The sequence below is a fragment of the Xenopus laevis genome, chromosome 7L, assembly GCF_017654675.1.
Source record: "Xenopus laevis strain J_2021 chromosome 7L, Xenopus_laevis_v10.1, whole genome shotgun sequence".
Lineage (NCBI taxonomy): Eukaryota > Metazoa > Chordata > Amphibia > Anura > Pipidae > Xenopus > Xenopus laevis.
The window spans coordinates 73,104,629-74,258,061 of NC_054383.1; the positions used below are offsets into that span (position 1 = coordinate 73,104,629).

A 1,153,433-nucleotide genomic window follows, 5' to 3' on the forward strand; every position below is an offset into this window, starting at 1 on the left:
GTGGCAAGAGCACTAAGGGTACAAGAGCACACCTCATAGTGCTCATTTAACAGCACTTACTGTTTCAATAGAGACAATATATTGTGTAGTTTGAACAAAAATAACAAATCACAATGTGTGCCACCACTAAGCCACAGTTCGGGTTGCCACCTTTTCTGGGAAAAAATACTGGCCTTCCTATATATACTGTATTTATCTTTTTTCCCTATTAATAACATTAGTATCAACCATAATTTTTACCGGCCAAGTGGCAAACCATAGCCACAGTGCTGTCACCATAATTACACAATCCAGGGAGTGAGGATATCTGAGCCACAATGCAGTCAGTTACCATGGTAACACCAGGGGTTTGAGCTATATATGGAGGCTCTGCTTTTAGTGAAGTTATCAGGCCAGGATAGAAAGAAAACAATTACAGGGAATTGTGTGTGTACTGGGGAAGCTGTGTGTCTCAGTCTGAGGGCTGAGGGATTTGTTCAGTGCGGCTGCTTCAGACTCTCTCTTCCCCCACAACCCTGTCCCCCTGTCTTTGAAATCAGCTCTGGGGCTGTAGCCATTCATGAATAAGCAGAGCAGAGGGGTTGTTATGAAGCTCCAGTAAGGCTTCTGTGTTTCCCAGTGGGTGAGTCTGCCTTCAGACATGTCACACAGTGCCTGGTACACACACACTCTCAGTGCACAAGCGCGGTGCCACTTCAGCTTATCTCTCTCCTCCCTCACCATCTCATTACAATTTTGTTTCCCACCCAGTCCCCTCCTCTTGCTCCCCCTCCAACGTCAAATTTCCATTCCACCCTTCTGCTTTTCAATTACCAAACAAGCTTTCTGGAGCCAGACCCTGTAAAATGAGTGGCCACCCACTGGGCCCCGTTATGGATTGACAATGCCAATAGAGCCCAGGCGATTCTGCAAATCGGAATAACGGATCCTCCAGAGGCTGTCTGCTCGGTGAGTGTTTCAGGTTGGTTTGTGTACTGTAAGGCATTGCTCACATGATGAGGTAGCGCTGCTCTCTGCTCTTCACTCACCAGCGCGTCCTTCTCCCACATTGTCTTGGAGATGTGCAAAGGGGTCAAATTGGTTCAGCATTCCTGTCAACTCCCTTGAATTTCACAGGAGTTATCTGGTTTTGGACCCCCTCCCCTGGTTGTTTCTTATTTCCGAGTACATATCTGTACGCATGCACAGTCAGTGAGATTTCAGTGTATGCAGTTTGTTGATCATGCAGTGCAGCTTGCTGGGGGAAAGCGCCAGTGCAAGGGGCTGACTGACTGCAGAGGAACACTGGAGTTGCACTTTAAAGCCAGAAGGATGGGCGTTGTGGGAAGAGGGGAATCTGGTGTTCCGTAAAAACCCCTCTGCTCTGCATATTACTGAATGGCTACAGCCCCGGAGTTCATTTCAAAGGCTGAGGGAAGGCCAGGGTTGTGGGGGAAGAGGGGGGTCTGGAGCAGCCACACTGAACAAATCCCCCTACTCTGCTTGTTACTCAGCATCTCAGGCCTGTAGAGAGGAGTGAAACACTGGGGAATCAGTAAACACTCTGATTAAGGCTAAAAGCAGGATGGTACATTTCTCCAGTTCATATATATAGTGAACAAAGTACCTCCTCTTTAAAATATAAGGAAATAAGTTACCGAGGAGTTTCATGACACCAGGCTGAAGGCCGAGTGTTTTTATACCGGTCATGGAACTAGGAGGTGACTACTAATAACCTTTTTATTTTGCGACTGGGGGTACTTTATTTATTATAATACAACCGTTCCAGTGAATCATGTGACAGAAATGACATCAGAACTCACCGTTTATAACAGATGACATCAGAACTCACTGTTTATAAGGATATAATTTACAAGGTATTTATGGCTTTTGTGTATAAATACACACAGCACAAGAGAAATGCATTCCTCACATCTTACGTGTATGAACTGCCAGGCATGGGATAGTCCTGATAGCGGCACAGAGCGGAAAATGGCACAGCAATGCTAAAGTTTGTGTTTATTATAATCATAGCCATTCCAGTTTTTGTCAGTGAGCACATATAGGAGGAACTGGAATCAGTGGGTCCTGCTTTACTCACATTGGCCTAATAGTTTAATTGTTCTAATAAGATACCTTACCAGTTCTTCTAATCATGAACTGTGCAACTTCATAGACAAAATTAACTTTCAACACGTAACACTTCCCCCTACCTCACACAGTTTCCTGTAACTCTAGTTTTTTTTGTGTGATGTTATATCCTGAACTAATAAGTTCACATAAAGCAGAGCCTCAGTTTACAACTAAACCCCTGATATTAACATGGTAACTTACTGTAAAAAAAACCCTTCAGAATATTTAGGCGGAACCTCTTTTCTTCTAATCGGAATGGGTGACCTTGTGTCAGCTGGAAAGACCTACTGGTAAATAAAGCATTAGAGAGATTATTATACGATCCCCTTATATATTTATACATAGTTATCATATCACCCCTTAAGCACCTCTTCTCCAGCATGAACATCCCCAATTTGGCCAGTCTTACCTCATAGCTAAGATTTTCCATACCTTTTACCAGCTTAGTTGCCCTTCTCTGTACCCTCTCCTGTTTGAGTGATGGAGACCAAAACTGAGCGGCATATTCTAGATGGGGCCTTACAAGTGCTCTATACAGTGCAAGAATGACCCCCTCCTCCCGTGACTCTATGCCCCTTTTAATACAGCTCAAGACCTTATTTGCCCTTCATGCTGCCGACTGACATTGCTTGCTACAGCCAAGTTTATCATCAACAAGGACTCAAAGGTCCTTTTCCATAATGGATTTGCCTAGTACAGTCCCATTAAGGGTATAAGTGGCTTGGATATTTTTACATCCCAGGTGCATGACTTTACATTTATCAACATTGAATGTCATTTGCCACTTAGCTGCCCAGATTGCCAGGTTGTCAAGATCGTGTTGCAAGGATTCCACATCCTGGATGGAATTAATTGGGCTGGATAGTTTTGTGTCATCTGCAAACACTGATACATTACTTACAACACCCTCCCCTAAGTCATAAATTAACACGTTAAATAAAATTGGACCTAATACCGAGCCCTGGGGGACCCCACTAAGAACCTTATTCAAAGTAGAGAATGTACCATTAACAACCACCATCTGTACCCGATCCTGTAGCCAGTTTCCTATCCATGTGCAAACGACTTCATTAAGCCCAACAGACCTTAGTTTAGAAAGCAGTCGTTTATGGGGCACAGTATCAAACGCTTTGGCAAAATCCAAATAGATCACTGCTGCCCCCCCCACTGTCCAGAATCTTACTTACCTCATCATAAAAAGCAATCATATTTGTCTGACATGAACTATCCTTCATAAAGCCATGCTGATTGCTGCTCATAATGCCATTCACTAGAACAAAATTTTGAATGTGATCCTTTAACAAGCCTTCAAATAATTCGCCCACCACAGATGTCAAGTTTACTGGCCTATAATTGCCAGGCTGAGACCGTAATCCCTTTTTAAATATTGGAATAACATCAGTTTTTCTCCAATCCATTGGCAACATACCAGATGAAAGTGAATCTGAGAAAATCAGAAATAGGGGCTTGTCTAAAACTGAATTAAGTAACAATACCGGTTATGTTATAAATCAGTGATCCCCAACCAGAAGCTTGCAAGTTGCATGATGCTTACCAGCAGAGTGGATTTTGCTGCCAGTGGCCTCAAAGCAGGTGCTTATTTTTGAACTCCAGACTTAAAAAGCAAGCTTCAGTTGCATAAAACCACAGGTACAAACAAACACAGCCTCCTGTAGGCTACCGGCGTGCCACAAATCTGGCCTGCCTTATTGCTCTGGTATCCGAATGGTTTGCTGTTATCTGATTGCAATTACAGTTGCTACCCAGTCGGTAATTCACCGGCCTAGCTGGTAAACCCAGGGCCGGATTTACATAGTGGGCGCCCCTAGGCCCGCTGTCGTTTGTCTTCCCCGTCTCCCTTTTATTTGCTTAAATTTTCATCATACTGACCGGAGCAATGGGGATTGGCTCACAGGAAATTTAAAAAACTATAGTATCTCCTGCGCATCCCCAGTATTTCTGAATCAATGTGGGTGTGGTTGGGCAGCATGCCGCTCCCTGAAAACCTGCCACCCTAGGCCCAGGCCTTGGTGGCCTCTCCACAAATCTGGGCCTGGGTAAACCACCAACTAGGGCTGGAACCGGTGTTACAAATGTACTAACAATGTAATTGAACAACACTGGCACACTGGTTTGTACTTAATCTAGAAATGTTACCTTCTACTATTTCAGACTTACACGGTGAACAAAACATAAATTGGGTAATGTAAACTAAAAGTCTTACATTTGACCACATATAGTAACCCATAGCAACCAGATGTTGGTTTTTAAACAGCTATCCGGTTCAGGCTTGGCACTGCCCATTTTTAACCACTTCCCCTTACCATTGTTCTAAAAGTAGTACCTTTACCTTTTTGTTTGTTTTATTTTATTTCCACTTGCAAATATGTAAAATAATATGTCCCTTCCTTTACATTATTTTAAAAATTATACTTGAAGTTTGAGATAGTGATGCTTTCACATAGTGGTGGGTTGGCAGTGGCAGCATGATAGCAGTTTTATATCATCTTCTTGCAAAGAGGGAAACCTACTGCATTTCTACTGCTGATATTTGCATAAACCGGCAGTGTCTGTTCATTTATATTCTCACAGGGAACTGCAGCAGCTGAGTTTTAGGGACTAGAGTCCCAAAATGGCAGCATTTTACTGTTCCGCTTAGTCTGTCATTTTTTCCATTCATGACTCACATGCAAGTGAAAGCAACCACAAACTTGCATCCTATTTCTTTATGTGCCTGCCTATATCTATATGTTCTTTAAATGCTATATGACATGATTATTCTCATTTATAAAGCACAGAATGATCAACACACAGACTATAAATCTATCTATCTATCTATCTATCTATCTATCTATCTATCTATCTATCTATCTATCTATCTATCTATCTATCTATCTAAAACCTGCCGAATTGCTGTTTTAGTCAACGGAAGACCAATTTGGAGTTGTTTGCAGCCTTCCTGACATTTGAGGTTTTTTTTGGAGAAAAAAGTCAAATTGAGTTTTTGGGTCGATCCTATACACCCAAGTTTTGAAAATTAGATTTTATGGTAGTTTTAAAAAAACTCCCATGGATTTGAAATTCGACCCTTGATGAATCTGCTCCTTATTGTATTACATATTAAAAATCGGTTGATGTTTCGGTCTGTTCCAACACAAAACAAGAAGAGATTTCAGCTGCAAATAGATTTAAGCTTACTTTCACTTTCCATTATGCACTTCTTACACCTTATTTCATCATGTTAAAATCAGTTAGGTGGGGAGGCCTTTTAAAGGAACAGGAACACTTACAAATTAAAGCATTTTAAAGTAATTAACATATATTGTACTGTTAGCATGTACTGGGAAAAACTGCATGTTTGCTCCAGAAAGAATACTATAAATAAGCTGCTGTGTATCCACGGTGGCAGCCATTCAAGCTGTAAAAAAATGAGAATAGGCACAGGTTACATATCAGATAATAGATACGCTGTGTTTAATTCAGTAGTGTTGTACCTGTTATCTGCTATGTAACATGCTAGTTTTACCAGTACAGGCAACACTACATTGCATTTTAATTACTTTGAAGCAATTTCAGTTTTTGGTGTTACTGTTCCTTTAAGGACAGTTAATAACTGTGGTAACTTGGGAAGCCAGCCCCTTCCTGTGCTCTCCTGTGATTGTGGCTTTACATCTGGGCAGGTGGTCTGATAATATAATGTGGTTGATTCCTGACAGAATAACTGCCATTTCCTATGTCAGTTTACTGGGAGTGTTTCAAAGGGGTAAAGTAATATCTGCAAAACTCTAGTTATCATTGTATTTATTTTGTTAAAACAAGGCAGCAACAATTCCATTTCTGATGTCAAATGCAGTTTAATTGTTCCCATCCACTGTAATCTCTGGATAGTTTAAGGCCCAGACTTGCCCATAATTTTTAAAATGGGCACCAAAACAAGTGGAATTTTTAACCTCAATAATATTGTTATCCTGTATTTTATAAAGCACCGTCATGTTACACAGTGCTTTACAGAAGTTAATCATTATTTCCATTAGTCACTGCCCTACCAGAGCTTGCAGTCTAAAGGTCCACATAGACGCAAAGATTTCTCTTCCTGAACGACCGTTTTTGCGGTCCGACCAATCCTTTGAAATTATCGTGCGGTTAGTGGGATTCGAACGATCGTACATCTTACAATTTTTCGGCAGACAACTGTCAGAAAATTGATCAGCCAGGTTAAAAAATCTTTATCGGTCTCAGTGCAATCTATCTTTGTTTGCAGGTAGAAGCAGGCAGCTACCCTTTGTTTTCCTAGCAATATCGCCTGAAATGGTCTTTTTAGTTGATGGACAATTCATACGATCATACGATTGTTTCGAGATAATCGTGGTCTTACGATGACGATCCAATCTTTTAAAAAATCTTTACATCTATGGCCAGCTTAAGGTCCTTACCATACACATACACCCAACAATTTGCCAGTTAGACTGTGTGTTTTTGGCATTTGGGAGACAGATAAACTTGGATTTTTACAACTGAAAAAAAAAAGTCTAATAATCTTATGTCTTAAACATCAATTCCCCCATATACTGTATGTCAGGAGTCTTCCTGATTTAAGCCCATCTTACCAGGTCACCAGCAATAACAGGTCTATCTTTCGCTGTCAGGGATCTGCACCCATAACCAGGGCCGAATTTATACATAGGGTGCCCCTATGGCCAGGACCACTTGTCACCCCACTGCCCCCCTTCCCTCCTCCCCCTTCATATGCATGTGCATGTATGAGCAAACCTTATCTCATCATGTTCAGAGCATGGGGATTAACACGCAGGAAATTTAAAGAGCTAGCAAATCTCCTGCATGTCCCCAGTGCTTCCGAACCCATTGCAATGCGGCTAGGCAGCATGCTGTTTTTAAAATCCTAGCACTGGCCTTTCCACAAATCCAGGCCTGCCCACAACAGTATGTACCTGCTCCATTGAAATGAAATTGTTACCTAAAGTCCAATATCGGGGGCGTGGCCAACTGCTGCATGTGAGAGGACGTGTATCGGCTCAGCTCCGTACCCGGGGCGCAATAACCCTGCAAATCCCCTGACACAAACCCGCAAACACGGACCACCAGTACCCCAACTGCGAGCCCTTACCGCAGAGACTACTCATGGGTCAGAACCGGGCCCAGAAGCGCGCCTCTGAGGCTGCAACTCGCCTGGAAAAATATGCTCGGGATGGTAAAGCAAACCAAGATGGCGTCGGAACCTCTAACCACGAGGACGACGAGCTGGACCAAGAGCAAGTGCAACAGCCGACCCTCTTTGATATTATAACGGAGATCAAGAGCACGAAGGAGGCCTGCACTGCATTAATCAACACAAAAACAGATGAGATTAGGCTCGATCTATCCATTATCAGGCAGGACCTCCAAAAGCTGCGCGAGCGGACGACCGTGGCAGAACAAAGGATCAGCAATCTTGAAGACACGTGTGCTCCGCTTCCCCAGGCCCTGCAGAACCTGAATAAGAAATGGCTACCTGCATACAAAAGACAGATGACCTGGAAAACCGCCTTCGCAGAAACAACATAAGGATGGTTGGGTTTCCAGAAAGGGCGGAGGGTAATTCCTCAGAGGAGTTCGTGACCAACTGGCTGGTAACTACATTTGATCGAAATAAACTGTCGGCGACCTTTGCGGTGGAGCGAGCGCATAGGGTCCCCACAAGGCCCCCCCAGCCTGGGGCTCCCCCGAGGCCCCTCCTGGCACGCCTGCTTAATGCCATGGACAGAGACACCATCTTAAGGCTGGCTCGGGAAAAGAACGCTCTACACTACCAGGACTCCAGGATCTCTATCTATGCAGATTTCTCATCGGAGGTCCAGAAGTTGAGGGCCAAATTCCAGGATGCCAAGCGGAGGCTGAGAGCAGAGAACCTGCAGTACGCCATGATGTATCCGGCGAGGCTCCGTGTCACAGCTGAAGGCTCCAACCACTTCTTTATCTCACCCAAGGATCTGAACGACTGGCTTGACTCCCGCAACGCCAAGCCCTGAGACGACCCACGGCTGAGGGATCCTCACTGACGGGCATCGTGACGACTTCACAGCACCGCCGGTTCGGCGCCTCGTTCTTCACTTTTTTTGGCCTTTTTACCTTTTTTTATTTTTCTTTGCCCCACTATCCTGTCGGCTTTCCTTTTTTGCCATCCCACCTGGACCCTTCATATCCCGTTTCTGGCCCCCTGCTACGAATATGGTCCCGGCTTCTCCCCAACCATCTAGGCCCCCTCCATAACACCGCTCCAGTACCGCCCGAGTACGCTGGACTATGGACACAGGACTCAACTCGTCACCATGGGCAGGTTGTATATGGCCTTTTTTCTATTTTGCAGGGGGTTCCATAAGACATTACTCTCTGTAGACTCAGGGGTACAGCTCCTCATCATGGCGCTACCACTAGCCCCGGGAGGGAGGAGAGGAAGCGACCTGAGTTTTAGCACCCACCTCTCGGCTCTTTTGGGCCTAAGTAGGCCTTACACCCCCCCAGCGTTGTTCAAACAACGCATTTAGAAACTCTTGGTTTTTGTATGGGATACAAGTTCTGCCTGCGTTTAATGGTGGAAAGGGAGGGAAGGGGTTGTTGGGGAATTCACAAATGTTGTGTTATAAATGTTGTAAATGTCACATGCTCAAGACAGGATTACACTGATATGCCGCGAGTAGGCATAACCAAGTCGGGGTTTAGGGGCCTGAGGCATCCCGGGGTGATAGTTAAGCTCACACGACTCCATGGCAGTTAACATACTCTCTTGGATTGTCAGGGGTATGAATAACCCCATAAAAAGGAAACTAGTGTTAGACTTCTTGAAGCAGAACAGCGCCCATATTGCCCTGCTACAGGAAACCCACCTAACTGGGAGTAAAACGTTGGCGCTCCGCCGTCCGTGGGTGGGATGGGCGTACCACTCCACCTATTCTAATTACTCATCGGGGGTTTCTATACTAGTCCACAAACAAGTCCCCTTTAAAATGCTTCATTTGCGTTCAGATGTAAAAGGCCGATACCTGTTCCTACATTGCATGGTGGGCCAAACTGAGTTATCACTGGCAAACTTCTACATCCCACCCCCGTATGCAGACACCTGTATCAAAGAGTGGGCCAAGTACCAAGTAGACTTCCCCCGGGCCATCCCTATATGTGCAGGAGATTTCAACACGGTCATGAATCCCAAAATAGACAGAGTGAGGCGAGCGGGTTCCCAAAGTCTGGAGGTGAACTCCAACTTAAAGCTTCTTATGCAGGAGCTAGGTCTCTTGGACCTGTGGAGGTGTCAACATCCAAATGTTCTCCAATATTCGTGCTATTCCACATCCCACAGTGTACTATCTAGGCTAGATATGCTGTTCACTACAGCGGCATTTGCTACTAGAGCAGAAACATCTAGGTATTTACCCCGGGGCATATCGGATCACGCCCCCCTGCTCACCCCATTCAATCTATCCCAGCCCCCAGCCCGGGCGAGATGGTCCTTCAATCCGATTTGGTTTAGTATTCTTAACAATCAGCAGGACCTGGACGATGCAATCAATACCTTCTTAGAAGCCAACCTTGGCTCTACTGACACACTTACACTCTGGGAAGCACTCAAGGCATATCTTAGAGGGGTCCTTAATGCTCAGATCGTCTGCCACAAGCAAAGATCCAGGGCTGCCACAGCAGTGCTTGAAGCTAAAGTGGCTGGGGCGGATTGGGAGGCAAGCCAAAATCCGTCGGATTCTAACCTACAGGCCCTAAAACAATTACAGGAGCAATATGCACAACACATGTGGGAAAGGGCACACCGTAAACATCTCTTCTCAAAGATTAACGTCTTTGAGCACGGCGAGAAAGCTGGTAAAATGCTTGCATACATGGCCAAACACCAGGGGGGCCCTGACCCTATAACAGCCCTTCAAGACATGACTGGGCAGCTCAAAACTGATCCACTAGAAATAGAAAACATACTTGTATCCTTTTATAGGGAACTATACTCCTCCAAACTGGCAGCTACCCAGGATGGTATCCAACAATTCCTTAACCGACTAGGCCTGCCCAAAAATGGATGGGGAGCATAGCAGGTACCTAGACATGGAAATCACTTCGGATGAGATCACTAGTGCCATAGATTCATTCCCTCAGGGTAAGGCGGCAGGTGCCCATGGCCTGCCTGTGGAGCTCTATAAGAGGCATGTTAAAACCCTGGCTCCTATCCTCCAGAGAGTTTACTCGGAAGCACTGGCCCAGGGCAAGTTACCCCCCTCTATGTATGAGGCGGCAATTGTACTGATAGGCAAACCCGGTAAAGACCTTCAGAAATGTGAGTCGTACCGCCCAATTTCTCTCCTGACGGCAGACGTAAAAATACTGGCGAAGGTCCTGGCGAATCGCCTAGCTAAGGTAATAACCAGTCTGGTGGGGTGTGACCAAACAGGGTTTATACCGGGTAAGACAACGGCTATTAACCTCAGGAGACTGTACCTTAATCTATCCCTGTCCCATCCTAACAGTAATACGAGGGCAGTGGCTGCACTGGATATCGCCAAGGCCTTCGATACTGTGGAATGGTCATACCTCTGGGAGGTGATGTCCACAATGGGCTTTGGAACACTGTTTACTATGTATGTTAAATTATTGTATGCTCAACCTAATGCTTTTCTTAGGGTAAATGCAAGCTCCTCGGCCCCCTTCAACCTGGGGCGTGGTACTCGTCAGGGATGCCCCCTGTCCCCCCTGCTGTTTGCCCTGGCAATTGAGCCATTCGCCCAGGCTGTGAGAATTCACCCGGATATAGTTGGCCTTAGCGTAGGACATAAGATGGAAAAAATCCAGCTTTACGCAGATGATACACTGATATACCTGGGGGACAGGGGCTCCTCACTTACTACCTTGACCAATCTTATAGCTCATTTTGGTGCCCTCTCAGGGCTGTGTGTTAGCCCCACAAAATCGGTGCTGTTCCTATTAGACCCGCTGACAGACTCTGAAAACCTCGCACACTGCCCTTTGCAGTTGGTGAAAAAGTTTACCTACTTAGGGATACAGGTTGCCCTTCCGGTGGAACACTATTACTTACACAATGTGGAACCTATGCTCGCCTGGGCTAAAAATAAGACTGACCTATGGGCCAAGCTCCCACTAGGCCCAATGGGCCGCATACAATTGATCAAAATGCTAGTCACCCCAAAAATTCAGTATCCCCTCTGGCATTCCCCGATCTGGATTGACAAAAAATTCTTTACAGCTCTCAATAATACTCTTAGAAACTTTATATGGGGGAACGGACTCTCCTTTGAAATCTTAAGACTCCCACAACAGGCAGGAGGAATAGCACTTCCAGACATGTTCCAGTATTATATCTCAGCCCAGTTAGCCCACTGCAGGCAATTGCTACCCCATACAGCAGATGAGAGCCTCCTGCGTCTATGGTCCGCTGTTACCCCACAATACGTGACGCCATTCCAGGGCTTACTAGCCAGTGGCTCCCCAAGGGGGCACTCACAAATGCATCCCTTACTCAAACTGCAAAGGAAAGTCTGGTCCATAGCGCATCGGCAGATTGAATTCTGTTCCATGCATCCCCACACCCCAATTACGAACAATTCAACTTTTCCAACGATTGCGTCAGGTTGAGCTCCACAAGGTGTGGGCAACTGGGAATCTGACTGCTATAGGCAAGATATGGGTTGAGGGCAGCCCAGTCCCTTTTAGGACTTTGAAAGCCGAACACCACCTTCCTAATTCACAGTGGCTGGCATACAGTGCCATTTGTTCAGCACTGACCACGCATAACAAAACCGAACCTATCCAAGTTGACTGTTCCCCGCTGGCAAAAGCTATTGAGGCTACAACCCACAAAGGGCTGGTGTCTAAACTATACAAGGTTACGCAAAAGCATAGGGCAGAACATTATATGATCAAAGCACAGGAAAAATGGGACCATGACCTAGTTTATCTCACTGACGCCCAATGGACCCAGGCCCTAAAGGTACCCTCACTGGTCTCCCTCAACTACAAGTACAGGTTAATACAACTCTACATATTGCATAGGGCGTACTATACCAAAACTAGATTGCATATAATTAATCTGACCATATCCCCTCTTTGCAACCGTTGCAACCTACACCAAGGCACTTTCTTGCATACGATGTGGGACTGTACCCACCTGTACACTACTGGTCCACAATATTGGACACTCTGTCCCAACAGATAGGTCTCCCCGTACCCAAAGATCCCAAGGTGTGCCTTCTAGGGATAATGTCTACCCATGATATCCCTTCTGATAAGCAGCTATACCTACAAAGAGTCTTATTCCTAGCCAGAAAAGGTATTACTTGTCATTGGAAAAGCTCTGACCCTCCGACATTTGAGCAATGGTATAAATCAGTCCAAGATCTACATAATACAGAACACATTATATGTAAAAAAAATGGCAACCTCCTTCAACATGAAGTTGTGTGGGGCTCCTGGCTCAGGGCGCAGGAGGGAGCTACTACCTAGTGTATAGCTTATTTCTTGTATATCGTATTTCTATCCCTGTTGTAATTCAACTGACATGATAACCTGTGTCTATGAATGTAAGAATATGGAATGTTTACCCGTGTCTTGTATCTGTTTACTTGCGCTTCAATAAAAACCTTCTTGAGCAAAAAAAAAAAAGTCCAATATCATATGAAGCAGTGGAGCAGTGAGTCTCTGACATGCAGGAGAAGATCTCCTAGGACAGATGCTCCCTGTATAACAATGCTTTACAGGTATGGGATCCATTATCATGTACAAAGTTTGTGAATACAGAAGTTGGTGTAACTGTACAATATATACAAAAAGACTCAAGATAAACTGCTTCAGTCATCCTTTGCTGCAGCCCCATCATAAACTAAAACGCAGATTTAATAAAACCCTAACCTGGTATTCCCTACAGTTTCCTAAATGTCAGTAAAATTCTTCTAACCTTGGTTGTTTCATAGTATGCTACTGTAGGGATTTATAGGGGTAACTTCCCCTATGTCTTGGAAATCGCCTACTGGTTTTCTGGTCAAGAAAATAACCCGTTTTTGTTTCTTTTAATGTTTCTAGAGTATTTTTAGTCTTTTTTTGTTTTTTTTTTAGAAATGCAGTGCCCTAGTAAGATTACAGGAACCAGTGGTTTATCTAGAACATCCGCTGTTACATCACCCTCCCACCCAACAAAAAATGAAATGAAATAAAAAAAGAATATAGACTAACGACTGTGTAAAAATGAGTCAACATAGAGTGTGAACACAACAAATGAGTCAAATAATAACTGAAATGCTGAAAATATGCCTTCACTTTTAAATACATTTTAAAGGGTAAGAAGAAGTACATTTATTATATTAGGCAAATACATTTAAAACAATGCACTATCTTCAAGGGGAACTATTGAAAAAAAATTGAAAATTTAATATAAGCGTCATCATAATGAAATAGGAAACTTTATATATATACAATCAATTAAATATTCTGCATTGTTTCTGAAATAATCAAATTTATATTCACTGTTCGTCTCAGCAACTGTTTCTCTTCATTCTGTCTTCATGCAGCAGTTGGATGTCAGAAAGTAATTGACAGTTAGATCCAATATATCTTAAAGGGGGGCTTCCTTTCCTAGCAGATGTATAAGAGCTCACTCAAATAACCGATTCCAGTACAGGTATTGGATCTGTTATCCAGAATGCTCGGGACCTGGGGGTTTCCGGATAACGGATCTTTCCGTAATTTGGGTCTTCATGCCTTAAGTCTATTAGAAATTAATTTAAACATTAAATAAACCCAATAGGCTGGTTTTGCTTCCAATAAGGATTAATTATATCTTAGTTGGGATCAAGTACAAGCTACTGTTTTATTATTACAGAGAAAAAGGAAATCATTTTTAACAATTTGGATTATTTGGATAAAATGTAGTCTATGGGAGACAGCCATTCCGTAATTCTGAGCTTTCTGGATATCGGGTTTCCGGATAAGGGATCCTATACCTGTACTAACAAAATAACTGCCTTTTGCAAATGATTTCTGGTGATTTCTTTTAAAATCTTTTTATTTTTATTTATTGTATTTTTCCAATATATACATACATCGTATCTTAATATACTTCTCTAAGGAGTAAGATCTAAAATAAACTATAAATCTAACAAAAAAAAAGGAGACCCATAAAAAAAAAAAAAAAAATTAAAGTAAAGATATTATACCTCCCAGGCAGGGCCGGAACTAGGGGTAGGCAGAGTAGGCACGTGCCTAGGGCGCAAAGCTGAGGGGGTGCCAGGCACATACCTGCTCTGTCGCCTACCCCGTGTCCGGTCCCGTCTCTCCTCGACTGGCACTGGCGTAAATGCGCTTCTGCGCATGCGCGCACACATTTTGCGCATGAGCGCACACATTTCGCATGAGCGCACTGGAGCGCATGCGCACTGGAGCGCATGCGCAGTCGAGCACGCACAGAGCCAGCTCCTTGGCCCGCCAAGCTGCCTAGGGCGCCTGGCCGGGTTGGCCCGGCTCTGCTCCCAGGGTAGTTACTACTAAAGATAGTCCAAGACAATATAGGCAATATATGTTTTGATCTTAGATAGCCAAAGTTTATATGCTTCCTGAATTATTATTTTCTCTCTCTCTCTTTCCCTCTTGGCACAGCTTTTTCATACTCTAAGTTATTAGTTACTTCTTGTTGTATATGGTGGATATTTGGAATCTCCTTTTTTTTTCCAATTCCTTGCAATCAGGAGTTTAGGTATTTAATACTTGGAAGGTCAGCATTTCTAGGCTCTTATTTGGAAGATTGTCATGTAGGTTTAACAGTAGTGATGGGCGAATCTCTCCCGTTTCGCCGAAAAATTCACGAATTTCTCACAAAATTTGCAAAACTGCAAAAAATTAGCAAAAAATCTTCAAATCGGAAAGTTCACGAAAAAATCATGAAATTCGGCTTTTTCACAAAAAAATCTTGAAATTCAGAGTTTTCACGAAAAAACTCAGCAATTCGAACGTTTTCATGAAACAATTGTGAAAATCGGAAATTGACGACGGCAAATTTTCACCGGCAAATTTTCGCGGTAGATTTGCGAATTTATTCGCCGGTGAAACATGGGAATTCACCGCAAATTTGTGCCAGGCGAATTTATTCGCCTATCATTATTTAGCAGCATTGCTTCATGAGATAATGGAATATCTTGCTGAGTGACCTTTGTAATCAATGATGTTGCAGCTAGCCAGAAACTTTTTATAGAATCACAATTCCACCAGATGTGTAGCATATCTCCTATATCTTTGTTACATCTCTTACAGCATAGATTTGAAGTTTCTGGAATGCTATTCTTGAAGGTGTTAGATACCAATTATATATGATTATGTAATAATTCTCCTGATGAGTGACACATTTAGTAAACAATTGTGGTTTGATAATAGCCACATTTAACACATTTAGTAAACAATTGTGGTTTGATAATGGCAAATTATCATAGCATGATAATTTGCCATTCCTTTATTGTGAAAGTTTTCTTTAGCCTTTGTTTCCATTTAATCATGTGAGATATTTTTAATGTTTCTTTTGGTTCACTTAGAAGGTTTTATATATTTGTTATACCCTTTTTATGCTTGTACCATATTGAAAATAGATTTCAAAATTTGAGAGTGGTCTGAGTCTCCCTTGTGTCAATGTTTCTAAGTAGTTCCGTATTATGAGATATTTATGAAAGTCAGTTTTGTCCAAGTTTAGTTCTTTCTTTAGACGATTTCTGAACATAGGGAAGTCATGTCATAGCATCCATGTATAGTAGATCACTGCAAATTAAGGAATTAGCATTTTAAGAAGTGATTGCAAGCCTTTCCTATTAAATATTAGCCATTAAGGAATTTTCCTTGTATTGGGTAGGAGACAGTACAATTATTTTTTTAAGGGGGTTGTTCACGCTACTTTTTCACTAGTTCACTTGGCTCACCAGAAGTAAAGGCATTTTTCAATTACTTTCTTTCTATTTTTCTTTCTGTTTTTCTAATACTGAAGTACGTTTCAAACTTATGTCTTTCTGTATAAGCTCTGGAGGGGATTCACAGACTCTGTAAACTGTTGTAAATTTATACATTAGTTGACATATTTGTTATCTTTGGCCCTGCTGAGCAGAATCCCTGAGTTTCATTAACATTAGAATTGATACAACAGTTGCTAATATTCCACAGATGCTGCTGAGAAATGTATCAACTTATGTAGCAAATGTAACAATTCAGAGTCTGCGCCTGGATTACTGAGCTACCAGACTGAAACACCAAAAAGCACCAAACGATCTGAAAACAACTGAACTGAAAAGGTATTTTGACAGTGAACAAGCTCTTTACATTTTTTTGGGGGTTTTGACTGGAAGAATGGCATATATATATGATTATCATCAGGCCATTTATCAGACATGCTCAAATATACAGTATAAGGACATGTGGTCCATAGTGGAAATATAATTTACCATTGACATTATGGCATGACAAACCATTATAAGGAAGTAAAACACTCAATACAATATATTTGCAAATATTAATTCACAAAGTGACTTTAGTACTTAAAGTGACATTGCAAATAAATGTATAAAAAAAATGTTAAAACAAATTGGAAAGCAGCATCCCGTTCATAGTGCATCATCTCACATATCAATAGGTATTGTTCAAAATCTTTCATCTGATTAAAGATAAATATCCCATTCATAGTGCAGCATTCCAACGCCTCAAAATGTTTTTCCGAGGGAAATGAAACAATGGGAATAGAATTTCAAAAATTCAAAGGAATATATTGATGACTAAGAGAGGTTTTGAAGATAAAAGAAAACTATTTAGTTCATGTAGTCAATCATTTTGAACTTTTGGCCTGTACTTTGTGTAACAAAATGGCAATAAGTGCATCTCACACATTTATACAAACCATCGGTTCCAGTCAGTCAAGAACCTGGGTTTTTGATGGTTCCAGTCAGTCAAGAACCTGGGTTTTTGATGGTTTATCATTTTTTGATGATGTACAGTAAAATTAGATCTCTCAGATCGTTGGTACATTTATATGTCATACTGGGAGGCTCTGACACCCATGGTCTGTAATAAATACTGGTGTTTCATTAAAAGAGTATAAAGAAAGAAGTTTTGAAGGGGTGAGGTGGCAACCCTAGTCCAAGGTGTTCTCAAGGAGGTGAATAGGAGAGTGCATTTTGACTGCTGTTAGTTTTTGACCTGATCACAGTGGTGCTTAAATTGCCCTGTGGAGCATTATACCATGTGACATATTGTCCACCATTACAATTCAGTAGAAAACAACTGCAGATAAAACTCCCCTGTCTTGTTTTCTGAATTTATTAAAAGTACCCTGGCTGATGGAGAAGTATTTAATGGGAAAATACAGCGTTTTCCGAGCAGTTGTTGCCCACCTGCTGAGCTGGAAAATGCTCAGGCAACAAAATGCGCAGAAGTACCCATTGTGCAATTACCCTTATTAGAGTGTTTACTTAACCAGACATTTTTTCTTACTAAATGATCTCAGCCATGGTGTTTGTCAGTAGTCCATTGCAAATCATTGATTGAATTAGAGCAGGTGAACTCTGTCTAGAAAAGGGTGGCGTCACACTTTAATGTCTGCCAGCAAACATGTTGTGCACCATAATCAAAAAGAAACACAGGAGATGAATCTATGCATTGGCACAATTGTACATTTGTGTCCCCAGTGTGTATTACTGTCTTCTGTTTTTAACTTCACCTCTATTCTTCAAAGAATAAATGTTGCCATGGACATTCAAGTTTTTCTCTATATGATATGATGAAAGGCTACATCTAGGTGGTACAGATGTATGAGGGATGCTTAAAGCACCTATTATTGCTGTGTTTAGCTGTTAATACTAATACTGCTGATGTCAGTTGGGACCTTGTGGGATTTATATTTTGCTCCAGTGCATCTGCTGTCCTGCTGTAAAACCTCTGTAAAGGGAAAAATGAGTTTATAATTATCATTGTGACTAAAACTGCAGGTTCTAGCTACACCTGCAACCTTCCTCTGTATAAAGCCTTTCAAATAATCACACACATGCTCAAAGACTATCTATCTCGAAGCACACTATTTTGTGTGGTTTTGCATAATAGCATGGTGACAGTGTTGCTTTTTCCAACAGCAGCATACGTAGAAAGTAAGGAAATTTAGATTTTTTGATTTTAATAGCTTATTATTAAAAACATTAAAATCATTAAATCAAAAATTATGAAGAGTATTATGTTACAAATGCAACACACAAACAACACTAACTGAAGTATTGTAGTCCTTCAAATAAAAAAAGGAGTGAATACCATTGGCAATAGAGTGTAATCTGAGATACTCACAAACCTCACATACCACTCACAAAATTGGGAAAGGTCCTGTTTACATCTTCTGATCCTATTATCTGATGATGGAAGACCTCTTGTCTTTGTCAATGTGAATTTTTGTGGTCACAGCCTCATTGCACCCCTGCCTAATGGTTTTTCATTTTGTGGAGAGCACAACTTTCCCTTTTTTTTTTTTTTACAAAAGTTCATACAGGAGCAGTGGCCAGCTGCAGGTTGTAGCATCCACCCTCCCCATCTACTCAGGTGATCCCAGTTGTGGGAAACCATTTTGAAAAAAGGGAAACCATTTTGAAAGCGAGCAGTTGCAGGTAAAACTTAGTCCTTGTGTAAAATTTATAATGAAGCAGTAAAATTCCTAATGAATCAGATTAAAGTTGAGTGTAGGTCTGGCCAGACCAGGGATGACTTTGACATAGTTGGCCAGCTTAAATGTATTGCAATATTTGGACAAACAATCACTGTAAGGCATTTTTTAGTAGCTTAATGCACAAAATGTCCCAATGTCCTTAATATATTGATAATGGGCTGAGTGCAGAGAACCTCTTGTATTTTTTCTTCTGATCTTATCTGCCCTTAAAGGAGAATTCAACCCATAGGTGCAAAAATCTCTCCCCCCTCCACTGCGTAGGCCCCCCTCCCTCCTCCCCTTGGCCTACCTCCCCCCGGGCAAAATCCCCTAACTTGTTACTTACCCCTCCTTCTAGGTCCTCTCCAGCAGAGTTCACGGCAGCCAACTTCTCCCAAGCGATCTTCTTCCTGTATTCAGCGGCGTTTGGTGGCGCATGCACAATCGGAGGCATTTACTGGTAAGGATCTACTGCGCATGGGCAGAAAGTCACAAAGTTTCCGAAAAAAGAAATCGGAAACTTTGTGACTTTCAGGCGCATGCGCATTAGCTCCGTACCGGCAAATGCCTCCTACTGTGCATGCGCCACCAAATGCCGCTTAATACAGGAAGAAGAGCGCTGGGGAGAATATGGCTGCCGTGAACTCCACTGGAGAGGACCTAGAAGGAGGGGTAAGTAACAAGTTAAGGGCATTTGCCCGGGGGGGGGGAGGTAGGCTGGGGGGGGAGGAGGGAGGGGGCCTACGCAGGGGAGTGGGGGAGGGATATTTGCGCCTAGGGGGTTGAATTCTCCTTTAAATTAACATAATCAGTATATAGTATCCATTTCCACTGAGCCATATATAGGAGGAGTAGGTATTCTGGGATACAATATAAAATGTAACATTTATTACATTGTAGTAGGCAAATAAACTGGGGTGGAATAAAATACCTAAAATACTTCAATGCAAAGTAAGGGACCTGTTATTCAGAATGCTTGGGACCTGGGGTTTTCCAGATAATCTTTCTTTAATTTGGATCACCATTTGTTGATTTTTTCGCCTCTAGTAAAGATTAAAGGGGTTCACCTTTGAGGGCCCGAAGTATCAGTAATAAAAAGTAACAATAACAATACATTTGTAGCCTTACAGAGCATTTGTTTTTTAGAAGGTAGTCAGCGACACCCATTTGAAAGCTGCAAAAAGTCAGAAGAAAAAGGTAAATAACTATAAAACAATAAAAAATAAATAATAAAAACCAATTGAAAAGTTGCTTAGAATTGGCCATTCTATAACATGAAAAGGTTACTTTAAATGTGAACCATCCCTTTAGTGATATCATAGCTGGGATCAAGTACAAGGCTCTGTTTGTTTGTAAAAACTAAATTATTTGATTATAATGGAGATTATTGATTATAATGGAGAGTCTATGGAGATGGACTTCCAATAATTCAGAGCTTTCTTAATAAAAGGTTTCCAGATAATAGATCTTATACCTGTACATTAGTGCTCATTTACACACACACAAAGTTCTAAAATGCAGAAAATTCCATGCACAATGACACTATTCCGAAATTTATTGTTCAAGGTGCATCCATGTGTGGTCATTCAGCAATGCAACCCTTCATCCTGCCCTGATGAATTGCAGGCATGTGAATGCATTGGCACAGACTTATTTTGGGATTACCTAAAGAATGGACCTGGCAGTAATTCCAGGATCTTCTTAGTAGGTTTCTTCAATAGTTGCAACTAAGACGTGCAAAATGAATCGAACACTAATACAAATTACAAATGTGCTGTAACGCCTTGGAATTGGTTATAGATCCCGTCTGAATTACTAAAGCTTGAGAAACTTGCCTCTAAACCTCTGTTTAAAAGAACACTGAAGCAAGAAATAACTTGCCTTTTTTGCCCCTGTACATTCCTTGTGGAAATACATATCAATGGCATTTCTGTATTTAAGGTTCCCTTACGTAAATTTACCCAGGGAATGACCATCAAGCAGTTTCTTTTAGAATTGAAGAATTCTCTGTGAGTTCCCAAGAGGTAACTTATCCTGAGCAACACTTAGGAGCCCATTTATTTAATCTCGAATTGATCTGGTTGAGATTTTTAAAGGGAAAAATTAAATTTTTTTGTGGAAAAAAACCCTTGAATCTTTAGAGATTTATTATAACCCAAAGCTGCTAATAATCTGAATCTGAAAATACTCTCAAACCTGTCAAAGTCATGTAGAAGTTAATGACAGATGTCCCTGAAGTTGTCTCTTGACATCTTGATCTGCTCTGGATAATCTGATAAAATTGGGGAGAAATGTTAAACAAAGTCCAATTGCAAGACATTTTAATGATACATACTATTAACCAGCTGCATTTTCAGGTTCTCCAACAGATTCCCAGACCTAGGAGGGGTGGAGATAAGAGTAAAAAGTTACTTAAATGTGAAGCAAACTGGATTTAAAAAATAGGGACTCTAATGCCTGGGGGCCTCAATAAAGAAAATGAATTAACTCAGTTGACCTAATTATGATTTATATATGGCTCAGTTGTTTTAATAATTGTAATTGTTACTCTTGTGTTTTATCCTGTAGTGCCCATCAATGAGTTTACATGTGCAAGTGGAACAGTAAAAACAAGTAGGCTTGACAGTATAAACTATTACAATTATCAAAATGTATACATAAATGTTACAATATGTACCAATATGCATAAAAAATGTTGATATTTGAATTTATGAAATTATGTTATACAGGTTGTTGCTATGTTGTTGCTATGATTGCTGGTGGAACCCTGTACTATGGATTTTAATATGTATAGTTCTATATTTGTACCACTAGGAGGCAATGTGTTATATGGGTATTTAAAGGGATCCTGTCATCGGAAAACATGTTTTTTTCAAAACGCATCAGTTAATAGTGCTGCTCCAGCAGAATTCTGCACTGAAATCCATTTCTCAAAAGAACAGATTTTTTTATATTCAATTTTGAAATATGACATGGGGCTAGACATTTTGTCAATTGTCCAGCTGCCCCATGTCATGTGACTTCTGCCTGCACTTTAGGAGAGAAATGCTTTCTGGCAGGCTGCTGTTTTTCCTTCTCAATGTAGCTGAAGGAGTCTCAGTGGGACATGGGTTTTTACTATTGTGTGTTGTTCTTAGATCTACCATCTTATCTAATCCTCAAAAGCAGTAGAAAGATCATCTAGAAAAGCAAAGTACTTACAATTTTGATCCATACAGAAAGTCTCACACTAGTTACATTGATGGAGCCTGTCAAAGATTTTATCCTAAAACGCCAACTACCTAGACTTAGCCTGTATAAAACAACTAGGTGCTAAGGTGATAATAGGTCTACGAGATGATTTATAGGAAATTAATTTATTAGCAAAACCCAGCAAGCCACTTTCAACCTACATAACTTTGTAACTAGGGAAAAGCTGCAGAACTTGTCATTGGTGTTTCAGGCAATAGAGAAACACATTCTGCAAATTTCAGTTCTTTGAGCTGGAATCTCAATAGCAGGTATGGCCTCAATGTGAAAAACCATGCCTAAATATTTCAGTGGCTATACCAATATCACATACATTAATTAATACACTTGTTCCTGTGGCTACAACTAACCTTTGGTGGCTGCACAGTGTATATCCAGGGGCTGATGATGAAGCAACAGCAAAGTTGGCTGCATGATCAGAGTAAAAATAATTATAAGAATATTGTGAGAATGTGTTTTTCTAATATACCTGTCTGCCGTTAAAGTGCATTTTAAGTGGATTTCAAGTTTAAAGAAAAAGAGTTAACTTTCCCTCTCAGTCAGGTGACAGCTGAGGTATGATACCATACCTATACCAAATAAAGAGATCAGTTGAAAACAAACATACCAGTGAGAATTTCCAAAGCATGACCTGCTCAGCTTCTTTTTAGTGGGAAGTTTTATGACTGTCTACAATGTACAAATATCACTGCAATACTACAATACATACAGTAACTTGTGTGCACAAGGGGATGCTGGTGTAAAAGAATAACGTGTAATGAAGGCTATACATAACTACTCTTGGGGAAAACAAACTGACCCAGTTTGAAATGATTGAGGAGGAGGGAATGCGTCTGTACAAAAGGTATGCAAAATGCAAAGTTGAGGGGGCAGGGAAATGTTTTGTTATAAAGAGCCCTCAGATTGCAAATAAACTACAATTTCTAGCAAATCCAGCAAATTTACCCTTGAGGGATTCAGAGTTATAATATTGGTTTAGTGACTGCATTGTGCTTGGGTCCAGAGTTTGATTGCTACCAGGACTGCTGTGTAAATGACATTGCCATACACATGGCTTTTAGTGTCAATTGACCTTTTCCATTCTCCTTCATTTATCCTGTGCCATGCATCATCCAACCAAGCTATTACCTTTATCCTGTATCAGCCCTCACACATCATCTGTCCTAATTTCAACCCTAAAATAATGGTTTTAAGGTTAGGAAAAGAATTGAGGAGGACTGTGCATACATCCTGGAGGGCTAAAAGCGGTAAGAGCAAGGAGCACAGAGGTAGTATTTCTGAGCTCTCACAAATTATTAAAGTCAGGAAGCAAAGCAAAGCGAAATGTGTGCATAAGGTTCACTTACAGATGTACAGTACCATTAACAGACCTGATACAGTGTGATCATGTAATTGCCTGAGAATGGCCTAATATATACATGGTATTGGGCACTATCTACAAAGAATTTGTAAGTGCTCCCTGTGTCTGCATGGATTTTCTATGGGTACATTGGTTTCCTCTCACAATCCCAATACAAGCAGGCAGGCTAATTGCCTTCTAATGAAACTGACCTGTGTTATGTGAATTAATCAGAAAATTAGGCTGTAACCTTAAATGGGGCAAGGAAGACAATGAAGACAAGGTAGAACACAAAAAAATACTGATGATCCACTTCAGGCACCAGTAAAAGCCATAGGTTGCCATAGGTTATTCACAATGTATACTCGACCAGCAAGCTCAGAGTATTCCAGTTTACAAAGAGAGACCTACTAACACCAAAAAGAACAATATGATGTCCAAAAGTGATCTTTATTTCAACTTTCAACCAACAAAACAGACAACTTGGTGTTTGTCTCGGGAGCACTGGCATTCATTAAAGTCCGATAATACTTTGCCTTTTGGTTCTTCTGAACCACCAATAGTTGCTTCCTAAAGAGATAGGAGCCTTGGAGACCTGCTAATCAAGAGAACCTCGCTCCAAACAATAATCCTGGTGTCTCATCCTGGCTTTTAACACCATTAAAGACTGGTTGCAATCCCTGCAGTGGATGTGGTACATGTATGGGATCCATTATCCGGAAACACCTTATCCAGAAATATCAGAAGTATGGGAAGGCCATCTCTTATAGACTCCATTTTATCCAAATAATGCAATTTTTTATATATTAAAATTACTTAATCCTTACTGGAGGCAAACCAACCTATTGGGTTTATTTAATATTTAAAGACACCAGATATTAAACTATTTTTTACATCTATCATAATATTGCCTTTGAAAGCTACTTATAACTTTGCCTTAAAGTATTTGCACAATGCTTTTACATTGCCCATCTGATGCCCATATTCCTGTATGAGGTGGCTGCCATATTTATGCAGCAGGAGTCCGTTAGCATTGGAAACTTTAACTGACAGGCTGAGATGGGACAGCCAGGATGGCAAAACAGTTACAAAAACAAACCTCTCAGCAAAAAAACATCAACATGACCTATAGGTAACTTTTAATGTGCATTCATATTTTAAAAAGTAGTTTTTTCATGTCACTATCACTTTAAATAATTTTTTTAGTAGACAAAGTATGAACATCCAAATTACAGATCTGTTGTCTGGAAAAGCACAGGTCCCAGGCATTCTGTATAACAGGTCTTACACCTGTATCTGTAATGGAGGGACATACTTTAGCCATGCATATATTGGAAAGAAAAACAAGATAAATTTTTGGCTAACTCATGATATACATGGTAGGGTGCCTGTGTGGTTTGTCCTACATTGGTAAGACAGTTACTCCTCTACATGATAGGATTCAGAATCACAAATCCTCTATTTGGCCCTTGATATGGGCAAATCTGAATTACCAATTCCTAAACATTTTGTATTCATTGTCACAATTCTGGTACATGATCATTTCTTACCTATACCTAAATATTCCTTCAACCTAAGTCGATGCCCATTGCTAATTTGTATTGTGTGCCATTCTGCCTGCTTATACCCTATTATCATATGTTTATACTTATGCCCATTGTCTTTATCAATTGTGGGTTGCTTTGTGTGTTCAATGCTTTTTATGCCTGGATAACAGGTCCCCTTTAAGGCAATTTTTACCATACATATTTCGGATCCATAAAATTTCATAGTGTCTATTAAGTGGCTCCATTTTTGTTTAAGTTTTTTTCCCCAAATGTTCATACAAGCAGCCCGAAGTGCTACTGACCATCATTAAAAGTTGGTAGCATGGTGGTCATCAGTTAATTTCTGACAAGGCAACTGTCTGCAAAGGCTTTGCTTTTTTTGTGTATGGATTTTCTGCTCTTCCAGGCTTCTCCCAAAACCCAGTAAAATCCCCATTGAACTGTCCTTGTGTGCCAGTGTGTGTTTATTGTACAGACCTGAAACTGTAAGCTTCAGTGGAGCGGAGACTAATGTTAATTTCTTTTCATACATTTTTATCATGTTTTGACATTCAGACTAAAAACTCAGGAGCTCAAACTTTCCGAGATTAATTTAAACCAGTAGGCACATAATATTTTGTTTGGATGGACATCTTTCTATTGCTCCAATTACTTGAGAATTTTCTCGAGAGTTGATCAGAATCCCCAAGTTGTTTTACTGTTAATCAAGGTAACCCTGGCTCTGGCAGGCACGGCATTGATCTCTATGTGCAGAGTGGATGACGTTGTGAAAATGTATGCTTTTGTGTTTCCACAACAAAAACGTTCTTATGTGTCTGCACACAGTCCAAAGCAGTGTCTGTCAGTGCAGATACATCAATGAGCAGTGGACTGGCTGTTTCTTCAACTGTGGTTATACACAGATGGAAAAACAGCCATATGTGCCCTTCGTTTAGATAGTGAGACCCAGGGAACAGAAAAGGATAATTAAACAGTTTTAATTACATTTACAAATATCTTTAAACCCATTTACAATGTTTACTATATACTGGAAAGCTGCTTAGACTTAGATTTTCATTCATTGCAAATAAAATTATTCTGTTGACCCAAGCTCAGAACTACACTTTTTTAGTTTTTTCAGGAGTGCAAACATGTCTCCACAAGGTGGAAAGCATGCCCATACAGCTGGGCACTATGGCTGAAACAGTTTGAACTGCCCAACCAAATCTGATCATGTATAGCTAGTGTTATTCCAGCCCAAATTATTTCACTGCTTTGAAAGCCTTTGAAAGACTTTGTAACTTTTGTGTGTGTGTGTGTGTGTGTTTTTGAGGTATTCGCTTACAATACAGAATATTCCTACAAAATTAACTTTGTTGATACATACTGAATGTAGTTTAAAGAGAAACCCGTCAATTACTTTTACTTGTCTGGACAGCACTATTCTAACTTACAAATTAAATGCTAATGCAATGAAAGGGACAACAAAGTAAGTGGTAGAGCTACTGATGCCTTCAAAAGAAGGCTTTGGCATAAACCGTGAATTCTCTCTTCAGCAGGGTGTTTTCATTAAGAAGAGAAACAAAGTACATACTTCACACTACTCAGCTGTGTTTTGTGTCAATATCTGATTCTTTTACTGGGTGAGAAAAGTACACAAGATAGTCTTACAAATCCTTTGCATTTACAGCTAGGAAATAATTGATTTTTACTCAGCTCTCAGATTGTTAAATATATTTTAAATATAGAAGTTTATGTAGTGCAGTTGCAACGTGCCTATAGTCAATCTTTTTATGCATACATGCAAACGAATATAAACTAATCAAGTCATATCCATTATAACCTAAGAAAACTTCTAGTATTTTTGTTATTTTGGCTCATAGTAGGCAGATACAGACAGAGCTTTTGAGTTGTAGAGACGTGTATTAATAATGTGCATCAAATCGATGCCAATTCATTTGCTAACAATTAGTATTCAAAAGAAAATGAAATTAATGTTGGTTGCCAATCAACAAATTAAACCTATTTATTTCAACTATTGATAAAGGTGATATACTCTAATAAATATCATACACCTTTTACATTTTGTAGTCCGTTATGTAATTTAAATAAACTTAAGTTAACTCTGACATTTAGGCTAAGCTGCTGCTGCCCTCTCTGTCCTATCTATCTTTTTGCACGTGCAGACAATAGTATCTGCATGTTGCCACACATAAATTTTGGCATGGAAATGCTAAAGTATGCATTACTTCACAGAAAACACTCTGTGACCTTTAACAAAAAGGTTAAAGGCTAATATTTCGGCTTAATAGTGGGTGTGCAAGGAAAGATGTCCAGAAAGAACATCAGGGCAACAGTGGCGTAACTACCGGGGGAGCAGGGGGTGCAATTGGGCCAGGGCCCGCACCCCCATTGGGCCCCCCGGCAGTCACACGCCCACTGCAGCGGCTGCATCGCCGCATGGAAGAGGGTGGGGCCCGACTGCACGGCCTGCACCAGGGCCCACCTAGTTCCGTCTCTGCAGGGCAAGACTAGTTTGGTCTCAGTACCAGGAGACATGTTTGGTGAAAACAAATGTTATGAATTGGGGATGTTTTTCTGAATCAGAACATGGGCAGTAGTGATGAGCAGCAGGCCCAAAAACCCACAGGATCTGTGGGTTTAATTGCGGGTCAGGTGGATTTGGGTTGAGATCTTCTTCTCGCACTCCCCCTGCAACCTTAATGTGCTGGCCTCCAGTGAACACTTTTAATGGACTTGGGCCCAAGTGGCCCTGTCCTTTTTGTGATGTCATAACGGGGCAAGCACTGGTCTATAAAAAAAGAGGTGAGCCAGGTTAGTATCTGGTGTGGGTAGTGGAGGGGCAGGTTAGGGTTGGGTGCAGGTCGACTTTTTATCGACCCACACATCATTAATGGGCAGCTCTCCATCATAGAATCTACCATGAATTCTTCATTGCTAGAGAATAATGTAAGAACATCTGTGGGAAAAATTGAAGCTCATCAAAATACAAACCTTGCAGTTTGAGTCACCCTAAACATTCCAGTAAATTCACCAAGAAATGGCTGAAAATTTAGAGAGATACTGTGTGTGTGTGTGTGGGGCGGGTGGTTTGACACCCCTTAAACACCGTGCATGGAGGCTGAAAAAAACATTTCTCCCAATTGATGTCAAAGACTGGTAGTGAGAAATGCTTACTTGCGGTTGTTTCCTGTCAAATGGAGGAACAGCAGGTATAATATATAATACCTTTTCCACACAAGGAAAAGGTGCATCTTTAATATTTCTTTTAATAAATAAATTATTGCAAGGTCAGTTTTTGTTCGGTTTCATAGCCTTTGTCTTTATCAGGTTGTATTAGGATCTAATATTGTTATCTCTACATATGTTAAAAAGGAAAAACTTACCATAGGGTGTACTTACTTAACATGAGTTGTAACAGCTATGCTTTTAAAATTATTTTTTGTTTGTTTAACCATAAACAAGGAAAGATGAGGTTCAAATTTGCACATTATGGTAAGGTATCAGTAAATCTACACTAGCTAGGTTAATATTTTGTTTGAATACAATCCTCAAAAGGTCCATCTTGCTATTTTTCAACTGAAGTTTTTATTGATTTTAGAGTAGGAAAGAGAAGGAAAGGTTCAATCCATGGAGGGTGCCAAATGTTATGGATTATTAGAAAATTAGAGAAAAGATAGTAACCCTCCCACACACACATTACTATCTTTTCTCTAATTTTCTAATAATCTCAACAACGTAATTTACACTTTCAACTCTTTGAGAAGTGAGTTTTTGGATAACGAGCAAGGTTATCCCTCTTTGTTATAAATGTTATGGATTGTAATGACTTACCTCATACCCCTGGCCAGCAGAAAACTGCACTAGCACAGGGTGCGTGCAAGCGAATGATCCTCTTCCTCCCTTCTTCTTTCTTCATTATCCAGTGCCCAGTGGGTATGCAGTAGACTGTAAAAGCTGGCTTGAAACTCTACTGTGCATGTGTGCCTGTGCCTGTGCCAAGAAAGATGGAAGGAAGAGGATTACTTGCTCATAAGTATCCCAGGCCAGTGCAGTTTTCTGCTAACAGGAGCACTGGCCTGGGATAGCAGGTAAGTTATTACAATCCTTAGGGGGAGCCCTAATATTTGGCACCCCATGGATTGGACATTTTCTTCTCCTTTTAGATAACATTAGGGGGGTGGGTAAAAGCAACAAGAATAATAAACATGTGCCAGCTGGGTCTCATTTAAAGGAGAACTAAACCCTAAAAATGAATATGGCTAAAAATGCCATATTTTAAATAATGAACTTATTGCACCAGCCTAAAGTTTCAGCTTCTCAATAGCAGCAATGATCCAGGAAATCAAGTAACAGGGGGGGTCATCGTCCTGGAAAGAGTCTGCAACACTCACATGCTCAGTTGGCTCTGAGCAGCTGTTGAGAAGCTAAGCTTAGGGGTTGTCACAAATTATCAAGCAGAAAATAAGGTTGGCCTGTAATATAAGCTGATGCTACAGGGCTGATTATTAAATGTTCATGCTAGTTGCACTAGTTACTGTGCTGCCATATAGTAATTATCTGTATTAATTACTAATCAGCCTTATATTGTGACTTTTATAGTCTATGTGTACTGTATATTGTGAGTGGGTCCCTAAGCTCAGTAAGTGACAGCAGCACAGAGCATGTGCAGTGAATCAGCAGAAAAGAAGATGGGGGCTACTGGGGAATGTTTGGAGACACAGATCTTCCCTGCTAAAGGGCTGTGGTTGCTTGGGGCTGGTACAGAAGCGCAAATCACAATGTACAACATTTCTAGCTACTTCTTTTAAGCTTTTGTTCTCCATTAAGACATAGTTTACAATTTTTAGGTCAGATAAAAAAACCTGTTTTTCACCATTTGTCGCACAACGTTAAGTTTTCAGCTGATTTAACAACCTATTTTATCTATATTAGGTTATTGGATCACAGTCAGGAATGTGATATCAGCGCCACCCTTCAACTGAATTTCCTCAGAAACCTGAAGGTATGTATTTGCATTGGTTGCCTGGGAAATCTTTGGATTAGGAAGTTTTTTATAAACTTTTTATTTTTGCGAAAATCCCCCTTTAAACAAGCTAAACCTCCTTAACACCTATGCGTACAAAGACCAATCCTCTCTGTGTGGGGAAGTTGTCAATATATGGGGAGGCTAATCCTACTTCCCTACATAAGCAATAGTTTTACAACATTTAAAGTAACATTAATACAAAAAATGAAAGTGTTTTTTATGCATATAAATATACTATGCTGTAATACTGCACTGTAAAAAAAGATGCTTGCTTCCGAAACTACTATTGTGTTTATTAATAATCTGTTGTGCAGCCATGATGGCAGCCATTCAAGTTAAATATGTGTATACACAGCATATACCAGTTAAGCTATATACAATACAATGGTTACATAGAGGTCAAATGCTATTGAGGGCTTTATACAGGTCTACAGACTGAAAATCTTTCTAATCTAAAATAGGTCATTTATTGGCAAAAAATGGTTTATTTGTAGGTGCTGGATAAACAGATTCAGACATAAGTGTAAATACAGTAGAACTCCGATGGAACGTTTTCCCAGACTTGATGCTGTTTTGATGCAAAAAAATGAAAGTGTTTTTTATGCATATAAATATACTATGCTGTAATACTGCACTGTAAAAAAAAATGCTTGCTCCGGAAACTACTATTGTGTTTATTAATAAGCTGTTGTGCAGCCATGATGGCAGCCATTCAAGTTAAATACATGTATACACAGCATATATCAGTTAAGCTATATACAATACAATGGTTTTTAGTTACATAGAGTTCAAATGCTATTGAGGATTTTATACAGGTCTACAGACTGAAAACCTTTCTAATCTAAAATAGGTAATTTATTGGCAAAAATGGTTTATTTGTAGGTGCTGGATAAAAGATTCAAACACAAGTGTAAATACAGTAGAACTCAGATGGAACGTTTTCCCAGACTTGATGCTGTTTTGAAGCGGTCCCCTGGAAAATGTAAAATTGTAATGTAAAATATTTTACCTTTTAATGTTACTGATCCTGTAAGATCTTCTTATCTGTAATAGACATTGTTACTATGCTGCTGCTTTTAACACATACCTAATTAGCCTAGCATATCACTGACACTCTTGTACATTAAAGGGAAACTATACCCCTCTTTTTGACATGAGCTCATTTATTGGCCTTATGAAAAAAACACTATATGAACTTAAAAAAAATAAAAAAATTGTAAAATAATCAAATAATGCATTTTTTTTATAACCCTTCCATCACCATATTCTATTGTGAACTAATGGATTCTGTGGCTTGAAGTCCCTCTTCTTTCCAGAGAAAGAATTTCAAGACCCACAATCCATCGCTTGCATTGCAATTTGAGCCAAAGCTGTTTGGTTTTTGCAAGGTAAATAATTTAATTACAAGTGTACAGGTCAGGGTTGTAACTTCAGCCTTCCACCCTTTAAGAAAAAAGTGTCCAGGAAGGACAGACCCACAATTTTGCTTCTTTCACAAGACACCTGCAACCTCCCCTGCAAGATTAATGATGACTACTAAGGAAGCACTCCCCTGCTTAGCCCTCTGTACTCCCGGGCCCTTACATAATGAACTGTTGCTAACAAAAGGGTGAAGGTTGTATACAGGTAGTCTAATGATCTACTTCACAAGGACTAAACATGAACTAACTTCAGTTTTCCTGTTTAGCTCAAGAAAAAAAACATAGATTTAATTTAATTTTTGTTTTCTTCCTTGAAAATGAAGATTATAGCCGCAAATAATAAAGTACTAAACGTGGCAAAAATATGAAACTGTGCTTTGATCTGCTCACTAATTGAAATAATAAAGTTTACACTACACCCAGATATAACTTTTAATGCAATAGATAAAAGATAACTAGTAATTGACGTTCTACACTTGCCCTTTACATACACATAGCCCTTTAAGATTTACTGCCCAGTCATGAGGCCTATTCATCAGTGTCCTTGTAATCCCATATCACACTGTTTCTCTTCTGATAATCCTCTAAATGCCACAGATCGTAGAATCTACAATCTGTGGATAAAAGGACTGAAGTGTCACAGATTGTAGCGTTTACTACGATCTGCTGCACTTCCAGGTTTGGGAGCAGAGGAACGGCTTTTAGAGCCGCTTGCTCCATTCCTCCTCGATCCCGCGCCCCTAGGCAATGAGCAGAATGGGGGATCTAGTGGCCCCTGGGGTGCGATCACCCACAAGATCACGGAGGAAGAGTGAAGATCTCTTCGTGGGACCCCTCCAGGTCTTCTCCAACGATCTTCAGCCCCTTCCCCAGGTTAGTGTAACACTTACACACACAAACCCAGACTTGTTACACTAATATACACTTACATTCAAACTTACACACACTCACACTTAAATTTTTGGGGATCGGGGGTTACACACACTCACAGCACTCACACACACTTGGACGCGCATGCACATAACACGCAATTTACCGATTGTACACACGCATACACGTGCATACACTGGTTTGTGCCTTTTTTTTCTTTCTTTCTTATTGGATCATCTGTTTTTTGGCTGAAAAAAATGTTTTAATGCCATTGCGAATAGCGTATTCGCTAACCGTACTGCGCAATATATTTTGTATGTTGTTTCGGTGATTATATTGTAATTTTGCTGCATTTTTAGCCATTTTATTGCATTTTCAGCTCTGCATATGTGTTGTTCACTTGTTTCTGTCTGTAATACCTATTTGGCCAAGCTAAAATATTCAAACTGTGATTCTGATGGTCGATTACACTAGTCTTGGAAAAAAAAGCATTGATTTTTGTGGGTTTTCTGGATTTTAGTGATTTATTTGCATTTCACACTGTTCTGTGTTACTTAGTTTTGCTCACGTAAATTTTATCTACTGTATATCCATTTGGAGGTCTCTGTGCCCCACATAGTAAATCTATGCATATTGGGCATCAAAGTGTTCAGTAGACCCCTGTTGTTCATATTTAGGATGTTTTATGCTGATACATTACAAAATGTGGGGGATATAATGGGGTAAAATTCAAGCTTTGTGACGATTTTCAGAAATTTGATAAAAACTGATACGTTCAGCATAGCTTTACAATTTGGCAGTTTGCAGTAGAAAGATGTATTTATCCATTTTGGATTTGTCAGATTTTGTACTTTCTGAAAATATATGGTTTCCATACTGGCAGGGGGGGTCTTAGGGTACAAAATACACAGAGCTTGTATTGCAGTAGCCAGAGCGACAGCCGTGAAAATTTCTATACACTGTATCTGTGTATCTGTATGCTACATATCTGTGTATCTGTACGCTACATAGTTTGGTAGATCTATGTATATTGTTTAGTAGACCCCTGGTGTTCATATTTAGGATGTTTTTTGCTGGTACGTTATGAAATGTAGGGTATATAATGTGGTAAAATGCAAGCTTTGTGACGATTTTCAGAAATTTCATTAAAAAAACGTTATGTTTAGCATTGCTTTGCAGTTTGGTAGTTTGCAGTAGAAAGACATATTTACCCATTTTAGATTAGTCTGAATGTGTACTTTCAGAAAATATATGGTTCTCTAAGGTCTCCATATTGTTAGGGGGTCTCATGGCACATAATACACATACTGGGTGCATATATTGTAGTAGCCAGAGTGTAATACGTGAGAATTCATATGCACTATTTGGATTTGGGGGTCTCTGTATGCCACATAGTTTGGTAAATCTATGCATATTGGGCATCAAACATGACAAAGATACATGTTACATGTTACAAGATACATGGATGATACGATGCTGGAAAGTTGAAGCTTTGAGGCAATTTTCAGGTATTTTACCAAAACCACTCAGAAGTTTGGAGCAGAAAGGCATGGGTGCCTATTTTAGATTTGGTGGAATGTACTTTTCAAAAATATATGGTTTTGGGGGGTAAACATATATTTCTCTGTTTTTACCCCACAAAAAATGCAGTCAGTGTGTTGATTTTTCATTATCTGAAGTTACCCACAGGACTATTTGTATGCACTAACTTCATTTTGGGGCCTCTAAATGCCAGATACTTTGGGAAACCTATGCACAATGGGCAGTAAACTGTTTGGAGTGGCAATGATATACAGGGTGCTTTTTCTTGCTACGTAATGATACATTGGTGATATGATGCTGGAAAGCGATATTAACACGTTCCTATAAAAATCATAGGAACGTGTCAGTATGAAGTAAATGCTGCACAAGGAATAGTTCCGTGCAAAGCTCCCCCCCTAGCCCCGCAAACCTGTGTGCAGCAGACTGGCTGATCTTCCACTTTCCTTCAGTCACGCAGGGCTGGGGGCGGAGCAATCCTTACATAGGCTGAAGTCTGTTTTGATTCGTAATCAGCCTATGGAAGGATCGACACCGCCCCCAGCCCAATGTCACTGAAAACGGTTCAGAAGATCATTTAGCAGTGTCGGAGGGTCGGTGAGTGCAGATTTGCGGGGGCTGGGAGCGGCTTTGCGGGGTGGCTTTCCCCACAGACTTCTATTGAGTTTTCATGAGCCATAGCTTAAAGGGCTATTTACCTTCGTTAGCAAAACTGTAGTTACACATAAAAAACACAGAAATGTAATTGATCTTCTGCACTTGCCCTTTACATACATATAGCCCTTTAAGATTTACTGCCCAGTTATGAGGCCTAGTCATCAGTGTCCCTGTAATCCCATATCACACTGTTCCTCTTCTTCTGATAATTTTTAATCAGTTCATCTGATTTGATAAAATCCTGGGAAATGTTAGCATTTACTAGATTTTACTACTGTCTTTTGTACTCGGGTGTGGTTTGAAGCATGCTATTATTACTGTGTTTTGTCATATTTATCTGTTTCATGATGGCAGTAAAACCACATCACTCCTTTCCTGCCCTTTTCTCTTATTGATTTAATATTGTCATTACCCTTACTGCCCAGCACTATCACTCTCTCCACTACAAATATGGTATTTGGTTTGGGTAGTTTAGTAGTATACAGGGCGTTTTGCTGCCTGTGTAGTTTCTGGTTTGTGGGCAGGTAGCAATCGTTGTGGCTTCTGGGCTGGGTAGGCAAATGATGCTGCCCTTTTTTCTCTACTGATTATTGCTGCTGCTGTGACACTTTATGTCCAACTTTCTCCCTTGTTCCATTGGTCCCTATAATTTAATAGAACTGTCTATCCCCCAAGCATTTCATGACAAATTGTAGCCCCCAAACATTTTATAATGCATTGTGGCTGCCAAGCATTTCTTAGCACACTGTGGAGCCCAAGCAATTTCATGACAGATACATTTTATGACAGATATGATTCAATTGACTTGACCAACTAACCCTATTTCACTGATCAGTATTTGCCCAGGTCTTTCTTAGCTAATAATCAAAATATAGATGTATAGAAACATTATCCTATAAACTTGTTTTAAGTCCAATAGCCAGGGTAGCAATTTAGGATTTATGGCTAATGTATTTTTGATAATTGGTCTTATATTAGCCCTCTGCACTTTCTGCTTTATACACCAGGGGATATATTTATCAAAAAGTGAAGTTAGAGATCGTCACAGTCCTCTAGAGTGAAATTCCACCACTCTCCATTAATTTCTATTGGATTTTTAAAAGAGTATTTATCAATGGTTGAAAGTGAAAGTTCATCCTTCGATAAATACTCCTTTCAAATTCCCATAGAAATGAATGGAGAGTGGCGGAATTTCACTCTAGAGAACTGTGGCGATCTCTAACTTCACATTTTGATAAATATACCCTCAGGTGTGTTCAAGCTCATAAACATAAGATCCACAGCAAATCCTACCCTGTTTTCTATAAATACAAAATCCCACATTTATACATGATACGTATTAATCTAGTCTCTGGTCTCCAAGTCCACCAGTCAAGCAGGAGAGAAGCTTTGCTAAGTAGGTATAATAACTGTAATCGATATGGGGAAAAAAGTTTTTTAATGCATTCAGTACAACTGGTGGGGAAATATGTACACACAGATAAAAACTTTAAGTAGGTATTTACATATTGTTAAAAGTGCTTTTTGCAAACTATTATTCATTCCTTGTCTTTTAATATAATCAGTTCCCAAGTTTTTAACTAAAGTGAACTTCCCCTGTTCGTGAGAACTCTAGAACTTCCACAGACAACTGCCTTAGATAAAAAAACATTACTTAATATAATTAGTGTTAAAAAGGTCTGTGGTGGAAATGGATATTTATCATGATAATATTCTTCCTTTATAGCACACCACCACAGGCTCCCAGCCTCATTAAACTGTGTTACAATCTCATGTCTGTTAGTTAAGCTGCAGCTTTTCCATGAAACTAGAGCAATTCATCTTTAGCAGTTTCCCATACCTCCCATTTTTTGCACGACAGTCCCGATTTTGACAGCTCAACCTGCAGTCCTGGATTGTTACTGAAATGTCTCAACTTTCTCTTTGATCTCCTGCACTGCCAGAAAGAGATACAAAGTTTCTAAAACAGAATTGGCTTTTGGCAGAGAGAAGAAAAAAAGTGAAGAAAAAACACACCGGCACACGAGGGATGAAACCCTTGTCAAAACTTTTTACTGCGAAAAGTGCAAATGCAATGTTTCAGGGCTTCCACCCCTTTGTCAAGCATGTGGATCAAGGTGTAAAGATACATTTAAAGGTAGACCAATTACAGTTAATTGGATTCAATTAAGTAGATTACAATGTGCGCAGAGAGCCCAGAATATGTGGCAGGTGAACAATTTAAGATAAGCAAAGAAACAAATGTTACAATATAAGATAAGCAGGTCTCTTAAGGGAAACTGTGACTTGCATCTTAAAGGGCAATTCACCATCATTAGCAAAACTGTAATACATAAAAACCACAGAAATGTGTTCAAACTTTCTTAACCTGCCAAATTTTGTAAAATGAACATGGTAATTAGGAGTTGTGGCCACAGGAATAGGCACGGTCCAACTTTTTTGTCCCTCTTTCTCTTTCTAAAATGTTGAGGTATGGATTCCTTCAATGCAATAACTCTTTGGTGTGACTTGCTGCCAGCAACAACTCCCGTGGTGATAATTGCAACAGAGGGTCACCACTTACATGGAGGAACATGGAATTTTTTTGTCAGTATTTAACAGCACATATCAGAAGGTGACCCTCCATCTATCCCTGATGAACTACCTCCAGGCATTTGTGTTTGGAACTCTTCTTCTGTAAAAGCTGGGGCCACTGCTCACATGAAAGATAATTCAATAGAACATATCAGACCGTGGCTCTCCAGCTGTCTCTGAATAACTGCTTCCAGGCAAGGGTGCAGGCAGGGTTTTCCCCAGAATTTTTCCCAGGATGGACAGGGTTTTCCCCAGAATGCACAAGTCATTGTTTACACAATATGGGCATTGAATCGAATGCAATTGCGATGTGTCTGACTCTTGTGCGCTGCATACAGCGCAACTGCTTGCACGCTGCTTCGTAAATTGAACGCAGTTGGGGCAAATATTCGCAATACTAAATATAAAGTATATTTATGTATATTTTCAATCAATAACATATAGCTTAGATGACCAATACAGTTTAAAGTGTATAAAGTAGTAGTACTGTGTCAGTAATGTAGGGACCTTCCATTCCTTTCTTACTTTGAAAGTGTATTATGTTACCATTGATGCTATTAAAATGTATTCGTCTTTTAAGACATGCTTCTGGTGTATGTGACAATATGCAGACAGCAAAGCTGCATATTACTTTGGCTACCTAGTCAGTATTTTACCACCCTGAAGGGTAAAAATGATGCTTGGTATTAAAGGTTAACTTTTAGTATGTTATAGAAGGGCTAAGTCTAAGCAACTTTTCATTTGGTCTTTATTTTTTATTTTTTATAGTTTTTGAATTATCTGCCTTCTTCTTCTTCTGACTGTTTCGAACTTTCAAATGGGGGTCACTGACCCCATCTAAAAAACAAATTCACTGTAAGGCTATACATTTATTGTTATTGCTACTTTTTATTACTCATCTTTCTATTCAGGCCCTCCCCTATTCATATTCCAAAAACCACAAATTAAAAAAATTAAAAACAATTGCAAATTGTGTCAGAATATCACTCTCTACTTCATACTAAAACTAATGCAAAGGCGAACAACCCTTTAATGTTATAAGGGAAGAAAAATATATATGAAGGTTGAGTTTTTCTACAGAAATGCTGACAACTGTATCTGTACTGTGTAATGGCATCCTAATAGAGGCATCATTGGCTGAAAAAAAATAACAAGCAGTACCACTGCACCATCCATCCTAGCTGAAGCAAAACAGCAAAGTAGTGTGCAGAACTGAATTTAATTGTATTGTTTAACTTATACTGGACTAGACAGTTTGGCTCATCATGTGTAAGCAAAGTAGCCAGTTATATGATGTTTTGCTTATTGAGCTACACGAAGAGTTCGCACTTAATTCTGTCAAGGGTTCTCTATATAGGAACAATTGAAGTAATGGGCTTGAAAACATATCTATGAACACTGTGAGGGAGAAGCCTATTGAGGAATTAAAAAAGGGAAGTAGAGGCTCACCACAGTATATGTAAGGTCTAGTTGCAAATTCCCTGGACCTGTAACAAAAAAGGAAAGGGTCTAACCACAAATGAGTAGAGAAAGTGTTAGACTGGCCTGCTGGGGTACTCGGATTTTTCCTGGTGACCTTAGGGGGCCCTTTGCCCTTTCTGAAGCATTATTTTGTACCTTTTGTTCATTTCTAACAGTGAGAAAGAGTAATGTTAAAGGGAAAGCAAGAGCTAATAGATTCATCAAACAACCAAATAGTCTGAGTACTGGGATAAAGATGTTCCAACTGCCCATTGTTTTTCTGCTTTATAATCTGCAATAGTTCAGTATGGTCACTACCTCCCAAGTTCCTAGTTACAGTGACAGGCTGATAAAGCCTATTGTGATTACCCAGTACAAATTTGGTTCTGTGTGGGAAGCTTGGCTTAGACTAGGTTAGGGAAGGTCTTTATTGATCATCACCAAGATGGCTCCAGGCCTGAACTGGCCATCTGTAAGTTTTGGAAAACTGTGCTTACAGCAGTCAGAGGGGCTTCTGTAAGATGCCATAGAAAGTCACTATTTAGTGGGCTGGTGGGTGCCTCTGTGCTCTTGGCCTTTTTTGACTCCAAGTCCATACCTGGATGGCTCCATGTCAGTAGGTAACCTTTGGATTACTACAGGGATGAGTGACTCTACTGACTTTTTCAAGTTTCTCACTGTCTTTTGAAGAGTATTTTAATATGTGGTTCTTGTTTGGCTGTATTTGTTAGTGATAAGACACCTGCAAATAAATACTGTAGCATAGAATGATCTCTCAAAATGTTACTTGCCATATCTACTACTGTGGTTTAATTGCAGAGTGAAAAGTAGCTTTTTCATGACTTTATTTTTTTGAAGAATCAGAGTATCACTTTATCATGTTCTTGTACCAACACTCAACTACATTTTTTTAGTGTAGGTTTAGACATATAGTGTATATATATATATATATATATATATATATATATATATATATATATATATATATATATATATATATATATATATATATATATATTGAGTGCAGAGGAATCTTGTATTTGTCTATATGTATTTTGTGGTCACACCCTCATTGCACCCCCGCCTAATGATTTTAAAAATTAGTGGTGAACACAACTTTCCCTTGTTTGTTTTTATATATATATATATATATATATATATATATATATATATATATATATATATATATATATATATATATATATATATATATTTATATATTATTATTACAGGAACTACAGTATATTTATTAACAAACAGTGAATAGTACATATTGGCAACAGGAGATGTTTGTTGACCTCATTAACATCTGGATGACATGACACACACAGGGAGGGGTAAAGGGTCCATTTGCCAGAGCTGATCTCTTCTGTTTGGTTAGTCCATAGAAAATGACAGCATTAAACAAAACCAGACATTTCATAGTTATGGGTGAAGTTTGATTTTATATCAGATTTCAGAAATTGCTTCTACCAGAAAAGGGTGGATGCAATGTTCTTTTGGAAATAAAATGTAATCCATCTGGGTAATGTTCCTAAATATACTTGAATAATAATGTTGTGAATGTGTGTTGTAAGCACAGATTTACCTTTTTATCTACTTTCGCTTAGTCAAATGTTATGTATATTGCTATTTGGATGTACAGGTATAGTATCTATTATTGGAGTGCTCGGGACCTGGGTTTTCTGAATAAGGAGTCTTCCTGTAATTTAGATACCCATACCTTAAGGGTCAGGGCACACAGGCAGATTTGGGGAGATAAGTCACCCGGCGACAAATCTCTTCTTCCGGGTGATTAATCTCCCGAACTGCCTCCCCTGCCTTCCCACCCGCTAAAATGTAAATCGCCGGCGGGATCGCACACGGAGCGATTCGTTTTCCGAGGTCGCCCGAAGTTTCCTGTTTTTTCTGTAACTCCCTGCAACTCATCATATACTGTTTATGCACATATATGCATGTTTGTGCGTGTACAGCCACTGCCATTTTACTGGAATTGGATAACTAAATAGTGATGTACAGAAAGTACAGGAAGAGTATAAGATGCAGGGAGTTACAGAGGAAAATGTTTAGAAATAATAAGATCGATCAGAGAATGGTGATGGAAGCCCATCTTATGGATTACTTTGATTAAGGACAGGACAGAGTTCTGAGCTCTAGGGAAGGACTGAGCATGACATAATCAACTCCTCCTCAAGCCCTTCCCCTCAAGATGCTGACCCAGTCCTCCCTCTGTGGAAGCAGTGCTGTTTAGTTAGACAGAGCCGGTGGCACCTTAGAAACATTGAGCTGATTCAGGGACTGGAAGTATGCACAGGGGGTGGATCCAGAACAATTTTCAAGCTTTACTAGCAATTTTTAATATGGTTGGTAATACATACCTCCCAACATTTTGGAAGTAGAAAGAGGGACAAATTACCATGTTCATTTTGTAAAATTTGGCAGGTTATGAAATTTTGAACATATGTAGTTAGAAACATTGTATCTTTTCATCTGGCAGTTCAGTGCAGATCAAAGAGAAAGTCGGGACATTCCAGTAAAATTCTGGGACTGCTGGTTGAGCTTTCAAAATTGGGACTGTCCTGTGAAAAACTGGACAGTTGGGAGGTGTGGGTAATATAATTGGTAATATAGTAAAAACGGATCCTTCAATTTAACATTAGATTACATGTTGTAGTGCATTCTTAAAATGTATGGTATATGTCCCCTTTAAACGAATTATTATGGGATATAGCCTTCCAGTAATTCAGCAATTTCTGGATAATCGTTTTCTAGATAAGGGATACCATATCATAAAGAACAATGTTATAGAATGCTCATTTCTAAGAAATTTGACTTCTTCGGACTCTTTCCCGTTTTCAAATGGTGGTCACTGACCCCATCTAAAAAACAAATGCTATGTAAGGCAACATATATATATTTTTAGATTTTTCTTTTTATTACCCATCTTTCTATTCAGGCCCTCTCCTATTCATATTCCAGTCTCTTATTCAAATTAATACATGGTTGTTACAAGACAGGGAATGCTGGGAGGGGGAGATGATTTAAACCTATCATTAACATTTTCCTGACCAGTGACCTGATAGGTGGGATTGACCCATGTTGGTGAATGCTTGCACAGCCCATCTGAACTTGTTTGGTTATCCGATGACCTTATGTTTTGTCCTATGTGGAAAATTAAATTAATAGCAAATATTGCTATTTATGGAACATGTATTTTCAGGAGCAGAAGAAAGGACATTTTGAAACATATTAGGGGTAATTTACTTTAAGAAAGACAATGCACGCTTTTTATGAACTTAGCACAATGCCTGCCTTTGATATAGAATTGCCACAGAGATTGCTGCACTCCATTTCGTAAAGAGTGGTGTAAAAAAAAAAAGTCAGCCTGTCCACCACAGCTATTTTGCAGGGGCAACAACGTTTGATGTAGGAAAGAGTCTGGGAGGGAGGACTACAAAAAGCAGACCCTGCTGTCCCCCAGGTGTCTGCTGTATTGTACTTACCCACTGCAGACACCTGATGCTACCCCCACATATACAACACTACCTCCACTGGCAGATCCGTATTCATGAGGGTCAGGATGCTCTACAGTACCTCTTCTAATCTTGCCCATGATTTGGATTTGCAATTTAGTAAGAGGTCTGAAATAAGGCTTTGTTAAATAACTCACAGACTTCCAGTGGCAGGTTTCCCTGAATATCATGGAAGTAGCTGATCTAGAGTTTTGTTCTTGATATAATTGAGTCTTAAGCTGACCATGCTCAAACTTAAAGCAGCTGCCGACTTTGCTTCTCCAAAGTAAGGAGGCAGCTTATCAGTCAATAACATTTGTAAACCAGTGTCCTGTCTGACCACTATCTGGTTGAGAAAGAAAGAACTTACACTCGCACACCCTGGCTGTCCAGAGAAACACGAATCCCAGGTGCTCGATGATAGAGGAATTTGGCAACCTCAGAAGCAACGTAGAAACAAAACACACCGCCTTGAGAAAGGGGTCACGCCCCGAAACGTTGCATCCACAATAAACGAGCAAGGTTATACCTGCTAGTAGTACCCATGTTGTGCCGGTGTGTTCTGTTTCTACACTATCTGGTTGAGGGCATTCCAGATATCTATCAGGCTGGTTTAAAAGTCCCACTGGATGAGGTCAAATATTGGACCAGATTCAATCAAATGAGAAAAGGGTTTATAATGTTAAAAGTCATGGACGAGATTCAATTTTAGATACAGTTCAATTCAGAAAAGCGTTTTATCACGTGAAAACTCAACTGAAGTCTATGGGTATCAACTGGAACTGAAATTGAATTGAATCTCGTCAATGACTTTTCATTAATAAACAATGAGATAACTTTTTCTCACTGAATTGAATTTTGCAGCATTTCAATTGAAAGTGATTCAGCTGATGCTGTTTCAGGACATAGATTCAACTGTGCATGCTCCTGCACCATCTTGAAGATGGTACCTCTGCTGTGCAACTTTGCAGATTTATGGCAGATCAGCACACAGGGGAACATGGGCTAGGGGTTAGTTATCCTTTAAATAGGCTGTGCACTATGGGCAGTCTTCAAAAATCCTTAATTCTTTGCTTTCTCTTGCTTTTACCTGCCAATCTGAGCTGTGTTCCTGACAATGATGGCAAGATGATCTAGTTTGACAATATCAACATTTCCTTCTGCTTATATGGAATTAAAGGGATAGTTAATCTTTATGTGAATTATAGTATATATTATTAGCAACTTTTAAATTGGTCAGCCATTTGCCGTTTCCTTCTTTTATAGTTTATAAATGGTTAGCCTGCCTTTTTCCAGCTTTCCAATGAAAGTATAAAAAAACTGTTGCTCTGCAAGGTTACCATTTTATTTTATTGTTATTTGATTCTATTTAAACTTCCCAGCCCTCCTGTCACAATTTTTATCATGGCATGACAGTACACCTTACATTTGAAGTTATCCCTTTTAGCACTTCTAATTTTGACTGCTGAAACAATGTAGCTCTTTTTCATCCAAATATCAGTGAGCCACAATTTCTTGCCTGCTTATTCAGAGAGATCTGTTAATGCTTTCCATAGTAATACAAACTGTAAATAAGCACTGGCAATGTGTGTGTATTGGAATGTTGTTGCTTAGAACCGCATTTTCTTTAATTATACAAAATATTATTTTTGGGTTTACAACTGCTTTAATATAAAAGCAACGTGTCCACACATGACCATTTTAATAGCTTCTTATTTTGTTGTAGGGTATAATGTTTCCCATCATTGATTCATTTTTTTTAAATTTTCATTCTGAGGCTGGATTATGTCTTTGTCTAAAATATTTGTTTTGAGTTTGTATTATGCTGTGAGTTTACATCTTTTTAAAACCGTTGTGCATTCATCACTAATACACTTGAAGATTACTTTAACCCCCATTCTTTTCCTTCCCTTCCTCTTGCTTTCACCTGCCAATCTGAGCTGTGTTCCTTACAGCGTTGGGAAAATGATCTGTTTCATTGGAAGGTGTATCCATAAACAAATGGTATTCACACAATTGCTTTAGTGCAGGAGTGCCCATACTTTACTAATGCAGGGTCTACTTTAAGTAATGTTGTCCCATTATGGTCTACATCCATAAAAGCATTGTAAGCATTCTGTTCCATGGAAAATATTACCTAAACATTATATTGATTTATGAGAGAGTTTATATTACTATATTTAACAAACAACTTTTTGTTTTAAAATAAATAAATATCTGAATGAAAAGCATGAAATAGGAGGGTGATATAGACAAGCTGTTTGTTGACAGTGTCTTGAGATCTACTGATCACCAGCTAAAGGTCTACTGGTAGATCCTGATCCATCTTTTGGGCACCCTTTTTTAGCGCATATATTTGTTTCGTATGTATTCTGTATTGTGTGCATGGTCCTTTGTAAAACCATTTTGTTTTTATAATTAGTTTGGAAGTTTACTTTATACCACGTACCATTCTTATAATTTGCTTTCTCTTGTTTTCACCTGCCAATCTGAGCTGTGTTCCTATTATTGACGGAAGGATGACCTGGTTCACTGGGACGTGTTTCTAAAGGGACGTGTGCACAATTTTATATATCATTTTATACACTTTATTCAGCTAGCTTTTATATAATTTATGCGTGCTCTAGAGTCTTTACACTCTATATGCATCATGTCTGTAAGGGAAATGCAATGATATGTTAAAACTGCACTCCTGAAAGTATTTTGGGGGAAACCCACCTACAGTACAAAATCCTATTATTATTATTAACCCTTAAAAACATACCATCACCAATACAATATATATAATAAAGGTGTTGGCCACAATAAAAGCAACTGAAACATATAGGGGCGAATTTACTAAGAGCCGAAAATGCGCTAGCGACGGCTTTGCCGCACTTCGCCAGGTGTAGTTTCGCCAGGGCTGCTCAAATTCACTAAAATCCAATGTTGCGCCCTGGGAGGCGAAAGGTAGCGAAGTTGCGCTAGCGTTAATTCATCAAGCAAAGTGAAGTTACGCTAGCGATGGCTAATTTGCATATGGCGCCAAGTTGGGACTTACAGTTTAACAGTTTGGGAACTATTTTTGAAGATCCTCCTATGTACTCTATTGCACTTCGCCTGGTCTAAGCTGGCGAAGTCTAGTCTGGCGCAAGAGGTAATGTTCAGTAAAATCTGCAAATTAGTGAATTAGCGTAGTTATGTCCCTTCGCCAGAGTGCAACTTCGTTTGGCATTAGGATGCGAAGTAGCACTAGAGTATGTCTACTTCGCTAGCGAATTTACGCCAGCACCCGTTAGTAAATCGGCCAAAATGACATCACGCTGGCGAATTTTCCCTAGAGTTAGCCACTTCGCCCTTTAGTAAATTTCCCCCGTAGTGTTATATCTAAATTGTAGTATTGTTCATCCCAAATAATTGTATAGTCAGTATGTGGACAATATCCACATTGCCTTATGCTTACATGGTATTAAAAGGCTAGTTAGATTTTATGTGAATCGTAGTATGTATACTTGGCAACCGTTAAATTGATTAGCTGTTTCATCTCTTGTCATTTTTAAATTGTTAGCCTGCCTCTTTCCAGCTCTCCAATGAAGTTTAAAAAAAACTATTTCTCTTTGAAGCTACCATTTTATTTCTATTGTTCCGTTATATAACTTCTATTCAGGCCTCCCAACCCTCCCCACATGAAGAAAGTGCTGTCTACCATTCTGGTCGGTTTTTTACCTTCTCACTTGGTACAGACACAGTTTTTACATGTTGCTATGCAGATTAATTGATACCCCCTGCCATTTTTATAAAACAATTGAGGCCCAAGCAAAAATGAATAGATTTAATACAAATGTTCGTACTGCAAGTACAGTTTTACAGTCCCTATATGTGCAAATGCATTTCAATGAGAGCATTTCCTGGAAGGATGTTTTCCTGCATTTTACATCATCCCTGTTTTCCTTGAAGGGTGGTGGCACACGTGCAGATTCCTCACGAGGAAACTTCAGCGATTTCAGGAAACCAAATCTATCTTTATGCCATCCCGCTGCTGATTCACATTATTGCCGGCAGGAAGGCATTTAGTCATTACTCGCCCGAAGAAGAGGAGATTTGTCGCTGGGTGACTAATCTCCCTGGAATCTGTATGTGTGCCACCACCCTAAAAACCCCGATTTTCCCCTGTGAATGTGACTTTCTACAATTTTTACAGAAAAACCTTGATTTTACATACCCCCATTTTACCTTCTCTCAGATTTTATTTTTATTTTTTTCTGTCCATTGGAAAACATTAAATCTGGGCTTAACTGTATTGCATTTATTATCAGAACAAGACTTCTGATAGAGTTGCAATGTCTTATACTTTTCATTTTTTATGTAATAATGTCTTATTACATAGTTGGTTACAGCTCAAAGCATGTAAAGCTGGCCATAGATGCACAAAATTAAAGGTTGGTAAGATTTTTGGATCGTCTGACATTTTTCGTACCATGGCGATCGGTTGTTTAGTCAATGGGACAGGTTAGATGATTTGTGTTGGCTAACGATAATATTTCAGCATGTATTGCCTATCTAACTATATCCATGGGTGACTGCAGGGTTGGACTGGCGTATTTGATGCCCATCGGGTTCCAACGGGGCGTGCGCATGTGCACACATACGCAAACATCCGTACACAATGCACAAGAGGGAAATCCTGCACGCATGCCAAAATTCTGTGCACCCTCTCCCCGTTTCGCTGATCGGGGAGAGGGTCTGAACCCATGAGGGCTGGGGCTCACGGTTTTTTTCCTGGTTCAGTCCGACCCTGGGTGAATGTCACTACTATTTGTCGGATAAAACGTTCTTACGATTGCAGTCTATCAATTAATGGGCAGAACATTGTCGGATTTCGTTATTATTACAACTTTATTTAATCTGAATGGTCAGTTAAAGGTCGTAAGACTGCAACGTGTAATCGTTCGTCAGATATGAGGATAAAATCTGCACGTCTATGGCCGGTTTAAAAGCAGTGACAAATGCACATCTGAACCCCTAAACTTTGAATTTGCTGATACCTATTTGCATTCAGTGTCGGACTGGGATGCCAGGGGCCCACTTTCCAAACTATTATTCCTCCCTTTCTCAACCTCTTTATTCTCCTACAGGGGAATGTAATAAAAGTCGCAAAGAGCAAAACAATTTGCACCAATAAGACTAAAAATCCACATCTCGCAATGTAATATTGTTCCTTAAACTGTTATTGCATTGCGAATTTTAATTGCGCATTGCGAATTTTAATTGCGCACTCATAAGAAGTGCTTGTCGTAATCTTTTGGAGCAAACATTAAGACTTTTTCAGTAAGAAGTTTTATTACATTGACTGCGCATTGGCGCAAACTATAAAATTTGCAAACGGTCTTTCACTGTCGGAAGTGGTCGCTAAACAGTTTCCGGGCTCGCAAAAGCTATATTAAATTTGCACAAAGCAAAATTTGTTCGCGCAAAGGCATAACTTTTCGCATTGCGAATAGTTTTTCCGTTAGCGATTTTTATTACATTCCCCCGATAGTCTTTTATATCTACTAACTATATTTTTCCATTATTATGGATTTTTTCCCATAACGAAATAGGGAATGACCATGAAATAGGCCAAATGTTTAGAAACAAGAGGGCCCACTGACAGCTGGGTCCACCGGGAGTGTTCCTGGTATCCCGGTGGGCCAGTCCGACACTGTTTGCATTAACTGTGTTAACTACTTTTGCCACTTGCAGAACCACCACTCTGCCTTAAGCCTAGTGTGCACATGTTCCTATGTTTAGGAAAGTATACGAGGGCACAAGTGCATTTAAGTGATTAATCAAATATAATTCACATTGAAATACCAAGATCTAGGGCCAATGCTCCTGGTCTGCCTAGCTATGTCACACCCAGATTCTCTTGATCTGCTGTAGGGAATATAGAAAACATGATTAAAAATGATCCATTTTCATTTCAGTGAATAAACTACACTATTTGTGTTGTGCCAAGTGCATACTCAGACATTACCTAAACGCTTTTTGTGAGGTCAGTAATGTTTAAAGATGAACTATGATTTTCCAAGTAGGCAGACACTGTTAAGCACAAAATATGAAAGACAGTAATTCATCATAGTTTTTAATGTAAATTATGAAAGCTGCCCAGCCCTGAAAAAGATGCTATCATCAGGTTATACTCCTTTAATCTCCTCTTTTTTTAATTTGAAAAGTGCCAGTTCACCACTAAATTCACCAAAGGTTTAATTCACTTAAAGGGTTTTTGGAGAATTTACTCTTTACCCTTTCATACATACTGTATGCCCCAACCTCTTTTAGAAGTTAAATAGATAAATACACTTCTTCAAGTAACATTACACATTTTTGTGTACAGGAATACAGGGGGAACTGTCCATTAATTTTAACTCCAGACATTTTTCTCTTTCACAGATAACCACATTTATATATCTTCTCTGATGCCACAAACACTATAATGGCAATAAAAAAAAAATATTTTGCAGATGCTACTTATTAAAGGAAAACTATACCCCCCAAATAATGTAGATCTCTCATGTAAACAAACCATTTTCATAACAATATACTTTTCTAGTAGTATATGTCATTGGGTAATCATAAATAGAAAATTGCCACCCACCTGGGATCGTACAATTCACTGTGCACACAAACATAACAAACAAACTATACTTCTTCGGTCACATGAGCCAATTAACAGACAGAGTTGTGTCTTTTGCTTCAACACTTCTTCCTGTTACAGTTAGAGTTGTAGTATTTCTGTTCAGGTGATCTCTGAGGCAGCATACAGACCATCACAAAATGGGAGTTCAAGGCAAGAGATGTAAAAGGGCAATATATATTCCACTTTGGTAAGATTCATTAATATGCCACTTAATATGCAATAAATTATCTGTTGCTTTAATTTGAAAAGTGCCAGTTCACCACTAAATTCACCAAAGGTTTATTCACTTAAAGGGTTTTTGGAGAATTTACTCTTTATCCTTTCATACATACTGTATGCCCCAACCTCTTTTAGAAGTTAAATAGATAAATACACTTCTTCAAGTAACATTACACATTTTTGTGTACAGGAATACAGGGGGAACTGTCCATTAATTTTAACTCCAGACATTTTTCTCTTACACAGGCAGTGAGCTGAGATTTGTGAGTAGTTCCCACTCCGTCTATGTTAACATGCATTGAATATTTGAAATCTTTGTCCTGCCAGGCTCCTCCTTCATGCTGAGAGGAATAACAAGCAAACTGGCAGTGAGCTGAGATTTGTGAGTAGTTCCCACTCCGTCCATGTTAACATGCATTGAATATTTGAAATCTTTGTCCTGCCAGGCTCCTCCTTCATGCAGAGAGGAATAACAAGCAAACTGACAGTGAGCTGAGATTTGTGAGTAGTTCCCACTCCGTCCATGTTAACATGCATTGAATGTTTGAAATCTTTGTCCTGCCAGGCTCCTCCTTCATGCAGAGAGGAATAACAAGCAAACTGGCTCAGTACACAAGAGTAGTGATGGTCGAATTTGGGGCATTTCGCTTCACCGAAAATTTTGCGAATTTCTTGGGAAATTTGTGAAATGGTGGAAAATTCGCTAAACGTTGCTGGCGTCTCGTTTTTGGCGCTGGCATCCGGTTTTTGGTGGCGCACATTCGCCGGCGAAAATGCAACTTCAGGCGACTTTGGAAATTGAAGCGCAGTGAGTGCATTAGCACAGGCGATTCTTCATTCAAACAGACGGAAGGCAGTTCAGGGAGATAGTCGCCACCCAGAAGAGGCGATTAGGTGACTAAATCTCCCCGAATCTGCTCATCTGCCTCAACCCTGACTGTATGTTACGGATAAGCACAAATCCATTTTGTAGGTGGATTATCTGTGTTTTGGTAATCTCATTTCTGGACAATGTATTAGAGTGTATTAGAGTGACTGGGGGATTGGCAGCTGTGCTCTCAATCTCAGCAAGGCACCCCCGCTCCAGGTGTAAGAAATGAAGTCAATTAACAAGAGAGCTGAGATAAAAGCAAACGAAGAGGCAGAACTTGCTGCTAGGTGCTCTTTATTGCACACAACATGTTTCGGGCCCAGAGCCCTCATTATATACCTCACATGAACCAAGCATGGAGTAGGTACAATTTTTATAATGCATGAGATTTTGTCCATGTTATTTAATTTTCCAAAACGTATGTTCCCCCTTATTTATTGAAATCATGTTGAAATGGGGAGGTATACTGCCTCTTTAAGATATGTGTTTTGCTGCTTTTTATATACCTTGGTGAATTGCCCAGTGAGATGGTATACAGCACATACACCTGGGAGTCACTGAAGGGCTAGGCTTGCTTTATTTTGTTCTGTTTCAGTCTGATCTTATTTGGCTTGATCTTACATTGGCATCAAGCATAATTTTTACTGGCCATTCAACTCTAGTCAGCGTGAAGGATACTATCTTCGGTGGTGCATGTAAGTGGGCAAAATGCACAGAAGAGGTGAATCCACTAGGTAAGCATAAACATACTTCTCTGTACAGTAAAACCCACAGTAGAAGTAGAACCTAAACACTATGCTATGGAAATAGGGTTGCTTGCTTCTATTAACTGTTGACATACATGTGGGGTGGAAGGGCTGCCGCCTGCGGTGAAATGTGAAAGGAACTGTGCTCTGTATTCCTTTCCTGTAAATGCATAAACCCCTGCATTGTTGGCCTCTGTGTGATAATGTACAAACATTAATTCAATTTATCCAAACTGTAAGTAGATTTGAAAGTTTGTGGTCACAAGGGGAAGTGGCTGAAATAGGACATGGTGCTACGCTGAGTTCAGAGCATTTCTTCTACTCTATCATCTCTAAATTTCTAGTTTCCAATAACCTTACATTAATTACATTTCCCCCCTCGTTTTCCAGAAAGGAATATTCTTGGCACTGTTGATGCCACAGATCCAACATTTTAAGTGATTTGTGCATATGCCACATTTATATATCTTCTCTAATGCCACAAACACTATAATTGCAATAAAAAAAATATATTTTGCAGATGCTACTTATTAAAGGAAAACTATACCCCCCAAATAATGTAGATCTCTCATGTAAACAAACCATTTTCATAACAATATACTTTTCTAGTAGCATACCTCCCAACTGTCCCTTTTTCGGAGGGACAGTCCCTCTTTTGACAGCTCAACCCGCAGTCCCTCGTTTGTACTGGAAAGTCCCTCTTTTCTCTGCACTGAACAGCCAGAAAAAGAATCAACGTTTCTCACTTAATTGGTTTTTAGCAGAGAGCCCAGAACAACTAACAGGTGCAAATAAGATACTTTGTAACAATTTTGAGACACAAAAACACAGTTTAGATAAGGAGAAATATTTTCAAACTTTCATAACCTGCCAAATTTTGTAAAACAAACATGGAAATTAGGGGGTGTGGCCACAGAAAGGGGTGTGGTCAAAAAATTGCTGCGCTACGTGCGTGAAAAAATTTTTGGCCCTCTTTTTACTTCCAAAATGTTGGGAGGTATGTAGTAGTATGTGTCATTGGGTAATCATAAATAGAAAATTGCCACCCCCTGGGATTGTACGATTCACTGTGCACACAAACATAACAAACAAACTATACTTCTTCGGTCACATGAGCCAATTAACAAACAGAGTTGTGTCTTTTGCTTCAACACTTCTTCCTGTTACAGTTAGAGTTGTAGTACTTCTGTTCAGGTGATCTCTGAGGCAGCATACAGACCATCACAAAATGGGAGTTCAAGGCAAGAGATGTAAAATGACAATATATATTCCACTTTGGTAAGATTCATTAATATGCCACTTAATATGCAATAAATTATCTGTTGCTTAAGTATTCATTTTGGGGGTATAGTTTTCCTTTAAGTGTCAGTTGTGGAGTTAATACCTTTTCCACCTTTTTTGCCTTTGTTATCCTTCATTACAGTTAATTACATTTCATTTAAATAACAAACAGTGGAACATTTTTTTCTTGGTGGCTAAGCAGAAGTTAGTCAGGCTTTAGACTCAGTGGAGAGGAAGCTCCCCATGCTTATGCGGGTCATACACAACCTGACATTGGATGCTGACTTCGCCACAGCTAAATTAGTCAGTGGATTCTTGCCGTTTCCAAAATAAAGGGCTCTCTAACCAATAACCAAATCAAGTTTGAGTAAATATTGATTGGGAGGGCTGTGGATATGGATGTCACCTGAATCTACATTGGGCCCTTGTGCCTAGACAACACCAAATCAACTGATTTCACATGAGTAGCCAGCTCTACTGCCTAGTTAGTGGCAGGTGTTAAATTTACGGACCCTTATCCAATACATGTATTTATATGCCTGAAACTATTACTTACTATTTGCACTTAAATAATAAGTACAGGGTACAGCAGCCAAAAGGTTAAAAAAAAGAAACTCACGCTTGTGTCCAACCGCAGGAGACCACAATTATGCTGAAATTATGTGAAAACACACTGCATTCTGGATAAAAAAACATATGGTTAAGTCTGAAAAAAAAAATTCTAAAATTGCACTTGTACCCGCTTGAAGAAAGATGAAGAAAGTTGAGGACCGGTCCATGGTGCTTGCACAGAAATGCCCCAGGCTCGTACAGTTTACTGCAAATAGGAAGCACTGGCCCAGGACATGCCTAACATTTTGCATCCCGCAGTGATTCATAATTTCCTTCTCCTTTCAAAAGGGAGGAAAATTGCAAAATTGCAGGTGCTTTTCTGCCTGGAGATGAAAGCTTGGACTGAGAAAAAGTTTGATTTGGGTACTAGAAAGGGGGCTCACAGGAAAAGGGAAAGGAATGTCTGGAATAAAGTTTTAGAAATTGTTGGGCTGGGTGGCACAACATTAGAAATCATTATTTTAATTTATTTATTTTAAAAAAATCATTATTTTAAGAAAATTCTAACAAGCAAGTAAAACAATATGGCAAGGGTGGCTTATTTGACGTACAGCCAATCCTGAACTCATTTGAAAACTTTGCAACAGGTATATTTAAATTTTTCATCTTACACAAAGTCAGCCTGTTTTGACACTTTATCACCAACAATAATAGACCAGTAAACTGGAAGATGAGGTTCAATGTTGATAAATGCAAGGTTATGCATGTTGGTAGAAAGAATATAAATGCATGTGATACACTAAATGGTACTATATTGGGGGTATCCTTATTTGAGAAAGATCTGTGGATTTTTGTAGACTAAAGCAAATAAAGTTCTGTCTTGCATTAAAAAAGGCCATTAACTAAAGTGTAAGGCCTCACCTAAAGTATGCAGTGCAATGTTGGCATTCGTCCTTAAGACTAAGGTTGGGGTTGTTTTCTCTGGAAAAAAAAGTGATTTCTGAGGGGACGATTACTCTTTACAAGTACATTAAAGGACATTATAGACAAATAGCAGGGGGTTTGTTCCCCATAGAAAGGACCACTGCACCAGAGGCCACCCCTTTATATTGGAGGAACAAATCTTTCATTTGAAGCAGTGTGGTGGTTCTTCACAGTGAGGTTGTGGAATGCCCTGCCAGGTGATGTTGAGATGGCTGACTCTATTAATGAGTGCCTTGGATGATTTCTAGAACAGGCACAATATCCAAGACTAGTGATAGGCGAATTTGCGCGATTCACCGCCGGCGAATAAATTTGTGAAACGGGAGCGAAAAAACGAATGCTGGCATCAAAAACAAATGACGGCGTCAAAAAAAACAGACACTGGGGTCAAAAACAGCCGCTGGCATCAAAAACGAGAAGTTATCGTTGTTTCGCGCATTTCACAGGAAATTCGCGAATTTTTTGGCGAAGCAAAACAGCGCAAATTCGCCCATCACTATCCAAGACTATTGGGATCTTAAGCTCTATAGTAAGCTAGTAAAACTATTGGTATATAAAGTTAAATATGCAAGTTTACATATACTGTAGGTTTGTATTATTAATAATTAATATGTTCCCAGATAGTCTAATGGAGTAGTCAACATCAACATTGTGAACAAAGCCATTAATAGTTACATAGTCCCTTGCATCATCATTTGAAGCCCATTTTGCAGAATTACAACTGATGCCAGGCACTGGCAAAACAGGTTCCTTGGCACCATGCAGATCAGCCCTAAGTTCACATCAATTCTTTTGTGGGACAGTTGACGGTTCATTTGCTTGATTAGCATGTTCAATAACAATTGCATCACCTCCTTGTTTTAATAACCGTCTTCTACATATTACCCGTGAAGGCAGTTTTCAGTCTTTTTTATGACTTGTTTGAAATTTTCTGCACCACATATTCTTTTTTACCACCAGTCATAATGAAAGTATGCCCCACCCCCATAATTCCCCTCACTTGTCATGAAACCAACCAGCATCAACCCTCTCAACAACCCTGCTGGATATACACAACTTACCTTTATCTTCTCCACATCCCCCCTCCCTGCTTGCTGATAGACTTACAGACATTTCAGACCTAGACTAGGGAGACAGAAATGCTATGTGCCTAGTGCTTACCCAATACATTGTGCCTCTTCTGCTTACCCCTATTTCAAGCCCTGAGACTAGCAGCCCTCCCAAGTAAAATATACACATTGTCAAGCAGCAAGGTTGTATAGTATATATATAGTGGTCAATTGTGACACCTTGAAAGCTGCACTTCTAATATTAAAGTGAAACCTAGGGGACATGGGCCCATACCACTTGCACAGGTGTGATAATACAAGTGGTAGCATCTGATGTAATATATTTGGGTTATACAGATAATTTAAGAAACATTGATATTTCATCAAGTGCCAGAATGAGAGAGCTCTGGAAACTGGAATTTATAGAAGAAATGCAAAGAAAAATTCTTCCCTGTATCTGTATGAGCCATGTATGACCTTGGACTTTGTCTGTGAATCACATTGGCACCACTTCCCAAGATCTGGAACTTTGAATGTAAACTCTACATTTGTCATCCAAAGGTAGAAATTCTCTGCAATCTTTGGCATGAATTTATTTCTCTTGATTCTAAAATGAAGCTTTTTGGTCACCTCTGTTCTCTTCCTTAAAATACCCATACTTTTTTTTATATAGTTTTTATTTTGCTTTTGCTGATCCATTTTAATCTGGATGCTCTGGACTTGAGGCCTGATGTATGAATTTATATGTGAAGGCTAAATCCTTGAATACCTTACTGGTAAATTGAAGGCCATTTTAAGTGGCAATAACTCTAGGCATTCCATGTCTAGCTAGAATTGACTTAGCATGCTTGACTACTTATTCAGCTTGCAAATCTCTTAGCTTTGCCTTTTCAGGATAGATTGAGAAGTAGTCCATAACTGCTAGATAGTGTCCCCTAAAATTGAATCCATACCAATTTTCTCCCAAGTAGAGACTATATCAATGTAGGGGTCTTTTGGCAGTTAAAGGTGAAGACCCACCAAGCTACTGGTAGCAGCTACTTGTCACGGCTACAAAATAGATCATAACATCACTAGCGCAACTTCGCAAACGATCGGTAACTTGTGCGCAACTTCGGATCTTCGTGAATTTGCACAGCCCTAGCGAAGTGCGGCGAAGCCAACGTAAGTAAATTTGCCCCTATGTGGGTTATTTATTGAAGATTGAGTTGATTTTTACTTAAATTCAAGTTTTCAAGGGTATTTTTCAGTCAGAACTTGAATTCTCAGGTAATAAAATAAGCTTGAATTTTTCGAGTTTTATTATACCCCAACCTGGAAATAGCTAGAATCCTAAAAAACTTGGCTACAACCTGTAGAGGTCACATAAAAGTCAATGGCAGAGGTCCCATTAAACATTTCAGATGTTAGCCTTTGTGATGTTCAAGTTTTTTTTCGGTGGGTTTTGCTTGAAAACTTGATTAATTCGAGCATTTCAAGGTTTTTTTTTTCATACGAGTTTTTCTTAAAATCGAAACAAACAAGTTGTGAGTTCATCCAAGGTATAAAAAAAACCTCACATACCTCTAAAACTTGACCTTTGATAAATAACCCCCTATGTGTGTTTTAGCAGAGGCAGAGTATTGTCTATGGCAAGTTATTTTTTTTCTTCACCCTTATTGTAATGCTTTTGGCAAGCCTGACACCGATTTGGTAGTTTGTGCAACATCTTCATCTATGGTAGGCCTGTAAAGACGTGTGCTTTCTTTTTTGGCTTTCTATATTCCCACGTGCCATTCATGAAGCCTTGATAAAATGAATTTGATCATTGAGGAAATAATTACACTTCTAGATACTCTGAGCAGGGCACCATCGATTTCAGAGAATTCATGAAGAAATTGTTATTATGCAACAGAAACACCTGATGGTGCATTATTGTTCTTACTGGTATGCTTCACTGATGTGTAGCCTTGCCTATTTGAAACCATAGGGCGTGACTAACTCTGAAAGTTGTCATAACTAAGTTGACATGTTCAGATATGTTATCAGTGAAGGTATTTTCTGAAGTCTTCCTATTCAGATAAACACATGATAGGGTGTCTGCTACAACCAAGTTCAGAACAGAACTGAATTCAAGGTGGGGCTTCACCTATGACCTTTCACACAATAGTAATAAATGGTTTGTGTCTCTGCTTGAAACTCATGACCATACAAATATTTGTAAAATTTTCACAGCCAGTTCTTTCTTTTCTGTTCGTGTATATAAAAATTCTCTGTATGCATAAGCCACTGGCAGCCAAGAATCATGTGTTTTTTTAAGAAGAATCAAGGAAGGAAGGATCAAAATACTGTAGTACTGGACTTGTTGTTAAGGATTTCTTAATGTCTTGTAGCTTAGCATTATGATATTCATTCCATTTCCAGTCAGTTTTTGCTTTCAAATAGTTTATTTTGCATTGTTACTATTTGCCAAATTGAGTATAAATTTGTCCACAAACTTAATCATTCCTGTTAAGCAGTGTATGTCTTTCTTAAATTGTTGAACAGGCATATATTTTATTGCAGCTAAACTGCAAATAACTGAATTTCTATCCTTTAAGCTTTAGATTGTTTTGACTACTTCTTACAAGTACTAACATCATGCTCCAGTCTAACATCATGCTTCTGTACGTCTTTACCCCACACAAGCATATCATTCATATAAACTGCTGTTCCAGGTATACCTTCCATCATTTGGTGAATAGCACAATGAAACCCTTCTGGTGCTGAACTAAACCCAATGGGTAGGGGCTGAAGACAAAAGTTCTCTTCTAGCAGGCATTTTATATATATATATATACATGTGTGTGTGTGTGTGTATATATAGAAAACAAAGAGAACGGACCGCTATTGCTCACCGCTACTCCTGACCAGGTGCTCTGTCGAGCAGTGTCCCCACTGCAAATATCCAATGAACTCGAAACAGGCAGACGGCACTTCTGGAAAGGGTTTTATTGGGGTTACTGCTGTGGAACCTTACGCGTTTCGGGAGTAAATCCCTTAATCATAGGTCATATGATTAAGGGATTTACTCCCGAAACGCGTAAGGTTCCACAGCAGTAACCCCAATAAAACCCTTTCCAGAAGTGCCGTCTGCCTGTTTCGAGTTCATTGTGTGTGTGTGTATATATACACAAAAGCCATGAATATCCTGTAAATCCTGTAAATTATATCCTTATAAACGGTGAGTAGTGATGTCATCAGTTATAAACGGTGAGTAGGGATGTCATTTCTGTCACATGACTCACTAAAATTTGTGTATTATAATAAATAAAGTACCCCCAGTTGTAAAATATGAGGATATTAGAAGTTGCCTCGGAGTTCCATGACCTGTATAAAAACACTCGGCCTTCGGCCTCGTGTTTTTATATGGTCATGAAACTCCTCTGTAACTAATAATATCCTTATATTTTACAAGAGGGGGTACTTTATTCACTATATATATATATATATATATATATATATATATATATATATATATATATATATATATATATATATATAACAAACAAAGGAAAGTTGTGCTCACCACTATTTTTTAAAACCATTAGGCGGCGGTGCAATGAGGCTGTGACCACAAAATACATATAGTCAAACACAAGAGTCCTCTGCACACTCGAGTTTGACTATATATATATATATATATATATATATATATATATATATATATAGTTCCAGCTGTGGTGCACTCCAGTCAAGCATTCTCTTCATGCCTGGGTGCTGTCAAATGTATTGTAGATAGTAGCTCCCCAAAATTGACGCACTCCAGGGCTTCATAATGCAGTTTAGAAAAGAAAATTTATTGTCAACGTTTCGGTCCAGTTCTGGGCCTTTCTCAAGACATAACAATGTATTGAGAAGACCTATATACACGTATATATATATATATATATATATATATATATATATATATATATATATATATATATATATATATATATATATATACACACATCGGTAAATGGACAGCACCACATCTCCAGAAAGCTGACTTGTAGCTGCCCCTGTGCTCGGTATAGAGTCCATATAGACTTGAACAAAAAACCAGCACCGAGGGACTTTTTGTGCAAAACAACTTCTGTATTAGTTACATTGTGTGTAAAACCGACGTTTCGGTCGCTTTTGGGTGCTGTTTTTTGTTCAAGTCTATATATATATATATATATATATATATATATATATATATATATATATATATATATATTATATACACACAAACAAATCCACGAGAAGCCGGCACTCTCAATATAGTATGCCTGGGTGCACGATCATCATATATATATGAAATTAATTGATCATTATCAGTTGGCTGGTTATAGGAACTTGAAAATTGGCAAACTTGGCAAGTGAAAACTTGTTTGCCAGGCTCCATACTCCAAAGGGCATAGGGATGACTTCCAGAATGTGAGCTTCAGTCATGTCATATGCCCTCATTGACCCTGCGGATTTGTTTTTAGAAAGTAGGGGTTGGGGCAGAAGGGGGATGAAGAAAACAAGCTGTATAAAGGACAGGAGTGGGATATAAGTGCCGGCAGTGGTTTATATGACTGCACTGCACTGGTGGCTCAACGGCTGTGTGGGGTCCACTGCTACCTCTGGCTGCCTGTGTGGTGGTCCAGTATGTGACTGTGTGTGAGCTAAGCTGATGACGCTACATCTGACAGTGGTGCGGTGGTGGGGGGGGCAGAGTACTTGTGAGGGTTTTGGGGTTTTTTTCTGAGATGAGGTAGGTTTTTCAACAAGCACATCTTTTTTTACAATGGGTGAACAACATGTGGCTTCTTTTTCTGCAAGTTCAGTGCTTTAGGCACATTAGTCTTCTGCTACAGAAACCCACTAGCACACAAAGCAGCAGATTCCATAAGTGAGGAGGTGGAGCCACAGCTTAGTAAAGGGCAAACAGGGACAAAAACAAAAGGCACATGTAACTGCGTATCTGATCACCCCTCAGTGTTCCAGTTGTAACCCCCCCATCCCAGCCCTTAGTTCTATTTTTCACTATGAATCCTATGGAGGGCAGGCTGCAGGAGCACCTAACTATACTTTCTTCTTTATAAATGACAAGTCATGCTGTGCCACTTCCCTAAGATGGCCGCCCTAGGATTGGGCCCACAAGTACCTATAACATACATATGATCCTGCTGTATGTTGGTCTTGCACGAGATGTCATTTTGCATGTGGAGATCTCCAGCTACTACATTTTTTCTTAATTTTATTAGGGGTGCTGCTGTCATGATACAAGGTGAAAATTGGCCCTAGTGAATGTGATTGTGACTTTAGATTGTTTGCTCCACTGAGGTAGGGATGGGTGTGTGTGATGATGATGTGAATGATGTACAAATGTGTCAGTGCTACACAAATAGATTATAATCATATTATAATGATAAGTAAATTCTCTAAAGCTACACCAAGTTCAGTTCAAATATGGGACCAGAACAAGATAGCTTCCAATTCATTAAGTATGAATGTGGCACTCCTTTTACATTAGTTTGTGTCATTATTGTTCATTATGCCTTTGTTTATCATAACTCCTCTGTTTCTCCCCCCCCTCCCTCCATCACCTCACAGAGCTATCCTCCGTAATAGCCAGTAGGAGGAGCAAGTAATAACAGCAGTTAACATTTTTTACTTCTGGGAATGCAGGTATCAGTGCTGTGTGATTCCTAATGGAACGTGACAGTTTTACATTTGTTGCACATATTCTTAGTGGATGGCTGCTCTGGTAAGCTTGCACATTTATTTATGCCAAAGATACAAATACTCTTTGAACATTAACGGTGTCCAGTTATCAATTTTACTGCTTTACATTTTTGTCTATTACAACATTAATAATGTACTATAAAGAAATGTTTTCTCTAATGTATGTTGCACCCTTGTACCACTAGAAATTTGAAAGGATGTCAACGTCTCTAAAATGTTGTTTTAAGGAGTTACATGTAAAGAAGGACAAAGTCCCAGCTTTGGTTTTGAGTCATTTGTTTTGCAAAACACTTTCATCCTAAAACAGTACCAAAAAGTAACTTCTTTTGTTGATTTAGGTGTAAATTTTTCTTTGTTAAATATGTTTTTCGAAGATTTACAACGTTGCTTTAAATGTAAATTTTGTAAGTCTGTTTAGTAAAGTAACACTTGACGATTACAGCGTACAAATATGTATGTGTCTGTATATGTCTGTATCCTTTTATGTATATAGCAGTATGTATACATGCAGCGCTGTACAGCAGAATAATACATTAGTAGAGCAAACAGTCCGTAAATAGAATAATAATTACACATACATACAAGGTACAATTACCTTAAAGATAGTGCTAAGTGTTAAAAAGACAAGCAGTAGTAGGTCCCTGTCCCATAGAGCTTATAATCCAAGTATACACAGTTTACAGGCAGAAATAGGAGGGCAATAAGTGAGTGCCAATATTATGTTGTTTAAAATGTGTTTATAAGATTTTTTTTTTAATAATTCTTAAAATTCACTGGATATGTGCTTCTAAAATGTAATCACACAGCTAGAAATATAACCTTATTACCAAAATAAATTGATTATGATATAACTTTGATGTTTTGCCATTGTCCAAGTTTAGGACTGCAAAGCTATTTTACCACTAGTTATAAACAAAAATGCGGCATTGATGTGGAGTTTATCATGGACATGGATTTAAGATAGACAGACAGACACATAGATACGTTTATTTGGATTCTTTGTTGCAGTTTGTGCATGGTACTGGATAAGCAAAAAGTAACTTCAGACTACAGACAGTGCACCTAACATTTGCCAAGTACAACTTGAAGTACTGACTAGTTTAGCCTGCACCTCAGGTTGTGAAAAAATGTGTTAGGTGATAAGTGCCCTTTAAATTCTGGCCAAATATAGATGTACTTATCTTCTGGTATCTCAAACAATAAGGAAAATAATTTTAGTGTTCTAGTGTCTGCACATGGCAGACTAGCAGTACATTTGCTTATGTCTATATGGTTTGATAACTGTCAAAGCATTAGTAAAAAGGGTACGATCTTGGGAGTAGCTGGGGAAAATAAATAGTTCATTATCTAGTTGTGTAAGTTTAAGATAATAAGCAATTACCTTATGCTATGTTAAACAACTTAATACGTGTAGGTATGTAGGTATATATATATATATATATATATATATATATATATATATATATATCTAGTTCAGTTTCTTGCATGGTGTGGCTGAGTTTTTGCAGTTTTATATGGGAGACAGATACGGGAGTAAGTGGCACATACAGGATTAATTCTTTATTATTTATTTTGTCACGCAACCGGATGGATTGAAATCAGGGAATAAGTTCCTGTTGAGGTAAAATGAGGTTAGCTATGAATAGTGGAAATTATCTGTGCTATTCAAAGAATGCTGTGTGACTACAACTTTAGGGGGAGTCATTAGGGAAAGTTAGGACTTCTTATAGAGAGAATGGGGCATTCCTTTAGAGCAGACGTGGGAGAGGGAAATTCAGGTGGTTTACCATTAGTTGGAAAGAAGAAGTGGCCATTAGCGAGCATTTTAAGGACTAGAGACAATGTGAAGTTCATTCAGGGAATTTACAAAGTGGTGTTTTCCCTTCACTTTTGCATTCAACATTTACCAATACATTGATGTGTTTGAGCTCTAAGAACTGAGAGAGATCTTGCTAAGTCTTCTTATTTGGTATTAATAATTGCTCTTTATAGATCAGTGAATTACATTCTGAAATTGAATTGCAATTTGCCACAGAATATAATTTTCTATATCATACTAAAGGGTAATTTTAAAGTTGAACAACCCCTCTATGGTTGCCTTGATAAACATATTACACTTGTCAGTATTTCTATGCAGGTTTATTTTCCCTATACAGAAATTATAGAAAAAGATAACCTTTTGGTTAAACGGAACCAGAAACCCCCCCCCCCCCTACACAGATTCTTTTACAGTACCAACTGAAAACTTTTATTCAGTGCAGTTTACATATAGGTTGTATGACACAGATGTTCCTTAATAGTTTAAAATGCAGTTTGTAAAACTTGCGGCTTTTTGAATAGAGTTGCTATATGCAGGAATGTTGGATTAGAAGCCTCTTGGCTTTCATTGTCTATTCCAAAGTAATAACTATTGGTTGATTTAAGTGTTTTTAAAATCCATCATCTTATCTGATAAGGGCATTGAAAGATGTCTGACAGCAGTGACCAGTGAAAGGGTACCTGTACCCAAGTCATGTGTTGCACAATATTGGAGAACCTCTTTTACGATTTTTACAGTGGATATTTCTCCCAGACCACCTACCATTGGACATCAATAGAAATTTTAAAATTGAACAGCTCCACCCTGACTTCAATTGGACAGCACTATCCGGAATTCTATAAAAGTACCTTTATTTGCAAACATGGGCACTATGGTATAGTGGTCTGCACAACTGTTCAGTATTGCCAGGAGTAGCATAGCAAGAGAAATGTAACTCTTTGCACATTTGGTAGGACCAGGGGCGATCCTGGCCCCTCCTTCGCCTGAGGCAGCAGCAGTTGCTGCTGCCCCCCCCCTCCCCCGGAAATTCGCTCTTAAAGTACCAGGAGCAGCATTTTTGCTGCCCCTGGTACCTAGTGGGGCGCTGCTGCCTGAGGCGACAGCCTCAACTCGCCTCATTGGCAAAGCACCCCTGGGTAGGACAATGTGCAAAATGAAAAAAAAAAAACCTTCACAGTTGTAAATGAGCCCTTGACATTAGTAGCAACATCGAATTTCATAAAATCCCTATAAATCCAAAAAGTCAGAGCTTATTAAGAAAGCAAGCAATAGTTACCAGGAGTGGCTACAGAAATCGGATGAGGTGTGTACATATTTTCTTTTTACGATCATGAGCAAGTTATTGTATTAATTAAACCAACAGGAATTAATATATACGGCTATGGAAATATTTTAAACTTGAGCCTGCACTCCAGTGCCCTATTGTGACATAGGATTGCATCACCAGTAGAAATCACTCACGTTATTTAACAAAATTAGTATTGTTTCCCCTAACTAGGAATGCAGACCCACACCTTAGCCACACCTTAGCCCACACCTCTGGTCAAAAATGTTGCTATGATTAGGTGCCCTTTAAGAACCAAGGCATATGGGAAGATTCTGAGTATTTTTCTTGCCTGTACAAAGTGTCCAAAATCACCCTCCATTGACCCTTACAAGAATCCCCTGAATTCACCTGTGTTAGAGAATTTCTTTTAAAAAGGGCAGGCCAGATGTCATTTAACAATCTTCTTATTTGAATTCATAAGGGAGAAGTATCTGGTTATGTTAATAAAATAAAAGCATTTTATTTATATATTTTTTTCATCATACAGTACTAGGTTTTAGGTGGAAGGTAGTTTTTTTTTAACAAACAAGGGAAAGTTGTGCTCACCACTAATTTTTAAACCATTAAGCGATGGTGCAATGAAGCTGTGACTACAAAATTCATATTTATTTATTTAAATAAATAAATAAAGTATCCCAGGGCCAATTCCACATATACTACCCCAGAACACATGACATGATAAATTCAGTTGCTGTTATTTGTATTACTTTCCAAAACACCTTGCAGGATAGATGTAGAGCATGTTCCATGTATAAAACCCATGGCATGTGACAAGGTGAATGCAATGCCAATTTACTATCTAATGTCCCCAGAGCACATCAGGATAAATACAGTAGCAGTTCTTTGTATAATAACACCAGAACAAATGGCAGAATAAATGCAGGGGCAATTCTATGTATAAAATCCCCATAACACAGGAAAGGATAGATACTGAGTTAGTTGTATGTACAGTATAATAACCCCAGAACAAATGGAAGGATAAATACAGTGGCAACCTCTTGTTTTTTTTAAGAAAACACATGGCAGGATAAATAAAGTGCCAGTTCCATATTTATTGTAGGAAAGTCATTGGTGTTTTGGGGAGGCTTAGCCTACCAAAGCCTTCAATAAAATATGTCTATGGTTTTGGTATAAATTAGTTTAAATGAAAATGTTTCTTTTTGGGCTAAATAAAATCATCAAATCAAATTAGTTAAAATGAAAATGTTTCTTTTTGGGCTGAATAAAATCATCAAAATACTGGTGTTTAGAAAGAAGCTAAGTTCAATGGTGTGGAAAAACTTAGATATTTAGTAGAATGCAGCTAATAGAAGATGAGTATAAATTACTTAAAGGGATCCTGTCATCTGAAAACATGTTTTTTTCAAAACGCCCCAGTTAATAGTGCTACTCCAGCAGATTTCTGCACTGAAATCCATTTCTCAAAAGAGCAAACAGATTTTTTATATTCAATTTTGAAATCTGACATGGGGCTAGACATTTTGTCAATTTCCCAGCTGCCCCTGGTCATGTGACTTGTGCCTGCACTTTAGGAGAGAAATGCTTTCTGGCAGGCTGCTGTTTTTCCTTCTCAATGTAACTGAATGCGTCTGGGACATGGGTTTTTACTATTGTTGTTCTTAGATATACGAGGCAGCTGTTATCTTGTGTTAGGTAGTTGTTATCTGGTTACCTTCCCATTGTTCTTTTGTTTGGCTGCTGGGGGGAAAAAGGAAGGGGGTGATATCACTCTAACTTGCAGTACAGCAGTAAAGAGTGATTGAAGTTTATCAGAGCACAAGTCACATGACTTGGGGCAGCTGGGAAATTGACAAAATGTCAAATACCTGTATCTAGAGTATGTTCCATATTTTACATTTTTTATAAATGAATGCTTATTTAACAGTAACAAAGCCCATTATATTCTCATTCTCCCTTATGAACCTTAATTGTTTCTCTATACGATTTCCTCTCCTCCAACCTTGCAAAACAGAAATTGTTGAAACAAACATGAGTACCCCAGGGTATTTTGCACTTCACGGTAATTCCTCAGAGTAACCATATTGTATTGTTTGTTTCCAGAGTAACTGTTGAACTGGCTTTATGTTTAAAACATACAGTACATTTGATATATATATATATATATATATATATATATATATATATATCTATATATCTATATATATCTATATATATATATATATATATATATATATATATATATATATGTATATATGTATATATATATGTATGTATATAAATTAATTGCTGTATTGTTGCTGTATTGCTGGCTACACACTATAAATAGGAAAACTTTAGTTTGGTGAGACATCATGGAATTGCTGTTAAAACATTTTTAAGCCTAAAAATAAAGTTTCAACAAATAAAATTAATTATAATTCTAAGGAACTTTCCAGTATACATTAATTACAGATTTTCTGTATAAGGAAAGGCAGGAGTCACAAACTTCCACCTTAGATTGATAACATCTAAAGGCAGGACAGACGTTAGAGTCCAGGTGGGAAGGTTCATCTTATTAGGGTTAGCTCAATTCAGAGTGATGGAGACAGAATTTTGGGTTCCCTTATAAAGATAGAGAGAGATAGAAAGAGAGTCTGTAGGTATAGCAAAAAATACAAATTAAAAATATGTCACATAAATATTAGAGACACATAATATTCTGTGTAAAAATATAAGGCATAGAGAACACAAGATGACCAAGCTTAATCATCCTTATCTCTACCCTGCAGTTTAGCGTTGCCATGACGTAAATGTTGTCCACGTAGAACATTTTTAGGTGGAGTAGTTTCAATCTATAAGATTCTTTGTGCATGACATGTTATCTGTAAATCTAAGATGTAAACAAGTACAGTAGTCTAAAAACCCCTAGCAGCAATGTGCATTTTTTAAAACTGAGAATTGTGTTCTCTGTGCCTTTGTAATTAACTTCTGGGTCAGCAGCATTTTGTACTCAGAAGCTATTTGAGCATTTCCATTTATTGAGGTTCCCTGAACCCAGTTGCGTTATGTGCAACTGAGTGCTGGAACCCTGCACAATGCAAACATGTACATTGCTGTTAGTGGTTTAATGGGTTTTACATGTTTTTAAATGCACTTCACTATATATAGGACAAGTAGAAATATCAAAGTAGTTCACCCATTAAGACACAGTGTTTGTTTTTATATTGGTGATGAAGCTTCAATGCTTCTGATAACCATTCGTTTATGGATAGAAGCTGCATGGAGGTTACATACAGCACATGGTGTCTGTCTATGTAAAGAATAAATGAAGTGTGGCTGACCTTCACTCAGAGCCCAGTTATTTACAATTTTATATTGGTCAAGGAATGATGGTGTCAGGTACGGTTTGGATTCAAACTCATTTTGGTGGTCATGTTTCCTCTCCCTGCTGCACTCTCAAATCCACCCATCTCAGTAACCTCCAGAGTTCCCAATATTTAACTTAATGGCTTTATACTGTAAGCTTGCTCCCAGCAACTTCTGGTGCTCGATCATTGATGCTCCAAAGTCAGATCTAGCCTTCTATTTGTTGTTCCTGCAAGGGGTGCCCTGGGAGCTGCAACTCCACAAGCATAGGCAAGGTTGCCAAAAGTTGTTAAAGGAGAGGGGGGTGGAGATTAGGGAAAAAAAGAATTAGAATAAAGCAGCCACAGACAGCTAAGATAGCAGATGCTCACCAGGAACTAGAAGACTGGACAGGCAGGAAGAAGGACTGAATAATTATCAACTTGGCACAGGATACAAGGTACAAGATCAATGATAAGAATTTAAAGAATAAATAAACCTTGAAAATATAAAGTAAAATTGACCATTTTTTTTATGTTCATAGCTATTTAGGTTTTTATTAGCTGACAACAATATGAAATTTTGCCTGATCAGTTGCTATAACTGTACAGTTAAATGCAGTCAAAGAGATAGATCTTCAGGAAGAGAACCTGTTCTGGAAGGTGGCAAAAGGCCACCTCTGGTAACTTTAAGGGGCAGATTTATCAAGGGTCGAATTTCGAAGAGAAAAAAACTTCGAATTCGACCAAAGGCTAGTTTGGCATTCGAAGTTGAACGATCGTACTACGATTCGAACTATTTAATTGTACGATCATATGATTTTACAAAAAAATCCTTCGACTTCTCAAAACTTAGCCAAATAATTCTAGGAGGTCCCCATAGGCTAACATAGCAATTCGGCAGGTTTAAGGTGGCGAAGTGTCGCAGTCAACGTTTTTTAAAGAGACAGTACTTCGATTATCGAATGGTCAAATAGTCTAAGCATATTCACTTCGAATGGAAGTCGAATTTGGCCTATTCGATGGTCGAAGTACCCAAAAATTACGAAGTTTTTGAATTTGAAAATTCACTTCGAATTCACTTCGACCCTTAATAAATGTGCCCCCTTGAGCTGAATTTCCTAGCCTGGATTCATATCTGCTAGTGAAGAAAGCACTATTGCGTGCTTTGCACTAGCAACTCCCCTTGATCAGCTTGAAACTAAATTTTAAAGCACAGAAAGAAAGAGGGGGTGGCAGCAGCCCCAGGATTGCAACTACATCTAGCTGTGACCAAATACAAGAAATACGTATGTAAAACATTGTTTGTGTGTTTGTAATGTATGCCATGGGATTCAAATGTCATAACACTGCATGATGAATAAGGTAGTGAATATTTTTCCTTTAAACGAAAAGAACATAATTTCATAATACCATGACTGGGCAGACTATGTATGTACCCAACAGTTACACCTTTTTATGCTGTGTATCAAGAAGTACCTTTAAGCTGTATTGCAACAGAGCTTACCTGAAACCAAATCATGTTTGACCGGAAACTGTTTTGTTTCAATGATAGGGAAAAAATATGTCTAAATCAAATGATTTCATTTTGGGAACACATTGAAACTCAGTGTACACAAAAATCATGCATCTGTGTCTTAAAATTAAAGTTTGCATTTTCTCACCGAAATCAGCTTGAACCCAAGCTGAGGCAATGGTTCTGGGTGCAGGCAGGAGAAGAGACGAATGCCCATGTAGAGGCTGATTTTAGGCCTATGTATTTCAGAAGGCTGATTTCAGCCCCAGTGTGGCTTTAGCCTAAAGCATACCTCCCAACTGTCCCTTTTTTGGAGGGACAGTCCCTCTTTTGACAGCTCAACCCGCAGTCCCTCATTTCTACCGGAAAGTCCCTCTTTTCTCTGCACTGAACAGCCAGAAAAAGAAACAAAGTTTCTCACTTAATTGGCTTTTAGCAGAGAGCCCAGAACAGCTAACAGGTGCAAATAAGATACTTTGTAACAATTTTGAGACACAAAAACACAGTTTAGATAAGGAGAAATATTTTCAAACTTTCATAACCTGCCAAATTTTGTAAAACAAACATGGTAATTAGGAGGTGTGGCCTCAGAAAGGGGTGTGGTCAACAAATTGCTGCGCTACGTGCGGAAAAAAAAATGTCGTCCCTCTTTTTACTTCCAAAATGTTGGGAGGTATGGCCTAAAGGTTAAAATGCATTAATTCAGCGTAAAAGTCGTAGTTCACCTTTATGTTAACTTTTAATATGCTATTGTATTTCAACTTAAGTTGGTCTTTTTTTGTAACTCTTGAATTATTTGCTTTCTTCTTTTGCCACTTTCCATCTTTCAAATGGGAATTACTGACCCCAGCACTGATCCCTTTTTTCTTCTAATCTGTCATTAAAACCACTGTGTAGTTGTTAAAGGAAATAGGACCCAAGCAACCTAGGCTGCTAAAAAGACAAACTGGAGGGCAGCTAAACAAAAAGCTAAATCATTTAGTAACCACAAAAACTAAAAAACTAAGAACAATTGCAAATTGCATTTCTCTTGTTTCAGCTTGTTTTTACAAACTATGGTAGTCTTTCTGAAGCAAACACACCAGTTTTACCAGTGCAGAGCAATTTACTGTTACTGTTCCTTTAAATGACACAGTAGATTCCTGCCAATATATCGGTGCTGGTGTGTGTTCAGGTTATGGTCTGTGGACAAACTGTAGCACCATAAAGGTAGCAGGCACTAGGTGATCACTAGCACACTAGTGATCATCTGATAAATGCACCAAATGCATAAACGCACCAAGAACATGTTATATATATCTATATCTGACTAGTGTTACAAGTGTAAGCAACAGTAAATGTTTCCTCATGTAATGAGATACAACATTACCTTAAAGGGATACTGTCATGGGGAAAAAATTTTTTTTCAAAATGAATCAGTTAATAGTGCTGCTCCAGCAGAATTCTGCACTGAAATCCATTTCTCGAAAGAGCAAACTGATTTTTTTATATTCAATTTTGAAATCTGACATCGGGCTAGACATATTGTCAATTTCCCAGCTGCCCCAAATCATGTGACTTGTGCTCTGATAAACTTCAATCACTCTTTACTGCTGTACTGCAAGTTGGAGTGATATCACCCCCTCCCTTCCCTCCCCCAGCAGCCAAACAAAAGAACAATGGGAATGTAACCAGATAACAGCTCCCTAACACAAGATAACAGCTGCCTGGTAGATCTAAGAACAACACTTAATAGTAAAAACCCATGTCCCTCTGAGACACATTCAGTATTCAGTTACATTGAGAAGGAAAAACAGCAGCCTGCCAGAAAGCATTTCTCTCCTAAAGTGCAGGCACAAGTCACATGACCAGGGGCAGCTGGGAAATCATCAAAATGTCTAGCCCCATGTCAGATCTCAAAATTGAATATAAAAAAATCTGTTTGTTCTTTTGAGAAATGGATTTCAGTGCAGAATTCTGCTGGAGCAGCACTATTAACTGATGTGTTTTGAAAAATGTTTTTTTTCCCATGACAGTATCCCTTTAATAAATAAAATTATATGTGTATGTATTTTAAAATATATAAATACATTTACAGATCTCCCCTGTTAAGAGTCAAGAGGTAAAATTCCTGCAATGTAGACCGTGACACTCGGTGCTTAATGTACTTACAATTGCAATCAAGCACAAAATGTCAGGCTTTATTGTTCTCTACACTTACGTAGAATTTAATCCGTAAACATCCCCATGGTTAGGGCTGCCAATATGTTACTGCAGGGCCATAAAACCTGCAGCTATTGTGCTCCTTGTATGTGCAAACCACAACTTCTCACAGAGAACAAATATAGTACTTTAAAAAGAAAGAGATGAAAATTTGCCATAAGTACCAGATAATGAAAAAGTTTTAAAATCATTTACAAATAATGTATGCTTAGGCGTTTGTTACTAAACTGCCTTATAGCACAATAATGACAGCAGAGCTGGTAAATTGCAACTACTTTCCTAACTGGTGTTTTATTTGATTCACAAATATGTATTTACCTTTTATCTAATCTGACCTACTTAACCTGTTTTGGTGCAGACCAGTGTAAATCCATAATGTCAGTTTTAGACTGGGGCCTTGTGGGCCAGTCTAACTTTCTAAACAGTTTCAGAAATGTCTAATTCCTAAATAGGTTTGAGGAGAAAAAATTTCAAAATTGTAATATGAGTTTTTAAAATATTATTATTTTGGGTATTTCTTCATTTATGTGTGTACACTTCCCAACTAACTATGATAACCTATATGTGCATGTGAATGTGCAAAAGTGTGCAAAAAAGCTAACAGAAAAGCAAAATAAAAGCTAACTTCAGGAAAATGTATATGAATATGTGTGTGTGACTGTAACCGAGTATCTAATATTGTGTCAATGGGGGGTCCCCATTTGTTCAGCAGGAAGTGTATGGGTGAAGCAGGGAGTTGTCTTGAATCCTCACACAGCAGACACACGATTGTCACATATCTCCTGTTTGGGGGTCGGTACTACAATGTTTGTGTCATTGGCCTAACATGACAGTCCACTTGGGTCATTGCCGAGAAGTTTTTCATTGCCTCTGATTCCTGCCACCAGTGCAGAAAAACTCTTGACTGCCATAGAACATATTTTTTATGTACTTGCCAGTTAGAGCCTGTGTCTGCAGCTCTTAGAAGATATGCAGGCCTGGATCACAAAGGCCCAGGTCTAGGGCAGCAAAGATCTGGGGGCACAATGCCGTCCACTGGCCGCCGTGGGGAAAGGGCAGGAGATCACTTTTCCAGCATCTGGGGGAACAGTAGCAGCAGGGAGTAGGTAAGCAAGGTGCAAGTGGAGGTAACGTGTTTGCAGGCAAAGGGTTTAATGAGTCGGTGATTCCCAGCATTCCCAGAATGACTGTAGCCTTAAGCGACCAAACTACCAATACCCAGATATTGGAAATCCACCAAAGTACTCACCAAGACCAAATAAATCTCGCTAATTGACTCAAACCTACTATATGAGCAAATGGCTATGGCAACATCCCAGCATATAAACCACAGCATAAAGTCCATGCTACTATGGCAACAGCAGAAAGAAAAATGTTACTTACCAACGTGGTGATGACATGTAGCCACATGACCTTCACAGGACCACAACTAGGGAAAAAGATATCTAGGAACGAACCTTTACTTACCTTCTCTTTTTTACCCTGGTTCAATTTCTGCTCTAAATTAAATTCCCTTATCTCTTTTCATATTTGCCCTTTTCATATTAATTTTCTTCATCTCTCTTTTCCTGTACCGTCTGCTTCCCCAGATCACATAGTGCCCAGATGTTTGGTGCTATGGCAGCACCCTGCTTGTGATGCTACTTAGCAATAGATACTACGCTTTTCTGGGAGTGCTCAGTACTTATGTGCTGTGAACCATAAGAGGATCAGATATGTGGCAGGAGATTCAACAATGAGCAACAAAGATTTGATTTTTACATCAGTATATATTATCCCAGAGCAATCAAACTATTTATAAGCTCTTTTCTTTATTATTTTGTAGTTGGCTAACCTTGCACTGCCAGGGAGACAATAGTTATGTGCCTTCTGTATTTGTTTTCTGGGCAGTTATTCATTTGTTGATAAAATAATTTCAACTAGGCATTTATGTGTTTATTAGCATACACATAAATACTTAAACTTCCTCTTGGCAAACATATTTTACTCAATAATGTCCAATAACATATCATTTATGGAGAAAAATACAAGTGAAGTGCAGAGAAAAGTGTAATTGTTTAGTATTACACCTCCTGGACACTGAAGGGTTATGGCATGGGGGGGGGCTTGAACGGGTTAGGAAGGCAGAGAGGACAGGTTTAGGTTAGGAGTGAGTGGAGAGAAAAGGGAAGGTGGAGTGGAGAAGGGAATTTATAAAAGGAGGGATTACTGGGAGCTGTACCTCCTCTTCTGTGGCAGCAGAGCAGGGAGCATCCTCCCAACCTTATTTTTGTTTTGTGGGGGGTATTTATTTCATCACAGCAGGGGTGTGGAGTTGGGAGTGAATGCTTTCCAGGTGGGAAGGGGCTCATATTCCCCTGCTTTGTGGAGGCATTTCAGTATCTCATTGGTTAGTGGCCCCAAGAGGTAGGTATGCTGAGTGAAGCTTCTTCAATCATTCAATCCTGTGGATTTTTTTGTTGGCATGCATTCCTGGGTATGATGATTACCATTTTAAATACTTATTTGTAGATATATAAATATATGTTTGTGTGTGTATCTGTTGTTCATTATTTTTGAGTAAATAACAGATGTGGCCTTTAACCTCCATCCTGGACTCTGTGTATGTTTGTTCTGAGTTTACAAGGTGTTAAAAGGGAAAGGGGGTTAATGGTATACTTCTAAGGGACAACCGGAGGCCTTGACACTGCCGTGGTCATAAGATATTCAACATACCAGTTGTAGTACATATTGCCATAACAAGAGTGAGAGATAAAGGGATACTGTCATGCGAAAACATGTATCCCAAACACATCAGTTAATAGTGCTACTCCAGCAGACTTCTGCACTGAAATCCAATTCTCAAAAGAGCAAACAGATTTTTTTATATTCAATTTTGAAATCTAACATGGGGCTAGACATTTTGTCAGTTTCCCAGCTGCCCCCAGTCATGTGACTTGTGCCTGCACTTTAGGATGGAACTACTTTCCGGCAGGCTGTTATTTCTGTTTGCTCTTTTGAAAAATGTATTTTGGTGCAGAATTCAGCTGGAGCAGCACTATAAACTGATGCATTTTGAAAAAAAAAACATGTTTTCCCATGTCAGTATCCCTTTAATTATAGCCTTTAACAATTAGTATTTAACAACGTTAAAGGGATCCTGTCATCGGAAAACATGTTTTTTTCAAAACACATCATTTAATAGTGCTACTCCAGCAGAATTCTGCACTGAAATCCATTTCTCAAAAGAGCAAACAGATTTTTTTATATTCAATTTTGAAATCTGACATGGGGCTAGACATTTTGTCAATTTCCCAGCTGCCCCCAGTCATGTGACTTGTGCCTGCACTTAAGGAGAGAAATGCTTTCTGGCAGGCTGCTGTTTTTCCTTCTCAATGTAACTGAATGTGTCTCAGTGGGACATGGGATTTTACTATAGAGTGTAGTTCTTATATCTACCAGGCAGCTGTTATCTTGTGTTAGGGAGCTGGTTACCTTCCCAATGTTCTTTTTTTTGGCTGCTGGGGGGAAAAAGGGAGGGGGGTAATATCACTCTAACTTGCAGTACAGCAGTAAAGAGTGATTGAAGTTTATCAGAGCACAAGTCACATGACTGGGGGCAGCACTATTAACTGATTCATTTTGAAAAATTATTTTTTTCCCATGACAGTATCCCTTTAATAACACAACTTCCAAGTTCAAATAAATAGTTTGGCAGGGGTAGTGAATTGAATTTCACAATAAGTACACTTCAATAACAAATTAGCAAATAATATACACCTACTTTCATGCAATAACGTGTCATAGTATTTACTTGTTTCAAAAGAAATGTTTTCCCAAGCTGACTTTATAAATGCATTCATGTACCGTAAGTGTGCAAGGTGTGGTTGTGGTTGCTGGGAGCTCTTACGAAGGGACTGGAAATTTATGACGAAAGTAGAAGTTTTGTTTTTGTGAAGTATCAGACTTAAATAAACGTTGCAAACTTTGGGTTCATGCATGGCTAGATTTCCTGAATCATGTAATGTGCTCAGATATCTTCCCTTCTGAAATAAAGGTAGGCTGCATCTTCGTGTTAAAAGAAATATATAAAATGTCTTTTGCTTTTCGGTTGCGGTCAAAGGGACAGTATACTGCCTTTTCAACAGTTCAATGAACGTGACTTGTGCTGAACATTTTTGCCAAGCTTTTTGTAGTGGGTAATGCTGGATGGTCACTTCATTTTTAGAAAATGTTTTGATTGAGAATTCCTCACAATACATCTGGTGTGTTCTGCTTCGTAGTCCCGCCACTAACAGCCTTGTGCTATTGAGCAATGGGATTTCTAGATTTTAAATGAACAGTAATATCAGGGCTGTTGATTGACAGAGGATTCTGACAGATGTAGTTAAAAAATAGGCAGAGGGGCCTCACATTAGAGATATTTGGTGGTTACTTTACATATTTTCTATTTTACAGATTATATGTCATCAATTGCTATACACTTATACATTTACAGTATAGAAGGAAACAGATAATTTACTGCTCCCATCTATGATATATATATATATATATATATATATATATATATATATATATATATATATATATATATATATATATATATACTGTATATATAGATATCATCTAATGGATTTCAGTTATTTAAAGGAAAACTATACCCCCCAAACAATGTAGGTCTCTATTAAAAGATACTGAGTAAAACAGCTCATGTGTAAAACCCTGCTTCATGTAAATGAACCATTATCATAATAGTATACTTTTTTAGTAGTATGTGCCATTGGGTAATCATAAATAGAAAATTGCCATTTTAAAAAATAATGGCCGCCCCCTGAGATCGTAAGATTCACTGTGCACACAAACAAACCACATGTAAGGTCACATGAGCCAATTAACAGACAGAGTTCTGCCTTTTGCTTCCTCACTTCTTCCTGTTACAGTTAGTGTTGTAGTATTACTGGTCAGGTGATCTCTGAGGCAGCACAGATAGAGTCACGAAATGGTGGTTCAAGGCAAGAGATGTAAAAGGGCAATATTTATGTAAATATATATTCCAGTTTGGTAAGATTCTTTAATATGTCATTCAATTTGATATAAACTATCTGTTGCTTAAGTATTCATTTTTGGGGTATAGTTTTCCTTTAAAAAGTATCTGTTTTATTTTAAAATATTCTTCATAGGATATCAAAAATGTAAAAGGCATTATAGGAATGAGGAATGCTCAGAAAACAGATACAGGTATGGGACCTGTTATCCTGAATGCTCTGGTTTTCCATATAACAGATCTTTCCGTAATTTGGATCTTGGTCTACTAGAAAATCATGTAAACATTACATTCAAGTACAAGGTACTGTTATATTATTACAAAGAAAAAGAAAACCATTCTTAAAATTTTGGATTATTTGGATAAAATGGAGTCTATGAGAGACATCCTCTCGGAGATTTCTGGATAACAGATTTCTGGATAATGGATCCCATACATGTAGTTACATTGCATATAATCTTTTGTGTAGATCAACAGTGCTTAAAGGGATCCTGTCATCGGAAAACATGTTTTTTTCAAAACGCATCAGTTAATAGTGCTACTCCAGCAGAATTCTGCACTGAAATCCATCTCTCAAAAGAGCAAACATATTTTTTTATATTCAATTTTGAAATCTGACATTTTGTCAATTTCCCAGCTGCCCCATGTCATGTGACTTGTGCCTGCACTTTAGGAGAGAAATGCTTTCTGGCAGGCTGCTGTTTTTCCTTCTCAATGTAACTGAATGTGTCTCAGTGGAACATGGGTTTTTACTATTAAGTGCTGTTCTTAGGTCTACCAGGCAGCTGTTATTTTGTGTTAGGGAGCTGCTATCTGGTTACCTTCCCATTGTTCTTTTGTTTGGCTGCTGGGGGGGGGAAAGGGAGGAGCGATATCACTCCAACTTGCAGTACAGCAGTAAAGAGTGATTGAAGTTTATCAGAGCACAAGTCACATGACTTGGGGCAGCTGGGAAATTGACAATATGTCTAGCCCCATGTCAGATTTCAAAATTGAACATAAAAAAATCTGTTTTCTCTTTTGAGAAATGGATTTCAGTGCAGAATTCTGCTGGAGCAGCACTATTAACTGATTCATTTTGAAAAAACATTTTTTTCCCATGACAGTTTCCCTTTAAGTTTTGCTTGATTTGTTGTTGATCTAATAGTAAGGCAAGCCATTTTGATTAAAAAGGTAATTGGGGAAGGTAATAAATAGTGTAAACTTGACAAAAAAATGGCATACAAATGAACAAAATTTCGCAATGTAATATTCTTTATGATACAGGTATTATATTGCCAGTTTTAATAGTGCATAGAACATGTTTTAAGAACTTCTGAAAAAGAATGAGTATTTATTGGCTATAATAATCTTTTTCAGTAAGACGTATTATTACATACAAGGCACAAAACCTGATTGTTTTTCTTTGCTTTACTAATGTGGGACAGTTATGTTTGGGGACATAAGATGCCCTCTTTTCAACCAAAAGGAATTATGTAGTTATGAATCTATAAAATGCACAATCTTTTTTTCCTTCTGGCCAACAAAAACCTACAGGTTTGCAACACTATGGGGCACATTTACTATGGGTCGAAAATCTAGGGTTAATTAGCCCTCGATATTCGACCATCGAAGTTAAATCCTTTGACTTCGAATATCGAAGTCGAAGGATTTACCGCAATTCGAAGGAATAATCGTTTGATTGAACGATTCGAAGGATTTTAATCCATCGATCAAACGATTTTCCTTCGATCACAAATTGCCTAGAAAGCCTATGGGGACCTTCCGCATAGGCTAACATTGGTGCTCGGTAGGTTTTAGGTGGCGAAGTAGGTGGTCGAAGTTTTTTTTAAAGAGACAGTACTTTGACTATCGAAAGGTCGAATAGTCAAACGATTTTTAGTTCAAATCGTTCGATTCAAAGTCGTAGTCAAAGGTCAAAGTAGCCAATTCGATGGTCGAAGTAGCCAAAAAAATACTTCAAAATTCGAAGTATTTTTCCTTCTAATCCTTCACTCGCGCTAAGTAAATGTTCCCCTTACATTCAAAAAGGAAAATGTATTGACATGGCTCATAGTTTTACGTTAAGGAATTTTTTTATGCATTCCTGTGTATTACTGTTGCTAACATAAATGATCCATGCACTGTTATTATTAGAGTTCATCACATGATATAGCAACATGTGAATAACCAGAAGCAGGTTATGCCAGACCTGCAGGCATACATGGAGTGTTGAAAATTCGGTTGCCAAAGGGCTTCCGGGCATCTGTGAACTTTATTGTTCTTATACTTTCTCCCCTTTATACCTAACTCTATTGAGTTTCCATTTTAATAACTTTGAGCCCAATGAATGCATGCCAAGTAATTGTAGTGGACTGGTTAACATGCAGCTAGATGAATCGCAGTCCTTGGCTATGTCTGTCTGAATAGTTTTTTAGAAAGTGATAGAAGCTACAACCATAAAGTATGTATCCATAAAAGGTGAGCATGACTGAAAATATTTAGTATCTCAGGAAAATGAAAAAAAAAAAAGGATTTTGCATGCATTTCTACTTAAAGGCAGATTTTCTAAAATGTGAGCTGGGGAAATCGAAAAGATTCTCAGAAGTTTAAAAACAAAGGCTCATTTGCAAACAGGGGATAATATAAGAAATGGTACATGTCTAGTGTTTGTAAATCCGCATTATCAGGTGTACTTTGTACAAAATTAAGAAACACAAGTATAGCAATATTGATCATTATTTTCTTATTTATTGGTTATTTATTGATTTTTTATAATTTTGTTATGCTTTGTTTTAGTGTTTCAACAATGAAATCTGCCATAGAGGTTATTATTCGCAAACTACCAAAATGAAGGGCAAACAAGGTAAGTCACATATACCTTTATACTTTTGGGGGTTTATTTATCAAAGTCAGAATTTATCTCAATATTTTCTGCTATAAACCCTGATCAAATTTGCCCTGTTTTTTTGCGCTTATTTATTATTACATTTCCTGAAAATTTGCTTTGCAGGAAAAAATCTTATCTGAATCTTTTTTTGTTGGATTTTTGCCCGGGGTATTGCACAAAACCCAGCGCACATCAAAAAATCATTGGGACTTCCCACATTGACTTATATGCAACCTCGACAGGTCTGAGATTCCGGATACTCTGATTCAGTTTTTTTCCATCCTCAGGGTTTAATAAATTCCGACAAATGGGTAATTTTTTTAATAGTCAGATTTTATAAAAAAGAAGTCACAATTTTTTTGTGATTTTTGCATTCAGAGTTTAGTAAATAACCCCCTTGGTGTGTATTTAAGGGTTTAATGTTGTTATTATTATTATTAATAATAATAATGCTTGAATTAACAGCTGACAGATAAAGACTCCTACCTACCCTTATACAGTATATCTCCTTTTTTTCAAGTGACATGCCTTAAATGTCTAAATCTGTGAGGCTATTTTATTAATGGGTAAAAACAAAAGTTCAACACAGTTCAACAGCATGATCAGTCAGAAATATGCATAGTGCTTGCAACTCTCGAAAAAAAATGTATCTGGCATGCCTAAGGTTTTAATTGTGCAAATTTAGGCTGAAGAATGCACAGTTTTCATAGGCTTTAGAACATAATTTGATTGGCAGCATTAGAGGGAGAAGCATTACGTAATTTTGTGCCATGTCTTCACATATAAGCCTCGTCCATGTCTTAAAGCCATACTCTTAGAGGGCTATTTATCAAAGGTCGAATGTTTGAGTTCTGTGAGATGTTTAAAACTTTGAATGGCCAACAACCTGAAACTCAAATCAATTGAATTACAATTCCATGTGAAAAAACGTGAATTGCTCTCGTTTTCGAGCGAAACCCTCAGAAAAAAAGCGTGAGCGTCATGAAGGCTATAAGCATCTTCAAATGGTTCAAGGGACCTCTGCCATTGACTTTTACATGACCTCGACAGGTTTTAGATGGTGTATTTTCAAGATATAGCTATTTCCAGGGTTGGGGTAAAATAAATCTCGAAAAATTCGAGCTTTTAAAAAAAACTAACATTATTCGAGTATTTTTTTTTTAACCCCAAAAATCAAAGTGGATAGTTTCACCAAATATGAATAAAAGCCATATAGATAAATTTTAGATTTGCTCACAGTCAGATACCACCTGTTTAAAGTGTGTCAAGATATTTAGAGTATTTTACTATACTATGGAAGGCCAATACCCAGAAAAGAAGATGTTTTCTTCCAAAGGTTGGTTTGCCTTAGGGTTCCTCGTCTATAACATGTCTGTAATGTCCAGTCAGCCCTTTAGGGGCTCCTGGAAGTTTGAACTTTTTTTTACTTTTATGGTAGAAGTAATGCCATATTCACATCTATTAGCCTTAATCCAAATTTATTAAAAAAAAAAAACAACAACTCCAAATTGATCCCTGGACCCCTCCCATTGACTTAAACAGCAATTCAGCAGGTTTTAGGTGGCGATTAGTCATATTCAAGTTCTTAAAGGGCCAGAGTATGATAAATCTTGAAAATCTAATTAGATTTTTTTAAAACTCGAAAAGAATTTCAATAACTCCCTAGTCGAATTTGACAGTTTTGACCACTAACAAACAAATTTGAATTTGGAATTTGAATTTTCAATCCAACCCTTGATAAATCTGCCCCTTAGTGTTAGTCTTTCTTTAGGTGGCAGTGGAGTGGTTAATTGATTTTCAATTTGCATTGAACCGTGCATTAGCTTGATTGTTGCTTGACTTAGTATATTTGCAGAATTTATAGTGCTAAACTCAGTGTTCTATTTGCAGAGATAAACCTGTTTATCATGTCTGCAGGTTTTTAATATACAGTCTTAGATTAGGGATTGAAAGGAAAGAAATTGATACAGTATTTTGGGCGGGTCATGTTGTACCGTGAAAGGCTGTGGGTACTGGGACCTGAAACAGATTATACAGTGAGAGGCAATGGGTATTATCAGGCCAATAATGGGCACCTTTCATCTGTGTATAAATGTTTGGGGTGCCAGTTTCTTTCCAGTATCTAAGGGGTGTAATTAGAGTCCCAAGGGCCACAATATACTATGGTCAGTCACAAATTCCACCACTATGAAGAGATTTGTTTTTTGCTAAATTTCTAATGGATCCATTTTTCTGGGAGACCAAGGGGCACATTAACTTAGCTCGAGTGAAGCATTTGAATGGGTACTTCGACCATCGAATAGGCTACTTCGACCCTCGACTACGACTTCGAATCGAACGATTCGAACTAAAAATCTTTCGACTATTCGACCATTCGATAGTCGAAGTACTGTCTCTTTAAAAAAAACTTCGACTACCTATTTCGGCACTTTAAACCTACCGAGCATCAATGTTGGCCTATGGTGACCTTCCCCATAGGTTTTCTAAGCTTTTTTTGATCGAAGGAAAATCCTTCGACCGATGGATTAAAATCCTTTGAATCGTTCAAATGATTTTTCCTTCGATCGTTCGATCGAAGTATTTGCGGTAAATCGAAGGATTTCACTTCGATGGTCGAATATCGAGGGTTAATTAACCCTCGATATTCGACCCTTAGTAAATGTGCCCCCAAATGTGTTGTGAATATTAGTGATGTTCACTGTTATTAGGAGTCCTGGATTGCACAGTTTACTATTTCATGGAGAGTGAATCAAAAATCTTATTTTAAGCTATTTTGATTGTTTGCTACTACAAAAGTAAGGCTTTTGCAGCACTGAGGGGTTGGGATGTATCCATTCTTCCCACAAAGTAGCCCCTCACTCAAACATTCACAATTAACATAAAAAAAAAAATCTTATTTTTTTTATTGTTTCATGTTGTAAACTACCTGTCAATATAGTTCTCTGGCTAATGGCACACAGGCTGTTATATTCACTGACGTACATAAGCCATATAAGAAGCTGGTCTGCCTCATATATACCATAGCGCAGTTATCCCTAACCAGTGACTCGTGCGCAACATGTTGCTCACCAACCCCTTGGATGTTGCTGCCAGTAGCCTCAAAGCAGGTGTTTATTTTTGAATTCCTGGCTTGAAGGCAAGTTTTGGTTGTATAAAACCAGGTGTATTGCCAAAAAAAGTCTTCTGTAGCTAGCTAGTCCACATAGGGGCGTACAAATAGCCAATCACAGCGCATTAATGGCATCCCCAGGAACTTTTTTCATGCTTGTGTTGCTTCTAAACTCTTTTTTATATTTGATTGAGGCTCATGGGTAAAAAGGGTTGGGGACCCCTGCTTTAGCTTGTGCCATTAGTCTTAGACTTTGAGCCTTTGTACCATTTCCTGTTGTTGAATTTATTGGTCTTTATCATAAGTTTACAAAGTCTTTGCATGAAAGCCTCAAATTCAGATCGTGCAAGCACCTCATCCACGATAATTTATATTTTTATTATCAACATAAAAGAGACTATTTAAAACAGTGTGGGGTTTCCTTTACTTTGATAAGCTTTCTTATTGCTATCACCAAATATAATCATGTTAAGGGCAATGCCACAGAAAAGGAAATGCATGCTGATGTATTCTATGCAATGACACAATTTGTATCATAGAAGTTTATACAGAAGATTGTATCCACTGGTAGACTGGCTTGATTTATTGTGTGGGACAATTTGAATCATACCAATGGCAATTTCAGTGTTGGCCAAACAACAGGGTATTTGTCTGCATTTTATTGCGGGAGACAAAGTGCGGCATGTGTCATTGTCTTAAGTCTTAAATCCCTATAGTGATCTAAACAGTGAGTTTCACATAGGATCTCTGATTAATGTGGTCTAAAAGTAAAATAAAACTTCTGATTTATGAAACAAGAAAGAGGCATAATCATTTGATAACGCCTCCCTATGCAAGCACAAATGTCACTACAGGTAAAGGACCCATTATCTGAAAACCCGTTATCTGGAAAGTTTCAAATTACAGAAAGGACATTCAACATTTTTAAAAGATATTTACTTTTTCTCTGTAATACGATAGTGAATAAAGTACTCCCTCTTGTAAAATATAAGGATATTATAAGTTACCAAGGAGTTTTTATACAGGTCATGGAACGCCAAGGTGACTTCTAATATCCTCATATTCTGCAACAGGTTTTTAGTGAGTCACGTGACAGAAATGTCAACACTAAGCACATAGGGCACATTTACTATTGGTCGAATATCGAGGGTTAATTAACCCTCGATATTCGAACCTTGAAGTAAAATCCTTTGACTTTGAATATGGAATACCGCATTTAGTACGATCGAAGGAAAAACTATTAAATCCTTTGAATCGAACGATTCGAAGGATTTTAATCCATCGATCGAACGATTTTCCTTTGATCAAAAAAGCTTAGAAACCTTATGGGGACCTTCCCCATAGGCTAACATTGTTCGGTAGGTTATAGGTGGCGAAGTAGGTAGTTTTATGTTTTTTTTAAAGAGACAGTACTTCGACTAGCGAATGGTCGAATAGTCGAAGGATTTTTAGTTCGAATCGTTCAAGTCCAAGTCATAGTTGAAGGTCAAAGTAGCCAATTCGATGGTCGAAGTAGCCAAAAAAATACTTTGAAATTCGACGTTTTTTTCATTCAAATCCTTCACTCGAGCTTACTAAATGTGCCCCATACTGTACAAACTTTAGTGATGATTTGCTTGTACTAGACATTACCTCAACATGGCAGAATAGTTGCTTAGTTTTGCAGGAACATACATTTGCTTCCATGCACCTGTTTTTTATTGCAGTGTGCTTGCAATCAACTCGGCTGTGTGCTCTTACCTTTAATTTGTTTCCTAAGGAAAGATCTTTTCAGTGGCTCTGCAAAAGTTTAAAGCATGTATTTTCTAAATATAAATGTAATACTTTTCAAATTTAGCATTAACTAAATGAATACGCAGACTATGCGCTTTCTATAAATACCATCTACACTTACCTTCTAATGCTCAAGATGATGAGTTTTGAGCATGTTAGCAGCTTATTTAATTGTATGTGGGGCCAAACTATGGCTTCACTCATGTTATCCATTTATTAGCTCAGGGATCGATCAGGTCATATCTGACCTGCCAAATAAGTAGGTCTGTCTGTCTACTGGTCTTCCAATAACATTATATAATGGCACATTCACATTTTTGGTAAAGATATTTGTCAGCATTGTGACCAAATTGAAGTATGAGAAAGGCTTTACAATAAGCTTACTGTACTGCAGGCTTATGTATATTCTGGTATACTGGTCAGAGGAAGTACTTGTCAACTTATGAGTTTGGATTCTTTTGAGATTGCAGAAATAAAATGTAGTTTGTTATTTATGCAAGAGTTGTGTATGTTTGTTTCCTTTTGCTTGCATGGAAAATGTGTGTCTTATGTTTTTTTTTTCCTCTGCTGATCTCTTTTTAGGATGGAAAGCAATAGCTTTTTTCTTCGTTGTAATGTTCTGTTTTGGAATGTGCTGGTTTCTACATATGGAATATTACATGCAAAGGTGAGTGAAGAAATTATTTCTGTCTGTGGGAACTAATGCTTTTTGACCAGACTAGAAACCTGTTGACCTGTTTGTAGAAACATGATATATTGTAACTGAAACAGTAACAAATACATTATTATTACTTTTTTGGATATTCGGTTTTTTAGATTTTTTTTTTCAAAACCAGTAAGCGACTCATTTGAAGGTATGTGTATCCTCTAATGTGCTCTCTTTGCATGGTGCTTATGAATCAAAGGTCATCTGCATAAAACGGGTACAAAACGTAATGTTTTGTGCGTTTGGACCCTGCATCATACTTTGCACAGTGGGGACAGGACACAAAGACCTGCGCTACCACCCATGATTTCACTGTTTCTGGGTGCACCTTGGGAAGCACAGAGGACCCACCGCATTGCATCCTAGACAGTCTGCTCACCCCTAGTTTCAGCCCTTTGAGTAACTAAGGGTGGTTTTACTTACAGGTCATATCCAAGTGTTCACAAAATCTGTATTCCTGGTGATGCAGCATCCAAGGCAGAGATCCTGATTAGCAAGTGAGTACCTGACCCAATTACTACTCTGGAAATAACAAATCTGCTGTGCTGGAACTCTGTAACTTCAACATAAACCCTTAGATTCTTTGGTATGGCATGCAAAGTGTTAAATATCACTTTTTTGGTTACGTATTTGTTATGATTTAGTTGCTAGAACAATAATATAAAGCAGCAGAGAAATAAATTGCAACTTTAGAGGACACCTTATCTGTTAAACAATAAATCTAAATGTTAAGTAATCACGAAATGCCAGTTAGAATGTTTATCAGTGAACCATATACATCTAGTTGAAAAGTTAGTTATTGTAATAACACATGACTAAACAATATATTAATGCTTCTATTCTGAATATATTCATGGTTCAGTTGCCAAAACAGCAAGCAATGAATCGTGATGTTAGACAGCTACCGGCTTGCTAAACAATAAAAATTAAGTTATCACAAGTTGCCAGCCAAACTTTTATCAGCAAAAGGTTGATGACCTTAATTTTCCACTTTATGGCGGCTACTAAAAAGGCCCTATTCCAGTTTTGGATTTTTAATTTCCCCCCCCTTCAATAAAAGATATTTTAGCACAATTAAACCAGCTTTGCTGGCAAGAGGCCATAAAAACTAGATCAGAACAATCACATCATAAACTCAGGTTTACTGATGATTGGTCTCATTATTTTGATGAAGTTAACCCTAGGCATAACTGTTGTTACAGTTTTAACTATTTTATTTATCGGGCAGCTTTAATGGTTATGTATCATGATAAAATATTCTGGATTTGGTAAATTCACCATGTGAGATTTTTTTTTTATTGGTTTATATTTATATAGTTGTTATATAATCTTGTGTTGTCAGCTGCATGACATTTACATTTATTTATTCTTTCCAGCTTAATATGATCTGCTACATTGTAATTCTTTTATGCTTTGGAAAAACCCAATAAAAATGTTGGAGCAGCAAAAGGTTGATGTTTGACAGCACATAAAGACTTTCAGTCTGAACCAATTCTCTCTTTATTGACTTTAATTATATAGATTAAGACTAAGGCTAGTCTTTATCAAAATATCAAGACATATCAGAATTAACAATTCACTATATTAATATTAAATTGTCTAATGCTTAATAGTAACACTCCTTCACCTCATTTTATTTATTCCTGACACTGCAGTCCTTTGCTCAGTTTAGAAGTGGCCGGTAGGCAGATGGTTGGGGCAGGGGGTATGTGGAGGATCAGTCAAGCTTGGTGGTTCCATGAGCAGCAGGATTGAACTGTCCCCAACCAGTAGCTCATGAGCAACATCTTGCTCACCAACCCCTTGGATGTTGCTCCCAGTGACCTCAAAGCAGGAGCTTATTTTTGAATTCCAGGCTTGGAGGCAAGTTTGGTAATAAAAACCAGCTGTACTGCCAAACAGAGCCACAATGTAGGTTGTGCATTCACATAAGGGCTACCAAATGGCCAATCACGGCACTTATTTGACACCCAAGAACATTTTTCATACTAGTGTTGCTCCACAACTCCTTTTACTTCTGAATGTTGCTCAAGGGTTCAAAAGGTTTGGGATCCCTAATCTAAAAGGTGACTTCCAATATGTTTACAGGGATACAGTATCTTTTATAATCTTACATATTGGAAAAAAAACATAAGCAAGTTAAAAAAAACAATAAAATTCACCAATTGTTCTCTGCTCCAGTCCTAGAAACAAGCCTTATAGTTCACTGCTAAATTTACTTGCTGGGACATAGTGCAATTCCCCCCACCAACTTCTTAAAGGGGACATAATCAAAAGTTATAAACAGCATGTATATAAACACATATACATATACATATACATATACATATATACATATTAAAAACAGACAGCACATACAATACTGTAAAAAATGTATATAAAATTGCATCCTTGCTGTACACATCCTTTTGTCCAAGATTACTTGAAGGTACCTAGATTTCTTTTAATCTATACAGAATAATTGTATAAAACTGTCTTCACATACAGTAGATATTCCCCTTTAACAGACACACCTCACTGAGATAATTAAAGGGCAGTGTTCAGTTAACACTGATGGTTCATATGGATGACTGCACATCTTTTAATGTAAAACATCTAATTGATTTTTACTGCTTGGGCTCGGAAACTTTCCTCATCATTAATCTATTTGCATTTACAAGTTTCAAGAATTCTCTGTTAGTGCCTTTAATTTCTCATATTTCCACAGTTACTCGAGGGATCATCCTGTCTTCCTACAACTGAGTGATTATTTTTGGGTTAAAAATCAATCTATATATCGACTGCCTTATGGCACCAATGGAAGTGGTAAGATGGCAAATGTTCTGCTGTGCGTTTGAAATAAATATGGTTGTGTGTGCCATAATAATACCTCTAAATACACTGGAGCAGTACAACTTTACATCAAACAACTGCAGTAGGATTAGGTCTAGTAAATCATTGCATGCAATAAAAAGCATGCCAAGAGTGATCTATAAACAAATAAAAATATTTTATGACCAGATAATGCATCCATGTGCCAGATTTATAGATAACAACAAGAAGCTGTGTCAACTCAGAAAAATTATAGAGCATGTGTAACTCTGCTCATGGTCACTAACCCACAAGTAAGAGCTGTAGAACATTCTGACAAGTTACATCTTCAACACTTTTTCCCCTCTATCCATTAGTAAGGCATTTTGTAAAAAGATACCCACACATGCATGTATGCAAAGGGTTTATCAACACATCAGACAGTAAAATCTTACACATTTAATAAATATCCCATACTGTACCAGATTCATTGTTAGAAAAACTTAGCTCATGGTTTATCTCATGGAAACAGAATAGAAGTCGGGGGTAGGAGTCTGGTACTCAATTAGTTAGAAATTGGAAGATGCTTCATTTTAATTTCTTGCTTCTCTGTATAAGCCTTACAGCAGATGGTGTAGTTCTACATCAGTGTAGAATACACCATTCACTCTCTTCCGCCCTGTATATGTGGATTTTTCATATACATGCGGGGAACAAATTCCACCCCTGTGAGCGCTGACAGACTTATGCCATACCTTGTGGTGCACTTGCAGACATGGGGTGGAAGAGAGTGAATCAATATTTTCTCCATTGAGAATATACACCAGTGGGGATGATACACTGTGTGCCACAGGCTTAGGCACTCAGGTCAGATTGTGAAGTGACTACATGTGTTTATATTAAAGTTGCCACCTATCTGGTTTTCCTTTGGGATTTCTGGTTCAGATCTACCTGTGCGGGTTTCACAGTTCTAAAATCGAGACAAATTATAACCCCACTCCCTATATCACCCTCATCAAAATCATCACCCTGCCTCTGATGTCATCCCTTACTCCCATGACATCATCACTGCACCCCTTTTACATCACTTTTTTGATTTTAAAAATGGTGACAACCCTAGTGTATGTGTTTATACTTTTGGACAGAACATTTTTCTGTATGAGGCTCACATCATATATTACATATAGAAGTCTGTGGAATGTATCACTCTGTGTAATCCACTGTATATGAGTACCCTTTACTCATTCTTCTTTGTGAAATTACCCCCTTTGTTTTTCTTAACAAACAGACCTGAAAGTTTGAAATTTGCAAGTGCCCATTTTACTCATTTGCAGTTACTACAGTATTTGCCATTCTGCAATGTATATCAGTATATTCCTGCTGAATAACAGAAACTTTTTTTTTTAACAGAGGAACTGCTGATGAAATTTCTGGCTCTCACAAATCGCTACCATGTACCAGAGGAGATCAAACGGTAAGGCCTCATGGCTGCCGCAAAGTTAAAGCAGTTTATTTACATGGTTAATTTAGATTAAATAAAAAGTACAACTCTTTCATGTTATCCTCCAGTATTGATCTATCTATCTGTCTGTCTGTCTGTCTGTCTGTCTGTCTGTCTATCTGTCTATTATCTATCTATCTATCTATCTATCTATCTATCTATCTATCTATCTATCATCTTGCTATCATCTCTCTCTATATATCTATATATAAACTCACAGACATGCACTATACATTCACTTATAAGTCCTTCTGCAAAGTCTGTCCACAAAACCCTTAAGGACTCTTCCAACACAACTCCATTTAGTGTATAACTACCATTTAAACGAATAATAATATGTTTGTATACATGATACATTTTATAATTATATTTTACTTTATATACATTTTGCCAAATGGATTATCCTGTATTTATCAATTTGAACTAATTTGAAAGTTTTCTGCACAGTCGTTAGTTTATTTAAATCTCTCTGCAAAGTAGAAGCACAAATCTTTAGTTTTGCATAATTTTGTATCAGTATGATACAGACGGTCATTTTCGAAAATTTTTCAATTTGTCTTAATTTTTTTTTATTTTAGGGGGTTTTGAGTTATTTAACATTTTGTGCAGCAGCTCTCTAGGGTACAACATACTTTTATGATGGCAGCAACTGCTGAATACAGCTGAAACTGTGTATGTCCGATTTTATATATGTTTGGCATTTACATGGTCAAGTGACAGTCCCCAAAGAAAAGATTGGTGTCATTGGACTCCTGCATTCCTATGCAGTTGAGTGCACATAAAAGCCACCACATGGGAAGACAATTATAGATGCCTGGTGTAATAGCCCTTAGAGTGATATTAGGGGACCTATTTACTAAAACAAATTCATTTTATTTTTTTCACAAAACAAAGTGGACTTAACTCTCTTCCACGAATTGAACTCATTTACCAACCATTTTTCTCAAAAAAGTCAGAGCAAAAACACACTGCAATAAAATTGAGCGTTAATTCGTATTGGGCAATTGACACTCTGAAAATGAGATTCGATTTTATTGAATTGTTTCTGCGAAAATTTTATATTGTTCGAAAACCCTGACTTTATCAGATTATCCAGCGCAGATCACAATGTTTAGAAACAACTTCAGGGACATCTGCCATTAATTTATACATGACCTCAACAGGTTTGAGATGGAGTATTTATGGTTTGGATTTTTAGCAGCTTTGGGGTATAATAAATCTCTAAAAATCTGAGCACCAAATGTAGGTGGAATGCATCAAGAATAATGGTGGCTTAAAGTATAGATTTAGAGGTTGCTAACCCTTGCCTTGTTTTGTAGTACAACATTAATAACATTTCTGTAGTATGTGCCCTGGTTTAAATAATTCAGTTGTAAAATCTCTGTATGTTTCAGGCTGCCATGCCGGAGGTGTGTGGTTGTTGGTAATGGGCACCATCTAAAAAACAGTTCGTTGGGAGAAACTATCAATAAATATGATGTTGTGATCAGGTAAGAAAGTTCTAGATTGCAAATAGCCTGTCCTAATTTTTTTATTTAGCAGTAGACAATACGTTGAATTTACATATCACAAGTACTGCTAGCAAAGTGCAATTTCAAGCACAATCATTATTTTCTTTAAACAATATACTGCATATTGCCAGAATTCTGGGGTCATTTTGGACACAAATTCAACAAAGATTCAACAAAATGTCCATAACTGGGAATGTATTTCATCACATATTGCATAGAAATCCATTTGGCATTGTTTTTGGTGTTTATTGTGTGAGTGACGTCAGCAGCCAAGTCTTTAGGTGTAAGTGTGCTGTGCCTATTGATGAGAGCATAAAGACAACCCTGAAGGTACTGCCTAGTCAGGTGGTGCTGGTACCTCCAGGGATTCCAATTCAGAATGGAAGGAAGGACTAATCAACCAAAGTGCAATTATTATTATTAATTTGAATACCTCGTGGGCATAAATAAGCCCTAACATTTATGTGCAAGCAGTATATAAATGATTAAGCATCAGCCACGATACCAGTGGGGTTTATTTAGCAAAAAAAAGATGGAACTGGAAAATCTAGAATGTTTCTCGCCCACTGCATAGGTTTTGAATATTTAATAACATAGTGGCTATGTGTAAGACACTGGAAAATGTAAGACACCAGGAGATGGCTATAGGTAAGCTATATGACCCATAAAAGTCTAAATAACATTCTGATTTTGCAGCTAGGGATTACTATTCCACAAAAAGAGTATTGCCATTTACCATGCTTAATAAACACACATAATACCACCAAAAGTCTTCTCAAGAGGTTAAAAGCACTTGAACTGTTTTTGCCATGTGCCTTGCATATATCTTCATGTTCTGAAGGATTTCAATAACTTCCTTAACCTCTAAGTGAAGTTCTCAGAGAAGGATCAAACCATCCAATTTTCTATCCTGTAATCTTGAATGTGAAATAAGACCCCTTATTATTGTAGTATTGTAAAATGCTGCTTAGGTTGTTGTCACTATATAAATAAATGTAATGAAAATGAACATTTATTGTCTTCTGGCTGAATGAGAACTACTGAGGATACTTGTGTTGCAAAGTGCAATTTTTAGATACAAATCCCATGTTTTTATTCTGCATTGCAGCCTTTCCTCCAGAATTCCAGTATAATTGTGGAAATGCAAAATCTTGTTTGCCTTGTGGCACTAAGCTGACCAGTTCTCAAGTTAGATACAAAAGCTTGCTAGCATTACACTTACAGCTCAATAAATAAATAAACAAACAAACGCCATACCTATCATTATTGTATAGTGTGTGATAGTAACCTTAAAAACAGCTGTTAGTAAACTGATTTGAGCTGTTTACTTAAGTACACAGGATTCAAATCACCCAACCCGTTCCCTTAACTGCTCAAACCATTAATTTCTACCTATATTGGCACTGGAGGGGGCTAGTCACCACACACAGTCCACCCATGCAGTCCTTCCCCACAACTTCATCACTAAACACCATTGCATGTTCATACTCACAAATCCTATGCAGATTGCAGCTATCATTTTCAGAGTGGGGATTGTGTATCTTCTGTTGGGCATCTTAACAATGCTATGAATCTCTCTACATTTGATACAGGCATGGAGTTTCCCTCAAACCTGGTATCCTGGCATTTCTTTCTTCTCTGTAATAATAGTATCTTGTACTTGACTGTATCTAAGCTGAATAAATACATATTGGTACAACAATCCTATTGGGTTATTTAATGTTTAAATTTTTTTGAGTAAGTACTTGTATGTAACCTGTATCTATGATACAGCCACTCTCATATAAAACAGTGATACTGAATATTCTTTATAAATACTCTGTGTAACGTTCATATTATCCTTATCTCCTGAACAATTATTTCTTTCTTTCTTCCACAGGCTTAACAATGCTCCAGTCCATAAATATGAAAAAGACGTAGGCAGTAAGACAACAATGCGCCTTTTTTACCCAGAGTCTGCTGATTTCGATCCTCAGTTAGATAATAACCCAGACACTCTGTTGGTGCTAGTACCATTCAAGCAATTGGACATCCAGTGGATGAAGATCATCTTAAACAATGAGAAAAGGGTATGTTGCACAAGTCTAGTAAATATTAGACTGTTTAAATTATGTAAAAGCTGGAAAAATAAAAATGAAAACAAAATTAGACCTTTCTTTAAAAGACTTCCTTAAAGATACAGTACAATAAATTTACAGTTTTGTGCCTGAAACAAAGTCTAATATTAACTAATGCAGCGTGAATTATTCTTAATAAAAGTTATTTGCATGCATTGAAATATTTTTGCTTTTGTGTAGATATTGAATGTGTTCACAGTAGTTTATTAGGAATTGCAGCACTCATTCCTCATTTATTCACATCACACATATTAACTGTTGCACAGTAAACTATAATAACCAATAATCAAATCTTTGCTTTCTTTGTTCTTCTTGCACATGGCTAAAAATAAAACTAACCACTCATTTGGTTTATACCCACATGCCCACTGTTCATATTTAAAAATACAAAGGATTGCAACCAAGGGAGCGAAGGGAAATTAGCATTACTACAAATTCCACAGTTGAATACACATGTTTCACACAAATTTTACTAGTCAGACAATTGACAATTGAAAATGCTGGCTAATCATTTTGTGCAGGAAAACCTCTGGAGTTCCCTTTTAACAGGATTAATTAGCAGATTAATATACAGAAAAAAAGTATTGCAAATTGTGAATCGAGATTTTATGACACATTATCACATCATAAAGAAGAAATCCTACATTGTTATTTAGGCAAAATATGAAGCATTAAACATAAATATTTTAAAAGTCATAGAGGCCCATTTATCAACCATTTAGTGGTATTCGAGGTTTTTAAAACCACAAATAAACTCATTTTCTTTAAAACTACAAAAGCCATGTCATTTATTAAAATATCCAAATATAAAATGCATGAATGAAAAAAATGCTGAACAATGTGCTAAGGCATACAAAAATCTCAAAAAGTTTGAGTTTTTCCAACAATTACTAGTAAAAAAAAAAAACCCTGAAAACCTCTAAAAGTCCAAATGCCTAAAAAAAAGTCCAATAGGATCAGTGCAGATCCCATTAACTTCTAGGACCTTGTCTGTTTATACACTTCATACATCTCAAATTGATAGAGTATTAGAGAAATAAACAAAAAACATGAATTTTTAGATAAAAATTAAATTTGTGAAAAAAATACAAATATGAATATTAGTAAATAGGCCCCATTGTATATGACATGATAAAATTGCTTCAATGGGATCTTTAAACAAAACTTTTGTAGTGTTTTAGTGATTACTTTCATACCCTGCTAAAATTGTTTTGTGCCCCAATCAACGCCATTTAATGACATTTCTTCTTTTATAGGTTCGTAAAGGTTTTTGGAAAATGCCTCCCATCATTTGGGAGGTAGAGCCTGAAAACATCCGCATCTTAAACCCATATTACATGGCAGTTACTGCTACACAGATTCTTAAATCTAAAAAAATGACACCGGTAAGTGTGATGCTATATCATTGCTTGTCAGCATATCATCCGGTTACTTTTTTATCAAGGAAATGATATGCTGGCCCACATGTGTTATCAGGGCCGCCATTAGAAATCACGGGGCCCCGTACAACAAAATTTTTGGGGCCCCCTGGGCCCCGCCCACACTGTCGACCAAGTTCCACCCCATATCCCGCCCACTCCACATCGCAGTTAAAAGACCACACAGACATCAGCGCTAAAAAAGTAACCCCCCCACACAAGTTGTAAAAAGCTATTGATGGTCAGGGCCCCAAAAAAAAAAACATTGGTGGCAGGGGCCCCCTTATAAGTTAAAAACAAATTGGGGCCCCAAAAAAAATTTGAAATTTTTTTTTAAAAAAAAAAAAAAAAAAAAAAACATTGGCGGCAGGGGCCCCCTTATAAGTTAAAAACAAATTGGGGCCCCAAAAAAAAATTTGAAAAAAAAAACTGGTGGCAGGGGCCCCCTTACAAGTTAAAAAAATTTGGGGCCACCAAAAAGAAAATTAGTTTTTTTTTTAAAAAAAAAAAACCAAAAAAATACAATGGTGGCAAGGGTCCCCTTACGAGTTAAAAAAAAATTGGGGCCCCAAAAAAAAGTTTTAAAAAAAAGATTGGTGGCAGGGGCCTATAGAATATTAAAATAATACATTGGTGGCCAGGGGATTAAAAAAAAAAAACACAAACTGGTGTTCAGTAGGATTGAACTCATGGCTTCAGTACTTCAACTTCGCCTCCTTTCGTGACTTCGGGTCTTTTCACCGCTTCAGGACTTCAATTTCGGCTGTTTTCGTGACTTCGGGTCTTTGCGCTGCTTCAGGACTTCGGCTTCGGCTGTTTTCGTGACTTCGGGTCTTTTCGGCGCTTCGTGACTTCGGGACTTCGGCTTTTTCCGTGACTTCGGGTATTTTCGGCGCATCGGCTTCGGCTTTTCGGCACTTCCGCATTCGGCACGCAAGAGGCAAGACGTACGGCTCGGGCGCTCGTAAGGGGGGCCCGGATCTTCAAAAAATGCAGCGCTGCCGGGCCCCCCTTCATGCCCGGGCCCGGTACGCTTGTCCCCCCTGTCCCCCCCTGATGGCGGCCCTGTGTGTTATCAAGGCTCATTTACTAACCTTGTGTTATTTAATACGTGCAAGAAGTTATGTAATGAAACACTGATGGGGTAATAAAAGTTACAAACTTTTCACCTTTAGCAACCAGTTAGCAGTTAGCTTTTACTCGTTGCTAGTTTAAATGCAAACATTTCATTGGTTCCTGGGGGTGACTGCACCTGAACAAACTTACCCCCATATTTGATAAAAGGCTCTAAATTCACACAGGTGCAGTTACTCATAGCAACCAATAAGGTGTTTATTTTAGACAGGTGATCAGGAAATGCTTTCTGCTGGTTGATTGCTATAGGTGATTGGATCAGTAAAATATTCTGCAACTTTTTTTTTTAATTCTCCCCCATAGTGCCTTGTATTATATATGTGGGTGTAGTAACAACCCTTATTGGTTCCTACTGTAGTTCAGAGGGAGTGTGTGTGGGCAGGAATGGAGTAAAGTACCAATTATATTAAAAAAAAAAGTAAAAATGTTATTTACATTTAGGGGGTTATTTACTAAACTCCGAATTTATCTCATTATTTTATTTAAAAAACCTGAACCAAACTCCCGATTTGACATTATTTATTATTTAAAAAACTCGAATTAATCAATTTTTTTCTGACTTTTTTCCCAAATTGCTTAATTTTTTTCGAGTTTTTGCCCGAAAACCCCAGATTTTTGGAGTAAACCCAGCACAAACCACAATAAATTCAAACTGAAATTGCTATCTCTCCCATCGATTTATACAGGACCTTGACAGGTCTGTTATGGCGGATTTTCAGATTCGTGCTTTTTGCAGCATTGGGGTATAATAAATCTCAATGAGGTTTTTTTTCCATGAAAAATTTGAGTTTTTGCCTCAAAAAGCCTGGATGGATAAATTTGCGGTTTAGTAAAGTCTGTTCATCAGCATCTATAAATGTCCTATTTTATATGAGATCGGTTTTCATACCATGGTCCTGTAGAGAGGCACGGTATTTGACACCTATTTATCTTCCTGTGCAAGAACAGACCCCATTGTATTCTACACAACTTATCTGTTTTGTAAGCATTCCCTTATTCTGCTTGAATGGCTGCCTCTATGGTTACATAGCAGTTTATTTATACAAACTATAGCGGTGTTTCTAAAGCAAACACACAGTTTTACCAGTACAGTGTAATAGTACATTATATTTAAATGCACAGAAGAAATGCTCTCAGTTTTTGCTGTTACTGTTCCATTAAAGGCCTTGAGCTTATTACCAGAGAAACCGTAATAATTTACAATGCTTGCCCAAAAATGTTAGTATACCACCCACACTTTAAGAGGTTGCTTATGGAAACCAGACACTCTAGGGTGTTATTTATTTAAGTCCTAATGCCAAAAACGCGGGAAAAAAAATGATTATACCCCAAGGATGGAAAAAGTCCGAATCCAAGAATCCAAAAATCCATCATCTCAGACCTGCCGAGATTTTATGTAAGTCAATTGGAGAAGTTCTGAAGATATCCTGTACTGCACTTGGTTTCGTGAGCAAAATACAAACAATTTGTAGGATTCAAATTTTCAGATGATTTTCGAGTTTTTGCCCGCACTGGAATTTTTCAGGAAATATTTATTATTCGGGGGAAATAACCCATGCAGTTTTGGTTGGAGTATATTTCAGAAAATAATGAGTTGAATTCAGGTTTTGATAAAAAAAAAAACCCTGGATATTTTCTACATCATAAAATGATAGTCATCCATTAATAAAGTGTCTGTAAATCGCAGCATAAAGTGGCACAGTGAATCCCTCAGCATAATAACATTAGCCCCATTTATTCAGAGCATATTGACCACTTTGCTGAACACATTCTTCAAGAATTGTATTCTTCCACAAAATTAGGGGGTGCAAACGGAAAGCACCACTGTAGAGAAGATACATTTGGCTTACAGTAGAAGGAGCATGGGTGAAATAGATAAGGGGTCTGTCCATGTTATTTGCTGTGCATTAAGAGCACCAATCTCTGCCTGCTGTTGTTGACATAGCTTTGTGAGTTCTGTGAACCTACTGGTATGACGAGTTTTTAGTCTGTTGGCCGAACTGCAAGATAAGCCATCCAATTAAAAGCATTACTGGAGCCTCCAGGGTATGCTGGGACCGTTTGCAAGGCTGTGTCATGCGACAGGTGGGAGCAGAGTGTTCTGTGTCCAGATTATTTTCATGTGACCAGAATGAAACAAAGTGTCTCATGCAATTCCCATGCCCGGTGGGTTTGAAATGTGCAGGACAACTGGCAAATGGTACAGATTATAAGACAGGCAGACTTTTAATATTTGTACATTTCTCCCTATAGAAACCCACAACAGGAATGCTGGCCATCACATTCGCTCTTCACTTCTGTGACACAGTTCACATAGCCGGTTTTGGGTACCCTGCTCTCACCAATAAAAAGCAACCCATCCACTACTATGAGAAGGTGACCCTGAAGTCCATGGCTGTAAGTTTCTATATTTATATAATGCAACTTTTTCTTTGTAATCAAATGGAGTTTACACTCATTTCCATTTAATATCATAATGTCATTATATAAGGCGGACAGTTTAGCACCCCTGGGTACAATGTGGCTCATTATTTATCTGTGTTCTTTTCTCGGTTCTTGTATAGGTGTCTGGGCATAACATTACCCTAGAAGCTCAAGCAATAAAAAGTCTTCTTCAGCAAAGGATTATTTCCAATTTGACTTACTTCTGAATGTGTTCATCTCGCACTTTGGAAACTGTAAAGCTATGGCAATACCTACTAGAAACACACAAGATGGATTCTGTAATGCCATGAAGTAAATGAAGACATAATGAATGTCCCCAGTGGATATGTTTTTAATCATTGTGGACCAAATGAAGACAAAGTATATTAGACAGAATGCAGAAGGTTTTCTAAACACTTTTCTTGGACTTTTTGTTTTTTAACTCAACAGACATTTTGTAAAAAAAAAAAGAAAAGAAAAAAAATGAACAATTTAATATTTATTTGGAAATGTATGCACTGGTACTGTCAATACCAACAATACGTGAAGAACACTTGTTAAGAACAGAAGATCAACATATATGAAAAACTAAAGTACTTATTAATGACCTGATTCCAAGTTTATTGCACATTTATTATTTAATTTGTTTTAATCATTATTATTATAATTATAGAAGATTGAATGTTTGGCTCCTGTTTGGCCTGTACAAAATGCAAAAGAATGAGTCCCGGGATTGAGGTTCCCCCAAAGCCAGACAGAGAATTCTGTAAAAGAAAAGAAAAAACAATTTAAAAATAATGAAACAAAATAACTTTTAAGAGTATTAAATAAGGGGCGGGCCTCCTTTTTTTAATGTGCCATTTCCTTCTGTGTATGATGTTGTTAAAATCCAGAAAATTACCCATATTAAGAATAAAATGGGTGATAAATAACATTTCTATGAAAATAGCTGATGTGTTATCAAGGTTTTACCATTGCTGTTTGATGTTTGGGAGTTTTTCTTATGTTTTATTAAGTGGCATTGGTATACTGTGAGTCCATACGTGTCCCATTTTATTTTAAGACAACATTTACTTGAAAATCTTATACACAGGGCCATGTTTATGAAAGTGTTATAAAAGAGCACCCGCGGTCCCATAGAGTGAAATACATCCACTTACTATTCACTGGTATAAGGATTTTTATGGACATATTTTTTAAAAAGTGACTTTCAGCCTAAAGGTCTGTTGGGGCATATCAAAGAGTAAAACAGCCGTTTAACACAGTTTGCCAGAGGGAATTTTCACCATAGCTGCATTGGATTTATAGATGCATATTTATCAAATGATGAAAAAGCAACCAAAAAACTGTATAACGTGGATATTTTCTAGTTAGTAGTGCAAAGTCTAAAGCAATATGACTTGCAGAGTAAATTGAAAACTACTTCCTACAAGTGATGAGCAAAATGTATCAGCAGGTATGGATTCCTGCCAAAATTATGCAATTCTTGAAAATGCAGGTATGGGACCTGTTATCCAGAATGCTCAGGACCTGGGGCTTTCCAGGTATGGATCTTTCCCTAAATTGTATCTCCATACCTTAAGTCTACTAGAAATTCATTAAAACATTAAATAAACCCATAAGGGTTGTTTTGCTTCCAATAAGGCTTAATCAAGTACAAGGTACTGTTTAATTACTATAAAGAAAAAGTATATCAATTTTGTAAATTTGAATTATTTCGATAAAATGGAGTCTATGGGAGGTGGCCTTTCCTTAATTCAGAGCTTTCTGGATAATGGGGTTCCAGATAATGGGTCCCTTAACTGTATTTTTGTGAAACCTCCAAAAAAAATGCTGTGAAAATCTTCACAGCGAAAAAATACCCATAGACTCCATTGTATTCTGCACATAATAAGTTGCTTTTTCTAAAAAAAAGTCACCACGGAAAAAACACCCATAGACGTAAATGTGTTTCACAGATTTTTGACTGTTTCTCTGATTTTTCAATGGTTTCGCTAATTTCTCAGTGAAGTGGGACAGATTCGCTCATGACTACTTCCTACCACTACACTGAAATGAGTGCTGAGATGCTTGCAACATTACTCAGCAAGTGCAACTGCTTTAGACTTTTCACTACTAGTTACTGTACAAATTGGAATTGGATTTAGTTTTACTGGTACAACTTGTGGATAAAGAGCAGCAGATCTCAAGGTGTATCTGGATTTGTTGCACACACCAAATTGAATTAATGTATTGATATTCTAATTTGTAAGTGGTCAGCAAGTTATGTGCACATTGTTTCTAGGCACCAGAAACAATGTGCACAGAAACAGAGGAACCACAGTAAAATAGACAAGCTGTTTTATAATATTAAATTTAATAAATGAGCAGTTTTTTTACCACTGCTTTCTTCTAACATGCTGCCTCAAACAACTGAAAATAAAACATGCTAACAAGTTGTGTTCTTTATTTGAAAGTGCACTATATAGATTGAATTCTGAAATACATTTTTGGCCCATGTTCAGAAATGATGATGAAGGCGCATCCATAACCCATCTGGAATGTCACCTTTTCCCCTCTGCCTATTACACCATATGTTTTATTAGGTGATCTTGATATTATGTAACCATACTCAAAACTCAACACTATCGAAGGTTGTTGGGTGAATTAAAATGAGACATAATATTTACTGGTGATTATCATAATGCTTCCAAATGTTTAAATATGAAAAAATATTTAAAGCCATATCTATGGTTTTTACAGAGAAATCATTTCATGAGAGCTTGGAGGAATTGGAGACACTCCATTATAAAACACAAGGGCATCTTCCCAGGGCCCACTGAGCCACAATGTTTTTTTTTTTTTTTAATTAAAATGTTTTGCCCTCCCTCCTTACACCCCTTGCCACCACCATCACTGCCTTCACTGCTGCTCTCCTCACCCCTGCAACACTAAGTCTTCTGTTCTTTGCTGAAGACCCACGAGTTCTACTGTGGAACGTATAGCCATCTTGGGTTTTTCAGAGGTAAATGAAGTAGGCAGGCAGAGACAGTTCCAATCAGCTTTGGAAGCACAAGAAAAAAAGAAAAGAAAATTTGCTACTGTTATTCTGCCTGTGTATGTGTAGGATGACACTTTTCATCTTTCCACTGATCTTACTGGCATGTCAGGATTTAATTGGCTTTTTGTATCTTACTGGCATGTGTAGAGTTGATGGAATTCTTAGTGGACATCTTTCAGTGGTCTTACGTGTGGAGTTAAAGGAAAACTATACTCCCAAAATGAACACTTAAGCAACAGATAGTTCATATCATATTAAGTGGCATATTAAAGAATCTTACCAAACTGGAATATATATTTAAGTAAATATTGCCCTTTTACATCTCTTGCCTTGAGCTACCATTTCGTGATGGTCTCTGTGCTGCCTCAGAGATCACCTGACCAGAAATACTTCAACTCTAACTGTAACAGGAAGAAGTGAGGAAGCAAAAGACACAACTCTGTCTGTTAATTGGCTCATGTGACCTAACATGTATGGTTTGTTGGTATGTTTGTGAGTACAGTGAATCCTACGATCCCAGGGGGCGGCCCTTATTTTTTAAAATGGCAATTTTCTATTTATGATTACCCAATGGCACATACTACTAGAAAAGTATATTATTATGAAAATGGTTTATTTACATGAAGCAGATTTTACATATGAGGTGTTTTATGCAATATCTTTTTATAGAGACCTACATTGTTTGGGGTGTATAGTTTTCCTTTAATGGAGTGTTCACTGGTAATTTTTCAGTGATCTTATTAGCCATTAGCCATTCCTACAATGATTATACTGGCACAGCCATACCCGTCAACCCCCCCCCCATTTTCTCTGGAGTTACCTGATTTTACCCTCCCCCCATTTCCCATCACTAATAGGAATTCCTGGTCTCTCCTGCTTTGAAGTTCACAGCTGCTTATCCATTTTATTTAGAAATTATACTAGGGTAGCTAAAGTTAATATGCCCCTTTATTAATTATACTGGCACACCTGGGTTAGGTTTTGGTTAAATGGATGTGGTATTTAGTATGGCCAAAAACTGGGCATGCACAGCATGGATAATAGGGACCTGTCTTCTGTTGAATCTTTGCCTAGGGCCCACCAAGGCCTTAAAGCGGCCCTGGTGTATCATAACAGCTATACAGGACAGACTGGCCCTAGATATTGTAGAATAAGTGCATAAAATGTTATATCTACATGACATGATAGGCTGGACGTTGAGTTGCTGTTTAGTGATAGAGTAATAAGGAAGTATAAGTCTCTTTACTTTTTTGATCTTCAAGCATAATTTGGACTTCCTTTTGGAAAGTTAAATGACAGGCTCTATAGTGCCCATGTTTGTTGGCCCAGCACTTATGTCCAGCAATAGAGCAATGTGGCAAATTAAAAAATGGAAGCTTCTCCTTCCTACTTGGAGGCAGTGATACAATGAAATGCAAACAAATATGGAATCTAGAGCAACAAAAGCAATGTAGGAGGGTAAAGGATTTTCTCACATTTATTTTAATCAATACTCAGAGGGGTTAATCCAGCCAAGGGCTGGGCTTGTTTCAGAGGTGGGCGGGGGAGCTGTTTCCCCTATGTGTTCCATTGTAGTTCTGTAATTGAAAGAAGGAAAAGGATTCCCAGCACACAGTTTGCCTTTAAAAATAATTTCGTATTCGTATTACACTTTGGCCAAAACATGTAAGCTCACGTGCCACATCAAGGCCCCTCATTTGACATTATTCATACACTGCCTATTAACAAGTCTGCAGTCTTTGGACACAACTTGCTGAAAATGGTGGCTGGTGCTGAAGAACCAGAGTTAGGAGGCCTCAGGAGTAGTTAATGCGATGAAAGGTTTTATAATAGCTCAATTTATAAATTAGAATTAGGATTAGGGTACAAAAAGCAAATGTTTTGGCTTCTCTATTCTTGATGTGGCCTTTTAAAGTATATCATTTTGGTAAGGGTCTGTAACAATGCCAGTATTTTATCAAGTGTTCTAGGGAGTGAAAACATTATTTGACCTTCCTGATCAATGTTTACTTGTGACAATGGGCGTCAATAGCGGACTGATGCCATTCGGTATAGCCTAATAACCTGGGGTTTGATTCTTTGCCAGTTGATTTTTTCTGTGATCTTCTTGATAGTGTATTCACTAAAACTACTTTATGTTCTAGGGAACTTACTCCCTACAAGTCACGGGTACCACAACGAGACTGAATGTCACATGTAAACTTATTTATGTACCAGTATGAACAAATTTACCTGACACATAGCGACATTTGGTTGGTTCTATAGGTAACACAGATCACCAGCTATTAATATGGATAGGTGATGCAGATAAGCTCAGTGCATGAGAAATTGACTCGATTCTCCCATCTGGTTCAAATTTACATAGACAGTAAGACCACTGACTTTTCCTCAGGATCTTTCATAACCATAAATGTTGAGGGACCACACTATTCACATGAGCGGCTGATAGGAACACTATGATATATGCACATAGTTGTCATGCTAATGGTACAAAGAGGGGGATGTTCCCTACTTTCCTTTCTTGAGGCTAATGCTCAATAAACTCTAACCTATCACACAAAGATCTCCAGCTATATGAAAATTGATTCCATAGGGTACGACTCTAGGGCACATGCCAGATGCTGGCATGATTATAGACACTTACACAGAGTGATGTACTTTATACACATTAAAAATAGACAAACCACTGTTTTACTTAGCATCCCAAAGCACAAATATAGCTAATTGGAGGACATGTGACACTGAGAATCCAGCATCAACCCTGGAGGTGCTTTACTTTTTATCCACTATCTCACACCACAAAAAACATGTTATGGGCAAATGTGACTCTCCAAGCTGTCCGGGGTACAAAGAACAGATAGCTGATTTTATTCATCTAATGTGGAACTGCCCTGTGGTGCAGAGGTTTTGGCAACATCTCATCCACTTTATGGGTGCAGAACTGGCCCTACCACAAGTGTTCAATCCGGCCACATGTTTGTTGGGATTATTGGATTCCATGGTGCCCAGAACGAGGACTAGACATTTAACGAGATTACTCATGTTTTATGGGGAAAAAACCATTGCGCTACACTGGATGGGCCCATCACCACCAACCATGCATGAATGGATTATACTTATTAACTCACAACTGGAACTATACAAACTCACTTACTTAGCAAGAGCATGACCGGGAAAGTTCGACGAAATCTGGTCTCCGTGGATGGACTTTGCACCTTCCAGCCCTTTACTAACTTTATTACTTTTCTCTTTTCTTTTCTCTTTTTACATAATTTGTTGTAAAAAACTCAATAAAAGCATTCTTTAGAAAAAAAAATAGACAAACCAAAATGTTTGTTGAGCCAATTGGCATATTTTTCTTATGGATAAATGTCAACTATTTTTGACCCACCAGAAATTGAGTTTCATAAGAGGCATAACCTGAGAAACATACTAGTTTTGTGACCACTCAGTCCTCCCCCAAAGGTTATCCGTGATGCTTTAAATGCCCCAATTGTATTACCTTTCACAGACCATGCTGCTCAGGCCACCTTTTCCCCACCCACACAGTAGCAAAAATACCATATACCTGTATATCATAATTTCACATGCCCCTAGATTATATTACAGTATTTATTTCATCACATGGAGGTAAGTTTTGGTTTCATAAAAAACAGGTGCACTGCCAAACAGAGCCTCAATATGGTTGACAATTTACATAGGGGCTACCAAATGGCACCCCAAGAAACCAAAGCAAAAAGTAATAGAATTGAAGGGTACCCTTGTTTCACATACAGTAGCTTCCACCTCAAAACGTTTGCAATTCTAGTGATTAATCAATGGCAAACTCTGTATACAAATCTTTAAGCTGCCTGACAAATTCTCCAAGGATTAACTCCATTAAAAAATCTAAAAATAAATACTTTCCTTTTCCTTGAGCTTTACATATTTCCAGAGCTTCAAAAGGACAGAACCAAAGATGTTCCACCCCACCACTGTGCAACATTGAGAGAAAGAGAAAAGAGAATTTATACTCAGTCTCACAAAAAGTATTCTTGAGACAAACTTCCTATTTGCTTTGAATAAGGCAGTATGGCTCCAGTTCTCAATATACATGTCAATGGGAAAAAAACTGGAACTGAATTAGGTAATCTATTTTTTTCTCCTCAAATTCAATCTCACCTATAAGTTTCATGTAATAAACCATGAAATACAGTAATGTTTCCTATTGATCTGAATTTAATCAATTTTTGGTTGGGGAAAAGTAGAACATTTGTAGAGTCAAGTTCAATACAGAGGGGCATATTTATCAAAAAGTGAAGTTAGAGTGAAATTCTGCCACTCTCCATTCATTTCTATGGGATTTTTAAAAGAGTATTTATCAATGGGTGAAAGTGAAATTTCATCCTTTGATAAATACACCTTTCAAAATCCCATAGAAATGAATGGAGAGTGGCAGAATTTCACTCTAGAGGACTGTGGCGATCTTTAATTTTCACTCTTTGATAAATATACCCCAGAGTCTTGAGACAGTTCAGGGGGAAGCAAGCCTTTGTAGTTATCATTGTAGACCATACATGGAGGCATTGAGTTGCCTTATCTGTAAAAGAGATATCCATAGTTATTTCTTTGGAGACAGAGTATCCAAAGATAGATTAAGAGGTTAGCAACTTTGGTCCATATGGGTTGAATAAGTGGACAGTCCAAGATGATAAGAGATAAAGTAGCTTAAAGGGATCCTGTCATTGGGAAACATGTTTTTTTCAAAACGCATCAGTTAATAGTGCTACTCCAGCAGAATTCTGCACTGAAATCCATTTCTCAAAAGAGCAAACAGATTTTTTTATATTCAATTTTGAAATCTGACATGAGGCTAGACATTTTGTCAATTTCCCAGCTGCCCCTGGTCATGTGACTTGTGCCTGCACTTTAGGAGAGAAATGCTTTTTGGCAGGCTGCTGTAACTGAATGTGTCTCAGTGGGAGATGGGTTTTAACTATTCTTAGATCTACCAGGCAGCTGTTATCTTGTGTCAGGGATCTGTTATCTGGTTACCTTCCCATTGTTCTTTTGTTTGGCTGCTGGGGGGAAAAGGGAGGGTGGTGATATCACTCCAACTTGCAGTGCAGCAGTAAAGAGTTATATCAAAAGATATCTGTCCCAAGGCTTTTTTCCAGGAGACACCTATGACTAAGCACCTGAAGGTGCGAAACGCGTAAGTTGGGCCATGTGAGGGTCAGTATGTATCTATATTTTGTATATATATGTAAATTTAAATAAAATATTTTTTTACTTAAGAAAAAAGCCCTGGGACAGATATCTTTTGATATAAATCTTTTTGCATATGATTGCCTGTGAACTGGGGCGAGTCCCTTTGTCTTAATTAAGGCAGTAATCAGATGTGGACTCCCGATCAATGAATACTTTACAGCAGTAAAGAGTGTTTGAAGTTTATCAGAGCACAAGTCACATGACTTGGGGCAGCTGGGAAATTGACAATATGTCTAGCCCCCTGTCAGATTTCAAAATTGAATATAAAAAAATCTGTTTGCTCTTTTGAGGAATGGATTTCAGTGCAGAATTCGACTGGAGCAGCACTATTAATTGATTCATTTTGAAAAAATTTTTTTCCCATGACAGTATCCCTTTAAGCATAATAGTTCCTCCAACACATAGGAAGCAATGAGGGAAGAATTTATGGCAAATGTCAGGAGTGTTGTGTGAGAACATTTGTAACTTTTTTCCATTCGTCTCACACTTTACCACATCTTCCCAAATGGAAACTGCAGCAGACATCGGATGTTGTAACACACTGTCCCATTTAGCCACATACGGATGGAATTATGGCTTGTCAAATACACCTGCAACAACATAATATAACACCAGAACCAGTTGTGTGCATGATGGAATTTACCCTCATACAAAACGCGTTTTCATTTGGCCAGAATATCTTCCTGCAGCAGATGGGGACCGCCATGGGATGTCGATTTGCACCACAGTATGTAAATCTATTCATGGCTGAATTGGAGGAGGAGTTCATGTCATCCTTTGCTACCAAACCTATGGCCTACTGTACCTCTGCTACATTGATGATATCTTAATAATCTGGACAGCAAGTAAAGAGGAACTCATGTCTTTCTACAGGAACTACGGCTCCTTTCACCCCACCAAAAAATTGAAACTGAACTACTCCAAAACATAAATCAATTTTCTAGACACCACAATCCATATAAAAAACAATACTTTGGCAACATCCATTTACCGAAAACCCACAGACAGACGTATATTCCTCAGAAATGACAGTTCCCTGCCCAAACATATAAGGAAATCCATTATTTAAAGCCAAGCAATAAGATATAATCGCATTTGCACAGACCCCACCGATCGAGTACATGGCTGTCTGAGCACAGGAGGGACTTCATGTCTGGAATGACAGACAGGCAAATGAAGAGAGCAGTTTCCATACCCAGATAAAACCTCCTCAAATACAACAAAAACCGTGCCCCCCTTGTTACTTATAACCCCCATCTGGAGTCCCTACACAAAACCATAATGGAACTACAACCAATAATACAACCACAATATATTTCCAGAACCTCCACTCCTAGCATACAGACAGCCCCCCCAATCTTAATGAAATGATTGTACGTAGCTCTCTACAAGGCCCTGCAGAAAATGGCACATCTCTCTGCCTCTAAAAATGGTGTGAAACCTGTGCACACATATACGCAGTAGACCGGGTACCAATACCGCACCGTCAACAGGAACACCAGATAAAATGTTAATTTACCTGCAAATCAGACAATGTGGTATACCTAATAATGTGTTTGTAATGCCCCACTACAGGACTCTTTGTGGGAGAAAAAGGACAAACACTGTGCCAATGGATGAACTCCCACAGGTTTAACATCAAGCATGGCGACACAGATGTCCCAGTGGCAGCACACTTCTGCAGCAATACCCACAGCATCAAAGATCTTCAGGTCACAGTTTTAAAGGGTAACTTCAAGACACAACAGGAGCGGAAGGAGTGGGAATTCAAACTCATTCGAAAGTTTAACACCCTAGAATGTGGCCTGAAAAGAGACAGGAGTTTTATGTCCAGATATGACTTTAAAGGGATACTGTCATGGGAAAATTTTTTTTTTTCAAAATAAATCAGTTAATAGTGCTGCTCTGGATGTCAGATTTCATGTTTGCTCTTTTGAGAAATGGATTTCAGTGCAGAATTCTGCTGGAGCAGCACTATTAACGGATTCATTTCGAATTTTTTTTCCCATGACAGTATCCCTTTAACTATATGACACCTAGAAAAAAACACAGCTAAGAGCATATTAAAAGACACTTTCCTTAAGTTGACTTCACCTGGGTGCTGACTGTACCAGTGTTTGCTAAAGCTAAAGTGCTCACCCTTGGGGGCTTATCAATATCTGGGCTGAAGTATTTGTCTCATCCTTACCGGTCACAACTCCTATTTGTAGTTTATTTGTTACAATCTGGTATGGATGTGTGAAGTGGATAAATTCTGGTTCCATATGTTATCCCACTCAGTGGAACCCTTACCTGTATCTTTACTTTTTTCAGTATATTTTTAACAGTATATATGATGTGCCTTTCCAGCCTTTCATTTGTATTTTGCCTGAACAAGGGGCATGTGTGTTCCTGAAAGCTTGCAATTGTTACCTTTTTCAGTTACTTATTCAGATAGCCAATAAAAGGTATCACCAAACTTACATTTTCTGCAGTTTTTCAAAATCTTAAAACCATTTAGCCACTTAAGACTGGCAGCTGGGAGGTGGTCATAGGCAGGGCTAGGGGTAGGCAAAAGAGGCACCTGCCTAGTGCACAAAGATGTGGGAGCACTGGGCAGGTACCTGTTCAAATGTTTTCTGCCTACTCTTAGTCCAGGCGGTTTGCTCCCATGCTGCTCTCACCTCCCTCCTCTCTCCTCCCCTTCATCATTCCCCCTAGCACCCTCCCTACCCTTCCCATTCGTTACTCTCCACTCCCTCCCTTCTCTTCTTACGGCACATGAAAACTTGTGCATGCATGCACTACCGATCGGCTTGGCCTGGTCACCGGGCTTGGCAAGCAATTTATAGATCTCTGAAACAAAGTCTTTTTTTGAGAGGCTGTGGCTTGCTAAAGTTTGTGAGAAAGACGTATTAGCAGTAAAATAATGTGCCACAAACAGTGGCTTAACTACTAGAGGTGCACCCGGGCCCACACCCTCCCCCTTGGGGCCCACCAGAGCCATGGAAAAGGTAATTTGCGGGCAGGAGGGTTGGCAAATGTAAACACAAGTGTGTGTGCAGTGCAAGGGGCACAAGTTAAACTATTTTTTATTGAAGCGTAAAGTATTTTCAAACACAGCTACTGTTATGACTACTGTATTTACAGAAGAAGGCTAAACTTTAGTTCCTATGCATTGAACCTCACCAAAAAATTTTACATTTAACATTGAACGTCTTCTCGGGAACTACTATACAATGTCTAGTTATCTTTGTCAAAGAAAAATAAAAAAAACGTTTATGTGAGAAAAACAAGATGCTATCTTTGTAACTTACTGCACTGGCGTCACAAGAATATATTTGCAATTTAATTCTGCACCTTGTGTTCTACCAATGCATTATTTATGTCCAGGTTTACTTTTTGTTTTGTGATCTTTTATCAGTTGCATTTCATTCACAAAGTACCATGGTATTGCATCATCATTTTGAATGAGAGTGTAGAAATACAATTTTACCTGCCTATTCATTTTTTAATGGTTTTTAACTTTGACTAGCTTTGAGCAAAGCAAGTGCATATTTTGTTTATTTATTAAATGGATACAGGCAGGGTTGAGCATAGATATAGACAGAGTGGATTTAGGGGGCAACTGTGAGAATGAGAAATGTCAACTAGTTTTGTGAAAAACTTGCTGGTTAGATAGGAGTTGTGTAAACTCTATATGTGATGGCAAACATGACATTAGAAAAGGAATTTTAAACACTCTTTCAAAGTATGTGACCATTAATGTGGATGAGATCATGAAGTTGTTTATTTTTCCTTAATTTGCTTTATGAGATTATGGTGAGATTATGAGGCTGTAAAGACTGAACTATGCAATAGAATAATTGCACATTTTCAGCAGTTCATATCACCTCTCTCCAGCCAATCAGCCCACATTAAGCAGGTTTCTAACTCAGTTTGATAACTGGCCTAATAGAGTATCATTTGTTTCTCATTCACTGAGGCAAAATGGAATAATATCAAGTGGGGATTTTACTGCATTGGCCATTTTCCAGATTTCCTGGGAGCCATTAGTTGCAGTCATGTTCTGCTCACGCCCTCGGACAGAAGCAGTTTAGGAAGAGGACACACTGCATCAGTGTCCAGTTGGTGTGTGGCTGTGGATCATGACTGTATTTACCATTAGAACAAGAGGAAATGGAGGAAGCCTAGAAACAGAGCAGTAAAATTTATTATGATGTGCCACTACTGGTTTCAAGCACTCACAAAGTTCACAACTCTGGATTTCAGCATTGTGAAACCTGAACAAAAATCTGGTGAGTACCTACCTCTGATGTCACTGTCCTACCCCGACATGGCACAAACTCCCCCACCTGCTCAGTCCCAAATGTCATTGACCTGCCCCTTGTCCAGTTTTTGTCAAAAGCGCAAATCCTAATCATATGACATGGCTCAGATATGATGATGCTTGACAATATCTTCCTTGTTCTTCTAATAGAAGATATTCTGCATTCATTTGATTAATGGAAGTTTAGAAAAGGAAGTGGTAGTTGGCCCCAGTCTCCTTGACTGATGAACAGAGAGAAAGTATGACACTAGGGGGTAAATTTACTAAGTGGCGAAAATTCACCAGCGACAGTTTTACACCCATCGCAACACTTTGCCAGTTAAAAATTCGCTCAGACAATGCTAATTTACTAAAATGCAAAGTTGAGTCCGGGGCGCCGAACGCTGGCGAATTTTCACTAGCGTTACTTCGGCAATGTGAGCAAATCAAGACGAAGATGCGCTAGCGTTCAATTCTGCCAAACACAACTTCATGAGAGGTCTTCGCTCAGGCTGATTTGCATACAATGCGGAATTTCAATAGTGTGCAAATCACCGATAGCATCTATCTCCTTTGCTAGCGAAGTGACGCCAGCGCCTATTAGTAAATCTATGAAGTCCCTGAAAACGGTAACGCTGGCTAATCTTTAACAGCATTAGTCACTTCACCCTTTAGTAAATCTGCCCCTAAGTCTTGAAGACGAGTACTCCAGACGAGAGTCCTTTTATTCAACATAATTTTAGACAAGCAGCTACTGTTAGGGTAACTTCTGTTGAGCTCACCTTAGTTTGCTAGCAGAGTAGGCCAGCTAGTTGAGAAGCTGAGCCCGAAAGAGGTAGGAGGGGTTTAGTAACAGCAATGTAAGCTAAAGGGTTAATCTGTCATTTTGTAGTAAAAGTACTTTCCCCTGCTACACTATGTAACACGCGTACAAGTCACCTTATGACACTGAATGACATAAAACTGGTACATAGTGGTTTTTAAAATTTTTTATAGCCTATAAAGCCTACAGTGGCATATTTAACTGGAAGAATTCAAGTATATAGCACACATTAGTACATGGCTTTTAAGACTTAAGACCTAAGTCCTTTGTTACAGACAGCTTTTGTCAAAACACCTATAACAAATTTCATTGCTTTTTAGGCACAGGAATTCAAGTGTAAACAACATTCTTGTTCAAGGTCCTTCAATTGTGAAAGCTGTCTTTTGTTATAGACATTCAAGCCATGGCCTTTAAAGCCTACTTAAAGTGGTCATTAACAGCATAGTGCAGTATGAAAAATGCAATTATCGGAATCAAATTTAATCATACAGTAATATTTTCCCTAGAATTCTAGCATATGACATTTTGTTTAACTGGGGGGGGGGGGGGCTTGGTTCCAGTGAAAGCCATTCCAGATATTGCATAGTGCATTAACATGGTTTGCGGATATGGGAGTGTTGAACTTGACTGCACAGAACCAACACTTCCACCAAAGTTAACACCTGTGCCGTGAATTGTTACATGAATTGGTATACCAACTCCAAACCAGACCTGATTGCCCAACATCTGTAACATCTGTGATCTATTATAGCTGCTAAAAAGCAACTATGTATCAATATACTTGGTTTGGGAATGATATGTTGTAGAGTCATGTGTCACACACATACAAATGAATTCTGAGTGTTTGGTAAACAACTTTTCATATGTCGTATATCTGCTTTTATATTATAATATGGGGTATATTATTCTCTATATAATTTACAGATTGTCCATTTTCCTAAGGGCCGAACTACAAATGATATAATTACAAATATTCTAATTCTCTTCATAACTTAAAGGGGTTGTTCACCTTCAAACAACTAGTTGGTTTCAGATAGATCACCAGAAATAATGACTTTTTCCAATGACTTTCTATTTTCTATGCGTGACCGTTTTTTTCTCAAATATTGAAGGTAAAGTGTAATTTTTCACCTTCTGAAGCAGCTCTGGTAGGGGGGGCTGCCGACCCTGTAAACTGTTCTAAATTGATACATTTAGTCGATATATTTCTTATCTTTGTACCTGCTGAGCAAAATCTCTGGGTTTCATTACAGGCGGCTGTTAGAATTGATACAATAGTTGCTAATACTGCAGAGATGCTGCTGAGAAATGTATCACCTCAATGTTGCAAAATTGTAACAGTTTATAGTCTGCGCCTGAATTACTGAGCTGCCAGACTCAAACACCAGAGACACGAACATTCAACTTTAAACTTATATTTTGGAAAAACAGTAAAAAATAAATAATGGAAAGTAATTGAAAAAAGTCTTTATTTCTGTGGAACAATCTAAAAACAACTGAATTGAAAAAAGTGTTTGGAAGATGAACAAACCCTTTAAAGAGACAAGCATAGAATCTGCATAGCTTTCCTGGCATCTAACATGTCCCAAAACCCACGCTGCCTTTTTCTTAACACCCATCAGCCACCACCACCCAAACCCAACAGTCTGCTGTTGTCAATAGCTGAGCCCTGGACTGCTCAGTATCATTCTTTGCTCACCAGGTCCACACACCTCCTTGCTCCCTCCACAGTGCTGCCATCTTGTAATAGACATTTGAGTGCTGAGACTTATACTAGTGCACACATTCATGCTTTCTAATGAAATAAGTAGCTCAGCACAGAACTGTCTTTGGTTATACTGCAGAAGAAACACAGATCAAAGGAGGGCACTCCAAACATCACATATCAAACGTGAAAGATGCAGATAGCCCAAGGGTACCACCACAACAAGTAACCCAAAACTTAATATAGCATATAATGGGTTTGCACCCTCTAAATAATATACAAACAAAAGGTGGCATAAAGTAAATTTCTTTTATATAGATTTATAGCAGTAAAACAGATTTATAGCAGTAAAACATATTTAATAAAAAAGTAAAATCACACTCACAAACACACTCTGGTATGTCGCATTGAAATATCCTTGTAAAGTCCTTCTAGCACTTAGGTTTCTTCGGCGTCCCTTGGAACTTTGTGCTGCTTTTTTTAAAAAAACACGAGCAGCGCTGCTCCAAATCGAAGGCGTAAACACGCTCGGCGCTTCTGCAAGGTAAGAGCATAGGAGCGTAATCACACTGACGCGTTTCGCGTCCTGACGCGTTGATCGGCTTCCTCCTGAGCAATAACGTTTCCTGCTCTCTGCTGCACGTTATCGCTCAGGAGGAAGCCGATAGGTGAAACGCGTCAGCGTGATTACGCTCCTACGCTCTTACCGTGCAGAAGCGCCGAGCGTGTTTACGCCTGCGATTTGGAGCAGCGCCGCTCGTGTTTTTTAAAAAAAAGCAGCACAAAGTTCCAAGGGACGCCGAGGAAACCTAAGTGCTAGAAGGACTTTACAAGGACATTTCAATGCGACATACCAGAGTGTGTTTGTGAGTGTGATTTTACTTTTTTATTAAATATGTTTTAAAAGCGCTTCTGCACAGGATATCTGTTTTATCTCCCTATCAAGAGATTCAGGAAGAAGGAGCCTGGATGAGAGACCATCCTGTTTGTGTTTAACATTAGTTGAAACTCACTTCTTGTGAGCATGTAATACCACCGGAAAGCAACAATCCGGATTTGTGTTGCTAACCTCACTATCCCTTAGTTACGGACCCACCCAACCCTGTCTGTTCTCTTTTCTTCCTGTTTAAAATAAGGGTGAAAAAGCTATAATTGAACACACATAGTGAATAAGTTAATTTGATACACAAGTGTATGTTCTTTTTGCATCACAGTAAAAAAGTGTTTTAGTAAGGTTTGGAGGACACTGTGGGTGTATTTTACTTAACATTGAAATTACTACACTATATAAATTTTCTGTTATCTCCCCCCTCCTCTCTGAGGGATACAGCAACATCGTTTATTTCTGTGAACCCACTAAGGTTAACTTATCGCTGGGTCAAACGGTTGCTCAGCACCACTCATAATAACTCTCCTTTACCAGTCAATCAATGTCCTGTTTCTAACTGCTTTTTTAATATTTCATATTTTTTGTTTGGACATCGATTTTAAATGCTGATTAAAAGTTATGTTTTAATTGTAATACTTCTAATTACCTCAGAGGTCATATATGGGAAGGTGCAACTGTGAGGGCCAGTTCTTTCAATTTTTCTCTCCCTTTTTTGCATATTCTCATCTTTGGCAAAGTGGATCCATTCCTTGTGGTTTGTTTTTCCTTTTTGCCTTGAACTTACAAAATTGGTGGTATGTATATATTTGTCAGTGTTATTGTGTATAAATTATCTTTAGATATAGATTATATATTGATTTATCTGATGTACATTTTGCTGCTATAAATCTATATAAAAGAAATTTACTTTATACCACCTTTTGTTTGTATATTATTTAGATTGTGCAAACCCATTATATGCTATATTTGGTTATACTGCAGTCAACAACTGATTATCATTAAATAGTGTCATTAAAGATTGTACATTATTCACATCAGTCCCTGACCCAGTGGGTCTTTCAGCTTAAAGCCAGTTTTAGCAGGAACCAGTTAATCTGCCTGTATGTTTTCTGACTGTGGGAGGAATCCAGAGCTATGTGAGGATTGGTTGATATGGGATGTAACTCTTGAACAAAACTACTATTTTGTTAGCCCCATTTGTCTAATAACTGTTGACTTGTTTCTTTGTCTCTCTACAGGTTATTGGCTGCTATCCCATTGCAATCAAAGAGATTTGAAAATCCAAACTTAAAAAAAATACTATTTTATTGTGGAGATTAACATTTCAGTTAACACAACACCCTTTGTCAAAAGCAAAAACAAATTCCAATGAAAACAGTGGTGGCTGGAGAAAGTGAACCAGTAAAGCCAAGCCATAAAAAAGAGGTAAAATAAAGAAAAAATAATTACTAAAAACATGATTCTGCAATACACAGTAATATTTAATTTTATGTAAGAGTCAGTGCTATTTGTAATAAGTATAAGGCACAAGGTAGCATTATCACAGTTTTTGTGTACACCTGTGTAATAACATGTTCTACAGATGGCAAGAAGATGCACTCAAACTTAGTTACATTGCTGTTATAAGCACTGGCTTAGAAAAAGAGTGATGGGTGAATCTGACCCATTTCAGTTCGTTAAAATTTTTTTTTTAGATGGCCGAGATTTTTTGTCTAGTCTATGTCCATAATTTTCGCAGCGAAAAATTTTTTGCTCATCACTAACAGTGAAATATCAATTGTAAAAGGCACTTGGTGATCAATAGTAATGTATATGTTAGAGGTGCTAGTTTTCACTGTATGACAATGCCATCTTGTGTTGCTTTTGTTAACTACAAATCCTATTTGTAATGCTAATATACCCTATGCCAAATGGAATGGCAGATGTGCTGTGGCAACACTGGGTAACATCATCATGTGAACATTATTATTGCTTTAAATATCACTTTCTTATCTGTTAAAACATTCAGAAGTCCAACGTCTGAATGTACAAGGTTGATTGCAGAGTATTTCCATACATATAGTGCCTTAATTGTTATTTTTTGCCACTGACAGCCTAGCAAACACAGCAGTACTTTAGAACACAAAAGTATGGCTTGATTTTGCAAAAGTCATTATGGTTTCATTGATCCCGATTCCTGATTATCCATAATGAATTTGGGATTTTTAATTTCTGGAATCATATTAAATTGATTTGAAATGGTTAGCTATAAATCAAGAACTGCCTGGTGAGGGATAAGGAATTGAGTGTTTAGGATGTCTGGGATGCACAGATTAAGCTTTGATAAATCTGCTAGTTTACTGATACACACTATGTTTTAAATGTGTTACAATAAAGCTATTTACAACAAAAGTGGGAAAGCAGATAAGGAGAACAAATGTAGGCACATAAATGAAGAATAGAATGAAAAGAGAACAAAACAGATACATGATTTAAGGAGGGGATGGAAAAGATGGCCCAAGGAAAGGTAACTCAGTAAAGAAAAGACAAAGGGGCAGATTTACTAAAGGGCAATTTGGCGTTGCTAGAGAAAATTCACCCGAAATCCCATCTGCAGGGACATCTCTAATTTACTAACAGGTGTAGAGGATAATTTGCTAGTGAAAGAGAACGTCTCTAGCTCAGTTTCGCTCCCTTCTGGCACATTTTCGCTCAGGCGAACGATCGTCACTTTGCAAATTGACTTAAGTTTTTTCTTATTTTCAAGCGGGATTGTCTTTAAAAGTTGTATGTTATGCCTCCAGCACTGTGTTATTGATTGTATTGCATCACCTTGTCATTTACTTGTATGGTTTTCCATTGTTATAGAAATGTTCTTCTTAGGCCACCATACCCTTCTCATGTGACCCTGTTTAATACCAGGAAATGATCACTGTAGCTGTGTCACGATGAGCGCTCGGCGCTCCCTACCTTACTCCCGGCACGGCGGATCCAAGATGGCGGCGCCCAGGACTACACGTGGGCGCAAGGACGCCGGCGCGGTGACGTCATGCGCTGTGGTGCCAAATTCAAACTTAAAAGGACGCCGGAAACCTGGGTTCGATGCCCGAGTATAGCTCAATATTATATTGTGTTCCTGGGTCTCCCTGCTTGCCTGTTTTTCCTGTTATTGATCTTCTGCCTGTTTCCTGACATTTGAACCTTGCTGCCTGCCATCTCGAACCCTTGCCTGGACTTGACCTCTCTATTGGATTTTCCTTGAATTGTACTTTGCCTGGACTCACTGGAAAAGGACTTCCTCCTTGATCCTTACTACACCCCCCCGTGGGTGCTGCAGGCCCCCCCTGACAAGCTGCCATCTTCAATCCTACCCCATCCAGTCTCGTGGTAGCATAGTTGGTAGGTATTACTCTATCACAAGCCTGATCTATAAAGGCAGATGATTATTTACCTGTTTTTTACATCTCTATGTAAGTTTATATTTGTTAATACGCAGTCACCTCATGGCACTGCAATTTCTATTCCTGCCCAGGTATCTAGGTCTTATACTATTACAGATGCCTCTCACCCCCTTTAGCTTACATATGCTACACAGTGTTTATGTACCCTAATACACAATAGGGTTGCCATCTGTCCGGTTTTGACCCAAACAGCCTGGTATTTTGAAGGGCTGCCTGGGTCAAAACTTCCTGCCCTGTTTTCCAAATAAGGAAAACCGGCAGGATTCCCTTGATTGACACCGTGATCGGCTGAACGCCGTGTCATAGCCCCACCCCGTGATGTCACTGGCACGCCCACCTATGTCACGGTCACCAGCAGCACATTGTAGAGTCCTGCAGCGGGTCGGGTACCGCGGGCAGGACTCTACAATGTGCTGCTGGTGATTTTTCGATGTACTGATGTGACCCTAGGACAGGATAGGGTCTTCCGGTACCCTGCGGGTTGCGTTTAGAAGTTCCAGTTGTGGGTATACCCGCGGGTCGGCGGTTGTGCGGGTCGGGCCGCGGGTCTTCTCAGTATTGATATTCACTCCTTTCTTCTGGTCACATCTACTTCCAACGACGCCACAATGGCAGCACTTCCTGTTTTACTCCTTTTTTTTCTGATCACGTCTACTTCCGATGATGTCACGTCCGGTTTAAAATGACAGCACTTCCTGATTCTTGATGGTCAGGGGGTCGCGGGTCTGGGTTGCGGATAAGGTACTTGCGGGTAGGGTCGGGTAGCTGGTCCAAGCGGGTAAGAATACGGGTTGCGGGTCCGGGTTGCGGATTGCAGGTTGCGGGTATGGGTCGGGTTCGGGTCACAAAAAATGGACCCGCGCAGGACTCAAGCACATTGTTAGATTTGCAAAAAGTGCTCAAGTGTAAAATTTATTTAGCCCATAGCATACAAAAAGGCAACTTTCGGGCCTCCCAGGCCCTTCCAGGCCCTTCCAGGGGGCTTGATAAAGGGCCTGAGAGGCCTGAAACGTTGCCTTTTTGTATGCTATGGGCTAAATAAATTTTACACTTGAGCACTTTTTGCAAATCTAACAGTGTGCTGCTGGTGATTTTTCGAAGCACTGCCAAACATAGGCAGGATTTATTCATGAAAGTGTGGACTATTCCATTGTTTTTTATTCCACTGCATTCTGATGTTCTGACACTGACATAGTATTAAACATTACATGTGCTATGAAAAAGCTTGAAAAAGGAACTAAAATGTTCTGAAAGCTTGCTATGATTATATTAGTTAGCCAATAAAGGTATCACCTTTATACCACTTTTGTTATGTTTTATTTCAAAAGGGTTGACCTGTAATAAGACTGTAACTAAACTTGGAACAGGAAGGAAGACATGTTCTGTTATGTATTCTTTGTTTAAATGTTTTTATTTTAACTAACAACACAATGGCTCATTGGTGATGAATTGTGCACATGTGGGCTGTTGATGCAGGGGTAGTGCCACCCTACAGGTCACTATGCTCCACCGGCTAAAGAATTTGCAGATGCTGTTTTAACACTGATCTCTGAAAATGACACATTCCCCACATACAATGATTTTAAGATAAATGATCCACATGGCCACAATTACTTAAAAATTGTGGGTAAAATGTTGCATCCTAAATTGCACTTTTCACTTGTGTTCATTAATTACTCCTATTCTTTAATTGATTCTTGCACATGATCATTGGGAATTCTCCCATTATTAAATTGTGAGCTCCTTATTTTCCCTTACCAATACCCTTCTTGCTCCCTTTACCCTGCATTTGATACACAACGTATACAAGCTACTTGCTCTACATATACAGTTTGTACAATATGTGACAATGTTAATGGGGTTGTTCACCTTTAAATTAACTATTAGTATGATGTAGAGAGAGAGATTTTGAGACAATTTGCAGTTGGTCTTTTTTGCAGTTGGGGTTTGCAATATTTAGCTATTTGTTCAGCAGCTCCAGCAGGAATCTGGTTGCTATTGTCCAAATTACCCTAGCCACCAAGAGATATATGAATATGAATAGGAAAGGCTTACATACAATGTAACAACAATAATAAAATTGTAACTTTAGAGAGTAATAGCCTTTTGGCTTCTGAGGTCAGTCACCACCTTTTTCTGCCTTTATTAGCAGGACTTGGACCCAAAATTCACACAACTTTTCGTTGCACAAACAAGGAAGTAAACATTTTTTAACTGCATGCAGTTCTCTTTCCCTCCTAATTTACATATACAGATTAGAGTTTGGATTTGGTGCATTCCTTTCAAAAACTATAAAAAAAATGAAGTCCAATTAAAAAGTTGCTGAGAATAGCCCCATTCTACAGTGTATATAGTTATCTTAAATGTGAACCGCCCCTTTAATTAAAAAAATAGTTTTTCTGGGGTGTAAAAATATTGATCACAATTTTTTAATGAGCGGTACCAGTGTGTAATTTCCTATTTTCCATGCTTGAAGAAATCAAAATAATTGTCTGAATCCTTTTTCCCCATGTGCAATATGTATCAAGGGACAGGACTTGGACAGGTGATATTGCTCAAAGCTGCTGCTGAGCACTGACAAAATGGCTATTGAACTCTAGGTGTTTGACAAATGTGTCATTTTTTTTAAAAAAAACTTTCCTTACAGTTAGGAACATCTTTATAAATCATAATATAGATCTGCAGGGAATCCTTTTAGATTTGCTAGTTTGATCTATAAGAAATCTGCCCCATAATCTGATCATTTAAATTGCGGAATATACAATGCTGTCCCCAACCTGTACAAAAAATCTAAAAATATTCTGTGCTAGGTGAAAACTGATATTTTCTAACAGTGTTTCAGATGATTTATTTACCCGACACTGATGAAACAGAGCATTAAGAATCAACTGAATTCATTAGGGTTGGAACAGATATGGAATTTATACTGCCATAAAAAGGTTGGTAATATTTAAGATGTGCGGACTATTAAACAGATGTCTAATGAGCAGTGCTGCATTTGTTATTGAGTATAAGTACCATCATGCCACCAACAGCAACCTGGAAATGTTTCACTATATAAAAGGAGGTCCATGCCCTTCATCCGTACTTTTAAATTCTGCTGCCCTGGGCTGTTATTTAAGTTGTTACCATTAGCCAATACACCATCCATTCCAGCTGTCCAAATGGCTCTCTGGCAAGTCCTCTGGGACTTGCAGATCTTGCAATATAATGAACAATATTGGGCACATTTACTTAGCTCGAGTGAAGGATTAGAATGAAAAATACTTCAAATTTCGAAGTTTATTTTTGGCTACTTCGACCATCGAATTGGCTACTTCGACCTTCGACTACGACTTCGAATCGAACTATTCGAACTAAAAATCGTTCGACTATTCGACCATTCGATAGTCGAAGTACTGTCTCTTTAAAAGAAAACTTTGACTAGCTACTTCGCCACCTAATACCTACCGAGCACCAATGTTAATGTTAGCCTATGGGGACCTTCCCCATAAGCTTTCCTAGCAATTTCTGATTGAAGGAAAATCGATGGATTAAAATGAATCGTTCGATCAAACTAAATGCGGTAAATCCTTCGACTTCGATATTCGACTTAGTAAATGTGCCCCTATGTGTTAAAATGAACCAGTGCAATAATATTTTAAATATCTTTTAGATAATGAAATAAAGCTTATAGATAGAAGGCATCTAACAGCAACACTTGTATCAGGAACATATGGAAGTACTTGTTGTACACCATTGCAGTGTTTGTTTAATGTATATTTTTCATAGTCATGAACAAATACCACACCCATGTTCGTGTTACTCTTAAACACTCTTGTTTTCGCATAGTCACTCTCTACCCAGAGAAAAGTTACAGGAAGTTATTAAGATCTCAACCAATGCTGTGTGTTGGAGCATCTTGCACATCTTTAATTCTGCTCCTCCTGCAGCTACTCTGTTTCCTAGGACTAACTGTAGCCTCCATGGTATTTTCTCATCTGTGGCTTATCCACTAATCCTCTATTAGTGATGGCTGCTGACCATACTTACTAACACAGCTGCCTCTGAGGTGAGCTACACAGGTACTAACCATAGACAATTGCTAGCCCTATGAACATCACCCTGCTGCACTTGGACCTAGACTGGAGAAGCACCTGCTTATGGCTTGTCAGAGACATCTTCATTGTTAGACATATTTTCTTCCTCTATTCCAGCACCCTTAGTCAACCTGAGCCTACTTTTGCAGACTGAAAGAAGTGCATCCTCTCTGTGCCCCTTCTCCATTGATTGGAGCTTTTCATGTTTAGTCACATGCAGGGGATCAGAGTTTGACCCAAAGATGCCTCCTTTTGTGAATTTGGGCTGACCTCCACTGCGGCTCCTCTGCATGTGAGCACACGCAGGCAGATTGAATTCAAATCAACTGAGATGGGGTACCAGGGCTGGGCCAAGGGGTAGGCAGGGTAGGCAACCACCTAGGGCGCAATAACTCGAGGGGCACACTTATCTGGAGGGGGAAAAAAGTTTTTGAATTTTTTTTTCAAGTATTAAAATTAGTCCCATGGCAGGCCTTTAGTATTTAAGTATTAGTTTAAAAAAAAACGCATTCACCCAAGGGCCCCAAACCCTGGGGTTTGTTTAAACAAAACAGCAGCAGGCCAACAGCAGCAGCGCTCCCCCACCCTGGGAGCGCTCAGAGTGAGCGTGACTCCCAATTATGTGACGCGCCGGCGCACACGCGCATTGATCTACTGTCACGAATTGGCAGAGAGAGAGAGGACATGGCTGTCTGGCTCTGGCTGCGCCTAGAGGGACACCGAAGCACTGTCACGTAGTACTGCTGGCTGTCTGGCTGGGGCTGGCTGTGGTACTAGTAAAAACGTAGTAACTTACTAACTTCCGTTCCTAGTACTTCCTAGTCGCTTGCTGGGCTGCTGCTGGCACAGGTAGTCAGGTACAGAGATCTTGGGGTGTTGCCACTTGCTGGCAGTTGGCACATAGGTAGTAGAGATGGGGGCTGCCTTGGGGTTGGGGGCCATGATGATGGGCTGGCTGCTGGTACTGTGGGGGGCTGCCTTGGGGGCCATTATGGGCAGGCTGCTGGTAGAGATGGGGGGGCTGCCTTGGGGGCCATGATAGGCTGGCTGCTGGTACAGATGGGGGGCTGCCTTGGGGGCCATGATGGGCTGGCTGCTGGTACAGATGGGGCCTTGGTTGGGGGCAATACTGATGCTGGCTAAATAGGCAATGACTTCTGGCACAGCTACAGATCATGTTGGCAATATTGGGGGGAATATTTGTGCTAATGGGCAATGACGGCTGGCACAGGTACAGATGGGGGGCTTGGACCTCGGGGGCAATGTTGTTGATGGCTAATGGGCAATGGCTGCTGGTACAGGTACAGATGGGGGGTTTGGGGGCAATATTGATGGCTAATGGGCAATGGCTGCTGGCACAGGTACAGATGGGGCAATCTTGGGGGTGATATTTATGGCTTGTTGTGGAAATGTGATTTAATATGTTGTAAGCTTAATTTAAAAAAAAATAATGATATGGTGGGAAACGGTAATGCAGGATGGGGGGGCACTGATTGAAGCCCTTGCCTAGGGTGCCAAACTACCTTGGCCCGGCCCTGTGGGGTACTGAGCAGATCTGCTTCTCTCAGCCTGCAAAAGTACACAGGCTGAGAGCAGATGAGCCTATGCTCAATGTGCCCATGGCTATAATATTTCACTTAAATTTTTTTTCTAAATCCTCAGCAGCACATTAGGAGCAGGAGGTAGACAATTATAAATACAGGAGGAACCAGGAACATATTTAGATACAAGTACCTTTAAAGTAGAAGGAAAGGTGAAATTACTGGGCCTTGCCAAAAGTTAGGCACCCCCTAGTGATTGTATTCACTTATATGATACCCAAGGCCGGTGCGCCTGTTAGAAGAAAACTGCATCAGCCATAAAGCAATCCTCTTCTTCTGCTTCTTCTTTCTTCGTTACCCCTGGGGCCGATGCATAGACAGTAAAGTAAAGAGCATCTGCCCAAGGTATCAGAAATAAGAACATTTCCTTCCTTTAATCAGTGCTGTCAATGTGAGAAACAACAACATCCATCTTTGCAAGACAACTACTGCAGCTGTGGTCAGAAATGAGCCCTCTGGTGTCCCTAACTAAGGGAAAACCCCAATTCAGGAAAAACTCACACCATAAGCATTGGCAAACTGATAAAAAGATGCTATATGTGCTATAAATTAAGGAAAACCCTTTTCTAAGGAAATCCACATGTGCCAAGAAAAGCTTTTGTATACTAAATATATATGTGTATGTGTGCCTGTGTCTATAATTATACTTACATTGTGTGAATGCGTTTTTTTTTAGTTTTGATAATACTCTTAGCAATTACCTACATTCTTTTAGCAAATATCCCCATCATCTCACTTCAAAAGCCATGTATAGCAATTGTACTGCTCATCTCCAGGGGTTAAGCAATTACTGTATTTCTTCCACAACATGTTCTCTGAAAGAGAATGAAAGTTGATGATCTAGAGACAGCAAAGAGTACAGATGATCTAGAGAAAGTATGGAGCTTTGCCATGTTTAAAGGTCAATAAATGGCAGTGCAGGGACCTCTGAAAGTAAGAACATTTCATACCCCTTTACTTTATCTTTTGTTAAAAATTCAGGGTTGTGACAGCTCTTGGGCAAGTTAATGGTCAAACATCAGAACTTCAGATATAGTGCAGGTATATTAATAGAAAACTAACAAAGGATTAGCCAGCTCTGTTGCAAGCTCATACGCAGAGAAGAAAATTATATATATATATATATATATATATATATATATATATATATATATATATATATATATATATATATATATATATATATATATATATATATATATATATACTGTATATCTCACAATGATTTTTCTTACCTAAAAGGTATATGATTGCAATGAAGGAAATGCAGCAATATCAACTATAATGTGGTTTAACCTATTCATTCTTGAGGGATTTTTGCAATTTGCATTGTACTGCCTGAACCTTGGGAAGAGGAAAAGATGTTAGGAAAAGAAGTTAAAGCAAAAGTGAACCACCCCTTTAAGGGGACTGCCTACTTACCAGTCATCTGGTAATTGGAATAACAATAACAACTATAAAACAAGTTATAAAATAGTTTTTACCCATTACATTAACATATAAAATTTACATTTGAGCCAGGTATTGCCCCAGTACCTGATCTGTCTGCATAAAACAGACAATAATTGGCAAAAGCTAATGAGACCATGTACCATATCAAAGCAGGACATTCTCCTTAAATACAAAATAGTGATTTAGGAGATGGTAAACATACATACAGTAGGTATACTGTAAAATGACTTTGATTTTGGTCTGTTACAAATGTGATGTCTGATTGGAAGGTTTTCTTTGAGATTTTTCTGTGCAAAGCAGCACTCATGAGATTCCTGTATGTATTTTTAGTTGCTCAGCAATATCTTGTTCCTTTGGAATGCAATGAATTGCAATGTTCTATAAGTAAACTAATGAGGTCATGCGAGACATTAGAAATCCATTATATGTGCCTTCCCCACTATGACCAAACTGAACTAATGGCACCGGTACATATATTTAATAGGTTGATTTGACACTCATAGAAATAATCCAACCTTTCAAGGTCTTAGACTTACTTTAATAATGCAGCCTTGGAAGTCGGAAGCTCTTAGTGTATGTGATAGAATACCTTACATTTTTTGAACCATTAAGTAGTTTTGAAACACATATAATTTGATTCTTGCAGAGATCAACAAAACTACATTTGTATAAATAATCCAAGCATTAAAAGGTTTTCTATTTCAGCTTATCTGAGGGATATTCAATCTATTCAACTATTAAAATTATATTTATTATCCATTATTAATTAAAAATAATAAACAAAGGATGCCAGAAAAGGTATCCTTATTTTTTTATCTATTCAACTATTAGGTAAATGGTTCTGCCTTTCAATTCTTTTGTTCTACAGCACAGCAACCTTAAACATTAAACAGAGTTCAAAGCAATAGGACCAGAATAACACTGTGGTAGGTGTATAATCCAGGCCACTTTTTTGAAATAGGACTCACTATCTGTCTCGTATTAAAATAATAACGGGTAAATTGCAAAGCAGATGTCGTAAGATTTAAAAGCAATGAATTTTTATTTTAATTAATCATACACGGAGAATAGAAAAAGCAGCAAACCCTAGCAATAGATCTTTCCTCAAGTGCTTGTTTGCACGTACATGAGAGTATCAATGTTATCTCTGATTTTAATGAAATGATTACATATCGTGTGATAGCTAGCTAATGCTCTGCATACAATGGGCCTTCAGAGACACTGTTGAATAAAAACCTGTGTGCCAAGTAATAGTGTCCCACCCAGCCAAGGCTGCAGCAAATTGACTGCAACATATCTGTGATAAGATTTCCGGAGTTTCTTTGTAAATCCTACCAGTTCCTTTAGTCTAAAGAATTCCTGGGAAGATCATGTTGCAGCACTGGCAGTATTCTTGTAAATATGGGCAGTAGGTTCTGTGCAAAAAGCACGCTAGACCTGTCCATACTACCTACCTGAAAGCAAGATGTAAGGACAGGGCCCTGGCACAGAGGGATGTGGCTACTTGCTCCCACATTGCACAAAAAAATGACTTTGCACATTGCAGGGGGCATTGTGACTGTGCCAACAATGTTATATAAATGTCACTTGGTTCATTTGTTCCAATAATAATATCTTATTATCTGTATAGTACTAAGCATGGTATTGAGAAAGGTGGGTCCCAGTTTCCTGGCACAATCAGCAGAAGACACACCTACTGCTCATTTCAGCTCAGACACTAAGGGTAAGGTCACACTGGGAGATTCGGGGAGATTTAGTCGCCCAGTGACTAATGGCCTCTTCTTTTGGGCGACTAATCTCCCCAAACTGCTTCCCCATGTCTTCCACCTGCTAGAATGAAAAATAGCCTGCGGCATGGCACTCGCGGCGTTTCATTTTCTGAACTTCGAGCGACTTCGGAAAACAAAGCGGCGCGAGTGCCATGCCGCAGCAGCAGAAAAAAAAAAGATAAAAAGGTGCAGTGATTATGCAGTATAATCAATGGTGTAAATGTAACACATACCTCCCAACATTTTGGAAATAAAAAGAGGGATAAAAAAAGTTGTTGCACAAAATGTTTTGACCATGCCCATTTTTTGTACCAACCCCCCTTATTACCATGTTTATTTTATAAAATTTGACAGGTTATGGAAGTTTGATACATTTCTGTGGTTTTTTTTCAATTATTATAGTTTTGCTAATGAAGGTGAATTGCTCTTTAAAGGGGAACTCCACAAAAATATAACTTAAGCTTTTTAAAAAGAACACATAATTTTAAGCAACTTTGCAATATACATCAATTAAAAAATATTCAGATTTTTCATGATTTTTAATGGTTTGGAACAATTCCCTAAGCCTAGCCCTCTGCTCTCCTGCTGATCTGTCTGACTACTTTGCTTAGCTGGCTGACTGCCTGTATCCTCCAAACCATACAATTCCCAGCATATGTGATTTCAATAAGGAATGGAACATCCCAATGTAATGCATTGTGGGTTATGTAGTTCCTACATGCAGGGCCGCCATTAGAAATCACGGGGCCCCGTACAACAAAATTTTTGGGGCCCCCTGGGCCCCGCCCACACTGACGACCAAGCTCCACCCCATATCCCGCCCACATCGCAGTTAAAAGACCACACAGACATCAGCGCTAAAAAAGTAACCCCCCCCCCACACAAGTTGTAAAAAGCTATTGATGGTCAGGGCCCCCTTATAAAAAAAATTGGGGCCCCAAAAAAAAAAAATTAAAATTTTTTTTTTTTTAAAAACATTGGTGGCAGGGGCCCCCTGTTAAAAAAAACTTGGGGCCCCAACAAAAAAAAATTTAAAAAAAACTAAAAAATAAACAAACATTGGTGGCAGGGGCCCCCTTCTAAGTTAAAAACAAATTGGGGCCCCAAAAAAAAATTTGAAAAAAAATTAATTTTTTTTTGAAAAAAAAAAAAAACATTGGCGGCAGGGGCCCCCTTATAAGTTAAAAACAAATTGGGGCCCCAAAAAAAATTTGAAAAAAAATTAATTTTTTTTTGAAAAAAAAAAAAACATTGGCGGCAGGGGCCCCCTTATAAGTTAAAAACAAATTGGGGCCCCAAAAAAAAAATTTTTTGAAAAAAAAAATTTTTTGAAAAAAAAAAAAATGGTGGCAGGGGCCCCCTTACAAGTTAAAAACAAATTGGGGCCCCAAAAAAATTTAAAAAAAAAATAATTTTTTTTTGAAAAAAAAAAAAAAACTGGTGGCAGGGGCCCCCTTACAAGTTAAAAAAATTTGGGGCCACCAAAAAGAAAATTAATTTTTTTTTTAAAAAAAAAAACCCAAAAAAAAACAATGGTGGCAAGGGGCCCCTTACGAGTTAAAAAAAAAAATTGGGGCCCCAAAAACAAAAGTTTTAAAAAAAAGATTGGTGGCAGGGGCCTATAGAATATTAAAATAATACATTGGTGGCCAGGGGATTAAAAAAAAAAAAACACAAACTGGTGTTCAGTAGAATTGAACTCATGGCTTCAGTACTTCAACTTCGCCTCCTTTCGTGACTTCGGGTCTTTTCACCGCTTCAGGACTTCGGCTTCGGCTGTTTTCGTGACTTCGGGTCTTTGCGCTGCTTCAGGACTTCGGCTTCGGCTGTTTTCGTGACTTCGGGTCTTTTCGGCGCTTCGTGACTTCGGGACTTCGGCTTTTTCCGTGACTTCGGGTCTTTTCGTCGCATCGGCTTCGGCTTTTCGGCACTTCCGCATTCGGCACTGAAGAGGCAAGACGTACGGCTCGGGCGCTCGTAAGGGGGGCCCGGATCTTCAAAAAAATGCAGCGCCCGGGCCCGGTACGCTTGTCCCCCCTGTCCCCCCCTGATGGCGGCCCTGCCTACATGCTGCTGTAAGATGTTTAGTACAATTCGTAACATCAGTGTTTAGTCCCTCCTTCCCTGCCAGGATTTCAAATGATGCAGAAAGAGAAGAACTGTTAACCAGCTGGATTTCAGCATGGATTTCAGAAAATAGCATTTATTCATACTTTATGAAGAAACAGGTAACTGTGATGGATATATTAGGGGTTTCTGGGTTATGTGGGCCTCTTTATCAAATTTTGGTTTGGAATCAGGAGTTCCCCTTTAAGCTGTAAATCTAATTTCTCCCAAAAGGCCTGTTTATCTTAATTGTTACAATTACTTATTTGCTTATCTCAAAATTGTTACAAAAGTATCTTAGTGCTCATGGTTGCTGCTCTGGGCTCTCTGCCAAAAGCTAGAGACTTTGTATCTTTTTCTGGCTGTTCAGTGCAGGAGATGAAAGAAAAAGTCGGGACATTTCAGTACAAATGCAGGTCTGTGGGCTCAAAACCGGACAGTTGGTAGGTATGCACAGTGAATTTATGCGTATGAATCTTCACCAAATATTTCTGGTTTGCTTAAGGTTAAAGGAATAACAGAAAATAAAACTTTTCCTTGGGCTGTACTAACACACTTAGATGAGAACTTGTTAATGTTACTGTTTATTAGGACCAAAACAGGTTATAAGTGATTTCTGACAGAAGTTAAACTTCATTGTTTGATATCATAGATTAAACCAGTGGAGAACATGTACCAGACAAATTCTTTATAATGGACCCTAGTGAACACAGTCAAATGGTCTGGTCCCTCCCCAGTGCATTATGGGAGAGGTACAAGCTCTGTCAGTCTTCTGTTAATGAAAAAGTATAATCTTCATGTACACTGCTGTAGTTACTGTGTGTTGCACTGCAGATTAATTGATGTTTATAGTGAAGCCTTTCAGAGCACATGGTACATCCCAAGATGGCTGCTGTATGAGAAATCTGCCCACTCTAAGCAACACCCTGTTACCTGATTATGAGTTTCTCATCACACTACAAGGAGATTGTTTGTTATCTACAAATGTTTAATGTAATTTGTGTTATACTGCATACTCTATAAAAATCCTGTAATATTTTTCCAGGTATAATAATAACTGCCTGTTGTAATGTAGGTGGGCTGGTGGAGTTGCTGTGTACATGCTAGGAACAAGGCAGGCTCTCGCACACCCAATAAATAACAACGATATGCCTGGTGCACAGCGGTAGAGGTTCGGCAAGCCCCACAGCAGAGTACAGCAAAGGAACTCCAACAGCACACAGGACTGTAGGAAATCTTCAAAATTTATTTCAAAGCATATGATGCTTGACAAAGGGGTTTTACTCCCCGAAACGTTGCAGCGCACTCCGCTTTGAAATACATTTTGAAGATTTCCTACAGTCCTGTGTGCCGTTGGAGTTTCTTTGCTGTACTTGCTGTGTACATGACAGTGTGTTTCCCTGCTGTTTTACAGGTATGCTATATATATTTTTGTATACATGTACCTTGTTTTATGTTAATTTTGTTACCACTATATGCAAGACTGTATTTAGGTCCGATGCTGCCCTAGGCATTGGACCTAAATACACCCCTACGCACCGCAAGTGATGTCAGCGCATCGTGTGTGTGATGTCCGTGCACGGATGTTGCAGAAGTGGCGTCATGCACAGCACGGAAGTGATGTCTCTCCACCAACCAGCTGGCTCCCTACCCCTCACCCCCCAACTCTTTCACCAGATTTCCGTGGAATAGGCTGGACTTTTTTTTTAGGTTTAAAAAATACATTTATTATGTTATTAATATTAATATGGCCCTGACTATATGATCACTGTTCCAGTTATGTTAAAAACCCAGTGCATTAAGATCTATGGGAGAGGTGGGCTGAGTATTGCTGTGTACATGACAGTGGCAGTGTGTTTCTCTGCTGTTTTACAGGGCTCCAGCCAAGTGCACTCCAAATTTAAAAATGAGTTGAAAACCCAGAACAACTCCACTAAAGTCCATTTGTCAGCAGCTGTGTGTCTATGCAGCAGAGCCGGTCCAGACTGGCCAGGCGTCCTAGGCAACCTTCCCGGCTGCGGCGCATGGGCAGGTTGATGACGGAGTGCATTTGTGCGTTGATGTTGGTGCTCATGCGCTGAAGCGCCAATAGGTGTGCGCGCATGCGCAGAAGCACTAGAAGACGGGGAGAGAGAGAGCACCGGACAATGGGTAGGCGACAGAGCAGATACCCCAGATTTGCACCCTAGGCGCATGCCTACTTTGCCTAGGCCTTGTTCCGGCCCTGCTGTGTGAGGATCCAGTGCCTGCGCAGGCTGGTGTGACAAAACAGGTTACATAAATACCTGATCCACTAGTCAGATGGAGAAAAGTGTTTTGGGGCATTTATAAAAGTTGATATATGGACTTGGTAACACTGGTAACGTGCATCACTGGTGAATCGGGGTTGCCAATGTTGGCCTCTTTAAAATCCAGACAAGAGGACGGCCAATGGCATCAGTGGCAGATTGGTGACTTATGAGGACGAGGTCATGACAGGTGGAACATGGTTGGAGGAGCTGTAACATCATAGGTGTATATTTGCCAGATTTTTGTTTGGCTTTAACAATGCTAAAACCCAGACAGACAGTTGTAAAGGGACAGGTGAACACTATTTCAACTAAAGCTGGAAAATGAACATCTCTTCCTTTGCTACCGTGTTGAGGATTTTCATTGGGTATTGCAAAAAATTCAATGTCAATGTGAAATCTATGGTAACATTACTATTGCCTGTATAGTCCAAAATGTCAGTTCGCAAGTACTGAAGTCAACAAGTTATAATGGCTAGGTGTAGATGTAGTGAAAATCAAGCACCTTACCTTACTCTAAAAGCATGAAGGCTGACAGTGGAGATAAACGTGAAAATAACTGAGAGTTTATAGACCCAAGTGTAAAGCTCTGCCTGAAAATTATGGCAATAAAATCCACAGAGAGATTTATCTAGTTCTAACATTTTCATGGGTACCATTTCAAGTGTTACCAGAAGGTGGCACCAAGTTCCTAGTGTTTAGAATAAAAGGTAGCCATTAATCTTTAAACCATTTGTTTTATGTTAAGGAATACATTTTCATAGATGCTGCATTTACTATAGCGTATACAAAAACTGCATTGTTTCCTCTATTTATTAATCATTCCACCTTAAATTATTACAATGGCTAGAGAGAGTACCATGGGTCAAATCAAATAAAAATGTTAATTATTTGACTATAATGGACTCTATGGAAGATGCCTTCCAGTAATTTTGAGCTTTCTGGATAATGGGTCTGCAGATAACAGATACCATACTGTAGTATACAGTCCATTAATGTGTTGTATAAATGTGCATCTATGATTCCTGTCCTGCCCTTATGCTTCCACGCTGACAGAACACTGTTATCATATATCTATATTTTGGGCGGTTAATATCAGCTGCTATACTTTGTTTTGGAGGGACAGAAGCAATAGAAAAGGAGGAGGGGTATGTCTGTTTGTTAGGCAGGATTTAAAAGCTAATATAAAGGAGGAGGTGAATCAGGTGATGTTACAAAATGAGGCGGCTAAAGTCTTATGGGTGGAGTTCTTCACTGATTGTAAAGATACCAGCAAATTGATTAAAGGAGTATGTTATAGACCCCCCTAATGTAAGTGAAGATGAGGAGGCTAAGCTCCTAATGCAAACAGAAAAGGCTGCCAGTTTGGGGAAAGTAATGATAATAGGGGATTTTAATTACCCAAATATTGACTGGAGCAACAGTACTGCCAGGACAGTTAGGGTTGCCACCTTTAAAAAAATCTTTACCGGCAGGTGGAGGGGGCGGGGTTAAAAGGGCGGGCAGTGACGATAAAGGGGGCGGGCCATGACATGCTATTGGCTGGCCTGTTGTGCCGTCAAAGGGGGCGGAGCCAAATGCACGAATTTGGCAAGAAGCCCAGGAAAAAAGGTAAGTTTGGAGCAGGCTGGGGGCAGGCCACAGGCTTTTTTTAGGTGTATTACAAATTTACCGGCAGCTACATTGCCGGTAAATTTGTAATACCGGCCCTGGCCTTGGCTGGTGTTTTACCGGCTAGGCCGGTAAAATACCGGCCCGGTGGTAACACTAAGGACAGTTGATGGGAACAAGTTTATAAACATGTTGCATGACAATTTAATGTCTGGTGCAAAAAACTAATATAGACTGGGGCAACAAAAACCCTGAAAAGCAAATTTTAGCTCCATAAGGGCTGCCCTTCAGAGCATAGATTGGGGCATAATGTTTTCTGATAAAAACACAGAACAGAAACGGTTGTTGTCATTTAAAATGAGTGAATACTACAGAACGTATTTGTTATCTGCTGTTTGACCTGTGCCTTTTCTCCTTTTTCAGCTTTGAATGGCTTCCCCCATAGCTACACATTAGCTTCTTTAAATAAACTATAGTAGAGTATCTGAAGTATACTGTACATGTCAGTTGTACCAGTGCAGTAGAGCAGTTAATTGTTTGGTGTTACTGTTTTGAATCTCTGGAATAATGGCACTTGGGCGTTTGCTCTTTACTTTTGTCTACCACCTATACTGACCATACTGGCCTCCTCATTGCACTGACTCCTGTTGTATCTAACTATTGGACTTCGTTTTGCAATTCCCAGTATCTAGATTCCCCCATTGTCCACACTTCCTGATGGCGTTGGAGCCCTGAAAGAATCACTGGCCAGTGGTTTCCAATAGTGAGTATTGCTTCAGCTGTTGAACCAGTTGCTGCCCAGAACCTATGCCAGTTCTTGCCTTGCCCAGGCAACCTCATAAACTGCCTCCTCCATACTACAGTAAAAACCCAAGGCTTATAGGGCTTTAACAACCAATGTATTCTGCAGTCCAGAGTACTTTATATAATATCATGATGATGATGGATGTGACACAGGCATGGGCATTGCCACTTTTGAAAAACAATTGTATACTCTTGTGCTCAGAGCCAACCCCTAGAGATGCTCTGTAATGTAAATGCTCCTTACTTAGTGCCTACACATTGCTTACTCCTCATGAATAGCAGCATACAGTATATATACGTAGCACCACATTTATGTTGCACATATGTTACAAAGTGAAGTATACCATTAAAAAGCAAATAATGTGAGGTATATATTTTTTAAGCAGGCATTCAGAATGACTTGTTTACATACATCCTGCATTTAAAGGTTGGCCACTGTGTAACTTCTTCATAAAAAATTTTATTAGTCTTATTTACAAAAGTTTACTTTACTTTCATGCTTTGTAAGTGCCATTATGCCCACCCACCAAAACTGCTCTGATGAATCATGTATAAGTGCACCTCATGTATAAGCAGGAGCCAACACCCTAAGCTGTGGCAGTAATTCCAAGGTTCACCAAAGCAGGTTGTGGCTATGGGTGCAACAGATTGGCACCAAAAGAAACACATTATGTTGATGAATGCTGTTTTAATGACAGAAGTATCGCAGTCCCCACTTTTTAGCCACAACTTGCACCCATGTGCAGTTGCATTTTTTAATGCATAAGGGGCAGATGCAACTCATTGCATGGCCACAATGACACTGCATTACCAAAATCTCTAGCCCGTGCATACTTCTTTTTGACTTATTTTGTGACTGTAGCATTCCTCTGTTATTATGTGTATCTAAGAGAATTAAAACTGTGGGTTTTGGAGAGTTCCTGGACTATGTATAAGACGTTTTTAATAAGATTGTTACCATTTCATGAGCTATAGGAAGTCAGAAAGTGTACCAGCTAACCTCATTAGAGCATCATTAATTCCACATAATTTCATTTTAATGTTTCTGTTGATGAATATACTGCAATGTTATTTAAGTCACAATGAAAACATCTTGGCTATCGAGCAAATTTTCAATTTCCTTATCTGCCTTGAAGTTAGGTTAGCTGTAAGTTATTGTTTCCCTACATCCCAGTGTGAACCTTAATAGACCTCAGAAAAATCAGAATGAATTTCTTGTAGCTATAATGAGCTCATTTGCATGTAATTTAGCCTCTTTTTAAAACTCAGTTAATATCTCACTTAGAGATGAACAGCTATTTAGAGATCTAAGATTGAGAAGCTAAGGTCCAGGCTACATAAACTTCAACTTGGTTATTTCAAGCTATTCTACCTTCATTCTACCTGTCTCTTAACCACTTTGCTTTATAATACTGAATTCATCTAAGCTGAGACGTCGCCAATTGTTTTTTGTATTTCTTTAAAAACTACTTGTGCTTACAGGTACAGTTCAGTACAGCCTATCACACTGGTATTCTTAGGTGTCCCATATTAAAGAAAGTTTTTGGAAACTTTTATGAGCCATGTGGTTTGGATTTCTCATTTTGGTTCACTATTTCTTCTGTCTATGTGCATTTATTTACACATGGTGTCATGAAGACACATCACATGTTTTTGGCACCATTTATTTCTGGGCTATTTCGTGTATTTTTGTATACGTTTATGTATTTCACGTTTTAATTTGCTGTCCCTATCATATTGCCCCAGACATATTTAATATTTGTATTTGGGCTTAGAGCAAGCACCTTTATGGCTGATATAACCTGGCAAAGTAAGTGACCCAAAAGCCTACGGGGAATACATCATTAGGGGTACACATGTGAAAGCCAAGATTCCATCTGTGCTTCTGAGTAGTCAGACCAGCTATTGAGAAGGTAGATTTTGTGGATATCATCTTAGAGTGTGAGAGGCAAGAGTAAAGGCAGCAGTTTGCTGAGCAGTTTTGGCTTCTTCAAGGCAATTAGTGGGGGTCAACATAGGGATGGCACAGGTACCACAGAGACAGGGCAAGAGATAGGGAGACCCTTAAAACTTCTGGCGGGCAGCCCAGGTTTGTGTGCAGAAGGTCATGAGGGTCACTGAGGAAGAATCCATGGGGTTGATGTATCGGAACCATAGAGACAGGGTTGTAGGATGGTTCCATAATATCCCAATTACATAGCAGTTTCAATATAATTTGGTGGAATTGGTCAAATTAGCAAAAGTATGTGGCCCTGAACTGATTTAGCTGTGGGACTCAGTAATATCTAATTATGCCACTGCATAGAGGGTAGAGCAACTGGCAGATGAGCCTCAAGATATCGCTGTGTATCTGTCTCTAACTGTGCTGTTTTGCACAACTGAGGGTGTGAAGTCAGCTCTGTGTAATAATGTAGAGAGCACTAATTCATAAGGATGCTCTTAATAACTCCGTGTATAGTTGCAAGAAAAGTGTGGATCTTATTTTATTAAATGTGTAAATTCCACTTCATGTACCATGACACAATGGCCCCACAAGTATTCCATATATGTCTCTATATGTCTACATGCTTCCCTGATAGCTATTTGACAATCTTATTACCAACTTTTTATTTATAAGGGCCCCCTCCATATTTTTTATTAATTGGTTTTCATTTTCAGTAAGACCTTAAAGGGGCAGTATACCCCCTTTTCTATTTTAGTTCAATGAATAGGGTATGCGGTGGACTGCTGACTTTTTTTGATTGACATCGTACAAACCGAGGAGAATGTGGCTTTACTTTTAAATTCAGATTTTGCCCATATTACTTAATTAAAACAGTAGGCAAAATGTATGTTCAGTACAAACCCTATTCATTTAAAAAAGGGGGTAACTGTTCCTTTATGTTTCCACGTAGACAGATATATCAGCATTTGTAGTAGAATTTTGTGCATTTAATAGATATAACATTTAACTGGAAATAGCATTAAGACTTTAAGTGAGATCCAGTTACAAAACATCACAGCGGAGAGATTATTGATAGATTAAAGTTGGTTGGTACTTGTAATAGAGGCAGACAGGGGGGATTTTAATGGAGTGATATCGTTGGGTTATTTAGCAGTGCTCTAGTTTCAAAATAGTTTGTATTTTGAAAACATTGGGAAACTGTGCTGTGTATTCTTACCTAGGGTATCTAGAGTATTAATAAACTTTTCCATACCTTCAAAAACATTTTAATGGGCTTTTATATGCGGGCAGGATACAAAGTACCAGCGCTTTGTGCCCTGTCCAGCAAACTGAAACATTGCTGCAAGTCTTTGTTCAATAAATCAGCTCAGACATGTTGGCCCCCAATGAATACAGTACTGAATGTGTTTCTATGAGGGATGGGGTGAGGCACATAGACATGGCCCTCTCCCAGCCATTTCCATTTCATTACTTGTGGGGCATTCAGATAAGCAAGCTAGGGATCGTCGTTGGGTGCAACTGCATTGGGGCCCTGTACTTACCCACGCTTTTCCATGTAACATATCCAGACCACTGAAAAAAATGCTCCATTTTGTGCCCCATAGTGATCCAAGTAGATTATCCCTTTTATGTGTCTTCAACCACTTCATATGGAAGATATGAAATGGCTTATTTTTAAATCTGTAATACAAACTTGTAAAACAGATTTCTAAGCTACTGCTGATATGATAAAAAAAACTTTCTACTTCCCCCTGTTTGGTTGCCTAGAATCAAAGAATTCCAATGCCGAATCTGGAGGAACATAACTAAGCAGGTGATATTCAAGAAATTCTGTTGGGTGTGATGATGGAAAATAGTAAAAAAAAAGTCTACCTTGGGAGAATATGTGGGGAAATTGTGTTTTAGTGTCACTTTGCAAAAATACTGTTGGTAGGGGAAGTACAAATGGTAGCTGCATGAGAAAACATCATGGTGGCACATTTGTTTGCATAGTGTTAGACCTTAAGAAGTGATGATATTTATTGCGGAGGGAAGTAGAGCCATTGACTGCCTTGATTATGATGACTTCATAATGTAGCATACATACATTTCTCCTTGAATTCTGTTTGATTTTTTTCTCTATTACAAACAGCACAGCTGCAGCTCTTTTAGTTATTTCCTTCTCTAGTTTGTAGCTCCGCCCCATTTCCTTTCTGAGCTCTCTCGCCAACTGTGATGACCTCAAAGAGATGTCTACTGGGCATGCTCACTTCTTCTGCTTCTTTGAAAATCAATCAGGCATACTCTGCCCATTATAAAATTCTTTCTCGGGCTTGAGTTAATGGCCCTGATTGTAATTCAAAGTCAAAGCCTGCTAGAGACTGCTATGAGAGGGATAGTGAAGATTAACTTCATTATTTCAGAAATAGAACTGATTTTTTAACCGACAGTTTAACTGCCATAGATCATGGCATGTATGGTGTTTGTAGTAAAGTAACTGACTACCAAGTTCCATTAATTACTGTATATTATATATGTATTATATATACAGTTAGGTCCATAAATCTTTGGACAGAGACAACTTTTTTCTAATTTTGGTTCTGTACATTACCACGATGAATTTTAAATGAAACAACTCAGATGCAGTTGAACTGCAGACTTTCAGCTTTAATTCAGTGGGTTGAACAAAAAGATTGCATAAAAATGTGAGGAACTAAATCCTTTTTTAACACAATCACTTCATTTCAGGGGCTCAAAAGCAATTGGGCAAATTAAAAAACTGAAAATAAAATGTTCATTTCTAATACTTGGCTGAAAAACCTTTACTGGCAATGACAGCCTGAAGTCTTGAACTCATTGACATCAGCAGATTCTGGGTTTCCTCCTTTTTAATGCTCTGCCAGGCCTTTACTGCAGCGGCTTTTAGTTGCTGTTTTTTTGTGGGCCTTTCTGTCCGAAGTTTAGTCTTAAACAAGTGAAATGCAGCTGAATTGGGTTCAGATCAGGTGACTAACTTGGCCATTCAAGAATATTACACTTCTTTGTTTAATTAACTCCTGGGTTGTTTTGGGTCATTGTCCATCTGTATTATGAAACGCCTCCCAATCAATTTGACCACATTTAGCTGGATTTGAGCAGACAGTGTCTCTGAAGACCTCAGAATTCATTCGGCTGCTTCTGTCCTGTGTCACATCATGGAAAAACACTAGTGTCCCAGTGCCACTGGCAGCCATGCACGCCCAAGCCATCACGATGCCTCTGCCATGTTTTATAGAGATGTGGTATGCTTTGGATCATGAGCTGTTCCATACCATCTCCATACTTTTTTCTTACATCATTCTTGTAGAGGTTGATCTTGGTTTCATCTGTCCAAAGAATATTTTTCCAGAACTGTATTGGCTTTATTAGATGTTTTTTTAGCAAAGTCCAATCTAGCCTTTCTATTCTTATACTTATGAGTGTTGTGCACCTTGCAGTGTACCCTCTGTATTTACTTTAATGCAGTCTTCTCTTTATGGTAGACTTGGATATCAATACACCTACCTCCTGGAGAGTGTTGTTCACTTGTTTGGCTCTGCGATCATCCACCACTGTTCACGCCCCGAATGCTTGAGAAAGGGGCGTGCTTGCAATTATCCTGTGTGCCTTGGGATTCTTTCTGCATAACAAATGAATTGCCCACACCTGCCCATGAAATAGCCTTTGAGTCAATTTCCAATTGCTTTTGAGCCCCTGAAATGAAGTGATTGTGTTTAAAAAAGGCTTTAGTTCCTCACATTGTTATGCAATCTTTTTGTTCAACCCACTGAATTAAAGCTGAAAGTCTGCAGTTCAACTGCATCTGAGTTGTTTCATTTACAATTCATTGTGGTAATGTACAGAACTAAAATTAGAAAAAAGTTGTCTCTGTCCAAAGATCTATGGACCTAACTGTATATATTCATTACATTGCACTGGGGGTGCAAAGTTTTGCACCCTTCCCTGGCCTTTATACTCAATTAGTGCACTGCACCTCTATGATGTATTTGGATACACTGTATGTATGAGGTGAGGGGGCTGCACTAAGCGATATTCTGCACTCCTTAGTACTTTTGCAGTTACTGTAGTTTGAGGCATCAAAAAATGACCCCTTATGTTTGTAGAAATATGTATAATTTTGCTTTGCTAGTCTTTTATTTGTTTTTCTTTCATGTTTTTACAACAATAAATTGCAGTAGGGTGTTTACATTTTTTTATTTACCGAAATGAAAAATAAAAAAAAACATGAGCAAATCAATCAAGAATACAACAGTTAAACATAGAATTGTATGCAAATTATCATAGTTATAAAACAGATAACTACACTACACTCTTTAAGGCTGTATTTATATGTAAATAGGATAATAAAAATATGATGCTAATTCCTCTTTCGTGATGGAATCCAACCGAGTCATCATGGGCAAGCTGAAATGAATAGACTTACTGAAGGGAAGATTTAATGATGATCTCTGTATTGTTAGAATTCAGGATCCCACTTTGCCCTTATTTTATTTTATAACCCACATTAGAGGGCCCTGTAAACACACATCAGAAAGAATTTGACTTTTGGTAGATATATTTATAGCATTGTTTGATTACCATTTAAAAGAATGAAGTGACTGAATGTATACATTGGAGGAGGGCAACCCAGTTATACATAGTCCTATCAGTTTACAGTACTAACTATATAAATTAAATAATATACAGTAAGTCCAATGCTGTAGTACACAATTGTTCTGCTTAACTTTACCCTTTTCTTAATTCACTGCTAAATATTTCATATCTCTCTGACTGTGGAACTGCATGTCCCAAAATTATCAGCAGGCCAATTATTAATCCTATCAGATGAATGCAATTAGATATTATTTGATCAATAGGTTCTCAATGCTGTCATTTTTTTTTAATATTAACAGAGAAATAGAGTTGAATTAAACAGCTCTGGTGTATTCAGTGAAATTCCCCATTTTACATGACCACATGAGCCGCTGGTAGGATGTCCGGAAACCACACACTGTTGGGTGGCAAACATATGTACATTAAGTACTCCCTAAAAAGTTGTAGATTAAAATGTGCCGTTTATGAATAATTAATTCTTCTAAGCAGTGCTTAATCTGTCAATCCCCATAAGGTTTTAAGGTTTATTGTTTAAACAGAACCCTTAAAAGAACAGACTAGCTGTGTAACATATATCAGATGTAACCTCTTATGAGTCAAAAGAAATTTCAACAAAACCTCATACATTGCATTCTTTCTGAATATCTAAAAGGGAAACATGGGGAATTAATGACTTGGGGCCTACAGAGCATTCATCACTTATATTAATACAGTCTTGGCAGCTATACGACCATAGAATAATACAAAATATCTTTTTTTCTTTAAAATAAAACAAAGACACATTCCTCTAAAGAAAATTCCTCTTCTTTATGTATATTGAATGTAGTTGTTTAAACTGTTTAATACTGTATTACAGATCATGAAAAGGTGATGCAACTTCAGGTTGTGTTAACGCTTTGATTTTTCATATTTCAATTACTTGGATTTAGGTAAAGTTAAGATCTAAAGATGATAACCACTGCCTGACATACTGTACAGCAACGTACATTTATGCCTTCATTTGTTCTTTTGGGGGGAGGTGGTCTTATAGCCCACTGGAGCCTTCAGCCGCAAAGGTTCCATGCTCTAAATGCTGGGATGTATAGATCTCCAACTTCCTGGATGGTCATATCACTACAGTTCCAATAAATAAGAAAGAGAACCAACTACTTAATTGTCCCATCTTTAAACCACATACAGTCTTTCCCAGCCAACGGTGTCTATTCAGTATACCACTCTTATAGACAGTAAGAACTTCTGCATCTTGTGTTTTGTGCATTCAGGCTGGAGCAACAGATCAAGTTCTTACACACAAAAAAAAAACAAGATAGGTAATCATTTCAGTTTATGCTGTGTATTTCCAGATCACAGTGGGGAAGATTTACTGATGTCTTCTAACCATGGTCTCCCAATTTATGGAAGTTTGACAGGGAAACAGTCCAAACAAAATCGAAAGAGCCAGGTTTTCACCATCCACTGCAAACAGTTTATATTGGAATAAGCTCAATGAGCATAAAAAAGTAAATTCACATAAATATTATATATATATATATATATATATATGTGTGTGTGTAAATAATGAGCATGTGTTTATTTTGACTGGCAACAACAACCAGCATATGAGAGAGAACTTAAACAAGTGACTCAGGCAAGAATGATACATAATGAATAAAAGATAATAAAGTCATATTTGTTCTTTAAAAAAAATACACCTTGGGTCTTTGATCAGGGCACTGACATATGTTCATTGGAGAAATATACACTTCTTAAAAAAATGGAACACATGTTTCATATTAAGTACATTTCCTTTTTACATAATTTGAGATTTTGGAGGTAGGGACATACATTTGTGCAGGGCCCCATCATTAGCAACCCCAGACACCTATTTTTTCAATGGCACAATTTGATCTGTAGACTTTATTTTACGATACAGCTAATTGTCTTTATGTGTGTACTGCCAGTCTGATAGGGTCTTATAACTTCTTGCAACTTATACAGCTATATCTCTGAAGTGGAAATATTTTTGTCTTCATCTGCCTAAACTAACGAAGAACTGAAATAATTTTACACATCATTCTGTTGATGTTGGCTCCTTGTACATCATATACTTTTTCTTCACCGTAATCTTAATCAGAAAATGTTGACCTTCCCAAGGAACTGATGAATTCAGCAAGTTTGCCATATTGTAAACTTTCTTTTTCTAAAACAAAATAAACATCTGTTAATATTGGTCACTGGAACATTGGTCTGGGGCATTCCTTTCTTAAGGTTCCAGTTCTGCTGTTATGGCATTGTCATAGACTCATTTAGCTCATTTGCTAAATAAATTATGTTTTAATACATGAACATTGTGCTTGCTAATGGCTAGATTCCTAATTCAAACAAACATCGTCCACTGCTCCAGTAATAATTAGGAGCTCAACTTTATTAATAATTTACATTTTGGGGAATAGTTTATAAAATGTTTCTGTTAACACTCTACTAAATAATGGAACCATGGCTTGTTGTACTCCATTGAACAAAGTGCTTTTTACAACAGGAAGATCCTCTCCTCATATAAATATAAAACTAAATAAATATTTCAGACAGAGGCCAGTTCCTTTTTTGTAGGCTTCAAAATGTTCAAAGTCTTTTCCCTCAATATGGACCAGTGCCAACCCACCTTGGTTTCCTTGCCCTTCCCTCTGCTCCCCATATCCTTCATAAAGAGCCCCAGGTAGTATATTTCACACATGTGTTTGCATTCGCCTCTGAAGTGGCCTGCTTGGGTCAGAGTTTTGAGAGGATGACTGTGAGTAGTGGGAAGATGATGCAGACGCCTTGCTGGACTTATCAAACTGAACATATCCATCTTGCTTTCCGCTGCTGCTGACACTGCTGTCACATTGAGTGTCTAGGAATGAGCTGCTGTCACTCATGGAGCCCCTCTGGAACTCACGCTCACAAAGCTCAATGGAACTGCTACCCATCCCCAGGACAAAACGTTGGCTGTAGTCATATAGACGGTTCTGACCACTCAGTGTGGAATAAATGTTGGTAAAAGACATTCCTGTGGGAACTCGCTGCTTGTTAGCAGGACGAAGATCTTGTTGGCAGTTGGAGAGAGCAATAGTTGGAGTAGAGTTGTCCTTGAATGTGTTGACACTGTAATAGCCATTGGTGGGATCCTTAATAGATAGAACAAAAAAAAATCAGTGTATGCATATTTCACTAAGACTTGTTTATTGCAGCATAGTTCATCATCATTTGCATTTAGTTATATAATGCCATCAAGTTACGTAGTGCTTTAGAATAATTTATAACTGATAAATAACTAATATATAGTTAGTGGGGTTAAGTAATAGTAATGGGTGAATCAGATCCGTTTCACTCAACCGAAAATTCACGATACAATGAAAATTCACCAAAATGCATTGAAGTCTATCGGCAACATTTTTTGACGAGCAACAAAATTATTTTGGATGCACGACATTTTACTTAACCCACTGGGTTCTGTTGGTTTCTTTTTCGTGATGAAACTTGGCAAAAAATTCTGCTTATCACTAAATCATTGGAGAGCACCAGGAGTGCAATAACAAAATTATTGCCCTCTTTTGTCTAATTAGGGCTAATTAACCTTTAGGAACCAAATATTTGAACCAAAGTATTTTAAAAGTCACATTGTGTTTGCTACATCTGTACGTGTATTTATATTTTTAGTTATTCTCTCCAGAAACGCCCAAAAGATGAATAAAATACATATGACAGTTTAAGGGTCCCGAAACCAAAGCAATGCAAGCAGAGAAGAAAGACAACAGACGTGTAGGTCCAGCTCTCTTGGGAGCGTGCCTCTTAGTGTTGCTATAGAAACCACTCTGATTAACTGTGACTCTAAATCATTTTTGGAGGAGAGAAGATTAATTATCCTTTAAATACATTCCTTCATCTGTATGAAAATATTTCTGACTTAAAAGGCTAATAACTGTTTGAAATTGTTTCTCTGCAATGAAAGGGGAGGGGCAAGCTGTTATATTCTTTCTGAGACATTTTGAAAATGGTGTGGGGGTGAGAGATTTAAGATTTAGGGGTAAGAAAACACCTGATTATTTGCAGTTAGATATTAATGTCCATTTCTGTCTATATGGAATATGGGTAATTTAAAAAAAAATATATACAGTATATATACCATGCTCACAGGTCTTAGCATGAAAAAAGTATGACAATATTGTTTTCACATTATGTGACCTTCCTCGGGGACTAACATCTAGAACTGCAAGTAACTCACTCTTTGAAAACCCAAAGTGCAGATAATGGCATCAAAATAAGGAGGGTAATTATGGCAACCCCTGAAAACAACCATAGAGACGACTGAAGGTCTGGGCAATATAGGCTATAAGTAGATGAACTCTATGGTATAATACATCATGTTATAAAGACAAACAACAAAATTAAAAAAAATACAGCTCACCAATAATATATCATACCATAGAGTTTCCATCAATCAATTCTGGTCACATTCCAGTCTACCCAGGCCAATCCCCATTCTGAATTGCCAAACGACAAAGGCCACCAAGGCCCGGGTCTAGGGCGGCAGGATTTTAGGGGGCGGCATGAAGTCTAACCACACCCACATTGGTTTGAAAGCTCTGGGAATGATCATAGTTTTTTAAATTTTCCATGTACCAATCCCCAGTGCTCCCATCCTGATGATGAAAATTTGTGCATGTGCACAAATGATGGGGAGGGGACAGCGGTGGCGAATGACAGCGGGCCTAGGGGCACTCGCTATGTAAATCCGGCCAGTGACGAACTGAGACACCAGGGGCCCACTAAAAAAACATTAGACCAGGGGCCCACTAAAAAAACCTTAGACCAGGGGTCCACTAAAAAAACCTTAATCCAGGGGCCCACTAAAAAACCTTAGACCAGGGGTCTTCTCTCAGTACTAATATTCTTCCTCTCTTCACTCAGCCTCTATTCTCCTAGTTTCTTTTCTTTATATACTATAATCCTTTATTCCATCTATTTAGCTTCATAGAAATAGGGAATGGCCATGAAATAGGCCAAATGTTTAACAGCATGAGGGCCCACTGATACCTGAGCCCACCGGGAGTTTTCATGGTATCCCGGTCAGGGCCGCCATTAGAAATCACGGGGCCCCGTACAACAAAATTTTTGGGGCCCCCTGGGCCCCGCCCACACTGATGACCAAGCTCCGCCCCATATCCCGCCCACATCGCAGTTAAAAGACCACACAGACATCAGCGCTAAAAAAGTAACCCCCCCCCCACACAAGTTGTAAAAAGCTATTGATGGTCAGGGCCCCCTTATAAAAAAATTGGGGCCCCAAAAAAAAAAAAATTAAATTTTTTTTTTTTTAAAAACATTGGTGGCAGGGGCCCCCTGTTAAAAAAAACTTGGGGCCCCAACAAAAAAAAATGTAAAAAAAACTAAAAAATAAACAAACATTGGTGGCAGGGGCCCCCTTCTAAGTTAAAAACAAATTGGGGCCCCAAAAAAAAATTTGAAAAAAAATTAATTTTTTTTTGAAAAAAAAAAAAAACATTGGCGGCAGGGGCCCCCTTATAAGTTAAAAACAAATTGGGGCCCCAAAAAAAAATTTGAAAAAAAATTAATTTTTTTTTGAAAAAAAAAAAAACATTGGCGGCAGGGGCCCCCTTATAAGTTAAAAACAAATTGGGGCCCCAAAAAAAAAATTTGGAGAAAAAAAAATTTTTTTGAAAAAAAAAAAAATGGTGGCAGGGGCCCCCTTACAAGTTAAAAACAAATTGGGGCCCCAAAAAAAATTTAAAAAAAAAATATTTTTTTTTTTGAAAAAAAAAAAAACTGGTGGCAGGGGCCCCCTTACAAGTTAAAAAAATTTGGGGCCACCAAAAAGAAAATTCATTTTTTTCAAAAAAAAAACCCAAAAAAAAACAATGGTGGCAAGGGGCCCTTTACGAGTTAAAAAAAAAATTGGGGCCCCAAAAACAAAAGTTTTAAAAAAAAGATTGGTGGCAGGGGCCTATAGAATATTAAAATAATACATTGGTGGCCAGGGGATTAAAAAAAAAAAAACACAAACTGGTGTTCAGTAGAATTGAACTCATGGCTTCAGTACTTCAACTTCGCCTCCTTTCGTGACTTCGGGTCTTTTCACCGCTTCAGGACTTCGGCTTCGGCTGTTTTCGTGACTTCGGGTCTTTGCGCTGCTTCAGGACTTCGGCTGTTTTCGTGACTTCGGGTCTTTTCGGCGCTTCGTGACTTCGGGACTTCGGCTTTTTCCGTGACTTCGGGTCTTTTCGTCGCATCGGCTTCGGCTTTTCGGCACTTCCGCATTCGGCACTGAAGAGGCAAGACGTACGGCTCGGGCGCTCGTAAGGGGGGCCCGGATCTTCAAAAAAATGCAGCGCCCGGGCCCGGTACGCTTGTCCCCCCTGTCCCCCCCTGATGGCGGCCCTGATCCCGGTGGGCCAGTCCGCAACTGAATCCGGCCCTGCTTTCCAGATCAGTAATACATCCACAGGCTTTTCGTCACTGACCATTTATCAATCAAAGTAATTATAGCAGTCAACAGCAGTCACCAGTGATAACCAATCTTTCTTTTTACAACTTTTAGTAGACTGTTGAAAGAACTTGTATATTAGCCCCCATGCATATGTCTACCGAGCCTGTCATGAATATATGCATAATTTAGTAGACAGAAAAGCTGCAGAAAGTCTGGAGGAATATAATGGTGCACACTGTTAATTGGACATGCAGATTCTTGTCCTGACTCATAGGGGGTCATTTAATATAGTCCAAATGCCAAAATCTCGAAAAATTCAAGTTTTTTTACTATAAAATCAGAATTTTTTTAAACATTTTTTTCATCATTTATTATATCCTGAGGCTGTTAATCCAGAATCTAAAAATACTCCATCTCCAAGCTGTCGGGGTCTTGTAGAAGTCAACAGCAAAGGTCCCATTTCAAATTTGAAGATTTCATGGTCTGTGCTGAGTTTTGGACAAAAATTTAGGGTTTCGAGTGATTTCATGAAAAATTAGAGCTTTTCGGGCATAAAACACGAAAAATTCTGTATTTTTAGCAAAAACACAAATTTTTGGAATTTTTTCCCGTACCGATTTTATCGACTTTTTTTACTTAAGAAAATCAGATTTTGATAAATAACCCCTATAGAGTAGGCATGAAAAATAATCTGTATTTCTGGCTCATATACTGGTGATATTGATGTAGTGCATTGCAGCACAATTTTTCATTATTTGCTAATTGCTATTTTTCTTGATGTGTTGTTGATCTCCACAATGGTCAGAAATAATGCAGATTTTTTGGTCTTTCAGAAAATGAGATTTTAAGAAACGGATAGTTTCATACATTGCATCTCTACATGGCTTTATTCAGCTAATTACAATTGGGAATTTTAGTATATACAGTACATGTAAATAACTATTGCTAATGCGTCTTCTATCATAAACACGTGTTTTATGTATATCATTTATTTCATTAAAGTGTGTAGAGGATTTTCCATGCGGTTTCCTTCAAAATGTTGCGCTTTTTTCACAAATTTCTGTAAAGAGCACACAATTTTGTGTTCCTATGCAAGATTTTAATCTTATTTAGTAAACAGAAAAACAGGGAAACATCTAACAAATGCAAGTTGCTGAGGTGCCACGATTGCTTACTGATTGAATTTATGTTAAACTGTTAGCCACTTATATGCTCAACATACTGTATGTTTGTTGTAGCCCTCTTGGAAGCAATTTTGAAACAACTGGTCTCCCTTTTTACTTCTGCAGGAAATTGTATATACTTATACCAAAATTCGAAACATTGCTTTGAAAAATATTGATGTTCTTGTGTTTGAATGCATTTGAATGTACTCATTTTGCCCTTGCTAAAAATACATTTAGGATGAGAAAACACATAGGCTGGTTTAGTTGCCCTTTATGTAAAAGGCACATTTTTATTTATGACAGGTGTGCCTGGGGACAATTTGCTTCATTTAACTATAGGGGCAAAACATACGGTGAGATCTAAGGTTCGATAGAGCAAATAAATGCATTTTAAACTTTTAAAATACAGAGATACATAAATGTGAACCTACAATGTCACAGAAAAGAAGAAGGTAGTCATGAAACGGATTATTTAAAAAGAAGCAGTTGTGTTGTGAAAGAATTCCACGAAGGGAAAAATAAACAGCATGTCCTTAATGCACAGAAAACAGGTAAGAACTGTATTATTAACATGAGCACAGCTTGGCCACTAATGACACAAGTTTGTCCTTATATGTAGATATTATCCCTGGCCTAAATATGTCAGTTTTTAACAGGCTATTTATATATTTTGCTTCCCCTTCATACCTATTCCCTTGTGTTACTGACTGAGCCATCCAGGGGACTCTTGGGCAGATTTATCAATGTCTCCTCTTAATTGGCTAGTAAACCTTGGGGCCATGCAATTTAAACACTGATCCTGCAAATGCAAGAATGGTTGCTTGAGCAGATGTTATTTTGAGTAAGGCAGCCAGAGGCCTTGCTACAAAACAGGTCTTTGTCTTTATGTCAATTGGTTTGAAAACACAGTGATGCTAGATAGGCTCTGGTCAAGGTTGGTAACGTAAGTAATAAAACATTGGTAGACAGGTGCATTGTTTTTCAGATCAGTCATTGGAACAGGTTTGATTTTGTTGTTTTCTGACCTTTTAGTCTTATGAGTTACTCAATCTATTATCTTTATCATGCAGTCGCAAGATTGTGGTATATTAGTTATTTATTGACAGCTTTTTCAAACACCCTTTTGTGTCCCAGTGTCTTCCTTAACAGTAGACTGGCCATTGAAACAATAAAGTGTCTGTTTTATTTTGGCTCATATTTTAACAATTAGATTTAGACACTATATGGGGCACATTTACAAAAACTCAAATGAATCAATTTTTTTTAATGAAAATAAATCCGACCAAACTCCCTTCCATAATTTGAATGCATTTCTCAATAATTTTTCTCGAAAAAATTGAAGCAACAAAACGTCACAACAAAATTGATTGTCAATTCGTATGGTACGAATTGTCGGCCGAAACGAATATTTCCGAGTTGCCGCCCAAAACCCTGACTTTTTTATATTATCCAGCACAGATCACAATGTCAAAAAACAACTTCAGGGACATCTGCCATTGACTTCTACGTGACCTTGACAGGTTTGAAATGGCATATTTTCAGATTCTGATTTTTTTTTAGCAGCTGTTAGTATGATAATTCTCTAAAAAGTTGAGTTTTTAGTTTCCCCCTAAAAACCTTGATCAAAAAAAATCTAGGTTTAATAAATATATATAATTAAATTTTCCTTTCTTTAAATTGTTCAAACACAAGCACAGGTCATTCGTGCATTGATCCTTATTACTCTTCATGGGGTATAATAATCAAAGAGACATCTCCACAGTCCACTAGAGTGAAATTCCATCACTCGCTATTCATTTCTATGGCATTTTGAAAGGCATATTTATCAAAGGGTGAATTTTCACTTTTACCCATTGTTAAATACTCTTTCAAAAATCACATAGAAATGAAAGGAAAGTGGCGGAATTTCACTCTAGCGGACTGTGGAGATCTCTGACTTCACTCTTTGATAAATATGCCCCATTATGTGAGGTCAAGAACTTGTATGCTGTTTAGCATACAACTTAATCTTTCTAGGTAATATTAATGAGTGTCTTAACACATCATAACAGTCCATGAACCACAATCATGGAGATTATGTGCATTTATTAGAAATCTTTTCAAATGAATAATGCTAAAGGAAGGTCAGCAATTATTTGACAGCCTGAGATGATCTCTCTTGCACATATATTTGCAGCCACCAGTGCATGAAGAGAACATATCCCTGTACCCAAATAGTGTCTTTATTTTTACAATTTTGTCTTTACATCTGTTTCAGCTTTTGATGGAAAGCCATACGTTGGACACCTGAAGAATTCCTACAGGAATGTTATTATTGTCCTACTGTGCTGCTTTAGTGGTACTGATACTACTGAAAACAAAGAAGAAATTTCCTATAAACAATCAGTGCTAACATTTATTGTTTCAGAATCAGGCTAGAGAGTGCACAATACATTATTGGTCCATTTGAAGCCCATTGGGTTTGGAAACTCCATGAATGATGAGGACTCGTTTCTGCTGCCCTCCTAATGGTTTTGCAGTAATTGATTGACTGTCACTACTGTATGCATCTAACTAGTCCTATTCTTTTTTCTCCTGCCTTGGTTACAGTTTGGTTTGGCTTTCAGAAAAAAATGTGAATATCTAGAACTGATTCTGTAGCTGCATATTTTGCAACTAAATAATTCTATCGTCACTAGTGACACAGCAGGCCCAGAAACAGCCTGGCTGTTCACATACGCTCCATGTTGTTTTTGCACTGGGAGGCACTGCGTCTGGGAGAGCAGTGAGATTGTTTCTTGGAAGGTGTTTATTCAAACACCTGATTATTGTCTTATGGGACATATTTATGAGACACTAAAACACACTAGAAAATACTCCAATTGTATAGCATTTTGAAAATATTTTTTATAGAATTACCTTAATCCTTTAGTAAGTATGCCCACATTTGTGCAATTGAAACATATGATTATTATTACTTTTTATGAACAATGTTTTTGTCAACAATTAGTGATAAGAGGATACTTCTTGATGTCTCACCTTCTGAAACTCCTTCTCCTCTTCCTTCAGGACTTCCAACTGTTTAAGGACTGAGTCTTGCTGAAACTCACCTCTGTCAATCTAGGGAAGGATAAAAACAATTATTCTGATTTGTTTGGAAAACATGCCAAAGTCACCTATATCATCTTTTTTAGTCATTTTAAGTGAAAGTGAATTCTCTCTAAAATGGTTTAGCCCCATGCACATCTGTCTACGTCCCAAAAGATATTGCAACTTCTGGTGATCCGACATTGAAAAGTTTTAAAACATGACGGCAATGGAAATAAGCTGTCAGGCACCATATGCTTTAAAATTGTTGCTGTTAATGGCTAGAATTTGTCACTCAGCTCAACACACATTCAGAGTAATAATATATAACAATATGGGAACAAAATGAAAGGGGTTCTAAATGCAGTTGCTGTGCCACAATTTATTCACCGTTTGCTCCAGTACTTGCTCTAAGTTCCTGTGTATTATCTAAGGTTAAATCAAACTGGAACCTGCAGTTCAGCCACATTTCCTGTATTTGTAAACCAACATCTCTCCTCAATACTGCTCTCCTCAATACTATCAATCAAGACTGTTCACTGTATATGGTTGCAAATACAATGACTTTACATGTTACACAGAAATTATCTAATACCCAGATGGAAGTGCTAGATCACTAATGAGTTTTTCCCTTGGGGGGTTATTTACTAAACTCCAAATGCAAAAATCACGAACAATTCGGGATTTTTTTTTATATAAAATTGGACTTTTAAAAAATCATGAATTTTTCAGAATTTATTAAACCCTGAGGATGGAAAAGTCAGAATCAGAAAATCTGCTGGGTTTTTTGGCAATACCCCAAAGTTTTCAGAGTTTTCAGAGTTTTTGGGCAAAATCCGGAGTTTTCGGGTGAAAAATCTGAAAAATTGTGAAGATCCGATTTTTCAAGATTTTTTCGGATTTTTTTCCGCAAACAAAATTTTCGGGAAAGTGTTTTTTTCAGAAAATATTGATATAAACTTTGATAAATAACCCCCTTGGTGTATTCAGATAATTAGTGATGGGCGAATTTATTCGGCAGGCGCGAATTCGTGGCAAAATGCTGGCATCCAAAAACAGACGCCAGTGTCGTTTCTCGAATTTCGCGGGAAATTCGCAAATTTTTTGGCGAAGCGAAATGGGACAAATTCGCCCATCACTACAGATTATAGCTGTTTAATATTTTTTGGTTCATTCATTCATTTACAAAATACAGGTTGCAATGTACAAAAATGGGCAAAATTTCACTCTTGTTGCAATTTACTCCATGGACAGGTCTTGGGCTCTATTCCTTGCATTGGGCAGTGCTGTATTCATAAGGCACAGGTTGGAGTAGGCTGCCTTGTGCCCACCAGACCTTAAGTCTGCATCTCTGTAGATTGCAGTGTGCCCCACATGCAAATGCTAAGGAAATGAGGGTTAAGAGAACATGATTTTTAACCCATCAGTGCTTGTTATCTCTTTTAATCAGATCATTCAAATTTGTAATAATTATTTCCTTTTTCTCTGTAATAATAAAACAGTACCTTGTATAATTAACCCTTATTGATTTATCCTTATTTAATGTTTAAATGATTTTTAGCAGGCTGAAAAACCTCAGATCCATAGCATTTTGCATACGACACATTTTTATGGCCTGTATTTTTTTGGTCCCTGTAATGTAGCAAAATGTAACAAAAAATGTAAGAATTTTAACTAATACATATTACTTACAACTTAGCAAAATACATGCAAAATGTGATTACCAGCAGCAGGATAAATTACATGACCTTTAGCATTGCATTTATAAAAAGAGTTAAACCCCAGACCTTGTATTAGAAATATGTGCCAAACCCTTAAAAGCTATTTATGATATGAAGAGAATTTTAAATCAGGAAAAAAGGACAAGCTCAGATATGTTGCCGCTTGGAAAATGTTACCTATAATTGCTATTGATTCTTACTACTTCCCTTGTTTTGCCAAGGGGACTTGAAGGCGATTTTTAAGATTACCAAAGGGAGAAAAGGAAATTGTAATCTTTCGGTTGTCCTTCTGGGCAAATTAAATATGCATATCTATCAGCAGCATTGGCCAGCCTCTAATTAGACAAACATCAATGCTTGTGTAAGTTAGGGACATTTGCAGTACTGTTTGTTCACTTACACTGTATTATCTATAATACAGTATGTTCATGTTCTTTGCTGGCCTAGAATTTCATTTCTATTATTGTATTGCTGAGAGATGGCTAGAAGAGATCTAAAATGGGATGACTTGTTTCTAATAACAGATAGAATAGCTTCTATCATACCACAGAATACAGAAGATCAAGTTGTACATATTGTGGCAGAGTGAGGGATTCTCTAGGCAAGAAAGCAATATTTTTGCCAGCAAGTCTAGGGTTAATGCTGTCAGGCAGGTGCATTGGGTTCCAATTTACTTAGCTAAAGTGTTTAAAAAAGCTTGCCTCCAGCTCACTGGGCTGCCTGTTAGAAGAGATGCTCCTCGGTGAAACTGCTCTGAGCAGAAACCCACAGTTTATTAGTTGAATACCTTCCTTGTGTTGTTGTACAGCAGGATCAGAATTGTTGATTGGTGTGTTAGAGAGGGAATACCTTGTGTTTAGTTAGCCTCCAGACAGGAGTAGGATTTTATTTTGTTGTTTTATTTTTTATGAGCCTTAAAGGGGCAGCCTATTGTTTGCTATACAAACTTCTAACTAAAGTATAGCTGAACATTCTGTTGCAAGACCTACTGTCTGATTCCTTCATCATCAAATTGCAACAATATTAATAACAGTACAGTGTAGTAAATTATTCATGTACAAATAATATAGGATTATTAGAGAGTATTGTCTTTTTTTATACATTTCTTACACAAAGCAAATAAAATGTTTGCACGAGTAGTTACTACATATTCTGTTTACTTATATAATGTTGGTCTGGTGATTATACCATGCCAGTGGGCAGTTTACCAGTAAGGATGATCTTGAGAATGTTTTTTGTTTTAGTTAAAAATATAGAGTTATTTTCTTTTCTTGTGTACAGAAATATTATATTTTAATTACTGTATATCAGAATAGACGCTATGTTTCATTTTGAACTTTACCGGTATATTTCCTTCTGTGGTTAGATGAGAAATTCTTAGCTCACATTTATCACTGTACCTATTATTTATGGTTGTGATGACCCTGAGGAGAAGGCCTACCTAGGCCTATAGAAAAAACCCCAGCCAAAAGTAACAACACTCCGTCAATATTTGTTAATGCACTGTAATTTTCCAGTTTCTTATAATAATAATACTAAGGGGGGGGGGTCTAGGCAAGGGGATAAAACAATGTTATTGGGGGAGAAGGAGTTATTTTTTAATAAATACATTCCTGGATGCCAGGCAAGTTGCAGTTTTTATTAGAGTATATATTTTTCTAAAAGCATGAAGACACAGATATAGAATCTATTATCTAGAATGCGTGGACCTTGGATTCTCCAGATAAGGGGCTTTTTTGTAACCCAGTTCATCATACAATGTCTACTAAAAAATGTAATATTTAAATAGACCAAACATGAATTTTTTATACAAATATAAGGTATGCAACCTTTTATCCAGAATGCTCAGGACCTCAGGTTTTACGGACAACATGTCTTTCTGTATTTTGGATCTTCATATCTTAAAGGGATACTGTCATCGGAAAACATGTTTTTTTCAAAACGCATCAGTTAATAGTGCTACTCCAGCAGAATTCTGCACTGAAATCCATTTCTCAAAAGAACAAACAGATTTTTTTATATTCAGTTTTGAAATCTGACATGGGGCTAGACATTTTGTCGATTTCCCAGCTGCCCCTGGTCATGTGACTTGTGCCTGCACTTTAGGAGAGAAATGCTTTCTGTTTTTCCTTCTCAATGTAACTGAATGTGTCTCAGTGAGACATGGGTTTTTACTATTAAGTGTTGTTCTTATAGCTACCAGGCAGCTGTTATCTTGTGTTAGGGAGCTGCTATCTGGTTACCTTCCCATTGTTCTTTTGTTTGGCTGCTGGGGGGGGGGGAAAGGGAGGGGGTGATATCACTCCAACTTGCAGTACAGCAGTCAAGAGTGATTGAAGTTTTGATTCATTTTGAAAATTTTTTTCTTCCCATGACAGTATCCCTTTAAGGGGCAGATTTATCAATGGTCGAAGTGAAAATTTGAATTTTTTAGTTTTTTTTATGGCCAAAACTGTGAAATTTGACTATGTAATTGTTAAAATTCGATTCAAGTTTTTTTAAAAAATTCAAATTCGATTTTTGAGATTTATCATACACTGGCCCTTTAAGAACTCAAATTCGACAATTCACCAAATTGCTGTTTTAGCCTATAGAAGATGTCCTGGGACCAATTTGGAGTTGTTTGCAGCCTTTCTGACATTCGATTCAAGTTTGCGGTTCGATTCTATTGATCCGATTTTTTTAATAAATTGCAATTGGTCAAATTTCAAGTTCATGTGAGTTCATGGGAGTTTTAAACTCCCATTAACTCGAAATTCGACCCTGGATAAATTTGCCCCTAAGTCTACTAGGAAAATCATATAAACATTAAATAAACCCAAATAGGCTGGTTTTGACTCCAGTAAGGATTAATTATATCTTAGTTTGAATCAAGTACAAGTTTATTACAGAGATAAATGCAATATTTTTTAAATATTTGGATCACTTGCATAAAATAGAGTTTATGGGAGATGGCCTTTCTATAATTCTGAACTTTCTGGATAACAGATCCCATACTTCTATAATATTGCAAAGAAAAAAAACCATTTCTCAAAAATTATATATTTTTTAAATGGACTTTATGGGAGATGGACCTCTTGAATATCCGCTTTTCAGATTAGAGAACTCACGTTTGTATTATCTTATACCAAATGCTCTTTCAGGTGAAAGAAAAGATTTGGAGCTGAGCCACTCTGAATATACATCTACAGAATCATTTAATCGAAAGCTACAATGTCAGAGCTTTGTCTTAGTCAGCAGATGCATACTGTATTTGCTGTCCATAATTCTTGCCCCTAGCCAGATATTTATATCACTTGAAACATAATTGACTTAGTTAGATGGAAATATCTTTTTCTGACTGAAGACAGGGCAATTTAATGAGTTATGACATAATGACCAGCTGTGAAATGTACAGTAACAAATATCTCTCTCTGTTTATTATAGACTAATTGGGCATTCTAGTCCCACTGAAAAAGGGCTGATGCACACACACTAAAGGAGCAGTTATTAGTGCTGAGCTAGGAGGCAATTTTACCCAAACTTCCAGCGTTGATCATTTTTCAGTTTCTCCATTACATGAATATATATAGAGCATTTATGATCTCTGTGAAAAGGCAACTGACAGTACAGGCAATTTGTATTAAAAACCTCTTTTCTGATCCAGCAAGTGGAATTTGGAGTAATTAAATAGCTAAGTAAAACAACAGCTTGCTTAACCCCTTCACACCAATGTACTAGCCACTGCTTACATAACATTAAACACAAAATAGTATAATATCTTTATTTTTCTATAGCACCTCTAATTTAATACAGGGTGACCAAATGTGGCCTTCTGATATAATGTCCACCTCAAGTGGATACATTCATATGGAGAAGGAAAGTTATAATTACTGTTGGGTGCCTCCGGTGATTATATAGTGAATAAAGTACCCCCTCTTGTAAAATATAAGGATATTATAAGTTACCGAGGAGTTTCATGACCATATAAAAACACGAGGCCGAAGGCCGAGTGTTTTTATACAGGTCATGGAACTCCGAGGTAACTTATAATATCCTCATATTTTACAACTGGGGGTACTTTATTAATTATAATACACAAATTTTAGTAAGTCATGTGACAGAAATTACATCACTACTCACCGTTTATAACTGATGACATCACTAGTCACCGTTTATAAGGATATAATTTACAGGATATTCATGGCTTTTGTGTATTATATAGGGAATAAAGTACCCCTTTTTGTAAAATATAAGGATATTATCGAGTTACCGAGGAGTTTCATGACCGAGTGTTTTTATACAGGGCATGTAACTCCGAGGTTACTTCTAATATCCTCATATTTTTCAACAGGGGGTACTTTATTTATTATAATAAACAAGTTTTAGTGAGTCATGTGACAGAAATGACATCACTACTCACCGTTTATAACTGATGACATCAGAACTCACCATTTATAAGGATATAATTTACAATATATTAATGGCTTTTGTGTATTATAATCACTTACCTGATACCCCAAGCTGGTGCTCCTGTTTGTTGAAAACTGCATTGACCCAGTGGTATTTTTGTAGGTACAATCTTTTTCGGACCTGGGCTGGGTGCAAATGCCCAGTAGGGTGAAAAGCTAGAAATTTGGCTTTTTGTCTATTCTGCATGTGGCCCAAATCAGAATGTAGAGAAATAATAATAAAGAAAATGATGGCATGGCACACTTACAGTAGGGCCCCAGGCTGGTGCAGTTTTAAGCGAACTAGGTGGGGTATCAGGTAAGAGATAATGATAATCACTGGGAGGTACATGATATATCCTAGACAAGCCTAAGGGGCACATTTACTTAGCTTGAGTGAAGGATTAGAATGAAAAATACTTCGAATTTCGATGTATTTTTTTGGCTACTTCGACCATCGCATTGGCTACTTTGACCTTGACTATTCGACCATTTGATAGTCGAAGTACTGTCTCTTTAAAAAAAAAACTTTGGCTAGCTACTTCGCCAGCTAAAACCTACCGAGCACCAATGTTAGCCTATGGGGACTTTCCCCATAAGCTGTCTAACCAATTTCTGATTGAAGGAAAATCGTTCGGTCGATGGATTAAAATCCTTCGAATCGTTCGATTCAAAGGATTTTTCCTTCGATCGTTCGATTGAAGTAAATGCGGTAAATCCTTTGACTTCGATATTCGAAGTCGAAGGATTTTACTTCGATGGTCGAATATCGAGGGTTAATTAACCCTCGATATTCGACCCATAGTAAATGTGCCCCAAAGTGAAGGTTGGGTAGTGGCTGTATTATTTTAACTAGAGCTAAAACAAAATGTGAAAAACCAATTTATATTTGTTTATAAGGGTATGCAGAAAACAAGGAAGTCTTGCAACAGCTGAGATGGTATTGGATGTAGAAAGGTGTGTGAAAAATATTTGGCAGCAACATACACAATACACAAGAAATGTGCAGAGTTAACTTATTTCAAATGCAAGCAGACAAGCCAGAGCAGTGACATTGTCACGGCAAATGGCTGTGACAGATTGGAAAAGTGATTAAAAGTATGGATCAGCTGCAAATAGTTTTGACTTTTTACTGGTAGGGACAATGTGATTTTATACAGTATATTGTTGCAGCTGTTTCTGATCGGGAACCGGGATTATTTACATGATCAGGTATGGCCCAATGACAATTCTTAGTGGTAGGAACATAAACAGACCTGACTGACAAAGACTGACTAACATTTAAGGGGAAATTTATCGAAGTGTGAAATTAGAACTTACCAAAGTAAAATTCCACTGCTTTTTATAAATTGACCCTATATACTGATATATGGTGCTAACTGCATACCTACTTTATTCTTCGATTGAGGGACTTTGTTGTAAATGACAAGTGATTTAGAAAAATGCTGTATGTCCTATAACAATATGAACTTGACAACTCAGTACAATATAAAACAAATGCTGTTGGCACATAAACCTGCCTAGTGCTGTACAACATAATATTCCATTTAAAAGATTTGGTACACTTTAATCATTAATTATTTATCATTAATAAAAATGTATACAAAATGCTTTGGTGCTAGTCAAGGAAATAAACATAATGACCCTCATTGCTATAAAGATCAAAGCTCCTTAGGACAGGATGCCACTTTTCCAACCCAATTGGGCAATGGATATGTTGTGTCTGCCCCCCTTTTATTTACTTTAATGAAATTCACCAAAACATCAGCAATTACAGTAACTAAGGTGGGAATATGATGTTATAAAGACACAGCAGCCATGGTAGCTCCTTATTATCAATGTCATATCCTCCACACTAATATCCCACATATTTTACTGCTTCACAAGGTTAAAATCTGCAGGCATTATTGACCATAACAATTTAATGGTGAAATATTGCACAGGCATTTACAGGTAGAAGATCTGTTATCTAGAAACCTGTTATCCAGAAAGCTGCAAATTACGGGAAGGCCATCTCCAATAGACTCCATTATAGTCAATTGATTAAAAAGTTGAAAAATGATTTCCTTTTTCACTGTGATTATAAAACAGTACATTGTAATTGATCCCAACTAAGATATAATTAACCTTTACTAGAGGAAAAAACAATCATAGATGTACTGTACAGTGACCCAAATTACAGAAAGATACAGAAAACCCCTGGTCCATAGCATTCTGGATAACAGGTCCTATAACTTTATATACTACCTTAGCTATTTTAAGTTATATTGCTCAATGGCTGATGCAGCAGTATTATCCAATCTTTGGAACCATTTTTGGCCATTTGAACGATACATTGGCATATTTATGTGATGTTTTTTCACCAGTGATATTCTGGGGCATTTCGCCTGCAATAGTGTAATTACAATATTTATTAAATACGTAACGTACACCAATTTTACATATTGACGTGAACTTTGATGAAATTAGGCAAGCTGAAAACTTTAATGAATATGCCCCTTTATATTTTGGGGTATTTATTTCAGTATGGCTGTTTAATACCCAGATTACTTTTGTGCAGAAAGTGCTATGTCAATAGTCTTGAAAAATGTAATTTTATACAGTAAACACTATTCCGTGTGGAGCCTTCTGACCCGTGAGATTTTTGCAGTGATTAATATCCATTGATTTCCATTGAGAAGATGAGCAGATGGATGGTAGGACAAGCCTGTATAAATATTTATATTAGGCTTACATATCTTGATTTCAGTGTTTAATTTCACTCTAATAAAATTTGGGATAAATCTAATCAGACAAACTATTCATTGGAAGTATGCAGAAGTTTGATTAAATCAGATTTATGCAATATAGCTTATAATAAATCTAACCAGATAAAAGTGTTACAGCGGCTTATTGTAAGGGTTGGATTTATGCAACACACATGGTAATTTGCTGCTATGAAATAGTTTTTCAGAATATCTGTGAATATTGAGGAGAGCTACATCACTCCCTACAGAGCACATATGGTGTTTTTCAGTGATAACTGTGACAGCGATAATGGGTTAGATTTGGATCCTGTTATAGTGTCATACCAGTTAACTGAAATACCATTTGGCATCCACTTTCCAGAATGCCTGTGATGTCAATGTAAATATTAATTAAAACAAATTAAAAGCAATTAGCATACATTTCCTTTCTACCCCCCAAAATAGATGTCAGATTAGATTAATATACAGTAAAGTTCTCTTTAAAAGCCTATCCGTATTGGCTGAGACTCTGCCTAGGTGAAAATAATAATTGATTTTTGTAGTTTATTTAACTAGCTTGCAGCAAATGGATTTGGTTAGCAACTCATCTAACTGCCATACACAGCAGAATATACCATCCAAAAATACTCAAAGCAATTAGCCCATTGCAACGGGTCTATATTTGGGGTTGCCACCACACCCATTTAAAACCAGATACATAGGGGCCCATTTACTTAGCTCGAGTGAAGGAATAGAAGAAAAAATACTTTGAATTTCGAATGTTTTTTTTGGCTACTTCAACCATCGAATGGGCTACTTCAACCTTCGACTACAACTTCGACTTCGAATCGAACGATTCGATAGTCGAATTACTGTCTCTTTAAAAAAAAACTTCGACCCCCCTATTTCGCCACCTAAAATCTACCGAAGTCAATGTTAGCCTATGGGGAATGTCCCCATAGGCTTTCTAAGCTTTTTTGGGTTGAAGAAAAATCGTTCGATCGATGGATTAAAATCCTTAGAATCGAACGATTCGATTTTTCGTTCGATCTTTCGATCCAACGAATTGCGGTAAATCCTTCGACTTCGATATTCGAAGTTGAAGGATTTCCATTCGGCAGTCGAATATCGAGGGTTAATTCGACCATAAGTAAATTTGCTCCATACTGTATGGAATCCACAGCCTGCATGGCTAATTAGCAATTCATTTCGATGCATGCTACATGAACTGATTTATGTGCAGCCATGTATCATTTATTTTGAAAATATTTTATTTGATTTTCATGATAACAGCCATGTATCATGCGTCTAAATTAATTGCTAATTAGCCATACAGGCTGTGTATTCCATATGTGTTCTGTTTTAAAGAGTTGACGTGGCGACTCTATGTATATTATACTTAAGGGGAACACTAATTGGGTCAGTTGTCATTATTCTAGATTTCCCCCTATTGACTCTAAAGTTCATTTATCCCTGGTGATGTTTGCTGCTTTTCAAAATATATGCCCCTAACCTGTGGCAAAAATAAACAAGTCTAATGCATCCTTTGTTCAAAGCTTTAAGGTAGGCCCTTCTTCTCCTTGTGCATAACCACAGTTATGGAGATAAAGGAAGGACCTCATGTATGTTCCTTTTTTGTTTCTTTAAAAACCATATGGGGAGACCCCATCTGGCCCCATCAGAGATGCAACAGCTTTCATGATTTCATCTTTAGAGATATAGGAATTTGTGTATTATTGCATTTTTCTTGGCTTTGAACTGGGTCCACTCCTATTAATTCTGTACTCTCTGCTGATCCACCATCTATATATGCCTGCCCAGCTCAAGTCTAACTTTAGCTTTATCCATTGTATGCATTGGTACTTTTCAAGGCTGTGGCCCTTAAGAAATGAGCAAGTTAGGGGGTGGGGTGGAGATGCCTGGGCACACTCCCAATAAACTCTTCAAAGATGAACACAGGCATTGCTACATTACTACTACTACTACTACTACTACTATTCTGCATTTGAGCTTGTGTTTTGCAATTTGCACATTATAAATTGCCCCTATAGTGTTTCATTATCAAAAACATATAGTTAAATGTGTTATTTCAAGATTAAGTTGATTTTTATGGGGAAGGAACCAATGTTAAAAAAATTAATGCATTTAAAATATTATTTCCACCTTTATATCTGTATTCTCATGACCCATGACTTGTAGGAAGATACAAAAATTGCGCCTTTTTATAAAAAGTTGTTTACAACATACAGTAGGTATAGCCATCATCTCCAAGGTGCATAAATCATACAAGTTGTTTTTTTAGAATAAAATCAAAACACCAGGCAATGTTCCTTTTGCTATAGCCTAAAATAAGCCAGGTGGGATGGAAGCCTATATTTTTCTGCCTTCTTATAATTTTTCTTGATTTCTGCTCATCATGCATGTGCTTGTTTTTATAATGATCCCCTGATTGCCTCCCATCAACTCTGCTTTTGCAGAGTGTTTTGGCCTCTGTGGGACATGTTTAATTTCCAGTTCAAGGCAAAAAAACCCCATAAATGTCTAAATACCTTTTTAGAATTGGAAACTTTCAACCTAAGATTTCCAAAAATGACTTTATAATAAATATACAATCTTGAGTTCATTATAACATGGTCATTTAAGCATATATGATCTGTCTATCATCTATCCATGTCTTTAATCTATCTCTCTAATCTATCTATCTATCCATCCAGTATTGAGGTATTTAATTCTGTATGCAAAATATAGAAGTATATATAACTTTTAGGTATGAATTTAGTCACGGATCGCTCATATTTGAATATGTTCAAAAAGTTGAATTTATTTTGTTTATTCCTTTGATTTTATTTCACCTTTTTGTTTATATCAAATAAATTGTAAGCCTGGTTTGAAAATTTGTTGTGTGAAATGCCGACCATAAGTAATAACAACTGTACGGTCAACTATAAATTCAGTTGTTTGGTAAATCCCTATATAAAACCACCTTAAGACTATTGAAAAATACAGAAAACTACTCCCGAAACTCCCAACCTTACAGAAACAACTGATTTAACTATTTGTGTAATTGAAAAAAATACATTAAAGGAGAAGGAAAGCTCCAAAACAGTTTATTGCTAACAGATTAGCCACAATAGTGCAAGCTAGAACGCTATATTTATTCTGCAGAATGCTTTACTATAAACAGTAAACAGCTTTAGACACTGTCTCTGTTTGTTTAGGATAGTAGCTGCCATATAAACTTGGTGTGACATCACTTCCTGCCTAAATCTCTCCCTCCTAATTTACAGCTCTGAGCACAGATTACAGCAGGGATAGGAGGAGGGAGGGGGAGAGGAGCAAACTGAGCATGCTCAAGCCCTGCCCTGGAGGTTTATGCTGAAAACAGGAAGTCTGGTACAGAAGCCCATGTGTACACAATAGAAGGAAAGAAATGCTGTGTTTCTTTTGACAGAGGACTGAGAGCAGCATTACTTTGAGGGTTTACTGGTGTATTTATATAGACCTTTCTGATAAAGCTTACCTAATTTTAGCCTTTCCTTTTCCTTTAAGGATATGGCTTTCTGTGTACAGGTCTCAGATCCATTATCTGGAAACTGATGTTCAAGTGTTGGATCTTCCATAGACTCAGTTTTAAGCAAATACTTGACTTCCCTAACTATAGCCTAACTTAAGAAGTAGGCTAGAACTGTTGTACATTATGTTTTGGGCTTCTGTCCCAGCCTAAGGCAACCACAGCCATTTAGCAGTAAAGATCTGTGCCTCCAAAGATGCCCCAATAGCTTCCCATCTTCTTTTCTGCTGATTCACAGCACATGCTCTGTACTGCTGTCAGTTACCAAGCTTAGGGATACTGTATATACAGAATATAAATGTCACAATATAAGGCTGATTAGTAATCAATACAAATAATTACTTCATGGCAGCACAGAAACCAGTGCAATTAGCATCAGCCTTGTAGCATCAGCTTATGTTACAGACAAACCTAATTTTTTGCTTGATAATTTGTGACGACCCCTAACCCCTAAGCTTAGCTTCTCAACAGCTGCTCAGAGCCCACTGAGCATGTGAGTGTCGCATGACTGTTGGCTGTGCTTTTAGGAATGCAGGCCAACAGCTTCTTATAAATGATGATAGTACATACTGTATGTATATGTCAATGGTAGAACAAATACTCTGAAAATGGATAACAGTATATATGGGTGTACTCCATTGGTTTACTAATGTCTCTTATTAAAAAGAGAGAAAACAATGTAAACCAACACACAAACAACATATATGTATAAAATAAAAAAATCCTTTTTAGTAATATACCACTACAGGTATAGGATCCCTTATCCGGAAACCTGATATGCAGAAACCGCCGAATTACGGAATGGCTGTCTCCCATAGAGTCCATTTTATCCAAATAATCCAAATTTTTAAAAATGATTTCCTTTTTCTCTGTAATAATGAAACAGTAGCTTGTACTTGATCCCAACTTAAGATATAATTAATCCGTATTGTAAGCAAAACCAGTCTATTGGGTTTATTTAATGTTTAAATGAATTTCTAGTAGACTTAATGAAGACCCAAACTATGGAAAGATCCGTTATCTGGAAAACCCCAGGTCCCGAACATTCTGGATAACAGGTCCCATACCTGTATTTCTGGTGTCCATGACATTTTGTTTGTGTAAGAATATTTCCATCCAACAATGACCCAGTCTCCTTCCAGTGATAACATTACCAGCTGCACTGCATGCATACCCTTATAACAATGGAGATTAGGTCCTATCTCTCACCATTAGTTGTTTAATTGTTGAGTGGTCCTCTGTTTCTCTCCCTGAGGATGGTTCTTTGTGTACAATTTCCACGCGTATGTCATTTTTGGCTGATACCACTCCTTTAAGATCTAAATAGAAGAATTACATTTTTGATAAAAATATTTTAAAACATCCCGAAAACAAGGTGCGAGATTTGTGTCCAAAATATTGTCTTATCATGCAATAATAGTGTTGGCATAATCCAGGGGTAACTAGGAAACCTTAATTTACTATCTTCAATATGTTTTTACTTCTGCAAAAATTTGCATTATTTCTTTGGCAAATGTAAATGCTTCCTCCCTTCCTTTTTATAGAATGCATATATTAGTAGATCAAACTGTATAATGAATACAAAAATTCCATAGTTACATAAATAAAAGATGATAACGGTAGATTTCCATGCAAATTTGTATCAGCTATTGACAACAAAGTAGAATAAACAAAGGCATAAAAAAAAGAATCCTAAGTGCATCACAAAAATTGACCTTATATTCCCATACAGTCCAAGAGAAAGTTAGAATTAATCTGTGTATTTAATGCACGCAACATTTGGCAGCAATAGGCTAGGGCATGCTTTCACTTCAAATGCCTAGATTCAATATTTTTAATTGCATTTGCATCACATGATTTAATTAAATTGAAATGCTTAGCTTTAAACTATTGAAATACTGAAGGTTCACCACAGAGAGACTAAGAAAAAAATATTCCAACATCCAGTATAACTCTCTTACAATGTATAATGCTAATTTGGTGTCAGTCTTGTTAAATGCTTGTGATTGTATTCATTTTAAATGCGGTGTAAATCAGGGACTTTAAGCCTAATTTTTTAATTTGTTAAAAGATATACTGCTTAACACATTGAAATAAATAGTTTTCAGGTATTTCCTCTATAGTGACTGTATATAACGATGACACCAGATGTTTACTTACAACATCAATTTTATATAAAGCAATGTACTGTTATAGAGGTAGCATAATATATTATTACATCTAGCTGTATTGTATATGTAGGATACCAGTAGTGTTATGCAGCAACAGACATGAACATAAGGAAAGGAGCAGCAGGATGGCTTTGAAAGCAGGAGGGGTAATCAGTAACACAGAAACATAGTATGGGGTACACAGTGAACAAGCTGAAAAGAAAAATATACCATTCAGAAACAAGTAGTACGTTAGGCTATTTCTTGAAAGCAGTGCTAGAGGGGATTTCTAATTTTGGTAAAAATAACAGAAATCACCAAATTTGGCAAGAAACTTACTCCTTTGGTTCCGTGCACAGCAAAATGCAACAATGGTTGCCATGAGAACCAAGAATGCCACACCAGCGCCTACCGCAACCCCGATAATGACAGTGACTGGCACAGATTCTGTTGAAACAGAAGAAAAAGAAAGTTCATCTTATATTTTTGTTTTAGGCTATTAAAAGAAATGACAATTAGCATAATCAGGATAGAAAAAAACAGCTTTTGATGAAAATATTAAGCTCTACAAAATTGTTTACCTATATATTTTCTAATCTTTGAGGTTCTTGTAATCAATGCTTGCCCTTGATACACTTATGACTTAGCCATACTATTCTTCTGAGAAATTTCTATTAGTAGTCAGCATTTACGTGTATATTAAAAAACAAAACAAATATATAAAACAGCACTTGTACTTGTTGGCTAAAACTTTGCTTAGATAGTCCAGTGATACATACAGATGTGAGAACCACGGGTTGTAATAGCAAATGTAAAAAGACCAACTGAGACACAAAAGGACATATGAAACAGGAATAGCTGGTACATACTACACTAATAGTTATTGTATATGATTATATAAATATTATATATATTATTATTATTATTATTATTATTATATAAACAAACTACTGGATAGGTGCACTCAGAAAACAATGGAAATGCCTAGGTGCTGGAACATATATCAAAATCAATAGAGCAAAGAAATCCACCCCCATAGGTCTTTTGTGAAGAAAAAAAATGGGTTTATTCAACGTTTCAGCTCTTAGACTCGAGCCGTCATCAGGAAGGGCCCTTCCTGATGACGGCTCGAGTCTAAGAGCCGAAACATTGAATAAACCCATTTTTTTCTTCACAAAAGACCTATGAGTGCAGATTTCTTTGCTCTATTATTATTATTATTATTATTATTATATATATATATATATATATATATATATAGTGATATAGTGGGGGGTCAATCAAGTTTACACACAAAGCACAAGTATATTATTTTCCAATCTCATCTGAATAGCCCTTGTCAGTTACCCAAATATAATGCAAAGCATGGTATTTATTGTGGATAAACGTATTAAGGGAAACCACACATTTTATCCCATATACTATAGTATATAATGGCATAAGCATTACATTTAAAAATGCACTAATTCCATCATTTTTCAATTTGGTGAAACAGTCCTCCACAAAAGAGGAAGCTCAATAGTGAACCAGACTCAAACTGTCATTTTCATATCTATGTCTGACAAAAATAAAAATGAATCCGTGGCAATAAGCTGTACAGAGTTTACGGTTTTCAAACTTAAAATTTTGAGATTTATCAGTTAAAAAAATCTAGAAGATTCAAATGAACAAGATCAGTAGATAAAACCTGTCAAACTTAAATAGGAGACACTCAGAGGCTTATTTAAGCTATTTCACTTTTCAACATTTTTAAAATAGTCAGATATTACTGTGAATTTCAATGTAAATATACATTTCTTTTTTAATCAAGTTTTTTATGCAAGGCAATGCAGTTGAGCTTTGCCTATTGAAGTTACTGCATAAATAGTGATTGTGACAAATCTTGATTGCTCTAAATTGATTTTTTTGTGACTGAGTTTTCAAAAAGCTCAGTACTTAAAATTTGACAATTCCCAGATCCCCAAGCCTGAAAAAAGTGTCCGGAACTATTGGCCAGTCCCAAGCCTGGAATTCATTGCATCCCTAAATACATTACAACAAGTAACTTGTATGCATGTAGATTTAATCAGACATAATGTAGTATATTTTGCAAAAATCAATTTACAGGCAGGTTTACACATTCTTCTGAAAGACATATTGAAGTATTTATGGCATTAAAATGGTCAGAAGCAAACTTGGTTTCATCAGAAAAAAGAAATATGAAATGCCAATCAGTACAAGCTATCAATATTTACTCATGAAAAGAATGTGAAATACTTATTTAATGAGATTTGTGACTTTGTTCAGTTGCATAAGTAAATATATTTCACTGTCCCTCTTTCCATTAATGGGATTCTATTTGTCTGTAAAGGCAAAATTATGTAAAATGTTTGGCAAAGTAAGGGTTTGAATCATTTCCAGCACTCGCTGTTAGTTTTGCTGAGTGCGCATTATTCACTGGACGTTAGTCAGCTCAGTGCTTCCCCTGCATCAATAAGCGCACTTGCACATGATTTGGGACAGTAGGATGGATAGAAGCACTGGTGCCGAGTCCAACTATTGGGAAGTGAGAGGAATGTCTTTTTTTTTTATGTAATTTTTGCAACTACTGTGTAAACATAACTAAGCCCTTTGAAATTAAATATGCATTAATATGTTTTCTTAGCTGTATTACTTTCATTGGGAATACTTTGTGTGTTCTGATATGACTAATTTGTGTATTCTGATATGACAACAAAGATAATTCAGACCACTGACTTTTTAAGGTGAGAGAGGCTCATATCCACTGCAAAAGAATCCAAAAGAAGCCAAAAGTGCTATCACTTTTAGCAAAATTAAGGTTAATACATTTTTGTCAGCACTACTCTGCTTTACTCTTCTTTTCACATTATTCACTATTTCCATTAAAATAAATGTTTTTATTAGTGATTTGTCATATAAGGCAAGTGCAAACCCCAGGAATAACTGAATTCCGGTCTAGAACATCTTCTGCCTATAACTGTCACCTTTTGACTTGGGTCTGGCCCTCAATTACTCAGGTGCTGTCAGGTTTTACTGCCTGAGAATTTAAAGACTCCCACAGTTTGAGTGAGGGAGCTAGATGTAGAAGTCAGGGAAGGAACCAGTAAGGACAGACTGGCTAGTTTGGAACCAGATAACTGACCAAAGTATTGAGATGTAAGCTCATAAACAAAACAATTAATGGTCAAAATCAGGACCAATACAAGGGATAGGAACAGGGCAGGACAGGAACCAGAATAATAAAGTATTCAGAACATCAAGGTATGAGCAGACCTGACCAACAACAGGTCATTTAGAGCATACTGTAAGTATTGCAGACTGCATAGTAAACTGCAGAGCTCTGATTTAAATCCAGGCAGAAGTAAAGACAGAACAGTCTTTGTAACTTGTGCAAGGCTGCTGGATTTTAGAATTTTAATTTTTTAGTGCTGTCAGTTCTTTCACATCCCATGCCTCAGCAATAATGGAAGCTGTATACATGATTATGTCTCTTTTTCACTGGCAGTAAATCTTTGCTCAGCCTATAACACTCACAGTTCTCATCTCAAAGTAAGATCATCAAGTCACTGTGAGTATATTTGATGTGCACTATGAGTTCTCTGCACCAGTGCAGTTGCCCATATCAACAAATGTCCCTGTGAATCATGATGACACTGCGGGGGTTTACTGATCTATTTTGACAGTAAAACAATTTTGAGAAATTATGAGCCGTGCAATTTACCCTGGACACTCAAGGGACTGCAGGTCATGTAGTGTAGTACTATGGGTACTATCAATATGTGGCAGCACACTGAACACTCTATTGGTGGGTGAACCTAATATTCTTTATGAATTACACATACACACATGCCTGGTGCCACTACTAACTAAATGACTACCTGTAATCCTATGCATCTGGATCCTGTCCCCAAATGCAGCATTTATCAAGTACTCACAACTAATTTCATATATAATGCTGTAATATATATATATATGATATGTATTTGATATATAATGCTTTCAAAATTAAATATTTTCTAGACATTTTCTGTAATATCTGTTGAACTTTACATCAGTGGAAATCACTGTGCTAGTGCGCACGCGTGAAATTTTGATTTTGCCGAGACCCCCGACAAAGAGGGGGGCACGCCACTGGGAAGCGGATCTGGGCAGGCGAGGCCCACCAGGTTTTTTCCCGGTGTCCCGCCAGCCCAGTCCGACACTGGATTGTGGTGTACATTGCTGTCATGTAACAGTACTCTATGCATATACAATATACTTTGCACATGTAATATGGAATATTTTAAGACATTGGGGGGTATTTACTAACACTCAAATCTATCTAATTTTCTTAAAAAATATTCGACCTAACTCCCCTCCATGAGCTTAACAAAATATCTGCTTGAAAAAGTCAGTGCGAGAAAAGTCTCGACAAAATCGTATGACAATTTAAATCGTACATATGTTTCGAGTTTGACGCCAGAATCATATGATTTTTTCGAGTTCTTGCCCGAAAACACTGACTTATTATGATTATCATATGAAAACAAAAGCAGATGACGACATCTTCAAATTATAAAAGGGGCATCTGCCATTGACTTGACAGCTTTTAGCTAAAGTATTTTCGATTTTTAGCAGCTTTGGGGGTATAATAAATCTCAAAAAAATTAATGTTTGCCCTTTAAAAACTCAACCAAAAAAATTGAGTTATAAGAAATAGGCCCCCAAATTATTGTCCTCTTATTATATAATTTAAATCTGAGGACAGAAGAACTAATCTGGAGGCAGAAAGATGAGACACCAAAGAACACCAAAGACACGTGGATTAGGATAGGGTACTAACTCAGCCGGAAAAAGGACGTGCTAGCCAAGGGGTTAAACTATGCAGTGACACCACAACCAATCCCAGTAGATGAACTCATCACAGCCACATAATCTGCCATCGATAATAATCACATAAAAAAGGAAGAAGCGAAACAACTCCGGCTAAAAGTGTCAGCTGCCTTGTCAAGTGCCAGAACATCTCCCTCTAACCTTACTACACAAAAGAGGAGAGCTCTCAGTTCTCTGAGCAAGAACCCGAACATCACTATCCTATCTATAACATTGCATCATATCCAGAATGCCAAACACTTTGTAACCAAGATTCATGGCGTTACACTAGAGGCAGAAGAAACAATGGTATCATATGATGTCACTTCATTGTTACATGTATACCTACGACAGAGGCAATTGAGACTATAAGAAATTGACTGCAGCAAGATAACACCCTTAGCAGCAGAACGAAGCTCAGTCCTAACCAAGTATGTTTGTTGCTAGATTTGTGCCTTAACACCACATACTTCGAATAAAAGGACCTTTTTATAGACAGAAACATGGCTGTGCAATGGGTTCTCCAGTCTCTCCCATTGTAGATAACTTGTACATGGAGGAAGTGGAAAGGAAACTACACTGAGTCACTGGCTCAGGTATGTGGATCAGATCCAATGAAGTGGTGGCCTTTACAGAAAACATTAACTTAGTGGACAATAACATCAAGTTCACAAGGGAAGATGTTCTTGAGAACAAACTAGCACACCCAAAGGATCCAACACCAAAAGAAAAACAAAACAAAGCAATGTGGTATACTGAATCCAGTGTAGTGAGGAGTGCACAGATCTACACATTGGGGAGACAAAACAACTGCTCACCAAGCGAATGGCTCCGAATAGGAGAGCAAACTCTGCAGGGCAAAACTTAGCTGTCTTTCTACACCTAAAAGACAAGGGTCCAAATCTTGGATCAAGAAGACCGCTGGTTTGAATGAGGCATGAAAGAGCAGATTCATGTCAAGGTGGAGAAACCATCCCTGAACAGAGGTGGGGGCCTTCGACACCACCTGTCTGCTGCATACAGTGCTGTTCTAACATCCATCCATGCAACTCTCACAAGTAACACCTGTTTCTAGGAGTTGCATGACACAATGGTAATCCTATCACAGTAACTACACAGAATCAACACCTCTATTAATTTTATATGTCACCTCTTTGAAGAGTTACAATGTGACATTGTGATTGGATTGGTGGAAGAGTTTATATGCCGAGAACTTCGCACACCAATCAGTTGAACTGAAGAAGCTGCTCGGATGAGTAGTGAAACATCTTCATTGATTACTCAGCAAGTCCAGTTGTTTTAGATTTACCTATACTAGATATACCATGACCTGGATGAATGAAAATCTTCATAGTTATTCTGAGTCTGACTGTTTTTGTAGTTTATCAGGGATGCACTGAATCCAGAATTCACACTGACGTACTGTTATATGTGAAGCTTGAACTGTTTGATGACTTCTATAGAAAGTGATATTTAAATGGATAGATCTATTTAGAACAATGTGGGTCAGATATAATGTTAAAATTCGGTAAACATGTTCCCTTAAAATTGTATGGTTTTCATTACTGAAAGAGCTAATAATCAACTGCACAAAGTTTGTGGCATGTGCATTATGAATCATTCAGTCAAATTTATAAATCGGAATATTAGTTGTAGCATTTCTTGTAGAAATTACTTTATCACATTGTTCCTGATAAATCCCAGCGGCTTATTTCTGCTTTGGGGTAAGAGCCTGACAGGCATACCTAAATATCTATAACAGCAACTTGCTATTGGAAGGTCTCAGAGGATTATGCAAGTTTCAGAAACTATTCATGAAAAAAGGGGCAGTGATCAGCATTATTAATATTTGTATATTATTTTAAGTTCTACAATACATTAAAAAACACAAGTCTGTGTAAATCTGTGAGAGCAGTAAAATCACCTGGCCATCCACCCGCATCCCTTCTAGATTGCTATTTAATTTTCTATATAGGTTGCTGTGTTGTGAATTCATGGGCTTATTTTATTGGTATTATTTATCTGATTATGCTACATGTTAATTTTTAAAGAATACGAATTATAACACAAGAGGTGGGCAATGGGGTGGTAAAGAACTTGTGGCAAACAAGCTAGACACAATAGGGGTAATTTATGACCATAAGTGCAATTTTAGGTACAATTTCCATGTTTTTCCCCCATAGTACAAATTTTTTCAAATATTGTTGCACTGGCTAGGAGAGATTGTGTCAAACGTAACACAATTGTCCTTGCACTTTAATACTAATTGTAAATTGTACTCAGTTGTGCGCCCAATTCTGTAGATGCACGTGTGCTGCGCCTATTGATGCATCACACTGAGGAAACCTTGGAGCTACTGCCTGGTCTTGAGCACTACTATGCAGAAGTGGAAAAGAGTGCAGGTACCTTTAAATGCTTTTGTTTAAACGCTAAAGATACTACTCCAGATTCTAATTACACTGGGTACGGTCCCCGATCGGGCTGAAAAATCAAACCTGCTTGATTGAGATTTGGCTGATTTTTGGCCAGATATTGGTTTGGGAGGCACCAATAGAAGGGCCCCATACACTCACCCATACAGTCTAAAGGACCTGAATCAGCAGCTTAAATCTGCCAATGTATGGCCACCTTTACTACTTGGAGTGTGGCTGCAGTAGGCTATTATTGCAATGACCATTTTACTAAAAAAAGGGGTCTATGTTAACTGTAAAATCTTCAACAATCCAAAGTAGGGAAGAAGCACACCAATTCAGCTAGGCAATGCCTTTAGCACATTAATTTGCAGAAGTATTGAACGCACAAGCTTTCGGGGTCCAACCTGAATCGTGAAATCTTAGCATTTTTAGCTCAGTGTTAAACTTTGTAGCCCCTTAAAGGAAAACTATACCCCCAAAATGAATACTTGAGCAACATATAGTTTATATCAAATTAAGTGGCATATTAAATAATCTTATCAAACTTTAATATATATTTAAGTAAATATTGCCCTTTTACATCTCTTGCCTTGAACCACCTGTTTGTGTTGCTCTCTGTGCTGCCTCAGAGATCACCTGACCAGAAATACTGTAACAGGAAGAAGTGTGGGAGCAAAAGACAGAACTCTGTCTGTTAATTGGCTCTAACAGATATAGTTTGTTTGGTATTTTGTGTGCACTGTGAATCATACGATCCCAGGGGGCTGCCCCTATTTTTTAAAATGGCAGTTTTCTATTTATGATTATCCAATGGCACATACTACTTAAAATTATATCATTATGAAAATGGTTTATTTACATGAAGCAGGGATTTTAAGAGCTGTTTTATGCAATATATTTTAATAGAAACCTACATTGTTTAAGGGGTATAGTTTTCCTTTAACCTCTTTATGTGCCAATATATTTTAATTAAACTAAATGTTAATCTGACTCAAGTGGAGGAACTGTTGTACCTCAAAATATTCGCCTAGTCAAGGTTCTGATTCTAAGGCATTGTTTTATTATTCCATACATAAAGCTCTAATATTTTCTAGAAAGAATACATCTGTTTGACAGAGAACAGATGAGTAAGTATGTGTGTGGGGTATAAAATACCTAACATAAAATTGTTAGTCCATGAAGCATAACAACATTTTGGTACTCTCCTTGGAAAAATGTAAAAACATTTTCAAACTGTATTCTTTCTTTCAGAACATAAAGGGGAACATTTACTTTCCTATACATTTACTTCATTCTTATGAACAATAACATTATGTTCTATTTGTTTTCAAAAAGTAATTCCATATCTTCAGAGTTCTCTCTGGTGTACATGATCTCACCACTGGGTGTAATTAACCGGGCCCTTTTGTTTAATAGGCCTGGACTAATGACTCACATTGAAATCCCTTCTGTGTCATACAGAAGCAAGAAAGCATAGGGATAATGTTTTAGTATGAGGTAGCAATTATTTAAAATGAAATCTGAGCAGCCAATAATTTCCTACACAATGGTATGATATTTTATCGATATAATAAAAAGAGGCTTTCTTAAACTAAATTCATTTGGTTACAATTGATCAGCCCCTACTGAGACTTAGGGGCAGCCTAAAATGAGAACAGGCATAGTATTATATTAGTTTTTCAGCAAATAGCAATCACTTTTAAGGTGTATAAAAGTTTGATGCCAGTTTGTTAGTAGACAGTATGATCTACAGTATAACTGCTCTCAACATTCATGAACATTAGGGGTACTTTTAGGTTGCACTAATATTAAAAACAATTCAAATACTGATTACTTACCTTATATATACTCTTTATATATATATATATATATATATATATAATGTATATATATACAGACAGATATACTTAAAAGAAAAAAAAATATGTATATATATATATATATATATATATATATATATATATATATATATATATATATATATATACAGTACATATATTATATACAAATGTATGGGGGCAACCAGCTTAGAATTATAAATATGTAAAATAAAATACTGATACACAAACCTAACTTGCATTGGTGCAATGAAGAACTTCCTATGTGAAGTGCCTGGTATGCATTAGCATTTTTGCATCTACTGTATACATATAGGTTGGTATGCTGTTTTAAACAGATAAAAAAATATAACTCTTTGGGCAATTCCAAATACATCACTAGCCGCTCAGTATTACAGAGAAGAGATTGAGCAGTCAAAAACGGTACTATAGGCCACATTTAGTAATATACACTGCTAGTAATTTAATTTCTAGGTAAAAAAAGAAAAATTCTTTGAGACTGAATCAATAAGGCAGGTCTACAATAACTGTGCTGAGGTTACTAGCAAGTCATACTAACTGGAAAATTTAACTATAGTCCTCATTTAGTAATTTACACTTGCTAGTAAGTTAATTTGGAGGTAAAAAAAGTAATTCATTATGAGACTGAATAAATAAGGCAGGTCGGTCTACAATAACTGTGCTTAGGTTACTAGCATGTCATTCTAAGTGGAAAATACAAACATAATGACACTATGGAGTATAAGGAAAGGCATTTATGCATTTATATGCCTGTGGATCACTGGATCTTCTGCACACACACACACACACACACACACACACACACACACACACACACATATATATATATATATATATATATATATATATATATATATATATATATATATATATATATATATATATATATAAGATCCAGTGAGATTGTAACATACATTTCAGTAGATTACTATGATAAGCCTGCTGGGAATTTACTAGTATGCTATCTTCCATCCTTACTTTTGAGTTTAGAACACACATGTTCTTCCCCTAAGCTTTCAACAGGAGGGTATTGACACAGTGTGCCATTCAAGGGCCATAGCAATGGAGACAGAGGACCCACGATTTGCTGATCCAGGAGAGACTACCTGCCTGAACACAATTTTAATATTTGTGTGCAAAATATACTGTATAATGTATCCTAAATTTTTGGCTCTACAAAAACACAAAATTCAGAACCTTGGCATTCATGAAATAACAAGTTGTACAAGAGACTGTGTTAATGAATAAAATGGCATTGCTTTGCATGTTGTCATAACGATTTAGAAAATGTGATCTTATTTAAAGGAACATACTGCAACTGTGGAAATAACATTCTCTGACAAAAACACAAAAAAAAGGCGTAAATGAAACATAATTATCTAGATCTATAACAGCTGTAAGAAAATCAGGTGGGAATCCCATTCTTCTGCCCAATGATGTAAGACAGGTGAAGACATCATCTTGATAAGGCACCAAAGTAGACACACATTGAACATGGGATGGTGGATATTCACCTGGACATCATGCATCCATACCTGGTTCCATACTTGTTCCTGACTGCATGTTCGGACCTGTTTAAAAATAAAACAGGTGTCTATCGCCTTGAAAGGCTAAAGTTTTGGCATGCTACTAAACAACTCTAATTATGCAGGGCTAAGTGCCAATATTTCAGAAAAATACAAAAATGTTTCTAGAAATATAGACCATAATAACTAATTCAATTCTATATATATTGTGTCGAATTCAATGAACAAAAAAAAAATCAAGTACTTAAATGAAATAAATAAAAATAACTTATACACACTGGAAATTGCAATGTTCTAGTTGATAACAGCATTTTACTCTTTTTAAAGGCAAAAACAAAACCACAATGAATGTGAATTAATTTTGTCATTTAGGGCATCCAACTGATATTTAGTAGTGGCTGTTTAATCATATCTATTTATGAACAGAACTCACATGGTATATAACTTCAATATATGTTTGTAAAAAGTAGCCGGGCCTTGATGCTGCAGATTACGAACTAACTCTACGACAGAAGGTGACATACACAGATTAAATCAATAATCAATGCATGCATGCTGGCCCATTAATTCATATAGCTATCAGTGAATTTAAGGAACTAAAACTTGGAGGCAGGTTAGAACATTTTATCTGTAGGCCAGTGATATAAGGCTTCTCGTACGCTATCTGTTTGGCCCATTGGCCAATCAGCCAAAGAGTGTATGGGATCGGCCTTGGTATTGCTACCTTGACACCAAAGATATATTAAGTAATGGAGAGAAGAAAAAATAATTCAACAGTTTTATTTAATCTTGTCAATGATTATGACAAGATCTTGGACCTATCGTACTAAAGAAGCTGGAAATTAAATGAAATTTAATTTGTGTATATTTTTCCTATTTGTGTCTTGCGTGATAGGTGTTTTCCATTGTTTCCACTGTTTGCATCCAGATTACAAGGACAGTTACAACTGTTATTTTTTAAATGGGAGCATTTTAATTGGCTAAAACCTTACTTGACAGAGAGAAGATTGATTTTCAGTGGCACTTTCCTACATAGTTTTTTTCTATTTGTCTCAAACAATGCAATTTTGTTTTTAATCCATGTCAGCACCAAAAAAATACCAGCAATATTTTCCATGGCAAAAAAGAGACTGCCAGATAGCACTGACTTTTCCAATGTATAACATAAATGCAAACATCTAACCAGAAAATGCTTCTGACAGATCGCAGTGAGTAACACATGATAAAGTCGCTATTCCTAGAATTAGTTTAGGAAATATGGGTAGGTCATTGCATGATTATAATATTCTGTGTGCAAACCCATACTTCTAAGTATATGGCATCCATGGCAAGAAAAAGATATTTGGTTTAATTAATGTTAATGGCCATTAGTTAACCATTTTATGGTAAACAAATGGCTTTCTAAAATCCTAATAGTAAGAGTAATCATATGATAAGTGTCTAAAGAGAGAGAATTATTTTTTGGAAGCTGCCACCATATTTATTAGGCCAGAAAATTACCCCATAGTTGTAAGCAGGAATGAGCATTGAGCTCAGAACTGGAGAGAACAGTACATGAGGTCTTTCAAACTCAAAATGGCTTGAATTCAACTCTAAGGGAGTTAATTACTAAACCACTATTTTTCTGTCTTATGTTTAACATACTTAACGTAACGTACTTAACAGACATAACATACTTAAACATACAGGAACAGATTTATCAAAGTGTGAATTTAGAGCTCACCACACTAATAGGCGCAGATTTATCAAAATATGAAAAGTTCACCACAGAAAAATTCACCCACGTTCTATTCACTCTATCATGTAAAATTTAATTCCTGAACCAGCAAGTGTATTTTTTTAAAGTTGTAATATTGGTGTGTAGGCAGCCATGTCAGGTCATTTTGCCTGGTCATGTGCTTTCAGAAAGAGCCAGCACTTTAGGATGGAACTGCTTTCTGGCAGGCTGTTGTTTCTCCTACTCAATGTAACTGATTGTGTTGCAGTGGAACCTGGATTTTACTATTGAGCACTTTTCTTAGATCTACCTGTCAGCTGTTATCTTGTGTTAGGGAGCTGCTATCTGGTTACCTTCCCATTGTTCTGTTGTTTGACTGCTGGGGGGGGTGATATCACTCCAACTTTGCAGTACAGCAGTAAACAGTGACTGAAGTTTATCAGAGCACAAGTCACATGACTTGGCACAACTGGAAAACTGACAATATGTCTAGCCCCATGTCAGATTTCAAAATTAAATGTAAAAAAATCTGTTTGCCTGTTTGCGTTTTTAAAAAAAATTTTTTTCCCATGATAGTATCCCTTTACTTTCACCCATTGGTAAATATGCTTGTAAGCTTGTGGTGAGCTCTAATCTCACACTTTGATACATTTGTCCCACAGAGCATATTATGTTTAAAGTGCCCATTTAAATACTATGGCTGAAGTACAGTAAACTGTTTTACAGTAAACTAAAACATATGCAACAAGATATTAAATGCATTTTATGATAAACTTTCAATACTATAGAGTTAAATACAAGCAATTATTTTACTTGGACTAACAATAGTCTGAATATTATGTCTATTTTACATGAAGTTGCCATAGGCAAGTAAAATGAAATAAATAACGTTCCCTTACCAAAGTTTTAGAAATGGATGGTGGATTCTTTTTTAAATATTTCCACAGAACTGGTACAATTTATATTTAATTCTAAGATCAAACAGTAGAGAATTAGCACCAGGAACACTACAAATTAGAACGGAGAGTGATTAAACCAGATCAACACGTTTCCCAACCTCATAGGGTTGTCTCTGGTCATATTCAGGACCATAGCAGTATGGATAGAGGTAGTGTTTCCTAATAACTTTTAATTCAGTTTCTAACTTGCTTGGCATTTCTTTTGTAGTTTTTTCAAGTCTCTTTTCAATGTTTGATTCCTGTATTGAATTTTAACATTCCTCAGTGTCACATAATTCTCCAAGACTGGAAATGAGTTTACACAGGGAAATCTATAAAATGTGCTAGTTGCTACTGCGATGGAGTCCTTTAGAAAGTATATTGATGAGGCTAGCCAAAGTGTTTATCAAAGGGAGGTACTGTACAGTATCTGATCTGTATATGCAAAAACAAAACAAAGTGAAAGCCCTTTTTATAACGTATACACCACAATGTTCACTATTAGATTTCACCATGTGGGTGAGACCAATGACTAGCTCAAACCCATCTGGATTTAAATCACATATCTCTTTGACAAAATCTGACTGACAAGGCCCTTGTCTGTGCTTGGGTTGGAAGGTGCCCAAGGCTAATTGCAAAGAGTTCATTTAGTTCCGATTCAATCTACATGACAGCGGCATCTATAAATCAGACCTTAATGAGAACTATCCACCTGCCTGCCCTAGCATTTAATAATGTCTGAGCTGGCTTGGAGACTCTCCAACCGTCTAACATCTGTTAACTCTTTCTCTGACAAAGTGCCACATATCAGAGGTTTTAAAGACACTTACAAAATCAGGCAGACAATCTATTGTTTTATTTCTTAACCTTTTTTGCACCAAGTTGAAATCAAAGAAATACATCAGTAGAATGAATACACTAACCCTATTTGCTGATCTTTGGGTCCCATCCAGAGTAAATGATAAATAGAAACTGCTTGGCGTAAAGGATACATAGATTAAATATGTCATAGAGATCTGCTAATGAGGTTATTCATTTACAAACTATGCTATGGTGCTAAGCGGCATTGTTGTTGGTGGCATAACTAGCACAGTTGTGCAGTAGGTCGGAAGTGAATATTTAAACAGTTCTACATAAATGTATTCACATTTTATAGCACAATTATTAAAAATAAAGGGTATGGAAAAACATTTACAAAAATCAGAATAATAGTTACATTTCTGTCAAATATATTATTGGTTTGGTTTCCATAATATTTATCTGCTTTAAGCATTTTAAGCCCTTCAGTTAAAACTTAAAGGCAAACTATCGTGAAATGTAATATACGCCTCATCACAGTGAATTAACAAACTTTCTAAGTACAATCAATTAAAAATTCTGTACTGTTTCTGAAATAATCAAGTTTTTCTAGGTCGGCCCTACCTGTCAGTGCAGGACCACTGGGGATTAAGTTGCCCCTCCTGGAGGAAGGGCAAACTGAATAAAAAACTTCTCATCTCCCTCCTTCTTGGAGTCTCCACCTCTTCCTCCAGTTTTTTCAGTTTGTCCTACCTAGGAGGCAGCAACTCTCCTCTCTCCTACAAACTACAAGAATTTACAGTATTTAGTTGAGCCCTATATGTAGAGTGCTCCTAAAGATACTACTGGAACCTAGTTGAGCCCCTTATGGTGTGCTCCTAGGTGGGTTTACATCAACGTTGACTAAGTATCTATGATCACCTTTGGTGAGTATGGCTAGCAACAGAGCATTTAGGCTCGTATGTTGCAGAGTGCTCCCCGTGGGTTGAGCCCTGTGAGCATGCTCTTTTACTGTTGAGCCCTCACAACAGGTGCGTTAGTGTGCTCCCACCCAGGTTGAGCTCCGCACAAGACTATTGCTCATTGCAAGCTACGGTCGGTCAACAGCCAGAGCACGGTCTGAACTCACAGGTACGACCTTAGCAGTCAAACACGCCGGATGACAACAGTGGGATTCTAAGACCGCATTGGCGCACATTCATCTTACGCCTTGGACATTACAAAACAGGCAACCCAGAACCACGAGAACCTCCACTCAAACACGGGTTACAAACGTTTTAGATCATCTTGGCAACCACAGGCTAAATCTACAAATAAATCCCCTGCGACCAAGAACCAGGAGTCCTGACCATTCCTCTACAAACCAAGTTACAGTTATATTGCCCCTACATCCAAAAACAACTCAAGTAGGAGGCAGACTAACCACCTTGGCAAGCTTCCGTAACAGACCCTTAGGTACTAAACATCATACAAGAAGGGTACAAGATTAAATTTATATCAAAACTTCCCACAAACAAGTTTACACCATCCATATTACAAAAGGACCACTCCAAAAAGGTCGCACTTCTAAACATAGTTCAAGAAATAATTGACAAGCAAGTATTTTCCCGAGTACCCCAAAAATTTCACTTCAGAGGGTTCTACTCCAATTTATTTCTAGTGCCAAAAATAGGACGGAGGTTACAGACCAGTCCTCAACCTTCATCCTCTCAACAAGTATGTCAAATACGAGCGATTCAAGATGGAATCTCTTCCAGCTATCGTCAAGACACTAAAGCATCATGCATTTATGACAAAAATAGACATTCAGGATGCTTATTTGCATATCGCAATCTGGCAAAATCATCAAAGATTTCTCCGTCGTCCTGCACTGACCGTACAGGCCTACTAGAAAACGATTTTTCAGGTAAGAAAATCTTCGTATCTTCACTATTCCTCTCTCAGCATCTGTTTCTCTACATACTGTCTTCATGCAGCAGTTGGGTGTCAGATAGTCATTGACAGTTATATCTAATATATCTTATAGGGAGGGGCTTCCTTTCCATACAGATGCATTACAGCTCACTCAAATAACTGATTCTAACAAAATAACTGCCTTTTGCACAAATCCTGCATGTAGAGGGAGACAAGATTTCTGGTGATTCTAATAGAGTGAGATCTAATACATCTTCTATACAAAACGAGCCCCCCCTAGAAGATATATTGGATCTAACTGTCAATGCGTATCTGACACCCACCAACTGCATAAAGATTGAATGAAGATAAACAGATGCTGAGAGAGGATATTGAAGATAAACTTGATTATTTCAGACATACTACAGAATATTTAATTGATTGTATTCAGAATGATTCTTATTTCAGTATGCTGAAGCATATATTACATTTTCACATTCTCAATAGTTCCCCTTTAACAAATGGCTCCAGAAAGGTTATCGGAGTGTTTATACAGCAAAAAACAAACTGATTTTACCAAATAACTTTTTAAAGGGATAGTGTCATGGGAAAACATTTTTTTTTCCAAAACACATCGGTTAATAGTGCTACTTCAGCAGACTTCTGCACTGAAATCTGTTTTTCAAAAGAGCAAACGGATTTTTTATTGTGAAATAGGACATGGGGCTAGACATTCCCCCGGTCATGTGACTTGTGCTCTGATAAACTTCAGTCACTCTTTACTGCTGCACTGCAAGTTGGAGTGATATCACCCCCTCCCTCCCTCCCCCTGCAATCTAAGAACAGAACAATGGGAAGGTAACCAGATAACAGTTCCCTGACACAAGATAACAGCTCCCTGGAAGATATAAATCCAGGTCCTACTGCAACACCTTCAGTTACACTGAGTAGAAGAAACAATAGCCTGCCAGAAAGTAGTTCCATAGTGCAGTGCTGGCTCTTTCTGAAAGCACATGACCAGGCAAAATGACCTAAGATGACTGCCAACACACCAATATTACAACTGGTTCAGGAATGAAATTGTATTTTGTAGAGTTGCAGGATGCTTAATTTCTGTAGAATCTAATACTACATAGGGCCGATGACTGCTGGATGTCCTTGTCTGAGAAAGGAATCCATAACTATCTCAGATTTACACATCTCCAGCTATTCATTAGGTAGGTAATCCAAAATCTCCCACAGGGAACCTTATTTTGAAAATTCCATTTATATCATTCTGAAATACTTTTTAGTCCACATTTTGCAGTTGACTTCAAACTTCTCTCTTTAAATATGTGGTTTCTCGCATCTTTTTCCATCTCTTCAGCTCGATTTTCTGATCTTTAAGGAAAACTAGAAAGTGCTCTTGCTTATATACACTATATACACTACTAATCTGTGTAACGGAAACGGGAATTCTAGAGCACCAACAGCAATAACCATATTCTAAGGTAATTAATTTGTATCTACTAGTTAAAACAAGTAAATTTAATTGTGAAGTAGTGTGTTAGTGAATTCATTTTATGCCCTTTCATAAATATGCCCAACACACCAACTGGACAATGGCCACCTTGGTAACAGTTCTCCAAAAACTGTATTTTCTTTCTATTTGTAATTTTACACACATAGAAAAATATCTGAAACAATCTGAGAACCCTTCTGCTGACATAGATTGATGCCTTGCTTACACCTCCTTAGACATCTCACCCACATGAACCAGTGTGAGCAACAGAATACATTAGAGCCAATGCAAATTAAATGTACTTCTCACAGTTTGAAATCTACAGTGCCCTACCTGATATTTTAAAAATGATAATCTCTGATGGAAACGTTGAAAAGCATAATTTAAAAAAATGCTTTTTAAAACATACACAGTTTTCATCATGTATAATATTATATGTAATTCAAGATTATTCTTGTAACATACATTAAAAAAAAGTGTTTTTCTTAAAGGGGTACTAAACTATAAAATCTTCTTGCAATACTGTCTTTAGTACACAGGATACATTTGAGAAACAATTTATCAAGTTTCAAATATTTACAGTGCCATGTATGCATAATGTAGGTTTGGCATCAAAAGCACATACTGCATTAGTATATAATGTGGAATTGTGCTATAATTAGCTGTTTGCCAAAACATCACTTTAAGGAGGTTATTTACTAAAACCAAATTTATCTCATATTTATTTACAAAAAAACATGACCAAAAACTCCCATGCCCGATTTTACCTTATTTAGTAATAAAAAAAACTCAATAAAACTGGGCAAAAACATGAATCGCTTGAATTTTTTGGGCTTTTTTCAAAATTGCTAGAATTTTTCAAGTTTTTGCCCTGAAAATCCAGAAAAAGTCAGAGGCTAAACCCAGCGCAGATCATGAAAAGTTCAAATTGAAATATGTGCCTCTCCCATTCACTTATACAGAACAGGTCTGAGATGACGGATTTTTGGATTTGGGCTTTGTGGAGCATTGGTGTATAATTAATCTCTAAAAATTCTAGTTTTTTTCCCTCTAAAAATTTGAGCTTTCTAGTGAGAAACATTGCGATATTAATAACCCCCTCAATGTTCATGTGAAATATATTCTGCACAACCCTCCAAGCTCTATTTTTCATAAGGGTCAGAAGTAGTAGGGGAAGGGATTAGTTGGCAACCAATACTACATTTCAGTATGGTGCATTTTTCAGAAATATCAAAGAGAGATTCTTCACTAGTGCTATTAGGTGGTATTCATACAAAATGTTGTAGTAACAACATTAAATGTATTTTACAACACTATTCAAACTATTGCATATTGTCAAATAACCTAAAATGTATCTTCAGAGCATGGAGAGATCCTGGTGACTATAATTTATATGCTGGTGGCAACCAAGATTTTAAGAGGATTGATTTATATGAACTGAAGTCTGTGCTACATCCTTTTTGTCTGCTTTATTACTTAGTGGCAAGGATTTGCCACTCTCTCTGCATTAGTGGTTAACCCCTGCTAGTGAAATGTCCCTGTGTTGGTGACTGTGTTTTGTACACTGTATCACCAACAAATAGAGTGGCTGTGGGGTAAAGTCTATGTATAGATGGGTCTTGGTTAGTAACCAGCAGATTATTAAAGTACAGCCCCATGACTGGCAAGAAAGTAAGCATGGTAGGCACTACATTTAATACATTTGGAGGCTAAATGCCAGGGTAGATGTCAATATTGAGGTAAATATTAAAATTGTGTTTGGAGCATGGTCTGTTACATGCTTTGATAGACTCTACTAGAAGGATGCATAGTTTATACTGCAGATGTACTATGAATAAAATCAACTTACAAATAAGTCCTAGCAGTAAGGTTCTGTAATGGAGTTCATATATACAGAATCATGGAACTCGCCACATACACTTTATTGATTTGTACAACATTCTGGGGAAAACAACCACCTTCGTTGATAGTACAAGGTCCTTCCACATGGGAAAACTCCATTGGAAAAAACAATGTGATACCACTGAAAAAGGACTTAATGAAGAGGACTATGTGAACAACGTGGGATAGAAAAACAGTTATGAACACCTTAGGATGACATCCTATGCTAGTTTCTGTGCTAGGACTGTTAGTAGTAGCATGACATTACGGTGCTATATTATTAATTGTTGAATTGCTTTTGCATAGAATTGCCTTCTTGTTCAGTTACTTGGGGGCAGATTTATCAACATGTGAAATTAGAGCTCATCACAGAAAAAACTTTTGAAAATCACATAGGAATGAATGGAAAGTGTGTGAGTTTTTTGTGGTGAGCTCTAACTTCACATTTTTCAAAAATAACAAAATTGTTTCTAAAATCCTGTCTTAATTGTACCCTAACCTTAAGATTAAACTCTAATTTGTAGGGCGCTCTAATACTATTGTACTCTGTAAACCCTTGTTTGTTATCCACCATGTAGTCCCTGTTTGTTATAACTAAGGTAAAGCACTGCGTATCTTGTTGGCGCTATTTAAATTGATGATGATGGTAATTTTTTATTGGCCTCCATTTGCCATAGTTGTAGTGCAGGTTTCTATTTCTCCAACACTGTTTTTCATTTTCACAATAAAACAGTATTCGGGAGTAGAAAGTACTGTATATAAAATAGGAATAGTAAAGTGTTTATGAGTTAGCTTAACCAGCAAAACAGGGCTGTGTAATACGTTACTGAATAAGAATCTTTAGCTTCCTGCAGTATGCAGATGTTGTGTGACAAATGTGTACAAATACTGGAAAGATGGGGAGGTGCAAGTTTTGTATGTTTGCATGTGAAATGAGAAAATCCGTACAAACATCAATATCATTATCTACTAGCAATCAATCTTGATGCAATTATGCCAGGAAATTAGATTGGATGCAACTATTACTATTTGCCTCATTGAATAAAATGAATATTAAAGACTGTGTATTATAGATAAATGCACAGACAAAATATTATGTGCAATTTTAACACTTTCTAAATAAATAAATACATGGAAGATAGTCCTTGCTTAAAAGTCAGAAACATGTACCCTTTAAATCCACATGTCCCAGCAAGAAACTAAAACTAAAAGTGCAGTATGTAAGTACAAGGAATGCAATCCACAAGCAGGAGATCACCTTGAAGGCACCTCTACTACATTACCCAACCATAATAACATTACAGACAATGTAATGAAGTTGCTGTGATAAACGGTAGCAGCTGTAATATGTTACTTGCCCCTCTGGCATTGCTGCATTGCACAAGTAAGATACCAGCAAACAACAGTTTCTTTACAATTCATCTTTTTCTGCTTTGTTTTGTGTTGAGTTTGCTAAATGTAAAAAAAAAACGGAATGTTAAAATAGGTTAATAGACAAGCTTTATGAAAGGTTAAAACCTCTAACATTTGCGAAACTTGGCATTCTCTTTATTTTGCTGTCAAGGTCACAATATTTTTGTAATTCTAATGCCAAATTAGACTGCAATTTGCTGACACACAGTGCAGTGTTTACTGGCAGCCTAATTCAGAATGTTTTGATGTTAGTACAGTTTCCATTGTAAAATGATTTCAACATCAGTGCAAAATATGTTTAAAATCTGGTTGCATTGGCGCCTTTTATTAACAAGGAACATATGGAATACTCTGGAAAATAGATAATGCAAGGGAAAGGAAAGTGGTCTTACAACAGTTATAATAACTTTGAATTCCTACAGGACAATGTATCTCTTGGGAAATGCCTGTTCAGCTTGGCTTTCACTGTCACATGGTTCGCTTGCTGGCTTTTAAGTGCCTGTGTGCTTCAGTAAAGCTGGCCACAGAAGCAAAGATCCGAACGTACTAATCAACGTACGATTGGACTTCCCCATCTCCCGACCTGCCACTAATCATTCAGATCAAATAAAGTAGAAAAGAACAGATCAGCCGATGTTCTACCCCTGACAGCAATCGTACGAAAGTTATGTCTGACCAAAGCTAGTGACAGTCTCCCTCTGAAAATCGTATGATCGGCAATAAATGCAGAGATATTATCGGCAGCCGACAGAAATCTTTTAACCTGTCCGATCGACCAAACGACCGATCTCCGCCGGAAAATCCCGGCCCGAAAATCGCACGAATCCTCGATTCGTACGATTAGATCTTTGCGTCTGTGGCCAGCTTAAGCCTTTTACTAAATTGGAGACATCAAGCTTCTTATGCTAGAACGGTACAATCTTGTATTCCTACTTCATACTTAAAATGTTTTGCAATGTGAAGTAATAACACTCTTGTGGGGGAATGTAATAAAAGTCGCAAAGAGAAAAACAATTAGCACAAATAAGAATAAAAAGTCTCATTTCCTAATGTAATACTCTTCCTTAAACTGTTATTACATTGAGAATTTTAATTGCGTATTGCGAATTTTAATTGTGCATTGCCCACTTTTAAGAAGTGTTTGAAGGTGTCGTAATCTTTTGGAGCACACATAACTTTTTCAGTAAGAAGTTTTATTATATTCACTGCGCACAGTAACGTAACTAGAGGGGAGCGGGCCCTGGCACGGGACGTGCTGCCACCCCCCTCCGTACGCTATTTTCTGTGTGTGTGCAGTGGAGCATGAGCTGCCGGGAGGCCCTGAGGGGGTGCAGGCCCTGGCCCAATTGCACCCGATGCTTCCCCAGTAGTTACGCCACTGACTGCGCACTGGCGCTAACTATAGAATACGCAAACTTGCTTTCACTGTCAGAAATGGTCGCTAAACAGTTTCCTGGTTCGCAAAAGCTATATTAAATTCGCACAAAGGCAAATTTGTTCGCACAGAGGCATAACTTTTTGCATTGCGAATATTTTTCCCGTTACCGACTTTTATTACATTCCCCTATTGGTTTCTTTTGCTGTCTGCTACACCTCCACTACAAATCATTATGCCAAACATAGGTTTAAGATGGAGTACTATACATACTAAATAAAATACAGAAAATTATATTCTTGTTGCTTTCATTTTTCCTACAATGTATGTTATCTGCAGATTTATAACCACTGCAGATAAAAAGCCCCCCCAGTGCAATTCAATATAATTTCTAATTATATAAGTTTGCAGTAAAAACAAATAACCAAGGGACATGTCAACTGCTGTAAGTTTTTGGACATGCTATCACACACTTTTACGTTTTATTTTACTATTTCGTAATTGTACATCGTAAAGTACCTCTATTACCTGATCACATTTAACATTTATGGAATTATTTATCAAAGGTCAAGTTTGTAAGGTTTTTTCTACCTCGAATAAACTCACAACTAAAATGTTTGCATATTTATGAAAAAAACCCAAATGTAACAAACTTCAATCAATGCAATTCTTGAATTGCTCGAGTTATCGGCTGAAAAATAGCTCAAACCGATCGAGTTTTCAAGCACAAACTACCAAAAAAACCCAGAAATCATGAAGGCTAAAAACATCTTCAAATGGTTCATGGGACCTCAGCCATTGACTTCTACATGCCCTCGACAGGTTTTAGCTGGAGTATTTTCAGATTCAAGCTTTTTGCAGCTTCGGGGCATAACAAAACTCCATTAATGTGAATTTTTTTTTTATCCTGAAAAATTTGAGTTTTCACCTAAACTACCTTCAAAAAATCTAATTCTTTGGGAAAAACAAAACTTGACCTTTAATAAATAGCCCCCTTAATTTAAGCATTTTGTACATCAGTACTGAGTTGTAGGAAAAGCATAGGAAACCTATTACTAAGCTGAAGTAACATAATAAAACAACAAACATAAAACAACAAAATAAATCTGAAAATCCGGCATCTCAGACCTGCCGGTTGTATATAAGTCAATAGAAGAAGTCTAAATGATATCCTGATTTTGCAATGGGTTTTGTGCAAAAATCCGAAAGATTTTAATGATTTTTTTGAATATTTTCCTGCACTGGAATTTTTCAGAAAAATGTATTGATAAATAAGGGGAAATAACCTGTGCAGATTTGGTAGGAGTATATTTCAGAAAATAATGAGACAATTTCGGATTTTGATAAATAACCCCCTAAGTATAGGGCTGTGCTACACATGCAGTGCTACATCTTGCACTAGAATGCAATGTGGTATGTGTAGACTGCACTAAAATCACTTGCTGTAAGTGCTCTTTAAATGAGTACTAAGGGGGACAATTTATATTTTATAATATAAAAATACACCTTATGGGGCACATTTACTATTGGTTGAATATCGAGGGTTAATTAACCCTCGATATTCGACCATCGAAGTAAAATCCTTCGACTTCGAATATAGAAGTCGAAGGATTTACCGCATTTCGTTCGTTCGAACGATCGTAGGAAAAATCGTTCGATTAAATCCTTCCAATCGAACATTTTGAAGGATTTTAATCCATCGATCGAACGATTTTCCTTCAATCAGAAATTACTTAGAAAGCCTATGGGGACCTTCCTCATAAGCTAACATTGGTGCTCGTTAGGTTTTACGTGGCAAAGTAGGTGGTCGAAGTTTTTTTTAAAGAGGCAGTAATTCGACTATGAAATGGTCGAATATTCGAACGATTTTTAGTTTGAATCGTTTGATTCGAAGTCGTAGTCGAAGGTGGAAGTAGCCAATTCGATGGTTGAAGTAGCCAAAAAAAACCTTCGAAATTCAAAGTTTTTTTTCTTCTAATCCTTCACTCAAGCTAAGTAAATGTGCCCCTATGTGTTCTATTTTGAATACTAATAATAACATGTAATATTTCACTATATTAAATGGGCCAAGAACACCATGGGCTCCCACCCATGAGTTAAAGGGATGGTTCACCTTTGTTATAAAATGTTATAAAATGGCCAATTCTAAGAAACTTTTCAATTGGTTTTCATTATTTATTTTTTATAGTTTTAAAGTTATTTGTTTTTTTTCTTCTGACTCTTTGCAGCTTTCAAATGGGCGTCGCTGACCCCATCCAAAAAGCAACTGCTTTGGAAAGCTACAAATATATTGTTATTGCTCATTTTTATTACTCATCTTTCTATTCAGGGCTCTCCTATTCATATTCCAGTCACTTATTCAAATCAGGGCATGGTTGCTAGGGTAATTTGGTTCCTAGCAACCACCTTGCTGAAACTGCAAACTGAAGAGCTGCTGAATAAAAAGCTAAATAACTCAAAAACCATAAATAATAAAAAATGAAAACCAATTGCAAATTGTCTCAGAATATCACTCTCTAGACGTCATACTAAAAGTTATCTCAAAAGTTAACAACCCCTTTGAGAATCCCTTCCATAGTGATGAACATGTCTTTGGCTACAGTATCTACAGTATATATATATATATATATATATATATATGCATATGTCTGTCCTGGTATAGTCTATAGCCTCCCCCAAAATTGGGTAAAGCAACAGAAAATGTAGGTATTTCATGTGGACAAATTTTCTGCTGTGTGACACTGTAACAATATACATAGTGCACTGCACAGTTTTTAGTATATAAGTTTATTTCAGCCAGCATCTGGATACCCTATCCATTTCAATTCAAATAAATAGAAAATATAGGTAAGTTACTGCCTTGTTTGAAGGACCTCTATCCTCTTGCTACATTTCTTTAACAAATATCGGAACAATTATCTACAAATTGATGATAAAAATGTAAGTCAAAGGTTAATTACCATGTACAGTGTGTGAAGTGAATATACAGTTGAACATATTTCTTCCTAGTTGAACATTTATTTAACTAAGAGACCTCATTTATAGTCAATGTGTGTTTGTTATTGTTTTTCAGGCACCTTATAAAGACCTGCAGAATAGATTATAAAGAAGCATTGATAGGATTGAACAAATTAACTGCAATAGGATGATAGGTCATGGAGCTGTGTAATGCCATTTCTGATTATTTATTTATATTTTTTTTTTTAAAATGAAAGTACCTTTTATTCATGAGGGTATGGAATTAAAAGTACAAAATACTCTCATGGTAACAAAAATGGTAATATAAATATTTTCCCTTCTGTCCCAAGTATATTTTGTCTACAAAAATACACAAAATTAAATACTGTCTGTGTTCATATGTAATTGTGGCCATATACACTGGGAAAATATATCCAAAAGTCATATTTTAAGTCAGGAAAAAGAACAAAATCAAGGGGATTATTTCTAAACATTTGTATGTGTTTTTTCCCACAAATAGCACTTTTTCGGCACTAAAAATCATGCATTTAAATTATGAGGTTAAAAATAAAATTTTTCGACATTTATTAAACAAAAAACACACAAAAAACTTATAAAACTCATATAAAATGTCAGCATCTAAAAGCTGACAGTGTCATGTAGAAGTCAATGATATCTGTATTTAGTAAATTGTAAAATATTTATCTAATTCAATGTTTTAGCTTTTTTTAAATATTTTTTAGTGCTTGTAAACTTGTAAAAAAAAATTATACTACACATTTGAGGTGTTCTACGTTTTCTCAAAAATGTATTCAATCATTTTTTATATTTGGATTTTTTTAAAAAAATAAAGAAACATTTGTGATGTTTTTAAAGTGTGAGTTTATTTGTGGTAGAAAAAACCTCTCAAAATACACACATTTGGATTACGATAAATAACCTCCCACTTTTGTGCACAAAAGGATATTATAACAAACTACATTTTTTATATTATATTCTGTAAATGTTACCATGCATTCTGTCTTTCACACTGTCTTTCAGATGTATAAATCCATGTAACCAAACCAATGAGGTGTAAAATTATTTACAGAATGAATTTTGCAAAAAAATAACAATGAATGAATAAAAATGAATGAATATCAGGCCTTTGACAAAGATGTGCAGGCCTATTTATCAAGTCTCATTTTAGTGGTTTTAAAATTACTAAACTCACTTTCACTAAAATCACAAATGCCATACAATGTATTAAAAGATCCGAACTGAAAAAGCACGAACAGAAAAAAGAGTTATGAAAAACTTAGCTTTATCGACTTGTCACAATAACTATGACTTTTTTGTATTGTCACACAAAATCCAGCGTCAAAAACCGAAAAATACATGAATCAAAGAAAGATCTTCCAGTTATAAAACGGACATCTGCCACTGACTTCTACATGATTTCGACAGGTGTTAGCTGGAGTATTTTGGGATTGGGAATTGCTGCAGTTTTTCAGGCATAATAAATCCTGGAAAAGTCATGTTTTTTCCCTCAAATTTTTCACATTTTTGGCATCAACAGTTGTGGTTTAATAAATCAGCCCCTTAGGGTACAGGCAAAATGCAGGTCAGGCACAACAAATGTGACTTTTATATTTGCTTGCTTGAAGTGATTTTGGCCAGGGCTAGATTTACATAGCAGGCACCCCTAGGTCTTCTAATGTTGGGCGCCCCCGTCCCATCCCTTTTATTCACGCAAATTTTCATAATCGGAACCGGAGCAATGAGGGAATAAAAAACTATTGTATCTCCTTAACATCCCAACTATTTCAAAAGCAATGTGGGTGTGGTTGAGCAGCATGCTGCCATAGGCCCGGGCCTAGGTGGCCTTTCCTATAATAAATTTTGAAAACCCGAATGATCATGCACAACTTGAAAAACAACTTCCATTGACATCTACATGAATTTGTCAACTTTTTGGGGCAGATTTATTAAAATGTGACATTACAGCTAGGTACAAAAAATGTACTCATCTTCTATTCTTTCCTTCCTTCTCCCTTTCTATTGTATTTAGAAGGGAGAACTCGTAACATTCACCCATTCATAAATACAAATCTAAAAATCCCATAGGAAAGAAGTGAGTGAATTTTTCTGTGGAGAGCTCTCATCTCATCATCATCATCAACATTTATTTATATAGCGCTGTCAAGATACGATTAATTTGCCCTTTAAGTTCAATAAAATTATTTTTAGAGTTTTTAAATGATTTGCTTTTGGAAATTAAGGGTCAGATTTATCAAGGGTCGAATTTCGAAGTAGAAAAAACTTCGAAATTCGACCATCGAATAGAATCCTCCGACATTTGAATTCGTAGTCGGAGGATTTTATACATCGTACGGTCGTATTCGGATCGTACTCCGATCTTACTTCGAATCAAATGATTTCCCAAAAAAACCTTTGACTTAAAAAAACTTAGCAAAACACACAGGAGGTCCCCCATAGGCTAAATAGCAATTCGGCAGGTTTAATTTGGCGAAGTATTGAAGTCAAAGTTTTTTTAAAGAGACGGTACTTGGATTATCGAATGGTCGAATATACGAACGATTTTTACTTTGGATCGAAGTCTAAGTAAATTCGAAGTCGTAGTATCCTATTCGATGGTCGAAGTATCCAAAAAATTACTTTGAATTTTGAATTTTTTTACTTTGAAAATTCCCTTGAATTCACTTCGACCCTTGATAAATCTGCCCCTAAGAGTTTTGGAAACTCAAATTTGAATTTGTGATTCGTGAATGTAGATAAATCTGCAAATTAGAGTTTTATATATATTGTGCCGCTTGGCATATGCTAGATTTTTGCAAGATTATTGAGGGAATGAGATAAAAGTTGGTAACTGAAAACCTATTTACAATGCGAAAAGTTATGCCTTTTCGCAAACAAATTTTGCAAATGTAATATTTCTTTTGCGAACTTGGAAACTATTTAGCGACCACTTCCAATAGTAGAAGAAAGTTTGCGAATTTTATAGTTTTCGCCAATGTGCAGTAAATGTAATAAAACGTCTTCCTGAAAAAGTTATGTTTTCTCCAAAAGATTACAACACGTTCAAGCACTTCTTAAAAGCATGCAATGAAAATTTGCAATGCGCAATTGAAATTTGAAATGAACAGTTTAAGGAAGAATGTTACATTATAAGATGTGAATTTTTATACTTATTGGTGCAAATTGTTTTTCTCTTTGCGACTTTTGTTACATTCACCCATATATATTCTGCTCATGTTTTTTTTACATAATTCATTGTGTAATTTAACATATCATCTGAGAGACAAAATACAGTTTGAGACAGAAGAATGGTTTCATTTACAGAATGGAGTTTGTAATATTATTATATCCTTGCATGCGCAATTCTTGTTCTTTTCTAAAAATATAGCTTTTGTTTTTTTCTTTACCAGTGAATACAGCCACAAGACAACAAGGGCCCTGTATTTTCCAGGTTGAAACAGCATTTATTAGTTTCAACTGGAAAGAAACAGGGCCTCCTAGTGCTGAGAGAGAGAGAGAGAGAGAGAGAGAGAGAGAGAGAGAGAGAGAGAGAATTTTTTTCTTTGGACATACTTTTGACACAATCAATTTAGTGTCCTTTTTATTCATCAAGCAGCTATGACATAAGTAATCAAAGAATATTTAATGGTCTTAAATGGCCATTGTCTTTTTAAATAAACATAAATAAATATAAGGAAATTCTATTTTGAAAAGTATATTTCTCCTTTAAAAGCTTACACAGAAGTTTTTTTTTTTTGAATATGCTTCAAATTGAATTCGATCTTACTTTGATTCGATTGATCAAATACAGCCTATTCACCCGCAAATAATAAATAAATAATAATACCGAATAATAATAAATTTCGGTTGGTATTTTTTTATTCGAATTTCGAAGTTATGGGAGTTCAAAAAAAATACCATTACTTTGAAATTCAACCCTTGATAAATCTGCCCCTTACATTAAGTTTGGACAAAAGGTTTCTTCCCTATCAAAGTTTTGTAGTGAAGTGGCTGGCCATTTGGTTAAAAAAAGAAAGATAATGGGAACAATTTTCTTGCTATGTGGTGTGCTAATTTCAGCTTCCTAAATCAACTGATATGATAATTTGCCTATAGGTGTTTATAATAGGAAAGGTGGTGTGAAACATTGCAGAGCAGTACACAAAAATTCAACCTGAATACTTTAGATTTTAGATCTGGTATAAATATTTTGTGAATGTCAGTATCATGGCTTTGTGATTAATTTTCACCATACAAGTACTAATCATACAAGTCTGCCCAGAAAATTATTTCTGCCCCAACGACCAACAGGTTTGGTAATTGTTTTGATGGATGATCACATCAAAATAAGGAAGGGGGGGATACTTTTTTATCTTTAACAAATATGTCTGTGTTATAAATATTAGGTAATTAGGTTAAATATTACAAAATATGCCATCTTGGTCAGACCTGAATCCTAAGACCCATAGCATAAGAGAAAAAAATAGAGAAACTTTAATTTCTCCATATGTCACTATTTTTGCAAAATGGTTCCACAACACCCATGGCATCTGGGAATAAGTAACATGGTCGCTGGGCCACTAGCAAGCAAAAAGCTTACTGCTGCTTTTCATAAAGTAAAGGATGCCATGAAACCAGCAGCCCGTAGAGCAATACTAACCGAAAAAAAATGTCACCCTACAGTTTTGTAAATGCTATGCTCTTTCAAGCAAAATTAGGTTACTACAGTATATATATTATAAATAAGTCTTGCATTTATTGCTCACCTTGCTCTTTAAGACGGATGATTTCTGTGTCAGATCCAAAGCTGTTCCATGCGGTACAGTTGTAGATTGTTTGAAAGTCAGCTCGCACTATGTTGCTGATGGTCAAAGTTGAGATGACACCCTCATCTGTGCTGACTGTCTCTACAGTATATCGTCCAGATGTCCCAGATTCTAGAACATTCTCTTTCCATGACCAGGCCTATTGAAAAACAAAAGATGGAAAAAGTTATAGCACTTAGCATTTTGGAGAATGGCAGTTTGCTACCATTTTGATAACATTCTGAAAAAGTATATTTGCTTTCTCCTGTTAAATAGAGAAATGTATGTAATGCAGACTTAAAATATCTAAGCAATTTCAAATTGCACCAGGGTTCACGAGTTACCAAGCAATTCAATATGTGAACTGACATTGCATTTCCACTTATGGAATCATTGAAGAGTTTTATTCTATTATTCTATTTCAAAATTCCATTTTAAAAATGTGGTTAACAGAAAAAAGTATATTTTTTCAAGGCTATATACTTAAGAAACACAGAATTGACCTTGGCTTAACCCAATGGTTTCAAAATAGATCTATAATAAATATATTGCCAGTGCATGTTGCTAAGCTATAACCTGGTGAACATGTGAATCCTATTCTCTTTATCTGGGAAAATATCTAGTATTACTATTCTGTTTCCCCAAAATACACTTTTCCTAATATTGCTTATTAATCTTCCACCAGGACAATTTGTTAGTCCCTTGATAATGCTGAGAAAATAATGATGCAGCCTCTTTTCATAGTTTTCATAGTTGGGGGAACTATGTTAGAGGAAATATAAATAGAAAATGGAGATATGGTGTTTTGGCCTTTATTTTTTTTAAATAAATCACTAAAACTAGAGATTTAAAACGAAATTCGACCATCGAATTGAATTACTTAGGGGCAGATGTATCAAGGGTTGAATATCGAGGGTTAAGTAACCCTCGATATTCGACTGCCGAATTAAAATCCTTTGAGTTTGAATATTGAAGTCGAAGGATTTTGCGCAATTCGTTCGATCGAACGATCGAAGGAATAATCATTCGATCAAACGATTAAATCCTTTGAATCGAACGATTTGAAGGATTTTAATCCATCGATCAAAGGATTATCCTTCGATCAGAAAAACCTTGGAAAGCCTATGGGGACCTTCCCGATAGGCTAACATTGGCCACATTAGGTGGCGAACTAGGGGGTCGAAGAGACAGTACTTAGATTATCGAATGGTCGAATATTCGAACGATTTTTAGTTCGAATCATTCGATTCGAAGGTCGTAGTCGAAGCAGCCAATTCGATGGTCGAAGTAGCCAAAAAAACCATTAGAAAATCAAATTTTTTTCCTCTATTTTCCTCTAATCCTTCACTCGAGCTTAGTGAATGGGCCCCTTAGACTTCGAATATCGAAGTTTTTTTCCATCAAATTTGGCCATTTGCAGTCGAAGTAAAATCGTTCGATTGAATGATTAAATCCTTCGAATCAAACGATTAGAAGGATTTCAGCGATGGATCTAACGATTTTTATTCGACTTCAAAAAACCTAGAAAACTGCTCTAGAAGGTCCCCATAGGCTAACATAGCACTTTGGCAGGTTTAATTTGGCGAAGTATTGAATTCAAAGTTTTTTAAAGAGACAGTACTTCGATTATGGAATGGTCGAATATTGAAACTATTTTACTTTGAATCAAAGTCAAAGTCAAAGTCGTAGTAACCTATTCAATGGTCAAAGTATCCAAAAAATTACTTAAAATTTTGAATTTTTCTACTTTGAAAATTCCCTCGAATTCACTTTGACCCTTGATAAATCTGCCCCTAAAAATATTTAGGCTTGTCTGAAGACAGAATTTAAAAAAACAAAAACCCTTTTTTTTATTTCAAAAAGGACAAATACATATTAGCTACATTTTCATTGTATGTTCTTAAATAATGTTCATACATTTTTGTTTGTAATTATCTGTACCTTGTTCATTCTACAGTTCACCTGAAAACATGAATTAGGCTGGAGACTGCTGCCTATTTGTTTGTGTGTGTAGGAAGATAAAGTAAAAATAGCTATACCCTGTGAGTTCTCCCACTCAGTTGACAGCCCTCAGGGTTTTATATTGACAGAAATCAGATCAAAGATGGCCTGGTTTTATTTTTGGATACTGAAGAAGTTACTGGTTGTTTTTTAAAAAAAAGTCTTAGCAAAGGAATGTAGCAAAATACTATATTTGCTTAGCAGTTCTGCATAGGAAGTTAACAAATACTGTATCTACACACAATACTTTCATTATTCAGTTAGGGGGATCTGCAACCTTGGCTCTCCAGCTGTTAAGGAACTACAAGTCCCACAATGCATTTGCCTTTAGACTCCTTCATTAGACTCCTTCATTGCATTGTGGGACTTGTAGTTCCTTAACAGCTGGAGAGCCAAGGTTGCAGATCCCTATGGTTTTAACATCATCTGGAAAAAAGTGACACTTCCAGTGTTTGCAATCAGTACAAGCACTGTTGTATGTATTCATTACAAGGGTGAATTTTTATTTGATCTGTTCGTCCTCAGTGAGATAGTTTCACAATGTTTTCAGAACATATTAGTCTAATGTATAATAGAAAAATACTTGATACTAGAAAGTGAATTTGCATTTTAACCATCTTGGACCAACTTTTACCATGATATAGCTTTCAAGTTGCATTTATGTTGTGGTTCCTGCATTTTTTATTTATTCATGGTAACTTTCATTTCTCTTTTCTCTCTTTCTCTTAGCCACTTCAGTTTGTGGGCCAGGCTAAAGAGATTTTTCAGAGACCAACATCTGATCCACTGGAAAGTAAATTATTGATAGGTAAGTGAAAAGGTGGCTTCTATCTAGCTTTAACCAAGCCATAACTAGAAGCTGAATCAGTAAGACTCTATTACTGTAAAGCAGCAAAGAAAATTAATTTTATGTTAAAGGAACAGTAACACCAAAAAATGTAAGTGTTTTAAAGTAAGGAAAATATCATGTACTGTTGCCCTGCACTGGTAAAACTGATCTGTTTGCTTCAGAAATACTACTATATTTCATATAAACAAGCTGCTGTGGAGCAATGGCGGATATTGAAAAACGGCAATATGGCACAGGTTAACTAATGGATAACAGATAACACAATTAGACAGACAGAGCTTATTTGCTGTGTAACCTGAGCCCTTTCTCCTTTGAATGGCTGCCCCCATTTCTACACAGCAGCTTATTTATATAAACAATAGTTTTACCAGTGCAGGACAACACTGCGTTATATTTTCATTACTTTAAAACACTTTTATTTTTTGACGTTACTGTTCCTTTAAAGGAAAAATTTAACCCCAAAACAAATACTTAAAGGGGACACGTCACCCAAAAAAATTATACAAAATCCTATTTTATCACATAAGTCAAGCAAAATTAACTTTAATTACACTATATAAATTATTTGAATCTTTTTTCCTTCAGTCTGGTAATTCATAATTATAGTAAGCAGACAGGAGTCCTTTTGTGGACACTGTTCAATGAGATGATATTCAAGCCTTGCATCATCTTAAAATCTTGTTTGTGCACCAGAATGGGGGACCTGATGTCCATCCCCATGCCCTGGCTACACAATTAAACGGTGAAGAGAACAGGGGAATGTGGGGAGAGAGCAGTAACATCTAGGAAGTGCTGAATGGAAAGTGAAAGTACTTGTCTGCCCTGCCTCTATGCCTAAGGCATAGAGGAGGAGCAGACAATATTTGATTGACAGCTGAGATTTTTAACTGAGCTTACAACAGCTATGAATGCTTGGATAATAAATAAAAATTGCATTTCATGTTTAATTTGAAAAGGACTTTTATTATACAGCTTTTTCTGTCTGGGTGACAGGTCCACTTTAAGCAACAGCTTTATATCATTTTATGGTATATTAAAGAATCTTACCAAACTGGTATTTAGATTTAAGCAGATATTGCCCTTTTACATCTTTTCCCTTGAGCCACCATTTTATAATATTCTCTGTGCTGCCTCATAGATCACCTGACCAGAAATACTGCAACTCTAATTGTAACAGAAAGATGTGTGGGAGTAAAACACAGAAACTTGTCTCTTAATTGGCTCATGTGACCTAGCATGTATGGTTTGTTTGGTACGTTTGTATGCACCGTGAATCCTAGGATGCCAGGGGGTGGCCTACCCAAAGGCACATACTATTAAAAAGTATATGATTATGAAAATAGTTTATTTACATGAACCAGGGTTTTACATATGAGCTGTTTTATGCAAACATCTTTTTATAGAGACCTACATTGTTTGGGGACTATAGTTTTCTTTTAATCGTTTCTTCAAACAGTCAAGGTGCAGAGGCAAACATATTGAAGGTGCAATGACCTTCATTTATATTCAAGATTATATCCAAGAATGTCATTATCGGATGATCTAAGTCGGGCTCACTGAGTCTGGCCCATTAACCCACATAACAGCTATTCTTGGATACAATGTATGTACTTTTAAAGAATTATTATACTGGTTTCAAAGATACAAATATATAGAAGTGTCAAGGCAGAGACTGAGGGGTAGATTTATGAATCTTTGTCCATACAGTTTTACTGAACTCACATTTTAGCAATTAATTGCTAGGGCTTACTGCCATATCATTTTTTTAATACCCACATGTGGAAAGAAAACCCTTTTTTCAAAAAACCCATTCAGCAACAAGTTACCCAAATGAACTGAAGAAATTGCAAGTGAGTTTTCAATCACTGACTTTTCTTTTGCAACCCCCCCATCTATAAAACATTTTCTTAAAAACTTTATACTTGCAGTAGAGCTATTTTTTTATTCCACTAAAATGTAGCACCAGGTATAACCCGGGAGAATTAGAGGAACTCAGTTTGAGAAGAACTGTGAACAGTTTTTTGCTTTTAGCAAACCGAAAGTAGAAAAAAAGAAACTGTAGCAGAAATATAGGTTTTAAAGTCCATTGTGCTCAATTATCTTACTGCAATAATACATATTACCTGGACATAACTTTTAGATATCTAAGTAGTCACTGTATTCCTAACCTGAAAAACAACTTGCAGTTGTTTTTTTAACAAAACCTCAGTTTCTTGCCTAAAATTTCACAGTTTCTTGCATTCTACATGCTGTGTGCGTGGATGTAAGCCTGTACAATGATTTATGGGGAAAAAAGAGCTTTTAATGGAACTAGAAATAATCTAAACCTCAGTAAATCCTTTCTGTAAAATATGTACATTTTCATTTGGAGAAAATGTTGCCCTTAAATGAATAAAATTTTATCTTGTAAAAGAGACTTCTTAAATACAAGGTCAACTTAAAGTCAAAATATGAAGACAATATGAAAACAATAATTTTCATTATTGAAAATAATCATATCAAATGATACATTAATAGGCTGTTTTCACGATTCCTTGCACTTAAATAGATATGCATGTATAAAAGTTTCCACAAAACCTGCTTTAATTTTAGAAAATGTAAAATTTATTGACTTTGGCACCATACAGTATGCTCTAAGTCGACTAAAAGAAGCCAGCAGGTACAAAAAGAGACCAAGACATTCCATCAGTACTATAGAATAGTAAAAGGTATTTTTTTTTCTAGGTACCAGTTTCTTGACTTACTATTCGGTCTGGAGGAGGAGTGCTGCGGATAAAACACTTGATTTGCCCTTTTTCCCCATGCAGTGCATGTTGAGTCTGTGTGCTGGAGATGATTGGAGGACCTGCAATAAAAATGGTATGCTAAGTGAACTTGTAAAAATATAGTAATTTGTACTTTTCATACAAAAACAGATACTTGGGGCATTATACTGATTAAAAAACACAATTTGTCTCTTGAAATGATTTTCCATGTTTAAACAACGAGTAAGTAGAAAGTGATTAAAAAAGAGGCAATAAAATGTGAAATAAAAAAGCAATATTCTGTCACTTATGTGACAGTTTTGGACTTAGGTTTATGAAGTACAGTATTCAGACATGTGTATAATATTACAGAGGGAATCCACATACATTTATTAAATAAGCATAATTTCAATAAAGTAATTTGAAAATTGATTAATTATTTTTGTTGAATAATGCACTTATAATGCAATTATTTCTATTTATTTCTGTTTACACTGCAAATAATTCACTTTACAATATAAAATGTTATTCCTGAACCAGCAAGTGTATTTATTTTAGTTGTAAGATTGGTGTGTAGGCAGCCATCTCAGGTCATTTTGCCTGGTCATGTGCTTTCAGAAAGAGCCAGCACTTTAGGATGGAATTGCTTTCTGGCAGGCTGTTGTTTCTCAAACTCAATGTAACTGAATGAGTCTCGTGGGACCTAAATTTTACTATTGAGTGCTGTTCATAGATTTACCAGGGAGCTGTTATCTGGTTACCTTCCCATTGTTCTGTTGTAAGACTACTGGGGGGGGGGAATGGAAGGGGATATCATGACATGGGCAGAGACAAATACCTGTCGCTTTCCCCAAACTGGCCTAGAAATAACCAACTCACTCACCATCCATTTATTTTGTTGGAATCTTTTTTGCCACAGCTTTATTGCACCAAACATAATTTAACAATAGATAACAAATATATCAATAACAATTTATATTAACAACATTGTAAACATATAAACATATAAATATGAACAATGATGTACCATTAACTTATAATCCTCTGCAAGGCCCCTGGCAATGGACCCAATTAGGTGCATGCCAGCCACCAGCCACCAGCTGCTTGTGCCTTCCAGCATGATGGAATTGCATGCTGCCACCAATACCCTCCAGAGACCAACGCTCTTAGAGAGGAACACCACCAGCCAAGTTCCATTAACCAACTTGGGACTTGGTAAAAACTCCAGCTTCTCAATTAACTCTCCCCATTGCCAGGGACTCGCCACCCGGCTGTGACAACGGGCTATCCCCTCTCATCACATATTAGTTAGTCAGCCCAATACTCACTATTCCACGTCCACTTAACCTGTGCCCCACTAACCCAGGCTACAATTGTACCAACTAGCACAAAGGGTTAATACAAGAGTGGGAGGGTGGGACTCCTTTTTTCTTACCAAAATGGATGCCCTCCTTAGTAGTTAGTGCTATAAATCCCCTTAAATACCCCCCAACTACTTCACTGAACCCACTACTAATCCCCTGCCTTTTTCCCGCCCCTGTCATGTACCCTTTTGCTAGCATGTGCTGTCCCGAGTTTCACATTCCAACTTGCAGTACAGCAAAGTGACTGAAGTTTATCAGAGCACAAGTCACATGACTGGGGACAGCTGGGAGACTGACAATATGTCTAGCCCCATGTCAGATTTCAAAATAAAATATAAAAAAATCTCTTTGCTCTTTTGAGAAATGGATTCAGTGCAGAATTCTGCTGGAGCAGCACTACTAACTGATGCATTTTGAAAACACAATATCCCTTTAACTTTTGGATGGGGTGGATTATTGCCACACTACTAAATACCTTATATATTCCTTTATTATTTTGTGAGATGTATTGTTTTAATAGTCCACACTTTAGTTTATCTGGTTTATCACAATTCTATATTATGTAAATAAATCACTATAAGGTGTATAAAGATTTCTAAATAGCTCATAATGTTTCCCTTTGAATTAAAGTTTTAAAGTTGTAGCAAAGACATGATAGCTGTCAGATAACTTTCAATAGCTTACACATGCTTCATAATTTATACCTTTGTTAGATGGCTAACCCAGCATACTGGAGGCCTGCTCTTATGTTGAATTGTCTCACACTATCAATTCTTTAACTTTCAGTGTATATTTCTTTCAGCAAAAGTGTTTTCGGCAGCACAGTGGCAACACGCTTCACTTACAAATCCCCAGGGCAACAGAGGCAGGAAAATTGAAGAAGAAGAAGAAGAAAAAATGCACAGCAGCCAGCTGCATCTGTCTTTCCTCGGCAGACCGAGCTAAAGAAAGCGTGGAAATTGAGTCATAAAATCCCAGGAAACCTCAGTGATTTGGTACAAATGCAAAGAAAGAAAAATGAAACAATGGGAAGCGGCAGCAACTGGAGCAGAAAGGAGTTTCTGAGCAGGCAGCAGGGGGTGTTGTAATATTAGGCATTCATTAGCAAAGCTCATCATGATACTATGGATGGATTAGGAATATTGTATTCCTATCATTATTGAAAAAGATGACAATTGTTCTCAGGGGTATCACTTGAGCATCACTTTGCAATATAAGTTAATATAGAATATAGATGAATACTATATGATGGCTATATCTCTTAAGTCATGGAAATTTTTGATGGAGTAGCTGATAAACAGTGAGTATACTAGCTGCCAAACGGGGCATGTGAAATTTACCCACTATATAGTTGCTTTATATCAACTTCTTACCTGCTTTGGACTGTAAAATCTTGTGAAAAGGTGCTTTTACTGTTTTAGTGGCTTGGTGTAGTTAGAATGATTAAAGTAAACATTGAATAGGATGATTTGACATCCCTGAGCCTGAATTCAGTGACTGACTTAACCACAATACCACAATTTTTCATCTTTTAAATAAACTATTTAGATTTTTGTATAGATGCAAATTACTGTATATTCTATGATTCTAAATTTTGTTTTTCTGTATTTAACAGTTCATAGAAAGCTTGTTTTCCTTGTTCCAATACAATGTATTGTTATGGCTAGAATATTAGACCCGATATGTTCTGTTTTTATACTATGATGTAACCTATAAATGACAGAACAAATACATAGCAATGTCAGGCTGTAATTGGAATGATCCACTTGCCAGCCACAGGTCACTCTTTATCACAATGAGTTGGAATGGACAACATTTCTGCATTATAGATCTTTACATTGTTTATTTGTCACCCTGTGATAGGAGGAAAAGATTTTATGGATTTTAAGTCCTACATGGTTTGTTATTGTGTCACCTTGTCCTGAATGGACAAATCAACCCTTTCCTTATGTTTATTGCCTTAATAACCTGTAATGTGATATATAGGATCAATAAACCTATCCCAATGCTTCTTAATAAGTCTTAACAGCAGACAGAAAGCATATTATAGCCAGTATGCATGGTATAAATGATTTATTATTTATTCTCATTTCAACCAGAGTGGCTTCTTGTATCTTTCCTCTATGTCTGCAATTTAAGTTGCAGCAGTTTCTGATCGTTCTCATAGTGGGCTTGAACTCATTTGGCAAAGATCTCCTTGTGTAAGAGAAACAGAATAATAATAGCAGCATTCCCTTGAAAAAAATTACGGCTGATCCCATATATCAAATACTTAGTGTGTTGGATTCAACAACTTGGGATTCTTTACTTTTTACCTTTTGCTTAATTTAAAAATAATAAACATACAGTATATGGGGAAAATATTGTATTTTTCTTATTCAGACTCTCGATGTGGCTCTCTAATAAAGTTCTGCTAAATGTGACAAATGTGTCAGGGCTCTGCACACTGGGGTTCAAATATTATTACTGAAATCTCTACTCTGATAAATCCTGATGCCTTTAGCGGCCCACAAATTGCTGCATGATCCAATTCTCCTTGCAGGCTGAGAGATTGGATTGTACATAACAATGCAAGTGACTGACCAGTCTAAGGACCAGACAGTTGCTCCACTAACTCATCACCATTGCTTGTGCTTACTACTCTGACTACAGTGGGACAAGAAAAGTCATTGACTCTGAGCATTATGTCATGGAGTTTTTTCTGCATAGAATTAAAAGTACATCAACGCTACTCTTCAGTCTCTCTCAAGGTGCATCTTTATTAATGATATAACTAAAGCACAGAGGTGTTTGCATAATACTTATTAATGCAAGTAAAAATGTGTTCATCTAATAAAAAATGGAGCTCTATAAAGGGAAATCTGGCAAGACCCTTGTGACTGGATAAATAGCACAGCTGTTTCATCAAATGTAAAAGCTGGAAATGTAAGACACTATTCACCCCTGGCTGTGTCCAGGTTTGCTGCTGGGATGATTCTTAAGCATCTTACAGTGCATAGTGAAGCTTCTTTTTCCAGACACAGGCTGTCTGTGCATTTCAACAGCCTGGCTGTATAATGGTCTAATTTGCCAGCGTTTCTTTCTGAGCAACAGTGGCAGCTATGGGATACTGTTAAAATTGCACATCTATTGACAGGACTGCACACCATTTAATTTCACATGGTTTGAGTTCAGCCAATCCTCTGCAAAACATTCACCTCTCTTCTCTTTACTCTATGCTTTAGTGAGAAAAGAGTTTTCTGCTTATCGTATATATTTGGTCCCAGATTACTATGGCAATATACCCCCTTTTTCAACATTACTACAATAAATAGGGCTTGTGCTAAACATACTTTTTTTGGCTAAAATTATGATATTCTATGAAATTTTAATTATGGTTTGTGTTATTTCTTGCACAAAACAGGGCAAAAAAGTAAAAGTAAAAAACAAATCCCCACAGAGAAGGCCTCTATATAAACCAACACTTCCATTTTCCCAGGTAGAGCCAGTTAGGTTGTGAAATAATGAGCCGCTTATTATACAGTTGGTTCCTCAGTGGCCTTCCACCTATCACTTGCAGAATTTGCCAAGTTAAATAAGTGACAGCATTCAGATTCTCATCATTAACAGGAGACCACACAACCAGGTAAATCTCAGAGTAATTGGCTCCCATCCAGGAAGGAGTTGCCTGTGGAGCCTGTACTGCCATGGCAATGTACATTATTGCCAGGAGATTTTTTTTCCCTCCATTTGACAATTCTATTGTTTCCCCTCCATGAGACAGTTCCGATATGGACTGTACATTTGCTACAACTACAGCAACCATCAAGATAGTCTTTGTTCCCCTCTGGTAAGGGTGGAGGCCTATGGGCAACAGGTTAGTAGTATAGTTGATTCACATTATGGAACCACTCTCATTCTGAATGAGTTCATTCCCCCAGAGCTCCTTAACTACATTTGTTTTAAATATTGAGTGTATGCATGGGGATACAAAGAAATACCCTACAGCCCAGGTAACCTTAAGGGTTAATGACCAGCCAGTTTCCCTTTGTGTTGCAGTTGCACTTTGGCTGCCTACCCCTGTGTAACTGGTGGCGACTCACCTTTTTATTCTTATCTAATACAAAACGGGTTTATTAACCCAATGTTAAAAAGGGGGTAGTACTACTACATTCTTTTACTTGTGTTCTCTAGTAAAAATGGCCTTAGTATATTGTAGAGCTTTCCTTACTGCTCCGCATAATTTTACACTAAACAGTCCTACCACGTATCTCTCCAAGGACAAATCTGTGGCTTTTTTTCTGTGTTTGGTAGAGTGGCATAAAAAGTTGAAATTGTTTTGTTAGAGCGTTAACTTAGGAACCTGAAAAACTACAATACGTTTCTAAAAACAATATACTGATGCCTTTCTAATAGTCAAGAATATATAGCAAACATGCCAAACTTCTTTCAGCTACTTTTACAATGTGCTGAAGCCAGTGCTAGCTATACAATGCATGATTTAATTCTCCATTTCAAACAACCTCTCCCCTCTCTCTGTAGTTTTCTGACTGCTGGTTTTGTTTTCTGCTAGCTATTTAATTGTAATTAAACTCCTGCTGTTGATAAGAGAGCATGAGTAGAAAGAAAACAATATCACATTGCAAAGCACGGGGAGATAAAGCCAAGTGGCACATTCCTCATCCTGGCTCACTGTGATGCCACTGGCATATCTCCTTACTGCTACCCCTTTCTTCTTATTGCATTATCTCAGTGTGAGTGTTATTTTGGGACTGAACAACAACTGTGATAAAGGAAATCTACAGATATGTGTAAGGGGATGATATTCCAGTTCTGGCTCATTCATCTCTGGGTATTGGTAATTTCTTAAGTTAATAAGCATGGCTTTTAATTGATAATATAATGAGTATATAAAATAATAGTGGCGTAGTAAGACAGTCATATGAAAAGCACATTATTACACACTGTAGTTATTGTGATACACAAAATAGTTGAGCTATCTCATGGCAAGGAAGTGAGGCTTTTTTAATTTTTAAGATTAGAGAAAATATGTTTAAATGTTACAAATCAGTCCTGTACCTACTGTATATAAATTATTCCAATAATTAGAAACAACATTTTAAAAATGATCTCTTTCTTATTATACTTGTAATCTTTCATTTTTCTTCCTTTCCCTGCAGCTCAGATTTTGAATCATCTTCAAGTTTTCTGTTTTCTACCTCTCGGTTGTCTAACAAAAGACTGGGGCATGGGCTTTTCAAAGGAATTTCATGTCCCCAAACTGCTCTTGGCGCCTATTTTCTGTCGGTCTGATCTTTATTATTGTCACATCCTTAACCCAAAATGGAAGCTAGGCATTTAAAATGTTGAAGCCCTCAAACTATTTGTTTCTAACTAATTAAATCTAAAGGTCATCTAAAGCAAACAAGCAACTTTTGCTCATATGCTGGTATCAATGCACACTTTATTAAAGAATTTTCCAATGAAAGTAACCCTATCCAACTAAAGTTCTGGTTTCCCCAATCTCCTTTCTCGTGTTTTGGGGCTTTATCTTCTCTCTTATGGCACACTGGGTGTTTTGACTTCTGCAGGTCTCTCACAGGCCAAAGTGTAACAATCAAATGCTTTCCCCATCTGCAGCAGATGACAAGATGCTGACATGTAAAGTGGGAATCACTTCATGCCTGACACCACTAGTAAGTGACACACTGTAGGTTGTGAATTTCCATCTTATGTGAATGGCAAGTGTATGTTAGCAGAGAAGAGCTTGAGTGGACTTCACATTTCCAAATTTATTAAATTGTTAACTTGAAAATCAATATTGAAGCTGGCAAGTTGATGAATATGTCAATAGTAGTTGTATTTTTAATTTCCTTTTTTGAGATTCATTTAAAATTAGCCAGACTCATCGAAAATGAAGTGTAGAGTGTGATTGAGTTTTCAAGTTTCTCAAGTTTTCAATATTTTTTACTTAGCTATTTGAGATTTTTGAGTTTCTGAGTTTTTTCAGATACAAATTAATGCATAATTGGGAACATAATGAGCTTCTAAAATGACATTGTCCAGGCTTATTGATGTAACTGGCACACATAGCTCAGACAAATGGCTGTGTGTGATGCCTGGTCTGTATTTATTCACGTTAAATATAATGGAAGGGTGACATTCTGATATTCTAAAAGAAGTTGCAATCTGTTCTTATTTTTTATTATTTGTGGGTTTTGAGTTATTTAGCTTTTAATTCAGCAGCTCACCAGCTTGCAATTTTATCAATCTGGTTGCTATTACCCTAGCAACTATGCATTGGTTTGAATAAGAGACTGGAATATGAATAGGAGAGGGCCTGACTAGAAAGATGAGTAATAAAAAGTAACACTAACAATACAGTTGCATCCTTAAAGAACATTTGTTTTAAGATGGGGTCAGTGACCCCCATTTGAGCTGTAAAGGGCCAGAAGAAGAAACAAAACTATAAAAAAATTAATTTGACACGTTGCTTAGAATTGGCCATTTTATAACATACAGTATAGATAGTGTTTCCAGCCAAAACGTACTCACACCTGTGCTTTCCTTAATTTTCTGTTTAGGTGAGTTAGAGCAGCGGTAGGTGTTCATAAGGCTTTTCAGTTGGCTGATATACACAGTGCTAAAAAAAGTCTCCCGTGCCATTTAAGGGGCAATACACTTCTTATTTCAACATGTGTTCAATGAATAGATCTTCTGTTGAACATACTCTTTGTCTACTGTTTTAATCATGAAAAAATCAATTTTTTTATTTCTTGAGATAAACTATTTAAAAAAAAAATTAAATTCACTCAGTGTCAAACCATGCTTAGTCATGAAGCTTTGTTATTATTTACTGTAAATACTATTTCACACCACCTATATAAATCTGTAAGTTATTTCCACAGTAACAGCATTATAGTGTTGAAAGACAGTCTCTTATGTTGCTGCCCCAATAGTTGACTATGTTTATTTTATGCCAACTGATGCAACTATCCATTAAAAGGGAAATGTTGTAGCCCTTATCAAAGAAACATAGCCATTGGTCTTACATTTGGGTGCTTTTGCATTATCTTTTGTCCTAATAATCCTTACATATTAGTCTTAAATAATTTTAAAACAATTATATAAAACATATATATATATATAAAATATATAATATATAAATATATAATAAAACTGAAGATTATCAAACCATCAACAGTTAATCTTAAAATGCCACTACTTCCAACATATTAAAATTTACTTTTAAGGTGATCTTGCCCTTTCAGCACATTATGATAGAAAGATCAAGGCCAAACATATTGTACTTCTGTACTTAAACCTTCATCTAAAGAGACAAAACACAGGCAGGATTACTGCATAGCCTGCACCAGCTCTAATATCCCAAACAGATGATTGCTTTCATATACCGTAGGTAACTGGTAAATGCTACACGCTGATTAGCTGCAGCAGACCTGTAGGGAAATGTAATAATTGTCATAAACTGAAAAAAAATCTTATAAATAAGATTAAAATGTGCCTTTTGCAATGCAATATTCTGTATTAGACAGTTATTACATTACTAATTGTGCATAGATCATTTTAAGACCTGCTTGACTATGGCATATTTTTCTGGTTGAAATATAATCACTTTTATTGTTGCTTCAGTAAGTAATCTTTTAAAATGTGTAAGTTATTTAAAGCAATGCATTACTTTTTCTTTCCTTGCTACCTTACCAGAATGTGTACAAATCCTAACATAGTTCCTAGAAATATTTTATGTTCTTATTTGAACTTTCCAGATTGGATGATAAAGTTGGGCTACAGTGTCCTGTCTTTGCTTGCTTTAACTTGATGTAATGTGCCCTGGTATGTGTACTTCAAAGTATAGTTAGTTTATGATTTCATACCATTTACTGTCAGAGTGATATCTCGTTCCCCAGCACCTACACGAGGCACCACCGCTCGGCAGACATACTTCCCAGCATCTTCTTGGCGAACATTTCTTAATGTTAAAGTGTTTTCATTACTGAGTACCTGCAAAGGATGAGAACAATACTTTTGAATATAAAGTAAACAATATAAGTACGTGTACAATATTATTAAATAGTTATAGTAATTTTCTTTTTCAACACCTTTTTAGATACTAGGAGGCAGATTTATTAAAGTAGGAAATTAGAACCTAAACTTTCACCCATTTATAAATACCCCTCTAAAAATCCCATAGGAATCAATAGAAAGTGGGATTTTACTGTGATAAATCTGCCTCTTTAGTCCCCAAAGCAGTGAGGACATCTTGGATTGTTATTTTGTTATGCTAAGTGAAAAAAGAAAAGAAAATGATGACAAATTAAGATGTTGGATTGTATCCTGTTCTGTCTAGAAGACTGTCCAATGTAAAGGTCACACAATCAGTTTTTTTACTGCATTCAATCATTATAGGAATGTCATCAGCATTGTGTTCAGGGCCTCATATTCTACATCCACATGAATGGGTGTCTGTAATGTAGGTAGATTTTCCCATCTGACAAGGGCTTCTGATCATGGACCAGACATGAGTGATCGCTTGCAGTAAAAGAGTTTGAGGTTAACAATATTTTGTTTCTGCCAGCTATAAAGTTACCCTATATCTGAGCTCAGGAGACTGTAGCCTCTGCTTCAATATTGTAACCAGACAATTATAGAAAAGTAAGATAATTGGGGGTCAGAACCTACCACACCCGAGCCACGCTTCATCCATACAATAGTGAGTGAAGGGTTACCAATCCAAGCACAGTGAAATGTAGCATCTGAGCCAAGGTCTACAGTAATAGATTCTGGTTCTGATGACATACGAGGCCCAACTGCAAAAAATGGAGACAGCAGAGAGTCTTTTACCAAACATCTAAGTATGGAATATAGCTCATGCAGTAGATCTATAACATTATATCTTTGTACATGCCCTGTTAAACTCTACCTAATCTTCTCTTGACTAATTGCTAATTTTGTAAAAAGATATTGGTGTCTAGGGGGCACATTTACAAAGCTCGAGTGAAGGATTCGAATTAAAAAAACTTAGAATTTCGAAGTGTTTTTTGGGCTACTTCGACCATCGAATGGGCTACTTCGACCTTCGACTACTACTTCGAATTGAACGATTCGAACTAAAAATCGTTCGACTATTCGACCATTCGATAGTCAAAGTACTGTCTCTTTAAGAAAAACTTCGACCCCCTACTTCGGCAGCTAAAAGCTACCGAAGTCAATGTTAGCCTATGGGGAAGGTCCCCATAGGCTTGCCTGAGATTTTTGGATCGAAGGATATTCCTTCGATCGTTGTATTAAAATCCTTCGAATCGTTCGATTCGAAGGATTTAATCGTTTTGCGCTAAATCGCAATTTGCGCTAAATCGTTCGACTTCGATATTCGAAGTCGAACGATTTTAGTTCCTAGTCGAATATCGAGGGTGAATTAACCCTCGATATTCGACCCTTCATACATCTGCCCCTAGGTGTTTAATTAAAAGAATTGTTACTCCAAAGATTAAGTATAACACTTTTTCCATTAACCTTTTATTACATTTACCAGTCATTTATTAAAGAGTGATTCAAGGAGTATGGCATGGAACCTCTATAACCCTTCTAAAATATCTGTTAATTATTGAGCTAGTAATATGTCCTAAACTACAAAAGTGCTGAAAAAAAATTTGAGCCAAAAAGGGGTTGTATTTCCCATATTTATAAAAGGTAGAAATGAGTACAGGTATGGGACCTTTTATGCAGAATGCTTAGGACCTGGGGCTTTACGAATAATGGATCTTTCTGTAATTTGGATCTTCATACCTGAAGTCTAATATAAAATCATGTAAAAATTAAATAAACCCAATAGACTGGATTTGCTTCCAATAAGGATTAATTATATCTTAGTTTGGATCATATACAAGGTACTGTTCTATTATTACAGAGAATTCTTTTTAAAATTTGGATTATTTGGATAAAATGGAGTCTATGTGAGACAGCCTTTCTGTAATTTGGAACTTTCTGAATAGCGGGTTTCCAGATAATGGATCCTTTACCTGTACTAACCAAAACTCTCCAAAAATCTCAAACCAGAACCAATTTGCTAGCAGGTGCTTTTGAAGAATGCCTGAACAACTGGAGACTATTATTTTCCTTTTAATAAATATGCCCAAAAGGGGAGTGATACAAGTACTTTCTGGAAGTGTTTCATCAATTGTTGCTCATATTTGCTGAAGAGGCAGTTCTTTTTGGTACACTGCATGGTCTCAGTACTAATAAGTATGTCCCCTGTAACGGGCAGATCATTAGCAGAAGCTCATTATATAAAACAAATACTGCTGGGTGCCATAATAGCTGTATTTCTGTGTTTTACTGCATTGTGTATTTTTATTTTCCCATCCTTTATTTAACCCATTGCCAGTGAGCTGTTTAATTTATAGAGAACATTTTTTGCTAATGCCAAAGATTCATAAATTAGAATTAGAAATCCAAAACTTAATGCTAACAGAATCTTCTCTTGTACTTTTTGTGGTGTTCATGCAAATGGCCTGTAGATGTCACTGTGCTCAGACATACTGTGCATACTTCCTGGTAGCTTAAAAGTGAAAGCTTACTGTTGTGTAATGCCTGCATGACTCTGCTAATAAAGCACTGTTATACTCTACTCATCCCCGGCTACTCAAAACATAACACTTTTAGGATTTTCTGATATACAATTTCATGAAGATCCAACTCTGTAAAATACATTAGGGTAAAAAAAACAATGTAGCAGACAGAACAAAAGGTCAAGAACCTTGCTAGTAATGGCAAATAATTGTCAATAATGGGAAGAAAGATGCATCACAGTTTTTTTCTGCTCTTAGTCATTCACTTTGTACTTCTGTTCCGAAGAATAATGATGGGAAACTGAAGTATTTCCATAGCCAGGCAAAATAAAAAAAATTTGATTTATAAAAGAAGAAAACTTCAGGTAATTTCTTACAGTATACGTCCACAGTTCTGCTGACATTTGTACTGCCCAAGGCATTTGTCACCTCACAGGATACTGGCTCAGAAAAGAAGGAATAGTCAACAACAGTTTCATAGGTCTCTTCTGTCACCTCTTTGAGAATCTGGCCACCTTTTGCCCACCTAAAATTAAACAGAACAAAGAATGGTTTTGAAGCTTTGGTATCACAATAAACAATTCATCAAATCAAACTTTTTTATTTATCAACAAGAACAAAATGAAGTCTGCTAATTAAATTCTGGAAAATTTGACAGGACTTAGTTTATTGTGTATCCCTCGTTATGAACTCTTGAAGCCAATACAATTCAGATTCATTTACCGTAATCTTTTCTAATACTCCCAAAAAACTAGAAAAAAAGAGGGGCTACTTTGAGTATTTGTAGAGTTTATATTAAAATAACCTGTACAAAATATGATTATTTCTGATTACAGTTTTGCATTTATAGCACTTTTTAATTAGCAATACCTGTAAAAGAAGTTGTGCCCTAAAGATTTTTGTTTTTTAAAGGAGAAGGAAAGCTACGGAGGCATTTTATTGCCAATAGATTAGCTGCAATAGTGCAAACTAGAATGCTATATTTATTCTGCAGAATGCTTTACCGTAAAAAGCTCTAGAAGCTCTCTGTTTGTTTAGGATAGGAGCTGCAATATTAATGTGGTGTGACATCACTTCCTGCCTGAGTCTCTCCCTGCTCTGGGCTCAGATTACAGTAGAGAAGGGAGGGGAGGGGGAAGAGGAGCAAACTGAGCATGCTCTCGCCCAGGGCAATGAGGTTTAAGCTGAAGGCAGGAAGTCTGATACAGAAGCCCATGTGTACACAATAGAAGGAAAGAAATGCAGTGTTTCTTTTGACAGGGGACTCAGAGCAGCACTACTTTGGGGGTTTACTGGTATATTTAGATGGACCTTTCTGATAAGGCTTATTTAGTTTTTACCTTTCCTTCTCCTTTAAAAATGGCTAAACTTCTATTTACAGCACAAAAAAGCAGAACAAACACAGCATATTTGCTGTCATCTCGAACAACCCTGAACTGGCAGTCACTTGCCATTATTGCTATTGAGAAATGTAATACTGTAGTACCTTTGTTGTTTTCTAAGTGTAAAAAAAAACTACCTGCAACCCAGACCTCCATCTGAATCCAATCACTTTTAGACTGTGCTCTACCGCATGTGAAAGAAAATGAATTTTAATATATATTGCTAAATATATTGCTAAATAAACATGAATATTTTCGCTATTGCTAACAGAATAAAGAAAATGATAATTTACTTGAAATTAATTATATGTTTTTAAGCAAAATCACACTTTTAATTGTTAAAAGGCATAACCGGAACGATTCAGCTTTTCTAAAACTGAAAACGAGATCTTTATGTATTAATGTGAGAATTTATATAACACCTTTGAGCTGAAAAAACATCATTCTGCTGGCAGGGTGCAGTCAAAAGAATTAGAGAAACAGGCTTAATGGGATTGTTAGATGCAGATAGATTTGAGAGAGTTTAAAGACATGATCCCTTGGCTGAATTCCACAGGAGGCATTCACCTAAGAAAACCTAATGAAAGATTCAATATGAAAACATACAAATGAGGAATTTGAGTCGATTAAACTGAATTCTTTTTGTCAACATTTGTACAATAATATGACTGTATCATTCAAGCGATGCCTAATACCAGAATGTAATTTGTCACTCTACTACTTATTCTCTGCAAAAATTCAGTTAATGAATGCTTTAATGGGAAACTGAGCCTAATTTATATCTTCAGTTTATGGAGCTTTTATTTTCTCTCAAATAAAAAGTAAGTATGTGGCCATTTCTCTTGTATGTTTAGAAGAATCCTTGGCATATTTACAGTTTGCAGTTAGTAAAATAGTAAATGGTTGTTGTTATATTTCTTACTTGTTAAAACTTTGTCCATATACAACTAAGCAGGAAACCTTTTGTGCAGATTTTTTTTAAATTCAAATCAGGAATTGTGATGTATTCCCAGGAGTTAGAATTTTATCGCATTTATGATATTTATGAACACTTTTTTGACTGAAAGGAAAGTGTTTTAAAAGAATTAGCATATTTATCAAAATATTCTGCCTTTTTTTCTTTTTTAAATGTACCAACTTTGATTTGACTGCTTTAATCAGGTAATTCAAGTCAATTCTTTTCTTTGAGTGTATTGGAAACTCCATGAATTAGTAAATAGCATTATTAATATTAAGTTAACTGTAAGGGGAAGATATAGTGCATATAATACAAGAAGAGACTAATAAAGACTTTGTGGACATTTTATTTTTACTGATAGTGGTCTGTTCTAGAATGCAGCTCCTGCTGTATATAACCATATTTAGGAATGCTGTTTACTGTTTTACAGTCCTTTGTGGAATGAAAGAACACCTAACTATTCAGTACACCTTGAATTATAGAATCTACATTGAAAAAATATGTTGGAATGCAATATTTTGCTCAGGGGATCTTTACATTAATAATGCTACACATTTTTGCAACTACCCATTAAACTTCCTTACACTTTCTGAAGAATGACTCATTATGTGTTCCAGTAGGGTGGAGAAACTGCACAAAATCAGAGAATAACACACTGCAGGTCTCAGCAGCTGAATATGGATATAATAAGCAGAAGTCTAATGAGAACAAACTATCCCACAGTTCTGATAAAGGCCACTACATCTGCCAATTTAGCACAATTGGCGGCAAAGGAGTGCCTTCATTAAATTCTCATGTTATTTTTAAATTAATATGAAAGACAAAGTCTTTAATGTGTCAGTATTACAGTGTTCATTAGCCACATGGCTACTATGTGAAGGCACAAGAAAGGAAATGAAACAACGTTTGTATCAACTGATAACCATAATGGCCTTTAATAAATTGCATAATACAGAATATGAAATATACTGGAAAATGTCACAGGAAAACAATATGTATCTGTAATGACGATGATGGTCATAACCAGCACAATAGAAAGAGGGTTTAATAAACATATAACATATATAATAAACAACAATAGTAACATATTCTAATTGAGTTAATGTGGCATTAAGGAAAGAACTCTTTCATTGGGCTAAAACACACCTTAAATGCCCAAGGTCCTTTTGAGGATAATATAAAAATGAGAAAAATAATTAAAGGTGTATTTTGAAAGTATACAATTTTATTTAATAAAATTGTATGCTTACAGAATAACTTGGTCTCAAAATACACCTTTAATTAATTTTCTCAATAGTAACATATTCATTTAGATTGAAAAAAGAAATTAAATTCAACCTTTTGGTCTAAAGGAAATCTGCCTATCTGTTGTTTTATTTAAAGGAAGGAAAAAAAAACTTTGTGCTAACAGCTAATTTTGGTAAACCTGTATTTTTTCACTTTCCAAAAAGTCATCCAATCCCAATTATGTAATGAAACGCTAACCCAATTTAGAATATTATAATGGAACTTCCTTTCTTCTAATCTGAATAGATGCCCTAGAGTACTTACTAGTAAATAAAGCATTAACACATTTATAATATGGTTCCCTTATATATTTATACACAATTATATTAGCTCCCCTTTTCCAGTGTAAACATTCCCAACTTGGCCAGCCCTTCTTCATAATTTATATTTTCTATGCCCTTTACCATCTTAGTTACTCTTCTTTGAGCTTCAGTTCAATAATATCCCTTTTGAGCACTGTAAACCAAAACTTCACTACATATTCGGGAGGAAGGGGGAAGAATGACCCTTTCCTCATGAAGGATCTTTAAAAATATTGGAATATATTCTGGAAATTGTTTAGAAAACATAATATCTCATTCAGAACATAAACACATGTAGACATTTTGTAGGTTCATACAAATATGAGCAAGACACCAGGTGGGACATTCACTAAGATTCGTAGTTGCGCCAGGCGTAACTTCACCGCACTTCGCCGCACTTCGCCAGGCGTAGTTTCGCCAGCGCTCCACAAATTCAATAAAATCCGAAGTTGCTCTCAGGGGTAGCGTAAGGTTGCGAAGTTGCGCTAGCGTTGATTCGCTAAGCGAAGCGAAGTTACGCTAGCGATGGTTAATTTGCATACGGCGCCAAATTCAAATTTCAATGGAGGAATATGTAGCAGCACTACAAATGCCTGGGAAACCTTCAAAACATCAAATAAAATTTTTATTTTGCCCTACACATGTGCCCACTGTATAGTTAAGTTGCCATGAGTTAGGAAATGTAGGAGGGAAGGAGGAGAGCCCCAAAAAATGTTTCCCATGTCACCCATAATATAGAAAAAACGCCAGCGTTTTTTAGGACTTAGAATTTTTTTTTACTTTTTTTGAAGAAATCCCTATCTACTCTATTGCGCTTCGCCTGGTCTGAGGTGGCGAAGGAAGTCTAGTGTAAAAGGTAAAATGCGCGCATTAGTGAATTTGCGTAGTTACGTCCGTTGCGGAGGGGTGCAAATTTACACTAGCGAAGTTACGCCAGCATCCATTAGTGAATTTGCGAAGTAACAAAAATGCCCAATGCTAGCGAATTGACGCTAGCGTTAGGCGCTTCGGCGCATAGTGAATTTGCCCCCAGGAAACCATGTGAGCAATAGTTTTTAAACCTATCCATTACCTACTTTGCTCTACTCTTAGGGGCCTATTTATTAAAATTTTAGATTAGGGGGCCAATTCATTAACTTCAAGTGAAGGATTCGAAGTAAAAAAACTTCGAATTTCGAAGTGTTTTTTGGGCTACTTCGACCATCGAATGGGCTACTTCGACCTTCGACTACGACTTCGACCATTCGATAGTCGAAGTACTGTCTCTTTAAGAAAAAACTTCGACCCCCTAGTTTGCCACCTAAAAGCTACCGAACCCAATGTTAGCCTATGGGGAAGGTCCCCATAGGCTTGGCTAAGTTTTTTTGGTCGAAGGATAATCCTTCGATCGTTGGATTAAAATCCTTCGACTCGTTAGATTCGAAGGATTTAATCGTTCGATCGAATGATTATTCCTTCGATCGCAGTTTTTGCGCAAAATCCTTCGACTTCGATATTCGAAGTCGAAGGATTTTCATTCCCAGTTGAATATCGAGGGTTAATTAACCCTCGATATTCGACCCTTGATGCATCTGCCCCTAAGTGTTTTGTAATATGAGAAAGTCAATTTTTTTTAAATTTTCTGAACTGAAACTTTTGGAGATTTATCACTAGAAAAAAAATGTAATGAAAACATTCAGCAGCTAAAACCTGGTGAGCTAAGTAATGGGAGTTGTATTAAAATATATTTATTTTTTCAGTATCATTTTAAGCAATACTAGTTTTCTGGACCTAAAGCATCATTGCTGGAAAGAAAAATGTAGTCTGTTGGAACTGATAGGGAAGAAAATTTATTTATTTTAAAAAAAGTAATCATCAGCCAGTTTTGCATACCTCCCATTTCTATGTGGGAATTTATCCCATTTATATAAATTCCAAGCCCATCATTTAGCAGTTTTGTTAATGAAGTTAAGCACTTAGCAGTTACTGTTATAATGTTTAATGAATACATTTGCACTATGAGAACTTAAATCACAGGCACCTTTTTAAGGTGTTGCAAAACAAAGCAAATAAAGGGTAGAACAGATTTTGATATATGCATGTCTTTGCCTAAAGTGTAATTATTAAAACTCATGAAAGGGGACAAGGAACCTTTGCCTGCCAAAATTAAGCACTGACAATGTAAATTTTACAATCCACTCTGTGTCACTGTCACTATGCAAATCCATGTGGCAGTTAGGTCAAACCGAAAGAAGCCAACATCACTTCACTTTTAAAAAAATAATTTTAACTGATCCACCAGTCTCCATATTCAGCTGTGTATTTAAAATCACCCCTACTTAGACCTTCCCAAAGCACTGATTTTTTTTTTGTCTCAAAATTATTTTAATTATTATGGAGCCTAATCTGTTTCTTATATGTGTTGGTGAAATGACAATAGCAAATATCTTATTTGCTTCTGTTACATGAAGGTGATCATTATTCATAATAATTAGAGCTCAAATTTCTGTGATTAATTATTATTTTAAAAATGATTTCTTTAGACTTGCAAAATAAAACTGATGTTTTCTTCACGATAGCTTGAAAAATGAATTCAAGATCATATTGTAATTTGCCCACTTTCATTGCCTATCTATTAATTATGTTCATTGCTATCTATGTAAATGGAACATTTCAGGTAGTAGTTTCAAGATACTTGTCAAATATTATTCCATATATGACAATATACATTTTTGCATATAATATACATACATATGATATACATATGTATGTATATCATATGCAATATACGGGATCTATTATTTAAAAAAGAAATTCAAAAAGCTCAGTCGCTGCCATTTTTCATAGTGCATTGTTTTAATACTGTAAGTATTTATTTTTGACTGATTGGATCTTAAATATTTGTTTAGTATATTTAAGCCATATTATGGAAAATGTATCCAGAAAATATCTAATTTATTACCCTACTTCTAAGGTATACCAAACTGGAGACTTAAGTTAATGACGCATTTTACATTACTGTTTCCAATAATAATACATGGGGGCAAATTTACTAAAGGGAGAAGTGACTAAAGCTGGCGGAGATAGACTACTATCGCTACTTCGCACTCTAATGGCAGGCGAATTTTCGCTCTGGCGAAAGGACATAACTACACAAATTCACTGCGGATTTTACTGAATATAACCTCTTGCACCAGACTTGCCTTCGCCACCTCAGACCAGGCGAAGTGCAATAGAGTAGAAAAAAAAAGTTGAAAATTTTTCTAAGTCCCAAAAAATGTTGGCGACTTTTCAGTTTTTCAAAATGATAGGCTGCAAAACAGCGTAAATTTTTTTTAGGGTACCCGGCTTCCCCCCTTCATTTCCTAACATATGGCACATAAACTATACACTGGGCTCATGTGTAGGATATTATATTGCAACATATAGGTCCATTTAAATTTAACTTCCAGCTGTATTCAAATTAGCCAACGCTAGCGCAACATTGCTTTGCTTGCCGAATTAATGCTAGAGAAACTTGCCATCGTTTGGTGCCCTGGACGCAACTTCGCATTTTAGTGAATTAGCATTGTCCTGTCGAATTTCCACCTAGTGAAGTGTTGCGATGTGAGTGAAGCTGTCACTGGGGAATTTTCAGAGGTTAGTGAATTTGCCCCATGATGGGTAGTGGGAGGGGAGACGTCAGTTGATTGATTGATACAACGTAACTTCAGTAGGCACAACTCATTCTCATATTTTTTGGCAGTATTTACAGATTTCACCGCTTATCTTTCAGGCCCAAACACATTGTCTGGTGGTGCTTAATGATTTGTATACAAAAAGTTCTAGTTACCCATTATCATCTCTCGGCATATTTGTACTTTTTTTTTACTTGATTCACATCTTCATTGCTTTTGTGGCTCCTGCCCTTAATGACATGGTTTTATTTATATCTTGACATAAATGCTTGAAGAGCTTATTGGTTATTGAGGTAAGTAACTCATGGATATAACTGTCCAAATATTTATTATGTTTATTGTGTAAAAGTGGTGTAATGTTTTCCATTATTCTAGTTTCTTCAATTATATTTGATAGATATTTGATAGAGATTCACAACCCCTGAGACTCAAGTAAGACTGAAGCTACAGAGTAAGTGTGAGGCCACATGTGTTGTGTGAATGTATCTTTAAATATTGATGCTGATTTAAAGAAAATAAGCCTGCAGAAGTTGGCTGGAAGGTTTAACACCACTACATTTTCTATAATGCTTAGAAGTGCTGCAATCCCCTTTTAAAACAAAACCTTGCAAAGAATTTAAAATGATATATTCTGTTTTTCTTTAATAAAAATACATTTCACAAAATAAATAAAAAAACTATAATATACAAAATAGTTTAATCATGAAGGTTTACAAAAACTCATGTAAGCACATACAGTGTATATAAATCAAGTTTTCCAGTAAATGTTATAAAAGTGCATGTCTGAATATATAGTTAATAAAGTACCCACTCTTAAAATATAAGCACATTATAAGTTACCAAGGAGTTCCATGACCACATAAAAACATGAGGCCGAGGTGACTTCCAATATCCAAATATTTTGCAACAGGGGGAACTTTATTTATTATAATACACAAGTTTCAGTGAGTCATGTGCCAGAGAATGAGCCCTGATTATAACTGATGACAACATTAAGCATCTTTTATAAGGATATACTTTACAGGATATTCATGGCTCTTGTGTATTATAATAATATATACAGTATATAATAGGGGAGTGCACTTGAGCAGTACCCGCTGGCTAAGTAATACATATACTGTATGAGGAGAGTGCAGATCCCTGGACAGAAAAAAAAAAAAAAAAAAAAAAATATATATATAGATAGATAGATATATATATATATATATATATATATATATATAGATATAGATATATCTATATATATATATATATATATATATATATATATATATATATATATATATATATATATATATATATATATATATATATATATATATATATATATATATATATATATATGTATAGAGACTTGATAGGTGCTCACTAGACATTATGCTTTTGACTTTGGAATACATTAATAAGGAGTTACAAGAGGTCCGACAGGACATTATTAAAGCAGAAGCTGAACTGCAACTTTGTGGCACAGGCAATGATTTGACCCAATTAAATGAACAGCTTACGGCTAAACTAGAACGTTACCGTAAGGAGGGTGAACGCCATAGTAAATGGCTCCCCGGGGCTTACAGAAGGAATGAGGCTAACGGGGCAGGACAGTCACACAAGCCTCAGATTTTTTAGACAAGGCTCCGAAAAAAGGAAGAGGTGAAGAGGTGGCACTAGATACAGGAGGGGATGCAGCAAGAAAGTAATAAGCAAATAATCTACAATATTTCATCTAAACAGCGGATTTGAGTCAGTACTTACGATGGGTTTGAATTTTTGTCCGGAACAATCATTTGATTCGTTTCAATTGGATATTGACTTGTATCGCTTCTTTCGCTTACTGAGACTTAAAGTTCACTTTGATGAACATCCAAAAGATGAATTTAATCATTTGGACTGTAATATGTTTGACATTTCTACATTTGGGCTCTGCAATAAGAGTATGTATGTTCCACCTACTACTTACTCGGCTGTAGAGACCTATATCAATAACATTGAATCTGAAGTGAGTAATTTGTGCAGTACTAGTGGAGATTGCTCCAGTGAGACACATAACCTCACATTACCCCCAAAAAAAGCCTTGCAACAATTATCAGAAAAAACAGAAATCACTATAAAGCCTTCTGATAAAGGAGGCTCCTTAGTTATTATGGATACTGCATATTATATTTCTGAAATTCAAGGCCAACTAGCAGATAGAGAGGTTTATAAACTTCTACACTGTGATCCTATTTTCCTATTTTTAACATTATACGTTGCATAAGAAACTTCTTGGATACTATGTCTGATCAAGGGGTGATCACAGATAATCTAAACCTTACCAAAAGTACACAGGGACCCAATTTTTCCACCGTGTCGACCCATAGTTTCGGGCAGGGGCTCAGTGTTCTGTCCATTGGCTATATTACTGGACAGGATACTCTATGATCCAAACGGTGCCTTCCTACATTAAAGACACTGGACACTTTTTGCAATGTTTAAGGTCGCTTGAAAGCCAGGTGGGGGGAGATATGTTACTGGCAACCTTTGATGTTGCCAGTTTACATACCTCAATACCACATCAAGATGGGATACAGGCATGTGAATAAGGGAGAAGGGAGATTGCTTGTTTCAGCAGATGTCCTTTCTTTTACAGATGCTTGAGATCATATTGAGCTGCAATTACTTTTAAGGAGCAGTTTTACCTACAGCTACGTGGAACCGCGATGGGATCGAATGTCGCCCCAGCCCCAACCTATGCTAATGCCTTTATGGCTAAATTTGAAGAACAGTAAGTTTACAGGGACGTGGATTATGCCACACATTGTGTGGCATGATGGAGATACATCGACAATGTCTTCGTACTATGGAGGGGTGCCGTTGACTCCCCTCCTCGAGGGTTCCACGATAGACTGAATGGTATACATCCTTCTATCACTTTTTCTTTTTCATATGATCTCAAACACATACATTTTCTTGATGTTTTGGTGTATAAGGACCAGGAAGGACAATTGGGTACCTCAATATATACAAAACCTACAGATAGGAACCAGATTTTACACTCAAAGAATGTGTTTATCAAAGTCAACATCTCGCACATATAAAATGTTCTATACCGTCAACTTTCCAGAGTTAAAAGATTGGTGAGTGGAGTTGAGTATAGCAAAATACAAGAAAGTAAGATGTGCCAGAAATTCAGAGATTGAGGCTATCCAGAGAAAGTAATATGCAAGGCCCAGCATAGAGTGAGCCATCCAAGGGTTAAAAAACCACAGGGGGGTCGGATTCCTTTTGAGACAAAATTTTCTTGCAACAGTGACTCTGTAAGTAAGATATTACGAAAACATTGGTATATTTTGAGGAATGCCTACCCTGCAGTACAGGAATTTAAATCAATGCCTTTAGTCTCCTATTGTAAGGGCAGGACAATAGGATCCTCAGTAACCTCTTCTAATTTTAGGATTAAGAAAAAAGACAAAGAGACCTTTTTGGGGGTTACATCAAATGTAATGTATCCCTGTTTGAACTGCACCCAATGTCCTTTTGTGCACAAGGGAAAACAATTTGTTCATCCCTTGACAGGACATAGTGGGCAGTTACGGGATTACTACACGTGTATTTCCAAATTTGTGATATCCGTGCTGATCTGTCCGTGTGGCCTATCTATATAGGTGAGACCACGCAGATGGTAAAGTCACATATATCACAACACAGGTCAGCCATTAATTTGGGCAATACGTTATTACCTGTTTTAAAGCACTTTGTGGAAAAAGGCCATATTAAAAAGAAGGGAGGTATGGTGGATTAACAAATTGAAATCACTACATTCAACAGGTCTCAATAGAGATTATGACTTGTTTCTGTTTTTATGAGAACAAGATATATATAGAAGGGTCGGAAGAAATATATTACCTTTAGGGTTAGCAAATGGTGAATAAATCCTATGATGTCATTTCCTGTGATTCCCTTTAAAATGCAGCCAGGTCGAGGTTTTGCATTTAACATGGCTTGATAAAGGGCAGACATTATGCCTGAAACATTGCAATTGTGATGTGAATTTTTCTAAATACACTCTTTTGCATTTTGATCCGAGTGCCGCATCTTTATTTATGACTGTTTCTACGATTGTGGGGTGATGCGGCACCCCTAACGAAGCAGAGCACCGGGACACTGATCGAGTGGTGAGTGCTGAGGCGTTCTTTTGTATATATATATATATAGTCTGTGTGTGTGTACTGAATATTCATATAACAATACATTTAGTAGTATTTGTATTCCCTTCTTTTTCACTTAAATGCATATTGATTAATACCTTCTAACCTTTTCCTTTACTGTTATTTTAGCTTCAGGGTGTATTTGAAATATTTTGCACAAGAACTGTTCGGCTTGTTCATCAGATCAGTGGCAGCCTAGCAGTGCCCATCATGCCTGGATGTAATGCCACGACTGTGACTGATGTTTCATTATTGCGGTTTCTATAGCAACAACATTAAACAGCTTGCCTGAATAAACTCAGATGAGAGTGGTATGAACAAAAGCCTCTGAAATAAGAAGCCATGTTTCATAATGAAGGATTTCTCTGCTATGGTTATATACAAAGCAGGTCACATTTAAATTTCCCCGAAGTTCTCAACTTCTATTCTGAGTTCTCCAAGTATAAAAAGCCTGTTAATTTTCTAGTCATTGACAGATGTCTGGGATTCTTTATATCAATGTGAATTAAACATTGTTGCATGATCTCTGGATGACCCATTTCTGCTTTATTTTCTGCTATTATCAAGACTATTAACAAGAAAATATAAAGAAATATAAAGAAAAGTAAATCTCTTGACATTCCAGTTATTTATACAGTATCCTGTATATGTAAAACAATTTCATTTAAACAGAATTCTTGGTTTTTATAGTTGTGTATAGCTGTGGCATGTTCAGGCATATAATAAGGGTTTAAACAAAGCCTTATTAATATGTTATGCACAAACAATCCTTTGGAATAGAAGACACAAGGCCCATTTCAATTGTCACTACCTGGGTGGGACATAGGCAAGCACTGTAAAGAGTTTGTGTTTTAATTCTCTTTTTCTGTGGAAACTACAGTTTCCTCTAATACTTCAAAAATATATACACTGACTAATTGGCTTCTAATTAAATCGACCACATTGTATGTGAATGTCATTTACCAAGGAAACCGAGTGTAAGGAAATCTTACCTGGCGTCCCAAGATGGCGTGTCCCAAGATGGCGGCATCCTCCATGTGGTTCCTCCTGGTCTCAGCTTGGTGACATCATGCCGGTGTCAATGCCGAAGCGTCAGCGTCAGAATGGACGCCAGCGTAGAAAACACATGCATGAGGACACCAGCGTCATGACATCACTGCGTCTAATTTTGGTGCCAAAGGAGGCCTATAAAAGACGCTGAGATACTGCTCACCTTACCCACAATAGTTCTTCCTTGTGAGTTCCTGGGTGCGCTTCTAGTGTTATTAGCTTGACCTTGTGTATTGATCCTTGCCTGTTCCTGTTTACTGAACCCTTGCTGCCTGAACCGACGATGTTGCCTGGACTTGACCACTCTCTTTCTAAATCCTTGCCTGTACCTCGATCTGTTGGACCCCTTCGGTGGCTTCTCAACTATTATCTGCACAGTCTTATGCACCGTCGGATACTCCTCTTGGGGTAGCCTTTGTTCCACCTAAACTTTGTCAGTCAATTCTTGACTCATAGTCTCATAGTTCCAAGCAGGCTGGTCATCCTGGGATTCTGATGACAACAGATTTGCTTTCCCACCTTTTTTGGTGGTCTTCTCTTCGGAAAGATGTTAAAGATTTTGTTTCTTCCTGTGCTACTTGTGCTGCCTCTAAATCTGGACATTCTCCACCAAAAGGTCTTCTTCTTCCATTGTCCATTCCCTGGACTCATTTGGCCATGGACTTTATTGCTGACCTTCCTGTTTCCTTGGGTCATACGGTTATTTGGGTGGTGGTGTATAGGTTCAGCAAGATGGCTCATTTCATTCCCCTCCGCAAGTTACCCTCTGCTCCTGAACTCTCTAGACTATTCATCCAGCACATTTTCCGCCTTCATGGATTTCCTGCGGAGATAGTATCGGACAGAGGGTCTCAGTTTGTTTCAAAGTTTTGGAGGTCCTTGTTCAAAGCTCTTCACATCTCCCTTCATTTTTCATCTGCATATCATCCACAGTCCAATGGTGCTGCAGAACAAGTCAACCAAGCTCTGGAGCAATTCCTGCGCTGTCATGTATCTTTATGCCAGGACGACTGGGCCGATCTCCTTCCTTGGGCCGAGTGCATACAACAATGCTTTCCATGCCTCTTCCGGTAAATCTCCTTTTTTTGGGCCAACATCCTATGGCTGAGAGGTACAATACTATTTTAAATCCTTAGACTACGGGAATAGCCTGTGTTGGCAATATACAAATAAAGAATATTAATATAGCTTTGTACATGGTATTATTATAGTGTTTTGAGTATGGGATCAGCCCATATTCAATTGTGAGGTGCAACCTGCTGCTTTTCTCATTCATGTCATTTTGAAGCAATTCAAGGTGGGTCTTTTGAGACACCATACATGAGTTGACCTGCTTTTTTCTGACCATTTCACACTGAGCAGTTGGATATGATCTGAGTTTGCCATTAGCACCAATTGCTAAATTGTATTCATCTACCGATGTATGGCTTTGGCTTGGGCCAGCAGATCTGATCTATTGAAGTCCAAATATCCATTAGCAAATAAAAAATTCAATCTGAACTGATCAGTTGTGATTTAGTAGATGCAAAGATAGCCAGACAAAAATAGCAAAATTATATATTTTCATTCCCATGTGATACAGGCCCTTTTTATGCCTAACTTGTCTCTATAATCTGTTTCGGTAATCAATGAAATCGAAACCTGTTGTAGCTCCTGACTGCAGCAGAGCAGTAACACATAATGAACAATGTTAAATTTCATTATGTAATTATGCTTGTGTTTAGTAAATGATGCCCAAAGACACCCATTAAAGTACAATGTAGTTGAAGGGACTCCGTATACTAGCTATGTATATGTACAATATGCATGAGTTCATTTGGAATAACAGGACATTATTCTAGTCACCACTATCCCTGATCTTTCATAAAAAAAGGATTGATCAACACATTTTCTCTTTATTCAGTAATCTGTTTAGAAGAACATATTTGTAAATGAATCACAGAGTTGTAACGCAGAGCAGGTTTCTGCAGCCCTTGCTACAGTCCTATAAGAGATGGTGACAAAAGTAATCTTCACCCTGTGTTAGCTATAATAGCCTGTCAGTTCCTTTATAAAATGCAGTGTAAGGCTGTAAAGATATGCTTTATATTACATTAAAAATATCTCAGTATGATCCAAGCAAATGGCTTTGTATAAGAAAATGCTGAAGCCTTCACAATGTATGATTCCTAAAACAAAGACAGTATATTAGTTACTTTGAACTGGTGAGGGAAACATGAGGATGGAGAATATAGAAATACATGTAATAAAAAATAAAGAAAAAAATATTTATTTCGCTTAGTTTGTATAAACATGTACAAACATATAGCCAAAAATGCAGTGCAAGTGAAAAAGCCCATGAAGGCACTCACCCTAAATAAGTTCTAATCCAATTTATAACTAGACATTCTTGGGGGAAAAGCAGACTGTACTGAATTCTGTCTTTATCTGAAATTATCACTTTCAAGGAAACTGCTTTTTGGGGATCTATGAACTAAAACTGTGAATCCACCCTCCAATATGTTGGCGTTTCCAGTTTGAGGTATATTGAGATAGGAGTCATACTATGGGAGAGAATGTATTGATGCACAGTGTTTTGTGCCAGTATTTCCCACATAGGCTAACTGTAATCATGTGTCATATTGTAAGAATTTAATAGAATTTGCACACATTGTAAAACAGTTATAATCTTTCATTCATACAGAATATTCTTTGCTGTTATGAATGGAATAATCTTACCAGACATTGAGGGGGTTATTTATTAAAGTCCGAATGCAAAAAACAAACAAAACACAAGTTTTTTTACTATAAAATCCGATTTTTTAGTGGAAAAATCAAATTTTTGGAGATTTATTATACCCCAAGGATGGAAAAAGTCAGAATTCGAAAATCTGCCATCTCAGACCTGCTGCGGTTGTATATAAGTCAACAGGAAGTTTTTAAAGTTTCTGTGGTCTGCGCTGGAATTAGCCTGAAAATCTGGCTGTTCAGGCTTTTTGTGTAAAAATCTAAAAAATTCAGACTTTTCGGAAAAAAGCCCAAAAAAATCATTGGATTTTGATAAATAGCCCCCTAACAGTATTTGCTGATACAAAACAGAACAATACAGAGACATGCTTTTCTCAGCATTTTAGAATGCTTGATTGCAGTTTAATGTCAACATATTTATGATCTGTATTTATTACTGTTCCTGCAGTGTCCTCATCTGCTGTACTGGGTTCACTAAAATGCAGTGATTTTAGTAACCAATTTATACTTCCTAACAACATGCCACTTACAGAGCAAAATACATTACTTTTTATACACCCATCTGCCACACATAACATACACATTACGCCTGCAGATTCTATACGCACAGAAAATCTTTCTCCAAATAATTGTTTAAGTCACATATACTGTCAACACACAACTTTATCACACACTTACAGGGTTGGAACACAACTAATACAGACTTTTCAGCTTTATAACTGTTCAGGTGTCTTCAGGTATTATATATATATATATATATATATATATAGTGCTTGACATAAAAATAAATGATGATGATGATGATGATATATATATATATATATATATATATATATATATAAATATATATAAATATATATATAGTATATTTAGTAATCATTGTAAGAGATACACAGTTAAAGGAGATCTAAACCCTAAAAATTGATATGTATAAAAATGCCATATTTTATATACTCAATGTATTGCACCAGCCTAAAGTTTCATCTTCTTAAAAGCAACAATGATCAAGAACTTGTCATAAACTTGTCACAGGGGGTCACCATCTTGGAAAATGTCTGCAACACTCACATGCTCAGTGGAGCTTAGGGGTCATCACAAATTATCAAGCAGAAAATGAGGTTGGTCTGTAAGATAAGCTGATGCCACAGGGCTGATTATTAAATTCTAGTTGTACTGGTTTCTGTGCTGCCATGTAGTAATTATCTGCATTAATTACTAATCTGCCTTGTGTGGCATTTATATTCTATGTGTACTGTATATTGTGAGTGGGTCCCTAAGCTCAGTAAGTGACAGCAACATAGAGCATGTACAATGAATCAGCAGAAAAGATGATGAGGAGCTACTGGGGCATCTTTGGAGAAACAGATCTTCCCTGCTAAAGGTTGTGGTTGCTTTGGGTTGGTACAGAATACAAAACATAATGTATAACATTTCTAGCCTACTTCTTTAGTTAGGCTTTTGTTCTCCTTTAAGCACCCCTTATAATATTTGTGCTACTGCAGAGTGAATCAATGTGCACAGCTGAGGTAGGAAGTTTTACCTGATGCACCAGTTCCCATGTGCAGGATTAAGTGAATGTTGTCTTTCATGTAGTAATCCTTAGCCTAATGTTTTATAAACGTATTAATAACTGTTTATATGCCACTGCAAACCAGTTCTATACTGTTTCATACAGCCTGCAGTGAGCTAAAGCAGACAAACAGTTACATCTGCAGACTAGTTCACATGTTGCACAGATCCTTTATGCAGAAACATATGTGTACAATTTCATAATAGCCAAACTGTATTATACTCACATAATTACTGTTTTATAAGATATATTGTCAGAACAGTATTATGAGTGTGTTGTGTTATGTTACCTGTATACTGAATTACTCTTACTATTTTTAGTCTGATGCACCAGTTCCCATGCGCAGGATTAAGAGAATGTTCCTGTTGTATTTCAGCTCTCTGCAATAAATGGAATTACTTCTCACTTATCCTTCACTTGTACTCTGAATTAATGTTCATGTATGAAACAATCATACATAAACAAATATATTGTGGTGAGGTCACTACTAGGATACCTGGGAAAAAAGTCCAGGACGGAGCTTATTTATGCCCCAGGTTCCTAACAGAGTGGTTCCGGGACTGCTAGTCCAGCCCGGGTGTTTGAGTTGTCCTGAGGCATCTCAGGTGGTCAATTAAAAAGGCAGCTCAAGCCAGAGTGTAAAAATCCAGTCTGGGGGGAAAAAGACACAGGGAAGCTGCCTGTATGAGCAGAGAGAGATTTTTGAATCACTACAAGGTTGGAGCTTTTATTGTACTTTCTTTTCATATGTTTGGGGAGACAGGCAGTAGGCCTACTCCTGGTAAGTTAGGAGAACTGACCTGTATTAGTTAGAAGCCCATTAAGTGGCAAGGAGTTTATTTTGAACTGTTTCTGTTGTTTTGCTGCAAGTGAAAATAAACTGCCAGAAATAGACTACGCTCATGAGTTATGCCTGTGCCATGGACTGTGATCCCAGCTACCTAAACCCTTACAATATATAGAGTCTCATTCACTATTGTGGGCTAAATGGAAAAAGAATGGAGCAAACCACGAATTTTTGCTCCATCCCAGACTAGTATTTTTTCACAGAATCTCAACCTAATTGTGCTTGTAGAAAAGCCCTGCAAAATCTTACCCAATGGTTACTGCTGTACTATAATTAGTATTCTGCACAATTTCTTGGGCACAGGAATTCAGCAAAGGTGGGTGCACTGTGTAAAGAAATTCCTGTATATATGGCCACTCAATGACCGGTATAAATACTGCACTGCACATTAATAGGTGCAACTGGTCATAGCAATTTTCAATAAGGCCCACAGACTTTAAACTCATAAATTAAAAAATAAATTGAATTAGATATAAAGATGACAGATCCTTTAATATATGTATATATTAATTTGGCTCAGAAACTGACAACTACTACACAAAAGAACTACATAAATTAAAAGAAGTAAAAGCTATGAAAAATAACATTTCCGCTATTCATTATCAGACAATGATAAACAATATATCTTCTCAGCATAGGACTTAGACAGTTTCTTATTAATTTGGTGATACAGCTTTAGTGCCAATGATGCTCATTTTGTGCTAACTTAGCTTCTTACATATTGAGGTTAAAACTATAAAAGCAGTGATAATAAATAAAACTCCAGTCTCTTCTATCTAAGGTGAAAAAGCAACAAAGACACCCTAATGCCTTTTGAAATGGTAAAATGTATCTCATGTAAAGAATAGATAAGACTGACACAAACAAGTCTATAATTTCTTATTTACACAATACTTGCAAAACAATTAATGTCTTTCTAAAGTAATGTTTGTTCATCAAGGCTCCCTCTGAGCTCTAAGACTGATCCCCTATTAAACAGACAACTTGAAAGATACAGAGGTATAGTCTGTTGTTTACTCAGTGTGAATAATTAATTGGTTCTCAGTAGATACATTTGTATATGAAGCAAAAAGTTGCATTTCTATTCAATTCATTTTATTTTCTAATATTGTTTTTGGGAAGTTGCAAGAAACATGCAAGAAACATGGAAATTCTGTGTACATATATATAATATATAATCTTATCAATATATATATATATATATATGTATATATATATATATATATATATATATAATATATATATGTATATATATATATGTATATATATATGTATATATATATATATATATATATATATATATATATATATATATATATATATATATACATATACATACACTGGATATACTGTATCATTTGTTTTTCAATAAATACATGACCAAATATAATAATTTTTGCAGAGGAAGTTACAAATCTGTGGGGATTTTACTTCTACCTTAGGAATGTGTTAAAAAATTCAAGTTTTTAAGTGACTGAACTAAGACAAAATTAAGAGAAATAAGAAATGGACTGGGTCATGAAAAATCTTTCTAGTGCCCCAAATTCAGGTGGGATTATTCAGTTTAAATAGATGCCATTGCATGTAAACCAAAAGCGCAACTACATTTTACTGAGGTCGATTAATTCTGCTTATACTGAATTGCAAATAGTTCCATGCTGTAACTACATAAATACCTCACTGCTTTCTTTTTACACCAGACTCCTCGGATGCTGAGTCTGCTGTGTCTTGTGCCTTGGTTAGAATGTTATGAGATACTAAAATATAAGAGGACTGAGACTTCTAACCCCTTAGGAAACAAAATATTTAGGGATTCTCTTCTGCTTTGGTATCTGAGAGAGACAGTGACCTAATATTGTGTTTACCTCTAAAATCAGTCTTAACTACTGCAGCATTTTATCCAAAAGGTGCATGATAACACTGGTAGTATTCTTACCAGTGTTTCCTTAAGAAATGTGAACTGTTTCCCCAATGAACTTTGTGTTTGTGCGTTTGCAAGAAGTTATAGCGGCATATATACTCATTATTTAAATAAGTGGTTCTGCAAAGCAATCACCTAAAACTAATCAAGCCAGGTTTCTATGGATTTGCATCTCATGGTTAATCGACTTGCTAAATTGAATTCAGAATGTTTTTGTCCCTGTGACTTTATTGACAACTAATAGCATTGAAGACGCAGGCATGTTTGCAGTGGTAGCTGTACCTCAACCAACAAGACCTTTACTGAGCTGAAGGTTCTTTAAATTAAAAACAGAACCTCCGCTCACAATTTCCCTTTATATGGTTATAATATTTTTAAGTACATATTACATTTTTTTTACCACTGATATTTGTCTTGGTCTGTATAATGTCTCATTCTAAAATAGATAAAGTATATATATAATTTGTAAGTTCAAAGGCCAAACAAGAAACAGAGGTGTCATAGGGAATGTGCATTGCTTGAAAGAGTGGCATCCTTATAAATACCTAGCTCAAGTGTATGCCTGCAATATTGGCTGCCAGCTACATTTGGTGAAAAAATACAATTTACAGAAACCCTGATGTACTGATCTTTTCAGATAAACGATAACTTAAGTCAATAGGTTTACATTGTTTGCTATGGGGGTATGCATACTAATTGTAACAAAGCATACAAAACTATGTGAGAGAGATTGATTTAATTTATGAAAATATGTTGAATATTAGTCTAATCCACCATCATTGCATCCACAGCCTAACAACAGAAGCAACAACAGTGTGGCTGAAGTAGGTGATAATGGTTGATATATTTCTAATTTGGCCATTCAGTTGCCATACAGGGGACCTGTGCAGACTGACCAATAAAAGAGCTGCCGTTGTGGTCTTTCTCTGCAAGATATTCCACTATGAGATAAATGTGCTATATTTGTAAATATAGAAGGTTCTTCGGATTCAGGATAGGACTACACTGGCTATTTCCGCGCGTTCTGATGCGCAAAAACGCAGGCATCATGTCGGATGCGACAGAAATAAATCATGATGTGGCATGATATAGCTAAAATCACAATAGAAAGGATCATGTCTTTGGTGATAGGGATGTGCACAGAAAAAGTAAGAAACATGTATTTTTCCTGAACAGTAGAGGAAAGTGAACATTCTTTTAGGACAAATGTTTGTTTAGAAGTCAGAAGCTTTTAAGCATCAAGGTCTGGTTTTAATAAATATGGCTGAAGAAGCTTTGGCAGGACTCTGCTACATTTTCAATCAGTGATAATCAGATTAGGGAAACAAAGTCAGCCAAAGACACCTTCCTATTGTTTGACTGCTAAGCATTCCTCTGGATGATGGCCACGTTGAGTTAATCTATTTCAAAATACTTATTGTTATTGAGAGAAGCAGTAAGAAGATGTGTCGACTGACCCACAGACCAGTAAAGTATCATACGATATGACAATATCTCTATTATATGTCATTGCATTTGTACTGCTCGTATTTGCAGGTGCTAATCCTTATGCTTTGGGGTCCAAAAAATAAAGTCAAAACTTGTTGGTGCACATAAATACAGTTGTACAACTTTCTACTTTCTGTTATTTTAGGTGAGTCTTAAAATACAAATACACAATTACTGTAAATACAAAATTATTCACAATACAAAATGATTGTGAATACATGTCCAGAGATCATTAAGTGCACCACTGACTCTCACATTTAACGAACACCATGATGACTGATTTCACCTATTTTTTATTTTCTTTTTATTTTCTTTACTACTTTTACATTCACTGTTCCTATTATGACTATGCATTGATTGTTTTTTGCTGGAAACTATTTTCCTCTTGTTTAGGTGGTTCTTGCATGATCTCCCATGCATGTTGCTATTTGCAATCTGTATTCATCCCAGAATACTGTAAAAACCCCTATGATGTTTGCTTTCTTAGAAATCCTATTTAACTAGACTTCCAATTACACTGACCAGACCTACGTGTGCAGTACAGTTAAAATTCTGCACTTATACCTATCTCTCAAGCCCACAGCAAGAAAACATCTCAGTTTGCTGTAAGGCACTATTCAGAGATTTATACCACTTGCCTGTCACTGACAGAAAACATCACTAGAATACAATTTAAATCTAAGCAGACTTTAATTCATTCATCTCCTTTAACTAATGCAAATCCCACATGTCTGATCTTTTTCCTTATAAAATAATTTCTACTCCAGCTCTTGATAAAATCTGCTGTACGACATATATTGAGAGGGTTTTGTAGAAATGATTTAGTGTTTTGGAGGATGAAACTATTTTTGGCACAAAATAACAGAAACCTATCATCAACAAATACATTTATAAGAAATGTTGTCTTTTTACAGACAAATAAAACTGAAGGCAATACAGTGGGTGCCATTGCTGTCTTGCGGCACTGGATTCCTAGGTTCAATTCTCGACAGGGTGCTATTTGCAAGGAGCTTGTATTTTTGCATACAGTTCTCCCACACTCCAAAGACTTACTGGAAGGTTAATAATCTCCTAGAATTGATCATTATGTGTGATAGAAATCAAAGACTGTAAGCTCACATGGGCCAGGAATGCATGCATATGATGTCTAACTTCTGCATAGCACTTTGAAATGCTGTTAAGGCCCCATTGTGCACTCAGTATCAGTGGTTTAGTTTAGTCTATCGGGTGGCAAGTGCAAACCCCTTCTTATTGCCTCTGACTGAGGTAGATAACCATTTTCAACCCAATATTTTTTGTAACACTTTTAATGACTGCTTTGGAGAAAATGGCAATCATTACCAAATTACTTCCTCTCAGCTCTTTCACTACGTAATATATGCTAATTTACATATGGATATTCTTATTGAAGGACCACAGTCAAAAATGGATGTATTTCTTTCAGCTGTAAATGGCTACCGAAGACATGTCATGTGAATTATACATTTATACTGTTCTACACAGAAAACAGCTGACTACACAGTGTAACTGGAGTTAACATAAAAGGAAAGATTCTATCATAACATTTCAACAACTTCTATCGGTAATTCTAATTGAAGAGCACTGACTTTTTTCTCAGAGATTAACTAAATCTCTTGCACAATAAATACCAAGCCATGAAATACTTATAATTGGTTCTTTCTGAATAATAAAAGTTATTTATATGTGTAGATAAGTAAAGCTGTAGAGTGTGTGTTTGTTTGCATGTCTGTGTGTGGGTTAAAGTTTAAGGAACTGCAATCTAAAAAAAAGAAAGGTGCAACAGAAAAATATTTAAATATCCAGCAAATGTCAACACGACTGTCAAAAGGGTCATACATTAGGTTACTATTGAATACTGTGACAATGCAACAGTTATTTTTCTTAGCTCTAACTCTCATCCTATTAATTTTGCAAAGAACTGGAATTTTGGATATTGGCCTTGAAATATTTATATGTATTGTGTGAAGCTCTTGATAATCATAATAATTTTTAATAATACAGTGCTTTGGGCATATTTTACATTGCCAATCTCAAACAAGATAGCACGGCAGCACAGATTTTGTTTTAGTGCATGTGTCAGTATTCATTTAAAAAATTGAATCTCCAGAGATTTATTTAAAGGGGCAGAAAAAATATAATGAAAATAGTCTTGTGAGAGAGAGAGAGAGAGAGAGAGAGAGAGAGAGGCAGCCACATACTGTATGTACACTCTGTAAAATACTATTTCTTACATGCATAAGTTAGTATTACATAGTTACTTCTTGTAGCTTTAGAATATATTTTCTTTTTATCAAGTTACAGATATTTGTAAGACATTCAAAGATGTACTGGATTTTTACAGGTACTGTATAACTTCTACTACAGCAATTTAAACAAGTGGGTGGGGTATCATAAATCCAGTGTGTAGCAGGGCCGGGCAAAGCCGACCGGGCGCCCTAGGCTACCTGGTCAGCTAATCCCCCTCCCCAAGTGTATGAGTAAGTGCTCTCACATACTATAACATGGGGGCGGGCAACTAAGGTGAATCACAAGGGCAAGGGGAGGAAGGGAAGGGAGGAACGGAGGAGTGGGAGAGACAGAGAGAGGGACAGAGGGGAGGGAAAGGGTAGGTTAGAGGGGATCTAATCTGGACTAAGGGTAGGCAGAATAATCTTGAACAGGCACCTGCCCAGTGCCCCCACAGTGTTTCACCTTAGGCAGGTGCCTACCTCTAGTTCTGGCAGAACACAAAGGAAGAGTGTGGTACGCCCAGGGAGCATAGAACAAGCAGAGTGTGGTACACCCAGGGAGTATAGGACAGGCAGAGTATGGCACACACAGGGAGCATAGGGAAGGTAGAATACAGCAGGAGGAAACCTATCAAGTCCACTCTAAGATAAATAGTTCATATTGTGCTACATACAGTGATATAATGCTGGTTCCCCTTCAGCAGTTTGTATGAGGTGTGACCAGGTGAACAATGTGTGCACTTTCAATCTGGGTCTGAGATGTGAACAGTACAGGGCTTTTTTACAGGTGTTAACAATGCAGGAGTTTACAGTGTGAATTTGGGTAGTAAGAAATGCAGGGGCCAGTTAATCTTAGTTCTGACACCTTTTGAATCTTACACAAGGTAAGCAGTCACAGCAGGCAGACTTTCATGCGGGGCTATTCAATGGGGGGCAAAATAAATACAACCAGTTGGACAGCACTGATCTAGAATGATTTCTTCATTTGTAATCATACCATACAGAAAGATGTGTATTCATCTAGGATGTGTTTTTTTTAAAGTTGAGAGTTGAAAAGCAGATGCTTTGAAATCAATATGGTGATGCCAGAGAAGTGGCATGTATAGGTGAAGGGTGAACACTACAAAGACATGGGCACACTGGTTTAAAAAGCTGGAAAATCATCTTTTGGATTGAAATAAAAATCTGCCTACCAGAACCTGAAGTGTTTTATTTTGTATTTATTTTGCTCAAGACACAGGACATGTTTCAGTTGTTTTAAAATATGCAGATAAAAGGTACCAATCAATAGCTAGGATATTGTAAATAATAGAACAAGCATTACGAAGTGTAAATTAAGGCTTACTCTGTTTTCTCGACATTTACAGAGTAGCAATTACTTCAGCCTGCTTTATTTTCAACCCTTATTTTACAGAATCAATGACTGTTTTCCATAAAATAGCTCTATTTGTTGTAAACACTGGAACTGAAGATTAGTTTTAGCTTTCAATATTGCTCCTTCACGTATTACAATTTATGAAGTACAGTTCCCTCTTTACTTCCATTTGAATACATTTAAGAGCATATAAGATAAAATACTCACCTTTGTATTGGGAAATGGTTGAAAGAGGTATTTTTTAACTTATTACACATCAACAACTTTTATCAAAGTAGGACAAGTACAACATACAAACACGTCAGTCAACGAGAAGCTGAAAATGAAACTATTACTATTACATAACCCTTTATCTTACATTATATCCATATTCTTTACAGAACAATACAATGAAATCAGCACTAATACTTTTCTATATTCAGTGTTTCAAAATATTATTAAACATTATTTTTGTTAATGGGAACTTTCATAGCCTTAACTGTGCACCAAAACTGTAGTGGATGTTTCATAAATATGCTTTCCATTTGTTTCCAATGGTTTTTTAATTATAAATGGTATTAGCATGTGTTTGCTAGATTTTTGCATTTTGTTCTGATGCAAACCACTCAGCCGTGTTGTTTGTCAGTTGGGCATTCCAAATCCCTGAAATTGTCAAATCATCTTGACAGGGGAACAGTGTGAATTATTTGCACCAGGAAATAAACGTTAACAAACTCACAAAGCATGAAATCTCCAAACTGTAACCAACAAATAAAAAAGACTAGGTGGGTTATATAATTAAAGGCTCTAAGTTTGCAGTAACCCATAGTAACCAATCAGTAGGTAGAATTTACTGGTCACCTTTTTAAAAGCAAACATCTTATTGGTTGCTATGGGTTACTGCTCCTGAGCAAACTTATGGGGTTGGATATTTATTAAATATCTAAAACAGGTTAGTGACTTTTTTTGAAATTACATTTCATTTGAAGCTGCCTCTTCACATTAAAATAGTAGTATGGTTTATGTAAAATAATTTTTAATTTAAAACTTAGATTATTAATGCAAGTCTAATTTTCTAATTTTAGAGTGGCTGAATTCTAATGTTAATTAGTAACCTCTCTAGGCAAAAATTCAAAATTATTACAACTTGATATTTCTGATGGATTGTTTCATTGGCCCTGAGCTTTGCCCCACCCACTCATCATTCCACCCCAATTCCACCCATACTCCACCCTTGTTCTGCTCCAGCCCACTTCCACTCCAATGTGCTGTACTCCCTGAGAACTATGGGCCTGGGTAGCTATCATGGTAATCCACTATTGTATATGGCTACCCACAAATACAATGATCATGGGATTTCATTCATTTGAGATTTCGCTCTATCACTTTAAGTCAGTATATAAGAACATTTAAAAAAATGTTTATCAATCCATTGGATTATGACCATGTGTACATGCACTGGCTAAATTCAAATGAAATATACAATAGATACAAGTGAGGCTAAATCATTAGGAAGTGCAAGACTATTCATCAGACAGTATTCTTTCTCTGCATATTTGCATTTATTATTATAATTTGTAAGTGTAAGTTTGCATGTTATTTTCTTTGACTAAGGAATCTTTTGAGTATTTAATGCTCATACATAGATAATTAATATGCTACAGCTGCCTGTGGAGAATGCATTATGTAAGACAAAAATGACAGTTCCAAATTTACAAATAAAAACACAAATATGCAAAGATGTATGCATACAATAAGCTATACCCTCACATATTTTCCATTTAAAAGTTAACTGGGATTTGTATAATGCTCAGTTCCTTTTCACTTTTTCCAGTTCTCATCTTTGCTGCTCTGCTTCATTATTTGTAAAATTATTTTAAATTGCAGATCTGCAATGAAGTATCTTTAAAAGCAGGATAAACAGAAGAGAGCTTGGGAAATGGAAATATTATTTTCTGGATGGCACAACCTGTGCAAACATTTCTGGTACAAATGAATCTTAACAAGATGAATAAAAATTGTTTACTGTCGGCCTTGCTCTTTGCTGATGGATTAGTTTAATTAGAAAGCTACATATTGACCATAAGGATGCAACATACTAATTTAAAAAGCGTCCCAGTATGCTGAAATTGTTTAAGAAAACTTTAGACTGGTTTCCTCATCCACTTAGTTTTTCAAAATATCTCTATGTATAATTCAGTGTTAATCAAGGAGCAATAAAAGAAAATAATCTGGATAATAGAATTACTATAACAGTTTTGAGTACATCTTAAGCATTTATCAATCCATTAGCTTTGCTAAAGCCTAGTGCACAATTATGTGCTTTAATAGGGGTAGTTTTGTAAACATTAGCACAGAATGCAAAAAGCCTGGGTCAGGCACAATCTTTTAAGTATACTGCTGTTAAAAAATTGGATTGTATTGCTATATTTAACAATACTGAAGAAGAAAACTGGGCTGTTTCGATTTGCAAAAAAATTCATGAAGCTGCCAAAAATTAGCAATATGGCAAAATGTTGCCAAATGAATTGGGCAATGGGCGTTGTTTCTGTATTTTTTTCCCAGTGCAAAATGAAACACTTTTTTGGTGCAAAACAAAACACACAGCGAAATTCTAGCACTGATTCACAAAAATATTTGCTGCTGACTAAAATGCAAATTTCATCACAAAACTGTACCAGACAAGTTCGGTTATTCCTATTCAACAGTCCAATGGATCAAAGATCATGATCGTTGTCTTAAAATAACATCGACTAATTCTTAATGATGTAGATGGGTCAGTAGCTAGTTTGATCAGACAACAGATCCTGGGGGACAAAAATAAATTGGGGTAATTTATTATTTATTTAATCCATACTTTAAATTGTTTAATTGGACTTCTGATAGAGAGCATATTGTTTGTGATTTCAATTTAGAAGCTATGACAATTCAGGCTGCTGAGAGCAACTGGTTTGCAAGGTTCTGGGTTTGTTTGAAGCCCCTAGGAAGGCTTTTTATGCTCCTGCTCTGGCTGCAAGAAAACCCTGAGAGAAGAAGATAGAACTGCATTTTTAAGTAAGCAATTATCACTAGGGGGCACATTTGCTACGGGTCGAATATGGAGGGTTAATTAACCCTCCATATAATCGACCATCGAAGTAAAATCCTTCGAATCGAAGATTAAATCCTTTCCTTCAATCAAAAAAAGCATAGAAAGCTTATGGGGAAGGTCCCCATAGGCTAACATTGATGCTCGGTAGGTTTAAAGTGCCGAAGTAGGTAGTCAAAGTTTTTTTTAAAGAGACAGTACTTCAACTACTAAGTTGATGGTTGAAGTACCCAAAAAAAACCTTTGAAATTCGAAGTTTTTTAACTTCAAATCCTTCATTCGAGCTTAGTAAATATGCCCCAAGGTGTTGCCTTACAAATATATCACCCTCAATGATTATACCTTTCTCCTTTAATAGAGCTAAGATCTCTTTACACAACAAATGTACAGTATGTCAGGGAAAAGTGAAAATAGATTACAAAGGTCTCCGGGGCTCCACAACCTCTGTGAAGTATTTCAGGAAACAGTGTATGGAACTTGTCTGTGTTCTATTATTTTCTATTTTTCTAAACAAATAACTCCTCATTTGGTGTTGCTATAACAAACAGATGGCATTCCATCCCCCTCTGTGTCTTAAATGTTAGCTTTCACCCTATCACATGCAGGCTGGCTTTTAACTAACAATATGCATGTAAGTTTCCCATTTAGGGAATGAGGACACATTCTTTATAACTGCCTAGCAAGATAGACCATAGATGTAATATCCCCCACAAGCTCCTTGGCTTGTCCTTGAGAAAGTCGCTAAGAACAGATAAACTATGTCAGACTGGGGTATAGAGGCACCAATGCATAGGGAACTATGACAGTTGTGAGTGATACTATTATATGGTATATATTAAAATAGCAAATATTCAACTGGACAGTATCCTATATCAGGGAAGAGGGGAGAGGGAAACCTGACCTGTAGAAAATGTTGCATATGAGACATCTATCCAATATGTAATACATACAAAGCTTCAATGGTTAGAAATTATTTCAGGTAAAGATGTTGTTTAGTGTTAGCCAGTCATGCTTTTGACATGTCCACTTTTGATATTGTCCTGAGGAAGATGTCCCTCTGTGATGTTGAGACCATTAAACATATATGTTTTTTATATTGAACCCAGAGTGTGTCAAATTTTTTAATTGGAATATTATGGGAAATGCTGTGGATATTACCTACCTGACATACATCTGGTGAGTGAAGCCTAAGAAGTGCAGGACAATTTGGTTATTTTTTTTTTAAAGGAAATATCTTTATAAACTAACTAAGATGATAATCATAGCAAACATTCAGAATATTTCAGATCCTTTTTTAAGCAGAATCAGTATCTGTAAATATTTTGGCTATTAAAAGTAGTTTATATCTGTTTATATACTCAGTAGTGATGAATGAATCTGTCCTGTTTCACCGTAAAATTTGCGAAACTTCGAAAAAACTGTTTTTACGTGTTACAATTTTTTTACCCACACAAAATTTTTCTAACTCCAAATGCATTTAAGTCAATTTTAAGGTGTTTTTTCGAAACGTTTTTGTCCAAATGCATTAAAGTCACTGGAAGTGTTTTTTCCACTGAAAACTTTTGCCACAATTGTACAAAAAATTTTTCAGATGGTGAAATGAACTTTGGTGCAAATCCATGGCAAGGATGCTTGCATCAGTTGTGTGTGCTTTTGGATATTTTGTTTCTAGTGAGTGGATTTGGGGTTGCTGGACCGCTACCATTGTGCACCAGACAACTCTATATTAATCATCATTAAGGATGTGCAAGAGCCAGATTTCTATTGTATACCAAATCAATAGCCAGTCAAGTCAATGTAGAATTTCAACACTGTTTTGTTTTGACAGTAGTTGAAATCTGTGAAACCATTGATTAACCAAGTTAGAGATAACCAATCTATCTGTCATAATGGTAGTTCCATCTACTACAATGGATGAAGCTCCAACCTCAAAGGCATTTGTATGACCCCAGTGTACCCATAAACCTCTATTTATGGCAAGAACATTTCAGAATAATACAGCCAACATAAAATACATCAGGTTTGTCATAATATTGTGCACTATTGACATACATTAAACAGGAGCATAATATTGTGTTTTTTGGCCTCTGGCTGCAGCAAGCAAGAACATCTCTATAGAAATAATAATCCTACTATCCCATAACTAGCCCTCAAATCTTTTTGGATATTAATATCTAAATAATAATATAATACACTTGGCCATCGTGCAAATAACTGTAGCTATCACTGGCCTGATATAAAAAAAAAATTGCATTTAATCAACACTGCAACAAGCATATTGCGTTGTATTTGAAAATAAGACCCCACTTTCTGAAATAACTCTGGAAATAATTGTGTGCTCTTTACAATTTACTAATGGATTTACTAATTTGTAAATGTATAGTCATTTTCTTATTTTATTTCTTTTTAAAACATTGTGTAAAGATTTTAATACAGCATAATACCAGATTTCAAATGAGGTTCAATGTTGATAAATGCAAGGTTATGCACTTCGGCAAGAATAATATAAATGCAAGTTATATACATAAATAGCAGTGTGATGGGAGTTTCCTTAAACGAGAAGGATCTATGGGCTTTTGTAGATAACAAGTTGTGTAATTCTGGGCAGTGTCACTCTGTGGCCACTAAAGCAAAGAAAGTTCTGTCTTGCATAAAAAAGGGCATTAACTCAAGGGATGAAAACATAATTATGCCTCTTTATAGGTCCCTGGTAAGGCCTCATCTGGAGTATGCAGTGCAGTTTTGGACTCCGGTCCTTAAGAGGGATATAAATGAGCTGGAGAGAGTGCAGAGACATGCAACTAAACCAGTTAGAGGGATGAAAGACTTAAATTATGAGGGTAGACTGTCAAGGTTGGGGTTGTTTTCTCTGAGAAAAAAGGCGCTTGCGAGGGGATGATTACACTTTACAAGTACATTAGAGGACATTATAGACAAATAGCAGGGGACCTTTTTACCAATAAAAAGTATTTGTACTAAAAATACCTGGTGGTCCAGTGGTGCGGCGGCGTGGACGGCCACCACGCCGCCGCGCTCCTTCTCTTGCCTCCAGCGCCGGCGCCATCTTTGTTTCTTAGGGCGTGTGGCTCGCCTGTGCGCCTCTTAAAGGTACAGGCGCGCTGGCGTGATTACGCCAGCGCACATTGGCACACGTTTTGGCGCGAAATTTGAAAGTATTTAAGGCCCATTCATACTCCCAGCCAGTGCCCGTGATAGAACTTTGTTTCTAAGTGGTTTCTGAGCCTAGTGCATCTTTTCCTGTTATTCTGTATCCTGTTTATCCGTGTTTGACCCTGCCTGTATCCTGACTATTCTGAACTCTGTATCCTGACATTTGCCTGCCTACGACAACTCTTCCTGCTTAACCCCTTGATTGACAACCCGGTTTGACCCTTGCCTGCCTGACGATTCTGATATCCGCCTGCCTCGACTTTGCCTGTCTGATGATTCTCTTGCCTGCTCCATTTGTACCGTGACCTTCGGCCCAAAAGACTCTGCTAACAGCCGTGCCCCTTTGCCAGCCAGAACACCTCGCCTTGCACCCCTCGTTAAGTCCAGGTGGCACCCAAGTAAGCTGAGGGCTCCTCCCGAAGCCCAACGGTGGTCACACTACTGGTGAAGCCGAGCCGAGACCAGGGTGCTTGGCATTTGTTCTGGTATCGGTAGTTAATATAGATATGGGTATATAGAATTTATGTGAAAGTATGGAGGGGTGTGTGTGTATGGATGCTGGGTTTTCATTTGGAGGGGTTGAACTTGATGGACTTTTCTTTTTTCAACCCAACTATGTAACTATGTTACCTTCTTTATCCCCTATTTATAACCTCATTACCCCCATATAGTTTCTGTACCTGAAACTAGATGGGGGAAGCTGACAAGGATAGGGCAACTCACAATATTTTCTCACAGTCTTTACATATTGATAATAAAACTTTGCAAGTATGGCTATGCCCCTGAACTAAGCACAATTTGAAAGTTGGTTTAGAGATGCTAAGCATTTCACACATACAGAATAAGTAAATATAGTAAATTCCCCAGTAATAGATTTTGCATACTGTGGCTGCTTTAGAGATGAAGAAAATTGCAGTTAAAGAGCTAAAATTAGATTTGGCTGTCTCTAAATAGTTTCATTATATCTAAACAGTTTATTATTTACAGAACCAGAGATTTTAACCATTTTAGGTGACAATTGCAGCTCTTGGCTTTAGTAGAATCTTTTAAAATGCAATCCCAGGTCCTTGTAACATTGACATTCTTTCACTTGTTAGATCCTAATGAAAACAGCACACGATGTGTATTATTCTGCGATAGGTGCCGTTTTGCAATTTAAAGCTAGGCTCTCAAGTCTACATTTGCAAAGCTATTAAACTTATCTTAAATTACAAAACACCTCTTAATAATGGTAGAGAAGTTGGGTATTACATGGTCGAATGCTTTCAATTTATTGCAACGTCAATATAGGTTTTACGTGGGAGTGCACATTTAAACCACTTCAAAGAAAAATTGCTAGAAGATTATCCTGTCTTCTATCAGGGAAATGTTAAAATTCAGGAGCAAATAAAGGACTTCCCTTATTTTAAAGCAAAGTAAAACCTGTCTTTAGTATGCTTTTGAATTTCTTCCTGTTATTTCTAAACATCCATCTCAGCATGGGACCGGGTACTATTTGCTATACTAAAAATAGAAGTAGAATGCACAATTTCAAAGATGGCTTGACTTCACTTTATTGCATGGAAAATACAACAATAACTCACACCGCAGAGATAATGATGTACAATAGCCAAGAAATTGCAAATGCAACTTAAAGTGAATAGCAGGGACAGCCCCATATATATATTCTGTAACTGAACAAAACCCTCAACTTTACATAACCTCAGCTCATTTTTGGCAGTATACACAGAGTTTATATGTATATTGACAATGGGATGCCATAGTTATAGCTACCTCAGATAGGGGTTAATAACACAAAGGCAGACCTCCCCTTAGTGGCTGCATTTTTACTCAGTATGTGGATGTAGCAAATTGCAACAATAAGAAAGGGCTGATAGTAAGTGATGGCACAAGCAAATAGTCTTAGATTTCTTTCTGTGTCTACCAGAACAGTTTGCTACTCAAAATGATTTTTGCTAAGTCCAATCCACTTTCCATTACCCATATATACTCGAGTATAAGCCGGCCCTGAGTATAAGCCGAGGTACCTAATTTTACCTACAAAAACTGGGAGTATAAGCCTATGAGAAATGCAGCAGCTACTGGTAAGTTTTAATGATCAAAAATTGAAGCATGAGTGGGTTAAATATTTTTGAACATTTATTTGGGGACTCTCGGTGGGTGAAGGGGTTGGATGTTTTGGTGGATTCATTACCGTAACAATCCGCTACCGATCGCTGCCTAAGGCACAATTGTGATCGGCAGAGTTAGCCTCCAGTAAATCCGGTAAATCTACTGCCAGTCGTGCCTCTTATCAGTGCGTCCCCCTGCCTTCTATGGTACCTTTATTTTAATAACAATAATGCCAGTTGGACATGGTGTTTTAATATACCAGTATGGTAATACAATAACAGTTACCGTATGTTTTATTAAACAATCTCATGGGTGGTGGAGGTGATTGATGGACCGGTGCAACTATACTTACAATCAAAGGGAGGTGCACTGATATAGTAATTAGGTTCCCTGTGCGTTAAAGAGAAAGCAATCCTGATAGTGTATTAACCTCACAACACAAATGGTATTTAGAACGTCAGAACCACTCAAATCTCGTAGTGTATGAAGTTGTACCTAATCGGAAAAAACTGAAATAGTGCAGGATTGTAGGTGCGTTCACAGTGAGCAGCTAGTGACTGCACTTACCCCGCAGTTGGATTAGAAGCGCTTAGAACAGGTATCCTGGCGGTTCAATATAGGGATCTGTTCTTAAGATGTAGTATTCGGACAGATACGCCGACCTGAAGAGATGTGAAATGATCATCATTTGGGAGTGGGGCGCAGGGCTTACCTGGGAGTGCGTGCGGTCAATTTGAAACAAGAGTGCGCTGGCCGGTGACGTCACATGATGCACAGCCGGTAAAATCACTCGCAACGCACCATGGAGAACCTGTGGTCTCTTTTAATTATCAGCTGGGTTGCGGGCCCCATCAGGGTTGAGGTAGCCTTTTTCAGCACATTTTGGGTGCTGAAAAACTCGACTTATACTCGAGTATATAAGGTATATCCTAGACGTTAGGCTTGGGATCTTAGTTGCTCAATCATCATTAAGAAAAACATTGCAGGTCTCTATAAAAATATATTACTGCACATTAAACAGCCCATATGTGAAACACTGCTTCACCTAAATAAACCCTTTTCCTACAAATATACTTTTCTAGTAGAATGTACCACTAGATAATCCTAAATTGAAGGACCGCCCCCAGCTTGTAAGACTTATGTGCTCACACACATACCAAGGGGAAATGTAATACAAGTCGCAAAGAGAAAAACAATTTACACCAATAAGAATAAAAATTCACATCTCCCAATGTAATATTCTTCCTTAAACTATTATTACATTGCACATTTTAATTGTGCACTTTTAAGAAGTGCTTGAAGATGTCATAATCTTTTGGAGCAGACATAACAACTTTTTCAGTAAGACGTTTTATTATATTCACTGCGCATTGGTGCAAACTAAAAACTAAAATATGCAAACTTTCTTCCACTGTCAGAAGTGGTCGGTAAACAGTTTCCGGGTTCGCAAAAGCTACATTAAATTAGTGCAAAGGAAAATTTGTTTGCAGTTATGTCCCATGTTTTGCATTACAAATAGTTTTTCCGTTACCGACTTTTATCACATTCCTCCATTTGTCTTTCTCAGAAACCCACCCTTCAGTTGATATGGTACAGACCTATTTGTTGAAATTGGCTTCTCTCCGTCTAAGCTTCAGGAGAATGCTTGCCCACTAGAGAAGATTTGTCAGAGTGTACATTTTTATTTTCAAAGCAACATTTATGCTCAACATTCATTCACTCTGGGGGATTTCTTGTCATTTAAAGGAACTGTTCAATATAAAAATAAAAACTGGGTAAATAGGCTGTGCAAAATACAAAATGTTTTCAATATAGTTAGTTAGTCAAAAATGTAATATATAAAGACTGGAGTGGCTGGGTGTCTAACATAATAGCCAGAATATGTCCTGCTTTTCAGCTTTCTTGGTTTCCACTGATTGGTTACCAGGCAGTGACCAATCAGTTTCTTGAGGGGGGGGGCACATGAGTCATAACTGTTTGCTTTTGAATCTGACCTGCATGCTAAGTATCAATTGCAAACTCACTGAACAGTTATGTCCCATGTGGGCCATAACAGTTCTTTTCTGTAATGTTAGACATCCGCTCACTCCAGCCTTTATTGTTTACATTTTTGGCTAACTGACTATATTAGAAATATTTTTTATTTTGCACAGCCAATCTATTTACCTAATTTTTAGTTTTACACTGAACTGTTCCTTTTAAATTTCTTGAATTACATATATCCTATTCACCCCGTGTATTTGGCACAAAGTGCAAAAGGCAGCCTGGCTCTCCTGTATCTTGCACCCACTGAATGACACACAAGGTAGGGTGGATTCAATGGTTTTATATGTACCTCCCCAAATGTTGGCAGTGCTCTATTTATGGCAAAGGCGCAGATCTGGGAATAATCTCATGTTATATTACAATACATGTTATTAAACCTTTGAAAATGTGTATTCAGTAAGGCCCCTTTTGGTCTATGGCACATTGGTTGAGTCCTTTCTCAGCATATTTAATAAATGGTCTGTGCCACCTCCCATTGGAAATTGGCACATACAAATCTGATTCTTTTTCCAAGCATTTTCTACACAATCTTCTATGTCTGTGAGAAAAACAAGTAGATTAAATTATGTTTAAGCAATTTCCCTCCACCTAAATCAAGTCAGATTTGTGAATGCCCATGGACTCCTAAAAACAGCAAATGCTGGTATTATAGTAGATAGACTTTGCAGGGTGTAAGAATAGCAAAAGGGGCATTTCAACCATTATGCATTAGATCTGCCCACTTTTGACCCTGAAGCAAGCTATCAATAAAACAGGCTGCACTGAATATTAAAAGAATCAGATCTATACTTTTATGGCTAGATTTAGAGGCTGAAGTATAAGAAAAGATTAAGAAAAGCTATAACATGCACTTATTTAAAAGTCAGGGCACCATTTCTTTTACTGAAGCCAATTTCTCTGAAGAGATTTTGAGATATTACCCATAAGTTATGATGGATCAAAAAGTACAGTAATCATCTATAGATGAAATGAGAAATACTCATAAAGGGTCCCTATCATCTCATAACTAAACTTGGTTGACAGTTCTATGTATTTTTTCACTGGAGTGAAATAATACCGAGTACACATAAATGTCAATCACAAGGTTAACTGAGGAAGGGGTATTCATTTTAATTAATTTCTAAAGTGATTGTGTCCCTTTAACCCACCAGCAAATAGCTTGTTATCTTTCATTGTCTTATCTGTTATCAATAAATTGTCATTGAAAGGTTTTGTTCCTTAGCTTGCACTGAAGTTATCAAGCTCTTCCCAGTGAATGTGCTACCAAACATGCATACATCATAAGTAAATTTCCAATAAAAGTAATATAAACATTCCCTAGAAAATACAAAACTAATATTACTAAAATATTATTGAAAAATTTTTTTTTGCACAAATGTTATATTTAATAATGGGCTGATGGAATGTAACAGATGTGCAGACATTTAGGGCTCAAGATTCTCAGTCTCCAAAACTGTGTTGCGACCTCTTTTACAGCAAGATTACAGGTACCTACTGTAGAGGTTACTGGTGTAACTGTAACTCAGGTATAGTTTTACAGTTTACAGTATTATGCAGGGCAGCAAATTAGTATTCATCCTGTATCTCACATGCACTGTGATCAAAGCTGGGCAGGCCCAGCTCAGTGCTTGTGTTCCCAAAAGGGAGCCTGTGTTCTGTCAACTCTTCTGCATTTTGAATAGACAAACATGGCAGACTGTTACAGTTGTAAGAACAAATAAATATGGCACACAAACATTTATATGTCTATATGTATGTATATATTCATCTTATGTGCCTGTGTCTCCAATGTCATACTTATTTTCCATGAGCTTACTCTTCGCTTGAGAATCTTAAGTAACAAAGTTACAACACATTATTGAGACTGATATTGATCTGTTTAAATCGAGTGACTGCAGGCTGCAGAGGAAACCATCTTTAAGGACAAGTTACAGAAAAAAAATGACATTTGGGTCTATTTACTAACAATATAATTTCTATTTTTTCTAGAATCTCTAAAAAAATGTGGTTCTATATATCTGTAAAACTCAAAAAAATTCTAGATTTATTAAGTGTAAAAACCACAAAAACTCGAATACAAAAATTTGCCAGGTAAAAGTTGTTGAGGTCCTATACAAGTCAATGGGAGCTGTGCTGATCCAATTGGACCTTTATTAAGCAATTTGGGCTTTTAGAGGTTTTCTAATTTTTCCCCCTAGTAACTGTCAGAAAAACTCAAATTAGAATATGAAAAACATGCTACACTCCAAGGAATAGGACCATGAATGGCAACTGACCTCTATATTCCTGTGTAAGAACTAAAACCATTGTATTCTGTACAGTTTCGGTCATCTGCTGTGTAAATATGTGCCTCCCCCCCCCTATTTAGTTTGAATGGCTGCCTCCATGACTATACCTCAGCCTATTTATATAAACTGTGTTTCTGAAGCAAATCCGTTATTTACCAGTGCATTATATTTAAAGGAGATTTACACCCAAAAATAAAATTTTGTATGGAAGAAAATGTGATGCAAGGAAATTCCACTCTGGATTCTGATTTTGGATTTGGATTCTGCATTTGCTAAGCAAAGATGTTTGTGAATAACCCTTTCATGTATATTGTGTAACTACAATGGTATTCTCAACTAATTTAATAGCAACCAGAAAATAAATCATACCATTGCAAATAAACTGCCTTAATTTATTTCTATTACTACAAACACTGAGGCAGATGTAAGTTTCATATTCTGTCCATTTATAAGTAGAACAGGTGTAACAGATGCGGTTCTGATAACATTTCATTAAAGCATCTAAATCCTTTGTCGTTGTGGAATCTGTGCACAGCATCTGTTTTTTTTATCAATAAAAAAACATGTTTAACACTGTGCTTCCTCTGATCTTTCTGTGCAGGTATCCCTGTCCCACGCTGCTGTGATCGCATAGCAAAGATTACCCCTTAGTTTTGTAAAAGCAAATTTTCATTTGTTAGATCATAAAGCTTAAAGCTCCTATATTTGATGAGCTGTTGGTATGTAGTCATTAGTGCAAATTTCATATATGGAACTGTATCTAATTCTCTGTCCACGACCATGCGTCTATTAGAAGATGGTGACTTGACTCATCCATAGAAATAATCCACTCAAGCATTTTTCTTTTGGTATATTGTATCTACAAATTATTTTCATGCTTTCATTGATTGATCTTTCAGCAGGCATTTTCTCTACATGCAGCAATGTTATGCACATAGTTAACATGCATGTGGATTGAAGTCTGCACTTGTAAGCCTTTGACATTTTTTTCTTTACAAGGAATATTTAAGACTGCTGTGCTGGCATCTTCATTACATGGGAATTAATGTTGGTTATATTGTATCAAAAGTCAATTCTTCAGCCCTATACATAGGAGCATGCTACAGAAAATGAATTTGCCATAAAGCCACTCCATTAAAAAGGATTGCTGTCTTTGATAGAATAGAAAATTACTTTAACAGCGAAGGTGAACTCGGATAAACAAATATTTTGATCAATACATTTCATATATTCATAACTAAATATCATTAATAACTTCTTTGAAGGAGTAGAAATCTTTCTGGCAATGGCACACAGGGTTGTTGGATTTCACTTACACTATTATGAAAGAATACAGAATTTAGAAATGTGGTGACAATATTGAGAAAATTCAGACATCCTTGTGTTAAGCTGCCAACACAACACAATAGTTTCCCACTAACAACAATGGAAAGCAATCAGCAGCAGTTTACAAAAGAAAATTTGGGCTTATGCAATAGCAACTTGGGTCCCTTTAAAGCATCAATATATTTCCTACATTTTGAGAAACAATTTACATCCCCTGAGATGCAAATGCCAGGGATGAGGCTTTACTTTCACCTCTTGGGAAAAACACATGGTTCTGTTATATACATTGTGTTTTTTTTTATTTTTATTATTATTATTATTATTATTAACATGCATGTGTTACTTTAGATGAGATCCCATGGTGTTAATAACTTAAACAGCAAACTAGATAAAAATACTTTGACTTATGTTAGTTATAGGGGACCCAAATACATTTGGGCCTAATAAAAGGAAACATCCAATAGGCCAGTTTCCAATATATTCATCAAACTTGTTCAATGGTCTTCAAAAGTTATTTGCAAATGAATGCACAATTTATTATTTATTTGTCTGTTTCTTTCTGCACTGCTGATTCTCAGTCAATATAGTAGCAGCCAGCGCTGAATGCAGAATATATAATGCAAAAGTATGGCACTCACAGGATTTGCTGAAGTCTTCCAAAGATTTTATTTTTGCAAAAACAAATTAAATTATTTGAGCAAAGTAAAACATTGGAAGACTAATTCATCAAATACTGTATATACTCACATATAACTTTTAAAACCATTGAACATTTGTATGTGCTTCTTAGAATTACATTTCGTTCATTAGACAACATTTTATAATTAGGTTGTCAACTGACAAATTCTCAGACTTTGCAGAAACCATACTTATAATAAAGTGTGCAGTATTTGATAACTTTTATCAGCCATTTAAAAGGTAGGAAAATGCTTACCGATACTGAGTGACTGCAGGATTTGCCTTAGCTGCACAATGAAACTTCACCACATTATCCTCCAGGACAGGTTGCGGCTCTACTGTAAGATTGACCAGAGGTGGATCTGGAAACACAAAACACACATAACAAAAGTTAAATTTTTCAGTACAAAAACTTGGATATTTCAGCTTTGTTTTAACATGAGTCCATAGGGATGGTCAGAGCAACAGTATTCTTAGGACAGTAGCAAATATATTGTCTACCAGGAATTAAATTTTTTTTATTGTTTTGAATCATGCAGTTTTTTTTTTACTAGAGGAATATTATTTCATAATTTATTTTCATATTCATAATTAAAATCAAAGTTTAGAATTTTGTACTACTGGTACTGGCAATTGAATCGGTATTACATCCTTGTTACAAGAACATTGGAGCTTGCCTAAATATGACTCTCAACATGTAATTTTAAAGGCAACCAGCCTACAGACAATATGGCACCTCTAACAGTTCTGGGGAGATGCCTCAGTGCGCCTTCCACAGCTGGGATATTCAGCAGCTCCTAATCCTTGTCACTCTTTATGTCTAATATTTTTCCCAGAGCAACATCTCTCGCTCATTCTGATGACTGTAAAACAAATAAAATAGTGCTACTACCTCATTGTATTAGCTGCCCTTGATGTTAAAATGTGAGGAGGAGCTAATTATCTCCCACTAAGGCAAAATAACTCCCAACAGTAGTGAAAATCAAAATAAAGTGATTAACAGCAACAAAACAACTCCATAAAATATATAGGGATTAACATGCAAGCAGGTAATAACATTTCATACAGTCTTTTCTAGGTTACATAATCCCTGTCCAAACTGTTGGCTATATGCAGTTTATATAACAGCCAGAAGGAGAAGGGTTACATATAATTATTTTCCAATGTGTGTGCTTCCGTTCCAGATGCAGTTCGTAGCTGTTAATAGCATTTTTAATTGCTTTTCCGCGTAAGCAATTCAGAGTGAGCAAAATCTTTATTCCAAATCTCATTTCAAAGTCTTCCGATAGCTGTTGTGTCTTTCATCCATCCAATTAGTATCTCCAGAAAAGAAGATGCTATTTAATGCAGACAATTCCTATGCCATCAGTTATTAGTGAAACATAGAGAGCTAAAAATACCATTGTTCCATATAGGGTTTGAGAAAGGGTGGGGAAATGAGAATTATTTTTCAGATACTACTTCACTGTGAAGAGGAATCTGTTAAATATTCAGACCAAGATATGAGCTTATGACTTGTCAATCTGTCTGCTAATACAGTAGGTCACTGGTCACCCTGTAGCGATAGTGACAGAGGTAATTGGATATAGGTCCATTCTGTTTGTGTCACCATGTGCTCCTGTGGTGAGAGGGACAATGTTAATGGTCCACTGATCCCATCAGGTCTGTACCCTGTGGTGAAAAGGACAGACTTAATGGGTCATGGGCTTATTCTTTCCCATTGCTGTTCTGTTGTTGTGATGAGATATAAAGGCAAACATTCCTGCACAGGTAGCAACCTTTGGTTGGTCAGGGATAAAATATCTTGAAAATCTGTAGTTTTTGGTTTAAGTAAGATTAACTATGGTGACTTGCAACCATTTTAATTAAAGTCTAGAATGTAAAATACACTTTCCATCTATTTTAATAGTACATCATATTATCCTTTCCATGGGTTCTAAAATGGGAAATAAACGAAATATCTAAGTATGTTTTTTTAAATGACTGTAATAAATGGTAAATAATATAATGAGAAAATGAGCATTCAGTAATCATAATGTTACCCACACACTTTCAATGCTTTTTCCCAGATGTCTACATAGAGCCAAAATTGTTGCTTGAAAGGGCTCTATCACCTTAAGAAATAGTTCTTTACTCATTTGCATAATATAAATATACAACAGACCCTGCTGTTGTGGGTGTCACGGACCATGGGGCCTGCTCTATCATTTTCCCGTCTCCTGCCTTAAACTTCAGCACGTGCCACAAGCAGCTAGCAATCGGGCCAAGGAGGGGCAGGGGAGGAGGGACTGTGTGTTGTGCCCTCCAAAGATTTTTTTGCAGGGGACCCAACGCTTTCAACCTTTTTCTAATTTTTTTTTAATTTGAATAAAAGTCTAGAATTTTTAACATTCGCTTTCAACTTGAAATCATATTATCCTTTCAATAGGTTGTAAAATCCCCAAAGTGAGGAGAAGCTCACTTTGGTGTCTTACTCCAGGAATCTATATGTTCCTAAGCCTGACTGCTAGACTCCCTATCCTGGCAGCATGGACACCCGCAAGGTACAACCCTTTCTTTTTGGAGCATCTACTAACTAACCCCTGATTCTACTAACTAACCCCTGATCCTACCTCACACTCCTAGAGTAAACTGTTTAAAAATGATCCTAGCGCTTACTTCACTTACCGGAACCTACCCTGGTCCCAGGCCCTGTGCAGCACAACACATCTCCTCCAGCAAGTGGGGACCTGCTCCCCCCTCCCAAATGTAATAAAGGACAAAACCTAGCCGGCCAAAACCTTTCTTAGAGAAATTAACCAATTTAAAGATTTTTACCATCCTACATATACAATTGCCATCAGAGGCTCCATGCCAATTGCACAAATAGTTTAGAAATAGTGATAAGCAAAGTTTTGCCATGTAAATGATGTTCAAAGACTTCAATGGGTGAGAAAAAGTTTGTCACAATGCATTGAATGCATTTCAGGGAATTTTCGCCATTTTGTGAATTTTCGGTGACGTGAAACCCATCACTATTTAGAACATTATTTTCATAGTAAACATTTTCAAGGGATTTCTAAAAATGCACATGTAAAAATGCCACATGTGTCCTAAAATCTGTTTTTCAAAAGAGCAAACAGATTTTATTTTATTTAATTTTGAAATCTGACACGGGGCTAGACATGTCAGTTTCCCAGGTGCCATAAGTCATGTGATGCCACCTCCCCCAGCAATGTTACAACAGAACAATGGGAAAGTAACCAAATAACAGCTCCCTGGTAGATATAAGAACAGAACACAATAGTAAAAATCCAAGTCCCACTGTGATTTCTTCAGTTACATTGAGTTTGAGAAAGAAGAGCTTAACTGAAAGCAGTTACATCATGAAGTGCTGACTTTTTCTGAAAGCACATGACCTGAGGCAAAATGACCTGAGATGGCTGCCTACACAACAATATTACCACTAAAAAAAATATACATTTGATGGAATACAATTTTATATGGTAGAGTGATTTATTTGCATTGTAAACAGTGTAATTTAAAAATACAAACTACACCTTAAAAATCACGACAGAATCCCTTTAAGAGTTCCATATTAAAAAAGAAAAATAACTTGACTTACTTTTATGACATGTTTTAATGTCTTAATAACTTTGATTGCCTGGTAGATCTTACAGTAAGGCCTATATTTGAATTTATATGCTTCTGTGCATGCTCACTGATGTTGTTTTAAATATCAATTTTGGTCCAAACTGGATAGACTTTCTATCACCATTTACATAATAGTCATTAAATTTCTTTCTGGCTTCGTACATATAATTTAAAAATGTTCTCTTTTCTTTCCTGCCAAGCAATTTTGTATGTACCCTCAAAACACTTTTGAATTCCTTGCTTCTTATCTTTGCCTTTAAGAACATTGGGCCAGATTCAGTTCAGTGAGAAAAAGTTTATTATGTGAAAACACATGGGCAAGATTCAATTTGAGATGCAATTTAATTCTGAAAAACGTTTCTCACTGTTTATCACGTGAAAACTCTTTTGAAGTCTATGGGAAAAATTGGAAGGAATTAACTGTGATTTTCTCACTGAATTGAATCTGGCCCACTGTATTCCCTAAAAATATTTTCTTTTAAAGAAGCAACCATGCTAGTAGTACAGTGTATTCTTCCTTCCCCAAGGTAATGTATGAATAAATTATTAACACAATTTAACAAAAAATATCACTAATATCTATTTGCAAATTATGTAGAGGTTTTGTGACTTTGGAAAGACTTTCTACTCACTGCATGCTACTAGAGTATGCTGTACAAAAAAAAAGCGGTTATATTTACTAGTTTTATAAGCTTTTTTAATGGCATGGGTCAGGTAGGCAGTTTGCATTCATCAATGGCTGTAAGAAAATAACATTTACCATTTCCTATTGCTTTTAGACATTGTTTTTTTTATTGTAAGACCCTTGAGTATGTGAACTATGAATAAGGGATAAGAGTATGAAAGACTTTTATAATGAAGGGATAGTTTAGCATTAGAGTAATTTTAAAGGGATTTAGTGGGATAATTTTGAAGTTAGAAACTTGATTGGTTTGTAGGGGCAAGATTATTTCAAATTATGTTGTGTATAAATAGCAATCTAGGAACAAAAAAAGTTTAGAAAAGAAGTGGCTGTTACAAACTAACTTTTTTTTTATCAAGTTGTTAAATCGTTCATAGTCATACAATATGACCTCCAGTTTCAATTCCCTTTAAAGATGTCTTCTATATTTTACAAGGGTTATTACTTTAATCTAATGGAAATCCCTTCACATTTAACTTGTTTTCCTCATTGGTTGATAAGTCCCAGAGCAATCCTTAAAAAACTTCCCTATAACCTGCAATACCTCATTTATCATAGTTTCTTCTCCCGAATGCATCTTTATGTAGATCCTTAAATGTAACCATGGCAAGTAAGGCCAGTAACACACTGAAACAATATACTGTACTTTTCATATTAAGGGAAAAAAATTAAAGAAGTCACTGTTCTGAAATTATTCCAATATACACCTATACAATTAATGTGGCAGAAACAGTTCAATCTAAACATATACCAATTTGTAAATGTTTACCTTTTGCATTAGGTAATATACAAGCGTATATGATTCTTACCTGCCTTCTCAATACATTTTATTTATAAAACATTGTGCTGAAGTGGCAGCAAAAATTAAGGACTCCACCCAGTTAAATGTAGACAGCAATCTCCTGCAAGCAGACCCCCATATTAACTGCAAGATTTATCTCCAATAAATTTGTGTTGAAGGGTCAGTACAAAAATATCCTCAATTATCCAGCTGCAACATTAGTTAAGATATCAGATAAAGAGCAGTTCATTATGCAGATTGCTTCTCAGTGGACTGTTAATATATTTAAACATTTTATTTCAACTTCTGCTCTCCTTTTCAGTCTTTGCCCTGAATTTGTAAAACAGCAACATTTCACCTGCATGTGTTGGTGTCAATTGAAAAGCAACATTCAATTGCAAGTAAGATGTTTTTAGCTTGAAACTTAATGTATGGCCAAATTTTAGTGAGAATTAATTGAAATGTCCTCAGTTGGCAAAATTATGTAAAACAGTAGTGGGTGCCTGGCCCTTACAATATGTTTTTGTTGAATTTTTTTGTGCAGCTTTTTGGCAGGCTGGAGGCTACAGAAATCATTTGGAAGGCCACATCTGACCCATAGGCCTACAGAGGCTTATCAACTATAGGACATAAGAGGGGTCATTTATTACCAACTGCAAGCACAGTCATGCTCCTGCACTTTAACTCACAGTATGTTGCACATGATACCTCATTCATTAATTTGTGTCAAAATGTGCTCTTTCCACTTCTTCTATTTGTACAACAATGCTCAGTCCTTCCTGACTTCCATTCTAAATTGGGCACTGCTCCTCAGTTGAGGCAGGAGAACCTTGGAGCTACCACCACCCCCTGAGCATTTGAAAGCTACAGGCTTCCCTTTGCACACAGTGTCAATAAGCAAACCACAATTTTGCTAAAACCTGTGGAAATGATGCCAATATGGACCTCTAAACAAAGTGTCCTTTTTGTATCAATATGTGTGCATGGTCTCATGCATTCAGGCCCAGATTTGTGGCGAGGCCACAAAGGCTGCAAAGGGTGGCAAAATATTAGGGGCGACATGCCAATCAGCCTCTTTCTGAGAAGATCTCCTCCCTAGTGCTCTGGGGCAGGCACACATATACGTGCTCGAGGGGAGGGGGGTATGCGGGCGATAGGACCGTGGGGCTGGGTGCTAGGACCGTGTGGCCTAGGGGCACCCGCCCATGAAATCCAGTGTTGCATGCATTTAGGTGAATTGGACACAATTGCACTGGGCATAGTGCAATTATGTCAGACGCAACACCCCCTTGTGACAGCAAAAACACTAGAGTTGTGGCAAAACTACAGTAATAAGGGAAAAAGCTAGATATTGCATTTTGCTCACTGAACTTATGGACAGAAAAAGAGCCCTTCAATGTCATCTGAGATCGACCACAGTTTTAAGTTCTAGGGTTTAATCTTATGATTGCATACGTGTGAAAGAACAGATCGGCATGTTCCACAATACCACCAGTTCCCATATAAAAAATATTGTGAAACTCTGAGTCTTCTGGACTAGACTAGATTTATCTGTAACCTTTGCAGATAAGGTTGAAACAAAGTACAGGGCTGTTGCAAAATCTCTGATGTCTACATTAGGGTTGTCCCTATTTCCTGTATTTTGATCTATCTAGTGTGTTGGCCAATGCCATCGGTGTGCAAACCACCAGAATTAAAGTGCATCTGGAATATTGGAGAGAATAACAGAGGGAATCCCTACATAAAAAAAATCAGAGAGCAGCTCTAGGTATTACGCCAAAGTCATTTTTGTGCTTAAGAGGCCTTTTATCTATGGGTGATTACTGACTTTGTCAATAGTTTGTCTTCTGTGACACTTTCTTATGCATTAAAGAAAATCTCTCAACTAGCTACAAAGTTTAATACAAATATTTACAGAGCCTCGTCACAAATAGAGAAAGAAGGTTTGAAGAGGGTCACATGGTGGGTGGGCAACTGTACACCTTCACATAACCCCCTTAAGGCCCAAAGATATCTGGGAAAAAAACCCTGTTAGAGTGATGGTTTACACTGTGTATGAGTTCAGTAATATTGTTTACTGTAACCTTTGTCATGATTACACACTCATGTTTTCTTAAATAGTGAATAACAGCTAGAACTGCCCTTTAAGGACCCATCAACAAATGATTGCAGAAAGCAAGAGAAAATACAAATACTCCCAACTGTATACTCATTCCAATCCATACAGTAGATCAGTGAAACAAAATAGACATTTAAAATTGTCTGTTGTAATATAATAAAGTGTAGACCCCAACCCAAAGTCCCATTATTTTGACCCAGTTTTGTTTTGCCTCCACTAAAAAGTTTTTAAGATAGAGCTTGAAAAGGCTGAGTTTAATTTCAAATGAGAGACAAGGGTTCCCAGCAGAGATACTAACAGTATCTCAGTGACATCCCTAAATGACTGAACAGCTTTTATAATGCTTTTTAAATGCCTGTCCATTGTTAATTCAGAGCTGAATGACTGGTGCCATCAATTACATTTCAAATAGTGAGTGAAGTACTCCTTGCCATTTCCATAGTGGCAGGGTGCAGATTACACTGGCAGGGAAACTCTTGGGCTCTGTTATTTTCCAGCCAGATAAGGAGCAACCTATGATTTTCAATGGATTTTCATTGATTACAGCCATTACTAAACTCACCAAGCAAAGATTTCATTGATTTTGCTGCATGCACTACAGTGTAGATATTGCTGAATTTATTTGGAAGTTACACACCTCAATTCAACATCATTGTCATTTAAGGTATTATTTCTGCATTTCTGCCTATTTATGTTGATAGTTTAATATTACATGCGTGTTACAGTTATCATAATCTGGATATTTCAGCAGCCATATTTTATTGTGTGATTTACATTATTGTACTGTATCAGTTGCTAATTATTTATATGGCAGGGCCCAAATTAAGGCTCCTCAGAACTTCTTTGGGCTGATGGGAGGAGAGGACAGTGTCTTGATACATGTACGGAGTACACTGGTGACTTTTACAATCTTGTGGTATATAGTTTATATATCTTGTACTGTTTATTTACAGTTGTGGGTATGATCTCTGTATACATAATCAAATACACACACAAACACACACAATTCTGTGAAAAGCTTTCACAGAAAATATAAATTAAAAAATAGATTATAAAAAGTATTCCCATGACAAAGAAGATATAGGCAATTTACAGTTTATGCTTTTACACAACAGTATTAAGTGCTGTAAAGGGCGATGAGCTAATTAATTTTTGCACTATGCATCTATGCCCTACTATTTTAGCACATCACATATCACTTTTCTCTTTTGCTTTTATATGGTAATAACTGTTTTTCAGCACTGAATTTTGTGTTGTATATCATTTGATTTATATGTCTGTATATATTTGTAGATGAAAATCTACATTTTTACAATACTATATTGGGATCAGATACTCACATCAGTCTTTTTTTTATAGTCCCATATAAATTACTGGCCCCTAGTGCACCTAATCCTGGTGCACCAGTGATAATTTAGCTCATGCCAGCAGTAATGATGGGTTGTATTGATTTAATTTCTGGACAAGTATTTTGCAGTGGAGAAGATTTCTATGTATATCTTTATGCTGTTATTAAAAATGGATTATCCTAATTTATGAAAATGTGTCCATGTCTTCTAGGTAGATGGTAATTTTTATGTATAAAGAGACAATTCTTGAACTTTTTTAACTGTTTGCTAATTGAATATTGTTTAAGGACCCCAGAGAAGTTTTTTGCATATACTTAGATTTGTCTGCTTGTTCAGGCAGAAGGCCACAAGCTCCACTGCTATGAAATATGCTATTGCTCAAAATGCCCCTCTAAATCAAAACAAACCTAAAAAACATCTCCCTCTAGAACCTGAACAATAACTATAATAAAAAAGGCTCCTATAGTGATTTGTAAAGAATGAACAGTGATGCTTAGTATATGTTATACAAAATATAGTATTCTATTTTTCAGAGAGTGCTGTTAGTGCTGGCCTGGTAAAATAGGGTTGTGTGTCAATAATCCATTACATTTATTATTGGTTATATGCAAAAGAATATGAAAAATCAAGTTATGCGTTTATTTATATGGCATAACGATTCCCTGTAAGGAAAATATGGACATTTGCGGAATTCAGTTACATTCAGGCTTTGACATTTTTTTTGACATTCAGGATTGAACCCAAAAACAAGTAAAAAAAAAATCCAGCACCCAAGTCTTCTCAAGAATACTTAGTTTATGGCTATACTGACATTTTAGAGTCAGTGCCAAATAGAAAGGCTTTAAGGAATTATTGAGGCCTTATCGGGTTTGAGTTCCTAGAAGCAATAAGGCAAAACATATTCATAGGGGGAAATGCTGGGCCACAGGTGTTGAATAGGTTATAAATACCTGGGTTTGCCAAAGCATCCGCATTTTCAGACCAACATCATCTGGAAAAAAATCTTTCCTCCCACCCACCCATATTTCTAGTAAGTTTGGTTATTAAAGATGATTCTATTTATCACTAACATTTGGGGTAAATGTTACTTACAGTATTTACGGGTGGATAATGTTATATGTAATGGTAGCTCCTAAGCTAAATGGCAGGGAGAAGATTATTATTATGATGTGAAATAATATCAAAGTGTTTTATGTTATGTAAATGTTTTTAGCTGTGAACTAATTAACCCCTAAAAAAGATCAGTGTCAAGCTAAGCGTATTTTCGCACCTAAGATCCCATGTCCTATGAAAAACCAATAAATGTCACTATTTTGCAAACAGACAAAAATGACCTTCACTTCAGTGCTGATATAAATACAGACCTTTGTATTGTTTGCATTTCTATTAGATTTCATTGGTACAGCTTAGAAATCCAAGGCAAAGTATGATTTATTCATGTACTTGATATCTATCTTGATATCTGTTGTATGTAGAAGAAATGAACATCAAATGGGACATAATTGAGAAGACAGAAGATCCATGCCTCATGCTTACAGAAATTAGATATTGTAGGCAATTTATGAATAGTTGTAAAAGGAATTCCAATAATAAACTTGGGAAACAGTAAATAGCCTTCAGCAAAATGCGCAACAGCATTGTGATAAGTTATGCTTCATATACAGATCTGACATCTTAAAGAGAAAGGAGAAAATGTAATTCACAAGCAGCTTTATAAGTTTGTTTTGCTCCATTGCTATGTTGTTGTAAAATAATCTTTACATTTTGATTGATCTAAAATGTCTTGGTCCCTTTAATTTCACAGATGGGGGAACTGGTTTATGAAGCAATAAAAATTGATTGTAAATCTTTCTCTATATATTCTGCCCTATTCCTGTGCCAAAACTATCAATAAAATAGATGTACTTAACATTTCATAAGATCAGGATGTACAAATTATTGCTATATAATTGTGCTTTGGAAAATTAAGTTGGAATACATAGCTTCAGTTTATTGACTAACCCATGTTTGGTGATTTGTAAATTGAAAGAGGGGCATTGTTGTAGGTTTCTTGTGAGCATAATATAGGCTGGTGAAAAATCTGCACTCAACCTATTTTATATAATATTTTAATGGATTTATAGCTAAAACTAAGAGTAACAAATGTTTTCTCAATTTTACATTTTCCCGTAAGAAATTTCATGGAATATTTTTCATGTCTTTTCGTTTCATATATATCATTAGTTGGTTTTATTTTGTGAAGTGTAAAAATACTAGAGTAAAGCTTAATCACATTGTGCAAAGGTCCCATAAACTTACATTTTTAAAGAAATTTGAGAATTGAGAACTCTTATGAATTCTTGAGTAAATGAAGTGATAGAAAATGTTTTCCAATGGTAACAAACTTGTAAGGTAATTTGTATCAAGTTTAGTAGGCCATAGCAACCAATTGGATTTATGGTTTAAAATGAATTACCATAAATGCACCTGATACCTTAAGCTACAGGTCTACTGGTTTGTGCCATAAGTGAAATCAATTACTACTTGTTTAACATGGCATAACATGTTTAACCATTGGCAGATAAAACATGACATGCAGACCCATTTATTAAATTATCAAAATTTAATGGCATTAGAGCTTTTTGAAACCATGATTAAACTCTATATCTCATGAATGTCATGAATAAATTAAAATTAAAAAATCCAGATATAAAAAGCACAAATGAAAAAAATATTGAACCATCTGAAAAAAATATTCAAATATCTATAAAACCTCTTAAATTTTTTTTAGACAATTACTTACGAAAAAATATGAAAACCTCTAAAAGTCTGAATGTTAAAAAAGGTCTAATTCAATCAACGCTGTCCAAGAGGTGTCGAGCTTTCATTTACTGCTAATGTCTAGCTATTATTTTCAGCTAATATCAATACTCTCTCTTTACTTCTCTAAGTTTTAGTTCTAGTATATGGCATATTTCTAACTGTTTTTGTTGTATTGACTATGCTTTCAACATGTCCTTGATTTAATTAGTACCCCCCTACAGAAAATAAGTCGTCCAGAACTGCATGTAATTCTCAAGCTGAGGTATTATATTACATGTCAAATTTTCATTTTCATTATATACTACACATCCACTGCAGAGTAAGATGGCATTCAAAAATAAATGGTTTCTTAATAACCATAATTTTATTTAGTATAATAAGGGTGTTAATGATAAAGGGTTTTTGTTTTAAAAAAGAAGTAGCAAATGAATAACTCATGCTGTTAGGGATCAGTACATATTCTAAAATACTACCTAAGAATGTAGAAGTTGATAAAAATGTTTCCATGTGCATGATAATAATGAAAACATAAATATTCACTGTGGATGTATATATTTTTTTTTCAACTCAGAGGCAAAGAACTTTGTCTGTTCAGAATCATTAAGGGCTGGATGTGAAATGGTATATGGCAGTGATTAAACCCTGGTTCACAACAGTGTTTTTGCATAAATCAAACATACTGAGAAGGGAGATTAAAAAAAATAGACGAGGGAAAGGTTTTAAATATAGAAATCACTTGGATGAAAGAAAGGGTATTCAAAGAAAATAAGATGGATTAGATTTATTTAATTTTCTTGAATTTCATTACTAAATTAACAGGTAAAGGAAAATGCAATTTTACTCTTCAGAAACTTAATGAAAATTTTCATTTAGAGGAAATGAATAACAGTACAACCCTGAGAAGGCAATCTTACAAAAATGTATATAAAACATAAGTTGAATTTAAGAAAAATGTCTAGGTGCCAAATTACTGGCAGCATGAGAAAGAAAAATGGTTTATACAGCCATTTATAACTTCAGTTTAGTATTATGCTCCTAGAATGTCACAATGGTGTCTGATATATCAAACATAAACTAACCAGTACATAACAAAATAATCACTCATATTATATGTTCTTCATGTGCTTTCCACATTACCAGCTGAACATTATTCCTAACATTTTTAATTAGGGAAGGGAAAATGGCAAATTTATTAAACCGTACCTTAATTTACAAGTTGAGAAAATGACTCAAAAATGTGCTAAATCAAGCAATGTTTTGATTCAGGCTACAAATAGTGAATTGATTTGCAATGCTGGTGCAAATGAATTTGTTATGCACTCTGATGTAAACTGAAAAGTGGAAGTACTGTGACTTGACCCAGACAATAAATGGCAGGCTTTTTTGTTATTTTCATAATGTAAAAATTGCAAATCAATTACAAATCAAATACAGTTGGTTGCATTTACTTCTGCTGATTGGCAAAAACTTGCAAATATATGGCATCTTATAAATCAGTCCACTCATCTTTAACAAAACAGAAGGGACTTTGAAATCATAAATGCAAACAGATGAATGGAAATGTTTGGAAGTTTCATACAGCATTCCTTGCATTCTGCTGTTTAAAACTCGGCCGGGACTTACGTTGGATGTTGATTGTGACTGTTGTTTCCTTTCCCCCAGGTACAGCTTTATTCGTGGCACGACATGTAATGGTCTGGCCATTTTCTATCTCTGATGATGATACAAAGAGTGTGCTGATAATGCTTTCTCTCTTGCCATCCCGCAGCAGAGTCTGAAATGCAAACAATACAAACAAGATAAAGCAAAGAAACAAGGTAAAGGTGTAAGAGCAGAGGGCACTGGCAAATTTAATTGAATGCTGGAAAAGAAGAGAAGTGAAAATTAAGTAGTTACACATCTGCATAAAAACACAGACTATAAAAAATACCTAAAACAGGTGCACCAATAATTTACTACAGTAATTTGAAAGCTCTGTCCATATAGTGGGATCTCCCCAGAGTGACAAAACTATACATATATAGGAAGAAAGCCATATAAAAACTGAGGACAAAACAGTAGTTAGGGCTCACACAGGTGTACTGATTATCAAACAAGGCACGCTTTCTTGTTAAATCATTTAAAAAACAGAAATTATTAAAAATACATGACACTGACAATAAATAGGCAAACAAATTTGTTGTTGGCATGTTTGCCCATGGACACAGAATTATTGGCTATATTGGTAAATTGTCCCCTTTTTACACTGACATTCTGGGAAAAAAATCTGCACTATAGGTAAAAAACATGTCTATATTTTGCACTTTGCACTTATGTTGATTCAAACTGTAAAAATAGCTTCTCTAGACCTTTACAAAAATTCCACGATTTGTAGCTATAGATAGCTGTGTTTTTATGGATACAACATGATGTTTCCTTTTTGCCATCTGACAGTTTGTTGATTTGCAGCGCAATTATTGGTTCAGGTACATCTCTGGAAATCTCCTTAGAATAGAATAAATGATGTGATGGAGATGTCTATATCATATTGCTCATTATTCATGCACATGAAACAACTTGTTAAATATGCATACATTGTGGAAGGGAGCTTTCTCTTCCTAGAATATTCCATGAGTAGAAATTTCTCACCATAGGTTGAAGTTAGTCAACGATATTTTAACAGATGTGTACTCATCCTAAATAGAGAGCAACTCTAAACCCATTTTACGTTGAGAAACAATTTCAAGAATCAATTTTTTCTACTTATTCAAAACTTAAGTCTTGGCTGTGTTCTTGCAGCAGTTTACTTGTAAACATATCTTTGACTAGTAAAGCTTCTAACTAAGATGTGAACAAAATATAAACATATCTAAAATATGTCTCTATATTTGTCTATGGCAATCTTGCTTCAGGAACAACTCTATAAGGTATCTGATATGATGTTTTTCCATTTATACTACGATCATGAAGAATTTAAATTGTACAAATCCATATAAATAAGGATCCTTTTAGATATATGTTGGATCAAGATGCATAGTAGCAGAGCATTGTTCCATGTTAGCCATAAACGAGATGCATATTATTAGGTGTTTATATGTGTCTCATGTATATACTGTCAGAAGTGATGTGTGATAAAGCCAGTATTGCTATTAAAAGATGTGTGATTCCTGCTAGTTTGGGAAATATATAGCAAAACCTGTCAGTCTGGCGTCAAAAAATAAAGCCGCAAGATGATGGTGAATAAAAAAGGATCATGTCAAGATTATATAGGATTTAAATAATTCTTGATTCTTTTTTATTTCCTTGGTGTATTTTTATTCACAAGAAAAAAAGAAAAAATTTTCTAGCATAAAAAATGAAAAAGTAGAAGCATTCCAGGAAATAAAACCCCTCTACAATAAAGGTGAAAAAGTATAATGCCCAAGCAAAAGATTTATCCAGTAAGCTGGCAGTTTCTGGATGTTTTTCTCTGTACAGGGTCCATATTTTTTACCTTACTTCAACTGTACATATTGTGCTATTTAACTGAAATGGGTACAGTACAGTTATTCAGCTGCTGTCACTGCCTGGTAGGGATATAGAAATGCTGTTCACCATTTTAAAAAAATATTAGAAATCCATTGAGCCAATTTTATTCTAGGATTAGCTATTAAAAATTTATGGTAGATGGAATGGTTGAAAATCACAATTCATTTTGGGTGCTCTGCAAAGTTGTTGAACCAGGTCAGGGTCAACACGGCCTTACTTAATAGTATATTAAACATTACAGCAGCCTGTACTTCTTCTGCTATTCTACACGTTTTATTTTAAGGAATGTCAATATATTTTATGTAGCATACAGCTACTTCTTCCTTTTGTTTTTGTCATCTCTTTTTATATTTTACTTTGTAATAACATCTGATTTAAACGTGTTAAAAACAATTACTGTATTTTTGTATTTAATAGTAAAGAATAGGAAATAAAAAAAAAAATAGAAATGGTTGCAGAGCTTAGGCCATTAACTGAGTCTAACAAATCATCAGTGAAACATATACTTCATTATTCTGATTGTGCTAGACCATTAACCCAGTAATAGCTTTGATTTACTTTGCTTTTTATTTGCTTAACACTCCTAAGATGCAAATGTGAAGGTTATGGAAACACCTTATCATCCAGAGAAGGAAGTATTGGATAAACAAGCAGTCTACATAAAGGAAACAAAAACATGCTTCACTTAAGGCATTGTTATTCAATCTGAGGGACTCATTTAATGAGATCCCATAAATCCTGTATAACTATGTAAGCAGGCACAGCATTTTGCGCAGATATCAGAGATTGGTGCCTGATTTTGATTCAGTTGACATTGGTCTACTCCATGCTGGGTAACATGGGTAAGTTTGCACTTGGGCAGTAACCCACTTTGCCTTATCAGATGTTTGCCTTTCTTGTTCTACACACAACTGGCTGAAAAAAGCTAATCAATGATAGGTTGCTATGGGTTTCTGCCCATGTGCTAATTTGCCCATTGTTTATGATCCCAATGATGCAACTTCCATAGCACACTATTCATTTTCTTATTGATACTACTGGTTACATGGAGTAGCCTTAAAGGAATTGTTTAGTATAAAAATAAAAACTGTGCAAATTTTCAATATAGTTAGTTAGCCAAAAATTTCATGTATAAAGGCTGGAGTGACTTGATGTCTAACTACTTCCTGCTTTGCAGCTCTCTTTGTTTATACTGATTGTTTACCAGGCAGTAACCAACCAGTGACTTGAAGGGGGGCTACATGGGTTATAACTGCTGCTTTTGAATCTGACCTGCATGCTAAGGATCAATTGAAAACTCACTGAACAGTTATGTCTCATGTGGCCCCCTTAAAGTCATTGACTAACTAAGTTGGAGTGCTGAAAAGCAGGAAGTTGTGTACTGTTCTGTTACGTTAGACATCCAGTCACTCCAGCCTTTATACATTACATTTTTGGCTAACTAACTATATAAGAAACATTTTGTATTGTGTATGTCCCATCTATTTACCCAGTTTTTATTTTTACACAGAACTGTTCCTTTAAGTTACATGTCCATTTCGACAAGGAGGCACCTTGAGAACTAAGAGTTTTTGATCAGGGCATGAGTCCAATCTGTCATTAGGAAAACCTGCAGCAGCACAGAAAGTTTCTTTATGCAATTAAAGCTACAGCAGATACAGTGGTATATAACAGAGCAAACAAAATTATTAAGCCCCAGAAGGGGTTCCCTGCATTAGCATTTCATTATCTATTCTGCAGTCTGCCATAAACTGGTTAGATTGCACCCCAACATTTTTACTGTTTACAAAAAAAAAACAAAGTAATAAGTAAAAGTGTTTCCACCACTTAGGGGCATTTTTATCAAGTGTCGAATTTCGAATTTGAAAAACTTTGAAATTTGAAAAGACCAACCGAAATTAAGTTGAGGTTTTTTTTTTGGCTGAATAGTCAGTTTTCGATCAAATAGGTCCGTATTCAATTCGTACGAATCAAAGTAATAGCGCATTCGATCAAATTTGAATCAGTTTTCCCCAAAAAAACCTTAGATTTTTCAAAGTCTACCAATTGACTCCAAATGGGTTCTAGGAGGTCCCCCATAGGTGAAAACAGCAATTCGGCAGGTTTTAGATAGCGAACGGTCGAAGTCAAATTTTTAAATTTCGATATTCGAATTTTCACATTTTTTTCAAATTTGAATCAAATTTGGACTATTCCCTAGTCGAAGTACACAAAAAATAGCTCAAAATTAAAATTTTTTGAATTTGAAAATTCACCTCGACCTTTGATAAATCTGCCCCTTACTGTAACTTTTATTCCAGAATGATTTTTTGCTTAAACCACCCTTTAACAATATAATCAAATATTAAGCAAATACATAGCAGGTGATATTTTACTGTAAAAATGTGTGTAGATTTGCATTACCCTTCCCCTCTATTCATATATTAAATAAAAATAAACCCCGTTATGTTTTTAATAATGCTGTTTCATGGTAAACCCAACCCCTTTAAACATATTGCAATGTCCTGCATTAAATTCCTAAGGTATAGAGGGAAACTCCCTGTTTTCAAAATGAACATTATGGGGGAAATTTACTTAAGGTCGAATATCGAGGGTTAATTAACTCTTGATATTCGACTGCCGAATTGAAATCCTTCGACTTCGAATATCGAAGTCGAAGGATTTACCTTGTTCGATTTACCTCGTTCGTTTCGAAGGATTTTAATCCATCGATCAAATGATTTTTCTTCGACCCAAAAAAGCTAGCAAAGCCTATGGGGACCTTCCCCATAGGCTAACATTGACTTCGGTAGGTTTTAGGTGGCGAACTAGGGGGTCGAAGTTTTTTTTTAAAGAGACAGTACTTTGACTATCGAATGGTCGAATAGTCGAGCGATTTTTAGTTCGAAACGTTCGATTAGAAGTCTAAGTCGTAGTCAAGGTCAAAGTAGCCCATTCGATGGTCGAAGAAGCCAAAAAAAACATTTTTTTCCCCTCTATTCCTTCACTCGAGCTAAGTAAATGGGCCCCTATTTGTGTGTATGGTTTGATGCCAAAACCAGACAATTGTTATAAGACCAATCACACACCAAATTGTTAAGTTCAGATATAATGACAACAACAGCAACTTTAAAAAAAAGGATTGAAGGATTATTTTTGCAAAGTTTATAAGTACATCTGGCTTTTCCTTGCTTTTAACCTAGCTGATAATTAGTTATACAATGTAAAATATTTAATGTAACGCACAGGTATGAATTCATCACAAAAAGTTTAGGATTGTTGACAAAAACATTACTGAATACAAAAGGTGTGTGCTTCAGCAGGTCAATAACCCAATACTTTGTTGCCCCCCAAAAGTACAAACTACTGTTTCACTGATCTGCAGAAACTATACTGTATTCCACATAAAACATTATCCCCCCAAAAGGAAATATTCATAAGTCATACACTTTTGAAGTTATTGTCTAAGCGCAAGACCTTTCAAAGCTAAAAGCCATGTTTACAGAAAGGTAAGCTATTATATATTAGTTATAAAACAGTACCTTTTATTTCCCTGCTGCCATTGGTAAAGTATACGGGAAGTTACAAAGTTCTATATGTCATCCTGCCTAAGGATATTAGGCCTAATACACCACATACAGTGAAATATAAAGCTATTGGAGGTTCCAAAGCAGTTCTGTGACCATATATATATATTTTATACATGTGGCTGAACTCTGAAGTGACTTCTTGTATTGTTATAGTTTAAAGCAGATACTACACAAGGTTTCTGCTATAAATCTTGTTTTTATTTCATTGTGTTCTTTGTTTATAGTTTAATTTTCACTTTATGAGCTTTGTGTTTTTGTTTCATCTATATGTATTTTCGATGAGATTCCAAGATTTTGCAGCCTAGTAAGCATCACAAACAATTTGTTTTTTTTTTCTCTCCGTCCTCAGGAATTCTTTGGTTTATTTACTCATTTATTTTCAAGGTATTATAGAATCTTTTGTGGTAAGCCATCCCTTCTATAACCCCATTTTATCATTTCGTTTTTTTTCCATGATTCCAATTACATGGGGAGCACTTTTTCTACAAAATTTCTCTTTAGAGAGAGCCTACCATGTGTTCTATATAACCATATACCTTGCCACATCTGTAAATACCTGAATGTGAAAAAAGTTTTATAATAAAAGTAAAAATGATACTTCTTAAAAGTATTAGAGTATTAAAAGTAAAAGCATACTTATAATATTTAACAGAGTTTAGGACAATAAATTAACAGTCAAGTAAGATTTTTTATTTACAAAACAAGAAAACAAGGATTTGATTGCAAAAATATATTTTTAATTTGTAAAAAATTGTTTCCAATCCCTTACCAAATGCTTTGACATTACAGGTGATTTTCTTATTTTCTAAACAGTAGATGAGGTTGAACATCCCATTACGAAAGAAAGTCTTGCCTAACATTTAACAAATGTACAATCAGTGTGGTCTTCTTGTGAATGAGGTTAATTGTGTGGTATGTTGTACTTATTAGTGAATAAGAAAGCCATGTGTGTCAACTCTAAATAATATACACAATGTCAAAGAGTGTAATATTCACCAGTAATGTAATACAATTCATTGAAAAAAAAAAAAACCCTGCTAAATGAAATCTGCAGCTCTAAGAGCTTTGTATTTTGTCATCAGGAGTAACATTTAGGGGCAGATTTATCAAGGGTCGAATTTCGAAGTTAAAAAACTTCGTAATTCGACCATCAAATTGGCCAAATTCGATAGTTGAACTTTCCATTTTGAATTTTTTGGCCGTTTTCAGTCAAAGTAAAATCATTTGATCGATCGTAGCAATCGTTCAAATCGATCACTTCAAACAATTGAATCGATCAATTGAGCGATTTTCAAAAAAAAAAAAACTTTGACTTCGGCTCTAGGTTCTAGGAGGTCCCCATTGGCTAACATAGCAATTCGGCAGGTTTAAAGTGGCGAAGTCGAAGTTTTTTAAAGAGACAGTACTTCGATTTTCAAATATTCAAAGTATTTTCAATTCGAATCAAAGTCAAAGTCGAATTTGGCCTATTTGATGGTCGAAGTACCCAATAAAAACTTTGAAATTCAAAGTTTTTTATTTCAAAAATTCACTTAGACCTTTGAGAAATCTGCACCTTAACTTAGAAGAAAAGGTATAAAACAATAAATGTGAGCCCAATTCAGAACCCTGTGGTATATGAGCTACAACTCTAGCCTAATTCGAGATTGTACCACTTACAAATACTCTTTAAATGAGAGTTCAGCCAGTTCTCTTTCCACTGACAAATAGCACCACCAAGACCAAATGACCTTACTTTGAAATAAAAACTTTATTACAAGCATTGGTAAATTGTAAGCGGACCATATTAACAGGCAGTTATCCAGCCACTGACAACTAAACATTTTACCTACTAAAAAGCAAATACATTTGTTTGATATGTTCTATCTCTCATAAAACAATGCTGATTACTGTTTATAATGACATTCCTCAGGGCATAATTCGACAAACCTTGAATATGACCTCTTAATGCCCATTACAGCATTTTAATAACCACCTGTGCTAGCAATGTTAGGCAGTTTCCTTTAGGGCTGTGGCACACTGAGCATTGGGGTCAGTGGCAACTCTGTTACTACACCTGATGATATTAAAGTACCCTGAGTGATGCAGTGAAAGGCAGTCCTTCTCCTGTCACCACTTCATATGCCTGCACATAGTCAATTTTTTCAGATGTGACAGGTACAGCAGATAAGGGTGTTTGGACTAGCAGCAGCACTTTGGAGTGATACAGAATGCAATGTCCCATGTGTGCTTATTCTTTAAGCAAATGGGAGGCTGCATGAACAGTTTTGGCCATTTCTTCACTAAAATACAAGGAGGTTTCTTCACCAACATGCCCTATTAGCCCGAAGCTGAGAAGTGGTAACAGCTTAGAAACATGGCGCTCCTATCAGTACAGAAATCCTTCAGGAGAGGCATCAGGTTGAGCTGTTATTTTGTTACCTGTCCATTGTTCTGTTTATTTGATATTAGCTGCTTGGGATAAAACTGTCTAACATGACTACTAACATTGTAGCATTAAAAAGAGACTAGAACTAGTCCAAGTCAAAAGACTAAGGGGACTTGGGAAAGAAAACATTGTTTTTTGCACATTGCACACTACGTTCTTTAATATAAAAATAAACCCTAATGCATTTTAAAAAAAAACATGTTTCTCCATCACAGTATCTCTTAAGTTTCCCTACATATTTAAGTACGTATGTCAACTATTTACAACTTGTTTGAGCTGAGCATTCTGTACCACTACAGAGGGGTAATGTAATCCCATTGTAGGCAGGCGCTAATCCAGAACACCATAAAGTTGAATCCAGGAGCTCAAAGTTTTAAACAATACAAAACTGTTTTTATTTTACATTATGTAAATGAAACAGCCAGGTCACCACCAGGTGGAAGTTGTAGGTTTTCATTTGGATAGAAGAATATAAATACAACATCAAATACAATAAAAAAAAATTAAATGGGTCTAATCTGTTACTTAGATTCAACCTGCAATATTCTAAAAACTAACTTAATGTTTAACTTCCTGTTTACTCCACATGGCTTTAGTTTCTCCCTGCTTAACTAAAGAGCACTATTTTGTTTTACATTATTTCCTGTGGGACATTGCTAGCTTTGAAAGGCGGATATTCTTCCAATATATTTTAGCACAAGTGATTGTTTTTAAATTACTGTTTAGACCTTTCGTCTTCTCTAAAGCCAAGTACGTTGAAGAACAAATTGTTTATTGCTCAGATGTGATTATTTGAACATCCCAATAGATTTTGCTGTCTCCTTGAATAGGATAAACTTATCTTCTTAAAGGAGAAGGAAAGCTACGGAGGCATTTTATTGCCAATAGATTAGCTGCAATAGTGCAAGCTAGAATGCTATATTTATTCTGTAGAATGTTTTACCATACCTGAGTAAAAAGCTCTAGAAACTCTCTGTTTGTTTAGGATAGGAGCTGCAGTATTAACATGGTGTGACATCACTTCCTGCCTGAGTCTCTCCCTGCTCTGGGCTCAGATTACAGTAGAAAAGGGAGGGGGGTGGGGGAGAGGAGCAAACTGAGCATGCTCTTGCCCAGGGCAATGAGGTTTAAGCTGAAGGCAGGAAGTCTGATACAGAAGCCCATGTGTACACAATAGAAGGAAAGAAATGCTGTGTTTCTTTTGACAGGGGACTCAGAGCAGCATTACTTTGGGGGTTTACTGGTATATTTAGATGGACCTTTCTGATAAGGCTTACTTAGTTTTAACCTTTCCTTCTCCTTTAAACCAACAAGTTTAGGATATATCCTAGTAGTATGTATGCAAGAATTTTAACTACTTAATATTTAATTCACAATTAAATAGTGTTAGTTTTCTGAAAGTCCAATGTTTTAGTGAAGACTTTAAGAAAATGCATTGTAAAAGTTTTTATTATTTTTTTTTAGTCGAGTTGCTTGAGGCAGAGCTTTAACTACTAGCATGAAAAGGCACGTATTTAGCATATTTATTTGAAACTTAATTTTTTCACTGTGCGTCAGTTAATGCTTTTCTGATGGCGAACTGCAATTTTCTATTCAGTCTACAAATATTATATAAATATAGTTATATATAGTATTCCAATATTAAAAAATCATAGGACTGATGGTTTCAGTGAAATATCTAGAGTGTATACTGATGATTTTGTTGATTAGCAGACCATTAATTAATAATTCCATTTAGAACTCTTTAATTCTTTAAATTGCTGTATAAATGTTGCATATGTGTTTTAATTTAATTAGTCCCCACCAAATCTACTGAAAGCTCTTGCTTGTACTCTCCCCCCTTGTGTTCACCACCCTTTCCATGACATTCAACCAGATATCTGTAAGGGAGGGAGTCAGGAAGGTGACATACACTGGCTTATACGCTGCTGCCTTGGTGTTAAGGGGCCAAATTAGAAGCTTTTATCTGCCAATGGCCAGCTTTACACAGGAAGCTCAAATGCCAGTTATATCTTCAGAATAAAAACTTTTGTTCATATAAACTAGGACATTAGTTCATCAGAAATATTTTATTGCAGGTGCTAGAGCAACAGAACCAATATTTACTTAAAAAAAGGTTTTTAATGTTACTGGTTAAATAATTCTGTCATTAGGGATGTAGCGAACTGTTCGCCGGCGAACTAGTTCGCGCGAACTTCGACTGTTCGTGTCCGCCGCAAGTTCGCGAACGTCGCGCGACGTTCGCCAATAGGCGTTCGCGTCAAAATCGTTCGACCATTCGACCATTCGATCGCTAAAATCGAACGATTTTCGTTCGATTCGAACGAAAATCGTTCGATCGAACGATTAAAATCCTTCGATCTTTCGAATCGAACGATTTTCAGATGTTCGAAGTTCGCGAACAGTTCGCGAACTGTTCGCATTTTTTGCCGGTGTTCGCGAACGGCGTTCGCGAACACATACTCGGCGGTTCGCTACATCCCTATCTGTCATATCACCTCTCTCTCTCATATTAAAGCAATTTTTCATCTGCAATGATAAACCATGAACTATAAAGTTGCAGTATAACAAATTTTCTGCTCTAATTTCTGTTTCCATAAGGCCTAATATTTAATGTGCTCCATTCATCTCATGGCTTGCTGATTGGTAATACAGTGGCGGAGAAAGCAACTCCAATTCTAGAATTTTTCATTTTTAGAGTTGTTATCATTGCTCAACAGTAAATGTGGTCATACTTTTAAACTCAATTTAAACTCAAGTGTTTTTCTAAAAATATTGGTTTGGCTGCTTTGTTTGTGTGTGATATATTTCAGCTGTGCACTCCATGTAAAGCATATGAACAAAGTTTCCATCTTTTTTTGGAGGTGTTTATGGCCATACATGAAATGAATCCATTTTAAAATGTTACCATATATCTATTTCAAGGGAATCTAACCATTGTTACTCAATAACATTTTCCCCAGTTGTTGCTGGACTACAAACTGCAGACTACTACTTATAAGAGATTAAAGAATACAGTCCAGAATTGTAGTCCAGAAACATTATGGTTGTTTGTCATAAGAGCATACAAGGGCAACAAAATGCAATTATTCCTTTAGGTAAGATATAGTGCTGGTAATCAAGATGTTCACTGGTAAATTTCTTTGCATTTGTAATTAAAATTTTGCTCAGGAGCATTCGCATTGGTGATTTATCGTGTCTCTGTATTGATGTATTGGAAAACAGCAAACTCCTTTTGAGATCTAGAGGGCAGTTAAAATGTAGTGGAGTAGTCTTTCATAGCTATCACTATTTTAATAAAGGTTTGCATTTAAAAATACCTGTTATTGTTTACTGAATCTGCAGTACTCTTTAATGCCTTTTTGTGTCCTGAGGTAAATGTTCCCTGAATGATTATCAGACATAATTACTAAAAATGTCCTGTGGAATATTAAGGCCATTTACAAAAATATTCTGTTATGTCTGTTTAAATTTAAACCATTACCCATTCTATAAAAAGTTCACTGATCATTATAATCTTCCCAGTAGTCTTGGGCTACTGTGCCTAATGGTTATGGTTTTTTTCATTTGCATTTATCTGCTAATACAGATAATTTTAATAGTTTTTGAAACATTTGCATTATCTCAAAATAGAAAACACAGAGGGTCCAGGACATACGTAAGCAGAAAAATGTCCATACATTTTTCAAAATTATATGTATTCAAACTTTATATTGTTGCCATGTCTCATTAAACTATACACATTTTTCAGGCAAAAGAAGCATTTTATTTTTTGATGACAGCGTACCCAATGGGCTGTTGACGTTTAGGTGCATTTTCAGGGGGTGGGGCCAAGACAGTTCTATTTTTTACTGTGCCCTGACAGCCCTTTAACCTAATGTAAGCAGGCTTATTATATATGCAGAAAGGCTTTCTGTTAATCTGATTGATTTCATATTCCATGGTGCATGCTTTTCTTTTACATTTGACCTCCTAATAGAACATAATTAGTCTGGAAACCCAGTTCTGTCCCTTTTACCTAGAATGTATCAATATCTTTCAATTACAGTGCTAAGTGGCAACATGAAAGGGTGTTTAGCATATTCTGTAAGAGGCCAATTTACATAAATGTATTTCTTGCTAATGGTGCTGGTGTAGATGCATGCGATAACTGGCCTCTGTAGGGCTGCTGAGGACAGGACAATGCAAGCTGCTGAAAACCAATTTTTTTTTCTTACAGCGCATAATTAAGATTCCTGTGTTGTACTACGTTATGGTAGCCACTCTTTTGATGCTCAGGGCAGCAATGTTATTAAAACAGGCAGGCTTTCCAGGAAAAACACAGTCTGTGTCAGGAAATTCAGACATACAGTCCAGCAAAGGTATGGGTTAAACAGCTTCTGAGCTTCCTCCAATCAGTATTCAGAGGAAGCTTTTTATAGATCCTGCCCACTCAGGCTCATTACCTGAGCAAACAGGTTTACTACGTAGAGTTAGGCGTTCTGGAAAAATCTTAGATTGGGGGAGTCAGGGTGTTTCAGCAATTTAGTTATTGGTTTTGAATTTTGGCTTATCTGACATTGCTCTTGTGTTTCCCCCTTGTGCTAAGAGACAGATTATCTGTGTATGATGTGGCCTGTTACAAACTACATCCTTGTTAATCCCTGGCATCTTGTTTGACTGATTATCTTGTATGACCTGGCCAAGTTCCACTCTGTTTTAATTCTTAGTTCCTTGTTCTAAATTGCCTGCCTGACTTCTTGTTCCCGGAGAGAAATGCTGTGGCACAGCTCTGCTTTCTGTACTTGGTTACCACTGCTGAACTGTATCTCTCAGCTTTCTACTCTTTCCCTTTTGCTTGATATGTTGTTGCATAAGTTGGAGGTGGGTCCAGAATCTCTAATAAGATTAAATGCAGTTTTAGTTATCTGAATTCCCAGCAACTGGGATTCATATTCTGACCTACATAATAGCCTGGGACTGTACCTAAGGGGGTGTAATTACATATTCTAAGATGCGCTAAGATTGACAGCTATACTTCACTGCATACAGAGGCAGAATAAGGAGGGGCTCAGTATAAAAATACCCCAAAACCAAATGCACAAAAATAATTTCCCCAGCAATGTGGGCACCCTGGAGCTTCTGATTCCAGTGTAATAGTTTGCTGCATTGCACCATAGGGGAGCATAGGATGAAATGCAGTCCATTCCTTCTTATAGGCCTATACTAACACAGGTGGAATGCATAATTGACATTAGCAAGAGCCCATAGTGAAGTCTATTCGCTTTCTATCTTTTTTATATGCCTGACAAAAAATGTATGATTAATACTTGGGATTGTAATTATATGATCTTAATATCTTTAAAAAAAACTGTAAAGCAACAAATGATATTGTCAACACTAAACAATGTGTTTTAGTTTTTATCTTATTTCTGTGTCCTCCATAAAATCATGAAAATTAATGAAATAAAGCTTTTTAATATGTAAATGGTGTCACTTTATATTAAAATTTCTAAAAGGTTTCCCCAATTCTGTGATTTAAAAACTATTAATTTACATTTCTAGTGTTTTTATGTTTTTCTGAAAATCTTTTTTTCACCCAGCCATTATACACTAGGATTATAAAGATTTATTTGACTATTTTTGACCCCTGCAAACAATCCTCGCTGAAGAAACATTTGAAGGGCATATACTGATGGACATTATAGCAAAAGCTGTGCAGTGTTTTCTAGTAGTGTTGGCATTTAGTCATCTGTGAATGCTAAGGTATATTTAATGGAGGCTGCTAAGGTATATTTATAATGGAGATGGTAATGCAGCCACTCATAAAAAAAAAACACCATATAGGTAATGCTGAAGATGTCGGGCTCTTGCACAAGATCAAATGCAGAAACTCCACGGTGCGGCTCGAGCCGACACGTCGCCATGTGACGAAATGTATTCGACTATCGGATGAAAACGCAGCGTGTAGAAACGTACCTTGAAAAAGCATAGAAAACTTGTAATGAATGTTATTGCAAAGTTACTTAAGATTGTTTACTGTTATTAGGCAACTTATTTTTGTGTTGACATAGTTCATCACAGATGGCTGTGGAGGGCACTTTGTCACAAGCTGCAAATGAACAGGTACAGACCAAATTCAAAATGCGAATAGTATCTATACACTCTAAATTGTACATCGATGTAGCACATTCAGCACTTCATAAATGGTAAACACAATTGATAGCAACATTTCAGTCACCATTTGAAAAATATCCCACTGTTTCCTGCCCTGATAAGAGGATTTGCCTTTTACCTGTGAGTACCATCTTTGCATAAGCATTATAGAAGAAGAAGAGAGAGAAGCCTGGTTACCAATGGATTTCCCTAGTCTCTCTTCATGTTAGGTGCTGCGCCTACTGTTCCTTACAATTCTGTAAAGGTGTAATAAAGCCTAAAGATGTGCTCAGTATGTGAATGGCTGACTCATGAATGAATTTTCCATAGACTGGTGCAGTCAATATTGGATGCTATGTATTTTCAGGAGAGCTGAGCACGTAATCAGGGCAAAGAAACTGCAGGTGCAGTCACCTCGGCAGGGTACTTTCAATATGCAATCAGGCAAAATTGGCCTCCCAGTATGAAACTCTCATCAATCAGCTGGAGAGCTGTATAACACAAAGTGCAGTGCATGGGTATGAGGCAGCTGTAACTCTTTCATTACATAAATTACATTCATCTCCAGGCAACATTTTCTGTGCTGTGACTTTTAAATTTAATATTCAGTGTGACAACAGACATTTTCACTATTGCCATAGTTTTGCTATTATGACTTCCACACATAGTTACAGGTAAATACAAACACACCCTAAAGCACATGTAAATTGAATTCAACAAATTTCAGCACTATAAATAGAAAAACAAAATACAGAAGAAATAAATTTTTTACAGGAACGCTATCTCAGGTAAGATCATTTGCAACCGGCTGATTAATTGGGGGGAATGGGATTTGCTGCATGTATTCACATTCCCTAAAAATTAGCAAAAAGCAAATAACGTGAACATTAAAAACAATCACACAATTTTGTAATAAAAGTGACCAGAATGACTGAACCAAATTTATGCTAAAAGCCTCTGTCTTAAAGCCGCAGAATAAAGTTGCCACTGACAGTAGAAGTGCTTTGTTAGGCCACAAAGCAGTCACCAATGTTTTGCAGCTGAATAATGTACATTTAGCCATCCAGTAATTGTTCATATTTGTTCAACAGGCTGTACCTATTTTGTGCCTGACACAGTTTCTTAAGCTGGCCATAGACGCACAGATCCTATCTTACGAATCGAGGATTTGTACGATTTTCAGATCGTGTGTGGAAAGTGATGAAATCTTTTGTCCGGTGCAGATTAGTTGTTTGGTCGATCAGACAGGTTTGATTTTGACCCGACTGATCCCACTGGAGCCCTTATGGCCGAACGTTCAGATTATCCCCGATATAGCCATGCTAATTAATGGCATATCGGGGAAAGATCCACACGTTTGGCGATGTCGCCAAACGAGTGGATCTTTGCATCTATGGCCACCATTACAACTTACACTATCATACAATCTGCTGATCAGGTCCATAGCCGCTGCAATTGTTATTGCATAATTCCTGGCTGTAGATCATATGTGTATCATTTCATTATACAGGTATGGGACCTGTTATCCAGAATGCTCAGGACCTGATGTTTTCTGCATTATGGGTCTTTCTGTAATTTGGATCTTTATACCTTAAGTCTACTAGAAAATCAATTAAACATTGAATAAGCCAAATTGGCTGGTTTTGCCTCCAGTAAGGATTAATTATTTCTTAGCTTTGATCAAGTACAAGGTCCAGTTTTTTTATTACAGATTAAAAGGAAGTTTTTTTTTTTTTTTTTTTAAAAAGTTGATTTGGGTGAAATAGAGTCTATGGGAGATGCCCTTCCTGTAACTGGGAGCATTTTTGGAAAATGGTTTTGCAGCTAATGGATCCCATACCTGTAGTACAAGAGGGTGATCCTTGAACAGTACAAATCACATTTACCCACAGTCCTTCTAGTAAGATCAGTGTTATAAAGATCTCATGTGTAGGTCTCATTTTACTATTTCCAAATCTTTGCTCCAAAATGTAGCAGTGAGGGGATTATATTGCATGATACTATTATGTTAGCGTGTGTGAAATGAGTGGAGCTACTGAAACATTTTAAAGTTCAGGAATACTCAGTGTTTTATAAGGGGTTTCACCAAAGTTAGTGAATGCATACATTATTCAATTAATTATGTAGTCAGTATAAGTTTTGCAGCTGAAAAATTGAGTAATATTAAGTTAATTAGATCATTTAAATTGATTCAAGTTTTAAATTTGACCTATAACTGGCGAATAATACTACTGTATAAAGGGTCATTTACTAAGTGCAAAATGGGTACAATCTGACATGTGGGTAGTAGAACTCTCTGCTTCGGAAATACTAATATAGTTGACCAATTCATAAAGTATTGCCCATGTGACTCCATCCCTTTATTCGTTCACCCTTTGCTAGTTTAGCCATGATCTGGCTGTGCTCATGTATTTTTTATTGTGCTATATGTTTTCTGTGCAGTATAACTGATGGTTATAACAAAATAACATTCAACCCCTGCAATGATAAAACAATTAATATGGGCCAATGGAATTAGTTGTTTCTCAAGTCAGGTCTTTAATTGCCCCGATGTATACCTGGAGGATACTGTGAGTAAGTAGGGTAATGGCATACAAAACATTTGTCGCACGTGCTAAATCTCCTCCAGTGTGGCTGCCAAAATGTCTGGTAACACTATTGTATACAATGGTACTATATTTGAATTGTGAAAAAAATGCATTCTTTAATGCGTTTCAAATGTTTATAATGATTTCTATAGCAATTTATTTTTGGACATCTGAAGGCGACAAAACATAACTGGGCTCATTTATAAACACTGGGCAAATTTGCCCATTGGCAGTTACCTATTGCAACCAATCAGTGATTAGCTTTTTGAAACCAGCTGCAAGTAGAACAATGAATGCAGCAATCTGATTGGTTGCCATGGGTTACTGCCCATGGGCAAATTTGCCCGTTGTTGATAAATGAGCCCCGTCGTGGGCCAATATCCAAACCTGTCAGGGACCACTTACAATGAATTATTCATAGATTGCCTATAATCTAATGCAGGGGTTCCCAACCTTTTTTACTGGTGAGCCACATTTAAATGTAAAAAAGAGTTGGAGAGCAACACAAGCATGAAAAAGTTCATAGGGATGTCAAATAAGGGCTGTGATTGGCTGTGTGGTAGTCCCTATATGGACTAGTAACCTACAGGAGGCTCTGTTTGGCAGTACACTTGGTCTTTATGCAACCAAAACTTGCCTCCAAGCCTGGAATTCAAAAATTTGCACCTGTTTTGATGCCACTAGGAGCAACATCCAAGGGGTTGGTGAGCAACATGTTGCTCGCGAGCTACTGGTTGGGGACCACTGATTAATGGATACACAGATATGATGTTAAATAGTGATGGTAAATGTCTTTACAAAGTTGCTCCTTCATTAAAAGATCACTATTTTAACTTTCCTGAAATAATATACTCCCAGTGAACACAAAGCAATAATATATATATATATATTATATCTCAAGAAATGAAAAATATATACATAGGGGCACATTTACTAAGCTCGAGTGAAGGATTCGAATATAAAAAACTTTGAATTTCGAAGTTTTTTATTTGGGTACTTCAACCATCGAATAGGCTACTTCGACCTTCGACTACAACTTCAACTCGAACGATTCGAACTAAAAATCGTTCGACTATTCGACCATTCGATAGTCGAAGTACTTTAAAAAAAACTTCGACTACCTACTTCGCCACTTTAAACCTACCGAGCTACAATGTTAGCCTATGGGGACCTTCCCCATAAGTTTTCTAAGTTATTTCTGATCGAAGAAAAAATCATTCAATCGGTCGATTAAAATCCTTTGAATCGTTCGATTTTTACTTCAATCGATCAAAGTATTTGCGCTAAATCCTCCAACTTCGATATTCGATATTAACCCTCAATATTCGACCCTTAGCAAATGTGCCCCATAATGTATAACAACTTTTACCAGTAAGAATTGTCATTACATACCCTGCACAATGGTGGAAACTACTGTATAACATTTAAATTTCTTGGTTTTACTACATCTCCCAACACATATTTGTTTATACTTTTATCGCCTCCTAGTAAATAAATGAAAAATGCTGTGATCCTGCCTTTTGCAGTTATTCTGACAACAGAGCAACAGAGATGAAAGGAATTTCCTATAAAGTGGGTACACTTGTTACAAAGCCAAATAAACCTCCTACATTAATTAGAAAGAATATGAGTATTTCTTAAACAACAATAATTAATAAAAACAAGGAGAAGAAATACAGTGATTACTAACGAACTCTTCCTACACACTTGAGACAACTGCACTAATTAAAATCTTAAAGAAATTGACCTTCAGATACCCCTGACTGAGGAATAATTAATTAAAGGGAAGAGCAAGTGAGTTTAATAATTTTAGTCAGAATTTAAATAATGCTTGCAAAATTAACTCGCTATTGACTGTAAAACCCTTTCATACATTCATATTCAGTTTTCTCCCCTCTCCTAATTATTTTAGCCTTTGTTCTCATAGAAATGGCCATGGAATAGGCCAAATGTTTAGCAGCATGAGGGCTCACTGACACCTGGGCCCATCGGGACTTTTCCTGGTATCCCAGTGGGCCAGTCTGACACTGATCCAGACAACAAGTGATACAAGTACCTGTACAAGTAATAAATACATCAAAAATAATAAAAGGAAACCTTACAAACATCTGTGATTACTGCTGCCTACATGCCAGTTAAGGTTAATTTTAAGGCAAACTACACCTTTAAGAAAGTCTTATGTTAGTTGTTTGTGTTACCAGATGTCAAGGAGACTTCCAACTCCCTGGTGCTGAAGACAAGTCAGCATAACCTTGGCTAAAAAGAAATGATGGCTCATATTGCATCCCTGGATGATTAATGCACATATTAGCAATATGCACAGCTTGGGTTGCTTTTAATTCAAGTGTGATATCACTTTATAGCATAAACAGGGTCATGTAGGAATAATGGATTCCATTCTTTATTGGTACACACTATTACTACTGCTACACAGACACAGAGAAGCGTATATGATCATTTAATTGGAATTACCACCATGTTCAGAGTAGCAGTGCTCCAGTTTTCCCCAGCACTTCATCAGAAGAGGCCGGATGGATGTACTGTGACACAGTGTGACTATGCAGAAGTGGGACTCATTTATCAACACTGGGCAAAGTTGCCCATGGGCAGTTACCTATAGCAATCAGTGATTAGCTTTTTGAAGCCAACTGCAAGTAGAACAATGAATGCAGCAATTTGATTGGTTGCCATGGGTTACTGTCCATGAGCAAATGTGCCGAGTGTTGATAAATGACCCCCAGTGTCTTTAATGAATAGCATTAATACATGTATCAATTTTAGCAAGTCCCCCCTCTTGCATGTAAATGAGTTGTTTATTGTAAATATAGGTCTCATTTGTGACTGAAAGTGCACCTTGAACACAAGGCTGCTCATGGATGTAAGTTATTCATTAATGGTACTTGCATCCAAAAATGCACTTCCAGGGTTCCCACAGTTGGCAATAGGGGCAATAGACTCGAGGCTACAGAATTATACACTGATAGCATCTTAACAGCAGAAGAAGGGATGCATTCCTCAGTATGAAAATTTTAGGTGCAACCTAAACCTGATACACGTGGAGATTCGGGGAGATTAGTCCCTGGCAACAAATCGCCTCTTCTTCGGGCGACTAATTTTCCCGAACTGCCTTCCCGCCTGCTAGAATGTAAATCACCCGCGGGATGGCACTTGGAGCGGTTTATTTTCCGAAGTCATCTGAAGTTGCCTCACGAGGAATCTCCCTGTTGTTTTTTTGGCTTCCACCTACTCACGCGCTTCACAACACATACTTAAACATGTATAAAAACAACCCCGTGTCAAAGGTTAAGACAGTATATCCAATGAGTAGTGTGATCAGCTGCCCTAACAGTTCGTTGTGTGTTGATGATGATGAGAAGATGAGTGTCTGTTTTGCCATTTATTTTCTGCAATGCATGTCTATTGACAATTAGTCAGAATAGTGGAGTGAGAGGTAGATTTTATTGAAGGTGAACAACCCCCTTTAATGAACAAAGACTTGTATGGAGATGTGCGTCAAATTTTTGACAAATTTTTTTTGACGCCCATAGACCTTAATGGGCGTTTGCGACATTTCGCACGGCTAATTTTTGGCTAAACGAAACGGGTCAAATTCGCCCATCCCTGGTTATGACATAGGAGTAGCAAAGGGCGAATCTGGGTGAAAATACACAACAATTTTTGACGTGCGACTATTTTGTCCAAAAGCATTACAGTCAACAGGCGTCCAAATAATTTTGACGTGCGGCAATTTTTATGCGCAACATTTTCAACACAAAAACATTTGCGGGCAGCAAAATGCGAACCTTCCGCAAATCCATGCCTGCCGAATTTATTCGCCGGTCATTACGTTTGAGTCACAATTGTGGAGAACACAACGCTGATTATACCCACAATGACACTGCATTGTAGGTAAAAAACATGCACTTGTGGTCGTTATTCACTTCCATCATCTAGTGTCTATTGGATTTCATGATGATGCTGGACACAATCCATTCTAGGGCAAAGCACAATTTTATAAGAGCATTTCCATTGAATCTTTTTTACGTGCATCAAGTCCTAGCATGAGCTTATCTTTTCTTTTCACCCGGGAAGGCTAGAGAAATCTGTTCCATACCATACCATATTGCAGGATGCTTGATATTAGCCAAGCAAAGTGCATCCTATAGAAAACAACACTTGACTCCTCTCCTGCAGAGAGACTCTGGCAAAATTATGAAAGCTTGGCTTTGCCTTCCAAAAAGCACATCAAAAGGCAAGAGCTGCAAATTGCCATAAGGGAGCTGAATCACACATGGGAGCCGGGCTTGGAAGAGTTATCATTCCAATCATTCTGTTGTCCTGGCAAGAACAGAGCTGGCAGCAGATTAACCTTCCTGGAAATGTGTAGTGCTGCTGAATGCTCTTTGGGGAATGTGCTTTTGATTGAGAGATTGTTGTGGTTTTATGACTTCCACTGCCACCGTTACATGCTGATGTGAAAGTGGACTGTCTACTATGGAAGTTCTACTGTACATAAACACATTTTTATACAACCTTCCAGTTCACATAATAAAGGGCAAGCATGTTATTCTCCGTTATAGTAATGCACTTTTATGCATTCTATTTTTTTTCAGTATTTAGGTAACATACTGTCTTTATAGACATTGCGCTTCAAGGTTTTTAAAGGAAAACTAAAACTTAAAATTAGAATTTCTAGAAAAGCAATTAATTATATACCAAACGTTTTGCACCAGTCTAAAGGTTCAGCATCTCTATGGACTTCAAAGTTGTCACAGGAGTTTCCCATCTTGAATTTTGTTAGGAGTGTCAGTGACACACACATTGTGAGTGTGCTTTGAGCAGCTGTTAAAAAGCTAAGCTTAAGGGTCATCACAAATCATCAAGCAGAAAATAAGGTTTGTCATATAAGCTGATGCTGATTATTAAACTATTGTGCCAATAATTATTTACTAATCAACCTCGGCCTTATATTGTGACATTTATATTATTTATACATTAAAGTGCAACAAACATAACAAATACACTAATCTAGTGCCGGGGTACATGTGACAACAACCAAAATTCATAGACCCATATATAATAAAAGGTATAAGGTCTAACCAGGTGACATACCCCATATCAACTAATAAGATGCTTCATTTTAAGCAGGTTACCAGTACATGCTACCTGCTGATTTCTGCTCATATTTCAGGAATTAAATATGCTAAAAAATCCATTCAAACTAATGATGATCAGGAAAAAAGAGTCCTCTTAACTTTTACATAGCTGACCCGGCTGACAGGCCTGAATTTTGGGCTTGGGCGCCCATAGTTCTCTGGGTCCTAGCGCCCGGCACCTTTGTGTCCCCTGTGCTCCTTAGGTTGTGGCTGGGCGTCATGCTCCCTCTAAAAACTTGCCACCCTATGCACAGGCCTTTGTGGCCTCGCCACAAATCTGAGCCTGCCAACTAAGGGTAATAAAACTGATTGGCTTCAATTGACAAGGCTTCTGAATTTGGCTAAAACAGAATTGGCTCAAAAGCAACTCCTTCATCAAGCACATTGAATTTTTCAAATGGATGATAAAACCCATTTTATTCTGTGATCCTCAACAAATAGTTACAATACCCATCATAAGAGATAACATACCTTGTCACTACCTCTAGGCAAATTGTTGAGGTATTCAAAGATTATTATAATTAATTATATACATCTAAATTAGATAAAACACAGAGTGAAATACATACATAAACAGGAGTCATCCCACTGCCTTGTATGAATAATGATACCTCAATTGCATTGGATAGGCCTACTTCTAAGGATGGTCTGCCTTCTGAATTTTATAAAACTCATGCAGACATCCTGGTTGAACACTTATCTAATTTGTTTAATGACATTACCGAAACAGGTTCCCTTACCAAGTCAATTTGCAGACCTATTTCTCTGATCAATTGTGATGCAAAATTATAAGACAATATTCTACCCAATTGTCTTAAGCCGCTTATGTCACTAGTAGTTTATTCAGACCAAGCAGTATTTATTCCAAATAGAACCACCGATTTATCTCATGACACAGAGCAGTAGTAGCATTAGGTGAAGAAAAGGCTTTTGACTCTATATTGTGGCCTTTCCTATGGGAGACCTTGAGAAAGTATGGCTTTGGCTAATGTTTAAATTATTGGATACAGGCTTTATATTGCTCACCAATGGCACGAATTAGATCTAATAACTTGCTATCTTCCCCTTTCCTTTTTCCACAAGGCACAGGAAGACAGGGGTGTACGTTATCTCACTTTTTATTTTTTGCTTTGCTATAGAGTCCCTAGCAGAACAGATTCAAAACTCACCTCTTATTAAGGGACTAAAAAAGGGGTTTATATGAAAAAATATCCATATATGTCAATGATATGTTAGTATATCTGGAAAACCTTGGCCAGGCTTTAAATAGCCTGCTTGATAAAATCACTGAATTTGATCATTATTCTGGGCTCAAGGTTAATTGGCGTAAGTCAAACTTATTTTCAATAGACCAAGAGGCTAAGAACCATCTCCAGTTCAGTTCCCCTCTCTCTTGGGCTGAGTTTCAATATTTAGGAATAGTGGTGACATCTGATGTAAAATACAAAAGTAATAATATAGACCCCATAGTAGCTGATATCACAGTCAAGCTGAAACAATGGACACGGCTCCCCCTTTTGCTCCTGGGCTTTTTGAATCTTATTAAAATTATATTTTTATCTAAATTTCTGTACAAATTCAAGCATTCCCCTAGCTGGTTGCCCATTTATTCTTTAAGCAGATACATTCTTTGATATCTTCCTTTATATGGAATAATAAAAGACTAAGAATAAAATTTACTGTGTTACAGCGTTCAATATGTATGGGTGCCTTGCTCTGATTTTTCATATCTGGAGCTAAATATACATAAAGCTGGGGCAGGGGAACAGAAGTATGAGTATCTTCTATGTGATATACAAAACAGCCCCATTGCAGATGTTAATGCTACCCTTCACTTCCATTATAAATGATCTCATTAAATTAATTAGTTAACAATATTGCCATCTTTAAAAAATAATTTATCTTAGAAATAGGCTCCAGTTTATAGATTGTAATAAGGAAATCAGTAAGACATACTTTTTATTCGGCTCCTCAGCAATGGTTAGTAAACCTCACAAAGAATGTAATACATGTTCATTCTTATTGTTTCAAAAACCATTTGCCACAGCCACTTTAAATAGCATTACAAGATAATGCAGTGCCTTCATAAATAATTAAGCAAGTCGTTAAAACAATTAAGCATATCAATAAATACGCCCAAGCTGAATGACTAGCATTATTTGCAGGTGCTTTACTGTTGAAGCTGTTGAATTCATTTAGAAGTCAATTGGAGTTGTCCTAGTCCTAGGCAAAATTTTAGGAACTCAAGTTTTTGGAATATTTTTTGAAAGTTAGTGGACCCATTGAAAATGATGAGTAGAATATGAATTTGCGGCATGTACATTTTTAGAAAAAAACATTAAATTCACAATTCGAATTTTCAATATCAATTGAATATAAATAAGCCTCCCCCTGTAACAAATATCCATGTATGTATGTACATATTGTAGGTACTGATATATATGTATATATATATATATATATATATATATATATATATATATATATATATATATATATACATATATATACATATATATACATATATATACATATATATATATATACATATATATATATATATATATATATATATATATATATATATATATATATATATATATATATATATATATATATGAATTTTAGCAGTTCCTAGTTCTTCTGTTGTGCTTTTATAGATCTCAAGACCAAGTAATTTATTGTGCTTCTTTGTTGTCTGATTTTATTTGCTGTTCCTATAACTTCATATGCATCCGAAGAGCTAAAAAGTAGCAGTAGGAAGAGTCCAACCATTGTAATATTTGAACTTTTATAGCAGATAAATGATTAAAAATGTTATTGTTGCTTAATATAATGATTCATTTTTGATTAATGTAATGGAGCTGTGTTATTCAAATCTACTAAATGGATTTTAGGTGAACAAGATACTTGACTGAAATATCACCGCTGTCTAAAGGATTCTGTAAATAGACTTACAATTAACGTTTTGCTTTATCCTACAATTATAACCTACCTAACACCAATCTCTAAAAAATATGCATTTTGTAGAGTATGGGTTCTGCAGTCAGTGGTATTTTTTGTATGTTGTAGAACCATGAAGCCATCTCTGGTTTATCTTTCAGGTATTATACATATTGCAATACATTATAAGCTGTTTAGCAAGAATACATTTAAAGGATTTTTTAGGAGTGAGCAAAAGATGTATATTCAAAACAAGCATTCATATTCCAAGTGGATACAAGATAAATCCTCATGCAAATGTAGATGCATCACTTGTTGTGACTTTTATTGGAGCAGTGTGAAAATCTAAAGAAAAAGTGTCTGAGTCAACAGAAAACTGCTGGGATATATCTATGATTTCATTACAATCATTTATTCAACGGCAGGGAAAAGGCGTTTTTTTCATTTTTTGGTGTACACAGGCATGTTCAAAGAAAGATCTGTTGGGTAATATCAGACTCTGTGGGTTGTCATTACCTTTTTATTTACAGGTTGACTCTGGCATGCATTTCTGTAAACAGAAATTAATTTACCCCAACTTACTTTCATTTTGCTGATGTTATAAATAATAAAACATCCTTGGTAAACAGAGCCTTAAATAATTGGTTTCACTGCTGTGAAGTTAGTCAAAGTGCTTCATTAGTGACAAGCAACAAGCTTTAGTGACAAATATGGCTGTCGTTCTACAAGCGTACTTCAGAAGCACCAGCACAAAATTTTGCCTTAGTTTTGAGACAGGCAGAGTTTAAGTAAATCTATAGCTAAAATGAATCTCCCTTCCCTTTCAAAATGTATTTAGAGTTCCAGATATATATAGAGCTGCATGCATTACACAAATTTATGCTGTTTAAAATTGCATCTACAGTTTCTCCTAACTCCTAACTAATAAGAGTGCTTATATCATCCTTAACTGCTCAAAAGTGCTCAGCAAGCATTCTGAGAATGAAAAGTGATCTTGTGAGAATAGGAAAATTCTCACATGCATATTATATTTATATCTATTTATTAATATGATCTACCTGTCTGTATTGCCTGTGCAGTATCTATGAGCATAGTGGAGGGTGAAATTGTTGCTGTGTCCAGGATGGGGAAGTGTGATAAGCACGTTATACTCAGAATTAGGAGATAAAATTATAGAGTAAGCAACAAACCATGATGCTGCCCTGGGCAAATTACAATAATGGTAAATATTCACTTGATATTTAGGGGCAGATTTATCAAGAGTCAAATTTTGAATGGTTGAGTTTTTTGTACTCCCATAACTTGAATAAAAAAAGACCAACAGAAATTTTTTTTTTTTTGCGGGTGAATATTTTTTTCAAATTCAAATTGAATTTGGACTATTCCCTAGTCGAAGTACACAAAAATAGCTCACAATTAAATTTTTTTTTATTTAGAATTTTCATTTCGACCCTTGATAAATCTGCCCCTTAATGAATGTCTGAACTGCTGGCAGAAGGAGAACTCTACTCCTAGGATTTGGGGAGGTTCTGGGATTTTATGTTTCTGCTGTAAATACTCCAGTAAAGGCCCTTGAAAATCCTTTTGAGGAAAATTTAGAGATCGGTTATTTTACCCTGTCTGAACTCTATCTGTTGCCCAACTATAATTAAAGTGTAAATTGTCCTATATAAGGCACAAACTTTGGGCTTAGAAATTATGCTGCTTGTTATCAGGCCTGGATTTATGGCGCAGCCACAATGGCCCCAGCATAGGGTGGCAAAAAATTAGGGGCGTCCCCATTCAACTGTGCAGTTTGCCGGCGCGCATGCGCGTGCGGCAAGAAGGGGTAGTGCAGGCATAGTGCATATGAGACAAACTGTGGTCCGTTGTCTAATATTAACTCCTTTGGATTACCTTCTCTGCTGAAGACTTTAGACAGAAATGTTATTACTGTAGCTGATGTTATATGAGAAACAAATGCAATTTCAGGCCATTTACTGTAATAGTCCATCAAGGTTATAGCAAATCTACAGTCTATAGGAGCATCTGTAAAAGGACTGACAATATCAATAGCAAGTTTTTCCCATTCTGAATCAGGAAATGGTACTGGTTTTACATCTGGTCTCAACTTTACTTTGTGCAGGGCCGGATTTGTGGAAAGGCCACCTAGGCCTGGGCCTAGGGCGGCAGGATTTTAGGGGGGCGGCATGCTGCCCAACCACACCCACATTGGTTCAAAAACACTGGGGCTGCGCTGGAGATACAATTATTTTTTAAATCCCCATTGCTCCAGTTCAGATGATGAAAATTTGCACAAATAAAGGGGAGGGGACAGGGGCAACGAACGGCAGTGGGCCTAGGGGGGCCAACTATGTAAATCCGGCCCTGACTTTGTGTACAAAGTTCTTTGCACAGCCCAGTGAAGTTTTGCTTTGTGGTGAAATTTTAGACACTGGCTGTGTGGCAGGCACTGGTGCTGTAGTAATGAGACCATCAACGAATTGTAGGTTTAAGAGATCCCTTCCAAGTATAGCAGTACCCTTATTCACAATGTAAAAGTCACATTTTGCAGTATTTGATTCAAATTGTACAGTCACTGGCAAGCAACCAAGCACAGGGATTGGATCGTTAAGTAACTGACCAGTTTCAGGGCAGGTGCAACAAGCGGATCTTTTGCAAAGTATTTCAAGATAATATCCTTTGGTAGTATAGAAACAGCTGAACCTGTGTCAAGCATCAGGTTAATGGAGTGCCCCTGGTCAGCAGAAGCAGTACTGACACTGAGGGGCACATTTACTAAGCTCGAGTGAAGGATTAAAATATAAAAAACTTTGAATTTCAAAGTATTTTTTTGGGTACTTCGACCATCGAATAGGCTACTACGACATTCAACTTCGTTTTGAACGATCCTAACTAAAAATCTTCGACTATTCGACCATTTAATAGTCAAAGTACTGTCTCTTTAAAAAAAACTTTGACTACATACTTCGGTAGTTTAAACCTACCGAGGTACAATGTCAGTCTATGCAGACCTTCCCCATCACTTTGCTAAGCTTTTTTTGATCGAAGAAAAATCGTTCGATCGATCGATTAACTTTTTTTTTTTACTTTGATCGATCGATCGAAGGATTAGCACTAAATCCTTCGAATTCGATATTCGACCCTTGATAAATGTGCCCCTGACAGTGCATATCAACGTTTCTGGAATAAATGTACCAGCTTTATCCACACTTAATACTGTGACATTTGTAGTAGTGACTTCATGAACATCTTTAGCAGAACTACGGCAGATCTTAGTAAAATGTCCTACCTTTGTGCATTTGTGGCACCGTTTAGCTTTTGCAGGACATGTAACATGATTTCCAGTGTGTTGTGTTGAACCACAGCGAAAGCAGTATTTTCTGTTTGTATTTACTGTATGGTTTTGCAGTGTTGGTGAATCCCTTTGCTTAGCGCTGTATTTTGCCTGTGGATTATGAGGCCACAGTGCTGAATTCACAATCTGTACATTCCCAGTAGTTCCCTGACTGAGAGTTTTAGCCTCTGTCACTGCTGTTTCAATTTGGCTAGCAACTGTAATAGCCTTTGCAAGGGTTTAATCCTGCTCTAGGAGCAGTCTCTCTCTAATGCGAGGTGAGTTTGTTTTTTCCACTATTTGGTCTCTTAGCATTTCATCTATTAGATTCCCAAACTCACAGGTAACAACCAGCTCTCTCAAAGCTGCTACAAATAGTTCTGTGAATTCGTCATTACGTTGTCCACGTTTGCAGAATTTATATCTTTCAGCAACCACATTTACTCTTGGCACAAAAAAGTTCTTTATAGCAGTAAGAGCAGTTTCATAAGTATCATCAGGTAATGGTAATATATGTATGCTGTCCCTCTGCTCCCAGGCAGTGGATAAGTAAAGCATGCTTTCTAGCAGCAGAAATCTACCCTTGGTCAGCACTGGCAGCAATAATGTAATTTTCAAACATACGAATCCAAGCAGTAAAAGGTATGGTAGGCTCACCAGGGTTTGGAAGAAAAGGTGCAGGCTGCTGCAGAGGTAGAAGAGCCATTTTTGTCGCCATTTGTTATGTTTTTGGTAGCCGAGGATGAGTAGAGTATAAGTGCTTTATTAGCAGAATCATAAAGACATTACACAACAGTAAGCTTTCACTTTCATTGGGACCTGGAATGTTCCAGATAAGGGGTATTTGTGTAATTTAGATCTCCATACCTTAGGCGGCAAATTTATCAAGGGTCGAATTTCAAGTTTATGGGAGTTTCTAAAAACTCCCATCAACTCCCATAAACTCGAAACTGAAAAAAATTTTTTTAAATGGGTGAATAGGATTGAGCTGCAAATTCAAATCAAATTCGATTATAGGCTTTTCACCCAAACAAAATTTTTTTTTTTTCAAAAGTCCGCCAAATTACTCTAAATTGATTGTAGGAGTTCCCCCATAGGCTAAAACACCAATTCAGCATGTTTTAGATGGCGAATAGTCGAATTTGAATTCTTAAAGGGACAGCACATGATAAATTTCGAAATTCTAATTTTTTTTTAAAATTCGAATCAAATTTGGATTATTCCCTAGTCAAAGTCAAATTTTTTTTTTAGTCAAATAGGTCAGTTTTCGGTCGAATAGGTCCGCATTCGGCCGACTTTGAATCGTAGGGATCAAAGGAATAGATTTGAAATTTTTCCCCAAAAAAACTTTTTTTTCAAAGTCCACCAATTGACTCCAAATAAGTTGTAGGAGGTCCCCCATAGGCTAAAACAGCAATTGGCAGGTTTTATATGGCAAATGGTCGAATTTGAATTTTTAAAGAGACAGTACATGATAAATTTCGATATTCGATTTTTTTTCAAATTCAAATCAAATTTGACCTATTCCCTAGTCAAAGTGCACAAAAAAATCTCAAAATTCGCAAAATGCCCTTAAAAATGTAATAAGATTGTTTTGCCACCATTATGAATTCATACATCTTAGTTGCCATCAAATACAAGGTACCGTTTTATTATCACAAATAAAATTAATTTTAAAAGATTTAAATATTTGCTTAAAGTAGAACTTATGGGAGATGGCTGTCCTGTAATTCAGTAATTCTGGATAATTTCTGGACAAAGAATTTGCCACCTGGATTACACTGAAGAATATTTTTTGTGCAGAATTGTCTTAATATTTTTCCTGCATACTGTGTGTGTATGGGCTCAGATTTGAAGTGTAAGGTTTTAGCTGTTTGTCCAGGACCTACAAACAACAGCTGCACCCTTATTTTTACATAGAAAATGTTTTTTGTAATATAGTATAGAGAGCCATGAATGACTGAATGAATTATCTCTGTGTTCTAAAAACATATAGTACTACTTGTTATTGTGCATGATCTGTCACCAGTTTGAACTGCTGTCCTAGAAGGTTGTATCTGAGGGCTTCTAATGCCCATTTGATTGCCAGACATTCTTTCTCAACTATTGCATATTTTATCTCATGGCTATTCAACTTTCTGCTCAAATAAACAACATGATTTTTCTCCCCATTTCTGTTTTGCGACAGCACTGCCCCATGGCATCAATTTGCACTATAAGCTCATTTTCAAAGTCGGGTGCTATCAACACTGTTTTGCTACAGAGAACTGTTTTTAAAGACTGTAATGCTTTCTCTGCCTCTTGATTCTATACCTTTGTTGAAGTCAGTTAATTTTTTTTGAGCAGAGGACAGGGTTTCTGATATCTGTGGGGCAGGTTCAGGGAGGAGAGACAACCCGTCTTTCCAGGGTTTTATAAGACTTGCATGGTAAATCTGCTCTGGTTTCCTCTTTCCTGGCTGGAAGACTTTATAATTTACCTCCCCAACTTTCTCCAGTATTTCAAAGGGTCTTTACCACTTGGCTAAGAATTTGCTTTCAACTGTAGGGATCAAGAACGTGGTCACCAGGTGCAAATGTACAAACACGAGCACTGTGATTATGCACTCTCTGTTGTGCCTGTTGAGCCCATACCATATGTTCCCACACCAGGGGCATCGCTGCAGCTATTCTGCCCTGCATTTGAGAACTGTGCTCAATTACACTTTTCTAAGGAGTTGTTTGCCCCTCCCATGTTTTGTTTGGCTATGTCTAACAAGCCCAGAGGGTGTCTGCCATATAACAATTCAAAGGAAGAATAAGCAGTGGAGGATTTGGAAATTTCTTGTATGGCAACAGATATGGCAGTTTCTGCCATCTTGGTCAACCACCTTTCTTAACATACTCTTGAGGATCTTGGTAAACAATCCATTTTGGTTGGTATACAGAGGTAAGCAGCTGGGTCACCTTAAATAGCTTTCACAATTCCTTAGTAACTTTTTACATAAACCGGGTGCCTTGATCTGTCAATATTTCCCACCCTGCTAAACACACCAACCAGGTCCTTAGCTAAAGTTTTAGCATACTCATTTCTTAAAGGGATAGTTTCTGGATAGCATGTAGCATAATCCATTATGACCAATAGGGATGTAGCGAACTGTTCGCCGGCGAACTAGTTCGCGCGAACTTCGACTGTTCGCGTCCGCCGCAAGTTCGCGAACGTCGCGCGACGTTCGCCAATAGGCGTTCGCGTCAAAATCGGTCGCCCATTTGAACATTCGATCGCTAAAATCGAACGATTTTCGTTCGATTCGAACGAAAATCGTTCGATCGAACGATTAAAATCCTTCGATCGTTCGAATCGAACGATTTTCGGATGATCGAAGTTCGCGAACAGTTCGCGAACAGTTCGCAAATTTTGCCGGTGTTCGCGAACGGCGTTCGCGAACACATCGGCGGCGGTTCGCTACATCCCTAATGACCAATATGTACTGGTTCCCTCTAACACTTTAGTAAGACTTTACCATAGGTCCCATTAAATCCATAACAATCCTTTCAAAGTCAGGCAAACCTTCATTTTGCCCATCCTGACTATTTGTCACAGTATAGGCCTCTTCAGTTTCCCCAGAAAGCACAGACAAGAGAAAATTGTTATCTTTCTCAGAGACTACCTCTACTGGCACACATTTAGGGGCACATTTACTTAGCTCGAGTGAATGAATAGAAGAAAAAATACTTCGAATTTCGAACGTTTTTTTGGCTACTTCGACCATCGAATTGGCTACTTCGACCTTCGAATTGGCTACTTCGACCTTCGACTACGAATCGAACGATTCGAACTAAAAATCGTTTGACTATTCGACCATTCGAAAGTCGAAGTACTGTCTCTTTAAAAAAAAACTTTGACCCCCTAGTTCGCCAACTAAAACCTACTAAACATCAATGAAGGTCCCCATAGGCTTTCTAACAATTTTCTGATCAAAGGAAAATCTTTCAATCGATGGATTAAAATCCTTCGATCGAACGAATTGCGGTAAATCCTTCGACTTCGATATTCGAAGTCGAAGGATTTAACTTTGACAGTCGAATATCGAGGGTTCGACCCTAAGTAAATATCATCATCACAAAATGGCTCAGGTTTACTTTTTTCCCCTGCAGACTCAACCCTTTGACCCAGAAGTAGGGAAATCTCTCCCCAGAATAAGCTTATGTAGTAGGGAGGGAACTAAAACCACCAAAAAGGTCACAGAACCAAATAGGATGTTATGCACCCTTTGGCAGTGTTATAGTCATGGGTGTCCCTGTGAATACAAATCACACATCACATTGGTTCCTCATTCAATGGCTTAATATAATATTGCTAGACAATATCATCATGTTATTGATATTGTTTGTGGAAGTTCAATAGCAAAGACTCAAAATGTTAAGACTCAAAATGCATAAAAAGAAAGGAAGTCATTGTAATCTAAGTAATAAAAAAATCTAAGAAATGTGTGTTAGGTTCTTTTTAGGATAAGAGAATAGGCTATCACACTTAGGGGCCAATTCACCAAGCTCAAGTGAAGGATTCGAAGTAAAAAAACTTCGAATTTCAAAGTGTTTTTTGGGCTACTTCGACCATCGAATGGGCTACTTCGACCTTCGACTACGACTTTGACTTCGAATCGAAGGATTCAAACTAAAAATGGTTTGACTATTCGACCATATGATAGTTGAAGTACTGTCTCTTTAAGAAAAAACTTCGACCCCCTAGTTCGCCACCTAAAAGCTACCGAACCCAATGTTAGCCTATGGGGAAGGTCCCCATAGGCTTGGCTAAGTTTTTTTTTGGTCGAAGGATACCGTATATACTCGAGTATAAGCCGAGTTTTTCAGCATCCAAAATGTGCTGAAAAAGTCTACCTCGGCTTATACTCGGTCAGCGGGCAGTAGCCGAGATTGCAGTCACTTTTAATCATTCCTATACCAACAGTTCACTTGGGGAGAGACTGCAATATCCCACCATGCCCTCTGTTGGTTTTATGAAAGAATAACAGTGCGCCCTCTGTTGGTTATATCAAAGAATAACAGTGACTGCAATATCACACAGCGCCATCTGTTGGTTGTATCAAAGAATAACAGTGACTGCAATATCACACAGCGCCATCTGTTGGTTGTATCAAAGAATAACAGTAACTACAATATCACACAGCACCATCTGTTGGTTGTATCAAAGAATAACAGTGACTGCAATATCACACAGCGCCATCTGTTGGTTATATCAAAGAATAACAGTGACTGCAATATCACACAGCGCCATCTGTTGGTTGTATCAAAGAATAACAGTGACTGCAATATCACACAGCGCCATCTGTTGGTTATATCAAAGAATAACAGTGACTGCAATATCACACAGCGCCATCTGTTGGTTATATCAAAGAATAACAGTAACTGCAATATCACACAGCACCATCTGTTGGTTGTATCAAAGAATAACAGTGACTGCAATATTACACAGCGCCATCTGTTGGTTATATCAAAGAATAACAGTAACTGCAATATCACACAGCGCCATCTGTTGGTTGAATAAAGGATTAACAGTGATGGCAATATCACACAGCGCCATCTGTTGGTTATACGAAAGATCAGTGATGGTTTTATGACACACAGCACTCTCTGCACAATTCTCTGTCACCATGCTGGGGGAGTCTCTTTGGCGGAAGGTGCGCTGCTGGGAGACAGGGCTGTAGTTGTGTCTAGGCTTATACTAGAGTCAATAAGTTTTCCCAGTTTTCGTAGGTAAAATTAGGTACCTCGGCTTATACTCGGATCGGCTTATACTCGAGTATATACGGTAATCCTTCGATCGTTGGATTAAAATCCTTTGAACCGTTCGATTCGAAGGATTTAATCGTTTGATCCATGGATTATTCCTTCGATCTAACTTTTTGCGCAAAATCCTTCGACTTCAATATTCAAAGTCGAAAAATTTTCATTCCCCAGTCGAATATCGAGGGTTAATTAACCCTCGATATTCGACCCTTTATGCATCGGCCCCTTAGTGTTACTGAGAAAACAAAATAATTCACAAAAGGTGCTTCACTGATGGAAACAGAGGTAACATCAGGTTTCTGCCAAATCTGATCTAATTCATAATATTATTTACATATAACCTGTTTGACTTTGCTTTAATTTGCTCTCTCAAAATGATTTTGAATCTGCTGCAAAAGCAACACATTTTCTATAGTTTTTCTTTAGTATAAGTTTAGCAAAAAATCTTCTTATTTCAAACTCTTGCATTTTTATAATCATCATTTTCAGATATATTCGCTACATTTTTGACATTGCTTATATATACTCCCATAAAGACAGGAAAGGGTTGAAAATTGAAATCCAAATTATTGCTATAGTCTGCTGCATACAACTTTTTCCATTCTTTGAAACCAAATACAATTTTATTTCCTTTTGTGGTGTTTTCTGAGGCACAAAGAATGTGGGAAAAGTAATGATATGCTAACTGCATACAAAAGCTTTCAATTTTCTCTCATTCTCTTGGTTCAGTGGAGCCACCATAGAGCGTGGTGAGCCTAAAAGCATTCTGGGAAGGAACGGGCACCGTTCTCACTTCATTTGTAGAAGGTTATCTGCTGTGGAGTGCATTTTTAATTATCTATTTGCAGTGGCCTCAGGGATTATAGAGAAGGCTGTTTGGGAGCAGATACATATAAGTAAATGGTTCTGCAAAATCTCTTGCTGGTTCAGTAACAAAACAGGAGTCTTAGTCTGCCAGAATGAGAAACCTATCAGAAAACAGGATGGTTTTCAATAAAATGTAGTACTAATAGGCAGCAGGCTCAAAGAGCAGTGAAGATAAACAACCAAAGTGTTGGGAGTGTAGTGTATATTAAAAACACACCTGCAAAACCAGTACAATGCACATTTCACAAAGGAAATATTTTTGCTATATTTATGCTATTGTATGTCCCTATCCCTCCTGAAAATATATGATTCTGTTGTGTATAGCCTTAATAGATGTTTTCAGAACAATAAAACATCATGGTACAGGAATGCAAGACAGCCTTAGGCACCAAGCAATATGTATATATATATACTATATATGGCAGGAGGAAGTTGTGGTAGGCTAGGAGAAATTGGTGACAAAAGAAAAGGCACAGGGTATGAAACTATCAAGTTAGTAGGCATGCATTAACCATAGAAAAATATTGCCAGTTCATAGTTGTGTAAATATATTTAGTGCTAAGCCATTCTAGAGTGGACCAAATTCTGCGAATGATATACAGCCCTTATTTGCTTATAAAAACAGAAAAAAATATTGCCAGCACACAAGTTCAGCCTGAGAAAATATATGTATATATCTAGATATATTATAAAATATTGGATGTTTTTACCACATGTCCCACCTCATGGCTCCTCATAGTATAAAAGCCCTACATCACCAAGTAGTGTATTAGATATTATAGTGCTGATAATATGTGCAGATAATGGCTATATATTGTTTCTAGCAGATGATCAACTTCAGTATGTAGGCAAGAGTACTGGCACATGGGTGCTTAACGCAGCTGTTGAAGAATACAGCATGAGTTAAGAAAGTTATACATGGGTAAAAAAAAAATCTAGATTGAGTAGGCAGCTTATTTGCCTATGTGTATGTGTAGTATAGGAATGGGCACAATTGACAATATTGCAATGTATGGACAAACATTGACTGTTTTGTTTAAAGGGTAAAACTTTTTTGGTAGCTTAAGCACAAAATGTCTCAATATCCTTAATATACTGATATTGGATTGACTGCAGTGGACCTCTTGTATTTAGCTTATTTGCCTATGTATGATATCCATCATTCGGCCAGATATCTATCAGGCAAATTTGGAAATCGAGTCAGGTGAGTGTAATGTGGTGTCTAGTCGTTATCTGGATCTCTTAGCTGAATCTGACTCCCAGCTCCATCACACACTGGGGATTATATTAATACAAAGGAGGTTCCACACAACTCATGACTGAACTCAGGAACTCATTTCTAGATACTGGTACAGCTTCACAGTGTTACTTGGCACACACAATCTTCCTAATAGATTACTGTATAACCAGAACTCAGAATCCCAAGCGCTAATCCCCACCGGATGCCTACTTTCTTTGAGTCAGGGATACTGTAACCTTTAACAGACTTTCCGCACTGGAGTTCCATCTTGTGTGGAGATACTAGACCCTATCTACCCTACCCTGTCTCCTAATTTGGGTACCTACCTGGGTGAGGTACCACCAGAACACTGGTCCTTCTCTCTGTCTCCTTGTTGGAGCTCAGCTGCTAGTCTACACAAGCTATACCTGACTCTCACTGACTACGAGCTCAGACAAGCTACTCTTATATTACCTAGCTAGCCTCTCTAATGGCTCCTCTTAGTACCTCCCTAGGTGTCAGGCCTCAGGCTCTTATGCATCATACCCTTGATCTTGTCAGCCAAAAAATAAGTAATGCCCTGGTCTCCCCCTTATATAACCTCTAGCTTGGGGCTTCTCCTTTAAGTAACTTAACCAATACCGTTGTGCACTTTAAATAACAACTCTGAGATCTTTTGTTGCTGTTTTAGGCCATGGCCATGGGTAGATAAGTTATCTAAATTGGCTAGGTTCAGTTGGAAATGATGGCTCTTAAGCTGGCCATAGATTGTTTAAATGTATGATTTGTCCATCAACTAAAAAGACCATTTCAAGCGATATTGTCTAGTTGAAGCCAGGAAAACTGATGGTAGCTGCCTTCTTGACCCTGCAAACATGAACATTTTTTAACCTGCCCGATCAATTTTCTGACAGCTGTCGGGCGAAAAATCGTAAGATGCACAATCATTTGATTTCCACTAACTTCACTATAATTTGACTGATTGGTTGGATTGCACTAAAATCGGTCATTCACCAACAAAAAAATCTTTGTATCTATGGGGACCTTTCGAATAAATCTCAATCTACTGATTTGTGGTAGAGACACTGCATTGTGACTGCTGCTGTCCTCTGGCAGAGAATAACGGACGTCAAAATGCCCTTGTCCACCTGTTGCAGTTCTGAGCTAGTGAGCTTAATGAAATCTACCAGATGCATTTTGTTCTATTGTTGACTGTCAATGTACATTAATGTTTCAGCTTTTGGATTTTATTAACATATTCCCTAATGCTCATTTACTATACCTATAATTGCAGACAAAGGGGCTGATGTACCAACGTTCACATTTAGGGGTTTTTTTTGCACTAAAACTCAAATACTGGCATTATAACTTCATATCAAGTCTTTATTAAGTAAAACTTCTGCATCTAAAAGCTTGGGCTTGTGAGTTTATTGGAAGTAGAAATACAACACAAATCCGAATTTTAATAAATAAGGCCCATAGTGTATATTGTTCGTAAAAATGCTGAAGCAGGCAGTTTGCACTAAGGTCAGGGTGCTTTCCATTTTCTGGCATTATGAGTGATGACTGATGGACAGGGAGTTTCTGCTGGAAGCAAGTGGCAGACAAAATTTGCTATAGCAATCAGAGAGCCCAAAGCAAATAAGAATTTGATTACAAATAAAAAGGTAATGCATAGCAATAATTGGTATGTCAATGCACATTAGTATGTTTTTTCTTATTCTGGCCAGAATAAGAAAAAAAAACACCTTCCATTTTCTGAGGGTGTTGAGTCTTAGAGGGAAACTGTATAACTTGCTTGGATATAATTACCATTCTAGCAATATAAAGTAGCTCAGATTTCAGTAACTGGACCCATTTCTGTCTGATTTACTAGTCAGATTCAGACGGTATTCTAACACATGTACAATACCCCATTTTAATTGTAAACCTTTATTTATGCTCCTGAGCTCGGTGTACATTAGAGATAAGCTTGCAATGGCAAATAGTTTATTACAAAAATATAGTGCAAAGAGATATTCCAAAAATGCATCTTTGAAACACAAATACAGTAAGCAGCAAAAAGATATTTGAGGAAAATAAATTACACAAGCAACATTATCTTCTAGAGTAATGAAATGGATCTCCAAGCACTTTTTATAAAACGATAGAAACAAAAGCATAAGCAAAGCAAATAAATTGTAATAGTTTTGGTTCCACAGAATAAACAGTGCAGGGTTCTCTTTGCTAACATTATTTCTGAGTTATTAAGGGGCTCATTATTGCTTGGTCATCAGATGTAACAATTTTTTTTATAATAATTGTCCAGATCCTTTCTCCCTGTATGTGATTTGCATCAGGGAGTAAAGATTTGGATGGTTAATATAGATAAACTGAACTGCTGTGAACCGCTCTCCATTTATAATTATGCCTTAATATTTTCTGCATATTGGTCAGATAGCTGATGTGTACAAAGCACACTTTTCAAATGAGCATTTAAGAAACAGTGGACCCATTTAAAACAGCATTTTTAATTTCTATAACGCAGATTCAAATGCAGTATGGTAATGCCATCCCTAACCATTTCAGAAAGCCTGCAAGGGAGTCAGATTTTGGAGTTTAGGCAGGAACTAAATATGTCCAACAAGCCCACTAGTGAATGTTAATGTTTCTAAAGTTAAGTAGAGTATTTCTTTCTTTGTATGTATGTCTCACTTTCTAATTGAGCTTGTTCCTTACCCTTGCTTCTGCACGTGCATTTGAATATGTCTGTATGTCTCTTTTGCTCTGTATATATATTTTTCACCCTGTGCATGAATCTCCTTATGTGTGTATCTCTCTTACATTATAATGATAGTTTTCTGTGCATTAATCTCTACATTCTGTTTACATTTTTTTTATATTTGTCTTTTTCAATATGCTTACTTTTATCTGTATAGGTGTGTTGTTTTTTATACCTGCTATTCCAATTGGTCTCTTGTGATATTCAAAATAGTTAGCTTTTATAGACCTAGATATCCAGAGAAATCATTTGGGATAGACAGCATCCCATAATTATGCTTGCATTAATAATAATACAAAGAAATATGTATGTATACATATGTATATACACACACACACACACACATATATATATATATATATATATATATATATATATATATATATATATATATACACATATATAAAACACCTTTCACGCAATTCCAGAGAGCTTGTGTGATTAAAGCTTATTTGTTCCTTGTAAAGAGAAACCTGTTTCTTGCAATTATAATAAAACGTTTGAAATGTGATTTCTCCACTTGAACCCCTCATTTTGTCCAAATATATATATATCTTAATGAGTTGAGTTAATTCCTTATATGCACACAATCGTTGCCATATAAAAAAAAAAACATTAGAAAGTAACAGTTCCTGATTCAGTTTAATGAATGCAGGAATGCAGAATTACTTTCCTCTTTTTAAATTTTCCTCTTTTGTTCTGAGTATAAAGGCAATATTTTAAAAGCTGTGAATACATAATTTAGTTACAGTATACAGCTCCCTGTATAATACACAGCTGCAATTAGTAGAATAGATTAATTCTTTATACAATAGATACCATACCTGTACAAAGCTTGTTATTTCTCTAATTTCTCTAAAACGGAAAGGGCACGTTCATGTTTCCTCAACCCCTTGCAACCTCGCTGCTCCCTGACCCAGTCAAGCCCCCTCCCACAGTCCAGGACTACAGGTACTGTATGAAGCTTCCTTCCTGTATAAACCAGTGATAAGTGATCATATTAAAATAAAGTTTAAAGGCCCAGTGATCGCCTTGATGCTTTTTTTGCTTTTGGGCAAATGAAGTTATAAGCAACAAATTGAGTTTAAGATGTAATTCATATTTAACTATTGGCTTTGAAATTGGTAGTATTATTTTCTAGGTCTCACAGTATTTAAATGAACAGTTGAAGACATGTTACTTAGCACAATTACAATTCATTCAATAAGGCATATTTGTAACCAAGTGGTTGTGCCCAGAAATGTAGTAGATGAATATTTGGTTATATCTGATGCATACAACATAACTGGCAAGGGAATTTGATGATAAATGTGATAGAATGAATGAGCACTTACTAATAGCAGGCCTACAGAAAGCTTTAATAAATCATTAGGGAAACCACAGTATGACCGTGCCACTATTAGGAAACAACAACAAGAAATATCAGCATATATGCCACGGGCACTACAGTAGTAGTAACCTGGTGATCCATTTAAATCTACCTTTAAGAATGATGGTTATATCTGTAAAACAATATTCGTATGCATTCAGACTTTAGGAATGTTTTACTTACAATTAATAGTATTTCAAATTGTAAATATTTACCCATTTAAGTTTAAAAGTGTTGCTGAAATACAGGCAAATATAATGATAATAATTTTCCACTAGTTATGTTTCTGGCCCAAGTAACAAATGTGTCACACTATCATAAAACTAGGAATTAAAATAGCAATTGCGGCTTTAAATGCTGACCTTGTAATATGTTGCTCCATTTAAGACCTCTCCATTCTTCATCCAGGTAATGGTAGCTGCTGGCTTTGCGTTGTCTGCATGACAAGTTAGATTTAGTGGGTCACCAGCGCGGATGCTAATTACTGGCCCGCCAGTAATTACTGGATCATCAGGAGGAACTGTCGGGAAACAAATATAATACAGGTCATATGGTCATTAAACTTTTCTCATCCTTTGTTTTATTACAATATAGTCAAATTAAGTTTTTGGTAACAGTAGTGCAATAGTCAGTGTAAGAAATCTAGTTTATTGCTTGTTTCAAACAGTAATGATCTAGGAGCTCAAATATTCTGTTGAAAAATGATTTGTTTATAAAGTGTGCAAAAAGCTAACTGTCTCTATAAATGCTACTTACAACTGTTGCACCAATGAGCTGGTTTAGCCTTCTCTGATGAACTGAGCACTTGTTCCCGGAATTGGAACACTTGGTGAAATGTTAGTTTCAGGGTTCCTTTGCAGGTTGTAGTAAAGCACATACTAATACTGTCATTGAGGTTGAACACATTGTCAAAATTATTTCAATAATTAAAATGTTCATTGGCATATTTTAGTTTTAGGGGTGTAACATGGGGAGAGGGGCACATCCTGAACAGTTTAATGCTATTAGAATTGTACAAGTTGTCAGAATGTGCTCTATGTGGAGTATTGTTTTTACTGTGACTCAATACTTTGATGGTATCTTCTGTACGGATATCTGAAAACTCATAAGGGATATAAGAGGGATGTACAGTATTAAGCACACCATGGTTCCAATTATAGTTTTACCATTGCTCTGCAGATCACACTCCAGTCCCATAGACATACAGCATGCTATGTAATTATAGTTATAGTGATGCAATTTGCAAATTTAGCAATTGCCGTAATTCTGTAACTTAAAGTCACGTGATTCAATTAGACCAAATGAAAAAGGCTCTGATTTGTCAGATCCCGAACTGGTGCCCTTTGCAGTGCAATTGGTTTGTTTTGTGCAATCATATTTCTATTTTATTCATATTTCTTATGATTTGAGGCATTCTTGATAGTCCTTGTGAAACTTCACTGTGGTCTAAAATAGATTGTTGTCAAGTGAGTGACTCAGAAAAGGAAAAAAAATGTGGCATGTTTGTGTTGTATGTACAGCATGTATGGAAAGATGCAATTAAAATGTTTGTGCAAACAATAAGCTAGCTGTTCATACTTTACCCTCTGAAGAAAATAAATAGAAGCTAAACCGAAATTAGAAATGGTAAGGTAAGGGAGTTGTCAAGGCTGTCAACATGAATAAGAAATATATCTTATACGTGTTTTAATGTATTATTTAACAAAGACAGTGTTTATCAGTGCTGTTTCTTTTTGTTATTTGGGGAACTTCAGAGCTCTGCTGCATCCCAGGTTATAAATAAAAAATGACTGACAGCGATACCAAATATGCAAGGTTGTTTTTAGTGTTTGTAGGTACAGGTGAAATAGTGTGTTGTACCCTATAGGTAGTTTAACTAACCTGTGGTTAAACTACAACTTATAGCATCCCCAATGTCCAACAGATGAGCAGTATTCCCATTGGCCTAGTGTACTACTTTAGTAGGATGGTGGATGGCCCTAAAGCAAGAGGAGGCTAGGCTTTGGCCTCCTTACCTTTAGGTAAGCTTACACCTTAGTGGAATTTGGGGGCATAGACACCATTAATGAGGCATTTAGCAAGTGCAGTTCTGTGTATTTCAACAAGGAGACACAGTGTGGGGTTGGTAATCCCAAACTAGTTGTGTGGGCTATACTAGTTGTATGAACCACAGTATAAAAGGGACCCAGGCAAGTGCTCATATGTACCTAGGATGCATTCACTGAGGCATCCGATGCACTGAATGGGTTAAGCTGCTGGTGACCCTAAACCCCCAGAAATCTCTATTTCATCTCCATTTTGGTTTCAGTGAGAGATGAGAACAACTGAGCTATCATATTACTGCCAAGGGATCTAGTTAGATTACTAGTGTACAAAGGAAGTACAGTCTTATTCTTTACTTCTTTGATGTTTAATAAAGCCACTGTTCCTGGTAAAGAACTACTATGAACCCTAACTATTCCAATATTTGTACTGGCATTGCATATTACAGTTCCAGTAACATCACCAACATTTCCTTCCTCACTTAAGCAAGGGTGTTACACTAACAAATATTTTCTGATTTTAAAAAAAGGGAAGCATCATTGTATTATATAAATATAGACAGATCAGTTTATGAAAGAATGAAATGTATATATATATCCTTGCTGGGTGCTCAGTCTGCAGCGTCCCCACCGCTTGTCACACACCAAACCAAAAAGAATGACGGCACTCCATTCAAGGAAAAGGCTGGTTTATTACAGACCCCACAGGGATCTCAAGCCCTACATGTTTCGGGACTCAATCCCTTAATCATAGGCATTATTAAGGGATTGAGTCCCGAAACGCGTAGGGCTTGAGATCCCTGTGGGGTCTGTAATAAAACCAGCCTTTTCATTGACCATATTATTGTTGATGAGGTTTGGAACCCCATGGGCATAAAAAGTTAAATTTGACTTAATTTCGTAAATTATTAAGAACTCCTTTGTTTTTATGGGTTTACATGTATCTGACATGTATATGACTGCTTATCATTCAGATGAAATTAGGAACCCTCCTTAGTGTTTCTCACATATTACTGCTAAATAATAAATGCATTGGCTACCATTGGAATGAAAAATCATGTCATAAAAATACCAATTTAAAAGTAAATAATTTCTATTAATACTCTTGTAGCTAGAATCAATACACGGTTCAGTGTTGAATATAGCAGCTATTATGCTTCACTGCTCTTAGGGGGAATAATAATTGCATAACATCACATGCACACACACACACACACACACCAGAAAGACTATAAATGTTACAGAACTTCTAACCAGAAATAAATACATTCTACTGTTGCTAAAGGCAGTATTTTTTAAAGTACAAAAAATCAGTTTTTTTTCCCTCCAGCTGGATTTTGATGGTTTTTACAGCTTTTTCTGCAGCTTCATTAATTTTTAACCGGTTTTCCTTATTTACCCTTAATAGAAATAATATTGACACATTTACACTGTGTTTTTGCAGAGATTGGTCATCAGTTCTTGCCAGAGTGGAGCTTACAATTTAAAGTCCCCTACACATATACACTAGGTTACAACACCAGAAAAATCTGTGAGTTTGATATTTAAATCTGATATTTCTAAATTAAATGACAATATTTGAACAACCAAAAAAATAATAAAGCTACCAATTGTCAAAACAAGCAGCAATCTGTTGTGCACAATAGAATGTCCAGAAAACCTCAGTTTTTTTGGTCTACATCTATTGTATGATACTCTAAAAACCATATATATATATATATATATATATATATATATATATATATATATATATATATATATATATATATATATATATATTTATCTATCAACCTCCTCCTTCTAAGACAGGAGCCCCCAAACTTTTAGTTTCAATATATTAAGGGCCCTTGAGCTCAAGCTTTAATTTCATAAATAAACAAGTTTTGTTTTTAGAGTGCAGAAGGAAGACCATGCTGCCAAAGGGGAAAAAGGAAAGGATTGAATACAGATAAATATTTTTTTCTTTATTGTTATGTGATTCTTAACTGCATGTTCACTTCTAAGGCAGAAGGGACTATTGTCCATAACAGTAGTCTTTGGCTTGTTAACACAATTTTAGCTAGAAGCAACTTCTTTAAGAAAGATTACAGTCTTATTATGGGGACGGGGCTTGTCTACAGACACCCTTTTTTTTGCATTTACCATTATATCTCTTTTACCAAAAATGATGCCTTCTGCTCTGCACACTATTGAGTTTCTCCCTGGCTAATAACGTCACTAACCCAAATCTCTTTATCATGTGTTGGTCAAGGAATGTTGTTGGTAAATAAAAACATTGAGGGCTGGTAGAGTATGTTTAATGATAACACAGATAAAAGAACAAACAGCAAATACTGTAAGCTTTATTTACGGATATCTACTCAATTCTGTATTTATCAGCAAAGCAATGTCCGGTCAGACAGCAATAATATTTCGACTTGATAGTCTTATGTCTTTTTTTCAACATCAGCTACTATTTATACACTTTGTAACTATGCAACACTTGACTGGAGACTTCCATTTTAAAATCAATGTGAAGTGGTACATTTCCTTACTGAGAGTAAACTTGAGGTAAACACTCGAAATATAGCTTGGAAGAGTGTTTGGGTAGGATTGTGAGTATTCTTCAGTGCATACAATGCCATTTTATTGAGAATAACCAAGCTTCTGTTCCATAATGCTTCGTAAAGATAGGCATGAGGAATGAGCTGATGCCAAGTGTATAACTATTTCAGTGCCAGAAGTTCTTTAATATATATTTTTACCCTTGTTCTGTTTATAGAGATAACTAGACTAAAATAGATTGAGTGACAGTAATTATTTATAAAGCTCTGTTCACGCATATAAAAAAAATCAGCTTTTGAAACAAGCAAAACAAACAAAAATGCCTATAACACATGGCTATTTCTGGTTATGTTTTACGTATCACAGAGCAGGGATTCCTTAAGTCCCATTTAATGTAAGAGGCAAATTCCTTGTTTTAACTTAATGAGCTGTTGAAATTTTTATTTTTATTCTAAATTCTTTTAGTACTCTCAAAGTTAAAGGACCCAGTCCTGTATCCTGAACTATATGATATGGGGTCCACTGTAAATTACCAGCCACAAAGTAATAATTAATGAAAGAGATTGTAAATAAGAATGTCATATAGGATACATGCATTTTTTTTATAAGGGTTAGTAAAAAACATGAAACTGAAATGTACTGAAGGGAAGCAAGGAAAAAGAGACAATGCAGACATTGTTCATTTTTAAACAAGCCCCCTCTTTGTATAGTTAAAGGACCAGTAACACTAACATTTTTTAAGTTAAAAAAAAATAATAGCCCCTCTAGTACCTCCTCCTTCCAGCACAATGTTCACTATTTTAATGCTTTATTAAAAAATACCATAATGAATATCTTCTTCCAGTTGTGCTTCGACTCAGAAATAGGGCGATATGGCGACATGCCCTCAGCTTTATACTACAGTATGTGCACGCTCCACATTTCTTTACCTAACTTCTTCTTAAGCCGAAGTTAGTTGCTGCACTGCTGTGGAGGATTTTTCAGCCTTTTCAGGATTTTTCATTATGTGGTGTAAAAAAACACCACACATCGCCAGGCTTCATTGTGTAAAAAAGTTTTATGCATTTTTTCTTAGAGGGACTTCTGCCGGAAGCAATGTTAAAATAAAGGCGGCAAATCTGGTATTTGCATGTTGTCAAATAAAACACTCTTGGATGGATTTGCCATCTATTTTACACAGCTTTTACAGAGGTTGTTTTGGTGAATTTCATTTTACATGGCATTATAAATTAGGGATGCACCGAATCCACTATTTTGGATTCGGCCGAATCCTTGCTGAAAGAATCGGCCAAATACCGAACCGAATCCGAATCCTAATTTGCATATGCAAATTAGGGGCGCAAAAGAAAAAAGTGGAAAAAAATCTTCTTTTGTGACAAGAAGTCACGTAATTTCCCTACTCGCCCCTAATTTACATATGCAAATTAAGATTCGGATTCGGTTCGGCCAGGCACAAGGATTCGGCCGAATCCTGCTCAAAAAGGCCGAATCCTCAACCGTATCCTGGATTCGGTGCATTCCTATTATAAATATGCCCTCTAAGGGACAGATTTAGCAAACTATGAAATTAAAGCTCACCCACTTTCTATTCATGCCTAAGATTTTTAGAAGTATAGTTTTCAAATGCTGAACTCTATCTTTCACCTACTGATATATTAACACTTTTTAAAAATCCCATAGGGATGAATGGAGAGTAGGGATGTAGCGAACGTCGGAAAAAAAGTTTGCGAACATATACGCGAACTTGCGTCAAAAATGCGAACGGTTCGCGAACGTCGCGAACCCCATAGACTTCAATGGGAAGGCGAATTTTAAAAGCTAGAAAAGACATTTCTGGCCAGAAAAATGATTTTAAAGTTGTTTAAAGGGTGCAACGACCTGGACAGTGGCATGCCAGAGGGGGATCAACGTCCGGTGTCTACATGCCAATCAAGTCGTGTAAAGGTTACAGCCTGTTCACACGCAAAGACGAAACTGCAACGAAAAAAAACGCAAAGAGCTTTAATGAATGATACCGTCAAGTGAGCAAATAATAGTTGTTAATTACTAGTTGAGCTTGTCACCTCCAGGATGTTCGTCCTGTTGGTGGCAATATTTCTGTAGTGGTGTGTTTAGCAGTCACCGTGCTTGTGCGCACGTGCACGGTCAGGCAGAGGTAATTCAATGTACAGTGAAGTGAACCAAAAAACACTGATTCTGCAGTGTGGGCCCAGTTTTGGTCTACTTTATTGATCACCTGCGGTGACCATAAAAGATGCGATTTTGCCACTGTTGCAGAACCCTGAAAAATTAGGCATGTGTACTTTCCTGAAAAATTATGTTTTTTTTGTCGCAGCCACTGAAGCACAGAGGCCAGAAAAAATATGCCATATGAATGCTAAAAATATAATTTTTTTTTGTCGCAGCCACTGAAGCACAGAGGCCAGAAAAAATATGCCATATGAATGCTAAAAATATAATTTTTTTTTGTCGCAGCCACTGAAGCACAGAGGCCAGAAAAAATATGCCATATGAATGCTAAAAATATAATTTTTTTTTGTCGCAGCCACTGAAGCACAGAGGCCAGAAAAAATATGCCATATGAATGCTAAAAATATATTTTTTTTTTTGTCGCAGCCACTGAAGCACAGAGGCCAGAAAAAATATGCCATATAAATGCTGAAAATATGAATTTTTTTTGGTCGCAGCCACTGAAGCACAGAGGCCAGAAAAAATATGCCATATAAATGCTGAAAATATGAATTTTTTTGGTCGCAGCCACTGAAGCACAGAGGCCAGAAAAAATATGCCATATAAATGCTAAAAATAGTCATTTTTTTTGTCGCAGCCACTGAAGCACAGAGGCCAGAAAAAATATGCCATATAAATGCTAAAAATAGTCATTTTTTTTGTCACAGCCACTGAAGCACAGAGGCCAGAAAAAATATGCCATATAAATGCTGAAAATAGTCATTTTTTTGGTCGCAGCCACTGAAGCACAGAGGCCAGAAAAAATATGCCATATAAATGCTGAAAATAGTCATTTTTTTGGTCGCAGCCACTGAAGCACAGAGGCCAGAAAAAATATGCCATATAAATGCTGAAAATAGTCATTTTTTTGGTCGCAGCCACTGAAGCACAGAGGCCAGAAAAAATATGCCATATAAATGCTAAAAATAGTAATTTTTTTTGTCGCAGCCACTGAAGCACAGAGGCCAGAAAAAATATCCCATATAAATGCTGAAAATATTAATTTTTTTTTGTCGCAGCCACTGCAGCACAGAGGCCAGAAAAAATATGCCATATAAATGCTGAAAATATAAAAATTTTTTGTCGCAGCCACTGAAGCACAGAGGCCAGAAAATATATGCCATATAAATGCTGAAAATATTCTTTTTTTTTGTCGCAGCCACTGAAGCACAGAGGCCAGAAAAAATATGCCATATAAATGCTGAAAATATGAATTTTTTTGGTTGCAGCCACTGAAGCACAGAGGCCAGAAAAACTCAGGATTTACCTGGATTCAAATGAAACCAGTAGGGTTTGCACCCTAGTTTGTAACGGTGGCGGAGGGAGGAGGAACGCTAAAGGACAGCTGTGTGTGGAGTCATGAGGCGTGCAGAGAAGGACAGCTGCATGGGGAGTCAGAACAAGTCTTCCGGCGTGCAGTAACCCTCCGAGATCCATGCCTCGTTCATTTTAATAAAGGTCAGGTAATCCACACTTTTGTGACCTAGGCGAGTTCTCTTCTCAGTTACAATCCCTCCTGCTGCACTGAAGGTCCTTTCTGAGAGGACACTTGAGGCGGGGCAAGACAAGAGGTTCATGGCAAATTGTGACAGCTCTGGCCACAGATCAAGCCTGTGCACCCAGTAGTCCAGGGGTTCATCGCTCCTCAGAGTGTCGATATCTGCAGTTAATGCCAGGTAGTCCGCTACCTGCCGGTCGAGGCGTTCTTTGAGGGTGGATCCCGAAGGGTTCTGGCGCTGCCTTGGACTGAAAAACATTTGCATGTCTGACGTTACAGAGTGGCCAAAGTGCTTTGTCCTTGCAGGTGCGCTCGTGGCAGGATTACTGGCACCTCTGCCCCTGGAATGTTGATGAGTTCCTGAAGTGACATCACCGTTAAAAGCATTGTACAACATGTTTTGTTGAAGTTAGTTGCTGCACTGCTGTGGAGGATTTTTCAGCCTTTTCAGGATTTTTCATTATGTGGTGTAAAAAAACACCACACATCGCCAGGCTTCGTTGTGTAAAAAAGTTTTATGCATTTTTTCTTAGAGGGACTTCTGCCGGAAGCAATGTTAAAATAAAGGCGGCAAATCTGGCATTTGCATGTTGTCAAATAAAACACTCTTGGATGGATTTGCCATCTATTTTACACAGCTTTTACAGAGGTTGTTTTGGTGAATTTCATTTTACATGGCATTATAAATTAGGGATGCACCGAATCCACTATTTTGGATTCGGCCGAATCCTTGCTGAAAGAATCGGCCAAATACCGAACCGAATCCGAATCCTAATTTGCATATGCAAATTAGGGGCGCAAAAGAAAAAAGTGGAAAAAAATCTTCTTTTGTGACAAGAAGTCACGTAATTTCCCTACTCGCCCCTAATTTACATATGCAAATTAAGATTCGGATTCGGTTCGGCCAGGCACAAGGATTCGGCCGAATCCTGCTCAAAAAGGCCGAATCCTCAACCGTATCCTGGATTCGGTGCATTCCTATTATAAATATGCCCTCTAAGGGACAGATTTAGCAAACTATGAAATTAAAGCTCACCCACTTTCTATTCATGCCTAAGATTTTTAGAAGTATAGTTTTCAAATGCTGAACTCTATCTTTCACCTACTGATATATTAACACTTTTTAAAAATCCCATAGGGATGAATGGAGAGTAGGGATGTAGCGAACGTCGGAAAAAAAGTTTGCGAACATATTCGCGAACTTGCGTCAAAAATGCGAACGGTTCGCGAACGTCGCGAACCCCATAGACTTCAATGGGAAGGCGAATTTTAAAAGCTAGAAAAGACATTTCTGGCCAGAAAAATGATTTTAAAGTTGTTTAAAGGGTGCAACGACCTGGACAGTGGCATGCCAGAGGGGGATCAACGTCCGGTGTCTACATGCCAATCAAGTCGTGTAAAGGTTACAGCCTGTTCACACGCAAAGACGAAACTGCAACGAAAAAAAACGCAAAGAGCTTTAATGAATGATACCGTCAAGTGAGCAAATAATAGTTGTTAATTACTAGTTGAGCTTGTCACCTCCAGGATGTTCGTCCTGTTGGTGGCAATATTTCTGTAGTGGTGTGTTTCGCAGTCACCGTGCTTGTGCGCACGTGCACGGTCAGGCAGAGGTAATTCAATGTACAGTGAAGTGAACCAAAAAACACTGATTCTGCAGTGTGGGCCCAGTTTTGGTCTACTTTATTGATCACCTGCGGTGACCATAAAAGATGCGATTTTGCCACTGTTGCAGAACCCTGAAAAATTAGGCATGTGTACTTTCCTGAAAAATTATGTTTTTTTTGTCGCAGCCACTGAAGCACAGAGGCCAGAAAAAATATGCCATATAAATGCTGAAAATATGAATTTTTTTGGTTGCAGCCACTGAAGCACAGAGGCCAGAAAAACTCAGGATTTACCTGGATTCAAATGAAACCAGTAGGGTTTGCACCCTAGTTTGTAACGGTGGCGGAGGGAGGAGGAACGCTAAAGGACAGCTGTGTGTGGAGTCATGAGGCGTGCAGAGAAGGACAGCTGCATGGGGAGTCAGAACAAGTCTTCCGGCGTGCAGTAACCCTCCGAGATCCATGCCTCGTTCATTTTAATAAAGGTCAGGTAATCCACACTTTTGTGACCTAGGCGAGTTCTCTTCTCAGTTACAATCCCTCCTGCTGCACTGAAGGTCCTTTCTGAGAGGACACTTGAGGCGGGGCAAGACAAGAGGTTCATGGCAAATTGTGACAGCTCTGGCCACAGATCAAGCCTGTGCACCCAGTAGTCCAGGGGTTCATCGCTCCTCAGAGTGTCGATATCTGCAGTTAATGCCAGGTAGTCCGCTACCTGCCGGTCGAGGCGTTCTTTGAGGGTGGATCCCGAAGGGTTCTGGCGCTGCCTTGGACTGAAAAACATTTGCATGTCTGACGTTACAGAGTGGCCAAAGTGCTTTGTCCTTGCAGGTGCGCTCGTGGCAGGATTACTGGCACCTCTGCCCCTGGAATGTTGATGAGTTCCTGAAGTGACATCACCGTTAAAAGCATTGTACAACATGTTTTGTTGAAGTTAGTTGCTGCACTGCTGTGGAGGATTTTTCAGCCTTTTCAGGATTTTTCATTATGTGGTGTAAAAAAACACCACACATCGCCAGGCTTCGTTGTGTAAAAAAGTTTTATGCATTTTTTCTTAGAGGGACTTCTGCCGGAAGCAATGTTAAAATAAAGGCGGCAAATCTGGCATTTGCATGTTGTCAAATAAAACACTCTTGGATGGATTTGCCATCTATTTTACACAGCTTTTACAGAGGTTGTTTTGGTGAATTTCATTTTACATGGCATTATAAATTAGGGATGCACCGAATCCACTATTTTGGATTCGGCCGAATCCTTGCTGAAAGAATCGGCCAAATACCGAACCGAATCCGAATCCTAATTTGCATATGCAAATTAGGGGCGCAAAAGAAAAAAGTGGAAAAAAATCTTCTTTTGTGACAAGAAGTCACGTAATTTCCCTACTCGCCCCTAATTTACATATGCAAATTAAGATTCGGATTCGGTTCGGCCAGGCACAAGGATTCGGCCGAATCCTGCTCAAAAAGGCCGAATCCTCAACCGTATCCTGGATTCGGTGCATTCCTATTATAAATATGCCCTCTAAGGGACAGATTTAGCAAACTATGAAATTAAAGCTCACCCACTTTCTATTCATGCCTAAGATTTTTAGAAGTATAGTTTTCAAATGCTGAACTCTATCTTTCACCTACTGATATATTAACACTTTTTAAAAATCCCATAGGGATGAATGGAGAGTAGGGATGTAGCGAACGTCGGAAAAAAAGTTTGCGAACATATTCGCGAACTTGCGTCAAAAATGCGAACGGTTCGCGAACGTCGCGAACCCCATAGACTTCAATGGGAAGGCGAATTTTAAAAGCTAGAAAAGACATTTCTGGCCAGAAAAATGATTTTAAAGTTGTTTAAAGGGTGCAACGACCTGGACAGTGGCATGCCAGAGGGGGATCAACGTCCGGCGTCGCAGCCACTGAAGCACAGAGGCCAGAAAAAATATGCCATATAAATGCTGAAAATAGTCATTTTTTTGGTCGCAGCCACTGAAGCACAGAGGCCAGAAAAAATATGCCATATAAATGCTGAAAATAGTCATTTTTTTGGTCGCAGCCACTGAAGCACAGAGGCCAGAAAAAATATGCCATATAAATGCTAAAATAGTAATTTTTTTTGTCGCAGCCACTGAAGCACAGAGGCCAGAAAAAATATGCCATATAAATGCTGAAAATATTCATTTTTTTTTGTCGCAGCCACTGCAGCACAGAGGCCAGAAAAAATATGCCATATAAATGCTGAAAATATAAAAAATTTTTGTCGCAGCCACTGAAGCACAGAGGCCAGAAAATATATGCCATATAAATGCTGAAAATATTCTTTTTTTTTGTCGCAGCCACTGAAGCACAGAGGCCAGAAAAAATATGCCATATAAATGCTGAAAATATGAATTTTTTTGGTTGCAGCCACTGAAGCACAGAGGCCAGAAAAACTCAGGATTTACCTGGATTCAAATGAAACCAGTAGGGTTTGCACCCTAGTTTGTAACGGTGGCGGAGGGAGGAGGATCGCTAAAGGACAGCTGTGTGTGGAGTCATGAGGCGTGCAGAGAAGGACAGCTGCATGGGGAGTCAGAACAAGTCTTCCGGCGTGCAGTAACCCTCCGAGATCCATGCCTCGTTCATTTTAATAAAGGTCAGGTAATCCACACTTTTGTGACCTAGGCGAGTTCTCTTCTCAGTTACAATCCCTCCTGCTGCCACTGAAGGTCCTTTCTGAGAGGACACTTGAGGCGGGGCAAGACAAGAGGTTCATGGCAAATTGTGACAGCTCTGGCCACAGATCAAGCCTGTGCACCCAGTAGTCCAGGGGTTCATCGCTCCTCAGAGTGTCGATATCTGCAGTTAATGCCAGGTAGTCCGCTACCTGCCGGTCGAGGCGTTCTTTGAGGGTGGATCCCGAAGGGTTCTGGCGCTGCCTTGGACTGAAAAACATTTGCATGTCTGACGTTACAAAGTGGCCAAAGTGCTTTGTCCTTGCAGGTGCGCTCGTGGCAGGATTACTGGCACCTCTGCCCCTGGAATGTTGATGAGTTCCTGAAGTGACATCACCGTTAAAAACATTGTACAACATGTTTTGCAGGCTGGTTTGTAAATGCAGCATCCTTTCGGACTTGTGGTACATTGGTAACATTTCTGCCACTTTATGCTTGTACCGAGGGTCTAGTAGCGTTGCGACCCAGTACAGGTCCTTCTCCTTAAGCCTCTTGATACGGGGGTCCTTCAACAGGCATGACAGCATGAAAGACCCCATTCTCACAAGGTTGGATGCAGAGGTATCCATCTCCGCTTCCTCGTTATCAAGGACTACATCATCCACGGTCTCCTCCCCCCAGCCACGTACAAGACCAGGGGTCCCCAAAAGGTCACCACAAGCCCCCTGGGAAGCCTGCTCCTGTTGGTCCTCCTCCTCCACAAAGCCACCTTCCTCCTCTGACTCCACTTCTGACACCTCTCCCTGCGTTGCAGCAGGTGCCTGGGCTCGTTCTGGTGATTCCGACCAGAAATCGTGCGCTTCCTGCTCCTCGTCACGCTGGTCTACAGCCTCATCTGTCACTCGTCGCACGGCACGCTCCAGGAAGAAAGCGAAGGGTATTAGGTCGCTGATGGTGCCTTCGGTGCGACTGACCATATTTGTATCCTCTTCAAAAGGGCGCATGAGCCTGCAGGCATCGCGCATAAGCACCCAGTAACGTGGGAAAAAATCCCCAGCTCTGCAGATCCAGTCCTATCACCCAGTTCAAACAGGTATTCATTGATGGCTCTTTGTTGTTGCAGCAGACGTTCCAACATGAGGAGCGTTGAATTCCAGCGAGTCTGGCTGTCGCAAATTAAACGCCTGACTGGCATGTTGTACCGCTGCTGAATGTCAGCAAGGCGTGCCATGGCTGTGTAGGAACGTCTGAAATGGGCCGACACCTTCCTGACTGCCTGAGAACGTCCTGGAATCCTGGGTACTTCGAGACAAAACGTTGGACTATTAAATTCAGAACATGTGCCATGCAGGGCACATGTGTTAAATTGCCCAGTCTCAGTGCTGCCAACAGATTGCTTCCGTTGTCACACACCACTTTTCCGATCTTCAGTTGGTGTGGGGTCAGCCACCGATCGGCCTGTGACTGCAGAGATGACAGGAGTACAGATCCGGTATGGTTTCTGCTTTCCAGGCACGTCATCCCCAAGACAGCATGACAACGGCGTACCTGGCACGTCGAATAGCCTAGGGGGAGCTGGGGGTCCACAGGTGTGGAGGAGGAGGACCCAGCAGCAGAGGAGGAAGAAGAGGAAGAAGACGAGGTAGAGAGCGAAGGAGGAGTAGAGGTGGTGGCAGAACCGCGTGACACCAACTCCACTGTTGTTGTTGAGCCACACATTCCCTGCTTCCCAGCCATTACCAAGTTCACCCAGTGGGCAGTGTAGGTGACATACCTGCCCTGACCATGCTTGGAGGACCATGCGTCAGTAGTCATATGGACCTTTGGCTCAACAAGTGACAGAGATGCGGTGACTTGGCTCTGCACATGGTGGTACAGGTGTGGTATTCCCTTTTTTGAAAAAAAATTGCGGCTGGGTACCTTCCACTGCGGTGTCCCAATTGCTACAAATTTGCGGAAGGCCTCAGAGTCCACCAGCTGGTATGGTAAAAGCTGGCGGGCTAAGAGTGCAGACAAGCCAGCTGTCAGACGCCGGGCAAGGGGGTGACTCGCAGACATTGGCTTCTTACGCTCAAACATGGCCCTCACAGAAACTTGGCTGGGGGCAGATGACTGGGAATGGGAACTGGTGGTCAAGGTGGAAGGCGGAGTGGAGGGTTGTTCAGACGGGTCAAGGACAGCAGAGGTAGAGCAGTAAGATGCTGGACCAGAAGGAGGGTGGCTTTTAATTTGTCTGTTGCCTTTGAGGTGTTGCTCCCAAAGTGCTTTGTGCTTGCCGTTCATGTGCCTTCGCATAGAAGTTGTACCTATGTGGCTGTTGGGCTTCCCAAGACTCAGTTTCTGACTGCACTCATTGCAAATTACAACGCTTTTGTCAGAGGCACACACATTAAAAAAATCCCACACTGCTGACCTTTTTGAAGCTGGCAATCTGGCGGTAACAGTAGAAGTTGGCGGTGTTGGCGGCAATGGCGGGTGCGTTGGCCGGCTGACCACAGGTGCCGATACATGTTGTTGCCCTACTGTTCCCTGCGAGCTGTCCTCCCTGCTTCTTCTAAGTCTTATTCTCCTCCTGCCTCTCTGACTCTCCGTCTCTCCATCTGAACTATCCTCCTCTTGCTCTCTTCTACTGGGCACACACAAAACATCAATCTCCTCATCATCATTCTCCTCAGATGCATCAATTTCTTCTAACAGCTCACAGAAGGAAGCAGCAGCGGGGACCTCCTCATCACTCATTATGTCCATCTCTGTTGTGTTCTCTGCCAGAATTAAATCTGGTGTAACGTCCTCATCTCCTTCATCTTCTTCTGCCAATAATGGTTGCGCATCACTCAGTTCAAGAAACTCATGTGAAAATAACTCCTCTGACTCCAGTGAAGAAGGGGCGCCGGTGGTGGAGGAAGTGTTACGTGGGGTGCCCATAGCAGTGGAGGATGAGGATGTTGTGGTAAAGTTAGAAACGGTAGAGGATGGGGTGTGCTGTGTAAGCCAGTCAACTACCTCTTCAGCATTTTGGGAGTTCAGGGTCATTGCCTTTTAAAACTGGGCAATTTCCTAGGGCCACAGGATAGCATAGCAGCACGGCCCCTAGTGCCTCTGCGTGGCGGCCTGCCTTTGCCTGGCATTATTTTTAAATCAACAACAACAACTCAGGTGGTGTTTCTGGAGACGGTATTATTATTGATATTTAGACAGATTGTGAAAAAGCTCACACAGCTAGATGGCAGTTGTTTGAAAATGAAGAACACACTGGGCAAACAAATTGAAACAATGCCTGCAAGGTCAACGTATACACTACAGCAGTGGATACGGAATATATTATTGCTGCTTGAAAACGTCACTCGGGTGGTGGTTCTGGAGACGGTATTATTATTGATATTTAGACAGAATGTGAAAAAGCTCACACAGCTAGATGGCAGTGGTTTGAAGAACACACTGGGCAAACAATGCCTACAAGGTCAACGTATACACTACTACAGCAGTGGATACGGAATATATTATTGCTGCTTGAAAAACGTCACTCGGGTGGTGGTTCTGGAGACGGTATTATTATTGATATTTAGACAGAATGTGAAAAAGCTCACACAGCTAGATGGCAGTGGTTTGAAGAACACACTGGGCAAACAATGCCTACAAGGTCAACGTATACACTACTACAGCAGTGGATACGGAATATATTATTGCTGCTTGAAAAACGTCACTCGGGTGGTGGTTCTGGAGACGGTATTATTATTGATATTTAGACAGAATGTGAAAAAGCTCACACAGCTAGATGGCAGTTGTTTGAAAATGAAGAACACACTGGGCAAACAAATTGAAACAATGCCTGCAAGGTCAACGTATACACTACAGCAGTGGATACGGAATATATTATTGCTGCTTGAAAAACGTCACTCGGGTGGTGGTTCTGGAGACGGTATTATTATTGATATTTAGACAGAATGTGAAAAAGCTCACACAGCTAGATGGCAGTGGTTTGAAGAACACACTGGGCAAACAATGCCTACAAGGTCAACGTATACACTACTACAGCAGTGGATACGGAATATATTATTGCTGCTTGAAAAACGTCACTCGGGTGGTGGTTCTGGAGACGGTATTATTATTGATATTTAGACAGAATGTGAAAAAGCTCACACAGCTAGATGGCAGTGGTTTGAAGAACACACTGGGCAAACAATGCCTACAAGGTCAACGTATACACTACTACAGCAGTGGATACGGAATATATTATTGCTGCTTGAAAAACGTCACTCGGGTGGTGGTTCTGGAGACGGTATTATTATTGATATTTAGACAGAATGTGAAAAAGCTCACACAGCTAGATGGCAGTGGTTTGAAGAACACACTGGGCAAACAATGCCTACAAGGTCAACGTATACACTACTACAGCAGTGGATACGGAATATATTATTGCTGCTTGAAAAACGTCACTCGGGTGGTGGTTCTGGAGACGGTATTATTATTGATATTTAGACAGAATGTGAAAAATCTCACACAGCTAGATGGCAGTTGTTTGAAGAACACACTGGGCAAATAATGCCTGCAAGTGCACTACTATTGGTGCACTACTATGAAGAACAGCAAACAGCACTGGACACGTTAAAGAACAGTAAGATAAGTAAAATAAAAAAAAAAATATATGTATATTAAAAAAAAAAAATTACTCGGGTTGGTGCTGCTGAACTACTAGGAGCAGCACAGTAGCACACCAGTCCCACTCCCCAACACAGCTAGACTAATAGCACTGGGCTCTTATAGTAGCAAAGTAAAAAAACAAAAAAGAAAATAAAAGCAGTCCTTACAAGGACTATTGGGTTATTACAGCAGTCAGCAGATGAGATCAGAAGAGATCAGTGCCCAGCCACAGCAGCTACATACAGAGCACTGCAGTAGAAGGTAGATTACTAGCCAGCAAAACTACCTAACCTAAAATGTCCCTCAAATCCCTGCAGAGTTCTGTCCCTCCAATACAGAGCAGTATCAAGTAGATTACTAGCCAGCAAACTTACTATCAACTGTCCCTCAAATCACTAACAGCTCTCTCCCTACACTAGCTCTTCCAAGCACACACAGGCAGAATGAAAAAACGCTGCAGGGCTTCAGTTTATATATGGAAGGGGAGTGGTCCAGGGGGTGTGGGGGTGGTCCAGGAGGGAGAGCTTCCTGATTGGCTGCCATGTATCTGCTGGTCTGGGGTGAGAGGTAAAAAAAAAGCGCCAGCTAAGGCGAACCCAAAATGGCGAACGTCGCGCGACGTTCGCGAACATTCGGCAAGCGCGAACAGTCGATGTTCGCGCGAACAAGTTCGCCGGCGAACAGTCCGCGACATCCCTAATGGAGAGTGGGTGAATTTTACCGTGGTGGGCTTTAATTTCATACTTTTTTATAAATCTGCCCCTTAATATTTCCCCAGTTTCTATCTAAATATTTTAAATATATAATGAATTTACATAAGTAAAATAAAGCTATTCATCTATTTCAACTATCACTAACGTATAAAAACTACCACATGGCATCCATAGCTAAGAGTATTGTGGTGACAGTACCTCACGTTGTCCAATAAATAAAATGATGTAGTTATGACGGAAAACAACCATTTCATTTGTCCTACGTCAAAAGTTTTTGATTGCTATTATTAGTAGCTTTAAATGTTAATGGAGTGGTTCACCTTTAAGTTAACTTTTAGTATGTTGTAAAATGGCTAATTCTTTTCATTCATTTTTTCTTTTTTATATAGTTTTTTTAATGACTTGCCTTCTTCCTCTGATTCTTTCTAGCTTTCAATTCAATTTCAAAAAATATCAAATTCAATATTTGTCTTTATTTTTCTGCTTGCTTTTTCAGTTCCACCTATAATAGTGCTCTGTGCTCCTTTTTCTGTGTCTTTTAAAATGACTCCTAATTTTAATTTTTTTTACACATATGTAACCCATTAAATGATGGTAAAAAATAAGAGGCTTTGGAGTAAAATACTAGAATTGCAGAATCTGTAACCAATTAGCAAGTCATGTTTACAAAACATGAGTTTGAAATAGGTACTAAAGGGTTCTAGACTAAGGGAAACATTGCTGCTTTTATTATATGACTCCTAGTGTGGTCTATGCAGCACTATTCTCTATTTCTTCATACATGAAAACATACGTGTTTTATTTGTACATCAGTATATATCACAGAGCTAATTTGCACATGAATGAACCCAAGAAAATATGGGCATGAGGATTAAAACACCTATGAAAATATTAATAAACATTTTTCTCAAACTGCTTTGCAAATGACTTAACGGGCATTTAATTAAGAGACTGCAAATGCATTACTGTTTATGAGAATAATGTTATTTCCTGCACTAGAGCAGGAATCACTTTCTCTGAAGCACTAGGACATTAAAATAATGAAAATACCTCCGTATGCTACACAAAATGACTGTAAAAGGCATCGATAAAAAAAACTGTCCATTTTAATAAAGAATCATGGATTATGCATTTAAGTCTACAGTGTTAGCTTGTTATAATGTGCTTATTAAGGTTATACATTAAACTAATATAATTTTCATTCTCTTGCAGGATTTGAATCAGCAAAAAAGAAGGCAAAACAAAGTATTTAAAAAACATAACTTGTGTTAAACTGTCTACCTTCAAAGCTTTATGGACCAATCTATATTTTCTAGTGAAAAGCATTGGCAATAGTAGGTTATGATCCTGTGTTTGTTTTAGCATGATATTCAGTGGAAAGCAGATCACAATATATGACAGGGTAGGTAAGCCTGGTGGTTTCTTTTCCTGCTCATATACAACAATTAATGGTATTATTAGTTTAAATCATATATGCTGTAACATTCAGCTCTTATGATCATACTAAAGTGAAAGTTATAGTATCTGTAAAGATTTTGCATCTGAAGAACATGGGAAGAGCTGTATTTATGGAAAACTGTGCTGAAACTTTTTTAATAGACATTTTACTGCAGCCATGCACATACTCTTAAGATATCAGCCATAACCAATTCCGCTTACATGCGCCTCATGCAAAACTAGGAACAGCATTTTGAGTTGAGCACTTAGCTATATCTTGCTCAGGGGCCAAACATAAATCGCACAAGGTCCCAGATTTATTATGACCTTTCTAGGTGATATTAAATCATTTTAACGATCAAAGTAAAAATACATAAAAAGAAACCCTGCAGCAGCAAACACATAAAAATATGCAAATGAATCATCCTCTTGCTTTAAAAATAACCAAAAGAATCTATACAGTATGAAATGTGATGAGTAGATAAGTAATGCCATCAATCATGCTGCCCAGTGGTGTGCAGTTTCATGATCATATTACACTAGTCTTATCAGAGAAATGAAAGGACCACTAGCTGAGAATCCAGGCCCATATTCCAAGTTGTACTCAACAATAACAATTAAATTATTTCATTTTTATTTGAAAAAACATTATGGGGCCCATTTATTAAAACTCAGTTTTTTCTGGTCAAGGTTTTTAGGGGGAAAACTCAAAGCTTTTCATGAAAAAAACGTGAATTATTAGAAATTTATCATAAAACAAAGCTGCTAAAAATCTGAATCTGAAAATATGGCATCTAAAACCTGTGAAGGGTCACATAGGAGTCGATGGCAGATGTCCCCAAAGCTTTATCTTGACATCGTGATCTGAGCTAGATAATCCAAAAAAGTCAGGGGTTTCTTTCAATAATCCGAAAAAGTCGAGTTTTCACATCGAAAATAAAATCATGTTTTCAGAGCGTCAATTGTACTATACGAATTGATGCTCGATTTTTCGCTCCGATTTTTTAGAGAAACATTATTGATCCAGTAAATAAGTTCAATTCATGAAAGGGAGTTTGGTCGACTTTGTTTTCATAAGGTATTGGAATTAAATTGAGTTTTAGTAAATAAGCCCCCTGTACCTATTATAAATGGAAAAAAAGTCCTGTATGCAGTAATACAATGCATACATTTTAGTAAAGTAACACAGAATGAATGGGTTAGGAATTATTTTTCTTTTCTACCTGTGCAACCAGTTCATTTGTACTACTAGATTTCACATAAAAATATCACATTTTAGAAATAAAAGGGCAGTCAAGTGAACATGCTTGTGTAAATGGTACAGTATATGAAATTGCAGTAACAACTAACACTGCACATTTTTTATAATGTGTCTTCAGAAAAGTGCTTCAGTGTTTCTATATATGCTGCCATCAACTATGCGCAGTGTGTTATTGGGCCAACCTTCTAAAAGAGAAGATTCAAGTTCTTTGACAGATGAAGAAGGTAGAAACCTAATTTGTATTCTATGCCCCAGCCCAGAACATCCTATAAATGCTAGTTGACTGTGCAGGCTAGAGAAAGCATTTGACTTTGGCCTAGTGTTAATGGAACTGCTCTTGAATTAGTTTAGCATTGTAAGTCCTTATGCTTCAGGCATTGAACACATTTGGATATAGGATGGATGGTTAAAGGAAATGAATACGAGTATATTAAATTTGCCATAAATCAATGGTCAAGATTTTGTGTTCATTAAACCTAGTCATATCTCTGTGTCTTGAATCCTGTAGCTCCCCAATTGTATCCCTGAATATGTTTTGTGTTGTTAAAGGAACACCGAACACTGAAGGGTAGATTCATTAAGGGTCGAATTTCGAAGTTAAAAATACTTCGAAATTCGACCCTCGAATTGAAATCCTTCGACTTCGAATATCGAAGTCGAAGGATTTAGCGCTAAATGTTCATCGATCGATCGAAGGATTTTTCGTTCGATCGAACGATTAAATCCTTCGAAGGATTTTAATCCAACGATCGAAGGAAAATCCTTCGATCAAAAAAAGGTTAGCAAACCTATGGGGACCTTCCCCATAGGCTAACATTGACTTCGGTAGGTTTTATCTGCCGAAGTAGGGGGTCGAAGTTTTTTTTAAAGGGAAAGTACTTCGACTATCGAATGGTCGAATAGTCGAACGATTTTTCGTTCGAAACGTTCGAATCGAAGTCGAAGGTCGTAGTCGAAGGTCGAAGTAGCCCATTCGATGGTCGAAGTACCCAAAAAATACTTCAAAATTCGAAGTATTTTTCATTCGAATCCTTCACTCGAGCTTAGTGAATGGGCCCCTGAGTGTATCAAAGTGATTAAAATATATTGTACTCTTGCTCTGCACTGGTAAAACTAGCATGTTTGGTTCAGAAAGACTAGTATAGTTTATATAAACAAGCTGCTGTTTAGCCATGGGGGCAGCAATTCAAGCTGGAAAAAGGAGAAAAGGCACAGGGTTACATAGCAGATAACAGATAAAACACTATTGGACAAGGGTTATCTGCTTTTTTTCCAACTTGAATGGCTCCCCCCCATGGTTACACAGCAGCTTGTTTATATAAACTATTATTGTGTTTCTTAAGCAAACACACAGCTATTACAAGTGAAATATATTATGTTTAATTACTCTAAAACACTTTAATTTTTTGGTGTTACTGTTCCTTTAAGCACCTATGTTTCATTGTTTCTCTTTGCTGTAGCACTTTGCAATGTATTTTGAGACTTTTCCCCCTAACACATTAAATGATCTTCAGTTATTGTTGCCTTATACTCCTGCAAGTCATACACTGAACTAGTCTCTTTGACATCCTGTAAGTTGCTTCACGTTGCTTTGAAAACTCACACAACATGTATTGATTGTCAGGTCTCTTTTCTACCTGATACAAACGGCTACCTGGCAATCAACCTAATAACTCTCCAGTGTAGCTGCCTTTGTTATTGTGATGTATTTCCTTCAGACTAACAGCTGATTTACCAAGTAAAAATATTTGTTCTCATTTTTTTGTTTTTGAGTACATGTTCCTGCAATTTACTAAAGCATTTTCATTTATCCCAATGCAGCTTTTTTTTAGTAACATTTTTTTGCTTCCTGTGAGGTGGCAAGTTCATCAGCATTCTATCAACTGATTGCTTGGAAATGGCACCAAAATGTTTTCACGCTTGGATACATTTAGTTTTAATGGCCATATGGGCACTTTCCACTTTTCGTGGAACGTTTTCATGCTGGAAAAATGTTTTGATAAAGTAAGCAGAGAAAATATGGATCACACATTGAAGATCCAGAAAAAAATATTTCTCAGAATTTTAGAAAATCTGGCCCTAGATATTCCTTTCCATAAAGAGTTTCCCAGTTTTGTCCACCAACTGGTAAATACCGGGATGCAGAGATGTCAGCCTCCAGAGAACTGAAGCCAGGATGCCCAGATGAAAAAGGAGTTGTTGGTTGTGACATAAGTGGCAGGGAGCAGGAACCGAAGTGGAGTAGTACAGCTGAAGTGGAGTAGTAGCGTAAATTGCATTTAGGCTAAACTGGAGCAGAGATTAGGGTCTGGAATAAGGGAGTGAAATTTACAAATTTACCAGCAAGTGCATTGCTGGTAAATTTGTAATACTGACCATGACCTTGGCTTTTATTTTACTAGCTAAGCCTGTGACATATTGGCCAGGTGGCAATACTAGTTGTGCCCAAGCCATACCTAGTTACACCATGACCATGCCCCTTTGTCTGCCCTTACCATGGGAATAAATACAGATGACTCCTTAAATACCTAGGAGAGCACACTGCCCTGTATAGGCCATATCTTTTTGGTTGCTTCCCCTTTAAAGGAACAGTTCAGTGTAAAAATAGAAACAGGGAAAATAGTCAAAATAAAAAATGTTTCTAATATGTTTAGTTAGCCAAAATTGTAATCTATAAAGGCTGGAGTGACTGGATGTCTAACAGAACAGAACACAACTTCCTGCTTTTCAGCTCAGTTAGTCAGCAACTTGAAGGGGGCCACATGGGATATAACTGGTCAGCGAGTTTGTAATTGATCCTTAGCATGCAGCTCAGATTCAAAAGCAACAGTTATGACCCATGTGACCCCCCTCTAGTCACTGATTGGTTACTGCCTGGTAACCAATACGTGGAAAGCAAGAGAGCCGCAAAGCAGGAAGTAGTGCTCTGGCTATTACAGTATGTTAGACATCCAATCACTCCAGCCTTTATACAATACATTTTTGGCTAACTATATTAGAAACATTTTTTATTTCGCACAGACTATCTTTTTACCCAGTTTTTATTTTCACACTGAACAATTCCTTTAAAACAATGTAAACCTATAATTGGAATGGCTTAAAAAAGTTTTCAAGTCACGTGAAATCATGAAAGACAATGACTTTGAAACCAGCACCCACCATGTGTTTGCATAAGTAGAGATAAAGTTTTCAGCCAAATATCCTCTGTCATATCATAGTCTAAGCTGTTGGGTTGCCTTTCATGTCTCATTTTTATGAGCATTTTAAAGAAGAGTAGCTCTGGATAGCCTTTTTTTTTGCAGTTTTGTTCTGCAGAAAAGAACTGCTATAATGGTGGTGTCATCTGTATTTACAGTCCCCAGCTGTAAGTTTGTTAACTTTCACCATCAGTATGTAAAACTCATTACCATTTAATATAGTGGCATATAACTAAAATTAAATATTACCAAGCTATGGCTAGATAGGGGAATATGTTCAGAGACTGTAAAAATGGAGGTAGAAAAACAGTACAATAAAAAAAAAATAATACTGACACAGAGCAGGGCTCTGATGCATAATTCATTGAATAGCATATGGCAGAAGTTTAGATTTTCAGCATAGTGAGAACCCCTACAATTCGTATTCAGGCAGAGGGAGGGGGCAGCCAGCTTTCTGTGAATAATTGCCAAATTAAAATTTAGCTGGTTAAAGTAACAGGGGGTGCATTCATCCTTAGGGCCCCTAAAGGCAAACATGAATAATGGATTCCAATATATTCCTGCTATAATTTTATTTTTCAGGATAGACTCACTGGTATAGGCCTCTGAGAGCAGCTTATATGGTCATCTCATTTTCTTCCCCCCAGGTCACAGGAGAAAGTTTTATTTATTACTTTTAAACTCCTGAAGGAATATAAAAGAGAATGTACTCTAGATATTATTAACTCACTTTCTAAGGTATCTGCTGCCATCATAAACCTTTAATAGTCAGCATGACCATTGCATCCGTTTGATGTTCACGTGATAAAACAATTGGATGTTTGCTTGATCAGTACTTTTCCATAGTCAAGGTAAAAGGTGTGTTTGAAAAATGTATTGACTCAGAAGCACAAATTGTACACAAAATTGAGTGTGTACAAAAATGAGCACCTTTTACAAAGGAACTTGGGCCCATATATATGCTACTAACAACTTGCAGGGCCAATGTCCCATGCCAAAGAGAAAAAAGGTTCAATACACTCATGGTTGTGAACAAGACACTGCAGGGAATATTCTGGCCGGTGCGAGCTTAGACAAAATCATGTGACCTAACATGAGTATAATACGTAGCAGAAAAACTAAGCTGCACTCAACAACTGAATTGGTGTATACGGAGCGTATTTAAGGACATCCTGCGGCTAAATACCTGTCCTTCCTGCAATGTCCTATGCCTTCTGAATGGCGCATCGAGTGCTTTTACCGTCTCTCATCGTCCAAATCTGCACTCACACCTCCGTCCTGTACCCTCCCTTCTCAACTGTCAGTCATGCTAACTCCACCCTCAGCCTTCCACCCTTAGTCTTCTGCCCTCAGCCTTCAGTCTTCAACCTTCAGCCTTCAGTCTTCAGCCTTCCACCGACTGTTGGCTGAAAAGAGAGGGCGGAAGCCTGAGGGCTGAGGGCGGAAGACTGAGGGCGGAGGGCGGAGTTAGCATGGCTGACAGCTGAGAAGGAAGGGTACAGGACTGACGTGTGAGTGCAGATTTAGACAATGAGTGACGGTAAAAGCACTCAATGCTCCATTCAGAAGGCATAGGACATCGCAGGAAGGACGGGTATTTAGCCGCAGGATGTCCTAAAATGCGTTGGTGTACACTGAAGTACCTCCAAACTTTTATTTATGTGGAGTACAAGCCGGCTTCCCCGTTCGTCAGTGATGTCCCATGCAGCCTGTTTTTTCAAGTGTAAGTATTGGCAAATACATGTTTCAGGATCACACTAACAAGTGCTCCGACTTGCTGAATGTGATGCTATTCTAACACAAATCCTATCCATTACAACTTATGAGCGATTTGCTAAACAGATGCTCTTTTGTGTTCATATTGGTGCATCACATACAATTGTCACAGTGCTGGAAAAAGAACACTGCATTTGTGTTTTAAACCATGGGACACTTCTAAAGATGTACATATTCATTTTTTTTAGATATAACGTAAATATTCTGAATTTATAAAAAATTTGTGTGATCTGAGACAAATAATTTGCTTTTGTGACCCTTTTGCACCAAATAGCTCATTTACTTATACAGGTATAGGACCTGTTATCCAGAATGCTCAGGGCCTGGGGTTTTCCGGATAACGGATCTTTTCGTTATTTAGATCTTCATACCTTAAGTCTACTAGAAAATAATGGAAACATTACATAAAAGCAATTGGCTGGTTTTGCCTCCAATAAGGATTAATTATTTCTTTGTTTGGATCAAGTACACGGTACTGTTTTATTTTTTATTTTTACAAAGAAAAACGTAATCATTTCTAAAAATCTGAATTATTTGGATAAAATGGAGTCTATGGGAGACAGCTTTTCCTTAATATCTGGATAATGGGCTTCCCAGATAACAGATCCCATGCCTGTACAATGTAATGTGGAAGAAATTAGAAGGAAATTGTCCTGTTTTTAGCCACAATACAGCCTTTTTATCCCAAAATTCCAGTGTAAATGCAAATGCAAGCTAGGTCACTTATGCTGCAACTTTCACCAAATATTTACCAAATACTGACTCAATTTAGTTTAAATTTTGGTAAATCAAGTGCAAGGTTAAGTAATTATTTTACTAGGAATTCACTGAATCCACGTGCTTGACCGAACCGACCCCGAATCCTTATAATCAGGTGACCTTTCATCACACATACAAAGAAGTAAAAAAACATTTACCCGGCCATCTTTCACCCTTCCTTGCCCGTATTTACATATGTAAATTAGGGTTTGGATTCAGTTCGGTATTTGCCCGAATCTTTCACGAAGGATTAGGAGTATAGCCGAATCCGAAAATGGATTCACTGCATCCCTATTTTTTACACTTCCACGTGTATTTGAATGGTGTCAGTTTCAGCACACGGTGTTAACAACATCTTTAACATATGAGTCACAAGCTATTGATGCAACAAAGGAATTACCATCGGGTGTAAAATGGGCTCTCTTGTATCAGTGTATGACCATTGTGCCTTGGTACTTTCTATAGGCTGCAAAGAAGCATGTACTGTATGGATGCAAGTACCTTTTTAAATAACATCAGTGCACACTGGGGGTCATTTATCAACACTGGGCAAATTTGCCCATGGGCAATAATCCATGGCAACCAATCAGATTGCTGCATTCATTGTTCTACTTACAGCTGGCTTTAAAAAGCTAATCACTGATTGGTTGCTATAGGTAACTGCCCATGTGCAAATTTGCCCAGTGTTTATAATTGAGCCCCACTGAGTATTGCACCTTTTTGTGCTTTGCACTTTTACCTTTGTAAATGAGTCCTACCGAAATATCACGTTTCAAATTCTTTTAATATTGATGTAACTATAGAGGGAGCAGACCACATGACCATGGGGGAGGCCAGGGGGCATGGGGCCTATGGGTGGAGTGCTGTGGGTAAATGGTGGTGTAGGTGAAATAGTTAGTGACCTTCAATTTGAGTTGTAGATCACTCACCATACAGTATAGTGCAGGGTGGACCCAAACATTTTTGGGGGGTCCTTGCAGTCCAATTTAAGCCCCTGCCTTTGAAATCAAATCAGGCTCTAAACAAGGAGCCTAAAGAGAAGGTAAAAAGGTTCAAGAACTCTCCTAAGATTTCCATTTACATGGAATATCCTTAAGGCTGAAGCTTGCCCAGTAGATTTTAAAGCACAGCCAAGGCAGTATGCTGATCAGGTTCCCAACTATAGGCCATTATTGAGTTTACTAACCCCCTAGCAAATAGTTATACACTTGCTTTCAGTATCGTATTAATAATAACGATAACACTTAAACATTTGCTTGGTTCCTGTGGATTACTAGATCAGATGAAACATTTGCCCCTGTTACCGGAGAATACATTTAATATGAGGGGGCAGAGAAAAATCAGCATTTACGATAACAGAGTAGGGATGTAGCGAACGTCGGAAAAAAAGTTCGCGAACATATTCGCGAACTTGCGCAAAAATGCGAGCGGTTCGCGAACGGTTCGCGAACCCCATAGACTTCAATGGGAAGGCGAACTTTAACATCTAGAAAAGACATTTCTGGCCAGAAAAATGATTTTAAAGTTGTTTAAAGGGTGCAACGACCTGGACAGTGGCATGCCAGAGGGGGATCAAGGGCAAAAATGTATCTGAAAAATCTGCCTGTGTGTGCTTGGAAGAGATAGTGTAGGGGGAGAGCTGTTAGTGATTTCAGGGACAGATGATAGTAAGCTTGCTGGCTAGTAATCTGCTTGATACTGCTCTGTATTGGAGGGACAGAAGTCTGCAGGGATTTGAGGGACATTTTAGCTTAGGTAGCTTTGCTGGCTAGTAATCTACTGTTCTCTTTAAACAACTGCCATACGTTGACCTTGTAGGCATTGTTTGCCCAGTTTTTTTGGACGCAGCCACTGAAGCACAGTTGCCAGAAAAAATATGCCATATAAATGCTGAAAATAGTAATTTTTCGCCATACGTTGACCTTGTAGACATTGTTTGCCCAGTTTTTTTGGACGCAGCCACTGAAGCACAGTTGCCAGAAAAATTATGCCATATAAATGCTGAAAATATAAATTTTTTTGGTTGCAGCCACTGAAGCACAGAGGCCAGAAAAATTATGCCATATAAATGCAGAAAATATGCATTTTTTTGGTCGCAGCCACTGAAGCACAGTTGCCAGAAAATTATGCCATATAAATGCTGAAAATATAAATTTTTTTGGTTGCAGCCACTGAAGCACAGAGGCCAGAAAAATTATGCCATATAAATGCAGAAAATATGCATTTTTTTGGTCGCAGCCACTGAAGCACAGTTGCCAGAAAAAATATGCCATATAAATGCTGAAAATAGTCATTTTTTGCCATATACGTTGAGTCAACGTATGGCAAAAAATTACTATTTTCAGCATTTATATGGCATATTTTTTCTGGCCTCTGTGCTTCAGTGGCTGCGGCCAAAAAAACTGGGCAAACAATGCCTACAAGGTCAACGTCGTTGACCTTGTAGGCATTGTTTGCCCAGTTTTTTTGGCCGCAGCCACTGAAGCACAGAGGCCAGAAAAAATATGCCATATAAATGCTGAAAATAGTAATTTTTTTTGGTCGCAGCCACTGAAGCACAGTTGCCAGAAAAATTATGCCATATAAATGCTGAAAATATAAATTTTTTTGGTTGCAGCCACTGAAGCACAGAGGCCAGAAAAATTATGCCATATAAATGCTGAAAATATAAATTTTTTTGGTTGCAGCCACTGAAGCACAGAGGCCAGAAAAATTATGCCATATAAATGCAGAAAATATGCATTTTTTTGGTCGCAGCCACTGAAGCACAGTTGCCAGAAAAATTATGCCATATAAATGCAGAAAATATGCATTTTTTTGGACGCAGCCACTGAAGCACAGTTGCCAGAAAAAATATGCCATATAAATGCTGAAAATAGTCATTTTTTGCCATACGTTGACCTTGTAGACATTGTTTGCCCAGTTTTTTTGGTTGCAGCCACTGAAGCACAGAGGCCAGAAAAAATTAAACCAGTAGGGTTTGCACCCTAGTTTGTAACGGTGGCGGAGGGAGGAGGAGGACGCTAAAGGACAGCTGTGTGTGGAGTCATGAGGCTTGAAGAGAAGGACAGCTGCATAGAAGTCAGAACAAGTCTTCCGGCGTGCAGTAACCCTCCGAGATCCACCCCTCATTCATTTTAATAAAGGTCAGGTAATCGACACTTTTGTGACCTAGGCGAGTTCTCTTCTCAGTTACAATCCCTCCTGCTGCACTGAAGGTCCTTTCTGAGAGCACACTTGAGGCTGGGCAAGACAAGAGGTTCATGGCAAATTGTGACAGCTCTGGCCACAGATCAAGCCTGCGCACCCAGTAGTCCAGGGGTTCATCGCTCCTCAGAGTGTCGATATCTGCAGTTAATGCCAGGTAGTCCGCTACCTGCCGGTCGAGGCGTTCTTTGAGGGTGGATCCAGAAGGGTTGTGGCGCTGCCTTGGACAGAAAAACATTTGCATGTCTGACGTTACAGACTGGCCAAAGGGCTTTGTCCTTGCAGGTGTGCTCGTGGCAGGATTACTGGCACCTCTGCCCCTGGAATGTTGATGAGTTCCTGAAGTGACATCACCCTTAAAAGCATTGTACAACATGTTTTGCAGGCTGGTTTGTAAATGCCGCATCTTTTCGGACTTGTGGTATGTTGGTAACATTTCTGACACTTTATGCTTGTACCGAGGGTCTAGTAGCGTTGCGACCCAGTACAGGTCCTTCTCCTTAAGCCTCTTGATACGGGGGTCCTTCAACAGGCATGACAGCATGAAAGACCCCATTCTCACAAGGTTGGATGCAGAGCTATCCATCTCCGCTTCCTCATTATCAAGGACTGCATCATCCACGGTCTCCTCCCCCCAGCCACGTACAAGACCAGGGGTCCCCAAAAGGTCACCACTAGCCCCCTGGGAAGCCTGCTCCTGTTGGTCCTCCTCCTCCTCCTCCACAAAGCCACCTTCCTCCTCTGACTCCACTTCTGGCACCTCTCCCTGCGTTGCAGCAGGTGCCTGGGTTCGTTCTGGTTGATTCCGACCAGAAATCGTGCGCTTCCAGCTCCTCGTCACGCTGGTCTACAGCCTCATCTGTCACTCGTCGCACGGCACGCTCCAGGAAGAAAGCGAAGGGTATTAGGTCGCTGATGGTGCCTTCGGTGCGACTGACCATATTTGTCACCTCTTCAAAAGGTCGCATGAGCCTGCAGGCATCGCGCATAAGCACCCAGTAACGGGGGAAAAAAATCCCCAGCTGTGCAGATCCAGTCCTACCACCCAGTTCAAAAAGGTACTCGTTGACGGCCCTTTGTTGTTGCAGCAGACCAGCGCCGATCCGCGCCTTTATGCCGCCTGAGGCGGCCTTCCGTTGCCGCCCCGACCCCTCCTCACGGCGCTCACATTTTCTGCGCAGGAGGGGGTCGGGGCGCTGCACGACGCTAGTGCAGAGAGCGCGTTTGCGCTCTCTGCACTAGAAGAGCCGAATTTCCGGGTTGAAAACCGGAAATTCGGCTCTTAGTTACCAGGAGCGGCATTTTTGCCGCCCCTGGTAACCAGGGGGGCGCTGCCGCCTGAGGCGAGTGTCTCAACTCGCCTCATTGGTGGAGCGCCCCTGCAGCAGACGTTCCAACATAAGGAGCGTTGAATTCCAGCGAGTCTGGCTGTCAGAAATCAAACGCCTGACTGGCATGTTGTAGCGCTGCTGAATGTCAGCAAGGCGTGCCATGGCTGTGTAGGAACGTCTGAAATGGGCCGACACCTTTCTGGACTGGGTGAGAACGTCCTGGAATCCTGGGTACTTGGAGACAAAACGTTGGACTATTAAATTTAACACATGTGCCAATTGCTACAAATTTGCGGAAGGCCTCAAAGTCCACCAGCTGGTATGGTAAAAGCTGGCGGGCTAAGAGTGCAGACAAGCCAGCTGTCAGACGCCGGGCAAGGGGGTGACAGTCAGACATTGGCTTCTTACGCTCAAACATGGCCTTCACAGAAACTTGGCTGGTGGCAGATGACTGGGAATGGGAACAGGTGGTCAAGGTGGAAGGCGGAGTGGAGGGTGGTTCAGACGGGTCAAGGAGAGCAGAGGTAGAGCAGTAAGATGCTGGACCAGAAGGAGTGTGGCTTTTAGTTTGCCTGTTGCCTTTGAGGTGTTGCTCCCAAAGTGCTTTGTGCTTGCCGCTCATGTGCCTTCGCATAGAAGTTGTACCTATGTGGCTGTTGGGCTTACCAAGGCTCAGTTTCTGACTGCACTCATTGCAAATTACAATGCTTTTGTCAGAGGCACACACATTAAAAAAATCCCACACTGCTGACTTTTTGGAAGTGTGCGATCTGGCGGTAACAGTAGAAGTTGGCGGAGTTGGCGGTATTGGCGGCAATGGCGGGTGCGTTGGCCGGCTGAACACAGGTGCCGATACATGTTGTTGCCCTACTGATCCCTGCAGGCTGTCCTCCCTGCTTCTTCTAAGTCTTATTCTCCTACTGCCTCTCTGACTCTCCGTCTCTCCATCTGAACTACCCTCCTCTTGCTCTCTTCTACTAGGCACCCACAAAACATCAATCTCCTCATCATCATTCTCCTCAGATGCATCAATTTCTTCTGACACATCACAGAAGGAAGCAGCAGCGGGGACCTCCTCCTCATCACTCATTATGTCCATCTCTATCGTGTTCTCTGCCAGAATTAAATCTGGTGTAAGGTCCTCATCTCCTTCATCTTCTTCTGGCAATAATGGTTGCGCATTACTCAGTTCAAGAAACTCATGGGAAAATAACTCCTCTGACCCCAGTGAAGAAGGGGCACCGGTGGTGGAGGAAGTGTTACGTGGGGTGGCCATAGCAGTGGAGGATGAGGAGGATGTTGTGGTAAAGTTAGAAACGGTAGAGGATGGGGTGTGCTGTGTAAGCCAGTCAACTACCTCTTCAGCATTTTGGGAGTTCAGGGTCATTGGCTTTTTAAAACTGGGCAATTTGCTAGGGCCACAGGATTGCATAGCAGCACGGCCCCTAGCACGGCCTCTGCGTGGCGGCCTGCCTTTGCCTGGCATTATTTTTAAAAAAACAACAACAACAACAAAAACTCAGTTGGTTTTTCTGGAAACGATAATACACACAGCTAGATGGCGGGTTGAAGAAAACAGTGTGCAAATAATGCCTACAAGGTCAACGTATACACTACTACAGCGGTGGATACGGATTACGTAAAATATATGAATGCTGCTTGAAAAAAAGTAACTCAAGTGGTTTTTCTAGAGACGATAATATTATGGATATTTAGACAGAATGTGAACAAGGTCACACAGCTAGATGGCGGGTTGAAGAAAACAGTGTGCAAATAATGCCTACAAGGTCAACGTATACACTACTACAGCGGTGGATACGGATTACGTAAAATATATGAATGCTGCTTGAAAAAAAGTAACTCAAGTGGTTTTTCTAGAGACGATAATATTATGGATATTTAGACAGAATGTGAACAAGGTCACACAGCTAGATGGCGGGTTGAAGAAAACAGTGTGCAAATAATGCCTACAAGGTCAACGTATACACTACTACAGCGGTGGATACGGATTACGTAAAATATATGAATGCTGCTTGAAAAAAAGTAACTCAAGTGGTTTTTCTAGAGACGGTAATATTATGGATATTTAGACAGAATGTGAACAATGTCACACAGCTAGATGGCGGGTTGAAGAAAACAGTGTGCAAATAATGCCTACAAGGTCAACGTATACACTACTACAGCGGTGGATACGGATTACGTAAAATATATTATGGCTGCTTGAAAAAAGTCACTCCGGTGTTTTTTCTGGAGACGGTAATATTATGGATATTTAGACAGAATGTGAACAAGGTCACACAGCTAGATGGCGGGTTGAAGAAAACAGTGTGCAAATAATGCCTACAAGGTCAACGTATACACTACTACAGCGGTGGATACGGATTACGTAAAATATATTATGGCTGCTTGAAAAAAGTCACTCCGGTGTTTTTTCTGGAGACGGTAATATTATGGATATTTAGACAGAATGTGAACAAGGTCACACAGCTAGATGGCGGGTTGAAGAAAACAGTGTGCAAATAATGCCTACAAGGTCAACGTATACACTACTACAGCGGTGGATACGGATTACGTAAAATATATTATGGCTGCTTGAAAAAAGTCACTCCGGTGTTTTTTCTGGAGACGGTAATATTATGGATATTTAGACAGAATGTGAACAAGGTCACACAGCTAGATGGCGGGTTGAAGAAAACAGTGTGCAAATAATGCCTACAAGGTCAACGTATACACTACTACAGCGGTGGATACGGATTACGTAAAATATATTATGGCTGCTTGAAAAAAGTCACTCCGGTGTTTTTTCTGGAGACGGTAATATTATGGATATTTAGACAGAATGTGAACAAGGTCACACAGCTAGATGGCGGGTTGAAGAAAACAGTGTGCAAATAATGCCTACAGGGCAAATAATGCCTAAAAGGTCAACTTATACACTACTACAGCGGTAGTAAAATAAAAAAAAGTAAAATAAAAAAAAAATGAATATTAAAAAAAAAAAATTAAAGTTGGTGCTGCTGAACTACTAGGAGCAGCAGATTAGCACACCAGTCCCACTCCCCAACACTGCTAGACTAATAGCACTGGGCTCTTATAGTAGTAGTAGTAGTAGTAGTAAAACAACAAAAAAATAAATAAAAGCAGTCCTTACAAGGACTACTGTTATTGCAGCAGTCAGCAGATGAGATCAGAAGCAGGACAGCTGCCCACTGCAGCTACATACAGAGCACTGCAGTAGAAGGTAGATTACTAGCCAGCAAAGCTACCTAAGCTTAAATGTCCCTCAAACCCCTGCAGACTTCTGTCCCTCCAATAACAGAGCAGTATCAAAACGATTACTAGCCAGCAAACTTTCAACTGTCCCTGAAATCACTAACAGGCAGCAGCTCTCTCCCTACACTATCTCTTCAGCACACACAGGCAGAGTGAAAAAACGCTGCAGGGCTTCGGTTTTTATAGGGAAGGGGAGTGGTCCAGGGGAGAGCTTCCTGATTGGCTGCCATGTACCTGCTGGTCTGGGGTGAGAGGGCAAAAAAAAGCGCCAACAATGGCGAACCCAAAATGGCGAACGTCGCGCGACGTTCGCGAACTTCCGGCGAGCGCGAACACCCGATGTTCGCGCGAACAAGTTCGCCGGCGAACAGTTCGCGACATCTCTATAACAGAGCTTTTATTGATGGGAAACTAAAAAAAATTAAACCTGGGCATATACTTAACCCCATACAGTGACACTTTATAGTATCCTGACTTTTTAGATAACTAGCTGGTTTTGAATGATTTGTTATTATCAACTATTGCTATTGAGTGTATCTCTTGAGGCAAGTTTAGTTTGAGTACGAGGCAGCAGTTCAAATCTAGCTGTGAATCATTATTAGCTACATGGCTGAAATATGCATCACAACGTCCTCAGACTGCTCAGTGGAATTGCAACTGTGGTGATAATGATTTTACATCTAATATGCAATTTATAATCCAGTTAGATGAAGACACAGAAGTTGAGGATTAACCTACCTGGCATGCAGAAATGCTTGTCTCACTCTGCTAGATGCTAGAAATGAAATCAGTTTATTGTGTTTAGTGGCATGCTTAGTGCAGTGCTGTTCTGTAGAAACAGCAGACATCTGGATTGTTTCTGGTTCTGTACAGGTGCGCACATATTAATCTATATGCAACAAATACTGTTATTTGCATATGTGCTTTTGTAAAACATTGGCATAGCATTTCTTCTATTAAGTCTAAAATGTTGCAGAATGGCAGGTTTCTAAGTTTCTGGTATAAATTAAAAGAGACTCTGAAAAACCAAGGTACTGTTTTATTATTACAGGGAAACACATAATAGTTTTTTTTCAAAAAAGTGTAATTATCTGTGTAAAAATGCAGTCAAGCTTTCAGGGTAACGGATCCCATACCTGTAATAAGTAAGAAGCAAAGTATACTACAACTACAAAAAGGAATGATTTGTCTAGTTGCAGGCACGGGTAGGAGATTTGTTATCCAATATGACATAACGATGATGATAACGAATCTTTCCATAATTGGATCTTTATACCTTAAGCTACTAGAAAATCATCTAAACATTAAGGGGGTTATTTACTAAACTCCAAATTAAGCTCATAATTTAAATAAAAAAAACTCGACCAAACTCCCATCCCCAATTTTGCCTTATTTATTAATAAAATAACTCAAATAAAAAGCTCAATTAAATCTAGTGAAAACCCACATCGAACAATTTCTCTGACTTTTCTCCCGAATCCCGCAATTTTTTTTCTGTTTTTTTTCTCGAAATCCTCAAATTTATTGGATTATTTGGCTAAATCCAGCACATACTATGATATCTTCCAATTAGTACATCTCCCATTGACTCCTACAGTATATGACCATCGACAGGTCTGAAATAGCGGATTTTCGGATTCTGACATTTTGCAGCATCAGTGTTTCATAAATCTCAAAAAAATTCTGATTTTTCTTTCACAAAAAATTTGTGGTTTTGACCCAAAACCACAAATAGATAAAATCGAGGCTTAGTAAATAACTCCAAATAAGCAACTCAGACGGCACTCCGGATGAATATGAGGAGGTTTATTGCAACATGTTAAGGTAACAGCATGCCTTACACATTTCGGGAAAAACTTCCCTTAGTCATAGGCTAAATAACCCCCTAAATGAACCCAATAGGCTGGTTTTGCTTCCAATAAGGATTAATTATATCTTAGTTTGGATCAAGTACCAGGTACTGTTTTATCATTACAGAGAAAAGGAAATCATTTTAAAAAAATTGGATTATTTGATTATAATGGAGTCTATGGGATAATGCTGCATGCTAATTTGGAGCATTTTGGTATATGGGATAATGCTGCATGCTAATTCGGAGCATTCTAAATAGCGGGTTCCCAGATAACAGATCCCAAACCTGTGGTCTGTATGTTCCTATCTTCAAAATAACTACAATTTAGATGTGTGGCTTTGTGAATGTAATTATATAGATCTGTTTTAATCTGGCTGTGAGTGTACAAATCCAGTTATTGGTTGTTAATTTATAAAATGTAAAGCTGTCAAAAGAAACACTGCCAATACTTACTCACTAGAGATTATTTGTAATTAACACATATCACTGTTTTTTTACACCTGTATAACAGAATCACCAGTAATTCAAATTTAGATATCTTACCCTTTTTAAGTGTGCTTATTCATGCAGGCCTCAGACGTTAGAATAACCATGAATTTATTATAAACAACATTATAAATCCATTTTCATCAACATTGCCTTAAAGGAGTTGGACAGTCACAATTCCTGGGGTTGCCAAAAGTTATGCACTTCCCAGTGGTTGTATTCACTTACCTGATACCCCAGGTTGATGCTCCTGTTAGCAAAAAACTGCACCAGCCCAGGGGTTTTCTCAGCAAGCACTACACATGCACACTAAACTTAAACAACCAGCTTTTTTTGTTCAAGTTCAGCTTTTTCCTTTCTTACTCATGCAAAGCAGAAAGAGGTGTGTGGTGCTCACTAAGAAAAACCCGAGGCAAATAGGAGCACCTGTCCAGGGTATCAGGTAAGTGTTTGCCTAACTTTTGGCACCCCCCAGTGATTGTTGACTTTGTTTCTCCTTTAAGTGACAGAGATAATCTCACAATAACACTACTTATTCATATTCTATTTAATCTTTTTTTCCACAATCTTTTTATAGCACAGTGTAATTTTCTGTAATTTTAAGAATTACTTAATGGTTTTCTGGATTTGCTTGTTCAGATAAGCTTTATCATCTCTACAACTCTCCCAGTTGAATCAGTCAATGGCATCTCCAGGCACCAGTGTAGTAAATGAAAAGGAGTGTTTTAGATAATTAATTCTGCATGAAGATACATATGCATGGTTGTATATCAGTATTCCCTGCCATAAAGCAAGACAGGGCTGCCGTTTATACCAGAAAAACACAAATTTTGATTTGATGATAAAGTGGCTGACTTTTATTGGACTGAAATGGTAAAATGTTCTTCTTAGACATTGTTTGCAAGTACAAGCAAACACATCTTCATTTAGGGGCCGATTCACTAAATTCAAGTGAAGGATTCGAAGTAAAAAAACTTCGAATTTCGAAGTATTTTTTGGGCTTCTTCGACCATCGAATGGGCTCCTTCGACCTTCGACTACGACTTTGAATCGAAGGATTCGAAGTAAAAATCGTTCGACTATTCGACCATTCGATAGTTGAAGTACTGTCTCTTTAAAAAAACTTCGACCCCCTAGTTCGGCAGCTAAAAGCTACCGAAGTCAATGTTAGCCTATGGGGAAGGTCCCCATAGGCTTGCCTAACTTTTTTTGATCGAAGGCTATTCCTTCGATCGTTGGATTTAAATCCTTCGAATCGTTCGTTTCGAAGGATTTAATCGTTCTATCGAAGGAATAATCCTTCGATCGTACGATCGTAGCATTTGCGCTAAATCCTTCGGCTTCGATATTCGAAGTCGAAGGATTTCAATTCCTAGTCGAATATCGAGGGTTAATTAAACCTTGATATTCGACCCATAGTGAATCAGCCCCTTAATGTCAGAAATCCCTTTAGCAATACAGCTGCATGCCAGGAAATCAAACATGCAGTGTTCCCAGGAGCTTCCCAAATATTTTTCAATGGTGACTTCTTTGTGTATTTAATAAAAATCACTAATAGCAAAAAATATGCACATTGAGAACAATACTTCCTCTGCACAAACATTTTGTTTTTGCTTAACTAGGTTTGACAAGCCATCCACACATGTACTAAAGAGCAAATTGTGTTTCTTTGACGAATTTACGCTAAAAAGACAATTCACAGTGACATCGCCTATTTGCTAAAAGTCGAGTAACACACTTTGCTAGCGAAATACCTTGTTGCTGGAGAACTTTCCCTATGTTTCACGAGGTGAATTTTTTCTCAGGCGAACAATCATAAATCCACTTATTTATCAAAGTGTGAAATTAATTTCCTTTTTCACCATAATCTATATCACCAGTTTCTGACTGGTGAAGTAATACGATGAAACTACATTCACAACATTATTATGTCAGTGACATCATATCCTGTATTCCAAAAAATGTCATAACTCATAAGCAAGAGTCAAAACGCTGGTGTTTTGTTATATTTAAAGTGGGATTATTTTTACAAGTTATAACTGTTAAATACAGTATATCTTATTTACAGTTTAACATTTGATGTTCATGCCACATTTGTTTTAGGGTGAGCTCCGAATCCTAATTTGTATATTTGTATATTTGTGGAGAGGGAAATCACGTGACTTTTTGTCACAAAACAAGGAAGTAAAAATGTTTTCCCCTTCCCACCCCTAATTTGCTTATGCCAATTAGGCTTCAGATTCTGTATGGTATACGGGGGTTCGGCCAAATCCAAAATAGAGGATTTGGTGCATCCCTAGTTATAATTTGCCAAATTGCATTGGAGTCAATGGGAAGGCAAAATCAAATGAATTTTTCGCTCAGTATATTGCTACACACATGCCCTATTGTAACGACCACGTTGTCTGGAACCTTGATTGGTGATTGTACCTTGTGGACCCACAGGAATACCCTGTGGGTTCCGGTGTTCACTGACGCCCTTTTGGGGCCCCGGGCTTTCTGCTGCACAATCCAACAAGGAAGTGCGGAGTAATAATTGTAAGCGAGGTACCGGTAAGATGAAGAGAAGACGTAGTCGAAGTTGGGCAAAGGTTCAAGGCAGGCGGCAGGAAACTAAGTCAAGAGTCAGGCAAAAAGGAATTCAATAGTAAAGAATGCTTCACCAGGATCGGAAAAACTGGAACCAGCTTTGGCATCAGCAAAATGGTGGACAGGACTTTTTAAACAATCTTTGGCGCCAAAACTCCAAATTAGACGCACCCTGATGACGTCATGAAACCTGTGACTTGACGCAGGCGTCAATATGCTCGGCGTTGGACAACAGCGTCACTTTGAAGAGGAATGCGGAAGTGCCATCATTCAGGGAGAGACGCACCGGGAGGTAAGGCCTTGAGGAAATCTTCTTTTTTAATAGAAAAGAGTGATTTTTGCCATTACCTGGTCGACTGGTAATGGTATCTACTACTACTACACTATGTACCATCCATAGTTTATATATATATTACTACTATCTTACATACACAGGCACAACTAATAAATAAGTATCTCCATTCTCCTCACAGTTGGACCCATGGCTGTCAATGACATGACAAATCTTATCTGGAGTTTCTGTTCCAACATGTCTAATGCATCTCCTACTTGAAAAATACAGTATTTTTCATCAGTAAGAATTTGGAGAGATCTCTCTGAATATTGCCTATGTTCTTGTTTTTTATCAGAAACATATATCAGTCACTGTTTAATCATTAGTAGAGACATGGCTATTTATCTTCTTCTTTTACCTTTTAGAAAGCTAGGTGCCTCATTGTCCCCCACCCCTTTTTTACCACTACTTTCAATTTCTTTGGTGTTCCTGAAATTATTAATCTTTTCCTTCTCTTGCTCTAAGACACACATCTTTCATTCTTTCCGCGTCTCAGATTTGCTGATATAAGATCTTTTCTTGTTATTCATCAGTGATACATTACTGTTTTCTCTCTGACCTCTATGAAAAAACACACAGCTATCTCTCATTTTTTCTCTAGCTCTGTCATCAAGAAGTATACTCTTCTTTGCTGTTACAATATGTGTTGTGCAAACTATCATTTTTAATTTAGCAACATAGAGATTCAGCTTGTGACAGCATATCTTTTATGCTACTTTATGTAGCCAGAAAAGAATCTAATCCAGCATTTAAAGCAGACACAAATTCTTGAATCCCAAAGGGCCTGGATGTGTGTTTTCACTAATTTCAAGGAGATAGTTATCATAGGTGGAGCATTAGCAATGATAAGTCTTACTCATTTTTAACTCACAGTTTTCTTTTATGGCATGGACACAAGTCCGGTCTTTGTGACAGTAATCAACTGTTATTATCAAATTACTATAATATCTTTCACATAATAAATCCAGATAGGGATTAACAATAGCTGATTTTATTTTATCTTTTAGCAGATTAGATTTACATATTCTGGCATACTTTAGGGATGCAATAGTTATAGGGTGGTGATGGTAGTAACTCAGGGTAAGGTACTTTGTAGTGATGAGTGAAACTGTGCCGTTTTGATTAGCAAAAAATTAGCCAACTACGAAAAAAACTCACGAAACACATTGAAGTCAATGGTGTCAAAATTGTTTTGCACTCAACAATTTTTCACGCTCCAAATGCATTGAAGTCAATGGGACTTTTTTCTTGTGGCAACTTTTTTTGTCTCTGCGACTTTTTTGCCCAAATGCATTCAAGTCAATAGGTGTTTTTCTTATGGCTACGTTTTTTGTCTAAATGCATTAAAGTCAATTGATGTTTATGTCTCAGCGACTTTTTTGTTGTCGCAAACGCTTGCAGCTGTTTCTTGAAAAAATTCACAGATGGCGAAATGTGGAATGTCGCTGAGAATCCATGGCTAGCGATAAAAAATTCGCTCATCACTAGTACTTTGTACAGGTGTGGGAAACCAGTTATTAAGAATGCTCTGAATTACAGAAAGGCCATCTCCCATAGACTACATTTTATCCAAATAATCCAGATTTTTTAAAATGATTTCTTTATGTAATAAAACAGTACCTTGTACTTGATCCAAACTAAGATATAATTAATCCTTATTGGAAAACCAGCCTATTTGGTGTATTTAATGTTTGCATGATTTTTTATAAAATTAAGGTGTGAAGATCCAAATCATGGAAAGATCTGTTATCCGGAAAGCCCCAGGTCTTGAACATTCTGGATAACAGGTCCCAAACCTATAGTATATTATATCTGATTAATGTTCATTTAACATAAATCAAATAGCAAGCAGGGTGAGTGTTACTTTCATTATATTCTACATAAGCAGTATAATTTGTGAGCCTAGTTATTAAAGTGCACAGAACCCTCTTGCTCTGCATACATGTTTTTATACATATACAACATGTATACATTATCACCCAGGGCCAGAACTAGGGGTAGGCAGAAGAGGCACCTGCCTATGGGGCAACGATAGGGGGGGGGCTAGGCAGGTGCCTTTTAAATTGTTTTCTGCCTATGCATATTCCGTTTTTGTAGCCCTCTTGTTTTCACCTCTGCCCCTCTCTTCCCCCCTCCTCTTCGTCGCTCTTCCCCCTCCCCTTCGTCGCTCTTCCCCCTCCCCTTCATCGCTCTTCCCCCTCCCCTCCATCTCTCTCCCCTCCGTCACTGCCACCTCCCATCCACTTCGTCCCTTTGCCCTGTCACTCCCACCTCCCGTCCGTCAATCCCACCTCTGACTCCCATCCTTCTGGCTCCATATGCAGTTTTCATTCTACATAAGATGTCATTACACAACATTTTATACAAATAAAATAGCACACATTGTCATCAATAATAACGGCAATGAAATAAATCAAACACTGTCTTCTAAAATATCTTTTTCTTTTAAATGGCTTAGTGTAAAATACTCAAGATGTAATTGTTCCTTTTGGGAATAATTTCACGGTGCTATGGCTTCAGCAAGGGAGGAAATAAGTGTTTAGTAGAAACAGCTGGGTAACAATTAGAATGCAACACATTTTTACCTGAGGACTGCTATATTTTGATAAGGACTACACCTAAATACAGGCTTTAGTTATAGGTATATTTTCTATCATGCAATCAATATTCTCAAAGCAGAACACATTTTTATGGGGCATTAAATATTCTATATATTCTATAATATGCAGTGTATGTGTAGCTTGAGGCATAAGTTGTCATTGTTTTGTTCCTTGTGTTTGAAGTTTATACCTGCCAACCCCCAATAACTGTAAGTAAGGGAGTGCTTTGGATCTCCCTTTGTCGACTGGGGATCTGACTCATATTGAGTGGAACTTTAACATATCGCTAAGTGGGATTAAGTTTGCTCAGTTTGTGGAATTTATTTGCTCAGTTTGTGGAATTTATACTTTGCAGATCTTCCCTTGTCACTTGGATTGGTTTTATAACTGTGTGGGACTGTGCTGTATTGCTTAGTAGAACACCATTCCTTTCTGGCAGTATGCTTCCCACTCGTTTGAAGGTTAAAGTGGACCTGTCACCGAGACACAAAAATCAGTATAATAAAAGTCCTTTTCAAATTAAACATGAAATCCAATTTCTATTTTTTATTAAAGCATTCGTAGCTGTTGTAAACTCATTTGAAAATCTCAGCTGTCAATCAAATATTGTCTGCCCCTCCTCTATGCCATGGGCATAGAGGCGGGACAGGCAATTACTTTCACTTTCCATTCAGCACTTCCTAGATGTCACTGCTCTCCCCACATTCCTCCGTTCTCTTCACCATTTAATTGTTTAGCCAGGACATGGGGATGGACATCAGGTCCCCCATTCTGGTGCACAAACAAGATTCTGAGATGATACAAGGCTTGTCTTAATAACAGTGTCCACAAAATGGCTGCTGCCTGCTTGCTATAATTTTGAATTCCCAGACTGAAGGAAACAAGATTCATACAATTTATATAATGTAATTAAAGTTCATTTTGCTTGACTAATGTGATAAAATAGGATTTTGAATAATTTTTTTGGGTGACGGGTCCCCTTTAATACGAGTGATTTGCGAATCAATTTGACAGAAAAAAATTTCCAGGATCTTTCCATGTTTCACTGCAAGCAAATTAATTTGTAATACTGGCAAAAAATCAGCCACGTCAAAATTTCACGCATCATAATTATTCGGATTCCTATTGACTTTAATGCATTTGGACCAAATAGTCGTGCGTATAAAAAATTATTTGTTTTTTAAAGTTATTTTGATGCCCATTGACTTCAATGCTTTGCGCAAATTTTTTGCTGTTCATTTTCATTGCCTTAGGTTTGCCTGATAATATTGTTTTTCTCTAAATGCCTAGTGTGTCTTGCCCTTTTCAGTGTTTTTCTGTTAATTGTATTTTATTCCCAACTGTTACATCCATGTCTTTCATAGTATTGCTCATCACTGTATGCTTCTGAAAGACCAAAGACAACAACATATCAAAGCAAAAGCCTTGAAATACTTCCTTGAATGCACTGACTGACAGAACAGACAGTAGCGCAATGTATAAAAGCTACTGTCAGTGGAGAAAGTAAATCTAGTTAACATATTGCAGGAGACTGCTGATCCTCGACATTATTTCGCTCAGGCTGCTCCGTAATAGACAAAGGCAGGCCAATATTGTGTTATTTTTCTGGGAAATTGATTCCCGAGCAGTGACAACCCCCTTCACAGAGGTTCATGGTTAAAACAGCTGGGGGGGACCTTACATCTGCCATTTGCAGAGCTCTCTGTGGTTTAAGATGGATGTCTCCAATAGGGCCAAGTGATAGAGATGCTCCTGGCATTAGATAGAGCATTCATCAAGTTGCCTAGCCCTGCTAGCTGCCGGTTTAATCACTCTGATCCAATGTCTTTCTCACGTGCTAAAAGCTGAAGTCCACTCATTAAGGTTTTGTTAATCATTCAGAGAAACGTGACAAATACTGATGGATGGAACAATTTAGTTCTCTATACAAGAACGGTAGTGTATTAAAAAAAAAACTGCACAAATGTAGTTCATATTAGAAATGCATGAGAGTCTCGGGGTTATAAAAAAAGATAGTAGATTATATACTACAGCAGTAACTACATGTTTTTTTTACATTTTTTAATGACCTTTTGAGACCAAAGTATTACATTAATATTTTGAACATGTGTTGTGTATAGAGTGAGATTTTGTGGTATAACAGCACATCTATAACCCATATGCTCAAACATAATCTCTCTGCAGGACTATTATTAATAAATAATTATTTCTGTATAATAATGTAGTAGCCAGCAATACCCTACTGTGGTCAAAAGAAAAACAACAGTATGCTTTGATTTTATTTTTAATAAAGTATACTGTTTATACTATGCTATGTTTATACAGTGACATGAAGACTTTGTTGTAAAGAATGCATGCTTAAGTTCTGCTGCTTGTTAAATAAAGTTATTGGGTTCACAAATGCAAACTTATCTGGGTGTTTAGGGGTAGAGGCAACCAGACAGTTATAGAGAATAGAAAATCAGTACAAAAGGACACATTTTGTGCATTGTATCATTATAAGTGAAAAAAGGAGCATTGGCATTAGGATGCAATCACTTTCTGTATGGTGTATGTTCCTAGAGCTGCATTCACTATTGGTAAATGAGACCCCATATATAAAACATAGAGAAATAATAACTGTTAAAGTAGATTATTAAGCATCACTTTAAAACATTAAATTGGACTGAGCTCTGCAATTTGTATTATCTGGGTCTTCTATAATGGACAAAGAAAAAGTAAATATGATGTAATGTTAGGAAGTATGATATCAATTGACTAGGATGACTGTCTACATATTCATTATTAACTGAGCATTTGCCCATGTACTGTACTGTTCTTTTATTACGTTATTCAGAGTGATGGAGTGAAGCTTTGAATTTGGCAGTTTTGTTGTGAATCTACCAGTTGTCAGTTAAGCTGACAGAGAGCTCCTAGTGCACATAGGGTGGGTAAATATTGTAGACTGGGAAAGAAATATTACATATTGTTCATTTTATATCACCTACTCCCAAGTGTTTGTTACTATAATGTGAAATAAAGTTCAATAATCAGCAGGCTATTTACTAGTTCGAAGGAAAATATTGTGGAAATTGTTGAACCATCCGATTAACATATTCTGCCTGACCATTTTATTATATTGCAATTACTAAGCATATTGAAAACCATTTTGCTGTCCTGTCTGCATTGTAATGTTTTGTGCTTTTGATTAACAGCCATGTCTGAAACATCTCCTTAACATATGGACAGAATGCCTTCCATATTGAATTCTCTAACAGGCTGTGTAAATATCTTGTTTTCTGCCAATGTAAGTGTAAATAAACATTTAAGAGTTATGTTGGAATTTAAGCTCTTTGGTACAAAGGACTTTGAATGGAAACCCTGACTGGCACTTTTAGGTCTGAGACTGGTGAAACAGCAACAGCAGATTTGGGTGCACCTCCACCGGCTGAAACAATTCAGCAGAATATGTATGCCATCATGTCTAAATTTATCTCATAGTATCCTCAAATACACATGCACTTCTGGTTACTATTTTTGCTTTCTCTGCAAACAAGGATGCATAATGCAGAAAAAAAAGAAACAAGAACTAAGGTTTCTACAAAACTTTGTTGTATTTGTTTGTTACTTGGTCCCAACTACTAGATACAAGAAATATATATTAGTAACCAGTAGGGTGCTCTTTCTGTTTTGCTATGTTGTACTGTACTTCATTCCACCAAATAAATATGACAGTGTGTCAATTTAAATCCTTCCTACTGTGTGCAAGAACCTTGTTTGCGCAATTCGGAAAAGAACCTGACCTCAAGAAAGTGAATTCCAATATGCTGTATTATAAAACACACAAGCTGGAGGGATTTTTTTACTCATTTGAGGTATTAATCTTAGTATGGTATACTTGGCTCAATTATATTATTTTACATTTTTAAATCTGTTCACACTGATGTCATGATAGAATTTTAATGATGATGTGAATATGGAAAATGCTCACAGTACGGTACCTTCTAATTGATTGCCTTTGCTCGCTGCTACCTGAGACTAGTGAGACTGGTATATAAGGGGACATTTACTAAAGAGCAAACTGTATTTTTTTTGACAAATTTTCGCTAAGACAATTCGTAGCAACATGGCCTAAAAGTCAAGTAACGCACCTATCTAGTGAAATATCTTGTCGCTTAAGAACTTTTGCTGCTTTTTGCCAGGCGAATTTCTCTCAGGCGAGCAATCACTTGTCCTTGGAAATTTAAAAAAAAAAGTACAGCAATGTTGAATATGAAGATTTTCATTCGTCCAGGTCATGGTTTATCTGGTATAGTTAATTCTAAAACAACTGGACTTGCTGAGTAATCATTGAAGATGTTTCACTACTCATCAAAGCAGCTTCTTCAGTTCAAAGTTTGGCAATGTTCTTTTGCGGAGATGTCATTTTGCATTTTGATGAATATGCGTATTCATCACGAAATAACGTCTGACATAGTATGAAGTATGGTGGAGACTTCTGAAGCGAAAATTTACAGGCAAGTAAATGTGCCCTAAGAATGAAACCAAATGCATCAGCATTGTTGGCTATAATGTGTAATTGACAGGCAGAACTTTTAGAAGAAACCAGCATGAATTTGTAACCTATTGTGGATATTTGCAGAAAAACTGTATAAAGATTAAAAATGAAAAAAAAAGATCTTGGTAAGAAAAACAGCTCAACATGGCAGTGTAATAAGTTAGCAGGGAATTGTAGATTTGTATATGATACCTTTAGACCCAATATGAAATCCTGCAGATAAACCAATTGCTTGTGAACACTTGCTAGGTATTTGAAATATCGAAATGGGTGTCATGGTGGTTTAAGCAGATAGCAACTTGTGTTGGGGCCCTGTGATTGTTTACAAACTGTTTATTGTCCCTAAGTCTGTATTTGTCTTCTTATATTCCTCCAACAATAATGTTTGGTGATACCTTTTATTGGCTAACTGAATAAGTAAAAATTGCAATCTTTTGGAGCACCCAGACCCCTTTGTCAGGCAAAATACAAATGAAAGACAAATCATATATACTGTTTGATCACTGAAAGGGGTTTATGGGCAATCAATTAGAAAGTTACATATAGACAGAGGTAACTTGTGGAGATAATAAAAGTAGGGTGGGTTGTAAATATTCCAGGGGTCTGTATTCAGTCAGGTCACATAGTGTAACCTAGACCAAGACAGAATAGGGTAAGGTTAACATGACAAAAGCACAATTAGTAGTTGGACAAGAAAAAAATTAAGATACACGGTAAGGGTCCTTTGGGTTGGGATAACATATGGATCCAGAACTTATCCACTGCACAAGTCAATACCAGACTGTAACAAACAAACAAACTATAAATAGGAATTGTGACCTGTAAAGATAAGACAATATTTCAGCCCAGATATTGATAAGCCCCCCAGGGTGAGCACTTTAGCTTTAGCCATGGAAGCAAACACTAGAACAGTTAACACCTTGTTGTAAGATGAAGTCAACCTAAGGAAAGTGTCTTTTGAGGTGTAAATTGTCCTTAGCTGTGTTTTTCTAGGTGTCATATCCCTTAGTTAAATTCATATCAGGAGATAAAACTCCTGTCTCTGTTCAGACCACATTCTAGGGTGTTAAACTTTCTCATCAGTTTGAACTCCCAATCCTTCCACCCTGTTGTGTCTTAGGGTAAGGGCACACTGGGTGATGCGCCTGACCCGACTAAACGCCTCGATTTTGCAGAGACCGATTTCCCCGAACATCTACCCTCACTCTGCGCTGGCTAAAATGAAAATTCGCTGGCGCTAATCACACGCGGCAATTCGTTTCCTAAATCGCCTGAAGTTTCCTTGTGAGGCAACTTTGGGCGATTTCGGAAATCGAGTGATTAGCGCCAGCGATTTTTCATTTTAGCAAGCGCAGAGTGAGGGAAGGCATTCGGGGAGTACATCAGTTGGCACAGTGTTTGTTCTGTTTCTCTCACATAGAGTCCTGTAGTGGGGCATTTTAAACACATTATTAGGTATACCATGTTGTCTGATTTGCAGGCAAATGAACATTTTATCTGGCATTCCTGTTGATGGTGTGGTATTGGTACCCAGTTTACTGCTTGTTTTGTGCACAGGTTTTACTCCTTTTTTGGAGGCAGGGAGATATGCCATTTTTTCTGGCAGAGCCTTGTAGAGAGCTATGTACAATAATTTCTTTCAAATTGGGGGGCTGATTGTATGCTAGGAGTGGAGGTTCTGGAATAACATTTTGCAGCCTCTTGCCCTTAAGGATAATTGGCTGCAGTTCCATTATGGTTTTGCGTAAGGACTCGGGGTTATAAGTTAACAAGAAGGGGGGCACAGTTATTGTTGTCTGTCTGTTTGTATTTGAGGAGGTTTTCCCTGGGTATGACAACTGCTCTCTGGCAGGTTTTCCCTGGGTATGGCAACCACTCTCTTTATTTGCCTGTCTGTCATACTTGTTGGATGAAGTCCCTCCTGAGCTCAGCCATGTATCTCAATCAGTGGGTTCTGAGCAAATGCGATTATATCTTATTGCTTGGCTGTAAATTATGGATTTCCGTATATGTTTGGGGTGGGAACTGCCATTTCTGAGGAATGTGCGTCTGTCTGTGGTTTTTCCGGAAATGGATGTTACCAGAGTATTGTTTTTATATGAATTGTGGTGTCTAGGAAATTGATTTCTGCTTTGGAGTAGTTCAGTTTTAATTTTATGGTGGGATGGAAGGAGCTGTATTTCCTGTGAAACAATAGGAGGTCCTCTTCACTTGCGGTCCAGATTATTAAGATATCATAAATCAGCAGAGGTAGACCATAGGTTTGGTAGCAGAGGATGAACTCCTCCTCCAATTTAGCCATGAACAGATTGATATACTGTGGTGCAAATCGACAGCCAATTGTGGTCCCCATCTGATGCAGGTCGATATCCTGGCCAGAAGAAAACGCGTTGTGTTAAAAGGGTAAACTCTAACATGCACACTACTGGATCTGGTGGTATATTGTGTTGTTGCAGATGTATTTGACAAGCTATTCTTATGAGAGATATTTGTGTATAGGGACTCCACATCCATTGTGGCTAAGATGGTTCCCTCTGGCAAGTGTCCTATAGAGGAGATCTATGGTGTCCTAAATGTTGCTGAAGTAGCTGGGTGTATGTCTGACCAGAGGCTTCAGGATATTTTCCACCCAACCTGAGATGGATTCTGTCAGTGTACCAGTTCCTGAGATAATTGGCCTTCCTGGGTTTCCCTATTTGTGGATTTTAGGAAGCATGTAGAAGAGGCCTAATTTTGGATTCTCAGGGATCAGAGTGTTCAGATGGTCTCTAATGTCCAAAAGTAAATCATTCACTGTCTTCCTTAGTTCTTTTTTATATCTCCTGCAACTTGCAGTAGTGCATGTCATAAGACAGCTGTCTATGGGATTCCTATGTGTAGTCCAGCGTATTCATGATGACTACTGCACCCCTCCCTTGTCAGCTGGTTTTATAATGATGTTCTTCTTTTCTTTCAGTGTATGTATGGTTTTCTATTCCTGTTTAGAAATGTTTGCCTTCTGTTTTTATGTAGGATTTCAGTTGTGACTTTGTGGCGGAAATGGTCTATATACTTGTTCAGTGTGGGGTTATTTCCTGGTAGGATTGCCACCCGGCCGGTATTTTACCGGCCTAGCCGGTTATACACCTGCCAGGGCTGGGGCCGATATTACAAACTTACCGGCAATGTAGCTGCCGGTAATTTGTAATACCATTTACAAAATCCCCTGCCCGCCAATGAAAACTTACATTTTCGTCGGCTTCTGGTGGTGGACCCGCCCCTTTTGTGACGCGACTCCACATGGCCCTGCCCCTTTTGTGACGCTACTCCCCATGGCCCGCCCCTTTTGTGACCTCATCAGCCCTGCCCCTTTTTGCATCATGCCCCACCCCTTTCTTTTCCGCCCCCCACCATGGCCGGTAATTTTTTTTTTTTTTTAAAAGGTGGCAACCCTATTTCCTGGTTCTGGTGATTTTTTAGTGGGGTTCTTTATCATGGAAGAATTCTTTAAGTTTTCTGAATAATTCTTCCATGTCACTACACAGTCTGATTTTATCAATGGGACTTGCTGGACAGAATGAGAGTCCTTTGGATAGTATTGACATCTATGCCCTGCTTGGGTTTTAAGAAGAAATGTTGATTATAGGGTTTTTTTTCTCTTTCTTTAAAGTTGTTAAGGTTAAGTAAGCCATTTTCTGTCTGGGTCTGTGTAGTTTTCTCTTTTTGTAGATAATGAACACCTTCTGAAACTTGTGATTATATACCTGCAGTAGACTTTGTGCTCCTGTGTCATTCCCTAGATGCTTATTGAACTTATGGATCTCTTGCTTTACATGTCCCCTGATGCTGTAATAGATTTTGATAAGGCAGTTCCTGAGTCTCTCAGACGTTTTGATGCAGAGCTGCTCTGCAAATCTGCTGTTGTATCTATGTAGAGTTGGATTATGAAGCACAACCCCTTCCGGGAATGATATTTTCCTTCTAGCATTGTGTCAAGAAAAAGATGTCACATTCCAGGTGTGCCAGTTTCTTCCATTGGTTCTTTAGTTTCCAACACTTCAAAAAGTCCTAGGAATGGTTTTTGTAAGGTGTAATTGTAAGGTCTACTTTGTAGGAATTGATGTGATTATGTACAATCTTTGTAAAAGTGCTGCCTATGAGTCAGCTCTACAATAATAGCTACGAAATAAATAGGCTCCAATAGATGGTATATCTTACCAGTTTCAATTCTAATGTCATCACTTCCACAATATATTTATGTAGACCACGAAGCAAAATTGGAGTAGTACAAAAAAAAACAACTTTCATTAATTTGAATAACGTTCAGCTGCACAGACAAAGATCATAAGCAAACTAAGCAAATTTGTATTTCAGACGCATATACTAAGACAGAGAGAAAAGGAGGGCCAGTAAGTATAGTGTAGTGTATTTTCCTCATTAGTTACTGCAACTCAGTAAAGCTAGAATATGAAATATTTCCCTTCCTGCTGTTGTTGAACTTGAAATTCCTAGAATACACAGTTATTCATTCAGAACTCCTGCCATAATGCACATGGTGTCACTCACCAAGTCCAGGTAATACAATGAATAATTATCACCTGAACAACAGTGATGTTCAATATATGGAAGAATAATCTTTACAATGAAAGCAACATGCAAGGCATAATGATTGTCTATCACTCTATGCCTCTGAGATCTAATAAAGCACAATAAAAAGAAGTAAATGCTTAACGCTAGGCACCTAGATTATTGTCAGGATACTATTCTTTTGTGTGCTAATTTATTTTAATCCTTATTGCATTCTCTGGTGTTTATGTAGGGGACCCAAAGGGTTAATTTCCCTGCTTCCTCCATCAGTCCAAACTGCATATCTCTTTCTAAATTTATATCTGGCAAATAGGATATCATAGTTTTTAAAACTGAATGGGTTACCTGTGTAGCTTTGACAGTCGCTGCTTAAAGGTTCACTAGCCTTTAGGCAAAAGTGAACAAGGACAGAAAAACAGATTAGCCAGTCATTAGGTAAAGGTGGATGAAAATACAATGACAAATGGGTGAGCCAACTGCAACATGTGAAAATGGTGGAGGATCAACCTAAGGGCAGTAGGAATAAGAAGAGAGTGACAGAGATATCAATCACCTGTCACAGATGAACAAACACAGAATCAGAATGAATGGATTGGGATTTTTTCCACACATAAGGTCATGGTATATAATTTGAAATTGGCAGATCAATCTTAACATTTAAATTATGTTTTATGGATTTAAATTTAGACTCAGTCAATTTCATTTCTGGGGCAAAAAAAAACCCTTGTGCTCTTTTATTTATAAGATTCCTGTCCCTCCAAAGCAGTTTCATATAAAGAAACTGTCATTGTTGGTTTGTAGCCTGAAGTTTTCTCATTTCTGTGTTGTAGCGGTCCCATTCTAAAGTGAGTTATTTCTACCTCCCCAAACCCACATGTCATCTCTCAAAAACCATCCTACCTTCCATGGCTCTTACCACACTAATACTGGGCAATTCTGCACCTTGGCACTAAACCATAGCTGCTAGTTAGTAATTGCTGCAGGTAGAACAATGAAAGCATAATATGGAACCTTTCCTTCATTTATACTGTACCTCTTCACTTATTTTGGGAAAAAAACACATTACCTACAGGTAACAATAAAATCATTAGAAAAAGATAGAAAAAAATGTTAAAGGGGTTCTTCACCTTTGAATTAAAATTTAGTATGTTGTAGAAAGTGACATTATGAGAAGATTTGCAATTGGTTTTCAGTTTTTATTATTTGTGTTTTTTTAGTTATTTAGCTTTTTATTCAGTAGCTTTCCAGTTTGCTATGATTCAGATTACCCTAGCAACCATGCATGGATATTAATAAGAGGCTGATATGAATAGGAGAGGGCCTGAATAGAAAGATGAGATAAAAAGTAGCAATAACAATAAGGGGCAGATTTATCAAGGCTCGAAGTGAACTCGAGGGAATTTTCGAAGTAAAAAAATTCGAAGCAATTTTTTTGAATACTTCGACCATCGAATAGGATACTATGACTTTGAATTCGATTCGAAGTAAAATCGTTCAAATACTCGACCGTTCGATAATCGAAGTACTGTCTCTTTAAAAAAAACTTCGACTTCGATACTTCGCCAAATTAAACCTGCCGAAGTGCTATGTTAGCCTATGGGGACTTTCTAGAGCATTTTTCTAAGTTTTTGGAATTTGAAGTAAAATCGTTCGATCGTTCGCTGAAATCCTTCGAATCGTTTGATTTTACTTATACCGCAAGATATCCAAATTCAATGAAAAAAACTTCGACTTCGATATTTGAAGTCAAAGTATTTCATTTCGATGGTTGAATTTTCAAAGTATTTTTAACTGTGAAATTCGACACTTGATAAATCTGCCCCTAAATGTATAGCCTTACCAAACATTTGTTTTTTAGATGGGTCAGTGACCATTATTTGAAAGCTGGAAAGAGTCAGACATAGTCATTCAAAAGGTATAAATAATAAAGATCAAATGAAAAGTTGCTTAGAATTGGCCATTCTGTAACATACTAAACGTTAACTTAAAGGACAAGGAAAGTCTAAAATAGAATAAGGCTAGAAATGCTGTATTTTATATACTAAGCATAAACATGAACTTACTGCATCACAAAGACTAATCAAACAAACGATTTATGCTTTCAAAGTTGGCCACAGGGGGCTGTCATCTTGTAACTTTGTTAAACATCTTTGCAAGACTAAGACTGTGCACATGCTCAGTGTGGTCTGGGCTGCTTAGGGATCGTCATAAACAAAGCTGCTTGAGTTCTGCATGGCTGGGAAGTAAGGCGGGGGCTCCCCCTGCTGTTCATAAGTATGATTGTTTCCCTGCTCAGCAGTTAGGGACCGTCTGACAATTCATATCCACAGCAGTAAATGAAGGGAGAATTTCACTGCATAAAATCAGGTTTCTTATAAAAACTGTGCACATTTTTAAATTAAAGTTTATTGGAGATAGGTTTCTTTTTCATTAAAGAAAGTAAAAATGGGATTTTATTTTTTTGCCTTTCCTTGTCCTTTAAAGGTGAACCACCCCTTTAAAGATCATAGGATTAACAAAACAATTTAAGGCAGGAAGTTTGGAGAATATTTAAATTATTAGTTTTAAATGGAATCCATGGGAGATGGCCTTCCTGTGATTTGGAGCTATCTGCATAACAGGTTTCCGGATTACGGATCCCATACCTATACAAGCAATGATTTTCAAGATTCCTCCCACAGAACCAGCTACTCTGTAGTTACTGTGGGATTATATGGGTACATTATAAAGTAGCACTGTACAGTGCTTCACAAATAAACCACTCATTATAGTATAGAAATAGCAACATTATGCTGTGTATAATAGATCTTTCAGTGGGCAGGTGATACAAGACAGCAATTAGGAGTTTATTTTCAAGGAATTTCACACTGACAAATATTTATTTATTTCTAATCTTAAGAGAATTCTTGAAACCATGGGGAAACATCAGCAGACAGAAGTCTCAGATAAGAATGTGACAGATTCCCTAACAGGCAGGTAAGCATAGGGCTGGAAAGACATCTGTCAGAAATAAAGGTTTTGCGAGTGATTGATGAAGCAGTGGACAGAACAGTGTTTGTGTTGTACAAAGGAATGTTCCAGACAGTACTGCATTATTTATTATCTTTAACACAAGCATTTGCTGTACACTGAAGCTCCATTTCTTTTCCCTGTTTTAAAAGAAAAACCTTTCAATTTTACATACATAAATGGAAGCCTTTCTGCTTCCTCTGACAATGAACTGTGTAAATGCAGATGTCTCTGTGGAATAAGGTAATGGCATGAGGGTAAACTAGATACATGTATCTAAGGGGCTGGCTAGATAAGCACTTATGTTTTTCCAGGTTTACTTTTAAAATAATAAATGGACAGTACAAAGATCACAGGCATTTGTTCTTAAAATTAATATTTTCTTTTGAAAAGCATGGAGTTATTGCATTAGGCTGTAAGGTTTTCGCCAAACAAAATATGCACTATTTAAAAAATATTACATATTCAACTTATATGTGTAATGCTGAAAGTGATACATTTTCTGCAGCTAATGATATACTGACACCACAACTCTATTTTTATAGCAATATAAGATAGCGTCATAGTGGGCAGGCGTGAAATTGGGAAATAACCCGGTTGGCCCCTGCAAAACCCAGGTCCGCTGCTTAAAAATCTCTGCCTACAGGAGGCAGTCAAGGCTCCCCCCACCACTTACATCTTATCACGCATAAGGTATGTGTTTAGTGCGGGGGGGCTGTTTAAATTGAGATTGGGGGTGGTGGGGGCACTTGCGACTGGGGTGGGGGGCCCCCAGGCAGCAGCTCCGGTGGGCCCCAGATACCCCACACCAACAATAATATAAGAAATGGCCAGCAAATACTATAAACCCCAAAGAAAATAACCATGCAATTACACTGGCATTTCCTATGAGGTTTATACAACTTCTGGTTTCTAAAGCTATAACTGTACTGACACCACCAGTTTCTGATTATGAAATCTCATTGCAAAGAGTGTTTATGTGGCTTCATGTGCCATCTAAGTCTGCCTGCCCAGTTTCCCTGCAGCCATTTGCAATTAAAACCCCATTACTAAAGGTACTTGCGACAAAATGCACTCCTTGTACTTTCGCATAGTTGTATAGTATTGATGCATTGGGGGAATGGTGTCCAGTGCAACTCCCCCTTGTGACTTTGTGACTGCAACAGCACTGGAATTCCGGGTAAAACGCTGCCTTATGGGAAACTGCACTCAAAATTGCATATTGCTCACTGCACTGGATGTAAATGACCGCTATAGTCACACTTGTTTAATGATTTCACATTTGTCAAAGGCATCACCTTATTTAAAAAAAATCTGATAAGCTTCCCTCAGGGTAGAAGTAGGTCCTTAATAAGCCCTACTTAAAAAGCCTAATAAATCCTTATTAATATATTCATGTATCCTTCAGTGCTCAAATAAGGCAAATTGTCCATCAACAAGACTCAGGGCTGGCTTTATATGTATTATACCTGCATACACTGTACTCTGCTTGCATTAGACCCCTACTGCTCCTTCAAAATAAATCTGTACTGGGGACCAGGGCTGGGCCAAGCAGGTTGGGTGTCCTAAGCAACCCAGTCGGCTAAACCCGCCCCCCCAGGCGTGTGGGGGAATCGGAGGGGCAGTTTGGGACAGGGGAGGGAGTGACGGAAGGGGTGGGCGAGACCTGCAGAGGGGAACGAATCCGGACTAGGGGTAGGCAGAAGAATCTTGAACAGGCACCCACCCAGCGCCCCACAGCGTTGCCCCCTATACAGGTACCTCTTCTGCTTATCCCTAGCTCCGGTCCTGCTGTGGACTGGGTGAGCAGGATATTTTTTGACAGTTTTTCCCAGTCCTAAAAGCTTCCATTATTTTTAAACATGTGCATTTATATTCAATGTAAGAATGCAAACTATCGACAACACCAAATCCCACAAAATATCCCATGTAGGGCTACCCGAAGTAGTTTTACAATGGGAATTTTATAAACTTGAAAGGTCAGAAAACCCCAAAGGCCCAGGCCGTAATTATACTCATGGCACTTACAGTTGTATAGAGGAATGGAAACCTTTATGCTGGAACCCGTTATCCAGAAAGCTCAGAATAACAGAAATGTCATCTCTCATAGTGGTATATTTATCAAAGAGGGAAGTTTGAGTGCAATCTTTAACTTTATTCTTTGATAAATATACCCCATAGACTCCATTTTATCCAAATAATCCAACATTTTTACAAATATTTTCCTTTTTCTCTGTAATAATAAAAAAGTACCTTACACTTGATCCAACTAAGATATCATTAATACTTATTTGAAGTAAAACCAGCCAACCAATTGGATTTATTTAATGTTTACATGATTTTCTAGTCGACTTAAGGTATGAAGATGCAAATTACAGAAAGATCTGTTATCTGGTAAACCCATATCTGAAGCATTCTGGATAACAGGTCCCATATATGTATGAGCCCCAAAGTCTACTAGATAATGTTTCTTTTTGATATACATTGACATTTGATCGTAGATACATCAAACAACAAATAAACCGTCCAACAATCTGATTAGAGCTTACATTTCCGCATAGAACGTCAGATTTTGTAGCAATCCACACAATCGTGTGCTGTTTAATGACAAGATCACTTTGGAAAGATGGACAAAATCTGATCAAATCACCCATGTAGTTCTGCTGCCCTTTCTAAGATACAATCTGGTGGCAGACACAAAGAGCTTTCATACATGATGTGTGAGGGTAACAATAATGGACAGTGAATGGAAACATACAGTATCAGTCTGCTAACCGCCTTCACGTATTAAACACACAGCTCAAGAATAGACATATTTTCATATGCAAAACACATATAAATAAACTGTAGTGATAAATATTGCCCTTTATAGCAGCTGTGTTCTCATATAAATCTTCTTGCTCTCCTGGAAATCCTCCTGGATGCCATCTATGTCCTGAACTGCTTAAAAATATTTTTCTTCTAATCATTCCTCTGTGCCTTTTTAGATTTCAGCTTTTATGACTTGCTCCACATTCTACCTGACATTTTCATCACAGTCAAGGCTGGTTTCCCTCTAGCTTATTTACATCATGAGACCTCTCTCGGCTACACACCCTTTCACTGATTGCCCCATTACTCTGGAGCAGGTTACAGTTAAACATTCATCACATTTTTATCACCACGTTCAACCTGCATCTGAAAACCTGCTTACTGTAGAATTCTGGTTATATATTTATAGCTTCTAATAACTGAACTAGGCAAAATCCCTTTGCATGCTTACACTTCTTTTAGATGCAACTTTAAAATGGCATTCAGAATTCCGTAAAATTCCACTTGTCCTAATTAGACTGCAAGCTCTTCAGGGAAAAACAAGTAGGTATGGGAAAGAATGGAAATATCAGGGCAGTACCTGGGCAATAGTTGATGGCAACACATGGTTAGCTTTGTATACTTTGTCAGCAATAGGTAAAATAGTGAAAGTAAAAATGTGATTGAATTAAAAGATTTCTGGGCAGGTGCAAATTTTCAACAGTGTTTGTAAATTAATCCCATACAATTACCCACAGACACAATATATCATGGGCCCTTTTAAATGTGTAGGGGACTCTGTTTAATATTTTAGAATATTAAAAGCAATGATTTACTTTATGTTAAGGCAAATTAAAGTAAAATGTGCTAAAATGTGTATATTTGTTAACACTGATATAGTTAAGGTGTAAGTGGGGAAGGCTAGAGGTTTTACCTTTACTTAGGAAAATTCCCTTAATGGCAATGCCACACAGAATGTTGTAGAAATGTTGTTACCAAAATGACAATTATCAGGGCAATTAACTAAAAAGTGAAAAGCACAATTCGCTAGTGAAAAAGCTCATCGCTAGAGCAGTTTTGCTAGCCTAAATTTTCGCTCGGATGAACAATCGTTAATCTGCAAATTTATGATAGTGTGAACTCTCCAATACCTTACCCTTTTTGCCAAAAGTCTATTTTACCAGGTTCTACATTTTTTTTTGCCAAAGTTATACATGGCAAATGGATAAGATGAAGCTATATCCTCAGCATTATGATGTCAGTGACATCATATCCTGTATTCCAAAAAATTCATTAAAAATGACGAAACACTGGAATGTTTTCATATTTTAATGTGGGATTATGTTTATAATTGTAACTGTTAAATATTTGTATTTATACTTTTTAACCATTTGAAGCTCATGCCACATTTGTTTTAGGTGGGCTCATGTCTAGGACAACAGAGAATGTCTTTTGTCTTTATTTTGATCCTTGGACATTTTTAATGTGGCCTCTTTTAGCAATTTCACCAACATCAAATACATACATATGACCTTTATATACCCACCATATTTAAATTGAAGTAAGCGTAAATATGTTAATGAGGTTTCGCTAGTGAGTGCAAAAGCATTTTCACCGGGGAAAGTGCATCAGTGTTCATTTGCTGAGACTTATATAGAAGAATGGCAAAGCCTTCTGAAGAGAAAATACTCACGTAAGTAAATTTGCCCCTAGGAGTTAGAGATAGGACAGGGTAGTTAGTAGAGCAGCAAGAATCTCTTCTAAGATGAGAAGAAATGTTTTGTATTCAATATATCATCCCCAGCCTAGGAGCCTTTTGTTCTTAGCACTAGACACCTACTAAGTAACTATAATTTTCTACAAATAATGCAGTGCGTGCGTTCAAGGTTGTATTTAGGTCCAGTGTACCCTAGGCCCTGGACCATATAGCACCCCCAAACATTCAGAATGATGTCACGTGCACGTGACATCACTTCCACAAAAACACCACTTCCGGTGTTCCCAAGCAGGGCCCTGTACCCGTCACCCCTGCCGGATTCAAGCAGTAAGGGCTGAACACCACGGACAATTCTCATCGGATCCGTCGCATGCGACAAAATGCATGTGACAAGTTGCAAGGCGCCAAATATTATGGTGATAGAAAAATCGCAGGTGCAAACTACACAAACCACGATTGTCAGATGAAGACAGCACGCAGCGTTCACATCCGACAGTCGTGTTGGATACATGTAGTTTGTACTTGCGATTTTTCTATCGCTCCCATAATATTTGGCTACTTGTCGCATGTGATGGATCCGATGTAGTTCAGACCTAAGTCCCTGTAGCTGGGGGGATTTTTTACATTTTATTTTTTTAAAAAAAAAATATATAGGCACCCCCCCAAAAGCTGCCACCCTAGGCACAGGCCCTTGGGCATCTATAAATAAATACATCCCTGCTTATGTCATCAGGTAAGTAAATAGATTGTCGTGAAGTGAAGGTAAAATGTACCATACTGAAGTAACCTATAAGAGTCTGCTGATAAGTCTTTTAAGAAGTTCCAGCATACAAACAGTTAACTTTGTTTAAACACAGATATTAGTGCAAGATCTGTGAAATACGTGACATGTCAATGCGGGGAACACTTTTCAAAACCTACAGGCAGCACCCACCTGAGAGTTGTAGGAGTTGCAGGCATCTGTCATATGTAGAAAATTACATAGACATCATTTTAGCAGACCTTTCACATTGAAATTGCTCATAGATTGCACTGAGTGATTGTATAATTATTCAATGGAATGTAAGAGGATTGTGACAAATCAGCTTTTTAAATAAGGGGGGACCTTTTTACAGTAATATTAAATCTGAACCACATTAATGAATGAGCCTTGACTAAGGTAAAAAGACAAGTCTATCGATGTGAAGCTTTGCAAAACTTTCATATAGTGAAAACCAGTCGAAATCTCCTAGCTGGCTAGCTGCCAAACAACCCTTACCCTCCAAACTGGCTTTGGGCTAACTTTGTGTATCAATCAGTACTAAATAAGAGAAACCTATAAATCTTTCCAAGATGCCAGACATTTCAAATATCTTTTATACTTTCATTACTGGAATATCACACATGAAAAGGCTAATGTGAATGCTGCCAATTTCGTATCTTCCCCGAGGTAATCTAATAGGAGTAACAAAGCTATAACTGTACAAAAGAGGGCAGCAGTGAGGTGCAAAAGGCGGAAATTTGTTTGCTAGGATTGTATAGTGCGTTCATTTAGTTTTGTGTTTGTAAATTCATGGCAAGTGTCTACAGTAAACTTCAGATGTAAGTCTTGTAATACCAGTGTGAAAAGAGAGGGTTAATGCTTTTGTGAGATATGATATATAAAGCTTCAGCAGTATGGCGGAAAGGATTCACAGCAGCTTTAGATTTCATATCAGTGCATTGAATGAAGAACTGCAGAGCTTCAAAGCAGTGCAAGCGCTGGGGAGATTTGATCTATTTACACTGTAGGGCCCTACAGAGCTTTTCTCTATATTAAAGGAAAGTCCATTTTCCCTTTCCCTGTCTCATTACAGAAGCAAGTCTCTTATGAAGTGTATTAAGGAACTAAAAAATTCATAAGCAGCCATAATAAAATATAGGTAAATGTGCACAGATCCTTTAAATAATGGTAATGGCCCTGAAGGGGAAAATTCAGCACAAAGCTGGCAGCTTGAACTCATTCTATGTAATTTAGTTCAGTTTTGGAAAATGAAAGGGGAAATACAGCAGATATTCCACCAGTTCTATCTTGTAATTAGAAGACAGTTAGTTTGTGCATCAGCACAGATACTCGGCAGACAGAAGGGAGGGTGGTGATGGCAGTAAGGAAATAAGCATAATTAAATAGAATGATATAATGAACAGATTTTTCCATCTACAAAAGTGGAAACAGCAGGGGCATTATAGGGTACTTTTTGCATTGCTGGTAATGGATAACCAGTGTACAATGTTCAACTTTGAATCAGAACTTTATGCACATCAAACCTCCTTTAGTTATACACTGTGCATCTGTCACAGATGCAGCATCATTAAAAATTTAATATTTGAACTAGTTCTTTAGCTATCAGAAATGCATAACATATAGAGGTAATAGAACCCCCTGAGACAAGGCCAGAGAGAGCAAGTATTACGGTATGTTCATGGAATCCTTGTGCCCATAGAGCACTGAACGATGGCCTGTATTAGTGTTTATTTTCCATTTTCAACACATTTAAATAAGATGTTTGTTAGGTAGGTATCAGGGCATTTTTTAAAATTTGTTTGGTTTTTAATATAGTGCAATGTTCTGAAAAAGTGCACATTTCACTGTCCATTATTAGATATCCATGAAGTGTATAGCAATTCTATAGTAACACCATGGAGTGATTTTTTTTTTATCTTTTATTTTTTTATTCACCTTGTAACTGACTCTATGACTCTATAGTTAGACTGGATGGGATTTACTTAGGTAGTAAACATAATTTATAAGCCCAAGGGGCAAATTCAACAAATGGTAAATTTTCACCTGTGAAGTCTTTGCCACACATCGTGCCACTTCAACAGACGCAAATTCACTGCCACTAGGTTAAGTCACTAAAATGGGAAGTTGCATCTCGGCAGCCGAACACTGTTCCGCAAGTTCCGCTACCATAAATACGTCAGTGCGAGCATTTTATAGCGAACCTTCACTAACATTTGTTTCTGCCTAGCAAAAGTTCGTTTCTACACTTGCGCTTAGGTCAGTTTGAATAGGGCGGTTACATATAGGTCTTATAGAAGTCTTTATTAGAGATGTTGGTGAAATTGCTTGAAGTGGCCATTTATTATTACAAAAGTCCAAGGAAGCATAATAAAGACAAAAGAGATCCTCTAATGTCCTAGACATAAGCCCACCAAAACACAAATGTAGCATGCTCCTGAAAAGGTTGAAAATAAATGTTAACACAAACATTTTTAATAGTTAGAACTTCTGAAGGCAATATCGCTTTAAAATATGAAAAAACAGCAGCGTTTTTTAGAACTTTTACGAGTTTCCAGCATACAGGATATGATGTCACCGACATAAGATTGAGGAGGATGTAGCTTCATTTTATCAGTTCGCCAGGTCTAAGGCAGTGAAGAAAACTCTGGCGAAAGAGGTAAGGTTCTGTAAAATTTGCACTTTAGTGAATTTGCAGATTAAAGATCATTCACCTAAGCAAAAATTCTCCCCGGCGGTAAGGCGCAAAACTGCACTAACGACGGTCTCTTTCGCTAGAGAATTGTCAACTACATCTGTTAGTAAAATGACGATGTTCCTGCAGATGGGATTTCTGGCCCCCAAGTATCTAACATCTGATACACTAAATAGGATACATGAACACTCATACATGATTCTCTGGCACCAGTGGTGGGTATTTGCCAGTCTGGGCAGATAAAGAATTATATCCAGCAACAAAGATATACATTTTCAGCATCATAGTGCTGCTATACTTATATATACTATGCCTTATATATACTAATTCCACCATCATTGTTTTAGGTGTTACAGATTTAATTTACAGTGAAGGCTAGGTTCAAATTATGAGTTATTTTTAAGCTTCCCATACAGAAATAGGGAATGACCATGACATACGCCATTAGAAGCAGGAGCACCTTGGCCAATGAGGCCAGTCCGACTGGATACAAGCTGCTTTGTAACCCATGGAAAGTTCCCTGTAGGTAGCATTTACTGGTTTGCTGTATGAAAGCAAACATTTGAGTTACTAGACCTGGAGTAAAGATTGGGAAAAATCCCTCCATATTCCCCACAGGACTAAATACAAAAAATATAATTCATTATTATTCTACACAGAATTTTTCATATCTGACTTCAATTCTTCTATTATTAGATATTTTTAGCTGCACCATAACTCATCCCTGATTTAATTTCCTGAAAAATATCAACCAATCAGGTTAACAGGTTTTGAACTGAGTTTCGGTGACCATTGATGAGACATGTGGTGCCAAAAATACAGGATACACGTTTTGTGAATAAATAAGGCCATAGACAAGGGAATTGCTGCATTGCACCTGCAATTTATTGTTTTAGGCAGGTGAAAACCCAGCAACTCTGGGATCTAGGTTGAATATATGGAGCATTGCCTGTCTAAAGGAAATTCTAACCAATAAATAACTTTGATTTATTAAATGTGATATGTATAGAAAGACTGCAGTAGTAGCAAATATTTAGATTAAATATAGATTTACGAAGTATTGCTTTGCTGCTTGCTTTGATTCACATCCAGTATGAATACTATGACACTCTAATATATTTTATTGTCCCAATTGGTACCAGAAGAAACATGCAATGCCAAGATACTCAACTCACAGACATCAGCTGCTAAGTATAGAATTCCAAAGATATTATCAGAAGAGATACACAGGGACCTAGGCCGAGTAATGGCTGAATTTTGTTTACTTGGAGCAGTGCTGTCCAACTTCTGTGGTACGGAGTGCCAGAACTGTTCTGGCTTGCATGATGAAGGCCCTATAATGGAAGCCAGTGTTGACCATGCCCTGTTTTTAAACCACATCCATGTTAACACAAGAACTTTAAGGCCATGTCCACATTAATGGTGGTTGCACACCAAAAAAAACACATGGTTGGTGCTCACAGTGCAGGGATATCATTTATATATCATTCATAAATCATGACTCATATGTGAAAAATGTAAGTCATATTAAAATATACCCTTAAACCCATATGCCTCCTCCTCCCCTGTGGAAAATCTATTGTTGTGTTTTATTATTTCTTGAGCTAAACAGGGAAGCTGAAGATACCCATGTCTAGTCAATGTAGATAAATGAATTACCCCAGCAAAAAAAAAAACACCCCTGCATAATGGACTTCTCCTTATCTGGGAGCCAAAATAGTTACAACAAAGGGGAAGAGGGTTGTTTGTTGGTAATCTATGTAAGTACCTTTCAAGGACCAACCATGACTTAAATTCATGCTGAATTAATGATTAGTGATGCACAAATCTGTCCCGCTTCACCCAAAATTCGAGAAATGTAGAAAAAATTTGTGAACCGGTGAAAAACTGGCAAAATGCATTGGCCATCAAAATTATTTTGACGCGCAACAATTTTTACACATGCACCTTTTTTTGTCCAAATACTCAATACTCAAATCAATGGGTTTCAAAATTATTTTGACATGAGACAATTTTTACAACTTTTTTTTCAACATCTTTAAAATAAATAATCCCTCCCTGTCCCCAGAACTTAGGTAATACTTGAGTTAAAATAGGCAATATTTATAATTTAGCTGTTTCTATTATGTTTAGACATGTAAGTGACTAATATTAGTTCTCGTTCACACCCATTTAGCAGTAAACAGACCTTCAGCTGGTTAATTGATGCATAATTCCACATTCTGTCCATAATTAGACACCTCTGATATTTTCTTCATCTTTTCGTCTTACAGTACAAAATTTCAGCTGGCTCTAATATGATGTATAGATAGGTGGATGAGGAGCACTGAGGAGCATTATGATCACTTCTATTGCAGTTGCAATAACTTAAAGGCATAGGATCTGTTATCCAGAAACCCATTACCCAGAAAGCTCCGAATTACGAAAAGCCCATCTCCCATAGACTCCATTTTATCAAAAGAATACAAATTTTAGAAAATGATGTCCTTTAATAATAAAATAGTACCTTATATATGATCCCACCTAAGATGTAATTAATAATTATTGGAAGCAAACCAGCCTATTGGGTTTATTTAATGTTTAAATGATTTTCTAGTAGAAGGTATGAAGATCCAAATCAAGGAAAGATCAGTTCCGATAAAAAACACCAGGTACTGAGTATTCTGGATAACAGGTCCTATACCTGTAATGAGGAGAATTACCAAATTTCCTCCAGGATAAAACAGCATAATTGTTCCTTTTCCCTAGACATAGTTCACTGCATATATTTCAAAAGGACTGTTTAGCGTGCACCCAACCCAGACCTGTCCAGGTGAAAATTGGTTAGCTGATAGACCCACAGCTATAATTGCTGCCCTAATTAAACAATGGAGAAGAATTACTACATAATCCACATTACTTTTAGTCATGCAGTGCCTCATTTTCTATAAAGTACAGTAGGCCTCTCTTTCCTCCATTACTTGTTTGGCCGTTGTGCGGTAACTTCCAGCACCCACACAAATCCCTTGACTCATGCAGGAAACTAGAATGACAAGTGAAGTTATGTAGGTTTAACTGCAGTCATATAAAGTGTTGCTGCTGCTATATTGCTTTTCAAACTTGCTATTTCACAACCATGTTCCTTCCTCGAATATATTTACCCAATTAAACAGGCTCCTGCAAATTCAAGAGATAACTGTGAAATGTGTTGCTGACTAAGCATTAGGATTCCTATGTAAGTTGCTCTAGAGCAGGTGACCTTAAACTTTTCTCTACCTCTGCGCCACATTTAAATATAAAAAGGGTTCGGGTGCAACACAAGCATGAAAAAGTTCCTGGTGGTTCCAAATAAGGGCTTTGATTGGGTATTTTATAGCCCCTGTGTGAACTTAAAGCCTACAGGAGACTATGTTGAGCAGAACACCTGGTTTTTATGCAACCAAAACGTGCCTCTAAGCCAGGAATTAAAAAAAGCGCCTGCTTTGAGGCCACTGGGAGCAACATAAAAAGGGTTGGTGAGCAACATTTTACCCACGAGCCACTGGTTGGGTATCACTGCTTTAGAAGGTCCAACTACTGTATGTGTGGGGCTCAAGGAAGGGTTCCTGTTTGAAAAAAATTGCATTGGGGCATTGAATATAAAAAAAATGTCACAGATGCCTCTACTGGTGAAAGGACAAAGACATCTATACAATGCATGTTCTGAAGCATTGGCATCATTGGAATCCATGATTTCTGCATGACTGCTCATCCTTATGGCCTCTTTCAGCCCCTATAGTTTCATAGTCATACATATAACTATCTGAAGCAGATTTGAAGAAGGTGTACTTTTTACATGCAATGCTTGTAATAAATAGTGGCTAAAATGTCACTGTTGCTTAAAGGAGACAGGCAGCTGCCATTTTGGGACACTGTTATTAAGGCAAGCATTTCATTATGCCAAAATCATGTTTATGTGCTGTAAAGGGGGACCTGAAGCCCATGCCCATGCACTAGCTTCACAATTAGATGGTGATGAGGTTGGAGGGATGTGGGGAGTGCAGTGAAATCTAATGTAAGTCATCTAAGTGCAAAATTGAAAGTGAAAGAGATTGCTGGAGGAGGAGTAGGCAATATATGATTGACAACTGAGACTTTATAACAGGTATTGATGTTTTATAGAAACAAATCGGGGTTTTGAGTTTAATTTGAAAATAACTTTTATTATACAGCTTTTAATGTCAGGGTGACATGTCTCCTTTAAGGGTTGCAACACTGATTTGTACATGAGCCCCACAGTATTCACCCCATTGTGTTGCTCTGTCCTGTAAGTGTTTTGAATTATTGCAAACATCATTGTAATCATGGCCATCATCATTTATGTGTATGAAACATTTGTGTTGTTATAAAGAAATAAATTAGGCAATGCTAGTATGCCAGCTGTATGCATGCCACTTGCAAACAAACACTGAACACTTATCTGATTTTGTTTGCTGACAACTGAAACTGTTTCAGGTTTCTCCTAGTATGGAAGCAGCACACATTCCCTACCTGGAATTCCTACAACTAGAAAGTAACATACTGTACACTGAAGAGAATAAGTTAAAACAAAAAACCTGTAGCGATGTCTGTTGATATTAGTGTTAAGCTCTGTCTTTATTTAATGTATTTTTATTAGCACTGTATAAATTACAGCCGGCCACCCGCATGTAAGGGGAAATTCTCAACACTGATCCCCAACATAAGAAAGTCGAACACAACAGCTCTTAAAAAAATGTAACTTTGTTTATTTTCTTACACTGGCCTGTCAGGCAGACACATTACTTAGCAGACTTTCCAATAGTCACTTCCATTTAAGTTTCACAATCGTTTTCTTTCATAGTAATCTGTGAATTACCACTCAGCAGTTAGAATAGGGTTTTTACTCACAACGTGCTGGTCCTCATTGGCCTGGCTCGGTGATCCGGTGCACCACTACACCCCTTCACCACTCCACCAGTCCCCTGCTTCGATCATCCGGCAGCCAGCCACCTTGACTTGAAGTCTTCTACTTCCACCCTCTCCTGTCTAACAACCTCACCACTATCACCCTATCTTGGGAATTATTCCCCGGATCCTAATCCGACTATGCTCCTTGTTGGGGCAAAAGACCACCCTTTCTTTCTCCGTACCTCTGACACCTAGTGCCAGCTGTTACTGAAACTTCCTATCTAATTCACTAGCTGATTCCAGGCAGGTGTTCTTCTTCTCAGTGAAGCTCTTGCATGACCTCACCTCCTCCCATTAAAAGTCCTTAACTATGGGTGTGGCTGCCCTTTTATACCTATTTGGGGAAACTCCCTCTAGTGGTAGAAAAACAACATTACTTCTAACTATAATACTCTACTGCCACCTAGTGGCCTTTTTCAAATAACCATTAACACAGTTTAACATCACATAATTCACAAACAACATTTTAACTCTTTCACCCACCCACAACACAATTCACTCTCTTACACGCATATTCCAGAAGACAATAAAGTATGCATTATGACTGAAAAGGGGCATATGCAAAAGCAAACAAATAAAACTGCCACCCCCTATTGCATCGGCACTTTTCCAGAAAGTAAACACCACATGCAAACATTTTTTTCTTAACTGAGCTAAGCATTTCATACATCAGCCTCAAATTTAGCCTCAAAAAGATGAATCCTTCCTGCAAATCTCAGGAGACCAAGGTAGTATTTGCTCCTCTCATGCACAAAACTGGGACAAGATTACTTACATAAGGAGATTTTAAGCACATTTAAAGGGGTCCTGCAGAAGAAGATGTAATTCTAAGCAATTTTATAATATAATTATATATTTTATATATATACTTATACTGTAATATACAGTAAAGCCAAGAAGCCCTATCTATAAATAAAACAATTTCTTTCCCTCAGCTGGAGCCTATTAGGCTCTTAGATAAAGAGCAGCTCATTATACAAGGGGCTTATGAGAGGACTGCTGGTTTATTTTGAATTTTTTGTGCTCATTGGAACAGGATGTAGAATGTCACCTTACGTTCGGTTTTAGATTTTGCCCTGTTTAGTGAAAGAACAAAATCCAAAAATATATCTATTTATTAAAGCAACACTATGTTCAGCACAAATACTGTTCATTGCACTTTGAAACAGCGGATATACAGACTGAGATAACAGAAAACAGAAAAATGATAAACATACACTGTTCTATAGAAACAGGCCTTCTTTACAAGATAAACATAATATCTATCTATCTATCTATCTATCTATCTATCTATCTATCTATCTATCTATCATCTAGCTATCATCTATCTATCTATCTATCTATCTATCTATCTATCTATCTATCTATCTATCTATCTATCTATCTATCTATCTATCTATCTATCTATCACTAAGTACAATCATTGTGAAGCCACTGATTCTAGTTACATAAGCATTGGAAGGGTAAAGAGAGCTGAAGCTTAACAGCTAATTACAAAACAATGCATTACACACTATTCTGAGCAGAATAAAAAAGTATAATGCAGATTAAGTTCTGCTTAGAAGTATGTCAGACTGTTTTCACATTGTCATTTATGTACACAAAAAAAAATGCTATTTAGGAAGCCTCCTTTCTCATGCATGGCTAATTCAGCATGGAAATGGTTATCTGAGTATTTACAGGGTGCTAAAAGGTCTTTCAATCCCTGCCCAATTTGCAATGGCTGTTCACATCAGTGTTGTTTGCATGAAATACCCTGGAACGTTTTATTCTCCCACATCATTTTTTTATTCTTATCCACAAGCATTCTCTCCTTGCCTGTTTTGAGATTCAACATCTTGAGCAGAGCTGGACAGGCACAATAAGGGATTATTGCTGGAAGCTTTCAGCACAGAACCCAGACTGTGTTCGGTCCCAGTGTTTGCTGCTCACAGCTGGATATGAAATATGATTTGCATGAGGCTAATGTATTGAGTAAATTGAAAGCAAAAAGAACAGCTGCTGTTTTTCATTAGGCTCATGCTGGCATTTGAGGGGAGGGAATGTGTTAGACCAAGGGAAGAAAAGGTGAGACCAAGCAAAGGAGCGATAGTGGCGTTAATAGCATTAGATCCTGGGCACACATCTGGGTCATTCTTCTTAGCTGGCATTATTCAGGCTCCTGCTGGCTGACACTTGAACTGGGTACTATACTCCTCAGTGACAAGGAAAAACTACAGTCCCGCTTAGCTGCACACATTTTATTTGAAATGTCTTTCAGAAGTAAGGCAGGCTACAGGGCATATGCATTAGAACAAAAGCTGGACAATAAAGCAGCAAATATGCATTAATTAATTAATGCAATTATATAATTTTCAAAAATTAATCTGGATTGTCTGGGAATTAACAATATAAGTAAATGGAGGGCACACCAAATTCCAATAAACATAGGCAAATATTAAATATGAGGTGCACAACAAACCATAAGTCGCCCCTACCGAGCGACCAAATATAACAAATACAGAAAATTGGGTCTGCACACTCAAAAGGAATTTTCGACTCAGGTGGTGAAATTTAAGATATGCTTTACTTAGTAAAAACAGACAATGACATCGTCATCACAGCGAACAAAAAAACATTTCACATTGTCATAATATACATACCACCCTTAAGTACAGAAAAGGCAGACAAGGGAATACAAGTAGCGGATACACCTGCCTAAATGAGAATGACCCCAACGTTTCGGCACAATAGCCTTTGTCTGGGAATTAATTCACATTATTTATTTACATGACTATACTGTGCATTTTATATGGATACTGTTATCCATGATCTGTAAAGTAATTTGCTTATATCAGAAATGCAGTTAGTTCCTATGTTAATTACTTGCTTGTTTGTTAAATTGTGGTCTTTGTTTTCTAATGAAAATGTAGCCAGTTTGCATTGTAAATTGCAATGGTTTCTCAGAATGTAAGATACTTGTAACACATGCTATAAATCAATGTTCTTTAGTTTTTTCATTACACTTAGTTATACCTCTATCTACATATCTATCATCTATCTAATCTATCTCTGTCTTTATACCTACTCATACTCACATACTGTTATCTGTAGGCTAAGTACATGTGAAATGATGTGACGCTATACATATATCACACATATACAGGTATGGGATCTGTTATCCAGAAACCCGTTATCCAGAAAGCTCTGAATTATGTAAAGGTCATCTTCCATAGACTCCATTTTATCCCAATAATTCAAATTTTAAAAATGATTGCCTTTTTCTCTGTAATAATAAAACAGTACCTGGTATTTGATCCCAACTAAGATATAATTAATCCTTATTGGATGCAAAACCAGCCTATTGGCTTTATTTAATGTTTACATTATTTTCTAGTAGACTTAAAGCATGAAGATCCAAATTATAGAAAGAGACATTATCCAGAAAACCACAGGTCTCGAGCATTCTGGATAACAGGCCCCATACCTGTACTTCCTTGTTTTCTACATTAGCAGTATTATGACAGTTGCAAATATTTGCAGTCAAACCACTGATTATCTGTAGAGTCAAGCTCCATATTATTAGAAGGAGCCACTACCTGCTTCCTGATTCATCCAGAGGTTTAGGGGCATGCAGTTAATGTATTTTCATTACATTGATCCAGGCTAAATTTACTTAATCTATGAGGTTTGTGAGCACCATATTACTTCTGTTGCCATTATACTCCCAGACTGTGTAGTCAGTTATTGAATGCACATTATTGTTTATTTGTGTCATCCTAACATTGAGAAAGTATATATACTGTGGGGGGTTTCAGATGGTTAAACTACCCTTGCTCTGGGTCTAGGTCTAACTTGAGTAGGGCACCAAGTAACCAGATGGGACATCAGCTAAACTAAAGAAAACTTGCTGATTGCTGTAGCGCTGCTGGGTGAAGTGTGCATTTCTACTAGAAAAAACCTTATTAGTTCACTGAAAACAAACCAATGAAAAGTTCCTATTTCCAGGCCATTGAGTTCCTATTTCCAAACCATTGAGGTCAGGGTGTCTATAGCTTAGAGTTAATAATCATTGTAGGCCCTACATTCTGCATATTCACATGTTCTTAAAGCTTCACTTTATAGCATATTTGGCAAAACATGGCCAAAACTTTTTAATCTTTGGTCTCACTAGTCAAATTGCTTTGTTTCATGCAAAGTATCAGTGCTGTCTGGTGTGACTCTATAGCCACAACTTAAGTATTCAGAATATTAAAGCAGCCAGACTGCAGAAAAGATGAATAAGTAGAGTATTTCTACTGTCTCATCTTCAAGTTAATCATAACCCAAAATAAACTTTATGCCTCAATACATAAAGAGGATTTTATTTTCTCTTTAAAAAGCAGTTACTAAATTTCCATTTGCTGAGAAAATAATTATAGCACTAGAGCTTTGTAAGGTGCATCCTCAGTACAGGCTTCACAGAATTAGGTTACCGATTCTCATTTGCACATGGTCACTTACTGATGATAATTTGTATTAAACACTTTCTGTTCCAACATTCCAGGTATACAGTAGTCTGCTATGAATTTATTGCTTCCCTTTAAGGCCAGCAGGTTTTTTTGTTATCACCTGTGTGAAATTGACTTTTACGTGGGAGACAATACAGCCTACTGTACGTAGAAGAATTGAAAATTGCAATTTCATAGCCAGTATCACATTATTGCTTGAACATGCAGAAGGAAGCATTTTCATAATTTTATGGGATCTAACTAGCTATGATAAGGCAATTTTAATTATTTTTTTTCTAATACAAACATTTATTTAGTATTAAACATTACCCTTAAACATGAAAAGATCTAGGGGGAAAAGTAATAAAATTCGCAAAGAGAACAAATTTGCGAATAATGTATTTGCATGTCGCAATGTAATAATATTCATTAGGCTTTTATTGCATTGCAAATTTTAATTGCGCATGTGCAGTTTTAAATGAATAGGAATCCTTGGTGTAACATGGTATTAACTAGAGGGTATCTATGGCTTTAACTATCAATTATCTGAGTACCAGAAATGTATATTCTATGGGGCAAATTCACTAAGCGCCGAAGCGCCGAACGCTAGCATTAATTCGCTAGCGTTTGGCATTTTCGTTACTGCGCAAATTCACTAACGAACGCTGGCGTAGTTTCGCTAGTGTTACTTCGCACCCTTACGCCTGGCGAATTTTCGCTACAAACGTAACTATGCAAATTCACTAACGCGTGCAGTGTACTGAACGCTACCTTTTACGCTAGACTTCCTTCGCCACCTCAGACCAGGCGAAGCGCAATAGAGTAGATAGGGATTGCTTCAAAAAAAGTCAAAATTTTTTCTAAGTTCCAAAAAACGCTGGCGTGTTTTCTACATTATGGGTGATAGGCTGAAAAAGATCAAAAACATTTTTGGGGCTCCCCTCCTTCCCCCCTACATTTCCTAACTCATGGCAACTTACCTAGACAGTGGGCACATGTGTAGGGCAAAATAAAATTTTTATTTGATGTTTTGAAGGTTTTCTAGGCATTTGTAGTGCTGATACGTATTCCTCCATTGAAGTGTGGCGAAGTGCGGCGCAATGCGGCAAAGTTGCGCCTGGCGCAACTACGAATCTTAGTGAATTTGCCCCTATGTTTCCTCTTTCCATTCTTCTCTAAGGGCACCCTATGTTGATATACAACACACAATCTTGCAAATAAATTAACTGACACAACCAGCCAAAAAAGGTTAATGCTCTAGACATTTGGTAACATGACATTTTTGCCTTTTTGTTGGTTGTACATAAATTTGCAGATCCTAAGTGAGATTTGGATTGTGTTCAAAACCTGGCAAAATGTTACTTACAGGATTCTGCCACTTTGAAAGATAACAGGTTTAATGAATTTAAAGAAAGCTAATCAAAATCAGTCTAAGTCTAAGTGGACAGCTTTTCACTTCTTCTTTCTATTTTGTCTCTATTCACTGCAGTATTGGTCTTTCAAAGAATATATAGAGCATGGTTGGGAAATTGTGAACCTGGAACATTAGAGTCTTCATTCATATTCGGTTGCACAAGCTTCTCCAGAATACATTAAAAGCCTCCAACTGAAAATAAATGGGCCATTACACGTTTTGAACAGAGGTCATTATTTTACAACAGATACAAATCTAAGTCTTGTTAGAGACTTCCTATTGCATGATAAAATGCAAAATAAAACAGACATTTGGCAAGGTCTCTCATGTAAGCTGTGAGATAACTATCTAAACAAATTATTCACAACAGAAATCAAATTGTACCCGTTCTCTGATTGTAGACATCTATTTTGTGTTGTGGGGATACAATGAGAAACTAGTTTTCCCTGGCTGATCCCTTAGCACTTGTTGCCACATTAATAATCCAACAATATCATTTTAAGGAATGTGGTTCCTCCACTTACTACAAATAAATGGAGCAGTGCTGTTTTTTTCAGTCAAATCTGCCATGTGTCTTTCTGCCTAAAGCATTTATTTTAAAATGCATGTGCTGACGGAATCTTTTCCCTCCTAATCCCTTGGTGCTGGTGGATTATTTGATTTTCAGGATGTAGCCTTAAGAAGCATACACAGCTCACAGTTTTCCCATACAAGGAGTGCTTTGATAAAGTCTCCTCTTCCAGCTTCTGCATTGAACTGTAATCAAACGAAAACACATTGGAAGCTCAGAAGTAAGCATCCGTAAGAGTATGTTAACACTGAAGTATATTTGTCCAAGGGTAAAGCAAAGGGTATGTGTTAGTTGCTTTAGGTGTGGGTTATCTTTCAAGAAATATTACATATATCAGAGGAAATGTATAAAATGTTTATCAGTTTCTTATTTACTGTAATAGATTGCAATATATAAAGTCATAGCATTTTATGTTCAAGGACAAGGAATAATTCCCACCATTTTGGTAGTCATGCATATCACTGGGGGTTAACATCCAATGATAGAGAGCATAGCACACAAAACTTTAGACAATTAAATGGCACAACCATATCAACAAATTTCTGGATTTAGGCTAAAATTGTAAAAACAGTACACACTGTATAGCCTATTTGTCTATGAACACAAATGTCAAAATGTTATCAAATATATATAAAATAGTTATCTTCTACTGATAAATACAGAAAAACTCAGGCCCTAACTGTGCTTTTTTATATTTAAGTACCAAAATGTTTCTTTTGTACACATAAAATAAGTAACTGCTAACAAAAATACACTATATTATATCGATTTTAGTGCATGGTCACAATACAGTTTGGTCACAATTGCATTTTTACATTATATTAGTCATTTTTAAAGTACACGCTTAATGGACCAATTACACAGACACAGCACAGAAGTCAAGAGCAAAAAGGGGTGCAAAAATTCTGCTTGTTCACTCACTGACATTGAAGCTCTTACAGGTTCAGGTTCTGCTTCCCAGCTCAGCTATTTTACTGATCAATGGTAAAATGCAAGAATTTGGTGTGTAGGGATGAGTAAAATATTTTGGCGAGATAAAATGCCAATGGACTATAATGGATAGTAAAAAAAAAATGTTGCATAGTTTAAAAAACCTTGTGCAAAAAAAAGCCCATTGACTTCAATGCGTTTGTTGGCTTTTTTGGCTTTTCACAAATTTTTGGCGAAACAAAATGGGTCAGCTTCGCCCATCACTATGCAGTGGTCTGTAGTTCAGATGAATGTTTTCAGATGTTCTACCACAAACACCTGTACACAATGAAAGAGTATGGTTTTTCTTTCCCCATAATGCAATATGATTTTTTCCTGGGGTTGCATAGGCAAGGCAGATAAATGCCTCTCCATAAACATCAGCTCTTATGCTACAAAGGGGTAAATCATTTTTCCATTATTTTCCAATTTTACATAACAGATGAAGGTCAGAAATGTGCAAAGGTAATTTTAAATGCTTCGGTTTCAACAGAATTAGAGAGATTTCTTTATAACCACTAACTGCTACTCTCTGAGACAGGGAAACTTTAGGATTAAAGGTAATATTCAATCAAATTCTATACAGGCATGTATTGTAGCACATTCATTTACACAGGAGGGGATGTAAAAAAGCAAATTCATCTTCAAGTGCTTTATTTGCTAGTTCTATGGGGGTCCTAGGTAGCTGCCTGAACAATAGATACCCACGAGGATGCAGGATTCTTAAGTCCCTCTAGTGATACAGAACATAATCCGTCTACGTTATTTTCCTGCTCTATTCATCGAACATGTTCAGTATTACAAAAACCTTTCATTTGCCGTCTGACTAAACTTTTTTTGTGCATGAATTAATGCTTAAAATACCCAATCCTCTTATTGAAAAAGAACATAGTGTTATGAGTACCTGGATCATGTTTTATATATTTAACCCATTTGTGCCATAGCAAATCATACTCAATGTCTCTGTCACTAAGGTAGCTTTCTCTAGAAGTACAGATACATATGATTATTGCTTTCGGATGCATTTATGGGTATAAGATTAGGCCAAATGCACTTTGGCATCTGAATATGCCATGAAGAACTATTTATCCTCAGACAGTGGCTTTAGTGTGGAAAGGGGAGGTTATTGTAGGTGAAATCTACCTGCCGTTCCTACTTCATGGTCTGAACCATAAAAACAAAATCTGTGCTTTGTCTGCCAAGCCAGACTATTGCGCTTAGTTCTGCAGACGTCCTCTAGAGTAAGTTTTGTAAGTGCGAGCATGGCGTTTAGATTTGCAGCAAAAAATATCACATCAAATTCCCCATCCACCAAACAATGACAATGCAAAATAATTTTTCATCTTATTCACACACGTTTTCTTTTAAGGATTCACTGATTCTTCTTAATCTAAAATTACAGCCAGCCTAGGCAATAGTGACATGAATATGCCATAGCTGACGTGTCATTCAAAAATGAACAGAGAGATATAATAATTTAGATGAGCAAAACAGAATATGGAATCAGATGGGATCATTATCTCTCTTCTGTCCTAGAGAAAGTTGGCAGGTGTATTGATTGCTTCAACAGTCCTTTGGGGGAGCACAAAGTTCCCTTCAATTGCTCAATTAAATGGCAATAACGAAGATACTTTCAGGAAAGTGGCAAGTGTGCTCACTTGAAATCCCAGTTAGCTCGTTTTACTTTGCAACCCACTATAGTCCCTGGTGGTATTTAACCGATATACTGACAAACACAGTAACAGCTTTAAACATGACTTTATCCACTCCTTTATTAAAGAAGAAACATGAACAGGTCAAAACGAGCGGCCTACCAATTACAACAAATCCCTATGTATGAGACTTAAAAAAAAATCAGTCCGCCAGTTGTTGAAGCCATTAAAATGACCAGATAAAGGTTAATTCCTTCAGAGTAAATGCTGGTCTGCAAATATATCTAGCTCTATGTCACATTTGGGGCCTTGTATATTGCACTAGGAATTTTTCAGATTAAAAAGCCAATATATATGTCATCATCTTGTATTCTTTCTTTGCATTTCTCCAACCGAAAATATCATGAAGTGATCAAACAATTATTTTCTTACTTGTTCTCTACATCTTTGATGTCACAGACTCAGCTAACATTTTTAACATAACTGATGTTTACAAACTGATTGACCACAGCCTTCCTTTTTACCAAACACAGTCATATTCCCTTTACAGAGGAACCATGGCTTACCAAACAAATGGACACTGTCTGATGTTATTGGTAGAATCACCATATTGTTTGTAGGGTAGGCACTCAAAGAGCAATCCTCCAGGCAGTTGTAGTCTATCTGACTACTTTTTTAAATACAACTACCTGAAGGATTGCTCTTTGAGTGCCTACAAACAATACAGTGATGTCTACTCCCTCAAGCTAAAGGCTCAAAGCAGAGCACCTGGGTCTCCTCATATAGATGATGAGTCTCTTTAAAGAAACATTTTTTGATGTTATTGCTGGAATATCAAGTTGAAAATGTTGGTTATACTTTTCTGCGGGTATAGAGACAGATGAAGCAAAAGAGATACTATGGAACAATGTGACATAGGCAAGAGTATAAAGCTTGAGTATATGAGGATATTGTAGTGCATAGTAACCCATTGTGTAGTGATTCTACATATTTTTATCTAATACTGTCTAATACTTGCTCTGAAGATGAATGCCTCAAACGTCAGCATAAAAGCTGGTTTCCTTTAAATAAAACCATTATTTCAGTTTTAAATGTGTCTTCATTTAGTTGATTTAAATTCTGGCAGACAAAAACAGGTTTGATATGCAGAGCACAGAACATTTTCAGGATCAACCTATAAAGTTCCTTAAGGCACCACTCAGTGACACTTTCATCTGCTCTCTGTAGATTCTGTCAATTAAGAATGAAGAGACTAAAAATTAAAAAAAAAAATCAAAGATGTTATGAAGCCGAAGAAAGCTTTTTATAAATTTTATAAATTGTGGTTTATATATTAGAGGTTAATTTTTCCCACTCTAAAAGTGTGTTTTTATTTTAAGAGGTATAATAGGGCTATACAGGTAGGCTTCAGTCATTGAGAATACAGTATTCACTTGCCAGGTCAGGCATTTTATAGGTACCAGGAAAAAAGTAGAAAAATGTACTGTGCCTGGATGATATTAGCGCTTTGAATTTCAGTGCCCTTCTCAGGCAGCTATTCCCTTTTGATCATGCTGTTCCAGGAATACCTTTCACCGATGCTTCCCCAGCCTTCTAGAAGCAAAGTGTTGAGGTCAAAACTGTCCTCTTCAGCCGTCACTGAAAAGGTAATTAGCGACGTTCCTCCGAGAAAAGGCTACTTTAAATGATTAAGTCGCTGTGGCCCTTGTTTCAGTTTAGATATTTTTTTGTCTTTTTTTATTTCCGGATAAGTTAGCTTTAAATCTAAGCTTCAACCACAGTGTCATTTGTCTCTGGGCTTGCGATGAAAGTCATTTATCAAAAGCACTCAAGCAGCAGATACAGGAAAATGTTTCTACCCTTGCGTCAAAATCTTATTTTATTCTGAGGTTTTGTGTCATTAGTGACAATACAGTAGTTCCCTGTGTCTAGGACATGGGGGGTGCTCTAAGGTGGTTTTGGGTCAGTCACCACAAACTCTGAAAAGCTTACAATGAACATGGTCTAATATATTTTCAAGTTGTACCGATTAAAAGCTCTGCTTTCTAAAATGATCGGTCGCACCTTTTTATGGAAGAGAATTACCTAGAGTCTAAAATGTGTAATATACTGAAGTGAATCATTCAATTTATAGTGAGAAAGGGAAAAAGCCAAACCAAATAAGTATGACTTTATCCTGCTCTACAGTATTTATATGTAGTAAAGTAGCAATTGTCATCCTTTTTTCACCAAAGCCAGACTTACATTTCTCAAACCTTACCCATTTGAAAGATCACCCCTGGTGTAACAAAGTGCATAAGAAGTGCCTAAACAATGTACTTATATAAAAGTATAATATTAAGTTTCAAATTATGCTTGATACTCTCGACAGAGACAAAGACTTCAATTATGTTTTAGATGTTTGAAGTTGACCTTACTCATAGTTTGAGAAACACAATAGAAAAGAGACCATAGTTACAGGCAGATGAACAGTTGCTTTAGAAAAATCAGAAACAACCTAGATGTAGGGCCTAACATATTGTAAATGTGTGGATGTATGGGGGTTTTAAAAAACAAGTGAAATTTTTTTTTGCCTCCAATAAGGATTCATTATATCATTATATCAAGTACAGGATACTTTTTATTATTATTACAGAGAAAAAATCATTCATTTTTAAAAATTTATTTTATTTGTATAAAATGGATTCTATGGGAGATGGCCATTCTTTAATTCGGAGCTTTCTGGATAATGGGTTTCCGGATAATGGATCCCATACCTGTACCTATACCTGTACCTATAGTACAGTATATGAAGGAACTGTGGGGAAGCTTAATAAATAGAGGACTTGGATGCATTTCATAGACACTCTTACATATAAAATACAAAATAATGAAAATTCCAATTTCAACAGACTACCCTTTTAAGACAAGCAAGTGCTAGTTTTAAAATAACTATTAACATAATCATTTTCCAGTACACTGTTCTAAATTATCCCCTTTCTCCCCTCTGATTTCAAAATACAACTGACTTACTTTTCAGTTTGTTTATAGAACGTATGTGATGTCTAATGGGGTTCATTCCCACAGTTTAAGAAATGGATGGACAAATGTGGATGAAATACTGCTCACATTTTACTGCACCCCCTTTGCACATTGCACCCTGTCTTCCAGCTCAACTGAATATCCAAAAGTATCAGCACTTTTTCAAAACACAAAGATCTGCAGCTACTCCCTATAAATATAACCAATGTCTATATTCATAAGGGTGGGGAAAAACATGTAGGCATCATTTAGACACGGAAGCTTTGAAGTGGGGAAGAGGCAATGTGGCCTTGTACTTAAAGAGGTTGTTCAGGTGTTTCAATTGTTTTTCATGTTTTATTTTTGACCATTTTTCCAGAATTAAAGTTTAATGTTTAATGTTCTTGTCTTTGGTGTTTCAGTCTTGCAGTTTAATAATCCCGGTGCAGATTCTGAACTGCTACAATTTGCTACATTTTGCTACTTGATACATTTCTCAGCTGCATCTGTGGAATATTATCAAATCTTGTATCAATTCTAACAGCTGCCTTTGATGAAACTCAGGGATTCTGCTCAGCAGGGCCGAAGAGAAGAAATGTAATGTAAAGTAAATTAGGTGAGCTGGCTTCATTTGTTAACAGTAAATGCCTACACAAATAATGTACAGGTTGTCTCCCAAACCTAGATATGCCTATGGCAGATATCACATTTTCTCTGTCAGTGGAGATACAACTGAAATCCATCCATGCGTACAGTTACAGGTAAATCAGAATCATTCCTATTATTAAATATGGGTTGGGACTCCATATAATCTGTGGGTTCTGACAAATGCCAGAGGGGCTGCTGTAAGATGCCATAGACAGTAACGATTTATTGGGCTGGTGGTGATTATTTGGGCCTCTGCATACCTGAAATGCAAGAGCCTATTTTGAATCCCAGTCCATGCCTGGGTGGGATCTTCAAATGTAAAGTGACAGGGTAAGTCATCTTTGTTTTAGGGAGATGTAGACACTGTGGTGTTACAGAGCAACAGGCAAATCAGGTGTTTTCACTTTTGCTGGCTATTACAATATTCTGAGGATATTCCAGATAAGGTTTCCAAGTTGGTTGCTGGGGGGGGGGGTCGGCAGCAGTAATTTGATTAAATGGCTCAACAATATGTTGAATTCTTATGTGAAAAATAGATCTTCTTACAATTAATTTTAATTATCTGTAAAAATCCAACAAATAACACCTAAATATCTGGAATATCCCAAAAAATAATTTGGGATAGCCAGTGCTATATCTACTGTGGATATGGCTCTTACAACATCTGCCTATGATGTTGTTAGGAATACCCTGGGGTGCCCTAATATGCAATATGCTTGTAATGGTGTGCAGCTGGAAGGGTATATAGGTGGGTCATTGGGCCACTAAAACATTTTATATCGGTGACAACAATATTTGAGAAGTTTACAGCCATTTACTGGTTAGAACTGTAAAAAGATATTTCATTCATTATTGTTCAAAACATGACCCAGAGTTCATTGGAGCTAACAAAGTCATCAATAAAACAGCAGTAAAGGGTAGTAACCCATAACAACCAATCAGAAACACAAGTACCCTAATATAGCCTGTTTGCATAATATTAAATATTATGAATTATTATGGTGTAAAAATGTTAGAGTAAACAGATCACAGGTTGGCATTCCAAATTTATACTAAGAAATTCTAAATTATATTAATATAATATAAAATATATAATATATATTAATATAAATTATTATTCAATAAAATAATATGAAATGTATTACATTGATGATTTGTTCTCAGTTTTGGGCCTAAACTGGACCACTGTTGTATTTCATCACTAGACTATGAATAAGAAGGCTCTTTGTGCATTTTTACCAGAATGATGCCAGCCATTTAACTACTGCTGGTGAAGCAGCAGTAATTTTAAATCAGGCTCCCCTGCAGGCAAATAGCAGCAGCACTTACACAGGGACACAGCCAGGCAAAATGAATTAATATAAAAGAAAAGGGGTGTTCTCTGTGCATAATATTCTTTAATAATCAAATGTATCAGGTGTGAAAAACTGTTTGTGATGCAACAATGAATCCAAAAAGATTCAGTCAGTCGTGCACACTTTTCACCACTTGAATACATTTTAAATAATTGAAATTAGCTTACTGGGTTTTCTGTATTTTCTCTAAATAGTTTATTTTAGTGTCCATTGAAATTGTATAAAAAGACGATTTTTCTTCCATGAATCACAACAAAGATTACAGAAAGCTTGATATCTTATAAAGTACATTCTGTTTTACTGACCTGCCCTGTTCCTTCTGGCTTTAATTGCAAATCCTTGAACTTTAAATAGATAGCTTTTTGTTTGCTCTGGTAAATACCACTGGGGGTTATTTCTTAATAAAAATTGACTTCAAAACATGCACAGAATTACAGTAGGAATGCAAACATTTGATGGTTACCTAGTTCTTTATTGCTTCCCTCTTGGTCCTGAATTGCTCCTTGCCTGAATACTCACCATGCTTTTATTAGTATATGGGAGATAACCTCTTAGCAAATCCCTACAACTTCTAACTTCTTATAAAATAATCATCGTCTTTACTACCGTTAGAGCAAACTTACTGTGACCCTTCATGTCTTGGGAATCTACTAGGCCAGTGTTTTGCTTGATGCCAGTGATATAAAACGGCAAGAAGAAACAAACAAAGCTAGGACAGTTTTTATGGTTTCTGGAAAATAGCCTATCCCTAAAAATGTCATTCCATTTACATATCTCATAACAATTTTTTCATATTGAGATTAGTTTTGTTTCATATTTATAATGTGACAAAAAGCAGGATGTGGGTATCTGAGGCCTATAGCCATCATTGGAGTTATAATTACGGGACTTATCCGATTAAAATGTTCAAATACAATTGAACGGGTTTACTGCAAAACTCCCCAGAAATGGCAAGATGTGACTAATTTTTAATAAGAAAAAGTATCATCTAAGATAAACCTCTTCTTAGAATTAGATGTCTAATGAGCAAATATTTTTTTTTAGCTATGATTTTTTTTTATTCTCTCTGAATTTTTTTTTAAAAAAGCTGTTGGTTTCTGGGTTTGTGGTGAAGTCAACATAGATCAACTAAGTAAAATGTGTTCTATGTCAAATAAAACAGGCTGCATGTCTCATTTAAGTTTTACTTTAATTCTTCTTGTGAAATCTTTCATTAATTATTTCGTTCATTGTGAGACCTTTAACATGCCAATGGATTAGGATAGCGAAATGCTGTGAGCCAGTTCATGAAGGCTTTTGAAACTGTAGGAAGTACTGTATGAATGAACCAGAATAAAGGAAGTTATTGGGTAATTTAAACTTTGAAACAAGTCTCATCTTATTTATTACCTCCCAAATATTTGATATTTCAAAATAGATAGATATGTGATTGATTATCTGGAAATACATGATACTGAAGTTTACAGTGTACAGCGTACAGTGTCCTGTTTAACAAATTTATTCAACAAGTTATACAAATCTTTAATTCTGATTGGTTCACCTTTGCTTTGTAACAAACAATATAGTAGCTTAACTATGCTACCATACATTCATGTTATTGCAAATCAATACTATGCGGTTTATGTAAAGGAACATTTTATCCTTTTTTGGCATACTATAAACTTGTGTTTATGTGAAAAGGGTAATCAAAACACTGATCTTCAACAATAGCCTCTGACTCGTAGGAACCATTTCCCAAACTTCTCATTCAACACCTCTCTCACCCTGTTGCATGGTAAAGTGGTGGATTATGGAACTGGAAGTCCCTTAGATTTCTATAGTAGGTGATGTACAGATTATCTGCAAAGCAGGGACATCATGTTTCAGAATCCATCACTTCATAATGGAAAAAAGGGAGGGGTAACATTTAAACTTATTTTTGAAGGTTCTGAAGTTTTTGCACCTTTTCTACATAAGCCTAACTAAATAAGATTTTGTCATTAAAAGGAGGGTGATATTTTCCCTTTACATAAACCCTATGCACTGAGTTTAAATAAATATGGATAACTATTATTATTGTTATTCTTCCTTATATTTTCACACCCTCTCTTATTCATCCTTCACTCATCTTCGAGTGAAAAACTAACGAGCTGCTGGGCTGTGTAAGTCTAGCAACTTAAAAGGAGTTCAAACAACAAATAATAGTGCTACAAAAATAAAAAGTGAAATAATTTAAAGAGTGAAAGCAATCCAGCTGTTTTTGAAAACTACGGTATGTACCAAAAAAAATGTAACAGTAAGCTGAACTTCCCCTTTAAATCTGTCAGGGTTAGATAAATTAAAGACACAAGGTAGTATAAGCAAACTTAGAATTACCAGTTAACACAGTAGCAAGAAATATGGCTCACTGTAAAATTTGTTAGCCTCATTTTATTTTATCTCCACCCTCAAGTCAAAATGATTCAATGGTGCACATTTCAAGCTGAACGCTTAAATAAACAGCCACTTGAGAATAATTTTCTGGTATAGATTTTCACATTCATGATTCCTCTTTATTCAGTCAACAAATCACTCCATAAAGAGAGGAAAAAACCTCATTTCTGAACCTATGTTCTGTAAGGGAAGGGCAATTCAAAGGTATTTCAGGATTTGGATTAAGTTAAATTGCAACAAAGTAAGAAATCAATTTAATTTTCTTTCCTTGCATTGCTGAATACAGGTTTTGAACCCATTTGATGCCTTGATAGAAAGAATTCTTCAAAACTCTGGGGAGAGCAACTTGATCCCAAATTTGTCAAAATATTCTACAAAGCTAGGATTTTACTTTAAATGGATTCTGTCATGATTTTTATGGTATAATTTTTATTACTAAAAATGGGGCATAGGAGCATTATCTGGTTTCCTTCCCATTGTTCTGTTGATAGGCTGCTGGGGCAAAGGGGGTTGGTGATATCGCTCCAACTTGCAGTACAGCATTAAAGAGTGACTGAGGTTTATAAGAGCACAAATCACATGACTGGGGGCACCTGGGAAATTAACAATATGTCTAGGTTCATGTCAGATTTAAAATGTAAATATAAGAAAATATGTTTGCTCTTTTGAAAAATGGATTTTAATGAAGAAAGCTGATGAAGGGGTGCTATTTACTGATTCATTTTGTAAAAAGCATGTTTTCCCATGATAGAATCCCTTTAATTTGAATTTTCTTCTTCAAAGCTTTAAACCAATAGCTGACGTTAAATGAAACAGATGATGTATTTTTAATTCTTTTTTTTTGGGTAGCTTAAATTTTATTAAATAAGTTATACATCAACAAAGAAGTTATATATAAACAAAGACGTTATACATAAAAAGCATACAACCACAGTGAGTATATGTACATCAGTGGGTTCACATAGTGCCACAGGGTACACCAAAGTCCTCAAAGTATGACATAGAATGTACATATACTTGGCTGCTATTCTGTACTCAAACTCCACTTCCATGAGTGTAGAAGGGGTTATTGATTCTAGATTGGGCAACTGTTAAAACCTGGTTTAAGGCTTTGGAGCCTTTATATGCATTGGGGAAAGGCTTGCCCAGCAGAAAGGTAACTTTTTGTAGTGGCTGCCTTTCCAGTTGAGACAGTAATCCCCATATGTAATAAAAAGCACTAAGTTTGCCCAGGAGCAGTAACCCAAGGCAACCAATAAGATGTTTGCTTTTAAACAGGTGACCAGTAAATGCTGCCTTCTTAATGCTCCTGGACAACTTAGTCCCAGAAGGGCTACAGCACAGGGTATGACCAGATGTGTTCCATAGTTCTTATAGCTTGACAGCCCCTGCAATAGAGTGTGAAGTGATTAGGGAAGAAAGAATGAAGTCTGAAATGTGTTATGCCAGTGTATAATAATTTTGTAAATGTGCTCCTCCTTTCTGGTGCACGTCTCCGTATTTTTGGAATTCAGTTAGATGGAGTCAGTCTCTCTCTCTCTCTCTCTAGCTATCTTTCCATATATACCACATTTCTCTATTTGTAAAAGTTTGTTAAACTGGTAGACTTAGCACAATTCAATTTCAGCAACAGCACAAGGTGATCTTTAAAAGTGATGGACCTCTTAAGAATGCAAAGTTAAGGAGCAAAGGGCCTTGAGTAATGGCTTTGAGATTCTGTGGATTGAATACCTTTTATCAAGGACATATTTTAACATCAATAAAGAATTAAACTTGAATGTTTACAGACAGTTTTTTTAGTTAATAAATAAATCAATATAAAAACCATTTAGCTCTTCATAGTGATAAGTTTTTAAGAAAAACTCTCAATCATAAGATTTCACGTTAGTCCTAGTAGTATCTTAATAGCAGCAAAGAATGTGTGATGTATGCTTAATTAAATGATAACATACTGTATTGAGGTAAGCTCTTTTTGAGGAAGACCATGTCTTGCTAATGTTCAAATATGCTACCAATTGTGATATTTCTTTGTTGGATATATAGCCTAAAATAATCTATCAATTGCAAATACTAATTTTCACTCAGATTGGCTTGGTGGCTTTTTGCTGTTGTTCTGGAAATGACCAAGCTATTCCTTTGGCAGGAATATGGAATTTTTATTCTAAACCTGCTGCACAATTGTTAAGCATTCACAATAATATTACTCTGAATTGAAAAAACACCCTTTATTGATGGTTATGACAATGGCATCTACCCAATAAGGGTCTTTCAGATACCATAATAAATGTTACTAAATAATATTAAATGTGTAATCTACAGTGCTGACTAGGCTGTTACAAAGTACAGAAAAATATAAAGAACCAGTATCTCTACATACATGTATACAGCACATACATACAAATGAATTGGTGCTCTTTGGCATCAAGCAAGCTAAATATAGTTACATCTACAGATTCCCAATCAAGCTAGTGCATCTTTAGCAAGGGGTAATATAATAAACAAAAAGGGGACAGCCAATGGACTTACTTTACATAATTTTTTGTCCCTTGGATTGTCCAAAACATTTCAATTTACTTTTGTTTCAAGTGTGCAAGTTTTTCAGCTGCATTGTAAACATTATGGGGCAAATTCCCTAAGAGGCGTAAATTCGCCAGGATAATGCTAATTCCCAAAAATGCAAAGTTGTGTCCAGGGCACCAAACGCTGGCGAAGTTGCACTAGAGTTACTTCGCCAAGCAAAGCAAAGTTGTGCTAGCGTTGGCTAATTTGCATATGGCGGGAAGTTAAAGTTCAATGGATGTATATGTTGCAGCAAATACATTACATTACACAAGGCCATGGAACCTTAATAAAAGAAAGTTGTTATAATGCCCTACACATGAGCCCAGTGTACAGTTTATCTGCCATATGTTAAGAAATGTAGGGGGGAACCCAAAAAATGTTTACGATCTTTTGCAGGTTATCACCCTGAAAAAAGGAAAAGACATCAGCGTTTTTTGGGACTTAGAAAATTTTTCAATTTCAACCAAAAATTTAGGAAGTCTTATGCACTCCATTGCATTTCGCTTGGTCTGGGGTGGCGAAGGCAAGTCTGGCACAAGAGGTAACGTTCAGTAAACCCGCATCTTACTGATTTTGCATAGTTACGTCCATTCGCCAGAATGAAAATTCGCCTCGCGAAGTGACGCCTGCGCCTGTTAGGGAATCGGCATAGTTATGAAATGACGTCATGCTGGCAAATTTTCGCTAGTGTTAGTCACTTTGCCCTTTAGGGAATCTGCCTCTATGGCTCACAACAGGGCATACAGATGAAACACATCATATTTCCCTACTTCCCCATTTCACTCACTGACATATCCGTACATACACACAAAAATATAATTCCTGCATTGGAACATGTTCAAAGACTTGTGTCTATCATATTCAATATGGGGGATCTTTCTTTACTTACACTGAATAAACCATTCTGATTGTAACAAAATATAGAAAATCGATATTTCTTGCTATAACAGAATATTTAATCAGGTATCAAATAGACCTGCATTTGTTGACAAGTTGTTGTTTAGAAATAAAATAAAATTGATTGATATAGAAGTCTTACATAAAAATGTGTTGGGATTGGGAGCTTGCCAGGTCAGCATATACTCAGAAAAATGTACAGTATTTGTTGAATTCGATTTAACTATTATCATCTACAGCATCTATCCCACATTTCTCTATTTTGTTAGCATAATCAATTCCAGGGACAGTACAAGATGATCTTTCAAAGCGATGGAGCCACTTGACCTCTTGAGAATGCAAAGTTAAGGAGTAAATGACCTTGAGTAAAGGCTTTGAGATTCTGTGGTTTGAATACCTTTAGTCAAAGAGACATTTGTTAGATCGATAAATACATCAGTAAAAAAAAGGCATTTAGCTAGTCACGTTTTTTAGGGGCATATTTATCAAGGGTCGAATTTCGAATTGAAAAAATTTCGAAATTCTAATTCAAAAAGACCAATCAAAATTAAGTTGAAGGTTTTTTTTGGTCGAATGGGTCCGTTTTCAATCAAATAGGTCCGTATTCGGTCAAATTCAAATTGTACAAATCGAAGGAATCGCGCATTTGATCGAATTCGATTCAAAGTTGTTTCCCCAAAAAAACTTTGATTTTTCAAAGTCCACCAATTGACTCCAAATAGTTTCTAGGAGGTCCCCCATAGGCGTAAACAGCAATTTGGCAAGTTTCTAGATAGCGAATGGTCAAATTTTTAAAGAGACAGTACAAATTTTTAACAAATTCAAATCTAATTTGGACTATTCCCTAGTCGAAGTACACAAAAAATAACTTTGAAATTCAAATTTTTTTCATTCGAAAATTCACCTCGACCGTTGATAAATCTGCCCCTAAATGTTTGAGAAAAATTCAAAACCCTAAGATTTCACTTTAGTCCCGGTAGTATCTTCAAGGCAGCAGTTAAACAGAATGCGTAACTAATTCTTAATTAGATTATAACATATTGAGATAAGTCCAGAACTATGAAAATATTTAATGTAGCATTTGTTATTTGTGTACATACAGATAACCAATATTAAAACAATCATTTTATACTAAATTGCCAAATTGTTGTCTATGTTTCAAAGCACTGTAATGTTAAATGATTATACAAAATGAACAACTGATTTATCTTAAGAACTATTTGCCCTTAAGAGGATATTATAATGAAAAAATAAAATCAAGAAGCAGAAATGCTTGCGACCAAACATATTCATTCAGCAGTGATGCTCTATAACTGTCCGTCTCATAAGAGAAAGATAATCTTTTCTACTGATGCTGTAGGCTGCTCTCACCTCTTGCATAAACAAGTATATAAGAAGCAGAATTACACTAATAATAAGCCAATTCTTCACCTGTCTTTTAGCCAATTATTTTATATTGTGCCAGCGTGTATCATAATACAAGATTGTTGCAACTCAACTGCCACAAATTATTTAGACGCAGAACTATGGCACTCAAGTGACATTAATGAGAGTGGTTTGTGCAGTGCAAACTAGATGCTAACAGAAGAGGGCAAATAATGGAGGCCTTAAGCAAGCATGGGTAAGATTGGTAGGAAATATATTCTATTATATGCTATATAAAGCTAAATAAATGTTACATTGAACAGCAACTTTCAGCATCAGCATATTCACAGTAAATGCTACCATTTAAGGAGAAGAGACTGGAGCATGCACAGTATATCAGAATCCTGTTTTTTAAGTGATAAAAGACATTAGTAGGTGATTGTTTATCATGATAGAGCTACATACATTATGGCAGCAAAATGGAAAATGTTGTGGAGGTGTATTTTGAAGCTCAAATAATTCTGTCCTATTAGATCACATTAGAATAAAAAAAAAATTTCCAACGTGGTTTTTGGAATGCATTTATATTTAGCATCCTCTTGGATGCGTATCAAACAATCTTGACTCAAAAATAACCTTGAAAACTCGAATTTTTTGTGGAAAACACAACTCAAACCTTAATAAATCTGCCCCTAAATGTACAATACACTTGCAGATAAAAAGCGTAGATGCATTAGTTCTAAGATAATGTAATATCTTATTTTAGGAATGACTGAAAACGCTTGGTTATTTTAGGAAAGACTGGGTGCTCAGTCACACCAAGAGGAGACGCTTGTGACAGGCAAGTTGAAACCTGCTGGGTTGTCACATCCTATCAATTTTATTGCAACCTGTTGCTTGCCAAAATAATTGATTATTCTTACCATGTGGCTTGTATGTATTATCTAATATTATCTAATTTCAATGTTTATTAGCTAATGATGAAAGTTTCAACATCAGATCCAGTTGGAGCCTGAAAATATTGTCTGCAAATGATCTCCAGCAGCATGTAGGATTCTATAAACTAGTGATTTACAGCTTTAGAGAGGCAGTCAAAATAGTGCATTAGAACAATGATTTGTGATCCATAATCCAAATTTCTCAGAAGTGACGTTATAAAAGGCTGTAATACAGTAAAATATTGAACCAAAACTTTAGTGGAGGACTAAATTTATGACTTCAGTGTAACTGTAATTTTTATAACGCCATATCTGCCCATTGGCTTCAAAAACATCTTTGAATGCATTAATTCTTTAAACATTGAATTACCAGCAGAATTTCACATTTCATTTTCACTCTTTGCCAGTCAAACATTCTGTGTTCTCTTTTGGGGCATTTCCTTGGGGGAATTTTAGTTTATAATATTGTAAATATGAATGCCAAGGGTATTCTAAGGTATATACATTGGGTTACCAAAATATCTGGCATATAGAAACCTCAAAATAAAAACAAATACAAACGGCCCTCTGCACTAAATCCATTATCAATATATTAAGGAAATTGAGACATTTATATTTAAGCTGTCAATATATTTAAGATGACCAACAACGTCAAAGTCATACCTGGTCTGGCCAGTCCTACACTCACTTTCATCTGATTCATTAAGAATTCTATTGCTTCATTATACATTTTAAACAGGGACAAATTTTTACCTGCAACTTTCTTGCTGCTTTCATGGTTTAAAGGGCTTAAGGGTGGTGGCACACAAGGAGATTAGTTGCCAAGCGACAAATCTTCGCTACTGTGGGCGACTAATCTCCCCGAAATGCCTTCCACCAGCAAGAATGTGAATCGCCAGAGGGATGGCATACCAAAGTCGCCCGAAGTTGCATCACAAGTAAACTTTGGGCAACTTCAGAAAATGAAGCGATTTGCATTCTTGCCAGTGGGAAGGAATATGGGGAGATTAGTCGCCCGCAGTAGAGAAGATTTGTCACTTGGCAACTAATCTCCCCGTGTGCCACCACCCTAAAGGGAAAGGCATTTTTAGTATCTTAAGGCACAAACGTTCTCAATCTCCTTAATAAATTGATAATGGGGTGAGTGCAGAGGACATCTTGTATAAGTCTAGATGTATTTTGTGGTCACAGCATCATTTCACTCCTGCTTAATGTTTTAAAAATCAACGATGAACACAACTATCCCTTAAATAAAAACTATGCATACAAATTGTGATGTCAGTGAATAGTGTTTGCTGCAGCAAAATAAGCACTTTAATACATTTAATGTGTTTTAAGACCCCTGACGAAAGAGAAAGAAAGAAAGAAAGAAAGAAAGAAAAGAAAGAAAGAAAGAAAAAGAAAAAATCCAAAGTACCAAACTGCACAGCTATGCTAATTTCATGGTTTTAAAGATTGCTTTCATTCTACTTTCATTCTACGGCATCATATGACCCCTAAGCCAAATGGGAAATATATATACAACATTTGCAGATGTATATTTAAAACTATTTTCAACTGTCAATGTTTTAGCTGATTCAGGAAAAGGCAATTTAGGGCTCTCCAGTTTTTCTAACATGTTCATTTCTGCCAACTATTGTAGTATGATGACAAAATGTAACCGCGCAAACGTGATTTGTGATTTTTTTTTATATAAAAGCCGGATGTAGTTTTATAAATCTATTACATTTGATACTTGTAACCAAAAAAAAATCTAAATATTGTAAATAGTCTGTGACATCAACTGTATATTACAAAGGTGCTGACATAGCTGTCAGAAAAGAGTATACTAAAGCGCATAATAAAGCTTTGGAAGTTTTATATAAAAATAACATGCCATTATAACACAACTTACATAGTATCGCTTAGTTAAATAGGCACAAAAAAGCACAAATAAAAATGAATTAGTAGAGGAAATAACAGATGTTATTGTGTTCCCCAACTACACAGAAAATTTAATTTAAACTAGAAATATATTGCTGACGGTTTCCATAGCATCACTAATCTAAACCCCCCAGTGTAGCCAAAAATGTTAAGGGGCACCATGAATAGAAGGCTGGGTAATACGCTTTACTAGACTCATTAATGTCTTACTGAAATGTCAAAAATAAACCACACTAGCAAACAAAAACTAGCCACCCTATATAAATGTTATAAAGCAATAGGGTCCCTCAAGAAATTATGCTTTTGTAAATTGAATTAAAAAAGAAAATGTTATTCTGCGATGCTAAGATGTATTTGGAAGGTTATTATGCAAAAGCATGTTGATTAAAATAAGGATAAATAGGGGCACATTTATAAAATACTGAACTGCTGTTGCTAAAAGTAAATAATCAGCAATTAGTTTTTAACTGTCTACTAAAAGTTAGTTGCTATTTGCACCTGCACTTGTGCAATTTTAGAAGCAGCTACTAATCTCCCTATATGAGAAATGGATTAGCTGGATTTAATTTAATGATGTTTGAAGAATGCCAAAATCTATGTTTTCTAGGACGAAATCCGGACGTCGATGATTCCACTCTGTCTATATCCATATACAAATCCAAGGATAGAAAACAGTATTGTTAAATGACTTAGGGGCAGATTTACTAAGGTTCGAGTGAATTTTCAAAGTTAAAAAAGTTCAAATTTCGAAGTAATTTTTTGGGTACTTTGACCATCGAATAGGCCATATCCGACTTAGACTTTGATTCAAACGATGCAAACTAAAAAAAGTTTGACTATTCGACCATTCGATAATCGAAGTACTGTCTCTTTAAAAAAACTTCGACTTCAATACTTCGCCAAATTAAACCTGCCGAATTGCTATGTTAGCCTATGGGGACCTTCTACAAACTTGTTCCAAGTCTTTACACATCAAATTAAAATCCTTCGATTGATCGCTGAAAACCTTCGAATCGTTCGAACGATTTTAATTCGATCGACCGATTGCCAAATTCGATGAAAAAACTTCAAACTTGACATTCGAAGTATTTAAATCCGATGGTCGAATTTCGAAGTATTTTCAACTTCGAAATTCGACCCTTGATAAATCTGCCCCTTAATGTAGTATACAGAACCAATTAGTAGGGATGTACAGTAGGTCTGGGAAAATGGTTTACTGTGCAGGTATGTGACCTGTTATCTTGAATGCTCTGGGGATTCAAAATTTCCATAATTTGGATCCACATACTTCAAACATTAAGTTAATATTTTGCCTCCAATAAGGATTAATTAACACAAGGTACAAGGTGTTGTTTTATTATTACAGAGAAAAATATAATTTTTTTTTAAATTAAAATGTGATTAAAATGGAGTCGATGGGGCATATTTACTAAAGGACGAAGTGGCTAACGATAGCGTCAATTTGCTAGTGTTACCGCCCGCAGAGACATCGCCAATTTACTAATGGACTCTGGCAACAATGCGCTAGCGAAAGAGACTAGCGGTGATTCACACTCTATTGGCAGGCGACAATTCGCTCAGGCGAATGGATGTTACTCCGCCAATTCACTAAAATGCGGATTTTACTGAACGTTGCCCCTTTCGCCAGACCAGAGAAAGTACAATGGAGTACATAGATCTTCCTTAATCTTCTGTCACTTACATCATATTCTGTGAGTGGAAAATACATCAAAGTTCAAAAAAACGCTGGCGTCTTTCCTTATTTCAGAGTGATAGGCTGCAAAAGACCTTAAAATTTTTTTTTTTTGGTAACCGGTTTTCTCCATACATTTTCTAACATGGAACATTAACTTTACAGTGGGCTCATGTGTAGGGCATTATAACAACTCTATTGTCTTTATTAAGGTTCCCTAAACATGTGTTTTAAAAAGTGTAATTTGTAAGTACATGCACTAACACTTAACATGAAGATGTCCATGCAAGTTTAAATTTCCCGCCCTATGCAAATTGACCTGAGCGTCAATTTGCAAAACAAGTTTCGCTAGGCAGAAATGAACGCTAGCGATTCGTCACTCAAATGCTCCCATTGCCGCCGGTTAGTTAATCTGCCCCTATGAGAGATGACCTTCACATAATTTGGAGCTTTCTGAATAATGGGTTTCCAGATAATGTATCCCATACCTGTACTTATGTTATAGACTTTTTGTACTAAATATGACATTTATCTATTACAAATGCAAAAATGATCATACATTTTAGTGTTTTAGTGATCTATTAAATCAAAAATGTGTTTGTTTCCTGTGATGAAATACTGGCTACAGAAACGTATTTATTTGCAACCTACTGTTTCTCTTTTCAAGCTAAACTAGGCATCCAAAAACAATAGACTGTCTATAACTGACTCTATTGTACATACAGTTCATCAATCTCTTTTCCTTACAGGAACCGTGGTCAAGAGTAATAAATAAATATTTTAGATTCCTGGACGTTACCAGGCCATGTTCCACCATATCCCTCACTCTGCAAGCTAATGATAGCGTGCTTGATCCTGTTGTGATCTCAGGTGTATCTGTGATAAATGTGCCGTCAATCGACTTTAACACTTCAGAGCTGTAGTAATGTATTAGCTTTGTCTGTAAGAATAGTGCTTATTTAAAGGATTAAGATTGATCTGCTTTATCTTCCTTTCCAGCTACAGACTTTAGGGTCTGTATCCTGCACATTTAATATTTAAAGGTCAACTCAACCACAATATCAGAATAGCTTATCTACTCCTGAAAAAAAAAAACGATATTTCTGGCTCCTTCTAAAAAATAATAGCTAAATTAGACATCTGTCCTAGTCATTGTTTGTTGTTCTTTTTTTGGGGGGGGGAGGGTTACACAAAAATGAATTAAATGTGTGTATGTTTCCTTATATGGGCAACATTTTTTTTAATTTTTCTGTGTATTGATCAAATTTTGTCCTGAGCCATTGTTCACAAAATACACAATAATGAAAAAGACAGAATCCCCTCCAACAGCACTAATCCAAAATGCTGATTTGAGGACGGTAGTGTATACTATCCAAAATATTAACCTTATTTAACATTAATTCTCTTTAGCCACAATGATTGCTAGAGGTTGCAATACATATTTATATTTACTTTGTTTTTTTCTTAATATTTCCTTTTTGTATGCTTAGTTTCATACAGTATATAGTAATCTGCAATTCCACTCAAAAAACACCTCCAGGATACTCTAATAATCCTGACTACTAGTTTGTTTTATTACATTTATGTTTTTGAAGGATTAGTATACAGTATGTACATGTGCCTGTCTCATGTATGCTTTATATGCTAATAGGATGATATATAGAAAGCTTTCCAGTTACACATACCTACAAATCTTAAATGAGAGTGTCAGTTGCATTTAGACTTTAGAGGATACCTTAAAATCATCATCTGAAGGTTGCTCTGACTTAATTAGAGCTCTAAACCAAAATTGTTAGCAGTGGGTAAGGTTTTATTTTATGGAAAGGCAATATTGGTAATCAAACACTAACTACTTAAATGGAACAGGAAAGATGTCAACATGTGTTTATAAACTAATGGTTTGACTCAGAATTTTCTAACTTTACACCCTGTTCTTTTTAGCCTGTAGTTGGCTCAATATTAGATTTCTCTGGAAAATTAATTTTCTATGCAATGTACAATTACCAGAAGTTGATGATCAGAGATAACGTTCATCAATTTTGCATTCTACTCTCCAAAATTCTATATTCCAGGGTTTCTGTAGCAGTTGTTGTCTTCCAGTGTAATATTGGGAGTTGTATTTTAACATACAGTGAAGAGTTGCAGGTTTCTATTTGCTGGTTTAAGCTATAAGTACTAAACAAAGACAACAATTCCTTTTTTCAACACTAGATTTGACAAACTTAACATAGTTCTGAGATCCTGTGAATGGCAATACCCTTACCTAGACTCAGGAGGACGTCACTAAATGAGGGACTCAGGAGGACAAAACTATAAATCCATGATCCTATTACAACCATGTTCCTAAATGGCATAATCATCAGAATGTAAAAAAAAAAAAGAGTTCAATATATGATGTAACATGGCTTAGTGGCAGTTTAGTAGATTCAAAAGTTTGTTGATGACATGAAAATTCAAAAAAGTATTGTAATTAATTTTAAATAGTGTAATAATTTCCTATGCTCAGAAAGTATATAGTTGCAACATCACAATTGGATAGATTAAGTTGCAGAGCTATGATATGTTTAGCTCTGGAAAAATTAGTATGACAAGCTAATGGGTGTCCTGATTGGACACTAAGACACTACTTTACAGCTTAAAATGTAACTTTGATAAAATGGCTGGCATGGTGACACTTTTCCACCTGCCAACACTGACATGCCATATTTGCATTTGGATGAAGGGAAGGCATTTTACTGTGAGCTTAGACCTTTTGATAATACCTAGTCTGATGTGCAAATTGTGACAGCACTTTGGATGCCTCACTGTAGTTTATCTATGTCTTTGGCACTTCCAAAGCTATTTCCCATTAAGTTAAGTATTAATGGACTCCGACAGAATAAATACAAAGGCCAAACTGTAGAAGAGGGTGAAGTGTCTTGTCGATCCCCAGATAATGAGAGTTACTTAGTATAATGGAAAACAGAACCAGATCCATGATCCGTAGCTGACAGTTAATTGTGCTTTTTTTCATTTATTTCCTCCACTTTTTTCCTTTTTTTGCTATCCTTGCAATCCAGTCCAGCTGTCGGTTTTTGGAAGGATCTGATAAACTGCATAGTAAATATCTTTTGGCAGGAACATTAGTGGTGTGCATTTTTCTCAAGTATTTATTTGTGTATAATCTTGTAGAAATATTATAATAGAAATATATAGAGTACTATATGTAGAGTACTATTAAATGATGGCTCTTTACATCTATACATCTTGGTTTGTGTCAAAGAATAGTTGCCAGTTAGGTGAATGTCAGATCAATCACATATTTTAGGAGCCAGATGGGGGAGCATGTAGACAAAGTTATAAAATATTTAACCCAAAAATATTTAAACCAGGAGGGACAATCTGTACAACATTTTATTTGGGAAAGACTTTTCTCATGCTTAAACACAGAAGAAAAGAGTGTCTTAACAAATACACCCATAAGTATATTGGCCTCATAAACAAGGAAAGATGTAGCATAATCAATATTATTTGATAGAAAAAGTAAATGAAAGTTCAGGGCCTGTTGGTATTCACCCCAGTTTATAAAAAGAGGCCGGCTAAACCACTTTATTTACTATTTAAGATTCTGCATTAGTGATTTCAAAATTGTCATGTGGTTCCATTATTCAAGGGATTCTGTTCTTCTGAAAACTATAGGCCTGTTAGTTTGACATCTGTGTTAGGAAAGCTTTTTGAGGTGGTTATAACGGATAAAATATGGAATGGAATAAGATTTCAAGTCACAATACTATGGGGCAGATTTACTAAAGGGCGGAATGGCCATTGCTAGAAAAAATTCACCAGAAATCCTGTCCATAGGCACATCGCCAATTAACTAACAGGTGTAGAAGACAATTCGCTAGCAAAAGAGACTGTCACTAGAGTAGTTTCACGCTATATCACCTGGTGAATTTTGTTCAGGTGAACAATCATTACTTTGCCAATTCACTAAAGTGCGATTTTTACAAAACTTTACCTCTTTCACCAGAGATTCCTTTACCGCCTTAGACCTGGCGAACTGATAAAATGAAGCTACATTCTCCTCAATCTTGACATTGTATCCTGTCTGCTAGAAACTCATAAAAGTTCTAAAGAATGCTGCTGTTTTTTCATATTTTATTTTTATTATTTTATATTGCCTTCAGAAGTTCTAACTATTAACAATATTTTTGTTAACATTTTTTTTAACCATTTCAGGGGCATCCCACATTTGTTTTATGGTGGGCTCATGTCTAAGGCATTAGAGGATCTTTTTAGACGTCTAGGGTATTAGAGGATCTCTTTAGATTTAATTTTGCTTCCTTGGACATTTGTAATAATAAGCAGCCACTTCAAGCATTTGCACCAACATCTCTAATAAAGACGTCTATATGACCTGTACAGTATGTACCTGCCCTATTTAAATTGACCTAAGCATAAGAGTACTGACAATGTTTCATTAGGCAGCATTTGGCTGCTGAGACACAACTTCACATTTTAGTGAATTAGCATAGAATTTGCACCCGACAAAGTGGCACAAAGTTTGGCTGATCGCCCTTTAGTGAATTTGCCCCTATGAGTTTGTGCCAGAATAGTTTTATGTATAATCTTGCTAAACAAATTTAATTGCCTTCTATGAAGAGGTTAGCAGAAACATAGACATTGGGGTGGCAGTAGAAGTGATCTATTTAGATTCTGTGAAGAATTTCATACAGTTTTACTAAAAATATTTATACTTGAATATAGAACTACTGTCTGAAAGATAGACTATAAATTGTGATGGTAAGTAGAGCATTTTATAACTGGAATACTGTTGGGAGTATTTTAAAGTTATGATTAAAAGTGGAATAACATAAAAATTATAAATACAGGATCAATTTGCATCAATGCACAAAGCTGGGTCAGACATTCCATAACAAATGAGCTAAAGGTGCTCTTGCATTATTTGACTGCTGTCTAAATGTTACTGTAATCTACCTGATTTAGGGAGAGATCCTTCCTATCCACATGTGTCACAGGATTTAATTTCAGGGTAGCAGATAAAAGTTGGGCTTGGAGAGGGAAAAAATAAGCAATGAGTAGCAGAATAGAGAATTATGCAGCTTGGTAGCTTGCATGTTGCAGTGAATGTATGGATCATACCGCCTGTGGCATGCAGGAAAAAACCCAGGCCTTTTGCAATTGATTTTTAATGTTTTTTGTAACATAAATTGTGTGAAAAAAATGTAATAAAAAAGCAAAAAATTCCCCCCTCTGAATAAAGCTGTAAAGCACATTTACAAATCTTGCTGGTAGGAATGGGAATAAGCATAACTGATATGGCATAGCTAGCGAGAACCATAAGGAAAAACCATGTGCTGTATCTATGTTCATGCTGCAGAAAAAATAATATTTTGCACAATCCTATTCAAATAATCAGCATGAAAATCCTAACCAGACCTGTCCCATCATCCTTCTTCCATTCCCTAAAAGGATCTCCCCACGAGAGCTGGCAGATATGCTAATGTAGTGAAGAGCTCAATAGGAGTCTTTACGTAGATTCTCCTGCCAATGCATTAAAGCTTGGATAGGTCTCTATTGTCCTACAGAAAAGCATCTGTGAAAGGTGTCTTTCATAGAGCAGCTACCATAACTACAGACTCCCGTGAGCCTAAATCATTCATTTGTATAATTTTTTCTGCCAGCGTCTTTCACTTCCATGGCATAGACAGAAATAAAAATCACCACAGGACAGCTGTAGTTTTGTGTGTTAGAAGCATTAGGGATGAATAGTGCTAACAAGAGATTAAAGTGTCTTTATTTCTGCTACTTTTTCCCCATTCCCTTCTAATCGAACTGCATTGAACTGAAAAGTGAAGAAAATTAACTCACTGAATAGAAACAGGAAGTGGATAGAGAATATTGGTGTAGTCTAGTTTAAATACATCCAAATTTCACCCGGCAATATAAGGTAAATGGAGATTAGAGCTTGTGTAAAGAACAGTACCGTATTTTCATCATCATAATGTAGTGCCTACTCTGTGGTCCACTGCAAACGGTCTCACTAATTGTCCTATAGAAATTATACCTTGTCTGAGGTGTAAAGATGCATTTCACTAAACTGAATATTCTTCCATTGTTAATTTTGTATTTGGCTGCTATTTTGTATGGTAAAATAGAATTCTAATAGTAAACCAGGTATGTAAATGTAGCAATCAAAAAGCTGAGGATGTTTTGGAAAGTGTACAGTTTCACTAATAACGGATTAAACATGGAGGGTAGGGTATTAGCAATGAAACTGCAAACAATAAGCAGGAAGCATGGTGGTTGCTAGATGCTGGCATACTTAAGCCTTTTTATTACATTAACATAGAATAATTAAGTCCTGAAGTCCTATGCTTCATTGTGCACTAAATAGCACAAATTAGCTGTCTTACTTTGTGCTCTTTGTTACGTAATCTTTGTTCAATTTTAATAAAAGCTACTAGTTGTGCTGCTCACCCCAAATCAATTTACATTAGGTTAATGGAATATGCCGTGGGTCACCTAGCATCCACTATCAGCACTTGACTAGGCATTCTGGCCGGTAGTGGGTACAAGAACTTTTTTTATCTTATTGACTGAGAACAGCATTGGGAGAGTAGCGGTGTTTAAAGTACCACAACAAGCAGCACAAATCAAAACACAGCATGTGCCGTTGTATTTATACTACACAAATTTAATTATAATGTAAATTATAAAAATTTGTATTCTATTAATCCATGGACATCTTGACCAGCTTCTAAATACTAAAGTAAGGGTATGGGACCTGTTTTCCTGAATTTCTCGGGACTTTTCGGGGGTTTTCCAGATAACAGACCTTTGCGTAGTTTGGATCTTCATACCTTAAGTCTACTAGAAAATCATGTAAACATGAAATAAACCCAACAGACTGGTTTTGTTTCCAGTAAGGGTTAACTATATCTTAGTTTGGATCAAGTAGATTCTGTTCATTATAGATGATATTTGCAACCAGCAAATTCCAAGGTTCACTTTTAGGTCTGTTTCTCTTGAATGTGTTTATTAATCAGCTTCAACTGACTACATAAAAGCATTGCTGCAACCCCTACATTTACAGTATAAGGTAATGAAATCAGTTATTTGTACAGAAAGTTGTACACATATGCATTTCAAGGGATCTCTGCTAATTCAGAATATAGCTAAATTGTTGGTTATCCTGAGACCAGTGATCCCCAACCAATGAGCAACATGTTGCTTCTTTTTGAATTCCTGGCTTTGAGGCAACTTTTGGTTGCATAAAAAGCAGGTGTACTGCCAAACAGAGCCTCCTGTAAACTGCCAGTCCATATAGAGGCTGCCAAATAGCCAATCACAGCCCTTATCTGGCATAGCCAGGGATTTATTTCATGTTTGTGTTGCCCCTCAAATCTGTTTACATTTCAATGTGGCTCACAGCTAAAAAGGGTTGGCCTTAAACCATACATGCTCTATTATGTTAGCCATTCAGTCGTTAAGGAAAGTGGTATTGAATGAAAAGTGCAAAATGGCCATCTACACAATTGGCAATGATGTAACTATAGAGGAAGCAGACCCTGCGGTCACAGGGGGAAGAGGGATAGGGGGCCTGGAGTCCACTTCCTCTATTACCGCTCTAATCTTCTTGCCTGCTGCACACTATTAACAGCGGATCTGAGTATGTGAGCTGGAGGAGAGGGGGATATGAAGCTGAGCTCACCAGTTCCCTTGAAGATTTTATTTGAAGGGGTGGCTGGCGTGTAATAAATAATAAGCAACATACTAGCATGGTAAAGGGGTTGTTCACCTTTGTGTAAACTTTTGATATGATGTAGAGAGGGATATTCAGAGACAATTTGCAATTAGTTTTCATTTTCCTTTATTTGTTGTTTTTGCGTTAACTTTTTTTTATTAATCTGGTTGCTAGGGTCAATTTATCCTAGCAGCAATGCATTGATTTAAATAAGAGAATGGAATATGAATAGGAGAGGGTCTGAATAGAAAGACAAGTGATAACAACAGCAATAACAATACACGTGTAGCCTTACAGAACATTTGTTTTTAGATGGGGTCCCCCCATTTATAAGCTGGAAAGAACCCAAAAAAAAGGCAAATAATTTAAAAACTATACAAAATAAATGATGACGACCAATTGAAAAGTTGCTTAGAACTGACCATTCTATAATATACTAAATGTTAACTTAAAGGTGACCCACCCATTTAAACATTTGGGCAAAGCTATCACTGGAGCTCATTTAACAACACTGGGCAAATTTGCTCCCTGATTAGACCACACCTATACTATATTGGTTGCAAAAAGAATATTTTTAAAAGCACGTGCAATGAAGGAAATTCTTACCTATTTTATAAAACCACATTGGAGAAAATGGATTTAATAACAATAAGGTAAAGCCTCTGGAGAGGTAGGTTACTTTCTCTAAGTGCAGTCAAGGTTCATTTTGATTTAATTTGACTGAAATAAAGGATTCCGGTGCAACCCAGTGTATCTGTTTGCAGAAATCAATGGACTCCAAAAAGGTTTCTTAGTCTGACAGGACCTGCTGGAATAATAAGTGTTTTACCATTGATTTCTGGAAACCAAAAAATTGTCCCTTTTAAGCTGCATTTGCTGAAAAGGGCTGAGTCTTTATGACAGTGTATATGGAATATGCAAATGAAATCCACCTTTAGCATTATTGTCTAGATTTACTTTCATCTTAATACAATATATATGCATTTGTTTTCTAATACAGTAAATGTCTGAAAATTGCCTAATACTTTAGGGAAACATCCTGAAGTTCATCGAAGATAAAATATTTTATATAGAGCTATGAACTTTACATACTTCACATTATCAATTTCTTCCCATCAGATCAGAAAATAATGCAGAAAATTATCTGCATATGTAGCTAATCATGACAAAGCTGGATACGATTTTGGATTACCAAATTGTACATTTAGCAAGAACTTCTCTGATTTAATCCTGATTTGGCCTCCAAGCTTATCCCATTACATCGCTTTAAGTTTAATATGTTCTAGTCTATCAAGGTGGCCATATTGCACATAGAAATACCACAAAGGGAAGCATTTCACCCCTTTTTATAGCCATTATATTAAACTATGATCCTTCTCCAAAATGAACAGCCATGTTTACAGTCATTAAACAAAAAGAAGATCCCAAAAGAGGTTAATGTTTGTTAATCTCCTCCTGGATGAAGTTTTGTTGGATATGGTCATGATGAGTCTGAAAGCATTAAAAACAAATCCACAACCAATCAAACCAACAACCTTTTACCTTTGTATATGTATGGAAAGTAAGTAGTTAACTGTCCCTACTGTGAATTAGGCCCAGGGTTTCTGCATTGCTGAAAATTATAGGAAGAGGTGGTCCTAGTGAAAAAGCTGGGTTTGGTATTTTTTTGTTTTTGCCCAGTGTATTATCAAGGAGACGTCAAACCATGTGAGAGGAAGAGGAGTGCACACCAAATTTCTCTGGAGAGCTGGAATCTGGTATCACTGGTGCCATCTTGTGAGTTATGGGTATGTGGTGAGGAAGTAGGTGTGAGCTAACTGTGTTAAGAAAAGTTCCCACTATGCTTCATTAAGTGGCATCCTCTTCTGACCCCTACTGCCATCTTGCAATGACTCACCTGAGAGAAATGGTCACAAAATGCAACAGTGTTGAGAGCAGCTAGAATTAGGCAAATTCAGCCAAGAAAGGATTTAGTATATAAGAATCAGAAAAGCAGATATTGATTTTAACTGAAGAAAAATAGTGTCTAAACTCAATTTTACTTTATTCTCTTCTCTACCAATACAATTGGAATTGATGTACATTTAAATATACCTGTGAGAAAAGCTTATTCTTTCTGCATCTTGCCTACGTTTCTCACACATGGAGCCAATGTTCTAAAAGAGACATCTTCAGGCAAAATTCACTACGTAATGCATAGCTTTCTGCTGCAAATGCCTTGAAAAATGTCAGCCTCTTCTAACATGTCAAATGCCATTCATGCATCTTTACCATTAACAGGATAAAACACAAGCGTGTGAACTTTAAAAATATAGTTTTTGACCTATAGCAACTTTGCAACTTTTTATATGACCCCATTAGAGCTTACAAAATGCATCTTTCAAAAAAAAATTCCAATGTAGTTAGTTATGTGATAAAAGACAATACATTTGCCCAAGGTGCAGTATCCGAAACGACCAGTTAATGTCACCTGTTGTTTGGTTTACCTGTTTAAAAGCAAACATCTTATTGGTTTCTATGGGTTACTGTACTTGGACAAACCCAGTGCCTTTTAATTCATATAATCTAATTTCAACCTTGCCATAACCATTGCAAAACTATTGAATTTTGACTAGGAAGGGGAAGATGCAAACCAAATAATTATCTAAGCTATGGATAGCAACTTATGTAAAATAACATTACTACAGAAAGCCTGAGAGCACTAATTAAAAATGGCATTTAAATAAATAAGCATGCCGCAATTTGATCATAGTTGAACGAGAGAGCATATCTAATAATATATTGACCTGCTGCATATTAGGCCGATAAATCAATTACATTATGTTCTTTTCACATATTTTAATTTCTGTAATTTAAGATGCTGCCACTCTCATTAGCCTTGCTGCTCAACATTTCCAATAAGCCACTTTGGCATTTTCCATATCTGCTGAGTGATTTGCGGGAAAATAGTCTTTTGTAAACAAAATCCAATATCCACCAATAGAATCACGCTTTTGCTGACTGAAGAATTTATTTCAGTATAAATACAGAAAATGGCATTTCAGCTGAATAGATTTCCAGATTCAATGCATTCGTAGCTCGAAGGTACACACACACACAAGTTACAGCAGGCATGATAACAACTGTCACCAAGAGAAAGAAAGGATAAACTGAGCATACTTCATTCTCTCTCAATATTTGCCTCTATTCTGTTCAGCCCAGTCAATACCCTGATTTGAAGGGTGGAGTATCACCAGTGTTACCTGCACAACTAAAACTATGCGCAAAACTGTTACATATACCCCAAAAAGATGTACAGTGACAAAATACTAAAAATACACTGACACTTTAAAAAAATCTAATTTTGAGTTTCAGTAGTTTGAAATAAAAGATATTATAGCAGAGACCGTTTCAGTGTAGAAATTGGAATTCAGTAAATGAGAGAATTGGTCAAGGGTCTGAATAATAAAGGCATTGTATTGTAGGTGGTTTTATCTTACTAAGGTGGTTCCTTCTGCAGGAAAGAGTGGATGATATACAATAAATAATCATAGCTTCACACAAGAAGCTTGTATAGCAGAATATTACAGCTAGCACATTCAGCAGTAATAATTTCAATAAAAAGTCTCACGGCGGGAGGAAATAATGGCTCAGGAATATTAATTTAGTTTTTTACATTTTGTATTCCACTTGTGTTTTTGTTAAAGCAAATGATCTTTAAAGTTCCATAACTGTGCACATATTTGAAGTGTATTACCTTTTATAATATCACAAAAGGCTGCTTGGAACAGCTGTATGAGCAGCTATTACCACTTCTAATAAATATTATATACATGCACTTTTACCTGGAAATAAGTGTTAAGGGTAGTTAAGGAGATTTATTTTCTTTGGCATCTGGTAAAGGGACACAGACTAATATGTATGCCTGATTAAGCATATGGGTCCATCCCCAAGAAGTGCCATTTATGTATGAAAAAGCATAGTCTCGTCTCTCTCACTCCCATAGTCCATCGACCCCAGGCTACCCAGGGGATGCCTTCCATTTAGGTATTTTCCTATCTCATTTCATGGTATAAAGAACGCTTAATACATTTTTCAGATCTCTAATTTGCCATGACTCCTTGTTTTAAAGCCTGAAGCATTTCTTTCTGAATGATTTGCTTCTATAGCAAATAGTACTGTTACAATTAAGGGTGTTGCTGCAGAATGTAACAGTCACAATTCTATGAGTAGGTATCAGGTTGGACTGGAGTAGATAAGACAGATGTTGATTCTACCTACTGTATGATTTAGATCTGTAATAGGTTGTCTATATACAACAGGGGATTTATTTTCAGATGCATTTATTATTACATGACATGGTCAGCATTCATACTAATTCTGGAGCCTACCTGAACATGTAGAGAGCCATCAGAAACCATATCACCTGCTTTCAATGCAATCAGATATAGCGTGATCTCACAAAGATGGTCCTATGATCTCCTAGCTTGTTTTGTGTGGTTGTGAATGGGTTGTACAGTATGATGGAACACTGAACCACAATGATAATTTGGCTTCTGGCTTGTTGATCTTTTTATGATCCCCCAGTATCTGTCTATAATGTCCTCAAATGTACTTGTAAAGAGTAATCATGTTGCCTCCCAAGTGCCTTTGCTTCAGAGAAAACGACCCCAACCTTGACTTGTCTACCATCATAGTTTAACCCCACCTCCATTCCTTTTACAAATTTAAGTGCACATCTCTGTACTTTCTCTGATTAATATCATTCTTAGGGACAGGAACCCAAGTTAAAGCCTATCCATAGACCTATAAAGAGGCACATTTTGAGGCCCTAAATTATGCTTAAATATCAAAGAAACATAAATAGATCTATTACTGCTTCAAATATAACAGGTATTAAAATATTTTAATTTTGCCTCTTTATAGGTCTCTGGTTATAAACTGCACACTTTATGCAATTTTGGAAACACTATACCATTCAAAGAGTCCTATTTGTAAAGTTTTTGAGGCCCTAAATTATTCTTAATTAGCAAACAAACATAATTAGATCTATTACTGCTACATATATAATAGGTATTATTAGATTATAATTTTGCCTCTTTATAGGCCTCTGGTAAATTTAAACCCACCTCCAAAAATATGTTTGTTTGCTATTTAAACATAGTTTAGGGCCTCAAAAACTTTCCAATATGATCATAATTTCCCAATATGACTTTTTGAATGGTATAGTGTTTCCAAAATTGCATAAATTGTGCAAGTTATAATTTAAGAAACTATTTAGAAATGGATGTATGAACCAGACATTTTCAGAATATGGTATATTTCTGGAATCTGTTAACCAGAATGCTTGAGATATTAAGGAGGAGGGTTATTTTCCAATAAGCATGGATGGACAATTTTCATAATTTGCACTCATGCTGATTTCTTTAGCAACACTTTTGCCTACTTTGATTACTTGCATGCAATTGAACAAATACAGCAGATTTTTCTGAACTCTAGACCTAGAATCAATTTGGACCTGGTGGTAACTCTTGGGTTCCCCTAGTTGCATTCATAGTTGCAATGGACTTGCACCAAGTGAATGGGATGTCAGTGCCGTGACTGACACTATACTCATTGGCATAGCAAAAGTGGCTCTATCTGTATTCTGAAATTGTGTGCCACATGTGTGCAATATGTACAGTATATTGATTCATGAAAAAGAGAAGCTAATTTGCTATAGTATAGTATAGCGAGTTCTGAGAAAATGCTGCATTATATGTAAAAACATAGAGATTTGTATGTGGAAATTGCAACCCTTTTTCATTTTGGTTCAATGAATAGGGCATGTGCTAAACATACATGTTGCCTTTTGTTTTAATTAGGAAATATGCTTTTTATTATTTCTTGCATAAAACAGGACACAAAGGGGCAAATTCACTAAGGTGCGAAGTGGTGAATGCTGGCGAAAATTCACCAGTGTTAAGTAAGTTCGATACTTTGCCTATTTACTAATGTGTGCTAGAGAAAATATGCTAGCGAAGGATAAAGAACTCTAGCGCAACTTCGCACTCTAACGGCAGGCGAATTTTCGCCAGGGCTAAATATCATAACTACGCAAATTCACTAAGAAGTTGATTTTACTGAACATTACCGCCAGACTTGCCTTTGCCAGCTCAGTGGTGGCCTGGTGAGATTGTCATGCACTTATTGTAGGTCCATTGCCAGGGAATTTGCAGATGCTGATGATTACTGTTTTGTTAATGTTATATCACTGTCAATATTTATTGTGATAACACTGTTACTATGTACTTGTTATTTATAGTTATGGTATGTATTGCTAATGCTTATGTCTTATAATAAAGCTGTGGCCAACAAAAGAAACAAGACAGGTTTTTGGCCTTGCCCACGTCATGTCATTTCTGGTGTTTTGAAGCATTCAGAATCACAGATTTCATAAAACATATCCCATATCCAAAACTTAAAGATATTTGGGGCATATTTATAAATCTCTAAATTGAAAAGTCTAATTTTTAGTAGTTTTTTTTTTATTATAATTAACGTCAAAACTCAAGTAAAATAATATAACTTAAGCTACTGTGTGCTAAATAATATAAAAACACATTTATATGTGTCCTATAAACTTTCCTGCACTTTTCTGATTTTTATGGTGTATAGTTATCTGCAGGAATATGTCAGCCCTGCCATAGTTGGTCTAATAGCCCAGGCATGGAACATTACAATAATTCATGGTACAAAAGTATCCCACCTACAGTAATTATCCACCTTAACAATGGACCCAATCTATCACATGCAAGAATGTAATTTATAGCATTCAGGTAGAGGAGCATTTGCTATAACTAAGGCTACATTGATTTACTAAAGAATAAGCAGCAGATTCTTTTAAATCATTTCAGGTTGAGGGTATACAAGATGGTATAATTATTTTCACAGTGATGAGGTTTCCTGTTAAACAGAGAGACAATATCATAATTTTATTTCCTTCAGTACAGCTTGGCAGATGCTTTGACAACAAAGATCTGAATATAACCCTTCTAAGCTATTATTGCCATGTAAAAAATATGTTTTCTGAAGGTCTTCGGAGGCCGATCATTTTCTCAGCTGCTATCTGGCAGATTAACTGTGCCCAGCACACTATCTGTCAAAGTGGGGAGTCTTTTGCCAAAGGCAGGGACAAATCGAGGTAAGGAACAGCCAAGAGGCAGCTTAGCTTAATGGGACTCGAAACATTTCTCGCCTAATGTATGAAAAATGCTACAGGCTTTTTAAAGTTGGTGTTTTGCATTTATATCGCAATTTGACACAGAATCTCATTTTGCTGACTTGTGTCTTTAATACAGGATTTATTGGGTATACAGGCACAAACACACATGCAGAGATTGCATTAAAGTAGAGGGAAAAATAAAACTATCATGAGAATCAAAAGGTAAATATATGAACGGTGAAGTTTTGCTGCTATAAAGGGAACAGTTGTTGCAGTTACCTCTAAATACAGAAATTGAAATACTCGATTGCCCAGTGTCTCACAGTAAAATATAGTGTAATTTATAAGTGAACCACAGTTACTTCTATTCATTACTGTTCACTGAATGAGAGCTGCCATTTCCTGCCCTACATATCACACATTGCAAAATACGGGACAGTAACATATTGGGAAGGTAATGGGCTACACAACAAGTCATTTTAAAGCTTTCAGAAAATCACATTTGAAAAACATGTTGAAACTTCTCCTTAATTTGGGCCCACCAACTGTCTGCTGACTCCTGGCCCCCATATGTAATAAAAGGTGCTAAGTTTGCCCAATAGCAGCAACTCATAGCAACTTTTAGACAGGTGACCAGTAAATTTGACCTGTTGATTGGTTGCTATGAGTTTCTACTGCAGGGCAAACTTAGTGCCTTTTATTATAAAATTCCACTAGTGACTACTTTGCACATTATTAGTAGTGATGGAAGAAGTTGTCCCGTTTCACCACTAATTTCGCGGATTTCACGTGAAATCCGTGAAAGTGGTGAAAAATTTGCAAAACAGCGACTTTGACGCATCCAAATGGGCGCCGGTGTTGGAACCGTTGCCGGTGTCAGGAAAACTTTGACGCATCGTCAAAACCGTCACCAGTGAATTTTCGCACCAAATGCCCCAATTTATTCGCCGGCAGCGAAACGGGCAAATTCACCGCAAATTTGCGCCTGGCGAATAAATTCGCCCAGCACTAATTATTATACCACAGGACACTATGGTTAAGAGTGAGGCTCAAAGATTCTTTTGAATTTAATGATTTTGTTTTATAACCTGTGTTGAATGCTGAATTCTGACACAAAGATATTTATATATATCTGAGCTCAGATTTGTCTCTTATTTCACATTTTCCTCTTCTCCTAAAGGATATCTAATGACTGACAGGCACCTTCTGCGGTCACCTTCTACATAATAGTTGTCCCTCTAAACACCATGGGAAAATTGTCAAATGCTTAATTACATACGGTGCCTTCATGTGGCAGTAGGGAATATACCTTTTGAGCATGCAGTATTCCTCAAGCTGTTTACACACCTGCAATTATAATATCTTCAAAACTATGTTTGTTATTATTTATTCTTTAAATAAATAAAGTATACTGTATATTTATATGGTTAGGCATCTCCATGGCAGTTTCCCCTGTACCACCTGAAGTGGTCCTTAGTGAGCCCTGGTTGAACATACATAAGTACATATTTATGGTCATACTTATGTAATCTTCTACAGGGATTCCTTGTCCAACATTTTTTACATTATACCTACCTCTGCTTATGAAAAAAGTAGTTTTGGATGCAAGGAAGCTCTATACCTAATGTCTACCTTTACATGGAGGCCTATTTATCAAAATTCAAATTTGTAAATTAGAGTTTTTTTCCTTAACTTTATTTGCTTATTTATAGTATTAAAAATGTAATTTAAAAAATCTGATCAAATAATACTGTGAAAAATAACTAAAATGCATTGAACTCAATTTCAGTGGGTCTCATCAATTTAAAACAACGATAAACCAACCCCCTAGTCTTATGAATAAGGCACCCTTTATACCTCTAAGTACTCTATGGTGCTCCACTTTGATTGCATACAGTGAAAGAGTAGGAAAGTTCACACCCATTTCCCACCCAGATTCTGGTTAAAGAAAGAATATCTCTTGTGAAAAGACATATTTCCCAAAATGATGGGGCCACAACAAATAGCTAGGACAGTTAACTATTTTCATTGCATATTTCAATTTTGTTGTTAATTATCTGCAGTGTTTGCAAACCTGTATTTACCCAGAATGCCAGAGAATGTCTCCATTTAAATGTAGCAAATATTTTAGTTCAATATCTTCAAGATGTCAATGTAAGAATCTCTGCTTTTCTATTGCTTTTGCACCTCATTTTGTCGACTCATTCTAGCAGTAATGGTAGAGTTATATGAACTGCATGCATTTTATTCTGATGGAATGGTCACTGATCAAATATTCAAAATTCAAATTATGGAAGACATCTATTTCAGGATTGAATCGTATAATTTGCCAGTTTTAATAATTAAATTTGTCAGGGTAGACCTATCATCCTTGCTATACGGAAAAGAATATGTTACATAGTTTGAAGTTTAATTTTGAATTCCCTATATAGGCCAGCAGAAAAATGTTTCAGCCATAAACCCCTCTCTACTGTGTGGGAACCCTTTCACATTTGAAGAATTTTGCAATTAGTTAATAAAAATATTACTGAAATACAATATAATATGTCATATGACCAGCGCTACCCCCTTATGCATGTAGGTATGGGACCTGTTATCCAAAATGCTCGGGACAGGGGTTTTTCCAGATAACGGGTCTTTACGTAATTTGGGTCTTTGTACCTTAAGTCTACTAGAAATTCATTTAAACATAAATAAACCCAATAGGCTGGTTTTGCTTCCAATAAGGATTAATTATATCTTAGTTGGGATCAAGTACAAGCTACTGTTTTATTATTACAGAGAAAAAGGAAATCATTTTGAAAAATTTGGATTATTTGGTTAAAATGGAGTCTATGGGAGACAGCCATTCAGTAATTCGGAGCTTTCTGGATATCGGGTTTCTGGATAAGGGATCCTATACCTGTACCAGCAGTATTAAAATTGTAGTCAACTGTTCTGTAAATCTATTGAGGAACCCACTTCTGAAATGGCAAAAGTACACTATTTCGACACCAGGGGTGGAATGTGTAATACTGTGACTGATGCATTGTCTGTACATGATAATTTGCCTGGCAAAGCAGTTACAGAGGTGAATAGTTTACACCTATGTATCCTAAAAAAATATTGATTAATACTAGCAATTACAGGGGGCTTATTTTCCGAACATAACATGCTGCATAATAAATGTAATTTTCAAATTAAATATGAAACTCATATTGTTATTTTATCTGTACTCCTTAAAAGCTTTAAAAAGCTTGGGCTACACAGCAAGGAATTTTAAAACTTTCAGAAAATTACATGATGAAACTGCTTCTTAATTTGGGCCCACTGAATGTCTCCTGACTCCTGGCCCCCATATGTAATAAAAGGCTCTACGTATGCCCAGTAGCAGCAACCCAAAGCAACCAATAAGGTGCTTTTAAACAGATGACCAGTAAATTCTACCTACTGATTGGTTGCTATGGGTTTCTACTCCAGGGCAAACTTAGTGCCTTTTATTATATAACTCCACTATTGACTACTTTCTACATTGTTATACCACCGGACACTATGAGGTTTGTTTTGAATTCGATGATTTTGTTTTTATAACCTGTGTTGAATGCTGAATTCTGACCCAAAGATATCTATATATTTGAGCTCAGCTTTGTCTCTTCATTCACATTTTCTCCTAAAACATATCTAATGACTGACAAAATAAATGCTGATCACATTAACTCCATCCTACTTTATATTACTTCCTAGCATATTTGTCCCTTAAAACACCATGGGAAAAATGTCAAATGCTTAATTACATATGGTGCCTTTATGTGGCAGTAGGGAATATACCTTTTGCAAATGCAGTATTCCTCAAGCTGTCTACACACCTGTATTTCCTCCAACAAAGCTGTCAGTCAAGCACAGAAAGATCCAGACAGGAGCACATGGGTGTAAGCAACAGCCTTACGGGATTTGTTGCATAATTAAAGAATTGCACTTGCTTTCCACACTCATTCATGCACCTAAGGAAAGAACTTAAATTGAAATGGTTGCTATTATATCTTCAAAACTATAGTAGAAGTTTAATAAATCTGTCTGTTTATAGCTTTCTCTATTATTTTTTATTATTTATTCTTACAGTTAATATATATGTATAGACCCTGCATGTTAGGCATCTCCTTGGGCAGTTTCCCCTGTATTTCGGACACCTGAAGTGGTCCTTAGTGAGCCCTGGTTGTAAGACCCATTTCCTGAATGTTATCTGTAATCTGATCTGGTTCATTGCTTGCCCAGTAGGTGGCAGTGTTTAAAAGTATAAAAGGAAGAGCAAACATGCTCAGGGCTATGTCTTCCTGGATCCCACCTTGCAGGGAAGGTGGGTACAGGACTAAGTCTGAGCAGGTGATAGTCCCTGATTAGGGAACATCTAGTGGTAGAAGTTTCTGTAATAGTTGCTCTAGGAGCAGAAGTTAAAGGCAGTGTATTTAGTAAGCAACTTTCTACCTCCAACAAGGAGAGTAGGCAGTGTTAGCACCCTTGCTGTAATCAAGTTGTCAGACAGGGACAAAGGAGCTCAGGAGCAGGGAAAGTGCCAAGGAGCAAGATACCACATGGGATCCCTATTGCTGGGAAACAAGACAGGCTGCACTACCCCCTGAGAGGGATTTACATTCAATATCAGAACGTGTGAATGTTTTCCACTGATTGATATGACTGTACTTGAAGATTTTATTGTCTGACTGCTGTGAGACAGATTTTTTTTTTCCAGCATTAACTAGCTTACTTATGATGTCATTGAGAGATTTCATCTCCTCTAACTGGCTGATTCCAGGGATCTGCAATTTGCACTACACTAATGACAAGCAGCAGGTTTGCATTGTTTGCAGTAGGAAAAGAAGTTAGGTAGAATCAGCACAAGGTTCAGCCATTTTTAGCTCAAACACCATAATGCAAATCCATTTCCTATACACACTTTCATGTAAAATGTTAACACCAATAAAAATTACATAAAAAGCAAGTATATTAAAAAAAAGAAGTACCTATTTAAATATTCTCCAAGTAGGGTGCATAAATAAGTACATATTTAAGGTCATAATCATGCAATCTTCTACATGGATTCCTTGTCTCATGGGAAAAGTACTTTTAGATGCAAGGAAGCTCTGTACCTAATGTCTACCTTTAAACGGAGGCATATTTATCAAAATTCAAATTTGTAAATTAGAGGTGTTTTACAATGATCAAATAAGACTGTGAAAAATAACTAAAATGCATTGAATTTGTATTCTTCATCAATTTCAGTGGGTCTCATCAATCTTAAATCTCATCAATTTAAAAAATATTGGCAACTCAAATTGAAAAAAATTGCTTCAATTTTGCCTTAGGTTACCATTGACTTATACATGAACTCATAAGATTTAAATGTCTTACGTGTTTTACAATTGTTTTTAATTTTTTTTCTACTTAATAAATATTGAACATTCCAGTTTTGGAAACCCTAATTTGAATTCACGAGTAGAATAGTTTAATGATAGTAAAAAAAAAAATTAAACATTGATTAACCAATGCCCCAGACTTATGTACAAGGCATTCTTTGTACCTCTATGGGTTTAATGTAATAAAAGGTGCTAAGTTTGCCCAGGAGCAGTAACCCATAGCAACCAATCAGCAGGTTGAATTTACTGGTCACCTGTTTAAAAGCAAACATCCTATTGGTTGCTTTGGGTTACTGCTCATGGCCATACTTAGTGCCTTTTATTGCATATGGGAGTAAGTATTCTATGGTGCTCCACTTGGATTGCACACAGTGAAAGAGTGGGAAAGTGCACAACCATTTCCCACTCAGATTCTGGTTAAAGCCAGAATTTCTCTTGTGAAAAGAAATTTCCCAAAACGATGGGGCTACAACAAATAGTTAGGACAGTTACCTATTTTCATTGCATATTTAAATTTTGTTGTTAATTGTCTGCAATGTGTTTGCAACCATGTATTTGCCAAGAATCCCATAGAATGTCTCCATGTAAATGTAATGAATATTTTAATTGAAGATCATCAAGATGCCAATATAAGAATCTCTGCTTTTCTTTCCCGTTTGTAGACCTTGTCTAATCGTTCTAGTAGTAAATGGTAGAGATATATGAACTGCTTGCCATTTATTCTGATTGAATGGTCACTGATCAAATATTCAAATTCAAATTATGAAAGACATCTATTTCAGAATTGAATCATATAATTTCGCAGTTTTAATAATTAAGTTTGGCAGGGTAGACCTATCAGTCTTGCTATACTAGAAAGAAAATGTTACATAGTTTGAAGTATAAATAAAAATTTTGAATTCCTTATGTAGGCCAACAGAAAAATGTTTTTGCCATAAACCTCCTCTCTACTGTGTGGGAAACCTTTCACATTTAAAGAATTTGGCTTAGGGTGTAAGCTATATTGTGGTCAACTATTCTGTAAATATATTGAGAAATCCATGGCACTTCTGAGATGGCAAACGTATTTCGACACAAGTGGTAGAATGAGTAATACTGTGACAGATGCATTGTCTGTACATTATAATTTGCCTAGCAAAGCAGTTACACAGGTGAATAGATTACACTTATGGATCCTAAAAAAATATTGATGAATAGCATGTAAGGGAGGCATGTGTTCAGAACATATGCTGCATAATAATTGCAATTTTCAAATCAAATATGAAAATCATATTGTTTTTTTATCTGTACCCCTTAAAATCTTTAAAGAGCTTGGCTGTCATATATTTTCTTCACTGCATCTAGTCTAAAGTAATCACTAATCACAACTCTCACATTCTCTCCTCTCTTTTCACCTTCTTCATTGCCTATAATCTCAGATAGCCTTCTAGGAATGAATGCAACATTGTGGGTTATGAAACAATGGAGCAAAGAACATTTGCTAAAAGTTGTTTCAAGTAAATTCTATGTTGCTCAAATAGAAGATTAATTGAAATGATGTCATATGGTGAAAAGCATCCTTTGAGGTTCACTGTGCACATCCACCCTATAGACAGAAAGATTAAAAAACAAAAGGACAATTTCCCTTCCTCACTGCAGTCAGAAAAAAAACACAATTTGTATTAAAGAAACCTTATGAGAACAGGGTCTGTAAGATTTGCTGTTTTTTTTTTTTTTTTGGAAAGTGAAAGAAATTCTGTTGTTCTGTTCTGTTATCCATGGAGTGAGATTTAAAATGAAAAAAACAGGGTTAACAAAACTTTTCAAGACACTGCCGCAAGGTAAGATTAATTTTTAGCACACAATGTTCAAAAGGTTCCTTATCACTTCTGTAGATCATGTGTATAATCTGTCATTCAGTGATGTGGAGTGCAGGCCCAAAGGACATTAGTTTTTCTCTCCAGTCTAAGCTACCATCTTAATCTGAGAGACATGGTTTGGATGAATTTCTACAGTACAGTGCTTGGCAAAACACAAGATTGCCGGCTAAATTAAACTTGGCAGCTCAGTTCAGAGGACTTACCCCGGTGAAAATAGTAACTTAATGGGTATGTAAGTAAAGCAATTTTGCTTGTCTTCTAAAAAGGAAAAGAGCATAAATGTTTCCTATAAAGAACATTGGTTGTTGGGTGCTGAGAAGTTATTTTTGATTGTGTGGGATTTGTACTTTATTTAAAGTAAGAGTTCCTAGGTTAAAAACAAATGGTATGCTATGTATGGAAACTAAATATGTATCTAGTTGATTGATATTTGTGAAACCTGTCTAAAAGATGATAGAGATTGATTTTTTTGAGTTTTGGACTGCACATGGAAGGTACTGGTGGTAGCACATGAAAAAGTTTGCTGTTATTAATACAAAGTGCATTTGAAAGTACTGGTTTCTTTTAATACCATCCTGAGAAGACCCTCAGCACTCAGCTGAAGGTTATATACAGCACAGATACAGTAAGTGTTTAATGGAAATCTCATTATAGAAAACATACAGAAAGTACAGTACTGGGAGTTGAAATATTGTATTAGCTAATGCATTGCATTAAACCCCAAACAAGCAAAAAGTGATGCATTCTATGTTATGGCAATTGAGTTAAAAGCTTTGTTTGGAAAGCATTCTTGTTACTTTAGGTCATCTTTGTTGTTCCTGTAAGCAGAAGGGGAAATTGTAATTTCTGCTTTAAACACATCCAATGGAATGTAATAGCCTGTGTTAATACAGAATAAGTGCAAAATGCAGGGTGCACTTTTTTTCACTGCTTGAAAAAAAACCCAAAGGGATGCTGTGCATCGGATGTTATAAATCTTCCCATAGAGTTAAGACAAAGGGTCATAGTGAAGCATAATTGTGCAGTAGAGACCATGAACTACACCTTTTACATATATATACAGGTCATACATGAAAGTGCCTATAAACCCTGTACTACACATGCAACAACAACAGCCTGGAGCAGATTGAATGAGGCAAATGGAATAGTTAGACAGTGCCACTTATTATGTCTCTTGCAGCAGTGGTGATCCCAACACAGGATGTAAACTTTTTCTGGTCTTGAAGATGGTATTCAAGGTACTTATCTCCCTACAAAGTATGTCAAATCAGGTGTCTTTCATACTTCCTTCACTATTACTGGAAATGGTTACTGGAAGCTCTTTTTGGGACTTATTTTTCCTTTAGAAATTGTATTATCTGTTTGGCAGCATGTCCACAAGGTTGATTATAAGTCAGGAGGGTGGAGGCTTAGTAGCACTGAAAATACTGGGCAGGTGTAACTGTCTATAGTATGGACAGCAATCTAGGTTTTTCCATAGCCTGTACAGAAAGTAAACACTATTTGCAGATAATATGAAATAATCGGCCCTCAATAAAGTTTTTTAATTAAATAAAAGAGCTTGTTATTGTTTAGCATTAACATACAGAATATTTCAGTGAAAGAATTATAGTCAATGTCTTGACTTTTTTCATGCCTTTAACATGTCATGTCTACATACAGATAACTGTTTACATAATGTGAGCAGTTCAGTAGCACTAAAAGGCTTAAATCTATAAAAGGCACAATTACATGACACAATCCTGGCACCACATTTAATTTTTTCCATTCAAACTTTCATGGAGATTTTAGTATTTGTTGTTGTTGGAAAAACCAACTAAAAGCAATAGTGGAGAGAGAGAAAGAATGAGCGTTGTATATGTTTTCAGGAACTAAGCATGCATGTGCCTTTCTCTTGATAAAGAGGTTAAAAGCATTCAGCTGGCCTTGCCTGGATTAGACAAGACCTCCCAGATAGAAAATAAGATGTGCTTTTATTGTGGATTTAGAACTGATAGGGTGTTAATTCTTCTGTCTCATACTTTTGCTTTGAGCACCACTTTCTGCTCTGATGCTATGATATCCCCAGTTGTAACCCTCGCATGGCTGATTGAGCAATGTGGTTTCAGTCTGTACTCTCTCTTTTTCAAAGCCTGGCCATTAGGAATTCAATCAGTGTTCACCCTAGCAGTGCTGATCCTAATAAACTCTGCCATCCCAGCGGATCTCTTGTTCCAGAGGAGATCTGATACTCTACGAAGGCCTCATTCATGTGGTTTGAATTGATTGATCATTGTGTGTGTAGTCTTTGCTCTTGAAAGTAGTCAGTCCCAGGTGTTTTTTTTTATACAACTGTGCATGATTTTATCCTTCAGCCTGAATCAAAACCATATGAGATTCCTGCCACTTCATAGAACTCCACTGCACATATCCCTGCTTTGCCCTTGTTAAACCAATGCAGTTGCCTCACTGTAACATATTGATTTGCTGTTCTGAAATACAGTACATTCCCAGCATCCTCACTGACTGGCTGAGCAGCTAAGCAAGTCATGTTCAGAGAAAAGAATACATATCAAATATATTTGTATACAAATATAAAAAAAGAATAACCTAGACATTCTATGTACTTGATACGTGTATGATAAAATGTATGAAATGGTGGTAACTAGGGATGAGTGAACTTTTATGCCTGATACACATTTGTGGGGAAATTAGTGGTTTTGCCAGCGGCTAAAATGTTCTCAAATCAAGCAGCCCTTTTTGCCAGAAAGATGACGTGGTCTGTACCAGAAAAAAGCAGACAAGATCATTATCCATGCCTTGCCTTCCATCAACCAATGGCATTGGAGACCTTAAATGCATTCTGGTGAAATTTCATGGGTTTGCAAAACTTTCAGCTAATCAAAATGCTGAAAGTTCGCTCATCACTAGTGGCAACTTAAAAAATGGGCACATCCAATTTATTATTATGTTTGCATAAAATGTTTTAGTGTTGCAGTTTTGCACTAATAAATTGTATTCTAATGACTCAGCACACTGTAGGGCTCATTTCCGACTGCAAGTGCACTGGGATGATTCCCCCAGGAGCCCCCCTCACTTGGATGAATTCTGTTCTCAAGCTAGTCTTGTTTATTAGTACCTTAATCTTGAGGAAAAACCATCTGGTTACAGTATATGAGCAGTTATATGTTTTTTTGTGCTGTGAAGAGAAACGCCCTTTTACACCTGTAAGTTCCTAAATTATACCTTCCCAAGTTTATAAAAACTCTGTGATTCCTTTGTTTGGGGTTCTGACTTTTTGTAAGTTCAGAATCCACGGAGCACATGTCAAATAAACATTATCTTTTTTTACCCCAAGTAATCTCTGGTAATTCAGATTCCATGACACGTGCTCTGTGCTGCTCAGTCCTTTCACCTTCTATTCTGAATCAGCTGCTGCTGCATCTTTTGATGCAGGAGAACCCTGGAGCTACCGGCAGTTGCAACAGATTCAACACCCCTTTGTGCTTACAATGCTGCTAGAATTTTGGGAATAAATGCTGCATTGTGGGGAAAAAACATGGCAACTGTACTCTAAATTGCACTTTGCTCACTGCACTTGCAGACAAAAATGAGCCCTTGAGTATTTAATTATAACAATAAATAAAAGTACAAGAAACAGAAATGTTTTGAAAATTGGGCATTGCTAATGGAACACATAAAGGGGTGCTATAAGCTTTTTCACAAATTTTTTTTTCTTTACACTATTCACAGTTTGTTATATTCATCTCTGTATTTGTAACCACACCCATAGTTTATAATATAAATATCTCATTGGGTAATAGATGCTCCATTGGCTAACCAACATCCTTGAAAAAATCATAACTGCAAGGGATCTACAAATGATTAGATCCAGCCCTCTCGATATTTTGATGCTCTCCCCAGTTAAACTCAGATAACTACAACTACCTGCAATGTCCGTCCTATTTCAACCAAGAAAGATGCAGCTTTCTAAACAGAGAAATATAGTTTAACAGCAATTAAGAAAAAAACATAAGAGCGACTTTAAAAGAGACTGATCTATGTTGCCCAGGAAACTGTATGAAAACTATTTTCAGATATCGATGACATTTTTACATCTGACTTCCTCTAAATCCACTTGTCCAATAATGCAATGTACCCCCTGTTGTAGAATGTTACCTCGGAGTTCCATAACCTGTATAAAAGCACTTGGCCTTTGGCTCTTGTGCTTTTATATGGTCATGTAATGCCCCAAGATCAATAGGGGGTACATTTTTCAAAATGTGGAATTAGCCCGGAAATCTGACGATTTTTGGGTTTTCGGGAAAAAATTCAAAATATTTGGGCTTTTCAGGATAAAGCCTGGAAAAATTGACCAATTCTGAAAAAGACTTAAAAAAAATTGTAGGATTTGGTTTTCGCTCTATTTTATTGGGTTTTTACCCAAACTGATTAAATCTAGGTTTTTTTTTTGTTAATAAATAAGGTAAAATCGTGGATTCTAGTTTGGAATTTTTTTATTTAAATAAACAGAAAAAACGGATTTTAGTAAATAACACTCTTACCAGCAACACAGAGATATCTTATGCATCAAAGTTAGAAGTGTATTCAAATTTGCATGAATATTGAAATTTGCACAAAATATCTGTGTTGCTGGTCTTTTTCGTGAAATATATATATATATATATATATATATATATATATATATATATATATATATATATATATATATATATATATATATATATATATATAAAATAATAGATTAAAATGTGCTGATTTATACTGCATTATTAAATTACAGAACATGTAAAAGTTGTTTTTGCAGGTTAAAAGAAAATTAAAGTATGCAGTCATACACACAGTCATTTATACATTTGACTTTGTTAGACTGAGAGCTTAAGTGAATTTAGATATTAGCTGCAGTCAGTGAACATTTTCTAAAGTCTCGTTTAAATCAATGCAATAAAATCCAAATCAAATCTTTAACTACGTGCTGTTCTGTCATATCTTCTTCTGCACTTCATTATTTTACCTCAAGGGAACAAGCTTAGCTATTTTCACTGTCGGTTGCTTTAAGCAACCTGTTTCCATTACAGTTTGAAACCTCTGGACTAATTAGAGGGTGCCAGTGCGAGCCATGCCTCCTGTGATGTAGACAGATACATATCAATTTGTCCCAAGTGTGTGGCAGAGCATTTTACCAATGCCATAGGCTAGCTTCACATCTCTTGCTGAAAACACAGTGGAGTTAAAGGCTTTGGAAAAAAAAGTACTTTTCTCTCTGCCTGGCTCATCTCTCATGTTTACCACCCTCTTACTCAGGCAGCTTTGATGTGTGCAGACATGCTCAAGCCCCAAGTGCTGCAACCAAAAATGTTTACCTAGCATTTTGCTCAGTTATCCATCATGTTTGAATTACTTCAAGCTCTGTTTAATTAACACCACTGCTTATACAAACAGCTAATGAGCTGAACTGCCTCAAAAATCACCCAATGATTTCATCTCAATCAATTTTCTCAACTCTGATTAGCTCATCTGTTTTTGGAAGATTGGGGGATTAAAGGTCACATTTGCTTTAATGTACCAATTTAGCTAATGATGGATGCATGTAATACACACCTTTGGTTGAGCAATTAGCATACTATTTTGGAGCATCATAAACATCTATTTTATGTTCTAATCTGAACTTATAATTATAACTAATAACTACTATAATGTAGTTCTTTAGTGACTGTCAAATGTCCTTCATCATTAAGGAAAAATATTTTAAAATCCTATTTTATATATTTTTTTAATTTCAAAACACTTGGAGCAATGTCTACTAGTGTTAAATGTCTTAAATAATCACTAAACTGCACGTCATTGTGTTGCCTTATGTCATCATGCTACTTTATTTTTGGACTCATGTAATCAACTTTTTTTGGTCCCCATTCTTACTAGAAGCCTACAACTAGGATAGTTTTGTTCACTTCAATAAATGAACAAGAAGTCACAATTACCAAATATACTCCAAAATATCACAAAAATAACTTTGTTAAGGTATGTTAACATATGTTTGTAAAAAAGGCTCAAGTTCAGCCAAAAAGGGGCAGTAGTAACTATATTATACTCAAGGTCAACGTCAGTCGAAATTTATGTCTCTAAGTCCAAGGTAATTGCCGGAGAATTGGAGAGAATGGATTAACAGTAGAACTATTGACTGGTCTAACAGTTTACCACTTTAATCATTGTCATGGATTGATAGTATATCATCACAGAAAGGAACCAGATAGCTTGTTACGTACATCTGCCAATTAAATGTATTTGCATGTGCTATTTTCAAGTCCTTGAAGTCAATGAAGCACATTAGGCATAATTTCACAAACATTGAAACTCCAATTCACAACTATAATCATTATCATAGAATTCTAGTATATGCATATCGTAACAGAAAGGAATCAGATGGTCTATTAAGAGTTCTAATTAAATGCCAATAGATTATGATTGGGATTAAGGTTGCCACCTTTTCTAAAGCAAATGACTGGCAGGGACATAAGGGGGCATGACTTAGAACAGTGCTGTCCAACTGGCGGCCTGCGATCACTCTTGTGTGGCCCACCCACATGAAAGTCTGCCTGCTGTGATTGCTTACCTTGTATAACTGGTCCCTATATTGTTTACTCCTCAAATTCAGATTGTAATCACTTGAATTGTTCACACCTGTAGTCCCCCTGCATTGTTCACATCTGTAACACCTCTATTGTTCATTTCCATAAAGCCATGCAATTTTCCTACCTCAGACCCCGACTGAAAGTGCCCACATGCACTTTTCACTTGTTTACTCCTCCTCATACAAACTGCTGGAGGGGCACCAGTATTTTGTCACTGTATGTAGAACAGTATGAATAGTATGAGTGGTCCTCATAGGTTTCCCTGACTCCTGCTCTATTCTGCCTTCCCTATGCTCCTTGTGTGTGTCATACTCTGCCTGCACTATGTTCCTTGTGTGTCATACTCTGCCTATCTTATGCTCCCTATGAGTGGTCTACACTGCCTGACCTACTCTGCCTGCCCTATGCTCCCTACACGTGCCATTCACTGTCTGCCATATGCTCCATCCGTGTCCCCTACACTGCCTTACCTACGCTACCTGTAGGACGTGAGCTTGGTAGGGTTTGATCTGGGGGGTTGTTCAATTGGAAATTGTTGTTAGGGGCTCCTAAGGTGTTTGATGATGTGCTGGGGTTGGGGTGGGGGGGTGGGGGCTGTGTTATCCACAGGGGACAAGAAGGCATATGGATTTAAGGGTATGTCTTAATATGACATACACTTTTTATATGAGTGATATCCCTGCAGTAAGCACCAATCATTTGGTTTTTTTGATGTGCTACCAACATTAATTTTGACATGGTCTTAACCACAGAAGTTGGACAGCACTGACTTTGGAGACTGGAGGCCTTGTGGTTTTGTGCTTATATGGTTAGACAAAAGGCATTTGACTTGCACAACAGTTTACTTTAATTTAAATAATAAGACTTGAAATTGTTCTATCTGAAACAAGGTACAACCATTGAATTTCTGTTTTTGAATCTATATGTCTGCATTAATTTGCTTTTATTTAGTGATTATGGGGATTATAAGACAAAATAGTAATGTTTATTCACTACCACAATAAGGCACAATAAGAAGTGTGTCAAATAAACTTCTTGAAAGTGATGCCAGAGGCCCTAGCAATGTACATTGAATTTCTTCATTTCTAGTTCCCGCTTGGTAATCAGCCACATATAGCATTTATCAGGAAATTTAGTATGAAACTGTTTCCGTTTTGATAACCATCACAAATTTTCTTTAAAAGACAACCACATTTCAGTAAGTCTGATAAGAAAAATTCTTACCTAGTACAGTAAGCCTTGCTGGACGGGATCTGATAGCTGCCTGGATTGCCTGACATTCATACATGGCATCATCCTGGAGCTCTGCTCGTTGAATCATTAAATGATGTTCTCCAGACAAATGATCACCACCAACTGAATAGCGGGGATAACCTAACAGAAAAAGAGTGAAGGACAAGCCATTGAACCAGAAATTAGAGTTATTAAATACATCTAATATATAAAATATTAGATTTTACTCAAAGATTTAGCTTGCATCACAATTCTAATATTATACAGTAGATATCATTCTAGTTAATTGTCATTCCAGATTTTTGCAAATACTTAAGTTAAAGGGTTTAAAATGCAGAAGCTCGTCCCTTACTGCTCATTCAAAGAGCACTTGCATTCGGGTTCTGGTTGTCCTCTGCATCTCCCCCTGGATAAATAGGGTTTAGAATGCAGTGCTGGCAGGCACAAGCAGCCTCTATTGTGGGCAGTAGGCTTTGTAGCCTGTGTTTATGAGCGCATAGGGGTAGAGGAAGTAATTCTAGTATATTTAAAACAAAGATTAGCTTGTGCAAGAGACCACAGCTGCAAGGAGAGTGTTCACATCTGAAAGGATCAATTGCAAAGGAGAAAAGTAATCTTTGGTAGGTTGTTGGGATAGGCCTTCCAATAGAAATTTTATTTCATAATTTAGTGTTTATTGATTTATTACAGTGTTGTTTTCAGATATGTATTTTGATTACTGCTATCAAAATACTGTACTACCAAGTGAACACATCTTTAATAGTAACCACTGTGCCAATTCATCCATTTCTAGATTATTTTCCTAAATGGAGCAGGCACATCAATACTTCCTACAAGAGTGCCTCCAAGCTTTGTCAAGTGCATTTTGGACTATATGTTTCTCCTGTTTGAGACATATAAGTAAAAATTAAGCACTTGATTGTCTATGTATCATACTGAATTCTATGTGAAATATTAAAGCACATATTTAGTAATGAAAATTTTTCAAATTGATATTTCTGAAATTTCATCATCCCTTTGATATTGTGGACGTTTCATACGTTTAAACTTAGTTCAGCTGGATAATTAATCAATCAAATCATCACAAATTAAGGTGTGAAGCTCACCTGAAAGATCCCGTCCTACTCCTATGGCAAGTCCATCCTTTATCCAGAGTAAAAGCCCATGGTACCCTGGAATGGCACAGAGGAGACTGACTGGTTGTCCAGCTACCACCACTTGGTCCTGTGGCTGCTGAGTGAAAGATGATTGGCCTAGAAATTAAGAAATATTCAGTAAGTCTTAATACTTTCAACCAAGGACACCATAAATTCAAGCATTTTACCATTTTACCATTGCTGCAAACATCCAATAACCTAAAAAGCTTATTTTAAAACTGCATCCTAATAAGCCTTCTATAGTACCACTGTAAATAGAGTGACCATATGAGAAAAGAGCCAATTTTAACTGTCATTGAGATGTGTGAACAAATTATAATATTTTAAAATAATTGTTGGTCTGTTTGGGTAAAAATTGCGGTGCATTTTTATCAAACAAAATGGCACTTCTCAATGTCTTATTGAACATCGACATCTGACCATTGCCATCTAATGGAAGCAAATTGATTTCATTTATTTTAGATATATTATTACATTTCTTTTTCATGTTTTGCTTACAACTGACAATATAGCATTTAACGGTGGCAGGCTTTGCTCAAGAATAACAATATAGTATTTGACAGCACCAGCCAATTCAGCATTAAAATAGATTTTTCTCAGATGTCAGCTATGTCAACTATACATATAGTTATGTACATTTTTGGAGGAATACAATTTCATAGGAGAGGGTCCCCTGCTATTATATTATACAACCAACTTGGTAATATTTAGTTGATAAAAGAAACTACCAAAAGATGTGTTTAGCTCACAGCATGATTAGTTTGCTACGGATGCCCGTGAAAATCCATTGCATTTGAACATTTACATAAAATGGATAAAAAAAACTGTAAAAAAGCAATAACAACTCAACATTTGCACTCAATGAAATTTGGTTCTGTATGAAAGCATAATTACAATAGCTTGGGATACAACTTTAGCTCCTTGACTTAACTGAAAAATAATCTACATTTTTTAAATTGCAATCCTTGAATAAGCAATGGCAAAAAAGAGAAAATGAATTATCAATCTGTTCTTAAAGTATTACTTTTTAATTTCTTGCCTTATGGCAAAAATAATTCAAATACATTACATTTTTCATTCATTAAACTATATATTGTTGTAGTGTGTATCCTACAGTAGGGTTCAGCATGGTTTTCTCCTGCATTCCAAAAACATACATGATATTTAATTGGCTCCTTTTTGGAGAGTGTCATGTCTGATAGACTGTTTTTAATAATTGTAAAGAAAGAGTCTGAGTCTAGAGATAACTCAAGTAAGAGTTAGTAAGAAGTAACTAAAATTTATATTTACAGTTAAAAAAGAGAATTGAATATTATACATACAGTATAAATTGTTATGATCTGGTATCATATCCTAGATTTTTCAGACTCCTCTATTTGGTTATTAGCCATTCCTAATATCTCCACAAAAACAATCAGGGAAAGCACACATATCCTCATGTAAACATTATACCCAAGGATTGTTACCACTGCTACCGCTATAAAAACAGACTTTTATCATGGGATGGAATCCAAAACAAAATGCCAAAAATCTGTTGATCTTTATATTCCATTAGCCAAAACATCTGCTGATCTATATTTGTTGAACCAACTGACCTCAGAACTCAAGTGCAGTAGTCTGCAGAGCCCATTCTTGGCATCTTTGCTTTATGCCATCTGCCCAGTAGAAATGACTATATTATACATTTACATATGTAAAGCACACAGTTTCAGTATGTGCAAATGTTATCAGGAACAAAACATTTTTTAATAAAGACAATAAACAAAGGTACAGAGTGTGGTGAAGTGCTAGGAAATTAAGAAGGTGTAGTGTTTTATGTTTTATGTTGTATCAGATGAAAGAAGGAGAAAATGTGCAATGAGTATGGAATAACCAAAAAGAGGGGAACATGGAACAACTGGATGGCTCTGTGATGGAGGACAACAGAACAAAGACAATTGAATTAAGAAATGTAAAAGGGGAAATGGAAGTTAAAAAGGGCACAAAAAAGAAACAAGCATGACAAGAAGAAAATTGGGCATGGGGATAATAGAATGCCACAAAGGGGAGTAATAGAATAGGATAATTGGTAAATATGCCACTAATGAACAGCATAAGAGAAAATTATAAGTGTAAATGATAAAGGAAAAAGATCAGTGAGGAGTGAGTCTCACAAAAGGGACAGAAGAAGAAGAAAATGACTCAAGTTGTAATAAGATAGTGAAAGGCCAGTTAAAAGGGAGAGAACTGAGAAAGCAGGGAGTGAGTGTTACACAACAGGGGGAAGAGGTTAAGAGAAAGTGGGTTACCAAAATTCAGAAGCTAAAAAGGGGAAGGTAGAAAACTGCAGAAAGGGAGGGAAGATGATATGAAAAAAATGAAAGCTAAATGGGGCAAACAAGTGTGAGAAAAGAGGGTATAAGGGCTTTTCAACATGGGAGCAGTGATGAGAGAAAATTCACGAAACAGCAAAAATTTGTGTTTTGATGCCTCATTTTTCACAGCAAGCCCCCTCTTAGGAGGGGTGGATTATTAGCAGTGCATTATACAGTATTGACATGCAAGCATCTAGCCTTGTACCTATACAAAGAATTGAAATAAAAGCAATGCAGTTGTTTGCATTTCTGTTGTCTCTTAATATAACACCTTTATTGTTACACCACTAAAGCGGGTTAGCGGGTAATTAGTGCTCTTCTGGAATTTTGATCTGAATTAAACAATGATAATTTAACCTTTAAAAAAAATGAAAAGCTAAAGCAACCCAAATGTAACAAAACCAGAAAGAAAATAATGTTGTAAATATTCAAAGTAGTGTACATGTTTTTTTTTTATTAAATGGAATATTTAATCTAAGCTGATGTGTGCAGCTCTACAGTCAACCCTGCAAGTTGGTTCAATAATTCTGCAAATAAAGGGACATCCATGGGCACAGTTGCACAAGTTGGCCAAAGTCAGTTGCGTAAAAAATCTCATGTATTAAACGTACTTGCGTCAAATGGTGCTCCTTGCACTTCTGCATAGAACATTTGTACAGTATGTCTTTAATGTAAATAAAATTACAGGCATCCTTGGTGGTTGGTGTTTGGGGAATGCATACAAGTTACAAAGGTTGCACCAGATGACAAGTGAATTCTACTTCCTAACTGGCTGCTATGGTTTGTTAGACCTATTGTGAACGTTGTAACTTTTATTATGTTCTTGATTGATCTGCAACTAGTGGTTTTCTAGCTATTTCTGGATTAAATAAGAATCTTTCAGAAACAGCAATGCATTTTTAACAAGTTATAACATGCATAAAAAGCAAACACGAGGCACAGGAATTAAGGGTGTTATGCCTATATCTGTTAGAATCAGGTTTATGCTGAGGCAAATTAACAGATACATTCCCTATGTATGCTGAAACTCTTTGATGTGTGTTACCTCTAAAGAAAAATACAGCTTTCATGATCTTGAAGAGGTCACGCTTGAATATCTTCATGATTATTACATTGTGCTTTAAAGCCCATTGTGCTGGCTATTATCTGTATAACAGATTGCAGCCCCACACACATTCAATTCCTTTATTATAAGGGTAGTGTAATGACGTTGCTAAAGTATAGTAGAGCACACACTGTCTCCCTGATCTCTCTGTATTACATTGGAGGAAATACTAGAAAAGCTCAGCTTTTTATATACAAAACCATTACTAGTCATATCTCCAAATCGACACTGAACTGGGACAGCCATGTAGAAAATGCACAAGAGTTATTATCTGCTTGACCATTAGATGTCATGGTATTAATGCACTTATTTCAAGCTATGTATTAATAAGGCAGACCCAAGAGAAATGGCTTTCTAATCACATTCAACAATGCATTATCATTGTCTAGCTCTATATATGGTTCACACTTTAATTCACAGTATATGTGTGAAGAAAAAAAGTAATTATCTACAAAAATATGTAGTTGATTCATTTATGCCCTAAACGTTACAATAATTTCATTTTGTTGAACATAAACAGCACATGTAGATTTTTATAGACATAATTAATCACTGTGCTAATTATATTATAATGGCATCTGTTGCACAGCATGTTTAAGGTCACTAAAATTTTGCAGAACATGTACTTCTGGTTAGCAGGACTGGGTTGTATATTAATGAGCTTAGAGATGGTGTGTGCACTAGGATGATGTACTCTGTACAGTAATTGGTATTGATAATGATGTTGTACAACAACTTTTCTTGCCTTACTGCTCTTAAAGATGAGTACTTGGTAACAATGACCAGTTCAGAAGTAATAGATTCAACTATAGCACAAGCTGGCAGCCAGTTTCATGCCCATTTTACATGAACTAATATTGCACAGTTAGTAGTACTATGAAAATGTCATATTAATGTGATAGTATTCTATGATCCAGGTACAAGAGAAAAATGCCCAGGTGCAAATTTGACTAATGTTGATAATTGACTTGTATTCCCATCATAATAGTTATTGGCCTAGATGAATTGCATTCACTGTATTTGATTGATATTTAGATCAGTGAGATGATGCTAATTAGATGATATGGTTGCTGGGGTTTTTGATAGAATAGATTGTTAACACCTTGTTCTCTTGGAAGAAGAATGCATTTGCTTGACATTTAGCAGTGCTTTATTTGGTATGTGGAGCAAGGCAATACTCTATTATTGAATATTATTTTTATTTCAGTAAATCTAGTGACTGCAACCAGCAACAAAATATGTGCAGGTCTCACAACATCAAATCATAAATTAGCTACTAATAGTTATTTTGCTATTCTGCCTAGTGAACAATACAGATAAAAGGCAAGGACCATTTACATTAGCCCTGACCTGATGCTCTGCATACATTTGGTTCACTCATCATATGTAACCCACACTCAATATGTGAGGATTTATTCCACTTAACTAGGGATCAAGGTTAGGTATGTGTAATTTTATCTGGTTCTCTGAAAGTGATTTATCCTTACACTCTTCCTAAGCACAGAAATCCCCTTGGATACAGTTGAAACAGTTGTTATAATGCAACCAATGTTTTGGAGCTATATGGAGCATTTCTTATTTTGATGTATATCATCATGCTGATCCTAGGGGGTTAATTTTCTAAGAAAAAAGGGAAATACATTAATTTATAACAAAGATGTTTTCTTATAACTTCCTGTACAGATAAAATAGTTAATACAGATGTAGGATCTTTTATCTGAGATGGTTTGGGACCTAGGGTTATGGTGGATAAGTTACAGTATTGTTCTGTCATTTTATCCATATTTTAAGTCTACAAAAAAATCATTTAAACATTAAAAAAAAACCAATTGGATTGTTTTGTTACCAACATGGATTCATGCAGCCTAGTTACCCTGAAGTGCAAGGTAATATTTTATTATGACAGATTAAAAGAAAATGTTTATTAAAAATTAGAATTATTTGCTTAAAATAAACTCTATGTAATATGGGGTAGGTTTCCGTATAAGGGATCTAGTGTTCTCTTTTCTACTTGTGTTTACGAAGCATCTTGGTTGTGCGCATGTAAATTGTTATATCAATATTTGCTTTACTACATTTGTGTTGAAGTAATAAATAAGATGCATTTTTATTACAGTATATTTCTGTATTATATTCTTGGCTTTCCAGATATATGTTTATATGTATATTACTGGCTAGTGCCAAGTCTTCTTAAAAGACATTGACTTTGGTTTACAATGTTTTATGATAAAAAGGATGATGGCCAGACATCCTGCCCATCACTTTTATTCTCTTAGACATATTACACAGTAAACAGCAAGCAGATTTTATTTCCTGGTCTAACCTCAGACTATTTTAAGTGGAAACTGACAATAAGCACAAGGAATGTAATGAAACAGAGACATAAAAAAGCTCATGCCAAGCAAATCAATTCCTTATTGGGATTCCTCTCTTCCTCTTCCTAAAGTGGCAGAAAGCCAAAACTCACTTTTAAAAAGATTTGTTTGAAAGAATGTAGCGATTTAGTTTTGATTGTGATCAATGAAAGGCATCTGTGAGATAAAAAGAGTAGTAAAATTGTATTTTTGTATAGGTTTCTTCAAGTGTTTTTTAGTAGAGATGAGTGATCTTTTTCTCTTTGTACAGTTTTGTAGCAACATTTTTCCAACAAGGGCTGCTAGAATTTTGCCATATGGTCTGGTTTTGTGAGAAAAAAGTGACCTGTTAATATTGCTACATCTGACATTCCTGCAGTAAGATCAGCACATCCAGAATCCTTATGTCAAGACCAATGTATCTGATGTCCCTGTATCATCTACCAGTGGTATAATTAGATGTTACTGGACCACACAACAAATTCAATTTATGACCCATAAACATTGGTTAGTAGGCCTATTCTATATTGAAATTGCTCATTGTTTAGGGACTTATTGGACCCCCCCCCCTGTGATGGCAGTCTGCTGTCTCTGTACTTATGCCCCTATTAGCTACCAATCAAAAAGTAACATTGATTGATCACCAGCAAACCAGCAAATTGATTGCTATGGATTACTAGAGCTGGCACAAACCTTTCAACTTACCCCCAACTTTATCACCATAAATTTGAATAGGATAATTGTTTTTGAACACTATTCCCTAAGCTCCAATATAATATTAGTTTCGAGAACCCAGAATGTATCTAGTAACTCCATATGTCATTAAAAGAAAGATTGTAACTTTTATTGTTTGCACCAGTGTGCAGTGTATGTAATAACATTTCTTACTGAAAAAGTGAAAAGAATATGCCAATAAGTGGTTTTAACATATTTACAAAGTGATAACTGCCTAATGGAGAATATTAAATTGTGAAATGCCAATTTTCGTTCCTATTTATTATAATTTTTCCCCCTAATGGGAATACAATTCACAAAGCTAAAGCAAATGCAGGTATTTTGCAATGCAATATTGTTTGTTTAAAAGTTATTACATTACTACTTGTAATTGACTTGGCAGTTTTTTAAGTTATAGATGGGAAAAAATGTCCTTATCCTGGGTTAACATATTCTCTTGGCAGTTCATTAACTCGCCAGGAGATGTCAGTGTTCTGTTCTAAAAAAAAGGGGAGCCAATATGTTCTCTGCCTCTTTTTTTTTTCCTCCTTCCTATAAAATGGGTACAGGATTGGGCCCAGGTGGAGGTAGGCTGAGTAGATGAAACTAGCAAGAGAATACACACTCCACGAGTGAGAGATAGGTGCAGGTTAACTAAAGAGCAGCCTGAGCTCCACCGATGAGAATGAGAAGAATTAGAGCAGGCCTGGACTGGGAGTCAAAATAGGCCCTGTCATTCCAAGTACACAGAGGCCCAAACAGCCTCCTACCAGCCCAAACAGCCTCCTACCAGCCCACTATATGGTAACTTTCTATGGAGCAGTACAGCAGCCCCTCTGGCATTTGCCAGAACCCACAGATTGCCAGTCTGGGCCTGAATTAGAGTACTGAGTGTACCACCCCAGTGTAGGGATCAAGTGTGGACTTACGTGTCGGTGCTGTTGCACTTGGAGTTCCTGAATACTGAGGATATGACACTTCTGACTTCACTTTATCCACTGTTCATTATGACCCCAGATGGGTAGGACATCTGTGTATGTGAGTAACTCTTTTGAATTGAATTATTGCTTATGATTATTCTACTGTAGATTGTGTTACACTTTTTAAATAGTTACTGTTCATTTTTGATTAACCACTGGCAACCAATTTATTTGATTAACCGGAGGGTTATAGTTCTGAATACCCTTCCTCCACTATATGCAAAGGCCCACACCTGTCTCATGATAAGTTTATTTTATGTTTAATGTGACTGTACATTACTAATGTGCTTATGCTAGCATTGTACTCTGCAGACTGAGATGCTACAAAAGTAAAAGTTTTTATAAAATTACACAAACTTTTGGTTTCTATAAGCACAGGAAGAAAAGTGACTAAACTCACTTTAATGAACACAACATAAATTTTTTTCTAGTTTATGAATTGTTTTGTAATGTTAACAACATTAAATAGTTGCATGTGTCTCCTAAATATACACTACATGCTGCTCTAAGTGAATGATGCTAACAGAGATGGTTAAGATGTTTAGAGGCAGAGATTCCTGCAGTGCTGTGCATGGCTGCCAGATAGCAAGACAGGTGGGTAACGAGCTTTCTGACATCTCTGTGCTTTAGAGTTCCCTTAAGTCTTTCAGGAGTAGGCAGCCAAAAGACTCCAAAACTGTTCAAACGACGCTTGCTAAATACAGAGCTGAAACTTGCCAGCTCGCTCGAGTGGAAAAAAGGGACAAGAGCTTCCAACATATGAACATATTATGAAGTCAGAAATTATAAATTATGTGTATTCTATAATGGCTATACAGGGTATCTAGATGGTCAATTTTCTGTGTGCTCAAATGTAGTGTTTTTATATATCCATTCTCTTGTGTGCATTTTTTATTTTGGTGCAGAATGTCGCCATCTGCTAAAGTATATTTATGTTGTTTATTAAAAAAGTATATAGATTCTCGGTGGGACTTATTGTAATGCTATCAGCCTTGGCACAGATTCCACATCAACCAGGATTCCTAATTCAAAAAAAAGTGCAAGATATATAGAGTAATTACCACTGGAGTTGAGCAAATCAATTTGATTACATTTCAGTTTTACATGAATCATTGAGAACTGTGACATCCAAATCAATTTAACAATTGATTTAACTGGATTTGCATTAGAATCACTGAGATTCAAAGGCAAAACACAAAGTTCCAAGATACTATTCAAAGTTTAAATTTAGAACTGATTTGCTGTTAAAAAAATACTGTTCAGTTGCTCACCTCTCCAGGAGGTCCTTCAAAAGCACAGCTATCCATCTCTCTCTCTCTCTCTCTCTCGTTGTTTTTATCATTGGCTGAGCTTTCAAAGTAGCAACTTCCTTTTAATATATAACATGCCTTATGGAAACAGTAGTAATTTAGCAGTGACATAAAGTTTATTGGATTAACAGAAAATATGCAATATGCATCATAACAAAATTAGAAAGGTGCATACATTTGGGCAACCCAACACAGATATTACATCAATACTTAGTTAACCCTTTTTACAAATGTAACAGCCTCTAGATGCCTTCTATATTCTTTGATTGGCGGTATTTTTGAAAATTCGTCCATACAAAATCTCTCCAGTTCAGTTAAATTTGATGGCACATACACCATCTGCAGCAAGATGTTCTTGGAGGTCTTTGGAAGTGATCTTGGGGTTGTCTGTAACCATTCTCACAATCCTCCGCATATGCCACTCCTGTATTTTTCTTGGCCGGCCAGACCTGGGTTTTACAGCAACTGTGCCTGTGGCCTTCCATTTCCTGATTACATTCCTTACAGTTGAAACTGACAGTTTAAACATTGAGTTGCTTTGAGGATCCCATGCTGTCACTGTTCAGAGGAGAGTCAAACAGAAGCACGACTTGCAATTGGCCACCTTAAATACCTTTTCTCATGATTGGACACACCTTCCTATGAAGTTCGACTTAATGAGCTAATTCAATCAATTTGGTGTTGCCAGTAATCAGTATTGAGCAGTTACATGAATTCAAATTAACAAAATTACAAGGGTACCCAGTACACTGTTATCTTTTTTGTTGAAAGTGGAGTAAATTATTATGCAGGCTGAGAGGGGGTTCCAAAACTTTTTCAAATGACTGTATGTATCGTTGATAAAGGCCCCAATGTGGGCATAAATGTTGGATGCACAGTGATGAATCAATAAAAGTTTTCATGTGTGTGTATATATATATATAATCTTCTGTTGTATCCGATTATGATAGCGGCATCCATTATCCAGAAAAATCTGAATTACAGAAAGGCTGTCTCCCATAGTCTCGATTTTATTAAAATAATCCAACATTTTTTAAATTGTATTCCTTTTTCCCTGTAATAATAAAACATTACCTTATATTTGATCTAAACTAAGATATAAGTAATCCTTATTGGATGCAAAACTAGCCTATTGGATTTATTAAATTTTTATATGATTTTCTAGTACACTTAAAGGAGAAGGAAAGGTTAAAACTAAGTAAGCCTTATCAGAAAGGTCCATCTAAATATTCCTGTAAACCCCCAAAGTAGTGCTGCTCTGAGTCCCCTGTCAAAAGAAACAATGCATGGGCTTCTGTATCAGACTTCCTGCCTTAATCTTAAACCTCATTCAGACTTCCTGCCTTCAGCTTAAACCTCATTGCCCTGGGCAAGAGCATGCTCAGTTTGCTCCTCTTCCCCGCCCCTCCCTTCTCTACTGTAATCTGAGCCCAGAGCAGGGATCGACTCAGACAGGAAGTGATGTCACACCATGTTAATACTGCAGCTCCTATCCTAAACAAACAGAGATTTTCTAGAGCTTTTTACTCAGGTATGGTAAAACATTCTACAGAATAAATAAAGCATTCTAGCTTGCACTATTGCAGCTAATCTATTGGCAATAAAATGCCTCCGTAGCTTTCCTTCTCCTTTAAGGTATGAAGATTCAAATTACAGAAAGATCAATTATCCGAAAAACTCCAGTTCTGGACTGGGATTCAAAATAGGCCCTGACATTCCAAATACACAGAGGCACAAACAGCCCCCAGCAGCCCACTAAAACTGACTTTCTATGGCACCTTAAAGCAGCCCCACTGGCATTTGCCAGAACCCACAGTTTGCCAGTCCGGGCCTGTCCATACCACTACCATTTTCATCTGACTTCATGTTCATAATTTTTAGAGGAGTTGAGGTATTTCTAAATAACGATGCCTAAAAAAGATCATGGAATCAAGGTGGGTTATACATTATCAGGATTACTGGTAAAACCATAGACTTGATACTGCTAGAGGATGAATCAGTTTGGGGCTATGATTAACAACTTTGGTGCTGCTATTTGCTTTCTCTGTTTTTCTTACCTTGTAACAATCTGTGGACACCTGCTACAGTTTATAGATTGCCTGCTAATTTTCAATATACTCCCTTCTAATAGTTCTTTATTGAGGGAATGGCACATAGCTCCATGGGGACTGAGATCTGTAGTACAAGGATTTGCTGAGCCAGAACCTAACAATTTGGGCCCAATCTGTGAGCTATAAAAGCCTCTATTGCTCTTGTGTTGTGCTGCCAGAGGATGGACGTGTGCAATTAAGGCACAGTGAGTCATACCTGCCCAATGACACATTAGCATTTTGATTATTGACAGGCTGAAAGTAATGAATATGCATATTACTTTCACATCTCTTTTTTTATAAAGGCAAACTGGCCTGTTATCCCAGAATAATTTTCAGAAGATTTTTGCTCCATTATGCCAAATATTGTAACACTTACACAGAGGCTTTAACGACTTGTTCTGTAATTAAAAATCTATTGAATAAATTGCCAGGTATTGTACATCACAGCTCCAAATTTGCATTATCTAGGTACCTAGACAGCCTTAATGTGATATAGTCTCATTTTTTACACATTAACTTTTCTGTTATACATTGGAAACTTGTAATTATATCCAGCCAATGCCAGGTGAGACTTTGAAATCTGAGACCAAACTGTTTTATTGACTCTCACTACTCAAGAACACTGCCAATAGGCCTGAAAATTGATACATCGTTTTGCAATACCAAAGAATTCCCTAATGTTTCATATTGATTTATAAAGCCACTCATAGTATAGCTTATTGATGCAAGACTCACAGTGCAGCAATACACTTTCTCTGTAAGTAACACACTTAGGATTTTGACACGTGCAGTTAGATTTGGAGAATGTATTGTTACAGAGTAATTACAGTCCAATAATTACCAATTATTCTTGTAAGCAACAGCACAAGTGTTAGAGGTTTTTTTTGGAAAAACTTGCCTTTTCATGGAATGGTAGTGCAAGTCTAGCCTCTTAAGTTCTTGCTTGGAAGTGCATAGAAAAATGTAATTCCTGTATGTTAGGCCTATACAGTTGGACTATATTGCATCTTCAGTAGCAGATGGTGAATGTTAAAAGGTTAAAATACACAAAAACACCTCTTGAGCTTGATTTCTCTTTTCTGTCAAAAGCTGGAGCTTTTTTCTTTTTAAGACTGGCATGGATTTCTTTTTCCCAGAAATGTACGTCCAAATGTCACATTTCAATCACAAATTGATTGAAGGCAATGGATTACTTTTGCAGCATTTCACTCAGTCATACATTTCAGTAGCTAGCAATAGATTGGAGAGGTAAGGGGAACGGGAGGGGTGAAAGTGGGAAGGAGCCAACATCACTCAGTGATAAAGGCACCACTGTGTGGATCAATGGGCTTAAGCCATTAGTGCCACCTACAGCACTTGGCACCTTTTCAAAATTGAGCTGAATATATCCTTTAACTCTCTGCAGCTCTGGAAATATAAGCCATTGCCATCAGTCAGGATGGGCTAAATGTCAGTGATTTACCATGAATTATGAAGTTGTCTCACTGATATTCACCCTGTCGCACAAACTGAATTATATTTGCCAAAGTATCATCTGGGATGGTGGTGACCCTTGGCTGCTTTTTGCCCCCAGCTATCACTGGCTTTTATGCAACTGCAGCTGTGCTTACACTGGGCAAGCGGAGTACATTTTGCTTTAACCGTGCCATGCATTATTATAAGATAAGGAACAAACTCAATTTATACAAACAAGGTTTCAGTTGTTGTGTAGGCTTGGGTGATTTGACCCGTTACATTTCGCCAAAAATTCACTGCCAGAGAAATGTCGCCGACACCCATTAAAGTTTATAGGCGTCGAAAATTTTTTTTTGACCCGCGTCATTTTTTTTATACGCAACACCATACAAGTCTATGGGCGTCATTTCCGTGGCGAAACAAGGCGAAAAAATTCACCCTTCCCCATTGTGGGGTAGTCAAATCTCTGCATAAAGATCAATTGGAGATAAACAAGTAAGGTGCAAATGAATTGTTCTAAGGTACTTTTCAGGTAGTTCTAAGGTACTGTAGTAGTTCCAGAGAGTTTGATCACTCCCATACATGGGCCCTTTTAATAAATGGGCAAAGGGGACATTTACCCAAGGCCCACCAGCAGACATATCTGCCCAACACTCATGTGAAAAGTACCCTAGACCATACAGAACTTCACCAATTTCTGCAATGTACCCAGTTTAAATAAGCACAGAAAATGCCTTAGTGGCAAAATGGCTGCACTCACAGGAAAAGTACCCTGTTTGTGGATTTTTAAAGAAGAGAAGCACCAGTCTAGTGTAGGAAAAACTAAAGGAACTAAAGTCATTTGGGGGATGATCAATAACTTGGCAGCCCCAATCAACTTTTCAAATGCTATACAGCATGTATCATCAGTAAAAGTAATATTGGAAGCTATTTGTCTTGTTATGGCAGTGGACAATGTCCAAAGTGCAAACTTCTGGAAGGAAGGGGGTCAAACTTCAAAATGAAGTTGCAAAATACTAGGTTTTTTGCTCACAATGGCCCAGATTCAATTCGGTGAGAAAAATGTTTATCACATGAAAAGTCATGGATAAGATTCATTTTATGATGCAATTAAATTCTGAAAAACTTATCTCACTAGTTATCATGTGAAAACTCTATTTAAGTATATGGGAAAAAACTGGAGTTGATGACTTTTCAAGTGATAAACCATGAGATAACTTTTTCTCACTGAATTGAATCTGGCCCAATGTACTGTGCCTTACACTGGTGAGTTACAGGTGCAACTTAGTGGGGATAAGTGGAGTCCTTGAACAGAAACAACTCTGGATTGCAAGTAATGCTTCCCAATTCCATTGTACTTAAAAAAGTACTGTCTACATATTCTGCAATATCTAAGGAGAGCAAAAATCTAAGGAGAGACACCTATGCCTCCACCTGCTCCTTGTGAATACATTGCTACCAGATGTAGACAGTGCTGTATTCATGAGGTGCACACAGGTCACTGCACTCTGCACTTCTTTGTTCAGGTGCAAAGTGCAAAAACAAGGTGGCTTGCACCCATCTGCTGCACTTATGATCTGCACATAGTAAATAAGTCCTTTATTGCCTAACACAGTTAAGATTAACTTAAGAGCAAGTAAGAATTGCCATCTTACAAATCATAGGTGTTCTCTCTGAAATGTCATTGGCAGTAAGTGAGAACGTCAAGTGAAAGAGCTCACTTCTGTTCTGTTAAGGGTGAGTCTGCATAATGCTTTCAGTGGAGTAAATAATAAATACGATGAGTTACACAATACATTTTAATACATTTTAAAGACACTCTTGGATCCCAAAGCTGACTTACCATTAATTTTGTTCCCTTTGAGAATAATGTGAAAAAAACCTTAAAGGGATACTGTCATGGGAAAAAAAACATTTTTCAAAATGAATCAGTTAATAGTGCTGCTCCAGCAGAATTCTGCACTGAAATCCATTTCTCAAAAGAGCAAACAGATTTTTTTATATTCAATTTTGAAATCTGACATGGGGCTAGACATATTGTCAATTTCCCAGCTGCCCCAAGTCATGTGACTTGTGCACTGATAAACTTCAATAACTCTTTACTGCTGTACTGCAAGTTGGAGTGATATCACCCCCATTCCTCCCCCCCCCAGCAGCCAAACAAAAGAACAATGTGAAGGTAACCAGATAACAGCTCCCTAACACAAGATAACAGCTGCCTGGTAGATCTAAGAACAGCACTCAATAGTAAAAACCCATGTCCCACTGAGACACATTCAGATAAATTGACAAGGAAAAACAGCAGCCTGTCAGAAAGCATTTCTCTCCTAAAGTGCAGGCACAAGTCACATGACATGGGGCAGCTGGGAAATTGACAAAATGTCTAGCCCCATGTCAGATTTCAAAATTGAATATAAAAAAAATCTGTTTGCTCTTTTGAGAAATGGATTTCAGTGCATAATTCTGATGGAACAGCACTATTAACAGATTCATTTTGAAAAATTTTTTTTCCCATGACAGTATCCCTTTAAAATGGATGGTAAATTTTAGCTATTTAATGTTAAAATAGCAGACTGCTTTGTCATCTAACAATCTATATCTGAAGTGAATTTATTTGATGTTGTCATGACTTTAAATGGACCATAAAAATAGACACTTGCATATAGTGATTTATTCAGAGCTGTAAAAAGCTTTGCAGAAAATATAGCACTGTGAATAGCTCCCTTGTTGGTCCATTAAAACGTATCAAAACCTATGATGAATCTTCACTTCTTCAGAATCATTTTGGCTACTAAAACAACCTTTTATCAAATATCTGAGAAAGCTGAAGGCTGAATAAAAATTCTTAAATATGTATGAGCCTGATTGCCAAGAGCAAGATAAGTAAGAAAATAAGAGCTTGTCAGGCTGTTCTAATTGACTGGTTTATATTATAAATATATATGTCTATATAAATATAGATATGTATATATACCGCCAACTCACTAACTAATACATACATATATATTTATATGTATCCACTTGAAGTTAAGTGGTAGATGCATAAAAGGACACATAAAATAACAGCGTTATTTATTGTAATTGATGTCATATACTGTAATATGTCTAGCTGGTTATGTCCAACTGAATATGTTAGACATAGTTAGAATATGTCTAACTGATAGGCAGTGATACTGAAGTATATACACAGAGGCAAAAAGAAAGATATTAGATGGCCAGAGTAAAAGAACAATTTAACCAGTTTATTGCTTTGCTGCAATGAACTGCAAATTGCTACATATTGATACTATATAAAATATAACCTTTTTAAGAAATGATGTTATAGCTACACTGCTGACATCAGAAGTACACGTGGGTTCCTTTTTATTTTATGTCTGTATTAAAGATTAAGATAATTGTCGAAGGATTGTTTTACCACCAATATGGATTACTGAAGTTTAGTTACCATCAAGTACAAGGTACTGTTTTCTTATTACAGAGAAAAAGGAAATGTTTAAAAAAAATGACCATAATAGAATGGAAGAGTATTAAAACGGAGTTTATGAGAGATGGCCTTCCCACAATTCTGAACTTTCTGGATATCCTGTCTCCAGATAATAGATCTCATAGATCATTTCATTGACCAGGCAAGCAAAAAAGCAAGAAAATAACCCACTGTTATCTGCAAGAATGTAATTCTTTAATTAAAGGATTAAAACAGTGGTCGTCCTTTTCACCTTTTTCAAAAGATTTTATACCAGTGGAGAACATGGCATTTAGCAGAACATATTTATTTAAGTAATGACTCCAGACATTTAGCATCCTTTAAAAAAAACGAAAAAAGAAAAACAGAGTAATCTCTAAACCATTAAGTGTCTCTACGCACTGCTAAAATGGCAGTCAAGCAGAGTCTGACAGACAAGAATTACATGTCTTGGCACACTAGGCAGAATTACAACAGTATCTACAGCTGTTATTATATGACGCCTTTATCTTCTTTAAAAGAACATAAAGAAAAAAAAAAAGTTCCTTTTGTCTAAAAGAATGGGTTTATTAGTATGTAAAACAATTATTACCCTGTGGTAAACAAATATTAATGGCTTGTGGTCCGAAACCGATTGCTAGACAGGGAGATTGCTTTCAGTACACTTATATTTAAACTACATGTAAAAAACTATTATTAATGCATTATTCATATTTGTCTCATAAAAAGAAGGAACCACAAAACTTTTTCTTTTATACTTATCCTGTTATAATACTTGGCTTACTGGCTCTCTTCTCACCAGAAATCTCATTTGCTTCAATACCTTTGTATTGTTTAAGCCATATTTATACTGTATTTTTCATTTGCAAGTAAGTGCTTACTTTTTGAAAATCCCCATTTGGTAATATAGGTCATTTTTGTTTCCCCAACATTTTTGAAAAGGTCACAAAAGGACTCCATGCTGGGGGGGGGGGATTTCGATGAAAATGATTATATTTTTTAGACTTATTTATTTGTACTTAGAAAGGCTAGGGAAAATAAATTAGTATTTTTTTTAAGTTCAAGGGGCAAAACACTGTTACAAAAACGTGTGCAACTTTTTTCTTCTATGAGTTCATTTGTAGCATTTTTAGAAAAAATTTAAAGAGAATAATTGGCACCTTTTTTGTGGAAGAAAACAGCCATTGTTCCATTCAATTTAAATGAGGCTATAAAATCTTGACTGTTTTTAAAACAAATCGAACATACAGGAACTTGCTTGGAATCTTCAGACAATTCCCAGCTTTTAGCTGGCAAGATTTTTCATTTTAATATTTTTGTTTGTTTAATAAATTCACAATCATCTTTTTTTCCTGAGTATCTGCAGATAATTTATTTTATATGGACCAGATGGAATGATCATTTCATGACCCAGGCATTTTCAGCACATGATAACGAGAGGCCCATTTATCAAGGTTGGATTTTAGTGGTTTTAGAGGGTTTTGAAGCCATGACTAATTATAAAACTACGAATGTCATGGAATTTATTAAAAGATCCAAATTTAAAAAAGTACAGATGGAAAATAATGTGCCAAAAAATCCAAATTCCTTGAAAACATCTAAATTTGAGTTTTTCAGACAATTCCTAGTGAAAAAAAAGTCTGAATTGATATTAAATGGTCCAATAGGATCAGCGCAGCTCCCATTGATTTCTGTAGGGCCTCTACAACTTTTACCTGGCAAAGTTTTGTATTAGAGGTTTTCATGATTTTTACATGTGATAAATCTAAATTTTTTTTTAAAAAAAAATAGTAAACGATTAGATATTATTGAAAAAAATCAAGATTTGATTGTTAGTAAATGGGCCCCTTTTTGTTAACTGGTTGACAGCTGCGGTAATTGGAGTATCACTCAAGAAGTGATTAGAAGTGGGGTTTTTTATGGCATATAGCACTATAGCTATACTAGGACCATTGTCCTTTTGTGCATATATGGAGAACCTGGCGATTAAATTACCCCTGCCTGTTAATGCCCATTTTGTGTTCATGGAAATGGGAAAGAGAATTAACACTGCTGCTGGTAGGTGGAGAACTATGAACAGAATTTCTTCTTTTTCAGAGCACCGAAATTACCAAAAATGTCTGTTACACTGCCCTAAAATGTCATTGCTTCCACATTATAAATGACATTATATTGCTGCATTCTGACTTCATAAAGCAAGATTTTAAGACATTGCATATTTATATAAAATATCATGACAGGCCAACCACAATAACTACAACCACCTGTTTCAAAACTTTATGACTGCCTTTCTCAAATAATCATATTTACTTTTATGGCAACTTTTATGTTTGACTTTCAACACATTTAGGGGCCAATTTATTAAACCTTGGCTTTTTTGGATTGTGCTTTTTGATGCCAAAAATCTGAAAAAGTTGCAGGAAAAAAAAGTACAACTTTTTCAGAATTTATTATTTGACAAAACTGCAACAAATCTGAATCTGAAAATACTCCAGCAAAAACTTGTCAAAGTCATGTAAAAGTCAATAAACTTTTTCAATCTGATTTTTAATAAATTAGGTAAATTCATGGATGGATGTTAGGTCAACTTTGTTTTAATAAATAACTGGAAACAATTAGAGTCTTAGTAAATATCCCCCTAAATGTATTGTTGTGAACTAAATTGGTAACTACAACTGGATTTTTCACTCCTGTTTTGCCAGTCTGTAGCATACGGCAGCTTTTTTACAAGCACGCAAGTTAAATTTCTACTGGCAATGTTGAGGAAATGCCGAGGAAGCGTCTACTGAGTAAGGGCAATTTATTCAACAGAAAGACCACTTTTGCTGCTAACCCTCCATTTTTAAACCGATAAAATGTATTTAAAGCAAACTTTTTCTAAAACAATTTTACTTTCAGGTACATGTTCAGGCTTTTAATTTTTATATATTGCTATAAGATTGTTTGCATTTTATGTGTAAATATAGCTACATAACTATGCAATACAGAAACTGAAAACCCTATATGAGGGTGACTTATAAATGGGCTCCAAATTGGCTAATTATGTGGCAGAGGAGCACGGATGAAATGAAAATTTTTAGTGCAGGTTTCTGTCCCATACTTCTAAACAGCAATATCAGCAATCAGTTTATGTTTGTCCCAAGCCACAAAAACATATTTTTTAATATTATATTTTTAAGTTTCAAGAAGTAAATCGAAGTTGGTAATTTCTGCTGAGTCAGGGCAATTTATTCAACAGAGAGAACACTTCTGCTGCAAACCCCCCATTTTTTAAACCGATAAAATGTATTTAAAACAAACTTTTTCTAAAACAATTTTACTTTCAGGAACATGTTAAGCTTTTTTGTTTTTATAAATACTGCTATCACATTGTTTGAATTTTAGGTGTGAATATCGTTACATAACTATAGAATACAGGAATTGAAAACCCCATATGAGAGAGAGTGTCTTATAAATGAGCTCCAAGTTGGCTAATTTTATGTGGCACACAGATGAAATGAATATTTTCAGTGCAGGTTTCTGTCCCATACTGCTAAACGGCAATATCAGCAATCAGTTTATGTTTGTCCCAAGCCACAACAACACATTTTTTAATATTATATTTTTAACTTTCAAGAAGTAAACCGAAGTTGGTAATTTCATTTCTCATCATACTTTATAAACTCCCTGGATATAGTCAAAATTTAGTCAGTCTAAGCTGTTATTTTTTTTTGCCTATTGCTGTAACAGTCTGGGTGGGGGTTAAGGGGTGAAGATGTATACTATTTGTTATACTGTTTGTGAAGGTGAACTGATGCTTGTGTAGCTCCAAAATAGTTGTAATGCTTGCTTTGCTTATAATTCTGGGTAATGGTACACATGGAATTGTGATCTCTGTTACTTTGAGATGGTAAGAAATATACTTTGTAGTGTGACAAATGTAGATCTATTGCCCACTGAGTGGGAACAGTTGCTGGCAACTAAGGGTATTATTGTTATTCCATAAATGTTAGCCCCTTTTACATAAGAGTTTAAAAATGAAAACAACAAAGAAAAAAACATCTTTTACAAGTGAAAAGCGCATGGAATATTACTAACCTTCAGACATCTTCCGGAACTTGTCTTTTGACATAAATCCTAACGTCAGACCAGATTCTGGAAAAAAAAAGAAGTTAGGATGTTAAAGTACTAATTCAATGGAATATACAGCCTACCATGTTCTCTCGCAGAAATACTCACAAATCAAATCACTCTCACTCTCTTTTATTAAAGACTCTTTAATAAAAGTAGGTTTCTTTTAACAGTTTATTCATTAATCTATTTTTAATCTTAACTTTAAAGGTAATGGAGCATGCAAAAACCTTTCCATTGATGGACAATGGAATCACTGTATCCCTGCTGGTGTACACACTTTATCATTTAAAAATGCACACTGCCCCAGTTTTGAGCAATAGAGTGTGTGCACCCTCACAATGCCAAGGCCAATCCATCTGAGAAGTGCTTATGCACAAGCAACAAAACATACTGTGTGCCATTACCCTCAACTGAGTAAAACATTTAGAGAAATCTATCAGATAATTCCATGGTAAGTGTTATAGCTGCAAAGTCTCTATACAACAATGAAAGTTGCCTCTTCAGCATTCTTGCTTTTCATTCATTTTTTAATAAATGAGAAATACATCTTACAGCATTTATATAAAAGTGAACCCTTCATGCAAACCAGTCCGTAGTAGTAGAAGATATAGAAGCTATAGTAGGAATATTTTTTAAAATATTTGCAGTTTAAATAGAATTTAAAAGAAATCTCTGTTTCTTACAAAATTATGAATTACTTAATAATTATTAATTATTTAATTATTCAAAGGCAATTACTTAACTGTAGATACAGGATTTTATTGAAATGATTGTGTAGACAAGAGTAGCCATATAGCTGTACATAGGTGCCTACACCTGTCACTCTAATAGGATCACTATGTTTCTATGGTGAACCTGAGGGTCTCATGTACAGATATAAGATTTATTATCTGGGCTGCTTGGGATCTGGGGTTTTCCGAATAAGACATCTTTCTGTAATTTGAATCATCATATCGTATGTCTACTAAATATAAGAATAAACATTAAATACGCCCAACAGAATTATTTTGCCTCCTATAAGGTTAAATTTGTTTTGAAGTGCAAGGTACCGTTTCCTTAAAATCTTACATTAATATATGAAGAATTCACTTGGTTGATGGTTGCCGGCCATCCCCTAAGCTCTATCTCAGCTTTCTGGATAATGGGTTTCCAGCTCAGGTATCCCATACCTTTATAAACAAGGAATTTAAACAGTTGGTTCAACCTAAGCACTCCTGTGTCTTCAGTTTGGAAATTCTACAAAATTAGCAGGTTCACCACAAACAAAATCTTTTGGAAATATGCAAAAAATATATTTTTTTGCTTGTATTTTGAGGCAATCTCCTGGTGAAGTCGATAATTAGGTAAATAGAATGCAGAGACTTATTACAATGTGTTAATACAATTTTTTAAGAAACTGTGCTACGTGGAGACACAAGACAAAGTCAGAGAGGGAGTAAAGCCAGAGACTCTGCTTTTCTTTCCACTTCAGACAGATACATGCCTTTAATAAACATTTAAAATAGTCTGCTTCAAATAAACATGGTGTCTCTGGCCTTAAGTTACTACATAAAATGTAGGAAATGCCCCATTCCTGGATATAACTTTATTGGATTCCTGTATTCCTATTGTATTTGAATGGTCAAAGAGATTATAAAGGTTTCTTGTCAGTAGAATAGTCATTTTAAACATTTTAGATGCAAAATATTTAAAGGCTACAGATAAAACAATACTATTAAACATTTAATTTTGTGCTGCATTTAAATTTTGCTAGCTTGATTCTTCTTAACTAGCTTTCTTGTGGGCTACATTGGAAAGATACGTGGGGGCCAATTCATTAACTTCGAGTGAAGGGTTTGAAGTAAAAAAACTTCGAATTTCGAAGTGTTTTTTGGGCTACTTCGACCATCAAATGGGCTACTTCGACCTTCGACTACGACTTCGACTTCGAATCGAAGGATTCGAACTAAAAATTGTTTGACTATTCGACCATTCGATAGTCGAAGTACTGTCTCTTTAAGAAAAAACTTCGACCCCCTAGTTCGCCACCTAGTTCGAAGGATTTTAATTCCCAGTCGAATATCGAGGGTTAATTAACCCTCGATATTCGACCCTTGATGCATCGGCCCCTTAGACAGTTTTAGCTAGCAGTTTTGATTTTCTGGGTCTGATGTGAAAGGTGACCAACTTTCTGCTTTCATGGTTCCTTTTAACATGGCCTGGATAATTGAAAAAGTAGGGTATATACTATTGGGATTAGTGTGCATTACTAAGCAAATTTCATGGATAATTTAACTTTCTGTTTTTTGTACCTCATTGATTATATTTGCATATGTGACTTCACTTGACTTGCTTTTTACGTATTTATGTGTTCCCCTTCATAGAAGTGCCATTAAAGTCAATGGCATGAGGCAACCCTGGATGCAAACACCCTGGTGAACAAAATGCCTCATTTTACAATAAATTCAAAGCCGTTAGAATGCAAAATCTAGATTTGTGATTGAAAATTAAACTTACCACGTTAACATGTGATTACAGGTAGCTATGCATGCAGACATTATGTTGAAATGGCAGTTTATTGATTTCTAGCTGATTTTATTTTCATCATATTGATCCAGCTCTCATGCCTGAGTAGGCCACATACTGTACACAGAATGTACATTAACTAAGGAACTGTGAAAACATCCCTTTTGTGGTTTTCAGCTTTCAGGTTAGAGAAATTATAACCATCAGATGTGTGGTCCTATCGTAATGGAAATTGTATGTAAGACTGTGTAAAATGTTATTAAGTTGTCAAATTACTTTCTTTTCAATTAACTTCTAAGTGTGCACAGTGTGACATTTCGTAGAGAAATATAACATTATCGATCATAATGTTTAGATTTGCCTTGTCAAATCATAGTTTTTTTTACAGCAGAGGGAACACAAATATAATAATAAAAAAATGTTACTTTATCAAATTTGGATTTTCAGCCTGTGTTTTGCATGGCTCAAAAAAACCTCACTGTGATGTACATTTAGCTTCAGTATATGCATGAGCAACACTCAAAATCGAGCACTAAGAATCAATATGTCCACCTTCACTCAGCTGTACTATTCTTAGCGGTGGCAGCTTTGGCCAAAAACACACTATTAATCTAAAAGAGACATAGCTCAGCACATACCTGTAAATTACAATCTATTTGGAGAAAGGGTCACTGCACTCATTTGAGTGGGTTTTTGGGTTTTTTTCTACCAACATATAAGCCACACGTACATGACAGGTACAGTAAAGTGCTAATAATCAAAAAAGATGTTAATGCTGTGGTTTGGTCTATACCCAAATTTGACTGGCCATGTCACTGGTGATGTCATGCCAATCCCCCTTGGCCCCGCAATACAATGCAATACAACGGACATCAATATTTAATAGCCATTGTTAGTAGCTAGTAGTGATGGGCGAATTTATTCGCGAAACGGCCGCAAAAATTCGCCGGCATAAAAAAACGATGCTGGCGCCGCTTTGAGCATTTTTCGATGTTTTGCGGATTTTGTGGGAAATTCGCTAATTTTTCGTCAAAGCGAAACAGCGCAAATTCGCCCATCACTATTAGCTAGCTTGCCCCTTGGCGGCTGTCCTTTTTATATGCCCACTGCAAGAAAGTGAAATCCAGAGAATTCACCCATGCTCCACATTCTATTAGTAATTACATCTCTGAAAGTGTTTTTTTAATAACAGCATTTCATTTGACTATATGTGTGGCACTTTTAATGCCAAACTAACCATTGTGTGTGTATGACAAGCTCAATCTCTTTAGACCTGCATCTTAATCCATCAGCCTGAGAGAATTATGGCGATTTTGAATGTTGTTACCCCTCTGCCCGAGTAGAAATTCAATCCCCATAGAAGTATAAATTCTGCCTTTGTATGTAGAAGTTTAAATGTAATTGCTCACCTACTTTGTCTTCTTATTTCAATGCAAAATCATTACCCTCTTTTGGAAATTCCATACAATGCTTTCAAACTCGGAATTTAACCCCCTTGTTGCCAGGGAGAGCAGCAATGAATGACAGGCCAGACCATTCTTCTGGAAGCAAAACCATTAATGTCTGTTTCCTTATATGAAAAACCCATATCAGCCTAGTCCCTATTTGTACTGATTCTAGTGACATATAAACAAACATGTCAGCCAAATACTTCCAACTATCTTAGCACCGTTCATCATTGGTTTGTTCTAACTTCCTAATTGTATTCAGTGCCAATTGAGGAGTAATTAGCTCTTGTCACAAAGATCGTACAGACTAATTCCATTGCCCAAGGCCCAAAAAGAAGAAAACACTGGTTTAAAATCAGTAAGTGCCAGCAAGGGCTGTTTTATTCATGATTTACTAAACCCCTGGTAAATTCTAGTGCAGTTAAGGGGGTGTTCAAATGAATTATACATGACGCTTGTGCTTCAGCTTTGTTTCAGTGGAACAAGGAAATCTGACTGTTTGATATCACATGCAGCTGAGTAGGTTTTGAATGAATTCTCAAAAGAAAAAGAAAATGCCAGGTTAAGATTTTGGGGTATTATAAAAAGTGCTGTTAGTAAAAGTAAAATATCAAATTTCCATATGGCAAAAGAGAAAGTATAGCAAATGATTTAAAATAAGTTTGCTTCCATCACACACACACACACACACACACACACTATCTACATGCATACATACATAAAATATCTAATCAATCTAAGGACCCTTATTTACCTGTATAATTTATTTATTCATATTAAAGTGCGCTGCCACATTGTGGAACTGCTCTTATCCTAAAATTGAATGCACACAAGTATTTGCATGGACTAAACTATAATAATTTGGGGGCCCATTCACTTAGCTTGAGTGAAGGAATAGAGGAAATAGAGGAAAAAAACGTCGAATTTCGAATGGTTTTTTTTTTGGCTACTTCGACCATCGAATGGGCTACTTCGACCTTCGACTTCGAATCAAACGATTCGAAGTAAAAATCGTTTAACTATTCGACCATGCGATAGTCGAACTACTATCTTTAAAAAAAACTTCGACCCCTAGTTCACCACCTAACACCTACCGAGGCCAATGTTAGCCTATGGGGAAGGTCCCCATAGGCTTTCCAAGATTTTTCTGATCGAAGGATAATCCTTCGATCGATGGATTAAAATCCTTCGAAACGTTAGATTCTAAGGATTTAATAGTTCGATCGAACGAATATGCCTTCGATCGTGCAATCGAACGAATTGCGCTAAATCCTTCGACTTCGATATTCGAAGTCATAGGATTTCAATTCGGCAGTCGAATATCGAGGGTTAATTAACCCTCGATATTCGACCCTAGGTAAATTTGCCCCTTGTTGTCAATGTAAAAGCCTACATACTTGCAGAAGGCTCAAAAATAGGCTGACCAGCTCAGCCGTTTAAAAAGGACACCTACAATATGAGTGTTGCAGAGATGCTCTCAAATGCTTCTTGTCATCCAAAATGAAGTTTTTCTATGTCTTGGTTAAAAGGTAAAAGAGATGACTTATTTATAGCGTGCCCACTCCAATCTTGCTATTCTAAATTGGGAATCCTATATCTTAGCATTGCAATTCATACATCAAAGGTCATCCCTTATAAAAGATTGCAGACTGGGTTTCAAATCATTAATATCCAGAATGCATTCAAGTCTGCCCTTAAATAGTCTTATAGGGGATTGAAAAGGAATGAGACAAAAGGGACCATTGAAATAGATCCCGGACGGACATACAAGAGCACTAAGGGTATAAGCATATCCCTTAGTGATTATTTATTCAAAGAGCACCTCCATCCATAGTCTAGCTTCACTCTGCACCAAGCACCAGCTAAAAAAATCCATTCTAAATTGCAGAGCTGTCCTTACCACCTGCCAGATCTGAATGCTTCTGAGATTCATCAGAAATCCTGACCAAATCTGGGATACAGTGGAACCCCAGAAAATACACTCTAGCATAATATACATTTGTATCTGAAATCATGATAACCATTTGGGAGATTGCCATACACAAATGTTGTAGTTTGCAGGATATAAAGATCCCCATTCATACTGTCACATATTGTTCCTCCGAAAAGTGTCACATTGTATGGACACAAGTAATCTATCAATCACCTGCATGAGTAGCAATTTACAATGACACCTGAATGGAACAAATGAAGCAAATAGGTATATTGCAGAGCTGTGATCTATTCTGAAAGCATATTGAAAATATTTTTCATTCTGTGTCATTAATATTAAGAATTTTTTTTAACCATAATAATATGTTTTGGAGAAGCAAAACAACATTTATCAGCCTCGGGCCAAGTGAAAATGAATAAGTGTAATTTTTAAATTGCCTTCTCTACTCCCAGGCCAATGAATGCTGCTAACAATAAACTGTCAGTCACTTGGTTAGCATGGCACAAATATGGGTAAGGCCTGATAGCAGTTTTCTATAACCGATCTTCCACAGCTTTCACAGCTACAGCACAGATGCACAATGCATACATGCTTGGCAGTTAAATTAGATGTTACTGGGTCTACAACGAATTCAAGGTCCCTGAAAACTTCCAGCAGTTGATCTTGCTTAGCAATATATATACTGAAACTGCTCACTAATCAAAACTCCACTGGCCTTCTATAGTTCTGGACCCTCTTGCACCTATAAGGTCTGCATCCTATATATTTACTGCTTTTTTTTTGGAGATTTAACAGACCGAAGTGGCCAGACATACGGGGAGGTTAGTGTTGTCAGGGCTAGCTAGAAGATAGCAGTGACAAGTTAATTCACTCTAGGGGGTTATTTATCAAAGTCTGAATTGATCTCAATATTTTCTGCTACAATCTCCGATCAAATCTGCTTGGGTATTTTACACTTATTTATTATTACATTTTCCCAAAAATTTGCTTTGCTGGAAAAAAAACAGATTTTCACCACTTTTTACGGATTTTTTCATCAGTTTTTCACGAATTTCACAAAGTTTTTCGGAATTTTCACCCGAAAACTTCAGGTATTGTACAAAACCCAGCGCACATCAAAAAATCATTGGGACTCCTCCCATTGACTTATACGCAACCTCGACAGGTCTGAGATGCCGGATTTTCAGATTCAGACTTTACCATTCTCAGGGTTTAATAAATTCTGAAAAAAATTGTGATATTTTAAAAAGTCCGATTTTATATATATATAAAAATAGAATTTTAGTTTAGTAAATTAGCCCCTAGGAGTATGAATGAGAAAGGGCTAGCAAGCATGGATAGCCTGTTGTCCCAATGAACAGTGACTAGGTGGGGATAGAGCCCCTCAAGGCTATAGTGCACCAGTGTTAAGAATTTGAGCAAGTAGATTTAATTAGAGGGGTAGAAGCCTAGGCACTGTACATTTGGTAACCGCAGAGAAAGGGGGAAGGAGGACTTCTCTGAAACAGCTACCAGCACTCTGTGAATGCATTCTGGCGGGACAGGGGCCCTGGAGGCATTGGTGGAATATGCTCCAGTTACGTGTGTCTGTGTGTGAGAGAAGTTCCGAGAGAAGAAGGAGAGAAATTGCAGAATTAATAAATATTGTATAAGTATCATCCTTTGCTGGCAACCAGAGCCCTGGTCATAAGTCTGCCTCCCTGCAGGAGGTTGTTCATTATTCGAGTGTGTTTGAGTTCATAATACTTGTGTGAAGATGCATCCTTCTGTCAGCAAAGGCCCTGCATGTGTATCTTACTATAACGAGTGCCCCCGGGCCCTGTACATTGGACTTGAGAGAGTGCCATTTAGGATATTTACTTTGGTCAGCCTGTGAACAAGTCACGTAATGATCAAGTCAGTCCAGAATGGGTAGAGAAAAAAGGGTTAGATTCACTATAGGACGAAGTGGATAACGGTAGCGACAATTAACCAGCATTGCCACCCGCAGGGGGCACAGGTGCCATTTCGCTAGCGAAACAAACCGTCGCAACTGTTCGTGCACACTCTATCGGCAGGTGACTTTTCACTCTGGCGAAAGGAGGTTACTCCGCAAATTCAGTAAAGTGCAGATTTTACTGAACGTTTCCTCTTTCGCCAGAGTTGACTTCGCCACCTCAGACCAGGCGAAGTGCTAAAAAATAAGCTTACATCATATCCTGTGTGCCAACAATGTATTAAATTTCCAAAAACGCTGGCAACCTTTTTTGAAGCGGGATTGCCTGCAAAAGTACTAATAAACTTTTTTTGGGTAACCAGTTTTCTCCAGAAATTTCATAACATATGGAACATTAATTTTATAGTGGGCTCATGTTTAGGGCATTATATTAACTCTCTTGTCTTTATTAAGGTTCCCTGGACATTTGTAATAAAAAGTGGTAACTTCAAGCATTTGCACCAACATTTATAATAAAGACCTCCATACAACTTTAAATGACCCGCCCTATGCAAATTGACCTAAGCACAAGATTACTAGCGAATTTGTGATAGGCACAAATGAACACTAGCACATCTTCGCTAAGAATTGCTTTCAGTGCCGAAGTAATGCTAGCGAAAAGTCGCCATTGTTCGGCGCCCAGGAGGAAATTCTGCATATTAGTGAACTGGAATAGTCGTAGCGCATTTGCGCCTGGTGAACTAGTGCGGCTGTAAATTCCCTCGTTAGTAAATTTACCCCTAAATTCAGTTAACAGCTTGTTGTGACATTTAACAATTAGGGCCTTTGCAATTAACTATACGCATAAAGACTTACCTTATAAAGGGAGTGGTATCCCAGGATTTACCATACAGACCAGTGGCGTAACTACCGGGGGAGAAGGGGGTGCGATTGGGCCAGGGCCTGCACCCCCTCAGGGCCCCCGGCAGCTCGTGTGCCACTGACTTTGACGGAGTTCCGGGAGTACGGAGGGGGCGGGGGCCCGGCTTAATGTCCTTCGCCAGGGCCAGCCCCCCTCTAGTTACGTAACTAGAGGGGGGCTGGCCCTGGCGAAGGACGTTACTGATACAGACCTCCAAATCATCCTCTTGGATACCCCACAGTGCCTATTCCATCTTGACAGATAAAAATTGGTCACTAGATTTCAGTCTTAAGCTGGCCACAGATGCAAAGATCCAATCGTCCGAATCAATGTACAATCGGACTTTCCCATCTCCCGACCTGCCACCATTCAGATCAAAGTCTTATCATTCCGACCAAATAAAGTAGTTAAAGAACAGATCAGCCGATACTTCGCCCCTGACAGTAATCGTATGATAGACAAAGACAGTCTCCCACTGAAAATCATACGATCAGCAATACACGCAGAGATATTACCTGCAGCCGACAGAAATTTTGTAACCTGTCCAGTCGACCAAACGGCATATCTCCGCCAGACGAAGAATGTCGGGACTCTTCACACACGGTCCGAAAATCGTACGAATCCTCGATTCGTACGATGAGATCTTTGCGTCTATGGCCAGCTTTAGGGGCAGATTTATCAAAGGTCAAAGTTATTTGAATTTTTTTAACTCTAATAAATTCGAATTTACTCACATCTCGAATGGGAGGTTATTTATGCAAAAACTCAAATGTCTAATATTCGACTGAATACGAACTACCAGAAAATTTTAATCGAATTCAAAGCAAGTTTTCACCGAAAAAAAACTTGAATGTCAGGAAGACAATTAACATATTCAAACGGTCAATGGACCTCTGCCATTGGTCGAATTGGTGCTTTTAAATTCGAATTTGTGAGTTTTGACTAAAAATAAAATTCGAACCTTAATAAATCTGGCCCTTACTGTTCACTATTCCTTCCAACATACCCTTATCTTCTATATTCTAACTCTGCACTAATTCTGTGCTAATACCAATATACTGTAAATATTCTTAAAATCCATATTCCACTATTGCTCTATTCTTTATCTGATCTTGTACTCACTTTTTGCAATCATTTTGAAAACATTATAATATGCACTTAGAGTCATTTTGTAGTAATACAGTAACATGCAATAACAAATGGAAATAGAGAAATGTAAAATGTGCTTCAATGTAATCTTTAATAGTACAACATACATACCACCTTAAAACCATGTAAATGTTCATAGGCAGGGACATCCATTGTTTCCATACAATTAAAGAAAATGACTATTCACGCATCAGTTTTTCAATGTGATTTACAGTTTACAGTGATGCTGTAATAAAAATGTTTGTGGCAGTTGAGAAATTATTCAACGGCAGCCTATCTCCTGCAGTGTGCCAGGGCTATGTAGCGGAAGGATAAAGGAATTGATGAAGTTAATGTGCACTATATAAAGTTGTAACATTTGCTTCATAAATTGGAACATGGGTCCCTGAAGGACAGATAATTTGAAATTAGAATTGAACAGCTGGCCTGAATGTGGCATTTTCCCATTGCCTTAGGAATGGAATGCCTTTGATCTCTCAAAGCATCAAATGGGGCTTTGGACTATCAGTAAAGTGAAGACACACATAGTTGGCCTGGAATCCAGGTTATATTTTCTACTAAGCAATGCATTTATATGTATAGAATAGATTGCATAGAGACAAGCCGCAACAGTGCTAGGAATATTTAAGGTGTTTAGGCTTGATCATTTACGTTGGAAGGGGTTAGCGTGTCCTGTCTTCAATGAAGCATTAGTCATTCATATTATACACGCAAAGTCATATATTATATACTGTATTGTATTTTATATTGTATTTTATTTTGTATTGTATTTTAGCATATCAGTTTATCATGCAAAATGCTGGCCAGGCTGATTGTATTTGATGTGTAGCATAGAATGAATACAATCTGGAACTGTAAAATCTACAGTGCTGGCATGCTAGTACTTTTATACCAGAACATATATTTTATGATCCCTGGCAAAGCAGGTGCAGTTCCATGATTCTGAAGAGCTTTGTTTTTAATAAGAAGTATGTCGTCCATAATAACATAGAACACTAACCTGAAGTTGGCCTTTAGCCTAGTCTGACCAATAGAAAACTAGAACATTTTCTTTATGCCAGACATATTAAATATCACTTAAGGGTTTTTTTTCTAGTACCATTGATTTGTACTAGATTGTCTAAGCTATTATGTGCCAATTAAAGTTTCAGATGCTGCATTGGTTAAAGCAGCACATTTTAATTTCAATTAGAGCTTCAGAAGAATAAAAGAACATCTGGTGTCCTGAAAATACACTTTGCAAAACAATTTTATAGTTGACCCATTCTTTGCTGGCAAAGACATATGATTTCTGCCTTAATAAAAGAGTTGGTTTTCTGTTTCTTTAAATAACAAGCATTGATTTTATTTGCTACATTCAGGCTACACAGATGGGAAGGTATGAGAATAGGTTTGCCATCCATCACATTCAGCTTTCTTCCATTTACCACAAGAGCTAAGTCTTGTTTCCAGCAAAAAATGGATAGAAAACATTACCATGGCAATATTATTTGTTCTAGTTTACCTCTCTATATATTATCCTTAAATCCTGTTTAGGAGAAGGTGAACTGAAATAAAACAGGTCTATACTGTAGCTATAGCCTTGTATTTAATGGGCTGCAGACAGTGTGCATACATTTTTAGATTCCCTTCATTATAGTTCTTGTATATTTTTGGTAGTCAACAAAGTCTAGGAGGTACATGTTATGTCTAATATTTCCCTCCATGTTGTACTGACAGTTGTTGAGTCTTTAAAGTATATTGTTTTATATAGCACAGGGGCACATACCCCCCCCCAACAACAAAAAAAGTTTACTGTATATTTGGGAATATTTATGAAAAGAAGAAATTAACATTTTTCTCCAAACTTTCAAAAATAAAAACAGACTGAATGTCTCATATGGGCAATATGACTTTACAAGATAAATAGTGTTAAAATAACAACATATGTAAGTATATAACATATATTTCTACCTGTGTAATTCAAAATATATAAAATCCATGCTTTCAAAAGACAAGGGCACAGGGGCTAATATATTACAACAAGGACTAAATTGAACCGGCAAGTTAGAAAAAAACCTAAAATTGATGCTGTGGCCACTATTTTCAACCTATGTTAGTAAATTAGCCTCACTCTGTAAAATAAAAGCGATGGGGGGCTGCTGTATTATGGGAAGTAATATTATTGAGATTATTTGTTCAGAACCATTTAAGAGCTGATCATATAAAAATTGAGTAAAATGTGTAAGCAACTGATTATTATTAAATCAAAAGGAATAATAAAGGGAAAGCAATGCAAAGAGAGAAAAAAGAGAATTGTAATGTACTTCTCTCTGCAGGATGCTGAAGTAGAAGTCAGATCCAAAAAAAAAAAACCCCTGACCTTATGGTTTCCAAGGCTATACTGCAGCCTTCACCCCCATAAGTTTTTCTAAGATTTTTGAAGACTCAACAGACATTTTTTTTCAGGTTCAATGGAGTTGTAGTATTCTCTGTAGATGGCGCATTCTATTTTGTGCCAGTACAGTCATGTCTAATTTAGGGTTTCACTTAGCAGCAATACTTATTATCTTGCTGAAATTGAGCAAGAGCAGCAATGGTTCTCACTAACAACTACTGTGTGATCTCAGTGTGACTCCAGGTATTGCTAATGAGAGAATGCTGCTCTGTGTCGTGAACTAACAGGCTAAGCATCCCCGAACTTCATATATCAGACAAATATTTAAGCATTGTTAGGGATCATTCTATAAGTCCAAGCTATTATCAAAGATGGCAAAGGTGGTTTCAGCTTATTCACAAGTCAGATCAATGCCCATATGTGTGTGCTAACCAATTATAGGTGATTGACTCCCATTCTGTAAAGGTACATTGCACACAAGATACCTTGGCCTATTATTATTGGCTCAGAATAGTGCAGCATTCCGACTGATAAGTCAAAGCTTTTATATGTTTATGGGTCATAGAGGGTTGAATTTCTGCTCTCGGCTATGTTTGAATCAATATGATCTATATACAGTACATGTGACATTTTATCTCTGCCCAAGTGCCCATGTGTATATCCTAGGACAGTATATCACCAAGGCTAAAGGACACAGTACCTAATACAGCAATCATATAAGAAAAAAATAGCAGTGTTTGAAAACAAAGCAATGAAAGCAGGTAATAAAAACACTGTTGATTTTTTTTTAATTTCATGCACAATGCTCTCTTTCTGCTGTCCTCATTTAATTGCCACCTTTGGAGACTGCCAGGTAACATCTTTTTCATTACATGAAATCATTTCAGGTTTAAGCTACGTTCTCTGTAACATTAGCTTTGTCCTGTGTTCATGCAGTGCAAAGAGAGACAGAACCAACTATACTATTGTAATATATCGGAGCTATCAAAATAGTTAAGCAGTGACTGTCATGAAATCACTCCACTTAGCACATGGATGTGTTGTTGAATGTAGTTCCGGAACAAGGAAGTAGGAGGGTAAAGCAGACTTATTATCAGTGTTACTTCCTCTTTCACAACTATAACTATATTTGCTATTTTTAAAGTAACTTTCCATTCCTCTCTGTGAGTCTGTGATTTCACCACACTAACAAATAAGCTGAAATGCTGCTCTGTATCCTCTACAGCATGCACTTTCTTAGATTTGCACATTTTTGCAAAATGGTTTGGTTTCTTACAGTTGTTACACATGTAGGGCCCTATAGGGATACAGGCCATATAGAGTTAATCTTTTCACCATTTCCTTGGGTTATTGGGTAGAATCCCTGTTACAGAATAACCTTTACAGTGATAGGCTGAGAGATTTGATGACACTGCTCTGACTCACTCCTATATAGTGTGTGCAGGGAGTGGCCTCTTCCTCTTTTGCCTTTGGATGTGATTCAGCTGGATGTGCTCAGGGGGACTGAGTGCAATAGGCCCAGAAGAAGGCATGTGTCCAAGTCGGGGACCAGGTAACCCCGTGAATGAGGAACAGATATACTAGGGCAGACTTGTCATAGTCTCTCTAGGAGAGAAAGGCAGAGAGGTGAGAGAGAAAGAGCAGCTGAAGCTCCAACAAGGATTTGCAGAAAGGGAGTAGCTTCCCAGAGGCTTTGTGTGTTGCCTCCAGTCAGGGACCTCAGTGAAGAGGGACTGTAGGGTAGAAGCTGCTTCCTGACAACTTCCAGGAGGGAAAGGTTGTACTGCAATTGCCTGTTTACTCTCTGTGTGAGCCTGCCTTGTTCTGTGTGAACTCTCAATATGCTGTTTTCCTCAAGCTCCTGCGTGAGTACTGAAACCTGTGGTCATTTGCCCTTTTTGGCATAATAAACCGTTCCTGATTGTTAAGAACCTCCTGGCGCCCAAGTTGTTTTTGTGTGCACAGTAGCCTGGGGGGGATGTAGTTGCACTACACCATAGAGGGAACACTTCCACTTAGCGAAGGCCCTGTCCTGGGTGTAAGTCGCGTGTAACCCATGCTCTAGTGTTCTAGCTGGTGAATTAACCCCGAGTGGCCCAAATAGGTGTTACACACACTTTACCATAAGCTGGGCAGTCTTGTGGTAAATGTTCAGTTCCACATCTTTTACAATGGAACTTGCGGATTTTAGTTTCACTTTCAGTTTGCTTGCTATTCTGCCAGCTGCTCTGTTTCACATGTATGCTCTTCTGCATAAAGGCCTGTGTATTAGTGATGTACGGGCCGACCCGATACCTGCGGGTCGGATGGGTTCGGGTCTACCTCGCACTGCTCCTTGCGGGTGGCGGGCGGTTTTGGGTTGAGCTTGTCTCATGCTCTCCCCGCCCGCCACTTTCAAATTCCGGCTTCCGACTTCCAGGTTCAGGTTTTTTATTGTCTCACGTCTGCTCGCTCCGCCCACTTTTGTGATGTCATTTTGATGTCATCAGCGGCGCAGGTCTATAAAAGGACCCGGGAAGCACAGGTGCGGGTGGGCGCGGGCTGGAGCAGGGCGGGTAAGGGTCGGGTGCGGGTCAGGAAAACCCTGACCCGCTCATCAGTCATCACTACTGTGTATTCTTATCTTCCTGCTTTGATTTTAACTGCACTTTTGTGGTCTCTGCTGCCACACATAACTGAACTGCTTTATCCAGACTCAGATCCATTTCTCTCAAAAGTCTCTCTCTCATGTTATCAGATGTATGCCACATACAAGTCTGTCTCTGATTAGAGATTCCTGCAACTGTCCAAACTCACAAGACTTTGCTTCATTTTTTAGTTCAGTCACATACTGAAGAATGGACGTCTCCCTGCATGTATGTAAAAAACTTATATCTCTCATATGTGATATTCTTTTTTGGATTGCAGTATTCCTCAAACTTCTTCATAATAGTCTGCAAATTCCATTTATCCTCTTCTGTGGCAAATGTGAATGTATTATATACTTCCAGTGCATCTTCCTCTGCCACATGTAGAAAGAGAGAAGACTGTACCTGAGCAGGTTTACTTGTTCCTCCTGTGGCAGCAAGGTATAATTCAAAACACTGACGAAACCTTCTCCAATTTTCTGATCGATTTCCTTGTAGAATGTCCAGACCTGCAGGTGGTTTAAGATTATCCATCTTTTATGTTTCCTCTGCAGACACACTTCTGACACCATGTATTGTTTTGGTTTTATGTGTATTGCAATCAGCACACAGAGACGCAAATCTACCGTATATACCGTATATACTCGCGTATAAGACGAGTTTTTCAGCACCCAAAATAAGCTGAAAAACGCTGCCTCGGCTTATACGCGGGTCAGTTAAAAAAAATTACCTATGTGACTGGTGCGCGATGCGCGTGCCTCTTCCCTGCTGCTGCGCTTCCGACCGGCAGCTGACTGATGCGCGATGCGCGTGCCTCTTCCCTGATGCTGCGCTTCCGACCGGCAGCTGCGCTTCTGACCTGCAGCTGTCCTGGATGCCATTTACCCGACCAGAATACGGTAATGCTTTGGCGCGTCTCTAAGCTGTGAGCAGTTGCGCACTTCCTGTTGGTTAGCCAATGAAAAAAGGCCCTCCCCTTCATCCCTGTCCAATCAGATGCTGAGAAGTGTGTTTATGCATTCCATGTGTACGGTACCGTAGTCAGGCAAAGTTCAGAGAGGGTAAGAGGTGTGCAAATCCTTTCTCCTGCATTCTCTCTCGTTCACACCTGTCAGTGATTGTATTTATTACCTTTTTTTGCCTGCCCCAATGACGCTCCCCTCCCTAATCCACACGCCTCCTATCATGCCTGGACTGAACTACAACTCCCATCACTCCTACAGTTAAGAGCTTAGCAAGATTAAATGGCAGGTAGCATGGAGATTGGGCAGCATGCCCATGGCATCAGCAAATAGGGGCAAGGAGGGGGGTGGGCACAGTACTTTTACTTTGCTCTGCCATCCTGCAGCCCTGGTAGCATTATTTTTTAGTACAGCAGAGCACATCATAACATTACTGAAATAATTGGCTGCCCCCCCCCCCTTAGCTATCTGTATAACAGAGCAATCTGTCCCAGTGGCTGCACAGATCCTATCTGATCCCCATTGTAAGCAGCAGTCCTGTCCTGCTTTATGGCAGCTGAGATTCTAGCTATCTGTATAACAGAACATTCTGTCCCAGTGGCTGCACAGATCCTCTCTGATCCCCATTGTAAGCAGCAGTCCTGTCCTGCTTTATGGCAGCTGAGATTCTAGCTATCTGTATAACAGAACATTCTGTCCCAGTGGCTGCACAGATCCTCTCTGATCCCCATTGTAAGCAGCAGTCCTGTCCTGCTTTATGGCAGCTGAGATTCTAGCTATCTGTATAACAGAACATTCTGTCCCAGTGGCTGCACAGATCCTCTCTGATCCCCATTGTAAGCAGCAGTCCTGTCCTGCTTTATGGCAGCTGAGATTCTAGCTATCTGTATAACAGAACATTCTGTCCCAGTGGCTGCACAGATCCTCTCTGATCCCCATTGTAAGCAGCAGTCCTGTCCTGCTTTATGGCAGCTGAGATTCTAGCTATCTGTATAACAGAACATTCTGCCCCAGTGGCTGCACAGATCCTATCTGATCCCCATTATAAGCAGCAGTCCTGCCTGGCTTTTTGGTAACACACATTAAAGGCTTGTGTCTATAGCATAGCCATGTAAGGGGTGAGTTTCTCTAGTGGGCAACCAGTGATACATTAGGAAATTCCTAACCACCAACTGAATTCATAAATATATACCGTACATGGGCTGTTTTATAAGTTTATTTTACTGTATATATGGGGGGACTGACTTTTTTTTTTATCCTGTTCGAAATGGATACCGATACCGCTAATCCTAGACCAAAACAAAAACGCAGGTCATACGAAGCTAGTTTCAAACTGAAGGTTGTGTCAAGAGCAGAAGAAAGAAATAACAGTATTGCAAGTAGGGAATTTTGTGTTGATGAAAAACAAGTGAGGGAGTGGCAGAAAATGAAGGCTGACTTGGAAAAGATCCCAAAGGCTAAAAAAGCTCGACGTGGTTCAACAACTTCTTATGGGGCTTTAGAGATTGAATTGCATAAATGGGTTATGGAGTGTCGTCAAAATGGTTACTGCGTAACACGCATGGGAATTCGCTTACGTGCCCTTCAAATGGCTAAGGATGACAAATATAAAGTACCAGGCATTGAAAATTTTGTTGCGTCAGCAGGATGGTGTACCCGCTTCATGAATAGGTTTGACCTATGTTTGCGACAGAGAACAAAGATTTCACAGAAGTTGCCGCAAGACCTTGAAGAAAAAGTGATGTCATTCCAATCATTCATCATACAACAAAGAAGGATTCATAACTATGACCTGGGAAATATTGGGAATATGGATGAAACACCTATGACTTTTGATCTTCCAAGCAACAGAACTGTGGCAAGTTTAGGAGACAAAACTATTTTCCTCAGAACCACAGGAAATGAAAAAAAATCATTTCACAGTTGTTCTGTCATGTTTGGCTGATGGAACTAAGCTGCGGCCTGTCATTATTTTTAAAAGAAAGACCTTGCCTAAAAAGGTAAAATTCCCACCAAAAATTACAGTGCGTGCACATGTTAAAGGCTGGATGGATGCAGACGGAACAAAAAAATGGCTGGAAGAAATTTGGAATGCACGACCAGGAGCAGCCTTAAAAAAGAAACCATCATTGCTAGTTTGGGATATGTTCAGAGCCCACACATCTGATGACATAAAACAATTGGCAAGTCTTCTCAAGTTACTTTGGCTGTTATTCCAGGTGGGCTTACATCTGTATTGCAGCCCCTCGATGTGTCTTTAAATAAACCTTTCAAAGACCGTGTGCGAAAGATGTGGCATGAATGGATGTCATCTGGTCAAGCTAAACTGACAAAAGCTGGAAATCTAACAAAGCCTGACATTGAATTAATAGCAAAGTGGGTTCGAGATGCATGGGAAGATATTCCAGAGGACATGGTGCAACGCGCCTTCCAGAAATGTGGCATTAGTAATGCTATGGATGGCAGTGAAGACTGCGCATTGTATGAGAATGACAGCAGTGATAGTGATGCCTGCGAACTCAATGATGATGACAATGTCTATGCTGACATCCTCACACCAGCTGAAATTGAAGCTCTGTTTGGAGAAACAGATGATGAGGAGGAATCCAGTTTTGAAGGATTTTAACTTTTTGTGATTTAACTTGGTTGCTGATTGAGCTCAGGTGGTTGTACTTTTAAAGTATCATTGTTGATACCATATTGACCCTTTCTTCACTTACAGAGTTACAGTAGTTTACTGTTTTTATTTGAAATAAAACATTTCAAAAACATTTAACCCACTCATGCCTCAATTTTTGATTATTGAAACTTACCAGTAGCTGCTGCATTTCTCACCCTAGGCTTATACGCGAGTCAATAAGTTTTCCCAGTTTTTGTAGGTAAAATTAGGTACCTCGGCTTATACACGGGTCGGTTTATACACGAGTATATACGGTATTCAGTCTGCTTTACTCTCCTACTTCCTTGTTCCGGAACTACATTCAACAACATATCCATGTGCTAAGTGGAGTGATATCATGACAGTGACTATCTATGAGAATACTATGTAGTAAATGATTATGTGGCAGCTTTTCTTTTTATTTGCCTGAAGGAGAAACCAGAAATGTATGTTTGTGAAATAAGTAAATAACAATGCAATTAATGTAGTGCTCAAAGTTGTAGAATGTTCTAGATTACAAGCACAAATATGGGGGTAAATTTACTAACCTACGAAAATTCGCCAGCAACGGCTCCGGACCCATCGATACACATTGCCAGGCGAAAATTCGCTCAGACAACGCTTATTTACGTGCTAGCGTTCAATTATTCCTAGAGCAACTTCTCTCAGGCTAATCTGCATACGGCTGTAAAATATAAAGTTGAATGGACGTATATGTTGCAGCAACATTACTCATGTCCAGGGAACCTTAATATAGAAAATAGAGTTGTTATAATGCCCTACACATAAGCCCACTGTATAGCATATGTTAACATATGTAGTGATGGGCGAATTTGCGCTGTTTTTGGCGCCGGCGCCCGTTTTTGACGCCGGCGTCCGTTTTTTCGGAAATTTTTTTTTTGACGCCGGCGAATTTTTGCCGCGAATTTTCGCGGGCGTTTCGTGAATTTATTAGCTGGCGGCGAATCACGTGAATTCGCCGTGAATTCGCGCCTGGCGAATAAATTTGCCCATCACTAAACATATGTTAGAAAATGTATAGGGGAACCCGGTTACCCAAAGGACTTTTGCAGGCTATCACTCTGAAAAAAGGAAAAGACGCCAGCGTTTTTTGGGACTTTTTCTACTAAAAATATGAGTAGAAGATTGAGGAAGATATATTCTCTCCAATGCACTTCGCCTGGTCTGAGCTGGACTGAACTCCGTTGTTACATAACATAACTAGTAATTAATACAGATAATTACTACATGGCAGCACAGAAACCAATGCAACTAGCACCAGAATTTAATAATCAGCCCTGTAGCATCAGATTATATCACAGGCCAACCTCAGTTTGTGACGAACCCTAAGCTGCTCTTCTCAACAACTGCTCATTGCCCACTGAGTATGTGAGTGTCGCAGACACTTGCCAAGATGGTGACCCCCTGTGACAAGTTTGAAGTCTTGTTGCACTAGCCTAAATATTCAGTTCTCAATAGCAGCGATGATTCAAGTTCAGTAAATAAAATGTGTAATTTTTAGCTATATTCATTCTTAGAGTTTAGTTCTCCTTTCAGAATGTTTCTGCATAAATAAATCAGGAAACGCACAATATATAGTATTAAGATCCCCAGTATTCTTAGATGGTTCATATTACAGCTAATATTGAATATTGTGCAAATGTTTTTGTTAACATTATTATTCAGAAAGGAAACCACAATATTATACGATTTTTAATTGAAAGGCCATATTGAAAGTTGTTAAAAGAAAATATTGTTTTGTTAACTTATCTATCCTACAACATCTAAACTCCTGCAGTTAACATACTTAAGGGGAAATGTTACTCAGTCTGCCTTAGAAGTGTCAGGTTGTTCAAACCCTCATTGCAGCTTGTCAGTTACCTTACATCTATGTCAGATCTTTTAACACTGTAGGGTTTGTCAAACTCTGTTATTAACCAGCCTCCAGCATCCTGTTACGTCTCTTTTATTATGAGAGTAATTTTGGCTTCCTTCAGAGTGGGATTGAACAATAAATCTGAGATCCAATATTCTTACGTTGCACAGAAATGCTGTATTAACTGAAACCCTTTAAGAAGCACAAGATATCTAACTTTAACAAAGTTTCTTAGGTACATTCAGGGGGTTATTTACAAAAATCCGAATTTATCTAATTTATTTATTAAACAAAGCTTGACCAAACTGCCACGATCAAGAAAATAACTTGAATAAATTGGGTCAGAGAAAAACTTGATAAAAATCGTATGTTTTTTTTTCTGACTTTTCTCCTGAATCACTAGATTTTTTTATGGCTACTGTCAGAAAAACCCTACATTTTTCAGATTATCGGGCTAAACCCAGCACAAACCAGGATTGGGGTATAATAAATCTCATAAACATCGAGGTTTTTTTTCCACAAAAAATTCTAGCTTTTTCCCCAAAAAGCCCTACCAGAAAAATTTTAGTTTTAATAAACAGTGTTCTTTTTTCTGCTGCTGCCCTCAGGTCAAGAACAATGGAGAACTTATCTCCCCTTCATAAATTCTAGTTCCTTACCACTTGCTATACTAATGACAAGTGTGCAACTGTATGTACAGAGTGTGGTTTCAGTCAACCTTGGTGCCAACACTCTGGTTTGAGCATTTAGAGCCAATGCTCACCTGTCAATGGTCCATGTCCATTGAATTTTTATGCTTATCTGGCACTAGAATAAAAACCAGTAAGGAGCACTGACAGATGGAAGGGGAATTTTGCTGTTCTCCATCTGAGGGCAGTGGCAGACTACTTACCCCACAAACCAGAAGACTTAGAAAGACATGCCTTCCTTTGCCCAGGTTGGTTACCTTTGTTGGTTGTTCAGTGGTTAAGATTATAGGCCTCATTTACTAAGCTACCACTGCATGCAGTTTGTTTGCACAACTTGCCAGGTTGTTGCAGTGTTGACGTGTCAGAGCACATATGGGTACTAGACCGGCTATTAATAGCAACCAATTCCAAGCATTTGCTGGTCAGCTGTTTAAAAACAAACATCTGATTGTCTGCTAGGGATGACTACAAATGGAAAACGTAGTATATTTTATTACATATGGAGATAGTGTTATTGTTGTTTGGGTGTGATTCAGTTGCCATGATTGTATGAGCCTCTAGACATAGGAGCTCTGGAAATAATGCCTACTGCAGCCAAACATTAATTACAAGGCTTGATTGTGCCAGTGCACCACTGAGATAGCACAAAGTGCCATATACATCAAAGGAGACAAAACCCACAAAGTTCATCCCTTTTATTTGTAACAAAAACATGGAATTTTGCCACAAAGCCATGCCCGGTGAAAACATGTGCTCAATAATACTGATTCAACAAGGCTAAACCAAAGTATAAGCAGTTCAACAAAGTTAAGGTGTCTGTGTTTTAGGAAATAGCTTCCTATAATTAGAGCAAAGAACAGAAACAGCATTGGTTTGTTACTTTAGTAAAGTTAACCTAAATAATGCATATCATATCATTTCTTGCAAACACTTTCATTACATAGTATATGGAATCCTGCTGTTACTTAGGTGTTTTACAGCTAAATAATTTTAAATACACTATTGTTTCACAAGTTAAACCTTCAAAATAATGAGTTATCTGCAGGCTTTTATAATCCATGTAATCCAAAAATAAAAACAGAAACAATTTAAAGTTAAACTCAAAATTAGGCACCCTATCCCCAACCACCCAGTGACATTTAATGGCCATGCCAGAGAAGGTAAGTAATGCCAGCAAATGGAGCTGCATTGCTAATTAAAATTAGCAATGTTGAGTCTCTTTTTAAAAATGAAGAGCCAATTAAAATTTGTTCAAGGGTGATTCAGTCTAGTAGTAGATATAAAATAAGCAGTTACTTAACCAAGAATTGTTTTCTATTTTAAAAGTCTAGGGGGCATATTTATTATGCTGTGTGAAACAAAATTTGCTGAAAAAACTGTGTAAAAAAGCTGTGTAAAATAAATAGTGAATTTATCAAGGTGTGTATTATTTTATGCCATGCAAACGCCAGATTCTGGCGGAAATCACTTTAAAGGAACAGTAACACCAAAAAAGTTTTAAAGTAATTAACATATAATATACTGTTATCTTACACTGGTAAAGGATGAGCATTTGCTTCAGCAAGACTATTATAGTTTATATAAACAAGCTGCTGTGTAGCCATGGAGGTAACCATGATTTATATATAGGTAGATTCGATAATTTTTCTACTCCACATCAAATTATTACATAACACAATTTATTGGGTGAAAAGGCCGCCATCTTAGTTTATTATACAACATCAGCTTAACTTATTATAACGTTACTCAATACAATATATCACATTATCATGACAAATAATGTCATGTTAACATATTTTTAAACACACACTAGCCGCTTAAGGCTGCATTAACAATGAACCAAGATTAACAACACTTCTCCTGATCACAACCCAATCTCCAACCTAAGGCTAAGCTTTGGCCACTTACTTCCTCGCCTATGGTGCCCCCTTTTTCCCAAGCCTAGCCCCATGCCTATCCAACACCAAACTGACCTTGACAGCACTGCCCCCTTTTTGGCAACCCATTAGGGCAGCCCCGCTATGCCTAAAGCTGTGACAACTGATAACTCCCCCCTATTCTTCCGGGTGCGTGGGAGGGAATGCTGACTTCTCCAATGCTTCCACTTGGTAAGGATGCCTTCCTGCACTTTTCCACTTCTATTTAAAGCCTAAGCCCTTCCCATTTTCCTACCCCCCTATCACAGGCACTACAACTCTCACAATCGCCTAAAACCTTTATTACTAAGAAACACTTATTTCCCATACTCTTTCCTCAATCATGCCCTTTTCCACTCCATCTGTCCAAGAATTGCTACATAAGGGTTCTTTCAAGCTGGAGAAAAGGAGAAAAGGCATATATTACACAGCATACAACTCCTAAGCCTTGTCCAATACAATATCTGTTATCTGCTATCTGTTATCTATCTATATAACCTGTGGCTTTTCTAATTTTTTCCAGCTTGAATAACTGCCTCTATGGTTTCACAGCAGCTTATTATATAAACTAAAGTAGTTTTGCTGAAGCAAATACACCCATTTTACCAGTGCAGAGCAACAGTATATTATATATTAATTACTTTGATGCACTTTCAGTTGTTGGTGTTATTGTTCCTTTAAGAATAAACACATGCAAAATTTACACCATTTGTTGCACCCCTTTTTATATGACATCTACAAAGTCATATGGTATTGTATTGTATTGTATTGGTATTGTATTGTATTATCCAGTAGCCATTTACACCACATAAATATGCCCCTAGAAATCAGTTCAGCTTCATCACATTGACCCTAGTTTGTAATTTTGATATAATGCAGGCTTTCCATTGTGTTATCTTGCTGGGAGGCAGAATATCAAGGCCACAATCTTGGAATTCACAGTATATAAGTGACCAGTACAGGTGTGGGATCAATAATACAGAAACTCGTTAACCAGAAAGCTCCAAATTACAGAAAAGCCATCTCTCATAGACTCCATGTATTCAAATAATCTACATTTTTAAAAATCATTTCCCTTTTCCCTCATTTCCCCTTTCCCTTAATACAAAACAATACCTTGTACTTGATCCCAACTAATATATAATTAATCCTTAGTGGAAACAAAACCAGCCTATTGGCTTTATTTTTTTTCTTCCATGATTATCAAGTAGACAAAAGGTATGAAGGTCCAAATAACAGAAAGATCTGTTATCTGTTAAACCCCAGGTACCCAAGCATTCTGGATAACAGGTCCTATGTCTGTATAATATAAACAAACGTCTCCCAATAAGATGCATTCTCTCCTATCTAGTGAAGCATATTAATGTACCCTTTAGTGTTATTTTTTGTCTGTATAACCAGAATGTTAAACATTTCCTAGGAAGATCTACAAAGATCTACTTCTCTCCCATCTCAGACAGCAAAATTAAACCGTTAGGGCAGAGACAAATTACTGATGCTGCAACCTTCAACAGAAAAAGAAATAGCTGAAGCCCATTACCACATGTACCCAACTACATTTGCTAGACCTGAATTGATAACTGTTCTTGAGAGTAGCAAGATGTACAACAGTCAGGACCTAAACGAAATGTCAACAAGCATTGACCTCAACTCCTCTCAGAGAAACTGCAGACTCTTTATTCTCAACATGTATCTATTGATTATTTCACAAGTCAGGCTGCCAAAAGATGAAGCCAAGGCGGAGGTAAAGGTGTTTCTTTTTAGCCCCCGCTTTCCCAAATTAAAATGTCATACTCAATGGATCTTTTTTTAATTGGGAATCTGCATGGTTTTGTTTCTGTATATCCAAAACAAATGTTCCTCGAACATGTTGGGTGAGATGGATTTGAAGGGTTTATTTTAAGTGACAAGTTTGTTATATAGCATCTGACACTCTTCCTAGAGCTGCCTTCTTATATACTTTTAGTGCAATTGCAGGCATAGTGGAAAATATAACTTAAGGGAATGTGTCTAAATCTCTCTAATAAGACTGAAATACACTATATTGTATTTGTCTTTCAAAGGCTTTTTTCTCCTTCCCCTTTTTTTCATTTCTGCTGGTAATGTAGAAAGGAATGAATAGATGGTCATTTGGGAAAATTGCTAAAGAAGAAATATAGTTTGTTTGTAATCTTCTATATTTCGGAGTGGCTTTTTCTATTCAAAAGAAAATGTAGAACTTTCCAGGCAAGCTAGAAAATGATATATTTCATTTCTACACAGAATAAGTACATCATAAGCAGAAGCTATTCAGTGCTACTCCACATGCATATCTATAATGAATATTTGCTCATCATGTTTTTGGGCAAAGGACAATAAAGCAAAGCTCATGACCCACAGAGCCGAGATATTAGGCGGCATGTCCAGACATAAACATGAGCTAAAATCATTGTGTTAAAAAATATTTTGCTTATGCATTGATATAACTTTTTAGCTATGACTCACAGTAAGAAATAATTTTGACAGTCATGTTGCAATTGCAGAATAAATAATTGAGAATATTTATAGGACTGTAATGAGAGGCTTATGTTCTGGCCCTGCCACTTTAGTTTACCTGTTTCAGGTTCCCAATCTTTAAGTAATAGCTCTGCTGCTGCATGTGACAGGAAGTAAGTGTAACAGGAAGGGATAGTAAAAGGAAGTAAGGCCAGTATTGGCAGTTAGGGTTTAAAGGAAAACTTTACCGCTACAATGAATACTTAAGCAACAGATCGTTTAAATCATAGTATGTAGCATATTAAAGAATTTTACCAAACTGGAATATATATTTAAGTAAATATTGCCCTTTTAAATCTTTTCCCTTGAGCCACCATTTTATGCAATTCTCTATGTTGCCTCAGAGACCTGATCAAGAAATACTGCATCTCTAACTGTAACAGGAAGACGTGTGGGAGTAAAACACAGAACCTTGTCTGTTAATGGGTTCATGTAACCTAACATGTATGGTCTGTTTGTGTGCACTGTGAATCCTAGGATCCCAGGGGGTGGCCCTTATTTTTTAAAATGGCAATTTTCTATTTTGAATTACACAATGGCACATACTACTAAAAAGTATATTATGAAAGTAGTTTGTTTACATGAAGCAGGGTTTTACTTATGAGCTGTTTTATGCTATATATTTTTATAGAAACCTACATTATTCATGGTATAGTTTTCCTTTAATCGTCAGACCTTTACAGTCTTGAGACTTCCTACAATACCCCATTGAATGCATTCCCTGTTAGTTATTTTATTTTGTAGTTACACATCTGTAATGCTTGTCTAGGGAATAATAATGTTACCCTAACTTTGTTATACGGGTTAATTGCACATCCGGGTAGTAACCATGTTCATAATTCTGCTGTCATTTCTTCAAATTTTCTTTTCTTTATGTATTTGAATTTCAAACCATTTGTATAAGTAAACTATTTCAATATCACTTTGTGGTCTGAGAGTTGTTATGCAAAGATGTTTAGCTTGCTGGATAATTGGATAGGACATACAGTGAGGTCAGTTAAGTTATACTTGTCATATTAATACTCTATATTCATAGCTCAATGAAAGTTAGTGCAAGAAGAAATAAGTTAGAATGATCAGTGGGGGTGATGCACCCCCAGGGGTATATTATGCCTTTTAAATATATAACGTATCCAGAAGTGCCCAAACATATCATATCCAAATGGTCTATTTTATGGCAAAATCAAATCACACTAATGGTATGGTGACAGTCAGTGCCTTTAAAATACATTTAAAAACTTCTAGGGTGGACCATGAGAGACTCTGGAACTGGTGGGATTAGCCCCCAATAGGGCCAACATAAAAAGGCATTACATACTGGTTGGGTGGTAAATGTGGGAAGAGGGGAAGGAGAGAGAATGGACCAGATTAATTTCAATGAGAAAACATTATCTTGTGGTTTATCATGTGAAAACTCATGGAAAAGATTCAATTCAAAGTGATAAAACTTTTCTTCAAATTCAGTTGCAGGTTTTTTCCCATGGACTTCAATAGAGTTTTCACATGATAACCAGCGAGATAAGTTTTTCTGAATTGAATTGCATCTCAAATTGAATCTCATCCATGAGTTTTCACATGATAAAACTTCATCTCACTGAATTGAATCTGACCCAATATCTCTTTGGTATTAACTGATATAATAGCTCCTCAAGCTCTCATGGTCTCAATGTTTAATAGTTTTTTATCACAAGATTCAGGGATTGACATTATGGCTATCCCCTTTTTTCCACATGGACCAGTTCCTGGTGGTGGTGCCAAAGTCACTTGAAAGTATATTGCTGGCAACTAAGATTTCATAACATCATTAAAATCAAAAGCCACCTATGCACTCAAAAACCATCACTCTAATATTAGCATGGTGCAGGACAATACCCTTAAAAGCAATTAAAATTGAGTTTTTGACAACATGTAACTCCTGTTTACTTATATCAACTGCCTGTATTATGAAAAATATTTCTTTACTCTTACTCAGGACACCTACTGTACATTTACTACTGCTCATTGCAAGTACATCACATGGCCTAGTTGACATAGAGCTGACACTCCAAATCCTGGCCTCTATGAGCCCAGTGACTTATGAGTTACAGTGAGCAATATTGTAACTTGTACTGCTAGTTTATTGTGTATACAGTAGAAACATTTTTTAAGGGTTAAGATTACCAATATATTTTTGTTAGGTACAGTACAAGATACATTATCATCTACAAAGCATGTGAATGAAATATACTGTAAATAGCTTGCACATAATATTTTGCCCAGTACTTCCCAAAACGTATCTTTGTCCACATTGGCATCATTACTTTTGATCTTAAATCATAAATATATGATTTCATTTTTAGTCCAAAAAGTGCAACAAGTTGATAATTAGAATATTTCCTGTTCTCTGGCAGCAATATACTATAAACATATCCATTTTCAACAAGAACTGTGTTAAAATGTTATCATATTATAAGGAGATTGAATCTGACACCAATTACAATGACAAGTCATTATAAAAAAAGGTTCATTTATTTTTCCTGCCATTGCTTCTGCAGGTGGTGTAAAAACTGATTTAAGAGGATTTCTAAGAACAGATCTAGTGGTAGTGTTATGGTAGGCTATATGCCAGGAGTCATCACTGCAACATCTTAGATCTCCTGACTTGTACCATCAGATAGTTAGCAAGAGAATCAGCCTTCCATCCCTTTTCATAATGTTGACAGCAGGACTTTGTAGCCACAATGCACCTAAGTGTCTCATCAAAATTAAGTGCCCATGTTCAATTTTAATTAGCCCCTCAGCGGTCTTTTCAAAAGGTCGTTCAAACCACAGATATTCAGCCCCCCTACCAATATCCCATTCCTCTGAAAATATATTTAAAGTCGGAGAAAGCTGGATGAAAAGGGGAATCTTGTTAGTTTGAAAATGTCAGCTGGACTGGTTTAAGAAGGAAAAAAAAAATCTCAGCACAGAGATACTGTGGGGGGGGGAGGAAGTAAAGAGCATGAGCTTGCCAAATTTTTTCACAATAGAATGTCATTTGAATGCCATATGTGAACTTTTCATCTAGAGCCCTCAGACTAGTAACGCAAATCAGTCTGGATTCTGACATACACAGGTCATACTGATCCCATTGCTTCTCTTTTTGTTATTGTATTCAATGAGAGGTAAGACATATTGGGGCATATTTATTATGCTGTGTAAAATGAAATTCGCCAAAAAAAGGTGTAAAAAGCTGTGTAAAATAAATGGTGAATGTATCACGGTGCATGTAATTCAATGCGAACGCCAGATTTGTAGCTGTTATTTTACATTGCTTCTGACGGAAGTCACTCTAAAAAAAACTACTAAAAATGTTGTGCTGTTTATTACGCCATTTTTTTACACAGTGAAGCCTGGCGATGTGTGGTGTATTATCCCACTGTTTTTTACTCAGTATAATAAATATGCCCGATTCATGGGAATATATTTAACCAAGCAAATTCTGTTAAAACAGATGCAGCAATCAAATCTGTAATAGACAGTGACCCCATCCTAGGTGATGTCTGTACCCTTCACATTATTACTAAGGATGTTAACATCTTGGATTAGAAAAAAAAATCCCTACTGTATTTGGCCAACACTTTTACACAGTAATGGTCTGACACACAAATGCCAAGCAGCACTAAAAGATTTCCTGGCACCAAAACAATTGGAAACAACCCTTTGGCTGTCAGCCATTCTTTTTTTTTAAGTTCTTCTGTAACCCCATGTTGACTAGGGATCCATCTGCAACTAGCTGTTATCTCAGATATGGATAATACCTTAATGACTATTAGGGGAGATGTCTGTTACCTAAGAGGGCAATAACCCCTTACTAATGGCTTTCTCAACTATCACTTTTAACCAAGCATCTACAGCAGCTTTGATAAATGTAGCGTACAGTTTATCTCCTCAAGACATTCCTCCTGTAAAACTGCATTTAAAAACAGAAATGCCCTCATAGGGGCAATAACATTTTCAATATGACATTTTCAATCTTAGACAGTTCCTTTTTAAATTATTCTATTTCTCATTTTATATTACAGACTAATTGCCATTTCTGAGTACAGGAAAAGAGTTTTCAGGCAAATGGCTGAATGCTGATAAACAAGATACTAACAACGGAGCTGCAAATTCAACTATCAACCCAAACAACTTCTAAATCATAAATGTAAAATGTAAGTAATATGCTGAATACAGTTATTAAACTAAAAGCTCAAAGATTCTAGGATTTTAACTATACATTTTTAAACTGCACTATGAAAGTACTTAGAGATGCAGCTCCAAAGTGTCAGTTATGTTGACAAATGTGGTGTAACCCTTCTGCCTATGGCTTATGCAATCTCACAAGAAATGTAGGTATGTTACAGCTCTATAAAATGAAACTTCAGAATAAAAAATATTCTGGTGTATCCATGAAGAAGGTACCTACAGTATACATTAATTTTAACTCTAGACAGCCTGCGATACACCTATGAGTATTGAATAGGGTGTTGCTCTGCTATGGCCAGGAAATCTATCACCCTGAAGGTCTTAATCTGCTTCAGGACAGGAGTGCAATTGGCCTACTACCAATTAAAGGTTTTAATGGTTGAAGATTCTAGTTGCATGTATAAATGCAGATATGTAAATAATGATGGGTATTGCCAAGCATAAAACACTTTACATGCAGTGATCTGGCTTATTTGTAGGGAAAAAAAGTCTTCCCACATGGAATCTGGAGAAAGCAGTGCATTATTGGTAAAAGAATGTCAATTTGTGTCCAGTTTTGCACTGTGCACATCATGCAAAATTAAATTCTAGCATTCCTTATATTTAAGTATCCTTTTTTGTGAAATGGTTTAAGGTCATCCCAGGCACCTCAACAGGCATTTAAAGACACTTGTGTGCATGAAGTCAGAGAGAATGAGAGAAACAATTTAATGTTCTTTATTGCTGTGTTTATTGCATGCATTTCTTTTAAAGTTTTTTGCTACAGAAGAGATTATATTGACTTGATATGAAACAACACATTTAGAAGAGGAAGTCTTGAATTTGAATCTCCCTTGGTACCTATTCTGTAAAGCGCTACTGGCTCTTGCTGCAGAACAATATTAATGCTTTAAATAGGAGGTAATACACAGACTAATTCCTGCTGATAATAAAAGGAACTAAACTAAAGGAAGTTGGCGCCCATATTAATTGATCATGTTGATATCATTTGGTTTTAACTTCTGCTAGGAGATTTCTTCATTTATTTGACAGCTGTGTTTGATTGGACTGCGTAAAGAACATAATTATCAAGCTTGCCATAACAAGTCTGTGTTAATGGAAGTATGTAAATGACATAGCCCAAATTAAAGTGTGATAAAGCTGCATCATTAATTTTTATATATTTTAAAGATGCATCGGCGCATGGTAGGTGTGCTAGAAGTTACAGATACATTCCATGGCCAGAAACTTTGTGCTGGAGAAGGGCGAAATCTCAGGCGTGCATGTGAATTTCCACTGGTGAATGTTTCAAGAGTAAGTGACAAGTCAAACTAGATATATGTTAAAACTTTTTTCGGCTTGTAGCAGCTGCACTTTTAAAAACTTTTTTACAACAGGATACCAAACATTTTAACCACCCCTGCACTCAAGTCCAAGTTGTGGTGCTCTGGCTGATGTCCCCATGTTCTGCAACTTTCCATGACCCGGGCAGTGTTAAGGCCACCGTCTTACCTTGACCCACTGATCTTCCCCACACATATAATTCCTCATGAACAATAAAGACACTTGAAGCCCAGGATGGAATTTAAAGGCCGCAGCTTTATTAAACATTAATAAATGTAAATAACCATACATAACTGTAATATAACAGTAAATCATGGGAATGCTTGCCTCACAGGTTACTCCACTGAGTGACCGAGCCCACTGCCATGCCGGCCACCAGGGCGCTGCCCTTGGATGGGCAAGTAGTGGCAGATGGCCTCACTTAACTTACCACCCGGGGCCCTTACCCGGAGAAGCATTAACCCACCACAGATAGGGTACTACAGCCCCATTACCCCACACTGGCAAGCATTCCCCCGCCCACCATTCCTCTCGCCAAATAAATGGCAAATAAACTTGATAATACCCTTCACTAGTCAAAAAAGCGGGCGGGAGGGCGGGATGCTGCTTCACCAGACTGTTCCAGAAGGATGGCTGCCAACCAGTTCCCCCTGGATACACCCTGCTGGTAATCCCTCCTTCATTCCTCACCACCAATCCTAACCCCCTTATTTGCCTATAGCCTGCCTAGCCCGGTCAAAGCTTCCCTCCCTCCACTTTGGCTTGTCCAGGAATCCCTATTCTTGTGAATGTTTAATTTCTGCCATTGGCAGTGTATTTCCAATCTATATCAATATAAAGCACCTATAGGCAGGGAATGGCATTTTGATCACTGTTACTCATCCTAATAAGGGGACCACAACAATCACACAATGCGTCTTAATATCTGCAGCAGTCAAGTAAGAAGATGTCTGGGCTATGTGCACTTGGGCAGGCAAACAGGTAAATTCCACCTTACTTATGATGATCATTAATGATATTATAAAAAAGTTTCGTCCAAAAGTTCACGTCAGCAACTTTATTTAACGTGGCCATACAGAGGCTGGCCTGTACAGTTCTCGAGAGGTCATACAAGAGTTATCCAGTGTTTAGTCCTAAAGAATTAAAAAGTATGGTATTCTCTATGCACCCGGCCAGACTAGAAACCTTGTGCACTTGTTGTTTGCTTATATTTATGTTTACTTACTATGTTTATGCTATAGTAGTTTATTGGTGGTTTACCTGAGATTTTAATCAGTCTATTCTGTCTCTGACACCAAAGATTGACGTTTTCAATTCAAATACAAAAGGATATAATTTAGTTTTTTTGAGATTTTAAAGGGGTTTTTCACCTTTAAATTAACTTTTAGTATGATGTAGAGCGTGATTTGCAATTGGTTTTCATTTTTTATTATTTGTGGTTTTGAGAATTTAGTTTTTTATTCAGCAGCTCAGCTCAGTTTGCATCTTAACCAATCTGGTAACTAGGGTCCAAATTACCCTGGCAACCATGCATTGATTTGAATAAGAGACTGAAATATGAATAGGAGAGGGCCTGAATAGAAGGATCAGTAATAAAAAGTAACAATCACAATACATTTGTAGCCTTACAGAGCATTTGTTTTTTAGAAGGGAGTCAGTATATACAGTATATATAAAATAACATTTTTAAGACTTTCATTTTTTTTAGGATAGTTTTGGTTCTGGCATGTAAGGCTACAATTTGCATACATGCCCGCCTAAGGAAAATAAAAATTCTCTCCAAGATGTCTTGCAGTGGCCAAGAAGCATCTCATGGTGACCTGAATCTCTTTGAGATATACTCATGGAAGAATTAGAAGCGAAAAGTTAGCTTGCCAATTTTTTGTTAAGCATGGCATTATGCCCAAAATGTACAATATTTCTATAAACTGGCTTCATAGCTGTGTCCAATTTTTTGTGCTGCCTTTTCTTGGTTTTCTATGGCTTTCTCTTGTTGCATCTCTGCTGCTTTATGTACATTACTATAGAAAATATGGATTTGGGCAATACAAAAGCACCCAAGGGCCTGATATTTCATTTAAGCCATCCATATTCCAATATGGATTCATGCAGATAGTTAGGATCAAGTACAATGTCCTGTTTTATTATTACAGGGAAAGGGAAATCATTTTTAAAAATTGTAATTCTTTTCTGAAAATGAACACAATATATTTAACCAATTTCATATTTCTATAAATAGGAAAATCACAGCAAAATGCAATCACAGGAAAAGTCACAATCACTAATGAGTCAAATTATTATACTCAGACTCACAATTTAATGAATATTACCCAAAATTAGGCAGACTTTGTTACAACATCTTTTAATCTGTTCAGCAGTTGTTGTTTTTTAAGGTTCATTTTTACATTGTGATGGAAGAGGAAAACAAGCATGGATGCCTCTGTCACCACCCTTGGAAATGCTATTTAGACAGGTCAGTGTATGGTAGAGAGATGTCTGAGAGGTGTAGTTGCACAGATATTTCCCAGCTTTTCTATTACACAACATAAATTATTAACATTGACTTTTTAGCTGTCAGAAACTCTCATTTCCCTCCAGCACTTCTACCTAACATGCTTTCCCTGCACAAACTGAAACTTTATGATTCCAGCATATGGAATCAATTCCTGTGAATGCAGTAACTATTCATTCCCTTGATAGCCAATTATATTTGTGCATGTTGGAGGTTGTGCCTGCCATACACCTCGGGGTATTACATGACATGAAAAAAGCAACAAAATGGAAGCTGCCCTCTACACCTCTCTTAGCTTCTTCAAGACAGCCCTGTAGGCCTTTAGTGTAGACAGATTTGACCCTTCTAATAAACCCTTTTTCCCTCTTGGTTATTAAAAAAACCCCACAAAGGTAGTTCTAGAGTTTCCATTGACAATTGTAACATAAATCAGGTAAACTCTCTTTCTGAGCCTTTCTTTCGGTCTTTTATAAGTACATTTTATACATAGAGGACATCATACCTAAAGGAACAGTAACACCAAAAAAATGAAAATGTTTTAAACTAATGAAACATTACTACAGTTCATATAAACAATCTGATGTGTAGCCAGGCCCGGATTTGTGGAAAGGCCACCTAGGCCCGGGCCTAGGGTGGCAGGATTTTAGGGGGGTGGCATGCTGTGTAAAAAGAGCAGTCAGCACGACTTCTTACACCTTTTTTTTCCCTTTTTAAGGGCTCTTACTGACAAACGTTTTTACCTGCGCTCCCCTGCGTTCCGCTTTTCTGCTTCAGCCGCAGGGGAGCGCAGGAATAGACGCATTACATTTTTTCCAATGGGGCTGTACTCACACAGGCGCGTGTAGGCGCCGAACGCAGGTTGAGACACAACATGCTGCATTTTTCCTCCGTTCGGCGACTACACACACCTGTGTGAGTACAGCCCCATTGGAAAAAATGTAATGCGTCTATTCCTGCGCTCCCCTGCGGCTGAATGCAGAAAAACGGAACGCAGGGGAGCGCAGGTAAAAACGCTCGTCAGTAAGAGCTTGATAAAAGGCCATTTGAGGCCTGAAACGTCGCTGTGATGCCCAGAAGTCTGCAACAAAGGGGGGCGACATGCTGCCCAACCACACCCACATTGGTTCAAAAACACTGGGGATGCGCAGGAGATACAATATGTTTTAAAATTTCCCGTGCGCCAATCCCCATTGCTCCAGTCCAGATGATGAAAATGTGCATGAATAAAGAGGACAAGGGCGGTGAACGGAAAGTGGGCCTAGGGGCGCAAACTATGTAAATCCGGCCCTGTGTGTAGCAATGGCGGAAAATGAAAAATGGCTATATGGCACAGGTTAAATAGTGAATAATGAAAAACACCATTATGTTGTACGGAGCTTATCTGCTATCTGCTGTGTAACTTGAGCCTTTTCTTCATTGAATAACTGCCCCCATTGCTACACAGCATCTTATGTATATAAACAAAAATAGTGTTTTTAAAGCAAACACAGTAGTTTTAACAGTGCAGGTCAACACTACAATACTATTTGTATTAATTGAAAATTTTGATTTTTTGATGTTACTGTTCATTTAATAACATAATAAATGTGGCAACAGATCATTTTACCCCCTCTCCATTTGGACACCCATATGTGTCCAGGGAACTATATTCCTGCTATATTCCTGTCCCCCCACTTAGGGTGTCCTTGAAACTCGGAGCTATAAATGGCCACTAGAAATGTGCAATATGTACAAAGAAGTTATGTGCTGGCTTCAGAATGTATATGTTTGGACCTAAACTTTGCACACTGATAAGAATACAGGCCTCATTGACAAACTACCATGCTTGATTAACTACACTTCTTGTTTCTAAATAATTTCATATGCTTCTCAGTTGAAATGATTTGCTCAAATGATTTCCCAGGGCATGCTTGTGTTTTCCCCGTAAGGGATCATAATGTGAGCTCCACTCCTGTCACTAATTCTCGACTATTTAATATGATCTTGCAGTTGCTTCCCCTTTAACCTAAATTGTGCTCCAGCGCTGACAACTGAAGCCATTACTAACTGTAAGTTGTTCGAGGCCTTTGCAAACTGTAGTTTTCTTATAGCAATAGACACTACAGTATTAACATTTTTAATTTCCTCTTTTGAACAAACAGTAATACTGTTTCCACTACATAAACTGCACAAACTCATCCACAAAAAACTCGTCAGAAAATGAGCAAAGCTTACAAAAGAACATAGCAAGAAAAACAGAAGTTACCATCACAATACAAGTGGAAAAAAACAACCTCTATCTTGGAACATCTGTGCTGTTGCTGTGCAGCACGATGGTTAATAAGCCGTCTGCTGAGTTTGACAGACCGCATCTGGCACAGCTCTCTAAAGGCTGCCAAGTGACTTGCCGTCGATTGCCACACCGGGGGTCTGAGAGGGGCAAGTGCCCACAACCTCCCATTCCCTTGTTTCTTTATGTTTTGGAGTCTGCAGTAGTGTCCCATTATCCAAGGCTGGGTATATGTATAGTTCTCAACAAATGTACACTAAAATTGATGCAAAGCCCCTCAGCCCTGTAATATATGAATTATTCAACATACTCTGAATGACTGCTCTATTAGGCCAGTGAACTCTGGGAACAGCTTCACACAATGTCCATCATGTGCTGAACATGTTCAAATGCTAGCTACAAATTCAGAAAAATGAAAAACAGGCTCTAGTTTTTACAATAACCATTTTAGTATACATTAGCATCGTCTACTTATACAATGGGTTAATCACATTACTAGTGTAAAAGCATTAAAGGAACAGTGACACCTAAAAAGAAAGTGTTTTAATGCAGCAAATCAATGATAATGCACTGTTGCCCTGCACTGGTAAAACTGGTGTGCTTCAGAAACAACAATCTAGTTGTATAGTAATATATAAATATGCTGCTGTGTAGCTTTGGGGGCAGCCATTCAAGAAAGAACACACTCATCTTACATAGCAAATAGTAGATAAGCTCTGTAGAATATGTGTTCTACAGAACGTATCTGTTATCTGCTATTCAATCTGTGCCATTTAGCCCTATTTCAATTACCTTTATTGCTCTACAGAATCTTGATTATATAAACTGTAGTAGTGTTTCTGAAGCAAATAGATCAGTTTTACCAGTGCAGGGCAACAACACATTATATTTTAATTACTTACACTTTCATTTTTTGGTGTTACTGTTCCTTTAAATTCAGCTAATAATATATAATATTGGGAAGTTTCTAACAGACATGTAACACAAAATATTAAAAGAGCCTCCCACAACCCAATAACATGCCGTTGGTGAGCTTACCCCATTTATTGTGACCACCTTTGCCTCGATAAAATACTGGAAGTATATAAGTATATTGGTGGCAGCAAGAAAAGATGTACAGACTTTGCTCAGAAGGGAAGCAAATTGGATGTGGAGAATAGATACTCTGCATCCTTATCATCAGCGCTGGACGAGGCCGGCCAGACACCCTAGGCAACCTGGCCCGTCGAGGCACCAAATTGGCGCACACACATGTGAATAGGTGCACGAGCATGTACGCGAGAATAGGTGTGACCGCACAGGCCCTCATGGCCAGGCAGAGAAGAGAGAGGGGACCGGATTCGATGTAGAAGGCAGAAAAGGTATGTGCCTGGCGCCCCAGCTTTGCGCCCTAGACACATGCCTACCCTGCCTACCCCTAGTTCTGGCCCTGCTTACCATTTAAATGAAAACTAGTTAGCAATTTTATTTGTAAGGTTTTTACCGTATCACTAACTGTATTTTCTTTCCTACAGATAACCCTTACTGGTGGAGATACTTGATCCCATCTAAGTCCTTATGTAGGCAAAATAATCCTACTGGGTTTTATTAATGTTAAATTAATTTTTAGTAGACTTAAGGTATGGAAATCCAAATTATGGAAAGGTCCCTTATCTGGAAAATTCCAGGTCCCAAACATCATGCATAACAGATCTCATACCTTTATTTTCTTTGGATTGTTGTATGCCAAACCTCACTTTGGACAGCAAGCGTCACTTACAATTAACTTCACTTCACAATTAAAGGGAGATTGTTGCTTTGGTTTCATCTGCACTGGACTTTCTTTGCTTCAAATACTGTATGTGTTGGAACATTAGTTTTGTTTGCTGACGAATGGACTGGTGGTCATAATAAACATAATAACTTCTTAAAAAACATAATTTCATTGCCTGCATGTTATATAGAGTTTGTGCATCTTCTTTAATATTTTGTGTTACCATTTATAGCATATGCCCACCATCTAGTGCAGTCTGTGCCACCATTGCAGAACTTGAAGTGTGTAGACTGTAGATTGTGCGGCTGCATATACTTGATCTGCTACATAACCAAAAGGTCAACACACCACCACTGTATTTTACATTTCTATTTGAGCTGTAAACTAAAAGAGAAAATACCACTTTTGCTATTGGTAACTTTATACATTGTAATAAAACAGATCAAATTATATTTTACTAGTGTTAATTAAATACAACAGCTAAGCAATACAGGAAAAGATCATTATTAAGCACAACTTTCTATGACAGAGTAGGGTGAATAACAAAAAAATGCATTGTGTTTGTGATGATGTATATTATAGTCAATATCATAGAGCAGGGTGCTTCCACCAATATAGAACACCCGTTGGTGTGAGGTGTCTCAATAGGATAGGACCCCAAACTGTGAGGGAATAAACATCTGTAACTCAAAAAACAAAGGCACTTCTGATGCTGTGAAGTAGGTGATAAGTATTTTATTAGCTCACTGAGTGGTGGCAATGTTGTGGGCCTAAAACAGGATGCTTTGTTTAGCCTGGTGTAACAAGTACAAGTATGGGATCTGTTAACCAGAATGAGGGCTTCTGGATAATGGATCTTTCTGTAATTTGGATCTTCACACCTTAAAGCTGGCCATAGATATAAAGATTTTTAAAAGATCCAATCGTTATCGTGAGACCGCGATTATCTCGAAATTATCGTTTAAATGTACGATGTGTTCATCAACTAAAAAGACCATTTCAGGCGATATTGCCAGCAAAACTGCCAGCTTGGCCCTGCAAACATAGATAGATTGCACTGGGACCGATAAAGATTTTTAAACCTGGCCGATCAATTTTCTGACAGATGGCCAAAAAATCGTAAGATGAACGATCGTTCGAATCCCACTAACCGCACAATAATTTGACGGATTGGTCGGACTGCACTGAAATCGGTCGTTCATCAAAGAAGAATGGTAGCGTCTATGTGGACCTTAAGTCTACTAGAAAATCATGTAAACATTACATAAACCCAATAGGCTGGTTTTGCTTCCAATAAGGATTAATTATATCTTAGATGGGATCAAGTACAAGGTTCTGTTTTATTATTACAGAAAAAAAGGAAATAATTTTTCAAAAATTGGATTATTTGAATAAAATGGAGTCTATGAGAGATGGGCATTCTGTAATTCGGAGCTTTCTGGATAACGGGTTTCAGGATAACGGATCCCATACCTGTGCAACCAAAGTAGGGAATAGAAGGCCACCCTCAAACCCACCCCCTTGTGACAAAGTCCATTATTCAGAGTCTTTAAGATAGATACAATTGGTCTGGCTTTAATTGAAAAAAATAAAAGGTATATACTGTACATAGATATATAATTTAATTTCAGTAAGATTGCAATATCTGCAATATAATTCTAATGAACACCTAGGTATGAGGGAGATAAGTATCTTTAAAATGGAACATTGCCACTGCTTGGTGAGCTGATAAAACACTTATTTCCAGCTTCACAGCATGAGCATTAGTTTTTGTACATTCCAGGCTAACTTTTCTTGTATTCTTTCTGTGAACATTTAGCAAGTCAGTTGGTAGTACTTTGTTATACACGGAAGGTTTTATGATTTGATCAATGATCTTAGGCAGGAAATATAACAGTGTTCCTAATTGATACTGTATATAGTTTGTAGTAGAGTTATTCATTAATTGGGGACAATGGGGCATAGTGAAACTCTGGTAGCAATGAGGGAACTGAACACATTTCCCCTTTTCTTTATGTTACATATATGCAAATGCAGATTTTCACCGAACAAATAAAGCAGGAGTTAAAGTAAAAAAAGTATGACTGTGTAGACCAAGTTTTGTCACTGTGGCAGGTGAAAGTGAACAGAGCGCCATCAATTAGTTCAGCATGTTAGTGTGTAATATGAAAGGGTTATATGAGATTAAAAAAAGGTAGAACCTAGCATGGCTGACTGGATATGAAATATGCTTTTAGGATCTAGGGACTCATTACCTGACAAGTCAGGTATAATAAATTACTCAATTAAACAGCAATGCCTGTTTTTTTTTACATCACTTTCTCTTTGCTTAATGTTATTTCTCTTATCTGAGAGAATTCATTGACCCTATCTTTATTGTTAATGTCCCATCAAAGGCTGTCAGTTTGCTACTGCATTGGCATCTCTTATCTGTGTTCTGCCTGCTGCTGCTGTTCTACTCCAAACCCAGGATCAATTTCATTTTCTAGGCTGATGCACACAGAGGATGGAGTGGACTTACAGACTTTCCTTTGTTTGACTTTTTCAATAATGACTTCTCCAGCCATTGAGCTAAATTTAGAGTGGTCATCCTGACATTGGGATTTCTTCCAGCATGACACAGGTATTAACAAGCCCCTGGCAATTTTCAAGGCCTGTGACAATTTAGCCACACAAGTGGCACTATATAATGAGTACTTAATGTGCAATGATTCTTTTCAGTACTTTGTTCCCCTAACATATCTTAACTCTTTTCTGCTAGAAATAAATGTCTTATGTGTGAGCAGGCTACTACTGCAGCTGTTGCTATACATGATCTGTAGTATGACAGATTCTGCAAAATATTTATGAAATTAACATAAATAATTATGGGTTCATATGCAGTTCACCTAATACATAGAGGAGCTCATTTATTTACATGATACTATTTTATCTCCACTCACTTACTGTCAGGTCTGGCCGCTGATGACTGACCAGCAGTTAGGAGCCTATATGCAGAGTAACTCCGTAAACTCCCATGAATGGTTGGAAAATTGGTTGGAAAATTAGCAGAATCCAAGGTAAGATGAATGAAATAGGTTTAATGAGCAAAAATAACAAAAGCAAAAACAGATAGAAGTACAGACCGTGTCCAAATACAGGCATGTGGTTAGGCTAACGACAGACAAAGGCAGTCCAGAAACAAGCAAAATGGTCAGGGCTGGTGGCAGACAGGCAAGGTCCGTAAGGCAGGTCAATGGCAGGCAGCAGACAAGCAAGGTCGAGTAAACAGGCTGGAGGTCAAACCAAGGAAATCCATAGCAGTAGGAACAGGAGAACTGGAGCAAGGAACCAGGCAGGATATGGAAACTAGACAGGGACACGGGTACCTAGAGTCACAGGAAATGCAGGCTAGATTGGGCTCAGGAGCTCAGATGATCATACAATGGACAGTTGCAAGGAGCAAGCAGTCAGGCAAGGTCCGTAAGGCAGGCCAAGGTCAATGGCAGGCAGCAGACAAGCAAGGTCGAGTAAACAGGCTGGAGGTCAAACCAAGGAAATCCATAGCAGTAGGAACAGGAGAACTGGAGCAAGGAACCAGGCAGGACATGAAAACTAGACAGGGACACGGGTACCTAGAGTCACAGGAAATGCAGGCTAGATTGGGCTCATGAGCTCAGATGATCATACAATGGACAGTTGCAAGGAGCAGGCTTATAAAGTACCCTAATTGGTTGATCACAAGCAAATGTTGTAAATGAGGTGGGTGGAGGGAAGAGTGTAGCAGGTAAGGATGCTAGATGCATATCCTGAATACTAATGAAATCTAGTTCTCAAAGCTCCCAGTGGCTCACAAGATAAGGGGAGGGGGGAGGGCTTTTGCACCTAGGGGGTTTCCTTCTCCTTTAAGAGGGATATAAATGAGCTGAAGAGAGTGCAGAGATGTGCACCAACTGGTTAAGGGAATGGAAGATTTAAACTATGAGGGTAGATTGTCAAGATTGGGGTTGTTTATTCTGGAGAAAAGATGCTTTAGTGGGGACATGATTACATTAGAGGGTATTATAGAACACTAGCAGAAGATCTATTTGCATAAAATGTATAGTCGGACCAGAGGCCATCCCTTTAGACTACAGTAAAATAACCATCATTTGAAGTAGCGTAGGTGGTTCTTCAGAGTAAGGGCAGTGAGGTTGTGAAATGCACTGCTGGATCATGTTGTGATGGCTGATTCTGGTAATGTCTTTAAGAGTGGCTTTGATGATTTCTTGGAAAGACATCCAAAGCTATAGTGAAATAAACTCTACAATTAATATAGACATTGACATATATATTTATATATATTTTCAGTGGGTGTGTGTAGGTATGTGAGCTGGGACTCATTTGAAGTAGTTGAACTTGATAGGCTGGTCTTTTTTTCAAACCAACTTAACTGTGTAACTATTGGTGGTTTTCAAATTATATCATTCTGCCACCTAATTAGAGCATTTGTATAATGTTCTTATGGTCTAGGATTAATTGTAGACAAATAAGGTACTGCATTTTACAGTATAACAATGTGTTCTGCATGTGATGTACCTATTATATACTCCCTATTATATTCTGTGCCAGTTCTGGTAGGTTTACCCTGCCAAAATGTAAATTCCTTGACCCTACTCTATGAGATTTCAAATGCCTCAGGATGCAGATTAAGTGCCAGATCCATAAACAGACTAATACAGATGAAATTGCATTTAGAGGAAAACTGCAAAAATAAAGGCTTCTGAATTAGAGCTTCAAGTAGCTGTATTTTGCTGATGGCACCATGCAGAGTATAATTTTCTTCATAAAATGGTGGTAAATGAAAAAAATATCTAAATATAATAGTGTGCTAGACATTTTATTAAATTTTCATCCATTAAGCAGAATGGTTAGGCCTGCAGAATGACATTTACGTTTTGCTTTAGGAACGACTGTCAAAAACCGAACAGGAGATGCGTGATATATTTTCCATGTCAAAATAAGAGGTTCAGTAAGATTTACCAGTAGTACATTGTGAGTGTTTAATCTCAAAGTTTTTAATTTATTTGCTGACAAACTGTTACGTTAAACAGACAACATGCAGAAGAGAGATTTCAGAGTTCAAAGATAACCACTCTACAGAGCAGTTAAAAACCCTGACCAACTTTCAATGATTCCATGCAGAAGATTATATCAATAGCATCATAATTGTTTGTGTTCTTCCTCTTCAAATAAAGAAATCTTCCCAACGATTAAAGTAATTTGTTGCAATTTTCTACAGAATGAACTAGAAAACGTTTTTAATTCCCTGTATATCATCAGCATTGAACAACTGTCATTATGGCAGGACTTCCTGAAATGGAACTAGCAAGGAGTGGTGGGACTTGGGTAGTGCCAATGAGGAATATCTCAGAGCTCTGCTACAGCAGTGTCATTAAATAGGATATTGTGTACCTGGGGCAAGTGGACTTTAATTACATTACTGTCACCTTACATGTTCAGTGATGGGCGAATTTGTCCCGTTTTGCTTCTCTGAAAAATTGGCGAAATATTAGCGAAATTCATGAAACGGCAAAAAACTTGCAAAATGGCACCGGTGTCTCGTATTTTACACCGGCGTCCATTTTTTTTGGATGCCAGTGAATTTTCGCAAGCAAATTTTCACGGCAGTTTTGCAAATTTATTTGCCGGCGGCGAATTGCGGGAATTCACCGCATATTCGCACCTGGCAAAGAAATTCGTCCCTCACTATCATTGTTATCTGTTTTAAAAAGACAAAACAGATCTATAGAAAGCTCCGTGCATATGTATGTAAGAAATGTCCCTTCAAGGCTGAGTTTGCCTGTCCATGTTAAAAACGTCATCTGCACCTTCTCTCTGCCACGTGTGGTGAGGATACAGTCAATGGCAGAATCACATCATAGCTGATAAGGGGGTTAAAACAACTGTAGCACTACAGTGTACAGTTTATATTCTGCTCTTACTGACAGTTTTGTATGTCCCCACTAACCTACTAATTACTGCCTTTCATGAAATTGCCTCAGTCTTTAAACCAGGGATCCCCAACCTTTTGAACCCATGAGCAACATTCAGACGTAAAAGAAGTTGGGGAGCAACACTAGCATGAAAAAAGTTCTTGGGATGCCAAATAAGTGCTGTGATTGGCCATTTGGTAGCCCCTATGTGGATTGTCAACCTACATTGAGGCTCTATTTGGCAGTACACCTGGTTTTTAAATAACCAAAACTTGCCTCTAAAGCCCGGAATTCAAAAATAAGCTCTTGATTTGAGGCCACTGGGAGCAACATCCAAGGGGTTGGAGAGCAACATGTTGCTTACGAGCTACTGGTTGGGGACCACTGCTTTAAACTCGCACACCAAATGCTCACCTTTGAGGTGATCTATTAAAAGACTAACCTGTCCTTTGCTAAACTAACCAAGAACAGAGTGAAAGAAAGTTGAGACAGCATATGCTGCTAGGGTCTATACTTTGACCACATCACTTAAAGGAACAGTAACATCAAAAAATAAAATTGTTTTAAATGGAAATATAATGCAGTGTTGCCCTGCACTGGTAAAACTGCTGTGTTTGCTTAAGAAACACTACTATTGTTTATACAAATAAGCTGCTGTGTAGCAATGGGGGCAGCCATTCAAAGGAGAAAAGGCTCAGGTTACACAGCAGATAGCAAATAAGCTCTGTCTGTCTAATGGTGTTATCTGTTATCCATTAGTTAACCTTTGCCATATAGCCATTTTTAAATTTCCGCCATTGCTCCACAGCAGCTTGTTTATATGAATTATAGTAGTGTTTCTGAAGAAAACAGATCCGTTTTACCAGTGCAGGGCAACACTACATGATATTTTCATTGCTTTAAAGCACTTTCATTTTTTGGTGTTATTGTTCCTTTAACCCAAAAAGGCTCCTCCTCCCTCTCCACACCTTATATAGGTTACAAGGCCTAGGACCTCCTTCATACTAAAAACTTTCCAGGGGAATTTCTGTCTTTGGTGAAGCTTAGGGGTTTGATTTAAGTTTAAATTAAACTAAAATATATACAAAATATTCACCTCCTCCTATGTTCATTTAATTTACTATATATTAAAAAGAAATATATATATATATATATATATATATATATATATATATATATATATATATATATATATATATATATATATACACCACGCAGTCTGATGCACACCCAGCCAACATCCATTAATGCCTGGGTGCAGGTTCACACGAAGTAATATAAAGAGGTACAACAAACCGCACTCCAAGGTCTTCTCAAATGTGTTTAAAGGTGAATCTTTATTATCTTCAACGTTTCGGCACCATGACTCGGGCCGTCATCAGGAAGTGAACATAACACAACAAACACACTCCTATATACTTGAAAATGGGGCCAAAACTCGCCAGTGACATCATCAGTGGGCGTGGCTAATTGAGTGTACAAACCCCAACGTGCAGCAGTGAACATAAGTGTCAATCATTATATATCTTTAACGTTGCCAAGTGTATTATAATCCATACATATGTGACTGTATCCTATCTGTGCTTCTCACCTGTGTTCAAGTGATTACAAGTGCTGATTTTCGTGCGTGCAACATAATACGTGCCTGTATGCCTTTGTAAAGGCATCTATATGCAAACTCGATTAAAAAAAATCTAAGAATTTACCCCCAGGGTTTTAAGAGAGAGAGTTGGCGCTAGCCAACGGGGTGAGCTTACCCAATCCTGACACAGGAAGGGGCGGAGTCTCAGACACAGCAACATTCCTGGCACCGGAATATGGGCTTTGGAAGCGATAACCACAAGGACAACAATGCGGTATATACCTGAGTCTGCTCGATGCGATAAGGGCTAGAAGGGCAAGACCAACTCTCTCTCTTAAAACCCTGGGGGTAAGTTCTTAGATTTTTTTTAATCGAGTTTGCATATAGATGCCTTTACAAAGGCATACAGGCACGTATTATGTTGCACGCACGAAAATCAGCACTTGTAATCACTTGAACACAGGTGAGAAGCACAGATAGGATACAGTCACATATGTATGGATTATAATACACTTGGCAACGTTAAAGATATATAATGATTGACACTTATGTTCACTGCTGCACGTTGGGGTTTGTACACTCAATTAGCCACGCCCACTGATGATGTCACTGGCGAGTTTTGGCCCCATTTTCAAGTATATAGGAGTGTGTTTGTTGTGTTATGTTCACTTCCTGATGACGGCCCGAGTCATGGTGCCGAAACGTTGAAGATAATAAAGATTCACCTTTAAACACATTTGAGAAGACCTTGGAGTGCGGTTTGTTGTACCTCTTTATATATATATATATATATATATATATATAGAAATGTTTATTCACATGCATGACTAATGTTTCGGCCTCCTCTGAGGCTTTTCTCAAAGTACAGACAAACATAATGGAAATGCTTAAGTACATGGTTTGGCGGGAAAATTACCCATTTGAATTTAACATCATTATCAAAGTGCGTCAAAGAGTTAACATACACTTTAAAGCCATATAATCTTTCAATACTAGATATATCAATCACAAACATTTATATTACACACCCCCTACTATGTTAACAGTTAAAATGGTTAAAATCACAATACTTTGTAACAAAGTGCTACTCGTAATCACTATTTACTGTTTCCTTATATGCACCTGTTTCCTATGTTAAATAATGTTACAAAAGTATCCAAATTTTAAGATAAGATTACAGGTCTATCGTGGAATTCCCTCTCTTACAATTATATTCATTAAGACTATACTTAATTGGAACAGCCATCAGGACAAGTCTCCTTTCTCCTCTTAAGTATTCATTTCTTAAGGTGGGTGTCCCCAAGATAGGGAGTTAATGCTTAGGCTATGCACCAGGTGAAAATACCATATGTATATTTAGGCATGAACGTCTATACAGGGGCGTGCATTAGAATCAATATTGTGGCACTAATTACATTTTTTAACAATACTGTGACCACTACCTACATAGTAAAACGTGTTGTTGTTTAAATGACAAATAAACAAAAATGGATTGTGCAAATATCACAGAGTGAAAAAACGACCCCTTAAAATTAAACAATCCCTTATAAAATTGGCATTGGCATAAAATTAGTGCACATGTCATGTCCCTATGGATATCCCAACCCCACTCTATAGTCCGAAAAATAAAATTCAATATGATAGAGAGTAAAAAATACGTCCAAAAAATAAAAATAAAAAATGAAAAATAAATAAAGGCAATAAAAAGATCCCAAAGTCACCGTGGTAGAATAAATAAAGTTCACATCGAATGTTCAATGCATAGCATAGCCCCGGACAGTTCAGTGGCATTGATCGATCGCATAGCTGCCCACCCATCAGTGGTTTACTCAGCAGAAAGTCAGAGAGGTGTCCGTTAGATTACTACGTTAGTGCAGCAAGCAACCATGTTGGTGCAACAAGCAACCATGTTTGTGCCTCTTCTGATCTTAACCCAATCGTTTACGTAGCCGGAATTGTTCCATTTGTTCATTACAACAAGGGTACAGGTGACTCGCACAATGTTGCACTGTTACCTGTTATATATATATATCATCTCTCTTCACATGAAAAAGTAACCATTGTCACGTTAAAGCGTAAGTTAAAAAAAATAGCTTTTTTAATGTTAAGACACAGTGTAATATGTGTTGTATATTTGTAGCAGTTATAGGTGGTATTTTTGTATGTAATTATTTTGTTCACTGTATAAATCCATATATTGTATAATGCTGTGGGGTTTGTTGACACTTTATAAAAAAATTAAATACCACATTAATACCCTAGAATCTAGAATAATCTAGATTTTCATTATATACATCAAGGATAACCAACCTGTGGCTATTTAGTTGTTGTAGGATTACAACTCCTGATTGTAGCTGAACAACAACTGGACGGTTTCAAAGGGAACTTGATGATTTACAACATTTTCCCCTCTCCAGTCTTTCTGCATGACCACTTGACTAATAACAGCCCTGCACTTTGGATACCGTAGATGTTTAAGGTACCAATCTTAACAAAACCTTTTAGACGCTACCAACATAACTTTTAATTAAAACAGACACGTATAAAAACCCCATCTAGCAGAAGATACAAACCCAAGAATAAAATAAAAAAAATATTTTAAGAAGAAACCCAATTTTCTGGGAAAGTAAAATTACAGCTTGAAACAAATCCTGTCACAGGCTGTGACTTGGAGAAGGTTATAAATAGAAATAAGGAAAACTACTCAGCTAATCTTAAAATAGTATGGATTTTATGGTTCTACAACTGCAGAACAATTTGTGAACATGGCACTTTCAAAAGTTTTGTCCATGCCGTGGGAAATATTTTACAAATACTTCAAAAGGTGCTAAAAATGCCGGGAATCATAACATGGTCTAGGATTTCAGGGACTATTCCCTTGCCTCATGGGCATTACACTTAACCTTGTGACAAAGCAAGTTATTCATTATTTATATCCCTTATTTTTATAATGCCAGCATTTTCCACAGTGCTTTGCAGAAATATTAAACATTCACATCACTTCTTGTCCCAGTGGCACTTACAATTTAATTTCCCTATGGCATGCACACTAAGAAACCCAGACTTGGTTCAGAGTCATCAGGATCGAGTTAAACTGCATGTGTGCTTTTGAAATGTGGAAGAAAACTGGGTCGCCTGGAGGAAACCTCACAAACACAAGAACCAAGCACCGTGAGACAGTATTACCAGAGGGAACCCACCCAAACACTATACGCTGGTACTGAACAACTGTGCCACCATCCTGCTTGTATTAATTGCAAAAAAAAATGCAAAAAAGGTAATTTCAAAAGATTTCAGTGTAAAAAGTTTAACCAACCCTTTCCAATGTTGGACTGAATAATTCAGTAAAATTAATATCAAGCAATGCACTCTGTTTTAGTTTTAAAAGGTTAAGCATCATTGTAGCATTTGTGCCACATATATATAAATGTGCCAGATTAAGCTCAGATTGTACATATAGGCTATCGAGCAAAATGATGTTGTTATGGTTGCTCTGGGTTACATTGCTTGGGCAGATTCATTGGCCATGTTTGACTGAACCCTGGGAATGAACTAATGCAGGACATTTGTTCGTTTTTTTTTTTCTTAAGGTGAAATATGAACAAAGCACAGTGGCAAAGAGGATGCCACTTTCAGTACCACGAAGAATGGGAAATAACTGGTTTAAGAATTAACCTTAATAAGTAGGTAATCATTAAGTTCTTCACAACTTATCTCACCAACAATAGCAGTTATTTACTAAGGCAGTGCAAAGTGCAAAATATTAGCACAAATAACAATGTCTTTAACCATAATACAGAGGTTTTCCCAGAATTCCAGTGTTAACAGGCTCCTGCAAAATAGCATGCACTCTAATATATTTTAAATTGTACAGGTACAAGCTGCAGTGACAGTTTTTCCCTATGCACATGAAGTCTAACTATAGTACCAATAATAATGTGACTAATAAGGTGCAAGTCAGTTGTGTGTATAGATACAGCACACTATGGAAGTACAGTAACACCTCCTCAACTCGGGTATTAATCTCAGGATAGTCTTGGATTGGTGCACCCAGTGTTTTTTGCATTTTGGTTGCAATGGCACATAATTCATCAAAGCATACTGAGGCTCATTTATAAACACCAGGCAGACTTGCATATGGGCAATTACCTATGGCAACCAATGAGATGATTGCTTTCGTTGTCAAACTGGACAATGTCCAGCCTATTTGTCAACAAGTAGTCTTCCGCAATCATTGTGCTTTGTTTTGTTTATATTGTTTATACATGCAAATTATCATTGCTGCCAGCCACACCTTTCTGCCATACTTGGCCTTTCTATGTGATCTTTACAGAGAGAGGTCTGAACCCTGTCAGGCTGATTGGATAAAACCAGCAGTATGGGAACTGCAAGATCCTGCTGTCAGAACATGCTCCTTTTTAATTAAAGATGCCAGGCAGTTCAGCTTCTGTTCCTCTGTGACTGATGCTGCCAATTCTGCTGTGCTTCTATGTGTCATATCAGCGAACATCAGCCCCTAATTAACACGTTATGTCAGGTCCGGCAGTGGGCTGCAACTAACATGCAGAAAGCAGCTGTCATAGGGAGCTAGGGATGTGTTTGATATTTTTTATATATTAACACCCAAGTAAAAGTCATTGCTGCCTTGAGCATGACTGCTAATAGTGTGGGGTAATTATTGCTCCTCAGGGGTTGGCTTGGATAGCTGTTAGTTCACTTAATAGTAAATCAGTCCCTGAGGTCTAGTTATTAGCTGTGATTTATATGATCTGTTCCAAAGAACAGATGTCTATTTATGCATGTCTCCAAGAATTTAGAGTTAAGGACAACAATAATCATTTAGGTGTTCATTTACTAAAGTAAGATAGATCATCATAATGACTTCTACCAATATTATTTGTCAAACTAAATCAAAATGCTTGCATACTACATTGTGAACACTTCTCTAATGCTCTCTGTGCTAGGCAAGCATTTTGCAAAGTCTTGTATCAAAAATATCCCAGAGCTAAGCCAACATTGAATTAAAGTTCTACTTTCTGCCATTTGGAGAGACCTGCTACGTCTAGTGTGTGAGATGTGATGTTAGTTTTTTAAATGTACAGGGTCTGTTAGTAATGCTTATAAATGTATTATTAGTAAACTGATATTAACTGGCCATAATTCATTATTTAAAAACACTATAGCTACCTTTTTATGGCTTACAGGGGTTTCAATTAGAAAAGAAGGATGTCAAACAAGTGCAAAAACTAAGCAATTTGCTGCCTGCATAGAACATTCCCCTTTGAACAAGCCCTTTTAGAATAACTATATGCCAATGACCACTTATACTCTGGGCATGTGCTGTACCACCCCAGAGGCAATTGCTGTCATTTATGAAAAGAGGAGAGAAGTACACAGTGTTTCCCCTCCCAATGCATTCCCTTCTCTTCCTTTTCTTTTTCTGTTTAGCTTCTAACTGTCTCAGGGGACCTCTTAGCCCAGGTAACAGTTTCTGAACAACATCTGTGCCAGAAAAAAAGATTTACAGGTTCTCAGTTTGTAAAACACATTTTTTGACTAAAAGCCTGAAACTCGTCACAGGTGTCATACAATTTAAACAAAGATATTTTTTTTTAACATTTATGTGATATTATCACAGGGTAAAGACTGAGGGTTTGACATTCCATTTTTCCAGATATTACAAGCAAAAGTACAAGTGTAATCTCTCTTTCAAAAGAGATATGTAAGTATATATATATATATACACATACACGCTGTGACATCAAAATCCTGACCCCAGTATGTCATCTTTCCAAGGAAGTTGAGGCCACAGATAGATAGTGATTTATCAACATTCAAATTTTAGTTATTACCATGATTCAAGTTTTTTTGCATTTAAGCTCAAAATATAACTTCACATCAAGTATTTATTCAGCTCAAAAAACCTTTAGGGGCAGATTAATCAAAGGTCGAGGTGAATTTTCGAATTAAAAATATTAGAATCTCTAGCTATTTTTGTGTACCTCAACTAGGGAATAGTCTACATTCGGTTCGAATTTGAAAAAAACTCAAAAATTTGATTATCGAAAGTTTACGTCGACCATTCGCCATCTAAAACCTGTTGAATTGCTGTTTTAGCCTATGGGGGACCTCCTAGAAGCTATTTGGAGTCAATTGGTGTACTCTGAAAAATCTAAGTTTTTTTGGGGAAAAACTTTGATTCAAATACGATCAAATGCGCTATTAATTCGATTTGTATGATTCAAATTCAGCCAAATATGGACCTATTCGATCTAAAACTGACAAAAAACAAAAAAACAGCAAAAAATTCGTGAAACGGCGCCGGCATATCACCTTTTTACAACCTCTATGCCCTCATTCCAAGTGTACTATCTGAAGGTGGAGTAATACACAACCTAAATGTGACAAAGGTCAGAATACTGTATTTCAGATACCATAAAATAGGATTGAAAGATTATGTTCTTTGGTTGCACTTTTACAGGAATCTAAGTGCAGTAATTTCCAAACTGCAAATATTATTCTTATAAATATTAGATGGGATGAGTTGCTTTGTGTCTGCCAGCCTCTGCCTTACATTCCTGTCAACCAGGCAATATCACAAATATATACAGGAGATATTTTCATTGTTTCTAGCAGAACATATCCCTCTGGTAAAAAGCACAGATTTCATGTTCATGCAGTGTGCTTCTGCTGGGTAAAAAGCAAGGCAATTCAGTGTTTACAAGCAATATGACTATGCCCATAAAATTCAGAGTAGTTCTATGTCTAAGGTGGAGTTAATCAGGTTGAAATCTTGAGGCAGGATAGATTAAATAGGGATGGCCGTCTTTTCATCCACATGCCACACACATCAATAAAAGATTTTATTAAGTATGCAATCCCCTGCTACATTTGTATAGAAAGTTTTAACCGATGGTTATGAAGTACTTACTGTTCCTTTGATGACAAGTGTTTGTACAGCGAGACTATGAATATTTCACATAACAAACTCAACAGCTCTGGATCATGAAAAAGGGATTTTACTTTTATTAATTATTTTCCTTGTTTCTTGTTATTGTTTATCTCTTTAGTCTTTCAAACAAAGAGAATTTTCTTCTGCAACAAAAAGTGCTTCCATGTTGTTCCCTTTGAGTAACAGTGAATTTATTGAGTGCAAATAAGTGTCAAGGATGCTCTGTTTGGTTTGTTGTGAAACTAACAAGAAGAAATGATTTTCAGTCATGTACTCATTCTGTCAATTAAATTGCACATGTATTTTTGTGGATATATCATTAGAAAAAGGGGTGCTTCACATAAAGGATAAGGCAATAACAATTTAGGGTAAATGGAGGGTAAAGTCCAGAGGTTCAGAGTCAACCAATAAGGCATATGCTTACAAAAACTTTTCTTACATTAACTAAAGTAAGTATTGTAAAATAAAGTGTGGGTTTGACCTATCTTCCTCTTCGGGCCCAGGAGACCCTGAAGCACCCAGATATGAAATGTTAATGAATTCCACGGTACGATGTTAAGAAAACCCAAACATCTTTTCTTTATCTACAGAGTTGCTGGTAAAAAATAAAAGGAAATGATAAGATAACTGAGATAACGGCACAAATTTAATAACTACTTTCTCAAAACAATTTGAGATCTCGGAATGTAAGTGCATTATTATTATTCAATTACGATAACTCAAAACAGAACAGTGGGGTTTTTGCAAGAATTTGTTTCTGGAATCCATCACAATTCATTCTTTCTGCACTTCATCATCTGATGAGCTGATGTGATATAACTAATTTGGAAGTGCTAGTGACAACCAAAGTTGGAAAAAGACATTTTTATTATCGTAACAGCATTTGTATTCTAATTTTATACTGCCTTTTCTTTTATATAAAATGCTAATGAGTTCAAGCCCAACAGCGCTCACTAGTGCTAGTACTCTTGGTTTGCTTTCCATTTGCCATGGAGTAGGAACCAAATAGGTTTACATGAACATATTTAATGGGAGCATGCAACCACGATTATTGGCATCTGTACATTACATACAAAACATTAACTCACAGGGAAGTACCAGCATGGTGAAGTCAATCCTGGCCTGGATAGTGACACTGTGATTTTCTATCTAGACAAACTGACTAAGATTAGGTGATTTCAGTGTGGTTTGATGTGCCCTCACATGGCACCAAGTACACCTGCTATTGTAAGTGTGCCTTTTGCTATGGGTTACTAGACATGGGCAAATTTACAGAACTCTGTGACATTACACCATATGTCTGTGGGTCTAGAGCAGGGCTCCCCAACCTTTTGTACCCATGGGCCAATTTAAATTTAAAGAGAGTTGGGGAGCAACACAAGCATGAAAAAAGTTCCTGGGGATGGCAAAAAAAGGGCTGTGATTGGCTCTCTGGCAGAATACTAAAAGAATACCTGGTTTTTATGCAACCAAAAGTTGCCTCCAAGACAGAAATGTAAAAATAAGCACCTGCTTTGATGCCACCAGAAGCAGCATCCAGGGGGATGGTGAGTTATACTCTTTGCATTAACAGAAATGAAACAAGAAATTTACATTAATGGAGTATGAGATCAGCATTTAGCACATAGCTTTCCTTTTCTGCATGTTGTTGTTAATACATACAGGTATGGGACCTGTTATCCAGAATGCTCGGGACCTGGGGTTTTCTGGATAACGGATCTTTCCGTAATTTGGGTCTTCATGCCTTAAGTCTACTAGAAATTCATTTAAACATTAAATAAACCCAATACGCTGGTTTTGCTTCCAATAAGGATTAATTATATCTTAGTTGGGATCAAGTACAAGCTACTGTTTTATTATTACAGAGAAAAAGGAAATCATTTTTAAAAATTTGGATTATTTGGATAAAATGGAGTCTATGGGAGACAGCCATTCCGTAATTTGGAGCTTTCTGGATATCGGGTTTCCAGATAAGGGATCCTATACCCGTATAAGTAGAAACGTTTATTATTTGAATGTTATAACAACAGCAACCACAGTGGTTACTATTGGAAGGTTGTTTATCATTGGCTATTTAGTTGTTAGCCAGCTTTTACCACCTTGCCTATAGCCTAACTTGCGATCTGAGATCTGTATACTGCTGTGCTAGATATTTCATCCAGTGTGTGGTCCAGAGCACAGCTAGACCTAGTAAATGACAGCTTCTACCAATGTGTAATAATGAAAATACTGAATGTACACATGAGCAAATAATATCCATTGCCCTCATCTTATAGTATTTGTGTAAGCATGGGTGTTGCTAACTTCTCAAAAGATCAAGTACAGGTCTGCAGCTAAGACTATGAATGAAAACAATTGAACCAGTCTTTATACCTGTAGTAATAAAACATTAACTTGTACTCGATGGTAACTAAGCTGCATGAATCCATTTTGGTGGCAAAACAAAATCATATGGGGTTTATATAATGTTTTAATGATTTTAGCAGAATTATGATGATCCAAATTATGGAAATATCCTACAGAAAACAGCAGGTCCCAATAAATCCATAATATCTATCCTCTACCTGTACTAGTAACATCTGTGCCTGTGTAAGAATATGAATTTTATAAAAAATCAGCTCAGAAACCAATGCTATACAACCACTGGCTGTCTGGGACAAGGTACAAACTAACCACATCCATTTTTCTATTGCTTTACAGCAGAGATCCCCAACCTTTTGAACCCGTGAGCAACATTCAGAAGTAAAAGGAGTTGGGGAGCAACACAAGCATGAAAAATGTTCTTGGGGTGCTATATAAGTGCTGTGATTGGCCATTTGGTAGCCCCTATGTGGTTTGTCAACCTACATTGAGGCTCTGTTTGGCAGTGCACCTGGTTTTTATACATTCAAGGGGTTGGAGAGCAACATGTTGCTCACGAGCTACTGGGGGGACCACTGCTTTACAGTGTATACAAGCATTCTGAAGCACAGCATAAAGGAGGGCTGACACATGGGTTGAATGTGAGCCCCTAGCTTGCATTTCATTCAAATGCACAAGCTGGTGATAATAGGCATAAATGTGAATCCTCTTAGCCCTTGGTAGAGGTGCAAGTGCTCCCATTCAAGACCCAAAGGCATAAATGTGTGCCCCTTTCCAGCACTTGCACCTGTATTTATGGTAGAGAGCCTTCAGGTAAGTTGCACTTTTAATACTCTGCCACCCATATCAATACATTTCTGACAATAAGGGGCCTATTTATTAAAGGAGAACTAAACCCCACTTTGAGCAATAGACCCCCTTAACTGCCTTGCTTTGGCCCCCCTCACTTCTTCCTCACCACACACTGTATAACATTGCAAGGTGCTTCTATCTGAAAAACAAAGCCTAAAATTCGAGTATCCAGGCTCAAACCGTTTACATCTTCCTTGGGTCTCTTCAACGACATGGAGCCTGAGGAGCATTTTACAATTTGAATTGTTGCACGATTTTGTCGATTCTTTTTCTGCATCGACTTTTTTGAGCTGATTTTTAGTAGTTTTATTGTATAAAAAGAACAGAGGCGCCAAAAGGATAAAAGAATATAAACGAGTTTAAAAACTCGGAGATCGGTCGTTTGGTCGATCGGACAGGTTAGAAAATTTCTGTCGGCTGCCGATAATATCTCTGCGTATTGCCGATCGTACGATTTTCAGTGGGAGACTGTCACTAGCTTTGGTTGGACATAGATATCGTACGATTGCTGTCAGGGGCAGAACATTGCTGATCTGTTCTTTAACTAATCTGACTCGTAAGACTTTGATCTGAATGGTTAGTGGCGGGTCGGGAGATGGGAAAGTCCGATCGTACAATGATTCGTACGATCGGATCTTTGCATCTATGGCCAGCTTAAGTCCACCCTGGGTGGAGGGGTGATACCCTTTTTCTATCTACAGAGAGCGACTTCTTAATCCTGAGTGGGGTCAGGACAATCTCCCCACCTGCCTTACATTGGTTGCCTATTGGTAACCCTGGTTTGTGATTATATGTTATCTACTCTTATTTCATTATCCGTTACCAATACATATTACACTATTGGGGCTCTTGGTGTTCCTTTTGTTTAGTAGTTTTATGCACAACCCCACATATGTAATAACTTACACCAAGTTTACCTAGGAGCAGTAACCCAATAAGATGTTTGCTTTAAATCAGGTGACCAGTACATACTACCTGCTAATTGGTTGCTCTAGGTAACTGCACTTGTGCAAACTAGCTGTATATAACTCCAATAATAATATTAATACCATTATTTAATAAAAGGCATAATGTTTGCCCAATAGAAGTAACCCACAGCAACCAATAAGAACTTTGCTTTTAAAGCGGTGACCAGTAAATTCTACCTGCTGATTGGTTGCTATGGGTTACTGATTATGGGCTTAGTGCCTTTTATTACATAACCATGTCTATTTCATAAATATATTATTAGGGGTTAGTGCAGATGATCTCTTGTCTTTGTATGTATTTTGTGGTTGCATACTCACTGCTCTATTATTTATCCAAGTCCAAACATTACATTATGGAATACCCTGATCACTTTTTTACTTTTTTTTACATTTTTTTCACAGTCATCATTGCTGTGTTTCCATCTGTTATTTCATGGGCACTAAGTAGTTACCATAGCAATATCCACTACTTTCGTAAGTGTGAATGGAAGTCATTTTAAGCTCCCAAATGTTCAGTCACTGATGTCTGCAAATTTCATTGACAAATGTAGGAAGGAAGCATTAAGCTTTTTATGGGAAATATAGCAGATTGCTGTTTTGTTGTTGTGCATTAACACTGCAGACACAGGGTGTTAATTATTTTACACTTTACTGTGGAGAAGTTTGAAAGAGAGGAAAGCACAGTACTCATGAGATAGTTAGCGATAGGAACACAGATGGTCCAAAGAAGGATCCCAGATATCAGAAGACTTCATACCATGAGGCATTCATTCCTTCTGAGCCATTGGGAGATATAAACAATTCTCCACAAATTAGCACTTATCTAAATACACATTTGGAACCAAAAGAGTACTTTTATGAGTATGAGCCCAAAATACACAGCAATGTTTATTAGCATGAAAAAAAGCTTTTAATTATGTAAACAAACGTATCAAGATACCTAATTGTTGAGATTCTGATATTAATATTGTCTTAATTTCATAGGGATGCACATAATCTGGATGTAATAATATGAGTATGAGGGAATACATATATTGTGGATAATCTAAAACAGCTATCATGTTTTAGCCAATGGAATTGGCCAGAAATGCTTCCTGCATTCTTAATAACTTTTGTCTTTATATTCTCAAGAATTTTACAATGTTTTTGAAAAAGTTTGAGCAATGAATACCTTTACCATCAATATAAGTGATACAACACAAGATGAATTTTAAAGTCCAACAACCTCTACTGTCAAGTAGTTTGGCTGATATGCCTGCACTCAGAAGCATAGTCTCCTCTCGGGTACAGGCAGATGCGGCTGATATCAGCTGTGAAATGCAAACTCTTGTGTTTTTTGCCAAAATCTGCCATGTCTGCCTACACCTTAGTGGAGACTATGTGGCAAATTTATTTGAGGGAGAAAATTCCCCAGCGACCACTTCGCACCTATCTCTAAACTTCACCAGACCAAAATTCGCTCAAACAACGCGTATTCACTGGAGTACAGAGTTTCATCATCGGCACTGCTGGCGAAGTTTCGCTAGTGTTACATTGGAAATTTGCGACCAGGTTAATTTGCATACGGAGGGAAACGATAAAGTTGAATGGACGTATATGTTGCAGCAAATACATTACATTACAGAATTCCAGGGAACCATTATAAAGAAAATAGAGTTGTTATAATGCCCTACACATGAGCCCACGGTATAGTTAATGTTCCATATGTTAGAAAATGTATGGGGGAACCCGGTTACCCAAAAAAAAATTTAAGCACTTTTGCAGGCTCGGAGAAAAGGAAAAGACATCACCATTTTTGGACTTTTTCCACTAAAAAATATTATGTAAGTAACAGAAGATTGAGTAAGTTCTATGCATTCCAGTGCACTTCGCCTGGTCTGAGCTGGCGAAGGCAAATCTGGCGAAAGAGATAACGTTCAGTAAAATCCACATTTAATTGAATTTGCGGAGTAACATCCATTTGCCAGAGCAAATTATCACCTGGCGATAGAGTGCAAATGACCGCTAGTGTCTATCTCTTTTGCTAGCGAAGTGAAGCTTGTGCCTGTTAGTAAATTGGCAATGTCCCTGCGGGCGGTAACGCTAGCCACTTTGCCAAAATCTGCCCCTATGCTTCTTGGTGCAGCAGAAGAAAATCAGTGGGAGAGCAGATTCTTGGCCTGCGTTTCTCTGCATTCATGTGGCCTTAGCCTAGGAATCTTGATTCCTACCAATGGACATTTTTCTCTCCAAATGCATTAAAATCTCTGCAACTTTTTTTGTCCAAATGCATGAAAGACAATGGGCTTTTTTCTTATGGGCCTTTTTTTTGTCTTTGCAACATTTTTGTTGCAGAAAATTTTTGCTGCAATTTTGGGAAAAAATTGCAGATGCCGAAATGTGTAATTTTGGCCTGAATCTATGGCTGGTGAAAAAATTCACTCATTTAGATCAGCATGGATTTGGATGGAGCACAAGAGTCGCAGAACTTAGCTGCAAAAAGATTTATTAGATCACGACATGTTTCGGATCACATGGATCCTTTTTCAAGTGAAAAAATTCACTCATTACTTTCAACAATCTATAAATGCAATGGAGCCTTGCAATAACAAAATGTTAAATATTATTTTTAGCTGTGTAATATTGTGTGATAACAAACCATAAAAAGTTAATTTGCTGTATCCCCACTGTAATAGGGAGTAATCATTGGGGCTTTGCATACTGAATACTTGAGGGATCATGGACTAATGAAAGTGCACTCAGCTTTACATTACTTTTGGTCAACGTGACATGTTGCTTTATGTGAGCCTGTATACATTTTGTCTGTTACAGATGAGTCAGGTGGCACTTTTGCAGTGGTTAGAGTAGACATCACTTTTAGCAATAGTGTAATAAAATATATCTCCACTATTGTGCAGCGGAGATACATCAATCCAATTTCTTAGGTCTCAGGTGGATTTACTGTTAAAAGCTTGAAAGAGAAGATTCATACAGCGGTAGTAGAAACATATTGACCCAACTATAAAAGTCAGCTTCAGCAAGAGGGAGTCATTTTATTCCCATCTGTAACTTGGTATGACCTAGAAACATATTCAAAAGCAACAAACTAGCTATGGGAATATCAATACATAAAAAATATACTTTGTACAGTGGCACAGCCTTATTAATCTAATTTTATTGGAAGTTTGTTTACTCTTTGGGGCTTTGGCACATTTGGCACATTTGGCACAACAATTTGGTTATAACTACCTAGAGTGAACAAAGCAGAGAAATGCAAAGGACAGTGATTTTCATTCCACTGCAGAATTCCAATGCTGCTTGTAGCTTCAAGTCCAAGAAGTTAGTAAACTGAATCCTGATTGTTGGATTGAAGATGTCTTTCAGTTCTTTTAGATAAACAATGGGTGCAGTGAAGACTGAAAATCTGGAACCAGTCCTGTTCCATAATATTTTATGGTTTTGTATGACTGTGTATAGTGCATGCAAATACCATCTAACTCTGTAATATTACAGCATATGTTGTCCATTTAAGGCATACAAATCTGAACACAGTAAGCCACATAACAAAAACTATAAACTGGAATGATTTACAACTGCTTTATTTGCTGCGTCATATAAAAGACATTCTTTTATTAACTCTTTTTATAAACAAATGGTATAAGGATTTATTTTGCATCAATATGTACCTCTTAAGACTAAAAATAGATGCAAGTCAGTAAGATTCCTTTTTCAAAACACATACAAATCAAGGGTGTTGAAGACAAAACAGCAAAACACCTAATTTCTGTGAATGCTATGTAATTTAATTATATTCTTAACAATCCATTCTGAACCAAACATTTTAAACACAAGATATATAACTGTAATTAGTGATGGGCGAATTTGGGGCGTTTCGCTTCACCGAAAAATTCACGAATTTCACGAGAAATTCACGAAATGGCAAAATATTCACGAAATGGAGCAGGCGTCTAGTTTCTGAAGCCGGCATCTGTTTTTAGGAAATTCGCAAATTTTCACGCCGGTCTCGCTAATTTATTCGCCGGCTGTAAATCGCGGGAATTTGCTGTGAATTTGCGCCTGGTGAATAAATTCGCTCATCGCTAACTGTTATTTTGTGATGTATTTATAATTATAATATTATTATTTATGTTAAAAAGCATTTTTGTGGAAAGGAATCCAAACTGTTTTGATAACTTCTCACCTTCATTGTATTGTAAGAAACTAATGTTTGCACCTGACACCCACTTTCTTCTAATCTTAAGAGATATCTAGGGATGAGCAAATACTGATACAGATTTTCTGCACAATTAGTATTGATTTCAAGTTTTACAAATCTGCAATAGGTTTTTGCCATGTGCAAGAAAAAAGTTGAGAAGAAAACTCAAGAAAAAGTGCTCTTGACTCCAATGCATTTACAAGTGGAAGTATTTTGTGCTGTTCCAGCAACTGATAATTTGTTTCAGCTAAGCTTTCTTTTCTATTCCCATGGAAATCCTGTAGCACTGTCTCTTTTGTATTTTATGTAGAAAATAAATGATTATATAATAATTACATAATATTATTGCATAAAGCAGAATTGCTTTTGAGTGTGTAAAACATTTCCATGTGTGTATTTTTGCTGTTGGTTTGCAACAGAAATGGGATCACTTATCTGGAAATCCATTATTCTGAAAGCTCCAAATTACAGGAAGACGAGCACCTACAGAGTCCACTTTAAGCACATAGTTTGAATTCTTTTATTCTCTGTAATAAACAAATATCTAGTGATCGGCGAATTTATTCGCAAGTCGCAAATTTGCACGGTTCGCCGCCGGTGAATAAATTTGCGAAACGGCAGTGAAAATTTGCCGGCATCAAAAAGAAATGGATGCCGGCATCCGTTTTTTGGACGCCAGCGCATTTTGGCAAAAAAAATGGATGCCGGCATCAAAAAAACTGACACTGTTTTGCAAATTCGCCCATCACTACAAATATCCCGTATAATATCTTTCTTTCTTTCTTTCTTGAATCAATTGAGTTTTTTAAAAAAAAACTCAAATATTCGAGATTTATTATACCCAGACCTAGAAAATACTGTAGCTTGAATCCAAAAATACGCCACCTAAAACCTGTCGAGTTTATGTAAAAGTCAATGGTTTACAGCCTGATTGATGATCCGAGGATTTTGCCCCCAAACTAGAATGATTCAGGTGATTCAAGTTTTTTTTAGCCATAGCATATTTGAGATCTTGACCCATTGTACATGATCTATGGGAAAAAAAAGTAGCATAGGTGATCTCCTAACTATTACATTCAAATGCTCTACAGTGCTGCATACATAATAAGTGCTATATAAATAAAGATATACATAGATCCTCAAACCCAACAACTATGCTTCTGAGGGGCACACAGAAAGGTTTAACTTTATCTTTATAAAGAAGGACTCCTCTGATATCTGGACCATGATGAAGAGCCGCCCTTACCTTTCATATTGAAGCCAAATTTTACTTCTAGCTGCCACTCAGTATATATTCAGGCACAGGTGTATAATAAATCCATTGGGTCCTTCTTTGATGGTCTCACTAGAGTTTCTGAGCAAAGGGTAAGTGAGCATGGTTCCACCACTTAGTTGCACGTAATGCCCTGTGTTGCTGCAAGCTCAATGAATGAAAATGCTCTTATAGCTTCTGAGTACAATGGGTAAGTTAACACAGTTCTACCACTCTTCACATATAGAGGCAGATTTATTAAAGGTCGAGTTGTATTTAACCTGAAATAGTCTTCAGGGTTTTCAGGGTATTTTTTAGTCAAAACTCAAATTTTCCCGTTTAGAAAAAACCCCAGTCTTTTTTAAAAAAAAAAAAAAAAAATTTATTAAAGCCTGAAGCTGGAAATAGCTTGTATCCAAAAATACTAAAGCTAAAACCTGTAAAATGTTTCCCATACCTTAAAAATGGTTCGAGTCCAGATTATCATGAAACAATCCTGTGAGCCATTAGCCTTAGGGACATTTGCATTGTTAGCCCTAGGACATTTCATTGTCTTTAATTGCACTTACATTAGCTTATTAACAATATAGGAATTGAAATCCAACCATCATTATTAAATATAATTTGCCATATGGTTACATTTATCTATGGTAAAAACAACTTCCAAAAATACAACTTTTGAACTGGACAATGTTTATTTGGTGTAAAAAAAGAAAAGTGCCCCCCCCCCAACAAAGAGCAGATTAGAAACACCAGCACAATAGTTATTGGTGTGTATTCACAACGGATGGAAAATATGTCGAACATTTAAATATATTATCTTTTGCCAGTTTTGTCATGACTGATTGGTGAACTGCATTGCTAAATTCCAGCAGCATTAGTCATTGTGTTTACCAAAATTTTTATTTTATCTTTTGCTGCTTTGCCACTCTCTAAAAATACCAGAGAAGATGAACTCACAATAACAGTTATGAATCTTTGTGAAATCAAAGTAGAAAAAGATAAATTTAAAATGAGGTGATAGTAGGCATTCTTAAACTGTCCAAATACTACCCCAAAAAAACCTATGACAGACTATAAAGAACGACTTTGATAGTTATGACAAACGGTGGTCAGGATGTGTTTTTCATCCCTCAGATCAAATGACAGTCTTATATGCTCTTCTTCGAGGCCATGAATCTCAGAAGCTTGCAACGGATGCATGCTGAAGAGCCTTAGAATGATATACACCTTTATACCCTGCCATGAGTGTATCAGAATCGAACTGTATTTCAAAACTCGGCAGCAATTCTTACATTCTCAAAGAACACCCTGCTAGAGAGATTTAGAGCCCACGGAGGTAGAAATACAGGCCTGTGTGTGAAAGTCTCTTCAATACATCTTCTATTGCATATAGTAACTTAGTGCAAGTTTTTATAAGTTGAATACTGTAAACATACTTATAGCAAAATGGCTGAAGAATAATCTCTCTGAACCCAGCTACATTCCTCAAGAGCCCCCACAGTGCTGGTATTTAGTTTATCCATACACACATGATCCTAAATGAAGTATTGTGAGGAATGCTCTTGTGCAAATGACATTGCCTTACATTTAGTTATGGCTCCTTGTAAACTTGCACTATTGGTTACTCTTGTACAGTGGAATGAGAAATTCCTTGTTTGGAATTCCTTATCTATCATCAATGTATCTATCTATCTATCTATCTATCTATCTATCTATCATTTATTCTCTCTCTTTCTCTATTTATTTAATTTATATGTTTATTGATTATACAAAACATTAGGCTCTGCTATCCTCACCTTCTTTCACTGAATTTATGCAGTTATGGTCTTATGTGAGCCCCAAAATATTATATATACCTGTACGTGAATAAACCTAGAACCCAACTATTATAAAAGAAGACTTGCAGCCTTTGATAAAAAACAACACTGGGACACTTCTTGCCACTCTTTTTCAGTTCTACCTGGCAACAAAAATGATCAGGTCCTCCGAGGAAAGAATTCTTCCCCCTCTGTTTTTATGCATTGTTTAAAACTAGTTTCATCCTGACATTAGTCAGTTAAAATGCATTAAAGTCTATGGGCAACAAAAATTATGTTGACGTGAAACAATTTTTTTCACCCATCGGAGTCTATGGGTGTCATTTTTGCGGTGAAAATTTTTTTCGCTCATCACTACTGAAGTGTCTCAGTGTTTCTGGGAAAATAAAAAAAAGATATAAAAGTTTCTTTATTAAAGTTTTTCCTGAGGTAATCAAGTAAAACATATTTGGTGCTATTGTAAAATATTTATTGGGTCAGCTTTTTTCATTTTAAAACTTCAATAGCAACCATATGAATTATGAAGTAATAAAGCATATTGAGCTAGCTGTTTCCATACTATGCAGCAACAAATATATAGGTGAGAATAAACATTATTGGATTTTAAATGTTTGGGAATGGCAGTGTACTCATATTTAGAAGATGTTTGTAATAAACGTAATTATCAGTAATTATAAAGATATAGATCGGTCTATGGAAACTCTCCCTCCAAGGCAAATTAAATACATTTTATGCAATGTAAAACAAATATCTACAACAGCTTTGGAGGTTTTTACATTTTATTTGCTGATGAGCATTACAGAGAATATAAAATATAAAATGTGCATATGTAAATGCATTCAGAATTAATTCATACGTGTGCTGTGTCGCATATTTGGTTAGCCTAAGCAATTACAATTTGGCAAATGAAGTTCATGATGTTAGAGGATCCAAAGTGTTTCTTTTAAACAATGCACAATAAAAACAATCTCTTTTCCACCAACCACCTTACCAAACTGAGTGTGGGAGGGTGACACTACCCATTCCTTTCTTTATAAGGAACATTAAGGGGGTTATTTATCAAGGTCCAAATTTATCTCAATATCGGCTGCTACAAACTCCGATCTAACCCGCTCGGGTTTTTAACGCTTATTTATTATTACATTTTCCAGAAAATTACCTTTGCGGGAAAAGCTTAGATCGTCACGATTTTTTCGTGAGTTTTCACCCGAAAGCCCTGAAAACATTGTGAAATTGCCCGAAACCCCCGGTCACAACCAAAAATCAATGGGACTGTTCCCATTGACTTTTATGCAACCTCGACAGGTTTGAGATGCTGTGTTTTTATATTCGGGCTCAGGGCCGGATTTACATAGAGAGCGCCCCTAGGCCCACTGCCGTTCGTCGCCCCTGTCCTCTCCCCTTTATTCGTGCAAATTTTCATCATCAATGGGGAAATTTAAAAAATCATTGTATCTCCAACGCATCCCCAGTGTTTTTGAACTAATGTGGGTGTGGTTGGGCAGGATGCCGCCCCCCTAAAATCCTGCCGCCCTAGGCCCGGGCCTAGGTGGCCTTTCCACAAATCCAGGCCTGTTCGGGCTTATTAGCACCCATGTTTTATTAATTTCTGAAAAATTCGTGATTTTTTTAAAGCTATTAAAACACAAAAAATCAAGAATTTTTCGGATTTCGGGGAATTTCGGGTATTCGGAGCTTAGTAAATAACCCCCTATATATCATAGTCATCTAAGTGGGAAGGGAGGGTCTAATTGTACAATAATAATAATGATAATAATAAGTCATGTGACCTCTGCCAGATATGCAAGCTGGAATTATTCACTAGTGATGGGCGAATTTGTCCAGTTCTGCTTCTCCATTTCGCCTTTCGCGAAATTCATGAAACAGGCGAAAAATTAGCAAGACACGAATTTTGACACTGGTGACAATTCATCAAACTTAGTGCCGGCGACAATTCCGAAGCCGGCAACTTTTGATGCACATTACAGTTAATTACCGTCAGTTTAATTGTGGCCGGCGTCCAAATTGATGGCGTCGAGTTTTCGCACCAATTCCGTGAATTTTTTCGTTGGCAGTGAAATGCACAAATTGCGCCATGAATTTGCGCCGGGCGAATACAATCACCCTTCACTATTATTCACTGCAAGTGTACAAATTTGTTTTATTTCTGTACAAACCAGTGCAATGGGATAAATAAAATGGTCACAATTCCTTCCTTTTATTTCTATTTTATCTTCAATATTAAGCTGTTGAAATTAACATGGCTTCTAGAAAATTTCGATTTATTTAAATTTTCTCATTAGAAGCATCATGTCAGTAGCACAAGGTTTTGCATGAAAGATTTCATAAAGCCTAAATGAGCACTAAATACCTGCCTCGTGTTAGTCAAGCCATAATTAATTCACAATGAAGTGGGCCTAGTAAAATGCTTGAAAGATGTTTATCCCACGTACTGAGCACTAAGAAAGGTCCTTTTCTTTCTGGGTTTTCTCTTATTAGCAACAATTTAAACTTGAATATTTTCTCTGTGCCGACCTTCTTTTATTTGATAGTAATTACAGATATACAGATGCTTTGCAGAAGTAGATTAAGACAAACTTCTGTAATTGTGTTGGTGATTAAATAGGACATTTAAATGAATAAATGAAAAAGACATAAACGGTGGTTGGAGGCAACCGATCATTACAGCAGCAGCATGAGATACACAGGCACAGCACTGTTGTAAAGGCAAGACAAGGGTAGACAAAAATTATTTTCACGAGTAGGTGCGAAATCTGAAATTATAACTTTTGACAGCAGTTATAATCTTCTTGAGAAATTTGAGGCTTAAAAGCAGCCTTATAAGTGGGATTAAAGTATAATGTCTAACCTCATGCATTTTGCGCTTTTTATCCCCCACATATACAAAGCTTTTTACACATTTTTATGGAATTATTAATTACAAATGCACCACTTAAACAAAGTTTGTCACTCTGAACACACATTTTTATTGAGTGATCTTTTAACTTTGTGATTCTGTTAACACTATTTCTTGTTTATTTGCAAGAGCAAAAAGAACTCAACAAATCTCACAGACGCTATCCCTCTTTTCAGTTTATAGCATCTCTTCATCTCTTTTGACGTACTATATATGAATTCTGTCTACAGCTTTAAAGAATCTCACAAAATCCTTTTAGCTTTAGTAAAACAAATCTCTGTACTAACTTAAACCATAAATGGCTCCATCGAAATCTGTATACTCACAGCATTTACAGATATAGCATAAAGTTGGAACCTTAAACCCAAAAACAGCACTTGTCTGAATCCAAATAAGCCCTTTATACATAACCTGCAGTCGGTTTTTGGATTTTAATTCCAGCTCCACCCAGAGGTTTAACATCCAAGCGCCAAATGAAGGTGGAATGCATCATGTTGCATTTCACCTTCGTTCAGCACTTGAATGTGCCTGTGTTTGTAAGGCTCTATAAGGAAGAACAGGCTGCACCCACCTGTATGAGCCCATAAACACACCAATCCTTAAACCCCAAGATTTCTTTTCAGTGCTTAATTAGGTCCAGTTAACTGGTTAACTAACTCAGTAGTAGGGCATTGCATAGATGGAAAATGTTTTGCTATTAAATCTACATGCAGATGAAGACAGAACTCATCTAACATGCAGTGCTACATTTTTGTAAACTATGGCCTAAATACTTCATTTGCCCTAATGATGTATGGCATTTGAACAGAGAACAGACCTATTGTTCTAAATAGAACACAGCTTTTTTGTGCAGTGCTATGGGATAAATAAGTAGGACACATATGCGAAACCAGTTCTGCTCAGCTGAATGATGCTTTAAGTAAATAATTAACCCCTGGTCTGCCATCTGCCTGACACCTCCTGAGCTCAGATGGGAATAATAAGTATGTTAGTGTTTTAAATAAACCCTGCTTTCTTTGACTTCTTTCCTGATCTCCAAGAAATGATATCTTCCCGACAATAATTACATTGCTATCGCTTCCATATTATTAGCTTACACCTGACAGGAATAGGGAAAGAGGGATTCCTATTCAGATGCAAAGTTTCTGTGAAAGAGCAATAAGAAATCTAAGATTTGCCATTGCTTATTTTTTTTTAACTTCTCTCTTTTTTTATTTTCCAAAAAAAGGATACATAGCAAAATATCAGATACAATTATACAGAAAATGCAGCATAATGTTCTTTTACAGAGTATAGTGACACGCAAGTTACATTTGCATGGTAATGTGTACAGAAAGTCATCTGAAGCGAAATGTAGTAAAAGAGAGAAAGAGAGATAAACTGTACCAAGGCAAAGAAAGCAATAAACATTAACAAAAAAAAATTATATATATATATATACGTACATCCTCATTATTCAAGTATCAATAAAGGTGAAACGTGAGTTATGCCATACGGGATATGTTCGGGTAATTCAAATTAGGCGAGTAATAAGGGGAACGAAGGAGATTGTTTAAATTCAGACCATGGTTGCCAAAGTTCCATATGAACTTCTCTCTTATCCTCAATAATTGAGGTCAAATATAACATTTCCTCCATGTAATTCAGTCGGGAGCCATTGCTTATTTTTAATCCAGTTGTTACTGCTCAAAAAAAATAAATTGATTGCTCAAAATAAAACAGTTGATTCAGATGTACAAATCTTTTCAGGTGTTGCTTTTGGGACTGGAAAGATATGAAAAGATGTTGTTCACTTTTAAAATAACATTGATTATGTAATAGAATGGTCTATTCGTAGCAACATTTAGATTGGTCATATTTTTAATTTTTTTATAGTTTTTAATTTTTTTTCTTCTGCCTCTTTCTGGTTGTTAAATGGGGGTCATCTGGCAGACAGAAAATTATTGTTCTGTGAGGCTACAATTTTATTGTTATTGTTACTATTTATGACAAATTATCTTTTTATTCTGTCTCTCTCTTATTCCTATTCCCTAGTCCCTGATTTAAGCCACTGCCTGTTTGGCTGCTGAAATTCCACACTTGAGAGTTGCTGAACAAAGAGTTAAATCATTCAAAAACCTTAGAGGTTTCTGAAACTACAACTAAACTCGCTTTCTCTAATGTCATGCAATTTATATAAAATCCAAACTGAAAAAGCACGAATGGGAAAAGTTGCAAAAACTGCACATTTTTCATATTGTTGCACAAAAGCCAGCAATAAAAATACCTGAAAACCTCTAAAACCACAAATCAAAGAAAGATCTTCCAGTTGTAAAAGGAACATCTGCCACTGACTTTTACATGGATTTAGCCCGAGTGTTTTCGTATTCGGAATTGTTGCAGTTTTGTCCATAAATCCTGAAATAGCTTTGAAAAAGGTGCATAAACCCTATCTGAATGTACAAAAATAAATACAGGTATAACTGTATTTTATTGACACAGGCATACCTGGTTCCACAGATTGAAATTACTAAGCCCCTTTAGCCCACAGAGCCATTCCTTGTAAAGTGAATGATACAGGTATGGGACCTGTTATCCAGAATGTTTGGGACCTGGGGCTTCCTGAATAACTGATCTTTCTGTAATTTGAATCTTTATACCTTTAGTCTACTATAAAATCATGTAAACATTAAATGAACACAATAGGCTGGTTTTGTTTCCAATATGGATGAATTATATCTTAGTTGGGATCAAGTACAAGCTTTTGTTTTATATTACAGAGAAAAGGGAAATCATTTTAAATAATTTGGATTATTTGGATAAAATGGAGTCTATGGGAGATGGCCATTCTGTAATTCAAAACTTTCTGGATAATGGGTTTCCAGATAGTGGATCCCATACCTGTACTACAACTTGAAGCCTCTCTGTTTTTCAGTCAGTGTCACTAGGAAAGCCGAAGAACATCAAGTCATAGGGGAACAATTGGTCCTTTCTTGGCATTTGCATTGGGCTAGGACTTCTGAAGCTTGGATTAGCAGGATAGCAATGAAATTTATAGAATATTTTGGCATAAATTGTTTAACTAAGTACAAGTTGCTCTTACAGCAGTAACAGTATTGTATTGTCACCCACTGGATATATAATATACTGTATAATATGATATGAGCACACAGTCAAATCTTACTGAGTCAAATTGTAGGAACACAACTAGTGATGGGCGAATTTATTCCAGCGATTCGCCGGCGGCGAATAAATTTGCGAAACCACCGCAAAAATTTCCAGTGAAAATGTGTCAAAAACTAGACGCCGCCCCCGTTTGGGAATTTTTCGATATTTCACGGGAAATTTGTGGATTTTTCGGTGAAGCAAAACGCCCCAAATTTCGCCCATCGCTAAACACAACCATTTGAATGTTGATTCTCTCTTCAAATGCGATTACCCTTTTCAGTGCCAGGGAAGACTTCAGAAGTAGATTTAGATAAGGATAAATAAAATTCTCTCCTTCAGATGCTGAATTTTAAACAAATATCCTTAGGCAAAACAGACAACCTTACACTTGATTCCCATTTTTGATTCTTAATGCTACTTTAAATAAAGTGCTTACATTATGTCCCCTAATGGGGTTGATTAGTTAAGTATTTATTATTTTTAAGCATTGTCCTCATAATGAATTTACCAAAGTCCTGTATATTTGTATTGTAATAATCCCCCGGTAATCCATGGCTCATTTACATTGTTCTCCTCTCATTGGTTCTAAATTCATTAATGGGAATAATTTTTTGTTTAAGCACGACTCATTAGTATGAAGAATAATTACCTTAATACCGCCCAAAAAGAAACTGTTATGCTAAGGAATTAATATGCATATTCATGTGTTACTGAATCCAAAGCCACAAGCACATTCACAATATTATATTCTGACTGTTCAGTAAATGAAAAAAAATAAATGGTTGTTTTTCCACATTATTGAGTTAACTTATTTTCATTAAATTATTTTTATATACAATTGTTTTAATGCATTTATGTTGTGACTCCTACTGGGTTGAGTGAATACTGTAAAAAGCGGTTTGGTAACCATTTCACCATGGCAGCCACAAAACATGAAAAATGATTTAAAATGGTACTAACAACCCAGTGAACATACCTAAAAAGTTATTTATATTTCAATATTTTGCTCAAGCAATAGGTTTAACCTATTGTCCTCCTGCCGATGCATGTAACGTATGGTGCATAGTCAACATTAAAGAGGTTGTCTGCCTTTAAGAATGATATAGAAAGTGATATTTGAGACAATTTGCAATTAATTTTCACTTACTATTATTTGTGGGTGTTGAGCTATTTAGTTTTTTATTCAGCATCTTTCCAGTTTGCAGTTTCAGCAATCTGGTTGCCGAAATGAACCTAGCAACCATGTAACGATTTGAACGAGAGACTAGAATATAAATAACTAGAATAGAGAAATGAGTAATAAAAAGTAGCAATAACAATACATGTGTAGCCTTACAGAGCATTTGTCAGTGACCACCATTTGAAAGCTGTAAAGAGGCAGAAGAAGAAGGCAAATCATTCAAAAAACTGTAAAAGAAAGAAAGGAGGCCAAATGAAAAGTTGCTTAGAATAAGCCATATCATATGCTACAGATGAACCACCCCTTTAAGTTGCTTGCTTTGTCACTTAATTAACGGACTTGGTTATCCTGATACATTGTGTGATAGCTGTGTCTCTGGCACAATAAACATGGGAGCACCCTGCTAGCTTTAACCTATGCATCACTGGACTGACAGTGGGTTTAGCATAAAGCACTTTCTTCCTTCCATACAGTATTTTTCATTTAGTTCTTAAAGAGACTGTCACTCTTCTTAGTTCAAGTTCTATAAAACAAGTACTGGCTGATGAGAGTTGCATCCAATCAGCAGGCTATCAGTAAAAGAGGGCATTGTGAACGGGAAAGAGGGAGACATGAAAGCGGTATAGGAAAAAAAAAACTCATCATGACATTGGGGGCCACATTTACTAAGCTCGAGTGAAGGATTCGGATATAAAAAACTTTGAATTTCGAAGTATTTTTTTGGGTACTTCGACCATCGAATAGGCTACTTCGACCTTCGACTACGACTTTGAATCGAACGATTCGAACTAAAAATCGTTCAACTATTCGACCATTCGATAGTCGAAGTACTGTCTCTTTAAAAAAAACTTCGGCTACCTACTTCACCACTTTAAACCTACCGAGCACCAATGTTAGCCTATGGGGACCTTCCCCATAAATTTTGCAAGCTATTTCTGATTGAAGGAAAATCCTTCGATCCATGGATTTCATCGTTCGATCGAAAGATTTTTCCTTCGATCGTTCGATCGAAGTATTTGCGGTAAATCCTTCCACTTCGATATTCGAAGTGGAAGGATTTTATTTCGATGGTCGAATATCGAGGGTTAATTAACCCTCGATATTCGACTCTTAGTAAATGTGCCACTGGGTGTAAGTAGTGTAATTGAAACCAAAATCAGAAATTAGTTATTTGCATTATTGTGGGTATCCTACATTTATTTTCCAGCTGAAATTCCTTTTTGATATTTAAGATTTGATAGACCAATGTCTAGAAGGCTAACAATGCTGATGAAAGTATTTGGATCTTGGCTTATAATAATGACTTACTGACATTTCCTCATTCTATTCCTCAGTAACCCATGCATATCATTCCAAAAATAGTCTGAACACGGCTATATTCTGATGCTTCATTATACACTTGAAATGGAACACTGCTGGCATTGGCTAAAGGACACTATACTTTTTTTTGCACCTCACCAGCAAAAAAATTATGGAGTGAGCCTAAGAAAGTCTATAAAGAATGACAACTACACGTGCATGATCGTATAGATTACAGGTAATATTTGGTGATGACAGAATATGACATGATTATCTCTCACCTATGATATGCCGCTTAAAATGCAGCTGACATGTTCAATGGTATGACTATGCAACAATAATGAACTGAACATTTTACTGATAATGTAACTTAGCTCAGTGCTGTCATAATATCCTTCATTCAGTCACGGATTGAAGAAATGTCTTTATAAGACAGAATGACAGTAGTTGACACATCCCATGTAGTAGCCTGATAATGATGCAGAGATAATGATGCTGCTTTAACTAAGAGTGAGTGTTATAAATATGTATGTGCAGTGATCCCCAGCACCAGCTAGCAACAAAGATACTACTGTTAAAAGGAATGGTTTGGCACTACTTGAGAGATTGTTCATTTGTCAAGTTGTCTAATAAGTTTTCGTAAGTTTGTCACTGGAAGGATTTTTGAGAAGTTGTCATTTTGGCAAATCCCTCAGCGTACCTAGAATTCTGCTCATAAGAAAACATTAGAAAAGCCAACCCAAGCCTTAGAGGGCTGGGGGTGGGACTGAACAATTGTTTTGTTTTAAATAGGTTGCCGGGGTTCTTGGTTAATTTTAAAAGGGGGTTGCTGTGCAGCACTCAGTATATTGACTGGGCTTATAGGACTGTACAGCTCATCCTCTGGACCAATAGCCTAATATATAACTCATCCAGCTTTGGTAAAAATAAAAATACTGTCCCCCATAGGAAATAAAGGACATAAGGTTTGCAGGTGCATTAACACAGTTACCATTTTTTTTCCATTGAAATGTGGAGGTTGTGCTTTATTCACCTTAAAGTGCACAGAGCAAAAGTACAAAGTACAAAGAGTCCTACCCGAAGGCATGGGCTCCAAATACTGGTGAGCCCCAGGCCAAATGGAGCTAAAAGCTCACCTTTGCCGAAGTTAGGGTAAGCCCTGTCATCGCTGACCTCCCTGGCACAAAAGGCACAGACAGGGGGCAAGGGTCTTCAGACTCTCCTTCGCCTCACAGCTAGGGAGAGTCCCTTTTCCCCGGATTCCACCGGAGCTTCCCCCAGGATTCCAAAAGCCTAGGGCATAGCCTAAAATGACTACTGCATCCCTGCAAAGATTACATTTATAGCACACATAAAAAGACATAAATAAATGATTAAAGAGAAGGGCTTAAAATAAGTGCCATACGGCTCCAGCCAGGAAACGATTTGCAGGTAACCAGTAAATTATACATTTTGTGGTAGAGTGACTTGGAAAAAGAGGAGAAAGGTCACTCTAGCCTTTAATTTCTTCCCAGGTACTGAGGGGGCAGATTTACTCGAGGACGAAAAGTGACAGCTTTACTCCCATCAAAACACCCATCGCCAGGCAAAATTCGCTGGGACACAGCTAATTTACTAAAATGTGAAGTTTGGTCCTGGCCGAAGGACACTGGTGAATGAACGTCTTTATGTTACAAGTTGCATCAAATACATTACATTTATACTGATAAGTAGACATGTCCAGGGAACCTTACTAAAGTCAATAGAGTTGTTATAATGACCTACACATGATACCTCTGTAAAACAATGTTCCATATGTTAGAAAATGTAGGGGGAAACCGGATACTCAAAAAAATAATTTTAGGATTTTTACAGCCTTTCACCCTGAAAAAAGAAAAGTTGCCAGCGTTTTTTGAACTTTGATGCATTTTCCCCTCAGAATATGAAGTGAGTAACTGAAGGTTGAGGAAGTTCTATGTCCTCTATGAAGATTGAGGAAGTTCTATGTCCTCTATGAAGATTGAGGAAGTTCTAAGAGAGTTTAGCTAAGGAAGTGAGGACGCCAGGAGGCTAAACATTACCAGAAAAGAGTCCTGTGAGTACAGGGGTGAGCCAAACAACATTGCTTTGTTTGCTGGTAATCCACAAGGGGCCCAGTCTAGTTAGGGACTGCTTCATCCGTGTGAAGGTAGTGCTCAGGGGGCAAGTTTTTTTTATTTTATGATTTATGTTTGTTTTCTACAATGACCACCCCTGTTTCTGTGCAAGAGACTGTTTATGTTTAAAAGTGGGAACATAAACTGCTGTGTTTTCCTTGAAGAGCAGTGTGTCACTGTCTTACTGCACCTTATTGTCCTATGCTGCCTTATTACCATTGACTATTTCCCATAAAAGGTACGTGTGCAAGTTGCCAGTTTGTCACAGTTTACAGGTGATAAGAACTGCTGCAAAAACATAACATCCTAACGGGCCTATTTGTTAACACTGGAGAAGCAGAGAAACCAACCTGTTTAGGGTGAGACAGGCTAAAAGGGGCCAAAAAGTCCTTCATAATGCAAGACATGCTGTGTAAAGCCTTCTAAATACAAGAAAATATTTACATGCCTAATGCTGTACACTTATCACTGCCTTAACACCAAAAATTGATTTTAACTCTCACATAAGGCATTATGGGTGGAGACATGCAAATCACTCCTTTATGTCCCTGTGGCCAACTATGCATCCAAACCCACTGGTTTTATAGCACAGATACAGCCTTAATAGTTCATAGTTATATATCCAAACATATGGCTTGGAGCTATTGGGCTGTATCTGTGTCTGGTGCAGACACTCTGCAAGTATAGGACCCCAATGCAGCTTGCCACTTCAATGTCAGATACACAGACGGGTATAGGATCTATTATCTTGAACTAGGGAAAATGTATTATTTGCACTACAGAGATATAAGTACAGCCTTGTACTAAGGTTTTCAGTGGTACAGAAATACAGTTATTATCTCTGTACAGAACGTCATTTTAACAATCTGTCATTCAAAGAAATAGCCCTAATCTACAGGAAAATAATATATAGATTTTTTCCCCTGAAAATAGCTGCAGAACAGTTTAACATTTTTACCTGTGAATATTAATACCTGTTGTGTGACCTTTTCAAATCCTGTGCATTAAGAGGCTGAAAAAGTCAAATGTGGAAGGATTCATGCCAGTGTCAAATGCACATGAAGCCCACCTTTTTCTGCTTTTGATGTAAAGAGCAAATATGTCCAACTATATGACAAATATTTACTTGTATACTTTAGACATTTATTTATGTTGATTTTGACTCTTGGAAAGAAAAAAAAAAGCATCAGAAGTTAGCTGTTTAACAGGAGACCTGACTTCTGTAACATTGTTAATGCTTGCAGTGGCAGACATATAAATTTAAAAATTGATAATAAATTGTTACTAAAAAATATCTTAGAATTAGATGTCTATACATTATGCAAAAAATCCCCTTAAAACATATAGCTAGAGGTTGAGGTTTTTAGAGGCTCTGCTTCAATAAAGTGGTGGTTTACCTTTAAGTTACATTTTAGTACGTTATAGAATGGCTAATTCTAAGCAACTTTTCAAATGCCCTTCTTTTTCTGACTCTTTCACTGACAATTGCTTTGTAAAGCTCCAAATGTATTGTTATTGATAATTTTTATTACTTATATTTCTATTCTGGTCCTGAATAGAATTCATATTAATGCAGGCTGCCACAGTATAATTTGTATCCACTCAACCAGATGTCACCAGGAATGTCACTCAGTCCACCCAATTTTTTTTCTCTTAATCGGGGGACTCTTCTTTGAGTGGAACCCAGGTGGGGAACTATCTAGTCCCTAGAACCTGCAATCTGGTTCCCTCTCTAGGCACAGTGCCGTTGGGAATGTAGTCCCTTCTAACACTCTTTGGTGTGACCTAGAAAATGCTCAGATAAATAGCCCTGAGCATGACTGCCTCTCCTAGAGTTGTCACTTACTAAATCCTGATCTGAGTTGAGGTTCCACTCTCCACTCCCTTCCCTTTGGGAAGCTGTTGGCAAAAAGGTCTTAGAGCTACATAGCTTTTCTTTTTATATTTTTGCACACTGATTAGGAATAACTATGACTTTGACATAGGAAGAGGAGAATTACTACCTCCACAGAATAAGGGGGATCTTTAGCAGCCAAACTTTAGGGGATTTCAAAATAAATAAGCACACTATTTATTAGTCCCCTACAACTCAAAGACCACAAACAATAAAAAACAAAGAACAATTGCAAATTGTCTTAGAATATCACTCTCTACAACACAAGGGGGTTATTTATCAGAGGTCGAGTTTGTGAGTTTTTTTCTACCTCAAATAAAATGGCAGCTCAAATGTTTGCTTATTTATGAGAAAAACTGAATGTAAAAAACTGGATTGAATGCAATCAGGGTGAAAAACTCGACCAAGTTATCGGAGAAAAAAAACTCAAATAGCTCGAGTGAACACCACCATAAAAAAACAAAAATCATGAAGGTAAAATACATCTTCAAATGGTTCAAGGGATCTCTGCCATTGATTTCTGCATGATCTCAAGAGGTTTTAGCTGGAGCATTTTTGCTATAGTACATATCCTCTGAATAGTATTTGCTGCTTAAATACAGCTAGCATGCAACATTTTCACCATAATATTTAGTATTACTATAAATGATCTGGGATACATCACAGCCATAACAAAGGTTTCTGTAGTTAAACAATTCCAGTTTTTTTTTCTCCCAATATAAAAGCACACTTGTAACTCTTCATTGCCTTTTGCTTTGAGTTTTATTTACAGCTCTTGTTAGCACTTAGACAAATATTCCAGTTCTTGGATTCAGCCACATGGGCTCAGTGAGGGGCATCATTAAAAGCTTGTCGAGTAATTGTCCTTGAGGACATACATGAAGACAACAGGGAGATAAAAAAAATTCTGGCCATGAGTATAAACTTGGACTTGGAATAAAAGGTTTTTCTTTGTAAATGGAAAAGATATTTAAACGGAGAGTAAAGCATGTTCAGAAAGTAATGACCTGTAAATACCTCAAATCACTTTGGCTTCACAGATGGTAGTCAGGGCTGGATGAATAGCGTTAATACAGGAACTAGGAGCCTGTTTCCAACATACAAAAATGACAGTCCTGCTATGGTGTTAAATACAATGATTCATCCAGCTACATCCCAGTGATTCTCAACTCTTACTTCTGAGATTCAGATGCAGCTTTTGGCATGAGGTTTATAATAATAAAATGTGATGTACAAGTAAACTATGGTTGTATGTGCTGAAGTTTAACATATTATCTACACAATAACTATCCATACAATACTTAATTGTATGGCTAGTGATAGGATGACCCCCAAGAGTGTCAGTAGACAAATACTTTCTTTCTTCTCTTGGAAACCCCTACTAAGATTGTAAGATGCAGTGTAGACCCTGGCACAGGAGACCCTAATGAAGAGGAGGCTTTTTATTCAGTGGCATACCAAGCTTGCACCGCACCCCCCCCTTTAAAAAACTTCATGGGGCCTGGCGCTTGCAGCAACTTTCACAGATGTGCACAGATGTGAGCACGCTGGTTTGGGCACATTGATGCAACCGTGCTGATTGTGAGAGCACATTTACTTACTGCAGGGGCTCATACGTTTTCAGGCAAGAGAGCTGCTATAGAGAAAACAGACCCCCTTTTCCACAGGGTATGTTTCCTCTAAAGTTACCCCACTGGGTGTATTGTTAAGGTACTTTAACAGACAGAGTGACTATTTTTTCATCAGCCTGTAGCTTCATTAGGGAAATTAAATTAACTTAATGCCCCATGTGCATTATCCAAAAGCTTCACCACCCAACTATTTAGTAGAAGTGAATCCAGAGATATACTGTGAAGAATCACTCAGAATTGAACACTGGACTGTATGCTGAACAATACCTGCCCCATTCTCCTGAGCCACTGGGCCCTCTTAAGTCTGTGTGGGTTTGTTATTATGATGGACTTATGCTTTCTCTCTCTGTTTCTCTCTTGCCCCACCTTCCTTGTTCACCTCAAGTGTTCTCAGTTAGCAGTAACGGAACTAGGTGGCGGCGGGCCCTGGTGTGGGCCGTGCAGCCGAGCCCCCCCACCCTCGTCCGTGCGAATTTACTTTGCGTCTGCAGCCGACTGCAGCTGGCTGCAGCGTGCAAGATCTGACGGGGGGCCCTGCGGGCCCCTTAATAAGCCTGTTACAAGCAACTTCTGGGTACTGATCATTGAAGCTTTACAGCCTGGTCCTGTGTTCTTGAGAGTTCCTGACCATGTATCTCCTGATTCTCTGCTCTGTGCCCTTGTTCCTCCATTCCAGTTTCACTTGCCTGGTTTCTGTTGTATCTCCTAGTATTTGAACTCAACCTGTTTTACAGGCTTGCGTTGCCAGCAGCCTGCCCTGACCTTGGCCTGTTGTATGCACTTGTCTTGAGCCTGCCCCCCAATCTTGGCCTGTTATATGGACTTGTCATTATTGCCACCTGCCCCTGTCCACTGGCCCTGTGTAAGAACTTGCATATTTTATATCTGACTTTCATCTGTTATATTGCCATAATTTTAGTTAATAAATAATGATGGGCAAATCTGACCCAATTCACAAAACTGCGTAAATTCGCCAAAATGTATTTTAGTCTACAGGTGGCAATTTTTTTGTCGCATGATGCAGTGCGTCAACATTTTTTTGTTGCAACAATTTTTTTCACCCATTGAAGTATATGATCATTATTTTTGTCACGAAACTCGCGAAAAATTTTGCTTGGTGCTATAAATAAATCATTCTTCTCCATAACATGTTTCTGGCCTATAAACATCTCAAATATCCATTTTACCCATGTTATACAGCACCTAGGCTCCTACCTGCTAGCCACTCACTTGTGGCTCAACCTGACACAAGAACGACACTCATATGAGCAATGTTCATCACACTGAATATAGCACCATCTTCTAATACATGGGGTGATTAAATTTGAATGTGATGGGTTAAGAATGTAACAGTAAACAAGCTATAGGAAAATGTCATCCAAAAGTAACTTACACCAGTAGATTGGAGTGTTAAGGTAAATCACCATGAGTATTAAAGGTATACTGTAATGGGAAAACATGTTTTTTTTTCAAAATGCATTAATTAATAGTAATGCACTAAAATTAGTTTAGAGATAACTGACTTTTTTACATTTTATTTCGAAATCTCACATGGGGCTTGTCATATTGTCAGTTTTCAAGGTGCACCCAGTCATGTGACATGTGCTCTGATAAACTTTGGTCACTCTTTACTGCAGCACTGTAAATTGGAGTGATATTGCCCCCCCTCCCTTTTCCCACCCCAGCAGCTTAACAACTGAACAATGGGAAAATAACCAGATATCAGCTCACTGGCAGATATAAGAACAGCATTCAATAGTAAAAATCTATGTCCCACTGCGACACCTTCAGTTACATTGAGTAGGAGAAACAATAGACAGAAAGTAGTTTCATAGTGCAGCACTGGCTTTTTCTAAAAGCACATGACCAGGCAAAATTACCTGAGACGGCTGCCTACACACCAATATTACAACAAAAAATACAGTTGCTCAGTGAGCAGCTCCAGACCAGGCTTGAAAAAATATAGATATTTATTAATAGCCTTACACCTTTCATATTTTCGCTAGCACCAGTCACTAAATGAGCATAATAGCTGCTCATTGAGTGCCTGGGTAAAGGCATAATATAAAACATAAAGGCATATTTAGTGATAACAATAGCAGCATGGATCCAGATGCACTTAAGCTATCCATTTAACCCTTAAAAATTTGATACATATACAAGGTAAATGTTGACAAGATCTCTGACACAACTTGCATTGATTTCTAAGCAGCCATTGCAGCTTGAATGTATTTATTATTCATGTGTTGACACTGCCAGGAGCTTTTACTAATTTTGTGTAGTAAGAATGCATAATCTGCTGATGGTTAGCTATTCATAAAGTTATCTGGAAAGTCAACCCTTGTACAACCAGCTTTCTGGCAAGACACATAAGATTTTTAAAAAAACATACAGGTACATGGAACAATGAAGGACCTTCATTGTTTTGCAATCTGTCTGAAAGGAATAATGATTATTAATACATCTTGTTATTATTCAGTCCTAGCCATGACTCAGCAATGACCAACCACCAATTCAAGAACACTAGGGCTCCATTTTAAAAATGTTGCTTCCTTATTATTACTTTGGAAGTACAGTACATGATCAAATAGCTGCAGGACAACAAGATTTGGAGACTGCTTGGTACTCAAAGTGCAATGCAGGTCTAAACTGGCACCGCAACTAAAATCCATTAGGTCTGTAACTGTAATGAAACAATAACACAAAGAGGCACGGATGCTGCTGTTTCTTTGAGTCTTTCTACTCCAAGAGAACAAGATGGCTTAGTGATCTGCACGTCATTAATGAATAAATTTGTTCTTTTAACCATTTGGCTCTTCAAAGGACCAAAGGCATTAGCCTGCAAGCACTCACTGCTTATTAGACTTTAAAGTGTTCTAAACATCTCTGGAAAGAATGGAAATTTTAATGAAAACTTTGATTAGATTTTCGCTGTAGCCCTTGCCAAAGAATTCCCCCTACATATACTTTCCTGCTAATTTCCCTTGTGATCAGGACACAAAAATGTCATTTACATATAGCTGCTGACTTTAAGACAAACTCCCAGAATCCCCTTTGAATCATACATAACACTTTTAGCTAATGGATGAGAAGATGCAGTGCATCATGAACGTTGATCCCTCTTCCAAACTGTAAATAAAATATTGCCTTTTCTCAATGCAAAGGTTGAGCTAAATAAAATATATAACTTTGGATTGTATGGATCCTGCATTCTCAAACATGAATAATGACTGTATTTCATTGGTATACATGTAAATATACTTAATAATTTTATACTAATTTGAAAATAAACATGGTCGATTAAGTACTTCCTCCCAGCAATTTTCTCATTTTTACTTCACCTCAGGGGCTGTCTAGCTTCCTTTGGCCAGATGCCTTGATATCACACACTCTGTACATTTATGTGATAACTAAGCAAGAGCGCGTCTTATATTACTGTATACAATCACTCCAGTTGTTGATAGTATTATCCTGAGCTCAGGTAGACTGACACAGATGGAGTGGGAGGAAAAAACCCTGCCATGCATTAATGCAGGGGAGCAGGGAGTTCTAAGAGTTTCTAATTAAAAAATATAGAAATATACATAAACTTATTGATCCAATGTGCAGTTTAATTTTACTATATACTGGTAAAATTTACTTAAACATGACCATTCCTTTGCAACAATTTAAAATCTTAGTCCCTACATTGTTGTTAAGACTCTGCTAGGGAATACAAGGGGAAATGGTTTTTGAACAGTGATGGGCGAATTTGACCCATTTCGTTTCGCCAAAAATTTGCCGCCGGTGAAATGTCGCAGATGCCCATTAAAGTCTATGGGCGTCAAAAAAATTTGTCGCGCGGCAAAATTATTTTGTCGCGTGTCTTTTTTTTGACGCACGTCTCCATACAAATCTATGGGCGTCATTTTTTCGGCGAAACGAGGCGAAAAAATTCGCCCATCCCTATTTTTGAATATTGCCCTGCCATAGCTAACAGGTAGAAACTTATGAACAGTATACTCCCATTACAATGTACCCATCGTTTTAATAATTTTAGCCATTTGTGTTTAGTCTCTATAAGCAATGCAGGTAGATAAAGTAGGGAACTGGACTTGCTTGAATACAGCAGACTAAGTGTGCTGGTATAGTAGGAGTTAAAGACACACACATGCCCCAAAATCATTATCTTATATCACAGCAGTTCATCCATTTCATAGTTTATTATTTTCTGTTGGTTGCTGGGACTCTCTTAATAATGTTGGTGTTGGGTCATATCAAACCGAAAAGGGGCCAGGAATACTTTCGCTGATGGTCCCTCAGAGGGGTAGTTTGGTCATGCATGGATTAAAGCTTTCACCGTATGTCTTTATTATGACAATCCATCCGCTGAGCATGATCCATAAAAAGGCGAGGAAAAGTGTCAGGCTATTATTTTATGGTTCTGTTCCCTAGTGCCTCATTCCGACTTAACAACTGTTAAAGTTCCCTCTTTGCTTGGCCATGCTGCCTGAATGCTGAGTGGTTGTTCACCCCTTGACTATAATAATGTTCAATTTATCAGCAGAACATCCAGAAGATAAAGAAGGGTATTTTTTGGCTGAAGTCCTCAGGATACGCAAATACTCCAGTTTACCAGTTATTTAAGTTAAGAGATTTGGTAGGTGTTTTGATTTATCAACCTGCCTTAAGATAATATCAGATTAGGTGATCCCCTTGAGGTTTTTAAGTCAAAGTGCATATGCCATGGTTCTACCAAAACTAATGTGGTTCTAAATATACATAAGCATGCATGTTTATTAGCTCACATTCATCTGTATTGTATGTATTGTAAGATCCTAAATATAGTAACAACCTTTTGCAACAAAATGTAGGATTGCTTTTTGATTACAAAACAAAGTTGCAGGTTTGACATAATATCTGTTGGGCTTTTACAGTAGCTAGTGTTAGTGTTAACCTAACTGTTATTTAATGACACTTTTGAGGATATTAACTTAACTTCTGGTCTTGAATAGCATTTAGCTGGGAAGTGACAATATATTACACAACAGACAGATCTAAAAAAATTAATTATTATGATGAAAGTATCAATCATAGTTAAAGCTTTGGCATAGCACTGAACTAATAATATTGAGGTCATGCCTAAGGAAACCAATTCATAGTTAAGACAAAAAGATCTTTCATTTTGATATAGGATTGAAAGGAGAGAAGGTATCACCATCGTACAAAAAAAAAAAAAGCAAACTGATTAAACTTATATTGTGCACTGTTGTAAATCACCTTGTAATTGTTAAGTTTGTAATCAAAGTCAGTTGATTCGATGGAGAAATTAGGGCCAACTACATACCATCTTACCATGCTTCCTTCCTCTGTTACAGCTTTTTTAGGTTTCTAGAAACTGGGCATGTATTATGATGATGCACGTCATAAACCTCTCTTAAGGAAGAGCACTTCTAATTCTATACAGTGTGCAAAAAGGATACAGTTTAAAGGAAAATGTAACATTTTTTGTATTCCCTGAAATAGGCAGTCAAAGATAATATTACACGTTACTGTGTAGTATTGCCTGATCATTCTTCAGTATATATTTGCATTGCTACACAGGTGGGTGCTATTTCAAGAGTGGCATGATTCAAAGATGACTAAAATGGCTTGGTCTATGTATGACTTCAAGTAATCAGACAGTATTTCTTTAGAGATGTTTGTTGCACTTATTATGTGATTCCTCTTTTGTTTCAGTACGCGCCATATGGTATGTGTTAGAATACATTAAATACACCCACTTAGGAACATGGAAATGTCATCTTCAGTGTCAACTGACACAGAGTCACCCTGCAGTTTTGGCCTATCTGTGTTTTTCTATTCATGTCTGAAAATGTAGTGAAAATGATTTCTGTTCTTACAATGAGTTTTTTGCTTTTATTGTAATTTTAACTAAGATAAAAAAACTCTTAAAAAGACAATCTTTTTCCCATTCGAACTTTGGACCCACCTGTTGATATGAATAAACGTAAAGCATTCCCAAATATCCAACATCTTCTCATTTAATAGGAAAGACAGTGTGTACAAAAGCCCCCATGAGTCCAAGAAATATATAGATACAGGTATGGAATCTGTTATCTGGAAACAGGCAGAGTTCAAACAAGGTCAGACAGGCCGGGTCGGTACAGGCTGAGTTCACTGAATCATCAGACAGGCTAGGATCAGGATTGGTCAGAATAGTCAGGTAGGCAGGAAGGGTCAATACCAGTATAACAAGCAGGATTCAAAAGGAATAAGCACCCAGGAACTAAACAAGTTAGACCTAACAGCAGGCAACTCATTCAAAACTGATGTCCCTTTAGATATATTTGAATTGTTCGAAAGTGCAATGATGTCATCATGACAGCGCATAAAACCAGAAAGTGAACGCCATAGGAGAACCAGCAATGTAGGAGGACAGAACCACATGGAAGGGCATCCCCACCTGAGGTGCAGCGGGCGTCCCTACCAGCCACTAGACCACCAGGGAAAGCTGCCGTTACAAAATCACACAGTTCTTCATCTACAGAAGGCAGAGCTAATTTTAAAAAACTACATGTCAAAAACTGCTGTAGTTAGTGGGACAGTTTATCAAAAGATTCCAGGATGTCTTGTAAGAACACAGGGCATTACCTAAAAGGACTAGCTCAAAATAAAAGGCACATAAATGAAACTTTCATCTGAACTTTATTGGCATACAATATACTGTTTTTTTAAGAAGCAAGCAATGGGTTAAGTTGACTTTCCGTCAAGTCTGTTCACAAATTTGCAAGAGAAGGGACAGTAGAAAGCTCATATATAAGGAAAATGACGGTTCTATTAATCTGTCTGCCCATCATTGTATATCTGTAATAAACAATCCTCAGAGCCAGCATTGTTTTTTTGTTGCCTGGACGCCAGGTGACAGGGATCATTTATTGCAGCACAACATCTCTTTCTGCCATAGAATTCTTCTGATTCATATTAATGTTATTTTTTAGCTTTCTCCTCTCTCTGTCTTTCTCTCTGTTTATTCATTGGATTTTTCTTGTAGGTTGCGATAACCTTTATTCAGCTAACTTGAGCATTATACTAAGAACCGTTTCTTCTGCAGGTGATGCTCTGAGTCTAAAGAATTTATAAAGCACATTTTTAGAGATTTAACATCTCAGTAGGAACATTAGACACCCAAGAGGTCAGATAAGATAATAATGCAGAGTGCATGTATAACTATAGCATTTTCCTCACAGATCTAGGGTTGTATAAAAGGCATTTTATAAATGGAGCCAACCAGGATGTTTTCTGCAGCATACATTTATTGAACAGAATGGAAACTTATATATAAACTGTAGCCATATATAAAATACCTATTGAGTTCAGTGTCAGGAATCTTAACTTTAAAGTCATCTATTTCAGGCTCATGGGAATTTTTCAGCTAAAATACAAGAACACAATCTTGGAACAAGTTTCTCTATCCTTTCACGGGATAGTAAATTTAAACTAAAGACCAAAGAAGAATGATCTGCATTTAATGTAAAGATTGGTTTATCAGCAATGTAAAGTTATGAGATCCATTATCAGAAGCCCGTTATCCAGAAAGCTCCAAATGCTGGAAACGTCATCTTAAATAGAGTCCACTTATAGTGAATAAAGTACCCCCTATTGTAAAATATAAGGATCTTAAAAGTCACCAAGGAGTTCCATGACCATATAAAAACATGAGCAATATAAAAAACAATATATCCTCATATTTTCCAACAAGGGGTACTTTATTTATTATAATACACAAGTTTTAGTGTGTCGTGATAAAAATGACAACACTACTCACCGTTTATAACTGATGACATTGCAATGCATTGTTTATAAGGATATAATTTACAAGATATTAATGTATTTTGTGTATCATGAGCAAATAATTCAAAACAGTACCTATCTACTAACAAAACAAGGTAGGTGCCTCCAAACCCCTTCCCCCAGAGAATGTAATAGAATTTGACAGCTTGGAAGCAGCAATTTTTTGCTATATTTATTCTGAAAAGAAAGTTAAATTCTTAATAAATATGCATATTTACTATTTTCAGTGCTTCTTTGCATATCATTCGTGTGATTGACAAGAATTTTGTCTGCATCAAATTCACCAAGGAAAAGTATTTGTCACTGAAAAGAGATAAGCAGAAGGCTTTTGGATAGATTAACAATCTGCCCTCTGATAAATATGCCTAACCGCATCAAATCAATCTCTAAAAACTTATCATGGGAATTAATTATTAATTATTTTGCACACTACTTTTTAATATTCCAACAGTTAAAGGGGTGGTTCACCTTTAGCTTAACTTTTAGTATGTTATAGAATGGCTAATTCTAAGAAACTTGTCAGTTCGTTTTCATTATTTGTTTTTTTTATAGTTTTTGAATTATTTGCCTTCTTCTTCTGACTCTTTCCAACTTTCAAATAGGGGTCATTGACCCCTTCCAAAAATCAAATGCTCTGTAAGTCTACAGACTTTTTGTTATTGCTACTTTTTATTTCCCATCCTTCTGTTCACACTCTCCTATTCATATTCCAGTCTATTATTTAAATTAATGCATGGTTGCTAGGTTAATGATTTATTTATTTGATATAATGGTTGCTATGTTAATATGGACCCTAGCAACAAGAAACCTGAAAGTGAAAACTGGAATGCTGCTGAATAAAACGCTAAATAACACAAAAACCACAAATAATAAAAAGTGAAAACCAATTGCAAATTGTCTCAGAATATCACTCTCTACATCATACTAAAAGGTGAACAACCCCTTTAAGCCCCAATGAACACAGACACACAAACAAAGACAGTTCAGGGACCAGATGAGCAGCAGTGGGTATCACCTATGCAAATTTTTTAGTATGATGTAGAGCGTGATATTCATGAGATCATGAGATTCTTAGTCTTTTTTTCTTTACCATTGAATTTACGTGGCACTTATATTACTGTCAAGGGTTGTTCAACTTTAAATTTTTAAACTTTTAGTGAAATGTAGACTGTGATATTCTGAGACAATTTGTAATTGGTTTTAATTATTTTATTTTTGGGGGTTTTTGAGATATTTTTTTTCAGCAGCTCTCCAGTTTGCAATTTCAGCAATCCAGTTGCTAGGGTCCAAATTATCCTAGCAATGATTTGAATAAGAGACTGGAATATGAATAGGAGAGGCCTGAATAAAAAAATGTGTAATAAAAAGTAGCCATAACAATAAATGTGTAGCCTTACATCATCATCATTTATTTATATAGCGCTGTCAAGATACGCAGTGCTTTACACAGAGGATTTATTTTTAGATGGGGTTAGTGACCCTCATTAGAAAGCTGGAAAGAGTCAGAAGTAGAAGTCAAAACATCCAAAATCTATAAACAATAGAAAAAAATGAAGACCAATTGAAAAGCTGCTTAGAATTAGCCATTCTATAACCTACTAAAAGTTAACTTAAAGGTGAACCACCCATTTAAAGTGCTCACTTCGTGAATGGTCAAACAGTCAGGTTGGAAAGTTGTCTATTGGTGATTCCATTTTGAGCACATGCTGATGGAAATTCATTCATGGGGGAGGTGACTAATTAATGGTCTGACGAAGCAAAGGGACCTGGTTCAGCAGCTTTAACAATGACATTCTTAATCTTACCCTAATTACTGTTTTTATGTACCTGGCTATCTCAGTTATTGTATACCTACAACTCACAACAGTTCTCTACAGGCCTAGCCAGCACAATAGAGACCAATCAGATAGCAGCCACTCAGCATGTAGCATTTAATCAGATTAGTTGCTATTGGTAATGAACTTTGCACCTGTTCTTATTACACATTATATATCATTCCTTATGTATATACAGGATAATAATTATATGAAATATGTACCTTCTGTTTCTTGAGCATTAGAGTATAAGCTTAGACAAGACTTTGCAAGCAGCACACAGTTCAAACAAGAGCAGGTGGCTTTCCCTGCTTTTGTGTATCCACAGAAATTTATCACCTAATTAGAAGGGGTAAAGCTAAAGCAAGTTTTTTTTTCCTCTTTCACAACTACAGGAGGTAATGAAGCACAGAGAAAGCGCGCTTCGTTCGCAATTGGAGCTGAAAAATTGTTTAACTTAATAGACTATTTATTACATTTATTCCCTTAGCCTCCCTGATTAATATCTTCCATCTTGCCGCCTGCTATACAATTAAAGCGAGTAAGAATGTGTTCGACTGAAGTAGGGGGAGGGAATGTTTTTATACGGGACTTGCTGAATCAGAAGAAAGGGAACAGCAGACCGTATATTGGAGTTTTTTTTCTTTTACTACAGTACTAAATAAGTGTTTTGTACGCATGGCTTTTAGTATCATAGTGTTCTGCTTCTTTCAGTGTGGCTCAGCTTGTGTCAAGGAACTGGAAAGTGCTTTTATCACAGCACTTAGCACCACTGCACCAAAATACCTGCTTTTGTTATGAAGGGCAAATCTTTTCTTCCCCATCCTATTTGGATAGGCTTGATTACACAGCAACAAGGAATAAAAGGATTTAGGAGTTCTAGAGCATATTTGCTTTTTAAACACTGAACCAATTTTCCCACTTGAACAACAATTCATATTATGTATTTATCAGTAGCAGTCTCTCTTTCTAATCAGCTTCCATTCAGAAATGGTAGTTATCAAGCTTTACTTTCAATTATAACTTCATCCTTTTCCTACAATGCTCCCTCTGCTTGTAGCATAGGGCAACAATTACATTTCCATGACGATGGAGATATAAATACAGTGGCGTGTTATTGAATATATATCTTTTAATTCACATTTGCAGTAAGAGTATGAAGATGTGGTGTTATTAAGAGGAATCACTCGTAGGTATATTTTAACACTAGTGATGGGCGAATTTATTCACCAGGCATGGATTCATGGCGGATTTCTGGATTTTATTGGACTGTAAATGTTTTGACAAACGCGAAAATTTGCCATGGGAAATTTGGTTTGACAAAAAAATTGACTCTTGTCAAATATTGTCGCGAGTCAAACTTATTTGGACGCTTATTGACTTTAAAAAGCTACTGACACCAGAAACTAAACCTATCATGATGTATTTGCATGCTATCTTTAATTTTGCCTTAAAAGTATTTACAGATGCTTTCATATTACCCATCTGATCCCCCATGTTCCTGTCTGAACCTGGCTCATGGGGCCCATGTGGCTGGGGGCCCACCGGGTTTTTCCCGGTGTCCTGCCGGCCCAGTCCAACCCTGTACCTCATCATAAGTATCACCCTTGTGGCCATATCTTCACCATAAAACTTAAATTAAAATAATGATGAAAGTGCAGATATAAGTATTTCAACAATGGAATTATATATCACAAAACAAAGTAGTAGAATTCAGAGCACGCTATTCTTCACTAGAGTTCTGGGGTGAATTATTATTATGCATAGTGTATAATGCCCCATCTAATTGTACTTGGCAAAAGAAAACCTTATCCTGAAACAAAGGAAAAACTAAGTGCTTTACCATTTGCTCTGGCTGCTTTTCTAGTTTACATGAGCTTTTTATCTATATTGTGATTCTTATTGGCAGTCAATGAAAAATCAGTTCACTTAACAAGAAAAAAGGTTTCATGTTTTTATATCCCATGGCTCTGTAGAAAATGAGCCAGCTTTGTTAGAAACAGCCCACCTGTTGTGAAAAAATGCAACTTTTCAGTAGCCCAGTAGCCCTGTAGACAACGTGCCTCACACGGAATTGACTCAGGCGGATTTAATACCATACATAATTTGTATAATTAACTATTCATCATCATCAGCCGTGTTAAATCAAATGACAGACATATTCTGTTTTCCGGCAGGAGAACACAGCTTAGTGGAGTGAATTTATACAGCAGTCTATTAAAGTGATGCTTTCATGTTCTCTACCTAATATTACGAGGAGGGAGGTCTGAGCTGTGAAGATATTGGCCTTGAATTATTCCTTGCTTGTACTCCTATAGTCTGACTGTCAGTTACTTGGAAGAAAATAGCAATAAACAGGGTGGCACAGTTAGATATTGATTAATATAGTTCTAGTGTGGGGTGTGAGTGTTGGCATATATACTACAGTTGAGAAAACTGTTAGGGGGGTTAATGTGATAAAAGGAGGCAAATTTTACTCTGTGTCTTGTAATGCATCAAATAATCACCAAGTGGTATGCAGTTTTATGAAATAAGCACCCGAATGCTATGATTACTACTACTAGAGTTACTGTTATTGCATTACCTACAGTTTATTGTAATTTCCATTCTCATTACATACTAGACTTTTCATCACTTTGTCTGAAGTAGCCAAATATTAGCCCAGGGAATACACTAGACAATATTACATTATCCTGTGCATTGTTTGTCTTATTTGCATTACACAGAGCTTGGCTTATTAAAAATCAGAGCAGAAATTGATAAATATGGCTATTCTGCCCTTAAAATTATTTTTTAAACCCCTAATCAAAGGTAAAATCATGCTGGAAGTTGTCGGCTTACAACATCTAGAGACCCAGGCTTAAGAAGCATGCCTTTGAAAACATGCTTTATTTAAATAGTTGAGAGCAAAATATTTTCTTCCTGATGAAAAGGTTGCACTAACATGCCTTTCTTTATGATTGATATCAACACCAGCTAATATGAACCCATGATGAATGCTGTATCTGCAGCACTCATACTAATATATTCTATTGGTGCATGCTATAAAGTCATGGAGGGAAAGCTGCTGCAATGAGATAATATCATTTCACTGAACCCCCCTGCTCCTGACTGGTCTACCCCAAGAACAGTTTAGAGAGTGTTGCTTGCATTTTTCATAAATATATCTGACTTAAAGGAACATTTTATTAAAGCAAAGAAGTGTCATATTAATGTGGATTTATTAAATGTCAGATCATTTATTTGGTCTTCATTTAAGAAGCAAAAACAATATATTGGTTTTGACTTTGACTAAGTGCATGAATATATAATATTAATTACAGTCCGATGACATGTGCACTATTGTTGAAGAGTTCCAGTACTCTTACTTGCTTCAAGAAATAGAATTTGATTTTCTCTAATTATCTTTACTTTTCCTTTGTCATCATGATTCTAAACTTCATTATGAAATTGACCTGCGCAGATCTCTGTTGGAGAAAAATCAATGGCCAGTAATATTTGCTAGTTTCATTAAAAATGAATCACAATCGGCTGTTTTCTAAACTGAAGCTCATTTCACTTCACTTGAACTGCTGCTTCGCTCTCTTCTTTTTAATAGAAATTGGTCTGGGCCTTATATATCTTGTGTCAAAAATAACTCAAATATTAACAATATTGTGACTATTGAGTAATATAATTTTTTTGCCCACTATAAAGATTATCCTAGTGATGACTCTGTAGGGCCAATGGCAAGACCTATATATTGATTATAACAGTCTACAAAACCTCAGAACTCTTGGGATGGCTGTTTATGAAACCATTCATGTACTCTGTGTCTTACTTTTTTACATGACCATTGCTTCCAAGGCTTTTGATGGAAATGTGGAAAAATATGCTAGGCATGTCAGCAGGGTTTGCTGAAAATTGAATTGGCATAAGGCGTTGAGGCTCAAATTATCTTCTAAACCTATTACCCTAAGTTACTAGGAATTACCTCTTTATTTCATGGCATTGAGTTACACAAATAAGAGCCATAGCTGGTAATTACAGTATAGACACTGCTTATCTTCTCAAGAAGGGTCTCTAGTCAATAAGCCCTGCCTGCATGCATGCCTTGAAATAAACTCCCTATATAAATGACGTAGAAATATTAACACTGGAAACAACTTTTCTACATAACCTGTAGCTGTGACAATGGCTCTCTTAGTGTGATTTAATATAATGGAGATCTTCAGTTTGATTACTTTTAGCTATGGAGCAGTGATACTTTTTCATGCAAGTAGGAGTAGAGGTCTTATACCTTTACCTTTGCACTTTATACCCACTGTATTTTTCCCTATTATCATTAATAAGGGGCACATAATAGAAACACATCCGTAACTAAGATCTTAACAACACGCACAACAAAGAAAACGTTTCCTTGCTCAGACAAGTACCACAATCCAAATTCCCACAGCATTTAAAACATGCTATACTGAAAATAAACAAAGCTTTATTATCTAACTTTTAAAAATTGGTGGTAGATAGTGATATAATTTGCCAAACCACATTACAACACAACAGCCTGACATATGCACAAAGACAGCACGAGGCCAATAGAGTCTATTCATAGTGCATAGTGATATATATAGTGATATATGTGTTACATTTTAAAGAATGGAAATAAATATATTTATGTGTAGCTCACATATTTTCGACTGAGCATGAAATGATGGAGCCTCACAGCGATTTTAAAAGCAAAGATATGCCAGCTCTCCCCACTTCACTCACTGCATGGTGCCAAGTTAAAAGAATACCAGACAGGCAGCAATCAAAAGGCTGGAAATTGTGCTCGGACTTTGAGAGTAACAGGGGATCTCTGATCTCCAATTACCCTGGGAAGGCCTCTTCTGTTCTATGTGATGCTGCAGAAAGCAGTGTGAAGGGGATTGGGAGGGGAGGGGAAGCAGACTTTTTTACTCCAAAACAGCTAATGGTTTCTCACCAAGATGAGTTCAGAAAACTGCAGCCTAAAGCTATATCCATCTCCTTCCATTTGTCAGTCTGTGAAAAAAACATGTCAGCCTGTCCATTGCTCCTAGTTTGATCAAAGCCATAAATTAATTGTTTGTTCTTCATTCTCTCTGATTAAAAAAACAAAACAAAACACATGAAGATTACCACCACCAGCCCTTCCCGAGACACCAGTGCCAACTTTTAGCGAATTTAGGCTATTGTGTACTTCTTCTCATGTATGGCTCAGATAATATTTTTCCTGCTGTTAATTATAGTAATTAAGTATTTATAGTAAAGACATCATTTAGATGATAATGTACCCAGAAAAGGTAGAATTTTCGGGCTAAACCCAGCACAGACAACTTCGAATTGGAATAGGTGACACTCCTATTGACGATGGTAATGGTAATTTGCATTTACACCGCTTCTTTCATTCAAACAGGAGAACAAAACACTTTCCAATTATATTTCAGGTGTATACACGCGGATATCCTGGCATCATACTGCTGGTGAGACAGTATGCATGACAGCCTTCCAAGAAGATAAATGAAAAATGAATAATATTGCCAATAATATTTTCCAATTATGTTCACTGAAGAGTCTCGAGGTAAACAGATTTCCCATGATTGCACAACATCTCAAGCACGACTTTGTCCCAGAAGCTTGTCACTGCAGATGATATGTTCTTGCCATTTGCTTACATTGATTGAATGTCCTTTTTTCCTCCTCCATCCCACTCCTTTAATTTTCTGTTCAACTTCCACTCAGAAAAAGAATTTAAAGAATGACCCATTTTTCTCTATTTAAAGAATCAAGTGCCTACGGGCACTCAAGTGATAAGGGTTGCTAAGTGCCTGCTGCAACTAAAAGATGCCATTTAAGCACATTTCCTTTAAATTATGTCAGTTGTTTGGATCAATCTAGAGGTCAATATTGATTTTTGAATTTGCATATTCAGGCAACAGTGCAACTTGCAAGTGCAAGTTATGTTATGGTGGTAAATCCTTTTTAGAAAAATCTCTGGAAAAACGGCACCAATAGTTACTTGAAATTGGATATAAATTATTACTACTACTGCATATTATTTTTTTATTTTCTCAGCTATTCTCATTTCTCCCACGAGCATTTTTATTTCAGATTTTGACTTTTCTTTCTTATGCAGCATTCTCAGTTTCAACCTTTTATTCAGTACCTGAACTGAGATTTCAGCTTTTAGACAACATTTTACCCCAATTGTACTGTGAAGCTTTGCAAAGTGGTGTCCAGTCTTCGTCACCTTAGACACTGGCCTTCATCCATCACTTTGTGAAGATCCAAAAATAGTATGGCAGATAAATCAAACTTGCCTGCAGGTTTCCAATATTTACAAATAAATTGCATCCAGTAATGGTGTAACATTATAGATCAATTGGAATCATTGTGGTGTTAGATATCTGTGACAAAGTATATAATGTTGTTCTGTCCCCAGGACATAGAAATATAGAATGTACTGTATACATGTTTAATATACTTTTTGGCTAAACAAATCTACAAACATGAAAAGTCTGGTTATATAAATATTTTACCAGTTATTTTAATATATCTTAAAGGAGGTCCTTGAGTGTGATATTTTTCATGTCATGAGTAAAAACCAAGGACACTTAAAAAAACAGGCATCTTATAGACAGATCTTGAAATTCAATTTCCAAATTGCAGTAGACTAATAAAAACTAATAGCTAATTATTTGTTATGGGTAACTACTGGTGCAAATTAGCACCTACATGGGTATATTAACAAATTAAACTCTAAGTCTTAGATCCTCAGTTCATCAATGGGAAAAGGTTCTTTATAAAACAAGTACTAGCTGAAGTACTAGCTGGTTTCTAGATACAAAAAAAAAAATACTTTCCCAAATCTGAAAAAACCTACAACAAAGCACAGATGGGAGGGAGAAGGCTAATCTTCTGGAAAAGACTTTAATTGTCTACCCACACTCGTAATTCCAGAAAATGCTTCAGCTACCATGTGTAATTACACTATTCCATCTGTCTATCAGCAGGTTGTTTTATGGTTTCTCAAAGCTGAAACTTTTTCCTCCTTGCATCCTGGTAGGCAAAACTAGAGGTATAAACAGTCTTTATATAGCGTGAATGCTCGTTGACAAAAAATCCCTTATTCAAGCCTTGGCAGAGTTGAAAAAGTCACATCAATTATTCGTTCTTTATAGATGAGTTGGTATTGATTTCTCTTTTTGTTTATTTTGTTATTTTTATATTAGTTTTTCTCTTACTCCTACATGTAACTATGTATTCCTGCACAAAAGAATTGAGCATAAGCAGATTGATTCTGTGACTTGAATTACCAGAATCCAACACTTCACAATGGGACAAGGCGATGGATGAGTTGCATTACACTGTGAGTCTAAGAGGGGTGGGAAGTTGTTCGCAGGGAGCACAGACAGACTATCATGGCTTCCTTCCAATCTGTAGAATCAGGTATGCATATATGGTGGAGTTAGGGTTTGAAGATGGTCTTGCTTGCTGCACATTAAAAACAACAGGTGCTATGGATAATTAGAATCTGGCCCACTTGTATCATAAAACTTAGTAGTGTTCATTCAATTTAACCCTGGATAAAAACATCCCAGCCCTGTACTTACTGCCTGGGTCCATCTCCACTGTTTTACTTATGCATCTGAATGAGCTGCAAGTATTGTAATCATAACGGTGGCCATAGACGTAACAATTACGATCTTTCCTGGAAAAGATCTTTCTAAGAAAGATAGTTCTATTCTGTTCTATGCTGATGTTCGAGTGCCTTCAGATCAGACTGATATCCGCCTTCTGCTGATATTGGTCAGCTCATCTCCACCATATGCACACCGAATATCATATGAAAATGTATTTTGTACAATATTATCAGTGCGTCTATGGCCACCTTTAAACACAGACTCTTCTTTCTTTAAATACAATATATTACATAATAAATTAAGGAAAGAGTTACAGGGATATTATACTCCCCTTTTCAAGTCCTCCCCCTTTGTTAGCAGGAGTCCTACAGAGCAAGGTTATCTAAACATTGGTAATGTAGTTAACCAAAATCTGGCACGTGATTCAACTGCTGCCACTGGGGGAACAAAATGCAAAATATAAACTGATATTACTACCTGCTCAAGGCAGGTATAAAATACAGGGTCCTCTTGTTAAACACTTATATAGTGAAATACAGGGTCCTCTTGTTAAACACTTCTAGTTAAACATCCTATATAGTGATGGGCGTATTTGCGATGTTTCGCCGAAAAATTTGCGAATTTCACCAAAAATTTGCGAAACGGCAAAAAATTTGCGAAACTGCGCCGGCGTCCGTTTTTTCGATGCCGATGCCCGTTTTTCCGACGCCGACGCCGGTTTTTGATGCTGACGCCCGTTTTAACGCAGCGCCAGCGGCGAATCGCGCAAATTTGCCGCAAATTCGTGCCTGCCGAATAAATTCGCCCATCACTAATCTTATACATAAAAGCAGTCACCAACTGCAAAAATAAAGTAGTACATATATTCTCAAACAAGAAAGTGGATAAAAAAATATAGCACCAATGTGCCTAGTGATTGTAGCCAAACGCATATATAACCTATATAGAGCGGTTTTATTTTGGGTTTGCTATATATATATATATATATATATATATATATATATATATATATATATATATATATATATATATATATGTGTGTGTGTGTGTGTGTGTGTATGTATGTTATTTAAATTTTTGTTGCTCTTGTTTGGCTCCATGGATGTTTATGATCACATTCAAATGTTAAGAAAACATATATATTATTTAAAAGTAATTTAAATATAGTACATTACCATTAGTTTGTAATGTTTATATTTTATTGTGAGCCATTTGTTCATTTGGGGAGACCAGAATTGATGAATTTGATCAGTCTACCACAAATTAGAAAATGAAAGAAATACCTTGATAAAAGTAACTGTAGAACCTGTATTTGTAAATCAGCCCCTACGGGTGTAATTATTAAAAAAGAATGGCTATAATGTTTGAAAATGTCATCATAAACTGTGTTTTAAAAAATATATTTTGCTTCAGAAAAATACTGAACCACGTTTAATAATATAGCAAGCATACTTGTCTGAAAATAAGTTATTCTATTTAATTTTAGTCAGATGCATGCTGCATTAAGGTCATTTGTTATGAAGTTATGCTTGATTTTGAATAATCTGCGTGCATACTAAGGCAATTATTTTTAATGCTTATATTAATACCAGACACCCATTATGTATAATTAGTGTTTAAATATAAATCTCTTTATGCATATAAATGTATAAACTGCATAACATACTGCGATCTTTGTGTAATCTCTACTAAATTGTATTTATACTGCAAGTGAAAGAGTATACTTGATAAACTACATTAAATTACATTCTATTTAATATTCAGTTAATGATATCTTCTCTGTAATAGGGGATGCATAGGTAGTGACAAAGCCACCTTTGGTAATGACAAAGAATTCATCAAGGACAGTTACTCTGTCAAGATACAGTAGTATAAACAGGTAGCCAGTTACAGCAGGATCATTATAAACCATTAAATAAAGAATTAAATAAAGTCTGAGCAGTATTGTCTAAGGGGTTATTTTTTGTGTTTTCCCAAAAAATTCACGTTTTTCGAGTGTAGTTTCAGTAAAAACTGGAATTTTTCAGGAAAGAAAAACCTCACATTTCTGAAAATACTCCAGCTAAAACCAGTAGAGATCATGTAGTAGAAGTCAATGGCAGAGGTCCCTTGAACCATTTGAAGATGTTTTTAAACTTCATGATTTTCGGGTTTTTTTTGGTGGTTTACTCTCGAAAACTCAATCAATCCGAGATATTCAAGGTTTTTTTTACGCCAAAACTTCGACCAGTTAGAGTATTCCAGTTTTTCACCCCCATTGCATTCATTCGAGTTTTTTACTTTCTGTTTTTTTCATAAAGAGGAAAACATTCGAGTTGTGAGTTTATTCGAGGTAGAAAAAACTCACAAACCTCACAAACTCAACCTTTGATAAATAACCCATGTAATAAAGTGAGGATGTTCCTCAGTACTTTCTGTTCTCCTTTCTGTTATCCTCCCTTGAAACAGAATGCATGTGTGTCTTGCTGCCTGAGGTATGAAGGCCCAATTAAATCTAGGTTAGAATTCCTGTAAAAATGAACAGGCTATTTCTTATTGGAGAAGGAAAGGTTAAAATTAAGTAAGCTTTAGCAGAAAAGTCGATATAAATACACCAGTAAGCAATGCTGCTGTGAGTCCTTTGTCAAAAGAAACACAGCACACATGAGCTTTTGCATAAGGTATCCTTCACTCGGCTTAAATCTCCAGGGCACTGGCTTGAGCATGCTCAGTTTGCTCCTCTCTCCTTCTCCTACATTCTCCCTCCTCCAGAGCTATGAGTGAGCAGGAAAAGACTCAGGCAGGAAGTAATGTCACACCATGCTAATATGGCAGCTGTATCCTAAACAAACAGAGAAAGAGCTCCTAGAGCTGTTTACTCAGGTATGGTGAAGCATTCTACAGAATAAATATAGCATTCTAGCTTGCACTGTTGTGGCTATTGACAATACACTGCCTTGGTAGCTTTCCGTCTTCTTTATTTTTAGATTCTGTGGCAAAACTAGGGGGCAGATTCACTAAAGGACGAAGAAGTTAGTGCTAGCAACTTTTCAGCAACGTTGCCACTCGCCAATTCACTAACAGGCGCAGGTGCCATTTCGATAGCGAACAGGACCGGCACACTCTTATCACCAGGCGACTTTTCGCTCTGGCGAGCGATCGTTCCTCCGTAAATTCACTAAAGTGCGGATTTTACTGAACGTTACCTCTTTCACCAGAGTTGACTCTGCCACCTCAGACCAGGTAAAGTGCTATAAAGCAGATCTTTCTCAAACTTCACTTACATCATATCCCGTGTGCCGAAAATGAATTAAAGTTCCAAAAACGCCTGAGACTTTTCCTTTTTTGAAGTGGAATTGCCTGCAAAAGTCCTGACTTCTTTTGGCTGACTTAAACTTTTTTGGGGTAACTGGTTTTCTTCAGACATTTCAAAACATATGGAACATTCATTTTACAGTGGGCTCATGTGTAAGGCATTATAAACTCTCTTGTCTTTATTAAGGTTCCCTGGACATGTATAAGAAAAAGTGGTAACATAAGCATTTGCACCAACATTTATAATAAAGACTCCATACAACATTAAATTTGCTGTATGCAAATTGACCCTAAATGGGAACAGGTTACATACTGAGTACCCCAAAAGTAAAGGAACCACATGTACGGCTGTCATTATTTTATATGCATTCAACACAAACATGCTCAACTACTGTAGCAATTTAAGTCTGTGTTCTGTGGCTGATCAATAAATTGCTCCTTTTTAAGAAACAATCATTTTATTTCATTTAAGTAAAGCAAGAACCACTTTGTGTCCCACTTCACCATCCTCCATACATAACCAATGTCCATCCATAGTTTAAAGCGTCAGAATGCAGCTATTATGAAGTACCCAGATGGGATTTTAAGACCCCCTATCTGTTTAAAGGGGATCTGCAGCCAAAAACTGTTTTCTGCATAATGAAAGAAAGTGTAATTCTCAGCAAATCTCTTCTCCTTTTTACTAAAGTATTTTTTCCTTAATAAGGTTGAATGTGGGGTTTTTCTTTTTGTAATAAATATGCAACTTTGGGATCAATAAGAATATTTAGTCTCTGAGAATTTCAAGAATATTTAAATATACCGTGCTTTAAGGTTACTAAAACAATTAACATTCGAAAATGATTTTTTTGTAACAGCTACATGGATTAACTTCATTTAATCAGATATAAGTGATTACAGGGAAAAGCAAATTAAACAATAGCAAATAATTTGTTTATGTAGAACACCAAGAGCAATGTATTTACCTTATTTCAGAGATTTCTGTTCAATGGGTTTCCAGACAAAAGATACTTGTATTAGTATTCTGAAGATTTCATGGTTTATCTTTACTGAAAGGCTACGGAGGCATAATAAAATTATGCTGAGATTTCACACAACTATTTTTAAGCATGTGTTTTTTTCCCCAGTTTTGCAAAGCTCTGCTAATGACCACATAATTGAGCAACCATTAATTCACTTTTATCAGACTAATATACTTTCTGCTTTTTCCCACAGATAAGTTCTGTTAATCTATTAATGTTCCCATAGGTATAGCACTACGAAAATCCAGAGCTAACTTCTCAGACTAACATCACTGCCGCATACAGATCACTGCAGAAGTTTGCTTAAATACTCAATTAGATTGAAGAGATCCATCAAAGAGCTGTAGATTGTATTTGACGTTTCTTTCTACTTCCTAGGTATAACATTTTTTTAAGCACTGCATTTTTTGGGGCCTCAACAGCCTAAAAATATAGGCCTGGGGCAACACTTATCAACCCCAGTATTTCTGCTCTTTTGCTGTTTGCTTAGAGTGTAATACCATGAAGCCAACACAATAATCTCAGTGGATAAGATAACAGCAGGATGACTGACATAGTACTGGTAAGCACGATTCTCATTGGTGAATTAATTTGGCTCTGCATTTAAGTTTTTGCCATTGTTTTAAAAAACCAGGATGCACAGTGGAACAGCTTTAATGTGTGACTGCATATCATGAAGCCAAAATAATAATCTCATAAAAAAATAATAATGACAGCATTTTGATGGTACAGGTATGGGATCTGTTATCCAGAAACCCATTATACAGAAAGCTTCAAATTATGAAAAGGCCTGTCTCCCATAGACTCCATTTTATCCAAATAATCTAAATTTTTAAAAAATTATCTTTTTTCTCTGTAGTACTACAATCATACCTTGTACTTGAACCAAAACAGTAATCCTTATTAGAAGCAAATTATTTGGATTTTTTAAAGGGGCGGTTCACCTTTCAGTTAACTTATAGTATGTTGTAAGATGGCAAATTCTAAGAAATGTTTCAATTGGTCTTCATTATTTATTTTTTATAGCTTTTTTTAACTATTTGCTTTCTTCTTCTGACTCTTTATAGCTTTCAGAAGGGTCTCACTAACCCCTGTTAGCAAATAGTTTGTAAGCTCACAAACTCATTGTTATTGTTACTTTTTATTACTCATCTTTCTAATAAGGCGATCTCCCATTCATATTCCAGTCTCTTATTCAAATGAATGCATGGTTGTTAGGGTATTTTGGACTCGCAGGCCCGAGCATTATGGATAACAGGTCCCATGCCTGTACTCATTAAAGGTACTTGCATGCAAACATGTTTTGTTTCTCCCATATATGCAAACATTGCACTTTAGGGTTATGGCAGACATGGTGCATTGTCACCTCCAGGAAATCAGCTCATTTGCCATTGTATGAATTGATATTGGTGCATGTAAAACACTTTACAAGCATAAACACTCAAACGCCATATACATATTAAGGGAGTTATTTATCAAAGGTCAAGTGTTAGAAGTTTTTACCTCGAATGAACTCAAATGACTTCGAAACGCAAATGGTACCTTATTTAAGAAAAAAATTGATTGTCTAAAATTCTAACTAATGTTACGGACCCAAAAACTTCCCCCAAAAATCTCCAATTTTAGTGTAATTCGAATCAAGTTTTTCTCAGAAAAAAACTTGAATGCCAGAAAGGCTTTTAACTTCTTCAAATAGGGCCAGTGGACCTCTGCCATTGACTTCTACATGAACTCGGCAGGTTCAAGGATTCAAATTCGAACCTTAGTAAATCTGCCCCTAAGTTGAGATAACAATACATTTGCAGCCTTACAGAGCATTTGTTTTTTTAGATGGGGCCAGTGACCCCCACTTGAAAGCTGGTAAGGGTCAGAAGAAGAAGGCAAACTATAAAAAAGAAAAAAATGAAGACCAATTAAAAAGTTATTACAGGTATAGGATCCCTTATCCAGAAACCCGATATCCAGAAAGCTCCGAATTACGGAATGACTCCGTGGAGTCTCCCATAGACTCCATTTGATCCAAATGTACAACACAATGACAAAATTGGTTGCACTCAAACTCTTTTCCCCCTCCTCTGTGAAACAAATTGAATCGGTTATTTAATATCCTTGATCATCCTATAACTGGGTGGGTCTGGGTGCAAATGCCCCGGACCTTTCGCTTAATCAATCACAGGCATTCAATATTTACAGGTTACTCACCGCTTAAAGTCTCTGGTCCGGGTGCCGCAAAGAGAACAACGGCTATTTTTTTAAATCACCGCCGTCTACTGATCTATGAAAGTGCGCGCAATATTGGAAACTACTGCCAATTAAAAAGTTACCTAAAATTAACCATTCTATCACATACTAAAAGTTAATTTAAAGGTGAACAACCCCTTTAACGTCTGCCAATTCTGCAGTTGGCCTGTGATTGGTAACAATATTGTATACAGTATATATATATATCTATACATTGTTAAGCTTGTCCTTACCTTTACTAGTGAACAAAATAGTAGTTATTTAGGGGCAGACATATGAATAGTTTGCAAATAATATGTACTGTTATTAATAAATGTACATATACTGCAACTGAATATCTGTTTTTAGAATTAACTTCATAGCTAGTGTTTCTAAAAACAACAGTCGTTCAATAACTTTTTCCTTTTATTCCCCAGAGGTAATAAAGTATAGCAACTAAAAACCATGAACAACTGTAAATTGCTAACAAGAAACTGCCATTATCACTTTCTATATCCCTGTAGATTAAATGCAAAATGACAGTTAAGGAGGAATTTTAATAAAACATGCATTTGTAATGGGCTTCACTATTCTCTTGAATAAATCCGGGGGAAATTAGAGATTTAGCACGCTCTTATTATTCCTCACCCTCTGCACTGATGAAGTTCATTGAGTTTCAAAATGTACCAAATGGGTGATTTTTTTGGGACTTTAGAACTTTTGAATTGTTTCTAAAAATATAAAACTGAAAATTTCTTTAGTTCCATGTTCCACATTATTAGGAACAGAGGTGCAACCAGAAGTAATTTCATGTCAGTTAATCAATTGTCATTGTGTTTGGCTACTGTTCCACAAAAACCTAACATTTCTTTAGGTTTCTTTCATTTATTGCCCTTTGGACTTGATTCATGGATAGCTTACAATAAAAGGCTTGGTTCAGGATCAGCAGAGATGTTGAATCCTTTAAGAGACCTAACCAAAGGTGAGGAACAGGACAAGCTTACGTACTTGGCACGAGGATGCCCAAAGAAGTTTGAGAATATTTGGAACCCTTGGCTCGACTCGCCAGCCACCTTGACCAACCATTGATAGTTGCTTTTTCAGCCATACCTCTTCTCCCCACTTTTCCCTTCTTTTCGTCTTACTTGCTTTTCTTCTTTCTGATTTTATGTTGTTAAAATTCAATAAAAATTAACCTTTAAAAAAAAAAAGGTGAGGAACAGGAGTTATTTGGTACCATTCGGTCGCAGCAGCTTCTTTGCCAACAATAAATAAAACCTCTAAACTTGGCAGTTCCAATTCATTTATGGCAGCAATGCTTCCGAATGTTGTAAGTTTGTGTGCAGCAGCTACTGTTTAGCAGTGTCACAGCATTGTCACCAATGTCTTGAAAAACTGAAAAATAGTGTTGTTTTTAGGTTGCTCGGACAAAATATTAGCTGTGTTCAGCTGCGCTCATAAAGCTGCTGAAACTTTTTGTTGGAACGATTTGCTTTAAGCAGTGCATCTTCTTTTGGCACAACAGTCAGTGTGAAGGCTTGATTTATGGAGAAGTCATTTGTCATTGGAGCTGCTTATGATCTTGTTCTTTATTGTTGGTGCTTAGCGCTACTGTCTGTGTCAGCACAGACTTACTGTGAATATGTGATGTTTTCTAATTAGATTTTGGAAGATAAAAGATTGCTTTTCAAAGCAACTCTGTACTTCTGGGCCTACGTAACCCACCTTAGGGACAGATTCACTAAATATCTAATATTTATCTCTTTTGTGTTTAATAGAAGCATTCAATATTGGATTTGAATGGCCGATCTAGTACGACTATTCCCAACTTGCCTTAAGAACACATCAAAGTGCTGTCTTAGAAATACCTGCTGCCAAATTACTGCAGTACATTAATCCAGTTTGAAGATTTAAATGACATGAAAAAGCATCTTAAAGAACATGATTTAACCTGAGGGTGTCATATCACAAAATAGGGGAGAGAGCCAAGAATACCTACTTGCCAAATTCTCACATTAGCAGCTGCAATGTTTTAATTGGTTAAAGAATATATACATAAATTGCAAAAAGCTCAGAAGATCATTACTCAAATGTTATGTAGTATATCACTTTATGCCCTTTTAATACATGCATTTTGGACCCTCTATATGTGATATGATCATTCACATCCAAATACATCTAGTCCACGAAAATTCCTTCTTAGTAATGTGTTTGATTTGCCTGCTTTTCAGTGGAAAATTCTAGATACTCTGAAAAGCCTAGACCATGCAGGTGGACTTTGCAGGGGGCTGAGAGCTATTCTGGTGTGTTCTAAATCCATCAGCGACATTCTTATTCTTTTTCCGCTTGGTGAGAATTGCGATTCTGCAAGTTTTCTATGACTTGCCTGCACTTAATTTCTTACAAAACCTGCAATTTTTACATCATGTTAATGAGGATTTAATTATGATTAAGAGCAACAATATGTTCAAGATCCGCAAAAATGAGATGTTTTCATGTTTATTTTATATATACATACAGTATTTCTTATTTAAGCAATTGCTTCTTTCCTTTGCTTTATACAATTAAAAAACAAAGCCTTAATAAAAGATATCAGATTTACTAGTCTGGTCACCTATAAAAGCCAGTAGGTAGCATTTACTTCCTACTGAATCCATCATTTCTGGATTCAAATAAATATCAACTTTAAGGAGGGGGTGTTTATTATAACTCAAATTTAAACTCAAATTGATCTAATTATTGTAAAAATAAAAATCCGACCTAGCTCCCAACCATAATTTGGCTTAATTTACTAAAAAAAATTGAACATAAATTGTACATGCTGGAAAAGTCTCAACAAAATAGTGCAATAATTTAAAATTGTCTCCGATTTTCAAACCCTTGAAGATCATGAAGGCAAGAAACATCTTCAAATTGTAAAAGGGACATCTGCCATTGACTACATGACTTCAACAGGTTTTAGCTGAAGTATTTTTGGATTCTAATTTTTACCAGCTTTGGAGCATAATAAATCTTGAAAAATTTTAGTTTTTTTTCCTCTAAAAATTTGGGCCAGAAAAATTTGAGGCTTAATAAATAGGCCCCTGATTGACTGAACTTAACCCCATATTCATATTCTTGTTTGAGCACAATTATCAAAATGTATATAGTCTATGACCAGATATGCATCCCCTGCTGTTGTTCAATGGTTTTAAATACTGTGACATAAATGGTGGCATGATCTCATGGGTTTACATTAATTTTGGGATTTGATTTATCCTTACTTTTGTCAACAAAGTGGTACAGTCCTGAAACGTTGTCAGTATTTGAAAGATTGTGAATCATTCAAAATATAGTTTGCAAAGCCACATTCCCAGTGGTTCACTTATCTCAGAAATGATCACTTTCTAAATATACAATGTTTTTTTTCTGGAAAGGCTATTGATCCTGTCTAGCACTCAGCTGGTACATTGGCAGCAAATGCTAATGCACTTAACACTTCGGAAAACAGATACCTGACAGGATTCAATTATATACAGCCAATAAAACAAGATGTGCAAAATAACAATAAAAATATTGCATATCAACAAAAGGGGAAACATCCTTTGTAAAGGATACTATTTCTGTGCAGATGTATCCGAATACAACTGAATGCCATGAACTGGTAATGTAATCTAGTTCTTGATATTTATTTTGGTATATTTTTGATCTGTAACAATGGGCATGTACTTATACAGTAAAACCATTTCATATAGTACATTAAATTCCTGTCCATAATATTTCTTTTCCCTGGAACTACAGAGTGTGGAACATACATTAAAAAGACACAGCTTGGGGCACAAATTATTCTTTCCAAGTCCTGTGGCTACTAGCAGGGTAAATATGATATTCCGAATGCCACTAACCAACCAACCACCCAAGTGTGTCTGAAACCTAAACAGCCACATAAGTGACATTGTGAATTATCCATTCGAGATTTATTATACTCTGGCCCTTTAAGAACTCATAATTAACTATTCGCCACCTAAAACCTGCTGAATCAATTTGGGATCAATTTGGTGATGTTTGTAGCCTTCTTGAGTTTTTTAAATTCAAATAGAATTTTTTAAATTCAAATCACGTTTTTATAATTCACATCAAATTCGATTCGAGTTTTTGACTTGTTTAAATTCATTCCAGTTTAAAAAGTTAAGTTGAATCTCAAATTTATGAAAGTTTAGGGGAGTTTAAAAATATATGAATTCGAAATTTGACCCTTGATAAATGTGCCTCCCTGTTTTGGGTTTTTATACCAGACCAAGGCAATACCAGCCCTTTAGTAGAAACCTGTACCTCCAAAGATGCCCCTGTAGCTCCCAATCTACTTTTCTGCTGATTCACTGCACATGCTCTGTGCTGCTGTCCCTTAATGAGCTTAGGGACCTACTCACAATATACTGTACATACATAATATAACTGTCAAAATATAAGGCTGATCAGTAAATAATTCAGATAATTGTTTCATGGCAGCTCAGAAACTAGCATAAGTAGCAACATAATATATTAATCAGTTCTGTAGCATCAGCTTACAGTATATGACCAGAAACCTTATTTTCTGCTTGATGATTGCAGTGACCCTAAGCTTTGCTTCTCAAGAGCTGCGCAAAGCATATTAAGCATGTGCATGTCACTGACACTCCTAACAAAATCCAAGATGGTGAGCTCCTGTGACAACATTTTTGCTATAGAGATGCTGAACCTTTAGGCTGGTTCAATAAGTTCATTATATAAAATATGTGTTTATAGCCCTATTCATTTTTATAGTTATGTTCTCCATTAAAGCCCTAGCATACTAAGATAGTACAGGGTTATGCCCACATGGACTTACAGTGTAAAGCAAAATATTATTGTGAATATAGCCCAAAAGAAAATAGACAGCTACCTGTTGGATGATACTGATGAGACAAATCATATGAAGTTTGTACTAATGAAGCATTTGACATCAGCATTAAAATGGTCATTTTCACAAAACGGAGTAATACTTACCGGTAAACAGAAATTATTATTTGCAGAGATTTTACAACGGTACTTGCTTTAGATAGAGTATCTATCATATTCACAAACAGTAGGGTCAATCATACTGGGTGTACTGTATGTTTTGAAGTGTAGAAGGAAGCCCATGCAGACACAGGGGGGACATTAAAACTTCTTGTAGAGAGTGCAGAGAGTGCCCAAGCTGGAAATGATCTAAGAAGCTGAACTAGATCTCACTCTCAAAAAAATAAATTACCAAAGTTAAAAGCGGTTGATCTGGTTCATTATATATATTGTTAAATATCAGCCTAGGGCCATCAGCCTTTGATGTGTCACCCCATTCTAGAGACCCTTACTTGGTTCCCTGTGCACCTATAATGGCTGGCTTACTTGCTGTGAAGCACTTTAAGTCCCATGAGAGAGAAGCACTATATAAATGATTCCCTTTTTCTTAGGGAGATTCTACATGAGGCTGTATAGCTGTGCAATGTATTCTGATGATGTACATATCTCTTATCTGAGATTAGAAAAACATGCATTGCACATGCACTTTCATATAAATTCCATTGGGAGAAAAAACAAAAAAATAAAACAAATTAGAATTTTGATATTAGTGTTTCTTTAAACATTTTAGTCCACTTTTTTTGCCATTAGTTTTCTCTGCAAACATCCACATAATTTTCTCTTAAAAGCCAGCAGTTAATACCCGTGTGTAACTACCACAGAGTATGGCACGATTAATCATCCTTTTCCAGCTCTGTATTCTTCTTTGGATTTTAGAATATGCATCTAAAGCTTTTGGTCTCAAGATCAATGGCTTTGCAAGGCAGATTTGTTACATTTTAGCCTTTGCAATTTGCTCCATGTTTATATTTCCATTTAATTATAACGAGGAAAGTACCAGTTACTGTTAAAAGACTTTAGACCAGCAAAATTTGCTGGATGTGCCCAACTGAATGAACTGAATAACCCCTGAATGAACCACAGCATTAGCATAAGGTTTCCCTTTGAAGAACCAGGGCCACTTCTATTATAAGCAACCAGTGTAACCCTATTAGCTAGTTTTTCAACTCTATTAGCTTGATCTTTCAACACAGCATTTTGCCTGGGAAATAATATCAAAATAATTTGCTATATGACAATAAAATATGGTGCTGTTTGTTATATATGGTTATGGGATCTGTTATCCAGCAATCCATTATCCATAGAGCTCAGAATTATGGATTAACACCCTCTCCCATAGACTCTATTTTACCCAAATAATCCAAATTTTAAATAACGATTTCCTTTTTTTCTGTAACAATAAAACAGTAATTTGTACTTGATCCCAACTAAGATATTATTAATATTAATCCTTATTGGAAGCAAACCAGCCTGTTGGGTTTATTTAATTGTTAAATGATTTTCTAGTAGACAAGGTATGAAGATCCAAATTACAGAAATATCTGTTATCTGGAAATCCCCAGGTCCTGAGCATTCTGGATAACAAGTCCCATACCTGTATATACACAATGCTGATGCATTATTCTAGTCATATTTAACATAAGGAGACGTTAAGGAGGCTGCATTAGCTGGTCATGTTCATTACTATTCCAATTAAACTGTTCATGAAATTATAAGTAACAAAAACGTTAGTTCACCATGTTGCTTCTGCACAAAAAAAGGCTCATCTCTCCTATTTTACAGCAGGAGACCAATATCCTGACATAACATTGTCTTTCAGCGAAATTAACATTAATTAAAGAATGTGGCAATAAAACACATCACAGTAATTAGAAGCAGCAGCATTAGTTTTTTTAACAAACCCTCACATTCTAAAAAGTTTAACAGACTAGTGCCACAGCAGCCCCATGTAATATGCAGAATCCTGAATATCCATTTCTTTTTTGAAATAATGGTAGATTGAAAAAGACTTGAACAGCAAAACTATTAATGCAGATAACCATCATAAATGCCACAAGTGAAACAAAATGCAGCTGGTGCTGAAGCATGGTTATTAATACCTTAACCTGTTTCGACAGAACAGTTAAAAATTAAACCTTCTTTTCCCTGAGGGCTGCAAATGTGTATTGAAATAGATTTGCTCTTAATTATATTTTACCTTCATTTAGAAGTACCAATGCTTTTCATTCAGCTCTTGTTTGTCTCATTTTGTCTGCTCTATGTTTAGTTCTACGTGTTTTTTCCCTATAGCCTTTATTGCTCCTTGACATTTTATGTGTATATCTTTATACACCACCCCATTTGTTATTATAGGTGTGGCATTTAGGCTTGGGCAAATTTGACCTGTTTTGTTTCGCCAAAAATTTGACGCTGGCGAAATGTTGCCAACGCCCATTAAAGTATAAGGGCATCAAATTTTTTTCTTTTTGATGCGCAAAGCCATACAAGTCTATGGGCATCATTTCCACGGCGAAACAAGGTGATAGTGGCATTATCTGGAATCCTGAGGATTTGGGGGTTTCCAGATATAGGTTTGGATAACTATACCTTAAATCTACCAAAAACAGGACACACAGGAATATTTTTCCAACATATGGATTTACAAAAGCTTCGATAAAATCAATTACAAGGTCATTTTTACTATTACAGAGAAAAATGAAAACTGGAAATTCAGCTCTTCTAGTGCAGAGAACACAATTGCATTCTCTGCACTAGCGATGCGCCCCCCCCGACCCCTACAACGCAATAAAGGTAAGAGCGTTGGGGAAAGGGGGCAAAACAGGGTCAAGAATCGCTCCTGTCTATGGGAGATGAACTTCTTATATTTTGAGCTTTCTGGATAGCAGATTTCTAGATATTTGGTCCCATATCTGTATCTTCTAATGACTAGTCCCTCCAAAACAGTCAGATATGTTTTTTCGAAACTATAGGAGTAATTTTATAAAACCAAGGGAAGAAGTGCAAGAGCACTAAGAGTTACTGTAGATCAGCAAGCACTTCTTTTCCTGGTCTGGCTGCAGTCACAGTGTCTATTACTATGTTATAGAATGGCCAATGCTTAGCAGCTTTTCAGATGGTCTCAATTTTTTATTGTTTTGAATTATTTGTTTTCCTCTTTTGACTCTTTCTTTTTCAAATGGTGTCACTAACCCCAGATTTAAAAAAATATTTCTGTAAAGCTACAGTTTTATGGTTGTTACTTTATATCACTTAGCTTTCTTTTAAGGCCCTCTCCTACAAATATTCCAGTCTCTCATTCAAACAATTGGTTGCTAAGGAATTTCACCAGATAGCTTCTGAAATTCCAAACTAAACTGTAAATAATTAAAAAATCACAAATAATAAAAAATTAAAACCAATTGCTAATTGTCAATAATAGCACTATCTCTACATCATTCTAAAAGTTTATTTAATGGTGAACTATCATCTTAAGCTGGCCATACATGTTCAGATTTGCTTGTGAATTTTGGCTGATTTTAACCATACTGCCTGACCATCTGGACACTTGTAGAGCCCAGAAACCAATACTACTGCAATCCAGTTGGAGAATTATTACCCTGATAAGAAATTTCAATCAGCTCGAGAATGAAGGTGAAGCGGAGCCACATGCATGTGTATATAATGGTATCCTATGTGTCAAGCACTCAAATGCTGTCAAGTTCTGCCCATGTATAGCCACCATTAATCACATTTAAGTCCCAGTTTTGAGCTGGTGCACCATATAACATCAAGGGGCAGATTTAAGAAGGGTCGAATATCGAGGGTTAATTAACCCTCGATATTCGACCAGGAACTAAGATTTAGCGCAAATCCTTCGATCGAACGATTAAATCCTTCGAATCGAACGATTTGAAGGATTTTAATACAACGATCGAAGGAATATCCTTCGATCAAAAAATCACAGGCAAGCCTATGGGGACCTTCCCCATAGGCTAACATTGACTTCGGTAGCTTTTAGCTGCCGAAGTAGGGGGTCAAAGTTTTTCTTAAAGAGACAGTACTTCGACTATCGAATGGTCGAATAGTCGAACGATTTTTAGTTCGAATCGTTCGATTCGAAGTCGAAGTAGTAGTCGAAGGTCGAAGTAGCCCATTCGATGGTCGAAGTAGCCCAAAAAACACTTCGAAATTCGAAGTTTTTTTAATTCGAATCCTTCACTCGAGCTTTGTAAATCTGCCCCTAAATGTGTTAAATGTGCATAAAATATTTTCGCATTGTCATACCTCCCAACATTTTGGAAACAAAAGAGGGACAAAAACATTTGTCGCGCGTAGCTCAGCAAAAAATTTTGTGGCTACACCCCCTAATTACCATGTTCATTTTACAAAATTTGGCAGGGTATGAAAGTTTTAACATATTTCTGTGTTTTTTTTCCAGTTATTACAGTTTTGCTAATGAAAGTTAAGCTGTGAGTCTAACTTTTCCCAAGGGACCTCCTTATCTAAATTGTTACATATTACTTATTTGCTTATCTCAAAATTGTTACAAAGTATCTTGGTTGCACCTGGTGGCTGTTCTGGGCTCTCTGCCAAAAGCCAATTAAGTTAGAAATTTTGTTTCTTTTTCAGGCTGTTCAGTGCAGAGAAAGTCAGGACTAATCAGTACAAACGTGGGACTGTGGGTTATGCTGTCAAAAGCAGGTCTGTCCTGCTGAAAATGGGACAGTTGGGTGGTATGCCTTGTTACATTTCGGTCAAATGTGTTATGTTCCTTTCATTAAGGTTACAAGACTAAGACAGAACCGGCGCATGGCCAGAAGCAGAAAAGCCTTCAGAATAATTTGTTTGATATATGTGTCATATTTTGCTTCTATCTCAACTATTTTGCAGATGGGACCATTTATTTAATAATCTGTACGTCAAATAATATAAGTTTTGAAAAGAAGATGCGGAAGAATCACATCTGACAGTTCTGTGAAATGCATTGAAAGTAAGAATTTCATAACTTTGTTCACAGGGATCTGAAATAAAGATTAAGGGTGGGCAGATGGGACCCCGCAAGATACTGTTCCCTGTCACAATGGATGAGTCCTTTTAAACACTAAACTGCCTTTATGAACAATAGCTGCCTTAACATTATAGATTTTATCTTCTGTGATTGGTTTTACGCTGCTGTTATTTGTATCAACCAGTCCTCTTTCTGCAACATTCAGGAAGAAACAGCAGAGGGCAGGCCACTGTTAGTCAGGCTACACGACTGCCTATAATACACTCCAGCATAAAGTACACATACAGTCTTTCTGTAAAATGCATAAACAAATGATAACCATATTTTTCTTTTATGGCAAATTTTTCCCTCCTAGCTTTATTGGTTTACTATAGAGAAAAACTAATAGCCTCCATACCTTATATTAGTAAACTGCTGCTGTACACAGCCTCATGTGTAGCATTTCTAAGCAATAAGTCTCTATAAGCCTAGCTTAGTATCCATTATTGTTTATGTCCATTCTACTCTGCAGCTATGTCTCTGCGTGTACAGTGCAATATGTAGGCCTACTAAATAAGTGTTAGGTGATATATCGGGTGTGCATGAGTCACAGAAAGCACAGGGAAGCAAAGAGTGTGGAGGATGCTGAGCAGTGAGCTTGTTCCTTGTGGAAGTACAGCAGCAATTTGTATTATACTAAGTAGCTTAACTTCATATAGTCTGGGCTTCATTGCAACATTAACTGTATACCAATACTAATATTCCTTTTCTAACTGAAAATGATAGGATCTACTGATAAAGGTTACACTTGATAATTGATCACAGTATTCTCAGCCAGCACAACAAAACAAATATGCTCTGCATGCTTCACTCTGGGAGTGGTGAAAATAAGTAGATAGAAAAGTACTGAAAATAGATGGTTCATCCTTTATTATTAATAAAGTCAAAGTAATAAAAATTACTCTTTAGGGCTTATTTACTAACATTGCAACACCTTTTTAACTGTAATGCTAGCTGCTGTGGCATCAATGTGGAAGTACCAGAGGCTAAAGCAGTAATAATGGTATAGGAGTGCCTATTGACATTGACACCCTAGAATTACCGACTATCAGGATCAGGTGTAAAGTAAAGGGTCCCCTTGTGCCCATGTATGTTTTCCTTGCAATGCTGTTGTAATGTAACAAAATTCTTGTTTTAGTACAATCAATACAAAAGTAATTTAATTTCATCAACTGCAGCTATAGATGATGCGATCACTTATTGTGCACAGTGGGAGCATTGTTGCTGGGCAGATGCATGGGGGGTTGTTACATTTTTGAAATAGCCCCCAAAGAATCACAAAGGAACAAAATGAATCTGACCTATTCTGTGACTGTATTTTTATTATGCAATTATTGTGCGGTGTGGGAGAGCAGCACATCATCTGCGCTGTCCATTGTGCTGAACTGCCCTGTGCTCATGCAAGCTGATGGAGTTTTTCACCTCTCTAACAACCTCCCTCTTTCACTTTAATACATTCTGATCCAAGGGAATTTCAGTGCATTGTTTTGCAATGCAGGCCCCACAAACAACAAGAGAAAAATTATATGAGTTGGGTCAGTCATTGTTTGATTTATTTTACTTTTTGGAGGTTGACAGGAAGAGCAGTGATTATCTCCCGGATACAGAACAACAGAGAAGAGATTTGTACTCTTAAGTTATAGTAACTTACTCCTACAGTGTGGTTGCATTCTTATTATTTGCTTTCACTTTCTGTCCCACAGTTTGGATGTGTAACATTGCTATGTCTTCAACACAGCAGTGGAATAGGACTGCCTGAGCTATTTCATTTTAAGTTCATTTTAACCCCCGATGTGTTTTGAAAGAGGCAGCATGTTGTTGTTGAAGCTGTATGGGATCTCAAAGACATGACATCAATGATATATACACATTAGGACAGCCTAGTGCTGTGACTGCCAGAGTGTATTAATCTTTTTGTGGTGCGACTGAAGTCAAGACAGACTTAACATTAGCAAGGAGAGATCAGAGATATGATGGGTCTGGCAGAAGGAGCACAGCGGAGATCAGAACGAAAAACAAGGAGGTCATTTTAGTGCCTGGTGAATCATTATAATGACTTATTGCTTGAGGTAGGGATTTTTTTTTTCATAAAACAAATCCCTGGGAAATGATTAATGCCCGCAAAGAGTAATTTGTATATGGCTTACACGAGCTTGCCAAAAAGACAATGCATGACTGGGGCATACAAAACTGCCATTTAGTTAGCCAATGTTCTTATACTCATGTGTTCTAAAGACAAACCCTGACTGTCCAATAAAGAATTGGCACACACCTTGGGTTTCAATAGGAATATATTTATGTACTCTGTATCTATCGGCTCACCTATAAAGTGGAAGTCAGGTCTGCTGAAAGCTAAAATAAATTTATGGAAATCAAATTATAGTTTCATATTCTTTGTAATTTGCTTTGCAGACAGACATATAGCATATTTCATTATATCAAGATGCTATTTTATGGAATCTTACAGTTCAACACACATTTGGAAATATAGAAAACAACTTTCATAAAATTGTTTCTTTTTTTTCTTTTGCATCACTGAATCTGCATAGCATTGTGTTAATTTTCCTGGAATGGGGGAAAAGTGTTTATGTATTCTCTTCTTTATGCATAGTTCAGCTTAGGGCCAACAATGAAACGTAATAGAATAGGATAATTCACTTAGGGAGTTATTAGTAGAGCAGCAGGGGTAAGAATAATACAGATAGAGCACAGGGTAAAGCTTTAAGGACACACTGATTTGGAAAGTGATAGTGAAGCCAGTATGATTCATCCATTCATGTTGCTTAATACTTATAGTTTGAATGGGATTGCAAAGCATCAGGTTTCACCTGTAAATAACAGCTACAATGATTAAGGGTGAGCTAAACAGTTATATGCAAATCAAAACAAGGTAAAATTATATAAAGGGACACAAACCCCTTTTTAGTATACACTTTTACCCGGAAACACTTACAGGTATATGCTGCTTTTTTAACCATTTACTTTAAGGAGGTTATTTACTAAAATCCGATTTTATCTCATTATTTTAATAAAAAAACACAACCAAAGTTCCATACCCAAATTTGACCTTATTTATTATTTAAAAATCTATTTAAAACTTAATCGGTTCGGAGAAAAACCCAAAAAAGTACAAAAAAAAAACAGATTGTACAATTTCTTTGGGCTTTTTCCCCGAATCGTAGGATTTTTTCAGGTTTTTGGCCAAAAAGACAGAAATGATCCGATTTTAAGGTTAAACCCAGCGCAGACCATGATAACTTCCAATTAGGACAGGGACCTCTGCCATTGACTTATACACAACCTCCGAAGGTCTGAGATGGCGGATTTTCGGAATCAGGCTTTTTGCAGCATCAGGCTTTAATAAATCTTGAAAAGTCTGAGATGGAGGATTTTCGGAATCAGGCTTTTTGAAGCATCAGGCTTTAATAAATCTTTAAAAGTGTTAGTTTTAAAAAAAAATATGAAAAATTTGAGTTTTGCCCCAAAAAGCCCATCCAGATAAATTTGAGGTTTAGTAAATAACCCCCTAATTGCGCCTTCTATAATTTGTGCTAAGTATAAAGCCATTGAATTGATGGAAAAAAAAAACACATGGAATTAGGGAAATGCTGACACTCTTTGAATTCTTTTACATGCAACACTTTTAGTACAATGGATATAATTAGATATAAACCTGTGGGTGTGCATGAAAAGATTCTGAGTACAGATCAGATTAAGCAGACTTTATTAATTATTTTTTTTTTTTATACTTTCTGGTGCACGCTGGATCATTCTTTTTTTTCTTTTTAAATGAATGGTGCCCCCAAGTGCACAATAGGGAATGGATATCTAAATAAAGACTGCCTCATCTGTAGTGCATGCTAAAGAATACATTTGAGAGAGAGGGTTCATTATGTATCTGTTCATTGACACAGTGAACTATTTCGCTGGTTAGAGTGTTAATTACAGTATGATACAAATGAACAGTCCAAAGATATGGAGCATACAAGGAACATTGTCAGATATAGACTAATAAACAGGCTGTTTTTTCTGACTGTATTGTACATTTGCTCACCACTATACTAAACTCTGATGTTCCCCTCCAAACAAACTGTACTTGACCTAAAAAGACAGCTATAGGTTTTGGCAGCACAGTCAGCTGAGGAAATGCAAATCTGCAGCCAGAGTGATATTTAGGAACAGACCTATCAATAAACATGTCTGAGCCTCAGAATTACAGAGAAAGCGATTAGCTTTAATCTTTTGACGGATTACTAAGTAAGGAGAAGATGCTAAGACTATATTTGAGTATACGATGGCAATGTAAAGCATGAAATTTCCATTCATTGTCTCTGCATCACAGCATTTACTTTCACATCAGCAAAGAAGTAACAGTGAACCCTATTGAAAAGCTTTAGCACCATATGAATATTTTTTCATCATCTGTATCCAATATGTAACACTCAAGTTACCCCTTTAATTCAGACAATAACTAAAGCTGGCCATGGGGCACAACATCGGCAGATTTTGCAACCTGTGAACGATTTTATTGGCTAATAAAAATTATGGGAAGGCTATCTCCCATAGAGCCCATTTTAAGCAAATCATTCAAATTGTTTTTTTTTTTTTAAATAAACCTTTTTCTCTTTAATAATATAATGATACCTTTTACTAAAGCTGCCTGGATCCATGTTGATGGCAAAACATTCCTATTGGGCTAATTTGATGTTTAAATGTTTTTTTAGTAGACTTATGGTATGGTGATCCAAATTACAGAAAAACTCCTTATCTGGAAGAATTCCAGATGATAGATCTCATACATGTTGGAATGTCTTTATAATGTTAATTCTCTTGATTTGCTCAACTGTACTGTAAATAGTTGCTGGGATATATGGCAGGGTTAAACTGACACTTATGTTGAATATTCTAAGAAGCCAGCATGCCAGAATGTTAATTCTAGCAAAGCTTTTGATAGAATATTAATGCCTTTTTATTGATAAAAATGAACCAATATTTAACCATCCAGATGGAATGGAAGATCTCTAGATTTCCACAAGACTGTTAGTATTTTCCTAGAGAATTTAATATAAAAATAAAGAATTTCATGATTCAACAATGAGCTGCATGGGCCAGAAGTAAACTGAACCCCATTTCTAGCTGCGCAGTTCTTTGAGATAGCACTGATGTGAAAATGACATTATAAGTGCCATAATGAATGCTTTTTGATTAATTCTTATAACTTGAAATGCAAAAAGTTAAAAGATCAATATACCTTCACATTTTGTTTTTATCTTATGGAAGTGTTGAGATGTGAATGTGACAATATTTTTCATTTGCTTTGCTTTTTTTCCTGTGTCTATAAAAGTTCTACTAACTCAGTTTGTATCTTCGGTCTCCGTCCTTCAATGACTATCTAGCCTCTTCTTGTTCATTTCAGATGTCCCTCTTGTGGTTCTATAATCCAATGTGAGTGTGATTTTGGTCTTAATTTAGTATATGAGCTAAGGTCTCTAAGATTTCCCCAGATTAACTCATAGAGGGAATTCTTCTTTATAGTAAGGGGGCATTTATTAATATGAATGATCAAATTGAGGGGTATTTATTAATCTAAATGAGCAAATTTAGGTTATTGGCAATTTCCTGGCATTTCCAAGCAATTCAGATTTTATCACATTTGATAACCTTTTCATGACATCAGGAAATTTCGTTTTTTTACTGTTTCATAAAAAAATATATTTGCTGGTTTTATAACAGAAATCTGTAAAATTATAAAAATTCCTTTATACATAATTTGTTCTCTTTAAAGGAATAGATTATGGGGCAGATTTACAAAATTCGAGTGAAAAATTCGAATGTAAAAAACTTCGAATTTCGAAGTATTTTTTGGGTACTTCGACCATCGAATTGGTTAAATTCGATCGAATTCGATCGAATTCGAACGATTCGAACGATTCGAAGTAAAAATCGTTCGACTATTCGACCATTCGATAATCGAAGTACTGTCTCTTTAAAAAATACTTCGACCACCTACTTCGGTAGATAAAACCTACCGAAGTCAATGTTAGCCTATGGGGGAGGTCCCCATAGGCTTGCCTGTGATTTTTTGATCGAAGGATTTTCCTTCGATCGTTGGATTAAAATCCTTCGATCGATCGATCGCAGGATTTGCGCAAAATCGTTCTACTTCGATATTCGAAGTCGAACGATTTTAGTTCCCAGTCGAATATCGAGGGTTAATTAACCCTCGATATTCGACTCTTGATGAATCGGCCCCTAACTGTTGTTTGGTGTTTATGCTTAAACACATTATTTTTTTTTATTTTTAAGGTCATGAACCATGGGAGAAGCTACCATATCTTCCAGGCCATGAATGCAGTAGTCCTCTTTGGATCTATATGTGTCTGCACATATTAATGACTTCAAACAGCATAGAAGTAAACATACTATATTAAGGGTCTTCTAGTAATTGATGAACTATAACTAAAATGTCCCAGAACAGCAATTGGTTGGCAGGGGATATTGGGAAGTGTATATCAGTAACAGTCAGGCATATCTGAAGGTGCCTGCTACATTCTGAGCATACATAAGGGCTTGTACGGCAGTGTGTGCAGTATATCAGTCACAGCCAGAGATATATACTTCTGAGTAATCATGTGTATGCCCACTGACAATAATTGCTCTAATGAGTTCAATTAAGCAAGTCTTGCTTTTTAAACTGGTAGCTCATGATTCACAACTGAATTACCTCAGCAAATTAGAAGAAGAAGAATCAATGACACTTAACCATGCTGACCCTCTTGTGTCAGATGTCACATGTTTCTTTCAGCAAACTGGAACAACAGCAATATCCTTGACATACAAGATAAAAGAATATTATTGTATTTTGTGCTTTGTTCTGGAAAGTTTGTTTTTGAAAGAATACAATTACTTCTCCTGCAAAGTTCATACAGAACTAAGACCTTGGCAACAGCCTCACCATCTTTTGAGTGAGTGATCGAAACACAATATAATGCCACTCTCCTTCTATTGACTGCAGTCAAAAGATATTTTGTATTGGAACAAAATAAAAAAAATTGTAAAATATAACAAACATTTTTTTTGCTAAGTATACAAACAAATACATATATTTTTGCACATAAACATGATACCTTTTAATAGTTATTTATATAGAAATATTATAATTCAAGCTTTCAGGACATCGTGGGTCCTCTTATCAGATATTTACACATGTTTTGTAAAATGTCAGGCAGATTAAGTGATCACAGTCAGGAAATATCAAGGTATATACCAGGAACAAAGTACTGTGCATTGTGGTGGCTTGAACCTTACTCAAGAGTCCCATAACAAGATCAGCGAGAACATACCCCAGTTAAACAAGCAACATCTCTATTTTGTTTTGTGTTAGAGATGTGTCTGGACCCGTAGACCAATTGTCTTAGGCATATTGTTAAATATAAGTTACATTCACAAAATGGTGAAAAATTTACGAAACGGCGCTGGCGTCTCCTTTTTGACACCGGCGTCCGTTTTTTTTGACGACGGCAAATTTTTGAAACGCGAATTCACGCCTGGCGAATAAATTCGCCCATCACTACTTATGGCAGGAGGTGTTTACTATGAATACTGCTGCCTGAATTCAAATTTGAGCAAAAAAGTCTCAGTGCAACCTGGAACCAGGATTAAGGGGATAAAGTAGTATTTCTTTATGTATATATCTCCTTAAAACATATTCTGTGTTCTAATCTTTTTTCGGAAATAGATAGAAGAACTTTTTAAACTAGATTTTAGGCACTGAAGGTTTTCAAGATTAGATCTGATTAAATAATCAAGCATTAAATGAACCATTGAGAAACTGTTCAGCCCAGAAAGAAATGTATTTTCCCCCTTGCAGCTAAATTGGTTTATGCATTCCTCTTTTTCAGCTACTATGTAATACATTACAATATGCAAGCTGGTGCATTGGAACATTGCATTTCTGAGCACTGAAAATAAAAACTTTGTCCCATTTACTATGTGTATGTTTTATGACTAGTATCCTTGTCTGTAAAACAAATGTGCATTCTACAAATAACCCTGTAAAATTGAATTTTGTAAACCCTCATATCTTGTAGAAATTACATAGTGAGATAAGTATATATGTAATATAACCTTTTCACCTTTATTGCTGATATTGCCCTTTTTCAAATTCTGCAGCTGGCACAGGAAAAAAATACAACCATACCAGCTTAGATTATAGTTCATATGATACTATAATTTGAGAGTAGAGGGGTAATTTACAAAAGCACCCATGGGTAGTAATAATCTAAACTGGCCTGTTTCACTAAAAAATTTGCTAAACCATGGAAAAATGTATGTAATACACTGGATCAATAGGAAGGCATCTGCATTTTTTCTGTGTTATTTCCAGACAAAAAAGTACATTTTTTTCAACGGAAGATAATTTCTTCCTTTGCCAAAAAACACATTTTCTTTCTTTGAAATGAAGCTCATGAGAAATTCTAACACATGATGAAAGTCTAGCATAGGTTTTATTTTTTTTGGTGCTAACACCATTTATCACATTTCAGGTTCACTGTCTGTACCACATCTTACTAACTAAACTAGAAATTTAGATTCCCCCGAAAACTACACGTGAACAGTGTTTTCTATAACTGAATGTGGTATTGAATGGGTCACTGAAACATCTGGCTTTATTAGTTGGCATGAAATTGATGTGAAACAGATACATAAAGTAAACCTGGATATACAAATGGCAGAGACCTTTAAGAGCCCATATGCTTTGGTAATCTATTTATACATATTTAGGAGAAATTAATTGGAAATCATGTTAAAACAGATGTTTTTGTTTACTTAGTCATATTTTATTTAAAAAAAAAGAGAAAGCAATATTAATTGAAAAATAAATGCAAGAACTAACACCCTCACCTGCACAGAAGCGTATATGAACTACAGTAAAGGATTTAAGAGTACAGTGTGAGGTACAGTATTATTTTGGTGATTCTACAGATATGCTCCTCCTAGGTAGAACTGGCAGCTCACAAGTTGTGCACAAGAGAAGGCCCCACTCCCTTAGACTCTGTACAGTAGGCTGCAGGCTATTTGCATTTGTTGAGAGTTTTACATGGTTGGAAATGGAGTACAGTGGTGGATAAAGATCAATGTAGTGAACTAACAAGCAGCAGCAGTACAAGAGAAATAAGTGAATGTATAAATAGTAGGTACAGTAGTTTCAGTGTGTTCAAAATCGCAGAAAAGTTGTGACTATGTTGTGTGTTACTTTCTAACTACAAGAGACCTATACTTAATACCTGGTCTATCACAGATGTGAAACATCATTATAACATAATTTGAACTGCTTGCATTGCTTCATAGATGTAAATACAGTAGATATTTTTGGCTATAAGCAGGTCATGATAATGGCCAATCACATGCTGCCAGTCACAAGTTTTGATTGCTGGAGATCCAACTGAGCGATAATTAAGTGTGAATAGTTTACTAGTATAATTATGTATTTGATGATAGGAGTGGTATACTTGTAATCTACTTATCTGCCTCACAAGGAGTGAATATGGAGTAGCTACAACTTCCCATGTGCCTTATGTTTAACTTAAAAAAGAACAAAAACCATAGATTTTTTATCATTAAGTAGGCATAAAGTTGTGTTGCACAAAAGGGTATACTGATTCTCTATGAGATATACATATCAGCCAATTGCTCAAGAAAGTCTCTGAGCAGTTACAAATATCTATAGTGCCTTAGACAGAAAATTACCTTCTGAAAAGAACATTAAGTGCAAAGAAGTGCAAATAGTTTTTAGAAAATACACAACAGTGGTTCAAGGGGTGCGCCCAGATATGCACAATATGGAGGTGGGGCTGTGAACATCCTGCACCTGAGTCCGGTCATGGCTAGGAAACTATACTTTCCTGTGTTAGTATGTACATTAGCAAAGATGTATCTTCTGGTAAGGATGTGGGTTAAACAAACAAAATACTGCAACTATTTAATAAATCTTCTGTTCTCCAGGGGTCCCTACAGACATACAATTTGCCTTCATATTCTTCCAGTTAGGTAGTAAGATTCTTCCATTATTCACAAACAGAAAATAGTCTATTCAGAGTTATTGAAAAATGCATTTTTAGTCAAACTTCAGTCAACATAAAAGTAAAAAGACTATTTTTAAGGTTCTTTAAGTTACTAACAAAGAATTAGCACTATATAATACATTTAAAAAATACCCTTTCTTCAATTTAACTTACCATTTGTACACCCGCTGAGCCTTTCCTACTGGTAACTCAGTTGCACAGGCAAAATGAAGATGAATTCTGGCTATATTTGCCATAGTTGTAGAAGAGCTATTAAAAGTATTGATTGATTTGGGGGAAGCATTTGAATCAATGACAGACAAGCAGAGGTTGCTATGTAACCAAGATTGGATTGCATTCATATGGCTTTCAGAGAGCACACATGAGGGAGCACTTCAAAGGATTTAGGTCAGTATATAGTGTGTGTGGGGCTTGCTATCCAGAATGTTCAGAACTCCAGGGATAAGGGATCTTTCTCTAATTTTGATCTCCATTGATTCATTTTACTAAAATGTAATTAAAACACAAAATAATTATTTTGCCTCTATTAAGGATCAATTATATCTTAGCTTGGATCAAGTACAATGTACTGTTTTATTATTACAGAGAAAAAGGAAAGTCTCTTTAAGAAAATGCTTGCAATCTGCCTTTCTCAGACACAGGCTTATCATGCAGGATTTTAACATTAGGGAGGAATATATGCCATGTGATTTGGTAACTATGTTGTGGTCTTGAATTTGAGTTTTTCCTAAAGTTGACTGTTGACTACTCACAATGATAACAAATATAACAGTGTCTTATAGGTTTTTAATAACTGACACATACGGAAGTTCTAATATAATGTATGAATAGATATCTGAATAACAATATGTGAGTAAAATAGTAACAGAAAGTAAGTTGGCACCATACAAAATAACAAGTGATAGAACATAAATGAAATCAGTTGTTTCATAGAGTTTTAAGTAAAAATGGCCTTCAAGTCAAGTAATCACTATCCCTTCAGTACCTCATCGTCAGTCTTCATCTTGCACATTATTATTTATGTTTTATTCATATCATGCTCTTGACTTTGCCCCATACCATATCATATCCTCTGCTGCTATTCACAAAAAACATTACAAGTAGGGATGGGCGAATTTTTTCGCCTAGTTTCGCCAAAAAAATGATGCCCATAGACTTGTATGGAGACGTGCGTCAAAAAAAAAGACGCGCAACAATTTTTTTTTGACGCCCATAGACTTTAATGGGCGTCTGCGACATTTCGCCGGCGGCGAATTTTTGGCGAAACGAAACGGGTCAAATTCGCCCATCCCTGATTACAAGAAAATAAACACAACAAAACAAGACATTATAGTAAGGGTCAGGCCACACGAGCAGATTCAGGGAGATTAGCCGCCCCAGCGACAAATCTCCTCTTCTTCAGGGCGACAATCTCCCCGAACTGCCTTCCCCCTGCCCTCCGCCGGCTAAAATGAAAATCGCCTGGGGTAAGGCACACACAGCGCTTCATTTTCTGAAGTCGCCCGAAGTTGCCTCATGAGGAGTTTGGGGAGATTGTCGCCCCGAAGAAGAGGAGTATTTGTCTCTGGGGCGACTTATCTCCCCGAATCTGCTTGTGTGGCCTGATCCTAATTCTCAATGTTCAGTAATTTTGTTGGAAACTATAAAAATACAAAAGAAGGCTATACGTAAATCCGATCAGCATTATATTTGGTTATAATGGCATTGGCCATTATCTAGCAATTACCTTTGTTAGGTGATGAGGTGTTTGGTGATCACTGTTTGTTGGACTTTTCTTAAAGGTCAACATAATAGCAGATTTTTTTTTTTTCAGGGGGACCCTGATTTATTATATGTCTTTACTATATAATCCGCATAGTTATGAAAAACCATATTATATTCTCATTTAAATCTTAATACAGTTTCCACTTTGAAAAGATTCTTCTACTTTGTAAAAAGTTGAATTCCCGGTTTATTTTTTCTATTTTCCCCACACAGTGAAATTTGAATTTTGTTTCACTTTGTTTCTTGCACAAACATGCTCAAGAAAGTTTTTCACTCTGCAAGATAATTTTCCACAGATATTCAGTGTGAGAATGTAAAGTGAAAATTCATATAATTTTTTTTTTTCAAAACAACAATTGTCTCTATAGGTTATACTAGTTGTTGCCATCTTAAGCTTAAACTTTTTCTATAGGATAATCAATAGAAAAAAATAATACAGGTATGGGACCTGTTATACAGAATGCTCAGGACCTGGGGTTTTCCAGATAATGGATCTTTCTGTAATTTAGATCTTCATACCTTACGACTACTAGATAATCATTTAAACAGCAAATAACCCCAATATGCTGGTTTTGCTTCCAGTAAGGATTAATTATATCTGAGTTAATAAATAATACCTTTTAATTCATCCAAACTAAGTAGAAAAAGGAAATAATTTTCAAAAATGTTGATTATTTGGATAAAAATGGAGTCTGTGGGAGCTGGTTTTCCCATAATTTGGAACTTTCTAGATAACAGGTAAATTAATAAATGAAGGCAAAAATATAAGACTAAAATAAAAAGTCTACAAAATATAAGATGGCAATAAGGGCTCTGAGTAAATAAAAAAAATATATATTTTGATTTGGCATAAAAAGTTATTTTTATATCTTAACAGCATATTACCCCATAATGTTTAACCAGTGTTTTACTATTAATGTTTAACCAGTGTTCTACTATGCCCTCAGCTAACCGTTTTAAAAATCGGATTTCTTGAACTTTCACATAGTGTCTTTACTTTTTTTTTTTAAATCATTTTAGTTATGGTTGGTGCCCTTTAAGGTCACCCAACAGATTTGTTGATGTCTATAAAAATGAACTATTGTCATAATTAATAACAATGATAAGAATAATAGGGACAGAACCACAATGAAATCCCATCCAAATCTTTTGTTAAGAAGCTAACTGATACTCATACAGAAAAACTATACATGATGTCTCGTCTCTATGAATAGCTTGCTAAACCCTATTAATAATTTTCATGCATAAAATCCATATTGTAATTATTCCATAATCATATTGTGATGCTCAACAGCACCATAGGCTGGCGATAATAATTAGTTTCCAGGTAAACTGACAGGCCTCTACCTTATACTACATTATTTTAAGAATCTATCATTTGTCTATATATATGTTTTATGTATAGTGTATGAAAGAAATCTTGATACAGCGTACAAAAATAAACTGCATAGAACCTATAAATAAGGAGGAAGAATAGGATAAGCGTGAGCAAAAAGAAAACAATTACTGATTCTAATATTTGGACCCTTCTCAATCAATGTGGGGAGAAGTTCATATGACTACAGCATATGGGGTAAAGTAACTAGAATAACAAAGTTTGCTTAGGTTCTTAGGTTGATTATCGTGGGTAATTACAGTTTAGCAAACATTAAATTTGTTATTACCTTCCCCACCATTGATTTCTTTTTATACCAAGGAGTATTCTTACAGTTATCTCGGTTGACTATTGTACTTGCTTGCTGCCTCCCAAACCTGTGAATGATACACCCCATTTCTATATTGAATGTAACATATACACTAGTAATATGTTGATAAGCAGAAGATGGTGATGACGTCAGAATGGTGTTTGTGATATCTCATCTCAATATATGTCCCACCGTATTTTAATCAATAATTTCTACAGTTGTTTCTGCCTTGTTATAAAGTAAACTAATCATGTGCAGCATATGGCCTCCCTTCCTCTTGATATGTCACAGAGCAGATTTCCGGAGAATTCTGATATTTACTTTAGTGCAGTAAGATAAAACCTCTAAAGAATCATTCATGCCAGTGATTAGAATAGCAAACAAACCAAAACAATTACTTATACAGCAGAAACTAACCTCAATTTATGCAAACTGAAAAGCTGATGAAATAAAACATGTAACATTGTGCTAAAAAATGAGCAGGATTATTAAAAGAAATGTATGTTTCCTTTGGCTGCTAATTAAATAAACAAGTTGTTGAGGATGGAACAAAACAGGTAAAATAATATAGTGTAGTATTTCTTTTTAAAATATTTTAAACACCCTTGTGTTATTAAGTGATTGACTTAGTGATATTACACTTCCAAGAAACAGTGACTATACGCGATGCACTTAGTATATATTGCATAAGTTGCCACAATCATTCATGTGAATTTTTAAAGGATCGTGTTACTGTGTTGACGATTGTGCAACTTCCAAAACATAAATAGTGACTTAGTGTGCGTTAATTAAACACATAATATTGTGAAAACCATATCGCTGTGTTAACAATTTTAGTAAAAGTAAATTTGCTTATTAAGCAAATTTACTTTTACTAAAATTGTTAACACAGCGATATGGTTTTCACAATATTATGTGTTTAATTAACGCACACTAAGTCACTATTTATGTTTTGGAAGTTGCACAATCGTCAACACAGTAACACGATCCTTTAAAAATTCACATGAATGATTGTGGCAACTTATGCAATATATACTAAGTGCATCGCGTATAGTCACTGTTTCTTGGAAGTGTAATATCACTAAGTCAATCACTTAATAACACAAGGGTGTTTAAAATATTTTAAAAAGAAATACTACACTATATTATTTTACCTGTTTTGTTCCATCCTCAACAACTTGTCGTTTGAGGAACACAGCAACTCATTTTATTGAATTTATCTTTTAAACGGGAAGAGGAGAGCCCGACTGTGGTTTTGCTGGACTTTGGAACACACTAACCGGGACTTTCACAATTTTGGACTTAATTAAATAAACAATAGCGAATTTTCAATTAAGTTAATTAATAAACAAGTGCATGTTTTTTTTCTGTTCCAAGAACATTTTCTACCGTTGAATAAGTTACAATAAGAAATAATAATGAGAATTGCTCTATTTAATTTTATTTGTCTTAAACAGCCTTTTATTCTACTGTTTCTCAAGATCCTCTTAAGTAGCTTTCAAATTTAAATTTGGATTTCGCAAGCTGTTTAAGGCTGGAAGATTAAGGTCACTTCCCCTTTTGTTCTATTTGCTCTTTTGTTAACTGCTTTTTTTAATGATTATGCATTATAAATAGAACATTTGTTTTGAACTTAACCAATTGTGTGGACAGGTATTGGCTTTCTTGCCACAAGCCAGATATTTGTTCTATGTCATACTACAACAGCCTGTGTGGGTCATCATTTTAAGTCATAATGATGATACTGCCAACCATTGTGTTCCCTTGCATGCCAAGCAGTAAATCATCTTTATTGGCGAATGGTAGCACATGGGAGGCATACTGCAAGTACTGTCCATTTCCCATAGAGGAAGCCCAATTTTACTTCTGTAAGATGGTATGTATACAAAGAGTTGCATAATTTGCTAGCTATTTAGCTTCCAAGCTTTCTTTATTACACTTTTACCCAAGAAGGTGGAGTCACTGTGAACTGTAATTACTGTAAGATGCCATCTATGATTGCATAGTACAGGTATGGAATCCATTATCCAGAAACCAGTTATCCAGAAAGCTCTGTATTACGGGAAGGCATTTCCCATAGATTCCATTTTATCCAACTAATCCAGATTTTTAAAAATTATTTCCCTTTCCTATTTAGTTTCGATCAAGGACAAGGTACTATTTTATAACTAATATATAATTAATCCTTTTTGTCTCCCCAATATTAGACAGCTGAATAGTTAGATCACTGCAGAAAAAAATGACTATTTTAGTCCTAGCCACCCATACCATAGATATGATCCATAGTGGGTTCAGCTTTAGTTTAGGCAACCAGCATTGTTGAGATCACCCCAGAGCTCCTGAAATAATATTTGGGGTGAGCAAACATGGGCAGAACTCATTATATAGATTGGAAATTGACTTCTGTGGAATCTGTGAATGTGACCAGTATGGATGAGTAAAAAATTCAACTTTGTTGCAAAAAATGGACATTGACTCTACTGTATAGTAAAAAAAGAAGTTGTATGAAGAAAATACCCACTGACTTCAATGCTGTTTAGCAAATTTCACAAAGTGAAACATGACAGATTTGACCATCACGTCTGGCTAATATTTGTACCTCTTTGCATTATGTCAGTATCTTACTGTAATCAACATGCCATTTTCATTGTCTCATACAAGGATACAACCCTATGAACTCTGCCACAAAGCCATTCCCTCCCTATGCTATTTGTAAGTTGGAAATGGTCATTCTGAATCATTGCCAGACTGAAGATCAAAGGAAAAGCAAAAAAAAAAGAAAGGAAATGCAGCTGCCCATTATCAGTTGCAAAGAAATAATTTCAGTATCTTAGTTCAGAGATCTTTTATCTTCAGCAAAAATATCTTAATTAGAAGAAAACTACTCAAATGAATTCAAGTCTCCTCTGTTTGTGTTAAAAAGGGCTTTCTGGATGGTTCTTTGATTATTATACAAACAAGGAGAAAGTAAAATAATGTAGTCATTAGCAACATTTTCACAAGTTGTCTGGAAAAAAAAAACATGCACGCTTAGGGGCACATTTACTTAGGGTCGAATATTGAGGGTTAATTAACCCTCGATATTCGACCGTCTAAGTAAAATCCTTTGAATCCTTCGAAGTCAAAGGATTTACTGCATTTAGTACGATCGGACGATCGAAGGAAAAATCGTTCGATCGTACGAATAAATCCTTAGAATCGAACGATTTTCCTTCGATCACAAATTGGCTAGAAAGCCTATGGGTCCTTCCCCATAGGCTAACATTGATGTTCAGTAGGTTTTAGGTGGCGAAGTAGGTGGTCAAAGTTTTTTTTAAAGAGACAGTACTTCGACTATCGAATGGTCATATAGTCGAATGATTTTTAATTCGAATCGTTCGATTCGAAGTCGAAGTCATAGTCAAAGGTCGAAGTAGCCAATTCGATGGTCGAAGCAGCCAAAAAAAACTTCGAAATTCGAAGTATTTTTTATTCTAATCCTTCACTCGAGCTAAGTAAATGTGCCCCTTAATGTGTAAGAAGACAAAGCAAATATACAGTACTGCCCCCCTAAGACTGTTAACATATAATTTAAAGTTTATTTACCCAACAAAGCTATTAGCATCAACAACAAATGCCTTAGCTTGAATTCATAGTAGAATCTCATGTCCCTCAATTCTTGCTGAAAATCTTTCATCTTTATGAAAATCTCTCTCATCTTATGTTCAAGGATATGCCAACATGTTAAGGTGGGTGAAGAGAGAGATATCAATAAAACCTTCTGGTAAAACCTTTGTATACCTGTTAAACGTACATTTGCACCAAATGACAATAGAAAGGTAGAATACCAGAGCCTTTCCTTCTCTAACACTTAAGTAGGGGGCTGGAAGGGTCAAGCCACCGGCAAATCTTTTTTATGGTATTTTTAGACTTGTAGCAGCAACAGGAGGAATCAATAGTCTTGAACTGACAGTAGTCCTGGTGATGAACACCAACAGACTCAAATAAAACTCTTTTGTTTTGTTGAGCTGGTCCAGTAGGCCTGAATACACATCTTTGCTATGTTTCATTTATATTCTAACACTGCTACTGCATATCTGAGCATTATCTGAGGTGGCAGTTTATTCAACAAGCTGCTAGGAACACAGGCCATATCCCACATGCAGTGGAACACTTGGGGGAAGTGGTAGAGCAGAATGCGAAGGACCTTGAGTGGCCCTTTTTTATTAAGTGCACTTTTATATAACATACCCAAACCCTCTCTAGCTGTCTGGGAGATAGAGAATTGACCTGATTCAGCAGCATTGCCAATCCTAACATTTGGCAGAAAACAAGCTGGCAGTGCTTGAGATACCAGACTCTTCCTAATGACAGCATAATAAATAGTATCATAGTATAGTATGGTAGTATTAAAGGGGTACTAAACCCTGCTGTACAGCACTGCTTAACCAAACTTTGTTCAGCTATTCTGCACAACCAGTAGCTACATTAAAATGCAAAAAATTCATTCAATGAGAATCCAAGCTGACCTGTATACATCTGGCTCCATGTTTTGGAGTTGGAAGCAATAAAAACATTTTTACCAGCAATGAAGACTTATGTCTCTATTCCCATATGTTATTATAGTATAATAACAAATGACATCATCTCTATATGTAATATAACAGCAAAATGCCTGCCAGCAGCAGGTAATCTGCATTCTCATTGGTCAATTCTTTTGCATTTCTATTGTACTTCTCAGTTACATTTTTTTGACAACTTCGGACAGTGGAACAGTCTAACACTTGGGTTTAGAACCCCTATAAGAAAAACATATACTTGCTCATTATACACAGACAAAACTGTATGGCTTGTTACGTAGTGTATTTATTGTAAGTCTATTAGGTAAAGATTCCAGTTTATTGTTATAAAGCTTCCACATAAAAAAGCTTCTGAGAACTGATCTCATTGGGCAAAAGAAATGTTTTTTTATTGGATTTTAGTGATTTTCTTTTATTGTTTAATATTCCTAATGACTATGATTTTTGTGGTTCTACGTTCTACCCACCACATAGTTTTGTAAATCTATACACATTACAAAACTGTTCTGAAGACCCCTGATGTTTATATTTACTATGCTTTATGTTGGTAAATAAGGATACAGGTGTCATATGATGTAAAGTGCAAGCTTTGAGACAATTTCAGAAATTTATTAAAAAAAATTATATCTGTTACAGAATCTAGGTATCTGTTACAGAAGTGAAATTATACAGCATTTATAAACTAAATAAACTAAATGCCCCCCCCCCCAGGAAATGTTCCTAAATTGAGAGAGCACAAAATGTTCAAAAACCATCTGTGAAAATCTGTGTACACTAAAAGAGTTAAAATTACAGGTATTATATAAATGACTACTTTCTGAATCTGTTATGGTTATGAAACTGCAAAACGAGCCATCAGAATGAATCTTATTCATTATCTTCATTATCTTTTGATGGACACAACATGTTAAAGCGATGTAATATAAGTAATGAGGAAAGGAAATTAGAGTAATTTAATCATTTTTTTTTCTTTAGCGACAAATGATATTTCATTTTTCCTCAAGACTTCCTTCTAAAGTCAATGATCTCCCCTGTACTGTCAGAATGATGACTGGGTTTGTAGCACAGGTCAAGCCATTTCTCTTAGCTGATGTCCTGTGCCTGATACTATGATACAAATGGCATTCTAGCTTTTCAAAAGGACTCACACTGATTTAGACAAGATTTTTAAAGAGACGAGGTCTGCTAACCCTGACAAAATTAAGCTAATAAAGGGCATGGTGCAATTCTGACCTGTCAAAAGATGAATTCTGTCTGAAAGGGAAACATGAATTTTGAACAGTATCCTAAGAAGAGTGTGGTGATTTAGCATTGTGGGTATTTGCCATTACATATTACTTTTGTTGTTCACAGTTGATGCTCTAGGAAGTGTTTTCGCTCAATAGAGCAATCAGAATTTAATGATTGCAAAGATCATTGGCCACATGGTATAAAAATAAATCTCCAAACCTAAAATGTTGTAGATTTTCTTGAACTTTATGCTTTGTTATTTTCTACTTTCTACAGTACACAAAGGAATTAAACACACATAATACCTAGATATACAGGTACAGGCACATGTTATAGTGAGTGCATTGTTGAGTGCACTTGTATTTGAATAGATTTCACCTTGGTTTAAAATGTTCTGTATCCATTATTACTGCACTTGCTTCTTCTTTAATAACACAGCAAAAGAAGCGCTGTACTAGAACCATCAAAATGTCCATAGGTTGCTGCCTTTAATAAACATGTTCATAATTATTTGTTTTTAACACATTTAACTATTTAAGACTTTTAAATAAAATATAGGCAGGTTAAAGCACTGGAACTTGTGAGATATTTCCTGCTAATATTGCCAGTTAATGGTGTTGTATCTCCAATTAAAGAGATTGAGAGTCTTCTTAATGCAAAGCTCAACAGCTTGATACAGAGGCAAAGTACAGTGATGATTTTATTTGCCTATAAACATACCCCCACCTAGCGAGGGCCTGTCCCACTTGAGCCATTCATTGCCCCCATGTTTGTAGCTTTCATAAGTACAACCAAGTATGGAAAGGGCTTCCCGTTGTACTTCCCTGTCAAATAGTGATTTTATAATATTGGCTATAGCAATGAAATTACAGCTTCTATTTTACGTGGGTACCTTATAGGTAAATATCTTTATACCATAGATATCTTGATTGGTACCTGTCTAACATGCCAACAATAAACTATGTTTGATGTTACTCTATGACAATTTCCCTAATTTCCCACCATCTACACTAGATGAGTCATATTGTTTGCTAACAATTTGCTTTTCCACATTCTTTCGTATCAATCTGCAAACTTTAGAGTGCCTACGGTTGAGATATATACATACATACATATATATATATAATTTTTAAACAAATAAGATGAAATGCCGCTCCTCACCTTTCTTATTGGGTGCATGTGGGCAGGGCTTAATTTAAATACTAAACAAGGTAGCCCCAGCACTCTCAATAGGACTGACACATGGATACTTATGTCAGCTTATGCATGCTTTGTACAAACTTTGTAACTAAAAGTGTCTTTTTTAAGAAAGTTATAGTTCAGTTGTGCAAGAATATTTTTTCAGGGGGTTATATATTGAGAGTTCTGGGGCTACCAGTAATGGTGTCTTTAGAAGAGATCATGCTAAATAAAGCAATAAATAAAGCAATAAAGGTAACACTTTATTTTTTTCACTTAGGATAGGACTGACGCTTGGACACTGCCTTGACTGGGCGCGTCAGCTTATGCATGCTTTCTACAAACTTTGTAACTAAAAGTGTCTTTTTTTAAGAAAGTTACAGTTCAGTTGTGCAAGAATAATTTTTCAGGGGGTTATATATTGAGAGTGCTAGGGCGAGTGCTAGGGCTACCTGGTTTAGTGTGTGTATATATATATATATATATATATATATATATATATATATATATATATATATATATATATATATATATATATATATATATATATATATATATATATATATGTCACAATATAAGACTGATTAATAAATCGTTCAGTAATTATTGGTATATTGCAGCTCAGAAGCAATTAGCATCAGAATTAATAATCAGCCCTGTAGCATCATCTTATATTACAGGCCAACCTCATTTTCTGCTTAATGATTTAAAAAAAAAACCCTAAACTTAGCTTCTCAACAGCAGCTCAAAACACACTGAGCATGTGAGTGTCGCAGTTGCTCATTTGATGTCTCTAACCAAACATCTTTCAACAAAAAATGTTTAGCATTGTTTTGGGCAGGGTAGCTATCAGGGTAGGTATCACGGGAGGCAAGGGTTACAGCTGCAGGGGACGCTATCATTAAAAAAACACTAAACCAAAACATCGCAAGTTAACATGTAAATACATGTTATAACATTCCTAAATATGAATATAAAATAGAATCTACATTTCCCATTAAAAACAGTAAAGGTGTTCTACTGCTTTATACAAAAAGTTGCAGCTCACTTATAAATCTCCCCTTTGACATAAATAGATACTAAGCAGTGAACCCAGGCCGGGTTTCCTATTTTAGCACAATTTAAACTATATCAACCAGTTATTTCCCCCTTGATATGTTTTAGGTAGGTAACAATGTGATATTAATAAACATGCTTTAACATTATATTATTTTCACATGTTCTTTAGCATCAGAAATGTATATTGTTGATATAAGCAGCTGGAAAATCAGGCCTGTAACAATTTGTAAAGATTTATTGTTTTCAACTGGCTCATAAGTAGTAACACACTCTCATAAGTGCCATGGTGTGATTGGCCTGTATGCAAAATGATACCAGGCAGGACTGAATAAAAGATGCAGGGGCATTTACTACAAGTCAATGCAATTCATCACACACCTTTATTCTACAGCTTCGGCAACAGTACGGAACAGCTCATCCATCATTCATTGTTAGAATTACAGCAGACTGTAATGAGTATTATTTGGTATTCATGTACAGGTCCCAAACAGTATATTTTCACAAGTGAGCCACTGTCATTGCAGTCTTCCTAGGACATTAATTAACACTGCTAATGGAATGAAATTCTTCAATGTCCAAAACATTTTGGATTCAATGTGCATGCATTCTGATTCCTGTGCTGTGTGTTGAAGTCATTTTAAGAGGTTGAGCAATGTGACTTTGCATTACTGGCTTGAGTGCAGAGGACTCTTGTATTTGTCTATGTGAATTTTGTGGTCACAGCCTCATTGCACCCCCACTTAATGTTTTTAAAAATTAATGGTGAGCACAACTTTCCCTTGTTTGTTATAGTTCATATATGAGCAGTGGCCAGCTCTATGTTGTAGCTCCCACCCCTTCCAACTATAGTCAGGTGATCCCACAGGTGGCTAATAAAAGGGCAACCAAGTTTGGAAGTTTTATTTTGAAAGCAGAGAGTAAGTTGCAGATAAAACTTAGTCCCTTTGTAAAATGCACAATGAAGCAATAGAATTCTTAATGAATCAGATGAAAGTTGAGCGTAGGACTGGTCAGATATGGGATGACTTTGATGTAGTTGGCCAGTTAAAATATATTGCAATATATGGACAAACAATCCCTGTTTTGTTTAAAGGGGAAGGCAATTTTAGTAGCAAATTTAAAGCACAAATGGGGTAATGTAATAAAAGTCCCAAAGAGCAAAACAATTAGCACAAATAAGAATAAAAAGTCTCATTTCGCAATGTAATACTCTTCCTTAAACAGTTTTTACATTGCAAATTTAAATTGCGCATTGCCCACTTTTAAGAAGTGCTTGAAGAGTCGTAATCTTTCGGAGCAAACATAACAACTTTTTCAGTAAGAAGTTTTATTACATTCACTGCGCACTGCAGCTAACTATAAAATTAGCAAACCTTCTTCCACTGTCGGAAGTGGTCGCTAAACAGTTTCCGGGTTTGCAAAGCTATATTAAACTCGCACAAAGGCAAATTTGTTCGCACAGAGGCATAACTATTCGCATTGCAAATATTTTTCCGTTATCGACTTTTATTACATTCCCCCATTTATGTTTCAATGTCCTTAATATATTGATAATGGATTGAGTGCAGATGATCTCTTGTAATTGTCTATATATATATATATATATATATATATATATATATATATATATATCAAAAGAGACAGACACTAGCAGTCATTTGCACTCTATCCAAATACAAAAAAACGCCAATACCTTAGTATGCTGCAATAGGGGCGATCCCAATTTATTCCATGGTGCTACCAGACACTGCAGTTACAATCAAATGTTTCGGGGCGTTTTTTTGTATTTGGATTAATTGCTGGCGTTTGGCTAGGCCAGTGCCAAAGCCTTTTACCCCTTAAACTGAACTTTTGTGGAATTTGCACTCTATCGCCAGGTGAATTTTCGCTCTGGCGAATGGACGTTAATGGACGTTAATTTATTAGTAAATTTACCCTTATGTGTTTCATGGAGAGCCCTTGTAATTTGTGTGGCTTTGTACTTATGGCAATTACAGTGTGGATATGACTAGAGAGCACCGTATCTGTCTGCTTGCAAACAGAGTCAAAGTGGATGTAATAGTGAGTAGATACAGGTTTACAAAAAAAAGCAAAAACGAGCATCAGACAAATTTTTCCGTTTTTTTTCCTTGAAAACCCAGAAAAACTCAGATTTTTACGGCTAAATTCAGTGCAGACCATAACTTCAAATTGGCATAGGTGCCTCTCCCACTGACTTATACAGGACCTCGACAAGTCTGATATGGCGGATTTCCGGATTTGGGCGTGTATAAGAAGTGTTCTGCTGGTTTCCTACCTTGTTTATAGAAAAAAAAGCATTTTCAAAAAATGTCATATCGTAATCATGATGTAATGTGTTTTAAGTTCCTTAAGGAAGATAAACACTCCACAAGAAAAGTTTAATTATTATTATCATATTTGTTCAATGACCTCTAACCCTTAGCATCAAATACTATACAAAGACAGTTGATTTTACAGCACTTAAAGTGAAACAGACACTAAAAAAATACTTTTTAAAATATGAATGTACATTAAAAGTTATGTTTAGATCATGTTGATATTTTTTTGCTGAGAGGTTTGTTTTTGTAAGCAATTGTTAGTTGAAGTTTCTAAATCTGACTGTTTTCTAATACTAATGGACTCCTGCTGCACAAATATGGCAGCCCCCTCACAGGAACATGGGGCATCAGACAGGTAATGTAAAAGCATTGTGCAAATATTTTATGAAAAAGTTATAAGTTGCTTTCAAAGGAAATATTATGGTAGATGTAAAAAAGTTTAATTTCTGGTGTCAGTATCTCTTTAATGTACAGTCAACTCTTGCCTCAGTTGGCATAATTAAAACATCTGAATATGCCTTAGTATATTTTATTTGCATATCTGCCCTGACGCTGCCTCCGCTGATCACAGCAATAAGAACATACTGTGCAAAACCTGAACAACACAGTTGGAATGAATGGTAAGGGTAGTTAAAATTCTATGATTTTTATTGAATCAAGATACTGTTATTTTCAGTGGACAGAGCTTTCTCTGTTGACCTGACCATGGTAGAGAGGCTGTAAATGCCTGTCACGCTTTCCCTTTGTTAATCCCCATAAAAAACATGTATCAGCAGTGAAGGTTTACCCTTCCTATTACATCTCTGCAATGTTGACAGACACCTCTTGGTCTCAGCAGCAGCATCTGAGATGTTTTATTTTCATGTATCTTGTTTGCAGTCCTTGTGATAGTTTGCCCTTGGGCTCACTGAGCTGTAAAAAAAATATATTGTGTGTTGGAGGTTTTTGCCTCTGACTGTTTACGTGTGGATTGTGTGGCATGTTCTGCAAACATTACATTTTCATGTTAATTATTTATTTTAGAAATGGTGTCATTCTGTTCTGTCTGTTTGCCACATTCCTACTTTTCGTGTGATCTGAAATTCGATCAATATAAAGTGATAATGGCAGCCTGAAATGAAAATGTAAAGTTACATTTAGAGAAATTAAGTAAGAAATAGTTCTAAGGAGATTTAGGGTAATGTAATTAAGCTTGCTCTGGGTCTTGTAACACATTGCCACCATTAAGATACATCATAGGATCTATTAACCACAATGCTGGGGACCTTGGGTTTTTGGTCAATTAATATTTCTGTAATTTTGATCACAATGCATTAAGCCTGCTAAAAATAATTTAAACATTAAACAATTAAACAATAGACCCAATAGGTTAGTTTTTCCATTATTACTGGTGTGTGCAGCTTAGTTGCCATCAAATTCAAGGTACTGTTTTATTATTATGGGACCTATTATCCAGAATGCTCGGGACCTGGGGTTTTCAAGATACTGGATCTTTTCATTATTTTGATCTTCATACTTTATGGGGCCGATTCACTAAGGGTCGAATATCGAGGGTTAATTAACCCTCGATAATCGACTAGGAACTAAAATCCTTCGACTTCGAATATCGATTATTCCTTCGATCGAACGATAAAATCCTTCAAATCGAACGATTCGAAGGATTTAAATCCAACGATCGAAGGAGAATATCTTTCGATCAAAAAAAGTTAGGCAAGCCTATGGGGACCTTCCCCATAGGCTAACATTGACTTTGGTAGCTTTTAGATGGCGAACTAGGGGGTCAAAGTTTTTTTTAAAGAGTCAGTACTTCGACTATCGAATGGTCGAATAGTCGAACGATTTTTACTTCGAATCCTTCGATAGTCGTAGTCGAAGTAGCCCATTTGATGGTCGAAGTAGCCAAAAAAACCTTCGAAATTCAAGTTTTTTAACTTCGAATCCTTCACTCGAAGTAAGTGAATCGGCCCCTAAGTCTACTATAAAATCATGTAAACATTAAATAAACCCAATAAGCTGATTTGCTTCCAATAAGAATATTTATACCTATATTCGTTTGGATCAAGTACAAGGTACTGTTTTATTATTACCGAGAAACAGGAAATCATTTTAAAAAATGTGTATTATTTAGATATGTCTATGGGAGTTGGTCTTTCGTAATTTGGAGCTTTCTGTATAATGGATTTCTGCATAATGGATCCCAAACCTGTTCAGAGAAAAAGGATTTTTAATATGAATAAGAAGAAATATTTGTTTTAAATGCATACTATGGCAGATGGCCTCCCTCAGAGCTTTCTAGATAATAGTTTCAGGATGCCTGGATGCCTGTACTTACTTCTAACAGTAACTGCGGTGTGTTGATAGGGTTCCATGGGTTTGTAGAGCTAGAAAATTGGACCTGCTATTATTTCACCAATTTAGACTGTGGCTTTGTCTAGAGATGACGGAAACTATTCTGACATTTTCAAAAATAGACCAGATGAGACCAGTGCCAGAAGGGGCTCCCAATGAATTTATGTTCAGAACCATAACCATTTCAAATCAACAGTCCATGACAATGTACTTCCGGGGTGATTTTGCCAGGCAAATGGAAGTCACAAATAGGCATAACTACATATAAAAATATGTCTTTATTCCACACTGTACCTGTAGGAAATTCTATTTTTAATACTGTACCTCTGCTCCATTCCATTTATATATGACTCAGTTTATAACTTAATAAGGATACTACATGTCACCTTGGAGTTCTGCAATATTTATTAAGGTTCATCTTTTTATGCCAGAAATACATCTTCAAGCAAAGTAAAAGGGCACTTTATTTTATACTCTACGATTAATTTTTCTATCAACATCGACAGAGTAAAGGGAAATATATAGAGAAAGAAAACATGCTGACATTTAAGCAGCAAAGCCAATGACACACAATATTGCATTTGATTCAAATAGACGTGTGTATAAAAAGTGCACTAATTCTATCGCATGGCACGCGGCTAAGTATCGCGACACCTTAAACTAACCAAAATAAACTTCTATGAAAGGTTGCACATTAAATGTATAAAGTAAGTTTACCATTTTGGTTAGTTTTACCAACATTTCAATTTTAGTGATGGGCGAATTTCTCCCGTTTTGTTTCGCTGAAAAAATTGTGAATTTCCTGCAAAATTCTCGAAACTGCGGAAAATTTGCGAAGCAACAATTCTGACGCACATTAAAGTCAATGGGCGACTAGAATTGTCACCGGCATCAGAATTGTCGCCAGCGTCAAATATTTGCGGCAATTTTGTGAATAAATTAGCCCATCACTATTCAGTTTGTCTTATCCAGCTCAATGGTCCATTAGCCTAATAGGTGGATATGATTCAGTAGATACTAAGGCCATGTAGTAATAATACACTTTTTTATGAGACAATCTGAACACTGGCAGATGAGATATTCTGTACAAATAGGCAAACTGTGATCCGTTGTGATCTGTAGTTGAAAGACTGTCAAGCCCCTAGTGGAATATAGGGCATAATATACCATAATGCTACAGTAGGATTGCAAAATTTGGCAGTACCACCTGCTACTTTTTCATCCTCATGATGTTTTGAGGGGAAAACCACATGAATGTAATCACGTGTGTTCCATTACGGTTAATTGGAAAATACATTGCTTATAGCGCACTGGAGCTGCCTCCAACCTCCTGATACATGTAACCTTTACATTGGCAAGCATATAAGTATATATACTATTTATGAGTATGATTTACAATATTTTCCTCTGACTGTTCAGTAACCCATATTCTATATAAGTATTTAGCATTTATTAATATGCATGGAAGCTTCCATATACTGTATGTTTGCAGCTTTGAAGGAAAGGTTAAAACTAAGTAAGCCTTTTTATTTACTATTATGTACACATGGGCTTCTGTATCAGAATTCCTGCCTTCAGCTTAAACCTTCTTGCCCGGCGGGAACATGCTCAGTTTGCTCCTCTCCCCCCCCCCCTCGCTGCTGTAATCTGAGGACAGAGCTATAAGTGACCAGGGAAAGACTCAGGCAGGAAGTGATGTCACACCAAGCTAATACTGCAGCTGCTATCCTAAACAAACAGAGCTTCTAGAGCTTTTTACTCAGGTATGGTAAACCAGTCTACAGAATAAATATAGCATTCTAGCTTGCACTATAGCAGCTAATCTATTGGCAATAAAATGCTTGTAGCTTTCCTTCTCCTTTAATGTTAACAGTGACAGAGATGGCCATATGACTACTCGTATCTTTATGAAGAATAGAAAGGTACACAAGACAATGCCAAATGTATTTTTTTAACAGAATGAAATATGTGCGTCTACACCTATATAATATCATATATGGATTAAACGGCAATATGTTATGTCTATAGTCTTATGGACAGAGTGGCAAAGCATTACATCAGAGCTTAATGTTTGCAGCAATTGACATAATGATGTGTCACCCAGCAACAGCGTGCCATCTGACAGCCTGCTGGATAACATAAACTCTTGGAAATTCCCTATCCTCATTTGTGTCTGTATTTGCTTATCAGCACTAGCTATCCTATTTTTTAGTGTATTACTCCACCCTGCTACTCTTATGCTGGCTCCTCTTGCTGTGTCTGTTCTCTGCATAATTGGAGGGCTGGCAGCAGAGGGAAAGAAATGCTGGCACTGGCTTTTCCTATTCTGTAACAGCTTCAACCAGCATCTTTCAAGATGACTGAATTTATGCAGAAAGCCAGTGCATTCCAAGTCATTTTAACCACATGGCACGAGCAAACATGAAATGTCCGGTCTCCAGTCGTGCTTGGACCATTCCATGCCTCTTTTTGCCAAACATGTTTAAATAAAGATGGCCTGCGTTAAAAGTTTCGCTAACACAGCACTCATGTTCTCTCAGTTTTGCAGAGCCGGTGGGGTTAACCAGAAAAATCTTGCTTAAATGGCAAAATAGGATTTTTTTCTGAAATCCTCCAATCTCGAGCAGAGAGGAGCCTGCTGCCCGTGTAATGAGCTGGATTTGACACTTCCAGTTGAAGAGGTTTGACAGCTGTAATTTGATGCAGTTATTTTATTTTTTTGTAAAAATCTCCCAGCGTTCCTGTTACATACTGATTTGCCTGCCACAGGGTTTTTTCATGTTATTTATTTTTTTGGTTTTTGTTACTTTTTTTCTTTCCTCACCTCTCTGCTATGTTCATGTCTCATTACCTTCAGTTTCTTTTCTGTTCTTTTTCAGCCTTCTGCATGTCCCTCAATACATCTTACCCAACGCTTTTGTTATTGTATATGCGATGCTGTGCTGAATCTGCCTTTACTGTTCCCTTTCCCTTGTTGCCTTGTATTGTACTCTGACTTATCCCTTCTTACCTAACATTACTAGTTCATCTTTTGTTCCCTGCTCTTAGCTATGTCTTTTTCTTGGCTGCTTTTTTCTGGGTCATTCTCTCATTTATCATTAAATGAAATCAGAACTTATTCCTATAAGAAAAATATGATCATATATCTACATGTATTCTATATTGCTGATTTTGTATCATACAAATTAAGAGACTCTTTGCTCTTTCTCTTTCTTAAACTACTTATCTACTCCTTTTGCAGTCTTCCATTCCTGCTCAACTCTTTTTGTCTCGAGGCATGGTGCCTTTCAAGCTGTCAACCACCTTCTTCATTACTCTATTGAGAACATTATAAAAAAGAACATAAATAGATTGCAAAATAATCACTGCAGTGGCAAATAAAGTTAAAAAAGAAAAGGCTTATAAAAGTCTGACCCTTGCTGTTCAGATACTGCTGATTTATTTATGTTAATATCAAGAACATGTGCTTTCCGTGGGGCCTGTATACATACTGTGGGATTGGTGTCACTCAAACATACTGAAAGGCAACAACAGAAAAGATATTGAGTATAGCGTTGCAGTTTCTCTTGTAAATGTATCTTGCTACATAATAAGTTAACTGACAGTTGCAGTGAAACTTTGGTCTACCACATCTAATTTGCCATACAATGAACATTCCACCAACCCCCAAGAACTCAAAGTGAATAATCAGTCCAGTATGGGGTTGAAAAGCCAAAGTTTTATAACAGATCCAAAGTATCAATTGTTTAGCAAACATTTTAGTATGTAAGAATTAACTAAACCTCCACTCAAATTCCACCCCACATTATGGGATACCTGCCATGCCAACTGTCCAACTTACAAGATAGATAATCGTCATCCATCTCCAGTCTCCAACTTATGGAGGGTCTTACCCATCTCCACCTGTTGACTAAACTCCACCCCTTAACCCAACGGCACAGACTCTGTCCCTCTCCTTCAGTGCCCTCTTTGGCTCCACCCCCATGTGTTGCTGCTGGGCCTTGAGCTGCTTTACAGAAAGTTAAAAATAACCAAAGCAGGCCATTTACATAACCAATACTGATGCTTGTTAATAGTTATATGCAGCCAAAACATTTTTTCCTGGAGGCAGATCATAAATGACATCAGAATAATTTGCACTACAAAACAGGAGTTTCAGTTTGTGTACAAGAGATATATACAGTAGCTGTTCCCAAATCTCATTCTGCAGTTGGATGAAAAGGTTAACTTAAAAACCCTCTATTAGGCCCTCTGCTAGACTGAGATTTGGGTGACTCTGCATATGTAGATATATGTATTAGCTGTTACAACTATGTTGGTCTATGCCGAAGTGTACATTCTGCTATATAACACACACATACATTAACATAAAGAAATGTTGCAAGAGACATACTGTGAATATCTTGTATCTCATACTGTTTGCAGTACATTACCCCCACACACATGCAGTACATTACCCCCCCACACACACACACATACAGTATTATTTTATCACCTTGTTATTATATGCATGTATAAAGGTATAAGTGATAATACCTAACCAACTTTTTGCCACAAGTATAGCAAAAATGGATGTATCTACCATTTACCCAGCACATATTTTAAAGACATTTTAAAGGAATGGTTCACCTTTAAGTTAAGTATGTTTAGTATGCATCTTTTTAATTGCCCTTAATTTTTTCTTTTTTTTATAGTTTTGGAATTATTTGCCAGCCTTCTTCTCTCGACTCTTTCCAGCATTCAAATGGGGTCAGTGACCTCATCATAAAACATATGCTCTGTAACGCTACAAATGTATTATTATTGCTACTTTATATTACTTGACTTTCTATTCAGGCCCTCTCCCAGTCTCTTATTAAAAGCAATGCCTAGTTGCTAGGGTAGTTTGGAACCAAGCAACCAGAATCTGAAATTGCAAAATGGTGGGAGCTGCTAAATATTTCAGAAACCACAAATAATAAAATATAAAAACCTATGTCTAATAGTTTGAGGCTATTACTTCTCTACATTATAGTAAAAGTGAATTTAAAGGTTAACAACCCCTTAAAAAACGACATCAAAATCAGACAGTGACTCTTTGTTAAAGTAAAAACTGCAGTTCAGCAATAGTACAGCATGTATACTGTATATTACCAACTTTATAATGGATAAAATCTAGATGAGGCTACTAGATTAAAGTAGAGCTGGAAACCCACCCAGATTTAGAGTCAGGCTTGGACAGAGTTGTGACAATGTTAGGCCTGTGGCATGTGCATGACCAAAAAACTCTTAGAGGCAAGAACAGAAATCTACACAGGGCTTAACAGCTGGTGGTCAAGCAAACCTGGGAACCTTCAACATCTAATGAATTTAATGGACAAGGGAATACTCTTTGGAGACACATTAGGGCTACATTAACGGGCACAGTGAATTGCCGAATTTAAGTACTTCAAATTTCGAACTAATTTTTGGGTACTTCGACCATCGAATAGGCCTAAATTCGACTTCAATTCGAAGTAAGAAAGTTCGACTTCGAAAATCGAAGTACTGTCTCCTTAAAAAAGTTCAACCTCGACACTTCGCCACCTTAAACCTGCCGAATTGCTATGTTAGCCTATGAGGACCTCCTATAACCCATAGCCAACATTTGGCTACGTTTTTAGAAGTCTAAGTAAAATTTTTCGATCAATTAAATCGTTCAATTCGAAGAATTTCATTGTACAATCGAACAATTTAACCGAATATAGCCAAATTAGATAAAAAAAAACCTTTGACTTCGAATATCAAGGTAATGCCATACGATGGTCGAATTTTGAAGTTTTTTACACTTCCAAATTCGACCCTTGATAAATCTGCCCCTAAATAATTTGTTGTGACTTACCTTTCAAGAATGTGAGAATGTGATTCAGAAACATTTAAACTGACCTTTTTTTGATTCTACAATGATGCTTCATACCTCCTTTCTAACAGAACATCGGCATTTACAAAAATATTAGATCCATCACAATTGTAAAACAATTTGGTGGCAGGCCATCATCAGCCGAGACTGTTTTTCCCTGAGAACAGCATAACCTCAAAAACGAAATTTATTGCATTAGGATGTAAAAGACATGTAATAGAAGCAGAAATTAACAAACATCAAAGACGTGAATAATGTGTTCCAGCCATAAAATGTTCTATACAAATCCTGTTCAGATGTTCAGTAAAAGCCTCTTGTTATTAGATGTTTAGAACAAATAAGTCAGTTATAATACATTGGTTTCATCCACTCTCCTCTTGCCTATAAAAATAACATTGCTATGCGTCCGTTCTGTCACCACAAGCAACACATCTTTATCTGTTTTGACCCACTGTTGCAAAGCTATATCATTTGTGAGCTCAAAGCTGTAGTTATTTTGTTCCTTTTGGGCAGCCTGTGTGCTGCTTGCTATCATTTATGACATACTGCAGATGTACAGCATCTCTCACATTCATGTAAATGCTGCTGTATTTTATACTTTATTGAGCACTTAAAAGTTTCAAGTTTTTTTCTTAAGCCTGCAAGCTGTTATATGCCTTACTGTTCCACATATATTACAATTGCCTGCACTCCATATAATCATGCTACAGGTACGGGATTCCTTATCTTATGCCAATAACATCCATTATACAGAATACTTGGTACTTGGGGTTTTCAGGATAAGGGATCTTTTCGTAATTTGGATGACTATACCTTAACGTGGCCATAGGCAAGATCGCCAAACAAGCAGATCTTTCACCAATAGGGAAAACAAAAAGCACTAAAAACTCAACACTGTAGTGGTCTAGGTGCTCCAGCCCCAGACTTTTAGCTTAAGGGAGTGAACAAATCCTACCAGTGTATTGTGACCTTGAAGTCAACTAAAAAAATAATTAAAACATTCAATAAACCAAATCGAATTGTTTTGTCACCAATATGGATTCATGTAGCTTAACTGGCAGAAGTAGTGTTTTATTATTACAGAGAAAAGGGTAACCATTTTAAAGAAATATCTGGATCTTTCTGCAATACATGTTTCCAGATAAGGGACCCCACACCTGTAATCTGTTTCCAGAAAGTTGTTCAACAACAAAAGTTTACTCATCTGTATTGTAACCCCATAGATGAGGAAGTTTGAAATAATTGTTTGAAACCTCGAAAAAAACCTGAATCAGTGCAATTGGGGAAAATCTCTAAACACTCAAATGTATCTAGTTTTCGAGTGAAAACCATCAAAAAGCTACAAATTAGCTTTTTTCTAGGCTAATGACGTCATTGACGTGAAGTTAAATTTGTATCCATTTGATGAATAGCCTGTTACAGTCATCAAAATGAATTGAATGATTTCACATTAAAAGAGTAGTAAAGCCCAGACAAAAATACATTTTTTACTGCACATAGTCCTACTGCTAAATACGTAGCAAATAATTCCCTTAATGTTAAAATGTGTTCATGCTTTTTGCTTACTGTTTTAATCACAATATATTTATGGCTTTTTTGTTGAGCACAAAGGGAATCTGAAGTTACTCCATGTTTGGTCCTTGTGAGGTTGATAATTAGATTGCCAGAACACAAATAATCCTTCTGCATAGTGGAATTCTCTTTCTGTGCACTGGGAATATAATTATCCCCATCACAAGTACCAAACATGGAGTAGCTTCAGTAGCTTTTTTCCCTGTTATATATGTTTTGAATAAATACTGTAGTAAAATCCATGGATTTTTGTGTTTAATATTAAAATAGGCAAAAAGTATGTTCAGCAAAAATTCTATTAATTGAATTCATGTTGAAAAGTATGTATACTGCCCCTTTAGAAGTGAGAAAACACTAACTGAGTTCAATCTATTAAACATATTGACAAATGAAAGGAAGTGGTATACTCTTTGTGCTTTCTCCTTCAACTCCTAAGTGCATTTTGGAATATGGCAGTGTGCAGTAACATGTACTGTATAACATGATTTTTAGTTGAACAAAAAAGGTATTTGTATTATTCATGTATTCCTTGGAAATCCCCTGTAATGGTATAGGTTCCCTGTATCACATTTCCTTGTTTATTCTAGCTCTTTCTTCACACCTCTAATTGAGGGCACAATGAGACATTGCTGAAAGAACAAGGCCAAGTATGCATCTATAAATCTCTCCAGCTAAATGCTAATCCCTCACAAACTGTGATGTCCAATCATAAAACAATTTAATGACTCCTCATCTAATTCATTTCCTATTTATGGTGCCTTCTGTGGGTGTCATTTTTATCTTCCTGTTTATCTCCTGTCATAATCCTTTAGCAGGCCCTGAGAGTATAGCTTTGGATTTACTATTATTAAATAAGCAAGATGCACCCCAAATACTTTAACTTTCTTCTACATTGCCAAATTTTACTTTAGTTATAAGTAGCAGTTAGTTTGGTATATGTATTTTTATATCCGAGGAACGTAGAAAAATGCAGTCATGCTTTTTGGAATGTTTCAAATACATTACTTTTTTCATACTTGAAAATAATAAGAAACACTGAATGAACCTCATTAAAAGTGTCCAAGCCAATTTTTATACTGAAAATTTAGATCAGTCATCCATATTTCAGCTTCTGTCCATTGCAACAAAGTCACTGTCTGAGTTGCAAACCATCAGTCACTATTCCAAATTCAAGCTCTGGCCTGCTGCTAATGTGGCACTGTGTTTGCAGCATTTATGCATTATATATATGTATCACTGCCCCCATATACAGTATGCCATATGAGTATTCATGGCACTTTTAAAGTTCATGTAATAGCAAAGAAGGAACAAGGAAAGTGACCAATATAATTAAGGCGGGTGCAAATATGAAAATACTCCAGCTAACCCCTGTCAAAATCATGTAAAAGTCAGTGGCAGATGACAACTGGATTTTTTGAAAAATGTCATGGCATTCATGGTTTTAGAGCAAGTGAGTTTAGTTGTGGTTTCTAAAACCTCCGAAACCACTAAAATTGACCTTTGATAAGTAGACCTTCACAAAATACACTTCATTTTCAATCCTTAGATTAAAGTCATTGCTGTGACTGATACAAAGCTGTTAGATCAACCAATGCCCATATTAAATAAATAAACACAATAAAATCCATCTAAAATACATATAGAGAACTAATGGATACATGAGCCAATGAATCACAGGCACAGAAACAAACAATTGCTTAGTGGCATGCTTTCATATGCTGAACAAAAACCACCCACACACCTAAGAGTTTTAGTTGCGTGGGGCACATGGAGTCCATTGCAATAACTTGTAGCAGATTTATGACAGTACGCATACATCTCTTTCACTTATTACAGCATTACTATTTCTGTTTAGTATAGATATAATTATAATGCTCTAACAGCTTAGCATTAACCCTTTGTATGTTTTAAATATAAAAAAAATAACTGATATAGCAGATATTTCAGGGTCAGACTGCTAGGCGGAAAGCACCTTTTTCATTTTTCTTAATTTTTCCTTTTTTACAGTTTTTTAATTATTTGCCTTCTTCTTCTGACTTTCACAAGCTTTTAAATGGGGTTCACTCTCCCCATCTAAAAACAAATGCTCTGTAAGGCTAAAAAATGTGTTGTTATTGCTACTTTTTATTACTCGCTTTTTTATTTAGGCCCTCTCCCATTCATATTCCAGTCTCTTATTCAAATTAGTGCATGGTAGCTAAGGTTATTTGGATCCTAGCAACCTGACTGCTGAAATTGCAAACTGTAGAGCTGTTGAATAAAAAGCTAAGTAACTGAAGAAACACAAATAATAAAAAATGTAAATTAATTGTAAATTGGTGCAGAATATCACTCTCTACATCATGTTAAAGTTAGTTAAGATTCAAAGGTGAACACGTACCATGTGGTGGGTGTCGCCAACCTGGAGGAGTGAAAACCCCTTATAATTTGACAAGTAAATTGAATCTTAATTTATTGCTTAGGCTACCTAAAATTTTCATAACAGCTCAGTTAAAATAAAAATCTTAAGCAGGATGAAGTTACAAACAGTATATATATATATATATATATATATATATATATATATATATATATATATATATATATATATATATATATATATATATATGACTCTCTGATCAGACAGGCTGGTCCACGTCAAAGATTTCCACCAATTTTATGCACTCTCTAAAGAACTCCACCTGTCAAACTTATCACCTAGATTCTGCCTTGTAGATTTCCTGGATGATGTCAGTACAACCAGTTATGCCAGATTGCCCTTTTATACTATGCTAAAAACAAATAAGACTGAACCCTTCATTAAACTTACTTAAGAAGCTGGAGGTATTAACCAGGTGGGAGTTTGGAACAGGATTTATAATGGGTTATAAAAATAACCCAACAAGACCACTCGGAATTCTTTTTTTGACCATGCAAAGAATTACGGAATAAATGAATGCTAGCAAATATGTTCTCACTTGTCGACAAAGAACTTTTGGTTATAATATATATTCTTTATATATAAGTAAATGCTACCTGCTAATTTGTTACTATAGGTGTGACTACACCTATAGCAAACGTTTCACCTATTATTACATAACTCCCATAATTTGCTCAAGAACATGAGTTAAATGTCTCATTTGTTTCTTAGATTTTCGTTTTGAAAATCAAATCTAAGTATACAGTGATGCATTTAATAGATGCTCTAGTGATTTTTAGCAGATGTGATCACAAGCACAATATTACTTTAATGTCAAGCACTATCTCAGAACATTGAGTAATGTTTTTTACAGCCTGAATTCTAACTGTATAATCCTTGGATAGAGACATAAAATTGCCCAGCAAAAATTAATGTATTAAAAAAAAAGACCTGTGTTTGAATATGCAATATGCATTTATATTTTCAGCATTGCTGCCAATTTAAAATACTTTAAACCACTGACATTGGACAGATGTACATGCTAAGGGATGGGATCTGATTTGGATTTCAACTTCTGCATTTTTCTTACAGCTCTCCATCTTTCTGCCTGAGTGCCCATACCCAAGACACATCGCTTGGAAGAGCTCAGGAATGATGTGTCTAACACAGCGTGTAAAGAAGCCTGAGAGGAGAACAGAAGAGCAGGCAGCAATGGCATTATGGTGCTTCCAGTGCTGAAACCAAGGGATCAAGCTAAAATGTGTGCATTGGACTGAAAGTGGGGTTGTATGGATGAAAACAGTGCTGGCAGCCTACAGTTCTCTCTGACTAAAATTGATTGGATGATTTGATTACAATAGCTATAACTATGAATGATAGATGCTTTCTCCTTGCAATGGCTGGAGGAGGATGCTGGAAATTAAAGTTCAGCAGAAGCTGTAGAAATTAGAATAGAACAGAAATGCAATCTAAAAACACACACAGATATTATGTTAAACTGATTCCATACCATGGCAACTGCAAGGGCCATTTTATATGATATTGTCATGGAGCTATGCACAGGCCACCCACTTACCTGCCTCCTGCTTGCCTTACTTCTGCAAAGTCACACATACTGGGTATAAAACATGTAGCAAAACAGGAAAACAATGGAGAACTGAGATCCCCAAGAGGATGGTCTCCATTTTCTGTAAACAAAAGCTTTTGTGCTGTGAAATGATCCTTCACTCAAAATCTCTTCATTGTTCAGCATTCAAGGATAAATTCAGAGAGCTATTGAACAAATACTAAATTAGAAAGCTATCGTTAAAGCTGGTTGACAGGCTGTTAAGATGTAAAGTACATTTACTCTGTAAATATTTAATTTACATAAATCGACAGCCAGATATTAGTGATGGAGGAAAATATGCTGGAATTTTCAATATTGCTTAAAGCAACAACTGATTATAACAAAAAAATGTAAGATTAGCAGATGCATACATATGACTTGGTTATTAAGAATGATGTTTAACTCATATTCATTGAGCATACAACCCTAATTTCTGTGCAATGACATCAAAGGCATAAGGGTGGGAACTGAGAAGAAAGAGCTGGGTGCATTACTAGACCTAGCCAAATCTACTGATTGATCAACACAAATCATTGACACCAGTTTTTTTGCTTTCATCCTAATGCCCTTAATCATTTCTTCTACAAAAAGAATGATGGCTGTAAAATAAAAGATTTACTTTGCTATTATAAATAGTTGGGCAGTGTACAGGTTCTGCCAGTAGGTAGATACAAGCTATCTTGCCATATATAAGGGAAAGCTTCAGATGGGCACTTTCTCTTTTGGCCTAGGAATACTTCAGGCAGGACCACGACTGATGTGGCCAGACAATCTGGGATGTTGACTCCTTCACAGCTAGCTAGTGGACAGTAGAGGGTGTAAGTAGACTAGTGAGAAAGCATAGTCCATTGTACCAAGGAGGAGTCAATAGATTGGGATAGAGCCCCTGAGATGACTGTGCGGCAGGTAGGGAATTTGAGCATTCAGGTGTAGGCTAAAGAAGAACCTACTGGTGAAGCTTAGGTCGCTGGCGAGAAACTGGGAGGTCTACAGCAAGAGAAGCCCTCTGTGCCTGAGCAGACAGTACCTTTACAGGGGTCCTGGAAGGGTCCTGGAAAATTCAGGAGAGGAACTCTTTGAGAGTGTGAGGGAGGCAGATAGAGAGATAATCTGTAGAGGTTGTTCATTGTGTAACTAATATCATTGAGTCTGCACCCAGAGCGCAAGTATGTAACCTGCCTTCCTGTAAGAAGCTGTTAATAAAGTGTACATTTGTTTATTGCAATTTTTTGAGTATACCTGCATCTTACAGTAAAGCCTGTCCATACATCTCTGACTGAATTGGGTGTCCAACAGCCACATGTGACCCCATTACATAGTTGTCAAGTTTACCCAGTTAGCTAAGCAAACTCATAGGTGAAGAGAAGGGTAGGAATTAATAGGTGTCAAACATGAAGGGACAAAACTACATAATGAGGTTTAGTGCTCTACCAATCAGGGTTAATAGTCACAGCTGGAGATCTGACAGCAACATTGATTCAATGGTACATGTAGTGAGGATCAGTAGTGAAGAAAATAGAATAGGACAGATACTGTTTTTTATAGCAATTTCGTTTACAGAAAACCTTGAAATCATCGAAAAATGAATTTATATTGGAAAGCTGCTTAAAAGTAAACTATGCAGGTACAGGGTCCCTTATCAGAAACCAGAAAAGTTGTAGCATAGTGGGAAGGAACTTTCTAACAACGTACATAGGGCAATGTATATGCTACAGAGCTAATGCCTTAACTGCAATGTAATTTCACCTGCCCATTGAATCCAATGCATTTTTAACCAAGTTGTCTCAGTTTCTTCAGTTTCACAAAGTATGTTCATCAGTTGGTTGGTCTCTTCATAAGGTAAAGTCAAATTAAGGTCCTAATCAATGTCTTATACATGTAATGTTCTATTATATAAAATATCATATAGACATAGCAACTAAGGGTTAAACAAGTTCTCACAATTTCTTTCCAAGAACTTGGAAGTCTAGAAAAATCCTTTAAAGAATTGTTCAAAATGTTCCAGCGTAGCATATAAATTCACAGACTTATATCTACAAAGCATAAAATCAATGCTAGGGAATGCATGTTTAATGCACTGACAAAAGTAATCTTCAGTATATTTAATCGATCATATAAGTTTCAATACGTACAGAAATTCTAAACATGGATATGCATATCACATCTCCCCACATCAATCCATATTTGTCATGCACAAACTCAGACATGTCTTTTCCACTTGACATTTCGCACAGATTTGATCTGTTGGCCAGAGGGGTTGTCAGCCTGAGCTAGGGTCCCCAGACTGTGGGGTAAGAAGAGGTGGAGATGACCATATGCTCAATGATATTTCCACTGCTCTAATTAACGAGAAACTATTTAATCTTCTTCTGATTCAAATGATGAGGCAAATCCTACAGTGAAATCTCTTGGTTTCTTTGAGACCTTTTGCAATATTACATTCTCTCTCTGCAGTAGGTTAATGGCTGCCGAAAAACAAACTGTTCCAAAACTGGACCATTGGGATGTGTTTTGCTTGCCACATATAAATAGAAAATAGCACTTTAATTCAAATAATGACTTTTAGTTAAAGCTAAAGCATTCTTTATTACAGTGAAAGCAATGCACAGGGAACTAACAAAACCATCCATAAAATATTTATTTCTAAACTGTTGAATTGCCTATATTCTACATGGCAAAACACTTGGGGCTGATATATTATCATTTGAAGAAGGGGAGATCAGGTGTATGTTTTTTTCTCTTACCCCTTAAAACATGAATAGCTTTTTATTATAAAAAATGCAATTTAGGCAAAAAATCCAGCTGCATTTTTTCTCAACATCGATATACCTGATCACCTTCCTTGTTTGTTAATAAAGTCCCATGGTGTAAATTAGTTACTGAACTACAACTAAAACAGTTACTGGAACTAGACATGGGACAATGGTTTGAATGCAAATGTATTTTATTTATATAATGCCAATGCATTTACACAGATTACAGGGGGCATTTATGTTCCCTGTGAGTGCAATGCAGGAGCATGCCTCAAAGTGCTCATTTACAGAGTACTAGCACCTGGGGTTGCTGCTCTGCATTGAGTGCCAGATCAAAAATCCAGCTCCATGCAGAGAGCAGTCAGGACCCACAGTTCAGCTCTATCATTAACCGCCTGTCTTAGGGAATTCAGTAAGGACAGGGCCCCAATAAGGCTGAACCTCCTGCCTCTCCATTGGTTGCACCTCTGAATGTTAAGCTACATTAAATTGTTCTTACTACTGTAACTACACTGCACAAATACGGTTTGGGGTCTGAATATGTATGGTACTGTATGTTAATAAATTGTTTTGTTAATAAATTATAGGGATGAAAAAATGCCCATAAACTCTAATTTATAGTAAAAAAAAAAAGTTGCATGGTTTGAAAAAGTTGAGAAAAAACGCCCATTGACTTCAATGTGTTTGGCAATTTTTTTGCCCTTTTGCAAAGTGTAACAGCCATTACTTTTAATAAACCAAGCTGCGGCCTTTCCACCAACTTTGGCTATATGTGTTAGTAATTGGGAATGGGAGGAGGTCCGCTAGTCATGTTTTTCCTTGGACTTTATGTACATTAACTATGGAATGTGGACAGTCCAGAATCCATCTAATATACAAAAAAGTGAAAGGCTCTCACACATTGCATAGAGATGGATCTAAGCATTTGGGGGGGGGGGTGATGATGGGGAGTCACTGTCTCTTTTAAAAATTATAGAATAAATCTGCTTTAGTTTCCTGCTGGTAAACCAGAGTTCACATCTGTCTTTGTTACAGTGTGTACCAGGGGAGGTCCTGATTTCATCCTTACGTACACAAGCTTCATTTATTGATTGATCTATTTTGCAATGAGTAATATATTGTGTTGGCTCTGGTGGTTTACTGAGCATAGCAGATGGATAGTTAGCTTGCAAACAAAGGTGTGCAATGAATGTGCTAGCTGCTCCAGACAGTTAGAGAGACATGCTTGCAAAATGAAAGCTGCTTTGCCTATTACACATTGACTGGGTTATAACCTTATCTGCAAATGAGTACATGCGTCATGCTTTCTGTGTCTGTTGGAATTCTGCTTGTGGTGCTGTCTGACTCCATGAAATGTATTCCGGTGTTGAATAGCACAGAATGTAGAAGAGCAAAATAGCAGCCAGCAGGCAGTGTGACCTCATAGAGGGGTTAAAAATATCTCTCTTCATAATGGGATTAATTAGGCTGCTCTTTTGCTGCCTGGCATAGAGGGAAGTACAGGTTGTTTGCGAGAAAGATCACAACCCCATGTTTGTGCTAGTTTTATATTTATGTAAGACGAACCACATACACATTGCAAGGATTCTTAATATATACCTATTTTTTGTCTGCATAAAGGCTGCAGCTACAAAGCTTTCGCTCCCTTTCATACAAATTAATTCACTATTTATATCACCAAATATTAAAAAACAAAAACTGAATCATCTCCTACAAGTTATTGTCAAAGGAACAAATATGTGCATTTGGTCCCTGTCTTTAGGCTACCAAAAAAGTAATGGGTGCAGGGCATTGCAGTTATCCCCATGCGTCATTGTCCTTACATGTGCATAATAATAATAATAAACACCTGTATATTTGCCTTACAAAAACAATGTTATCACTATAGTTTAAGTGGGTTATGTAATAAAAGGCACTAGGTTTGCCCAGGGGCAGTAACCCATAGCAACCAATCAGCAGGTAGCATTTACTGGTCATCTTTTTAAATGCAAACATCTTATTGATTGCTATGGGTTACTGCTCCTAGGCAAACATAGGGGCAGATTTACCTAGGATCGAATATCGACTGCCTAATATAATTCCTTCGACTTCGAATATCGAAGTCGAAGGATTTACCTGCATTAGTTTGATCGAACGGAAAATCATTAGATCGAATGATTAAATCCTTCGAATCTAACGATTCGAAGGATTTTAATCTATCGATCGAACTATTTTTCTACGATCAGAAAATTGCTAGGAAGCCTATGGGGACCTTCCCCATAGGCTAACATTGCACTTCAGTAGGTTTTAGGTGGCGAACTAGGGGGTCGAAGTATTTTTTTAAAGAGACAGTACTTCGACTATCGAATGATCGAATATTAGAACGATTTTTAGTCAAAGTCGTAGTCGAAGGTCGAAGTAGCCAATTCGATGGTCGAAGTACCCAAAAAAATCATTCGAAATTCAACGTTTTTCTTCTATTCCTTCACTCGAGCTAAGTAAATGGGCCCCATAGTGTCATATATGACATATGGGGGTTTATGCTTAGTTATAAGCAGGTACTATACCATGTCAAGAACAACTAAAATTCTAATTAAGCAACACCATGAAAACAATAAATCATTTGCTTTAGTAAGGCATGTAGGTGCATCAGTATGCTTCTTCATTCTATCAATATATGATGTGAAAGCATAAATCAGAACAGGAGCAAAAAACTGCTTTGCAAAAATAGACAAAAACAACATGTGGAGGCCTATTTATCAAAGGTCGGATTTTGTTAGAGGTTTTTTAAACTGCAACTAAACTCACAAACTCATAGAATTTATTAAAATACCTGAATAAAAAAAGAAAGAACAGCAAATAATGCACTAAAAAATACAAAAAGTCCTAGCAATGATCAGCACAACTCCCAATGACTTCTATAGGACCTCAACAACTTTTACCTGGCAAAGTTTTGTATTGGTGGTTTTCGTGGTTTTTACACAATAAATATACATTTTTAGAGCTTTTTCAAAAAATAGGAAAACCTAAAAACATTTTTGGAGATCTGCACTTTATGTCAGGTTTGCAGCACTGGAAGAAGGTAAAAGAAGTTCTATGAAACCTGGCTCACCAAACAGCTTCAAACTGTTTGGATCTTTTTTCTTAGCATGGAGTTGCTGCCAGCCTTGCTCAAAGAATGTGAACCACAAGCAGAACTGCATGCACTTTGTGTCAGGTTTGCAGCACTGCAAGAAGGTAAAAGAAGTTCTATGAAACCTGGCTCACCAGGTTTAAACTGTTTAAATGATTTAATGGTCCGTTGTCTGATGTAGAGGGAAATGGAGGCTACATACATGATACCTATATGCTTAATGCATTCCCATTATTATTTTCCTATATTAACAGTGACAGTGAGATGTTCATTAGGGTCTCTTTTGTTGAAAAACGAGGGCACAATGACTCTGTGATCCAGAACAGCTGTCAACACACTAAGATCATTTATAACACTCTAGCACCAAAGAGAGCACTATTAAATGCACTAACTGGTAGGATGAGATACTCTGAGTAATGGTATCTCATGCCTTTTCATTTTAGGTGTTAGTTGCCATTAAGCAGAGTGTGATAGTAAGTTAGTCATCTATTGTGGATTTAAAAAGCCTTGCTAATGTCCTTAGGGATTTGCAGCTAATATTGACAGTTCAGCTGGTTAGTTTCAGCAGCTTTAATGCAGCACCTTAATCCTTTGTACATACAGCACTATATCGGTACTGTTAGTTTTGGTAATCAATGCTTTTGTGTTAATCCATAGTTCAAAACAAAAACAATGAATTCACAATATTAATGCCCCTTATATTTGCTTCAGTATTGTAACTCTCTTTCCCTCCCTCTCTTTCCATCCTTAATATGTTTACTCTTTTTTTCTGTTCCTTTCAATCCTTCCTTTGAATGGGAGGTGGTGGGAGCCTCTGACAAACAGCTCCTCCAAATCTGACAGCTCCTGTCTTCTAATATAGACCTGCCAAAATTGTTATAATAATGACAGCTTTTTGCAAAATGAGTGTGCTCCTTCCCACGCCTAAAAAGCAAAGAAGAGAAAATTTTTATTCTGCACAGTTTAACTCCATGATCCTCATCTGAATGGTCATCAGGGGCCCAACAGAAAAACTATGAAACCTCACACAAAATAGGATCTTAGATCTGCATTCTGTTTCCTGTTCTTCTAAGCCCCTGCCCTTTGACATTTTTTAGTATGGAACAATTTAAATTTATTTTATTAAATATGAAACAGCATTCCCAGACATTTTAGCAATATTGTCTTTTCAAAATTTTGTATCTGAATTGTTTAGGGCTAGCATGTTTAAACTAGGCTAAATAAACTAAACCATAAATATATCTATAGCTTTTAAAGAGACAGACAAATATTCTCCAGCATAATTAGCATTAGGGCAGGGTAATGCCAACAAAGGCAAAAACTAGTATCTCTTTGTGGAGGATGAATAGATGACAGATAGATACTGTTAGATAGATAGCTTAGATAGTAGTCAAATTTAAAGCTACCTACTGTACATAAAAATAGAATTGTCACTGAAAAAGAGGATTCTCTATCTAGTGTGTGCTTGACATGTAACATATGCGAGTTGCGTGCACAGAGTTCTGTATCTGCACAGGGTTCTGTATCTGGATTCTATTTGTATTGGGTAAGAAGCCTCTATGTGTAAAAAATAGAAAAGAAATTGATACACCAGAAAGAATAAGATTATCAGACTATTAATTCTTTAAAGTGGGAACAATTTTTAAGTGGGAGGGTCTGCGGATTATCCATTTGGTCTGTTTACTTGCGACACACATTCCAGCTAAGCGTTGGCAATCAGAGTAAGCTATAACCGTGTACTTAATCATGCTGTTTTATATAATACTATAAAAAATAAGCTTTTGATAAATGTATAATTTTTGTGGATTAGATTGCTAAATCGGCAATAAACCATAGAGTGTAAGACATTTTCTCTAGATACATTCGCCAGTTCCTAGGTAAATGTGGACGCACAAGTACTCCTACAGCAATCCTCTTTACAGCTTTTGTCCTATAGATTGCTAGGGTTTAGTACTTTCTTCTCACAGAACAGAAAGTAAAAAAAATAAGAATATTAAGACTGAAATGTTCCTTTTGCCAATGTACAAATAGGCAACAAGCTGAGCCATCAAAATGATTTAAGGATTAGAAAATAACTCCAAAGAGGTTTTTATGGGAGTTAAAAGGATGCCATTTCAATTTAATGCCAGTTGCATTGGCTTTTTTTTATTAATTATTTTTTTGTTCCATTAGAAATGTTTTATTTGAATTGTTGTAAGAAAACTGGAAAACAAGCATCAGTACAGTACACAGACTTTGAAAGTATTTTCAACTAAATATCCAACAGATAACCTAGTATGTATAGGGGCTTGTTTCTACAGACATACTGTACTTATTGTACATTGGTTGCATTTGCATAGAGGCAAAATAAGTCCAAAATGCAAAGGCAGCAGGACATATTCCTAGGGGGTTATTTATTAAAGGTCGAATTGTGTTTTCCCGAAAGATTTTAGTTTTTCGAGGGTAGTTTCACTAAACAACTCGAATTTTCACAATTAAAAAAACCTCAAATTATTAGAGATTTATTATGCCCTGAATCTGCTAATAGCCAGAATCCAAAAATACTCCAGCTAAAACCTGTCAAGGTCATGTAAAAGTCAATGGCAGAGGTCCCTTTAACCATTTGAAGATGTTTGCTGCCCTCATAATTTTTAAATTTATTTAATCCAAGTTTTTTCCATTTGGGTTTTTTCCATTTTTTGTTTTTTCCACAAATGTTCAAACATTTTAAATTGTGAGTTTATTCGAGGTAGAAGAAAATCTCACAAACCTCACAAACTTGACCACTGATAAGCACTGGACACAGAGTCAAGGCAAAAATGCCTCAGTGCCTTAAAAACATTGCACCAAATTGCTCAAAAGCACCCCATTTCCATTGTCTATAAATGCGGTAACAAGCCCTTATACATGACCTTAAAAGGGGTTGCTTTCATATGCTTTGGGGCAAATTCACAAAAGCGCGAAGTGGCTAATGCTAGCGCAAATTCGCCAGTGTGCGGTCATTTCATTACTTTGGCGATTTACTAACGGGTGCTGGCATAAATTCGCTAGCAAAGTGGACCTACTCTAGCGCTACTTCGCACTCTTACGCCAGGCAAAGTTGCGCTATGGCGAAGGGACATAACTACGCTAATTTACTAACTTGCGCATTTTACTGAACGTTACCTCTTGTGCCAGACTTGCCTTCACCACCTCAGACCAGACGAAGCGCAATAGAGTAGATAGGTCTTGCTTCAAAAAAAGTTAAAATTTTTTCTAAATCCCAAAAAATGGTGGCGTCTTTTACTTTTTTAAGGATGATAGGCTGAAAAAGATCGTACCCTCCCCCCCTACATTTCCTAACATATGGCACCTAAACTATACAGTGGGCACATGTATAGGGCAAAATAACAACTCTATTTTATCTTATGAAGCTTTCCCAGGCTTGTGTACTGTAATGTATTTGCTGCTACATATACGTCCATTGTACTTTAACTTGGTTCCGTATGCAAATTAGGCATCGCTAGCGTAACTTCACTTTGCTTGACGAATTAACGCAAGTGCAGCTTCGCCAACTTTCACCTCCCTAAGCGCAACTTTGGATTTTAGTGAATTAGCGGCGATCTGGCGAAACTTCGTCTGGCGAAGTGCAGCGAAGGCATCGCTAGTGCATTTTCGGCACTTAGTGAATTTGCCCCTTTGTCTCCATGTCTTTGGGGTAGTTGAAATGCCTAAAAACAGCTCTTCTATGGATCTGTAGATAATGGACTTTGCATTTGGGCCTTTTGCCAATGGAAGTGTGAAATTTTGTAAAAATTATATTTTTTAGCGATTTGAGAAAATTGTGACAATAAAAGTGATCTTGAATTCTTTCAAACTTGATTGTTTTTAAATTTAGCAATTGAAAATATCTCGAAAATTCTAATGAAAAAATTTAGCAGATAAAACCTAGCAAGCTTCTTTATAAGTCAATGGGAGGTGTATTTGTAACATTCAAGCACTTTTATTTTTTGAGATTTAATACACTCGTTGTAAATGAGCAGCAGTCATGTTTTTTCCCCAAAATGTAATATATGAATTTAATTCATATATATGCTAGAATTGAGAAAAAATTGTGATCTTGAAAAAAATTCAATTTACATTTTATCACGTTTTTCTCACAATCACATTTTGAAGCAACTCAAACTTAGTTTATCAGGTGCATACAATTCATATTGTTTCCTTTACAGTTTGCATAATCCACAAATTCAAGGCTTGACATATTCTTTGTTTTAGTTAAATGGCCCATTTAGCTGATGTGCTTAATAATATAATTTTTTTTGGGGGAAAAAGGCTTTAATAATAATTTTTGTCATGTATATTTGTGTATAACCATTTATCTACCATTGGCACCCTGTACACTGGCCAACAGAAATCCAGTAATGTAATTAATAATTTATTATTAACTCATCAATATGTGGTCTGTTTAAAGGACAAGGAAAGGCAAAAAAGTAAAATCCAATTTTTACTTTCTTTAATGAAAAAGAAACCTATCTCCAATATACTTTAAATTAAAAATGTGTACCGTTTTTTAAAAAAACCTGACTGTATGCAGTGACATTCTCCCTTCATTTACTGCTGCAGGGAAACAATCAAACTTATGAACAGCAGGGGGAGCCCCCGCCTTACTTTCCAGCCATGCAGAACACAAGCAGCTTTGTTTATGACGATCCCTAAGCAGCCCAGACCACACTGAGCATGTGCATTGCCTTTGTCAGACAAAGATGTATAACAAAGTTACAAGATGGTGACCCCCTGTGGCCAACTTTGAAAGCATAAATCATTTGTTTGATTAGGCTTGTGGTGCAGTAAGTTCATGTTTATGTTTAGTATACAAAATACAGCATTTCTAGCCTTATTCTATTTTACACTTTCCTTCTCCTTTAACCCCTGTCTTTTCGCAAACAAAATTCTCCTCTCATGCAGACTCTTAATAATTACTAAAAAGGACAGGGTGATTTACATTCCATTTTAATTGCTTTTCCTATGGCTCTAGATAATTCATTTAAATTCAAGGGCATGAGGTGGCAGTTCACACACTGTTTACAAGTGCTGACTTTGGCTAAAACACTTTACTGTATTTAAAAGGTCTACATTTTTAAAAAGCTGCACCTGGTCATTAAAAATAGACAAATACTCTAATATAGTAAATTTTTAAAATGCATCATTGCCACATCTTACAGAATTGATTCTAGTAGCAGATATATGCATTATAGATTTTAAAGGTGCCTTAGTTAAACCTGTAACAAATGCCTGTTACCTGTTACCTTTTGAAAGCAAATACACAAGGTTGCTATAGGTTACTAGACTTGGTCCAAACTAGTATTATATTACTTATAGCACATTCCCAATATAAATAAGGTAGTTCTTCTTTATTCTAGCTTATACTGACAACATTACCATGCTTCTAGTAACTCTGCACTAGTGTTTGCCATGACCCATTGCTTACAATGAATAAAGTCAAATATGTCTTGTTTTGTTCCAAAGTCCTTAATGCTTGCACACTGTGACTGAGGTCTGCACCAATTACAACGTTAGATAATGAACTTCTGGATTGTAAAAAAAACATTGGTAAATGCTTTACTATGCACCATCCTTCAACCCCTCATCTAACTTTAATGTTATGTTAAAATGAATGTACAATATTCTCTCTATACAATGACTATGAAAACATGGCTGCCATTTAAAGCTTTCTGTTCCCTTGCAAACAGTAGGAATATTGTCCACCTATGACTATAGTCATTTTATGAGCAAATACATAATAGATTTTTTTTATGAACTGTAATTCTATTAGCAAGTTATTTAAGAGTTCTAATCTACTTTCAGCCTGAGGCATAGAGTCTGTGTCAGGAGACTACTGATAAGTCTTAGATATGAACATAAGAAAGTGACAGTTCTACTGGTTTAGTGTTAAGCAGTAAAAGGCCGCTCAGTGATAAGTCATGATTATGTTTAAATCCCTCTCTACCGGTGTGCATTTCTTGTATCAGAAACAAATCATCCTGGTTTAGGAGTTAAATGTGTGTACAGTGTCAGACTCAGACACAAAGGGCACACCACAGAACTGATGGATTGAAGATTATCTGGCTGGCTTAAAGGATGTAAAGAGGATCCAGTGTTTGCCCGAATAAATGGAAGAAAAGAGAATAGTAGGAGTGTTGTATGGTTTGGCCAGTATATGGCCAACTTCACACTGAAGGGTCAAGTTATCAATAATTGTGGTCAAACCTGACCAGTGTCAGACTGGAACACCAATGGCCCACCAGAAAAACTGATATTAATGGCTCACCAGTCAGAGTCCTATTACCTTCTCTTCATATTGAGAAAAACACTGGTATTCCCATGTTTGAGAGATTCGTTGTTCAAGTGTAACCGATTAATGTAGAACCTAGAAGGAATGTGTTTGCCCACTAGATGCCAGTTCACTGAAGTCCATTGAAAAGTCCCAGTACCCCAGTTGTCTACCATTGTGTGTGCGTGTGTATTCAACAACTAGGGCAGATTTAGCAGCGGCAATTGATTCTGCAGGTCCCCCGAAAAGAACAAAAATTACTTTAATTTGAAAGTAGTACTAAATTATTGGGGACTTAATGATTTTTTAGAGAATCATTTATAAGTGATTTGTAAATCTGAACAAGAAACCATGGTCAGTATCAATTGAAGCATGGTGTAAAATGTCATGATTTTCAGTCTTTTTACAAAAAGTAATTAGTTCCAGGCCCTGCATATATGCAAGGGATATGGACCCAAGAAGAAACAGGTACTGTGACAACTAAGATATTTTGCAATATCTATGTATGGGCCTCATTTATGTAGAAGAGCAAGTTGGTTAATGCAAAATACAAAAAAAGCACAAACCATGTTTGTAAATAGTATGTGAGTTGTACAGAAGTTTGATGGACAGCATTTTAGTGAGGTGTGGGCATTCATTATATGCCCTTAAGTTGTGCATGAAATAGTGCATGGATCCAAAGGAAGCCTTGTTAATACCTGTTCAGTGATTGGTATAAACAACAGGACTCCCTTACACCTTAGCATTCTTAACCTTCCTGTTTAGTCACTATGATAGGTTTGTATTGATCATAGTGCGGGACCCATAGACTCAACAATTTTATAAAGGACATTTAAGCATGTGCAAGTTTGCCCAATTTTTTGTGTCTAAGTCTGCATCCACTAAATGAGGATCTCATAATGTATTATTTTCTTGTCATTGCTAATATTAAAAACATCTCTGATACTAGACACTGTATTATTTACTGTATTTAATGTTATTGTTTTAAAAAATCTGTGACAGATTGAATTACAGCAGTTGGCTTTTCAAACTATTTTTATGTTTGCCATTACCATGAAAGTGTGAAATCTCTTATGTGTTCACACTATTTGGTGCTCTTTTCGGTTTACAGTTACTTCAAAGTAAAAATAGCTTACATCATCTCTTATAAATGAAAAGCTACAAATAGAACACTGACCACATTTGCAACTGAGGGTAACTTGTGAAACAGCGGCACAACCCCCAGGATACATAAGGGACCTAAGCACTGGTTAGGGGCCAAAGTTGTTCTTTATATCTCTGTGTGTGAGGTCTCTGTCCAGGAACCAGGAAACAGGAAGTAAGGGGGTGCGCTTAAGAGAGTTGAGGAGGAAAGCTGAAAGAATTTTCCTGAATAAATTTGCCCTAATAATCACTAAGGCACTATCCAAGAACTTGTTTGTTATGTCTACAGAATGGCAAAGGACAGTTGGTTCAAGTTTCAAAAGAATGAACTTTACTTTTTTGTTGCATATGATGTATAACATGGAAAGAGCTTTGTAGTGTGGCAATCCCTGCTGTTAATAAAACCCACTTGGAATTACCCAGGGGATTATCACTTCTGCCACTTCAGTTACATAGTTAAATTGGGTTGAAAAAAGACAAAGTCCATCACGTTCAACCCCTCCAAATGAAAACCCAGCATCCATACACACACCCCTCCATACTTTCACATAAATTCTATATACCCATACCTATACTAACTATAGAGTTTAGTATCACAATAGCCTTTGATGTTATGTCTGTCTAAACAAATCATCCAAGCCATTCTTAAAGGCATTAACTGAGTCAGCCATCACAACCCGGCAGTTCATTCCACAACCTCACTGTCCTGACTGTGAAGAACCCCCTACATTGCTTCAAATGAAAGTTCTTTTCTTCTAGTCTAAAGGGGTGGCCTCTGGTATGGTGATCCACTTTATGGGTAAAAAGGTCCCCTGCCGTTTGTCTATAGTGTCCTCTAATGTACTTGTAAAGTGTCATCATGTCCCCTCGCAAGCACCTTTTTTCCAGAGAAAACAACCCCAACCTTGACAGTCTTCCCTCATAATTTAAGTCTTCCATCCCTCTAACCAGTTTAGTTGCACGTCTCTGCACTCTCTCCAGCTCATTTATATCCCTCCTAAGGACCGGGGTCCAAAACTGCACTGCATACTCCAGATGAGGCCTCACCAGGGACCTATAAAGAGGCATAATTATGTTTTCATCCCGTGAGTTAATGCCCTTTTTTATGCAAGACAGAACTTTATTTGCTTTAGCAGCCACAGAATGACACAGCCAAGAATTAGACAACTTGTTATCTACAAAAACCCCTAGATCCTTCTCATTTAAGTGATGAACCATAACAAATGACAGACAGACAGACAGATAGATAGATGCTGTGTGTGATAGATAGATGCTCCAAAGCAGCTACAGGCTATATTCATTTACAAATAAAACATTGTATTGTGAAGAATGACTATATTTAAACAAGTAAGAGGCCAGACACTATATAATGGCGATAGTTACTATGAGACTGCCTGTGTCTGACTTGGCAGAATGTGGTAATGTGGTGCTTGTGTTTTAATGGCCACTTTCTTTAGAATTCTAGCCTTTGATTGCCTTTAACGGTAACAGCTCAGCAGTTAAAATGAGTGTTTTCCTTGAGCTGGATAAATGCCCTATGATGTCACCTTCACAATTATTGGAAGTGCCCATGGCTATAAAGCCTCTCTACTACTTACACCTTTTTTATTGTGTCAGAAATAAAGATGACATGTGAATAGATAACTACCACACTGACACCACCATTTAAACAAAACAAACAATTTCACATTTATTTCCTTGATTGTAGTACATTAGTTCTCAAGTTATCCTCATATCCCGAAACAGATGGGAGAAAAACAACTTTTTTATCTTCGGAAGAAGTGGCTCATTATAACATTTTAGCCTCCTGCAGGAGAACATTGGTTGCCAGCTGTCTGATTTTGCTCCTTTCACTTTGTCTCTCCTTTCCAGTCCTCTCCATTACAGCTTTACATGTAGTTACGTTCTAGGCGTAACTTCGAGCTCTGTTATTAGAAGCGACAGAGATCTATTTCTACCATGAGAGCACTCCCTGGCTGCCTAAGATATCATCAGAGACGCAAGACATTCACACCTAGCCTGTAATAACCGTCATTCAAAAGTTCACTGTTTGCAATGATGCAATGAAAAAGATGGAGCAAAGGCAGCTATTATTATTTTGATAACACCCCAGTCCCTTTTCCTTACAGAAAACATATTCCACATTAAAAAGCTGCATTCTACAAGCCCTATCTTACAAATTAAAGAACCAATTTCATCATCGCCCTTTGAAATTTGTAAATTGCAGGCTGTCATTTTTGTGCTGCAGGCTCCCATAACTACTTTAGGCATGCTCTATAGAATTGTGTAAATATTTCTTATTTTCATGTCTTCAGTCTTGATTCATTCTTCAACCTGACACTTTGCTGCTTTTCTATGAAAGGCACTGCCTAGAATGTTGCATTGCAACCTGTGATACCCCATCCTGTATGTAATAAATGCCACTTAGTATGCCCAGCAGCAATAACCCATAGCAACCAATAAAATAATTGGTGATTCCTGCTGCTTAGTTGCTATGGGTTACTGTTCCTGGGCAAAAGTAGCGCCTTTTATTACATAACCTATATAGCTGTTGTTTAAGTATGGTAGTTATTTGCAGCCTACCGGTTTACAGCCATAGTATAGCTATAAGTCATTTTGCCAGTCATGGATTCACAGTGAAATTCCTCATTTCGTCATCAACAATTTTTTCCAGAAAACTGCGGCAAACATTTGCAGTGACAAAAATGTGGCAAAAACAAAAAAGTTGGCATAAGAAAAAAACACCCATTGACTTTAATGCATTTGGAGCAAGAAAATTTGTGTAGACTTTGATCCATGTTTTTTTTTTGCAATTTTTTGCCACTTCTGTCATCAGTTATAAACGGTGAGTAGTGATATCATTTTTGTCACATGACTCACTAAACTTGTGTATTATAATAAATAAAGTACCCGTTGTTGGAAAATATGAGGATATTAGAAGTAACCTTGGAGTTCCATGACCTGTAAAAAAGCACTCGGCGTTCAGCAGGAATAGCGACACTCACGGGACTCCTCCACAAATGTGATACTTTATTGGAGACTCAATGTTTTGATCCTCTTATATATATGTATAAAATTGTAAGTATAAAGATTATCACTTCTCTTTAGGTGAAAGATCGTTTTTCCCAAAATAAATTTATACCATAATACTTTATCCCTCTGTGACACCTACAGGATTCTACTAGGGTTATAGGGTGTAATTGGACACTTAAAAAGGAATCCACAGTTGCTAAGAGCTACCTTTGAAGATGTATAGAAAGATTAAAAGAAAATACTTGTGTCATGGTAGGTGTCTACATGTTCTATTTCTGGCTTTTTGCTGTCCCTCTCACCTCTCCAGCAGATGTCAAGGTGGGCTGAATAGAAAAAGAGACCCCTCCTTTATAAAACTGAAATAACAGTGGAGTATTACCCTCCTGTTGTAAAACTCTCTCATAAATCACCCTGTCTGGGCCTGGCAGATTGCTAGCACAAATAAATTGAAAATACATTACAGTTAGGTCTGGAAAACGGCTGGTTTATTAACCCTTTGGCAGGGAACTGGATCATTTTGCTGTCATTCTACCTCCTGTTGGACATAATTATTGTTGCAGGATGCATTGCATGCCAATGAACATCTGTATGCAATTTTTTTTTAGCAAACACACTCACAGGTAATGGTATTGCAACAGATAGCTATTGTAATAAGAAGATGGATTTAGCAGAAGGAAATTGCTTCTGCTGTTTGCAGTGGTATGTATCAAAATGGAACTTGTAAAAAATGTCATTGATGGATTCACTATGAACTGGTGCTACAAAACCGCATGTTGTGTTTACTGAGGATCAGAAGATGATTTCACATTTCCTTGACTACAACAGAAGCAACTAGTGCAGATAGATAGATCTATCTATCTACAATGAAAAAAAAACTATGTCGTTTTCAAATGTATTTATTAATAAAAAACTGAAAAAAACTTAATTGCATAAGCATTTACCACCACCTTAACTTGTAGTGAAACCCTGAAAAAGCTCTTGTGCCACCAATTGCATTCACGTCATATAATTTTCACCTAAAAAAGGGGCAAAAATGCAGAGAAAATGCCCATTAACTGCAATGCATTTGGTGCAAGAAAAACATTTATTTTTTGTTCATTTTTTTTTTAGTTTAGCTAATGAAGACCAAGGAGCTACCAAAACAATATTGACATAATGTTCTGGATAACCACCAATCAGGGCTGGAATATAAAAATATATTCAAATTTTTGAACACCCTGCCATTAAATCCATTATTGAAAAAAATGTAAGAATTTGAGACATGTGAAAGCCATCCACCAAAACTCCATGGGACAAATTCACTAGGGCGAGGTGGCTGTCGTTGGCAAAAATTTGCCAGAAATCCAATCCGCAGGGACTTCGCCAAGAGCTAGAAAACTATTCAGGATATTGGGATACAGCAATGGTTCTAATAAAGTCTGACAGAGCATAAACCATATTGAAACACAATAAAATTGGGCAAAGCAAATTATATACATTGCCTAAGTAAAGTTCATTTTGCCCCTTTCTGTTGTGGTGACATTAGATACGAGCATTAAAAAAATATGTGTGTTTTCTACCTCTGTTTTAAAGTATGCCGTGTATAGCAACAGGTGCAACAGTATCACGCTGGGATTTCTGCCAGTTATACTAATTTTATTTTTCATACCTTGTTAAAAACATTTTTGTTCATAGAAATAGGACAAGTGTCAAATATAGGAACAACACAACTTCACTGTTCACCTGGGTTTTATAATGCATCACACTTTTCTGAAATGAAAACCGTTTCAGTATAATTGCTATTTAGTTTTTTTAACAAAAGCAAATATGTAACATTCCTATCATTGTGCTGAGTGCAATTGTTATAGTTTACTCAAATATTACAATATACTGTTCCTATTCTATATTTTTTTTTAAATCATTTTTCTTAACAAAAAAAAAATCCATAGATTTATGCATTTCCACCAGTGGGCTATTATGACTGGGCTTTCCAGTGACCGGCATCAAGTGACATGACTAGTTAAGTACTAGTATTTAGTAGGGATGCACCGAATCCAGGATTCGGCCTTTTCCAGCAGGTTTCGGATTCGGTGAATCCTTCTGCCCGGCTGAACCAAATCCGAACCCTAATTTGCATATGCAAATTAGTGGTGGGGAGCAAAATCACTTGACTTTTTGCCAGAAAACAAGGAAGTAAATCATTTTTCACCTTCCCACCCCTAATTCATATGCCAATTAGGGATCGGATTCGTTTCAGTATTCGGCCAAATCTTTCATGAAGGATTCAGGGGTTCGGCCGAATCCAAAAAAGTGGATTCGGTGCATCCCTAGTATTTAGCAACATTAAGGTTGAATGATTGCATTAATAATGGCCTAACTTCCAGTTATAATAAACTTTATTTAAATCAGCCTCTTTAAAAGAAATAGTTCTCCATTAAATGGAAAGTGTACCCCTATTTTGACACTAGCCCATTCAGTTGGGCTTATGTAGAAGAGGTGATAAGCACTATCTGAACTTCGAGAAATAATATGTTTTTTTACTGGTTTACCACCCCACTAAAGTGCAACCTTACCTTGTTTCATTGTAATTCTGGGACTTTTGCTTTGGGGGGTTGCATTAGACTGTCAGCATAAGGGATCTTGGGATATAGGTTGTTGGAGTATCATGGTTTCCTGCAATCAGGTATGTATGCGTAGAACAATGTATTGGAATTCTATTTGGAAGTTTATATACTGTTTATGTTCCTTTTCTAACTAAGCCCAGCTGGCAGGCTCCTTAAAGGACCAGTAACATCAAAAAATAATAGAGATAAGCTCTGTAGAACATAACGTTATCTGTAGGGATGCACCGAATCCAGGATTTGATTTGGGATTCGGCCAGGATTAGGCCTTTTTCAGCAGGATTTGGATGAATCCAAATACCCGGCTAAACCGAATCTTAATTCTAATTTGCATATGCAAATTAGGGGTGGGGAGGGAGATCGTGTGAATTTTCGTCACAAAACAAGGAAGTAAAATTTTTAACCCTTGCCACCCCCAATTTGCATATGCATATGCAAATTAGGGTTCGGATTCAGTTCAGTATTCGGGCAAATCTTTCATAAAGGATTCGGGGGTTCGGGCGAATCCAAAATAGTGGATTCGGTGCATCCCTAGTTATCTGTTATACACTATTTATCCTGTGCCATATAGCCTTTTTTCATTTTCCACCATTACTGCTCAGCATCTTGTTTATATGAACCATAGTGGTGTTTCTGAAGCAAACAGATCAGTTTTACCAGTGCAGGGCAACACTACATGATATTTTCATTACTTTAAAACACTTTCATTTTTTGGTGTTACTGTTTCTTTAAGAAGATTAGTTCTCCTTTAAAGGGAGCTCAAACTGACTGAGATCATGTCTTAAAGGGGGTATATTTTCTTTTTTAGGTACTGGATAATATTGTTTTGTTTTCTGAATGATCTTCCACAACTTCTATCCATGTTAACAATACTTCCACCTAAGTTAAAAAGACTGATCTCTACATCTTCAGGTTGAGCAAGTGACCACTCAGCATTTAACATGGCATAAAAGACATTGCTTCATGTGTTTTTGTTCTTATGTATAAGTGGAAATATTTTATTTTGAAGCATTTGTGCCAGGCCTTAGGCAATTTTTATTGCTGAGGAATTGCAGTCTCTTTAATTCCAGACTTGTATTACCAACACATATCAATGAAAAGTATCAGCTGACAGGGTTTCCACTCTGGTCCCCAAATGACAAAATACATTTTCTGACATGCAGTGTGTTATTTACATTTTTTCATTGTCTCTAGTTCCATATTCTAGATGAAGAGGAAATGTACTTGCCTTCAAAATACCTCTATAAAGTGAACCTATTAAGAAGGAAGCTAATTTTGGTCAATTAAATACTATTACTATGTCTAAAGTATATAGTATACATTGCACCATTAAGGAATAATTAGCATTTTAATGATTGGGTAATTGCAGATCTGTGTAAATATGTTTTCAGTTACAATTCATTTTCTGACATTTGCTCACAACCCAAAGTGTTACCTCAAAATTCTCATTTTAGTATTATATGAGCAGACGATTAACACAGCACTTTATGAGATGGCTTTTTACCAAGTGCAGCCTTGATAGCTCTCTAAAATTGAAATGGTTTTCCTTCCATATATCTAAATGTAATAAATTATCGTAATTAATATACATGGCTCCTGTGGATATTGTAAGTTATAACCCTGTAGAGAAAATATAGCAAATAGATTTTTTTTTTTCAGTCGCAGCTTTAAGACAGTCCCAGCTGTCAAGCAAAAGGAATGTATGGCTGTAATAAAAGGGGTTGGGGGGAACAAGAGAAGGCAGGAAGGCAGAAGAAATATATATCACATAAATAACAGAAACTGGAGCATATTCAGAGCAGGAAAGATTTAATACTGCTAGTTGAGAAAGAAAAAAGGCTTCTCTATTAACTATGGTTACTGTAGCTGTGCTGGATATTCTCTATTTTAGTGGCTTCTACAAGACACTTTGGTTTTTTTGTAGCATGTGAAAAGTTTGACAGACATCCGGACATCTTACACATGATCTGATTGCATGAAATCAAGACTGAAAAGAACTCATTTTTTAAAAAAAATAAAGTATATCTTATTTATTTGCCATAAACTAGATCATAATGTATGAGTGAAACATTCAATTTCTATTCATATAAGATATGTATATGGATGCTGATATACTGTATTGTTTTCATCAATTGAGGGTTTCTTCTTAGACCACAAAACATACAGCTATGCTATAAATATCATAAATGATAAGTGCAAATGGCTTACAATTGCCTCTGCACATAAAACTATTTTATTCAAACAAAAATACTCCTACTAACCTTTGCTTTGTAGAAAATATAAAAAAATTATAACATAGGCATCATTAAAATGTTTTTCGAAACAAACTGCAAAAGCCCAGCCTATATTACTTTTGGACTTGATATAAACATAGAGCATTATAAAGTGAAAGGTCAGGATGTTCTCTGAGTCAATAGGTACCTTTGGAGCATAAGTGGAACACAGAAATTAGGCAAAAGATCACAAACAAGTGGAAAGAAAAAGAACATTTATTCGGCAACTTGGTTTGATTCAGTAGTTGTCATGGAAATATCAAAGGAAAAATATAGTATTTTTAATACTCCCTGCCCAAACACACCAGTAACAACTGGAGAAAACAGGTAGAACTAGAGTGAGCAAATAATTGGCCAGATTCAATTCAGTGAGAAAAATGTTTATCACATGAAAAGTCATGAATGAGATTCAATTTGAGATGCAATTCAATTCAGAAAAACTTATCTCACAATTTATCACGTGAAAACTCTATTGAAGTCTACGGGAAAAACTGGAACTGAAGTTGGAGAAAAGTTTTCCCTCTTGAAATTGAAGGTCATCCATGACTTTTTATTTGATAAACCATCTTGTTTGCTTGTTCTGTAACTTTTTCTTAAACCAAGAGGAACATACAAAGTGTTAGGCCCCAAAGGAATACCTAATCAGTGAGGTCCAGAGCCTTTTAGAGTTATTGCATGTTTTACTTGATGCACCATGGGGTATTGTTGGGAGGAACTTGTTGTCATAATTGTGTTGAGTTCAAGTTCTTATCGTCTACTTTCCGGTTGTTGTAACCTCTTATCTTTTCCATCTTTATTTCTAGCTCTTCTGTAATAGTTTTAGAGATACTTATCCTGAACTAGTTCACATTATCTTTAGCCACATCATCAACTTAACTGTTAGCAATCCAGTGAAAAAAACTAACTTGGATTTCCCAAGGAATTATTTCAGATGGCAAGCAACATAACATTTTTTCCTTCTTTGCATGACCCTTTAACTTCCCGCATTTATCTTCATTTGATCATTTCTCAGGGGCAAATTACAAATTGAGTCAGTGGCAATTCTTGTTTCAAGAAAAACATGCCAAAAAATTAAGCACAAACCATAGCCAAAAAAAAGCTGGTAAGGTTGTATAGAAGTCTATGGGAATAATTTCTAAAAACTTTTTTAAATGTATTTTCCCAGCCTCATTGCACATTAACTGAACAATGTGATTCTCACTGGCATGCAACTTTTTTTCTGTGACAAAAAGTGAACTTGACTATTCGGTTAGAGTCTATTACTTAAACAAGCTAGTGTTCGAGAATAAAAAAAAACAGTTCAGTTGCTCAGTCGCCTACCCTTTTCTCCTTCTTTTCTGCTCCTTCTTATTGCATCACTACCCTCTGTATTTCACTCCTAACCAGTGTATGTTTCACTATTTCATTACTTTTTCTTAAAGTTTTTATAGTGTTAGCCCTCCGTACTTCTCTCTCTCTACAGTCCCCTTGTCCTATCACCATTTATTTTCTGCTCTTTTACTGTCCCCCTTCGTTCTTATATTTTCAACTCATATTTCTCCTTCTCTTTTTGCCTTCCATACTTTTTTTCTCTTTCCTGTTCCTTTTTTCTCAGTAGTCCTACTGACACATGTTTATTATTCCTTTCCTACCCCTTTCCACAATCTGTGTTGATGCTCAGCATAACAGCCCCTTCATTCCATGCAATACCTGACAAATGATAGAGGGCACTAGTAGCAGAAGTTCTGATCTTACTTGCATCAGCAAGATGCAGGGCCCCAAGCAGCAATTTATGTGTCTGGCAAAACCAAACATAGCCATTTATTTATTTTAGTCAAGCTCCTTAAGAGACTGTAAAAAATAGTTGAAAATATCCTAACACAGCTGGTGAGACATCAAGATTTAATGTAGCAAGTTTTAGCTCTTGCAGACTCACAGATTTGTTTAATTTGAACAGCACAATTATTGGTAAAATGCACAATAGCAGTTGTGGCTCTTTGATATTCCTGCTCCACTTGTATAAAGTAAATGAATGCCTTTGCACAACTTAGCGCTTAGACATGTATCTGGTGTCATTATTAAGGTTTTGTTTTTGAACACATTGAATGCATTTTTATGACACACTTCGTTAAGGAAAGTATCACAACACCTTTGTAGAGTGTCACTGGAACAGACGGTTCTACGTGGCTGAGAACAGCGACAGAACAATTTCACACTCCCGCTGTCTGCTTTGAGTAGACATAGAAGGTTTACAAGAGCCATCAGTGCTGCCAGCTTGAAATTAGCTCTCAGTAAATGCATCTAACACCTTTCACTATAGCATTTAGGAAGTAAAAAATAAAATGAATTGTTTAAATAGAGCAGGTAGCCAGGGATTCTTCCTGTAAGACCCAGAGTGAGTTATCTTTCTAAAGCAAGCACGCTGCTTGAATTGCTGTATTTGTTTAATCTGCATGCTTGACTAATGTTTTATGTATTATGCTTCTCATAAGCTAAAACGCACATGCACGCTGCAGCAAATTTAGGTAAATTATGAATAAATTAAATCTTATCTAAATAAACAAGTGTCTTTTTTAACAGAAATGCAAGCCCATGAATATTTAAGTGGACATGGATAAATCCTCTTTACGCCGTATTACTTCAAAGGAATTTTTATTTTAGGCTACTAGATTTCAGTGAGTCAGAGACAGACAGAGATTGCAAAATAGATAGGGAAAAACTGTGAGGAGAAATAGATGAAACAGAAAGGAAATGGAAAGGATTTGTAGAAGGCAAAACAGCAAAACACGCAAAAAAACCTTTGTGTAGATATATATATATATATATATATATATATATATATATATATATATATATATATGAAACTTCACGTTGGCTGTATTAGCTCACATCAATACAAGATTTTTTTGCACTAAAATCCTGTTGTTGCTGGTCTTTTGATATACTGTATGAATTTTTACCCGGGTGGGTAAATAAATAAATAAATATATATATATATATATATATATATATATATATATATATATATATATATATATATATATATATATATATATATATATATATATATATCGTAGTTGCAAAGTACTTGCACTATTACTGCGATAGCTGGCGGGTGCACAGTCAAAATCAATTATGTAGTTAATCTGGAACAAACAATTCCTGGACCAGCACTTCGATTCATGTTTCAGTGTTTTATTTATACACACATATATCCATTCCAACGTTTTGGTCCTTTATCAAGGATAATGTGCATTGTGCAAAAACGCGCCAAAAAGATGTCACAGTGTTAATTAGATACAGCCAATCAAAATCAATCTCATTTACATATCATTACACAGTGTTATGAAGTCATTGCCAAGTGTTAAAACATCAATTAAAATGTATATAAAATGCAATGTGTTACATCACCAGTAGGTGTCTCCATTTTATTCTTAAAACCTCCATACAGTATGTGATCCATCCTGTAAAACATAATGGGGCTCATTTGTAAACACTGGTCAAATTTGCACCTGGACAGCAACCCATAGCAACCAATCAGTGATTAGCTTTTTTCCGCCAGCTGCAGGTTGAACACTGAAAGCAATCATCTGATTGGTTGCCATGGGTTACAGCTCAGGAGCAAATTTGCCCACTGTTTATAAATTACCCCAAATGTGTTACAATGTATTACAATATTTAAATAATGTGTTTCCATATAATAAAAAGAGTAATTAAAACATCTCTTTGTATCTTTGGATCTATTACATGTATTACTTTTATACAATTGCTATTTTCACAAAGAAAAAGTGTGTTTGAGACCAGGTCACCTTCCTATATTTTTTTAAACTAAGAAACAGTTCAATGCATTATATCCATTTAAACCTCTAGGTGTTACACAATTTAACTCATAAATCTAAAATGCTTCCTTTTGTAATTAGGGATGGGTGAATTTGATTCGTTTCGCAAAAAATTTGCAGCCGGCGAATTGTCGCCGACGTCCATTAAAGTCTATGGGCGTGAAAAAAAAATTTGTCACGCAGCGAAAATCTTTTTTGACGCTCGTCTTTTTTTTCTGACACATGCCGCCGTACAAGTCTATGGGCGTCATTTCCACGGAGAAACAAGGTGAAAAAATTCGCCCATCCCTATTCGTAATAGTTCATTTTCCATGACTTCTTAACACTGTGTAGTGATATGTAAATTAAATTGATTTTGATTGGCTGTATCTAATTAACACCGTGACTTTTTTTGGCACCTTTTTGCACTATTTAAAGCTTGTTTGCACAATGCACATTATCCTTGATAAAGCTCCCAAAGAGGACCGAAACATTGGAGTGGATATATGTGTGTGTATAAATAAAACACTGGATCACGAAGGGAAGTTCTGGTCTGGGAATTGTTTGTTCCAGATTGACTTATAATTTTCCAGCCCAGCCAAAAGACCATGACAGAGGAGCATTCAATGTGAGCTATCAACTGTGATCATTCAGGATCCCCAGGTGGCATCTTGGGCTTCAGTGCTGCCTGCCTTTGGCCAGAGGATTAAGGTACACCTGTCTGCGCAGTGGAGTGTGGCATCTTACCACCCAGTTGATAGATAAGTTACTACACTTGATATTTGGCAAAAGGTTATGGATCAAAACATTAAAGTTATAGCCAGAGATAAAATTCAAACATATACTCAGGTGTATATTTATTATGCTGTGTAAAAAAACAGCAGGATAATAAACCACATATCACCAAGCTACACTGTGTAAAAAACATTTTTACAAGTTTAATCTAAAGTATTTCAATAGTAGTGTAAGAAACCCTCATGGTTAAGGTGAGAAGGGCTAAAAGGAGCCAAAGTGCCCTTCACAATGTAAGACAAGCAGTGATAGCCTTCTTATAACTGAAAGGCTTTAAATCTCTCTTAAGGAATTATGGGCAGAGACATGCAAATTACTCCATAATTAACTCCCTAACCATGATGGTTTCTCAGCTTTGATGCTCTCCGAGTTCTACCCCTGGGAACCCATGTTTCAACATCACTTTACAGTGAAAAAAATGAGAAACCTAATTTATTCTAAACACATCCAATATGTTCCTCTATCATTAAAAATAATAGAAACTATACAAGCAAAAAAACACAGATAACCGGATTCTAGGATGGAATAAAAAAAGAAAAAAACAAGAAAATTAAAGGAAATGTTTAGAAAAATATCTACAGTATGATATGATAAAAGATAATATAGCAAATTTTTAGCAATGGCAAAGGTAAAGCTTAAGATGAATGGCTTATAAGAGTGTGAATCGATGAAAGATAACAAAAAGTCATCATAATTTTGCTCTCTTAGAGCACTTCTCATCTTTAGTTCTCAAAGTGCCTTAGAAACATGATTAATACAGCGCCTCAGCTATTACTATCCAATAATTTTAACCTGTCTGCCAACTTAGACTGCATTGTGATTGGTCAGAATACTGAGCATTTTCTTCCTGGAATTCTTCATAATCAGCAGGAAGGTCTGATGTAAAGGAAATTAAAAAGAATGTACCTCACTTAATCTTTAGACAATTTGTAAAATGAATTAATGAACTTTTCTCCTGGACTCTTCTACTTATTCAATCATCCAGCTAAGTAGGAGCATTTGTAACTAGAAAACTTTTTTTCCATGTCCTTAGTTTGTAAATTCAGTTGTTAAATCTTCCTACTTCTTCTGACTTAGGATAAATAAATATTTTCTGATGTCAAATAACCCTACAGCTATTACCTGTTTCTACAAAGTAATTGTGATGCAGTTACCTGCAGAGTTTTCTGTAAGAGAAAGGACTGATATCTTGCTGAGTTGAGTCTCTGGGGATGTTATGACTGATATCCATTCATGATTAAAATATATAGACTATGCAAAGAACAATTTTCCAGCAGACCAGTGTAGCAGACATCAGCGAGCATAGAGTACTTTTTGCTTTGTCTGTTTACAGGATGCAGCAACAAGTATTCATCTGAACCTTGCTCAGCCACCATGCCTAATATAGGACACACAGTTATAAATTGGGCAATACCATGTAATGTAGAATTTAAATGAGATTGGCATGCTGGCACACTAAGACCAAGATGCAAGTCTGGAACCTTTCATCTATTGTAATTGAAGGGAATCATTCCTGTCTAGACGGTACATCATACACAGGGATATTGGTTGTCCCAATACACAAATGACGTGATGAAATAAATTATCACTGAATATATAGGATGAGCCTGAATTTTAATGGAAACATGGAAGCCTTTGCTTGCTGTGTCGAAGTCTCTTTGCCACCGTGTTAAGGAAGAAGTAAAAACCTGACAGGTGGGAGATGCTGTTTACACTGGTGGTACAGCCTGCAAGCCTAGTGCAATAGCAGTGACTGCTTATTGTTCTAAAAGAATAATGAGAGTCTTTGTCTAACATGAACATACATAGGGGGTCTGGGAGGAAGGAACATATGTGCCAGCATAATTCCAAGCACTTTTACTTTATACATAATAATTGCAGTGAAATAATATTGCTTAATATATTATTCTTGTTACACGCTGGCATATGAAGGGGTTACTTAAGATATTAGATAGTAGACAAAAAATCGAATAATTATTAGGCAGTAAGAAATCATAGGGAAGGTCGTAGTTCAGAATATGCTTTGTGAGCCCAGGCAAGAAAACAATATAAATTTAAATTAATCTAGACCAGCAAAATTAGGTTATTATATCCAAAGAAACTAGAATAAATAATTTGATTCTGGCAGTAGTTCAAACAAATGATGTATAAAAATAATCAGTTCATGCTGCATGTTGCGTAAGTGAACTTCAAATAAATGATATACTTTAATTGGACTGCATAAAATCAATGTCATGCTAATTTGGAATTGTACATATTTTTTAAGTTGAAGTTGTACATGTTTTTACATACAATTTGCTTGTTTCTTTGCATTGTATTGTAAAAAAAAAAAGAACCTTAAACTCCTTGCCAGTGCAGACATTTTTCTAATTAATGCTGTTTTTTGTAAAATGAAGCTTCACCAAGATATCTACCTCTTTGCCAGTCCAGAACCAATCTCCAATCCTCCCCCAGCTGGGGAGCTGCTGAGAAAGTACTAAATTTGGTGATGCAGCGCTACTGCTCATGCCCCTTTCATTTGCAAGTCATGATCCCATTGGCCGAAGTGTGCCACCCAATAGCACCAAAGATATGCAAATTAACCAGGAAAAAAAAGCACATGTGCAAAAGTGCTTTCGTTTTTTTTGCTTATCTGCAGGGGATAGAAACCGGAAACCAAGCTCAACAGGGAACTGAAGGTTCATTCACGACCAGTAAAGAGGAGCTGCAGAGCTGAACATCTTCATATCTTCAATAATCATTTTAAAAACCCAGCATTAATTAGAAAACTGTTTTAATTTCACGAGCTGTTCAGTTTTGGACTTTTGTCTGAAGGTGAACATCCCCTTAGAGGGCCAGACACACCTTTACTGGACAAATTTCATTTATCAAACCCTCAGATACCTAATTACAAAAGAAGTAGAATATGTACCTTAGTTGTCACATATTGAGACACAAAAACACTATACAGCAATTATCGAGGACCTTTCCATGCACTGGTAAATGTATTATTAAAGCAGGTCTTGCTCATTTTGAGTGGGTGAACCTCTCCTCATCTGTATGCAAATCCTGGCAAGGAAACCTACTCCTAATATTTCTATTTCATGACATACCCTTTAGAGATGTCGCGAACTGTTCGCCGGCGAACTTGTTCGCGCGAACATCGGGTGTTCGCGCTCGCCGGAAGTTCGCGAACGTCGCGCGACGTTCGCCATTTTGGGTTCGCCATTGTTGGCGCTTTTTTTTGCCCTCTCACCCCAGACCAGCAGGTACATGGCAGCCAATCAGGAAGCTCTCCCCTGGACCACTCCCCTTCCCTATAAAAACCGAAGCCCTGCAGCGTTTTTTCACTCTGCCTGTGTGTGCTGAAGAGATAGTGTAGGGAGAGAGCTGCTGCCTGTTAGTGATTTCAGGGACAGTTGAAAGTTTGCTGGCTAGTAATCGTTTTGATACTGCTCTGTTATTGGAGGGACAGAAGTCTGCAGGGGTTTGAGGGACATTTAAGCTTAGGTAGCTTTGCTGGCTAGTAATCTACCTTCTACTGCAGTGCTCTGTATGTAGCTGCAGTGGGCAGCTGTCCTGCTTCTGATCTCATCTGCTGACTGCTGCAATAACAGTAGTCCTTGTAAGGACTGCTTTTATTTATTTTTTTGTTGTTTTACTACTACTACTACTACTACTATAAGAGCCCAGTGCTATTAGTCTAGCAGTGTTGGGGAGTGGGACTGGTGTGCTAATCTGCTGCTCCTAGTAGTTCAGCAGCACCAACTTTAATTTTTTTTTTTTAATATTCATTTTTTTTTTATTTTACTTTTTTTTATTTTACTACCGCTGTAGTAGTGTATAAGTTGACCTTTTAGGCATTATTTGCCCTGTAGGCATTATTTGCACACTGTTTTCTTCAACCCGCCATCTAGCTGTGTGACCTTGTTCACATTCTGTCTAAATATCCATAATATTACCGTCTCCAGAAAAAACACCGGAGTGACTTTTTTCAAGCAGCCATAATATATTTTACGTAATCCGTATCCACCGCTGTAGTAGTGTATACGTTGACCTTGTAGGCATTATTTGCACACTGTTTTCTTCAACCCGCCATCTAGCTGTGTGACCTTGTTCACATTCTGTCTAAATATCCATAATATTACCGTCTCCAGAAAAAACACCGGAGTGACTTTTTTCAAGCAGCCATAATATATTTTACGTAATCCGTATCCACCGCTGTAGTAGTGTATACGTTGACCTTGTAGGCATTATTTGCACACTGTTTTCTTCAACCCGCCATCTAGCTGTGTGACCTTGTTCACATTCTGTCTAAATATCCATAATATTATCGTCTCTAGAAAAACCACTTGAGTTACTTTTTTTCAAGCAGCATTCATATATTTTACGTAATCCGTATCCACCGCTGTAGTAGTGTATACGTTGACCTTGTAGGCATTATTTGCACACTGTTTTCTTCAACCCGCCATCTAGCTGTGTGACCTTGTTCACATTCTGTCTAAATATCCATAATATTACCGTCTCCAGAAAAAACACCGGAGTGACTTTTTTCAAGCAGCCATAATATATTTTACGTAATCCGTATCCACCGCTGTAGTAGTGTATACGTTGACCTTGTAGGCATTATTTGCACACTGTTTTCTTCAACCCGCCATCTAGCTGTGTGACATTGTTCACATTCTGTCTAAATATCCATAATATTACCGTCTCTAGAAAAACCACTTGAGTTACTTTTTTTCAAGCAGCATTCATATATTTTACGTAATCCGTATCCACCGCTGTAGTAGTGTATACGTTGACCTTGTAGGCATTATTTGCACACTGTTTTCTTCAACCCGCCATCTAGCTGTGTGACCTTGTTCACATTCTGTCTAAATATCCATAATATTATCGTCTCTAGAAAAACCACTTGAGTTACTTTTTTTCAAGCAGCATTCATATATTTTACGTAATCCGTATCCACCGCTGTAGTAGTGTATACGTTGACCTTGTAGGCATTATTTGCACACTGTTTTCTTCAACCTGCCATCTAGCTGTGTGACCTTGTTCACATTCTGTCTAAATATCCATAATATTATCGTCTCTAGAAAAACCACTTGAGTTACTTTTTTTCAAGCAGCATTCATATATTTTACGTAATCCGTATCCACCGCTGTAGTAGTGTATACGTTGACCTTGTAGGCATTATTTGCACACTGTTTTCTTCAACCCGCCATCTAGCTGTGTGACCTTGTTCACATTCTGTCTAAATATCCATAATATTACCGTCTCCAGAAAAAACACCGGAGTGACTTTTTTCAAGCAGCCATAATATATTTTACGTAATCCGTATCCACCGCTGTAGTAGTGTATACGTTGACCTTGTAGGCATTATTTGCACACTGTTTTCTTCAACCCGCCATCTAGCTGTGTGTATTATCGTTTCCAGAAAAACCAACTGAGTTTTTGTTGTTGTTGTTGTTTTTTTAAAAATAATGCCAGGCAAAGGCAGGCCGCCACGCAGAGGCCGTGCTAGGGGCCGTGCTGCTATGCAATCCTGTGGCCCTAGCAAATTGCCCAGTTTTAAAAAGCCAATGACCCTGAACTCCCAAAATGCTGAAGAGGTAGTTGACTGGCTTACACAGCACACCCCATCCTCTACCGTTTCTAACTTTACCACAACATCCTCCTCATCCTCCACTGCTATGGCCACCCCACGTAACACTTCCTCCACCACCGGTGCCCCTTCTTCACTGGGGTCAGAGGAGTTATTTTCCCATGAGTTTCTTGAACTGAGTAATGCGCAACCATTATTGCCAGAAGAAGATGAAGGAGATGAGGACCTTACACCAGATTTAATTCTGGCAGAGAACACGATAGAGATGGACATAATGAGTGATGAGGAGGAGGTCCCCGCTGCTGCTTCCTTCTGTGATGTGTCAGAAGAAATTGATGCATCTGAGGAGAATGATGATGAGGAGATTGATGTTTTGTGGGTGCCTAGTAGAAGAGAGCAAGAGGAGGGTAGTTCAGATGGAGAGACGGAGAGTCAGAGAGGCAGTAGGAGAATAAGACTTAGAAGAAGCAGGGAGGACAGCCCGCAGGGATCAGTAGGGCAACAACATGTATCGGCACCTGTGTTCAGCCGGCCAACGCACCCGCCATTGCCGCCAATACCGCCAACTCCGCCAACTTCTACTGTTACCGCCAGATCGCACACTTCCAAAAAGTCAGCAGTGTGGGATTTTTTAATGTGTGTGCCTCTGACAAAAGCATTGTAATTTGCAATGAGTGCAGTCAGAAACTGAGCCTTGGTAAGCCCAACAGCCACATAGGTACAACTTCTATGCGAAGGCACATGAGCGGCAAGCACAAAGCACTTTGGGAGCAACACCTCAAAGGCAACAGGCAAACTAAAAGCCACACTCCTTCTGGTCCAGCATCTTACTGCTCTACCTCTGCTCTCCTTGACCCGTCTGAACCACCCTCCACTCCGCCTTCCACCTTGACCACCTGTTCCCATTCCCAGTCATCTGCCACCAGCCAAGTTTCTGTGAAGGCCATGTTTGAGCGTAAGAAGCCAATGTCTGACTGTCACCCCCTTGCCCGGCGTCTGACAGCTGGCTTGTCTGCACTCTTAGCCCGCCAGCTTTTACCATACCAGCTGGTGGACTCTGAGGCCTTCCGCAAATTTGTAGCAATTGGGACACCGCAGTGGAAGGTACCCAGCCGCAATTTTTTTTCTAAAAAGGGAATACCACACCTGTACCAACATGTGCAGAGCCAAGTTACCGCATCTCTGTCACTTAGTGTTGGGCCAAAGGTCCATATGACTACTGACGCATGGTCCTCCAAGCATGGTCAGGGCAGGTATGTCACCTACACTGCCCACTGGGTGAACTTGGTAATGGCTGGGAAGCAGGGAATGGGTAGCTCAACAACAACAGTGGAGTTGGTGTCACCGCCACGGATTGCACGCGGTTCTGCCACCACCTCTACTCCTCCATCGCTCTCTACCTCGTCTTCTTCTTCTTCTTACTCTGCTGCTGGGTCCTCCTTCTCCTCCTCCACACCTGTGCACCCCCAGCTCCCCCTAGGCTATTCGACGTGCCAGGTACGCCGTTGTCACGCTGTCTTGGGGATGACGTGCCTGGAAAGCAAAAACCATACCGGATCTGTACTCCTGTCATCTCTGCAGTCACAGGCCGATCGGTGGCTGACCCCACACCAACTGCAGATCGGAAAAGTGGTGTGTGACAATGGAAGCAATCTGTTGGCAGCGTTGAGACTAGGCAATTTAACACATGTGCCCTGCATGGCACATGTGTTAAATTTAATAGTCCAACGTTTTGTCTCCAAGTACCAGGATTCCAGGACGTTCTCACCCAGTCCAGAAAGGTGTCGGCCCATTTCAGACGTTCCTACACAGCCATGGCACGCCTTGCTGACATTCAGCAGCGCTACAACATGCCAGTCAGGCGTTTGATTTCTGACAGCCAGACTCGCTGGAATTCAACGCTCCTTATGTTGGAACGTCTGCTGCAACAACAAAGGGCCGTCAACGAGTACCTTTTTGAACTGGGTGGTAGGACTGGATCTGCACAGCTGGGGATTTTTTTCCCCCGTTACTGGGTGCTTATGCGCGATGCCTGCAGGCTCATGCGACCTTTTGAAGAGGTGACAAATATGGTCAGTCGCACCGAAGGCACCATCAGCGACCTAATACCCTTCGCTTTCTTCCTGGAGCGTGCCGTGCGACGAGTGACAGATGAGGCTGTAGACCAGCGTGACGAGGAGCTGGAAGCGCACGATTTCTGGTCGGAATCACCAGAACGAACCCAGGCACCTGCTGCAACGCAGGGAGAGGTGCCAGAAGTGGAGTCAGAGGAGGAAGGTGGCTTTGTGGAGGAGGAGGAGGAGGACCAACAGGAGCAGGCTTCCCAGGGGGCTAGTGGTGACCTTTTGGGGACCCCTGGTCTTGTACGTGGCTGGGGGGAGGAGACCGTGGATGATGCAGTCCTTGATAATGAGGAAGCGGAGATGGATAGCTCTGCATCCAACCTTGTGAGAATGGGGTCTTTCATGCTGTCATGCCTGTTGAAGGACCCCCGTATCAAGAGGCTTAAGGAGAAGGACCTGTACTGGGTCGCAACGCTACTAGACCCTCGGTACAAGCATAAAGTGTCAGAAATGTTACCAACATACCACAAGTCCGAAAAGATGCGGCATTTACAAACCAGCCTGCAAAACATGTTGTACAATGCTTTTAAGGGTGATGTCACTTCAGGAACTCATCAACATTCCAGGGGCAGAGGTGCCAGTAATCCTGCCACGAGCACACCTGCAAGGACAAAGCCCTTTGGCCAGTCTGTAACGTCAGACATGCAAATGTTTTTCTGTCCAAGGCAGCGCCACAACCCTTCTGGATCCACCCTCAAAGAACGCCTCGACCGGCAGGTAGCGGACTACCTGGCATTAACTGCAGATATCGACACTCTGAGGAGCGATGAACCCCTGGACTACTGGGTGCGCAGGCTTGATCTGTGGCCAGAGCTGTCACAATTTGCCATGAACCTCTTGTCTTGCCCAGCCTCAAGTGTGCTCTCAGAAAGGACCTTCAGTGCAGCAGGAGGGATTGTAACTGAGAAGAGAACTCGCCTAGGTCACAAAAGTGTCGATTACCTGACCTTTATTAAAATGAATGAGGGGTGGATCTCGGAGGGTTACTGCACGCCGGAAGACTTGTTCTGACTTCTATGCAGCTGTCCTTCTCTTCAAGCCTCATGACTCCACACACAGCTGTCCTTTAGCGTCCTCCTCCTCCCTCCGCCACCGTTACAAACTAGGGTGCAAACCCTACTGGTTTAATTTTTTCTGGCCTCTGTGCTTCAGTGGCTGCAACCAAAAAAACTGGGCAAACAATGTCTACAAGGTCAACGTATGGCAAAAAATGACTATTTTCAGCATTTATATGGCATATTTTTTCTGGTAACTGTGCTTCAGTGGCTGCGTCCAAAAAAATGCATATTTTCTGCATTTATATGGCATAATTTTTCTGGCAACTGTGCTTCAGTGGCTGCGACCAAAAAAATGCATATTTTCTGCATTTATATGGCATAATTTTTCTGGCCTCTGTGCTTCAGTGGCTGCAACCAAAACAATTTATATTTTCAGCATTTATATGGCATAATTTTTCTGGCCTCTGTGCTTCAGTGGCTGCAACCAAAAAAATTTATATTTTCAGCATTTATATGGCATAATTTTTCTGGCAACTGTGCTTCAGTGGCTGCGACCAAAAAATTACTATTTTCAGCATTTATATGGCATATTTTTTCTGGCCTCTGTGCTTCAGTGGCTGCGGCCAAAAAAACTGGGCAAACAATGCCTACAAGGTCAACGACGTTGACCTTGTAGGCATTGTTTGCCCAGTTTTTTTGGCCGCAGCCACTGAAGCACAGAGGCCAGAAAAAATATGCCATATAAATGCTGAAAATAGTAATTTTTTGCCATACGTTGACTCAACGTATATGGCAAAAAATGACTATTTTCAGCATTTATATGGCATATTTTTTCTGGCAACTGTGCTTCAGTGGCTGCGACCAAAAAAATGCATATTTTCTGCATTTATATGGCATAATTTTTCTGGCCTCTGTGCTTCAGTGGCTGCAACCAAAAAAATTTATATTTTCAGCATTTATATGGCATAATTTTTCTGTCAACTGTGCTTCAGTGGCTGCGACCAAAAAATGCATATTTTCTGCATTTATATGGCATAATTTTTCTGGCCTCTGTGCTTCAGTGGCTGCAACCAAAAAAATTTATATTTTCAGCATTTATATGGCATAATTTTTCTGTCAACTGTGCTTCAGTGGCTGCGACCAAAAAAATGCATATTTTCTGCATTTATATGGCATAATTTTTCTGGCCTCTGTGCTTCAGTGGCTGCAACCAAAAAAATTTATATTTTCAGCATTTATATGGCATAATTTTTCTGGCAACTGTGCTTCAGTGGCTGCGTCCAAAAAAACTGGGCAAACAATGTCTACAAGGTCAACGTATGGCGAAAAATTACTATTTTCAGCATTTATATGGCATATTTTTTCTGGCAACTGTGCTTCAGTGGCTGCGTCCAAAAAAACTGGGCAAACAATGCCTACAAGGTCAACGTATGGCAGTTGTTTAAAGAGAACAGTAGATTACTAGCCAGCAAAGCTACCTAAGCTAAAATGTCCCTCAAATCCCTGCAGACTTCTGTCCCTCCAATACAGAGCAGTATCAAGCAGATTACTAGCCAGCAAGCTTACTATCATCTGTCCCTGAAATCACTAACAGCTCTCCCCCTACACTATCTCTTCCAAGCACACACAGGCAGATTTTTCAGATACATTTTTGCCCTTGATCCCCCTCTGGCATGCCACTGTCCAGGTCGTTGCACCCTTTAAACAACTTTAAAATCATTTTTCTGGCCAGAAATGTCTTTTCTAGATGTTAAAGTTCGCCTTCCCATTGAAGTCTATGGGGTTCGCGAACCGTTCGCGAACCGCTCGCATTTTTGCGCAAGTTCGCGAATATGTTCGCGAACTTTTTTTCCGACGTTCGCTACATCCCTAATACCCTTTAGGCTAAAGCTTACTCATTGAATTTTAAAGCACAGCCAGGACAGTTGCAGATCATATGTAAACTACAGACAGGTTTCACCTATATTGGGGCTGAGTAGTGCATTGTTTTCTGATCAACATATGTAGAATCAGGGAAATTGGGTCCACATGAAAAGCATTTTAATGACGAGGTCCTCACTTCATTTGAATGAAAAGTAGTGGCCCGTCTGGTAGGGTAACCCAGTTCTGTTTCCTTATTGAGGGGCATCAGTGTAGTGCTGGGACATGGTTCCATTTTGTTTTCAAAATTTAAATTCCTGGCGTAAAACTGGGTTTCCCAACCAGGATTCCCTACACAGCTTTTAGTGCATATTACTCCCATAATTCATTTTGCATTTACACTTTAAATCAAGGTAAGGGCTAATCTGCAAAAGCCTTTAGATGTTAATGATGTAAGATGAGAATAAATACTTCTCTGCTGTTCCTTTTACAGACATGTTTTGTAAGAGTATAAGACATGTGTCATAAGGTATTAATGATGTCCTTGTCTGGCAATGGTAAGAACATATTTATCTGATCACCTGCACAATCACATAATTTCTTATTTTTGTATTTTCCCTACCTTTCTTGGTATCATAATCAATGTCATTTGAGTCTCATTATACCATAGAATATTCACTAATAAAAATAATAATGTTGCCAGTGACATGTACTTTATATGATCCTGGTCTTTTTAATTTTAGTCATTGGAGGCTGACAGCTATGCCTTTGTGGCCCATTTTTCTTCTTCACCCCATAGAGCATTTCATTTGCACTAGGATGCCTCAATGAAAAATGTGGGGAAAAATAAAATGCTTTATATGACTTCTACCAGGTGCTCAGTGTGTCAGAAGGACAGAAAGGGAAATTGTGGCGTCAACAGATATTTTTTATTATTTTGATATATTCTAATATTTGGATACTACTAGCTGTAGATTTCTTTTTTCACCAAGGTTGCCTAGAGATTAATTATAATCATCCATTCTCCATTTACTTCTTGTCTTCCTTCACTTTCTACATATAGTGGTCTTTTTCATTTTTTTTTGATCTTTCATTTTGAAAATAATTACACTTTTATACCAAAAGGATATTAAATATGTGAACATTCTTTCTACTTAATTTATTGTGGGATTTGCGACTAGAGCTGGGTGATGCACTTTTAATGATTTGGTATTCGAGCAATTTCTTCATGTTTCTTAAAAGCTCAGCTAAAAATCTTCTATTATTAATTTAATATCCATTTTGTTGCCACATGCAGTGATCTGAGTTACAGACAAGAAAGCTAACATGTGGGCTCCAGGGACATGGAACACACACCATGCCATCAATTTGGAATCCTTGAAATGTCAGTCCTGGAAAAAGGATAAGACCATGTATTGCTGATAAACGAAACAACTAGACATTCCTTAATAGGCGTCAGCTTTAACATTATACTCATGTGATCTTTATGGAACTGTACCATGACCAAAATATTCAGTACAGTTATTCAAAATATTTTGGTTCTGGCCTTTATTTAGATAAAACATTTGGTTGACTTGTACTTGCTCTTAACACAGTTATAAAGAGTCCGCTTTCAGTACTTTATGGGGACAGCAAATCAACATTTACCCCCAAGGATTTGCTTAACTGGCTGTAGGCTACTCTTGAATGTATCCAGACACAAAATTCAGGAACATACAGAAAGAATACAGAATCATCTTGGATATGATTCTCAAACTTAAAAATGGTGATAAACTCTATTTATATGTTTGTATTTTAACAGAAATTGGTGCACTTTGCAGAAGGTGAAGAATCAAGCATTTAGTTACTATGGAAATACAGTAAATAGAGACATATCTAACTAGCTAAAGTTAGTGATATTCTCGGAAACCAAAAATTGTTTGAAAACAACACCAACATCATATTCCATTCAATAATTGGATGGCTAGTAGATCTTTATTATTTCATGAAAAATGTCAGATGTTATTTACTAAAATTTGAATTTATCTCATATTTTAATTAAACCAAGCTCGACCAAACTCCCATCTGTGATTTTATCTTATTCATCAATAAAATAACTTGATAAAGGTGGGTCGGGAAAAAACTCAATGAACCCGAATTGTACAAATTTTTTTGGAATTGACAACAAATCACTCAATCTTTTAGGGTTATTCTCCCATACCCCCAAAAATGTTCAGATTATCATCTGACACCCAGAGCAGATCACGATATCATCAAGTTGTAAAAGGGACATCTCCAATTGACTTTTATATGACCTTGAGAGGTTTGAGATGGCGGATTTTTGGATTCTGACTTTGGTGGAGATTTGGTGTATAATAAATCTTGAAAAATTTAAGTTTTTTTCTCTAAAAATTGAGTTTTTGCCCAAAAAACACAACCAGAAAAAAAATCTATTTTATTAAATAACCCCCTCAGCATTATATTTGCACAGCCATTAACAGCAGGGACGTCCATCATATCCTTGTTATCTTGACACAGGCACAAACCATCTTTTCTACCTTCTTGTAAAGAAATAATTAATACAGAAGTATCTTAAAGGTTTAAAACAGCAGCAGCAGCCTTGTTTCACAAATCAGTCTTTTATTCTTACCCTTACCAAATGCCTTTCTTGAATGTAAGGCTTAAGATTTTATGTTTAGTCTTTTCAAGCTTTAAACAGTGTCCATCAACTCCCACTATTACTGTCTTTCTAACCATTATTTTACCTATTATTAAATGAGCAGTGGGAGTAGGAGAATCCTGTAAAGCTAAGATCTTAGAAAATATTCTTATAAAACTAAAGGTTCTTGTAATCCCTCGAAAAACAAATAATTTGAAATATCGAAAGGTCACTTGCATGAAGCATAAATAACCTACAACAATATTGTTAAAATGAGTGCAACGTTACAGCAATTTAAATTTTAATTTAAATGAATATTGCCCTTCAAATGTATAAGTGCTACACATCAGGGTCTGTAGGAATTATGAAAATGAAAACAAATGATTTGTTGGTTACACATGGCATACATCAAAAATGTATGGACGTCTGCTGTGAATGACAAGAATAAACAACATGTTCATGAATATCTACTGTACTTAGTGACCTCTGCGGATCCCCTGCATGTGGATTTTCTTGATGTATGTAATATTATACTGTATATCATTATATAATCCACAACTGCACCCAGCATTTAGAAACTATAATACTGTATATGGGAGTGATGATTTGTCTCTTGCAATAGATAAGAGGGAAAAAGGTATTATACATAGAGAAGACTGGTGTCATATTTTCACTGGTGACTAGAAAGCTATTGCTGAAAAGGCACAATTTATTTAATGGCGTATTGGCCAATATCAGGAAAGTCTTTTGGCACAGGTGAGCCTTACCTGCTACTGTACTAGGGAATGCTCTGCCTACGGCACATCTGCCTTCAGTAGCATTTCTCATATTTATGTATGGGGAGTGCGCCAGGGAGATAGTGGTGTTTTGACATTGCTGTTTTAAACTTCAGCACAGCAGAGGGCTAAACATTTCATATGCCATTAGCCGAAAATACTAATATATGAAGTACTAAAATACACATACTACATTTACTGTACCTTGTATTATAGATACAAATATATATATAAATATATATATATATATATATATATTATTATATACCTCCCTCTTCATGTGAATTTTGTAGATCAGAAAATATATAGAGAAATATATCTTACTTTTTTGTCTGCACTGTGTAGGTGAAATCTAAGATGCCCCCAGAACACAAAAGGAAAGTAATCACAGAATATTGTGCTATGAGGTACACATATCACCAGGAGACTGACAACCAAACTGCTAACAAGCCCGCAGCCACACTTCATAAATCAAAACTGACACGCACTCCCCAATTGCTAAAGAAAAAAAAGCTTCTTAACGTCTATGACCTGCACAACTTTTATTCATTCTGCATTCCAAACAATGGATGAATACCAATCGAAAACAATCAATTTTCTTCAAGTATGAAAACATCTGTCTTTATTCTGCCTCTTTGCTCTCAGTGACAGCTTGATCTGCATAGTAGGGTCACATGTCACCTTCATTTTAACCCCTTGCTCTCTAGGGACCAGAGCTGAGGTGTAATATCTGGTCTTAAGTAGCTTATTTTTCACCATTTCAAAAAGTAGAGAAAAAATAATTATTAATATAACTGTATGGTATATATTTTACATAATGTCTGGGACCTGGGGTATTCTACAAAAGGTATATTTCCCTAATGTGGATAACCATAAGATTTCCATATGAAAAATGGGCTCTATGGGAAATAGCATTCCTTATTTAAGAACTCTCTGGATAATGGGTTTCCAGATAATGGATCATATACTTGTACAGTTATAGTATCCATTATCCAGTGAGCTCCAAATTATGAAATGGCTGTCTCCTATACACTTTATTCTATCCAAATAATCCAAATTTTTAAAAATGATTTCCTTTTTCTCTGTAATAATAAAACAGTAGCTTGTACTTGATCCAAACTAAGATATAATTAATCCTTATTAGAAGCAAAACCAGCCTATTGGGTTTATGTAACTTTTACATGATTTTCTAGTAAACTTAAAGGGGTGGTTCACCTTTAAGGTAACTTTTAGTATGTTATAGAATTGCTAATTGTAAGTAACTTTTCAATTGGTTTTCATTATTTATTTTTCTTATAGTTTTATAGTTATTTTCCTTTTTCTTCTGACTCATTGCAGGTTTCAAATGGGCATTGCTGACCCCTAAAAAGCAAATTCTCTTTAAGGATACAAATGTGTTGTTATTGCTGCCTGGCATTCCTCATCTTTCTATTCAGCCCCTTTCCTGTTCATATTCCAGTCTCTTATTCAAATCAATGCATGGTTGCTAGGGTAATTTGGATTGCTATAATTGCAAACCGGATAGCTGCTGAATAAAAAGCTATGTAATGTAGCTAAAAAAACACAAATAATAAAAATTGAAAACCAAGTACAAATTGTCTCAGAATATCCATCTCTACATCATACTAAAAGTTATGTCAAAGGTGAACAACCCATTTAAGTTAGATGCAAATTACGGAAAGATATGTTATCTGGAAAACCCCATGTCCCAGCACACAGGATATGGTATATATACCATATAATAAGTATTCACCAGAGTTAGGGGCAGATTTATCAAGGTTCGAAGTGAATTCGTTCCGAAGTAAAAAAATATTCGACCATTCGATAATCAAAGTACTGTCTCTTTAAAAAAACTTCAATACTTTGCCAAATTAAACCTGCCGAAGTGCTATGTTAGCCTATGGGGACCTTCTAGAGCAGTTTTCTAAGTCCTTAGAGGTCGAAGTAAAATCCTTCGATCGATCGCTGAAATCGTTTGAATTGTTTGATTCGAACGATTTAATCGTACGATTGAACAATTTTACTTTGATCATTTGATTGCAAAATTCGGTAAAAAATCCTTCGACTTCGATATTCAAAGTTGAAGTATTTTAATTCGATGGTCGAATTTCGAAGTATTTTTTATTTTGAAATTCGACCCTTAATAAATCTGCCCCTAATATGCACATTGATCAGAAAAAAAAATCAAGATTAATTCCAGAAAAGGATACAACATCTCAAAACACTGATTATTCATTGGCACCTACAAAGCATGCACATTAGCTCCAAAGTTAAACTTAATTCTTATTAAATCACAATCCTAACAAAATATTAAAAAAGTATTCAAAGCAACCGAGTCTATTCACTAAAAGATAACAAGATACTATCTTGGCCAGATCAGCTGCACTTCCATTGTAGTTTTATTTGGCCTTCGAATGCTCCCACATATCCCACTTTTTTGGACAAATTTGTCTATACAAACCTTTTCATATAACTTTGTAACACTAAATGATAACCATAGGGATTTTTGTAGCACTCAGCCCACAATCAACCAGTTCAAAAAAGGAATACAGTTGCTGCAATCTAGTGAAGTAGTCAGTCCAGTTGGGGGGAGGGGAAATTGTCCAATTTTGCATGACATCGTGTTTAAACTCATCCCCCTTGGTAAGAAGCCAACACCTTTCAAGTCAAATAATGTAGAAAACTTCCTAGGTTTTATGCATTGTGTAGCTGAGAAAGTGAGCCCTGGAGACTGGACAAAGCATAAGAGGAAAGGTTTCATGACCAGGCCATAGTTAACAGGGATAGGGGAGTTTTAAAATATACTAGGAAAGATTGTAGATTGTAGACTGACTTCCACGTTTCGCAGCAGCAAAGATATATGTGAACCCGCTTCACCGTGCGGTTGGTTTAGTTTTTTCTGAATTGAATTGCATCTCAAATTGAACCTCATCTATGAGTTTTCATGTGATAAACCCTTTTCTCACTGAATTGAATCTGGCCCTTAGTGTAGTAGCAGATACAATTACCAGTCGACCAGAGGTAATGTCAAAAGTCACAGACATGTTTTTAAAAAAATTGCAACATGGGGGCATTTTTTTTAATGAAAAAGCAGTTGTAACATAATGGATAGGAGGTCCTCTAACAATATAGGACATTTGTGTAGCAGTATACTGAGTAAAAAATCCATGTGGTTTTGCCTTCCCATTGACTCCAATGCAATTCAGTAAATGTTCATGGCACTTTGTGAATTTTGACACAAAGCAAAGCATGGCAGATTTGCTCAACGCAGTCAGAAAGACTTGAAAGTAAGGAAAAACATGTTATCGGTAGCCTCAAAGCAGGAACAAGGTGCCACAAAAACCACAAAAACACCCACAAACTGTTATGTAGTTTGCTAAAAAAAAAATGCTGCATGACAACATTTGAAGTTTCCAAAATATCCAAGAACATACTGTACATTAGAATAATGCAAGGATAACTAAAATAGACTGTACATAGGTGTTTTTTTGGCAGACAGTTATTAGATATGAATCCATACAATAAAGTGCCATAACAAAAAAACAATCAAACCATTTATAAATAGGCATAAATGCTCTTCTTTATGCCAGGGACTAGGGTCTAATGTGTTTGTTGTACAGATGGACCATCAACAAATGAATTTGCAAGATTGCAAAAAATGAGCTAATTCCCCTTTTGTTGCTTAAAGGGAAAGACGTTTAAAGTAACGCAAATACTACATATACAGGTAACATGTCCCACCTCTCTGTACATATGCCTTACCCTACATTGCAATAAAAGTGATTTTAATAGGTAAAGATGATTTCTTCAGAGATATGAAAGGAATAGAAGGGAATAAATACAACTGATATACCAAAACACCTACACAGCTTCAAATCTATAATCCTCATACTTATTAAACAAAATACATCCACACTAGTCTATTTTTACATTTCTAATTTGCACTGTGGGTACTAACCTTTTTATTTAAACTTTCATACAGCTGATTAGTGTTATTCAAGACTGGTTTGATTTTTTTACACTATAATTAAATCAATTTATAATTAACTCTGTGCTGAAATGAATGAAAAACATAATTAAAAATAGAGCTTTCCTAATGTTAACTCGGTTGCTATCACATTTAAATGCAAAGCATTTAATTTATCATTGTCCTAAGTATGTCTGACTATTCTTGACAATTATAGTAACATAAAAGCTGCTTACACCATTTCTACAACAAATAAAACTGCATTCAATTTCCCGTTTGGCTGTGTATGTTATGAGATTACTCTATATATTTACTGGTGTTAATTTCAAATGTAAACGATGCAATCTTCATTTATATTCACAAATATGCAATTTAAGTGACATGAATTTAATAGCAAATCTTTATGCACAAGGGGCAGATTTATCAAAGGTCGAATTTTAATCGTTAATCGTTCCATCCATGGATTTTACTTCGACTTCTAAAAACTTAGCCAAATGTTGGCTATAGGTTCTAGGAGGTCCACATAGGCTAACATGGCATTTTGGCAGGTTTAAGGTGGCGAAGTGTTGAAGTAGGACTTTTTTAAAGAGACAGTACTTCGATTTTCGAAGTCTAACTTTTTTACTTCGAATCAAAGTCAAAGTCAAATTTAGGCCTATTCGATGGTCGAATTACCCAAAAAATAGTTCGAAATTCAAAGCAAATCTTTATGCACAAGGGGCAGATTTATCAAGGGTCGAATTTTAATCGTTAATCGTTCCATCCATGGGTTTTACTTCGACTTCTAAAAACTTAGCCAAATGTTGGCTATAGGTTCTAGGAGGTCCACATAGGCTAACATAGCATTTTGGCAGGTTTAAGGTGGCGAAGTGATGAAGTCGGACTTTTTTAAAGAGACAGTACTTCGATTTTCGAAGTCTAACTTTTTTACTTCGAATCAAAGTCAAATTTAGGCCTATTCGATGGTCGAATTACCCAAAAAATAGTTCGAAATTCAAAGTTTTTAACTTCGAAAATTCACTTCGATCCTTAGTAAATCTGCCCCTTAGTGGGTAGACTCAAATATAAAATTTAGCAAAATGAAAAAATATGTAATTAATGATGGGCACGAATTTGTGGCGAATTTCCATGCTTCGGTGGCGGTGAATAAATTCACAAATCTCTTGTGAAAATTCGCCGGCGTCAATTTCCGATTTTCACGATTTTCGTGAAAAATTTGATTTTCACATTTTTTTTTGGGAAACCGTTCTATTTTCACTATTTTTTGTGAAAACGTTTGAATTTCATATTTTTTTCATGAAAACGTTCGAATTTCACGATTTTTTTGTGAATTTTCCTATTTCTCGATTTTTCGCAAATTTCCCGAATTTGCGAGAAATTTGCCCATCACTATATATAATTCTAAAAATTGTCACATTTCCAGAGATCTTTCTATTTATTAGTAAATGTAATTACTATTGCAAGCAGCAGTTGACTGTCCTTTGCTATATCCTGGCATGATCTTGCATTTTATTTTTAACAGGCCTGTAAAGAAAGACAATGGCATCTCTTTATAAAGTATTATAGGAGATGTAGCTTTTTTAACAATTTTTAATTTTTTTAACATTTTGCAGAAGCAGTATGAGAAGGGGAAAGGAGGACAAAGGGAAAGGAGGACAAAGGGAAAGTAGGGATTTGGAGACCTGGCACATCACTAAGTATCTCGGTAACCTTTGATCTTAGCTTATTGTTATCATGTGATTAGCTCTTGATGAGTACAGTAAGGCAATTTGTTGGGGAGGGATCGTTCCCATTTGGAATAATTTTCCCTCAGATTCCCTCCAGGATGGGGTTCTGACTGCTCTTGGTTTCAATGGTGGATAGAGTTTATAAAGGGCTGTTCATACAGATGGGTACGTTCAGTGTCCACTTGTATCTGCTTTAAGGTGGGTAGCGTGCTCTTTTTTTTTTTTGCCATAAGAGTTCTGCTAGCAAGTAGTATTTGGAAGACAGTTTGTTTGTAACATATCTAAATTTTTGTGTGTGGAGTCCTAGATGGGCCAGGGCTGGGTTAATTTGGATGCTTAGGCCAGTTTTTGACTTAATGGTATGTTGGGCCTGTGACCAGAAGTTTTGTTCAATTGGGCATGACCACTATATGTGGAATAGAGAGCCAGTATCCAGTTGGCATCTAATGAGATCCATAGGGTAAGCTGCATGCATCCTGTCTGGTGTCATATACCATCTGTACATTAGTTTTATTGAAAGTTCTTGATGGTTTAAGGAGTGAGACAGTTTGGGTCTCTATGTAGTGGGATTAGCAGGTTCTATGGGAAATGGAGTTTTGACTCGAGAAGAGCTCATTACTGCAATATTGTTGTGTGAGAGATCACTGTATCTAGGTCATTATCCAATCATTATGCAATCATTCCTTGAGTAGTCCACTGGCAGGCCATTTTTTTATACATGGAAAAACGTTGATATGCATGGCCATATTACCTCTGCTTTTATAAACCTGAAATCATCACATGGATTCAGTATGATCAGTCAGGGGCAAATTAACTGATATACTGTATCTTTCTGTCTATATGTATTTTCTGTAATGTAGATTGTAACATACAGCGAATATGATTTTAACCCCACCCCAAAAATCCTGAAAATTAAAATGTCATATGTGCCACTGCAAGCCTTGTTAAAATATATTTGAATTTCTATAAACTATATTTGCTGTTTCTGGGTCTTGTGCATCAATGGTTAGTAACGATGATCTGCTAAATATTCTAATTTTATTATAATTTGTTTAATGGATTGTTTTCCATGAGAAATATGACACAGAGATGTTCATGAGATATGTTTACCATCCGTTTTTTCTAATTGCTAATTACATTCAGATATTCAGATACTGTGTTTTCTATAATCTCATTCAACCTAATTCAATTACTTAAATGTATTAAGTTGTTTTTTTAAATTGTCATGAATATTTAGTCTTTTTAGTTCTTATAATAGTACATATTTTCTTGCAGTTTGTGTTTGACTTATGACATCTATTCAAGTTTTACGTATTCTCTTTTTTTTAAAGAGATATTGTTATAATTCTATGTCTTCTGAGCAAAAACTATATATATGCAAGAATTGATTTGATCTGTCCAACTGGGGAGGTACTTAAGCAGATATAGGCATGCCTGTGGCTAGCTTGAGATGAATTTCCAGGTAGAACCATAATTGGATGGGTTATTTTGACAGTAGGGATATTTAGAAAACATGCATTGCTAAGGTACAAGGTAGATTTTGGCAAAAAAAAAAATTCATGGTGCCATTTGGTAGCAAACTACAGGCATGGGATCTAGTATCGAAACATGCTTTGGACCTGGGATTTTAAAGATAACAGGTCTTTCTTTTCATTTGTATCTCTATAACTTAAATCTACTAACAATCATTTCAAAATTTTAAAAAAATCAATAGCATTGTTACCACCAGTATGGATTTAGATAGCATCAAGTAGTTTTGTATTCAGCACAGTTAAATGGTTCAGGGAAACCAATAATACTGTCAGATAGTAAATAAAATGTTGTATTGTGGCTTCTTCTCGTTATTGCATGTTTATTGCATTTCAAGGGCAAATATAATAGGCAGACCTCTGTACTGAGCAGATATAGCACAGCAATGTTATTGTGAACCCAATGGATAGCTGTGATATGCCACTTTAGAAGCCAAATAAGTGCTTGGTTTTTGCCATTCAGGTATCTGAGTGTCAGATCAATGTTTTTAGCAGTTAAGGCTCTGAATAAACCTATAAAGGGAAATTGTGGATCAAGATGAGTATGGAAATAACATTTTAAGGGGCATATTTATTATGTTGTGTAAAAAACATTGGAATAACATACCATACAGTACATCCCCTGGCTTCACCAAGTAAGAAATGGTGTAAAATTTTTACGTGGTTTTCTTATAGTGACTTTTGCTGGAAGGTGCCAAATCTGGCATTCACAAAGCATAAAATTACACACACCATGTGATATTTTACACTGATTTTTACACCAGGTCTGTTGGCGTATTTCATTTTACAAAGCATGTAAAAACAAATGATCCCATTCTGCAATTCTAAAACATGAAGTAAATTCACGATACAAAAAGCTCTTGTTATTATTCACCTGTTGTATATCAGCCTGTAATTATATACGTCAGTTCATTTAATAACACCAGGCAGATGGGCGTAACTTGCATTGGCAACTAGTCATTGATTAGCTTTGTTTGCCAGTTGCAAGTATAAAAGCAAAAATGTACTTTGTTGATATGGGTTACTCCCCAGGTCCCAATTTGCACCACTACAAGTTTATTGTATACTATTTACAAATGTATTCATTTTATGGGCGGGATGTTACTAAGCATTCATAAAAGGTCATGTAACCCACAGGGTTTACTGATCCTTCCAGCAAGAACAAAAAAGTTAAAAGTAGAAACGCACAGGCTGGCTTTTATACTGTATTGTAATTAGTGATGGGCAAATTTGTCCCGTTTTTATTAGCCACAAAATTTGAAAATTTCCCGTCAGATGCCAGCAACATTTGACACACATTAAAGTCAATGGGCATCTGTTTAATTGTCGCCGGTGTCGAAATTGTCGCCAGCGTCGGAATTGTCGCAGGCAAATTTTCGCTGGAATTTTGTGAATTTATTCGCCAGCTGTGAAACGCGAAAATTCTCAGCAAATTCGCGCCTGCCGAATAAATTCGCGAATCACTATTTGTAATATATGGTAACTAATTAATTAGATATCATTATCAGCTTTTAAACTCTTTTGGTTTGATAAATCCTGAGAGATCCTAAGTCGAATCTATGGTTAAATGAATGCACTTTATGTGTAACTTATATAAAGTCTATTCAAATGCACAATTATCTTTTTTTTTGTCTTGTTTTGCAGAGGGATTTTTGTGATTGCATTTAAAAGCCTGAAATCAATTGTATGAGCAGTCAAGCATTTATAGTTTACTACTCTTCTGCATCATAATGCAAATGTGATTATTATTGAATTACTGATACCTTGCGTTGTTTCTGTTGCCTGCTTTAAAAAGCTCGTAAATTCAAATTAATTCAGATTAATCAACTCAAATAAACAATCCTCATCAATTTAGATCGGTGTAATAATCCACTGGGTAGTTTTAGAGAACTGCCAAGTAGTATATCCAATTATACTCTTGGACATTTTTTAAATCTTTACTATAGTGGTGTGGGGAGATATGATCCCATGCTAGGCCTTTGCCCATATAGCTTTTTAATGCAATTTTTTTACCCAAAAATCAACTCATCACCTAAATAAAACATTTAGGCTATATAAAGTTTTTCCTGAGAAGCAGCATTTAGTCAATGGCCTTCTCAAGGCCACACAGTCATCATTAGCTAGACTGAAGTTTAGAACAGGGAGGATTTCCATTCCCAGGCAGTATCTGATGCAGGACTGATAGGTTTAATACCTGTGCAGGATAGTACAAGACAGACCCCTGTAAATCAACTTGGTCCCTTAGTTATTCACCGCTGAAGAAAGTGGCCAGCTGAAGCCTTTAGAAAAGCTAAATAGGGTGATTAAACTTTGATCAAGATATTTAAGCCTGCAATTCCAGCCTGTAATAGTGTTACAAGACAAAAGCATCCATTACCTGAATGTGTGGTGCTCCATGCTATCTCAAAGGGTTTCCATCTGACAGCCTTATGATACTGATTAAATCAGCTTGAACCAGTCATAACAAAACCTGCCCAGAACTAGTGCCTTCACATTTATCATCACTTTATACTGCTTACTGAAACTGAAATCAGTTATCCCAGAAAAATAGACAGTTTCTCCATAAAGAACATGCCTTTAGTCTTAGGAAAAAAAATGCAAATCTTTCTTCCCATATTCTTTTTACACATTTCGCAGTTGTCTTTTTCAAGCAAGTCACAGAAAGTAAATCAGTACAGTTGCATTCTGCCACCTGCTTTGGTAGTTCACAGTCAATTTAAAACACTGTTCAGAAGTAAAACACATCTATAAATCACTTGCTCATGGCACTAATATAATAGTTGGACAACTTTCCACATTATTTTCAGAACATGATTAGTCTGAAAGTCAAGGTCCCTTGGGTATTTTAGAAAAGTGAAAAGAACAAGAACTCTGCATATTTATATGCCAGCAACTGCAGCATTTGAGTTTGGAAAGCATGATGTAAATGAGCCCATGCAATAAATAGCATACAAAAAACTCTAATGATTAGAGAATAAGGACTGAAGTGTCTTAATTTTCAGATACAGAATATCCAATTTGTTTCATGCTCCCTGCTGTTTGGTTTCTATGGTTTACTAAAACTGGAGAAAATGTACCATCTTTTTACAGTAATTTACTATATAACTCTATTCCTTTTTTATCATGCTTTTGAATAGCATTTAATGGTTCTTTGCTTTAGAACAGCACTGACTTTGAGATATTATATTTACTATTTACTATTTACTATTAAAATAACCATTATCTTGTTCTTCTTGGCTGCCCCACTGGCTTAGTTTCTGCTATCTGTCTTTAGAGAAATTCATATTTTAAGGGTGATGTTTATAAAGCTGTGCAAGCATTAGAATACAATTTACATTGTGACTTTAATGTCATTGTGCTGTCTAAAATTGTGCATATTCATAACCCGGTGTACTGAGTTTTTGCAAATATGCAGTGGAGTATAAAATTATGTGTTTAAAAAGCAGTGTTAACTTTAAACAAAGATAAACAAAAACTGATGCAGATTTCTATCAATTTTACCGGTAATATTCACCACGCCACTTTGCTCTTCTGAAAGTGCTGCTACATGAGTTTGTCCCATTGACTACATTGGGTTGAGCCAGGTCTAAAGAGCTGTGAAATAATCCATTCATCATTCACTAATTCATAACATTATACATTGCAAAAATGCAAATATTTATAGAAAAACAGATTAACTGTAATGATCTTGTTTCCTTTTGTGTTTGCAATATGTGGGATTTGATGATGTGAGGACAACAACAGAGCTTTGATACTGCTTCATTTATTTTAATACTTTTATACACGGTTTTATTTAATACTATTTGAAGATCTTTGTAAATATCAGCTATAAATTAAAAAGTAAAATACATGTTTAGATAATAGGAGGCTTGTATCATGCATCTGATCAACTGGAGCTCATCAATCAAGAGACTCAAAAGGTCTGTACCTGCCGGTAGGCAATGTTGGCTCTGGTCTATCTCCTACAACAAAGAATACAGATGAATGACATGCATTTTACAGTAATTGAATCTAATTTGAGGTACAATTTTCTATGACATGTAATAGGAAGTAGCCGGGTATAGCGAAACTTAATGACATTACATAATTTTCTCATCATGAACAATGATAAATATTCAGTAGCAAAGGCAATAGCAGAAACGTGTTTACCATAATCAAAGATCAGTGCTCTAAATGAAAGTAGGTGCATTTCAAAGCTGTATTGGTGGTTCAGCCTTATTCACATTGTCTTTATATGGTAAAATCAAAGTCCCAATAACTACAGAACTTGATAAGCTCTATCCAAATACTCATCTACTTCAATAAACATCAAAGAAAAGAAAAAATACCTGCAGTAAATCTGAGCATAGAAATTTAAATATAATTAACATGAATAGTGACACATGAGATTTTTTTGTACATATTTGCTTAGCAAGACCCTTCAGGGATTCTTCTTCAATATAATTAATGTCTATTCAAAAGCATTAGTGCCCTGCATATGCTTCAGCTAACTATATAATATACCTGAATAATATTTCTCTAAGCAAACAAACAGTTTTCCTAGCTAAAATCTCATTAGAAAATCAAGATATAATTGGTATAATAGGCAGTAGGGGAATAGAGTACATCCTGACGCCAGATCAGCAGTTTTGTACATATAATAATCTGCAAAATGATATCACTGATGTTATCATTTGAAACTTTAACATCTAGAACTTACATCATGTTGAGAGGAGAAACTTGGGAATAAACCAGCCTGTCTAGTCAGTGTATATGACTTTCACAATGGGTCACAGGATCAGTTGTCCAGAATGTTAGCATAAGTGTACATCAGCTCCTATCCTCCTCTCATTTTAAGTCAAGGGGCTAAATGATCAATGTTCAAATTTGAATTGAGTTATTTTGTGCTAAAACTCGAATTAGCATTTAAATTTTATAAAGCCAAATAAATTTAAAAATCTCTGATTTAAAAATTCAGCATGGAAAAGCTGTATACATAAGTAGCACTATATAAATGAAAATATACATACATACTAAACATCAAACAAAAAGGAACATCTGATCTACATACCACATAGTTGACTTCATCATTTTGCATGATACACGAGGGGACATATTTATTATGCTGTATAAAAAACAGCAGGGTAATATACTGCACATCGCCAGGCTTTGCCATGTAAAAAACTTAGTAAAATGCTTTATCACCGAATTTCGTTTCACACAGCATAAAACATATGCCCTCTAGAACTTCCCCCCAAACTTACAAAGGATGCTGGGAATGTACTGTTGTCAAACCTGGACAACCCTGGGGTTTCTGTTTTGTTCTTTAGGTCTAGGTGTTGATTATTGTTTTGACTATATTCAGTCTGAATATCATGTTCCATTTTTCACTGCAAGGAAACTCAGCTCTACAGATTTTCTGTTTGTAAAGCTGAGATCAAATACACACAGGGCTTCCAACTGCTGTCAGTTCCATTCCCTTTATTGCATGGGTTAATCCTTTATCTCTTGCAGAACAGTCTTCTAAATGCAGCTTTTGCTGGCAGATAAACTTGCCAGAGTAACCTTGCTCTCTTCTCTGATCTGACATTACCAGGGGACCTTGCCTTCCAAAATAAGCAGGTAAATCATTGTTAAGAGATTGCGATTTTTCTACATAGCTAAAAAAGACTGTAAGTAATGCAGCCAGGCAATATTTTTCCAAGTAATAAATACATAAAAGAACAAAGAGTGACTCACTCAATCCACTCAATAGCATGGAAAGCCCAGCATGCCACCATAATCTCATAAAGGGTGGGTTGTCTATTTTCATCACTTCATTGTGGCAGTCCATTAATGTACCAGACTTATTTACTTATGAAATATATACCCTGCTGCTGGAAATTGTACTCAACCTGTACCGTGACAGATAAAATCAAATGATCCTTTTTGTCACTAAGGGTGGAATTATTGTAACAAAACCTTCTGGAATAAGTGAAAATGAAATTACTGGGTCCAGCACAACCCTCACTCCAGGACGGATGTACAGTTCTAATGCCAGAACACCTTTTGTTGTCACAGGAGCATTCTCTGTGAAGATTAGTCCATAGTATGTTGTAACAGTTTCCAGTTTTACTATAAAGTGCATGTGCTGGGGCAAAAAGAGCCTTGGGAAATAATAAGATGGTGGTGAGATGCTTAGTTAGATCCCCAGGCCAGTGCATTATTATCTCCAGAGGAGTATCTACCCCTAATAAATAGCAATTTAGGTTTAGTCTAGACATAGACACATTTCTGTTTTGCATCAGACAGGTCATGCCATTTGGTGTCAGCTATAGGAAAAACACTCTTTGGAATTAATTTTCTCTTGAAGGTATTGTAGATGTCTCCTCAATGTGGGAAGGTAATGTTGTATAAAAAAGGTAAGCTAAAACCACAGCAGCCATGCAGTCACACAGAAAACAAGAAAGACATAACTTCAAAATTAGGATATGCCTTATATATTATATTTGTAGTAGAAAGGCTTTGATCATTATGAGTTTAGTCAGCGCTAAGACTATACCAAGTAAACTCATGGACACACAATTCCTTACATTGGTTGCAAATGTAGAAAATAATGACTATGGGGCCCATTTACTAACAATGGATTTTTGATTTTTCCCACAAATCTCTAAAAAGTTTTCTATTTTTTTAAAAAAATGTGTAAAAACCACTAAAACTACTAAAATCTCTAATACAAAACTTTACCTGGTACACGTTATTGAGGTCCTATAGAAGTCAATGGTATTGAACAATTTCCCATTTATTTAGAGGTTTTCAGATTTTTTTGCTAGGAATTGTCTGAAAAACTCAAATTTTTAGAGGTTGATTTTTTTTCTGGATAGTTCATTATTATTTTTCATTCATACTTTTTTAACTTGGATGTCAAGTTTTAGAGAAAGTGAGTTTATTTGTGGTTTCAAAAACCTCTAAAACTGCTACAATTTGACCTTTAATAAACAGGCCTTCACATGTATTGATGGATCATTTTTTACTGCTCATAGCATGTCGCTGCCAATTTATTGTAATAATCCTGTGTGAATTCACATTGGTGGTGAATGAATCATACTGAGTTTATTTAATGTTAAAATCATTTTTAGTAGACCAGTAGCCCAGTTACCAACATGGATATTTCAGTGATTTTAGAGGTTTTTGAAAGCACAAATAAACACATTTTCTCTAAAATCACAAATGCCATCTCATTTATTAAAACACCCAAATATAAAAAGCATGAATAAAATAAAAATCTGAACAATACGCTAAAAATCCGAAACCTCTAAAAAAACTGATAAAAAACAGATAAAAAATGTCCAATAGGATCAGCACAGCTCCCATTTAGTTTTTCATGGTTTTTACACTTATTAAATCTTGAATTTTAAAAGTTTTAGAGCAATAGAAAACATGAATATTTTAAGAAAAATATAAGAAATTTCAAATTGTATCAAATAGGCCCCATCAAGTACAGAGATCCAAATTACAGAAAAATCCTTTATTTGGACATGTCCCAAGCATTCTGGATAATAGAACCTATATCTGTAGTATTTTTCTTACCTGCTACTGGATACTTTCTTCCCTGAATAACTTTGCATATCTCATTCAAATGAGTTAATATCAAACATAATAAAGCCTTAAAAATCAAATTGAATAAAAAAGAAGAATCTCTTTGTATCCAGCTTTCACATCTGCCTCTCATTTTTCAACAGCAATCAATTTTGGTGGAATGATGTATATACAGTAGCAGGCAACACAGAGAGGGGGGCTATGCTTTTATTCTTTGCTCTCTGATGGCCTCAAGCAGGAATGAGGAAAGGCCTTTTAAATGTTAATAGAGTCATTTGCAAAACATGCATTTTGACGACAAAAGAAAAAGACGTCTTAGCTTTGAACAAACTAAGTGGGTCTATTCAATTTATAAGCTATTGCTTCACCCTCAAACCTGTTGTTTGGTACATTGATGTTCTAATGAGAAAGCAGTTTAGTTTTCCTCAAAGCCTCACTTATTATCTAGATTGATATGTCTGCAAACGATATTATAATTATAATAAACTTAAAAGACTAAAAGCATATTGTAGTCTTTGGGTACTGGGGCCCTACAAATGGATTTTTCTAAAATGAAAGTATGGCTTATTCAAGTCAAAATGTTTGCAAGAAACATATTCAACGGGTTTGGAATTTTTTAGCAGTCCCTTATTTTTCGAAATTATCAAATGTCAAATACTGGTAGAATAGTATTTTCATGGAAATACAAATGAAACAGTGTGAAGTATTAACTATTTTATGTGATATAATAACTATTTTATGTGCTATATTAATTTTGTGGCATGCCCCCCCCCCAAAAAAAATTCTGCTGCCCTAGGCCCGGGCCTTTGTGGACTTTTTATAAATCTGGGCCTGTTTGCTGCTACTTCTGTCCTGAGCTCCCCTACAGCAGAACTGAGGGGTGAATGAGCCGTAAAACTGGGCATTTTGAGCCAATAGTTGCAGGTGAGGATTCTGTACAGAGACACTGAAGGGAAAGCTGAAGTAGGCATGTAAAGGCACATTTTTAGGTATAATGTTCTTTCATTACTACTTTCTCTTGTTTAGAATTAGGATCAGTTGACCATGCTGAAAGCATGCCTGCCATTAGCTGAGATATTAATTGTTGCAAGAAGCAAATTGGAATATGTTAATCTTACATGTTCCTATATATTTTTTTAATCACCAGGGTAGGTATTGATCATTGCGTCTTCCAAAATGGCTTAGAAGCAATGACTTCTGTTCCAGTGGAATGAAATATAAATGTAGCAAGCATTATTGTTTCTGTGTTTTTGGCAGGAAATCCATAATGCAATATTTTAGAGTGAATCTATTACACTAAACATTACATACCATAAGTCATGACTGAACATGCTATCTGTGATATCATAGCTCACTATTAAGAACTACAATGGCCCCTTTATCTGTACATGATGACTTCAAGTGTGCAGCTATTAGGAGACAATACAACTATTGAACATTAAGCTGCTACCTGAACTAATGTGTATTGAAGAGTACCTCAGACTTATGAATGGCCTTTATTGCCAGTAAAAAAGTGCTCCTTTTGCTAGACTAGAAACTGTTTATGCTTAAAGTTTACCAAAGACACACATTTTAGTAGCCACATTAAAAATGAAGATTTAGATAAATACAGAGTGAAAGTTCTATGCCAGCAATTTGGAACACCAAAATAACTTTACTACTTCTATATTTCCCTATACACTTCTATATTTCTCTTTTACTGCCAGTGACTGGAAATGCTCACGCTGGTCATAGCAATGCATTTTTTTAGATTCAGTTGAATCGAACGAGGAACCATAGAATATACATTGCTGGCACTCTGCTATTTTCTGCCATATATAGTAGGGGTGGTTTCCATAGATCCAGACCCAATGCTAGAGCATTTAGGGGCAAACAAATTGAGCGTCTTAATGCTCATTCATTAAGCACTTGCAACCATGGTGTAGAGAGCAGTGTTATAGGGTCTCCTTATTCCCTGTGCCCGCAGGATGAAGGACGCCTACTTTCCTTCCCAGCCCATCCCTTATGAATAAAGCTGAATACTTGCAGCACTGTATTCATGGGAGGAACCCAGGTCCTTCATTCTGCAGCACAAAGACTTGCACTTATGTTGCCAATTGTCGGGCAAGGTATAAACATACAAAAACCATGGTGGTTTGTGCTCTTCTTCTTTGCACTTTTCATCTTGTTCTGACCTATACAGATTCTGCAGATTCTATTCTGCTTTTGGTTAAAGAGATATCTGGTTCTTTCAGCCACTAACTCCAGAACAGCACAATTTCTTAAATGTAATTGTAAAGTACTTTGCAAAATTGATGCTAATGTCACATGAGGAAGATCCTCCACTCTTGGAGAAACACCTGAAATACTGCATATATAGAAAAACACCTAACACCACTGGTACAAGCTCTATCCAAAAATGGTTGTTTTAGGTCAAAATACAGCCTTTACCAGCAGTGCCTGACCATGTAACTGCCATCCTAAAATAACTCTTACTAGGTCAGTAGAGGAAAGGCAGGTGCTCATATTTGGTCAGAGAAATTCAGTGAACATTAAGCAAAGACTGACAGTGCCTACTTTAAAATACAAATCTTATCCAGGGCGAGCTATGCAAGTACTCCAAGAAATTATGATTTGCTTTGCTAACCACAGCTCTGTAAACATGATATTATTGACATTTCATGGTTGCGGCTCCTGTTGTGCGCTCTCTACAAAAGTAAAGAAAGCACATGTACAATGGAATTTATTAAATTCTCGTGGGATGCTGAAAATGTAAAATTGATATTTGTGAAGATGTTTAAAGATGCCTCATTTTACATGACTGAAAATGCAATAAGTTGATTATGTCTTTGAAAAAAAGCCTTTTCATGTGTTTTTCCTTTCATATAATAGTACCCTGTGGATAGGATGGACTTTTAAACAGTTTGGGATGTTTGGGGCATTTTGCTTTCTGTAATTTGAAATGTCTATGCTCTATATATCTGAAGGATATTTTATGAAGGAAATATTTTTCTGAAGCTTTTAGTATTGGTGCTTGTTCGGTAATAATCCCATCTTTCTAAAATCTTGTATTTGGCACAGTATAAAGAAGAACTTAATGTAATTATAGAGGCACTAAACACAACTGTGAGTGATCTTTCTTTGCATTTGTGCATAGGATCTTGTATGTATGCTATTCTCTATCACAGATTTACTAATCCTCCTTCTTTCTTCAGTTTGCAAGTAGAATTTGCCAAAATATGCTGACATAACATGTTCTGGAACTTTCTGGCATAAGATGCTTTACATATGCATGATTTACATTACACTTTATTTGTATGAATATTTTCTCGTTTTACAGTGAATTCCCTACAAAAAATTCTATTATGCAGAAGTTGGCTGGGAAGCGAAATTTCTACTATCAACATATAATCTAATATTATCGCAACACTGGTGAAGATTTGGACTAAATGAAATGCTAATTCACATATGTATGCAAAACTCATAGCTTTTTTGAATATATAACTCTTACTTTAACTCTCTCCAGTTCTTGTTATTTTCCTTCCAGTCTGCTTAAATCAGCTGATGGGCTGCTTATTTTGCTTATGTGCAAGGGAGTACATTGGTACATTTCCAGTCCATTTTTATAGTACAAGTATGGGATTCATTATTTGGAAACCCATTATCCAGAAAGCTCTGAATTATGGAGAGGCCATCTCTCACAGATTCCATTTTATCCAAATAATACAATTTTTTTTAAATGATTTCCTTTTTCTCTGTAATAATGAAACAGTAACTTGTAATTGATTCCAACTATAATATAATTAATCCTTGTTGGAAGCAAACCCACCTATTTAGTATATTTAATATTTACATGATTTTCTGGCAGACAAGGTATGAAGATCCAAATTATGGAAAGATCCATTATCCAGAAGATCCCAGATCCCAAGCATTCTGGATAAGTGTTCCCATACCTATACATGTAACCAGGAGAAAACTTCATTATAGGAAAGAAATGACTACAGTCAACAAATACCTGGGCACTGTTTTGTAGGTGCTTGAATTCACCTATTCTTCAATTTTTTATGTAAATTCCAGACACAAAGAGGCTGACTTGATTGCAATGAAAATCACATTGTTCCATTAATTTTCCAAAAATGTGATAATAAATAAAAGAAAATAAAAGTTGAAAATGTTGAATGATGATATTGAAAATAAATCTCCCTTTGACATCTATAGAAAGCAACCAGGTTTCAGTTGCCAAATTTTTTAAATCTAATTTTCAAATGAAAAATCTAGAAGGGATTTTTTTTTTGTGTATTTTGTTTTTTTTGCCATGCTAATGAATGTATTACCTTATATAATCAGTTCTAGATTGCTGTATGTCATAATGGTCAATACAGTATTCTCAATTGGATGCTATTAATATTTTACATAGTTCCTTGCAAGAGCCCTTTCTTTATTGTTCTAATTTAATTTTGTATTTACAATGTTTGGGCTGCATTCAGAAATCAGAAAGAGCTCTTGGCATACACATGCTCTGAAAAACACTTTTAACCTTGTCTGCCTGTGTGTGAGTAAGATATGAGTAAAATGTGGTAACCTTAGAGAAACAATTTATACCAACATAAAATATACATCTTGACTATTTTCGCATTTTATTGACTTTTTCCTTGCCTACCTTTCATTTTTATTTGCAGAAGAATGTAGCACATAGCATTGCCTTAGGCTCTAGTACCTCTTCCTAACCTGCCTTAAAAGCATGGTGGAAATGCACTGAGCAGCTAAAAATAGCTAGAGATTTTACTATTATTTTCCTGGAAAAATCAGACTGAACGTGGGTTTGTGCACACTTAACAGAAGTGGAATTAACATCATCCCAACATTTTATTTCCCCTTTTTTGCTACTCTTTACTTTCACATCAGAATCTCACTCTTTTAATGGCTCCTCCTGTTTAGACTACAGCACACATGCTTGATCCCTTTTTGTGATATTTACAAATGGAAACTACCTATTGGCCATGATAGGTTTTCAGCTACAAAATGTACATTTACATTTGATTGACAAATGGCACAGAAGGGGTTGGAATATTCTCCATTGGTAAATACTCAAGTGGTGAAAACCTATAAATATTCCAAAATAACGGGGTTTAGATAATGGGGCAGTTGTAGTACCCCGACGAGAAACGGATTGCTTATATAGCACAGTAGCAGCATTTTCCACAATAAATGCTCTATATAATGCCTGATAAATGCTAATGAAGCAGGTATGGATATTTTCACTTATAATATAGATGCACATCAAAAAACATTATACAAATATGACTTGCAAATATGCCATTGTCAGACTGCTTACTGTGCCATGTAATAGCTGCCCTTAATATGAAACTGTATACACATTATATGGTGATATTGTATTGTCATTGGAACATGAATTCTTACACAGAAAAATGTATCAGAAGTTGGGATTACCAGACATTATGTGAAATAATATTGATTTTCATGCACATTTATGGTCGAAAAATCAAATCTAACATATTTAAGTGCTCTAAAGGAATATAGTGTACTATTCAATGTGAGGTAAAATGCTTCCATACCTCAAGTTAACTCTTTCTGGTCAATTCTACTTGCAGGAATAATCTCCATACTTTTTCTGCTTTTCAGTGTAAAATTAATGTAGAATCAAGCAACCTGGCAGATATGTATAAATATATTCATGCTCATTTCATGCTACCCTGGAACTGATATGGTACTTCTGGTATGTATTAGGGATGGGCGGAATTTTTCGCCTTGTTTCTCCGCAGAAATGACGGGCATAGACTTGTATGGCGTTGTGCGTCAAAAAAAGTCACGCGTGTCAAAAAATTTTTGGCGCCCATAGACTTTAATGGACGTCAGCGACATTTTGCTGGCGGCAAATTTTTGGCAAAATGAAACGGGTCAATTTTGCCCAAGCCTAGTATGTATGTATGAATATATATATCTCTGTATATATATATTTATATATACAGTATATACACTGTATATTTAAAGAAGGTGTGTGCACTTGTGCCTCTACCTAGAGGGATCCAGGGATACACCTATGGGTGGCCCCACTAGGAAACAATAATTACATAGACAAGTGCTGCAAACAATATAGAACTTTATGTAACTGGCAGATAAAATAAAATGCAAATACAAAATATCAGTAACTCCCCTGCCCAGGGGAACTAGTGTGGTATTCCAACCCTGGCACAGTCTTCACCAGGCAAAGCCATACACTCCACTCTGGGAGAGTCACAGTCCCTTTATACCAAGAGCTCTTAATTTTCCCCAGGTAGCACTACCTGCACAAATATCTCTCTTGTTTAAACAGAGGTAGTTGCTCCCACATAGCAGGCACATGGACAACACCTTTACACAGGGGACACATGCTGGAGCCTTTCAATACCCTCCCTCAGGCAGGACACACTGGGGCTAACACAGAGCTGGTATAGGCATCCACAGAGTTTGCACATACTCAAGCCAGGTTCCCAAGCTATCCAAACCGAGTGCACAAAGCTTGCTTAAAATCTTCAGGGCACAGCTCCCAGCACTATTCGCAGTATGAGCACAACAAAGCCCCACTTACAGGAATCCATCCACAGGCAGCTCCAGACAAATTCTGTCTGCTGCCGAGCTGTAGACCCTCCTGTTTGAACTCCCCAGGCTTGGGGCCCCACACCCAAAACCTTCCATGGGCCACTCACTTCCTCAGGCCCTTACATATTTGCTACAGTTCATGCATTCCATCCTGGAGTGAAACTAGGAAGTAGACTGAAACAGAGCACATGGCAGCTCAGCTATTAAAAGAAATTACACAGTGACACCTTCTGGCTGACTATGGAATCTGCAAGGGACAAATGACTCACTCCCCCTCCCTTATCTAATTTAGTTCCAACACTTAGGTGGCCACACCAGGGGATTTCCAACCGTGTGGGATTTTCAAACCATAGGGGAATTTAACCCTATGGATCCCTACACACTCTGCTTTTAGTTTAAGGTGCTAAAATATGTACAGTTTTACAGGTAGACTATAAAGATCAAATTGGGAGCAGAATCAGTAAATACTATAGAAACGCATACTGGAGACCTCTAGTGACCAAACAGAGGTAAAACTGCAGATACGAAAAAACTTTTCTCCAAAGCATGCTGGTTAGTAAAAAATATAGATTTTATTCACATCAATGATTAAAAAACATTAAGAGTATACCCTCTAACGCCTGACGCGTTTCATGCTTACCCAGCACTTAGTCATAGGCAGAATCCAACTAGTCTCTCTTACTTTGTTCCTTAAATACTGGCCCATATAGTCCCTCCCTTCCATAAAACCAATCACAGGCACATGTTCCAATTGCCATATAACATCCAATTGACTACTGGCTTAGTACAGATACAATGATCTATGTGTTAGATAATCCATGTTACAGGGTATATACAAAAATATAAAAAGAATGTGTTCATACATACATAGTTAAATATAGCAAGTCACATCAAAAATATAATTGAGGCCTAGAGGCAACCTGGTCTGTAGGTGAAAAATCCAATATACTTCTCTTTTCTTTAGTTTCATCAGAAGATCTCCCCCCCTTAAACCTGTCTTAATTTGTTCTATTCCTTGAATTGAAAAATACTGTAGATTACTGTTGTTACATTCCTGAAAATGTCTGGTGACATTGGTTTTGCTGCTTAGTTTGACATTACTTATTTGATTAATATGTTCCCTAATATGTTCCTTCAATGTCCTAATAGTGCAGCCTACATATTGCTTACCGCACTTGGTACATGTGATCAGATATACAATCCCCTTACTACAGCAATTGATATATTGTTTAATTTTGTAAGTAGTTCTGGTCACAGTTGAACTGAACTCTCCAGAGACTTTCAGATGTCTACATGTGATACAACGATTATGTCCACATCTAAAACAACCGTTATGTCTCAAGAAATCCTGTTTATTTCTACTTTCTCTAAACAAACTTGGAGATAATGAATCCCCAAGAGTGTAGGCACGTCTTGCTATACATCCTATGCCTGGATCTAATGCTCTACAAAAGTCACTGTCAGCATATAGTATGGGTAAAAACTTTTTCACTGTATTAACAATTTTTTGTATTGTCTACTGTATCGTGTAATAAAGGAAATTCTTTGACCAAATTCCTTCTTGTGTGTTTTATCCTGTGGAGTTAGAAGTGTGGCTCTATCAGTGTTTTCAGCTCTATTGTAGGCTCGCTGAATTGACTTACTGTTGTAGCCCCTTTCTTTAAATCTGTCCCTCATTTCCTCCGCCTTGTTTTTATATTCATCCAAAGTAGAGCAGTTCCTGCGTAAACGCAGGAACTGCCCTATTGGAATTCCAGCTATTTGACTCCTTGGATGGCAAGACTGTGCATGAAGTAAAGTATTACCACTGCATGGTTTCCGATAAATTGTAGTATGTATGGCCTTGTCCTTAATCATGAGTTTAACATCCAGAAATTCTATTTCATCCTTTGAGAATGTATCCGTAAATTTTAAATTCAAATTGTTAACATTAATATCCGCTACAAACTCTCTGAACCTTTGTTCTCCTCCTGTCCAAATGCATAACAGATCGTCAATATAGCGAATATAGAATTTTAGGTATTGATTGCCAGTAGCCAACATATGCGTTTCCTCCCACCACCCCATATAGAGGTTGGCGAAGGAGGGGGCAAATTTAGCTCCCATGGCCGTCCCGCACTGTTGCAGGTAGTATTGGCCATTAAATAGAAAATAATTGTGCTTCAATAGAAAGCATATAGCTTGTAGAAGGAAATCTTTCAAATCTTCTGTATATGTACTGTATTTATCCAAATGAAATTTGATTGCTTCTAATCCCTTATCATGTGGAATGGACGAGTAGAGAGAGGTCACGTCGAGTGTGGCCCAACTATATTCACCAGACCACATGATTTTTCCAAGTTTTTCAAGTACATCTGTGGTGTCCCTCACATAGCTCGTCAGTCGTAATACTAATGGCTGTAAGTGGGCATCTACCCATTCTGAGAGATGTTCATTCAATGAGCCTATTCCAGATACCTCTAGATTTAAAAATCGTAGTGAATTCTATCCTACACAATTTAGAGGACCCTTGGTAGATGTATTTCAGACAAGAGTAGAAGAAGCACTTTGGCAGTTACATTTTAAAAATACGGATACCCAATGGTCCTCTAACTTGTCAATAAAAGAGAAAGCGGCACTCAAGGAACTACAGGAAGATAGCTCCATCGTTATAAAAAATGCGGATAAGGGTGGAATGGTGGTAGTCTTGGATGCTGTAACATATAAGAATGAGGCCTTGAGGCAACTTGAAGACAGAGAGGCTTATCTATTGTTGGAAAGGGATCCTACCACAAATTTTTTGAATAGATTAGTGACATTGGTGGAGCTGGCTTATTCTAAGAAATTGATTACTGATATAATTAAAGATTATCTAATACCGAACCCTCCGGTTATACCCACTTTTTATCATTTGCCTAAAGTGCATAAAAATCAAAGGCCACCAATTGGTAGGCCAATTGTATCTGGAATAGGCTCATTGAATGAACATCTCTCAGAATGGGTAGATGCCCACTTACAGCCATTAGTATTACGACTGACGAGCTATGTGAGGGACACCACAGATGTATTTGAAAAACTTGGAAAAATCATGTGGTCTGGTGAATATAGTTGGGCCACACTCGACGTGACCTCTCTCTACTCGTCCATTCCACATGATAAGGGATTAGAAGCAATCAAATTTCATTTGGATAAATACAGTACATATACAGAAGATTTGAAAGATTTCCTTCTACAAGCTATATGCTTTCTATTGAAGCACAATTATTTTCTATTTAATGGCCAATACTACCTGCAACAGTGCGGGACGGCCATGGGAGCTAAATTTGCCCCCTCCTTCGCCAACCTCTATATGGGGTGGTGGGAGGAAACGCATATGTTGGCTACTGGCAATCAATACCTAAAATTCTATATTCGCTATATTGACGATCTGTTATGCATTTGGACAGGAGGAGAACAAAGGTTCAGAGAGTTTGTAGCGGATATTAATGTTAACAATTTGAATTTAAAATTTACGGATACATTCTCAAAGGATGAAATAGAATTTCTGGATGTTAAACTCATGATTAAGGACAAGGCCATACATACTACAATTTATCGGAAACCATGCAGTGGTAATACTTTACTTCATGCACAGTCTTGCCATCCAAGGAGTCAAATAGCTGGAATTCCAATAGGGCAGTTCCTGCGTTTACGCAGGAACTGCTCTACTTTGGATGAATATAAAAACAAGGCGGAGGAAATGAGGGACAGATTTAAAGAAAGGGGCTACAACAGTAAGTCAATTCAGCGAGCCTACAATAGAGCTGAAAACACTGATAGAGCCACACTTCTAACTCCACAGGATAAAACACACAAGAAGGAATTTGGTCAAAGAATTTCCTTTATTACACGATACAGTAGACAATACAAAAAAATTGTTAATACAGTGAAAAAGTTTTTACCCATACTATATGCTGACAGTGACTTTTGTAGAGCATTAGATCCAGGCATAGGATGTATAGCAAGACGTGCCTACACTCTTGGGGATTCATTATCTCCAAGTTTGTTTAGAGAAAGTAGAAATAAACAGGATTTCTTGAGACATAACGGTTGTTTTAGATGTGGACATAATCGTTGTATCACATGTAGACATCTGAAAGTCTCTGGAGAGTTCAGTTCAACTGTGACCAGAACTACTTACAAAATTAAACAATATATCAATTGCTGTAGTAAGGGGATTGTATATCTGATCACATGTACCAAGTGCGGTAAGCAATATGTAGGCTGCACTATTAGGACATTGAAGGAACATATTAGGGAACATATTAATCAAATAAGTAATGTCAAACTAAGCAGCAAAACCAATGTCACCAGACATTTTCAGGAATGTAACAACAGTAATCTACAGTATTTTTCAATTCAAGGAATAGAACAAATTAAGACAGGTTTAAGGGGGGGAGATCTTCTGATGAAACTAAAGAAAAGAGAAGTATATTGGATTTTTCACCTACAGACCAGGTTGCCTCTAGGCCTCAATTATATTTTTGATGTGACTTGCTATATTTAACTATGTATGTATGAACACATTCTTTTTATATTTTTGTATATACCCTGTAACATGGATTATCTAACACATAGATCATTGTATCTGTACTAAGCCAGTAGTCAATTGGATGTTATATGGCAATTGGAACATGTGCCTGTGATTGGTTTTATGGAAGGGAGGGACTATATGGGCCAGTATTTAAGGAACAAAGTAAGAGAGACTAGTTGGATTCTGCCTATGACTAAGTGCTGGGTAAGCATGAAACGCGTCAGGCGTTAGAGGGTATACTCTTAATGTTTTTTAATCATTGATGTGAATAAAATCTATATTTTTTACTAACCAGCATGCTTTGGAGAAAAGTTTTTTCGTATCTGCAGTTTTACCTCTGTTTGGTCACTAGAGGTCTCCAGTATGCGTTTCTATAGTATTTACTGATTCTGCTCCCAATTTGATCTTTATAGTCTACTAATAGTGACCATCTATTGGCAGCAGTTTTTTTACAATTATTTTTTGATAGTAGAAGCGGTGTCTATATCTGAACGGCATTTTGACTTTTTTGACTTATCCGCTTGCATACATGCCTAGAGGCATCCTGGTTGGGACTGACGCAATGTTTCTTTGATAAAAGTAATGGAACTTTATTTTTGATTTTGTGACTTGTAGCACGGCGTTCAGGACCGTGGTTTTGAGAATTTATAAGAGAGAGAAGAGAAATCCCCGATTGTGTACTTTCTCTTTCCTTGTTTTTTCGCTTTTTACTTTCTGACCGAGTGTGGATTGAGCGCTTGATGCGCTGGAACGCATGGTGACACGCAGAGGAGCCACGTTGCGTAACACACGTTGGCGAAGAGGCGGAGCCTTAGTGGAGGCAGTACTTGAGGCGTCCGGCTGTGGCGTTTTCCCGCACCCAACATAATCACTCACCACGAGGAGGGAGGAAGCTGCCGCCATTGGGGCCCAGTAAGTGAGACGCAACAACCCTCTCGCTGTCAGCAACATTGTCTCCCCTAGCGAAACGCCTGAGGCAACAGCACTCAGGCGCAACCTCTATACGGTGAGCTCATGATATATACTTCACGAATTTTCTCAACACATTGTACTTATGGGAATTCTTCCCCTCCTTTAAGCGATACGCCTGGGGTTTAATAGCACCTGGGCGCCACGTACTTTTGGTGAGCGGGGTCCATTTTGTTGATATGCCTTTGTGAGGGTAACAGTTTCCATGCTTTTACTTGCTGTCTGTGGGGTTGACAACAGAGTCTTTTGACTCACATCAAGCGTTACGTCCAGGGCTGGTTCAGCCCCTGGACGCTACAATCACTTGGTGAGCCAAGTATATTATAGATTACACTTAATTAATTATCTGCTTCTCTCTTGGCTCTGAATTTAATTGAATATTTTTATGAACATTTTCCGGGGATATTTTCCCTTTACATTTGTAAACTATATTGAGCATTGTTTTTGGAGGTGTACATTTGGGGTCTGAAAGTCTGCACATATAAAATCTTTGTACTTAATCTACTGTTTGGATAGAGAATGAGTGGGTAATATTCTCAAGATAAATTAAGAAGTGTGGGCCTTTTTCTTGTTGCGCATTGGGATATAATACGCTGTATATGACTATAGGAGTGCATTATATCATGTAATACATGTTTTCATAGACCTATAGTACATATTAGGTATATTTATCACATTAAAAAAAAAAAAAAAAAAATTTTTGTTTGGATTGTATTGTTGGTAGTTATGGAGGAATTTTTGGATTGCACCACGAGGGTTGATAAAGCAAATCGCACATTTTGTACCAGCACAATTACCTCACAGGATGGCCTGAATCTAATTAAAATGTTTAGAGACCTCGAACGGCTCTCCATAAAAGAACTCTACACGTGGTGGGATATAGCTTCTTTGGAAAAATATGTTGATAGTCAAATGATACCACGTGGTCTAAGAATTAAAAAATTCCCTTCATTTGTGGAAAGAGATGAGGTATTTGTTACAAGCTGGAACAAAATATTGTCCAATTGCTCATTTAAGCTTATGGAACTTATGATTGAGTATAAGAGTAAAGCACATGAACAAATTAAATTGGATTTGAGTTTAAAGGGCATGCACAATTTATTGATACATATGAAAACACTAAGAAAAAGGTAAATAAAATTGAACTAGATATTATGGAGAATAAGAAAAACAAGTTTAATAGAGACACAACAGACTATGGTAGAGACCAGGTCTATACCTGGGCACAAAGAAGGAGGGAGAATAGGTTTGCACAGGGGCATGACTACTCACATAGATCTATCTTGAAGAATACTAGTACCCCTAAAAAAGTAAGCTTTTCGAGTATGGAGTGTGATGATCTTTCAGAAGGCTCTTTTGCTGGCTCTTCTCCTGTTTCTTCACAGGATAATAGGACGGAAAAGGCCCAAAAGGTTTTTTTAGGAACGGAAGGAACTTCAAACACAGAAAACAGACAGTGGACACAGAACAAGACAAACAGATCCCTTTGGAAAACCAAGAATCCTATGGAAGAACACGAGATGCCAAGGGACAAGGACAGAGAAAGCTATACACTGAGGAAGAAGACACCGAGAAAGTAATGAACTTGTCATCTAAAGGTCTATCCTCCATTCATTTACAGGTTCTGGCAAAGGGACTTTCTTTTTCTCCCACTAGGAATTTTGATATCTTTGAAACAATGCTAGATGTTAATCAATTTGTTAGGAAAATTGTTCTAAAGAAATATTTTGCACAAAAAGAAAAAAATGAAAGAGATCTGTCTATTATGAATCCCCCAGAAACAATAGATACCTCTAGATTTAAAAATCGTAGTGAATTCTATCCTACACAATTTAGAGGACCCTTGGTAGTTGTATTTCAGACAAGAGTAGAAGAAGCACTTTCGCAGTTACCATTGGGTATACGGATACCCAATGGTCCTCTAACTCTAACTCAATAAAAGAGAAAGCGGCACTCAAGGAACTACAGGAAGATAGCTCCATCGTTATAAAAAATGCGGATAAGGGTGGAATGGTGGTAGTCTTGGATGCTGTAACATATAAGAATGAGGCCTTGAGGCAACTTGAAGACAGAGAGGCTTATCTATTGTTGGAAAGGGATCCTACCACGAATTTTTTGAATAGATTAGTGACATTGGTGGAGCTGGCTTATTCTAAGAAATTGATTACTGATATAATTAAAGATTATCTAATACCGAACTCTCCGGTTATACCCACTTTTTATCATTTGCCTAAAGTGCATAAAAATCAAAGGCCACCAATTGGTAGGCCAATTGTATCTGGAATAGGCTCATTGAATGAACATCTCTCAGAATGGGTAGATGCCCACTTACAGCCATTAGTATTACGACTGACGAGCTATGTGAGGGACACCACAGATGTACTTGAAAAACTTGAAAAATCATGTGGTCTGGTGAATATAGTTGGGCCACACTCGACGTGACCTCTCTCTACTCGTCCATTCCACATGATAAGGGATTAGAAGCAATCAAATTTCATTTGGATAAATACAGTACATATACAGAAGATACACATTTCCTAAAAGATGTTTTGAAGAGACAAAAATATTGAACCTCCATTGCAAAACTTGGATGCAAATTTTTAATTCTTGCTTTTGGTTACTTTGTAGAAATACACCCCATCTCATATAAATAGTGATGGGCAAATTTCTCCCATTTTGCTTCACCAAAAGATTTCGAATTTCTCGCTAAATACGCGAAATGGCGAAAAAGTTGCGAAACTCGAAAATTGGCATCCGCGTCAATTTTGATGCTGGCGTTAAAGTCAATGGACGTCCAAATAGTATAGACAACCAACGGTTTTTATGTGAGAGACTTTTCCAATGCGCGTCCAAAATTATCATGGAGTTTTGCAATTGTATTCATCGGCGACAAATCACAGAAATTCGCCACAAATTTGCACCTGGCGAATTTATTCGCCCATCACTACATATAAAGCGATAGTATACTATTGTCTACTGTAATATTGTCTTCTTATTGTATAAGTTCTCTTTTATTCCCACAAACCAAAAATGTTTGAAAAGCTGTTGCACTTTTATGGGTGCTCATTAGTGCTCATTAGTGCCAACATTGGTGACCAAATTTCAGCTTGGATCATTTTTCATCAATAGTATGCAAGTCTCCCCAAAATTACAATAACTATCCAAAGTACAACCTGTTTGAGTGACATTGTCCATAATGATGTAAAGTAAACAAGCAGAAATGTACTCTGAAAGCTCATTTGGGTCCTGAAGGGATAATGACTTCCGTTTTTTAGAGTTGGTAGCATACAAATTAGTATATTGAGTTATTTTTTTTATACACTTTATGCAACCTTTAACAGTTTAAGAACATTTTCAACAATTTACAGAAAACATGGGACTAGAATCTAAAATATTTGGTTTATGTTTAATTTCAGTAAATATTAATTAGCACTTAATGAGTGGTACGCGGGAGTGAACTAACTGTGGCTTTCAGACAGAATAATTGCTGCATTAACAGATGAGAGAGCATAACTGCAGAATGAAGATTCATCAACTCGTAATAAATTGCTGTTTGTTCTTGTCATTACAAAGGCCCAGAAGGTTGTTCAGTTAAGCAAAAGAAAAAAAAAACGTAAAAAGTGCCCACTAGGTGGAGCAGCTAATATAAATTTTGCACATATTAACATTTTGGATTTAATGAGAATGGTAAATGAATTCAGCATTCCAGTCATTAAATAAAAGGTTGAAATCTGTTTTGCTCTTGTAACATAAACAGGTCAGTTAGGTCACCATAATAGATCTGTAATATTCATTTAATTTAGCAGGTTTCAGCAGACTCACCATAACCAGGCACTCTACATATGTTTCTATAGAGGCTCCTCTTGAGATGAGTTAAATTTCTGCTGCTGTCTGTAAGGGGAACACCACGTTATTTCTTTAATAGATGTTCTGACTAATGTTGTCAAGGCTGGGCACTGCAGATGTCCTGCATTCAGAATGAGCCTCTGTTTGTGTCCGCTCACATCAAAATAACAGATTAAAATGAAAAAGGATGCACATTAAAGTCTGTACGCCGATAACACGTATATTCAAGAAAAATTCGACTTCAGCTCCTGACCTCCAAAAAGGAAAAGAAGCTGTGATTGAGGAACAGGAAACTTTATGCCTATTTATATATATAGTGAATGCTAAGTAGATGTCTTACATGGAGAATGAATCAGAGACCAGCAGTTGTTGATTTCTGGGTTATATACAAACCCAACCTTATCTATAAAACCAGACTTACAGGTTGCAGAAAATGGCACCAATTTACATGCTGATGTACAAAACAGCATTGTGCATGTAAAGATAATTTCCAGATTTGCAGCCCTGAAGGTAAAATAGGAGTTGTGCTTTAATGCAGCCCAGGCTGAAACAGGGGACCTTTCAGTGCATTTTGCACAAATAAAACCAGAATATATTATTTAAGCAAAAACTATTATGTAAATGAACTAATTTACAATGGATAGGGTTAGAATTAAATATGACAAGGAGCAGGTCAATTGGGGTATGTCTCATAGCCATTTGTTTTTTCTTGGATAACACCTAACACTCAACAAACTCTCTCTAAGACTGAGGTTCCATGGTAAACAAGCACCTGCCGTGCCTTAAAACTGGTACTCAAAATAGAAAATTGATTCTAAAGTATTTCTAATTTAAGTCATTAAAAAAAATAAAATAAAAAAGTAATAGTCTAAAGTAGCAATCCTGGTGAAACAAAGTGCACAATACAAACTATCTACCTGTAAAAGAGAAACAAACAAAACCAGGACCGGATTTATCTTTCTTGTCCCCCTAAGCCCTTCCCCCACCTGTTGCACTTTATTAAATTGCATAAAAAAAATTTCTTTAGCTGTAATCTGACATACACAGAATAGTGCATTCATCTGGCCATGCGCAGAGTGACATCACAATGTTTTGCGGTCATGTGATTACATCACTCATCGTACGGCTGACAAATAAGGACATTTTATATGCAGGGTTGAAATTATATAAATTAGTATCCTATACAGACATAATCACATAGTGCTGCTGCCCCTAACATCTTGCTGCCCTGCCCTTTTGTGGCCTTTCCTCAATTTTGGAATTGAGCAAAACCAAAAATCCTCCCTCTTCTAATAGATGAAAACTGCCATTCTTATGACTCTTCTGACAATGTATAAAGGTCAGAAAAAAACTCAGTGAAAGCACCGACCGCCATATGGGAACTGTCCTCTTAGGGGTTATTTTTCTTCTTTGCATGGGTTTAGATATTAGGTCAGAATTATTTGTTGTGGAAAGGCAATTTAGCTACAGTATAATTGTAGATTTACTTTGCAAAGGTTGATTTAGCTATTAAGGTGTGTATTTCCCCTGCATTGATGGATATAGATATTAGCTCAGAGTCATTTCACATCCTTTTTTTAATATTCTGGGGATATTTCCTGTCCATGGATAAACTGTTAGGTTGTAGTTATTTCCTCCCATATAATCATTTATATTAAGAAGTGGTTAGATAATTATTTTCCCTTTACAGATGAAGTGTGTTATTATGCTGGAGTTATTTCTCCTGCACATGTGGAATTGGTTATTAAATTATGGTTATGTCCTTTCTATAGGTGGAATGTGCCATTAGCTTCTGTTATTTCCGATTGGTGGCTAGATCCAGCTATTAGGTTGAAGTTATTTCCATTCTATACATGTATCTCACTGATTTGTTGGGTTGAATTTGGATTGATCTGACTGATTGTACAGCTCACGTGAACATAGCCAAATGTTTTCAATTGTATATTAATGCCATATGGAATAGTTATATACATATTTAAATAAATACTGTAGTGTTCCAGTACCCTGTTGCTTGCACTGCTACGCCTGCTACAGATATTTATAGCAGAGAAGGGAAGATATTAAGGTCATAGGAAAATGTTAATTTTCATTGCTAACCCTTCCCAAGTGCAATGGAGCCATAATTTAAGGGATGTGGAAAAGCGCATTCTGTTTATTGCCCAGGTGCTCCATGTCGTGATGAAAAGGTTACTTCTTACTAACTTTACGTAGGCGGGACCCTCCCTGGAGCACCCTCCAAAAAGCTCAACATAATCAAAGCTCAGCAGTATAACACCATTATTCTTTTGCATCTTCATGTTGTGCTGGGGTATACAGTGCTTTATTTCAAGGATGTTACCTTGGCTGGAACGCAGCCCAGTAAATTCCACTGTGTGACATTGAACAAGTGAAAAATTCCTTAAGCCTTGGGAAAAATATATGTGACCAAAAGTCAAAATAACTGTATTGTTTCCATTGGTTCCCCTGTTACAAATATATTTTGTTACAGCAAAGATGTGAACATTATTGCTAACATGTAAAGCTAACTGGAAAACACATTCAACTTGATTGCTTTACTGTCAGCCCTCCACCTGCATTTTACTGGCATTATGACCCAGATGCATTAGAATGTATTGATGTCTCTTGGATTTATGTTTAAAGACTGGCAGATCAGCATCCCCAAATCCTTTAAAAAAACGATTTCCTTGACATTTCTTCGCTCTGCCTCATTCCCATTGACCTCCATTCTAAGGCAAACCATTAACACTTCCCATTATAATCACAAATCAACCCCCTATAGTGCTGTGGCTGAAGAGGCAGAAGTTAATTAGGACTCAGGCTTTCAATTCAGCTCTGTGCTTACAGTGTGCATAGTGCATTAAGCTGAAAAAAATCTGAATATTTGCTTAAAGGAGAACTTCTTAAAAAAAATAAAAGTGACAAGATATTTATTTCACATACTTCCTCTGTGGAATATCTTGATTTTATAGACACCCTTTGTTCCAGGTTAGCAAACCTCAATGTCACCAGATTTATATAAACACTTTTGTCTTTGCAAATCCCAGTGTGCACCATGATATTTAAGTCCTCCATGCATTTGGTGTCTATACCTGAAAGCTATAAAAGTAACTATGACTTGTTTGTCTTAGTCTGATATTTGTATGACGGTACCTGTATAATAGACATCAACTGCTAGCTGCCTCCTAATATTATTGACATCTGATCATCATGTTTCTGTGCAGCTTCAATGTGATGTGTTCCCTGGCCAAGGGCCTGCATCTGTGGCACACCATAGAAGTAGTTAAATCAGGTAAATGTCTTCTTATTTTGTAACTTTGAAAATCAGTGCAACAAAACTTTTACAATACATGTAAATACAATGCAATTTCTGATTGCCCATGGCTGCAGCATGAATGGGTAGCCTAGAACCTGCCTTGATACAGGTGATACATATAAAGGCCCCTGCATTCACCTAGTTCCTAATTTGTCCAGTGAGACCATATTTTTTAGAATTCTAAGATTAGTTCTAAGCAACACAAATTTTATTTTACTGGGTTGGGGTGGGGGGAGTTAAAAAACCATTGAATACTACAGATTACTGATGTCACTCATGCTAATATGGATCCACTAGATCTTAAGAATATGATGCTTAATTACAATTTTGCAGGATGAAATGCTCAGAGTAACATTATTATATGAATGCTTAGCAAATGTACAGAAGATCTGTATTGTGGGCACAGCTATCATACTTAACAAGTGCACATATGTGTGTATATAAATTTTCTATTATGAAGCACAAATACATACTGTATATTCATAGTGTGACTTCCTTTTTGAAAAGCTGTTTTCATTCTTGCACATAATTTTATGCAAACCATACTTTTTTTCACCAGACCTCTTGATGTCCTTTTATAGCTATTCTCAGTCTCAGTAAAATACTGTATACGTGCACAATGAAGATCTGCTCTCCCTCCAGATTCAAAAGTAGCAGACTCTCCCCCCCCACAAGTATTATTACTCCTGACCAGACTCTCTTTAAACTTTTCTCTAATTTAATTCCGCCCCATCCAGTCAGAACTAATTTAGTAGAGCTGGATATTCTTTCAATTTTCTCTAATGTCTTTTTCATTTTTCTATATTTCCACATGAGGTATATCTCTCCGGTGCCTTTCAGAGATGACATGCAAGTGCAATACTAAGTCTGCATCTCTGGAATGCCTGAAGTCTGAAATAACATTTTATTTTTAAGCACTCTTTAATCATCATTTGTATTTAACTAACTAACTTAGTGATTAAACGTCTAATGCCAGTGGGTGCTGAATGCTTCACTCTCCGTTTCAAAGGTGCCAGTGTTTCCCACTATACATTGCACAAGCCTTAAGCTCCAGTAAGAAATAGAACCCTGGGGGGTTGCTGTAGTAGATAAACCAAATAGCTAGGTTAGCCTATTAAGAAGTCCCCAATGTGGTCCAGGTGGGTCTCATGAGGTTTTCTGTTTATCTGGAGAGTTTTGTAACTGGATGCCCATTGTTTGCTGCACACTACACTAATAAGTGACAAGTACCTGTACTACAATTTTCTGTGTAGCCTTTTGTTGCTGTCATGTGAATATCCATGGTATTACACACATTACTAGACTTTTTACCTCTATTGCTGCATGTTACTGTTGTTATTATTATTTTTATTATTATTAACATGTATTTATTAAGCACCAACATATTGAGTAGTGCTGTAAAATAAATGGGTATATACATGCATTGAAGATAGGAAATATGTTATATTAATATGTTATATTACCATTTGCTGGTTATAGGGCTTGCTAATTGCAGATGTAGTCAAAATTGTGGCCCATTGCTTCTCTTATATTATTATTTTTATTATTAAATCATTTTAATGCATATGCTATATTTGCTTTGCAGACCTGGACTTTCTTGTTACCTGCAGTGATCTAAAACTGCGGTTGTTATATTTCACTGATGTTTGGTTATTTAACTGTTGACTTTGTAGAGTGCCTCTAGGGCGGATTGTTTTATTGTTTTGTCATGGACACGTGCAGTATCTGTAATCTTTCAAATTATCTAATTCAAATGGCATTCCACAGGTTCACAGTTTCAGCTATACCGAATATCACAGGCACGCGTACATTTTCCAACAAGATACATTTTCCATTTAAAAGGGATTCTAATGCCTGTACTAAAATTCATTAAAATCTAGAGTTATTTTTAATCAAATATAATTACTAGCGATATTAAATTATGGAAAATGATGCACACAAACCATGCATGGTTGGTTGACCGTTTGTCATTCGTTAGAAGAGTGAAGATGAGTTTTGTAAAAATTTGCACATGCTTTTACTCTCACAAAACCAATTCATGTAATCCATTTTGGGACATGTAATTGTACACAACCTCAGGATAACATTATATGGTAGTGACAGTCACGGCCTTGAAGCCTTCAACCTTTAAGGGATTTGAAGGATGTTTCCATGCTGGGTGACACATTAAACAGAATTTGACAGCAAACGGTTTATCTAATCTGACCCTTTTCATGTTTGCTTAAAGGGACATGTAACAACATATATTCAGTCTATTTTAAGCCATACATTGGAAATACAGGTACAGTGTGTAAAAACAAGAAGCATGGAGATATAAGTAACCTAATGATATGTTAGTGATGGCCGAATAAATTAGCCAGGTAAAATTCACGGCAAATTTCTGCATTTTGCTGCCAATCAATACATTTGCGAAACTGCAGTGAAAATTCACCAGCGTCCAAAAAATTTGGACGTGAGTCGGAAAGGTCGCTCGCATCATAACTGTCGCGTGTCAACATTATTCGGAAGCCCATTTACATTAATGCGGGCATCAAAATTGACGGGAGAATCAAAATTTACGTGAATTGATGCAGGTGTCACGAATTGTCCGTCGTTTCGCAACTTTCACTGGAAATTCGCACATTCTTCGGCGAAATGGGACAAATTTGCCCATCACTGAAACCTGTATTTTGAATGCATAAGACTGTCAATAAAACAAAAAAATTATACAGATATTCCTACACTTTAGTTTTGGATAGAAACATTAATGAATGCAATTTACTGAGTTAAATGAAATTACATTATGAGGTCAAGAAAAAAAGCACTATAGTGTAATACACAATTTTAGTGAAAATAATTATTTTTTATTTGAAGCACACTTTTTAAAATCTCTTTATATTTGTCTTATGGAAGTAACAGTTGAACATGCAATGATGTTCCTGTTGTAGGGTTAATTTTGTCTTGGTCTTGGAAGCCATCAATACTGTCCACCAAGATCCATTTGTGGTTTCATCAAAGACCTTTTGACACTCTTTATAATATGTGTAATTCCCACACAAGCAACTATGATTAGGGCATAACATGATAACCATAGATATAGCTACCATGAGTGGAGTCGGTAGCCAAAACCATAGACATAACTAACATGAGTGGAGTCGGTAGCCAATAGAGGCCAACAATGATGCAATAGGAGATGTATGAATTGAATGGGGCAAACTTCTAAGCTTGCCCCATTCAAAAAACTTTCTGACATTTGTGATCCACTATATCTAGCACAATTAAGCAAAGAAATTGCATAGGTTAGTGCACAATATCCAGAGAGAACTGCCTCTTAATCCCTTTGATAAATCTGTTCTCAGCATGACTGGGAGTAATTTATAAAGGGGTTCTATATGTAGGGGGTTATTTACTAAAACTCAAGTTTATCTCCGTTTTTATTAAAACAAAGTTGGCCAAACTCCCATCCACAAATTTAACTCATTTATCAATAATTCTTTTTGAGAAAACTGGAGGGAAAACAACTTTGTAACAAAATCAAGCATCAATTTTTTTACAACTGTTGCTCCGAAAACTCAATTTTATCAAATCGTCACTTCGAAAACGTTATCATAATATCTGTCGAAAACCCCCAACTTTATCGGATTATCCACACAGACCACAATGTCAAGAAAACAACCTTAGGCTGCCATTTACTTCTACATGACCTCGACAGGTTTGAGATCGAGTATTTTTGGATTTTTAGCATCTTTGGGGTATAATAAATCTCTAAAAATTCGACTTTTTATTTCCTTGAAAAATTCACTGTATGGTAGTGCTTTTTGAGTTTTATTGCATAGCTAAATCCACATGTTATTTTGTCAAGATCTGACAAAATGTAAAACTTACTGGCTACTTGGTTTGACAGAAATAATTTATGAACATTCCCGTTTTAGCTACTGTGACTTATGATAGTTGTGTTTTATTGTAAATCTCCACTCTCCATTAAGTCTTTTAAGTGCCAATTCTTTATGACCCTGTACAAGTTTAATCTTCTGTGTCCCGACATACTTAGTGTACCCATGATGGTTTTCTTGATTGCTCTAAAAACCCTGTACAGTACTCTGAGTTATATGGGAGAAAAAAACATTATTTAAATTTTTTTTTTTCCCTTGAAGATTACCTAACTTTAGATATAACAAAATGCAGTTATATTGTTATATTTAAAGAAAAATTACTTCTTAACAGCTTGTCCCCCTCCAGATCCTTCCTTCTTAAATCACACTACTATGGACCCCTTTCACCTCATTTTCTGTACCTAGTTCTATAAAGCAGATCTTCCAACAAGAACATGTGCCAATAAAGCTGATTCAGTCTTGACTTCTACTGCACATACAAAGGCTCACAAAGGACCTGTGTTGGGGTGTGCTACTGTATGCTTTTTAGAACCGGGTACAGAAAATGTGAAAATTGAAGAGGTCCACAAAAGGTTAGTTTGTCAGGGTGGCGGAAGGGCTCTGAAGGCTCAAACTTTTAAGAAGAGTTTCGGTTTCTTTTAAATTACTTAACCCTTTGTAAAAAGATAGAGATCAAAAAGAAAAAAATATGCATAGATGGATGGCTTAACCAAAAGGTCTTAAAATGTAGTCATTACAATTACTACATAATGCACTAAATATTGTTGGATGAAATGGCACCTTACTTGGATGGTTTCACTCTTGAACCCGACATGAGAAAATAGGGAAATGTGTCCAATTAAGTGAAGTTTATCTTTACTTTGCCAGCGCGCATAAAGGTTGAGCTTATTTTGTGTACTGTACAAGTTCTTTCCATGCCTCTATATACACAGTATATAAGTGGCTACTGCTATAATGTAATCTCAGCTGAGAAAGCCAAAAGCCAGGACTACTATTCATTTATGTTTACTATGGATCATATTTTAACACGGCACATGGTAATACCTAGTCTGGAAATGCATGAAAATGGCATTCACCCCATGGCATTTGTACTAAGTGTAGTAGTGTCTATAGAAGTCTGTATTCCCCACATGTTCCATGTACAAAATATAAACCTTGTTATGCATAGGGTATAGTTTTCCCTAAAGGCATGTGTAGGGAAATAAAACATCAAAGAAGAAATAAAGAGAATGAAGGAGAAAAGGATGTGTTATCTCAAAGGAATTCCCTGCTGACTTCTACTTATTTTACTTTTTAGTTAGCAGAAGAAAGATTAATGAGTCCATGCTTCCTGATGCCCTTGCATTCAAGTGTTATAATATTCCAAATATTGTATGAATCTGGATTGAAAGCAGGGATATTAATCACCAGCACTCCTCCTCATAGCTCAGCAATATCCCTAGAGATTAAGTTGATATGAGACATGCTTTACTGATAAAGCTTTTTAGACTTCTGGCTTGATATTGAAACATTTAACTATCCTTGCAGTGAGTGAGACAAGACTAGCTCTTCCTGCCTCATTACTTGTTCTATTTTTTTTCTCTTATAACAGAAAGGGGGAGCAGGAACATCAATTTAGAAATTAATCCTAGAGTAAAAAAAAATTATCATGTCTGGCTGAAGTAATTTCAGAGTTTTTGTGTTCCTGGTAGAATTTTAGGAGATGTATGGTGTTCTGATAAAACCAGCCGTCTGTGTATTTTCCTGTTTGTCATTCCTACTAAGAAATATTATGTTTTGTGAAGTCAGGACAATAATTATATTCATAAACATGCTTACCTTTAAAGTTACTGTAGATAGTTTTCACAGTGTTTTTTTGTTTTTGGCTTATATTTGATTTACTGATATTTTTGTTTATTTAATCTAGGAAAAATCTGCTCAGTTAAATAGACTTTTACTTCCCAAATGCATGCCATATCTTGATATCTATGAGGAAAAAGAATATTACGTAATATTGATAATAATTGATGCAAGAGGTAAAATAACAACAGCCTTGGTCAAAAAAAATTGTGCTAACTAGGATCTGCAAATATCAGTTTTGGAACCCGATCTTCATTAGCAAAGAATGGAAATTTAAGCTTGGGAACTGATGACTGTAATGAATAGATGGTCTGTACTCCCTTACTGATTAATATCATCTTATTATTTAAATATTATTTTTGCTATATTATACTTGTTGAATACAATATAAAATGCCATAAAACAGAATTTGTTAAGATATGATTAAAGATATATATATATATATATATATATATATATATATATATATATATATATATATCATCACAATGAGGTATCTTTTAAGGCAAAAGTAGGCCAAGAGATGTCCTCTACTGTCCCTTTACATTTTCAGGTGACAACCACAGGCAAAGGGTACTTCCCACTGCAGTCATTTTGCTGTGTTCTCCAGTGCCATAGTCATAGTGAATAATGTGCCCTACACAATTCGGATATCCTTTCTGCTGAACAAAGAAGAGGCTTGTTTGGATAAAAGATATGTAACTGTAAATTAATGAGATAAATGAGGATAATGTGCATGAAAAAAATTAACTGGGAAAAACACTTTCAGCCTTGATATGATATTTATACAATATGAACATCTGTTCATCTGAACACCTCATTACTTGAAATCAATCAAAAACAGAGCCCCACTGGCAAATCACCTTCAAATCACAAGGTTTTAGCCTGTGGCAGATTTTACACTGATCCTGCTAATGGTACACATACAGTAAGGCTGCATATACAGTTTTTTTTTTTCCACAACATGTGCCCTAGGTAGCATTGCCTAAGTCTGCTGAATGAATATCAAGTGCAGTGGACATACAGTGCATTAGCAACATGCAAGTTGGATAGAGAGCACATGCCACAGGCCCTAGGCACTCCTCCCTTTAATCCCCCCTATAATCTGATTGGCATTTGTGCATAGACTATTTTACATTTGCCTGGCCCTTCAGCTACACCACCAAATGTTGCAGCAATTATCTAGTGGCAGGCTGAGGGCTTTAAATTTTTGCTTTAAAAATCCCATATTGATGCTAATGGCCTAAGGAAGCATACCTTTTCCATCAGCTGTAATCATATGTGTATAATGAGTACTGTAGCATATTGATCAAAAAACACCTGCACTAAGAAATTGCTGCTTTATTTGCAAAGGAATAGGAGAAAATACTTTTTCTGAACAGGACATTCCACACCTTTAAAGGGGAATTCAACCCCCCAACTAATAAAACCCCTACCCTCCATAGTCCCCCTTCCCTGCTTCCCCTCATGGCAGAGTCAGTGCAGCAGAGCTCACGGCCGTCATCTTCAGCGGCGGAAGCAGACCCGAAGATTACCGAACTGCTGGAAGATGGCATCCATGAGCTCCGCTGCACTGACTCTGCAATGAGAGGTAATTACAGGCTTAGGAGCTTTTACAGATTTTAACACCTGTGTGGAGGGGGGGCAGGGAAGGGGGTAGGGGTTTTTATTATGGGGGAGTTGAATTCTCCTTTAAAGGAGAAGGAAACCCCCAGGGCGCTAAACCCCTCCCCCCCCTCCCCTGTGCTGCCCCCCCTCCCTCCTCCCCCCTGGCCTACCTGTCCCCCTGGCAAATGCCCCTAACTTTTTACTCACCCCTCTGCGCAGGTCCTGTCCACGGAGTACGCAGTCGCCATCTTCTTCCACGCGCGTCTTCTTCCTGCTCTGATCGGCGTTTTCTGGCGCATGCGCAGTAGGAACAGGTACCGGTACGGCTCTACTGCGCATGCGCCGAATGTCACGAAGTTTTCCGATTTCACTTCGTGACATTCGGCGCATGCGCAGTAGAGCCGTACCGGTACCTGTTCCTACTGCGCATGCGCCAGAAAACGCCGATCAGAGCAGGAAGAAGACGCGCGTGGGAGAAGATGGCGACTGCGTACTCCGTGGACAGGACCTGCGCAGAGGGGTGAGTAAAAAGTTAGGGGCATTTGCCCAGGGGGACAGGTAGGCCAGGGGGGAGGAGGGAGGGGGGGCAGCACAGGGGAGGGGGGGAGGGGTTTAGCGCCCTGGGGGTTTCCTTCTCCTTTAAGGGTAAACTTGATCAGTGCTAGAATGATGCCTATTCACATGAGCATAATCTGTGTATTAGTAGGGCCTAACAAAATCTTACCTGCAAAACTTCTCCATTAAACGCTCTTATTGACACATTAGGGAATTAGTGACAAGTATTTTCATTTCTTTCACACCATATGTCCTGGTTTAAACACAGCAATCTTCGATGAATGAAGCAAAACTTAGATTTTGCCACAGTTTGCTACTGCAGCAGCTATTTGCTACTATTTCCCATGCTGCACTTTTTGGGAATGGTGACTTTAACCTCCATACTAATTTAATATTTTCCCAGGTGACCTGTAAATGTTTTTATAGAAGTAGTTTGTCTTGTATACAAACCCCTATACAGACATGACTCTAATTTAGGGATGCAAAAGAGCAACAGAAGAGAAAGCTAATAATCCTCTGTTAATATCTTTCTACCCAATCTATATGCTGTACATGATCCTCTTTTTATGCCATCGTTCCATATAGGATTGCTGAGATTTTAACCTGCATTATACACACACACATATACCTTAGTTATTTTATACTAAGCGGGTCTGTAAAAAGCTTTTACACTTTTCATTTAAGATACACAGCATGGGATGAAATGTTCAATTAATTTATATTTTCAACATCTTAGTAACTACTCTGACATGTTGGGGATCAAACTAAACTCTAGGAGGATGAAAATAGGACTAGAAAAAAAAAATTAGATTCTTTCTAATTTGCAAATGTTTTCCTTAATATCTAGATATTATGGAAAGGAAGGGAGGGGTTTCTCTAAGAACTGTTTCTCCTTTAATTATTGTAGTGTATTTATTTTCTTCATAACCTTTAAATTAGTGCCACTATCAAGGATGTCTTCTTACTATACAACCTTTTGGTTCAAAGGAAAAACAGATAATTGTGTCAGGCTAATGATCAATAGCCTGAAAGTTTAATCACACAAGCTTTTGTCTTTCAAAGAAGCATATCCAGTGTCGGACTGGGCTGGCGGGACACCAGGAAATAACTTAGTGGGCCCAGACCCAAAGCTGCCAAGCCCCAAAACAAAAATGAATGGCTCGGCACACACCAGCAACCATATACGCATATTGCTCGCCGTCGTTCACTCATGTGCGTGGGGGGCCCAGAATGTCGGACCCCTGTGGGCCCACCATGATCCAGTCTGACCCTGAGCATATCTCATTGTATATGGCCTGCTTGTTTTATTCTTACCATACAATGTGGATGATTTGCTTTTTATGTGGAACGCTATAATATTTCTCTCTAGGTTATCTCATTTTGACTTCTGGATTTATGTTCATTTGGGACTGATAATATCAGTATAACAATATATAAAGAAAGAGATAAAAGTAATCCTATTTTGATTCTATGGAGAATGCGCTACTGTTTGCAGACATAAACAAATGATTGTACCTCAAATGGACTGAGCATTGTAATGCAGCTTTTTTACAACTTGCTGTTTAAGTACAGTGGAAGGTCATAACCCTTACAGTAACAACTTGTAAAAGCATCTTTCTATCTACAGAGCCAATCATTAACACACATGGGAATTAAAAGGGAATAGGACAATAAAGGCATAGTCTATTATAGAATGATCTATTCAGTAGGTGCTTTGCAATAAGCTATATAAATAAAGCCAAACTAAATAATATAGAAATGGCTTTTTTCCTGTCTAACTCTTTGAAGCTAAACTATGAGTACATACTCTGAAAATAAAAATATTTCAAATACTGGCCTCAGCAGAACCTTCCAAGGGAAAGTTTTTTTTGCAGCTTTTATTGACAAGCTACAAATGACTATTTTATGTTCTAAATGGGTATCATACCTATGTCGTAACCTGACAAAATTATTTTTTAATGAGGCTGCATCACAGAGCATTAAATCAAGAGATCCAAAGCTTATACATTACATATGACCTGCTGCCATGCATTTGCTGTATATCTTTGAATACTGATGCCGCAACAAGTTATTTTTAGGTTGGTTTTCAAGGCAATGAAATAACCATATTTTGCTTCATCGGAAGGAACAAGCTGTATTTAAGCTTAATTTAAAAGTTTTGAGTCACAAATTGATGGACCTCAGGCAGAAAATAGAAAATGATAAATTAAGATCGAAGGACCAAATATGCCCAATATTGGGAAAAATCCAGTTAGATAAGGAAAGTTGATCTCCTTATTCAATTTAACATTTTCGTGCAGAGCAGAAGTTTTTTCTCTTCAAATTTCATCTTATGAATAGGTTTTTTACATGATAAACCAAAAAATTATGTTTTCTCATGGAATTAAATCTGGCCCAATGTATCATGTACAAGGTAATGTGTGATGTTATGCCTAGTAGTCTTACTTCCCAGAGACATTGACAAGTGCTGTTACTGCTTTTACTGATCTTAGGTCCTTAAAACTATTAGCTATCAGAGAGGTTCAAAAGATCTATAAAGAACAATTCTGCTTCTGTGCTTCAGGGCTCATAATGTATCTTTGTGTATGGCAGTCCCGTAAGGAAAGATGTGTCGAAATCATTAGGTTATTGGTGGCAGAGACCCCTTAACAACAGATAATATATGAATCTCAGCAATATATTTTCATTATCAATAATATTTTTATCACTTGTTTTTCTGTTCTGACCTTGAATTAATTGTATATTCTGCCTTTCAAACTACTGCTTGGTGTCTAGGAATATTGAATATGGCAGACCCTGTAAGCAAAGGATACAAATAAATACCATGTGCAAATTGTAATATCACTATCTGATTTAATTGTGATGAAAGGTTTGGGCTGATATATTTTTTTTTTTACAAATAAGGAAAATTACATGAAAAATATATTTTTTTTGCAAAACTCGATCACTTAGATTTTAACCAGAGTTTAGCAAAGTGCAAACAACAATTTGTCAGCTAATCCACTAATGAAGGGTTAAAGGGTTCCATTTCAAAGTTTCCTATATCAGTGAACCATGGACACAAGTTCAGAAGTACATATAATAATATAATTAAGATAGCTCCAATAGAATGTATTTAAAGTGTAGGAAGTACCTGCAGGTATAATAGCTTCATAAAGTCTGTCAGATTTACTTCTGCTGGGAACAAATTTAAAATGTTTTACTTTAATGCAATGCAAATTAGGCTGATGATATTCCTCTAACTTAGAGTTTAAAAATAGGAGGCAGTGAACTGTACAGAAATTATAAGAAAGGTTAGACCATCCACAACTGTCAAGATTCCTGGATGTATAATGGGAGAGCACAACTGATGTTAGAATCACAGCAATAATTACTTTTGTTGGAAGTAATATTGGAGCAGTTTTTTTACTACTCAAGGCACAGCTTAACCATCTTTCTTTATTTGGAAATTAATTTATTATTCCCAATTTATGTCACAGGGCAAGGTAACTGGGTTGGTGCAATACATGCAAACTTTCACCACAGTCATTATATAAGTAGAAATAAAAGAGCTTCATTATTTTGTTACATCTGTGTAGAATATGTGCTATATTGTTAGAAAAGAATCAATGCAAGCTAACACTTAATTGCATTCATGTTTTATTGACATAGTCTCTAAATAAAATGCTCCACTGGTAATATGTTTCTTAATTTTTTATTTTCGTATTTCGAAAGTTGTTTTTCACACTAGGCAGAGGTCCCTTCCCACTATTAAAACACGTTTGGCCCTCAAGCCAATTCGGCATGAGGGCTGATCCATTCACTGAGAAGGAAAGCTACCGATGCAGTTTTTTTGCCAATAGATAAGCCACAATAGTGCATATGCTATGCTATGATATATTTATTCTGTATAATGCTTTACCATACCTGAGTAAACAGCCATAGAAGCCTTCTCTGTTTGCATAAGATAGCAGCTGCCATATCAGTTCTCTGCGATGCAACTTCCCTGCCTGCGACTCTCCTTCTGGTTCCACTTTCGGCTCAGATTATAGGAGTGAGAAGGGAGAGAGAGGAGGGAAAAGGGATGGAAGAGGAGAAGGAGCAACAGTCTTGTGAGTGTCCGTGGTCTATCTACACAGCCCTGATAAAGCATACTTTGTTTTAACTTTTCCTTATTTAATGTACAGGTTGGTCAGCTAGATTTTCCAGACTGCCAAATCAACAGTAAGCAGATAAATATTGTAAAGACAATTATTTTGGGCTCATACGCAGGTCTAGAGTCTCGGCCAGCAGCCACAGTCTTCCTATTTTGCAGCTGCTTCGGGTTTATGACTCCTAAAATATTGCATAGTCACATAACATTCCCACACACATATATATATATATATATATATATATACTATAGTCTTGAATATTATTCTAATCCAGGAAATCATCCAAACCATCTTAATAAAACTAATAGATTCTGCCATGGCAACATCACCCGCCAGGGTATTCTATAATTTGGCCAGATCAGTAGCACTTCCAATGTATTTTAGTACATTTTTATTTAGCCATGAAGTGCTCTCACAATTTTTCCTTTTTGTATTTTGTATTGTAGCAGATTTATTCTGTTTGGAAGTTCAGCAGCTATGCTGCAGGCCAGGCTTCCATGTGGTTGTAGCACCCCCATACCTGTCTCTTTAAATGGTGGAACAATGCCTTTGGAAATGGGTGTTGGCCTGGGCAGTTTCTCTCTCTTAAAAGCCGCAAGCGGGGGAGGATTAATCTCATTGAACCAATGCTGGGGTCTAGGTTATCTCTCCCCTTTGAAAGCTAATGGCGGGGGAGGACTAAGCCCTATGATGAAAACCAATGCCCAGGTCGGGAGACCTTATTTTTCAGGTAATGCTCTTATGCCGGGAGGCTTTAGCATTTGAAATTATGACCAGAGGTAAATAGTTAGGGACCGCCATATGGGTTTTACCTTGACGTGGTATGGTGGCTTATCAATCTTATGATCATAATTTTGTAACTAAAAAACCCCCTGTCTTTGTAAATACATGCATCTGCAAAGATTACTGATATGACAGGGGACCAGGGAATGTGCATTGATCAATTTTTCTTCTTTTTTTCTATGTTTGTAGTTAATTTGGCCAGATCAGTAGCACTTCCAATGTATTTTAGTACATTTTTATTTAGCCATGGAGTGCTCTCACAATTTTTCCTTTTTGTATTTTGTATTGTAGCAGATTTATTCTGTTTGGAAGTTCAGCAGCTATGCTGCAGGCCAGGCTTCCATGTGGTTGTAGCACCCCCATACCTGTCTCTTTAAATGGTGGAACAATGCCTTTGGAAATGGGTGTTGGCCTGGGCAGTTTCTCTCTCTTAAAAGCCACAAGCGGGGGAGGATTAATCTCATGGAACCAATGCTGGGGTCTAGGTTATCTCTCCCCTTTGAAAGCTAATGGCGGGGGAGGACTAAGCCCTATGATGAAAACCAATGCCCAGGTCGGGAGACCTTATTTTTCAGGTAATGCTCTTATGCCGGGAGGCTTTAGCATTTGAAATTATGACCAGAGGTAAATAGTTAGGGACCGCCATATGGGTTTTACCTTGACGTGGTATGGTGGTTTATCAATCTTATGATCATAATTTTGTAACTAAAAAACCCCCTGTCTTTGTAAATACATGCATCTGCATAGATTACTGATATGACAGGGGACCAGGGAATGTGCATTGATCAATTTTTCTTCTTTTTTTCTATGATTGTAGTTAATTTGGCCAGATCAGTAGCACTTCCAATGTATTTTAGTACATTTTTATTTAGCCATGGAGTGCTCTCACAATTTTTCCTTTTTGTATTTTATTCTATAAACTCATTGCCCTCACCATGAAGAACCCCCTTTGCTATAATATCCTCTAAGGTACTTGTAAAGAGTAATCCTGTGTCCAGGGTTGGACTGGAGCATCAGGGGCCCACCGAGTTCCAAACTTCCGGGGGGCCTCTGTGCACAAACGCATGGCGCAAATGCCGGTGCAACGTGCCACAAGTAGTGTGTCCTTAAATGTTCTATGGCAGTACTGTAACAATTGCTGAGGATATGGTTAACCAATGTGGTTAGCACCTTAAAACAGTATTCTCCTGTTTTTCCTGTCCAATATGGTGATTATCAGTCAACATTTTTGACATTTTGGAGCAATTTTTCTTAGGCCAGTCACTCTTTGAGAAAAAAAGCACAACAGAACTACAGGTATGTTATTATCATAATATTCCGTTTCTTTTTTTAAAATCTATATATTTTTTTGTACATTCAATTTTCACATTTTTCAAGATGTAATTAGTAATGTAATCTGTGCATGTATTAATCTAATTAAGAGGTATTTTTGCTGTCCAACAATTGGTAAGTACCTATTAGTGCACCCATTTATGAACTTCTTATTTAAAGTGTTATTGAACCTGCACAAGACGCCTTCTTATAGACCTGCTATAGATCGGCAAGTTTCTTCCAATAAATGACTTGTTGTGTACACACTATATCAAAAATAGGTGTATTCTTTTTCCAGTGGTTGATAAGTGGCAAAATGCTTTAGCAATTTTACAACACTTTACTATGAAGTACAACATTATAATTATTAGCAGTTATAAAATGAAAGTCATAGCCATAAAAATCACTGGATAAACAGCTTATGCTTACGATCCATTCTTCATGCCAATTTCCTTAAAAAAGTGGTTATTTTGCATTTATATTCTTTAAGATCAGTTAATGCATGGTTATATGACTAAGGATGATGGGAATTGCAGTTCACTATACTTGAAATGATTGTGGTTGTATAACCCTTGGTTATAATGTCCTTCTTACACCAAAAATCAATTTGCACATTTTGTCATTTCTATATACTGCATGTATAGAATAAAGGACAATGAACAAACGTCTTCTCCTTTCTTGCTCTGTAGGCTAAGAACATAATGACAGTGACCTCTTCAGCTCTCCCTTCCCCTTCTGTCAAATTTTACAAGCACCAGATTAATTAAACATAAAAAAGAACATTACTTATAACCACCCAATGGGGAACAATTTTCTGAAATATTTTTTTTCCTTTAATACAGCGTGCCCATGAAATATCATAATATATGTACGTGTTTCCTGAATAATATTCTATAGATCATCTTTATGGTATAAAGACAAACTCTGTGATGTTCTAATCATGGTGAGAACATTATGAAGATAAATGGATTGCATTTAATGAAAACAGATTACTACTGAAACTTGATGAACAGTTGTCCTACCCACACAGTCTGGTTATATCAAAGCAATTTGCAGTCTTTTTTTAGGGTTTGGAGTTTTTTTTCCAGATTTTCCAGAATAGCAATAATGCTATCTTGCAGTAAACATGATATGTAATTCTTTGCAAGAAAACTATAAGGGTTATTTACGAATACGCAGTGCGGTCGCACTACAGTCGGTGCTTGAAAGAATGGCGCTCTGTAAGGTACTTGCTGCACTATGCTGCTATTTACATTCTTATTAATCTTGTGAATCTCATTATATAAATAGAGGCTTATTTATCTAAATTCATGTTTGTGTACTTCAAATAAATACACAATTTAAAAAAGCACAAATGTTACCTTATGTATTAAAAAATCTGAATTTAAAACTAAAAGTTGTATGAATAAAACTTTGGACAAAAGCTCATATACTAATAATTACTAATCATTTTTAGTAAATTTACAAGCTCCAAAAAAACACTCAAATATGAATAGATATTTAACATTTTGGCTAGGACAGCTTCCATAGACTACATGAACTCTCAAGCTTTCAATTGCCAAATTTTTAAAACCATTATTCACATAAAAATACAAACGTTGATAACTAACCCCTTAGCTTATCCAGGAGAAGAGGAACGTCTGAGGGAAGTCTGGAGCTACATGCAAGAAAGTTTTGGAGGCAGTGCCACCCAAATGATGCAGCAAACACTGTGAATTGATTGCAGATCTAATTTTGACATCATGCTGGATATGATGACATTCAAACACTTAGGGGCAAATTTACTAAAGGGCAAAGTGACTAACGCTGGCAAAAATTCGCCAATGTGACGTCATTTTGGTACTTCGCCAATTTACGCTATCGAAGGAGACTGACGCTGGAGCTCATTCACACTCAATCACCAGGCGAAGTTGCGCTCCGTCGAAGGGACGTAACTGTGCAAATCGGCGAAGGGACTTAACTGCGCAAATTCACTAAGATGCGGATTTTACTGAATGTTACCTCTTACACCAGACTTGCCTTCGCCACCTTAGACCAGGCGAAGAGTAGATAGGACTTCCTCAAACTTTAGTTAGCGTTAGTTCAGCAAGCAGAGTGAAGTTGCGCTAGCATTGGCTAATTTGCATATGGCGGGAAGTTAAATGGATGTATATGTTGCAGCAAAAACATTGCATAACACAAGCCCAGGTAAGAAAGTTCACCAGCGTTAGTCACTTCACCCTTTAGTAAATTTGCCCCTAAAGGTTTACAGCACAGTTGCATAGAATATGCATTAAAATGTGTTAATTTGTTGGGCTCTTACAGACAGGCGTTTCTATAGCATACAAAAACACATACTGTATTTTGCGCATGTGTGTTTTTATAGCGCACATCAATGTGATTCCCTCTATTTTTTTGCCATCTGAATACATGTGAAGCTCAAGAAAATGTAGCATGTTACATCTAAAATAACACAATGAAACTTGAATGAAATAAAACGCAACTCTGGCTGCTCATGAGTACAACCAGGCAGAATATAATGGAATCAGTTAGTTAATGTGCACCTAAACCTGCATCTCAAATGCATAAAAAACATGTGTAAGAGCCTTAAGGGTCAGGGTCAAGAGGCAGTTCGGGGAGATCAGTCCCCCAAAGAAGAGGAGATTTGCCCCCGGGCGACTAATTTTCCCGAATCTGAACATGTGCCCTGACCTTATGGCATCATCAAGCATCAAGCAAAAGAAGCCAGTTTCTTATAATCACTCAATTTAGATATAGAATTTTGAAATACAATTGATGAAGATACTAGTCAATTCTCCACATAGAGTGCTTTATTCTACAAACACACATTATGAATAGTTCTTTCAGTTTGCTTATTACAAAGCATTCTTACTTATTTATCCATTTTTGTTTTCTCTACCTTATGCTCTACACTATGTTGTAATTATTCTGTATTGTTTGAAAAAGATAATATCCTGTAAAATATTATTTCTGCATTTTAGTTTTCCATATAAAACACAATTAGCTTTTACATGTGTTTTATGTGCTACATGTTTGCTACATTTACTCAAACTATGTTGTTTTTGGAACTACTATATAAAATGATGTATACTGTATATTGTGGTGAGGTCACTATTAGGAACCTGGGGCATAAATAAGCTCCGTCCTGGACTTTCCCAGGTATCCTAGTAGTGACCTCACCACAATATTTACGAATCTGGTACACATCTTGGTTTTGTAACAAAGTTTCTCAGGAAAAAACTTTACATTCTGCCTGCTATTCAAATTATTATAGCATTCAGTTGCTAGAAACATCATTTTAAGTTATTCCCAGATCTATAATCTGACCTTTTTAGAAAATAAAATAATTCATATAAAGCATTTTTTCTTTCCTTTCTTATACCATTAACCTTTTGAAAACAGTAGCAGAAAAACATATTCCATTACTTGGAGTTATAAATTCATTGTCCAATCGCATACAATTTCTTTTTATCCACTGACCTGAATAATTAACCTGCGCAGACAAGGTATGCTCAGAAAAAAACACCCTAAAGTGACAGTGTTAAACATCAAAATCAATTTAATAATCATGATTTTATTACCATTTATTTTTATGTTATACCATCCCTAATATTTGTAAATATATTTCATAAATTCAAATCTAAGTCATTCTCAGATGGTTCTTTTGTCTTATCCACATGGTTTCAGCACTTTAATAATTCTTTAACATTTGCAAAACAGCTTTTTTTTTCTTCTAACACTATTAGACATAAACATAAACTCTCAGGAAATAATATAATATAAATTGTAAATGGAATAAGATCTGCACAAATACGAACAGAAATTAGACAACTGTACTTAGAATTAGAATTTCATTGCACTGCATATGCAATCCCTCATACTGTAAATAAGTCAACCTTGAACTTGCACCTCCATTCTGACCTCAGAGTAATAGAGATGCTTTGCTCATTGTACTACTTATATAAATCTCAAAAGGCAAGCTACCCTTTTTTGGTGTATTATTGAATTAGGATGTGAATTTTAAAGTCCAAAGGGATTGATGAAATAAATGTCTCAAACAAAAAAAAATATACTGGCAGATATATGATCATTAAAGAAACATTGATTCATTCATATTTTAATTTTTAATTTAAAGAAACATTGATTAATTCATATTTTAATTTAGTGTTCTGCCCTCCAGGCAGATCACTAAGCCACCAATCACATGATCTTAAGACCATTAGGAAAGGACAACAATATAAAATATGCATATACCTCTAGTGACACAGCTATACTATAGTTAGGCAATATATTTTAATAATGATTTTTCTTGAAGGAAAACCTGTGTTTGTGAGGCATTGCTTGTAGCACCAATTAAAGATCAGAACTCCTTATCTGTTCTGTGTTGCTCTTGAAGCTAACTTCATTTAAGATAAGCCTTAACATATTAACTGGTAAAAATACAAGTCTATACAAGTAAAGAACATTCAAGTCCCCAAAAGCAAAATCAAAGTTGTTGCTTAACATCTAAATATTAGGTTTTGAACCTATCAATGGATCCCTGTACAACAGATAATGAAGTTAACTGTAAATGCATCACCTAAAAAAAGTGAATAGTCCATAAACAAATATCAAGCCAATCATAGGAAGGAAACACAACTGTCAGTTTTTAACAATAGACTTCGGGCATTTCAAGAAAGGCACAAAATGGTGATATTGGCTCTCCATCAGCAGAACATAAAACAATTGTTCTGCAATGCACAGGAATCCGTTTAACTGGTATAACCATATGTTGATTCTGTTGCATTTTTTGATCTGATGATCTAATAACATGATAAACAGCGAAGTTATGCTCTTTCAACTGCTTTCTAGAGTGGCATTTGGAATGACTGGTTTCTTTAGAATCTGAGGAACATTTGGAGCTCTTGCAGGAACATTAAAGAAGAATCACTGATGGAAGAATCTATACATCGGTGTAAACAATGCTTTTCAAACACTTGGAATAAACACGAAGACAATGTCATTTTTGCATTCTTTCTGGGAAAACCACATCCTAGTACAATCTTTAATACTAAGGTGTAGATAAATATAGTACCTTGCTTATTGCAACCCAGACCCAAGTTTACATCATGTAAATAGCATTGTTTCTGGAGTTAACTACAGTCCCATAAGGTCACAGTCACAATGAAGAAAAAAAACTAGAGCAAATGTTATTCTGAAGCTTATGTAAAGTAACAGTACACAACAGGTACATTACATTTGTTCCCATAGGTATCATTTATTATTAGTCAAAAATTGGGTTTCAAATTGGGATACAAAGGAAAAAAACTGAAATTAGTTTGATGTCCAACTTATAATAAAAGTGCAGTATGTTCCACATGCAAAGGAATAAAATGACTGATTTGGCAGGATACTCATTTCATTTCTATGCTTCACAGTAAACGCCAAGTAAAATGTGCTTTCCACAGTTTATAGAAGTTGACAAAAATGACCATCTTCTGCAGGATAGGATTGTGATCTTCTGCTGTTTTGCTGGCGAAAGCGAAGAGTGACAGTTTCACTAGAAAACTGTTAAGCCTCCTGTCATTACATTTCTTAATCCTCAGTCGCTGCCAAGCAGAACTTTCTCCTCTGATACAGCTTGTCTGAGAAAATTATGTGGGGGTCTTTATAGATCTTTAAAGATTTATGACACTGATAAATGAAAAAATACTTATAGGAAATTGGAAACTTGCTTGCCTGAATTCATCATGAACATAACATATTTTTAAATAAAACTGTGATTAAAAGTAATTTGAGATTAGGAAAATGGATTTACTTACAGTACTAAATACAGAAAATGTATAAGTGACAACTATATTTTAAAAATAAATACTGTCTGCTACAAACTGAATTGCAGAAATTACAGAAGTTGTTATAAGGCTCATTTAAAGAGGATGAATATCAAAATAATGGGCAAAGAGAAGCAACTTTGTACCTTCTAATCCTATAGGCTCGAAAGTTCATGTCCACCTTAGACTTGCCCACACCATATACCACTATTGGTACTATTACACAAAAAAACTGGGGAATAGTTCCCCAATCCATGGCAAGTACTCCATAAAGCTGTAACAAAAAAAGTAACACAAACAATATGGATGCTGCCCATGCATACTTTATAGCAGGGATCCCCAACCTTTTTCACCTGTGAGCAACATTCTGATGTAAAAAGAGTTGGGGAGCAACACAAGCATAAAAAATGTTCCTGGATGGAGCCAAATAAGCACTGTGGTTGGCTATTGGTAGCCCATATGTGGACTAGCAGCCTACAGGAGACTGTTTACCATTACACCTGGTTTTTATACAACCAAATCTTGCCTCCAAGCCTGGAATTCAAAAATAAGCACCTGCTTTGAGGCCACTGAGAGCAACACCCAAGGGTTTGGGGGGCAACATGTTGCTCACGAGCTACTGGTTGGGGATCACTGCTTTATAGGGTCATTGGGTAGGACTTTGTTCCCTGTGCCATTGGCTCAAGGAAGGGGCCTTCCCAAAATTAATTAAAAGTAAAAAAAAATGTGACTGTCAATCGGCATTTTTCGCAGAACATTATTCAAACCACTTAATTTTTTTACTTTAGAGTCTATGTTTTTTCACAGCAGAACTTGTCAAAATATTTCGCTCAGTGATGCAATTCTAAACAGACAAATGGGTACAACTATTAAAAAAAATTAGCATGCAAAAAGAGTTGCCCACGTTATTATATAACCCCATTTGAACAGATATAGATGCACAATATAAGGCACATGTATAGGTCACACTTGGGGGCACATTTACTATGGGTCGAATATCGCGGGTTAATTTAACCCTCGATATTCGACCCTCGAAGTTAAATCCTTCGACTTTGAATATCAAAGTCGAAGGATCTACCACAAATACTTCGATCGAACGATCGAAGGAAAAATCGTTCAATCAAACGATTAAATCCTTCGAAACTAACAATTCAAAGGATTTTAATCCATCGATCGAAGGATTTTCCTTCGATCAGAAAAAGCTTAGCAAACTTATGGGGAAGGTCCCCATCATAGGCTAACATTGTGGCTCGGTAGGTTTAAAGTGGCGAAGTAGGTAGTCAAAGTTTTTTTTAAAGAGACAGTACTTTGACTATCGAATGGTCGAATAGTTAAATAATTTTTAGTTTGAATCGTTCGAAGCGTAGTCGAAGTCTTGTCGAAGGTCAAAGAAGCCTATTCAATGGTCAAAGTACCCAAAAAAAACTTCGAAATTCAAAGTTTTTTTACTTCGAATCCTTCACTCGAGCTTAGTAAATGTGCTCCTTGATCTATTTGAAACTGTTGTCACAGATAAAAAAAAGCTTTCATTTCTTAGGTTAAACCATGACTCCCACATGTAACATCACGGGAAGTTATACAGCAGCCATCCACAAGACCCTGAGAATTGCTTTGCATGAACTGTGATTTAAAATGAACCTAACCAATAAATCTAGGTCTGGAATATAGCGTAATCAGCAGTCAGCACTGGGTTAAATCTATAAACTAAAGTAAAAGCGAGTTCCTCTTTTCACCAGTCAGCTACCTGATTATCCAATGGTCCACAATGCCCTCTCGTAATTATGAAGCAGAGGGCGGAAAATCTAAGAGGAATATTTGTAGGCTTACCTTTCCTGAATATTAATAATGCCTGTGTTGATTTTCATTGCATCATAAAGGTTTCTGCAGGCTTATCACTTTGCGGAGAATTATAACAACTTATGTGCTAATTGCTATTGGCCTGTTTATTTTATGGTTCTAGGCCTAAGTCAGAATAGCTACTGAAGCTGCTGTAAATTATGGAACAAATATTGAACAGTGGTAAAGGTGTTTACATAGGGGAATGATTCCACTTTATTGCCTTTCCAGTTTGCCAAGCCAAAAGGGACTGGCCTATAAAGCAGGTACAAATACTTCAAGGCTTCAGGCTCTTTTTTAATGATTTATGCATTGCTGTTTGTGTATTAGATACAAAACCTTCAATTAAATGCTTTTATTGGATTTTGTGCTGCACTTATTTGCAGAATGGAGGAACAGCGCATATTAAAAATAGATGTTCTGGGCTGTAAACAAAATTATTAGTATCATTTTCACCACCTGTATAGTGCTAACATATTTCATAGTGCTGTACAATAAGCATAGTGCTTATATTACACTATAAACAACAGCAAACCAAAATGCTGTTGATTAATGCAAACCCCACTGTGTCTCTACTAGAGTCAAAATCACATATATGATATGATGTTTGATTTCTTCCCCGTTTTGACACTGGGCAGCATGTAACCTGTTTTGACTCATGTATGGCCCACCCCAGGGAACAGTGTCTGGAAAAGTTTGAATTTTTATAGAATGGCTTGGAAACACGAATTTATCCTGTGGATTGATGGGCATGCAAGCTGCTTAACTGATATTGCAATCTCTGCTTCAACAGGGCTTACGCCCAACTAATCTCCTTAAAGGATTAATGTTTATGAAGAAAACAGACCATTAAACACATCTATGTGTTATTTCCAGTGTACTCACATCCTAGTCTGCAGCTTCAATTTGCTTCAAGGATATCTGTAGACTTAAGCATGGTTGCATATATATGTTATGTACCATTATGTCCACTTTGAACAGTTTTTTTTAAAGAAATTAATATCCCCCGTTCTGTTACATTCTATGACTCATTCCAGCATAACCCTGTGTATCTTTTCCCTCTGAAACTGGTGCAGCCTCAACTCTCCACCAGGTGGCGCTGCAGCATTTGTAGCCTGCAGTGCAGCAGCGTCTAGTGGTGAGCTTAGTTACTGCAAGAGGTAAGCAAGTGAAGAAGGTAGGTACCACGGAGAGCACAGTGGAGAGATGTACACAAATCCGAATCGTGACATGCATATGCAATCTAAAAATAAGTAAACCAGTATAGTGAGGTGCCAGTGCAGTTCCTACTTCACAAATCATATGTTATGAGCTGCAGTCTTTCTTACTGTCTTGAGTGAATTTAGTGCAGTAACAATTATGTGACACCTAGTAAAGCCTTATGAGGACAGCATGCACACTGCATCCTATGCACTACTAATTCTAATTCCTTCAGCAAAATCCTAGTCCATATTTCCCTAACCTATGATCCAAAGAGCCAGTACACCATGGAGCTTATGTAATAAAAGGCACTAAGTTTGCCCAGGAGCAGTAACCTATAGCAACCAATCGGCAGGTAGCATTTCCTGGTCACCTGTTTAAAAGCAAACATCTTATTAGTTCCTATGGCTTGCTGCTCCTGGGCAAACTTAGTGCCATATATTACATATGGGGAGAAATGTTTTATCAGTGTAAATCTAACATAACTGATAATTGAATACCTAATAATTTCTATTTGCTTTGTTTGATTGTGTTACCGACTCTGCTGATATTTTCAGGTTTTCATCCGGCTCCTTTGTTCTGATCTCTCTTGCCAAAATCATCCCTACCTCTTTGCTGTTCTTTGCTTAGTGGTATTTACATGAAAGAAACTACCAATGGGTATGGCCTAGCTGCAACTCCAAAATGGCTGGACTTATAGGGGTTGTTCACCTATGAGTTAACTTTTAGTATGATTCAGAGAGTGATATTCTGAGAGAATGGGTTTTTATTTTTTATTGTTCATGGTTTTTTAGTTATTTAGCTTTTTATTTAGCAGCTCTCCAATATGTAATTTCAGCCATCAAAGGTCCAAATTACCCTAGCAACCTTGCATTAAATTCAATAAGAGACTGGAATATGAATTGGAGAGGGCTTCAGTAGAAAGATAATAAAAAGTATGAAACACAATAAATGTGTAGCTCTACAGAGCATTTGTTTTTTAAATGGGGCCAGTGACCCCCATTTAAAACCTGGGAGTCAGAAGAAGGTGGGGTGTTTTCTGAATGAAGATTTTTAGTGAAGCAGTATTCAGTTGTATGGAATTAAATCAAATGTGAAAAACTGGCTGTGAAAAAATGTGGGTACCCATGTAATTTTGCTAATTTGAATGCATGTTACTTGTCAATACTGATTACTGGCAACACCAAATTGGTTGGATTAGCTCATTAAGCCTTGAACGTCATAGGCAGGTGTGTCCAATTATGAGAAAAAGTATTAAAGGTGGCCAATTGCAAGTTGTGCTTCTGTTTGACTCTCCTCTGAAGAGTGACAGCATGGGATCCTCAAAGCAACTCTCAAAAGATCTGAAAACAAAGATTCTTCAGGATCATGGTTTAGGGGAAGACTACAAAAAGCTATCTCAGAGGTTTAAACTGTCAGTTTCAACTCTAAGGAATGTAATCAGGAAATGGAAGGCCACAGGCACAGTTGCTGTAAAACCCAGGTCTGGCAGGGCAAGAAAAATCCAAGAGCGGCATACGTGGAGGATTGTGAGAATAGTTATAGACAACCAAAACATCACCTCCAAAGACCTGCAAGAACATCTTGCTGCAGATGGTGTATCTGTACAGTTCTACAATTCAGTGCAATTTGCACAAAGAACATCTGTATGGCAGGGTGATGAGAAAGAAGCCCTTTCTGCACTCACGCCACAAACAGAGACGCTTGTTGTATGCAAAAGCTCATTTAGACAAGCCACAGTCATTTTGGAACAAAGTGCTTTGGACTGATGAGACAAAGAATGAGTTAATTGGTCATAACAAAAATCACTTTGCATGCCGGAAGTACACAGCATTCCAAGAAACACCTGCTACCTAATGTCAAATTTGGTGGAGGTTCCATCATGCTGTGGGGCTGTGTGGCTAGTTCAGGGACTGGGGCCCTTGTTAAAGTCGAGGGTCGGGTGTATTCAATCCAATATCAACAAATTCTTCAGGATAATGTTCAAGCATCAGTCACAAGGTTAAAGTTATGCAGGGGATGAATATTCCAACAAGTCAATGACCCTAAACAAACTTTAAAATCTATAAAGGCATTTATGCAGAGATTAAAATCTGATGCTTTGTGCATTATTGTAACAGCTAAATTGTAATATCTGTCTTAAAATGCCCACTGAGCCACACACCATTACATATTTGCATGAAGTTGTCCAGCACCAAGGGCATTCTAAGTTTAGGAGGGAAAGGTTTTCACCAACTTCACTTACAAAAATCTACTAAGGGTCTATTTGTTTTATGGGCAAGTGCCATCCTGCTCTATTTCATTACTTCTTCTTCAACGTTCCTTCAGAAATGACAGGAAGGCATACAAATACCAGAGGAGATCAGAAGCTGATAAGGGCATAGAAAAGAGAACAAAAAAGCAGTTGCAAAGGGAAGTGTAAAATTGTATAGCACTTGAGTATTCTTGTAGCGCTTTATAAAGTTACACATATATAGAAGAGATGGAAGCATGGACTGCAAAGGAAATTGCTGGGGAGGTAAGTAGAGGTATGATACAAGTGGATGTGGGCGAGTATGAACATAAAACACTAGGCATGGGCATTGCCTGCAAATAAGGTACATTGCGTGTCTTTACATCAACACATCATGGTATTGGATTGTATTTAAAGAAGAAGGAAAGCTACTGAAGCAATTTATTGCCAATACATTAGCCACAATAGTACAAGCTATTACAGTATATTTATTCTGCAGAATGCTTTACCATACTTAAGTAAACAGCTCTTGAAGTGTTCTCTGTTTGTTTAGGATAGCAGCTGCCATATTGGCTTGGCGTGACATCACTTCCTGCCTGAGTCTCTCCCTGCTCACTCATAGCTCTGGGCTCAGATTACAGCAGGGAGGGGAGGAGGGAGGTGGAGAGGCGCAAACTGAACATGCTCAAGGCCGTGCCCTGGAGGTTTAAGCTGATTATACCCAAAGTCTGATACAGAAGCCCATGCATACACAATAAAAGGAAAAGAATGTGGTGTTTCTTTTGACAGAGGACTCAGAGCAGCAATATGTTGAGGGTTTACTGGTGTATTTATATAGACCTTTCTAATAAAGCTTACTTGATTTTAGCCTTTCCTTCTCCTTTAACACAATTGGAACACAATTTGGAAGCAGCTTTGTTTTACTACTATGATTGAAGCCTTTTTTGTCCTTCTGATATATTTTTTTTTTTTTTTATAACTTTTTTTTTTTATTGTAGATAATAAAGTATAATCACATTCAGTATTCATACATGTTTCCTTAAAGCAGAGAGTATTGCAATCGTGATTTCGAAAATATAGTGTTTCAATAACATTTTGATAACATTATAAACATTCAGCTCAGTCATGGCTTATAGCATTGGGGGGGTAGGACCTGTGGGAATTAGTTCAGATAGGAGGCCAGTAGTCTGTTGGTTAAATGACTTCTGGGAGGCGCGGTATCAAGTCCTGGCGGTTCTTGGTGCAATGTTGCTAGATATTGGGATGATTCCACGACTAAAGGATGGTCTTTGAGAACTTCCATATCATACCATGATGTATGTCTAAAGGAGTAGACTGTGAGGCATTTGATGTGTCGTGGGAGATGTGCTATGTAAGTAGACCAGGTGTTGAAGTATTTTGATGTGTTATGTTCTTTTTTTGGCTATGGTTTCTAGCCAGTCCATATGGAAAATATGGTGTAGTTTTTGTTTCGTCAACGTCATTGATGGGGGGTCAGTGTGTAGCCATTGTTGCAGTATCGTTTTCCTGGCAGCTGCTGCCAATCTGCCCATGAGGTGTTTGTCAGTCTTCGTGAGTTGTGGAAACGAATCAAGGGTGCTGAACAGAGCCCATGCTATGTGTAGTTGGAGGGGTTTCCCTATCATCTGTGCACCATATGAAACGACTTATTTCCAAAAAGATTGCATTAAGGGACAAGACCACATGGTGTGTATTAAATTCGCATTAGGGGCGTGGCATTTTAAACACACATCTGAGGGGAGGTTACCCATCTTAAATCTTCTGAGTGGAGTAAGATATGAGTTGTGGAGAATTTGCAAAGACATTTCCTGAAACCTGCTCGCCGGAAGTAATGTCATAATTTTATTGTGTTGTTTCAAGATATCTGATTCTGTAATATTAGGTATCTCCTTAATCCGTTTAAAATTAGGTTTATCCTCGTTATCTATGTCTAGAAGTGGTTTGATAGTTTGGTAAAGGTGTGAGGTTGCGAGTTTTTTACTTTTGTTCTTCCAGAGTTGGTTGAACAGGTTATTTTTGTCAGTACTTGTTAGGAGTTTGATTGTAGCGTTCGCGAAATGAATAATCTGCAGACTTAGCTACAAGTGGGTGTGTGTGAACGGAAATTTTTCTACCAGTTTACTCAAAGAGAGTACTGAGTAGTTGTTATCTAGTACGTCATGTATGATCCGCAGGCCTCTACTACTCCAGTCATACAGTATGGGATTCCGCATACATGGTGGGAAGTTTTTATTATCTATCCACGACAAGTAAGGAGAGGTATATCTTGATAGATTTTGGGTTTTCCTGATTGAGTGCCATGCGTTATATGTGTCTAAGAATAACGGATTATTTCTAATATGTGTCGGAATGTGTTGTATGGGCGTGTGTAATAGATAGTTGAGAGATTGATTATCAGTGCGATATTGGTCTAAGGAGAGTGTAGTGAATAAATCTCTATTCAGAATCCAATCTCCTGCATATCGAAGAAGGGCTGCTTCGTTGTAGGCCTTAAAGTTAGGGAAATTGAGTCCACCTAGTGCTTTAGGTTGTTGAAGTTTAAAAAGGCTAATGCGCGAGCGCTTTTTATTCCAAATAAAAGTTCTCAATATTTGATTTAGTCGCTTCAGATCGGTCGGTTTAATACAGTACGGCAGCATCTGTATTGGGTACAAAAGTTTGGGAAATAAAATCATTTTAACGAAATGTATCCTGCCTAGAAAGGAGAGATTAATACGTTTCCATTGTTGCGTTTCTTGTTGTATAGTATCAATTATTTTCCTAATGTTTAGGGAGTATAGATCTTTATGGTGTGCGGGAATCCGGATTCCTAAATATTTAATGCTTTGTTTAGTTTTTTTGAAAGGGAAGTGTGGAAGCCAATCTGTGTTTTCCGTATGGTGCAGTTGGAGAGCTTCTGATTTGTCTAAATTGATTTTGAATCCTGCTATTATGCCAAATCTACGAGGGCAGGTATTTCCATTTTAGGCTGATTGATAAAAAGCAGGATATCATCAGCAAAAGCTGTCACTTTAAGATTCGTTTGGCCTATTTGTATCCCCTGTAGTAGTCGGCATCGCAATATATGTCGTAGTAACGGGTCGATTGCTATGTTGAAGAAAAGGGGCGATAGCGGACAGCCTTGGCGTGTCCCTCTATTAATTACAAATCTGTCCGAGTTAGCGTTATTAACTGTTATAAATGTGGTGGGCGAGTGATATAGTGTTTTATATAGATTGAATGTCTGGATGCCGAAATGTTGAAATTTAAGCAGTCGACGTAAATGTGCATGTGATATCCTATCAAAAGCCTTGTCTGCGTCTAGGTTTATTAACATTCCGTGTTTTCTTTTTTCCAGGTTACTATGAAAGACTGCAGTTATGATTTTCCGAAGCGCTTGAACCGAATGACGGTGTTTAATGAATCCGACCTGGTGTTCTGTAAGTATTGAAGGAAGTATTTGCTGTAATCTATCTGCCATTATTTTAGTCAATAGTTTGAGGTCTTGGTTAAGTAATGATATCGGTCTGTATGAAGTGGGGTCTGTTAGGTCTCTACCTTCCTTGGGGATCAATATGATTCTGGCTACGTTAGCTTTGTGCCATAGGGGCGTGCCTTGTAAGGTATCATTGTAGAGTTTAGATAAAATAGGTGTGATATCTGGTGAGAGAAGTTTGTAAAATTCCGCCGACAGGCCGTCCGGTCCTGGTGTTTTCCCATTTTTTAATTGTGCGATTGTGTGTGATATTTCTTTTTCCGTTACAGGTGCATCTAGGATCTCACGGTCTTGGACCGTCAATTTATGGAGAACTCCTTCTGATATTTTAATGGGTTTATTATCTTCAGTACACTTAAAAGGTGTTTTTTCCCCCAGTGATTTCTATTATTGTAACAAATTCCCTCACATCTGAGTTGGCCTTAACTCCTGTGTCCAAAAGATTAGCATCAGTCATAAGAAACTGAAATAACAGCGTTTATAGATTTGACACAGGGACACAAGCAAGCAAAAAGAGTAGCAAGAAAAAGGATCTTGATGCATTTTTCCTCCTGTATGCTAAGTACGTGATTAGCAGCTAAATTACAGTTGGTCTTTTTTTTTTTGCTGTTTTATCTGCCTGAAAAAAATGTGCTTGTTTAAGATAATAAGTTACAGCGATAGGATGCAGAGATCAATTTTCTCCCTCAAGAACATGAAACTGAAGTGATATCTTTCCAGGAACTAACTGACATTTAGATTTTTCTTTATCATCAATGGTCATCCTTAGGACTGGAGTACATTTCTGCTCCAACTGTCTAATCTCATCTCTGTCAATATCTACATCGGCTTCTCACAGTCTCCAGAGTTAAATTAAATATAAAATACCATTACTGAGGTTCTTGCCTATATGTATGTAAAGAAAAAAGTGTAAGGTAGCCATATTTAATGTATTTTCCCACATGGGATATTAATTTACTATAACTGAAACTTTAGATACCTATAAATTGCTGAAATTATCTTGTGGCCATTTAGGACTTTTTATTCAGACTGTGACATGGCAGATTGTTTACTTTATCTATTTCTTAGCTGCATTTAGTTGAATTTGTTGATTTTCAAATTCTGAAGGTTTTTTTTTTTTTTTTTTGGGTTGCCCTCTGACTGCTGGTTGTTTTAGTTGGTACAGTGACTCGGGTACAATCACTCTGAAGTTGGATGCACAACGTTGACTGTTTATGTGTGTGTAATGTTATTAATAGGTTTTATGAAGGAACTTGGATTGTGGCCTGAATGCTCTATTATAAAGAAAGCCAAAATCTCACCCAAAAAGAATGTTAGGAGAGTGAAGGTGAATTAGCCATTTAATTTCAGGTTGAAATTTTAAGATGCTCAGTGCAATATGGAATGCTTGATGAGCATTTTTGTCACATGGTGTCGGATTGACAGATCACATCCTACGATTTCTGATTTTTGCCTGAAAACCACAAAATCTTCGGATGATTGCACGAAACCCAGCGCAGATCAAAACATTTTTGGGACTTCTCCCATTGATTTATATGCAACCTCGTCAGGTCTAAAATGCTGGATTTTCGGATTTTGTTTTTTTCCATCCTCAGGGTATAATAAATGTTGAAGAATTTTTCATAGAAAAATTCTGATTTTATATGAAAAAAAACCACACATTTTTCAGGTTTTTGGCATTCAGTTTAGTAAATGACCTCCTATATGTAAAATTTTGCATCCAACACAACACGCAAACTGCTACATCTTCATCTGACGAAATAAAATCTGATGGTGTCTGACTGATTTTTTTGCCTTTAAATACATTGATGGGGTTATTTACTGAAATCCGAATTTATCTCATTATCCCAATAAAAAAAGTTAGACCAAACTCCCATGTATAAATTTTCCTTATTTATTAATAAATCAACTCAACTTAATCTGATCGGTAAAAAACTCAAAAAAATTTAGCAAAAACACGGATCATACAATTTTTTCGGGCTTTTCTCATGAAAAGCTTGATTTTTCTGTGTTTTTGCCAGAAAATCCCGGGAAAAGTCTTATTTCCGGGCTAAATCCAGCACAGACCACGATAACTTAAATGTGGGATAGGTGCCTCTCCCATTGACTTATACAGAACCTTGACAGGTCTGAAATGGCATATTTTTAGATTCTGGCTTTTTGCAGCATTGGGGTATAATAAATCTCAGAAAAATGTAGGTTTTTCCCCATGAAAAATTCTAGTTTTTGCTCCAAAAAGCTTGATCAGAAAAATGCAAAGTTTAGTCAATAACCCCCCTAAATGTACATTAATATTTTAAAAAGTAGTTTTCTCATACCAGTATCACTTTAAATGAACTAAACAGTAGGGATACTAAATATAAACAAATGAATATAGCTGACATATCCGTGAATTGATAAATATTATTGTCTTCCAGATCACAAATGGTTCAGAGCATTTGCCAGGGAGTCTGAGCAACAGTGGTAGTTTATTATTTTCCAATTTCAAATGTGATTTCACAGCTCTCGGAAAGTACACACATAGAAGCATATTAGAGACTAGTGGGTTTCATGCCGTGCATTTAATCAGGGCAAGTTCCTAGCATGCAGGACATGCAGAGGCAATCAGCCACCTCTAAAAGACAAAGCGTCGCTCGCCATTATCAAATCGAAAAGTCTACTGAAATTATAGCAAAACTGTCAGTCAAATGTCAGGAAGCAAACTATAAAACATCTTCTGCTTCCTCATATTTTCCACATGCAAAAATATGACCACATCTATGGTGCAGCACGCAATTTTTTGAAAAAAAATATAAATCTGCATTGTATTTAAGTTTCTTATATATAAAACTCTGGTGAGCCTAAATATGAAGAATGTTTGCAAGATTAAGTCCAACATCTTGAACATCAAAACACATGAGAATATTTTAAAGCGAATCTCCTCTGTATTAGCGACTCCTTTTCCAAAATGTCTTTAAGTGCACATATAACATGAGCTTCTACCTGATACAGCTAGAAGATTATCTTGTGAGTTCATGTAGAAGTCAATGGGAGCTATCCCAAGTTTTTTGCATTTTTTAAAATGTTTTGAGAGTTAGGGTTAGTAACTATGTAAAGTTTGTTTTTCATGGTTTTATTTGAGTTTTTCAATTCAAATAACTTGAGAATATTTCCAATCTCAAATGTTTGCTTATTTAGGGGCAGAATTATTAAAATTATTAAAATTTGAGACCACAGAAAAATCACCTACTTTCTATTGATTCCTGCGATATTTTTAGAGTCATATTTATCAATTGTCCAGTTCACTGATAAATAGGAATCAATAGAAAGAGGATGAGTTTTTCTTTGGTGAGCTCTCACATTTTGATAAATCTGCCCCTATAATTCACAGATAAGAATTTTGATAAATAAGCCTCCCTGTGTAGTTTTCTTTCCACTCTGCAATTTTCAGAATGCCTGCTTATGAAGCAACACACACTGGGATTCTATTGTGACATGCTTAGTGCTTTTAAATTCCTGTTTTGCTGTGATTCCCTTTTGCTTCAGGTTTTAATACTAGGCTAGATAGAAACATGATTCAGAAACAAATCAAGGGAACGTGGGAGCTTGAAGCATTGCCCTGAAAATAAAATAACTGTGCTCAAGTTATTGCAAACTTGTAATTTTCTTCATGAAGAAGCTACAGGTGAAAGACATTAAAAATTAAGGGGGTTATTTATCAAGGTCCAAATTTATCTCAGTATCGGCTGCTACAAACTCCGATCTAACCCGCTCGGGTTTTTAACGCTTATTTATTATTACATTTTCCCTGAAAATTTGCTTGCTAGAAAAGCTCAGATTTTCACGATTTTTTTGTGAATTTCCCCCCAAAATCTCCAAATTTTTCTGAGTTTTCACCCGAAAGCTCAGAAAACATAGTGAAATTGCCCGAAACCCCCGACACAACCAAAAATCAATGGGACTGTTCCCATTGACTTTTATGCAACCTCAACAGGTTTGAGATGCCGTGTTTTTATATTCGGGCTTTTTAGCCCTCATAGTTTAATAAATTCTGAAAAATTTGTTATTTTTTTAAAAGTCCAATTTTATAAAAAAAAAATTATAATTTAAAAATTTAAAAATTCATGAATTTTTCGGATTTTGGGGAATTTCGGGTATTCAGAGCTTAGTAAATAACCCCCTGATGTTGAAGCTGTGAGGCACATTACAGTATTTTTTGTATTCTTAAACTAGAGCCTGAGCAAGTTGCCTAATGTTCCTTTTATGAGTCTGACCTACTGTTTATAGATGATCACATAGACTTCAAGGACCCAAGATAAACAAAGGTTATTTTAAGATCGGATAGTCACTCCCCATAGCCAGCAACCTCATGCCTTATAGGATACACACTTTCACCCACACAATTTTTCATCTCCTGCTGTCGTCTTCCATTCATAAGTTATGAGGGTCCTCTATTAAATTTTCTTTCTGTAGTTAAAATTTCACATCAAGCAGACAGGCACCATTTTGTTATTGAGGTATGCTTTGCATCATACCAAAATCTTGTTTATATGTCAGAATGGGGCACCTAATGCTCATGCCCATGCACTGACTTCACAATTAGATGATAAGGAGGGAGGTGAAATGTGAAGAGAGTAGTGACATCTAGCAAGTGCTGAATAGCGATGCGCTATTCCGCGTTGTGCCGCAAAATTTGCGAAACGGCGAAAAATTTGCGAAACAGCGATTGCATCTTGTTTTCAAAGCCGGCGTCCATTTTTGACGCCGGCGTCCATTTTTTGATGCCGGCGTCCATTTTTTTTGATGCCTGCGAATTTTCACGCCCATTTTGCGAATTTATTCGCCCATTGCGAATCGCGCAAATTTGCCGCAAATGCGCGCCTGGCAAATAAATTCGCCCATCACTAGTGCTGAATAGAAAGTGAAAGTAGTTGCCTGCCCTGCCTCTATGCCTCAACCATAACGGAGGGGTAGGGAATATATGACTGACATTTGAGACATGTTTATATAGGTATTGGTGTTTTAATTAAAAAAAAAGAATTTGTGTTTAATTTGAAAAGGACTTTTGTTATACAGCTTTTTATGTTTGGGTGACCGGACCCTTTAACGCTTTATAATGAGGAAGGACTGCCGTATTGCTTGCTTCAGTTGATGAGTGTATCATAGATGGTGTTAAGATAGTAGCCTGATTAATGAAAGATGACAATGTGGGCAGTGAACAGTAGTGTTTCCTCCCCTTGCATATATGTTTAGTTGCTTCCACCCCTCTTGGGGAGAATGAGAACTCAGATCGACACATGGTGCCCTAGAAGGGCAGATGATTCTAGGTTAATTGTTGTTAATGGAACAATACATTGTAGGCCGGATACATCCTGCTATTACTGTATGCATAAGCTCTATATTTTATTTGTCCCTACAAATTCACAGAATATTGATTTATGATTTTGCCACCAATTTACCTCTGTTTATTAACTGGTGTAGAGTGAAAACCATTCTAAACATAGTGGCAAAGTGACCTAGAAAATTGGTGCTATCACTCTGAAGCATTGTGGAATTGCAGAGACCAGAGCACATTCTATTCTACAAAATGCATCTTCCTCCATATGCCTCTGTAAGACAAACTGTTTACAATCAGGCTGTAATTGCCCTGTTAGCGAAAACACAAAATACACATAAATATTTACATGAAGGTGAGGGGAGATGTTCACACTGATAAAACCTCATTCCCCACAGTGGTTTCAGTGGTTGACATAATGCGATAATTGCTTACTTTCATTGTTTCCTGTTTTTCTGTATTCGTGTATTTGACAACTTTGTTAAGCTCACTTCCATTAACTCGCAAACCCCTATTATTTATACAAATGTCTTTTTTTAAATAAAAATATGGACTTGTTAATTATGCTTAACTGATTTCACGCAAATTGCTCAGGTGTGGAAATCTGCTTGAAAAGAAAAAACATAAACGAGTAACAGGAGCAAAGAACCAAATTTGTTACATCTGTACGATAATTAGCAAGAGCGTCTTTATTTTCACAACAAATTTCAGCTAATTATCTATTATGCACGTGTTCCTGTAGCCATTTTTATTTCAACACAATTGTACACTCAATGTAACTCAATGTAACACCACTGTTCATGGCTTTGCATATTGGTTATTTGGATCTGATCAAACCCTAGCTGTGCTTCAAGGACAAATAAGAACAGCACCATTGCTTCTGTTTTGGGGAATTGGGAAGGATCACATTTGAGTTTGAATGTGTTTTGAATGTTCCTTATTTTGCCAGTTATAATAAAGAGAATGATAGAAATACAGATGAGGGAGGTTTCACCATTTCTTTTCTCCTAATTTTGTATTTTGAAATCAGATATGTATAATAATTAGGGATGCACCGAATCCACTATTCTTGATTTGGCCGAACCCCCGAATACTTTGCGAAAGATTCAGCCCGAATACTAAACCGAGTCCTAATTTGCATATGCAAATTAGGGGTGGGAAGAGGAAAACATTTTTTATTTCCTTGCTTTGTGACAAAAAGTCATGCAATTTCCCTCCCTGTCCCTAATTTGAATATGCAAATTAGGATTCAGATTCGGTTCGGCCGGGCTGAAGGATTCGGCCGAATCTGTCTGAATCCCAAACCGAATCCTGTATTCGGTGCATCCCTAATAATAATTATAGCTTCGTGGAACCTTGAGTAGATACAGTATGACCCTAAATAACCAGTGCTGAAAGTCAGCTCAGGTTAGGGGAAAATCCAGTTGTCTGACTGTTTATGTTTACTTCACTCCCTGGTAGGGGCGCTCCACCAATGAGGCGAGTTGAGGCACTCGCCTCAGGTGGCAGCACCCCCCAGGGGCAGCAAAAATGCCACTCCTGGTAACTAAGAGCCGAATTTACGCTTTTCAACCCGGAAATTCGACTCTTCTAATGCAGAGAGCGCAATTGCGATTTCTGCACTAGCAACGTGGACTGCCCCTGACCCCTCCAGCATGACGTGGACTGAACCTGACCCCCTCCAGCGATGAAGAGGTGAGTGGCGTGGGGAGGGGTGGGGGCAGCAAAAGGAAGTTCGCCTCAGGCGGCAAAATGTCCAGGATCGCCTCTGCTCCCTGGTAATAGCAATTTGTGACCATGCTTAAAAAGTATAATAATACAGGTATGGGATCTGTTATCCAGAATGCTCGGGACCTGAGTTTTCTGGATAATGGATCTTTCCAGAATTTAGATCTTCATACTTTATGGGGCAGATTTATCAAAGGTCGAGGTGAATTTTCAAGCTATTTTTTGTGTACTTTGACTAGGGAATAGTCCAAATTCTATTTGAATTTTCAAAAATTAGAATATCGAAATTTATCATGCACTGTCTCTTTAAAAATTCGACTTCGACCATTCGCCATCTAAAACCTGCCGAATTGCTGTTTTAGCCTATGGGGGGACCTACTAGAAACTATTTGGAGTCAATTGGTGGACTTTTGGAAAGCTGAGAATCAAATTCGATGGAATGCACTATTCCTTTTATTTGTACGATTAGAATTCAGCCGAATACAGATCTATTCAATTGACAATGGACATATTGGACCAAAAAAAAAACTTTGACTTAATTTCAGTTGGTCTTTTTGAATTCAAATTTCTAAGTTTTTTCAATTCAAAATTTGACCCTTGGTAAATATGCCCCTAAGTCTACTAGAAAATCATGTAAACATTAAATATAGCTGATGAACTGGTTTTGCTTCTAATAAGGAATAATTATATCTTTTTGGATCAAGTACAAGGTACTGTTTTATTGTTACAGAGAAAATTATTAAAATGTGAATCCATTAATTAAAAGGGAGTCTAAGGGAGATGGGCTTTCCTTAATTTGGAGCTATCTGGATAACAGGTTTCCGGATAATGGGTCCCATACCTGTTCTATTGCGTTATGCAGTAGTTCAATCTCTTGGTTTCATATTTATAATTAAATTATTAACTGGCTCTTTTGACCTTTACAAATTTCCCAATAGCCTATGAACTAAAATTATCTGTTATTTACACATTTCAGAGACTGAAGATCATCACATGCTCTAGCTGTTACTTTCAGTGATTTCTCAAAAGTCACAGAACAGCATGTACTGTGCTTTAATAACCCCTTCTAAACACATCAAATAAGAGCTCTTTATAAAAGCAAGAGTGTAGCCATGCCACCATAGCTGCTGTAAGCACTTCACAGAGGAAAACTGTGTTGCCATTGTGGGAAGCAGAGATAAATGTATATAGAAATAGCCTAGTGTGTGATCAAAGTGGCACTGCTGTACATACTGTAGGCAGAAAATGACAACCGCAATTTCCATCGGATCAAGCCATGTCTTAAACCTTCTGCCCCTCTAGTAAAACTCAGCTATTCTGCATAACATTTCTAAGCATTTACATTAGTTGCTATCCCAGCCAGGTTTTATGCCCAAGTTAGATTTATAATACAATTCCATGGCTGAAGCTGGTGTACTCGCTTAATCTCAACATCACTAGGGGGTTAGCACTCTTCAGTTGCTTGTTCCTGCCAATTAAAATTTCTTCTTTCTCCTTTTTTGGTATGAGTTCCCACTTTTCTGTTTTTATGGCATTTAATCTATGGAAATAGGAAGGAATAAGAATGCCAATGAGCAGAAAAAGTAAAATAAATAGTATGAGACATAGGAAATAGATCTGAAAAATAAATAATTTAAAGCAGCTAATCTAACAGCCATTATTATTTGAATAGGCAATTAAATCATAATGTTGTTGTTCTAATGTATATAAATCAACTATTCTCTCTCCTTTTTTTTAACCATTTTTAAGCACTGAGGCATCTAGTTCAAAATTGTTAGAAAGGTGTACGGATTGGTAACGTACATTTCTGCTAGCCAAAATCAAATGCTGTATGTAGCTCCTCTGCCAGCACATATCTGATATGCTTTTGATAAAATCTAATGTATCCTCTATCACGCATCAGCCTCCTAATCGATATATTAACCTTCTCAGTACCATTAGGCAAGTCTTCATAACTGCATGCTAGAACTAATTGTGTGCAAGAGGAGTTCTCTTTGTTATTCACAATACTAATGAATAACCATAATTTCTTCCACCCTCTATATTTCATTAGCCTTATTTATATATATATATATATATATATATATATATATATATATATATATATATATATATATATATATATATAGATATATAGATATATAAAAAATACATATATAAGAGTCATGAATATCCTGTAAATTATAATCGGTTATAATTGGAGCTTAGTGATGTAATTTCTGTTACCGGACTCACTTAAAATTGTATATTATAATAAATAGTACCCACTGCTGCAATATATATTTTAGAAGTCACCTCGGCGTTCCATGACCTGTATAAAAACATTTGGCCTTCCGTCTCGGTAACTTATAATATCCTTATATTTTACAAGGGGGTGTACTTCATTCACTATATCTACACTATAAAAAAGAGTTGCTATTCACATTCTCAGCAAAGACTGGGAGTGATGATATGTAATTATGTTCTCTAAGTGCCGTGGTGTGTTTATCAAAATGTTAATGCAAGTATAATAGCAGCCATTTTTTGTGCACTTGTGGGCAGAGGGGGGGGGCAGCTCCAAAGCTATCAATCATTCCAAAAAAAAGAGAATTGACTTGAGTTTTAACTGACAAGTCTGTCCCTACAGCGCCCATTACCGACTCATTGTAATTTCCCTAAATGAAGCACACAATTCTTTAACTCTCTTATCTGATTCGAAAGAATGGGACTATTCACAGTACATGATTTTGAAAATAATGCGTATTAAGGTAATCATACTGCAAATTTAACACCTTCCTTAACATAAGGGGTCATAAATATGAAGCATTAATCTCGCCTTTGCAAATGTCACTGGATTTATCCACTAATACTGTTAGGGCTTATGTGGCAGCCTTCTATTCAATCTTCATTGAAATACATCTCCTTTGTGTTTACATATCAGCTAAATATCCAGATATACAAACTGACACAATAATGTATTTACTTACACAATTCTAACATTTAGTTTAATGTCAGTAGAGCATTTTCCCCAAGCATTGTAAAACAGCTGACTGATTAATAATAGAGAACTGATCTAGCAGTACAATAATATATAAATAATAAATAAGCAGTACTAACAATGAGGCATGCTGAGATCTCTTTATACAGCATAAACATACAATATATTTTTAATTGAAATCATGACAAGATCTACTCAATGCTTATTCCACAGTAACCACATAATACATTACAGTGGGGTTTCAATGCATATTAAGTTAATCAAATCAACTGACTTTATTGGTGGGATTTCTTTCTCCATGTTTCTCCGTGTTCTGGGCATAATAAGAGTATTACAAGAAACAGTGGAAATGGCACATGCACAACATCATCAAAATGAGTTTAACAAATCTTTTGAGTCGGCTGCAGCAGCGACCAATGCCAATGGACCCCATAATCCTGCTTCTAGGCAAACCTCTACCCAAATTGCATAAATGTGGACAAGCCTTGGTCAACCAGATCTTAACAGCTACACGTTTAGCAATAAAATGCTTGTGTAAAAAGCAGTGTTTGTCTGTGCCTTTAACTATGTAAGCAAAATATGAATTTTCCTAGCTAAATTATTTTTTTTTACGTTGTATGTAGCATTACTAATTTTACCTCATATATATATATATATAACCAAAGGAATGGAGCACTCCGTAGACAGAATTAATACCTGGGTGCCAGCATGGGAAATAAGCAGTGAAAAAGGATTGCGGCACTCACAGGGTTTTAGTGGAAAAACAAAAAATGTTTTATTATTAAGCCTCAACATTTCGATCCCCCACAGGGATCTTCGTCAGGAGCAAAAACAAACTTGCTCCTGACGAAGATCCCTGTGAGGGATCGAAACGTTGAGGCTTAATAATAAAACATTTTTTGTTTTTTCACTAAAACCCTGTGAGTGCCGCAATCCTTTTTCACTATATATATATATATATATATATATATATATATATATATATATATATATATATATATATATATATATATATATATATATATATATATATATATATATATATATATATATATATATATATATATATATATATAAGCCAAACGAACAGGAACACACAACCATAAATGATCCAACGGCAGGGTGCCAGTCTGTAAATCAGTAAATCCTCCCTTCAATGACGGCACTCCAGAGTCAGTCAAGCTTAAGTCAATAGATACAAATCATATAGGTTTATTTTATTACTGATATATATATATATATATATATATATATATATATATATATATATACACACACACACACACACACACACACATATATTTTTATGTTATCATGTTATTATACTCTTGAATCAATATCCAATGAAGCATGTTTCTGCTGCCAATTGGTCTCTGATAAAATTCAACTCACTTGGAAAACCTCTTCATTCAACGAACGGTAGGTTACTTAACCATAGTATTCATGTGTTATTTGTACACAAATTAAAGTGGTACCAAAATGCTAGAGCTGTTATGATATCTGATATTATAGGGTCACACTTATACAGTATGTAGTGATGAGCAAATCGGTCCCATTTCAGTTATGTGTTCTTTTGCAATGGGTTTTTTTTCTCAAGCAAAAACCATTGATGTTGATGGGCATTTTTTTTTTGCACCAAAAATGCAGTGAAGTCAACTGTCTTTTTTTCTTTTTCCAAAAAAATGCATTGGAATTAATGTGCCTTTTTTCTCATTAAAATTATGCTGCAGTTTTGCAGAAAATTTGTAGGTCATGAAATACAAAATTTCCCCTTGAATAAATGCCCAGTGAAAAATTATGCTCATCACTACTTGAATATAGTTAGATATATATATATATATATATATATATATATATATATATATATATATATATATATATATATATATATAATTGTCATAGATAACCAGTCATTGCACATTTCTTATTATTTACAGTGTCCTGTGCACCTTGTACTATAATATATTAATATTTATGTGAAGCAATAGCACAAGGAAGCATGCTTTGCAGGTACATTTTTTATAGTTGTTGAAGCACTAACCAAACAAACATAACACAGTTGTTCATGTGAATGTTATATGTCACACCATATGTTTGTGTGAATATACAGTATGATAATGTGTCCATGTGTATCTATATGGTAATACTTCACATCTATATGTTTATTTTACTTTCTGAATAACTTGCACTATATTAGGTCTAATGAGCATTTCAGGGTTTTAATGGACTTTGAGGCACATTTCAAAGAGACCTTTACTGTTACTGCCAATATTGCAGCATAATACAAGTCTAAAGTGTTAACATGGGTTCAATGATTTGGAAAAGGTAATTATCAGCAAATAATAACATTAGGAACCGAGTCAAGAGAACATGATGGAAACGACATTGATGGTTTCCTAGCAACAACAGTTACAAAGACCTGACATGCCGGTGATAGAAACTGAAGTTTGGATAATGTTGCGCCCCCATCTCTAAAACTAAAATTGGACTCTTGTCAAATAAACACAATTTTTAAAGAAGAATACAGTATGTGCAACCATGTTGTACAGGTCACATGATGTTATTTAATCATGCAACAAAGTAGGTCTTAGCACAAGATTGCAATTGTTCCACTAATGTTGTAATTTTAATTGTATTAAAGATATCACATATATGGTACAAAATAAGGATTCATTCTGCATAAATGCACAAATACTGAAGTTGTCAAAATGCAAAAACAAAATCATTTATATTAAAGATACATTTTATACTTCAATGTATACTACATTGAAACTGCATTAATCACAAAGTCTGGCTCTAATTACATTTCATGACTAAAACTTAGATTTTGTCTGGCAGCTGGAAATAGCGTGAATCCGAATATACTCCAGCTAAAACCTGTCGAGGTCATGTAGAAGTCAATGGCAGAGGTCCCTTGAACCATTTAAAGACATTAATAGCCTTCATGATATTCAGGTTTTTTTTTGTGGGTTTCATATGGCACATAAATTATACACTGGGCTCATGTGTAAGGCAATATATAAACTCTATTTTATTTTATTAAGGTTTCCCAGGCTTGTGTAGTGTAAAGAATTGGGTGCAACATATACGTCCATTGAACTTTAACTTCCCACCGTATGCAAATTAGGCAACGCTAGGGCAACTTCGCTTTGCTTGCCTCAGTAACGCTAGCGCTACTTCACCAGCATTCGGCGGCCTGGACGCAACTTCGGATTTTAGTGAATTAGCATTGTCCTGGCGAATCTTCGCCTGGCGAAGTGATGCGATGTGAACACAGCGGATGCTAACGCAAATTCGGCGCTTAATGAATCTGCCCCCAAGTTTCTTCTTCAAGTTTTTTCTTAAATTAGTAAACATTCCAGTTGTGATTTCATTTGAGGTATAAAAAACCTCATAAACTTCTAAAACTCAACCTTTGATAAATAACCCACTTAATGCTGTATCTTGCTGTTATTTTTGGCATGTGTTTTGTTCCTCCAGGCTTTGATGCATTGGCTTTTTCATTTTTTGAAGATGTTTGCAGACTTTAATTCTCAAATTAATATAATGTTTTAGTTGTACTAATAACAGTGCAACTGTTACCTTTTTACCCTGTAACTTATATTCTCGTCCTCCTTTCTGAAAGAATTCCTTAGGGTAAATATAACAACAACTGATATAAAGTTTTAAATTATCTGAACTGTACCAATGCACAACATTTATTTTATAAATTGCAAGACTTTGTGAATATAACATAATGGCTGACTAAAATGTGCTTTTATGCTTTTGTCCTGATACTAGCATTCTATGAGACTGATTAAACACGAGCAAACTTTTACACAAGAAGAATGTTTGCAAGGTCATAGACAAAACAGCAGCAATAAAGGAAGAGGAAAAGGAATAATAGCACTAAAAACAAGTGTGGGTTCACTGAAAGAAAGTTTCCACTTTATTTATGAGTGAATCAAAGAATTTCATAACAACCTTTCAAAGAAAGAAAGCTAGTCTGTGATTTGGATCTTTGACTAGTGAAGGGCGAATTTGTCCTGAAAAATTTGCGAAACGGGTGAAAAATTTGTGAAACGGGCGACTTTTGATGCACATTAAAGTCAATGGCCGTCCGTTTAATTTTCGCCTGCAAATTTTCACAGCAATTTCCCAAATTTATTTACCGGCGGCAAAACACACAAATTCACCGCAAATTTGTGCCTGGTGAATAAATTCGCAAATCACTATCCTTGACTTGACTTTGATTATCCTCCCCTAAACACAGTATGGCTGATGTTTCTTGTATTGCCATTCATTTTGTCTTGTGGCTCTTTCTCACACAATTCGATAGATTAGCTCTCTGCTTTCAGATCTGTGCTTTGCGAAAAAAAAATTTTCAAAATCCTTCTTATATTTTGTTAGATAGCTCTACTTTACCTGTATATGACCAGGTTTTGTGGCTTCTGTATATGTAAAGCCTCATTTGTAAGTTCTGTGCCTCCTCTATGGACAAACAAATGTGAATGATGGAAGTAATTATAATGTGTGTATGCTTCTTTTCCTGCTAATTCTGATACAGGTATTAGGTTTCCATTTATAAAGTAGCTCAAAGAATAAAGGGCTCATTTACAAGTGAAACTAAGAGTAAGAGGCAGATTTATCAAGGGTTAAATTAAATATTTGAATTCAAAATTTGAATTTTCTAATTTTTTATGGTCAAAACTAAACTAGACTAAGGAGTTATTCAAATTTGATTTGAGTTTTTAAAATAATTGAATTCGATTTTCAAGATTGATCATACTCTGGCCCTTTAAGAAATCATATTTGACTATTCGCCACCTAAAACCTGCCGAATTGCTGTTTAAGTCAATGGGAGAGCTCCAGGGATGAATTTTGAGTTGTTTGCAGCCTTCCTGACAAACAAGCTTTTAAAATTCGAATTTGATTCAAATTCGATTTGCTTTTTTTGGGGTCGATTCCACTCATCCGAGTTTAAAAAATTTGATTTTATTAAAACATTTTGATTGGTCTACTTTAGAATTTATGTGAATTTAGGGGTGCTTTTAAAAATTCACATGAATTCAAAATTCGGTGCTTTTAAGTGTTGTGTTCAAAGCACAATTTTAAGCACAAGTTGCCGTGTTTGTTTACCCCAATGAGTGTTTTTTCCCATAATTCAAAAATCATTGTAGTAAAGCACCTAACACATATTGCCAGCAATTGTGCTGAAAATCTTCAGATGTCAATGCTTACAGTTATTGGCGTTGTAATGAGTGCTGCACTTCATCCTTTGCGTTCATTGATACAGAACCCTGGAGCTACCACCACCTATAGTTTCATGTTTTTCCTGCGTCAATAGGCAAACTGTGTGTCTATTTTTATACAATAACGTATACATATATATTGCACATTGTTCTCCCCAGCTTCCAAGTTTTATATTATGATTTGAGGAACGCTTCCTTAACTTTTTTGTGTACGTTTTCTTCTTTATCTCCTTTGTTGCAGTGCTTACATGAATTACAGAATCTCTTCATCAAAGAAATAAATAAATCCAGTTCCAGTGTGTTAGTTTAGAGTGCATTTATCACTACTGTATATCATCAGTGAGAGATTATAGAGCAGTAGCCCAGGGCTCCAGCCTCTCTAAACTCTATTATTGCGGGATGTGAACTGGCACACCATTAATCCGTTGCTATATATCACAGGCACCTTCCTAATCCAGTTGATCAAATAGAGCATAACCATGGGAGCTGAAATCTCATACCACCATGTTCTTATTCAACCGAACATTTATTTTACTGTGTATATGTGAGTGTGTCGGTGTGCTTGCGTGTGATTCTTTTATTTGAGCTATTACCTCTATTCTCTACTGTATTTACCTAACTCTTCTGAATAGAAAGGGATATACGATGTTAAACTTTGAGTAAAGCCATGGTCTGTAGAGTTCCCTTTTTGTCAAAAACATTGAAAAAGCAAAGAAAGCATTCCAAAAGATTTCATGAAAATGGGCACTGCTGTGCATTCACTGTGCCTCCCATAACATAACTATGATTCAAAGTGAAGAAACGTGCAGGGAATTTCCTAATGAACATTTATATGATTCATACTAAAGTCTGCCTAAAGCTCAGTTATATTTATCTAAAGACTTTTATGTTTGGTCTGTGTAATGCATTTTCTATTTAAAGAGATATTAGGACAAGCCATACAAATAAAATTAGGCTTGCATAAATGTTCTCAGTTTGCCTGGCATCTGGATGTAGAGTGTATAGTGTTGAGAGCTCCTTAAACCAGTAAATACAGTTGTTGTCTGTATAGTTGTTGACTGTATAGTTCCAAACACCAATTATATCATATAAAAAATAATTGATGCTGGAATGGAAAAACCATTTAGTCACACATAGGTGCCTTGTTCTTGGGCAGGTAAGGTACTTTTTACTCTCTGTGGGGTCCGTTTACTAAAGTGCGTTAAAAATATTCGCACAATTTATAGACAGAATTTTCGCCAAATATGTTATCGCCAGTTTACTAACCTGCGGTAAATATAAATTTGCGAATTTTCTTGCGCAAGAATAATTGTTCGCCAGTTATCGCATTCGCTGAAAATAACGCTACGTACATATAAACGCTTGGTTTACTAAACAGCGAAATGTGCTATAGACAAAATTAACGCCAGAATATTCGCAAACTTTTACCGCCATCTATGTACTGGCGTAAAAGTATTTTTTTCGCCAGAAAATTCTCAAGGGGCAGGAAATATCCCATAATAATGTTTTTTTTAACCATAATTCTTTGCTGACAGGAGACAGATCTGTAGCTATTGCTGACAGGGTGTTTTGGCTTCTGCTTCCATGTGGTGCAACAGCAGCAGTTTCAGCTCAGAGTCGTATTATTGGCAGCGGCATCACAGTCCAAGGATTCGTCAGCCTCTACGCTTTTTTGGTTTCATTGTGATTGGCTACATTAAACTGTGCATTTCTATGAAGCAAAGAGATTGACTGGTATGATTTCTTGTTCATATGATTCTATTGGCAGAAGGGTTTATATGATGCAGACATGTTTGATTGGTGTTACTCTGGTAATGTTGTTGGATGGTATAATCATCAGTCAATAAAGTTTATGAGTTTTGAAGATGCATTTCTGGCCATAAATGTCACAGTAAAAATTTGCCATAATAACCGCCATAAAACAAGACTATTTTATAGCATATATATTCGCAAAAACTTAATTTTTCGCCAGAAAATTCGCAACTCGCTAAAATTACCGCTAACGTAAGCTGGTTCCTTAACGTAGTTACCGCAAGTGATCGCAATGACTTCTGAGTGCATCGCTATTTAGTAAACTTAGTCGCTGCGAATATTCTGGCATAAAAATATTCTCAGCGATAACATGCGGAAACTTAAAGTCAGATTTACCGCACTATAGTAAACGGACCCCTGTGTCTGATAAAGTCTATTGGAAATTGCATGTTATGTCATGTACCAATCTTTCCAGTGCACAGCTGCTTCATATGGGATACGTATGTATGTATTTACTGTAGTGTGCACTGTGTGATATATGATGAGTTAATATAATGCACTTTTTTGAGACATCAAGGTGTTCAGATTCATAAAGCATTCTAATTGTTGTTATTTAAAAATGCATCAACAAACAGAAGTTAATGACATTCTTACAAAACCTGGCCACACGTCCTGATCTTAGACAGAACATAGAGGAGTACATTAGAGGAGTACAGCCTCCATGGCCAGCACAACTGTTCTTCTTTGAATGTGGTGTATTTAATGCAATGCACTAAATGTATAACAGGAGGACTTGTAGTGTATATAGGAGAAACTGGTCAAAGTCTGAGAGAAATACACAGCACCACTTCACCATAAGCAATAAAAAACTGGACAAACCAGTAAGAAAACAGCTACTGCTGATGTGGTAACCGCACCCGGTGCCGCCGATCCTCCTGCTCGATCCTCCTGCTCGATCCTCCTGATCGATCCTCCTGACCGATCGCAGCTCTCGCGATACACAGGTTGAGCGCTGATCAAACATTGCTCAGGAGTCTAGCGTTTGTAACATCAGTTTTTCAGCTTTATTCAGACGCATATGAAGATTACTTTGGAGGGTGTGCAATTCTATATATTCTGTAGCGTATTATTTGAATAACACAGTAAGAAACCATGTCAACAGCCCTCATCATGTCGAACAATTTGTGAAATGCATTGAAGTCAATCGGCGTCAAAATAATTTTGACGCGACCGTCAATTTTTATACTCGTGCCTATTTTGTCTGAATAATTTTGACGCGTGGAAATGTTTATGCGATCGCTAATTTTGACGTGTGACAATTTGTTGTGATGCGGCAAAACGCGGAAATTTGCTGTGTATTCATGCCTGGCAAATTTATTCGCCCATCACTACTCACCACTCCAGTAATGATTTAAGAATCTTGGTTCTTATTATACATTATCTTGTATTCCCCAGAAGTCTTATATTAGTGTATTTTATTTTATTGTAACTGACATTATAAAGTCCCTATTGTGTAGATATGGCTTGAAATAGTTTGGTTTGGTAATATCATATAGTAACTATCAATTATCATTCATGTTTTCTGCAGCCTATGTGTCTATACTATAACTTTTCTTGAATTGTTTGTTTCTGCAGCCCATAATGGATATTAAGCAGTGTTTTTAGCCTTGCCAATGGGAAAACATGAGAGTCAGTGGAGAATTCTCAGCAAATGGTAAACTGGGAGTAGACTGTTACTCAGGATTGCAGAAGATTGGTTATTTGTCTCTTGTCGACCAACATTTTATACAGCTTCACTGTGCATTTAATATTTAAGGGTTAAAAGAAGGTCCAGTTACAGTGCTTAATTATAATATACTTAGTACAGCTTAAATATGATATAAAATAATGTTAATTGTAACAATTGTGAATAATATCAAAACTCTGTCTATGTAAACACTTTGCAGCAGGATCTCTGCTCTAATCCCAGACCTACAATTACAGCAGGACTAGCCAAGAAACCAGCAGGGAACAGACTGCATGAAACAGCCTCACATATTACAAATATTAAGTTCTTACCATTAGACATCTGCCCCCTCCCAGAAAAAAACAGATGACAGGGCCATTTGTCATATTTGCACTGGACTGTTTGTTTGAAGCAGCTGGCAGGCACTGTAATGCTCATATAGCCTCTAAAATAATGTTTTATATAAATCAATCCTGAGCCTGTTGAACTAGGCTATCATATTTATTATGACTTTGATAGTAACAGTTATTCTTCCATTTAGCATTCATCTTTCTCAAACATAGCTCAAAGGGGTATTCCTATAATAAAAATGTGTTGTATCCAAATAGCTTATTAAGTGTTGAAGAGAAGTTATTTACAATAACTGAAAATAGCAGTTTCCTCTTCTTTATGGAAAAGATTAAGGGAGTTATTTACGAAACTTCAGTTTTTCTCTGGTCCAGATTTTTTGTGGAAAACAAACTTGAATTTTTCAAGATTTATTATACCTCCTAAGCTGCTATAAGTCAGAATCCAAAAATCTGCTATCTCAAACCTGCTGAGGTCACGTAGAAGTCAATGGCAGATGTCCCTTTTACAACTTGAAGATATTGTGATCTGCAATGGGTTATGTCCGATAATCGGAAAAATTCAGGATTTTCAGGTCATAACACCAAAAAAATCAAGTGATTCAGATGTCAAATCCAAAAAAATCATATGAAGTTTCCGTTCGATTTTATATTTCCGAGCTACCTTTTCTGAGTTATTTTATTGATAAATGGCAGTTTGGTCGGATTTGTTTTAATAAAAATATGAGATAAATTTGAGTTTTAGCAAATAACCCCCTAAATGTGAGTACTTGTCAGAAAACTTCTTTCTTTCTTTTATGGTCAACTAAAGCCCAACAAATGTCTACACTGCAAATGTATTTATTGCATGTTGTGCCAACTTTGAAGCAAAGCAGTCCATTTTTGATTCAATATCTCCTCCTAAAAACTCTATATTTTCAGTCTGTCTGTTGTCTTTTTGGTGACACCAATGTGTATGCTGATAGCAAGAATAGGGGTCTCCAACCCTTTTTACCCATGAGCAACATTCAAATGTAAAAAGAGTTGAAGAGCAATACAAGCATGGGTGGTTCAAAATAAATGCTGTGACCACTTTAGTAGCACCTATGTGGACTTGCAGCCTACAAGAGTCTCTGTTTTTTATGCAACCAAAATGTGCCTTTAAGCCAGGAATTCAAAAATAAGCATCTGATTTGAGGCCACATGTAGCAACATCCAAGGCCTTGTTGAGCAACAATATTGTTCAAGAGTCATAGGGAAACTGTTATTATGGTCTATTGCTGTTTAACCTCAAAGAAAAAGTATATTATTTTCTTGCCAAATATTAAGTTTTCAGTCTCCTCCTGAATGGGATCTATTATCTGGAAACACATTAACCAGAAAGCTCTGAAATACAGGATGGTCATGTCCCATAAACTAAATTTTATGCAAATAATCCATATTTTAAAAAAGTATTTCCTTTTTCTCTGTAATAATATAACAGCACCTTGTACTTGATCCAAACTAAGACATACAGTAATTAATCCTTATTGGAAGCAAAACCAGTCTGTTTCTTTAAAGGAATTGTTCAGTGTAAAAATGAAAACTGGGTAAATAAATAATGTTTCTAATATAGTTAGTTTAGTAAAAATGTAATGTATAAAGGCTAGAGTAACTGGATGTGTAACATAATAGCCAGAACATTACTTCCTGCTTTTCAGCTTTCTTGGCTTACACTGACTGGTTACCCTGATTGGCAGTAACCAATCAGAGACTTGAGGGGGGCCATATGGGTCATATCTGTTGCTTTTGAATCTGAGCTGCATGCTGAGGATCAATTGAAAAATCTCTGAACAGATACAGTATGTACCATGTGGTCCCCATTCAAGTCGCTGACTAGCTCAGAGTTTATAGACCTGCAAAGAAGGAAGTAGTGTTCTGGCTATTATGTTAGACATCCAGTCACTCCAGCCTTTATACATTATATTTTTGGCTAACTAACTATATTAGAAACATTTTTTATTTTGCACAGTCTATTTACACAGTTTTTTCCCCACTGAACTGTTCCTTTAATGTTTACCGGTAAATGATTTTCTGGTAGACTTAAGGTATGAAGATTCAAATTATGGAAAGATCCGTTATCCGGACCCCAGGTCCAGAGCATTCTGGAAAACTTGTCCTTTACCTGTATTTTACAAGTATTATATTGTTCATGTTATGACTGGACAACTATAAAGATGTTGTATAAGCCTTATCAATCAACCCATGATAAGAGTATCACTGCTACTAACATATTCCCAAGTGTCTGAACCAAATCATTTTTTGATCTGATGCTAATAAAACCACAGTTATAATTATTTTTATGAGTGAACACTAATGGGCACATTTACTAAAACTCAAACTAATCACATTTTTTTTTTAAAAAAAAATCTACCAAACTCCCTTCCACAATATTAACTCATTTATCAATCATTTTATTGCAAATACTCGAATTTTTCCGATTATTGCAAAAAAAAACAACCCATACTTTTTGCTGATTATTTAGTGCAGATCACGATGTCAATAAACAACTTCAGGGATATCTGCCATTATATTCTATATGATTTTGACAGGTTTGAGATGGCTAGTATTCAGATTCTGATTTTTAGCAGACTTCATTCAAGTCATTATCCTACCCATGCCATCCATGTTCAGTCTGAATTCCCTGATCTACTCTGAGATGCAGGTGTTGGATAACTCATTGGTATGCAAAGTGTGGATGTCAGTGATCACTCAGTTACAGTTAGCAAGCTCCTCACAAGATTGCAAGACTGTAACCAGGAGTTCAGTTGCAGCTTCTGTCTTCTCCTATCTATAAACATGTCTGTTTGCATTAAGGAGGTCACTCAACCTCTTGCCTCATACTGGTAGTATATTTAACGTTAATGCAAAAAAGGTTAAATCTGTGCAAATTATAGAAAAAAATGCAGATTATGTTTTATTATTGAATGATATACAGTACATGCAGAAAATAACCAACTGACTTTTAACAGATACACCATAAAGACATGCAATGTTATTATTTAATAAATATTGTGTGGTCTTGAATCTACAAGTTATAATATGCCTTATGTTCTTAAAAGGGGGAGATATTAACAGCATACTGTATATATCTATCATACATTTTTTTGGTGTTTTGTTGTGCCCCCTGTTGCTCCATAACTTGTTCAGAGAAGGGACACCTACATGTCTCCCCCACTAGAATAGAGTGCAGACTAAAAAAGGGACTGGACACAGTTCTTTGTGCTCCAAAATAGAGCATGTGCAGAATGCATTGCAGCTTTTTTGCACTTTGTGTTCTGCTTTGCTGTTGACTTAAATTGTCCAGGCAGTTGATTTCAGTGCATAGTCAATTAGACTAATTCTTTCCAGCCACATAAGTTCCTTTTCCTAAACTATATCTTATAATTGTCCCAAATCGTATAATATCTTACAGTGGCATGCATCCAATGATGTTTATGCTGTTCTGTATGTCTGCTGCAAAAGGCCACTGGAAAAGATCAATCAGTACAAACCCTTTGGCATAATTGGTTGACTAAAAGAAGATGCTTGATCCGTAGGCATAGTGCGTGAGTGTGATGATATCAGGAAATAGATAAACAATGACTACTGCTGTAGTTCAGTAATCACAAAAGTTTCTTTCAAATGCTTCTAAACATTTATTGTTTCCAGTATCAAACATGATTTTTTTCCTTCAAGCTAAGTGGAAAAATATTATTTCCTTCAGCTTTTTGCAAGCACTCTCTTTAATGAATCCTACTGCAGGAAAGAAAAAGCTTTTGACTCCCTGCACTACTCTAATTAATCTGCCATCTGCAGGTATCCAAGGGAGGTTCTACAGATCTTGGTGGGATGTCAATTGAAGATAAGTTATGTATGAATTACTTTGAAAAAGTTTGCATCTGAAGTTGTCACCCATAGTTATCAAAGGATACTCAGCAATATATTACTAGTAGACAGGACAAGTGCCCTTAGCGTTTGTTGTCTTGCATTGCATAACATGAACATAACACCTCCTGCTGCAGGATATTTATTTTTAATACTATTACATAATTTACTATTTCAGCTTTAGCAATTAATTCATGTAAATAGGTGGATCCAGTCATTATGAAATACCTCATAATTTTTTCTAATCAAGGGTTTGAATGTCAGTACTACCGTTACATCATTCAGTCCATTATTATTGGGTAAGCATTATAATGATATTGCTGTATGCAGTCAAGGTATGGGGATCTCTTATTTAGATAACAGTAGTGCTTGCCATAAAAATGAAGCATTTACAAAATAGTCTTTAAAAAAACAGCTGATATTATAATTGTATTAGGTAGTTATGAACTGAGCTCAATATGACATCCATAAATATTACATTGAGCTTTCAACTGGAAGAAAGCTTGACTGATGTTTTGGGTGTTCTTATCTAATCCTAGAAAGAAGAAATACATTAATGTTGTCTGCAATGCATTGCTCAAAATAAACAATTTGCTTTTCATAATGAGTTCTAGACAGATTAACACATTTCCCTTAGAAGATACCAAATTCGGTTCCTGGAAAATATAGGTATTATCCTTATTTATTATTATTATAGATAGAATTTATGTTTATTAAATGTGTTTTTTAATCATAGGAGGAATTGTCTACAAGAATAACAAGAAAAATCAATAGTTGTCCAAATGCGCTAACTAAAACAAAACAGTCCCCAAGGCGCAAGGAGATAATGTTTTTTTTTTGTTTTTTTTTAAATAAACTAATAATACTATTGGTTTCATTTTTGTGATGAGCTTTTGTTTTTATATTTGTTCATTTAAATATTTTCCATCCAACAGGATTATTTACCATTGTTTGTCCCTAAATGATGCTGCAATCGTCCAAGTACTCCTGTTTTCAGTATTATGTACTCTCAGAGATACATGCAACACTACTGAGTGATGTGGTCTTACATCTAAGAAGGAATTCTTTAAGGGATAAGTTGAAATATAAGGTTTTGCTGTTGGCAAATATTGACTGAATGTTTACAAGAAAGGCTACCAATAGAGATAAGGAAAGATGTAAAATGTAAACAGTTCCCTGATACTTAGCGGGGAGCTGATTTATGAGCATAGGGGCTAAATGAGGGAAATACACTGTATACATATGGATTTCACTAGATCAGCTTTTAGCACACAAAACTTATGCTATTATCCATTCTGCTCCTTCCAGTAATCTGCATTAGTTGTGATGGCTCAGACCACCTTTATCTTTCCCTGGCATGAAGATGGTCAAGGGTACGGGAAGGTTGAAGGAGGAAAGGCACATTAGGAGGAACGGTATTAAAAATGACTGACACCTGAAGTGGGATAGGGCAGGGAGGAAAAATCAAGGAACGACAAGAGATATTGGGTAGGGCATAGAAGAAAATTCATTCAAAGTGGAGGAATTAGAGGTGGCTTGGAGAAGTGAATGTAAAATTTAATGGACACAATGAAGGTCTGACAGGGGGAGAGCAAATGGTGCACACTTAAGTAACTGTAAGATAGCAACCAGTAAGAGGTTGAATGTTAATTTTTAACTTTAGTATTGGTACTCCTGCCAATTTCCCTCATTTAGCCCCTATGTTCATAAATCAGCTCCCCGCTAAGTATCAGGGAACTGTTTAGATTTTACATCTTTCCTTATCTCTATTGGTAGCCTTTCTTGTAAACATTCAGTTAATATTTGCCAGCAGCTTTGTTAATAAATCACCAAAATATTTAGCTTGCATAAAAAGGTGCACTAGAAATCCTATAATTTTCAAACTTTGAGCCCATTTCCAACCTTCCCAATCAGTCATCACTTTGTCTATGCTATCCCTCTGCTCCTTTATCTTATCTTCTGCACTACCTCGGAAAAGAGAAGTTGGCATTTCAAGGTGGAAACAAACTTTCCTCTTTAAGCATAAATAAAGATTAACTGATCAGGAAAAAGATCTAAACCCCATTTTAAAATCACTATGAGAAATAACAGACATTGCATGAAGATTACAGGTGCAAATAAACACTTTATTTCAATGATAGTTGTTTATCATGGTTACTTGAGAAAAAAACATATGCCTGCTGCATAAATGTGCATCAATCACAATTGTTTTCCAAAGTACTGACATCTCTGCTACTCATGAGTTTCTATAGTAACAAAGGAGTTCAACGTGTTGTTTAGAGTGAAGCAAATACCTGGATCTGTTAGACCTGCGTGCATAACTAGGTACAGACGATGGAACTATAAAGTCTATTGTTGGTCTGGTATTTGGGTCAGTTAATTAATGGCATCCTTTATATAGGCAGTTTCTACTTAAGCATTTTTCAAATCTAATTTTAATTTTGTTTCTTTGCGAGCTTGATGTACTTTTTCTGTAAAAAGCAAATATTTTATTCAAAACACTTTAATAATTACAACATATGTCCAAGTTATAGCAGTACATCTGCTAAAAACATATAGAAAATGATTGTTCTTAAGCAGAGGGTTACATAGATAGTTACATAGTTATGTTCAGGTTGAAAAAAGACCAACAAGTTCAACCCCTCCAAATGAACTGCAGTGCACCTACATATACACACACACACACAAAGGTTACCATATAATCCTTTACAGCAGGCCAATGCAGTGAAAGTTAAGATTCTGATCTCCAAAGTTACCCCTATGTCTCAGGACCCTTTGGGAAGCCTTTGTGGAGACACCTTTTTGGGTTTTCACCGGAGATCCATATGGTGTGCTTAGCACTAAAGAAAAATTACATCAAACAAAGCAAACTGGGCATGTGTAGTGCCACTAAGCCAGGAAGAGAAATGACCAAGATCAGAATATACTGTAGTAAAGGGGGCAAGTCTGGAGGCACAGGGGCAGATTTACTAAATGGAGAAGTGGCCGTCGCTATCGAAAATTCACCAGAAATCCCATTCGTAGGCACATCGGCAATTTACTAATAGGCAATAGGTAGAGGACAATTCGCTAGCAAAAGAGACCTTCGGTAGCTTTAGTTTTACTCCCAGGCGAATGATCGTTACTCCGCAAATTCACTAAAGTGCGAATTTTACAGAATGTTAACTCTTTCGCTAGAGATTCCTTCGCCACCTTATACCTGGTGAACTGATAAAAAAATTTTAAAGCGGGATTGCCTTCAGTTCTAACTATTAAAGATTTTTGTGTTAACATTTTTTTCCCAACCATTTGAGAGGCATGTCACATTTGTTTTAGGGTGGGCTCATGTCTAGGGCATTAGAAGACCTCTTTTGTCTTTATTTTGCTTCATTGGATATTTTTAATAATAAGTAGCGTAATATCACTATGAAATGTTTGCACTGACGAATTAACGCTAGTGAAACTTCGACAACGTTCAGCTGTGAGATGCAACTTCACATTTTAGTGAATTAGTGTAGTAACGAATTTGCACTTGACAAAGTGGCGTGAAGTGTGGTGGATCGTACGCTGGCGAAAATTCGCCCTTACTGACATAGGGTTGCTATACATAATTTGTATATGAGATGTGCTGCTCCATGTCTGCTACTCTCAATCAGTTGTAAGTTGAAAGAAAATTATTTACCTGATCACAGTGCTCTCCAATTAACATCTGACAAGAGCTAAACAAACATTTGGTGTTCCTGTAAGCAACATGGAGTACATATATACACAGAATCAAGTAGATTCCATTAATTTATAACATTGTGCATCACATACACTCCTATTGTTTTTAGATGCAAAATATGGCACTGTCAAACTTTACAGAACCTTAATAACCTTATTTGATCTGTATGTGTCATGATATACACTGCATTTATTTCTGTTTAGATCATTACTTTTGTAGATGTAATCCATGCAGACCCCCACCATTTAAACAGAAGCTGTACAACATAACATTTTCATGAGAAGAATTATACAATAGCATTAAGTCATTAAGCAGAGAAAATGTGCCCCTAATAGTTTTTAATACTGAAATACCAATTTTGCAGAGGATGTAAAGATAATGTAACTATGCACTCTAATACGATACTATTTCCTAAATAACTATAAAATAATAGAGATTGCATTATAATTTCTACGCAAATAAAAATGTATTGCCTCTTTACAGGAAGTGTCTACAGTGCAAGTTAGGCATCAGAATGGTATTGCTGTTGTTATTAAAACAATACATTAAAGGGAACATACACCCAATTTTTGACATGAGCTCATTGAGTTGGGCTTATGTAAAAAAAAAAGTGCATAAACACTGAAACTCCAGAAATAAATATAAATATAGTTTCTTACACAGGCAACCGTGATTGAAAGGGGGTTCATACAAGTCAGGTATAGAATATTTTGGGAATCACAGATTCATTTGGATTTGTGAATTACATATGCCCAACTAAATGAGCTCAAGGTAAAAAGGGGGGTATCTTTTCACTTGAAAATAATAATAGCAGGTATTTAAAGAGTCCTTTAAGCCAAATAGTGGTTGCACTTTTCTTGGGATAAGATGACATTAAGGGCAATAATACACAGGACATTGTGCTTTCTGTGAGCGACAAATTGGGCAAAAATACCTTTTCATTGTGGTAAATGGGCATTTGCATTGATCATTTAAAATAGAAAACACATTTGTTTGATGACTCCAACTAGTATTAGCCTATGATTAAGTGTCTTAGGGACACAAAACGCGTATGGCTTGAGATGATTGTTTTAATAAAGATGTTTCTACTTTTTAACCAACAACTTTTGGTCTGATCTACATGTGGCTTCCTAGTGTGACCTAAACCTTTCATTTCTTTTTGTACGTATTGTCCGCTCCCCAGAGCTGAGGGCCTGGGGCAGGAGCACCTGGGCCACTATTCTAACAAGTAGATGTCCTTATGTTTACATATGTATTTTGGATTATCCAGTTTGTACTGTCCCAACAGTAATACTATACCAATGAGGGGTGGAGGAAGAATCTTACCACTATATCCATACCACTGGAATGGCAAGGTAACAGATAACATTAATCTCTAGACAAATCCAAACTGAAATATTGTGAGTATCTTTCGTGGGTCAAAGTATGGTAAATAAGCACCATTGATTCATTATACTAAAAATCATATTTTTTTTCATGATTATTAACAGAACTAAGGTAAATGCAATCCACAAAACACTGCAAGCATTTCACAATCAATTAAATGTACATTATTATTTAAAAAGAACTAAAACGTCAGTAACTGCCTGATTCCCTGTTACATTTTCAACATTCAACATGGCAGCAAATTTCATCTACTCTTCGAGACAAGCATCGACCTTAATAAAGAGAGATCATTCAATTAAAGCTTACAAATTCAAAGGCACTAAAGGTGCAGGGTCTCTATTAATCGGCCCTTGTCCCTCCCACACAGATTGAGTGTTTTGCTTTGAAGCAACAAAAGCAGATATTGCATTTTTTCTAATGTGCAACCACATAAACAAGCAGTGACTTGCAAGGCAATTAGTCTGAAGATATTAATAAAGATAGAACTTTAATAGATGCTGCTAAAATGGCAAATGCTTTGTGAAGTTATTCACCCTGGGTAGTACAGCAGGTGGCTACAACACATGCCTTGCAATTTAGTATGAGTACCTAAATCACAGAGGGGGGCATGTGCCAAGTGGCATTTCCACTTTTACACCTGCAATGATGTTTGATTGCTGCTTTTTCATATGACCTTTAATGACAAGCCTGGTCTATTTCCCTTTCATGTATAATGATTAAGTACATAATCAAGGGAGATGAGCTGTTTTGATAGTCACCTATTGCATGATTTTGTAATTAATGAACAAAATTCAGTAGTTTTAACTCTAAATTTGTTTTGAACTTGTGAAAGGCTTTAAAAAGCAATGCACGGCTTAAATTGAACCTGTGTCATTTGAAACCAGATTTATTTTTAAAATTATAAATTATTAATATTATTATAAAAGTATGGTCAGCCCATATCTAGTAACCCATAGCAATCAGCCCAATATTAGTTTTTAATCAGCTGAGCAATAAATGCTACATGCTGATTGACTACAACACACATTGCAAGCTTAATACAGTTTATTATATTGCTCCATTTTACATTTTTGCAGCTTTTATTATATTGCTCCATTTTACATTTTTGCAGCTTTAGTTTAGGTTTAACTGTTATCTAGTTATTAGAGTCTCAATGACTTTAGCCACTTGCCAGTTATTGGAAATACAGACTGGAAGATGAACAGGAGGGGGCCTGAATGGAAAGGTTAGCAGTAACAATTAACAATAACAATAAAATCTAGCATTACAATGAATCTGCCCGATACAAGTTGTCTCTGACCCCCGCTAGCTGATAGCATTTTAAATTTCCTGTTAGAGAAATGTAGAATACAATGGGAAATAATTAAAAAAAAATGACATAAAGACTGGATTCTCAGCTTGGAGTAGTAGTGATCAAAAAGCCTTGTATATCATAACGCTAAAGGGCAACAGATAACAATGATCCTGATAACAAGATTATGATAAATACGGCAGAGCATTTCAATAGAAAGGAAGCTATATTATTGCTTTCATACATACAAAATACAAAAGCTGTTAACAAAACGGTACATTTAGTCTGTGATAATTGCTTTTCAGTATTCTACATTTTGAGAATTTTTTTTACTTCTTTTCCAAATGTATTAACTCTGTTATTGCCAAGAACACAGCTGATGATTAAGAACTTGAGCCTTTACTGTACATGAAGGACTATTTTGTCTTTCAGGATCCAGGACCATCTGCTGTAACATGATAGGCCACAGTAGCACTCATTCTTTTCCAGCAGAACAATACTGCATTCCAATGCCATTGTAATTCTACAACAGCTGAATTCACAAGGTGTCTATGTCTAAAATATCTCTTCCTTAATATCTCCTTCAGGGCTATTTCAAGCTATTCTGCCACCAAAGGCTTCTCCTGCACCAACTCACTTTCTAAGCACTGTTCTTGCTTTGGAGATGGTTAGGAAAAGCAAAAAATGGCACCTACGCTCTTTAAATCCATGGGCTTCTTGCTGTGCCTAGTAAAATACTAGTGGAGGCAAGTTTCTCAGCTTTCTTAAGGGCAGAAATGTCTTTGAGACACTTCTAAGATGAGATTTTCCAGTTATTCTTTCACTGATAATCCAAAGCATCAGATGAACTTTAGTTTTAGAAAAAGCTTTGAAGCCTTGTGTGATCATGAGAATATGTACAGAAAACCAATTAGCAGGGCTACACTGATTGCCGTTTGACTTCATTAAGCTCATTCCTTTGTTATAAAGAGCTGATGTATGTGTTTTAATGTGTTATATTCAATCTTCTGACCACGTCTTAAGTATGTAAGGATTCAGCATGTAGGTGGATAATGATCAGTAAAATATATCTGACAACAACTTGCTCGAATACAAAGAGAAACTGCAAATTAGAAATTCAACCATGAGTTATAAATGGGAAGTTATCACATTTGGCAGGTATTTAAAAAAAAAAAATTCCTTTATACGACAGGAGGTACTTGTAAACATTTTATTAAACCAATATCTTGAAGTTTTAAGGATTATTTACCACTTTCTTTGATAAAGAATGTATTAAGGCAAAACAAAGAGAAATATCCCTTTAGACAAAAATGCTTTACAAGTTCCTTTTTGTATTGATTTGTCACACCCAAAGCATCTGAAAGTTGCTGGGCTCCACATATCAAATCTATAAATGATTAAAGCCACCCCGTGCCTTGAAATGACAGTATGATTACAATGCACAGTGAGTGTAAGTAACTGGCAAGCAGTCCTCACATAATAACTATAGATTGATAGTCACAAGATTTGCTACAATTTATGCACTAGGACATGCATGGATTAGAAACAAAATGATATGCTATTACCAGGTCTGGAACTAGGGGTAAGCAGAGAAGGCACTGGCCTAGGAGGTAACGGTGTGGGGGCACAGGATATGTACCTATTCTTCCTATGCTCTCCTAGTTCAAGCCCTGCAGGATTTCAAATACTGGCAGTTTTAACAGTATCTTTCGTACCATTTACAAATCGATATGGAACTGCTAATAACTGCTTAAACAAAGACACACGTTTATAACGGTAACTACAGGCCTTGATTTGTGGCGAAGCCACAATGGACCGGGCCTACGGCAGCAAAAATTAGGGGTGGCATGCTGCCCAGCCGCATCCCTAAGGAGCACTAGGGACTCAAAGCCCTCACAATGCTCCAGTGATTGAAAGCGATTGATCGGGCATTGCATGGTCCTAGCACTGGCAGCAGCGGGGGGACGTGCACAACAGAAGAGACTGAGCTGGGACCATTCGGCCTTGGGGCCCTGCAACTCGAAATACGGCCTTGGGTAACTATAACAACAGTATTTCACTAAACCTGTTCCAATATAGCTTCATGCCTTAAAAGTAACGTGTACCCCCAGACACCACCAAGGCTCTGTGCCTTCTTAGTAAATAACTTCCACAATTTTATAACATGTACTAATTATACTATAATCACCTAATCTTGAAAACCTTCATTCATAATATGCAGAGAGAGAGAAATAAAAATTGAGGCAGTGGATGACTGGGTTTAACCATGACTAATCATGTAGATTTATGTTAGCAGCGAATGCAATTTAGCCTTCTTACTGCCCAAAATACATGGGATGAATCAGCATCAGTTCTTGCATAGCAAAGGAGTTTTGTTTTTAAAAAATAAACTGATGTATATATGTGGCAATCATTATTATTATTTTCTAACATTTTGCGACCATCAATATAAAAAGACTCAGTATAGGGTCTTTGTATATGAGGCACCAAAGTAAATAGTTAATTATTAAGTCTAGGTTTGCTATAATTTAATTTAGAATTGTGAGAACTGGGCTTAAATACATTTTCCCAGTACCTTTGCATGGTCCTCTTTATTCCAAAAAAACTGCGACCTAGAGTATAATAAGTATAACTAATAATACGTGTAAGCAACATAATTATTTTTTCATGCAAACTAGATATAGCATTTTATTTGTGTACATAGGCTAAACTATACTAGTGACTAAGTCTCTCCAGTTTTCTGGCAGTAAGTGGTGGCTGAGAAATGGTTTGCTGGAACAGACAGGACATATCACACTAACAGCTGGTTGAGTGACAAGTGGTGAATAACAGCAGCTAGCAGACACAGTATGCAGCACTATCACAATGGGCCCAAATCAGTCTACAGTCATTCAACCATTACAAATCTACTGAAACGGATTTATTTTTGCACTTTTGACGTTCTTTTTTGTACTTTTGATGTTCTTTTTTGTATTTTTTTTAATACTGGGCCATGTTTTAAAGTATCAGATATTTTAAAAAGTAATAGGTAACTAGAAAATAATATTGCTATAAATATTAATTACACAGTTTGTTCCTGCATTGTGGCTTTGTCTAACATAAAAGTCATTTAGCTAAATCCTAAGGTGCAGCTTGAAAACATTGGTTTTTTCATGAATGTAAAAAGCGCTATAGATGGAATTGCTATGGGGTGAAGTGAACACAAAGTCTTAAGTGGTAATATGGATGTTGGCAAATTATATTCTGCAATGTGCCAAAACGCACCTAAAACTGGACTAGATATGATCAGCTGGTCTGTAGCTTCGGCTGATTTCAGCAACTGACCATGCATTATATGAGAGTGGTAACAATAGTTGTTCTTTTCTGCCTCATGGACCACTCATCAAAAATAGTCGAGTTCCAAAACTGGCATTTCCTTAAGTGCCTGCCTACATAAAAAACAAAGTACATATTCAATCATTGTCATCATCAGTCGTTCAATCTGTTAACATGAAAAAGAGAAATCTGGAGTCATAAAAGCTGAATTCCTTCTAACTAAAAAATGAAAATGTAATTTCTTGTTGTTTACAATTACAAATCCAAAAATGGATTAAAGATATTGCAGACTGATTCCCTTTACTGCCTCTTGTAATAATGGCCATTGCCCATGTACCTCTTTAAGGGACTCTTAAAACCAACCCTTAAAAAAATACAGCAGTAGAAAGATGGAAAAAAGAACAGCTTGAGTAATTTATACATTGATTTTTTTGTATAAGAAGAGGGGAAAAATGATTTTTCAAAAGGAAGACCCCCGCTGGGAAACAAGCCACAGAGTATGTAGGTAGGTGGCCAGAAACACATCATTTTGATGGCAAATCTTTTATCATTTTAAGAGGGAGAGCAGAGTTATTAGACAATGGCGAACTAGACACAGACTTGTGAATTGTATATGGTCCAAGGCATATTTAACTCTTCAGCAACGAAAATATGAATCAATGAAGGTTAGTGATTGAATAGTTTTTGAAGTCTGAAGAGAAGAAAAGAATAAATGAAACCTTGCAGCTATAGTATTTCTTTGCACATACAGTAAGGGGATATAAATTAAGATGACCATCCATGCTCATTGCAATGGGAATCGGCCCGTATCAGCACTTCAGTCCCCCTGGAGAATTGACCGCGTGGAGCATATTTAGAAAAGTCCACATGTAGTAATAAAATCAGGGCTTTTTTTTACAGGTAGGGGGTCCAGGAGGGAAAGAGCAGATGGCAGTATTCAGCAGAAGAACCTGGAAGTAGAATAACAGTTTGACTTTCCTGCCACATATTGGGTTCTCTTGGGGAGGGGGAGCAATGGGAAAACATATGTGTCACAAAGTAACAAGTAACAAGTTTTTTGTGAGCAACTGCTTCAGTAAGTGGAAATGATGTGCATGTTTTCCTGTCTGCGATTCACATTATGGGCCAGTTTCAATTTCAATTTCAATCTCATTGTCTATCACATGAAAAGTCATGGACGGGATTCAATTCAAGGAGAAAACACATTTCTACAAATCCAGTTCCTGTTTCGGTTTTTACCTATAGACTTCAATAGAGTTTTCCCATAATAAAATTTCTGAATTGAATTTAAATCTCGCCCATGACTCTTCATATGATAAACCCTTTTCTCACTGAATTTAATCTGGCCCTATGTCTACTATTGCCCTAAGAGATGTTGTTGTAAATGCTCATCCTTTAATTCCTTTTCAGCTACTTCTGGATAATCATGCACCCCTACTTCTGGATAATCATGGCCCCTGCTGTCTTATAACACAATAATAAGGTAATGGATGGTGGTAACGGTGAAGGCTTTGTCCAGACAATGGCAGCTTGTAACACATTAATTGAAGCTAGGAAAAAAAACCTGAAGGAAGTGATTCTGTATTCTTTTCTTAATATTTCCATCAGACAAATACACAAGGTAAATGTAAAAAATGAAAGTGTAGTAGCCCTTTAATACTGGGCAAATAATACAACCCGCAAGCACCATCCATGTGCTGCGGAAACATTGTCCATAGCCTTTAATCTTGTGCTGTAATTCTGTTGCACACAGCCAAAATTTGCTGTTGTTATTCCCTGTAGCTAATATTCACATTCTCCACACCACAGAAAAAGTGAAATATATGATGCTGGTAATTTACTTAGCACTGTTTTGCGCTTTAATTCTCAGTGGGAATTATACTTAGGAAATAATGTCATTACTATTTTATAAGAAAGGAAAGAAATGCAGTGGTTATGTTGTGATAGCTGACAAATAACCCATCGCAGGAATTCTGCAGCATAAAGAGAAGGGTTTAATTACTTTTTTTAAAGTGTAACATCAACAGAAAATACCTGGTTTATGCACAGACTTGTTAAAATATGTGGCATTAATTGAACATATAATTTAATGAGGGCATATCTATCCAAGCATATTATGTGAGAAAGGATGCGGCTTCCTCCCTCCCATAATATTTTCAATCACCCTTTTCTTTTATCTAAGGGACAATTTTTAGCACTAGTTAGGGATTCGTAAATAAAGCTAGACTCATCTGAGTACTAATAAGTGTCCCAGCTATCCACTGTTGCGTCTGGCTTGAGCTCTGCCAATGCTAATTACGCTAATTGCTCTGCGCGTTATTATTTTTTTGCCAGGCTCAAGTGCAGCTGTTTTCGAGATTGCCAGTGAATGCTACATTGCTACTAATTTTCTCTCCATTTTGTGAGTTTCCAGCAGGAATTCCTCTAAGTGCTTTTCTGGTTGCAGGGGAAATAACAGGGAATGAACCAATCATAATAAAAATGCTTAGAAGGGTTGAGGAGAGGCAAACGCCTGGGTAACTGCTGAGGTATATAACTTTTATTAACCCTCTTAATTCTAAAAGGCTTTGAACTGAATCAGACGGCTACTGGATTACACTGCACCTTTTCAACTGATGAAAGTGACCACAGTAGCATTTTGTTTTCTAAAAACTCATATTCCAGAACTAAAGATATCTGCAGCACCAATATTATAGTATATGCAGCACTGACCCCAAAAAGTTTATGTCCGACCCTATAATATCCTAAAATTATCAAAGTAATTATTTATCCACATAAAATCTGATACTACTTTCTTATCACCACACATACCGTAAATCTAAATTAATAGAAGATCGCTTTAATGGCAAAATCAAAGGTTGATATAAAAATAAAGGCACAAGGCTCTGGGCCAAATAGTTTTATGTAGGTCACAGGACTCCAAAGAAACCTGTAATAAACGTGTGTTTTGCAGCCGGGGATACATTATCTTTTATAAGCACAACGTGTTATAAAGTAGGGGATGAGTGTAGGCAACTAGAAGTGCAGGAAGTCATAATAGCTGTGTTCTAATCAATGAATGGTATGCATGGTGTGCAAGAAGAAATTGATTGGATACAGAAATGAGACTCTGGAGGGAAACCATATATCATCATTAACCCATATCCTTTTATTTTTCACTTGAACATCAGAGAGTGGAAACTATAACAATATGTTTCAAAACTAACATTTGATTATGTACTACGGGCAACAAGAATGTGTGCAAACTTCAAGACTTATTTAAATGTCTCTGCTGTACACACCACACTTTACTAGGGAGTAATCATACTGAATTTACCATGTGCTACAAAGCTGATTCTCAAATTTAACACTAGAATTGCAGCTCTTAAATTGAGCAATTTTGGTAGTGCTATGGCTCCTGTGCTAAGCTAGGCAAGACAGCTTTTAAAAAGATACTGACTTAAATAAACTTAAATATATCATAACATTTGTATGAGCATAATAATTTTGCTTTGAAAGTACTTCCTGTTTTTACATAACCAATCAGATCACCCAAGTTCCTCTATGCCATGTTTGTGCTGCAGTAGTCCCTTAGTGTTAGAATTTCTAACTGGCAGTTTGAAAAGGGACAGTCAGGTTGTCAAAACAGTCAAGTTTAGGAAATCCAGGTAACAATTACTTACAAAAGCAAACCTATCAAAGAAAAATGATTGTGACCTACAGGTAACATTTAGGGGGATATTTATCAAAATTCAAAATTTTGCAGAATTTTTAAAATAAAATAGTAAGACCAGACTAGAATCCATGATTTGACCTTATTTATTATTAAAAAAGCACAATCGGGGGAATCAGGGGAAAACGTGATAAAATTGAGCGAAAACCCGAATCGTACGATTTTTCCCAGAAAGTCTGAATTTTTGGGGTTTTTGCCTAAAAGTCCGAAATAGTTGGATTTGCTGGTCATCTGTTTAAAATCAAAAGTATTTTTGGTTGCTATGGGTTTCTGCACCTAGGCAAATTTTGTGCCTTTTATTACATATGGTATCAGGGTTTGTGTTTTACATATTTTTTTAATAACTATAGAAGAAAGGAAAGCCCTGGAGCTATAAATGCAGGGGCTGCATGACAAGGGATCCGAATGACCAGCAGCCAAGTTACAATGGTTTATATTTAAAGACTGGCAAAATCAGAGGTAGCTGTGAGTGGGAGAGAAGGAATGATTAAGGCAGGGAAATGCCAGTCTGGGGGCAGAGAAAGACATGGACGTGATATCAGGGGAAGAAGCAGTTCACTTCCTTATCTTCTGAGCAGGTAGAAACATCCCACCCACCCTCCCCTTTTTTGCATATTTTGAAAAGTGTCAGGAGTTTGTGGATGTATTCTTGCATGTATTGTTATATTGTAGTTTTGGTATAGTCATACAGTATAAACATGAGAGAGTTTGCATGTTATTAGTCAATTTTATTGAATGTCAAATTCTTGATCTAGGGAATGTTTCTGATCGCCATTGGGGTCAGGAAGGAATTTTTTCCCTCTTGCGGCATAATTGGCAGTGGCTTCAGGCTGTTTTTTTTTTTTGCCTTCCTCTGCATCAAAACAGTGGATATATGATAATGTATTTTATGTTTTATTTGTCACAGCAGCAGTAGGGCCTTGCCAGAGTACTGCACAGGTAAATTTAGAAGAGGGAAAAAGGAGGTTCTCTCCTGTGACTGCACAGTGGGTTGATTGATACCGACGCTACTACTGCTTGTGCTAGGTGACAGCCTGCTTGGATTTCCAATCATTGACACACTGCAGATTCCGGACCGACAGCAGGGCTGCTGAACCTCTCTAATGGTGGGAGATGCAGCTTCTGCTCATAGCAGAGTTTGGGGCCATCCTCTCTGTAGGTAGAGGCAGCCTAATACTCAGTGGTGGATATGTCATAGTGCTGATCTCAATTGAGGAACGGCAGAGCATAGTAGTGATCTCTTATGGAATTCTGACTTTGAATATTGCCTTGGGGTGAGACTGGCAAGGTCCTACTTATTTGATAAAATGTGAATAAATGCTGTGGCCATTTTTAACATTTCTGACTCCTGGTGTCTCATTACGTTATGTAAAAATGGGGTTCAATGGGATAGCTGAAGGGTCAATTGAGGAGTCCCCTTGTCAAGAGTGATACAAGGATAACTATATGGTCAACATAAAATTTAATTCAATCAATGAAATATACCAGTTCTTAAAAAACCTTGAATGTTTTCATAGATAAAGCCTTCTTTATTAAAGAAAAAAGTCAAATTCGACCATGTCGGAGAAATCTGATACAACTGACAACCAGACGGTGAGCACTGCTGCACATAATAAACTATCTCCTAACACTTTACTCTCCATTGAATATAAATAGACTCCATTGTATAAGCTTCAGTGTGGGATGTAATGTATTGGAACATATGGCAATAGTTATCCTCATAATTAAAATATGCCTCTTGCCCCCTTCAGAAACGACAAATATTTTAACTGAACTTTGCCTGCTATCAAGCTTAATAGTTTTCCATAACCCACTACAGGTACAAGCATAAGACATAATACTTTCTTTCCAAGATGTTCTTCAACCCTTGTGGCCTTTCTGCTTCCGCTGAGGAGTGTGGAACGATTCACCAGAACTTTCTTTGTAACCTTTCACAGCACCTCATTTCTGTATACGAATAACTAACTATGTGAATGCCAAGTATGCCTGACTTGTCCTTTCTACATTTTTTTAATATCATTTACAAGCCTTATTGCAAAGAACGGCACAACCTTGTACCCTACAGTTGCAAGCTGAGCTGGATTATGTGACAGAGAATCATTATCCGGAGTCCCGTTTTCTTGGACTGGAAGTTCACACACAATATGAAGACCTATAATCCCACGCAATCCTGCTGCTATTTATTTTGTGCCCTTCTGTGTCTCTGCTTGGAGAATTTCTTTGTTTGCTTGGCCAAGCTCTAAGTGACAGTAATGCTAATGAGGTTTAGCAACGCAATCTGCCACCTGTAAACCCAACGTCCTAACACTTTATCACATCTGGTTCTCTAACATATTTTGCTCTTCTCTTTTTAACTAAGGGCTTAACCCTTCTCACTGTTGGCGAGGTGTACGCTGCCAGCAAAATATGTAAAAATGAGACAGAAAGAAAACAGAGGCAGAGAAAAACATCATCGCCGCAATGCTGAATATCAGTGCATAAAGGTTATTCCAAAGTTGACAGCCATCAAGTTACATTACTTGGGGTCATGGAAAGATACTTTACAATGTCACATGATTAAAGGCACCCATGCTTTGCAGATATAGTTTAACGTATCTTTAAGAGAATAAGGCCTTTTGTTGAAGGATTTTTTTTTAATACTAACACAAGATGAGATGAATCATTTTGATATTTTTAGGCCTGTGAATTGCAGTTATATAAAGTAACATGCTTAGTGAAAGATAAAAAAAAATGGGAAACAAAAGCATGAATAATGCAAGGTAATAAAGGAATCAATAATTACAGATGCTAGAATGGATACAACAGTGCTGCAGGGGAACTCTTATTGAGTGGCAAGCATGACAGATACAAGGTACAGGTATTAAAATATATAACGTTTTATTACACCTTACCATTACAAACATGGTTGTATTTAATAAGACTCTTCATTTCCACTCCAATTGGGCATTGCTGAATACAAACACTATTGCAGTGTGCAAAGTGCAAATCAGGGCATGTTTGTTTTTTTCACCAATCATGCTGCATTTTTTCCAACAATAGCAGTTTAAGTGTGGGTGCACCTAACACAGCTGTACACTGTATTAAAATACACACAATTGTGATTTTAATCTTTTCAAATGGGACGCTAGTTATAGTCAAAATTATTCAGGGTAGCAGTAGCTTCAGGGTTTCCTTGTATCATTAGGTAAACTTGCAGGGGATTCAGCAAAAGGGTCAGGACAAACTCAACAGAGCAAGGCAAAACTGTATAGTATTGTAAGGAGTGTTTGTTTTGTAATAAATGGCAATATGGCAATGGCAATATGATCAATATTTGTGTCTATTTACTAATGACTGTGCTAGCAGCTATGTTTGTAAATGAGCCTTTATATTTGCACATTGATTTTCTAAATTTCACTTATATATATATCTATACATACAAAATGCATGATATTATCATCCTGCATAAGATACCACGACACTTAAGTATATAATGCCACACAGCAAGCTCTAGGTATCATAATCCTCCATTTATTAAAATAATCACTATCGCGTCTTTTGTTTCCTATGTCCTTTTGCCAAGGTTGACAGCTCACACAATGGAGACATTATAAATTATTATGTTCTGTTTACAAGGATCACTTGTTTAACAAATTGCTTTTTGCTCTCCTTCTCAGTATGCTTGTAAAGACATCTCTTAGCTTCTCTTTGCAGAGACGAGGACCAAAAGAAAATGTCTATTAGGATATAAATAGTAACCAGTGTATAGACATTGGATTTATATTCTGCACTAGATTATTTCATATACTGTACTTTATCCACAAGTACGGTAGGATTCCATGAATCAAAAAAGAGCATGGTCCATGAATAAAGCTGAAGCTGCTCATATGTATGTAGGATATGGTATATTTACGTGACATAAACATTTCCCATTTTCAGAGACAAAAGGTTTGAGGCAAGCTGACTGTGTTACCTAAAACAGCTCTCCAATAGAAATGCAGATTAAAGGCTACATGTGTGTGCATAGAGTGCTTATACCTCTAAAGGGGTGGTTCACCTTTAAGTTAACCTTTAATATGTTACCGAATGGCTAATTCTAAGCAACTTTTCAACTGGCCTTCATTTTTTAAATGTTAGTTTTTTAAATATGCCTTCTTCTACTGACTGTTTCCAGCTCCCAAATGGGGGTCACTGACCCCATCTAAAAACAAATGCTCTGTAAGACTACACATTTATAGTTATTGCTATTTTTTATTACTCATCTTTATTTCTTCAAACCAATACATATTTGCTAGTGTAAATTGGACCCTAGCAACTGGATTGCCAATATTGCAAATTGGAGACTCTGAATAAAAAGCAAAATAAATCTAAAACCCAAAAGATTAAAAAATGGAAACCGAATGCAAATTTTCTCAGAATATCACTCTCTACGTCATACTAAAAATTACTTAAAGGTGAACATCCCCTTCAAAATAAAGTCATCTCTTATTACTACAGCACAGGCAGGAGTGAGGAAAGCAGCCCTATCTTGGCCACTGGACCATCAGAACCTACCAATAATGTAAGAGTGGGTTCTGGATGTCCTATCATGTATGAACTCTGCAACTTGTGATGTATACAAATACAATTCTGGAAGGGCTAGTCAAAAATGCTCACTGCACTAAATTAAGTATTTATTAACATTGAACACATCACTGGTGGAAGCAGATTTATTAAGGGCCAAAGTGAAAATTCTCAAATTTAAATGAATTGAAGTGAATTAAATGAAGTGAATTATCCAAACTCAATTTGAGTTTTAAGTTGAATTTCTATATTTATCATAATCTGGCCCTTTAAGAACTCAAATGCGACTATTCACCACCTAAAACCTGCCGAATTACTGTATAAGTCAATGGGAGAGGTCCGGGGATCAATTTGGTGATGTTTGCAGCCTTCCTGACATTCGAGTTTTGTTCGGAGAATAAAACTTGAATCAAGTTTTTTAAATTTGAATCTAGTTTTTACAATTCGAATTCGATTCGAATTATCAGGGTTGTTTAAATTCTTTAGAGTTTACAAAATTCTATTTCATTAATACATTTTGACTAGTCGAATTCCGAATTTATGGGAGTTTAAGGGAAAAAAACTCACATGAATTCAAAATTTGACCCTTGATAAATGTGCCTCCCCATGGCAATTACCCATGCAGTTACCCATAGCAACAAATGAGTTGTTTGCTTTTAAACAAGTGATTAGTAAATGTGATGTGCTAATGGGATGCCATATAACCTCATTACACTTCTGGGATTTCAAGCATTTTTTTTGTCTGATAATGAAAGGGCTAAGGTAGCAGTCATGAGTCTCCCAATCCATATGCTCTCTCTGACTCCTGGAGAAACAGAAATCCCCAGGTCTCTATCAGGTGCTTTATTGGCTTTATTCTGTAGTGTCTATTATCCTGGCTTGTGTGGTACAATGTACACTAAAAACAATGTGTAAAAATAAGTCAATGAATAAATAATAAAGTAGTCCTAAGATGAAACCACAGACCTCAAATTGATTAAAATGATCTTTGCTGAGGAAAGGAAGCCTCTAAAAGCCTGCCATTTGTCAGTATATGGACAGAAAGTGCCATTTGCAGCTACATAGATCCATCCTGCTACTGCAAGAGAGGCCTTTAACAGGGATAAGGCCATCATCTGGTTTACAATTATATCGGTGCAGGTTCAAAGCTTTCGTCCTATGACCTTTCATCACAATACTCCCGAGAATATACAGTAATTGTGGACAGCTCATTGTGCCCTGAGAAGCTTTACTCTCTGGAGATACACATTAGCTATGAGGTAAGAGCATTGCAGCATGCTATTACTAGCTAAATTATTCCATTAAATAATTTGGTTCCATCTACACTAAAAGAACAGCAAAGTATATGCTGCTCACAAAGGACATCACATTATATAAAGAGGATTGTGGGTTGTGTAATGCTCAGTGTAGGCAAATAATTACAGTCAGCTGAATGAATGAATGAATGAATGAATGCTGATTTGTATTTTTTTTCTGGGATGAGTAGGAGAAACTATCACCTGTACTGCTTACTAGCACTGCTTACTCTATCATACTGAGTATTGGTTTGCTCTACAGTATCTTTCCTCCTGATCTTTATCCTGCCCCCCCCCAGGATGTCATGCCAATCACCTGCCTTACTTAATATCCACAAGTAATGGAAGTTCAAGGCATTTGGAACCCCTTCTGTCTACTCCCCTCTATACACAGCTACTTCAGCCCAGTTGCTTCTTTTTTGGTATACACTGGCAGGCCACATACAGAATTTGAATGATCAGCATTACAGAAGTGCAAGTATTAGATCCATTATCCAGAAATCCATTATCAGGAAAGCTCTGAGTTACGGAAAGGCCATCACCATAGACCCCATTTTATCCAAATAATCCAAATTATTAAAAATGATTGCCTTGTTATCTGCAATACTGAAACATTAGCTTGTACTTGATCCTAACTGAGATATGATTAATCCTTATTGGACACAAAACCAGTCTATTGGGTTTATTTTATGTTTACATGATTTTCTAGTAGACTTAAGTTATGAAGATCCAAATTATGGAAAGAATCATTATCCGGAAACTCCCAGGTCCCAAGCATTCTGAATAACAGGTCCCATACCTGTATAGCAGTACAGTAATACAAAGTATTAATAGGATACTAGGATATCAAAGAACTATAAAATAGGAAATCCAGGATGCTGTGGAGTTGATTGTGGTACACTGTGAATATAATTCAACTTTTATGTTGTACAATTGTCATCTTCCTCTAACACTATGTACATAGCCAAAGACTTTTAGGCAAAAGGTGGATTTCATTTATTTGAATTTGCAATTTTTTTCTCGCTCTGGGGTTACTAGCAAGCCAATTGGGATTTATAAAACTGAGATAACATCCCAATTGGGAAATGCAAATCTATAACATTTTTTGTAAGACATTGTGTGAGTGTGACTACATATTTTATAGAAGCAAGAGACTGCATTTTACAATCAACAAGCAAGAAAGAGACTGCATATTACAATAAACATAGCATTACATATGTATGCAGCATTCACAGAGAGGAGCAAAGGACCCTAGGAAAAGGGTTATGTGTAGCCTTATGCTCTGCAGTGGAAGAATCAGTCAAGTGTTTCACTTGGAAGAAAACAAGGATCTTGTTATAGGGTTGCTACAGCTAGTATCTACAGGCCACAAAAGCATTAGGAAATCAGAAAAAGTGATACATTTTGGCATATGTTTCAGTTTTTACTAGATGTGCTAATTAGTGCTGTGTAAATCAGTGCATGGTTTCAGCAGGATGCCCTCCAGACACAGATCTACAACAGCCCACCAAATGGAACACTGCTGTATCTGTAGTTATTCTGATCCCTTTGCAGTACTAATGATCTCTTAATATATGCCATGTCTTTATCCACACCGATAATGATCACTCTGTATAGTTAGCTGAAGCAATACATTATAATTGGGACTCCTGAATCTCTGCAGCTGTAATCCATCAATTATTCTGTTGGTTTTAAGACCATTATCCCATTATTTTGAGCTGCAGATTGTGTTTATTATGTTCCAATTCATTGTACATTTTGTGGGATAAGCTGATTTGTAATCACTTGCATGTTACATTGTTAGACAATGTATTGCTCGGTAGTCAGCTTTACCTGTGGTCGCCAAGAAAAGCAGTAAATACCAATTGTCGCTGACTCCTCACTGCCTTACCTTAATATATAATTTGCTGTACCCTTCTTTTTCCTTTGTGGGAAATGTTTCAGTGAATGCCCTTTTTCTTGTTTGACTTCTGGGATTGCAATTATCGTACCTCCGTCTAATAGTTAGAATGTAAAGAATTCACACAGTTGTTCAAATTAGACAAAATATATACAGTATACAGTCAAAAAATACTTCAGAGCAATAAAAACATGAACTTATTTTAGGAAATTACCTACTTTTTTTCTCCTTTTGTGCTCTGTATGGTGTGTGCAGTCTCTACTGCTGAAAAGGCAAAATAAACTATGCTAAGCCCCATTATGTACAGTATATATATCAAGTAGTTGCTACTGAATTTTTAGAGGGAAAACAACTCACATTTTTTTTTATTATGCGCGAAAGCTGCTAAAAATCCAAAATACTCCAGCAAAAACTTGCCAAAGCCATGTAAAAGGCAATGCCATATGTCACTTTTACCCCATCATAATGTTTGAGGGTTTTGGCCTGTTTGACGCTGATTTTCATACCAAAATCCAAAAAAGTTGAGGGTACAATCGACAATTCGAACACTTTTTCACGCACTTTCAATTTTTGTTTGGATTTTATAGTAAATGAATCCAAATTGTGATTGGGAGTCAAATTTTTTTTTTTAAAATAAGATAAATACCCCCCTATGTGTTTCAACTCAACTAGTATGCTCACATGCGCTCTGATTTGTTTCACATTAATAAAAGAGTAACATTTAGTAAAATAATAAAATATGGTGGCTCCTAACAAAAGTCTTATGAGTGACTTTTGGCTCTATGACGGCAGGCTCAGTTTTCAGAACTGGGAGACCAGCTTGTGAAATATTTTTCACTGTGGGAGTTTTGAAAGAAAATACTAAAACTTGTGAAAGAAACAGCAGCCCCCTGCTTTTAACTTCCCAGCGGATCATATTTAATAAGCATTTATGGATTAAACATTGCTGGGCTAATAGAGTGATAATAACAACAAATATTCCTCTTGGATTTTTAGCTTTATTTGTTTTCTACTTTCTTAACTGGAGTGGGTTATACAGAGTTCATTAAGTGCCAGAATACCAGGGCCAGAACTATGGGTAGGCAGAGTGGGCACGTGCCTAGGGCGCAACACTTAGGGGACGACAGGCATGTACCTTGCACTGTTGCTTAACTTCTGTCTGGTCTGCAAATTCTGGCAAAGTTTGGTGGTTTGCGCGCCTGTACCCATGAACCAGAGGTGAAGGGCGATCCTACCAGTCAGTGCGTACATGCGCTTGTGCGCTCCCTCGTGTATGTGCAGTTGCAGAGGGGGCGATGGTGCTGGCCGAGTTGCCTGGGGCGCCAGGAATAGATATTAAATACAGTTTTTAGATTGAAAAAAGTTACCATGTACTTCTGCTTTTCGCAAGGCAGCAAAAATTCACCACATAGCTTGTTTCACTTTGCCCTGTCACCTATGCATTTGACTCCAATTCAGCAAATTAACAGTAGTTTGTGAATTCTGACACAAAACAAAATATGCACACCACAGTGAACGTACAAGACCAATTTTTATTGGTAGCCCAAAACAGAAACAATGTGCCACAAAAAACGTCAATAAACTCTAATATAGTGTATAGTCGCAAAAAAAAGAGCAAAAAAGTTTCTCAATTTTTTTTGCTCATCACAAGTTTTTAGTGTTCATTCAAAAAAGTCGGCAGAAAGCATTCCAGTTTTTACTTAAAATAAGGTGAGACATGAATGCCTGCATATTCTTGTTAAAGCTGAACAAGTACTTATACTGGCTGGGATATATTCAACAATGACAAGGACAGCATTCATAAGATACATCCTTATGTCATTGGAGCCAATAATCAGATCATGGACTGGGACCAACATATGTCTGTTGAAGAAGGCCTACTGTATGTTCTCCTCCTCTGACTGGATTTTCAAACCTGTCTGTTTGGTATCTAGTTGATTTTAAGCCAGTTATGAGTCAGCAGGTGTGTCAGGGGCCCCCATACATGGATCAATAAGCTGCTGACCCAGTCTGGAGGGACCAAGTTGGCAGCTTTTATCTACCCATGTCCACCTACAGACATGCCCAGAAAGAATTCACTTTTGGCCCAGGGGTGTCAGTCAGTTTCCCCTAGCATATAAAGGAGAGGAAATAACCAGATTTAAACATCTTTGGACTCCACTCAGCATATGAATGGGGAGACATTAGGTAAGGGAGGCCTCAGTATTAGATGAGAATACAATGAGGAAAAATGTAGTTATGTATGTAGTAATAATGGGCGAAAAATTTGCGAAACGCATTGAAGTCAATGGGAGTCCAAATAATTTTGACGTGCCACAATTTTGTAGTTACATACGTTTGATAGTATGCTGCACGAGCCCCTAAGATGGGACCTTGGATAGGGCTTTCCCATTTAAATATTCCCCCATAAAATATCTAGAAATGGGGAGGTCCAAAAAAGGCTCATAATCTATATGTGAGTATGGTATAAATGAAAAGCCTTTTTGACCTGTGTAGACATTAATGGCATCTGCTTTAGGGCAAGCTAGTGGCAGATAAGGCAAAGTGGAGCTCTCACCATGACTTCACCTAGAGTTGACCAACTGAAAATGCATTTTTTTCAGGATGTGCTTGATTTCTAAATGTTACCCTTAGATGTAATTGGGTGCAACATTCTATATTTGAACAATAATAAATCGTTACTGGAGACCATGTAAAATCCAAAAGAGCCTTCAGACAGCTAGTTTGTTCCAAGAAAGGTATGCTCTTTTATGATTAAGCATAACTACCACCTTCATTTTATTCAGCTATCTACACAGCACTGCATTTGCAAATAAAGCTATATGAATCACTACAATTATGAACCTACACATTCAATGACCTTTATGTGATTCATTGCTATTGCAATTTACAGTAAATTTTCAGTGGGTAAAAATAGTCATATAGAACTCAGACATGAGATTTCTTGTGAGCAATGAAACATGACTTTAATTAGTTCAGACCAAATAGACACTCACACTCTTAAGGGTAAGTGGGGGGGGGGGCGGGAAGTTGTAGGTCCATGTTAGAAGGAAAGCAACAGGTTCTTAGTGCTGTTAGTGCTGTTGTGTAACTTAAAGATGTTGAGCCTGTGACCCTAAATAAATATATATATATATATATATATATATATATATATATATATATATTTGTATATATATATATTTATATCATATATATGATATCCAGTCAAGCGTTCTCTTCATGCCTGGGTGCTGTCAAATAAATTGTAGTAGTTCCCAAAGATTGGGGACCGAAACGTTGACAATCAATTTTCTTTTTTAAACTGCATTATGAAGTCCTGGAGTGCGTCAATCTTGGGGAACTATATATATATATAAGGGGAACTATATATATATATATATATATATATATATATATATATATATATATATATATATATATATATATATATGTCTGTAACTTCTACAATAAATCATTTTTTTTCCTTTTAAGAAGTCCTGAGAGTGCGAACCTTATTGCATTTTGGTATATATATATATATATATATATATATATATATATATATATATATATATATATATATATATATATATATATATATATATAGGTATGGGACCTGTTATGCAGAATGCTGGGGACCTAGGGTTTTCTGGGTAAGGTATCCTTCCATAATTTGGATCTCCATACAGAAAGTCTGCTAAGAAATCAATTACACAATAGATAAACCCAATAGTCTGGGTTTGCTTCCAACAAGGATTCATTACATCTTAATTTTGTTACTGTTTATTATTAAAGAAAAAACATTTTTAGAAATTTAGAATTATTTGATTATAATTGAGTCTATGGTAGACGACATCCTGTATTTTGGAGCTTTCTGGATAATGGGTTTCTGGATAACAGATCCCATATATACAGTATATATTTTGCCAAATATTCTTGCAGTTACATATGTATTGTATATGCAAAATAAACTTAAAGGGATACTGTCATGGCAAAAAATGTTTTTTTCAAAATGAATCAGTTAATAATTCTGCACTGAAATCCATTTCTCAAAAGAGCAAACAGATTTTTTTATATTCAATTTTGAAATCTGACATGGGGCTAGACATATTGTCAATTTCCCAGCTGCCCCAAGTCATGTGACTTGTGCTCTGATAAACTTCAATCACTCTTTACTGCTGTACTGCAAGTTGGAGTGATATCACCACCCTCCCTTTCCCCCCCCAGAAGCCAAACAAAAGAACAATGAGAAGGTAACCAGATAGCAGCTCCCTAACACAAGATAACAGCTGCCTGGTAGATCTATGAACAACACTCAATAGTAAAATCCCATGTCTCACTGAGACACATTCAGTTACATAGAGAAGGAAAGACAGCAGCCTGCCAGAAAGCATTTCTCTCCTAAAGTGTAGGCACAAGTCACATGACCAGGGGCAGCTGGGAAATTGACAAAATGTCTAGCCCCATGTCAGATTTCAAAATTGAATATAAAAAAATCTGTTTGCTCTTTTGAGAAATGGATTTCAGTGCAGAATTCTGCTGGATCCCTTTAATATTACAAAAGTCAATGTGTCCTTTTAAATTTGTAAAAATTGTGAAAATTTGATTTATAGAAACGTGAGCACGATTTGCCCTGGTCCAATGCCTTATTCACCAAATTGCTCATTTGTCATTTGGGTAACTTGATTAGGCCAAACTTTCTCCCATGATACTTAAAAACCTTCAAAAGTGCAATGATACATGGGCTTGTCTAAAAAATTTAGATAAAAGTTTTGGAGGTTAACATAGAGAACCGTCAGCTGAATGTTTAATAGGCACCATTGAGAATGTATTCTGCTTGTGTTTTGTCCATTCAGTTCCTAAACATATGAAGTGACCTGTAATACACACAATCCATATAAACCTTGGCTGTACTGAGATAACAAAGCTGTTGTCCCAGCTGTGAGGGATGCAGCAGATTCATTCCCCTCTGTTTGCTGTGTGTCTCTGTAATTATTCCCTTTTGTAGTCTGAAATTACTCAGTTAAATTACCTAGAACTACACACTCTATGCGTTATGCATTGATTGATTCAAATAACATATAATGTTTAAAAAGCTTTTTATAAAACCCTTTCAAGGAAGATGCACTCATTGATCTTCTTTCTTTCAATCTTATTTAGATGCTAGGCTTGCACCAACGGATTCCATTATGGAAAGTGGAGGAGACACTTGCTGGAAATACCAAATAGTCATTTCTCAGGTTCATACTAGGATGCATCAACAGAAAAGGCTCTTTACTGCTTACAGAATTAACACACTTCGGAAATAGCAAAAAGTATTTCCAACATTCATAAATAGTAGAACTTCTACTGCTTTCCTCTGGGGCTCATTAAAATATGGACAATAAGGGATTCCACACAGTTATATTCCATATACTGCCATAATTGCTGGTCTGATCCCATTCCTTTCTTGAGCCTATTTGTTGTAGAGGAAAACCTGCAAGTTGTTCGCTCAATGCCTAGTGCCACATGTATGTATTATAGAACTTATCCACATATCCCATATACAGGGTTCATGCCTGGCCTTGCGAGACATATCTTTGTACAATGTAGCTTCCAATGAGGAGAGAGTTGCACCAAGGATTCATCCCGGAGCTGATGCTTGATCGAGTCCTGGAAGTTGCCAAGACAACATTACTTATGTCCACTGCATGTACTAAAGTCTGTACATATAGTAAGCTGCCAGCTCTGCTGCCCATTCACATGTGCTGCTTTGTAATCGACTACTCTAGTCTGCGGTATTCAATGAAAAATAACCTAGTTGCTGGAATAATGATGACTGCACCATTAAAGGTGTTGTTTAAAATGAACTTTTAGTATGGTGTAGAACACACAATGATAAGACAGTTTGCAATTTGACTTTTTTGTGTTTTTTAAATTATTTAGCCAGGCTCAGTATTTAAACAATTGCTAGTCTAAATAACCTAGCAACCAGGGAACCCTTTGAAATAAAATGGAAGATGAACAGTAGAGGCCAAAATAAGAAAAATAAGTATCATATAAGGTATGTCTACTTGTAGTCTCTCATAGTCATTGACATCAAAATTGTTCCTAATGCATAGACCAGCATAGTGCAGACACACTGACCAACACAGTGGCACATTGATAGAACACATCTATACACATAGGGCAGGACTACATGGATGTTTTCGGTGTGATCCAACGCACTGCAACCAAATGCTATCATCGAATCGCATGAGACTGAAATAAGGTAAGTAATGGAAATGAAATGAAGTTGCAGCGTTGATCCGACACGACTGTCGGATGCAGACGCAGCATGCAGCGTCTGCATCCGACAGTCGAGTCACGTCGGATCAATGCTGTGACACCATCCGACAATGCATTCACTTACCTTATTTCCGTTGCATGCGATTTGACGCCGGTGTTTTGTTGCATTGCGTCGGATCGCACCGAAAATGTCCATGTTGTCCTACCCTAACCCAGATAACTGCCACATAGACCCACATACATGCTTTCATACTAAACATACATGCATTTAGTAGCACACTCATAGTAAATGTGCACAGGCCAACAAATTATTGCACACACAGCATCATAAACAATATATCAAAATAATGCTTTTCACATGGTGTTGCAGGACAGAGGAGCTCATCAAAGGTCTATACAGTACTTATACTGCAGTTGACATAACACATACTGTGTATCAGTAGTTACCAATTAAATCCCAGACGTCACTATGAAACCTACCCCATATACTGGCCTGCACTGTAGAAACATGACATGGCAAAACATTTTTTCTATCTGACTTATTTTCAGTACTGGAATCAGATGCAAAAGGATAGCTCTTAGTTTCTTAATTTCTTGTTTAATGGTCCATATAGTCAGATCTAATTCTGATACTGTCTGATAAGAATTGGATTAAAACAACAATGTGAAAAAGGCTCTCACGGCATTCTTAAACCACAGACCCACACCTGTAGAAGTAAAGTACAGCAGACTAAGATACATGACAAGAGTCAGAACTGTTTCTATTTGTGACAGAAAACAGATGGTAGAGGAGCAGACAACACCAGAGTTTTTAATGACTCGTTGATATCATCACATAACATATAAAGGCGTGCAGACACCCCTTAAAGTCTGCCTGAAGCTGCAGTGAGCTCAATGTACAGGCTGTAATGGCATTGGCTTTCCTCATACATTGTCACTATGTTCAAAGAAAGTAGCCTCAAGTACAGGCTACTAGTGATGTGCAAAATTGAAAAACTTTGCATCACTGAAAAATTTGAAAAACCATGGAAAAATATATAAATTTTGCAAAATGCTTTGGAGTAAATGGCCATTTTTTCACCACATTTTTTCTCAGCCAAATGTATTAGAGCCAATAGGTGGTTTTCCTCAAGTTTTTGCCCCACAAAACACAACAGAACAAACCAAAAACACAAATTTTGTTGCAAATCTGTATTAGCCCAAAACATTTGCTAATCCTACAGACTACAGTAGTAGCAAAGAAATCTGGAACTCTATATTATCTTTCATACCTAGAGATCCTAGGGTAGCATTTTATTACAATACTAAGGGCATGCATTTAAGTCTATGGGAGACTTGGAGAAGCCTGGATGAAAAAAAAAAGTGGTGTTTATCCAGCTCCAGGGCCTTCAGACTTCTATATCCATCTAAAATGTCACATATTCCCTTAAACATACATTTGCAATTCTTAACATATTTTTAGTATCAAGCAATGAAAGTATGTTTTCCATAAGGAACCCATTTAATATTAATAAGCTATTGTAGAGAATCTGATCAATGACTTTCTTTCATATATATCACACTCAGTTCATAAATATTGACACTGGCTGTCGAATGTAAAGGTCATTGTTATCTGTACCCTAATTATCCAGCAAATGCAATGCTACAACCTTCAGTTGGGCCATCACAGGAATTTCCACAGATATAATGAGATGTGCCAAACATTTAGGCTTAGAGGTCAGCTTTTCACACTGACTGCCATTCAAGAATTTGTCATGAATTATTTGTTCTTCCTATTTACTATTCCTTCAACTATTTCAAAGTTGTTGTGTTTCTGCTATTTCGAATGCACCTGAGTGCAGTGTGGTTGAGGGTATAGCAGGGCTAAACTCTTACCATCTATCAGTCATTTCTAATTCCCACCACTTTTGGACATGATTTCCTATACAAATAGGAAATGAATGAGTGATAGTAGCAACATATTACTATTAGTGGTTTATTTATCAAAGGCTGATTGATCTCAAAGGAAAAAAAACTCTATTCCTGTGCAAAATTACTTTTTGATTTGTAATATTTTTGAGTTCTGTTGGTGGCATTTACTCGGCAAAAAAATCACAAGCTAAAGCACTGCGTATCTTGACAGCGCTATATAAATAAATGATGATGATGAAATGATGACAAGCTGATCTTTCAAACCCAATGGGGATATCAAAGTCTATGTTAACTCTTCTTGTGAATGGAGCTGAGATTTCTTGATAGCTTCTTACCTTTTTTAACCCTTTAAATTAGTAGAATAGTGTATAATTTGCAATGGTTTTGCTATTGAGAAAACTTGACAATCAAGTTACAAAATTTAAGGAGTCATAATTATTTTTCCAAAAACATTATTGTGAAGGTCGTACTAAACATGGCGAATAAAAGCTCCAGAACTATCCTATCCCAGGCTTAGTTCTGAAAATATTAGCTGTAAACTATTCAAGGAGTAAATAATATTATAGACCCTCACAAAAATTGACTTTCCATTGTTTCTTGCTTAATGCCACTTTAAGGAGAAGGAAAGTCTTCTTCTACTTGGAGGTGCCAAATGTTAGGCACCCTCAAGTGATTGTATATAATTGCCGGAAATCCCGGGCCGGTGTTCCTATCAGCAGAAAACTGCACCAGCCTGGGATTCTTCCAGCGAGCAGCACAAAGTGATCCTCTTCCGGCTTCTTCTTGCGTGGCCTCATTCCTATTTGCAAAATGGTGTGTCCTTTATGCAAATAACTAAATTAAAACCAATAAAGAGCATATTTATTAAACTTTTAAAGGAGGAATGATAAAGGATCGTATCAGTTACTAAACTGTGTTGCTGTGTATAAATACTTAAAAAAGTAAAGCCTACTATTTAATAGACTTTTTGAAAAAGAATACTGCCATTTACAAAAAGCAATAATCAACTTTTAATCTATTTGGTTCAACGGTGCTTGGTGTCTGGGTTTCTTGCTACCTTTATAATAGAGCATCATGACCACCATGGTAAGAATTCATATCCTAAGAAGTACAGTATATTGAAAGTAACAATATCTATTTGATTTGAAAAGTGAATTTCAACTGGATTTAGAAAATGTTCAGCAAATTGCATCCAATTCATGAAAAAGTGCATCACAATTGTATCTGTTCCTCAATGAAATTATGGGCTAAAACTGCAATTGAATGTAAATAAGCCCTTGTGGTTTAGTTATCACAGGGATAAAATGTGTTATTAAATAGGACATGGTATTCCTGTAGTTTGGAGCATTCTAGACAATGGATTTCCAGATAATAGGTCTCATACCTGTATTAGCTTGTACAGCAGAGAGGAAATTAGGGGTTACGATTGCCTCTAGAGAAACATAGTAAAGGTAGGGAGTCAGTTACTTAGATAGCTCCCGATTACATGAATGCCATTTCTCAAAGAGTCCATTTTAAGAAAATAATTCTAATTCTCAAAAGATCTCCTTTTCTCCGTAATAATAAAACAGTATCTTGTACTTGATGATAAGTAAGCTGCATGTGAATGTTACATCATTTTTCATTATGATATAAATATTATTTTTTTACTTTAAAACCAAGTTAAAGATTTCTGGGTTATTAGTAGTAAGCGATAATTCCATGGTATCCCAAGGAATAGCACAGTATATTCATATAGTACATCTGTACTTCATTTGTGTGTCACAGAAAACGTGTTAATGTGACCTCTCACTGCTTAAATAGAGGCAGAAGGAAAATGATGAGGTTAAAGGCTATTTTTTGGGTGTTCTTAATAATCGCCCATTTACAGTGACACATTATTGAGTTATTGTTGGTGAACAGTATATGTTTCAGACAAATGTTACCTGGATTCTGTATACTGAAGTGTTGCTTTTAATAAGGGATTTAATGCACAATTACCTTGGCTAATTTGGAGTTAAGTTAGGGAAAGCAATGTTAGCTGCATTTATGTGATGCACAGTAATATTTTACTTTACGCGAGGCCAGCCTGTTAATCTATCCCTTAAACGGAACTGGTAGTCAGCTTGCGATTTACCGACAGAGATCATATAAGCAAATGAAGATAGTGATTTCATTAAGTAGCTGGCAGAGAAACCCTGCTGTGTGCCATGCTTCGTAATAATTTTGTACCAGAGCTACGCTTGCACTATAATTGCCCATTACAGCTAGAGGTTAAGGACAATGTCGCCCATTTCCTGCTTCTGCTGAATTGGGTTGATTTGTGTTACACATAAATGAAGGTGATTGCTTTTATGTGACAAAGACATGTTTGTAAAATGAGACAAACTGCAAAAAGTCTGAAAGCATAGTGGTTAATATCACATTCTAATGGCCTTTTACATGAATTTACAACACACCATAGAGGGTACTGGAGTAAAATGCACATACCTGCCCCAGTCCTGTAACCCACAGCACTGATTTTAAAAAAAAAATAGTTTTACTAATACATCACACTAACAAAAATATGGTTTGGTGGGCTGAGGCAAGCCATGAACATAATTGTAAATAAATTCTTGGGTAGAAGAATTTGTCAGACATAGAGGACTGTGTTATGAAAGCTGTGAATTGCTTTTTTTGTTTCTGGAGGCACAAGTATATAAATGCTTGGATCCAATCATGGTGCTACAAATCCCAAGCTATCCAAACCAGATCAAAAGAAAGATGCATGTCAAAGGTTGAACAGTTGTTCTGTAACACCTGCAGTGTTGCATGTTGCATGTTCCCTGAGCTGAAAACTCTTCATCTTAGTTACAGAGGCTAGCACATGCTTTGTTGAAGAATCTGGCCCATAAAGACATATTGTTTTTTACCTCTAAGTTGAATAGTCTACCAGTACAAATGACTGCACTGTATATTGTAATGTGTAATATGGGTCACACTAATGATTAAGATATGTTAATGCTCAACTGCAAACGGCCAACACAATTCACTAATATGCTCCCTAGCTGAACATAGGCAACAGATCTTTCATTATCTTCTTAACAAATTTCCTTATCTCTAGAAACAGAAATAAGTCCCTTTCTGATATACAAATACCTTGTAATATTTGTAGTAAGTATTCAGGGATAAAATATTTAACACTTTAGATCAGTTGTACTAAACTCCTAGCACTGTCAGAGAAGTAACAGGGGAACAATTATGAATAGTGATGAGCAAAATATTTTGCCAAGTTGACACCCATAGATTGTAATGGGTGAAAAAATTGTTGCGCATCAAAAATTTGTCACGCAAAAAAAAAATCTGATTCATCCATCACTATTTATGGAAACTCAAACTTGTATTTCTGAATGAATTATTGATTAACTTTTTTTTCAAATACAAAAAACTGTTAAACATCTCAGTTATCAACATTTTTCCAGACTTGTACCATTGTTTTATTTTTCCTACAAAAAAAATCCCCATCTTTGAGCAGGTGAAAGCCATTCTTGCCTGTGTACTGAAAATGTTGGTGTCTGTTCCAAAGGTTGAGTTGTTTTCCCCTTTACATTTTGCCTATAGGTTGCCACAAGTCAATCTCATAATATTTGATCAGAAAAAAACTAATTATGGAACAATCCCATATCTGGAAAAGCCCAGGTCCTGAGCATTCTGGATAACAGGTCCCATACCTGTATTTAGATTCATAGAATAGATTCTGTAATTGTGAAATAAATCAAGGAAGAAGTTAAAGTTAAATAAAGACATTTTGTGTAAAAAATAAGAATGTATATCTAAATGATATACTCATTTAGATATAGAAGCGGATTTATTGAATATTTCTGCAAAACCCCAAATAATCCCTCCCTTCTCTTCTACTTCCTGCTCCCTGAATTCCCAGCCTGTGCAGGGGAGCCGGTGGCTCTCAACTCACTGCACTGTAGGACAGGAACCAATCAGCACCTAGCAGGACCTGATAGGGAACTGAAGCCTGTCTGTGCTTGTGTGACTGCAGGGCTGTGATTGGCTGTCCCCCTCTTACTGTGCTTCTGGCATGGACTGTTAGAACACGCCCATCCCTCATTTGACAGGGACCAGAGAACATCTATAGGGAGCTCCATTAAAGGGGCTATTTTTAAAGATAATATACAGTGGTGTGAAAAACTATTTGCCCCCTTCCTGATTTCTTATTCTTTTGCATGTTTGTCACACAAAATGTTTCTGATCATCAAACACATTTAACTATTAGTCAAAGATAACACAACTAAACACAAAATGCAGTTTTTAAATGAGGGTTTTTATTATTTAGGGAGAAAAGAAATCCAAACCTGTGTGAAAAAGTAATTGCCCCCTGAACCTAATAACTGGTTGGGCCATCCTTAGCAGCAATAACTGCAATCAAGCGTTTGCGATAACTTGCAACGAGTCTTTTACAGCGCTCTGGAGGAATTTTGGCCCACTCATCTTTGCAGAATTGTTGTAATTCAGCTTTATTTGAGGGTTTTCTAGCATGAACCGCCTTTTTAAGGTCATGCCACAACATCTCAATAGGATTCAGGTCAGGACTTTGACTAGGCCACTCCAAAGTCTTCATTTTGTTTTTCTTCAGCCATTCAGAGGTGGATTTGCTGGTGTGTTTTGGGTCATTGTTCTGCTGCAGCACCCAAGATCGCTTCAGCTTGAGTTGACGAACAGATGGCCGGACATTCTCCTTCAGGATTTTTTGGTAGACAGTAGAATTCATGGTTCCATCTATCACAGCAAGTCTTCCAGGTCCTGAAGCAGCAAAACAACCCCAGACCATCACACTACCACCACCATATTTTACTGTTGGTATGATGTTCTTTTTCTGAAATGCTGCGTTACTTTTACGCCAGATGTAACGGGACGCGCACCTTCCAAAAAGTTCAACTTTTGTCTCGTCGGTCCACAAGGTATTTTCCCAAAAGTCTTGGCAATCATTGAGATGTTTTTTAGCAAAATTGAGATGAGCCTTAATGTTCTTTTTGCTTAAAAGTGGTTTGCGCCTTGGAAATCTGCCATGCAGGCCGTTTTTGCCCAGTCTCTTTCTTATGGTGGAGTCGTGAACACTGACCTTAATTGAGGCAAGTGAGGCCTGCAGTTCTTTAGATGTTGTCCTGGGGTCTTTTGTGGCCTCTCGGATGGGTTGTCTCTGCGCTCTTGGGGTAATTTTGGTCGGCCGGCCACTCCTGGGAAGGTTCACCACTGTTCCATGTTTTTGCCATTTGTGGATAATGGCTCTCACTGTGGTTCGCTGGAGTCCCAAAGCTTTAGAAATGGCTTTATAACCTTTGAAATTGAACTCAGGTGTGATAAACCACAGTTAAGTTATTTTTTAACAAGGGGGGCAATCACTTTTTCAAACAGGCCCATGTAGATTTGGAGGGTTTTTTTCTCCCTTAATACCTTCATTTAAAAACTGCATTTTGTGTTCAATTATGTTATCTTTGACTAATAGTTAACGGTTTTTGATGAGCAGAAACATTTAAGTGTGACAAACATGCAAAAGAATAAGAAATCAGGAAGGGGGCAAATAGTTTTTCACACCACTGTACATTTTTAGCACCATGTAAAAGCCACACCATATATTACTCATAATTGCATACAAAATTAGGGTTTTTCATTTATCCTATATGTCTTTTTTAATAGTACCTTAAGTTATGGCATGCAAATACAGCATTTTCTTTTTCTTATACAACTATAGACTTCAAACAGCTGATGGCAAGCTAGTTTAAAAGGATTAACTCTCAAAGAAGAACACAAGCTATGCTAATGCTTAAATGTACATCTCCTTTGTAGTGAAGAATAGAAAACCTATAAAGACAACAGGTTTATAGGAGGCTTACTGTGGTAACAGTCAACACTAAGAAGATCACACATTGCATAATCTACTTTATTCAATAACTTCCACCATCATATATAATTTTGGAAGACTGTGTCTGCCAGTGAACACCCTGCTATAATCGATTGTTTGTAGTATTTGTAAATAAAGACAAAAATATGTTTAATGTAAGATTTGTCAAAATTCAAGCACGAATATACTCAAGAATAATTTTTGAAAACTTGGATAGTTGTGATTTATTTAAAAAGAAAATGTGGCAGCAAGAAATAAACTGGCAAGTTTCTATGGAAGTCAATGGAAAGTGTTTCTAAAGATTTCAAGAAACTTTCATTTTATTCATTTATATATTAATATATATTTATATCCCAGTTTAATGAAACAGTTGACATTTGTACCCTCATTGAAATTAATGGAACAATAGGATTTTAGTTTGTGAGTATTTTTCAGCAATAAAATGCAACAGGGACTATTCTGTCCAAGTTATTTCTTAAACATGCTAGTGCTCTAGGATAAAAAAAAAATGTTTATGTTGAAAAAAGTGCCTTTTGCTGCAGTTATTTTCCCCACAATTCTGTTTATTTCCCCCTAAAACTTCAAAATGGATAACATTAAATAAAACCAATTTGCTTGTTTTGCCTCCTATAAGAATTAATTATATATCAGTGTGAATCAACTACAGGGTACTGTTTTATTATTACAGAGAAAAAGGAAATCATTTTTAAATATTTGGGTTATTTGGCAAATTTTTTCGGGCGAATTTTCGTGGGCGTTTCGCAAATTTATTCGCCCATCACTAGTAATAATTTCCAGCTATGAGCTTTGGGTTACTGTTTCTATTCATTCCTATAGTTATTATTGTATTAACATGACAGTGTGTTTTCAGCTAATGGGTTTGGTCTGATTTTATATCTATTCAGACTACACTATAAAGAGCATGCCATTAGGTTTCATGTAAATCAGCAGAGATCAAATAGCCTATAATAATGTAACAATAGTTTACTGGAGTTCAGTTATTGGAAGAACAGCAGTGTCAGTTAATAATGTCTATATTTCATCCTTTCTTTCTCTATAGGTAATAAAGATGTTATCGATTTAGGGTTGTACATTTAGTGACATTACCATACTGAAATATGCATAAAAGTTTGCTGTCCCTCAGGACTGGTATGTTGAAATACAATGAAAATATTGTATTTAAACCACTACCACCTGTACTTTAAAGGAAAACTATACCCCCAAAATGAATACTTAAGCAACAGATAGTTTATATGAAATTGAATGACATATTAAAGAATCTTCCCAAACTGGAATATATATTTACATAAATATTACCCCTTTACATCTTTTGCCTTGAACCACCATTTCGTGACTCTATCTGTGCTGCCTCAGAGATCACTTGACCAGAAATACTACAACACTAAGGGGCAGATTCACTAAGCTCGAGTGAAGGATTCGAATGAAAAATACTTCGAATTTCGAAGTATTTTTTGGGTACTTCGACCATCGAATTGGTTAAATTCGTTCGAATTCGATCGAAGTCGAACGAAATCGAACGAATCGAACGAAAAATCGTTCGACTATTCGACCATTCGATAGTCGAAGTACTTGCCCTTTAAAAAAAACTTCGACCCCCTACTTCGGCAGCTAAAAGCTACCGAAGTCAATGTTAGCCTATGGGGAAGGTCCCCATAGGCTTGCTAACCTTTTTTTGATCGAAGGATTTTCGTTCGATCGTTGGATTAAAATCCTTCGAATCGTTCGATTCGAAGGATTTAATCGTTCGATCGAACGAAAAATCCTTCGATCGTTCGATCGAAGGATTAGCGCTAAATCCTTCGACTTCGATATTCGAAGTCGAAGGATTTCAATTCGAGGGTCGAATTTCGAAGTATTTTTTACTTCGAAATTCGACCCTTAGTGAATCTGCCCCCTAACTGTAACAGGAAGAAGTGAGGAAGCAAAAGGCAGAACTCTGTCTGTTAATTGGCTCATGTGACCTTACATGTGGTTTGTATGTGTGCACAGTGAATCTTACGATCTCAGGGGGCGGCCCTTATTTTTTAAAATGGCAATTTTCTATTTATGATTACCCAATGGCACATACTACTAAAAAAGTATATTATTATGATAATGGTTCATTTACATGAAGCAGGGTTTTACACATGAGCTGTTTTACTCAGTATCTTTTAATAGAGACCTACATTGTTTGGGGGGTTTAGTTTTCCTTTAAGCTATTTTTAAAGAGCTGAAAAATAGTAAACACTTATGAGGAATTTTTGATTAAATGGACAGTAAAACCCTTTTTCAAGATAAGGTCAATAAATAGAGCTTGTGCTCAACATACTTTTTCCTGTTAGTTTAATTAAGAAATATCTATGGTTTTTGTAATTTCTGGCACAAATAGTAAGCTGAAGTTTAGCTGAAATATGGGTGTTTGTTTATTTAGAGCTCCTTATCTCCTTTGAACTGGGATGAACCAAATCCAGTATTTGGTTCAGGATTCGCCCAAGATTTTGCCTTTCTCAGGATTCGGATTTGGCCACATCACATCCAAAAAATCATAACTTTTCGTCACAGAAACAAGGAAATCAAAAGTTTTTTAACAGCACCATGTGTGTGTGCTTCTGTTTCCCTCTGTATTCCCTAATTTACATATGCAAATTAGGGTTTGGATTCGGTTTGGTTTTCAATCAAATCTTTTCGGGATCCTTTTAACTCATTCAGGGTTTGGCCAAATCCTAAAACAGTGCATTAAGTGCATCCCTACTTTGAACTAATTACCTGGTTTATAGGGGGTGTAAATTCAGTGTAAAAAAACCAGTTATCGGTCAGTGGAAAAAAACAGTAACCCATTCTGGACCATGTTAGTATCTATGTGTGGGGAGCAAATGTCAATCAATTTCCTTCCAAGCTAAAATCACCTCACACTGACTGGCTTCAGTTTGTAAATGCATAGGCAGGTGGATCTCATCTTAAAAAAGCATACTTTTGCAAATCCACCTGTCGCATAAACAGGCTAATACCGATTTCAGGGCAGAAGGAAGTGGATCAGTGTTTTCTCCCCTAGTACAGATACACCAATGGAGAAAACATCTGATTTGAAATAGCTCCGTAATGGCAAAATATGGATTTTGTTTAAATTAAAAGAATAAGCAGATTGCATTTTAAATACAAATCCTATTTAATGTGCTATTTTTAGTAGCTACAGAGGTATACTGTCTCTTTAAGCTGTTTGAGGACAATGTTTCCATTTTAAGATTTACTCGTCATCCAGCTCAATTGGATCCATGCAGCTGAACAATAGGAAACAAAACCGTACTGCCTATAATCTCTCATAAATCGAAATGATTGTTTCAAGGTTGCATTTGAATCCAGCTCACAGCACCAAGTGTGCTAAGCACCGGAAGAACAATGTAATAGTCAAACAAAATGAAGCAGTGAATAAGAATAGGTTTATATATACTGCTACCCTGCTAGTAACTGAAATTGTAATTGCTACCGTGCTACCATCTGTCAGTCTGCACTGTAGCAAAGGTAAGTCCTAGAGAAAATGAGTCTGCTCTGTTGGATTTTGCTACAGGTCAGAGCTGCCACAGACACATGCAGAATGAGGAGATATACTGTACATCTATCCCCAGTGACTATAAACCAGGTAATTATTTTAAATTAGTAAATACACTGATGAATAAAAATGTCACCAAATATTTATAAGTGTATTCTATTAAGAAAACAAACAAACAATATATATATTATATATTATACACAATAAACTGCAGCTCATCCCTTTTTTATTGGGTGCACGTGGGTGAGGCTTGATAAACAAATTACACAAAGTTTAACACCAGCACTCCAATATAGAACCCCAAGAGAAACCTATTTTTGCACAGCTGAACTGTAACTAGTAACTAGCTTTTCTCTTTATTTAGCATGATCTCTTCCAAAAACAACATTGAATGGGGGTTGCTCTCCCAACCCCCATTCAATGCTGTTTTTTGAAGAGATCATGCTAAATAAAGAGAAAAGCAGGTATGGTCTTTCTCTCCCCCCAAAAATAACACTTTTTTCACTTAGGTAGGACTGACGCATGGACACTGCCTTGACGGGGCGCGTCAGCTTATGCATATTTTGTACAAACTTTGTAACTAAAAGTGTATTTTTTACTAGTTACAGTTCAGCTGTGCAAAAATAGGTTTCTCTTGGGGTTCTATATTGGAGTGCTGGGGTTAAACTTTGTGTAATTTATTTATATATATATATATATATATATATATATATATATATATATATATATATATATATATATATATAAACATAAGCATACAGACAGATACTGTATATATTCAATTTGTGTCTTGAATGTCTGTTTAAAAGCTTGCTTGCAAAAAAATGGTTTTAAGTCACAGAAATAAACAAAACAAAATTCATTTTGTACCACAGGTGCATTTGCTTCTCTATGAATCTAATAAATATTTGATGCCTTTAAACATCTGCTTCCTTAGCACAGACTGTTACTCTGGAGATAAGCCCGAGGAAGTGGTCAGTCTAGATCAGCAATCGAGTACTTGCCATAATTCTAACATAATACCTTGCTATGAAGAAGAAAGAAAGAATTTGAAGAAAATGTACAATGCAAACAAGCAGAGCCTGTCATGAAACAAATTCAAGTTCTAAAGAGTTTAAACAAGTATAAGTAGTGAACTTTAGGACACATTATCATATACTATATTCTATGTAGATGATAAATGTCAAAGGATTTATTTTCTGCTGACTGCCGAGGGGGAATCCAACAAAATAAAGATAATGTGATTTTAAGATTAAATACTGCCTGAAGAATGAGTTGTGAGTCAATGTAAGCAGCACATTCTTTTACGGCTGCTTGATTTTCCTTGCCAAAAATTGATAATTTAATTCATATAAAGAGCCTAATTTAGTGTTTAGTTGTGTCCTGTGGTACCCCCAAATTGTTTTACAGAGAGGTACAAAGAAATACATTCATTAAGTAAGTAAGCTATAACCAACCTTAATATAAGGACTCTTGAAGTTAAGCTATTCTGTTGGGATATTATGGCAATGTTATTTCAGGCTCTAAAATAAAGAATATCTAATATAAACAGTGGTTTAGGATTATACACATTGACTAACCTGCTTTATCTTAAATCTGAATGTACTAAAGCTCTGATAAAGAATAAAGAAAAACCCTTAATATTCGCCTTAGTGTACTCCCAAAATGACTCTGGGTAAATTCTCTTCTGAAACTGCTTTGTGAATCTACATACAATGTCTGAAATTGGCAATAAATAAAGCAGAAATGTACTTGCATTTGTGGCCTAATCATCTTCAAAGCCTTGTTCAGTAGCTGGATGGCTTGGGCCAGGGATAGCACGGTACATTAAGCAGAAATTAATGCCTACTTATAACAGAGTGTCACTTACAAGCTCATCATAGCTTAGTACAAGCAACAATTCCACTAGAGCTCTTAAGCATAAACAGAGTGCTCCCTTCTCTATTAGCCTTTAACTCCCAAGGGCAGCTTGTTGCAAAGGATCTTTACAGAGAGCTTTAAAAACTACTAAAATATTTGCTTCCATCTACTATACAGCAATTGTGATGGTGCCCTCTTTGATGATTTGGAGGCCCACAGGGATTTATTTAGACATAACACTGCCAAGAATCATATTGTATTACTCAAAGAATAGTTTCAAGATATGAAATCACTTTTCAATAAAACTAAAAACACTTCTACTCAACAAAAGAAAAAGATCATGTGTTGGATTGTGATGGTGAGGAATGGTATTGTGACCAATGGCAAGAGGCTAGTAATAGGTCAAGGGTTTCTAAAATTAAGATGTGGATTTAATAGAAACCATTAGATGCAAAGACCAGTTTTGATTATTTTACTTTACAAGCCAAGATCCATGAATGTCTGGAAATGTTGTGGGCTCTGCAAATTTAACAGAATCATGCCACCTTTTACATTTTCTACTGAAACAACTATTACCCAGATGGTTATTTATTATGGTAATTGAACAGAATACAGAAAAGTAATGACTTTAACAGCAGGGCTCTACACTGTTTAATAGGGATCGCTGAATGCAAACATTATAAATAGTATCTCACCACATTTGATTTTTTGAAATATCAAATTAAATGACATCAGCTGCATAAAGTATAAAAACATTACTTTTCTGATATTTTAGTTAGCCATACATAGTCTGAGTTGATAGTTTAATGGCATATTTATGGTTGGCATTTGACTAGATATGAACAAGGAGAGTCAATCAATAGGCAGTGGATTCATCCTCTGTCAATAGGTCTGCACAGGCCCAAATATATGTCCCAGTTATTGGCCTGGGGGTTAGACAATAGGATTTGCTCAGTTTAGACCAAAAGTAGCCAAACAATCGATTTTTCTGTCAGATTGGGGACCACACCAGCTAGTAGATGTGGTCCTGCTCCGATGGCTCAAATATCTGCTGCTGCAGTTGGATCTTTTGGCCCTAGGGCCAACAAATTGATGAAAAGCTTGATATTGTCCACCTTAGGTGGCAGTGCATGATGTCACATCTTTCAATGCCGGGAGATGAACTCGCATTGTCCCACCCACCTTCCATTGGAAGCAGAGGTGGTAGTTTGTGGTAGGCAGAGGGGAAGGAGTTTTCACCATGTTACAGGTCATGGTGGGGCTGCCCTAATGGGTAGCCGGAAAGGGGGAGAAATAAGATCAAGGGCAAATCAAGTCTAGGCTTTTTTTGGCCGAATAGGTCCGTTTTCAATCGAATAGGTCCGTATTCGGTTGAAATCGAAATAATAGCGCATATGATCGAATTCGAATCAAAGTTTTTCCCAAAAAAACTTTGATTTTTCAAAACCCTTAAATTGACTCCAAATAGAGTGGGTTTTAGGAGGTCCACCATAGGCTAAAACAGCAATTCGGCAGGTTTTAGATGGCAAATGGTCGAAGTCAAATTTTTAAAGAGACAGCACATAATAAATTTTAATATTCAAATTTTCAAATTTTTTTCAAAGCCAAATGGAATTTGAACTATTCCCTATTCGAAGTACACAAAAAAAGCTCGAAATTCGAATTTTTTGAATTCGAAAATTTGCCTCGACCTTTGATAAATCTGCCCTTATCTGTGTTGCTAATTAATAAAATGCAACCTTTCCACTCAAAATGTATCCATGGGTAGTGGGTGAAGGGGTTCGAGGAATGGAATTTTGATCTGCCCTAGTCATGTACCAAATCATGAATTCTACACATTAGTCTAAAGCTAACACTGTAAAATGATACAATTTATAGTGCAGAGTGCAATAATCAGCCGTTTAATCCCTCAGCACTCACTGCCTATATACATGCAGATTTTTAGGACACTTTCTTGCTTAAGGCTGTATTAGAGGTAAATCTAGCTATTGCGGGGAAGGCTAATAATGCAATTATAGTAGTCACCTACAGATAACATTAGTTTAAGGTTGCATTCACCGTAGAGCAGCTGACTTTCCATTTCCTTTTACGATGTATCCATATATAGGAAATATGGATATGGAAACATTCAGTCGCCCCAAGTGCTTTGCATTTCTTTTTCTTTCCTGGTATATTTCAATAGAAAGCAGCCCTGCTTCAATTCAGTGAGTTAATAGAGGTTTAACGCAGTAGGGTTTTTTTTTTTTTTCCAGCTAACAATGCTGGGATAATAATGGCATGGATATTGAGAGCAGAAGTTTTAAGTCATGGTTTTTTGTAGATATAGCTTCTGTGGCTGTGTTTAATTAGAGATTACACTGAGGAGTTGAATAACTGAGATGCTAATGAATTAAATGCGGTCAGAGAAATTCTTCTGCTACTGTATCCTTCTCTCCCAGTCTCAGTCCCTTGAATACATCTGCATTGCATTGTGTTCTTGTTTGTATCAAAAGGTTCTCCATAAATGCCTATTGTTAATACTTGTATTATTAACTTCCCAATTCCATTTTCTCACTTTGTCAACAACCCCCCTCCCATTTCCTTTTGTTTTCTCAGTGTTCACATACTCTAGGCTGGTACAAACTTTTTTTCTCTGGTAGCCACTGTTGTTTATTTTCTTCCCACATATTTCCCATTAGATTTTATTCCTTCTGATGCAAGTGCGTCAAAAATTCCTTTTAATAAGCTGCGACAGTTCTGATTCTGACTCAGTGGAACATAAACTCCCATTGTTCCTGCAGGCACTGATGCTGCTTAATTTTCCGACGCCTTTGTGTTCTGTCATTCCATTAAAATAGTTGCATTACAGTTTCTGATGAAGTGCAGGATAGAGGTCTGTTTATTTAAAGTGACATTGCCAGCTACATATATATATATATATATATATATATATATATATATATATATATATATATATATATATTTCTAGCATCATATAATGTTTTACAAGTTTCCTATATAATGAAGGTAGAGTTCTAATATAAAAAAGGCTGGGGTGCTTCCCATAGGAATATGTCATATTTGAAGGATAGGGGTGAGGGAAAATAGTAGGGTCATTGAGAGATGAATTATATGACAGTTTTAATAAAACATTCTTGGGGGCTTATTTACTAATATAGGTGCTGAATTAGTGTAGTTGCCTGTAGTAAATAATTACCTTTGATCAGACAACTACTTCTTAGAAAACAAAATCAAAGTTATTTGTTGGCTGCCATATGCATAAGCATATTTTTATTCCATGTATTAGATATTTCTTTAAATATTTACTTTATATATTTTAACAGAAGTGTTCTTAAATAATACACACAAAGAAGAACCTTTAACCATATACATCCACTCACGTAATATAATCATTCATTTTAGTATATAGGGCCAGAATACACCCTTAAAGGCAAATAGAATGCATCTAGATACAAAGTAAAATTGGATGAATGATTGCAGTGAATAAAATTGGGGATATACCAGGCATGAAGATGAAAAAACAATTGACATATGATGATGTTAAACTAGAGAATTATGTGTTGGCTTAAGTACATCTTTAGTTACTCTAATGCAATATTCTGTACACTGTCGCCTACAGCAATGGGATTGCCTTACGTTATCATCCCTATCTATTTTCTAAATCTACAAGTTTTTGGTGTCCTTAAAGAGGTGGTCAACTTTTAGTATGTTATAGAATGGCCATTTATAAAAAACTTTTCAATTGGTCTTCATTATTTATTATCCTTCCAGCTTTCAGACGGGGATCACTGACCCCATCTAAGAAACAAATGTTCTGTAAGTCTACAAATGTATTGTTATTGCTACTGATATTACTCATCTTTCGATTCAAGCCCTCTCCTATTCATATATCAGCTCCTATTTAAATCAATGCATGCTTGCTAGGGTAATTTGGACCCTAGCAACCAGATTTCTGATATTGCAAACTGGAGAGCTGCTGAATAGTAATCTTAATAACTCAAATAATAAAAAAATGAAAACCAATTTCAAATTGTATCTGTATCACTCTCTTAATCATACTAAAAATTAACTCAAAGGTGAACAGTCCCTTTGAAACATTTCTTTACTACGGTTTTCCTCTACATTGATTTCTTTTTTCAGTCTTCATTGTTCCCCCATAGAATACATTGAACACAGATAAAGAAAATCATCTAATGATCTACTGCCACTATTCCACTTTAATTCCTCTTGATCTGTCTCAGTTTTGCAGTGTTGATGATCATCTTTTTCTGAAACATGCTTCATTCTGTATAAGTTGTATCACTGCTTCTTCATTTCAGTCTAGTCACTCCCAGATGATTCTACAATATTATTGCCACTTTGTTCTTCTTTCCATGCTCCACTTTTCTTTTGAGCTCCATGAACTCTCTCTACAGCATCAACAAACCTATCCAAATTTCACTATTATGCTGTAACTTCTGCATTCAACCATCTTAGGTTTACCCATCTCTTAGCTACAGTACATGTGAAGCCTCATTTATGCCTGCATCTATTCCTCCTTCAAAATCAAGCCTCGTAGAGGCCACCATGCTTCAAATTGCTGCCGCCACAATTATGCATAATGCAACAAAACATTCAAAACCCAAGCATTATTTTTCCTATTCTCAACTACGGCTAACATCATACAGCAGGCTACTAACTGCACAATTTTATCCTGACAACAGTTAAGTGTGGTAGGCATGTGCAGATAGATAGAAAAATGTGTGATAGACACAATGAATAGATAGACAGAGATAAATAGATACAGACAAACAACTGAAGTAAGACAGAGATTGACATATCTTAGCATATTTTTCCCTTTATTCAATTGTATTGACCTTTTTTTGTTGCAATTTTAAAGTCTGCCTAATTTTCTTGCAGAGTATGGTAAGTACACTTTGAAAGTTGATAGAAACCATTGGTTTATGATAACCATAAGCCAGGGAAAGTGAAATGAAAGGTTTAATAATCTGTTCTGCTCTGGAGCTTGTGCCCTCCCACCTCCCCCTGCTCTCTCTGGGATAGACTGTCAGTAGGGATTTATAAGATGGTTATGATTTTAAGATCACTGGCAGCTGTTAACGCTGGGAATCCAATGCCTCTGCAGGTACATGTGTAAATTGAGGGTTTAGAAAGTGGTTATCAAGGGCTAAATCCAACTGTTACAAGGGGCTTCACACAGAGGTTGCTGGGCAGATTACTAGAGATACTGTATGCATGTACATGTGTCGGTATACTTGTGTTTTCCAGAAACAGCTTGTTCATTGATTCTGCGATGCTTTACCTGTGCAAGGGCACAGCAAATTGATTTTAGAAACACAAACTTGTAGTCCAGTACAAAGAAACAAGTTAGCTATGAGCCATTGCTAATTATGATTCTCCATGCTTATGAAATGTCAGGTGATAATCACAGCTACATATCTACGTAAACTGAATTGACAATTTGTCCACCTTTATTTTGGTCAGTGTAGAAAAACAAACAAAGAAAACCAAGAATTCAAAGTAGTGGCTTTATATTTGCACTATTGTACCCGCAACCATTAATAAAACTTTTGATTTGTGTATAGTCATGGGCGAATCTCTCCCGTTTTGCTTCGCCTCAAAATTTGCGAAATAGCTAAAAAATTTTGCAGGAGATTCGTGAATTTATTCGCCAGCGGCGAAACGAAGGAATTCGCCCATCAATATTTGTATAAAGTATATTCTACACGGTATCATCTATGCAGAATGCTGTTAATACTGGGAGTGGACTAAAAATACTTATCTGAATTCTATCTTGGACTAAAATCACCTTTGGTATAGGTACAGTAGTAAAATGTATTCCCCCAGTAGTTCCAACAGCCCCCTCCCTTTACTTTAATTGGAGCAATAAAGTTTAGTCTATAATCCATGAAGAAAACATATTAAGCAAAGTAAAAAGTTAAACAAAGGCCCCTCTCATATAATCAACTGAATACACACTTTATCTTCACAGGCCATTCTAAATTTTTATCTCACTGGTCTTTTGGGGGTAAAAGTTCAATGTGGAGCTGTAGTGTACTACAGGTATAGGATCCCTTATCCAGAAACCCGATATCCAGAAAGCTCCGAATTACGGAATGGCTGTCTCCCATAGACTCCATTTTATCCAAATAATCCAAATTTTTAAAAATGATTTCCTTTTTCTCTGTTATAATAAAACAGTAGCTTGTACTTGATCCCAACTAAGATATAATTAATCCTTATTGTAAGCAAAACCAGCCTATTAGGTTTATTTAATGTTTAAATGAACTTCTAGTAGACTTAAGGCATGAAGACCCAAATTACGGAAAGATCCGTTATCTGGAAACCCCCAGGTCCCGAGCATTCTGGATAACAGGTCCCATACCTGTACTGAAGAACATTTTTTTTAAATGTTGATAGTTATTGGGTGTGTGTTTTAAAAATTAGTAATTTGCAGGACAATGGATGATTTGTTTTCTTTAGAATGACAACTTTTGGGTGCCATTTTTAGTGTAGCTCTTAAGTAAATGAAACCCCATCTCACTGTTCCTGCAAATGCTAATGCAAGCTAAGCAGCAACCATCTTTTCATCTCTAAATTTAACTAATAAGCATGTTAATTGAGGAAAGCAGCATGTAAAAAATAGTGATTAGTGATAATAGCAAAGTCCCAGTTGCAAACAGATGTGTTATAAAATCTATGGTCAATTGGAAAAATTTCATATTTAAACATTGTGAGTGTATTCCTTTAAATTCAGTTTAACAATTTTATTATGCTGAGAATACAAAGAATGCCCTATGAATAGTAAATTGTCCCAAAAGACTGGGAATCTGCTTCCATCATGGCACTGTCAAATGACATTCAATCAGTTTACTTTTGTTTATTGTGCATGAATGATTTTACCCTCCACATCGCCGATTCAGATGTGCTCTTATTGATTGACCCCCTGGGCTATAATAATCAATTAGCTGTTCATCAGGATACCTTCTACAGTCTTGTTTCATTAAATTCCACAGCTTGAATTTTCTATATTGTCCATCTCAACCAAGCCTTTTCTTATCTAGAAAATACACTTCAATGATTACCATTAAGAAAGAGCCACCATAAATAGATCCCCCCCTTTCCTTATAACTCTATTAACTGGTTAGGTATTGTTCTAAATACATATTTGGCTAAGGGTAAAACAAGTCTTCAAAATTACTACCTGTTTTGGTGTATTTTTCAGAGAAGTTTGTAAAAGACAGTGTGTTAACATTTTCGTTAATATGTCCAATAAATGTTGCCAATCTTTTGGGTGCAAATAATGTGGCCCAATCCATTGTCCTCTCTTAGATATACAGTATACGGTATGTTTCCTTTCTCACATTAAAAGCAATGTGTCATTATAGAATGTATTATGCAGTTAAATCTGCCCCAGAAGCACTATCCAGCTAACTTAATCCTTGTCAGAAATACGAGTTTGGCTCTAATAGTGTTTACCTAAAACAGCCGGTCAGGATTTTCTCATGTTGAACTAAACTGGCTGCATCTTTTTTTGGTATTAAATCTACTGTATTTATTGTTTCCATCAGATGTAGCCCTGAAATAATCCTGCATTAAGCTGTGATCGGCTTATGCCTGAACCATGTCCAACTTGTTTTAAACACTGAATTGCAATGTATGAGAAGTCATAAAACAACTGCAAATGCCATGAATAACACCCACAACCAGAAAGCTACACTGAAGTAAGTATGAAGTAATAGTAAGCAAATGCTAACTGCATTTAAAAGTGATATTGATACTAAAAACTACTCTTCAAAATATTAATGTACATTTAAGGGGGTTATATACTAAAACTCAAATTCATTTCATTGTTTTTATTAAAACAAAGTCATCCTAGCTCCCAACCACAAATTTAACTCATTTATCAATAATTCTTCTCGAAAAAGTCAGAGCGAAAAAACATTGTGACAGATTCAAATCGTACACTATAAAAACTTTATCGGATTATCCAGCGCAGATCATGATGTCAAGAAACAACTTCAAGGACATCTGCCATTGACTTCTACATGTCCTCCACAGGTTTGCAATGGAGTATTTTTAGATTCAGATTTTTAACAGCTTTGGGGTATAATAAATCTCTAAAAATATTAATTTTTCCCCCCCTCTAAAAATTGAAGTTTTCCCCTTTAAAAACGCGACCAGCAAAATTCAAGGTTTGATAAATGGGCCCCTAAAAGTTGCCAATAGGTCATGTTGATAGTGTTTCTTTAATATGGCTGCTTTTGTAAGTAATTGTTACTTGAAGTTCCTAAACCTAACTGTCCCTTATGAACCTGTTTCAACACCTGGTTGATAAACTTATTGGCCATGAGTATTGCCCCATTTTTGTGACTGACAGTTTGGTCATATACAGACACCTAAAGGTCTTTTATAAAGGTGCCATGTCACATATAGGGATATTCCTAAAAATGGCAGAAAAGTCACTAATATATAAAAATACACCATTAAATTACACAGGCGGGTTGTTTGGTTGTGTATAATATCTGCATGTAAGAGCTCCTATTCCCCTATTTATAAAAGTGCATATACCAGAAGGGAGTTATTTCAATATTTTACACAACTCTGCTAAAAGTCTATTGAATTCAAAGGGATCCATAAAAAAGTGTTGAATCTTAATTAGTCTGAGGTCTCTGAGGCCTATATAACCTTTGAACTCTGGTTCATTTCTATGCCATTTTCTATTTTTAAACATATATTTCAGATTATATATTTCCTTATGTAGGCAGACAGAAAATTATCATTGCACAGGAACATGAGGAGTCCAAGGCTAGCTGTTAGATAAGGTGGAAGATGGTTCTATAAACAATATGTTGTGTTATGATACAACGTTGGGCTTTGAGGTTACTTAGAATAAGAACTAACGAACTAAAATTATTTTGGAAAAAATTAATCACGCCTTATGCAGAATGGAACCAAAACATGCCAGGGACAGGGTGCTGGTAGGCCCTCTTGGGTTATTTGCTCTTTATGAAAGTAGGATACCACATCCATGAATAATATAGCACTAACTGCAAACAAATTGCATTGTGGGAAAATGAGGAGTCAAAAAGTTGAGACAACCATTTATAAATGGTGCTGTCAATTATGTATATATAGTGGACTCTGTAACACAATTTTAATATATAGTGCACTGTATGTGCTACTGGTATGGTTGGTATGAGAAAAGTATAAAGCTGTTATTTGAGTTAAGCTGATTACATTACGCCATAATGATTCAGGAAAATGCCCAGGATAAACAAAGAGAGAATTATTTTGTGAAATTTTAATCAAAATGTTATTGTTTATTTACGTGTCCTAGTTTCTCATATGTCTAGATGAAGAATTTAGTAAGCAAAGCTATGAAAAAAATTAAACAATACCACCTCTCTATAAATGTATCTGGATATAAAGAAATTTCCATTGGTTATGGACTTCTGTAAGATAAGGATCTTGAGTAACCCCTTCATATTATTTCCCCTCCTTACAAACAGACTCAATATAATTTTGTTAAAGACATGAATCAAAGCAACCTGATCTTGAATAAGACCGTTTTCTAATGCACCTAACACTGATGTGATGTGTCAGAAGTGTTGTCCACTGCAGTTTTGGGATACAGGTGTTGTTTGTAGGTCGGACTAGATGGCTTTCATTCTCCCGATGAACACAGCAAAAATGTCAGTGAGCAACAAGATAAGGCAAGCTGACAGATGGAAACATCCCGATGTTTTGTTATTCTCTGAAGTTGTCTTTTTTTATCAGCTAAACCATATGCCTGAAAGAACAATGCCTGCCCTGAAGTCCATCAGTATTTTCATCCGGTCAATGAAAGGCTTCACATTCTCTCACACATCTCTTCCACAAGCTTCCTACAGCCAGAAGAACAAAATCAAAAAACAAAAACCATGCAGAATTTTCCCTTTACTCAAAACCAGTTATAACTACTTAAACATAAGTAACAAACACAGTCATATTCATAAAGCTGATGCTGTTTCTTACCATTTACTGGCATTATTTTGTAAGGTGGCCCTACACCTTGAGATCCCCACATCTGGAGAGGTCAGGAAATGGGTGCATCTGTGCCCTTTCTGGCCAAAATGCAGATATTTTATAGCCCTCCTGATCAATATCTGATGAGGCCACAAATGCATATGAGGTCTGCATTTTTGTCAACAATAAGCTGCCCATAGTGGCACAGGAGGCAATATTGGCACATATAGGACCAGCTTCTTTTCCTTTAACGTTTTTCTTAGATTTTTATCAGGGATGAAACTGATGCTGAATTGGACACATGGCAGTTTTAGATTGCTGCCACCCTCATGAAGAGAACCATGAAAATTAAAATGCTTGTGCTCACTCACAGCTACCATTTGTATATATATATATATATATATATATATATATATATATATATATATATATATATATATATATATAATGCATCATTAACCTGAATGACACTAGAGATATTTTGGTTATTTCTAATAAAAAAAAGAAATGTCCATAATTATTATATTATTATGCCTTTATTGAGATGTAAGGGAGAGGGGACTCTTTGTTTAAGATAAAGGCAGCTAAAGAAGTAACGTATGGAACAAGTAAGAAATAAAAAGCAATGTGGATGTGAGGCATCTGATTTGCCCTTGGCATGATAGGGGAGAACATCTGGAATATTAATGTTTGCACTCAGAGTAAGCAACATAAATACCTGGGGCCACAGCTCCTTCTGTCATGCCTCCTGAGGCTGAGCTGTTGGAAGCCCCTTCATATCTTAAAGACAACAATCTGCTTGCTAAGGATTGCTGCACAAATCTGTGCTAAGTCTGTCCAGCATCTGCATTAACATTTCCTCTGCCAAACAGCTGAAAAAAAACCCTGCCCTGCACTAGAAACCCTTGACAAATGCAGTAATTTTTAAAATATAGTTTCTCTTATATTGAACAGCAAATGTAACAGTATCAGTTGTTCTCTTCTCCATCTAGCAGCGGGATATCAGGCACTGCTCGTCACCTTTAATCTTCGAGTTACTGATCATCATCAGCAGGCACAGAAGGGTTTTTCTCTTGTGCAATTCAAGAAAATGGATTTGGCTGCTCTGAGTGGCCTAAGGTTCAGATAACTAAACAGATCAGCCTATTAATCTTACAATCAAAACGCATGTTAAATATAGTGCACTAAAAACTACTTAATGTACTGTTACTACTGTCCAATCCCATATGTTTCTCTTTTGTGCATTGTTGAACCAGACTCCACTTTTTCGTATATTATTCGGGAGGAAATTTTTTAACAAAGGTGCAAAACCAGTATCAGTTAAGTAGCAATTATTCTTTATATGCCTACTACAAATGAATGCGAATGACAAATTAATATAGGTGATGGCACAGGTTTAGTATAGTAGAAAGCTCGGTAAACAGTTTACTACAAGGGCAAATTCACGAACCTGCGGAGTTGCGCTAGCACAGGCTTCACCACACTTCGCCGCACTTCCCCAGGGCGCCGCTAATTCACTAAAATCCGAAGTTGTGCTCGGGGAGGCGAAAGGTAGCGAAGTTGCGCTAGCGTTAATTTGTCAAGGAAAGCGCAGTTGCGCTAGCGATGTCTGATTTTGCATCCGGCGCCAAGTTAAAGTACAATGGACGTACAGTATATTTAGCAGCAAATACATTACACTACACAAGCCTGCGAAAGCTTCATAAAATAAAATAGAGGTGTTATATTGCCCTACACATGTGGTCACTGTATAGTTTAGGTGCCATATGTTAGGAAATGTAGGGGGGAAGGAGGGTACCCCAAAAAAATGCACGATCTTTTTCAGCCTATCACCCTTAAAAAAGGAAAAGACGCCAGCATTTTTTGGGACTTAGAAAAAATTTCAATTGTTTTGAAGCAATCCCTATCTACTCTATTGCACTTCGCCTGGTCTGAGGTGGCGAAGGCAAGTCTGGCGCAAGAGGTAACATTCCGTAAAATGCACAAGTTAGTGAATTAATGTAGTTACATCCCTTCGTCATAGTGCAACTTCGCCTGGCATAAGGGTGCGAAGTAGCGCTAGAGTAGATTCACTTCGCTAGCGAATTTACGGCAGCACCCGTTAGTAAATCGGCGAAGTAACGAAATGACATCACACTGGCGAATTTGCGCTAGCGTTAGGTGCTTCGCACTTTAGTGAATTTGCCCCTAAGGTCGAGTTGTTTTTTCCAATAAAAATTCGAGTTTTCGTGGGTTTTTTCAGTTCAGTTTCGGGTGAAAAAAAAAACTTCACTGATTCAATTGTTTTTTTTTTTGTTTTTTTTATTAGAAACCATTTGAATTCATTTGAGGTCTGCAAACTCACAAAGCGCTAAAATTTGACCTTCGATAAATAACCCTCTAAATTGTACCTGTAAAACTATTCTTTCAGAAATTGAAATGATTTTAGGTTTATATAGACTATATTGACTGGTATGAAATGACCAGTTGCACACAGATGCCATGGTTTCAGAAATAACTATTGCAATCAAAAGTCCAGGTCTACTAACAGCTACATGCCTTTCATATATATTAGAAACACGCTGTCTGGGTTCCACATGTCCAGCTCCTGGAAGCAAGTATAGTGAGAATCTGGTGTGCAAATGATGTCTGCAATGCTAAAAATACTGTATATACAGTAGGTGCCAGTAGGCAAAGCTTATTTGTAAATGCATAGGCCTAGGTCTTCTTGAGTGATCATCTCCTATGGACACCATATTTCCTAGCTATTTGAAAGGGAAGCTGCCAGTAGGCATAGACAAAATGATTGTTATTCTTTAGAGCAAAGTTCAATTATATATCCGATTCTCCAAAAATGTTTTTTTTCTGAAAAAGCTGATGAAAATTTATTGAATTTTGAAATATTTCCAAGAATCTTCTGAAAAGTTCCCTCCCACAATTTTGAGAGTAGAGTAGAGACTTTAAATATTTTTAAGTACTATGGTAGAATAATCAAAGAAATCAAAAGGTGAATTTTGCTGTTAATTTCTCCCCAACAGGGAGCTGCATGGTTTCTGTGGTTTTTTTCAAAATGTATCAGTTAATAGTGCTGCTCCAGCAGAATTCTGCACTGAAAGCCATTTCTCAAAAGACCAAACAGATTATTTATATTTAACTTTGAAATTTGAAATGGAGCTAGACATATTGTCAGTTTCTCAGCTGCCCCCAGTCATGAGATTTGTGCTCTGATAAACTTCAGTCACTCTTTACTGGTAGATCTAAGAACAGCACTCAATAGAAAAATTCAGGTTCCACTGCGACACATTCAGTTACATTGAGTAGGAGAAAAAACAGCCTGCCAGAAAGCAGTTCCATCCTAAAGTGCTGGCTCTTTCTGAAAGCACATGACCAGGCAAAATTACCTCAAATGGCTGCCTACACGCCAATATTACAACTAAAAAAATACATTTGCTGGTTCAGGAATGCAATTTTATATTGTAGAGTGAATTATTTGCAGTGTAAACAATGTAATTTAGAAATAAAAATCACAACAGAATCCCTTTAAAGGATTTTGCTGTCTAATTCTGGAAGCTGTAGTGTTCTGGAAGGAACAAGCAAGCCAGATCACTTTGAGTAGTTCAGTTTGCATAATGAAGCTCATTTTCCACAGGTAGGTGGTTGTGGTGAGAGTGTTAGGAAGGCCTCTCTGAGTAGGGCACAGAACAGGAAGGTTACCTGTCTGTGTTAGGAACTCCCAGAGGGGTTGGGGGTGCTGCCTGCCACTGCAACAAGCAGAGGGAGACATGACCAGGTGACAACTCATGGATCACTTGGTGGAACATTCCTAAGAAAATATTGCTAATTAGCTGTGATTCAGTACTTTGTGGTTTGCAAATGGGCTACAAACTCTCTTAACCGTGACAATCTGGCTAGCAAATAACTAGAAAGACTATGCCTGGTGCTGAAGACATAATATGTTTATTGTACTTAACCTCTTGGATGATTAGTAGTTACATGTTGCAGGGGATTTGTCCTGTTAATGTTGGATCATAGTTGTATTGTATGGACCTTTGGCTTCCCATTTTCTACTCTCTCTATTCTCATGGAATAGTCTGGTATTCATTTCTTTACATAGATATTGTACTGGTTATTTTATATACACTTATATTTGCTTCCACGTATTCTTTTGACATGCTGTATTCACTTTCTTTTCTCAGAATAAAACTGGTGAAGGGCAGAAACATTACATATTGCTGAGATGTCACGATTTTTCACAAAACTGTTTCTAGTTTATTTACAGTTTCCACTTAAAATATAAAGCAAGTTATTACTTCTTTAATCCTTTAAGTGCTTTTATTGGTAAACCATTAGAAAGCTTTTTAATGTAAGACGCCCACAGAGATGGAAAAACATGTTTGTTTGTTTCATTTTTTTTATCTTCAGCCAATAAAACGGCAGAATGATGCATTTTTTTTAAAGAACTTCAGAATGTTCTTTTTCATATCAAAAACAGATCCACCCAAATTCAGCTAAACATTTTAGTAGATGCTCAGAGTCACCAACTGCAGTTCCAATCCAAAATATTTTTTTTATTGTTTTTGAACAATTCAGGCCAACATCACTCTGAAACAATAATTTTGCCTGATCAAAAGCTAGAATTACTTGGATTTCAGAAGGCTGGCCAGCATTAAAAAAAAACTGGACATGCACCAAATACAGGATTTGGAATTTGCCAAATCCTCAGTTGTTAGCTAAATGATATTTGAACACTAAAAGTGATGCGATCAAAGCAATTGGCAAATGAAGGAATCACTTTTTTTTCCAGACAATTCAAAGATATTGAATTGGGCTCAAGTTTGAATATGCTAATTAGGGTTCAGATTTGGATGAATGTTTTAGTGGAGGATTTAAGACATGGCCAAATCCAAACATTAGGGAATTTATATACCCCTAATAAAACATGTTTAAAAAACTGTGTGATGCTGATTGCATTGTCCTTTTTTATTTTGCCATAACTTTACACTTTGAGAATATTTTCTGCCTGGTCATTTTACTACATTGTGTAATTTGGTCTAATTTTGCCACCATGTTGAATGACCAGGATCCGTTGTTGATTGGTTTAAACACCCCTATCTACTGTACCTGATAATATCAAGTGAAAAGCACCATGACTGACACACAAGTAGTGGTGTCAGGTAGAGTTCCACTATTCACTGCTACATGGGCAGACAAAGCACCCAGAATGGCTTAGCTTTAATAGAACCTGCCTAACACTGTTATTAAACAACCCTTGTTAAAATTTTAAAAAGTATACATTCATTTTGGAAACAAAAAGTTAAATGGTAGATTGCGAGGCATTTTGCATGGCACATGGTGTAATATTGTATTAAAAACAACACCATAAAATAATGACAGTATTCCTTTAATAAAACATTATCTATGTGAAAAAAAATACTCGACATATAAGTTCAACAGAAAGAATTTTCTACAGTGCCATTAGCTGATACACAGAGCATTCAGCACTCTTAGGGCTCTTTGTAATTTGCATTGAATGTATTAGTGTGATCTATGTTTCCATGACTCTAGCTTGACAAAAGTGGTAGCCTGCCACAGAAATGCAATACATATAGTAAAATCTAATGATAGTTTGAGCTCAGAGGTGCATCTTTGTAAGGGCTTGTTGTCTTATTGATGACTCAGAGGGAATCAGGACGTTAACACATATATAGAGCTCATATATCAAAATGGCATCAGAGTGAGTTCAGAATTATATTTGGTTCCAGTTCTGTGATAGTTTAGATGATTATTGTTTGCAATAATAGAAAACTGTTTGAGAAATCATACGGGTCATCTGCTTAAGTAATATTATGTTAACTGTCAATAAACCAAGACCAATATCTACAAGATTACTCACATCACAAGCCACAGAGATACCAATGTCTGTCATACAGATGAAAGGATGATCTCACACAGTGCCAGGCCAAGCCAGCTGGGTGCTCTAGGCAACCTGGCCACCTGCCTCTCCCCACCCCCCACTGCATGCATGCACACACACATGATGATGATAATGATAGGAAAGTAAAACACAAGAGGAAGTGGAGGGACAAGGGCTCAGATAAGGGGTAGGCATCAGAAGAGGTACATGCCTAGTACCACCCCATCCCGACCATTGTGCCCTAGGATATCAGATATACTGTAGTTCAGAGTTAAGACAGTTTAGCTAAGAGAGTTTCACTTAATGTTCAGACAGTTCAGCTAAGAGAGTTTCACTTGAAGACCATCAACTTAAGGCCCTCCCTAGGGCCCACGATCGGATCAGCCTGATATCGGCCACTTCAATGTGGGCATATTGGGGAAAGATCCACTGGTTTGGCAACATCGCCAAATGAGTAGATCTCTACATCTATGGCCATCTTAAGTGAGTGCAGGTGGCACATATTTATTAGAGAACAATGAGTAAACACTATGTATGTAATTAATGTAATAAATATACTGTGTATATACAAATACTCATCATCTGCTACAATTAGTGATTGTCGAATTTATTCGCCATGCGCGAATTTGCGGCGAATTTGCGCGATTCTAAATAAATTTGCGCGTAAATAAATTTGCGAGACGGCGCAATAATTCGCCAGTGTTGAAAAAATTGTCGCCGTCATCCAAAAAACGGACCTTGGCGCCAAAAACGGACGCTGGCGTAAAAAAATGGATGCCAGCGTCAAAAGCGAGACACCGGCGCCGTTTCATGAATTTTTCACTGTTTTGCGAATTTTACTAGCTACAATACATTACCCAGTAGACTTGCAATGTATTGCATCTGCCTAAAGAATAGGATAGTTGTTGAATGCCCGCAATAACTTAGGCACAATAACTTAAGCACATCGTTTTTTTGTTTTTTTTCAAAAAAATCAGTTTAGATCTAATCAAATCCTAGCAGAATCCCATTGCAAAAAATTACAGAGAAATAGTTAATAACCAGTGGAATGCTTATGAGAACTCACAGAAGAGTTCTATGGTCATATAAAAGCTCAAGGCAGGCATATGAATGTTTTATAAAGGTCATGGAATGGCAATGTTTCCAACTCCATCTCCATGTTCTCTTATATATACATGTGCTACAGTATTGGGAAAGGCCAGCAAGGAAGGCACTAGAATGCAAGTAGCAGAAACATTAGGAAACTATACCCTCCAAACAATGCAGGTCTCTATAAAAAGATATTGCATAAAACAGCTCAGGTGTAAAACCCTGCTTCATGTAAATAAACCTTTTTCATAATAATATACTTTTTTAGTAGTATGTGCCATTGGGTAATCATAAATAGAAAAATTCCATTTTAAAAAATAAGAGCCGCCCCTTAGAATCGTATGATTCATGGTGCACACAAACAAACCAAACAAACTATACTTATTAGGTCACATGAGCCAATTAACAAACAGAGTTCTGACTTTTGCTTCCACACTTCTTCATGTTGTACAGTTAGAGCTGCAGTATTTCTGGTCAGGTGATCTCCGAGGCAGCACAGAGACCATCATGAAATGGTGGTTCAAGGTAAGAGATGTAAAAGGCCAATATTTACTTAACTATAATGAATATATATGGTATATATATATATACCAGTTTGATAAGATTCTTTAATATGCCACTTAATTTAAGGAGTAAGAACTGAAGCTACATAGTGCTGTTGTTTATGGCATAATAAACTAGTAAAACTTGTAAATATATACTTTTATAACACCGTGACATCAGATTTGTTTTTAATCTATTCACATTTGCAGTATCTGAGATTTCATCTGACAATTTAACCTGGGTGGGTCCCAGTCAGGAGCGTATTTATATTAAGGCACCCAAGGGCCTGTGCCTAGGGCGGCAGGTTTTGGGGGGAGGCCCTCTGGTGCCTATAAATTTATTTTTTAAATTAAAAAAAAAAATCGCCCAGCCTCTTCCATACATTTCCTCATTGGGGGAAGTGATGCCACATGTGCATGTCATGTGACATCACTTCCGCGACATCCGTGTGTGTGACGTCATGCGCACTGCGTAGGGGGCATGTTTAGGTCTGGTGCCTAGGGCAGCATCGGACTTAAATACAGCCCTGGTCCCAGAACCAGATACTTCTTTATTATAATAATGATGTAACAGAGACTCTGAAAAGATTGCAACATTATTCTTTACTCAGTGCTAGACTGAATTATTGTTTCCTAGTGCTAATGTGCATTTTAGCTAATCCATCCCTTAGCATTTCCACACTCTTTACTCCTAAGCAATTTCTTTAACCAAAAAAAAATCCCTGTCTGAAACATTCAAGTGCCTTTTTTCCAGTAAATAATGCCCATAATGGATAGCCTGGGATTGAAAGATTATGAGGCTTTATTACATTAATAAGTATCACAGCTCCCTACTGGCTGTAGTTTCTAAGCTGTTCTGACACAAAGAGATAAAAGAAAAAAAGAAAAAGCAAAAGCTAATAATTAGTTTGTTATATAGTCCAGATCCTTTGTGCTGGTTTGGCACTCAGTAGAGGTCTATTCCAAAACAAGCAACTGTCACTTGGGGGTTCTTTTTTAATATATGATCTTCACTGAACTACGAGTTTGTACGTTATACATTGCAGGTTTATTAACAGCAGCGAACGCTGAACTGTTGCCCGTGGCTGAAGCTGTGCAGCACAGATATACATAACCAGGCACAGTCTTACGGGGATATTGGGTAATCACTTCCATGGGTACAGCGTTCTTGCAGAATGAGCTTCTTGCACAGCAGTGGTCGAGGAATGAAAGTTATATCTTCCCAGTTCTATCTGTTATATCGTCCCACAGTTTCTGCAGAGGCACCAGCTTTGCTGTCGAATTATGTAAATCCAACAAAAATGTGGGTTAAGTTTTAGGTGTCACAAGTAGGTAAGCCACTATGTATTACGAGCCTCTGTTTTACATGCCAAAGGCTTATGCTATATATGGTTATGAATATCACTAGCATTTCTGTTTTTTATGGTGGTTGCAATCTTTTTTGCAGTAGAGCTAGTTACTGTAAACTTGTGTTGCAGAATCATGCCCAAACCAGGGTACTGATGGCGCTAATAAAGAATAGTTAATCACTACAAAGTGGTATTTTTATAAGTATATAGGCACTAACTCAAGCAACAATCATTTATGTCTAACCACACACTTATCAGTGAAACCCCCTACCAATAATGTTCTCTATTTTCACTCTCCTATCTAGTTGGGCTTGTTACCCTGTATGTTCTACGTTGTCTATTGCCTTCTTTATAGAGCCACTGCTTTTATTAACCTAACCACACTGCCTTATTATGCCTTACACCATTATCTCCCTTTTCTACTCTATTGAGAGAATATAATAAAAGTCATAATGAAATAAAATTTGTACAGTACAATGTAATAATCTTCATTAGGCAATTATTACCTTACAAATATTAATTGTGTTTTGTCATTTAAAAAAACTTGCTTCTTGGTGGAAAAATACCAACATTCTAGTAAAAATTGCCCCAGTGCACATACTATACACTAGGCTCTGGGTCAAACTCTAAAATTATCAATATTTTTTCCACTGGTGGATGGCCAACCAAATACTTTTGCTGGTTTGCAATCCTTGAATTTATGTAATACAGAATGTATTCCCACAAAAGTCAAGTCAAAATTCTTTGCATTATGCAAATTTGTCTGGTTAACAACTTTTATTCTGCAATATCTCTTTAAAATCAATTTCTTTAAACTGTCTCACTATACCTTAAAAGCAAAACTCATCTCTTTTTCTTATATCCTTCATGATACTTGGTGCTTAAACCATAATATAACTGTATTATTATTGATCTGTTCTCTTACTTTGCTTACAGACCTGTCATACAACTGGAACTTTAATATCTTATTTTAATAATGCTTTTCTTGCTATCGCGACAGATAAATACCGGACACTGGCATCCAATACCACATAACACCAATGTGAGAATTTGGGTTACGCTTATCCTGGATAGGTTTTTTGTTATAGTTATTTTAAATTATGAACATTTGATATGTATGATACCTTTGAAAAGGTGTATACAATTATAAAGGCTTATTATTTATTATGCATGTATCGAATGCAATAGTATGCACTGACCTTTAACAATTTATCATTGTCATTGAACCCAGTGTGTGTATAGGCTTCTCCTCCCAAAGAGATATCTATTTGCTTTAGCCCAGAAAATGAAGGGCATTCAGACACTCACAAAACTTGTTGGTAGCCATCTGAAATCCTGTCCTATTATTGTAGTAATGTGCAAAGGAGTGATTGAAGCTCTATAGCTGCTGCACTACAATTTAATTCTTGATAGTGATTTCACACCCTTATGGTCCAAGAATTTTAAATTTAAAGCCTTCATTTTATGATATGGAAAGCCTTTTTGTTTCTACTCATCTAAGGTGTCAGCGTTGGATTATAAAGTGAGGGAAGATTTATTAGGACTGCTTAGCTGTAAAACATGGCCCATACATATAACACTGCATTAAATTAAAACACCAAAACCGTAATTCCTCACAAAAGTGTCTCTAGTTTAGGATCTGCTGTTATAACCAGAGAGAGCAATTTCTTACATTGCAAAAGCTAAATTGAAGTTCTGTAATGTAACTGTAGTGAGGTCACATGCTTCTCACATTTTATGCATTACATCTACTGTAACAATAAAAGTGCTTAAAAAGACAGAGATGAAGCTTGTGTTATTGTGGTATTGCTTCTGCGTTTGAAATGATATATTATTGTGGTGTTTTTATGTATTTTGTTTGCGGCAGAACAGACCTAAGAGTTTTTTCTTTGTGTTTAGTCTAACATACAGTAACCCCATTGTCAAGAGCTGTTTTGTGTTTTTGCCATAACAGGGCTTGGAATCACTCAAAAGGTGCAACATGTCACTTCTGATGTGCCATTGCTCCCAACTAATTACCAGAGCGCCATTCATTTTGTTGCCAAAATGACTTTTAATAGGCAAGAACAGCATTGCCCAAGATGATTTTATCACAATCCTTTGACCAAACCTATTCTTGGTTCTGTCTATCTGCTACCTGACTAGATCTGACTATAATTCAGGCCCATCAATACACTACTTCTCAAGGTGAGGATGGGGTTGTGAGCCTGAAGGGCCAGGGAAATGGTTCCTGTAAGCACAGACTATTACAGTTTCCTTTTAATCTGTAAACTCAGGTAACCCTGATTTATTTTTGTAAGTTCAAATACTGTTTATGCCCCTTTTTACATAGGCCCAGCTGAATGAGCTCATGTCCAAAAGAGGGGAATATTTTCCCTTTAATTAAAAGGAAACCAGTTTGTGATCAGTAGTCCTTCTAGCTGGGTGTTCTACAAGAGTCCCTGATTTTTTACATCTACTAGCATCTCTTTGTGATCTCTACACACTATATTTACTGACATAGTGCTTACTACAATAGCTATATGTTGAATATAGCTTTGGTTGTGCAGATGTAGCAATGTGCCATGACACCTGGCATTTGGATGGTTGAAAAGCAAAACGAAAACATCAGGTTTTGTAATTATGTGCAAGTTGGAGCAGGCTGATAGGCAAGAGCATTGAGCTTGTTTGTTGCACTTGTTTGCCCAAGGCAGATTAGGATGTTTCTTAAGCAAATGTACAATATATTCAGCAAGTGTGTATATTTTACTCCCAAATTAATTAAACAACTTAATTTCCAGTGACAGAAGCATGTTGACAGCTGTGCTCAGCTGTTAATTGCATTTAAATGATTTTCTTAGGTCTTTTAACCAACTTTTACTGCAATAACAGCCTGTGACTGCTAATCTAAAAATACTGTTGTGTGGTTTATAATGTGCATATCACATCAGATAAATGCAGGCAAAAATCACATCTCTGCTAGATCCATAGTAGTATTTTCACTTTTCAACTGACTCCAATGGCTCAGTACTTTAATATTCTAACATTTTACACCGTGATCTTGATAATAAAAGGGACTGGATTAACCCATAAACCCTTAACAATAAAAAGGAGAAATTATGATTGTGATGTATTTTTTTTATTTCTAAATTACACTGTTTACACTGCAAATAATTCACTCTACAATATAACATTTAATTCCTGAACAGCAAGTGTATTTTTTTTAAGTTGTAATATTGGTGTGTAGGCAGCCATCTCAGGTAATTTTGCCTGGTCATGTGCTTTCAGAAAGAGCCAGCACTAGGATGGAACTGCTTTCTGGAAGGCTGTTGTTTCTCCTACTCAATGTAACTGAATGTGACGCAGTGGGACCTGGCTTTTTTCTATTGAGTGCTGTTCTTAGATCTACCAGGCAGTTGTTATCTTGTGCTATCTTGTTACCTTCCCATTGTTCTGTTGTTAGGCTGCTGGGGGGGGAGGGAAGGGGATGATATCATTTCAACTTGCAGTACAGCAGTAAAGAGTGACTGAAGTTTATCAGAGCACAAGTCACATAACTTGGGGCAGCTGGGAACATGACAATATTTCTAACCCCATGTCAGATTCAAAATTAAATAGATGCTATAAGTGCTCTTTTGAGAAACAGATTATAGTGCAGGATTCTGGAGCAGCACTATGAACTGATGTGTTTTGAAAATGTTTTTCCCATGGCAGTATCCCTTTAAAGGGGAACTATCTCTAAAATAAAGATTTAATATAAGCTTCCTCATACTGAAGTGAGAAACTTTATAAATACAATCAATTAAAAATTCTGCATTGTTTCTGAAATAATCAAGTTTACAGTCACTATTCCTCTCTCAGCATCTGTTTTTCTTCATTCTGTCTTCATGCAGCAGTTGGTTGTCAGATAAACGATCCAATATAACTTATAGGGGGGCACCCTTTTCTAGCAGATGTATTAGAGCTCAGTCAAATAACTGATTCCAGTACAAACGAAATCTAACAAACAGGCAAAAGGAGACCTTTTATAAGATATATGAGGGGAAACCGATGTTGAGAGAAGAATAGTGAAGATAAACTTAATTCTTTCAGAAACGGTACAGTTTCTTTTTTCAGTATGCTGAAGCTAATATTACATTTTCATTTTTGCAAAAGTTCCCCTTTAAGGATGAGGATACATGGAAAATACAGTTAAAAGATGTACTTTATATTCACTCATAGAGATCCATAAAAACCCAGTATTTTGGTCCAAACAGGACAGAGTATTTATAGTCTAGTATTTACAGTACAGGTATGGGATCCGTTATCCAGAAACCCGTTATCTAGAAAGTTCAGAATTATGGAAAAATTAATTTCTTTTTCTCTATAGTAATAAAACAGTAACTTGTACTTGATCCCAACTAAGTTATAATTAATCCTTATTGGAACCAAAACCAGCCTATTGGGTATATTTAATGTTTACATGATTTTATAGTAGTCTTAAGGTGTGAAGATCCAAATTACGGAAAGACCCGTTATCCGGAAAGCCCCAGGTCCCAAGCTTTCTGCATAATAGGTCCCATACCTGTATAATATAATTTAATATTGTTTACTCTCAGCAACAATAAAGTAATGTTCTGTTTTCCTAAACAAGCATTTGGACTGCAGACCATACTCTCAGCAACAACGGTTCACACTGCCTGCCTATATTTTCTTAAATGAGCATTTTGAATGCAGACCAATCTTAAGTGAACAAAGAAAGAAAACAAACCAAAATATGTTGTCAATATACAAATTCTACTCTTGTCTATTAGGCAACCAGAAAGAATATTTCATATTAGGGTTGCCACCTGTCCGGTTTTGACTGAGAGCCCAGTTTTTTTAAGGGTTCTCCGGGGCACAATTGCCCGCCCCGGCTTTCCAAATTAGGAAATCTGGCAGGACTCCCTGAGATTGATGTGGCATTCTGTGCCTGGCTGAAGGTCATAGTCCCACCCCTGACATTACATCCTAACCTCATTACATCATGGCCCGTCTCCAGCTACATCACTGTGTTGCCTCCCCTCCCAGAGTTAGTCGATAGGAAAAGTGGCAACCCTATTTCATAATTTATATAATTTCATATAAATGCTGCTACATACTATTAAATCAGTCTTTTCTGTCCTTGTGAACCTGTGGGGATCACTTAAAATGGACTGCCATCCAGTGTACAAGATAATTTGGTCTTTAGTGCAAGACCCTTTTAGGACGAATAGCTCAAGACACTGTTAATAGAGGAAGCACAGGAACAAAAGAAGATTCCAAAGCAATAGGCCAGATGTAGGTGGTTGGAAGGATAAAGAAGATGGCTATAAGTTTTATAATTTTGCAAATTCAACCAAGATTCTCTAATATTGTTAATGCCGCCTTAATGATCTAGCCAGCAATTTTAGAAAAGAATTGTGGTGCTGTGGGTTTCTCATATATTTATAAACCATATTATTCTTTGTTTATAGTGTTCACATGTTAAGTTGTTATTTAAACCAGAAAATTAGTTTAGAAGATTAAAATAATTTGGCTTAAATATGATGAACCAATAATGAGAAAATAGTTTCAGAAGCAGTTTTGTTCCCTGAGTCCCTGTACTCAAAATCTGTTGGCAAGTTAACAAAGGCAGATATTCCTTATAGACTGAGTTATTTAGGCCTTTGTGCTTTATATTCTGTGTATGTATCCAAATGCTTTAAAAACAAATTTGCAAGAAATTCTCACAAGAATGATGAATTACCAGGTGGTCACACACAGCAGTTGGACATGCAAGTTATTAAACAGCCTGTTTTTACTCTCCTTCTCCTAGCATAGTGCCCTGTTTGATTTTTGTGTAGGTTAATCAATTACTAGCTTTTTTATTTAAGCAGCATGCATTATTTGAGATTAAAAGCTGCAGTTTGCACAAAAATAAAGTGATTCCTGAGTGTATTCTAAATCTAGTTCTGTCATACAGGAGATTTGCCTCCCTAACATTTCCTGAGATTACGGGGGGACATTCCTGCCATTTTATATTGCAAAACACGTTTAAAAGACAACTGTTGTATCTATCTACCTATGAAACAGGTAGTGTCAAGTCAATTGCTGGGTTTCTTCCAACAACATCTCCCCCCCCCCATAATTCCAGGAACATGCTGGGATACATTGCTTACTTTGGGTGAAAAGGCCACAGCTTGCTTATAAATAAATTTACATAAATAACAACCAATATATGCAGGGGCAATCTTGACCCCTCTGCCACCTTGAGGTGGCTTTCCTGCTGCTGCCCCATCTCCCCCAATGAGGACCCTTTCAGTGTTGGAGGGGTCACAGGGGGTCCACATTGCTAGTGCAGAGAGCGCAATTGCAAAAAAACCCAGAAAAACTCTAAATCTGGGTGCTGCCATCTGAGGTGAGTTGACGCAGCTCCCCTAAATAAATGAACATTAACATCAGTAAAGAGTAAGGCTAATGTAAACGCTACATCCAACATTTAACAAACTTTCCCCAACCTACAATTGCCACTGAAGGCTGCAAACAATGATATTATAAGAGTGAAAGGGCCTGCCTACTGCCAGTCCTAAACATGGCTTTTCTCCATAACTCATGCACCTTCTACCAGGCCCCTTCCATCATTTCGCCCCCCAGGTCTGACTCCTTCTACTCTCTACACTTCATACCTATATCACCAGCCCCCCAGAGGACCACCTCCCGTTGTGACTATACTATGAGCCCAATCCCTAATTTGTTACCTCCCTGCTCAAGGGAGGGTGGACAGGAGCTGGTCAAGGGAAAAGAGAATGCCCTCCATCTTCTTTAAACCCCTTATGCCTCTACCCCCTTCTAACAGGCTATGGGTGACTTTAGATAACTATGCCCTGTGTATATTATATTAATGATCATCTGAAGGTGTGAGTCCACAGTCAGCCATAGGTTGACTGTTTTCTGCCAATAAGTCAGGGATTTGCTGCAATAGGCAGCTCTTGTCTGTTCCTTTAGTTGCCAAATTGGTATGTGGTAAAAAATAACCTTTAAGTTATGAACAGTCTGAGCTAAGAAAATAGAACAGTATCTATGTTTTGCAAGCACATAAGTGATAAAGGAAGAAATTCAGACATCTGCTTCCTAATCCACCACTCTCCCTCACTCCTTAATCCTCTACATAGCACACATCTGCTGCTCTCAGCCTCCCTCCTCTCCAAGCATCCCTGCTGTCATCTCACAGTCACTGAGCCCTGTCCCCAGCAGTGTCCTTTGTAAACCCTGTAGACTTATCATAGCCAGCAGGGGTGAAAGCAGAAAAGATACAAAATAATTACATTTTATTATTTAAACCATAGCCCTTGTACAAAGAGAACAAACATCTGCAGAAGAAAAACCGCTTGCGCTATGAAGCTATGGAGACACTGTTTGTGAGACACATTATGTTTGCTCTTAATTTGTTTTCCCATTCTTATAAAGAACTCAGAAATATATTTGCCATTCTTATTTCGCCATTGAGTGCTTATAACTAATGTAAAATCAAGTATTTATGATATGCTGTTACTAGAATAATCAAAATTGACATCTTTGTAGCATAAAGTTTGATACATTTGCATTGGAATATTCACTGAAATACCTGTTGGAACAATCTTGCAATTAGTTACCATTAATTAATTTATGAACTGATGAAGCGCCCACCTCCAACTGAAAAAAAACAACAGTTGCCATATGTCTAATCCCTGTTCAAACCATAACTTTAGTATAGTGCTGTAATGTATCACCGGCAAACCTTCAGGTGTTGTGAATTGACAGCTCCCTGTATCCCAGCTTAAAGATTCTGGGAGTTAACTCTCTACACAGATGTGAGATAAGCCAATGAGCTACAGTGATTTAATGGAAATAGTGTTACATAAATATGATATTACATAGTAATGGGAATAGGTTATTATGTATAGGTAATCTTATTGCTGTACTTGAACTGGAATCATTAATACAGCACTTCTCCCCTTAAACTCAAAGCACGTTTACAGCAAGCATGGCAGCCATTAGGTTTACTAAGTATGCTGGGACACTGGGAGATTAAGTGACTTGTCTAGAGTTTTAATGAATTGCTACAGGGAATCAAACCTAGCATGAGATGCCTTAACCTTTAGGCCAACTCCTCCTCCTACTACAAATAAAATGAAAAGTGAAACAAGCACCCCATTAACAATAACCATATTAAGTGGCAAAATGTGTGCTTGGTTTACCAAGCAATAAATGATCAACAAAGCATCTTTTATCTTCTAGTATGCATTAAGAGTGCCTGCAGTACAAGGAGTTACAAAACCTGCAATAAAAGCTAGACTATGTATCTTCTTAAATTATAATCTAAGTTGACATAAGTCTATCTGTATCCCAAATGTGTGAAAGTTTGTAGTTATTTTGATGGCAGCAAAAATCTGTCCTACTGTATATGAATCCTGGAGTTTACATATATCTTATAATGAGTGCAACAAAGCCGAGTGATTCCTTACCAGTGTGATTAGCTTTATAGGTTTTTTTATGGCTTTTAACCCTCCATTTGTGTATTTTTAATATATTGCTGGAACTAGTTATTAACAGAGATTATGTTATGACCAGAAAGCTAAGAGTAGCGGGGTAAGAAAATGTCAATCCTTTACCTCACCAGTCCCTCATGTAATTTCAAACACCAGAAATGGTATTGGTTTGGAAATTCACCTTATTTCCTTGTAAAACTAATCATGTTTGTGTGTTTGTGTGTTTAAGGTACATTACAATGAAAGGCCATCTGTTAAGATTAATGGCAAATATTTAATAAAATCATTCATTATAAAATATGTATATCAATATTACAAATAAATTATATTATATTTCACCAGTTAAATCTTTTGAGTGTTCAAATCTATCAGCACCTCACTCATTTTGTTTCAATAGATGTATATTTTATAAACTATTAGCATTTAAGTATCATGAAAGCTTTACATTGTTAATATGCCTTAACCAATGAATAATGAGAATGTCACATTTCATTGCTATCTTCCTCCCAAGTGGGCTGTTCTTAGACTCATTTTATCATTATATTCCTGCAAATTTAAAATATCAGTCCACTTTGTGAATGATAGTTTGTCAGAAAGGCACCCATGACCTTCAGGAAAGAGGTTGATAGTTCTCAGCATTTCAGGGGATAAAGCATTTCAGCCTTGATGTTCTGAATTATGGGGAAATATTTGAGCAGAAATCACACGTATAAAGGGAACTAAAACATGGGAGTTTAACAGCTCCCTTGTCGGCCAATCAAGTCAAGTCTTTCTGTGGCAGGAACCGTTCTTAGAAATTGTGGAGGAAAAAGCTACAAATAAGTGCTGCTCAAAGACGAAATGGAAAAAATGGACTATTAAATACACATTTTGCTTTCTGAGTGACCCTAGTGTCTGCAACCAATTTATATTTTATAGCCACTTATGTTAAAAAGATTCAGGTAATGCACATTCTGTGTTGGAGTAATTTGGTCACAGCAAATCATCTGGCAAAGAGAGAAACCTTTTACCCACCAATAAAAAGTCTCTTAAAATACATCACTATTAATGTTCCATTTTAACCTCATGATAAGAAAGGGTTGTAACACAGCACAATGCTTTACTGATTTTGCTCATCTTCTTGGTCTTTCTTCACTTTTTTAGGTTTTACATACCAATACCAGGCTCCATCTTAGCTAAAATCTTTAGTGCTAGAACAGAGAGCATAGATACATAAATGTTTTCCATCCCCAGGCTAAACCAAATTTGCTACATAAAGCTACTGGAACAGCACACCTTTTCATAGCCATAGCAATAATATAGCCTTCAAAGAGTTTTTTGTGGCGTCACATGTTTGATCTATTTATATGAATAACTGCAAGTAGTAAATATAAAAGTACAGCTTGGTGTGTGCAGATAAATCCCTCCTTTTATTATCTTGTTATGAAAACTAAAATGTAATGTAAGTACTACATCCAAAGAGAGAAGAGAAACGTGACCACAATTCAGCTTACATTATATACTTGCACTTGTATCAAGCTGAAAATAGATGTCTGAATGCAAATCCTATATCTCATCCATACAGGTTTTATTTGTCTCTGCTTATAAATAGTGTGTACAATTTTGATATGATCCCATTCAACTCAAATGTAATATTACATGTATATATATATATATATATATATATATATATATATATATATATATATATATATATATATATATATATATATATATATATAACCCATTCCAACATTCTGATATTTGTGAAAAGTATCAAAGATAATATCATTTGTATGGAAGAAACATTATCTATATATTTTATATTTCTAAACAAATAAGGCAACACTTGCAAACTGAATCTGGTCACACTGTCCCTGGCCTGGGGCTAGCCACATGATGCTACAAGAAAGCATTCAAATTGTAAACAAGTAGCACATGTGACAACATTTCAACCTTCCGTTACTTTTTTCCACTGTCAAAGTCCATTTTGCACAAAACTGGTGGCATGTAAATATCAATATTTTCTCTACTTTTATACAGACAGATCTCAAAGTATAGCCAAATTCAATCAACAAATCCACAGTTACAGTAACAGTTCGTTTTGGGTATCCATAATTAAAAAGTAGTTGATAATTTTCCCAACGATCTGCTTCTGCACTTTCATGTTCCCATATGTATTTCTCATCTGTTTGAAGAGCAGAGATTCAGCAGACAATTTGCTTAGATTATAGGTATTCTGGATCTTTTTAACTGGAATCAATGCTGCTCTGCACTTCAATTGTGCAACTATTCCTTTTTCTATTCACTATTTTAATGCAAAACATGGAGAGGTACTTACAGTACCTAGACTCTATACAAAATCACAGCCATAAGTTCTCATTTGTAAAATAATTAGGTCTTTAATCACTATTGTATACAATGTTTTTAGAATGTGCATGTGTGTATGGCTTATTATTATTACTTATACTAATGCAAATATATTTCTGCTATAACTTAAATAATAAATATGTGATTTATAAGTTGAAGCCTAGAAAGTGAGTGAAATAATCATGCCCATTATCTGCTGCTATGGTTGGAAACACTGAGCATTACAATCACAGAACTGCCACTGATTTCTACCCTGATCAAATTCTACTTTAGCTCTCACAGACTTGACTGTTATATGCAGTTCTTTTTAGTAGACTTAGGGGCCTATTTATTAAACCTCGATTTTTTCTGGTCAAATTTTTAGAGATTTATTATACTCCACAGCTGCTAAAAATCCAAATCTGAAAATACCTGTCGAGGTCATGTAGAAGTCAATGGCAGATGTCCCTTTTACTATTTGAAGATGTTGTGATCTGAGCTGGTTTTCTATGTTAATCCGAAAAAGAACAATTCGGGAGTCAAACTTAATTTTGTCAAGACTTTTCCTGCTTTTCCTTTTTTCGAGCTGATTTTTGAAAAATTATTTAAATTTGTGGATGGGAGTCCTACATAACAGGTTCCGTACATTTATTAGTACGTGTGCCCCTTTAAGATACAACTCATCAATACTTTATCATTCTTGCTAATCATTTCCACTGCTTCAACCCAGATAACTGTTCTCTCAGGATACATCATGGTAGCTAAATTCATAAGGGCTGGAAACTTTAAAGTATTTAGACATTGAATAAGACATATAGGATAAATGAAAAAACCCTAATTGTGTTGGCAATTGTAAGTAATATATGGTGTTGCTTTTACATGATGCTAAAAATTAATATTAACTTTAAAAATATCCCCTTTATTGGAGGTCCCTATAGATGTTCTCTGTCCCTTTCCCTGTTTCAAAAGAGGGGTGGGCATGTCCTAATGGTCCCTGGCAAAAGCACAGAATGATGGGGACAGCCGATCACAGCCCTGCAGTCACACAAGCACAGACTGGCTTCAGTTCCCTATCAGGTCCTACTAGCTGCTGATTGGTTCCTATACTACAGTGCAGTAAGCTGAGAGCGGCCGGCTCCCCTGCACAGCCTGAGAATTCACTTGGAAGCAGGAAGTAGAAGAGAAGGTAGGTATTATTAGGGTTTTTGCAAAAATATTCAAAAAATAAGCCTAAAACACTACTTTTTAAAGCACAATTCTATATCTAAATGAGTATAAGACACTGGTACATTCTTATTTTTTTACACAAAATGTCTACTTTAAGGTTGAAAAAGTAAAGATGATAATGGAATATAATCATGTGAAAAAAAGCGAGCTCACCATCCTTCACAAGTATTAAGAAACCCCACTTAAACTTGAAACTTTTCAACAATTAAGATATTATCATTGGACGGCAAATTTTATCCTCTCCATGACAACATATTAAGGTCTTCTGCAGAGATGGGCAAAGAAGCTCTGCTTGAAGTTGTTGCTATTAGCATTCATCAGACTCATCAGATTCACCTCTAATATAACACAATCATTTGGTTAATGTAATTACATAAAGAATCTAGTGTTCTTATATTTATTCTTGTCTCAAAAACTCCCTTGCATATGAGTGTTAAGTAAGATTAATACATTTGAATGATTCTATTATTTAAAAAAAAAATTAAGCACGAAAAAATAGCACTAAATTCACTTTTCATACCTCAGTTCCCATTAAGGAACACATAAAAACATCTAATAGCTAGGTCACATGGGACATTTGATCGGCGATAGGTGTATTGCAGATCAAAATATCAGCCATCTGCTGCAGATTTGTTCTCATTGATATACATGGGAAACATCGGTGGGAGATGATCAGTGGTAGATACTTTTTATTTTCAACAGCCAGTGTGTAACAACATGTGCCACTGCTCTATAAGTCTATAAGAACAGACCTCAACAGAGATGATCAGGAGTCATATTTACATAAGAGGCAAATATGGTCCATTCTCCTCAAAAATACTCTCATAATAACATAGATAAGCTTTTGGAGTGGACAGAATTGTCTTTTCATCCTTAGGTAAATATGGTAATATTCTTTCATTGACATTAATCAGATTTGAGAAACTCTTTTTTAATAGTATAACAAACAAATTGCCTAAGCCTGATGCAATAAGAAGTTGATGAATATCAGTTTTTTCATATAAGCTGTACTTCATCAAACGTTAATTGCTGGGCAGTGCACCATACACCTCTGCTATTGGTGTGATAATAACCTAGTGCGGGGGTGACAAATGCATTAGCGCTTGGACTTAATATATTAGGACTAAACATTTTAACATAATATTTCCTTGGAGGAAAGAATTCTTTCATGCTTCCAAAATAACAGCTACGGTAATAATGCAGTTCTGCCGTTGGCAAGAAGAAGTCACCTTCCAGGGTTTTTACATTATTTATTTATGATATTCACAAAAAAAGATTTTCCAATCAAATGGAGAAATAAATCAGCCTCAAGAAATATAAATGTTCTCAACAATTAGAAGGAGACACAATTTATGTTAGTCTGTAAAACAAAAGTGGCATCCAATTTCTTTTTTTTTAACTAACTGCAGATGTGAATCATAATTACAAGTAATTTCATGTGGTTCAAATGCTAATTTCAGCTCATTTTGTTTCTGATTGTATAAATACATTTAATTGTACCATGGCAAATGAAAACCATATTAACAACAATATAAAGGTCATTATATATGTATAAGACACTACAAACAGGGCCTCCATGATGGATGGTTTGTGCTCTGAACACAATGATCACCAGGGTGGCTCATGGGTAAGAGATGACATCCAGAATACCACTAGCCCTGTTAAACAGCATTTTCCTGTCTGTCATAGTACATATCCCTCACAACAGTGATATTTATTTACGAACATATGCCCTGCAGTACATAATGAGTTCATTGCATGTAGAAAAGAAATTCTGTGTGATCATTTGCATTTAAAAGATTACCTGTAATATCTTTATTATACTTAGTAGGAGAAACTACATTCTCTGTAATAAGTGTCATTTATATTTAAATGTACATTTGAAATGCAACAAAAACAGTCAAGTATGCTAAACAAAACTTTAAAAAGAAAAAAATATATAGCCTATCGTTAAAGGGAATCTGTCGTCATTTTAAACTTTTTTTTTTTTTTTTGCATTTTTATAAAAAACACACATCCATAAACACTGTCTGGCAAATAAAATGTTAATCCACAAATCCATGCATAAGTTATTTTAGTTTGTATTTTGTCATGGGGGCTTCCATTTCTGCTCATTACACATTCATCCTGTGCTGCTCTAACAGCAGGCACAGCATTACCTGTGTGCTTGGAGGCAGCCACTCTGTAATGAAAAGCCAGGTTGCACTACGACATGAGAATCTAGCTGTACACTCCCCATCCCCTCTCTGCCCATGCGTGTGATGTTTGGAGGAGAGAGGTCACATGGTTTGCAGGGAAGCAATTACTTTCACTTTCCTATGTCCTGCTCTACAGCTGCACTAGCAGCCCCTCCTCCCACAGACACTATCAAAGCTCCTGCCGTTCTGTAAGTTTGTTCTCTGCTTTCCTTTGGAGGGGGGAGCTTTCTCTCCTTGCTGCCTTCCTAGTTAGTTTTACTGGTTACTACATGAGGTAAAGGAGCTGTGAGTTCCCTCTGCTATCCACCTCACACAGACCTTGCTCCTTTCCTGCCTGCAATACTTCTTTTTTCATTAACTTCTTACTGCCTCCTTTCTCCTGAGCTGTTTTAACCCTTCCCAGACTTCCTCCTAAGTTTCCCTGGTTTTCAAGTATGTCCTCCTTATTTTATCCTTTTTTTCTATTCCCTGTCATCAGTCCTGGGAGTGTACTCCTGTGTTTCTGCCATTCATTTTTGTGTAATCAAATATAATAAACTATTAAAATATTTTTTCCAGTGCCCAAAATGAATTGTCTGTGTGTGTGTGTGTGTGTGTGTGTGTGTGTGTGTGTGTATATATATATATATATATATATATATATATATATATATATATATATATATATATATAATTTATTTATTTTTGAAACGTAAGTGGGGGTAGTGATCACAGGACTATCTTATTTCAGTCCTTCTGAAGTGGTGTCAGTGGGAGCTTATCTTGATACCTGCCTATTGTTCAATTGACAGGCTCAGCAGACAAGGCTCTATTTACATTACAGCAGCTTGTAGGAGGGAGGGGTAATGACATCACTCCAACTTGCAGTGCAGCAGTAAAGTGTGACTGAAGTTTATCAGAGCACAAGTCACATGACCTGAGGGCAGCTGGGAAATGTCAAAATGCCTAGCCCTATAGCAAATTTTAAAATTAGATATAAAAAAATCCATTTCTTGTTTTGAAAAACGGATTTCAATGCAGGATTCTGCTGAAGTAGCACTATTAACTGATCCATTTTGTGAAAAACATGTTTTTCCATGACAGTATCCCTTTAAATTGATGTTTCTTTCCAACCAAACTACTATGCTACTGTATTATAAATAAAATGCAGTCTGCTGTATGTTATTATTCTCCATGTACAGAAGCTATATGCATATATATTTGTTAAGCTACATTTACAATTAATTAGAATTAGTTTGTAATAGGGTCAAAGTAATGGTTAATACATATTTTAAGGTATGTCACTAGGGGAAGCTAGAGGAAAACAGTTGTATGGGAACGTCTCCAGTGGGTGGAGAATAGCAAGTTATATAATGGAAGGACTCAGGAAGTGATTTTTAGAGATGCATCATGAGAAGCAAGCTGAGCAGAGGGCACAGAAGCAGTAGAGTCATCTCCTGGAAGATGTATTAAGCCTAGGTAGTGAGAGGTCTACTGATGTAATAGTACTCTCTAGGGTGTGTAAGTTAGAGAGTTAACTAGCAATGGCAGCTATGACCTGAACTAGGAGTAGACATAGTGTTTCCAGTGGGAATCCCACCAGCCAGGGTTTAAGAGGAAAGGCTAGATCCGGATTGAGCCATTCAGGGCCCTGGAGGGTTGCCTGAGATCATGTGTTCCCCCTGGCAGTGTTCTGTTATGGGCAATGCTCTGCACAAGGCTGGGATATTGAGCCCTGTGAATGTGCTGCTTTTCTACTACGAGCTGTGACAAATAAAGAGAACGTGAGTGAACTACCACTCTCGGTATCATGTGTTTCAATGAAGTTTCCCACACACAAAAGGTTGTGGTATATCAAGGGTTAACACGGGTATAGCGCAGGAGATATTTGCCCCTGTTACAAGTTGACTTGTCTCTTTTGTAGTAATTATGACTTATTCTTAATATACTAGAAGAGGATAATACCAAAACACTTTCCAAAGTCATGGGGGCATATTTACTAAAGGTTAAAAGTATTGTAACCCAAAATAAAAATTTGCCAAAACATTGTCAATGACTACAAACTTTGGTGAATTAACTTTGCATTGCAAACATACAGTATATAGTGAGCCAGTCCCTAAACTCAGGTAACAGCAGCAGAATAGAGGAGGAGGAACTTCTGGGGGCATCATAAGAGGCACAGATCTTCACTTCTAAAGGCATGTGGATGCATTTGGCTGGTACAAAAACCTTAAACATATTGTGGAGCATTTCTACCCTACTTCTTTTTTAATCTTAAAGAAAAAGTATACCACCAAAATGAAAACTTAAGCAACAGATAGTTTATATCTAATTAAGTGGCAATGTTAAAGAATCTTACAAAACTGGTGTAGTGCTATAATAAATTCAGTGGCACCGTCTCTATTATGAGCTTACTTTCAAAGATATTTGTGCCATGGATGAGACCTTTTTCTCAGGTGTAAGCCCTCGCAACGGTGTGGAGGCAGGTTGCTGTGCAACTATAACAATGTGCTTATGCACAAGAACTGGGCGCCAGTGGTTCTTTTATGCTTACCAGGAACTTAGTTTATTTACAACACAATCCACAATGGGGTTCAGAGGACATATAGCACAAAGGATAGCAGTATACTCACAGCACCAAGAACAGCTTGATCCCTGCAGGCAAGGGAACAGTTACAGCAGTAGTTAAGCAGCAATTCAGAAGGTACCCCAGCTTTCAGCCTGTACCCTAAGTGGAACCTAGAGGAAATTCTACCATCCCTAAGTCTATGCACTTAGTCCGTACTTCTGGGTTATTAGTACCGGGGATCTTAATCCCTCTGACTCTCCTCGTCGGAGCCTTGAGCTGCCCAACTAAAGTTGAATGATCTATGAAGTGTATAGCTATCCACTTTACTAGGGCCGAAGCGCCTAGTTTCACCTACTCATTCCCTTCCTGCCTGCTTGGTAAGCGCTAAACCAATGGACCCAGCCCGCATGGTTAACTGGACCTTTACAGTACACCGTGAGAACAACAGGAGCTGACATTAGCAGCACAATGACACAAGTCCCCATCAGGACCCATTTAGGCGTCTAAAACCATTAGGATGTGCCTGCCTATATTATGTGAGGGTGTCTAAATTATCACATCCCTACACTGGTATATATCTTGCCCTTTTACATCTCTTGCCTTTAACCTCCATAACCTCCACATTTTGTGATGGTCTCTGTGCTGCCTCAGAGATCACCTGACAATAAATACTACAACTCTACCTGTAACAGCAAAAAGTGCGGAAGCAAAAGACAGAGCTCTATCTGTTTATTGGCTCATGTGACCGAACATGTATGTTTGTTTGTGTGCACCATGAATCCTAGGATTCCAGTGTGCTGCCCTTGTTTTTTAAAATGGCAATTTTCTTTTTATGATTACCCAATGGCACATTCTACTAAAAAAGAATATTATTATAAAAAGGGTTTATTTACATGAATCAGGGTTTTACTATACATACAAGTTTTTTTATGCAATTTATTTTTTTTAGAGACCTACATTATGCAGGGGATGTAGTTTTCCTTCAAGTTTTCCTTTTGCTACACTCTGCATTATGCCATTCCTATCCAACCTCCAAACAGTATGGGTAGATGTTTAAAAAGAAAACATCTGCACATACTTCTAAAATATGGCTCTTCTAAAGTCTGTTGGGAACAGTTTAATGGACAAAACTATTTGAAACCCCTAAAATAGTCTGATTTTCAAAACAGATGCAGATTGAACTTTTTCCTTTCCTTTCTGAAAGGCTCATTGAAATGGAAAACCACAAGCCCTGAATATCTCTCCATTGCTCCCCATGGCCTAAATTGGATGAGAAGAGAAATTGAAAAGCACAGCATTAGTGAAAAATCCCTTCACGCTTTCAGGAGCTCTTCATTAGCGTGCAACTTTAATTATTATTATTAAGCTATTTAAGGTAGTGGGATCTTTTCTTTTATTAGAAAGAATAATGACTCCCTTTTTAATGCGAATTTCTGATACCCCTACTCTGTAGTTAACCTCTTCTGATTTTGAGCTAAACCCAATAATCTACAGATGGAGCACAAGGTGCAAAATTTTCCACACCCCTTTTATTCCCACAGTCTAAGGACGTAATATATTGCCAATGGAATCTATTGCCTTCATTTATTGATGAGTAATGGTAAAGGTATCTTTATAGTGGGATTATACCAGTTTGGACTCTCACAGAGATGGACAAAAAAGTAGAGAGAAGACATATTTTCAGAAAATCAATAAACACTATGTTACTTATTTAGAAAGACTGTTGCATGTGCACATGGCTACCTAATTTCAGAAGCTGCTCCCTACCATCAGGCTGTGTCTCCTCCTATCAAATTATGAAGAAGTTGTAAAAAGGAGTCCTACAAAGACATCTTGATTGCATGTTTTAGAAAGAAAAAGCATCTTTGTCCATTTTTGGCATAAAAAGATGTGTTTTCTTTTCATCCCTTGATTATCACAAGGGAGAAAATATCCTTGGGACTCAATCCAAACAGATGGTTTAAAATGAACATTGATTCTCAGCCTGACAATGTATCAGGTTTGAGGATAAACCAGAAAGCTTCTAAAATTGGCATAAACCCTCTTGAGCATTTTGTGTTAAAATATTAACACCTTGAGCTCCAAAGAGATCATTAATATGTAGCAATGCAACCTATTACAGTATATACTTGGGTACCCCTTTTATGTTCCTTTGGCATCATAATCTACTTTGTGTGGTAACCTATGAAGTGAAATGTGTTCAGTATTGGTGTAAATACAGTAAATCATGACTCAATCCCCAGGATGTTTCATCTCAAGCATCTTAGAAGAAAATGTGCTTAACAAATTGGATCTAGGTTAATAGGTCCACTATGGAGCCACAAGCCTTGCTATTCCTATGACATTAGGATTATAATGCAAAGGCTAAACATATGGCACAGAGCCATTCAATATTTCCCAAGCTTTACTATTTTTTTGCATGTTTGATTGTCAATGTCACCTGTCACCACCCTTCTACATAATGTCCCCTTGAGTCCTACATACTGACTCTGACTTTTTCACTGGAAGACTGCAGCCTGCTGTAATTTTGTGCTTTTATTGTCCTAACATTTGCAGCCAGGGCACAGGTAAATGATACCCATTGCGACTGTAACCCTATCGTAGGCCAGAAAATCATCTATAACTTAGATTGATAGAACATTGTTTATATTGAACTCCTTTTTCCAGCTGGGCCCTCACAGTGTTGGAGGAGAATGGGAGCATTCTTGTCTAACTAGACCTTTCAGCTGCTGGTATAAGTTGTAAGGATGTTAGCAGTTCTAAAGAAAAGGTTTATTTGTAAATGACATAGGTTTAATACTCAAAAACAGATCAATGAGGTAGCAATATTCAAATAAAGAGCAATGGGATCCCTATTCTTATTGGTGTCCTTTCGCTTTAAGGCCAGTTATGCCCAGGCAGAGCAACCTCCAGCTGCTGGAGGAACATAATAATAGACTTTCTAGCAATTGTATGTGACATAACCAGACTCTTCTGAATCCTTCAGCAAATCTTCTCTGACGGCAGTGCTTTACAAGGCATAAACTACTTGTCCTGCCAACTATGCAAATGCATATGCTAATGCAATGCAATGCTATTTTGGCATTACAAATCCTTTAAACAAGAAGTTGTACCCAAAAATTTTAATTTAGGGGCAATATATTATCGCAATCTTTGTGACGGGGCAACAACTTTAATATTTAATAGGCAACAACTGAAGTCCTTATAAAAATTCTTCCTAGTCAACTGTCTCTACCCAGCATGCAACCCTTTATATATGGTGACGGGGTTGCAAAAAGGTAATTCAAGCATCTGTACTTGGCCGCCTCTACCCCCCACACATCTGTGGTGCAGGCCCCCATTACTGCTATGTCACTGATCTGGAAAATGTGTGATTGGGCACAGCCGCCGACTTGAATATTAGTTTAATTTAAGCTATACTTTAGACACTCTCAAAGACAAGTATGGTGATCTCATGGTCAAGTTAATTTTATATCAATAGATATTCTAAGATTCTATTAAACGTGGTTTTAAGTTCAAAATGAAAAAAAAAAAACCCCAAAAAGCATGAGATTGAGCCGAGGAAGTTTCCAAGTTGTGAAAATGTAATTCAAGACAAATTATGCAGTTCACACTAAAATGTGTTTATGAGCTTCTGAAAGGTTTATTCTATTCCCCCTTCTCTTGTTTATTATTCAGTTTTGAAAAATAATGTGATGGTATTGGCAAAAGGAGTCTGTTGTTGTTTACCAATCTGTATATGTTATCTAAATTAAATGATAACTTGGCGGCCCTCCACAAATTATTAATGTAGCAGAAGCTTTTTTTCTCTGCCAATGTCTATTTTGTGCACTGACTGCTTAGTTAAGCTTTTAGAAAAAGGCTCGAAATTATATTGCTGGTATTAATGGTGCCTGTACGGAGCAGCCTGCTTGTAGAATACCTAATATTTATTCAACAAAGAAAATAGTATTTCCCATTTTATGTTACAAAACACCATCATATATTAAGCCATTGCCGAAAATTGTATAACAAATACTGGTATGTGATCTGTTATCCAGAAAGCTCCAAATTAGGGGAAGATCATCACCCATTTAGACATTTAGGGAGTTATTTACTGAAAGTCGCATTTATCACGCATTTTATCGTGCATCAAAACTTTTTTCCACCATTTCGCAAATTTTCGGCAAAACGGGTCAGATTTGCCCATCACTAATAATTAATCCTTATTGGAGGCAAAACAATCCTATTGGGTTAAGTAATATTTAAAAAAATTTTTATAACAGTTAAGGTATGGAGGTCCAAATTACAGAAAGACCTCTTTTTCGGAAAACCCCATGTCCCAACCATTCTGGATAACAGGTCCCATGCTTGTAGTTAATAATACCCAAATATCTAAAAGAATGTTTCCTTAAATGCACTGGGTCCAGGGAACAATCCACCATAATTTTTTTAGTAATGAAACTATTTAGACAGTCTTTTTTTTCTAAATTTATGATGTCATTCTGTGCTCATTTAGCAGTTACATATCAGTAACACATAATTGGCAGTAATAACTAGCTACTAGCTGCTCCGCCCACTCACCAACTTCTCAGTCAGTTACCTGGCCACAGCCAACTGTACTAGAGGGTAGACTTACTACTGCTCAGTAGTCAATGCAGGTAATCACTCAACCCAACTTTCACACCCAACTCTCTAGCTCTATCCTAGGGGGCATACAGCAGTGAGGTAGAGGTTAGGCAATACCTATTAAAGGCACATTTTAAGTTAATTATATTCTCTGTCTCCTTTTATTAATGGTAGGTATCAGCTCAACAAAGGGAGTAATTGACATCAGCTATTTGTGAATTCTCCCAAGTTCACATTACAGACTTAACTCTTAGAATAAAAGGAGTCAGAAACATCTACAGTTAAACATTGTTCACTGCAAACTTTTAAAGTGTAAAAAAGGAAAACATATATCTAGAGCTAAACAATGTTTGTATTAAAACCTATTCTACAACTGTATAAACATATTACTGTTACTTCACTGCTTAGAACACACTTTCACCGTCAAACTTGGCTAAAACTAATTTTGAATTGATGTTTTTTTTATGGAGAATCGTTTCAACGGAGATAAATCAACTGGGACATTACTGTATTATATTTTCTACAGATTGTTAAGGCAGAGGCAGCCTTCATGCACTTGAGTTTCTATATCATATTTACTTGTAGCTCCTGTTGGAGGATTGCCTTAATTTCATTCCTTTTACAACTTCACTATTTTTGTTGAAAAGATAGTGGAATACACGTTGTGAGTTTTATAAAACAAAAATATACTGTAGATAGAAATGTTTACAGTTACTATATTAAGCAAATCTTTTACGATTCTGGAATTTACCAAAATTTTAAACAATTATGTTTTTGCATTTATTTTGCTGTTCTTGGGGTAGGACTACATGGACGTTGTCGGCGTGATCCAACTCGCTGCGACAAAACGCCGGCGTCAAATCACATGCGATGGAAATAAGGTTAGTGAATGCATTGTCGCTGTGTCTGTATCCGACAGTCGTGTCGCGTCGGATCAAAGCTGCAACATCATCCGACATTTCTATCTCTTACCTTAAGATACTCCAAGGAGGCAAGTCAGATTTTATCACAAGATCTGCCCAGTAAACACCTATACTTTGCTTCCAAATATCGTCCACCAGAATAAAGGAAAAAACAAAACAGTCAGGCTGCCCTGCCATCTTCTTATATGCCCAAGCCTAGGCTCTTGTGGGACCTTGTGTACAAGAACAACCAGAAACTATTTCAACCATAGAGCAATGTAATACGCATACAACTTAAAAAGATTTAAATCTAACAGTTATTACATTAGATGTGGGGTGTTAGGTATTCTGGCAGCCGTGAATGTGCAGTACAAGTACAACGTAGTCATCAGGATAAGAGAATTCCTGGAGTATCTGCTTCTGCAGCCAGCTGGTATCTACATCTTCCATGGTAAATAAATACACTTACACATTACATTGGTAGTCCATTATTATTAATATGAAATTACTAAAATGTTAACATTCGATTCTTCTGGAGGCCCCATGAAGAGACTGTGGTAGCACAGTGCAGTTTAAAAGCTCTAATTTAAATTTAAGACTCCATTGGCACTACTCTTACTGTTAATGCACACTCAGCCCAAGGCTTTCTCCATAATAAAAAAAAAACACAGATATCATCTTGGAAAATGGAAACGGAACACTAGCAATCCTTTCATCCACCTATGAAACAGTTAAGATTTATTTTATGTCAGAATGAAGGGGAGATAAAAAAAACCCATAATATAACACTTTCAAAATTCCAGCAGGGGTCTCAGCCTTTAAAAAGATTGATAATGGAGCCCATAGATTTGGTTTGCAAGGCTGCTCTGGATTATGAAAAAGTGTAATTATATGCAATTATAAAATGAACACTATTTCTTACCCGAGCGAGGATTTAAAAGTCATTATGAATCCATTAAGTCAGCAGACCTTAAAAATGGACTTCTATTCCTGCACCTTTTGTTAATTTACCATACAGTTTTATGCACTCTCCTTTCCCCCTTCCTGCTCAGCATTCAGCATAGATCAGTGTAAAAAGAAAATCAGTTTTAACAATTCCTTGCGATTATATTAAATAAGTTTGTTAGTTTTAATATATCTCATTGCATTCTACCAAAGCAAGGATCCCTTTTATTTGTATATCACAGTCTAATGTTGCTCATTGAAATGGTGGGGAAGCGAATCCATTAAACTTGCCAAAAAACGTAACTTCTAAAACCGACATTGATATGCAATTAAAAGCTGTTCAAACTTCCCATTTGTTTATGAAGAAATAGAAAGAAATGGGAGGGAACTATATTTATATACACACTTTTTTTTGTAGAATATAGTAGGCAGCTGTCACAAGACATCAGCAAATACAGTACCTGTATTGTACTAGTACATATTTTAAAAAGAGTCTACAAGACCTATCGTGTATTATATGCACAACATATAGAATACATGCAACACCCTAAAAACTGACATGGTGCTAGAGTAAGTATACAGTACTCTGGCTCATTTATATACACAATGCCATAGCAACTAAACAGTTGTTGTCAGTTGCAGGTTGAACAGTACCTGCAAATATTTTATTGTTGCAATGGTTGCATTGGGTTACTGCACAGGTGCAAATTTGCCTAGTGTTTATAAATTAGCCTTGTTAGCTTGATTAAATACTACTGCTTCTCCCTGAAATTCAAATTATATAAAGTTCTGGTCCGATATTTGTGTCAGCCCCATCACCTTCGATGACACAGTGACCAAAACAACAGTCTGCACATGACTTCACCATTGTATTATTAAACATTTCTTCCTTTTGGAATCTGAGCCAAAAAATCAATTAGAGAGTCAGAAAATGATTTTCTTTGGAAATTGCATGGAAAAGAATGGTGCTATGTGAACAAACAACTGTGATGAGACTATCCTAATGAAAGATACATGCAGTTAAGGAATTAAATGAATTAATTATGTGAGGTATTTATTGTTGCCTATATCCCCGGTATCTTCTTTTACGAATAATAAAAGGAACAATGCTTCTTATATTGTGATAAGATTATACAGACTTGGAAAATCCCCTGCAGATTAAGTAGCGTTTTTCTTGTCCTTTTATTAACAAACCAATGATTTAGCTAAGCTTTAACGCTACAGTACTGATGTGGTTTGCAATTGCCTTTAATTGAAAATTGATATACAACTTCCCAGGACACTGAAAAATTCCACCCATCCCACTCTTCATAAAATGAGGTATGTAATAAAACCCAGTTAATAATTCAGTGCCCTTTATTTTATTCAATGAATGATATTTACAGTATTATTAAATAAGTATTATCCACATTATCATCTTATTGGAGAACTCTCCAATAAAAAGAAACGTCTACATTTGAGTGGAATTTTACAGGACAATGTCAATTATAATAATAACCTAACATAGACCTATCCCTATAGAAAAACCATATTAGATCAGGAGGCTAACTAGAAGGTAAGACTAAAAGGGTCAAATAGTGTTGTTGCCGAAAAATTTGAATTTTCGAGGGTAGTCTCAGTAGAAACTAGAATTTTTAAGGATAAAAAAACTAGAATTTTTTTGAGATTTATTATGCCCCGAAGCTGGAAAAAGCTTGAATCCAAAAATACTACAGCTAGAACCTGTTGAGGTCCTGTAGAAGTCAGTGGCAGAGGACCCCTAAAACCATTTGAAGATGTTTGTAGCCTTCATGATGTTCAGGTTTTTTTCTGTGGTTTTCGCTTGAAAACTCGATAAATTCAAGTGATTGCAGTTTTTTTCACCGATAACTCAATCAATTAGAGCAATTGCATTTTTCCCCTTGATTGCACTATTTCGAATTTTTTACTTTCAAGTTTTTTCATAAATAAGCGAACATTCAGGTTGTGAGTTTATTCGAGGTAACAAAATCCTCACAAACTCGACCTTTGATAAATAACCCCCTAAGAGTAAAGAGTTGGCTTTAGGTTCAGGAGAAAGCATTAATGAAGGTGAGTGGTTAGCTAATGGTAGAGCAAGATGGGATGGGATAGGGTGGAAAGTAGGGGTGGGCTGATTAGTTCGTATACAGTTTGGGTCATCAAACCTACTGAAATTATATTTGACTAAGGGACAGACATCAGATTTTTGGTTGATTTGAGTTTGCTCTTTGGCTACCAAGCTTGCACACTCTTTGAAAATGCAGGGAAATATGGAAATGTAACACTATTTTGGGGTAAAAATACAAATGCCAACTAGTAGCATAGAGCATGGGCTATATTGGACCCTCTTTCAGTAGGATGGGCCTTTGCTAATTGTAATGAGTATGTGAGGGTATTGTTGAACTACACCTCTATACTGCCAAATATGTAAAATAAATACAAACGGACACCAGGGGTTCTTTGCAAAACAATAACAAAACAATAATAAACAGACTTTATTCAATATAATGTGCCACAGGGTCAGAAATACTCACAGTACATGAGGCAGATCAGTGAATGCCAGGTACAATCCCAGGTGTAGCAGATACAGAATCGCACCATTGAAGGAATTGCACAGGGAGTTGAAAGTATACACCTTCCAGGTTGTCAGTGCCTCATGTTGTCTGAATCCCTACAATAGACATGGAACAGGGATAGAACAATAACCTGTTTCCCTTGTCAGTACTGTGGTCCGTTCACTACAGGCAAGCAGAACCTGGAGGAGAACTACTCCCGTCTAGCCTCCTTGGTGGAGCTTAAAGCTGCTCTTACTAATTAATGCTCACTGACTCACACTTTCTATCCAGTACTCTAGCTAACCTTATTCACGGGGTCCCTGTTCCCTAACTTCCCTAAAGTGGTTATCCCTCTGGGGCCTAACACTTCTAGGGCCTTGTAGACTCCAGGCTCAATGGACATCCACCTAGATCAACTGCTGCAAGCCAAAAAGGAAGGACCTCCCCCTGCAAAGTACTATGTTCCAGTGATGCAGGATATGGTCATCAACCTGAAGGCCAATGAACTAAATGGGTTTTAACCCAGCAACAAAGAAACAAGGCACTAGTAGGGGAATGAAGCTATAGAGTCATAGACCTATTGGTCTACAGAACTGTGTGTAATGTGTGTAATTTTTTACCTATATTGTTATGCTATAAAAATGTGGTTCTTACCAGCAGGAAACTTTCCTTCCTTTAGCAGACAGCAGCAGGCAGCTCTCGTCCAATGGCTGACATTAGAATTTGCTATGTAGCTAATGCTGCGATTGGCATCCTTTGATGTCAATCACAACACAAAAGCCACCTGTTGTCGTGGATACAGAGAGTAAAGGAGAGCTTCTACCAGCTGTGTGATTACACTGCTAGCTGAAAAACAAATGGTGGCCCAAATTTGTAAGAAACTGTCAGTCACTATATGAATAGTTGACATTTTGGTGAAATTGTTATGTTGATCAGACTTGATTTATTGAGCACGATATTTTAAGCCCAGCAAGGGGAACACTGTAAAATAATTATAATACTCATAATTAAAAATTACCTCTGTGATTGATCATTGCTGTACAGAAATTTTGTCTTATATTATCATGCTCACTTTCCCCCCTATACTAACTGATCTTTCACAATGGTTTTAGTTTTGATTTATCTACTTCTGTAGTTTTATGATGACTCCCTTTGAGATCATTTAGGGCACATGGAAATCCACTGTAGATACACTGTTAATATTCATTGCTATATAGGGAACAATATACAGGCATTAGATACATAATCCAGAAACCTTTTATCCAGAAAGCTCCAAATTACAGGAAGGCCATCTCCCATAGACTCTGTTTTAATCAAATAATTCAAAATGTTTAAAATGACTTCCCTAGTGACTGAAACCAACTAAGATTCATGTCATCTTTTTATTGAAGGTAAAACAATCCTATTGGGTTTCATTAATGTTTAAATCATTTTTTAATGTTTTAAGGTATGGAGATCTAATTGACAGAACCCCCCCCCCCACACACACACACACACATACATACATTCTAGATACCAGGTCCCATACTTGTATATCAATACTAATACAGTAACACTGTCTCTAGGTGACCATTTGCTGCTGCCCATATAGCAGTTTTCATGGAATTCTACTGCTCATGGCTTTTTTGCCAAAAAATGGTATGGTTAAAAGCTTGGCACCTTGTAATTTTTCCACGTTTAGTTTTAGATAGTAAACAGTAGGTAGCAAGTTTGTCATGTTCCACTGTACTTGGAATAGGGGTCTTGTAGCATACATTTTTAAGATCAATGCAGATAGCAATTAAAATATACACATTTCGCTCAAACCAGGGCCATGAGAGCGCGGAGAGACTGGGGCTGCTACAAGAGCTGGGAGTGAGAGGACATGGGATTAGAACCAGGGTTAAATGATGGAAGATGTATGTACCTGCTGCCCCCCCTAACTGCTGCACCCTAGGCACGTGCCTCTTCTGCCTACCCCTAGTTCTGGCCCTGACTCCCTATATATGCCACATTGCCATAGGAACACACAAGATTAATGCTATGGATTCAGAGTCATAACCAGGAGGTGGATGCAGCTTCACAAAAATCTGTACCTAATTGATCGATGTCTCCATCAGGTTTTATAAATATGAAATGAAAACACCGCTGCAGCCGAGCCTGCTCCAGGCATCAATCATAGCCCTCCCTTCCTCCAGAAGGGGAATAGACATGGCAAAGACATATTCCCCCTCCCCATCCTTTCCCCTTACAATCTGATCAGATGAACAGCTAGATGGAATTATTCTATTTTTGTGTTTGTCCTTTCATTGAGCAATATGCTGCACACCACTGAGAATTTTAAAATGGTTCCTATCCTCTGAATGCATTTGTGGCTTTCTTATCTAGTGCATGTTATTAGTCTTTAAAAGCAGCATTATCCTCTGATAATTGTTTTATGCATTCAGTTATGGTTTCCTCCTGCAGCCAAACAGACAAGGAAAACGCCTGTAAAGTTCTGCAATATTGGTTATTCCATGGAACTTTCAGCAGTGACTTACCGTATATACTCGCGTATAAGCCGAGTTTTTCAGCACCCAAAATGTGCTGAAAAACTCAAACTCGGCTTATACGCGGGTCATACCTCTGCTCTTCCCTCTGTCACCTCTGCCCCAGCCGGACTGCCTGTGACTGCCTGTGTCGCCGCCCGGAGCAGGTCCAGGAGCTCCGGGCGGCGCGTCCTTCCCTGCCGGCGTTCGCTTTCAAAATGGCGGCGCCCATGGCCGCCACGTGGGTAGCGGCGCCGGCCGCTACCCACGTGGCGGCCATGGGCGCCGCCATTTTGAAAGCGAACGCCGGCAGGGAAGGACGCGCCGCCCGGAGCTCCTGGACCTGCTCCGGGCGGCGACACAGGCAGTCACAGGCAGTCCGGCTGGGGCAGAGGTGACAGAGGGAAGGACAGAGGGAAGAGCAGAGGTGACAGAGGGAAGGACAGAGGGAAGAGCAGCCAGGGTGGGGAGAGCGACAGATGGGGGGGGAAGTGGCAGAGGGAAGCAAACATGAAATAGGGGTGGCAGAGGGAAGCAAACATGAAATCCGGTCGGCGACACAGTCAGTCACAGACAGTAACAGGTACCTGCCCAGTGTCCCCCAATTGTTGCGGCTGGGTCACATTCACATTTTGAAATCTGACATGGGGCCCCTAGGCTTATACACGAGTCAATACATTTTTCCAGTTTTCTTAGGTAAATTAGGTACCTCGGCTTATACACGGGTCGGCTTATACACGAGTATATACGGTACTAAATATACATAAGTAATGATTAAACCCTCAGTTTCCAAAAGCTTCATGCATGACATGAGCAAAATATCTGCTGTGATGGCATCAATGAAGCTAGAATAAAAGCAATATTTACAAAAATGCTATGTAATGCTATGTTAGGGCTCTAACCATTGTACATACAATCTTATGGTTTTGACACATTTTCATAATTTATTAATTACAATTCAGGTATGGGATCCAAAATCCAGAAACCCTTTGTCCAGAAAGCTCAGAATTACCAAAAGGCTCCAAATAATCCAAATTTTAGAAAAATATTTCCTCTTTCTCTGTTTGATCCAAACTAAGATATAATTAATCCTTATTGGAAGCAAACCAGCCTATTGGGTTTATTTAATGTTTACAAGATTTTCTAGTAGACTTAAAGGAGAAGGAAAGGCTAACATTAAGTAAGCTTTATCAGAAAGGTCTATATAAATCCACCAGTAAACCCTCAAAGTAATGCTGCTCTGAGCCCTCTGATTAAAGAAACACCACATTTCTTTCCTTCTATTGTGTACACATGGACTTCTGTATCAGACTTCCTGTTTTCAGCATAAACCTCCAGGGCAGGGCTTGAGCATGCTCAGTTTGCTCCTCTCCCCTCCCTCCTCCCCTTTCTGCTGTAATCTGAGCCCAGATCTATGAGTGAGCAGGGAAACTCAGGTGAATATGGCAGCTGCTGTCCTAAACAAACAGAGAGAGTGTCTAGAGCCGTTTACTCAGGTATGGTAAAGCATTCCGCAGAAAAACTAGTGTTCTAGCTTGCACTATTGTGGCTAATCTATTAACAATAAACTGCTTCAGTACCTTTCCTTCTCCTTTAAGGTATGAAGTTCCAAATTTTCATTATCTGGAAACCCCCAGGTCCTGAGCATTCTGGTTAACTGGTCCCATACCTGTACTAAAGACTCGTACCATGGGGTGCATTATAAAAACTGCTAATGCAAAGCATGTTTTCTATTTTGTCCACAATGAATCTGCCCCCTCTCAATAATAAAGTGCATAATGTCTCTGTAAGCACTGCTGCATATAAAAGGAAGGCACTTGGGTAAAGCATCCATTACTGAAGATGTGACTGACAAAAGGTCACAAATAACAGCCGAAGAACACCAGTGTTTGGCATTGGTAATAAGCCCTTACATATAGAAATATGATAAAATATAATAAGATATGTAACAACCAGTGGCTGACCTACAGAGTCCTGCCACTACAGATCTAAAATCTGAGATTCTATGTATTTTTTTTTTACAATTTTTTAATTAACTATTCTATGATGAATTAATACGTTGCATCAGTTAGGTTCTAAATTCAACATATATCAGCACAGAAAATACTGTAGATATATAGAATATCTTATGCAACAGGAAATGACACAACCCTATTTACGTCTTTGTGAGTACATGGATATGAACAAATGGACTTAAATAATTTAGAATCATATCAATACACGACATTGCTTTAATAAAGGAAAACACTGTATAATGTACTGTCACTGTAAAATTTCTTTAATAAATTTGTTACAGCGTATGTAAATTTTAGTGCTAAAGCGCCATTTTTCCTTTTTCAACTCAGGGCTAGCCTTCTGTATTTTTCAGCTTTATCTATGTCCCCTATACTGTTCTTTGTACAACAGACTGCATTATTATGTTACTGTCTAGATACAATTTCAGTCATTTTAACTGATTTCTACAATTCCAGGCACTAGAAAGCTTATTGTGTATATCAGAAGACTTGCTGCAAATGTGTTTGAGCATAAAAAGCTATGCACATTAAAAGGAAGCTTTTATGTTTCACTATATTTGAGTTTTAGGATATTGTGCAAATTATGAACCATTAAATTATATTTAAAGCAACTCACTGTGGCACTTTCCTGATAGATTCAATTAGGCCATAGCAACCGTATGTGTACTTTCAAAACACAGCAGTAAAATGTTGACATAATAATAATAATAATAATAATAGCAATATCTTTATTTTTAGATAATGTAGATAATTTCATGGCAAGTTGAACACAGATTTTTTCCAGATCAAGAAATACCTGCCCCATAGAACTGACAAGGTATAACTACAAATGAATATTAATGTTCTCTGTGCATCAAAGGTTAACATCCTACTCTTCCCAGTTATACAACTCTTAGAACAAGCTGCATTTCTGTAAAACCACAAATATTTAGTAATGGCCGAAAACTGACCCCAGCATCAAAAACGAGACGCCGGAGCCGTTTCACAAATTTTTCGCCGTTTCGAGAATTTTGCGGTAAATTCGCAAATTTTTCGGCGAAACACCCCAAATTTACCCATCACTACAAATAGGGGCAGATTCATTAAGGGTCGAATTTTGAAGTTAAAAATACTTCGAAATTCGACCCTCGAATTGAAATCCTTCGACTTCGAATATCGAAGTCGAAGGATTTAGCGCTAATCCTGCGATCGATCGATCGAAGAATTTTTCGTTCGATCGAACGATTAAATCCTTCGAATCGAACGATTCGAAGGATTTTAATCCAACGATCGAAGGAAAATCCTTCGATCAAAAAAAGGTTAGCAAACCTATGGGGACCTTCCCCATAGGCTAACATTGACTTCAGTAGGTTTTACCTGCCGAAGTAGGGGGTCGAAGTTTTTTTTAAAGGGAAAGTACTTCGACTATCGAATGGTCGAATAGTCGAACGATTTTTACTTCGATTCGTTCGATTTCGTTCGAATTCGAACTAATTTAACCAATTCGATGGTCGAAGTACCCAAAAAATACTTCGAAATTCGAAGTATTTTTCATTCCAAACCTTCACTCGAGCTTAGTGAATCGGCCCCCTATTGTCATATATACAAATGTTGCCCATCCTTTTTTCCTCAAACACGCAATCGAAAATGCAAGGTATGAATAAAAAAAGAGTGAGTTTAAATTTAAAAACAGTTCCTGTAATGGGCAATGGAAGACTGGGTCCTTAATCTTATCTCCCTGTCATCTCCCACCATGGTGTCTCATAACATTACAGTGGTAGAGATCCAGGATTCCGCTCTGGGCTTAGCAAGCTCTATATAAATTGTAGCTATTAGATACCACTAACTTCGCTATTTGAATTCATTACCTGGATCTAAATCAATCCATAATGAACCACCAAATCTTCATCCCAAATTTCATCCATTTGACTCATACTGCTGCTTGTAAACCCCCTATTTATTAATGAATGGTGGTGTGTTCATCTGTACTACAGCATACAGTATGAGTGTAACACTTGTAGCCTTTTATTACTTGTCTGTACTGTGCAGTCAAGCCTGTTATAATGCTTTGTCTTTGGTCCCATAAAAACAGATCTAATATACTTCCCATATGACCTTACTTTAGACATATACCCCCATATGTAATAAAAGGCACTAAGTTTGCCCAAGAGCAGTAACCAATAGCAACCAATAAGCTTGTTTGCAGGTGACCAGTAAATGCTTCCTGCTGATTGGTTGCTATGGGTTACTGCTCCTAGGCAAGCTCAGTGTCTTTTATTACATAACCCCCTATTGGCATGCATAATGTGTAAGAGCTCATTTACAAAAATAACCATAAGATCAAGCTAGAATGGACAAAATCATTGAGTGTATTGACACTATTCATTAAAAGTATTTGTGTCCAAACATGCTCCTTTCACTTCCTTTTAGTTGCACCAAGTGCCATGGTGTCCTAATGAAACAAGGGAACCCTGGAACCATTAACATGCTGAATGTGGTGATAATTCAATGATTCCTAAAGTGGGCTGCATCAATAGGAACAACAGACTTGCACCCAATGGATCATGCACAAATGTCACTTTGATGGTGATGCCAATGACACTGAACATAGAACATTGTTCCTTTTGAAACTGGGATTATTCCCTCTGCAACACTTGATCTATAGACCGTTCATAAACTGTATTCGATTGAAGATTGGTGAATCGTTAAGCATGAGCTGGTGTTGTCCTTTAATAATTAGAACAGTTGAATGCACTTTATTATCTGTTTTTCTCAGGTCAGGAGAATTAAAATAGGCCCTGGCATTTCAGGTTCACAGAGGCCCAGCAGCCCACACAGAGGACCAAACAGCCCCCACCAGCCCACTATATAGTGACTTTCTATGGCACCTTATAGCAGCCCCTCTGGAATTTGCCAGAACCCACAGATTTCTGGTTCTGGTTCTGCTTATTTCTGGTATGTACAGGATTATTGGGTGATTCTCATGATACCTTTATTTTAGTAAAGACTGGGGTGCAGTTTAAATGAAGAGTGTTATTTATGCGGCTAAATGATGAATCCCCCCCCCATCCTACTCAGTTGCAATGACCCAGCAAATGATGTCTTGAGATTGGTCATTTCTCATCATTTCCTGTCTCTTGCTCTAGGCATTTGGCTGTCTAACTGCCGTCTTTCATAAGTGCTGCAAAAGACAGGGGCGAGAAGAAGTCTCCAGGGCTTCAGGATTCTCTGAATCCTTTTTCCTGTGAGATACAATTATTTGCTTGCAACAAGCAGTGCCGAGTTTACCACTTAACACTACAGATCTCAGCTGAACGAAAATTAATTCACATATCCATGTCTGCAGAAACAAAAGCCCACCTTAATTTACAGTTATACATATTTTGTTAATAGACCATAGAACTGGAGCACTGTCATATATATTGCAAGTAGAGTTTGAATAAGTAAAGATTCTTTTTTTCTACATAGTACTCTGCTTTATCCCAGCAAAATTATATAATCAAGCATTAATTACCAAATAATCAGAGTATATAAGAGCTAAAGGGATGCTCCAAGAAGCAGTTTTGCTCTATGATCACTTCATTGCACCAGAAAGTAATAAAGTATTCTGTAAGCACATTACCTAAATATAGTATGCCATACAAACAAAAATATATTAGTTAAAAAGTCAGCAAATAATCTCAGAACTTTTAGGGGCAGATTCACTAAGGGTCGAATTTCGAAGTTAAAAATACTTCGAAATTCGACCCTCGAATTGAAATCCTTCGACTTCGAATATCGAAGTCAAAGGATTTAGCGCTAAACGTTCGTTCGATCGATCGAAGGATTTTTCGTTCGATCGAACGATTCGAACGATTTTAATCCAACGATCGAAGGAAAATCCTTCGATCAAAAAAAGGTTAGCAAACCTATGGGGACCTTCCCCATAGGCTAACTTTGACTTCTGTAGGTTTTATCTGCCGAAGTAGGGGGTCGAAGTTTTTTTTTAAAGGGAAAGTACTTCGACTATCGAATGGTCGAATAGTCAAATGATTTTTCGTTCGATTCGTTCGATTTCGTTCGTATTCGAACGAATTTAACCAATTCGATGGTCGAAGTACCCAAAAAATACTTCGAAATTCGAATTTTTTTCATTCGAATCCTTCACTCGAGCTTAGTGAATCGGCCCCTTAATGTCTACAGGTTATGTTACTGTTTTCAGATAGATATTGTCAAATATTCTTGGTCTATTTAAATACAAGACCAAATAACACTATCCCAAGTTGCTTATGCTCAAATGGGGGAATGTAACATGGTTCATTAGTGCAAACAACAGTCGCAAAGACCATTGTGAATGTTAGCAACCATGATTGCGTCCTTTTTGACCGATTACAGACCTCAGTTACTTCCTTGCAAAGTTTGCGACCAAATGGCTTTTGCTAACATTCACAAAGCGTTTTTTGCAACAAAATATTTAACGAATCTCCAGAACAGGTGTTAATGCTAACCTTTCACTAGCGAATGATTTTATGTTGTGGGCAACTCCTAAACATTCGCAAAAGCGCCATTTTAAACACCGCTTGAGATTTTTAATTACAATCCCCCCAAAAAATGCAAAGCTCTCAATGTACATATTCAAACACCAGCAGCTTTCTACTTGCCTCTGCTTATCACTATAAAATTGGTTGTGTCTATTAATGTGAATAAATGGCTACTCACAAGGTATAGTGTGCAAAGGTGCGAGCGAGGCCTGTACTTTACACCTGCCAGAAGTACATTGCAGGGCTTCCTTTGCACACAGTGTCCACAAAATCTTTAAACAATTTAAGGTCCCTTCCTGGAAAGAGCTACCTTATTTTGACATTATGTGCAAGATTTACTAACCTGAATTGGCCAACACAATTTCTGGCAGGTATGATTACTCTGGGATTCTGGGGAAAAGACTGCATCATAGGAAAAAAATATGTTGATTTGTGCCAGTTTTTTGCACTTTGCCTCTTTTTTGCGGTTTTTGAAAATTCTCTACGTTACTTGCAAAATAATAATGCAGTCCTTTTAGACAATGGCAGTTTATATAGGCTGATGCATTCAGATATATTAGCATGTTTGATAGTATCAAACATGAAAATCTACATAATTCTGGTCAAATGACCTAAAACTTTTTGCCCATGTTTGAATATTTTACCTAAGGGTAAAAACTGGCAAAAATGAAGACCAACAGGAGGACAGCACAATGCTAAATTTTAAAATTATATTATAGGTTATCACTCAAATAATGGCAAAGGGCATTGCATTCATTGGGATGCAATAAGAGCTGTTTCACTGACATCTGCCTTCTGAATCAGAGAAAGTTTAATAAACAGCTATTAAAATCACCCAGAGAAAATAAAAACGATAATAAGATGTATGAATCCATCCTGCCAGCTGAATCTGTCGAACAGAACAATCTTTCTACTTGTCCTACTCTATTAAATTTAAGTTGCTAACAGACAGAGAGGAAACTAAATAACAACTGGATGCTTATCACACTAGGAAAGCAGACCTGGTTTGTTTGTGAATCACAGCTGTTGTGGCACCAAAAAGTCCATGAACTATAAATACAAAGAACAAAGAACTAGTATTACATGATCCATGGTAATGGCAAGGTAGCTAACCTTTGCTGATCCAAACATCGACTTTAGCCCAGGTTAGAGAAGAATATTTAAAGATGATGATCTTAAAGTTGCCTGGCCTATATCAGGGTGACCTTGTGGTCTATACTGAATTGATTAAAAAGAGTCAAAGATTCTATTCAGAACCTCATTTTTATCATTCTTGCTTTTGTATAATGATGGATACAATGTTAAATGTTGCTGCCCTTGCTTTTCCATCCTGTCAGTCATACCTTGGAAAATATTTCAGAAATAAATAACCAGTGAACAAGGAGGGCTTAACATTCTTACAAATAATAAACAGTCAAGGAATTCTTAGTGAAACCAGATAAATAAATTTTTTACATAGCGAGTGACTAAAGTCCATAGAGCAAAATGCATAGTTTCTGTGCAGTATAATCATTTTAAAAAACCTTGGAAGATCTAAAAAACATTCTGCTTTTCAGTACTGTGTTGTAAGTACTGTATATAAGGGTAAACAGTATCTATCAGTGCACTAAACATACATGTACTATAATCTGGATATTTTGCCATACAGTGTACTGGTAATGTACAGGTGAATATTTTTGTTCCCTTAAACACAGGTTCCTATGCAATTAAAAAGTATCCTAAATGAATCCATAACAGATATGTTACAGAGACAAGTGGAAAATTTCGCACCTTTGACCGAATTGTAAAGTCTCCCTGTGTTTTTGACTGCCATATCTTATCATTAAAATTTCAAGCTATATAATCTTCACATCAATCTCCACATCTCTGCCATAATCTCAGCATTTGAATAAATACTTCCCCCCTTCCCCCAAAGTATCTCTCTCATCTCCTCTTTCCCATTTTCCCTTTGTTGTCATAATTTGAATCATTTCTTTTCCATATTTTTTTTACATTGCTGACTGTTCTTTAGTGTTTTCCTACCCCTCCCAGCTGTCCCTTTCAATAAATGAAGGATGTCTCAATACTTACTGCCTCTCGTGGCTTATCAACAAATTAAACAATCCTGACAGATTCTATCTGCCTCTAGTTCTCCATTACTCTTTTTGCTTGAAGTTGGGCACTGCAGTGACTAACGTGTCCTGACATACTGACTGTCTTCGTCCAGATTTTTAAGTATTTTTTTCCTCATCTCAACAAACCCTTTCTTTATGATTTATTTTGGCTCTGACATACCAATGCTGATGTCCATCTGTATTCTGTCCCCAGTGCTTCCAGTGAGACACACTGGGAAAACAAACAACTACCTTAAGTTGCCAGTTCTACAAAGCCTCGGGCAAGTTGGCATATGTGGCTCTACATGGCATTTGTTATTTTACCATCTCATGCGTGCATGTTGTAGCTCAAAAAAAGATAGAGGTTTATTTATACGCATATATATTTGTGCATAAATGTAAGCAGAGGTGAGTGTGCCAGTCATAAACCACGCATTTATGAGCTTTGATGTGCAGTAAACCAAGCCTTCTACTCATGGTACTTTCTGAATCATCATCATGTCCAAATATATAATGTGACTTTCTTAAATAGCTTTGTAGTTGAAGTGTTCAGCACTTCACATGTTACATGAGCAGAGCATCCAAGAACTCATCTGCAGATGTCTCTTGAACACTTCTGGAAATTGTATTTTTATTGTATTCAATTCTGAAGATTACACATTGTAAAAATGTCCTTTTTGATATCCATGGGGATTTTGCATCTTGTTCGTGAGTTTGCTGCAGCTGACCTACAATAAAACTCAAATATGTATAATAACAATTTATCTAATACCCTGCAGCTTTAGCTGCCCTCCCCTTTACTTTATAACCTCTATGCCATCCCTGTAACTCTATGTAACAGTATTCTACCCTAAACACACCAACACAGCTCTATCTAATATCACCCTACCTTAGTTCGTCTACCAAGGAGCAGATTTAACCCAAAAAAATTGAGTTTTGAGTATACTTTTCAGTCAAAACTAAAATCAGGGGTTAAAAAAATTCAGGTTTGTTTTTTTAAAAAAAACATGAATTTTTAGAGATTTATTATACCCCAAAGCTGTAAATAGCTCAAATCCAAAAATAATCCAGCTAAAACCTTTTGAAGTCATGAAGAATTCAAAGGCAGAGGTTCCTTGAACCATTTGAAGATGTTTGCAGCCTTTATGATATTCGGGGGGTTTTTTTTGATGGATTTCACTCAAAAACTTGATTAATTCGAGCTGTTTTTTTCTGCGAAAACTTGATAAGTTCGAGTATTCAGGTTTTTCACTGATTCGAGTTTTTCCCATTCAAGTTTTTTCATAAATTAGAAAATATTTGAGTTCATTCAAGTTATAAAAAACCTCACAAAGCTCACAAACTCAACCTTTGATAAATAACCCCTAATGTCTGTGAGAAGAATTTTTGAAGGAAATTAGACAGGGACACCACTTCTTCAGGCAACTCTTCCCAATAAAGGTGACAGGAACACAGTTTATTAATGTTTCAACAGCACACATTCAAGACTTTTCCCCACTCTGGGGTTTTCACTATACAGGGAGGCTTCCACACTCTGTAAATTCTGGGCTTCTCACTAAGCCCTGCTGACTCTGCCCTCCTGGAATACCAGCTCAACAGCCTCTAAACGTTCTCACCTTCTGGCTTTCCTCAGCCACTCAATAGACTCTCAGTCACCTGGTCATGTCTCCCTCTGCTCCTTGCAGTGGCAAGCAGATCCCTTAGCACCTCTGGGAATTCCTAACACAGACAGGTAACCTTCCTGTTCTGTGCCCTGCTCAGAGAGACCTTCCTAACACTCTCACTACAATTAAATAATTTTCCACAGGACAGCCTTCCTGTGGAATGTGAGCTCAATATGCAAACTGGACCACTGGAATGGATTGCCTGGCTTGCCTGTTCCTTTCAGAACACTACAGCTTCCAGGGCCAGTCAGCAAAATCCTTTAAACAGAGAAACCATTCAATTTTTAGTAACATCTCCGTTTGCAGCTTTTCTTTCCTATTAGGGAGAAATTAAACTCACATTTTTATACATTTCTTTGGTCATTCTACAACATATGATGCACAGCCTGAACTTGACAGAGCTCTACTAATTCTAATACAAACATACATTCCCTGTTGTCACACTGGACTGCATTAGCCCCCACCAATGTGACTGCAAGTAATAAAATATTGTGCCTTCTCAGCTGTGCCAAATGTAAAAATATAGTACCATTCCTCCTTAGTGTCATATATCCATCAAACCTCTAGCAAACTCAGGGCACAAAGGAGAGGAATTTGGTGGAAGAACAAGTTGTGAGAACTAGAAAGGCAAGTGGAGTGGCGTAAACCAGAGTATCCGTGAGGAAGACTGTTGGTACAGTAGGTATTGGTCCGGAAACACATACACATTTAAAAGCACATTAATATTTAGTTAATATGTAAGTGAATTGTCCCAAGTCGCTGTTCCTACACAAACTATTATACTAAAATAGTAGTCTCTTATGTCTTTCGACAGTGTATCACATCTATCATTTGTATATTTCTTCGCGGGTTCCTCTGTATGATCTCATTACAACATATTTTTATTAACATGATCTCCTTGCAGTCTTCTTTAAGATTAAGACGATTTATTTATCTTATAGATCAGCCTTTCATCTCCAGAGTGCCTTAATTGCCTCCTTGCACTTTATTAAAATCCTCTTTATCGAACTACAGTACTTCAACTTACATACATATGTTGCCTTGATATCTACTTCTTTGAAAACCTCAAACATCTATAAGCAAATTTATAATATACATTATAGAATAATGGATGCATTTCCAATCCATTATTCAATGCCAGTAGACTTACAGCCATCACACAGTTTTAGAATGCTACCTCAGGATATAATATCTGACATTTGCAGAATTGATATGATATTATTTATTTGTTGTAAACATTCAAAGCTAAAATGTATTGCAAAACAGTAATAAAAACAGATGAAAAACATGTATTCTAACTAGCATTTGTGATCTGCCTGCAGGACTGACTGTAGTTATTGCCAATTGGAGCAGCAACGTACTCCTAGCATTTAGGGATTTCTAGTGAAGCTGGGTGCGACGTATCCAAGCACGTGCCATCCTACTTCTGCAAATAAACCAAAGTTGTGGCAGTGTGCTTAAGATCACCAGGACCAAGCAAGCATGTGACATCAGTAGAAGTCAGTGGAAGCTAGTTCTACTGATCTGTGCAGTTTTGATTGACAGTGACGACAGTCACTTTAACTGCGATCACATCACAAACACTAGTCTGTATGAGGCCTAAAGAGAACCGTTATGCCTTTGAAGTTAGTAGCAGCATCAGATAAAATTCATTACACTTTCATACCGAACACTATTTATTTACTGACTTTTCAATACTTTGTTTCCTTTACAGCTGATATTCTCAGCCTTTTCAGTGTCGACCTTCTTTGCTTATTATAGTCAACAGCTTCTATCAGTTGAAAAAAAATCAATAAAAAATGAAGGATGCACTGAATCAAAGATTAGGTTTGAAATTTGGAAGGACTGATAGTTGTGGTTGACTCTTTAGCATTTGGATTTGGTTTGGCTGCACACATATAAAGCTCTAGACAACTGAATGCAGCATACATATTGTTGTTCGCAGATCATGCAGTTATTTAATTAAATCCCAAAGCAAAATATGCAAAAGAGGGTTTTGAACGCAGTGCATCACTATAAGTAGTAACCAGAACAAGTTGAATGCCATAATTTGGCACATTAAATTGGTTCTTTGATAATGCAACAGAACCTAAAGTAACTCAAAGTATGAGGAGCAATAACACCCTACCAGATTTGTGAGCCTCCCAGTTTGAGAAACAGTGTTTTGTTAGGATAGGGGACACCATACAATGTAGTGGGATTGACTGGACCAAGTGCAGGGTTTTCACAGAAAACAAGACTTCCCATGGCTACTTCCCATGGGATACTGTCACCGGAAAACATGTTTTTTTCAAAACGCACCAGTTAATAATGCTATTCCAGCAGAATTCTGCACTGAAATCCGCAATATAAAAGAGCAAACAGATTTTTTTAGATTTCATTTTGAAATCTGCCATGGGGCTAGATAAGTTGTTAGTTTCCCAGTAGCCCTCAAGTCATGTCACTTGTGTTTTGATAAAGGATTTGTTGCTAAAATTGCTACACCTGCATGGGTGATACTCTCATGTCTACCATTAGGTGGGGCAATGACCCATGTAGTGGTATAAGATAATGGGAAGGGGAGAAACAATAACTGTCTCAAAGTAATTTCATCCTGAAGTGCTAGCTCCTTCTCAAACCTCAGAATCAGGCACAATGCACTGAGATGGCTGCCTTTACACCAAATTATACAGCTAAAATACAAAATACATTTGCTGGTTCAAGAATAACATTTTAAATGTTAGGATTTGTTGCTAAAATTGCTACAATTTTCAATGTAAACAGTTTATTTAAGTTTAATTAAGAAATAAAAAGTAAACCATAAAAAATCATGCCAGAATCCCTTTAATATAGGGATAAACACATGAGCAGTCATTGCTCATTTTAAACCATGGTATGGATCATTAAATTGTTGTAAGTAAGGTGTTAAAAATCAGGAATCCGTTAGGGCAATGTCACGATTGTACAAAATATTAATCAATTTACTTAGATATAGATCCTGGTAGACTTAAATCAAACCATTGAGGTGCTAGAATATTAGTTTGCCTTGAAAGTGTAGGGTGTGCACAATGCATATACAGAGGGCTTCTCCTACAGGTGTTAGCAAGAATGATGGATCATTCACTGTGGCCATAGACTGATGATGAAAAATAAAAAATACCATGGATTTTTGCAAAACATGTCATGCCACTGTAATGAGAAAAGTCATTTAGTTAAACTATTTGAAGCATGTTTAAATACAAAAATGCATATCCCATTGTGCATTTTAATGCAAATAGTCACCATAATGAAAAATGCTGCAAAGGGAGAATGTGCATTTTATGTTTAAATAATTAATATCTGTCTTTAGTAAGAGTTCACCTGTATTTGCACGAGACATACCTACACTAATGAAACATATATATCATGCCATTAAATGATTCTCAGGAGAGAATGCACTATACTATACTTGTTTCTTTTTTCATATAAACACAAAGGTTCTATGTTGTCTGTAATAAGGATTACATTGAACACTATTAGGCCTCTTGTATGAGTCAGCTTCAGGCTTTGTCAGTGCCCTATATTGTATTTAATGCACCTTTATTCCTTATAAAAAAGGGCATTCAGAAATTCTACTCTTAATCGGCAAAATGCCATAACTTCTCTTAAATTTAGGTCATATTGTGAGCCAAGCAAACCCTTACTGTGCTTTGATGAATGATGATTTCTGGCAAGTGTTTTTGAACAGTTCAAGAATTGGAGGCAAAATATCCTCAGCCGATTTATGCCATGTGAGTGCTGTGAAACAGTCAAAGATCGCTCCCTTTCCACTCAATGTGTAGTGTCATACTGACAGCGTTTGCTGTAGGGTTGTCCCTGACAGATTTTAAAATCCAGACTTCAGCAAACCTACCAGAGGCAACTGCAATTATTTTGGAGACTATTATAATTATCGTAACTATATTATCATATCATAACGTTATTTTGTTGTATCAGATAAAGAATATTGTACTGGAATAGTGTCTGGTTTGCTTATCCTGGATTTGTCAGAAACTTGCATAGCAATAGTGACCAAAATGTAAATGTCCATCTCTACATTACTTTAAATAAATGTTTTATATTTTACATTAATGCATATTCAAATATGGACAAAGCAAAATATGTTGATTTTCCCATGTGTACAAGAGTTATTTTTTTATTATGAATACCTTAGGTTATCAATATATTGAACATTTTTAAAAAAAACTCAGATGAATCAAGAAACTCTGCATCACTATCACTCTTTGGTCTCCTTTCCTGTGTTTTCCTTAAGGCATATCTCAGGGAGCCCCATTTATTAAAGGTCAAATTTAAGTGGTATCAGAGCAGCACGTTGCTCTACAACCCATTGGATGTTGCACCCAGTGGCCTCAAAGCAGGTGATTATTTTTGAATTCCTGGCTTGAAGGCAAGATTTAGATGCAAACAAAATCAATGTGTAGTGCCAAAATAAACCTTGCATAGGCTGCCAGTCCACATAGGGGCTACCAATAGCCAGTCACAGCCCATATTTGGCATACCCAGAAACTTTTTGCATGCTTGTGTTGCACTCCAATTTTTTTTACAAAAACCTTTGTCTCTGGCGAATTTTCGCGGCGGTTTCGCAAATTTATTCGCCTGCGGCGAATCGCGGGAATCTAAATTCGCCCATCACTACTAGTCAGTTGATACATATACAAGTATGGAACACACATTGTCTTGTTTATTCAAATTTGATTTTGTAAGGGCAAAATGCAAGCACAGAAAAAAAACAAAAATGCAATGCTTTTTTTCAAGCAGTACCGACTGTATATTCACGGGTATATTTTTTTGTGGAAAAAAGAATCATATTGTTCATTATTACCGTTGATCTCTATACAACCCTATCATCTTTTACTTTAATTTTGGTGACTTTTTGCCAACAATTGGAGGTTTCAGAAAATATTCAAGTTTTTTTTATCTGCGTTTTTCTTAAATCAAGAAAAAACTGTGGACTCTGATTTTATAAATCAGGCCCATAAGGTACCCAAAGTACAGTAGCTCTGTGTGCTATTGCCCTTTTTGTTCACACTGTACAGCAATATGCTGTAGAAGTATTTCTATGTAATAACTAAATGTGACTGTGCTTACTTCTGTTTTACATAGATAGCATAGTATATGATGAAGTTATATAACATTATGAATTGTATATTTTCATTATACATTAGACTATTACTTATATTCATTTTGTTTTCAATCAAAACATATAAGAAGTATTGAAAAAAACATAGCAAATTAATAAAGGGCCTTCCCCACAAGAGATAACATATATATATACAAGTATTAATATTGCACAACATAAGAACAGTACAAAATCTGAGATTGGTATCTTATTCTCAGATATAAATCTAACAAAAAAGGCTTTGAAATACGGATCCATAAGGAATAGTAAAACAGGTTGACAAACCTATCAGAACCAGCATAGGAACAGTGCCAGTTACGCAAATGTAGGATATAATATGTTGAAGAAACTCCAAAGGAAAAATTACTAGGTCCTATACCACTCTCATAATCTAATGTGAATGATTATTACTAAGTGTGGATTCATGGTGAGATAACGCATTATAAATTTGGAGATTTGCCCTTTACAAAGGATTATTTCTGTGATCACGTTGCATTCAGAGATCAGCTCTTTGTAAAGGATTAGTTCCATAATCTCGAGGCATGGCATTATTCACACTTAAGGGCAACAAGGAAACATTATTAGTACACCATTTATTTTAGACCAACTTTTTGTATGGAAAACAAAAAAACCTTAAGCAGACACTCCAACAAGAATTCAAGGTTTTGATTCTTTTCAGTTTCATTTGTGAGAAAGCCAACAGGCAGGGCTCTTTGGGAGGCCGCCACCCATTTTCTCAGAATCTAATCCTTGAATTCTTGCTGGAGTGCTTGCTTAATGTTTTTTCAATATTTTTGACTGTAGCATATTTTTCTCTTTAATAATAAAACAGTACATTGTCCTTGATGGTAGCTAAATTGCATGAATCCATATTGGTGGCAAAACAACGATGGTTGTTTACTTCTGGACTATATTTGTCACCTGAATTTAAGTTAGGGGTTAAGAGTTATAAACCTTTATAAATTCACAATTTGTTTCCATTTGCAAACAATTTTACACAGAATAAAAAATAGACCCTAATTAGTCACACTGGCTTAACCAGAGAATGTTGCCATTGCAATCTGCATGTTATGCACTATATACTGTAGTGTGTTTGTGTTATTGCATCTGAGTTGATTAACTTTCATAGAGCATTGTATTAGTTGCATCTCTTGCTATCTCTTATCAACTCCCACACTCTGCTCATTCATCCCATCTAGATCACTATCCTTCTCAAAGCGAGAGGCATCAGAATATCACAGTCGTTTTATCTAATGTAGTCTGTCATGCCTCCCGTGCTTAGCTGTCTTCTCACATTTCCATCATCCATGTTTCCACATATCTAAACATTGGTGACATAATAAAATTGCAAGGGAATCTTTCATTAGAAGAAATTAAATATATATATTATATATATATGTTCATTCATATCTATCCAGCAACTGCCTATTATGAAGGTAACTAGATTCCATTAATCATAATTTTGAGGAATAATAATAATATGCTGGTGGAGTGAGATGAGTTGGACCACAAGCAAGAGTATACCAATAAGCCCAATCGAGAAAGCAGGTAAATCTAAATGGACTCCTTTTGGACGTCTTGGACCCCTAATGAGCTCAGAGATGGAGTTCAATAGCGTGAGATAGAATTATGAACAATTTTGGTGTATAAAGTGAATAGAGTAGGAGCTAGGACATGGACAGGGAGGCTTTTATTATCATATTTGAAGTAAGATACATTAGTAACACTTGAAATGTAACAGGTTAACTTAGGATAACAATTAATAACATAGTGTTACATAATGGTTGGTTTTAACCTCTTCTATTGATATTATGTATTTAAGTATGATGAATTGTTTAATGTGGCAACACAATAGACTGACTGATATATATATAGTTTAATGATATGCTTTACAATATTTATGTACCTATTAGACAGTCGCTTAGTTCTTACGTCATGGTTGTCACTGCTGTTTTTTTTCCGCCAGCACATAGATGTAAGGCTCGTTTACTGCTATGTTGGTACTTGGAAAAAGGCCTCGGTGGGCCGAAACATTAGTCTGCAACCTTCATTAAAACAATTTGTAATCATTAAGTCCTGAGAGTGCGGCTCATTTTTGGATGTTTTTTATATATATATATATATATATATATATATATATATATATATATATATATATATATATATATATATATATATATATATATACACACAGTATGGGTACAACATTTCATTAGCAAAACCTACTATCTACCATGATAAACTTTTGAAAATGCATTTTCCATAGAATTGATCTATTGATGAGGCTATTATATTATATATTGTTTATAATATTATATACAAGGTATAAAATTCAGCTTTGCAGCTAAAAATTTGTACGTGCGCCTTATATAAGTACCAAACAGTATCTAACAGACCACTGGGTTTTTATTTCTAGAACTTTTGGTCCTGACTTTTCTTACAACAATAGCCTCCCCTGATCAAAATTGAATGGCACTGTTGCCAATCACTAAAAGCTTAGGTTCTGTATTAAATAGATGTAACCAATGTATTGTTTCAGCTTATGCTGTGGTATCTCCTTCATGTCTTGTTTCTTATGCTTTGCTTGGGTCAAGGACAATTGGCTCAATATGATACCTTTTATCTCAATTTCTCTTTCAAATTCTCACAGAGACCTTTCATCCGCCTCTCCAGTCAGGTATTTATGTTCCTTTTATTCAAGCTTTTTAGATGTTAACAGTCCTGTAAAACTTATTACACAAGAAGTCTGCAACTAAACCCATGGCTTTTAACCTCTTTTACTACTGGCAATACTTGCACAAGAAAAATCAGAAATATTTATTGTATTAGGCCTATCACATGGCGCAACACCCAGATGCATTGTGTATGCCTTAATATCATAGCAATGTGACACAACTGTACATTATTTTTAAGCTTTAGGCAAAAAAAAGCAATGATATTTGATGTAGTACCAAATGAATTAGTACGATAGCTCTCCATGGTGCTGAAAATAAAGTAAAAAGCTTTGTCTTGTAAAATAAATAATTATTGACGCACACAAACACACTCTCCAAAATATTTTCAAATTGCAATAATTCTTTGAAATTCATTTATTCTGCAAGTCTGTATATAGCCTTACTCTTAGGTGGTAGTTATCAAAGGTGGAATTTTAGAGCTATGTGAGCTTCTTTAGACCTTGAATGAACTTGAATGGTTTCTAATTTAAGAAAAAACTCAAATGCAAAAAACTCAAATCAGGCTATTCACATCTTCAATTGACTCCTACATCGCCTTGGTTTTAGATGGTGTTTTTTTCCTTAAAAAAAATATTTTTGACCAAATAATAACCTTGAAAACTTTTAGAATTTTTAGTGGAAAACACATTTGACCTTTAATAAATCTGCCCACTAAACTCTTCTCCAGCTGTAAATATCTGTTTTAGAGTACATTGAAATAACAACATCTGAACTTTCCGTTTTCAGCATTAAAACATTAAAGTTTTCAGTTTGCCAAGTTACAAGGTAGTATATTATCACATATGTTTAAAACTGCCCATGATCTCATGTCCAATAGTTTCCTGGACGGGACAGCCATGAGGCAATTAAGAAAGTAAAAGGCTGTTCATGTTAATGTTATCCTGTATTCTATGGAGCATGTTATCTGTAAACATATGCCTATTGCCCTATTCAGCTCGAATCCCATGATCCCATGACTACACAGCAACTAATTTATATAGTAATAGTTTTTGTGAAGCAAACACACAATATTTTTACCAATGCAGGGTTACAACATATCATATTTAAATACATACAAAATACTTTCATATTTTGGTGTTACTAGTCCTGTACATCTACAATAAAAAGAATGGCGAATATAATGAAAGTACTTTCATATTTTGGTGTTACTAGTCCTGTACATCTACAATAAAAAGAATGGCGAATATAATGAAAGGTGCAAAGTTTGCTTCATTTCTACCAATGTATGTCAACCAATTGGGGGAGGATTTACTGGTATACTATTGGTAAGCAAAAATCTGATTGGTTGCTGTAGACTGCTAGATTTGGAAGCATATGTATGTATGTAAACTGTATTTGTAAAGTGCTATTAAGGAGCTGCAGCTCTGTACAGTGCATAAAAGTACAATATATATATATATATATAAAAGTATACATGGGGAGACAAATCACATAATAAATATATACAGAATCATAGGACAAAGAGCTTAAGTGCTATGTGGTAAGAGACATAGTGGGAAGGAGGTCCCTGCCCCATAGAGCTTACAGTCTAAGTGGATGGGAGGCTAACATACAGATACAAATTGGAGATAAAAAAGTGCACAAGATAAGGCATAGTCAGTAGGGACAGGAATAGGCTGATGTTCTAGTCATCCAAAAGGTAGACTCTTAGTTTTTTCTTGAAGAGATTAAAGGAATTGTTCATTGTAAAAATAAAAAGTGGGTAAATAGGCTGTGCAAAATAAAAATTTTTCTAATATAGTTAGTTAGCCAAAAATGTAATGTATAAAGGCTGGAGTGATTTGATATATAACATGTCAGTCAGGACTCTACTTCCTGCTTTTCAGCTCTCTTGGTTTACACTGACTGGTTACCCTGGCTACCAGGCACTAACCAATCAGAGACTTGAGGGGGGGGGGCACATGGGTCATACCTGTTGTTTTTGAATCTGAGCTGAATGCTGACGGTCAATTACAAACTCACTGAACAGAAATGTCCCATGTGGCCCCCCTTCAAGTCGCTGACTAACTCAGAGTTATAGAGCTGAAAAGCAGGAAGTTGTATTCTGCCTGTTTTATTAGACATCTGTTCACTCCAGCCTTTATACATTACATTTTTGGCTAACTAACTATATTAGAAACATTTTTTATTTTGCACAGCCTATCTATTTACACAGTTTTCACTTTCACACTGAACTATTCCTTTAAGAGAGGATTCCTTACAGAGGAATTCAGGGATGGAGCAGCAAGATAGAAGGGTTTGAGACGAGAGATGGCAGTTGATGTGGATGGTGTGAAGAAAAGGTGACTCTGAGAAGAGTGGAGAAGACGACCAGGAATGTATTGTGAGACAAGAGAAGAAATGTAGTGAGGAGCAGAGGAGTGAAGGGCTTTGAACGTTAGTAGAAGGGTTTTATATGCTATCCTGGTGTATGTTGGCTATATTGTGGAGGAAGAAACTACAGGTTTTGGCAGTATTATTAATATGATTAGAGAAGGAGAGGTCAAAGATGACCCCTAAGCAGCGTGCTGAGTTAACCGGGTTAATAGTCATGCCATCAATAGTAATGGTGAAAGGAAGAAAAGGGCTCAGTTTGGGTGGAAAGACCATGAGCTCAGTCTTGGCCAAGTTGAGCTTGAGGTAGCGTTGGTTCATCCAGGAAGAGATAGCTACTAGGCAGTCTGCTATCTGGGTTTGAATGTCAGAGGTTAGTGAAGGAGTGTCTAAATATATCTGAATGTCATCGGCATACAGGTGATATTTAAGGCCAAATAAAGACATAAGGTCTCCTAAAGAACAAGGAGAACAACAGAGGACCAAGTACAGAACCCTGTATCCGGTATTATATTGCCACTAAAGGTTCAACATGTTACACTGATTAATAAAAATAATATTGGCCTCATTAAAATTCTACACTGGTTTTTTACACTGTTTTTTTAAATGGCAAAGCCTGGAGATGTGTGGTGTATTATCCCACGGTTTTTAACACAGCATAATAAATATGCCCCTTAATGACTAGATTGTGAAAATGCTATTGGCTGGTTCTTCCCCTGTCAGAAGTAGGCCAATAGTTTTTAATCACCATAATAATATTCTTTAAAACCAATTCCAATAATGCCATCTATTTACTAATCTTCCATAGTGAAACTAATCTTACACAGTGTAGGCAATGTATGAGTCTCCCCAGTAGTGCAGATAAGTTCTGAACTGCAAAGATAATTAGTAATGCCCAAGGTGCCAATACAGTATTTGACACTGGGACTTAACCCAAGATACCAAGAGTTACACTCAAGTGTCTTAAGCAATATGCCTTTATTCATTATATGAAATCAGGTTGCATAAATGACATTCTGATTATTACTTTAATGCAGGGTAGAACTTAACATAGGCACTTCTCAAATTGAATATAATTTGTATCTGGCTCACTTGAATCTGTTGCAGAGTACTGTGTTTCAAGCTGTTATTAAGTAAAATCAACAGATTTGAAGATCTCTCAGGCAGACACTTTTAGTGTAGAGATAAGGTCACAACACCCACAATACACCCTCTTTGCCAGTTTTTTTCCTGCCACTGTTGCTTTCTCCGTTGCTACATTTAAGAATCACTCATCTGGTACATGATTAAATGATTCAAGATTTTTATTATAAGTCATAATATATCTTGAAAGTCATTTGCTGAAGACTCTGAAAATGCATACTCTAAAGTGATTTATTTAAGGGAATGGTTAAAAAGCAGCGCTTTACAAAAAATAGCAATATCTGACATGTGCTTTGGTTAATCAATAGTGTTAAAATGGAAGTACCATTGCGCCAACACTGTCAAAACTCTTTGCTTTGCTGAACCAAATGGAAAAAATGGTGTTGTACAAGCCATGCGAGGGGACATGATTACACATTACAAGTACATTAGAGGACATTATAGACAAATGGCAGGGGACCCTTTTACCCATAAAGTGGATCACTGTACCAGAGGCCACCCCTTTAGACTAGAAGAAAAGAACTTTCATTTGAAGCAACGTAGAGGGTTCTTCACAGTCAGGACAGTGAGGTTGTGGAATGCACTGCCGGGTGATGTTGTGATGGCTGATTCAGTTAATGCCTTTAAGAATGGCTTGGATGATTTTTTGGACAGACATAATATCAAAGGCTATTGTGATACTAAACTCTATAGTTAGTATAGGTATGGGTATATAGAATTTTAATTAAAAGTAGGGAGGGGTGCGTGTATGGATGCTGGGTTTTCATTTGGAGGGGTTGAACTTGATGGACTTTGTCTTTTTTCAACCCAATTTAACTATGTAACTAACTATGTAACTATGGATGGCATTTAAAGAACTATACACAGGGCAAGGCAGCTAAATTGATAGCACTTCTTTCTTGCAGCAATTTTGAGTTCAATTTCAGCTTGGACACAGTCTCCAATGAGTCGGTGTATGTTTCCTCCAACACTTCAAAAATATACAAGCAGGTTAATTATCATCTGAGTTGACCATAGTGAATATAAGAACAGCATTAATGTTATCAGAACTATAATAATACAGTATTTTATGTATCTGAATATTATGTATAGTTCTGCAGCACAGATATAGTTCAGAATACAATTGTCCCCTTATTTGACTCATACCTATCTTCTTAAGAAGAAGAGAGGTTTAGGATGACGGCAGATAGGGAGATTAGTTGCCCTGGATAAATCTGCTCTACCATGGATGACGAATGCCCGAAATATGCTTTCCCACCAGCAGGGGCAATTTTGACCCCTCTATCACACATACGTACAGTATTTCTCTGTCTTTATGAAGTTGACTTACGAGACATTTCTGGAGATTTGTTGCTCGCAGGGGACAAATCTCTCCATGTGCCAAGACCCTTATTTTTTATCTGTTATCTTACTAAAGTGAAACCAGTTTTAATTCACATCATTGCCTCTCAAGGTAAAGGAAGGATTTCCTGCTGTTACTTTTACAGTAGTAAGAAGTAAATTATTTGATTTAATGCAATTCATATATTTAATCACTCGAATTTCAAAATCATGTGAGTTTTTTAAAACTCCCATAAATTTAAAATTTGAACAATCGAAATTTATTAATAAAATCAAATTATTCAACTCGGATTATTTCAAATGACCCGAAAACTTGAATCAAATTCGATTCGAATTATAAAAGGCTGCAAACATCACCAAATTGATCCCTGGACCTCTCCCATTGAATTATACAGTAATTTGGCAGGTTTTAGGTGGCAAATAGTCAATTTCGAGTTCTTAAAGGGTCAGAGTATGATAAATTCAAATTCAAATTAAAACTCGATCCAAGTTTGGATAATTCACAATTCGAATTTTCACTTTGACCCTTTATAAAAACGCCCCTAAAATGCTTTCCCTTTCGGCAGGGGCGATTCTGAGCTCTCAGTCGCCCTGCGGTGGATTTTTTGCTAAGTGCAATTTAATACCAGAAATTCTACTCATTATATCACCAAGAGCAGCTTTTTGCCACCCCTGGTAATTTTTTCGCAACATATGTATTGCTTTATTTTTCCGAGGTTGCCTTGCAAGGCATTTTCCGTAAGTTTTTTGTCGACATCAGCACATATTGATCGCAGGTGTCAAATCTCCCCATGGGCGATGGCCCTTGTTTTTTGTCTGTTGTATTAAGAAAATGAAACCAGTTTTAATTTGGAGCATTTCCTCTTGAGTCAAAGGAAGGATTTCCATTTGTCCCTTTTACAGTAGTAGTAAGTGATTTAATTTAATACAATACATATATTTAATGACCTAATAGGCATATTTTTAGTCACACTTGCCTATTTTTAGTCACACTTTTTTTGATTATATCTAAGCCACGTACTGCATATTGATATGAAACAGCAACATTCATTTTTATTATGAGCAGCTATAGGAATAGAGATCAAAAGAGTTTATTAATCAGCATTCTTCTCCTTTTTGAACAGCAGCTGTGTAAATGCATGTTAAAAAAGTTTCTTTCCAAGGTACTGTTGTATGAGACGCTAGTAAATAAAATAAATACCCAATGTAAAAGCATGCAACAAAAGCATAATATAATAAGATGAATCTTAATACATTGTGATTTACAGGAACAGAAGGTTAAGAGGTCTTCTAAGTGGATCTTACATTTCAAAGAAAAAGTGTTTCAGGAGACATTTGAGGGGGACTGATAAGTATTGTAACTGAGGCAATATTCCTGCGGTTACCCTTGCAGCTGGAAAGCAGTAATTTTTTTTGTCTGTAAACAGTCTATTTCTTTGACAGAATATTTTAGGGAACCTTAACATGCATAAGATTTGAAGAAAGGAAATTGTCTTAGGGTTAAATTGATAGTGTCAGTTTTGTTCCAGATGGTAAAGTGTAGGTTAGCCAAACTGCTTTGATAGATTTCACCTTTTGTAAGATAAACTGGCTCCTTGCATATAATTATTCCACTTTGAGTTCAGCTTCATTAGCTTTTTCATATTTCGACTATTATAAACTAGTATATGAGGCTGGCAATCATGTCTGAAAAGTCTTCTCACCCCCACCACATCACTATTACAAAGTAATATTAAATCCAATTATACAGCTGTGATGATCTCCTATCTAATACACAAGCATCTGCAAAGCTGCAAAATGTTGCTTTTTGTGTGGTTATATAACAACAGTACATCATGGCTAACTTTGAATCATCTGGACTCTGCTTTAGAACACTGTAATGGTCACTCTGCGGTCTTTGCTGCAAGCAGCAAACATACAAATTTACACGGATACAGAGATAAATCGTTTGTCAAAAGAATCTATCTTTTAATGTGCGCAGAACACTAAATTATTTGTTGAACGCATCATTTGGAAGCAGTTGATGAACAGATGTTGATGGCATGTAACAACTTAATGGGTAAGTGTGTGGCAAACAATTATTTAAAACGGCATGAAAATCATCTGCCAACTTCACCCAAGAGTGCGATTAGGTGCTCAGATAAAAATGATTGGAAGGAGTCATTTTGCAGAGGTTTATTTGTTTTATGTATCGTTTGTAACTTTGTCGGTCCATCAATACACATCAAGTAGAAAAGATGTGGAAAGGAATAAAACGATTTTGAACAAAGGAAAATAGAATATATATTTTGGAGAACACATTATACTTTAATGTTTAACTTTGCATGAACCCACTGGAGGTCATTTAACACAATGGATTCAAGTGCAACAGCTCTAAGGGGCAAAGCTCTGGCAGGCACAAAACAGTCCTGCACTTAACACCCTCATACAAGGCGTTGTGTTGTGACAGGCAGGGGCAGCAAGATTGAATGTCTACTTGCCCCCCCCCCCCAGCTGTCCCGGTGCGACAAAGTGCCATGCTGTATTCATGGGGGCAGAGAGTTGCAGCAATTCTTATACCTGCAAGACAGGATGCAAAGTGAAAAAAACCTGGTGGACTGTGCTTTCAAGTAGTAAAGGACCCATACTGTACCACATAAAGGAAACATTCCATATACAGGCATGGGATCTGTTGCCTGGAAATCCTCCAAAATTCATGAATACCATTTTCCATAGATATCAATTCTTAAGTTTTTTATTAATTTGCTTTTTCTCTGTAATATTAGGACAGTATCTTGTACTTGTTAATAAGTTAGAATACACGATGGTGATGATGATGATGATGATGATGATGATGATGATGAAACAATCTTATTGAGTTTAAATAGTTTTTTTCCTATCCATAGCAGCAAAGTGTTGTTACTGTGTTATCCTTTGATCAAAACACTAATAACATTTATTAGTTTATTTAACAGATCATAATATACTAAATTAACCAATAAACTGTATCAAATAATATCACATACTATGCTTTTATTTTACAGTAGGGGTATGCTCTATTTAATGATTATGAATAATAACACCGGCCACAAATGTGTAGATTCAGGTCAGAAGTTGATGGACATACATACTGTACAGAGATTTCACTAGTCAGTAAAACAGCTGGATCCCTGGGGGTTGTTAAATTGTTTGGCTTATTGGCTTTATTAGCGAGCTAGTGCAATAGCTGACCAATGTGCCCCACTGAAATCAGTTTGATTGTGAATAGACTAAAATCATAATGTAGTCTTAGATCTTCCTGTTTAAAAACACACACAATTATCTGGTAAAAACAAACTATGATCTTTAGGGGGCAGATTTAATAAAATTCAGATTTTCTTTCCACAAATCATTTTTTTTTGTCTAAAAATGTGCTTTTATTTAAAAATTTCTGTAAAACTCAAATTTTTTTTCTTTTATTACTTTTATTTAGGGGGTTATTAATTAAAGTTTGACTTGTGTTTTTCGAGGGTAGTTTCAGAGAAAACTCAAAATTTTCAGGATTTATTATGCCCCAAAATCTGAAAATACTCCAACTAAAACCTGTCAGGTTCATGTAGAAGTCAATAGCAGAGGTCCCTTGAACCATTTAAAGATGTTTTTGTCTTCATGATTTTCGTTTTTTTTACGGTGGTTTTTGCTCAAAAACTCGATCAGTTAAAGGTAATGGAGGGGTTTGTTTTTTAGCCAATAATTCAATCAATTCGAGTATTCAGGGTTTTTCATAAATAAGCAAACATTCAAGTTTGGGTTTATTCTAAGTAGATAAAACCTCAAAAACTCTCAAAATAATACCCTAAGGGGCACATTTACTAAGCTCGAGTGAAGGATTCGAAGTAAAAAAAACTTCGAAATTCAAAGGGGTTTTTTTGGGTACTTTGACCATCGAATAGGCTACTAAGACCTTCGACTACGACTTTGACTTCGATTCGAACTAAAAATCATTCGACTATTCGACCATTCGATAGTCGAAGTACTGTCTCTTTGAAAAAAACTTTGACTACATACTTCGCCACTTTAAACCTACCAAGCTACAATGTTAGCCTATGGGGACCTTCCCCATCAGTTTTCTAAGGTTTTTTTGATGGAAGGAAAATCCTTCGATCGATCAATTAAATTCCTTCGAATCATTCGATTCTAAGGATTTTATCATTTGATCGAAGGCTTCTCCTTCGATCGTTCGATCATAGGATTTGCGGTAAATCCTACGAATTCGATGTTCGAATTCGTAGGATTTTACCTCGAGGGTCGAATTCGAGGGTTTATTAACCCTCGATATTCGACCCTTAGTAAATGTGCCCCTAAGTGTATAAACCACAAAAAACCTCTAATACAATACAAACTTCTTCAAGCAAATGCTGTTGAGGTCCCATAGAATCAACATTTAGAGGTTTTCAGATTTTTTTTTGCTAGTAATTGTCTAAAAAACGTACATTTTTAGAATCTGAGTTATTCATGTTCTTTTCAGATAGTTTAGCATTTTTTTCATTTGTGCTTTTTATATACAGATCTTTTAATAACTTTCATGGCAGAAAATAGAATTTACGTATGGTTTCAAAAACCTCTAATACCACTACGATTTTACCTTAATTAAATGGGCCTCTAAATCATACCCTAGTACTTAAAATTAGCAGTGTAGAATATAATGAATTATAGGTAAGAATAATTGTATAAGAAGTCCATGTAACTTAGATAGTTTCAGAAGGACATAAGAGTCTCCTGAGTTCTGAATTCTAATTCTGCTTTGTAAGTCATAGCTGCTTGGAAAATATCAGCATGGCATAGTCAAATGGTTGGAGCCTCAGGCATCAGAGGATAAAATACCTGATAACCAAGGATGTCACAAGAATTAAATGCTTCCTTAGAGGTTAGTGCAGGAATAGAAATGACAAACTCTGATTTTTTAAAATACATTTAACCTTTTGCAATAATGTTTTAGTAAGTCCTAAAAAGATTTTATAAGAAAGGAGTTCATGTCTGTATAGAATCTAATAAACCAGTTTACTATAAAGTAAACTCCCATTACATGTTGACTTTTTAAATATATTTTTATCAGAAAAAGAAAAAATGTTACACAGAAATGAAAAGGTGGTAAGGGAGGCTATTCTACAAATAGGCTGAACATTTTCTAGTGAAAAAATATCAAAAGAAAAGAACCCCTTTGTGTGTTGATGATCGTTGGTAAAAGTTTTAATCACACTAGGGCAAACGCTAGCCTATTTAAGTTAAATATAATATACACATATATATATTGTGGGGGTTCACTCGCTGGTAGGCTGCAAATGAGGCGACTTCACACACCAGGATCGGTTTAAGGGCTTCCTGCCCGCATTTATTTTCCAGCGGCTGCAGAAATTTCCCCTCGCAGGGGGAAGGTAACCAAAAAACATCAGTTCAACAGAAATATCCAGCCTCCTGGCTAACACAAAATAAATGTTTTTCTTTCTCTCCTAAAGCTGAGCACTCCAGCAGTTTGTCTCACACACATTCAGCGCTGCTGCTCAGCATTAGGTGTACTAAATAGGCCTAGAGCCTCTTGAAAACCTGGCCTACGGATTTGGGAATCTGCCCCGCCCTACTCTTGCGGATTCCCAGTAAAACCAGTAGTGATGGGCGAATTTGCGTCAAATTTGCGCCGGCCGGCGTCTCATTTTTGATGCCGCGTTCGTTTTTGATGCCGGCGGACATTTTTGACGCCAGCAAATTTTTGCGAATTTGTTCGCCGGCGGCGAATCGTGCAAATTCGCCACGAATTCGCCCATCACTAAAAACCAGTCCCATTTCGAATGGTCGAATATGGCTACTTCGACCTTCGAATGGGCTACTTTGACCTTCGACTACGACCTTCGACTTCGAATCGAACGATTTGAACTAAAAATCGTTCGACTAATTGACCATTCGATAGTCGAAGTACTGTCTCTTTAAAAAATTCTTCGACCCCCTAGTTCGCCACCTAAAACCTACCGAGGCCAATGTTAGCCTATGGGGAAGGTCCCCATAGGCTTCCTAACAATTTCCTGATCGAAGGAATATCCTTCGATAGATGGATTAAAATCATTTGAATCGTTGGATTCGAAGGATTTAATCGTTCGATCGTAGGAATAGTGCAAAATCCGTCGACTTCGATATTCAAAGTCGACGGTCGAATATCGAGGGTTAATTAACCCTTGATATTCGACCCTAGGTAAATGTGCCCCGTAGTGTACCGCTGCTAACAGCACTACTGGTCTCACCTCAGTAACAATATCTGAGAATCCGTGGCCCAACATACATTCCATCAATCACTTTTCCCCAGGAAACTGGGGACATTTTTGTCACCATACCACATGGTATCAAAATACAGAGAGCGTCGGGCCATTGCTAGTCAACCAGCGTAAACAATATATAGGAAGTGGAGGCAGGACGCGACTCCTGGTTTGCGAATCCATTGAGAGCCAGCTGTTATACAAAGCAGTCCTTTCGCATTTGGACAAACCAGCACTTGCGGTCATATTAAACTGGGGATCAGTCCTTCACTATCAACCCAAATATCTAAATCCCGAGGGTATATATATCGAGTCGCCCGGGGGTTCAGGTATAGGTAGCCATGGCATGTGTGGTAAGTGTACAAAGGTGGAAACTTAAAGAGAAAGAAATAAATAAACACTTACATAAGTAAGTATAGGAGAAAGCAATTGGGACATGGGGTGGGGGTTACACAATATCTAATTTATAGAAGTAGCAGCGGGTGCTGCCATACTGCTTAGTATTGTTACATATCAAGTCCATACATTACAAAAAGCAATGGAACATAAATTCAATCAAAGGGAAGAAGTGGAAACAGTATAAATATGTTTAATTGCAAAGTACTCAATTTTCCAGGCTTGGGGGTGGAACACTGACTGTGGTTGCCTAGCAACAGATTTGGCGCTAAAAAACGACTGTGGGTTTAAATTGTGTGGGGGTGAGGGTTTTCTGGTGGTTTTGTTTTGCTTTCTCCTGGTTTTGTTTTGCTTTCTCCTGACGAAGATCCCTGTGAGGGATCGAAACATCGAGTTTCAATAAGTAATCCTCTTTTTTACATTAGTAAAGTCCTGTGAGTGTCGCTATTTTCTACATATATATATATATATATATATATATATATATATATATATATATATATATATATATATATATATATATATATATATATAGTGAATAAAGTACCCCCTCTTGTAAAATATAAGGATATTATAAGTTACCGAGGAGTTTCATGACCATTTATGTTTTTATACAGGTCATGGAACTCTGAGGTAACTTCTAATATCCTCATATTTTACAACTGGGGGTACTTTATTTATTATAATACACAAATTTCAGTGAGTCATGTGACAGAAATGACATCAGAACTCACCATTTATAAGGATATAATTTACAAGATATTCATGGCTTTTGTGTATTATATATATATATATATATATATATATATATATAGCAGGTATCATTCCATATCTGACTTAATGAGGGCCTCCTGGCCTGAGATACTCCTAATCCCAAAAAGTTATACTACTACCAAAGTATTACACTCGATAAGTGACTGCACCTTGTCAGGAGCGCCCGAGGCCACTTCCAAGATGGCAGCTCCCATGGCCACGCCGTGGTCACCGGTTCAATGCCCGAATATAGGATTTACTGAGAGTTTCCTGTGTGTTCCTAAATTTATATTGACCTTTAAAAATTATATTAACCTGGACTTTTGACCTTGTCTGAACCTGTGACTTTGCTTCTATTCTGCCTGCCTATTGAACTTTTGCCTGGATATTGACTACGTTTATTCTTGACCTCTTTTGGTTCCGTGAACTTGGACTTTTGCCTGAAGTTTCTTCCGTGGTCTGGACTTCTCCAGAAGTCCGGTAGGCCCCCTGACACACCTAAAGTCATATGCGCAGTTTCCCTTATAAAGCAAGCCTTACCTTCTCATTAAGCTAATTCACCGATTGCTCTACCTAGAATACACATTATTTCAAAAAGCATGTACATAGTATATAGCATAGAGAAGGCAGTGTTTTAATTCCACACTCAACAATTTTGCTTACTACTTATTTTCATGTCAATGTTCTTCAGCTTTCTAATGTGGTTATTGGATGGATATGTTACCTTTTAAACATAGAAGTCCAAAATGTTTCACATTTGTTACAGATTTATATTTCTATTTTTAGTCTGCAAAAGAAAAGAAAGTTCACCCCAAATATGTAAAGTTAAAATAGTTTTTAGTAAGAAAGTATATTATTCTACCTTAAGGCCAGATGGGGATCATGGTCAGTGGAAGAAATCCTTAGAAAATACTGCAAAAGCCAGAGTGTTCCTGTGCTCAATCAAACAGTGATTAGAAACTGCTACTCTCAATGAAATATATCATGAAAAAACAAAATCCACTGGAGAGCTGTTGAACCAAGGGAAGAATCCTTGTGATCAACACATGTAGTGCTATGCACCAAAGACAAACCAACTCTAAATTGCACTTGTACAGCTCTCCAGTGGATTTTGTTATGATCATCTAATGGAGGCCCAAAGAGAAACTATCATACTGCCGAGACACAAACTTAAGTGATTTGTGAAAGAAACATTCTTTCACAAACTGAAAAGCTGACATGGACAGTTCTCATATTTATACAGCTTTTAGCCACTTTCATTGCTTTCAGGATCTAATGATTTATGCAACCTTGCATGAACTTTACATTTTCTGGCATAAATCATCTCAGTCTTATAAGCCTCTATGTAATAAATGCTTAAGGACAAAAATGTCTTGTAGATGATAAGTGAAGAAGCTTTCTATGCAAGAGGTGCCTTCAGACATAAAGCGTTAACAACATAACTTGTTTACAAAGCAATGAGGTCCAACAGCACTCACTCTTTTAATATAAAAGCAGACTCCAGCAGCTTCTTCGATTAAACTGGCCTAGAATTGGTCCCTGTAGACAGAGGGAAAGTATGTGGAACAATAATTTATTACAAACTGAACTGCATTTTTCCAGGATTTCTCATTAAAGAGTTTTTCCCCTCTGCATAGTAACAAAGCCTGTCCAGCCCATTAAAACAAATACAGTATGATGATGTTGTTAGAAAACAGTCTAAGATAATGATACTGCGGGCAAAATAATGTTAAGTATATCTATAAACTTGTTTTCATTAGCTGCCAACTCTTTCCTACCGTTAAGGTGAAATGAGATACAGACCAATTGCAGGAGAATAGTTAACTCTGAAGATTCTGGTTCACTTGCTTCACTGGTTGGAACATACTAATCCTGTGCACATATAATTTGAAATCAGTTCAGTTGCCAGTTTATTTAAAGCACAATACCCAGTAAATAGTAAATTGATAAATGTATTGTATAATTATACTTGTATAAATGTTCATTTATGCTTACATAGGTGCATCATTAACTGTGCAATCTACTTTATTGATGTCCAGGCCTCAGATTTACCAGTATGATATAAATATTGACATTCAAAATCTCTCAGCATTTAACTACAATATGGTTCTTTAGCATATATGTAGGGTATCTCTAACCAGTGCAGCATATACACTGTGGCATATTTGCCTAGGGGTATTTATGCATTGGTTGGTTTACCTGTGAGCTATTAAACAGAGCTAACACATTTATATATCTATTTATGCAGATATTTCAGAAAAGTTCCTGAGAACTGCCAGGTAAGCTTGTGGTCCTGTAACATTCAACTGCAACCTACAAAAACAAAATAAAAATTCAGCAACAGAAAAGAAATAAAAAAAAAAATACAATGGCATTTATTACTGGCCATCTGGCTGTCTATTCTTAGAAAACAACAATGTGTGCACAGTGCTGCAATATCTGTTACTTTTAAGGATATTATTAGTTACAAATGCTTAGTTGCAGTTTCACAGATGGATGCTTCTCTTTTCCCATTTTAAGCCAAGAAAAGGCACTTAAGTTCATGTTTACTAAGCAGATATTAGTCCACTTCTGTGTGTGTAACCCCATGGGTACCAATGTGCTACATCCCTATCTGTTGTTTAATTATTAGAACTGCAAAGAAGAACAACCCTCTCTATGAGAACACGTGCCTTAATTTAGCAATCCTTCTAATTCTTAGGGAGTATAATTTTTCTTTAATCAGCATGCTATCTGACATCTGTATACAACATATGTATATCCGGCCAATATGCAGTGAAATGTTCCATTGTGCATATCTGCCAAACAGTAGGAAAAAGCATGGCTCATCCATCATTTTGATTCTATCATACAAAAGACACACAAAAATACAAATTAACCAGTGCAGAATGTACTGTATGTTTAATAGTTCTGCCAGTTATTCCCAACCTTAATATGTAATACAATTCTCTTCAGAAATTGTAAAATGAAGAGAAAAACTGAAAAAAAAACTCTTGTAGCATTTGTGGAGAAATGAATCTTGACAATCTGTCCCTGAAATACTGATTATGATGGATATATAGCTGGTGTATAGGAGCAATTACTTGTTGGTCTCTAATGCACCTGAAAGCATGCTAAGAAAGCCTTTGTTAGGGCTGTTTAACTACTTTGCAACTGTAGGCTATGATATTTAAGTTATTATCTAGGTTTTCATTTTTTGCTGATGATAGTAAAATGTGTAAGATTACTAAACTGTATTATAGCATCTGTGGTCTTCATAAACCCTTGGATAAAATGCTGTAGGTGCATAATCCAGGACAGGAGTGCCCAGATTTAACCACTGCATGGTCTAGCCTGGGCGTCAAGGCCAACCATCATATAAGTGACATTGCCTTGAAAAATATGTCTTCATTATTTTTAACACTATTTTCTCAAGCAATTTTACTTGAAATTGACTTTTACAATTTGAACATGAAAAAGTAATCACATTATTTGTGATGATGCTGGGCTGTTGAGTTTGATGCTGAGCTGCTGAGATTTACTAATCGCCAGCCAAAGATTAACTTGTAGAAGTGAACCTTTTGGGCATTTATGATCTAGGAGATGGCAGATGTGAGCATGTAAGGTTACATATGGGTTAGCTAATACATACTGTACGTGTGCAGCTTAGCGACTTATGCTTGGGCTTTCAATAATGCTGAATTTTTACAGCAGAGTGAACTATTATACTATAGCAGCAAAGGCCACTAAAAGAAGGTAAAATAGAAGGAGAGCATAACATTTTAGATTAAGATAATCTGTTAAAATATTAAATATTATAACGTTCATTTTCACCAGTAGCCACAATTTCTGTCAGAAATACAGATGTACTGTAGTTGTGTGTTACCACTATTCATTAAAGGTTTTTGCACCTAAGCACACTCTTGGGCACACATGTGCTTAACCAAAAACTGGTACAAGTCAGTCCCAATGAATGCACAAGTGCACCTATTGAAGCACAGCTGACTGTTTGGAGGCATCATGCACAACTGCATCTGACAATACGAAATAACTTAAAATCTTTTGGCCTAAAGCCATTAACCCTTCAGCAAGATAAGCTTAATCATAATTTGTACATTAGACATTTTACATTACACAATTAATGCAAAAAAACATAATTATAATATGTACATGCTTAAAACAAAGTGATAAACAATTCCCTAATACTACAGAATTGCAAACACTCGATATACTATATCTTGTTTCAAAAGTCCCATATAAATAAAAACAAGCCTTGCTTCTAGGTTGCCGATGGCTGAGGATGTTGGAACTCTTTGATGTGTTTTTAAATATTATGGCCACACTTGGGAGCTTGCTTGTCTCTGTATGGGTCTACAAATATTGCTTTTCAAATTAATTTGTGAGTGCAACCCAGTTAGCATTTGACACGGCCTGGAAAAATTGTTATATGAAGAGCCTTCAGCCATGAGCAGGGACATGGGTTTTGCATGAGTTACTCCATTGATTCCAATATTATCCCAAGTGCTGAATGATTGGACCAGTGTGTTTTTGCCTACCAGTTGCAAGGTTTCATTGGACAGAAAAATCCCTTGCTTGGTGATATATGTACACACAGTATATATATGATAATGAAAATATTTTGCTGTTTGATAGATGTTGATGCTTTAACCTCTACTTTCTAAGTCTCGATCTCTCATACTGAATGTTGTAATGTTTGCTCCCTCTGTATATGCCTGACTCTGCAACATTGCCCTTGGATTCTAGGTCAGCAATTGCATGTATACACCCCACATAACTGACAATGTTTGCACACTTTGTGTAAAATTATTATCTCTTTCCCGTTAGCAGCATTGTTATGGGGACCATCATGCCACCTACAGAAATTATAAGTGCATTAAAACTTAAAAAAGGGTGGATACCACATATGTTAAGTCTGAAATTGGGTATATCTATCTGACAGGCTACAGTGGATGTCAGTTGTTTATGACCATCTACTTCTGGGCTTTACAAATTACAATCATGGCTTGTTTTCTGTGTATATTGTAAGTCAAGGGCATCTGTCTTGTGTGGAAATAGATATTCTTCTGCTTGTGCTCTACTTGTACAAATGGCTCAGGATCATTAAACAAGCAGCAGGGAATGTAAGGGAGTCCTGGATTTCCCAGTGTCATGAAGTATGCCAGGTTGATGAAGCCCAGCATCGTAAGAACTACATCTGACAGAAAGATAATGGCACCCACAGCTTCTTTTGTGCTTCCTTCAGCAGCTTCTTCCGTCTCCATGGCTCATTACCGTCATCATTTAATTAGGTGTCAGCTCAAGCCAAGGTTTCTAAAAGCTTTTGTGATGCCACCCATTACTGGACAAGCTTTTTGGTAGAAATGTTACCATCAGACAATTAGCTTTATGGGTCTACCAAGAGGTATCCATAGTCCAGTAAAAGCCAATTCTGAAGTCCGATGTTCAGCCTCAGACTTGTGTCGTAGCTCGTGTAACAATAAATCTAGCTTTCTGGACGCTGAGAACAGAGTTTTTGTTTTTCCATTGTCTCTGAAAGAGTTAAACATGTTTAAAAAAGCAAACAAAAAGACCTTTACTAGACAGGAGAAAAAATGGTATCTATAACTGTTCATTTAAAAAGCTTTTCTTGCTTACTTTTTTATCACCCATTTCGATTTTATTATTCAGATAATTTTCTCTCCCACACATCTGATTTTATGCCACAACTTTCATATTATATGACAACTTGTTTATTTCACATCCGACCAGTTTGCTATGGCATTGCACTGCATCATTTAGTCTCTGTGACATGCCTTCTGCTCCCTATCCCGAGCACACTCCTGTTTCTCACTCAATTCCTTTCGCACCCCCCTCTCATTGTTCTACTGTATCTCTCACACAGCAAAACACACCTTGTCCCTGGACTCTGAGCCATGTTCTGCTACTGATGCATTTTCCGGTGGCGTGTCACAGCTTCCAGCATCGTTACCCCTGCTTTCCTAATACAAGTCAATTAATTTGGGGACTGCAGGCTCAGCGAGTGCCATTTTTAGCACATTCCTTCTCCTGTGGTCCCAGCTCTTTTACAAAATTTATAATTGATGGCACGTTAACTCCTTTGCTGCTAAAAAAAGAGGTTAAACATATTTTTTTCAAATATGGCATAAAGAGCAACAGTAAAACAATATACTGGAATTTATATCGACGTCTTGATAATTGCACTCCAAAATATTTATACAGTTGAGACTAGAAATAATGGAACCAGCACTACAAAGCTAATATCCCTCTATTCCACCGATAGTCATTTTTTCATATAGTTTGTTATGAAAGATTGCATTAAGAATAAATTGCACACTGTACAACATCCATTATAATACATTAGTTTTTAGATAGTAATTTAATGGAGCATTAAATGTCTCTAGCTATGTTAAAATGAAGAAAGTTTGTTCAAAATATGAAAATGAGAGGTGAATGAATGAGAGAGAGGATTTCTTAAAGTAGAATCTAATAGTTGCAATAAGAAAATTCATATAATGATAAATGCTGTAAGTAGAATCAGGGACAATTTTATATACAGGCACCCGTAGGCCAGTGCCATGGACAGCAGCTTAGGGGTTGATAAATATAAATGCTAATACAATTCTTTCCCCTTTCTGCCACCAGACAGTTGAGGCTTAATTCAGCAGCAGAAGGTTGTGGGTAACTGTACTCACATGCACCGTATACCAAAGGGCACCATTTACTGTGGAAATGCCCGGGTGCCCACAGTGTTAAACTAGATATTTGTGCGAGAAGTAGCGACACTCACGGGGCTTTGTATTGTGCAAAAAAGATAAATCCTTTATTTGAATTCAATGTTTCGATCCGTTACTGGGATATACGCCAGGAGAATAAAAATGTGTTGTTTGTCTTTAATTCTCCTTAATCTTTTTTGCACAATAGGAAGCCCCGTGAGTGTCGCTACTTCTCGCACAAATATATATATATATATATATATATATATATATATATATATATATATATATATAGTCATATTATTCACCGGCACTCACCATCGATTGATCAAATCCCGGGTGCTCCTCAAAAGGGAGCAAATAGATACAGTTAGGAGCACTCACGGGTATCGTGGTAAAGAAATATCTTTTATTGGAGTGTTACAAACTACCCCACATCGGGGTAGTGTTGGAGTGTTACAAACTACCCCACATCGGGGTAGTTTGTAACACTCCAATAAAAGATATTTCTTTACCACGATACCCGTGAGTGCTCCTAACTGTGTATATATATATATATATATATATATATATATATATATTTATATATATATATATATATATATATATATATATATATAATGTTCAAAGTGGACCAGCACACCAAATCTTCAATCAAAGAAGGTTTATTTCAACATCACTCACGTGTCCAACGTTTCAGCCCACATTAGGGCCTTTATAAATATATATATATATATATATATCTATATATCTATATATATATATATATATATATATATATATATATATATATATATATATATATATATATATATATATATTATATATTGAATAAAGACCCACCTATTGTAAAATGTAAGGATACCATAACTCACGAGGAGTTCCATGACCATATGAGAGCATGAGGCTGAAGGCTGAGTGCTTTTGTTCAAGTCATGTAACTCCGAGGTGACTTCTAATAACCTCATATTTTCCAACAGGGGGTACTTTATTTATGATAATACACAAGTTTCAGTTGTGACAGAAATTACATCACTCAGATCAGTTTATAACTGATGACATCATTAAGCACTGTTTATCAGGATATAATTTACAGTACTGCCTCAGAAGGACATGATAGTACTAAATGCACACAGGAATCAGGGTCATTTCAAATAGTCTTTATTTAAATCTCAGGAAACATAAAATAAAATGGGTAATTTAGATCAGGGATTTGCAACCCACAATTTTCTAGTAGATGCTGAACTGGAAACATGCCAGCAATCTCAGAGAGAGCAATGCCCTTTCACACCCTTCTTTCTACTGTTGCTCACTGCACAATACCAACACAACTAACACACTTTAGTTACCATGAAATCTGCCCCATGAGAATATACTGTACACACACAAATACAAGGTACAGCCAGTACTGCAGGCAGGTTTTCTAAATCTCATTCAGAAAACCAAATGAAATGTATAGGGGCTAGTGAACTGACTAGTAGACACAAGAAATATTACTGTTATTTGTGTTACTTATTTACTGTAAAAATGTAGAACTCATATGTGTGTAGATTATCTCCTTTCTTCCCAGGATGCACACATTTTCTCTGCATGAAACCAGTGACAATATAATCCGATGGAGTTTTTTTGATGTATTCTCATGGGTACTGTGTCTCTGGGTGTTTGCCTGACAGAAAAATCTTACATTAATACTTCTTTAATCTCCGACTTTTTATCACATGACGCCTTATGCAGGATTACATGGGGGGAAGCCAATGCACTTTTTACTTTTTGCTGCAAGCATAAAAAATAAAGTTCATTAAATTGTTCTCTGACAGACACCAACAGCAACAAAAATAAATATATGTTCGCAATTAGACAGAACATAAACACAACAAACAACATACTGTACAGGATATGTTTCGAGTTATAGCAATCATTTTTGAAGATGCAATAGCAAAAGTGATTTAGTTTAAGACAGATATAAGACTTGTTTGTTGAGCTTGTTGTCAACCAAAAGAATAAGCTTTAGAGGCTTGTAAAACTTATATGAAAAAATCAAACAGTAAACAAAGCTATATAAAACCCATTTGCATTCAGTGTTTTGTCTATATAAGACAAATGCGGTTGTTTTCCCAAATGGGTCTTAACATTGGCTTTATGTAAGAGAAACAGATCACCTGACACTATGCAAGCTCTGTGGACAAATGGCTATTTCAGAATGCCAAAACCCTGCATACTCAAACTGCCGTCTGAGCAACTCCCTCATTGCTCTTGCCTGGTTTGTAAGTAAAATGTATAAGGTCTATTTAAACTGTATTAGGACTTGCACCCATTGTACCAATTGCAAGTTATGTCTACATATAGAGATACTGAATTGACAGGACCTTCTCAGTGGACTTCAGCATGCAATGGGTCTCATATCTTTATTGTTATGCCCCAGTCTAATAACATATTGTAACTGTACATAATCATTTGATCCTGTAGGAATGACTTTATGCTTGAAGGAAGTAGCAGGATTGTCTCTGAGCTGGAAAAGCATATCCTGCCCATAAATCTATAGTTAGAAGAAAATCATCATATTTTTCAAAATGTAACTTTGAAAAATATTGACTAAGTAATTGAAATAATGGTGGTCAAAATACAATCAAAAAAATGAGCATAGCAATTCATTACTTTCATTGATATACATTGATATATATTCTAGTTGCATATCTTACAAATTATCAAATTATCAAGACAATCCAAAGCATAAAAATAAATCAGATCAACTGTGGCACAGTGTTGCTGGGCATTTATTTACTTAAGGTGGCCATACACAGGCATATTTAAGCCGCCGATATCGGTCCTTTAGACTGATTCAGCAGCTTATCTGCCCATGTATGGGGAATTCCACCGGGGCCTCTCCAATTGATATCAGGCCAAAAATCAAACAGGTGTCGATCGGACATGTTTGATTTCCCTTGCGATCGAGGAACAGCTAGTTGATGTGGTCCTCATCTGTCGGCACCCATTGACATCGGGACCCATTGACCTAGGGCCGAATGATCAGATTAACCTGATATTGCCCTGCCTTTGGTAGGCATATCAGGGGAAAGATCTGCTCGTTGGCAACCTTGCCAAAAAAGCAGGTCTTATAGTGTATGGCCACCTTTACACAGGACTTCAAAAATACCTATAATGTACTAGCTAAATGGAAACCAAGGAGGAAGGCTGCTGACACAAATCTGACTCTTCCATAAAGTGGAATAGCCCAACTAGTCACGTTTTTTACCGACGACCTTTTGGGGCCTAGGAACTTTCTGCTGCCGTTCTAGCTGGGATCCCACAGAACTTCAAAGACCAGACTTCCAATACGTAGTACAGACTTGGATCAGGCAAGGAGCGTGGTTGAAAAAAGGCAAACGGTCAAGGGCAGACGGTAAGAACCAGGATTACACCATAGTAAAAGACTTGAGAAGGATCTGAACACAACCAGAAACCAGCTTGGGCAAAGAGGGAATGACAGAAGGGATTTAAATGGGAAGTTTTGGCGCCAAAACAGGGAGGAAGTGAGGAAACAGCAGGAAGCACAAAACCCCACAACCAAAATGGCGTTTACTGCCTCATAAATGTGATAATTGCCATTAGTGATGTCATTGCACGGCAACGTCTACCAGAACGTGCGCAAACACGCAGAGCAACCGGAACTCACCCGCCAGCCAGTGCGCGAGAAGGTAGGAGAGCGCACCTTCCTGTCGGTGCGCCTTACAATATCAAAATGAAGTAAAAAGCTTTAAATCACTAACATTTAAGATGAAAAAACCCACAATTAAATAATTTTTAAAAATAGCTGGTTTGGAGAATGAAGATTCAGGGCATGCAGGTCTTCTTTTAATACACCCCAAAAAAAATTATTTCTGGGAATAGAATCCAGAAAATGTACAAAGTGACTAAAGGAGACACAGATTTCTGGTTCATGGATGTATTTACTTGTTAAATCTCCATTGTTTACAGGAGTTATGATTTATTCATTCCAATACATGCAGGACACATGCTTTATAATCTGCTATGGGAACGTTTTGATCCCAATGGATGTTGAGAGTTCTCCTCGTGATCAATGCTAGCATTCATTAGTTTCAGTCAATACAGTTGATGCCTTCAGTTTAGAACATTATGACATATGGAATTATGGTTATTTAAATAGAACACTTAAGGAATCATGATCCGTGAATCAATCTGCCGTTTTCAAACATCTCCACAGTGAAAATTTATGTACGTTCTGCAAGGTATTTTCCTATGTTCTTTACACTAAGATCAATTGCTAAGTGAGCTGGAAAGAGTTAAATTCAATAAACTGGTCTTTTGAGCCTTTATGAGCTACTTGTTTTATGTTCTTATGGATCTGTATGATATACTATTATGTTGAGTGCTTCACACCCTTATGCAGCAGAACTAGTTTTAACTGCCCTAATACTGGCACTGCTTTAGGATTGTATTGATATGCTCGAATGCACACGCAGAAAATGCAGTTTTTATCACCTTCTTCTATTGAATGGCATGGGTGGGATCCATATGCTTAAAATACAGTCATTCTCCCCCTCCAAAATGCGATGTGATAGCTTAATGGTTTCAAGCACTAATGCTGCAAAAGCCAATCGAGGGAAAAACACACACAGCAGTTTATTTTTTTGTTTTGTTTTCTTTTTTAAGCACACAAAGCTGTGGGTGGCAGCTCTAGAAATTGCTCATTAATATTCCGATGTATTCAAGTCATTTCAATTTAAATCAAGTGCACGCCATCTAATAAAATAAAATGCAAATATACACAGATTCCTTCTTGGGAAAAATACGGCTGTAGATAATAGGATTATAATTTGCCTACACTGCTTTCTCGCTCTGTTATTTGTATAGCTGTGCTAGAGTGTGTGTTACTTTGAAAAAGAACAGGATAAAAACTTGAATTCATCAGGCTATCAATGGAAAATATAAAATCTAGGCAAAAGCTAGAGACAGTTTTAATACTGCAAAAAGTGTAGTAGGATGGAAGGATTTAATGCAGAATTACAGTAACTTACTTACTGTACTTAAGTATTTTATTTTTTATCTTCCGTCTTCGGCATCTGTACACCTGAATTTCTTTATGCAAGTGCTGTGGTAGTTTTTTTGTCGAGAGAGCTATTGTACTATGGTGCCATGGACGCACACTTCATCTTTGATGTGCAACAGTTTGTTGCCAAGTGTAACTCAAAAACTGCATCTAACTTCAACAGAAGCTAATGTATGCAGTCTCTCTGTGCAGGTGTAAGCTTTTGGGTCTAAATTACTAATCGTGTGCAGTTGCTACATAGAAAAATAGATCTTCAGAAAGCCCTAAGGCCAGATTTAGCAAATATCAAACTTGGCAATCCTGAGTAGTGATTGGCGAATTTGCGCCATTTCACTTCACAGAAAATTTCGTGAATTTCCCGTGAAATTCGCAAAACGGCGAAACTGTGCCATTTTTTGCCATTTTTACTTTTGCTACCGGAGAATTTTTGCCCGTTTCGCGAATTTCTGTACTCCAACCAAATCAACAAGGGTTATTTCCCCTCATTTATCAAAACGTTTTCCTGAAAATTTCTTGTGTGGGAAAAAAACTTGGAAAAAAATCATGAAAAATTTGAATTCTATGAATTATAACTAGTATAATTAGATTTATTTCAAATTTTTGCACGAAATCCAGTGCAGATTAGGATATCTTTGACTTAAATATAACCTCAGCAGGTCTGAGTTGCCGGATTTTCTGTTTCTGAGTTTTTTCCATCCTCGGGGTATAATAAATCCCTAAATTCACAAAAAAATCAGATTTTATAGTAAAAAGTTTTTGGTATTTGGACTTTAATAAATAACCCCTTTGAGTTGCAGTAAAAACATTTCAAGATTCACAGGATACAGAAGCCTATGTTATTACATATAACATACCCACTTGTTGAATGATTTTCTACATGCAGCAGATTTGGTCTGATCCAAACAGTTGTACAAAGAATCATATTCTGATGTACCTCTATGAACTAGCATTTAAATTGTATGCTAATCAATTTGTATCCAGCTTGTTGGATCTGATTATATGTTCAGAAGTATTTGAATGGGATTGCATTCAAACTGCATGAAATAACATGATGGTAGGACATCTGCAAAAAAACAACACAGGTGTCCATATACCACATCACAGCTACTAAGACACTTCTTAAAAGTAGAAAGGGTATTTGGCCAGGGTCCATTAAAAATGGTAACCCCTGCATTTTAATCAGGATATTATTTATTAACCAACTGGTATGCTACAAATAATGCGTGCACAGATTTACCCCGGTAAATCTGTGCACTGAAGTTACCTCCTCAACGAAGTGAGCAGGATCCCGCTAGAGCTGCGACCGAAGAGAGAGACGCTTCATTGAGAAGGGTGAGCTCCGATTTAATATCTAGACCTGTTTCTGATGCTTACAAATAATGCGTGACTAGCCATCAAGTCAAACTAGCAGTTATACCCATGTGTGGCCTATTTAATATGGTTATTTATTGTAATATTTGGTATAAATATATATTTATATTTTAGTTTACTCAAAACTACCAAGAGTATTATTCTACTTGTGTATATATTTGTTGTATTTTATTGTTTTGCAATGAGAAACAGAGAGCATGCAAACAATGTTTTGAATTCAATACATAAAGTCTCTAAGTCCCTGATCAACAGATACCATATCCTTGGTTAGCATGTGAAAAAGTAAGGACAAATTGGTGCTCTACTATGATCTTTACAAAAAACATGACAGTCAGTCCTGTAAAAACATAGAACACGCTGTACTCTTTCATTCTCTTCTATTGAATGTCATGGGACCACCCTCTTAACAGCTTTGTGCTGAATTTACAGACCTGTCAAGTATCTCTCACTGTGATAAAGTCTGACTTTTTATCATCAGTAGTCTATGGAGATCTCACTTTTCAGGCAGCCTTTTCTATTAAAATATCTTTATTCAAAGCTCAAACACAAAACCACATCCGTGGGATATCAGGGCATGGCATCTGCAATTTTCTAGAATGTTTTATAGTACTTGCTATATGGAAGTTATGTCAACCCAGCATTCCTGTTGTAAAGAGCCAGATAAATACAAAATATTACTGATGAGTTCCTAAAGAAACAGTAGGGTCCAGTTAAAGTTTTACATACAGTATGTGTATTTTCATTTTAACTAAGCATTTAACATTGGATCAATATGTAAACCTTTTCTACAAAGAGCAAAAAGTATCTTGGATAGCCTTGAGTGCAAACTTGTGAATGGACTAGTAATCTTCTCATATTTTACATCCTATATCAGAACTTTGCTGAAATAAGGTTCTAGTTGACTATGGGGCCAATTCACTAAAATTACGATTTACAAATCATATTTTTTCTCTAAATATTTGTGTTTTTTTATTTCTCTAAAACCATGAAAAACTTGAATACAAAACTTTGCCAAGTAAAAGCTGTCAAGGTCCCACAGATGTCAATGGGAGCTGCGCTGATCTTTTTGGAACTTTTGTTTAACCATTAAGACTTTGAGGTTTTACACTAGTAATTATCCGAAAACTAATTTTTAGAGGTTTTAGAGAAATACATTTTTTTCAGAGATTAACATTTTTTTTCATTTGTGCATTTTATATTCAGATCTTTTAATAATCATGGTTTCAAAAAGCTGTAATAATACTACAATTTGACCTCTAATTAATGGTCCTCCACGTGTATCAACACATTATTTTGATGTACAGATGTCTGCAGATTATATTGTTCTGCATATGTGTGCAGCAAGAAAAATGTAGACAACTTTTGGAAAGAAGGTTGTGGCAGGGATATGTGAGGAATAATGTTGATTATCAAGTCATGAAAGCCCAGGGTTGGGAGGTCAGGTGAGAAATATGTAAGATGTCCCAATGGAATTCAGTAATTTCACTATCGTACATCAACCATGCAATTATAGTCTTGCCTGGCACAAAACTTGTGAAGTGGAAATTATTTGTTTGATCCATGAACTCTGATAAATCAAGTCAAATTGTGCTCAGTCATCTGATCTTTTCAAATGTATCTTGCTTTGTAGGTGTTTTATAGCCAACCTGCTCCTTCATATAAGTGCAGCCTTCAAAACACTATGGGGCACATTTACTATGGGTCAAATATCGAGGGTTAATAGACCCTCGAATTCGACCCTCGAAGTAAAATCCTTCGAATTCGAATATCGAATACGAAGGATTTACTGCAAATACTACGATCGTTCAAAGTAAAAATCCTTAGATCGAACGATGAAATCCTTCGATTCGAAGGATTTTAATCGATCGATCAAAGGAGTTTTCTTCGATAAAAAAACCTTAGAAAACTGATGGGGAAGGTCCCCATAGGCTAACACTGTACCTCGGTAGGTTTAAACTGCCGAAGTATGTAGTCAAAGGTTTTTTTAAAGAGACAGTACTATCGAATGGTCGAATAGTCAAACGATTTTTAGTTTGAAACGTTCAAATCAAAGTCGTAGTCGTAGTCGAAGGTCGTAGTAGCCTATTCGATGGTCGAAGTATCCAAAAAAATACTTTGAAATTCGAAGTTTTTTTACTTCGAATAGTTCACTCGAGCTTAGTAAATGTGCCCCTATGTGCAAGACATTTAGGAAATTCATTGCAGATGCCTGCTATCTGACTCATTGGGGCAAATTCACTAAGCGCCAAAAATACGCTAGCGACGCCTTTGCTGCACTTCACCACACTTCGCCAGGCGAAGTTTCGCCAGGGTGCCATTAATTCACTAAAATCCGAAGTTGCGCACAGGGAAAGGTAACGAAATTGTGCTAGCATTAATTTGTCAAGCAAAGTGAAGTTACGCTAGCGATGCCTAATTTGCATACGGCACCAAGTTATAGTACAATGGACGTATATGAAGCAGTAAGTACATTACACTACACAAGCCTGGGAAAGCTTTATAAAATAAAGTTGTTATTTTGCCCTATACATGTGCCCACTGTATAGTTTAGGTGCCATATGTTAGGATATGTAGGGGGGAAGGAGGGTACCCCCAAAAAAATTGACAATCTTTTTCACTTAATAAAGAAAAGACGCCAGCGTTTTTTGGGACTTAGAAAAAATTTCAACTTTTTTTGAAGCAAGCCCTATCTACTCTATTGCACTTCGCCTGGTCTGTGATGGCGAAGGCAAGTATGTTGCAAGAGGTAACATTTAGTGAATTAGCGTAGTTAAGTCCCTTCGCCATAGCGCAACTTTGCCTGTTGTAAGGGTGCGAAGTAGCGCTAGAGTAGGTCAACTTTGCTAGCGAATTTACGCCAGCACCCGTAAATCGGCGAAGTAACAAAATGACATTACACTGGCGAATTTTCGCTAGCGTTAGCCGCTTTGCGCTTTAGTGAATTTGCCCCTTTACCATAGATATGTGTTCAAAATACACTGAATGTGCATGAAGTCATATATATAAAATTAATCTGGTAGAGTTATACCAGATACAACGAAAAATTTAAGAAGGACTGTAAGGAAATATGCAGTGCCAGGCTTCGACTGGTATTTATTTTTTCTAGATCCTAACATAGCACTATACATCTATCTTATATTGTCCTTCCCTACTCTTTTGTAAATAAGTCACATTGTTCTTCTTGTCCTCCTTATAAGGTTTACCCTCCATCCTGATGTCAAGGGATTCCGGATGATGTTGTTCAACAAAAGCTTAACAGTGTGACTCTAATACAGACAGTACATCTTTATAATTGTCAACAATGATAAGGGTATCATAAAATGTGTAAATATATCCATATATTTTAGATTTTTGTATTCGCTCCCCATGCTTCAATGTTTCGGGAAAGTTCACTTTAGCTCATACATACATTTATTCTAGCTTAAGACGAACACTTCTAACCTTATACCTTTCATGATCAGTACAGCACAGTATAACACACTTTCCGGAGTAGTGCATCTGTTTAAAGAGGAGGATTGATTGTCTGAATGTAGCCAAAAAAGGTCAACCATACTTTTATCGACATGGTCAAATAGCACTGATCTGAGAACACTACAATCTGTGTTCCTCTAGCAACACAATTTATAAATGAGTTGTTCCATGAACACAAATGCATAGCACAGCTATAACAACATGTTTACAGGAGATCCTGTAGCAGATTACCTTGCATATCTAGCTCACCTCCATTTTGTAATACAAAATAAGTACAAAATGGGGTTCGCCAGATGTTCAAGGTAATCTTCTTCTGAGGCTTGCATAAGAAAATCTATAAATACCACCTGCCATAGGGTAGGAGCCAGTTAGAGAGCTCTATACATAAGGCACAATAACTGTTGCATCAGCACAACTGCTTCGCATACTGCTTCCTCTTAGTACAATATCACCAAACATCAACACACATTAATTACCTCATAGTGTTTAAAACATGCAAAAATAAATCTCTTCATTCATGCAACCAATCATCTAATGTGAGAACAAGTATATAAAAATATGAGCATAAGGTGAAACTGTACATAGTTACAGCTGCCAATGGAAATAATATACTGTCTTCAAACAGGCAGGCATGACCAACATATTCTAGCAAGGAGATGTTTTGCTGGAGGATAATATCCACCTCAATCTGCCTGAGATCTGTTTGGACCAGAACCCTCTCTGGGAATACTGAATGTATTCAAAGAACATGGCACCTACAGCTACAGGTATGGAACTTGTTATGCAGAATGCTGTGGGCCTGGGGTTTTCCAGTTAAGTGGTCTTTCCATAATTTGGATCTTCATACCTTAAATCTATTATAAAATCATGTAAACATTAAAAAAAAACAAAAGGCTGCTTAGGCTTCCAATAAGGATTACATATATCATAGTTTGGATTAAGTACAATTTACTGTTTTATTATAATAGAGAAAATGCAAATATTTTTTAAAAATGTGTATTATTTGGATTAAATGGAGTCTGTGGGAATTGGCCTTTCTGAAATTCTGAGATTTCTGGATAACGGATCCTATACCTGAACTGTATTCCAGCATCATCCCTGATTTAATGATGTTGCTGATTATAAAAAACTTGCGGATAAAGTTACCTGCAGTCCCTTTAATGTTGTAATTGCTAATTAGGTCTGGTAGCACTTCACCTGAGAATACCCGCTCAAATGTTAACTAGGACACTATGGAATATTTATTTCTAACTTGTAGTGTTCTGGAACTACTGCTGGCCATCATAGGGGCAGGTGCGAACGCTGGCGCAAATTCGCCAAAGTCCCAAAAAACACTGGCGTCTTTTACTTTTTTAAGGGTGATAGGCTCAAAAAGATCATACATTTTTTTGGGGGTACCCGCCTTCCCCCCCTACATTTCCTAACATATGGCACCTAAACTATACAGTGGGCACATGTATAGGGCAAAATATCAACTCTATTTTATTTTATGAAGCTTTCCCAGGCTTGTGTAGTGTAATGTATTTGCTGCTACATATACGTCCATTGTACTTTAACTTGGCGCCGTTTGCAAATTAGGCATCGCTAGCGTAACTTCGCTTTGCTTGACAAATTAACGCTAGCGCAACTTCGCTACCTTTCGCCTCACTGAGTGCAACTTCTGATTTTAGTGAATTAGCTAGCGCCGCCCTGTCGAAACTTTGTCTGGCGATGTGCGGCACTGCTAGTGTATTTTCGGCGCTTAGTGAATTTGCCCCATAGTGTCTAGTGTAAAGAATAAAATCCCAAAGGGCTCCAGTTTCTTTTTTAAACCTACAAAACCTAACCACTTGTGACAAATATAGTGAAACCTCAATTTGATATCCAACTTTTTACACAGCTTTTTCTTTGTGATCCCACCAATTAATAGTGCATGTTATTGTATAAATTGCCAGGATTTTACAACAAAGTGTTGTCCTGATTTTCCATAAATGGTTGGATAACCTCTGTAAATTATACTTTTAGTGAGACGAAGAGGTTTAAAATACTAAAAAAACAGGTGCATAATTTGCCATGATACTCTCTGTAAAAAGTGAATTTCAATAAATACAATATGTAAATTGCCTGCACCTTACACATTCACATCCAAATCACCTATTGCTTTTGGTTGTTCTTTTGATTGTCAGAAAGGTCTTGCACACCTCCCCACAATGTAACATTTGGGGGCCGATTCACTAAGCTCGAGTGAAGGATTCGAATGAAAAATACTTCGAATTTCGAAATATTTTTTGGGTACTTCGACCATCGAATGGGCTACTTCGACCTTCGACTACGACCTTCGACTTCGATTCGAACGTTTCGAACGAAAAATCGTTCGACTATTCGACCATTCGATAGTCGAAGTACTTTCCCTTTAAAAAAAAAAACTTCGACCCCCTACTTCGGCAGATAAAACCTACCGAAGTCAATGTTAGCCTATGGGGAAGGTCCCCATAGGTTTGCTAACCTTTTTTTGATCGAAGGATTTTCCTTCGATCGTTGGATTAAAATCCTTCGAATCGTTCGATTCGAAGGATTTAATCATTCGATCGAACGAAAAATCCTTCGATCCATCGAACGAACGTTTAGCGCTAAATCCTTCGACTTCGATATTCGAAGTCGAAGGATTTCAATTCGAGGGTCGAATTTCGAAGTATTTTTAACTTCGAAATTCGACCCTTAGTGAATCTGCCCCCTATTGTAACATTGTAATGCTGCAATGCATAACCCTTGTCATTAACACTTTAATATTGTACTGTATTTCAAAGTAAAACCAACTCCTCTTACACCATTTGTTCCAGTCCCCTTAAAAAGACACACAATGGGGTTCACCTGTGTTTTCTAGGAAAGGAAACAATTAGTATTTTTTGACATTAGTGTATCTGTACAAAAAAATAGCAGTTATTCTTACCACAGTATTTAAATAAACGATCTGTACATACAGTATGTAAAATATTTTTGCTTTAAAATCTGAAAAAAAAATGTTCTTGAGCATGAGACAACTGTAGATATGTGCCTGCATTTCTGCCTGATCTCTCTAGAATCTCCCGTCTCAGATACAGCCACTGCTGCCATCCCGAGGTTCCTGCGTGCAAATAAACCTTTGTCTGATTCCTTACCAGCTGCTTATCAATACAAGCCCCTTTGCAAGGCAATGTGGTGCAGATGTAATCCTCTGTCGGACAGATTTCAGTAGGTTCATTGCAATGTCCGGTTATAAAACCTTATTTACAACCATAAGCACTACAACTGACAACAAGTAATAACATAATATATATCACAGGTGAAAACAGTTTAGTCAATATATTATTATTGTAACAACATTGCATATTATTGCCACAATAACACATTGATTAGACTGTAACTAATGATCTATTTGGTACGCTATAATCAATTCTAAAACTTACTATTAGATATAATGGGCACTTCATCATTATGTAGGCATTGGTCTTTACTTTAGTATGTCAGTTGGACAATTCTGTCCTTGTGTGGAACCACAGATTTCCCACCACATTTACATTAAATTCTCATATGTAGAGTCTACTGGCTTTGTGCATCCTACCCCCCCCCCCATTTGTTTAGTGGGACATTATAGTTAATATTTTTAATTAGAAGAGCCAGTGTTATGTGCTAGAGAGCTGCATGGGGTGCAGACCAGACGACCTCATGTGGATGCATAAATCATGTTCTGCATGACATGAGACAGAGAGATTGTATGTAAGTCTATATATATGTCATGGTCACTGTAGGGTTTCGCTATCTGAATCATCAAAGCACTTGGCCTGACTATGCTATATTGTATCCTTATATTTTATAATAAATTGTACATTATTTCCTCTAACGTATATTTTCTATTGCATTTTTCAAATAGAAAGGGGGGTGGTCCACTTAATACAGAATGTCTGTATTTACCAAAGTAAATCAGGGGTGGTCAATAAGGGATACCAGTTGTTCTGTGACTTCCAGATTTGGCTGTTAAAGGATGCTGGAATTCTGGGGTCATCAGTTTGGAAATCCTAGAGGTAATAGCGAATATAAAAAAAAAACCCACATAAGGTAATAGTGTTTGACTTTTCTTTCTTCTAATATATTAAAGGAACCATAATCTATAGTAAGTTCTCCTGTGTCTGACCCTGTATTTTTTCACATCAATTCTGCCACTGATTACATTGGTTAGAACATTCCATTTAGAGCCGTATAAGCCACGATGTTAAATTCATGCTTAATGCATTTTATACATTATTAATACAGTTGTTTAATATTAACTATACTCAATTCTGGCAATTCACACATCAGACAGCTTCACTAGCCGTTTTCTATTCAGATGGACTGTCCTCCCTAATGGACTGGTGATAAAGTACCCATTAGCATATTCCATTGCTGCCTTTGCAACTTTTACCCATTTAGACCTCTCACCTCCTTACTGTTCTCCTGTCTGAACTTTCCATTATTTTGTCTAAGCCCCATCTTCCTGCCTCTTCTACTTTACCTTCATACTGTTTCCTTCCAATCCTTTCTTATCTTTGCATTCTCAGCTCTGGTGTCCTCTTTCATCATTGCTTTATCCATGTCACCCACTGCCCTTATTTGATGTGATCGCTCTCTGTCTTTATCTTTCTCCTTATTGTCTATTTTTGACAGGTTCTGCCTACAGAGTGATGCATACGATGAGATTTTTTTGGGACAATAAAAGCAGAGTGAGGTTTGAATTTCTGGAAGACAGCATCATTTTTCTTATCACTATGGGGCGAATTTATTTTCAATCCGCTGGAAAAGACGCTGTCTTTGTTTAATTGTAATACTATTTTTTTATGCTGACAGCTGTAACAGAAGAAAGTGATCTAAACAAATAGATAACAACTTATAGTGAAGCTTTGCAAGCTTTTTCCAAGCCAACTTGTTTAAAGGAGAACTAAACCCACCCCCTAATAAGAAAAGCCCCATGCATTATTCCAAAAATTATTCATTATTATTCATGCAGAGTAGCTCAGTGGAGCTTATGGTGCCTTCTTTCGCATCTTTGGTCTTCTTCGGATCCTCTTTTTTCCCTTGGGCAATTTCCAAAACCTTTTTGCAAAAGCGCAGTTTTCACAAATAGTGGTTGGCAGGCCCAGATTTGTGGAGAGGCCACCAAGGCCCGGGCTTAGGGTGGCAGGATTGTAGGCGGGGCGGCATGCTGCCCAACCACACCCACATTGGTTCAGAAACACTGGGGAGGCCCAGGAGATATGATAGTGTTTTAAATTTCCTGTGTGCCAATCCCCTTTGCTCTGGTCCTGATGATGAAAATTTGAGTGAATAAAATGGGGAGAACAGGGGCGACGAACGACAGTGGGCCTAGGGGCACTGGCTATGTAAATCCAGCCCTGGTGGTTTGGCTCTAACTGTGCATGTGCCAGTGTTGGCGGTCCCTTACAGAGGACCAAATATGCGAAAGATGGAGCCTGTGAGCTCCACTGCTCTACTCTGCATGGATATGTCAGCATGATATTCAGGGACACTTTTTGGAATAATGTGCTCTGTGCAGAGGAAGCGGGGGGGGGGGTATCTAAGTTAATGGATGAGGCTTTTCTTATTGGGGTTAGTTCTACTTTAAGTATTGTGATCTCAAGTAGGGAGCCTATCCTTGAGGCCCTAAAACAGTTAATTTGCTCTTGTTTTGTCTTGTGTGGCTGCCTTAAATGAACTGTCTCTGAGCAAAGAGAAATGTTTTGGCTGACTCTGTGATGGTGTATGTTTTATTGGACAAGCAATCATTTTTATTAGGCTTGCATGTTAATGAACCTGCTACAAGAGAGAAGTTGATCACTAATGCCAAACTGTTGCAACTAACATCAAATTTAGCAGTTTCATTTTAAAAGGAAAAAGAAGCCTGTGAATGTTATTTGTGGCATGAAAATATAAACCACTTTTGATTAGTGTATAAATATATATTGTAACTCTTGGGTGACTTATGGCTTATATTTCCCATACAACACATGGAATATATATGTGTCATAACTGGCTCGTGGACTCAGCTTGTTTTCATATGAGCCATATGCTTTCAGTTTACAAGCGTGTTTAATAACACCAGGCTATTATAATAAATTACAAGCTCTTTGGAAGAGATATAATTTTACAGTAATGTTTCTGAAACCAGCACTTTCTGAAACCAGCAGTGATACTTCTCCATCCTATATTAAATCTGATGAGAGTATTCTAGGTATAATGTTTCAGTCAAAACGCACAGAGGTGTTCAGTTACCACAAGGTAATCTCATTATTATATTCATCCACCTCATCCACTAAATGCATCTATATTTATATGGCTTGCAAATGTATGCCATTTAAAACATTAGATATCCTCATCCCAGACACCGGTTTAACCTTTTGTTGCTTACATTCAGGTTTTCTATTAGCAAATGTATTAAAAGTTCAATCCAATATTCTCTTTTAAAAATAAAATGTATTGATTTCTACTCTTACGACACAAATTGCCTAGGCATGCAGTTTACTTTATATGGATATATGAAGATGCTAGGAACACATTGGGTACACAGAAAATAGGAAGCAGAACAATGGGTATTAAATGGAGCAGTATCCCTTGATAAGTGAGATGTTACACCAATTATTATTCTGTGCCTGTTGTGTATGTTTGATCAGCTAGCAAAATGGTATCTACATTTAAAGATATCTCATACTAGGATAAACTGGAACACATACCTATGCTGGACATACATGCACACATTTCTGATTCAACCTATATTGTTACCTGCATGTATGTGCCAACCAGTAGGGCCAGTTTGGCTGACCAAACTCAGATGCACCAAAGTTAAATGACCAAACAGAGAAATCACAGGCAACAGTTTCCATTATTCCTTATGGCCCAGTTGTAATTGAACCTAAAAGAGGTGCAATCACAATCAGAAGTATTTTTGTATTGTTTTCAGCCTTACATTTATTAAATAAGACCTGGATCACAAATTCTTATAGTGGTATATGAAGGTCTGTTTTATACCTTGAGGTAATAAGAAGATAATATTTTCTTGCTAAAAACAAGAAGTATATTTTCCATAAAGGATTTTATGAAACCAAAACAATTTAGTCTTGAAGATCAGCTTAAATGTCCTTATATGAGATATATAGTGTGTGTATATTGTCCATATTAGCCCAATTATAGCTAAGTATACAGTATAGCCTTGTTTAGATGTATTCCTCCACATAAAGTGCAAGGTACAGAAACCTAGTGCATCTGTGCACATGTTCTTCTATTTGTGACAATTGATATTATGGGTGTAACTGTCTGATACTAGATCGCAGTAGCAAACAGAATATTACTAATATAAATTATGTGCTGCCAAACCAATGATTGAAATATTATATACTCCCTCAGCATCCAGTTTCCTTTAGTTACTATAACTATTTCTCTGTGTGGAATCAGGGACCAGGCCAGTTAACCCTGGTTATTTAGCTCTACAAAAAGCTCTGTTACCACTTAAAGTGGACGTTCCAGAATAAGAAGTGAGGCAAAATTTGCCTTGCAGGATGCACATGACCAGACAACAGCAATCGCCGTGCACAGAAGTAGAAAACAGACCAAGGCCAAAGAACAACAATACAAATCTGTACCTAACCGATGAAGTAGGAATGAAGGGTTTCTGTTGAAGAACTGTGAAAGTAATATACAGTTGGAAAAAATGCCACTCATCACTGTTCCTCTGTGAACTATATATGTATAGCATTTCAATTGTCTAAATCTAAATGTGGAAGTTCTTATACAGTTCTTCACAAGGGAGAAGAAATATCAAATTCTGAAGTTGCTATGCAAGTCAGGCTGAAGCTGAAAAAATGCAAATGTATTGACTTGAAAGGGCAAAGTGAGTTTGACAGTTTTATAAAGTAATTTTAAGGTTGGGCATCATATATCTACTTTTTAGAACTATCTGTGTCACTTTGCTTTCCCTCAGCTAAAGATTACTGCCAAGTGTTTCACATCTCTGCTTGATGAGACCAGAGGCTATGAACCTACAGAAGTATGCCACAATACACCCAACACTGAACTGAGAATTTCACATAACTGCTAAAAAACACAGAGACATTTCTGTTACTGGCTATGAGTACACTAGATATGTACCAACAGACAAGCCTAGTTTTCATAGAATATCTAGAATGGAAAATACATTCATGGTATTTTTAATGAAAGGCTTTTGCTTAGTAATGTTTGTTACAATAACATTTTCTATTCCCTTAGCAATAGTTACACTTGGCTAACACTTTTTCTATTTCATGGACTGGTTTTACTTTATGACAACATATCCATTATTTTTACTGACTTGTATTTCCTTGTAATGAAATTTTGCAAAGTGATGCATGCATTGATGACCCTGTATAATACATGATAAATGATCTATACCCATTCAAGGGAATGCAAAGCAGATCTCAGCCAGCTCGCACAAGTGGGTGTGATAACTGAACTGAAAATATATGCAAATGCCTTTATATACAAGGAAATGCATTTGTATGAGTGATCGATGTACTTCTAAATCAGAAGTACAGGATTCTGATCAATAGCTCTGATGTGTGATACAGCTTCCCTGAACCCATGAAAGTGGAAAACATCTTTCAATGAATTAATGCGAGTTCTCCCACCCAGTCTAGGTAGACCACCCAACGCTAATAAATTTATATCTAGATTTTATATTTCCACTAGTTCTTAGCAATACATCTCAATATGTACAGGGTTGAAACATGGCAAGCTCCAAGATCAAATTTCTCCAGTATTTATAAACTTAAGTCTAGAAGTTCCTGACCTTCCCTTTTACAGTTTTTAATTCATGCAACATATAGAATACATATAGAAATAGGCACTGTTAGCATTTCAGAGCATTCCATCATTATATTCTACCATTGGCCATTATCTTTGGTTGATTATCAGTTGACTATGCCAACGAATACAAAAGAACCACTTCAGATGTTCTAGAATGGATTTCTTATGCCTAAGAGAGGATTACAAAGAACTGGAAGGAAGAATTTCCATTGTTAAAGCGTTTTCCTCTGAAGTTCTGCTGGAAATATGTGCCATCCTACAGTATATTCTGCCACTAAAAACTGACATCCGTAACAATGACTCATAGTAACAATATTCTTATTAGACACTGCGTTTCTGAACTCTTTGTATAATATGTGGTAATTAATTGTACATCAAGAAATAATATTGGCACATGAAAATCTAATTCTGAGCACTGCATAGAATAATATTCCCAGGTTTAATTTATCACATACAGAATTTATGCTGTATACTTTGTTCTAGGAATGTATAACCCAGGCATGATAATCTGACCATAAATTGCCTGCCCATTACCTGGCAATATTACAGGCAGATGTTGATTGGCCCTATAGTTTATTTCAGTAAGAGTACAGTACACTGTCCATAAATAGAATGACACAATAGCCAAAGAAGATTGATCAGAGAGACAAAGTGAACAGGAGATTGGAATGAATGGAGAAGGGAAACAAGAGATGACTATAAGAGATTAAAAAAAAAAAAAACCTTACTAAACATTTGGCCATTACAGGAGCATTTTAGATTTGATTTTCCTTCCCACACCTCCTCCTTCATCTTCTTTCCTTCAGAAAGAACCATAATAGATCAGCGAACGCATTAGCTCTTTCTAGAGATGCATTTGATATTAATAGGTGTTGGGTACAGGATCTACGTGTTGTATCTGAAAGCAAGCATAGCTCAGACCGTCTGACCTTCGCAGTCCATCTCTGAATACACAGCGGGACTAGCACACTAAGCAGCCAGACAGTAGGAGATGAAGGAATTATAACAGGTCTGTGAATAGGTAGTAGCATCCTAGATGCACTTATTTAATCCGTTTCCTGCCTCGGGGAATGGCATAGCAATAGACTGCAAAGTGATTTCAAGCTAAATTCAAAGGGAATGTTGAGTCACTTCCCTGTCAGGGCACCATGCTAAAAAGCATGCCAAAAGCTCTACCTGATTATCCTGTTCATGCTGAATGGGTTAAAATGCTCTTTCCTTCCATTTATTCATTTTAACTTTTCTTTACCTACGGCATTTTATTGAATATTCTGAATCTGATGGGAGAAGAGAACTGAAAGCAGTTCATTTAATGTTTAAAGTTTTGCTAAGGGAATATTCTGCTAATTGAATATTTAACCCAAAGTGGATGTGGCAGGTGTACCACCTAATTCAATACCAAAGTCCTGACCAGTTGAAGCCATTTAGATTAATGCCGCTAAGTATGTCTCTCTCGGCCACATAGTGCTATCAGTTATTTACTCCTCTGTCTTCTACTGTCAACATAAAACTCAACTTGATTTTAGCCCGGCTGGGTTTGATGTTTCTTGGGAAGACAGGTTTAATCTAGTATATTTAATTGATGTGCAAAATAATGACAAAAGATACACAATTTGACATGGATATATTATTAAATCTGTATCAAGTCATCCTTCAAACTTCTGACCCAATCAACTGGCCCCCAAATCACCTAAAAGAAATGGGGATAATCCAAACGCATTGTATAATAGTTATATATCTGTCAAAACGATATTTGGACCTATGTAACTAATTTGCCCAGAATTATAAATCTTGACATTGAAAGGACAATGTAAACTCTGGACAATCTTTGGTTCCCAGCGTTTACTAGATAGGGGCACAAACATAAGCTTTACGATTCTTGTGAGTGTATAACCAAGCTAAATATTGTAATGGACATATTTCCATGTAACCAAACAGAGGGATCATAATGCTCCCACACCCCCAAAAATATACACAGATCTTCAGACTGAAGAGGTTAAGCAGAAATGTCTGCCTGCTGCAAGCACTGCCACTGAAAGTGACCAGATGATCTCGGTTGTGCAAAACAGGGAAATAACAACAGACAGGCGCTGGATTTTGAACCAACTGTGAGTTCCCTGCACGACAAGCCATTGCTGTTGCGAGAGCTGAACAAGCCTGCAGTAGGTAGTGTAGTTACAGAGAGACATGATTCTTAATCTACCCGAATAAACACCATGTTTCACAGCAGGCTGGGCTAGCAGGCGCTGGTGCTTCTGCTGGATTAGCTATTAGATGGAGAATGCAAATGTACTGGTGTAAACCTGCTCCCTGTGTGTAATGACAGCCTACACTCTGTTCACCTGGCAATACGGCCGGTGCTTTGCCATTATGGATTAACTCTGTGCACTCTTATGGTATCAAATACTAACACTAAGCATGTAGCTGTGCATTAGAACTCATTCTCCTTGCTAAATGCTTAAAATGACCTTTAGACAAATATAGGCATTTTCTGTTGAGCGTGTGATAATAAAATGTTTACAATGAGAAAAATAAAACAGCCGCACATTATAGTCTATGTGGAAATCATAGCTTAAGACACACATGTATACTGCATTACTAACTAGGTACCCAAAATTCTAATGTTCTGATAAGTCACTAATTATAGTAAATGCAATGTCCCACAAGAGGATCATGCATGGCCATGCAAGCCCCAAGGCCAGAGGTGATTGCTAATATGTTAATAACTTGTTTGTGCCCATGATTGTACTTTTTTTTCTTCTGTGCAACTGTTTTGTTTTCAGCTTCGCTAATTACTTGATTTTAATACTCAAAACACCCAAAACATAAATTGTTCATTAAGAGAACACGCTTGAAAATCAAATGCGACACTGACACCAGGGAAAGCATATGATTTCTGTTTAGAAGAATGGCACGCCTGGGCAACTGTTGACTGCCTGCCAAGAATAATATCTCACCCAACACTTCCCAGCAAGATGATTGGCATTTTACACCATTTCTTAAGAAATGGTATTTTACTCTTATATTCCCATTCCTTTGATCAGTTTATTCTTCTAGTGTCACAAAAAGATTGACTTACAATTAGGGTTGCCAGATCATCTCCATTGACACCTATCAAAAACGAACGTGTCTGCTGGCTGATTAATAATCACTTCAATTAGCCAGTGTTTTGAAGCTTATCTAATTACTCCTGATTCAACTCTGAAACTGGACACCAAGACTATAAAGGGTGGGATGATCTGCCAACTCAACCTACAGTGCCACTGATGCCAACTCCACTGGCATGCTAGCAGGCTACATAACTTCCCAGTGAAGAAGTAAAGAATCACTAAGAAATCTTGAGTACTACAGGTGAGTGAGTGGATGAGGCATGCCTGGAGTGTCCATTGCTACTTTGTCTACCCTTCAGCAACAGACACTGCAACTTGCACTTCTTCAGCCCAATTTAGCCACTAGTTGCAGAACAAAGTTGTAACCATGCAAGACAATCGGATAAGGAGATCTTAGAGAGCAGAAAGCAAAACCAAGCCTGCGATCCTCCAGCTTTATTAAACATCAATTTCCAGCATTCGATGCGTTTTGCTGTAGTTCAGGAAAAGCTGGGAGAGGAAGGTCCCAGCTTGTACATTTGTAACTAGATCATATCAGTTCATGACATTGCTGGTGTTTGCATTCACAGAAGCATACCTGTACCGACACATCAACCCCATAGCCAAACAACAGCAGCCACTCTTAGGTAGCAGAGCACTTCCCATCCATTATCACTGGCGCCAAAGTGATGCCCCGGCTGCCCCGCGCTGGCACATCTAGGAATAATTAGCAAGAACACAAGCGGGGCTATTCATTGTCCAGACACAGACATCCAACATCCCACAGAGCCGCACACACAGCCCCTCATCTTTCCTAAACTAAAGTAGCGGTAAAGGTCCCCTACCTCGGCTGAGCAGGATGCAAGTAATGAGCAGCAGGTCCATCCGGCAAGGTTTCGTGCCCAGCAGCAGCATCACAGCGGAGCAAAGTGGGCAACGGAGGATTCAGTCTCCAGCACCTCCCCTGTCGGAGGGAAAATGTAGCTCCTTGTCTTGTATGTGTCGGGTTCAAATTGTCTCCAGCAGCAGCAGCAGCAGCATCAGCAGCATCAGCCTCCTCGGTTCTCCCGTACAGCACATGCACTGTGTCCCCAGCTGCATCCTAGCCTGACTCTCCCTCAAGCTTCTCCTGCCACACAGCTCGGCTCCTCCCACCGCCAGGCAGCCACTTGGGCAGGCGGAGGCTCGGCAAGGCAGGCACGTTACAACGGGAGCCCTTTCACTTCATCATTGGCATCTTCATTGCGCGCTTTATGTCATGCTCCTGAGCGTGGCACTGCCCTGCCTTCCTTTAGCGCCTATTTCAATAACATTGTTCAGGACAGAAGGGAAAGGCTTTGCTTTTGTGAGGAGAGAAGAAGGTAGGCGCGCAGCTCTCCACACACACAGCTCGGGGATAGGGGAACCCTAGAAGCTGCGAGGTTCATTCACATATATAAGCTCGTGTCTGTGTGTGTGTGTGTGTGTTTTCTATCGCTGGGCACGACTGCCTTTCTTTATTTTCCGTCTGTACAGGCATCGCAGCGACACATTCTGACAGCTCCTGCACATGTCACTTTGGTACATGCCTTGCGTAGGTATATCAGGTACTATATCATGTATCAGGTATATCATGTACTATAAATCATGCCATTATCATGCCATTAGAAATCACGCCCCTACAACTAAATTTTCGGGGCCCCTTGTGCCCCGCCCACTCTGGCACCCAAGCCCCACCCAGATCCCACCCACTCCACATTACAGTTAAAAGACCACACAGACATCAGCGCTAAATAAGTAACCCCCCCCCCCCACACACACACACAAGTTATAAAAAGCTATTGATGGTCAGGGCCCCCTTATAAGTTAAAAAAAACCAAAAAACATTGGCGCCAGGGCCCCCCTTACAAGTAAAAAAAAATTGGGGCCCTAAAAAATATTTTTTAAAAAAAACTGGTGGCCAGGACCTATAGAACATTAAATTAATACATTGGTGGTTAGGGATGTAGCGAACCGCCGAGTATGTGTTCGCGAACGCCGTTCGCGAACACCGGCAAAAAATACTGTTCGCGAACTTCGAACATCCGAAAATCGTTCGATTCGAACGATCGAAGGATTTTAATCGTTCGATCGAACGATTTTCGTTCGAATCGAACGAAAATCGTTCGATTTTAGCGACCGAATGGTCGAATGGTCGAACGATTTTGACGCGAACGCCTATTGGCGAACGTCGCGCGACGTTCGCGAACTTGCGGCGGACGCGAACAGTCGAAGTTCGCGCGAACTAGTTCGCCGGCGAACAGTTCACTACATCCCTATTGGTGGTCAGGGGATTAAAAAAAAAACACAAATTGGTGTTCAGTAGAATTGAACTCATGGCTTCAAGACTTCAACTTCGCCTCCTTTTGTGACTTTGGGTCTTTTCGCTGCTTCAGGACTTAAATTTCGGCTGTTTTCGGGACTTCAGCTATTTTCGTAGCTTCAGAACTTAAATTTCGGCTGTTTTCGGGACTTCAGCTATTTTCGTAGCTTCGGGTCTTTTTCGCCGCTTCGGGTGTTCGGCTTTGGCTGTTTTTGTGGCTTCAGATCTTTTCACCGCTTTAGGAATTCAGCTTTTCGGCACTTCTGCATTACGGCTGTTCGGGACTTCGAAAATGACCACAGGCTTCAGCACTCTCAAGGGGGGCCCGGCTTTTTTAAAAGTGCAGCACTGCCAGGCCCCCCTTCATGCCCCGGCCCTGGGACACTTGTCCCCCCCCCCCTGATGGTGGCCCTGTATGTACTGCTTCCCACACGATTTCCTTTCTTATATACAGGTAAGTGTTAAAGGAGCAGTGCACATTTAAAGGCACTATGTATCAGAATGATGTGCAGTAGCAGAAAAACGTTAGGAAATCATTTCAGTGGGTGGGGAGGCTGCCATGAAGGTGCTGTAGGACTTTAGGGCCTACTTTGCATAAATGAAAACAGATAAGCTATTAAGGCAACAAAGTGGTAGAAAACAGATGTCATTCAAGGCTCTATGCTAAACAGGACACTTGCTGCCAAGAAGTGTTTTATTGGCAGATGTTTGGCAAACACAAATGATCTGTATATGTACATATAGAGTGTTTTAATTTTTTGGCATTATTGGTCCATTAAAGGACCGATTATGAAAAAAATGGGACAATTATTAATCATTATTTAGATACCACTAATTTCTACCAAGTACCTGTAAACATTTATACAGAAGCCCAGATTCTCTTGAACCACGTTTTCTTCTGTGCTTCCTGGTGGCAATCATTATGTATCAAGCACACACACTTGCACTTCCCTATCCATTACTATCAGCAGGACTTAATGCATATTCAAGACATCAGCCAGACAATTTGACAAAGGGAATGTAAAAAGGTATTTTTTTAAAAAAAAAATAATAACGGTTTTTTTTTCAGTGTTGAAAAGGTTTCTATAAGTAACACATCATTTTCAGTGTTGATAGAGTTAGATACAATAACATAAGAAAGCATCAGAGTATAGGCATGTCCTCCCTCCCACACTCCGTAACCACAGAAGTAGTTTAATTGGCTCATGCATGAATGTGATAGGGAATTTAGATTATAATCTCCAGTGGGGCAAAGACTAATGTCAGGAATGCAGAAATGTGTTAGTGCTCTCTAAAAAAGTACAATACATTAAAGGACACCTGTCACCCCCAAATTGTTTCCCCCATTGGTGGTGTGGGTTAATAGTGCCCACACTTCAGCTGGGGAAAGCTTTAGTGTTTTTGTTTATTTTTTTAAATGGCTCCATGAGTGCTTAGCCACCTGAAGGGCGAGGGAACTCCCAGTGCGGGCAGTCATGTTGTGTGGCATACATTTGCATAATGACCTCTCCTCCCAGCTCGCTTGTTTTGCGTATGCATGTGAGATCACATGCATGCTAAGGGTCGGACTGACCCTTGTTTAAAAGGGTCGGACTGAGCCAGCAGGACTCCCCATCCTCTTTTCTGCTGATTCACCGCACATGCTCTGTGCTGCTGTCACCTACGGAGCTTAGGAACCGACTCAAAATATACACTACACATAGAATATAAATGTCAGAATATAAGGCAGATTAATAATTAAAGGAGAACTATCCTGAAAATGAAAATGTAACATACAATTCATCATACTGAAATAAGAAACTTTCTAAATACATTCAATTAAAAAATCTGTATAGTTTCAGAAATAATCACGTTTATCTTCACTATTCCTCTCTCAACATCTGTTTCTTTTCATTCTGATCAGTATATAAAATATGCCATTTTTAGCCATATTCATTTTAGGTGTTAGTTCTCCTTAAAATACACATTTATGTCATGTGGGTGCTGGGAATGTTTTAGCTAGTTCAGGGATGTCATTTGGTAGTATATACTGTACGTTAAGCAGTTAACCATGTTCACTACTCTCCTCATAAAGGAGGATTGATGCGCAATATGTTGGTGCTCTAAAAATATATTATAATGAAAATAATAATGAATGGTGGATCATAGTACGAGGCCAGGGCAGGGAAGACCCAAGTGAAGAATGAAGGACCAACCTTGTGAATGAGAGCTAGACCTTATGTTGGCTAGAGCCTGTGTATTCTTTTAAGTAGATAGCACCCTGGGTGTATTCTACTAGTATATTGACCACTGGTGTCCAGATTATTGTGTGCATCAGAGTCTGAGTTTTAAAGGTATACTAGGGATGCTCCAGTACTGGATTGAGTTCACCATATAGCTGAATCCCGGTATTTATTGCAAGTTTAGGATAAACCAGACTAATCAAATCCCTTGTGACTATAATGCAGTGGACTACTGAAGATGACAAAGATGACTTTATTTTACCTTTTACTTTTTGGTTTGTATAACAGAAATTTGTCTCTTCTAGTTCAGAGAGCACATATATGCTCTCTACAGTAGGGGTGTGACCTCCTCTTCTTTCAGCCAAAGTGCAACAGGCAGCATCATGTTATAATGGGCTGAGGGACATACTAAAACATGGAGCCAATAATTATTTATTTAGAAATACAATACACCAATACAGTATTAAAAGATAATGTGGTTATCTTAATGTGGACAGTCTATAATCACAATACCACTGATCCGAACAATTAAAAAATATAAACATGAAGATATATTATTAAAGCAATATTCAGAATATGTTTGAAACCTTGGACATACAGTAGGGGTATAATGTCCTTTTAAAAGGGTTAAGCTTTGCTACATTGTTTCTACTTTGAACATTATAATTTTTATTGGCTTTTTTCCCCATACAATTTTGGAATTGGATGGTTCTAATGTGCTTTTTTCATTTATTATTAACACAATTCTCAGCAATGTTCTATGGCAATAACATTTTTTATATGCCTGTAATGTGTATCTCTGCCTCTCACCACTCTCCCACCAGCATTTCTTAAGGCCTACCACACCTTTGTACTGTTATCTAAACATATGACTCATGAAGCAGTAACACTTAGGGGGTTATTTACTAAAACTTGAATTTATCAAACTGCCATCGACAATTTTATCTTATTTATCAATAAAATAACTTGAAAAAGTCAGGTTGGGAAAAACCTAGATAAACTTTAAATTAACTTTAAATTTTTCAGATTTGATGCCTGAATTGCTAGATATTTTTTGGGTTATCACCCAAAAACCTAAATATTTCAGATTTTTGGATAAAACCCAGCGCAGATATCATCATATTGTACAAGGGACATCTCCGATTGGCATATGCATGACCTCACCAGGTTTGAGATGGCAGATTTTCAGATTCTGACTGTTTGCAGCTTTGGGGTATAATAAATTCTCGAAAATTAGATTAGACAGAGGATCCATGTAAGAGGCACATGTAAGAGGCACATGTTAACTAAAACATTTGCTGTACATTTCTTTTATTCAGGGTGAGTTGTTGAAATGGTTTAAAAAATATAGCAAGGTAACCATTTTCTTCAAGAAAGCTATTTTATATCAAGACAATGAAGTATCTCAACCTGAAATGGAAACAACATGAAACAAATACTTAAGAAATATTGTAGTGGTAAATTTGACAACATGCCAATATTGAGCATTTAATTGAACTGGAAATGCAAAACGTTACGTTTGGCACAAGTCCAGAGTACATTATCCAAACAACACAATGGTCTTTTCAGTGGCAGCCTTTTGTCATTGCATGGCTCTTACATGCTTGCCTGGTCTGCTTATCAGTACTGAGGATAAAATTATGAAATGAGGAATCTTAGAGCAAAAACACTTGTGGTAACTGTAAGGAATGCCTATAGCTAAGCTGAATATTCACCCAAAATGTTCCTATTATTTCCTCACTTATTTGTACTTCCCCTTTCTCCTATGCCTCATTTATTTTGTGCTAACCTTTTTTTCTCTTATCTTTTTGCATTAACCTGTGTTCTCTTTTAATCCTTTAGTTACAACATGCTTTATGTTCTACCCTTCTTTCCTCATTTTGGGCTCTCTTCCTCCAATTCCTCTACTTTTCTAATCTATCTTCTTTTTTCTGCTTTTCCTCTTCACGTCTAATACTTTCCCTTCAGTTCTCCTTTCTCTCAGTAATCTTATTTTCTGGTCTTAAAACATCCTTCCTCAAGTCAAAGAAGGGTGATTTACGTGAACAACACAGCCTATATCCCTGCAGCAATACAATACACTTCTAAAGTGCCTGTTGTTGTCTGCAAATATACAAGCATTAGAAAATGAAACCTACAGACCCTTTTAGTAAATTTGCAGAATGTCTGATTTTAATGAAAGAACGTTTTTCAAAGCACAGATAAGCAGGTGACAGTATGGACTATACAATAATGTGCAGCCACAATAAGTAGGATTTAACACACATGCTGTAGGATGAGGAGCATACACCATTGCTTGCAGTGCTGTACATTTAAAATTTCTGATAGGCTAGTAATGTTGTTTATATTCAGCATGTCAGAGTATCACAGTGTCTTCATCCCTCCATTGAGCATGAAGGGGAACATAAATAACATACCACCACAGGGACAGTAAGATTGGCGGAGCATGTATCTGCAAATAAGTGAAATCTGCAAGCCAGGGTAGGTGGCATTTTTATTTAAAAAGGGTTTTGCTGGTTTTTGATATACATTTATGTAAGTCCTAAGTTGCCGAAGAACATTGCAGTAAATTTTTAAGAAAATCGTCTTTAATTAAGATTATTTTAAAAGATGAACAGTTTGTAACGCATACATTAGATTCTGTGACAAATGTGTTGTCCTTTAAAAAAAAAATTTTTCATTTCATACAGTGTACACATCTAATACAAAATTTGCTATTTTCAGCAAGTAGGCTTGCAGGTATAGTAAATATACCTGTTATAAGTGCAGTAGGTATCCTATAGTTATTTCTCTAAGGCCTAAGCCTTGTACATAATACACAGAAAGAAACATCTTGCTTTCTTTATTGCTTTGAACTTTCAGCTTAATGCTTGCTATAGAGCTCCACCATTAACATACAAAAACTCATTTAATGCTCTCCAAATTTTAAACACAGTGCTTCATTGTAGCAGTTCAGCTTCAGATGCCATGCTTTCACAATCTCTCACAGCAGAGCTTATGAATATGGTCAGTCATTCCTTAACAAATGTCTTCAGTGATACGCTTTCAACAACCAAATGAGTTATTTTACGTATTGTTGCTTTAATACCAAGCTATTTCCAATTGGCATTGTGAGTAAATTCCACCATCTGTGAAGAATTCTGCTGAAGGTTTTAGTTTAGAGTGAGTGGCAATTACTGAAAAAAAACAGGATTTTTATCGCAGCCATAAAGAATATTACAAATCTTCTGCATGTCTTTTTGTTCATTGGTTGCTCACCCAAAATTTCTAAATGTTCTTTTGGCTCTCTGCTCAAAAAAATCCCAGAACTGCTATGGTCAGTTAGGGCTTTAGTAAAAATGGAAGACTTCACAACCTCCACTACAATATTAACCCAAAAGAGTAAATAGTACGTCTTTAGCGTTTACAGAGCTTATACAGCGTTTAAATAAATTGAGAATAGCTATTGTTTTGTTAAGATAAAATGTGAATAGAGCATGTGGTTTGTTGTACCAACGACTATAACCTTGATTAAGAAAAACAAGCCACGTACTTCTGTGTAAAAATCCAGCATAAAAGTAAGCAGCTGCTTGAAATGCTATTGAAAAATACAGAATTCATCCATTTTAATTCTGCTGGAACTTACTAAATTTTTAAGTATGTGATCATATGGCCAGTTCTAAGTAACTTTTCAATTGGTCATCATTATTTATTTTTTATAGTTTTTAATTACTTGCCTTCTTCTTTTGACTCTTTCCACCTTTCAAATGGGTGTCACTGACCCCATCATGGAGTTAAGGTGCAATGCAAGATAGGTGGAAAGCAAAAGGAGGTAGACATTTATGGGCAGATTTATTAAAGGTCGAGTTCATCTGAGTTTTTAATAACTCCCATAAACTCCCATGAACCCGAAATTCGACCAATAGAAATTTATTTGAAAAATCGAATTTTTAAATCTTGGGTGAATAGGATCGACCAGAAAACTCGAATCAAATTCGAATGGAATTTGATTTGAGTTTTAAATACTTGATTTCAGTTTTTTCTCCAAAAAAAATTTGAATGTCAGTATGTCTTCCATTGACTAAAACAGCAATTTGGCAGGTTTTAGGTAAGGAATAGTCAAATTTGTGTTCTTAAAGGGCCAGTGTATGATAAATCTCGAAAAATCTAATTAGAATTTTTAAAAAAAACTTGAATCGAATTTTAAACAATTCCCTAGTCGAATTTGACAATTTGGACCATAAAATAAACTTAGAATTTTCAATTTGACCCTTGATAAATCTGCACCTTATTGTTGGTCTAGATCTTAAAATAGATACCGGTAGTGGGTAAATGAAATATCATCTTTCTGGTTTGGATGGAGCCTGAATTGGTAAAATAAGTTGAAATCATAGACCTTTGAACTAAACTTCTTGTAAGGGGGTGGTTTCTTTCCGACTCCCTAGTAGGTAGATATGTGGATACCCCTAAGTCACTGTTTGGGAGCCTTGCAATTCAGAGGTTTTCCCCGTGGATAAGATGGGTTACATCTATACAGCTACAAGTTGCAGAACAGAGAACTATGACTACATCTTGTTTGTAAGCAACAAACAACAGCTAGTATTCATCCTTTTTGGAGAAGGTAGAATAGACACACAAGAAGTGCCATCCACTGATTCCATAGTCCTACTGAGAACTTTTTAATGATCACTTAAGAAATGATGAAGATGCTTGAAGTGGCATGAATGGTGGGCATAGTTTCTCTGATCTGAATTGCCATATTCAAAGACAAAGATTTTCACAATTGTACTTGATAGCAAAGCACCCTAGACCTGGACATAGGCCAGCACTTTAGACTTCAGGAGCTGAATTTTCATAGAAGCAAAAATGGTTCTTTATGGTAAGGAATAGAGTGCAGTTACCAGCTTGCACACCCTGGCTTTCCGTGTCATGAGTTGCCGGGTGGCCGGCAGATAAGGCTTCAGAATCCTCCAAACTTCGTGAGTAAATAAATTCAACCGGCACACAGGTCTTAAATGCAAGCAGGGAAAACCCTTGCTGTGTTTTATTTGCGAGATGCAACGTTTCCGGGTGATCCCCCCATGCTTGACAAAGGGGATCACCCCGAAACATTGGATCTCACAAATAAAACACAGCAAGGGTTGTCCCTGCTTTCAATTAAGACCTGTGTGCCGGTTGAATTTATTTATTCTTTATGGTGAGGGCAATACTATACTAGGTGATTGATATGTCTATATATATGTGTAAATATGTACTAATGGTCATTTGGAGGGTTGAACTTTTGTCCCTTTCCAACCCAAATCAACTATGTATCTATGTAACAATATCACTGTACTCAAGCCAGGTATTTTGGACACTTGGTGGGGGGGGGGCAGTCAACTGATTTTCATTTGATGGTTAGTTAGTATTTGTTGCATGGACTATACAAGTCTATGAGTGCTGCAAACATCTAAAGCAACTTTATGTGCAGGATTAATTCAATGAGTGGGTCCCATATGTTCTGAGTGAGACCAATGGGGTTATTCTCAATACCCCACTAATTGATGTGGCTGCTCCATGAGAAGCTCTGGCTAAAAAGCTTTGTGTGCCTCGCATGGATTTAAGGAAATTAAATGAAACTAATGAAGGTGACCTTAAAAAATTCTAGAAGCGTTGTCTAATTCATGCTAATGATTTGGACACTCCAATAAGGTGAAGCAGTTGCAGAGCCTTAATCCTTTTTGTAAGAGTGAGGGATATTAAGCTGTATAATGCCCACAATATAGATCTCCCATTCTAACCAAATTATTTTAACTTATTAAAACCATTTCCCTGTAATATTAAAACAGTTCTTGATGATAATTAAGTTGCATGAATCATATTGGGTTTATTTAATATTTAAATGTATTTTTATCAAAATTACACAACAATCACTTATTCCAGGTAGTTGATCCCATTCCTGTACTATCAATGTTCTTGGCTAATATATTCATCTTTTTTTCATCACTGAACAGTGTCTGAATGTGCTAGCAATTGCACACCAATCCCTCATGTGTTTAGAGCAACAATGAGCCTGTTGTCAATGATGGGCATTCAGCATAGCTATTGTGTCTCTGGACTTTAGATTTGTTGTACCAATTCATAAAATCAAATAACATTCATACAGTTGGCATATTTTCATGGAGGGCTTTTTAATGAATATGGCGCAGGCATGCTATATATTTTTTTGCAACTTACATTTATTATTTTGTCATATAAAGGAATAAACAGTCTAAAAGTATTTTGTACAGCAAGTCATTTAAATCAGGCATGCCACTTAAATTATCCAGTACTTATATATTACAGCTATCTGGGTTAATTTTTGAGGTGCCGCTAAATACTGAATTTAATTGAAAAAGTAAATGTCCAAGATGCACCACTTTAGCCTATGCTAACTATTCTTATTTGCTTTTTCTGGCCTTGCTCCTAATGTATCCTATTCGGTGTTTAGGTTTTTAAAAACGCTCATTAATTAAATACAAGATGCATGAAAAAATGCTATAGAGGAAATACAATATGATGGGATGTGCTCCAGAGTTCAAAAGAGAGAATCTTTTCCACCTGTCATTTTAGTGCATAAAGCACTACAAGTGGACACTCTTACCAAGTAGCTATAAAATATAAATGATTTCTTGTACCTGAAAATAATGGTCATGCACAGCATGCAGTTTTTGCATCTCTTTGCACTGCGGTATATTTGTATGTGCTGTCAGGTCAGAAACACTGTCAACATTCTTCTTTCCTCAGAGCCTATACGCGTGGAGATGATTACTAGTCCAGAGTAAGACTAACCGTCCCAGTGTAACCAGCAATAGCAGAGGCTATTAGTAGAATACGCCGGGCTCAATAGCAGGCGGAGTCGGGACAGGCAGAGTTCAGGCGTAGTGGGTAAGCAAAGCAGAGGTCAAGGCAGGCAGAGTTCAAGCATAATCATTAGGCAAGCTGAGGTCAAGACCAGGGCCGGATTTACATAGTGGGTGCCCCTAGGCCCACTGCCGTTCGTCGCCCCTGTCCCCCCCCCTTTATTCATGCAAATTTTCATCACCAATGGTGATTGGCGCATGGGAAATTTAAAAAATGATTGTATCTCTAGCATATCCCCAGTGTTTTTGAACCAATGTCGGTGTGGTTGGGCAGCATGCCGCCCCCTAAAATCCTGCCGCCCTAGGCCTGGGCCTAGGTGGCCTTTCCACAAATCCAGGCCTTGTCAAGACAGACAGAGTTCAGGCATAGTAAGTATAAAAAAACAGGAGCTAAGTCTATAACTAAGCACAGAACCATTTTCTGAACGTCCTTTTAGGGAGGGCGTTTTGGCACCAAACGTAATGCTGCCTGGACCCAGCGTCAGCGTTAGTGGGCGCTTAGACGCCCGCGTCTGTTTGATCGTACTGGTGCGTGATGACGCACACACGTTTACATCGTTAGTGGCAATTGCAGTTTAGTATATACAGCATTTCCTCTATATCATGTATACTTTACACACCTGGACTACCTCAGAGACACTCTGATATCTGTAGTAGCTGGAGCCACATCGTCTCATCTCACTGTGTATTCATATACTGCTGAGATGACAATTAACTTTACTTTGACTTGGACTTTGAAACAGGCGCAAACCTGGAATGTTTTTTTACTTGCATTCAAGACTGAATAAAATTCCATTATTATTAGCATTATCTTAAATTAGGTCATTTTTACCTGAGATGTCCTTTTGAAATCACAAAATGTAGTTAAGACTGTTTGCATGACTTTTCAAATAATGTAAAATAAGGTAAATTCCCACATATGTGGGTCTTCTTAGGCACCCTGCATAGTTAAAGATTAGATCTGCTATACCCAGCAGAGAAGCTTCTGGCATGAAGTTTTAACTGAGCCAGCTGCCTAGCCCATTTGCCAAGTGGCTTTAAATCTAAAGGAGTCCACTGTCCATGCATGATCACAGTCAGGTTTATCAGGGGGGCACTGAAAACAACTGACAAATGGTTATAGGAAACAGGAGACTAAATTGATCTAAAAGGGCAATCAATGTAGTTATTCATGGATATGATTAACTACAAGTATCTTTAAAGAGCACTATATTTGAGGAGATTAGTGCCATTGCCTGCACATTAATAAATGGATGTTTGGAATTTACAAATATAATTACTGGTTTGTTTATTGATTTCTGTTCTGTTCTCTTCCCCTAAGGAAAATGAACCTGCTATATAATGATGCAATATGATAAAGTATTCCCAGTGTCTCAAGGATTTGCTCTTCAGCCTTGGTCCTTCTATTACTGATAAGTGACTGAAGAAAGAGTAATGGATACACAGAAATACACAATGATTATACAAGCTTGAAAATGAGAGGCTGTAGTGGTGCGATAACTTGCTGGGATGACAATCGCTATATTATATGAGTAAAGACATTTTCTGCAGATTGTCACAGTGATGCACAAAACACCATTTTACTGTGACATCATATGTGGTGGGCCAAATATACAATATGTGATCAGACTGAACAAAATGCCAACACTTTGTGACATAATATCTTGCAAACCACAGTTACATGTGTTCAGAATCATTGACTGTAGAAGTATTATACCCATTTCACCCATGACTGAACAGTCACATGAGCATTTCTGTGTTTTTATACTCACCAGAGGGTTTGGCATATGCCATTTGTCCTAAATGTTAGTTCTTTTAGTAAAAAAATGGTTTCTTAGGTTAGGATAGTCAGACGCAAGACTAAGAATATCTGTATGTTGCAGGAAAAGTGTGAAGTGTGTGTAAGGAACTTACCCTGGTGGTCTAGCGGCAGCGGGGTCCATGCCGCAGGGGTGGACGCCCGTCGCGTTGCTCCATGCTCCATGCCGGTTCCTGTCTTCTAGGGCGTGCGCGCATTATTTAAAGGCGCAGTCGCGCTGGCGTAATGACGCCAGCACACAATTGGCACGAAATTCAAACAGCTTAAAAGGGGAATTTGGTTTTCAGCAAATTGCCCGTTGTTAGGTTCAATTAGTTTGTTCCTGGGTTTTTGTTCTGTGTGATTCCTGTTTGATCTACTGTGTTTGACCCTTGCCTGCCTGCTTACTACTCTGACCTCTCCAATCCTGACCTTGCCTGCCTGAAACTATGTTGTGCTCTCCAATCCTGACCTTGCCTGCCTGAAACTACATTGTTCTCTCCAATCCTGACCTTGCCTGCTCTCCGACTATTCTATGATCTCTAATCCTGATTCTGGCCTGTCTGACTATTCTTACTGCTTGTGCTGGCCCGGCCTGCCTGTTACTGGTGGCTTCCTATCTTCCAGCATCCTTGTAAACAGTTGTGCCCCACTGCCTGCCAGAACTTACGCCTTGCACCTCTCGTTAAGTCCAGGTGGCATCTGAGTAAGCCAAGGGCTCCTCCCGAGGCCAAAGGCGGTCACTTAACTGGTGAAGTACGAGCCGAGACCAGGGTGCTTGGCATCTGTTCTGGTTTTGGGTGCCGACCGTGACAGTGTGAAGCTGCCAAAATGAAGTCTCATTTTTCTCTATTTTCTGTATACAGTACAGACTGTGAAGATAGAGAAATGCCTATGGGTCATAAGACCTTACATATGTATGATTTACAAATATGATTTAAAAAATGTTTTAACAATTGGAAAGTGCACTTACAGTAAAAGCCACATATTCATTTGTTGTATGTTCGCTATAAGTGTACTTAAAATAAACCTTGCCTCTAAATAGTTATATAAAAGAGTATTCTGTATAATGTTTATTCTGCTGTTAAGTGAAAATAGGTCCAGGCAAAGCTAGCGATGGTGCTAGAGAATATTCTCTTAAATAACTATTCATTTGCAGCACATTTATTTTAAAAGCATTAATGCTACTGTAAGTCAGCTTGTACTCTCCAACATTTTCATTTCAGAATGTCCTGAACAGATTTCTTTAAAAGGAGTTGCTTCTGTCAAATAGCCAGATAAGTAGGTTTTATCACCTCGTTACACTGTCCATCTCACTGTAAGGCAATCACCTTTCTCAAAGATTAGTGTCTAAATCATTTCCACCTGTCCGGTGACTAGAAATCCTTCCCTCTCCCCTCTGATATTTAACAAGACTTTCTTTAATAACGTCTCTTCAAATGGACAAGAACATTGGCCACGTGATGTGTCTGGAGTGCATAGCTTCATAGGCATGCCAGAAAGTCTTTTGTTTTTAGCTGTCTGCTTACAATTGCCATTGTGAAAAGAGTAACAGAATGTGATGCTTATTATATATATGTAATTTCTCATTTTTATGCAGCCCTGCCAGATTGTGCTGCACTGTGCTTAGTAGCACAGTTCAGGACATAATGCAATTTCAGTGGCTTGAAATTTAGAATTTACTATGTCTTTAGAGTGCTGTGTTCCAAATAGTCACTGAGCGAAAGCCGACATCAAAGCACAATCTAAAAAATCGAAAGTAGAGATATTTTACATGGCTTCTTCTTATTACACACTAAAAATGGGCATAAAACTTGTTTTTCAGCTATAATTTCATACTGTTTTGCTGGAAATATAGAGAAAGAAAAATATTTTTGCTGCCATAAGAAAAGCGCTATATAAAAATGTTAAAGTATAAGCAATATATAAACATTAGTTATGTATAATATTTGTTATATATCATTTGGCATGCTAATGTAGCCTATTGGTTGTTGGAGTAAACATAGTATAAAAACGCCTGTACTTACATAGTTAAAAAATGCTAATTTTAAATTCATTTAAATTCCTTCATTTATATTCACATACCTATACAGATACATTGACATATATAAACTATAAACTATATATATATAATATAATATTGAACTAAATTGTTTACTTTGAGATTACTGTAGTCTTGGATATTATGCTTGTCCAATACATCATCCATGCTACTCTTAAGGGCATTAATAGAATCTACTATCATAATCCACTATCACAACATCATCTGGCAAGGTATTCCACAAACTTACTGGCATCACTTTAAAGAACTACCTTCGCTGATCCAAGTAAAAGTGCAGTTTCTCAAGAACGTAGGGGTGGCCTCTGGTGTTCTAGTCTTTTTTTATGATGAAAAAATCAACCCCAAATTTGACTTTCCTCATATGTAGTTGCATTGCTTGCTTCTGTCCAGTCAGTTCTGAGGAATTTTGGGCAAGTGTGCATACTGATGCAGGGGAAACCTGGAGCTACTGCCACCCTTAACCCTTGACTTGACAGCAACTTGGAGCTGATATGTTAAAACTTGGCACATGCAATTGTGTTCACATCAGGCGCTATTGAGAAACTTTTTAGCATTGTCAGCATGAAGTCAGCATCTAGGTATATTGTTTGGTTTCACTGTAAAGATTTCCACATAATATCTGTAGGACAATTGTATAAAACCTAGATAAAGGTTTGGTCAATTTGCTCTTTGGAGGTCTGTTTCAAGAGTGCTGGTAATAAACTGAGCATGGAAAGCATGATAAGGGTAGATAACAAAAAAAAAACATTTTTTGTTTTAAGAAGTAGGGATGCACCGAATCCAGGATTCAGTTCGGTATTCGGCCAGGATTCTGCCATTTTCAGCAGGATTCAGCCGAATCCTTGAGCCTGGCCGAACCGAATCCTTAAAATCATGTGACTTTTCGTCACAAAACATGGAAGTAAAAAATGTTTCCCCCCTCGCTGATTTGCATATGCAAATTAGGGTTCCGATCTTTCAGGAAGAATTCTGTAGAGTTAATTGCTGCTGGAAATTGTTAGTCTTTACTACTATTATTTTTGTTATAGGTATTTCCTAAACCTATTTGTGAAATAAATTATTTAACACCCACTAAAGCAGATTTATTTTCCCATTGCCTTTTACGTATTAATATCAAGTCAACTCAAAATTTAAATCAATTTATGTTAAATGATATGTAAGATTTAAATGTCATGTGGCAAATACAAAACACTTTGTATCATTTATGTACATAACCTAAACATCAACATAATTAATAATTAAACGATTAATCAGATTACAAAGCATGCCCTGAGGACATCCATTTTGCAAATATATAAATATTTGATTGTGCCAGTAGGCTTTTGCTTTATTTTGTATTTTTTTTTTTATCACCATTGCCTTTTTAAAATGCCAACATATTTCTACACAATGAGCATACCTTGAAAATGTTCTGATTGATCTGACCCTGAAATTGTGGCATAATATAAACATATTGACTGAAGCAGAGATCTGTAAAGCAAATCTTTGCTAGCTTCTTTTGCAATGATATTATTAATGCTTGACTGCAGATGATGGGAATTATAGCTCAAAAACATTTGCAGAGTAGCAAACTGACTTCTGGAATGGTGCCAGGAGGTTAAAGCGGTAGTGTATTAGAAACTTGCTGACAACTGTCGCTTGAGACGAATAGTTCGACATGCAATATGCTTCAGTTATTAGAAATCACCACATCCAGCTCCTGTATTGCTAAATGAAAAGTGTAAACATATTTGGGCTCGTTTATCAGTACTGGGCAAATTGAAGGCACTCCACGTTTAGTCCTTGTGAGAAATATAATCATTAGTGGAATCAGAGAATATTGTAGATTATTGTTTGGTTACCACCACTGTTTTACAGGAACATGCCCTGAAAAGAGTGCATTTAAACTGCATGATATGTGTTGCAGAGGAAAACCCAGCAGCCAGCACAGGTAGGATTATTTTTCCCTCTTAGCTAAGTAATAAGGTGGCAGCTGAGATAGGAGCTACCTAAGAAAGGTAAAAGGCCTTTGTTACCACACCTCAGAGCTCTCCGGACACCTCCTAGAGTGGAGGGAAGTGTGGTGCTGCTTGGAGAGACAGTGCCTGGCAGAAGGAGTCTTGATGCCAGCAAGAGTGTTGCAGAGGTTGGCGAGTCTAAATCCCTGGAGGGAAAAAGGGGCTGGCAGAGGCTAGTGAGCCTGAGTCCCAGGAGGGGAAACCAGCAGGGCTGAGTGAGAAGCCTGAATGCTCTGAAGTTCCGGAGGTTGAGAATTTCCATGGACGGGGAATGTTTTGCATTGAAGTTGCTGAATGTTTTCTGTTGCCTTTAGTTGGGAATTCCCAGTGCCTATTAACCTGTGTTTTGTCCAAAGCCATGGTGTCCCTGTCTCTAAGCTTAAAATCTTTCGCTTACCTGTCTACCAAATGCTAATTGTGCATGTGCAGGCCAGTGGCATGTCAAATTAAGTAAGGTTCATTTACATCTGAAAGCGCAGAGGGAAACTTTTCTCCGCAGTGAGTTATGCCGAAAACCACTTTCATTAAAGGTTATTGCTCCAAAATGCACTCTTTGCACATCCATATAGTTCCGCTTAGACCTTCCTGGCCTCTATTCTAAATTGCCTGTTGCTGCACCTATTGATGCATGGGCACCCTGGAGTTACCGCCCCCTCCTGGCAGGGTGGTAGCTCCATGGTTCCCTTCATGCCCTGTGTCAATAGGTGCAGCACACTCGCCCCTAAAAAAATGGGATGCTGCTCCAATGAGATATGTTAAGAAACTCACCTCAGGCAGCAGCACCAAGTTAAAAACCACTCCTGATAGCTTTAAGAGCCATATTTCAAAGCGGAAAGTCGTCTCTTCTAATGCAGAGACCACAATTGCACAAGCAATGTGGGCCCCCCTGGATCCCATCTGCAAATTGAGAGGTAATTGTGTGTGTGTGGGGGGGGGGGCTGCAGCATGGAATCTGTCTCAGGGCGGCAGAGGGTTAAGTATCGCCCAACGGTGCTGAAGTCACTGACACAATAAACACCAGCATCCCCTTTTTTCATGAGACAGTCCCGATTTTGACAGCTCAACCAGCAATCCTGGATTGTTACTGAAATATCCTGACTTTCTCTTTGATCGCCTGCACTGTACTGCCAGAAAAAGATACAACATTTCTAAAACTTAATTAAATAGCAGCTGCACTTGGATACATTTGTAACTATTTAAGATAAGCAGGTATGTTGGGGAAATTGTGTCTGGCAGCTTAAAGGGCAATCCACCTTCATTAGCAAAACTGTAATAACATATAAAACCTGACCCTAAAACCCCCAAAAATGTGTTTTGCATAGCCTGCCAAATTATGTAAAATGGATGTGGTATTTAGAGGGTGTGGCCATACATTTTTTCCCTCTTCTTGTTTTCCAAATGTTGGGAGATATGCACCAGTAATGATGCCAAGCAGACTTTGAAAATATTTGCAAAGAAGTGCATTTTGTGCCTCAGTCAGTAAATATGTGCTTTTGGACACTTTGGTAAAGAAATTAATTAGAAATCAACTGCATTCGAGGGTAAAACTCAAAAGGGGACTAGGTACCTGTATAAAGTGCAAAAACAAAAAAACCATTGCACTTAAAAATTGTGTCGGCACTGCATACTATATGGGTGGCACATTCTTCTCCCTCAATAATCTCTAGTGTTATTGTTAGACTTCCTGTTTGTTCACATTCTGTATTATAAAAAGTGGGATAGCAGTGCTACAGTATAATGTCCCTGAGTTTGCTGGTAGCCCACTCATGAGTTCGCTGCAACAGGCTCATTAATGTAAAATCAATTTTCTGTCATTATCAGCAGATGATTCAGGATCAAGCATTACAATATGAATTACAAAAAATGATGTTAAATGATACAATGTTTCCTTTGTGCTGAGCCTTTTAATCATTTGCGCTCCAGTTAAACATAATTGATTTTAATAAAGGTACCTGTTAAAATAATGCTACTGTGATAATACAATAGATGTAACCACAAAGCTGGAAGCCTAACTGGCACCCAATGGCAGCACAGTAGGGGTAATTTACAATGCAGGATTCAATATGCAAAAATGCTGCAATCTGCAATTTCTTTGCATTGTAAACTTGCCGCAAACCTCTGTGCAACTTTTGTTGAGTGCAGACACCTGTGGCATGTGGATCAAGCTGTAGTTAAATTAGGGACAGTTGGGGGAGACATGTACATGTGTCTGTGGGGTGTATTAACTGACCCCTAGTGTGTTTTGGAATTCAGAATCTTTTTTTTATCAAATTGCCGGGCATTTATTGTATTGCTCTGTATTTCAATAATAACAATATAATATTATAACAATTATATTGCCCTATAACAAATCCTCTTTTGTCTTGATAAATATGGTTTAGTTTGTAACACAAGAATTCCTCTAAAAGCAAACCTGACACCTCCTAGCTAAGCAATATTGGTTTTAGCATGTATCATGGGTAACAAAACATTTGGCAGAACAAAGACAAACATAAAATACATTTCAGAAGTAATTCAACCAACCTGAGTGCCAGTACCCAAGGTCACACATAGTATAAAAAATTCTGACCCCTGTCTCTTCCTCAGCTTAATGTACAGATAAACCCTCCTCCTTGATTCCTAGAGGCTTAAAGGAATCAGCTTTCTGAGCGTGTATAGTATTGCATGACTTCTACCAATCTCTGCTTCTCTCAGGAGGAAACCTGTTTACTTCTGCTTGATCAGCAGCCCTTGCAATCATGTCTGAGACTCATTAGGTTTCTGAGCACCCTCTGGGATCAGCACTGTGAATTCTCCTGAAGGGTAACAGCTTAGATCATGGACTGAGAAACTAAATGGGGTGGGGGGGTGCTTAAGGGACTGAAGTTGATCTAAAAACATGAGGAAAATTAATTTGTATGTAAAACTTGAAAATTGTGTGTGCTTCTCTCCTAAGGATAACTGGCTGCAGTGCAAAATAAGTATTTGTGTTTATTCACCAATTTAAAAACAGCTTATGGATATTTAATGGTTATTAATACTGATTTGTACTATACTTCCACGATTCACTCTGTCCTGTAACTATAAATACTTTTATGAAAATAGAATTATGCACATAATAGAATCATTTATTATAGGGGGGGGGGGGTTGTACAAATTAAGTTGAACCAAAAAAGAGGCACAAAGCAACAGGATTTGTCTGCTTTAATGAATCAATCAGGAGCAACTCACCCCTCCTGCATGCTATGCCAACAGTCACTCTGCTTCATTCTGGTTGCCAATAGAGGTGCATCTGACAGTGACAGGCAGATTTCCCAGGGAACAGGTACATTGTGGGTACTTAGTATCTGTTTTTTGCACTTGGGAACATTGAACCCTCATTGTAATAAATGAACCCTAATGTTTTAATACGGGGTCTGCACATTTTTCAAATGCAAACTCATCTCACACCACCATATAAAAAGTCCCTTCCATAAAATAAATGTCTGCATTTTACTTCTGCCTCTGAAATGAGATACAATATGAAACTTTGTTACAACAAGGTTAACTTTTATTAACTCCTTCATATCTACCTGCTACACACACCACATCCTTCAAGTCATCATTTCTCCAGGAAGGCTTAAAAATAAATTCAGAAGTATATGACGTAAAAGCTTTAAAATTATGTATTTCCCCTTTACAGCTTACCGTTTTTTTAGTTTGCAGATGGTGCTGTCTTTCAGCACCCACCCCAACACACAAATAGCATCTGGCCATAATGGCAAGAATCCTAAATATAGACAGTGAATGAGAAGCATTAGCAAGAAACGGGGCAGATAGTGACCAAACAAATCTAGAAAACAAAGGGCAGAGACAAGTGCAAAGTGTGCTCAAGGTCTAGTAATCCACAAAAATTGGATTTAGGCGAGTCCTTTTATATACATTGTAAAATGTATTTAAAGGAATACACACAGGCTGAACAAGAATCTTTTTTTTCTTTTTTTAAATTCTGTTTTGTGTGTGTAAATAAAGGCTGTATATCATTTGTAGCTGCTGGTTAATTCCAGAGCGTAGGTTAGTCTGAGTGCTGTTCAAAATATCAGCTATTCAACACTATATAGTGTGTGTGTTAAACTGTGCTCTTGTGATTTCTCTTTGTTTTGTGCACAAAAAACAGTAAGGCCAGGTTGCACTAGGGTCTGGCTTGCACTGATATCTACCTACATAGCACATGCAAACAGTTAGGTTGAGATCAAGACTACTGCAGGGCAGTAAATTCTTCCACTCCATCTCAGCAAACCTTGTCTGTCCAGGCATCGCTTTGTGAGTTGGGTAATTAATGGGATGTAAAAAGAAAGGACCCTCTCCAAATTGTTGCCACAAATTGATGGGTACAGAATGTTGTATGATCTGGGACCATCTGTATCAGCAATGATGGCTCTAATAAATACAAGGGGTGTACAATTTCTTTTGGCCATAAATCATGTCATTTAAATGTATTTGTAGGTGCACAAGCTACCCAACAGCTAGGGGCAGATTTATCAAAGGTTGATGTGAATTTTCAAAGTAGAAAAACTTAATTTCAAAGTAATTTTTGGGTACTTCGACCATCGAATAGTCCAACTGCGATTTGAAGTTGAAAAAAACGTTGAAATTTGAATATCGAAATTTATCATGTACTGTCTCTTTAAAACTTCGACTTCGACCATTCGCCACCTAAAAGCTTTCGAAGTGCTGTTTTAGCCTATGGGGGACCTCCTAGAACCTATATGGAGGCAATTGGTGAAGTTTTTTGGGGGAAAAACTTTGAATCGAAGTAGATTGAAGGCGATATTCCTTCGACCGTACGATTCGAAGTAGGCCGAATACAGACCACTTCGACGCCCAAAAACCTTCAACCTCTATTCAATTGGTCTTTTTGAATTCAAAGTTCGAAGTTCTTTTACCTTCGAACTTTGACCCTTGAAAAATCTTTCCCCTAGTATGTTGGCTACCTTGATTAAAGTAAAGGACCTGATTGTTAGGTCACATTTGAAGTGATGGGCAAATTCCAAAAAAACGCAAATTTCCCACAAAATTCACGAAATGTCAAAAAATTTGTGAAACTCGAATAGTGACGCCCAAGTCAATTTTGGATGCGCGACGATAAGTTGTTCGCGCAAATTTTGACACCGGTGTTAAAGTCAATGGGTGTCCAAAATATTTTTGACGCCAGCAAATTTTCACCTGTGAATTTTCATGGGAGTTTCGCAAATTTATTTGTTGACCGCGAAACGTAGAAGTTTGCAGCGAATTTGCGTCAGGCGAATTTAGTTTCCCATCACCACACATTTGTCAAAATCTTCAGTAACAAAGCTTGATAACCCACTGGTATTTCAAAACAGTGGCTAAGAAGATTATAATTAGGTGGAATAGAATAGAAATTCATGCACTGCTGCTTTCAAAGTGTCAATCACTTCACTGAAAATTATGAATCTAGGGCAGTGTTATCAATAACAAATGTTAAAGAACTTCATGTAGACATATTCAGGTTAGGTTGCAGTGCATGAATCATATGTACAATCTTACAGGTATGGGATCTGTTATCCGGAAACCCGTTATCCAGAAAGTTCCGAATTAAGGGATGGCTGTTTTCAATAGACTCCATTATAATGAAATAATATTAGATTTAAAAAATTATTTCCTTTTTCTCTGTAATAATAAAATAGTAGCTTGTACTTGATCCAAACTAATATATAATTACTCTTTATTGGAAGCAAAACCAGCCTATTGGGTTTATTTAATGTTTAAATGATTTTTAGTAGATTTAAGACACAGAGGTCTAAATTACAGAAAGATCCCTTATCCGGAAAACCCCAGGTCCCGAGCATTCTGGATAATGGGTCCCATACCTGTACTGACACTAAAATACTACAAATACTTTATGGCAAACTTATAATACTTTATGGCAAAATTATAAGTAGCATGCAAAGTCAATTTTATGATGTAAAAAAGGCATATTTTCTGGTGTGAGTATCTCTTAAAAATAAACATTTGGCGATCTCGAAAACTATGCAAAAACTGTTCTTTGCATAGTGGATTAAAATGTAATTCTATGTAACTTTTAAATAGACATACATTAAAAAGATTTCAGTGGTTTAAAAACCGTTATTTTATATTGCTGTAATTGCCATTGAAAGCAGTATCTGCCTGCCCTTTCTATCCTTTTAAATGTGTCAAGAGTCAAAACTGAAGAACAGAAAGGTATAAACATGAACTGCAATGAATTGCATTTCCATTTACAAATAACGTCAAATTCGTTGACATTTCTAAATTCCTGTCTATAGGAAAGTTGCTTAGAATTTCATTCGATTTCATTATGCAAAAAAAACAAATATGAAAAAGCTATTGGTAGATATCCCTCAACAGTAGAGGAGAGGATGCAACAGTGGTCTTCTAATAATGTCAACAGAATAATACATGGATGTTACATGCAATAGCTTTCAGATACGCAAAACATTCAAGTCATGTGACTGATTTTAGTATCATGGTCAAGCTGATAAACATGGATGACTGAATCCCTTAAAGGACCAGTAGTGCTAAAAAATACATTCAAATGGGGCAATATTGCAATTATTTGTGTCCAGTACATCCATACATTTTTATTTGATGCTGAAGTCCTGATCCTCTTCCATTATTGGTTTATATTGCCATTAATGGCAGCAATTTTAAATCAACAACAAACACCAGTCTTGTTTAGAAAACCCTACAATAGTAATGTGTTTTCTATAAAGGATTCAGACATTCTCACATGTAGCAGCCTAACACAACATATATACATTTTTTGCAACAATGTTTCACCATATAAGTCACAAGGCCTTCCGATTTAATAGTTAAAATAGATAAATCAAATATATGATTAGCCTGGGTTTGTGTGTGTATATATAGGTCTATAGTACTCTCCTACTTAAACCACCAATTGACCCATGTCAATATTTGACCTTCTGAAAGAAATGGTTCAAACTATTAAAAGATCCTTAGGGAGGTTTGGTACACAACTGATTCCAAACATTTTATAAGATTTGGGTCATAGCTCTGACTGCACCGCATAAGGTCATTTATCATTTTTTTCTGCTTGCCAATCCAGAATATCTCTGATAATGACTTCAGGTCATTTTCATGCTAAAAGGTGAACATCTGTCCCAGTTTCAGTTTACAGAGGGCAGCAGGTTTTCAAGGACACTGCACTTATATTCTTTTTCCTTTGCATACTGATAATTTTCCTAGCCCTTAGTAGTAGGGCTGTTCTTTGACGGGTATGTGATAGAAATTACATAATTACCCTAACTAGTTTGGCTTTCTTAAGTAAGGGCAATGTAACACAATGAGATTCCCAAGTTATTTGCCGCCGGTACTGTGGTACCTTCAATGGTGCTCTCATGGGTCAAGTGATTTTTGCTCAGAAATACAGTAGTATCTGTTTACAAGTGTTAATTACCTGGCCCACTTGTACACTAGCAGATTCTAGGGAATTATCCTTAAAGTCAATGCAGATATTTTGTGAGATTTTGAGGTTGTTTCCTAGGCAGCTAGACACCGGGAATCTCCCCATGTGCCATTGGCCTTAAGATATTGTTTTCAGATTAAGAATTTGACCAAACTCACAGTATCGTTTTCAGAGGTATCATTCCTTGCCCTATGGTACATTCTCTGTTCATCCATCAAGTATACATACTTGACTGTGAATTTCTGAGAATAATTCTCAAATAACACATGACTGATATTTACAATATATTTTTCTACTGAAAAAGGAGTTTAAAACACATAGATATATATTAAATTAGCTAAATAAATGTGTTTATTAGCTAAATAAACACATGCATACTATTAAAATATTTTGTTACTAGAGAAAACAGATTGACTTATAGCAACCAATGATTCAAATTCCTTAATTTGACATAATCTATTCCTTTAATGTAATGTTGTATACTATTTAAAAAAAAAAAAACTGCACCGATCTCAGTATTTGTTTGCAATGATTTACAATGTTCTGTGCCGAGGATAAATAAACCTTTCACTGTTATTATGTTTCCAACAAAAAATATTGTATGATGAAAAGGTTACTGGGGCTGGGGGCTACCCAGTTTCTAGCAGTCAGGGGATTTAGCAGAATTAGCAGTCATATTTTATGACTTTGATTAATTTAGGGCATGTTTGTGCCACAGCTGCATCCAAGGCTGCTGTCTTGTGTTCCTATTTGTGGTTCTTACACAGGGCTGCAGGGAGTGGTATTTAGTTGGCTAAATGAGCAATAAGAAAGCCTTAATATCTACAGTCAGATAGCAGGCACTGATTAATAGCTGGAGTAGGTGCCTGCTTTGCCTGCTGCACAAGGAATATGAGCGAACAGCTGCTGCTGCTTCAGGGTAACAAGGAAAACACATGGGTCTCCTTTAAAGGAATTGTTCAGAATAAAAATAAAAACTGGGTAGATAGATAGGCTGTGCAAAATAGTAGCTAGTTAGCCAAAAAGTGACTGGATGTCTAATATAATAGCCAGAACATAATTGCAGCACTCTTGGTTTCCACTGATTGGTTGCGCTCTGGTCACATGGGTCATGAGCTGCATCCAAGGATCAATTGCAAACTCACTGAACAGTTATGTCCCATGTGGGCTCCCTTATAGTCGCTGAGTAACTCAGAGAGAGCTGAAAAGCAGCAAGTTGTGTTCTGTTCTGTAAACATCCAGTCAATCCAGTCTTTATACATTACATTTTTGGCTAACTAACTATATTAGAAACATTTTTTTTTTATTTTACACAGCCTATCTTTTTACCCAGTTTTATTTTTACACTGAACTGTTCCTTTTATAAGTGTATTATTATGTAACTGTTTTTTCTTAGGCTTCATTTATATCATGTATCAGTTTCTAGATTTGCTCATTCACTTTATATTGCTATATACTTAGTGATACTGACACTAAAAAAATTACTTTTTAAAATGTGAAAGTATATTAAAAGTTACCTATAGGTCATGTTGATTGTTTTTTGCTGTGAGGTTTGTTTTTGTAAGTAATTGTTAGTTGAAGTTCCTAAACCTGACTGTTTTGCCAACCTGACTGTCCCATCTCAGTTTCTAATGCCAACGGACTCCTGCTGCACAAATATGGCAGCCCCCTCATACAGGAACATGGGGCATCAGACAGGTAATGTAAAAGCATTGTGAAAATACTTTATGCCAAAGTTATAAGTAGATTTTAAAGGCAATATGATAGATGTAAAAATGAGTTTATTTTCTGGTGTCAGTATCTCTTTAATTCCACAGAGAGATGATTGACATTACAGCAACAAATTCAATCTTTATTAAGTAATCATTTATGGACCAAGGAATGTGGCAGTCCATTGACTGATGCCTAGACAAAAACATATTTAAAACAAATGTTGTACAGAGACAATTCAGTTGGATGATTTTTCTCTGCAAAGATAACTTTGCCTCAAAAAAACAATTCTCGTGTACATGGGGTACCATAAGGGCTATTTCTTTCTCTTTTCGGAGAATACTTTTATAGTAGCCTATATTTGTTATCCTTTTGATAAAAACATATGTATTTACAAAGCCAATTTTCTTTGTAGATAACATTTAAGTTATGTAAGTCAAAAATTGGATAAAAGGAATCAAACAAAAGAGAATCACCATATTAGCACCACCCTGCCCATCATGAAACACAAGAGCTGAAAATAAAAATCCTTTAGCTCTATTACTTTACTTCGAGAGAGAAAAAAAACAGTATAGAACAGAGACAAAAACAAAATATAAAAAAGAAAGAACACAAGTAAGAACTAAGGGAGAGAGGTGTTGTACCGCTGTGCAGTTAAAAATAAAATGCTTTTAATTGTGTTCGAACACCACCAGACTCAAAGTAGAAGTAAACATATGACGCCTGTTATCTAGAATGCTCAGGACCTGGGCGTTTCTGCATAAGGTGTCTTTCCATAATTTGAGTCACCATACCTGCAATCTACAAAAAAAAATCATTTAAACATAAATTAAACCCAATATGATTGTTTTGCTTCCAATAAGGATTAATTATTTATCAGTTGGGATCAAGTACAAAGCACTGTTTTGTTATTAAGAAGACAGAAACCATTTGTAAAAATTAGAATTATTTGAATATAATGGAGTCTATGGGAGATGACCTTCCCATAATTCAGAGCTTTTTTGGATAATGCGTTTCCATATAATGTATCTCATACCTGTGTTTTGAATCAAAATTTCCACTGAAATGGTAGAGAGGGGTAGTCTATCATCAGTTTGCACCACAGTGTGCGTAACCCACCCCTTAAGTTTAAAATCCCAAAACTTGCAGAGCCCCATCCACATACTAATGAAAATGAGGTGTGCAGTGCATATTACTAAAAAAGCATACAGTATTGAGAGCCCATGCAAAAAGAGCAGCCTAATTAATTACTAATGCTAGGCTGGAACTAGCCTAATCATCCTAGCTGCTGCACAAAAAAAATCTATTATTAACTGTTGGGAAATGCTGTTGTCCCTTTTTTTAGCATATAAATCATACAAAGGTTTGAATCACCCATAGACAGTCTCAGCTCTTCTGAATGAATGCCAGTGGTGTGGCATTCATGGTACCATCTGCCAAGCACCAGGGTGTTGAACAAAAGCCTGAACTATTTGCCAGACTTCATTAAGGCATCTCGTATTTAGATTTTCCTCCCTCTTCTCTCACATTTAGTGAGATGATGGGATTTGTGGAAGCCTTTCAAAGAGCCTAGGGGCCCCAGAGAGGCAAATAGTTCATCACTCTAGGGTTCCTTCCTTATTTATTATGCCTGAGAGATCAGAAGCCGCACAGAGGGGAAGGGAGCATATATATATATATATATATATATATATATATATATATATATATATATATATATATATATATATATATATATATATATATTTATATATATAGCTTATATACAGTAGCACAATAAAAAAAGCTGTGTTATGAATTATGTGGTGCTGGTACATCGCATTGCTTGGCCTGTAATCCTATACTCCAAAATCAGAAGTGATGAGCAAAACTGCCACATTTTGCCTCACAGTTGTAGAAACCACAGGGAAATGTGTGAAACCACACTGAATGCATTGAAAATGATGGAGGGAGTTTGAAAATACATTGCAGTTAGGGCATTTTTAGCACTGCAATAGCATAAACCAGGGGTGTCCAAACTGTGGCCCGAGGGCCACATGCGGCCCAGGATGCATATGAATGTGGCCCAGCTTGAAACTCTTGGTTCCGGAGGAAATAGGAGGAGGGGGGTCTCTGCCCATTGCCCAGTTAGTAATAATAATATAATAATACGTCTATTTATTATCCAGGTGTCCCATATTCCAGTGTATAGCTCTATCTGGTTATCCAACTGGCATTGTAGTTCTTTTCTGTGTATTTCCTTTACTTTTACAATTAAAAGTGTATTTAATGTGTGGCCCCAGACAATTTTTCTTTTTCCAATGTGGCCCGGCAAGCCAAAAGTTTGGACACCCCTGGCATAAACAATGCCCTTCCTTGAGAACCTTCTTCCCACTATGCTACAAAATTCTTCATAGAAAGAAAAGGATACAATGTTGTGAATTCCAAACACTGTACAAGCACCCCCCTGCTGGAACTAGAAAGGTCACAGGTGGGACATCACTATGGTGTCTGCTAAAACGTAAAGGAAGAAAATGGAAATACCCTCTTGATGTGTTTTGTGATTATTCAGAATAATTGGTGAGTGATCTCTGAATATAGTTGATGCTTGCAAGTTCAGGGTTCCCTATTAACCCAGGTGGAACTCTAAGTAGTGTAATAGCTGTAATTAACTAAGGCATACATATGTACTGTTGTTATTCTGAACAGTCCACATTAAAAGGGTTACTTCAAAGCAGGCATATTATGAAATTCAATTGAAAGAAGAGAAGTGTCTCTCAGGGATAAAAAGGTTGATTAGGCATACTCATGCATCAATGAAAATGTGGAAAGATGTTGGCTTTCAACCCAACTGCAGAGCATTAGTAAGTACAGGTATAGGATCTATTATCTGAAATGCTTGGGACCTGTGGTTTTCATAATTTGAATCACCATAACCTAACTTTGCTAAAAAACATTTAAACATTATATATGCACTTGTTAAGATTGTTTTGCAATTTGGATTCATGCAGCTTAGTTAAGATAAAACATACGATACTAGGGCACATGTATGTCCACAAGTACAGCTGTAGTTCCTGCAATTACCCCACAGTCAGTTGTGCATAAAACACCTTCATTAACGGCCCTTGCATCAAAATGCACTCCTTGCACTTCTGTATAATTGTGCTCAGCGCTGCTCAGTTCTTCCTGCCTTCCATTTCAAAATGAACGTTGCTACGCCTATTGATTGCAAGGGAACCCTGGAGCTACGGGCACCTCCTGACCAGGCAATAGCTCCAAGGTTTCCACAGCACCAAGCATCAATCACTGTAGTTCGGTTGTACCAATTGTATAAGACATCACTTTCATGCTGAATACCGGAAATTATGCCGACAAACACTGAAAATCACACCAGAAAAAGCATTGAAAAAAAATCTTTGAAATGCACTCGCAGTTGCCTTAGTTTTGGTGAATTGGACACAATTGCATTAGGTACAGTAAAATTGAACTGTATTGATGCTGGAATTCTTGGGAAAAAATGCATTGTGGGAAAAATCATGGCATTTGTGCTCAAAATGCACTTTGCTCACTGCACTTGCGCATGTACATTTGCCCTATTGTTTTATTATTACAGAGAAAAAGGAAAAAAATAATTAGTTGAATAAAACAAGCAGAATATTTCAATTAAATATTTCAAATCAACTACATCCTCATTAGGTAGAATAGTGGTTGAGAATTATAACAGTTATTGCATCTAATTATCAATAGATGGGATGCACTAAGCTAGCTATCATTTTCTGCTCTGATTTTAAACATCTAAACCATTTGTGAAATGAATATAAGAACTGAACTCGCACTTTTATGCTTCAGACAGGGTCTGTGCTGTCTAAATACTGTTAGACCTTAGAAAGTAAGACTCCTTGTTATACCAACCTTGCACCAAGCAGTAATATATCTTTAATTCACAAAACAATCCTTCCATAATGGCCAGCTAGGAGCAGATCTAGCAGGATTCTCTGAACTTGTACGTTTATCTGTGTGCAGCAAAGGTGTTAGACACAATTACAATGTGAGACTATTGTACATGATGGGGCAAGTGTTCTCTCTAGGGTAATAATAAAGCATGTACTTTTTAAGCCACTGTCCTAGTTAGCTTTACTGTAAACAGTATTTCCTTTATATGCTGCATGCTTGAAACACAAACCAAAGCAGTATTATAAAAAGGATGGCATTATAAAAAAGATGAAAACTGAATTGTCATAAAAACATGTGTATTTTACAAGAGACCTCACTTAGTTGAGTGAAGATGAGTGGTGGGCCACAGTGAATATTTTTTTATTTACAATAAGAGCCATGTCAAAATTAGACCCCCAAATTCTCTTTAAGACAAAATGATAGGTATGATGTATAAAACCAGGCATTTGATGCGATATATGCTCTCCATATGACCAGCTTTTATTGGTGCTAGCTAGTGACAGTACGGGTACCACCTGTGCTATAAGGTAATAAGCAGGAAACAAACTGGCCAAATCAGGGATGACTGACTAACTAGACAGCTTAACAAGTGTGTATTTGAAACTTGTACTGTTATTGCCTATTTCCCTTCAAGCGAATACACATTTATGAAATGGAAGCAACAATAATGCTCAACCAGCTGACTAAATTACATCACATGTGTGACAATATACAATTCCATATGACAGATGCTCAGATTTAACAATGATAGAGTACTGAAGTTTGAGGATGTTTATTAAAAAGGTGTGATTTGCCCTAATGTAACACGTGGCAAAAAGGGGTTTTCGCCTTATGTAACTCACACATGCATATGTATATTGCCCTTTATTATATGGAACAGTGACACCATCTTCCAAGAAGTAAAAATGCTATAATGATTCATTCAAGCTGTGAGACTGCCAGAAATGACAGCATCATTGCTCCTATATGAGTGCTTATATTCATAAAGGATATTACACAAAGCCAGCTAATCCCTTAGTGTCCTATTGCAACAGCTATGACATTGTAAAAGGTAACAGCTTCTAAAGGAGTCATCCAAGAACAGATGAAATGAAGACAGTATCTCATCTTTGAATATATGTCTATTTAGATACACTAAACCGTATGCGGCCTATAATAATTTGCTTATTGCTTTCAGGAGCCAAGGACTTCATGGAAACATGAACTGAAAAATAAAATTTGCCATTTTTTTTCTTCTTATCCCCTGACCGGGATTGTAGAAAAATAGTAACACTGTCGAAGCTTTAATTTAGAATAATGAATGGGAATTATTTTTAGAGCTGATGGGCATAATAACATATGTATGATATGCAGCTATGGTGATTAGACCTATTTGCTGGGGCAAGGTTTGCTGAACCAGTTCAGCACAGCAAGTGAGGCACTTGTTTCCAAGCAAGTGGCATTTACATCTTTTGGGTTGGGTTTTTCATGGGTTAGTAGACCTAGGCAAACTTTGCCCCTTTAATTACACTAACCCATTAATATTTTTAAAATGATACATATGTAGCGCTATAGTAAATTGAGTGCACCTTACTCTACTATGGGCTTCACTCCTAGTACATATGCTCCGGATGAGAACTTAAATCTTAGGGAGTGAGCCTTCGCATCGAGGTGGAAGCAGGGTGTAGTGCAACTGTAACTGTAATCAGGGTGCAAAGAATTGGGCGCCAGTGGTTCTTATAACTTAACCAAATAACAGATTTATTGAGCACAGTATACAATCCTCAGTGGAGTGTACATAGATCAGAACATTGCAGGTTCATACAATACATTGAATAGGCAGTACAACACCGTTGGTCAGTATGATTCTCCTCAGAGATAGGAACAATACATGCAGCTTTGAGGAGGTACACCCAGCTTTCAGCCTTTTCCCTAAGTGGAACCTGAGGGGAATCTATCTACTCTAGGTCTGTACACTTAGTCCCTACTTCTGGGCAATGAGTACCCTGGGATCTTAATCCCACTACAATCCTCGTAGGAGCCTCAGACTGCTCAGAAAATTAACTGACTGACTATCACTCCTAGAGTGATCTATAAAGGTGAGTAGCCTATTCTTACTAGACCTGACCTGTCTAGGTTCCACTCGAGCTCTGCCTCCTGCACAGGCTAGAGCCAGCACAAGATGGACCCTGAAAGTATGGCTTCAGAGCCTTTTATACTCTAGCACAGTGCCATCTGCTGGTCACTGTGGGAAACAACAAGAGTCAACAGTACCCCTCCCAACTGTATTTTAGGATCCAATTAGGTGTCCATAACATGGAGGGACTGCCTGACAATAATACTAGGGGTGGCTATTCTACACATCCCTACACATACATTGTTATACTTTATAGATACTTAATAATGCAAATGGCTTGTTCAGTTGCATAACTATAGAGGAAGCAGACACTGTGGCTGCAGGTGGCCCAGACAGCCGGGTCTACTTCCTCTGTAGAAATCCCCCTCTTCATTCACTTTATTGCCTACCCTGGCATGATTGGGCAGGGAGGGGGGACACAAGCAGGTAGAAAGAGGGTTGCTTAAGGGTTGCGCACCTGGCCCCTCTGAGCATTTTGGGAGGTGGCATATTTTCAAAGCAAAAAAAGTTTATGGTAATTCCACTTTAAGAGAAGTCTCATGGTGTTATGATTTCATAGTTTGGCTCAGCTGCATTCAGCTGTTAAGAGTAAGGGTTGCGTCTTCAAAAAGACATTGGTTGAAACAGACTCAGGGGAGAAAACTGGTGAGCTCCTGGGATGTCACTACTAAGAGCTTATTGGACTTTACTCTCTCAGGCAAATAGATAAAAGCTCTGAAATTACCATTTCTATGTGGCTTAAATCCCCATATACTCCCAGCCACATACAGTTCTTGCTAAGACACTTGCATCCCTGACTCCATGTAGGGCTGCTTTTCCCCAGAATGCGGTTGCAGAATAAAAGGCAGATGTTATTAGTGAGGTCTTTTTAGTTATTAAATGAGTAGATAAGACTGACCAGCATGCTCTTGATTGTCAGCAAGGCATCTCCCAACCCACACATTCTTACAATACAGTCCCTAGCGCCATGATTTATTCAGCAGATATTTCTTTCTTGAATAAGCAAAGCAAGATCATATTAATGTTTTCGGTTCTAAATGAAAGATGAAATCAAAAACAAATCATTGCAAGTTCATTTGTTCTAATAATGCTTATCTGGCAGCACAGTGGAGTTTCTATCTTTGCTCACCATGATTAGGCAAATAACTTTATAAGATTCCCATTGTTGTTTGTAGTTTGCACTTACAAAGGCAAATAACTTAATTGCAGTTGAGTTATGTGTCGGTCAAAATTTTTCAATCCAGCCCCATAGTCTCAGAAGTGCTTCAGTGCCTTTGCATCTTGCATAGTGATCATTGCTTAGTGCTGGAGAAGCCACTCTAGGGATCTGTGAAAAACAATGACTGTCCTTAGAGAAGAGATGAGATTGCTGATGCTCCGTGGGGCCTCTCTATTGCACATGCTGACGATAGAGGACCCCCCACAGGGCTCACAAAACAATCCCCAGAGATCATACTGGGAAGAGATGCTGCAAATTCTATAGTGAAACAGAGTATTACAAATTTGTTGTGTTTGCTTTTAAAGCACACTGCAGTGTTTCTCATTGTGCATATTACATCACTTGTTCTTCTATTACAGCAAAATGGTCAAGTTGTTTACATACAAAAACTTATTCTGTGCTGCATGTTAGATTTCTTTCTTCTTTCTCTAAAGTTCAGTGTCAGAGACAGAGAAGGGCTTATTTAGGATGCCACTTGTTGCCTTGTGTTGACACTCTTAAAGGGATTCTGTCATGGAAACATTTTTCTTTTTCAAAATACATCAATTAATAGTGGTGCTCCAGTGGACTTGTACTGAAAATAATTTTTGAAAAGAGCAAACAGATTTTTTATATTTAATTTTAATATGTGACATAGGACTACATATGTTGTTAGTTCCCAGGTGTCCTCAGTCATGTAACTTGTGCTCTGACAAACTTTAGTCACTCTTTACTGCTGTACTGCAAGTAAAGGTGTCCATACACGGTCCGATAAAAGCTGCTGACAGACCGAGTCGGCAGCTTATTGGCCCATGTATGGGGGCCCCCCGACAGGCTTCCACCATCGAGATCTGGCCGAAAGTTGGGCAGATCTCGATCGAATGGAACTAAAAATCCCGTCGGATTGCGGCCACATCTGTTCGTTGATGCGGTCCCGCGATCTGACCGCCTGCAAAACCACCGTTAGGGTCTGATCGTTGGGCCCTAGGGCCCACGATCGGATCAGCCCGATATTGCCCGCCTCAAGGTGGGCATATCGGGGAGAGATCCGCTGGTTTGGCGACATCGCCGACATCACTTACAAACATTTATTTATCAATATATTAATCTGAATATGTATATTCTTACTTATGGTACTTACCTGTTGACTGTTGACACTTTTAGGATAGAATACTGAACAATATAGGAGTAACAGTGATTTTATAAAGATTATAATTGAGTGAAGTTTTAATGATTTTGACTACATTGTATAATTTTGTACTTACTGTATCTATTGAACTAAGTTTGTATTCACAATATGATTACTTTTGAAACACTATGAGTGATAAACCCTTACATGACCTATAAGAAAAATCGAATATAAATTATTATTGCTTATACATGTTATAGGGAGCAGTACTAGTACCCCGGGAAAGCATGATCTAAAAGAAAAGTGATAATCTAACTGATGGTTTTAAGAAAATGTGGTGGGACTACCCTGGTTTTAAATTTTCGGATTAATGAGTTACTGGCACAAACACTTATGATTAAGTACAAGGGTACAAAATGCATACGGTGGGTCATATGGGGTCAGTATGTACTAATTTTTAATATGTCATTATGTAAGATTGAATAAAATGTTGTATTTTTACCAATTATGGGTCTTGGGACATATATTTTGCTTATTTTTTTTAAAAAGTAGTTTTTAAGCATCAGAATAACTTTAAGATCTCACAGGAAAATGAGCATATTGCTAAGGAAATCTTTGTGGCCAGACTTAGTCAATGGGTAACTTGTCCCATTTGACTTTGTACTAACTTCTATTTTTAGTGGAAAGTTAAAATGAAAGTGAATATATAATTTTGGCCAAATACAGAAGCATTTGGGCAAATTCCCAATAGAGCATGAGGTACTCCAGAGCTTATATCGAATCATCAGGAAAAGAGACTGATTTCATCCAACAGAATAAATCACATTTCCTGCTAATTCATTAAGTACGTGGAATTATATATTGCTGTGTTTACCCTTTGCAGCGTTACCTCATTTTAACTGCAGAGCAAGAAGAATTGATTCTAATTAAAATCCACTAGCCCCAATTTGCTGGAATACAGGCAGTGTCATATCTTTTTTTTCAGGTTGTGGAGACATTCTCAAAGTTACTTTTGAATGTTCCAATAAGACTTGAAATTTAAAGTATAATGCTTAGCATTAACTGGCTTTGTGCATTATATTAACCCTAAGTCTGCATAAATAGTTTATCGCTTAAAAGTGCCCTTTTGTTACATACTGGGGCTCATTAATTAATCAATTTTTACATTAGCATGGGCAGTAACATGCAGCTTGCTGAAGACAGCTGATTGGTTGCCTTAGGTTACTGCCAAGCTGCAAATTTGCCTAGTGTTAGTAAATGTATTATTCTGACTGAAGACACTCTCCTGTGCTCATCTAATCAAATGGGTGTTGTTTCAACAACTCTACTACATAACATGACTGACTTGCAGAACCTTCCTCTCAAGCACAGTAAATATTAAGGGGGTTATTTACTAAATATCAGTTTTTTCTGGTCAGGAGTTTTGGGGGAAAAAAAATAATTTTTTTGTGGAAAAAGACCTCGAATATTTTAAGATTTATAATACCCCAATGCTGCAAAAAGCCTGAATCCAAAAAGCTGCCATCTCAAACCTATCAAAGTCATGTATAAGTCAATGGCAGATGTCACTATCCCAATTTGAAGATATTGTGGTCTGTGCTGGGTTTAGCCCAATAATCTGAAACATCAAGCTATTCGGTAGAAAAGTCTGAAAGAAATCATACGATTTGGGTTTTAATTTGATTTTATCGAGTTTTTCCCGATAAATTTATTTTAGTTATTTTAATGATAAATAAGGAAAAATCATGGATGGGAGTTTGGTTGAGCTTTTTTTTTTTTAAAATGAGATACAATCAGATTTTATTAAATAAAACCCTTATTATTGCTTTGAGTAACTAGATCTGTGGCAACTTTAACTTATATTGCATTGCCCCTATGTCATGCTTCAATCTTTCATAAATTGCCATTTTAAGAACTAAGGGCTGCGCCCTGGGATCATACAATTCACAAAGCACACAAACAAACTATATATGTTAGGTCACATAATCCAATTAACAGACAGAGTTATACCTTATGCTTCCAAAAGTCTAGGTGTTACAGTAAGAGCTGCAGTATTTCTGGTCAGGTGATCTCTTAGGCAGCACACAGACATCACAAAACTGTGGTTCAAGGTAAGAGTTTTAAAAGGGCAATATTTACTTAAATACATATTAATGTTTGCTAAGATTCTTTAATATATTTTGGGGGTAAAGTTCTCCTTCAAGACTGCAAATAAAACTGCTCAGTAGCGCCGTAAATTTCTCTCATGCAATATATCTAATTTTTTAGATATAAAACTGTGGATTTGATATGATGGCAATTCCTACAGAAAAAAAAACACTTAACTTTGGTGAGTTATATGTAAAAATAGTAATGTCTCAAAATCTTACTTAAACATTCAGTTTTTAAGCTAACCACACTGGGTAATACTTTAAACTGCTAAAGCTGCTGGCTGCTGCAAATTAAATTGGTCACAGTAAATTTATAGGCTGAAAACCACATCCATTTAAATCCGCAGAATGAGAGCTGCAAATAGATTTTTTTTTGCCAAATCACACAAGCGCTGGAATGAGATAATTCAAATGTATCCACTTGTAACCTACTTTTATTAATCTGTTTTAGTTTGTTTTAGTTTGTCTGGTTTATCCTTCTTATTTGCTGTTTTGTAAAATATCAGCAGCCATAGTATATGCTCTTGGCACAGTTCATTCCTACCACTTTTTTATAACTAAAGTCCAATAAAACTCCTTTTGGAAATTTTGAGTGTTATACAGGTATGGGATCTGTTATCCAGAAACCCATTATCCAAATTATATGACAGCCATCTCCCATAGATCTCTTTTTAATCAAATATTCTGAATTTTAAAACATGTCCTTTTTCTCTGTAATAATAAAATAGTACCTTGTACTTGATCCTAAAATATAATTCATTTTTATTGGTGGCAAAATAATCCCATTTGGTTTATTTAATGTTTGAATAATTTTTTTATTATGATGATCCAAATTACAGAAAGATCCCTTGTCTGGAAAACAGGCCCCAGGTCTTGAGCATTCTGGATAACAGGTCCCATACCTATATTTTCATTTTGGCGTCTCTACTTGACACATTGTATGGTAAATGTAAGCATACTGGGCTTACATTAGATCCCTAGGGACAAATTTACTAAAGGGCGAAGGAGATAGACTCTAGTGCTACTTCACACTCCAGCGAATTTTCGCTCTGGTGAATGGACGTAACTACACAAATTCACTAAGATGCGGATTTTAATGAATTCTTGCGCCAGATTTGCCTTTGCCACCTCAGACCAGGCAAAGTGCAAAAGAGTAGATAGGAGATCCTAAAAAAAAATTGAATATTTTTCTAGGTCCCAAAAAATAATGGCGACTTTTCCATTTTTCAGGGTGATAGGCTGCAAACGATCGTAAATTTTTTTTAAGGTACCCCGCTACCCCCCTACACATAAACTTTACACTGGGCACATGTGTAGGGCATTATAACAACTCTATTTTCTTTTATTACCTGGGCTTGTGTAGTGTAATGTATTTGCTGCAACATATACATCCATTCAACTTTAACTTCCCGCCGTATGCAAATTAGCCAACGCTAGCACATCTTCGCTTTGCTTGCCGCAGTAATGATAGCGCAACTTCGGATTTTAGTGAATTAGCATTGTCCTGGCGAATCTATGCCTGGTGAAGTGTTGCATGTGAGCGAAGCCGCCGCTGGCGTATTTTCGTAGGTCAGTGAATTTGCCCCCTGGTGTTTATAATTAGGATGTTTTATGTTTATTTGTTATGAACTGTGGGGCATATGAGCTTTAAGAAGATTTTCAGATATTTCATAAAAAGCACTATTTTAGTGTAGCCTTGCAGGTTGATAGTTTGGAGCAGAAAGACATAATTATGCATTTTGGATTCAACAGAATGTGTACTTTCCAACAATTTATTGTTTTTTTTAGGGTCTCAATACTGTTAGGGGGTCTTATGGCACCTAATACTCATACTGGGTTAATATTTTCCAGCAGCCAGAGTTTCAGCCAGGAAAATATCAGGCATCAAACTGATTGTGACATTTTGTGATCATAATTAGGATTTTTTATGTTGGTACATTATGAAAAGTGGAGCATATGATGTAGTAGAATTCAAGCTTTGAGACGATTTTCAGAAACTTCCATCAAAACCACTAACTTTTGGAAAGCTTAGTAGTTTTGAGTAGAAAGCAGGGTCAGACTTTGCTGACAGGACACCCGCTCCCTGCGTGAAGCCTTTTCCCTGGCTTTTGACCTACCTCCCTGACCCCCAGCACGTCCGCAAGAGGAAGAAGGTAGGAGTGGGGGTTCAGAGGGGGGGGGTTGCGGCTCAGCAGGGGGGCTTTGCGTCCAACACTGGTAGAAAGATATTTTCAGCCATTTTGGATGCAGCAATAATTCATCCTTTCTTTCTGAAAATATGTGGCTTTCTGGTGACCACTTTTTTATTAGGACTTTTTACCGGACTTAAAAAAGGCAGTAAACTTGGTAGTAGACCTATATGCTGTGAAAAATGCACAATGTACATTTTGGGATCACATGCCTGATAGTTTAATGATCCTATGCACAGTGGAGATCAAACTGTTTGGTGGACCCCTGGCATTCACATTTACGATGTTTTCTCATGAAACCTAATGAAATGTGAGAGATAGGTTTTTTTTCAGAATGTTCATAATTTTTTATGAAAAACACTTAATTCTTAAAAGCTTTGAAGTTTGGTTTTTACAAGTGTAAAGACCCATTTTGGATTCAGCAGAATGCCTACTTTGCAGGATTTTTTGGCTTTGAAATCCAAAGCATGCCAAATTTTGCTTTGGTGCTTTGAGAATTCACAATCTATTGCTGGTTTTCCATATATAAAAGTAAGAAATCTCTATTAAACTATATAGATCTGGTATAGGCGTATAAAACATATTTATGGTATATATCTAAATTGAATGCCAGTAGTGGATATACATAAAAACTATGGCAAATTTAGAAAGCAAAGCTTGTCCTAAAAAAAAACAGTATAGTTTTTCTGGGTATGCTAAAAGCCCTAACTAGGAAATGTTCCTTATGTGAAAGAAAGCACAAATTGTTAAAAAAAAAATGTCTGACACTGAGTGCAAATGAAATTCTAAATTCTGCTGGCACTTAGTTAGGGTTAATATTGCATGCTACACTGTTGCTGTAAGGAACAGTAATGGGCAGCAAATTTATTTATTCAAAAATACCTTTATTATCCTGTGTAACACATTTCGTTACTACTTACTGTCTGTAAGTCCCCTGTTAGCTTATAATTACGCATTGGGTAATATTATCCTTATCATAAAATGAAGCGCTTCACTGCTCAGATTCACAGAACAATACAAGAAGAATATAACAATGCTATACCGATAGCTTGAAATTCTGGTCATGATTTAGAAGTGCATGAATTTTTTATTTTTATCTTATTTCTGAATGTTATTTGAATAAAGGAATATATCAGTAATGCCTAACTCCAACTGCTTCTGTTAAGATGGATTTACTTATTGACTTAGGTTTTTATTGTTTGTTGTCCCAACAGTGAGTATAACTCAAGTAATTCCTAATATCACTAGTAGTTCCAAAAAGACTGAGGCTCTACATTATAGCTGATGTTCCGGTATAAAATAGTACCTTGTACTTGATCTTAAGATATAATTGATTCGTATTGGTGGCAACACAATCCTATTGGGTTTATTTACTGTTTAAATGATATTTAGTATAATTAAGGTATGGAGATCTAAATAACAGAAAGATCCCCTATCTGGAAAACCCCAGGTCCCGAACATTCTGCATAATAGGTTCCATACCTGTATATGAACCCCCACCTGTTCTTGCCATACATTTTGTCTTTGATTAACAGATCAGAAAAACCTACTTTAGAAGCAAAACATATATTTTGCCCCTCTTACCTGCTAGATATGATGATGAATATTTATTTCTGCAAATCATATAAATTGTATTTATATGTATGTATTTTATAGGCAAACTAGATAGCTTGTGAATATTTTTTTTACTATCCCCTGCATGCTGTTTTGCAGCCTTCTACTGTCCTTGACCCTGGGCATAAAGGTAGTAGCTACTTACCAAAGGAATCCATTATAGCAGATATAAGAATTACAGTATATCCTGACTAGTAGAAACATCCATAGTATGTTCCATTATTTGCTAACACTCAAATGTAAAGCCAGCAGTTCCTCAATTCAGCACACTAGCACACATTTATAACACCCACTCTTCTCTTAAAGGATTCTGTCATCGGAAAACATGTTTTTTTCATAACACATCAGTTATTAGAGCTACTCCAGCAGAATTCTGCACTGAAATCCATTTCTCAAAAGAGCAAACAGATTTTTTTATATTCAATTTTGAAATCTGACATGGGGCTAGACATATAGTCAATTTCCCAGCTGCCCCAAGTCATGTGACTTGTGCTCTGATAAACAAGTAGCAAGCAGGAGTTCAAACTTGTCACAGTGGGTCACCATCTTGGAAAGTGCCTGTGACACTCAGTCAGTTTGAGCAGCTATTGAGAAGCTAAGTTTAGGGGTTTTTGCAAATTATCAAGCAGAAAATTAGGTTGGCCTGTAATATAAGATGATGCTACAGGGCTGATTAGCAAATCCTGATGCTAGTTGCACTGGCTTCTGTGCTGCCATGTAGTAATGATCTGTATAAATCACTAATCAAACCGTATATTGTGACATATATATATTCTATGTGTACTGTATATTGTGAGTGGGTCCCTAAGCTCAGTAAGTGACCACAGCATAGAACATGTGCAGTGAATCAGCAGAAAAGAAGATGGGGAGCTACTGGGGCATATTTGAAGACACAGATCTTCACTGCCAAAGGGCTGTGGTCGTCTTGGGCTGGTAGAGAAACCCAAAGCATAATGTACAGAATTTATACCCTACCTCTTTAAGTTTTAGTTCTCATTTAAAACATGGGAATGTCTGCTATTTATTAAGAGTAAAAACCATGAAAAACTGTAATGTAAAAGTACGCTATCTAAAAGCTGATGAGGTCATAAAGAAGTCAATGGGAGCTGTCCAAGTGTAAGTTTAGTCGTGGTGAAAAAAATCCCTAAAACAACACAGATTCAAATTTTGATAAAAAGGTCTATTAAAGTACAATTTACATCAGGCTGACATGTTCTGGTACTTTTATAACATAGTTTTAAAGGGTGATTACATGGTTACCAAATGCAACAGAACTAATTCCACTTTTACAATTATACAGTAGTGGGCTGGCTATAAATATTGTAATGTTTAAATATAATAGAAGTATCTAGTATATACCTGTTTAATAAACAATCTACTGTTTATTTACAAAGCAAAAGCGTACAATATATTTGTGTCCTGAGAACAAATAAATGCACAATATAATGGTTAATTTACTAAGACCATGCACAGAAGTGCAATAGCGCTGAAGGGCCCATGGGTTCATGCAGAAAGCCCTTCCACTTCATGGAGTCTGGCTTTGCTCTGCATCTTAGCATTGGAGGTTGCAGGCAACCCTATCCTTACTGTCAAACTCAGAGCAGTGCTGTATACACAAGGTGCAATTCATTTAGGATGAATGGCAATGTGTAAAGTGCAAAATGGCAGATTTTTTGCACTAAGCAATCAGCTTTGATGCTGCGCAGTAACTGTTTTTCATGTTAAAACCAGAAAAGATAATAAGAAGTGTACACAGATTTATGTGTGTTATAGTGATGTGCAGGCCTACCCGATACCCGTGGGTTGGGTGGGTTCGGGTCGACCTCACACTGCTCCTCGCGTGTGGCGGGTTGAGCTCTTCTCCTGCTCTCCCCGCCCGCCACCTTCAAATGCCGGCTTCCGACTTCCGGATTCCGGTTTTATAGTCTGGCGTCTGCTCGCCCGCCCCTTTTGTGACATCATTGGGGGGGCGGGTTGGCGCGGGTCTATAAAAGGACCCCGGAAGCGTGGGTGCGGGCGGGTGCGGGCTGGAGCAGGGCGGGTTAGGGTCGGGTGCGGGTCAGGAAAACCCTGACCCGCACATCACTAGTGTCTTACCTCCACATCAATTTACATAATTTGCTGGTCACTTCTTACTATGGGTTGATAAGGGCAAACATAAGACTTATAGTGAAAAATCACCTAAACAATCTATATGAAGGTGCTGGTTATTTATTTTTTATATCACCATTTTCTCCTCCCCAGTTCTTTACAGACTAAGTTGATACAAATGCAAGACTGTTTACATGCACAGACATTTCACAAACATTTCACCAGAATAGATGCACCATTTAGAATTGCATGTTATTAGTATACAATAGTGTGAGGGCTCTGCTCACAAGAGCTTACAATCAAGAAGCCTGGTAGGTGATAACCCTAAGTATGGACTGATACAGGGCATTTTGCCACAATCCATGCAGTGGTTTTGTGCATCCACCCACCTGTTCTTATATGGCACTGCAGAACCCATAGAGATGGATAATGTCTTAACTCCTGCACTCCCCTGCAATGAAATGCATTTTACGGCAATAGGAGTGCAATGTACCTCCCAACATTTTGGAAATAAAAAGAGGGACAAAAATAGTTGCTGCACCTGGTGGCTGTTCTGGGCTAAATCATTTTCTGGCTGTTCAGTGCAGAGAAAGTTGGGACTTTTCAGTACAAACACAGGACTGCGGGTTGAGCTGTCAAAAGCGTGACTGTCCCGCTGAAAATGGGACAGTTGGGAGTTATGGTGCAAGTGTAAGAGAGCTAAGTAACTATTCCTTCTCAGAAAAAAATCTTGCGCCAAATGCACATTGATAGTAACATCTTTGCTGTTATGCAGGTTAGTAAAAGAAAATCAAAGGAAAAGGAGAAATTCAAAAGGAGGCATAAGGCATCAGTAAGTATATTATATTATTCCGACATAACTTAGAGACATGTGATATTAAAACTTAATTCCACCTGACTTAAAAGAGGTATCAGAAAAATGTAAGAAAACAGAGAAATGCCCAGAGACCGCTGTCATTTATATTAGAACTGCTGTAAAGTAGCTATGCTCTTGAGAAAATGAAATTAATATATTGTGGTATGTTATCTGGGCCAGAGCCAATCAAGTATGGTGTTCCATTTGCTTTCTCCATCCACCCCCCTTGAAAGAAAAGTACATTTAAATTCTAATCTAATTTCCTATTTATTCTTTCATATCAGCAAATGGAACACATGCATGCTTAATTATTTATGAAGTGTTTAATAAAAAAATACTCAGCACAGAATTGCTCAGATTAGTTTTCCCTTTGATAGCACAACTGTTTTCTGGGACTGCAATTCTGTTGTTACGACTACAAGACTTTGTGCCAATGCACTTTTCAAGCCATTTATTGTGTTCCGAGGCACAGGGAGCTATAGATCATGGTATCAAAGTGGATGTTTTGCAGTTGAAATCACTTTAATATGTATCATTTACAACATGGGTCCCTGGACAACAAAGTATCAAGGAACTTGATGTGCCTTCAGATGGGGAAAAAAAGAGCCATTTTATGGAATAGTAGAATGAACTTAAAAGGAAAATTTGTAGCACCCAGGTTATAATTGACTGTAACGGGGCTACACAGCTATATTTGCTATTTTTCTCCTTAAGACTTAATTTAAAGGTACAGGTGTAGGATAAAACCTTCACCTGCTTCATTCTCTATACAGGATGCTCAGATTTTAAATCATTGTGATAACGTATAATGATTACGTTGCCTTGTGCAGATATTTTATAGCTTGTCCTTGCATGCATTTTATTTTACACAGCGGTGCAGACCTAATCAAGCCAGGGGATCTTATTTGTTGTAAATAACATATAGCTGCTTCCCAGAAGTGTTTAAAAGAGTCAGTATTGAAGCAGAAGTGATCTCTACAGGATTTTGTATTTTTTTCTTCTGTGTATATATCTTTGATTCATTTCATAAATTCAAGTGCACTAACTTTTTGGACCTGTGAGTTTTTTTTTTATCCATTCAAAGCCCAGGGCAATCGGGCAAAGGTAATATTATAAATGTGTTTGAGGAAAAGGTAGAAATGTTTTCGCTGTGAGAAACTCTCACTTGGTTTCGACAGACGAGAAGAATACCATATAACACAAATTAGCACCAATCAACAGCAATCGCCAAGGAAAAATAAAAGGATTATGTAGAGGAATTAAACATGCTGCTTAATCAGAATCTAACATGGATGCTAAGTAGTAAGATGTGAAGGATTATAACATTAACAGAAATTTAATGTTTTTAATGGTAAAAGCACTTGTCATTGCATCTTTTGTTTTGCAACATATCACAGCACCCTTATGCTCTCAGCCTTTAACTGTACATGACATCTTCCTAGTGACCCTCACAGTATGATACTTACTGTCAAATAAGTTCAGCCAAAATCCCAGCCTCCCAGAGTCCCTTGCAGGAGATTACAGCTTTCCAATGCTTCAGAGAATTATAGTTCATATTACCCCAGACAGAGAGCTATAATTGTAAATGGGAATAAAAGAATGCAATGGGTTTAAAGGAACAAAAAGAACAAAAAATGTGTTTTAAAGTAATAAAAATATAATGTAGTGTTGCCCTGCACTGGCTTAAGAAACACTTTTGTTTATATAAATAAGCTGCTGTGTAGCCATAGGGGCAGCCATTCAAAGGAGAAAAGGCTCAGGTTACACAACAGATAAGCTCTGTAGAACATAATGTTATCTGTTAGCCACTATTTAACCATATTTAGCCATTGCTACACAGCAGCTTGTTTATATTAACTATAGTAGAGTTTCTGAAGCAAACAGATCAGTTTTACTAGTGCAGGGCAACAGTACACAATATTTTTATTACTTTAAAACACTTTTGTTTGGTATTACTGTTCCTTTAATATCCATTTTGATTTTTAGAATGATATATATATATATATATATATATATATATATATATATATATATATATAAATAATTTTTCTTTTTTTTTTTGATCTGGGCAGCACTCCGCTTCAATTTTATCCCCCGGGAGCATGATAAAAAGTCCATATAGATCAAAGAAGACCAGCAACACCAGGATTCCTTATTGATAATATGAGTGGATTTAACAGTGCATAAACAGGATATATAGCAGAACTGGCAATGTGCACATTACCTGCAGTAAAATTATGCAAATGTTGTGCTTTTTGCACCCCAAGACAAGTGTTGCATATTGTGTTTATTAGCCCCCCTCAATAGAACAGCAGTGCAAGAGGCAGAAATATCCCCCAGTAGATGTACATAAGGTAGCCCACAAATAACAGCAATACAGCACAATGTGCTTTGTGTGTATTATTCTCAGAATAGAAATACAGTACACAAACCTTTGAACTCACATTGTACTCATGCCTTCCATTGCTGTTCTCCATTCTGAACCTTGTCTTAGGGGCTCTGTTCATCTGGCTCTAGATTTTTATAAATGATAATGTTATCCACTATTGCCTGTGTGACAGTGAAGATCTTGACAGTGTATACACGTTGATATAATAATAAATATGGCATGACCTTTCTTTTTTACAAAGCTATACCACTGATTAAATAAAATTACAGAAAGAAAACTAGAATGGGTGGTATAGAGCAGGAAACAATGAAAAGAGGTTATGTGGGATCAGGGAGCTTGTTGTAAGCTGCTAGAGTATCCTTCATGATTTCCTTCCAGAAACTCGTTATCCAGAAAGCTCTGAATTATAGACTCAATTTTATCCAAATAATCTACATTTTTAAAAATAATTTCCTTTTTCTCTGTAATTATTTAAACACTACCAAACAAAATATGGGGAATTTAAAGACTGCAACCATATTACTGTTAATACAGACATAGGATATATTACATGAAGCCTGTTATCCAGAAAGCACTAAAATATGGCAACACTGTTTTCCTTAGTCTAACAAAGCAAATTATTCTTTGTTAAGTGACTTGATGGCAGCACAATCCCATTAGATTTTACAATGTTTAAATGTAATTACATCACAGAAAGGCTCCTTTATCCTGAAAACTCCAGCTGATTCCAAATAGTAGATGCCATTTGTCTTATTTAATAAGAAATATTTTGTGCTGGTTCTTTTAATAAAAATCTCCATTTACAATATTTTTCAGTAAAGGTTTTCTTATTGGGTTCATAATATATCACAAAATATAAAAAAAACATCTTATTTCATAGAGGCTGCCCATCTGTGTCAACTTTTAACACAGATATGAAAAGAAATGACAGCACTTGCCTGTATGACCAGTAAAACTCATTTATATATTCAGTACCGGTCACAGCAATTGATTTTGAGTCTGGTTGTTTCTCAATTATTTTTTGTGTTTGGAACATTCTAAAGACCTGCTTCACCAACCTTTCTTCATAGTGAAAAATTAATTTAGCTTTACAATTATGATACAGACATGCAAGCAACCTCATTCTGTAATGATTGCATGCTAACCGCAATTCAGAGGTTTAAAATATACAGTATTTCAGGTTTTGAAGTGGTCAGAAAACATATTACCCTTGATAGTGACCTTGTTTGCTGATGAAAATAGTTAATAGAAAATATTTTTAGGTGTGTTTCACTAGTGTCCTGAACTGTCAGCTGTGATAAATCATTTCATATGTCTGTGTGCACTTTAACAAAAAGAATGCCTCTCAATCGTTCACTTCAATGTTTCACATGGTATATTTAATGAAAATGAAATATGTATTTATGTAAGAATTTGCTCATATGCACAACTTTTTATCATAAGCAACAACTGGCAGATTATATCACAGACAACTCAAAAGCAAACTACACAAACCACGGGTTAGTGTAAAATGTATAATAAGGCAATAGAATTCTTAATGAATCAGATGAAAGTGCGTGTAGGACTGGTCATAGCAGGAATGACTGACGTAGTTGACCAGCTTGAATATATTGCAATATACAGTATGGACACATAGGACATGTTTATCAATTCGAATTCGAATTGAAAAAACGTTGAAATTCTAACTCAAAAACACCAACCGAAATTAAGTCAAAGTTTTTTTTTGGTCAAATAGGTCTGTTTTCGATTGAATAGGTCCGTATTTGGCCGAATTTGAATCGTACAAATCGAAGGAATTGCGCATTCGAACGATTAGCAGTTTTTCCCCAAAAAAACATAGATTTTTTAAGTCCACCAATTGACTATTAAATAGGTTCTAGGAGGTCCCCTATAGGCTAAAACAGCAATTCAGCAGGTTTTTGATGGCGAATGGTTAAAGTCGAATTTTTAAAGAAACAGTACATGTTCAATTTTGATATTCAAATTTTTGAATTTTGTTCAAATTCAAATCGAATTTGGACTATTCCCTAGTCGAAGTACACAAAAAATAGCTCAAAATTCGATTTTTTTTCTTTCGAGAATTCACTTTGACCATTGATAAATCTGCCCCATAATCACTGTTTTGTTTAAAGGGAGTGCAGAGAACCTCTTGAATTTGTCTATATGAATTTTGTGGCCACAGCCTAATTGCACCCCGGCTTAATCGTTTAAAAATTAGTGGTGAGCACAACTTTCGTTTATACAGGAGCCAGCTCCATGTTTTGGCTCCCACCCTACAGCTATTAAAGACCTCAATGACTCTTTAGCGACAAAATATTTAACGAAACTCCAGGGCAAGTGTTAATGTTAAACTTTTGCTTTGCAAAAATGCGCAATGTAATATTGGCCAGTGACTGATTTTACATTGCAAGCAGTGCTAAACATTTGCAAAGACACAATTTTAAATAATACTTGCGACTTGTAATTACAGTCTGCCTTTTGTGCATTAAAGGAGAACTAAACCCCCATAAGAAAAGCCTATACCTACTACCCCAGATAGTCCCCCTCCCTGCTTCCCCGCATAGTTCATTAGCCCTGAAAGTGTCCCAAATACATAGCTTACGGCCCAGATTTGTGGAAAGGCCACCAAGGCCCGGACCTAGGGCAGCAGTATTTTAGGGGGAGGCATGAAGCTCAACCACACCTGCATTGGTTCAGAAGCTCTGGGGCTAATCATGAGATACAATCATTTTTTAAATTTCCCATGCGCCAATCCCCAGTCCTGATGATAAAAATGTTTACATGTGCACAAATAAAAGGGAGGGGACAGGGGTTATGAACGGTAGTGACATAGGGGCCCCTGCTAATTAAATCTATCCCTGGCTCACTTATCAGTGCAAAGTAAGTGCAGCGGACCTCATGGGCGCCCTCTTCCGGTCTTTAGTCATCTGTAAGGGAGTGCCATATTGGTACATGCGCAGCTGGAGCAGTCTTCCAGTTCATAACAATTGCACATGTGTCAAAAGTGCCAGAAATTGCTAAAGTGAAGGAAGAGGACCCAAAGTAGACCAAAGATCTTTAAAATGGCACCCATGAGCTCCACTGTAATTACTATGTACCGATATGTGAGCAATGTATTCGGGACACTTTCAGGAGTAATGAACTATGCGGAGGGGGGAAGCAGGGTGGGGGGACTATCTAGGGTAGTAGGTAGGGTCTTTTCTTATTGGGGGGGGGTTTAGTTCTCCTTTAAGCTACTACCAAATGACTTCCCTTTAAACAAAGCAGGGATTGTTTGTCCATACAGTATATTGCAATATATTTAAGTTGGCAAACTATATCAATGTCCTTAATATACTTATAACGGGTTGAGTGCAGAAAACCTCTTGTATTTGTCTGTACTAACCACAGATTTCAGGTGTTTGACTGCAAGTGTATAATCTAGCTCATACATATGGTTATACTATAACCAGTTACTGAGAGTAAAGAAGCAAGAGGGTGGTAAAAACTCTGCCATTGCCCCATTCATGAAAATAAAATAAAAATAGTAGATAAAAAATAGCAAAATGCACTGTATTTAACGTTTTAGTATTTGTAGATTTCCACAAGCAGATGGTGCATATCTTCTGGGTATATACTGGCAAAACAACATGTATACAGTAGAAGAAATAGGAAACCTAAATCAAATGCATTCATTGAAGTTGACATCTCATATGACCCTTACAAATACAAGAACAAAACAAAGAAGGACAAGAGGTGAAGCAGAACATCAGGCAAAAGCATCAGTATGGTGAGAATAATTAGTTTATGAGGTAAATTAAATGAGCAGCAAGAGGTCATGCACTATGCACATTGCAAGGTAATTAAAGTCATGCTCAAAGAACCATGAAGTCATTACATAACATTTATGTTTTTATTTTGGGGGTGACGGTATGGGTAGTTTTAAAGGCACTGCAGTCCTAGTTACTTTAAAAAGTACAGGTATGAAAAAAAAAATCAATTTTAAAAATCTGAATTATGTGCTTAAAATGGGAGATGGCCTTCTTGTAATTTGTAGCTTTCTGGATAACAAGTTTCTGGATAATAGATCCCATACCTGTACAAGCAAAGTGATTGCAACAGCATGGAAGGAAACACCAATAGCCTAACATGGATGGTTTTTACATTCTGTTATTTCCACAACATTTTGATAACTTTATAAATAGCTGGATGTTGTTAGATGTCTGTACAGGTGAGCTTGGGGGAAGAAATTTTCCATTACCAATAAATGATATTTTCATCCTAATCATTTGTATAATATATGTATTCTGTCTCAGTATCGGTTGTACCGGCCACAAGCTCCATGTAGACCCAGTCTGTAAGGATATGTGCAGCAGGTTGAATGATCACCTTGGCAGATAGCTTACTCAATGAATAAAGACTCCAGAAATGTTCTCCAATGCTTCTTTATGCTTCAAGGTAGCAAATGTTAAACATAGAGGCTTTTTTATAGGTAAATTTCTAATGGAGTTACACAGCTTACACACACTGCAGTCTCTTCATAACACACTAAACCAAGGGGAAGGTTACAGAAGAAAAATGGAGGGCGGGAGCAACTATCTAGCAAGAAACAGTGGGGGTGAAAGGATGATACCAAATACGATTATAACATAACATATAATATCAACTGCTAGGCAGCAAAACTGCGTGGCAGCACACTCCCCGCCTGGTATCGTGAGATACCACTACACAATTATTTTTCTTTAACAGATTAATAACAGTAACATAAAATGCTATTTTAGCGTTCTCAAGTCTATGAGTTAGCTATATTAGAGTTTGAGTAGTTCACTGATATTAGACTAGATCAGAACCTTTGGAAGCAGGCATAATTAACACAATATCAGTGACTGGTCTGAGGAAGGTTTTTGAGTTGCCATCCTTAACAATCTTGACTTCCACACTTCGGACCTTCCCATCATCACTGGCAATGGCCTTTGTAATGAGTCCAACTGGCCACTGGATCCGATGAGTTTGCTGGTCTTTTAACAGGACCAAGTCCCCTTCCTTTAAGTTGGGCTTCTGGGTTTGCCACCTTTTGCGACCTTGGAGAAGTGTGAGATATTCCTTTCTCCATCTGTCCCAGAAACAATCCGCAAGGTATTGAGCGTATCTCCACTGTCGTTTATACATGTCCTTTTCATCGAAGATACCCTTTGGTGCTGAAATCTGTCCAATCTTCCGGTTCAACAATGTGGCTGGACTTAAGATAGTTGGAGACTCTGGGTCTGTCGATATGGCAGTCAATGGTCTTGAGTTGATTATTGCAGCAACCTCAGCAAAGAAAGTGGTGAGCACCTCATGGGTAAGGCGTGAAGAACTTGCATCAAGCAACATTGCATCCAGTATGCGCCTTGCCATCCCAATCATGCGTTCCCATGCTCCGCCCATGTGTGAAGAGTGTGGTGGGTTAAATTTCCACACGCAGCCTTGATCACTCAAATAATTTGCAACTTGTTGTTGGTCTAGCTGTAACTCTCTACAAGCACCAATGAAGTTGGTTCCACAGTCCGATCTCAACATCTTCACAGGACCTCTTAGAGCAAGAAATCTCCGGAGAGCATTAATGAAACTAGAGGTGTCCATTGATTCGATCGCTTCGATATGTACGGCTCTTACACTTAGGCAAGTGAACATTACAGCCCATCTTTTGCTGTTAACTTGACCACCGCGGGTTCTTTTGGCCGTCACTGTCCATGGTCCAAATACATCAATCCCGACGTATGTAAAGGGAGCATCTTCGCTCAGTCTGTCTGCGGGTAAGTCAGCCATCTGTTGATCTTGCTGTCTACCTCTTAACTTCTGACATTTGACACAGTTGTGAATGATCGTGGCTATTTGTCTTTTCACTCCAACTATCCAGAACCCTGCAACTCTGAGAGCACCTTCTGTGTAGTGTCTTCCTTGGTGTCTTACTTCCTCATGGTAATGCCGGATAATCAAGGTCGCCAGATGGTGGTTTCTTGGTACTATCAAGGGGTTCTGTTCTCGTCTTGGCAAGTTTGACTTATTTAGCCGTCCACCGACTCTAAGTATTCCATCATTGTCGATTACTGGGTTCAGGGTGAATAGTGGGCTACCCTTCGAGACTGGTCTATTGCCTCTCAAGCACTTAATTTCTTCTGCAAAGACTTCTTCTTGCACATGACGTATGATGAATGACTCTGCCTTCTCATACTCTAATGCGTTAGGTGGCTCTTTGCAGGTATGCCATCCATGACAAGATGACGTCTGATTGGACTTGCTGAAACTCTGTGCAATATGACTTAATCTTGTGATAGTCTTTACTAATCTTTTCCAAGAAGAGAAACGTTCAAACCGTCTCACCTCCAAGTTTCTTCTTGAGCAGATGTTGGAGCTCAATGTTTTAACCTCTGGTTGGATTTCTGGATCAGTACCTGGATCCACCAGGTGGAAGTTGACATCTCCTTCAGAGTCTATAGAAGACTGGTCTGTTAAGAACTTGGGTCCTGACAACCAAATGGTTTGTGTAAGGACAACTGCTGGCACAGACCTTGTGGCGATGTCTGCGGGATTCAAACCGGTCGGGACATAGTTCCATTGTTCAGGTCTACTGATTCTTCGTATTCGTTCTGATCCCTCCACATTAGTTTTGTAGGAAGTCACGTCCAGGTGCTTGTGCGATTGATTTAGACAGACCTCTCCTATTATCACCCATCCAAGATCGAGTTTCTGGGCATGGGGAGCATCATCTGGACCGTTACATGACTCTCTTATTTTATGAACTCTGAGAATGTCTCTCCCTAGAAGGATCATGATCTTCGCATCCTTGTTAAGTGGTGGAATGTAATCAGCAATGGGATTCAAATGAGAGTGATGACGTGCTACCTCAGGTGTGGGGATCTCTTCTCTATTATTCGGTAGCTGATCACATTCGATTAGCGTTGGTAGAGGAAACTCTGTGTTCTCATATTCTGATGCCACTATGAAGCCGTGGGCTCTTCTTCCAGAAGTGCTGACTTGTCCGGCACATGTCTGCAAGGTATAGGACCAGGTCTCTCCATGAATGTTGAATGAGTCAAAGAATTCTGGACTGGCCAATGAGCGATTGCTCTGATCGTCGAGTATGGCGTACATTTTTATAGCATTTTGTGGGCATCCTTCAGGAAAAACCCTAACGAGACATATCTTGCTGCAAGACTTGCTATGAAGCCCTTCTCCACACACCTCTGTACATCTTGTGGTTACAGGGTTGGCGTTTTGCTTAGTTCTCTCCCCGCCATCATCTGATGTAGTCTTGGGGTTGCTGCCAGGCGAAGGTTTCCTTTTGAATGATTCTGAGTGAAGAGCGTCCACATGCTTGGCACTGTTACACAGGGAACATCTGACATCATTCTTACAGTCTTTAGCTAGGTGATCGGAGGATGCGCAACACTTGAAGCAGATATTATGTTCCTTGAGGTATGTCATGCGTTCTTTGATAGGCTTGTCCCTGAATGCGCGACATATAGACAGAGAATGTGGTGCATCATGAATGGGACACTGTTGATAAATATTGCTTGACTTGGTATCTTGTAATTTAGTATCTGTAGCCAAGACATTGGATGCAATTGCGGTCTTTCTCACAGCAATAGGATGTCTTAAGTCCTTGAATTTACTGTTGGTGGCAATACCCTTTGAAGTAGTTGAAGGAAGGGTGGTTGTGTCTGGATACAAGAAGCTTGGGTCATTCTTGGATCTTGCGATCTTCCTCACGAACTCTGCAAAATAAGAAAAGGGTGGGAAAGAGACATGGTGTTCATATTTATACCTTGATCCCATGCTAGTCCACTTCTCCTGAAGATGATAAGGCAACTTTGCAACAATAGGGTTTACCCCCTGAGCAGTGTCTAAATAGCTAAGACCTGGCAAACTAGGATCTGACTTAGCGATTTCAAGTTCAAGAAGAAGGTCACCTAACTCTCTAAGCTTATGATTGTCCTTAATAGAGATTTTAGGGAAGTCTTTAAGTCTCTGGAATAAGGCAGATTCGATGACTTCCGGGCTCCCATAGTCTTGTTCCAAACGTTCCCAGGCAGCATCAAGGCCTGCTTCAAAGTTATGAATGTAGACAGATTTAAGTCTCTTTACTTGTTCTGAAGATTGTCGCCCCAACCACTTTATTAGTAAGTCAAGTTCTGCTTGGGGTTCAATGTCCAAGTTCTTGGTTACTGCCTTGAATGTAGATCTCCAACTCCTATAGTTCTCTGGGCGGTCATCAAATCTAGACATTCCAGTAGCAATCAACTCTCGCCGGATCATATACTTGCTAAACTCTGCAATGTCTGTGCTTTCAGTTTTTACACCCACAGGAAGTACTGATGGTGCACCATCTTGGATCAAGGTTGGTATCTGGTGCTGGCCAGTAGGTGAAGAGAAAGGTGTAGCAGATGGGTTCAATCCAGGCAAGGGTCTAGTGTCTAAAGGCCTTTGTGCATTTGAAGTTGAAGAGTGCTGTGTTGCAGGAGGCATAGAGTGCACTCTGAAGTCTCCTGTTGTGCCCTTGTAATCTCTATTCACATAGGGTTGTGGCAGCACATGAGCTGGATAGGTTGGTACACTTGATTTTGTGGCATACGGTAGTAGTGAAGTGTCTGTGTTTGGAGGTGCACACTGACTTGCTAGAGGATTATGAGGTGGGTCTACAATCATAGGCGGGTCCGTATCATTATGGTTCTGTGTCAAAACAAATTGTAGGGTCCTTTCAGCAGGATCTTGACGGGCGGCCAAGCTAGGACAAGACGCTCCTTCTTCTTCCAATAGGGCTTGTTCCAAGACAGATAATTCTGCTAAGGCTACTTCCTTTTCTCTTCTCTTCTGAAGGATTTCTAGATGGGCCTCTGTTTCTGCTTGTATTCTTGCTTGAAAGCGTTTTGCTTCTGCCTGTGCTTCAGCTTCCTTAAGCTTAGCTTCTGCCTTGAAGACTGCTTCTCTTTCAGAACAGGTGGCTTGAACCTGGGCTACTGCAGCCTTTTGGCGAGCTTTGAGTATTTGGTTGCTCAATGATGACCTTACAGAGCAGGACCGCAATGACTTGGAAGAGGATTTATGATGTGAGCTGGCAGATCTATATGATTTTTCTGAGTGTCTGGAAGAAGCGGATATACAGGATGTAGTTTCATGTAGCTGTGCTAATCTACCCTCTATCTGTGCCTTTGCTTCCAGATATGTGCTATGTCTCTGCTGCTCAGTAGAAGTAAAGTCTTTTAACTCTAGTGAGGCTTCCTCTATGTTGGAGCATGACAAAAGGGAAGAGTACTTTTCAGCAAGTCTTTTATAATTCTCAAATGCCTTCTTAACCCTTGAGAGGGCGGCGTTCAATAGCTCAGTGTTGTTGCTAGTTTCATTAGCGGCTGTTATACAACTTAAAGTTTTCTCCCATAATGCAATCAGGTTATCAGATGTTGCTTCCTTATTTGCTTCATAAGCCTCCCTTGCCTTCAAGGATGGATGAGGGGCCCTAGCTGGACGTGCAGAATGAAGCAAGGTGTCTGCTTTGACATCAATAGATGCAGGCTCAGTAGAATCTCTGTCAGACATGACAAGTGCTGCAGTTTAGTGTCTTGGAAATCTGCCAAAGATCAGCTCTGTAAGTATTGATACTTTGTTTGTAAGCAGGCTGGGCCTTGGAGCTGGGGCTGCAATCCAGCTCAAACCAGATTCTTGGCAAAGAAAAACACAGTTCAAAATCACCTTGTAAAAGGCAAGAATAAGTTCTTATAATAAATGCAGATATTGAATTCACAGTCCAAAACAGCTTGACAATAATGAATCCTTGTGACTTTATATAGCAATCATAAACAGTCTTTGCACAGTTCAGAATGTACTTATTGCTGACAAACAGCACAGACCAGCAATAGGTTATACTGTGGGGAATATTCAGCAGGTAGTTGGCTTCTAGTGCAGTGCAATGCTTCTGGTAAGTGTAGCAGTAACACACAGGCAATGATGGCTTCAGTGCACAGTATGAAGATGGATTCCTGTCTTAGGGTTTTCTTTTTCTTCACACAGGCAAATGAATACTCACGGTTCTGAAGCTGCAGAGTATAGCCATGCAATGGATTACCTTAGAAATTTACTATTCTGTCTCAGTATCGGTTGTACCGGCCACAAGCTCCATGTAGACCCAGTCTGTAAGGATATGTGCAGCAGGTTGAATGATCACCTTGGCAGATAGCTTACTCAATGAATAAAGACTCCAGAAATGTTCTCCAATGCTTCTTTATGCTTCAAGGTAGCAAATGTTAAACATAGAGGCTTTTTTATAGGTAAATTTCTAATGGAGTTACACAGCTTACACACACTGCAGTCTCTTCATAACACACTAAACCAAGGGGAAGGTTACAGAAGAAAAATGGAGGGCGGGAGCAACTATCTAGCAAGAAACAGTGGGGGTGAAAGGATGATACCAAATACGATTATAACATAACATATAATATCAACTGCTAGGCAGCAAAACTGCGTGGCAGCACAATATGACATGTAGCATTTATGTAATTAATGTTTATGTTAAGGTTCTGCATGTCTAATGAGACTTGTAATGGTGCACTATAACTCTGTACCAAGGTTTATTAATAAGTTACCAGCTGTATAAATCTGCTTATGTACTGTAACATATAATGTTGAACTCCTGAGGCTCAACAATCATTTTATTTTGTATTCAGTATTTAGCTGTGAATTATTTAGGGTTAATGGCTATTACTTACTGAAGTTTAAAATTCCCATACATACTGTTATTTCTAAGGGACGTTGGCTTTTTTTAAAATCTCTTTTATTTATTTTTATACAAGAGTGTGAACATGCAGTGTTCAATGTTAACAGTTCCTTGAATTTTTTAACCTTCATGGGGTAGAGGGTGTTAGTACGGGAAATTAATTAATTAATTATTACAAGATTGCAAGTATTCTGCCAGTATAGCTGCCAAATATACCAGATTATGTCCTATTTGTTATTGTAAATCCCATATAGTTTTATTATACATATTCTAGGGTGTCCAAATTTCCATGTGTTTCTCTACTTTGTCTGCTAATAAAGCTGTTAAATATAAAAGATTTTGGGGGTTATTTATTAAAGTCTGAATGCCGAAAACCAAAAAAATAAAATCAAAATTTTTAGTGGAAATAAAAAATTTAATTTTTCAAGATTTAGTATACCAGAGGATGGACAAAAGTCCAAAAATCCGGCATCCCAGACATGCCCAGGTTGTATATAATTCAGTTGCAGAGGTCCCTATACTATTTGGAAGATTATGTCTGCACTGGAATTAGCCCAAAAATCCCAATTATTTAAGACTTTTTGGGTAAAAATCTGAAACATTCTGTCTTTTCGGGAAAAGCCTGGAAAAATCGTAAAAATGCTGATTCTTTTATAGCCATATTTGGAAAGATTTTTTAAATGGTATCCCAGTTAAATTCCACTCTTGTTGGGAAATTGGTTGTCCTTTATCTGCTGTCCACTCTATCATATAAGGGTCCTCAGTATCAAAAGACATAATTTGCTTGTATAGTAGGTAAAGAGATCCCTTAAAGGAACAGTTTAGTGTAAAAATAAAACCTGGATAAATAGATAGTTAGAGATCTGGTCACGTCAGCCTTTTTAGATTACATTGTTGTCTAATAAAATAGCCAGCACACTACTTCATCTATAACTCCGAGTTAGTCAGTGACTTTAAGGGAGGCCATATGGGACATAACTGTTCAGTGAGTTTGCAACAGTTATGACCCATGATTGGTTACTGCCTGGTGCTTCTCCATTCTTATACACACATTATAGTATACTGTATATATATATATATATATATATATATATATATATATATATATATATATATATATATATATATATATATATATATATATATATATATATACATATAAACTACAGGGGTATTCTATAGAGAAAACCCAGAAGACAGGAAAAGGATACAGCAAATATTTAACAAATACCAACATAACATACAGTATGTTCTTAAATACAACAGAAAAACACTTCTTGGTAATCAACTATGTCCCAAATTTCAATCATTCTAAAAATAATGTTTTTAGAACAAATGTTTTGTTTCCTAGAGGTATACTTAGAAAGAGGTAGAACTGCAATATATACCTCTCAATAGCGGAATCCAGCATTTTTTACAAAAAATGCTTTTAAAAAAGCTAGTCACATTTCACAACCAGCAAGTAGGATTATACACAACCCTTGGGTCCCTTACCTGTCTCGTTTAAATGTCTTTAATTAAATCTTAGAATACAATTTACCCTCTAAAACTGTCCATGATAGGTTGAAATCAAACTATATTCTAAACTACTAGCCACTATACTAAAACTACTTCTAAATACTCAAATTTACTGTGATCAAGTCTGATTTGTGCCTAGCAGAGACGTGAGAGATAATTCATCCAGACATTTGCTGTCAGACAATATCCCCTACAGCATAAAATTCCATCCTTGCAGAAAAGGCATTAAACCAGGTGAGTCAGAGCTTTCTCAGTCAAAACCCAAAAAGGTGGGACAAGGTTATGGTCTTGTTAAATGGCATAACAGCCAGAATGAAAGTTAATGAAACTTCCACCATTTATGCTTTTCAATGGAACAGAGATTTCCTTTCTCACCATTTCTTAATATACCCAAGATCAAGAACTAGATCAAGAACATAAAAAATTATCTTTTAATTCAGGGTCTTAAGAAATCTAGACAGCAGCAGTCACAGGTAATCTGCTGCTTCACCTTAAATCCCTTTCACTTATTTTTTTCTGCTACTCACAGAACTTTCACATAAATTTTAAGATCAATGTCTCAAAATCAAAGGCATTGGCAATTTCATTGATTGAAAATGAACCAAAAACAATTACCCAAAATAAGAATGACATTAAAGTGTAGGAACAACCAGACTCTTTGGTTTGGCAGAATTAGTGTTATAAAAATAGCCATTTTTAGCCAACCATGCATTGGGAACTAAATTCTGCATTTTGCCATGAGCAGTTTTTTTGGCACCATCAATTCTCTCATTTGTTTTAAACCCATGCAGATAAAAGAAAATTACTAAAACTACTTTTGATGAGTTATGCCTAGTGAAAACACCAAGTCATATTCTATCATAAATGTATTCAATGATAAAAGGACTCAAATTATAAATAACAGTTTACCAAATTTCACAAACAAATGGGAAATGGATTCACTGCTTTGCAGAATAGACTTGTCTTTATCTGTGCACTGGTAATCTAATTACAGATGTTATCAGCCTCACAAGAACCAATCATTGAGTAGCTTCAGTTTCCCTATTCAGATAAAGAAATATCAACAGACAATATATCAATAAACCATAGATTTTTCATTATTAAAGCAACAGGTACATAGTATGTTCAGCCCAAGCCCTATTCACTGAACTCACTCATGAGGGGTTACTAACTTTTAAATAGGTAATAACCATCTGTTTTTGGGTGGAAGTTTGTTTGGAAATATAAAATTCCCCAAGAACAACTTTCACTGTAATTCCCATGATTGTTTATCAGAAGGATTTAATTACAATCAATAGAAACAACTTTAAGGCGAAATATAACGGAAGAGTATGGATTTACTAAAACACACATATTAAAGGATTACCTTTAGTTGCAGGGACTGTTGTCTTGTTTTAATTGACAGCAATTCAAATTCTTATTGATATGCAAAAGGAATCTCCACTACTCCTTCTCAGCTCCCATAAAGTTCCATTGACACATTGCTATGATATGTTTACTATTTTGTTTTATATATAATAGTTATTTTGCATCAAAGGCTTGGGTGACTCCATGGATGGTGCCCAGATTTTCTCGTAGATCATCAATCCTGACCAACTCTGCATAATGCTGGACCTTTCCAAACTTTATTACTGTGCTGACAACTGGAGGGGAAAAGCAGCTCCTTTACAATATTACAGTTATTTTATGAGAGATGTAACACAAGAGACTTTGGTCACATAGGCATATCTGTCCCTGAAAATGTTGCCATGGCCACAGCTGGAGATGATGTGGAATGCTATAAAATCTGATCATCTATGATGTAATGTAAACTGTATGGTTGGGTAGTTAAAAAAACCTAGCAAGCGTGGCTCCCTTTAGACATTCCTATTAAGTCAGATATTAAATCTTTCATGTAGTATACATATCATATTTTAATTGCAGTTCCATTATTTGCAGTGTGTTTGGCTACAATATATTTGCATGATTCAATTTGCCAATGCAAGGAAATACAACAAAAGCTCCCCAGTAATTCAGACTTTAGTGAAGCAGCTCAGTTTCACCAGCTTCAAAAAAAAAAACCAGCCATGTCCGTAATGAGAGATTCTACTGAATGTGAGTGACTGGAGACAATTACAGGATGTCAGTAGTTGTGTGTAACAAGTGCTGCAGGAGAATTAAAAGGTAAAATGCAATCCAAAAAACTTACAGCTATTATCAGTACTTTAGTCCTTCATTCTTTATTATACTGAGTAAATTGATTGGTACTGCAGTTAAAGGAATGGCAACACCAAAATATGAAAGCAATTTAAAGTAAAAAAAAAAAATATAATGTGCTGTTGCCCTAGACTTGTAAAAGATGTGTGTTTTCCTCAGACACACTTCTTGGCACATGTTACATAGCAGATAAGCCATGTAATGGAATACAACAGTATTTTGCAGAGTGTATCTGTATTAATGAGCAAGACTGGCCTGTTTTGCTTCCCTTAACATTTTGCAATATTACAGAAAATGTATGCAATTTCACCAAAATGCATTGTGGGCAATAGGAAAGAGAAATTACATTACAGTTAAAGGAAAACTTAAAATGGAAATTTTTTATTTAGGATTACCCATTGCCAGATACTACTAAAAAGCTATATTTTTTTGAAAATAGTTTATTTAGGTTATGCAGGGTTTTACCTGTGAGCTGTTTTATACAATATACTGTATTTTTACAGAGACCTACATTATTCGGGGTTATCCTTTTCCTTTAAGGTTATGTTAAGGTTATGTTTAGTACAGACTTCTTGTTCACTCCAACTGACACTTGGGAGATGTCAGTGAAATACATATGTGGTGATCTTGACACAGTGATGTCAGGTGATTGGTAAGTCAATCTTAGCCAAGGTCCGTGACAGACAATTCAATGTTGGTGCAGGAGATAAGCAGAGATTCAGAAAAAAATAATTGCTAGTAAAACCACGAATTCCACATCCTGTCACATCCTTGACAGGAGAAAAAGTTTGCTCATCCTTATTAATCACCTGTCTGATATGTGACCGGTGCCAGTATATATATATATATATATATATATATATATATATATATATATATATATATATATATTTGGATTATTTGCAAAAATGGAGTCTATGGGAGACCACTTTTCCATAATTCGGATCTTTCTGCATAACAGGTTTCCAGGATAACGGATCCTATTATACCTGTATATATATATATATACATGATATCCCTGATGAAGGTTCCAGTAAGGAGCCGAAACGTTGGATCTCAATAAACCTTCACCTGCTTGAGATTATCGCTGAGTTGTGAATATCCTTGGAATGCTGTCAATATTTGCAGAATGGATTTATATGTTATAGACTAGCACCCGGGTTTCTCGCTTTCTCTTATGGTTGTGCACTCCACTCCCTCTGTGTGTGTGTATATATATATATATATATATATATATATATATATATATATATATATATATATATATATATATATATATATATATATATATATATATATATATATATATATATATATATAAACTATAGTAGTGTTTGTGAAGCAAACACATTCATTTTATCAGTGCAACAGTACATTGTATTTTATTTACTCTAAAGCACTTACATTTTTTTATGTTATTGTTCCTTTAAAAACACAGTTGAACTCCATCAATCAGGAGATGTGTCAAATGTGCAGAGTAATTCCCTGTTAATGGGCCCTATTCAGTGTCGACTGGCCCACCGGGAAACCATTCCCTATTTCTATGAGAACAAAGAGGCTAAATAGGTGGAATAATAGATTATAGTATGTAAAGAAAAGAGACTAGGAGAATAGAGGTTGAGTGAGGAGAGGAAGAACATAGTACTGAGGGTGGGCCCCTGGTCTAAAAACTTTTGGTGGGCCCCTGGTGTCCCAGTCCGACACTGGCCCTATTACATATTTCACTGTGAACTTTTTGCACAGTGCTTATAGAGAAATGACCCCCCATATATTCTCTCTTAAATTATTACAAGTGTAGGATATGTTATCTAGAAACCCATTATCCAGACATTTCCGAATTACAGGAAGGCTATCTCACATAGACACAAATTTACTAACCTCCGAAAATTTGCCAACAATGGCTTCGCTCACATCGCAACACCTCGACAGGTGTAGATTCGGCTGGACAATGCGAATTCACTAAAATCCGAAGTTGCATCCAGGGCGCTGAACGTTGGTGAAGTTGCGCTAGTGTTACTGCGGCTAGCAAAGCAAAGTTGCGCTGGCTAATTTGCATACGGCAGGAAGTTAAATTTCAATGGATATGTTGCAGCAAATACATTACACTACACAAGCCTAGGGAAGCTTAATAAAATAAAATAAAGTTGTTATATTGCTCTACACATGAGCCCAGTGTATAGTTTATGTGCCATATGTTAGGAAATGTAGGGGGAAGGCGGGTACCCCAGAAAAAAATGTACAATCTTTTGCAGCCTATCACCCTGAAAAATAAAAAGTCGCCAGTGTTTTTTTTTTGGGACTTTGAGTATTTTTTGAGGAAGTCCTATCTACTCTATTTCACTTCGCCTGGTCTGAGGTGGCGAAGGCAAGTCTGGCGCAAGAGATAACGTTCAGTAAAATCCGCATCTTAATGAATTTGCGTAGTTACGTCCCTTCGCCAGAATTTTCACTAGCGTTAGTCACTTCGCCCTTTAGTAAATCTGCCCCATAGACTCCATTTTATCCACATTTAAAAACATGATTTCCTTTTATTCTGTTATATTAAAACAGTTCCTTGTACTTTATCCAAAATCAGAAGCAAACCCGGCCTATTGGGTTTATTAAATGTTTACATGATTTTCTAGTAGACTTAGTAGATCCAAATTATGGAAAGCTTCATTATCCCCAAAACCACTGGTCCCGAGCATTCTGGATAACAGGTCCCATACTTTTATACAGTAATTCATTTGGATTTTTCATGTCTTAAATATGGCTAAAATGTACAGTAGTAAGAAAAGGACATAAAGTAAGCCAATAATAATGATGTGATTTATTTGATTGGGAACTTCAACGCTCATTTCTGCAAGACCAGCGACTAAAGTGAAAAGAATGGCCAAGGGTATAAAAATGTAGGTCATAGGCAGAAGGATTCCTAATTGTTAGAGAATTGATTTACAGCCTGAAATGCTGAAAATATACCTTTTATTCCCCCTGGGTGCCATTAAATTTATCAAATAAGAACAATCCGTTGATGTATTTGGAAAATAAACGTACTTCTGTCGCGCTGTTTTTGGCCTTTGAGATTTCACATACCTCTTTTAACTCCTGATTTGTTGGACTAACAATGAGCATCAGGGAGCATGCATATACTAGGGGATAGCAAATGTACTGTTGCTGCTATTCATTGACACTTTGTTTTATTTTTAAATGCTGACCTTCGGTCATTGGATGTGCATTTATTTGCTATGTGCAAAACATTTATACTTTGCAAGTAATGGGATGATGTGCACACAGGCCAGTTACCACTATAATTAACCACAATCATTATTAACTGACTGGCAACTTTGACCCATATACAGAATGTCTCCCATGCATAACAACCATTAGTACCATTTTTCTTGCACATGGTCATAGTAATTGGGAGCATACCAGTGAAAAACAGAAAAGGACAATAGAACAAAGTGAGCACAGTGTAAAAGGGAGATTTGAGAAAAATCAGTGGGCCAGCCTGTTAGTAAGCCTGAGAATTTAGTTCTCAGATAATGAAACTCATTTGGATTGTTGATCGTTAAAATAATTATACTTGGGGGGGGCAGGTCTAAGAGTTTTGCTTCATATTCATGAGAAGTCTTTAGGATATTTGTGGGTTTGGGATTCTGAACTGAGATTTATTGAATATGTTAATTCCAGGGCCACGTCTGTGTACTGCATGGCACCATGTAGCTAATGCAGCGAAGAACACACAACTGCCATTTTGGTGTATTAAGTAACACGTACACATGCAATAACCTTTGTAAGTAGCATTTTAATTGACTGTGCAGAATTGTATCATGGTATTCTGTATTTTCCTAGTAACTGGCCCTCTGCTAGACGGAGGGAACCGTTAGCCAACTCCTTGATACCTCAAAATATGCTACAACAAAAAAGTTGGGTGTAGATTTACCAAAATTATCTAATAACAACCACCAGTCTTCCCTTATCCTTCTACTAATAATGGCAATGCTCGCATCACTCCCCAAACATATAGCTCGACATGATGGGAAGTGAAGAAATAGCAGGACAACTTAACATAATCCAGCAATGTTTCAGGGTTTGCACAGGACAATAACTATATCGTATACATTATTTTGGACATTTCTGAGCAATCACTGCATGAGTTTTATGCCTGACTACAAAACATTTTTTAAACACTCCTGGAATATCAATTTAGTAAAAAGGTCTATGATTTACTGTCAATCTTTTTTCAAAGATTAGACAATGCCCACACATTAAAATATTCTAAGAATAACCTGAATACATAATTTCAAATATGATGTTCCTACATAAAAAGTACCCCACTGCACTGCATCTAAACCAATTAAAGGTCATAGCTCTTCCATAGCTGGAATACACATTATTCTCAGTATTACACTAGTAAATATACAGTACATAGGGAAGCAAAGAAGTTATTAGATGAACATTATAAACTGCTCCTACTCTGACTCAGAGAAGACCATGAAGTCATGGCTGTATATTTATGTTACAAATATGGATTTAGCAGTTGATTATTTTGCCATGACACAACCACATACAGTATTAATTCTTACCACTTTTATAACCCAATTTTGGCTTAAAATGCAAATACCAACTACCATGCTCCAACTACAGCATGGGTTACATCTAGAGATGGGCGAATTTGCGCCGTTTCGCTTCGCCGAAAAATTCGCGAATTTCGGGCGAAATTCGCGAAACGGCGAAAAATTAGCGAAACGGCGCCGGCGTCTCGTTTTTGACGCCGGTGCCCGTTTTTGACGCCGGCGCACGTTTTTCCGACGCCGGCGCCCGCTTTTGGCGCCGGCGCCCGTTTTTGGCGCCGGCGTCCGTTTTTTCGAAAAAAAAATTTTGACGCCGGCGAAATTTTGCCGCGAATTTTTGCGGGCGTTTCGCGAATTTATTCGCTCGCGGCGAAACGCGCTAATTCGCCGCGAATTCGCGCCTGGCGAATAAATTCGCCCATCACTAGTTACATCGCACTCTTTCAGAAGATGGGCCTTCACTAGGTAGAAGGAGCACATGAGGGTGTTGTTGAACTATACCTCTAGCTTGCCAAAGCTGTAAATAAATGAAAATTAATAAATGAAACAACAACTCACCTATGTACAAAACAATACCCAACAACTTAGGGGCCAAACCATAAAACTTTTAACTTGATATGTTTCACCGGGGAGTGAGTCCAATATATATAAACAAATGAATCTCAGGAGTGAATCCCTGTACCCATGGGTTCCTGAGCTAAGCAGAATTTCTCAGGGTCTGTATCCAATGCAGCAACGGGTTCCTGTGATGAAATTCAGAGGGATCCACAGAGGAGTCAGACCAAGCCTCTGAACTGGGCCACAGTATCCTCATAGGAGATGTAATAATGGGGATGTGGCTTGTCTATCTGACCACCTAAGGGGAAAAGTGAACTAATGCTGAAGTGCTTTTCCTCTGAATATTTCCCACAGCTGCACTCATAGGGGTAAATTAACTAAAGGGCGAAGTGGCTAACGGTAACGAAAATTCGCCAGCGTGACGTCATTTTGCCGATTTACTAATGGGTGCTGGCGTAAATTCGCTAGCGAAGTGGACCTACTCTAGCGCTACTTCGCACCCTTACACCAGGCGAAGTTGCACTATTGCGAAGGGACGAATTACGCTAATTCACTAACTTGATTTTCGTGAACGTTACCTCTTAAGCCAGACTTTACTTCGCCACCTCTGACCAGGTGAAGTGCAATAGAGTAGATAGGGATGGTTCAAACAAAAATTTTCAAATTTTTTCTAAGTCCCAAAAAAAACGCTGGCGTCTTTTACTTTTTGTAGGGTGATAAGCAGAAAAAAAGCAAAAAATTTTTTAGGGTACCCTCCTTCCCCCCTACATTTGATAACATATGGCACCTAAACTACACTGTGGGCACATGTGTAGGGCATTGCAATACGTTTATTATGTTCCCTGGCCTTGTGTAGTGTAATGTGTTTTCTGCTGCATATACGACCATTGTACTCTAACTGCACGCCGTATGCGTATTTCCGATCGCAAACGATCGGTAACTTGTGTGCAATTTTGGATCTTCATGAATTTGCGCAGCCCTGGTGAATCTACGCCTGGCGAAGTGCAGCGAAGGCAACACTGGCGCAACTTTGAAGGTAAGTAAATTTGCCCGATAGGGTGTTATGTAATAAAAGGCACTACGTTTGCCACTCAGCAGTAACCCATAGCAACCAATCAGCAGGTAGGATTTACTGGTCACCTGTTTAAAATAAAACATCTTATTGGTTGCTATGGGTTATTGCTACTGGGCAGGGGCGATCCGCCAATGAGGCGGGTTGAGAAACTCACCTCAGGCGGCAGCGTCCCTCTGGTTGCCAGGGGTGGCAAAAGTGCAGAGAGCAACAGAGAGTGCAATTTCTCCAAGTGACGGTCTACTTCATCATACGCCCACTTTGGAGCATATGGCATGTATATCTGTAAATACCCTAGTATTCCCATACCCTAAAGTTTACTTCTGCACCCTTGGCACAGTGCAGAAAATCTTGGCTCCATCTGGGTGGAGTCAAAAGCTGTCATCATCAGTAGAGAGGGCCTTGCAGATTGCCAGAGGATTCTGTGTGCTACCGGAATCCACTCCCAGAATGTCTTTATAATCATTTCAGTCACGAGTGGGCTCTGGAGTATGTTCAATGGATTTGGCATGACAACCACTGGATGGTGATGCAGGAGACTGGCTAGCAGATGATTTGGAAGAGCCACGGCCTCCGTCTCTTACTCTGGTTTTCAGCCAGGTTTGGTTCTGGAGTGTTGGGTGATGATTAGATATCCCTCTGCACAATGTTATATTCTCTATTGCGTCCATCAAAGACTGGCACGATTGTCAGCAAAATGTAAAGAGAATATGAACGGCAGATACACGTGTCTCGTAACCCCATGTTAGGCGCCAAAATGTAATTCTATTTTGGCTTAAAAAGGCAAATACCAACTAGAAGTGTAGACGATAGGCTACACTGCATCCTCTTTCAGCAGGGTGGGCTTTCACTAAGTTAAAGGAGCATGTGAGGGTGTTGTTGAACTACATCTATGCCAAAGATGTAAAAAAAAATTCAAATTAATGATAGGGTTCTTTGCAAACAACAATAACTCAAGGTTTTATTCAATATAAAGCACCACAGTGTTGGAATACCCACAGCACATGTGGTAGAAATAAATGCCAGATACAATCATGGATGTAGCAGACACAGAACAGATGACACCACTGAAGGAACAGCAGGGGGAGTTGAAAGTAAACATCTTCCAGGTGTCAGTACCTCATGTGGTCCAGATCCCTACACTAGATGTGGAGCAGGGATAGAGCATTAACCTGTTTCCCTTGTAAGTACTGCTGTCCCTTCACTACAGGCAAGCAGAGCCTGGGGGAGAGCTATCCTCCTTGGTGGAGCTCAAAGCTGCTCTTGCTAACTAAAGTTCACTGATTCACTCTCCTAGAGAGTGCTATAACAGTGGCTATCCTGTACTCTAGCTAGCCTAGTTGACACAGTCCCTGTTCCCTCTAAAGGGCTTGTCCCTCTGGGGCCTTGTTGACTCCAGCCTCAATGGACAACCACCCAGATCAACTGCTGCAAGCCAAAGAGGAAGGACCTTCCCCTACAAAGCATTATGTTGCAGTGATACAGGATATGGTCATCAACCTGAGGGCCAATGAACTGGGTATGTAAGTAAGTACAAGTTAATACATGGGTTTTAACCCAGCAACAAGGAAATGAGGCACTGGTAGGGGAATGAAGCCATAGGGGCCATTAAACCTATAGGTCCATATACTTTCTTCTCCTCCTAATGACTAAAAGGGATACAAAGCCATTCTAATACTCCCACACAACAGCTATTTTATCCATCTACATCAGGTCTAAAGAAATGTTAAAAAAATATTAAAAAATAAAAATACGCAGGTATGAAGAAATTGGGGGTTCTTCAAAGCCCTATACATCAGGAATCCTGGTAAGCTCTACATAGAAAGTGAATCATTAATAGTTCATCCATTTTGAATAAAAAATTTTTTTCCAATTAACTTGAATCACAAATGTATCATTGCTTTTTGGTTAATGTTTTTAAAATTACAGATCTAAGCCTCGGAGTAAAAGGGACATTTGCCCTTAATTTATATACATCAATATGCTTAGATGATCTGAATTCTTTACTTTACTACCCCCAACATTTTTTTCAAGTGAACAGTTTGCTTTTTATATTAGGAAGGTAGGTTAATCTTATACACACTCTCTTTAAGATGTGGTTTCTCTTGGGATTGTTGAAATGTTTCATTAATGCAAAAAGCTAAAGTTCTAATTGACCTCTAAGTACATTCAGGTGTAACATGTCTGCAGCACTCAAATGAAGCAATAGTCTATCCAGCATCCTAGATTTTTCCTTCCCAAGATGGTTGAACTAATGACAGTTTATCATGGCTTTTATTTTCATTCTGTGCTGCATTTAGAAATGTTGGAATAGAATTGTAGTTTGCTATGATATGCTGTCAGTTATGTCCCAATGGATTTTTTCCTGCCTTCTAGACCAAAGCAACTTAAAAGAAAATCTGCTCAACTATGCACTTTGCCTTACATGAACAAAAATAAGTATTGTATTCTGACTCATATACAGTGGACCTGTTCCATGGATGGTTTTTAAAGAATATGTATGAAAATGTTCCTGTGTTAAAAAAAATGGAAAACTATAAGTAAAGTGAGAGCTGAGAAGATAGATCACTAGCAATGGAATTTCACAAATATGACAAAGAAACTGGCTAGTTGCTATTTCATATATATATATATATTTGACTTTGTGTCTTATGGATAAGTGAAATAGTGCGTTTGATATTTCCATTTGATATTTCTTTTCATTCTCTTTTTTTCACAGCTGAGTGACAATGTTGTTATATTTTCCAGTGAACCAGCTTTAATAAGGGACTGCACAACAAAGAATGCGGTCATGCTGACTGTTACTTGGTCTCCAGAGATATCTACATCCCTATATGTGGTTAGACAGTACTTCCTGTGCTTTATCAATTCTACAAGGCAAAGCTCGATTTCATTCGATAGTCACACCTTTATTTTGCTTGTTTGTTGCCCGCAGTTGTCCACTTGATTGATCACTAGGACACTACAATGAAATTTTAATTATAGGTTCCTGAAATGTGATTAAATGGTGATTAAAGGAAAGGCAATACTGTGTCTCACTGTGGGTTAGCCTCATCAAGTTATTTTTAATAATGACGAAGAGATTCAAGTTAATTAAAAAAAAAAAAACCTAGAACAATGAAAGCAAATGTCTGTCTAGGTTTGAAGAGCATTTCTTCAAACCTCTCGGAAACACCTGAATGACTTTTAAAAATGCCAACGTTTTTAACTGTAATGAAGTAGCGCTCGTAAATGAAATGCTAAGCTTGTCAGAGGATGCTTTCCACCAGGTTACAATATTGGCAATGCCAAAGTATAACAGATTTGATTATATCAACCTGCCTTCACCCCTCTCAAGGGCAAAAAGTGAAAGGAAAGTGAGCACAACTCTCTATCTATCTATCTTTCTATCTATCAATCTATCGATCTGTCGATCGATAATTGGCCAGATATGGATTGGGCAGGGTTAAAAATTAAGTCAGGGCGAGGACCACATTGGCTTGTTGGTCCTTGTCCAGCAACCTGGATTCCCTTGTTGTGATCAATTGGATCAGCTCGATATTGTCCATCTCAAGGTGGGCACATTGAGGAAATTCAGTTTATGGCTACCTTTAGACAGGAAGGAGACATTCATTGCGCTAGCGTTACTGTGCCAATTTGCATATGGCAGGAAGTTAAAGTTGAATGGACGTTAATGTTGCAGCAAATACATTAGACTGCACAAGCCTGGAAAACCTTAATTAAAAAAAAAAGAGTTGTTTGATTGCCCTACACATGAGCCTAGTGTATAATTTATGTGCCATATGTTAGGAAATGTAGGAGGGAAGCCGGTTACCCCCAAAAAATGTTACGCTCTTTTGCAGCCTATCACCCTGAAAGAAGGAAAAGACGCTAGCGTTTTTTGGGACTTTTCAACAATTTTTTTAGGAACTATCTACTCTATTGCACTTCGCCTGGTCTGAGGTGGTGAAGGCAAGTCTGGCGCAAGAGGTAACGTTCAGTAAAATCCGCATCTTAGTGAATTTGCATAGTTACGTTCATTTGCCAGAGCGCAAATTCGCCAGGCGTTAGGGAGCAAAGTACTGCTAAAGTCTATCTCCATTGCTAGAGAAGTTATGCCAGCGACTGTTAGTAAATCGGCAAAGTTCTGAAATGAAGTCACGCTGGCAAATTTTCGCCAGTGTTAGTCACTTCGCCCTTTAGTAAATTTGCATCTGGGAGTGGACTCAAGGCCACAATGGAGCCCTGTACTTATCGCTGGTCAATGGCAGGTGGTAATGGCAGGACTAGCTTGTACCCACTGGTTTTGTGAACTGCGCTTCTCACCAGATATTTTATCTATCATCTACTAACATGTTTTCAAGGGCTATAGGAAGTACTGTGGTTTAATACTGGGGCATTTTTGCTCTTGCTGTCTATCCTGAACCATTTGGCTTCTTTTTGTTTAATTCTTTATATTACAGAAATCATAAAATCTACATATTAATAGGTGTGGGAAGGAGAGTTTCCTTATACATTCTTAAGCTTCCAATTCATTTCTTTGCTGTCGAGTATTCATTATACATTATCCAAACTGCCATGCACTTCTTCCCATGTCAATATCTACCACAGACCTCCAACCACCTCCATCTGCTTTGTTCCTTACCAGTACACTTAATATGTTTCTTTTTTACAGGAAGGTTCACATCGAACACTAGTGAGCCATGTCATGGTATCTATCTGAAGGTACTGTACTTATACTGTCTGTAAGGAATACAGTATATTACAATGAGGTAAAACAGTTGCAGGGATTTTCTATATGCATTTACTGCACCCCTAACAAAAGACACACACACAAAACAGTAATGCCTCGATTGACAAATGACAAATAAATATTTTTGTCAAGTGAATATGATTCAGCAATCCAACTGCTTTGTGCTTAAATGTCAGCAACAAATTAAGGAAAAAATGATTGTCTACATAAATATTCCATCTTCTGAGTCAGCTCTATCAGATAAGAACAAGGGACTGTGCTGACTGGGTAGAGTTCTATTTTAGGTGAGCACTTAGGTCCTGAATTTGTACTACAACGTATGCATTCTGACCAAAAAACATTTTGTAACCCTTTACTGGCACTGTCCATAATTTAAGGATTATACCAGCTTTCCCAACAGATGTATGTCACTTAATTCCCGAAAATCCTCAGAAAATCCTTAAAACCCTTGAGTCTGCTGTGTGGCAAGGCCTACATATAACTGTATCTGTAAATGGCAATGGTATGCTAAGAGATTCCTAAAATTGTTCTAACCATGTGATTTTCAGCTCAGAGGATAGGCAGCAAAACTTGAAAATAGTCTCTCTATTAACTTGTATGATACAGATATAGGATCCGTTATCAGGAAACCCATTATCCGGAAGGCTTCAAATTACAATAAGGCTAACTCCCATAGACTCCATTTTTATCAGATAATTCAACATTTTCAACAAACAAATTTCTCTGTAATAATAAAACAGTATATTGTACTTGATCCTAACCAATATATGATTAATCCTTATTGGAGTTTAAAAATTGGGTTTATTTAACGTTTAAATTATTTTAGTAAACTTTATTTATGGAGATTTAAATTACAGAAAGATCCTTAAACCTGCAGAACCCCAAGGTCACGAGCATTTTGGATAATAGATCTCACACCTGTAAAACTTGGCCAGTACCAGGCTGGTCAGGTAATTAGTGCTTGGAAATGCTTCATTTTCTTACTTATTTTACACACCAGCAATGTTTGTTTCCTCTTGGTAAAAATAACCTAATAATAAATTATCCCCTAACTGCAACTTGATCCCTGCATTTATAATTCACCTCAGGATCTCAATTGTAGTAAAAATACTGTATTACCAGCTCTATGCTAATTCTATAACAAATAATATGATTATATGAATGTACTTTAATATTCTAACAGTTTAACCCAAAGTGTTATTACAATATAAATTAATTAAAAATATATATTTTTAGATATTGCTATTAAAAGCATCTGTCTGGCTGTTTATATTTTCTGTATTTCTGACACCTGAAATAAACCATCTGATTAACAGACCTGGAGGAGAACTGATTTATGGTATATCATTTGCAGAACACAATAAAAGCAATGAATAAAAAAAAACCTTTACAAACCATACAATCATAATAATAAGGGTCCCTCAGTGGGGTATTAAAACTTATTGTAGTCAGGTTACTTAAGAATTTCAAGAAATTTCAAGCAGAGTGCAAAACATGTGGAGGGAGAATCATTGAAAGATCTGGAAACACATTTCTGCAGTACTACACAAAGCTCTAAGGATGCACCGAATCCAGGATTCGGTTTAGGATTTGGCCATTTTCAGCAGGATTCGCCATATGTTAAGTAGGGGCAGGAGGGATATTGTGTGAGTTTTTGTCACAAAACAGGGAAGTAAAAATTATTTCCGCTTCCCACCCCTAATTTGCATGTGCAAATTAGGATTCGGATTCGGTTCGGCGAACCTCATCGAAAAATTTTGTTCTTCACTAATTCTGTGTGTATTAGGTTATGTCATATAGGCTGAAAATTAGACAATAAGATGTTTTTGCTATATTTATGATAATGGCATTTACTCCAGTTACTCAATTTACAAGTGTATGCATCAAAAAATTATCAGTTCTTCATAGCTGACTTTTGGCATCAAGTGATTCTCATTTCAAACATAGACAAGTGTTCAACGGTCTTGGCAGGCAACGATTACTAGGTAGGTAGTAACTGATTCCTTCCCTAGTTCATCTATTAAAACGTTTAGTTTTACTCTTTGATCAAAGCCAATGAAGAAACAGCATTCTTTTTCTATCCTGCAAGTCAATATATTTGTATTGTATGTGTATAGATATTAAAGAAGCGTGCAGCATATGACGGGGAAAAAACCATAATATCCCGCCCTCCCAATATGTTTACCTCTAATGTCTGTTATAAATATAACTTCCATGATCCTACCCTGGAAGACAGCTCAGGGCCAAGAATAATACTTTGCATTCTATTCCCTACAGAAAGAAGCTCAGGGTCAGGAAATATTTTGTTTACTGTTTCTTCAGCTCAAATGTCTCAGATACAATTTCTGAATAGCTGATTAATATAGCCATTCTCAGGGATGCTATATTGGTGCACAGCTGAGGCCAACTGCTTATAAATGCTTCTGTGCTTCACCAGCATCCCTAAAGCTGATGCCGTGAGATCATGCCTAGGGTGCCCATTGCACAACAGCATGAAGCATGCTTTGGGCTATAAACACTAGCGAGAAGGCAGCCTTGGAGGTTGGTCCATGGAGGGTCGTAATTCTTTAACTAGGCTGAAACTTTATAAAAAAAAAATTGGGGAAAAATTTTTTTTATAAATAATAGTTTGGTTAAAACAAAACATATGATATAGGGAAAATAGGAAACATTTACACAAAAAATAAGAGATTATTACATTATTTCCAAATAAGATCCTCATCCACTAGTTAGGGAGTAGGACATTTCTAGCAGTATTTACCCAAAAAAGATTTGTATGTACATTTATAGTGATTGGCGAATTTGCGACGTTTCGCTTCGATCAAAAATTCACAATAGCGAAAAATTCGCGAAACGACGCCAGCATCTCATTTTTGATGCCAACGTCCGTTTTTTGACGCCAATGTCCGTTTTTTGAAGCCGACGCCCGTTTTTTGACGCCGACGCCCATTTTTTAACGCCGGCGTCAGTTTTTTTGATCGCCGGCGACAATTTTTTTTTTGACGCCAGCGAACTTTTGCCAGCGAATCTATTTGCCGGTGGCGAATCGCGCAAATTCGCTGCGAATTCGCGCCTGGCGAATAAATTCGCCCATCACTATATTTACCTAAAAAGTTAGCCTTGGGATTTACATTTATTTTTTTTGAATAGCTGCACTTTTCCACTCCGATTTCTGGAGAGAGAGAGAGAAGCTGATTGTGAAAATATTTAGTAGCCTTCATATTTAGTCAAAGATAGAGACCATAGCTGACACTATTGAGCAGACTGGGTGTTATTTTAGCATAGTATAATAAATGGTACATACAGTTCACAGAAAAAATGACGCCCAATAAAAAAAATCTTTGCACCGCCTCGCATGTCAAAAAAAAAATGTTGTCGTCCATAGACTAACAGTTTTGGCAAATTTTCTCTGTTTCTCGAATTTTTGGAAAGTGAAACAGGTCAGATTCACCCATCACTAATTAGTAGGTGTTGCTGTGTACTTTTCCATTAAAATATAACCATGCAAGAGACTCATGAAAAATAGAATAAATATATGTTTGAACTTATAGGGCTGTAGAGTAAACAGTTATAGGTAGTGGTGTCTGCTAACTAATAGAATTTTATTAAAATGATACTGACAGTCAAGACCGAACCCACTGCAGTTGTATCTACTGGGTAGATACTTATGGAGGGTGTTCAGTTTATTTAGGCATGTAGTTGCCTTAGAATTAGAAAAAGCTTTAAATAGTTGTTTAGAAGGGAACTTGAATTGCTCACACACTTTCATTTTTTGACTTCTGTGAATACAAGCCATGTTGTCTAGGGTATTGATTTAGCATGCAAAGACAATAGCACATACTTAATAGTTAAGTATAAGAATGTAAAAAGTATATTCATTCTTCAGACTAAAGGTTTCCTTGTTTTATTAATGGTTTCTCCCTCAACTTCATTAATAACTTTTTGTTGATACCTAAAAACATTTCGGAGTCCTTATTACTTTTATTTGGGGATTCCCAGCAAAAGATTTTGTGTCCCCCGCACAGCCCCCTACCACAGCTCAGTCTAGGGGTTTTTATTTTGCATGCCAATGAAGCATATATAGAGTAATCAGTGACTCTATGATTAAAGCTGATATTGTAGACTGCACTATAAAAAGTATCCAATTTTTCAGCCATTGGTATAAAAGTTAATGTTTATAGTTTGCAGTCACTGTCTGTACTTTCTGACATTAAATCTATGGAATTAGCCATATAGAAATGTAGTTGTTATATAACCAGTTGAACTCTGTATCTGTAACAGTCAGAGTACATAGTACATATTAGATTATATAGATATATTACCTTGCTCATAATTTATTTGACACAATATATGATTTATTTTTCATTGTATTATTTTATGTAGTGCCGTGAATACTTACATTTCTGTTTTACCTTAAATAATGTAATTCTTCTGCACACTCTAGAAGAAAAGAGCAGTGCGGAAATATCTCAAACAGAAGTATCTAACAGTAAACAATTTTAGTTTCAGGATGTGCATAATTTTCAGTGTTTAATTTAAATCATTAAAATGTCAGTTTTATAAAACTCTTTTGTGTCTATTCATTTCAGCTTCCACTTTCACATACCACATGCTGGCATATCTATTACATTAGGTCCTGAACCCTTGTCTTGTCTTTTTCACTTGGCTGATTCCTAGGCATTTTACTGAGTTTCTTTAGTACTTCCAAAGTGGCAAATCTAACTTCTTTTCAGGTAGGACAATATTTTTACATTGTTATTTGAAAGTCAAAGTAATACATTTATCATGCATTTTTGTACATATATTTAAAGTGTGTCTGTAGTGGTGTGAAAACTATGCATACATCTGTGTTGCATAGTTACATAGTTAAATTGGGTTGAAAAAAGACAAAATCCATCAAGTTCAACCATTCCAAATGAAACCCAGCACCATACACACACCCCTCCATACCTTCACATAAATTATATATATATCCATATCTATATTATAACAATAGAGTTTAGTATCACAATAGTGTTTGATATTATGTCTGTCCAAGAAATCATCCAATCCGTTCTTAAAGGCATTAACAGAATCAGCCATCACAACATCACCCGGCAGTGCATTCCACAACCTCACTGTCCTCACTGTGAAGAACCACATACGCTGCTTTAAATGAAAGTTATTTTCTTCTAATCTAAAGGGGTGGCCTCTGGTACGGTGATCCTCTTAATGGGTAAAAAGCTCCCCTGCTATTTGTCTATAATGACCTCTAAACAGTTTGGGTGCAGGACTCTGCACTCACTCCAGCTCTCCCTCTTAAGGACTGGAGTCCAAAACTGCACTGCATACTCAAGATGAGGCCTTACCGGGGACTTATAAAGAGGCATAATTATGTTTTCATCCCTTGAGTTTATGCCCTTTTTATGCAAGACAGTACTATTTGCTTTAGTGGCCACAGAATGACACTGCCCAGAATTAGACAACTTGTTATCTACAAAACCCCTAGATCCTTCTCAGTTAAGGAAACTCCCAACACATTTAGGGGCAGATTTATCAAGGGTCGAATTTCGAGGGTTAAAAAAACACTCAAAATCGACCCTCAAAGTAAAATCCTTATACTTCGGAAATCGAATTCGAAGGATTTTAGCTCAAAAGCTTTGATCGAATAAAAATCGAATCTAACGATTCAACCGATTTTAAGCAATCGATCAAAGGATTTTTATTCGACCCAAAAAAACTTAGAAAAGTGCTGGGGAAGGTCCCCATAGGCTAACATTGGACTTCAGTAGCTTTAATTTGGCGAAGTATGAAGTCGAAGTTTTTTTTAAAGAGACAGTACTTCGATTATCGAATGGTCGAATGTTTGAATGGTTGAACGATTTTTATTTCGAATGGTTCGAATCATTCGATCGGATTCGATCGAATTTGACCAATTCAATGGTCGAAGTACCCAAAAAATTACTTAGAAATTCGAATATTTTTTGATTCAAACTATTCACTCGAGCTTAGTAAATCTGCCCCTTAGTGTATAACTTGCATTTGATATTATTTTTGCCAAAGTACATAACCTTGAATTTATCAAGAAAAGTGCTGGGGAAGGTCCCCATAGGCTAACATTGGACTTCGGTAGCTTTAATTTGGCGAAGTATGAAGTCGAAGTTTTTTTTAAAGAGACAGTACTTCGATTATCGAATGGTCGAATGTTCGAATGGTCGAACGATTTTTACTTCGAAACGTTCGAATCATTCTATCGAATTCGATCGAATTTGACCAATTCGATGGTCGAAGTACCCAAAAAATTACTTCGAAATTCGAATATTTGTTGATTCGAACTATTCACTCGAGCTTAGTAAATCTGCCCCTTAGTGTATAACTTGCAGTTGATATTATTTGTGCCAAAGTACATAACCTTGAATTTATCAACATGAACCCTCATTTTCCAAGTTGCTGCCCAGTTTTCCAAATTAGTCAAATCACTCTGCAAAGTGGCAGCATCCTGCATGGAACCTATAGTTCCATAATGCACATACACAATTTAGTATCATCAGCAAAAATAGAAACAGTACTTTCAATGCCCACCTCCAGGTCATTAATAAACAAGTTGAAAGCAAAGGACCAAATACAGAGCCACTAACAACACTGGTCCAATTAGAAAATGTTTAATCTAACACCACTCTTTGTAATTTATCTTTTAGCCAGTTCTCTATCCAGGTACAAATATTATGTTCCAGGCCAACATTCCTTAATTTAACAAGTAACTTTCTGTGTGGCACTGTATCAAATGTTTTAGCAAAGTCTCAGTAAATCACTTTACTACCATTGACATCACTGGCCTATAGTTTTGAGGCTGAGAACGGGATCCCTTTTTAAAAAGTGGCACCACATTAGCAATTCGCCAGTCTCTCTGGACCATGCCAGGCCTCAATCCTGAAAAATTAATGCAAAGAGGTTTGGCAATCACAGAGATAAGCTTGCCAAATACCCTGGTATGAATACCATCCAGCCCCGTACCTTTGTTTATCTTAACATGTTCTAATCTCTTTTGAATTTCCTCATGTGTGAACTATGCATCATTAGTTGTATTGGTTCCTCATTTGCGTAGACAGATGAAAAATAACAGTTCAGAATCTCAGCTTATTTTTTGTTTCCATCAACCAGCTAATCCTCCTCTGATATCAAGGGTCCCACCTCTTCCTGTTTCATTTTTTTACTATTTACATATTTAAAAAAATATTTTAACAATGCCCTTTGGAAACTTATGGAACTGTCAGCCCCACTGGATCTTTGCAACCTGAACACCAAGGACTGCAGTATGCCAGGCTATCTGTGACTCAGCTACTCATAGAATTATCTGCCAGTTGATTTGAGTTGTTTGTGTTTGTCTTAGAAGAGCAAAATCATCTTGTGCTATTTGCTGAATAAAACCATATCTCTGACATCTTTTATGCCTGATAAACCTACCTTGATATGAGTTATGGATTTTTAAGGCCTATTACACTGCCTTCTTCTCAAATTGTAAACATGTGGTGCTGCAGAAAATGGAATGTCATAAGGTTTTGTCATGCAATACTCCAAGTTAATTCTGTAGTGTGTGACTATCTGGCATTTGACGCTAGGAACTCTGATATGAATATAAATGAAGCAGTCTTGAGCTTTGCAAAGGAGGTAATAGCTAATCCTTGGGGATCGTTTGAGTGTTTCCCTTATACAGTGTGGGTGGTAGGAACCCCACATCTGTGGGACCCCTGGAACTTCAATATGACATGTTTTCTTGAAATGCCAGTTCTTCCACTTGTACCAATTGTTTAATTAAATCCAGGTATGGAAATTCATTGCATAATTATTAAGATACTATACAGGTGTCTGTTATTCGGAAACCTGTTATCCAGAAAGCTCCAAATTACAAGAACTCATCTCATATAGGTTACATTTTAATATTATTTCAATTTTTTTTTATTTTTTCTCTATAATAATAAAACATTAAAGCCAAGATCCAATATATAATATGTTTAAATTAATCTTAAACAAAAAGATGGAAATCCAAATGATGGAAAGAACCCTTGTCCGGAACACCCCATGTCCCAAGCATTCTGGATAAAGGATCCCATACCTGTACAGAATTACACATTACACATTTAGGGGCAGATTCACTAAGGGTCGAATTTCGAAGTTAAAAATACTTTGAAATTCGACCCTCGAATTGAAATCCTTCGACTTTGAATATCGAAGTCGAAGGATTTTGCGCTAATCCTGCGATCGATCGATCGAAGGATTTTTCGTTCGTTCGTTCGTCCGAACGATTAAATCCTTCGAATTGAACGATTCGAACGATTTTAATCCAACGATCGAAGGAAAATCCTTCGATCAAAAAAAGGTTAGCAAGCCTATGGGGACATTCCCCATAGGCTAACATTGACTTCGGTAGGTTTTATCTGCCGAAGTAGGGGGTCGAAGTTTTTTTTAAAGGGAAAGTACTTCGACTATCGAATGGTCGAATAGTCGAACGATTTTTACTTCGAATCGTTCGATTTCGTTCGAATTCGAACGAATTTAACCAATTCGATGGTCGAAGTACCCAAAAAATACTTCGAAATTAGAATTTTTTTCATTCGAATCCTTCACTCGAAGTTAGTGAATCTGCCCCTTAGTGGTGTTTTAGGTAATCTGTGTTCTATCCCAAAACTGAACAATGTAACAATGTAAATTTTATCACAAACTAGGACTATTTTCACTCTTTTAAACTGCAGTGGCATCTACTGGGATAAGTATACTTGCCCTTATAATGTGACTGAACCATTCTACTATCTCCATAAGCAATGTTTAACAGTGCAGCAGTTACTATAGTTGCACATGACTGACAGGGTCTTTAAAGATTTGTGTCCAGACATAGCCGCTCAGAACATTTATGCTAAATTAGATCTTTAAATTCCAAGTGTCAAGGATCCTACAGCATAGCCAGCTGTGTTAGGAGCTTCTTAGTATGAACTGTGCTGTGTGCTTGGGCAGTAAATTTTCTTCAGACTTTTCATGGCTCAAAAGGATGGCAAAAGAGCTCCCGCATGTCTAATGCATATACAGGGCAGGTGGCACTAAGAAAAGGACATCTGCTGCCGGATGTATTTAGGAAAAAAAGGATGTTGTAAAAATATATATTTGAGTTTGTGTAATTTTAGGGTTTGCATTAAACTAGAAATAAAGAGCGTTTTATACTAAAAGGCTTTTGAAATAGTTTGTGCTTGCACTGAATATTTTATATATCCTGGCTATATTTACTATGGCTTCTGTCTCAGCCTTGCTATGGGCTAAACACTAAGACACCCTCTTGGGGCTATGGAAACCCTAAGCCACAAACTGTCCAATAAACAGCACCATTTTTTTTGATGAAGGCATACCTCTAGACAAACCCTTGGAGGGGATTTTTTTATTAATTTTCTGGATTGTGACTCCCAGCATGCTCTAAACCTTGATAATATTTAGGAGCCTGCTGGAACTTGAAATTCAGCAAAATGTGAGTACAGTATGGCTGATTAACAGTGTTTAGATCCAAATGATTTATATGAAATTTCCAAAGCCCCTTCCAAAGATATAGCTACTATTGGGAGAAAAGAAAAGAGTAAATATACAACTGAGAGTAAACACTGAGCCAAACCTAACATTGCAACTGCTGGTTACGCTGTATACATGGACATGAGACAAATAGATAGGTATGTCAATGAAAAAGGAACTCCTGCAGCAGAAATAGGAAAACAGAGAGAAACAAGAAGAAGAAATAAAACAGTGTGGAGGGCAGGGCATGGTGAGGCTTACAAATAGGCAGAGAAATTGGCAGACAACATTAGTTCAGTTACAATAAGGTCAAAGTGACCTGTTTTATGAAGACAATTTCCAAAGCTCAGCCTTCCCTGTTGCATTGCAATGCAGACGATATTCTTAAAATGTCATGCTGTTGCAACCTTTACATGCAATTGTCACCAATATGTCTGTATGAGCTGCATTATTCTTGAAGTGGTAAATAAGTTTTCTCTGCACAAAATCCACAATACTGTCTGCATAACAACCCAGGACTAGTGATGGGCGACTTTGTCCCATTTTACTTCGCCACCAATTTTGTGAATTTCGAAAAATTTGTGAAATGCAGATTTTAACGCCGGCGACAAATCACCGGCGTCAAATTAAGTGCCAGCATCAAAGTTGATGCATGCACCCATTAAAGACTAATGGGCGTCCGTTACTCGTCGTCTGCGTCTAAATTGTCGCCGGCGTTGGTTCCGTCGCCAGTGGAGAAAAAACTTTGGTGGCAAATTTGCAAATTTATTCACCGCAAATTCGCTCCTGGTGAATAAATTCACCCATCACTACCCAGGACACCTTCAGATATTAAATTTTGGATAATTATAAAGATTAGTAACCTGACTTTTGGCCATTTGGCTGGGATTCGCTGTGTACAGTTCCTTACATCATAAGATAATGTCTAATATAGATTTAATGTACAGCAAATAAATCTGACTCTTCCTGTTTCTTGACAGTCTGGAGAATGTTTATTACAAGTTTGACAGATACTTAATATTGCACTATGGTTTCATCTGAATAGGTTCAAATTATATATTGACATCACATTTTTTATCATATTTTACACCATTTTAAAATTCAACATATGCAAACCGAATAAAACAAAAGAAATGCAATAAATCCAAATCCAATCGTCTGGCTTTAAATGTGAGAGTCTGGCTCATCTGGTACCTCATTTTGGGTCAGTATTATGTCAGTATTTATAACATTCTTAAAATTGTTTAAAATATTTATCTTCTGAACAGCCAACCAGCAACAACGCTAATACAGAAACTGTACCTCCATCATCACTGGAATAAACAATGATTGTGCTGGGTTTACTAACACAGTTGCAGTAATGTCACAGCATCTTTTATATGGCTAGACAGGAATTTTGAAACAATATCTGGCACATTGTGACAAGGACAAAGACATTATTCCCACACTCACAGACTGAAAGGAAAAAATAGTGGCAACATTTCTCAGACAAGAAGACTCTCAAGATGAGAAAGTAAGAGGCAGTGTCAGTCACAAAACGATTTTAAGAGATTGAAATTGACAACTGCGGAAATTAATCAGATTGAGTCACTGATGTTGGTAAAAAAAGAGATTGGGTAAACAAGGAAAAAGCCAGAAGCAGACTAAGAGGCAACTATTGGAGTTTATATATTTCTGTGCAAGGGCTGAATAACAGTTACACTTACTGTAGGTCCTGCAATAGAATGTAGTCCAAGGGGCATGGTATGTTCTACTGTGACAGGTATAGGCACAGCATGATGAGGATGATCAGTGTTTACATAATAATCTTACACTGCAAATTGCCTCTTTTTCAATTTAATAAAAATAATACTTCCAGTCTATTGACCAGTGTATAAGCAACATTCATCAAAGGTACCTGGATGCAAAGCTGCTTCTCTTGTGTTTTGATTCAAAGTGTTAATGTGGCCCCCAGTCTATTCGGATAAATTGCGTGCAGTGCACCTATTGATGCCGTAGGAATCTGCATCACCTTGAAGTTGGCAGCAGCTCCAGGGTTCTCACAGCAGCCTGTGTCAATAGACCCAGTGTACTTGCTCCTAAGGAGTGGAACACAGATCTAATTTTGACAACGAGAGACAGAAATTACTACAGAAGGTTTTTGGAAGTAATGCAAATGTGGGAGCCTAAATTGACTAAAACAGGACATACATGTACCATATTGTCTTATATATGTGTACAATCATTGGTAGGTGTATGGTTACACGCAGATGCCATTCAATACTTATGTAACATGGATATCAATCAGTTGGGGATTGGCCAGGTTAAAACATTAGTATGCCAATGCCCCATGTCAGTCCGAGCAATATGCATCTGCAAATGAGGATATAATGATCTGCCTGTGTATGGCCAACTTAAACTTGGGTAATGGGAATTTTAAATTTTAGTCAAATGTATAAGGAAACAAACATAAGGTAAGAAAAAAATCTAAAGATCTAAAGTTTTTCACTGCAGGGTAAAAAAAATGATTATCTATCAATAATGACCCCTTGCACTTATAGCAGGGATTAATAATTTGAACCAATGTTAATCAGGTCATGTATATGTATAAGATGCAAAGTTTGATATAGGTCTATTTATATGCAAACATTGTATTCGTTTCTCTGTGTTGACTATTATTAGATTTGAAAGTCATACCAGATAAAGCAGAATGATGTTTAACTGCTCAACTCCTCTCAGCTTAACATTTTCTACTGAACTGACACCTTCCTTTTCTTTGTTAAACGTGTCTCTTTATTTAAAAACACATTTAAAATATACTGTATACTGGGATGCCCTTTGTATTTCTCAGTTCTTTATCTATTAACTCCTTTAAGTCTATTCAACCATTTGAAGATGTTTGTTGCCTTCATAATGTTCAGATATTTTTCGGTGGGTTTCGCTTGAAAGTTCGATGAATTCAAGTATTAGTGTTTTTCACCCCAAATTCACTGATATGAGTTTTTGCATTCAAGTTTTTTCATAAATTATAAAACATTCGAGTTGTGAGTTGATTTAAGATATAAAGAACCTCACAAACATATAAAACGCGACCTTTGTTAAATAACCCCCATAATGTCATGACTTACGTATGACTCGATGTCGGCCCCAACACCCTCCTACTCCCAAAAATACCTTATTCAAGCTTAGGTAAAATATCCACCAAACAAACCTCATTATTATTATCACAAAATTGAATAACATGTTGACTTGCATAAAACATTAGCCGCTAAAGACTGCATATAACAAAATGAATAACGTGTTGACATGAGTAAAATGCTAGCCACTGAAGGCTGCATATAACATTTGACCAGTGTCAGACTGGCCCACCAGGATATCAGGAAAATGCCAGGTGGGCCCAGGTGCAAGTGGGCCCTCATGCTGCTAAACTTTTGGCCTATTTCATGGCCATTCCCTATTTCCTCTACAAAGAGGCTAAATAGATGGAATAATTGATTATAGTATAAAGAGAGCAGACTAGGAGACTAGAGGTTGATTGAGGAGATGAAGAATATTAATACTGAGAGTGGGCCCCTGGTCTAAGGTTTTATGGTGGGCCCCTGGTCTAAGGTTTTTGGGTGGACCCCTGGAGTCCCAGTCCAACACTGCATTTAACAATAACTTGTAATCACTTACAGTATTCCTGTTAACCAACCCTGTTCTCCAGCCTAAGGCTAAGCCTCCATCACTTCCTTCCATGCCTGCTGTGCCTAAGCTTAGCCCCAGGTCAATCTCACCTAAGCACTACAACGCCCTTTCGGCTACCCAGTAAAGCCCCACTACGCAAAAGCTGCGACTTATCTCCCAACGCTCCTTGTCGGGTGGGTGGAAGGGAAACACTAATACCCATGCTGTTCGAGAGGTAATACTGCATTCCTGCCTCTCTCTCCTCTATTTATCGCCTAAGCCCAACCCCTTTCAGCCCTGCTTGCCATTTTCCTACAATCGGCATAATGCCAAGCATTCAACCCCTACTAAAGTCCTACTCGTCCCTCAGTCATGCCCCTCTCCGCTTCACCTGTCCCAGGGGAGCTTTATGGGCTTCTGGATGACAAAAGGATGAGGAAAGAGCAATGATACATCCTGCTTGCATACTGCCATCAGTTCCTACACAAGGGACCATTTACCAATTTATTAGCATTATTACTGCTATCTATATTGGAGTTTTATATTTCTGTCATCACTTATTAACCTTTAACTCGGGTAACTAGTCTCACACATTCACACATACTTTGTTTATCAATGTTATTTTTATTCATTTTGTATTCTAGAGTCTAATATTTCTATAAGATCATCTTTATTTCCATTTAGTACACTGGCTGCTAATTTCATTTTGGGATTGCTGCATTCAACAGTGCTGGAATTTTTAGGCAACCATTTGTCAAAGTTAAAAAAATTGACTGAGGCTTCAAGATTACTTTTGTCACAAAATAATTGTCAGATGTTAAATCCTATAGAAGGCTATAGGTAATTATATATTTTTCAGTTAATAGATTATAGTTAGCAAGTCACACTGTTCTTTTAGATCAATTATTGGATAATTTCAAAATTACTTAAACATCGATCAGAGTAGTCCTAAACAGTCCTAAACAGGATTCCAAAAAATCAGTAACTGTTAGGGGTAGTAGCTGAACTAGCTGGCGGCAAACAAAACAAATCCAAGATGAAACACAAGGTCAGGGCAGGCAGTAAAGTTCATAAAACAGCTAGAAGGTCAGACAGCTGACATGCAGGAATCCAGATAACATGCCAAGGGTCAAAACCCGGGAGTCTGAGAATGGGTGAACAAAGACAGGGCATCAGGATACTCGGGAGGTTTGGTCAAGGCAATAGCACAATGATCCAACCCAGGGTATTAGAGGAGGCAGGCTTATATATTTACAGTTGCATGATTGTCTAACGCAGAATCAGTGTGTCAGCCAAGGAATACAGCCAAGAGGAAAAGTCATTAATATTAACCTTCAAGCCAAAATTGCAGTGCCTCCTATGGTTTTACCTAGAAAAGAAGCAGCCAGTATACACAGATACCTGGTTCTAGACCAGGGAGTTCCTAATAGTGACTCAGGAGACAACTTTCAGTATAAATGAATACTTGGAGAAATATGGATATGTATTTGTTTATATACTGTACATACAAGTTAAAATTATACTTTATTGCTTAACTGTGTCCTATCTGTTCTAGACAAAAGAGGCACAGTAAACCAGTTTCTCAATTTTTCCTAAAATAAAAAATAGAATTAGCATGCTATATATTAAAGGAAAACTATACCCCCAAATTGAATACTTAATCAACAGATTAAAAAAATATTAGAAAATCTTACCAAACTGGTATATATATTTAAGTAAATGTTGCCCTTTTACAGTTTTTGCCTTGAACCACCATTTTGTGATGGTCTGTGTGCTGCCTCAGAGATCACCTGACCACAAATACTGCAGATCTAACTGTAACAGGAAGAAGTGTGGAAGCAAAAGACAGATGTCTGTCTGTTAATTGGCTCATGTGACCTAACATGTATGGTTTGTTTGGTTTCTTTGTGTGCACGTTTTTAATTTCCTATTTAGGATTACCCAATGGCACATATTACTAAAAAAATATATCATTATGAAAATGGTTTATTTACACAGAGCAGGGTTTCACATATGAGCTGTTTTATTCAATATATTTTTATAGAGGTCTACATTGTTTGGGGATATAGTCTTCCTTTAAAGTCTACACCCACCATGTAGCTATTATAATTATGTGAAAAAAGCATTTTCAATGAGATGTGACTTTTAGCAAGTTAGGATGAGCACAGATAAAAAGGTCTTTGTTTTGTGGTTACGCTGGTCAGAGGAGCAATAGGATACCACAACTGTGCTAATAATAGGTCAGAACAATACTAATACACATAGAAAAATAGCAGCACCATGATCAAATCCTTCTTCAGTAAGCAGATATCATTGTATAAAAGTACATCACATTCAATTAATATGTATCTATTTAAACAGTTATATAAAATAATTTATAATTTATTAGCTACAATGTTGGAACTTATACTGTAGGTCTATTAAACCAAAAGGCCTGAGGGGAATTCTCTCAATACTCCCAAACTGACCATGTCAGGATTATTAGGATAACAATTAATTCAAGTTTATTGAAAACTAGTGATGGGTGAATCTGTCCCGTTTCGCTGAAAACTTTGTGAAATGCTGTAAAAATTCGCAAAATGCTGAAAAATTTGCAAACTGCATTAAAGTAATAATCATAAGATAAAATAATTTTGATGCACGACAAATTTGACGGGAGTGACAGTTTTTATACTCTATTTTGTCCAAATGCATTAGTCAATGTGTCCAAATAATTTTGATGAGCAACAATTTTTAGGCATGCAACAATTCTGAAGTGCGCCAATTTTTTTGTTTTTGAACTGGCAACATTTTCATCTACAAAAGTTTAATACAGTTTTGTGAAAACATTTGAGGGCAGCGAAACGCGTAAATTTGCCCTGAATCCATGCCTGGTGAATAAATTCGCCCATCACTTTTCAAAATTGACCTTCATTTAAAAAATGATTGTGAAGTGCAAGATGCAATGTTTGTAGTACAGGTATCATGCTTTTTTGCCAATCATTCAGAATTTCCCATCAGAATACCCGAATCATTTTGGAGTATTTAGCTTGAAGACGTTTTATGTTGCTTTTTCCATAGGGCTACACATTTTTATTGCCATATACAGATAATACTTACCAGTGTTTCCCATGCAGATTTAAAGCATATTCAAGCATAATATTACACTGTAGTTTACCCCAGGATGAAGCCTCTCATCTATGTAAAATAAGCTGCATATCTGTGGTTTTAAAATGTGCACGCATAAAGTAAAAGGAAATGATTTGTTAAGCACAGCACTTTCTAATGTCTCATATACAGTATTCGTGATGCAGTTAAATAGGAGATGAAAATGCTGTATTGCAAAATATCTGTGAAAAGGAACACTTAACAATGAAATATAGCATGAGTGTACTGCAAGCTTCTTCACAGTGAATGGGTTAATGTGAGCAATCCCTATGTGGAAGCAGAAATGTATAATTGTTTGTACCAGGCCTGCCACCCCAGCTTGTGTTTCTGGGAGACACCTCAGGCCTCCGTAAAGTTTAAATGCACCGAGCAGATGAAGAGTTGTAAAGTTGAATGTTTTTTGCCCTACAGTAACAAGAATGTTGCCTTTTATTCTTCCTCTCCCATCATTACTGTATTTTTACTTCACTGTCAGCTGTGAAAACCCGGCTCGAGTCAGAAACAGCCACAGGCATCTTACCCTTTAACTGCCAAGAAGACGAGTAAATAATTCTCAACCTACACAGTACATCATTGTCGGTGAAAAGTTCCCTAGCATCATATTGTGAGCTTCCTCCTAATAGAGTTCAATCTGTTTGCTGCTGTCCATTATGTGCTGTTTTCTTACACATTTGAAGGTCAGTGTGTGCCAGTAATGGACAAGCTTATGCACTGAACCCTTTCTCTGTACAGCCTCTCAGGGTCTACTGATTGAAAGTGAACGCACTTGGTCTGCCTACAGTCTATTCATTTTCCAGCTTTATATAGCTGTACAGAGGTGGTGCTGGGCCTTTTACCCCATTGATTCGCTTCAATACCATGTTTCTCAAGTGAACAGAAAAAAACATGGATAAACAATTCATCAATTACTCAAAGTATTCCTTTTTTCTAAGTATAAATCTGGCTCTGAAATCTGAATTGAGCAATCACTTTTTCATGTGTTTGTAATAGAAATTGCTTCTTGCCACAAATCACAAATCAAATGTATAAATTAACTCAGTGCAGGACTAATTCTTATGTACCAGACCCTTGGCATTTTTCAGAAATGCCCTTCTGCACAGAGAGGTTACAGATAATATGCATAAAAAACATGTGTGAATTCATTTTTTACACTATGCTTGACTTTTCATTAAAATTGCACCTTATGCACAGTGAATATAAGTCTGAGAAACTTGATCTACTGCTGAATCCTACAGACATCATCTGAGGGTAACTGTTTCCTGCCCACTGGGAATGTACATGAAGCCCTTGCAATACAGGTATAAGGCCCATTATTTGGAAACCTGTTATCCAGAAAGCTACGAATTACAGAAAGGCCATCTCCCATAGACCCCATGTTATCCAAATAACCCACATTTTTTAAAATGATTCCCTTTTTCTCCCTAATAATACAATAGTACCTAGTACTTGATCTCAACTACAATATAATCTTTACTAGAAGCATAACCAGTCGTTTGGGTTAATTTAATGCTTGCATGATTTTCTAGTAGAAGATCCAAATTACAGAAAGATCCATTATCCTAAAAACCTCACCATTCTGGATAACAGGTCGCATACCTGTATAATATACTGTGAACGGGCTCCACATAGCAGCTTCTACTTTGCAACATCTTGATTTATTCTGAATAGACATTCAATATCACATAAGCATAGAATAGCTGAAGTCACAGAAAAGGCATCAGCAAATATTTTTCTTTTCAGTACAGCATGTTTGCAGTGTATAACTGTATTGTATGAACTGTACATAATCCCTCTTTTTTCTATAGAAAATGTTACATGACTGTTAAACTATGCATTAAATATTAATATTTTTTCCATTAAGTTATGGCTTATACAGGTATGGAATCAGTTATTCAGAAACCTGTTTTCCAGAAAGCTCCAAATTACAGAAAGGCTGTCTCCAATAGACTTCATTTAAATCAAATAATTAAATTGTTTTCCTTTTTCTCTGTAATAATAAAACAGTACATTATGCTTGACCTCAGCTAAGATATAGGGGTATATTGTCAAGATATATTTATCAAGGTCCAAATATCCAAACCTTGAATAATTCATAGTTTTCATAGCAAAAAAAAAAAAAACTACGAATTTTTCGAGATTTATTAAAGTCCAATGGTCTAAAAACTCCAAAACCGAAACCCCAGCATCTAAAAGCTCTCAAGGCCCTGTATAAGTCAATGGGGAAGGTCCCAGTGTCTGCACTGATGTCCATACCGATATCTGATGATTTTGGGGTTTCTGCGCAAAAAAACCTTCAGAAAAAAAAACGTAGTTTTTGTGGAAAACTCTGAACAATTTGTAGTTATCGGGGAAAGCTCCTAAGTTTGCCTGACCCTATTTTTGATAAATAAGGTCAATTCGGGAATTCTGAGTTGGATATTAGAAATACTGAGATAAATTCGGACCTTGATAAATAACCCAGACAAAACAATCATATTGGTTTAATTACATGATTTTTTGGTAGACTAAAGATATGGAATTGCAAAGTATGAAAAGACCCGTTATCCTGAAAACTCCAGGTCCTGAGCATTCAGGATAACAGGTCCCATGTCTGTAATAACATCATCTGTACTTTTTATCAAAGCAGGGGGATTGGGAAGTGTGCAGGTGTCTTCAAAATGTGAAGCCAAAATGCAAATATCTTAAAAGTCGGCCATCAGGAAGGAAAAAAACTTAAATAATAATAGTAAATAATAATAATATACTGTATATTAATAATAATATACTGTGTATATATGTATATATATATATATATCTATATCTATATATATATATATATATATATATATATATATAGATAGATACATATACTGTGTGTATATATATCTATCTATATATCTATCTATATATCTATATCTATATATATATATATATATATATATATATATATATATATATATATATATAGATATAGATATAGATATATAGATATATATATATATATATATATATACACACACACACATACACACATACACACACATGTATATGGGTAAGATAATAGGACTTTGTTTTAGTATGCAGTAAGAAGCTGGTACTCTATGAATGTTAAACATCTGTAAAGATGAATTCTGAAGTCTAGAATATATCGGGTAGAAGAGAGCTGTGCCCTATAAAGGACTGAGAGGACAAATAGCATTGTCATTGTCCTTAGACTGAACAGGTAATTTGTACTGTGCTGAGATAAAATATGTTGCAGGGCTGACAAGATTTTCTGATTAATTCTTTAAGGCCATAAAGAAGCTAACTTATTGAACGACCAGGAGTGCTAAATAATTTGATCACCTTTTTTTAACTTCACTTTCTTTTAAAGGTACATACTGTATATGCCTCTTCAGCAGGACAATATTTCATCGAAGATTCATGTTGCAGGTGAGAAAAAAATACATCAATCATGGTGCATTTCATTTTAAGACAATGGCTCTGTGGTTTTTTTCAGCCTGCTATGCTTGCATGGAAAATAATAATAGTCATGAATACGATATACTTAAATAATATAAATGTACCCATGTTGGCAGGCCATGGATGAATACTTTCACACCCTTCAATTGTGTGCAGTATTGCTAGCACAATACATACTATAATACTATAATATCTGTTCTTTTAACCTGAAGGCCCATTTACAGTACTAAGCAGGGATGGGATAAAGTACAAAAAAACAGGTGCAAACTGACATGTTTGACATGCATTATGCTACTGTATGAGCTATTTGAGTTTAGTGAATTAGGTACATTAGGATGCAGAAAGGAGGGGTCCATATGCTAAACCCTGTACATTCATGAGAACAGAAATAAGAGATACGTATGGGACCTGGATAACAGATATGAGACATGTTATCCAGAATGCTTGGGACCTGGGGTTTTCTGGATTAGGGTTCTTTCTGTAATTTGAAACACCATGCTTTGTCTACTAAAAAATCAGATAAACAATAAATAAACCAAACAGGATTGTTTTGCCACCAATAAGGATTATTTATATCTAAATTCGGATCTATCTCCTGTTTTTAGATAATTTCTATGTTTTTAATCTGGTTTTAATATTTCTCCTTTTTCACAGCTTTTTGAGGATGCATTTGGCTACTTGTGAAATGTGGACTACTATTTGAAAGTGTATCAGATAAGTGAAACATGTGTATCATTAATTAAGTCTCTGTATTGGATATTATGTTGCAGTAACACTAGGTGGTGCTGCAGTAAAAAAGTATAAAAAGGAGATGTTGTATACTGATATGTCAGCTTGATAAAGAGCTGTGCAAGGCTCGAAACGTTGCTGAAATGCTGCCCTGTCATTAAGAATAAAGGCTTTTTTAAGTAACTTTGGAGTGCTGCCCTTTTCGACTATTTTCAAGTGTTGCCGAGTGTGGAAGGACACTGTGGGAGGTGCACCCAAACCAATAAGGCTTGAACAAGGTGTGTGCTATTTGAATTTGATTGAATATACTGTACGATATCCTAATGTCTGTGCAATTCTTGCACCAGTTTTAAAATCATGCACAAATGGCATCATTATCAACAACATATGGGTATGGCATAACTGGCTCTTCCAAGTGTTCCATATGTGGACATTTTAGTCTTCTTACACCCAAAGAACATAGACTCTTGCGCTAAAGTCAAAATAATAAGGCATAGGTGAAGCAACACATACATTAGATGCTGCAGTGGCAAGGCAAGTGCTAGGTATTTAAGTTTTAGAATGTACAACATTATAGAGGAGGACCTGGCAGTCAGACAGGTTGTGGATAAGCTTCTTTAAACTAGTACCTAGTTGGATGCCCTTGAAAAGAATATGCAATTATCACAATATTTTTGGGTGGGGCAACATTTTGGCAGCAAGTTGTTGAAAATTAAGCCTGTTTTATATCTGGCAAGATTGATTAAGCAATCATTCTTATACTGCCTTGGCACTTTCTCTAGAAAAGTGCATTAAAAATTCCCTTTCACCATAAACGTAATAGAAATGTTGAATTTCTCTCAAATGCATCTAATACTTATGTTAATAATCATAAAAATGATTGTCAAATGTGTTTGTTGAACATTAATCAGTGGCCTTCTTCTACACAGCAGAACTGCTAAAAAGTAAAGAGTAGATTTATAATCCTGAAATATTTTGGGAGGAAACAGCCAACAGAAGGCACAAAGGGTAATGTTTATTATAAATAAAATTCATACATCCAGTTGTGCTGTATTAGCATTATATCACTTAGACTTCATGTGAGCAAATGGAAAGCTCTAAAATGCATCAATCCAAACCAAGAGCTGATTTCTATCACTGAAGGAGGAAGGCAATAGCTGAACTGAATAATTAGAAAGGTTTATTATATAAGGTTAAAGTTTGCATGCATACTGAAAAGCTCAGTAAATGTGAGGCTGCTTAAAGAGGACCGGTCACCCAGATATAAACAGTTATATAATAAAAGTCCTTTTCAAATAAAACATGAATCCCAAATTCTTTTTTTTTATTAAAGCATCCATACCTGTGATAAACTTGTTTAAATGTCTCAGCTGTCAATCATATATTGCCTGCCCCTCTGCTATGCCATAGGCATAGAAATGTCGAAATTTCGCAAATTCGTGCCAGGCGAATTTATTCGCCCATCACTATTTAAGACATTTATTCAAGATACAGAATATGACCCCTTTCATTATTTACTATCTTAAGGAACATTGATGGGTCTGCAGCTCAAGTTATAGTCAAAAAGGCTATATTATAGAAAGCTGAAAACTCTAACTTCCATCTATAGTCTATCTATACTATTACCTATTGACTTTCTTTATTACTTGTGGTTGATGTACAAAAGAAGGGGGAAATCTTAGTTTAATATATCTTAGTTTAGTATTGACTACACAAAGGAATGCAACAGCCAAATGCAATGCAACTACAAAAATGTTTTCATCAAAAAAAGCAATGCTGCTAGCTTGTCTAGATTAGTGCCAGTCAGTTATCTGACCACCCCATGCCCCCCATTACTCTTAACTTATGTGATATTTAATTGGTTGATGAAAAGTTGTGTATAGTATACTATATTCTATTAACTGTGATCTCTTAACAGACAGAAAAAACATATAATAAAATATTTAGCTATATGGCATACACCATACACCTGAAAATAATATGGCAGTAAAAAAGCAAAACAGCATAGCCTATGTTTTATTTGTATTTACTGTAGCCGTTGAGGTGGCAGAATACAGAGAGTGTCTTATTTGTCTGAGCATTAGCATTTTGGGCTCAGACATTAACACATTAATCTGCTTTGATAAATAGGGAAGTAGCGAACTGTTCTGCTGCGAACTAGTTTGCGCGAACTTCGACCGTTCGCGTCCGCCGAATGTTCGCGAACGTTTGGGAACGTTCGCATTTTGAGTTCGCGTTCGATTCGAATACAAGTCTTTCGACCATTCGACCATTCGAATTCCTTCGACCGCTAAAAATCGAACGATTGTAAGCATTTGATCGAATGAAAAGCATTCGATCGAATGGCTTCGATCGTTCGATTCGAATGAAAATCCTTCGATCGAATGATTAAAATCCTTCGATCGTTCGAATTGAACGATTTTAGCGGGTGTTCGAAGTTCGCGAACTGTCCGCGAACGTTCGCATTTTTTGCCGGTGTTCGCGAACGGCGTTCGCGAACACCAAATCGGCAGTTCGCTACATCCCTATTGATAAATGTGTCAGTGTTGACTGTCAGGAAATTGGGTCTAAGTGTAAGAGTGTATTGTTTGAATAATAGTAAATCCGTCCCTCACGTTTTTAATTAATGCAGGTCGTATCCTTTATTTAACGTAAACATTAGTTACATATAGACTATGATATAAATATAATAAACTTGTGTTTTGCTTGTTTTAGTGAGTCGGGTTATCCATGCATTAGTCTGTCAATAAAGAAACAATGTCTCTTGTATCCGCACTAATGGATTGCAAATGTTGGTCTTGCTGTGTGCTATTAGTACCACCTGCCAGGTTGAAGTTTCTTAAATGATTTATGTTTACTTCCCTTTCAAAATGTACAATACCTGGGCAGGTAATAATATATTAATTTCTGAACAAGTAAGGTTTTGCAGTTTCCCAAACAATACAAGGGGCATATTTTTTTTTCGAATAAACTTGAATGACCTTGAATCTTGAATAGTATCTTATTTAAGAAAAAACTCGAACATCTAAAACTTGAACGAATATTATCGACCCGAAAAATCAAATAGAATTCATATCCAATAAGGCTAAACTTGAATCAAGTTTTTTCTCTTGAATGTCAGGAAGGCTATTAACATCTTCAAATGGATCACTGGACCTCTGCCATTGACTTCTGATATGATATGATAAATCTCGAATTCGAATTTGGATTATTCCCAACTCTAATTTGTGAGTTTTGAACAAAAATTCAATTCAAAAATTTGAATTTACACCTTAACAAATCTGCCCCAAAATGTAGGTGTAATGGTTGGCACCCTAAATCTAGAACCGATGCCAAGCACCCTGGTCTCGGCTCGTGATTCTGCCTGTAGCAGCCACCTTTGGCCTCGGGAGGAGCCCTCAGCTACTCAGATGCCGGCAGGTCTTAAAACGAGAGGTGCAAGGCGAGGGGTTCAAGACAGGCAGAGGGGCACAACTGTAAAGTAAAGTCTTTGGGCAGAAGGTTGTAGTACAAGGTGTAAGGCAATAGAGTAGTCAGATCAGACCGGGTCGGGCAGGCAGAGAATAAACATAGTCAGGCAGGCAAGGGTCAAACCAGGAAGTCAATCAGAGGGGTTAAGCAGAATCAAAGTCGGTAATCAGGCAAGGGTCAGGATTCAGAAGTCAGGATCGTCAAATAGCCAGGCAGGGGTCAACACAGGCATCAAAATCAGAATAGCAGGTTGGTGCAAAGCTCAGAAAGCACCAGGAACAAACTCCTATAACGGGCAATTTAAAAATGAATGAAGTCCCTTTAAATACCCTTTGAATTTAGCGCCATTGCGGACCTTTGCCCTAAGCAACAACCATGGCGCAAGAAGATGAGCGGTGAGGCGGGCGTCCCCGCCGCACCACTAGACCACTAGGGTAAGCGGATTTTGTTACAGTGGGTTGTGTGAGCACTCCAAGGCTAAGTAAAATATAATTACAATGGCAATATAAAATATAACTAACTTGTACATTGGAAATGCAAACAGTCCAAATGGAGGAGAGAAGATAGAATATCTTCTGGCCAATCACTTTGTGGCAAGAAAACAATCGTGGCATGTTGATGTTTTCATTGTTTGTTCCTATTTTTTAGATTTCAAGCACTACCACTGTTACTTATCAAGTGGCTGCATCATTTTTTTTTTCACCATTGTGCGCTGAAATTTAAGTGCTTTTATTTATGGTAACGTTACATATAATATTATGAAGTACCCTTACTCTCATATTTTTCTTTTACAACAAATGTTGAAATAACTCACAAGATGGTAATAGGAAATATTAGAAAACTAAATTCTGCATAATACAAATAGAAAGTGTATAATAACCGATGAAATATTGGTTTCATTTTACAAATGTGGCTTTTGCTGCCGCTCTTTTCAAGTCCAGGGGCGAAAGGACCTGAAGGTACTGCACACGCTGAGCAGAGCATAATAATAAATGCTTTATTTTTTATTTTTACCAAAAACAGAAGGGGAAATATATTTAAGAGCTGAAATGCAGTAATTACATTAAAAAAGCATCTTGTGTATAAACATTAAGCTGAATAATAAAATAAAATTACAGGCATAGCTGTGAAAAATTATTTTGTGTTTGCCTGGTTTTTTGTTTAGATAATGTATTTGCAACAATGTATTGATGAATGATGCTCATTTTTTTTGTACTTTGGAGTAGCTAACTTTTCTGATGTAAAGAAGTCTGTGGGGCACTATGTGGGGGTCTAAATAACCACTGTTGCAACCTTATTATATTAATAAAGTTTCTATGCAACTAAAGACATTGTTTAGTTAATGACCTGGACACAATTATATATCCAATTTATTACTCTTGCCACTGTGTATTTGTTATGACACTTTTTGTACAGCATTGTAGAGACACTGTTTACTATTCACATGAATCAGTACCAGCAAAGCTCACAATCCAATGTAAATGACACTGCACAAACAATAAGGTTTAAATTTATTGTGTGTAATTTCTGTAAGTATTTAGTATATAACAATTCTTACCTGCAGCTCTGTGGGTGCATACCTGACATATTGTGTTCCTGGCATGATGTGTGATGATGTCAGGACCAGATCAGCCAGCTGTGATGACAGGAGCACCATGAAATTAGCATTTTTTTTTATATAATACCTGTTTGTACATAGATTCTTGAAGCAAGATACTTACAGAATATTATGTTCATGTGAAACATTGATAACATTAATTTTAGAAGCTGACATCCCCAATGTCATTCAAAAAGTCTAACCAGTATTGTCAGACATGGACAAATTTATCTGAATACCCCTTTGAGTATACACCAGAGAGGCTAATGTCTCATGCTCTGCAAGAAGATATTTTCATATGCCTACTGCAAGAGGGTCGCTCAAAAGCCGTAAACAGGACATTTGGACCTGGATGATAGTAGCCCTCAATTTACTCTGCACACTTCAGCCCAGAAGGATACAATTGTCATTAGAATGTCTTTTGGCTCTATACATTATCAGGGGTAATGTAGACTTGGTGCAGCATAAGCTTTTAAGAAACTCTGCAAACATTAAAGAATACTAAGCAAGGGGCTTCTAGCACTACCTCCAATTCTCACTCCTTCAGGTCTGGAACACTTAATCACTTGTTTCTAAATGTACCAACTGTTTTTATATGTTGGTACATAAAATATGTTTGAGCAATATGGAATAAAATCTAAGATAAAGGTAAGCCCTGTAAATATTTAACAATATTAATTCATTAATTAATATATAAATAATATGAATCTATTATATTTTCCAGTAGTGGCTTAGAGACTAACACAGGAGATACTGGAATCTAAGCAGTATCTGTATGCTTGACAATTATATATTACAGTAACATACAGTAATATAGTCAAGCTTTTGTTGTCACATCAAAATCAGCCTTAGCGGTACCCCATACTCCAAAAACAGGACATGTAAAATTATCTAGGGTTTCAAGTACACTTGGGGGGGGGGTACAACGTCTTTACCCCAGCAGGCAGTAAGGGTCTTACAGAGGCATCAGTTATGCCTTAATGCAGGGGTCCCCCACTTTTGATACCTGTGAGCCACATTCAGTTTAAAAAAAAGGTTGGGGAGCAACTCAAGCATGAAAAAGTTCCTGTGGGTGCTAAATAAGTGCTGTGATTAGCTATTTGGTAGCTCATATGTGCACCAGCAGCCTACAGGAGGCTCTGTTTGGCACTACATCTGGTTTTTATGCAACCAAAACTTGCCTCCAAGCCAATAATTCAAAAATAAGCACCTGCATTGAGGTCACTGGGAGCAACAGCCAAGGGGTCAGAGAGCAACATGTTGCTCACAAGCCACTGACTGGGGATAACTGCTTTAATGTAGCAAATCTTGTAAATGAGATGCTAACTAAGAGCTACTCCACCTTGCAGTCTAGAGCTGCATCTCCAAATAGGATAATCTACTTCCTTTGCCAGATATTAATGTTTTAGTATTGGAGTATGATTGCAAAAACACCTTATTTGTTATATGAACATATACAATAATCTTGGTAAAAAATAATTTTACATATTGCTACTGTACCTGGTAGTGAGATGGAGAGAACCTTCCATGCTCTCATTTTAATTTTAACTTTAAGTATGGGGTCCGTCCTCCGGAAACCCATTATCCAGAAAGCTCGGAGTTATGGGATGGTCATCTCCCATAGACACCATTTTATCCAAAAAATTCAAATTTTTAAAAATGATTTCCTTTTTCTCAGTGAAAATAAACAGTACCTTGTACTTGATCCAAACAAAGGTAAACTTATTCCTTATTGGAAGCAAAACCAGCCTAATGGGTTTATTAAATGTTTAAAGCATTTTCAAGTAGAAGATCCAAATTACAGATAGATCCATTATCCAGAATACCCCAGGTCCCAAGCATTCTGGATAACAGGTTCCTTACCTGTATAGGATTCAGGTTGGTACTCAGATACTGTTGAAAGTCCTTAGAAAAGGTAATGCCCGGCTACTAAAACTCAGAGATCCACTGAAGCAGATAGGCTTCAGCAGCTAGTGGCATATAAAAAATATACCCTAGTTTATCAGCAAACCTGAGAAGTGCCCAAATGTGTTTAACTGGAGAAGCCTTGCTAGGGGCAGCCAAAAATAGCAGCATATCATCAGCGTATAATGTTATTTTTACCTCAGTGGTACCATACCTACAGCCCACTCTTGTCATCGGACCTAAAAACATATAAAGCTAGGGCAAACAACAAGGGGATAGGGAGCAGCCCTGCCTAGTGGCCCTCTCAAGTAGAAATGGGTTATTTGTCCAAACCTTAGCAAGTGAGGAAGAATACGATAGTTGGATCTCAGCTATAAATTTTCCAAATTTCCAAACATATGGAGGGCCTTCCAAAGAAAAATCCATTTCACAGAATCAAATCCTATAGCTACATCTAATAGTAAAATAATGTTTTTTCTAGCAATAACACATGGAATATGCACATTTTCAAAAAGTTTCCTGATATTTATAGTGGTCACCCAATCATAAATCGAGTTTGATACCTGTGCAGTAATTTAAGAATAACTTTAATTAGCCGTAGGTCCATATTTTTGCTGAAATATTTATATTACAATTTAACAGGGATATGGAAATTTGCCTAATTAAGTCACACTGGGGCCAATGGGTTCTTGCCTGATTGCATGTGTAGGTAAATACTTCTGACTAATTCTGCTATTATTGGTATTGAGTTTTGACTTTGTACACAGCCTACCTTTGCCATTTACCTAAACTGAGCAACACAAACTTTGGGCCAGCAAAAGCCCAGTGGCTGTGACAATATAACAGGTCATGGACACCACTGAGGAGGCTCAATATAAACTGGGAACATCCTGTAATTTTTGTCAGAATGACTGGATGCATATCAGGAGCCACAAGCCCACTTTGAACAAGCATGGTGTTAGGGTTTCAGCATGGTGTTAGGGTTTCTGAGGCTGCCTTATCCAGCAAGGGATATGGGTTAATTCTTGATGTCCTTTGCACCAGATGTTGTGAGAGGCTACTGGACTGTAGTTGCTCTCTGCCTAAGCAAGCAGGTTTTCTCTATGTTAGTAAGGGTGCTGCTGAAATCTTAGATAGTTGGTATTTGGAAACTGGCTTGTCTGACTACAAATTTGTCTAAGCCTATGGTACTTTATTTATTTATTGTATCTTGAAATGTGTGTATGACCTTGTCTGGATTCTGTTTCTCTTTTTGTTAGATTACTTTAGCGCTTTTCTTGATTATTGGATTTCCCTGTCTATGGCTGGTAAACTGTTTAGCTAATACACACCCTATGTACTACTGTTCACACTGTGCTCGGGTATTTAGCATTCTTCCTGTGCTGGCTCACTGACAGAGTTACACAGTACTCAACCTGGCCAGCTGCTTACCAGTCAATTTGGAAGCCTTCCAGTTTTCTTGTTAAGCAGTTGCAACCTGTAGTAAAATACTGTATTTAGGAATGGTAATTTCCCTTCTACACTGTATGTCGTGACAAATGGGGTGATTCTCATTTACAAATCTAAAATTTGCCTAAGGCCAAATAAAGAATGGATCCTGCTGGGACTGAACAGGTGTTTATTAATCTCACGCAGCAGACTGCAGTTAAAGTTATTCAGTTATACTGAATCGGCACAAGCTAGTTCAGCAGTTACAGGGACAGGTGGATTAGGCTGTGGCCAATCCTCTAGCTGTTGTACATCCTGCCCCTGTTTATCTGAAGGTAATTTTCAAACCAGTGTGAACCTCATTTCCATTTACAGCCTAACTGCTTTAGGATATTATGAAAGTAGGGTTTATTTAAGCCTTGCTACAGGTCAACACCTTAACCTGGCCTTCCCTTTTAATTTTAACAGAAAACCCTTTGTTGAATGATTTATTTTTTGTTTCTTTCACATCCAAGAGATTTGATGGCTCAAACAGGCAGGTAACTGCAGATGCTGCTTTGCTAAGTACAGTATATTGCAGGGCTAGTCCTCCAAGACAATACTTAGAAATGAATCAACTCAAAGTTGAATTTCAGGAGATCGATTTAGCCAAAAAATATTAAAGATGTGTTGGCCAAAGTAGATTCTCCTAATAATTTGATGATTTTTGTTAAATTGTGCACTAAAATTGAATTAAAGTTGGTGGAAAAGCAGGAGGATTTATTGGGGGCATGTTGGCAGCTTCAATAAGGAATGCTCTTCATACAAACCAGCCACGCCAGAAGAACCTATACAATTTGGGGTTATTTGGGGCCCTGTTTCTGCAGCTATAAAACACAGACAAAATAGATCATTATGCTGATACCTGCCACATAAAGCCCAAGAATTGAAGATTGAAAAGTTAAATACTTTGCTCCAACAAGAGGTCAGTCTCCTTCCTCAAATGCATGTAATGTCTTTTCTTGTACCAATTAGTATGCTCTTTAATAAAGTGCATATGGAAAAACTTTAATTTGATGCCCTCCCAAATCTCTCCTTCAGTGTAATATTAGGGTTCCAAAATTTGGAATTCATATACAGGTATGGGATCCGTTATTCAGAAACTCGTTATCCAGAAAGCTCAGAATTACGGAAAGGCTGTCTCGCATAGACTACATTTTTTACAAATAATCAAAATTTTTACAAATGATTTCCTTTTTCTCTGTAATAATAAAACAGTAGCTTGTACTTGATCCCAACTGATATGTAATTAATCCTTATTTGAAGCAAAACCAGCCTATTGGGTTTATTTAATGTTTACATGATTTTCTATACTTAAGGTATGAAGATCCAAATTACAGAAAGATCTATTATCTGGAAAAGCCCAGGTCCCGAGCATTGTGGATAACAGGTTCAATACCTGTATATATGAATTCATTGAGTGAGGATTTTTTTTAAACTAAAATTTCCAGTCTAGTCTACATAGACTCTACCATTATTAATACCAGTCTACTCTTGCATTATTTAGATTTGTGGTCCTTGCATAGCTGAATCAATTTAAGGCAATAAAATCACATTAATATAAAAAAAAAAAGATATAATTTACCTTTGGTCACTCAGTTACTGTACTGCCTTGGTGCAGCATGTATTATCACCAAGCTAGATCTTAGAGGGGCATGTAGAATTGTACTACATGATACCATAACACTCTGAATAGCACACTGTAATAAAACATACATCTCTTTTTTGTAGCGATGAGCAAAATGTTTCGGCAGGTATGGATTTGTGGCAAATGTCTGCATTCCCCAATTGGTGAATATTTTTTGCAAGAAACTCCACAAAATCTCTCACAAAAATATTTGCCGTGATAAAACATTCATCGACCACAATGTCACTGTGGAAAAAATATCCATAGACTCCAAATATCTCTGTGCAGGAAAAGTTGATGAGAAACCCCCCATAGTATTTATATATAGCAATTTGTTAAATACTGTAACTTTACAAAACATTATTGCAGCAACATTAATACATCTTTAGCCATAAAAGTGGTATATAACTGTGGACTCTCCGTAATAATTGAGCTTGAGCCCATGTTGTTATGTACTATCACATGATTAAGTCCTGTAGTACCATAAGCAACACTAAATAGCTCGCTCCTTATACTTAGCAATTACTATCTGGCCTTCTCTTCTCTTCTGAACTGTAAATCTGTTTTATACAATATAAGGACATTTCATGGGCTTTTTATTCCTTTAAGCGTCTCCTTTCTTTCCAATATTAGTAATAGAAAAATATATATGTATCTACAGTATCTATATTGTTCTTATTCAGCATGTTATATTCACAGTCAGGCTACGCATACCAATCTGGAACAAGATCACAGCCATACATTTCATTAACTTTGAAGAAAAACGGTATATGATAAGAAAATGTGTATTTCGTATACTATATATACTCGATATGGACACATAATATTACCATTAATTTCATACTGTTGGATAGAGATACCAAACCAGAATCTGCTGTTCTCTAGGGAGCTTTATGAACTGTGTGTTATCAGTGACAATCAATGTAATTTATGATTGTTTATTAGTGTTCTCCTACCACAATGCTGCTGTGTATATTGTCTTGGTCTTTTGCAAAATTATTTCTTCTGACCCAACTGAAAACAAAATAGTAACAGATCTGACCTATTTGTGTTGGTCGTTTGGACTTTTTTAACACTTGACATGAGTTCTGATCATATATATATATATATATATATATATATATATATATATATATATATATATATAGATAGAACTGGAAATGCCGGCACAGCACGTATACTGGTATAAGGTGCCTGGGTGCAGAGCTATGTATTAGTATTTACAAAGGTTTAAAAGAAGCTAGCACACGCAGGACTTATGGAGAAAAAGGTTTTTATTTTAACAGAAAAAAACTTTTTTTCTGTTAAAATAAAAACCTTTTTCTCCATAAGTCCTGTGTGTGCTAGTTTCTTTTGAGCCTTTATATATATATATATATATATATATATATATATATATATATATATATATATATATATATATATATATATATATATATATATATATATATATATATATATATATATATATATATATAGTAATAGAATGCGGATGCACACCAGGATTTTCTTTTCGAAGTTACTTTATTTAATCGACGTTTCGGTCCCCGTCTGGGACCTTTATCAAGATAACGTCGATTAAATAAAGTAACTTTGAAAAGAAAATCCTGGTGTGCATCAGCATTCTATTACTATATAAGTCATTCTGTCTTTGCACCCAGGTGAAGTTTTTTCTAAGTGTGTGCTCAAGCCTTTATATATATATATATATATATATATATATATATATATATATATATATATATATATATATATATATATATAGATATAGATATAGATATAGATATATATATAGATAGATATATAGATATATATATATAGATATATATAGATATATATATAGATATATATAGATATATATATAGATATATATATATATATATTTTGTTTTTTGTTTTTCTGCTCAAGGGCTGTTTTTATGAAAGCACATTTGGGTTAATCTGCTGTGTATAACAAGCAGTAACCATATATCCTTAATTCAATATAGTTAGATTTTTCAGGTATAAGCACATATTCTATATTTCCATTCAATTCAGTTTAAAAGTAAATTTACTATACATAAGTTAAGATGGGAAATAAAGCAACCGCATAGTGGTTTTCAAGGTCATGGAAGGTGAATCTCAGGCATTATGTAGACATACAAGATATAGTGCTGTTTACTTTTAAAGCTTACCCTGTATTTTGAAATGTAGATTTATTTGAAGGTTTTGCTGTGTGCGCTACAAATCAAGATGGTCCTCCCATGTATTTAAAAATGTTGCCTTTCAGTGAATCCTATACCTGAGCAAATACCATCCATGTGACAACGCCTAGCAAACATGGAAGCTAAGGCAGATGACTTTGAAAATAGGCTTAGGGGCAACAACATCAGATTAATAGGGCTGCCAGAAAGAGAAGAAGGTCGGCACCCTGAAATTTTTTTTGAACAATGGCTATGTGATACATTTGGTGCAGCAGCCTTCTCATCTCATCTGCCTTTGCAATTGAAAGAGCCCATAGGGTTCCATACAGACCCGCTCCACCAGGTGCCCAAACACGCCCGCTGATAGCACATCTACTAGACTTCAGAGACAGAGACCTGATTCTATGAGAAGCCAGAGCTAAAGAGGATCTTATGTACGAAAACACCAAGATATCCATCTATCCAGACTTTTTCGTTGAAATTCAGAAACAGTGAATGAAATACACAATATCAAGAAACGCCTCAGACAACTACAGCTCCCCTACTTCATGGTATTTCCAGCTAAACTATGAGTGATGGACAGTGACCAAACTCTTTTCTTTACTTCTCCCCGGAGGTGAATACCACCTTAGGATGCATAACCAAATATCCTGTAAGGGTACTAGTGCTGGATTACCAGCCACAACTGTTACATTCAGAGTTCGTCTTTATCCACAGAGACTCTGGTCTTACCTCTAATAGGTAATTGAAAGTTAAATTTGAGACTAAGTCCACTACAAGTTGGGTTGGGCGGTGGATGGGGGGGAGAATGGAAGTTGCATTTCTTCAGTGAACAACATTTTATAACTAAAATAAGTACCGCTCTTGTGGCAAGGGAAAACCGAAAGGAACTTTATATACAATGCGGTTAAAGAGAAAGGAGAAGATCAAATGGTTTGATATATGGTACATTATGTTTATTGGGAATAATAAGGCAGGATGTTAATCTAATGACATGGAATGTCAGAGGCCTGGGTAGCCCCATAAAAAGGGGCCTGGTCAACAGATACTTGAAGCAGAATAAACCGCATACAGTCCTACTACAGGAAACCCACTTGGATGGTAGTAAACCTATGACTCTAAAGAAACCCTGGGTGGCAGCAGCCTATCATGCACCTTATTGTAAAAAAATTTAGAATTTTCCCTACACAGTTTAATCTCAGACCCGTGAGGACGGTTTATTATATTACATATAAAATGATCAGGCAAATCTATAATTATAGCCAATGTCTATATTCCCCCACCATTCTATGATGCTGATGATTTTTATCATTATGGATAACACAGCCAAATTGCCACAAAGAAATTAGTAAAATGAAAATAAAAATGAAAATGAAAAAACAATAAATAGCTAACCAAGTTGATCATATGGTCCTGTTGCACCAGCCCAAAACCCCCAGCTTCAGGGAGTTCAAACTGATATACAAAGCAAAAAGACATATCACTCCATAGGGGCATGAGGCCCCTATCCCATGGAAATAGGGGCCCCTATCCCATGGAAAATGTATTTTTCAGCTGCTGCACATATGACACTATAGATTTTGATTGAGATTAGCTTAATCCAGCGTACAGAGTACAGTAAGTACAGAGTGCAAATGGTGCCCATCACTGAACAACTTCAGTCAAAATAAGGACTTGCTTATATATCAGATGCAATTGCTTGAATGATCACAAATATGACTACTATGTACTAAACTGCATACATATTGGCCTCAAATTCTAAAATGTAGTGAGGAAATAATGTACTTCCCCTTACCCAATATTTTTTCAGCATTGCAGCTACACTAACTTCTAACATACACCAAGCAAAAATAAAAAAAAATCTCCATGTATTACTTAAAGCCACAAACGCCCTCATCTCAACAAAAAAAAGAATATAACAGCCTCTATACATAACACCTACAATACTTACCGTAACACACTAAAGCACTGCAAAAAAAAAAAAAGGAATAAATGCATTTTAATTCTATGAGCAACAAAGAGCCTAGGTATAAAATGTTACAACACCATAAGTGTTTTCATTCTTGGGTATCTTCTTTTTTTTCTCTGGAATACATTATATTTTTCTTAGAGCTACATTCACAATATATTGTTAACACTACTATTGTGTTAAGACATAAAACATACTTGATAATGCAAATGTACCCCCTCAGTAACCCTTTGCTATAACCACACATTTCCAACACCCTCTTCAACTCTTTTCTTTCTGTATAAAATCTGGAATGCCAATATTTCAATATGTTTATTGCAATGTTCCTTTGTATGTGTTCCTTTATATCTGTTATAAAATAAACCTGGTTTAATTAAAAAAAATAATATTAACAAGGCTCTTAAAGTCAGCTGGAAAAAAAACAATTATTACTTGGTATATACTGTATTGCAAAAGCGTACCTCCTCCACTACAATTTCTCATGACCTGTCCTCATGCTGCCCTATCCCAGGCTAAGCAAGAGTACTTATTATGTTTTGGTAGCCAAGGATGAGTATAACAGTGCTTTATGAGCAGGCTCATGCAGCCATTATACAACAGTAAGCAACTCTAACACCCTAAGCTGTATAGAAAGTATGCACAGTATAAGTCTTGAGCACAGTAACATCTACAGGCAATTTGTATAAACACCACATATTCCCCCTATAGTAGGAAAGCATTTGGACAACTATTATAAACAGCAACAATTAAACAGTATGCATTTTAAAAAAATATTATACATTCTTCACATCACAAAGTCCTTGGTCCATGCAGGTAGTTTTCTGATTCTCTCAGAACACCTTATGGGTTCACTTTCTTCAAGCATATTGGAGTTGACATCAGGAGTAGGAAAATGTCCTTCATCAAATGGAGTTTCTCCAAAGTCATATCTAACAGGAGCAAGATGACTTGCTTTCCATATGCGTCCATCAGACAGTGCATATGTGTATGGTCCTCACTGACATCTCCAAGTGATGTAGTAAATTTAGATTGTCCTTGTTTCAGTATTCGTGGTTTCTTAATTCTGACTAAAGGCTGAAAGTGCACTTCTCTTGCACCATGTTTTCTGTCAGTATAAGCCTTGCATTTGGCTTATTGACATTTGACAATGTCAGCAGTAGACAATTTTGTAGGCACAGTATTTTGTGGAAGTTTGAAGTCTGCAACATGTAACTTAGTGCTCATCTGTCTGCCATGTAATAATTCAGCTGGAGATGTTCTTTGCACAACCCAGTGAAGTGTTGCTTTGCGGTGAAATTTTAGACACTGGCTGTGTGGCAGGCACTGGTGCTGTAGAACTGAGACCATCAACTAATTGTAGGTTTGTTGCAGCAAAGAGATCCCTTCCAAGTATAGCAGTACCCTTTTTCACAATGTTAAAGTCACATTTTGCAGTATTTGATTTAAATTGTACAGTCACTGGCAAGCAACCAAGCACAGGGATTGGATCCTTTAAGTAACTGACCAGTTTCAGGGCAGGTGCAACAAGCGGATCTTTTGCAAAGTATTTCAAGAAAATATCATTTGGTAGTATTGAAACAGCTGAACCTGTATCAAGCATCCCCCAAGCAATGGGGATACTTTTCTTTTCAGTGCCTTTGGGCCAGAAGTAAGTGACTAAAAAGTACTTGGGGTTCTGAACAACTGGAGCAACAATTTGTGTAAAATAAGCATTTTCATATTTACTCAGATGCCAATTTTTAGGCACAAATGCCACTGCTAATCTGTAGCCCTAACTAATGGTTTGCATTGTATATGCAAGGGTTAAAATCAGTACATTAGTCAATGGGCGTTTTTTCTTATGGGCATTTTTTCTCTGCAATTTTTGGCTGAAGTTTTGCGAAAAAATTCACACATGGCAAAATGCGGAATTTCGCAGCGAATCAATGGCTGGCAAATAAATTTGCCCATCACTACCCATGACGCTTGTTTTCCATATTCAACTCATTTCTTCATCACTCTACAAATGAGTCTGAAGTCTGAAAGCTTCTCCTGTCTTTTCCACCTACAACTTGTTAACTTGATCTCATGCCCTCACCGCTATTAACTTAGTGTGCCCTGTCATATGCAGTTAGGTAATACTGACTGTTGTTTAGACACTTAGGATAACAGAAGGCCCTCTGTAGCACCAGCTTAAGTTTGTAACCCTGTCTAGGCTAGGCTAGACCTTGTCCGGCTAGGGAACACCTAGCTGGCTTTATTTGCCTCAACCAATTTATTCCCACTTGGCTTCAGAGCATGACAGGGTAGATCTAGGAGGGAGTACTGTCATGCTGTGCCAAGGCAACCAATGTAAATAATGCCTCCATGTGACATTAATTACTAGCTACAACCAACCTTTGGTGGTAACATAATGTTTATCCATGGGCAACCCAATATGGAAAAGTGGTAGCTGTGTAGAAAGGGGTAAGTAATAGTGGGGGCATATAATTGTAAAGAATAAGAATCCCGGAACCTCTTACAGTTGGTTTTCTTAATATTATTTCCTCTGTGTAACCAGAGAAACTATTTTTAAATGTAGTATGCTTTAAGCATCCATAACAAAAATGTTATAATAATAGTGTCATTAGGTTTTAGTGATTAGGGCTGTATTATGAAATGTAGGGTCATGAAATTCTTAGTGAGGTTACGAGGTGCAGAAAATGTCAAGACTCAAAATCCAATTAGTGAGACTTAATAGAATGTGTAGGTATGTTCCATATATATATATAAATCTATAGACAAAAAGACTCCAGCTATAAATAATGCCAGTCTTGCTACAGAACAATTTGCTACAATATGAACTGAAAGCTCTGCTTTGAAACATAGCTTGAGGTCTCTCTGGGAGAGACAGGGACAGGCTGGAGTTACTCTGAAATGCAAATTGAACCTTAAAACAATTCCTGCCTTTGAATTCCATCCGGCTGCCAGATAGTCTATGAAGGCCTCAGCAAGCCACCATGTCATGTTATCATAATATCTTTGAGAATTTTCTCTCTCGTATTCTTCTTTCTGACAAGCAATTAGTTAACTAGATGCATACAAGACCAGGTACTATTACTTTATCATGGGTTAATATTAAAATTCCATTTTAGTGAGGTTGGCATGTTTTTTTATTTAAATTATTACAATATCCATCAAAACCTGTTATGAGTTATCGTAACAATATTATAAATTGTTCATAGCTGTAATATTAGGGCATTCTTTTACTCATCTTTATCTCTCTATCTCACTCTCAAACAACAAAAAGAAAGATCAAGTGCCATGCTGTATCTGGCCTGTTTTGAATAAAGAAGAACCCATATTTGCACTCTCTAATATAAGAGTGTATTGTACTAATGAGTGGAGTGCATCCAGAAGAGGAAAAATTTAAATTTAAGAAGCTACCAGCAAAGCCCTCTATAAAAGTTGAAGAAGAGCTCAGTTGCACCCCTCCCCGTGTTCACAGGGTATGGCATTGGGTCTGTTTCAGTAGTTATTTGCCTTTATTAATTAAAATTAACTGTAATATGATTTATTGAGTGATATTCTAAGATAATTTGCAATTTGTTTGAATAAGAGAAACACAATCACCCCTTTAAAATAGCAGGAAACACAATTAGACTAGGGGTTGGTTTTGGAATCGGTCCAGATATATAAATAAAAAAATATATAAATACATGAAGACAAATATTCAACCATCAAAATGTCCCTTTAGTTGTACCAGCTTTTCAGGTGTCAGTGCACCAAGCAGGCCAGCATTATGCTTTGATTATTGTTTAGTATGAAAGGGATAATTTAAAGCAAGAAATTGAGGAAAAAATCAGATCATGAACTTCATATTCAATTGTTGTTTACAGAAAAGCAGGGCACTCAAAATGATGTTTCGTCAAAAAAGAAGAATTTTTTCCACTTTTTTCTTTCCTGCCCCTAATTTGCATATGCAAATTTGGATATGGGTTCGGTTCGGTATTTGTCCGAATCTTTCACCAAGGATTCAGGGATTCTGCCGAATCCCACATAGTAGATTCGGTACATCCCTAATCAAAATATTGTTCAGGAGTGCACTACCAACTCTTTATACATCCAAACTCAATTGTAACTAAGAACCATGAAGGAGTCTAAAAGACGTATTGTGGGTAAAATATCACCAACGAGTTATATGGGGTGCCATTGACCTCCTTTCATCAAGGTAGTGGTCAAGGTTAATAGACCCTATGGCTTTATCTCTCCAGTTTCTTATTCCTTAGTTGCTGGGCATAAAGGAATGGATCTAGTTTGGTTTATTAGCATAAGAGTATTAATGGCCCAAAGGTTGATAACCTTCAGTATAGTGTTGGGCAGAGGGTGGCTCTTGCTCTTTGGACATCCACTTCTGGAAGTGTATAGTGCAGGAGAGCTTGGGACCTATGCCCCAGTAAAGGAACAGGGCCCCAGTAGGGGGACAGGGAACACTTGAATGAGGTGTAGTCAGTATAGGGTCGTTTCTGTAATAGGCAGAAAGAACTATTTAACAAAGCAGCTTGTGCTCCTACTAGGATGGATAGCAAGAGGTAGCTCTCCCCTCAGGCAAGACTGGCCTGTAGTATAGCATAACTCCCAACTGTCTGGTTTTGAGGGTGACTGTCCTGCTTTTGACAGCTCAGCCCTCAGTCCCGGCTTGTTACTGAAATGTCCCGACTTTCTCTTTGATCTCCTGCACTGAACAGCCAGAAAAATGATAGAAAGTTTCTAACTTAATTGGCTTTTGGCAGAAAGACCAGAACAGCCAAAATGTGCAACTAAGATACTTTCGTTACGTTTTGAGATAAGCAAATAAGTAATTGTAACAATTAAGATAAAAATGTCTCTTGGGAGAAGTTAGACTCACAGCTTAAAGAGTCTATTTACCTTCATTAGCAAAACTGTAATAACTGGAAAAAAACACAGAAATGTGTTCAAACTTTCATAACCTGACAAATTTTGTAAAATGAACATGGTAATTAGGGGTTTGGCTACAAAAATGGGCAAGGCCCAAATTTTCCCACTGCGCTACACACGGCAACTCTTTTTGTCTAATCTCCTCAAACTAGAAACACCTTCACAGAATTCAACAACCCCTGACTACTGGGGTGGGTGCTGTATTAACTAACTACAGATGCTGTTTCACATTTTTATCTACTTAATTCACTTATTTCTGAAGGCAGGGAAGAATTAAGAATACATTTACATAAATTTAGAAAAATTGTCTAAAATTCATTGCCCATCAATGCTGCAATTTTTTTGTCCCCAAATTAACGCAGCTCCCATTCTTACTAAAATGTGATGTGCCAAATTTGAAATTTTAGGCTCTCATTTAGGACATAATACAGGTATGGGACTAGAGATGTCGCGAACTGTTCGCCGGCGAACTTGTTCGCGCGAACATCGGGTGTTCGCGCTCGCCGGAAGTTCGCGAACGTCGCGCGACGTTCGCCATTTTGGGTTCGCCATTGTTGGCGCTTTTTTTTGCCCTCTCACCCCAGACCAGCAGGTACATGGCAGCCAATCAGGAAGCTCTCCCCTGGACCACTCCCCTTCCCTATAAAAACCGAAGCCCTGCAGCGTTTTTTCACTCTGCCTGTGTGTGCTGAAGAGATAGTGTAGGGAGAGAGCTGCTGCCTGTTAGTGATTTCAGGGACAGTTGAAAGTTTGCTGGCTAGTAATCGTTTTGATACTGCTCTGTTATTGTAGGGACAGAAGTCTGCAGGGGTTTGAGGGACATTTAAGCTTAGGTAGCTTTGCTGGCTAGTAATCTACCTTCTACTGCAGTGCTCTGTATGTAGCTGCAGTGGGCAGCTGTCCTGCTTCAGATCTCATCTGCTGACTGCTGCAATAACAGTAGTCCTTGTAAGGACTGCTTTTATTTATTTTTTTGTTGTTTTACTACTACTACTACTACTACTACTACTACTACTACTACTACTATAAGAGCCCAGTGCTATTAGTCTAGCAGTGTTGGGGAGTGGGACTGGTGTCCCTGAAATCACTAACAGCTCTCCCCCTACACTATCTCTTCCAAGCACACACAGGCAGATTTTTCAGATACATTTTTGCCCTTGATCCCCCTCTGGCATGCCACTGTCCAGGTCGTTGCACCCTTTAAACAACTTTAAAATCATTTTTCTGGCCAGAAATGTCTTTTCTAGATGTTAAAGTTCGCCTTCCCATTGAAGTCTATGGGGTTCGCGAACCGTTCGCGAACCGCTCGCATTTTTGCGCAAGTTCGCGAATATGTTCGCGAACTTTTTTTCCGACGTTCGCTACATCCCTATATGGGACCTGTTCTCCAAAATGCTCTGGACCTTGGGGTTTCCGGATAAGGGATCTTTATGTAATTTGGATCTTCATACCTTAAGTCTACTAAAAAAAAATTTAAACATTAATTAAACTCAATATGAATGTTTTCTTGCAATAAGGATTAATTATTAATGATGTACGAATCTGGACCAAATAATTTGTCAAAAGATGGAAAAATTCGCAAAACGGCAAATAATTTGTGAAACGTTAGAAAATAGAGTCTATGGAAAATGGCCATCCCATAATTTGGAACTTTCTGGATAATAGGTTTCCAGATAACAGATCCCATACTTGCATTGCAAACGCTGCTATAAATAAATTTTTTGCTGCCGTTGCACATTAATATTTTATATAAAATAGTAATTATTACAGAAATTATGAAATTATTATTAAATGTAATTATGGGTTATAAATATATATATATATGTATTATTAGTCCCAATGGACTCATTGTTAAAAAAAAACAACATCAAATCTCACCCTTTGTACAGTTTCTGGCATTATTTCCCCTAATGCCACTTAACAATCACAAAGGCTATCACGCAATAATTCTACTCTACTGACTTCTCTGGATTTCCTACTGTAAATTGATCTACTCGAAATGTCTAATGCATTGCTCTTCTGCTGCCTTTTAATCATCACCAATTAGAGAGGAATATCACCTGTCTGCAGTGAGATGAAAAGGCCATTACTGTAAGTATGTAAGTGTGAATGCAATTCTTTCTAGTGGGAGCACATTTTATGGTTCCATTCACCCTTTCTTGTTGCTCAGATGACTAGCTACAGGAATATTGCTTTAGAACAACCAACCCCCTCTTTTAAAACGTAGGGACCTATTCTTAAAGGGATTCTGTCTTGCTTTTATGGTGTCGGTTTTATCACTAAAATACACTAAGTACATTACATATAACTTATACTACCATTTAAAATTGTATTCTTGTAACAATATATGTATTTTTTAAGTTGTATTATTGGTATGTGGGCAGCCATCTTAGGTCATTGCACCTGATCCTGTGACTTCAGGATCCTGTGCCTTCAACGTAATCTGAAGGAGTCATGGGAGGAGTTTTATTTCTTTGTCTTGGGTGCTATTTTTATATCTACTACTATGCGGGACATGGAAGCATTTTATAGCATTGCAGACAATTTTGATGTATACAAAGGTGAAACCTTCAGGTAACCTGCTTTTTGGATGGGTAAGGGGGACCTGGGGTGCCAGGAACCATAATAATGTATTATATTGATATATATACTGCCCATTAGTATATTTAATATATTTGAGAGTGTCACTACCTGCTTTTTTTCTTGGAAATCACTGTACAAGTGCATAGTATATATATATATATATATATATATATATATATATATATATATATACTCTATAACATGCTTTATGGAAACAGTAGTATTTCAGCAGTTTATTGGACTAACAGAAAATATACAATATGCATCATAACAAAATTAAACAGGTGCATACATTTCGGTACCCCAACAGAGATATTACATCAAATTGATGTAACAAATGTAACAGCCTCTAGACGCCTCCTATAGCCTTTGATGAATGTCTTTATTCTGGATGGCGGTATTTTTGACCATTTGTCCATACAAAATTTCTCCAGTTCAGTTAAATTTGATGGCTGCCGAGCATGGACAGCCTGCTTCAAATCATCCCATCGGTTTTTCGATGATATTCGAGTCAAGGGACTGTGACATCCAATCCAGAATATTGTACTACTCCCTCTGCATAAACGTCTTTGTAGATTTAAAAGTGTGTTTAGTGTCATTGTCTTGTTGAAATATCCAACCCCTGCGTAATTTCTAACTTTGTGACTGATGCTTGAACATTATCCTGAAGAATTGGTTGTTATTGGGGTGAATTCATCCGACCCTCGACTTTAACAAGGGCCCCAGTCCCTGAACTAGCCAAACAGTCCCACAGCAAGATGGAACCTCCACCAAATTTGACAGTAGGTTGCAGGTGTTTTTCTTGGAATGCGGTGTTCTTCTTCCGATATACAAAGCGATTTTTGTTATCACCAAATAATTAATTTTTGTCTCATCAGTCCAAAGCACTTTGTTCTAAAATGACTGTGGCTTGACCAAATGAGCTTTTGCATACAACAAGCGACTCTGTTTGTTTGAGTGCAGAAAGGGCTTCTTTCTCATCACCCTGCCATACAGATTTTTTTGTGCAAATTGCGCTGAATTGTAGAACGATGTACAGATACACCATCTGCAACAAGACGTACAGATCTTTGGAGGTGATCTTTGGGTTGTCTGTAACCATCTCACAACTCTCCGCATATGTCGTTCCTGTATTTTTCTTGGCCTGCCAGACCTGGAGTTTACAGCAGCTATGCCTTTTGCCTTGCATTTCCTGATTGCATTTCTTACAGTTGAAACTGACAGCTTAAACCTCTTTGATAGCTTTTTGTAGCCTTCCCCTAAACCATGATATTGAACAATCTTTGTTTTTAGATTTTTTGAGAGTTGCTTTGAGGATCCCATGCGTTCACTCTTCAGGGGAGAGTCAAACAGAAGCACAACTTGCAATTGGCCCCCTTAAATAACTTTTCTCATGATTGGACACACCTCCCTATGAAGTTCAAGGCTTAACAAGCTAATCCAACCAATTTGGTGTTGCCAGTAATCAGTATTGAGCAGTTACATGCATTCAACCAGCCACACTAGCCAGTTTTTCACATTTGATTTAATCTCATACAAATGAAATCTGCTTCACTAAAAATCTTTGTTCAGAAAACACCCCAGTACTCAGATATTCATGGGAAATGAAAGGCATACCATATCTTTTTTGTTGAAAATGAAGTAAATTATTGTGCAGGCTGAGAGGGGTTCCCAAACTTTTTCATATGACTGTATATATATATATATATATATATTAAATTGTGTGCTAAAACAGTGCCGTGCTTATGATCCCTGCTAACTTGAATCTCGCAATATATATATGAAACAAAATGTCCTACACCATGGGTCAAAAAGCTGATCAGGTAGATACAATTGGATGAGAATGACCCACCAACAAAACAGGATAAATAAATTTAAAGAAAACATTGTTTATTGTTTGGTTTCTTGCTCGGCTGGGAACCAAGAAGATAAACACGTTTGTCATTTTGAACGTATAATATTTGATCTCTGTAGCAATCAGATTTGCAGATGTTAGAATATCTTATCACGCACCATTGAAACTATTTAAGATAAACATAGAAGGACCTGACATTTTTTTGAACATTTGAGCATATTTATCAAAGGGTTAAATAGAAGTCAACCAGGAGTGAAATTGCACTGCTCTCTATTAATTTGAATGGGATTTTGATAAGCATATGATAAATATGCCACTAAAATCTGTATAAATATAGCTTATACTTACAAAAAAACAACAATCATGAGAAAAACACGGCGGCCATCTTTAGTCCTGGCATCACCAAAACTCCTGTCAGCTGTACTGTATTTAAACATCATTCATCTTATCATATCTTATAATTTCATAGAAAGGAAAGTAATAGTTTGTAACAGCCTAAGTAACCTGTAGCAACAAATCTAGTAAAGTACAAGGAAAATGCAATTCACTGTGTGGTAGCTGTTTATCAATTATTCCACAGTGACTAGGAACTGTCCTGGGCAGCTGCAAGGGGACTTTGAGAAACCTGTGCACTTGACAGCACAGTGCTTACCCCAGGTTTGTGTATATTTCACAGAAGGGGAATGCTGGTTGGGATAAAAATAAGTAATTCTGGGGCTGTTACTTTTTGCCACAACTGGCAATTTTATTCTTTTAAAAAGAAAATACTTTACTTGTCCTTTAAATACATATAAAAATGTAACCCCGCTGTACATAAATGACTGGAATCGCAGCTGCAGCCATGGGGAAAAAAGGCAAAAGTCATTGTGAGAATCAGCGCCATTCATCAAAGGTACTTCCATCAAAAGCTGCTCCTTGCACTTCCGCATAGTTACACTGAGCATCCATTCATGTGTGCAATGTCATTTGAAGCAGTAAACTTGCACCTAAAAGAATGAGGAGTGCTGCTGGAAATAACGACATCCAAACACCAAAGATTTTCAGTGCAGTTGAATCCGATTCACTTTGAAGCACACACACAACTGCCCAAGCTTTAAAGAATCACCTGCATTTGCTAGGAACAGTAATGCAAGAATTGTAGGGAAAAAATACATTGTACTTTGCATGCTGCACTTGCACTTGTAAATGAACCTTATAGCCGGTCTTAAGTCCATATGCACTTGTTTTTTTCCCCCCTCAGAATACTCTATTAATAAAATCTTCCCTGACAGGGGTCAGTAGGACAACTGTGCGCTGTAATCAATCCACTCATTTTATTTTATGCCTGATTGCAAGTTCACCTCATCACAAGAGTTCTCAAGGAATATAAGATTTCAGTTTTAAAAGACTGATAATAGAGTAAAGTACCATTCTATATCCGTAGCAACATTTTTTCACTTAGATGAGATGTATGATTGAGAGTTTGTGTAATTACCTTTAAAAAAAATCCACCTTTATTTCATTTCTTTGTATAGTGCAGAACGTGCAGCTATACTGGCAAAATTCAATATAGTGCATGTAACAGAAGCACATCCTGTACAATCATTTTTTACACTCTGTAATTTGATGGCTATACTTCTGAGCACCAAATTGCTTTAAAAACAAGCCATTAAAGAGGGAGAAAACCGTCAGGCTCACCCCAACTATCAATATAGGCTAGACCGTCATACACAATTTCTTTCAAGAGACCATATCTTAACTGTTACAATGCTGCTGTCTGCAGACATTCATTGGGGAAATCTCCTTCTTGTCCACCAGATGTCTCCAGAGCTAATAATGATTCTATTTTGGTCTAAAAAGAAGAAATACACAGCTGCTGTGTGCTGAAAGACAATATTCAGGACAGGTAGGCAAGCAGAAATAAAACTACAAAAACTGATTAGTATTATATTGTGGTTTACTGATGCCTTACAGATACAGGGCAAAGGTCTAACAAGAGGTTGCAAAGAATAAACGAGTCTGCTGTTGTGTTTTAATTAATGCCTCGAATGCAGTGTGTATTTCCCTGGCATATACAAATAAGGCTCATTTCTGTATCCTCAGTGAAGGTGGATTTTTACTTGATATGGATATGAATAAATAAATACTTATGGTGTTGCTATGTGGATAAGTGTGTCAACAATAAGAGAAAACAGATTGCCAAAACAACCGTCAATCTGCAAGTAAGCCAATATATTCAAACTACTTCATTCAAAATTGAAACAAACTAGGGTAAAATGTGTACTAGACACACTTGCTCCTGTTGTTACACGCAAACCAGTTCAGATGGCGGTAGTTACAATGTTGTTAAAACTTAAAGGGATACTGTCATGGGAAAAAATTTTTTTCAAAATGAATCAGTTAATAGTGCTACTCCAGGAGATTTTGAGCTGAAATCCATTTCTCAAAAGAGCAAACAGATTTTTTTATATTCAATTTTGAAATCTGGCATGGGGCTAGACATATTGTCAATTTTCCAGCTGCCCCAAGTCATGTGACTTGTGCTCTGATAAACTTCAATCACACTTTACTGCTGTACTGCAAGTTGGAGTGATATCATCCCCTCCCTTTTCCTCCCCAGCAGCCAAACAAAAGAACAATGGGAAGGTAACCAGATAACAGCTCCCTAACACAAGATAACAGCTGCCTGGTAGATCTAAGAACAACACTCAATAGTAAAAACCCATGTCCTACTGAGACACATTCAGTTACATTGAGAACAAAAAACAGCAGCCTGCCAGAAGGCATTTCTCTCCTAATGTGCAGGCACAAGTCACATGACCAGGGGCAGCTGGGAAATTGACAAAATGTCTAGCCCCATGTCAGATTTCAAAATTGAATATAAAAAAATCTGTTTGCTCTTTTGAGAAATGGATTTCAGTGCAAAATTCTGCTGGAACAGCACTATTGACCGATTCATTTTGAAATTTTTTTTTTTACCATGACAGTATCTCTTTAACCTTTACTTAAAGTTACATTAATACTTGCTGCCCATCAACACACAAGACTCACTGCTCTTTAAATTCCAAAGCAGTGCACGTCCTTGTCTCCAAAAATACATATAATTTAAAAAATGCATATGATGGACCGGTGAAGTCTATATTGTATATATTTATTAAGTGCTGATATTAGATTACTAATAACATAAAAGAAAGTTGCCAAAAATGCCCATTCCCTTCCTTCCAATGTTCCCACTCACGCAAAGCCTGCCTATCTACGTGGGGAACAAGTGGGAGCTACTCCCGCCACCTTCCACCTATGACGCCCTATGCGTTTTGCTGACTGCTCAACTTCTTCAGGGGCATAAGTGTGGATAAGTATAGCAGATAAAGTATTTTCAGTTAAAAGATATATTCAGTATTTCATTTTTCTCTACACTATAATAAAAGTTTAGTTAGAATAGACTGATAGTCTCTATGTCACTTGACTGTCTATTAGACAAACCTGGGCAACTCAGCAGCAGGGGGAGAGACTGGATATCATGTACAATTCAGGCAAGGTGCCTAAACTGAATGGTATGGGACACACCAGCAGGTTGCCCTTTAAAAAAAAATATACCAGTAATGCAGAATTTCTGAATGTGAAATACACTGAAATGGTAATACAGGTATGGGACCTGTTATCCAGATTGCTTAGGGCCTGGAGTTTTCTGGAGGGATCTTTCCATAATTTGGATCAGCATACCTTAAATCTAAATTAAGGAAATTATTTAAACCTTAAAAAAAAACCACTATGTTTGTTTTGTCTCCAGTAAGGATTACTTGTATTTTAGCTTGGATCAATAAGAAGCTACTGTTTTATTATTACAGAGAAAAAGCTAATTTTTTTTTAAAATGTAAATGATTTGATATAATGGAGTCTGTGAGAGATTGCCTTCCTGTATTTCAGTGCTTTCTGAACCTGTATCTTTAGTACATGTAAACACCAGAGACACTCTCTGCCTAGATTCCACATCTGGATACAGTGCCTTGTATTGTTCCATTGACGTTTGATGTAATTTCCAACATAATGCAACAATATTCTTCTGCCAGGCCGAACCGAATCCTAATTTACATATGCAAATTAGGGAAATCGCGTACATTTTTGTCACAGAACAAGGAAGTAAAAAATGTTTCTCTTCCCACCCCTAATTTTCATATGCTAATTAGGATTTGGTTCTGTATTCGACCAAATCTTTTGCAAAGAGTTCGGGGGTTGGTCGAATCCAAAATAGTGAATTTGGTGCATCCCTGTGACAAACGTATTGTTAGTGCTGCTTTTTATTACTCATCTTTCTATTCAGACCCTCTCTTATTCAAATTAATGCATGGCTGCTGGGGTAATTTGGACCCTAGCAACCACATTGCTGAAATTACAAACTGGAGCTGCTGAATCAAAAGCTAAATAATTAAAAACAACACAAATTATTAAAAAAAAATTAAAACCAACTGCAAGACGTCTCACACTATTAAGTTAAGTTAACTCAAAGGTGAAAAACCCCTTTAAAATAATTACAGGTATGGGATCTCTAAACAGGAAACCCAATATTCAGAAAGCTACATGTTGGATGCACTATATGTATAAATACTGTCAGTAAAATGCTTTTTATTTTTACCCATGAAGAAGGTCCATGTGAAATCATCTGTTGATGATGTTATCCGGAAACCCATATCCAGAAAGCTCCGAATTATGGAAAGGCCATTCCCCATTGATTCCATTCTCTCCAAATAATCCAAATTTTTTTAAATTTTCTTTTTCTCTGTAATAATTAAACAGTACCTTGTAATTGATCCAAACTAAGATATAATTAATCCTTACTGGAAGCAAAACCAGCCAATTGGGTTTATTTAATGTTTACATGACTTTCTAGTAGACTTACTGTATGGCATGAAGATCCAAATTATGGAAAGATCCATTATCCGGAAACCCACAGATCCCGAGCGTTCTGGATAAAAGGTTCCATACATCTACCACAATTTAATATCTACTTATTATTAATCATACTAAAAGGATTACCACTTTATCTTTCCCTCCCTGGCCTCCATTTTCATTCTTTCACTACTTGCTTTCAAAAATGTTTCTAACCTTATCATGTGACAGTAAAAAGTCAGAAAAGTGGAGTTTGTTGTGTTACTACAGATTAATATTCTAATGCAATCTACACTAGAGAACACCAGAGAAAAATCTGTCAGACTGATGTGATCCATTCAAGATGATAAGAATATAAATAATTAAAATGCTCACAGCCGCACTCGTGAATAAAAAGGAAAACAAAACTCCCAGCAATAGAGGTATAATGAGGTTGTAGTAGAAAGATGCAGCTAAACAAAAAGGGAAATGGCACAAATTATGTTTATTAAAAGAGTTTCTCTTTGCTATATATTTTCCCTAAAACACAGTAAAAAAATGAGGGCAGAGGAATATATTTTTAGTAGATGCCATATTTCTTGGGATTTTGTTGCTATTGGTTTTAGTAGGGATATCCTCTGTAAAGAAAGGCAATATACAGAATAGTACATGAAGGGATTTTTCCTCAAGCACTACTTATAGTCTATAAGGAGGATAAGTAAAATTTTTCAATAGATATTTCAGCAAGGTCGTGCAAGGTTGCCAGACTGGCTCCTTTATTCCAAAACAGTCCATTAGAGCATTGAATTAGTTTTCTATAGACAAGGAAATTCGGAGTAGTCAAGTAGACATTATGTTAGAAAATCAGCCCTGCTATGATGCTTCACTTGTGCTTTTGTACAATACTTGTACATAATAAGGTTATTCTTCCGAGGGAACCAGAGAGATGTGGAAATATTATAGATGTTATCAAATACACGGCATAATGGCATGTAAAATTAAATCTGAAATGATACTGACATGGCAAAAAGCATTCACTGTATCCCTAAACATCAATGAGCTATATCACCTAATAGAAAAATAGAAAAGGAAAAAGTCCCTGATCCAAGACTATAGTGGCCTAAAATGGTTATTGCCTTGTACAGTTCTTATTGGTAGAACTGCATTATATTATTCATACGTCAATTCAATTATATAAAATCTTAATAATAAGAAAATCAAATGGCTGTTTTGTGAGAGACACTGGATACCCAATAAGCAGATAATAATCTGCAAGTCAGCCAAGCATTTTCCTGTATCAAGCACATTTCTCATTTAGCAATCAGTATATGAAATGGAATAGGTCAACAATGTACAGTAAAGGAACATGCCAGGCATGCTTTACTGAAAATCATTTGTGTCACATTTGTCCAATTTTACATTTTATTAGCAGACTGAAACTAGCTTTCTTTCAATGTTTTCATGTAGTTTGCACCATCCATATTTCTTTCTTTTTGAACAACATAACAAAAGTGCTACCACCAGGGCCAACATTGGAGCCCTGTACAAATTATTTATATGAGGCTCCTCATGAACACGCAGTGCCAAGATTTTGGGCCACACTCCTTTTGTGTGCTAATCAAATGATCAAGCAGTTAAGCAGGTATTGCAAGGACAAAGGTTGGACTTGCTGGATACTATTTTGATACAGCTTCACCAATTATTTGTCAGGGACCTAATGGCTCCAATCGCTGACAAGTCCATGGAGGAACCTTCTGAGTAAAGTCCAAATTTGCGGTAACCAAAGGGATCAGGAGTAATCAGTCAGTATTAAGCCAGTATTTTAATAGGCAGGCAGCATGGATCAAAGTCAAAGGTTAAGGCAAGGTAAAAAGTCCAGGAATCAAGTTATAATTAATTTAGAAGCACCCAGGAATGCCAATAGCAAATCCTATAATCAGGCATTGAAACCGGGATCCTGGCACTCTTTCATTACAAATTTTTTGGCACACTGACATCACATGCATGGCGCAATTTATAAACAGAGGGCAAATTTGCACCTGGGCAGTAACCCATATTAACCAATCAGTGATGAGCTTTTTTCAGCCAGCTGCAAGTTGGACACTGAAAGCAATCTTCTGATTGTTTGTCATAGGTTACTGCCCAGGTGAGAATGTGCCCAGTGTTTATAAATGATCCCCAGTCAGTTTATTGGGGGCAATGAAATTTACCTTGAGGTTTTTAATTCAATGAAGGGTCAGGGGAATTTGTCCTAAGCTAAACCATACCCACCTCCCTGCCCCTGTCCTGCTGCTCTATGCTTTCACTGCTTAATAAGCGAGTTCCTTAAATTGTGTCTAGGAGGCCCAAAAATAACTAGTTATTCCACTGCTGTAAAGTTCATGTAGGAGACGCTCATATAATTCAGTAAATAGATCCTTTTAGAACAACTGATGTCCCTCTATACTAAGCAGTTCATATAAACGGTTAATCAGATAATTAATTAATCTGATGTCAGTCAGTTTATTGGGGGTCATTGGAATTAGCCCCTGTTGCCCCTGTTAAAGATTCTTTGCTTTGCCATTGCTTGATACATAACTTGCACAAGCTTTTGTGTAGGCTACATTAAGTTGCTTTGCGCTGTGAAATTGTGTACGTTTTAATGCAACACAATTTGTGCAACTAGCATCACAGCCGGGCCTCCTTCAGAAGCATATTTCACTGGGTCTGGCATCACAGTAACTGCTCTCCCCCAATGGCGTCCCTGGCTATCACCACCATAACATAGTCTACAATGTGAAATTCAAAGGCAAACAAAAATGCATTCCACGCTTGGCTTCAAGCTCATGTAGTTCCCAATAGGTATGAGCAAATTTCAAGGCAAAATTTGCAATTTTCAAAGGTAGCAAAAATGTTCTTGCATTTGCACTACAATTTCACTAAGGGGCCCATTCATTAACTTTGAGTGAAGGAATACAAGAAAAAATACTTTTAAAATAATTTCAAAGTGTTTTTTTGGCTACTTCGACCATCGAATGGGCTACTTCGACCTTCGACTACGACTTCGAATCGAAGGATTCGAACTAAAAATCGTTCGACTATTCGACCATTCGATAATCGAAGTACTGTCTCTTTAAGAAAAAACTTCGACCCCCTAGTTCGCCACCTAAAAGCTACCGAACCCAATGTTAGCCTATGGGGAAGGTCCCCATAGGCTTAGTTAAGTTTTTTTGGTAGAAGGATAATCCTTCGATCGTTGGTTTAAATTCCTTCGAATCGTTCGATTCGAAGGATTTAATCGTTTGTTTGAACGATTATTCCTTCAATCGTTCGATCAAAGTATTTGCGCAAAATCCTTCAACTTCGATATTCAAAGTCGAAGGATTTTCATTCCCAGTCGAATATCGAGGGTTAATTAACCCTCGATATTCGACCCTTGATGAATTTGCCCCATGTGTTTTATTTCACCAAAGAAGAAAATATCATGTTTTTTTGCGTGGGAAAAAAATGGCCAATGACTTCACTGCTTTGGTGTGAGTGAAGACCCAGAAAAAAATCCCATTGAATTCACTGCATTTGGTGTGAGGGAAGACCCAGAAAAAAATCTCATTGACTTCAATGCATATGGCCATTTCATGAATTTTTCTGCAGTTTTGCAAATTTTTCTGCTAAAAAGGGCAGTTTCCCTCATCACTAGTGACCAACTCAAATATCCAATTTACCATATATAATGCGAACTGGCACATGCAGTTGAAAAATTAGAGGCCCAACATTTGGTTACTAATATATATATATATATATATATATATATATATATATATATATATATATATATATATATATATATATATATATACACATGCACCAGAACACTGGGGAGCTGCGCCTCCCCAGTGCTCTTCAGTAAGTGGCTGCATGCCGCACCTAACAATTTGCCGCCCTAGGGGCTAGGGCCTTTGTGGCCAAGACCACAAATCTGGACCTGTATATATTGTGATAACCTGGCTACCTGTACATGTAATTTTGGGGGAATTAGCAATGGTAGGCAGGTTCAGTAGAGGTTCAGGATCAAAAAGACAGGGACAGGACACCATGTCTTTATTTATAGGGATGTAGCGAACTGCCGATTTGGTGTTCGCGAACGCCGTTCGCGAACACCGGCAAAAAATGCGGACGTTCGCGAACAGTTCGCAAACTTCGAACACCGCTAAAATCGTTCGATTCGAACGATCGAAGGATTTTAATCGTTCGATCGAAGGATTTTCATTCGAATCAAACGATCGAAGCCATTCGATCGAATGCTTTTCATTGGATCCAATGCTTACAATCGTTCGGACGAATGGAAATCGTTCGATTTTTAGCGGTCGAAGGAATTCGAATGGTCGAATGGTCGAATGATCGAACGCGAACTCAAACTGCGAACGTTCCCAAACGTTCGCGAACATTCGGCGGACACGAACGGTCGAAGTTCGCGCGAACTAGTTCGCGGGCGAACAGTTCGCTACATCCCTATTTATTTATACAAGGCTTTTCACAACATAAGGCTTTTCCTAACTCATAGGAATACAGTTCATCAGCATTTCACTATCATGCATTCAAAACTTTTCACCACTGTGGGGTTCTCACCATACAGGGTTGCTTCATGCCCCTACCAGTGCCTCATTTCCTTGTTGCTGGGTTTAAACCCATGTAACTATTTGTACTTATTTACATTGCCTGTTCTTGCCTGTTTATTGACCCGTAGGTTGATGATCATATCCTGCCTCACTGGAGCATAGTGCTTTGTAGGGGAATGTCCTTCCTGTTTAGCCTGCAGCAGTTGATCTGGGTGAATATCTATTGAATATCCATTTAGCCTGGAGTCAATAAGACCCAAAAGTGTTAAGTCCTAAAGGGACAACCCCTTTAGAGAAGTCAGGGAACAGGGACCCCATGACCAAGGTTAGCTAGTGTGCAGGATAGCCTCTGTTATAGCACTCTCTAAGAGAGTAAGTCAGTAAGCATTAGCTTGCAAGAATAGATTTAAGCTCCATCCAGGAGAACACTGTAGACAGGAGTAGCTCTTCCCCAGGCTCTACTTGCCTGTAGTGAAGGGACCACAGTACTGACAAGGGAAACAGAGAAGGGTTTAAATGCCAGGGAATTCACTACCACTTCATTTGAACTGAAGAAGCCACTTGGATGAGTGGTGACTATCTTGAAATTAGTACGGGAATACGAGAAGACAGACAGAACTTGCGGATTACAGAAACCATGTACGTTTTAACCTATGATTCCGATATCTGGAAATCACACCATGCAGCCTATGCCTGTGTTCTTTGTTAAAAGGCCACAGGGTCAAATTGATCCTACAGAAAGCCCAGAAACAACTGTCAAATGAACGGTCGAGACAGACCAACTTTTAAAGTGAGGTCCTGAATCATAAACTTCAGAATATAAAGCAGAGACTGGCAGCATAACTATTGGCTACGACTTCACAAAGAGTAGTTGAATTCATGAAGTGGGCGCAGCTAGAAAAACATTTAAAGGGCAAGGAGAGGCAGACAAACAAATTCACCAGTTTATTGTCACATACCAACAAAGCCAGGAGAACAGACAAATCATCATAAGAATAGGTAACAGATAAGAACAAGACATCACAGGACATCTGTGGGTAAAGAATTTATTAGACTGGGAACTCACGGAACCAGAGAAGGAAGTCTTAGCCAAGGGACTAAACTTTGCTGTGACTCCCACAGTATGTCCCAGTGGTAGATTTTATCACAGCCACAGAGTCTTCTATCCACAATAATAAGGTACCTTCTGACAAGGCTGAAAGCATCCGGTTGAAAGTATTGGCAGCCTTAGCTAATGCTAAACCTTCCATCCTAAGTTTGAAGGAGAGGAGGGCTCTGAAATCACTTTCTAAGGACTCAAGCGTCACCATCTTGCCAGCGGGTAAAGGGAGATATACAGTAGTTCAGACTACCACTCTAAAGTGACCACACTGCTCAACGATTCCAGTACATATGAACAACTCAAGAGGGACCCTACAAGCAGCTACAAGTTATAGACTGCTTGAAAAAGCTTGAGAAAGACAAGGTCATTAGTCCGGCATTGTATCATTGAATCTACCCAGGTGAAGCCACTCCATACCTATATGCACTCAAAAAAATACACAAGGAAGGCATCCCTCTGAGGCCAATTTTCAGCAGCGACTTACAACATTGCAAAATATGTGGCCAGCATCTTAGTTCCATTAGTTGGCAACACAGTACACCACATTCAGAACTCCATGGACTTTGTCAACAAAGTGCATTAGGTTAAACTGGAGACCAATGACACTGTGGTGCTCTATGATGTTACATCTCTATAAGCATGCATACCAACATCCGAGGCATTTGCAACAGTGAGGAAACGACTGAAACAAGACACCACCCTCAGCAGCAGAACAAAGCTGAACCCAGAACAGAGTAGGGGGCCTGCGACACTGCTTGTCATCAACCTACAATGCCGCTTTGATATACTTACACTCACTGAAAATCATGGTACCATTGTGACTGGATAACACTTTCACACATCTGTGAGTTTCAGCCAACACCTTAATGAAGTTCAATGAAACCATTGTGATTATATATCTGTGGCTTCTACCCTCAAGGGTTTAAATGCTGGGGAATTCCCTACCACTTCAGTTGAAAAAAATTTTTGAGCAAAAAAACTCTAAATGTCCAGTTGCCTTTGACTATTATATTAGATACTGTACATATCATGACCTGGATAAATGAAAAGCTTCATGCACTTTCAGATGGTAGCCTATAGAACTAGAGCAACTCCCTCAACATTATACAGATGAGTTTCCCCCTTCCAAAAACAACAGCTTGTCTATATTCACTTTCTTATCTACTAAGAAAGCATTTCCTCCCCAGCTGAATCTCCAAGCTGAATGCTATGCTGTAGTTGGTTTCAGTGCCTAAAATATATCTACAAGGGACAGAAAACCTATCAATACAAGTGAGAAAAACAACTGATCATACATTGTTTTTTCTTAAGTGCTGTAACTACCAGATCTGTTTTTCTAATCATGCCGTATTATGCCTCAGGCTTTACTTTGTTTAGGATTTTAACCTATTTGTTGTCTGCTTACAATGACTTAATGAGAAATAAGATCCTGGAACAATTAGCTTCATTGTTATGTTTTATTAATAGGACAATGTCTTTGCATTTGTTACATCTCAGCGTTCAAAGAAATTCGAATGGACTGAAGACTGCTGGTTTGCTAATCTCTCAAGCTATGCAAAGACTGAAAGAGACAGAGTATATAATTAAAGGGGTTGTAACTCTAATAATAAAATGTTGCTTTGAGCAGGGAAATACAATTCTAAATAACTTCACAATATACATTCATTACACATTTCCACTGGTTTTAAAAACTTTTTTAAATATAGTTGCAGTAGAAGGCATAATTTGTCTGCCCCTTGCATTTCTCTGTCTGCAGCAGAGGCTATCTGAGTTATAGTAATGTGAAGAAGCAGGCAAGGCATTGTGGGAGATTGAGCCTTGGCTGGAGCAGAAATGACTTATGGTACATATAGCTTTTAATTGCAAATACATTTACAAACAACTTTTAAACCGCTGAAAATGTTTCATTAATTTACATTGGAAAATTGCTTAGAACTACTTTTTATTTCACTAGGCAAAACTTATTTGCAAACTATGAAATAAAACACAAATATTAAAAAAGAGCTGTATTTATCATTCCTGGTGGAATGACTAATTTTCAGTTGTTGTAATTGGGGAGTTGGAGCGGCCGCTCTTCTGTGAGCCAGTTATACTGTAACTGAACCTTTAAATCTAATATCAAGAAATGAGGAAGGATTTAATAACACGGGAGTTGGCAGCATGTTTTCTAGCTGTAACTCATTTCTTTTGTACGTTCGTGTACTGATGCTACACTTAATTGATTTCTAATAGATGAGAGACGCTCTAGCTGAGCGGAAGAGACAGATAGTGGCATTTACAAGGTGAGAGAAAGAGAGAAAACACTGAACAAAGACAGCTCCAGGAGCATTAGAAGAGGAAGTAATATATGTAAAACATGGACAGAAACAATGAGATGAGTGGAGCATGAAAAAATGAAAATGTAAAATCATATTGTTATCAAGGCCTTTTATAATTATCTCAAGAACAGTGTCTGTTATATCAAAAATGTATAATATATACCTATTTAATATTTGGAAAGTTTGTATATTTAAAAATGCCCCTTTGGCTTCAGCTATTTTATGAATAATGAGCAATTCATTTGCTTTCCAGAGTATTTATAAAGAATAACCATAAAGTTAAAATGTTTCTCATATAATATTATGCTGGACACCTGAGACAGCATTGCTCTAAGAAAATTAAGCAACTTATATTTGGAAATGTCACCATTTCTTCAACTACATTTCGTAATTTCTGGCTTCAGTGTCTTAATTGCCCCAATACTTCTACCAATGTGCAATTCACCATGTTAGCAGTATCATTTCTGGTACAGTGATTTAAACCCATCTATCCATATATAAAAACATCAACCAAAGCACATTTTTATATGGAACCAGATCCAAGGCGAAAATGAACTGACCCTTGACACATCTTTCACAAACAGATTAAACACAACAAATTGTGCCAAACAGATGTTGTGTTGAGTAAAACACGCAGTGGAGTCTGCTGTAACCTGTTTAAAAAAGGTTTATTAAAGGAGAAACAAGCCCCTTAAAAAACCCCACAAAGACCCCCTCCCCCCCAGCCTAGCTGCTACCCTGGGCAAATGCCCCTAACTTTTTACTTACCCCTCAGTGCAGTTTCAGGGATCAGAGTTCATGGCAGACATCTTCTGGGTCTTCAGTAATCTGAGAACGAGACCGGCGTGGTGGCGCATGCACAGTTGGAGCAATTTCCCAGTTTGCGACAACTGTGCATGCGCCGAAATTCACAGAAATTGCTGAAGCGCCGGAAAAAGACACAAAGATCCGGAAGATGGCTGCCATGAACTCAGATCCCTGAATCTGCATTGAGGAGTAAGTGAAAAGTTATGGGCATTTGCTAAACTAAAATACCCTCCTTGGGAGAAGGCAACTTTCTGCACCTTAGAATTTGTTGCCTAAATGTACAATCTGTAGCTCTATAAATTTGCTGGACACCCAGGTCCTATTGCGGAATTGCTGGAAGTTTGAGCCGCTGTGAGGGTTGTGCAGGACAAACTGGTAAAGGTGCATTACTTCATCCTGTATTTTTTACTCTGTACCTGTATGGCACTATCACTTCTTGAATATGCCAAGGCCATAATGTGTACCATTTGACTTTTATTATGAATATAAAAGTTCCATTTACAAACAGTAAATTAAGTAATAGGCTCATCAAGTATATCCCGGAGAGCTAAGTAGTAGTCTTGTCAATGCTCTAAAATTAAGGCCAATACTGCATGCAGGTAGCTGTAGTTCCACTACGTTGCCTCCACTAAGGAATCGGGATTAGCATGTAGCCCTCAACGGCCCAAGTGATGGTCCAAGTGAATGGCCCATTTTTTAAGCTACAAGAACTCTTGGGTATTTATTGATGTTTTTATCCACATTCTTTCACTTTTAACCTCACTCTATTTATTGCTTTTGAATAAGTGGCTATATCCTTTTGTGCCCTCTGGTGTTTATTTCATCACAGTAAGTTATTCTACTTGTAAAAGCTTCCTATATGCACGTCTCCAAAAACTTTATTGTACTTAGGTACTGGGAGTAGTTCTTATACAATTAACCAGAAAGACTGTGATGTAGAGAAGCATACATTGTCTTATAATACAAATCAAATAAAAAATAAGAAAAATATCTAAAGATGTATGAAGAAAAAGGTGCAAACACATGACCTTACAGGGTTTTTGTAATGTTGGACATAACAATGGAGAAAGCACAACCAGCAACTACTGTGGGGTGCAGAAATACAAAGGTTTACATTGGAGCAGGCACTCAATGAGCAGTCTATTAGAGGCAGAGAAGTAAAATAATGTATTTTATTTACATTTATTTTACATCTCTGCTTCCGATGGACTGCTTATTGAGTGCCTGCTCCAACGTACATGGTTGATTTTGCTTCCCTAGCTGAAAGCTCAGGGCAAAGCACCTGGGCCTCTTCGTGACTTTTTGTGAGTTATGGATACAATTTAAGTTTTACAGAAATACAAAGGTCCAGTGGGGTCCAGACTGAGGCACAATTTCATCACATATATATCAAACCTTAAAAAGATTTTACTACAGCTTGCATCCAATTTGTCAAAATACGTTCTCATTTTGACACATTGGACCTAATTACAGCAAGAAAGAAAAACGCTGAATTTGAATTTATTTGATAATATAGATGGATAATTACATCTGATACTGCACTGTAATTGTGTTCCTAAATGACCCGTCATGTCTCAAATGGTACTGTGCTTACAAGGTCAAGGAGACAACTGCACCAATCACAAAGCAGTATGCCCATGCTTTAATACCCAGTATGACACACTGCTATAAAAGTCTGATTTCAGTACTAGTAAAGAAGGTGCACATCTATTAGTGTTAAATGCGTTACTTTATTGTACATTTTAAGGAGCAATTTATTTTTAAGTATTTCTAATTTTCCTATGATGCTCAATTGCATTCAGTAACTTCCTGGAGTGTCTGCAAAATGTCCTAAGAACATGTTTTAGAAGAGACACTAGACATTTCATACTTTGCTAAATTTATCCAATGCTTTTAAAAGTACATACTCGTGTATATTTTCCATAATGTGAACTGCTTGATTTTCAGCATCGCAGGCAGTTTACAATCCCAATGCAATTAAGTTCAGAAAGATACATATCCTGCTCTCTGAAAAATGCTATTGTTTTTACAATGCAGATGCTTAGATTTTTAAAGTCTCTTTGGTGGCAAACTTGTTACAGACTATAATCCGAAAATAAAAGTTTTAATGAAAGGCATATGAAGACAAAGTATTGCTTTCTGCTTGACGTAATATCTCGTACACTAAATCATTCTTTTTTGTAGGCGATTTGCTTTCATAGGTTTTTTTTTTTGTGCATGGGAATTAAACAAAGAGTCTGTGCTTTTTTTTAAGTAAAATTTTGTGAATAGAGGTCAAAAATAGCTAAACAATTTATACAGAGTATTAAGAAAAGGTCCATCACTTTAAGATGAAAATTGTTAGTGACTTTTGTGTTAGAAAGGAAGGCACAGGAAGTACTGGCACAAAACCAGAATGTTTTACTGTGTTTCTACTCAAAGGGCAAAATATCATAGTGTTTCTCTGTTTAATCATTTATATGCCATTTCTGTTATCTCGGACAAAAAAAAATGGATGATCTTGGTTTCCTTGAAGTACAGGTGCCCCAGAGGACCTTATCAACTGCCTTTCCACAGCATTTAACTTACCAAGATTACTACCTGACCCAGATTGATCAAGCGGCAGTATATTGTAAAAACAGGTGAACGGATTTTAAAATAAATGTCTTGTTATTATAGAATCTTAAGTAGTATTGTGCTTAAGGCTTTTTTGGGTAACAAATAATGTAAAGTTATCAATTGTGTTTATCTATATATTTATATACACAGTATATATATATATATATTGTGGTGAGGTGGTCACTATCAGGATATCTAGGAAAGTCCAGGACGGAGCTTACATGTCTCTGTCTACCTTAGACACATCAGGTGGATAATTAAAAAGCAGCTCAGGCCGCAGCAGAAAGCTCCTGTCTGAGGGAAAGATACAGGAAAGCTGCCTGTGTGAGCTCACTAAGAGGCTTGCAATCACAATAAGGTTAGGACTTTATTTTTTCTCAATATTTTTTGTTTGGGAGACAGGCAACAGGCCTACTCCTGGTTAGTTAGGACAACTGACCTTTGTTAGTTAGAATGAAGTTGCAAGGATTTTATTTTGAACTGTTCATTTTGTTATATTTGTATTTGTTACAAATAAAATGCAAAATTTTTACGAGTGCATATATAATATATATATATATATATATATATATTTACTGTATATTATATATCTATATATATTTACTGTATATTATATATCTATATATATCTATATATATATATATATATATGTAATGTAAATCTGGTGCACAACGAAAAAAGCATAAAGCCTGTGTGCTGGTCAGAAGTTCATGATAATCACATCAAAAAGAAGAAGCCACACTGACGGGACTTGATAGAACAAAAACTTTGTTTTATTCAGTGTTTCAGCCCCCAACTCGGGCCGTCCTCACACTTCCTGAGGACTGCCCGAGTTGGGCCCTGAAACGTTGAATACAACACAGTTTTTGTTCTATCAACTAGAATTTCTTTTTAAGATAGATACAGGGGGTTATTTATTAAAATCCAAATTTATCTCATATTTTATTAAAAATAACCATGACCAAACTTCCATGCTCAATTTGACCTTATTTAATAATAAAAAAAACTTGAATTTTTAGTTTTTGCATGAAAAAGTCAGATTTTCGGCAAAACCCAGCGCAGTTCAAGATAACTTCAAATAGAGATATGTGCCTCTCCCTTTGACTCATACAGGACCTCGACAGGTCTGAGATGATGGATTTTTGGATTCAGGCTTTTTGCAAAATCAGGGTATAATAAATCTCGAAAAATTTGAGTCCCTCCCCCAAAATTTGAGTTTTTGCCCCAAAAAGCCTGACCAGATACATTTGAGGTTTAGTAAATAACCCCCACAGTGTATTTGTTGACCTGAGTTCCTCTCCTTCTCTCTTATATACAGAGAAGGTTAATTTTCCAAAAATCTCTAATTTTAAATATAATTAGCTACTGAGTAGTTTTCTAAGTTGAGAGAGGCAGATTAGCACTGATTTAGGAGAGAGAATACAAATTGTTTTACCTCTGAAAAATGGCTGTGTGACCTCAATCATGGATGAGATTTGGTAGAGGAGCTTAACCTGTGTTACATCAGAGACAATAGAGGCACATGTGTTGTTTCATGCTTTGTGCTTTGTTGTGTTTATTTGCTGTAGTCATATGAATATCTATTAAAATTATCTTTTACTTATACTGAATATAGCTTGAATTGAGGAGTTCAAAATTGTGCACCTTAAGAAATTTTGTTTATTTACCATGGGCAGTTCATAATTCACAGATGTGCAAGGGAGCCCTGTACTTAATACCTGCCATAAGCAGACGTTATATAAAGGCACCACAAGGCCTTGTTTACCCTGGTACTCCCCATAATTCATGTTCTAAATGACATGCATACTAGGTGCATACTGTAGATTCCCATGTTTTGGACATTCCTTCCACCTCCTACACTGTATATGGAGTGATGTAGAAATTTTGCACTCCCTTCCATCAAGGGATCCAAGTCAATTTGAATGTAGAAAGATGCAAAGTATAACACTTTGCCTCCATTTATATCACAAATACATATTTCTTTCTGTCAGTCCTATGAATGGAGTGATCCAAAAGCAAGACACTGTTATTTAGGACTCCTGTAAGGCAGGAGTGCTAACCATTAAGCCACCATGCTACTCACTGAAGAAGGGACGGATTTCTGCTGTATGTCATAAAACTTCTTACTGAAAAAATTGTTACGTTTACTACACCTTCAAGTATGCCTTAAAAGTGTGCAATCAGAGTCGAACTGGTGGGATACCGGAAAAAACCCGGTGGGCCCAGCCCTCATGGGCCCCTGCCGGGCCAGACCCCTCTCCCGATCTCCAGGTCCTAAAAAAAACAATTTACAGCTCCGCGTAGCGCTGTGCAGCTCCGCGTGCGCAATCACGCCGTGCGGATTCTTGTACGCATGTGTGGCTTCTTGCGTGCTTGTGCGGCGTCGCGATAGGGGGGCCCCCGATAGCAAGTCCCAGTGGGCCCCGGACGCCCCAGTCAGACCCTGTGTGCAATTTAGATTCACAATGCAATAAAAGTCTAATGAAGAATATTACATTGTGACATACACATTTTCATTCTTATTTGTGTTCAAATTTGTTCTCTTTGTGAATTTTCCCCCCATAGCCTTGGCTCTGTGCACTGAAAATCACTGATTTATTTTTGGTTTATTATCTCCTGCTGCACTTAAAATGAGTTTAAAATAGGTGTACACTTTAGCATTTGTCAATAAACTAGGTTTAATGGATAAGCAATCAATGTACAAACCTGCAGTGATTCAGCCTGAGACTAAAACTGTACAAAACATGTCTGGTCTAGTGTTGTCATGAGCAAGTAGGGATGTCACAGTAAGGAAATAGTGGATTTTCAAATACGAATAGAGATCTGTGGACTTGTATTAGGCCTGTATTTGTATTTATTAATTCTGGCATGGAATTTAATGGGACAACTGTTTGTACACACACACATACCTAGTTCAAATAAATGAATAAAGTTATATTAGTATGTTATTCTAAAGAAATCTCAATTTTCTTGTTATGCAAGGTATCAAAAAAATAAGGGCTTTCCTTCAGTTAAGCATTAACAGGAATAATAACCCTAGAGGCTGGCTTTTTTTTACACAAAATATGTTGTTAGGGCTAAACAAAGACTGTCCTGGCATTCCTGTGAGCATAACTCCATTAATACTTTTATTTCCTGCATGATATATTTCAGCATTCTTATGCAATATTGATGGTGTAACTACATTCCATTACAAGTCAACTAACCATTCTTAGTGCATTTGGAGAAGATTTACTTTAATAATGTATCTACTGTTGTACAAAAAAATCTGGGATTCTGCACTGTGAGGAAAAGCAGATTCAGTGACTTTTTTTAAACAATTTTTTGTGGCAACTTTGATTGCTTAATCCCGTACAGTCCCTAGTTTTTAAGACTTGGTGATTCTCCACACCAGGCTACATGAGGCAGATTTCAGTGCAGCTCAAGGAGGGCCACATTGCTAGTGCAGACAGCTCAATTGTGCTCTCTGCACTAGAAATCCAAAATTCCCGTGAAAAAAAACCCCATAATCTCTGCACTTGAAGTTACCAGGAGCAGCTTTTTGGCGTTCCAAGTAATTTGCAGAGAGCTGCTATCAGAGTTTCTAAACTCCCATTGTGGAAGCAGCGCCCCTGTAGGGCCCATTTACTGACAGTGCTGCAGGGTGCTAGGTGCTAAAAAAAGGCACAAGCTGCACTTTGCATAATGCCCAGTTGTCAGCACCCATAATTGCCAATCCATGCGTTACAGAATGTGTTTGGCAGTACTGTATTCCTGAGAGGTGGAGGCAGGAATACAGTACTGCCAAACAGTACTGTATTACTTGTTTGTTTAAATGGTGTGCAAGTTAGGAAACATTGCTAGAGGCATTACAGGTAGGGGATCCATTATCCAGAAGTTCTAAATTATTAGAGGACATCTCCTATAGAATCCATTTTAATCAAATAATTCTAAATGTTTAAAAAAGATTTCCTTTTCTGCTATAATAATATAACAGTACCTTGTACTTGATGCAACCTAAGATATAACAATCCTTTTGGGTGCATTTAATTTTTAAATAATCATAGACATACTATGAAGAGCCAAATTACAGAAAGATCAGTTATCCGGAAAACCCTAGATCCCAAGCATTCTGGATAACATGTGAGAGTGAGACTGAATCAGATCAGATACCCCCCGATAGATCTAAAGAACTGGGTCTGGGTAAGCGCAGGTCTCCAGGTAAGGCCAATGTTAGGGTCTCAGGTAACAGAAGTGATACAGACATTATTGACTGTTTTGCTGTCCAGGCATGCCAGGGCATACGGCAAGTGAGGACATTGCTGGAGAATGTAGGGGATCAGACAAATCCTTCCCCTGTTTGTGACATCATCCAGCCCAGTTACAGACTAGAGAGCCACCTGATTGTCTGGGCGCCCCAGTGCATCCTTGGGAGAGAGGGTGTACCTGACTTTGGAGCCAAACATACAGGGTCTCCAACAGAGCTTAACAGGGGTTCTATGCTGCATCATTCAGCCAGAACCAGTTTTTGGGAGACTTTCCAAGAGTGCAGAGAAGCTGCTGCATTTCTAGAAGCCCATCCTGTTCCCTGCCAAGCTGCTAGAGACAGGAGGAGAAAGGTGCCACTGGTGTAATCTCCAGTGTAACACCTCAATGAGTGAGCCACCCAAGGGAAGATACTGGCAAGGATACAAACGTGGGGCCCCAGTTTGAGGTCTTGTGCATTCACTTGCTACGTGGGAGTGGCTGCTTACTTCCAAAGGGAGAGGTACTTTTGGGAAAGGTAGTGCTACCTGCTGTATAAGAGCTCTTGGGAAGGGACATTTCAATTGAACTGAGCTGTATGGTCATTAACCCCTTCCAGAGAATTGGGACTTTGATAATAAAAAGGAGAGAAACAGTCAGGTACCTAATAGGGAGATAGGTAGGTCCCACATATCCCCAGTGCAGGAGTACATTGTGTATTAGATTGCCCAAGTTCTTTCACTACTGTTTTATATAACGTTTATATCTTTCATTTGCAAACTGTGTGTTTTATTTTTCCTAGTGGAAATCTCCTGAGGTGTGCTCTTCACTGTTCCCTAGGTGGAAGCACTGTGCTGTAAATCCCATTTCCCTTTTCATACGCAAAAGGGACTCCGGGCTCCTGGATTTTAAAGGGTTAATTGCTATTTAAAGAGACAGTAAGCAAATTAGGGTTATAAAATTGCAAAATGATGAAGGGTATAATAGTAAAAACTTGTACACAGATTACCTCACCTAAATTGTCTTACCAGGGCAAGTAGCACATAGTACAAATGTAATTAGTTCCTGGGCCATCAGCATCTTTTAAACAGTCATAGAGTAAACCAAGTTAATTCTTTAATAAGCCAATTATAATAGTCCAATAAGGCTGAAAATGTGTTAATTCAACCAGTTGCACTCAGTTCTCACAGTATCTGACTTAAATGTCTCTAGCTTTATAATTAAGAAGTGTGCAGTCCTTATTTTCCTGCAGAAGGGCAATTATTGAAGCTATTTATTAACAGTACTTGTAGCCAAACACACTTCTTGCAAATCCATAGGTGTGCTGAATGCCTCTGCTAATGAATAGTTTGCAAGGGCTAAAATTGATGCTGGGGAACCCTGAAGCCACTACCACCCTGGATGTAGCAGTGATTCTAGCACCCTTATAACATGTTGCATAGGCTCTACTGACTTGTACCCAGCAAATCAGCTGTTAATGCTGTTTTTGAAGCATGCTCTAGAAGTGTCACAATGTCCAATGTGAAAAGAGGCGCCTGGACTGCAGGGTTTGCTTCCTCTATAGTTAAAACAATCTCCTCCCCAGCCCACTGTTCTACCTGGGCATGAGCAACAGGGAGTTTAATAAAATAGATTATTGTGGAGGAGGGGATCTGGTGCCTTAATTTTATGCCACTGTATCTGAGAGTTATTTGTATACAAAGTTATTTGTGAGTTCTTCTTTGGAAAGTTTGAGTTTTTTAACATTCTAGATACAAAGATACAAATGGGTTAATTAGTTTTGATGACTGATTCTGGCCTGTGATTGTAAGCTTCACTTTGGCAGAGACTGATGTTCAACAATCTGCATATAAGCACTATTTAAGGGAAGGTACGGGACCTGTTATCCAGAATGCTCAGCACCTGTGGTATACTGAATAACGTCATACTGTAAGTAGAAAATCATTTAAACATGAAATAAACTCAATAGGCTGGTTTTGCTTCCAATAAGATTAATTATATCTCAGTTTGGATCAAGTACAAGCTACTGTTTTATTATTACAGAGAAAATGGAAATCATTTTAAAAATTCGGGATAATTTTGGTAAAACAGTGTCTATAGGAGACCGTAATTTAGAGCTTTCTGGATAAGAGGTTTCCTGATAATGTATTTCATACTTGTAACATACAGTATAAGATGGTTTGCATATATCTATATTTTGTCCAATTTCCAGTCCATGCTCTTCAAGTTTCTATTCAGCTAAAGTAGCACGGGAAACAATAATGGGAAATGTGTTATGGTATTAAAAGCACCACAAACAGCTTTCTCATTTCTCCGATTTATTTAGATTTGTTGAATACATTGTGTATACAGTGTGAGCTAAGAATCATTTCTGTGTACAGAACAGATTTTGGTTATTTGCATGCAGATAATATGGGTTATAATTTTTTTTCACTTTTTCTTCATATCACAAGGCCTTAACAGATGTCTTATGTATCTGGTGTGTGGGTAAGCACTTTGCTTTAGGAATGCCTACTGCGCGAATGCAGTGTATTTACGGCCCTTATTTAAAATCGGAGGTCTTATCATATAACCTTGTGTATCTATTAATACTGCTACCATTTTATCTCCAATAATGTATTGCATAAATATTGCTATTCTCAGTGGAAGCTGTGATTTTTTTATTTGGTGTTTTACACACTAAATTTTTACTCATATAAATCTTCAAGTAAAGTTTGCCACCCTCTGTGTACAGATAATGGATTCACTGGAACACATAGCACATATTTTTCTCCTTTAAGAAAATGTGCCAGATGCATCACATTAGTGGGTATCCATTTTTGCGCTAAGATTTCCATGTTTACCAGGTAGTTGAGGTTGGAAAGAGACGCATCCATCAACATCAATCTTTGGCTAAAATAACTCCTGCTTAATTTGCAATTTATTTTAAAGGAAAGAAACACTCACAACTGAACTAAGCTCCAGTTTTCTTCTTAAGAGGGAAAAAACCAGTAAAGTACCTGCTCCTGGCATCAAGGCTAAAAGGATTTATACCAATAGGTTACTTAAATTACTTTATAGATTACTTTAACCCTTTTAAATTGAAGATTGGTGTATAGTATTGACTGCTCCACTAAATCTACTCCTGGATAGTTAAGCCCTGGCAGCTTGACACAGGTAAAGGATAGAAAAAGCGCTATGTAACTGTGCTGTTAGAAATGCTATTGTTCCTATAGTAATTAGCATTTAATTATAGAAGCTAGTGCAGGTGCTTAGCAGCAATGATACCATCACATTTCAGCACAGTTAAAGCAAAACTGTGGCAATCAAATAACTGATAGCAAAATACATTTTTAAACAGAACATGGCTCTGGGCTATTCTCTCATGTCATTAGCTTCTCAGTGTGAATTGCAGAAGTTCATGTCTCCCTCCAGTCCTTTCTTACCAATGATATTCAAATGTTCTAAATTTCTGCCTGGGCTTAGCTGTGGACATAACCTACTAATGCTTATGTATGATCACCAGGTTACTCCATGGCTTTCTTCTCTAATGGGCACTCATCTAATTTGCTCCTGCTAAACAATCCAATGAAGAATTCTAACTCATATCACCAACGATGGATAACTGAGGAGAACAAGGCTATGCAATGCTGTTACATATACATATATAATAGCACTCTTTACAGGGCAAATTTTAGTATTGAGGCTGACAGAGATGTCAGCTATCCCCATCCTCATGTTATTACAATGTTACTGATCCACTCCAGACATTTTGAGACCCTATGTCATGTTACCATTACGAGTGAAGAGGAAATATGCTTTAAAAAAATCTAATACTGGATCAATAGTGGAATGACATGGGGTTAATTGACATCTTTGGGCTTGGCGCTTATCACTCTTGCCTTGCAGCACTGGGGTCCTGAGTTTGACTATAATCAGGGATTTCCAGTCATATAATGTCCCTGTTTCTTTTCTATGTTTTCTTCTGAGAACTTTGGTTTGCTACTACAATCCAAACAGACAATGCAAATTGGCTTTGGAAGAAATCAAGCCTAAAGGATGTGCCATTGTGCCATGGACTGATATGAATGATAAAAAGTGTTACTTAAATATATTGGTGCCAAATAAACTGTCTCTGTCTCTCTTTGTTGGTTAAAAGTATTTACAAATATCTTTATTTTTATTTTGTTCATATATTCTTAGGGCTTGAAATCTTATAGCCCGACATAAAGGGAATCATAGCTAAAGACTGCAGTGAAATTTTATATTGGGTCAAGAACCTATACATTTTCATTTTAACATTGGTATTTAGAAATGTCTACCAGGTCTGCAGAGAAGCCACGGTTACTGAGCCTACAGCTTTGTAAGAAAAGAACTCACATATCTAACTCTAAGTTCTAATAACTCCCTGCCTGGGTCAATTAACCATAAAGACAGTATGTCAAGATAACAGAATTAAAGTGCCTTACTCCTTCAGCCCTGCTATTATTAGTCTAGTTAAACTCAATTTGGGAAGCTCTGAAGAGGCTATTTGGTTATACTGTATATATCATTGACCAAATATAATCTCTTTTAAGTTGCTTTAGAAAAGAGGGCCATATCCAGGTCAGAACACGTTTATCCAGATCCAGTCTGCTGCCTTGAGGTTTATAATAACATACAGGAAATTGGGTCTGATTGCAGTAAGTAATCATTGTTTCTGTTAGAGCTACAGCTACAAAATCAATTCAAAACTGAAACATAGCATTATTATTTTTTATTATCGCTTATTTATGTGGCAACAAACATTGAACACTGAGGTGCTGATTATGAAATATTGGATTACAGGGAAACTAGACCGCACACAAAAAGTTGGGTGAACTGTAAAACTTCTGCATTTTAAGGTGTTTTACACAAAGGGTCAAAGAGTGAATTTGTTAGAACGGAGGCTGCTGCCATTTGCTTGTAATATCAAAATTGACCCTTCTGCAGTACGTATAATAATTAATTGACATTATTTATAGGCTGCATTATGAACCAACAAGAGTGGGGTTTTATCACCACTCTACCACTGTAAATTGACTGCTGTGTTTCCTGGGTAGAATTAAGGCTAAACCTTATATTGTACATAATTTAAATGTTCTGTAATTACCCAGTGCTTGGTAAACTGTAATACTACAGTGGGGATAGATGAAAGGTTGTAAAGAATTCATTTCAATTCATTCTAATGGACAAATAGAAATTTACACAGGGCAAGAATTTACTCCTTTTGCTTAGAGCTGTTTTGCCCTAAAGTGATGGTTTCTCTCTAAGACGCCATAAGGTTGGTATATTCTCTGAGTCTGATGCTGGATTGGTGTTTGCCCTGATGCTTCACAAAAGTATACAGTAAAAACTCAATTTTACATGCCCTGATTTTAAGCTTCTGTCATTTTACACAATATTTTCCTGACCTATAACACTAATCAGTGTCCTCATTCTACGTTGGCCAAGTCATTGTCAGATGTTGTTTGAGTGGAGCTCTCCTTCTGGTAGAAAGGACCTGAGGGTGACGATTCTTTATCAGGGTGTTCTTTTTATGAGTATATATGGGACAAATACAGATGAGCTAAACTTTAAGTTGCAAGATAAGCACAATAAGCAGTAGTCACCAGTGGAGAAAAAGATTTGCAAAAAAGAAACGTTTGACAATGCTGATAATAGTGGTGTGTTCCCATGTGCTTATTTAAGGGAAAGGCAGCGTTTTCTGCAATAAATGCATTTTCTGAAGGCCATAACTTCTCAAACATGCTTTTATTTGTCTCAGGGGTCTCATTGGTTTGGTACAGCAAAAATGGTTGACAGTATTTGAAGAAAGTTTAAAAACATGAGAGTTCATTATCAGTTTGCAGTAAATGTTGGGATAGCCATAAAACTGAAAAAAGCTGGTAGGGCATAGGGTAAAGAACTTGAAGAAAAAGCTATGAAGACTTGTCCAGCCTATGAACATCCAGCTGATTTCAAACTACAGCAAAGGGACTGATTTACTACCCCACACCAAATGCAATCCTGCTTTCCTTGTCTATTCCAAACTTAAATTCCACACACTAAACTTGCTTAGCTCTTCCTGTTCTTCATAGTAAGGAAATGTAAAATTAACTAACACAGTCCTAAGAGACAGTAACTTTCCTCAGAAAGAATACACTTTGAAGTTTAATTCCTTGATCTTTATTTCAGAAGTGATCCAAAGAAATTTTAATCCAAAAGATCTTTTACAGGTAAAAGCAGAATTCACTGTCACCCGTACCCTGACATTTTCAAGACAAAGTGACGCAATATAATAGCCAATTCTTCTCATGTAGATTTGTGTCACTGGCCAGTAACCAATGATATCTTTAGAGAGTTAGCCTTTCTACTAAACTATGTAGTAATTTAGTAATGTGTAATGTAAAGTAGTGAATACTTTTGGCTGGGACAGAATAATATGTTTCAGTGCATATGTTATATCATCAAATGGATTAGATGCACCTTTCCTGTAATTTCCTGTACACTTGTTTGATACCTTATGGTGTATAGTCCTTTATCATCTGAAATAAAAAGCCAGTTTTTACAGAGGAGGTACCTTTACAGTTTCTCACTGTGCACAGGCACTGATAGTCTTGCTGGGTTGTAATATGGATGATTAATCTTGGATTTTATTACAGGGGACCTAGTGTACAAGAATGAATGTTTCTATTTAGTTTTCTCTTTCAGATGTGTCATTTTCTTAGAAATAACATTTTTTGACTGATGTATTATATAACGTTGATGCTCTGTTTTTTTTATACCTATTGCTGTTCCTCAATAAATCTCCCTGTGATTTGACATGTTGCTTTACTGTTAAACAATATTATATTGTTAAATATTTCGTGGACATTCTGTTGTTTTTGTGTAAATAATAAAATTTTATTTTTATAATCAGATTCCTAAAAAGTGTTTTAAGCCAGTGGTTACTTCACTGTGTGGCTGATATAGTAGACCCAAAGCAGTGGATAGGGTAGGCAGAGAAAGGGTTAAATGTGAGATGAATAATAGCTTGGAGTCATGGGTAATCTTGGAATCATGGCTGATGATTGGTATAACATATGGTATGATAGGTTTTCAAATACCCATGATAATGTTGAGATAAATGGGATCCTGAGAACATTAGAGCTTGAAAACAAACCTCTGAAAAATAATGGCAATGCTATGCAACATTTTCCATATGCAGTTTTAGCCCAGGAAGCACTTTTCCAAAGAAAGCCTCGTTATTTAACAGCAAACGTAGCATATAAGCATTCAGTTGCACCCTTCCCTTCCTGAGAATCCTGAGTCACGCACTACCTTGTCCATCCTCTTTCCTCCTCTCAAATAAATTACAGACAATAAACGTTAAGAACAAGGGACGCAAGCAACACTGGTCAAAGAACAGGAACAAGATACCAGAAGAATAACATCCTATTGGGAATAGGATCAGTCAGTTGCAAGTAAAGTCTGAGAACAGTCTGCAGTAGTGATGGGCGAATAAATTCGCCTGGCACTAATTTGCGGCGAACTCCCGCAATTTGCCGCTGGCAAATAAATACGTGAATCTCCTGCGAAAATTCGCCAGAGAAAATTCGGTGGTGTCAATTTACGATTTTCACGATTTTTTCGTGAAAATGTTCGAATTGCTTGATTTTTTCGTGAAACCGTTCGAATTGCTTGATTTTTTGGTGAAAACGTCGAAGTGCTCGATTTTTTGGTGAAAACGTTAGAATTGCTCGATTTTTGCGTGAAAAAGTTAGAATTTCACGATTTTTTGTGAAAACGGTAGAATTTCACAATTTTTTCAGGAGCTTTCCGATTTCAAGATTTCTGCGAATTTTTCGCCGTTTCGCGAATTTTGTGAATTTTTCAAATTTTTCGGCGAAACAAAACAGGAGAGATTCGCCCATCACTAGTCTGCAGTTCAGAGTACATCTAATATAAGTAATTAAAAAAGTTCAGAGTACAATTTTCCAGTTTACCCTCTTACAGTTGTAATGTTAAACTTATTATAACTATTGATCTGGACTATACCAGGTTCATCTTTATGTCAGAGATATCAGTATTTGAACTCTATACCTGGCTGGTGATGTGGTATGTTACAGTATATTTGAATATACAATTATTTCAATGAAATGGTAGCTAACCCTGTTAAAAATTAGTCACACAAAAGCAAATACATTTGTATGTATGTATGTATGTATGCATAACTTTATTTGTAAAGCACTGTTATAGAGCCACAGCGCTCTACAGTGCATAAAAGTACAATATATATATATATATATATATATATATATATATATATATATATATATATATATATATATATATCCCACAAAGAAGGTTCGCACTCTCAGGACTTAAATTGAAATCAAAATGTTTTATTGATTAAACGACGAAATACTTCAATAATTTTGGACACTGCACCCACTGCACTCCCCCGGCCCCTCCAGACAGCACTGTCTGCATCCCATTCCACAACCCTGGCATCTTGCTGCTCTCTGTACATGTCAGATTAAAATTCAGGGCGAGAGTCCTCACCACCTGCCATAGGGCAAAGTACAGTGCTCCTGTGTACCCTACATCTGCTGGTGCTCTCTACCGGTGTTTATAGTGCAGGAGCCACCCCCCTCACACACCAGAGCTTACCTTCTCTGTGCCAGAGGGGATCCGGGGGAGGGCACATTGCCAGTAAAGTGAGCACAGTTGCACTCTCTTGCACTAGAAGAGCTGAATTTCCTGTTTAAAAAAAATGGAAATTTGGTTCTTAATGTTACCAAAAGCAGGTTATTTTTTCCAACTCACCTCATTGGTGCAGCACCCCTGTCCCTAACATGTGCATCTGAATGACGCACTAGTTAGGGGTGGAAAAGGGAACACCAGCCCATCCCATCCCATATTTGTTAATATATGTAACTAATGGTATCATAGTGCCTTTGATGTTTAGGTTTGCCATAGGTAAATAAATCATTACTATAGTTGTTTTCTCTATAGTTTATTTATTTGAAACAGGAGGTGATATTAATAATTACCTTTTCAAAACAAACCATAATTACAAGTTGCCTGGCTACAAAATGTAACACTACTGCAACAAACTGGATGCTTTAAGAAGGCAAAATATATTTACATTTAGATTGAGTAATGTGTAAAAATAAAAAAGCAGTTGACTTTACGGATCAGAACTGACCCTTGTGGTGCACAAAAATGAGTGTTTAGAAATGCTACAAGGCATGTTTTTTCCCTCTATGTTTGCTGGAGCTGAACTGCTGCTGATAAATGTCTGATGAAAATATGTCCTCAGCACTGGAAAAATAAAACCCAAACCTGTAAAATGTATAGATATCCACTAGAAGAAAAAACTGGGGAGGATGCACAACAAATAGGTTGAATAGAATACATAACTAGTGGAAGTATTTGAACACTGATAAGATTCCAACTCATCTACAGTACTGAACAATAATATGATTGTTTCACAATTTCCTAACAGTGTGTATCCGTTATTTCTTTTTAGGCAGATTTTACCACTTGACTACAACAGTTGTAGGTGATTACACATTTCAATAATTACAACTGATGGTGCAAATATTTTCTAGTGCACCAAAATTAAAAAAAACAGTCCTTTTGTAATGACTGACACTTGTTTTCTGGATGTAGAAGTTTTCTTTTTACTTATTACTTATTAGTAATTACTTAATAATTAATTATTACTTTTTACTTATTAGTCCTCCACTACTACTACTACTACTACTTTTTTTGCAGTGAAAGAAAAAAGTCTAAGCAATTTTGCAATGATTAAACATTTTCAGTTCACGTTTTATATGCAATTACAAATGAGAACAGTATTTGTTGATATCTTCCAAGTTTTAAAACAATGTAGTATGTCAGTTGTCCTCCAGGTCTTGCAAAATATTTCACTCATCCCTACTGCTTACAGTAGCAATTTCATTCACAATAGCTTTAAAAACTGTGCACATTTTTAATTATTGGAAAGTTGCTTACAATTACATTTTAATATTATTAATTAAATTATTATTAAAGAATATTTTGGGTGGAGATCACCTGAAATCTCAGTAGCAATGCAAATCGATGCAACAAAGTTAAAAAAATGAGAGAGAAGCCCATGCCTATGCCCCGTGCATTAAAGAACAGTATTCTCCTTAGAGAACATCTTTTATTACTGTATGTTCAAGGATTCAAATAAATCTTACACCTACAGGTGACCCTGCTTGTGCCTGTGAAATGGTGTGTCCCAGGGGCGTAACTATAGAGGAAGCAGACCCTGTGGCCGCAGGGGGACCTAGGAGGTATAGGGGGCCCCATGAGGCTCTAATTTATATACAATTTCTATAAATATTGGTAAAACAGGACAGGTTGGCAGCCCTAAAATTAACTTGCTGTGGGGCCCAGTATCATCTAGTTACACTACTGGTGTGTCTGTAAGTGGCACATATGGGTGTACCTTTCAGTGTCTGGCACAAACATGCAACTGTCAGTTTGCATTTGGCAGCAGTGGGAACAAGCTGCAAAACATTTCTTTGCTATCTCCCTGTTTAGTAAAGTAACTCCATGTATACTTTCCTGTATGAATTTGTATAGTCTAGTAGCACATTGTATAGTATAGCAATAGTATATTGCATAGCATAATATTACAATGAGATGTATACAATGGAGAAGTGTCAATAACACCTTTTAGAGAGCAAGATCATACAATATGCATTAATTTCCTAAAGCACTTATGAAAGTTAAAGGTGAAAGGGGAATTATGCATACCAACACTTTTTGTGTTGGTCTAATTTAATTCATGTACCCCAATTTTTCTTCTGCAGATGACAGATTACGGAAAAATTCCTGTAGAAGATAATTACTCATTCATTTAGAAAAAGCCCTGCTCATTGTATGGGCTGATCTGCCCAAAACTCATTGCAATAAGTCCCAATTCATTTCAGTTCCTTGATTTGATACTGCAGAAAATAAGACCAACGGAAGGGTCTATACTGACTTAGAACATATACTTTGATACTATATTGTGCAAAACTGTATGTGCTGGTAAAATTAACACTTTCTAATTGGACAATTGTTGTTATTGCAGTATCCTCTTTAAGTTGTTTATTAATGACCTTGAGGTGGGTATTATAAGTACTGTATCTGTTTTTGCTGATTGTGCAAAATATAACTTCCATGTAAGATGGTGACACTTTGCAGAGTGACTTGACTTAATTGAAGAACTGGGCAGCAAACTGGCAAAAAACGGTTCAGTGTTGATAAATGCAAAGTTGTGCACTTTGATGGAAATGGTAGTGTTTTGGGAGTTTCCTCAATTGAGAAGGATCTGTTTTTTGGATAAGCTGCATAACTCTAGGCAGTGTCATTCAGTTGCCACTAAAGCAAATAAAGTGCTGTCATAAAAAGGGTATTCATTCAGGATTACAATATATTTTACCTCTTTATAAGAGCCTTGTAAGGGCTCATCTTAAGTATGCAGTTAAAGGGATACTGTCATGGGAAAAAATGTTATTTCCTAAATGCATCATTTAATAGTGCTGCTCTAGCAGAATTCTGCACTGAAATCCGTTTCTCAAAAGAGCAAACAGATTTTTTTAGGTTAAGTTTTGAATTTTTTTGTCAGTTTCTCAGCTGTCCCCAGTCATGTGACTTGTGCTCTGATAAATTTCAGTTGCACTTTACTGCTGTAATGCAAGTTGGAGTGATATCACCCCCTCCCTTTCCCCCTCAGCAGCCTAATAACAGAACAATGGGAAGGTAACCAGATAGCAGCTCCCTAAGGGCAGGACTTGACAACGCAATTAGAGCCTTGAACAGCACCACCAACTTTTCAAGCAATTAAAAAGCCTTTATTTGTGCTTTTGTGGGCATCACCCCACAAAAGCACAAATAAAGGCTTTTTAATCACTTGAAGAGTTGGTGGTGCTGTTCAGTCCTTTACTACACAGTTTGCCAATGGGAAGTGGCCATTGTAGAACGTGCACCACCTCAAAAGAATACTGAGAATCGATGTGCTGACTACTCTTTTCCTACAGACACAATTAGAGCTAATACGTCGCAATGCGACTAAACGCATGCGACGTGTCGGATGTTTTAAAGAAAAAGGAGAAATTGCAGGTAACAACTACATATATCTGCTGCGTTTTCATCCGACAGTTGGATAAATGTAGTTGTTACCTGTGATTTCTCCTTCACTTCCGTTGCATTGCGACGTGTCAGCTCCAATCGTGTTGTCAAGTCCTGCCCTTACACAAGATAACAGCTGCCTGGTAGATCTAAGAACAGCACTCAATAGTAAAATTCAGGTCCCACTGCGACACATTCAGTTACATTGAGTAGGAGAAACAGCAGCCTGCCAGAAAGCAGTTCCAAGTGCTAGCTCATTCTGAAAGCACATGACCAGGCAAAATTACCTGAGATTGCTGCCTACACACCAATATTACAACTAAAAAAAAACATTTGCTGGTTGAGGAATGAAATTTTATATCGTAGAGTGAATTATTTTCCGTGTAAACAATGTAATTTATAAATAAAAACTACGTCATAAAAATCATGACAGAATCCCTTTAAGTTTTGAGCACCAGTCATTGAGAAGGATATTCATGAGCTGGATGGTAGACTGTTAAGGTTGGAGTTGATTTCAGGGGCTTGCAAGGGGACATGATTACGCTTTACAAGTACATTAGAGGACATTAGAGACAAATAGGGGGGGATCTTTTTTCCCTTAGAAAGTGAACAAGTGTCCCGCCGACCCAGTCTGACCCTGAGTGAGGCTGTGGAACTGAAAAAGTTACCTCTCAGAACCTGAACGCTGGCAAAGTTTTGCTATTGTTTATTCGTCAGGTCGAGCATTTCATAGCGAACTTTAATGTTTGTTTCTGCCTAGCGAAACTTCTTTAATACTCTTATGCTTATTAGGTTCATTTGAATAGGGCGGGTACATATAAATCGTATAGACGTCTTTATTAGAGATGTTGGTGCAAATGCTTGAAGTGGCCACTTATTATTACAAATGTCCAAGGAAACAAAATAAATACAAAAGAGATACTTTAATGCCCTAGACTTGAGCCCACCCTAAAACAAATGTGGCATGCCCCTCAAAAAAATATGAACACAAAAATCTTTAATAGTTTTGAAGGCAATCCTGCTTTAAAATATGAAAAAACTTCATAGTTTTGTAGAAACTTTCTGGCATAAGATTGAGGAGGATGTAGCTTCATTTTATCAGTTTGCCAGTTCTAAGCTGGCTAAGGAAACTCTGGTGAAAGACATAGCATTCTGAAGAATCCACACTTTAGTTATTTTGTGGAATAACAATCGCTCGCCTGGTGATAGGGAGCAAAACAATTTTTTTTTAGCGATGGCCACTTCACCCTTAAAGGAGAAGGAAAGGTTAAAACTAAGTAAGCCTTATCAGAAAGGTCCATCTAAATATACCAGTAAACCCCCAAAGTAGTGTTGCTCTGAGTCCCCTGTCAAAAGAAATACTGCATTTCTTTCCTTCTATTGTGTACTCATGGGCTTCTGTTTCAGACTTCCTGCATTCAGCTTAAACCTCATTGCCCTGGGCAAGAGCATGCTCAGTTTGCTCCTCTCCCCCCACCCCTCCCTTCTCTACTGTAATCTGAGCCCAGAGCAGGGAGAGACTCAGGCAGGAAGTGATGTCACACCATGTTAATACTGCAGCTCCTATCCTAAACAAACAGAGAGTTTCTAGAGCTTTTTACTCAGGTATGGTAAAACATTCTGCAGAATAAATATAGCATTCTAGCTTGCACTATTGCAGCTAATCTATTGGCAATAAAATGCCTCCATAGCTTTCCTTATCCTTTAAAGTAAATCTGCCCCATTAATGTCACATTATAAGGCAGAATAGTAATTAATACAGATAATTACGACATGGCAACACAGAAATCAGTGCAATTAGCATCAGAATTTAATAATCTGCCCTGTAGCATCATCTTATATTACAGGTCAACCTCATTTTCTGCTTGATAATTTGCAATGACCCCTAAGCTTAGCTTTTCAATATATGCTCAGAGCCCACTGAGCATGTGAGTGTCAGAGACACTTTCCAAGATGGTGACCCCCCCATGACAAGTTTGAAGTCCTGGATCATTGCTGCAATTGAGAAGCTGAAACTTTACACTGGTGCAATAAGTTCAGTATATAAAATATGGCATTTTAGCCATATTGATTTTTAGGGTTTAGTTCACCATCCAACCACTTTTTCAGTTGAGTTGTTTTCAGATTGTTCTCCAGAAAAAAGATTTTTTTTCAATTGCTTTCCATTTTTTTTATTTTTTTTACCTGTTTTTCCAAAATCTAATTTAAAAATTTAAAAGTTCCTGTTTCTGGTGTTTCAGTCTGGCTCTGGCAGCTCAGTAATTCAGGTGCAGATTCTGCGCTGTTACAATTTTGCAACATTTAGTTGATACATTTCTCAGCAGTTTCTCTAGAGTATTAGCAACTATTGTATCAATTCTAACAGCTGCCTTTAATGAAATTCAGGGATTATGCTCTGCAGGTAGTGATGTGCATGCCGGCCCGATACCCACGGGTTCGAACCAACCTCACACCCCTATTCACTGATGGCGGGCAGGTCCACCTTTCACTGTCGGCTTCCCACTTACGGCTTCTTCTTTTATAGATTTGACATTATCTGTGGGCCGCGTTGGCTTGGGTCTATAAAAGGAAGCCGGTAGGTGGGTGCAGGTGGGCTTGGGTGGAGGGAGGGCGGGTTTAGAGGGGGTCAGGAAAAACCCGACCCGCACATCACTATCAGCAGGGACAAAGATAAGTAATGTGCCAATTAATGTATCAATTCAGAACAGTTTAGAACATCGCTCCCCAACTTTTTTTGCGTCAAGAACCAGTTTAAAGCAATTTTTCCAAGGCCTGGGTGGGGATGGGCTGATGCGTGGGTGCATTTTAGGCTTGCCAAAAACACTGTCCAAACAACATTTTGGTCTTTGTCGCAATCAGTAGAAAGTTTTCTGGGCTTTGCACATCTGTCACCATGGTGATGGTGCTTCTAGGAGCGAAAAGTGCAGGTAATTGGGGCCTTTTTAATTGTTTGTGCAACTATTGTAGACTGCAGCCAGGACCAGAGGCTGTTTGGTACAGCCCACAACCCAGCACTGGTCCGTGGACCGGTGGTTGGGGACCCCTGGTTTAGAGAGTTGGAGACTCCCCCCTAGGCAGCTTCAGAAAGGTGAAAAATGAGACTTAGACTTTAACATTAGAAAAATGGTCACACATAGAAATAGTTGGAAAAAGTCTATTTATCTTAAACTAAATGACCTGACAAAAGGGTGGGAAGGTGAACAACCCCTTTAACTATGTAATTACATATGTAGACATTGAGCATAGTGCAGTACATAGTGCAGTGATAAGGAGAGTGGAGGCAGAAGGAGGAAATTATTCAGTCAAATCAAATTTGAGATAAAAGAGCCCTGCATCCCCTCTTTCAGTTTTTGCTAGTTAATCTGCATTTCTATACACTATTCAATTTTGCTCTGCCTAATTGTCTTTAATTGTATCTTACTGTATTATCCATTATGTAGTTTTGCTTAGCTACATCTCAGTGGCTGCATAAATTAATATACCACATAAAGAATTCTGGCACCAATTAATTGTGATTCTTTGACAGTAAATAGAAGTATCCTTAATGATTGTGAGTCCCAGGTGTGGCATGTGTTGTTCCCTAGCCTGGCAAGTCAAGGCATTAATCACCTTTTCCTATGCTCCCTACGTACAGTACAATAGTTCTACAGCATTAAATCGCCCAGTCTCAGTCCACAATGGTGTGTATTCAGACTGAGTACCTGGTACAAATACAGATGCAAGAGATTTCACCAATGGGAATTCTGATTTCCAGCATTGAGTCATGTTGCTCATATTTGTGATAGGGAAATTATTGTGTAATTCTGGCTTTATTATATTAGAGCATAATAAAATATAGGGAAGTAGGATGAACTTGTTCAGTGAAGGAACACTGTGTGTTTCCAATCTCAGTTACAGGAACAAACTGCGAGCCAGATTTACACAGATTAGGTCTTGATTTTGAATTTTAATGTAGCCACTGGATCTTTAAAGCTGAGACTTTAACTCATGATAACAAATTATAATATGTAGGGATGTGTAGTTCAGCAACAGTTGTGTGTAAGTATGGTGGGGACAATATTGTTTAGTTTACCTTTAACGCTTAACATGTCATCTCAAATGTAAAATGACGTGTATATATGTATATATGTATATATATATATATATATATATATATATATATATATATATATATATATATATATATATATATATTGGCTATAATGTATGTATTTGTTGTTTTATTGTATTGTTCCTTATTTGTTGGATTGATTTACTCTCCTAATGTAAAAAGAAATATTCTTCAGCATGTCACTTACTTTATTTGATAGGGTGCTTTCACTTCCCTAGCAGCTTCAAAGCCAAACAGTATCCAGATACACCAAGGCATTTGCAGGCGTATATAGATGTGCTTTTTCCCCACACAGGGGTAAATGTTGTAATGTACAGCACTGTGTATACAAGTAACATTTAATTTACATTAATGCAGGTGGGAACGGTACTTTTCTTGTAGGAGATTAAATATGGATGAAAAATGACCTATGTGTGTACCCTAAAGCAGCGTGATAATTCAATTTCTGCTGTTTTTTTATGAAATGTGATTGGGTATGTATCAATGGAATAGATAGGAGTCTTGTACTGTAGAATAGTTATATACTGTATTTAATGTGATATAAAATTAAACTGTACATTTGCTCAATGGCAGAGCCTTGAACAGACAGGGTGTGCTGAGTCCTAGTGGTGGCAATTGGTTTGGAAAACAAAACAGGTGGTACAAGTTGGTGCCGGGGAGGGTGTCATTAGAGAGACCTTAATGTTTGCCTGTTATCACTGTATTTATACAGAATATCATGTTATATTTTATATAGGTATTCTGTTGCAAGTAGATTGTATACTCACATGACCTGCCATACCCTTAGGCACAGTTCCACTGGGTATGCTACCTCTATTGTAATGCCCTTGTGAAAAAAAATATTGTTTAGCTTAACCTCTTCATTTATCTAAATTTTACCTGTAGCACTCAGGACAAAATTGATAACAATATAATTTAAAAAACAAGGTTTAAAGACTAAACAGGGGGCTGCAGGGCCCTCAGGATGGTGTGTGGTTAGTTTGTAAGGGGGTGTAAAGCGATGAGAGTGTTATGTGAGTGGAATGTTATCTTTTTGAGTGTCAAAAATGTGCATGTATGTAAAAATGTATGTGTTTAAAATTGTTGAGTGTAGTTTTAGTTTGGTTTAAGTGTAATTTCTACCCCGGCCACTGTAGGACACAGAAGGGCTATAAAAGGAGGTGCCCTGCCCAAGGTGAGCAGTCTTGATGGGAGGCGTGGCCAAAGCAACATCACCTGGCTGGTGAGTGAAGACCTACAATGGTAGATAGGGGAAGTTAGAATAGGAAAGATCTTAAGTTGAGCGAGCACTAGGTGCACGAGATAGTCAGGATATTTATTAAGGGCAGTTGTGCCCCCATCAAGGAGGAAAGTGGAGTTAGTCTCCTACGGGCACTCTGTAAGTAAGGGAACCAGTGGTAGTCTAGTGCCAGGTAGGAAGGACACCTGGGCTTTAGGCCAGGACTTGGATGGAAAAGGGGTCCTAACCTGGAAGAGTGGAGGGGTATCACCCTGAAGGTATCAGGCCACTATTGGAGAGTGGGGGAATATGGGTGGAGTATATACCGGACCACGAGGCAGTTAGGTGGAATCTAAAATCCTAAGGACGGTGAGCCTATCAAGAAACTGATTTGTTGGAATATATGTAACTGAATGTGTCTGAAGAAGAATTTACTGGAGTGTGTAAAGTATGAAGAAAAGCCTCTGGTAGGTCTGTAATTAAAAATCTTCTGTTCAACTTTCCATCAAGTTCCCTGTGGTGATTAACAGTTGGGTTTACTTCCCCTTTAAAATCTGGAAGCCTACCCCACAAGTTATATACCTGTACCAGTCACACTTGAAGGTCTCTAGGACCCAGAAAACAGCACAGAGATTCTTTGGCTGGTCAGGGAATCACCTGGATAGTGATATTGAAAGAGCGAAGAACGGTTTTTATAGAAAATTCACCAAAATGATAATTCCCAGGGACATCACTAACTTACTAAAAGGCAAACATGACAAGCTCAGCACAAGAGAAGTTTCACACCATTTTCCAGATAAATTTTCACTCAGGTGCACGATCATTAATCTGCAAGTGTGAACTTTGCAATATGTTACCCTTTTCGCCAAAATCTTTTTCACCAGGTTACACCATACAACATTATTATGTCAGTGACATCATATCCTGTATTACAAAACGTTTAAAAAAAGACAAAATGCCGGCTTTTTTTATATTTTATTATGAGAATATGTTTACAAATTGTAACTGTTAAATATATGTTATTTACACGTTTTTAACCATTTGAAGCTCACGCCACATTTGTATTAGGATAGGCTCATGTCTAGGACAATAGCGGAATATCTCTTTTGATAAATATGCGTATTCGCTACGAAATAACATCTGACGTAGTTGGACTAAGTATGGCAGAGGCTTCCGAAGAGAAAATTCTCATGTAAGTAAATTTGCCCCAAAGAGAGAAACACATTGGTTATAAAAAATATTTTGAATATTTACGGTATGAGCAAACTGTACAATTTTCTGGCAAAACAATAATAATAATAACAATAATAGTAATTTTACAAATTGTTTAATATATATATATATATATATATATATATATATATATATATATATATATATATATATATATATATATATATATTGTAAAAAAGAAGATATTGCCGCACAACCCTCTTGGTTTCTGGGTGCAAGTAGTCAAAAAGGCACTGCCAAAGTAGCCAATATCATAGAAAAAATAAAAACTGACACAGCACTCCAAATTTTGTATGCAAAAAAAGATATATATTGTAGAAAAACATACCAAAGCCCTATGGGCTTTATCTTTTTTTGCATACAAAATTTGGAGTGCTGTGTCAGTTTTTATTTTTTATATATATATCAAGATTTAGTACCCTTTATAGTGCCTCTGCACACAAAATAATATTAGTAATGTATAACTGCCTCCCTAATGTATGTTGACCTACATTGTGTGCTCATTTCTTCTTACCCTTATTTTCACTTGGAGCTCAGTGCCCCAGTTTCACAGCTCAGTCCACTTGTTTTGGAGGACGCATGGACACTGAGGAATTAGTTGTGTTCCAAGGAAAGAACACTGCCCAGGGCATTGGATAAGCTTGGGGAATTGACATTAAGATCCAAAGCCTGTCACCTCCCGAATTGGACGGTTTAAGGAGTGTGCTCAGAAATTCTGAACCTGTCACCTCTTGTCTATTTTCCCCATTTAGATTTGTATAAGCGATACCTACTGTATGCAGCTAAATGAGAGATAGCTGTGAATCTTCCATAATGAGATTTTTTAGCCGTTTCACGGTAAAACCCACATCAAGTGAAGAAAAAGAATATACTTGTCTGCACTACTTATTTATAGGAGAGATTCCCTTGCTGAAAATGTATAATTTTCCCTTACCCTAGTGCAAATTAATAGATTCCCCAAGTTTCCTTCTAAATCACCTTCCCACATGCTTTTACATGTCAGTGAGTGTGTTGGCGACAGCTTTATAAATCACACAGGAGAGAGGGATTAGAATGAGAAATTGCTCTCTGGAATGGGAGCATTTGAGAGGCAGTGCAGCACCTGCACTCAGCTGTACATTTTAATTGTGTTTGTGCAAAGCTCTTTCCAGGGCAGATGTTGTCCATGCACCATATGTTTAAGGGGAAAATGAAACTGTTCAACAGCTGCACAAAAGAGGCCGGCAAAGTTAGTGAGAGCTGTGCAATGAGATAGTGAGACACTGCCACATTTATAAACATTTGCTGCTTAAATGTTTGTTTGATTGCTTAGCTAGGCTCATTGTTTATTTTCATGAAATGTATCCTTTGGATCTCCACCTGCTGCTAAACTACATATCCCATAATACTTAGCTGTATGCTGTCCTAGAAAGATGGAGAGGGAAGACCTACTGATGCACAGAAACTCTTGTTTAAATAATAGTTAATAATGTATATATATATACGTATATATATATAGCAAAAGGTAAAGACTGGCACACTCAGGTTTGTATATTATGCAAAAAAGTCTTTACATTTTGCTTTACATTTTTCACTTGGTACCCAGGTCACAGACTATATGTGGAGGTCACCTACTGTATATAACTTCGTTCTCCAAAGTTGCCTCCCAAGGCTCACACTTTATACAATCATGCACACAGACACATGCCCATATGCTTTATTGTCCGATTCAGCACTACCAGAATGAAAGGGAATAGGGAAACTATTTGCACAACCTTTCTGAGCTGAGAAATAATCTTGTTTTATATCTGGTGAATCACAAGATAGATTTGAAAGTGCATAACAAGTAGGAGAACACTAACATGGAGTTACAAATGTGCCTGATAAAAGCTGTTATGCATGTGTAAACAACAGTTGAGCACTGGGTACAAGACAGTAGAAACACACATAATTCTGTGTTTGATAGGAAACCATGCAAAGGTCTCTGCACACAAGGGAACATTGTATAAATACCTAGCACATGGATAGAGATGGTACCTCAAGTGCATGTGATATTAATTTGGGTACACAAAATATATCTACAGGTATGGGACCTGTTATCCAAAAATTCTCGGGACTTGGGGTTTTCTGTAATTTGGATCACCATACCTTAAATCTCCTAAAAATAATTTAAACATGAATTAAACCCAATAGGATTGTTTTGCCTCCAATTAGGATTAATTTTATCTTAGTTGGGATCAAGTACAGGTACACGTTACTGTTTTATTATTACAGAGAAAAAGGAAATCGTTAAAAAAATTATTTGATTAAAATAGGAGATGGCCTTCCCTTAATTCAGAGCTCTGAATAATGGATTTCTGGATAATGGATCCTATACCTGTGTGTGTGTGTGTGTGTGTGTGTATATTTATACTGTATATTACATATGGTATAATTATTTTATCCACCTCTGTTCCCTATCGGATTTGGAAATAAAAGTGGTTACACTTATGTGGGCTAACTTATTAATTAGGTCTCTGATGAAGTGCAGTGACATGAAACGCGTCAGACCTCATGGCGCAGGATTACACAGTTTGTTAAAATGTTAAATCTTCAATAAAACTAAAGTTTTTTACCAGCAATCTGAAAACTGAGCGATTCCTTAGGTGATCCGAAGAGTGCGTTGCCTAGAACTTTTGTGTGTGCAACTTTGCGTTCTCCCTTAGCGACGGACTCAGGGCGGCTGCACCTGGGTCACAACGGAGTCCGGGTAAGATCTCACATTTTTTATCCTTTTGGGAAATTGTATCCAGTGAACTAGCGAGGGGTCCGGGGCACGGTGCACCCGGACCAACGATCCTTAAGGGTGAGCTGGAACCGGCATTTTGAATGGAAACATGAAATAGTTAAATTTATAATGCCTTCCCGTACCTGTTGATTTACTATAGGACCCGTAGTGTGAATTATTCCTAAGATTCCAATAAGTGACGCTGGGAAAACTGTTTGGTGTAATAACTTATTAATTATCCTTATTGCTTGTTACAATTTACTGAGCTTTTATCTATCACCCCCTAATGTTTTAACATAGGGCACATTCACTTACCAAGGTGAATTGAGCAAAGTGCAATTTCGACCGCAATTGTTATGTTTTTCCCACAATGCACCACAGTGGCTTGTAAAAATTCTCTAAAAAAACACCCTTTGACTTTAATGCATTTTTGCACATTTTTGCCTTTTTTGCCTTGCGAGTAAAGTATGCACCCAATACTTTAGGTGCAAATGTGCTGTGCCTATTGACCTGGGGCACAAAGAGAACTCTGGAGCTACTACCTGGTGGGGAGGTAATGGTAGCTCCAGCGTTTCCTTGTGTCAATAGGCACAGCAGCACACAATTCAGAACAAAAGGCAGGAAAGACTGAGTGGTGCCAAGTGCAACTATACAGAGATGCAAGGAGCCCTTTACGATGCACCTTTAATGAAAGTGGTTGTACGTGTAACTTACTGTGGGGGAAAAGTGCAAGTTACCCACATTTTTAGGTGCATTACAGGCTTAGACACCACAATCAAGTTGCAGATTATCTATTGTAAATGTCTGTAAACCACTGTAGGAAAAATACCTACATCATTTTGTTAAAATCTTCTTTTATCAGTGATTACATCTTCTTCAGCATTACTAGTCTTCTTTGTTTTAAACTGATTCTTAATAAACAATCCCCACTGTGAGCACATACTGCAAGATTTAAAAAATAAATTATCACTGACAATCTTATGTAGGTTTTATATTTGTGATATAATTTTAAGCTGCCAGGTTCAGCAGGAGGTAACTACATTTTAAGTGTATGATGCTTAGAAAATAATGGGTCGGAAAACCAATCACAAATTATATGAAAAGTAATCAAAAGAGTTTGTGATAAGTGGTAGGTGCACACACAATGATGATTATCAATAAGAAAATCTGCTAAGTGGATGGTAAAAAGTAATATTTGTGCTGTGTGACTCAGAGACTTCAAGGATTTGATTTGTTCTAAGTTTGATAGTTCTGTTCTTCACATCTATTTCTTTTGTGAAGAGCCGATGATGGATGCTCTGCTCCAGTAAAGATAACACATGCCTCTATCAATCAGCACTGCAGGAGGGACAATGAGCAAATGAAAAAAAAACTGCTTGGTGAAAAATGGTTGAAGTTGTTTCTTAGAAGATGGCTGGTGGTGAGAAGATTAAGTTTGCTTTGTTGAAACCTTTAGGTTTCATGATTAGGCGTGATTATGTATGTATGTATAGATAATCATATGTATGTTCAATGTGTTATTGTTCGTAGGCACAGTGCAAAAACTGACCAGTCAACATTATGGGACTGGATTACTTATGCTCAAGCCTCCGGGCTTTAGTATTCAGTTACTAAATCACATGTAACTTCCTAAAGTCAGGTGTGGTTTCCACATCCTAATACTGTACTTTGTCTGGAAAAAAAAACATTGGCAACAAGCCAAAGTAAAAATCTTGGCACGGTTTTAGGTGGCAAGCTTTTTATATTTTTTTGATAACCCACTTAGAGAAAAAAAAAAGATCGGCAGCAAGCCATGGTATCCGGATGCAGAAACCACGTGTAAGTTAATGAAGTCACATGAGGTTTTAGTGCCTAAATCCTCGAGCCAGAGGCTCAAGCAGTAATAAACCGGACAGTATGTTCCAGATAGACATCTCATAGTCTCAGTACTTTCAAAAATTTCATTCAAATGTTCACTTATGTCTATTTCCAAGTAATCTAGTGTTTAAGTAGATTTCTCATACTCTCAGGCTTTTTTCTGTAAGAGCAATGCATGAAATGTCTCTATTCAAATGCAATTAAGAAATAAAAATATTTTGCTAAAACTAACCTTTAAAGGGGTTGTTCGCCTTTAGATTAACTTTAAGGGGCAGATTTATCAAGGGTTGAATTCCAAAGTAGAAAAAACTTCGAAATTCGACCATCGAATAGAATCCTCCGACATTCGAATTAGAAGTCGGAGGATTTTATACATCGTACGATCATCCGATCGTACTTCGATTCGAACGATTTTATCATACGATCGTATGATTTTCCCAAAAAAACCTTCGACTTAAAACAACGAAGTTGGCGAAATATTGAAGTCGAAGTTTTTTTTAAAGAGACAGTACTTCGATTCGAATTTTTACTTCGAATCGAAGTCGAAGTAAATTCGTCGTAGAATCCTATTCGATGGTCGAAGTATCCAAAAAATTACTTCGAATTTCGCATTCACTTTGACCCTTGATAAATCTGCCTCTAAGTATGATGTAGACTGTAGAGAGTGATATATAATCAAGTGTTAGGGTAGGGACACACTGGGCGATTTGGGGAGATTTAGTCGCCTGGCGACTAATCGCAGCGACTTTTCTTCCGGAATGCCTCCCCTCACTCTGCACCTGGATAAAATGAAAAGTCGCCGGCGCTAATCACACACGGCGATTCGTTTTCCGAAGTCGCCCGAAGTTGCCTCACGAGGAAACTTCGGGCGACTTCGGAAAACGAATCGCCGCGTGTGATTAGCGCAGGCGATTTTTCATTTTAGCCAGGCGCAGAGCGAGGGGAGGCATTCGGGGAAGATTGGTCGTGGAAAGTCGCGGCGATTAGTCGCCAGGCGACTAAATCTCCCCAAATCGCCCAGTGTGTCCCTACCCTTAAAGTAGATATTTCATACTCTCAGGCTTTGTTCTGTAACATCAATGAATGAAATGTCTCTATTCAAATGCAATTAAGAAATATAAATATTTTTCTAAAACGAAACTTTAAAGGGGTTGTTCGCCTAAAATTAACTTTAAGTATGATGTAGCGAGTGATATTCTGAGACAATTTGCAATTATTTTCCATTATCTATTTATAGTTTTTGATTGATTTAACTTAAATCAGCTATCTGGTTACATTGCATTCATTTTAGTGAGAGACTGGCATATACATGGTAGATGGTCTGAATTGAAAGAGGAGTATCAAAAAATGGCAATAACAATCAATGGTGAAGCCTCACAGAGCATTTTTTTAAGATGGAGTCAGTGACCCCCATTTTAAAGCTTGAAAGAGTCAGAAGAAGAAGGCAAACTATAAAAAGAAAAAATGAAATTGAAAAGTTGCTTAGAATTAGCCATTCTATAACATGTGTTTCAACCAAACTAGAATTCACGATTGGACCTTATTTATTATTAAAAAAAGTACGATTTAATCAGATTGGGTTTGGACTTTTCCCCGAAAATCCAGAAATAGTCGGATTTTCAGGATCATTCCAGGGCAGACCACAGAAACTTCCAAATAGTATAGGGCCAGATAGCATCGGCTTATATACAACCTTGGCAAGTCTGAGATGGAGTATTTTTGGATTCAGACTTTTTCCAACCTATAATAAATCTCGAAAAATGTAAGGTTTTTTTCCACAAAAAATTCTGATTGTATAATTAAAAAATGAGAATTTTTCTAGTTTTTTTGGATTTGGTTTTTTTGAACCCCTTAAAATTAACTTAAAGGCGAACCAACCCTTTAACAACAGTTGGAGCAGGGTCAAAAAAGCAAATATTCTATGTTCTGTGCCATCACAGTATTTTATTCAGAGAAACAATGCACTATACCTGCAGTTTATTGAGGAATTACTTACAAAGTACCACAACATGTACAGGTATGTGAGCCCTTCATTCTCAGAAACTCCAGGCTGCAATTTGTTTCAGGTTTATCTTGCACAGAAGGGATTAAGGCTGTGGCTGTGATGCTGAAAACTTTTCATCAGTCACATTGGACACAGAGGTAGAACTTCAATAGAGAAATCATTACAGTAAGTTTAAAATGAATAGCCCTTCGGTGTATAACAAATAATGTTTTTTTTATTGAAGCAACAGATTTTAACTAAAGCTGCAATCAAAAAGAAAAGCGGTTTGCCCTGCTGAGCAGCTTAGCGTATAAAACTGTCAATACTCGGTGTTTACTCACAAACATTCTTTTATGGTCTTTTCTTTCCTACACACTGGTAGACCTTTGTAGGTAACAACTGCTGTATTCATATCTCATAAAGAAGCCTCTTCTTGCATGACCTGCTACTTAACTTCACAGCTCAAACATTTATCAAAAGGAAGATGTTCTACAATCCATAAAGAAAAGCAATGTATTCAAACTCATTAAAGGTGCCTTGGCTTTAATGTTATATAAAAATGGAGCAAAATGTTTCTATATTGCACCTATTTGTTGCTTATATAAAAAAAACAAGTTATCTTTAAGAAATTACAGTATATAAGGAGCAGTGCTGAATTTAAGATGCAATTTCTATACATTTCTCCTCCAGAACTTACTTTATTTAAATATTGGGTAAAAATATATAGCATGCTAGTTAGTTATCTTGCTAGATATCATAATCAGGCTCGAAGTAACAGAACCCAATATTTCTTTCTTCCTACTGATGTGGCCTTTTAGTAACAATCACTTTCTGTCTGAATATGTTAAGTGTCTTCATGGGAAGTTAAATTGCTCTGGTTTCCATGACAGCTGCAATTTCTTAGGACTACACCCAAATTGAGGGACTTTGATAAGTGCACTGTGGTCTTTCAGCTGGGTAAGTCTTTAATTCCATCAGTGAAAAAGAAGGGCCTGAGGCAAGATGTTGGAAATAGATGGAGCAAGGGGTGGGGGCTTGGCAGACTTAGTGATTTTCACCGGTTTGTTAACTGGCTGTTAATTGATTTGAAAGGGGTGCCACTGAATAGAAATGCTCTCTTCAATTGCCCACAATTATGTAACTTTGGTTTGGGATCTACTTGCACTAGTCCATTTATTTTTGTAATATTAAAATTTAAACTACAAAATTGTGTCTACCATATATCTTTACTGTACTGTAAAAACTCTCCTCAAAGTTAAGCTGTGACCTTTACAATGGCACAGAACTCCTCCTTGACATTTATTATGTTTATAGAGCATTGTACAAGGGACTGTATGTTTAATACATCAAACCTCAGATTAAAGAAAATCAGTCCAAATTTCATATATTTCTGTATTACAGCTGGATATTTTACCATTCTGTTAAGCTGCAGCAATGTAGGTGGCTTTTTTTTTTTTTTTTGCTGGAAGGCAAACTGGCAATACATTGTATGCCCTGTCTACAAGTACATTAACATGTTGTGTGTCCCTCTGGCAGCAATGAGAAGATGAGCAACAGAATAAAAAGTAGCAGATAGTGCACAGATCCCGGATTCTTTTGTGCTGGCATCTTCCTTCTAATTGTTATCTTAAATTAATTAGAACAGAGATCAAGCGGGAATTGATGACAAAAAAATCAAAAAAGACCTCAGAGATAAAGAGAAGTGTTAATTATACAAAAGGGTGAGAAAAACTATAACAGCAGCCCCTGTTCTCTCATTTCTGCCTTCAAAGTCCTCATCATGAGCTGATTTTTTTTTTTTAAATGAAAGGCACAGAGATTCCCCTGTGGCATTGCAAACTCCCTGAATCAATTCTGTTTCCAGAAAACAGTTGTGACCTTCGCCACTAACTGACTGAGAACAAGAGTATGCACAACACTTTACTTGTGAGACTGGCAGTGTAGCCACAAATAAACACACAGCTGTCTTAACCAGTTTCAATCTTTCAAGTGTTTTCTTCAAACAAATGGTCAGTATCTGTTAGCATATGTGGTTCCCACATTTTTTCAGTTACTATCCAGAAATAATGCTTAAATCAAGTTCCCTATAAAGCATAGAAAAGTAAAGGTGTCTTCTAACACTTTGACTGCCTATGATGTAGAATCAAAATTCAATTGCAAAGGATGTAGATTCTACTTTTCAGGGCTCCTTTCTATATCACGGAGGGTTAAAACAGGGGAGGGTAACATGCAGCCGGTTAGCTGTTAATTATCTGATAATCCCAGTATTCCTTTATAATAGGTAGCTCTAGAGTGATGCTGAAACTTGTATTCCAAATTCTAGAGGGTTTTTGTTTAGATGTTTATTAATGCAATTAAAACAGGTATGAGTTTATTCTGCAGACCACAAATTAACAATAAAGCAAGCTCACTCCCAGATTTGGTATCATTTGCTAACAGTGTGTGAAGCTGCGGAGATGGTGAAATTTATTTTTTATGTATGCATAAGAGCCTTTTCTGTATGGAAACTTGGACAGCTTTATATACACAGGTATAGGGAAGAGCTTTTGATTGAAACGTAACAAAAGCTCTGAGTGCCAACAGAGCTTCATTGTAATCAGCTTTGAAGAAGGAACTGCAATGTTCTGAAAGCTTGCTGTGATTATCATCTTGGTTAGCCAATAAAGGTATCACCTTTACACCACTTTTGTTATGTTTCATATCAAAAGCTCTTTCCTATAACTTTCTCAACGGGCTAACACGGTCCAAAAAACTTTACCTGGATACACAGGTATGTAATACATAGGGATGTAGCGAACTGTTCTGCTGCGAACTAGTTCGCGCGAACTTCGACCGTTCGCGTCCGCCGAATGTTCGCGAACGTTTGGGAACGTTCGCATTTTGAGTTCGCGTTCGATTCGAATACAAATCGTTCGACCATTCAACCATTCGAATTCCTTCGACCGCTAAAAATCGAACGATTTCCATTCGTTCGAACGATTGTAAGCATTCGATCGAATGAAAAGCATTCGATCGAATAGCTTCGATCGTTTGATTCGAATGAAAATCCTTCGATCGAATGATTAAAATCCTTCGATCGTTCGAATCGAACGATTTTAGCGGGTCTTCGAAGTTCGCGAACTGTCCGCGAACGTTCGCATTTTTTGCCGGTGTTCGCGAACGGCATTCGCGAACACCAAATCGGCAGTTCGCTACATCCCTAGTAATACAAACCTAAAGGGACCGTAATATTCTCTAGTGCTAAATACAAAGCTATAGCTACCCCCTTTACCTTGCTTTTTCCATATCACCTCTGTATTAAGTGTATATGGAATATTTTAATTCCTTCTCTAACATTTCCCCATAATCCAGAGAAAATGGGGAGTAAGCTAAAGTATTTGGTGGGGAGTAAGCTAAAGTATATGGTAGAGAGTTTTGATATTTGCCAGTGTTGTGTTTGCTACTTGAATTTTCCAATTATGCCATGGTAAATTCATTTTTGACCTGGGTGCGGTTCAAGTATTCCAGTTATTTTCTAGCAACTTATAACTACAGAAAAAGATGGTTGCACTAGGATAGTAACTAGGCTTGCTGCAGATCTAACAAGCATAACTTTACCAAGCCATGAGAGGAATGGAATTTCATTAAGCTATGGTTGCCTTTGAGCAGCTCCTTGAAGGGATGTAGCAACTGTAAATAATGGTCTATGGTCTTAAAGCAAGCTTTCATATTCAGTTTTGATCTTAGCTTCTGTAGTCCCGAGGAAAATGGCCTTACTGTTAAATTCCAGCTGTATTCTGCTTTAAGTTCTGATAGCAGATAAAATTGTTAGTGCCTTTTTTCTAAATGCTATCCTTTGTAAGAATAGACGTCTTTCAGTAATACACACAAGAAATCCACACAAACACATACAAAGCCTTTTCTTATTTATTTAGAAGGAGATATATGTATCCTTAAGAATTAACTACAATGATTGTGTTCCTGAATGCAATGTTTTAAAAATATATAAGCTAATTATTGCTAATAAATAAAGAAGCTGTATTCAATCCTCTTGTGCATTTTTCCCTAAACACACTTCTCTAAGGAAAAAAAGTACCTCTTCTTAACACTATTGAAGTGTAAAGGATTTGAAAATCCATTATGCCAATACTTCCCTCTGTTTTTGAAAATGAAAAGGCAGACCTTTTCCTGTTGTGCTAGTTATATCTAGACATTTCAGGAGCCATCTTTATAAAACTACAAATTTTGCTAAAATGCAAGGTAGGGGAAAAAGGCTCCCATGTTGCTAATTTCTGATTTCTGAGATGCTTCTTAGGTAGACAGGGAAAGGGCTTGGTAGGGCTGCAATCCTATGGGTTGATGTGGAAGGCAAGAGGCGCATAATAATAAGCATGGCTTTTATTTTCTGGTACAACAGACCACATGACAAAATTCTAATATAGATTTACAGGACCATCAGCAGTGGGGGAAAGGGACTCCAGTGAGGGGCTCAGACAAGGGGGAGGCCAGGATTACCATAGAAAGGGTAAGACTTCATGGTAAAGGAAGGCTGAGCAGAAGCTTGGAAAAGCTTTTTTTTTAGACTTGGCCAGGCATGTTGATAAATCTTTGCCAATCTGGCAAAATCATTGAATTACTAACTTTCCAGATGAAAGTACATCTGGCATTCTATTATTATTCCAAATTCAGACTTATTTTGAAATATAATCCTTTATTGTAACTTGTTTTATTTACACCACTGGAATTGCAAATGTATGCATTAGTTTTTGCTTTAGGGAAAGAAAGATTTTAATGGAACACATACAACTGCATTCTTCTTCTCCTTGCCTAACTACTTATAATATTTTACACACCTTCGATAACATATTCCTTTGCATTATTTGGATTCACATATAACATATTGCTTTAGCTATCAGTTGCTTGACAGCATACTATAGATCTAATTGAGGTCAGGGAACCTATTTATAGTTAGTCAGCTAATAACATTTTTAGTTAATCATTTTCATTGTACATCTGTTCAAAAATACTCCCTGTACATGCTGATTAGTTTCCTCTAGCTATTAAATCTACTGAGTATATAATGTGTAATATATACAGTATGGTGTGGAATTTGATAATAAACTTATTAGTAGATAGCATTAAAACACACAGTACTTAACTGCTATTAAAATAAAAACAAAAATGGAAAGGATTGTCAAGGCCAAAAGAGAAATACCTTAATCCGTAGAGTCTGTTTCATCTATAGTTAAACCACTGTTGTAGCATATTTCTAATTATTGTGCTCAGGCTGAACAAAAGGAGGGTTGTGGGTGCACTTATAAGGCCATATAAAAACATATTTAAATAAATAATTCCCTGTCTAAAAAAAAGAAAAACAGGGTTTTTTGTTACAAAGTTATGATCATAAAATTGGTTACCACGTCAAGGTAAACCCCATACGGCGGTCCCTAACCTGTTTACCTGTGATCAAAATATAAAACCTTGGTTTCAATCTGTGGACTAGATCCTCCCACGCCACCTGCATAATATATGAATGTATGCTGGGATTTGATGTCTAGCAAAGTGTGGTTGAGCAACAGCACTTAGACCTACAGTACAGTGGTGCTAACATCAATACAAAGTACAATTTTATGTAGATTTGTTTTGTAAAAAAAATATTTTCTCTTTAAAATCAAATAGATATTTTTTGCTTGCAACAGTCCATTGACACGCAAAGTTTTTAAGTAATATGTCACCCACCTTTTAAGCTACAAAGCACCCTGGATTTTTCCCTAAAATCTACTACAACACCGGAATTTATTTTACTAATTTAACAAAGAGAGTAAAAGAGATAATAAGGTTTACCCAAGGCAATGTAAATATTTTATTTTACTTACAAAGTTGTATAGCAAAATATGACATCTAAATGCATGACAATGACAAAAATAATAAAATATTCCTTACCATTTGGGTTATAAAGTAAAGGATAGAATAATAATGTAAGGATAATTATGTGCTGGCATAGTCAGTTTATAGTAGCAGTGTAACTAGGTATTTACCAGAATATGAACTGTTGGGCTTCTGAACTCAATAGTGTAAATATCTATGGAAACAGAGGGTAAAATTCATCAACTAAGCCTTCATTAAATAATTAACTCAGGCATGGTTACTGTGCACACATAATAGCAAGCAAGTCCTAAGGCTGGTTAGTATATCAGGGGACAAAGGATTCTACTTTTGACTGCAATATAACATTCCAGATTCAGCACAATGCTGTGTTTTAAAGAACGCTGGCTTTACCTGTATTTGACTGCTCTTCTCAAATGCTTGACAATAAACTACGAGCATCCATAACAAAAAATTTACATTCATATTATAAATGCATGAGGACAAAAAAATTGAGCATACACAAAAAGTACAAAGCTGGCCAGTTAAATTTAGAATAGGCAATGCAATTTCCACACCGGGAGAACCCAATTATCTCAAGAAAGAGAAAGCTGAGCCCAATTATACCCACAAAAAGCTGAAGCAGAGAGACAAAATTGAGAGAATGTTAATTACTGCACACCACCCGCCAACAGCTAATTATACTTGTTTAGAAAAAGATGCAGAACTGGCAAAGTAAAGAAACCGCGCATAACCCTTGATTTCCACCAAGATGTAGTTGAAGTCTGTGAGAATGTTTGTGCATGCACCGTGCATAATGACATATCAGGGCCTTTTATGTTCCCTTCAATGTGACTCATTACGATGCAGGCTGATGGGTAACTAATGGGATTTGTGCATCAAAATTGTAATGACAATGGTAAGAAGCAGTGCTTGAACAGTGCAATCATCAGAGAGTTTTAATGGTATGCTTTGATTCTTTTTGGACCATAGGGTCTTCTCAGATAATAACATTTTCATCTTGAAAATTCATATTGCTCAGTGTATGGGGTATGTGTATTACTATGTGTGAATGTGGATGCATATGTATGCATGTTTTAGTTTGCACTTGTATGTGTTTGGACTCCTATAATACACTAAAGCAGAAACTCAGGCCCTCCACTCTTTTAGCCATGGGTAGAAAAATGTCATGAATTTTAAAGGAAGTGTTGGGAACTAACACCGAATAGGTTTAGGTAAGGTTTCATGATGATTAATGGTTTTGTTGATGAAAGGTCAAGGCCAGCATCACCCTAGGGTATGTGCAGTAACATTGATAAATCTCTTGTGTGAATAAAACACAATATCATTTTCTATTCTGTGCATACTTGGGAATGTGCAGTACAATATATGATTGTGTGAATTTTTATAAAGCTATACTGTAGCACTTTTGTTTTGACTAAGATAACTGACTTTTTAAATATTTCAGCTACATTTAGAGCAAGAAAAGAGTGAATGAAAGATTTTAAAAAAAGCTGTTGCTTCAGGTCAGCATTATTTTTAATGACTTATAGTAGGGTGAAATATACAGTACATAGGCCAATCCCTCTAGTCTCGTGCACAGCAGGGTGATGTTAGGGACACAGAGATATTAAATCCCATTGTACGGCAGTTTCTTTTCCTTTTAGCATTTACCAATGGCTTTACCATCTGATGAAGTGTCAGGACGCCACGAAACGCGTTAAGCGGGCTGCCAGGGTTCACTGCTGCTGTAATCTGCTTTTATATATACATTAAATAAAATTTCATTTTTAAATACTTTTACTGGACTCCACGGTGCTCCGCTGTTTTTTCTTCTCCTTGGAATGTATTCGACCACATGGGATGGCGGCAGGGTGTGCAGCACGTTGAGTCCAGCGTCTGGTAAGTGCTCCCACTAAAATACAATTTTTCTGGACCAATGGCTTTACCAGTAACATCTCCTGTAGTAAGATCTTCTGCCGTTCCAGTTTACTTTAAAATACCTGAGGTTCCCTGAACATCTCTCCTGTCCTGATGAAATAAAGCCAAATGTTTCAGGAGCCTCAGGTTCCCTTCCTCAGTGGTACAGTGCAAAATTTTAACACGTTTCTGGGGGTTTAGGGCCATGTTTTATGTGTCATTGCCGTTTTGCTAATGAGGGTGAATTGCCCTTTAAGATGCTTCTCACAGTTTATCCAAGAGACTTGCTTATCTTAAATAGTTACCATTGTATCTTTGCTTCTCTTAAATAGTTACAATTGTGCAGCTTCTGAGTATTCTGGGCTATGTGTCAAAAGCCTCTTATTTAATTACATTTCAGAAACTTCAGAAAATCTTTTTATGGCTGTTCAGTGTAGGAGACCAAACAAAAACTCAGGACATGCGCTGTCGAAATCTGGACTATTCTGCAAAAAATGTGACAGTTGGGAGGTATGGTACTCCTTAGAACCAGATGTCTCTTTCTTACAATAATAAAAACCTATGGCTGACCTGGTCCACAATTCATGTAATTATCTCATCAGATAAGCCCCTCCATTGGACTCTAAATAACAAAATTGTCACAGAAATGGAGGATGGTTGTCGGACTGTACTGGTAATTAGACTAGTAATCTAATTATCTAACTCACATGGACCAAGCATGGGGTAGTGTTTATTTCCCTTTTTCAGTCCCTAATGTTTTAAAAGTAGTCTCTGAAATTATCAGTATATCTGGGTGGTATTTGCTGGGACCTCTCTTGGAATGGTGTACTATTATTCAATCCTATAATGTGTTTAGCACTGTATGCACTCTACATCCATATCATCCACAGAAAATAGATACTGGGGGACAAAAATTCAACACAGTGATGTCTTGGAGATGCCTTGGAGAGTTTAAGCTTAAAATTGAAGTTTCATATTTTTCAGGTATGACAGGGAAGGACCACATACATTTGTGGGCATTTATAATGAATGTCCTTTCTCTCTATAATTATCTCAAAGCCATTGTTGGCAGCTTCCTCTGAGTCATTGTCTAACAGAAAGAAACTATCACTTAAAACAAGTGCAACTTACACATATACCTAGAGACTTTCCATTCCTCCCAGTGGAAGCTCTACAGGGTGCCAATGGTTTTCAACACAGCCCCAGGCAATATGGGAACAAATGTCTGGGAAATTTCCTGCAGCTTTGGAGCTATAGGCAGTGCAATCAGGGAAGTTCCCTCTCTCGCCTGCTGGGCCTGATGAAGGCTTTAATAGCTTTTACATCAGAGCCAACAATAATTTGCAGATCCTTTAAGGAGGAAGATTGATATAAACAATGACTTTAAAAGGGAGATCCCTGTCTCCTACCACACCAGGGATATTGTGCTCTACTTCCAGAAAGCTGTTGATGTTGACAGGAGCTCCCCCCACACTAAAAACTGCCACAGAGCCCAGAGGCTGCAAAGGGTTATAACTAAGGTATTGCTGGTAGAAAGGCCTATAAATAATAATCAGTTAAGAGCCTGTGTCAAATAATGAGTCCCACACCAGGTAGCTGTATGGAACTCTGCTTTCCCAGGAATCCCTGCCTTCTTTTAGGAAACTGACCTACCATGCTTTAAATGTTCATTTGATCAGCTGGTACTGCTGAACTCTGTGCCCTATCTGCCCACAGCGGAAGCAACTCAGACAGCTTGTAGAGCCAGGGTGGTCAGATAGATTATACTTAAGTGGCATCACAGGGAACTTTTTATTCTTCATTGTTGTACCTGATCTATTTTTTTCCTGTGTCTTTGTTAAAATGTGGTAAGAACAGGTTTATTTGGTAAAGCAAGAATGGAACTCTGCTTCATGATCCTTCACTTTCATTATTAACTCACCCATTGTTGGTGGGAGCCCATGCTGATGTATAATGCACAGCCTGCATTCCAGACATAAGCTGATCCCTGCATCTTTCATCCACTTCAACAATAAAAATGATATTTTTATCATACTCCAGCATACTCCAGCTGTCTGATGAAAGCTGATAAATCCTCATTCTCTTTTTGTCTGAGACTCTGAAACAAGTAAAGCAAGGTATGAGGGTTGTCACAGGTACCATAGATTTTATCTAATGCTTTTAAACATTCACTAATTGAGGCATCATGATGGACCTTACGAAACATCTTTTCAACTTAAGTTAGTAGGAGAATGTAAATTTGCAGCCAAACTAATGCTTTTTTCCACATCAAAACAAGGGCATTCCTCAAGCATCTGAACTGCAGCCTCCTGTCATTCTTCAAATTATTTTTCTCCCACTAGTGCAGGAGAAACTCAAAAAGACTTTTAACTTTAGTTCCTCCTACAATAAGGGTCAGGAGAACATAGACCACAAGGGAGGCATTTTAGTCTTAATAATGATCCTCACCTGTGAATAGAGATGTCGCGAACTGTTCGCCGGCGAACTTGTTCGCGCGAACATCGGGTGTTCGCGCTCGCCGGAAGTTCGCGAACGTCGCGCGACGTTCGCCATTTTGGGTTCGCCATTGTTGGCGCTTTTTTTTGCCCTCTCACCCCAGACCAGCAGGTACATGGCAGCCAATCAGGAAGCTCTCCCCTGGACCACTCCCCTTCCCTATAAAAACCGAAGCCCTGCAGCGTTTTTTTCACTCTGCCTGTGTGTGCTGAAGAGATAGTGTAGGGAGAGAGCTGCTGCCTGTTAGTGATTTCAGGGACAGTTGAAAGTTTGCTGGCTAGTAATCGTTTTGATACTGCTCTGTTATTGGAGGGACAGAAGTCTGCAGGGGTTTGAGGGACATTTTAGCTTAGGTAGCTTTGCTGGCTAGTAATCTACCTTCTACTGCAGTGCTCTGTATGTAGCTGCAGTGGGCAGCTGTCCTGCTTCTGATCTCATCTGCTGACTGCTGCAATAACAGCAGTCCTTGTAAGGACTGCTTTTATTTATTTTTTTGTTGTTTTACTACTACTACTACTACTACTATAAGAGCCCAGTGCTATTAGTCTAGCAGTGTTGGGGAGTGGGACTGGTGTGCTAATCTGCTGCTCCTAGTAGTTCAGCAGCACCAACTTTAATTTTTTTTTTTTAATATTCATTTTTTTTTTTTTTACTTTTTTTTATTTTACTACCGCTGTAGTAGTGTATAAGTTGACCTTTTAGGCATTATTTGCCCTGTAGGCATTATTTGCACAGTGTTTTCTTCAACCCGCCATCTAGCTGTGTGACCTTGTTCACATTCTGTCTAAATATCCATAATATTACCGTCTCCAGAAAAAACACCGGAGTGACTTTTTTCAAGCAGCCATAATATATTTTACGTAATCCGTATCCACCGCTGTAGTAGTGTATACGTTGACCTTGTAGGCATTATTTGCACAGTGTTTTCTTCAACCCGCCATCTAGCTGTGTGACCTTGTTCACATTCTGTCTAAATATCCATAATATTACCGTCTCCAGAAAAAACACCGGAGTGACTTTTTTCAAGCAGCCATAATATATTTTACGTAATCCGTATCCACCGCTGTAGTAGTGTATACGTTGACCTTGTAGGCATTATTTGCACACTGTTTTCTTCAACCCGCCATCTAGCTGTGTGACCTTGTTCACATTCTGTCTAAATATCCATAATATTACCGTCTCCAGAAAAAACACCGGAGTGACTTTTTTCAAGCAGCATTCATATATTTTACGTAATCCGTATCCACCGCTGTAGTAGTGTATACGTTGACCTTGTAGGCATTATTTGCACAGTGTTTTCTTCAACCCGCCATCTAGCTGTGTGACCTTGTTCACATTCTGTCTAAATATCCATAATATTACCGTCTCCAGAAAAAACACCGGAGTGACTTTTTTCAAGCAGCCATAATATATTTTACGTAATCCGTATCCACCGCTGTAGTAGTGTATACGTTGACCTTGTAGGCATTAAAAGGCCACATGGCCTGAAACGTCGCGGGGGATGCCCACAAGAGCACAAATAAAGGCTTTTTAAACCACATCCAAATCGATGGTGCTGTTCATTTTCTACATTACGTTGACCTTGTAGGCATTATTTGCACAGTGTTTTCTTCAACCCGCCATCTAGCTGTGTGACCTTGTTCACATTCTGTCTAAATATCCATAATATTACCGTCTCCAGAAAAAACACCGGAGTGACTTTTTTCAAGCAGCCATAATATATTTTACGTAATCCGTATCCACCGCTGTAGTAGTGTATACGTTGACCTTGTAGGCATTATTTGCACACTGTTTTCTTCAACCCGCCATCTAGCTGTATGACCTTGTTCACATTCTGTCTAAATATCCATAATATTACCGTCTCCAGAAAAAACACCGGAGTGACTTTTTTCAAGCAGCATTCATATATTTTACGTAATCCGTATCCACCGCTGTAGTAGTGTATACGTTGACCTTGTAGGCATTATTTGCACAGTGTTTTCTTCAACCCGCCATCTAGCTGTGTGACCTTGTTCACATTCTGTCTAAATATCCATAATATTACCGTCTCCAGAAAAAACACCGGAGTGACTTTTTTCAAGCAGCCATAATATATTTTACGTAATCCGTATCCACCGCTGTAGTAGTGTATACGTTGACCTTGTAGGCATTATTTGCACAGTGTTTTCTTCAACCCGCCATCTAGCTGTGTGACCTTGTTCACATTCTGTCTAAATATCCATAATATTACCGTCTCCAGAAAAAACACCGGAGTGACTTTTTTCAAGCAGCATTCATATATTTTACGTAATCCGTATCCACCGCTGTAGTAGTGTATACGTTGACCTTGTAGGCATTATTTGCACAGTGTTTTCTTCAACCCGCCATCTAGCTGTGTGACCTTGTTCACATTCTGTCTAAATATCCATAATATTACCGTCTCCAGAAAAAACACCGGAGTGACTTTTTTCAAGCAGCCATAATATATTTTACGTAATCCGTATCCACCGCTGTAGTAGTGTATACGTTGACCTTGTAGGCATTATTTGCACACTGTTTTCTTCAACCCGCCATCTAGCTGTGTGTATTATCGTTTCCAGAAAAACCAACTGAGTTTTTGTTGTTGTTGTTGTTTTTTAAAAAATAATGCCAGGCAAAGGCAGGCCGCCACGCAGAGGCCGTGCTAGGGGCCGTGCTGCTATGCAATCCTGTGGCCCTAGCAAATTGCCCAGTTTTAAAAAGCCAATGACCCTGAACTCCCAAAATGCTGAAGAGGTAGTTGACTGGCTTACACAGCACACCCCATCCTCTACCGTTTCTAACTTTACCACAACATCCTCCTCATCCTCCACTGCTATGGCCACCCCACGTAACACTTCCTCCACCACCGGTGCCCCTTCTTCACTGGGGTCAGAGGAGTTATTTTCCCATGAGTTTCTTGAACTGAGTAATGCGCAACCATTATTGCCAGAAGAAGATGAAGGAGATGAGGACCTTACACCAGATTTAATTCTGGCAGAGAACACGACAGAGATGGACATAATGAGTGATGAGGAGGAGGTCCCCGCTGCTGCTTCCTTCTGTGATGTGTCAGAAGAAATTGATGCATCTGAGGAGAATGATGATGAGGAGATTGATGTTTTGTGGGTGCCTAGTAGAAGAGAGCAAGAGGAGGGTAGTTCAGATGGAGAGACGGAGAGTCAGAGAGGCAGTAGGAGAATAAGACTTAGAAGAAGCAGGGAGGACAGCCCGCAGGGATCAGTAGGGCAACAACATGTATCGGCACCTGTGTTCAGCCGGCCAACGCACCCGCCATTGCCGCCAATGCCGCCAACTTCTACTGTTACCGCCAGATCGCACACTTCCAAAAAGTCAGCAGTGTGGGATTTTTTTAATGTGTGTGCCTCTGACAAAAGCATTGTAATTTGCAATGAGTGCAGTCAGAAACTGAGCCTTGGTAAGCCCAACAGCCACATAGGTACAACTTCTATGCGAAGGCACATGAGCGGCAAGCACAAAGCACTTTGGGAGCAACACCTCAAAGGCAACAGGCAAACTAAAAGCCACACTCCTTCTGGTCCAGCATCTTACTGCTCTACCTCTGCTCTCCTTGACCCGTCTGAACCACCCTCCACTCCGCCTTCCACCTTGACCACCTGTTCCCATTCCCAGTCATCTGCCACCAGCCAAGTTTCTGTGAAGGCCATGTTTGAGCGTAAGAAGCCAATGTCTGACTGTCACCCCCTTGCCCGGCGTCTGACAGCTGGCTTGTCTGCACTCTTAGCCCGCCAGCTTTTACCATACCAGCTGGTGGACTCTGAGGCCTTCCGCAAATTTGTAGCAATTGGGACACCGCAGTGGAAGGTACCCAGCCGCAATTTTTTTTCTAAAAAGGGAATACCACACCTGTACCAACATGTGCAGAGCCAAGTTACCGCATCTCTGTCACTTAGTGTTGGGCCAAAGGTCCATATGACTACTGACGCATGGTCCTCCAAGCATGGTCAGGGCAGGTATGTCACCTACACTGCCCACTGGGTGAACTTGGTAATGGCTGGGAAGCAGGGAATGGGTAGCTCAACAACAACAGTGGAGTTGGTGTCACCGCCACGGATTGCACGCGGTTCTGCCACCACCTCTACTCCTCCATCGCTCTCTACCTCGTCTTCTTCTTCTTCTTACTCTGCTGCTGGGTCCTCCTTCTCCTCCTCCACACCTGTGCACCCCCAGCTCCCCCTAGGCTATTCGACGTGCCAGGTACGCCGTTGTCACGCTGTCTTGGGGATGACGTGCCTGGAAAGCAAAAACCATACCGGATCTGTACTCCTGTCATCTCTGCAGTCACAGGCCGATCGGTGGCTGACCCCACACCAACTGCAGATCGGAAAAGTGGTGTGTGACAATGGAAGCAATCTGTTGGCAGCGTTGAGACTAGGCAATTTAACACATGTGCCCTGCATGGCACATGTGTTAAATTTAATAGTCCAACGTTTTGTCTCCAAGTACCCAGGATTCCAGGACGTTCTCACCCAGTCCAGAAAGGTGTCGGCCCATTTCAGACGTTCCTACACAGCCATGGCACGCCTTGCTGACATTCAGCAGCGCTACAACATGCCAGTCAGGCGTTTGATTTCTGACAGCCAGACTCGCTGGAATTCAACGCTCCTTATGTTGGAACGTCTGCTGCAACAACAAAGGGCCGTCAACGAGTACCTTTTTGAACTGGGTGGTAGGACTGGATCTGCACAGCTGGGGATTTTTTTCCCCCGTTACTGGGTGCTTATGCGCGATGCCTGCAGGCTCATGCGACCTTTTGAAGAGGTGACAAATATGGTCAGTCGCACCGAAGGCACCATCAGCGACCTAATACCCTTCGCTTTATTCCTGGAGCGTGCCGTGCGACGAGTGACAGATGAGGCTGTAGACCAGCGTGACGAGGAGCTGGAAGCGCACGATTTCTGGTCGGAATCACCAGAACGAACCCAGGCACCTGCTGCAACGCAGGGAGAGGTGCCAGAAGTGGAGTCAGAGGAGGAAGGTGGCTTTGTGGAGGAGGAGGAGGAGGACCAACAGGAGCAGGCTTCCCAGGGGGCTAGTGGTGACCTTTTGGGGACCCCTGGTCTTGTACGTGGCTGGGGGGAGGAGACCGTGGATGATGCAGTCCTTGATAATGAGGAAGCGGAGATGGATAGCTCTGCATCCAACCTTGTGAGAATGGGGTCTTTCATGCTGTCATGCCTGTTGAAGGACCCCCGTATCAAGAGGCTTAAGGAGAAGGACCTGTACTGGGTCGCAACGCTACTAGACCCTCGGTACAAGCATAAAGTGTCAGAAATGTTACCAACATACCACAAGTCCGAAAAGATGCGGCATTTACAAACCAGCCTGCAAAACATGTTGTACAATGCTTTTAAGGGTGATGTCACTTCAGGAACTCATCAACATTCCAGGGGCAGAGGTGCCAGTAATCCTGCCACGAGCACACCTGCAAGGACAAAGCCCTTTGGCCAGTCTGTAACGTCAGACATGCAAATGTTTTTCTGTCCAAGGCAGCGCCACAACCCTTCTGGATCCACCCTCAAAGAACGCCTCGACCGGCAGGTAGCGGACTACCTGGCATTAACTGCAGATATCGACACTCTGAGGAGCGATGAACCCCTGGACTACTGGGTGCGCAGGCTTGATCTGTGGCCAGAGCTGTCACAATTTGCCATGAACCTCTTGTCTTGCCCAGCCTCAAGTGTGCTCTCAGAAAGGACCTTCAGTGCAGCAGGAGGGATTGTAACTGAGAAGAGAACTCGCCTAGGTCACAAAAGTGTCGATTACCTGACCTTTATTAAAATGAATGAGGGGTGGATCTCGGAGGGTTACTGCACGCCGGAAGACTTGTTCTGACTTCTATGCAGCTGTCCTTCTCTTCAAGCCTCATGACTCCACACACAGCTGTCCTTTAGCGTCCTCCTCCTCCCTCCGCCACCGTTACAAACTAGGGTGCAAACCCTACTGGTTTAATTTTTTCTGGCCTCTGTGCTTCAGTGGCTGCAACCAAAAAAACTGGGCAAACAATGTCTACAAGGTCAACGTATGGCGAAAAATGACTATTTTCAGCATTTATATGGCATATTTTTTCTGGCAACTGTGCTTCAGTGGCTGCGTCCAAAAAAACTGGGCAAACAATGCCTACAAGGTCAACGTATGGCAGTTGTTTAAAGAGAACAGTAGATTACTAGCCAGCAAAGCTACCTAAGCTAAAATGTCCCTCAAATCCCTGCAGACTTCTGTCCCTCCAATACAGAGCAGTATCAAGCAGATTACTAGCCAGCAAACTTACTATCATCTGTCCCTGAAATCACTAACAGCTCTCCCCCTACACTATCTCTTCCAAGCACACACAGGCAGATTTTTCAGATACATTTTTGCCCTTGATCCCCCTCTGGCATGCCACTGTCCAGGTCGTTGCACCCTTTAAACAACTTTAAAATCATTTTTCTGGCCAGAAATTTTTTTTTTAGATGTTAAAGTTCGCCTTCCCATTGAAGTCTATGGGGTTCGCGAACCGTTCGCGAACCGCTCGCGTTTTTGCGCAAGTTCGCGAATATGTTCGCGAACTTTTTTTCTGACGTTCGCTACATCCCTACCTGTGAAGATATAGGTTGGGGGTAGATAAGTGAGAAGTCAAATGGGTAGAGTACCTAAAAGAAAAATTGTACATGGCCCTAAATGATCACATAATTCCTCTGGACAGCAGACTTGAGCCTCTGCTTATTACAGGAGAATGGATTGTTTGTGTTGGTGCCTCCAGTCAATATGGGATTGTGCACCACAATAATCTTAACTGAGATATAACAGTACACATATAAATCCACTGCAGGTGCAGTTTCACAGTCATGGAATGAGTACATACATTGAACACTTCCTTATTAATAACATAAGTTAAATTAGTAAATTCCTCAGTGGAACAGCTTAGCTTAGCTCCCTTTTCAGTCTACAGCTCACTCAAACCAGAGAACATACTTAGGGCCCAATTTAAGATTGCTTAAGATTTTCAGCTCAAGAAATCTTTAAGGAATACCCTCATGAGTTTCCTAACTTGTGCTCTGTTTTGGGCAGAAAAATCTGGCATTTTCCTTAATTTTACCCAAACAGACTTTTGAAACAAACATTCAGCCAAAAAACTTGAGCAATCTTAAAAGTAGGGATGCACAGAATCCACTATTTTGGATTCGCCCGAACCCCTGAATCCTTCGCAAAAGATTCCGCCGAATACCGAACCGAATCCGAATCCTAATTTACATATGCAAATTATGGGTGGAAATGGGAAAACATTTTTTACTTCCTTGTTTACGCAATTGCCCTCCCCTACCCTAATTTGGATATGCAAATTAGGATTCGGATTCTGTTCGGCCAGGCAGAAGGATTCGGCTGAATCCAAATCCTGCTGAAAAAGGCAGAATCCTGGCCGAATCCCGAACTGAATCCTGGATTCAGTTCATCCCTACTTAAAAGCTACATCCAGTTATTACTTACTATTCCTACTTCTGGCAGGAGTTATTCCTCCACAGTCCTGGATACAAGTAGCACGCTGATGACCATACTTTGGCACACACACTACCCAACAACTTTCTTGGGAGAGGCTGTGCTATAAACAATTAAATGAAGGCATATTGAGTAGTTGCTAAGAACTGGACATTCTCTTGGATACTACTTAAAGGTGGAGTAACCCTTTATTTGCCAAACTCTTATGATGTATTTGTTTGCAGCAGGTTGATGGTACAGTAATGAACCATTTTATATCTTAATCTTTTAAATGCCACAGAACGTAGAATCTATGTTCTGTGGCAAAGCAACTTGAAATGCCACAGATTCTAGATTCTACGTTCTGCAGCATTTCAGCCCGGGGAAGCGTAAAATCTGCTAGTAAAGCCGCGCCTTCACTTCCTGCTCATTCCCCCTAGGTAACAAGCAGGAGGGGGAAATGAGCTGGCCCTCAGACGCATAGGCAGCAGCAGGAGCACATGCAACACGTGCCTGCTGCTGCTTCTTCTTCCTGGACCCCCAGACTCCATACTCACTGGATCAGCATGTGGATGGCCTACTGATCATCGTGGGACCCTCCTGCTTCTTCTTGCATGGACTTCAGCCAGTATTCCCCAAGTTAGTGTAACACACACACAAATACACAAAAATGTTACACTATTGCACACTTACATTTACACTTACACACACTCACATACATTTTTTGGGGATCAGGTGGTTTCACACATTCATAACACATACTTGGCACACAACACACAATTTTCCTACTGTACACACACATATACACATTTACAAAATTTTATAGCTTTTTTTATTTTTCTTACTGCACCATGTTTTTTTGCCTGAAAAAAATGTTTTATTGCCATTGTGAATAGTGTATTTGCTAATCACATTGCGCAATACCTTTTGTACTTTATTTCGGTGATTAAATTGCAATTTCTGTGATTTTGGTGCATTTATGAACGGGAAAATTCATATGTAGTATTGTCATTTGGGGGTCTCTGTATGCCACCTAGTTTGGTAAATCTTTTCATATCAGGCATCAAATGGTTCAGTTGACCTCTGCCATTCATATTTAAGATGCCTTTTGCTGGTACATTACAACAAGTGGAGTGGAGTATATAATGGGGTAAAGTGCAAGCTTTGTGACTATTTTCAAAAATTTCAAAAAAATGTTTAGCATAGTTTTGCGGTTTGGTAGTTTGCAGTAGAAAGATGTAATTACCTGATTTGAATTCATCAGAATGTGTACTTTTGGAAAAAATATGGTTTTCTAGGGTCTCCATACTGTTAGGAGGTCTCATGGCACATATATTGTAGTAGCCAGAGTGTCATATGAGAATTCATATGCACTATTTGGATTTGGGGGTCTCTGTATGCCACATAGTTTGGTAAATCTATGCATATTGGGCATCAACTTGTTTAGTAGACCCCTTGCATTCATATTTAGGATGTTTTATGCTTTATAAAACCTTTGAAGTGATTTTTCTGAATTTTGATACATTTTTATAATAAACGCTACATTCAGGAAAGCTTTGATGTTTGGTCATTTGGAGTAGAGAGACATAGTTACCCATTTTGGAATCAGCAGAATGTCTACTTTTCAAGAATATACGGTTTTCTGGGGTAAACCTACTGTTTCAGGATTTTTTGGCCTTGGAATCTAAAGTATGCTGTTTTCTGCCTTCATGCTTTCAAAATTCGGTAATATTATGCAGGGAATTTTTGCTGTACAGAAGTCCTAAATCTCCCTAAAACGATGCATATCTGGTATTGGCATGTTCAAAAGACATGCAGCTTTCCAAATAAGTATTATTTTCACTTGAAAAATAAAATATTTTTTGATATAAATTCATATATTATGAAAAATAGGAATTTTTCTTTTTTTTTTGGTATTTAGCGCTATAAATCTTTTTGCAGAGATGGAAATACATGAAGGCATATTTAAAAAGTTCATGTTCTTCTCGAATAAAACATTGTATAGGTTTCCTAGGTGAACTAAAGGTTTACCCTCAGAATATGCCCCTAAAGTGAGAGAGCCCAAAAAGTTTCAAAAACGTCTGGCTTTTCGTGTAACCAAATCGTCAAATTCTGCTGGCACTTAAAGGGTTAAAACAATTACAAACAGTAAAGCCTACTGGATAAACAGACTTATTAAGCATCTAAATAATATTAGTTTACTAATTCAATAATTGGGGAAAAGACTCATGCTAACCAAGACTGCTGTAGAGAGAGAGAGAGAGAGAGAGAGAGAGAGAGAGAGAGAGAGAGAGAGAGAGAGAGAGAGAGAGATGTAATTGGCATTTCAGTTTATATGATCTGTGTGGATAGTTATACTTCATTGTCTGTGTGAAATAAATGAAAGTTGCTAGACAAGTGCACATGACTAGTTTTGTGAGCTCCCTGATTTGCTCTTGAGATCTTTTTGGCTATTAGAAACCTCAGACCTATTCATACATAACCTTATTACTCCACAGTGTTCTTTGACCATTCATGGCTATTCTACCATAGTAATAGCCAATAATAGGCTTCCTTTCAAATAGAATGGAGCATATACATAATTGTAATATGGGGAATAAAAATGCTTTCTGCAGAACACCAACAGTTAAGTAATATCTAACAACCTTGGCACTTCATGACATACATATACAGTATATGTACATATATATTTGCAAGTTGCATTGATTAGCTGTTTGATGTATAATTAAAAGTGATTGCGGCAATTTTGATAATCAAGCTCTTTCAGAGAGACAAAGACACTTGAATGACAGTCGTTTAACCCTTGTTATGCTTGAAATCAACTTTACCCTTTGAAAATATAAATAGCCTAGCTGGTTTTAAATAAGTAGTACAAAAAATAAAGTCAGTACCTTTCATAATTTTTATTGTATTTTTATAGCTTTTTTAAAACAACTGTAGAGGGTTTTAGAATTGCACACATTCTATAAAAAATATTTGAGTCTGTAAGGTAACATTTATCAGATGTAGGCATGCACCAAATCCACAACTTTGGGATTTGGCCAAAACCCAAATCCTTTATGAAAGATTCTCCTGAATCCTGAACCTATTTCAAACCCTAATTTACATATGCAAATTTAAAGATGCAATAAAGGGCCAATGAGAACCATGCATGCACCAGGTGGTAAAACATTTCAAATCCCTTGTTGAATAGTCAATAATGACATAATATTTACAGTTTGATGTCATCTTGTTACTTGTAACTAATGGGCCTTTATCTCCTATTAATGGTAAGAGGCATTAAGAGCCCAAGTTTTATATGGAACTAAGAGATTTCACTCCTATATAGTGTTGCTTCAAGAAACATTTTCAAAATTCATAAACTCCTCTTGTGCAAACTCTGTAGTTTAACTGCTATAGATTTGGAAAATAAAAGAGGTGTTTTTAACTTATTTTCAACATAAAATCTTCTATTGAGAAATACCATGTATACACTTAATTGCTATTATAAGACAAATGTTCAAGAAATTTGAACAACTTAGTGGTCCGGAATATTGAAAATTGCAGCGGACTTAAATCTATCTATACAGTATAGAATGCCTCTGTATAGGTTCTAGAGTAGACTTGTCTACAGAAATCTCAAAACTTTAGAACCTACTATTTTTATTTGATCCTTTGTATGTATAAATATAAAACAACCTAATGCTTTATTCATCAGTAGATTCTTCCAGCGGACAAAAGGGCATCTACAGAGATAAGAGGAAATAAGGTTCTGTTTTCATTCAAAAATATATTTAACAGTAAGAGCTGTGAAGGAGGGGTGATAGATATTTTAGCAAGGGAGAATATACATTGCTGTTTAAATTAGTTTTTAGAACAAAGTTGATGCAGGGACTGGTCCCATTGCCATTTTGGAGTCTGGAAACAAATGTTTCCCCATCTGAGGCAAATTTGAAAGGCTTCCTAGATCTAGATCAGCTAGCAGGTAAGTTTAATTTCAATGATAAGTTAAAATGGATATGTGTCCTACATTGCTATGCTAGGAATTACTTTTATAGCTTGGACAGACCATGCAGCTATATATATTTTAATAAGTGCTTTCTTAAATTTTATTCAATAAAAACCACAAAGGAAAAGTCCAGTGTTATTTGGAAGTGTTTAAACAAAACACAATATTTAAGCCCCAATTCAATTTGCTATAGTAAAGACATTACATTAATTATTGATTAATTATTGAAAATATTAGAATAAAATATAGCAATAACACTTCCAAAAAAAAAACACTGAGGAAATGCACAAAATCTAAAAGCAACCGATTGTATTAGCAATGAATATATGGGTTACAAACTCAAAGGGGCAAATTCACTAAGCCGCGAAGCACCGAACGCTAGCGTTAATTCGCTAGCGTTTGGCATTTTCGCTACTGCGCAAATTCACTAACGAACGCTGGCGTAGTTTCGCTAGTGTTACTTCGCAACCTTACGCCAGGCGTATTTTCGCTAGCGACGAAACTACGCAAATTCACTGACTTGCGCAGTGTACTGAACGCTAACTTTTACGCTAGACTTCCTTCACCACCTCAGACGTGGCGAAGCTGAATAGAGTAGATAGGGATTGTTTAAAAAAAAGTCAATTTTTTTTTCTAAGTCCCAAAAAACGCTGGCGTGTTTTCTACATGATGGCTGATAGGCTGAAAAAGATCGACAATTTTTTGGGGCTCCCCATTTCCTGACTCATGGCAACTTACCTAGACAGTGGGCACATGTGTAGGGCAAAATAAAATTTTTATTTGCTGATTTGAAGGTTTTCTAGGCATTTGTAGTGCAGATACGTGTTCCTTCATTGAAATTTGAATTTCGCGCCGTATGCAAATTAGCCTTCGCTAGCGTAACTTCGCTTTATATAGCGAATCAACGCTAGCGCAACTCCGCAACCTTACGCTACCCCTGTGCGCAACTTCGGATTTTAGTGAATTTGCGGAGCCCTGGCGAAACTACTCCTGGCGAAGTGCGGCGAAGTGCGGCGAAGTTGGCCTGGCGCAACTTCGCATCTTAGTGAATTTGCCCCAAAGAATGGTGATTTCAGTTATAACACATTTATAATAAAGCTAATGCTTCCGTAAGACAATGACTAGAAAATAATAATTTATAAGAAATAATAATAAGAAATAACAAATAATAGTGTCTAGATTCAAATAAATATGATATGTCTCTGTCTGTGAAAAACAGAGTTGAAGAAAACAGTACCGACTTGAATAGAAAATGTCTGTGACGGTGCACACACCTTGGTTTCAGTCTGAAGGTTAAATCCTCATGTGGTTTGTAGCACCCTGTACCCTCCTTAAAATTAATGGTGGCCCTATGCTTTTAAAAATGGGTGTTGGTTTGGGCAATGTCTCTCTCTTAAAAGCCGCATACTGGCGGGGAGGATTTAGCCCTCAGACTGAAACCAAGGTTCTGGATACACTGACTACAAGGAATGCTACTATGCAGAGAAGTAAAAGACTTTTTATACTGTGACCAGAGGTAAACAAGTTAGGGACCACCGTATGGGGTTTACCTTGACGTGTTTTGGTGGCTTATCAACTTTATGATCATAACTTTGTAACTAAAAATACCCTGTTTTGTAAACACATGCACTTGCATTCATACTGAATTACTTATGAGACAAGGGACCAGGGAATGTGCACTGAAAAGTAGCACATCCATTATACTTAAATATACTTTAACTTAGCCTTTTGAGTGCTCCCACGACCCCCCCTTTTTGTATATTGTAGAAAAGAAGCAAGTCACAGGTTCAGGCATGGTCAGAAAGTCCAGGAGTTCAATACAAATTTAGGAACACCCAGGAATGCTTTAAACAAATGCTATAATTGGATCATTGAACCCGTGACCTGGAAGTACTTTAGTATTCAATTTTCGTGCCAAATGAATGATGTCACCGTGCCGGTGTCAGGGCCGAAACCCTTCTATTGGATCAGGAATTGTAGAGACCCTCTAGAGATTATTGAGTCCAAAATCTTCTCTACCTTGTATTCTTGTTGACCATCCATGCAGATAGAAACAGGGGGAAGATTGTTCCAAAAAGAATCAATTACAATTGTCAGTTTCACCAGAGATACTTTGTCCCCAACTTTATATAAAGGACAAGGAACATTCTCCAAATTGACTTTGGTAGCCAACCAAATGGCCAAAATGTTGGCTGCATGACCATCGACTGCTGGAACATCAGATAAGAGGAAGTCTTGAGGGAAGGCTTGCGGATGTTGCCCATACACGGTCAAGAAAGGCGATCTACTAGTGAAGGCACGACAAGCAATGTTATCAGAGAACTCCTCCAAGGGAAGTACATCAGCCAAATCATCATGAAAGAGGGATACATGACTTCTCAGGAACTGTTCCAGCACTTGGTTTACCCTCTCCACTGCCCCGTTGGATTGATGGTGATAGGCAGTGGAGAATTGGAGAGCGATACCCAGATTTTTACACAAAAAGTGCAAAAATTTGGACACAAATTGGGAACCTCTGTCTGATAGAATTTCCGCTGGAAAGCCATGAAGTCAGAAGGTTGAATGAAGAACTGAGAGAGTCCAATGGCCGAGGGAAGTTTACAAAAAAGATGGATAAAGTGTGCCATCTTACTGAAGTAGTCAATAACTACCCATGTTACAGTGTTTACCTTGGAAGGTGGAGCTTCAACAATAAAATCCATAGCTAAATGAGTCCAGGGATGGGAAGGAATGGGTAGAGGTTTCAATATACCGCTAGGGCGAGAATAACTTGACTTAGAAGAGGCACAAATGGCACAGGTCACCAAAAAGTCTTTCACATCCTTCCGAAGGGTTGGCCACCAGAGGAGTCGACTGACAAGCTCAAAGGTCTTTTGGATACCTGGATGTCCAGCTTGCTTGGAACAATGGCTTTGCAGAAGGATGGGTATGCAGAGCTTGGGTGGCATGTATACCATACCTATGGGGGTATCAGCAGGAGCAGAGGACTGGACAGAATCTGGCTGGCCAGTTGCGGTAATATAGAAGCAATCATTTTTGCGGGGGGTAACAATTGGTTCTTGATCTTCACCGAAGAACGCCCACCGCGCCTGATGAGGATTTAGTCTCTTAAGAGTCTGGATGAATTCCACATTTTTATGATTGGTATAAATGGTGACAGGATGAGGGGCTCCTTCCAGGAAGTGTTGCCACACCCCAAGTGCAAGTTTAACTACCAGAAGCTCACGATTCCTGATGTCGTAATTTTGCTCAGCAGGAGAGAATTTCTTCAAGAAATAAGCATTGGGCAGTCATTGGGGTTTTCTCCCTTCGGAATGATAGCCAATACAGGTGTGATACGAGAGGAGAACTCCTTGATAAATTGTCGGTAGAAGTTAGCGAAACCAACAAATCTTTGTATGGCATTGTTGCTCGTGAGAAGAGGCCAGTCTTGGATTGCCATGACGGATCCATCTCAAATCCCTCACGAGAGATAATATAAACCCAGGAAGGGAATCTTAATCACCTCAAAGACACACTTCTCCAGCTTGCCAAAAAGGGAGTTTTCTCTCAGACGGGAGAGAACTTCTTTCACCTGGGTTTGATGGCTTTCCAAGTCTTTCGAGAAGATTAATATGTTGTCCAAGTATACAACTGTGGATCTCTGAAGATGTAATTTACAAATTCTTGGAAGCTGGCAGGGGCGTTGCAGAGGCCGAAGGGCATTACCAGGTATTCATAATGCCCATCTCTGGTGTTGAATGCCATCTTCCATTCATTGCCCACTCAGATGCAGTTGTAAGCTCCTCGAAGATCCAACTTAGTGAAGATCTTAGCCCCTCTGAGTTGAATGCAAAGCTCAGAGATGAGAGGCAGAGGGTATCAGTTTTTAACCATGATCTGATTTAGGCCCGTGTAATCTATACAGGGACGTAATCCTCCATCCTTCTTCTCCACAAAGAAGAATCCTGTCTCTGCAGGAGAAGATGAAGGTCTAATGGAATCCTGGCTGGAGGTTATCTTGAATATATTCCCCCATCACAGAAGTCTTGACAGGAGACAGGGGGTAGGTATGTCCTCAGGGGGGGCATGGTACTGGGAAGAAGTTTGATGGGACAATCATAGGAGCGATGTGGAGAGAGAATTTTAGAAGACTGAAAAAAATCTGAAAAGTCCTTATACACTTTGGGCAAAGAGTGAAGTTCCGCTGCAGCGAGGGACACCCGGTGAACGGACTTAGCAGGCAAACAGTTGTTCTGACAAAAAGGGCTCCAATTAGATATCTGGTTGGGTGACCAGTCAATAGAAGGATTATGCAAATGGAGCCAGGGTAGACACTTTATTAAAAGAAAAGATAGTTTCTCTCGACGTATCGATCCGACCATCAGAGGGAGTTCTCATTTTGTCTCTGAGATTATCTCAGAAGTTAGTGGTCAACTATCAATCGCTAAAACTATCAATGATTCTGCTTTTCTTGAGGGTTTCCTCAAGAAAAGCAGAATCATTGATAGTCTTATAAGGTAGCCTACCTGAGCATGGAGATCCTCCCAACTTCAAGGGACACCAATTGGCAAAATGGGCTTTTCCGCCACATATAGGCATAGACCAGTCAAACGTCTCCAGACTTTTTCTTGTTCTAAACGATGCATAGGTTCCTCCAAGAGAGTGACAGGAGGAGGAAACGTGGTGCCAGAACAGGTAGAAATTTTTTGCTTCGCTCCATATCGGATAGGTGCTCCCTGAGTCGGGTGTCTGCTTTGATGGTTAAAGCAATCAAGTCTTCCAATTGTTCAGGACGATCCCTGGAGACTAGGTCATCTTTGAGTCTGCTTGACAAGCCTTTATAGAACACCACTCCATAAGCCTCTGTAATGACCATGTTATCTGGAACCTTGTTCAGGGAAAGAACCTGCAGAGACACAGGTAAACCCTGTGGGTTCCAGTGTTCACTGACAACCTTTTGGGTCCCCGGGCTTTCTGCTGTGGAAGCCGTCAAGGAGGTGTCCGTAAGTGAGGTAACGGCAAGAATTTAGAGAAGACGTAGTCAAACTCAGGCAAAAAGTTCAAGACAGGCGGCAGGAATAGTAGTTAAGGATCAGACAGAAATCAAAAACCAGGAATTCAAAGTCACAATAAACGCTTCGGCAGGAACAGTAGAACTGGAACCAGCTTGGGCATTGTTAAAATAATGGACTGGCCTTTTAAAGGGGATTTTAATCTGGTACCCAAGGATGACATCATGATGCCCTGTGTCAACACGCCAGCGTCACGACGCTCAGCATCCATAGCAGGAGAAGGGACGCCAGTGTCAATGGGATCCTTATTGTGCGCAACCCGGGAAATGCGCGCATGTGCACTAGGAGTCGAGAATAGATGAGCTTTGAGGTAAGGGAACGGAGACATCTAACAGTACCGCCCCCTTCAGGAGTACCCTCCGGGGGCTCCCAAAATGTATCTGGAAACTTCTTGTGAAAGTTCTTAACCAACTGAGGAGCATGAGTGTCTGCAGCTCTCACCCAAGATCTCTCCTCTGGTCCAAAACCCCTCCAGTGAACCAAATACTGATCATTACCTCTCGACTTCCTGGAATCCAAAATTTCTTGAACCTCAAACTCTTGATGATCATCGAGGATAATGGGAGCAGGAGGCAGCTGATCGACAGAAACTTATTCCTGACAAAAGGCTTGATCAAGGAAACGTGAAAAGAATTGGAATTGTTCATGGTAGAGGGAGATCCAAACGGACAGAGACAGGGTTCAAAACTTCCTTAAACTTGAAGGGACCTACATACCGGGGACAAAACTTGGGAAAAGGTAAACAAAGATTGACGGGTTTAGTGGAAAGCCAAACAAAATCTCTGATCTGGTAGGGAGGACTAGAACGACGTTGTTTGTCGGCCGCACTCTTCTGAGAAGATGAAGCTTTAAGTAAAGATTGCTTGGCTTTGGACCAAATGGTCTTGAAATCACAGACAATAGCATCTGCCACCGGGATCTCAGTCTTGAAAACCTCAGGCAGAAGGGCAGAAGGATTGTAGCCGAAAATCCCAGCTAGTCATGCTGTAAATTATTGTGAGCAAACTGCACCCAGGGAAGATTTAGAGAGATAAAGCATCGTAAAAACTGTCTGACCATTACTTTGAGGGTGATAAGCCGAGGAAAAATTCAATTTCATCCCTAACTGTTTAGAGAAAGTACGCCAAAATCTGGATACAAACTGTACCCCTCGATTCAAGACGATGGGCTGTGGGATGCCATGCAAACGGAAAACCTCCTTAATGAAAACTTGAGCCAAGCCAGCAGCAGAGGGAAGTTTCTTTAGAGGGATAAAATGAGCCATCTTAGAAAATCTGTGAACGACTACCAAAATAGTAGTCATATCTGAAGACTTTGGTAAATCCACAATAAAATCCATGGCAAAATCAAGCCAGGGTTGAGCGGGAATAGGTAAGGGTTGGAGAAGGCCACATGGCAAGGAATGAGGAGTCTTCTGTTGTGCACACACATGCAGGCAGAGACAAACAGTTTCACATCTTTAAGCATAGACAACCACCAGCAATATCTGTACATGAAATTGTGAGTCTTCTTGACGCCAGGATGCCCCAAAATTTTAGAAGAATGGGCCCATTCAAGAACGTGGGAGACGCTTTGCTGGGGAACAACAATCTTGCTGGGAGGACACTCCAGAGGACATTCCTCATTAGAAAAATCAGACCATGAAAGAGAAGTGGGTGCCACCACAAAATCAGGGGAAATAATGGGTGTGGGCGAGATTGGATTCATTTCACCTTGAACCAAACATCTGGACAAAGCATCCACCTTTGTGTTCTTCAAACCAGGACGTTAGGAAATGAAAAAATTTAATCTGGAGAAGAACAAAGCCCAATGGGCCTGACGAGGATTAAGTCTTCTGGCAGAAGAAATATATTCAAGTTTCTTATGGTCTGTTAGGCTCTTTAGCCCCCTCAAGCAAATGCCGCCACTCTTCTAGTGCGAGTTTAACAGCCAATAGTTCATGGTTGCCTACATCATAATTTCTTTCCACTGGTAAAAATTTGTGAAAAAAAAAAAGCACAGGGATGATGGGTTCCTTGGAATTCAGCTCGTTGAGACAGCACGGCACCAACTCCTACCTCGGAAGCATCGACCTCCACAATAAATGGCCTGGCAGGATCTGGATGACGAAGAATAGGAGCCAAACTAAAATGTTTCTTGAATGTAGTGAACGCCTCCTGTGCTTGAGGAGTTCAGGAAGTTTAAAGGGCTTCTTCATGAGAGCCGTAATGGGTGCCATGGTCTGGGAAAAGTTCTTTATGAATTTACAATAATAATTAGCAAATCCTAGGCGCTGAATGGCTTTCAGACCTGTAGGAATTGGCCAGTGTAGGATGGCTGAGACCTTCGTAGGATCCATTTCGAACCCAGAGGGAGAAATTATGTATCCCAAAAAAGAAATTGTGGTCTTATGAAATTCGCATTTCTCAAGTTTGGCATAAAGACAGTTCTCCCTTAACTTGAGCAAAACTTGTTTTACTTGGAGAAGATGAACAGACATTGAGGAAGAATAAACTAAGATATCGTCCAAATAGACAATAACACAGAAAGCCACGAAAGACATCATTGGTGAGGTCTTGAAAGACAGAGGGGGCGTTGCACAAGCCAAAGGGCATGACCAAGTATTCATAAAGGCGATCTTCCACTTGTCCCCCTGACGAATAGGAATGAGGTTGTGCGCACCTCGTAAGTCCAGTTTGGTGAAGACTTTGGTTCCCTTACTCTGTCAAATAACTCTGGTATCAAGGGCAAGGGGTAGTGGTTCTTTATTGTAATCTTGTTCAAGGCTCTGTAATCAATGCATGAGTGCCATCCTTCTTTTGGACGGAAAAAAAAAACAGCCCTGGCAGGAGATGTAGATTTCCTGATGAAACCTTTGGACAGATTCTCCAGAACATATTTTTTCATGGCTTGGGTCTCTGGAACGGATAACAGATATGTTCTTTCCCTAGGAGGGATGGAGCCAGGGACTAAATCAATCAATAGCACCAAATGCATGACGTGGGTCATGGGTGCTGCCATCTTGGATGCGGTGCTGCAGGAGACGGGAGCGCTGTCGGGTGCTCCTGATCGTGGCATTATTATAAATCGTGTATTCTTGATGAGTTGGCTGTTTGGCTAATGCATTCATTGTGTATTCTAGTACTGTTTGCATTAGTTATAACATAAATAAATATGAAATAAAGTTTGATTTATTATAAATTACTATTACTAGCTACAGACACTAGGCAAGCTGAATGGAGAAAAGTCCATAGTACTTGCAACTGAACAGCTCCTATGCCCTGCATTTTGTGCTGTATCCTTCACTTTGCACAATCCATAATTTTCTACACATGCAGATCCCTATACATATTGGGGGGTCATTTGAAAAGACCTGGGGCAGAAGTGCAAAAACGCTATGGGGCTCAATAGCACGAAACTACATCCTACGTCTCTAAATTAGCCCTTTAGACTTTTGTCACCATTTTGTTTTTGGATGTAAACATGAGTCAAACCTCCAATGCCACACACGCAACTTGCAGCTTATTAATTGCAGGCTAAAGTAGATTCTGTTTGTTATGGAAACAACCTGTTCTACAATTTGTGCATCGGGTTTGTTCTACTGAAAACAATGATATCTATTTTAATTTTAAGCCTGTCACAAATAGTTGCTTGTTAGGCAAAGCCCATAGAGTAGAAAAGCAGATGACAGCCAGCTGAAGTGTCAAGTGTAAGGCTAATTATCTTGTAACCCAACATATCTGTCTTTTAATTACTGCCATATGCAACTGGGGGATATTATTTCTATCATCCTTTTTTATGGCTGTGCAGATGCTTCCTGGGGTTTTAATGACACAAATAATGATAAACCCAAAAGAGAAGGATACAGTCCCATAATGGAATACAATCCCATAACAGACAGGTATGGCTTTGGGAGAAGTCTAAAATTACAGCACAGAGCAGGAATGTCGGTAGAAGGGCAGCAGAACAAAAGTTAGATAGACAGAAGTACAGGTCAGGGGTCAGGAATTAAAAAAATAAGTCATAGGGGCTGGAACAGCAGATTAATATCAAAAGCAGGATGCAATATGTACAAATCCAGACACTTTCTAGTAGATTCCTAGAAAGTGGCACATTTTTACTTTAAGAAAATAGCAGGTGCTAAAGAAAAAAGTAACTCACCTCTTGAATGTATCACAACAAATGTTTTCTAGCAATACTTCATATACTGTATGATTTTTGCTGCTTCATTCCCAGCTACAATCTGCATAAAGTTGTGTATGGAAGGGTTGCTTCACCTGGGGTGCTCTTATTATTCCTCAATCCAAACTTCCGTATTCTGGTTTTTGTTCCCTGGATTTGGTTTTGTTTTTACCTGTTTTCAAGAGTGTCTCACAATTCGGTCTATGTTGTTTATCTGGGCCTGACCCTTCTCACTACACATAGCTCTGTCCTTCCATTAGTTTTACATTGTATGTTCCTTGGTCTCCCAAGTGGAAGTTTCTGGACTCTCATGCAGTAAGACTTGATAGCATAGAGTAGTAGGGCAGGTTGCAAAGCCTGGTTGTGGCTGTTATAAGGAGAAGGGCATGTCTAGACCAGACTTACTCCCCTGGAATTTGGGATTGCCTTCTGTGACATATATATGGAAATCCCAAACACTAACCAATCTCTTATACAGGCTTACATTGCGTTTTTCATGGGACCAGGAAACAAATAGTGTAAAATCCAGGAAAATGTAAAATCAGGAAAATGTGTTAAAGTAACATATAGTAGTCAATGGATATAGTATAATCACAGGACTCCATTTTACTCTGAAATGTAATATTTACTGTGTTAATGACAAAGGTTAGGCATTGCAGCATTAATGTTACACTATGGGGGGGATGTGCAAGGCCTCTCTGACATATGTACAACCTAAAGTAATACGTGATTTTGCACAGCTGAATTAGGTGCAGAATAATTGACTCGATTATTTACAGACAGAACCATGGCAAAATCTATTTAGTATTCTGTTTGGTATTCTAAACATCTTAATCTCATTAAAGGGGTTAACGTTTAGTTTTTTTTAAATTTTATTAATATTCCAGTCTCTTATACCCACTGAAATCTTTGTAAATTGATAGGGTCTTAAAATAACGGTATATGATGTTGGAAAACAGAATCAGGGTATGTAAAATTAAGCTTTCACTGTATTTTATGTTGAAAGTTTTCACAAATCAAAGCATAAATTAGATACCTAATGCATTTGCAAGCACCTACATTATATGAAAACAAAAACACTGCTGAGCTGAACTCATACAGTTTCTTTAAGCTTTTCTTACACACTGGATGGCAGTGCCATCAAAGAGCAGGATCTGGTTGTGTTCTGCACTTTGCACAGCAGAAAAGCTTGCTCCTTCCAGTGTTGAATCCACAAGTTAGGAGATGGGAGGGCAACACATTTGTGCCTCCCCCTCTCACCCCTCATGAATACATTAATGCAGAACACAGGCAGTGCTGTATTCATAAGAAAAAACGTAGGTCTCTGTGTTCTAAAACAGAATGCAGATATCTGATATTATTCTTTAAGCCTGTGGCAAGTATACTGTATATTAAATGGAGCTTTTGCTTGTTTAGTGTCAAATAAATGCAAAATACAAAGTGATACAGTTAGATGTCTGGATCCTCAACTAGAAGGCACAGTACCATGGTGCAAATTAAGTTACTATGGAGATTTAAAGTGCACTTTCAAAGACAATGTAGAAAAACTGTGAATCAAACACAGTTAATTGCACCATTCAAAAGGCTTTCTGAAAATAGCACTGCTTGGCTTGAACTGCATTGCTTTTAGTTATAAAATGCTCAATATAAAGAGAGACAACTTTATATGAATATATTGATGCTGCAATGTCATACTGCCCAAAATGCCATGCTCTCATCATATACGGCACAATATGGGATCTAATATCCAATTTGAAACTTTACATTTTATATCCTGGTTACATTAAGCATATCATTAAGGCTACAAAAAATATCTATTTTTTTTTTTTTACCATTAACATAGGTTTATGCTAGCTCTGGATTTATGTCCCTACAATGTATTCACCTTTCCTTAATCATTAACTTGAATGAGAAATGCTCCCCTATGGCAGCTGCTTCTGCAGGTTGATGGTTAATCTGATTAACAGTGTCTTTTCCATTAAAAGAAAATGAGAAGCAGATTTACCAAGAGTTGGGTATTTTCCTCAGTTCTGTTTTTCCCGAGAGGAGAGTACCGATCAAAAACACATCTATGCCTTATTGGAGAAATTGATTGTTTGCAAAGCCTTCCAATGACTGCAGAAAGAATAAGTAGCAATAACCCCTCAGGCTTGTTTATTGTATCATGTCTTGTTACATCACATCTTTTTGAGTACAATCTCTCCAACATAGTGGTGCGATTTTTTTTATTAAGATGATGTAAGATAGAACTTTCCTTCTGTAAGATATATAGAACTGCTTATTTGTTTATGTTTCAACATAAGTGCCTTTTTAGCCAATATGGCCACCCAAGTAGAGGTCAAATTGGGCTGACCTGGTCGTTAGGCCTCCTGGCCAACAAAATGATACCAGGGCCCTATACAGACCCTTCAGAGTGCACTGCCCAATGTGGTCATCATCTGATGGATTATTATTATAATGTACATTCATATTTTAAAAAGTATTTTTTTTTTGTGTCAATATCACCTTAAGTTGTCAACAACCCCATAATACCATATTGTCCATGTGGTGGTGCTAGGTGCTATAAAAAACTAAACTTCATAGGAAAAACTCAGGCCATGCTTAAAAAAAATGAAAACATTCCTATGGAATATATTTAGGGATTATAAGAGAGAGAATAAATATTAGTGGGGACTGTTCCATACACATGATGCCAATGTAAACCTGCTCCATCCCATTTGTAATTGTTTCACAGCAATGTCTGAATAACCAAATGCATTCCTTAGCAAATCTAATTCTCCTTTTGAACACACTCAGATGACTTCAATTGTTACTTAGTGAACAATGTTGCAAACAACAAATCTTATGAGCCATACATTTTATATGCCCTCAAATGATCTGACTCACATTTGAAAGAAGCTTTTAGAGCATGCTGTCATTGCATACATTCATTAGAAGCTGCTGTGCTTTTAATTCATATTCATTTGGCATGTTATTCTAATTCTTATACATTTACAGCCATGAGAGTCCATTGCAATGAGTATGGGGATCAGTTAAATCTTCTGCTTGGAAAATTGGTCTAGGGAAAGGCTAATCACTAGGGTGAATAAAGAAACAAGTCATCAACTTAATGTTGTTTAGCTGTTATACACCAAGATGGTATACTACAAAATTATTCTTTGCAATGCCATATAAACTGGGTCAATGAAAGTGATCTCCACTCATTTTACTACCAGACCTATGGCTTTTTATTGCTTAAAATTATAAGGGGGTGTTTTGATACTGGAAATTTTTAATTAACAACTACAATATGCAATTTAAAGGTATTTTGCAATTGGTCATTCTTTTTTTTTTAAATTTTTAAAAAAAAAAAAAATTATTTAGCGTTTTGTTCAGCAATGCTCCACTTTGGAATTTCCAAGCTATTTGGATGAATGGGACCCCAATACCATAGCAAACAGGCAGGAATTTCAGTAAGAGACTTAATGGGAGTAGGAGAGGGCCTGCATCGAAAGATAATTGTTACATTTATCAATAACACTTCAAAGCAAATACTTAGTTTGTCCATACAATAGCAGGTAGCATTTACTGGTCACCTGTTTAAAATCAAACATCTTATTGGTTGCTATGGGTCATTGCAACTGGGTAAACTGCATTTTATTACATATGGGGGTTCAATTTAAAGCAGGACTACCCATTAAAAAAAAGTAGATTATTATAGAATAGATTTTTACTATGATGTTGAAGACATTGGTATTCAGAGACAATTTACAGTTTGTGGTTAAATTGTTTGAACAGTTTGAATTGCATAGTCATTAAAATTTAACAAATGTAAACACAACCTTGCTTCCTCTTTTGTAGCAACATTGCTATTGTAATTATTAGGCATTTATCATCTTTTTGAGTGTACCAACAAAGTGGTGAGATTTCTTTATAAATATGGTGTAAGATAGAACTCCCTTCTGCAAGATAGTTTGATAGGTCTACGTGTTTGCGCATGTTTCAAGCATAAGTGAATCTTTGGCCAATATGGCCGCCCAAGTGTAGGTCAGATTGGGCTGGTCTGATATTTTGGCCTCCTAGCCAACAAAAAAATAATACTAGGGCCCTAAACAGATGCTTCAGAGAGCACTGCCCAATGCGGTCCTCATCTGTTGGATTAATATTATTCAAATGAAAACAAACGCCTTAAACTTATATTTAAATTGTCAACAACCCCAATTACCATACTGTCGATGTGGTGGTGCTAGGTTGGTATATGTTTAACAATATGACAAAACTTCATAGAAAAGAACTCGGACCATGCTTAGTAAAAAATTAAACAATTCCCATGGAATATATTTATTTGTATTGTTCTGTATATGACGTCCTACAAGTGTACTTTTTATTATCTCCATCAATACAAGTGGATTTGGACATAATTTTCCTATATAATAGTAGAATGCATTATAGAGTACTCAATAAATAGAGTCAACTTTGATGTCCAGCCTTACCATGGCAGAACTCCAAGCAGAAATAATATACTTATCTGGATGGTAAAAGCTCTTTTTTGTTAAGTGTGTTTTTTTTACCATCCCCTCTATATTTAGTACATGCATTTGGGCATGACAGATGGCATTTATTGAGCCACAAATCTAAATATGGCAACGCACTTATAATAATTATCCAATAGTTTTGCTTAGATCACATTAAAGACTTTATATGAGTTAAAAAAAATTTTAAAAAAATAATAATCTTCAACTATAATAGTTCCACTTGATTCATCAGATGAACACATTTGTAGCAATGGAAATCAATGAAGCAAATGATTTGAATGTGTTTCAGTGAGATGCATATTTCTGTTCCATTTATCTTTTCTAGTACTTTGTTTTAATGTTTTAACAATCTTCACTTTAATTGTATGCTTTTCAGTTTTTGTAAGATTCATATTACTTGAGGAGTTTTAAGATTTATAGGGGTGGCAAATACAATATAAATTATTGAAGAACGTTTCATCTAGCTATAAAAAACTCCCCCAAAGTGAAATGTACTCAAAATGAGGATCCTGAACAATCCATCAAGACAATGATGTTTCTCTAGAAACAAGGCATTGTGTTATTGTATTCATTAAAACTATATTTACAGGAAGACTGTAACATAAAATAGGTTCACACTTGAAACAAAGAAGCTGCAATGTGAAGTTTCCCTAAGTGATGACAATGCTCATATTTTATCACTGTGGAAACATGGAACCTCTATGGTTATGTAATATCCAACATGGTCTATCTTGGAAATGCACAAGAAATCAAAGTTGTTCAGGTATGTACAGGGAGAGAAAATATTTTTTTATGAGATCACACAACCCACACAACATAACATGTCACAGCAAATATTTTAATGGGACAAAGTATTAAAAGTATCTGCTTATACTTAAATGGATTAACCTGATGAAACATCAATCAGTATCAATTACAAAAAAATTGTAATCCCACTTGTCATGATGGGGCACATTTACTTAGCTCGAGTGAAGGAATAGAATAAAAAATACTTCGAATTTCGAAGTATTTTTTTGGCTACTTCGACCATCGACTATGACTTCGACTTCGAATCGAACGATTCGATCTAAAAATCGTTCAACTATTCCACCATTCAATAGTCGAAATACTGTCTCTTTAAAATAAAACTTCGACCACCTACTTCGCCATCTAAAACCTACCGAACCTCAATGTTAGCCTATGGGGTTTCCATAGGCTTTCTAGCCAATTTGTGATCGTAGGAAAATCATTCGATCGATGGAGTAAAATCCTTCGAATCATTCGATTCGAAGAATTTAATCGCTCGATCGAACGATTATTCCTTTGATCATTCAATCGAACGAATATCGCTAAATCCTTCGACTTCGATATTCGAAGTCGAAGGATTTAACTTCGACAGTCGAATATCGAGGGTTAATTAACCCTCGATATTCGACCCTAAGTAAATGTGCACCTTTGTGTTCTTTATTTAAGAAGTGTTGCATGATTTTAGGGAGGTGTGTAACCCATTCCCATCCGCCTGACGAAGAGACTGGGTTATACACGTCCCTGAAACTTTTCGCCAGCGAATGATCCTCCAAACTGAAGTTGCGTCTTAGCAGCTTAACGCTGGTGAAGTTTCGCTAGCGTTAATTCGGAATTGCGAGCATTTCATAGCAATCTTTCGATAGCGTTCAATTCTGCCTAGTGAAACGTCATTAGTACTCTTATGCTTATATATCTTTATTAGAGATGTTGGTGCAAATACTTGAAGTGGCCACTTATTAATACAACTGTTCAAGGAAGCAAAATTGACAAAAGAGATTCTCTAATGTCCTAGACATGAGCCCACCCTAAAACAAATGTGGCATGCCCCTCAAATTGTTGGTAAATAAATGTTAACACAAAAATCTTTAATAGTTAGAACTTATAAAGACAATTCCGCTTTAAAGTATGAAAAAACATCAGCTTTTATTACAACTTTTATCACTTTTCGAGATACAGGATATGATGTCACTGGCATAAGATTGAAGAGGATGTAGCTTCATCTTATCAGTTCTCCAGGTCTAAGGTGGCGAAGGAAACTCTGGCGAAAGAGGTAACATCCTATAAAATTCACACTTTCACGATCATTCACCAGTGAAAGTTTGCCTGTCGATAGGCTGCGAAACTGCAATATCGACTGTCTCTTTCGCTAATGAATTGTCCTCTACACCTGTTAGTAAATTGGCGATGTCCCTGCCGATTGGATTTCTGGCAAATTTCCGCTAGTGATGGCCACTTTGCCATTTAGTACATCTGCCCTTTTGTGTATGGTGTTATTTTGGTGTCATGCTGAACTTCATGAAATAAAAAGCACATTGTTCATGGCAAGTGGGATTACAAAATTTTTTGCTTTACAAGTTTTTTTTTTTTCTTATGGTATACTGGTTGGAAAGTACCAGAATCCACCACTTATGCCCCAGTTATCTCACTGATTAGTAGGCTCACCTAACATTCAAAAGGGGGAATGTAGTTAAAAATCGCACATGCTGTTTTAAAATGGCGTTTTTGTAAATGTTTAGTGCAGCTAAAGCAAAGGTTAGCATTAACACCTGCTCTGGACCTTCGTTAAATATTTTTTTTTTTAAAGGTTAATTTTTAATGAATTTTAACAACATAAAATCAGAAAGAAGAAAAGCAAGTAAGAAGAAAAGAAGGGAAAAGTGGGGAGAAGAGGTATGGCTGAAAAAGCAACTATCAATGGTTGGTCAAGGTGGCTGGCGAGTCGAGCCAAGGGTTCCAAATATTCTCAAACTTCTTTGGGCATCCTCGTGCCAAGTACGTAAGCTTGTACAGTTCCAGTTGCGAATTAACCAGTCCAATCCATCTACTCAGAGATGGTGGCGATGGGCCCATCCAGTGCAGGGCAATGACTTTCTTTGCGTAAAAGAAGAGCAACCACATCAGGCATCTAGTGTTTACTCTGGGTATCACGGAGTCAAGGAGACCCAGAAGACATGTAGCAGGGTTAAGTATCTGGGGAAGGTCCAGTTCGGTAGCCATGAAGCTCAAAATTGCCTTCCAATATCGGAGTATAACTGGGCAATCCCACATTAGATGTATGAAATTAGCTACAGGAGCACCACATCTCGGACAGCTGGGTGAAGCTACTTTTCCCATAGTAAATAGTTTCTGAGGGGTGAGGTACGTTTGATGAACTATCTTAAACTGTATAAGCCTGTCTCTTACACTTACTAAAGGGATATATAGATTGTCTATAATTTCTTCCCAATCATCCGGGTCGACGTGAACCCCACTACTCTCCCACTTATACTTCACTCTGGGTCGGGGATCATATCTATTAGAGATTAAGTGCCTATATGCATTGGATAGAAGCTTGACCTTAGCGGGTTGAGATATCAATTTTTCCATCCCTGCGTATTGCAGGAGGAGAGGAGGGGTTGGGAATTGCGTGGAGCAAAGATGACTGATCTGGTTATAACGGAATTCGGACAAATCAGGCAGAGAGAGGACCTGGCGAAATTCAGGCAGGGTGCGAAGAGTTCTATCAGCGTATACTTGTGACAGCCGCTTTAGGCCAAATTTAGACCATGTTCCCACCTCTGTGAATGTGGCTAAGTGTGGATAATTACTATTACCCCACAAAGGTGAATCTGGAGAAAGACTGGTATCTGCTTTAGTGAGTTGCACAATTGCATCCCAGGCTCTCTTAGTGGCATCCATTACAGGTAACAAAGGGCCAAGATCCTTTCGAGTCCTATATAAAGCATTGTGCAGGCTTTCCACAGAAGTGAGATAGAGTGCCTCTATTATGGATGCCGGGTTATCAGCGTCAAACACCTTCCAACCGGCTGCATGTGAGGCCTGGGAGGCAAGATAGTATAGCTCATAATTGGGAGAGGACAGACCGAACTGATCATGAGGAGCATTAAGAATGGCTCTGGACAGAGTGGGTGTTTTATTCCCCCAAATAAATTCAGATTGCGTTCGGTCTAGATCATGTAAGGCTTTCTTGGGTATGTGGCAGGGGGTATTACTCAGTATACAGAGAAATTTAGGAAGATAAATCATTTTGCATATATTTATTCTGCCAATTAGCGTGAGAGGGAGTTTGGTCCAGTGTGCAAGTGTGTCCTTGAATTTACGGAGTAAGGAGTGTAAATTATGCTGCAAAAATAATGTTGGATCTTTGTGCACCATTATCCCTAGGTACTTAAAATTATCCGCTACTTTTAGGTTACAGTTTGCGGCCATCTCTGTTGGAAGCTGTCCGTCAAGGGGAAACAGTATGGACTTGTCCCAATTAATTTGAAGGCCTGAAAATATACCAAATCGTTTGACAATCCCAAGTACAGAGGCGAGTGATTCATGTGGGTCTGCTAAGTATAGGAGCGTATCATCTGCATACAATGAGATCTTCTCCTCTATTGTTTTGTAGATGAATCCCCGTACCCCCCGAGACTGCCGAATTGCTATGGCCATGGGTTCAATTGCCAATGCAAATATGAGCGGAGAGAGAGGGCACCCTTGACGAGTACCTCTGGACAGGCGAAATGGTACGGAAGTAATGCCATTAACCCGGATGGATGCCTTTGGTTCACTATACATCAGCCGAAGCCACTTTGTAAAGGAAGGGCCAAAACCCATTCTAGTCACTACCTCCCATAAGTAAGGCCACTCCACCGAATCAAATGCCTTAGCCGTGTCCAATGAAACCACCAGCCTGGAACCCATATTTTCGTGTTTCAGTTGTAAATTAAGGAACAGTCTTCTCAGGTTAAAGCTAGTTGATTTAGAAGGCATAAAGCCGGTCTGATCAGGTTCCACCACCGTAGAGACAACTTTGACAAGACGTTTAGCTAAAATTTTTGCAAGAATTTTAATTTCCATATTGAGTAACGAGATTGGCCTATAAGAGGAGCACAGTGAGGGGTCCTTCCCTGGTTTGGGGATGACCACAATTGTCGCATCCGAGAACGTTTTAGGGAGAGAGAAATTTTCAAAGGCATACATCAGGGTTTCATGCAATTTGGGGACTATCTCGCGTAAATGAATACGGTACCATTCTATAACAAAGCCATCCAGGCCCGGGGATTTGCCGGATGGGAAGGATAGTATGGCTTCGGCAATCTCAAGAGGGGAAATTGGGGAATCCATGTACTTTGCTTGCTGAGGTGAGATATTCGGAATGGGAATCCCATTAAGATACTCGTGGAGGTCAGCATTAGAGTAGTGCGCAGTAGAGGTGTAAATAGAGGAGTAAAACTTACTGAATTCTAAGGCTATCTCAGACGGAGAGGTCAACACGTCCCCTGTTGAGGAGAGTATCCTGGGGACAGCAGAAGTACCATTAGGAGGATTGGCTAGGAAAGCTAGGGGCTTGCCATTTTTATCACCATATGCAAACGTAGTGCTGGTGGCGTGTAGAAGTTGCTTTTTAGTCAGCTCTATCCTATGCAAAATGAGGTGCCTAAGAGCAGCAGTGAATCCCCCATGCGTCTGTGGCGTGGGATTGGCAATATATTCCGTTTCAGATTGGGTAACTGCCATTTCTAGGTGGTGTAGGGTTTCTTTAGAGGTGTTTCTAGCCCTGGTCACTGCAGCCATTAGGGTACCTCGGGAGACCGCCTTAAAAGCCTCCCAAGTAGTCGAGGGATCCGCAGAGCCATAATTCACACTCCAATATTGTGCGACAGAATCAGCAGATTCCCCGACCACACTAGGGACCTTCAACCAGTATGGGCTCAGCCGCCAAGTTCTATGTGCGGGGTCGGAGAGGAGGTCTAACGAAAGAAGCAAAGGGGCATGATCTGAAATTCCCTGTGGCAAATATCCAACCTCTCGGACTTTAGGGAGGAGATCTGAAGAAACCAGTGCAAGATCTATTCGAGATAATGACTGATAGGTAGTAGAATAGCAGGAGAATTGTCTGCGCTCAGGATACTTCCAGCGCCACACATCCACCAAATTATAGGCCCGGGCCCAATCAGCAAGTTTAGAGGTAGTCACTGTAGGAGCGGACAGCCTATCCAACAGAGGGTTACAACAATTGTTAAAGTCACCCATGATACACACCGGGGCGGGGGGCAGTTGCAGCAGTGCTTGATACAGGTCATGAAGTATTGTTTCTGCGAAGGGGGGAGGGATGTAAATGTTAACTATGAGGATGGGAAATCCAGCTATAGCACACGCCAAAATTTGATATCTGCCTGATCTGTCCGAACGCACCTCCATAAGGTCAAATGGGAAGCCTTTCCTAACCAAGACCGAGGTGCCCCTAGCATATGTGGAATATGTAGTATGATGAATATACGCAACCCACGGTTTCCGGAGAGCCAAGACCCGACTCCCAACTAAGTGGGTCTCCTGAAGCAAGAGAATGTGGGGGGTATAAGACTTAAGATAATTGAAAACTAATGCCCGCTTTACCTTATCGTTAAGGCCCCGAACATTCCAAGATATCAACTTAACAGCTGCCATTTGGTGTTGTGTAAAAGAGATGGGTACTCACACTAAGATGAATATAATTCAGGTTTCCGGACACCCTGCGACACATCAGCCCGCCATATACATACATTGTTATCCAGTCAGGGAGGGAAAGAGAAGAAGGAAAGAAAGACTGAAAAGAGGCAGAAAAGACATAGTTAAAACAACATACATATAAAACCCCCACCCAACTGCCCCCCACCCTGCCCAACCCTCACAGTCTGGTGGGCTTAGTATCCCAAACATAATATCAACTGGGGAGTTTGGTTGCCCTCAACAAGCTCGTTCCAAATCTTGTTGTGGCCAAAGAGCATCCGTGGTGATAGGTCAACGGTTCACAGGAGAATGAAGTAACCAATCTTCAGAACTAAAAGCGAACATGCAGTCCCAAGAAAAATATAACACGTTGTGTATACGAAGCATAAGACGCCCAGTGCACAGTAAAGTTTAAGGCAGGCGTTAGTGACTAAGGAGAATTGATGGTAACACCTACACATGTCCAGGAGTTCCAGAGAAGGCACCGTGTCTGCCACTGAAATACTCTCAGGACTGTAATGCACCCGTCCACATGGTACTGCCGAGACATACAGAGGTATTAAAACTAACAAGCAACATGAGATGGATACTTGCACTGAGAGGTACATCTCGCAATAGTGAGTACAACGAAAATTCTGAGTATCCGCTTTCCCTCTTCTACTAGCAGTGGAAGGATATTGAAACCATTAATAACAGGTCAACAAACTGTCAAATAAGAGGCACAGTAAAGAACAATCATGGCCTGGGACCTCGGCTGGACCGTGCTTCAATCCAGCTCAATGCCTCTTCAGGAGTGGTGAAAAAGTGAGATTTATTTGCGTCAACGACCTTGAGTTTAGCCGGGTATAACATGGCATAAACCAACTTCAAGTCACGTAGCTGCCGTTTTACGCCGGTAAAGGTGCTGCGCTGCTTCTGCAGAGAAGTAGAGTAATCAGGATACAATGATATATTGGCTCCTTCATGGACAAGCTGGCCCTTTGCTCTCGCTTCGGAGAGAGCCGCATCCCTATCCCGAAAGTGAAGCAATCTTATAAGAAAGGAGCGCGGGGGAGCACCCGGGGGTCTAGGACGACCTGGGACGCGATGTGCCCGTTCCACCGTATAGTGTGTGGTAAAGGGTGCATTAGGCAGAAGTTGCTTAAGCCAGCTTTCAGCAAAATCAGTAGGTGAGTTGCCCTCTGCGCTCTCCGGAAGCCCCACCACCCGCACATTGTTGCGGCGTTGACGATTTTCGTAGTCATCTAAGAGAGAGGCCTGCTGCTTTAGCTGCTGCTGCAATTCAGTGAGTTGTGCTGGAACTGGTGTACACATATCTTCCAGATCACTAACCCTAGCTTCCACAGCTGCCGTTCGCTCTCTCACAGCCTGCAAATCCACTTTAATCAGAGAAAGGTCAGTTTTCACCTCCTCAATGTGTGTGGTGAGCGTGGTTTGGCAAGTCGCTATCGCAGCAAGAATAGGTGCAAATGCCGTCTCAGAGGTATCCTCGGTTGGTACTGAAGAAGGGGAGGAGGGCGCAGCGCCATCTTGGCCAGACCGCCTCACAAACTGGTCCATCTTCTGTGACGTGTCACCAGGCTTCTTTGGCGCTCTGCTACTACGCATAATAAGCGTGAAGAGGAAAGTTCAGCACGAGGGGAAGTACAGATCGTTAGTAGAGTAGTACAATATCAGGATCAATAACACCACGGAGCTCACAAAAGCATATCCTGTTAATTCAGCATGGAGACAGTAAAGCCAACAGTTCTGTCACATCAGCGCCGTGTAAAAGTGGTACATTTAACTTGCAGCAGTAGAAATCCACTACTTTGTAGTATAGAGAGAGCAATAGGGATGATAGAAACGGCCTGTAGCTATGGCACACTTTATTCCCCAGCCACACCACTCAGGCACCAAGGGTAGCAATACAATGTCACAGAGGAGCATATGGGGTACCTCAGCTGTGGGGTCTAGATGGTACTGCCAGCACTCGAGAGCAGTACAGGATCCAGCAATATGCAGCACCAATTCACTATGGCGACCTGCGCTCTCAGTAATGGCTGCGCAGCTCCTCGTGGCACATGCGTTCCAGCTTGGAACGCTTCAACAGCGCGACTGTGACAGGCACTATCGGCTCCAGGGAACAGGCAATGGAACCGCACGGCTCATCGGATTAGCCGCAGCTCAGTCAGCCTACCGTCGGCGCCTTGCGCACGTTACAGCGCCTTGGATGGACGGCGCGATGTGAAGGGAGCAGAGGCGCACCTCCAGACTGTGCGCAACTACAGGCCGCAAGGAACACTGGCCCTGATCAGCAAGGCGGCTCCGTTGGTGGCTGAGAACCGGATTCAACCTCTTGTTGCAGCGGGTAGCTTCTCAAGGCGTGAGTACAGAGGCAGATGTTAGCAGGAGCTTTTTAGCTATAGAAACGGGGCAAAATCGTGTGTGGAAGCCACAGAGCTCTAATGGAACACGTCTGCTCCGCTGGATAGCTAGCCACGCCCCCGGACCTTCGTTAAATATTTAGTTGCAAAATACACTTAGCGATTGCGAAATTTTATTACATACATTACAATGTTCACAAAAGCCATTTGGTCACAAACTTTGCAAGAAAGTTGTTGAGATCTGTAATCGGTCAAAAAAGATGCAACATGCTAACATTCGCAATGGTCTTTGCCAACATATTATATTCCCCAAAAGGATTATTTACCAGTTTGTTGTACAGATTTCTGCAATAAAATATTGGTTTAGCAAAAGTAACCAAGTATATGCCCAGTATATAACATTCTGTTTGCTGAACTTATTTTATTGAACCATTGTACAAATTAACATCTTTAAATAAAGAAATGTATAAACCTGAGAGACCCTCTGGTGCTATTCTAGCTGCCAGCAAAACTATTATCAGTTCAGCAGGAGCTCTCATGTATTAATTAGAAAAACAATCACTAAAAAGATACCTGCTATTAATAATACATTATTAAAAACATTGTGGACCCTGATCTATATTGTTATTTCTTTTGTGTTTTAAATATGACTTATTTTTGCTGCGAACCACATGAGAAAAGAATCACCACAGCTTTGGATCCTTCCTGTTCATTTATGTTTGAATAACTCTTAATGGGTAATGTATAAAACTCACACTTCACTTTGGAACTTGTTGAGTCTATCATGTAATTGATAATGTTTGAGACAATGCTCACCCTATATTTGTCACCTTTTATTTTCTTCTTTATTTTCAATATGCTTATTATTTTCTTTTCCCATACGCAGCAATAAAGGTACTGTGCGGCTGTGAAGTGACAAGCGGGCCGATCATTCATCATTCTGCTCAGGGGATCTGGCTGGGGGGAGCAGCGAGGAGGAGGGAAGCCATCCACAGTGAAGGAGAGGAGAGCCGAGGAGAGCCGATGCCTGTCAGTGAATAGTTGCTCCTTCACACGCTGTCAGCAGAGTAGCCAGGAGGAGAAATCGAGCCCAGCAGGCCTTTTCGCCGTTTCTGTACAGGACAGGAAGTGCAGTTTCTGTAAGTTATTTCTTAATAAAAGCTTTGTGATTTTAAAGTATAATTTGTGTTGGTGTTTTTGTTTTGATGTGTACTAACGAATTTTTTTTAAATTTTTTTTTATGTTACTGGTCCTTTAACTCCAAAGATATAGAAATCTTGGTCCTGGAGGCAAGGGGAAACAAACGGGATAACTTCCAATCGCAATTGGTCCTCCCTTGTAAATCCAAAGTTTAGTCAGAAGAGCTGACTATTTATTAGTGATTTCAGGGCATCAGGTAACTGCACACTCCCCCCTCCCTCAGGAATGTAAGGGGGCGTGGCCTAGCAGGACACAGATTGAGTTTTTATGACCTTCTGTGAGTAGGAACTGGACCAAGAATATAATGACCATAACTCTCCATTGGAACATAGGACAAAGATGACATTATATTCATTGGTTATTAATTCTCTCAGGGATTCCATAGATACTAAACATCAATACTGTGTGACCTGCACCTGCCTAGATATTCACATCTAATACACAGAGTACCAAGCCTAGTCATGTTTGGACTCGTTTGAAATCTGAAATTGCCTTGAACCCATCATCAGTTTTTTATACTGTTGGTACAACAGGTATGGGTTCTGTAAGGATAAATATATTCGAGTATACATTATATGTAACCTTTACTTCACCTTTGTGGGTCTTGCTGGGAACTTTAAGTTCTCACTCCTTGGGCTTCCTCCTCCCCATGGAATGGCTCTTATCAGCCAGGGTATGGAGGAGGGCATTAAAGCTCTGACCCCTCTGACCATAGTGAAAAGAGGCCTGTTATGTGTCTGATTTAGATGTTGGCAGAAATATTTCTCATGATACCTTGGCCTGTTTTATTAACTATTACAGGCCTGTATCATGACAGCAAGGGTGACTTGTTCAATAACTTTATTGCTAAACAGAATATTCCAAACTTATTTATGACACAGAGAAGGTTTCAGTAGTAACAGGCTCTTATATAAGGCCATCACCAAGAAGTTGATGAACAACATGTTGCTTGCGAGCCACTGGTTGGGGATCATGACAAACACTGACAAAGAACAAACGTATTTTTGGAATATTGAAAGTATTAGGTCTAAACTCCTCGTAGGTCTCAATAAAATGTTCCCATCTTTGTTTGACCACAGGTATTATCAGTACTTTGCCAAACTTGCTGTTTTTGAATATACTATAGGCATAAGAATTTTACATACACTTGAATATGGGGCATATAAAGCCACAATTATGTGCCTTTTGAAGCAAGCGAACCATTGAGCTACTGCCACCTACAGATCAGGCAGTAGTTTCAAGGTTCCCAGAAGCAACACCAGGTAGGCTTAAAAAATATCCATCCGCCAGAATTCGACATTTTGGGGCAAATTTACTAACCTCCGAAAATTCGCCAGCGACGGCTTCGTTCACAGTGCAACACTTCGCCAGGTGTAGATTCGCCAGAACAACATTAATTCACTAAAATCCTAAATTGCGTCCAGGGCGCCGAACGCTGGCAAAGTTGCAGTAGCGTTACTGCTCCAAGCAAAGCACAGTTGCACTAGGATTGCCTAATTTGCTTACGGCGGGAAGTTAAAGTTCAATAGACACATGTTGCAGCAAATACATTACACTACACAAGCTAGGAAACCTTAATAAAAGAAAATAGAATTGTTATATTGCCCTACACATGAGCCCAGTATGTGCCATATGTTAGGAAATGGAAATGTAGGGGGGAATATTTCTTGCACAGCTTTAGAAAAATAGTCGCACACTTTTTGACATGGGTTTTTTTTATAGCACTCACATGTTTTTCTCTCAGCCTTGAAAATTAGTAAATAGGCCTCCTTGTGTCCACAAAATAAAATTACTGCTCTACCTTGTAGAGTCTAACATCAGATTTGATAGAAGCAAGTCAGAGATTGCCATAATACTTGTCCATATTATTAAGATCCAGAAGACTCTCCTAAATGGAGAACAGCAAAATTGGAGAGGCGTTGTTGTACAGAATCACTAGATTAGTATGGAATGATTAATGTTAGTTAAACATGAATGGTTTGTGGTTGGTTTTTCTTTTGCTATAAATGTGATGTCTTTTTTATGAAGTTACTATATTGAAAACCCTCACAAATTTCATACAAAATTCTTTTGTTGGTCCAGAATTCAGCAGATTTCAATAATATTGTGATTGGAAAGCTCTGCATCCAATCATGCATCTTCCCCACTAACAAGGTTAATAAAACATGCTAATTTAGCAAGGAATGTATTTGTTTGCTCTGTTAAGGGAAATGCACATTAATTGATTACAAAACATTCATTTAAGTATTGATATAATTAGGCAAAATATATTTTGGCCAACACCTAAACACCTCAGATTGATTTCATTCATATCTGAAAACCTTTGAATAAAATTACAGATGACTTTTGTCATTTTTACAAACAATTCAATCTACAATTGACCATCATTTTGCATTTGAAATCAGCTGAGATTTACAGGGTTAATTTGTTTATCTACAAATATACTGTTTTCTTCTCTTAAAAGGTAATGTCTTAAAAAAGTGATATTGTTAATAGTGACATAGTCTCTCTACATGCCTTAGGCATGGGGACATAAACTTATTTGCCTAAGGTCATTGTCTCAGTCACTATGCTACTCCACCTTGTAATTGGGTAGAGCTGTAAAAATCATAAGCAAGGTTCCACAGAATTGTATAAATGTGGATATATTCATTTGTTTGTGCTGAATATCGGACAAAACAATAATTTACTGCTCTGCATAAATCATTCCATCAAGTAATGAAGGTAAAAAAATCTCTTTGTAAGAATGTACTGTATGTGATATCATGTATTATCATAATATTGTTAGATACATAGAGTAGTACAAAATATTCTTTCACATAATATTAAAAGGTAGAAATACAGGTAATGCAGTTATATAGAGACAAAGGGGGTAATTGATCAAAATCCGAATTTCTCATTATTTTCTGAAATCTACTGTGACCAAATGCACATGGTTATTTCCCCTTATTTATAAATACATTTACCCGAAAATTTCATGTGCGGAAAAAATTCAAAAAAATCATGAAAATTGTATGAAAATTCAAATTGTATGATTTTTTCCGATTTTCTGCCTGAAAACTATTTTCTTCTGAATTTTACCCGAAAACCACCAAATCTTCCAATTTTTTTACGAAACCCAGTGCAGAACAGGTGCATATGACAATTCACTAGCAAAAGAGACCTTCTTTAACGTTAGTTTGCACTCTATCGCCAGGTGACTGTAACGACCACATTATCAGGAACCTTGTAAAGTGACAGTACCTTTGAAGCACAGGTGAACCCTGTAGGTTCAGGTATTCACCAAAGCCCTTTTGGGACCCTGGACTTTCTGCTGTGGAAGCCAACAAGGAAATGCATGTTAAGTCCGTAAACGAGGTACCGGCAAGGATAAAGAGAAGACGTAGTCAAAGTTAGGCGAAGGGTTCAAGACAGGCGGCAGAAATCGTAGTCAAGGATCAGGCAGAAGTCGAAACCAGGAATTTAAAGTCATAAACAAACGCTTCGGCAGGAACAGTGTAACTGGAACCAGCTTGGGCATTGTCAAAATGGAGGACAGGGCTTTTAAGCAGGTTTTGGCACCGAGATTCTAATTTGGGCTTCTAGTGACGTCATGACGCTGGCAACGTTTTACAGTGGGCTCATGTCTAGGGTATTATAGGATGTTTTTTGTCTCTATTAACATTCCTTGGACATTTGTAATAAAAAGTGGCCACTTCAAGCATTTGCACCAACATCTTTAATAAAGTCTAAAAAAATTCAGATTTTATAATCTAAACAAAATCAAATTTTTTGAGTTTTTGGCATTTGGACATTGCTTTTCAATTCACAAAAATAAATTGTTCTTCACTTCACAAAAATAAATTCAACAATTATCTCGGCTTCATTTATGCATTGGTAATGGTTTTGAACCTTGGTATGTCTCAGAAAATAGATCAGTATGAATTGCATATTTTGACACCAGAATCCTAATTCCATCAAGACCAGACTTGCAGTAGCTCTTCCTTAAATCAATAATATATATAAAAATATTTGTCATGTGTCTCTAAGATAGAATGGTCATTTTTAAATAAGCTATTTGTTTTGATGTTAAGTATCCCTGCTGAAACTAGTGTGCTATTACTGTGTTGAAAAGTAGATTCTAATTATTAAGGGTAATTTAAATTTTTTTATATTTGTACAAATATGGGACCTATTATCTAAAATGCATGGGACATGGGTTTTTTTGGATAAGGGATCTTTCCGTAATTTGGATCTTCATACCTTAAGTTTACTAAAAAAAATCAATTAAACATTAAACACAACAGGGTTTTATTGCCTCCAATAAGGATAACGTACATTGTACTGTTTTATTATTACAGAGAAAAAGAAAAAAAATCTTTAAAAATGTTAATCATTTGGATTAATTCGGATATTTCCTAATAACGGATCCCATACCTGTATTTAGAAATGCATTTCTTAGTGGCAAGTCAAGTTGCTCTTATTTTCTTAATTACAATTTTCATGTATTAATTATGTATTAACAGGGTCAGACTAGTCTGCTGGGTCACCGGGAGAAAACCTGTTGGGTCCCAGGCTGGCTGTTATAACATGGGGAGAATGCATTGGACTATAATCAGCAGCGATAATCACACTGGTGGCACTAGTAAACATCATGGGGTTGGAGGGGGAGATGTGCCGGAGAGGTGGCATCTTGGCTGGGGGGCAGTGGCAGGGCATTGTACTGGAGGCCGCTGGAATGGTGGGGCCTTAGATCAGATTATTCAGTCAGCCCTGCCTCCCCCAGTTCAGCACTGTTAATATGTAATTTTATTTTTGTTTTAAATTTTACTTGAAACAGGAACCCTACTGACATTCATATCTCTGGAAAAAAAAATACTTGGGTTTTCGTCTTAGAGACTTGGGACAATTACACAGCCATCTTAATCAATGCTTTAGATGTGTTGCATTGCCTGTATTTTATGCTGGCCTTAGATAAAATGCAAAGACTGATGAGATTTTTTTCTTCTCTTTTGCCCTAAAAAATCCATAGCAAAATTGTAAAAAGTCAAGCATTTAAAATGATTTGTTTTTCCACTGATAAATGCTTCAAAAGCAAATTATTCATATTTGTCTGATATTTCAAAATAATGCATTTGTCATGCAAACGTATGCAAATAACATTTCTACAAATACCGTATAGTACTTGAATGTGAAATGTTTTATTTTGATCATCGCTATGCATATTTCTTTTTAATGGCAGTAATGCTAGCACTGGATTCATAACAAGATGCAGGTTGGAGCCTGCATAGAAATCAGACAGGAGGGTAGTGATCTGTGAATGGTCCTATGGTGTACCGTTTTTCTGTCAGTTGTGCCTGTGGAATTTGTACATGAGGCCTAATACAGTATGTTTGTTGATAATAACCAATGAAATCTTATGATGATTTTATGTATGTTTTACTATAAGAATGATCTTATAGTAAAAGGGTAGGGGTGGACAATGTCCATAGCCTTGTGTACTGAAGTCGCTATATACAGTATTAATACATGTAAAAATAATCAGACAAGTGATGCTAAAATAATTCCACACTTTATTAAGCATTTACTGCAAACTATAACTTTAGCTTTGCTTACATTGTATACTACTTAATATTCATATACCTTAGTATATGTTTGCAGCCAATAAATCACTTCTAAGCACTTTAATCTTGCTGAAATCACAACAGGCTACGAATACACCAACCCTGCTTCGGTCATACCCCTGAATCCTGAAGACCAAGGGGCAGATTTACTAAAGAGTGAAGTTAGAGATCTCCACAGTCTGCAGAGTAAAATACTGCGTCTCTCCATTAATTTCTATGGGATTTTTAAAGGCATATTTATCAAATGGTGAACTTTCACTATCAACCTTTGATAAACATGCCTTTAAAAATCCTATAGATATGAATGGAGAGAGGCGGACTGTGGAGATCTCTAACTTCACTCTTTGATAAATCTACCCCCATATTTGATCAAATACCAAACCAAATTCGAACCCTTGGGGTGCTGTTCCATTTCAGTGATTGTATATACACAAATGGGAAGTGGAAATTGGAGGAACATGCACCACGCAAAGATTTAAAGTGTTGTGCCGACTTCTTTCTACCAGACTGTGTGCTCCCTTTGTCAGAATCTTTTTATGCTGTCTAGTCTGTAGCCTATACTTCTGGGGGAGTAGGCTAAACCCAGTCAAAGGAGGGAGGTTTGGGGATGGTCTGTCCGGTGACCTTCTTTAATGTCATGTTCCTGAAGTTTAACTTCAGGGGTCTGACTCACAGAACAAGCTCCCTGTCGGAGTGTTGTGTCAGGTCTTGGGCATCGTCTTTATCATGTACTGGCTGAAGGGCGGTAGGGCAAAAGAGGTCTGAGTAAGACAGAGCTATTTCCCACCACACATTGCCCATGCCCAAAAGCTGATAAAGAGATGGGGCATTGAGGCAGCAGAGATCACATCAACTCCATGGAAACAGATGCTAGGGTACTTATGTCCTTCTTCTCTGTCCCTTTGGTTATATAGGACTGTACCATTAAAAGCCTGGAGGATATATTAAAATATTTAAATTTGAAATACCTAAGCCATGTAAATAGAGAGTGTCCCTGGGGGTGTGGGGTAGAGGAGAGTCAAGAGCACTTCTTGGTGGGTTGTCGTGTGTCCAACATTTTATATGAGGGTGTGCTTAAGATGTTGGGTATTTATAATATATATGCCAATCACTATGCAGAGAGAACATATGGGATTATTCATAGAAGTTACTGTTTAACCAGGAAACTGTATTTATTATTTTGTCAGTGATTCGCTATCATCTCTGATCTATGAGATGCATGAAAACTCTGGGGAAAGACAATGAATCAGTAAACCTAACAATAAAAAAATCTTGAGGGGAATCGTATTTATTAAGATCAATAAGATCAGGAAACAGAGTGTGAATGAGAAGCCTGGGATGAATTTTGATTTCTCTTGGACTCCTCTACTTCCTTATTGTAAATAATGTAATAAAATGCAATTCTGATTGTCATGATTTTTGTTTTTATTATTATTATTATTATTAACATGTATTTATATAGCGCCAACATATTGCGTAGCACTGTAAAGTAACTGTGATTATACAACTACATCACATGAATTACATACATAGAATATATGGAGTAACAAACATCACAATCAATACAGGTACAAAGAGGTGAGGAAGGCCCTATGCATAGGCATACAGTCTAAAGCAGGGGTCCCCAACCTTTTTCACCCGTGAGCAACATTCAGATGTAAAAAGTGTTGGGGAGCAACACAAGCATGAAAAATGTTCCTGGGTGCTGCCAAATAAGGGCTGTGATTGGCTATTTGTAGCCCCTATGTAGACTGGCAGCCTACATGAGGTTCTGGTTGGCAGTACATCTGGTTTTCATGCAACCAAAACTTGCTTCCAAGCCAGGAATTAAAAAATAAGCACCTGCTTTGAGGCCACTGAGAGCAACATCCAAGGGGTTGGGGAGCAACATGTTGCTCGCGAGATACTGGTTGGGGATCACTGGTCTAAAGGGAAGGGAGTAATACACAAGGTGTGGGAGTGGGCAAGATCGAAGTAAGTGGGTGAGAAATGTGGTGTTGTATGTGGTGTTGCGTTTGGTAGTTAAGCAGAGTGAGGGTAGGCTTCTCGAAAGAAGTGCGTTTTCAGAGATTTTTTGAAAGCAGAAAGGTTGGGAGAAAGTCGGACAGATCGTGGGAGAGCGTTCCAGAGGAGGGGTGCAGCCCTTGCAAAGTCTTGAATGCGAGCATGTGAGGAGGTAATGAGAGAAGAGTTGAGTAGCAGGTCAGTAGAGGAGCGTAGTAAGCGAGTGGGTGAGTATATAGAGATGAGTTCAGAGATGTAGGGTGGAGCAGAGTTGTGAAGTGCTTTGAAAGTCAGTGTCATTAATTTGAATTTGATTCTGAAAGGTAACGGAAGCCAGTGCAGGGATTGACAGAATGGCGAGGCAGAGGATGAGCGGTTGCTGAGGTGTATGAGCCTCGCAGCAGTGTTCATTATGGACTGGAGAGGTGACAGTCTCTGGAGGGGGAGGCCAATTAAAAGAGAGTTACAGTAGTCTAGACGCGATATGATGAGAGAGTGAATAAGAATTTTGGCAATTTTGCTTTGTAAATGTTTTTATTTTTTTTTTGAAAACATACAGATACAGTGTACTATCTATTCTAATTATTATTAATGTATTTAAGAGGGTCTTGGGTGACTTCTTAAACAAGCATATAACATCCAAAGCTACTGTGATCTTAAGATATACAGTTAGCTTATTATAGATATACTGCATATAGCTATATATTTGAGTATATAGATATGTTTGTATATTACACCACTACTGTATATAAAACAACATTTAATACTAGTGTAAGGAGGCTGTGAATGCCTGTCTTTCCCTCTGTGTTGCTTCTGTGCAGGGAGAGGGAGGGAATTTTTGTTTATTAGATTAATACAAATTACAGGTGAAAACAAGCATAAAAAGAAAATAACAGATTTAACCTACTAAATGCAGAAAAAATGCACAGACATCATGAAGAGCAATTACAAATATTAAATAAACCCAAAGCCAACTGATATCATACTGATATAAGAACAAAAATAAAGTAAACTTCTCTATACAATAACAGTTACTGTGCTTTGTACTTTCCCAGTGATTTCTCACATCGCATGGACCTTAAATGCTGATCAATTATCCAACATTAGGAGCAGGGAGAGGGAGCAGTCTCCTCCCCTGTGAGCTAACAGGAAAGAAGGCCTGCATGAAGTGCTGGGAGAGAGAACAGCAGGCTGAGTGTGTTCTTCTCAGGGCATGGAAAGCCAAAGGGGGTTAGGGTTGCCACCTGTTCGGTTTTTCTTCGGAGTGTTCGAGTCACAACTGCTTGTTCGGGTTTCAGCCTTTTGAAACCTGAACAATAATCTGGCCAATGACCACATCTTATGTCAAAAAACCACGTCCGTACATCCCCCCAAATGTCATAACCCCAACTCCATATGTCACAGCTGCACCCTGATACCATCATCCAGCCCCCTTGTTTGGTTTTTGTGGAAGTCAAAGGTGACAACCCTAATTCTTCTCAGGGCTCTGAAGAAACTGTCACATGAGTGTGGATCCCCTAGCACATCAGAGACCAAACTATCTGCAATATTATGTGAAGTTGCTCCTGTATGTATCAACGTTATTTAAAGGTACAGTATCCTACAAATAAAACTTCTCTAAGGAATGGTTATGTTAAGGGCTTGGTCTCCTGTACTAGGCCTACCTCAGGCCCACTGGCAGATGAACTTCCTGTTATAAAGGAGTCCAGAAAGAGATTGTGCTAGGGACTCAGGAACTGCTACCCTGTGGATTCCCTACAGAAGCAAACATTTTGATTCTAAGCTCTACAGTGCATGTTCTTATTGTGAAATAACCATGGTACAAAGCTTTACACAATTTAGGGGCAAATTTACCTAGGGTCGAATATCGAGGGTTAATTAACCCTCGATATTCGACTGCCGAATTAAAATCCTTCGACTTCGAATATCGAAGTCGAAGGATTTAGTGCAATTCGTTCAATAGACCGATCGAAGGAATAATCGTTCGATCGAACGATTAAATCCTTCGAATCGAACGATTCGAAGGATTTTAATCCATCGATCGAAGGATTATCCTTTGATCAGAAAATTGTTAGGAAGCCTATGGGGACCTTCCCCATAGGCTAACATTGGCCTCAATAGATTTTAGGTGGCAAACTAGGGGGTCGAATTTTTTTTTAAAGAGACAGTACTTCGACTATCAGTCGAATAGTCAAATGATTTTTAGTTTGATTCGAAGTCGAAGGTCAAAGGTGGAAGTAGCCCATTCGATGGTCGAAGTAGCCAAAAAACACTTCGAAATTCGAACTATTTTTCCTCTATTCCTTCACTCTAGCTAAGTGAATGGGCCCCTCAGTGTTGAAAAGGAATAAGGCACCTACAGCTCTGTACTGATCCTTAAAGGGAAATGTGATGAAAATGTAATATAAGCATCATTATACTGATATAAGAACTTTTTTTAGATCAGTTACAAATTCTTGGACTCTATAAGCAATGAGTAGATTAAATTTAGTTTAGTGCATATTTAGAACTACTTTAAAATTTGTGTACCACTTACTGCACATTTTGTACTTTCTGTATATCAGTTAACTCGTTCAATAATTCTACAGATTTAAATGTTTACGGCTGGAATTCCTAGGGATTCATTTCTCAATAAGTTCCTTGCTTTGCATGTTGATTATTTAGATTTCTGCTTCTTGCTTCATACCCTTCTCTTTAATAGAGTTGTACTTCTATTAAAAGAAAAAAAATATGAACATTCTTCTTTCGTCGTTCCTCTCCCACCCCCTTCATGTTCTCATTTTGCCCATACCCACACAGATTTCTGCCTTTACCTTTTACTGTAACAGTTCCTGTTGTCTGGTGGCAACCTCAGTAACCATAATTCATACTAGAGGGAATATGATAAAAGTAATACATTATGGGGCCGATTCACGAAGGGTCGAATATCGAGGGTTAATTAACCCTCGATATTCGACTAGGAATTAAAATCCTTCGACTTCAAATATCGAAGTCGAAGGATTTAGCGCAGATAGTTCGATCGAACGATCGAAGGATAATTCCTTAGATCGAACGATAAAATCCTTCGAATCGAACGATAAAATCCTTCGAATCGAACGATTCGAAGGATTTTAATCCAACGATCGAAGGAATATCCTTCGATCAAAAAAAGTTAGCCAAGCCTATGGGGACCTTCCTCATAGGCTAACATTGACTTCGGTAGCTTTTAGATGGCGAACTAGGGGGTCGAAGTTTTTTTAAAGAGACAGTACTTCGACTATCGAATGGTCGAATAGTCGAACGATTTTTACTTCGAATCCTTCGATTCTAAGTCATAGTCGAAGGTCGAAGAAGCCCATTCGATGGTCGAAGTAGCCCAAAAAAAATGTCGAAATTCAAAGTTTTTTACCTTCAAATCCTTCACTCAAAGTTAGTGAATCGGCCCCTCAATGTTGAAAATGACACTAAATTTGCCAGGTGCAGTCAGTAACCCACAGAAACCAATTAAATGGTTCCTTTTTAACAGGAGGGGGGGGGGAACAAGCTCTTCCCTGTTAATTGAATTGCTAATTTTTTTTCCCTGGGTTGGCCATTTTTCTTTTAAATAATTAGAAGAAAACAAGGTGCTCCAGAATGAGATGTAAAGTAACTCACGAACAGTGAAAGTGGTCCGGGTGCACCAGCCCCAGACCCCCAGCTTCATATTCAGCCATTTTTCTTGCAAGGGATCTCTTAGCAGATTGAGTCTCATGCATGAGCATAAGTAAAATTTTTCAATATTACTCTGATACACGTGAATAAATGTAAGGGTCAAAAAATATATAGGATTATAGGATTGTCCTTTATTTAGTCATCTGTGTAGCCGTGCTTCTCAAGGAGCTGCAAACCCCGTGCCAGAGTGCAAAGAATTCCAAGTAAAGAAGGTAATAGCCGGAGAGCACGTTTTGTTGTTTTAAAATATCATCATCATAAATACTAATATATAATGTAACATATGATTCAATGCTTAAATAGGATGAACTAAAAACCAAAATGCAGTTCTCCAGATTTATTATTGTGACTGTGGCCTTAGAAGTATTAATCAGAGGAAAACTGACTAAATAATCATTTCAAGAATACAAATGAGAAGCAACCCCCCTGCATAATAAACTTCTGTTTATTTGAGTACTAGTAATCTAATTATATATCTTGCAGGGACCTGGAGTATTTTTAATTTTCCATTTTGGCTCAAGAAAAAACTCAAACCGTAGACTTTTTTGTGATTAAACAAGCACACAGTATGTTCAGAACAAATACAGTATATCAGTAAGTAGGGGGCGCTTTATAACAGTCTTTAAAGGAAATAGTCTATGTAGAAAAAAAGGAAAAAATCCCAAATTCCAATTAAAGTGGGAGTGTGGTCCCAGCAGATCTCGATCAGGGATAATTTTATCAAACAATCAATTGATGGGGTGCTGCCACTTCAAAAGAACCGGATAATCAAGCCAGGAATGATCTAAAATAGATAATAAGAAGGACGAACTCCCCTCGTTTAAAATCTTCATAAACAATTTATTAATTGTAGATAAAATGCACTTCCAATATTTGCAGACATCAATAGCGTATAACAACACAACGTTGTCCACAAATACAATGGCACATAATGCTTACATTTGGCAAATGTGCATGTGCCAACAATTTTTTATTTATTTATTTCTTTAAGCTCATCCGGCTTTATTAAAACTGTGCCTGTCTAGAGTTTTTATGCAATACTATAGAGGATGCGCATTGCCTAACTGATCATCGTGTTGTTATGGTTACTAATTCTTAGTTTAGACCACAACTGCTCATGTCTATGGGGCAGATATCGAAGTTTTTGTTCAGCGAATTTGGGTATCCTGCGGTCGAAGTAAAATCTAAAGAACTATTAAATCCTTTAAATCGAATGATTTGAAGGATTTCAGCAATCGATCGAATGATTTCACTTCGACTTCCAAAAACGTAGAAAAATGCTCTAGAAGGTCCCCATAGGCTAACATAGCACTTCGGCAGGTTTAATTTGGCGAAGTATTGAAATCAAAGTTTTTTTAAAGAGACAGTACTTCGAATGGTCGAATATTCGAACGATTTTACTTTGAATCGAATTCAAAGTCAAAATTGTAGTATCCCATTAGATGGTCGAAGCATCCAAAAAATGACTTCAAATTTTTTTACTTCGAAAATTCCCTCGAATTCACTTCGACCCTTGATAAATCTGCCCCGTTACGTGTATTATCTGTAGCTAATATACATAACTGTAGTTACTATAGATGCCTAGCAGTGCTTTCCTATCAGTCACGGAGCTCTACATTTTGTGACATATATTCTAACCATAGTAATCAATTTTTGCGAAGTTTAAAGAGACAGTACTTCGAATGGTCGAATATTCGAACGATTTTACTTTGAATCGAATTCAAAGTCAAAATTGTAGTATCCCATTAGATGGTCGAAGCATCCAAAAAATGACTTCAAATTTTTTTACTTCGAAAATTCCCTCGAATTCACTTCGACCCTTGATAAATCTGCCCCGTTACGTGTATTATCTGCAGCTAATATACATAACTGTAGTTACTATAGATGCCTAGCAGTGCTTTACTATCAGTCACGGAGCTCTACATTTTGTGACATATATTCTAACCATAGTAATCAATTTTTGCGAAGTATCCTATCTTAGTAATAATTGGCCTGTGATATTCACCAACAGCGGAGCGTTTACAATAAACAATATTTGTACATTGCATAATTTCACTAAACGTTGCAATAGAATATATATTTTTATATAATAAAACCAATAAACCCTGTTTATTTATTGTTTATAATATACACACTAACTATTTAAGAAATTGATGTATGAAGCTCATTAAACTACAAAATCAGATAATTCATTAAGACCATAAGGTTTTAAGGTTTGTAATTTATAAACCCAATAATTTTCTCGCTTTTATAATTCATTGAATGGATTCAAGTTAGCCATACTCTCAGTTAATTTCTCAATGCCTAAAACTTGTCGACTAGAAGGGTCCTCTCCATGAAGGTTTAGAGAGTCCAAAGGATCTGTCCAAATTCTGAATTTTTCTCTTTGTCCCTTAATCTATCTTTTAATTTCCTCTTGTCTGTCCTATGCATTGTAATTTACAGCCATAGGTAATTAGATAAATAACAGCTTGAGAGTGCACCCTTCTTATTATCTATGTTCAGAGCAAGCCTTATTCAATGAACTCATGTTGAACACAGAACATACTGCCACTCTAATCTTTAACAGACATCTTTCCATTTGAGTTTAAGGTTCCAGATGCCCCTAAAGATGGCATAGCAGTCAAACCCCAGGATTTATAGTAATTCATTATGATGACTAGATAGGAGTCACATGGACTAGATATTACAGACATCAGCAGATGCAAACTAAGTCCAAAGTTAATTAAGGCAGTAAAAATCCATTTCAAGCAGTCCAAGTGCTGATCAGTGCATGCAATAGATAAAGTATTGGGCAAAGCTAGAAAGGTAATTCTGTTTTTAATCTGTTTCTGGGCACAAAATGTGGCAGTTTGAAAAGGCACTCACTAGCACATGCAACATGCGCCAACAGACACGTGTGGTGTGTCCAAGTGTTGACAGCTCAAAATACATGCCAAAATCTGAGATGTAAAAATGCCCATGTTGTTTGGTGCTAACATTGACAATATTATAATTCACTGTATGCAATATGAGTGATGCTATTGAAATGAGCCAAAAGAGTCACCAGTAATGCAACAGCAGCATCTGTGGGTACATCAGCCATAGAGGAGCTCCAAATTCAGGATATTTATGGAGTCTCAAACATGTAAATTGTAGTTAAATATGAGATTGTTTTAGTAAACACATCTTCATGCTTTGGTACAGCCACAGAGAAAAAAAGAGAAATGCTTATTTTAATGACAATTGTTATGTAATATCCTAAACTTTAAGCTTACTGAACCAGTCCTTATAGTCAAGAATGCTAACTACAGGCTGAGCCAGTTGGTCCTTTGCAAATGTTTTGGAGAAAACAATTTAAAATATATGTTCGGCTTTTTATATTTCTATTAAGCACATTAGGTATAAATACATACCTAGCATTTAAAAATGTTTCTAAAAAGGCTTTAGGAACAATATGAACTTCCACAGTAATTCATCATTTCAGTGTTTATTACTGCTACTGGTCAAGCCCAGCTGACTCCTAAGAAGAGATGAATTCTATCTTTTACATTTGAGATTGGAGAACTATGGTTAGAGAAATGTGACGCCCTGTCTCCCACTGCCAAGCATGACCTGAGGCAATTTAGGGTGATGTCAGGCAACCAGTCTCTTTATCTACTGAGGAAATTAAGATGGCATAACTTATCCTCACAGTGACGTTTGGACAAACGTCTTGAATATCTCAGACAGTGTAGTTGTAGCGATCGTACCTGGTGGTCTAGTGGGGGGCGGCAGGGACGCACCGCACATCTTCTGTATTTAAAGGCGCATGCGCGCTGGCGTTGTGATGTCAGCGCGCAATGGCGTGAAATTCAAATGTTTAAAAGGGACATCTATGCGTATAATCCTTGCCCGTTATAGGATTTGTTCCTGGTGCTGTTAGCTTTTGCTATTCTGATCTTGATCCTGTTTCTGACTACCTGTTGTGACCCCTACCTGTTTGCCCTTTGCTTACAGTTGTGCCCCTTTGCTTGTTTAGAACCTTTCACCTTGCCCCTCTCGTTTTAAGACCTGGCGGCATCTGAGTAGCTGAGGGCTCCTCCCGAGGCCAATGGCGGCTGTTACAGGCAGAAGCACAAGCCGAGACCAGGGTGCTTACCATTGGTTCTAAATTCTGGGTGCCAAACGTTACAGTAGTAAGGTGACTGCAACTCCCATGTAATATGTGTAACTTTTTTCATGAGCTCGGGAGGTGTAACCAAATGATGGAAGAATGTAGCAACAATAAGAAAGTGCAGAAAAAAACATCTGTACACAAACTGGACTTGCTGAGTAATTATTGAAGACGTTTCACTACTCATCCTAGCAGCTTCTTCAGTTGGCTGGTGTGGGAAGTTGTCGGCGTATAGATTCTTCCATTAATCCAATCACAATGGCACATTGTAACTCTTCAGAGAGGTGACATCTGAAACTCATGGAGGTGTTGATTCCTGCAGAAACAACTCCTAGAAACAGGTGTTACTTGTAAGAGTTGCATGAATACATGTGTAAAGTGTTCTGAAACCGCCGGGGTACAGATGTTAGAACAGAATTGTACAGTATGTAGCAGACAGGTGGTGTCGAAGGCCCCTGCTTCCGTTCATGGATGGTTTCTCCACCTTGACATCTTTCAAACCAGCGGTCTTCATTATCCAAGATTTGGACATTGCTATCTTTAAAGTGGAACTGTCACCCAGACACAAAAATCTGTATAATAAAAGTCCTTTTCAAATTAAACATGAAATCCAATTTCTATTTTTTAATAAAGTATTCATAGCTGTTGTAAACTCATTTAAAAATCTCAGCTGTCAATCAAATATTGTCTGCTCCTCCTCTTTGCCTAGGCATAGACATTGGGCCTCCCATTCTGGTGCTCAAACAAAATTCTGAGATGATGCAAGGCTTGACTTAATAACAGTGTCCACAAAATGGCTCCTGCCTGCTTGCTTTAACTATGAGTTTCCAGACTGAAGGAAACAAGATTCAAATATTTTATATAGTGTAATTAAAGTTCATTTTGCTTGACTAATGTGGTAAAATAGGATTTTGAATAATTTTTTTGGGTGACGGGTCCCCTTTAAAGGAGTGTCCCCTGTCTTTTAGGGGCAGTTGTTTTGTCTCCCAAATGTATAGATCATTGCACTCCTCGCTACACTGGACTGCGTATACCACATTGCTTTGTTTATCTTTAGGAGTTGGATCATTTGGATGTACCTGTTTTTGTCTCAGTGTGTTGCTAGCTTTGAAAAACACAGGGACATGGTGTTTGTTGAAAATCCTCCTGAGTTTCTCCGACACTCCAGCTACATATGGAATGACTATGTTTTTCCTACTATGTGTCTCCCGGTGGTTATTTCTTTTGGTGTTCCTGTTGGGCTTGGTTGCTGCTGTTTTGACAAAGACCAGTCTGGTTAGCCACACACTTTCAAAGCTCCTCTGAGATGTTTATGCTCCTTGTCCTTGGACTCTGTATCAGTTGCCCCACATGGTGCAGAGTTCTAATGACACCCCCTTTGTGTTCCAGCAGATGGTGGGAATCGGACAACAGATATTCATCCGTATGAGTGGGTTTCCTGTATACTTCCATTTTCAAGTTACCCCCCTCTTGGATGCATATCAAACAGTCCAAAAAGGCAAGTTTGTTCCCGTGGACATCTTCTCTTGTGAACTTGATGTTATTGTCCACTGAATTAATGTTTTCTGTAAAGGCTGCCACTTCATTGGATCTGATTTTAACCCAAGTATCATCCACATATCTGAACCAGTGACTCAGTGTAGTTCCCTGGAATGTAAGTAAGGCGCTCCTTTCCACTTCCTCCATGTACAAGTTAGCTACAATGAAAGAGACTCGAGAACCCATTGCACAGCCATGTTTCTGTCTATAAAAAGGGTGCATGTACTTGAAGTATGTGGTGTTAAGGCAAAAATCTAGCAACAAACATACTTGTTTAGGATTGAGCTTTGTTCTGCTGCTGAGGGTGTTATCTTGCTGCAGTCGATTTCTTACAGTCTCAATTGCCTCTGTCGTAGGTATACATGTAACAATGAAGTGACATCATATGATACTATTGTTTCTTCTGCCATGAATCTTGTTTACAAAGTCTTTGGCATTTTGGATATGATACACTGTATTGCCTACCAACGGGGCTAAGCTGTTAGCCAAGAATTTTGCAATGCTGTATGTCACTGGATTTATGCTGCTGACAAATGGCCCTAGTGGGGCTCCTTCTTTGTGTATCTTGGGGAGTCTGCATAAGCATGGTGTGGCTTCTCTGGGGTACAAGTGGCGGTATAAAACTCAATCGATTTTTTTTAGAATCACTTATATTAGATTTACCATGACTTGGATGAATGAAAATCTTCATAGCCATACAGTATATGAGATTCATTATGCGGAAGCCTGTTATCCAGAAAGCTCCAAATTAAATGTTTACAAAATAATGAATCTTTATTGGAGGCATAATACTCCTGTTGGATTTAGTTAATGTTTAAATGATTTTCAGGTAGGGTGATCCATTCTGGTTAGGAACAATTTGAGAAAGGTTTTTAATTTTTTTCCTAACCAGAAGAACATCAGACCACTCCTCTTTCTTTCTCCTGACAACTTCCTTGACTACTTGGTGGTCAGAATGGTAGGAAAATGACTACTAGTAGGTGGAACTGTTGTAACAAAATTCAATTTATGTTAACAGTACATGTATCCTTTAACATCTTCACACAGTGATAAAAGTCAGTTGGATTTGCAGCTGATTTGTCTGCGCACATGGCAATTGCCGTTTTTCCTGCAGTGTATAAATAATAGAGTATGTTTAACAGGGGTAATTAACTCCACCCCATTTCAGCTAGAGAAAGGGATAAAACCTTATGGAGCAGCAGAATGACCTGAGCAACACTGCTTTCTTTTATCATCTGAATTGCAATTTGGATTCTTGGAAAATCAGAAAAAGCATATTTCGATTCTAGTTTAACCTCTGTTAACCCTGGCTCCAAAATATCATAAGACAATGATCTGCGCAGAGCTGGTATGAAGCTAATTGCACAATGATTTATGAACAGGCCATTACACATGGGTTAATAACCAGCTGTGGAAGAAGGTGTATGGGCTAAACAATATGCTTTTTCATGGAAACCTTTATGGAAAAAGAACACAGGGGAAAGTTCTAAACAGGGAATAATTTTGAATATAAAAGAAAAAAGGTTTGAATTTTGCAACTTAATTTTCTTCGTTAGACAATGCATATTTTCATTATAGATATACCATTTTAAGGCCAACTTAAAGGACATGTAAAGCCTAAATTTTCTTACCATGTATATAAGTAGGGCATATCATCCCCACCCAAGCCACATCATTTGTACTGCATGTACCCACTCCATTTGTCAGCACCATCACATTTCCCTAAAACAAATAGCAGCTTTCACCAAGTGTTTATTTTCCCTCTGACACATCATCGGTAACATTGACATCTGCAAACAGGACATGTATGTTGTAAAGTTCATGCAATGCATAATGCAGGTTTACACTGGCACAACATACTTGTTCTGCTGGGTACTGTAATGGTTAAACTGAGCTCAAGAGAAGTGGTTAGGAGAAAAAAAGCTAGACTTTCTATGGGAACCAGCGATGCTATCTCTTCATTGGCTGTTATACTGGAGGGCGTGTTTAGTAATCTGAGCTAAGAAGAACTGAGCATGCTCCTGAGCCACCAGCCAAAGTAAATTCCTGAGGGAGGGGACAGAGTGGGTTAGAGGAGGAGAATTTCCCTAAAATAATGAAAAAAACATGTACCCCTTTTTGCATAGCAACTTGAAATCTGAAAATACATTTGATTCATGATATATGAACCTTTGAAACCAGAGTATGGTGCAATTAGGATGTGAGTTCTCATGAAATAATGAAGGAAATGACAATGAACTTTAGCTTATTAACAGTAACCACCTAGCTTGGACTTAGTGGGTACTGATTGTCTCTGTTCCAAAACGTTTATATTATCACAATGGCTCATAGTATTTTCTTACACATAGGCAGTGTTTGATACAACTGCATAACATAAAAGGGTTGGGACCCCCCATAATACAATTTTTGGTAGGCCCAGTAGTGCAGTCCCTCCTCATCTACTTAGTTGGTTAGTCTGCGGTGGAAGAGCTTGGGAGATACAACAGAGCCATTGGTCTGGGCCCCCCTGTCCCATGATGTATGGTATGTATGTATGGTCCTAATCAATGCCTCATTCATTCTTATTTTGTGTGCATATTTCAGCTTTCAATCTATTTTGAAATGCATGCATGCCTCTCCTTGCATTAATGTATTCTGAAACAGGGTTCTTGATAGGAGAGAGATGCATAAAATGCAAACTGTGATGTCCTAACCCAAAGGAATTGCTCAGAACAGCAGAAACCTGTTCTTCTACACAAAGCCTCAATCTGTGCTTCATCACTATGGGCCTATTCTCCAGACAGCCTGCAGTTTCCAGATTTGTTTTTTTTCCTGTAATTTGCAGCACCATTCCTTAATATTAAAAAAAGAGTTGCTTTGCCATGCATATAGATTCATGCTAGCTTAGTAATCATAAAGTATTGTACTATATAATTATTACACAAAAAGGCAAAGCCATAAAAAATACATTCTAATTGCTTCTATAGATAGAACTGTATGGGAAATGGGAATTTTGGATAACAGCATTGTGGATAACAGATCACATGCCTGTATTACTCTTGCAAGTAACAGATATTGCTTCTCCCCTGTTCATATTTTCCAAAAAAACTGCTGTTGTAGGTGGGTTGCTCTGTCAATATTTTTGTAATGTGCAACTGGATTCAGGGTAACATGGAGAAAAGAAAGTATAAATAAAGTGTAACATATGTGATCATTCCAAGATGAAAAGGAAAGTCACACAGTTTGCTTGTGCCCCATACAAGGCATTAGAACAGTGAGTGGTGAGCAAAGGAGTAAAGCATCTTTGCAGGGCTCTAGCTTCATATGAAGCAGACAGACAGGATGGCAGTTTGTTAGCTTGTATGAAAGCTTAAAGCAATACTGGCAAACCTTTGAAAATTTTAAGTGATGCAATAGTGCCATCCCCAGGACCTGATGGACACACAGCACAAAGAGTTTGTCTGTTCTCTCTGTGTTTGTGTTTGCTCTGGGTACTGTAGCATATACCCACCCTACAAAAAGTCTGAATGGATATGTGAATGTGTTAGAGACTATAGACTGCAAGCTCTGCTGGGGCATGGACTGATATACTGCAAATGGTAAGCGATTATGAAAACTCTGCTGACCATGCTGATGCTATATAAATAAAAGGATAGTAATTATTTATATTTTTTTGTAAACAACATGGAGCAAATTAGTTTATTTTTCATCAGATGATTTTCGGGACAAAAAATCGATCGAAAAGTTTTTACATTAACTACCCTTGAAAAACTTTTTCAGGAAAACACAACTCGACCTTTGATAAATCTGCCCCTTAAGATTAAAGTTATGAGATCTTCATAATCTCATGATTAATTGAGTCTATACTGAATAGGAATGGTGTTTTTTGCAAAGTTGCTTTTCCCACATGCCTAATGTCAGTTTTTCTGTATTTTAGGTCACTAATTCATTTCTGCTCTTCACTGCATGACCTTCTTCTAGGCTCTTAGGGAGAACGGAGAAAAAAGTCCTTAGTGAATAAAATATGGCTAATTTAAACAATTTTCCTTTGTGTGAGCAACTTTCTCTTAATGCTTGATATACTTCATTCAAGATATATATTTGAGAAATATATATATTGTGCATGCAAAACAAGCAAATCTACAAAAGGTCTACTACTGTGATAGCTGTCTAGGAAACAAAGTTGTCACAATTAAGATACTAAACACACCACAAACACCTGGACCCATGGGGAATAAATACTAAATTACTGATGTGATGTGGTATAATAACATTCAAATAAGTAAAAATGTTTATTATTACTGAGAACATTTAAGGAAACAGTACTAACTTCTATATAGTGCTTTATTAACAAAACATGTTTTGAGCTCAAGGTTTCTCATACATGTACACAGGATATGATCTAAAAAAGCCACCCTCAATGTAGTGTCTTAATTCAGTCCAGGCCATAATATTGAGGGTCATTTATAAAGTTCACACAGCCAATATTTATTTGCAAATGGTTGCATTGCTAATTTTTTTTCTTTTTGAACTCTGAAATATTGCAGCACTGTGTCCATCTTTCTGTTTTTTGTGAATTGCATTGCAACCAAATATTCGCAAATGAGACAGGTGTTTGTGTGAGTGCCCCCAACTGTGTGAGGATTTTGGTGCTGAAAATAGCATTTGCGGTAATTTGTGAAACTGTTTTGTGTATATTTTCTTGACCACCAAAGTCGTGGCGTAAACACAGAGTGTGCACATAAATATTCGCAATTTGTGATTGTCACATTTTAAAAACTCTTTTGGACATTTGCAGGACAAAAAAAAATTGCAGTCACTGGTCAATCTGGAACCTGAAAGGCAGCTTGTACTCTCAGTTGCACAAGAGAACCCCTGCGATTGCCGGTGTTCACCGACGCCCTTTAGGGGCCCTGTGCTGTCTGTTGCGGAACCAACAGGAAACTTGTGAGTTTGGTAGTGAGAGAGAGTTCAAGAAGAGGTAACGGCAAGGATCAGGCAAATCATAGTCACAACAGCAGGCACCTCCACTTTAAAAACGTTAGACAGAAGGGCAGAGGAGTTATAACCAAAGACGGAGAAAAATGGAGAACAACCCAGAGAATCATGTTGTAGATTATTATAAGCAAACTCAGCCCAGGGAAGAAGTTCAACCCAATTATCTTGATTTTGGGAAATAAAACATTGAAGAAACTGTTTGAGTCTGAGTCTGATTGATCCTTTCTGTCTGACCATTGCTTTGCGGATGATAAGCAGGTGAAAAGTTTAATTTAATGCCCAAATGTCTTGAGAGAAATCTGGACACAAACTGCACCAAATGGTCAGACATAATAGACTGAGGAACACCATGTAGGCGAAAAATTTCCTTGATGAAAATTTGGGCTAACCCAGCAGCAGAAGTTTCTTTAAAGGAATAAAATGAGCCACTACTACTACTACTACTAGAATAGTAGTCATATCCACAGATTTAGGCAAATTCACAATGAAGTCCATAGCAATGTCTAGCCAGAGTTGAGTAGGTATGGGTAAAGGTTGAAGAAGACCACATGGTAAAGAATGGGGACTCTTCTGTTGTGCACAGACTGTGCAGGCAGAGATAAAGAGTTGAACATTTTTGGCAAGTGAAGGCCACCAACAATACCTCTAAATAAACTCATGAGTCTTCTTGACACCGGGGTGACCAGAGATCTTAGAAGAATGAGCCCACTTGAGAATTTGAGCAACCATTTGTTGAGGCACGAAAATATTTCCAGACGGACATTCAGGAGGATGTTCCAAGGTGGAAAATTCTGACAACGAGAGGGTAGTAGGAGCCACTACTAAGTCAGGAGCGATAATTGGAGCAGAAAGGAAAGGATTACATTCTTTCTCCATCTTTCTCCAAGACATCTGGATAAAAAATCTGCTTTCATATTTTTTGAACCAAGCCGATAATAAATAAAGAAATTAAATCTGGAAAAGAAAAGAGAACAGCGGGCCTGATGAGGATTGAGCCTCCTCGCAGAGGAAATGTATTCAAGGTTCTTGTGATCTGTTAGAATGTTAATAGGTTCCTTAGCACCTTCTAACAAATTACGCCATTCCTCAAGTTTCACATCCAATAGTTCACGGCTGCCCACATTATAATTTCTTTCAGATGGAGAAAATCTATGAGAGAAATAAGCACAAGGATGAAGAGTCCCCTGGAATTCCACCCGTTGGGAAAGAACGGCACCAACACCCACCACGGAAGCATTGACCTCCAGAATAAACGGCCGAGCAGGATCAGGATTGACAATAATTGGAGCAGAACTAAATAACTGTTTAAGTGTAGAGAAAGCCTCTTGTGCTTGAGGGGTCCTTAAAATTTTATAAGGTTTTTTAGTTAGAGCCATAATGGGAGCCGCCGTTTGAGTGAAGTTCTTTATGAACTTACGATAGAAATTGTCAAATGCCAAGAAATGTTGTATGGCTTTGAAACCAGTAGGAAATGGCCAGTTTAGTACAGCAGAGACTTTGGCAGGATCCATCTCAAAGCCTGAGGGAGAAATAATGTAACCCGAAAATGAAATTGTGGTCTTGTGAAATTCATACCTTTCAAGCTTGGCATAGAGACAATTCATTCTTAACTTGAGTAAAACTTGCTTTACTTGGGATATATGATCAGACAGTGAGGATGAGTAAACCAGGATATCATCCAAATATACAATAACACAAGACTCTAGAAACTCACAAAGGACATCGTTAATGAAGTCTTGAAATACTGCGGGGGCGTTGCATAAACCGAACGGCATGACAAAATACTCATAATGGCCATCCCGAGTTTTGCTCTTCCACTTGTCCCCCTGACAGATATGAATATGGTTGTAAGCACCTCATAGGTCCAATTTAGTAAAGACCTTGGCTCCCCTAATCTGACGAATAATTCTGAGACTTGGAGACTGGGAGCAAAGAAGAAGCAGACACTGGAATAACCAAAGAGAAAATACAGTTAGAATGACAGAATGGGGGCGTGGCCTGGACACGGAGCTGGATGCACGCGTAGGCTTGGAGCTCCGTGCAGTCTGACCCAAACCAGCGGCTTAAATTGTTGAAAAGATGGGGAAATCTCACAAAGTGAAGCCGGACAAACCTAAAACTCCTGGGCGCAGACAACAAGGCTCCTCGAGCGATATTGCGCCGATGTTCCTCACTAAAAAACTGCCACGAGCGGATTCCAAGATGGCGGCCGCTCAGGAGGATCACGAGGACGACACAGATTATAACAGAGACGTGTCAGAGGCGGATAGCGATGTGGATGAGGAGGTAAACCTTCACTCTTATATCGCTAATTTACCCTCTAAAAGTGACATCAAAGAAATGTTGCAGGAAGTCACGCAGACACTAAAAGAGGAAATGCAGGACATAAAAAAAGATTTATTAACCATTGCTGCGCGCACTGACTGTCTAGAGGCGAATGTTAGCAAAGGTAATGATAACCAAAAGGCCCTCTACAGATATATGCAGCAGCAAGAAGGGGTTATCCAAGAGCTTCAAAGGCAAAATGAGGATCAGGAAAACAGGAGTAGGCGCAGCAATATAAGAATCAGGGGGGTCCCTGAAACAGTACAAGCTGAGGACATTCGATCTGTGCTACTCCAAATCTTTAATTCGGTACTGCATAAGGACCCAAACTCTGACATAAAGATTGACAGAGCCCACAGGGTCCAGAAACCGAAGGCAGCTCCTTTGAATGCTCCCAGGGATATATTGTGCTGCTTGCATGATTTTTCAGTTAAGGAGGAGATTCTCACCAAAGCTAGAGAAGCTGATCAAATTTCCTTTGAAGAGACTACCATCAAATTATTCCAAGATTTGTCACGGATCACTCTTCATAAAAGGAAACTACTGAAACCCATCACAGATTCCTTGAAAGAAAAGAATATCAGGTTTAGATGGGGATATCCTTTCTCTTTATCAGCTACCCTAGATGGGATTACTGCAACCATCAGAACCCCACAGGACACTTACCAATTCTTGAGAAAGCTGAAGTTGCCTACCATGGAATTACCAGGATGGATCACGGATACCTACAAACTTCCAGAGATGTCTTTTGTTCTTCAGGAGGAATGGTTACAGTCCCCTTCTTCCAAGAAACCTCCCAGGACACCTAGGACACCTAGGATGATCAGAGACAGACTGAGACCTTAGAATTTGGACTGCGCCCATCACTACACTTCCTCAACTGTGGTTCTGCTCTTTCTATTTTTTTTCATATGACATTTGTTATCTATGATCAATGACTGGTTGGACTCAGCTTTGAGGTATCCGGGACTACTCCTTCTGTGAGTTTTCTACCGAAGAATAGGAATTTGGCGAGTGAAAAGGCAGGTATATATGTCTACCGCTTATGTTATCTTACATAACAATATTAATGAAGGGATAACAAAAAAAACAAAAAAAAAAAAAGGGGTTTTCGATTATGACTATTGACCCGGTCATTATCTCACATTGTTTTCCTTGCAATTGTTACATTTATTGTTTTTACATATTCTCTAGTGTCATTTTCCAGTTTGATGTCTTATCTTACTATTCTTGAAGGAATATTCCCCGATCAGATTCATCTTCTCCATTATCTTTCTATATTTAGATTAACAGTAAGCTGGTTTTGGGTCGGATATACGACCACGTTACTTTTTCTATGCTTTCACCTGGCTCTGGGCAGCCACTCACCCCCACTCAAGTGGTGCAATGCACCCTAGCCGCTGTATTTCCATCACGGCTCAGGGACGATGCCCTGATATGCTTCTTGCGGCATAAGTTCACCCCTTTAACCTTCCTTTATACCCCGCCTCCTACCCCATGGTTCTCTACACCCACACAACAAGGAAACGACAAGTGTAAGAAATCACAAAAACATTGTAGCATGTTATTTTTAGATCCTTATGGCTAAATCTAATACTAAAGATGGATGTATAATTTCGTATAATGTCAATGGTTTAAATGAACCGGTAAAAAGGGCCCAAATTTTTCATCAGTGCAGACAACAAAATGCGTTGATAGTAATGCTCCAAGAATCTCATTTCAAAAGTGGTCATGCACCCAACTTGCAATTGCATCATTATCCCTTAATATATACGAGCAACAACCCGATTAAAAAATCCCTAGGTGTGCTTACCCTTATCCACAAAGACCTCCCATTTAAGCATTTGGATACCATTGCAGACAAAGAGGGCAGATATGTCATGGTGAAAGGAAAATTGGCAGATCAAATCTGCACTATTGCAAATGTGTATGTGCCTAACTCGGGTCAAGTGGATTACTTAAAACACTTCCTTGGTGTTCTTGATAACTTCAAGGAAGGCCTCATTATACTAGGAGGAGACTTTAATGTTACGTTTAACCCTTTAGTGGATTCCTCCTCCAAGAAGACCAACATTTCCTACAGGGGCCTAAGAGAAATAAAGAAACTCCTAGCTGAATTACAATATAGATATTTGGAAGGTTTTGAATCCGACGATAAAAGATTACACATATTTCTCCAAGGTTCACTCAGTTTATTCACGTATTGATTGTGTCTTTATTTCACAACATTGGTTACGCTTGTTTAAAAAAGCAGACATAGGTAACATCATCTTATCAGATCATTCTCCTGTAGTAGTGAAATTTATTGTACCGCAAACGTTAAGGGCTGATTATACATGGCGTTTTAATGAGTTTCTCTTACACACTGAAAATAGGATTACACAAATAAGACAGTGGATAGAGACAATTTTACTCAATAATACCAGCCCAGAGATCTCATCGATGACTTTGTGGGAAACCCTCAAATGTGTACTCCGGGGTCACTTGATATCAATGGGTAGTAACCTGAAAAAGGAAAAGGAAAAGGAGATATCGGCATTACTTAAGGAAATTTCTCAATTAGAACTATCTCACAAGGAATCCATAGCGAAAACAACTTTGCTGGCTTTGGAGAGCAAAAGGTTACAATTTAAGGCCTTACTTAATCAAAAAGTACAAAAGAGTTATATGAGGACTAAACAGAAATACTACGAACTGGGTGATAAATGCAATAAACACTTTGCTAGAATAATCAAAAAAATTCAACCACAGACGCATGTTATGGCAATAAAGACTAAAGATAATGTGGTCCACTATGATACCGCGGGTATAGCGGAAGCTTTTAGCCAATATTACCAATCATTATATCGATTAAAAAATGCCCTTCCACGAAAAGACTCATCTCACATTTTAAAAGATTTCATAGATAATGCAGGCATCACTAGATTATCGGGAGAGGTCAGCAATGAGTTGGACAATCCCTTTGACTATACAGAAATTGAAGAATGCATTGACTCCTTATCGGCGGGGAAAAGCCCTGGGCCGGATGGCTACATTGCACTTTTTTATAAATCTTTTAAAAAGGAGTTAATCCCACATCTTCTGACATACTATAATAGTATAGATAAACATAATAATTTTCATCCCCAAGCTCAGGAAGCACATATTACTATACTCCCCAAACCGGAAAAAGATACGCAACTCTGTCAAAGCTATAGGCCTATTTCACTGATTAATGTTGATCTGAAAATTTATGCTAAGATATTAGGAAACAGAATTAAGAGATACTTACCAAACCTTATCCATACCGACCAGGCAGGCTTTACACCTAAAAGAGAAGGGAAAGACAACATTTTTAAACTTATATCACTAATGAGATATGCACAAGGGTCCAACACTCCATCACTAGTTCTCACTACAGACGCCGAGAAGGCATTTGATAGAGTACCTTGGTCATTCCTTGAACATACCTTATATGGTTTTGGCTTTGGCCCTGCGCTTATACATAGGATAATGGCACTATACAAAGAACCCACTGCTAGAATAAGAGTCAATGGAACACTGTCCCCCAAAGTGCAAATATGTAATGGGACGAGACAAGGGTGCCCTCTCTCCCCAATTTTATTTATCTTAGTCATGGAGATACTTCTTTCTTATATTAGAAGCGACCCAGATATATCTGGTGTTATTGTAAAAGGCAAGGAATATAAGTGCATGGCATTTGCGGACGACCTCTTGTTATTTCTCACGAAACCGATTACATCCTTACCAAAAGTTATATCTCTGATGAAAAATTTTGGACACCTCTCCAATTTCAAGGTGAACTATAATAAATCTGAGATCCTGAATGTCAACATTGCTGAGGCGAGAATTCGTCACTTGAAAACTAGCCTGCCATTTAAATGGTCCGAGCTCAATATAAAGTATCTAGGTGTTAAAATCAGGGCTGATCTTGGGAAATTATATTTGGATAATTATATGCCATTACTGTCGACTCTTAAAAAACTAACAGATGCATGGGATAAACTAAAGTTGTCCTGGTTTGGTAAAATTCAAGCGGTCAAAATGATACTCATGCCCAAGCTTCTATACCTTGTCCAAGTATTACCTGTAACAGTGCCCATCTCCTTTTTTAAGTCCATCAAAATGCTGATTTCTAGATTTATCTGGGGTAGGAGAACCCCTAGATTAAAGCATTCTATATTAATAGCCCCCAAAGAAAAAGGGGGGCTGGGCTTGCCAGATGCCTCTCTTTATTACACTGCCGCCCATTTATGTAGGATAAAAGAATGGTCTTCGACAGGCACTCAGAAAGATTGGAGAGAACTAGAGCATGTTATGTCAGGAATCCCCCCACTTCATTATCTTTGGTCTGAGAAACATCACATCCCCGGAGCGATTTGGCAACATCCCCTGATAGGGGCTACATTGAGAACGTGGCATAGAGATAAATTCAGATTGGGATTAACGAACGCCCCTCATATTTTGCAACCCTTGTTGAATAATCCTGAATTCCTTCCGAGTTTGGAAAAAGGGTCATTCACTAGATGGGGGAGAATAGGTTCAAGAGAAACCAGACTACAGGATTTTTTTAAGAATGGGAAGGTACTCCCTTTAGCTGAACTACAAAAAAGATGGGGCTCCCATCCACGAGATATTTGGGGTTACAATCAGTTACATACTTATTTGCAAACTAAATTATATGGAGATTGGCGAAGGCCTGAAACACAATGGGAATCTCTAATTTCCTCACCAGGAATTATTAGTAAACCCCTCTCTAAATTTTATAAATTGCTTGTCGCCAATATAGCTGAGGGTCCTGACTCTCATCGCAAAGAATGGGCTGACGAACTGAATATAGATATTACTGACTCTATGTGGAAAAATATACTTAAATCTACTTATAGGACTTCGACAGCTGCTAAAACCAGGGAGGCGATATACAAGCTCTTGACTAGATGGCACTATACCCCACAAAAATTGAAAAGAATGTACCCTAATAGTAATGGGTTGTGCTGGAGATGCAATGCCCTTGAGGGGAACCATACACACATATGGTTAACTTGTTCAGCTATTCAGATTTATTGGAAGGAGGTCCTTAGGATTATTAAGCATATAACATTACATAATATAAGCCTGGATAAGCCCCAATCCATTCTATTGAACTTGAGCCACGATGATAGGCATGTACTTAAAGATCCACTTACCGCTCACCTGCTTCAGGCAGCCAAAGCTTTGATACCAATGAAATGGAAATCCACGGATGCACCCTCATGTAAAGAATGGATAGCTAAAGTGGAAGACATTAGACAATTAGAGGAGATAACTTACCTTATTCATAATCAGAGTCATAAGTACTGGACGATTTGGTCCCCATGGGTAAAATACATAAAAGGGCTTAGTTAACTATATCTTGTCAACACTCTCCTGACAGATGACTTTTATCTCAGAGGAAGTCTTTTAATTTGCATACCATTGACCTGTTATAGTCATGTTGACATTTATATTGGTATATCATCTATGCTGACATTAGCCGTAGTGAATTGATTCTGTTCTGTGCTGTGATTGTACTTTATATCAGTATCGCTACACTTACTTGAGTAAAAACTGGTTGTTTCTTGTTACCAAATGTATACTTGTTTCAACGTGATATGTGGATACCCCTTCCCCTCCCCCCCTTTCTTTCTGTGCCCCTCCCCCCTCTCCCCATAACTTTAATATTCAAAAATAAAGAATTGATAAAAAAAGAATGACAGAATGGGCTGCAGGCCGTGAGTTCCCCAGTAAGACCAATCAATAGATGGATTATGTAGTTGGAGCCAGGAGAAGAACAGAATTAGGGGGGGTCTCAGGGCATTGAATAATCAGGAAGGATATCTCCTCTTCGTGAAGACAGCCAATACGAGTTAGAACCGGTGAAGTAGCAGTGGTAAGAACTCCTGGAGAAATCGGCCTGCCATCCACAGCACGGCCTGAAAGAGGAATCTCAAGAGGCTCAGGACTCAAGCCACAGGATTTGGCAAAAGATTCGTCAATGAAATTTCCTGCCGCTCTGGAGTCTACAAAAGCTTGACAGGAAAACGTACCAGACAGGGTTGAAAAGGAAGCAGGGAGAAACATACGAGAGCTGAAGGAGTGCAGAAATCTTGCCTAGGAGAGACTCCCCCTTCACACTTAGGCTTGAGAGTTTCCCTGAATCTGAGGTCTGGTTAGACAGGATCTGATGAGGTGTCCAGTGAGGCCATAATACATGCAGAGACCTGAAGTTCTTCTAAGCGTTCTCTCCTCAGCACCTTCTATGAGTTCTACCTTTTCTCTCCTCAGTAGCTTCAATCTGCATAGGTTCATCCTGTACTGGCGGAGCAGGAGTAACAGGAGCAGGAAATTTAGACCCAAGAAAAGTTGAGGTAGGAGGTTTGTGGGTTCGACAGGATTTCTTCCTAATTCTGACAATCTATCTATCTTGACAATGAAGATAACTAATTCTTTCAAAGCAGTAGAAAGATCCAGAGTAACCAGCTCATCTTTCAGATCCTCATTAATCCTCCTCCAGAAAGCTGCTATAAGCGTCTTGTTGTTCCAGGACACTTCTGCAGCCAGAGTCCGCATATTCAGAGGCCGAATTGGATCCTTGATGTATTTTCATGAGCCGATCAGAGGCATTCAATTTCCAATCAGGAGCATCAAAGGTCGGGTGAAACTTGGACAGAAAGGCAGTGGAGTTGTGCACCAGGGGATCATCTCTATCCAGTAAAGGAGAAGAGAGCCTCCTCCTGAAGAAGGGCAATAATATATGCAACTTTAGCTCTGTTGCAAACTGCTCTGAAGCCACTTCAACTTGGATCTTGCATTGAGTCAAAAATCCACAACAAGCATCCGGATCACCACCATAAAGATCCGGATCAGGAATCTTGGTAACCATAGGATGTGCAGCTGTGAGGACTGTGCAGAGGAGAATTAAAGACCAGTGGTCCCAGAAATTTGAAGAACCTCCAGGTGAGCTGTAATATGCTGTAAAGCCTGGGAAAGATCAGCTTCCTGAGCCTCTTGACTATCAAGACGTTTCATCATCACGTCGAAGTAGCCTTCCAAAGCAGAGGAAAACCAAAGGACGTGCAACCTGTGAGGACTGTGCAGATGAGGATTGAAGACCAGTGGTCCCAGAAATTTGAAGGGCCTCCAGAAGAGCTGTAATATGTTGTAAAGCATGGGAAAAATGAGCTTTCTGAGCCTCTTGACTATAAGACATTTCATCATCACGTCAAAATAGCCTTCCAAAGCAGAGGAAGCAGCAGCCTGGGAAGGTTCCATTATGGCCCAAGCTAACTATAACATACTCGTCAATCAGGAACCTTGAAGGCAGGTGGTACACTCAGACACACAAGAGAAACCCTGCAGATTCCGGGTATAAGTTATTACCAGGTCCAAAAGAGAGTCATTCCTAGTAGGTTCTTGAACCAATGATAATTTGCTTTGTAGCTGTTTGCCCAGTCAAAATCTAAACCCAAAGGGATTCCACACCCTCCCCAGTGCCATCCATGGTTATTTCTTTAGAGCATGACTTTTATTCAGGTTTTATCAAGACAAACTCCTCCACCATTTTTAACCCCTCTGTCCCTCCTAAAAAGGGTATAGCCATGTAAACTTACAGCCCATTCACAGGTTTCATCCCACCAGGTCTCAGTGAATTATATCATAGTTTTTTACCTGACGAACTCTGTGGATTTGCCAGCATACAGCGGAAGCTACTACTTTTACCTCTTATATTTACATTATTTAATGGAGAATTCGATTAAGGGTGTTATTTATTAAATGTCAAGTTGTTTTTTTCATGAAAATATTCGAGGGTATTTTTCAGTCAATACTCAAATTTTGGGGTTAAAAAAACTTGATTTTTTTTTAAAAAAAAAAAAAAATCAAATTTCTTCATGAAATTATTATACCCTGAAGCTGGAAATAGCTCGTTCAAAAATATGATCAATTTGAGTGATTCGAGGTTTTTTTTTCACCGAAAACTTGATCAATTTGAGTTTTTCACCCCAACTACACTGAGAAGAGTATTTAACATTCAAGTTTTTCCTTAAATTAGAAACCATTGGAGTTCTGCGTTTACTTGTGTTCATTCAAGGTCTAAAAAAGCTCACAAAGCTCCCTAGATGGTAAACTGGATGCCTCCCTAACTCCTTCCCCATGACCCCTTAACTAATCCCACCAGTGTCGGATTGGGACACCAAGGGCCCACCAAAAACCCTTAGACCAGGGGCCCACCCAAAAACCTTTAGACCAGGGGCCCACTCTAAGAATTATTTTCTTCCTCTCCTGACTCAACCTCTATTCTCCTATTCTCTTTTCTTTACATATTATAATCTATTATTCCATCTATTTAGCCTCTTTATTCTCATAGAAATAGGCAATGACCATAAAATAGACCAAATGTTTACCTGCAGGAGGGCCCACTGACACATGGGCCCACCGGGAGTTTTCCTGGTATCCCGGTGGGCCAGTCCGACAATGAATCCCACTGGCCAGTCTACCCTAGTTCCCCATAATACTCTGGCTCACCCACCACCCCCTAGCCTTTTAGCCATTCATGCACAGATTTTAAGGAATACTTCTTTGTTTTCCGAGTGTATGTCCTTTCTATTTCTTTATCTCTTTGGAGACTTACTTACTAAACATTTTCTTTCACTTCACATGCAAGTGTTATGATACAAAATATAACTTCAACAATTTCAGCATCAACATTGATGTAAAATATAATGACTAACATTGCAGGTAATATTGTACAGTTATCAACACAATAACTGGTTTGCTGATGTTTGTATGTGCATTGAATACAATCTGCTGATACACATTTATTCCACTATCTAAGTATTTTCTGGCCAATATATAGGTTTCAAGTGCAGACATGTTGCTTGTTAACTATGGGTTCATATTTCAGTCACTGGTTCTGTTTTTAATGTCATTCATATGTTGTACATAGTTTTACATACTGTTTATTTACAAAATATCTTACATGTACCTAAGCAATAAAATATATTCCAATTTATATTCTAAAGTGTGAACGCACAATGTGTGTACTTCTGGTTCTCCTAGATCACTGCTAATGAAGTACCCATGCTTGCTGAGGCAATAAGCAGTATGTTAAGTTATTACAATTTCAAAGAATTAATAATGCAGACTGTGTAGAATATTTTTTTCAGAGGTGCTTTATAGTCATAAAAACTGATAGTTCCAATATCCCTTTATCAATTTGTATGGACAAATTACTGAATAAATGTCTGTATTTACATTATTGCAAACACGAACTCTAATTGCTTGATTACATTTTTTATATCTTAATACCCGCCTTATATACATTAGGATATAGAAACAGTAATAGCAGTTAACGCTTGGTTTAAGAATTTATTTTCTGTTCTTGAGAGATTGGTTCTTAACTAAAAATCTTAGATCTTATTCATTTGGAAAATTCCCTATGGGTTTGATATCTCCAATATACAATTTCCCCAACCTACAACATAATATTGCCAGTCACAAACTAATACATATCTTTGCGGCTGATTCAAATCAAGTAATAATTTGTGGCAGGTACTGAATTGCATTTGGGTGCAGATTGTATCCCTGTACTAAAGGCAACAGCAAGCACCTTTTGGCACAGTGTGAAAAGAAGCCTGTATTTGATGCCTGCCTAAGGCCTTTAAGCTGGCCATAGACGCAAAGATCTGATCGTACGAATCAAGGATTCGTACAATTTTCAGACCGTGTGGAGAGTCCCGGCATTTTTCATCCGACAGAGATCGGTTGTTTGGTCTATCTGACACGTTAAAAGATTTTTGTCGGCTGCCGATAATATCTCTGCATGTATTGCTGATCGTATGATTTTCAGTGGGAGACTGTCACTAGCTTTGGTCGGACATAACATTCGTACGATTGCTGTCAGGGGCAGAACATCGGCTTATCTGTTCTTTTGTACTTTATTTGATCGGAATGGTTAGTGGCTGGTCGGGAGATGGGAAAGTCCGATCGTATGATGATTCGTACGATTGGATCTTTGCGTCTATGGCCAGCTTTAGACTGATGCACTAGCATTGATACCACTTGTAAGCAACTAGAAAGGAATATTTCCCAGCGAACTAACTATGCAGAGTATGGAATGAGTGCATCTAGCCTTTTAAAGGTGTACTGCTCACCTTACATGTAATACTGGTAGTGGACAGGAGAGCACTCTAACAAGCAGAATACTGCTGAAGTGAATTTTATTTCAGACTGACTGACTGACAACATGTTTCGGGCCCAAAATGGCACCTTTCTCAAGTGTAACAGTGAACAGAACATAATGACTATTTAAAGCAACCCAACCTACCACCCCCAGAAATCATTTGCATAATTAGTACAAATTTAGCGAAGGAGCTCCCATGGGTGGCAACTGGAGGTGAAGACATATCAGAGAAAAATCCTTGTGATGAACAAAGTAGCCACAAGTTTGTAGAATGTCCATGTATGAATACTAGTGTTGGGCGAATTTATTCGCCAGGCACAAATTCGCTGCAAATTCCCACGATTCATCGCAGGCGAGTACATTTGCGAAACCACCACAAAAATTCGCCTGTAAAAATTCGCCGGCCCAAAAACGGATGCCGACGTCAAAAACGGATGCCGACGTCAAAAACTGGCCCAAATTCACCCATCACTAATAAATACATTTATCAAAGAGTGAAGTTAAAGATCGCCACAGTCCTCTAGAGTGAAATTCCACCTCGCTCCATTCATTTCTATGGGATTTTTAAAAGAGCATTTATTAATGGGTGAAAGTGAAAGTTCATCCTTTGATAAATACGCCTTTCAAAATCCCATAGAAATGAATGGAGAGTAGCAGAATTTCACTCTCTAACTTCTCTCTTTGATAAATATACCCCATAGTGTCCATAAAGAATACACCGGGGTATATTTATCAAAGAGTGAAGTTAGAGGTGGCCACAGTCCTCTAAAGTGAAATTCTCCATTCATTTTTATGGGATTTTTAAAAGAGCATTTATCAATGGGTGAAAGTGAAAGCTGACCCTTTGATAAATACGATTTAAAAATCCCATAGAAATGAATGGAGAGTGGCGGAATTTCACTCTAATGGACTGGGTGATCTCCAACTTCACTATTTGATAAATATACCCCATAGTGTCCATCATGTTAAAAGCAAAAGGCACAAAGAAACTGCAAAATAAATGCAGTATGCATAAATGCATAAAATCTAGTGTTGCCAAATCATACTTTAAAGAACAAACAAAATGTACAGATATATCACCAGCATCTTAAAAACACTCTTACCAGGATATTTTCTATATTGCTGGTGTGTTCTAAATTCTTAAATTCAAGACCTACAAGGATCAAAAACATTGTTTCGTATCAAAGAAAAGGTTTTAAGCTCCAAGCATTATTTAACTCATTTGTTATAAGCGTATCTAGTTTTTTAATCCATATACCTTCTGTAAAAGTATTTTCTGTCTGTTATTGCCCCTTCTGTTTATTGTTGCTTCAGCTATAACACACCATCTTAGTTGCATCAAATTGTGTTTAAAATCAAAAAAATTTCTAGACACTTGTGTAGCAGTTTGTGTGTTTTGTTTAAAAATTCTTAAGTTGCCTTTGTGCTCCTGTATCCTAGTCTTCACTTCTCTTGTTGTTTGGCCAACATAACCAAGGCCACATGGACATTTCAGCAAGTAAACAACATGTGTGTACTTACAGGTGGCAAATTTTTTAAGATCAATTTCATAACCCTTGGTAGGGTGATTGATCTTCATAATGGAAGAGCAACAATTACAACCTAAGCAGGGATTTGTGCCTTTTTGGGGTTTTCCAAAGAAAAGTTGTTTCCTGAGTCTAGTCCGATGGACATAACTTATCTATAAGGGGCAGATTCACTAAGGGTCGAATTTCGAAGTAAAAAATACTTCGAAATTCGACCCTCGAATTGAAATCCTTCGACTTCGAATATCGAAGTCGAAGGATTTAGCGCTAATCCTTCGATCGATCGATCGAAGGATTTTTCGTTCGATCGAACGATTAAATCCTTCAAATCGAACGATTCGAAGGATTTGAATCCAACGATCGAACGAAAATCCTTCGATCAAAAAAAGGTTAGCAAGCCTATGGGGGACCTTCCCCATAGGCTAACATTGACTTCGGTAGGTTTTACCTGCCGAAGTAGGGGGTCGAAGTTTTTTTTAAAGGGGAAGTACTTCGACTATCGAATGGTCGAATAGTCGAACGATTTTTCGTTCGATTCGTTCGATTTCGTTCGAATTCGAACGAATTTAACCAATTCGATGGTCGAAGTACCAAAAAAATACTTCGAAATTCGAAGTATTTTTCATTCGAATCCTTCACTCGAGCTTAGTGAATCTGCCCCTAAGTGTAGGGCCCTTTACATAGCAAACTAATGATGGGTAGTTAATAAATGGCCAATATTTTCCTGACAACCTGTTATTCTGACTAAAAGTAGAGACTAGGGACATCCTTTGTTTAACACTCTCCTTCTGTTTTTTTTTTTTTTTTAAAAAAGCAGACTGTCATGCTCAAAGCCATCCCCCTTTTCATAAAATTGATAAGCCACCATACCACGTCAAGGTAAACCCCACCCGGGTGTTGTTTTGGGAAGTCTCTCCCCCTTAAAAGTAGCATCAGCAGTCAGCGGGGGAGGATTTAGCTCACAGTTTGAAACCAAGGCACAAGAGATGTTCATACAAAGTAATGCTATTAAGCAGAGAGGTAAAATACCATTTATACTATGATTAGAGGTAGGGATCAACGTGTGTGGTTTACCTTGATGTGGTATGGTAGCTTATCAATTTTATGATAATAACTTTGTAACAAAAAAATCCTGTTTTTAAAATTACATGTACTTGCATATTTACTTGAATTACTTAGACAGTGCACCTACAACCCCCCTTTTTTGTAATCTCCATACAGACTGATTAACTTGCTGGCTGCAAACAAGAGCTTGCCTTTTGGGAAAACTTTAGCTCCCCTCTTCCCCAGGCTGTTTAATCCAAAAACACAGTTTTTACAAGAGCTTTCTCTCCACATGAGTTTTCATCTCTCCCTCCTTTAGCAAGTACCTCACGCACTTTTTATTTTTTATTTTATTTATTTTCTGCTTCCCTTGGCATTGTTGTTATCTTCCCCATATGCTGGGTCTCAAAGAGCATTCTGTAAGATATGTACCCTCCCTGTAGTGTTTTACAAGACTTGTAATGTATTGCAAGAAATTAATGGCTTCGCAACTTGCAAATTGGCAATGAACTGCAATAAGCCTTTTTAAAAATCTTCCCGATGCAGGGGGATCACCTCTTTCTCAGTCGTCTTAACTGCATTTGTCATCACATGTAGATTGGTCACAGTCTGCTTCAAGCATTTATGTGAATGTCCCCATGGGTCATATATATTTCTATTCACTGGATCACATCAGCGCTTGAAGCAGGCTGTGCCTAAACGTCATGTGCCGTAGGATGTGCTTATCAAAACTGAGAATAAGGGGCAGATTCACTAAGGGTCGAATTTCGAAGTTAAAAATACTTCGAAATTCGACCCTCGAATTGAAATCCTTCGACTTCGAATATCGAAGTCGAAGGATTTAGCGCTAATCCTGCGATCGAACGATTAAATCCTTCGAATCGAACGATTCGAACGATTTTAATCCAACGATCGAAGGAAAATCCTTCGATCAAAAAAAGGTTAGCAAGCCTATGGGGACCTTCCCCATAGGCTAACATTGACTTCGGTAGGTTTTATCTGCCGAAGTAGGGGGTCGAAGTTTTTTTTAAAGGGAAAGTACTTTGACTATCGAATGGTCGAATAGTCGAATGATTTTTACTTCGAATCGTTCGATTTCGTTCGAATTCGAACGAATTTAACCAATTCGATGGTCGAAGTACCCAAAAAATACTTTGAAATTCGAATTTTTTTTTTTTTTTTTTTATTATTTATTACTTTTTCCATATTTTACAGTTAAACATTAAACACTTTATACATAACAATATTCAAGGAAGATACAATGTACAGCCATTGAGAGAGTGTGGATTAACTTATGCTAGTGTTGCTATTCTAAAGGACGGATCCCCGTCCACTGGGTGTCAGTGATTCTACTAGTGTTAAAAAAACGTGTCCATGTTGGCATGTAGCTAATACCAATATTCCAAAGTAATACCCTTCCAGTGTTAAAAAAGGAGAATTAAATAAATAGGTAAGTAAAATAAGAAAAAAAAAAAAAACCCTAGTGTTTATATAAGAAGAATTTTTCATATCCTTGTAAGGGACTGATGTCCATGTAGTATTAGAAAACAACTTCCTGTATTATTTATATAGTGTAAGTGCCATTAGTAGTATATACAAAAAAAAACAGTGCTAGTGTCTTAGTGTGAGACATTGCCAATATTATCGTGAAAGCCCCTTACCCATACTGATTAGGGGGATTAGGGGGACTGATGTGATCCTGTTTTGTTTTGTTAACAATTTAGTGTTATAGTGAATGAGTGTACGTTATTTCCCCAGTGGGCTTCCCCCTACCTTACACTTAGCAGTACCACAGTCTCGCAATGTGAAGTTATTACTAGCTGTATTTCTTGAGGAAAAAGGGGAAGAAAAGGGGAGAAAAAGAAACATAATAATAATAATATTATATATATGTATAGATATTTGAAAGAAAAAAAGAGTATATACATATATACTGAAAAGAAAAAAATAAGATTTGAAGTAAGATAAAAAAGGAGTTAGAAAAGTTAAAAAGATAAAGAAGAAGAAGATAGATCTCCCATCTTTACACGCCAATCTTGGCTTCTATATATGCTCCTCCACGTGTAGATAGTATCTTTTCTTCCACTCCTCCCACAAATACTTGGAGTGTCCACACTCCTTCTTTACGCGACACTCACCAACCGACATTTGCTCGTACACTAGATTTAAATCAATTAGTGAGATCAATTCCTGTTTTTGTGGGACTTGAGCCGTCTTCCAATACTTTGGTATTAATAGTCTGACTGCTGTCAGAATATGAAATATAAGATGCTGTACTAATTTTGGGAAAGTATCCAGCCCATAGTTCAGTATTGCTAGTGGTGGAGTCAATGTTATCTGGGTTTGGGTAGCCTGTTTCAGAATCATCTCTGTGGTTTTCCATAATGTTGAAATTTTTGGGCAATGCCACCAAATGTGAGATAAATTCCCAATGTTTTTACAATCTCTCCAACAACAGTCAGAGGTCCCTGGATAATATTTATGTAGAAGACTCTGAGTTTTATACCATCTGTAAAAAATCTTCCTGGCGTTTTCAATGTGATTTGTACATTTTGAATATCTAAATGCCATATTGGCCATTTTTCACTCACTGTTGTATGTCCAGTTCCATATTTAGCTCCTGTTCCCACTTCCGTAGATGTGGAGGTTTTTCTATTGTAGATTCTTCCATCAATAGCTTATATATTAAAGTTATTCCTTTCTTGCTCCGTGGATTCTGGGTAACTAATTTCTCATATCTAGAAGTTTGAGCTAGTGAAGGATCTCTTGTTTTGCTCAAGAAGTGTTTAATTTGTAATTATTTATAGAAATCATGCTTTGGAATATTATATTCCGTCCTCAGTTTATCGAAAGGTTTCAAGAGCGAGTTTTCGTAAAGTTGACCTAGAGTTATCAATTGGTTTTTTTCGCCAATTCAATAGATTGAGATGGGGAATGGCCATTTCTAGCATCTCCAAGTTTGCACTTAATGCTGGAAATTCTATCAAGGAGGTCCTTCCATTAATTTTAGTCCATATATTTATTGCAGTATTTGTAGTATGATTAGCTATAGAGCGATGGGTTGTGAGAACCTGAGGGTGTGCCCACCTTAGCCCTCTAAGTGTGGATGGTTTAATGAAGTTTTGTTCCAGCTGAAGCCAATGCAGGTTTTCCTTAGGAAGGTTCCACGCTCTCATTTGATCCAGGATTGTAGCCTGATAATATGTTTCTAAGTTGGGCACCCCGAAGCCACCTTTTCCCGTTGCTCTTTGTAAATACTTCTGCTGAATTCTTGGTTTATGATTCGCCCAAATATACTTTTGAATCATTTGTTGTGCTTTGCGAAAGAAGGAGCTTGGAACTGTTATTGGTAAAGTTCGAAAGATATACAAAAATTTAGGTAAAATCATCATTTTAATGGTAGCCATTCTTCCCAGCCATGATGTGTATAGCGGTGTCCATTTTCTCAACAATTCCTGTGTGGTGGCAAGTAATTTGGGGTAGTTGGCTATATAGGTTTTAGAAACCGAGCTGCTCAGTTCAACCCCCAAGTATGTAATTGTTTGTGTTTGCCATTGAAATGTGTACCCTGTCTTTAAACGTGCTATAGCTTCTTGGGCCATTCCCACTGGAAGGATCTGCGATTTCATCTCGTTTAACTTATAATATGATACTTCACTGAAACTTTTTATAATTTCTATTACCGCTGGTAGTGACCTCTCCGGTTTAGTTAATGTAAGAATGATGTCGTCTGCAAACAACGCTAATTTAAAGTCGCTATTGTTCACCCGAATACCCGCCACCTCCTCCTCCTTACGAATGGTTCTGGCAAGTGGTTCCAATGTAAGATTGAAAATAAGGGGGGACAGGGGGCATCCTTGCCTGGTACCATTCGAGATCTTGAAATTGTTGGAGAGGAAGCCCATATTGTTCACTTGTGCAGTGGTGTTTGAATAAAGAGATAATATGGCGTGTTTGATAGGGCCATTAAAACCAAAATGTTGTAGAGTGAGTTCCAAATACTTCCAGTTTACCCTATCGAATGCCTTTTCGGCATCCAAACTGCACAGTATAGTGGGATCCCTTCTTATATTAGTGGTCTCTATTAGTGCTAGAATTTTCCTGGTGTTGTCTGGCCCGTGTCTACCTTTCATAAAACCTACTTGATCCATGTGAAGCAAGGAGGGTAGGACTGCCGATAATCTGGAGGCTATCACTTTAGCATATAATTTCAGGTCTGCATTCAATAGTGATATAGGTCTATAATTCGCACATTCTACCAGATCTTTCCTGGGTTTGGGGATCACTGATATCGTTGCCGCTAACATTTCCGCCGGGAAAGCTTCTCCATGTAGGATATGATTGAATAAGTCGACAAGGTGGGGGAGTAGAATATCCTGAAAACATTTATAGTACCCATTAGTAAGTCCGTCCGGCCCCGGGGCTTTCCCAGACGGGGCTGATTTTATAACTGCCCTGACCTCCCCTGCTGTGATGTCTGCATTAAGGCGCTGCAGTTGAGAAGGTTGGAGTTGAGGAATATTAGCTGCTTTCAGGAACTTCTGTATTCCCTCTTCAGTGGGTTGTGGAGTGTTAGTATCCTGGTTTAAGTTATATAAAGAAGAGTAGTATTCTGCAAATCTATTTGCTATTTCCTTTGGATTGGTAATTGCCTGGCCCTTCTTTGAGGTTATTTGGGCTATAGAGTGGGCAATTTGTCTTTTTTTAAGAATACTAGCCAGGAGCTTTGTAGCTTTATTACCCTTGGTATATCTATTGAAATTAAGACGCCGAAGTTGCCACTCGATTTTCTTATTTTCTATAAGTTGTATTTGATGTCTCAATTCTTGTATCTGTTTAGTTCTTACTTGTGTAGGTTGGCCTTTATTCCTGGCCTCCAGTCCTTGTAGCTGTTGTGTAAGTTCTTTCATAGTTGTTTCGTTGTTTCTTTTGGTGATGGCCGCTATTTTAATTAAATGTCCTCTAATAACGGCTTTATGTGCACACCACAGAGTCGCTTGAGTAACGGTAGAAGTGTCATTTATATGAAAATATTCCCTTAGTGCTTCTTTACACTGTTCCATATTTACTTGATGGTTTAATAGGGATTCATTAAGGCGCCAATACGATTGTGCTCGCGAATTACTATTGTACTGAATATCTATGTCTATCGGGGCATGGTCTGCCCATGTACTAATCCCTATCCCAGATTTAATTATAGTTTGAAGGATGGTTTTGTCCATCCGCGCATGTGAAAAAAACGTATAATCCCTTTCCGTTGTGTGTTGTACTCTCCAGACATCAAAAAGAGCTCTCTGTGCCATAATTTTTTTCAAAATTTTTGCTTGGTGTATACTGTCCCGAGGACTACTACCATACCGCGACATGCTCGTATCAATATCGTATTGCAAGGGGACATTGAAGTCACCTAAAATGATGAGATATCCCCTTCGTTCCTCATCTATTTTCCTAAATACCATGTTGTAGAATTTAGCCTGTCGTTTGTTAGGACTATATAAATTTGCAATGGTATAAGTTAGGTCTAATATTTTGATATTGATAATGAGGTACCTTCCCAAGGGGTCCATCAGTTGGGATAATATTTGATGTGGGAGGCTCTTGTTTATCCAAATGGCAACCCCATTTTTTTTAACTGTATTTGAGGCATATAATTGCGTGGGAAAATAAGTGGTATTAAATTGTACCTGTTTTTGGCTCGTAAAGTGCGTTTCTTGTAGCAGCAATATATCAACCTTTAGCTCCCTACTCCAATTTGCCAACTTTGTTAGTTTCTGTGGGCTATTAAGCCCATTTACATTTTGTGAGACAATTTTAATTCCCATAATGATAAGTCGGTGGATTTAAAAGTAAACTTACTCACTTTCAACGCGTTGACTCTAGATGTTAATACTTCCATCGTCTTGATAGATCCTGTTGGCAACCTTACCCAATGGCTATCTGTTGATAGGAGAAGTACCTCGTACTGGTTGTAATTGGTTGATGGGAGAGAAAAAGAAGAAATAAAGAAGGAAGAAAAGCTAAAGATAAGTTTAAGAAGAAAAAAAAAAAACATGCATGTTTGTCAATACCATCATGTTTACACCTTATTTACAACAATACTATATTAGTACTGATTATTGGGGAAATTGCCGTAAGTTCCCTGAAGTTGGAAACAGGCTTGAAAAAGTTCTAGGGGGGGGTTTGTAGGTAGATGTCTACTCTACCGGGTCAGATCCTGGCTCATGGGGGGCATAGAATAACAATAGTCCAGTGATCTTGATCTTAATATAATCTATGTATAAAATAATTTTCCTCTCCCTGTCTAGGATGCCGGGCCACTTTTCAATTTCCTGCTCCTGCTTCTTCTATGTCGATCCAGGCCTTGTGGTTTCTTCTGCTTTGTCTTGTCTGGGTCACCCATTCCGTCTGGACATGTGCCTTCTTCTGAGGTTGTTCACTGGAGTGGCTTGCTGCTACCGGGAGGAGGCCCCATTGTTTCAAGTAGCCCTCTGCCTGTTCCGGCGAGCTCAGAGTGACTAAATTATCATCCTTAGTAATCCTTAGTTTCGCTGGATATAGCCATCGATAGGGAATGTTGTTACGTCTCAGCACAGTTGTCGTGCTAATAAAGTCTTTTCTTTTCCGCTGTGTGTAACTGGAGAAATCCGAGAAGCATTGTAGCTTTGAGTACCTTTCCGGCATGTCCTGTTTTAGTCTAAAGCAGTGTTGTAACTTCTCCTTGACGTAATAAAAATGAATTCTCATAATAATATCTCTGGGGGACCCTGGTGGTGCGTTTTGAGCTCGAGGTATTCTATGGATCCTGTCCAGCAGTAGCTGGTCCTGTGAAATGTCTGGCAGTAGTTCACCCATCATGGCCTTGGCATATTTATCTAGGTCCTGGGTAAGAACTGATTCCGGAATACCCCTTAGCCTAAGGTTGTTACGCCTATTCCGGTCTTCTAGATCAGCCATCTTAGCCGTTAATACTTGTACTTCTTCCTCTAGAGCACAATTTGCGTCAATCAGTTCATTATGTGAGGTGACTAGTTCTGCCATTTTCTGCTCTATATGATCCATACGTTCCCCCACCTGTGTAAGTTCAGTACGTATTGAAGAGAGAGCCACTCTGAAATCCCCCTGTATCTCTGTCCGGAGTGCTGCCAATAACTCCCTCAGCGAGGCCACAGTAAGTGGTGTATCATCCACCAAGTATTCAAATTTTTTTCATTCGAATCCTTCACTCGAAGTTAGTGAATCTGCCCCTAAGTGTCTGCGATCTCCTGCATCGTTAAGATCTTTGAAAAGGCTTTTTGTGGTTCATTGCCAATTTGTGAGTTGATATCTCCTAAGCCATGAAGTTTTGGTAACGCATATAGATATTGGAAAAAATGCTTTTTTCAATTCAAATCTGCTTTTATTGTAAAATATAAGCAAAAATAAACAAACAGAAAGGAAAATAAAATAAAAGGTAAGTACAAGGTATTCTGTGCAAGAACATGTGATAGTAATAACATGTAGAATGCTACAAAACATTATCAAAGCAAATACACAATCGCCTATGCAGATTCCCTCACTACGTGCCTATGGGGGTGGGACCATGATTATGGGTGGACATGGAGATCTGATGGATAGTCCAGGGTTCCCAAATTTTAACAAATCTATCCTTCCTATTAGTGTCTGATTCAGACATTATCTCCATGGTCCTCCTTGTGTTGAGCTGAGTATACAACTGTTGTGTCGTAGGAGTCACAGGTTGTTTCCAGGTAGTAGCTATTAGGGTGATTGCCGTGTTAAAGATTTGGAACAAAAGGCATCTGTCCACTTTGGAAATTTTGGTTGGATAGATTTGGAGCAAAGCGACCTGTGGCAGCTGAGGAATATCCAGATGGAGTACCTATTTGATTACCCGAAAGACGTCATTCCAAAATGGTACCACTTTCGTACATTCCCACCACATATGAAGCGCTGTACCCTGAAGACCACACTGTCTCCAACACACATTGGGATAGGCTGGAGAAAAAGATGCAATTCTACTTGGTGTGAGGTACCATCTACTTAATAGCTTCGTGTGGGTCTCAATGTGGTTCGTACAGTGTGTAGCACCTTTGGAACTATTTATGCTGTGATTCCATTGCGCAGGTGTGAATGACAATCCCAATTCGTTTTCCCATTTTTCCATATATGGCAAGGTACGTGTTTCATCTCTCTGAGTGAGCATTTTATAACAGTCTGACAGGATGGCCTTGCCACTCCAAAATTTGCCACAGAGGTGTTCCATCAGAGTGTTGTTGCGGAGAGATTTGTAATCCTGGTTTAATGACTGCAATAAATGGGTTATTTGTTGATAGGCATAGAGTTGGTTTTGGTGAAGACCATATTTTTCCATTAGATCCTCAAATCGGCTAAATTTTTTCGCAAAGTAGAGATCCCCAAGATTGACAATGCCTGCATCAGTCCATTTGCTCAAAGATATGTGCGGAATATAATATTTGAATGCTGTCAAAGGAAGCAATGGTGATGGGAAAGGTCCAAACCCATACTTCAAAGACGTACTGTCCCAAACTTTCATGGAGAGTAATGTTGTCGGCAGAAGGGTAGCTACTGATGGTCTCTGCTTCTTAGGCATCCAAAAAAAGTGAGCAAGGGACTGTTCCCTGACCCTGTGAGTCTCCATGTCCACCCACATTTTATACCCACTCTCCGCATGTAACCTAACCACCGTTTCAAGAATTGCAGCCAAGTAGTAAGACTTTAAATTGGGTATACCCAACCCTCCCGAGGATTTAGAATATTGTGATATAGCAAACGATAACCGCGGGAGCTTATGTTGCCAAATAAACCTATTAACCTCCTTCTGGAGTTTAGCAAAAAATTTGAAGGGAAGGGCTATCTGTAACATTCTGAACACGTATAGTATTCTAGGCAGAAGATTCATTTTTATGGATATTATGCAACCATACCAGGAGATTGACTCTTTATGCCATCTGTGACATTCAGATTCGGCCAGTTTGAGTAAGGGCAAGTAGTTAAATTTATAGATCAGCTCAGGATTTTTAGGCAGTTTTATGCCCAGGTACACTATATGGGAATCCCTCCATTCAAACGAATGATGTTGCATGACCCCTGTTATAGCCTGTTTCGAAATGTTAATGGGGAGAGCTTGTGTTTTCTTAGTATTAATTTTGTACCATGAGATTGACTGAAACTGCTCTAAATCCTGCATCAAGTTTGGCAAAGAAACAACAGGCTCGGTGATAACCAATAGGATATCATCCGCAAAAAGCCCTATCTTTTGTTGTCCTACAGACGTAGCTACACCCTTTATAAGCTGATTGTCTCTTATTGTCTGAGCTAACGGCTCGACCATTAAAGCAAAAATTAGGGGCGATAGCGGGCACCCCTGCCTAGTCCCATTGGTGAGCCGGAAGGCGCCCGACAGGGTCCCTGCTGTATAGACTTTAGCTGTTGGACTGGAATAAAGCGGCTGAATGGCTTTTAGGAATGAGTCTCCCAAACGGAATTTTGTGAGCGTAGCTCTCATATAGTCCCAGTTCACCCTGTCAAACGCCTTCTCAGCGTCCAAAGATAACAGCAGAGCAGGTGTGTTAGCTTGTTTTAACATGTGTAGGATATTATGAAACCGTCTGGTACTATCTGCACCCTGTCTGTTTAAGACAAATCCCACTTGGTCATTATTGATAAGGGAAGGAAGAACTAGATTAAGCCTTAGCGCTAAAAGTTTCGAGTATATTTTAAGATCGGTGTTAAGTAGAGTGATGGGCCTATAATTTTGGCATTGGTCTTGGGTTTTGCCCGGCTTGGGAATGGTGACTACATGTGCCTGTAAATATTCTGGATGAATGTGGCCAGTATCCATTATATTCTGAAATACCTTAAGGAGGTGAGGGGATAGAATCGTTGCATATGTTTTGTAGTACTGGTTAGTATACCCGTCTGGGCCTGGGGCTTTGTCAGGTTTAAGGCCTTTAATCACTGTTTGAATCTCATCCAAGGTGATGGGCTGGCTAAGTGATTCAAGTTGTTGTGCCGAGGGTATAGGGAGCTGAAGTTTATCCAAATAATCTGTAATAAGATCCATAGAAGGGATCGGGTCATTAGTGGCAGGGCCCAAATTATAAAGAGACTCATAATATTGTGCAAACCTATTTGCTATTCGTTTAGGGTCAGTTACCTTTACCTGACCATCCAGTAAGTATTGAATTCTGTTCTGAGCTTGTTTCTGTCTCAATAAGGTAGCTAGTAATCTGTCCGCTTTATTCCCTTTGGTATAAAATAGATGTTTCAACCTCTGCAAACGGTACGATGTTTTAGCTGCCAATATAGCATTCAATTTATCCCTTGTCTCATGTATTTGTTGAACAGTGGATATATTATAATGTTGGATAAGATTTTTTTCTAGCTCCGACAATCGGGTTTCTAGTTGTGATTGTTCTAGTTCTCTTTTTGTTCTCACTAGCTTAGCTTGGGAAATTAATTCACCCCTTATAACTGCTTTATGTGCCAACCAAGTATTCTGCAAGTTAGTATCTTCCGGTACATTATCACTAAAGTACTGTGTGAGTTTTTGCTCTATATACTGCCTACATTCAACTTTCAGCAACAAAGCACTATTCAGTCTCCAAGGGAGCTTCTCAGAGTATCTATCCAGAGATATATCCATGCCAATAGGAGCATGATCAGACCATGTACGTAGCCCTATCCAGGGGTGCCGAACTAGTGTTGTGGTCTGCGTATCCGTCAAGAACATGTCAATCCTAGTATGTGTATGAAATCTCGGGGAAAAATAAGTGTATTCCTTCTCCGTCGGGTATTTCGCCCTCCAGACATCTATCAAAGCGAAATTATGCAGTAAGGTCCTAAGTTTTTTGGCCTGGGCCAATTGACGACTGCTGACCACCCCTTTAACCCCCCTATGGACATCCATGTGTGGGTGCAGTGTCATATTAAAGTCTCCAGCAACGATGCACCTTCCCTGTCTCTCGCTAAGTAGTTTGACAAAAGTTTGTGATAAAAATCTACATTGATTTTCATTTGGGGCATATACATTCACCAAAGTGTATTTGACATTATCCAACATACAGACTAACATGAGATATCGACCTGCCGGATCAGCAATGGACTGCAAGAGCTGAAACGGAATCCTAGTAGATAGCAAAATAGAAACACCTTTTGTCTTGTTTTGAGAGTATGAGTGGAAAGTATGGGGATAGTATCTGTTAGAGAATCGTGGAGGATTCTTGATACTGAAATGCGTTTCTTGGAAAAATAGCACATCAGCCTTTGCCAGATGCGCATCTCTAAGAGCTTGATTCCCCTTATGCGGGGAGTTTAAGCCCCTTGCATTCAGTGAGTAAAATCGTACCATTTCCCCTCTACAGTCCATTGCTTAACCCCCAGCCTCGATGTAAATTCCACAAAATAGTCTAGCCTGGCCATCTGCACCGTATCACATTCAGTTTCCGCATCAATAAACAACATAATCATAACAGTCACATTCACAAATTCCTTGTACCAAAAACATATTGCAAAGAAAACTATCAAAAAGAACATACATAAATGAACAGCAGACGTTAAGAAACGTAGCATCTGCAAACCAAGCATGTGGTAGCACATAGCAGGAACCACAAAATCACTCCTCACCAGAACATTTGGGGGGCTCCGGAGATTTTCCGTCCCTGTTTAGTCAGGGGAGCTTGAAGAAAAACTGCAAGTTCTGTAACTGAAGTAGCCTTAGGGGGCTAAAATCAGCAATGAAAGAACAATAACTTTCTACCAACTCTATGCCTTGACCCATTCTTTCCGTAGCCTGCGTGGTGAAGTTGGAGGTGGATGCAGGTTGGGAGGCTCCATGTCCTTGCCTGGGGCGAGGATATTCCACCTAATAAGGGCCTTTTTCGCTTCGTCAGCAGAGGACAGCATGACTGGGACTCCATTTCTTTGTATTATAAGCTTGACAGGGTACCCCCATCGATAGGGGATGTTATGTTGGCGTAGCAACCCGCGAAAGCCTTCCTTTTCAGGAGCGTAGCAGGCGACAAATCAGTGTAGATCTCTAGATTGTTATATTCCTCCGGCCATCCCTCTTTTTTCCTGGCAAGCGATAAGAGTCTATCTTTTGTTTTATAAAAAACAAAACGCGCCAGCACATCCCGTGGAGCCGCCTCCGGGGCCGTTTTTGGTTTGGGCACCCGGTGTATACGGTCTAGTGCCCTCTCCAGTTGATGCGTATCAGGCATTATGGCAGCCGTCAGCTGTAACATGTATTGTTCTAAGTCCTGTGGGTTAACTGCCTCAGGGATGCCCCTTAACCGTAAATTATTGCGGCGCGACCTGTCTTCCAGGTCTGTTACCTTATCCTGTAGACGGTCAGCCTCCGACTGAAGTTTGCTGTGGGCATCAGCGAGTTCATTATGGGCGTCCGCAAAGTCGCTCAATTGTTCTTCCAAGTGCGCAGCCCTCTCACCGACATCATGTATGTCTTTGCGGAGTTCCTCCGACATTTGCTTAATGTCCTTTTGGAGTGCTCCTTTCACTTCTTGCAGCATGTCATGGATTTGTGCTGCTGTAGCAGGGGCGCACTTCTGTTGAGGATCCGGCATTGGAACTTGCTGTGCTGTACCCGCGCAAGGTGGCGTGTCCAATATGGCGCCTGAAGCCCTCGTGGTACGCTGCACCGCTGGAGTAAAGTAAGTAGAAACTGTTTTATGATTCTTTTTCAGGTTTCTCTTTTGGCCCATAATATTCCGGAAGCTGTCTTGTAACTTTACAAGCTGGTTAGGGCCCAATAAGTTAGCCCCTTAAGGCTGTTTTCTCCCCCGACACACGGAACTCATTCCTTAAGCGGCCGTTTTGGATGCTCTGCAAGCTCCGCCCCCAAAAAATGCTTTTTTTCGTGGAGAGAAAGCCATTTACAAATTGTATAATGAAGATGATCTGCCCCTTTAAATATTTACCTTCCGCACAAGAACAATTTTAACGATGCTTCCAATTTACAAAAATTATTAATGATTGAGGTGGGTATTGACTTTTAGAGTTGCTTCTGAACTGCAAACAAATGCCATATAGAAAATGAATGTACTCAATTGCTCAAAGCAGATGAACATATTTGGACAAATTGACAGTTTATCAGCTTTGATACTTTCCTGACTGTCATAAATTTGTTCTTTACTATCTTCTCTGCAAGTAAATTGCAAATCGCTCTGAAAATGTTCTTTTTGCAGGATGGAACCTATTTGTGTAATAACCTTTAATCGGTTCTGGAAAATAGTCTATTGAATGACAGGGTAACATCTACATACTGTATGTCTGAATGTAGACCTGTATGTGTGTGCGTCTGTGGGCAAATGTAGAACTTTTGCCTTTAGGTATGTTTATGTGTATGTGTGCTGTTGTATGTATATTGTATGTATATGCCTGTGTGTGTGACTATTAAAATTATCAAGGTTCCATCCTTCACAATTTATTAAAAAATTTTCTATAAGTCTACACAAGTCCACTGCTTTTTGGTGAGTTTTTTGTAATGCAACAGGTAGATGGGAGTGGGGTACTCTAAAATCACTGATACGTCACTTGACATACATCAGACCTGGGTAGGTTAGGCACACCTACTGACAACTCTTTCTAATTACATGGGAATCTTCTTTCTCAGGTGACACCCTTACTAGCCTCCTCGTTGGAGCCTTTGATTGCTCTACTAAATACCCTGATACTGCCTTTCACTCCTAGAGTCAACTATGTTGGGATGTAACTGGCTGCAGCTTTATTAACAAAATTGTTATTAAACATAACATTTTACAAAGATAGTAATTTTAGACTAACAATAGCCTAATATATAGAACATTATACATGCATTATACACACCACACAAAATGCTTGCCCTCTGGAAAAAACATCACCAACTGGGCTACCCACCATGCCAGTCACCTGTCGTGAGAGCGACAGGAGGGCAAGTAGAAGCAGGCAACCAGAAAAACACTATCCTGGGACACTTGACCGAAGAGACCATAATCATCTTGGCACACTTGTGCCCCCCACCCCTGGCAAGCATTCCTCCACAGCTGTGGCAAAGAACTTGGCCCCTATGAACTCCATCCCCCCCATAACTTAACCCATAAAACAGGGTGGGTAGGTGGGATGTCGCTTGTCCCCTGCTCTGCCAGAAAAGACAGGTATTTCCTTTCCTGCTCTTCCCTGTATCTCACATTTCCATTCTCCTGCTCCAGTCATTACTCTCAAGCTGCCCAACCTTAACCCTTCATTGTTCCCACCTTTTTTTCTCTTCCTCACACAGTGAGGGCCCTTTCTTTTCAATAAGTTTGAGTCCCATTACACTGCTAAGGGACCTAGTCCCCCTCCCATCTGTAATACAGGACCTACTCTAGCTGGCCAAGAACCCTCCTGGGTAACCAACAAACTAAAGATTTCTAAAACTTTTACCTTACTACAGTTAGAATCTGCTTTTGACCATTGATATACTGTACATTTGTGTATGTATTTATCTCAATTGTTGAGTCAGTATAATGTGTGTGGAAATGTGTTAATGTGTCCGCAAGTACATGTATCATTAGATTCTCTATTATTAATTAAATGAAGGACGTGTATTTAATTTTTCATTTTAAAAAGTGGAATGCACTGTAGGAAATTGTTTTACTTTAGAGTACAGTTTCCCATGTCCTATTTTAATATATTTGTTATTTGAACCCCAGATAGTGGCCTCTCTGTCTTTCTTTATATGTCTCACCGCCTGTCTATCACTCAGTTTTTTCTCTTTTTGGTATTACTCTGGTAAACATCCTTTGATTAAAGGACAGGAGCTGGCTTTTGGCATCACTACCCAAGTGTGATCGGCATAGCACCTTCACCATTATAAAATCATATGTAAACAGTCCAGGATTGTTTCATATGGTGTTAATTAGATGCCTTGACTATTCCCTTGCTATCTTCTGTTCCTTCTAAAAATAGCAGATTACTGCCAAAACTGCTGGTGTTGACATAAAAATAAGATTAAGTATCATCCTGCCTTTACCATGGAAGCAGACAGACCAGACCTCACCTATCTAAAATTAATTTGTATCTGTGTGTTTTCTTTTCCATGCCAGGGAGAGGTGATTATGTTATCCACTAAAACATTAAGATTGAATGCATTACTACTAATCGAAGAAGGGATGCTGCTTTATGCTTTATAAACCTTACATAAAGTACAAGTCCAGAAATAAATATTAGTACACTATCATTTTGAAATTGTTAATAGTACCTGGGCTTCCGAACACTTTTAATTGATTAAAGCCTGTTTATAGCGTATAATAAGACAACCCCAGACTTTTAAATAAGATAGATTTCTGGATAACGCAGCTGCAGCAGTTTATGATAAAACTACCGTTCTGTTTTCCCTGTAACCTATTTCTTTCTTCCCTATTTCTCATCTACAGTTTCAGCTTATCTACAGCATCAGTTTTTGTTGCTTGTTTTAATTCTGTACCTGGTTAAATAAAAAATATTTCCGATTAAATATTATGAAGCTATATATTGTTGCATATAACTATTAATCTTTTTGACTTTTCTAAGCTTTAGGAACCTATTATTGTCTTTGGTGGCTTTGATGTCACATACCAGTGCACACTGATGTAGAACAAATTGTGTAAAGTCTGGGTGTGGGGATTTAACAAATATTAAATTAAATTTTATTCTGGCACAATGTGTCACATTAGTAGAAACAAATAAGGGGGTCATTTCATTCCTAATTCATCAACCAATAAATCTCTGAGCTTTAGTCAAAAAAATGCTTTTAATGATACAGGGATGGGATCCATTATCCAGAAATCTCAGACTTAGACTCTATTTTAATCAAATAATTTAATATTTTAAAACTTATTAGAGGTTGTTTACAACTCCAGGGGGCACAAGGGCAAGACCAGTATATGATGCATGAGCATGCCTTAATAAAAAAAAGATAAAATCCGGGGGGTCTATGCAGAGAGCAGTGTCTAAAAATGCAGTCCAGCCCTTACCGCCTGTCTATGGGAAGGTGGTAAGTACAGGGCCGTGATGCACCTTTTGCTCCCTAACTTGCACATGCAAATTACATGCCAATAAGGCGCAGGTAGGAGGAGAGAAGAACACCTACGTGCCTACCCCCTCCTGCCCCTTTAGAATTGAGTGTGACCTAATGCAGGTTGCACTCAATTCAAGGCACAGTCCATGGCTATTTGCCCCAAGCATTGTCATATTATAAAATGCTCAATTGTAGCCTTGTTTTGTACAGGTATAGGACCTGTTATCCAGAATACTTGGGACCTGGGGTTTTCCGGATAACGAATCTTTCTGTTTTTTTAATCTTCATACCTTAAGCCCACTAGAAAATCATGTAAATATTAAATAAACCCAATAAGGATTAATTATATCTTAGTTTGGATAAAGTATAAAGTACTGTTTAGTTATTACAGAGAAAAAGGAAATAATTTTTAAACATTTGAATTATTTGATTATAATGAAGTCTATGGGAGATGGCCTTTGTGTAATTCAAAGCTTTCTGTATAAGGGGTTTCTGGCTAATTGATCCCATACCGGTGAACATTGTGAATGCACCCTATTATGTTTTTCTTTGTAATAACAAAACAGTACCTTCTACTTGATTCCAACTAAATAATAATTGATTCTTACTGAAGTCAAAACAATCCTATTGGGGTTATTTAATGTTTAAATGTTTTTTTAGTAGATGTAAGCTACTGGATAACAGGTCCCATGCTCTGTACCAATAAAAATGAAGCCTGTAATTTACCACTAATGAAATGTCTGCCAGTATGGCTGTTTTTAGGCCAAATGGCAGAGCAGCTGGTTATTAAAGCTTCTCTCAGCTCATTCTGGGCAGCAGTACAAGTGCTATTTCTGATGTCATGACATAAAAAGTCAGGGTCACAAAAACCACAGTCCATCAACCTTCTCCTTGTTGAGCCAAAGAAAGATATATAATGCTCCCATCTGCAGGCAGCATTCTATACACTCCTTAGGCCTCATTGTGCTATTTGTGCATTCCAGCAGCTCATTCTTAGTAAAGGACAGTCTACCTGATTCAGGCATAGACCTTGCATAAATATATTAGCAAAGCCTTATTGCATTACTTTACATTATAATCAGTCCCTAAATGCCTATTCTGCAGTGAACTTCAAGAGACCTTATTCCTTTTTTAAAAGTCAAACAAATAGTGCCCTAATTCCATTACTCATGTATTGGCTGCTCCACTGACTTTGCTGTAGAAAGAAGAATGTTATGATGTTTCTTTCTTTTTGCTCTGGGATTCTATTTTTGCTTTCTCTCTCCATTAAATTTATTATCCGTATAGTAAGGGACGAACTGCTTCATTAAGAAGGTTCATGGATCTTTCACCGTGACTGTGTCCCATCACTAACACCGGCTCTGTTTTCAAACATCCCCTGGCAAAACCTCCTCCAGTTATAAAATGTTATAAGATGAGCTTGACTTGATATAATAAAACCTGCGTCAGCATTATGTTTCCAGAAATACACTTCTCAGCCTTCTAATGTTCCCTGCAAAACCTGCCTCAGCTTTATTAAAAAATAAAAATGCTTTCCTCTTGTGAAGTTCTTCTGCATATGAGCTGTGTTGTCATTGTTCTTCTTTTAGCGAAACTTGCTGTTTGTGTAGAATTTTCTCACCCAAACTTGCTGTTCTCTTTTGATGCTTTAATCCAGTACAACTTCTGTGTTATAATGTCTTTATAAAATCCTTCTACTAACTTTCCATTTACATAGCGAAGCCTACTTTACCTCAATAACCAGATCTGTCTGGGTTTTATAATGCAGTTTTAAAACCTGCCATGCAGTTCTAATGTTTGTTCAAAGCAATGCTTTGTTTTACACTGTTTTGTAGCAAGAAGTGCCTCGTTCTTTGCAAAGTATGCATATGCCCATGATTTGTATATTGTTGTAGATAGAGTAATTTTATTTAGCTATATATCTTGCATTTGTGAAAAGTAGTTTTTTCCCAACGCTGCCTGACCATTAAAATCTGGATTACTAAATTAAGAGGCTTCATAACAATGTTATAGTTGGGGCGGTTCAGCACAACAAAACCTGCTATACAATATAAACACACTAGACACACTTCGTTCTTTTTGTGTTGTTTTTGTTAGGTTGTGGCATATTCTATTTTCGGTTCAAATGGTAAATTCAAATTTGCAAGTTGGATTTTTGAAAACTCACAAATTTGAGTTGGGAATAATCCAAACTATAATTCAAATTTGAGATTTATCGACCCTGGGAACAACTGAAATTCGATAGTTTGCCACCTAAAACCTGCCAAGTTCATGTAGAAGTCAATGGCAGAGGTTCAGTGGCTCATTTGAAGATGTTAATAGCCTTCTTGACATTCGGGTTTATTTCGGAGAAAACACTCAATTTGAGTTCTGTCAAATTCGATTTGATTCAAGTTTTCGGCTCCGTAATATTTGTTAGAATTTTATACATTCAAGTTTTTTCTTAAATGAGATACTATTTGAGTTTCAAGGTCATTCAAGGTCATTTGAGTTCAATCGAGGTAAACAAAACTCTATCACTAGACCTTTGATGAATATGCCAACTAAAGTTACAGTGGGAGTTATCCTGGCACCAATAAATGAGGTGTAACTGTAGTAAGTACCGTATATACTTGAGTATAAGCCGACCCGAGTATAAGCCGAGGTACCTAATTTTACCTACGAAAACTTGGAAAACTTAGTGACTCTAGTATAAGCCTAGACACAACTACAGCCCTGTCTCCCAGCAGCGCACATTCTGCCAAAGCGACCCCCCCAGCGATCAACCGGACTTCTTTGCAAAGTTGATGGTGACAGAGAATTGCCAAACGGATTACTGTGTACATTGTCCCACTGTCCCACTACCATGTGCAGAGGGTGCTGTGTGATATTGCAGTCACTGTTATTCTTTCATATAACCAACAGATGGCGCTGTGTGATATTGCAGTCACTGTTATTCTTTCATATAACCAACAGAGGGCGCACTGTTATTATTTCATATAACCAACAGAGGGCGCTGTGTGATATTTCAGTCACTGTTATTCTTTCATATAACCAACAGAGGGCGCTGTGTGATATTGCAGTCACTGTTAATCTTTCATATAACCAAAAGAGGGCACTGTGTGATATTGCAGTCACTATTATTCTTCCATATAACCAACAGATGGCGCTGTGTGATATTGCAGTCACTGTTATTCTTTCATATAACCAACAGAGGGTGCTGTGTGATATTGCAGTCACTGTTATTCTTTAATATAACCAACAGAGGGCGCTGTGTGATATTGCAGTCACTGTTAATCTTTCATATAACCAACAGAGGGCGCACTGTTATTCTTTCATACAACCAACAGATGGCGCTGTGTGATATTGCAGTCACTGTTATTCTTTCATATAACCAACAGATGGCGCTGTGTGATATTGCAGTCACTGTTATTCTTTCATATAACCAACAGAGGGCGCACTGTTATTCTTTCATATAACCAACAGAGGGCATTGTGGGATATTGCAGTCTCTCCCCAAGTGTACTGTTGGTATAGGAATGATTAAAAGTGACTGCAATCTCAGCTACTCGGGTCGGGTACCGCTGACCCGAGTATAAGCCGAGGTAGACTTTTTCAGCACATTTTCGATGCTGAAAAACTCGGCTTATACTCTGGTATATACGGTACATGGGATTTCTCATCTAGAAACCCTATTTCCAGGAAGCTACAAATTACAGGAAGACCATCTCCTATAGAGTCCATTTTAAACAAATCAAAATGTTTTTTTCTCTGTAATAATAAAACGGTACATTGTACCTGACCCTAATTAAGCTGCATAAATCCATTGCTTATGTGCTCATCACTGTATAGCAAGATAATACATTAATAGAACAAACAGGAGTAATTACAATAATAGATACAAATAAATACAAAGTATAGTTGCATTAAAGTCCATAGCTAAGTGTCAAAGAAACTCCAGAAGATGGAGGTCCCTGCCCTGTACAGCTTACAATCTATTGGTGGCAAAACAGTCCTATTGGGTTTATTTAATGTTTAGATGATTTAAAGCAGACAATGTATGGAGATGTAAATAACAGAAAAACAAACACCAACCCAGGAAACAGCAGTTTTTTTTTCAGTTTTTGTATTTGAATTAAACTTTTATGAAGCTGGAGAAGGCAGCCAAGCAATGTAGGACACACCGAAAGGAACTTTAAGTACACATTTCTTTAACTCCTTTTAACCATCATGCTCTTTTGACTTTCTACATATATATATATATATATATATATATATATATATATATATATATATATATATATATATATATATATATATATATATATATATATATATATATATACCATTCACTAGTCCAGGATTTATTTATTAATGCTTGTCAAATTTGCACTTGGGTAGTAACCAATGGCTTTGTTTAACCATTTGTAAGTATAGCAAATGCATTATTTTCTGTTGTGGGTACTCTTTGTTAGTAAATGTGCCCCAGTTAGTTGTTTTAGCTTGGGCTTTAAAAATAAAACAAGGGACTGCAAACAGCTTTTTCAAACTGTGGGTACTGATCCTAAATATCCATTCCATCTTCTGGAGGGTAAGAGGGGGTTAGATCTTTCTGTATAAACATCATAGGAGCAAATTCAGTAAAGGGCACATTTTTGCCTGAGAAGGCTTCTCCACACTTTGCCCCACTTCATCAGAGGATAATTCACTACCATTAGGCTCATTCACTAAAATGCTGTCCCATCACTAACACTAGCTCTATTTTCAAACATGCCCTGGCTAAACCTCCTCCAGTTATAAAATGGTATAAGATGAGTTTGGCTTGAAATAATAAAACCTATGTCAGCATTATATTTCTAGAAATACACTTCTCAGCTTTCTATTGTAGTTGCGTCTCGGCAGCCGAACGTTGGCGAAGTTTCTCTAGCGCAAATTCATCAGCGCGAGCATTTCATAGCGAACTTTCGCTAACATTCATTTCTGCCTAGCGAAACTTTGTTAGTACACTTACACTTGTCAATTTGAATTGGGCAGGTTCATATAGGTCATATATACAGTGGGGGTCATTTATAAACTTCGCGCAGGGCAGATTGGTTCGCAAAGTGAATATATTTGCCCTGCGCATGGTTATATTTATAAAGCTGAATAAGAGGGTGCATACAGAATTGCGAATTTTTTATTCACAATGCGAATATCTAAAGGGGCTTTATAAATATGTCACAATTCGCAAATTGCGAATCTTTATGCGCACACTCTGCGACTCAATTACGCCACAACTTTGGTGGCGGATAAAATATTCGCAAAACAGTTTTGCAAACTGCGAATTTAACGCTATTTTCGCGCACAACAACCTCGCACATTGGGTGCGCTCGCGCAAACTACTGTCTCATTTGCGCGCCATTTGCGAAAATTTATTCACACTGCGAATTCGCAAAAACCGGAAAGACGGGCAGAGCAGTGCAATATATTAGCGCTCAGCAAAAAACATGCGCAATACAACCATTTGCGAAAAATATGCGCTGCGCGAACTTTATAAATGACCCCCAGTATGTCTTTGTGAGAGATGTTGGGGAAATGTGACCAAGGACACAAAATAAAGATAAAAGAGTTCCTCTAATGCCCTAGACATGAGCTCACTTTAAAACAAATGTGGCAGCATGCCCCTCAAATGGTTTATAAAAATATTAAAACAATTTAAAAAAAAAAAAAAAAAATTAATAGTAACTGTAAATTGCTGATGTCCCTGCAGATTGAATTTCTGTCAAAGTTTTGCTAGCGACAGCCACTTTGCCCTTTAGTGAATTCATCATTGTGGGGTTGTACACCACATCCCTGCTAGTAGGTTAAGTAAATGAAACTATGCACACATTGAATTAAACTGGCAATACTGTACATTACAGTAAAATACTGTACATTACATTACATGTACAAAAGGAAGACGGTGGCTCAATCCCCTAAAGTCAATAATGCGCAAGATGTGGCTCACCCGGTACAAAGTAGGACCCGGGTTTGCAAAACACAGGTCTATCGTGTTCGGGTGCAGCCTTAACCAGTGTGTGGCATACGATAAATTTTCAAAGCAGTAACATGAAATAACTTCCAAACTCACTGATAATGTCAACAATTTGCAAAGAAGCACGCACTGCAGGAGCCAGCTGATGTCATTAAAAGCCTTAATTCAAAAACAGCTAAAACAAACGATCCTTACACGTTTCGTATACGAATATAGGGATCGTTTGTTTTAGCTGTTTTTGCATTATACTCTACATTACATTACAATACAATACTATACATTCTAGCAAATGGTGACCCTTTGTATAACCATCCCATTAGGCACATATCTTCCAAAATGAGGCAAATAGCATATATATGAATTGAAATATGTGAAACATTTAAAGTTTTGGGATTTCTACAAATAGGAAGCCAACAATGACCTTGGCTGCAAAAAGAAGAATACTCAATTAAAAGGGGGCACTAAACAAATGATTTTGATACATCTTTTCATTAAATTAAAAATATGAAGAGGTTGACAATGTTAATACCAGTGCCATGCATTGAGAGTTTTTTGCATTTTATCACTGGTTGATACTCAATATGAAACTGCAGATATACACAGTAAATCTGCATATATCAGATGAGATATTTAGCAAAAACATTTATGTTATGGCAGCCATGATCCTAACATATCTCCAACTTTTGGCCTTTGCTACGTTTTCTGTTATGTGATCAGTTTAAAAAATGCCTGCATTATGTGTAGCTTGACCTAAAGTCATTTTCCTGTAGCAGAAATTGCCTGAGCTTTTAATGTTCCTGTCCTCATCCTCTTAACATTGCCTAAGCAGAAATTACCTCAGCTTCATAATGTTCATAGTAATGTCCTTGTTTTAAAACATTATAAACAATCTGGTGACAATCTGATTAAACCGGCCTTCTTGCTTATTTAGATTTGTGTCTGAGCTCTAGCCTTTGCTAATCTGTTAGAGGAATTAACACTCTGTTGGGGTCAGCTCAGTGAACCATTCCCCTAAAATTAAATAGACATTTCCTTTTTTTTTTAGACAAAACAGAAGATGCTCCATTTACCTGTATGTTTTCGATGAAGTCTTCTCTTTAAATCAGAACTTTTATATTTATAGTTTTCAAAGATTGCATGTTTTAGTTGCATTTTGCCCATGCAGTAGAGAAATGTATTGAGTATATTCTTATTGGACAACATAGTAAATGCATTTCAGTATTTTATGGAGCTTGGCTATTGGCAATAAATGTGGACCGAAGGGTGAAAATGTTGTTTATATAACACATTCATAAATATTTGGCTTTATCTGACAGTTTATATGGATTCAAAGCTCTTAGTAAATAAAATAATATGGAAGCGTTACAGTATACTGTCCTTATTCACATGCAGTAAACAGGTTGTCTACGACAAAGAAAAGAACATTAAATTGCTGGAGAATGCGTCAGTACGTTGCATAACATCTACTTTCTCGGCCATTGAGAATTTAATGGGCAGAAGAAAATCCTAAGGTTCTGGCAATGCCTTATTTCTTTGCTTGAATGCTCTAGTAGATATTATTTGTAAGTTTATCATAGAGGGAACCACAGTAGGATAGAAACACTGAAAATGGAAGTGATAAAACCATCTTGCAACTCAATAAACAAATGTAAATATTAAGATGTGTTTTGGCAACAGCCTACTTGTAATTCATCCCTCCAAAGATCCGTGACGCACTCTGAGATTACAGTAAAAGAATTAAAGAGTGGAAAAATATGTGTTGGTTTTCTTTCGCTCATCAGGTGTCAAATAAAGTGAGCCATAAAAGTAACAACCAAATATAAAAAAGTAATCAAGTTCACTAACATTTTCAGTGCTCATATAAATGCTTGCTTATTTTGAATTCATTTTCAAAAAGAAAATTAAACTGTTAAAAATGATAAAAAATAATATAGCTTCTATCACTGTCGGCCAAGCTTGTTATTTGGGTGTAGCCCAGCAACAAACAATTATCATTAGATTAATTAAGGCAAGAGATGATTTAATAATATCTTAGGGTAGAAATGCTCAGGGATTGATTTTTTAAATTCAATATCACTATTTTGATTTGAGCTTGATTTTTTTAAATTCAAATATTCAAGATTTATTAATAGTGATGGGCTAATTTATTTGGCAGGCGCAAGTTTGTGGTTTTTCCGCCAGCAAATAAATTTGCGAATTTGCCACGGATGGTAATGGTGTTTTACTGAGCTTATTTTTTTTATCTGCTTTGTAACCCACAGCAGGCTGTAGAGACAGGGCTGGCTTGCACCATGCAAGTTACAGAGCTCAGCAAGTGGTTCTTGAATGAGCACTAAGGGGCATGAGTTTGTTCCCTAGCACCTGCATCCAGGATGACCTCTTCTGTGCCATTTAGGATTTGGACAGTGATACTGTTTTAATGTTTATGTATAAATGTATATGCCTTGGTAAGGGGTGCTGTATAGCAGACTGCTTACATGTGTCCCAGGTCAAATGTGTTAGCCTATTACCCGCTGAAGCAAGCAATATAATTAAATGTTTACTTTACCAGTTGCCATTGTGTTTGCTCCATCAGAAATACGGTTAGGTTGAGGAATTTACAATTTTATATATATAGTGGGTATCCACACTCCAAGGCCAGTAGTATGCAATATTTAGTATCATTCTTTTATATGTGATTTTTGAGTTATTTAGCTTTTTATTCAGCAGCTCTCCAGTTTGCAATTTTATCAATCTGATTGCTAGGCTCCTCATTACTCTAGCAACCATGCAATGAGAACTATAGAGACTAGAATATGAATAGGAGAGGGCATGAAGAGAAAGATGATACATTTGTAGCCTTACAGAGCATTTGTTTTTCAGATGGGGTCAGTGACCCCATTTGAAATTTGGAGCTAATCAGAAGAAGGAGGCAAATCATTAAAAAACTATAAAAGAGAAAAAATGAAGGCCAGGTGAAAAGTATAAGCCATTCTATAAAATGCTAAAGGTTAACTTAATGGTGAACCACCCTTTAAACATCTACTATTGTTTAGCTGATATTTCTAATATTAAAAAGTTGTAATAACTACATCTGGAAGGATTGTATAACATTTTCATGCTGACATGTTTGTTACTGATGTGATCAATGATCACATTATTAATTTGAATGAGATGCCAGAAAATATTCTGCAAAAAAGTGAACCTCATCAGCAAATATTATCAAACCATTAGTAGTTGAGTTTGTGATAAGTGCTTCTAAATTTGTCACTGATGTGCAATATGTCGATATAGCTGACAATTTTCAGAACAGATTGGTTTCCAAAATGTAGATTTCCTAATTCTGTCTGCAGTGGAAACCTTATTATTATTTTTTTTACCTTCCATGAATATATTTTTTCTCCTAGCATGGCAGAGAAATATATATTTATATCAGTTCTTATGGGTCAGGGGTCTCTATAAAAAAAAAAATATATATATATATATATATATATATATTTAAGTTATATATACATACAGTTTTTCTTCTGTTTCAGTGACCTATAAGCAGTGTGTGGACATTGTTGATTTAATCTTATACATTTTCTCACTTTAACAATGCCTATTTATCTCTCTTCACAACACAAGGACAGAGTATGCTCAATACAAGGTGAAGGTTAACAAAGACAAAGAACATAATTAAGTTCTTATTTAGTTTAATGTAGTTGCTTCCATGCTGTTCTATGTATCAGTAAATGAGAATGCATACAGCTAATATCATAAGGAAAGAATACACCACAGCTGGCAGTGCTGTGCTTTTTGAAGGGAAAAGGATCTTGCACTTTTCCTTTTTGCATCTTAGTTTTTAAGGAAAGGCTATGTAAGCATAAAAGCTAAGCATAAAAGTATTTTTGGGCATTATGGGAATTTATGTGTGGTGCAGATGAAACGGTAAAACTGAATATGTAATATATCTTTAAGGGGCCCATTTACTTAGTTCGAGTGAAGGAATAGAGGAAAAATAGATCGAATTTCGAATGTTTTTTTTGGCTACTTCGACCATGGAATGGGCTACTTCGACCTTCAACTTCGAATCGAACGATTCTAACTAAAAATCTTTCAACTATTCGACCATTCGATAGTCGAAGTACTGTCTCTTTAAAAAAATTTCGACCCCCTAGTTCGCCACCTAAAACCTACCGAGGCCAATGTTAGCCTATGGGGAAGAATGATCGAAGAATAATCCTTCAATCAATGGATTAAAATCGTTCTATACGAAGGGTTAATTAAACCTCGATATTCGACCCTAGGTAAATTTGCCCCTAAGAGTTTTTTTAAAGATAACCATGATCTGGAAATTCCTAAATACATATAATAAGACATAGAACATAAAGCAAATGTAAAGTAAATGAGCCCCCTCTGCAAGGCAATAAGTGAATTATAACATAAGACACAATTGACTGCAGAGGTCAAAGGACCCTTGTCTGTGCGCATTTACCTTATTTTTAAATGAATGGAAACATTAAAGTGGGCATTCCCAAGCACCTCCCTGTGGGCATTATGAAAATCAAAAGGGCTTGTGTGCCATGGGCCTAAAAGGTTTGTAAGTGATATATAGTAAAAGATAACCTACAGATGCATTTATATGAAATGGAGAATAGTAGAGTTTATTTAATGTAACATCCATGCTCCTCCAAGTAGTCAGAGCAGCCCTGCTAATTTAATTGATTTTTAATATTATAACCCTACTCTAGTGAATAAAAGGAACTGTATAATGTTTTTGATATTTTTTTGGTATTTCTACCAGTTACAACAGTAAACATTGTACATTCTTATGTTGCTACAGTAAAACATAATGTTACCACAGTCTGGGTTAGTGCCAAGATTGGGTGGTTGGTGGGTACAAAGTCACCAGAGGGAAGCATTTAAAATTACTTCAGGGGAGGGTAAAGAGAGATTCTCTAAAATATTTTTCATCCCTCCTGTCAATTTGAAAAGCACAGTGGAGATGTTGCAGTTACAGTGATGTTAACAATGGTAAATTGGATCTCACTCTATTTGCTGGTCGGCAGGCAGTAAAATGCTCAATATTGCCCCGCCATTAACTTAAAGGGGTTTTTTCACTTTTGAGTTAACTTTTAGGGGCACATTTACTAAGCTCGAATGAAGGATTAGAATGAAAAAAACGTTGAATTCCGATGATTTTTTTTTTGGCTGCTTCGACTATCGAATTGGCTAGTTCGACCTTCGACTTCGAATCGAACGATTCGATTATAAATGTACCCCTTAGTATGATAAATGTACCCCTTAGTATGATGTAAAGAGTGATATTCTGAGACAATTTGCAATTGGTTTTAAAGCTCCAATGCCAATATTTTCCAAACACTGTGCCTTATCTAATAGTCGGGGGGGGGGGGGCTCTGGTCCCATTGGTTGATGTAGAACACAAAACAGACCACAAGTGAAATTTTAGAGCAGATTCACAAAAAAAAATTGTTGTGGGCAAAGCTACAAATTTTGCTCAGAAATTGTACTGGGCGAAATAGTTTGTTCATCCATAGCAGTAAGGCAAACCTTACACACTTTTTTAATGTATCTATATTTCTTTAACAATCTAACATGACTTGAACGCAACAGATACTGTAAGTCTGGCTGTTATTGACCTCTGTTTCTGGGCCTTTGCATCAAGGGAATGAGGTGCAGTGAAGTAGAATGTCTAAACATGTATTCTTGTAAATAATGTTTAACATTTAATTAGAAGCGTTTTTGCTATTTGGGGTTCTTCCACATAGTACGTTCTACTAACACATATGGGATCAAATAACTCAATTCCATAATGCTGCTACTGTGTCTGTCTACTGATCAAAGAAACTTACTTGCACATTTCTTGTTAAAAGTAACAAAGTTTATGTACATATAATATAACAGAAAACATATCTTTGAATAAAAGATGGCTGTCTGAATGGATCAGCTGTTAAGCAAAGCTGGCAGAAACCCTGTTTAAATTCATATTACTAGACTCTGTAATTTAACATGGAAATAAACATGAAGTTTCTCATGTATTGAGTAATTTGAGCAAAAGTTCAATGTTGTATTAGTGGTTATGGTGCTCTTTTTCTTCTTCCTAAAATTCCTTTTTTTGTGATGTTATTTGTTTAACCAGTATCCATAAAAAAACAATTATGATTTCTTAACCAGGATCCATGAAAAACTATTCATATTTTAATGTGTTCATTATAAACAGCACCAGTTTCATTTATAAAAAATTGGAATATCCATGCTGCATTTAACATATTTAATGAAGACTTAGCACTTGCACAGCATGCCTGGCTGAGGTTTGCAGAAAATGTATACAAAGCTTCAAGAATTTCCAAAGCAAATGTATAATTTAGCTACACTGTGAAAACTTCAAGGTAAGTAGAGAACATAAATGTATACTGGACTTTAGTGCAAAATGACTTTAAAATAAATACCAAAGGTTCCATTTTGACCGAATTTTTGTGAATTTCAAAACTTTGATGAATTCATGCTAGCAATGGAAGCAATTATTTGTACATTGTACTCTTCTTTACTTGTACTCCATCTTCTGGGAATGATTCTTGCATTAAATGGGTCAGATGCCTCCTTTAGGTTTTTCCACGGACATCACATGTCATATTGCACAAAGTCACATTGCTCCCTGGGAGTTGATTTATCTAATTAGAATGCTTTTGTGCTTAAAATCTGTAATAATGTCACAGTACCCTTTTCCTTCATTTACCTTGTGGATTTGTTTTGTAATCCTCAAGTTCAAAAATGTGCTTCCAAGATGGTTTTTTTTAAGCTAATAAGGAGAAAGTACATTTTTCAGTAGTATTTTTTTATGTTGCTCACTGGTACAGACTATAAATGGATCAATCTTTTTTCACCTTAAATTGCTAAATTCTTATGTGAAGTCCCGTGGAATGCAAATTTGTTCACACAAAGGATATATTTGGATTTCATGACTTGTTACATTCGCTCCAAAGAAAGCACTTGTGAAAGAGCCATTGGCTGAAGCTTAGCAATAAAATAGTCCAGATACCTTATAGGTAATGATGGGCAAATTTATTCACCAGGCGCAAATTTGTGGCAAATTCCCACGCGGCAAAAATGACACCGGTACCGTTTCGCTAATTTTTGGCCTTTTTGCGAATTTTGCAGGAAATTAGGTAATTATTCGGTGAAGCAAAACGCCACAGATTCACCGATCACTACTTATAGGTTCTTAGTTAAATAGTGATCACTATTACTATAATATTTCCTGTTGCAATAACAAGGGTTGAACATAAACACATGGACCTCAATTAAGCATTAAATCTATTCGATATTTTTTAATTTTCATTTCTGTAACATGTAAAATGTTTTCCAACCCCTCCTATTACCCTAGTTTGTACACTTTCCAATGAAGAACTGAGATTTTGTGATGAAGGGAAAGAGCCTGTAAAATTAATCTGCTACTGCAACCAAGCCAAAGTTTGACACAAAAGCTAATTGAGTATTAAAGAATATTGATGACGCTTGCGTCAATTTTGAAGCCGGCATTAAAGTCAATGAGCGTCCAAATAGTGTTTACACACAAATTTATTCGTCCGTGGCAAAATGTGGAAATTCACACCGAATTCACACCTGCCGAATTTATTCGCCCATCACTATTAAAGAAGTAATAAAAACACCTAATATCATAACTATTTACATAGACAATTACATTCAATACACTGAGTTCTCCCGCTACCAAATGAAGTGGAAAAAGCCAGGTCCAGATCTGTTTTATATATAAGTTGAATTGAGACTGAAGTATACAGCACAGGGTACTGAAAGATCTACTGTTTGATTTACTGTGTCATGTGTTGCCATGTAAACATCATCACGACACAGCAGAACTTTGTGCAGTGACAGGTAGATTACATTCACTCTTGTCATTACACACAAGGGATGGATATGGTCAGAACCAGTCAAATGTGGGCAAAGAAAACACGATGTGTGCCATATGTCTAAATTCTGCAGCTAAGAGGAAACCAGGAAACTCCAAGAAATCAGACTGGTCAGGCATGTTCTTTGCTATTACTCTAATAATTAATTTAATCTGTATGTTTACTTAAACACTATCTCCACCATTCTATTTGTTCCTTAGGTCAGCAAGGCACACACTCAGGGGCAGATTTATCAAAGGTAGAGGTGAATTATCGAATGAAAAAAAATTAAATTTCAAGCTATTTTTTGTGTACTTTGACAAGGGAATAGTCCAAATTCGATCTGAATTTGAAAAAAATTTGAAAATGCAAATATCGAAATTTATCATGTACTGTCTCTTTAAAAATTCAACTTCAACCATTTGCCATATAAAACCTGCCGAATTGCTGTTTTAGCCTATGGGGGACCTCCTAGAACCTATTTGGAGTCAATTGGTGGACTTTGAAAAATCAAAGTTTTTTTGGGGGAAAAACTTTGAATGGAATTTGATCAAATGCACTATTCCTTCGGTTCAAACAATTCGAATTTGGCTGAATATGGACCTATTTGATCAAAAACGGACCTATTTGACCCAAAAAAAACTTCAACTTAATTTCGGTTGGTCTTTTTGAATTCGAATTTTGAAGTTTTTTCAATTCGCAATTCGACCCTTGATAAATATGCCCCTTACTGTCTGTATTTTTTGGTGATGGGTAATTTCTCTTTTTCGCTTCACTGAAAAATTCGCAAATTCTGCACAAAATTAGCGAAATGGCAAAAAAACTTGAAAAAATCTTGAAATCGGAAAGTTCACGAAAAAACGTGAAATTCGAACGCTTTTACGAAAAATCTTAAAATTATAAAGTTTTCACGAAAAAATTGTGCAATTCGAAAGTTTTCACAAAAAAATTTAGCAATTTAAAAGTTTTCACCAAAAAATCGAGCAATTCAAAAGTTTTCACCAAAAAACCAAGCAATTTGAACGTTTTCACGAAAAATCATGAAAATCAGAAATTGACGCCGGTGAATTTTCATCGGCAAATTTTCACGGGAGATACGCGAATGTATTCGCCCGGTGGAATAATGCGGAAGTTCACCGCAAATTCATGCCAGGCGAATTTATTTACCCATCACTAGTGTTTATTATTAACATGTGTATTTTAGTCACAAGCAAATACTGTATAACAGGACATTATATATATCTTACTTCTAGATGCCTTGTGACTTGAGATTCTGAGTGACACTTTTCGCATTTTTTTTCTTTAATAAATTTTGACTGAGGTTTCAGAAATACCCATGTGCATTTTATGTTAGTGTTTTCATTTTTTATCTAACTAACTATGCCCCTTAGTTTTAGAGAGAAGAGTCTCTGTATACATAAATGTCCATTTGTTTTGTGAAATTAAAAGGCTAAAGTACAAGAGAAGAAAATCATTTCCAGGCCAGAAAGCATATGTAAAAAGGCTATGGTCACAGTTGTAAAATTTAATTTAAACCAGTAAACAGTAAGATGATGGACCTAGATGCATTCAGACATGAGGGCTCATTTACAATCACAAGTGCAGAGCTGTCAACCTGAATAAACATAAATTCAGGAAAGCACACTTGCGCACCGCCGAAGAATTTTGCTGCTACTGGGAAGTGATGTCTCGCATCACACATTTGCTGGAAGTGACGTCATGTACATACACAAATGCTTGCCTGAAGTCACTGAACTTTGCCCACACATGTGGGCACACAATGACTATCACTGAATGCTACTTTGCATGAGCACCATGGACTTTTATGAGAACCTTGAAAAATCGGGGGGGGGGGGGGTGGAAATGCTGTAGAGTGATGGGAGACCAGGGAAGGGGGATAAAATTGTAACTTCTGAGGAAACAGGCTCTGGCGGTGTACAAAGTGGTACTTGCCATGCAAATTACATTTTTTAACGATGTTTTCATGAATCAAATTAATTACAGTCAATGGACATTTTTTTCCCCAGTGGAAAAAATGCATGGAGAAAGTCTAATAATGATATAATACATACCAATGTCTGCTTTGTCTGTTTCATGTTTAAACCCCTACTGTAGCCCCCACCAGGGCCCCCCATCACATTTTTCCATCTTCAATCATCTGATGGGATAGTTTTTTATTATTACTTGGTCTCATCCCCTGTTGGTGCTGCCATCTGTGACCTATTCCTATTTTCCTGTTCTACTTACAAAAGCTATATTCCAATGGGACTATCAAAATATGCACTGAATATTGTTCTGTGTATTTTATGGGTTCCCCTTTCTTTACCTTAAAAAATATGCTGATTTTAATTAACTTTTTTTTTAATTGGACAGATGCTGCATTAAAATAAGCATCTTGAATATCCCAATAAACAACTCAACAACTATAGAATATTGGATATTGTATCACCCTTCAGAAAAGGACTTACTAAAATGAAGAGGATAAATTAAGAACCACTGTCTCATAGATCATCACAGGCAGTAAACTTTAATATAAACAGCTCATTATCTGTATAGATATCATGGAATATCAGCTAAGCTAGTGTCTGCCATTATGTATTTTCAGCATCTCCTGACTTTCTAATGAAACCTTTGCATCTTCTCTTTCTTTCTGGCTAAAATTCACTCAACACTGCTAGTGGGAGGTGGATTTAATTTAAAGAAATTACATGAGCAATGCCCATGAACAGGCTCTTCTATGCTGACTGAAAACACATGTGTCCTTACGCTTTTAGCAGTTTTTAGAAGTTTTTTAGAAGTTTTAGCTAACCTTCCACATTTCTTAGCAACCTTGATGTAACCATATAATATTGCCCTGGAGTAGAGTTTTGGAGAAGGTCTGGACTATGAAAAACAATTGAGGAAATGCAACATCATAATATCAATAAAAATAGCAAAAAGAGTAGCACAACTAAAGTGTATAATTTATAATTAGATATAGATGTATAGAAATATTTAAGGATATGGTTTACATATATGGGCTGCATATAATAATTTATCACTATATAAGAAATACAACTCATGGAACACTGACCACCAAGAAATGAAATATTTACAGGATACAAAGAAAGACTAAGAGACTAAACAAGCCAGAGGAATATAACTGGAATGAGGAGAACATCCGCAATTCACTAACACAAAACAAACTAGCCTAAATAAATTTCTAGATTGGATAAAATTGAAACAGTCATTTTAAATTTATAAAAAGAAAAAAAATCTGCAGGCCCTGGTGGCCTTCCACTCAGATATAATAAGATTTTAAAATGAACTATTGAACAACATCTGACATCTTTATTTAATGAGATATCAAAAAGACTCAGATCGAGAATGTTAATTTGGCTGAGTTTACATTGTTTGAAAGAGAAGAGAAACAAATACGAATTCTTTCTCAGTACACAGTAAATTGGCATTTAAAAAGTTTTAAAGGGGCAGTTCATTTTCACAAAACTTTATAATAGTACACCAAAAATATTTCTGTGTTTTTCAATGTTTTTGTGTACAATCTAAATATAGTTATGTTGTGTATATCTATCTATCTATCTATCTATCTATCATCTATCTATCTATATATCTATATATACACAGTGATACCGGCAATCTCGAAAAAAGTCATTACTGTGCCTGGGTGCATGATCATCAGTTAAATCTCCATACCTCCAACAGAATCAGCACTCACAGGACTTAAAAATAACAAACAAATTTATTACAAAGCTACAGGCTGACATTTCGGCCCCATCCTGACAATGTATATTAGAAAGCACCAGGAGCACTAACGGATATAATACAGAGTGCATTTTTCAAACTCCCCCACATCAACGTGTTTCGATTCTCCTTAAACCGTCTAACCGATGATGTGGGGGAGTTTGTAAAACTCGAATAAATTCACTTATATCCGTGAGTGCTCCTGATGTTTGATGCTTTCTAATACATGTTCCAAATGATGAGCCCCCAGGAATCTATGGACTCGTCGTGGTGAGTATATATATATCTTATGACAGACATTATATAATATATAAAATACATATTCACTTACTATACTTTATTAAAAATGTATGGAATGTATATAAATGTTGTAATCTATCTATCTATCACACTGTGTTATGTTATGTATGCATTGCTACAGTTAGTAGTTAAACTCAAAAGCCTCAAGATTTTAAATGTAGGCAGTTCAGTTACATGTTTGCATCCCCAGAAGACGTTATGGTTCCCAGTCCAGCAATTTGATGGGCCCTCCTCCGCCCGTTAAAATATATTGTCCAAAGTAAATTGCTGTGTGCCTCAAAATCAAAGATTAATGAGGGGAAACAAAAAGCAGAGTGATACTATAGTGTAGTATTTTTTCAAATTCAATATTTACACCCTTTGTGCATCAATTAAAAATATGACCATGTGTGTCAAAAAAGCTGTGCTTTCTCTTATACCACGTGTATTCTTACAAACAAATGCTGAATTACAACGAAGTGAATAAAATGAGTGAATAAGTTGTGGACTTTGGCAGTTGTAGTACAGCAACAGCTAAAGACCACTTATTTGATTTCTTTCTCTCTCTTTCACTAATTCCAGCTAAAGTATTTTGTCTGATTTTTGTTGAATGCAAACCAACTGCAGACCAATTCTGAGAAAAGTGAAAAAAGTGCAAAGCATGTTTGTTGCAATTCACACTGGAATTCAATTGGCAACAAGACAGACACCCAAAATTTGTACATGCCAGTCAACCAAGTCTTAATGATGAAGAATCCTCATTAGTTTGTTTGTTGAAAGTCAACTATGCTTTATGGCATTAGTTTAATTGTAATTGAATTACTGTTCAATAGTTACACATGGACTTGTGTTTGTGTGTGTTTCAATAATTTGTAAATATTTTTTTCCCTGATGACAGGCAATGCAAGCAGTGTAAGTGGGTAAATCACTTTCTACATTTAGGTTAAAGAAAATTACAATTTGATTTAATGCTATTGCAACAGATACTGCCACTCTGGAAGACGAGTTTTCTGTACTTTTCAACTAGTATTAGTATTTAAAAAGACAACTTTAGAAAAAATGTATAACATTTGTTGATGATTATTTGGTTCTTTATTAGCAATTATACTAGAAATATATATCTTATTAATTAGTGGTGATGAATGGACTAGTGTTGTTGGTCGAGTATAGCCTTTCCAAGGTATTTGCTTTGGTAATTTGTTTATTAATGCCCTTGAGGTTGGCATTGTAAGTATTTTTGCTGATACTAAATGTTGCAACAAAAAACAAGTTACATACAGGATATTGCTTATTTGTAGAGAGACTGGCCATCAAACTGGCAAATTTATTTCAATATTAAAGGTTATACACTAACATAAATTCTAGTTAAATACAAAATAGTAGTGTGTTGGGGCATCCTTTATTGGGAAGAATTTTGGGATTTTTGTGGTGCAACTACAGACAATACCCGTTAGTTGCCACTAAAGCAAAAAAAAAAAGTAATAAAGCAACAAAGCTGGTAAAGAGAAAGGAAAAATTAGGAAAGTCTTGATGTTGTTTTCTCTGAAGAAAAGGTGCTTGCAAAGGAACTACAAGGGGGCATTATAGATAGAGGGGATCTTTTTTTTTTTACAAGGAAAAGAACAAAAGACCACCACTTTAAACTTGAGAAACTGTAATTTGAAACAGCAAATATAGCGCTTCATAGTGCATTGATGACATGGAGCGTTGTGATGGCAGTTCCTAATGTCCTAATGGCCTGGATGACATCCATGTTTTCATAAAAAATATATATGCTGGTATTCATTTGGGGGAGTTGAACATGATGAATTATTGTCATTTTCAATTCATTAACTATGTAACTATATTATAAAATGAAAAACATATTGTTTGTACATAAAGGTTATTTCATCTGTATATTAACCCTTTTGAGTGGGAACTGATCAAGAAAGCCCTGTAGCTATAAATGCAGAGGCTGCATGACAATGATTCGAATGACCAGCAGCCAGATTACACTGGTTTATGTTTAAAGACTGGCAAAATCTGACACAAAGCTGGGCTGGGGCGGAGAAAGAGAGGGATGTGATGTCAGGGGAAGAAGCAGTTCAATTCCTTATCTTCTCAGCAGTTAGAAAAATCTCACCCGCCCACCTTTTTTTTTTTTTTGCATTTTTTGTGAAATGACAGGAGTTTCTCCTCTTTATGTTTCATATTATCTATAATAACCGAATGTGGATGTTTTCCTGTATGCACTGTTGTATTGTGGTTTGGTTCTTTAAACAGTATAAATGTGAGAGTATGCATGGTATTCTGTGGTAGGACCTTGCCAGAGTACTGCACAGGAAATTTTAGAAGTGGGAGAAAGGAGGTCCTCTCCTGAGACCACATGGTGGGTTGATTGACAAAGACGCTACTACTGCTTGTGCTAGGTGACAGCCTGCTTGGATTTCCAATAATTGAGACACTGCAGATTCAGGGCTGCCAGCAGGGCTGCTGAACATCTCTCATGGTGGGAGATGTCAGTAGGTTTGGGGCCATCCTCTCTGTAGAGGCAGCCTAATACTTAGTGGTGGATATAATGACATAGTGTTGATCTCAAGTCTTCAGTGAGGAACAGCAGAGCATAGTAGTGATCTCTTATGGAATTCTGGCTTTGAATATTGCCTAGGTTTAGGTCACATTTATTTAATAAAATGTGAATAAATGCTCCTGGTGTTTCATTAAGATATGTAACAATGGGGGTTCAGTGGGATGATTGAAAGCAAAGGGTCAATTGAGTCCCCTTGTCATGCTGTTTGTGCCACCAAAAAAACAAACTGTACACTTGAATGAAATACGAAATTACCATAAATTGAGGAATATATATATTTGGATTATGCTATTTTATTTTGTATGCTTACATTTTATCTGTGGTTACAAAAGTAAGGGCTATGACACTTTTGTATGACTGATTTGCAGATTTTATTCATGCAAGCTTTGTTTGAAATGCCACAGGAAATGCTTGCAGGTTTGTTTTGTTTATCAGTCTAGCATGACAAAGTATAGCTCAGTCATCATTCCTCTGTCAGTCCCTAGATGGCAACAGAATAATCATATATTCTAAGTGCTTGTGTAGGTCGATATGCATATCCAAGAGGATTAATGATATTGCACTTCTGCATCAAAAATGTAAAAAATAGCAGCATATTCACTGGAAATGAGAAATATGCATAATAAAGTGTATCAGTAATGTTTACTGGCACAGCATGTAAGGTAATACTTCTAAAATCCTTGTTAAATTTCAAAAAATATGTACAATTACATGTATTCTTGTATACTGTGTATACTGCAGGTTACAGGGGTCACTGCAAGTGGGTCTGATCTTTGTGATGCCTTCAGCATGTCCTTTCTTTCAGTCCTGAACATTAGAGGGTCACAGACTGGAACATGGGATGGATACAGATTTCTGTCCACTATGTAAAGCATATTAGTGAATTATGCTACTTTGTTTTGGACTGAGTGGACTAGGCAAGAACTATTTGTTTACATAATGGGCTTCAAATGGACAAAGAAGACATAGTGAGTATTATTTTGCAATGTATTTCAAATATATCTTGTAGGGGCCCATTTATTAAATCTCAATTATTTTTCTGGTCAAGGTTTTTAGGGGAAAAACTCACATTTTTCATGGGGAAAAAAACATGAATGTTTAGAGATTCATCAAATCCCAAAGCTGCTAAAAATTCGAATCCAAAAATACTTAATCTCAAACCTGTCAAGGTCATGTAGATGTCAATGGCAGATGTCCCTGAAGTTGTTTCTTGACATTGTGATCTGTGCTGGATAATCCAAAAAAGTCTGGGTTTTTGTTGATAAATGAGTTAAAATCATGGAAGGGAGTTTGGCCGGATTTGTTTATTTTCAAATAAAAATTTTATGAAAATGTGAAAGTTGCCATAATAATAACCTCACCCAACAGTAAAAAGCTGTTTGTGGCATAAACCATGATAATGAGGGATGAGCACATTTTTACACACGATACAGTTTTGTGTCAAAGTTTGCATTTTCGCAGTGCTGAAAATTTCACAAGTTGGCACTATAATTTTGCCATGCATTTTGTTTTGCTCAGTTTTTTTTTTTGCATGGGAAAATAATGCAAGAAAAAAAGCCAGAGCAGTATTCGAGTTTTGCCTTGCATTTTGTTTCATCTAAAATAATTAGAATTTTCTTTGTGGCAGAAGAACACCAACAGAATTAATAAAATGTCTCCATAATTTTTTGTGCTGGAAAAAAAAAACAAAAAAAATTGCCATGGACTCCAATACATTTGGCAAAAAAAGCAGAGAAAAAAACACCCATTGGGTTTTGGTGAAATAAAGGTGAAATTTCACACATTTTCCTGTGGTTTCGCAATTTTTTGGTCATACTCATAACTAATGGTGATATATATTGTGGACCAGACAGACAGCTCTTTGGAAACAATTTTTTGTATACCAGCCATTCCATATAATTTGATAATTTCTAACACTTTTATCAACTATGTCCTTCTCTAATCTCTAGATCAAAAATATTCTCAGGTCTACTTGATAGCACTGCATATCTAAGAGAACTAGACAGACTCAATAATATTCATGTATGACACTGAAGTCTGTTTTAATACATTCCATTAATATTGAAGTTTGATGGCCGTGTATATGTCTTTACTTTAAGAACTGTAAAGAGTATTTCAGGATTGATGCCTTGCTAAAATATTCTAACTCTTTTTTTAGCTTCTCTTTCTTTGCTGAATCTGTGAAATTATCTTTTTAGGTTTTGTTGTTATTTTAATTGAATCTCAATCTTTTTCAGTGTGTGCTATAGGCAACACCTTTTTTTCACCAAATGAATATTTTTGTTGTGCCTGAACAGTACATTTTTTTAATAGAAAAGTCTGTTTTGTTTTGCAATTTTTTGAAAATTGGTTGGCATGCCCCAGGCTATTAGTTTTTCCTTTTCATATAAGAAGACATTTATGCTCTTTTGTGTTAATCAGTCTACAGACCAGGCATCCATTTTCACAGCCCTCTATGCTGCTCAAGTGATAATTTTTGTGGGAATATACTTTCTTTTCCTGATTTTTCCAGTAACCATGCCACAGCTTATAGCAGTTAATATATATATATATATATATATATATATATATATATATATATATATATATATATATATATATATATATATATATATATATATATATATATATATATATATATAATATCAAATTGCAATTGGATTCTTAATAGAACACTAGTGGGCTCATTAATAACCACTGGGGCAAATTTGCACCTGGACAGTAGCCTATAACAACCAATTCGTTTTTTTAATCAGCTGCAGGTAGAAAAATGAAAGTAAAGATCGGATTGGTTGTCACAGGTTACTGCCCAGGTGCAAATTTGCCTAATGGTTATTCATGAACTCCACTGTTTCTTTAAGTATCTGCCCATATCCAAACACCAGCTGTGGGGGAATCTTATGGTAGTAGCATCAGCTCCTTTTCCATTGATAAGAGACAAGTACACAAGATACATTTTTGCTTGAGTTTTACTACAGTTTGCTCACACAATGTTCAACAGAAGAAATTAAAGTTCATGCATCTAATACCACAGTAGGGCCAAAAATTTTAATTATTTTTAACAAAGAGCCCGGTAATCCATCATGTTAGAAATCAAAATCTCTCTCACATTGTTTAGGACTTTTCTCAGCTCTTGATTCAGCCACATCTCCCAGTCTTAAACTGGCCATGGATGTGCAGATTTTATTCTTTGTGCGATAAACGCTCATTCATTTCAGTCTAATGATCTACCTTTAACCATTCACATTAAAATAAGTTGGAAAAATAACACATCGGACAATGTTCTGGCCATTAATTGACAGACAGCATTCGTATGTCTGACAAATAGTAGTGAGTCACCCATTGATATCGTCAGGAAATATATGCAGATATCTTATTGGTAGATGATTAAAATCTTTAAACCTGTCTGATCAGCTGAACGAACAATTACCGTGGTATGAAAAATTATGGGATGATCCACACACAGTTCTAAAACCGTACAAACCTTTGTTTTGTATGACAATATCTTTGCATCTAAAGCCACCTTTACTCTCAGGGTTGCTACCTCACCCCTTTTACATAAACATAATACTACATAGGTATAATACACAATAATGGGGCGGTTCAAGCAAGGTATTTTAAACAGAGTTTTTGACACAATGATGTACAGGTAGTTAAGGGAATTATCTATGCATTTTGACTTTTAAAACACCTTTAGGACAGCGTTACCAAAAACAGCCCCAAATAGGAAATTGAGCCTGAAAAGGTATTTTGCTCTGAAGTATGAATAATTGGGAAACTTAGGATAAAGTACCGGGTTTAAAAATTAATGATGTGAGACAGGAAGTGATTATGAATGGCCTACTTGGGAAGAGTCAAAATATTCATGGGATTAAAGTTGAGACAAATCTTAAACTAAAATTGATTTTAACCCACATGAAACAAAAGGGCATATATAAAATTAGTGGAGATTAAAT

At 37.2% G+C, this 1,153,433-nt stretch overlaps 2 protein-coding genes across 11 annotated transcripts; one reads left to right on the forward strand and one right to left on the reverse strand.

Annotated features, from left to right (window-relative positions):
• Positions 1-463: 463 nt before the first annotated feature.
• Positions 464-97,551, forward strand: st3gal4.L (ST3 beta-galactoside alpha-2,3-sialyltransferase 4 L homeolog). 9 transcript variants are annotated; one of them, XM_041568568.1, is made up of 14 exons: positions 464-948; positions 21,389-21,433; positions 29,891-29,960; positions 30,867-30,974; positions 78,046-78,112; positions 83,601-83,685; positions 84,150-84,221; positions 86,432-86,529; positions 87,925-87,988; positions 89,410-89,505; positions 91,406-91,595; positions 92,900-93,028; positions 96,449-96,592; positions 96,760-97,551. In XM_041568568.1, exons 2-14 carry the CDS (start codon positions 21,408-21,410, stop codon positions 96,844-96,846), a joined length of 1,236 nt encoding a protein of 411 aa, XP_041424502.1. In that variant the 5' UTR covers positions 464-948; positions 21,389-21,407; the 3' UTR covers positions 96,847-97,551. The 9 variants fall into 9 exon arrangements, with proteins under 9 accessions (XP_041424502.1, XP_018080107.1, XP_041424503.1 ...); XM_018224618.2 differs by lacking the exon at positions 30,867-30,974 and having other exon boundaries at positions 649-948; XM_041568569.1 differs by lacking the exon at positions 21,389-21,433 and having other exon boundaries at positions 653-948.
• A 43,155-nt stretch (positions 97,552-140,706) lies between these two features.
• On the reverse strand, positions 140,707-870,531 carry LOC121395536 (kin of IRRE-like protein 3). Of its 2 annotated transcripts, XM_041569177.1 has the most exons (17): positions 869,969-870,531; positions 447,818-447,874; positions 427,862-428,008; positions 426,747-426,896; positions 304,165-304,322; positions 263,758-263,908; positions 251,025-251,130; positions 211,465-211,613; positions 209,199-209,326; positions 208,394-208,520; positions 199,159-199,259; positions 193,525-193,723; positions 174,276-174,311; positions 163,956-164,063; positions 162,676-162,785; positions 148,971-149,051; positions 140,707-141,466 (listed from the first exon to the last, which is right to left on the reverse strand). In XM_041569177.1, exons 1-17 carry the CDS (start codon positions 870,036-870,038, stop codon positions 141,026-141,028), a joined length of 2,319 nt encoding a protein of 772 aa, XP_041425111.1. In that variant the 5' UTR covers positions 870,039-870,531; the 3' UTR covers positions 140,707-141,025. The 2 variants fall into 2 exon arrangements, with proteins under 2 accessions (XP_041425111.1, XP_041425112.1); XM_041569178.1 differs by lacking the exon at positions 174,276-174,311.
• Between the last annotated feature and the right edge of the window lie 282,902 nt (positions 870,532-1,153,433).

Excerpts from the sequence above, each read along its gene's own strand:
- st3gal4.L (XM_041568568.1), top strand. The coding sequence starts at position 21,408 with ATGTGCAAGTGGAACAGTAAAAACAA. Across the intron at positions 78,113-83,600 it reads CAAAATGAAGGGCAAACAAG|GATGGAAAGCAATAGCTTTT; the intron begins GTAAGTCACATA and ends ATCTCTTTTTAG. Across the intron at positions 86,530-87,924 it reads TTATGGCACCAATGGAAGTG|AGGAACTGCTGATGAAATTT; the intron begins GTAAGATGGCAA and ends TTTTTTTAACAG.
- LOC121395536 (XM_041569177.1), bottom strand. The coding sequence starts at position 870,038 with ATGCTGCTGCTGGGCACGAAACCTTGCCGGATGGACCTGCTGCTCATT. Across the intron at positions 447,875-869,968 it reads TTGCATCCTGCTCAGCCGAG|AATCTGGTCTGACGTTAGGA; the intron begins GTAGGGGACCTT and ends TTTTTTTTCCAG. Across the intron at positions 141,467-148,970 it reads AGGAGAAGGAGTTTCAGAAG|GATCCCACCAATGGCTATTA; the intron begins GTGAGACATCAA and ends CTATCTATTAAG.